Below are 1,153,433 nucleotides of genomic sequence, written 5' to 3'. Positions count from 1 at the left end.
GGTGAGAAGAACAAAAAAGAAAGAGAGGCCTGTTGTAAATACATTACTCCATGTCATATTTGCGCTTCTTTTCCCTGTAATAATGCCTGCTGTGAGGCTTATTACAATCAGTTGTTTTCAGAGTACTGGGCATTTGGTATGTTTATACGTTTTGCTTTTATTTAACTTCTGGACTATTAAAAAATATATATATTTTTTTAAAGTCTACTATGCTGAAGTGTAAATAGTTTTGGTGGTCTAGATGCATTAGTAGTGCCATCAGTGTTTTAGGGTTCCTGAAATAGGTGCAAATATCTTCAGTTCCAGATACTCTGCAACTTTTGCTTTATGTATGTTATTGCTTTAGGCAGAATGCATGTACCAGCCAGCATGAGTGAACAAATAAATAAATAAAAAGAGAGTTGCTACAGTATCAGTTTAAAAAACTGAGAGAAGAAAAACAAAAAAGTCAGGAAAAATTCAATCTTATTTTGGTGGTCCAAGCACTTCAAAATCTTTTGATGTAACTTTGATTGCAGAAGAAGGGAAATGCAGTAATGACACTGTGAAAAGACTTGTGATCCACAGTTATGTTATTGGAGATGCTGAAATGCATGAAAACACCTACAACATTTTCTGTGTCAGAATCTGGTGAAGCAAAATCTAGTTCTGGACCAGTGGTTGCAGTGAAAATGTGACACAGCACCAATTTCTGATGGTCCAGCCATATGGATCATTAACAAAGAAACTAGAGATAGTATTGCACTGCATGATGGAATACAGCAAAATATTATTGTAGACTTTAGAAAATCAAAAAGTATATATGGAGATAATATTGCTAGATAATGTACGGATGACCTTTTTAAAAGGAACTTGAAAAATGGAGAATTAAAAAATAGATCTTGGCTGGTTTATTCAACAGGTAATGGTTCTTATCTATTGCGTGCCATGTTTACTTATTGGTGATCAACTGAATGCATTTACAAGTTCAATGACTGTAAAAATTGCTACTGGTAGAATTCAAAGTCAGAAGTGTTCACAGCACCATAGATCATCTGTTGTTGCTATGAAAGTTGGAGGATGTGCCAATGGTAGAATTGATAGACTTATGGTTGAGGAAAGACACTAGTGGAGAAATGTTTTACAATGTGTGTGTGTGCAACAGTGAAGACTCTTGCCCTACGTGGATTACCATTCTGTGGCACTGATGAACACTTAGTTAGTTTAAATAATGGCAATTACCGTGGTGTATTAGAAACTACTTGCACAGTTTGGCCCATTTTTATTGCAAAGAATATGGAAAGGGTGGGAGTGGTCATACATCTTAACTCTCTAAAACTGTTTATGAGGAAATAATCCAATTCATCAGTGACAAATTGATCACACAAATTGTCATTGAAGCTAAGACAACTAAGTACTTTGGAATTAGCATTGATTCCATGCCTGATATCTCCCATGTGGACCAACTGACATTTATCTTATAGTACATTAGGCCTGATGTTACAACAATTGAGTCTTTTTATGGGGTTGTCCTGGTCAGTCTTATGACAATGCAAGTAATATCTGTGGCGCATACTCAGGTGTTCAAGCTCAGATTAAGAATATTAATCCATTAGCCCAATATGTGCCATGTGTAGCTCATTCCCACAATCTTGTGACATCGGTGACTGAAGAGAGCTATAATGAAACATCTCCATATTTTTCAACTGCTGTATAATTTTTTTTACAGCGTCCATCTATTACTGAAGTGTTTTGATGTCCAGTTTGATGCCTGCAACATCTGTTGTTAAAAGTCTATCTCAAACACGCTGGCCAGCAAGACAGGATGCATGTCAGTCTCTTAGAGAAGGATGGATGAATTTTTAAAAGCTCCTCAAAAAATCTCAAAAGATGCTAATGAGAAAACAAAAACAAGGAATGAGGCAAGAAATCTTTCCAATATGATAAATTGATTGGAGACTGCCATAATAGCAAATGTATGGGGAATTATTATAAAAAAAAAAGGTTTAAAGGTGTGAGCATTAAATTACAGAGTGTCTAGATTGACCTCAGAATAGCTGTTCAATTGTACAATTCTGTGACAGAATTAAACCTGCAAGACAATTTTGAACACTATGAAAACCTTACTAAGGTGATGAGTGATCTTGATGAATTTGAACATGACATTAGACGGAAGAAAAAAATACAACCCCAGATTTGATGAAAAGAAAGAAAGCTACATAATTGAAACAGGCAAAGAGATTTTTCACATAAATATGTTTAATGTTCTCTTAGATGAACTGCTTGTAGAGTTGAGGTGATGAAGGGAGGCTTACTCACGATAGTTTTATCATTTCTGTTTTTTGGAAAGGATTCATACTTCAACTCTCCCAAAAAATTCTGTGCTGCTAATTTTCTAACGTCATTTAATGATGATTTGGAAGAGGATTTAATAGAAGAATGCATCCAACTCAGTTGGTCACCTAAAGGGTTTAGTGGAGTCTGAGTGCAAAACCATCTCATTATCAAAACTATGCAGACTATTTCACGAGGAAGACTCAACTGACCTATACCCAAATATACATATTGCTTTAAGACTGTACTGATCATCTCCTGCTACAAATTGCTCTGGGGAAAGATAATTTTCTACTTTGAGACAAGTAAAAAATTATTTATGTAGATCAATGGCTCAAGAACGATTAAATGCTCTCTCCCTTTTAGCTATTGAAGGAGATCTTAAAAAAATTTGGATTGTGAAGATATTATTGATGCTTTTGCAGAGCAGAAATCAAGAAGAAAGCATTTCATATAACTTTGGATTATTCTCTTTACAACTTATTACTCTGCGATTTTGAAGACTACCTCTGTTAGTTAACTATGAATACTCATCTCCCAAGATATGCTGTTCTTAAAAGTTTTTACGTTTTTTTCAATGTTTACATAATATTTTGGTTTATGTTTACTAGGACAAATTGGGCAAGGCTGGATATACAACTAGAAATTTTGTTTTGCTGCTTGTGTAATCTATATAAAAGTCCACATGCGGCGCTAAATGAGAAGTAAATCCAAGAAGGGAGAGTTGATAAACTCGTCACCAGCTTCAATGTGTGTAAGAAAGCACACCGCACCACGTGGAAATCCAATCTGCTTACCAGACAGCTGAAAAAAGCAGGCATGTAATAAAAAGACCAAGATCACAGCTCCGTTCTTCAGCTTTCAGTGGAAACCCAACCAGGGTTGCGGCTAATCTTAAGACATTTTCATACAGCAAAGACTTCTTTGAGCTCTCATATGGGATGTGTAACATTCACCCAGGCGGCCAGCGATACAATATAACTTGGCAGGCTGATGTAGAGCATGGCTAGAAGAGATGTATAACAGACATCCTGGTTGGGATTCCACTTAAAGCTGAAGAACGGAGCTGTGATCTTGGTCTGTTTATTACATGCCTACTTTTTTCAGCTGTCTGGTAAGCATACTGGATTTCCACGTGGTGCGGTGTGCTTTCATACACACATTGAAGCTGATGACGGGTTTATCAACTCTCCCTTCTTGGATTTACTTCTCAATTAGCGCCGCATGTGGACTTTTATATTTTTTATGTTTTGCTGATCAACAAATTGTGCTGGCTGCTCATAATATTATCTCTAACATTATTTAGTAGCGCGGATACTGACCTGCTTGTGTAATCTAACCCATTGTATTTTAAAGGAAGCACTTTGTAGTGGTTATGTTGCTTAGAGTGATCCATTTACTTTGTAAGTTTACATCATATTTTTGTGGCTGTTTTACATGACATTTTTTCAGTTGCTTGAACTGCATTTATTTATTTAGTTATGTTATAATTCTGTTATACAGTCTGATTTACATATTTTGACTTTTCACAAATTTGCACATTTCTCAATAGTTCTCATTTTTTTTAAATTTGTCATACTTATTTTTTTTTTGTTCTGAGTAAAAATATTTTATTAAGAAAAAAAAGTCAGTGCTTCCGAATTTTCTGCCTATAGGCTCCAGAGATGGAAATCCGGTCCCTGGACTTAGATTTTAAAGCATATGTGTGGTATCTGTTTACTTGATGCAGCCTCATAATTTACCACAAAATTGAGTGATATATTGGATTTGTGCACACTAATAAATAGCAACTACCACCATTTCATTCTACAGGATTTCTTCTTTCAGAAAATATATAATTTTTTGAGAGTTTTAACTAATATTCATGCTTAAAATGTGCATTTTAAAATGTATGCTGAAAATACAAAAACAGCTCTGGCAGCAAAATAGTTAAATAAGTTTTTGTGCGGAGTTAACACGAAAGTATAAACTGTTGTCTAATCCAGATGTTAGTTGTTATATTGTATCTGCAGTTCCCCATTAACTGATGGAACATTCACATTCATTTCATTTTTTTTCTGTCTCTCGGGTATGTATTCACCAGACATCAAAAGAACTAGTGCTACATAATGGGGTCAATTTGTACACCCGTGGCATTCCCCTGGGGCCTATAATTGTTTTGTTTTCCTTTTCTCTGCTCGGCATTGCTTTTTTTGATACACACACTGTCAAAAACTATTTTCTTTGCGGGTTCATGTTATTACTAATTAGCTTCTGAAGAAGCACATTCACTGTCAGCTACAGGGGCTGACTTCAAATGAAAGCTGAAAGTATTTTTCCAATATTTTTTATGAGCTGCATAGTGTAATCATGCAGGATCTTGCAGGTGATCTGTTACACTCATAGCAGTAAGAACTCGAGCAGCAATGCAATATTGTAAGGTAGTAGCAATCATTGGTGACTGATGAATAAATATGTCAGTGTTTTCAGAAAATTCAGTTTTTACCTCTACCTGTCATGGTTCATTGAACACAAAGTAGACTGGTACATATTGTTATTTATCCACTAAATATAGCCCAGTGCTAGAATGTGATTTTATTGTTTTTGCTAAACCATGCATTCGAGAAATGAAAAGGATTATTAAAAATCCACACGGTGGTGCATCTTAAGGGATTTGAAGATTACTTGCAGCCCTATATTCTAACTTTTTTCTTTTAAATACAAAATGAATTTATATGAAAATTATCTTATTTTTTTACAAATAATACTTGACATTTGTATAATATCATGGCTTTGATTTTCCTATTCTCTGATCTCATATGTTAGCTCTTTGAAATTATTTAAAATTGAATTGTGGAAACAGTAATATGATTTTCTATTCTGACAGATCTGCCTTACAAACACTGGTTGGGAGGCTAGGATAGATATGTACCTATGCATGGTTGTTTATATTTATTAAATACAAACAAAGCCTGTAGTAGATATAGATGTGTTTGCATGTCTGTGTGTTTTTTTTCTTTAAAACCTAACTCCAGGATAAAACTATTTTTTCCTTGTCAAAAGAAGTTTATTGAGTATACAATGTTATAAAGATACATAAAGTAAGTTTACAAGGATCTATAAAGTAAGCTCATTGTTTTACAGTAGGGTTTATATAGGTAAATATCATGAAATTTCAAATATTAAACATTGGGTTCACGTAAACCTAAATTAAAGATATATATAATTTCCTTAGTTACTTTTGTAGGTATTTAAATGATTTATACCTACTATACATATTGTTTACAAGTAGAGTGTATATAGGTCAAATAAATTCTGATAATGAGCTTTAATCGTAAGGTGGAGAAAAGGAAAGAGAAAGAAGAAAAAGGGTTGAAAGGTAGAGGTATGGTCCACAAGGTTGTCCCGCTCGTCAGTTTATTATTCTTTTTAATTCTCTTTGAAGCCTTAGAATGGGTGTCTCTGTAAGTCATTTAATCTGTTACCATGGCAACAGGACAGAGTCATTGAAGTTTGACAGGAACTGCTGTTTTATCCAAGGATGCCAAAGTTTTTCAAATTTTGAAATTTGATTTTGATCGATGGCTACCATGTTAGCATGGGACATTGTATTATTCATTCTGTGAATTGTTTCTGCTAGTACCAATGTAGGAGATTTCCATGCCTTGGCCACTGTTTGTTTTGCAGCCGTTATTAGTTGGATCATAAGTTTGAATTGAGAGAGTGTTAACCATTCCGGTTTTAGATTAAGTAAAGTTAAATATGGATCTGGTTGTATTATTTTTTTAAATATTTTAGATGCAATCACGAAGACTTCCTTCCAGAAGGTTTGGATTACTGGGCACGTCCACCATATGTGTAAATATGTGCCTATTTCTGGGCATCCTCGAAAACAAAGAGCTGAGGTATTAGGTGAATATTTTGCCACTCTAGCGGGTACAAGGTACCAGCGAGTTAGGACTTTATAATTTGTCTCCAGTGCTAAGATGTTGGGTGAAGATGACTTAGATGTGAGCCATATGTTAGACCAGTCCGTGTCTTCTAAAGTTCGTCCCAGGTCCTCCTCCCACCTCTGAACGTAAGAGGGTCTATTAAGATTTGCTACTCCATATAATTGATTATAAAGTGATGAAATTGTACCTTTAGCAAATGGATCTTTTGTACAGATTGATTCAAAAATGGATAATTGGGATAATGGTGTATCCCCCTTTAGGAATGGTGTATAGAAATTTTTGATTTGGAGATATCTAAATATCTCAGAGTTTGGTAGATCATATTTTTCTCTAAGCGATGGGAATGAAAGGAATGATTTAGATGCTATGAAGTCATTTAGTGTCTGAATGCCTGATGTTGTCCAAGCTTTAAAAGAATTTGGGTAGATCCATGCCGGATAAAAGGCCGGATTTCTGATAAAAGAAAGGAGAGGATTGTGTGGAGATTGTAACTGATATTTGGTTTTTAGTTTATCCCAGAGAGATAAGAAGTGTTTAGTTATGGGATTATGAATTTTAAAACGGTCTTTAGGATCAAGCCATAATAAATTTGATATTAATAGAGGGTCATTTTCTGAAGCCTCTATTAATACCCATAATGGGATTTCCTGTTTTGCATGGTATTTGGACAGACTGGCCAAATGTGCTGCTCTGTAGTAGTTAGTAAAATTAGGGTATCCCAGGCCTCCTTTATTTTTGGGAAGATGTAGTGTGTGTATAGGTATACGTGGTTTAGAAGAGCCCAATATAAACGAAGTTGCTCTTTTTTGTACTATTCTCAAAAAATAGGAAGGAATTGGAATAGGGAGGACTCTGAATAGATAAAGCAATTTGGGTAGAATAGTCATTTTGATTGCATTAATCTTCCCTATCCAGGATAAAGGAAGTTGCGACCATTGTTTTATTAGATTTGTGATCTGTCTTAATACAGGAGGATAATTGGTTGAGAATAAGTCAGAATGAGATGCTGTTAAATGAATTCCAAGATATGGGATTGATTTTTCTGCCCATGTGAATGGGAGTGCAGCCCTAGCCGGGATCAATTCCATGTTTGTGAGTGAAATATTAAGCACTAGGCATTTCTTAGGATTAATCATAAGGCCGGATAGGGCTGCAAATCCATCAAGAGCTGGTATTAAGTTAGGACCAGAGACCTGTGGTGATGATAGAAAAAGTAATATATCGTCTGCAAATATACATAATTTGTGTGTAATACCTCCTACTTCAATGCCAGTTATAGTTTGGTTTGTTCTGATGTATTGGGCCATGGGTTCGAGTATAAGGGCAAATAATAAGGGAGATAATGGGCAACCCTGTCGGGTACCTCTTTCGATATTAAAGGCTTCAGATTTGTATCCAGCATATTTTATATAGGCTTTGGGTTTATTATATAATGCTTTGATCCATGTTAAAAAGTGGGGTCCAAAACCCCATTTTTGTAATGAATATTGCATATATTGCCAGGATACTGTGTCAAATGCCCTCTTAATATCGAGAGATAGAAAACATAAAGGGATTTTCCGTTTTTTAGCAATATGTGCCAATAACACTGCCCTGCGTATATTATCGCCTGCCTGTCTATTTGGCATGAAGCCTACTTGATCTCTATGTATTAATTTTCCTATAATGCTATTGAGGCGTTTTGCTATTATTTTTGCTAATAATTTAATATCGAGGTTTAACAGAGAGATAGGCCGATAATTCACACAGGAAGTATCATCAGAAAGGGGTTTTGGGATCATACAAACAATTGCCATTAGTGTTTCTTGCCGAAAAGAATGTCCATCTAGAAGTTTGTTAAAAGTTTCAGTGAGAATGGGAGAGAGTATTTCTGAGAATGTTTTATAGTATAAAGCCAAGTAGCCGTCTGGGCCTGGTCTTTTGTTAAGTTTTAGGTCTTTTATGGCGTTAGCAACTTCATCTATAGTTATAGGCTCATCCAAACTGCTTTTTTGATTCTGAGATAACTCAGGTAAGGTTATTTTTGAGAAGAAGGATTCAGCCTCTGTAGGATTAAATTCATTGTTTGTCTTGTATAAAGTTGCGAGATGTGAGTGAAATTTATGGACTATTTTAACTGGATTACAAGTGTAAACATTTTTTGATAATTTCAAACGTATTGGTTTGAAAGATTTGTTAGTTGAATTTAATGCCCGAGCCAAATATGTACCTGGTATTGTTTGTATTCATGTAGCAATTGTGTTTGGAGCGTTTGAGGGATTTATCAACTGACTCAGTGAGAAATAGATCGTATTCCAATCTAGATTTTTCCAAATGAGATTTTGTACTCTGAGATGGATTATCTTGAAATGATATGTAGGCTGCATTAAAATTGAGTTCCAGTTTTTTTGCTAGATTTTTGCGTTCCCGTTTAAATAGTGCCATTTGTCTTTGTATTGTACCACGCAAGACAGGCTTATGAGCTTCCCACAGTGTTATTGGGGAGATGTCTGTTGTATTATTAATTGATATGTATTCCTTTAAAGCTTGTTCAATGGCCATCTGATGTAGTGGGTGTTTGAGCATTATGTCCGGTAAGTACCACGTTGGGTCATGCGCTTTTGGTATGGCTGAGGCTATAGTAGTGTATACTGCATTATGGTCAGACCACGGAATCGGAATTATATCTGATGCAATAATTTCTGGTAGGGATGAGCTTCGTGTTCGAGTCAAACCCATGTTCGACTCGAACATTGTCTGTTCGCCCTTTCGGCGAATTCCGAACAATATGGGCCGTTCGCGCCAAATTCGTGTGGCGCGTCACGGCCCATAATTCACTGCGGCATTGCAGTGCATTGCTTGCTGATGATTGGCCAAGCATGCACTATGACCCGCATGCTTGGCCAATCACAGCGCCGCCTTAACAGAGAGCCATAATTGGCCAAAGCCAAGGAGGCTTTGGCCAATTATGGCTCAGGGGATTTAGTACACGCCCCACACTATATAAGGCCGCCTGCACGGCGGCCGTGTGCAGTGTGTTCCGGTGTGCTTAGAGAGAGAGAGAGACAGTGTCATTTCATTTGAGTTAGCTAGATTAGGCAGGACAGTCAGTCAGTTAGCTGCACTTAAAGTGTATTGTGTATATATATGCATCCCAGGTGTTGCATATATATATATATATATATACACTGTATTCAGTTTAGCTAGATCCGTTCCTGTTATCTTCTAAACTATTTACATTTAGTGCAGTGCGTCCTGCTCACAGTGTTCAGCTAGATCCGTTCCTGTTATATTCCTACTGACAGGCAGGCTTGTCTTGTTACAGTATTTTGAAGAAAATTACTGGTGTTCTTTTGATCCTATTAGTACCACAGTCAGGCAGCTAGACTATTTACATTTAGTGCAGTGCGTCCTGCTCACAGTGTTCAGCTAGATCCGTTCCTGTTATCTTCTTACTGACAGGCAGGCTTGTCTTGTTACAGTATTTTAAAGAAAATTACTGGTGTTCTTTTGATCCTATTAGTACCACAGTCAGGCAGCTAGACTATTTACAGTTAGTGCAGTGCGTCCTGCCCACAGTGTTCTGCTAAACCTACAAGTAAGTGGGGTGCGTCCTGCTCACAGTGTTCAGCTAAACCTACAAGTTAGTGGGGTGCGTCCACCTCACAGTGTTCAGCTAAACCTACAAGCTAGTGGGGTGCGTCCTGCTCACAGTGTTCAGCTAGATCCGTTTCTGTTATCTTCTTACTAACAGGCAGGCTTGTCTTGTTACAGTAAATACAGCTACCTGAAGAAAATTGCTGGTGTTCTTTTGATCCTATTAGTACCACAGTCAGGCAGCTAGACTATTTACAGTTAGTGCAGTGCGTCCAGCTCACAGTGTTCTGCTAAACCTACAAGTTAGTGGGGTGCGTCCTGCTCACAGTGTTCAGCTAAACCTACAAGTTAGTGGGGTGCGTCCACCTCACAGTGTTCAGCTAAACCTACAAGCTAGTGGGGTGCGTCCTGCTCACAGTGTTCAGCTAGATCCGTTTCTGTTATCTTCTTACTGACAGGCAGGCTTGTCTTGTTACAGTAAATACAGCTACCTGAAGAAAATTGCTGGTGTTCTTTTGATCCTATTAGTACCACAGTCAGGCAGCTAGACTATTTACAGTTAGTGCAGTGCGTCCTGCTCACAGTGTTCTGCTAAACCTACAAGTTAGTGGGGTGCGTCCTGCTCACAGTGCTCAGCTAAACCTACAAGTTAGTGGGGTGCGTCCATCTCACAGTGTTCAGCTAAACCTACAAGCTAGTGGGGTGCGTCCTGCTCACAGTGTTCAGCTAGATCCGTTTCTGTTATCTTCTTACTGACAGGCAGGCTTGTCTTGTTACAGTAAATACAGCTACCTGAAGAAAATTGCTGGTGTTCTTTTGATCCTATTAGTACCACAGTCAGGCAGCTAGACTATTTACAGTTAGTGCAGTGCGTCCTGCTCACGGTGTTCTGCTAAACCTACAAGTTAGTGGGGTGCGTCCTGCTCACAGTGTTCAGCTAAACCTACAAGTTAGTGGGGTGCGTCCACCTCACAGTGTTCAGCTAAACCTACAAGCTAGTGGGGTGCGTCCTGCTCACAGTGTTCAGCTAGATCCGTTCCTGTTATCTTCTTACTGACAGGCAGGCTTGTCTTGTTACAGTAAATACAGCTACCTGAAGAAAATTGCTGGTGTTCTTTTGATCCTATTAGTACCACAGTCAGGCAGCTAGACTATTTACAGTTAGTGCAGTGCGTCCTGCTCACAGTGTTCTGCTAAACCTACAAGTTAGTGGGGTGCGTCCTGCTCACAGTGTTCAGCTAAACCTACAAGTTAGTGGGGTGTGTCCACCTCACAGTGTTCAGCTAAACCTACAAGCTAGTGGGGTGCGTCCTGCTCACAGTGTTCAGCTAGATCCGTTCCTGTTATCTTCTTACTGACAGGCAGGCTTGTCTTGTTACAGTAAATACAGCTACCTGAAGAAAATTGCTGGTGTTCTTTTGATCCTATTAGTACCACAGTCAGGCAGCTAGACTATTTACAGTTAGTGCAGTGCGTCCTGCTCACAGTGTTCTGCTAAACCTACAAGTTAGTGGGGTGCGTCCTGCTCACAGTGTTCAGCTAAACCTACAAGTTAGTGGGGTGCGTCCACCTCACAGTGTTCAGCTAAACCTACAAGCTAGTGGGGTGCGTCCTGCTCACAGTGTTCAGCTAGATCCGTTCCTGTTATCTTCTTACTGACAGGCAGGCTTGTCTTGTTACAGTATTTTAAAGAAAATTGCTGGTGTTCTTTTGATCCTATTAGTACCACAGTCAGGCAGCTAGACTATTTACAGTTAGTGCAGTGCGTCCTGCTCACAGTGTTCTGCTAAACCTACAAGTTAGTGGGGTGCGCCCTGCTCACAGTGTTCAGCTAAACCTACAAGTTAGTGGGGTGAGTCCACCTCACAGGGTTCAGCTAAAGCTACCTGTAGAAGGTTGGTGGTGTTCTCATACTACAGGCAGGCAGTTGATTTTGCTAGCTGCAGTATCAGTACATATATATATATATATATATATATATATATATATATATATATATATATATATCCCAGCTTAGTGCAGCTACAGGCCATTAGTATGTATTAGTATGTCTGGAAGGCCAAGAAGGAGAGGCAGACAGTCACAAGCTAATAAGAGAGGGCAAGCAGGCTCTGTGTCTAGTGCTGGTCGTGGAGACGGTGCATCCTCATCAGCACGTGGCCATGGGACACGCTTGGCCTTTTTTTCGGCAGCTGGCCACGTTGAGCCGCAACATGCGGAAGACTTGGTCGAGTGGATGACCAAGCCGTCCTCATCCTCCTCATCCTCTCTCACCCATGCCCAGGGTACTTTGTCTGGCAAAGCAGCGGCCTCTTCCCTTGGCTCAATGTCATCAGTGACTCCTTCCCTAGCCCCACCATGTCCTCCTGAGGAGTCCCTCGAACTGTTTGACCACAGTGTTGGGTACATGCTCCAGGAGGATGCCCAGCGTTTGGAAGGCTCTGATGATGATACTGAGCTCGATGAAGGCAGTAACACGAGCACGGACAGAGGGGGTGCCCAAGAAGGACAGCAATCTGGCAGTCATGCTCCCCCTGCTGCAGCATACTGCCAGGTTTGCTCCAGTGATGAGGAGGGAGGGGATGATGAGGTCACTGACTCAACGTGGGTGCCTGATAGGAGAGAGGAGGAGGAGGAGGAGGAGGAGGAGGCGGCACATCACCAACGAGGCAGGATGCCCTCCAGGGGCCAGCCTAAGGGCAGCACATTGACTGCATCACACCCCAAAGCTCCACATGTGCAGGGCGCTGCAGTCTCTGCCCATTATTCAAAAAGTTCTTTGGTGTGGGCCTTTTTTGAGACGAGTGCATCAGATCGCACCGCTGCTATTTGCAACATATGTCTCAAGCGTATCTCGCGTGGCCAAAACATCTCCCGCTTGGGTACCACATGCTTGACCAGACATATGTTGACCTGCCATGCAGTTCGTTGGCAAGCATATCTAAGAGACCCACACCAAAGAACAAAGAGGACCTCTGCTTGCTCCTCATCAGCTGAGATTTCCAACCCCACTAGACCTTCAGTCCTCTCTGAGACCTGCACTGAGAGGAATGAAGGTGTAGAATTAGGTGTGTCACAGCCACGTACTTGTGGGCAATCTGATTTTGGTACACCGACGTCAGATTGTACCAGGCAAATTTCCCTGCCCCAGCTGCTGCACCGCCGAAAGAAGTTTGCTCCCAGCCATCCACATGCCCAACGGTTGAATGCTAGCTTGGCAAAATTGCTAGCACTTCAACTGCTGCCTTTTCAGTTGGTAGACATTGCCCCCTTCCGTGAGTTTGTGGAATGTGCGGTTCCTCAGTGGCAGGTACCCAAACGCCACTTTTTCTCACGGAAGGCAATTCCGGCTCTCTACCAGCATGTGGAAGGCAATGTCCATGCCTCGCTGGACAGGGCGGTCAGCGGTAAGGTGCATATTACCGCTGACTCATGGTCCAGCAGGCATGGACAGGGACGTTACCTAAGTTTCACGGCGCATTGGGTGACTCTGCTGGCAGCTGGGAAGGATGCAGGACAAGGTGCAGTAGTGTTGGAGGTTTTTCCGCCACCACGCCTCCAAAATGCTAATGATTGTGACACACCTCTCTCCTCCACCCCCTCCTCTTCTTCTTCCTCCATGGCCTCTTCCTCGGAACCAGCGGTGCTCCGTAGTCGTTCAAGGGGCTACGCAAGTACGCAGGCCAAAAGATGCCATGCGGTGCTTGAGCTGGTGTGCTTGGGGGACAGGAGCCACACTGGGGCAGAGGTTATGTCAGCTCTGCAGGGGCAGGTTCAGAGGTGGTTGACGCCACGCCAACTTAAGGCAGGAATGGTGGTTTGCGACAATGGCACCAACCTCCTCTCTGCCCTCCGACAGGGACAAATGACCCATGTGCCCTGTTTGGCTCACGTCCTTAACTTAGTGGTGCAGCGGTTCTTGGGCAGGTACCCGGGCTTACAGGATGTCCTGAGGCAGGCCAGGAAAGTCTGTGTGCATTTCCACCGGTCATATAATGCCAGTGCTCGGCTGACGGACCTCCAAAAGGAGTTTAACCTGCCCAAGAACCGCCTAATCTGTGACATGCCCACCAGGTGGAACTCAACGTTGGCCATGCTGCAGCGGCTGCACACGCAGCAGAGGGCCATCAATGAGTACCTGTACGACTATGGCACCAGGACAGGGTCAGGGGAGCTTGGTTTTTTTCCCCACGCCAGTGGGCCATGATCAGGGATGCATGCACTGTCCTGTCACCATTTGAGGAGGCCACGAGGATGGTGAGCAGTGACAGTGCATGCATCAGTGACACTGTCCCCCTTGTCCACCTGTTGGAGCACACGCTGCGTGGAATAATGGACAGGGCACTTGAGGCAGAACAGAGGCAGGAAGAGGAGGACTTCCTTAGCTCTCAAGGCCCCCTTTATCCAGACAGTGTTCCTGCGTGCCCGCCGATCACACAGGAAGAGGACGAGGAGGAAGAGGAGGAGGAGGAGGAAGATTGTGTCAGTATGGAGGTGGAGCCTGGCACTCAGCATCAGCAGCAGTCTTTAAGGGATCAGTCCCAAGAAACACATGGACTTGTACGTGGCTGGGAGGAGGTGGCTGCGGACCATGTCGTCCTTAGTGACCCAGAGGACTCCGGACCGAATGCCTCAGCAAACCTACGCTGCATGGCCTCCCTGATCCTGCAAAGCCTGCGTAAGGATCCTCGTATTCGTGGTATCAAGGAGAAGGACCAATACTGGCTGGCAACCCTCCTTGATCCACGTTACAAGGGTAAGGTTGCGGACCTTATCTTGCCATCGCAGAGGGAGCAGAGGATGAAACATCTTCGGGAGGCCTTGCAGAAAGGTCTGTGCAACGCGTTCCCAGAGACTGGGAGGTTACAAACTCCTGTTTCTGGACAACGTGTTGCTGAGGCTTCGGTCAGTCAAAGAAGGAGTGGTGGAGAAGGTGGCCGTCTGACCGATGCGTTCAGACAATTTTTTGGTCCACAGCCCCAAGGTATGATCGGTTCCAGCAACCATCGCCAGCGTCTGTTTTACATGGTGCAGGAATACCTAGGGGCAAGATCAGACTTGGACACCTTTCCCACCGAAAATCCTCTGGGTTACTGGGTCTTGAGGATGGATCACTGGCCAGAGCTTGCACAGTATGCAATTGAGCTACTGGCCTGTCCTGCATCCAGCGTTCTTTCGGAACGCACATTCAGTGCTGCTGGAGGCGTGGTAACCGATCACAGGGTGCGTCTGTCCACTGACTCGGTCGATCGACTGACCTTCATAAAAATGAATGAGTCTTGGATCACCACCAGCTACCAAGCACCTGATGCTGATGTAACCGAATAATTTTTTTTGAAATCTCAGATCCCTTCAAAGACTGCCTATGCTGATGCTGAGTGACTATCCCTGAGTAATTATCCTCTTCCTCCTCAATCATCACGCTGATAGCTTGTAAGAACATTTTTGGTTCTGGGTGCCACCACCAGTGCCTAAGGCACAATTTTTCAGCCCCTGTTTAACAGGGGCGTGTAATTAAGATTTTTGATGTAATACTTTGCAGCAGGGCTCGTTCCTGCATTCCAACTAGAGTGTCTGTGAGGGGTTGCAGTGTTGTGGCACCAGCACCAGTGCCTAAGGCCCAATTTTTCAGCCCTTGTTTAACAGGGGCGTGTAATTACAATTTTTGATGCAATACTTTGCAGCAGGGCTCGTTCCTGCATTCCAACTAGAGTGTCTGTGAGGGGTTGCAGTGTTGTGGCACCAGCACCAGTGCCTAAGGCCTAATTTTTCAGCTCCTGTTCAACAGGGGCATGTAATTACAATTCTTGATCTAATATTTCACAGCAGAGCCCTGTGAGGGCTTACAGTGTTGTGGCCACAGCAACACCTAAGGCCCAAATTTCTGCTGAGTATATAGGGCAGGACCCTACTTTCAAACAACTAACTTACAAACGACTCCTACTTGCAAACGGAAGGAGACAACAGGAAGTGAAATCTATCCCTAGGAAGGGAAATTCTCTCCTGTAAGAGTTAATATGGGAAAAACATTTCTCCTTTCCACTGATGCTTTCCAATCCATTGGGACAAAAAGTGAGGTGAAATCTTCTGAAGAGGAGGAAAGACAGCAAAACAAATGTCACAGGGGTGATAACCCTTCCCTATGTTTTCCAAAAAGCTTAAAAAAGATTTTTTGGCTGGAGCTAAACACGTTAAAAATGTACCCGTTCAAAATTACAAAGAGATTCTACTTAACAACAAACCTACAGCCTGTATACTGCTGTTCAGAGTATATAGGGCCTGGTGGCCCCACACCTTTCCTTATTTTAATTTGGGTGCGGGGTTCCCCTTAATATCCATACAAGACCCAAAGGGCCTGGTAATGGACTGGGGGGTACCCATGCCGTTTGTCTCACTGATTTTCATCCATATTGCCAGGACCCGACATTACATTAAACCCGCAAGCAGTTTTAAATGAGATTTTTTCCTTTAAAAATGACATTTGGTGCAGGGACTGTTCTAAACACGGGAAACACGCGTCACTTTACAGGCATACTATAGACACCCCTCAGGTACGATATTTAAAGGAATATTTCACTTTTTTTTTTTTACTTTAAGCATCATTAAAATCACTGCTCCCGAAAAAACGGCCGTTTTTAAAAGTTTTTTTTGCATTGATACATGTCCCCTGGGGTAGGACCCGGGTCCCCAAACCCTTTTTAGGACAATACCATGCAAATTAGCCTTTAAAATGAGCACTTTTGATTTCGAACGTTCGAGTCCCATAGACGTCAATGGGGTTCTAACGTTCGTGCGAACTTTCGGTCCGTTCGCAGGTTCTGGTGCGAACCGAACCGGGGGGTGTTCGGCTCATCCCTAATTTCTGGTATCATTCCTATTGTTAGAAAAATATGATCTATTCTGGTGAAGGTTTGATGAGGGTGCGAGAAATAAGTGAATTTCTTTTTCATTGGGTTACTTTCTCTCCACGAATCTACCAGATTGTATTTGGAAAGAAGTTGAGAAAAAGGTAATCTAGAGGTTATTTTGGATGGTGTAAAAGGTGATTTATCTAGAAATGGGAGGAGGACCTGGTTCGAATCCCCACCCATTATCACTGTTCCTATTTTGTGTGTATTAATCACTTGTAATATATGTGAGAGGAATGGTGTAGGTTGTTTGTTAGGAGCGTAGTAGGAAATCACCGTGATTGCTGTATCCATTATATAACCCATGAGTATCAGGTATCTACCTTCTGGGTCTTTAATTTCTGATGATAAGGTGAATGGTGTGGATCGGTGAAATGCAATTAGAGTTCCCTTTGCTTGGTACAGGCAGAAGCCATGTAAATTTGTTGATAAAAAGGAGAAATATATTTTGGAGTAGAATCTTTGGTGAAGTGTGTTTCTTGGAGGCATACTATGTGAGCCTTCTTGTTATGGAAAGTACGGAAGGCTTTGGTCCTTTTTTGAGGGACATTTATTCCCTGAACATTCAGGGAAAGTATATTCAGTGGTGCCATGGCAATAGATCAAATAGTTTTGACTTACTTTTTGTTATGCAGAGCTGATTGTGCAGATCAACCTGTGTGGACTGAAGAGATGAATAGATAGAAAAGAAACCAGTGAATTCTGGAGTAAAGAGTAAACAAAAAACATATGAGATTAGATGATACATTGTATAAATTATTTTTTGCAAGTAATCACAATTTACCCGTGAAAGAGAATAAATATCTCTCTCAGGGGAATAAGTGCCTTCGTCACACTCCCACATAATATGGTTGGGAGAATGAGGAGGGCTAATGGGGGTACACAGATCTTCCGCTTACAGGAGAGAAGTGCTATGTCAAAAGACATCAAAATGATGTTTCATTAATTGGAGTGCAGAATATAGTTTTTGTTGAAATTATTTATTCCAGGGTGGTTGTATATGGTTAGTCTTGCCCTAGGCTAAATAATTCAGTTAGAAAGGTACTGTTAATAACTTTGGTATTGATGAAGATAGTTTGAATTATTTTGGGATTTTAACCCTTTTAGAGTAAACAATTACATATTTTATTCATATGTAACTGTTTAGATATGTTAACTCATAAAATTGAGGTTGTATTGCTTCAGATTAGAATAAACAAAAACTTAATTCTAGGAACTAGTTAGGTAATAATATATTTGTTTTAAGAAAAGAAAGAAAAAGCTTCCATTACTTCTGGATTATTGAACATATTTGTCCTAAAAAGTAATAAATCTATTGTTATTACCTGATAATGTATAACTGAACAAGAATTTCCTTATTTCACTTATATATTCTAAGGCTATATGAATCAGAAGTAATAAGAAATATAACTGGAATGTAACATGATCCCACACAGTGTGTGACTATCAGAATGCAGTTACATTCAGTTATAAATACAGGTTTTTTATAGAGAACCATCTCTTAGTATAATAAATGAAGAGATATCAGGAATTAGGATGTCAGTCCATTGAATCTTCTTGGTCCATGGATGATGTGGCATAACGGCCTCTTTTGTGAGAATGATGATTCCCATTTTGTTCTGAAATTTTCTGGGTGCTGCCTGAAGGTGAAGATGATGCCATTCTTCTGCGTGTGGGAGTGTTGCTGCTTGTGGGTTCTGTCAGATTTAATTTTAAAAGGGGATAAAACTATTTTTTAACCTTCTCCCCTTCTCAGCACTCTCTAATGCCGCGTACACACGAGCGGACTTTACGGCAGACTTTGTCCTGCGGACTTTTCGACGGACTTGACGACGGACTTTCCGAATGAACGGACTTGCCTACACACGATCAACCAAAGTCAGACGGATTCGTACGTGATGACGTACGACCGGACTAAAACAAGGAAGTTCATAGTCAGTAGCCAATAGCTGCCCTAGCGTCGGTTTTTGTCCATCGGACTAGCATACAGACGAGCGGACTTTTCGACCGGACTCGAGTCCGTCGGATAGATTTGAAACATGTTTCAAATCTAATGCCACGTACACACGAGCGGACTTTACGGCAGACTTTGTCCTGCGGACTTTTCGATGGACTTTACGACGGACTTTCCGAATGAACAGACTTGCCTACACATGATCAACCAAAGTCTGACGGATTCGTACATGATGACTTACGACCGGACTAAAACAAAGAAGTTCATAGCCAGTAGCCAATAGCTGCCCTAGCGTCGGTTTTTGTCCGTCGGACTAGCATACAGACGAGCGGACTTTTCGACCGGACTCGAGTCCGTCGGATAGATTTGAAACATGTTTCAAATCTAAGTCCGTCAAACTTTTGAGAAAAAAAAGTCCACTGGAGCCCACACACGATCGAATTGTCCGACGGACTCCGGTATGCTGGACCAAGTGTGCCGTAAAGTCCGCTCGTGTGTACGCGGCATAAGTCTGTCAAACTTTTGAGAAAAAAAAGTCAGCTGGAGCCCACACATGATCGAATTGTCCGACGGACTCCGGTACGCCGGACCAAGTATGCCGTAAAGTCCGCTCGTGTATACGCGGCATTACTTATGCTAATATTTTCTTCTACTTACCTTGTGAAGCCAGATATGCTCACCTAAGTTACCTCTCCAGGTCCCTTGCTGCCACCAGTTTCAGGTGGGGTGACTGCAGATACAGCACTGCAATGACCCTTCCCCAATGATCTCTATTCCCCTGCCCTCTGATGATGTCGTTCTCAGTGGAACTTTGAAGTATATCTAAAGCCAAAACCTTTTAAAAAATTTGGATAGAGTGTGCAAGTATTAAAACCCCAGCCAGTTTTTTTTATTGTTGTCTATATCCTAATTAGGGAGATTCACCATATCATTTTCCTCATATCTAATGGGTGGCACATTTTCTGGTATGATTCATTTCTTGTGTAAATAAAGACTCATTATCTAAAGTGGGAATGGCTTGAGTTTGACACCATTGCACAGTAGAAGGAATTTGGAAGGAAAGTCAACATTTGCATAGTGATGAGTTGAATAGTGAATGTTTTGGCAATCCGCTGTTAAGCTGCCCCTTGGGGAGTAAGTACAGTGCATCCATAAAGTATTCACAGTGTTTCACTTTTTCCATATTTTGTTATGTTACAGCCTTGTTACAAAATTGATTAAATTCATTATTTTCCTCAAAATTCTACAAACAATACCCCATAATGACAACGTGATAGAAGTTTGTTTGAAAACTTTGCAAATTTATTCAAAATAAAAAAATGAAAAAAATCACATGCACATAAGCATTCACAGCCTTTGCTCAATACTTTGTTGAAATACCTTTGACATCAATTACAGCCTCATGTCTTTTTTTGAGTATGATGCTACAGGCTTGGCACACCAATTTGTGGGCAGTTTCTCCCATTCTTCTTTGCAGGACCTCTCAAGCTCCATCTGGTTGGATGGGGAGTGTCAGTGCACAGCCATTTTCAAATCTCTCCAGAGATGTTCAATCAGGTCCAGAGTGCTCTGGAGCAGGTTTTCATCAAGGATGTCTCTGTACATTGCTGCATTCATTTTTCCCTTGATCCTGACTAGTCTTCCAGTTCCAGCTGAAAAACATCTCTGCAGCATGATGCTGCCACCACCATGCTTCACTGTAGGGATGGTATTGGTCAGGTAATGAGCAGTGCCTGGTTTACTCCAAGCATGACCTTTGCCATTCAGGCCAAAGAGTTCAATCTCTGTTTCATCAGACCAGAGAATTTTGTTTCTCATGGTCTGAGAGTCCTTCAGGTGCCCTTTGGCAAACTCCAGGCGGGCTGTCATGTGCCTTTTACTGAGGAGTGGCTTCCATTTGGACACTCTACCATAGAGGTCTGATTGGTGGAGTGCTGCAGAGATGTTTGTTCTTCTGGAAAGTACTCCTCTCTCCACAGAGAAACACTGGAGCTCTGTCAGAGTGAACATTGGGTTCTTGGTCACCTCTCTGACTAAGGCCCTTCTCCCTCCTCGATTGCTCAGTTTGGCTGGGTGGCACGCTCTAGGAAGAGTCCTGGTGGTTCCAAACTTCTTCCATTTAGAGATGATGGAGTCCACTGTGCTCATTGGAACCTTCAGTGCTGTAGACATTTTTCTGTACCCTTTCCTAGATCTGTGCCTTGATACAATCCTGTCTCGGAGGTCTACAGACAATTCCTTGGACTTCAGGCTTGGCTTTCTTTGTGCTCTGACATGCACTGTTAACTGTGGGACCTAATATAGACCGGCATGTGCCTTTCCAAACCATGTCCAATTAACTGAATTTACCACAGTGAATCAAGTTGTAGTAACATCTCAAGGATGATCAGTGGAAACAGGATGCACCTGAGCTCAATTTTGAGTGGCTGTGAATACTTATGTACATGTGACTTTCTTTCCTTTTCTATTTTTAATACATTTGCAAAGATTTCAAACAAACAAATTTTGAGGAAAATATTTTGGAATAAGGCTGTAACATAAGATGTAGAAAAAGGTGAAGTGCTGTGAATACTTTCCGGATGCACTGTATATGATTTTGTCTTTACAAATGCACAGATATATTCTATGTATTGAGGTAGAGCACTGGGACACTTTATTTAAATAGGCACCTTAGACTGGGTAAACATATAAAAGGTTGGCGCTAACTCTCATATGTTTTTGAACCTGTGATATAGTGCATAACATATGATCACATATAAAACCCACCAAAACACCATATAGTGACATGTACTCTTAGTTGACCAAGCCGTGCTTCACCTTCACTCAAGTGAGAAAATTGCAGACTCACCTGATGAAAAGAGGATACTTCATAGGCTCATGTCCTTTTGGAGGGTACTCTTTATATACATAGGGCTATATGACTAGATGTAAACAAAAAAGATCACATAGCGCAATATGCTTGACTGTAGATCAAACACCAGTAAGGACATAAAAGTGCTCACTCACATATTAAGGTGCTCGTGTGCTAGCACCAGAATGTACAGTGATCTTTGGCCGGAACAGAGATACAATCTCTCCACGTCTCAGCGTGCGTTCCACCCCAGCGAAAAATGGAACCACCCATGCCGGAAATGACGTCAGCAGAGGAGAGCGCGCAGCCTCAATGCATTTTGTGAGTTGTGGAGGTATTTAAAAATACGGTATAGGATCATATTAACCACCTACACCGCATTTTTACGTCGGCTGTTTGAAGGAGGATATTGTTGTCGGCAGCGGCGGAGGCGATCGCGTCCTGTCACTAGCTGGGTATGGAGATGAGTGAGGGGAAGATGGCCCCCACTCGTCTCCATATAATTGCTGGGCGGAAGCGACATCAAAACGTCACTTCCGCCCACAGCTCTTAAAGGGCCATTTTTTTAAATGATTTTTTTTAAATGACAATTTTTTTTTTATTGCATTCTACATCATGTATTCCACATCATGTTTACATTACTTATAATAGGAATAAAATTGACATTTTTTTTTAAAACAGTGGAAAAATAAAAAATAAAAGGTAAAATAAATAAGAAAATGATCGGTAGAGCAAGAGCAATAATTCTAGCCTGAGATCTCCTCTGTAATTTAAAACATGCAACCTGCAGAATTTTTTAAACGTCGCTTTTGGAGATTTTTAAGGGTAAAAGTTTGTTGTCTTTTTATTTCTGGGTGCCAATATATCCTGTTGGGAGCCTCCTATTGGAATCTATCATCTGATGTTTACACCATAGCCACCATCTGATGTTTTGACACCAATCCACGTGTGTGGGATACCATTTACAAGCCTGAAGTGACCTCTGGACTGCAAAGCTGGGGGTCGTCCTGTACTCCTGCAAGTTTGTGAAGCATTTTTTGCACCTACTTCATTGTGGACTAACACTTCAGTTGCATTTATTTGGATTTTTATTAGGACTTTTTTGTTGATTTCACTTATATTGTGTGTTGCGAGCACTGTATTTTTTTATCCACATTTATCCAAGTGATTAGCACCTTGTCTACAGCAGCTGCATTTCATTATCACTTAGTTTGCAAGACAAGCAAAATTTTCAAATACATTTTGTCTTTATATACAAGTAGTGCCATGTCACAACTGAATATAAAAGAGAAGAGAGGCGCCTCTAAGTGTAGCAATATGGTTACATTCAAAGAAGGTACAACATTTAGCAACTCACATGGTTGATGATTAAAACAGGCACCTCTAAATATGCAGGCATCCGGGGTAAAGCTGTTCACATAGACCGTCCTCCTCACCGCCATCAATGTCATCTCTTCCACGCTGCACTCCACGAGCAGTTCAAGCCTCGCTTTCAGATCGCTCTACTGCAGGGTAGTCTTCCCGGAATCAACTAATCATCTGAGTTTCCATTATTTCTTATGGGGAAATTCACTTTGATATACAAACGCTTTGGATTACGAATTATGCTTGCAATCCAAGATTTTACTGTATACACTATACAGCCCTGTAAATAACGTTTTTTTTTAAATCATTCAAACATTTACACAGCAGCTTGTGTTGAGAGGGTTTAGGGTGAATGCAGAAATTTTTGTATTTGCTTTCTATATGACAGATTTACTTAAAGGGGGTGTAAAGGCAGAAATGCATTATTAATTTAATTCTATGCATTAAGATAAAAAGCCTTATGTGTGCAGCAGTCCCCCCCCCATCATCCCCCTAACACACACCTGAGGTCACTCTCTGTCCAGCGATGTCCACGAGGGTCTCAGCCATTCAGATTCTCCTTTGTGATTGGCTGAGACACAGCAGCGGCGCCATTGGCTCCCCCTGCTGTCAATTAAAGTCAGCTAGCCAATCAGGGTAGAGAGGGGGTGGGGTCGGGTTGGGGCTCCATGTCTGAATGGACACAGGGAGCTGTGACTTGGCTTGGGTGCTCCCATAGCAAGATGCTTGCTGTGGGGGCACTGAACAGGAGGGAGGGGCCAGGATCACAGATGAGGGACCCGAGAAGAGGAGGATCCAAGCTGCTCTGTGCAAATTCACTGCAACAGAGCAGGTAAGTATAACATGTTTGTTATTTTTATAGGAAAAAAAGGAAAAAAACTAGCCTTTACAATCACTTTAAAGTGGGGTTCCACCCAAAAAAACAAAAATACCTGAAAAATTCTAAAAAAAAAAAACAAAAAAAATTTGGATATTTTTTTTTTTTTACTTACCTCTAAATGCCTGCTGCTAGGTGGTCCCTCGTAGTCTGCCTCTTCCTTTGCCTGGGCTGGTGACATCACTTCCCCCTCGGCACAGGAAGGGCTCGGCTCTGCTCCCTCCCTCCTGTCAATCAACTGGGACCCATTACAGGTTCCAGGTGATTGAGCGGCCAATCACGGCATGCAGCGCCGCTCGCGCATGCGCAGTGGGTGCCAGGCTGTGAAGCCACAGCCCGGCGCCCACAGTTGAAATGCCGGCACCGACGAGCAGAGGGGGGGGGGACGAGCGGGGCTTCTATCCCCCGCATCGCTGGACCCAGGGACATGTAAGTGTCCAATTAAAAGTCAGCAGCTGCAGTATTTGTAGCTGCTGACTTTTAATTTTTTTCTTTTTAATGGAGCCCCTGGGTGGAACTCCTCTTTAAGCTCTTTAAAAGTGTGGCCCCCCCAAAAAAAAAGAATGCAGTTATTTTCAATAAAGTCAATTTAACCCAGTTCCTAAAATATCTTGGAATCATTAATAAACTAATGTCATTTCAAACATAATTTTTTTTAATCTTGTTAAATCTGCAGCTCTCTTTAACCAACTTGCCATCCGTTTGCCGTATATAAATGGCAGGTACTTCAAGTCGGTAAAAAGAGCTCAGCTATTGGTTTTTATTAAAGCTGGCCATTGAATCTTCATTCAGATCGTGCCAGGAAAGCACGATCTGAATGAATCAAAATCAAGTTTGAAACTATGACCATTTTATTCTACAAGCCTTTGCTTTAAGAAACCATATAATTGTTTGGGGGTTTTAATTAATGTTCTTGCATAAAATTCTGATTTTAACATGTGTGAAAAATTGAAAAATTGTTAATTAAATTAAAATTAAATTAAAAATTAAATTAAAAAAACTTCAAGTACTTAAAATAACACTGGATAATATTACCATGAAGACCTTTGTTCAGGTACTTACTGTTAAAATGTGATAGCACTTCCTGCTCTACTATGTTTGTCACCAAATCACATGTGCTTCCAGTTGTGAATATAAGAAGCCGTGCTGACGCTTATTACACATTTTCCAAAGTTGTCACCTTGAAGCCAACCTTGAACAATGACATGCAGCCACCATTGAAGGGTGGCTGAAAGAGACTGTAGAAGCTCATCAGTACTAAAGTTCAAAAAAAGGATGAATTAAAGGTGAAAACAGTATTTTCTAAAAGGAAAAAACATACAGGTTGTTTATGTTACAAAGAAACACACATTTGCAAACTAAATGTCAGTAAAGGTTTCCATTTATACTATTTAAGTACTAACTGTTCATCTACAATTACTTTACTTTTTGTTGTGAAAAGTAAGTGACAGATGACTTAATAAAAGCAGCCAGCTGGTTTATAGGCAAAACATCACAATCAATTAAGTCTACAAATTAAAAGCACATAAAACATCTGTACTCAGCTAAGGATTTTTAATAGTTTTACATCTTGGGCACAATATCATTCACAATTTCTATAATTAAATGGACATTTTGTTGATTGAAGCTTCCAATTTATTCATTTACGGAATCAACTTTTTGAATGACTTTGTTCAATTCCCCATTTAAAGTCTTGTTTCATATTACAGAAACAGAAGCTCAACAAATTTCAAATGCCATATTCAAGCAGGCATGAATATTTTTAAATTTTAATAGACATTGTGTAAAATGTTTAAAGTGTAACTTTAGGCAAAATGTTCAAATTTGTGAGCAGAAAGTTGTTTTTTTTATCACAAAAGAGACATATTATGTCTCTTCTACAGTAAAGGATTTTTACCTTCCTAGTCACAAACTTTTTATACGCTGCACACTGAGCTGCACATGCACAGCTCAGTGTACAATCCTGACATCTGCTGCATGCACAGTTCAGTGTACAATCCCAGCATCTGCCAACTACCAAGATGAATTAACTCCCATGCACATGCATGGGGATTATGTCATCTTGGCCTGGCCAGTCAAGATGACCTAAGTCCTGAGAGAGCTCAAGGACGTTGTTGGAGCAGAGGTGTGCATAGTTCTGCTTTTTTATTATTATTGCAGGGTTTGTATAGTTCCAACAGTTTATGCAGCACTTTACAAAATGAACGTAGACAATGCAGTTACGGTCCAATTTAATAAAAAAGGGTGTTAAATCAATAAAATAAACCCCTCAAAAGCAAATGTTTTATTCCCAAAAGTGTTTTCTCAAGTGATTTTTTTGAATACATGGGTAGCGGATTCCCAGATAATGTGTAATAAAACGATAAGAGCTGTGTTCACCCAACTACTAAGCTCATATATGTGATATGTTATATAGGGCCTAAACAACTAATCGATTAATCGATAACTAATCAATTGTGAAAATAGTTGTCAACTATTTTTGTAATCAGTTAATCGGCCTGCATACAGAATGCATTATTTGTTTACAAATAAATTTAGGAAATATAGTGCAGCACACATACAGCTCAGTACTACATCCATACATGTCAGTAAGTGCCTGAGAACTTGTGAATGTGTGCACAGTGCCAGGTGCCATAAAGTATGTGCCACAAGTCTTCTTAAATACAAGTGACCAGTGCTTCCTGACAACCCACTTCAATACTCCAATCAGTGCTTAGTCACCCCCGTCCCCTTCTGGGACCAAACTCACCAAAAGATGTTGACCTCCTGAGTTTACAATTTACCACTTTGTTTGCAGATATCCCACTGCTCACAAACACTTAACCTTTATCTGAGAGGGTCTGCAAGAGGCTGGTCAAATTTGGTGATACTCTATGAGGTAGAGCTCTCTTTGATTTCCTCCTTTATGGGCACTGAGTATATATGAGCAGTGATCCTTGGGATATCGGCATACACAGCGTGGCTGTGATACAGCACATATTGACCTATCTCAGTGTAAACTCAGGAGGTCAACATCTTTTGGTGAGTTTGGTCCCAGAAGGGGATGGGGGTGACTGAGTACAGATTGGAGTATTGAAGTGGATTGGCACGGATCACTGGTCACATGTTTTTAAGAAGATTTGCGGAACATGTTTTGGCATTTTTTATGACACTTGGCACTTTACATTGGACTGCATTAGCACCTTAGTAAAAGATTTGCACTATTAGCGGACAATATTTTGGTGCACTTATTGGTTGCTATAAAATTATCACATATATGAGCTTAGTGGTTGGGTGAGTGCAGCTCTTATTATTTAACGTGTTTCACTACAGGAGGGATCAGAGAATCCTGCTCATTGTAGCTTTCAATTCAAAAGGAAGGATAAAGTGATGCAAAAGGTAATAACTCTTAGGGATGAGTTGATGGAGAAAGTAAAAGTTCAGTTTAATGGTTACAGGCAGAATAGGCCTATCTGAACAGATGGGTTTTCAGGGATCACCTAAAGATGGATAGAGTAGGGAAGGAGGTGATAAGGTAGCTAGAGGACAGGAGGTCTTGGGAGGATTGAAGAAAACAGTTTGGTTGGTATTTTGAAACAAGGTTAGTCATGTATCTGGGGGCAGAGTTGTGGATAGCTTTGTAGGTTGTTATTATTACTTAAAATGTTATTGGTTGTGTGAGCGGTCTAACAACAACATTCGTGGTGGACTGAAAAAGAAATAGCCTGTATAAAGGTAGACTAGTGAGGAGGGAATTGCAATAGTCGAGATAAGAGATAACCAGGAAGGGAATTAGTAACTTTGTGGTGTCGTTGGTTACGATGAGATGTATTTTGGAGATGTTGAGGCTGCAAGATTTGGACAATGATTGAATGTGAAAATGAGAGTTCAGAGCCCAGGATTACACCTAGCACCCTGGTGGGAGTGACAGTTGTGCTATTAATCTCAATGGAGAATTCAGGGAGGTGGCATGGGGGAAGGAAATATTATGAGCTCAGTTTTGGAACAATTGAGTTTGAGGATGTGTTGTGACATCAGTACTATTATATCCATTAGTAAATCAGTGATGTACAAGGATATTGATGGGGTGAGCTGAGGAGTAGTTAGATAGATGTGGTTGTTGTCTGCATTGAATTGGTATTGGAAGCCATGGATAGATATAAGCTGACCCAGGGAGGGGATGTAGATAGAGAGTAGAAGAGGTCTGAAGACTGAACCTTGGGGGACCTGACAGAAAGAGAAATAAGAGAGGAGGAGATCAAATTTGTAGTGACACTTAAAGCAGAAGTCCGGCGACCAATCTTTTTTTTTTCTTTAGGTCATTGAGACACTTTGCTAACCCCAAAATATTACTCACAGTTTGGGTGTAATATTTCCGCCTCTGTTTGTTTTCGTACTGAAGAATAACTTAAAAAATGTGATGCTGGCTGTTTCCATCTTGCTTGTGGGCATGTGAAGCCCACAAGCATTGATTTCCTGGATGCGGTGAATGCTGTTCATTCACAGCTTGTTCACACACATAATCATTGTTTCCGCACTGAATCTTGGGAAGCCTGACACTAAGCTCCCAGGAGACAGTGCGGCACCGGGGAAAGGCAATAAACACGCCTACTCCCATGGGAGGAGAGACAGGAAGTGCCACAATAAAGTACAATATAAAGGTAATTACAGCGATAAAAAAAATGTTTGTGTGGCATTTGAACATCTATGCAATTAACTGAAGGGGGTAAGATTAAGTAAAAAATTTGAGTGGAACCCCGCTTTAAGGTACAGTTAGATAGGTAAGAGGAGAACCAGCAAAGAGCAAAGTCATGGAGGTCAAGGAAAGTTTGTTGTATCAAAGGCAGCAAAGAGGTCTAATAGGGCGTACACACGGTCGGATTTTGTTCGGACATTCCGACAACAAAATCCATGGATTTTTTCCGACGGATGTTGGCTCAAACTTGTCTTGCATACACACGGTCACACAAAGTTGTCGGAAAATCCGATCGTTCTGAACGCGGTGACGTAAAACACGTACGTCGGGACTATAAAAGGGGCAGTGGCCAATAGCTTTCATCTCTTTATTTATTCTGGCACTTTGTCCGTCGGATTTGTGTACACACGATCAAAATTTCCGACAACGGATTTTGTTGTCGGAAAATTTTATCTCCTGCTCTCCAACTTTGTGTGTCGGAAAATCCGATGGAAAATGTCTGATGGAGCCCACACACGGTCGGAATTTCCGACAACACGCTCCGATCGGACATTTTCCATCGGAAAATCCGACCGTGTGTACGGGGCATAAGAATAACAGCACAAAGTAGTGTCCATTGGTTTTATCAGCCAGTAGGTTGTTAGTAAGTTTTAGAAGCACAGCTTCTATGGAGTGTTGTGGGCTAAATGCAGACTAAAAGGGCCAAGAAAGCTGTTATCAGTAAGGTGGTAGCTCAGGCATTTATAGACTAGTTATAGACTAGGCATTCAAGAATTTTGAAGGTAAACTGAAGCAAGGAAATGGGTGCTGGTTGTTAGGATTGGTGGGGTCTAGCTAGGGCTTTTTAAGAATTAGGGTGGTCAATACATGTTTTAGAGCAGTGGTCACCAACCTTTCAGATCTCACGGATAACTAAACTCACAACTTTGAATCCCACTTTGGAACTTTACTCAATACTTTGAAAGTATTGAATGTGCAGGTGGACATGAAATGTTAGGTGGGGGTGATATCTCTCTTGGGAATGATTGGTGGACCTGCTGATTGGCTGCCTCTGTGGTCAATGGGCACACCCAGTGGCTGTTGCACTAAATGATGTACAGCACAACTGCGGCGGGTGGTCAGCAAATGGTTAAAGAGGAGCTCCAGGCTCCCTCAAAAATTTTACAAATACGGGGTGCATGCGCGGCGCCAAAGGAAATGGATGTCTGACACAGTAGCTCCGCTCCACCCGGGCCTTTCACGGCATCCAGAGGGTTATTAACTGCTCAAATAATCTCGTTTCTTGCACCCCTCGAGCCACATAACACTGGTGCATGCCGTCGAAGAGAAGGAAATCCCGAGGCTCTGCTCAGAACACCCTAACTCACTATCTCCTCCGCACGCGGGAAAGATACAGTATGTCTCAAGATGGCGTGGCGAGGAAGGGGGACTCTCCTGCTCAAACTCCTCTATCACGGCAGACTCCCTCCCCAACCACAAGCAACACGAGTGAGTACCACAATACCCTCTCTAAGGCTGATCTGGACAGCAGTCTGGAAGCTATGTACACCAAACTAGCTTCCAAATTTCAGACGGAACTGCATAAAACTTCCCACATGCTTTCACAAGAAATCGCGGCCTTAGGCTCACGCACTGAGCTCCTCGAGACCAAGCACGATGAGCTTGCTCTGGCCTACAACGAACTCAGTCGGGAGCACGATTCTCTGGCTACAGCACTAACTGCAATTCAGGCCCAAGTCAAAGATCTCGACAACAGAAATAGACGCAACAATTTGCGCTTGAGAGGTATTCCAGAATCAGAGACTGAGCTAATCCCTGCTGTAATACGTCTATTCAAATCACTACTCCCGGACTATGACTCCTCCGCATTCAAATGTGATCGCATTCACAGAGCACTTCGCCCAAAACCTCCGGATGATAAACCCCCCAGGGATGTAGTCCTTTGCTTGAAGGACTTTCTTATTAAGGAGGACATTCTGAGAGCTGCACGAAACAAACAAAGGATTACATTAGATAATCATCCTATCCAGATCTACCCGGATATCTCCCCTGCCACCCTGGATAGACGCAGGGGCTTGAAGGAAATAACCACCGCACTCCAATCTGCTCATATTCGCTACAGATGGGGTTTTCCGTTCAAGCTGCTGGTCCCCCACAATGGCACCACCTTCTCAGCTTCTTCTCTACCCGAGGGCCAGGAAGTCCTAGTGAAACTGGGCCTCCTAGATGCAGCCGCAATCCGACGCCCACCATCGACCCCTTGTCCAGCTCCCATCTGGCAAACCCCTCCACCTAGGAGAGACAGAAGGAGAATCCACTACGACATTGGAGAGGGTCCCGCGCAGCAACCCCGGTAATAATTTTGATCCCTATCACTCCACAGCTTCTTGAGACGCATGACACTGTTCCTTTCATCACCTTGTCACAGGCGACTGTCCCGCGGAGCCGTTGCATGTCCTCCCCACCCAGCAAAGGTTCCACTTGAAACCTAGGGCAATATACTTTTCTTGCAAACTGTTTTTTTCTTTATCTTTTTTTTTCTGCCTTTTGTCAGCCCCACAGGTTTTTCAACCCGCAGTCCCTCTAGTGGGGGTTTTGCAGTCCAGCTGGGTACGAGACCTGGTTGTCTCGCTAATAAGTTTTCTCTTTATTGTTTTCAGGTAAAGTTTTGATCTACTTTTTACTTTACCTGACCCATTTTTGATATTGGACTTCATGTCTATCTACAGTACTTTATATGTTTCTCTTTTTTTGGTTCTGTGTATTTCTATCGCTGTTCTCCTTTACTTTGGTCAGTCAATTTACAGTTTGGAATATTTGCTCTCCCGATATTATGCTAATGAGATTTATATGTTCTTCCATTTTATTCGATTCATTGAGAAGTATATGTACCGCATTTTCCACTCGTTGTTTGGTGTAATGACAGCACCCCCCGCTGGAACTAACATGCTTTGTTCACAGCCCCTCTTGCATGGTCAGTTCTGTACCTTTTCTGCCTGATAGTATAGTATTGACCTACCATGGTAATCACTTGCATTTCACATAATGTGAAGGGATTTAACTCCCCTGTTAAAAGGCGTAAAGCATTTGATCTTTATAGCCAGCTAGGCGCCAAGATCCTCCTACTTCAGGAGACTCATTTCTCTCACTCCTCACACCCAAAATATCTTCATATAAATTTTCCCCAATCATTTTATTCCCTTCACACATCCAAAAGCAGGGGTGCTGCCATACTGTTACATTCCTCCATTCCCATGGAGATTAAGCAAAGTTATAAAGATAAGGATAGCAGATTTGTCATTATTAAAGGTGTAATGCATAATAGGGAAGTTACTATAGCCAGCATATACGCCCCCAATGATGCACCTGCATCCTTTTTTAAATGTTTTTTTGATAAACTGGCCTCCTTGGAATCTCCTCATATGATCATAGGGGGGATTTCAATCTAGTGGCTAACCCTACACTGGATAGATCCTCTTCCACTACCGCTACTAAAGCCTTCCCCAGGTCTCTAACCCATGGCCTTTTGAACCACCAACTGGTGGATACCTGGAGAACGCACAATATGGGCCTTAAAGAATTTACCTTTTACTCACATCCGCACAAAAGTTATGCCAGGTTGGACTATGTTTACATTACTCCCATCATATTACCTAACTCTACTGGCGCCATGATCCACCCTTGTGTTTGGTCATTCCATCGCTTAACCTCCTTTACAACAGATTTCATAAGACTTGCTCCCACCCCCTATACCTGGAGACTAAATGAAGCATTGCTTTCGGACTTAGTGGTAGAATCAGAGACAGCTAAATCTATTGAAGAATATTTTTCGCTTAATGCCCTCCCTGAAATTCCACCCCCTATTGTTTGGAGGGCCCATAAGGCAGTTCTGAGGGGCAAATTAATTAGTATCGCCCTCTCCCATAACAGACTCCACAGACAAAAGATTATCGACCTCACAAAAGACCTTGACAGTCTATATAAAGACACTAACTCTTTAGCTTTGGAGTCCACTAGAAAACTGATCGATCAGAAGAGCCTAGAATTAAACTCCCTCCTTTCTTTTAAGACCGAAAAGGCACTCAGGTGGTCGAAAGCAAAATTTCTACTTCATAATAACACTGCCTTGACCTTATTTGCCAGAAGGCTCAATCAGTTCTCTCGCCCCCCACATGTTTATAAACTAGCACAGGGCGCAGGTTTATTCACATCCCATCCCAAAGAAGTACTCCAAATATTTGAACAATTTTACTCTACCCTCCTGGCTCCTACCCAGAAGTTGCCCTCACAGGCGGAAGATAACTGGCTCTGAGAGTTACCTATACCCTCCCTTTCCCCATCACAAATTGAGAAACTCAATGCCCCTATCACTATCTCAGAGGTACTTAATGTTATTAAATCTTTAAAGACAGGCTCAGCCCCGGGCCCTGATGGCTTTTCAGCCATATACTACAAGAAATTTGCCAATCTTCTTGCCCCTAGCTTAGTACAAATATTTAATTGGGTTCTGCAAGGAGGGAGTTTCCCTGAAGAAATGCTGCTGGCAAATATGTCCATGATCCTTAAACCCAACAAAAACCACTTACTCCCTCAGAATTATAGACCAATCTCGGTCATAAATAACGATCTGAAAATTTTTTGTAGAATTCTAGCAGATAGATTAGCAGCCATTATCTCTTCACTTATTTCCCCCTACCAATCGGGATTTATACCTCATAGATTTATTACAGATAACATACGTTTAGCTACTAATATTATCCAAGACGCCAATCTGTTCTCCCATAAACTTTTTATGCTTAGCCTAGATATACACAAGGCGTTTGATAGCGTCTCCTGGAGCTATCTTTCCACCATCTTACAACGAATGGGATTTAGGGACGAATTTTTTCATGCGTTCCAGGCCCTTTATTTAAACCCCAAAACCCGCATTAAGATTCCAGGATGTAGCTCAGACTTCTTCTCCATTGGACGGGGCACAAGGCAGGGATGCCCAATTTCCCCCCTAATTTTTGCCCTTGCCCTAGAACCACTCTCTATTGCAATACTTAACAACCCGGATATTTCAGGCTACACTAAAGGTCCCTCTTCCTACAAATTTTGTATGTACGCTGACGATGTCCTCTTGTTTTTAACTAACCCCCTCATATCTCTACCCAGCCTCTTACAGACCCTATCTAACTTTGCGGGAGTCTCTGGCCTCAAGATTAATGTCTCGAAATCGGTTGCTCTCCCGGTGGGATTTTCACAGTTGGAAACCCAGCACCTGAAGAGCACCTTCCACTTCGTCTGGGACGATACTCACCTACAATATTTAGGCATTGAGCTGACTAGAGACTTCTGCAAACTCTTTGAGGCTAACTATCCTCCCATGATCTCAAAATTGAAAAAAACTCTCAAACTCTGGAATCAGCTTCACATTTCCTTTCTGGGAAGGATTACAGCTCTTAAAATGACAATACTCCCCAGGTTATATTACCTGTTTCGTTCCCTCCCAATTAGAGTATCTAAATCTTACAACCTTACCCTTCAAGCACATTTTAATAAATTTATTTGGCAGGACAAATCCCCGAGATTCGCAAGGGAGATCCTTTACCGTTCCTCAAGAAGTGGAGGCCTGGGAGTCCCCAATATTTGGCTATATTACATAGCCAGCAGATTTGCACAACAAGCACAATGGAACATTGGGGATTCCAGGGTCCCATGGGTCAGGTTCGAACAAGATTCCATTACCCCCCTTTATCTACCTGGTTTACTGTGGTCCTCAAACCCCTCCCTCCCCGACATTTCCACTCAAAACCTAGTAGTGTCAACTGGATTGAAACTCTGGAAAACACATAAGACCAAATACAATCTCTCCTCCCAAATACCCATTGGAGCTACATATCTTGGAGATCCTAGATTCCCCCCGACATATGACCACCCTGAGCCTTTCTGGGAGTGGACCCAGAATAACCTGATTACCCTGGGGGACTTTCTTGTTAACTCCACCTTTATCACTTTCTCAGTACTCAAAGCTAGATTTCATTTACCAAATAGAGAATTTTACCGTTTTCTCCAAATAAGACATTTTTTTCAGCAACACTACCCCAATCCTACTGCAGACACAATGACACTCTATGAGGATTTGTGCCACACAGCTCCCCGTCAAAAAGGCCTTATCTCATTAATTCACGGCACGTTGGAATCAGCTGAAGAAAAACCTACCTTAAAATATAGATCACAATGGGAACAAGAACTAGCACTAGACCATGAGGATTTAGACTGGGATAAGAGTTGGTAGAACATAGGCAAATGCACAAAGTCATTAACAATCAGGGAAACAGCCATCAAACTTACAACAAGATGGTACTATACCCCGACCCGACTCCACAGGATTTACCCGCAGGTTTCTCCCAGGTGCTTCCGAGGTTGCACCAACTTAGGCTCCTACATACACATATTCTGGGAGTGCAAAAAATTACAACCCTCTTGGAAGGAGGTTTTAAAATTGATTGATAGATTGGCTGGTAAATCTACTAATCTCACATTCCACCACTGCATCCTATTTCAAGACATCCCTGATGTAGCCAAACCCCTGATGAGATTAATCCATTCTAATTGTGTTGCTATGCTTTGGGTCATTGCACTGCACTGGAAATCCTCTACATTTCCTTTTGCTCAAATCATCTCACGTATAGATAATATGATGGTAGCTGAGAAAATATTCCACACCCTACACGACTCCATCCCAGTTTATGATGCCAAATGGAATCCGTGGTTTCTATTCAGGCTCCAAGACTGACCTTCACTGATTATTTGGTTAATTCTTAGTTATTCACTTCTTGTTTCTGTTGTTTTGAATTTTTTTTTTCTCTTTTCACCAATGTAAACACCCTTCAGGGTAGTGTTGTCAAATGAGTTATGAATATAATACAGAGGGCCACTGTGTATACAAGGTGGTCTTATAGCCTAACAAGACTGCACTTCTTCATATTGTTCTAAAAGATATTCCTACGACTCTGAAGGATGTATATTCATGTCTTTTTTGTATACGAATTTTGTTACCTTTAATAAAACTTTTTGAAAACAAAAAAAATTTTACAAATACTGTAGCTGCTGACTTTTAATATAAGGAAATTTTCTTGTCCAGGGATCCAACGATGTCCACACCCGAGCCGATTTTTCAATTGGCTTCAGGCGCAGGCGTCAGCATCTCAAGTAAGGGAAACAGGCAGTGAAACCTTACAGCTTCGAAGCCAGTTTCTTATTGCGGATGCCCAAGCTGTGCTGTGCCTTGTGAATGGTCCCGTAGTCTTCTGGGAACTGTGATGTGTCCCAGAAGACTGTGGGGGAAGGAGGGATGCCAAACTTTCAGTTCAAATTGCTGTGGCGCATCTGACCGGAAGTGGGAACAAGTACCTGTGAAAACCAGTAGACTCCCTCCTCCAAAAAAGTGCCAACTGGGGCAGTGGAGTGCCTTTCCATGTGAAGTAAAGATGTGCCCTCACCTTAACCATATGGCCTATAGGTACAATAGGTCAAAAAAGCATTCAACCAATCTTTTGGGGTTAATCTGGTCAGAACACCTCTGGATCGGTCCACGTGTGCATCCACTCAATGGTATTCTGGGAGGCTACATAAGTTTCTTTAAATGCTCAACGCCACATATCTGGAGTAATGGAGGTATTCAGTTCTTCTGTCCATTTATTTATTTTAATTCTTTTTGTTCCACAACCATTCATTTACAAATCCCCCAGTCCACAGTCCATACAAAAAGACCACAGCAATGTGACAGGCTGTGCAACCACAAAACGTCCATCCACAAATGGCAGCCCCCACAAGGGGACCAGAAGCAAAATCCAACGCCAATTTATTTAATATTGGAATGTGAGAGTAGGGACGGACATCACTAAGGTGAGAATAGAATAGGGATATACCTTTTTTTGAGTAAGAGGGATGAAAGTAGAACTGGTAGCTTCAGGGAGATTGGTATTAGGTAATATATTGGATGAGCCAAGGAGGTGGGCAATCCTAGTATATGTAAAGGCCTCTGATTCAGAGAGGTTAAATTCTTTTTTGAGAGTGTCAAATGGTTTTAGGGAATTAGTAGTCAAGATGTCTCCAATTGAGGTGATACCAGCTGCTTGCCACTGTGACAGATTTAATTCATGGATGCATGTGGAAAATGTCCTTAGGGGTATCAGGATGCGTTAAGTTATTGATTTAAAGGAGGGTGTAGATAGAAGTTGTTTCCATGCTAGTAGGAAAGCTGTAGTTGAGAGATAAGGATTAACTGGGAGTTTGGGGGGATTTGTTGTAGAGAGGAGAAGGAGATCTATTTGGTTCTGGCGTTATGACGTTAACATGGAGGGTTTTCCATTTGGGACCATATTTTATCCGGGGAAGGTGCCACCAATAGTAGATCTGATCCAGATCTGATCCAGAATGGTAGCGTAATAATGAGTTCTAATTTGTGGTAGGCCCACTCTGCTTTTATAGTGGCATCTAGTCATTATTAGGGATGAGCCGAACACACCCTGATTCGCACCAGAACATGCGAACAGGCAAAAAATTTGTACAAACAAGCGAACACTGTTAAAGTCTAGGGGACACGAACATGAAAAATCAAAAGTGCTCATTTTAAAGTATTTTTTGCAAGTTATTGCCATAAAAAGTGTTTGGGGACCCGGGTCCTGCCCCAGGGGACATGTATCAATGCAAAAAAAAGTTTTTAAAACAGCTGTTTTCTCAAGAGCAGTGATTTTAATAATGCTTAAAGTGAAACAATAAAAATGAAATATTCCTTTAAATGAACGTGCCTGGGGGGTGTCTATAGTATGCCTGTAAAGTAACGCATTTTGCCGTGTTTAGAATAGTACCACAGCAAAATGACATTTCTAAAGGAAAAAAAAGTGATTAAAAACTGATCGCAGCTGTAATGTATTGTCAGATTCAGGCAATATAGATAACAATCATTGAAAAAAATGGCATGGGGACCTGGGTCCTGCCCCAGGGGGCATGTATCAATGCAAAAAAAAGTTTCAAAAATGGGAGTTTTTTTCAGGAGCAGTGATTTTAACCACTTCAGCCCTGGAAGATTTGGCTGCTCAATGACCAGGCCATTTTTTGCGATACGGCATTGCATGGTTTTAACTGACAATTGCGCTGACGTGCAATGCTGTACCCAAACAAAATTGACGTCCTTTTTTTTCCACAGATAGAACTTTCTTTTGGTGGTATTTGATCATCTCTGCGGTTTTTATTTTTTGCGCTATAAACAAAAAAAGAGCTACAATTTAAAAAAAACACAATATTTTGTACTTTTTGCTATAATAAATATCCACAATTTTTTTTAAAAAAAGCTAATTTTTTCCACAGTTTAGGCCGATATGTATTCTTCTACATATTTTTGGTAATAAAAATCACAATAAGCGGATATTGATTGCTTTGTGCAAAAGTTATTCAGTCTACAAAATAGGGGATATTTTTATGGCATTTTTATTATTTTTTTTACTAGTAATGGCAGTGATCAGTGATTTTTATCGAGACTGCGACATTATGGCGGACAGATCAGACACTTTTGACACATTTTTGGGACCATTAACAATTATACAGCGATCAGTGCTATAAAAATGCACTGATTACTGTGTAAATGTCACTGGCGGGGGAAGGGGTTAACTGTATTCCCTGGTGTGTGTTCTAAATGTAGGGGGATGGGACTGACTAGAGGAGATGACAGATCATTGTTCCTAGCTAGTAGAAACTCACGATCTCCCTCTCCTCTCCTCTAATCTCAGAACAGGGGTTTGTGTGTTTACACAACTGCTGACCATGCGTATTGGCACCCCCACAGTTCAGTGGGTGCGTGCGGGCACCGGCAGCTCGTGCGCGCCTGCTATCCCGCCTAAAGGAGCCGATGCACAGCTACGACGGTTCGCTGGATTGTGCCGACCTGCCACAATATAATGATGGCAGCTGGTCGGCAAATGATTATTAATGCTTAAAGTGAAACAATAAAAATGAAATATTCCTTTAAATATCGTGCCTGGGGGGGTGTCCTTAGTATACCTGTAAAGTAGCGCATTTTTCCCGTGTTTATAACAATACCACAGCAAAATTACATTTCTAAAGGAAAAAAGTCATTTAAAACTGATTGTGGCTGTATAGAAAAAATTCATTGAGAAAAATGGCATGGGTTCCCCCCAGTCCATTACCAGGCCCTTTGGGTCTGGTATGAATATTAAGGGGAACCCCACACCAATTTTTTTTTTTAAATGCGTGTTGGTCCCCCCTAATCCATACCAGGCCCTTCAGGTCTGGTATGGATATTAAGGGGAACACTGCGCCAATTTTTATTAAAATGGTGTAGGGGTCCCCCAAAATCCATGCCAGACCCTTATCCGAGCACACAACCTAGCAGGCAGCAGGAAAAGGGGGGGCGAGAGAGCTCCCCCCTTCTGAACCGTATCAGGCCACATGCCCTCAACATGGGGCTGATGTTTTGGGATCCCCCCACAATCATTGCCCGGTGCTTGTGAGGGTCTGCGGGTGGAGGGGTTATTGGAATCTGGAAGTCCCCTTTAACAAGGGGACCCCAGATCCCGCCCCCCATGTGAATAGGTATGGGGTAGATTGTACCCCTACTAATTCACCAAAAAAAGTGTCAAAAATAGTAAAAATGACAGGAGACACTTTGGGACAAGTCCTTTATTAAAAAATAAAGAAATAAAAATGTCCCGCGATGTAAATCCATTGTTGAAGACAGCACCGGATGGACTGAAAAAAGAAAAAAAAAACGCAAAAACTATGCCTCCATGAGAAGCTCCCACCAACTGACTCTTCTTTGTGATGACTGCTGTTATATAGCTGAGAGCGGGGTCCCCAGTGATGTAAATGGGTGACCTCGTCCCCTCTGAAGCCTCCTGACATCAGAGGAAGGCAGGGCCACCCGGTGACATAAACGGGTGACCCTGCCCCCCTCTGATGCCACATGACATCAGAGGAAGGAGGGGTCACCCATTTACGTCAGCGGGTGGCCCCGCCCTCACATATATAACAGCTGTCATCAGGAAGAAGCATCAGTCAGCTGGAGCCTCCCATTGAGGCGGAGTTGTTGCGGGTTTTTTCTTTTTTCGAACCGTCGGACGCTGTCATCGAAGATTGATTTACATTGCAGGACATTTTTATTTTTTAATAAAGGACTTGTCCCAAAGTGTCTCCTGTCATTTTTACCATTTTTGACACTTTTTTGGTGAAATTGTAAGGGTACAATGTACCCATACCCATTCACATAGGGGGTCCGGGATCTGGGCATCCCCTTGTTAAAGGGGGCTTCCAGATTCCGATAAGCCCCCCGCCCTCAGACCCCCGCTTCAGGAGGGGGGGCACCCTCTCATCCCCCCTCTTTTCCTGCAGCCTGCCAGGTTGCATGCTCAGATAAGGGTCTGGCATAGATTTTGGGGGGACCCCTACACCATTTTTTTTTCAAATTTTGGCGCAGGGTTCCCCTTAAAATCCATACCAGACCTGAGGGGTCTGGTATGGATTTTGGGGGGACCCCTATGCCAATTTTAAAAAAGAATTTGGTGCAGGGTTCCCTTTTTTTTGGAGGGACCCCCACGCATTTTTTTTAAATTTGGTGAGGGGTTCCCCTTAATATTCATACCACACCCAAAGGGCCTGGTAATGGACTGGGGGGGGACCCATGCCATTTTTTTCAATTAATTTTTTCTATATTACAGCCGCAATCAGTTTTAAATGACTTTTTTTCTTGAGAAATCTAATTTTGCTGCGGTATTGTTCTAAATATTGGAAAATGCGCTACTTTACAGGCATACTAAGGGGGCTCCCCAGGCACGATATTTAAAGGAATATTTCATTTTTTTTGTTTCACTTTAAGCATTATTAAAATCACTGCTCCTGAAAAAAATGCGTTTTTAAAACTTTTTTGCATTGATACATGTCCCCTGGGCAGGACCCAGGTCCTCATGCCATTTTTTTCAATGATGTTTATCTATATTGCCTTGATCCGACAATACATTACAGCCCCGATCAGTTTTAAATTACTTTTTTTTCTTTAGAAATGTAATTTTGCTGTGGTACTGTTCTAAAAACTGGAAAAATGCACTACTCTACAGGCATACTAAGGACAACCCCTAGGCACAATATTTAAAGGAATATTTCATTTTTATTGCTTTACTTTAAGCATTATTAAAATCACTGCTCCTGAAAAAACAGCCATTTTTAAAAATTTTGTTGCATTGATACATGTCACCTGGGGCAGCACCCAGTTCCCCATACACTTTTTATAGCAATAACTTGCATATAAGCCTTTACAATTATCACTTTTGGTTTTTAATGTTAGTGTCCCATAGACTTTAACGATGTTCCGCGGATAATTGAATTTGCCACGAACACCACATAATGTTCGCTGTTCAGCGAACAGGCGAACACCCATTGTTTGAGTCGAACATCGGGCTCATTCCTAGTCATTATATAGTGAGGGCAACGGGGTGATTTTGAGTCCCATACAAATTTGGAGATTTGTGTTGATTGAGGAAAAATAGGATTTTTTAAAACAGCTTACCTGTAAAATCCTTTTCTTTCGAAGGACATCACGGTACACAGAGCCACAGTAATTACTGATGGGTTATATAGGTATCACTGGTGATTGGACACTGGCATGCCCTATCAGGAAGTTCAACCCCCTATATAATCCCTCCCCCTTGCAGGGATACCTCAGTTTTGTAGCCAAGCAATATAGTGTAATAGAAGAGGGGCGGGACCTCTGTGTCCCGTGATGTCCTTTGAAAGAAAAGGATTTTACAGGTAAGCTGTTTTAAAAAATCCTATTTTTCCTCCACACAGAGCCACAGTAATTACTGATGGGATGTCCCAGAGCAATGCTACCTGAGGGGGGGGAACCACGACCAAGTAGGGTGCAATCAGACCTGAGGACCCTGTACCGCTGCCTGCAGCACACTACGCCCAAAGGCGATATCCTCATGCCTTCTCACATCCACCTGATAGAATCTGGTGAATGTATGAACTGAAGACCAGGTTGCGGCCTTGCAGATTTGAGCCATAGAGGCCCGGTGATGCACTGCCCAAGAAGCACCAATAGCCCTTGTGGAATGTGCCCTGATCTGAAACGGAGGGATCTTCTGTTTCAAACTGTAAGCTTGAATGATCAACTGTCGAATCCATTTAGAAATGGTAGCTTTTGACGCTGCCTGTCCTCTATTGGGACCCTCTGGCAGCACAAACAAAACATCCGTCTTGCGGATCTGAGCAGTTGCCCCTAGATAGGCCTTAACTGCTCTTACTACATCCAACGAATGTAGAGATCTCTCTTCCGGAGAACAGGGATCTGGAAAAAAGGAAGGTAGGACAATGTCTTGGTTTAAATGAAAATCAGAAACCACCTTCGGTAAAAAACTAGGATGAGGGCGTAGTACCACTCTATCCTTGTGTATAATCAAATAAGGCTCCTTACAGGAAAGAGCTGCTAATTCTGATACTCTTCTAGCAGAAGAGATGGCCACCAGAAAAATTAACTTCCTTGTCAACAAGACCAAAGGAATCAGACTTATTGGTTCAAAAGGCTGTTTCCGTAACACAGCCAGGACCAAGTTCAAGTCCCAGGGGTTTAGGGGCGCTTTAACCAGAGGATTAAGACGCATCACCCCCTGCATAAAGTTTCGGACCAAAGAATGCGAAGCAAGTGGCCGCTGAAATAATACTGATAAAGCAGAGACCTGGCCCTTGATGGTACTCAAGGCCAGCTTCATCTCTAATCCTAATTGTAGAAAATCAAGAATTCTACCTATGACATATTTCCTGGGATGCCAACCTCTGGATTCACACCAGGTTATATAAGCTTTCCAGACTCTATGATAAATCATCCTGGAAGCTGGCTTCCTTGCATTAATCAAGGTAGATATGACAGGACCTGAGAGCCCACGACTCTTCAGAACGTGGGTCTCAATAGCCAAACCGTCAAATTTAGCTTTTGTAAGGCAGGATGGAACACTGGACCTTGAGATAACAGGTCTGGGCGTTCCGGTAGTGTCCACGGGGAACCTACTGTCATCCTTACTATTTCTGCATACCAAGTCCTTCTGGGCCAAGCGGGGGCCACCAGAAGTATCGACTTCCTTTCCTGCCTGATCCTGCAAAGGAGTCGTGGTAATAGCAGAATAGGCGGGAATGCGTAAATCAGTGAGAACCGATGCCATGGAATCACCAACGCATCCGTCCCGCATGCAAGAGGATCTTTTGTCCTTGCCACAAATCTGTCTATCTTTTTGTTGAATCGGGACGCAAAGAGATCTACATCTGGAACCCCCCATCTTTGGCATATGGCCCAAAAGACGTCGGGATGCAGAGACCATTCCCCTGGAAGTAACTGCTGGCGACTTAGATAGTCCGCCTGCCAATTCTCTATTCCCGGGATGAAAACTGCCGATATGCATGGCACATGCATCTCTGCCCAGGCTAAGATCTGGTTCACCTCCTTTTGAGCAGCTCGGCTCCGGGTGCCTCCCTGATGATTGACATAAGCCACTGCTGTGGCTTTGTCGGACTGGATCCTGACCGGACAACCCTGTAGCCTGACAGTCCAGGCTTTTAGAGCTAGATGTATCGCCCGGATCTCCAGAATGTTGATGGGTAAGGTCCTCTCTGTCTTGGACCATACCCCTTGGACCGCAGCCTGTTCCAGAACTGCTCCCCAACCTGACAGACTGGCATCTGTTGTTACCACCGTCCAGGTAACCGGTAGAAAGGATTTCCCCTTCTGCAGGTTTTCGGGTATGAGCCACCAATTGAGGCTCTGACACCTGCGACAGGTGCATCGGAAAGTCTAATGCCTGAACTTTCTTGTTCCAGGTCGACAGAATACTGTGTTGCAGCCTTCTTGAGTGAAACTGAGCATAGGGAACTGCTTCGAATGAAGACACCATCTTCCCTAGTAGCCTCATACAAAGGCGGACTGAGGGACCCTTCTTGGTCCTTACTGCCAGAATCAGCTCTCTTAAAGCAGCGATCTTTGCCTGGGGTAGAAATATTTTCTCCTGGCTTGTATCTATAATCAGACCTAAATACTCCAGTCTTCTTACTGGTTTTAGGAAAGACTTTTCTAAGTTGAGGATCCAACCCAGGTGTTCTAGATACCTGACTGTGGTCCTCAAGTTTCCATTCAAAGAGGCTACCGACCGGTCTATCAAGAGCAGGTCGTCTAGGTATGCTATGACAGCTATACCCTGAGCCCTTAATCTGGCCAGAGGAGGAGCCAAGATTTTTGTGAACACTCGAGGTGCAGTGGCTATCCCGAAAGGCAGAGCCACAAACTGGAAATGGCGCCCTCCTACCTCGAAGTGCAGAAACTTCTGATGAGCAGGAAAAATGGGCACATGCAGATATGCATCTCTGATGTCTATTGATGCCAGAAATTCTCCTCCCTGCAGGGTGAGAACTACGGTTCGAATTGATTCCATGCGGAAGGATTGAATCCTTAGGAATCGGTTCAGATCCCTTAAGTCCAGAATGGGTCTGACATCCCCATTTGGCTTTTGGACCGTAAAAAGGTTGGAATAGAAGCCCAATCCCTGGTCCTTTGCGGGAACTATCATAATGACCTCCTGCGACAAAAGTCGCTCTAACACTAGAAGGAGCGACTGCTTTTTCTCTGGGTCTCCGGGAACACTTGATCTGAGGAACCGAGGAGAGGGGAATTCCTGAAACTCCAGCTTGTACCCTAAGGTTACCGTGGAGATTACCCATCTGTCCTGGAAGTCCTCCTGCCAGAGCTCTGAGAACTGTCGCAGTCTTCCCCCCACTCGAGTGAGCGGGGGCGCCCCCTCATGCAGAGGTCTTAGTGTTTTGCCTAGTAGGCTTCTTTCCCCAGGACTTCTTTTGTTCCTGGGGTTGACTCTTGTCTCTGGACCCCGATGGAGGCGGCCGTCGAGACTGCCTGGAGGCTGAAGCCCCCGGCGCTGGGGAAAGAGTCCGTTTGAAAGAGGGACGCTTACTCTTCTTCTTGACAGGTAAGAGAGTGCTTTTCCCACAAGAGATTCTCTTGATATAGTTATCCAAGTCCTCTCCAAACAACCTTGCACCACGAAATGGAAATGCAGCCAGTAGCTTCTTACATGGTGCTTCGGCTGACCAATTTTTCAACCATAAGATTCTACGTATATGCACCAACCCCAGTGAAAGATGGGAGGTTTGCACGATAGAATCTCTAATGGCGTCAACCACAAAGCATAAGGCCGCTGGAAGGTTAGCAAACCCCTGGGCCTGCTGTTCAGATAATACTTTGATGACCTGCTTACCATGGTCTCTTAAGTATTGACAGACTCCAATCGCTGCTACTGCAGGTTGGGCCACTGATCCTGCTAAGGAGAAAACATCCTTCAATAGGGATTCCATCCTTTTATCTACAGGATCCCTGAGCATCTGAGCATTGTCTACAGGACAAGTCAGGCTATTATTTACGGAGGAAATGGCGGCATCAATAGCCGGTATTCTCCACATTTTAATAAACTTTTCTTCCATCGGATAAAGTGTTGAAAACTTTCTCGGCGGAAAAAAACGTTTGTCTGGGTGATCCCACTCAGAAAAAATGAGCTTTTCAAGTAAAGTATGAACAGGAAAAGCATGTGCTGCTTGGAAAGGTTTCAGTGACCCCAAAGCAGAAGAGGATTCTTTAGCAGTTTCAGGTATGGGCAATTTAAATGTGGAGCGGACCAATCCAGTGAGGATCTGCATTAAGACTTTCTCCTCTTGGGAAGTCGCAGAGGGTCCCTCTCCACCTGAATCCTCCGAAGAGGAATCATCCGTCCCTTCCCGATCCTCTGAAAGGGATTCATCTCCTTTATCCCAGAGTTCCTCTGTCTGAGGGCCCTGGGGAACAGAGGAAAGCCTAGTGCGTTTTCTTCCACTGAGTGAAGACGTAATCACGGCCATTAATCTTTCCTCTAGACCATTAATGGTTGAGGAAAAAACCTCTTGTGTAATATATACAGGGGCTGAAGTTCCAGAAGCAGGTGTAGCCCCTAACCCCGATGGCTCTCCCTGGCTAGCCGTCCCTGGCCCATCTTTAGGGGGGGAAGATGCTGCCGACAGGGGGCCCTCAGAACCTGAACGAGATCCCCTAGTGTCTCTGGTTCCTGGGGTGCTTGAACCTCTTCTACCCATAGTGCAAAGCAACAAGGTGTGAGGTATACAAATGAACACTGCCCGCTGAGCGATGTAGTCTGGCTAAAAGCCTTGCTACCCAATGCTCAGTCTGGTGTTACTTCAGTAAATGCTGCCTAGGAGAATGCCTGTGTTCCACCTTACATGCGACCGTCAGCTCTGTGTCTCTCAGAAGGCTGTGTGCACCTGTACAGAGTGCCTTTAATAGCCTGCAGCTGGCCTGAGTGGGAGTCTAAGCACCTGTGTTGACGTCCCGCCCCCTCCTCTACCGCCCCCCCCTCGAGTTTTGAAAAAAACGAGTGCTTCTCGCGCTGGCCGACTCTCCTGTCATGCTTCTGGAGAAAGGCTGGGGGAGGGGGAGGGGAGAGAAAGAGGCTGGTAGCAAGATCTGCCTAAACGGCTATCTTCAGAGATGGTGGCCATTAGGCCGCAGAGCCCGGGTGGTATAACCACTTTCTAGACCCCTGTGGCCCCTCTCTAGCCTGGAGGGGAACATTTAAACATGAGAAATCCCCCCTTACATCTTACCTTGCAGCCGGCTTGAGACGCTGGGACATAAACAGTGATGAAAAAACACTGAGACAGACAGTCAGCATGTGCAGGTTTGTGCTCTTGGCAGCCCCCGGTGGTCACAATAGGCATAGCATGCATTTACCTTAAAGGAGAAAAGCCACTAGAACTCAAAAATTCTGTGGAATCTCCTCTTACCTTATCCAGCTGCAGGGTGCTGTTTACACAGACCCAATCTTCACCTCTCACGGTGGGCTCCGTTTGAAAAAACCGTCAGAGACTGGGGCCCCCTACGAATAGGGGGATCCAACAGTTCTGGGACCGTAAAGCACCTCGCCAGAAATTAGGAAGTTTAAAGCCATTTTCTGATCTGCGGGGTCCAGCTCTCTAAAAAGAGAAGCATTACGGGTAAAACCTCGTTTCTTCGGACACAAGGCCCGGGTACCATTCAATTCGGCCATGAAAAGACACTTTGAATGGATCCGGTTCGCCTGGCTTGCCCCAGTATAGGATCTTAGGATATTCCCTTTGGAGCTCAGCACAGGACATCTTTACACGTCCATCACCTAAGACACTGGCGTAAAAACTGAGGCATCCCTGCAAGGGGGAGGGATTATATAGGGGGTTGAACTTCCTGATAGGGTGTGCCAGTGTCCAATCACCAGTGATACCTATATAACCCATCAGTAATTACTGTGGCTCTGTGTCCCGTGATGTTCGAGAAAGAAAGAAGGATTGGGGAATAGGTATAATCAATGTTCGAAATAGGTAGAGGAGTTTAGGGAGTACTATCATTTTGAAGGTGGCTATTCTACCCAGTGAGGAAAGTCCAGTATTACGTAGAGAGCATAGCAGGGATGGTAAGTTCCGTTCGAATGTAAGGTGATTTAAATCTGGTAGTCGACGCTGGGGGCTAGCTTCATACCTAAATAAGGGATGAATTTAGTAGTCCATATAAAGGGCAAATTTTATTTTTAAATGGGACACTAAGTTTGGAGAGAGGCATAGGGGCAGTACTAGCGATTTAGAGGCATTGAGCTTGTAGAAGGATACTAGGCTGAACTGATGCAAGATTTCCTGAATCGCTTGTAGGGACTTCGGGGGATTGGTGACCAAAGGAATCACATCATCTGTAAAGAGGCTCACTTTGTGTTCTATTCCATTACAGGAGATGCCTTAGATACGTGGGTCAGATCTAATCTTAGCCGCTAGAGGTTCCATCAGCCTGGCAAAAATTATCGGGGAAAGGGGGCAACCCTGTTGTGTGCCATTGGAGATTTTAAAAGGGGTTGATAGGGCACCACCTGTGAAAACTCTCGCTGAAGGGTTAGAGTACAAAGATAGAATTGTGGTTTGAAACCAGCCAGTAATACCTAATTTAGTAAGAACCTCTCTAAGGAAGTCCCAGTGTACCCCGTCGAACACCTTCTCCATGCCTAGAGACAGTAGCAGAGAAGGCATTCGACGGAGGGCAACGGAGTGTATACGATTGATGACCCTTCTTGTATCATCAGGGGCTTGCCTACCAGGGATGAAGCCAACCTGGTCAGGATGGATCAGGGAGGGGATATGTTCTATCAGCCTGTTGGCAATCACTTTGGCAAATAACTTTATATCCATTTAAGAACGAGATAGGTCTATAGATGGAAGTCATAGTGGGGTACTTTTCAGGTTTAGTGATGGTGGTTATCAGAGAACATTGCATATCGGTAGGAAGGGAGCCTGAGGACCCAGCAGAATTGAAGAGCTCAGTCAGTTTCGGGGCTAATATTTTAGCAAATTGTAGTAGGCGTTGGAGAATCTGTCTTCCCCAGGGTTTTTATGTAGAGGTAGGGCTTTAATTGCAGTGAAAACTTCTTCTATGGTAAGGGGCTGGCATAAGTAATCTAGTTGTGTATCAGTGAGAGAGGACTGAGTTACAGGTAGGAAATTTTGAATGGTGGCCTCAGTGGGTTGGGGAGTGTGGGGGTCATTTTTTAGGTTATACAAAGAGGCATAGTAGTCCTAAAAGCATTAGCTAATTTCTTGGGGATTAGTGAGAATTTTTGTCAAAGAGGGGTGCTGGAGAGAAATTATTTTAGCTTTAGATCTTTGCGTTTTAACCTGCCGGGTTTAGGGCACCTGCCTTGTTGCCCATGGCATTGAAGTTTGCTTTAATGCGTTTAAAATTGTATTCAAGCTTGTACAGCAGTAGGGAACGAAGACTCTGTCTGAGCTTCAAGAGCTCAGTGGCTAGGGTATGGGAAGGGGATGTCTTATTTTATTTTTCTAAGTGGGCAATTTCTGAGATGACCTTGTCAATTTGCTTAGTCCTGAGGCATTTCACTCTGTTACTCAATTTGATAAAAATCCCACATATGTAGGCTTTGTAGGTTGACCACACAGTGAACCTATTGGACTCCTGGGTCTTGTTCAGTTCAAAGAATGTTTAATTTTTTGCTGGACTTCAGTTCTCGTCAGTAGAGAGGAGTCTAGATGCTAAATTCTTGGGAGTAGGATAACTGGGCTGGAGAGAAAATAATCACGTTCAGAGCCATGATGGCATCTCCACACATCAAATTTGTCAGAAAGCTGAAGGAGAGGGTTTAATGCCGGACAGTTGCGTTGAGGGTTCGAGGAGGTATCTACCGAGGGGTCACCGACTATAGTAAAGTCACCGCCTATGATGATGTTGCCCTTCTTTAGTTTGTCAATTGGTTTCAGCAGGCGTTTGTAAAAGGTACGTTGTTTAGAGTTGGGGCCATATACATTGACCAAGCAAGGTGTAGGTGGACTGGGATATGGTGCAGACAAGGATTAAGTAGTGGCCTTGGGGGTCAGCGTAGGTTTGTTGGTGTTGGAACTGGAGAGAGTCCCTGATTGCTATAAGAACTCTATTTTTCTTCTTAGGTCCAGAGGCTAGGTAGGTTTGGTTGTACCCTTTAAGTTTGAGAGTATAGTTAGTCAGGTTGAAAAAAGACACAAGTCCATCCAGTCCAACCATAAAAAAAAAAAAAAAAAAAAAAAAAACCGTACAATCCAATATACCCAATACTATACCCACAGTTGATCCAGAGGAAGGCAAAAAACCCCAGCAGAGCATGCTCCAATTTGCTACAGCAGGGGAAAAAATTCCTTCCTGATCCCAGAGAGGCAATCGGATTTTCCCTGGATCAGGTGTCTTTAAGACTGAGAAGTGCATTTCCTGCACAAGCAGGACATTAGTGAGTAGCTTAACGGCTTCTTTCTGGAGAGTTGCTCTTTTTTGGGGACTGTTCAAGCCTTTGGCATTTAAGGAGACAATTTTGAACGGCATAGTTTATATGGTGGAGTTAGGTGCCAGAGATTTAAGCTAATGGAAGGTCACATGGAGAAGAGTCTTATGATAAGCCACTAGTGGAGGTGTATTTCTGGGTTTGCAAGTAAGGGGACAGGGTGTAGGGGTGGTGTGTCAACTTGACGGGTTAAGATAAAAAGGGAGATCCGTGAACAAAACTGATTCAATGTGCAGTAACTACTGCTGAGAGATAGGGGGAGTTCTCCAATGGCTTTCGGCAACCCAAGGCCGAGGGAGCAAGATTAAGGCTTCTGCAAAGGGTGTCGCTTCCACTCAGCTTGTTGATCAGTTGTAGTGGTAAAGGCCAGTAGTATTCCTCAGGCGTTCTGAAGGGACCATTCAGTTTCCATTTGAGCTGTTTTCCCTTGGTGGGTAATCAGTAACTTGGTGGGGGAACCCCATTTATAGGGTATGTGATGGTTCTGGAGTGCTTTTCTAATGGTGGATAATTGCCGCCGGTTATCCATAGTGACTTTGGATAGATCCGTGTAGAGCGCCATCATAGAGAATGGGTACGGTATAGCGGGGGGCACGTTTGGCTGCTAGCATCACCTTTTCCCTAGTGTTGAAAAAGTGTATGCGAGCCAATACATCTCTCGTCTTGGATCAGGAAGATGGGTAGGTCTTGGGAGCCTGTGGGCTCTATCTATTTCCAGATCTCTAGCCGATAGGTTTGGTACCAGAGTGCGCATTAGAGATTGCAAATAGGGAACCAGTTCAGACTGCTGGATTGATTGCGGGATGTTTTGTTCGGAATTTTAAGTTATTCCTTCCGGATCGGTCTTCAAGGTCCGCCATTTTAAGTCTGATTTGTTGTAGTTCGTCTTCATGTTCACTAAACGCATCAGTTAAGTCATTGTGAGTGTTGAAGAGGTCAGGCATTTTGGATTCTATATGTTGGATTCTCTGATCTTGTTGTTGCACTACATTAGTTAAGGAAGAAACAGTAGCAGATAGATCTAAAAATAGAGTCTGCCTTAGTGAAATCAGCATGCTGTTCATAGTTTGTTCAGATATGGGCTGATCTGAAGCAGGAAAGGCACCAATAGCTGAAGGCTGCTCTGGATTAGAGAGAGGGAGTATCAGTGCAGCGCTGTGATACTCCCTCTCCCTATGGCTGGATCTGTGTCCCCCCTTCTGAGTTTGGATTTCACTGGGCTTACGGAGGAGGGTGAGCAGGGTAAGGAGAACTCACCAGGGTCTGCTGCAGAGGCTGATGTAACTGTCTGAGATGTCCCGCCGCTGCTAGTATAGGAAGAGAGGAGCGGCGCTGCCTGCCTGTGGTGTCCTGCGGCGCCATCTTGGCTGCTGCACGCTCTGGCTTGAGGGAAGAAGTATGTGAGCTTCTGTGGGTGTTTATTGTTCTTCCACTGCTTGGACATGCTGCCAGGAGGAAGGAGGATGTCTGCCAAGGTTGGGTGAGGAAGATTCACCCTTCTTTAAGTCACTCTGTAGCCACTAAAGACCAAGCTGCCATCCGCGTCTCTGGCGAGCCACGCCCCCCCTATTTGTGATATTTTTTATTCTCATTTGTTTGAGGATCTGTGAGAATCAGTGTACCAAAATCCTATTTTGTCCACTAGACAAAATGTGTATAGGTGCGGATTGCATGTGACATCAAACACCACTATGGAACCCATAAGCAGCTGTTCTGGCTGGGAAATAGAGTTGTAGGTGTTAGAGACTGTTAATATCAGTGAAGTTTAGCACCTTCATATATGAGTGTTCTGGAATGTTATTTTTAAATAAAAGCCTGACCACTGGCCTCACTATGGTTGGTGTCATCTGGTATGGTAAAACATGGTGTCACCCCCCATTTTTGTCTAGGCTGTCCAGCACCCTGCAGGCAGCACACGGTCACAGGGCGCACCCCAAACCGGACCCTGTAAATGATAGTATAGGGTGGTATAGTGGCAGGTTAGGGTAGTATAGGGTGGTTTAGTGGCAGGTTGGGGTGGTATTGGGCAAATTGAGGTGGTATAGTGCAGGTTGAGGTGGAATAGGGCAGGTTGGGCTGGTATAGGGCAGGTTGGGGTGGTATAGGGCAGGTTAGGGTGGTACAGGGCAGGTTAGGATGGTACAGGGCAGGTTAGAGTGGTATAGGGCAGGTTGAGGTGGTACAGGGCAGGTTTGGGTAGTATAGGGCATGTTAAGGTGGTATAGGGCAGGTTGGCATGGTACAGGGCAAGTTGGGGTGGTCATGGATGGCGGTTGCACAGCCTCAATGCATTTCGCATACAAGCATTCATCAGGAAGCGTGGAACACACACCGGCTTGTCCGAACGGTCTGTGGGATTAAATACAAACCAGACTGTTTATGTTGATGCTGACCTGAGCACCATAAAATGTAAGTGCACAATTGTTTTTAGTTTTTTCTACTTTTTTAATAAAAACGGAATTACACTATCTTGGAAACTTTACATCTTTTTTTTTTTTTGGTCTGGGCTGCTGGGAAGAGAGAAAGGGAATCTGTGAGACCAGTGGTTTGTCTTTTTCATAAAGCAGAACGTGTCTTCTCAACTGCTACTTGAGAATGAGTGATCAAATGAGCACTCATTATGTATTGCCGGTAAGGGACCATTCTGTATACACAGTGGTGGAGCACAAATTGAAGGCATCATTTAAGCACCTTTTTACCAGAGGGCATGGTGGTTGGAGTTTATAAGGACTATTCTATATGGACTTTTTATTTTGAATTTGAAATATTTTTATAATTTTCTCAAGTGGATTAATTTTTCTTATTGATGGTATTGTATTTACGTTCCAGAGAATGTTGTCTCAGCAGTACACACAGTATTGTTGGTTCACCACATGGAAAACAGCATCACACCGCACTGTGGTGTCCGTTTATGAAGCAGTGAAATCTATTCACTGCTTCGTTCTCCGGCATTCACAGTGAAGATTTTTCTCCTCTGTGTGCCAGTTTATGAAGCTTTGTAGATCGCTTCACCTTCGGAGGAGTGAAGAGATCTACAAATGCTTCAAACAGTGGAGAACGGCCCCTGATACTGGAATCTCGTGAGACTTTACGAGATTACAGCACCAGAAATACAGAGATGTCAGTTTATTAAGCGGTGATAAATTATCACCGCTCAATACACGGACGATTAATGTTAATAAAATAATGAGTCCCCCTACATTATATACATATGAATACACACACACACATTATATATACATGTATATACACACACATTATATATATATACATATACACATTATATGTATATATGTATATATATGTATACACATAAATATGACAGGGGGACATGCTAACAGTGTTGGGGGGTCTGAACGAGGCATAAGGAAGTTAAAAATCTTCCTCCTTCCCCCTCAGATCCCCCCAGATTTCCTCTTCACTCCCCGATTCACCACCTCTGAGCTGGTGAACCTGGGAGTGTGAATTCTGACTCAGATCGCCAGTGAAGCGGTGAGATCACCGCTTCATAAACTGGCCCTTACTGTGTCATTCATGAGAATTCTCCGCGTGTAGAGATAATCGGCGGGAGAACAAGTTCAAACATGTTCTCCCCCAATTATCACTGTTTCATAAACGGTTTATGGACTGTGATCAGCGGTGATCCTCGGGATCACCGCTGATCACTGCTTCATAAACGGACACCTGTGTGGGACTGTTAAACTTACTGTGAAACTTACTGTTCTATGCTTACATTTTAAAGCTAGTTGTATGGCATCCTTCCACTTTTATCAAGATAGCTGTCTGGTGAAAAATGTTGGAAGCACAGCAAAAACATGTAAATTAAAAGGAATGTAAATTCCTTTTAAGCTGAATAAGTAGTGATGAGAAAATGTGCATATTGTTTATTTTCCTAAATGTGTTCATGGCATTTTGTCCAGTTTGCAGAGAACTTATACAATTCATGAATCACAATTGATCAGTGACCTAAACAGCATTATAAATCTGCAATTATCTAAAACTGATCAGTTTAGGAATAATCACTTATACTAGTTAACTGGCCTCATCTAAACAGGAAAATTGTTCCTGAAATAAAAGCTTTTGAATTAGAAATTGTAATTTGTGGCACTTCTATATTATTGCATAATGAGTGACTCATGTACAGTACCTTGGGAGTATATCAAGCATAATGAAGAATCAGTACATTAGTGGTAACTATGCCACCAAATATGAATCGCATAACAGCCAAAAAAATATCCCAATTTATTTCAGTTTTCAAATTTTAAAAAGCCCAAGAAGCAATACAGATTAAAGTATATAAAATGGATACATACTGAGAAGTCATCTCCTGCAATGTACAGGTAACCACTAATACAGCAAATAGTAAAGCTAGTAGGGTTTTGCTATCCTGACTGACAAAGGGCCAAAGGGACCTGAAACAACATTTTTTTGTGATCACTATCATGTTTTATTTACATATTTTGGTACGCATCACATTTTTGGCTTTTGAAGCACTGAAGCTTTTAAAGTGTATGTCTGAGCAAAATAAAAAAAAACATATTTGGTACATACCCCCTATACATGCACATTTTCTCTCATTTTCTCTCTTTGTAAATGCTGCAAGTAGAGAACAATACTTGTTGACTTGCCAGAAATCCAATGTGCTCATAACTTCCTGTCTATACAGACACCACAGTGCATATTCTGCACTGAAATCTACATCAGCATTGTCAACCCTGGCTGCTGGAATATTGAACTCTGCCTATCTCTCATTCTGTCTCTCCTACTCCACATTGTTTTTTTTTTTTGCCGTTTTGACACCTAAGAGTCAGCTCACGTGATGTGTTTAGGGAAAATGCACTTACTAGATGTAGTTATAAATGTTCTTTAGTTCAAAATAATGTTGGATATGCTCTCGAGAAAGAGAAAAAGGTTTGGGGGTAAATCTGAGTAATGTCCAGACAAACGAGGTCTGTCCGGAAAGTATCCAGCTGTGTAATATGAAAAATAGAGACAGTTATTGAAGAAGATACAAGATAGAGTAAAGGAAACATTATACATAGGACAATGACGCTTCTATGACTGCCTATCAAAACAGGCACCTTGGGACCACACACAGTTCTCCCAGCATATCTTCCACTGCTCAAAACACTTGGAATCACCATCAACTGCCTTGTTGTATTTTCCTGAATTTCAACGGTCTGAAATCTCTTCCCTTTCAAAGGTGATTTTAGTTTTGGGAAAAGCTAGAAATTGCAGGGCGCAAAATGTGGGCTGTATGGGGGCTGGGTCACCTGGGTGATATGATGTTTTTCTAAAAATCTCTGAATAAAATGTGATGCGTGGGAGAGTGTGTTGTTGTGATGAAGCCACCAATTACCAGTTGCCCATAGCTGCAGCCGGTTTTGTCATATTGCATCTCTCAACCTTCAAAGAACATAGAGGTAGTACTCTTTATTGTTTGGCCTGAAGGAGTGTACTCGTGATGGACAACAACTTCCCATTCAACGAACACAGGTTACATGGTCTTGATCTTGCTGCAACTTTTTCATGCGTTCTTTGGGCTTGGAGAACAAAGTGACTTGGGATGACTGGGTATTTGTTTCCAGATTGTAGACCCATGACTCATATCCAGTTATGACCTTCTTGAGAAACTTGGGAACATTGAAAGTGGTTTGAAGCAAGTCATTAGCAACTGCAGTACTATGTTTCTTCTTCTCAGAAGCTGTGGAGCAAATTTTGCTATGACACCTTTCATGCCAAGATCCTGGTTCCTGGTGCCCAGGAGTCCCATTTCTTATCATACAAATGATTTGTATTATGTAAAGTATGAAATATTTTTTCCATGAGACCATCTTTAAAGCATTTGTGCCTCACTTTTATTTGTGCTGCACTCATTGCATCATCCCTGAAAACCTTCTGAATAATCTGAATAGTTTCCGTGGAGGAACATTCAAGTTTAACACAAAATTTGATGCAGATTTATTACTCTGTTTGCTTAATCATTTTGAATGTGCTGGCCACACAGTACACATGCTCACTCAACCGTGTCCAGTGATCCCACTGACTAGTACAGTGAAGTCTTCATCGTCCACACATGTGCATTCCAGTACACTCTCCTTGGCTGCCAGGTTACATTGCTGTCAAGCAAACCATTTTTGTTATATTAACAATAGGTGGACTTTTTCCAGACAGACCTTGTACACTTTTAAAAAATCTGTATGCTTTTGAATTTTCCTGGATTCACAACTATCATTAAATATAAGTGTATATAGTTCGACACACGTATATTTAGACATTTTCCATTAATGAGTGAGCATAGTGTATGCTTCTAAATATGGTATTGAACAAGATTGTCCATTAGCCTGTACATTTGTACATACTTACAGCCATAATAGCAGAGAAAAAAAGCATATTAGAGAAAAGATGGTGTATTGAACATAGTGCTGCTCATAGCGTTTGTATGATGCAATGTATTTCAATGTACTTATGTTCTAGATCTTTTGATCCTCACTTAATTACCTATGCATTTAGACACCTATTATTCAAACTTTCAAGAACATAATGAATTAAGTATGACTGAGAATTATCTGTTTGCAAGGAAAATTTTCTAATGCAATGTCTTACATTTCTTACAGATGCATACTATGAAACAGCTAATTTCATGAGCTGACTAACCAATACATTTCCACTCATTCACCAATTATTATAGTTATAGTTGGTTGAGCTGTCCCATTCAAACATAGCATGCATCAAATGATAGACAAACAATTATGTTATGGTTTGGGAACACGTTCTCCTTGGATCATTTATATCCTAATTCACATTTTTTAATTCAGAATAGAAACAGAAACATGCTGTTTATAAAATAATCTCAATTTCTTTAACAGAAAACAAAAGGAGTGCAGTTGGTAGAAATGGGCTTCTCACATACACAATGGAGTTATTTGTTAAAATGGCATATTAATTATTTTTAAACACTATTTTTGTTAAAATGGTAAAATTACTATTTTAATAGATTACCATAAAAGTACATAAAATGAAAGGTGTATGTTTCTGAAATTTAGTAGTATTTCATGTATATACATTTTTAACCAGTAATTAATATGTTAGGACAAAATAATGTACAGAGATGGCTTATACAGTATGCACAAAATGATGCAACTATAACACTGTTAGAGATGCTTCTAACATTACCACTAGATGTGAGATAAGACCATTGCTGCTCATACATTTAATAACTAACAACTATTTAATCATAGATTTAAAAAATGATTATTTAAAAAAGTCAAGGTGAAAACCTTCCTTGGATAAAACAAAGAGAGAAAGAAAAAAGTCATTTGTTTGAATTTGATCTGATTTTCCGTCAGTACTAGAAAATTTAGCACATAATTCATTCATCTAAACTTTTTATATTGAACAATCTTATCTTTTACTTGCATGGTTATTGGAACTCGTTCAACCAAAATGACTTGCAGAACAGTTTTGGTATTTACCAGGTTGTGTTTTCAAGGACAGTATAAACAAAATACTCATTGTACAATTTACAACAACACTTAAAAACTAAACCAATGATAAATGTACAGGCAATCAGTGTTTCTTTTCTAGCAACTTTCGATGTTATAACTATATTATAAACTATTTATTATATTATCACTATATTCTATAAATTTATAACTTCATGGAAAATTTCTCCAGGATTGAGTCCATGCGTTAATATATTGTTCTTTACACTGGCCCATGCCATTCTTTTAGTAGTAAATCTTGCTGTCCACTCTCCTGTTTTGCTCACAGTTATTAGGCCTCCTCTGCCGTTCACCTTGTTTACCATATAGTCAAGAGCATGGTCTGCAGCATCCTGGGGAGTCTCACCTAGTTAAAGAAATATGTATGTGTAAAATTATTTGCCCATATGTACTAAAGACATGGATATAGATAACTAATGTCTTTGCTGGTTATTCATTTTTTGATAATTTGTTTCAGTTTCACTAAAGTACTTCCAAAATCTTATTTACAATAATAATAGGTTTAAAAATATAAGAAAGTAATTTTTTAAAAATATATTTAAGTCAGTTGTTGGGGTAGCTGTTCTTATAAGTACCCTTAGAGGGAGCAAAAGGGATGAAAAGACTGACTTAGACATAAGCATTCCTCTCTTCATCTCTCTATGGTGTAGAAAAGTGCTCATACTTCACGACCAAACTGTTCTCATGTGTATAGTGAGGCTGTCACCTGACAAAAGAGGTATCGCATTCCATAATATACTTTGTATGCTTTTTTGGCTTCTGACAATGAACCCTTAGAATTCACCCTTTATTTGGAGCAGGAGAGCTTTGTTTTTTTATGACTTCATAGGATTAGACATGGCATAAGAAACCAATGGCACAGCCCAAGAAAGACATAACACACCTAAAATATGACTACACTTTCACCAAAACTCCAGCATTTGAACTTGTACAAGCCACTTCTGTAAAATGCCAATCTGATAGGTTGCCTTTATTTAAAACAAAATGACTTATATTCAGTAAAGGTTTTGGTGTTTTTTCATAGCTGCAGGGACAAAACAAATTCATCACTTTTAACTAGATTTAATTGCTCAGCTTGTTTTAGTTTAACATATTGGACACAATAAAATAAAGATTCTCCAGTAAACTATTTACCCAATCACTTCCAGTTTACAAACCTTTTAATACTGCTGGCTCCTGCGCTATTACGCTTCATGTACACTAGCCTACACTGGCAGCTCCTAAACACGAGTTTAGGAGCTTTTGGCGTTTGTTTGCCAACGCTCCTAAACTCAACTCCATAAAAGTGTATGTGTCAATGTACAGATGCTTTTAGCAGAGTTTAGGAGCTGTCGCATTTAGGTGAGCTTCAACCTCCCTCTTCTGAAAGTGGAAGAATTGCGTTCAGGATAGGAACCTTTTGACTGACAGCTGTGGGAAAATGCAAAACAGGGCAAAATCAATGCAAAACCGTGGCAAATACATGCTGTGATTTTCAGCATTTTGTATTTTCCCACACCTGAGGTAAATGTAGGCTAGTGTACATGAAGCTTTAGTGCTAATTTGCCTGAACTTCCAGAGTTAACAGTCGTGAGTGCAACATAAAGTCAGTCTGTTAGCTTGGAGAAAGGAGGAGGGAGGGGGAGGGAGATCTCGAGTCCCTGCATGCAAAGATGACTCCATAGGATGATGCAAGAGGAGGGAGCCACCCTGAAACAGGAAACCTGCCACAACAGCTTAATTATGAATATAGGCAAGGATTAAAAGAAGAAGAAGTGCCTAAAAAATTGAAGTTTTAATATAAATGTAATTATGTTCTGTTTTAAGATATGATATAGGTTCTAACAGAGGATTCCCTTCCAACACTGTGTTGGCTTTAGTTCTTTTAAATATATATTTTTGGATGCTTCCATAAAGTAGAAAAGTTGGATTTTTTTGAGAAACCTGAAAATAATAATACAGTCAAGCATGGTGGTGGGCGTGTCATGGTCTGGGGCTGAATGAGTGCTGCCGGAACTGGGGAGCTACAGTTAATTGAGGGAACCATTAATGCCAACATGTACTGTGACATACTGAAGCAAAGCATGATCCCCTCCCTTTGGAGACTGGGCCGCACAGCAGTATTCCAACAGGATAACGACCCCAAACACACATCCAAGATGACCACTGCCTTTGCTAAAGAAGCTGAGAGTAAAGGTGATGGACTGGCCAAGCATGTCTCCAGAGCTAAATCCTATTGAGCATCTGTGGGGCATCCTCAAAGGGAAGGTGGAGGAGCGCAAGGTCTCTAACATCCACAAGCTCTGTGGAAACCCACCAGCTCAGTGGCAACCTGTGGAGGAGCACAAGGTCTCTAACATCCAACAGCTTTGTGGCAATCCACCAGCTCAGTGGCAACCTGTGAAGCTCTGGTGAACTCCGTGCCCAAGAGGGTTAAGGCAGTGCTGGAAAATAATGGTGACCATACAAAATATTGACACTTTGGGTCCAATTTGGACATTTTCACTTAGGGGTGTACTCACTTTTGTTGCCAGCGGTTTAGACATTAATTTCTGTGTGTTGAGTTATTTTGAGGGGGCAGCAAATTTACACTGTTATACAAGCTGTACACTCACAACTTTACATTGTAGCAAAGTGTAATTTCTTCAGAGTTGTCACATGAAAAGATATAATAAAATATTTACAAAAATGCGAGGGGTGTACTCACTTTTGTGAAATACTGTATACATAAGTGTAACTATATCAGGCTATTTCTGCTTATAACCAAACATATTTCAATTGTGTTGATTAGATCTAGTAAATATATTTAACACTAATGAGTATATGTCAGCAGCTGATAGCTCGGATTTCTAAATCAGATCTATTTAATTGACTACCTGTCTGTCTGTGTCTAATTCTTGGATGTGCTTCCTCTGTTTCAGACATAAATTAAAGTAAATACCATCCAACAAAACATCATGCTCTCAATTTAACAATTAAGACAATATGGAAATATGTGCAAGCTGTGAAGTACATTGATTAAATAATACATAATGTATGAGCTTTGATAGTAGTATGCCTGTAGAATCACCTTGTGAGGAAATTATGTAAAAGGATTTCTATAGTTTTTATGCCTTACTAAATATATGCAATAATCACTGTATACTGAGACTAGTATTTTACCAGTTCTGGCTTGTCGGCTCACCTACAGATAAGTCATAGCTCAGCATGACTATTGAGGGAGAAATAATTGACCTAGCTTCCACTACCTTTGTGTGGAAAGACTGGGCTTCTTCTATTTTATATTCCAAACTAGATATTATGCCCACCTAGTACAGGATAGGGTCAGTATCTTTAGCCTTTAACCCTTTGTACCTGCTAACACCCTGTCATATTAATAACCCCACTTTTTAAAAAAAGGCTTTAGACAATCTTAGTATAATCCCCAGTTAAAAATGCCTTGCCACATGTAGCTTGTAATTAGTAGTGAATCAAATAAGTAGATGATTTGCCCATTATTGGTAAGTCTGAGTATTTCTGTATAATTAGCGTACAACTGTGCAATTCAAAAATCCTGAATCAATTTCTGCATCACTACTAGTAAGATTCTTTATTTTTTCCTTTCAAACCCATCACTGGTTCTACCAAACAGTGTAAAAATAATAGTAATGGGAAAAGTAAAGTTCCTGGGTGACTCATGGTGAACAAAATGTCTGGTTAGAGAGCTCATTTCCAAACAGTAGAGCATCTCCTCCCTTTTCTAGCAATAGGGGAAGTAATGTTCCAATACAATAATAGGTACTCATGGCATGCTGGCCTTTAAGAATTTCTCAAGTCTTCTTAGAATAGCTTAAAACATTTCATTGGTCAATGGCCTTTATATTCTATCAGTCTGAAAAGTTTAGAATGGGTAGTCTCCATGCCTTTTCAGTCAGTTGGTTACTAAAACAATATAGGTTAGGAAATTGGGAAGGTCACAGAAGAGGTAAGATAAGGTGTAAGAATGAGTACATGAGATGATCAGCAATGATCCTTCTGAATGCAGGACCCTTGAGAAGCTCTAACAGATGTTCAGCATTGGGCCACCTGTCCTCTAAAGCTTTTTTGGGGAGTGTACAGATAACTATTTTGACACATGAAGATTTCTTAGATGGCATCACACTTGTTTTGATTAACAATGAGCATGCTCCCATATGCATGGGCATTAGCCATTTCTACTGTACATGTATTGTATTTTCATTTATATCTTTTATTGGGTTGTCATTAAGACGTATCACGAGTAAGCAGGAATGCATTTTCAAAATATTAATATCCAAGCCTGTGTTAACCCACACTGTGCCAGACTGACACATCTATTAATCTACAGAGCCACTCATTCATTTAGGAAAGCCAGTTTCCATGTAGGAGGAGCCCAAAGCAATGAGCTTCAAGTTGTAGCTTAGTGTACATCAGAACAAGCCTAAATGGTACAGATAAAAGAAATAGGAAAACAGTCCTATATATATATATTAACCCACACTGTGCCAGACTGACACATCTATTAATCTACAGAGCCACTCATTCATTTAGGAAAGCCAGTTTCCATGTAGGAGGAGCCCAAAGCAATGAGCTTCAAGTTGTAGCTTAGTGTACATCAGAACAAGCCTAAATGGTACAGATAAAAGAAATAGGAAAACAGTCCTATATATATATATTAACCCACACTGTGCCAGACTGACACATCTATTAATCTACAGAGCCACTCATTCATTTAGGAAAGCCAGTTTCCATGTAGGAGGAGCCCAAAGCAATGAGCTTCAAGTTGTAGCTTAGTGTACATCAGAACAAGCCTAAATGGTACAGATAAAAGAAATAGGAAAACAGTCATATATATATATATATATATATATATATATATATATATATATATATATATATATATATATATATATATATATATATATATATATATATATATAAATGATACTATATTGTTATTCTTATAAAAATTTTGTTTACCTTTTCACATTAGTCAGGGATATTCAGTATTGATATGTCTTATCAAAAACATTACCTTTCTCCATGTTAAAGAGTACAAGTCTTGCAAGTGTTACTTTCATTATGGATTCCCCATGTCCAGTTGTAGATACGGCACCAGTAAAATTGTCTGCATATGCTCCAGAACCTTAAAATAAACAGTAAAGTTTTTAACTGACCTTTTCTTCAAACTCATGTAAAATAACTTTTAAAAAGTATATAAATACATGCTAACATTAGACTGAATACTTAACTGAATTGATTCATAAAAACTTTGCTTTGCAGTAGACATAAACTTTAAATCACAAAATACACAAAAAAACCTGCTGTATTATTATTTATAATTAGAAAATTAAATGTGTGTGTATGTGTGTGTGTGTGTGTGTGTAGGAAAAGGGGGGCAGAGAGGGTCTTGTTTTTACTGTACATCAGTGTACCTATATTTATTTGAAACAACTAATCATCACAAGAAGATACAGTATAAGTATTATTTATTTATTTTTAAAATGGTCCCTGAGGAGGTTTCAAAATAAAAAAGCAGCTTTTGCTGCAATGTCTCCGCAGTAATCTTTTTTCACCACTAGATGTCCACAGTCTAGTGTCATTCAACCTGAAAGACTGAGGACATTCTGTGAGTGCAGGGTATTATGGGCGTAGGTGTCTCCATGATGCCAAGCATTCACAGTTTCACGATGCAGAGAGGCTTGACAACATCATTCAATCTTTGCATGATTTATTACAGGCCATCCTCTGAGAAGAGATTTGGAAGAAGAGGACCCTTCTTATCATGCAGCCAGCTTCTAGAAATCTGGAAAAAAGTAGGTATAAAAAAATATAAATTGGGAGGGGCTTTGGGCGGGGATTGTCTGGCAGTCAGGATGAAAATTCCACAGTTGGGCTTTAACCACTTTTCACCCAAGGTACGTCATACGACGTCCTGGACTTTGACTGGGGATATCTGAATGATGCCTGCAGCTACAAGCCTATTACATGACTGACAGGTCTTATAACAGGACTTTCCTCCCATCTGGGAGTTTTCTCTGTAGCATTATGCTGAGAACAAATTGATAGACACCTCTGGCTCCACACCATGCTTTGCGTTACATAAATAAAATTTAACAGGGGGAACATTATTATAATATTATATAGGATTTATATAGTGCCAACAGTTTGCACAGCGCTTTACAACGTTAGGGCAGACAGTACAGTTAAAATACAATTCAATACAGAAGGAATCAGAGAGCACTGCTCGTAACATTGTGGAGTAATAAGGAGCAATTTCCTGCAAAGTGTAGGGTGTCGATACCACTGTACTTTTAAATAAGCCTTATAGTGCTCTTAGGATGTGGATTTAAATTCTAAATAACAACCAATCGGTTATTAGTAACTTGGCATATTAATTTACAACTCTCACTATTTCATAGCAAACACAAAAACAACATATTTATAAAGCAGTAAATGTGACATTCACAAACAAATAATTGCAAATGAAATAATCACAATAATTTAAAACGAGCACCTGAAATATTCAGCAGCAAATGTTTTTGTGAATGTCACATATTTTATAAATCGACCCCTTAGACTAGGTATGAGCAAAGGGATAACCAGCTGTGCGCCTGATGACCACATGTTTGCAAAGTACTCTTGATCTGTTGTGACTAATTTAACACTTTTATTTTTTTTTGTTCAATAAGTATTTATTGAATTTTATCAGAGTACAAAAGTAAAAGTAGCATGTAAGGTAGAGTGGCTATGGTTGCCATTGAACATACATATTATTACTCAAGCAGAGTTGTCATGATTAACATAACATATAAATCGCTCACATAAGCGAACTTAGGTATTGCGTAGTACCGTTATACATTGTTACAATAGAACTAAAAGCAGTTGTTACTTTGAAACCATTCAAACCATGGGGTCCACATTTTGTTGATGGAAGGTAGTCTATTTTCCGAAGAAGCGAACATGCCTTCATAAGAACCATGTGTGTGAACTGAAGATATCACCTCATCTAGTAGTAATGGATCCGCAGTTTTCCAATGTCTGGTAATGGTGAGTCTTGCAGATAACAGGATGTGAGTGATCACACATCGAAGCTGGAGGGGTAATTGTTCAATTCCTATGTTTAATAAGGCAAGTTGTGGTGATGGAGTTTTTGGGGTTTTGATAACTGTGCCAATGAGTGCAAAAATGTCTGCCCAGAATGCCATTATTTTGTTACACCCAAATAGAATGTGCAGGAGATTGCCTATCTCCCCACAGTTCCTCCAACAGGTAGGTGCTACAGATGGGTTTATGGGTGTGCGTTTGGTTTGGGGTGATGTACCATCTGAGGCTTACTTTAAATATCAGTTCCCAAAGGTTGGAAGCGCGGATTGCTTTGTAGCCAGATACCAGTGCTATGGACCATTGAGAAGGGCTGAAAGATCTACCAATATCTCTTTCCCATTTTATCTTTGGGGGTAGTTTAGTGAAGGTGTATTTGGCGTCTAATAGGCTGTAAAATAGTGATATACATTTAGTATGCATGGAGGTGCTGGAAAGGTATTTCCATATTTTTTCATGAACATAAATTTGTAGACGTGGGTTACGTAGAAGACAGTGTGTTATTTGTATATACTTAAACTAGTCTGTGGGAGGGATGGAGAATGCCTATCTTAGCACAGCAAATGATATAAGTAAATCCTTAAGGTATAAATCTGAGAGGTAAGTGATACCCTGATTTTGCCAGTTTTGAATAGAAAAACCTGGATTAATCGAGGTATCACAGATATGGGTACCTGAATTTGGTACAGTTTGTCACCTTTGCAGTACACTTTTATTTTATAGGAATATGTCTGAAAGTGTCTTGAGGCTAAGGAGAGAGTTTTAACATATAATTCAACAAATTGGACTGGTAGGTTATTTGGCTTTTGCATAAACTGATTACCTAGTACAGTGTGCACTTTAATTCAGTACTGTATATACTAATGACATACATAATTAGCTAGTTGAAGATTATATCTGGCAATTTTTTTAAGTATTTCTCAATATTTTGTGCACATGTAACAAACAACTGTGCAAGTGACAAAAAAAAAATCCAAAGTCAAATAAATAGTGTGAAAATATAAAATGCTGCAAAATTTATTGGAAATGACAGAGATATACATTGGCATCTGTTGACAGAACATATTTTGAGGTAGCAGACAGCAATAAAATAAATAAATAAAGTACTTGCGGACATCATTTTTGTTTTGATGCTTTTCCAGAACCCTTCTATGTTTGGCAGCAGCTGAATTTAATAGTCAAAGCATTTTGGCAGTAATCAAGTTTTTAAATATGGAGATTAAATGAAGTATTTACAAGGCACTAGTGGTCTTTGCCAAATGCCAGAATCCAATATAAATATGCTCGTCTAGTGCAAAAACAACTAAAATGAAGTCCTCTCTCCTTAGAATCTATAGTCAAAACTTTTGTGATATTGGAAATTCATATTATTATTATTATATTATTATTATTATTATTAATAATAATAATAATAATAATATTATCATCATCATCATCAGTAATCATAATAGTTTTATTAACAATTGCGTAGTAGTGGTGTTGACATTTTCTACATAATATTCCTCTTGTACTGCACTGTGAAATAATAGAGAAATAACAGAGATAACAAAATTATTGTGGACCAATATAATAAATATTTTTATGTCACCCATTTGTAATGGTTTTTATTATTCTTTGCAGAAATGGATACAATAAGCAAAGAAATACAGGAATGACATGAATCTCTTCACAAAGTTGTTGATTATGAATTTATTGGTGACTATGTATTTTACCATACAGAACTTTCAGAATGAGTCAAGCTAGCCAAATAAATAGAACAAAACACATAAGAAAATGTGCAACTTCACTATGTATTGTTTACTAGTTTGAGGGCCGGGAGAGTGTTCAGGCACAAAAGCTTTGTAATTACAGTAAACTACAGTTTGAGAAGCTCATGTAAATGGACAGGATAGAACATTCCAACATGAAGGATCAGCACAGAAAAGTTTTCAATGTGGTTTCAAACAGCAAAATAAATGTCCAGCATGTTGGTTGCCAAGTCTTCAGCTCATGGAGAACCTCAGACTCAATCCACTAATTTTCTCTTGGTATTTGCCAGTGGTGCACCTTGTGTTCTTAGGTTCTGTGCCCAATGCAAGCATCATGGTTAATAACAACAGCAGAAGTACATCTCCCCTGACCTTCAGGTGTACTTGAAAATCCTACATTGAAGGCCAGAGCTACCCCTTTATCCACCTTAATACTGGGCACTTTCATCCCCTTCCTGCCCAGGCCAATTTTCAGCTTTCAGTGCTGTCACACTTTGAATGACAATTGTGCGGTCATGCAACGCTGTACCAATTTTTTATCATTTACTTCCCACAAATAAAGCTTTCTTTTGGTGGTATTTAATCACCACTGGGTTTTTTATTTTTTGCTAAAAAACTTTTCTTAATTTCTGTCAGAAAATTTTGTAAATAAGTAATTTTTCTTCTTCACTGATGTGCGCTGATGAGGCTGCACTGATGGGCACTGATGAGGCGGTACTGAAGGGCACTGATGAGATGGCGCTGATGAGGAGGCACTAATATGCAGCACTGATGGACACTGATAGGTGGCACTGATATGCAGCCCTGATGAGGACTGATAGGTGGCACTGAAGGGCACTAATAGGCAGCCCTGATAGGTGGCACTGATGGGCACTGCTAGGCGGGACTTATGCACAATGATAGTTTGGCACAGATGGGCTACACTGATGGGCACTAATGGACGGCACTGATGGGCAGGCACTGATGGGCACTTAAAAGCTCTTAATCTGAACACATGGAGAGGTATCCATGTATAACAGGCCATCATCTTTATGTGATACACTAGTTTATGGACGGTCGTGGGTTCTTGGTACAGCTCCCAGAGGATTCCATACTGGTAGTGGTTGTTCCACTACACAAGCTTGTTTGACCAATTAAACATAGGTTCTTTTGGGTTCAAACGTTCTGGTAAGCCTCCATATTGTGCCCTGATTACCTATACAAGTCTCCCCTGTGAGGAGATGCCTCTGATCGGCTCTCCTCTCCTCACACTCTGTCAGTGTGAGGCGAGGAGAGTCAATAAACGGCATCTTCTTGTTTACATGTGATTGGCTGTGATTGGACACAGATGATCACATGGGTAAAGAGCCGTGGTCCCGTGGGCATGCATCGCGGCGAGACTGGGTGCCATCATATGATGGCATTCCTGAATGAGAGCCGCCCTGCTCTACCATCATTTGTCTATACGGCAGGTGGGAGGCGGTTAAAGATGGGGCAGCGCCAGTCTTTCAACCATGCTACAGTTCTGCTCTGACATATAGGGCCAATGCCCAGCAAATGAAGGCAATGGGGTACTGAAACTAGAGCATGCAAAATCTGGTGCAGCTTTGCATGGTAGCCAATCAGATTCTAACTTCAGCTTGTCCAATTAAGCTTTGAAAAAGAAAAACCTGGAAGCCGACTGGTTTCTACACACAGTTGCAACAGATTTTGCACTCCCCAGCTTTAGTAAATTAACCCCAGTGTTCCTCACAAAATAAGGCAGAGGAGTGTACTGTACAGAGGAAAAGTTTGCATGCACATATTTACATACCTATGATTGGGCAGTCTCCAACACGTCCAACCATTTTATTTGTTATTCCTCCAGTTGATGTGGCACAGGCAACATTGCCTTCATTATCAATTGCTACTGCGCCAACTGTGTCATGCATTCTAAAAAAAGAAATAACCAAAAAAAAATAATTGTGATTTGTTAGGTACATTTATCTCAATGCATCTTGTGCTGGCATTGTCAACTTTGCATTTTTGTACACCTAACTGAAAAGATTGTCCAATGTCCATGATTTTTCAGGAGGCAATGCAAAAAAAAGAAATCTTTCTGCCGCCACAAATTACTTACTTGCTGTTTTTAAAGGTTTTCTTAATTTTAAAAATTATTTTAACTTGTTGAGTTTGTAATCAAGTATTCAAGTATAACACTCAGATGCCCATTGGGAATAATCAGAGTCATGGGCCACAGTTTTAATAGCAGCTGAAGTACTTGAAGTTACCAATATAGGATCCCTCTGTCAGCTGATATTTTTATATTCCAGTAATGCTGTGCCTCCCCTCTGCCTTGGTTTAGGGCTGCACACAATCCTTTGGTGCTAAGGAATATTGTGTATGGTCCTGACTTCCAAATGGTGATTCATTCTCCACTTAGGACCCAACTTCACATATCCCAGTCCCAAATTACAGTGTATTGATCCTATAGGCCTGTGAGAGCTTAGTAAATAAGGGGAAGCTTCAATTTGCAAAGAATACACAATCACATGCAAGCAAAATAAAAAAAATGATAAATTTTTCTTGCGCATGATTGGATGATAGAAGTCAGCAGAGCTTCCCTTCTTTACTTAGTTCTGGAGCAACTGCTCTTACAGAATTCAAATGCCCTTGCAAAGTGCACAGTCTAAGTGCCTTTAGTAAACCCACCCCTATATGTTGCATCTGTTTAGTGATAAATAACCTCCCTATTAGACTATGGAGCTCTAGACCAAATGTCCATGAGGAATTCTTTCCACACACCTGACACAGAAGTAATTTCATAGGAATACAATTATGTTTTAAAGAACTCTAATGAAAATGTCACTCTGTCTGGTCATAAATGGGAGTAAAAGAATAAACTATCTTAAAACAATTTAATGAAAGATTCCTTCAATGTTAGAAATAACTATGCATGCCTCATTTTCTAGTTAAATAATCTCCTGTAGCTCCAGCATTAATTGACTCCTAAATGTTCTGTGATCAGAGGAAGATGTTTTTATTGAGGGAACATTACTCACAAAAGTGTCATCTGTAATGACGTTTTGACATAAGATGAATGGTACCAAATTAGCACATTGCCAAGTAGGAAAATTCCTGGGCTATTTTTATTGTTACCCTGTAGGAAGCACCTCATGTTATTTTATCTGTTGAGGAGCTGTTCACACGTTTTCTGGCAAACTTTATCATGGTAAATTCAAGGTGACAATGAATGCATACTTTTCTAAAACTCTTTTGGCAGGTTTCCCAATGCACCTGCCGGTCTGCTTTAATCCCATTCCATATGTCTGCAATATGAATGGCATTGCAATGCAGCAATAAAGGGAAAGATGCCAAACTTAGTCTACAAGGTTGGTCTTCATTTTTTTTACTCTATATCTGCTCATAAAGGGTACTGCTATTTTTTTTCTTTTTAAATTCTGTTTGTGTTAGATACTTTCTCAGCAAGATAAAATGAAATGATTTCTGTTTACATTAGGTAAGATCGTTTACACTGGCCATATAACCATTAGAAAGGCAGCAAAACAAAAATTGCCTTGTTTTACAATGGGAGTTCATTAAATGTATGCACAGCACAGATATATTCATAATATTGCCACATAAACTGTCTTACTGCTTTAAAGCAATTCTGTCGATATACACAATATTTAACTGGTTGCCGCCTGCCCACCGTCAAATGATGGCGGAGCAGTGCGGCCCTTGTTCTGGGACGATGCCATATGACGGAGTCCCAGAACAGCCTCTCTTGCACACCTGCGGGGGCTAGGACACGGCGCGACCCCGATCTGTGGAAAGAGCCACGTCCGCAGCTCTTTACACATGTGATCGGCTGTGTCCAATCACAGCCCGTCACATGTAAACAAGGAAGTGCTGGTAACCGGTGCTCCTCGCCTCACACTGACAGAGTGTGTGGCGAGGAGAGCTGATCACCAGCATCTCCACGCAGGGGGACATTTAGGAATGTAATCAGGGTACTGATCATCAGTGCCCTGATTACAATAGTGAAAAACAGTGTCATAAATCAGTGCCCACCAATGCCCACCAATGCCAGCGAACAGTGCCCACCAGTGGCAGCAATCAGTGCCCACCACTGCCCACAAGTGCCACCAATCAGTGCCCATTAGCAATGCCAGTCAGTGCTGGCAATCAGTGCTGCCTGTCAGTGCTGCCCATCAATGCCCATCACTGCTGTCAATCAATGCCCATCAGTGTCACCCATCAGTGCCACCGATTAATGCCCATCAGTGCCCATCAGTACTGCCTATCCATGCCACCTATCAGTGCCCACCAGTGCTGCCTATTAGTGCACACTAGTGTTGCCTTTTAGTGCCCACCAGTGCTGCCTAACAGTGCCCATCAGTGCCGCCTAACAGTGCTCATCAGTGCCACATATCAGTGCCACATATCAGTACCAATAAGTGTGGCATATTAGTGCCTCCTCATCAGTGCCACCTAATCAGTGCCCATAAGTGCCGCCTCCTCAGTGCCCATAAGTGCCCATTAGAGCCACCTCATCAATGCCCACCAGTTCAGCCTATCAGTGCCCATCAGTGCCGCCTCATCAGCGCACATCAGTGAAGGAGAAAAATTACTTAGTTACAAAATTTACTGACAGAAAAAAAGTGAAAAACATTTTTCCTGACGCCACCATGGCAGCATACTAGTGATAGGCTCTGCCTTTCTCCCTTCCCTCAGGACCAATGAAATAGCATAAATTAAAGGCCAGTTAGGCCCCACCCGATTCTTCTTTTTGCCCTCATACCTCCACGCACCAGTGAAGAGTAAGCAGTACTATGTTCCCCCCTCTGTCTCCAGGCAGCTGCCGGCTGGGTTAAGCCTCTCCCAGTACGAAGTCCCAGTATCAGGCTGCTAAAAGCGCCAGAGTAGCTTGGGAGCTCCTTCTGTGGGTCTCGATGGAGCTGAGCAGTTTTTCCTCTTTAGGAATGAAATCTCCCTTTAAGGTTGGTGTCTGCAAAGCTTGTTGGGTTTGGGGAGGCCAGCTTTGCATCCTTCTTACCTTTGCCTTTGTCTCCTGTCATTTTCTCATTTTCTGCACCTCCTGTCCTTTTCCTCCTGCAGTGGCACTGGTCTGGGTACATTACTCCCCCTAGATAGGTTCTCTGTCCTTTGCTGTCCTAGGCCGGCTGTAAGTATAGCTTATGTTTGTAGGTTGTGTATGTATAGGTTTGGGGCAGGTAGGTATGTGTATATATATATATATATATATATATATATATATGGATATGGATATGTATATATGTGTATTGTAGGGGATCAGAGGGGTGGATAGCTGCCTCAGAGACAGCCCATTAAAACAAAAGTGGCTTTATTCAGCAAAATGGCAAAATAAACATAAGATAAGACAGACTTGTCTTGTCACATGGTTGTGCACACAGGTACAGCTCACAGTTCAGCAGCACACAGGCTTACAGGTAATAGTTCATGGCTCCAATCAGAGCTACAGTCTTTATGTGGTTAAGCTCACCCAGCACACCATCCAGCAATGGACATTTTCACACAGCATGCTGCTGTGTCTCTCCGTCCTACTCAAACAGCTCCTCTCTGAGTCTTTCAGCCCAGCTGACAATTAGCAGGTCTGAAGGGGAAATACCTGCCCTCTTCGATTAACCTCTTCTTAACCCTTCCCCAGGCTTACCCTCTGCAGTATGTATATATGTTCATGTATATATTTGTGTATATATGTGTGTGTTCTTATGTTGGTTGGTATGTATGTATGTATGCATGTATGTATGTGGGGGGGTGTTATATGGAGCGGTATGTGCATGTATTTATATATGCATGCATATTGTTTAATAAAAAAAAAAAAAAAAGAAAAGGAAAGAGTGTGCAGATGTATATATGTGTATGTATATATTTAGATATACATTAATAGAGGGAGAAGTGAAGTCGCTGTTGCCTTATCTATTTTTCCTCTTCTCTGTCTTTCTGCGGCTGTCCGTCTCTCAGCTGGTCGTCCCATTTCTTCATGGTTCGAGCAGAAGTCACCACCCATACAAAAGACCCTCAACACTTAGGTGGGGACCACCGTGTCGATAAGTTTTCAGGAAAAGAGTGCCCTCTCATGGGGATTGCTTTGATTTGCTTCAGCTCCGCGTGCCCACGCTCTCAAAGGTAAGAGCCAGAGGCCATAGAAAGGCGGACGTTCTTCAGAGAAGTGTAGCTCGGATGCCGCTCCCACTCAGGAGAGAGGTTCCAAGGAAAACTTCTTAGCTCTTCTTTCCCAGACCCAGCACCCCAACAAGAGTCCTGCAGGACCTGTGACACAGTGCCTATGCCCAGGAGGCTGGTGAGTAAAGTCGGCCTGGTTGAAGTTTGCAGCTGACAGGTAATACTGAATGTCCTTATTACTTATAAGGTGGCACAAAACTTCTGTTTTAAACTCACTGTAATTACTCTAGCTAGCCAGCCCCCTTGTTGTGGGTCTATCCAGTAGCAGAACAACTTGCCTAATGGATCACTCATCCTCTCAGTACTCCTGAGGAGGGGGCGCAGCCTGCAAATGATTTTAGCTCCCTTGCACCAGAGGAAGATCTGGAGCTACTTGGTGTCAGTTTTTCTTTGGAGAACTGTGTATCCAGGCAGTCATGCAGACCATTACATGGGTTAAAAGACAAAGTCATATTTACCCTTTCTTTTTTTTTTTTTTTAAATATTTTTTTATTGAACATTGTACAAGGTATGATACATACAATTGTGTATTGTTGATTTTCTTTTCATAGTACTATAACATTCTACACATTTTTCTCGTTTCAATAACTGTATCTTACGTTATGTTAAGTATATGTAATATTCCTGTTGTGGTATGTATTCATGGCCTCTCCATCTTTGGATTGAGCGATCTCTCATTATGGTCGCATCCTCCGACTTAAGGCCACGTTTGCTTCATCTTACTGTTAGTGCTTTTAGCGGTTACAAATACCTGACTGATTGTATTGGTAAGTTAGTATTTTCTTGTACCTTTATAGATAGAGTACCTCTGGACTTAATATTTATTTAAGGTAACTTATAGAAAAATAAGGAAGAGAAATAAAATTAACAAAAAAAAAAAAAAAAACAAGTAATCAAATAAAACTTGACCCAACAGACTCATTGCTTCCCCTAGGTAGATGGTTCAATTCAACTTATTCTTACTCTCAGTAAATCAATCGCCTTGAGTACCATGAGTTCCATGGAGCCCATAGTTTGGATACCTTCTCATAATTCCCCATAGCTGATGCGTGTAAAACTTCATATGTACCGTAATTGTGGACTGTGGTTATTACTTCTGATATGGATGGGGGTTCTATTTCCTTCCAGTGTCTAAGAATTGTAAGCCTGGTTACCAACAATATGTGTGAGATTATTGTTCTGAATTGGTTTGGAATTGAATCTAGGTTCATTGATAGTATTGCCATTGATAAGCTTAAAGGTGGGGTTTGTTGCGAAAAATTTCTTATTAAACTTTCTATTTGCCTCCATAGTGGTTTTATTTTGGGGCAGTTCCATAGTATGTGGGATAACGTACCGCACTCCCCACATAGTCTCCAACATTCAGGAGAGGAGTTGTGATAGATTTTAGATATACGACTGGGTGTGAGGTACCACTTATGGAATATTTTTTGCTGCATTTCCCTTAGGTTGGTGCTTTTAGTGGAGTTGTATATATTGTTAAAAGTTATTTCCCATTTTTTTGCCGGGTAACATTGTCCCATTTCTGTTTCCCAAGCTATTATGTTTGGGGATTTTGTGCAAACCTTTTTTTCTTGGAGACCCAAATAAAGGGTTGATATCCCTTTTAATTTCGTTGTGGTTTGTGATAGAAATTGGAGTATCTTTGTTGGCAGGTTGGTAAATATGTTGGGGTGTTTTTTCAGGAGTTGAGTGATCTGTGTATATTTGTAATATTCTGTGTGTGGTATGCCAAATTCCTCCTGTAACGTGTTGAATGCTTTGATGGAATTGCCCTCTACTAGATCTTCAATATGTTGTATACCCTTCATCTTCCATATCTTTAAGTTAATATCTGGAATGATATGGCTGAGTGCGGAAATCTGAAGCTTGAGTGGGGCCACCGCTCCCGTCCAATCTGAATGATTTCTAAGGTAACCCCACGCTCTTATCGTTGCTAGTATGGTTGGGGATAGCTTTGCATCTAGGGAGAAGTTCATATGGGCTGTCATGAGAAAGTCTTTCAATGATTTATTTTTTATTTGGATTTTTTCTGTCTCTGCCCACAATGTAGACAGATCCGTCTCCGGTGTCATCCAATTTCTTGTTTGCGCTAGTATGGTTGCAAAGTAATAGTCCTGCATGTGTACATGTCCCACTCCTCCTGCTGTCCTATGTTTTATTAGCTTGGTGAAAGCACATCTTGCTTTCTTCCCTTGCCATATGTATCTGTTTATTATAGGTTGAAGGGACTTAAAGAAAGAGTTTGATAATGAGATTGGGAGGGACCTAAATAGGTAGAGTATCTGTGGTAGAATTTGCATCTTGAAAGCTGCAAGTCTGCCCAGCCACGAGAGTTCAGTTTTAGCTAGTTTTTTTAGTTTGTCGGGAAGTTGTTTCAGAAAGGGGGTGTAATTGGCTGACAATAGATCTCCAGATTTAGGAGTTAGTATAATGCCCAAGTATTTTATTCCCTCTTTTTTCCATATGTATGGGAAATTTTGTTCTAGTTTATGACTAACCTGTGGTGTTATTCCTAGGTTTAAGATATAGGACTTAGATTCGTTTACTTTATAATACGATACTCTATTGAATGTTTGTAGGGCTTTGTGGACTGATGGTAGGGAGGTTTCTGCATTTGTGAGCATCAGTATGATGTCATCTGCGAATAGGCTGATAATATGGTTTCTTTAGCCTATCTGTACCCCGGAGATGTTTTGGTGTGTTCGTAGGTGGGTTGCCAATGGTTCTATTAATAAGTTAAAGATCAGGGGGGAAAGGGGGCACCCCTGTCTCGTCCCGTTAGTAATCTGGAACGGGGCAGAAAGCGCTCCTGCTACGAGTACTTGTGCTGATGGATGAGTGTATAGGGCCATAATGGCAGAGTATACTGTACCCTCAAACCCAAATTTTGTTAATACCCGGGAGAGAAACTGCCAATGAATTCTATCAAACGCCTTCTCTGCGTCCAAAGCGAGGAGCAGAGAAGGCGTTCTACATCTGTCCGCAATATGGATTACGTTGATCAGTCTTCTAGTGGCATCTGAAGTTTGCCTGCCCTTTGTGAATCCTGATTGATCTATGTGAATAATTTCAGGAAGAATGTGCATCAACCTATTCGCTAGTAGTTTTGCATAAGTCTTAATATCCATATTTAATAGGGAGATAGGTCTGAAATTCTGTGGGGAATCAGGAGCCTTCCCTGGTTTAGGTAATGCTATTATGGTTGCTTTCAACATCTCCTGAGGGAATGACGAGGAGGCAACAGCAGCACCGAACATCTCTGTCATATGTGGGGTTAGTATACTACTAAATGCCTTATAGTACTCCCCTGAGAAGCCATCTGGACCGGGGGACTTGTTTATAGGTAGTAACTGAATGGTAAGACTGACTTCCGATTCTGTTATAGGGGAGTTCAATGTATGAAGGTGTTCTGCGGTGAGTTTAGGTAAATGTATAGTTTGTAGGAATGTTTCTATATTTTCTATATTAGGTTGCGGTATTGTGGAGTCATTTTTAAGATTATATAGGGAGCCGTAATAGTGACTAAAGGCATCGGCTATTTCTTGTGGATGTTGGTGTTTGATTTGTGTTTTTGGATGGGTGATATATGGTATGTGTGTTTTATGTCTGTGACCTTTTAATTGATTGGCAAGTAGTTTCCCTGCTCTATTACCACTAGTGTAGTATGTCAATTTTAGCTTCCTGGAGGCCTTTTCGAAGTCCTCCAATAGAGTTAGCCTAAGCTCTGTACGAAGCGTATTTAGTTGGTCTATTAATTCTTGAGAGATAAGTGTCATATTTTGCTTCTCTAAAATTTCAATTTGGTTTATGATTTTCGTTGTCCGCTGTTGCCTCATCCTCCTTAACCTCGCCTCTTGTTGCATCAACACCCCCCTTACAAATGCCTTGTGGGTATTCCACAAGGTGAATGGATCTGAGACCGACCCCTTATTAAGTGAAAAAAATTCCTTCATCTGCTGCTCTATGTGCAGCTTGGTCGGGCCATGCTGGAACAGCCTGGGGTTGGCTCTCCATATGTAAGTGCTTTTAATTGTAGAAGGTTTCCCCACTTGTAGTTCCACTGGGGCATGATCCGACCAAGTCATACTATGTATTTTAGCATTTCTACATTTAAACAGCAATCGCTTATCAACCAGAAATAAATCTATTCTACTGTAAGATTTATGGCAGTGGGAAAAAAAAGAGTAGTCTCTTTCATTAGCGTTGAGGCATCTCCATGCATCATACAATGAATACTTGCGAAGTATTGGTTGTAGGGTTGGTGGAGATCTTTTAGGATTGGATGTTGAGTCCAGAACAGAGTCAGGCACCATGTTGAAGTCTCCGCATATCACTGTTGCTCCTTGGCGTATCTGTTCAATTTTCTTGAGGACTGAGTGCAGGAATTTGGTTTGCCCTGCATTTGGGGCATAAATGTTTGCCAAAGTGAAAGTTTCAGAGTTAATGTCACACACCATAATTATGTAGCGGCCATGTGGATCCAGTAAGATCTTATGTAGGATGAATGTGATAGTGTCCTTAATTGCTATCATCACCCCCTTCGTTTTGTTCTTTGCGTTTGCGCAGAAAATATGGGGGAATCTCGGATGGGAGCATTTAGGTGGTGAGTCAATATGAAAGTGGGTTTCTTGTGCGCATAGAATGTCGCTGTTTTTTTGTATCGCTTCCTTCCATAAGGACTTTCGCTTGGCCGGGTGGTTTAGTCCCTTTGCATTAATGGTCAGGAAATTCACTGCCATGTATTCGGTTTATGTGATGGTGTGAATGGTTTATAATATAAGTTGCACTTACTTCACTTAGATGCCTGACCTGGATGTTGGTTTTTTGCTGGGCTTGGAGATTTTCTATAGATGTCTGTTCTTGATTGATGCGACATCCTCCCCGGTGTGAAGCAATGGTCTGGACTGTCAGGGTGAGAAGAGAAAAAAAAGGAAAAAAGAAGAGAAAAACAAAAAAAAACTTGTAGGAACCGAGGTTCAACATTCGTGGCTACGTGCCAACTAGTAAGTTCGTTAAAGTGTGACTCTGAGTCACTCAGGTATTAACTTGTGGGTAATAAGTTTAAACAAACTTAACGGAACGGAAATGTGTACTCCAACGCGGGTCGTTGGTAATGTGATTTGCCCATGCTGGTATTAGTGGTGAGTGCGGGCATTCCTGCGATCGACCGTACGCCATTCTGGACCCGGGCTTGTGTTGGGGCTTCTTGCCCTAGAGGGTGACTGTTTGTCTGAGATTATCCCCCAGGCGCTGAGTAATGCCATGCCTTTAGCTAGGGAGTCCATCACATACTCCTTACCTTCTTTGGTTACGATCAATTTGGTTGGGAATCCCCATCTGTACCCAATCTTATGGTTTCTGAGTGCTTTAGTTAGGGTTGTCATATTTCTCCTTTTTTGAAGCGTGTATTGTGATAAGTCTGCGTAGAATTGCAGGTTTGAGTATGGCGATGGAATCGCTTCCTTCTGTCTTGCAGCCGCCATTATTCTTTCCTTAGTTTGATAGAAGTGTAGGTGCAGGATCACGTCCCTCGGTACATCATCCCCTAGGTAGGCGGGTTTAGGTAACCTGTGAATCCTGTCCACTGTGAGGTCTAATGTTGTTAGATCTGGTAGGATGGCTGTAAATAGCTGGGTGGCATAGTCCCTCAAATCTTGTTGTTTAACTGTTTCTGGGACCCCTCTGATCTTCATATTATTTCTTCTGGATCTGTCCTCAATGTCCGCCATTTTGGCTTTGATCCCTTCTAAATCTTCATCTCTAGCTTCATTTGCATCTACCAGGTTATTTATTGTTGTGGCGTATTCCCCCATTTTATGTTCTATATGGGTCACTTTGTTAGTTACTGATTTGATCTCAGTGCTGAATTTGTGCATACAGGAGATCATGTCTGAATGTAGCGATCCTCTCAGTGATACTAACATTTCTTTTAACATAGTGTCTATGACAGGCTGGCCGTTTGTAGGGAATGAATCAATGGAGTCAGGTAGCTCCCTGGTATCATCACCTGAGTCAGGGGGAGAGCTCACCTCAGTGCTGTCATCCATGGCATCCGCCTTGAATCTGGACTTCTCTGGGCTCCCTGTTGATGGGGTAGCTGGGGGAGACCTTGAGTCTTTAGGAGGGCTGCTTCTTTTTTGGGATTTCATCTGTTTGCTGTTGTTATTAGCCGCGGATGTCGGCGTGGATGCTGGGCCGGCGCCATCTTGCCTGGCCTCATAGGAGTAAAACTCCGTCAGTCTCATCGGCCGATTCCCTTCCTTTTTTCTCCTGGTCATGGTATCGGTGTGTTCCCCGGAATCTTGCGGACCGGAACGCCGTGGTTTGGGCTTGGTATCGGTCCCAGGCAAGGTGCTGTGAGCCGCGTTGTTCCCGCTGGTGTTGGAGCTCTGCTCTTACACGTCCATCTTGGACTCCGGCTAGCTCCGCCCCTATATTTACCCTTTCAATGAGCAATCACTTTTCCATTAGGAAACTGGTTTAATTCAAGGCGGATATAGCATCGCTGAAATCCAGGCCTACAGTGGGACCGGCTGTTGTCCAATAGGGTGGCGGCTGGGAAGGGCCTGCCACTCAACAGAGGCCCTTACCTTGGTGATGGGTACTTTGGGTTTCTGCTCCCAGGATATGGTTGGGGAGGAAATCCTTAGGGCTGATATCTTGGGACCCGGCCAAGATGTATCGGCAAATTTCACTGCGGAAGCAGCAATAGTCTCAACCTGGTGCCTGGCCAAAAATAAACTTTTTGTACCAGATTTATGCTATGGTTGTCCTCCCTCCATTCTTATGTCCTTGCTCGGGTTGCTGAGTGGTTGGAGCCATGCCATATGAAGATAGCTTACCAGGGTCTGGTCTACACACTCATCATACACAAGGGTATCCAGAGGATTGTCCCCAATATTCGGCAGCCCTACCTGGAAGTTGTTCTAGTTGAGTCTATTTGCGCTTCCCATCTGGTAAGCGCATTTTGATTGTTGGTGGAGGTTCACTCTGCATGGTGTATTTCGTTTCTCACTGGGATTCTACTGAGAGATACCAGGGCCCTTTTTTTTTCGGTTTCTACCACATCTTTGAACTTTGCCACTTATTCAGTGTACTGATGTGACACCAGTAGCACATATATGTGTATTTATCATTTATCATTGAGTGCAATATGTTATTAATTTAGCATGCTGATTGTTCTTCACCGCTATCTGTATGTTTAATTTTCATATCATTATTATTATCATTATATTTATTACAACGCAGTTTTTTTTGGTTTTTTATAGCCTATGAATATCTCTAAGAATATTCACAGAGGCTTCAGTGCCGTGTCAGTTCCTCTTGGAGAACAGGGTCTCCAGATTCGCCACTACCTGGGCGTCATTTCTTTCTACATAAAAAAAAAAAAAAGGCCAACTTTTGCTTTCCAACAGTTAAAGTGCCTGTGGGGGCTCTGCTGGTTCCTCTGTTTTGCTTCCATCAGAAAAGGACGGTGACGGTCATAAGGAGAATTCTGAGATTAGATGCCTCTACTTCCTGGACGACTTCTAGGTGTCTCAGCCTCCTGGCCGTAATGTTGTCATTCATACCGATGATTCCTTGGGTGCATGGGCACTGGTGCTAGTTTCAACTACAATGGAGGAAACAGGATCCGGCGCAGCTATGGTCAGTGTCACGCAGTATGTATAGCGGTCCGCAGTGATGGAAAGACGTTGAGGATGTCACAAACCATCTGACTACATCAATGTAATGAATCATATCGGCAAGACAGCGGGGAAGGCGCACTGCGAGGGTCTGTCGGTCAAGGCAAGCGGAGATTGCTAGCCAAGGAAGGTAGTCTCGAAAGTGCTGGAAGGTCAGGCAGCCTTTTTTTTATCACCTTGACCTTGCTACACAGAATCAAGGGTGACCAGTCATCTTGTGGTTGAGCAACAGGACAGCAATTGCGTATTTTCAGCTCCAGGGAGGATCTTGCGGTAATATGCTATTGAGAGATGTAGAACCCAGAATGTCTGGGTAGGAAGATCACTAGCAAATTCCAGAAGCAATTTACCTCCTAGGGGACTGGAACATACTGGACATACTGTCCATCATGCAAGCTTGCCAGAGCATGAGGGGGAGGCTTTCTACAGGTGGCCTACCACAGACAGGCTTCTTTGCTTCTCACAGCAAATGCCAATTTAAGAAGAGGTCTGACTCGGTTTCTGCTCCCCAAAGCAGAGAACAGAAGCTGAGTTTCTCCATGAAACTGCAATCAAGCCTACTGTATATGTTTTTCCCCAACTTCTCTCTTAATGAAATTCCTCTGGAAGCTGTCAAGAATGAGCATGGTAGTCACGACCACCCCTTCATTCTGACCATAGGAGTCTTGGTGCTTCTTGGCTATCTACTTCAGAATACAGAAGTTGATTCCCCTTCACACATGCTCAGACCAGAGATGCAAGCATAATGGCGGGAAGGGGAAGCCGCAGAACCTAGATTGCTCCAGAGTTGCTCCAAGAGTGAGCTCTACTTTGGGGGGTGCAAAAGGCACTCTACTAACAGCCTCTATGCCAAGATCTGGAACAAACTTGTGTTTTTTTCTATTTTGCATGGCAAGATATTATTCTTATTGCACCTCTGGTGGCAGCTGTTCTGGTCTTCTTGTAGGTCAGATTGGACATGAACCTTACCCTATACTCTTTTGAGGTTGCAGGTGTCAGCAAGAACAACATTTAATTTGGCCAAAGGCCCTTTAGCTTGCAAAAGTTTGAAGACAGTCAGGAGGTTTCGTCAACTGCGAGAGAGAATCTTTCACAATTAAAATCTTTCAATGCTGTTGGGGTTTATTTCAACTGTTTACTCCAACAGGGCAGTGTTCGGTTTGACATTGCTTACTAACCAGTATTTAGCGCAAATCGTCAAACAGAAGTCGGTTTGAGTTTCAGGACCTTAGAGCTTCAGAAAAGCATATTGCTTTTGTTACAGGGGTACAGCTGCATCTCGTAGTTCAGCTTATATCAGAGGTAGCGACAGCCCTCCATCTATCAATCATCTGTCCATTGCCTAACTTTCCAGACGTTCAAGCAAGAAAACCACACAAATTGGTCATTCCCAGAGCTTGAAAGAAGTTTCTGTCCACAATTGCTCTTTTCAGTTCATATGATAAGTCTTTCACTGTTCCAGATGGAATTCATCAGGCAAGACAGGTTGCCTCCTGGACTTTAGCAAGATTGGTTGTGCAGATGGGAAATGGGTCATGAGCCTTCTTCAGTGGCAGGATGCATCCTCTTCCAGAGGGGTTGAGGCCTCATAGGCGGTCCAGTTGAAAGCATCTATGGATTCATTCTACAGGAAAGTGGCATGCTTTTCCCAGCATACCTTTTCAACCTTTACCGAATAGATCTGGGTGCCTTGTCATCAGTGGGCTTCGGAGGAATGACTGTTCAGTCTTCTGTCCCATTTGAATATATATATATATATATATATTATATATATAAAATAATTATTTTGGTTTGTTAAGTAGAACCCACCCTGTCAGCTAGGATATGTATCACTAGTATGCTGCCATGGTGGCGTCAGGAAAACGGAAAATTGTATCATACTTACTGTAATTTTCCTTTCCTGATGCCATGGCAGCATACGGACCTACCCTTGTGCGTTTCAGTATCTAGCTAATTATGAAGAATGAGGCGGGGCCTAACTGGCCTTTAATTTATGCTATTTCATTGGTCCTGAGGGAAGGGAGAAAGGCAGAGCCTATCACTAGTATGCTGCCATGGATTGGCGTCAGGAAAGGAAAATTACGGTAAGTATGATACAATTTTCCATTTTTTTTCAAAATTTTTGGAATTTTTTTTGTAAAAAATAAAAAACCCAGCAGTGTTTAAATACCAACAAAAGAAAGCTCTATTTGTGTGAAGAAAATGATAAAAAATGTGTTTGGGTACAGTGTAGCACGACCGCGCAATTGTCATTCAAAATGTAACAGCGCTGAAAAGGTGATAAATGGCTTGGGCAGGAAGGGGGTGTAAGTGCACGGTAGGCAAGTGATTAAAAAAACGTTCTCCCATCAAAGAAAATAATTAATACTTACCTGCTCCATTACTGATGATGTTGACCTTTACTTTTTTAAGGCATGTTTTCTGAAGAATGTTCAGCATCCAAAACTTTCTGGAGTGTTGAATACCTCAGCCCCTCTATGCTCTGTGGTTCCATTCGCTGCCCTCTTATACCACTACAGGACACAATAGTAGCAACATAAGGACAGTGGATAGAACCAGAGAGCGCAGACTGGAACCTGGCGCCTGACACAGCCAAGAGCAAATGTTCTTCAGCTATTCTTATATAGCTAAGTTTATAGCTATTCAAGAGATGGGTGAAAGATGAAAGATCGGAGAAGGAACAGGTAAGGATTATTTTTTTTGCAGAAAAAAAAGTATTTTTTTAAAATAGCAACAGAGTCACCTAGTACGTCATTAGACTAAGTGGTTCTACCGGGGTAATGCCTGCAACTGCATACATTTTTTAGAGTTGATAGTCAGCTCTCTTGTAATAGCAATCAGAGTGGCTAAATAGCTGCTTGATTTTATTGCTATTACACAAAGTGGGAGAGAACGCCCCCGCCTCCCATGGCTTGCTCAGGCTCTCCCATCCCATTGGGAGACCTGAGCTACCAGCCGGCACATTCGCTGGCTAGTCGAACACCCAAACAAAGCCAGGATCAGCTTTGATTGGGTCTCCGCTATGGTAACCCGGAAGCAATGACGTGACATCACTCCCAATTTACACGGATGTCAACAGCGCCATTTTAAAAAAATTAAAAGTATTCAAAAACACTGATTTTGGTGTTTTTAATGCTTTCAAGGGCAGAGGAGGGATTTGGGGTCATATAGACATACTAATAAAAAAAAAATCAAAATGCCCTCGTCCTCCTGTGCTAGTGTGCAAAGGCGAACGCGCGCGTTGGTCCTGCATGGACGCAAACAGCGATCGCCTCACACATATGAGGTATGGCTGCAATTGTCAGATCATGGTCAGTAATTCTAGCATTCTAGTAATTCTATAGCTCCTCTGTAAATCTAAAGTGGTAACCTATAAAGGCTTTTAAAAAGGTCATTTATAGATGGTAAAATATATGTAGTTTGTCGCCATGGGTGTGCGCAATTTTAACTACTTGCACCTTCCACATATATACCACGACAAGGTGGCTTGGCTGCGCAAACTGACATACCTGTACGTCGTTCCGTGCATGTGATAGTGTGAGCGCTGCACGCTGGGGGGAGCGGCCACCCGCGTTCGAGGTAAAGAGAGGCAGAACGGGGATCTGCCTATTTAAACAAGGCGGATCCCAGGTCTGACAGGAGACAACATGGAGATCTGCTGTTCCTAGTGATCAGGAACAGCGATCTCTGTGCTGTCCCAGTGAGCCCAACCCCCACACAGTTAGAACACACCAGGGAACACAGTAAACCCTTGATTGCCCCCTAGTGTTAACCCCTTCCTGGCCAGTGTCATTTATACATTGATCAGTGCATTTGTTTAGCACTGGTCACTGTATTGGTGTCAATGGTCCCCAAAAAGTGTCACTTAGGGTCAGATTTCTCCGCCGCAGTGTTTCAGTCCCGCTAAAAATCACAGATTGCGGCCATTACCAGTGTAGCAATACGGACTACAAACATAAAGCTTCGTATCTCCTAGCATTTTGAGGAATTGCCTGTCCCTCTAGTGATCAATGTATCCAGTGACATCATATCTGTGTGCCAAATAAAAGGATTGTGAGATGAATAGTTCCCCTGCCAGATAATTGCTTTGCACTATTGTGTGCCAGGACTGCATATCCCAGGGATCGTTGCTGCCATCTGAGGTATGCTGGGAGTAGCTATAAAAGTAGCGGAAGGTCTATTCCTCCTGGGCCTGATGCAAGACGGACCTCTCTGTGCAACAGGGAGAGAGAGGTCGCGGCCTACCACGCAGAGTCTTACTTCCAACCCATGGCCTGAGGGACCGACCAGCCGGTGAAGAATATCAGATCTGCAATGTGAACGTTATTGCCATTACTTATATAAAGGCCCCTATATTACTCTTCTCTAGACCCACTCTCCCTTACTAGGATATTGTGTAGCCTGGCCAGGTTCCATCAATATTAGTGTGGCAGTATAAGCAGTTAACTGAAACATTTGTCTAGGGGATAACATTACATCTAAAGGAAGTGTACATATATGTAAATAGTACTTTCATTCTTAAAATATTGTCTCGTGTCTTTTAGAAGAACTGTTTTTCTGAGTTGGCGCTGTTGCTCAGAACTCAGCAGTTTTATTACCTCTCTTGTGACAACTTCCCATTTATTGGTTCAAGTAAAATATTCATAGAACCTAAATACATTGAGTTGTTTGATTATTGCCACACAGTGATACCAGGATGTCTGAACCCAGAGTGTCAGGTGGGTTGGAAAGTTCACCAGGTCATGGTCGTGCAGATGAGCAGGTAATTCTAAGCAGTCCTCTAGGGGGGCGTGCTACACCAGTAAAAACAATAAAAAAAATAAAAGTCCCTAAATCTATCCCCTATTTTGTAGATTCTATAACTTTTGCACAAACCAATTAATATACGCTTATTGGGACTTTTTTTACCAAAAATATGTAGCAGAATACATATTTGTCTAAACTGATGAAAAAATTCTATTTTTTAAATTTTTTTTGGATGTGTATTATAGCAAAAAGTAAAAGATTTTTTATTTTTTTTCAAAACTGTCACACTTTTTTTTGTTTATAGCGCAAAAAATACCACCAAAATAAAGCTCTATTTGTAGGAAAAAAAAGAACATCAATTTTGTTTGGGTACAAAGTCGCACGCCTGCTCAATTGTCAGTTAAAGCGACACAGTGCCGTATCGCAAAAAATGGCCTGGTAATTAAGGGGGTAAATCCTTCCGGGGCTGAAGTGGTCAAAGCATGACATTTGGTATCTATTTACTCGGCGTAACATCGTATTTTATATTTTACAAAAAATTGGGTTAGGTATTGTGCTTTTTTGCATTAAAATAAAAAAAAAGATCATTTTTTCCCCGAAAATTGCGTTTAAAAAAACGTTGGGCAAATACTGTGTGGCATAAAAAATTGCAAACCCCACCAATTTATTCTCTGGGGCCTCTGCTTTATAAAATATATTGTTTGGGGGTTCTAGGTAATTTTCAAGCAAAACATTTTTTTTATTTTTTTTTACGTGTAAATAAGTATGAAAATAAGGATTTCTGACTCCACTCTGTCTTCTCTGCATGCTTGTTTTAGGTTAACATTTCTGAAGATACTAAAATCAGTGAAAGCCAGGCAATTCTTATCTATCGCTATATACCAAGGACCCCTTTGTTTGGTAAATTTGTTCAATTCATATAGCACAAGGACATAATTATTAATTACCTAGATTCAGCTGCTGACATGATATACAGGGGGGGATTTAAAATTGGCACCTAGGGGATGGTTGCAATAGTAATAGTAAAGGAGGACATATGTATGATGTATTTAACTGATATTCTGAAACTATGATTTTTAGTCAAAGTTCCACATCAATGCATCACCTATGCTTTAAAGAACCAGGAAAATTTGGTCTGTTTTTTTGTTGCTAACAAGGCACAAAATCAGCAATGGCAACCCAGATTTTTATCTCAGTACAGGTTTCCTTTACAGGCCTGCCATAAAAAATAGAATGTAACCAGAAGTAATTTCTCTTTTGGAGGCAGTTATGTAAATACATTTTGTAAGGACCATTGGCTTAAGTAGCTATACTTGTATTATATATTATATAAACTGTACCATCCAATGGTTTGTGTTCTATTAAAGGCCATGAAAGGCATTCTACAAGTCTGCCATGCAAAAATAGTTCTCATCCAGAGGTTGTTGTAGGTGTATTCTGCCAGAACACTGAAAAAAGCTTTCTCTAGCCATACTTTGTACTCCAGGAAACTCCAGTTGAACATTACACTACTCCAGTAAAAACAATTTGATTAATGTTATTAGCATATTAAAAATGTATTTTGCCCTAATCTTAAAATGGGTTCTATTTAGTCAACTACAGATCACTTTGATTATTGTGGAAGATGTGCATACTGTGCACTGCTTTCATGCTGAAATGCTTCCATTCCATTTATTAGCACAAGGTGATTTTACCATGCTAGCTCTACATCCCTAATTTGGCTTTTACTATACACTACATTAGCATCAACATTTAAATCAACCAGTTTTTTTAGTAAAGATTTAATTTAAAAAAAAAACGTCAGGAGGCATTTAATAGATTTATTGCTTAACAAAGTATTTAAATTGTTGAAATATGTGCACCTAGATTATATGCAAACCTACAGTAAGCATTAAATTGATTTCCATTAGTTCAATCTCAGTGTGTGCTTCTGGTTATTAAGAATTAAACAGACTTCCAATGAACTATTATTTTGAACACAGTGAAAAATCACATGTTTCTTAAATTAAGTAATGGGTTCTGCTATGGAAGAACTTTGGCATTCAATGACTTGAGGCATTCAAGGACTTGGAAAGATTTCTAAAAGTCAAAGAAATATATTGCCCTCTCACATTGCCTCACATTATGTCTAGTTTTGATAAATTGGGAGTCATACATTTATAATGCATAAGCTTTTAATTAAGTTAAAACAAAAGACCCCCAATTTATCAAGAAATGGAATTGGTGAAGGAATCCAGCAGCAAATGGGATCCTTTTAACAATATAAGTTATGACTGCTCCTTGGTTTATCAGTCTCTGACCTCCACATTCTATGTACAGTATAGGACTTTTTTTACCAGTTCAACTTGGGAGGTGGAGGGAGCTGAATGAATAGCAGCTTTGCTTGGTTGGTCAGACATTTGGGTAGCAACAATTCTCTGAGATCTAGAGTGGAACTGAATTGCTAATCTGTTATTACTATGGGACTCCACACTGTAAATAGGCAGTTCTGCCCTTAGGTCTGTACTGATTTTTTGTCAAAGATTTTTAGCTCATCTGGATTCCATATGACTTAAATGTAGATGGTTCAGTTCCAAACTTATTTTGTCATTACAGCATGTTCCTGGCTATCCAGCAGCAGGCTTACCTTTTATATCAAATGTAATGCATATTATACAGAACTTTTCCAACAAATCAGTCTGCTTGCATGTCTAAAGCAACAATTGTGTGTTGCTAACATCTCAGCTTCCTAAATTTGTTGTTTAAAGGGTAATATTTGGTTCTGTCCTATCACTTAAACCTCACATCAATACAGTTCTTCTGTCATCTTCAGTGTAAAACAAGTTAATACAGCGTTAAAGTACAAACTAAAAATTAGCTGCAACAAAAACCATCAATTATCTCTATGGTGCAAGTAAAATAAATAATAAATATATGTTGCTCTAAATATGAAGAGATCACAAATCAAGTGACATATGTTGCAAATAAATAAATAAACAGTGAACGTTCAAAAATTCATAAACACAAAATACATGTGTACATATAAAAAAATGTAATAATGAGTGATAGGAAACAAAGTTAATGAATATATAAAAAAATCAAAAAATTTATGAAAAATAAATGAAAAAAAGTCCTTTGAGATAATAAAATGAATAAGAAGGAAAAATCCGTTGAGGTACAAAGTTCCAAGGGTTATCCACCTTCACCAACAGGGGAGGAGAGGTGGGGGGGGATGGAGGAAAGGATCCCAATCTGAAGAGAAGAACACACTCTATAAGTGGGAACCCTTATCAGAACTTACCGGGTTCCCACTTATATTTTGTGTTTATGAATTTTTGTACGTTCACTGTTTATTTATTTATTTGCACCATATGTCACTTGATTTGTGATCTCTTCATATTTAGCGCAACTTATATTTTCTACGTCTACACCTTCTTAGGCAAGGTTCACACTTGTGCGGGTGGTTGTGGGTACGGGACAGTGTGTAAATTGCACCTGTTCTCACACCTGCAACTACCTGCAGCCAAACCTTGGTGCTCTGCAGCAGATGTGTGGGGCTTACATTCATTCTTAATGGCACCCCCACGCATATGAAACCACGGCATGTTTTTGGTTGCGAGAAATCTCATGGTGGAAAAGCACCATGTGATATCTCTCCAGCTGCAGTTTAAAATGGTGCAGGATCCTTTTTCCTGCATGAAACACAGGCACAGCAACCCATTCAAATGAATCAGCTGCCGTGCTCAAGCAAACACGGCTCACAGAGCTGCTTAGAAGGGGGAACCTAGCTTTAAAGTGTGGCACAAAATGTTTTTATTTCATCATAACCTGGTTTGAGTACTGTAATAGCCTCCGTTAAAGTGGTTGCATACCCTTTTTTTTGTATTTTTACCTACAGATAAGCCTATAATAAGGCTTACCTGTAGGTAAAATTAATATCTCCTAAACCTGTACAGCTTAGAAGATATTCACTTTGCATGCAGCCGCTGACGTCAGTGGCGCATGCGCTGTGAAGGTCCGGCTGAAGCTCCGGCAGACGTTGCCGGAAAAAAGTCTCCCGCGTAAATGCGTGGGAGTAACGACATTGCGGCTCCGGCCACTCACAGCGCCTGAGCCGCGAACCCGAAAGACGCGCCGAGGGGAAATGTCAGCTCCCTCTGCGTGGACCGGAATCAGCTGCCGATGCCTCGTTTTAAGGTAAGTATTTCATAGTACTATTTCATAGTACCTCATTATGCCTTTTTCCTTACAGGTTTAAAAAAATAAAATAATTTTGGGCGGTTATACAACCGCTTTAAAGCCTACCAATAATTACAGATCTACATCTTTCCAGCCTCCCACACCTCAAATAGTCCTCCTTTGCCAGTTCATCCTTTGCCGTTTCCTTCATTGGCTGCTATCAAAATGAAAAATACAAGTAAAAGCTCTCTTCAACTTTACTCCACATACATGTGTTTAAAAATTCTCAGCTACTACTGCAAATGCGTGTGATACATACAGGACCTGTTACAGGTCGGAAATCCTCTGCCTTTTGTTACTCTCCAACACTTTAAATGCAACTATTAAACACACCTCATAGTACAAAAAGGGTATAAATACAGGATAGAAAGTAGTGAATGTGACTTTCACCTAACATTTACTAGGCGTGAATCAATCACTGTTATTTAAAACACATGCACTAAGAAGTTTCACCTGCAGTGAATGTTTGGCGAATTTCATATTAACTGCTTTTGAACTTTGCGCTTTCCATAGGACAAGATGGCACCATAAAGATCAATATTAATTCCATTAATATTACATTCAGTTATTGTACTCAGAGTCTCATGTAATCGTATTGGAAAGATCTGAGTGGAAACAGGAAAAATGACCTGGGGTGTGCTGAAAGTCACATGGTCAGTATGCCTAAAAGGGGGCAAAAATAAAACAGTAGTATGAGCTAGCAAAAGATTGATGAAAAGAAAACGTATGTGACATTGAGCAGCCAAACTGCATGAAAGCCCATGACATCTCCACAAGTGGATCCGGGACGTAATCGGGGATGGATGCCGAATTTCACCTACCTAACTACTCCACAACGTGAAACACGGACCCCTAGGAGAGAAGCAGCAGAAACTGCACTTATCCAAAAAGAATGGCCAAACCTAGGTATGGCAGCAGGGTATGGCGATGTTTTATGCACTGCGCTAGTGAAGAAGGGAGCACCACGGACAAGCAAAGTGGCCCGTCCCTGGGTACTTCCGCTGATGCCACCATGAGTTGGTCTAGGACTGTGACCGGGCGCCAGCTTGTGGAAAGCTTGAGCTGAGAGTGGCAAAAAGGCAATGAACGCAAGTAGATATTGAATGTATGTAACAAATAGAACCTAGGACACTGAGATGGAAAAACCTGGAAGGAATCCCAGGCTGTGTAACCAGCCTTCCTAGGCTTAAACTGACAACGACTTGTTGACCAAGCTTCAATTGTAGCACGAAAGCCAGGATGTTGTAGCACAGGGGTACGTGGCTGGGACCTGCTGGAAAAATGTGTAACTAAAATGGGACAGAACATCTGCTGCTGTAAACACTTCCTTACTGATGAACCTATAGTGAATGAAAAATGGAACTGAAAGGGCAGCCAGATCAGCCTACATACAACAAAGAGTAAAGACCTGAAACTGTTTGAAACCACCTGAGGTAGACTGATGGGCCGGTGTTTGCACGGACAAACCATCTCCCCTTGCCGTCCGAGGGACGTGGGCACAGAGGAAGAGATGTTAGTTCCCGTAGAACAGTGGGACCCTGTTTGAAAACTATGATGAGGAGGAAATCACTCACACAGTGGATGACTACCTAACAACATACTGCATGGGAGAGTATCCAGCTGAATGCCAGTGCGAAAGTATCTAATGGCCAATGGCTGCTTAAGGACATTTAGTAGAAAAATGACAGACCCCACCACCTGAGCCTATACCACTGCCTGAGTGACGGCTGAACCCGGAGTTTACAAGGAAACCGTGCTGCCATGTACAGAACCCCTAACTGGAGCCGGATGGATGGAGGCAAAGTCTTCAAAATCAGCTGCCAGTGAGTTGACCTATGCAAACGAGAACAAACACTGTCATAAACTAGAGTTAACCAAATGAATCCCCACCTACTTTAAGAAAAAGGAAAACTCCTGCTTCCCTTACCGCTACTGATATAAAGGTGACCGAGAATAAATGACAAAGTAATTGTTATGCAGGACTGAAAATGCGACAGTCTCCAGAAACTAGCAAGGTCGAGATACCTGAGGCATGTGCGGCAGATTAAAAACGTAACTCAGGCCTATGCAGCCTGAAGATGTGTCAGGCAAGAGACATAAGAAGTGTGATGTGATGATGTATGCACTCGTGACAAGATATGTGAGAAACGGATGAGGAGACTTGCCACTATACCAGCCAATTAAAACGATTGTCTCAAACCTTTGGAACCCAAGCATGTAATAAGTAACCCTGCTGAGGAGCGTTGCCGTGATCTAACGTGTAGATATGAACCTGACTTGTGTATGAAATGATAATGAAAGGGATGTACGTACCAGTCTCAAGAAACTAGCCAAGCTGAGTTACCTGAGGCATATCAGGCAAATTAAAAACGTAAACTCAGTCCTATGCAACCTGAAGACGTGTCAGGCAAGTGATGCTAGTAGTGAGATGTCATGACGTATGAGCTTGTGACGTGGTCATGAGCGAACAGATGAGGAGACTTGCCACTGTACAAGCCAATTAGAAACGATAACGCAATCCTTTGGCACCCATAACGTGATAGGTAACCTTGCAGTGGAGTGTTGCCGAGAGACCTAAGGTGAAGATGAACCTGACTCATGAATGAAATGAAAAGAAATGTACGTTGTGCCAGACTGAAAACGTACCAGTCTCAAGAAACTAGCCAAGCCGAGTTACCTGAGGCACATCAAGCAAATTAAAACGCAAACTCAGGCCTATACAAGCTGAAGACGTGTCAGGCAAATGAAACAAGTAGTGAGATGTCATGACGTATGAACTTGTGATGTGGTCACAATGAGCCTGAAAACGTGTCAGGCAAGTGATAACTTATTGAACAGAACCAAGATGTAACGTATGTAACACAGATGAGGAGACTTGCCACTGCACAAGCCAATTAAAAACCACCAACTCAATCCGTGCAAACCTGAAACGAGACAGGTAACTGCAGTGGATAATGCCGTGAAAATATAACTAAAAATGATAAAAACATATGAATGATACCCAGCAAAATGATGAAAATAACAACCATGAACTGAATGAAAAAACAAAGAACTGGGTGAGGAACATAAACTGCATGCAAACCGTGAGTAGACTGAGAAAAGTAACCTGCGACAGGAATGTAAGTTGCGTGAAAGAACGTAACTGAACAAGAACTGTGAGTAGCGTGAGCAGCATGAGAACCGAGGCTGCATGAGAAATGTAGTTGCACGAGCACGTAAACTGTAAGAGCAACGCGATATACCTGGAAACCCGTGAAAAACGTGAATGATACGGGGAAAACGTGCATCACATGGGAAACATGCGTAGGCCTAGAAATTAAAGTTGCGCGAGAAATATAAAAAGTTGCGAGAGAAATATAAAAAATTGCATGAGAAACGTAACATCGCAAGAGAAACGTAAGATCGCAAGAGAAACGTAAAATCGCATAAAAAACGCAAAATCGCAAGAGAAATGTGACATCGCAAGAGAACGTAAAATCGCAAGAGAAACGCAAAATCGCAAGAGAAATGTGACATCGCAAGAGGGCGTAAAATCGCAAGAGAAACGTAAAATCGCATGAGAAATGTAAAACCGCAAGAATAACGTGACATCGCAAGAGAAATGTAAAATCGCAAGAGAAACGTAACATCACATAAGAAATGTAAAGTCGCATAGGCAATGTAAAGTCACATGAGAAACAAAAAGTCGCATGAGAAACGTGACATTGCATGAGAAACGTGACATTGCATGAGAAACATAAAATCGCATGAGAAACGAAAAAAATCGCATACACAAACGGGCAATGTGGGCACCCACTCACCTGACAAACCCACAGTCGAAACCAGTGTGCTAGGTGCAAGAAAGCTGTTTAAACCCCAACTGCACTGGGTGCCAGCATGCAGTACCCCCAGCAGGAGATTCCTCCATCCATGCTCCTAACACCCAGTGCCAGTACCCAGCTCGGCCATTCTGGCGGACCGGCCGAACTGGCAGAGCCAGGGTCATGAACCGTGACATCATGTATCAAGGAGGATGACGGGAAATGTAGTTCACAGACACGCTCAGCCCACACTTCTGACTGGTGAGCAGGAATCAGCACTCCAGTCAGAAAGAACCGTGACTAACTCGCCCCCTCAGCCATGCCTAAACCAATCCTATGAGCCCAACCCACACTACCTTCATCCATCCCATTGCCTGGACAAGCTCCTCGGACATACGGCCGATCTTCAGACTGAGTGGCTGCGCCCCCTCTATGCTCTGACCCGGCGGTACACTGTCCGGGGATGACAGGAGGGATGGAGGGGAATCGGATGATGGAGCAGCACTCCGCAGTGGGGGAACATGACAAGAGAAAATAAAAATTACTGAGGGTGGAGGACCAAGCTCTGGTGGCCGGGGCTGGGCGCTGCCCAACTGAACGAACCAGTCACCTGGCCTGTGCGTGAAAAGGCAGGCAGCTCCCCCTCGAGACTCCCACCCGCATAAACCGCAGGCGTGAGTGTTTGGAGAAACATAATGAACCCGAGCTGCCATCTCGCTAAACGAAAACCGGAAGTGCCGAAACCAGAAGTGACGAGGAATACGTGAGCCACCACTGCAACACGAGAGACACCGTCGACAGGCAAGGAGGAAGGAGGGCGGGTTTAAATACATCCCGACTCCTCCTACAAAATCAGGCTGACCTGCGGTCAGCCTTCCATTTATTGTTACAGATGGAGAGACCCTGTCTCAAGCAGAAGTGTCCCTAGTTTAAATTTAGTGTTGTAGCTAGGCTGTAGTAAGGGTAATCTTTTATTGCTATGTAGCATCACCCCCCCCAGGAGCCGCTAGCATCTTCTTTACTGAACTGTGGAAGTCCTACTTGATGCACCATGCGCTCTTGACTAGGGATGAACCGAACACCCCCGGTTCGGTTCGCACCAGAACACCGCGAACAGGTAAAAAAATTTGTGCGAACATGTGTTAAAGTCTATGGGACATGAACGTGAAAAATCAAAAGTGTTCATTTTTAAGGCTTATAGGGCGTACACACGGTCGGATTTTGTTCGGACATTCCGACAACAAAATCCATGGATTTTTTCCGACGGATGTTGGCTCAAACTTGTCTTGCATACACACGGTCACACAAAGTTGTCGGAAAATCCGATCGTTCTAAACGCGGTGACGTAAAACACGTACGTCAGGACTATAAACGGGGCAGTGGCCAATAGCTTTCATCTCTTTATTTATTCTGAGCATGCGTGGCACTTTGTCTGTCGGATTTGTGTACACATGATCGGAATTTCCGACAACGGATTTTGTTGTCGTAAAATTTTATCTCCTGCTCTCCAACTTTGTGTGTCGGAAAATCCGATGGAAAATGTCCGATGGAGCCCACACACGGTCGGAATTTCTGACAACACGCTCCGATCGGACATTTTCCATCGGAAAATCCGACCGTGTGTACGGGGCATTACAGTATCTCACAAAAGTGAGTACACCCCTAACATTTTTGTAAATATTTTATTATATCTTTTCATGTGACAACACTGAAGAAATGACACTTTTCTACAATATAAAGTAGTGAGTGTACAGCTTGTATAACAGTGTAAATTTTCTGTCCCCTCAAAATAACTCAACACGCAGCCATTAATGTCTAAACCGCTGGCAACAAAAGTGAGTACAGCCCTAAGTGAAAATGTCCAAATTGGGCCCCATTAGCCATTTTTCCTCCTCAGTGTCATGTGACTCGTTAGTGTTACAAGGTCTCAGGTGTAAATGGGGAGCAGGTGTTTTAAATTTGGTGTTATCGCTCTCACTCTCTCATACTGGTCACTGGAAGTTCAACATGGCACCTCATGGCAAAGAACTCTCTGAGGATATGAAAAAAAGAATTGTTTTCTACATAAAGATGGCCTAGGCTATAAGAAGATTGCCAAACCCCTGAAACTGAGCTGCAGCAAGGTAGCCAAGACCATACAGCGGTTTAACAGGTTCCACTCAGAACAGGCCTCGCCATGGTCAACCAAAGAAGTTGAGTGCGCGTGCTCAGCGTCATATCCAGAGGTTGTCTTTGGGAAATAGATGTATAAGTGTGACAGCATTGCTGCAGAGGTTGAAGGGGTGGAGGGTAAGCCTGTCAGTGTTTAGAACAAACGCTGCACACTGCATCAAATTGGTCTGCATGGCTGTCGTCCCAGAAGAAAGCCTCTTCTAAAGATGATGCACAAGAAAGCCCGCAAACAGTTTGCTGAAGACAAGCAGACTAAGAACATGAATTACTGGAACCATGTCCTGTGGTCTGATGAGAGCAAGATAAACTTATTTAGTTCAGGTTGGGTCAATGTGGCGGCAACCAGGTGAGGAGTACAAAGACAAGTGTGTCTTGCCTACAATTAAGCATGGTGGTGGGAGTGTCATGGTCTGGGGCTGCATGAGTGCTTCCAGCACTGGGGAGCTACAGTTCATTGAGGGAACCATGAATGCCAACATGTACTGTGACACACTGAAGCAGAGCATGATCCCCTCCCTTCAGAGACTGGACCGCAGGGCAGTATTCTAGCATGTTAACGACCCCAAACACACCTCCAAGACGACCACTGCCTTGCTGAAGAAGCTGAGGGTAAAGCTGATGGACTGGCCAAGCATGTCTCCAGACCTAAACCCTATTGAGCATCTGTGGGGCATCCTCAAACGGAAGGTGGAGGAGCACAAGGTCTCTAACATCCATCAGCTCTGTTATGTCATCATGGAGGAGTGGAAGAGGACTCCAGTGGCAACCTGTGAAGCTCTGGTGAACTCCAAGCCCAAGAGGGTTAAGGCAGTGCTGTAAAATAATGGTGGCCACACAAAATATTGGGCCCAATTTGGACATTTTCACTTAGGGGTGTACTCACTTTTGTTGTCAGCGGTTTAGACATTAATGGCTGTGTGTTGAGTTATTTTGAGCGGACAGCAAATTTACACTGTTATACAAGCTGTACACTCACTACTTTACATTGTAGCAACGTACCATTTTTTCAGTGTTGTCACATGAAAGGATATCATAAAATGTTTACAAAAATGTGAGGGGTATACTCACTTTTGTGAGATACTGTATATGCAAGTTATTGCCATAAAAAGTGTATGGGGACCCAGGTACTGCCCTAGAGGACACAGTGGCACAGTGGTATAGTGAATAGCACTCTCACCTAGCAGTAAAAATGGTTGCTGGTTCGAGTCCCAACCACGACACTACCTGCCTGGAGTTTGCATGTTCTCCCTGTACCTGCGTGGGTTTCCTCTGGGTACTCCGATTTCCTCCTACACTCCAAAGACATGCTAGTAGGTTAATTGGCTTCTGTCCAAAATTGGCCCTAGTATATGAATGTGAGTTGGGGACCTTGGATTGTGGGCTCCTTGAAGGTAGGGACCGATGTGAGTGTGCGATGTATGTGTGGAGCGCTGCGTAAATTGACGGCGCTATATGGGTAACTTAAATAATAATATAATAGATGAGCATCTTAAATAATAAAAAATTTAAACGGCAGGTTTTCAGGAGCAGTGATTTTAATAATGCTTAAAGTGAAACAATACAATTGAAATATTGCTTAAAATATTGTGCCTGGGGGTACCCTTAGTCTGCCTGTAAAGTGGTGCATCTGTCTCATGTGTTTTACTGTGCCGCAGAGAAATGACATTTCTAAAGGAAAAAATTTAATCCAAAATTGTTTGCGGCTGTAATATATTGCCGGGTCCCGGCAATATAGATAAAAATGAAAAAAATTGGCATGGGTTCCCTCCAGTCCTTACCAGGCCCTTCAGGTCTGGTATGGATATTAAGGGGAACTCAACACCAAAATTAAAAATATAAACAGCGTGGAGTCCCCCCCAAAATTTGTACCAGGCCCTTCAGGTCTGGGATGGATTTTAAGGGGAACATCACAACAAAATGTAAAAAAAAAATGGCGTGGGGGTCCCCCCAAAATCCATTCCAGACCCTTATCCGAGCAAGCAGCCTGGCAGGCCAGGAAAGGGGGACGGACGAGCGAGCACCCCCTTCCTGAACCATACCAGGCCATTTGCCCTTAACATGGGGAGAGTGCTTTGGGGTCCCCCCAAAGCACCTTGTCCCCATGTTGATGATTGTCCCCACAACCCTTGCTCCTACCCATTCACCAAAAAAAGTGTCAAAAAGTAAAAATCACAAAAGACAGTTTGACAATTCCTTTATTAAAAAAATGGACCCAAAAAATAGAAAAAAAAAAAAAAAATACTCCATCTACATGGAAGGCCTCCTGGCGACTGCTGTCTTTTCGCTGTGACAGCTGTTATATAAGCAAGGGCGGGGCCACCCGCTGACGTAATCGGATAACCTCGTCCCCCTCTGACGGCACATGATGTCAAAAGGAGCGGGGTCACTCGGTTACGTCACAGTGTGGCCTCGCTCTTGCCTATATAAAAGCTGTCACAACCAAGAGACAGCAGTCCAGGTGGGCGCCTCCCATCGAGGCGGAGCTTTATTTTTTTTCTATTCTTTGGGTCCATCAGGTGGCGTGATTGAAGATGGATGGACATCACGGGACACTTTTTTTTCTTTTTTAATGAAGGAATTGTCAAAAATATGTATTGTGGTTTTTACTTTTTGACACTTTTTTTGCTGAATGGGTAGGGGTACAATATACCCCATACCTATTCACATGGGGGTGGCATCTGGGGCCCCCCTTGTTAAAGGGGGTGTCCAGATTCTGATAAGCCCCCTCCCACAGACCCTCACAACCACTGGGCAAGGGTTGTGGGGATGAGGCCCCTGTCCCAATGGGGACCCCAAAGCACCCTCCCCATGTTGAGGACAAGCAGCCTGGTATGGTTCAGGAGGGGGGTGCTCGCTTGTTCCTCCCTTTCCTGGCCTGGCAGGCTGCTTGCTCGGAAAAGGGTCTGGTATAGATTTTGGGGGACCCCACGACAATTTTCTTTTACATTTTGGCGTGAAGTTCCCCTTAAAATCCATGCCAGGCCCAAAGGGCCTGGTATGGATTTTGGGGGGGACCCTACACCAATTTATTTTAAAAATGTTGGTGCGGAGTTCCCCTTAAATCTACACCAGACCCAAAGGGCCTGGTAGGGACTGGGGGGGACCTATGCCATTTTTTCTTAATTTTGTCATAGGGTTCACCTTGACATCTTCAATACACTGTATTATATACTGTACACCGACTGCACTGTGTATATATATATTTAAATATATATATATATATATATATATATATATATATATATATATATATATATATATATATACACACACACACTAGACTGCACTGTATATATAGTCTACACTAAATGCAGAGTATATATATTTATATATATATATATATATATATATATATATATATATATATATATATATATATATATATATATACATACAGTGGGGATGGAAAGTATTCAGAACCCCGTAAATTTTTCACTCTTTGTTATATTGCAGCCATTTGCTAAAATCATTTAAGATTTAAGTTCATTTTTTTCCTCATTAATGTACACACAGCACCCCATATTGACAGAAAAAAAACAGAATTGTTGACAGAAAAACTGAAATATCACATGGTCCTAAGTATTCAGACCCTTTGCTGTGACACTCATATATTTAATTCAGGTGCTTTCCATTTCTTCTGATTATCCTTGAGATGGTTCTACACTTTCATTTGAGTCCAGCTGTGTTTGATTATACTGATTGGACTTGATTAGGAAAGTCACACACCTGTCTATATAAGACCTTACAGCTCACAGTGCATGTCAGAGCAAATGAAAATCATGAGGTCAAAGGAACTGACTGAAGAGCTTAGAGACAGAATTGTGGCAAGGCATATATCTGGCCAAGGTTACAAAAAAATTTCTGCTGCACTTAAGGCTCCTAAGAGCACAGTGGCCTCCATAATCCTTAAATGAAAGACGTTTGGGATGACCAGAACCCTTCCTAGAGCTGGCCATGCGGCCAAACTGAGCTATCGGGGGAGAAGAGCCTTGGTGAGAGAGGTAAAGAAGAACCCAGAGATCACTGTGGCTGAGCTCCAGAGATGCAGTTGGGAGATGGGAGAAAGTTGTAGAAAGTCAACCATCACTGCAGCCCTCCACCAGTCGGGGATTTATGGCAGAGTGGCCCAACGGAAGCCTCTCCTCAGTGCAAGACACATGAAAGCCCGCATGGAGTTTGCTAAAAACACCTGAAGGACTCCAAGATGGTGAGAAATAAGATTCTCTGGTCTGATAAGACCAAGATAGAACTTTTTGGCCTGAATTCTAAGCGGTATGTGTGGAGAAAACCAGGCACTGCTCATCACTTGTCCAATGCAGTCCCAACAGTGAAGCATGGTGGTGGCAACATCATGCTGTGGGGGTGTCAGCTGCAGGGACAGGATGACTGGTTGCAATCAAGGGAAAGATGAATGCGGCCAAGTACAGGGATATCCTGGATAGGGATGAGCCGAACACCCCCCTGTTCGGTTCGCACCAGAACATGCGAACAGGAAAAAAGTTCGTTCGAACATGCGAACACCATTAAAGTCTATGGGACACGAACATGAATAATCAAAAGTGCTAATTTTCAAGGCTTATATGCAAGTTATTGTCATAAAAAGTGTTTGGGGACCTGGGTCCTGCCCCAGGGGACATGGATCAATGCAAAAAAAAGTTTTAAAAACGGCCGTTTTTTCAGGAGCAGTGATTTTAATAATGCTTAAAGTCAAACAATAAAAGTGTAATATCCCTTTAAATTTCGTACCTGGGGGGTGTCTATAGTGTGCCTGTAAAGGGGCGCATGTTTCCTGTGTTTAGAACAGTCTGACAGCAAAATGACATTTTGAAGGAAAAAACTCATTTAAAACTACCCGCGGCTATTGCATTGCCGACAATACACATAGAAGTTCATTGATAAAAACGGCATGGGAATTCCCCAAAGGGGAACCCCGAACCAAAATTAAAAAAAAAAAATGACGTGGGGGTCCCCCTAAATTCCATACCAGGCCCTTCAGGTCTGGTATGGATATTAAGGGGAACCCCGGCCAAAATTAAAAAAAAAAATGACGTGGGGTTCCCCCTAAATTCCATACCAGACCCTTCAGGTCTGGTATGGATTTTAAGGGGAACCCCGCGCCAAAAAAAAAAAAAAAAAACGGCGTGGGGTCCCCCCAAAAATCCATACCAGACCCTTATCCGAGCACGCAACCTGGCAGGCCGCAGGAAAAGAGGGGGGGACGAGAGTGCGGCCCCCCCTCCCTCCTGAACCGTACCAGGCCACATGCCCTCAACATTGGGAGGGTGCTTTGGGGTAGCCCCCCAAAACACCTTGTCCCCATGTTGATGAGGACAAGGGCCTCATCCCCACAACCCTGGCCGGTGGTTGTGGGGGTCTGCGGGCGGGGGGCTTATCGGAATCTGGAAGCCCCCTTTAACAAGGTGACCCCCAGATCCCGGCCCCCCCCCTGTGTGAAATGGTAAGGGGGTACATAAGTACCCCTACCATTTCACGAAAAAAGTGTCAAAAATGTTAAAAATGACAAGAGACAGTTTTTGACAATTCCTTTATTTAAATGCTTCTTCTTTCTTCTATCTTGCTTCATCTTCTGGTTCTTCTGGCTCTTCTGGTTCTTCTGGTTCTTCCTCCGGCGTTCTCGTCCAGCATCTCCTCCGCGGCGTCTTCTGTCTTCTTCTCCTCGGGCCGCTCCGCACCCATGGCATGGGGGGGAGGCTCCCGCTCTTCTCTTCTTCTCTTCTTCTTTTCTTCTTTTCTTCTTTTCTTCTCTTCTTCTCTTCTTCTTCATTTTCTTCTCCGGGCCGCTCCGCAATCCATGCTGGCATGGAGGGAGGCTCCCGCTGTGTGACGGCGCTCCTCGTCTGACAGTTCTTAAATAACGGGGGGGGGGGCGGGGCCACCCGGTGACCCCGCCCCCCTCTGACGCACGGTGACTTGACGGGACTTCCCTGTGACGTCACGGGGAATGCCACAGGGAAGTCCCGTCAAGTCACCGTGCGTCAGAGGGGGGCGGGGTCACCGGGTGGCCCCGCCCCCCGTTATTTAAGAACTGTCAGACGAGGAGCGCCGTCACACAGCGGGAGCCTCCCTCCATGTCAGCATGGATTGCGGAGCGGCCCGGAGAAGAAAATGAAGAAGAAGAGAAGAAGAGAAGAAAAGAAGAAAAGAAGAAAAGAAGAAGAGAAGAAGAGAAGAAGAGAAGAGCGGGAGCCTCCCCCCCATGCCATGGGTGCGGAGCGGCCCGAGGAGAAGAAGACAGAAGACGCCGCGGAGGAGATGCTGGACGAGAACGTCGGAGGAAGAACCAGAAGAACCAGAAGAGCCAGAAGAACCAGAAGATGAAGCAAGATAGAAGAAAGAAGAAGCATTTAAATAAAGGAATTGTCAAAAACTGTCTCTTGTCATTTTTAACATTTTTGACACTTTTTTCGTGAAATGGTAGGGGTACTTATGTACCCCCTTACCATTTCACACAGGGGGGGGGCCGGGATCTGGGGGTCACCTTGTTAAAGGGGGCTTCCAGATTCCGATAAGCCCCCCGCCCGCAGACCCCCACAACCACCGGCCAGGGTTGTGGGGATGAGGCCCTTGTCCTCATCAACATGGGGACAAGGTGTTTTGGGGGGCTACCCCAAAGCACCCTCCCAATGTTGAGGGCATGTGGCCTGGTACGGTTCAGGAGGGAGGGGGGGCCGCACTCTTGTCCCCCCCTCTTTTCCTGCGGCCTGCCAGGTTGCGTGCTCGGATAAGGGTCTGGTATGGATTTTTGGGGGGACCCCACGCCGTTTTTTTTTTTTTTTTTGGCGCGGGGTTCCCCTTAAAATCCATACCAGACCTGAAGGGTCTGGTATGGAATTTAGGGGGAACCCCACGTCATTTTTTTTTTAAAATTTTGGCCGGGGTTCCCCTTAATATCCATACCAGACCTGAAGGGCCTGGTATGGAATTTAGGGGGACCCCCACGTCATTTTTTTTTTTTAATTTTGGTTCGGGGTTCCCCTTTGGGGAATTCCCATGCCGTTTTTATCAATGAACTTCTATGTGTATTGTCGGCAATGCAATAGCCGCGGGTAGTTTTAAATGAGTTTTTTCCTTCAAAATGTCATTTTGCTGTCAGACTGTTCTAAACACAGGAAACATGCGCCCCTTTACAGGCACACTATAGACACCCCCCAGGTACGAAATTTAAAGGGATATTACACTTTTATTGATTGACTTTAAGTATTATTAAAATCACTGCTCCTGAAAAAACGGCCGTTTTAAAAAATTTTTTTTGCATTGATCCATGTCCCCTGGGGCAGGACCCAGGTCCCCAAACACTTTTTATGACAATAACTTGCATATTAGCCTTTAAAATTAGCACTTTTGATTTCTCCCATAGACTTTTAAAGGGTGTTCCGCGGCATTCGAATTTGCCGCGAACACCCCAAATTGTTCGCTGTTCGGTGAACTTACGAACAGCCAATGTTCGAGTCGAACATGAGTTCGACTCGAACTCGAAGCTCATCCCTAATCCTGGATGAAAACCTTCTCCAGAGTGCTCAGGAATAGGGATGAGCTTCGTTGTCGAGTCAAACCCATGTTTGACTCGAACATCGTCTGTTCGCCTGTTCATTGAATTGCCAACAATATGGGCCGTTCGTGCCAAATTCGTGTGGCGCATCACGGCCCATAATTCACTGCGGCATCGCGGTGCATTGCTGGCTGATGATTGGCCAAGCATGCACTATGACCTGCATGCTTGGCCAATCACAGCGCCGTCTGAACAGAGAGCTGTAATTGGCCAAAGCCAAGGAGGCTTTGGTCAATTATGGCTCAGGGGATTTAGTACATGCCCCACACTATATAAGGCCGCCTGCACGGCGGCCCTGTGTAGTGTGTGTTCCGGCATTGAAAGAGATAGACAGAGAAACAATGTCATTTGATTTAAGTTAGATAGATTAGGCAGGACAGTCAGTGAGTTAGCTGCACTTACAGTGTATTGTGTATATATATATATATATATATGCATCCCAGGTGTTGTACATATATATATATATATATATATATATATATATATATATATATATATATATACACTGTATTCAGTTTAGCTAGATCCGTTCCTGTTATCTTCCTACTGACAGGCAGGCTTTTCTTGTTACAGTATTTACAGCTACCTGAAGAAAATTGCTGGTGTTCTTTTGATCCTATTAGTACCACAGTCAGGCAGCTAGACTATTTACCGTTAGTGTAGTGCGTCCTCCTCACAGTGTTCAGTTAAAGCTACAAGTTAGTTTAGTGTGACCTCTGCACATTGTTCAGCTAAAACTACAAGTTAGTGTAGTGCGTCCTCCTCACAGTGTTCAGCTAAAGCTACAAGTTAGTTTAGTGTGACCTCTGCACAGTGTTCAGCTAAAGCTACAAGTTAGGGTAGTGCGTCCTCCTCACAGTGTTCAGCTAAAGCTACAAGTTAGTGTAGTGCGTCCTCCTCACAGTGTTCAGCTAAAACTACAAGTTAGTGTAGTGCGACCTCTGCACAGTGTTCAGCTAAAGCTACAAGTTAGCGTAGTGCGTCCTCCTCGCAGTGTTCAGCTAAAACTACAAGTTAGTGTAGTGCGACCTCTGCACAGTGTTCAGCTAAAGCTACCTGTAGAAGGTTGGTGGTGTTTTCCTGATCCTATCACTACCGCAGGCAGCTAAATAAGCTACAAGTTAGTGTAGTGCGTCCTCCTCACAGTGTTCAGCTAAAACTACAAGTTAGTGTAGTGCACAGTGTTCAGCTAAAGCTACAAGTTAGGGTAGTGCGTCCTCCTCACAGTGTTCAGCTAAAGCTACAAGTTAGTGTAGTGCATCCTCCTCACAGTGTTCAGCTAAAACTACAAGTTAGTGTAGTGCGACCTCTGCACAGTGTTCAGCTAAAGCTACAAGTTAGTGTAGTGCGTCCTCTGAACAGTGTTCAGCTAAAACTACAAGTTAGTGTAGTGCGACCTCTGCACAGTGTTCAGCTAAAACTACAAGTTAGTGTAGTGCGTCCTCTGAACAGTGTTCAGCTAAAACTACAAGTTAGTGTAGTGCGACCTCTGCACAGTGTTCAGCTAAAGCTACAAGTTAGTGTAGTGCGGGGGGCGTGGCCGACCGGAGACTGTGATGGATGCCTAATCACACAACTCGTCAGCCAGGGGAAAAGATAAACGACACAGGCCGCACCAGAGATCCCATCCACAGCCATCCTTGCTTCTGCCACACTGGAGAACAAAATGCAGGCCTCCAGAAAGAGATTCACGGACTATAAGCACCAGAAACTGACTGAATTTGCCTACAAACCGGCGATCAGTAAGCAACAAGATCGCGCCGGCCCGAACGGACCACGGGACTCCTACACAGACCTACTGGATGATATCCCGGAGCATCACCAAGATACAGGTACTCATGCTGAGACCCCTTGTTCCCCAGAAGGTGACCCCCTGCCAGGCAGCCCAGCAAAAGCTAAAATGAGGCTAGATGCGCCGCCGCTGCGGCCGCAGCGTCAGCTAATTGAGGCCCAGGCTCCAAATCCCTTCACTATGCACCAGGCCTTGCATTCCTCCATGGCCTCCTTCCCCACCTTAGGCCAGCCGATCATAGATACCACCCTAAAGGACATGCTAATATCCTTGCAGTCCTCACTTATGACTGACTTATCCTCTATGTTTCACAAAATCACCTCTGACCTACACTCACTAGATGACAGAGTGCATATTACTGAAGAAGGCCTCACTGAATGTACCACCACAATTAATGAAGTCATTGACTCATATGAAGCTGTAAAAGAGGAACAGTCATGGGTGCGCGCCAAGCTGGCCGACTTAGAGGACCGGTCACTCAGGAACAATATTAAGCTGAGAGGCATCCCTGAGTCCATACCACCTGCAGACCTTCCAAGGTACGCAAAAGAGCTGATGCACACCATTATACCAGAAGCATCTCCGAGGGATGTTATAATAGACAGAATACACAGAATCCCTAAACCATCCCGCTTGGCAGCCTCGGTCCCAAGAGACGTCCTCATGAAGGTACATTTCTATCATATTAAAGAAAAACTCCTCATGGGAATCACAGCTAAATCACCTCTTCCTGCTCCATACACAGGGATTAAATTTTTTCCAGATCTCTCCAAGTTTACCCTCCAACTGCAACGCCAGATGAACCCGGTCACCAAGAGCCTTCAGAATCACAAGGTGCCCTACAAATTGCATTATCCTGCCACTATCCTTGTTGTGAGGAATGGTCAATCACATTCGATTGTGGACCTCGACAAAGATCTCCGGCTCCTCCAATCATGGGGCATAATACCAGAACCTCCTTCCACAGCTCCAGATGGCAGAGGATCTAGTTCACCTCAAGGTAACACAAACTGCAGCTACTCCTGAATGGCACAAAGATACAAATATAAAGGCCAAACGACGCCACTACAGCTCCCCTGAGCTCTGACACCATGCGAACCCCTGTTCTCACTCTCCCGAGTTAATAACTTTCTGAACCCCACTACAGAGGCTTTCAAGGTGCTACGCACCTCCTCTATATTCTTGGCAATATATTTCTCTCATCAGTTCAGCGACTCTACCACTGTCAAAGCGGTTAACGAACTTCATAACCTTACACCTTGTGCAGTGCTCTTTGTTCTTTCTCTTTTTTTTATTATTTCTAACATATTGCTCTATTTGCAGTCTTTTGGGCAAATTACTTCCAGATATTGATCTTCCATCTTCCTACCTCTGAACACAGCTGCCAGGTATCTTGAGACACCGACTCCATCGACGAACTGTAAGTGTTATACACATCACTCACTGACATCACAATCACAAGATGCCGATCAACATTCTATCGATTAACGCCAACGGACTCAACCACCCCGCCAAACGTCACTCACTATGGAGAACCGCTTCGGCTCTCAATAGTGACATTCTGTGTGTCCAGGAAACCAACATGCTAGCTTCACAATCATCCCTTTGTAAAAACCGCCACTTTCCTCATGTCTTCCACGCAACGCACTCCACTAAAGCTAGAGGAGTCATGATAGCGATCAAGGACTCAGTGGACTTCCAATTACTAAATACCACAACGGACCCGAAGGTCGTTTTATTATCCTAATATGCAGCATCAATAGAGTGACATACTCTATAATAAATCTGTACGCACCAAACTCCCATCAAATGAAATTCATACGCAGAGTCATACGCTCCGTCAAATCCACTCAAAAAGGCCACGTAATAATATGCGGGGACTTCAATCTAGTACCAGACGTATGCATGGATTCCACGTCACCAACCAAAAGGAGAGACTCGCCCTTGAAAAAATACATCAACTCCCAAGATCTTTATGACGTATGGAGCTGTCACCACGGTTCAGAACGAGACTTCACTTTTTTTTCCTCCAAACATAGCTCGTACTCGAGAATAGATTTGTTCCTAACCGAAAAATACATTCTCCAAAAAATATCAAAATCTGTGATCCACACCACGGCATGGTCGGACCATGCCCCTATCTCAATTACCATACAAGATTCTAACCTAGGGCAAAATGCATTTATATGGAGAGCCAACAACTTCATTATCCAAAACGACAAATACGCCACAGAAATAAAAGATCACATTGACAAATTTTTCATGCTAAACAAAGGCTCGGTCTCCGATCCTGCCGTGGTGTGGAGTGCGCACAAGGCGTACATGAGAGGATTGTTACTTAAAATGGGTGCTTATCACAAACGAAAGAGGATGCAGCGTGTGGATGAACTCACAACCCAGATAGAGACCCTAGAACTAAAACACAAAACTAGCCCTCATAACCCACTGACAAATCAATTACTCTCCCTAAGACTAAACTAAACGGGGGTAGTGCGACCTCTCCGTTGCTGAGGACGTCATGTGACGAAGCGCGCACAACGGCATCACGCTCTGTCAGTCAGCTCCAGGGCATACGAGAGAGGAGGACGCTGTGAGCGGCTGGTGGTCACATACCCCTACCTCGCTGCCTATGCCTGATAGGAGGGACTTTTTAAATAAAGTTTGTACTGCTCAGGTCTATTGCTGTCCTATTCCATCTGGACAGAGGCATACAATAGCGCCTGATTTTTTCTTTCTTTTTTATTTTTTAATTTTAATTTTAATTTTTAATTTTTACCCTGCAAATTACTTTTGTGATTTAGTCCTGCCTGTTTGAATTCACTATTTTTAGCCCAGTTTTTTTGCTGTGTGGGCTTTTATATATATTTTAAATAAAGTGTTTATACTTTATTACGCCATGGAAGCTTTTCCTTTCTTTTTGAATATATGAGTGGAAGCAGCGCCCCTATGGATGGGAAGAGAAAAAATATAGGAGTAATCCAGCACAATATATAACAGCTTGAAGGCACAGGAGCATTTCCCCGCCGTGGGGTCTGTGGAGCTGATTACAGCAAGATCTACCAGATGAAACAGCAAGTGAAGTGACCCAACATATTACACCATATGCGGTATACCCCTGGTGGGGCTCTGGAAGCTGGTGAGTAGACAACCAACAGGGGGAGCACGAGAGTCACCTGACAAATTGATTCATCACCAAAGTCACCATTGGGAATCTGAAATTGCCATATTAACATCAGTATATGGACTGTCATAATATATGTTGGAAATCTAGTTGCTGGATGTTTTTTATTAGCTGCTTTTTTGTATGCGATTTTAAGTTATACCCAAAATGCATAGGGTATTAATTTAATACATATAACCTATACGCACATCACCGCATTGGTATATGGCTTTTAGCAAATGCACATAATGGAATATAGCCTCTGGCTTTTTCTCTAGATGCTGTAGAACTATCTATGTTGTGCGACATTTGACGTGTGTTATATGATTAGTAGACATATTTTGTGTTAGCTGGGGTATCACTCATACTATAAGGGGAATTTAGATAATTCATATACCCTACAGATCTATCACTACAAGGTAAAAAATAAGGGGGGATACATTTATAGGCCATCCCACTATTTAATGTTTATAGGTAGCGCCAATATACCCTAACTTTTTACTTTTATATACTGTGCAAGGTACCTTATTAGGGACTTTGTGGAAAGGGAGGCAGCAACCTGCACTTTCTGATCCTATAGCCAGGCCCTAAAGCGCAGTTTTTTTCCATTTATATTTCCCACACATATGCGTCTGTCACCCCACAATCCCACATACCCTTGAATGTTCTTCGACATTTATTGCTTGACCTCTCACTAACAACTTGGACTAGGAAAGGTATACACTCACTACAAGATATACTCTGTGACAACAGCATTAAAACATTTCCACAACTACAATCTGAATTCAACCTCGCTACAACCGAATACTTTACATACCTATGCATACGCCATCGCCTACGTACTATCAGTTTCCCTAATTATAACATCCACCCAAAGACCTGGGAATACCTCACTAATACTGACACAAAAACCAAGGGTATCTCATATTTTTACAATATTTTCCACCAAAAACAGGCCTTCTCCAAAACAAATGAACATCATAAATGGGAAAAAGACCTAGCCTGCATATACACAGAATCCCAATGGCAGCAGGCACTTAAAACTGTCTATAAAGCCACCAAATGTGCGGCCCTTTGGGAGCTCACGCTAAAAATCTCCTTACGTTGGTATCTAACCCCAGCCAAACTGTCATCCTTTAATCCCCGAACCCCCAATACGTGTTGGAGATGTAAATCTTCTCCAGGAGACATGCTTCATGTTTTCTGGTCATGCCCCTCCCTCCGAACCTATTGGGAAAAAGTCTTCTGGCTAAAATCAACGATAACCCGAATCAAGACCATCCCCTCACCTGCACTGGCAATCCTGAACATCACTATTGAAGACATCCCCTTCTCCTTCAGACATGTAACTACACACATACTCCTGGCAGCGAGACTCAACCTGACAAGACAATGGAAGTCAGATAGTCACCCAACACTAACCCAAGTAGTAGACATAGTTGCCCTACACTTTAGCTACGAGATCACATCAGTAGTCCACGCGGGCCACACAACAAAAATACACACCTACTGGCAACCCTGGAAAGACTGGACTGATACTGCATCCCCCACATGATCACCTAGTTAAACAATACTCTTTCTTGACCGAGCAATACTGTACTCTCACCCAACGTTATTTCACAAAGGTTCGGCTTAATAACTTTAAGATATACTCAGTTTTGTAAGAATTGTACACCGGCGCTCTGCGCTGGGGTGGCACTAAGGATCCTAGTTGGGGTGCCACACCAGTGTAGAGGGCCATTACAGGTAATAACGTAAAAAATTTTTTAGGACAATTACAACTTGTTCTTAACTTGTTACATATGTATACTGCAAACAAACTATTCACATCTTGTTAAAGCATGTTTACATCTTGTTAAAACACTTTGACGTCGTGCATGACGTACAGTTCTAATTGTACAATGTATTTCCTTGCAAAAATCTAATAAAAAAATATGGAATAAAAAAAAAAAAAAAAGTTAGTGTAGTGCATCCTCTGAACAGTGTTCAGCTAAAACTACAAGTTAGTGTAGTGCGACCTCTGCACAGTGTTCAGCTAAAGCTACAAGTTAGTGTAGTGTGTCCTCTGAACAGTGTTCAGCTAAAGCTACAAGTTAGTGTAGTGCGTCCTCCTCACAGTGTTCAGCTAAAACTACAAGTTAGTGTAGTGCGAGCTCTGCACAGTGTTCAGCTAAAGCTACCTGTAGAAGGTTGGTGGTGTTTTCCTAATCCTATCACTACCGCAGGCAGCTAAATAAGCTACAAGTTATTTTTTTGCGAGCTCTGCACAGTCTTCACCAAAAGTTACCTGTAGAAGGTTGGTGGTGTTTTCGTGATTCTATCACTACCGCAGGCAGCTAAATAAGCTACAAGTTCGTTTTTTGCAAGCTCTGCACAGTGTTCACCTAAAGCTACCTGTAGAAGGTTGGTGGTGTTTTCCTGATCCTATCACCACCGCAGGCAGCTAAATAAGCTACAAGTTATTTTTTTGCGAGCTCTGCACAATGTTCAGCTAAAACTACAAGTTAGTGTAGTGTGAGCTGTGCACAGTGTTCAGCTAAAGCTACCTGTAGAAGGTTGGTGGTGTTTTCCTGATCCTATCACTACTGCAGGCAGCTAAATAAGCTACAAGTTATTTTTTGCGAGCTCTGCACAGTGTTCAGCTAAAACTACAAGTTAGTGTAGTGCGACCTCTGCACAGTGTTCGGCTAAAGCTACAAGTTAGTGTAGTGCGTCCTCTGAACAGTGCTCAGCTAAAACTACAACTTAGTGTAGTGCGACCTCTGCACAGTGTTAAGCTAAAGCTACAAGTTAGCGTAGTGCGTCCTCCTCACAGTGTTCAGCTAAAACTACAAGTTAGTGTAGTGCGAGCTCTGCACAGTGTTCAGCTAAAGCTACCTGTAGAAGGTTGGTGGTGTTTTCTTGATCCTATCACTACCCCAGGCAGCTAAATAAGCTACAAGTTAGTTTTTTGCAAGCTCTGCACAGTGTTCACCTAAAGCTACCTGTAGAAGGTTGGTGGTGTTTTCCTGATCCTATCACTACCACAGGCAGCTAAATAAGCTACAAGTTAGTTTTTTGCGAGCTCTGCACAGTGTTCAGCTAAAACTACAAGTTAGTGTAGTGCAGGCTCTGCACAGTGTTCACCTAAAGCTACCTGTAGAAGGTAGTGGTGTTTTCCTGATCCTATCACTACTGCAGGCAGCTAAATAAGCTACAAGTTAGTTTTTTGCAAGCTCTACACAGTGTTCACCTAAAGCTACCTGTAGAAGGTTGGTGGTGTTTTCCTGATCCTATCACTACTGCAGGCAGCTAAATAAACTACAAGTTATTTTTTTCGAGCTCTGCAGAGTGTTCAGCTAAAACTACAAGTTAGTGTAGTGCAACCTCTGCACAGTGTTCAGCTAAAGCTACCTGTAGAAGGTTGGTGGTGTTTTCCTGATCCTATCACTACCGCAGGCAGCTAAATAAGCTACAAGTTATTTTTTGCGAGCTCTGCACAGTGTTCAGCCAAAACTACAAGTTAGTGTAGTGCGACCTCTGCACAGTGTTCAGCTAAAGCTACAAGTTAGTGTAGTGCGTCCTCTGAACAGTGTTCAGCTAAAACTACAAGTTAGTGTAGTGCGACCTCTGCACAATGTTCAGCTAAAGCTACAAGTTAGTGTAGTGCGTCCTCCTCACAGTGTTCAGCTAAAACTACAAGTTAGTGTAGTGTGAGCTCTGCACAGTGTTCAGCTAAAGCTACCTGTAGAAGGTTGGTGGTGTTTTCCTGATTCTATCACTACCGCAGGCAGCTAAATAAGCTACAAGTTATTTTTTTGCAAGCTCATCACAGTGTTCACCTAAAGCGACCTGTAGAAGGTTGGTGGTGTTTTCCTGATCCTATCACTACCTCAGGCAGCTAAATAAGCTACAAGTTATTTTTTTGCGAGCTCTGCACAGTGTTCAGCTAAAACTACAAGTTAATGTAGTGCGAGCTCTGCACAGTGTTCAGCTAAAGCTACCTGTAGAAGGTTGGTGGTGTTTTCCCGATTCCTATCACTACCGCAGGCAGCTAAATAAGCTACAAGTTATTTTTTTTTCGAGCTCTGCACAGTGTTCAGCTAAAGCTACCTGTAGAAGGTTGGTGGTGTTTTCCTGATCCTATCACTACCGCAGGTAGCTAAATAAGCTACAAGTTTTTTTTTTTGAGCTCTGCACAGTGTTCAGCTAAAACTACAAGTTAGTGTAGTGCAAGCTCTGCACAGTGTTTAGCTAAAGCTACCTGTAGAAGGTTGGTGGTGTTTTCCTGATCCTATCACTACCGCAGGCAGCTAAAAAAGCTACAAGTTAGTTTTTTGCGAGCTCTGCACAGTGTTCAGCTAAAGCTACCTGTAGAAGGTTGGTGGTGTTCTCATACTACAGGCAGGCAGTTGATTTTGCTAGCTGTAGTATCAGTATATATATATATATATATATATATATATATATATATCCCAGCTTAGTGCAGCTACAGGCCATTAGTATGTCTGGAAGTCCAACAAGGAGAGGCAGACTTTCACAAGCCAATAAAAGAGGGTAAGCAGGCTCTGTGTCTAGAGGCAACAGTGCTGGTAATGGAGACGGTGCATCCTCATCAGCACGTGGCCGTGGGACAAGCTTGGTCTTTTTTTCGGCAGCTGGCCGTGTTGAGCCGCAACATGCAGAAGACTTGGTCAAGTGGATGACCAAGCCGTCCTCATCCTCCTCATCCTCTCTCACCCATGCTCAGGGTCTGGCAAAGCAGCTGCCAACGCGGCCTCTTCCCTCGGCTCAATGGCATCAGTGACTCCTTCCCTAGCCGCACCATGTCCTCCTGAGGAGTCCCTCGAACTGTTTGACCACAGTGTTGGGTACATGCTCCAGGAGGATGCCCAGTGTTTAGAAGGCTCTGTTGATGATACTGAGCTAGATGAAGGCAGAAACGTGAGCACGGACAGAGGGTGTGCCCAAGAAGGACAGCAATCTGGCAGTCATGCTCCCCCTGCTGCAGCATACTGCCAGACTTGCTCCAGTGATGAGGAGGGAGGGGATGATGAGGTCACTGACTCAACATGGGTGCCTGATAGAAGAGAGGAGGAGGAGGAGGCACATCCCCAACAAGGCAGGATGCCCTCCAGGGGCCAGCCTAAGGGCAGCACACTGATTGCATCACACCCCGAAGCTCTGCATGTGCAGGGCGCTGCTGTCTCTGCGCTTTATTCTTTGGTGTGGGCCTTTTTTGAGACGAGTGCATCAGATGGCACCGCTGCTATTTGCAACATATGTCTCGAGCGTATCTCACGTGGCCAAAACATTTCCCGCTTGGGCACCACATGCTTGACCAGACATAGGTTGACCTGCCATGCAGTTCATTGGCAAGCGTATCTAAAAGACCCACACCAAAGAACAAAGAGGACCTCTCCTTGCTCCTCATCAGCTGAGATCTCCAACCCCACGATACCTTTTCTGAGACCTGCACTGAGAGGAATGAAGGTGTAGAATTAGGTGTGTCACAGCCAAGTACTTGTGGGCAATCTGCTTTCGGTACACCGACGTCAGATTGTACCAGGTAAATTTCCCTGCCCCAGCTGCTGCACCGCCAAAAGAAGTTCGCTCCCAGCCATCCACATGCCCAGCAGTTGAATGCTAGCTTGGCAAAATTGCTAGCACTTCAACTGCTGCCTTTTCAGTTGGTAGACTCTGCCCCCTTCCATGAGTTTGTGGAATGTGCGGTTCCTCAGTGGCAGATACCCAAACACCACTTTTTCTCACAGAAGGCGATTCCGGCTCTCTACCGGCATGTGGAAGGCAATGTCCATGCCTCGCTGGACAGGGCGGTCAGCGGTAAGGTGCATATTACTGCTGACTCATGGTCCAGCAGGCATGGACAGGGACTTTACCTAAGCACATCCCCAACAAGGCAGGATGCCCTCCAGGGGCCAGCCTAAGGGCAGCACACTGACTGCATCACACCCCAAAGCTCCGCATGTGCAGGGCGCTGCTGTCTCTGCGCATTATTCCAAAAGTTCTTTGGTGTGGGCCTTTTTTGAGACGAGTGCATCAGATGGCACCGCTGCTATTTGCAACATATGTCTCAAGCGTATCTCGCGTGGCCAAAACATCTCCCGCTTGGGCACCACATGCTTGACCAGACATATGTTGACCTGCCATGCAGTTCGTTGGCAAGCGTATCTAAAAAACCCACACCAAAGAACCAAGAGGACCTCTCCTTGCTCCTCATCAGCTGAGATCTCCAACCCCACGATACCTTCAGTCCTCTCTGAGACCTGCACTGAGAGTAATGAAGGTGTAGAATTAGGTGTGTCACAGCCAAGTACTTGTGGGCAATCTGCTTTCGGTACACCAACGTCAGATTGTACCAGGCAAATTTCCCTGCCCCAGCTGCTGCACCACCGAAAGAAGTTCACTCCCAGCCATCCACATGCCCAGCGGTTGAATGCTAGCTTGGCAAAATTGCTAGCACTTCAACTGCTGCCTTTTCAGTTGGTAGACTCTGCCCCCTTCCGTGAGTTTGTGGAATGTGCGGTTCCTCAGTGGCAGGTACCCAAATGCCACTTTTTCTCACAGAAGGTGATTCCGGCTCTCTACCGGCATGTGGAAGGCAATGTCCATGCCTCGCTGGACAGGGCGGTCAGCGGTAAGGTGCATATTACCGCTGACTCATGGTCCAGCAGGCATGGACAGGGACTTTACCTAAGTTTCACCGCGAATTGGGGGACTCTGCTGGCAGCTGAGAAGGATGCAGGACAAGGTGCAGTAGTGTTGGAGATTGATCCACCACCACGCCTCCAAAATGCCCTTACTAATGATTGTGACACACCTCTCTCCTCCACCCCCTCCTCTTCTTCTTCCTCCATGGCCTCTTCCTGTGCTTTGTCCTCGGAACCAGCGGTGCTCCGTAGCCGTTCAAGGGGCTATGCAAGTATGCCGGCCAAAAGATGCCATGCGGTGCTTGAGCTGGTGTGCTTGGGGGACAGGAGCCACACTGGGGCAGAGGTTCTGTCAGCTCTGCAGGGGCAGGTTCAGAGGTGGTTGACGCCACGCAAACTTAAGGCAGGAATGGTTTGCGACAATGGCACCAACCTCCTCTCTGCCCTCCGACAGGGACAAATGACCGATGTGCCCTGTTTGGCTCACGTCCTTAACTTGGTGGTGCAGCGGTTCTTGGGCAGGTACCCGGGCTTACAGGATGTCCTGAGGCAGGCCAGGAAAGTCTGTGTACATTTCCGCCGGTCATATAATGCCAGTGCTCGGCTGGAAGACCTCCAAAAGAAGTTTAACCTGCCCAAGAACCGCCTAATCTGTGACATGCCCACCAGGTGGAACTCAACGTTGGCCATGCTGCAGCGGCTGCACACGCAGCAGAGGGCCATCAATGAGTACCTGTGCGACTATGGCACCAGGACAGGGTCAGGGGAGCTTGTTTTTTTTTCCCCATGCCAGTGGGCCATGAGCAGGGATGCATGCACTGTCCTGTCACCATTTGAGGAGGCCACGAGGATGGTGAGCAGTGACAGTGCATGCATCAGTGACACTGTCCCCCTTGTCCACCTGTTGGAGCACACGCTGCATGGAATAATGGACAGGGCACTTGAGGCAGAACAGAGGCAAGAAGAGGAGGACTTCCTTAGCTCTCAAGGCCCCCTTTATCCAGACAGTGTTCCTGCATGCCCGCTGATCACACAGGAAGAGGAGGAGGAGGAGGATTGTGTCAGTATGGAGGTGGAGCCTGGCACTCAGCATCAGCAGCAGTCTTTAGGGGTTCAGTCCCATGAAAACACATGGACTTGTATGTGGCTGGGAGGAGGTGGCTACGGACCATGTCGTCCTTAGTGACCCAGAGGACTCTGGACTGAATGCCTCAGCAAACCTACGCTGCATGGCCTCCCTGATCCTGCAAGCCTGCGTAAGGATCCTCGTATTCGTGGTATCAAGGAGAAGGGTAAGGTTGCTGGCCTTATCTTGCCGTCGCAGAGGGAGCAGAGGATGAAACATCTTCGGGGGGCCTTGCAGAAAGGTCTGTGCAACGCGTTCCCAGAGACTGGGAAGTTACAAACTCCTGTTTCTGGACAACGTGTTGCTGAGGCTTCGGTCAGTCAAAGAAGGAGCGGTGGAGAAGGTGGCCGTCTGACCGATGCGTTCAGACAATTTTTTAGTCCGCAGCCCCAAAAGTATGATCGGTTCCAGCAACCATTGCCAGCATCTGTTTTACAGGAATACCTAGGGGAAAGATCTGACTTGGACACCTTTCCCACTGAAAATCCTCTGGGTTACTGGGTCTTGAGGATGGATCACTGGCCAGAGCTTGCACAGTATGCAATTGAGCTACTGGCCTGTCCTGCATCCAGCGTTCTTTCGGAATGCACATTCAGTGCTGCTGGAGGCTTTGTAACCGATCACAGGGTGCGTCTGTCCACCGACTCGGTCGATCAACTGACCTTCATAAAAATGAATCAGTCTTGGATCACCACCAGCTACCAAGCACCTGATGTTGATGTAACCAAATAATTTTTTTTGAAATCTCAGATCCCTTCAAAGACTGCCTAAGCTGATGCTGAGTGACTATCCTGAGTAATTATCCTCTTCCTCCTCAATGATCACGCTGATAGCTTGTAAGAACATTTTTGGTTCTAGGCGCCGCCACCAGTGCCTAAGGCCCAATTTTTCAGCCCCTGTTTAACAGGGGAGTGTAATTACAATATTTAACGCAATACTTTGTAGCAGGGCTCGTTCCTGCGTTCCAACTAGAGTATCTGTGAGGGGTTGCAGTGTTGTGGCACCAGCACCAGTGCCTAAGGCCCAATTTTTCAGCCCCTGTTTAACAGGGGCGTGTAATTACAATTTTTAATGCAATACTTTGCAGCAGGGCTCGTTCCTGCGTTCCAACTAGAGTATCTGTGAGGGGTTGCAGTGTTGTGGCACCAGCACCAGTGCCTAAGGCCACAACAACACCTAAGGCCCAAATTTCTGCTGAGTATATAGGGCAGGCCCCTACTTTCAAACATCCAACTTACAAACGACTCCTACTTGCAAAAGGAAGGAGACAACAGGAAGTGAGATGAAATCTACCCCTAGGAAGGGAAATTCTCTCCTGTAAGAGTTAATACGGGAAAAACATTTCTCCTTATCACTGATGCTTTATCACCAATCCTTGTTTCACAAAAAAACCCCAAATTTTCAAAAAATATTTGTCATTGGGACAAAAAGTGAGGTGAAATCTTCTGAAGAGGAGCACAGACAGCAAAACAAATGTCACAGGGGTGATAACCCTTCCCTGTGTTTTCCAAAAAGCTTAAAATAGATTTTTGGTCTGGAGCTAAACACGTTAAAAATGTACCAGTTCAAAATTACAGATTCTACTTAACAACAAACCTACAGTCCCTGTCTTGTTTGCGCCGCCTGTATACTGCTGTTCAGAGTACAGAGCCTGTATACTGCTGTTTCCTTTTTTAATTTGGGTGCAGGGTTCCCCTTAATATCCATACAAGACCCAAAGGGCCTGGTAATGGACTGGGGGCTACCCATGCCGTTTGTCTCACTGATTTTCAACCATATTGCCAGGACCCGACATTACATTAAAGCCGCAAGCAGTTTTAAATGATTTTTTTCCTTTAAAAATGACATTTTGTGCAGGGACTGTTCTAAGCACGGGAAACACGCGCCACTTTACAGGCATACTATAGACACCCCCCAGGTACGATATTTAAAGAAATATTTCACTTTTTTTTTTTTTTACTTTAAGCATCATTAAAATCACTTCTCCCGAAAAAACAGCTGTTTTTAAAAGTTTTTTTTGGATTGATACATGTCCCCTGGGGCAGGACTCGGGTCCCCAAACCCTTTTTAGGACAATACCATGCAAATTAGCCTTTAAAATGAGCACTTTTGATTTCGAACGTTCGAGTCCCATAGACGTCAATGGGGTTCTAACGTTCGTGCAAATTTTCGGTCTGTTCACAGGTTCTGGTGCGAACCGAACTGGGGGGTGTTCGGTTCATCCTTACTCAGGACCTTAGACTGGGCCGAAGGTTTACCTTCCAACAAGACAATGACCCTAAGCACACAGCTAAAATAACGAAGGAGTGGCTTCACAACAACTCCGTGACTGTTCTTGAATGGCCCAGCCAGAGCCCTGACTTAAACCCAATTGAGCATCTCTGGAGAGACCTAAAAATGGCTGTCCACCAACGTTTACCCATCCAACCTGACAGAACTGGAGAGGATCTGCAAGGAGGAATGGCAGAGGATCCCCAAATCCAGGTGTGAAAAACTTGTTGCATCTTTCCCAAAAAGACTCATGGCTGTATTAGATCAAAAGGGTGCTTCTACTAAATACTGAGCAAAGGGTCTGAATACTTAGGACCATGTGATATTTCAGTTTTTCTTTTTTAATAAATCTGCAAAAAAGTCAAAAATTCTGTGTTTTTCTGTCAATATGGGGTGCCGTGTGTACATTAACAAGGAAAAAAAATGAACTTAAATGATTTTAGCAAATGGCTGCAATATAATAAAGAGTGAAAAATTTAAGGGGGTCTGAATACTTTCCGTCCCCACAGTATATACACACACACTGTCCATATATATGAGCCATGATTGACTAAAGGCACCCTGCCTTTGGCCAATCATGGCTCTCACAGCACAGCGTGCTGTGATTGGCCAAAGCATGCAGGTTAGTATCATGCTTTGGCCAATCATCAGACATCAATGCACTGCGATCTCGCAGTGCATTATGGGGTGTTCCGCGGGGCTTTCCCATAATGTTTGATATTTACCAAACGGCAAACACCCAATGTTCCAGTCGAACTTACTTCAACTCGAACATCGGGCTCATCCCTACTCTTGAGCAAGTCTTCTGTGGGAATAATGGACTGTTGCTTTTCAAGACACTAGCCAGTATCCCCTTTCTTCTGAACCCAGTAGCTGACTTTCCTAGCACAGAGGGGGTAGCCTAAAGAACCCAAGATCTCTACAGTCTGTACTCACAAAGCCTCTGGACTGAATGGTTGCTTCCTTCCAATCTTCCAGCAGCACCCTCCAGACATATCTTCACAGGATCAGCTCCCCCTCAGTCAGCATTTTAAAAACACTTGGGCCAGCACTCCAACCTCCAGGCCTCTCACCTGACGCCATGTGGCAGCAGGTGCTGAGGAGGCAAGTACCCCCTCCTCAGCTTGACTCTCCTCTCTGGGCAAAGACCTCTTCCTGTGTGTTCCACTAAATATAAATACCCTTCCCAGCATGCATAGAAGCCCCTATGCCTGTAATTGGCTGAGATGGTATTCATATGTATGCTACTGACCTACAAGAGTCACTCCTATTTACCCAGCACATTCCAAGCTTGCAGCGGATACAGAGGATCCAATACAGATACAGGGAGTCCTGTGTGTTTCACAGTGCTGCTAGCTGAACAAATGTAGCATTCATGTTATTAAGCAGGAAAGCTGCTATATTTTACCTCATGGTCTCTTATTAGGCAGGCAGGGGACCACACAATGCTAACTATATACATTCTAGCAACCTACCTAGGGTGCTATAGTTATAGTTCTGCTTTTGTGGGGTTTCTTCTTAGCTTAGAATATTGATTATCTTTGCCTATTGCTAGGTAGTGTTCTTAAGTCGATAGAGCAGGAAAATACAATAGTATTGGGTGATGAATATTTATTTCTCTCTGGGAAATCACCTGAATGTTCTTTGCTAGTGGAACATGCTAGGGAAGATAAACATTTGGGTTGAGGCCTGCTGCCCTGGGAGGGTAAAGTTACGTATGGGCCAGTGTCCCAAAGGACCAAAAAATGTACCCTGCTTTGCTGGAGGGTACATCGAGGAGGAGTTGAGCAGGAAAAGGGCTGCGCATATGGAGCATTTTGAGGCGTTCTGGGTATAAGCTACCACCAGTGAAGATTGCAGGACTTAAAAGCGGTTTATTTAAATAGTACTTATGCTGTCTTACAGTCTGAAGAGTACAGATTTCCAGTCGCAGTGATTGTAAAGGCAGAAGTTTTATTTTATCTTAATACATTAAGATAAAAAGCCTTCTGTGTGCAGCAGCCCCCCCAGCCCTCCTAACACTTACCAGAGGTCCCTCTAGATGCAGCGATGTTGCAGGAAAGTCTCGGCTGCCCGGGACTCCCCTCCTCATTGGCTGAGACAGCAGCACGGTGCCATTGGCTCCCACTGCTGTCAATCGATGTCAGTCAGCCAATGAGGAGAGAAAGGGCGGGGCCAGGCTGCAGCTCTGTGTCTGAATGGACACAGGGAGCTGTGACTTGGCTCGGGTGCCTCCATAGCAAGCTGCTTGCTGTGGGGGCACTCAACAGGAGGGAAAGGCCAGAGGAACCAAAGAGGGACCCGAGAAGATGAGGATCTGGGCTACTCTGTGAAAATCCACTGCACAGGGCAGGTAAGTATGACATGTATGTTATTTTTAACTAAAAAAAGAAAAAAAAAAAACAAGAATTTATAATCACTTACAGACCGGAAAGTTTTCCCCCTTAATGACCAGGCCACTTTTTGCGATACGGCACTGTGTCACTTTAACTGACAAGTGCCCAGTCGTGCGACGCTGTACTCAAAAAAAAATTTACATCCTATTTTTCCCTCAAATAGAGCTGTCTTTTAGCGGTATTTGATCACCTCTGCGTTTTTTATTTTTTGCACTATAAACAAAAAAAGAGCGACAATTTAAAAAAATATATAATTTTTTAACTTTTTGCTATAATAAATATCCCCCATTTTTTTTAAACTAATTTCTTCATTAGTTTAGGCCAATATGTATTCTTCGACATATTTTTGGTAAAAAAAAAATCAAAAAATCGCAATAAGCATATATTAATTGGTTTGCACAAAAGCTATAGCTTCTACAAAATAGGAGATAGATTTATGCCATTTTTAATATTTTTTTTTTTTACTAGTAATGGCGATGATCTGCGATTTTTAGTGGGACTGCGACATTGCGGCGGATAGATCGGACACTTTTTAGTGTTACATGTATTAGCAAATTTAGACCCACTACGAAACTGAAGCCAACCTCCAGCTAACATTTTATAAGCAGTTACAGCAAACAGTTTTTTTTCTTTTGGGATAAAGGTTTTGCATGGATAAATAAGCTGATTATTTTAATACCCCCTGTCAGTGTTAAGTGGTTTGTTTCATCCATGTAAACTGATATATTCTGCTGGAGAGGTTGTGCTGTGAAAAACAACAGACTTGCTAAATGGATCATCAGATGAAAATAGAACAAAGAACACCTATAAAGGAAACGAATACAGCCATCACATCTAAGAATTGGTAAGCTGTAATATTATAAATATTTGCTTTGGGGTTAAATACTGCTTTAACCCTCTTTCCTGGTTTTTGTGAGTTTTAATAAACTCTCTTAAATGTTCTTTAAGTGACTGGCACCCAATTTCTTTCACCACACAAAGAATTAAGAACTCCCCTCTGAGCCTACTGAGCTGCCTGGGAGTCTTCCATCTGCCCAGGGGTTACTGGGTGCTTTATGGATAAGAGGTACAGCTGACATGATCAGAACCTTTACTTGGTACTTACTGCTCTGAGTTAAAAAGACAGGTGACACTTTGTTTATACTTTTGATATTGTTTCCATTCTTTTATAGCAAGCTCAGTCACCAGTTCTTCTTTTGGGACTAGCTTAATGCTCATTGTTTCCGCAAACTTATTTGCTCCCGCACCCGTCAGCATAGAACAGGAAGTCTGCAAAATAATTAAAAAAAAAATTAAGATGATATTTAAAATCAGTTTTAAGAAATGAAATACCCTTTGCTCAGTTTATAGATCTGGAGTGTGACTGCACAGAACCTATGAAACAAAAGGAATATTCCCCCTTAGGTGGGACTTTAAAGGACACAGACACTGACATGCGTGGAAAAATAACTTTTATTACATAAAAAAGATTATTCCAGATCAAACAGATGATCAAACATTAAAAGACGTCTGGCATCCAATATTTTATGCATGTAACCAACATAACAAGAAAACAAAAAAACAAAATACAACAGTGCATATAAAATGACACTAATACTCTCCAGTGGATGGTAATCCCTGGTACCCGACGCGTTCAAAGCTTCAGAAGGTTTACCCCGCTTCATGGCCAAGCCATTGTTTGCGATACAGCACTGTTTTATAAATGACAATTGAGCGGGCATGCAATGCTGTACCCCAAAGAAATGTATGTCCTTTCTTTCCCACAAATAGAGCTTTCTTTTGGTGGTATTTGATCACCTCTGCGTTTTTTATTTTTTGCGCTATATACAAAAAAAGAACGATCATTTTGAAAAAAAAAAAAAATATTTTTTACTTTCTGCTATAAAACATTCCCAATAAAAAAAGTTAAAAAATCTAATTTCTTCATCAATTTAGGCCAATATGTATTCTGCTACATATTTTTGGTAAAAAAATCCCAATACGTGTATATAGATGCGCAAAAGTTACAGCGTCTACTAAATATGGTATATCTTTATTTTATTTTTGTACTGGTAATGGTGGCGATCAGCGACTTATAGCAGGAATGCGATATTGCGGCAGACAAATCGGACACCTAACTGACACTATTGACACTTTTAGGGGACCAGTGACAATAATACAGTGATCAGTGCTAACAAATATGCACTGTTCCTGTACTAATAACACTGGTAGGGAAGGGGTTAACATCAGGGGCGATCAAAGGGTTAAATGTGTTCCCTGGGAGTGATTGCTAACTGTGGGGTTTGACAGGGGGAATGTAAAGATCAGCACATTCCCCTCTCACAGAATGGCACAGAATCTGCTTTGTTTACATAGGCAGATCGCTGTTCTGCCTTTCTCCTGAATAGGGATGAGCCGAACACCCCCCGGTTCGGTTCGCACCAGAACCTGCGAACGGACCGAAAATTCGCACGAACGTTGGGGACAGTGACACCTGAGATGTAAGGAAACACTGGGCTGGGGACACCTGAGATGTAAGGAAGCACTCCGCTGGGGACACCTGAGATGTAAGAAAGCACTCTGCTGGGGACACCTGAGATGTAGGGAGGCCAAACACCCCCCAGGTTCAGGTTCGCACCAGAACCTGTGAATGGACCGAAAATTCGCACGAACGTTAGAACCCCATTGACGTCTATGGGACTCGAACGTTCAAAACCAAAAGTGCTCATTTTAAAGGCTAATTTGCATGGTATTGTCCTAAAAAGGATTTGGGGACCCGGGTCCTACCCCAGGGGACATGTATCAATGCAAAAAAAACTTTTAAAAACGGCCGTTTTTTCGGGAGCAGTGATTTTAATGATGGTTAAAGTAAAAAAAAAAAAAGTGAAATATTCCTTTAAATATCGTACCTGGGGGGGTGTCTATAGTATGCCTGTAAAGTGGCGCGTGTTTAGAACAGTCCCTGCACCAAATGTCATTTTTAAAGGAAAAAATCTCATTTAAAACTGCTTGCGGGTTTAATGTAATGTCGGGTCCTGGCAATATGGATGAAAATCAGTGAGACAAACGGCATGGGTACCCCCCAGTCCATTACCAGGCCCTTTGGGTCTTGTATGGATATTAAGGGGAACCCCGCATCCAAATTAAAATAAGGAAAGGTGTGGGGCCACAAGGCTCTATATACTCTGAACAGCAGTATACAGGCGGTGCAAACAAGACAGGGACTGTAGGTTTGTTGTTAAGTAGAATCTGTTTGTCATTTTGAACGGGTACATTTTTAACGTGTTTAGCTCCAGCCAAAAAATCTTTTTTAAGCTTTTTGGAAAACATAGGGAAGGGTTATCACCCCTGTGACATTTGTTTTGCTGTCTTTCCTCCTCTTTAGAAGATTTCACCTCACTTTTTGTCCCAATGACAAATGTTTTTTGAAAATTAGTTTTTTTTTGTGGAACAAGGATTGGAAAGCATCAGTGGAAAGGAGAAATGTTTTTCCCATATTAACTCTTACAGGAGAGAATTTCCCTTCCTAGGGGTAGATTTCATCTCACTTCCTGTTGTCTCCTTCCGTTTGCAAGTAGGAGTCGTTTGTAAGTTAGATGTTTGAAAGTAGGGGCCTGCCCTATATACTCAGCATAAATTTGGCCCTTAGGTGTTGTTGTGGCCACAACAACATAAGCCCTCACAGGGCCCTGCTGTGAAATATTAGATCAAGACTTATAATTACATGCCCCTGTTGAACAGGGGCAGAAAAACTGGGCCTTTGGTGGTGGTGGTGGTGCTGGTGCCACAACACTGTAAGTCCTCACTCGCTCTTGGTGGGTGCAGAAATGGGCCCTGCTGTGAAATATTAGATCAAGAATTGTAATTACATGCCCCTGTTGAACAGGGGCAGAAAAATTGGGCCTTTGGTGGTGGTGGTGGTGGTGGTGGTGCTAGTGCCACAACACTGCAACCCCTCACAGACACTCTAGTTGGAACGCAGGAACGAGCCCTGCTGCAAAGTATTGCATCAAAAATTGTAATTACACGCCCCTGTTAAACAGGGGCAGAAAAATTGGGCCTTAGGCACTGGTGCTGGTGCTACAACACTGCAACCCCTCACAGACACTCTAGTTGGAACGCAGGAACGAGCCCTGCTGCAAAGTATTGCATCAAAAATTGTAATTACACGCCCCTGTTAAACAGGGGCAGAAAAATTGGGCCTTAGGCACTGGTGCTGGTGCTACAACACTGCAACCCCTCACAGACACTCTAGTTGGAACGCAGGAACGAGCCCTGCTGCAAAGTATTGCATCAAAAATTGTAATTACACGCCCCTGTTAAACAGGGGCAGAAAAATTGGGCCTTAGGCACTGGTGCTGGTGCTACAACACTGCAACCCCTCACAGACACTCTAGTTGGAACGCAGGAACGAGCCCTGCTGCAAAGTATTGCATCAAAAATTGTAATTACACGCCCCTGTTAAACAGGGGCAGAAAAATTGGGCCTTAGGCACTGGTGCTGGTGCCACAACACTGCAACCCCTCACAGACACTCTAGTTGGAACTCAGGAACGAGCCCTGCTGCAAAGTATTGCATCAAAAATTGTAATCACACGCCCCTGTTAAACAGGGGCTGAAAAATTGTGCCTTAGGCATTGGTGGTGGCGCCCAGAACCAAAAATGTTCTTTCAAGCTATCAGCGTGATGATTGAGGAGGAAGAGGATAATTACTCAGGGATAGTCAATCAGCATCAGCATAGGCAGTCTTTGAAGGGATCTGAGATTTTAAAAAAAATTATTCGGTTACATCAGCATCAGGTGCTTGGTAGCTGGTGGTGATCCAAGACTGATTCATTTTAATGAAGGTCAGTCGATCGACCGAGTCGGTGGACAGACGCACCCTGTGATCGGTTACAAAGCCTCCAGCAGCACTGAATGTGCATTCCGAAAGAACGCTGGATGCAGGACAGGCCAGTAGCTCAATTGCATACTGTGCAAGCTTTGGCCAGTGATCCATCCTCAAGACCCAGTAACCCAGAGGATTTTCGGTGGGAAAGGTGTCCAAGTCTGATCTTTCCCCTAGGTATTCCTGCACCATGTAAAACAGACGCTGGCGATGGTTGCTGGAACCGATCATACCTTGGGGCTGCGGACCAAAAAATTGTCTGAACGCATCGGTCAGACGGCCACCTTCTCCACCGCTCCTTCTTTGACTGACCGAAGCCTCAGCAACACGTTGTCCAGAAACAGGAGTTTGTAACCTCCCAGTCTCTGGGAACGCGTTGCACAGGTCCGCAACCTTACCCTTGTAACGTGGATCAAGGAGGGTTGCCAGCCTGTATTGGTCCTTCTCCTTGATACCACGAATACGAGGATCCTTACGCAGGCTTTGCAGAATCAGGGAGGCCATGCAGCGTAGGTTTGCTGAGGCATTCGGTCCGGAGTCCTCTGGGTCACTAAGGACGACATAGTCCGCAGCCACCTCCTCCCAGCCACGTACAAGTCCATGTGTTTCTTGGGACTGATCCCTTAAAGACTGCTGCTGATGCTGAGTGCCAGGCTCCACCTCCATACTGACACAATCTTCCTCCTCCTCCTCCTCCTCGTCCTCTTCCTGTGTGATCGGCGGGCATGCAGAAACACTGTCTGGATAAAGGGGGCCTTGAGAGCTAAGGAAGTCCTCCTCTTCCTGCCTCTGTTCTGCCTCAAGTGCCCTGTCCATTATTCCACGCAGCGTGTGCTCCAACAGGTGGACAAGGGGGACAGTGTCACTGATGCATGCACTGTCACTGCTCACCATCCTCGTGGCCTCCTCAAATGGTGACAGGACAGTGCATGCATCCCTGATCAAGGCCCACTGGCGTGGGAAAAAAAAACCAAGCTCCCCTGACCCTGTCCTGGTGCCATAGTCGCACAGGTACTCATTGATGGCCCTCTGCTGCGTGTGCAGCCGCTGCAGCATGGCCAACGTTGAGTTCCACCTGGTGGGCATGTCACAGATTAGGCGGTTCTTGGGCAGGTTAAACTCCTTTTGGAGGTCCGTCAGCCGAGCACTGGCATTATATGACCGGCGGAAATGCACACAGACTTTCCTGGCCTGCCTCAGGACATCCTGTAAGCCCGGGTACCTGCCCAAGAACCGCTGCACCACCAAGTTAAGGACGTGAGCCAAACAGGGCACATGGGTCATTTGTCCCTGTCGGAGGGCAGAGAGGAGGTTGGTGCCATTGTCGCAAACCACCATTCCTGCCTTAAGTTGGCGTGGCGTCAACCACCTCTGAACCTGCCCCTGCAGAGCTGACAGAACCTCTGCCCCAGTGTGGCTCCTGTCCCCCAAGCACACCAGCTCAAGCACCGCATGGCATCTTTTGGCCTGCGTACTTGCGTAGCCCCTTGAATGGCTACGGAGCACCGCTGGTTCCGAGGACAAAGCACAGGAAGAGGCCATGGAGGAAGAAGAAGAGGAGGGGGTGGAGGAGAGAGGTGTGTCACAATCATTAGCATTTTGGAGGCGTGGTGGCGGAACAACCTCCAACACTACTGCACCTTGTCCTGCATCCTTCCCAGCTGCCAGCAGAGTCACCCAATGCGCCGTGAAACTTAAGTAACGTCTCTGTCCATGCCTGCTGGACCATGAGTCAGCGGTAATATGCACCTTACCGCTGACCGCCCTGTCCAGCGAGGCATGGACATTGCCTTCCACATGCCGGTAGAGAGCCGGAATCGCCTTCCGTGAGAAAAAGTGGCGTTTAGGTACCTGCCACTGAGGAACCGCACATTCCACAAACTCACGGAAGGGGGCAGAGTCTACCAACTGAAAAGGCAGCAGTTGAAGTGCTAGCAATTTTGCCAAGCTAGCATTCAACCGCTGCGCATGTGGATGGCTGGGAGCAAACTTATTTCGGCGGTGCAGCAGCTGGGGCAGGGAAATTTGCCTGGTACAATCTGACGTCGGTGTACCAAAAGCAGATTGCCCACAAGTACTTGGCTGTGACACACCTAATTCTACACCTTCATTCCTCTCAGTGCAGGTCTCAGAGAGGACTGAAGGTATAGTGGGGTTGGAGATCTCAGCTGATGAGGAGCAAGGAGAGGTCCTCTTTGTTCTTTAGGGTGGGTCTTTTAGATACGCTTGCCAACGAAGTGCATGGCAGGTCAACATATGTCTGGTCAAGCATGTGGTACCCAAGCGGGAGATGTTTTGGCCACGCGAGATACGCTTGAGACATGTGTTGCAAATAGCAGCGGTGCGATCTGATGCACTCGTCTCAAAAAAGGCCCACACCAAAGAACTTTTTGAATAACGCGCAGAGACTGCAGCGCCCTGCACATGTGGAGCTTTGGGGTGTGATGCAGTCAATGTGCTGCCCTTAGGCTGGCCCCTGGAGGGCATCCTGCCTCGTTGGTGATGTGCCGCCTCCTCCTCCTCCTCTCTCCTATCAGGCACCCACGTTGAGTCAGTAACCTCATCATCCCCTCCCTCCTCATCACTGGAGCAAACCTGGCAGTATGCTGCAGCAGGGGGAGCATGACTGCCAGATTGCTGTCCTTCTTGGGCACCCCCTCTGTCTGCGCTCATGTTACTGCCTTCATCGAGCTCAGTATCATCATCAGAGCCTTCCAAACGCTGGGCATCCTCCTGGAGCATGTGCCCAACACTGTGGTCAAACAATTCGAGGGACTCCTCAGGAGGACATGGTGGGGCTAGGGAAGGAGTCACTGATGACATTGAGCCGAGGGAAGAGGCCGCTGCTTTTGCCAGACAAAGTACCCTGGGCATGGGTGAGAGAGGATGAGGAGGATGAGGACGGCTTGGTCATCCACTCGACCAAGTCTTCCGCATGTTGTGGCTCAACACGGCCAGCTGCCGAAAAAAAGCCCAATTGTGTCCCACGGCCACATGCTGATGAGGATGCGCCGTCTCCATGACCAGCACTAGACACAGAGCCTGCTTGCCCTCTCTTATTGGCTTGTGACTGTCTGCCTCTCCTTCTTGGCCTTCCAGACATACTAATGGCCTGTAGCTGCACTAAGCTGGGATATGTATATATGTACTGATACTGCAGCTAGCAAAATCAACTGCCTTCCTGTAGTATGAGAACACCACCAACCTTCTACAGGTAGCTTTAGCTGAACACTGTGAGGTGGACGCACCCCACTAACTTGTAGGTTTAGCTGAACACTGTGAGCAGGACGCACCCCACTAACTTGTAGGTTTAGCTGAACACTGTGAGGTGGACGCACCACACTAACTTGTAGGTTTAGCTGAACACTGTGAGGTGGATGCACCACACTAACTTGTAGGTTTAGCTGAACACTGTGAGCAGGACGCACCCCACTAACTTGTAGGTTTAGCTGAACACTGTGAGCAGGACGCACCCCACTAACTTATAGGTTTAGCTGAACACTGTGAGCAGGACGCACTGCACTAACTGTAAATAGTCTAGCTGCCTGACTGTGGTACTAATAGGATCAAAAGAACACCATTAATTTTCTTCAGGTAGCTGTATATACTGTAACAAGACAAGCCTGCCTGTTAGTAAGAAGATAACAGGAACAGATCTAGCTGAACACTGTGAGCAGGACGCACTGCACTAACTTGTAGGTTTAGCTGAACACTGTGAGGTGGACGCACCACACTAACTTGTAGGTTTAGCTGAACACTGTGAGCAGGACGCACCCCACTAACTTGTAGGTTTAGCTGAACACTGTGAGCAGGACGCACTGCACTAACTGTAAATAGTCTAGCTGCCTGACTGTGGTACTAATAGGATCAAAAGAACACCAGTAATTTTCTTCAGGTAGCTGCATATACTGTAACAAGACAAGCCTGCCTGTCAGTAGGAAGATAACAGGAACGGATCGGGCTGAACACTGTGAGCAGGACGCACTGCACTAACTTGTAGGTTTAGCTGAACACTGTGAGGTGGACGCACCACACTAACTTGTAGGTTTAGCTGAACACTGTGAGCAGGACGCACCTCACTAACTTGTAGGTTTAGCTGAACACTGTGAGCAGGACGCACCGCACTAACTTAAAGGTTTAGCTGAACACTGAGCAGGACGCACCCTACTAACTTTTGTAGGTTTAGCTGAACACTGTGAGCAGGACGCACTGCACTAACTGTAAATAGTCTAGCTGCCTGACTGTGGTACTAATAGAATCAAAAGAACACCAGTAATTTTCTTCAGGTAGCTGTATATACTGTAACAAGACAAGCCTGCCTGTCAGTAAGAAGATAACAGGAACGGATCTAGCTGAACACTGTGAGCAGGACGCACCGCACTAACTTGAAGGTTTAGCTGAACACTGAGCAGGACGCACCCCACTAACTTTTGTAGGTTTAGCTGAACACTGTGAGCAGGACGCACTGCACTAACTGTAAATAGTCTAGCTGCCTGACTGTGGTACTAATAGGATCAAAAGAACACCAGTAATTTTCTTCAGGTAGCTGTATATACTGTAACAAGACAAGCCTGCCTGTCAGTAGGAAGATAACAGGAAGGGATCTAGCTGAACACTGTGAGCAGGACGCACCCCACTAACTTGTAGGTTTAGCTGAACACTGTGAGCAGGACGCACCCCACTAACTTGTAGGTTTAGCTGAACACTGTGAGCAGGACGCACTGCACTAACTGTAAATAGTCTAGCTGCCTGACTGTGGTACTAATAGGATCAAAAGAACACCAGTAATTTTCTTCAGGTAGCTGTATATACTGTAACAAGACAAGCCTGCCTGTCAGTAAGAAGATAACAGGAACGGATCTAGCTGATCACTGTGAGGTGGACGCACCACACTAACTTGTAGGTTTAGCTGAACACTGTGAGCAGGACGCACTGCACTAACTGTAAATAGTCTAGCTGCCTGACTGTGGTACTAACAGGATCAAAAGAACACCAGTAATTTTCTTCAGGTAGCTGTATATACTGTAACAAGACAAGCCTGCCTGTCAGTAAGAAGATAACAGGAACGGATCTAGCTGAACACTGTGAGCAGGACGCACTGCACTAACTGTAAATAGTCTAGCTGCCTGACTGTGGTACTAATAGGATCAAAGGAACACCAGTAATTTTCTTCAGGTAGCTGTAAATACTGTAACAAGACAAGCCTGCCTGTCAGTAGGAAGATAACAAGAACGGATCTAGCTAAACTGAATACAGTGTATATATATATATATGCAACACCTGGGATGCATATATATACACCATACACTGTAAGTGCAGCTAACTGACTGACTGTTCTGCCTAATCTATCTAACTCAAATCAAATGTCACTGTCTGTCTCTCTCTCTCTCTCAATGAACGCCGGCACACACTACACAGGGCCGCCGTGCAGGCGGCCTTATATAGTGTGGGGCGTGTACTAAATCCCCTGAGCCATAATTGGCCAAAGCCTCCTTGGCTTTGGCCAATTACGGCTCTCTGTTCAGGCGGCGCTGTGATTGGCCAAGCATGCAGGTCATAGTGCATGGTTGGCCAATCATCAGCCAGCAATGCACTGCGATGCCGCAGTGAATTATGGGCCGTGACGCGCCACACGAATTTGGCGCGAACGGCCCATATCGTTCGCAATTCGACGAACGATCGAACAGCCGGTTCGACTCGAACACGAAGCTCATCCCTACTCCTGAAGGATCAGCGGGTCCCAGCGAACAACAAGTCCGCCAGACCCGCTGATTGGCTCCTGCTGTGTCCAATCACAGCGGGAGTGGGCCACCATCACCGTGTGCTCACCCCCAGACCCTGGAACTGTACCAGTTACATGATCTGGCGCAGAATGGCTGCCCTGCTGCAGTAAATCTACGGTGGGCGGTGGCTAAGTGGTTAAAGCACACACCCACTGCTTAATCTACAATTAGATTTGTATGAGAAATTAACTAAGTTACCGTGTTTCCCTGAAAATAAGACCGGGTCTTATATTAATTTTAGCTACAAAAAAAACACTAGGGCTTATTTTCAGGGGATGTCTTATTTAGTTACAGTGTGTGCAAAAAACGTTTCTCCCCCTGTTGAAGACCTTGTAAAATCATGTAATCCTTTCTGTAAAAAAGATTATATAATGTGCAGTGTGTCTCCTTGTGTAACATTATTGTGGAAAATACCTTATTTACAGCGCAGCTGGGCTGCTCATGTGACCTGCCAGAGCTCTTCTCCCCCGCTTCGAATACTGCAGAGGGAGAGGCCGAGATCCCCGCTGATGTCAGCCCTGCTGATGTCAGCCCCGCTCTGAGCACTGTAGGGAGGGGCTGCTGACATCAGCCAGGAGAAGAAGAGAAGATCTCCGGCAGGTCACATGAGCGTCCAGTGGCCCTGTAAATAAGGTATTTTTCACTGCACATTATGTAATCTTTTTACAGAATGAACTGCACGATTTTACAAGGACTTTAGGGCTTATTTTCCAGGTAGAGCTTATATTTCAGCCATCCTAGAAACTCACCCTAGGTCTTATTTTCGGGGTAGGGCTTATTTTCGAACAAAGAGGGTATTTTTAGTAAGAGTTAAACAGATACTCGTATACACGACAAAGCGAGTTTGTTTCAGCCCTAAAATCATAACTGTGGGGGACTTTATGCTGCAATCCAATGTAAGGAAAATTTCATTTTTTTGTACTTGTGCTTTGCTGAATAATGTCACATAAACTAGAACAGCATGCTGTCTGGAATAGACTCCTGGCACAAACTACTGATAGATTCATTTTAATGTGAAGCTTATAATACCTAGGAAAATAAGCTCAGAAAACCTGTCTGTTGCCATAGTACTATTGTTTTCTCCACTAACACAATTAGCAGCAACAAAATATTTGTATTTAACAAAAAAAAAAAAAAATCACATTTGCGCTGGCTTTCGTAGTATTGTGTGAATAAAACAATAGAATGTACAAAATACCAGTCATTCTTCCTGACATTCAAGTACATATACAAAAGACAATGGAATTCTATGTGTACCTACTGTATGTACAAATGACACCCCAATGCTTATTTATCCTTTTGTGGAATAGTTTTCAGTGAGCAGTTTCCACAATGTGCCTCATACCATAATGCAAATTAAAGTATAGCTAAAGCCATTGCTTGCGCCAACAGCAAGTAGAATAGACAGGAAAAAATGTTTTTCTGCACACACACACCCCTTATATGCATATCTGTAGTATATATACCTTTACTCTAGGCACAAAAATCATTTGACTTTTTTTTTTGTTAGTTTGTTTTGTCTAGAATATTCAGTGTTAATCATGGTTTCTGACAAGTACAATGGAATCGGTCATATTCCTTAGCAACAAAGATGCCTACAGAAAATAATGATTTGTATAGTGCCTACCATATCATGCAAGAATAGTGTTGACTCTGCTCCACAGTGTACCCTTAACAAATATGCACAATGTATATAAAAAGGCTAATTCTGGGAAGAGTCTAGCACATCCTACAAAAATGGCAAACATACAATTTGTATTTTATTCAAAATGCTAGAAAACACAGAGGGACAAACACACAATTCTTAAAACCAAATCGGCCAACAGTGTTAAAAACCTGGCCTCTGCTCTTTCAATATGGGAATTTATAATTATAACAACCAGAACTAAATTATCCAACTCTTAAGACAGATATATATGTAGTAAATACTGAGACCCAGTAATATGTGGGATCAAAAGGCATACAGTATCTCACAAAAGTGAGTACACCCCTTATATTTTTGTAAATATTTTGTTATATCTTTTCATGTGACAACTGAAGAAATTACACTTTGCTACAATGTAAAGTAGTGAGTGTACAGCTTGTATAGCAGTGTAAATTTGCTGTCCCCTCAAAATAACTGAGCACACAGCCATTAATATCTAAACCGCTGGCAAAAAAAGTGAGTACACCTCTAAGTGAAAATGTCCAAATTGGGACCAATTTGCCATTTTCCCTCCCAGATGTCATGTGACTTGTTAGTGTTACAAGGTCTCAGGTGTGAATGGGGAGCAGGTGTGTTAAATTTGGCGTTATCGCTCTCACTCTCTCATACTAGTCACTGGAAGTTCAACATGGCACCTCATGGCAAATAACTCTCTGAGAAGGGTCCGCTGCGTCTTTGGCTCAGTTTCAGGTCTGAATTCAGGCAAAAATTCAGACCTGATTTGCCCCTGAATCAGTGAACGGAGACGCACCGGACCCCTGCTGCAAGCCACTCTGCAAATAGTGTAAACCCAGCCTTAAAGAGTATGCAGATTCCAGACAAAAACCCATTCAACTGAGGCAGTGCAGTAAAATTAGACACATGTCCAAGCATCCATAATAGAGAGCAATGTATACTTATCAGTCTAGAGCCTCAGTTCCCAAGAGCTGAAGAGGCCAGGTAAAAATTAGATAGCCTGACTGGTTTCACCGGTTAAGCTGGCTGAATCAGAGATAATTATACATTGCTTCAGCTGGGGTTTGATAATACTTCTGCCTACCATGTATACCAAATAGTGGGCGTCCTCCAGTCCAATCTTGTTTTTCTCTCGAGTTTACCATGAACCCTCTATTCATAAATCAGCAAAAGGGTTGAACCACTAGGGGGGAGGTTTACACCGTGCTAGTGAAAACAACCCCCCCAGTGCATCCAATTAAAAACACATACAAAAATTGACAACGTTGTCACAATATGGCGCCAAACACAAACCCCACACACATACACACACACACACACACACACACACATGTGTGATCAGCATGGAAAGACTGGGACTACTTGGGTGACTTAGAATAATTGACCGTCTACACCTAGCATGTCCATAAATAGGGCTTGTGCAATTATAATATAAATAGATTTGGTTAGACAGGTATATAAGTCAATCCTGATGGTATGGCACAGAAATAGGGAATCCTGCTGGTTGAATATATCAGTGTGTAGCACAGACTGTGATATGAATTCATTGATTCATATTTATTGACAATGATAATAAATACTCTCTCATACTAGTCACTGGAAGTTCAACATGGCACCTCATGGCAAATAACTCTCTAAGGATCTGAAAAAAAAAATTGTTGCTCTACATAAAGATGGCCTAGGCTATAAGAAGATTGCCAAGACCCTGAAACTGAGCTGCAGCATGGTGGCCAAGACCATACAGCGGTTTAACAGGACAGATTTCACTCAGAACAGGACTCGCCGTGGTCAACCAAAGAAGTTGAGTGCACGTGCTCAGCGTCATATCCAGAGGTTGTCTTTGGGAAATAGAAGTATGGGTGCTGCCAGCATTGCTGCAGAGCTTTGAGGGATGGGGGGGGGTCAGCCTGTCAGTGCTCAGACCATATTCCGCACACTGCATCAGATTGGTCTGCATGGCTGTCATCCCAGAAGGAAGGCTCTTCTAAGGACGATGCACAAGAAAGCCCGCAAACAGTTTGCTGAAGACAAGCAGACTAAGGACATGGATTACTAGAACAATGTCCTGGGGTCTGATGAGACCAAGATAAACTTATTTGGTACAGATGGTGTCAAGCGTGTGTGGCGGCAACCAGGTGAGGAGTACAAAGACAAGTGTGTCTTGCCTACAGTCAAGCATGGTGGTGGGAGTGTCATTGTCTGGGGCTGCATGAGTGCTGCCAGCACTGGGGAGCGACAGTTCATTGAGGGAACCATGAATGCCAACATGATCTGTGACATACTGAAGCAGAGCATGATCCCCTCCCTATGGAGACTGGGCTGCAGGGCAGTATTCCAACATGATAACGACCCCAAACACACCTCCAAGATGACCACTGCCTTGCTAAAGTAGCTGAGGGTAAAGGTGATTAACTGGCCAAGCATGTCTCCAGACCTAAACCCTATTGAGCAAGCATCTGTGGGGCATCCTCAAATGGAAGGTGGAGGAGCACAAGGTCTCTAACATCCACTAGCTCCGTTATGTCATCATGGAGGAGTGGAAGAGGACTCCAGTGAAGTTTCACCTGTGAAGCTCTGGTGAACTCCATGCCCAAGAGGGTTAATGCAGTGCTGGAAAATAATGGCGGCCACAAAAAATATTGACACTTTGGGCCCAATTTGGACATTTTCACTTAGAGGTGTCCCCCCTTTTTGTTGCCAGCGGTTTAGACAATAATGGCTGTGTGTTGAGTTATTTTGAGGGGACAGCAACTTTACACTGTTATACAAGCTGTACACTCAGTACTTTACATTGTAGCAAAGTTTCATTTCTTCAGTGTTGTCACATGAAAAGATATAATAAAATATTTACAAAATGTGAGAAGTGTATTCGCTTTTGTGAGATACTGTACATTCGGCACCCCATTGGTCGGGGTATATACCTAAAATTTGTCATACAGATGCTCCATGTTGTGGAATTGGGCAACCTCAATGATCCTACCACATATCTATATGCTAGAACCAGGATGGTCTCTCAATCACATATATAGGATGCAATTAATTGGGATACTTTAAACATAAATCATGTACCTCTCCATGTGATACATCCCACTTCAGGACTAAGGGCTTGGAATCCCATCCAAGGGAATTATGATGATCAAAGTTCATGCACAGTATACAGTTCCCATGTACTTGCTCGAATGAAATGAAGAAGGTGGCAGGTCATGTCCCACTTATACTGTAACAGACATTGGCATCAAGTTTCTCATGTATGAAAAGATATCCTTCATCGAGTCCTTATAAAATGTTTTTTTTTGCAAATTGCACAAGGTACCAGGAGTGACTCAACATTAAGGCTGGGTTCACACTTATGCGAATTGGATGCGAGTTTCTCCACATCCAATTCGCATGATAGGAGAGTGTGACTGGCTCTCAATAGAGCCAGTTCACACATCTCCAGGGCGCCCATGGAGCGCACTGCAGAAGGGTCCGGTGCATCTTTGGCTCAGTTTCAGGTTTGAATTCAGGCAAAAATTCAGACCTAATTCACCCCTGAAACAGTGAACAGGGACGCACCAGATCCCCTGCTGCAAGCCACTCTGCAAATAGTGTGAACCCAGCCTTAAAGTGTGTGCAGATTCCAGACAAAAGCCCATTCAACTGAGGCAGTGTAGTAAAATTAGACACATGTCCAAGCATACATAATAGAGAGCAATGTATACTTATCAGTCCAGAGCCCCAGTGTGCATCCCAAGAGCTGAAGAGGCCAGGTAAAAAACTAGATAGCCTGACTGGTTTCAACAGTGGCTGAATCAGAGATAATTATACATTGCTTCAGCTGGGGTTTGATAAAGCTTCTGCCTACCATGTATACCAAATAGTGGGCATCCTCCAGTCCAGTCTTGCTTTTCTCGGGTTTACCATGAACCCTCTATTCATAAATCAGCAAAAGGGTTAAACCACTAGGGGTGAGGTTTATACCTTGCTAGTGGAAACAACCCCCCAGTGCATCCAATTAAAAACACATACAAAAATTGACAACGCTGTCACAATATGGTGCCAAACATAAACCCCACACACACACATGTGTGATCAGCATGGAAAGACTGGGACTACTTGGGTGACTTAGAATACTTGACCGTCTATGCCTAGCATGTCCATGAATAGGGATTGTGGGATGATAATATAAATAGATTTTGTTAGACAGGTATATAAGTCACTCCTGATGGTATGGCACAGAAATAGGGTATCCTGGACCAGCTGTACTGGTTTAATATATTAGCATGTAGCACATAGACTGTGATATGAATTCATTGATTCATATTCATTGACAATGATAATAAATACATTGATTCCCTTATTAAGGGTCTAGTATGCACATTACCCTCATATGTGAGAGATACAGGTGATGTCCTCAACAAGATTAAGGATTTGAACTTTGCCAGTGACATTCTTCTAGTCGGTATTGACGTTGAGTTGTTATACACGTCTATACCACATGAGTGAGGTATCTCTGCAGTGTATCACTTTCTAGATAAAAAGTTCCCCACTATGGGGGCATAAAATTAGTTTGTCATTGAACTCCTCGATATCGCCTTGAAAAAAATGTTTTTTCAGTCTATGGGCTTTAACTATCAACAAATATGAGGCACCTCGATGGGAGCCCCCTGGGTGCTAGCCTATGCATGCCCCCACTTGGGATGGTGGGAGGATGAGGTGGTATACACCTTGTCGATGTACCTTGGCCATGCTTGCACCTGGCTAAGGTACATTGATGATGTACTTATGATTTGGGAGGGATCTAGGACAGAATTGACTCAATTCATGGAAGAACTTGACCACAACACCCTTAATATACATCTGACCTATACAGTGGATCCCCATGGGATCTCATTCCTTGACCTCTCCATTAGATTGGAGATAGATAAATTGATAACCAAAACCTATAGAAAGGTAACAGCTGCCAATACCCTCCTCTCTGTGGACAGCCACCACCCAAAACCACTGATTCGGGGGATCCCAGTGGGACAGTTCCTCAGGATTTGGAGGAACTGTTCCACTGAGGACGATTACAGACGTGAGGCTAACCAACTTGACAGATGCTTCAGGGAAAGCGGTTACTCTCACCACGCCCTCAGAAGGGCTAAACGAATTGCTGGGTAGAAAACCAGAGTAGATCTCTTAGGTACCCAATGAAAAAAGACTGATACACCAGAGAGCCCGGTGAGATTGATTACACAGTATAATGTACAGTGGGACCAGATCAGCAGGATTTTACAGAATCACTGGCACATACTAGCACGATCAAAGGGTATGGAGGCCAATGTTGGCTCTAGATCCTACATGGTGGCAAAGTGTGCTAGGTAGGAATCTTGATGACACACTTGTTCAATCAGAGTAAATTCACCCACTCAATAGAAGTTGGCTCACCGACCTCCCTAGGTTGACTGGAATGTACCCCTGTGGGCACTGTGGGATGTGTAGCTACGTTGAACGCTCAAAGGTCTTCACCGACTCTGACAGATGTTGTGAATAAGAGATCAAAACAGTCTATTAACTGTGCCACAACGTGGGTCCTCTATATCTTATAGTGCACGTGCAAAAAACTTTATGTGGGGAAAAGCAAACATCAGCTTCATGTCAGATTCGGTGAAGACCTAAAAAGCAAAAAGAAGAAACCCCCATAAAAAGCAAAAAGAACAACATTTCTTGGAATGTCATGGTGGGCAATCCACCGGTCTGAAGGTTAAGGGATTCCTTGCCTTAAACTTAACAGACCATAGAGGGGACTATGACACAGTGTGACAGGAAAGAAAAATCTTTGATATTTAGGCTAGATAGTCTGCAGCCAAAAGAACTTAATAATGGGTTAAGCCTTAACATTTTCCTTGAGCCCTAAAATGTCTTTCACACTAAGTCCAAATAATAATAAATGCTTCCCAGAAAGTGATCTCACTATGTTCTCCCTGGGGCGTCACATTTATGACCTTCTGTGCAGATACATGACTTATATTGATTTGTATATAAAAGTACCAAGTCTGTTATATACATGTAATCTCTCCTCATTCCTCCTGTATTTTTGAGCATTACAATATGACTTGTCACTACAAGATAGCCCTATAATGTAGTTCTGACTTAACTGAAGATAATTCGGCAACTGCCCTTAAAAAAGCCGTGGTTACTGAACGTGATACATCCGGACAAAACGCACGGTCATGTATACGAAACGCGTTGATGTAGACAGTGCCACCTCTACCCTGCGCTCCACCGTGCGTTCCAACAGGTGCACGCAACTTTGAGCCGTCCCTTCAGCAAAGGATCAACTGGACGAGCTTACGGCACAATAACCGACAGATCTCCTGACCCGACATACCTACGTCTGACTGGATGCCTAGCATCTAGCTGTTACCGGACATGGAGCTGACGCAACACCACGAGTATATCTCAAGGACTCACCAAAAAACGCTGACTGCAGCATCCATGAAGGAAGACGAATTACATACCATCTTCATTTCTGCTTATTACCATGGAGTGTATGGAGCCTTTGGGCAAAATCTATTTATCTTGTCCTTGACACTCTTCAACTGAGCTCCTTGTGATATGTTATACCATTTATTTGCTGAACTGTGAAGATTATCAAGGCATTTACAGTATTTCTATAACAATAGCCACCTTCACCCAGGATTGGGTTGAACTATCATCTGCAAATTGAGAGACTTTCTCTCCTTTTATTGCATGGACACTGGCAAATTCATATCACAGTCTATGTGCTACACACTGATATATTAATCCAGCACAACCAGTCCAGGATTCCCTTTTTCTGTGCCATACCATCAGGAGTGACTTATATACCTGTCTAACCAAATCTATTTATATTATCATTGCACGAGCCCTATTCACACTCAGCGCTTGATGCTTGTGTGAAACTGACACGTAACAAGAGGAGAGAGACAGAGGGATCTGTCAGAATCGAGGTTGATGTCGGGGGTGGGCGGGACCCGGCTGGGGTAGGCGGGACCCGGCCAATATCAAACACAAGCCAATGGGATCTGGGCGGGCCGCTACATGTATGTGGCCTGCCCCTTTTCTTAAGCAGCCCAATCATTGGCTGGTGTTTGATAGCTGCTGGGTCCCGCCCACCCAGGCCGGGTCCCGCTCACCCCGACATCAACCTCAATTCTGACAGATCCCTCTGTCTCTCTCCTCTGTGTTACGTGTTAGTTTCACACAAGCATCAAGCGCTGAGTGTGGACAGCTCCTCTCTGTTACTTGTCAGTTTCACACACGGTTACACTCCGCTCAGTGTGAAACCTGCCAGTGCCAATCAGTGCCATCTGTCAGTGCCACCTGCCAGTGCCAACCAGTGCCACCTGCCAGTGCCACCGCCAATCAGTGCCACCTGCCAGTGCCAACCAGTGCCACCTGCCAGTGCCACCGCCAATCAGTGCCACCTGCCAGTGCCAACCAGTGCCACCTGCCAGTGCCAACCAGTCTGCCAGTGCCACCTGCCACCTCCAACCAGTGCCACCTGCCAGTGCCACCTGCCACCGCCAATCAGTGCCACCTGCCAGTGCCACCCGCCAACCAGTGCCTGCCAGTGCCACCACCAACCAGTGCCAACGCCAATCAGTGCCACCTGCCATTGCCAACCAGTGCCTGCCAGTGCCACTGCCAACCAGTGCCACTGCCAATCAGTGCCACCTGCCAGTGCCAACCAGTGCCTGCCAGTGCCACCTGCCACTTCCAACCAGTGCCACACCAATCAGTGCCACCTGCCAGTGCCACTTCAATCAGTGCCACCTGCCAGTGCCACACCAATCAGTGCCACCTGCCAGTGCCAATAGTGCCACCTGCCAGTTCCAAACCAGTGCCACCTGCCAGTTCCAAACCAGTGCCACTTGCCAATGCCTGCCAGTGCCACCTTCCAGTGCCAACCAGTGCCACTGCCAATCAGTGCCACCTGCCAGAGCCATTGCCAATCAGTGCCACCTGCCAGTGCCATCTGTCAGTGCCAATCAGTGCCACCTGCCAATCAGTGCCACGTGCCACCTGCCAGTGCCACCTGCTAGTGACAGCCAGTGCCACCTGCCTAAGCCAACCAGTGCCACCTGCCACAGCCAACCAGTGCCATCTGTACTGAGGACATCAAGTGTGTGGTAGAGTGACAGGAGCAAGCAGGGAGGAGTGGAGTAGGTGAGGTTTTTTTTTTTTTAAATCGGCCTAAAATATCGGCCACAAAAATCAGCATCATATATCAGCCATCGGCTGCCCCGATTTCTAAATATCGGCATTGGCCAGAGAAAAACCCATATCGGTCGACCTCTATCCAGGACATCTTTTTGAACTGCACCCAGGCACTGCAGAGGGGGAGGCGCCAAAGAGCTTTACCTCTCCATCTCCTCTGTCCTCTCTGCTGCACGCTGCTGTAGCCCAGAGAGAGAACAGAGCAGAGGAAGGAGCGGAGGAAGGATCCGCTCATCGATCCACCCACCTAGGCATTGACGATAGATCAGAGCCCCGATCCAGGGTCCTTCTGCCATCTCAGGGCGGGAGATTGTGTTCTCTGGGTCCCCTGTCACTAGGCCTGTGTGGAAGCCAGGAGGAGAGGACTCGGGAGGCAGTTGATCTCCTGAGGAGAGGTGAGTGAGCCATCACACTGAGGCAAAGTCCTTAGTGGGGTGACTGGGGTAGAAATTAGTGCAGTGGGGGGGTATTTTATGCAGTGTGGATGGTGATTGTGCAATGTGGGGGGTAATTGTGTAGTGTGGGGGGTAATTATGGAGTGTGGGGGATATTTTATGGAGTGTGGGGCTATTTGTGCAGTGTGGGGCTATTTGTGCAGTGTGAGGCTATTTGTGCAGTGTGGGGGGTAATTATGGAGTGTGGGGGGTATTTGTGCAGTGTGGGGAGTAATGCTGGGGGTTAATAATGCGTTTGCTGACACCAATGCTGGGTTAATAATGCGTTCACTGACACCAGTGCTGGGTATAATGCATTTGCTGACACCAGTGCTGGGTTTAATAATGTGTTTGCTGACACCATTGCTGGGGGTTAATTATGCGTTTGTTGACACCAGTGCTGGGGGTTAATAATGCGTTTGCTGACACCAGTGCTGGGGGTTAATAATGCATTTGTTGACACCAGTGCTGGGGGTTAATAATGCATTTGTTGACGCCAGTGCTGGGGGTTAATAATGCATTTGCTGACACCAGTGCTGGGTTTAATAATGCGTCTGCTGACACCAGTGCTGGGTATAGTATAGTATATTATTGCTGGTATAGTTTATTGTTTTTGAAGTTTTGAAAGTTTGCATGCGGCCCCCATGGGATATGAAAACTTGTCATGTGGCCCTCAGGCAATTTGAGTTTAGGACGCCTGGTGTAGAGGGTCAAGTATTCCAAGTCACTCAAGTAGTCCTAGTCTTTCCATGCTGATCACGCATGTGTGTGTGTGTGGGGTTTGTGTTTGGCGCCATATTGTGACAACGTTGTCAATTTTTGTATGTGTTTTTAATTGGATGCATCGGGGGGGGGGGGGTGGGGGGGTGGGTTGTTTTCACTAGCAAGGTGTAAATTTCACCCCTAGTGGTTTAACCATTTTGCTAATTTCTGAATAAAGGTTTTTCATTTTTTGATAAACCATGGTTGATCCTCATATCTGCTATCCTTTTGGAGACATCTCTTTGTCTCATCACTTGCTTTTACATTGATTCCCCATAGCTCTGGAGGTATCCCATCCACTGGACAAATCAGTGTTAACTAACACATATTGCAATTCCAATATCTGGAAAGTGGGTCCCATGTCCAATCTTATTTTAACATTTACCATAAACCCTGCCTTTATAAGGCATCCAGGATAAACTGAATCTTTTTTTAGATGACTTTCCCATTCCCAGCTAAAGATGACAATGTTATTTAGGTAGGTTTCTGAGAATTCCTTATGGGGTTATAGGACTTTTTTCATGGCTTACTGAAAAGTGGCCCCATGCTACCCTAATGGCATTCTGGCATACTGCCACAGCCCCTCTGGTGTGTCAAATATCATCTTTTTCTTTAGCCTCTTTAGAGAGTGTGATTTGCTAGTAGTGATTTGCTAGTAACCTTTTGCTAAATTGAGAGTGGTATCATACTGGGCTGGATCAAATCTTTCAATTAATTAAGGGATTGGATACACATTTAGTTTGAAGACTACATTTCATGTTTGAAAATAACTATAGAACTGCCAGGTTTCATTTGGCTTGAGTACTAGCACTATAAGGCTTGAACAACTACTGGAGGACTCCCCTGTGATTCCAAGGTTCAGGTCTTCAGGAATGTAGTACAGATTAATGTCAATCCTCACTCTGTGAGAATATCTTGCTCAATTATATTACTTAGGTCCATCAAGTTTGATTCCTGTTGAAGGAGGTATTCCTACTAATCCGAGTGTTGGGATCTTCCTGAATTCTGATCTACTATCAAACCTCACTTTCCTACCAGAATTTAATTAGATTACCATGATAAATTTAGTAGGACTTTCTTTTTGTGGGCTGCAAAACCTTATAGTTAGCCTTTCCAACCTTTTTTGACTATCTCCTATCCATTTTGCTATCTTCCTAGCCATTTTGCTAGGAATCTGCTCTCAACAGTTGACAACACAAGAACCTGATCGCTAAGCTGAGACTATCTGACCTTGGCAGACCAGTTGTACAACCAATTTTGAGTCTCTTTCACAGTCTGCAAATGCTCTCTGGCTATGGGTGTCGTGTTTGCCATAGGTTCCTGCATTTGCACAAAGCATTTCACAACACCTAGATAGGACATAGCCTTTTGTTCCCTTGTCTATTTAACAACATCCAGTAGTCCACAAGAGTGTCTCCCATAAACCAATTAAAAGGGCAAAAACCCTGTGGATGCCCATACATAATACCTCCATTATGCCAAACAATATATAAGGCAGCAAACAATCACAAACCGTCTTTTTCAGCCAGTTTCATTGAAGCATTCCATTAACCCATCCGTTTGCAGATGGGATACATGGAATCCACAAGTGCTTAATTTTAAACAATTTACAGAGTTCCTTTATAGTCTTAGAAATAAAATGGGGTACTTTGATTGGTCAGGATCCTGGATGGGAGCCCAGTTCTTGTGAAAATGCGAAACAACTCCTGTGTGATAACCTTGGATGAGGTATTTCTGAAAGGGCTTGCCTTCCGGACATCTGGTGGAATAGTGAAGATCCACTAAAATGTACTGGTTACCCCTAACTGACGTGACTAAGGGCCCCCCCAAGTCCATGGATATGTGCTCAAAAGGCAGTACCAGTGGACTTAAAAAATGGGGCTTTGGGTTGGTTTTTAACAGGCTGGGCAGTACTCACAGAAGTCCTTGATTTCCTGTTATAATCCAGACTAATAAGACTTTTTAAAAACCCATTCCTGGGATTTAGCCACTCTGAGATGACCCCCAAGCACAGGAGCATGGGTCAAATGTAACATTATACACCTAAAAGACTGAGGTAATACAGGTTGTTCAATCACTTCATCATGCTTTTTGGTTTCTCCGTACAACAAATCACGATTCACAGCAAAATGGGCGAACCGCTTATGCACCCCATTTCTGTGGCCCACCATTTAACACTATGACTTGGTGTAATGATTTCCAGCTTCTAGAAGGTTCACACAGGTATGGTATGGGCATACAAAAAAAGCGCCACTGCCCCATCTATAACTGGCCATTGCAGTAAGCAGCAATGGGGGGGGGGGGGCGACATAAGGTAAACACAAGGTCAAGGATAAATCCAAGGGAAAAAGACCAAGCTCACTTACCGACCAGCTCGCAGACAACCAAGTCAACCTGTCTAACAGAATGCGTTAAAAGCAGGGGTTTAGTCTGCATGCACTTGCAAATGCATGCGTAAGCCACAGATCCTTGCTACGGCACCCTGGTGTCTGTGGTCCCTCCCTAACACTAACTATTAAGTGTCTCCACAGTGGAAGCACATGCATTCTGATGGATAGATGAGGGCAGGTGGACTGAAGGGGAGCCCACCCCTCCTTAAAGGTACAGGAGCACGCTGAGCACCCAGCATGTAGCTCAATGGCTGCGAAGGTGTCATCAATTGCACCCGCAATCAGTGGATCGTAGGTATAAAGCCAGGTATCTCCAGATCCTTCCTCCACCAACCTGTCCATACTAAGGTACGGGCTTTCAGTTGGGGAGCTGGAGGAAGCATGAAAGACGGGGCTTGTAGCTCAAACATTCATTCACAAACTTCTGTGAATGAATGACAAGACTGCGTGGGAGAACCCAAAATATTCAAAAGTGGCAGTGGAGGCAGGGGAGAAGAACACACCAAGAATGCACACTCTCACTGGAAGGGGGGCTTTTTAAGGGGTGGAGGAGTTGTCACTATGTTAGCCCATTTTTTTTGTATAGTGTGAGAGATGATGTTATGCAGAGTAAATAGATAGTTGACATGTTATGCTTTAAAATTGCGCACATTCATAGAATGGTGCCAAACTTTGCTACTTAAAAATCTCCATAGGCTATGTTTTAAATTTTTTTACCCATTTAGAGTTACAGAGGAGGTCTTGAGCTAGAATTGTTGCTCTCACTCTAACGTTCATGGCGATACCTCACATGTGTGGTTTAAACACCGTTTACAAATGTGGGCGCGATGTATGTATGCATTCACTTCTGTGTGCGAGCACGCAGGGATGGGGGTGCTTTAAATCTATATTTTTATTTTTACACTTTCTCTTTCAATTTTTAGTTTTTTTATCACTTTTATTCCTATTACAAGGAATGTAAACATTATTATTATTATTAAACAGGATTTATTTAGCGCCAACAGTTTGCGCAGCGCTTTACAACATGAACATCCCTTGTAATAGGAATAGGGCATGACAGGTCCTCTTTATGGAGAGATGTGGGGTCTCTCCTCTAGGCTGGAAAGACTGAGATAAAAAAGATCTGCCTTTCCAGCCGAGTACATGGCAGTGTTTACATCTGCTAGGTTGGGCATGATGTGTCAGGTCACCTAGAGGTTGGGTGACAGATGCACACCGTTGGGATCGGGAGTGCACCACAAGGCAATGGACCCTACGGCTGACTGCTGCGGATGGGAGTCCGGGTGGTAAGGAAGGCAGGGCCGCTGGGACACCAACACTGATCCCACTGGGGTTAGAGCGTAGGATTCCCTAGGGCGCGGAGTCTAAGAGCCAGCAGGTGTTCACCAGAGCCTCTAGAGGTGAGGATGGAGTGGGCTGCAACTGGCTCCAGGTCGCGACCCCCAGGGTCCCCCAGCTCACACCCACAGTAGGCAACAGGAGGATAGGGATAGTAAAGGAATAAGCCAAGGTCAGGGCCACAAGCAGACAAGGACAAGAGAGTTCACGCCAAGGTTCAGGGTCACAGGCAAACAGGGATAGTCGGGGACATGCCAGAGGTCAGGGTCACGAGCAGACAGGAATAGTAGAGAACACGCCAAGGTCGGTAACAGAAACAAACGTAAAGCACACGGCAGGCAGGAACAGGAAGCCAAACACACAAAGGTTGATCAGCAGGGCTGGCCTGCAGTGCAGAGGTTAATATAGAGTTCTCTGATAGGAGCTGGAGTAGAGCCATGCTAGAGGAGAGTTAATAAAAGCAGTCAGGTGAGAGTCAGCTGGTCTTTAGAGATGAACACATGGAAACAGGTAAGCTGAGAGACAACACTATTGCATAACCATGACATGATGTCATAATATCGTGCCTGGCCTCCGAAGGTCATAGAGACTGCCAGGGATCATCTGGCCCACGGTATTCTCTACCGGTAAACTTCTGCCACCAGCAGACTCCTTCTCTGGCTCGCGGATCGCAGGCGAGGGACAACCCCTCCCACTGCCTGTAAAAACAATCAGGAAATCGCCAGCAGAAAAAAAGATATCTACAATGATGCCTGTAGCTGCAGGCATCATTCAGATATCTCCACTCTAAGTCCAGGATGTCATATGACGACCTTGGGCTGGAAGTGGTTAAAGCCCACTTCACTATCAGCTTCTTATTAGTGCATAACACAGTCTCAGTACAGGGCAAGGTTTGTGCTTTACTTCATCAAAGATTTTAAAGTTTATAACAGGGCTCGACAGCCAGGAGAGAGTTCAAGAGATGCACAGCTTTCAGGCAGCCCAGCATATATCAGCTTTAATTTGAGATTTCATAAGGTTGCTGCTGCATTTTAATAAATTAGCTAAAGTATTAAAATATAGGACAGCAAAATGCAGAATAAACTTTATATATGAAACAAAGAGAAATAACACTATCATCACAAAAGTAAGCTTTTTCTAGGTTTTTTTTTTTTTTTTTTTTTACATTACAAGGCTCTATACCGTTTCGCAAAATGAAAAATCAATGCCATTTGATTTTACTGGACAGTTCATGAATATCTCTCTATTATGTTATGAGATTTAATAAAATAAAAATTACTAATTAATTTAAAGAAAAAAGGACACAATAGTAAATTGTTCAGTACACTGAAAAGATGCTGTCTGAGCACTGCACCCCTAATCACAGCATGCCAAGAAAGAATAAACTTTACAGATGGAAAAAAATAACCTGTTCCTTTTGGACACCCTGCTGTACAGCCATAAAAGAGAGACCAACTCTCAACAAGAAAGTGAATAAAAGCCTCAACATTAAGAAAATGCTACAAAGCACAAACAATCAAAAAATTATCAAAGGAGCAGAGCTAAGCGGAAATGAAAAAGAAACAATCTCAGCATGGGATTTTCTGCACTGTTTCTCCAGAACTCACAAATTAGAAGCCCATAAGATGAAGAAAAAAACTGACAATCGGCATTCATTAATAGAACTCAAGGAGCACTGGAATAGATAGGAAGATCTCCTTTTAGTGGAGTGTAGTAAAACAGGAAATGGTATGAACCAACATAGATAAGCATATGTAAAGGAAAAGTATAGCCAAAGTAATGCAAATCCTGCCATTGCTGATCTGCCTTTGAAAATAATAGTGGCTGTCTCTGACCTAAAGTGGACCTTTCAGTAACTTTACAAGACTGCATAAATTCCTGACATGTCCAAAAATATACAGTATATCACTAAAAAACATCCTTGAGCTCCAGTCACTGACTTTACCCAGGCTGAGATGAGTCTGCTGCATTCGTGAAGAAGAATTTCCTCAGTCTAATCTCACCCAGTTATCAGGCTGCAAGACTGCAAAGTACAAGGTGAGAGGTGACATCAGTGGTTGATTTGTGTCATACATTTCTATAGTAAATACAGCAAATAACTGCATAGGCACAATAATTTAGTGTGCTCTCTACACTCTCAGTCCAGAAAGTAAATACCGACCCTAGATTATGCCTGATCAAGATATGATTGTGTTCTATAGATGAAAGCATTGTCAAGAGGAGTAATGCGAGAGATAATAAATACATTTTATGCATTATTTAGCATGTATGCACCCAACATGAAAACATACCGTATATACTTGAGTACAAGCCGAGTATTTCAGCACATATTTTTGTGCTGAAAATGCCCCCCTCAGCTTATACTCGAGTCCTCCCGGAGCTGTCCCCATCTGCAGCCTTATTATCTCCCAGTGTGTCCCCATTTTTGCTGGGAAACCGAGTCAGTGTTCCGTCACGGAGGATGAGGAGGAGGTGGGGCTTTGGTACACTGCACTACCGCCAAGTAGACTGAATATATCACAGCGCTGGGATATAATAAGGCTGCAGATAGGGACAGCGCCGGGAGATCATAATGCCAGCACAATGGCAGACACCGATCAGGTACTTGAGGGTGAGACTGAGGCATGCAGATGGACGGACACAGTGAGGGAGGCTGAGGCATGGAGATGGACACAGTGAGGGAGGCTAAGGCATGCAGATGGACACAGTGAGGGAGGCTGAGGCATGCAGATGGACACAGTGATGGAGGCTGAGGCATGCAGATGGACACAGTGAGGGAGGCTAAGGCATGCAGATGGACACAGTGAGGGAGGCTAAGGTATGCAGATGGACACAGTGAGGGAGGCTGAGGCATGCAGATGGACACAGTGAGGGTGGCTGAGGCATGCAGATGGACACAGTGAGGGAGGCTGAGGCATGCAGATGGACACACTGAGGGAGGCTGAGGCATGCAGATGGACACAGTGAGGGAGGCTGAGGCATGCAGATGGACACAGTGAGGGTGGCTGAGGCATGCAGATGGGCACAGTGAGGGAGGCTGAGGCATGCAAATGGGCACAGTGAGGCTGCAAATGGGTATTGTTGACCCTCTTTTCCACTTACAGTAGCTGTATTCTCACCCTAGGCTTATACTCGAGTCAATAAGTTTTCCCATTTTTTTGTGGTAAAAGTAGGTTCCTCGGCTTATATTCGGGTCCGCTTATACTCGAGTATATACGGTGTATGCGATGACAGGTCAACTTTAAAAACTTTATGAGTCACTGACCTGGAATCAGCTAAAAACTGATTACAATGTATATAAAGCTTCCCTGAAATGTGGTTAAAAGGTACTTACCAAAACGTACTGTATATTTTTTTGTCTTTAAACTGCACATATACTGATTACAAAACTGTTTTGCATAGAGAAATGATGACAAATATGTAATACATGGGATGAAAGAAGATGGAAATGGGACTCATAGGAATGCCTACTCCTACATTAGGGGTTAAAGCTGTTTAAAAAAAAAAATCTCTACAGCTTTAGGCCCCTTTCACACGGGGCGGATCCTTTCAGCAGGAGATTGATCCGTTGATCCCTGCTGAGCTGGCAGATGACAGGTCCGTCTCTGCTCATTGTGCAGGGACGGACCTGTCAGAGCCCCGCTAATCTCTATGGGAAGATCAGATGAAAAAGGAAAGCATGTCCATTTTCATCCGATTCCATCTGATCTGATGGACAGATGGCGAACGTATCGCCATACGTCTGTATTCAGCGAATCTTGTCTGATCAGATGGCAGGCGGGTGTTAGCAGACACATCTCTGCTGACATCCGCCTACCCATACAAGTCAATGGGTGGCCTGCTCGGATCCGCCTGAAAAACGGACAGGCGGATCCGAGCGGGTCTATCGTGTGAAAGGGGCCTTAGTCACATCAATTAACTGTAATTATGTATACCCCATGTTGTGCAGGTAGCTGGATCCTGGAGAAATCTTTACTGCCTGTCCTCTTCCTGTCTCTAAACTCCAATGGTTAAAAGCTTTGGGTCTTCAGGCAGAACACCCATACAGATGATTTGACAGAGACAATCGCCCGCCTTTAGCCCCCTCCTACAACTTCAGCTTTAAGGGTAGAAAATGAGGTGGGACAATTCCTGCACAACATTTATAATAGAACTTCAGTTTAAATTGTGTAAATGCATTCCTGTAGTTTGTTTACTTTAGAAAGCACCCACAGCTGTAGAAAGGCTTGTATCCTGCTCAGTATGCTGTAGAGAAGGACCCTTTCTCTTTTTGTGGAAGTAGTGGTCTCTCTACAAAGGTCCAACAAACCTGGACACACCCCAGCTGAGTAATGCCCCGTACACACGGTCGGACTTTGTTCGGACATTCCGACAACAAAATCCTAGGATTTTTTCCAACGGATGTTGGCTCAAACTTGTCTTGCATACACACGGTCACACAAAGTTGTCGGAAAATCCGATCGTTTTAAACGCGGTGACGTAAAACATGTACGTCGGGACTATAAACGGGGCAGTGGCCAATAGCTTTCATCTCTTTATTTATTCTGAGCATGCGTGGCACTTTGTCCGTCGGATTTGTGTACACACGATCGGAATTTCCGACAACGGATTTTGTTGTCGGAAAATTTTATCTCCTGCTCTCCAACTTTGTGTGTCGGAAAATCCAATGGAAAATGTCCGATGGAGCGCACACACGGTCGGAATTTCCGACAACACGCTCCGATCGGACCTTTTCCATCGGAAAATCTGACCGTGTGTACGGGGCATTAGACCTATAATTTTGCAATCAGCAAATCCCCCTGCTGATTGCAGAGCGCAAGCATGGGGTTTGAGAGACCACTGTTTTTACACAGAGAGCAAGGGTACTTCTTGAGAACATGATGGCAAGGTACATGTTTTTCTACTCAGGCTGTGACTGTTTTCTAAAGAAAAAACATAAAGGGGGAAGCAAACAACCACCTGGTGACTTTAACAGGTGTATAGATAAAGAGTGAGGTGAGAGAAAAAAAAAAATAGAACCATAATAAAACACTAAACAAATGTTACATTGTTAAAAAATTGATGCACAGCATTTTTTTTTCAGCGGTTGATTTCAATGTGTTTTACAGCCCACTGCTGCTTCATAAGAGTAACCACAAATGCATCTGAAAAATAATTTGACAACATGTTATGATACAGTTCAATACATTCTGAATGTCAAGTGTAGGGATGGGCTATCTGTTCGAGTCGAACATGAGTTCAACTCGAACATTGGCTGTTCACCCGTTCGCCGAACAGCAAAAAATTTGGGGTGTTCGCGGCAAATTCGAAAAGCCGTGGAACACCCTTTAAAATTCTATGGGAGAAATCTAAAGTGCTAATTTTAAAGGTTAATATGCAAGTCATTGTCATAAAAAGTGTTTGGGGACCTGGGTCCTGCCCCAGGGGACATGTATCAATGCAAAAAGAAGTTTTAAAAATGTCCATTTTTTCAGGAGCAGTGATTTTAATAATGCTTAAAGTGAAACAATAAGAGTGAAATATTCCTTAAAATTTCGTACCTGGGGGGTGTCTATAGTATGCCTTTAAAGTAGCACATATTTCCCGTGTTTATAACAGTCCGAGAGCAAAATGACATTTCTAAAGGAAAAAAAGTCATTTAAAAGTGCTAGCGCTTGTGCCAACTATAAATGAATTGTCAGTCCGACAATACACATAAAAGTATATAATATATAAAAAAAAAACTTAAAAAAAAAAATTAAAAAAAAACACGTGGGGTTCCCCCAAAGATCCAGACCAGACCCCTCAGGTCTGGTTTGGATTTTAAGGGGAACTCTGCGCCAAAATTTTTTAAAAAATGGCGCGGGGTTCCCCCAAAAATCCACACCAGACCCTTATCCAAGCACGCAACCTGGCAGGCCACAGGAAAAGAGGGGGGGACGAGAGAGCGCCCCCCCTCCTGAACCGTACCAGGCCACATGCCCTCAACATGGGGAGGATGTCCCCATGTTGATGGGGACAAGGGCCTTGTCACGGAACGCCCCACACTCCGCTTGAGTGCTTCCGTCATATACCGCTTCCTAAGTTCTGGAACACGAGTCCAATGGATCTGGCTATAGGAACCCCAAGAACTAGACAACACCAGTCTTGGAGTACATCAGAACTGCCTTTATTTTGAGATCTCACAGACCTTTTTATATCAGGGATGACTCAAAGCTAACCTAATTAACATGACCTAATTTACTACAAAATGTACCCAGACCAGATGACAGTCTTGTGGGCACCGGGCTTCACACATTAATACAATTAACAATACAAACAACAATCTCCCCCCTCCTCAGCCTAGACCATTCGTCTATTAGCCAGGGCTGGTGGCTAATGTGATCAGCTCTCTCAATTAACATAAACACATGTTGATAACACCAGCATCTCCTCACAGGATGTGTCCCAGCAGAATGAATCAGTCTTATCAGCAGGGGGCTGCTGGAGGAATCCCCCCTCCCTCTTCAGGGACACAAATATACAGTAAGGAGTCCCCATACAATATATACATGACTGAGTCCGATTAATACAGTTCAGACTGGATTTCTCATTCACCTCAAATGCTAGGGCCCATAATCGGTGGGCAACAGGCTTGCACACAGTCCTCTCCAACAGCCTCCGCTCTGGCCATGCCCGTGACATTTCTCCCCTTTCGGCAGGAGACTAACACAGGAGGAGACCCCAGACGGGTTGACTCCGAAGTTAGTAAACAGCTCCAGTCCTCTACTGCCTGTACCCACACAGTACCCCAAACAAATTATCCCAAACAGTGTATTACTCACCCAGCCATCCTCTGCCTCTCTCAGAGAACATATCTGCCGCTGGGGAGAGGCCCGGATTGGCTCTTCTCCCTGGAATCCTTTCTGCCGCTGGAGAGAAGACAGGGGGACTGGGCTCACTCCATCCTGCTGTTGGGGATCTGGGCCGACTGCCCAGCATCCCTGGGGTATACAGGTGGGGACTGAAGCCCCATCAACTGACACCAGATCAAGCTGCAGTTGTGAGGTGATGACTGCATTCTCTCCTTGGACCTCCACAATTGCTGCAGGTGTGGGGCAGAGGTCTTGGACCCTCTGTCCGGTTGCCAGCACTTCTGCTGGGGGTTTGCCAGGTGGTTCCTCCTCTACAGAAACGTCTATTAAATCCCCAGTCTCTGGAATTGGTAAAAGTGTGGGACAGAGGTCTTGGACCCTCTGTTCAGTTACCAGATCTTCAGCTGGAGAAGTTTGTTTTAACTCCGTAGATGCTGCTGGCAGAAAATCACATGTCCCTGTCAGTGTTGTGGGAGAAAGGCTGACTACCTCTTCTCCCAGGAAGGCTGAAGCCACTGATGGTGCTGGGCAGAACACAGTGAACTTTGGCCCTGATAGCAGCTCTTCTGCTGGAGGCTCATCAGGTTGTTCTTCCTCAGCAGAAAAGTCTATCAAATCCCATGCCTCTGCAACCGATGTCTGGGAATAGAGGTTCACCATCTCCTGTCCATGGAACCCAGAAGATGTTATCATTTCTGGACAGAGGTTAGCAGAGCTCTGCCCTGTTGTCAGCACTTCAGGTTTGGGGACGGCAATCTCTGGATTTTCCACTGCCGATTCTCTGGCATGCTGCTGAACTTGTTCTAGCAGTTTCCTGTATGCCCTTTCCAGATGCTGTTCCTTCCTTAGCAAATGGTCCAGATCAGGTTTGAGCTCTGAGACCCCTGCAAGACTGAGCATAGACTCTCTATAGTCTCTCATGTCCTCAAGGTCAGGTTCCCCCTCATCGCCAAACATAAAAAGATCTGTAAGGTTCTCCCACAGCAATCCAGGGCCGCCAAAGTCATATCTCTCCGGAGAGCATTCTGTTGTCTCCCCTAAATATCCCTCCTCTGCGTGCCATTGCAGAGCCCGATAACGATTGTCCAGCTCTATCTCCTGCTGGACCAACCTGTCCAACTCAGTCACCCATTGCTCCTGGGGCTGCTCTCCCAGGAATGCCATCCGCAATGCCCGTTGGTCACTGGCCCGTTGCTCTTGGGTTGGAAAGCACTTGCCCTGTTTTATACCAGCGAGACGGAGGGCTGCATTCCAGAGCTCCACCCGAATCAGCTGCCTGAGCTCCAGGTATTCATCCTCAGACACAGTCCTGGTATACGTTGAAAGGATGATCCGCAGCAGCCCCGGGAATTCTGATGCCAGGTCCATATCTCCGCTGGGGTGACTGAAGTCTGCTATGCTGATCTTGGATCCAGTTGGAGGTTTGGATGTCCCAGACTTCAGACTTCAGGAAGCTTTCCCGCTGCTTGCCACCAATGTCACGGAACGCCCCACACTCCGCTTGAGTGCTTTCGTCATATACCGCTTCCTAAGTTCTGGAACACGAGTCCAATGGATCTGGCTATAGGAACCCCAAGAACTAGACAACACCAGTCTTGGAGTACATCAGAACTGCCTTTATTTTGAGATCTCACAGACCTTTTTATATCAGGGATGACTCAAAGCTAACCTAATTAACATGACCTAATTTACTACAAAATGTACCCAGACCAGATGACAGTCTTGTGGGCACCGGGCTTCACACATTAATACAATTAACAATACAAACAACAATCTCCCCCCTCCTCAGCCTAGACCATTCGTCTATTAGCCAGGGCTGGTGGCTAATGTGATCAGCTCTCTCAATTAACATAAACACATGTTGATAACACCAGCATCTCCTCACAGGATGTGTCCCAGCAGAATGAATCAGTCTTATCAGCAGGGGGCTGCTGGAGGAATCCCCCCTCCCTCTTCAGGGACACAAATATACAGTAAGGAGTCCCCATACAATATATACATGACTGAGTCCGATTAATACAGTTCAGACTGGATTTCTCATTCACCTCAAATGCTAGGGCCCATAATCGGTGGGCAACAGGCTTGCACACAGTCCTCTCCAACAGCCTCCGCTCTGGCCATGCCCGTGACAGGCCTTATCCCCACAACCCTTGCCCGGTGGTTGTGGGGGTCTGTGGGCAGGGGCTTATCAGAATCTGGAAGCCCCTTTAACAAAGAGTACACCCAGATCACGCCCCCCCCTATGTGAATTGGTAAGGGGTACATTGTAGCCCTAACATTTCACAAAAAGAACGTGTCAGAATGTTAAAAAAAACCACAGGAGATGGCTTGGGACAAGTCCTTTATTAAAAATAAAAAAATAAAAAATAAAAAAGAGATTTGAGCGATGTAATCCAATAAATCCATGCTCCTACTTCAGCGATGTAATCCAATTCTCGATCTCCAGTGATGGATGATCTCCAGCGACTCCAGCGAGGAACACGCACAGGATCCTGCCTCCACCGTAGGCACCCAGCCAACGCCAGCGCTAGCTTGACAGCTCTTATGTAGCTGAGGGTGGGGCCACCCATCACATGACCCCATCCCCCTCTGACAAGGGGAAGCGTCGGGGTTTCCCAGTGACGTGCACAAGTGACCCCGTCCCCCTCTGATGCAACGGGAATCCTTCAAGCAATCCATGTCTCCTCTCCTCTGACAGTACAGGGATTTGTGTGTTTAGACACATAAATCCCTGTGCTGGTGCTTGTGCACACGATCGCGCTTTGGTCGGGCGCCGATCGTGACCACCGGCCATGCGCATCAGGTTCCCCACCTCTGGCGGCTCTTAAAGGAACCCTGTACCTGTATGGGGTTTCGCGCAGCGGTGCCATTGTTCCGCAGTATGTGTACGCAAGCCGGTCGGGAACTGTTTAAGGAATTATGGATCATTACTGAATTGCAATGTTCTATTAGTTAACTTTCTTTTAGAATTGCAAATTTGTTTGGAGTAGTATCTGTAGCTCTGTAACTTTGGAGTAAAGTGTAAGCAGTGATCAGTTCATAAAATCAAGTCATCTAGCCATACAGTCAGGTCCATAAATATTGGGACATCGACACAATTCTAATCTTTTTGGCTCTATACACCACCACAATGAATTTGAAATGAAAGGAACAAGATGTGCTTTAACTGCAGACTTTCAGCTTTAATTTGAGGGTATTCACATCCAAATCAGGTGAACGGTGCAGGAATTACAACAGTTTATATATGTGCCTCCAACTTTTTAAGGGACCAAAAGTAATGGGACAGATAAACAATCATCCATCAACCTTTTACTTTTTAATACTTGGTTGCAAATCCTTTGCAGTCAATTACCGCCTGAATCTGGAACGTATAGACATCACCAGACGCTGGGTTTCATTCCTGGTGATGCTCTGCCAGGCCTTTACTGCAACTGTCTTCAGTTCCTGCTTGTTTTTGGGGCATTTTCCCTTCAATTTTGTCTTCAGCAAGTGAAATGCATGCTCAATTGGAGTCAGGTCAGGTGATTGACTTGGCCATTGCATAACATTCCACTTCTTTCCCTTAAAAAGCTCTTTGGTTGCTTTCGCAGTATGCTTCGGGTCATTGTCCATCTGTACTGTAAAGAGCCGTCCAATGAGTTCTGAAGCATTTTGCTGAATATGAGCAGATAATATTGCCTGAAACACTTCAGAATTCATCCTGCTGCTTTTGTCAGCAGTTACATCATCAATAAATACAAGAGAACCAGTTCCATTGGCAGCCATACATGCCCACGCCATGACACTACCACCATCATGCTTCACTGATGAGGTGGTATGCTTTGGATCATAAAAAGTTCCTTTCCTTCTCCATACTCTTCTCTTCCCATCACTCTGGTACAAGTTGATCTTGGTCTCATCTGTCCATAGGATGTTGTTCCAGAACTGTGAAGGCTTTTTTAGATGTTGTTTGGCAAACTCTAATCTGGCCTTCCTGTTTTTGAGGTTCACCAATGGTTTACATCTTGTGGAAAACCCTCTGTAGTCACTCTGGTGAAGTCTTCTCCTAATTGTTGACTTTGACACACATACACCTACCTCCTGGAGAGTGTTCTTGATCTGGCCAACTGTTGTGAAGGGTGTTTTCTTCACCAGGGAAAGAATTCCTCGGTCATCCACCACAGTTGTTTTCCGTGGTCTTCCGGGTCTTTTGCTGTTGCTGAGCTCACCGGTGCATTCTTTCTTTTTAAGGATGTTCCAAACAGTTGATTTGGCCACACCTAATGTTTTTGCTATCTCTCTGATGGGTTTGTTTTGTTTTTTCAGCCTAATGATGGCTTGCTTCACTGATAGTGACAGCTCTTTGGATCTCATATTAAGAGTTGACAGCAACAGAATCTAAATGCAAATAGCACACTTGAAATGAACTCTGGACCTTTTATCTGCTCCTTGTAAATGGTATATGAGAGAATAACACACACCTGGCCATGGAACAGCTGAGCAGCCAATTGTCCCATTGCTTTTGGTCCTTTAAAAAGTGGGAGGCACATTTACAAACTGCTGTAATTCCTACCCCGTTCACCTGATTTGGATTTAAATACCCTCTTCTGCAGTTAAAGCACATCTTATTTATTTCATTTCAAATCCATTATGGTGGTGTATAGAGCCAAAAAGATTAGAATTGTGTTGATGTCCCAATATTTATGGACCTGACTGTATACTGTATCATTTGACTATCTGAGCATACCAAAAATACCATTAGCTTTTATGATATTTGTATCAATTTCTATAGTTCTAACCATGTGTGTTGCTCAAATATCATCTTGATGTTGAAACTATTTATAATTTTTAGTCATTTCTTTTAAGCCCAATTGATTTATTTTTTCTTTGACAAAATTTGTATTGCATCGAAGTGTTACAATACCCCAACCTTTTGTTAAATCTGTTCAATAAGTGCAATAAAAACCTGTTGATCTTGCCAGAAATCTGGTGAGTTCATATCTTCCTGTGCATTTTTCCTCTACTATGCTGACAGCTAAAAAAGTGTTCTCAGCCCTGCCAGTTTACCCCTCTGAAATACAGAACATCTTTATATTCTATAGAGAATCCTAAGGTACAAGCAGCTCCTCCATAGATACAGTACAGTGAGCGAGTGAGTGTTGTCACCCTGGAACAGGTAGCATGTTATTTGCAGGATCACCAGGTGAAAACAGAAATAGAAAAAAGCCTGAAAAATGAAAACAAATGCAGCCACTGCATCTAAGGACTGACAATATGTACAATTTTTGTTCTTCAATGTAAAAACCTTTTAAAGCCCAACTCTGGTCAAATATATACCTCACACCAAAACAACACCGGGGGCCGATGGCCAGCTTAGATGAGTATATCTTGCTTCACAAAGTAAGACCTGGTTAACATTAGTGCAATGAGTTTAAAATGAGTTTTGAACGTGATTTGAAGTGCGATTATGCAATGCCAGGGTTATGCGATCTTTGTGTATGTGCTTTGCGATTCTCATGTGCTTTTACAGCTGTGTGTTTTTGGACATTTTTGTGACTTGGGGGCAACTACTACTACTACACTGCTACTACTAATACTACTACCACTCTGGAAAGGAGGAGAATAGTTCAACAAAAAAACATACCGACATTTCATCAAAAAACACATATATATGCATTATTAATACATTTCCATTCAATTCTATGGGCCACAAAAGCATCCCGCATTGCACCAAGTAGCACAGGACCCTTCCCCAAACTTGTATCACAATCATGCTGCATTCATGTGAATGGCCACTATTGTTATCTGATTCTGTGCGAATCAAGCCATATTAGAAATTGCAGTAGTGTAAACCAGGCCTAAGGGAAATAAAATACCCAGGATGGGTGAGAGGGGGGGGGGGTGAGAGGGAATCTTATGTTTGTTCAGAGTTCAGCTTTAAACAAGGAGACTTGTGAGTTGGAATATATTGTACTAGACTGTCACCCTGACTGAAATGGCAGCAGCTTTACCACTATACATAAATAAAGAAATAAATAAAATACCTTAAAGGAGTTGTAAAGGCAGAAGTTTTTTTTTATCAGAATGCATTCTATGCATTCAGATAAAAAGCCTTCTGTGTGCAGCAGCCCCCCTCAGCACCCCCTAAAACTTACCTAAGGTCCCTCTCTGGCCAGCGATGTCCATGAGCCATCCGAGAGTCTCCCTCCTGATTGGCAGAGACACAGCAGTGGTGCCAATGGCTGCCCCTGCTGTCAATAAAAGTCAGCTAGCCAATCAGGGGGGAGAGGGGGTGGGGTAGGGGTCGGGGATTCGTGTCTAGACACGGAGCTGTAACTGGGCTCGGGTGCCCCCATAGCAAGCTGCTTGCTCTGGGGGCACTCAACAGGAGGGAGGGGCCAGGAGCACTGAAGAGGGAACTGAGAAGAGGAGGATCTGGCTGTTCTCTGTAAATCCACCACACAGAGCAGGTAAGTATAACATGTTTGTTACTTTTATAGGAAAAAATCAAGACTTTACAATCACTTTAACCTTTGAACAGCATTATTTAGGAGGTTACTATTTACAAAGATAAGTGAACCTCCACTCAGTTCACCCAATTCTCATTCATCTTTCAGTTAGTGGTATGATTATCCACAGGAACTTTTATATATATTTTTTGCAACAGAGTAAAATGCTATCTATAATTGTTTCAGACACATTTCATCCCTGTGTAACCAAAACACTTATTATATGTGGCAGCACTACAGCAGCATCCTGAAATTCCAATAGCAGCAGTATCATGACCTATCATCAAAGTAAGCCAGCAATAAAGAAAAATAACAGAAAAAATACATTTTATCATAGATTTTTCTCTGTGGTGTGTGGCAGAAAAATGTAATCAGTACTATTAAAGCTAAACTCCAGGCACAAAAACAATAATTTATATATATATTTCTCAACAGCCACAGATTGATATAGAAATCTATTTTGTGTGCACCCCCATGCTTCAGGGGGCACAACTAAAGCAGGCGGGAGCCTCTCCTGCCTCTGCATCGCTCAGCCACATCCTAGCAGAATACATAGTTAGAGCATTACTCTACTTGTGCAAACAGTGGCCCTCTGCTATGGTGTCAGTGTGACAGTTAACTGCTCTGTATTAAAAGTTTAACACCTGGGTGAACTCTAATAATTGCACATAGAGAATGGCCTTCTCCCTATGTATTCTTCATCGATGAGATATCAGTTTGACAGCTCGGGTACTGCTCTGCATTTATTCATAAATGAAAACTACTATTCTAGCTTTTATTCTTGATTTACTAGTAGGCGTGGATTGAAAAATAAATAAAGAAATAAATAAGATTTTAGGCAACATTTTAGTCCCTTATTAACCCTTAGGGCCAGTTCACACTATATGCAGTGACTGATGTTTTACCGCATGGTCACCTCATTGTTTCTTATGTGTCCTATTCACACTACAATGCAGCCCAGTGCTGAGCTGCAGCGTGCTGAGATAAAATACAGACATGCTACAAATTATTGCAGCACACTGGCCCGAATCGCACTGCAATGTCAGGCAGTGCAGTGCGCCATCTGACATTGCAGTGAATGAAGTGTACGTTTTGTACACTTTAAATAAAACTTGCTCAATCGCGCACCACACTGCCCCCTAGCCAGCCATGCAAAGCAGCTGGGGAGCTGAATTGCTCTGGCTGCTCTGCAATTTTACTTCATAACTATATTACAGTGTAATTTTTATGGTGTCCAGATGCACATAACGTCAGGTAAAGCAACCTCACTGTCAGGTCACCTGGGACCAGGTGACAGATGCACTCTGTAGGAGTCGGAAGTGCACTGCTAAGGTAGTGGACCCTAGGACTGACTGCTGCGGATTGAACCCTGGAAGGTTCAGGAAGTAGGTCTACAGGATAACTAACATGGATCCCAGTGGGAGCTAGAGCATAGATTCCCCCCAGAGCGCGGAGTCTAAGAGCCAGCGGGTGTTCACCAGAGCCTCTAGTGGTGAGGATGGACTTTGCTGCAGAGTCAAGAACAGGCCAAAGTCGGTAACAGGAATCAGATGTAGGAAACACAGTAAGTACGCACAGAGGCTAACACACAATGGTTGATCAGCACTGCTGGTTTGCAGTGCACAGGTTAATATAGGGTTCCCTGATAGGGCCTGGGGTGGGGCCATGCTTAGAGGAGAGGTTATAAAACCAGTCAGGTGAGAGGCAGCTGGTCTTTAGAGATGAACACATGGAGACAGGTAAGCTGACAGAGAAAACTCTATTGCATAACCATGACACTCACAAGTGAAAAAAAAGTTTATATAAATTGTTTATATTTATATTTTATTTAAAAAAGTAATGCTTTGTTGCCATTCATGCATTTTAGAGGCTAAAAAAAAAACCATATTGACTAGGTATGCGTGGTGCAGTATTTTTTTTTCTTACCTCCTAGGTTAACTGCCTATATCTCTGGATCTTTTGTTTGTGTTGGCATGGATTTTTTAAATAAATAACTCTTGTATTGTTGCATTATAAGCTTTGTTCAAATTGCCCACGTTTGTGGCAAATGTGTTTAAAAAAAAAAAACTACTAGTATATTGTTTATTTATTGTTTTAATTTAATTTACTCTTGTAAAAAAAATTACAAATTTAGCCAAATTTACAAACTTATGACAGGTCCACACTCTCTGCTCTATGGGCTGCCAGGAATAAATGGACTCCGCTGTCCGTTTACACCCGACTGCCCTCTGATCCAATCCACCGAGACAGAGGAGAACAGATCCCCTTCTTTTTCTTAGCAGACCGGATTAGACCGGAGGTAGGCAGGTGCAGTTTACACCTACCAATTCTTAGGAGTGAATGGAGCGTCCAATCAAGTGGATCTGATTAGACCGTTCCTGTGAAAGGGGCTTAATGCGGCGTACACACGGGCGGACTTTTCGGCCGGACTGGTCCGACGTACTTTCCGACGGACTATCAACAGACTTTTGATGGACTTCCGACGGACTTTTTAACGAACGGACTTGCCTACACACGATCACACCAAAGTCCGATGGATTCGTACGTGATGACGTACACCGGACTAAAATAAGGAAGTTGATAGCCAGTAGCCAATAGCTGCCCTAGCGTTGTTTTTTGTCCGCCGGACTAGCATACAGACGAGCGGATTTCTGGGTCCGGCGGAGTTACGACGTAAAGATTTGAAGCATGTTCCAAATCTAAAGTCCGTCAGATTTTCAACAGGAAAAGTCAGCTGAAGGTCCGATGAAGCCCACACACGATCGTATTGTCCGCCGGACTCGGTCCATCAGACCAGTCCGGTTGAAAAGTCCGCCCGTGTGTACGTGGCTTAAGAAGTCTTATTTCCAACAACAGCTAGTGAACAATTCAAATATTAAAAAACAACACACATGTTTCTGTAAGACCCACAAATTATTTAGAACACCTCTTAGATATAACTAAATTAATGAAAACAACACATTTCTACTCTGTAGAGATTTTGCCACTGGTAAAAACAAAACGCTCTAAAGGACTAGTCTGCAGTTACCATGCCTCTTTGTTCACAACCAGAGTTCCACTTTCTGGGCAAAATTTGGTGTCATGTTAGTTCAGCAACTCTTTGCAGTTTCCCAGACTCCAAAATGTATTCTGCAGCGCAAATGAGAAAATTATATACAACTTATTTCTGGTGTGTAGAAAACGTATTGTTTTCCTTGTTTTCCTTATTTCCAAGTAACATACACTATATTGTCAATAGTGAGATGCCTGCCTTTACATGCACATGAACTTTTATGGCATCCTAGTCTTAGTCCGTAGGGTTCAATATTGAGTTGGCCCACCCTTTGCAGTTATAACAGCTTCAACTCTTCGGGAAAGGCTGCCCACAAGGTTTAGGAGTGTGTCTATGGGAATGTTTGACCATTCTTCCAGAAGAGCATTTGTGAGGTCAGGCACTGATGTAGACGAGAAAGGTCTGGCTCGCAGTCTTCGCTCTAATTCATCCCGAAGGTATTCTATCTGGTTGAGGTCAGGACTCTGTGCAGGCAAGTCAAGTTCCTCCACCTTAAACTCGCTCATCCATGTCTTTATGAACCTTGCTTTGTGCACTGGTCCAAATCAATTGGTGGATGGGGGATTATGGTGTGGGTTTTTTTTTTCAGGGGTTGGGCTTGGCCCCTTAGTTCCAGTGAAGGGAACTCTTAAGGCTTCAGCATACCAAGACAGTTTGGACAATTTTATGTCCCCAACTTTGTGGGAACAGTTTGGGGATAGCCCCTTCCTGTTTCAACATGACTGCATACCTGTGCATAAACAAGGTCCATAAAGACATGGATGAGCGAGTTTGGGTCGCTGACCTCAACCTGTGGCATAAGAGATTTCAGATCACCAGACCACTGAACCGATTGCGTGGGCACTGACAGTTATATCACCCATGGAGATAAATACAGTGGGGACCGGAGAAGGGTGTGGAGGGTGTACAATATTAGTTAACCCTTTAATATATTCTGAAAAAAGTGAACTAGCCCTTAAAGTTTAAATAAAGCATTTTTATGTTTGTTTTGCTGTTAGAGAGATTTCCTCTCCATTCTTGTCCTTTTTTTCCGAGACATGATGTGAAGGAATCTCTCCAATTAAGCTTTTGACTGTAGAAAAACCTGACAGGAGTTCTAATCCTTTCTCACTCTACCAAATGACATAAATAAACGGGTATAGATACACTTTACTGTAGAGTATTTTTCACACTGCAAGATAGAAGTAAGGAATATATTTTCCTTTAAACTGAGGTTTGAAGATGCTCATGCTCCCTAGATGGTCACAGAGGTTAAAGGGGTTGTAAACTAGGGGTGCGCATCTTCACTGGTCTCACGGTTCAATTTGATTATGATTATCTGGTCAACGATTCGATTCGATTCCGCGATGCATCACGATACATTACGATTACTGATGTGCTCCCACTTCTGCTTGGGCTGCCTAGGCGGCCCTTCCTCCCTACAATTTTCCAGGACACATCACAGGTCTCAGAAGATTGCCTGGCTATGCAGGACAGCGCAGTGAGACATGCGCACCCAGCTGTGAAGCTGCAAGCTGTCACAGCCAGATGCCCACAGTAGTATTGCCAGCGCCGTGGACAGGCAGGGGAGAGAATGGAGGGTTTGGGTGGCCACATCGCTGGATTGTGGGACAGGTGAGTGTCTTTTTATTAAAAGTCAGAAGATACACTTTTTTTGTAGCTGCTGACTTTTAATAAACAAAAAATTCACTGAAACTCTTTCTTTGAATTAAAAATAACCTCACTCCTTTAAAGCGGAGTTCCACCCAAAAGTGGAACTTCCGCTTTAAGCACTCCTCGCCTCTTAACATGCCACATTTGGCATGTCATTTTTTTAGGGGGGAGGAGTGTGTGTCCTCTTTTTAGTGGGACTTCCTGTCCCGACCGCCTAGGTGACTCCTCCTCTCGCCCTAGGCGGCCACTCCCTGCCAGCGATCTTCTGGGACACAACACAGGTCCCAGAAGATTGGCGGGCCAATGGCAGACCGCAGTGTGGCTCGCGCAGTGTGCGCCCGGCCGTGAAGCCGTAAGCTGTCACGGCCGGGTGTCACTGCCCACAGTAGATATGATGGCGCTGAGGAGAGGAGGGGAGCGAAGCGAGGCTCCATGTGGCCGCATCTATGGACTGTGGGACAGGTGAGTGTCTGTTTATTAAAAGTCAGCAGCTAAACTTTTTGTAGCTGCTGACTTTTAATAAACTAAAAAACGGGTGGAACTTTAAATAGTGCACTAACACTAATCCGGTGCACTACAGGGTACAGGAATTCACACACACGGCTGCTGGGAGGTCAGGAGGGATTAGAATCTGCAACTGACAAACAGCCCTGTGAAGTTCCCTGTACTACTGTCTCTGAGCTGACATTTCTCTGGGCTCGCCCGTTTGCACCTTCCAGCACACCAGGAGTTAACACAGTGGAATGTGCAAACAGGGGGGGTTTGAGCCAGGGAAATGTCAGCACAGAGCACGTGTTGGAGCCAGTGTAAGTAGAGTACAAACACATTTGTACTCTACATACTGCTGTTAAAATACCTGTAGCTATCAGATCAGAAGAGAGGCGGGTGGGGCTGACGTCAGGAGAGACGTGAGAGGAGGCTGGCCGTATGTGGCAGTCACATGAGCAGCATAAACAGTTATACACAGACTAAGAAATGAGGTATGAAGCTGCATATATTTTAAAAAACACATACAGTGGTGGCCACTTAATGGATTATAACTGCATTTATTACAAAAGTTATTTTGACAGACACGCTCAGAGCGCTCTTCCAGGAGGGGTGGGGCAAGTCAGGATGACATCACCCGACATCAATTTTTCAGGTCTCATGCATCGATGCGGCATCGGGGACACCCAAATTGCGATGCAGCGATTAAATTCCGCACCCCTATTGTAAACCCTCGTTTTTTGTTTTTTTTAAATAACAAACATGTCATACTTACTTCCACTGTGCAGTTCATTTTGCACAGAGTGGCCCTGATCCACCTCTTCTGGGGTCCCCTGGTGGCGCTATCAGCTCCTCCCGCATCGAGAAACCACCTAGGAAAAGCGCTCTCCTTGGGGGTGTGCGGGCGCGCTCCCGACACAGACACAGAATGCTGGACTCGGCCCACCCCCCAGTGCCTGCATCATTGGATTTGATTGACAGCAGTGGGAGCCAATGGCTGTGCTGCTATCAATCTATCCAATTGAGAGCCGAGACAACAGGGAGAGAGGTAGGAACGAACGGGCTCAGGTGAGTAAAACGGGGGGGCTGGGGTGCAGTCACTGTCAGAAGTTTTTTCACCTTAATGCATAGGATGTTCGTCGGTTATTGCCAAATCATTAGGTAGATCGCCATTCTGCTAGTAGGGAAGGCATGTATCCTGTGTTCCTGAAAACCACTAGTAAAAGCACCTTCTATGCCCCCCTAGTAAAAGCACCTCCCACACAGTACACAAACACTGGCTAGGCACACAATTAACCCTTTGATCACCCCTGATGTTAACCCCTTCCCAGCCAGTGTCATTAGAACAGTGACAGTGCATATTTGTTATCACTGTATTAGTGTCACTGGTCCCCTAAAATGTGTCAAAAGTGTCAGTTAGTGTCTAATTTGTCTGCTATATCGCAGTCCCGCTATAAGTCGCTGATCGCCACCATTACTAGTAGTAAATAAATAAATAAATAAAAATTCCATAAATATATCCCATAGTTTGCTATAACTATAGATGCTATAACTTTTGCACACACTAATCAAATATACCCTTATTTGGATTTTTTTTACCAAAAATATGTAGCAGAATACATATTGGCCTAAATTGATGAAGAAATTTGATTTTTTACATATTTTTATATGATATGTTTTATAGCAGAAAGTAAAAAAATTAGGTATTTTTTCTAAATTGTTGGTCTTTTTTGTTTATAGTGCAAAAAATAAATCAAATACCACCAAAAGAAAACTGTGGGAAAAAAGGACATCAATTTTATTTGGGTACAGCGTTGCATGACTGCCTAGTTGTCACCTAAAGTAACGCAGTCCCGTATCGCAAAAAATGGCCTGGCCATGAAGGGGCTCTTGATTCTGGAGATCAAGTGGTTAAAGTACATGTTTGCCCAGATTATGTACTTTAAAGTATTTACAGTACATATGCTGATAAACCGTAAAAGGACTCTAAAAAGAGCCCTTACTGACTAATCATTTAAAGATCAAAGACTATAACGTGGGATTTCAGTCAGTTTCTAACAGCTCCGAACACCTGCTGTTTGTATGCATTAAAAGTTTGGAAGGCTGCCATGTCCTTTGTGCAAGATAAACAAGGAGTTAGAAACTGTGATTTCAACGCCTTTGTTAAAGTTTTTGAAAATGATTTCCTCCACAGTGCCTGAAGTTACAGAGGTCAATATTGGAGTTAGATTTTGTTAATTTTTTGTGGATCCAGCTGAGCATATCAAATTTAGTTTTACTAGGGTACTAGCACTTTTTTTTAAAGGATTTTACTAGGAACTAGCACTTCCACTCATTTTTCTATAGGCATTATAGGCATAATATGTCTTTGGTGTCACACCTGAGATCCTCGATACCTAATTTAATTTGGAGACAAGGGCAATCTTTATAAGTAAAGATCTATAATATTTTTGAGGTTTGGTTTTTACCAAAGGTTTGTTACATTAGGCTCATTTCTTTTTAAAGCTTACATTTGATTTGTTCAACTATCTATTGAGATCAAGTGTGGCTGTAACCTTTTTGTGTGCTGTAACATCGATCTATAATCTCAGTGCTGCATATGTACTAGTTATTTGAATATAGCCCTTTAAGATCAGTGGAAGTTCTGCTTCTCTTATCAATTCAGCTGTATCTGATACCAGTCATGACTAATGATGTGCATAACCCTAGTGCAGATTGTCACTCCCACCTCTATTAAGCCCATGGGAGGGTGAAACGCGTCAATGGGAGTGGCATATGGGAGGACACTAGCTAAAGCCGATCTTCACATGAACTATCACAAGGGTGCCGCTTCACTCTCTTTTGTTGGATAGTCAATGAGGACTTGTTTTCCATCTTTTTTCTGTTTATTAGGAAAATGCTTCCATGTATATAGGCTGGACACAGGTACACTTTCATGCCTTTGCATCATACCTTTATGTATTCAGCTCAAAAGAGCCTATCTATAAAATGTAGTTTAAAAGTGCAGTTGTCTTGTCAAAGCAAATGCTACAATACACATAGTTCTTTTATGAAAAAGTCAGCATTGACTGTTGTCACATACACCAATAAAAAACGTAGCCTACTGTACCTTCTCCATAACTGTGCGTGCAAACATGACAGGGTTAGCAATATTTTTGATGCAGGAAACTGCACCTACAGCAAGATTTCTGCCATCCATTATAATTGCATCAAGTTCCACATCGCCCTCTGCATTCAGCACAGCACCATGACCTGTAAAAAGCAATTCAGTTGGAAAGAAAAGAAAGCATTACTGCCCTAAAGCATTGGAAAGATATTAGAAAAACAATTTTAGAGGTATTTACTACAAATATCCTGGCAGCTATTAGACTTGATTACAGTGAAAAATATTTGCTCTTAGTGTCACAAGCTTTTAAGTAAATATAATGCTTTTGGCAACATACTAATATCATTGCACTGTTTTAGTCATAAATGTGGTGTCTTGTCTTTTACATCAAAATATCTGCAGGGCACTGGATTCTTCATGTACCAGCATACATTTGTTGGCTAGTATATTTTCCACCAAATGATTTTGCAGCGAGAAGCAGGGATGACAGAACCATTCAAGCAACATTAAAGTATTTTAAAATATGAAAGATTCTGCTGCTAGCAGGACCATAAAAATAAGAGCAAAGCTAAATTGCAAATTGCATTCTTTATTATTTTTTCATTTTTGGATTACTGTTATAAAACAAAATCACTGGCCCAAATGCAACTATTCACTGTCACTGATCCAAAGCAACCAATCAGATGATATTATACTGTATTTGAGAGCAAGTCAGGAATCAAAAGTCAAATACTAAAGGTGTTCCCCTTTGGCATATCTGGGCTCGACCAAAGTCAATTTGGATAGTGATAACTACGGGCACCAGCTGTCAGTACAATATCTGGCAAGAGACATATGTTCTAATGGAGCATATCTGTTAAATTTCTTTTGTTCATCTCACAGGCTCAACAAAATATATCTATGTGTATATGACCAGCTTGTTGCTATGTTCTAAATCCCTACTTTGCATTTAGCCCAGTGCTCTAATTCAGGCCATACACAATTCGAATTTCGGCTGGTTCCTGCTGAACTGGCTGAGATTCGAACCTTTTTTGGGCAGGCTGAATGTACCAAGTTGAGTACAACCAGCATGCTGGGTTTTATCTGTGATTATCACTAGCTGCTGCTATAGCCTCTAGCGATAATTACTGTCTGAAGACCCGAAGCAGACAATGGCTCGGCAGGAGGGATTCCCCCATCAACACTGTCTGTGTTAATGGGGGAATCAAGCTAATTTCTTTCCTGCAACCCACTTTCCAGCCTGCTGCCTGCACTGATCCTTTGCCTGTTTGGTGATCTGTCTGAACTGGGCCATTTGCACAGCTGATGTTCCTGTGGAACCCCAGTCCCGGCCATCCCCTGCAAACAACTACACTTCTGGAACCACAGGAACTATTTTGTGCATCCTTTCTTCAGCCTGCTGTACTTTCTGTCCAGTTAAATTGGCATTCCTGGTGACACTACACTAACTATATTCCCTGACCACTCTTAGATGACTATTACAGTACATTGGTTTTGATACAATTGGTTCATCTGTGTGCTAGACCAGATAAAATGTCTGGTATAAAATCAGTCCAGATTGTGAAAAAAGTCTCATACGTGTGGAAACCCATACTCGGGAGGAGAAGTAGAATGTGTTTTTTTGTAATTCTAAGTATACCTATGCTGTGTGTGAGATTATCTTATTAAATTGTCAACTTTAAGTAAAAAAAACAAATAAATTATTTTCTTTCTGTTTTTTCAAAAACTTGTGGCAGAAAAATTAAGACTTCAGAACATTCACATCAATAAATCAGAAAATAACTTGGGGTCATTAGGTGGGTGTTTTCACTGCCTGGGTGCCCCAGGGCCTCATAAAATATGATAGGTAGTCCGGAAAATGGATGTGTAATTTAGGTACTCCTTAGACTTTGGGCCCTTCTGTGTGGCTAGGCTGCAAAAAAGTCTTATGCATGTGGTATCGCTATACTTGGGAGGTGTATCAGAATGTGCGTTGGGGTGTATTTCTAAGTATGTGAAGTATGCCTGTGATGTGTGTTAGAAATAGCTTATTAATTGGTAACTTTGTGTAAAAAAATTAATTTTATTTTCTTTCCTGCATCTTCCAAAAACTTTTGGCAAAAACGTACATTTTCAAAAGACTCACTAATGCCTTTCAGAAAATACCTTGGAGTGTTTGCTTTCCAAAATGGGGTCATTTTGTGGGTGTTCCCACTGTCCTGGTGCTCCAGTGCCTCCAAAAATGTAATAGGTAGTCAGGAAATTAGATTCATAACTTGTGTGTAATTTATGCTCCTTGAAAGCTCAAAAGTGTTTCTTGGATTTTGGGCCTCTATGCAATTAGGCTGTGAAAAACTCTCACACATGTGGTATCTCCATACTCAGGAGGAGGTGTAGGAGAATATGTTTTGGGGTGCAATTATAAGTATGCTTATGTTTTGTGTGATAAATAACTTGTCAATGACAACAAAAAGTAAAAAAAAAACAGTAGTGATTAAATACCACTAAAAGAAAACTCTATAGGCTCTTTCACACAAGCATTGAAAAAAAAAATGGTTGGGTTGCGTTTTTAACACTTTCCAAACTCCTATTAATGCCACTCAAAATTGTTAAAATAGGGAGCAGATGAATGTGTTAACACTGCAGCGCTAGCATTACTTTGCGCTGCGGTGAGGCAAAAGTAATAAGTAGATTGGCAGGCGGTGATGCTTTGCAACTGCCCTTATTCACTTCTACTGAAATGCACCACAAGTAAAATAGCATTTACAGTGTGTTTAAGGTACTGTTCCAAACCTCAAAAGTTATAATTTCTCATTTTAGCTTTGTACAAAATAAAAAAAAACATCTCACAGGGCTTTTGAGGAGTGTTGCAGACGCAACTTGAATGCTTGTGCAGCACATCCAAATGCATATTAACGCTATAGGTGTGATAGTACATTTTAAAGCTGCTTTAGAATTCAACACCTGTCTGAAAGAGCCCTATCTGTTTCAGAAAATGATAAAAATGTAATTTGGGTACAGTGTTGCATGCCTGAGTAATTGTCTTTCAAAATGTGACAGCGCTGAAATCTGAAAATTGGTCTGGGCAGTGAGGGGGTTAAAGTGTCTTGAGGTGCTTAAAGTGTAGTCAAGTCAGTCAGGATTTTCTAATTCAAAGTAACTAGGGTATGTCACAGACTGTTTAGCTAGCTTAATTTCATTCTGTCTAGCAAGTTGTATCTTTAAAAATGCTATTTTATTTTGGGGTCTCATAATTATATATTTGTAATCAGCTTTCAGTTGTTTGCTCTTCTTTGCAGACACATCTTCCCTTGTGTTGCATATGTCTTTGCTTTCATTTCCAATCCATTACAGCAAAATATTGCATTTTGTATTCCTCTTTATGTGCTTGAAAAATGAACTTTGAAGATCAACATGTTGTGTAATATGCTTCATGCCTTTGAAATATTTACAACTCCTCAGTTCCTGCTGGGCTGTTTTATGCCACCAAACTCAGTTTTCAGGAGTTTGAAATCTCTTGAATATATCCAACATCTAACCATAACAAAGACAAGTCCCAACATAAACACATAGAACCATTATAGTGGTATATACTGTATATATATATATATGGGTATATACCAGTGTTTCTCAACTCCAGTCCTCAAGGTGCCCCAACAGGTCATGTTTTCAGGCTTTCCATTATTTTGCACAGGTGATTTGATCAGTTTCACTGCCTTAATTACCACCGCCGTTTCATGTGAGGGAAATCCTGAAAACATGAACTTTGGGGCGCCTTGTGGACTGGATTTGAGAAAAACTGGTATATACAGTATATAGTGACGACTTGGGGGTTGCTTAAAGCGGGATTCCGGACAGCTAAAAAAACAACAGCTACAAACACTGCTGCTGCTGACTTTAAATAAGTTGACTTACTTGTCCTGGGTGCCCACGATGTCGGCCGCCCGAGGCTGACCCGTCCCTCGGTCCGGGGACCGCCATCCTAGGTAAGGGAAACAGGCAGTGGAGCCTTGCAGCTTCACTGCCAGTTTCCTACTAAGCACGCGCGAGCGGCGCACTGATCTGTGAATGGCCCATGTTTTTCTGGGAACACACACAGTTCCCAGAAGGCAACGGGGCCGCTCAGCTAGGAGCAGAACACGCCGCAGAATAGGAACAGGCAGATTAGGAAGACTGCCTAGCAACAAGGGTTCAGGTAAGTTTAAAAAATTTTTTTTTCAAATGTTTTTTTTTTTATTTTTTAGGATTTTTGGTGCAATTTTTTTTTTTCAGGGTGACCCTCCACTTCCACTCAAATGTAGCGCTTACTAGTGAGTTCATTCCACACCAGATATGCCTTTTTAGTAGGGTTGCAACTAACGATTATTTACATAATTGATTAGTTGGCCGATTTATTGTTTCGATAAATCAGTTAATCGGATAATATCCTTAAAAAAGGTGCGGTGCATAATTCAGTTAATATGTAAAGTAAAAAAAAAAAAAAAAGGCAATTTATTCTTGAATATCTATATGCAGTAGTAAATATAAATAATCAACTATATGGTCAGGGAGCAAAATCTCTAATCCACTCTGAGCATAACAGACAGAAGAGATATACTGTATATGCTATTAGAGATTGAATCTGGTAAATATCATCAGACTCAGAGATAAAAAAAAAACAAAAAACTGTTTTGCCGATTTTCAGACAGAACTGCAATATATTATATGCTGGCCATACAAAAACAATGTCTTCCTTCAAAAATAAATATAATTTTAAGAACGTTCGTTTGATTTTCTAACCATTAGTGGGGTCAAATTGATGTTCTTTTCAAACACGGTGATGGGAAAATTTGAAGGAGCAGAATAGAAAACTTCTTGGTCGAAGGAATTTTCAGACCATGTATGTGTTTTTCATTAAGAAATTACACTCATTTTAAAACTTAAAGTAAATGTTCAAAGCAAATTACATTTTCACAACATTCTTTTATTCAGCGAATGTACAAACATTTTTCTTATGAATATTCTCGTCTGAAAATCGATACGTGTATTGCCAGCTTAAAGCTCGGTTCACACCTATGCAGTTTGCTTTTGATCTGTTTCTACACTGCTTTTTGAATGTGCAATTTTGCTGCGATTTGTGTTTTGCATTTTTTTTGTTTTTGTTTGGCCAATTTGTTGTTGGGCAGATTAAAAGCCGCAAATTGCTGCAAAAACGCACTACATGCTTTTCTGCAGCTTCTCCATTGAAGTGTAATGAACCAAAAAAAGCATCGTTTTGCATTGAAAAATATGCAGCGGCTGAAAAAAGCATAGATGTAATCGTGTCCCATAGGAAAGCATGTTAAATGAACTGTAGTGTATTTCTGCAAAAAGCACCAAAAAACATATGCTTGTGATCCAGTTCTAGGACATTTAGTAGCAGCAGCCTTTTTTTTTGTATCACCTGTCATAGTGGGGTTAAAAAAAAATAGCCCTTTTTTTTAACAAACATGTTTCACTTACCTGCCCTGTGCAGTGGTTTTGCACAGAGCAGCCCTGATTCTCCTCTTCTAGGGTCTCCCACCAACGCTTCTGGCTCCTCATGCCTTCAGAGTGCATCAATAGCAAGCTACAAAGTGTAATATAGAGTGCCCCTATAGCAAGGTAAAAAACTTCTGACTTTAGAACCACTCACTTTCTGCCCAGGACTACATGTCCCATAAGGCATTGCTCCTTACACATTCATATTCACAAGTTCTCAGGCACTTACTGACATGTATGGATGTAGTACTGAGCTGTATGTGTGCTGCACTGTGTCTTCTGACATGTATGGACGGTGTACAGAGCTGTATGTGTGCTGCACTGTATTTCCTGATATGTAAACAAATAATGCATTCTGTATGCAGGCCGATTAATCGATTATGAAAATAGTTGACAACTATTTTCATAATTGATTAGTTATCGATTAATCGATTAGTTGTTTCGGCCCTACTTTTTAGGGCTTCAGGGGTTAAGTTGCATAACCAGTCTCTCTCACATTTGTAACAGCAACAGTCTTACCATTGCACTTGTCAGGTATTGCAATCTTCTTTTGCACATGTTGCTTCAGGAATCATTTCTCTGCGGCACTTTCCCTGGTGTATTTTTCCATGCGGCTACAGGATAAAACAACAGACTCCCAGGCATCCCAGCTCTCTTTGTGGGAACACTGAGCCACCTCTCTCCTCCATCCAGGCAAAACCTTTCCTCTCTCGTCCTCCCAACAACACTTTGCCAGTGCTCGCCACTTGGCTGTACCGGCTCTTCTCAAACCCATCTGTCATGACTCTTGTTATGCATACCCAATAGTCCACAGACAGCCCAGACTTGCCTCTTCTGTGTTGCTATGGGCAACAACAACCATCTCCCGGGTATGGACAACCACCTGCTCTCCCCTTGAACTGAGGGATGGCTTGCTTTCATCTTTCACTTGATCTAATGCTGCCAGATGCCATTTGCACCGGTCCACATCAGACTCAAAAACAGGCTGACTCTCTTGCCTGTGTGGGGCTTGCTTGGGCAAAATCCCCTCCATCAATAACAGCCTTTCTCTCATTTCAGCATACATCACTTCCTTTTTGCGTTTTGACCTCCCCATCACTGCAGTCAGGCATACAATGGATTTTTAACACAGTTCCTTGAACGGATCAAAACTTTTTTTTGGAGTACTGTCTTTTTAAGGGCTGCAACACACAAACAGACTCCATTTGCAGGCACACACTGCCAAGCACAAACAGTTTCTAGCAAACTCACTGTTTTGGTATGCACAGATACATTCTGTCACAAATGGAGCATCAGAGCTCCATTTGTGACAGCTTGGGGGTTGTTTAACTCAAATGTAGTGCTTACCAGCAAGTTCAGTCCATGCCTGATATGCCTTTTCAGGGCTTTTTCTGCCCACTTTTACTTAGGGTACTTTCGCACTGGGGCGAGGGTCCGTTAGCGGTAAAGTTCTGCTAGTTTTAGCAGTGCTTTACCATCGTTTTAGCAGCACTTTTTGGACACTAACGGGGAGCTTTTGACCCCTGCTAGCGGCCAAAGAAAGGGTTAAAAGCGTCTGTGTTGCGGGGCTTCGGAATCGCTTTTCAGGCACTTCAAATTCATTTCAATGGGCAGGGGCGGTGTGGGAGCGATGTATACACCGCTCCCACACCTCCCCAAACATGCTGCTTGCAGGACTTTTTTTCCCATCCTGCAAGAGCACCGCCCCAGTGTGAAAGCACTCAGGCTTTTCCACTTGAGAGATGCTTTTCAGGCACTTTAAAGGCGCTATTTTTAGCGCTAAAATGCCTGAAAAGCGCCTCAGTGTGAAATGGGTCGAAAACAATAAATAAAAGTTCACAGCATTCAGCTTCCTTTGCAGAGGTTTCCACCATCAATACATAATTAACAATATTCAGCCACCTGGCTCTCTTTAACAGCACCATTGCTCAGGCCTCGTCCCTCAGTCCTCCTGACCATCTAAGACAACATCCCAGTGCTCAGGCACAAATGCTGTACCTCTGTCAGCTCTTTGTCTCTTTTGCGACATCTCCCTGCTGCTCTGTCTCTCTTGGACCTCTACCTGTCCTGTCCCGGACAGCACTGTGCTGACATGCACACCTCTCTGCTCTCTAATGCTGACTCTCCTAAGAACCCAGCAAACACCTGCAACATCAGTGTGCCTGTTTGCTGCAAAATCTATCTATCTATCTATCTATCTATCTATCTATCTATCTATCTATCTATCTATCTATCTATCTATCTATCTATCTATCTATCTATCTATCTATCTATCTATCTATCTATCTTTTTTAAGACAAACTTTCATTACATCCTGCTGTAATCGTGCTGATCCTGATGATTACAGAACAACCCTGAGTGGGGCAGATCCTAGTGCATCCTAATATTAAAGGACTCGGAACCTTCTTGATCCTGTCAGTGGCAGTTGGCTTAATGGCTCACTTCATTAATTAATCTTTATCATTAATGCTGGAAATGTCACTTTAATTAAGATATCCAAATTATATTTACTACAGACTCCTTATACCTTTGGCTAGTACCTCCCTTATCAAAGATTTCCAAATTTGGGAAGACTTAGGTTAACCACTTCAATACCAGGCAATTTTACCACCTTCCTGCCCAGGCTAATTTTCAGCATTCAGCGATGTCGCATTTTGAATGACAATCATAATGCAACACTGTACACATAACAATTTTGTATCATTTTTTTTTTCACACGAATAGTTCTCTCTTGAGTCAGAAAGAGCCTTATGCCGCGTACACACGGTCGGACTTTCCGGCATACTTGGTCCGGCGGACCAGAGTGTGCCGGACAATCCGCCCGTGTGTAGGCGCCGGCGGACTTTTCCGGCGGACTTTTTCCCAAAAGCCCGCCGGACCTAGATTTGAAAAAAGTTTTAAATCTTTCCGCCGGACTCAGTTTCGGGCGGAAAGTCCGCTCGTGTGTGTGCTGGTCCGACGGAAAGCCCGCTCGTGTGTATGCTGGTCCGACGGAAAGCCCGCTCGTGTGTATGCTGGTCCGACGGACCAGATACGACACGAGGGTAGGGTATTGCATCTCGCGCTCGCTGCAATAGGAAAAACACATTTTCCTATTGCGGCGAGCGCGGGGCATACCAGGCCCTTAGGTCTGGTATGGATTATAAAGGGAACCCCCTACGCCGAAAAAACGGCGTAGGGTCCCCCCTAAAATCCATACCAGACCCCGATCCGAGCACGCAGCCTGGCCGGTCAGGAAGGGGGGTGGGGACGAGCGAGCGCCCCCCCCCCCTCCTGAACCGTACCAGGCCGCATGCCCTCAACATGGGGGGGTGGGTGCTTTGGGGGAGGGGGGCGCCCTGCGGGGCCCCCCACCCCAAAGCACCTTGTCCCCATGTTGATGAGGACAAGGGCCTCTTCCCGACAACCCTGGCCGTTGGTTGTCGGGGTCTGCGGGCGGGGGCTTATCGGAATCTGGGAGCCCCCTTTAATAAGGGGGCCCCCAGATCCCGGCCCCCCACCCTATGTGAATGAGTATGGGGTACATGGTACCCCTACCCATTCACCTAGGGAAAAAGTGTAATAAAACACACTACACAGGTTTTTAAAATATTTTATTAAACAGCTCCGGGGGGGGGGAGATCTTCCTCCGGCTTCGGGGGTCTTCTTCCGGCTTCGGGGGTCCCTGCGCTTCATCTTCTCCCGGCGTCCGGTTGGTTCTTCTCCAGTTCTTCGGCCGGCTCCAGCTCTCTTGCCAGCAGAGGTCCGGACTCCTGGGCTTCTGGGCTTCTGGGCTTCTGGGCTTCTTCTCTTCTCTTCTCCAGATGTTGACACGACGCTCTCTCCGGCTGGACTGCTCTCCGAGGGCTGCGTTGTGACTTATATAGGCGGAGACCCCGCCCCCTTTTGATGTCACAGTCCCTGGGCATGCTGGGACTGTGACGTTTTAGGGGGCGTGGTCAACATCACCCAGTGACCACGCCCCCTAAAACATCACAGTCCCAGCATGCCCAGGGACTGTGACATCAAAAGGGGGTGGGGTCTCCGCCTATATAAATCACAACGCAGCCCTCGGAGAGCAGTCCAGCCGGAGAGAGCGTCGTGTCAACATCTGGAGAAGAGAAGAGAAGAGAAGAGAAGAAGCAAGAGAGCTACCTGAAGACAGCAGAGGAGCCGGCCGAAGAACTGGAACACCGGGAGAAGAACCAACCGGACGCCGGGAGAAGATGAAGCGCAGGGACCCCCGAAGCCGGAAGAAGACCCCCGAAGCCGGAGGAAGATCTCCCCCCCGGAGCTGTTTAATAAAATATTTTAAAAACCTGTGTAGTGTGTTTTATTACACTTTTTCCCTAGGTGAATGGGTAGGGGTACCATGTACCCCATACTCATTCACATAGGGTGGGGGGCCGGGATCTGGGGGCCCCCTTATTAAAGGGGGCTCCCAGATTCCGATAAGCCCCCGCCCGCAGACCCCGACAACCAACGGCCAGGGTTGTCGGGAAGAGGCCCTTGTCCTCATCAACATGGGGACAAGGTGCTTTGGGGTGGGGGGCCCCGCAGGGCGCCCCCCTCCCCCAAAGCACCCACCCCCCATGTTGAGGGCATGCGGCCTGGTACGGTTCAGGAGGGGGGGGCGCTCGCTCGTCCCCACCCCCTTTCCTGACCGGCCAGGCTGCGTGCTCGGATCGGGGTCTGGTATGGATTTTAGGGGGGACCCCACGCCGTTTTTTCGGCGTAGGGGGTTCCCTTTATAATCCATACCAGACCTAAGGGCCTGGTATGCCCCGCGACGGGGCTCGCAAGGTGTCAATCTCGCCGATAAAAGCGGCAAGATTGACATCCTTTTCTAGTCCCGTCGCACCTGAGTCACGTTCAAAATGAACGGACTTGTCCGTGTGTGGGCAAGTCCGTTCATTCTGAAAGTCCGCCGTAACTCCGGCGAAAGTCCGTCGGAAAGACGGGCGGACTTAGCCCGCCGGAAAGTCCGGTCGTGTGTGGGCAAGTCCGTCCGTTTTAAAGTCCGGCGCACCTGGCGGACAAAGTCCGTCGGAAAGTGTGCCGGACCAAGTAGGATAGAAAGTCCGACCGTGTGTACGCGGCATTATTTTTATCACTTTGGCCAATCACAGCTAGCAACAGAATTGTATACTATGGATGACATGAAAGAAAGCCATCTATTGTTTACAACTCTCATGTATTCTGCTGTGACTGGTCACAGCAATCACATGGTACTGGCAGCTGGCCAGTACAGTGATCAGTCATCGGCTCAGCCTGTGTCCTCCCAGAACAACAGTGCTCCCGCCTGGTTGTCATTGTACTATAGGCCAGACGAGAAGGTCTTAAACAAGCCATATTTTAGGCAGTTTTCTTTAATTGAACCATGTGTTCAAGGAAAGAAAATTGTTGAATTCCCCTATCAACACAGTCAGTGTTTTTTGGAGAATCCCTCCTGCCTCGCTATTGTATTCTGACAGCTGGAGGTTTCCCCACCATCAGAATACAATGATCACTGCCACCAGCAAAAAAAAAAAAAAAAGGCTGGTTTTACTGAAGGCAATTGATAGATCAACTTCAATACAACTAGCCTGCTCATAGATGGATTGAAAATTGTCTGTTTTCTGCTGAACCGACCAAATTTCGATCTGTCTATGGCTGGCCTTGGGCTTCAAGATTAAGATCTTGTGCAGGTACCCAAATATTTTGCATGATAACAAAATTTGAGAACATCAAATTTAAAAATTTCAACAAATAACAAATTCACTGACAGGCTGCAATTTGGTATTTAGAAGCCTCAATTTCTCACAGACTTTACATTTTCCAATTGCTGGCTGATACATACCTTAGTCATTTTAGAAATCAAAGCTAGTATTAAAGACCCTTTTACACATTTTCTTATTAAAACATGATAAAGAGGAAGCAATATTCACATTTCACAGAAACATACCTGCATCAAATACTGGGTTGTTTTCCAGCATTTGCACAGCACATTCCACAGCTTGAACAGCTCCTCCTCCATTTGCTAGTACAGAAAATCCACGCTTTGCTGCATATCTAACACCATCCTTGCTGCTCTCTGCCAGATCATCTGGTATTGCCCATGCTCCTCCGTGGACTACAATAACTGGCTTGATGTCCATTTTCTGTATTTGAACTGGAAAAAAAAAACATATTTTTCAGAAAAAGGATATCTAATATATAGTATAATATATACAGTAAATACACTCACCGGCCACTTTATTAGGTACACCTGTTCAATTGCTTGGTAAAACAGATTGGAGACATCATGGTAATCTGTGTCAGCCTCTTTTATATAATTTGTTATTTATTGTACCTTCTTGCAGAGCTAACCAACCAATGCTGTTATTTTACATACTAACACCCCCCATGCTAGGCAAATACTGTTTTATTTTTACCCCCCTGTCCCTCCCTTTTCCCACACCATCTACCCTGTGTTTCTACAAGCACCCTTCTCTCCCACTTCCCCATTTGACTTTCTCTATTTTCTGGTTAAATTGATTTGGGAGTGGGAATCAGTAGGTGTTCTATTGCTCTGCATGCACCCAATGCAAATAGATGATACTGAGGATCTGGTGGCTATATAACCTTTATTTCATGTTGCACAGGAGATTCTACATGTAATGCCCTTGTATTGTAATGGCTAGCTTTAAAAATTGCGATCATTTATCGGTCAAAGATATTGTACCCTTCTTTATTGTTTATTCTGCTATGCACCTACATTGTTAAAATGCTGATTTTAGTAAATTGAGTTAGAAAATGGACTGATGGCTCTGGGCTTCATGTACAAAAACAGCTTATTGTCAAAACAAATCTATATTTTTCACAAAAAAAAGGTCAGTTTAAACTTTGTTTGCTATAGAAATAGATTGTAATCTCTTTGAAGGACAATAGCAAAGTATTGTGACAAACTTTTAAATCCTTTATTTATTATTGTTGGCAAGTTTGTTACTCTAAGGATGAACCGACTTGCTTAATGTCGCGTACACACGGTCGGACTTTACGGCAGACTTTGCCCGGCTGACTTTTCGACGTACTTTACGACGGATTTTCTGAATGAACGGACTTGCCTACACACAGTCCACCAAAGTCTGTCGAATTCGTATGTAATGACGTACGACTGGACTAAAACAAGGAAGTTCATAGGCAGTAGCCAATAGCTGCCCTAGCGTGGCTTTTTGTACGTCGAACTAGCATACAGACGAGCGGACTTTTCAACCGGACTTGATTTTGACGGATTAATTTAAAACATGTTTCAAATCTAAGTCCGTCCAACTTTTGAGAAAACAAAGTCCGCTGGAGCCCACACACGATCGAATTGTCTGACGAAATCCAGTCTGCCGGGCAAAGTCTGCCGTAAAGTCCGCTCGTGTGTACGCGGCATAAGTGTAAGAAAACCAGCGCGGGGCATATGCGCATGTGTACATTTCTGCCAATACTGCCAACAATACTGTTACTGCCAGATACACATCAGCACACAGGCATGCTCATATTTGCATTTGCATGTACTCTCAGCACTGGTATTGGCACCCAGCAGCCTATATAAATTGAAACACTCTAGAAGTTGCTGAGTGGTCTTTAGCTTGTTTCTGTTTACCTGATTGCTGATTCTGCCTTACCAATTATGACCCTGTCTTGCCTACCGACCTGCCTTGGGACTTTTACCCCTTTACTGTGACCTCGGCCTGCCTTCTAGACTTCTTACTGTCTTCTGCCCTGTACTTTGTCTGCTGGTACTGACTTTGGCTTGTTTCCTGGACTCTGTCTTTGCTCCCTTAGTTGGTACTACACTGCTTGGCTGTTCCCAATCCTGGTTTGTGCCCTGACTCTGCCTTTGTCTTCTTAGTTGGTTTGCTGCTGCCTGATAATGTCCACACCCAGGAAGGTCCCCAACTTAGTTTCTGTAACCTGCTCTGGTACCACGGTGTTCCTGCGCTTGGTTTTCTACTCTGCACATAGTTACATACACATACATACATGTATATACATACATATGGCAGCAATACAGATCCCATACAGCCTGCAACTCTAGCACTTATGTTACTCCATGCCTTCATACACTCTATCACCACCTTGAAGAGTGTTTGGCAGGAGGTGCAAGATGAGCCCCCTCATCTACATAGCCTCTACTATGTATGTGATAGCTAGTTAAATTAACCTCACATACAGCATCAATATTTGCAAAAAGAAAGATGGCACAAAATATGTGTGTCAAATAGAGTCCATATGGCAAACTGCCATAGAACTGTTGGATGCCAGTCACCTGTATACGGCCTCATTACTGACCATGGTTACAGATGTTGGGACTGCATGCTGAGAAGTTTGAAAATAAATCTGTGGCTAAACAAAAAAAAATCTACTACTGTATGACCAGTTTAAAACCTGGTACACGCATTCTGAATGTCGACCAGTTCAGCAGAAGCTGGATGTTAGAGCGTTCCTGCTGGAAAACCAGCCAATGGCTGCAAGCACTGATCAGTGTATTGAGTGTATTATGGCGGGAGGGGGGGTGGTTAAAATTTGCCCAGTTCAGTTTTGATCCATGTATGGCCGGGTTGACTGTTCTAGTCACTGGCAAACTCTCTGGAAGGTCTGTCACACTTTTTTACCCTCTGGCTGTTAAACTACTTTAAACAACAGAAGTGCTAGAGGGCTGTAACCACCTGTTAAGCTTTAGGTTCCTTGATTAACCCTTTGCACACTGCTGTAAAAATTGTAACATTTTTATCTTCCTAATACTAAGTAAAAGTTCAATGATAAACAGTGTCAACCTGGATATGGACGAAAACTCTGTCAAATATGTGTGTCGATTATAAATTGTAAGTAGGACACCCAGTGGATTGTGGGGTGTGCTATCCCATCTTATCATTCACAATGACACTAATTAAACCACTTAAGGACTGCGCGCTGTCGTTATATGTCGCTACTTTGGCATTAAATACCATTTTTTTGGCAGCAGCTAGCTGCCAAAACCCAGGTATTTTTAAAAACGGGCGGCAGTCCTCTTTCAGGTAAAAGTGGTCTCAGTGGCGGATTTTCTGCAAAATCACTTTTATCGGGGGTGGGAGAGGCCCCCCTCCCGCTGCACTCCGGTCATCTCCTCCACTTACCGGAGCCGTCGGTAGCGACGGAGACGATCGCGTCCGCTCCCCTCACTGCCTGAATGTCGAGTGAGGGAAAGAGGGCCCCCGCTCGGCTCCATAGCATTGGAGGGCGGAAGCGACGTCAAACATCGATTCCACCCAATGCTCTTACAAGGGAACTTACTTTTTTTTCTTTGTAAAAAAAAAAAAAAAATGACATCCATTTTTTTTTTAAATTACATTTTAGTGTAAATATGAGCTCTGAGGTCTTTTTGACCCCAGATCTCATATTTAAGAGGTTCTGTCATGCTTTTTTTCTATTACAAGGGATGTTTACATTCCTTGTAATAGGAATAAAAGTGACCCAAACATTTTTTTTTTAAAGGACAGTGTAAAAGTAAAAAATAAAATAAATAATAATAATAAAAAAAGTAAAGCGCTCTGTCCCGCCGAGCTCGCGTGGAGAAGCGAACGCATATGTAAGTCCTGCCCGCATATGAAAACGGTGTTCAAACCACACATCTGAGGTATCGCTGCGATCGCTAGCGTGAGAACAATAATTCTAGCACTAGACCCCCTCTGTAACTCTAAACATGTAACCTGTATAAATTTTCAATCGTTGCCTATGGCGTATTGTAAGGGTAAAAGTTTGTCGCCATTTCACGAGTGGCCGCTATTTTGAAGCATGACATGTTGGGTATCAATTTACTCAGGGTAACATCATCTTTCACAATATAAAAACAAATTGGGCTAACTTTACTGTTGTCTTATTTTTAAGTCAAAAATTTTTTTTTTTCCAAAATAAGTGCACTTGTAAGACCGCTGAGCAAATACGGTGTGACATAAAGTAGTAAATGACCGCCATTTTTTTCTCTAGGGTGTTAAAAAATATATATATATAATGTTTGGAGACTCTTATTTTCTAGCAAAAAAAAATTATTTTAACTTGTAAACACAGAGTCTGAAAAATAGGCCCGGTCCTTAAGTGGTTAACTAATAGGAAATATTCCAACTTTAATATTTCATATTAGTTAAATGACTCTGTCACTTAAACAATACTGAAAGGGGCTGATCGATATGACATGCAGGTATCCAGAGGTTCACATTATATTGTAAAAAAAAACCCTCTGTTTTTGGAAATAAGCTCAGTTTTTTTATGCACCAAACGTGATACTAACATAACAGGTCTTTGGGGCTAAACAGCAATTTATTTTGAAAAAAATTTACTTTTTTATAATTTTTTTTAAATAAGTACACCTTTTTTGTACACTGTTTTGAGGCTAAAGCAGCAATGCATTTTGTTAAAGTTAACCCCTCCTTTTTGTAAACAGTACACTGAATTTGGAAAGAAACAGCTTGTGTGACAGCAATTTATTATGTCAAAACAGGCCTGTCTTTTAAAGAAAACAAATAGTTTTTACTATACTGTTTGTATATAAATACAGTCCTGGGACTAAAGAGCAAAATTAAATTGAAGAAACATGCCTCTTTTTGTAAATGATTTTTCAGCTCCCAGAACTAAAGCTCAAACATATTTTTCACAATATGCTTCTGTTGTTCCCCCAAAAAGTGCAGCTTTAGTACAGACAGTTTGGAAACATTGCTAGCTCCTGGGACTGGCCACTGGCTTTGAAGCAACCAGAGAACCCTGTGTGGAAAGTTGTTCATGACAACTTCCCAGTACAAAATGCCCACTCTTAGTACTGGCATACGCCAATTCAGAGCTGTTCCTAATTATGGCCAGTTTGCTTATTTGCAACTTTATAGTTATTATTTTTTATTTGTCATGACCATAGATACAGATTCTAAAAGTTGAGGTAATAAAAAGTACCTAAATCTGTGGCACATATCGAAAGCTCAGCAAAATTTTTGCAAAGCTTTCCTGAATTAGGAGCAGGCCATTTTAAAGGGGCCATGTTGCCAAAAAAGTGTTGTAACTGCTTTATTGAATTTCCCCCGTGTTCAAAAATTAAAAAGCTAAAGCTGATTTGAGTCCTTCATCAAACAGAGGATAGTAATGTCAACTTAGATAGAGCAATGCTAATGTACAAAAGGAAACTAAAGCCCCGTACACATGTACCAAAAATCTGCTGGTACAGCAGGAACCAGTCAACTTTTAGTACATGTTCCTTGTCTGTTCAAGAGAAGCTGGTCTAATGACTGACTTTTGTTGGACAGTCTTGCTGGAAAACTAGCATTTTGGTAATGCTTGCAGCCGGTGGCTGCAAGCGCTGATCAGTATATTCTGGGGGGTAAGGGGAGTCCCATCATCAGAATACAATAGCGCTGCGGGAGAGACTGCCACATCACACTTTGTTGTGTTGATGCAGGGATTTGTTAGTTCCCTGTAAAAAACATAACGTATATATCCAGCCTAAATACAGCTGAACATTTAATAGCAAAAGCCACAAAAGTCCTCAGAAAATAATGTGTTTTCCCCAATACTCCCGTTTAGAGTGTTTATATAGCTAGTTGTCTCATTCTGATGGGAGGAAACAGCACAGCAGTCTTCTCTCCAGTGGTAACTCAGTAGTCAAGCTTCTCCCCAGCTAGGTTGAAATTGCTCCCCAGTGGAAGGGGGTAGGTTGGGGGTGTTACAGTGTGCCACATAGCTGTGATGGAGAGAAGAATCAGAATAGCTACAACAGTGCATATCAGGATGTTCCCCCTCCCCTTCACTCAGGTATAGGAGGGTAAATGATGTTGGTGAGCTCTGTGCTTGAAGTTATGCATGCACAGTATATTTGTAAGGACCAGGATCAGAGCAGAGCAGAAGGTTGTAGTTCTGGTGTCCATCAGCGGTTGTCTCTCAGCTGTCAGCAGATCCCAGTAATCATTTTCCAGGAGGAATAGAGCACCACCTCTCCCCCCCACCCCAAAATATTCTCCATCAGCATCCATTGCAATATCTGCAGCCTCAAGTGATAGGGAGAGAAGTCTGAAAAGGGGTTTGAGAGGCTTACTTTATGGCATATCAAGCAGGGAAGAGGGTCAGCGTGGGGTCACACCGAGTAGGTCTAAGCATAGACTTGAACTTCATTGTAAGTCTCCTAACCTCACCCTGCTCTTTTTAGAAGCATCTTTGGAAAGGTAGCAGTCTCTTTCACATCTGCTGGCATGGAAGAAATAGTTTCCCCCCAATCACCTTCATGCCCAGTGTCTGAGTGCCAGCTTTGCAAACCTGCCAGCTTTACCGTTGCTTCTATTACAGCTGATGGGGTTTTCCCTTTCCATAAGTTTATGGTTTGTGCTGCACCACAGTGGAAGGTACCTAGATCCCTTTTTTGTCCAGAAGGCTATCTCTGCTCTCCACCAGCATATGGCAGAAAATACACTATATTGCCAAAAGTATTGGGATACTTGCTTTTACACGCACATGAACTTTTATGGCATCCCAGTCTTAGTCCGTAGGGTTCAATATTGAGTTGGCCCACCCTTTGCAGCTATAACAGCTTCAACTCTTCTGGGAAGGCTGTCCACAAGGTTTAGGAGTGTGTCTATGGGAATGTTTAACCATTCTTCCAGAAGCGCATTTGTGAGGTCAAGCACTGATGTTGGACGAGAAAGCCTGGCTCGCAGTCTTTGCTCTAATTCATCCCAAAGGTGTTCTATCGAGTTAAGGTCAAGACTCTGTGCAGGCTGACACATGTAAGCATCTCTCTTTAATGCTCTAACCAGCATTCTCTTATTCTACACAAGTCACCCGTGTGTCTCCGCCTGTGGTCATATCGCATCTTATTGCAATATCTACCAGTATCTAGAGAATTTACCCTGTAAGGGGATTACTGGTGAATATTGCCCATCTATTAGACTCTGCTCCTCAGCAAACCCAGTCATATTCAGCTTATGGTTCACTCAATGTCACAAGCCTGTACAATATTTGTGTCTTTTTGTTTTGTGTAATAACAAAGCATTGTGTGTGCATTGTGAGGAACTGTGTATTGTGAGTATCTGTGTAGTGTGTGTGTATTGTGAGTACCTGGGTATGGTGAGTGCCTGAGTACCTGTGTATTGAGAGTATTGTGAGTGCACGTGGACTGTGAGTACACTTGGACTGTGAGTACAAGACTGCTGTGAGTGCACGTGGACTGTGAGATGGAGTGTCCTAAAATACGATTTTAGGGACTTAGGAGCTAAATTGAGGAAAAGGACCTCAAAGGTAGTATTCTCAGAAATACTACCAGTATCTTGAGCCACACCAGAAAGGCAGAGGGATATTAGGGAAGTAAACAAGTGGCTGAGGAGCTGGTGTAGAAAGGAGGGGTTTGGGTTCCTGGAGTACTGGAGATAGTATGCGACCGGTCTAAACTACGTGGCATGTTTACCAATGCCAAGAGTCTGGCGGACAAGATGGGAAAATTAGAGCTACTGTTGCACGAGGAGGATTTTGATTTTGTAGGAATTACAGAAACTTGGTTCGACAGCTCTCAGGATTGACTGGCAACTATTCAAGGGTATTCCCTATATTGCAGGGATAGAGAGGGTAAAAAAGGTGGTGTATGCCTGTATATAAAAAATGATGTACAAGTGAATGTGAGAGATGACATCACTAAGGGAGCAAGGGAGGATGTGGAATCCTCATGGGTAGAGCTACAAAGGGAGTAAACTAAGGGGAAAGTAATACTGGGAGTATGCTATAGGCCCCCTAACCAGAGGGAGGAGGTGGACCTCCTATCACAATTTGGAGTAGCGTCAAGAATGGGAATTGTCATTATAATGATGGATTTTAATTATCCAGACATAGACTGGGTGGAAGGAACCGCGCATTCATCTAAGGCTCGCCAGTTCCTAAATGTCTTGCAGGACAATTTCATGGGTCAGATGGTAAATGAACCAACTAGAAACAAAGCGTTACTAGACCTACTAATTACCATCAATACAGACCTGATCACGGATGTGGAAATACGGGGCAATTTAGGAAACAGCAATCACAGGTATATTAGTATAAATCACATGAATAGGAAACATAAGGAAAATACAAAGACACTGAATTTCAAAAGAGCCAACTTCCCTAAACTATGATCCTTGCTAGAAGATAATAATTGGGATAAAATCTTAGGAACAAAGAACATGGAGGAAAAATGGGTATGCTTTAAGAGCATATTAAATAAGGGCATTAGCCAGTGCATCCCAATGGGAAATAAATGTAAAAGACCTAATAAAAGTCCTGTGTGGCTATATGCATATAAAAGCAAAGGAGAAGGCCTTCAAAAAATACAAGGCTGAGGGATCATCATCAGCATTCCAACTTTACAAAGGATGCAACAAGAAATGTAAGGGTGAAATCAGGGCAGCTAAGATAGAACACGAAAGGCACATAGCTGGAGAATAAAAAAAAATCCCAAGAAATTCATTAAATACATAAATAGTAAGGAAGGGAGGTCAGATCATATTGGTCCCAAAAATGATGAAGGGAATATGGTTACTAAGGATGGAGAGATGGCGAAGGTATTACATTGATTCTTCTCCTCAATCTTCACGAAGAAAATGGGGGGCTTCAGTAACCAAAACTGCAATGTTTATCCTCATGACATGTCATAGGAAGCACCCTCATGGCTAACAGAGGACAGAATTAGAAATAGACTTGAAAAACTTAACATTATTAAGTCACTGGGATCAGATGACTTGCACCCAAAGGTCCCTAAGGAGTTCATAAGAGACAAGTGTGTTTGTTCCATCCCTAATCAGTTACCCTAAGTGTCTTGTTTCATATAAAGTTCCGTTCCCCCCCCCCTTTGCCCCCTTTTCCCTTCTGTGTCTCCATAAGGAGTTCAGTCAAGTAATTGCCAGATCATTGTTCCTAATTTTTACGAACAGTCTATTGACTGGAATGGTACCAGCTGATTGCAGAAAAGTACCAATATTTTAAAAAGGGCCAAGATGCATCCCTGGGAATTACAGACCAGTTAGCCTAACATCAATTGTATGCAAGCTCTTGAAGGGGATGATAAGGGACTATATACAAGATTATAGTAATGACAACGGTATCATTAGCAGTAATTAGCATAGATTCAAGAAGAATCGTTTTCCAAACCAATCCATTCCTTTGTTTACCAAACCTTCTTTGAGGAGGTGAGTTGCCATCTAGATAAAGGAAGGCCTGTAGACATGGTGTATCTGGATTTTGCAAAAGCATTTGATACAGTTCCCCATAAACGTTTACTGTACAAAGTAAGGTTCATTGGCATGCACCATAGGGTAAGTACACGGATTGAAAAGCGGCTACAAGGGCGAGTTCAGAGGGTAGTGATAAATGGGGAGTACTCAGAATGGTCCAGGTGGAAAGTGGGGTCCCCCAGGGTTCTGTTCTGGGACCAATCCTACTTAATTTATTCATAAACGACCTGGAGGATGGCATAAACAGCTCAATCTCTGTATTTGCGGACGATACTAAGCTAAGCAGGGCAATAACTTCTCCGCAGCATGTGAAAACCTTGCAAGAAGATTTGAACAAATTAATGGGGTGGGTAACTCCATGGCATATGAGGTTTAATGTAGAAAAATGTAAAATAATGCCCTTGGGTAGCAAAAATATGAATGCAATCTACTCACTAGGGGGAGAACCTCTGGGGGAATCTAGGATGGAAAAGGACCTGGGGTCCTAGTAGATGACAGGCTCAGCAATGGCATGCAATGTCAAGCTGCTGCAAGCAAAGCAAACAAAATATTGACATGCATTAAAGGGGATTAACTCCAGAGATAAAATGATAATTCTCCCACTTTATAAGACTCTGGTCCGGCCACACCTGGAGTATGCTGTCCAGTTCTGAACACCAGTCCTCAGGAAGGAGGTACTGGAAATGGAGAGAGTACAGAGAAGGGCAACAAAACTAATAAAGGGACTGGAGGACCTTAGTTATGAGGAAAGGTTACGAGTACTGAACTTGTTCTCTCTGGAGAGGAGACGCTTGAGAGGGGATAATATTTCAATGTACAAATACCGTACTGGTGACCCCACAATAGGGATTAAACTTTTCCATGAAAGGGAATTTAATAAGACACCTGGTCATTCACTCAAATTAGAAGAAAAGCGGTTTAACCTTAAACTGCGTAGAGGGTTCTTTACTGTAAGAGCGGTTAGGATGTGGAATTCTCTTCCACAGGCAGTGGTTTTAGCAGGGAGCATCGATAATTTCAAAAAACTATTAGATAAACACCTGAACGACCACAACATACAGGGATATACAATGTAATACTGACATTAACTCACACACATAGGTTGGACTTGATGGACTTGTGTCTTTTTTCCAGCTCGCCTACTATGTAACACTTTCATTTTAAATTATTGACTAAAACCTAAAAATGTGGCCTACAAAAGCTTCTTTCATAGTGTATATAGATTCTATACAATATTTATTGCTTTTTTTCTCTGAAATAACACTCATTTTGATTTCTTGATTAAAGGTTTCTTAGTCTTTCCCTCTGAAACCGCGGCTTTCTAAAGTTTACTATAGTGTGCATGGTGTGCATGGAGCCTGTACAATATTTGAGACTTTTTTCTGTGATATAATACACTCTAATTTGATTTGTTGATAAAAGCCTGCCTGGTCTCTCTGTTGTACACTGCAAGCTACTAAAGCTGTCTGCATAGGTTGCTTCAATTCTGTACAATATTTCTGGCTTTTGTCAAGCAACCTGTCATCAATGAATGTAGCTCATGTGTATCAAATCATTACTTGGAAAGTCTCAGATAAACAGCATGTCTTCACAGCTGTCATTACACAGTGAAAGCAAACTGCAATGAGCATGTGAACAGGCACTGACAACAATGGCAGGATATATAGACATAAGCCAGCAGGTAAGTAAGGTGAAACACATATCAATATTTAGCTGATCCCAAGGCTTCTGCAGACAAGGCAATGCCAAAATGTTGAGATACACAGTCACTGTGTTACTTATATATAAAACACACTCAAGATACCGTAGCTCTACCCGGTTATCAATGAGATAATCAGCCCTGTGCCATAGCACCAGTTTGTGCTCACTGAATGCAGCCACACTGTGTCATGCTGTTGTCTCTGCTGTATATGAAAGCTGAACATTATGGTGCTTCTTGTCATCTACCCAGAACCCTGCCAGGCTGTGGGTCCCCTGTGCACACAGAGGGGAGCCTACACTGACTAGTTTCGTCCATTTCCATGTAGACTTTGTCAAGGTGTAAATTAGTCTGCTAAACACTACCTTAAGTAAGCAGGTAAACACTGCCTTTCACTAGTTCTTAACCACCTCAAGTCCAGACACTTTCACCCCCTTCCAATCTGGACCATTTTTTCCATACTTTGAATGACAATTACTCAGTCATGCAAAACTGTAGCCTAATACAATTGTTTTTTTTTTTTTTTGAGTGAGATGTAATCACCGCTGGGTTTTTATTTTTTGCTAAATAAGCAAAAAAAAAAAAATACCAAAAATAAAAAAACTTCTTAGTTTCTGTTTTAAAAATTTGCAAACGTTGCAAATTAATACCCTTGCTCATAATTTTAGGCCAATATACTGTTACATTTATTGGGTTAAAATGAGCCAAGTCAGTTTATAATATTTAGTTTGTGTGAAAGTTATAGAGTCTGTATATTTGAAAATAGATCAGTCCTGATGTACAGTACTAATTCATTTTTTGTCAAGACAGTACAAATGACCTCTTTTTGAAAAGTAGACAGTCCAAGGTATTTAGTAAGAGGCATGATGAGTTTTTAACTTTTTTTTCACAAAGTTGTCATTTTAAAAAGTTATTTCTTACAAACAGCATGAGCATAATTACAATTACACACCCAAAACACATTCTGCTATGCCTCCTGAGTATGAGGATACCACACGTGTTATACTTCTTCACAACTTAGATGCATAGAGGGGTCCAGGATTCAAGGAGTACCTTCAGGCATTCCAGGGGCACAAATTACACACCTAACTTCCTAACTACCCATCACAACTTTGTAGGCCCTGAAGCACCAGGACAGTGGAAACACCCACAAAATGACCCAATTTTAAAAAGCAAAAACACTTCAAGGTGTTTTCCGAAAGGCATAATAAGTCTTTTGAAAATGTAATTTTTTGCCACAAGTTTTTGGAAAATGCAGGAAAAGAAAATTAAAATTTAATTTTTTTTACACAAAGTTGTTCATTAATAGAATATTTCTAACATGCACTACTTAGAAATACACCCCAAAACACATTCAGCTACCCCTCCTCCTCCAGTGTGGCGATAAAACATGCATGAGACTTTTTCACAGCCTACTCACACAGAGGGACTCAAAATCCAGCCTCACATTGGTCAAGCTGTGCCTCGACTTCCTGTTTTAAGGCCACTGGTACATTGCCTGGTACACATTGGACTGGAGGAACACTTGCGTCAAGGTCGAAATTAACTTCCCCTGGAACAGATTCTACCGGCCCAGTAAAAACATCACTAAATTCCTGCAATAGCTGTTATTTTGTCAAAGGCCCTTTGAATTGATTGTCCATCACATTGAGCTCTGTGGCGATGGAGAAATGCATCAGCCCTAGACGCTCACAGGTTGAGACGGATAACAGTAGCTTTTGGCAGGCTTCCACAATTTCAAATTCTAGCTTGTGTATCAGTCCACGAATGACACATTCAGTCCTGAGGAGTCCATAATTTTTTCTCTCAAGCACATTACATCACACGTTGCTCCTGAATCGAGCTGGCAGGATCGAGACTTATAATTTCATTTTAAAGTGACAAACCATTTCTTCCCTCTGGATTCACAGCGATGATCAATTCACTGCTGTATATCACTTCAGCGGTGTATGGCTCTTCCTCACATGCAGATGTGTCCTCCATGGTGTGTAATTTTCCTATTGACGGCTGTTTGTTACTTGACAACAAACGTTTGGAAAATTATTTGCTCTTCCAGAGGACCTACAAGACTTCCCATAAGCTTGGCACTGCTCTTTAGTTCTTCTTTGCACAGTCCTGCAATATTTGCATGCTATAGGGATGGCAACATTTGTGCTGGATGGTCAGCGTTGCTGCTACTGTTTTCTCATGTGGTGTCGCTGCATTGCAATGTTAATGCTGTCGATCTGCTATCTGTCCTGTTCCATAACTTTCAGATGTCTGTCAGTGAGCTCTGCTGTATGGCACATTTCAATGGCTGTGTTTAAGTCATACTGTCTTGCATGTGCTCTCACCAGCTATACCAAGAAGAATTTTGTCCCTTATTAATTCATCTTTTAGAGTACTATATTCACAAGTTCCTGCCTTTTTTCTCAAGCGTATAACAAAGTTATCAAGAGATTCTCCCTCTTCTTGTTTGCAGCATCCAAACACATATCTTTCATAAATGACATTTTTAGTAGGTTTGAAATAAGCTTCCAGTGCATCTAAAATGGCTGTAACATTCTCTTGCTGCTCTGCCGTGAGGTTCAGATTGTGCCTATACACACGCCTGCATTCTCTGCCCATGACTCTTCTCAGAGTTGCTGCCTGCACTGCTGCAGGTTTCTCATTCAACCCTGTAGCCAGGGAAAAATCCTAAAACTTAGCTCTGAATGTTTCCCAGTTGCTGCTCCAATCCCCACAGATTGTTAGCCTCTCTTGGGGGAGGAATATAATTTATGGCAGCCATATAGTCGTTAAGTCTCAAAATTCTCAAATATCAGAAAATGCACGTAACTCACAAAACAGAGCTATATCGCAAAGCTGCTGCATTCCAAACAAGAGGCTCAATCCCTATTCCAGTCACTTCTGACACCATGTTTCAAGTATAGAAATGAAGACACTGCAAGCTGTTAGTTTGAGGAGTCATGTTGAACTGTATTTGTATAGCTCCATAACAGGCACTGGTCACTTTTAAATACATTTAGTATAACAGCAGTGGCAATACATTAGAGCCAGCAGCTAGACAAGGAGGGGGGGGGGGTCTTAATCTCAGGGGTTGTTTACATAAGAATTTTTTGTATATGCATTTTGTTGATCACATGCACAATTTGGGAAAATGTAGTTATATTTATTTATTTCTTCACACATCAGTGCGGGTCATTTTTTTAATATTATACTGTGCAATGAGTCTGTAAAAAAACTTCAAGCTGTTGCCTCTAAAATAGTAAACACTATTTTTTAAATCAATGGCAAAAACTGCCTTGTCTCTTCCTCTTACATTGCAGTCCAATCAATTGGCTTGCATATTTTGATACTGAACTGCATGTGTGGCTATTGTATCTGAAATATTACACTTGATTTTTTTTTCATTTCAGGATTAATCTGCCTTATCTGTGGAATGTGAGTTTATGAATTTGAAGTGCTTTAGTGCACTCTGTTTTGTCATTTTGTTAAACTATTAAGACAATACACTCTGGTAATGTGTAAAAAAAAAATCACACACTATACTATGAAACTTTTTTGCACTGACCAATTGGTACAACATCAAGGGCTTTTCTAAAGCTTTAAGGATCTGTTGTGGCTGCTTTTTTCACCATTCAATTGGGGCCTATTACAGCTAAATAAAAATAATCAGTTGCTGCAGCCAAGGCGGCTAATTAAGCGGAAACAAGGAAAGTGTCACTAAGTGTAGCAGATCGTAATATGCTCATTATGCCCCCATAATGGGCTACTCACATGATAAAAGACATAAACAGGCTCATCTGAAATGCGGTGGTGCTTGTCCTTCATCCTTCTGCAATGCTTTGGCGGTGAGGAGATGGCCTGCTGGTGCCGGGAGCCGAATGAGGAATTCTGCTGGGGGAACCCAGTGTCCCAGTCGAACACAGCATGGCTCACGGTAAAGCAGAAGAGGCTTCACAGGTCCCAGGACTCAATGTGGCGCATTCCGTAGCATGCGCCATGTTACCTTGGAGCATGCGCACTCCTTTTTCAAGCCCTGCTAAGACTGATAATTAAATGCTCTTTTTTTGAAGGCTGAAATTATTACGTTTTGGGTACTGCTGCTACTGTATCCAAGGCAGGCAAAAATATAAAAGTAGATCAATCAATTACTAATTCAAATTATGTGATGCCAAAATACAGTGTTGTTGATGCTGTTCATGATAATATTACTATTTTATAATACCACATACAGCTTAACCGCTTAAGCCCCGGAAGATTTTACCCCCTTCCTGACCAGGGCGTGGTCGTGCGACATTGCACCCAAACAAAATTGACATCCTTTTTTTCCCACAAATAGAGCTTTCTTTTGGTGGTATTTGATCATCTCTGTGGTTTTTATTTTTTGCGCTATAAACAAAAAAAGAGCGACAATTTTGAAAAAAAAGTAATATTTTTTTACTTTTTGCTATAATAAATATCCCCCAAAAATATATAAAAAACACATTTTTTCCTCATTTTAGGCCAATATGTATTCTTCTACATATTTTTGGTAAAAAAAATCGCAATAAGCGTATATCGATTGGTTTGCGCAAAAGTTATAGCGTATACAAAATAGTTGATAGTTTTATGGCATTTTTATTATTTTTTTTTTTTTGAATGGCGGCGATCTGTGATTTTTATCATGACTGCGACATTATGGCGGACACATTGGACACTTTTGACACTATTTTGGGACCATTATCATTTATACAGCGATCAGTGCGATAAAAATGCACCGATTACTGTGTAAATGACACTGGCAGGGAAGGGGTTAACCACTAGGGGGCGATCAAGGTGTTAAGTGTGTCCTAGGGAGTGATAGTAACTGTCGGGGGGATGGGCTTCAACTCACATGACAACTATCACTGCTCCCGATGACAGGGAGCATTGATCTCTGTCATGTCACAAGGCAGAACGGGGAAATGCCTTGTTTACATAGGCACTTTCCCATTCTGCGGCTCCGTGACATGATCGCTGGGAGACCGGCGGACATTGAGTCCGCCGGCCATGCGGGCACGGTCGCACTGTACGCGGCCCGCTAGCCCCGACAATTAAAGGGGACATACAGGTACCCCCATTTGCCGCCGCTGCCATTGTGCCATCGCATATCGGTGTGCAGCGGTCAGCAAGTGGTTAAAGGCATCTTTCAAGCATGTCATTGAAAATAATTGTGTTTTTCTAATGTCACCCTCAAAGTTACAAAGGAGGGCCCTCTCCCCACTGTATGGTGTTTTTTATCTCTTTTTTGCATTGCACATTTCCCCTATGGCAGTGCCCAGCTCCCCATGCTCTTTGACCATCTTGTGCCTATTAGATTTGAAAATGGGCCAAACTCATTTTCAAGATTTCAGCAGGGTTTAGATTGCAATTTGCAATTGTTGGACTTTGTGATGGGTTAAAAAAACACCCCAGGAACCAAACCCAGGCTGATTCATTCATCATCAGAGAAAAGCACCACAAGTTCAAACTTGTTGAATCATTTTAATTATTGCAAGTATTAAGGGTGAATTGGAGATCACCTGAACAAAAATAGAAATCCTTTGACAAGTTTGCCTATAGGTAACCTATATTAAAAAAATAAATAAATAAATAAAAAAAATAATATATATATATATATATATATATATATATATATATATATATATAATCAGTGTAAATATAAGATTTGTCTCTATTTAACTTTTATATGTGTTTTTCTTTCATCGCCTTATACTGTTTTGATTGACATTAGTGGTTTATTACTAGTTATTACCTTGCAGAAGAAACCTTTAAGCCTGGTTTCTGTTTTATTTTTTACAGCAGGTTGAGCAAAAATCATTTCTGCAACCCTCTTATTTATACAGATTAAAGTTAAGAGTTTTTAGGATTCTTTATGTTGTATTATATATAATTTTATTTATTACATTTTACTGGAATACAGAATAGATAGTATAGATTTATCTAAAAATTACTATAATATTGCATCTGTAAGACTGATCTACTTTACCAGCCATTCAGTGTTCTCTGCCCCTCTCTGCCAGTCCCTCCACAGGTTTCCACTCACTCAACAAATAAAATTCAAAGTACTAACAATTACTTACAAGCCATCCACAACTCTGCCCCCAGCTACATCACTAACCTAGTCTCAAAATACCAACCAAGCCGCTCTCTTCAGTCCTCCCAAGACCTCCTGCTCTCTAGCTCCCTTGTCACCTCCTCCCATGCTTGCCTCCAGGATTTCTGCAGAGCTTCTTCCACCCTTTGGAACTCCCTACCCCAATCTGTCTGACTGTCTCCTAATCTAGTCATCTTTAGAAAATCCTTGAAAACCCTTTTCTTTAAAGAAGCCTATCCTGCGTCTAACTAATAAACAGTTTTTTTACTTTCTTCCCTCAGCTCATTCCCCACAACTATTACCTTTTGTATCACTTGTCCCTCCCTCTTAAATTGTAAGCTCTAACGAGCAGGGCCCTCTGATTCCTCTTGTACCAAATTGTAATGTAACTGTAATGTCTGCCTTCATTTTGAAGAAATGAACTGCGCAAACTGTGCTATACAACGGTGCTATATAAATCCTGTATAATAATAATGATCAATACTTTTCTATAGCAACTGCAGTTTGTTTCAGGAACCTCATAAATAATTTGCTAATACCTCATGCTATGCAATATGCCTGATATAGCAGTAAAAGTAACTTACCTGCAGCTTCTTAGAATATTGTTGTAGAATTCATTCAAAACATTTAGATCTTTCCAACAGTTACACAATGTTGCTGTTAGGCTAAAACATTACGCCGTGTGCATTTTTCTTGAAATCAGTCAAAACTGTTAATTATTGACTGTCAGCTTTATGCTTATCTGGCATTCTTATCGGGTTTACGTAAAGGGCTACAAGCCATATAAAACACACCATTGTAAATGAAAAATGAAAATTGTAAAATTGTTTTCTTTCTGTGTAGCACAATTGTGTGGTACCCTGAGTTTTAGGTCTATTTATCTTTACCCTTTATCCTATCTTTAGAAAAGTGCCACACTTTACAACTTTTTTGCATTCACACTAGAGGTAACTTAGGTTTGGCGGTAGCAGAAATACTCATGGAATAATGCAATCAGCCCCAAGGCCATCAGGTGACATTGGTTTAGTAAAGTTAGTAATGGCTTCCAGGAATACACACACACACATACCCACACACAAACACACACACTTTAAATGTTATAATACAGCTATCACACAATGTTATTATAATAAGAAACATAAAATGATTTATACACTTTTTACCGCAATGTTATCTAATTTAGCACACTTGCAATTCCTGGATCCTCTTCAAACAGCCACTGGCTTAATGCACACGTGTTACAACCAGCATACTAAAATAGAAATGGAATCATAAGTATGTAATACTATAGCTAAGGTTCAAAGAGTTCAGTGTGAGCACTGCAGTATACAAATTCTTTCTCATGCAGAATTCCTGAGTGTTTTTAATTGATCACAGTAAGACAGTATTATAGTAAATCTATGGTAAAAAGCTTTACATTTGAACCATTATTAAGCAAACACTTAAAGGTTTTGTTTACATGATGATTTTAAATATAATTGTATTTCTAAGTATCTAATTTAGGAATTATTTTAATAAAGGATTTTCTATTTCTTAAAGGAGAGTCTTCATAAATTCTAGACTCGGACTGTAAGTAGGCCTTCATCTCTTCCTAAATTTAGTTTATTTCCTTCCTTTTAGTGCCATGGACCCCTTCCCCTGTCAATCAGCTGTTCATATGTAGATGAGGAGCTTTGCATAGATAGATTTGAATACTAACAAAGATATACGCAGACACTACAATGTGTATACTTTAGTACTGTTGTTACCTTAAAAAAAATTTAGGTCAGTACAGGTTCACATTAATATACAGCGGGTAAAATAAGTATTGCACACATCACCATATTTCTAGGTAAATATATTTCTATATATATATGTCGCTAATAACACATGCAATCCATACATAAAAAGAAACCAAAACCTTTAAGTTCAGAAATTAGGTTATGTGTAATAAAATGAAATAACACAGGGAGAAAGTATTCAACATATGAAGAAAGGGAGGTGCAAAAAGGCATAGAAAGCCAAGACACCAGCTGAAATCTATCAATAATTAGAAAGCAATCCTGCCCCTTGCCAATTATTATGGGCTGGTTCAGTCTCAACTGATGGCATATAAAAAGGTGTCTCATTGCCAAGGTGTCACACAAGAAACATCCCATGATAGGTAAAAGCAAAGTGCTCTCTCAAGACCTTTGCAACCTTATTGTTGCAAAACATACTGATGGCATTGGTTGCAGAAGGATTTCTAAACTTCTGAATGTTCCAGTGAGCACTGTTAGGGCCATAATCCAGAAGTGGAAAGAACATCATTTCACCATAAACCATCCAGAACCAGGTGCTCCTCATGGGATTTCTGACAGAGGAGTGAGAAGAATTATCAGAAGAGTTGTCCAAAGGCCAAGGACCACTTATGGAGAGATTCAGAAAGACCTGGAATTAGCAGGTACAATTGTTTTAAAGAAAACAATAAGTAATGCACTCATCCGCCATGGCCTGTATGCACGCTCACCACGCAAGACTCCATCACTGAAGTAATAACATGTTGAAGCTCGTTTAAAGTTTGCTGTACAACATTTAGTCAAGCGTGTGAAATACTGGAAGAATATAATCTGGCCAGATGAGACCAAAATGTAACTCTTTTGATGCCATAAAACACACCACGTTTTGAGGTCAAATGGCACTGCACATCACCCCAAAAACACCTCCATTCCAACAGTGAAGTTTGGAGGTGGGAACATCATGGCGGGTGGCTGTTTTTCACCATACGGTACTGGCAAACTTCATGTCATTGAAGGAAGGACATTCTTGATAAAAATCTGCTGCCATCTAACAGGATGATGAAGATGATATGAGGGTGGACATTTCAGCAAGACAATGAGCCCAAACACAAAGCCAGGGAAACTCTCAATTTGCTTCAAAGAATGAAAATAAAGCTGCTAGAATCCAATCACCTGACTTGAATCCAATAGACAATCTATGGAAAGAACTAAAGATCAGAGTTAATATAAGAGGCCCATGGAACCTTCAAGATTTGTGTGGAGGAATGGGCCGAAACCTGAGCAGTGTATGTGACTAGTTTCTCCATACATGAGGCGTCTTAAAGCTGTTATTACCAACAAAGGATTTTGTACGAAATGAAATAAATTTCAATTAGCGTGTTCAATACTTTTTCCCTGTGTCATTCCATTTTATTACAAATAACTTCATTTTTGAACTTATTTGTTTTGGTTTCTTTGTATGTATGGATTGCATGGGTTGTTACCGACATGTGGTGCAAATTTCATGTCAATAGCACCTTTAGAAATATATTTAGCTAGAAAAATGGTGACATGTTCAATACTTATTTTACCCGTTGTAACCTCATGGAGATCCATCTTCTACAGTTCCTTGGGTGTACCATAACTGGAGCCTCAGACACAAATTGTTGTAATACAACAGTCACCTATGGATGGTAGGGTAACTGAATGAACAGCTGTAACCCACCAAGGCACTGTATAATATAGAGGACCCAGTGTTGCTATTCCTTGCAGACTATGGGAATAGGTACCCCTTGTTTCCTTCATTAGTAGTTTGACAAATAGTTCTGAGAATCAGTGAGAGGTTTGAAACCTGGGTTCATGAGTCAGGGAGATCTTTAAAGCATGGGTCTATGGGCCTATGCGAGCTTTAAAGCTTGGGTCCATGAGCAAGTGAAAGCTTTGAAACATGGGTTCATAAGTCTTTGAAACATAGAACAGTGACAACAAAAAAAAGAAAACAAGTGGTCTATAGAGTTGAAACCTTTTGAGAGGATTGGGTCCAAGTCAGTGAATAGTGAGAAACTGGATACAGTTTATGTATAACTAGACGTGAGGCGCACCAAGGTGGCACCGCCTCAGACGACGTCCTATGATGAAACGCATAAGGTGCAGCTTGATACGCACTCACGTTACTTCTGGTTGTGAAGTTCCAGCCCGTGGAATGCACGCCGGTCTGGAGCTCATGGTTTGCAACCAGGATATGCCAGCTGCTATACTTGACTGTGTCAAGTTTTGTTTTTGTTCTTAAATACTTTTATATGGGTTTTAATAAAGGAATAATTCGGATTTACACTATGAGTGCTCATCTCTTTCGTCCATGAGGATATCCTGCATTGAGCCACAGAGGTGATTATTGTAAACTCTCTCATTCGAGGTGGAAAATCCCTGGAGGGGCTGAGGCGCCTAGATACCCCAGTGTTTACTGAGCCAGGGAGGAGGTGATCGTTCCGGGAACTGCCAGATATTCACTATATGCACTTTACTCCTGCAGGGGTGCAGGGTTCTGGTGAGTGGGGAACTGAGGGGGAGCACAGATGTCACTTGATCCACTGCATGCCTAGCCACAAGTCATCTTGACAAAGCACAAAAGTCACTTGAAATCGTGTCATTCATCTGCAACATTTATGAACAAACTTTATCATTTTAATTTCAAATATTTTGCATTTTTTGCTTCTTCATTGGACCTTCATCATTTGTTTACTATATATCTTTTGTTTTTAATCATTTTTTGATTGCCTTACTTTTATATTTTTTTCACAAATAAGTAACCCCTATTCACGTGGGTTATAAGGTTACCACATATGACTAGAATAAAAGATAGGTTCCTCAGGTTGGGACTAGAATAAAAGATAGGTTCCTCAGGTTGGGACTAGGGATGAGCTTTGTGTTCGAGTCGAACCCATGTTCGTCTCGAACATCGTCTGTTTGATCGCTCGCCGAATTGCGAACGATATGGGCCGTTCGCGCCAAATTCGAGTGGCGCGTCACAGCCCATAATTCACTGCAAAATCGCAGTGCATTGCTGGCTGATGATTGGCCAAGCATGCACTATGACCTGCATGCTTGGCCAATCACAGCGCCGTCTGTACAGAGAGTGGCTTTGGCCAATTTTGGCTCAGGGGGTTTAGTACACGCCTCACACTATATAAGGCCGCCTGCACGTCGGCCCTGTGTAGTGTGTTCCGGCGTTGAGAGACAGAGACAGAGAGACAGTGTCATTTGATTTAAGTTAGATAGATTAGGCAGGACAGTCAGTCGGTTAGCTGCACTTACAGTGTATTGTGTATATATATGCATCCCAGGTGTTGTATATATATATATATATATATATATACACACACTGTATTCAGTTTAGCTAGATCCGTTCCTGTTATTATCTTCCTACCTACAGGCAGGTGTTGTTACAGCATTTGAAGAAAATTGCTGGTTCTTCTGATCCTATTAGTCCAATTAGCTACAGTATTTACAGTTAGTGCAGTGCGTCCTCTGCACAGTGTGCACCTAAAACTACCCATAGAAGATTGGTGGTGTTTTTCTGATCCTATCACTACCACAGGCAGCTACATTATTTTTTAGTGTAGTGCGACCTCTGCACAGTGTTCAGCTAAAGCTACAAGTTAGTGTAGTGCGACCTCTGCACAGTGTTCAGCTAACGCTCAAAGTTAGTGTAGTGCGACCTCTGCACAGTGCTCAGCTAAAGCTACCTGTAGAAGGTTGTTGTTGTTTTCCTGATCCTATCACTATCGCAGGCAGCTACATTATTTACACGTTAGTGTAGTGCGACCTCTGCTCAGTGTTCAGCTAAAGCTCCAAGTTAGTGTAGGGCTACCTCAGCACAGTGTTCAGCTAAAGCTCCAAGTTAGTGCAGTGCGACCTCTGCACAGTGTTCAGCTAAAGCTCCAAGTTAGTGTAGTGCGACCTCTGAACAGTGTTCAGCTAAAGCTCCAAGTTAGTGTAGTGCGACCTCTGCACAGTGTTCAGCTAAAGCTACAAGTTAGTGTAGTGCGACCTCTGCACAGTGTTCAGCTAAAGCTCCAAGTTAGTGTAGTGCGACCTCTGCACAGTGTTCAGCTAAAGCTCCAAGTTAGTGTAGTGCGACCTCTGCACGGTGTTCAGCTAAAGCTCCAAGTTAGTGTAGTGTGACCTCTGCACAGTGTTCAGCTAAAGCTCCAAGTTAGTGTAGTACGACCTCTGCACAGTGTTCAGCTAAAGCTCCAAGTTAGTGTAGTGCGACCTCTGGACAGTGTTCAGCTAAAGCTCCAAATTAATGTAGTGCGACCTCTGCACAGTGTTCAGCTAAAGCTCCAAGTCAGTGTAGTGCGACCTCTGCACATTGTTCAGCTAAAGCTCCAAGTTAGTGTAGTGCGACCTCTGCACAGTGTTCAGCTAAAGCTCCAAGTTAGTGTAGTGCGATCTCTGCACAGTGTTCAGCTAAAGCTCCAAGTTAGTGCTGTGCGACCTCTGCACAGTGTTCAGCTAAAGCTCCAAGTTAGTGTAGTGCGACCTCTGCACAGTGTTCAGCTAAAGCTACAAGTTAGTGTAGTGCGACCTCTGCACAGTGTTCAGCTAAAGCTACAAGTTAGTGTAGTGCGACCTCTGCACAGTGCTCAGCTAAAGCTACCTGTAGAAGGTTGTTGTTGTTTTCCTGATCCTATCACTATCGCAGGCAGCTACATTATTTACACGTTAGTGTAGTGCGACCTCTGCACAGTGTTCAATTAAAGCTACAAGTTAGTGTAGTGCGACCTCTGCACAGTGTTCAGCTAAAGCTCTAAGTTAGTGTAGTGCGACCTCTGCACAGTGTTCAGCTAAAGCTACAAGTTAGTGTAGTGCAACCTCTGCACAGTGTTCAGCTAAAGCTACCTGTAGAAGGTTGTTGTTGTTTTCCTGATCCTATCACTACCGCAGGCAGCTACATTATTTACACATTAGTGTAGTGCGACCTCTGCACAGTGTTCAGCTAAAGCTACAAGTTAGTGTAGTGCAACCTCTGCACAGTGTTCAGCTAAAGCTACCTGTAGAAGGTTGTTGTTGTTTTCCTGATCCTATCACTACCGCAGGCAGCTACATTATTTACACATTAGTGTAGTGTGACCTCTGCACAGTGTTCAGCTAAAGCTACAAGTTAGTGTAGTGCGACCTCTGCACAGTGTTCAGCTAAAGCTACAAGTTAGTGTAGTGCAACCTCTGCACAGTGCTCAGCTAAAGCTACCTGTAGAAGGTTGTTGTTGTTTTCCTGATCCATCACTGCCGCAGGCAGCTACATTATTTACATGTTAGTGTAGTGCAACCTCTGCACAGTGTTCAGCTAAAGATCCAAGTTAGTGTAGTGCGACCTCTGCACAGTGTTCAGTTAAAGCTCCAAGTTACTGTAGTGCGACCTCTGCACAGTGTTCAGCTAAAGCTCCAAGTTAGTGTAGTGCAACCTCTGCACATTGTTCAGCTAAAGCTCCAAGTTAGTGTAGTGCGACCTCTGCACATTGTTCAGCTAAAGCTCCAAGTTAGTGTAGTGCGACCTCTGCACAGTGTTCTGCTAAAGCTACAAGTTAGTGTAGTGAGACCTCTACACAGTGTTCAGCTAAAGGTACAAGTTAGTGTAGTGCGACCTCTGTACAGTGTTCAGCTAAAGCTCTAAGTTAGTGTAGTGCGACCTCTGCACAGTGTTCAGCTAAAGCTACAAGTTAGAGTAGTGCAACCTCTGCACAGTGTTCAGCTAAAGCTACCTGTAGAAGGTTGTTGTTGTTTTCCTGATCCTATCACTACCGCAGGCAGCTACATTATTTACACGTTAGTGTAGTGTGACCTCTGCACAGTGTTCATCTAAAGCTACAAGTTAGTGTAGTGCGACCTCTGCACAGTGTTCAGCTAAAGCTACAAGTTAGTGTAGTGCGACCTCTGCACAGTGTTCAGCTAAAGCTACCTGTAGAAGGTTGTTGTTGTTTTCCTGATCCTATCACTACCGCAGGCAGCTACATTATTTACACGTTAGTGTAGTGTGACCTCTGCACAGTGTTCATCTAAAGCTACAAGTTAGTGTAGTGCGACCTCTGCACAGTGTTCAGCTAAAGCTACAAGTTAGTGTAGTGCGACCTCTGCACAGTGTTCAGCTAAAGCTCCAAGTCAGTGTAGTGCGACCTCTGCACATTGTTCAGCTAAAGCTCCAAGTTAGTGTAGTGCGACCTCTGCACAGTGTTCAGCTAAAGCTCCAAGTTAGTGTAGTGCGATCTCTGCACAGTGTTCAGCTAAAGCTCCAAGTTAGTGTTGTGCGACCTCTGCACAGTGTTCAGCTAAAGCTCCAAGTTAGTGTAGTGCGACCTCTGCACAGTGTTCAGCTAAAGCTACAAGTTAGTGTAGTGCGACCTCTGCACAGTGTTCAGCTAAAGCTACAAGTTAGTGTAGTGCGACCTCTGCACAGTGCTCAGCTAAAGCTACCTGTAGAAGGTTGTTGTTGTTTTCCTGATCCTATCACTATCGCAGGCAGCTACATTATTTACATGTTAGTGTAGTGCGACCTCTGCACAGTGTTCAGTTAAAGCTACAAGTTAGTGTAGTGCGACCTCTGCACAGTGTTCAGCTAAAGCTCTAAGTTAGTGTAGTGCGACCTCTGCACAGTGTTCAGCTAAAGCTACAAGTTAGTGTAGTGCAACCTCTGCACAGTGTTCAGCTAAAGCTACCTGTAGAAGGTTGTTGTTGTTTTCCTGATCCTATCACTACCGCAGGCAGCTACATTATTTACACATTAGTGTAGTGCGACCTCTGCACAGTGTTCAGCTAAAGCTACAAGTTAGTGTAGTGCAACCTCTGCACAGTGTTCAGCTAAAGCTACCTGTAGAAGGTTGTTGTTGTTTTCCTGATCCTATCACTACCGCAGGCAGCTACATTATTTACACATTAGTGTAGTGTGACCTCTGCACAGTGTTCAGCTAAAGCTACAAGTTAGTGTAGTGCGACCTCTGCACAGTGTTCAGCTAAAGCTACAAGTTAGTGTAGTGCAACCTCTGCACAGTGCTCAGCTAAAGCTACCTGTAGAAGGTTGTTGTTGTTTTCCTGATCCATCACTGCCGCAGGCAGCTACATTATTTACATGTTAGTGTAGTGCAACCTCTGCACAGTGTTCAGCTAAAGATCCAAGTTAGTGTAGTGCGACCTCTGCACAGTGTTCAGTTAAAGCTCCAAGTTACTGTAGTGCGACCTCTGCACAGTGTTCAGCTAAAGCTCCAAGTTAGTGTAGTGCAACCTCTGCACATTGTTCAGCTAAAGCTCCAAGTTAGTGTAGTGCGACCTCTGCACATTGTTCAGCTAAAGCTCCAAGTTAGTGTAGTGCGACCTCTGCACAGTGTTCTGCTAAAGCTACAAGTTAGTGTAGTGAGACCTCTACACAGTGTTCAGCTAAAGGTACAAGTTAGTGTAGTGCGACCTCTGTACAGTGTTCAGCTAAAGCTCTAAGTTAGTGTAGTGCGACCTCTGCACAGTGTTCAGCTAAAGCTACAAGTTAGAGTAGTGCAACCTCTGCACAGTGTTCAGCTAAAGCTACCTGTAGAAGGTTGTTGTTGTTTTCCTGATCCTATCACTACCGCAGGCAGCTACATTATTTACACGTTAGTGTAGTGTGACCTCTGCACAGTGTTCATCTAAAGCTACAAGTTAGTGTAGTGCGACCTCTGCACAGTGTTCAGCTAAAGCTACAAGTTAGTGTAGTGCGACCTCTGCACAGTGCTCAGCTGAAGCTACCTGTAGAAGGTTGTTGCTGTTTTCCTGATCCTATCACTATCGCAGGCAGCTACATTATTTACACGTTAGTGTAGTGCGACCTCTGCTCAGTGTTCAGCTAAAGCTCCAAGATAGTGTAGTGCGACCTCTGCACAGTGTTCAGCTAAAGCTCCAAGTTAGTGTAGTGCGACCTCTGCACAGTGTTCAGCTAAAGCTACAAGTTAGCGTAGGGCGACTTCTGCACAGTGTTCAGCTAAAGCTACAAGTTAGTGTAGGGCGACCTATGCACAGTGTTCAGCTAAAGCTCCAAGTTAGTGCAGTGCGACCTCTGCACAGTGTTCAGCTAAAGCTCCAAGTTAGTGTAGTGCGACCTCTGCACAATGTTCAGCTAAAGCTCCAAGTTAGTGTAGTGCGACCTCTGCACAGTGTTCAGCTAAAGCTACAAGTTAGTGTAGTGCGACCTCTGCACAGTGTTCAGCTAAAGCTCCAAGTAAGTGTAGTGCGACCTCTGCACAGTGTTCAGCTAAAGCTCCAAGTTAGTGTAGTGCGACCTCTGCAAGGTGTTCAGCTAAAGCTCCAAGTTAGTGTAGTGTGACCTCTGCACAGTGTTCAGCTAAAGCTCCAAGTTAGTGTAGTGCGACCTCTGCACGCTGTTCAGCTAAAGCTCCAAGTTAGTGTAGTGCGACCTCTGCACAGTGTTCAGCTAAAGCTCCAAGTTAGTGTAGTGCGACCTCTGGACAGTGTTCAGCTAAAGCTCCAAATTAATGTAGTGCGACCTCTGCACAGTGTTCAGCTAAAGCTCCAAGTTAGTGTAGTGTGACCTCTGCACATTGTTCAGCTAAAGCTCAAAGTTAGTGTAGTGCGACCTCTGCACAGTGTTCAGCTAAAGCTCCAAGTTAGTGTAGTGCGACCTCTGCACAGTGTTCAGCTAAAGCTCCAAGTTAGTGTAGTGCGACCTCTGCACAGTGTTCAGCTAAAGCTCCAAGTTAGTGTAGTGCGACCTCTGCACAGTGTTCAGCTAAAGCTCCAAGTTAGTGTAGTGCGACCTCTGCACAGTGTTCAGCTAAAGCTCCAAGTTAGTGTAGTGCGACCTCTGCACAGTGTTCAGCTAAAGCTACCTGTAGAAGGTTGGTGTTGTTTTCCTGATCCTATCACTACCGCAGCCAGCTACATTATTTACACCAGTGTTTCTCAACTCCAGTCCTCAAGGCGCCCCAACAGGTCATGTTTTCAGGCTTTCCATTATTTTGCACAGGTGATTTGATCAATTTCACTACCTTAGTAATTACCACAGCTGTTTCATCTAAGGGAAATCCTGAAAACATGACCTGTTGGGGCGCCTTGAGGACTGGAGTTGAGAAACACTGATTTACACGTTAGTGTAGTGCGACCTCTGCACAGTGTTCAGCTAAAGCTACCTGTAGAAGGTTGGTGCTGTTTTCCTGATCCTATCACTACCGCAGGTAGCTACATTATTTACACGTTAGTGTAGTGTGACCTCTGCACAGTGTTCAGCTAAAGCTACAAGTTAGTGTAGTGCGACCTCTGCACAGTGTTCAGCTAAAGCTACAAGTTAGTGTAGTGCGACCTCTGCACAGTGCTCAGCTAAAGCTACCTGTAGAAGGTTGTTGTTGTTTTCCTGATCCTATCACTATCGCAGGCAGCTACATTATTTACACGTTAGTGTAGTGCGACCTCTGCACAGTGTTCAGCTAAAGCTACAAGTTAGTGTAGTGCGACCTCTGCACAGTGTTCAGCTAAAGTTCTAAGTTAGTGTAGTGCGACCTCTGCACAGTGTTCAGCTAAAGCTACAAGTTAGTGTAGTGCAACCTCTGCACAGTGTTCAGCTAAAGCTACCTGTAGAAGGTTGTTGTTGTTTTCCTGATCCATCACTACCGCAGGCAGCTACATTATTTACATGTTAGTGTAGTGCAACCTCTGCACAGTGTTCAGCTAAAGATCCAAGTTAGTGTAGTGCGACCTCTGCACAGTGTTCAGCTAAAGCTCCAAGTTACTGTAGTGCGACCTCTGCACAGTGTTCAACTAAAGCTCCAAGTTAGTGTAGTGCGACCTCTGCACATTGTTCAGCTAAAGCTCCAAGTTAGTGTAGTGCGACCTCTGCACATTGTTCAGCTAAAGCTCCAAGTTAGTGTAGTGCGACCTCTGCACAGTGTTCAGCTAAAGCTACAAGTTAGTGTAGTGAGACCTTTACACAGTGTTCAGCTAAAGGTACAAGTTAGTGTAGTGCGACCTCTGTACAGTGTTCAGCTAAAGCTCTAAGTTAGTGTAGTGCGACCTCTGCACAGTGTTCAGCTAAAGCTACCAGTTAGAGTAGTGCAACCTCTGCACAGTGTTCAACTAAAGCTACCTGTAGAAGGTTGTTGTTGTTTTCCTGATCCTATCACTACCGCAGGCAGCTACATTATTTACACGTTAGTGTAGTGTGACCTCTGCACAGTGTTCAGCTAAAGCTCCAAGTTAGTGTAGTGCGACCTCTGCACAGTGTTCAGCTAAAGCTACAAGTTAGTGTAGTGCGACCTCTGCACAGTGCTCAGCTAAAGCTACCTGTAGAAGGTTGTTGTTGTTTTCCTGATCCATCACTACCGCAGGCAGCTACATTATTTACATGTTAGTGTAGTGCAACCTCTGCACAGTGTTCAGCTAAAGATCCAAGTTAGTGTAGTGCGACCTCTGCACAGTGTTCAGCTAAAGCTCCAAGTTACTGTAGTGCGACCTCTGCATAGTATTCAGCTAAAGCTCCAAGTTAGTGTAGTGCAACCTCTGCACATTGTTCAGCTAAAGCTCCAAGTTAGTGTAGTGCGACCTCTGCACAGTGTTCAGCTAAGCTACAAGTTAGTGTAGTGAGACCTCTACACAGTGTTCAGCTAAAGGTACAAGTTAGTGTAGTGGGACCTCTGTACAGTGTTCAGATAAAGCTCTAAGTTAGTGTAGTGCGACCTCTGCACAGTGTTCAGCTAAAGCTACAAGTTAGAGTAGTGCAACCTCTGCACAGTGTTCAGCTAAAGCTACCTGTAGAAGGTTGTTGTTGTTTTCCTGATCCTAACACTACCGCAGGCAGCTACATTATTTACACGTTAGTGTAGTGTGACCTCTGCACAGTGTTCAGCTAAAGCTACAAGTTAGTGTAGTGCGACCTCTGCACAGTGTTCAGCTAAAGCTACAAATTAGTGTAGTGCGACCTCTGCACAGTGCTCAGCTAAAGCTACCTGTAGAAGGTTGTTGTTGTTTTCCTGATCCTATCACTATCGCAGGCAGCAACATTATTTACACATTAGTGTAGTGCGACCTCTGCTCAGTGTTCAGCTAAAGCTCCAAGTTAGTGTAGTGCGACCTCTGCACAGTGTTCAGCTAAAGCTCCAAGTTAGTGTAGTGCGACCTCTGCACGGTGTTCAACTAAAGCTCCAAGTTAGTGTAGTGCGACCTCTGCACAGTGTTCAGCTAAAGCTCCAAGTTAATGTAGTGCGACCTCTGCACAGTGTTCAGCTAAAGCTCCAAGTTAGTATAGTGCGACCTCTGCACATTGTTCAGCTAAAGCTCCAAGTTAGTGTAGTGCGACCTCTGCACAGTGTTCAGCTAAAGCTCCAAGTTAGTGTAGTGCGACCTCTGCACAGTGTTTAGCTAAAGCTCCAAGTTAGTGTAGTGCGACCTCTGCACAGTGTTCAGCTAAAGCTCCAAGTTAGTGTATTGCGACCTCTGCACAGTGTTCAGCTAAAGCTCCAAGTTAGTGTAGTGCAACCTCTGCACAGTGTTCAGCTAAAGCTCCAAGTTAGTGTAGTGCGACCTTTGCACAGTGTTCAGCTAAAGCTCCAAGTTAGTGTAGTGCGACCTCTACACGGTGTTCAGCTAAAGCTCCAAGGTAGTGTAGTGTGACCTCTGCACGGTGTTCAGCTAAATCTCCAAGTTAGTGTAGTGCGACCTCTGCACAGTGTTCAGCTAAAGCTCCAAGTTAGTGTAGTGCGACCTCTACACGGTGTTCAGCTAAAGCTCCAAGGTAATGTAGTGCGACCTCTGCACAGTGTTCAGCTAAAGCTCCAAGTTAGTGTAGTGCGACCTCTGCACAGTGTTCAGCTAAAGCTCCAAGTTAGTGTAGTGCGACCTCTGCACAGTGTTCATCTAAAGCTCCAAGTTAGTGTAGTGCGACCTCTGCACAGTGTTCAGCTAAAGCTCCAAGTTAGTGTAGTGCGACCTCTGCACAGTGTTCAGCTAAAGGTCCAAGTTAGTGTAGTGCGACCTCTGCACAGTGTTCAGCTAAAGCTCCAAGTTAGTGTAGTGCGACCTCTGCACAGTGTTCAGCTAAAGCTCCAAGTTAGTGTAGTGCGACCTCTGCACAGTGTTTTGCTAAAGCTACCTGTAGAAGGTTGGTGTTGTTTTCCTGATCCTATCACTACCGCAGGCAGCTACATTATTTACACGCTAGTGTAGTGCGACCTCTACACAGTGTTCAGCTAAAGCTACAAGTTAGTGTAGTGCGACCTCTGTACAGTGTTCAGCTAAAGCTATAAGTTAGTGTAGTGCGACCTCTGCACAGTGTTCAGCTAAGGCTACCTGTAGAAGGTCGTTGTTGTTTTCCTGATCCTATCACTACCGCAGGCAGCTATATTATTTACACGTTAGTGTATTGCGACCTCTGTACAGTGTTCAACTAAAGCTACCTGTAGAAGGTTGGTGGTGTTTTCCTGATCCTATCACTACCACAGGCAGCTACATTATTTAAACGTTAGTGTAGTGCGTCCTCTGCACAGTGTTCAGCTAAAGCTACAAGTTAGTGTAGTGCGACCTCTGCACAGTGTTCAGCTAAATCTACAAGTTAGTGTAGTGCGACCTATGCACAGTGTTCAGCTAAAGCTCCAAGTTAGTGTAGTGCGACCTCTGCACAGTGTTCAGCTAAAGCTCCAAGTTAGTGTAGTGCGACCTCTGCACAGTGTTCAGCTAAAGCTACAAGTTAGTGTAGTGCGAACTCTGCACAGTGTTCAGCTAAAGCTACCTGTAGAAGGTCGGTGTTGTTTTCCTGATCCTATCCCTACCGCAGGCAGCTACATTATTTACACGTTAGTGTAGTGCGACCTCTACACAGTGTTCAGCTAAAGCTACAAGTTAGTGTAGTGCGACCTCTGTACAGTGTTCAGCTAAAGCTATAAGTTAGTGTAGTGCGACCTCTGCACAGTGTTCAGCTAAAGCTACCTGTAGAAGGTTGTTGTTGTTTTCCTGATCCTATCACTACTGCAGGCAGCTATATTATTTACACGTTAGTGTATTGCGACCTCTGTACAGTGTTCAGCTAAAGCTACCTGTAGAAGGTTGTTGTTGTTTTCCTGATCCTATCACTACCGCAGGCAGCTACATTATTTACATGTTAGTGTAGTGCAACCTCGGCACAGTGTTCAGCTAAAGATCCAAGTTAGTGTAGTGCGACCTCTGCACAGTGTTCAGCTAAAGCTCCAAGTTACTGTAGTGCGACCTCTGCACAGTGTTCAGCTAAAGCTCCAAGTTAGTGTAGTGCAACCTCTGCACATTGTTCAGCTAAAGCTCCAAGTTAGTGTAGTGCAACCTCTGCACATTGTTCAGCTAAAGCTCCAAGCTAGTGTAGTGCGACCTCTGCACAGTGTTCAGCTAAAGCTACAAGTTAGTGTAGTGAGACCTCTACACAGTGTTCAGCTAAAGGTACAAGTTAGTGTAGTGCGACCTCTGTACAGTGTTCAGCTAAAGCTCTAAGTTAGTGTAGTGCGACCTCTGCACAGTGTTCAGCTAAAGCTACAAGTTAGAGTAGTGCAACCTCTGCACAGTGTTCAGCTAAAGCTACCTGTAGAAGGTTGTTGTTGTTTTCCTGATCCTATCACTACCGCAGGCAGCTACATTATTTACACGTTAGTGTAGTGTGACCTCTGCACAGTGTTCAGCTAAAGCTACAAGTTAGTGTAGTGCGACCTCTGCACAGTGTTCAGCTAAAGCTACAAGTTAGTGTAGTGCGACCTCTGCACAGTGCTCAGCTAAAGCTACCTGTAGAAGGTTGTTGTTGTTTTCCTGATCCTATCACTATCGCAGGCAGCTACATTATTTACACGTTAGTGTAGTGCGACCTCTGCTCAGTGTTCAGCTAAAGCTCCAAGTTAGTGTAGTGCGACCTCTGCACAGTGTTCAGCTAAAGCTCCAAGTTAGTGTAGTGCGACCTCTGCACAGTGTTCAGCTAAAGCTCCAAGTTAGTGTAGTGCGACCTCTGCACAGTGTTCAGCTAAAGCTCCAAGTTAGTGTAGTGCGACCTCTGCACAGTGTTCAGCTAAAGCTCCAAGTTAGTGTAGTGCGACCTCTGCACAGTGTTCAGCTAAAGCTCCAAGTTAGTGTAGTGCGACCTCTGCACAGTGTTCAGCTAAAGCTACCTGTAGAAGGTTGGTGTTGTTTTCCTGATCCTATCACTACCGCAGCCAGCTACATTATTTACACCAGTGTTTCTCAACTCCAGTCCTCAAGGCGCCCCAACAGGTCATGTTTTCAGGCTTTCCATTATTTTGCACAGGTGATTTGATCAATTTCACTACCTTAGTAATTACCACAGCTGTTTCATCTAAGGGAAATCCTGAAAACATGACCTGTTGGGGCGCCTTGAGGACTGGAGTTGAGAAACACTGATTTACACGTTAGTGTAGTGCGACCTCTGCACAGTGTTCAGCTAAAGCTACCTGTAGAAGGTTGGTGCTGTTTTCCTGATCCTATCACTACCGCAGGTAGCTACATTATTTACACGTTAGTGTAGTGTGACCTCTGCACAGTGTTCAGCTAAAGCTACAAGTTAGTGTAGTGCGACCTCTGCACAGTGTTCAGCTAAAGCTACAAGTTAGTGTAGTGCGACCTCTGCACAGTGCTCAGCTAAAGCTACCTGTAGAAGGTTGTTGTTGTTTTCCTGATCCTATCACTATCGCAGGCAGCTACATTATTTACACGTTAGTGTAGTGCGACCTCTGCACAGTGTTCAGCTAAAGCTACAAGTTAGTGTAGTGCGACCTCTGCACAGTGTTCAGCTAAAGTTCTAAGTTAGTGTAGTGCGACCTCTGCACAGTGTTCAGCTAAAGCTACAAGTTAGTGTAGTGCAACCTCTGCACAGTGTTCAGCTAAAGCTACCTGTAGAAGGTTGTTGTTGTTTTCCTGATCCATCACTACCGCAGGCAGCTACATTATTTACATGTTAGTGTAGTGCAACCTCTGCACAGTGTTCAGCTAAAGATCCAAGTTAGTGTAGTGCGACCTCTGCACAGTGTTCAGCTAAAGCTCCAAGTTACTGTAGTGCGACCTCTGCACAGTGTTCAACTAAAGCTCCAAGTTAGTGTAGTGCGACCTCTGCACATTGTTCAGCTAAAGCTCCAAGTTAGTGTAGTGCGACCTCTGCACATTGTTCAGCTAAAGCTCCAAGTTAGTGTAGTGCGACCTCTGCACAGTGTTCAGCTAAAGCTACAAGTTAGTGTAGTGAGACCTTTACACAGTGTTCAGCTAAAGGTACAAGTTAGTGTAGTGCGACCTCTGTACAGTGTTCAGCTAAAGCTCTAAGTTAGTGTAGTGCGACCTCTGCACAGTGTTCAGCTAAAGCTACCAGTTAGAGTAGTGCAACCTCTGCACAGTGTTCAACTAAAGCTACCTGTAGAAGGTTGTTGTTGTTTTCCTGATCCTATCACTACCGCAGGCAGCTACATTATTTACACGTTAGTGTAGTGTGACCTCTGCACAGTGTTCAGCTAAAGCTCCAAGTTAGTGTAGTGCGACCTCTGCACAGTGTTCAGCTAAAGCTACAAGTTAGTGTAGTGCGACCTCTGCACAGTGCTCAGCTAAAGCTACCTGTAGAAGGTTGTTGTTGTTTTCCTGATCCATCACTACCGCAGGCAGCTACATTATTTACATGTTAGTGTAGTGCAACCTCTGCACAGTGTTCAGCTAAAGATCCAAGTTAGTGTAGTGCGACCTCTGCACAGTGTTCAGCTAAAGCTCCAAGTTACTGTAGTGCGACCTCTGCATAGTATTCAGCTAAAGCTCCAAGTTAGTGTAGTGCAACCTCTGCACATTGTTCAGCTAAAGCTCCAAGTTAGTGTAGTGCGACCTCTGCACAGTGTTCAGCTAAGCTACAAGTTAGTGTAGTGAGACCTCTACACAGTGTTCAGCTAAAGGTACAAGTTAGTGTAGTGGGACCTCTGTACAGTGTTCAGATAAAGCTCTAAGTTAGTGTAGTGCGACCTCTGCACAGTGTTCAGCTAAAGCTACAAGTTAGAGTAGTGCAACCTCTGCACAGTGTTCAGCTAAAGCTACCTGTAGAAGGTTGTTGTTGTTTTCCTGATCCTAACACTACCGCAGGCAGCTACATTATTTACACGTTAGTGTAGTGTGACCTCTGCACAGTGTTCAGCTAAAGCTACAAGTTAGTGTAGTGCGACCTCTGCACAGTGTTCAGCTAAAGCTACAAATTAGTGTAGTGCGACCTCTGCACAGTGCTCAGCTAAAGCTACCTGTAGAAGGTTGTTGTTGTTTTCCTGATCCTATCACTATCGCAGGCAGCAACATTATTTACACATTAGTGTAGTGCGACCTCTGCTCAGTGTTCAGCTAAAGCTCCAAGTTAGTGTAGTGCGACCTCTGCACAGTGTTCAGCTAAAGCTCCAAGTTAGTGTAGTGCGACCTCTGCACGGTGTTCAACTAAAGCTCCAAGTTAGTGTAGTGCGACCTCTGCACAGTGTTCAGCTAAAGCTCCAAGTTAATGTAGTGCGACCTCTGCACAGTGTTCAGCTAAAGCTCCAAGTTAGTATAGTGCGACCTCTGCACATTGTTCAGCTAAAGCTCCAAGTTAGTGTAGTGCGACCTCTGCACAGTGTTCAGCTAAAGCTCCAAGTTAGTGTAGTGCGACCTCTGCACAGTGTTTAGCTAAAGCTCCAAGTTAGTGTAGTGCGACCTCTGCACAGTGTTCAGCTAAAGCTCCAAGTTAGTGTATTGCGACCTCTGCACAGTGTTCAGCTAAAGCTCCAAGTTAGTGTAGTGCAACCTCTGCACAGTGTTCAGCTAAAGCTCCAAGTTAGTGTAGTGCGACCTTTGCACAGTGTTCAGCTAAAGCTCCAAGTTAGTGTAGTGCGACCTCTACACGGTGTTCAGCTAAAGCTCCAAGGTAGTGTAGTGTGACCTCTGCACGGTGTTCAGCTAAATCTCCAAGTTAGTGTAGTGCGACCTCTGCACAGTGTTCAGCTAAAGCTCCAAGTTAGTGTAGTGCGACCTCTACACGGTGTTCAGCTAAAGCTCCAAGGTAATGTAGTGCGACCTCTGCACAGTGTTCAGCTAAAGCTCCAAGTTAGTGTAGTGCGACCTCTGCACAGTGTTCAGCTAAAGCTCCAAGTTAGTGTAGTGCGACCTCTGCACAGTGTTCATCTAAAGCTCCAAGTTAGTGTAGTGCGACCTCTGCACAGTGTTCAGCTAAAGCTCCAAGTTAGTGTAGTGCGACCTCTGCACAGTGTTCAGCTAAAGGTCCAAGTTAGTGTAGTGCGACCTCTGCACAGTGTTCAGCTAAAGCTCTAAGTTAGTGTAGTGCGACCTCTGCACAGTGTTCAGCTAAAGCTCCAAGTTAGTGTAGTGCGACCTCTGCACAGTGTTTTGCTAAAGCTACCTGTAGAAGGTTGGTGTTGTTTTCCTGATCCTATCACTACCGCAGGCAGCTACATTATTTACACGCTAGTGTAGTGCGACCTCTACACAGTGTTCAGCTAAAGCTACAAGTTAGTGTAGTGCGACCTCTGTACAGTGTTCAGCTAAAGCTATAAGTTAGTGTAGTGCGACCTCTGCACAGTGTTCAGCTAAGGCTACCTGTAGAAGGTCGTTGTTGTTTTCCTGATCCTATCACTACCGCAGGCAGCTATATTATTTACACGTTAGTGTATTGCGACCTCTGTACAGTGTTCAACTAAAGCTACCTGTAGAAGGTTGGTGGTGTTTTCCTGATCCTATCACTACCACAGGCAGCTACATTATTTAAACGTTAGTGTAGTGCGTCCTCTGCACAGTGTTCAGCTAAAGCTACAAGTTAGTGTAGTGCGACCTCTGCACAGTGTTCAGCTAAATCTACAAGTTAGTGTAGTGCGACCTATGCACAGTGTTCAGCTAAAGCTCCAAGTTAGTGTAGTGCGACCTCTGCACAGTGTTCAGCTAAAGCTCCAAGTTAGTGTAGTGCGACCTCTGCACAGTGTTCAGCTAAAGCTACAAGTTAGTGTAGTGCGAACTCTGCACAGTGTTCAGCTAAAGCTACCTGTAGAAGGTCGGTGTTGTTTTCCTGATCCTATCCCTACCGCAGGCAGCTACATTATTTACACGTTAGTGTAGTGCGACCTCTACACAGTGTTCAGCTAAAGCTACAAGTTAGTGTAGTGCGACCTCTGTACAGTGTTCAGCTAAAGCTATAAGTTAGTGTAGTGCGACCTCTGCACAGTGTTCAGCTAAAGCTACCTGTAGAAGGTTGTTGTTGTTTTCCTGATCCTATCACTACTGCAGGCAGCTATATTATTTACACGTTAGTGTATTGCGACCTCTGTACAGTGTTCAGCTAAAGCTACCTGTAGAAGGTTGTTGTTGTTTTCCTGATCCTATCACTACCGCAGGCAGCTACATTATTTACATGTTAGTGTAGTGCAACCTCGGCACAGTGTTCAGCTAAAGATCCAAGTTAGTGTAGTGCGACCTCTGCACAGTGTTCAGCTAAAGCTCCAAGTTACTGTAGTGCGACCTCTGCACAGTGTTCAGCTAAAGCTCCAAGTTAGTGTAGTGCAACCTCTGCACATTGTTCAGCTAAAGCTCCAAGTTAGTGTAGTGCAACCTCTGCACATTGTTCAGCTAAAGCTCCAAGCTAGTGTAGTGCGACCTCTGCACAGTGTTCAGCTAAAGCTACAAGTTAGTGTAGTGAGACCTCTACACAGTGTTCAGCTAAAGGTACAAGTTAGTGTAGTGCGACCTCTGTACAGTGTTCAGCTAAAGCTCTAAGTTAGTGTAGTGCGACCTCTGCACAGTGTTCAGCTAAAGCTACAAGTTAGAGTAGTGCAACCTCTGCACAGTGTTCAGCTAAAGCTACCTGTAGAAGGTTGTTGTTGTTTTCCTGATCCTATCACTACCGCAGGCAGCTACATTATTTACACGTTAGTGTAGTGTGACCTCTGCACAGTGTTCAGCTAAAGCTACAAGTTAGTGTAGTGCGACCTCTGCACAGTGTTCAGCTAAAGCTACAAGTTAGTGTAGTGCGACCTCTGCACAGTGCTCAGCTAAAGCTACCTGTAGAAGGTTGTTGTTGTTTTCCTGATCCTATCACTATCGCAGGCAGCTACATTATTTACACGTTAGTGTAGTGCGACCTCTGCTCAGTGTTCAGCTAAAGCTCCAAGTTAGTGTAGTGCGACCTCTGCACAGTGTTCAGCTAAAGCTCCAAGTTAGTGTAGTGCGACCTCTGCACGGTGTTCAGCTAAAGCTCCAAGTTAGTGTAGTGCGACCTCTGCACGGTGTTCAGCTAAAGCTCCAAGTTAGTGTAGTGCGACCTCTGCACAGTGTTCAGCTAAAGCTCCAAGTTAGTGTAGTGCGACCTCTGCGCAGTGTTCAGCTAAAGCTCCAAGTTAGTGTAATGCGACCTCTGCACAGTGTTTAGCTAAAGCTCCAAGTTAGTGTAGTGCGACCTCTACACAGTGTTCAGCTAAAGCTCCAAGTTAGTGTAGTGCGACCTCTGCACAGTGTTCAGCTAAAGCTCCAAGTTAGTGTAGTGCAACCTCTGTACAGTGTTCAGCTAAAGCTATAAGTTAGTGTAGTGCGACCTCTGCACAGTGTTCAGCTAAGGCTACCTGTAGAAGGTCGTTGTTGTTTTCCTGATCCTATCACTACCGCAGGCAGCTATATTATTTACACGTTAGTGTATTGCGACCTCTGTACAGTGTTCAACTAAAGCTACCTGTAGAAGGTTGGTGGTGTTTTCCTGATCCTATCACTACCACAGGCAGCTACATTATTTAAACGTTAGTGTAGTGCGTCCTCTGCACAGTGTTCAGCTAAAGCTACAAGTTAGTGTAGTGCGACCTCTGCACAGTGTTCAGCTAAATCTACAAGTTAGTGTAGTGCGACCTCTGCACAGTGTTCAGCTAAAGCTCCAAGTTAGTGTAGTGCGACCTCTGCACAGTGTTCAGCTAAAGCTACAAGTTAGTGTAGTGCGAACTCTGCACAATGTTCAGCTAAAGCTACCTGTAGAAGGTCGGTGTTGTTTTCCTGATCCTATCCCTACCGCAGGCAGCTACATTATTTACACGTTAGTGTAGTGCGACCTCTACACAGTGTTCAGCTAAAGCTACAAGTTAGTGTAGTGCGACCTCTGTACAGTGTTCAGCTAAAGCTATAAGTTAGTGTAGTGCGACCTCTGCACAGTGTTCAGCTAAAGCTACCTGTAGAAGGTTGTTGTTGTTTTCCTGATCCTATCACTACCGCAGGCAGCTATATTATTTACACGTTAGTGTATTGCGACCTCTGTACAGTGTTCAACTAAAGCTACCTGTAGAAGGTTGGTGGTGTTTTCCTGATCCTATCAATACCACAGGCAGCTACATTATTTAAACGTTAGTGTAGTGCGTCCTCTGCACAGTGTTCAGCTAAAGCTACAAGTTAGTGTAGTGCGACCTCTGCACAGTGTTCAGCTAAAGCTACAAGTTAGTGTAGTGCGACCTCTGCACAGTGTTCAGCTAAAGCTACCTGTAGAAGATTGGGGGTGTTCTCATACTAATAATACTACAGGCAGGCAGTTGATTTAGCTAGCTACAGTATCAGTATATATATATATATATATATATATATATATATATATATATATATATATATATATATATATCCCAGCTTAGTGCAGCTACATCTCACTGCAGGCTATTAGTATGTCTGGAAGGCCAACAAGGAGAGGCAGACAGTCACAAGCCAATAATAGAGGGCAAGCAGGCTCTGTGTCTAGAGGCAACAGTGCTGGTCGTGGACTCGGTGCATCCTCATCAGCACGTGGCCGTGGGATACGCTTGGCCTGTTTTTCGGCAGCTGGCCGTGTTGAGCCGCAACATGCAGAAGACTTGGTCAAATGGATGACCAAGCTGTCATCCTCCTCCTCATCCTCTCACCCATGCTCAGGGTACTTTGGCAAAGCAGCTGCCAACATGGCCTCTTCCCTCGGCTCAATGGCATTAGTGACTCCTTCCCTAGCTCCACCATGTCCTCCTGAGGAGTCCCTCAAACTGTTTGACCACAGTGTTGGGTACATGCTCCAGGAGGATGCCCATCGTTTAGAAGGCTCTGATGATGATACTGAGCTAGATGAAGGCAGCAACGTGAGCACGGACAGAGGGGGTGCCCAGCACTCTGCTGGGTGCCCAGCAATCTGGCAGTCATGTTCCCCCAGCTGCAGCATACTGCCAGGTTTGCTCCAGTGATGAGGAGGGAGGGGATGATGAGGTCACTGACTCAACGTGGGTTCCTGATAGGAGAGAGGAGGAGGAGGAGGCACATCACCGACAAGGCAGGATTCCCTCCAGGGGCCAGCCTAAGGGCAGAACACTGACTGTATCGCACCTCAGAGCTCCGCATGTGCAGGGCGCTGCTGTCTCTGTGCATTATTCCAAAAGTTCTTTGGTGTGGGCCTTTTTTGAGACGAGTGCATCAGATGACACCGCTGCTATTTGCAACATATGTCTCAAGCGTATCTCGCGTGGCCAAAACATCTCCTGTTTGGGCACCACATGCTTGACCAGACATATGTTGATCTGCCATGCAGTTCGTTGGCAAGCGTACCTAAAAGACCCACACCAAAAAACAAAGAGGACCTCTCCTTACTCCTCATCAGCTGGGATCTCCAACCCCACTATACCTTCAATCCTCTCTGAGACCTGCACTGAGAGGAATGTGTAGAATTAGGTGTGTCACAGCCAAGTACTTGTGGGCAATCTGCTATCGGTACACCGACGTCAGATTGTACCAGGCAAATTTCCCTGCCCCAGCTGCTGCACCGCAAAAAGAAGTTTGCTCCCAGCCACCCACATGCCCAGCGGTTGAATGCTAGCTTGGAAAAATTGCTAGCACTTCAACTGCTACCTTTTCAGTTGGTAGACTCTGCTCCCTTCCGTAAGTTTGTGGAATGTGCGGTTCCTCAGTGGCAGGTTCCCAAATGCCACTTTTTCTCATGGAAGGTGATTCCGGCTCTCTACCTGCATGTGGAAGGCAATGTCTTGGCCTCGCTGGACAGGGCGGTCAGCAGTAAGGTGCATATTACCACTGACTCATGGTCCAGCAGGCATGGACAGGGATGTTACCTAAGTTTCACGGTGCATTGGGTGACTCTTCTGGCAGCTGGGAAGGATGCAGGACAAGGTGCAATAGTGTTGGAGGTTGTTCCACCACCACGCCTCCAAAATGCCACTATTAGTGATTCTGACACACCTCTCTCCTCCACTCCCTCCTCTTCTTCTTCCTCCATGGCCTCTTCCTGTGCTTTGTCCTCGGAACCAGCGGTGCTCTTTAGGCGTTCAAGGGGCTACGCAAGTACGCAGGCCAAAAGATGCCATGCGGTGCTTGAGCTGTTGTGCTTGGGGGACAGGAGCCACACTGGGGCAGAGGTTCTGTCAGCTCTGCAGGGGCAGGTTCAGAGGTGGTTGACGCCACGCCAAATTAAGGCAGGAATGGTGGTTTGCGACAATGGCACCAACCTCCTCTCCGCCCTCCGACAGGGACAACTGACCCATGTGCCTTGTTTGGCTCGTGTCCTAAACTTGGTGGTGCAGTGGTTCTTGGGCAGGTACCCGGGCTTACAGGATGTCCTGAGGCAGGCCAGGAAAGTCTGTGTGCATTTCCACCGGTCATATAATGCCAGTGCTTGGCTGGCAGACCTCCAAAAGGAATTTAACCTGCCCAAGAACCGCCTAATCTGTGACATACCCACCAGGTGGAACTCAACGTTGGCCATGCTGCAGCGGCTGCACACACAGCAGAGGGCCATCAATGAGTACCTGTGCGACTATGGCACCAGGACAGGGTCAAGGGAGCTTGTTTTTTTTTTCCCCACGCCAGTGGGCCATGATCAGGGATGCATGCACTGTCCTGTCACCATTTGAGGAGGTCACGAGGAGTGAGCAGTGACAGTGCATGCATCAGTGACACTGTCCCCCTTGTCCACCTGTTGGAGCACACGCTGCATGGAATAATAGACAGGGCACTTGAGGCAGAACAGAGGCTGCAAGAGGAGGACTTCCTTAGCTCTCAAGGCCCCCTTTATCCAGACAGTGTTCCTGCACACCCGCCGATCACACAGGAAGAGGACGAGCAGCAGGAGGAGGACTGTGTCAGTATGGAGGTGGAGCCTGGCACTCAGCATCAGCAGCAGTCTTTAAGGGATCATTTACAGTCCCAAGAAACACATGGACTTGTACGTGGCTGGGAGAAGGTGGCAGCGGATCATGTCATCCTTAGTGACCCAGAGGACTCTGGACCGAATGCCTCAGCAAACGTACGCTGCATGGCCTCCCTGATCCTGCAAAGACTGCGGAAGGATCCTCGTATTCGTGGTATCAAGGAAAAGGAACAATACTGGCTGGCAACCCTTCTTGATCCACATTACAAGGGTAAGGTTGCGGACCTTTTCTTGCTGTCGCAGAGGGAGCAGAGGATGAAACATCTTCGGAAGGCCTTGCAGAAAGGTCTGTGCAACGCGTTCCCAGAGACTGGGAGGTTGCAAACTCCTGTTTCTGGACAACGTGTTGCTGAGGCTTCGGTCAGTCAAAGAAGGAGCGGTGAAGAAGGTGGCCGTCTGACCGATGTGTTCAGACAATTTTTTAGTCTGCAGCCCCAAGGTATGATCGGTTCCAGCAACCGTTGCCAGCGTCTGTTTTACATGGTGCAGGAATACCTAGAGGCAAGATCTGACTTGGACACCTTTCCCACCGAAAATCCTCTGGGTTACTGGGTCTTGAGAATGGATCATTGGCCAGAGCTTGCACAGTATGCAATTGAGCTACTGGCCTGTCTTGCATCCAGCGTTCTTTCGGAACGCACATTCAGTGCTGCTGGAGGCTTTGTAACTGATCACAGGGTGCGTCTGTCCACCGACTCATTCGATTGACTGACCTTCATAAAAATGAATCAGTCTTGGATCACCACCAGCTACCAAGCACCTGTTGCTGATGTAACCGAATAATTTTTTTTGAAATGTCAGATCCCTTCAAAGACTGCCTATGCTGATGCCGAGTGACTATCCTGTCACTCGGCATCAGGGAAATTCTCTCCTGTAAGAGTTAATATGAGAAAAACTTTTCTCCTTTACACTGATGCTTTATCACCAATCCTTGTTTCACTAAAAACCCCAAATTTTCAAAAAACATTTGTCATTGGGACAAAAAGTGAGGTGAAATCTTCTGAAGAGGAGCACAGACAGCAAAATAAATGTCACTGGGGTGATAACCCTTCCCTTTGTTTTCCAAAAAGCTTAAAATAGATTTTTTGGCTGGAGCTAAACATGTTAAAAATGTACCAGTTCAAAATTACAAACAGATTCTACTTAACAAATCTACAGTCCCTGTCTTGTTTGCACCGCCTGTATACTGCTGTTCAGAGTATATAGGGCCTGGGGGCCCCACACCTTTCCTTCTTTAATTTGGGTGCGGAGTTCCCCTTAATATCCATACAAGACCCAAAGGGCCTGGTAATGGACTGGGGGGTACTCATGCCGTTTGTCTCACTGATTTTCATCCATATTGCCAGGACCCGACATTCCATTAAAGCCGCAAGCAGTTTTAAATGACTTTTATTCCTTTAAAAATGTCATTTTGTGCAGGGAATGTTGTAAGCACAGGAAACACGTGCCACTTTACAGGCATACTATAGACACCCCCCAGGTACGATATTTAAAGGAATATTTCACTTTTTTTTTTACTTTAAGCATCATTAAAATCACTGCTCCTGAAAAAAGTCCGTTTTTAAAACTTTTTTTTTGCATTGATACATGTCCCCTGGGGCAGGACCCGGGTCCCCAAACCCTTTTTAGGACAATACCATGCAAATTAGCCTTTAAAATGAGCACTTTTGATTTTGAACGTTCGCGTCCCCTAGACGTCAATGGGGTTCTAACGTTCGTGTGAATTTTCGGTCCGTTCGCAGGTTCTGGTGCGAATCAAACCGGGGGGGTGTTTGGCTCATCCCCACTTTAAATGGGTCACAAACAGTTTTGTAGAAAAAGTATATAAATTTATTGCACATTGATGCCAATCACAACATAGACTACAGCATAGAATAGGAATGAAACATTTCTGATGAAATCAGATAGCATATGGTGATCAAATCATCACTATAATCTTGCACATGTATTTGTATATATGTTTTGAGATTAGAAATTAATCACAGGGGAATAACATTAGATAATAAAGGATCACTAATTAACATATTTTCAAAAATCACGGAGAACACTTGTGATAGACTTCTCACTTTTCAATTGGGAAGAGTGACCTAATTGGAGGATCGCTCTTCAGGTGACAGAAGTGAATATTACTCTATTGTTGCACATTCACCTGGGAAGAGTGACTCACTGTGGAGGATTATTCTTTGGGTGACGGCCAGCGTCACAGACCCTACATCCGTAATATTCTTTTCTGGATCCAGTTTATAAAGTGTATTTAAATGCTAAGCTGGCGACATTTAGCTTTAAAGCATTCTGTATCATGTACAATTTCCCTTTGTTTCATAAAATACTGTCCTTAACAGTACTGCTGATCTCCTCCAGCCTCTTTGTCTTTGTCCAGCCTTACTGTCTACATGTACTTTTTCCAACATTGGCTGCACATTATTGCTCTGGACTGGCTTCCTGATTGTGAGAACAGTTGATCATGCTGGCACATTGTGTTGCTGCAGGCACTTGTATTCTTCAAAAGAGGCATGTAAAAATGTGTCAAGGCAGAAGCACAAATGGAGACAGTTGTCACCCCATAACAGTTCCTGAACAAGCACTTTCATGTCATGATTGCCTCCATGCATTTTAATGAAATGAAAAGAAAGGGACAGTGAAAACTGCCCAACAGCGCATAACCCCCGAGGGATTGTTATAAAGCCCACCACAAAGCCTGTATAAAATGTGCCAAGTGTGGTGGCGATGACCTTAGTGGTATGAATAAAAGGGACACAAGAAAATGTATGTGTAGCAATGTAGCAAACCATAAAAGATAATTGCAGAAGTTACAAAGTAAAAACTGAAAGACAAAATATAAACAATAATAATAATATAATGCGGTGGGTAGCCCAACTGACTATACACATTGCCACTGATTACTAGCCAGAAGGTGCAGCTTGAAGCTGCCATGGGTGATTGCTGTGGCACTGTGAAAACAAAAGACAAGCGCAGTATTGTAGTAAACAAGGTGAACAATATTTATTATTGATTAAAAACTCACTTTCAAAAGAGGAGCTTGTGCAACAAGGAAAAAGTCAAAGTTGCTGCCTCTGGAGCTGCTATGAAATCCCCCTGCTTCGGCCGTGAGCAAGGGTAGACGAGCACAGGCAGGAGGGAGCAAATAACAAACAAAAGAGGGTGCACCAGCCTAGTGCATTATCCCACGGCATTTATTTAAGATCAACAAGAATAATACTCATAAGCATGTGAATTAAAATCACTCATCCAGCTAATCATCTATATCCTAGCGGTCCTAATCTTGGTGCACTCCAGAGGGAAACCCCTTTTTGATCAGAGCCAAACCACACGGGTTCCTTGAACGGGACCCGAGATGGCTGCCTGAGACAGGAGCTCCTGCACAAAGAGGATGAAAAAGCTTTTTAAACAAAGGACTCATAGGCAATCCGACCATGGGCAAGTCTAATAGGAGCACCTCAGCTCCCTGCACCGTGAAAGAGACCGGGACACAACTCAGCAACAACATCCCAGAGATGTTCCGCTCCCGTCCGGCAGGCCAACATGTGGCGGATCAGGCCTCGCAGACCTCTCAGGCCTCATCCCCGGACTCGCCTAGAAGCACTGTGGACTTGACAACAGAGGATCCCGCGGTCTCCAACCCGAGCCTCCTAGATCTACAGAGGGATCCGCAAAGCGTCGCCCTGGACATTAAACAACCCTGACGGTGGCGATAGCAGAACTAAAAACGGACATTCAATCGATGAATCACTGCCTCACAGAAGTAGAAGACACCTCTCAGCTACAAGCCGCAGCCATCAGGCAAGTACAAAGATCTTATGACATACAACTCCAACAAATATTTGAGCTTCACAGACAAGTGGAAGATCTGGACAACAGAGGCCGCAGGTATAATATTAGACTGCGAGAGGACCCTGAGGGAGTGGATTCAGCAGCACTGCCACAGACAGTATGCGCCAAAACTCGCTAGACCGCCCAGCGGACTCTCCTATCGAGATGGAGCGCATACACTGCGCACTATGGCCCCCTCCCCGTGATCCCGAACCCCCCAGAGGCATAATTTGCTGTATAGTTAATTTTCCCCTCAAGGAGGAAATACTCAGGAAAGCAAGAGAACGAGGCTGCATTTTATTCAATAGGGCAGAAATTTAACTCTTCCAAGACCTCTCGCAGATAACCCTGCAGAACAGGCGCACCTTACGCCCTCTGCTGGACATATTGCGTACCCGCAATATCCAGTACAGATGGAAATTTCCATTTTGTCTTTCTGCAACTTCTAGAGGTCACACCGCACTCCTCCGGACCCGGAAGACTTACCCACATTTTGTGAACACCTGGATATCCCACCAGTTGATCTACCAGAGTGGTATTCCTTCTACTTCCCCACTGAGCCGTGGAAATGGGTTTCACTCAACTCATCACCCAAAGCGCAATGACCACGTTCCAGGCATTGCAGACTGGACCCCACATCGCATGGAGATCGCCAATGAAGAAGGGACCTTCCTCCACAGCGCGGGTTTTGCAGCCACGCCGCGTCGAGGATACCAGGATGCATAAAACACCCTACCCTAACTTTCATGTCAGGTTCATTAAGTTGAGACCCTTCTTCACTGATGTTACTCCAGTTGGCATCTGAACTGTTTGCCTGCCTGTTTTGTTTTGTTTCTCTTTTTCCGTGTTTCTCCCTGTCCTCCTAATCTTTTGCTAAAACTCTGGATCCAGAGTGACTATTGACACCCCACAGAGAATTCGATCATAGAGAACTTCTCCGGGACTCGCAAAATCGAAGTTTAATCTGCTCTGACCCAGGTATTGTTACCACCCATACGACTGCTCACCAGCAGAGAACGCATACCTAATGGGGATATATTATTTTGGCAGCATACTGCCATTAACTCTCTTACCCCTCCAGAACTGTTTCAGCAACTATACTTTTGTCTTTTCTAATGCCTGTAATAATGAAACTAGTAGCAAGGTAAACATGTGATTTCAACCATATCAGAGACTGGGTAGCAGGTTAACCACTCGCATTGACATTAAGACAAGTGTAAGTAACCATCCACATCACTTTCTCTCCCCTTACACTTGGGATTTGAAACGGATGTCAACTACCCAGATACTCCTTCCCCAAAAGCCATAGGGCTCTTGATATACAGTATGTATCTATTTCCTTCAGGAATAATACCACGTTCCCCCCAAAACCTCTACTCAATAACAAACAGTTTATACCATCGCTCTCTTCCGTAGAGTTGAGGGTACCCACGGAGTAGAACATACCATTACTTACTAACTGGGAAAGTCCCGCAAGAGGGGGAAGCAGAAAATGAAAATTCACAGGGGGGAAGGGATATGAGAAATCTACAATCTCCAATAATGTTTACCTTAACTAGGTTATTACTTAGGCCTACACATAATGGTAGTCGTTATCTATTAGGATGTATATCCCAATGTCTCACTGAAAGTTGTTTGCGTTCAACATTATTATGTTCCTGAACATTATTTAGTACATTCAGACCAACACTACTTAAAGTCGAAATACACTAAACCTTTCTCCTCACTTTCTACATCTCTAACCCTTAAAATACACAACCCTACACATCACGAAATGTCCTTTGTTATAGCTGCTTAACCTTCTCGTCCTCCTCAGTGCTACGTCACTTGATCCTTTCCTAGCTCACTGTCCCCACACAGCTGACCACACGGACCAGAGCTGACAATCCAGACCTCCCCTACTAGGTGGATAGGCACACCTACGACCACCTCCGGTAAAAATTCATATAAGTGACCCAGTTTAATTACTGAGGCTTACACTCCACAAAATTACCTCGGCCTAACCCCTCCCCCCTCCCTCTCTCTCTTCCCGTTTCTTCCCTACCTCTACTCCCCCTTCTTTCCCCCTCTTACGTCCTATTCTATTCTCTACTCCTTCCTACAGATAGGGGCTGCTCCTCTCTCCTCCCCTCCACAAAGACACAAAGCCAGTGTCTACATAACGCAGGGATTTATGAACAGAATGAACTAAACACACGTAATATTACCCAGTACTTTTAAAACAGGTAACATGCAGAAAGAACCAACCACTAAACAACAACTCTCACTAAAATGCTTGTCGCCCATTGTGAAAGGCCTAAACCTTCCAGAAAAGAGATCTCAAGTTCTCTCTGCCTTAACTAAACACAAAGCCCGCATCTTAATGTTGCAGGATACACACTTCCGTGCAGATGCAGTTCCCATACCAGCAAACCATGTATACAAGCAAGTACTACATTCCCCGAACCCAGCCTCCAAAACTAGAGGGGTCTCCATTCTCATTTCCAAACATGCTGATTTTCAATTATATGACTGTGCAGATCTGCTGGGAATGAAGATGGCCAAAAAGTTAGAGGGGTTTTTAAACTAGGCGATGGGGAGGAGGGTCCAGAGACAGTGATAGCCAGCGCGGAAGATATTCCAGAGGGTAGTATTGGGGGCATTAGTGGTAGGTTAACCAAAGCACAAAAACACAAGGTGAGTATAGTAGCAAGTCCTAGTTGCAATTTTGAAACACCCAATACGAGGACAATATGCGACCGGTCTAAACTATGTGGCATGTTCACCAATGCCAGGAGCATGGCGGACAAGATGGGTGAACTAGAGATACTGTTGTACAAGGAGGATTTGGATTTTGTGGGAATTTCAGAGACCTGGTTCAACAGCTCTCATGATTGGCTGGCAAACATTCAAGGGTTTACCCTATACCGCAAGGATAGAGAGGGTAAAAAAGGGGGAGGGGTATGCCTATATCTCAAGAATAATGTACAAGTGAATGTGAGAGATGACATCACTGAGGGAGCTAGTGAGGAGGTGGAATCCTTATGGGTAGAGCTCCAAAGGGATGAAGCTAAGGGGAAAATAATACTGGGAGTATGCTATAGGCCCCCTAACCTGAGGGAGGAAGTGGAGACAGATCTCCTATCACAAATTGGATTAGTAGCAAGGATGGGAAGTGTTATCATAATGGGGGATTTTAATTATCCAGACATAGACTGGGCGGAGGGAACCGCGCATTCATTTGAGGCTCGCCAGTTTCTTAATGTCTTGCAGGACAATTTTATGGGTCAGATGGTAGACGCACCAACTAGAAATAAAACATTACTGGATCTACTGCTTACCAACAATACAGACCTGATCACAGATGTGGAAATACGGGGCAATTTAGGTAACAGCGATCACAGGTCAATTAGTTTCAGTATAAATCACACAAATAGGAAACATGAAGGGAACACAAAGACACTGAATTTCAAAAGAGCCAACTTCCCTAAACTACAAACCTTGCTAAAAGGCATAAATTGGGATAAAATATTAGGAACAAAGAATACGGAGGAGAGATGGGTTTGCTTTAAGAGCATATTAAATAAGGGCATTAGCCAATGTATCCCATTGGGTAATAAATTAAAAAGAGCGAACAAAAATCCTGGATGGCTTAACTCCAATGTAAAAATGCATATAAAAGCAAAGGAGAAGACCTTCAAAAAATACAAGGTTGAGGGATCATCCTCAGCATTCAGACTTTATAAAGAATGCAATAAGAAATGTAAGGGTGCAATTAGGACGGCTAAGATAGAACATGAAAGACACATAGCGGAGGAGAGCAAAAAAAATCCCAAGAAATTCTTTAAGTATGTAAACAGTAAAAAAGGGAGGACAGACCATATTGGCCCCATAAAGAATGAAGAAGGACATCTGGTTACAAAGGATGGGGAGATGGCAAAGGTATTGAATTTATTCTTCTCCCCAGTATTCACAAGTGAATCGGGGGGCTTCAGTAACCAAAACTGCAGTGTTTATCCTCATGACACAACACAGGAAGCACCTCCATGGTTAACAGAGGACGGAATTAAAATTAGACTTGAGAAACTTAACATTAATAAATCACCGGGACCAGATGGCTTGCATCCGAGGGTACTTAGGGAACTCAGTCAGGTGATTGCCAGACCGTTGTTCCTAATTTTTGCAGACAGTCTATTGACTGGAATGGTACCAGCTGATTGGAGAAAAGCCAATGTAGCACCAATATTTAAAAAGGGCCCAAAAAACATCCCTGGGAATTACAGACCAGTTAGCCTAACATCAATAGTATGTAAACTCTTGGAGGGGATGATAAGGGACTATATACAAGATTTTAGTAATAAGAATGATATCATTAGCAGTAATCAGCATGGATTCATGAAGAATAGTTCTTGCCAAACCAATCTATTAACCTTCTATGAGGAGGTGAGTTGCCATCTAGATAAAGGAAGGCCCGTAGACGTGGTGTATCTGGATTTTGCAAAAGCATTTGACACAGTTCCCCATAAACGTTTACTGTACAAAATAAGGTCCGTTGGCATGGACCATAGGGTGAGTACATGGATTGAAAACTGGCTACAAGGGCGTGTTCAGAGGGTGGTGATAAATGGGGAGTACTCAGAATGGTCAGGGGTGGGTAGTGGGGTTCCCCAGGGTTCTGTGCTGGGACCAATCCTATTTAATTTGTTTATAAACGACCTGGAGGATGGGATAAACAGTTCAATCTCTGTATTTGCAGATGATACTAAGCTAAGCAGGGCAATAACTTCTCCGCAGGATGTGGAAACCTTGCAAAAAGACCTGAACAAATTAATAGGGTGGGCGACTACATGGCAAATGAGGTTCAATGTAGAAAAATGTAAAATAATGCATTTGGGTGGCAAAAATATGAATGCAATCTATACACTGGGGGGAGAACCTCTGGGGGAATCTAGGATGGAAAAGGACCTGGGGGTCCTAGTAGATGATAGGCTCAGCAATGGCATGCAATGCCAAGCTGCTGCTAATAAAGCAAACAGAATATTGGCATGCATTAAAAAAGGGGGATCAACTCCAGAGATAAAACGATAATTCTCCCGCTCTACAAGACTCTGGTCCGGCCGCACCTGGAGTATGCTGTCCAGTTCTGGGCACCAGTCCTCAGGAGGGATGTACTGGAAATGGAGCGAATACAAAGAAGGGCAACAAAGCTAATAAAGGGTCTGGAGGATCTTAGTTATGAGGAAAGGTTGCGAGCACTGAACTTATTCTCTCTGGAGAAGAGACGCTTGAGAGGGGATATGATTTCAATTTACAAATACTGTACTGGTGACCCCACAATAGGGATAAAACTTTTTCGCAGAAGAGAGTTTAATAAGACTCGTGGCCACTCATTACAATTAGAAGAAAAGAGGTTTAACCTTAAACTACGTAGAGGGTTCTTTACTGTAAGAGCGGCAAGGATGTGGAATTCCCTTCCACAGGCGGTGGTCTCAGCGGGGAGCATTGATAGCTTCAAGAAACTATTAGATAATCACCTGAATGACCGCAACATACAGGGATATGTAATGAAATACTGACACATAATCACACACATAGGTTGGACTTGATGGACTTGTGTCTTTTTTCAACCTCACCTACTATGTAACTATGTAACTATGTAACTATGACTCTTCAATCGATCATGACGGCAGATATATTTTTATCAAGGGCACATACGCAGCCAAACCAATCACACTAGCAAATATTTACTGCCCGAATGAACACCAAGTAATCTTAGGTGGAGTCTTCAATCTTCCACTAAACCCGATACTGGACTCCTCTACAGGTACTTCCACACTCCCATACCGTGCACTATGACAGATCAAAATAAAATTACAGAACCTGACTCTCCATGACACATGGCGCACCACATTCCCGACAGACAAAGATTATACCTTCTTTTTTTCCCCCACATCAGAAGTATTCCAGAATAGACTACATATTCCTTTCTCAGACAGACCTATCTCTTCTCTCACAAGCCACAATAGAGCCAATGTTCCTGTCCGACCCTCACCCCATCACGATGACCCTTACATTTCCGGACTCTAAAAGAATATCTAAAGCCTGGAGGTTGAATCCATCCCTCCTAAAAGACCCAGAAACGCAACGGCAAATAAACTCCTGAATCCGTCTATACTTTCAGGAAAACTCTACCCCAGACATCTAACCCATTACACTTTGGGAAGCACATAAATGTGTTATAAGGGGGAAACTTATTTTCTTAGTGATGACTAGGGATGAGCCGAACACCCCCCTGTTCGGTTCGCACCAGAACATGCGAACAGGAAAAAAGTTTGTTCGAACACGCGAACACCGTTAAAGTCTATGGGACACGAACATGAATAATCAAAAGTGCTAATTTTAAAGGCTAATATGCAAGTTATTGTCATAAAAAGTGTTTGGGGACCTGGGTCCTGCCCCAGGGGACATGGATCAATGCAAAAAAAAGTTTTAAAAACGGCCGTTTTTTCAGGAGCAGTGATTTTAATAATGCTTAAAGTCAAACAATAAAAGTGTAATATCCCTTTAAATTTCGTATCTGGGGGTGTCTATAGTATGCCTGTAAAGGGGCGCATGTTTCCTGTGTTTAGAACAGTCTGACAGCAAAATGACATTTTGAAGGAAAAAACTCATTTAAAACTACCCGCGGCTATTGCATTGCCGACAATACACATAGAAGTTCATTGATAAAAACGGCATGGGAATTCCCCAAAGGGGAACCCCGAACCAAAATTAAAAAAAAAAATGACGTGGGAGTCCCCCTAAATTCCATACCAGGCCCTTCAGGTCTGGTATGGATAATAAGGGGAACCCCGGCCAAAATTTAAAAAAAAAAATGACGTGGGGTTCCCCCTAAATTCCATACCAGACCCTTCAGGTCTGGTATGGATTTTAAGGGGAACCCCGCGCCAAAAAAAAAAAAAAACGGCGTGGGGTCCCCCCAAAAATCCATACCAGACCCTTATCCGAGCACGCAACCTGGCAGGCCGCAGGAAAAGAGGGGGGGACGAGAGTGCGGCCCCCCCCCCTCCTGAACCGTACCAGGCCACATGCCCTCAACATTGGGAGGGTGCTTTGGGGTAGCCCCCCAAAACACCTTGTCCCCATGTTGATGAGGACAAGGGCCTCATCCCCACAACCCTGGCCGGTGGTTGTGGGGGTCTGCGGGCGGGGGGCTTATCGGAATCTGGAAGCCCCCTTTAACAAGGGGACCACCAGATCCCGGCCCCCCCCCTGTGTGAAATAGTAAGGGGGTACCCCTACCATTTCACTAAAAAACTGTCAAAAATGTTAAAAATGACAAGAGACAGTTTTTGACAATTCCTTTATTTAAATACTTCTTCTTTCTTCTATCTTCCTTCATCTTCTGGTTCTTCTGGTTCTTCTGGCTCTTCTGGTTCTTCCTCCGGCGTTCTCGTCCAGCATCTCCTCCGCGGCGTCTTCTATCTTCTTCTCCTCGGGCCGCTCCGCACCCATGGCATGGGGGGGAGGCTCCCGCTCTTCTCTTCTTCTTCTTCTCTTCTTCTCTTCTTCTTTTCTTCATTTTCTTCTCCGGGCCGCTCCGCATCCATGCTGGCATGAAGGGAGGCTCCCGCTGTGTGACGGCGCTCCTCGTCTGACAGTTCTTAAATAACGGGGGGCGGGGCCACCCGGTGACCCCGCCCCCCTCTGACGCACGGGACATGACGGGACTTCCCTGTGGCATTCCCCGTGACGTCACAGGGAAGTCCCGTCAAGTCACCGTGCGTCAGAGGGGGGCGGGGTCACCGGGTGGCCCCGCCCCCCGTTATTTAAGAACTGTCAGACGAGGAGCGCCGACACACAGCGGGAGCCTCCCGCCATGCTAGCATGTGTGAGGAGCGGCCCGGAGAAGAAAATGAAGAAGAGAAGAAAAGAAGAAGAAAAGAAGATGAAGAAGAAGAGAAGAGCGGGAGCCTCCCCCCATGCCATGGGTGCGGAGCAGCCCGAGGAGAAGAAGATAGAAGACGCCGCGGAGGAGATGCTGGATGAGAACGCCGGAGGAAGAACCAGAAGAGCCAGAAGAACCAGAAGAACCAGAAGATGAAGGAAGATAGAAGAAAGAAGAAGTATTTAAATAAAGGAATTGTCAAAAACTGTCTCTTGTCATTTTTAACATTTTTGACAGTTTTTTAGTGAAATGGTAGGGGTACAAGTACCCCCTTACCATTTCACACAGGGGGGGGCCGGGATCTGGGGGTCCCCTTGTTAAAGGGGGCTTCCAGATTCTGATAAGCCCCCCGCCCGCAGACCCCCACAACCACCGGCCAGGGTTGTGGGGATGAGGCCCTTGTCCTCATCAACATGGGGACAAGGTGTTTTGGGGGGCTACCCCAAAGCACCCTCCCAATGTTGAGGGCATGTGGCCTGGTACGGTTCAGGAGGGGGGGGCCGCACTCTCGTCCCCCCCTCTTTTCCTGCGGCCTGCCAGGTTGCATGCTCGGATAAGGGTCTGGTATGGATTTTTGGGGGGACCCCACGCCGTTTTTTTTTTTTTTTTTTGGCGCGGGGTTCCCCTTAAAATCCATACCAGACCTGAAGGGTCTGGTATGGAATTTAGGGGGAACCCCACGTCATTTTTTTTTTAAAATTTTGGCCGGGGTTCCCCTTAATATCCATACCAGACCTGAAGGGCCTGGTATGGAATTTAGGGGGACTCCCACGTCATTTTTTTTTTTAAATTTTGGTTCGGGGTTCCCCTTTGGGGAATTCCCATGCCGTTTTTATCAATGAACTTCTATGTGTATTGTCGGCAATGCAATAGCCGCGGGTAGTTTTAAATGAGTTTTTTCCTTCAAAATGTCATTTTGCTGTCAGACTGTTCTAAACACAGGAAACATGCGCCCCTTTACAGGCATACTATAGACACCCCCCAGGTACGAAATTTAAAGGGATATTACACTTTTATTGTTTGACTTTAAGCATTATTAAAATCACTGCTCCTGAAAAAATGGCCGTTTTTAAAACTTTTTTTTGCATTGATCCATGTCCCCTGGGGCAGGACCCAGGTCCCCAAACACTTTTTATGACAATAACTTGCATATTAGCCCTTAAAATTAGTACTTTTGATTTCTCCCATAGACTTTTAAAGGGTGTTCCGCGGCATTCGAATTTGCCGCGAACACCCCAAATTGTTCGCTGTTCGGCGAACTTGCGAACAGCCAATGTTCGAGTCGAACATGAGTTCGACTCGAACTCGAAGCTCATCCCTAGTGATGACCGCTTAAGAAAGACACCAGGAACAGATTACACCGCTTATTAACACAATTAACAGACTTGAAGCAGCCCACAAACAATCAACCTCACAACACACACTGCAGGACCTTTTACACGCTCGTTCCTCTTTGATGGACGAGCCAGGAAAACGCACCAGACGTCAATACATTCTCCAGTAAAAAGTGTTCTACGAAAAGTCCGCACGATACAGGCAGCTAAAACCTCATCCGTAATTCACCATCTCCGAGATAGTCAAGGCACACTCCTTTCTAAAAACGAAGATATAGCCACACACTTTGAAAACTTTTATTCTAAACTCTACAACTTACCGCAAAACATCACAGGGTCCTCTGATATACCTAACTGACCGTCCAAAATGAGAGATTTTTTTAGCCCAATACTGCCCCAATCCAATCACCCCGCAACAAGCTGAGACCCTGGAACAACCACTAACCATTGAGGAACTACACCTAGCAAAATAAATAATGAAAATGGGTAAAAGCCCAGGCCCTGACGGTCTCCCACTAATCTATTACAAAAGCTTCTCCGATATACTTTCTCCCAAGATGCTGACAGTGTTTAACTCCCTATCGAACCCACTTACCCCGGAGGCAACATGCTAGAAGCCCACATAGCAGTCATTCCTAAAGAGGGCAAGGACCCCTCACGAGTGTCTTATTACAGGCCCATTTCTTTACTCAATGTGGATATCAAACTTTCCGCAAAGATGAAAGCAAACAGACTTTTACCCCTCATCCCTGGCCTCATTTCACCTGACCAAGTAGGCTTTATCTCGGGTAGGGAGGCCAGGAACAATACCATATGCACTCTAAATATTCACCACTGGCTTACCTCGGCGGAAACCAAGGGATTCCTTCTATCACTTGATGCGGAGAAGGTGTTTGATAGGGTGGCCTGGGATTACATGAGGGGATATACTAAAGGGCATTGCCTTCTTCCCCGCATGTTCGCACACATCAATGCTCTATATACTAACCCCTCAGGAAGGGTAAAAGTCAATGGCCTCCTGTCAAACGCCTTCCCTATAAGCAAGGGCACTCGTCAGGGTTGCCCGCTATCCCCCCTGACATTTGTCCTGACACCTTTTAAATAGATTATGTGCTAATACAGACATCCAAGGAATCACTATTAACCATAAAGAATTTAAAGTAGCCGCGTTTGCAGATGATATCTTGTTATCATTGTAGTCACCTCGAACATCCTTGCCTAACCTTCTAAGTGATATCAAACACTTCGGTGTCTTGTCAAATCTTAAAATCAACTACTCCAAATCCCATGCCCTAAACATTTCTTTACCGTCGCAAGAAGTACTCCACTGCCAAAACTCCTTCCCTTTTCAATAGAAGAGAGAAGCCATTACCTATCTTGGCATCCAAATCACCAGATGAATAACAGACCTCTACAAGCATAATTTCTTGATGGCCCTATCAAAAACTCAATCAGACTTTGGGCCAACCTTAATGTTTCATGGTTTGGGCGTTCGGCCCTAATAAAAATGATAGTCCTCCCACGCCTTCTATACCTTATGCAGACAATCCCAATACTCCCCTCCTTCTTCTCATCATACAAAAAGGCCTGTACAACCTTCATCTGGAAAAACAACACCCCCACGCATTAAATGCACTCGCCTGATGTGTCCCAAGAGTAATGGTGGAATCGCCCTACCTGACCTCCACAAATACTATCTGGCCTGCCACCTAACCAGAGTGGTGCACTGGAAAGCCCATTAATTGGGGAAGACCTGGATCACATTGGAAAATTCTTTCCTGCAATATCCAATACATATTCTTCCCTGGCTATCACCAAAACATTGGTCCCAATCCATCAAGACACACCCGCTTATTAATCCTTCATTGCTAGCTTTTAGGAAAGCAATTGCCTCTTGCCACATATCCTCACAACCAGGCCCACTGACCTCCCTGAGAGGGAATCCGGATTTCCCCTCCCGGGAGAGTCGACTACATTCCTATTACAGGAATGGCCACATGACAAGTTCTAACACACCACTTCTTTGTCAATAGCGCACACAAAGTATTTTCCCTTCTAGACTTACAGACAACTGAGACATTTTTTTACCTCTAAGGACCCGAATAACATATGGTCAAGACAACTCACACCATTTGAGATCCTTCACTCCAAGAATGCACCACAAAGACAACTAGGTGTCCTTTTATGAAAGTGCGGTAAAATTCCGCTTTTCAGTTCTCAGGCATTCTCAGAGGAGATCGCTCTCCTCTGAGTGCCTGTTTATGAAAGTGTGTAGATCGCTTCTCATGTTGAGTTGAGGATCGATCTACAAACGCCGGGAACTCCTGAGAATGGCTCCTCTCACTATAATCTTGTGTGATGTAGCGGGATTACAGTATGAGGAACCATAAAATACAAAAGTTTAACACAAATCAGCACACATTATTCCCCAACATATTAATAAAATAATAAAGATAAATTCCCCCTACACAATATACATTAACCTAATTATAAAAAAAACATTGTTTTTATCAATATTTAAAGATCATACATGTCCCTAGTTAAATGTGAATGGTGTATAGTAAATGAATGTAATGCACATATGTAATGCAGCTATACACCATTCATATAAATGCAAAATACATTTATAATCATTAAAAAATAATTTTAATAAAGTATACAAGTATAAATATTTATTAATACATTAAAATAAAACATATTTCATTATAGATAAACTTAAAAATTGATAAACTGGTGCGATGCGAGAACACTGCGAATCCACTGCGGGTTCCCGCATCGCACCGACTCGCATGTCAGTTCACACTGCCATATGCGAATTGCTGGGGAGTGTCAATACATTGTTAACTACACCCCCAGATCAGCTTGCATATCGCACTGCGAACTGACAGTTCGGACATGAATCGGATCGCATATGTGTGAACACACATGCGATACGATTCTGGTCCGAACAGAAAAAAGGGTCCTGTGCGTGTTTGCACCGAATGCGGTGCGATATCAGCCATACTATCTGTACAGCTGATATCGCACCGCACAGACATCGCATGTAATGTGAATGGCAGTGTGCTGCGAATAACATGCGACGCCTGTGCGATGTCCGGCATCGCACAAGTGTGAACTGGGCCTAAAAGTTAACAACACCCCCAAATCAGTTCGCATATCGCAGTGCGATCTGCAAACTCGGACAGTAATCGAATCGCATGGGTGTGAACACCCATGCGATCCGATTCCTCTGTGGACCAAAAAAAGGGTCCTGTAAGAATATGGTGCGAGGGCAATGCAAATTTAGCAATACTATCTGTATGGCTGAAATCGTATCGCAACAGAGATCGGATGTGATTTTGCACTGCGGTGCGAATCACATCCGATCTCGGACACCGCAGCAGTGGGAACTGGCCCTAAATCATATTGCATTTGCACCAAAATGGTACAGGACCCTTTATTTGGTCCGCACTGGAATCGGATCGCATGGGTGTGAACACCCATGCGATCCGATTCCTGCACCATTACATAGTTCGCACTGCGATCTGTGAAATGATCTGGGGGTGTCATTAACTTTACATTGACACCCGCAGTGGTCCGAAGATGTCAATGTAGGTGCGATGTGAAAACCCGCACAGGAATCACGCTGGTTCACGCATCGCACAAGTGTGAACCCAGCCAGAGACATGAACATCTAAAAAAATATATATATATGTATCTTTATATAGCTATATATATATATATAGATATATATATATATATATCTATATATATCTATATATAGATGTATATATATATATATATATATATATATATATATATATATGCATGTATATATATATATATATATATATATATATATATATGTATATATATAAATATATACATATATATGTATATATGTATATATATGTATATATATATATATATATATATATATATATATATATATATATATATATATACACTATAAATTCCTATCCTGCTGGTTTTGGGGTGTGTAATGGTGGGGAAGGTGTGCTCTGACTGTTTGGTGAAAGAAAGAAGTCATAAGACTTCTTGCTTTCTCCAGAATATCAGCCAGTTTCAGGCTTCTCACTCTGATTCTCCACTTCTGAAATGGTGAATCAGAAAGTGAGAATTCTGCCACAGATCGCCAGTGAGGTGCTGAGATCGCACCTTCATAAACTGGCCGTTTCTGTGAAGTCAGTTACAAATTCTCACTGTGCTGAGATAATCAGCGGAGAACATGTTCTCCGCTGATTATCTGTTTCATAAACTGGTAATGAGCTGAGATCAGCGGTGAGACTCGGGATCGCCGCTGATCTCAGTTTCATAAAAGGACACCCTAATATCTCTGATTTATTTTCTCCTCCAAGACGAAGCCCACCCCACACAAATAGACTCCTCAAGGCTATCATGGGGCAAGGACCTACAATTAACTTTCACTGATGATGAATGGGAAACCATATACGCACATGCCCACAAAGGATCATTGAACATAGCAATTCTGGAAAATGGCTACTAAAAAATGACAAAATGGTACAGAACCCCATCCCCCTTACACAAATTCTCACCCTCAATTCCAAACACTTGCTGGAGATGCAGTAGAGAAGAAGGATCTATGATCCACATATGGTGGGAGTGCTCTGCGCTTCAACCATTCTGGAAGGAGGTACACTCCATAATAACATGAGTCACCACTTACACCCTGGACTACAACCCTGCTCAATATCTCCTCCATCATACAACCCTGCCTAAACAACTCTATCCTAAATCATTGGCCATGCACATGGTTAATGCGGCTAGACTCTGCATTCCTGTTCATTGGCGTTCAACTAACACTCTGACCATCAGTGAATGATTAATGAGGGTTGCAAAGATTGAGGAGATGGAAGAATTGATCTACACCTCACAAGATCGCATACAGAAATTTTCCAATACTTTCACCCGACCTGCACACAACTGATTTTGTCATAGCTTGACCGAGACTAGGGGATCGGAGATGAGGAGCGGTCTCCTACCTCCCTCCCCGCCCCCTTCCCTTCTTTTTCTACCCCCCCTTCTCCCCCATGCTGCCCCCCCCGCCCTCCCTTATCTCCCTAATCTCCCCCCTCTTACTCAGTTCTCTCTATCTACTTACCCCACACTTTTTTTATGCCGCCACATCGAAATAACTGGCATATTGCGTCATTTTCCCACCAGAGACGCACAAATCTTACTATACCCTACATACAAGTTTAATACTCTATTCAATTCCATGGACGGACCTGTTGATATTGGTCCCCATGGATAACAACCAATTATGATAAGACTTGTCTCTACTAGGATGTCTCTCCTTAGGACGTACAACTGCTGGTCATTTCATATAATGTTTATTTTCTTCAAGAGTTACTCATGCTCAATTAATCTCGCAGTTCCTTTCTCCATGACTTGTACTGCAACAACATTTTCTGTCTTGCCAATATATAATATTGTCATGGGTGCTCCTGTCAAATATCTGTTTAATGTGTTCTACATGCAACTTTATCCTCTTTTAATAAAAACTTTTTTGTGGAAAAAAAAAAGCCGAAGCTGCTGTCAAATGGAGGAGAAAAAAAACACATACATATACAGTACACATACTGTATACATATACACACTTACACACACATTAATCCAATACTACATTTACATACTCTGAATGAACAGAAGTACCCTGATGGAATACAGCAGCTAGCAGAACAACTTCAAATTTGCTGACAACATGAACTTTAGTAACACAATTGCCTAAGTGCACATACCTATTGTATGTTCCACACATGCCTCTGTATTCTGTGTCTGTAGGGATGGAGCTTCAAGTGTTTTTAGGGCCAGCATATAATTAGGTAGCTAGATATTCCCGAAGGGAATCCAGAATGGCATTCCGGGAATGCCTGGAACGCACGCCAGTTAAAAAAATCAGGAAGATCAGGCTGGAAATGCATTCCAAGCCTCACTTCCAGTTGGCTATGACATTACTTCAGGTCTGGTGATGTCTTCCATGTTGTGGTGGTTGAATACTAGAGGCAGAGGGAGGACAAGGATTGCCATAGTACTGATTAAGCTATATCTATATACAACTCAGAAATCTAGCATAGATGTGCAAGAAAAGAAAAATAGAAATAAAAATCGGACAGCCTCCTAACAGTAATAGTTGTTGCAGGGTCCCACAGTGCTACCTGTGCTAAATTAAAACAATTCAGATATATAGCAATGTAGACCTAGCTGCCCAGAATCTCTGAATCAACCTAAACAATGTACGATATAACTGCATAGTGTATTCTATGGTGTATGATGTATGGTGTATGATGCATAGAGTAGTAGAATTATGATATATTATGATATATTATGAAAATAATAATAATCATAATAAAAAATAAAATAAAAAATATACATTTAAATGCACATATAAAAAGGGAGGGAGAATGCTGGGGGGTCATGGCTCTCATGTCGTGCTTATATAGAGCTTTCGGCAATACTCATACAGTAGAAGTAATCCATGGGAACGGTATCATAAATAAATATCAGATTCAAGTATACTAAGCCAGTACTATAAGCCACAGCTCCTAATGTACCTATCAAAATAGGTTGGTAAACTATCAATGATAAAAATGAAATAACCAATACAAATAGTTGCAGAATGCAACATGAAAGGGTTAAAAAAATGCATTTGAAATGCATGCAAAATGTATAAAAATGCATTAAAATGCAATTGTATGCATATGACTATCTATGAAAGGACAAATATACAAACGCCTGTGTTATTAATGACATTCACCGTGGCAATGATCAAATAAAACTAAACAAGGTTGCGCTACCCTGCGCACCAAATGCCACTTGTCTAAAACTTTTATTGTAAATCATAAAAGGTAAGTGTATGATCATTCTTTCCCCCCTCCCCTCCATTTTTCTTTTTTGTGTGGTGAGATATGCCTTGTGTCAATGCAGTCTTGATTAAGAGAGAAGTTTTTTTGTGGATATGGTGATATATGGGGGTCATCCATCAGTGGTTATTTGTGTCCAGGTGGATGAGTGTACCTGTATCGCTTATCTGAGAGACAGACCTCACCTTACAGGTATATCGATGGTCATACACATACCTTTTACGATTTACAATAAAAGTTTTAGACAAATAGCATGTGGTGCGTAGGACAGCGCACCCTCATCTAGTTTTATTTTCTATGAAAGTGCATGCATTTTTAAACATATGAAGAGAGAATGAACTCTCAAGGGTAAAAACCATTTAAAAAATAATAAGATGCACAAAAATACTTGTAAAATGTAAAGACAGTATAAGATATTGCACCCATATCAAAAATGATTTTTTTAAACAGAAATAGTAAATGTTATCACAACTTTTTTAATGATGCTTGCAGTGGACAGCTATCATATTCTTTTATTTTAATGTTTCTCACACTTTTTTGCAAAATCAATATTTTGAAAGGTTTGTTTTAACAAATCTTGAAGATATTTACAGCTTGACCTTTATAAACCAGTCTTTCAACTACAAAACACACATATATGAAAAATATGAATTTGATTAACCCCTTCCCACTCAGCATATTGCTAAGTAAAAGCTTTACTTACTAGTAGGACGTTAACTAAGGACCACTACTTGGTCCACTTCATGTGCTTCCTTTTAAAGACAGCATTTAATAAAGAAGTATACACCTTGTTTATTAGGTTGCATATGTGTTCTAACTGTGGGGGTATAGGATTGACTAGGAGAGGACACATATCATTTTTCCTACTTAGTAAGAAAAACAATATGGCTCCTATTCCCTGACAGCACAGGGGCCACCAGAGGTCAGCGGTGTGTGCTCGCCCTCTGGTGGCCCCTTAAGGAATGGAGTACCCATACGGGATTTCGCCCAGGGGAGCCATTCTGCCACAGTATATCTGCGTGAGCCGGTCGGGAATACCTGTTAGGATGGGAATGCCTAGATTTCCTAGCCTAGCTTGTGGATCTTTGGGCATCAAGTAGAGGTCCCTAAGTTCTGGATAATCCAGAATCGCACTAATATGTTCTAAATGTAGATGGGTTGGTAGTGTTTTAATGAGACCTTGTAATTGTTGAATAAAATGTTAGGTTGGATCATAATCTGTTTTTTTTTTAATAGTAAGTAGTGTTTGACAGTTACCCCTGGCCCTCTTTTATGAATTTGTTTGTATCCCTCCTCTCTGTGCCCATACATGCCTCATCCATGCCTTATATATGCCCATCCATGCCTCATATATGCCCATCCATGTCTCATTCATGCTCATCTATGGCTCATCCATCCCCATCCATGGCTCATTTATGCCCATCCATGGCTCATCCATGCTCATCCATGCCTCTTCCATGGCTCATTCATGCTCATCCATGGCTCATTCATGCTCATCCATGGCTAATCTATGCTCATCCATGGCTCATTCATGCCCATCCATGGCTCATCCATACCTATGCATGGCTCATCCATGGCTCATTCATGCTCATCCATGGCACATTTATGCTCATTCATAGCTCATTCATGCTCATTCATGCCCATCCATGGCTCATTCATGCTCATCCATGCTTATCCATGGCTCACCTATGCTCATCTGTGGCTCATTCATGCCCCATTCATGCCCCATTCATGCCCCATTCATGCCTCATTCATGCTCATCCATGCCTCATTCATGCTCATGCATGCTCATCCCTGGCCATCCATGCCCACCCAGGCCTCATCCATGCCCATCCATACCTCACTGTGCCCACCCATGCCACATCAGTGCTCATCCTTGCCCACCCATGCCACATCTATGCCCATGCATGCCACATCAGTGCTCATCCGCTCCTTATACATGCCACATCAGTGCTCATTCGTGCCACATCAGTGCTCATTCGTGCCACATCAGTGCTCATTCATGCCACATCAGTGCTCATTCATGCCACATCAGTGCTCATACGTGTCACATCAGTGCTCATACGTGCCACGTCAGTGCTCATTCATGCCACATTAGTGCTAATCTGTGCCACATCCATGCCACATCAGTGCTCATCTTGGCTACATCAGTGCTCATCCATGCCACATCAGTGCTCATCCTTGCCACATCAGTGCTCATCCATGCCCCATCACGCCACATCAGTGCTCATCCATGCCACATCCATGCCACATCAGTGCTCATCCGTGCCACATCCATGCCACATCAATGCTCATCCGTGCCAAATCCATGCCACATCAGTGACATTATAGTGCCCATTAGTGCCACTAGAGTGCCTCACAAAAGTGTAATAGGTAGTCAGATTAGATTTGAAATGTATGCCCCTAGAACACCTGATGGTGCTCCCTGCATGTTGGGCCCCGTATGTGGCCTGGCTGTGGAAATGCCTCACACATATGGTATCGCCATATTCGGGAGGAGTAGCAGAATATATTTTGGGGTGTAATTTTTGCTATGTACATGCAACATGTTAGAAAAATCTTATAAAATGGAGAACTTTGTGTAAAAAAAAAAAATGCGTTTTTATTTTCTTTCCACATTTTCAAAAACTTGTGGAAAAAAAACACATGTTCAAAAGACTCATTTTGCCACATAAACTATACTTTGGGGTATTTACTTTCTGAAATGGGGTAATTTTTGGGGAGTTTCCATTGCCCCTGGTGTTCCAGGGCCTTCAAAAGTGTTATGCCCCATACACACGGTCGGACATTGATCGGACATTCCGACAACAAAATCCTTGGATTTTTTCCGACGGATGTTGGCTCAAACTTGTCTTGCATACACACGGTCACACAAAGTTGTCAGAAAATCCGATCGTTCTGAACGCAGTGACGTAAAACACGTATGTCGGGACTATAAATGGGGCAGTAGCCAATAGCTTTCATCTCTTTATTTATTCTGAGTATGCATGGCACTTTGTGCGTCGGATTTGTGTACACACGATCGGAAATTCCGTCAACGGACTTTGTTGTCGGAAAATTTTATAGCCTGCTCTCAAACTTTGTGTGTCGGAAAATCCAATGGAAAATGTGTGATGGAGCCTACCCATGGTCGGAATTTCCGACAACAAGGTCCTATCACACATTTTCCGTCGGAAAATCTGACTGTGTGTACGGGGCATAAGAGGTAGTCATGAAATGTGTAATTTATGTCCATAGAACATCTGATGGTGCTACCTGCATGTTGGGCCTCTGTATGTGGCCAGGTTGTGTAAAAGTCTCACACATGTGGTATCGTCATACTTGGGAGAAGTAGCAGAATGTGTTTTTGGGTGTAGTTGTTAGTATGCATATGCCATGTGAGAGAAATAACCTGTTAATATGACAATTTTGTGAAAAAAATAAAGAAAAAAAATCTTAATTTTGCAAAGAATTGTGGGAAAAAATTACAACTTCAAAAAACTCACCATACCTCTCACTAAACGCCTTGGAATGTCTACTTTCTAAAAAGGGGTCATTTGGGAGGTATTTGTACTTTCCTGGCTTGTTAGTGTCCCAATAAATGAGACAGGCCATCAGTACATCAGGTGTAATCAATTTTCAGGTATTGGCACCATAGCTTATAGACTCTATAACTTTTACAAAGACCAAATAATTTACACTGATTTGGGTTATTTTTACCAAATATATGTAGCAGTATAAATTTGGGGCACATTTCTGAAGAAAAATTACTAATTTACTAAATTTTATAACAGAAACAAAGAAAAATGCATTTTTTTACAAAATTTTCAGTCTTTTTTCATTTATAGCGCAAAAAATAAAAAACCCAGCAGTGATTAAATACCACCAAAGGAAAGCTCTTTGTGTGAAAAAAGAACAAAAATGTCATATAGGTACAGTGTTGCATGACTGAGTAATTGTCATTCAAAATGTGAGAGCACCGAAAGTTGAAACTCCCCCTATCCATTACAGAATCCTCAGTACAGACACCCCCATTCCCTCCATCCTATACAGAATTTTCAGTACAGACACCCCCCATAACCTCCCCATCCCATACAAAATCCTCAGTACAGACAATCCTCAAAATAGATACCCCCATACCCCATCCCATACAGAATCCTCAGTACAGATACCCCCCTATCCAATACAGAATCCTCAGTACAGACAACTCACCATACCCCCCATACCCCCCATCCCATACAGAATCCTCAGTACAGATACCTCCATGCCCCCCATCTCATACCGAATCTTCAGTAAAGATACTTTCTCGGGGGCGTGGCCTGACGCTACATGGAGTAGGACGTGTTCCGAGTAGCTCCGTCTGTTGATCCTGCAATCCTTGGCATCCTGCAACCCACGGGAGATATCCTGACCCTAAAGTTACCCCTCCAGATACGCCAGGCTTCGGACAATATGTCCCCAACAAAATCACAGAAATCCACTGCAGCGAAACTCGATCAATACCGCCGACAGGAGAAGGATGACCAGGAGGAAAAGTGGCGGCACCACTCAGCAAGGCGAGGAGCGAACGGCGGGAGATACAGACAAGCTACTGGAAGCTATCACCTTTTGCCGCACGTCACTCGCTTCCCAAATAGAAGAAGTCAAAGTGGACATCTCCTTAATCAGGCAGGACCTACACAAACTCCGGGATTGGGTCAAGGAGACAGAGACCCGCATCAGCAATGTGGATGACGCCATTCCTCTGCTCCAAACAGGAGTGGAGCAGATGAAACAACAAATCCTACAGTTATTCTCCAAACAAGATGATATGGAGAACAGGAGTAGGAGATGTAACCTCCGCCTAATCGGTCCCCCAGAGGGGGCAGAAGGTAAAGACCCTACTACATTCCTGGAGCAATTGCTCATTAATACATATGGCAGAGAGGCCTTCTCCCCCATGCTGGTGGTAGAAAGGGCGCACCGCATGCCGGCCAGATCACCACCCCAGGGAGCCCCGCCACGCACATTCATTGCAAAACTGTTGAATTCTAAAGATAGAGACGCGGCTTTGCATCTGGCGAGGGAGAGGGGTAATATCCCCTTCGGTAATGTTAAAATTGCACTATTTCCGGACTTTTCGGCGGAGGTACAGCGACGCAGACAAACCTTCATGGAAGCCAAACGCAGACTTAGAAATATGCACTTCAAATATGCCATGCTGTTCCCAGCAAGACTCAGAGTGGAACACAATGATCGAGCATCCTTTTTTGAAGATCCTGTAGAATTGACCGCCTGGATAGAACGCCGGAACACTCCTGACAAGGCGGACTAAAGTATCTGTGAGTATAAGTTACATTACCAAGACTGTACACAATAAGTCCTAAATACATATACAGCAGCGATCTGTGGTTGGCCCAGCTCCTGGAACTTTGTTTCATGGTTCTTTAGTATCCACCAGTTGTTACCGTTGTGGATTAGACTGAACAGGCCACAGAGGCTGCCTACCTAGTCACAGATGCTTTCTCCTAAAGGGACACCACTCACTCTAGAACCGTGGGATAACACTTGGACAGAATGCTGTGAATCCCCTCCTATAATGCCCCTATTGGGGCATACTCAAAATCTTGCAAGCTACAGCAGTAGCAAGAGCCTCGGAATGATGTAGTCCTATTGGCAACGTGTAAAGTGCAGCGTGATTTGCTCCCATGCACTTCTGGAGAAGACGCTCAATAGGCTGGAATCACTGCAAAACCACGCTCACCATTGACCAGACAAGCGTTGGAGATCTCAATGTCAAACAGACAGATGTTTTTTCTTCATGGCTAGTCTGTTATAATACCAAATTGCAGTGGCTCCTCCTACTTTACCTTTTTTCTTTTCATTTTTTTTCTTTTTCACCAAATGCCGTTTTTTCTGGGACTGCAACAAAAGTTCTGTTAAGGGACTATGCTCGCATCAGTTGGGTGAGGTGCAGGGCAGGGAGGGGGAGGGGAAACTAAACCGTTCAACTTAAAAGTGCATGATATAATCTCTATACATAAAGTACTAGTACGTTTATTGTTAAAAAAGTGTTCTTTATATATTCACTGGATTACACCACACTCAATTTCAGTGCATGGAGTGTTTATTGCGATCCCTTTACGAGGATATAGATATTTTCGCAGGTATAAATTATGTGATTACAGGCATCAATGTCAATGGCGTCACTGAAGTTTCTTACTTGGAATGTGAGGGGATTGCAGGACAAGGTTAAACGCACGGTGACCCTGGCATTCCTTTAGAAACAGAAAGCAGTTGTGGTTACACTGGTTGAAACACATGTGGAAGGTAGACTCCAAATGGCACTCCGACGCCCATGGGTGGGCTAGGCGTTTCACTCAGTACATACACCTCATTCCAGAGGAGTATCTGTACTTATTGCAAAATCAGTGCATTTTGAACTGTGTGAATTACAAACAGACCCACGGGGTCGATATGTATTTATATCCTCCAAAATACATGGGGAATCCTTCCTAATTATGGCCTTCTATGTCCCTCCTCCATTTTCCACTCCGATAATTCTAGAAGGTATTTCATTCATGGCCAGGTATCCCACAGCTCAGACCTTGTGGATGGGTGACTACAATACCGCGCTTAATGAGGAATTGGACAGACTTAGACCTTCAACACCCAGCATAGGCAATACCGGCGACCAATGCTGTATCCTGGCCTAGGCCGACAAGGCCCAGGCCTAGGGCAGCACTTTGCAGGGGGGCAGCATGGAAAGAGTCCCTACCGGCTTGCGTTACACTGTTAGTGCAACTGTAGGGAGGGGGGGCGCCGCTTCTCATTCTGACTGCCCTCTCATCCTGGACCACAAACCTTCCTCACTGTGCTATATATTTTCTGCTGCACCATTGGCATGGTTATATCTTCTTAGTCCTCTCCATAAAATTATCAGAAATTTGTGCTTAAAGTAGAACTATAGGCAACATTTCTTTTTAATTTTGGATAGAATATGGGAGGGTTATAGCCCCTGTCAGTTTATTATTTACCATCCCTATCCCATTGCAGAGATTTCCCTTCATTTCCTGCCTCATAGCCAAACAGGAAGTGAAAGGAAATCTATGCAAATTAAGGGAATCCATTGCCCCCCCCCCCGGCCCTCAGAACTCACTCGAAAATTTCAGGGCGGGTCTTAAACAGCAAGGGGTGTAGCCTTGACAGGAAGGGGTGGGTCATATTTAAATTAGGGGGTACACAAGTTTAGTCAGGCCTAGGGCAGCACAAAACCTAAATACACTACTGCCGGCGACACCAGGTTTTCTAAACTTATTTCCCCTCTCCATTTAATAGAAACCAGGAGGCACAAATTTCCACACAAACGCGCTTACTCATGTTTTTCACCATCACACAATACCATGTCACATATTGACTTTATACTTATATCTCAAAGACTCATTCCACGTCTCCTGGAAACAATATTCGGTCCCAGACTGCTTTCAGATCATGCCCCATACTGGATCACATTGAGTTTCCCCTTTGATAAACCACCATGGTCATGGCGCTTAAACTCATTCTGGTTATCACTATTACCTGAAGATGATGACCTGGCCACTCAGTGGGGAAGATATTATACAGAGAACATTGACTCTGCCTCTCCCTTGGTGGTTTGGGAATCTTTTAAGTTACATGTCCGAGCCTCCCTAATTACCCGTATCAATAAGCTAAAAATGGATTAGTCGGAAATGTATAACAAGGCAGTGATGGAACTTACGTCTATAGAACAAACATATGAAGTCGACCCTTCTCCGACCAATGCTTCTCTCCTTAAATTGCGGACTAGGGTGGTGAATCAACCACAATATGAGAAAGCTAGACAGAAACTATTTTTCACCAAACAGAAACACTTTGAGCAGGGAGAAAGGGCTGGCAAACTTCTTGCTTACCTGGTTCATAGTAAAGATAAACCTCCAGTGGTTATCACACTCCAAGGCCCGGACGGACAAAAAATTTCAGACCCCCCCACAGTGTCGTCCAGGTTCGGGGAATTCTTTAAGGACCTGTACACATCCACGGTGCAGCAGGAGTCCTCTGTTATGGATCTCTTTTTGGATGAGGTCGCATTTCCTCAACTTACAGAAGAGCAGGTTCGCCTTCTTGAGGCCCCTCTCACTGTAGAGGAAATAGAAACTGCAATATCTAGCTTTGCCAGATCCAAATCTCCCGGCTCGGATGGTTTACCTATAGAGTTGTATTTACAATATAGCGAGGTGATCACTCCCAAACTATTGGCCCTATACAATGAAATGTTTAAATCCTTCACTCTGCCACCATCCATGAGAGAAGCCACAATAGTTCTAATACCCAAACCAGGCAAAGACCCAGGCTACCTGGAGTCATATTGCCCCATATCATTATTACAAGTTGATATTAAAATTCTAGCCAAGACACTTTCCACTCGACTAAATCAGGTCATACTCTCCCTTATACATCCAGATCAAGCTGGATTCATGCCTGGCCGCAATACTTCATTCAACCTTCGAAAATTATTCATTAACTTACAAGCTACACGCGAAAATGCTGGTACACGGGTGGTGGTGACCCTCGACATGGCCAAAGCATTCGATTCGGTAGAATGGAATTATCTTTGGTGATGTCTGGAGAGGTATGGCTTTGGTCCCAATTTTATTAAATGGGTTTGATTATTGTACCAAAACCCTACAGCTAAGGGGTGGCGAATGGTTTGCCGTCTCAGCAGTTTTACCTTGGTAGAGGCACGAGACAGGGCTGCCCACTCTCCCCACTACTCTACGCTTTGGCTGCGGAGCAACTTGCCGTATCTATCCGGGCTAACCCAGAGATTGTAGGACTAAAATTCGGACCACTTACTGAAAAAATTAGCATGTACGCTGACAATACACTACTATAACTAGCTGATCCTGGCCACTCACTTCATAATGCCTTTCAAACTATCGAACAATTCGGGAAATTTTACGGACTCAAGATCAATTGGGAGAAATCCCAAATCTTGCCAATTGACAATTTTCCGCCTACAGAATCCCAAGCCGACTTGCCACTACAAAGAGTAGACATGATTAAATACCTATGGGTGTATAGCTCCAGAACTCCAACAGACTACATAACATTAAATATTAAGCCAATATTCTCCCTCATTAAAGCCAAAATCCAAGTATGGACCTGTTTACCTTTGGGAACATGGGGTCGTATTAATCTTATTAAGATGGTATTACTCCCCAAAATACTTTATATTCTTTGGCACACCCTGACATACGTACCCTTAAAATACTTCAAGTCGCTCGAGGCCCTTCTTAAACCCTTTGTTTGGGGGAATAATGGGCACAAGTTAACATGGCAGGCCCTTAAAAACCCGACAGACATGGGGGGCATGGCACTTCAGGACTTCAATCATTACTACATCGCTTCCCAATTGTCCCAGCTTTTCCACATAGACAAAACAGACAGTGAAAGATTCTTACTCCTGTTGTGTCCACAATGGGCACAACAAACCACGGATACAATCTATGCTATCACCATGGGTACAAAGACCTCGGAGGGAAGCGGGGACAAGAAGTCTTTACTGTACCACTACAGATGAATTTGGGAACTTGCCACTGGCAAACTAGACATCCCTTCACACAATGATCATATTCCCCTGTGGTATAACAAGGACCTACAAGAGTTTCAACACATTCAATATCCAGGGCTCTGGATCGGGCAGGGTATATTTTATCTACACCACATTACATCCAACGGGACCCTCAAAGACTTTAGCACCCTTAAAGGAGAATTTGCACTGCATAACCGTATGCTCTTTAGATTTCTCCAATTGAGACATGCAACTCAGTCACAGTTTTTACAATCTCCCCCACAACCCACACCTAATCCCATTATTGCAAACATCAAAGACACAGACCCTAAAAAATTAATATCTTGCTTTTACAACATGCTCAACACACCAGTGTCTGCCAAAGTTGCGTACAATCTTAAACCACGTTGGGAGGGAGATGTGGGACCAATGGAAAAAGAGGAATGGGAGGAAGCGATGGAGTCCTGTAAAGAAGTATCACCCAAACTCTCAGACAGATTATCCCAAATATACATATTACACCGAGCATACCTAACCCCGCTTAGGGTGGCCAGATACAAGAGGAATCAACCTGCTACATGCCCAATGTGCGGCTCTGCAAATGGTACATTCTTTCACCTTATTTGGTTCTGTCCACAAATCCAGGGCCTTTGGAAACAAATTGTAAACTTCCTACATGACAACATGGGTTCTCCTGTAGCGATGGACAGGAGAAACAGTGCTTGCTTGGAATATTTCCTGACCCCCCCCCCCCGACAAATTCACCAAAATATTCCTCCAGGAAACTCTTTTCTGGGAGGAAAATTATAGCTAGGAAATGGATGCGATCGACACCCCCAGAGATTAAAGAGTGGGGGGGGAATAAATGCAACTCTCCCCTACAAGAGGTTTATATACATCAACAGAGGTTGCCCAGATAAGTTTAATAGGATATGGGATCGCTGGGTACAGGACTCAGAAACTTGCTCATAACTGATGTATATCTTTACTACAACTGCATTAACCCCCTGTACTAGGTTTTTATTTCTATGTACTTACTTTGATGATACAAACAACCTGAGATAGATTCACAATGAGTTACTATAACTATACGATATATCACCACATTGTACTGTGAAAATGTAAACATATGACTATCTTGCACTACATGTATGCATTTTTTGTTCAATAAAAACCCTTGTTAAAGAAAAAAAAATAAAAGATACTTTCTCCACCCCATGCAGAATCCTCAGTACAGTCAGCCCTGATAAACCCCCCATCTCATACAGAATCTTTAGTACAGATACCTCCCCATTATCCCTTTCCCATCCCCCCAAGTACAGATCCCTCCCTTTCCCAAACTCTCTCACCAGACAGGACGGGAGCTCACAGTGACTGGAAGTCCTACTCTCAGCTTTTTCATCTGAGCAGAGAGAGGAAGAGACTTCCTCTCACTCTGAGCTGTAGCTGTCACTAAAGCAGCAGCTCAGACTCTGCTGTGAGTGCTATGGCTGGCTCACATTTCTTCATTTGATTTGCATGGCACTGTGGTGGAGGAGAGAGCATCACAGCATGGTGCAACTCAAAAAATAAATCTCAGGTTGCCACAGCACCCCCAGCCGAGTCCACAGCCAGTGCGGACCGCACCAAACCAAATCCCCCTTAGTATGCCACTGATTCTATTTAAAAAAATATTCCTAAGGCAAATCTTTTTCTTTAGTTTTAGATTGAAGAGGGATTAGAACACTTGTCAGGTTTGTATTGCCGTCTGTGCATGCATTAGTGAGCATTATCCTCTTTGTTTGTCCTGTTTACTGTTATCAGCAAGAGTAAAAGTTGCAAGAAAATCCAGAATTTTGAGCTGTCACCAGAACGGGAATAGATAGGAATTTTTCTGATGGGGACTGGGGATGGGGTTGGGGATGAAGTTGGAAGAATCCCCTCGTGTTTCCCCTGATTTAGCCATGGGACAGGAAGTGATGGGAATCTCCCCATCCTCAGTAGGACACAGATTGCAAAAAAAAAATAAAAAAATGGCAGGGGTTATAATTATCCATTATTTTGTTCAAAATGCTAATGCCCACAGTTCTACTTTAAGTGCTCCATTCTATCATAAAGAATAAGGGGTAGTGTGGCTACTAGAAAGGTGTAGAAACAACAGTATAGCAAAGGGAAAATGTAATTCTTTCTTGAATTACCACAACTCTGCAATTGCAAAAAGGGCTTGTATGACTGGTAGTATTTATAAACTAGTATACCATATTTCTTTATCGTACATCACGGGACACAGAGCCATAGTATTAACTATATTGGTATATAGGAACCTTCAGGTGATGGACACTGGCACACCCAAGACAGGAAGTTCACTCCCTATATAACCCCACCTCCTACCAGGAGTACCTCAGTTTTTTCGCTAGTGTCTAAGGTGTTGGTCAAGAGTGAAGATGTGCTCTGAAGAGCTCCGCTGGAGGGATCCTTACTGGATTTAAACAGCCTCCACAGACCGGATCCATGCAAAGTGCCACTGAGGTGGATGTACCTGGGCCTCGTATAAGAAGAACGGGGTTTTGCCTGTAACGCCTCTCCTTGGAGGGCTGGACCCCGGGACCCAGTGCTTTGGTCATGCTCACATTACCATAAAGTTTTCCTGGCGGGGTGCTATACAGGTCGAAGGGAGTGGAACCCCAATAAAAAGGGACCCGCTCCTTGAAGGTTTGCTAAACACAGCCCGCCGTGATGGGTGAAGGTTGGATCTGTCTGTTATCAGCAGAATCCTGCAGTGAGGATAAGGTAAGGGAAGAAGCCTAGGAACTGTAAAAAGTCCACCTATGGTTTTTCGTACTTGAGTAAAATGTTGTCATGCCTTAAGTTCTCCACTTGAGGGAGTAGATGCACATACCTTTGTACATTGCCTCTCAGTGCAGCTCTGTGTCAAGCAGCTAAAACAGCATGTGTGTGGTCTCATTCATGCAGCATTGTTCAGGGGGGATTCCTATCCAGGAAAACGTTTGCCATTACTGCACTTTTCCCCCCTGAGAGAACTAAGGGGTTAGGAGGTACAACAGCAGTTTGCACTCCCCTTTCCTCGGGGTGCGGCGGCTTTCCCTATATTGTATTTTTATGCTGCTTTGATCCGGCCTCCCCTTCCTCCCCTCCCCTCCCCTCTCGCTGGGTCTGCCGACTAACAGACCCGAACGCTGCCTGCGCTCATGTGGAAACTGCTTGTAATTTTAAAACAGGGGGGTTGATGAGCTGAGGGGGCGTGGCTTAAGCATGGCACTGTGTGCAGGACAAAGCATCCAAGAGGACAGCACAGGTGCTGGGGACACTGAGCCCAAAATACAAACTCTCCTTAGCTAGTAGCTGGAGAGTACAGCTGCTGATCACACAAGACACAGGAGCGGTGGGGGCATGTAAGGTGCTGCATACAGGCATTCCCAATTAGAAGAAATACATTTTACTCAGCACCAGGCTGAACTTTATTAGTGGCATTGTATTGCTAGACTATTGCTCAGCAAGTAGTGCATTTACTTAGTGCCTCTGCTTTGTGCTTAGGACTATGCCTCCCAAAAAGGCTGGTGCAAACACCTCAAAAAAGGTACCTAAAGCATCACCCCCAGGCACTGAGGACTCTAGTCATGCCTCAACATTGTCATCTTCTCCTGAAATACCAGAAGTGGCTAGCCAGGGTGAGCTATTGGAACCAGGGGGTGTTGCAGCTGCTTCTAACATCTCAGGCCCCTGTATACGTGACTGAAGATGCCTTTTCCTCCGCCCCGCTGGGGCTAGAGGAGAGATTAGTGGCTTTAATCACATCTTCCATCCAAAGGGATAGGAAGCGTGGTAGATCCCCCTCCCCACCTCAGATCCTTTATCAAGGGAGCAGTGGGTGCAGGATGAGGTAATACCTTCAGGGGATCAGGAGGAAAGGCAATCCAATGACTCCTCTTCGGAGGAATCAACGGTGGATGAACGCCTTTCGGCTTCACAATCTGAAAAATTGCTGGTAGTCTCTTACGGAAATGGTTCGTTCTGCTTTAAAGCTGCCCCTAACTGAGTCAGCCAAAAGTTCAGTTTCTTCTTTGGGCTCCTTAAAACCTTAGCAGACTTTGCATGCATTTCCGTCCATGCATTACTAGAACAGCTTATTTAAAGCTGAATGGGAACATCTGGATAAGCATTTTCTCCCTCCAAAAAGATTCTCTGTACTTTATCACATGGAGGAGAAATTCACCAAAAGATTGGAATTTCCTGTTAAAATCCTCTTTTTCTTTGGCAGGTGCAGTTACTCAACCTGCAGTCGCTGCAATAGGCATCTGTCAATCCCTGAAAGACCAGTTTAGACAGACCCTTAAGGAGGTTCCTGTACAACAGGCCCGGGACTTGACCGAACTGCCAAGAGCATTATGTTTTGCTATAGACACCATTAAAGATTATATTCACCAGGCATCTCGCCTTGTGCTAGTGCACATGCGTAGGATCCTGTGGTTGAAAAATTGGTCAGTCGAAGCACCTTGCAAAAGGCTTCGGACTGGTTTTCCTTTTCATGGGGATCGGCTATTTGGGGATGATTTGGACAAATACATCCAAAAGATTTCAAGTGGGAAAACTACTCTTTTGCCAGTCAAAAGAAGGAATAAACACCCTTCATTTAAGCGGGCTCTTCCTCCAGTGCCAGGGGCATCTGCCTCTAGGCAGTCATGACGGCCTCTGCTGTCATAGTCTAGAGGAAAGCCTCAGGGTCAGACCCAGGCACAAAAGAAGTCCTGGGGGCGGAAAACCTGCAAAACAGAATTCTAATGCCTCATTATGAAGGGGCACCCCCGCTCGCCAGAGTGGGGGGAAGATTTCTGCAGTTCTCAGAAGTCTGGCAGGAGGAAATTCAGGACAGATGGCTCATCTCCACGATAGCTCTAGGGTACAAACTGGAGTTTCGGGAGTTTCCACCGCCTCATTTTCTGAGGTCAAACGTTCCCAAAGATCCAGGGAAAAGGCAATCTCTGTTTCGGGCATTAGACCAATCACTGGCTCAGGGGGTGATCATGCAAATCCCCACAGAAGAAGGTTTGGGGTTATATTCAAACCTCTTCACATTACCAAAACCGAATGGAGATGTCAGACCCATTCTAGATCTAAAAAATCGAATTCAATTCCTGAAGGTCTGCTGTTTTCGCATGGAGTCGATCAGGTTGGTGGTTTCTGTCCTACAAGGAGGAGAACTTCTGGACTCTATCAACATCAGGGATGCATATCTGCATGTTCCTATATTTCCCGCTCACCAAAGGTTTCTGCGGTTCGAGGTAGAACAGCATCATTTTCAGTTTGTAGCCTTGCCCTTCGGGCTGGCTACAGCTCCCAAGGTATTTACAAAGGTTCTGGCTCCACCTCTAGCCAGGCTAAAGGCGCAGGGCATAACAATCCTGGCATACCTGGATGATATATTGCTAATTGACCAGTCTGTGACCTGTTTGGTGCAAAGCATGCACATTACAACCAAATTGCTGGAAAATCTAGGTTGGATTCTCAGCCTAGAGAAGTCTTCCTTAAAACGACTAAAAAGGCTGGAGTACTTGGGTCTGATCATAGACACAGCCCAGAAAAAGGTGTTCTTGCCTCAGGCAAAGATCAAGGCCATAAAAGAGCTGATGCAGATGATCAGGTTGAAAAGAGATCCCTCCATTCGCCTTTGCATGAGTTTGTTAGGCAAGATGGTGGCTTCATTCAAAGTGGTTCCCTATGCCCAGTTCCATTCGAGACTGTTGCAAAACAGTATCCTGTCTGCCTGGAACAAAACGGTTCAAGCTTTAGATTTGCCAATGCAGCTGTCCACAAGGGTGTCCCAGAGCCTCAGTTGGTGGTTGGTAACCCGGAATCTGCTGAACGGAAAATCCTTCAGACCAGTTATCTGGAAAGTGGTAACAACAGATGCCAGCCTTTCAGGATGGGGAGCAGTACTAGAAAAGACAACTGTCCAGGAACAGTGGTCAAGAACCGAAAGAACCTTGCCCATCAACATCCTAGAGATTCGGGCAGCATGTCTTTCTCGGAAGGCCTGGACATTCAGGTTACAGGGTTGTCCTGTCAGGATCCAATCCGACAATGCCTCAGCTGTGGCTTATATCAATCACCAAGGGGGCACCAAGAGTCTCGCAGCGCAGACGGAGGTGAACCATATTCTAACTTGGGCAGAAAGGAATGTTCCATGCCTATCGGCAGTTTTCATTCCGGGAGTAGAGAATTGGTAGGCGGACTACTTGAGTCGCCAGTAGTTGTTCCCGGGGGAATGGCCCCTTTACCCCGACATTTCTCTGGCTGTTTGCCAAAGATGGGGGACTCCAGACATAGATCTTCTGGTGTCCAGGTTCAACATGAAGTTGGTCAACTTTGTGTACAGGACAAGGGATCCACTAGCATGTGGAACAGATGCGTTGGTGACCCCGTGGGATCAGTTCTCACTGATTTATGCATATCCCCCTATTCAGTTGCTGCCACAGCTTCTTTGCAGGATCAAGCTGGAAAGAAAGCTGGTAATTCTTGTAGCCCCAGCATGGCCCAGAAGGTCCTGGTATGCAGAAATCGTAAAGATGGCAGTGGTGGATCCAAGATCCCTTCCACTACGTCCAGACCTACTCTCACAGAAACTGATATTCCATCCTACCTTACAAATTCTAATTTTTACGGCTTGGCTATTGAAACCCACTTTCTGAAGAAACGTGGGCTTTCCGGGTCAGTTATCTCTACCCTTGGGACTTGAACTTAGTTTTTTCAGTGTTACAAAAAAAGCCCTTTGAACCGATACAACATACTCCCTTAGTCCTTCTGACAAGGAAGTTAGTGTTCTTGGTTGCTATATCCTCAGCAAGGAGGGTTTCGGAATTGGCTGCTCTTTCTTGTAAAGAGCCATATTTGATTATTCACGAGGACAGGGTCATGTTGCGTCCTCGTCCAAGTTTTCTGCCTAAAGTGGTCTCAGGTTTTCACCTGAACCAAGATATTGTCCTACCATCACTTTTTCCAAAACCATGTTCTAGGGAAGAGAAGTCACTATATTGTCTTGATGTGGTGAGAGCGGTCAAGGTCTATTTAAAGATGACTGCTCAAAATCCAGAAGACTGATGTCTTAGTTGTGCTGCCAGAAAGTCCTAGGAAAGGACAGGCAGCATTGAAATCCACTATTTCTAAGTGGATTCGGCAAGTTATAATTCAGGCTTATGGTTTAAAAGGTAAGATTCCGCCTTTTCAAGTCAAGGCGCACTCTCCCAGAGCAGTTAGTGCTTCTTGGGCAGTGCATCACCAGGCCTCCATGGCTCAGATCTGTAAGGCCGCAACTTGGTCTTCGGTACATACATTCACCAGGTTTTATCAGGTGGATGTAAAAAGGCATGAGGTTAAAGCCTTTGGGCGCAGTGTGCTGCAGGCAGCAGTATAGGTCCTCAAGTCTGTGGGAACCCTGCGGGTTGTGTATCCCTCCCCTCAAATAGCATTGCTATGGGACATTCCATATAGTTAATACTATGGCTCTGTGTCCCTTGATGTACAATAAAGAAAATAGGATTTTTATAACAGCTTACCTGTAAAATCCTTTTCTTGGAGAACATCATAGGACACAGAGGTCCCTCCCCTCTTTTGGGATTTGTGTATATTGCTTTGCTACAAAACTGAGGTATTCCTGGTAGGAGGAGGAGTTATATTGGGAGTGAACTTCCTTTCTTGGGTGTCAGTGTCCATCACCTGAAGGTGCCTATATACCCATATAGTTAATACTATGACTCTGTGTCCCGTGATGTACTCCAAGAAAATGATTTTACAGTTAAGCTGTTATAAAAATCCCACGCAAAGATGCTGTCTATAGCTTTTATTATAGATAGACTAGAAATAATCTTGACTATAATTAAGTAGCTCTTGAGTGGTTGTACTGTCACCATTTAGTCAAAGAGCTAGTCTCCTACAAAAAAAACGAAAAAAAAAATGCATACAAACAAGCAGCATGAGAAAGGAATCAATAGAATAATTAACTCATTGATTATGCATCTTACTTAAAAGTCAAAAGGTTAAATTTGTCACATACACATGTACACAAACATAGCAAGCAATAAAGGCTTGTGAAGAGATAGATAATCAATACAACTTAACACTATGACTATTTAGCTAACTTTGAAAATGAAAGGGGGCAATACAAACATAAGAATTACTAAGGATCAGAATCTATCCTAAAATATTGAACTTTTTAAAAGTTATTATTTAATGATGTCTAGATTTGCTTACAATATTTTATGCAATATTTTATAGAAAGGAACTCAAAATTTATACAGAGGAATTGTACAAAAAGAGAACCCAAAAAGTGCATATCTAAAACAAACAAAAAAAAATGGTACATGAATCAAGAAATTAAAAAGTTTGTAAAAATGAATCTTGTAAATGTGGAAATAGTAAAGAAAATATCACTTTAGGTAGCACATTTGGAAAATCAGAAAGAAATACTATCAGGGTCTGCCAATTTAAACTGTGTAATACAAAGCGCATGCAACCTTAAAAATGAAAGAGAACAGGTCGCCCACTCATACTGACCAATATTTGAAATTGGAATTTGAGCTGTGAGAACTGAAGACAGTGAAAGTTCTATTAAGCATCAATCGCATCAATCTTAATATACATTGTCAGTGTCAATCCAAAATAATACTTTTTCAGTTTAGAGGTATATGTTTATAACATTCCTCATTTAAAAGTTTAGGAGCAGTGTAAGAAAAAAACATAAAAACACAAAAATAACAAATATGCTAATTTCTGCATACACTGTTGTTTTTATTATTCACACTCTCAAATCCATAATTGCTAAAAGCAGTTGAAAATCCTTTCTTTAAAAATTACAGTCAGTTTCATTTCAAGCAACATAACAATCTAGCGTACTTGATATATAATGAAAAGCCATTTTCTAATTTTGAAAAGGGAAAAGAAATATAAAAGACCTTATTTTCATAGCAACTAAAATTCTGAGCTATGTAATCTGCATTGTTCAATACTTTGTTTGCATAGCTAAATTCATACTGTATTTAGAACTGGAATGGGAGTGTTTCATAATACACAAACTAAATCAGTCAGCCTTGAAACCTACAATTTCCATTCGGAAATAAGCAATTACTCTATTAAATATTCGGTAATACTCAAGTGCTGTATGTTTTTCATAATGCTTATTAAGCAGCGATCAAGTAACTTAGTATTATAAAAGGTTCTGAATGCAATTATGACACTTGGGACACATTCACATGATGCCTAAAAGTCCTATGTGAGCTATCTAATATTTAATTTAAATTAATAACAGCCTACAGCAAGAAAATTGCCTTGAATGCTGAAAAATGTTAGGATACAATCCTTTTCTTTGCAGTGAGTATAGCTAGCCATAGATAGAACACAAGTGGATGTGCATGATGTCTGCATAAACAGGTTCTGCCCTAAACAAGAAGAGTGAGAAGAGTGAGAGAGAGGTAGTGCAGACAGTCTTAGAGCTGATTTTTCTTAAGAGGAGACAACAGTTCTTTTGTCCTTTCTAATCACTTTATAAGTCATACATTACTGTGTGAGGGTGCTGTTTATACATTCGATTTTCATTTGATCCAGCTAAAACAAGACCATAAAGGGAGACTGTCACCTAATGTCTATGGCCATCCTAACGTAAACCTGTGCTTTGCCCATGAAGGATGTAATAAAAGTTTTATTTACCGGATATACTTGAGTATAAGTCGTACCGAGTATAAGTCGAGGCCCCTAATTTACCACAAAAAACTGGGAAAAACTTATTGACCCGAGTATAAGACGAGGGTGAGAAATGCAGAGGGTCAACAATGCCCATCTGCAGCTGCATGCCTCCCTGTGTCCTGTGCAGCCTACCTGTACCCTGTGCATGTGTCCTGTACATGTACATGTGTGTCCTGTACATGTGTGTCCTGTACATGTGTCCTGTGTTCCTGTGTCCCTGTGTGCATGTGTCCTGTGTGCATGTGCAGCCTACCTGTGTCCTGTGCAGCCTCCCTGTGGCGATCTCCATCCTCAGACGGCGGCCGGTGTGTGATTATAGTGTTCGGCGGCCATTCCACAGTTCAAAAGCCGTGCCTCCTCCTCGTCTGTGATAGGCTGACCGCTGACTGCCTATCATGGACATTCTCTCATTCTCATACCACGGACGAGGATGAGAGAATGTCCGTGATAGGCTGTACACTGACAGCTGTTCAGCCTATCACAGAGGAGCAGGAGGCATGGCTTTTGAAAGCTGGAATAGCCTCCGAACACTATCATCACACGCCGGCCGCCGTCTGCCTGCATGACACGCTGATCATGCAGACAGACGGCGGTGACTCGAGTATAAGTCGAAGGGGACACTTTCAGCCCAAAAAAAAGGTCTGAAAAATTTGACTTATACTCGAGTATATACGGTAACTGCTACTCTACCCATCTACACATACTCATCTTCCTAGTGCTTCCCTACAACTCTGTATAGCCACCAAGACTAAAGAAAAATACTCTTGTTCTTTCACATATGGGGAGCATGTGACTTGCTTTCCAGAAAACACTGGTAAGTTGCTATCCAGAACAGTCACTGGTAGAAAGTCCTTAGCCCTTTTTAAACTCCAAATCATGGGTTTTCTGTTTGCGTTTAGTGGGTGAATGGAGTGGTGGAGAGTAACAGGAAGATAGGTAGGTGCAGATGGTGTACAACAGAAGTTAAAGTGTTACTAAACCCACAACAGTAAATCAGTCTGCATATGCAGTAAAGCAGGTTTGTTATACTCACTGTGGAACCTAAGGGGTTAATCCTCTGCATTGTGTATAAAGGCTGTGTGATCATGTCTCTCTGATCCTCCTTTTCTTACACTGTTCCCTAATTATTTCCTGATAATGCAGAGCTCGGGACAAGTCGCAAATGGTCAGTTTGGTGTGTATTAATAGAGAGTTTTTCCTTTTTCTTGGGAGAGTGCATGTGATCAGCACAGGGCCAATCAGCACTGTCCAAACAGAGGGTCAGGGGAGAATGAAAACTCCTCCTACAAGGTTTACTAGGAACTGATACAAGTCACAAGGCTGCTAGATACTGCCGATGAGAAAAGGTATTAGCAGTTTATATTTACTAAAATAATTGCATTTCCATGTTCTGTGTACTGTGGGAGACCAGATATAGTGAATGCAGGTTCTGGGTTTCATAACACTTTAAGTGAACATACTGCTTTGTCCTGCATAGGCTAGCACAGGACCACTTTAACCAATAGCCAACCGGCTCATGCCGATATACGGCGGCAGAGTGGCACCGCTGTGCGAATCGCCCTACCCGTATGCCGTGCCCGTGGCAATCGGATTTGTTACAGAATCGATCAGTCTTCAGGTCCAGGTCAATGATTTCTGGCCTGGACCTGCTGATCCATTCTGACCAATAAAATGCCTCCTCTGCCTATGTAATGTAAACAGAGGCAGAGGACGTGATGTCATCTCCCCTATTGGAATCCTTTTCGGTTCCAGAGCGCGGAGAAAGGACATCTAAAAGTGAATTGCACCAACACTACACTGACACAGTACATGTAGGCACACATTTTACCCCCCCCCCCAATCACCACCCAATCACCCCCCCCTTAACCCTTTCACTCCCTGTCACTGTGTCACCAAGTGCAGTTTTCAGATTTTTCACTGATCACTGTACTGGTGTCACATGTGACACTAATCAGCATTAGGGCAGTTGGTAGTAGGCCCAGGTGGCATTAGGGTACCCCCATTAACCCCCTTATAAAGGTTTAACCCATTGATCGCCCCCCAGTTAACTCTGTCACCCCATGTCACCAGTGTCACTAGTATAGTGTACAGATCTATTTTCTGATCACCATTATAGTGTCACGGGTGATGCTAGTTAGCCAGTTGTTGGTTAGTTTTACTGTCAGTCTTTTATAGTATCACCCCGATATACTACCTAATAAAGGTTTTAACCCCCTGAGTGGCCCCTAGTTAACCCTTTCACATTAGTGTCACGGGTGATGCTGGTTAGTTAATTATAGCGTCAGGGTAACTGTAGTATAATACCCAATAAAGGTTTAACCCCCTGATCACCCGGCGGGTGACATCAGTTAGGTTTTAGCATCAGTTAGGGTCAGTCCCAGGCAGCGTCAGATTAGTGCCAGTAGCGCTAACACCCATGCACGCACTATACACCTCCCTTACTAGTATAGTGTCTGAACGGATCAATATATTTGATCTGATCAGATCTATATTAGCATCACCAGTAGTTTATGTCTTCCCAAAAATGAAGCATTAGCAGGATCAGCCCAGACACCTGCTAGTACCTGCGTTTAGCCCCTTCGCCCAGCCCACCCAAGTGCAGTATCAATCAATCACTGTCACATACAAAACACAACACATAACTGCAGTGTCTGCAGAGTCAGGCATGATCTCTGCGAACGCTAACAGTTTTTTTGGTAGCGATTGAAGCAGGCTCTGACAATCAGGTGCTCTTTTTGCCTATGAGTCGCACTAGTTGTACCTATAAATTTAGAGGCCAAAATGTCCAAACAGAAGTACACTAGTAAAGAGGCCTACACGTTGCTGAGCATGACAGATGAGAGCGAAGGGGAAGCCGCCTCACTGGCATATTCATGCTAAGTATACGAACCAGTAGACAGCAGTGGCGATGGAGTAGTGGTCCCTGCTAAGGTCAGGCATACCCGACCCCGTTCTTCTGTTGTTGAGGTGCAAGAACCGCAGGGCTCTCATATGGAACAGAGAGCCAGTACTAGTGCCGCCCATCCTTCTGGTTAACTGGCAAGCACCAGCGGCCTAGTACATCCTGGTCATAGACAAACCAGCACTGCAGTATCACGTGGCGAGTCCCATAAGTGCAGTTCAAGCTGGTGCGGTGGCTAGCACAAGTAGTGTCCAACAGCCACCAAGAAGACAAAGACAGGCCCATCGTGCCCATAGTGTCCTTCCTGCTGCATTTGCCAATACTGATTGGGGGCCCACCACTTCTGCAGCACCCGTACTTCCCCCATTCACTGGCCAACCCAGAATTCAGGTGGAAACAGTTGATTTTACGTCACTTGATTTTTATCCACTGTTTTTCATGGAAGATCTCTATAGAACAATTGTGGACGAAAGCAATTTGTATGCTGGTCAATTCATCGCCGCTAATCCCCATTTGACCCTTGCCAGAGAATGGAAACCTATTACGGTTTCTGATTTTAAGACCTTTCTGTGCCTATCCCTCCTCATGGACATAAATGTGATAATCCACATTTTTTGTGGTCCAAATATACATACTCTATATGTACCAATCATCATTTTTTTTAGAATTCCTTTGGAAGTCCATATAGGTTGAACCATTCATTCATATATTAATAATCAACAATTTTGTGGTACAATCATACATATACTATATATATATATATATATATATATATATATATATATATATATATATATATATATATATATATTGATTGATATATATATATATATATATATATATATATATATATATATATATATTGATATATATATATATATATATATATATATATATTATTATTTTTATAGGATCCCTGCTGAAAGACCAATTTAATATCAATGATGTAATATGGATATCTACAATTATCCTCTGGTCCTCACACTGCAATCTATCGTGTGCTGATATGGCCCCCTCAGTTCCCGTGGTGGACATCCATGGGGGTAGCTTTGGTAGTCAGCACTTGGCATTGACAATGGGAGCTGTTTTCGTAAGTAACTACACAGTTAATTTCTGAGATTGCTCATCTCTGTGCTAATAATTTCATTACTAATGAGATATAGTGACACTGATTCTTACATATGTGTTCTTTATAGATAGTTGGATTGTGCCTGCTCCTAAGGAAGTGATGTTTTCACGAAACGCGTGGAGCATATTGTGCGGCAATCCCTCTAGCATTTTATCATGTACATAATGTATGTCTCGATTTTATTGTGTATTATTGCTGTATCATTGCTGTGGAATTTTATTGAGTAATTGTCATATGTTACAACATGGTTATAAATACTGACAGATAATCCAATAAAGATCGCTTTCATGTGCATTTATCTTGTTTATGCATTCATACCAGGGTTGTGTTCACTGCACCAACCAACGGTGTACACGCCTCACTCAAAGTCCCAAACCTTCTCCTTTTTGTAACTAAAAAAAGTGAGTTGTGGTCATATTGGTCCTCTGACCCAATTTACCATATGCCTGTGTTCTCTGCTTCCATGACCATGATGCGCTACAAGCAGATCTTGCGGTTCATGTATTTTACTGACAATGAACTCTGTCATCCTCAGGGTAACCCTGAATTTGATCGGCTCCACAAAATTCGGCCCCTCGTAAACCACTTCAACCAACAGTTCGCAGCCTTGTTTACTCCCAATCAAGTTGTCTGTGTTGATGAGTCCCTGATTAAGTTTTCTGTTTGCTTGTCTTTCAAACTGTATCTTCCCAGCATGCGTACCAGATATGGGGTCAATATGTATAAGCTCTATGACAGGACCACAGACTACACATATAGTTCTATGGTTTACAAGGGGAAAGACAGTCACACGGTGCCCCCCCAACTGCCCAGACTACACAGGGAGCGCTGGCAAGATTGTTTGGAACTTGTTGTCACCCTTATTTGGAAAGGGGTACCACTAGTACGAGGACAATTATTACATGCCACTTTTTAGTCACCTGTTTGATTGTAGAATTGGCGCATGTGGCACCGTACGATCTAATCGGCAGGGCTTCCCCCAACGGCTTGTAGAATCCTGACTTAAACAGGGGAAAAAGCCTGCTTGTAGTGTAATAATTTGCTCGCAGTGAAGTAGAGGGATAATCAGAATGTTTTTGTTCTGTCCTCCATTCACGCAGATATGACTGTCCAAATTCCAACGGCAACTGGTGTTGTAGAGAAACCCCTCTATGTCCACGAATACAACCTTAATATGGGAGGGGTGGACTTCAATGACCAGTTGGTGGCGCCGTACTTAATTGCCCATAGAGCCAGATGCTGGTATAAAAAAGTGTCTGTATATCTATTTCAATTGACTCTGCTGAACGCTTATGTCCTATACAAAGCGTCAGGATCCTTCAGAACTGGATCCTTCCTTAAATTCCAGGAAAAGATCATCACAGTCCTGTTTCCAGAAGGTGCTGTGGCCCAACTTCCCAATGCAAATGCAGTGAGCCAGCTGCATGAGAGGCATTTCCCGCAAGCCATCCCTGGTACCCCTACCCTGTGAACCCCCCCAAAGAATATGTCGTACCTGATGAAAACACGGATATAGGCGTGACAGCCGCTATTATTGTCTCCTGGCCAACCTGGTCTTTGCATCGGTGATTGTTTCCAACACTACCACACACCAGTGGAGTATTAGCAACAGTACAGCATTGTACAGTCTAGGGCACACTTTCACAGGGTCTCGCATTTTGAGACACTAGAACCTGGAACTGTTACAGTTACAAATAAGAGTGTAAAAAGTAAAAAAAAAAAAGAAAAGTAAAAAAAAAATATATATATATATATATATATATATATATATATATATATATATATAAATAAAAAAGCTTAAGCTTATAAAAAAAGATTTCACCACCACAGTTAAAAAGATTGCGTATATGTCGAAGCATGGGGGCAGGGGTGGAGGGGCGATTTGCCCCTAACATTAGGGGCGGATTGCCCCCATGCTTCGGCATATATTTTTTACTCTTTTTTTGGCACAGATTGTTGTTGTTTTATTGAGTTAATGTTTTATTGTTACCATTGTTTGCTTTTCAGGTATGCCATTCAGCTGCAGCACAAATTTATTTATTTTAACAGCAACTGGGTTTGCTCTCACGATACGTAAATCAGTGACTCCAGAGCTGTAGAAGGTGATTTCACCACCACAGTTAAAAAAAAACAAAAAAACGGTGCATGTATGCCCCTTTATTAGAAGTGGGTGGATGCAGAGCGGTATTCTAATGGTGGGCATACTCACCGATCAATCTCTTTTTTTTCGTTCAGCCCACAGGCTGCATGAAAAAAAAGAACATTACAATATATGCCCAACAAGGAACAGCGACGTACTGGTATTGAGTAGTTATGAGTGGTTATACCGGAATGATGCCTGCAGGTTTAGGTATCATCTTGGTATCTTTCTTTTCAGCCAGTGGTTGACTTTCATGTAAAAGCAATCCTAGCTGCTAATTATCCACTAGAGTGCTTTTACAAGCAGTGGGAGGGAATGTCCTGCCCCCCTCCCGCCTTCTTCCATGGTTTTCTCTGGTTCTCCTGTCCCACCGGGGAACCCGAGAATGCATTAGGTGGTTCCGCCAGCTGACCATAGAGCTGATCGGAGACCAGAATGGCTCCATATGGCCTAAGAAACCGGAAGCTATGAGCATTTCATGACTTCCGTTTCGATGGATATAAACAGCGCCATTGGGAAATTAGGAAAGCATCTGATCACACCGATCTTGGTGTGATCAGATGCTTTGAGGGAAGAGGAGAGATCTAGATTCTAACAGACCTCAAATTTTTCAAAAAAGAGTACCTGTCACTACCTATTGCTATCATAGGGGAAATTTACATTCCCTGCGATAACAATAAAAAAATATAAAAAAAAAATAAAAATGAAAGGAACATTGTAAAAATAAAATATAAAAGCAAAATAAATTATAAAAAAATATATATAAAAAATAAAGCATCCCTGCCCCCATGCTCGCAAGGTGAACACAAGCGTGGTCTCATGTAGTATGTAAACAGCAGTTGCACCATGCATGTGAGGTATCACCATGAACGTCAGATCGAGGGCAGTAATTCTAGCAGTAGACCTCCCCTGTAAATCTAAAGTGGTAACCTGTAAGGGCTTTTAAAGGCTTTTAAAAATTTACGTAGTTTGTCGCCGCTGCATGGTTGTGTGCAGTTTTAAAACATGTCGTGTTTGGTATCTATGTACTTGGCATAAGATCATCTTTTATACTTTACCAAACATTTGGGCAATATAGTGTGTTTTAGTGCATTAAAATGCAAATAAGTGTTTTTTTCCAAAAAAAGCATTTGAAAAATCGCTGCGCAAATACTGTGTCAAAAAAAATTGCAACAACCACAATTTTAATCTATAGGGCCTTTTATTAAAAAAAAATATAATGTTTGGTGGTTCAGAGTAATTTTCTAGCAAAAACAAGTATTTTTTCATGTAAACAAAAAGTGTCAGAAAGGGCTTTGTCTTCAAGTTGTTAAAAGAGTGTTGCATAAGCCTATTGTTGTGCATAAAATGCCAGGACAGTTCAACCCCCCCCCCAAATGACCCCTTTTTGGAATGTAGACACCCCAAGCTATGTTTTGAGAGGCATGTTGAGTCCATGAAATATTGTATATTTTGCCACAAGTTTGGGGAAAATGACAAACTTTTTTTTTTTTGCACAAAGTTGTCACTAAATTATATATTGCTCGAACATGCCATGGGTATTTGTGGAATTACACCCAAAAATACATTCTGCTGCTTCTCCCAAGTATGGGGACACCAAATGTGTGGGACTTTTTTTTTGGGTCCGCGTACCGGACCCTAAATACCAATCACCGCCTTCAGGATTTCTAAGGGCGTAAAATGGTGATTTCACTTCCTCACTACCTATCACAGTTTCGGAGGCCCTGAAATGTCAAGATAGCACAACCCCCCCCCAAATGACCCCAATTTGGAAAGTAGACACCCCAAGCTATTTGCTAAGGGGCATGGTGAGTATTTTGCAGCTCTAGTTTGTTTTGGAAAATGAAGAAAGACAAGGAATTTTTTTTTCTTTTTCAAATTTCATAACCTTGTGACAAAAAGCGAGATCTGCAAAATACTTAACATGCATCAAAGCAAATAGCTTGGGGTGTCTACTTTCCAAAATGGGGTCATTTGGGGAGGGGGATTGTGTTATCTTGGCATTTCATGGCCTCTGAAACTGTGATAGGCAGTGAGGAGTAGAATCAAAAATTTACGCCCTTAGAAAGCCTGAAGGCGGTGCTTGGTTTTCGGGGTCCAGTACCTGTGCACTGCCAAAAAGTCCCACACATGTAGTATCCCCATACTCAGAAGAAGCAGCAGAATGTACTTTGGGGTGTAATTTCACATATGCCCCTGGCATGTTTGAGCAATATATAATTTACTGATAACTTTGTGAAGAAAAAAAATTGTAATTTTCCCGAAACTTGTGGTAAAATATAAAATATTCCATGGACTCAACATGCCTCTCAGCAAATAGCTTGGGGTGTCTACTTTACAAAATTGGGTCATTTGGGGGGGTTTGTGCAATCTTGGCATTTCATGGCACCTGAAACTGTATAAGGTAGTGAAGAGTGAAATCAAAAGTTTACGCCCTTAGAAATACTGAAGGCGGCGATTGGTGTTTGGGGTACTGTATGCGGCTAGGCTTCCAAAAAGTCTCACACATGTAGTATCCTCATACTCAGGAGAAGCAGCAGAATGTATTTTGGGGTGTAATTCCACATATGCCCATGGCATGTGTGAGCAATATATAATTTCAGTGACAACTTTTGTGTAATTTTTTTTTTGTAATTTTTCAATCACTTGTGACAAAAATAAAATATTCAATGTGCTCAACAAGCCTCTCAGCAAATTCCTTGGGGTGTGTACTTCCAACAAAAGAAAGCTCTATTTTTGGGAAAAAAAGGACACAAATTTTGTTTGGGTACAGCATTGCATGACCGCGCAATTACCAGTTAAAGCAGCGCAGTGTCAAATTGTAAAAAATGCACTGGTCAGTAAGGGGGTAAATTCTTTTGGAACTAAAGTGGTTAAATGTCAAAGCAGCCAATGTTAAGTTAAAGTGACACAATGGGGGAGATTTACTAAAACTGGTGCACTCAGAATCTGGTGCAGCTGTGCATGGTAGCCAATCAGCTTCTAACTTCAGTTTGTTCAATTAGAGTCGGTTCACACTGAGGCAGCACGACTTGCAGCGCGATTGCCTCTGGAGACTTGAACACAACAGCTGCGGCGACTTTCAAAATGACTTCTATATAGAAGTCAATGCAAGTTGCCTCAGGTTGCCCCCAAAGTAGTACAGGAACCTTTTTCTAAGTCAGTTCCATTGTACAGGACGCGACTTGTCAGGCGGCTAAGTCGTCTGACAAGTCGTCCTAGTGTGAACCGGCTCTTAGGCTTTGCCAATAAAACCTGGAAGCTGATTGGTTTCTATGCAGAGCTGCACCAATTTTTGTACTCAACAGTTTTAGTAAATCAACCCCAATGGATTAATGTGATTGTAATATCTTGAATTACATTTCTCACATTTCACTCAAAAATCTCACAATTTCAATCAATATTGTGACTGGCTGCAGGGACAGTACTAATGCCTATTGTGAGCAATGTGGCATCGCCACAAGTAATAATAATACTGTGTATATAATTCATTTTTAGAAGCTTTAGCTCATATTTTCCAGCAGAGTACACAGTTTAAGTGTCAGGAGATGGAACAAACTTTGACACCACTGGCTACACTCATTACCTTTCATTGACATTTCTTAAATCTTCTTTTTTTTTATTGTTAAAGCTTGTACTTATAACCAGTTTTTTTTCGCTTTTTTAAATAAAGACTCTAATACTTTGGAAGAACGGGATTTTTTTTTGCAATAAAAAGCTATTGTTACAAAGTTACTAAAAATGTTTAACCCCCTGCCAATGATTGTATGCATATATACTGCCTCATAAAAGTGGATCTTTATCTATGGGGGCACATATGTGTACAACTGTGTTTGTGCTACACACTGAGATCTCCAGATCGTCCACTAAAAATTGGGAACCAGAAGGCCCGGTTCCGATCACCTGATCACTGTGTTGGCCTCTGATTGATTATCACAGTGATCAGTCACTGTACAGCCCACCATTGTGTGTGTTTTCTCCTCTTGAATGGAGACCAAAAATACATGATATCTTTTTTCCTTAAAGTGTTACTAAACCCAGTAATATGAAAATAGTTCATCCGCCCCCCCGCAGTGCCCACATCTTAAAAATCTTCTTTTTACATTAAAATACTGCCACTGTATACCTTCTTGACTGATCTGTATACCATGGTCACGAGATAAACAAGATAAATTGCAGGGTTTGCCTGAGTGCTGAGTGTTCAGGTAGGAGGAGATTTCCACTATAGCCTGTGTCTTCTTGCTGTTACGGGAGGTGGATCATCCATCAATCAAGATGTGACATCCCACCTACTGTGTTCTTTTTTAGTTACTGGGCATGGAAAAGGAGGGAGGGACTGGGCTGTCATTTAGAATCTGTGTACACACCCACATGTTTGATGTCATACCATGTGAGTTGAAAATCTCAGCTCAAACAGTAAATATTCCTTCCAGCAATAGAGACCAAACTGAGCATGTGCAGCAGTACTACCCTCACGTTGTTTTACCTGGCCTTGCCAGGAGAGACCCTGCAGGAGGGGGAGGATCTGTCAATACAGGATCAAAGAGCCTTTTTTATTAATATCAGTTTTATTAATCCAATCAATATAACAATTATTTTATTACATACATTTTAATTTATAATATTATTTTTATTATTATTATTATTATTATATAAAGTAGTATTATACTATTATATCTGATGAGCACAGAAAACCAGACACCCCTCCATCAACAAAAAAACCTTTAGGTACAAATTGTTAGAAAGTGAGGATATCCCCCAAATCTCAATTATCTGCCAACTGTCATCTTGTGTGTTTTTGTTTTGTTTGAAATGTTTTTATTATTTTTTATACGTAATACAGAGTATACGCACAGATACATTCATGAATAGAGTATCGATGACATTAATATCCACTATTTCAACTTGTATCTCTGGTAATGAGTGATATGACAAAACAATAAGAAAAGGCAACAATTAAAACAACTTCTTATAAATTGAACTTTTTTGTTTGTTAACCAATAGGGGCTCTATCAATGCCCCGACTGCCAGGGTGCCCATGGCTTTTTCCGAACTAGAGAACATGGACCTGACTAGGAGTCCCGCACTACCTTCCCCAATGGGATCTTCCTGAAGGCGTGTGCCAAGACTCCCCCAATCCGTTTCCAAACCCCTAAGAGCAGCCGCAGGGGAGAGAAAAGTAAGTTAAGGCCATATTTTTCTCCATGACCCTATACTACTATAGGGTTGGTGAAGAACTAGTTGCTATGGAGGAGCGAGGGTCTCCCGGTGGTCCTGGGGGAAATAATAAATAATGTGAACAAACCTCCTCAAGGGGAGGAATACTATTCCCGATATGCTACCGAAATGAAAGGGACAAGGAAGTCCCAGGAGAGAAGGAGAGAAAACGTGGGAGATGAAGAGGGAGAGGTGGAAGGGGGACAAAAGCAGAGTTGGGTCAAGGAGAGGAAGAGTTAATATTATTTCCAGCTGTTAATCCCGGTATGAGCGAAATGTCGTGGAGTGAGGCCCAAGGTTCCCAGATGGACCTAAATCTTTCCACTTTATCATTGAGTTTTGCTACTAAATGCTCCTGAGACATAATCCAAGTAATTTTCCTGATACAGCTCTTATATGAGACAGTGGGTTTTTTCCAGCATTTAGCTATGGTGCTCTTAGCTCCTAAAAGGATAAAATAAGATAGTATCTGTGCATTTTTAGGTAAACCAGGAACGGGCTGATTAAGAAGAGCTATGTGTATGTTAGGGGCCACTGAGGTGTGAAGTAAGTTACTGATAATTCTAAAAATTCTCTGCCAAAATATTCTAATACGCGGGCAGGTCCACCATATGTGAATCATTGATCCCTCGAGCGAACACCCTCTAAAGCAAAGAGGGGAAGTACACGGGAAGATCAGTGCCAGTTTGGAAGGAACATAATACCATCTTGAAATAACCTTAAGGCTAGCTTCTACGAGAGAGATATTGCAGACACCTTTATAGGAGCGAGTCCATGAACTGGACCATTCTGCAGGTGTCCAGGATCGGCCTGTGTCCTCCTCCCAGGTCTTGGCGTAAGCTGGTAAGTCCGACTTAGTCATGAGTTCCGTGTAAATCAGTGAAATGCCCCCTTTCTGGTCCTGTGTATTGGAGCACCAATGTTCATAAGGAGTTAAAAGTGGAGATTTGGAATTTTTACACCATATGGATTGTAGAAAGTGAGACAATTGGATGAATCTAAATTTTTTGGAATCCGGCATGTCGAGTGTGGTCTTACAGTAAGAAAAGGATAGGGGGTCCGATGGGGTAAGGAAGTGACCGATCCGGTAGAGGCCTTTATCCGTCCACCATCTAAATGCTTGAATGTTAACTCCCGGGGGGAAATCTGAATTATTGAAAATATGTGATAGGGGTTTTAATGGAGAGGTCAGTGTGGCTTGTCTAAAAAGTTTTGTACTTAGTGAAATGGAGTGTGATAGGGCGGGAACCAGTATTGCTGGTCTAATTTTTGGGTCACACCACAGGAGATAGTCAAGTGTGTTGTGAGGCATAGCCCTTCTTTCCATAGAAAGCCAGTCGGGTTTTGGACCTTTGGAGAAGACCACTGAAATCTGAGCTATTTGCGCAGCCTGGTAGTAACCCCAGAGATCCGGTAGACCCAGACCGCTCTGAGATTTAAGGCGAGTGAGGGTTTTGGAGGGACATCTATATCCCTTCTTCCCCCAGACAAAGCGCGTGATCTCCGATTGGAATCCTCAGAGGAAGTTTCTCTTGATCGGGATAGGTAGGGAGCGGAATAAATATAGGAGGCGTGGGCGGAGTGTCATTTTCACCGCGTGAACCCTTCCCAGCCAGGACAGACCACATCTAGACCACCTATCAAGATCTCCCCTGCATTGGTTAATCATGGGGGGATAGTTGGCTTTAAAGAGATTGCTGATGTCTGCTGTGAGGTTAATACCTAAATAACGGATGCTCCCAGGGGTCCAGGGGAAGTCAAAGTTATTGGTGAGTTACGAGAGAATGTCCGAAGGGAGCGTGACATTAAGAGCAATTGATTTGTTCATATTAACCGTCAGGCCTGATGGGGCGCTAAAGTCTTTTAGAACTTTGTATAACCTCGGGATGGAGATCAGGGGAGAGGTGATATACAGCATAAGGTCGTCTGCGTAGAGTGTGCATTTATGTTCCTGATCTCCGCACCTTACCCCTTTTATGTCTGGGTTTGAACTGATAGCTATGGCCAAGGTTTCCATTGCTATGGCAAAGAGGAGGGGGGACAGTGGACACCCCTGCCTGGTGCACCTCCCTATAGGGAACGAGGTCGAGTATCTGCCTTACAGATGGACTTGCGCTGTCGGGGAAGAATATAGAGAGCGAATTAGATTCAGGAAGCACGGACCGAATCCCCATTTACTCAGGACATCAAACAGGTATGTCCAATCAATGGAATCAAAAGCCTTATGTAGGTCGATTGATAACAGAAACCTTTTTGAGGGGGGCTACCATCTCATTGGGATTGTAGAAGGGAGATAATGTCAATGGTCCGTCTAATCTGGTCCGACCCTTGTCAGCCCGGGATAAAGCCTACCTGGTCCTTGTGTATATATGTAGAGATGAAGCTTGCCACCCTATTAGCCACAAGTTTAGTTAGGATCTTGATATCATTATTTATTAGTGAAATTGGGCGATAATTTCCAACTTCACTTGGGTCTTTCCCTGATTTGGGAATCATTGAGATAAAAGCTGCGTTAAGGTCCGAACCTAATGGAGAACTCCCTCTAAGGAAATTGAAACATTTTGAAAGATGTGGAGTTAGCGTAGGTGCAAATTTCTTGTAATACCCGTTGGAGAATCCATCCGGACCAGGTGCAGAGCCCAATTTTAGAGATTTGATTGTGTCTAAGATCTCTGACTGGGAGAAAGGACTCTCCAGTAGGTCACTATGTTCCTTAGATAAGGAGGGCAGTGGGAGGGAGTCTAAAAAGCCCTGTAAATATTTACCTGGGTGAGGGGACCGTGGTTTGTATAGATCCTCGTAAAATTGGAGGAACGTCTCCATAATCTTAATGGGGTTCTGAGAAAGGTCCCCGGATTGTAGCCTCACTTTCGGAAAAGCTAAGGTTCTAGGTTTGGGGCTGAGTTTAATCGCTAATTTTGAGCCTATCTTGTCTTTTTGAGAGTAAAATTTTGCCCCCGATCATCTGAGATGCTTTTCAGCTGTGGTAGTGAGATTCAAGTTCAGTAATGCTCGGGCTTTATCCAGTTTAGCTAATATGTCCTGGGAAGGATTCATCTTATGGGCCCGTGAGAGAGATTTAAAGTCTGCAGAAAGTTTAAGAAGATCCGCTTTATGTTCCGCCCTAATCTTGGCTGACAGTTGGATTAATTTCCCCCTGACTACAGTTTTGTGTGTCACCCACACCGTCTCAGGGGAGACATCGTTATTAGAGTTAATAAGGAAATATTCCTTAATGGAGCCTTCAATTATAGCACATTGAATGGGATCACTCAGTAAGGATTCTTGTAGGCGCCATTTGGGGGATCTGTGCGACCCGAGGCACGCTGGGTAATCAGAGTGACCATTGAGTGGTCTGATAGGGAGGTGTCTACTATTTTGGAGTTTACACCAGGGGAATGGTAGAGGGCCTGGTGAAGATGTGGTCTATCCTGGCATAGGAGCCATGCGGAGCTGAGTAGTGCGTGTAATCTTTAGAGTGAGGGTGGAATTCCCTCCAGATGTCCATGAACCCACTCTCATGAAGGTGTTTTGCTAACTTTGCGCTTTGTCTGGAAGGTCGTTTAGGTCTAGGAATACCAGAGCCCGTTTTCTCCATGGCAAAGTCAAAAGCAGTGTTGGAGTCCCCGCCAAGGAAGGTGCGGTTGTATTTTATGCAGGAGGGAGTCAAAGAAAGTTTTCTGACCCTTATTGGGTGAGTAGTAAGATACAAACGTATAAACCTCTCCGTCAATTATCCCTGATATTAAAATGAAACGTCCCTGGGGGTCCAACACTGTTTCCGAGATCGAGATATTAATGTGTTTGGCGAAACAAATTGCTACGCCCTTTGTTTTGTTATGTGTAGAGGCAAGAAAAAATTGGGGGAAGTGCTGGTGAAGGAACTTGGGTTGGTAAGAAGTGGGGAAGTGGGTTTCTTGGAGTAATAGGACATCTGTATGCATGGACTGATATTGTTGGAAGAGTTTTCTGCGTTTAATGGGTGAGTTGAGTCCCTGTACGTTATGTGTTGTAATTTTAAGCGTAGGCTTCTTGGTAGTAGCGCTAGCCATTACAAAGGTGTGGGGGAACCCTTCTCCAATTAAATGTCTTACCTTGCCGGGAGGAGAGTAGAGCTCTAGAGGACCTGGAAATGAGGACTGCCGATGTGTTGGGACCTGGGAGGAGAGACCGAAGCCAAGCCCGTATACTGAATGCTTTCATCTGAATAGGGAAGGAGAAGGAGAGAAAAGAGATGAAGGAGAAAAGGGGAGAGAACATAAGAGTTACATCAATACTCATTAGCCAAAACATATGCGAAAGACAATAACATTGTGTGGAGCCTTTGGGGTTCCTGGACCCCCCCAATACCCAGGGTAGGATGAGGGAGCCCATCCTGACCCTACGTCCTGAGAGGATCGGAGCCCCACCCTTGGGGCGTCCGAGTAAGGAACCAGTGCCAGTAACTGCACTTCTGGTTCCTAATGGAGGTGCACTGTATCCACCACTGCCCTGCCACCTGTGTAACCTAACTATAGGGAAGACTGCAGTCAAAGAGGCAGACTTCTTAGTGATAATTATCAGAACGACCCAGAGAACATGAACAACTTAACTAAAAAAAAAAAAAAACTACATAAAAATACAAAAGTAGAACTACTTCCGAGAAGGAGGTATCTCATCTGCCTTTCCCCCCCGAGAGGATCCTTCAACCTCCCCAAAGCCCTGGAGAGAAAGGCAGGTCGAGATGAGGAGAGACCCGGAGCACCATTAAAGGGAAAAATAGATGAAGCCCTCCGCTCAGCAGCCAATACATTTATATCTGTAATTCAAGTTTAGGGGGTGTTTGTCCAGCAATAGAAGCAGGTATAATCTCTTATCCCCTCTTTAAACTGAGGAGAGGAGAAGAAAAAAAAAAATTATTTTTTTGAATGCCATTTAATGAGAAAGGGATGCAAAGTATAAAATCTCTAGAAGATATCCCGATTTACTCAGGAGGGCTCGGAATTTGTGCGGTGTTGAGGGTTTTCGGGCTGTCCCCTAGCCCCATATGGGCCAGACCAGGGGGTATCCTCAATGTGGCTTCCACAAAAGTGTTTGGTGGAAGAAGACCCTAACTGAGGCATGGCCAAAAAGCCAGTGGGCCCATAAAAGGAGCGTCATAAGTATAGTCAGGCAATCAGTTTCGGACCGTAGAAGGCACAGGGAAAGTACCGGATCAGGGCCCTGATCCAACTGGTGTCAGAGCCTAAGGTTGGAAAATTCTCCTTGGAGCGCTTGGAACTTTGTTTTAGCCATGAGGGCTGAAACAGGCTTGCTGGAGGTGGATGTTTCGTGGAAGTAGGGGTATTCCTGCCTTGCTGTGCGAGTGGTATTTCTTGTGAAATCAGGCCCAAGTGCAGCAAAAGGCGCTCTCCGTCCGCCAGGGTTGAAAACCCATAGTTCTTGTTTTTGTAAGCAAAGTTCAGGCGGAGGGGAAACGACCAGCAATATGTGATCTCCCGATCGATCAGTTGTTGGATCAGTGGTTTGAGAGCCCGCCTCTTCTGCACCGTGTACGGCGATAAATCCGCAAAAATCTGAATCCTGTGGCCTAGCAATTTGAGATCTTCTGCTCCCCTCGACTTTCTCATCACTTCCTCTTTAACCGAATAAAAGTGGGGCTTTACGATTATGTCGCGAGGGAGTCCATCGGAGCGGGGTGGTTGCAGGGCTCTGTGCGCTCTGTCGAGCTCCAGACGGTGTTCCGCTACGTTAGGAATTAGGTCTTGCAGCAATTTTTTGACTGCAGCTTGAGTGTCCTCTGTTTCTGGGAGGCCTCTAATGCGGAAATCGTAGCGTCTCGATCAGTTTTCGAGATCGTCGATTTTGACTAAAGCAATTTCCAGTTGGTCCTGCATGTCCTGCATTCTGGCTGAGTTTTGGTTAATACGGGAAACAGCCTGGTCAGCTTTCTTTTCTGTCCATCCTCTGTCCCAGTTGTTGCAGATCAGCATGTATAGAGGACGTTATTTGCGCTGCATTCAGGGCCAGGCTTTTAGATAATAAGTGGGAAAAAGCTTCCATCAAGGGAAGTCTGTGGGAACAGGGAAGGCTGCTAAAGGTTCAGAAACAGACAGCAACAGGCCTGTATGAGGGTCCATTGATGGACTAGAGGGGTAGCAGGCATCCATACGGCCCAGCAGAGACTTCGTGGAGGAGGGTGAGGTGATCTGAGGCAGGGGGGGAAAGTCTGTACCTGGAGAAAGTGAGTGCTGTAGGTCCTGGTCCGCAATAGAATCCTCAGTTTCTCCTGTGATGGGGGAGCCTCGTGGGGCCGCCACCATTTTAGCATAACTGACAGGGACGGCCGCCGTGGTCATCTGGCCAACGGGACTTCTCCTGGCTTGCGCGGTGTTCATTCCCGGGGTCTCCCCCACTCAGACAACTCGTTGGGGTGTGCGGGGGACCGTTCTGAGGGCTCTGGTGGCGATTTGTGGGCAGCGGTGGAGCGGAGCACTAGAAGCCAGCGGCCATCTTAGACGCTGCCGCGCATGCGCCCCCAAAGAGCCTTTTTACACAATACAGAGGATTATCCCCTTAAGTTCCACAGTGAGTATAACAAGCATGCTATTCTACATATACAGGCAGATTTTACTATTGTGGGTTTAGTAACACTTTAGGTTGCATTCAGACCTGAGCGTTTCAAAGTCGCGCATTTTTACCGCATTTTTGCTGCAATTTTGCCACAATTTTGTACAGGTCACCAATGTAAAAAGCAGAAAAACGCCTGTAATCTGCCCCAAAGAAGCTCATGTTCTTTTTTGAGCTTAGGGCATTTTTCAGGCGTTTTGCTTCAGGTGACAAAATGCTCAGATGTGAACAGGTGCCATTGAAATGAATGGGATTTTGCTTGTTGGGCATCTTTCAGGCACTTTCTCTGGTGTTTTACAAGCGTTTTATGAGCTGAAAATGCTCAGGTGTGAATGCAGCCTTAAACTTATCCAAGAGGACATAAGTTTAAAGTGTCATTAAACCCACATCATTAAAAACTTAAAAAAAAAAAATACATGCTGTTCATACTCACTCAAGCACTTTGAGATTGATTTTCTGTATTCTGCAATAAAACTGGTTGATCTGGTTGTTCATTGTCCCTCCCTTCTTGTCTGTGTCCCCACTGCAGCATGAGATTGTGTAGACAATTTGTTGCCACATCTACTGAGCATGCTCCAGTTACAGTTTCCTTCTAAGCTGTTCATTTACTCCTTTTTCTTATATGTGCAGCCAACGTGACTAGAGAGTGGGCGTTTACACTCTGGATAAATGACACTCCCTTCCCTCCCTCCTCCTCTATGCCCACAGCTAAACATAACGGGGGTGGGGTATTACATGTTGCTTGATGTAGGCTTTACCTCCCTGTAATTCTAAGCACATGCAAAACACTAGACAAAGGTCTGGGGGGCATGGAACAGGCTATAATTGGTAGAATCTCCCCCTAGATAGCCCACACCATGTTTTTTTGCACAAAAATAATAAAGATTTGGGTTCAAATACTTATTTGTATGATTATTACATTTTATTAATTATTTGTTAATTAACATTTATTTGATATTAATTATGTACTTTTTCTTTGTATTTCAAAGGCAGTACTTTTTTGAACATGTGACCAGCAGAAGAGGACTAGAAGCACCTCTCACTGATGTTTCCCTGCAGGTGGGATGGGGAAGAGCTGGGTCAGCTGTATATCGATTATGAAAAAATATTGTTTTGTTTTATTAAAATAAATACATTGTCATCATGCATATACTGTACATAAAGAAAAGGAATAATGTAAATTAACCGCTTCAGCCCCGGAAGATTTGGCTGCTGAATGACCAGGCCATTTTTTGCAATTCGGCACTGTGTCGCTTTAACGGACAAGTGCGCAGACATGCGGCGCTACACCCAAACAAAATCGATGTCTTTTTTTCCCCACAAATAGAGCATTCTTTTGGTGGTATTTGATCATATCTGCGGTTTTTATTTTTTGCGCTATAAACAAAAAAAGAGCAACAATTTTGAAAAAAACTATATTTTGTATGTTTTGCTATAATAAATATCCCCTTTTTTTTTTTTTAAAAAAAAGCAAATTTTTTCTCAGTTTAGGCTGAAATGTATTCTTCTACATATTTTTGGTAATAAAAATTACAATAAACGTATATTGTTTGGTTTGCGCAAAAGTTATAGCATTAACAAAATAGGGGATAGATTTATAGCTTTTTTATTATTATTTTTTTTTACTAGTAATGGCGGCAATCTGCAATTTTTATCGGGACTATGACATTATGGCGGACACATTGGACACTTTTCACACATTTTTGGGACCATTGGCATTTATACAGCGATCAGTGCTATAAAAATGCACTGATTACTGTAAAAATGTCACTGGCAGGGAAGGGGTTAACACTAGGGGGCGATCAAGGGGTTAGCTGTTTTCCCTCTCTGTGTTCTAACTGAAGGGGGGATGAGACTGTCTAGGGGAGATGACAGATCGCTGTTCATACTTTGAACCGGAGAACCGGGATCTGTGTGTCATGAGCGATCGCAGGAGCCAGGCGGTCATCGTGACCGCCGGGCACTTGCATCAGCTCCAGGGGCAAGCAGCGTGCGTGCGCGTGCCCCTAGTGGCCACAGGGTGAAGCAACGTTACATAAAACTGCGGCAGCTGGTCGGCAAGTGGTTAAACAGTGTGTGTGTTTAGTATCACTTTGAATAAAGAAGTGTGTGTAAAAAAAAAAAAAATAATAATAATAATAAAATAAAAGGAAAAAATGGTTAGATCATGATTTAATCTAGGTTAGTGTCAAGGTTAGAATTCGGGTCAGAGTCAGAAGTCAGAGAGATCATGGTCAGTGTATTTTATGTACGATAGAAATACATTTTTTAAGATTAGTATCAGTGTCAGCTAGTATGAAAGTGTTTTGGGTAGGATAAAAAACAAAGAAAAATGCACCCTACTATGGGTATAAACAAACACATATGTGGTATTGCTGCGATCATCAGAAGCTGGAGAATTTAAATTGGGTTGTTTTTTGGTGGTAGGTTATGATAATAGTAGGGAATATACAGCTAAATAAAAATAAATGATACTTTTTTTTTACTGTTTTTTTTTCCAGTTTTCTTTTGCTGATAAACAAAATTAGTAGATATCCATTACCATTTATCACCAAATAAAATCACAATTCGTCCTGAAAAAAAACAAGGTATTATTCACCTGGATACACAAGTAGTTGCAAAGATACATGCAGTTTTACTAGCACATGTCAAATTTGTAAAACTGTGTTCAAGTGGTAAGATTTGTTTTACCTTCTGTCACGAAGGGGTTAATGAACCATGTTATCTCTTTGTATATCAGTTGTAAAGAGCTGACAATGGGACTGATCGCACAGGAACACATTTCTCTCTGTCGCTAATTGAAATATTGGACCGTATCACATGAACACAGAATGCTGACAGAGAAAGATAGGGCAATTAATCATTGCCCTGACTCACTCATGTATGTTTGCTAATCTCTTCTTGAGCTTATGAGCTCTGGACTTTCGAGAAAAGAGCCTAGAAAATAAAAGAATAAAAGGCTCCAACTTCTGAAAGTGATGCTAAATACTATACTTTTTCTCCAAAAATATCCCATACACATCCATTAGTTAATGACCCTGTTATCCAGATTTCTTTAAATAATTTTTTTACTGTGTTTTTATGGCTCTTTGTAAAGTCCTCCATGGACTCCCAAACCTATCCTTTTTACCCTCACTTCTGTTTGTTTGCAACAAGCAGTGCATATTACTGTGCACTGCATTATGCACACTACAAACCCCATAGTACATCTCAGGGACAAAAAAAGAGAGCGTGAGTATGTTCCTGCATACTGTAGGACCATAAACAATAAATGTAGCCATCACTGCTGTGATCTGACAGAAAGTCAGATCACAGCAGTAAAAAAAAAAAAAAAAAGAATTTGAAGATTTGGAGGACAATAAAAGGTCCTTTGAGTTGAGAAAACATACTTGAATACAATTTTCTTAAACCGGAGTTTAGTTTCACTTTAATTAAAATAGAAATACTAAACATTTATATGCAATATTGCATATTTATTTGATTAAGCAAGATAAGAATTTGTTTTATTCCTGACCATAATATAAAATAAAAAATGAAATACTGCAAAACACAATATATTCCTTTCAATGTTTTTGCTAAATGAATCGCAGAGGCAAAATCTATATGTACATGTTGTAGTGTTCTAAAATTATAATCAAAAACATATGTGAACTAACAGGTTTAGGTTCATACAGTCATTTTCTCCTAAAATGTTCAGTGCACAAACATAAATATTGCTTGGTTAAAAAAATCAATACTTCAGTGAGTTCACAGCAGTCTGGAGCTCACTTGAAAATTTCAATTTGTTTCAGAAGAGAACAAACAGCAAAAAAAGATCCAAATGACTACTTTCCAGTTCACAATAAGGCTATGTTCACACTGATCCGACACGGAAGTCAAACGACTTCCGATCCGACTTTGCCCTGTAACTTCAGGTCTGACACCTTAATGCGACTTTAATGAACGGGATCCAATTTTGATCCGACCTTGAGATGATTGTGACTTGTACTTTGACCAATCAAAACAATTCCTTTGGCTCTGGCACTGAATTTATAAGAAAAAACGGCGTGGCCTCCCCCAAATCCATACTGGACCCTTATCCGAGTATGCAGCCCAGCAGGTCAGGAAAGCAGGGGGAGGAGCGAGCGTCCCTCCTCCAGAACCATACCAGGTTGCATGCCCTTAACATGTGGGGGTGGGCACCTTATTCTCATGTTGATGGGGATAAGGGCCTCTTCCCCACAACCCTGGCCAGTGGTTGTGGGGGTCTGCAGGCAGGGGGCTTATCAGAATCTGGAAGCCCCCTTTAAGAAATTCCAGCCCCCCTATTGTGAATGGGTATGGGGTACATTGTACCCTTACCCATTCACCAGTGGAGGCCCATCCAGGCAGTCACAAAAAATAGAAAAAAAGTTCCTTAAGTGCACTGTGTTCGGACGCCGGACACAGTGCACTATGGGAATCGCCACGTCTATGCAATCACGAGATTTCAGACGCGGTGCTTCATTTTCGAGCTTTTGTCCCACCTTCGGCGCATTGCGAAGCGCCGAGTAGCTTCCACCTGGCACTTGTAGTATATATTACTACGGCCAGTTGATTTGATTGATATCTGAGTTAGATGTCACTTCCTGTTTTTATCTCTCCCATTGCGCCCGAGAGAGAAAATTGGAAGTATGAGGAGTGGACTCCTCCTTCGCCGCTGCCAGTGGAAGAAGACACAGCAGGAGAGGACAACACAGAAAGGTAAGTGCCGCTGTGCCAGTCCGGACCTCCCGCGAAGAAGGGGGGTTTGATGTGACACAGGCTGAATATGATGTGACATAGGCTGCATTTGATGTGACACAGGCTGTATTTGATGTGACATAGGCTGCATTTGATGTGACACAGGCTGCATTTGATGGGACACAGGCTGCATTTGATGGGACACAGGCTGCATTTGTTGGGTCATGGGTTGCATGTAAGGAGGGACTCCGCTGGGGGCACCTGATGTAAGGACAGACTCCGCTGGGGGCACCTGATGTAATGATGGACTCCGCTGGGGGCACCTGATGTAAGGAGGGACTCCACTGGGGGCACCTGATGTAAGGAGGGAGTCCGCTGGGGGCACCTGATGTGAGGAGGGACTTTGCTGGGGCACCGGGTGTAAGGAGGGACTCTGCTGCAGGCACTGGGGGCACCTGATGTAAGGAGGAGGGACTCTGCTGGGGGCACCTGATGTATGGAGGGACTCTGCTGGGGGCACCTGATGTATGGAGGGACTCTGCTGGGGGCACTTGATGTAAGGAGGGACTCTGCTGGGGGCATCTGATGTAAGGAGGGACTCTGCTGGAGGCTTCTGATGTAGGGAGGGACTCTGCTGGTGGCACCTGATGTAAGGAGGGACTTTGCTGGGGACACCTGATGGCATCTGGTGGCAGGTGATATGCTCAGAGCTCACACTGATTGTGCATTATGGTGGGTTATGTATGTAATGTAATAATATAAATAATGCGCTTCAATCATCTTGATACCATAACAACCATGGTGCCGGGATGATTGAAGTACTAACACCAGGTGTTTGGAGTATCTTTATCTGCTGATTGTTAAACTTTTTAGAATAAACATATTTCTATTGTTGTGTAGGATCTGGGCCTGCTGTCCCTCCATTCCTCTCTCCCTTGTTCATCTCAGACGCTAACCACACCACCTTAGAGCCACGCCCACTATTTTGCTGAAACACCGCCCATTTTCACCAAGTGAGAGGGGTCAAAAAGGAAGGGCAGGGTCTGGCGCCCCCCCATCCTAACACTTCACCAGCCACCACTGCCATTCACCAAAAAAAGCAGTGTAGTTTTACAAAATACAAGAGATGGTTTTTGACAAGTTCTTTATTAAAAATGAAGAATGTTCCCTGTAGGGATGAGCTTCGTGTTCGAGTCGAACCCATGTTCGACTCGAACATCGGCTGTTCGATCGTTCGCCGAATTGCGAACGTTATGGGCCGTTCGCGCTAAATTCGTGTGGCGCGTCACGGCCCATAATTCACTGCGGCATCGCAGTGCATTGCTGGCTGATGATTGGCCAAGCATGCACTATGACCCGCATGCTTGGCCAATCACAGCGCTGTCAGTAGAGAGAGCTGTAATTGGCCAAAGCCAGGGTGGCTTTGGCCAATTACGGCTCAGGGCATTTAGTACACACCCCACACTATATAAGGCCGCCTGCACGGCGGCCCTGTGTAGTGTGTGTTCCGGTGTGCTGAGAGATAGAGAGAGAGAGAGACAGTGTCATTTGATTTGAGTTAGATAGATTAGGCAGAACAGTCAGTCAGTTAGCTGCACTTACAGTGTATTGTGTATATATATGCATCCCAGGTGTTGCATATATATATATACACTGTATTCAGTTTAGCTAGATCCGTTCCTGTTATCTTCTATCTAGACTATTTACATTTAATGCAGTGCGTCCTGCTCACAGTGTTCAGCTAGATCCGTTCCTGTTATCTTCTAGACTATTTACATTTAGTGCAGTGCGTCCTGCTCACAGTGTTCAGCTAGATCCGTTCCTGCTATTTACATTTAGTGCAGTGCGTCCTGCTCACAGTGTTCAGCTAGATCCGTTCCTGTTAAATTCCTACTGACCGGCAGGCTTGTCTGGTTACAGTATATAAAGCTACCTGAAGAAAATTACAGGTGTTCTATTTGATCCTATTAGTACCACGGTCAGGCAGCTAGACTATTTACATTTAGTACAGTGTGTCCTGCTCACAGTGTTCAGCTAGATCCGTTCCTGTTATCTTCCTACTGACAGGCAGGCTTGTCTGGTTACAGTATATAAAGCTACCTGAAGAAAATTACAGGTGTTCTATTTGATCCTATTAGTACCACGGTCAGGCAGCTAGACTATTTACATTTAGTACAGTGCGTCCTGCTCACAGTGTACAGCTAGATCCGTTCCTGTTATCTTCCTACTGACAGGCAGGCTTGTCTGGTTACAGTATATAAAGCTACCTGAAGAAAATTACAGGTGTTCTATTTGATCCTATTAGTACCACGGTCAGGCAGCTAGACTATTTACATTTAGTACAGTGCGTCCTGCTCACAGTGTTCAGCTAGATCCGTTCCTGTTATCTTCCTACTGACAGGCAGGCTTGTCTGGTTACAGTATATAAAGCTACTTGAAGAAAATTACAGGTGTTCTATCCCAGCTTAGTGCAGCTACAGGCCATTAGTATGTCTGGAAGGCCAAGAAGGAGAGGCAGACAGTCACAAGCCAATAAGAGAGGGCAAGCAGGCTCTGTGTCTAGTGCTGGTCGTGGAGACGGTGCATCCTCATCAGCACGTGGCCATGGGACACGCTTGGCCTTTTTTTCGGCAGCTGGCCATGTTGAGCCGCAACATGCGGAAGACTTGGTCGAGTGGATGACCAAGCCGTCCTCATCCTCCTCATCCTCTCTCACCCATGCCCAGGGTGCTTTGTCTGGCAAAGCAGCGGCCTCTTCCCTCAGCTCAATGTCATCAGTGACTCCTTCCCTAGCTCCACCATGTCCTCATGAGGATTCCCTCGAACTGTTTGACCACAGTGTTGGGTACATGCTCCAGGAGGATGCCCAGCGTTTGGAAGGCTCTGATGACGATACTGAGCTCGATGAAGGCAGTAACATGAGCGCGGACAGAGGGGGTGCCCAAGAAGGACAGCAATCTGGCAGTCATGCTCCCCCTGCTGCAGCATACTGCCAGGTTTGCTCCAGTGATGAGGAGGGAGGGGATGATGAGGTCACTGACTCAACGTGGGTGCCTGATAGGAGAGAGGAGGAGGAGGAGGAGGAGGAGGAGGAGGAGGAGGAGGAGGAGGAGGCGGCAGCACATCACCAACGAGGCAGGATGCCCTCCAGGGGCCAGCCTAAGGGCAGCACATTGACTGCATCACACCCCAAAGCTCCACATGTGCAGGGCGCTGCAGTCTCTGCGCGTTATTCAAAAAGTTCTTTGGTGTGGGCCTTTTTTGAGACGAGTGCATCAGATCGCACCGCTGCTATTTGCAACATATGTCTCAAGCGTATCTCGCGTGGCCAAAATATCTCCCGCTTGGGTACCACATGCTTGACCAGACATATGTTGACCTGCCATGCAGTTCGTTGGCAAGCGTATCTAAAAGACCCACACCAAAGAACAAAGAGGATCTCTCCTTGCTCCTCATCAGCTGAGATTTCCAACCCCACTAGACCTTCAGTCCTCTCTGAGACCTGCAGTGAGAGGAATGAAGGTGTAGAATTAGGTGTGTCACAGCCAAGTACTTGTGGGCAATCTGCTTTTGGTACACCGACGTCAGATTGTACCAGGCAAATTTCCCTGCCCCAGCTGCTGCACCGCCGAAAGAAGTTTGCTCCCAGCCATCCACATGCCCAGCGGTTGAATGCTAGCTTGGCAAAATTGCTAGCACTTCAACTGCTGCCTTTTCAGTTGGTAGACTCTGCCCCCTTCCGTGAGTTTGTGGAATGTGCGGTTCCTCAGTGGCAGGTACCCAAACGCCACTTTTTCTCACGGAAGGCGATTCCGGCTCTCTACCGGCATGTGGAAGGCAATGTCCATGCCTCGCTGGACAGGGCGGTCAGCGGTAAGGTGCATATTACCGCTGACTCATGGTCCAGCAGGCATGGACAGGGACGTTACCTAAGTTTCACGGCGCATTGGGTGACTCTGCTGGCAGCTGGGAAGGATGCAGGACAAGGTGCAGTAGTGTTGGAGGTTGTTCCGCCACCACGCCTCCAAAATGCTGATTGTGACACACCTCTCTCCTCCACCCCCTCCTCTTCTTCTTCCTCCATGGCCTCTTCCTCGGAACCAGCGGTGCTCCGTAGGCGTTCAAGGGGCTACGCAAGTACGCAGGCCAAAAGATGCCATGCGGTGCTTGAGCTGGTGTGCTTGGGGGACAGGAGCCACACTGGGGCAGAGGTTCTGTCAGCTCTGCAGGGGCAGGTTCAGAGGTGGTTGACGCCACGCCAACTTAAGGCAGGAATGGTGGTTTGCGACAATGGCACCAACCTCCTCTCTGCCCTCCGACAGGGACAAATGACCCATGTGCCCTGTTTGGCTCACGTCCTTAACTTGGTGGTGCAGCGGTTCTTGGGCAGGTACCCGGGCTTACAGGATGTCCTGAGGCAGGCCAGGAAAGTCTGTGTGCATTTCCGCCGGTCATATAATGCCAGTGCTCGGCTGACGGACCTCCAAAAGGAGTTTAACCTGCCCAAGAACCGCCTAATCTGTGACATGCCCACCAGGTGGAACTCAACGTTGGCCATGCTGCAGCGGCTGCACACGCAGCAGAGGGCCATCAATGAGTACCTGTGCGACTATGGCACCAGGACAGGGTCAGGGGAGCTTGGTTTTTTTTCCCCACGCCAGTGGGCCATGATCAGGGATGCATGCACTGTCCTGTCACCATTCGAGGAGGCCACGAGGATGGTGAGCAGTGACAGTGCATGCATCAGTGACACTGTCCCCCTTGTCCACCTGTTGGAGCACACGCTGCGTGGAATAATGGACAGGGCACTTGAGGCAGAACAGAGGCAGGAAGAGGAGGACTTCCTTAGCTCTCAAGGCCCCCTTTATCCAGACAGTGTTCCTGCGTGCCCGCCGATCACACAGGAAGAGGACGAGGAGGAAGAGGAGGAGGAGGAAGATTGTGTCAGTATGGAGGTGGAGCCTGGCACTCAGCATCAGCAGCAGTCTTTAAGGGATCAGTCCCAAGAAACACATGGACTTGTACGTGGCTGGGAGGAGGTGGCTGCGGACCATGTCGTTCTTAGTGACCCAGAGGACTCCGGACCGAATGCCTCAGCAAACCTACGCTGCATGGCCTCCCTGATCCTGCAAAGCCTGCGTAAGGATCCTCGTATTCGTGGTATCAAGGAGAAGGACCAATACTGGCTGGCAACCCTCCTTGATCCACGTTACAAGGGTAAGGTTGCGGACCTTATCTTGCCATCGCAGAGGGAGCAGAGGATGAAACATCTTCGGGAGGCCTTGCAGAAAGGTCTGTGCAACGCGTTCCCAGAGACTGGGAGGTTACAAACTCCTGTTTCTGGACAACGTGTTGCTGAGGCTTCGGTCAGTCAAAGAAGGAGCGGTGGAGAAGGTGGCCGTCTGACCGATGCGTTCAGACAATTTTTTGGTCCGCAGCCCCAAGGTATGATCGGTTCCAGCAACCATCGCCAGCGTCTGTTTTACATGGTGCAGGAATACCTAGGGGCAAGATCAGACTTGGACACCTTTCCCACCGAAAATCCTCTGGGTTACTGGGTCTTGAGGATGGATCACTGGCCAGAGCTTGCACAGTATGCAATTGAGCTACTGGCCTGTCCTGCATCCAGCGTTCTTTCGGAACGCACATTCAGTGCTGCTGGAGGCGTGGTAACCGATCACAGGGTGCGTCTGTCCACCGACTCGGTCGATCGGCTGACCTTCATAAAAATGAATGAGTCTTGGATCACCACCAGCTACCAAGCACCTGATGCTGATGTAACCGAATAATTTTTTTTGAAATCTCAGATCCCTTCAAAGACTGCCTATGCTGATGCTGAGTGACTATCCCTGAGTAATTATCCTCTTCCTCCTCAATCATCACGCTGATAGCTTGTAAGAACATTTTTGGTTCTGGGCGCCACCACCAGTGCCTAAGGCCCAATTTTTCAGCCCCTGTCTAACAGGGGCGTGTAATTACAATTTTTGATGCAATACTTTGCAGCAGGGCTCGTTCCTGCGTTCCAACTAGAGTGTCTGTGAGGGGTTGCAGTGTTGTGGCACCAGCACCAGTGCCTAAGGCCCAATTTTTCTGCCCCTGTCTAACAGGGGCGTGTAATTACAATTTTTGAAGCAATAATTTGCAGCAGGGCTCGTTCCTGCGTTCCAACTAGAGTGTCTGTGAGGGGTTGCAGTGTTGTGGCACCAGCACCAGTGCCTAAGGCCTAATTTTTCAGCTGCTGTTCAACAGGGGCATGTAATTACAATTCTTGATCTAATATTTCACAGCAGGGCCCTGTGAGGGCTTACAGTGTTGTGGCCACAGCAACACCTAAGGCCCAAATTTCTGCTGAGTATATAGGGCAGGACCCTACTTTCAAACATCTAACTTACAAACGACTCCTACTTGCAAACGGAAGGAGACAACAGGAAGTGAGATGAAATCTACCCCTAGGAAGGGAAATTCTCTCCTGTAAGAGTTAATATGGGAAAACAAGTTCTCCTTTCCACTGATGCTTTCCAATCCTTGTTCCACAAAAAAACCCAAATTTTCAAAAAACATTTTTCATTGGGACAAAAAAGTGAGGTGAAATCTTCTGAAGAGGAGGAAAGACAGCAAAACAAATGTCACAGGGGTGATAACCCTTCCCTATGTTTTCCAAAAAGCTTAGAAAAGATTTTTTGGCTGGAGCTAAACACGTTAAAAATGTTCAAAATTACAAACAGATTCTACTTAACAACAAACCTACAGTCCCTGTCTTGTTTGCACCGCCTGTATACTGCTGTTCAGAGTATATAGGGCCTGGTGGCCCCACACCTTTCCTTATTTTAATTTGGGTGCGGGGTTCCCCTTAATATCCATACAAGACCCAAAGGGACTGGTAATGGACTGGGGGGTACCCATGCCGTTTGTCTCACTGATTTTCATCCATATTGCCATGACCCGACATGACATTAAACCCGCAAGCAGTTTTAAATGAGATTTTTTCCTTTAAAAATGACATTTGGTGCAGGGACTGTTCTAAACATGGGAAACACGCGTCACTTTACAGGCATACTATAGACACCCCCCAGGTACGATATTTAAAGGAATATTTCACTTTTTTTTTTTTACTTTAAGCATCATTAAAATCACTGCTCCCGAAAAAACGGCCGTTTTTAAAAGTTTTTTTTGCATTGATACATGTCCCCTGGGGTAGGACCCGGGTCCCCAAACCCTTTTTAGGACAATACCATGCAAATTAGCCTTTAAAATGAGCACTTTTGATTTCGAACGTTCGAGTCCCATAGACGTCAATGGGGTTCTAACGTTCGTGCGAACTTTCGGTCCGTTCGCGGGTTCTGGTGCGAACCGAACCGGGGGGTGTTCGGCTCATCCCTAGTTCCCTGCCGTATCTCCAACCTGAATCATGATGTCTACTCTCTCCACTTTCTCCACTTCTCTTCTCCACTGTCTTCTTTCTTCGCTTCCTCTGCTGATGTCTTCTTTCTCAGGTTCCTCCACCAATGTTTTCTTCTTCCAGTTCCTCCATCGAGGTCTTCTCTCTCCAGTTCCTCCACCGACCTCTTCTACCTCCGCTGCTGCTGCCGCCGATCTGCTGACAATAAAAAAAGCTCCTCCGACGGCGCTGGCTCCCATCATTCTGTGTACTCCGGTGTCTGACAGTTCTTATATATAGCTATCGGGTGTGGCCATGCGATGATGTCATACTGAGGCCCCGCCCCCTTGTTATGTCCCAGGCATGATGGGTCTATAATGTCACAAGGGGGGGCGGGGTCTCAGAGTGAGGTCACCGCATGGCCATGCCCCATAGCTATATAAGAACTGTAAGACACCGGAGCTCACAGAAGGGTGGGAGCTAGTGTCGGAGCAGGAGCGTGTTTTTTTTTAGCGGGTCAGCGGTGGATGAAGAAGACATCGATGGAGGAAGCAGAGACAGAAGACATTGGTGGAGGAACCGGAGAAAGAAGACATTGGTGGAGGAATTGGAGAAAGATATTGTGATTCACGTCGGAGCTGCGACTGGGGACATTCTATATTTTTAATAAAGGACTTGTCAAAAACCGTCTTTTGTTTTTTGTAACACTACACTGTTTTTTTTTTTTGGTAAATGGGTAGGGATACAATGTACTCCATACTCATTCACATAGGGAGGGTGGTATACGGGGGCCCCCTTTCTTAAAGGGGACTTCCAGATTACGATAAGCCCCCTGCCCACTGACCACCACAACAACTGACCAGGGTTGTGGGGAAGAGGCCCCTGTCTCTATCGACATGGGAAAAGGGTGCTTTGGGGAAGGGGGGGCAAAGCCCCCTGCCTCAAAGCACCCCCCAATGTTGAGGGCATGTGGCCTGATATGGTTCAGGAGGGGATCTGGTATGGATTTTGGGGGCCCCACGCCGTTTTTTTGTTTTTTTTGGCATGGGTTTACCCTCAAAATCCATACCAGACTGAAGGGTCTGGTATGATTTGGGGGGGACCCTACGCTATTTTTTATTGTAAGCTTTGACATGGGGTTCCCCGTCAAGATCCAGCCATACCAAACTCAAAGGGCCTGGTATGGATTTGGCGGGGGACCCAACAATATTTTTTTTAGGGGATTTTACATTACAGGATCCCTTCTTACAGGGAACTAGCATGTATTAAAGTAGATTGAAACCTAATCATAAAAGCCTTGAATAAGCTTTAACATGTTAATGTCATTTTTAAAGTTGTTTTTAAATGTTTTTTAATCTGCAGATTTTAGTAAAATACTGCCTGATAATTCTGTCATGATGATCCTTCTTCAGTTTTGTTATGGTGTAACAACTGCCTCTTAACTGTGTTACTGCATTGCATAGACAATAATAAATGCCATGGTTAAGACTAGCAGGGACTGTGCAAATACACTTTGCTCAGACATGGTCCACCATTGTCACTATTATGAATATGTTCCAGAGAAATGATCTGCAGCCATCACTGGAATGAGCTATGTAAAAAGGATGTGACTGAAGTAGGCTGGAAAAATTCAGAAGCATTGAGATGCAAAAAAGAATTAAAATAGTTAAAAACTATTTTATGGAAAATATTTTCCAGTCAGGGTTTACATCTTCTTTAAAGCTCCTTCTGGGCTCCCATGCCCATTTTACACCATATTTTTCTCCTACCTGATTAGGCCCTCACTCTTTATCTTCTGTTTCTATTCAGACACAAGATACCCTACAATGCTCCTGTTGTTGTCACCCAGTGGTTTAGATTCAGGATAGCCCTAAATATGACAGACAGAACAAACAGACACTAGCTGCTTGTGGTACACTTCCATTCACACACAGAGACATATTTAAACCAGTAAAGGGTATACAATTTGTCATCTGAGGCCTACATGTGCTTATGTAAAAAACATGGAGTAGAGAAATACAATATAGGAACATCGAAGATTATATTTAAAGTATATCTAAAGCCAAAACTTTTTTTTTGTTTTGGATAGAGTGAACATGTATTAGAACCCCTGTCAGTTTTTATTGCTATATGTGTCGCCATTAGGGAGATTCACCCTCTCTATTTGTCCTGTTTACCATTATCACTGAAAGTGCAATTGAAAGAAAATCCCAAATTTTAGGTTGACACCAGAGCAGTAATAGAGAGGAAATCTTTCAATGGGGAAACTAGTTTTGGTGACACCTCGGGATTCCCTCACTTTGGAGGAATTTCATCTCTTTTACTATTTTGGCTATGGGACAGAACGGCTGGGCAAATGGGCGTACCTGTAAGTCCCATTTGAATTCCCTGCCGTGCCATTGAGTGCGTGCCGCTGGCCGGGAGCTCCGTGAGTCGGGTCGCGGGTCCCGCGGACTCGATCGCCTAATGTAAACAGCATCTCCCCGTTCTGCCTAGTGACAGTGTCACTGATTTCTGCTCCCTGTCATCAGGAGCAGAGATCAGTGACGTGTCACAGCTAGCCCATCCCCCCTACAGTTAGAAATCACTCCCTAGTACTGACTTAACCCCTCCCTGCCCCCTAGTGGTTAACCCCTTCACTGCCAGTGTCATTTACACAGGAATCAGTGCATTTTTATAGCACTGATTGCTGTATAAATGACAATGGTCCCAAAAATGTGTCAAAAATGTCCGATGTGTCTGCCATAATGTCGCAGTCACAATAAAAATCTCTGATCACCGCCATTACTAGTAAAAAAAAATTATTAATAAAAATGCCATAAAACTATCCCCTATTTTGTAAACGCTATAACTTTTGCGCAAACCAATCAATAATCGCTTATTGCGATTTTTTTTAATCAAAAATATGTAGACGAATACGTATCGGCCTAAACTAAGGAAAAAAAATGTTTTTTAATTATTTTTGGGGGATATTTATTATAGCAAAAAGTAAAAAATAATGCGTTTTTTTCAAAATTGTCGCTATTTTTCTGTTTATAGCGCAAAAAATAAAAACCGCAGAGGTGATCAAATACCACCAAAAAAACTCTATTTGTGGGAAAAAAAGGACGTCAATTTTGTTTGGGAGCCACGTCGCACAACTGCGCAATTAAGTTAAAGCGACGCAGTGCCGAATCGCAAAAAGTGCTCTGGTCAGGAAGGGGGTAAATTCTTGCGGGGCTGAAGTGGTTAAAATACAGTTCAATGAGCAAGTCAGTAGTGATGGGCATATCTGCTCGGGGTTTTTTCACCGAGTGTTCTTTACATCTAATTCAGAATTTTAGCGACCCAAAGGTCTAAGGAGAAGGGGAATCCTGTTGTTAAATTTTGTCCATTCTGTCCATTTTCATAGCTAATAGGCAAGGAATTGCAAGAGGGCCTTTTTAGAAAATTAATAATTGCACATATTTTTGCAGAAAACAAAAATGTGTATTTATAATTTTTTACTGCAGGAGCCTTGAAAGAATTGTACCTGTGATCAGGGGTGCAATGTCAGGCTTCTGCAGACAAGCCCTGCAGTTTACAATCCATACCTCAATACAGACTGTCAGTTTGAAAACTGCAAGATATGTGAATGAACTACAGGGGGCGCTCATCAGCACCCTCGCAATTTAATCAGAACTACAATTCGTCTGCCAAAGTAGTGTCTATGCGCATGCTTATTAGACCCTATGTTGGTGGTCATGTCTAGCCTGCCATATTCCAGGGACACAGACCCATTATATTCTTCATGCTGGTAGAGGGGAAGGGATGTGTCCTGGGCAAAATAAACCCACCACTGTGGTGTAGTGCAGTCCAAAATCTCATGGAAGGGGAATGATTCCACAAGCTGGAATTGTAGCATATACAAAGCCAGCAGTTTTACCAAACTGGCATGAAGATGCTGGGCATCAGGTTGATTTGAAAACATTTTATTTCCACTCCAGCAACTGTAAAGGAGACACCTGCTTTGGAAGGGATGCAGCTGGAGACAGTGACGTGGGTGCAGGAGAAAACTGCAGAGGTGCAAGCCTTTGTTTGGCCTTTCCTAATTTGACCCCATGACTCTTGTTCCTGCTTTGGGTGCTGTATCTTAAGACTCTGAGACCCCTTGTAATAATTTTCACTAGAGACTGCAAATGCTGCAGCGGAAGCAGCAGAGAATTTAGTGGGGAGGGGCAGAGAAGCAGAAAGTGTCAACTTGTCTCATTGAGCTACTGCTCCCACCAAACTCTGTGGTGTTTCACGCTGGTACTAGCCACATGGCTGAGGCATTTGCAGGCAAGGGCTAAAGACCGCAACAGTGCTGTCAACAGAAAATGCATTAAAGGCCCACATACTGCGAAGCTCTGTGGACAAGCCCTGGGGATAGCAGTGTCATGAGATGGATTAGGACAGCTGCTTCCTCCTGTCCTCAGAAAGCTGCCTCTGCCCTATGATAAATTCCTTCATTGCTGCTATTATGCCTCATCCTCAGAACTTTATTTTCAATTAATGGGACTCACAATTGATCTGCCACCTCATTATATCATATATCCCCTTCTCATCTCTGGAGCCCACTTCGCATTAGTCTGCAGCTGCTGGTTACATCACTCCTCCTTAATGCTCCCTGTCTGATTTTGCCTTAACTGCTGTGTGGTTAAACCCTCTTCTTCCTCCTTGACCATGACATTACCTTCCTCATCCTCAATATCTGAAAGGAGGAATGGTTGCACATGACCAAGATCTTTCTTTTGCAGCAAGTCTATAATCATATGATCAAATTACTCTGTCAATGCCTTATTGACAGATTGGCTGTAACAGTATTAGCAGAAGAGTAAGAGAAGGAAAAGAGAGCCGTCAACTATTTCCTGCCAGTGCGGTGTTCCATAGCACTGTCACTCTATAGAAAAGGTAGATGTTCCTTGCTACTAGTGGTGTGTCATAACCACCACTGGGTCTTGCAGAACCTGCTCGCTCCTGACCATCTCCATGCGCAGAACCTCTGCCTTTCACCTTAAGCCTTCTTGACATTTTTTTTAATGGCAAGCGTATGTTATGATCACCGAAATTAATTAATAAAAGGCCCTAGCAACAGAAAATAAAATAACTCCCCCCCAAGAAAAAAAACTGAAACACTTAACCCCAACCCAAACCCAATAGTTTTACCCTATCTGAAAAAAAAGTGAAATAAAAAAAAAAAAAGTAAAATTTAACAAAAAAGCACTGCTGGGAGTAGGGGGCAGCAGCTAAACAGTTGTTGCTGAAACATACAAAAAGGTAGTCCTAAAAAGGATTGTTGGGTCTCTGACTTGTGAACATGGGAATGGGGAGTAGGGATGAGCCGAACACCCCCCTGTTCGGTTCGCACCAGAACATGCGAACAGGAAAAAAGTTCGTTCGAACACGCGAACACCGTTAAAGTCTATGGGACACGAACATGAATAATCAAAAGTGCTAATTTTAAAGGCTAATATGCAAGTTATTGTCATAAAAAGTGTTTGGGGACCTGGGTCCTGCCCCAGGGGACATGGATCAATGCAAAAAAAAAGTTTTAAAAACGGCCGTTTTTTCAGGAGCAGTGATTTTAATAATGCTTAAAGTCAAACAATAAAAGTGTAATATCCCTTTAAATTTCATACCTGGGGGGTGTCTATAGTATGCCTGTAAAGGGGCGCATGTTTCCTGTGTTTAGAACAGTCTGACAGCAAAATGACATTTTGAAGGAAAAAACTCATTTAAAACTACCCGCGGCTATTGCATTGCCGACAATACACATTAATACACATAGAAGTTAATTGATAAAAACGGCATGGGAATTCCCCAAAGGGGGACCCTGAACCAAAATTTAAAAAAAAATGACGTGGAAGTCCTCCTAAATTCCATACCAGGCCCTTCAGGTCTGGTATGGATATTAAGGGGAACCCCGGCCAAAATTAAAAAAAAAAAAATGACGTGGGGTTCCCCCTAAATTCCATACCAGACCCTTCAGGTCTGGTATGGATTTTAAGGGGAACTCCGCGCCAAAAAAAAAAACGGCGTGGGGTCCCCCCAAAAATCCATACCAGACCCTTATCCGAGCACGCAACCTGGCAGGCCGCAGGAAAAGAGGGGGGGACGAGAGTGCGGCCCCCCCCTCCTGAACCGTACCAGGCCACATGCCCTCAACATTGGGAGGGTGCTTTGGGGTAGCCCCCCAAAACACCTTGTCCCCATGTTGATGAGGACAAGGGCCTCATCCCCACAACCCTGGCCCGTGGTTGTGGGGGTCTGCGGGCGGGGGGCTTATCGGAATCTGGAAGCCCCCTTTAGCAAGGGGACCCCCAGATCCCGGCCCCCCCCTGTGTGAAATGGTAAGGGGGTACTTACCCCTACCATTTCACTAAAAAACTGTCAAAAATGTTAAAAATGACAAGAGACAGTTTTTGACAATTCCTTTATTTAAATACTTCTTCTTTCTTCTATCTTCCTTCATCTTCTGGTTCTTCTGGCTCTTCTGGTTCTTCCTCCGGCGTTCTCGTCCAGCATCTCCTCCGCGGCGTCTTCTATCTTCTTCTCCTCGGGCCGCTCCGCACCCATGGCATGGGGGGAGGCTCCCGCTCTTCTTCTTTTCTTCTCTTCTTCATTTTCTTCTCCGTGGTAAGTACCCCCTTACCATTTCACACAGGGGGGGGCCGGGATCTGGGGGTCCCCTTGTTAAAGGGGGCTTCCAGATTCCGATAAGCCCCCCACCCGCAGACCCCCACAACCACCGGCCAGGGTTGTGGGGATGAGGCCCTTGTCCTCATCAACATGGGGACAAGGTGTTTTGGGGGGCTACCCCAAAGCACCCTCCCAATGTTGAGGGCATGTGGCCTGGTACGGTTCAGGAGGGGGGGGGCCGCACTCTCGTCCCCCCTCTTTTCCTGCGGCCTGCCAGGTTGCGTGCTTGGATAAGGGTCTGGTATGGATTTTTGGGAGGAACCCCACGCCGTTTTTTTGTTTTTTTTTTGGCGCGGGTTCCCCTTAAAATCCATACCAGACCTGAAGGGTCTGGTATGGAATTTAGGGGGAACCCCACGTCATTTTTTTTATAAATTTTGGCCGGGGTTCCCCTTAATATCCATATCAGACCTGAAGGGCCTGGTATGGAATTTAGGGGGACCCCCCACGTCATTTTTTTTTTTAATTTTGGTTCGGGGTTCCCCTTTGGGGAATTCCCATGCCGTTTTTATCAATTAACTTCTATGTGTATTGTCGGCAATGCAATAGCCGCGGGTAGTTTTAAATGAGTTTTTTCCTTCAAAATGTCATTTTGCTGTCAGACTGTTCTAAACACGGGAAACATACGTCCCTTTACAGGCATACTATAGACACTCCCCAGGTACGAAATTTAAAGGGATATTACACTTTTATTGTTTGACTTTAAGCATTATTAAAATCACTGCTCCTGAAAAAACGGCCGTTTTTAAAACTTTTTTTTGCATTGATCCATGTCCCCTGGGGCAGGACCCGGGTCCCCAAACACTTTGTAGGGTAATAACTTGCATATTAGCCTTTAAAATTAGCACTTTTGATTTCTCCCATAGACTTTTAAAGGGTGTTCCTCGGCATTCGAATTTGCCGCGAACACCCCAAATTGTTCGCTGTTCGGCGAACTTGCGAACAGCCAATGTTCGAGTCGAGCATGAGTTCGACTCGAACTCGAAGCTCATCCCTAATGGGGAGTACACAAGAGTATGTATCCTACCACACTGCAATTCACAGGAGTTCATCACAATATATCACAGCACCACACTTTATAGCAAATAACCCTCCCTGTGCAGACTGTATGCTCCTATGCTGCTTAAAAAAATAAGAAATGGCCACCTTTTTATAGTGAAGGGGTTGGCACATACAAAAGCCCCCATTATTGGCCATTATAACCCTCTTATAATTCCCAGTTGAAAGATCAGGTCATTTGGGCCCTTTAAAACTTTCCATAAATTTACCATTATCTCAACCTGACTGTATTCCTTTTCTGCAGTTATAATTTACACACAAGCATGGTGGTACTTATAGATATTACCCCTAGTTACCTGTCAGTTACCATTTATGAAAAGGTATTTTCTGTGCAATCCATTTTTAATTATCATAACAATCAGAAATATCTGTGCCATGAATTTGAGCTTTTTCTAAACACAAAAGGATGACGAAAGAGGTCAGCAGAGGTAAGAGCAATATACAGTATATATATATATGCATAGCTGGAGCCTGAAGCCAGCTGACCTCGCAGTCAGCTCGCAGTACAGGCAGCGATGCACATTTGCCTTTCCAAGGAAGTCCAACAGAATATATATGTCATGAAATCAGCGCTCTGGAAAAAGCAGAAATAATGAAATGAATGATTATTAATGTTGAATGATAATGTAGTACATACAGTACTAATTATAGGATACCTAATGTTTTATGAGGAATTGATACAGTGTGAAGAAAGCAGACACTTTAAGGTACCCCCAGACCAGGGGTACACATCAATAGCACAATCCTAGAAACAGGCTTTAATATCATGGGGGTGATGGGCAGTTGCTAAACAGGTATTCATAGAGTGCAAAATAATACAGCACTCCTCAACACCACCCATATTCCAATTCTGTCTTGCACTGTGCCGAGCAAGCTTTACTCTCTGCTTATAACCCTGTGGATTACTAATTCTTATAGACAGCTTGTTCAATGGGAACCTGCCAGAATAGATATATGGGAGCTGTCAGCAATGACTTGCTTCTAAAGATGAAAAAGGCTGACGAGCGGGACAACCTTGTGGACCATACCTCTACCTTTCAACCCTTTTTCTTCTTTCTCTTTCCTTTTCTCCACCTTACGATTAAAGCTCATTATCAGAATTTATTTGACCTATATACACTCTACTTGTAAACAATATGTATAGTAGGTATAAATCATTTAAATACCTACAAAAGTAACTAAGGAAATGATATATATCTTTAATTTAGGTTTACGTGAACCCAATGTTTAATATTTGAAATTTCATGATATTTACCTATATAAACCCTACTGTAAAACAATGAGCTTACTTTATAGATCCTTGTAAACTTACTTTATGTATCTTTATAACATTGTATACTCAATAAACTTCTTTTGACAAGGAAAAAGGCGATAAGGTCATCCATATTTATGTTTGACTTTTTACAAGTATGTATATGTTAAGCAACTGTTGAAAAATAGTATTAAATAAATTATGAAAGTATATTGTACAAAAATATACTAAACAAAATCTAACATCAGTAGTTACACCAGATGATTTGTTTGTTGGCCATAGATGGAACATTTTTTTTTCATCTGATCCCACAAATATTTACCAAACTTATGCAACAGTCTGTTCATGTACAGTATATCTTAACAGATTGGTGCTGCTCCAGTATCAATTCACTACCTAGCCTTATTTGGCTATAAAACGTATTTTCATTATTTAACTTTTAACATTGTGTTCACTCATCATACCTCTGAACTTCCTCTCCCATTCATCCTTCTCCAGTTCCCTATGTTAGGAATACAAAAACACTCCATAACTATTTTTGATATTCAGTTTTTTGACTCTTAATATACTTTTTTTTTCTAGCTCAAAGTTTTTTAATGAAAAGACATATCAATGTACAGGCAACAGGTAAGATACATCCAATATCATGTTACTATACACTCCGTTCACAAGAAAAAAACATTTTTAAAAAAAAAAAGGAGGCCTGAGTATTCAGGAGGGTAAACCCGTACTATAGGGAAAAACTGCACCTAAAAGCTCCAAGGTACCAAGTGCAGAGCCTAGGCTAATAAATCCTTCATGGAGACTATAAAAAGAGAAATTCAAAAAGAAAAATGGAAAATAAAACAAAAGAAGGGAGATAAGTAGTAGAGGGAAAGAGGGAAGGGTTGAGGACTTCCAAAATCCAAGTAGCACTTATCACCATAATAACGAAGCAAGGCTCATTTAGGGTTCCATCAAGGACTGATCAAAATTAGGGGGCAAAAAGTGATCAACCCGGAGTTGCCAGAGTTTTAAATGTTTCAACATAAAGTCAAGCAAGGTAACCTCAATTTTCTATGAATCATACATTGCATTATTCTATTTTTGGCTTCTAAGATACACAGATTAGAAGTCTTCCAGACTTTAGCAATAGTTTGCTTGGAAGCAGTGGTCACATACAGAAACAGTTTAAATTGTAAGGGCGTAAGCTCTGGGGAACATTTACTCAGTACCACTGCAGTTATAATTTACACACAAGCATGGTGGTACTTATAGATATTACCCCTAGTTACCTGTCAGTTACCATTTATGAAAAGGTATTTTCTGTGCAATCCATTTTTAATTATCATAACAATCAGAAATATCTGTGCCATGAATTTGAGCTTTTTCTAAACACAAAAGGATGACGAAAGAGGTCAGCAGAGGTAAGAGCAATATACAGTATATATATATATGCATAGCTGGAGCCTGAAGCCAGCTGACCTCGCAGTCAGCTCGCAGTACAGGCAGCGATGCACATTTGCCTTTCCAAGGAAGTCCAACAGAATATATATGTCATGAAATCAGCGCTCTGGAAAAAGCAGAAATAATGAAATGAATGATTATTAATGTTGAATGATAATGTAGTACATACAGTACTAATTATAGGATACCTAATGTTTTATGAGGAATTGATACAGTGTGAAGAAAGCAGACACTTTAAGGTACCCCCAGACCAGGGGTACACATCAATAGCACAATCCTAGAAACAGGCTTTAATATCATGGGGGTGATGGGCAGTTGCTAAACAGGTATTCATAGAGTGCAAAATAATACAGCACTCCTCAACACCACCCATATTCCAATTCTGTCTTGCACTGTGCCGAGCAAGCTTTACTCTCTGCTTATAACCCTGTGGATTACTAATTCTTATAGACAGCTTGTTCAATGGGAACCTGCCAGAATAGATATATGGGAGCTGTCAGCAATGACTTGCTTCTAAAGATGAAAAAGGCTGACGAGCGGGACAACCTTGTGGACCATACCTCTACCTTTCAACCCTTTTTCTTCTTTCTCTTTCCTTTTCTCCACCTTACGATTAAAGCTCATTATCAGAATTTATTTGACCTATATACACTCTACTTGTAAACAATATGTATAGTAGGTATAAATCATTTAAATACCTACAAAAGTAACTAAGGAAATGATATATATCTTTAATTTAGGTTTACGTGAACCCAATGTTTAATATTTGAAATTTCATGATATTTACCTATATAAACCCTACTGTAAAACAATGAGCTTACTTTATAGATCCTTGTAAACTTACTTTATGTATCTTTATAACATTGTATACTCAATAAACTTCTTTTGACAAGGAAAAAGGCGATAAGGTCATCCATATTTATGTTTGACTTTTTACAAGTATGTATATGTTAAGCAACTGTTGAAAAATAGTATTAAATAAATTATGAAAGTATATTGTACAAAAATATACTAAACAAAATCTAACATCAGTAGTTACACCAGATGATTTGTTTGTTGGCCATAGATGGAACATTTTTTTTTCATCTGATCCCACAAATATTTACCAAACTTATGCAACAGTCTGTTCATGTACAGTATATCTTAACAGATTGGTGCTGCTCCAGTATCAATTCACTACCTAGCCTTATTTGGCTATAAAACGTATTTTCATTATTTAACTTTTAACATTGTGTTCACTCATCATACCTCTGAACTTCCTCTCCCATTCATCCTTCTCCAGTTCCCTATGTTAGGAATACAAAAACACTCCATAACTATTTTTGATATTCAGTTTTTTGACTCTTAATATACTTTTTTTTTCTAGCTCAAAGTTTTTTAATGAAAAGACATATCAATGTACAGGCAACAGGTAAGATACATCCAATATCATGTTACTATACACTCCGTTCACAAGAAAAAAACATTTTTTTAAAAAAAAAGGAGGCCTGAGTATTCAGGAGGGTAAACCCGTACTATAGGGAAAAACTGCACCTAAAATCTCCAAGGTACCAAGTGCAGAGCCTAGGCTAATAAATCCTTCATGGAGACTATAAAAAGAGAAATTCAAAAAGAAAAATGGAAAATAAAACAAAAGAAGGGAGATAAGTAGTAGAGGGAAAGAGGGAAGGGTTGAGGACTTCCAAAATCCAAGTAGCACTTATCACCATAATAACGAAGCAAGGCTCATTTAGGGTTCCATCAAGGACTGATCAAAATTAGGGGGCAAAAAGTGATCAACCCGGAGTTGCCAGAGTTTTAAATGTTTCAACATAAAGTCAAGCAAGGTAACCTCAATTTTCTATGAATCATACATTGCATTATTCTATTTTTGGCTTCTAAGATACACAGATTAGAAGTCTTCCAGACTTTAGCAATAGTTTGCTTGGAAGCAGTGGTCACATACAGAAACAGTTTAAATTGTAAGGGCGTAAGCTCTGGGGAACATTTACTCAGTACCACTGCAGTGGGATCAGGTTTCAAGGAGATTTTAAAAAGAATGGATAGCATCTGAAACACTTCATTCTCAAATGAGGACGCAGACGGATGCCCGGACGGAGAGTGTGTGTGATGTCACCACGTGGGAAATACCAAAGCTGGCGTGTTTTCAATGTGAAGCCTGATATTCACTGCTTAAATGTAAGTGGAATTGACTATTTTAATAAAAAATTTCCTGCTGTATTACGCTATGAGTCCCTGCTTGCTTCCCATATGGGATCCTATTGGTGAGCGATATAAGGATTTTACGAGAGCAGATCCTGTATGATCAGATTCAATCTTTTATGGAGCATTTTTCCAAGATGTGGTTCACACAGGTGAATCACAGTGGTGATTGAATTATTGAAGAGTTAAAAGAGAAAATGCACTATTATAGAACTTTATATGGACTTTTGGAACTTGATGTTTTCTATGGACATTTCATGTTGGTGATTAGGAGATTATTTGCACTTACTGGTATATTTACATTTATACGATTCTTATTCACAGTGTATATATTTTTAAAAATATCTTTATTTACTCATCTTCAATATTATTTATTTAGTGTGCATATAATTCCTTTGCCACGATTAAGCCCAATGTGGTTAAAACATGACCGATGAGTTAGGATTTGAGTTGAAGCCAGTTTTTCATTCACCTTACATTGGAGTTGAATACAGTGTGCTGTATCACTAAAGTAGATAACACTATTTCAGTGATCTCCACTTTCTTTCTGAGTCCTGTGCAGAGCCAGCCTGATGCATTGTGAATACAGTAGGCAGGCCAATCAGCATGGGTGCAATTTAGATAATGATTTGCATTTTCTGAATAAATGCAAAGTTCTCTAGATGAGGGGAAATCTTTGTACCGCTTCACAACTTCATCTAATCAAAATCATTTATTCTGAAAATGCAAAGCGTTCTCAGAGTGAAGCCCACATCAAGCAGACAACCTCCTTTATTCACAGCGCATCAGGCCAGCCACTCAGCATGGGACCAGGAAGCACGTGGAGATCACTGAAGTACGTGTCTACTTCAGTGATTTCCAGTTTCCAGAGCATAACCCAGGTATGGCATATACATAGTTAGATTGGTCCAAGTTGGACCAACTTAGCTATGTAAGAATATACCGAGCCTGGAATTCTTTAAAATTATTTCATTTAAAATCACTGATATTTGTATCAGACAAAAAAAGTATAATTTATGAGTTGATCTCTCTCTCTCTGGCATCAGATTTGTAACAACATAAATCCTTTTCTTCAATAAGCTTTATTCCATTCTGTATTAAAGATACATCAAATGCCACCTTACCAAACCCTACATCTTGTTCTCAAATATGTTTCACACAGGATGGGGCTTAGTCAATTTAGAAAAAAAGGATTTGGCAGAAGTAATGCTCTTCATGTTGTGACTCCAGTTGTTCAAGGAGGGGACAAATCCCATGAGCTGTAGCACCCATGGCCAGTTGTGAAGTCACAAGTCCACCTTGAGCTTTACTATGTGATATTATTTCTCTATTGCTTGTTGTAGGTGGGGATGATTTTAGCAATTTATTCTGTGCTGATAGTCTTGTGCTAATGCCGTTTAGGTGCTTACTGTTAAAAAATACACAAAATCTAACAATGATTGTCCATTATTTACTCCAGTTTCATTTGTTAAATATACTATTAAAAATGCTTTATTATATCTGTGTAATAAGCCAAAAAATACGTGGGTTCTCCCATAGAACCAGTGGTGCCCTGTGTCTCATGCACTCAGCAGTGTTATCTAAAGCCATTAGGTTAGCCATGCCTATTTGACCTCCGTGAACAAAACCCTATGTTATGGAGCTGAGGAGAAAGGGAGGCGTTCTACAGTTCTAACACACTTTCTGTCATAGAGTGACAATACTGCTCCGAGATACAGTATACTTATTGTGTGTTGTTACCATAGTACAGGAAGTGCGTTACCAGCGGGATCCCCTGACAAAATTAAAGGGGAATAAACTGAAAAGTAATGTAGCCACCACAATGAATGACTGTTGAGGTGCAATATATTGCATTTTTGATACACTATAGTGCCACGGTCGGCACAATGTTCCATGTGAGCTCGTTGTCGGAAATTCCGACCGTGTGTAGGCTCCATCGGACATTTGTTGTCGGAATTTCCAACAACAAAAATTTGAGAGCTGGTTCTCAAATTTCTGACAATAAAATCAATTGTCAGAAATTCTGATCGTGTGTACACAATTCCGACGCACAAAATTCCACACATGCTCGGAATCAAGCAGAAGAGCCGCACTGGCTATCGAACTTAATTTTTCTCGGTCCGTCGTACATGTTCAGAATTTCCAACAACATTTGTGTGACCGTGTGTATGCAAGACAAGTTTGAGCCAACATCCGAAATAAATCCAGGATTTTGTTGTTGGAATGTCCGATTGTGTGTACGCGGCATAAGAATTCATTAGCTGACTTAAGGATCCATCCGCCTCATTGGCTAGAGGTTGCCATTTTAGAAAGCTGACCTCTTTATTCAAAAGAAATAGGAAAATTACTATAATGATTACATACTCAGCCTCACCCTGTCCAGAGTTTTTCCTGCTCTGAGACAGCAATCTAAGCAATGGCAAATTGAGAGTGATTGTTACTGGAACAGATTAACTGAGCAGTTACACACGTACATGGTAGTTGCCACCACATGTTTTAATGAAAACATGCATCGCTCACAGCATGTGCTCTTGCAAGTCTGAACTTCAAAGAAAATGTCTGTCTCATTCACTGTCACACCCAGTCAGAAATGTAACATTACATTTACACTATGGTAGGTACATCCAGAAGCAAAGTTGTTTAACTTCTAATTAGAACATTCATATGTTCAACTTAATGATTTTTTAATAAAAAAATTGTGTAGAAAATATTTACAGTAAAGATATTACAAAACGGACATATACAACAGTTAAATAAAAGGGATAACAATGGAAAAATGACTTATTTGAAGCCTGTTTGATCTTTGATTTCTTACAGAGTTTAATTTGCTTGCAGAGTAAGTTCAATCTGATATGGAGAGTCACTGGCTCTAATAAATGTCTCCTAGCATTCCAGTGCAGCCATTTTTGCTTGGCCTCTTGATGAGTGTTACAGAACTGTCCCACCCAAACAAAAGATCTAAGGTGGTGATGTGAATGTGCTGGAGTGTGTTATTATGCTCCAGCAGACACACCGTTATGCAAACTATCCTAAATACACATGTATTTCCTTGTCAAAAGAAGTTTATTGAGTATACAATGTTATAAAGATACATAAAGTAAGTTTACAAGGATCTATAAAGTAAGCTCATTGTTTTACAGTAGGGTTTCTATAGGTAAATATAATGAAATTTCAAATATTAAACATTGGGTTTACGTAAACCTAAATTAAAGATATATATAATTTCCTTAGTTACTTTTGTAGGTATTTAAATGATTTATACCTACTATACATATTGTTTACAAGTAGAGTGTATATAGGTCAAATAAATTCTGATAATGAGCTTTAATCGTAAGGTGGAGAAAAGGAAAGAAAAAGAAGAAAAAGGGTTGAAAGGTAGAGGCATGGTCCACAAGGTTGTCCCGCTCGTCAGTTTATTATTCTTTTTAGTTCTCTTTGAAGCCTTAGAATGGGTGTCTCTGTAAGTCATTTAATCTGTTACCATGGCAACAGGACAGAGTCATTGAAGTTTGACAGGAACTGTTGTTTTATCCAAGGATGCCAAAGTTTTTCAAATTTTGGAATTTGATTTTGATTGATGGCTACCATCTTAGCATGGGACATTGTATTATTCATTCTGTGAATTGTTTCTGCTAGTACCAATGTAGGAGATTTCCATGCCTTGGCCACTGTTTGTTTTGCAGCCGTTATTAGTTGGATCATAAGTTTGAATTGAGAGAGTGTTAACCATTCCGGTTTTAGATTAAGTAAAGTTAAATATGGATCTGGTTGTATTATTTTTTTAAATATTTTAGATGCAATCACGAAGACTTCCTTCCAGAAGGTTTGGATTACTGGGCACGTCCACCATATGTGTAAATATGTGCCTATTTCTGGGCATCCTCGAAAACAAAGAGCTGAGGTATTAGGTGAATATTTTGCCACTCTAGCGGGTACAAGGTACCAGCGAGTTAGGACTTTATAATTTGTCTCCAGTGCTAAGATGTTGGGTGAAGATGACTTAGATGTGAGCCATATGTTAGACCAGTCCGTGTCTTCTAAAGTTCGTCCCAGGTCCTCCTCCCACCTCTGAACGTAAGAGGGTCTATTAAGATTTGCTACTCCATATAATTGATTATAAAGTGATGAAATTGTACCTTTAGCAAATGGATCTTTTGTACAGATTGATTCAAAAATGGATAATTGGGATAATGGTGTATCCCCCTTTAGGAATGGTGTATAGAAATTTTTGATTTGGAGATATCTAAATATCTCAGAGTTTGGTAGATCATATTTTTCTCTAAGCGATGGGAATGAAAGGAATGATTTAGATGCTATGAAGTCATTTAGTGTCTGAATGCCTGATGTTGTCCAAGCTTTAAAAGAATTTGGGTAGATCCATGCCGGATAAAAGGCCGGATTTCTGATAAAAGAAAGGAGAGGATTGTGTGGAGATTGTAACTGATATTTGGTTTTTAGTTTATCCCAGAGAGATAAGAAGTGTTTAGCTATGGAATTAGAATTTTAAAGCGGTCTTTAGGATCAAGCCATAATAAATTTGATATTAATAGTGGGTCATTTTCTGAAGCCTCTATAAATACCCATAATGGGATTTCCTGTTTTGCATGGTATTTGGACAGACTGGCCAAATGTGCTGCTCTGTAGTAGTTAGTAAAATTAGGGTATCCCAGGTCTCCTTTATTTTTGGGAAGATGTAGTGTGTGTATAGGTATACGTGGTTTAGAAGAGCCCCATATAAACAAAGTTGCTCTTTTTTGTACTATTCTCAAAAAATAGGAAGGAATTGGAATAGGGAGGACTCTGAATAGATAAAGCAATTTGGGTAGAATAGTCATTTTGATTGCATTAATCTTCCCTATCCAGGATAAAGGAAGTTGCGACCATTGTTTTATTAGATTTGTGATCTGTCTTAATACAGGAGGATAATTGGTTGAGAATAAGTCAGAATGAGATGCTGTTAAATGAATTCCAAGATATGGGATTGATTTTTCTGCCCATGTGAATGGGAAGTGCAGCCCTACCCGGGATCAATTCCATGTTTGTGAGTGAAATATTAAGCATTAGGCATTTCTTAGGATTAATCATAAGGCCGGATAGGGCTGCAAATCCATCAAGAGCTGGTATTAAGTTAGGACCAGAGACCTGTGGTGATGATAGAAAAAGTAATATATCGTCTACAAATATACATAATTTGTGTGTAATACCTCCTACTTCAATGCCAGTTATAGTTTGGTTTGTTCTGATGTATTGGGCCATGGGTTCGAGTATAAGGGCAAATAATAAGGGAGATAATGGGCAACCCTGTCGGGTACCTCTTTCGATATTAAAGGCTTCAGATTTGTATCCAGCATATTTTATATAGGCTTTGGGTTTATTATATAATGCTTTGATCCATGTTAAAAAGTGGGGTCCAAAACCCCATTTTTGTAATGAATATTGCATATATTGCCAGGATACTGTGTCAAATGCCCTCTTAATATCGAGAGATAGAAAACATAAAGGGATTTTCCGTTTTTTAGCAATATGTGCCAATAACACTGCCCTGCGTATATTATCGCCTGCCTGTCTATTTGGCATGAAGCCTACTTGATCTCTATGTATTAATTTTCCTATAATGCTATTAAGGTGTTTTGCTATTATTTTTGCTAATAATTTAATATCGAGGTTTAACAGAGAGATAGGCCGATAATTCACACAGGAAGTATCATCAGAAAGGGGTTTTGGGATCATACAAACAATTGCCATTAGTGTTTCTTGCCGAAAAGAATGTCCATCTAGAAGTTTGTTAAACGTTTCAGTGAGAATGGGAGAGAGTATTTCTGAGAATGTTTTATAGTATAAAGCCGAGTAGCCATCTGGGCCTGGTCTTTTGTTAAGTTTTAGGTCTTTTATGGCGTTAGCAACTTCATCTATAGTTATAGGCTCATCCAAACTGCTTTTTTGATTCTGAGATAACTCAGGTAAGGTTATTTTTGAGAAGAAGGATTCAGCCTCTGTAGGATTAAATTCATTGTTTGTCTTATATAAAGTTGCGAGATGTGAGTGAAATTTAAGGACTATTTTAACTGGATTACAAGTGTAAACATTTTTTGATAATTTCAAACGTATTGGTTTGAAAGATTTGTTAGTTGAATTTAATGCCCAAGCCAAATATGTACCTGGTTTGTTTGTATTCATGTAGAAATTGTGTTAGGAGCGTTTGAGGGATTTATCAACTGACTCACTGAGAAATAGATCGTATTCCAATCTAGATTTTTCCAGATGAGATTTTGTACTCTGAGATGGATTATCTTGAAATGATATGTAGGCTGCATTAAAATTGAGTTCTAGTTTTTTTGCTAGATTTTTGCGTTCCCGTTTAAATAGTGCCATTTGTCTTTGTATTGTACCACGCAAGACAGGCTTATATGCTTCCCACAGTGTTATTGGGGAGATGTCTGTTGTATTATTAATTGATATGTATTCCTTTAAAGCTTGTTCAATGGCCATCTGATGTAGTGGGTGTTTGAGCATTATGTCCGGTAAGTACCACGTTGGGTCATGCGCTTTTGGTATGGCTGAGGCTATAGTAGTGTATACTGCATTATGGTCAGACCACGGAATCGGAATTATATCTGATGCAATAATTTCTGGTATCATTCCTATTGTTAGAAAAATATGATCTATTCTGGTAAATGTTTGATGAGGGTGCGAGAAATAAGTGAATTTCTTTTTCATTGGGTTACTTTCTCTCCACGAATCTACCAGATTGTATTTGGAAAGAAGTTGAGAAAAAGGTAATCTAGAGGTTATTTTGGATGGTGTAAAAGGTGATTTATCTAGAAATGGGAGGAGGACCTGGTTCGAATCCCCACACATTATCACTGTTCCTATTTTGTGTGTATTAATCACTTGTAATATATGTGAGAGGAATGGTGTAGGTTGTTTGTTAGGAGCGTAGTATGCTATATCCATTATATAACCCATGAGTATCAGGTATCTACCTTCTGGGTCTTTAATTTCTGATGATAAGGTGAATGGTGTGGATCGGTGAAATGCAATTAGAGTTCCCCTTTGCTTGGTACAGGCAGAAGCCGTGTAAATTTGTTGATAAAAAGGAGAAATATATTTTGGAGTAGAATCTTTGGTGAAGTGTGTTTCTTGGAGGCATACTATGTGAGCCTTCTTGTTATGGAAAGTACGGAAGGCTTTGGTCCTTTTTTGAGGGACATTTATTCCCTGAACATTCAGGGAAAGTATATTCAGTGGTGCCATGACAATAGATCAAATAGTTTTGACTTACTTTTTGTTATGCAGAGCTGACTGCGCAGATCAACCTGTGTGGACTGAAGAGATGAATAGATAGAAAAGAAACCAGTAAATTCTGGAGTAAAGAGTAAACAAAAAACATATGAGATTAGATGATACATTGTATAAATTATTTTTTGCAAGTAATCACAATTTACCCGCGAAAGAGAATAAATATCTCTCTCAGGGGAATAAGTGCCTTCGTCACACTCCCACATAATATGGTTGGGAGAATGAGGAGGACTAATGGGGGTACACGGATCTTATAATATATGTAGTATATTTAGAATATAGTTTTTGTTGAAATTATTTATTCCAGGGTGGTTGTATATGGTTAGTCTTGCCCTAGGCTAAATAATTCAGTTAGAAAGGTACTGTTAATAACTTTGGTATTGATGAAGATAGTTTGAATTATTTTGGGATTTTAACCCTTTTAGAGTAAACAATTACATATTTTATTCATATGCAACTGTTTAGATATGTTAACTCATAAAATTGAGGTTGTATTGCTTCAGATTAGAATAAACAAAAACATAATTCTAGGAACTAGTTAGGTAATAATATATTTGTTTTAAGAAAAGAAAGAAAAAGCTTCCATTACTTCTGGATTATTGAACATATTTGTCCTAAAAAGTAATAAATCTATTGTTATTACCTGATAATATATAACTGAACAAGAATTTCCTTATTTCACTTATATATTCTAAGGCTATATGAATCAGAAGTAATAAGAAATATAACTGGAATGTAACATGATCCCACACAGTGTGTGACTATCAGAATGCAGTTACATTCAGTTATAAATATAGGTTTTTTATAGAGAACCATCTCTTAGTATAATAAATGAAGAGATATCAGGAATTAGGATGTCAGTCCATTGAATCTTCTTGGTCCATGGATGATGTGGCATAACGGCCTCTTTTGTGAGAATGATGATTCCCATTTTGTTCTGAAATTTTCTGGGTGCTGCCTGAAGGTGAAGATGATGCCATTCTTCTGCGTGTGGGAGTGTTGCTGCTTGTGGATTCTGTCAGATTTAATTTTAAAAGGGTTTGTTGTAGTTCATCTGCTGATCTGCTTCTGTAAATTGTACCTTGGTAGTTAAATCTGACTGAAAAGGGGAAGCCCCATTGATACATAATGTTGTGGCGTTGCAGTTCCATTAGTTGGGGTTTCATGGATCGTCTTTTAGTAATAATTGGGATAGGTCAGCAAAAATTTGATAATTGTGTCCTTGAAAATTAAGTTCCTTTTTTTCTCTTGCAGCAATTAGTATTTGTTCTTTCGTTCTGTAATAATGAAATTTTGTGATTATATCACGTGGGGGTCCATCTTTCTTTTTGGCTGTGAGGGCTCTGTGTACTCTGTCCAGTTCTAAACGTTCAATAGGGATATCTGGCTTTAGTTCTTGTAATAGAGCAGTAATAGTAGATTGCAGGTCTGTCACAGTTTCAGGTATTCCCCTTATGCGCAAGTTTGAACGTCTGGCTCTATTTTCGTAATCTTCGAGCTTAGTTTGAAGTATTAAATTCTCTTTTTTTTAATTGTTCCAATTCTGTTATATTTTCTTGGGTTGTAATTTCAATTTCATCCATTTTTATTTCTAAGGCTGCGGTGCGGTTTCCCAGCTCTCTTATTTCTTTGGTTAGGCTTTTTGTTATTTGGTCTGAGGTTTGTTTTAAAGCCTTATGAAGCATCTTTTCAAATTGTAATAATATTACTGGGGATGCTGAGGAGGCTTGTGGAGAAGTTTGTGAGAGGATTTGTTCTGTATTTGACTCAAATGGAGAGTCTTGCTGTGACATTTTCTGTCTGTGAGAGCGCCCTGATGCTGTATCTTGTGAGGTGACTGGAACTGCTTCAGCTGCAGTGAGTGCCTGTGAGCTCTTTGTGAGGTGATTTTTATTTCTGCCACGGTTTCCTCCCAGTACCATATTTCCTGCCCAAACTTTCACAGTTTGTTCCCAGGGGCAAAAAGGTTCAAATGGATACCTTTTGAGCCTGCAGGCTCCGCTTTGTCCTTCTCTTCTCTCCTCAGCGGTGTGGAGCTCTAACAATGCATGTCTGCTCCGCTAGGCTCCGCCTCCTTCCCCCCAATACACATGTATTTCCATCTCACAATCTAAAAACCACCAATTTATTTAGCACAATGAAATTACTATTTGTTAGATATTAATCTGGATGTATTTCTGATGCATGTTTCTCCTAACACAACTAATGTGTCTTATTAGCCTCCTGGAACTTGTAATTTAGAGGAGTTTGGTGTCTGACTAAATGGTATATTTTCCAACCACTTTTTATGAAGGTAACTCCATCAGAGCATGAATAAAAGATTATGTATAAAGTTTGGCTCTGAAAGATCAATTTGGGGTGAAAAAAATACAGACTCACTTCCTGAGCTGTTCTGCAGATTGTTTACAATAAGGCCGTTTATGATAGGCAACATTAGGAGCCTTTTGAAGACCATGCTACTGGAGGTATATGATACCGGTTCATTCCTTCTATTTACTTGATTGCTTTATTTTGTCAAATGGGTCACCATACATGGATGCCAAACACAAACATGAGGTCTAAATTTGAGCGTATTTGCTACTGTCTTGCGAAGATAGGGAAATTGAACATGGCACTGTGCTTGATATGACTCCTCCATGTTCTCCATTTTTTGAATTTTGCCAGACCTCACTATCATCACAAATACGCTATTAACGACTTAACATCCCGCTTATATTAAAACAACGCTCTCAGATGGGATCTCCCATCCCAGGCAGGCATCATATGATGTTCTCTGCTTCACGCCGTGATAGGGGGCACACCTGCTGCGTCACTGGGGAGCCGATGTGCATGCCCAGCGGCCCTGATGGCCGCCGGGCACCCGCGATCACTCATGACAGAGCGGGAATTTAGATCTGTGTGTGTAAACACACAGATCCACGTCCTGTCAGGGGACGTGGATCCCCACTACAGTTAGAACATGCAGAGTGAACACATTTAACTCCGTGATTGCCCCCTAGTGTCAACCCCTTCCCTGCCAGTGACATTTATACAGTAAATATTTTTAGCTCTGATCGCTGTATAAATGTAAAAAAAAAGTCAAAAGTGTCCAATCTGTCCACAGTAAAAAAAATCAATAACCTATTTTTTAAGCGCTATAACTTTTGCACAAAGCAATCAATATACGCTTATTGTGATTTTTTTTACCAAAAATATGTAGAAGAATACATATCGGCCTAAATGGAAAAAAATATTTTTTTTTTTAATTTGGGATATTTATTATAGCAAAAAGTAAAAAATATTGTGTTTTTTTCAAAATTGTCGCTCCTTTTTTGTTTATAGCACTAAAAATAAAAATCAAAAACCACCAAAAGAAAGCTCTATTTGTGAGAAACAAATACATCAATTTTGTTTGGGTACAGTGTTGCATGACAGCGCAATTGTCAGTTAAAGCGACGCGGTGCTGTATCGCAAAAAATGGCCTGGTCAGGAAGGGGGTAAATTCTTCTGGGGCTAAAGTGGTTAAAGATACATTTATTTTGTTGTTTCATCTGTCTTTTTTTCAAAGAACTCACGTCAACATTTCCTAGCTTCTGCCCTTGTACTTATTAAGTCTTCTAAACCAGAATGAAATATGGATAATTAACTGAAATTTGTTCCTGCCATAAACAGCATATAAACCTCTGTAGAAAGCAGCTCCTATAAATCTTTCATATACTCTCTTGCATTTAAAAACAAAACAGCACATTAAAAAAAAGGCAAGAGTGATTGTTTGGTGTGGAATAAACTCCAAAACATACAGTGAAGACTTGCATACCACAGGGTATATTAATCAATCACTTTTTTAATCATACTGGCAAAAGTGCAAGTCTATAAAAATAAAGCAAGTTGCTTTTGGCTGTGGGTGATTCATTCTGTCATTATAACGAAGGTTGCTCTTTCTGTGGCCTTTTTATTGTCTGTATTAATTTCCTCAGCGGAGAAACTTAGGTAATCTGCAAAGGATACTTTTATTCATTAGTGACTGCAAGTTTCACTCACATTTCAACAGTTACAGTGTAACTTCTCTCTATAAATGAAAGTTGTTAAAGGACATGTTTTTGCTATCTGTTATAGCTATTGTCAGAATATTTTTTTTTTGGCTTCAGCAAAAATGTGGACAGAGAATAAAAGATGGCAGATTAGAAATGCCGCTGGGCACATGCTAACCAGGTTTGTTTTAAAGTCAGATGTTGCAGCCAGGGGTAAAACTGCTTTAAATCAATCCACAATACCATGGGAAGAATGGGCAGAAATGATCCTTGGCATTCCAAGGCAGTTTTGCGTGGGTGCATAGAGGCCGCTTGCATGCCACAAGGCTTTTGGTAGTGAGAACAGAAGGCTGCAGTCTCTAGGCTATTCCCACATCACCAATGTTATTCATATTTGATACATTTGGTAGAGAAACTCCCTTTTCTCAATTCTCTGCTGGAGTGACTCATAATTTTGCCTTCTGCTTTGTCCCTATGTACTGAATAAAAAAGCAGATGTTGACATTTCTTGTAAATATAATGTGTGTTGACTTTATCTTTTAATAGCCATGTCTATTTAATTAATTTTTCATGTTTAAGTACACTGTGATAAAAGACAAAAATACTGATATATACAGTACTAACATAACTAAAACATAGTGTGTGGCAAAAATATTTGTAATGCTACAGTTGAACAGGCATGTCTAGGCAGCATTAGGCTGGCCATGTATTTGGCATTATTGAAAGCTTTGCTATTTCCAGCAACCATGCAAAAAACTTTAAAACTACCAAAATGCCACTGCCTGGTTGCAGAGAACTGGAAAATTATGTAAACTATGGCTGCAATAATATAGCAGACAGTCCAACGTGATTATTCTTTGGAATGATGAAAAGCCTCTGGAATTGCCAAAATTGCCAAGTGTACGGCCAGCTTTGGCAATAACGTTGTCAGATCTGCTTCTGGAAAATAATTTCTGTCCTCTGATTTACTGTAGAGGTCATTAACTATGGCCGTACCATTGAATGATAAAAAAAAGAAAAAGAAAACAAGCAGCTGTGTGCTTTACAAATGTCCTCTCCAATTGGTGGCACCCATGTACAATCTCCCACCTCATCATCCACTCCCTCCTCATCACGGGAGCCCACTTCACAGTAAGCTCCAACTTCTGGAACATTACTGCCTCTTGATGCTCCCTGCCTGATGCCCCCTGACTAATGTGTGACTGAACCCTCCTCTCCCTCTTTGGTCATGGCACTGTCTTCTTTATCTGCAATATCTAAAGAAGGAATGCTTACACCTAAGTTCATCCTCCTGTAATCAAATAATTCCACTGACTCCTCATTACCAGTTTGTGAAACCTGGCAGGATTAGCAGAAGAGATGTGTAGGCAGGTGCAGTTCAGCCTCCTCTCTGTAGGTGGTGCTGTTTTGGCAAGACATTATGAAAAGAATCAAGGTTGAGAGGAGCTTTTGTTCCTCTGCAGCCTCCCTAGGTGTCATCAGGAGAGCAGCTGTCTGATTGGATGCTGTTGCACTGAATGGCCATCTTTAATGAGGGTAATGCTAATAAATAGCACTGTCTCATGGCGCACATTTGCAAAATGGCTAAGTTAGGAACAGGAACCCGCTACGAGGGACACTGTGTCTAACGCAGGAAAAGGTTCCAGTGGAGGAGGGACAGAGTAGGGACCTCGTGACTGATTCCACTAACTAGTATACTCTGTGGGATTGGGGCTAGGAACTAATATTAGCCCCCTGGATGCTATTGTTGCCATACCGCCTATCAGCCACCTCCTTCACCTATTGAGCTGTTGTGCTTGAGTTGGCTGTGATATTTAGGCCTTTTTCCCACATTGTTGTAACTACAAGAGAATTATTTGCCGCTAAATACTGAATATCATTTGTTGCTTATCTTTGCTTATCTTTGTTTGAATATAATGTGCCTCATTCCTTTGTCTCCATGTGCAGTTACTCCACCTTGGGTATCAAACATCTGGCCCCACCCACAGATGGATGAGGAGAAAGAGGGCATATTAACAGCACTGGCAGAAAACTGGCTGCCCTGAGCTTGGTTTTAAATGCTGTAGCTATATAGCACAGGCACATGTGTCCTTCCTCACAAGTTGTGCAACCTTCTCTCCCTCTAATACTTCACTTAACCATTTGCCGACCGCCTAACGCAGATATACTGTGGCAGAATGGCACGGGCAGGCAAAATCACGTACCTTATACGTGATCTGCCTCCCATGGGCGGGGGGCACATCTGGCTTCATTAGGGGAGTGATCCAGGCTGAGGGGGAGACCACTCATTTGTGGCCACCCCCTCGCGATCGCTCCCAATGAATGAGATTCTTCCTCTGCTGCTGTATAGTAAACAGCGGCAGAGGAAGTGATGTCATCACTCCTCAGCTCGGTATTTTTCGTTCCGGTGCCGAGGAGAGAAGACATCCGAGTAAGTGCACAACACAACACATCACAGTAAAACACACCAGGCATACTTTACACCCCCCATCACCCCCTGATCGCCCCCTAATCACCCCCCGTCACAGTGACACCAAGCAGTTTTTTTTTTCTGATTACTGCATTGGTGTCAGTTTGTGACAGTTATAAGTGGTAGGGCAGTTAGTGTTAGCCCCCTTTAGGTCTAGGGTACCCCCCAAACCCCCCTAATAAAGTTTTAACCCCGTGATCACCCCCCCGTCGCCAGTGTCACTAAGCAATCGTTTTTCTGATCGCTGTATTAGTGTCACTGGGGTCGCTAGTTAGGGAGGTAAATATATAGGTTCGCCGTCAGCTTTTTATAGGGACCCCCATATACTACCTAATAAAGGTTTTAACCCTTTGATTGCCCCCTAGTTAACCCTTTCACCAGTGATCACCGTATAACTGTTACGGGTGACGCTGGTTAGTTAGTTTATTTTATATAGTGTCAGGGCACCCGCCGTTTATTACCGAATAAAGGTTTAGCCCCCTGATCGCTCGGCGGTGATATAACTTAGGTTTTAGGGTCAGATAGTGTCTGCGTCGCCCCAGGCAGCGTCAGGTTAGCGCCAGTAGCGCTAAACACCCACGTGCGCACCATACACCTCCCTTAATGGTATAGTATCTGAACGGATCAGCCCACCCAAGTGCATTTTCTTTATGTCCTCCCGAGTACCCCTACCCAACGAATCCCCCAAAAAGATGTCGTGTCTGCAGCAAGCGTGGATATAGGCGTGACACCCGCTATTATTTTCCTTCTGTCCTGACAATCCTGGTCTTTGCATTGCTGAATGTTTTGAATGCTACCATACACTAGTTGAGTATTAGCGTAGGGTACAGCATTGCACAGACTACGCACACTTTCACAGGGTCTCCCAAGATGCCATCACATTTTGAGAGACCCGAACCTGGAAACGGTTAGTTATAAAAGTTACAGTTACAAAAAAAAGTGTAAACAAAAAAAACCACAAAAAATATATAAAATAAAAAAACAAAAATAGTTGTCGTTTTATTGTTCTCTCTCTCTCTATTCTCTCTCTATTGTTCTGTTCTTTTTTACTGTATTCTATTCTGCAATGTTTTATTGTTATTATGTTTTATCATGTTTGCTTTTCAGGTATGCAATTTTTTATACTTTACTGTTTACTGTGTTTTATTGTTAACCATTTTTTTGTTTTCAAGTACACCATTCAGCTTCAGCACGTATTTATTTATCTTGACAGCAACAGCATTTGCTCCCACGATATATAAAGCCGTGACTCCAGTGGAGGTGATATATGCAGAAGCATGGGGGCAGTAGGGGGCGGAGGAGCGATTTGCTCCTAACTTTTGGAGCGGATGCCCCCATGCTTCAGCATATATAAATGGTGCATGTATGCCCATCATTAGAAGTGGGTGGATGAAGGGAGGAATTCTAATGGTGGGCATACCCACCAATCAATCTCTTTTTTTCCTTCAGCCCACAGGCTGCATGAAAAAAAAGATTACAATATATGCCCAACAAGGACCAGCAACGTACTGGTATGTTGCTGGACTTTGAGTGGTTGTACCAGAATGATGCCTGCAGGTTTAGGTATCATCTTGGTATAATTCTTTTCAGCCAGCGGTCGGCTTTCATGTAAAAGCAATCCTAGTGGCTAATTAGCCTCTAGACTGGTTTTACAAGCAGTGGGAGAGAATGTCCCCCCTCCCACCGTCTTCCATGTTTTTCTCTAGCTCTCCTGTCCCAACAGGGAACCTGAGAATGCAGCCAGTGATTCCGCCAGCTGACCATAGAGCTGATCAGAGACCAGAATGGCTCCAATCATCTCTATGGCCTAAGAAACCGGAAGCTATGAGCATTTCATGACTTAGATTTCGCCGGATGTAAACAGCGCCATTGGGAAATTGGGAAAGCATTTTATCACACTGATCTTGGTGTGGCCAGATGCTTTGAGGGCAGAGGAGAGATCTAGGGTCTAATAGACCCCATTTTTTTCAAAAAAGAGTACCTGTCACTACCTATTGCTATCATAGGGGATATTTACATTCCCTGACATAACAATAAAAATGATTTAAAAAAAAAAGAAAGGAACAGTTTAAAAATAAGATAAAAAAGCAAAAAAAAAATAAATAAAAAAAAAAAGCACCCCTGTCCCCCCCTGCTCTTGCGCAAAGGAGAACTCAAGCGTTGGTCTGACGTCAAATGTAAACAGCAATTGCACCATGCATGTGAGGTATCACCGCGAAGGTCAGATCGAGGGCAGTAATTTTAACAATAGACCTCCTCTGTAAATCTGTAAAGTGGTAACCTGTAAAGGCTTTTAAAGGCTTTTAAAAATGTATGTAGTTTGTCGCCACTGCACGTTTGTGCACAATTTTAAAGTATGTCATGTTTGGTATCCATGTACTCGGCCTAAGATCAACTTTTTTATTTCATCAAACATTTGGGCAATATAGTGTGTTTTAGTGCATTAAAATTAAAAAAAGTGTGTTTTTTCCCCCAAAAAATGCGTTTGAAAAATCGCTGCGCAAATACTGTGTGAAAAAAAATGACACACCCACCATTTTAATCTGTAGGGCCTTTGCTTTAAAAAAATATATAATGTTTGGGGGTTCAAAGTAATTTTCTTGCAAAAAAAAAAATTTTTTTCATGTAAACAAATAGTGTCAGAAAGGGCTTTGTCTTCAAGTGGTTAGAAGAGTGGGTGATGTGTGACATAAGCTCCCCCCATTGACCAATGACCCCATTTTGGAAAGTAGACACCCCACGCTATTTGCTGAGAGGCATGTCGAGTCCATGGAATATTTTATATTGTGACACAAGTTGCGGGAAAAAGACAATTTTTTTTTTTGCACAAAGTTGTCACTAAATAATATATTGCTCAAACATGCCATGGGAATATGTGAAATTACACCCCAAAATACATGCTGTTGTTTCTCCTGAGTACGGGGATACCACATGTGTGAGACTTTTTGGGAGCCTAGCTGCATTCGGGACCCCAAAAACCAAGCACCGCCTTCAGGGTTTCTAAGGGTGTAAATTTTTGATTTCACTCCTCACTACTTATCACAGTTTTGGAGGCCATGGAATGCCCAGATGGCACAACCCCCCCCCAAATGACCCCATTTTGGAAAGTAGACACCCCAAGCTATTTGCTGAGAGGTATGGTAAGTATTTTGCAGACCTCGCTTTTTGTCACAAAGTTTTGAAAATTGAAAAAAGAAAAAAAAATACATTTTTCTTTTCTTTCTTCATTTTCAGAAACAAATGAGAGCTGCAAAATACTCACCATGCCTCTTAGCAAATAGCTTGGGGTGTCTACTTTCCCAAATGGGGTCATTGGGGGGGGTTTGTGCCATCTTGGCATTTTATGGCCTTGGAAACTGTGATAGGTAGTGAGGAGTGAAATCAAAAATTTACGCCCTTAGAAATCCTGGAGGTGGTGCTTGGTTTTCGGGGCCCCGTACGCAGCTAGGCTCCGAAAAAAGTCACAAACATGTGGTATCCCCATACTCAGGAGAAGCAGAAGAATGTATTTTGGGGTGTAATCCCACATATGCCCATGGCATGTTTGAGCAATATATCATTTAGTGACAACTTTGTGCAAAAAAAAACAACAGTTTGTTGTTTTCCCGCAACTTGTGGCAAAATATAAAATATTCCATGGACTCAACATGCTTCTCAGCAAATAGCTTGGGGTGTCTACTTTCCAAAATGGGGTCATGGGGGGGGGGGGTTTGAACTGTCCTGGCATTTTATGGCCTTCAAAACTGTGATAGGTAGTGAGGAGTGAAATAAAAAATTTACGCCTTTAGAAATCCTGAAGACGGTGCTTGGTTTTCGGGGCCCCGTACGAGGCTAGGCTCCCAAAAAGTCCCACACATGTGGTATCCCCGTACTCAGGAGAAGCAGCAGAATGTATTTTGCTGTGCAATTCCACATATGCATATGGCCTGTGTGAGCAATATATCATTTAGTGAAAACTTTTTGTAATTTTTTTTTTGTCATTATTTAATCACTTGGGACAAAAAAAATAATATTCAATGGGCTCAACATGCCTCTCAGCAATTTCCTTGGGGTGTCTACTTTCCAAAATGGGGTCATTTTGGGGGGTTTTGTACTGCCCTGCCATTTTAGCACCTCAAGAAATGAGATAGGCAGTCATAAACTAAAAGCTGTGTAAATTCCAGAAAATGTACCCTAGTTTGTAGACTCTCTAACTTTTGCGCAAACCAATAAATATATGCTTATTGACAATTTTTTACCAAAGACATGTGGCTGAATACATTTTGGACTAAATGTATGACTAAAATTGAGTTCATTGTATTTTTTTATAACAAAAAGTAGAAAATATCGTTTTTAAAAAAAATGTTTGGTCTTTTTCCGTTTATAGCACAAAAAATAAAATCGGCAGAGGTGATCAAATACCATTAAAAGAAAGCTCTATTTGTGGGAACAAAAGGACACAAATTTCGTTTGGGTACAGAATTGCATGACTGCGCAATTAGCAATTAAAGCGACGCAGTGCCAAATTGTAAAATGTGCTCTGGTCAGGAAGGGGGTAAATCCTTCCGGGGCTGAAGTAGTTAAGGCCTGCCTGCCATTTATTTTTATTTTTTTTAATAAGGGGGATTTGTACATTTAATGACTGCTATAGCAATAATGGAGATAAATGTGTGGTGTTCTTTTGCACATTGCTTTTCTGCTGAAGTAGGTAGTGACATGCTAAACACAAGGCCAGCTTTGACTGTGTCAGCAACATGTGCATGCTTTGCACTCCAAAATGAAAAAATACCTTATCTACAGAAAGTAAAATACCTCCCCCCCCCAAAAAAAATGAAATACTTAACCCCAAACCAAACATTTTAAAACAGTTGACAAACACAAATTAGAATGTTAATATTATTAAAATATTTCAGGTGGTCCACATGACTAGAGACAAAGAGTGGAATAAGCATGCAGCTACTGAATTATGGTTACAACCCTAACAGGATCAAGTGTGGTACCCAATGAAAAGTTTAATGTGGCTGCCATATTTGCTGTTATCTATAGCTTCTTGACATCACTTGGGAGTGACACTCCTGACCTTGGCACAGGTCAATAGGATCTTCCCGAGTAGGCCCAACTCCTCCCTCTACTCCTTGATTTTCGGCCACCATTCTTTCCCTTTAGGAACTACTGATCGTTGCGTTTCAGCCTCTGCTACAAGTAAACAAGTTTAGAATACAGAATACAGAAACACTTTAGAAACACTTTCTACATTCTATAGGCTGGAAAACAGAATCCAAAATTCAGGCTCTGACAAATCCACAAATATCTTTATGGAGAGAAACTCAAATCAGACATTTTAACTCTACCTAAACCCCAAGACTTAACTGTGTTCCCAACTTTGTTTGAGCATATTTGTTTAGACTATTGTCCCCTAGACCACGTCTTGTTCTAGTCATAAAAATTGCTGAACCAACCACCCACTGAACATGTTCTATGGTTTCTTTTCAAATGGGAAAGGGATGTTGGAATTTCCCTCTGTCCTGAACAACATGACAACACTCTCTACATTGGCCACAAATTGTCTATTGTCAATAAAATTCAGGAATCTGGCTTTAAACTCCTTTACAGATGGAATAGGTTGCTCACAAACCCTTGTGCTCAAATCCCTTAATAAATGCTATCTACAGGTATCTCCAGTTTGTTGGCAGTGTGGGTGGAAAATGGAACATTCCTACATATTATTTTGGGAATGTCACTCTCTCAAATGCTTTTGAGATGGGGGTACAAGCCTAAAATAAAAAGATACACTTAAATCAACTATCCAGAAAGCAATATAAAAATTCCCTTTTGAGTCACCTGATCAATGCAGCAAGATTCCGCTCAAATGGAAACTAGCCCCCCCCCCTCTCATTTATGTTTCATGGAAAACATTATTGCTACTTGTAATTTACAAAAGAAAAAATTAAGGAAGATGTTATTTTACTTGGTATGTTTTACCTTATCCTCAGAGTATAGGAATGTCTCAATGTCTCTACTGAAGATTAACTAAAGACTATTAAGGTGAATTGATCCTATGCCTAGGGACAAGTGGATGTCTCCCTGGGATCCCACACCCCCCTTTTTTTAGGTACCTCTGCCTTGGTAGAGGTGACCCAGGTCCTTCTATATAGCCCAGATTTTTTTCCTTTCCCTTAGTACAATGTTCTAATTTTGTAAACCATGAAGGTGTTTACAAGTTTATCACTCCATGGTATTTGTTTTCATCACTATTGGAGCCAAATACTAATTGGATTTATGGTTAGCGGACTTTATTGTTGCTGTTTTAAATCTTTTGTTATCAGCCTTGAACGAATTGCTCCAGGTGTATGAATACACGTCTCCTCTTGTACAACTTATTTGCTCTGTTGTTTTGTATAATAAGGGTTAATTTTAATTTATGTCTACTTGATCCTGTAATAGACATGTCTATTACATTGTTGTTTCATGTTTCAGTATACTGTTATGCTTTAAAAATTATGATACATACTAGCATATACAGTATGAAGCATAGTGCACTAAAAAGGTTTGTAAATCTAATGAATGCTTAAGTTTAACAGGGATATCCAGGAAATGTTGGACTGGTTATGAATTGGAAGCCTCCCAGTTTCCAGCAACTACACAAAAACTATTATAGCTGTAACAATGCCACTTTCTGGTTGCAGAAAACTGGGGAACAATTAAATATGCCTACAAGCATGTAGTGGACAGTTCCAATATGATTGTTCTTTTGAATGATGGAAATTGTCTGTAATTGCCACAAAATTGCCAAGAACTTTGTTATATCTGCTCTGTTTTGTATAGATTTTGAATCCCATAACCATGGCTATACCATTAATTAAAACAAGCAGACAAAAAAACAGCTGTGTACTTTACAAGTATGCTTTACATTTCACTTATTTTGTGAAGAAAAAAAAGTACCATTCATTCTAACAAATTGGGAAAACAAAAAGTGCTGGGGGAGCAAGAAGCCTGTAACATGAATTTGGCAGGTCATTGTTTTCTCATTGTTTGCTCATTGTTTTCAATGGTACCCATTCACATTAAGGAAACTCAGCACAGAACGATTCTGGAAAAGGTTCCTACTCTACTTTGGTGCGATTCCAGCACAAGCTTGGCCCCATAAAACATGTAAACCATTTCAAAATAGCATCCAAGCTGCACTGCATGACTGCACTGAAACTTGAATCAAAATCAGATCGCAGTAGTGTGAACCAACAGTGTGGAGTATTTATTGCAACTTCCTGTAATGTCTCTGCATGTCCCCATGAATCTTTTCTCTACCTAAAGTGGCATAAAGTAAGCCTCTGAAACACCTTTTGAGACCTCCCTATCTGTCACTAGAGGTCTTAAGTATTGCAGTGGACAAAGAAAGTGACATATGAGGAAGAGGAGTAGGGTGACCACATTTCCAAACTGCCATTAGGGACACCCCCCATCCCAAAAATCAGCTTGTACTGTAACGAATCACAGCACAGCCAGGGCGGCGGGTGCATGCTCTACCCAGAAGCACTGATCACGCCCCAAAAAAGGCCGCCGCCGCATCGCCACTTTACTTGCTGGCAGTACTTGTCCTGGTCAACGGAGACCCGTTTTTCCTTGTTCCAACGCTGGCTCTACACTGCTCTGCAGTGATTAGACATAAGAGGCAGGATTTATGATTTCTCAAATCACAAGTAGGGGGTGGGGATTGTGCCCCTCCAGACATTTCTGGCCAGTAAAAGTACCGTTAGTGAGTAGAGTGGCGATGTGCCTTATTCTGGGCATCGGATCAGAGGGGGGAGGGGTGGCTGTGTCAGTTTTAGTTTCATTCTGGGACACTGTATTGTCCTGGAATGAAGGTGCCCGGGACAGGCCTGCAAAATACGGGACTGTCCCAGGCAATCCGGGACACGTGGTCACCCTAAAGAGGAGGAGTGCGGGGCTCTTGATGGTGACTTTTCTCTGCTATGACATAGTGGTCACATTGCGCTGCTATGACATAGTGGTCACATGCAGGCAGAGGCTTTGTTAGCAAAATAATCCTTCAGCCTACATTGCACATGACATTGCAGATGCTACAGCAGCCTGAAAGGGGCATTGTGTATTTGTTTAATACTGCAATTATCTGTTACAGTGACAGTATTAAAAATAGCAATTAAGTATTAAAATCACATTTTTTTTGCATTCATCTGTCCAATATAATATTATAATAAAACATTAATTGTAATATTATAATAAAACATTCATAACAACAGTGTAAATAAATTTTAAAAAATCCATAAAAGCCTTATGCAGCGTACACACAATCAGATTTTCCGACGGGAAATGTTGGATGTGAGCTTGTTGGTGGAAAGTCTGACCGTGTGTATGCTCCATCAGACATTTGTTGGTGGACTTTCCGCCAACAAATGTTGGCTAGCATGTTCTCAAATTTTCTGCCAACAAATGTTTGTTGTCGGACTTTTCAATCGTGTGTACACAATTCCTTCGGACAAAAGTCCAAAGTACAAACACGCATGCTCGGAAGCAAGGACGAGCCGGAAGCGATCGGTCTTGTAAAACTAGCGTTCGTAATGGAGATATCACATTCGTGACGCGGCAAATTATGAAGTCTCTCAATGCAGTGCATTCGCTTCTTCTTTATAATGGGATAATAATGAAGCTGATTTGCTGCTGATATTCACAGAGTTCTGACCAACTAATTTTTTTTCTAGTGATCTCCAGAATAATATTTTTTTTGGTGGTTTTTTTCTAGTGATCTTCAGAATAATATTTTTTTTGTGTTTTTTTTTCTGGTGATCTCCAGAATAATATTTTTTTGTGTTTTTTTTTTCACCTGCTGCTGCTCCGGATCTCAGGAAATCCTAGACTTTCTTGCACTCCCTATTATATGTGCTCCTAAGGCTACCAATTTTGGCCTTCAAATAGGTGATGTCTGCCATGGTATACACAGGCTTCACAAATTCCAACAGTTTCTCCAGCACTGTACTTGCCAGAGACATGGCAGCTCCCTGTATTTTTCAATAAAGTATAAGTCTGGCTGAAAATCTGGGGCTGTAAATTTATCAACCATTTTATCTGCAAGACACAACACAAGACAAACCCTAATGTCAGGCTAAACTCTCCTAATCTTGTCCCAATATAGGCCTCAATCTATAAGCAGTATAGGCCACTAACCACTGATGCCTCAAGTTTCAATTGAATGATCGGCGATAACAATCCAGGAGGAGATATAAGGCCTCAAATATCTCCTTTGAAGAGATGGTGAAGATGGTGAACATCTTAAAGAGGACAGACTGTGATGGGAATTATGGGCCTTACAGAAACCCTAATGTGAGAAAGGCCAAGATCATGGCTAAAGTTGTCAGAAGTCTGCACAGGAATTTTGGGGTACGACGATCCAAGGAGCAATTGAGGAAACGCTGGTCAGACCTGAAATTGAGGGAGCGAGATCAGTATAAAAAGATCAGGAAAGTGCTGCAAAAAAGTAAGTATTTGTCATGTGTTCCTATTATTATTAGTATTTTTGTGCTTGTCCATGTGCTTTTCTTTACTGTTGTACAGTTTAAAATGCCAAGTTTGAGGTTCATGGATACAGGAATCGTTCATATTAAACATCAGTAGCTCGACCACTAATACGTTGTTTTTGGCAGATGCAGGTTAACTACATTTGTTCAGGCCTATTTTGATTAAAATAAGTTTATTACATTGTCTAGATGTGTTTGAAACTATAATGAAATGACAACTTTATTCAATGTCAGGAGAAGACACTCAGCAGCTGTTTACACATCTGGACGCAGGCGCACTAGTGTGGGACACCATAACAACCTTGTTATAGTGTCCCACGCAGGTGCTCCAGTGGATGCTAGGGTTCTCTCCATGTGTGAAACTTGCACAAAACAGGTAAGTATTTCAGCTTTTGAAAGTGAAAAAATCATGTCTTTAGCTTGGAACTCTGCCAAAACAGACAATTGGACGACACTTCCAAGCAATGTTTCATATTACTATTTGTAGCCTAACATATCTGTCTGCTAAGTATACCTTTTAGGGGAGAAAAGAATAGAGACATCTGAGGACACCAGTAACCCCACACTGAATGAACAAAGGGATCTCACCACACACCATGAAAATGTTGATACAGAGGTTCAGGAAGTGCTGGGTGAAGTAATTGAAATGATGTAGACAACAGCTCAGTGTCTGAGACCACATCTTCAGGTAATAGATGGATGCCTGTCTGCATATTTATAATACATGGTGTGTTTTTTTATTTTTAGGTGATGTGGATGTTGTGGAAGAAGAAACTCACTTCAGCAGTGCAAGTGCACACATACCGATCAGTGAGATCATGGTGTGCAATTAAGATTTGGAAAAGATGAAACAAAACATCCATGATGTTCAAAAAAGACTGAGCAACATCATCAACATTTTAGGTAAAATATAAACAAATTTTTTTTTTAAAGTTGTCATTATGTTGTCCATGTTTTTACAGTTTTAAATGAATTGCAAAACCAAATTTTTGAAGATGCACACAGTGTGTCAACATGTGCTATCTCCCATCATGGGATATCAATGTACGCGTTTTGTGGGTGCAACCCCTTCCTTCAAACTAAAGTAGGTGAGAGGAAGGGGTTGCACCCCCGAAACACTTCCATTGATCCCCCATGATGGGAGCTAGCACATGTTGACACACTGGGGCTTATTTCAAAAAGGCAAAACCACTTTGCACTACAAGTGCAATGCAAATGTCTTATGTTTTTATTGTTTGATTCATTTCTATCAGTGATGTTTTTTTCCAGCCGCACGGGCTACAGACCCCATCCATTGACTTTTATTCCCTTCCATTGATTTACATTACGTTCCACAGGTTCCCATGACATAGCGCTGGGATTTTTGTTGTTTTTTTCAGCTCTCCACTTCATTGAGAGCTAAATGCATAAATATTGTGTGTTACTTTGGCCAGCCCCTCCTTACTTACACTATTGGCAGCCCACTGGACAGGTAAGAAGTGTCATAATCCAAAAATATGAATACACGCTGTCCCAATTGAAGCACATTTTTACATTCTGCAATTACCTATCAAGATAATAGGAGAACAAAACTTTAAACAGTACCATTTGAAAGTATTCAGGCAGGCACTTGCACTACATGCTTTGGTGAATTCATCCATAAATATGAACACAAAAGTGGTAGGTATAGTGTGTATGAGTTTGGCAAAGTCAGCAGATAGAGTATTGGTATTGGTTGACTTAGCGGTTGGGGGTAGGGAGGGTTCAAAATGAGTTTGGGCCCCAAAAAGAAAGCCTCCTGCACTCAGCCTGAATTTAAGGACAGCAATAACATTTGCACACATTTTAGGGGGTGTTTAGGGTAAGCACTACAATGGAGCTGACAAAATACATTGTTAAGTGACTAGGCTAGGTGTGTATGGGCCCGGGATAGCATGCTGGGGAAGTTAGTGAAGGCAAATATGCTTGAAGGACAAAAAAAGGAGCATTAAAAGCTTACAGCATGCATGAGGCCAAAGAGGTCATTCACAGCATATTACAATCATGGAAATTATTTAATAATTAAATTAATACAATACATTAGCAAACATTAAATACATAGAATGTGAGGATAAAGGATAAAACTTACCCTAATATAGTCCTTCTGCAGGACTTGAATGATGACAGAACAGGTCTCTGGAATAATAATTCCCAGAGCCTGGGGGGAGATCCCAGTCATGAACTTCAGGTCCTATCACCAAGTACCGCAAGGTGGCGACTAGCCTCTGCTCGGGAGAGATGGCTTGCTGCATGCAGGTGTCCTACTTTGTAATATAAGGGGTCAGCAAAGCCAATAGACAGTGAAAGACGGGGTCCGTCATCCGGAGATAATTCCTGAAATCATCAGGATTATTCTCCTGGAGCTCCCGCAGCAAAGGCATATGACAGAATTGGTCAAGTTTAAGCAACCAATTCTTGGTCCAAGAACTCCTCCTCCCCCTGTTCATGGACTGGACTTGGGTCAAAGCAATAACGCCAAGCCCAACAACAGCACGATCTCTCTGACGAGAACGCAACATGGCTTGTTAACGAATGGCTGCTCAGAATGAACTGACAGAACACACTGAAAATCAGAAAGGACCTGACAAGCATGACCTGAAAATCAGAAACGACCGGACAAGCACGCCCTGAAAATCAGAAGCAAACTATAAATAGAACGCACTGAAAGACAGAAACAAACTGACAAGCACACACTGAAGAACAGATATGAACCGAAAAGCACAACCTGAAAAGCAGAAATGAACTGAAAAGCACGAGGCTGAAAACCACAAATCGTCACTCACCAAACTTCTACTAACACGAGATAAACACGAGTTTAGCAGAAGGAGCCCAAAGGTTGTGCACGACTATTGAACTTCCTTTTTATGAGCTCGTTTTAAGTCTTGTACGTCACTAGGTTCGTAATTGTTGGCCAACATTTGTGTGACCGTGTGTATGCAAGACAAGTTGGAGCCAACACCCTTCGAACAAAAGTCCACGGTTTTGTTGTTGGAAAGTCCGATCGTGTGTACAAGGCTTTAGGCTGTATATCCTTAACCACTTGCCTACTGGGTACTTAAACCCCCCTCCTGCCAAGACCAATTTTCAGCTTTCAGCGCTCTCACACTTTGAATGACAATTAATCAGTCATGTAATACTGTACCCAAATGATTTTTTTGTCCTTTTTTCATACAAATAGAGCTTTCTTTTGGTGGTATTTGATCACCTCTGGGTTTTTTATTTTTTGCGCTATAAATGAAAAAAGACCGAAAATTTTGAATTTCTTAGTTTCTGTGATAAAATTTTGCAAATTATTAATTTTTCTTTATAAATTTTGGCCACATTTTTTACTGCTACATATTTTTGGTAAAAATAACCCAAATTAGTGGATATTATTTGGTCTTTGTGAAAGGTAGAGAGTCTACAAGCTATGGTGCAAATCATAAAAAATTGATCGCACCTGAAGTACTGACGGTCTATCTCATTTCTTGCGACCCGAACAAGCCAGGATAGTACAAATACCCCCCAAATGACCCCTTTTTTGAAAGTAGACATTCCAAGGTATTTAGTAAGATGCATGGTGAGGTTTTTGATGTTGCAACATGCAGGGAACGCCATCACGTGTTCTAGGAGCATAAATTACACATCTAACTTGTTGACTACCTATTACATTTTTGAAGGCCCTGGAGCACCAGGACAATGACACGTGACACTGACATGGCACTGATGACAGATGGCACTGATACGTGGCACTGATGACACTGATGTGGCACTGATGACAGATGGCACTGATACGTGGCACTGATGACACTGACATGGCACTGATGACAGATGGCACTAATACGTGGCACTGATGACAGATGGCACTATACATGGCATTGACAGATGGCACTAATACGTGGCACTGATGACACGTGACACTGATGACAGATGGCACTAATATGTGGCACTGATGACAGATGGCACTGATGACAGATGGCACTAATATGTGGCACTGATGACACATGGCACTGATGACAGATGGCACTAATGTGTGGCACTGACAGATGGCACTAATACGTGGCACTGATGACAGATGCACTAATATATGGCACTGATGACATGTAACACTAATGACAGATGACACTAATACGTGGCACTGATGACACGTGACACTGATCACAGATGGCACTGATGACACATGACACTGATAACAGATGGCACGTGACACTGAAAGATGGCACTGATGACAGATGGCACTAATGTGGCACTGATGACAGATGGCACTGATGACAGATGGCGCTTATACGTGACACTGGGGACAGATGACAGTTTGGACAGATGACAGTGGGGACAGATGACAGTGGGGACAGATGGCACTGACATCACTTTTTTTTCTTTTTTTTTTACTCACGCTGCAGCAGTTAGCTCTCCCTCCTCACACGCTGTCTCTGTGTGAGGAGGGAGAGCCGGCGATAAGAGATGATCTCATATGTTTACATATGAGATCATCTCTCATTGGCACCGCCGATCGCGCTGTAAACGGCCACTGTGATTGGCCGTTTCCAGCGATCTGTGACTGGCTGTGTCCAAGAGACACGGTCAGCACAGAACTTCCCCGATGTGCGCCTGCGGGAGCGCGCATCGTGAAAGGAAACAGGAGGATGTCCAGGGACAGCCTCCCGGCAATTGGCGTCCGCGCTGTAGCCGTCTTTCGGCTATAGCGCGGGCGCAAAGTGGTTAAATATATATAAGAATCATTTAGGTAAGCAAATTAGTGTTATTGTCAAGTTGACTGATGAATACTGATGCTTCTAAATTTGGTATTTAGGCATCAGTGACATCTGTTTAATGTTAAAGCGGTCTGGAACCCAAAACCAAAACTGCAATATATTGCAGCTTACCAATCCTTAGATGTGGTGGCTGCATTAGTATTCTTTTTTTAGGCGTTTTGGTTCCCTGGTGATCAGTCCAATAACTTACCTCCTGTATTACAGTGCCCTGGATTAAGGAGCACAGGGTACCTTTGGACAGCAGCATTTTGGTAATTTAGGGGGAAGAGAGTGTTAGATGTACTATCAGATTTAGATACACTATAAAATTAAAGCCAACGCTCCAACTTAGGTCTCATGCACACAGGACATTTTAAAAAATGTCAGTACTGCTGCCAGGAAAAAACAGCGTTAAAAACGCGCTGTTAGCCATGTTTTTGAATAATGTTTATGGACATTTATGGGCGTTTTTTCAAGTTTTTTGGCATTAGAGTTTTTTGGCTTTTTTCAGTAAAGACATTCCCTTTATTATTCCCTTTAAACTATTAGATAAGATTATGATTCCCTTTAAACTATTAGATAAGCACCTGAATGACCGCAACATACAGGGATATACAATGTAATACTGACACATAATCACACATAGGTTGGACTTGATGGACTTGTGTCTTTTTTTAACTTCACCTACTATGTAACTATGTATTATAAAAACACCTAAAAACGCCAAACGCAGCTAAACGCGGCCAACAGCTTGTTACAGCGTTTAGCAGCATTTATGGGCATTTTTGGGCGTTTTTAGTTTTTACTGCTCCTGGAAGCACAGGCTGTCATTTTTTGTTCTACTGCCCCTAAACGCTTATGCCTCCAAATGCCTCTGACAGTTTATGTGTGCATGGACACATAGGCTAACATGGAGGGGCATTTAGAGGCAGTTAAAAAAAAAGTTAGACGCCCCTAATAGCAGCTGTAAAAACATCCTGTGTGCATGAGCCCTACACTACAGTTACCTAAGCAAACTTTTTTTTTTTTTTTGGGATAAAGGTTTTACATGAATAAATAAAAGCAGATCATTTTAAGCACCCCTGTCAGTGATAAATGGTTTGTCTCAATGCTCTACTACTACATTTGCAAGAGAGCTTGTTCTGTTGAGCAACAACAGACTTGCTGGTTGGATCACCAGATGAAAATAAAGCAAAAAAAGCCTATAAAAGAAAATGAATGCAACCACCACATCTAAGAATTTGTGAGCTACAATATAATAAATGTTTGCTTTTGGGTTTAAGGCCCCTTTCAGATCTGCAGATCTGTATTTAGCCATCTCTGTTGATCCCCGCTGAGCCGGCGGATGACAAGTCTATCTCTGCACACTGTGCAGGGACGGACCCGTCAGAAAGACCGCTCTCCTCTATGAGAGGATCGGATGATTACGGACTGCCTGTTTTCATCTGATACGCCAGACGGATGGAAAATAGGACATCCATCCCTCTGGATTTTGCGGAGCAGATCGGGGCAAATAGGATGTCAGTGGACATGTCACCGCTGACATCCGTCGCTCCATACAGATGTATGGAGCGACCATTCAGATCTGCCTGAAAAAACTGACAGGTGGATCTAAACGGTCTGCACATGTGAAAGAGGCCTGATACTGCTTTAATGTGTACAACGTTTCCAAATTTAAATAAAAATATTTGTGGTAAAAATGCAATGTTGCATTGCATTTTTCTGAAAAAGGGCACATCTTGGATAAAAAAAATCGCATCTTTTTCTCGACAAAAATGGAAAAGTTTATTATTTTGATATCTTAATATCAGATTGGATTTATGCTAGTGAGTAGGTAAAGAATTTTGATGAATTTTTCCAGCCTCACTTATATTGTAACATATGGAACTAATACCCTGGATTTTGAAAGATTTTGCCATTTCCAAACAGTGAAAGCAACTGGAACATTTTGTTTAAATAAACTGAAGAGGATTAACTGCCTAGTTATTAAATTACATGAGAAGCTTACCTCTAACAATATGCAGCTCTGGCCTAGCATCTCCACACCTTCAAGCAATATCATCAAGCTGTAGTAATATTATTCCTGTTACCTAATATAAATATGACTCTGTATTACTTCTATCAACTTTGTTTGTTATCTATAATACAGTGGTTAAACTTGAAGAGATGTACGAGTTTTAGTTTGTTTTCCCTCTCAACTGATGGAGGAAAGAAGAACATAATGCACTGAGGTGGAAGTTGATGTCTGCGTTCCCAATTATACTTTCTATTTACGAGAAACCTAGCCATTAGTAAATCATTGTAAATTTCTCCATAAAAAGTAGACTACAACAGCCCCGTCTGATAGTAAGCTGGAAAACTTAACACACTTTTTTGCCTATTCTTTAACATCCAAATGGATAAACGTGGATCATGTTGCCGTATTATATTTATGTTAAAAAAAAGATTATGTCTGCTTTTTAAACTCTTTTGCAAATAATTATTTTTAAGATGGAGTGAAGTGAGAGGAATTTCTATATACTTCCTGTCTCTGTAGCACCATATCACACAATGACATATAATGTGGTATGCAGGAAGAAAGTGAGGGAATATTTCCCAACATTATTATTATTATTATACATGATTTATATAGCGCCAACAGTTTACACAGCGCTTTACAATATAAAAGGGAGACAATACAGTTATAATACAATAAAATACAAGAGAATTAAGAGGGCCCTGCTCAGAAGAGCTTACAATCTAATAGTGTTAGGCAGGTGGTACAAAAGGTTGTAACTGTGGGGAATGAGCTGATGGAAATCGTAAAAGATTAGTTGGAGACGTGATAGGCTTTCCTGAAGAGATGAGTTTTCAGGGATTGCCTGAAGGTAGCAAGAGTAGGGGATAGCCGGACAGGTGGATATAGCGAGTTCCAGAGGATGAGAGAGGCTTTGGAGAAATCCTGGAGATGAGCATGGGAGGAGGAGACAAGAGAGCTTGAGAGTAGGAGGTCATGAGAAGAGCAGAGAGGACGATTTGGGTGATATTTGGAGACAAGATTAGTGATGTAGCTCGGGGCAGAGTTGTCAATGGCTTTGTATGTTGTGGTTAGTAATTTGAATTTAATTCGCTGGGTGATTGGGAGCCAGTGTAGGAATTGGAGGAGAGGGTTGGCAGACACTGAGCGGTTGGTAAGGTGGATAAGTCTGGCAGCAGCATTCATGATAGACTGAAGAGGGGATAGCCTATGGAGAGGCAGACCAATGAGAAGGGGGTTGCAATAGTCAAGGGGAGAGTTAACAAGGGAGTGAATGAGGAGCTTGGTGGTTTCATTTGTTAAAAAGGGGCAAATTTTAGAGATGTTACGGAGGTGAATTCTACAAACTTTTAACAACGATTGGATTTGAGGCTGAAATGACAAGTCGGAGTCTAGGATTACACCTAGTACCACATTGACAGAGAAATCTATAAAAAAAATTGCTATTTGTATTCTCTTCCCTCTACTTAAAAAAAATAAGAAGTATTACTTCCTTTCTATGCCAATAATGTAATGGGGATGGAGATTCATACCCCATACCCTGGGAAATGAAAAATGTGATCACCAATGGATGTCTTTAGGAAGGGTGTTCATGTTGTCTCTGGGCAGAGACTTAAAGCCACTTGAAATCCTTGATAGCTGCCTTTCTGATATGTATGTCAACTAGTGGCGGCCCATCCATAGAGGGCGCACGGGTGCCACCTTCTCTATCCATGCATTTGGCCCCCTGATCTACATATCAGTGGCGCTGGACCATGGATTTAAATGCGGGGGTGAGTGTTTTTTTGAAGCACCTAATTAGAGCCAGAGGCTCTAATAGGCCTCGAAAGAGGGTGGCCTCAGAGCATAGAGCATTGTGCTCCGAGACTACCCAGTTGAGTGATCTGTTTCCCAATTAGCCAAAGCGTCAGGCGATCCTATTGGATGCCTAGCACTTTAGCAGAAGAGGACACACATGGAAGAGGAAGCCGCTAGAGGAGCGGACACTGGAGCCGCCATGGCCACTGCCTGCACTCCAGGAGAGGAGGAGAGGACACCACAGCCCCGCAGGTAAGTGCCGGACTGCCCAGGGGATGGTGTTTCAGTGCCGTGCCACACCGACGGGGGGGTGTTCTTTGTTTGCCGCCCCCATAAAAGGGGAACCCACCAGCCCCCACTGATGTCAACCTTTATGGATACCCAGTTCCTTGCTAAACACTAAACTCTTTGCTCCATGCACCTATTGACTGACTATTTAAGTCATGCCTCTGCACTTTCTGTTTTTCACATTTTTGCTCCTGTGCTAATATATTACTCCAAATAATTTTGTTAGCTGCTACACTTTACCTACTACTATGCATGTACAAAATGACTTGCTGGCTACTCTTTGTTGTCCTCCACATCTATCTAATGCTACTGGACAACAACTACAGCTTAACTGCTAACTGTGCATCTGCTTTGCTCCCATAAATCCTGCTTCTACCTGTATAACCAGCCTGCTCTTAAATTCAAACTTTCCTAGTTCAGCAACTATTCTCTGATCCCCATACCAGGATCCAGATCGTGACAAGCTTGCTCTTTAGAGATGCCTGTTGGCATATTCTGCCACTACCTACTTGCCAGTGGATAAGCAGTGCTAGGTATGTTTAATAATCACCAAGCCAAATGAAAAATGGACCCCATTTTATGAACCACTAGACATGTGCACTTAGTTTTGTTCCGAATTAGTTTTTCATCAAAATTCAGCGTATTTGGACAAACTAAAGACTGTTTTTTCAAAAACTATTTTTTTTAAAAGAACAAAAATTCAAAAGAGTGAAATTCCGAAATTCAATAATTCAAAATTTGAAAGTCAGAATTTCGAAAATTCAAAAATCAGAAAATCGGAAAGAATGAAAATCAGAAAATAAGGACGAAAATTTGAATATCCAAAGAATTAAAAAATATTCAGATAATTTATTTTATAAATAAAATATTACGTTTATTAACCTTTATTATAGTTTTATTTTTATTAAGAAAAAACAATAATAATAATAAAAACTATAATAATAATTGTAAACTATTAAATTATAGGTCTATAGAAAAGAGGTTACCAGTTCTAGGGACAGCTTCCACATCCTGATATCTAAAATGTGAAAATAAAGGGGAAAAGATAGGACTTTGCAGGATGTAGAGCTGACACTGAGGTGAACACACAATGTTAAACAAAAATAGTTTATTGAACAGATAAATTGATAAAATCACATACAAAATATTCTTATTTCATGATATAATCATTCATAGCATTATATACAAACAATGAAGACTGATCCACATGTTTCGAAATAATTCATGCCAGTAGAGTGATCCAATGCGTTTTGCGAAGTGAAATCTCCGCTTCTTTAGGGAATTTTTGATTAATATCAATTGAATCAATATAGCTTGATGTTAATGATATATTTCTCTTAATCCAATGATAACTAGATATTAATCAAAAATTCCCTGAAGAAGCGGGGATTTCATTTCGCAAAAACACTTTGGTTTACTCTGCTGGCATGAATTATTTTGAAACATGTCGCTCAGTCTTCATTGTTTGTATATAATGCTATGAATGATTATATCATGAAATAAGAATATGTGATTTTATCAATTTATCTGTTCAATAAACTATTTTTGTTTAACATTGTGTGTTCACCTCAGTGTCAGCTCTACATCCTGAAAAGTCCTATCTTTTCCCCTTTCTTTTCACATGCTATGAATGATTATATCATAAAATAAGAATATTTTGTATGTGATTTTATCAATTTATCTTTTCAATAAACTATTTTTATTTAACATTGTGTGTTGTGTGGAAAAGTCCTATCTTTTCCCCTTTCTTTTCACATGCTATAAATGATTATATCATGAAATAAGAATATTTTGTATGTGATTTTATCAATTTATCTTTTCAATAAACTATTTTTATTTAACATTGTGTGTTCACCTCAGTGTCAACTCTACATCCTGAAAAGTCCTATTTTATGGGGTCTTTTCTCCTTCCTTTTCACATATTAAATTATAGGTATTGGAATTTCCTTTCAAATTTGGCTGTTAGTGAACGTAACAAATACAAATGTATCCAAAATTACGAATTTAGCGGCATTCATTAATTTGGATAATTCATAACTTAGGATAAATTCATATTCATTACGTTCACTAACAGCCAAATTTGAATGAAAATTCCAATACCTATAATTTAATAATTGTATTATTATGATTATTATTATTTATCATTATTAAATATATATATATAATAATGGTTAATAAACTTAATATTTTAATTATAATAGAAATTATCCAATTTTTTTTTGTTATTTTGGATTTTTTTAAGTTTCAGATTTTCCTTCTTCCTGATTTTCTGATTTTCGTTCTTTTGAATTTTCAAGTTTTTATTCTTATGTTTGGAATTTTGTTCTTTCAGATTTTCAGATTGTCTAGTCTTTGGATTGTCTAGTTTTTGGATTGTCTAATTTTCGGATTTTCGAGTTTTCAAACTTTGGGTTTTTTCAAGTTTTTGGATTTTCGTTCTTTCGAATTATTACGAATTATCGAAATAATGAATACCACATCGAATCAAATGAAATGTAACACATTTGAATTCATCTGAATTATCAAAATAACAAATACTGCATCTAAATGGATGGAAACATAATGAATTGAAATGTATCCGAAGTTAAAAATTTATTCGAAATAACGAACATCAATCATAACGAGTTATCTGAAAAATTAAACCCCCCCCAAATTAAACAAAAATTAAATTTAAAAAATTTTCGGCAGTGCACATTTCTGTGAACCACAGATGCTTGCTTATCTCTGTAATATCTATCTTTAATGATGAATACGATGTCCATTTCACAAATAATGCTTGGCCAGAAATTCAGTAATAACAGTGTGCATTCATAGAAATGTATTGCCATGTAAACTATTGATAATGCCCTGTAGTATGCCATAAAGCCAACAAGTGTACAGTATTTATTAGAATATAGACTGTAGACTATAGTAGCATTGTAGTTTTGGATTCAGGTTCATATAACAAACACTTTTTTCACAAATTTTTGTATTTTACTACAAGTGTTTAAGCTTTGGTTTCCTCTCAAAGTATACATACTTATAAATGAATATATGTTTTTGGGGGGGGCTTATCGGACAGGGTGCCTGTGTGTGCACATGTGTGTGTCTCAATGAGTGTAAGCTATAGCCAACTGATATGTCTTTCGCTAGTAATGCAAAGTCATTTCAGCTAATATTTGTGTTGCTGAAAGCACTGATCAGTATTTTCAAAGCCAATTACCGTATTTATCGGCGTATAACATGCACAGGCGTATAACACGCACATTCATTTTAAGAGGGAAGTTTCAGGAAAAAATTTTAAATAAAGAACTTTGAAGCAAAATAAGCGTCAGTGCCCATCTGCAGCCTCACCATTGCCATCAGTGCAACCTGATCAATGCCCATCTGCAGCCCACAAGTGCCATCAATGCAGCAGCCTCACCATTGCCATCAATGCAGCAGCCTCACCATTGCCATCAATGCAACAGCCTCGCCATTGCCATCAATGCAGCAGCCTCACCATTGCCATCAATGCAGCAGCCTCGCCATTGCCATCAATGCAACAGCCTCGCCATTGCCATCAATGCAGCAGCCTCACCATTGCCATCAGTGCAGCCTGATCAATGCCCATCTGCAGCCTCACCAGTGCCATCAATGCAGCAGCCTCACCACTGCCATCAATGCAGCAGCCTCACCATTGCCATCAATGCAGCAGCCTCGCCATTGCCATCAATGCAACAGCCTCGCCATTGCCATCAATGCAGCAGCCTCACCATTGCCATCAGTGCAGCCTGATGGATGCCCATCTTCAGCCTAGTGGGGACAGGGAGGGGGCGGGACGAGCGCCGACAGATTACATACAGTGAGAATCTCCTGTGATAGACAGAACAGTGGTCCAATGGCGGCCAAGGAGATGGGACTTCCTATTACAGAGGTCTCCAAGTAAACAGGAGATTCTCACTGTATGTAATCTGACGGCGCTCGTCCCGCCCCCCTCCCTGTCCCCTCCAAGGCAGCTAAAATTGAAGTATTGGTGTATAACACGCATACGCTATTTGCACCCAATTTTCATTATGAAAAAGTGAGTGTTATACGCCAATAAATACAGTATGTCTAGAAACAATTCAAGGTAATAACGTCTATGAAAAAAAATGTAACGTTTGCTCTTTAATTTGGTATTAAAAAATGTAAATGTAATAATTTCTTTAATTAAAATAACAAATTAAATGTTTAGCTCTTTATTTCTGTAATACTATGCACCATATTATCACTTACAAAAACATTTTTCATTTTTTTTTATGTAGTTTTTTTGGGGGTTATTATTTTTTCTTTTTTACATACATTTGCTTCAAGCAAAATACACTGCAGCAAAAACATAGAGCACACCAGTCTGGACATGATTTATGGTATAATAAATAAAGGAGTTTAACATAAATTCTAGAGGTCATTAGAAAAGGATGGATATACAGCGTAAATATTGTAATTATTCTACTTGAACTGTAATGAGAACTATACTTCAAAGTAAGAAAAACAGCAGTGTGTAACAAAAGGCATGCTGGTTTGGCACCCACTTGACAGGTATGATGTAGGAATATAACTATTGCTCACAGCATCTGCTTGCAGCTATCAGAAATCACCATAGCAACTACAAAGAATTTTGCAGTAAATGCTAGCTGCTGAAACCAATTTGCTATTTATTTTTTCAGATATGCATTTCATAGATGTCATGCGAGTAGCAAGCATTATGCTAGGAGTTAAACATTTTATTTTGGTCATTGCTTCTTACATGGTGTAAAAATAAAAATACAAAAATAAAATACACCTTTAAAAAAAAAAAATAATTGCTTTGTATTTTTCCAACAAATATCACCCTATGCAAATTCTGCTGTTGTGTCTGAGACAGATTGTTATGAATTAAAAGCCGTGCCTTTTATGTTTTATTTTATGTTCTAATACTTGAGTACACTTGGTATCAAGACACCTTTTGCTTGGGAATAGGGATGATCATATCTGTAGAATTGCCAATTCTGCACTTTTTGATCCTTCTGAATATTTATATAGATCTGCATGATCTGTGATGAACAATACAGCTTGGAATTCAGGCAATCACAATTCAGGAACTGTATGATGAAACAAATCTAAATTAACATATTTGGGAGAGTATTTGGGAGAATAAAAATATTTGCAATGTGTCTGTCTTATAAACCAATTGCTGCTTGGGATCATTCTTTAAAAATACAACATCACCTTAACTAGTTAAAGACCGGAAGGATTTGCCCCCTTATTGACCAGGCCATTTTTTGCAATACGGCACTGCGTCGCTTTGATCACCTCTGCAGCTTTTTTTGCGCTATAAACTAAAAAAGACAGACAATTTTGAAAATATTTTTTCCTGACAGACTCAGTGGCAGCCTACGTGCGGGTTAACCTCGCCTCCTTTCCAATGCTATAGGACCCCATTCCCATAAATTTGAGCTCACAGCCAGAGACTGTGTTCCTTTTTTTGTCCTCCTCACATGGACCTACAAGATATGCACTTACGTTCACTGCTATGGCGTCCAGTCTGGTTGAAGACGTCTTGAGGCCAGAGTCGGGCATACCAAACAAGCGCAAGTCCAGGGCCCAGCCATGGACGGGCGAGTTGCTTCAGGTATAGATGCCCCAGTGGCGGGGGGCTGCCTGCGTATGCCCAGGATAGGACATCTACCAGGTGCAGTTGGTGGCAAGGTCTGGAACCAGTAAATATTCTTCCCATGGAGAAAGATGGTTCATGGCACCCCGTGATAAACCTAACCTGTTTACACAATTTTATAAAATACGAAAGATTCAAAATAGAGACTCTGCCTACCATTCAGCAAGCCATGCAGCCAGGCGACTGGCTAGTCTCAATCGACCTAAAGGATGACTATTTCCACGTGCCTGTAGCGGAAGATTTTCACAAATTCCTCCAGTTCATGGTCAGGCAAAAACATCTACAGATCACCTGCCTTTCGGCCTGACAACCTCACCTCGAGTTTTCTCGAAAATTCTCCTGGCCATGGTGGCCCTCATCAGAACAAAAGGGATAAGGTTGTACCACTATCTCGATGACCTCCTGTTACTATTCCAAGACAAGGAGCAGCTGGGAGAATATGGACCAAGTTCATTGATTTCTCATCCTCTAAGGGAAGATCATTCAGAGATCCGGGTATCCAAGACATCCTGGAATTCCTACAATCTGGTCTAGATCTGTCTCTATTCATCAGCTCCCTCAGGGTCTAAGTCTCAGCTTTATCAGCCTTCTCTGGTACCATGGGAACCATTTCGGTTTCTATCAAAGACCTTTCCTCATGGCCATCACTTCGGCTAAAAGGATCTCTGAGATCGTGTCCTTAGGTCATAAAGAACCATTCCCGACTTTCTTCCCGGACCGGATGGTCCTCATCCCTATGCTCGGCTCAAACCCGACAGTCACGTCAGTGTTTCATGAGAACCAAGAAATTGTCCTACCTACATTCAGGGCCCCAGGGTTCATGGAGGCTCACCCACTGGATGTAGGGGAAATACTGAAGGAATACCTGAAGGTTACTTCCTCCTTTAGACGCTCAGACTACCTGTTTATCCTACACTCTGGGAATAACAAGGGCAAGTGAGCTTCGACAAGAACGATCGCAGCCTGGATCGTCCAGTCCATTCAACAGGCTTACAGGGCTAAGAGCCTGGCTCCTCCAGAGGCAGTGATGGTACAGTCCACCAGGGGCATGGCGGCTTCTTGGCCGCCACATGGCTCCAGATGTCATCTGTAAAGCGGCCTTGTGGGCCTCCATTAATACTTTCATGTCAAATTATTACATAGAACCTGCTTCTTTATCATCTGTAAACTTTGGTTTAAGAATCCTGTCGGTTGACAGGACAAATTAAAGGTTCCTTTTTGAGCAGCATACCCGCCCATGTGGTTTGGCTAGTTATTTATATTATATATATATATATATATATATATATATATATATATATATATACACACACACTATAATACCAAAAGTATTGGGATGCCTGCCTTTACACGCACATGAGTGTTAATGGCATTCCGTTAGTCTGTAGGGTTCAATGTTGCATCTTTGCAGCTATAACAGCTTTAACTCTTCTGGATAGGCTGTCCACAAGGTTTATGAGTGTGTCTATAGGAATGTTTGACCATTCTTCCAGAAGCGCATTTGTGAGGTCAGGCACTGATGTGGCAGAGAATCCCTTGCTCACAGTCTCCGCTCTAATATATCCCAGAGGTGTTCTATTGGTTTGAGGTTAGAACTCTGTGCAGGCTAGTAAAGTTCCCAAACCCCAAACTCGCTCATCCATGTCTTTATGGACCTTGCTTTATGCTGTGGTTCAAATCATTTGGGGGAGGTCGATTATGGTGTGGGGTAGTTTTTCAGGGGTTGGGCTTGACCCCTCAGTTCCAGTCTAGGGAAATGTTAAGGCATCAGCATACCAAGGCATTTTGGACAATTATATGCTCCCAACTTTGTGGGAACAGTTTGGGGATGGCCCCTTCCTGTTCCAACATGACTGCACATCAGTTCACAAACAAGGTCCATAAAGACATGGATGAGTGAGTTTGGGGTGGAGGAACTTGACTGGCCTGCACATAGTCCTGAGCTCAACCCAATATAACACCTTTGGGATGTATAATGCCCCGTACACACGGTCGGATTTTCCGACAGAAAATGTGTGATAGGACCTTGTTGTCGGAAATTCCGACCGTGTGTAGGCTCCATCACACATTTTCCATCGGATTTTCCGACACACAAAGTTTGAGAGCAGGCTATAAAATTTTCCAACAACAAAATCCGTTGTCGGAAATTCCGATTGTGTGTACACAAATCCGACGGACAAAGTTCCACGCATGCTCAGAATAAATAAAGAGATGAAAGCTATTGGCCACTGCCCCGTTTATAGTCCTGACATACGTGTTTTACGTCACCGCGTTTGGAAGGATTGGATTTTCCGAAAACTTTGTGTGACCGTGTGGATGCAAGACAAGTTTGAGCCAACATCCGTCAGAAAAAATCCTAGGATTTTGTTGTCGGAATATCCGAACAAAGTCCGACCGTGTGTACGGGGCATTAGAGTGGAGACTGCGAGCCAGGCCTTCTCATCCACATCAGTGTCTGACCTCACAAATGTGCTTCTGGAAGAGTTGTAGCTGTTATACCTGAAAAGGGTGGGCCGACTCAATATTGAACCCTACGGACTTATGCCCTGTACACACGGTCGGATTTTCCGATGGAAAATGTGTGATAGGACCTTGTTATCGGAAATTCCGACCGTGTGTGGGCTCCATCACACATTTTCCATCAGAATTTCCAACACACAAAGTTTGAGAGCTTGCTATAAAATTTTCCGACAACAAAATCCGTTGTTGGAAATTCCGATCGTGTGTACACAAATCCGACTCAAAAAGTGCCACACATGCTCAGAATAAATTAAGAGACGAAAGCTATTGGCTACTGCCCCGTTTATAGTCCCGACGTACGTGTTTTACGTCACCACGTTTAGAATGATCGGATTTTCCGACAACTTTGTGTGACAATGTGTATGCAAGACAAGTTTGAGCCAACATCCGTCAGAAAAAATCCATGGATTTCGTTTTCGGAATGTCCGGTCAATGTCCGACCGTGTGTACGGGGCATAAGACTGGGATGCTATTAAAGTTCATGTGCGTGTAAAGGAAGGTGTCCCAATACTTTTGGTAATATAGTGTATATATATATATATATATATATATATATATATATATATATATCCCTTCCTGTACATATTGACAGATAATATTATTATTATTATTATACAGGATTTATATGGTACCAACAGTTTGCACATTACAATAAAAAGGGAGACAGTAAATTTACAACACAGTTTAATACAGAAGGTATAGGGGGCCTTGGTTGTGGAGCTTGTAATCTAAAGGGAGGGGAAGGTGTACAAAATGTAATAACTGCAGACATTGATCTGATGGAGGTGACTGAAATACAGTTATTTAGGTGGAGGTGGGGTAGGCTTCCTTGAATAAATGAGTTTTCAAGGATCGTCTAAAGCCAGACAGGGTAGGAACTGACTGGATATACTGGAGTAGGGAGTTCCAGAGGATGGGAGAGATTGTAGAAAAGTCCTGGAGGCAAGCATGGAAGGTAGAAACAAAGGAGCTAGAGAGCAAGATGTCTTGGAAGGAAGGGAGAGGACTTTTTGGGTGATATCTGCAGATGAGGTGGGTGATGTAGCTGGGGGCAGTGTTGTGGATGGCTTTCTACATTGTGATTAGGACTTTGAACTTTATACATTGGGATAGTGGAAGCCAGTGGAGGGATTGGCAGAGAGGGGCAGAAGTCACTAATCGATTAGTAAGATGTATAAGTCTAGCAGCAACATTCAATAGACTGAAGGGGGCATAGTCTGTGTAACGGTAGGCCAGTGAGGAGAGAGTTGCAGTAGTCAAGTCGGGAAATAACCAAGGAGTGAAAAAGGTTAAGGCGACAAGATTTAGCCAGTGATTGGATGTGGGGCCCAAAGGAGAGGTCAAAGTCTGGAATTACACTTAGCACCCTGGCATGTGTAGAGGGACCAATGGTTGTGCTGTTGACCTCAATGGTAATGTCATGGGGTGGGTGATTGGGGAGGAGAAAAAATATAACAAGCTCAGTTTTAGAAAAATTGAGTTTGAGGAAATGGTGGGACATACTGCACATACTAATATGTCACTTAGTAAATTTGTGAAACGTGAGGAGATCGAGGGGGTGAGCTGGGGAGTAAAGAGATAGATCAGGGTGTCATCGGCAAAGAGGTGATATTGAAAGCCATGGGAGGTTATCAGCTGGCTCAGGGAAGAGGTGCAGAGAGAGAATAGGAGGGACCAAAGGATGGAGTCTTGGGGTACCCCAACAGAAAGAGGAGTGGAGAAGATATTAATCATTTATTAAATTATTTTTTAAATATACAAACTCCGGTCGATAACATGACTAGCAGAGCCTTACAGTCTTTAGATGCTGTTAAGACATTTGACAGCATAGATTGGTGCTATATATGGGAAGTGCTTAAATGTTTCGGCTTTGGCGATACTTTTTGCAATTTATCAAGCTCTTATACACGGCACCCAAGGCTCCTAGCCTTGGGTGCCGTGTATAAGAGCTTGACTCAAGAGTTAATGGGAGCCTGTCAGACTCATTTACTCTTTCCCGAAGCACTAGACAAGGGTGTCCACTATCACTCCTCTTGTTTGCAGTAGTGATAGAACCCCTTGCAGCTATGCTTAGGCAAACAGCAGGGGTGTGAGGTTTTCGCAGAGGTAAATATAAGGACAAACTAGCTCTGTATGCAGATGTCATCTTGCTGAATTTAGCTGATATTCAGGCATCACTTGTTGCCACAATGTTGTCTGCTATAGAGAAATTTGGCACCTTTTCCGGTCTTAGGATTAACTGGAATAAGTCAGTATAACTCCCATTAGACCCTCTCTGGGACTCTCTGCCCCCTGTAGTATCACAACTTAGGGTGGATGCAAAGATTAAATACCTTGGGGTAGGTATCTCCGCCCATCCTAAGGAATATATTCCCGAAAACCTACTACCATTACTTCAGAAATTTAGATCTCAAAATGAAGTTTGGTGCAGGCTGCCCAATCTTTTGAAAATGGTATGGATGCACAGTTATTGTATTTTTTACATAACTCGCCTAGCTGGATTCCACAGAAATATTTCAAGAGATTTGTCACAATCTTCTGTAGTTTGATATGGAAGAACAAGCCTGCTAGAATTAAATATGAATACCCTAATGCTCAAGGAGGGCTGTCTGCTCCATATCCTTGGATCTCTTTCCTGGCAGCCCAACTTCAACATCTTGTGGGCTAGGAAAGTGGGGGCTCGGATACATCCTCCTTTGGTGTATTTTGCTCTTTATTTGATAATGGTAATCCCCTACTATCTTTGGATTCAACTACTTCACCTTTTAATCAATATACACATCCCCCCTTCTATATGACATACAGTATAAGGTCTAGCAGTCCACTAAAACAATATTGAGTATTTCAGGTTATACTAAATATACACTGTTATGGTCTGAGGGCTTTCTGAAATTTCCTGTTTGGAAGGATTTTTGAGATGGGAACGTGTGGGGATTAATATCCTGGTGCAACTGTGCTCTGATGGAGTGCTGAAAACTTTTCAGCAGCTCTGTATGGAGTATGGTTTGGATAAAAGTCTATATGAAATTACTATCTGAATCGCTTCTCAAATTTCCAAAAAATGTATGAAAACCCCTGGTTCTTTTATACAACTGTTTTGGAGATGTCTAAAATTGCATCGGTACTGGCAGAATGTGATAGAAGTGATAAATTCTATATATGGTATTTTACTGATTTTCGATCCTGCCCTATGTCTCCTTGGATATAAAAACTCTAATAATTTGGAATACGATGAGACAGGGGCCATAATGAGAATGCTTTTCTTGGCACATAAATGAATAGCCTCTCGATGGGTATCACCTAACCCTCCTACCCTTGGAAACAGGGTACAGGAAACAAATAAACATGTTCTATTTGAGAAGCATACTTATCTTTGACATAATGCATATTGGAAATTTGAGAAAATATGGAAAAAATGTATAGATACCCCATGTTCCCACTTGGGCTGAAAATGGAGAGCGGGGAATATTTGTCATATGTTTTAAAAGGAAAAAAAAAATTTTTTTTCTTTCTGCTTTCTGGTGCTAAAAATGGCTACCTCTCTTTTCCTTAAATTAAATATACTATTAACAATAGGGCTGCAGCGGTTGCTCCAGGATACTGTACATTAAAATTGAGTATGGGACGAGAGGAGGTAGGGAGGAGAGAGAGAGAAAAGTTCCTCATAAATTAAAATAAAATTGCATTTGCGCTAGGAAAACCAACAGTATAAAATAAATAATATATAAAGTGCTTAGCTATCAAAAAGGAATATACTCAAAAATCTATTATAATCCGTGTAACATTAATATTGTGATACAACTAATAAAGTGCAACTTGTGAAAGATATTAAAAATACAAGTGTAAACTCAGGATAAAAATGTCCACTCCTTCACCAGATTCATTTATAAAAACCATAAACGTTCATCAAAATAAAAGTTTTTAGTGCATAAATCTAGTGTTCATAAAAAGTGCTTTTCATCATGCTCCTTAAAACCAGTGCAGAACATATAGCATGCTTCAGTGCTTTTCCAGTGTTCCCCAAAAGCCTATGCGCTCACCTCAGAGCGTGTGACACAGTACCTAAACTATGCCAAAACACGCTTGGGAGCCACTCTTGGGCTCTAACGATATGCAGGTGATGAAATCCAACTCGCTCAATCAATAGCATTCCAGATCATGGATAAAAGAGAAAAAGCTCCATAGTGTGATATTGTAAGGACTTTATTAAAAGTAAATATTCCCTTCATAGGGGTACTCACATAATATAGGTGCGTGAGTGCACCATCCTATTCAGGGCTCTGTCTGTGTGAACCAAATCGTTAGTAGGGCGTGCGGTGTGGTGTGTCTGTCCCGTCTCACTAACTTTGCTGACAGCTCCATCCTGGCCCCTCCCCTGACGCGTCTTCGGCACAGGGATCACGTGCCTTCTTTTTCCCCTTCTCCTCTTCCCTCCCTCTCTCCCTTGAACACATTTTGAGGGAATGAATGATAAAATAAACCAAAAAATATTGTTGATGCTGATTTATTTGTTTATTTATTTTTGTTTTTTGTTTATTTTTCTGTTTTTGTATGTTATGTTCTTCTTTATTTTTTTTAAGTTTTTGTTCTTGTCATATACATTTTCAAAAAAATAAAATCTAATAAAAAAAATAATTTATTAAACAAACATTGATATTTATTTATTTTATTGTATATGGGAATATCATGTAAATCTGGGCACAAAAATGTTTTAAAAATAAAGCAGTACACTTTAGAGAGAACAGTTTCCATAACTCATTTTCTAGCTTTCTGTACCTCCAGTTCTTGTTATGTGGCACTCAGATTGTGAAACTACACAGGGATACACAGTCTTGGACAGAAAATGGAGACAATGTACAAATGTGCAAAGGTGTAATACATAAAAAATAGTTTTGAAAGATTATAAGCAATACACAAATAATAATATTTTTACAGTACATGAATGAAACTATTTTGCTTAAAATAACCAATTATACTATAAGCTTTTAAGCATACATTTAACATTTATGATTGATTTGTTTTATGTTATTCACAGAAAGCTATAAAGAACTATAATATTTCTTCCTTAGGATGGTACCCTAGCTAACTGCAGTTCATCTATTTAAAATCCAATCTTTCCTTCTGCTAATTTAGTCACAAATTGTTTTTTCTTTTATGGCTACAAGCTGCCTTACCACAGTGTGTTTCAGTAAAATAGATTGCATTTTTCATGCACTTATCAAAAGATTCTATAATTATGTAAATTTTAGGCTGAAAAAAAAGGTAGTTTTAATTCAGTGTAACAAGATTAAAACAAAACTTACAATGTTAAAATGTGTTTCTATATAATGGAAGTGTTCCTGCACATAAATAACATTTAGCATTTGTGACATTAGTGTTGCTTTTAAATAAACACTTATCCGCATTCATAAGTTTTGAATTATATAGAAACATAAAAGAATAATGGCAATGTTTGTCCCTTTTTATTTTTTGCTTGTTTTTGCTTCTTTTTTTACCTTTTTTCTGAGTATAGATCTATATTTGTCCTGAGCATGTTTAAATTCATTCAGGCCATGTTCATGCTAATGTAGTGTATTCAGTTTTGTTTTTATTTTATTTTCTTTTGTTTGCATTGTTTTCAGGTGTTTTAAAAGCAATGTGCCATACAGCAGCCCCATAACATTTTATACTGGGAGACCCTGTACAAGTGTTTAAGATACATTTTTGCATGTATTTTCAGGCAATATAGTTTAGGTCTATGGGGCCAAAAATGTCAAAATATGCCTGATATCCTCAAAGAGGACATCTAGGGATGTAATCAGGGCACTGACCATCAGTGCCCTGATTACAATTAATTGCCCCCAGAACTGTGTGTCCAACACTGCCAGCAATCAGTGCCAACCAGTGCCCACAATTGCCACCAATCTGTGCCCACAAGTGCCAGCAATCAGTGGCCATTAGTGATGCCAGTCAGTGCTGGCTATCAGTGCTGCCCATCACTGCTGCCCATCAATGCTCATCACTGCTGCTCATCAATTGCGCCCATCAGTGCCGCCTATCCATGCCGCCTATCCGTGCCCATCAGTGCCGCCTATATGTGCCCATCAGTGCCACCTATATGTGCCCATCAGTGCCACCTATATGTGCCCACCAGTGCCACCCATCAGTGCTGCCTATCAATGCTCATCAGTGCCACCTATCAGTGCTCATAAGTGTGGCATATTCATGCCTCCTCATCAGTGCCGCCTCATCAGTGCCCATAAGTGCCACCTCATCAGTGCCCAACAGTGAAGGAGAAAAATTACTTATTTACAAAATTTACTGACAGAAACTAAGAAAAACTTTATTTTTTCAAAATTTTTGTCTTTTTTTAGGAAAAAATAAAAAACCCAAGAGTGATTGAATACCACCAAAAGAAAGCTCTATTTGTGTGAAGAAAATGATAAAAAATTCACATGGTTACAGTGTAGCATGACCGCGCAATTGTCATTCAAAATGTGATAGCACTGAAAGCTGAAAAATGGCCTGGGCAGGAAGGGGGTGTAAGTACCCTGTATTGAGGTGGTTAAGCAAGTGCATTTAGTACAAGTGTAAAGAAAATTTATAAGTTCTGTACATAATTGTATTCTATTTTGTATGTATTGCACACTGCCCTCGCTGTGCACACGGCACTAATAATGTTTTCAGTACGTTTGCATTCTTTCAAGTCCTGATTAGAATTATGCAGCGTACACACGAGCGGACTTTACTATCGGACTGGTCCGATAGTATGTGGGCTTCCGTGTGTGGGCTTTCGTGTGTGGGCTTCATCGGACCCTTAGCGGACTTTTGGAAGATTTCGAAAATCTGACGGACATTAGTTTTGAAACATGCTTCAAAATCTTTACGTCGTAACTCCGCTGGACCCAGTTCCTATCAAGAAATCTGCTTGTCTGTATGCTAGTCCAACTGACAAAAAAACTACGCATGCTCTGAAGCAAGTATGAAACAGTAGCACTTGGTTTAGTAAAACCAGCGTTCGTATTGTAGATAGCACATTCCTCACGCTGCAAATTCTGTGTTTGTTTAATGCAGCGCATTATTGTCTTCTTTATAATGCTAGAAGAACTAAGTTGTTATTGCTGTTCATATTCACAGAGTTCTCACAAACTTTTTTCTGGCTTATTTATCTTGATGTCATGAATAGGGATGAGCCGAACACCCCCCTGTTCGGTTCGCACCAGAACATGCGAACGGGCAAAAAATGCGTTCAAACACCGTTAAAGTCTATGGGACACGAACATGAATAATCAAAAGTGCTAATTTTAAAGGCTTATATGCAAGTTATTGTCATAAAAAGTGTTTGGGGACCTGGGTCCTGCCCCAGAGGACATGGATCAATGCAAAAAAAGTTCTAAAAACAGACGTTTTTTCGGGAGCAGTGATTTTAATAATGCTTAAAGTGAAACAATAAAAGTGTAATATTGCTTTAAATTTCATACCTGGGGGGGTGTCTATAGTATGCCTGTAAAGGGGCGCATGTTTCCCGTGTTTAGAACAGTCTGACAGCAAAATGACATTTCAAAGGAAAAAAGTCATTTAAAACTACTCGCGGCTATTAATGACTTGCCGGTCTGACAATACACATAAAAGTTCATTGATAAAAAACGGCATGGGAATTCCCCACTGGGGAACTCCGAACCAAAATTTTTTTTAAAAATGACGTGGGAGTCCCCCTAAGTTCCATACCAGGCCCTTCAGGTCTGGTATGAATATTAAGGGAAACCCCGGCCAAAATTTAAAAAAAAAAATGACGTGGGGTCCCCCTCAAAATCCATATCAGACCCTTATCCGAGTACACAACCTGGCAGGCCGCAGGAAAAGAGGGGGGGACGAGAGAGCGCCCCCCCTCCTGAACCATACCAGGCCACATGCCCTCAACATTGAGAGGGTGCTTTGGGGTGGCCCCCCAAAACACCTTGTCCCCATGTTGATAGGGACAAGGGCCTCATCCCCACAACCCTTGCCCGGTGGTTGTGGAGGTCTGCGGGTGGGGGGCTTATCGGAATATGGAAGCGCCCTTTAACAAGGGGACCCCAGATCCCGGCCCTCCCCCCGTGTGAAATGGTAAGGGGGTACTTTTGTACCCCTACCATTTCACAAAAAACTGTCAAAAATTTAAAAAATGACAAGAGACAGTTTTTGACGATTCCTTTATTTAAATGCTTCTTCTTTCTTCTATCTTCTATCTTCCTTCGGTTTCTTCCTCCATCTTCTTCTTCTTCTGGTTCTTCTGGTTCCCTCTGCGGCGCCGGCATCTTCTTCCCTTCTTCTCGGGCCGCTCTGCATCCACCAAGATGGTAGGCTCCCGCTGTGTAATGCTTCTCTTTTCTGACGGTTCTTAAATAATGGAGGGTGGGGCCACCCGGTGACCCCGCCCCCCCTGATGCACGGTGACTTCCCTGTCCGCCCCCCTCTGATGTCACAGGGAATGCCACAGGGAAGTCCCCGTCAAGTCCCCGTACTTCAGAGGGGGGTGGGGTCACCGGGTGTCCGTTATTTAAGAACCATCAGAAGAGGAGAAGCGTCACACAGCAGGAGCTTCCCATCATGGTGGATGCGGAGCGGCCCGAGAAGAAGGGAAGAAGACGCCGGCACCGCGGAGGGAACCAGAAGAACCAGAAGAAGAAGAAGATGGAGGAAGAAACCGAAGGAAAATAGAAGATAGAAGAAAGAAGAAGCATTTTAATAAAGGAATCATCAAAAACTGTCTCTTGCCATTTTTTAAATTTTTGAATATGGCCTTTGAAGAGATGGTGGAGATGGTAGCAATTTTGAAAAAAAAGGTTACGATGGGAAGCATGGACCATACGCCCAGCCTAATTTAAGAAAGATAAAACTAATGGCGAAAGTGGTGAAGAGCCTGCATCATAAATTTGGGGTACGGCGCTCTAAAGATCAGCTGAGGAAACGATGGTCCAACCTCAAACTCAGGGAGCTGGATCAGTACAGACAAATCCAGAAAGTACTGAAAAAAAGTAAGCACTTGACATGTGTTCATATTGTGATTATTACCTTGCATGCTGCTCCATGTGGTTATCTTTAATGTACAAGTTTTACTCCTTAAACGTTCGTATGAAACATCATTCGCAGTAAAAATCATTATAAATAATTAGATACGATGTATTTAGTTGATATAGGGTTTCAACAACATTTTTGGTCTTGGTAGTTTGTCTTATTTTAAAAGAAGTTTATTACTTTGTTGTCTAGATGTCTTTTGAAACTAGAATAGCAAACTTCATTTAGTGGAATGTAAGGAGAGGACACTCATCAGCTGTTTACACATCTGGGCACAGGAGCACTATAGTGTGGGACACCATTTTTTTTGGTTAACCCACACAGGTGCTCCAGTGGATACTTGTTGGGGTGTCTCAGTCTGTGAAATGTGGCCAAAAAAGGTAAGTATTCCAGCCTGTTTCTTAGGGAATTTTAATTATGTCTTCAACTTGGATCTCTGCCCAAACAGACAATTGTACACCACTTCAATGCAATGTTTCATGTTCCTATTCCTGGACTCAAATATGTGTAAGCTAAGTATACCTTTTGTTTCATTCTCATAGGGGAGAAAAGACTCATCAGACAACCTGAACCCAGGGACCCCCGACCTCAACAGCCATTTGGCAAATCAGCCCAGGCCCCATGGAGGATGTGGAAGAAGGAGAGGTGGGCGACATGGGCACCCCACCAGGTGAGTGTCTGACACCCCAGATTATGTTAATCTATGTATGCCTGCATATTTCTAAATACATACTTTTGCAACAATTTTAGGTGATGCGGTTGTGGAAGGGGAAGAAGCAGTGGAAGCAGGTCCAAGTGCCATCGCCCCCCCTGAGGATGTGTACGAAGGAGAGGTGGAGGAAGTGGGCGACATGTGCACCCCACCAGGTGAGTGTCTGACACCCCAGCTTATAGTAATCTATGTATGCCTGCATAATTCTAAAGCCTTTTTTTCCCTCAATTTTAGGGGATGTGCTGGTTGTAGAAGAAGGGGAACCATTTACCACAGACAGTGCCCAAAGATTAATTGGGCAGATCATGGCCTGGAATGGGGATATAGATGCCATGTGCACTAGCCTTGACCTAATGAGCAATCGGCTGGACAATATGCAGCAGGAAATGAAGTACATGATCGATGTTTTGGGGAGAATCTAAAAAACTTTTTCACAAACAAAATCGATCATGTTCTTCATTTCCTGTTTTGCTCACCCCATTCTGGGCTTTGATTTTTTTTAAAGATTTTAGGCCTGTTTCTAAAAAAGTTTTGTAAAAAAAAAAAAAAAAAAAAAAAAATTTAGGCCTGTTTGTTTAAAAAAAAAAAAAGTAAAACTTAAGGCCTGGTTGTTCTAAAAAATTTCTAAAGAAAAAATATTTTTTATACAAATAAAAATTAGATTAAAAAAAAAATAGATCTATTAGAAATCATTACATTTTTACAAACGCACATGTGAATGTGCACAGATTAAAAAGATCTGTTATTAAACAACAAGATGTGTGGCTTCTTCTTTCAATGCTCAGTATCAGTTTTGGAAGTTATTTGGTGTTTACAGTGACAATGAGGCTTATTTACTAAAGGAAATGCACTTGGCACTACAAGTACAATAGGATAACCTAGGAGACAATAAATAAAGGCAAGCAATAAATACAATTCTAGATTTTATCTGATCAATATTTTTTATTCAAAAAACATATTGATCCCGAACTTGACGGGCGCTTTGGGGGGGCCAAGCCAGTACAGCCAGTATCCAGGCCCGTCAGAGGATTCTGTATAAGTCCGGCCTCAGGCCCAAGTGATGCAATATAATTGCTGGAATGTTTGTTTAAAAAATTGCGCAGGATGCAGCACGCTAGGACAAGGTGATTTAGTTTGTATTCCACCATGTGGATAGCTGTCTGAAACAGGCGAAACCGGCTGACCATGATCCCGAAGGCATTCTCCACAACTCTTCTCACTCTCGCCAGCCGGAAGTTAAATACCCTCCTCTCCGGGGTGAGGGTCCTTTGGGGGAATGGCCTCATCATGTGCTCGCCCAGACTGAAGGCTTCATCTGCAATGAAGACAAAGGGGAGTCCTTCCACATTATCCGCATCAGGTGGCAATCCCAGGCCACCACTCTGGAGACGCTGGTAGAACTCCGTCTGGGTGAAGACTCCTCCATCCAACATCCGGCTATTCTTCCCCAGGTCCACATACAGAAATTCATATTGTGCCGACACCACCGCCATTAAGACATTACTATGGAACCCCTTATAATTAAAATAGTATGACCCCGAATGGGGTGGTGGCACGATGTGGACGTGTTTCCCATCTATAGCCCCTCCACAGTTGGGAAAGTCCCAACAGGTGGCAAAATGGGATGCCACAGTCTGCCATTCCTGTGGCGTTGAAGGAAACTGGGGAGTCAAACAAGAAATAAAAAATTATAAGTACTTTTGCTTTTGCACATAACATTGCAAGCACATTACACAAAAAACATTCTTGCCCAGCATCAGTAAAACATTAATTGTACTAAGTATTATTTAAAGACTAAAATATAAGGCCCACTTATCAGATTCATCATCCCCTCTGATGGCACATTGCTAAATTTTAGGGGGGGGATTGTAAATCAATTTAAAGACATACAGACCATTTGCAGAGATTTTAGGGGGGGACTGTAAATCAATTTAAGGACACACAGACCATTTTGCAGACATGTTGGGGGGGAGGGGATTGTAAATCAATTTAAGGACACACAGACCATTTGCAGACATTTTAGGGGGGTGGGGATTGTAAATCAATTTAAGGACACACAGACCATTTGCAGACATTTTAGGGTAAAGCAATACAATGGAGCTGACAACATACATTGTTAAAATGACTACACTAGGTGGCTATGGGCCCAGCATAGCATGCTGGGTAGGTTAGAAAATGCTAATATGCATGCAGTACAAAAAACATCATTAAAAGATTACAGCATGCATGAGGACAAAGGGGACATTCACACTATATTGCAATCATGGTAATTAGTGTTTGAGTAAAGAAATACATTACATTAGCAAACATTAAATACAATAAAATGATGTTAAAGGATAAAAATTCTTACTTTAATAGAGTCCTTCTGCAGGACCTGAATGATAGCAGAACAGGTCTCTGGGATAATGATCCCCAGAGCCTGGGAGGGAGATGCTTGTCGAGAACTTAAGGTCCTGCAGGCTTCTCCCTGTCGCCAAGTACCACAGCGTGGCGACTAGTGACGACTCCGCAGTGATGGCTTGCCTCATGCAGGTATCCTGCCTACTGGTATAAGGGGTCAGCAAAGCCAACAAGCGGTCAAAAACGGGGTGGCGCACGAGCTATTGAACTTCCGTTTTATAGTCTCGTCGGACCTGGTGTACGTCACCGCGTACTAGACGGTCGGACTTTTCTGTGACCATGTGTGTGCAAGTCCATTCGTTCTAAAGTCCGTCAAAAGTCCGAAGAAAGTCCGCCGGAATGGCCGTCGGACTTTTGTTGCTGAAAAGTGTGTACGCGGCCTTAGTCTGCCTATGTTATGCCCCTTGTTACCATAAACATATAATTGTAATGATAATGTGATACCTATGTAATCATGTGTATAAAAACCTTCAATTGCATCATAATAAAGCAGAACAATTATTTGGAAAGATGCGGAGTGTATCTTTTGTGTCTGTTCCCTACTGCAGTAGGTATTAATTTGGAACCACTAATCAATATGAGGATAGAAGTTGCCTATCTATAAAATTCCATGTCAGATGGTGAGCCAGCCAGGAGGGGATTTACAGGTGACCCTGAGAGCTTGAGATGATCCAGGAATTTCTGATAATCAGCCGGCTGAGGTAAACATTTTGCTTACATTTGGGTTATCAGACTTTCTTGATTGGTAAGGCATTTTCAGGACAAAGGGTACCTATTTTACTCCCCTTAATCAAACTGTATTGATTGGTGGCTATATGTTTTGTTGTCACTGTCTACTGTCCATCGGAGTGTTGTAGATAAGAAAGAGAAGAATAGTGCTGTTCACAGGCATATGCTAGATAAAGTCGTTTAGAGGCAAGAGGGTATAGGCACAAGTAGAGAAGAGAGAAGACTGGCCAGTCATTATGGGCATTAGATGAAGTATGGGAATGAAGGGTAAGAGACCCTCCAAAAAAATTCCCAGCGTAACAGAAGCACTATAAAAATATATGAACTGAAGGTGCGGTTCCACCTATACTGAGCCCCTTGATATATGGTTAGAGTGGACAGGGATCCACAATGGGTAACTGGGTTACCAAAGTCCACAGGGACTAAGAATTATGCAGAGTAAACAGCTAGAGAAACGACTATCTATGTGAGAAGGATGGATCAAGGGTGACAATTAACACTAGACGGAAAGGGACATTTTGATGTTAAGTTGTGGGATGAATTTGAGGTCAGGCACTACAACTAGTAAAGTCAAAACAGAGAAATGAGAGTTAAAACAGAATACTTTATATGTTGTCAGAGAGGGAAGATGGGATGAGCACTATGGCTGCCTGTCTGATCATAGAATCATAGAAGCTAGAGTATGTAAAGTATGGGATTACAATACATTGGATGCAAAGGATATCAGAACAAAATAAAGGAAAGCAGAAATTAAACAGGGAAATATTAAAGAGTTAAAAGAAAGTGAGACAATGATATGCATGTGTTGTGTACAAATGGGAAAAATGTAAGTGATTTTTGATATTTGTTTATGTGTGTGAATTCTGGAACCTTTAGTTCTACATATTGTGTGTAATTTCAGCTCTCTGCAGACCCCCTCCCTTTTCTGTCTCATAAAAGAATGTGCTGGGATGAGTCATTAGTGACAAGGACACCCATGATTAGGGATGGGCCAAACAGACCCCTGTTTGGTTCGTACCAGAACTTTCGAACACCGCAAAAGTTCAGACCCAAATAACGAATCCCATTAAAGTCAATGGGACCCGAACACCAAAAATTGTCCATTTTGAAGGCTTATATGCAAGTAATTGGGCATACAATAGTTATAAGGGACCGGGTCCTGTGCTGGGGGACATGTATCAATAAAAAAAAAAAGTTTGTGAAAACGCCATTTTTAAGCAGTGATTTTTTGATTTTTAAAGTGAAAGCATAAAAATGAAAAATTCCTTCCAATATAGTGCCGGGGGGGGGGGCCTTAGTCTACCTGTAAAGTGGCAGATCTGTACCATGTCTAGAATCTGCTGCAGTAATAATTGCATTTATAAAGCCAAAAAAAATGACATTTCCCTGCAAGCTGCCTTTATTTTGCTCAGCAACAGCTGGGGAACCAGTGTGTATGATGAGGCCACAATATAGTGCACTGAGAACAAGATTAGAGATTTTTTGGATACATTCTGGTGTCACTTTGACTTTGGATAGAAGTAACGGGTGTGTAAAAATTGGTCTTTGGGTGTCAGTGGTGCCTTCCCACCGTAACCCTATAGAGGTACTCTTGATGAAAGCAAGAACTGGCCTTGCTGTAAAAAATTGCAAGGATATGCACCTGTCAAACAGGTGCAGAAAAATTACTCTTTGGGTGTGGGGGGCACCTTCCCACCGTAACCCTATAGAGGTGCTCTTGACTCAATGATATGAACCTGTCAAACAGGTGCTGAATAATTGGTCTTTGGGTGTTAATTGTGCTCAGGAAACCTATACTAAATTCTTCCAGATGAAATGATTGAACACCCTCAAAGCTAGGCAGCTTTGAAGTACTGCAGAGATTCCACATCCCAAAAAGACTTAATCAGTGATATCGACATCAGGGGCTTCATAGCTGGTAATCCAGGACTGATTCATTTTTATAAAAGTCAAACAGTCCAGAGAGTCTGTGGACAGACGCATTCTATGATCAGTAACAAAACCTCCTGCAGCACTGAATGCCCATTCTGAAAGCACACTGGATGCAGGGCAGCCCAACAACTCAATACTGCATACTGGGCAAGTTCTGGCCAGTGGTCTATTCTCATGACCCAGTAAGTCAGTGGATCGTCAGCTGGAAAGCTCTCCATCTCTGTTTTGGACCCGAGCTAATCGTCCACCATGGGATGCAGACACTGCCGATGGGATGTGGAAGCTGACAGCCCTGGGCGGCGAGGACTAAAAAAATTCCAAAATGCCTCACTTAGGTGGACGCCTTCTTCAACGCTCCTCTCTTGACCAGCAGAAGACTCAAAATGACATTTTCCACTACACTGTAACCTACTGGAGTCAGGAGAAAAGTTCAATAAAATCCTCTTTAACGTTTCCTCAAGAGATTTTATCTTCGGCACTCTTTGTGGGGACAGGATGAATTTTGAGACCTTCCCCTTATAACTGTGGTCAAGGAGGGTTGCCAACCAGTAATCATCCTTCGCCTTTATGCCACTTATTCTTGGGTCCTTTCGCAGGCTTTGAAGTGTGAGGTTGCCCATGTGCCTCAAATTTGCCGAGGCTTGAGAAGCAGACTCCTTGGGGTCACTTAGGGTGACAGGATCTGGAACTTCTTCATTCCAGCCACGTACTACTCCCAAGGGTCTTGGGGTTGGAAAGCCATCACTTACAGAATGATGCTCTTCTTCGAAGCCTATGAAAGTGCCTGGATAAAGTGGGCCTTGAGAGGAAAGGGAGTCCTCCTCTTCCTCCTGCTGCTCTACCTCCAGTGCCCTGTCCATAATACCATGCAGAGTCTGCTCCAGCAGGAACACAACAGGGATTGTGTCACTGATGCATGCACTGTCATACAGTGCATGCATCCTTAATGATCAGCCATTGACGTGGGGAAAAAAAGCAGAGGTGGCCTGAGCCTGTCGTTGTGCCATACTGGCACAGATACTCATTGACTGCTCTCTGCTGCATGTATAGCAGCTGCAGCATTCCCAAAGTTGAGCTCCACCTGGTGGGCATGTCAAAAATCAGGTGGTTTACCGGCAGGTGGAATTTCAGCCAACTGAGCACTGGCTATATATGACAGCCTGAAATGGCTACAGACTCTTCTGGCCTGTATTAGTACATCTTGCAACCCTGGGTACGTACTTAGGAAACTTTCCCTATCTAAGGGTGGACAGGAAGTTTGAGCCATTATTGGACACCACCATTCCTGGCTCCAGCTGGCGTGGTGTGAACCACCTCTGGGCCTGTCCCTGCAGAGCTGCAAGAATCTCTTCTCCGGTGTGGTTCCTGTCCCCTAAAGACACCAGCTGAGGCACTGCATGGCACCTTTTAGCCTGGCTCTGGGAATAGCCCTTTGAACACTTAGGGGGTACCTGATGTTCATAGGACAATTCTGCAGAGGAGGGCATGGAGGTGGTGGAGGAGGAGGAGGAGGAGGAGGGGGGTAGAGCTCACAGGTGTGGCATCATCGCCACCAGCTGTATGGAGACATGGGGACACAACAAGAAAAGAGAGAGACGCCCTGGGACTTTAAATGAGGTGGTCACAGTTAGCCACTGAGTAACAAGAGTAATAGCAGTATAAATGTTTATTAAAATGAATGTACATGCATGGATAATATAGCATATTAGCTCAGCCAATGGATTTGCACATAATGAAGAGAACAATTAAAGTTGATACAAACGTTATAAAATGCAGTATATACAAATGCACGCATCAGAAAACCCGATGTATGTTTCGTGAGATCATTGCTCGCTCATCAGGGGTGGATGCGGATGAGATGTATCAATGAACAAAACCAGAGTTTCCATCGCTGAACCCCCAAATGGACGGCAGCAGCCAGAGTATGTCACGGGAGCTGAGAGGGAGAAGACGGACACAGGTACCCCCAGGGGGGACACCAGGAGGCAGACATAGCATAAGTGAAGGTGAATGGTCCTATTGTCTCAGTATGTAGCTTGATAGATATCAGCTGTAAACATAGATGTATATGTCTCAATGATTTGCCAAAATTTAGTAAAATGAACATCAAGTTATATAATGTAATAATATTTTTGTATGAGAGCATGTATGTTCTAGCATAAGTATATGTGTCAAGCTTTACTAAAAAAGCAGAGTAGACAAAAGTTGTACAGTTATTTGTATAGAAACATAAATGGACTAACTTGATCCAATAATGGAGCAGACAGAGACCATGGGTAAAAAAGTAAATCCTGAAAAAATGTGTTTGTCTGGGAAAGAAAAAAGGAAAAGGTTGTGTGAAAAGCAGTGTTTTTAAAAGAAACAAAAAAGTGCAGGGAATGCAGATAAAGCACCAGGTGAGTGCTGGGGGGTGGGGAGAGTGTATTTACCTTGATATGGAAACAGCTGCATAGCAATGAAAATCTCTGTGGTATGCATAGTATTGGTGAGCGAAGGAAGTGAACTCAGCCATGTCTAGGTAGGATATTGTGAAAACAATGATAATAAGGCTACTAAAGTGCAAAGAGTGCATCCAGAACAAAGTTATATATATTTTTTCATACAACCAGCTGTCCAACAAACTCAAGCATACCTTAAGGACACGAAACACATATTAAAACTTCTGGAAACATTACCAGTCTTAGAGGGTAGAACATTACTGGCCACTGCGGACGTTACGTCCCTCTACACAATAGTACAACATCATGATGCTTGCTCAGCCACTAAGTGGCTACTCAGAAAACATAGCAACTTAATATGTAAACAAAGAAAGTACTTGATTAATGCCGCGTACACACGGTCGGACTTTTCGTCTACAAAAGTCCGACAGCCTGTCCGACAGACTTCCGGCGGACTTTCGGCGGACTTGCAGCAGACTTTCTAACGAACGGACTTGCCTACACACGACCACACAAAAGTCCGACGGATTCGTACGTGATGACGTACACCGGACTAAAATAAGGAAGTTCATAGCCAGTAGCCAATAGCTGCCCTAGCATGGGTTTTTGTCCGTCGGACTAGCACACAGACGAGCGGATTTCGGGGTCCGTCGTAGTTACGACGTAAAGATTTGAAGCATGTTTCAAATCTAAAGTCCGTCGGATTTGAGGCTGAAAAAGTCTGCTGAAAGTCCGGAGAAGCCCACACACGATCGGATTACCAGCCAGCTTTAGTCCGTCGGCGTCCGTTGGACTTTTGTAGACGAAAAGTCCGACCGTGTGTACGCGGCATAAGTGTCTAGATTTTTGCCTTAAGTATAATTACTTCTGGCATAACCAATCCTACTATAAACAAGCATTAGGAATAGCCATGGGTGCTAAATTTGCACCAGGAGTGGAAAATGCATTTATGGCACAGTGGGAGGAGACAGCGGTCTATACGGACACCCCTGTGGAACTGTCCCTTTACAAAAGGTATATAGATGATCTGTTTATTGTTTGGAATGGAGATAGAGGATCACTTGAAACATTCTTAAATAAACTGAATGAAAATAACAAAAGTATCAATTTAGTATGGAGAATAGATGAAAAGACAGTTGACTTCTTAGATTTGAACATCAGCCCAGAAGGACAAAAAATAGTCAGTAAAACTTTTTTTTAAAAATGTGGATGCCAACAGCAATCTATCTATTGACAGCTGTCACCACAAACCATGGCTATTTAACATTCCAAAGGGACAACTCATAAGAATAAAAATAAATTGTACCAAGGAAGAAAACTATCAAACTCAGGCTAAATTGATTGGAGAAAGGTTTAAGATGAAAGGATACAATGATCTATGGATAGACAAACAGATCCGACAGGTCAACGAAATGGATAGGACAACCATGCTCACCAATCTCCCTAGAAAGATACTTCAACACGAAGCACCTTCCCTCCTATTGGACTATAATATACAACATAAGGATGTAGCTAAACTCACTCAAAAACATTGGCACATCCTGAGGAGTGACAAAGATCTCAAGAAGATCCTACCTGAAAGACCCAATAAAGTCTATAAAAGAGCACCAACTATTAGAGATCTCATAGTAAAATCTGTAGTTGAACCTCCTCTTACACCAACATACACATTTTTTTCTGGTAAAAGAATTTATCCTTGCCGAAACTGCTGTTCATGTCGACACTCACAGAAATTCCAAGGGAAACGTAAAGAATTCACAGCCACGAATACAGGACAAACTTTCACTATTAAAGATTTCATAGGATGCCACACTGAGGGAGTAGTTTATGTCTTACAGTGTAGCTGCAACCTTCAATATGTCGGCTGGACCAAAAGAGCACTTAAAACAAGAGTACAGGAACATGTCCAAAATATAAAATCAGGCTTTCCCAAACATAACGTTTCAAGACACTTCGCCCAGGTACATAATAAAGACCCCATACATCTCCAATTTTGGGGCATAGAAAAATCTAAGAAGGCATGGAGAGGAAGCCATATGGTCAGAACCATCAGCCAGAAAGAATCCAGGTGGATTTATACCATGAGGACCCTTGTACCTGGAGGCCTCAACGTGGAGTTTGACCTGAATTGCTTTTTGAACAAAATACTAGCTCTTTGTAGGTTTACTCCACTTATATTCTGTATATTGCTCTCTATTTATTCTATTATCTGAGATTAATTTCTCATACTTACCAGTATATAACCAAAGACACACTATATAGGATATATTTTTAACACATCTTCCTTTAAAATGAGAATTTTGGATGTCTTCATTTTTATTTGGTCTCCATTTGATAATTACCCTGTTTAAAACATTCCTTGTTATCAATCTTTATTTTAGTTTATTACATTTTTATTTCAATATTTTATATATTGTCAAAATATTTTAAGGAATTTTTAATATTTGTATGTATAGGCATATCTCTAGGGCACTCTCAGATCTCCTCCACCTGTATGACTGAATTAGCCCACTTTAAAACATATACAAGACCTATAGCAATATATTAAGAACTTACGCCATCCAGAGTAATATGTTATGGTGGAATTTTCCTTTTTTCCTTTTTTTCATATTTAATATCCTTAATAGGTAGCAGGATTCGTTTCTATTTTTATTTTATTTTCACACCATTCATTTCTCTTACTAATCCGTAAGACTACTGCCATATCCTGCTTTTATTTTTATCTTTATCTTTTTATTTACCATTCAACGATATTCCTACCATTTATTTTCATGCGGCTTATGTGAAATACATCTAAGTACATCCATGTACATTTAGACGTCCCCTACCAAAAAGATGGCCGCATCCATTAATATACACATGTAGAGACAAATTAGGCTTAAGCTACAACAAAATGGTTAACATACATAACCTATTGGCCTATGGCAAAATGGCCGCCATGCAAACAAAACATTGACCACAGTTAAGATGGCCACTACAATACTTCCGGTTTCTCGCTATATATCACAGAATAGTACAACCAATCCGGTTCCCCAGATGAAGACATGTGACGGTTTTGTAACGCGTAGGGAGTGGCCGGAGCGAGACGTACACAGGAGAAGTGAGAGGGCTCTGAGAGCGCCACAATATCATTGTCTTTTCTATTTGCTTTTAACCTTTTGTCACAATGTAAGAGTCCACTTTATATATTTAATAACTATTCCTACACTTTTTAACATATTACACTAGTGGAGCCCCCTTTCTTTTCTCCTTTCCTTCCCCTTACCATTGTGCTGGTAATACCGGAGCCTTTTAGGAATTTCGGCAGAAGATCCTTAAGAAGAAATCTACAATCCACCTTACTGACTACATACAACAGTGGCAATACCTACAAACCCGAACTCAGATGCAATGATTAATCAGCTTTGAGGTGAGAGTTCTGGGAGACCACATCCAATTAATTGTATGAAGTTATATATGGGCAATACAACTATATTTTACTATTAAGAAGCCACCTATTGGATTTACATTTTATCCCATGTTCGTGACTTTTTAGCACAGTTCAACATCCCATGAGGACCTAGCCTTTTAACAGCATTTTTTGGTATTATTCACCAGTTATTTGTATTTATCTATTTGTACCAGTCATGAGTATATGATTACCTTTTTGCTACATTACTATTATTATATATTTTTTTCTGGATGCACTCTATGCACTTTAGTAGCCTTATTATCATTGTTTTCACAATATCCTACCTAGAGGAGATTTCCTCAGGCAATTAGATCAATGCGTGAAATCATTTTTGCTTTTTAGTTTTCTATTAATCTGTGTCACTGTGAACACTTTAGATTTTGCTGCAATTAGTTTATTTTTTATTTTTTATTTTTTGTTACACATTATTGATAGCGCGATGGACACCTATCACTTTAAAAAATACATCATGTCCGGAAGGCCACCAAGGAGAGGCAGACACTCAAAGGCCACTAAAAGAGGGCAAGCAGCCTCTGTGTCTACAGTCAACAGTGATGGTCCTTTTTTTCTGCTGCTGGCTGTGTTATTGAGCCACAAAGCCATCCTCATCCTTCTCATCCTCTGTCACCCAGGCTCAGAGTAGTTTGCCTTCCAACGCAGCTGCCAAAGCAGCCTATTCCCCCGGCTCCTTGTCCACAGTCACTCCTTCCATAGCCCCACCATCATGCATGGAGAAGTCCCCAGAATTATTCAACCACAGTGTCGGTTATATGCTGCTGGTAGGATGCGCACAGATTTGAAGGCTCCGATGTTGGTTCCTAGGTTGAGGGTTGGAGAAACATGAGCCTAGAGAGAGGGTGCCACAGAAGGACAAGAAACTGGCAGTCATGTTTCACAGCAGGGCCTGTTCCAGCGCCCAACACGAGTATCTGTGAGGGGTTACAGTGATGTGGCACCACCACCACCCAAGGCCCAATTTTTCTGCCCCTGTTTAACAGGGGCATGTAATTACAACTTTTGAAATATTTCACAGCAGGGCCCGTACCTGCACCCAACAAGAGTAACTGTGAGGGCTTACAGTGTTCTGGTACCACCAACACCTAAGGCCCAATTTTCTGCAGAGTATATAGGGCAGGCTGTATAGTATATATACTACTGTTGAGTGTAAATAATGCCTGGGGGGCCCCCGCACCATTTTTTAAAAAATTGGGTGTGGGGTACCCCTTAATATCCATAGCAAACCTGAAGGGCCTGGTATGGATTTTATGGGGGGGAAAACCACTCAATTTTTTTTTTTTTGGTATTTTTAATCTATATTGCCGGGATCCGATAATACATTACAGCTACAAGCAGTTTTGAATGACTTTTTGAAATGTAATTTTGCTGTGACACTGTTATAAACATGGGAAAGATGCGCTACTTTACAGGCATACTAAGGACACCCCCAGGTATGATATTTAAAAGAATATTTCATGTTTATTGTTTCACTTTAAGGATTATAAAAAAAAACTGCTCCCGAAAAAATGGCAGTTTGTAAAACTTGTTTTTGCATTGATAAATGTCCCCACCGAACCGGGGGGGGGGGGGGGGGGTGTTTGGCTCATCCCTGGAGTTACACAGATTTTTGTTCTCTTTGTATTGTAGGAGGTTTTATTTTTGGATTTTCAAGCCCATGTTTATGCTAGTACTGACGGTTTTGTTCTTGTATCCTTTCTTGTGAAAGGATTCTGCTAGTATTCTGATATTATTTCTGTCTTCTGGGTCAGAGCATATTCAATGGTATCTAGTGTGATGGCTCATTTAATGTGTGGGGGTCTAATCTGGAACTGTTGCATCAGTCAATGGGCTTACTGTATATTGAGGTGTGCCATTTTTAATCCCTGATGGATACTGTGGTGTCTAGGAAATTCACGTTTGTGCTTGACTAGTTTATTTTTTTTTAATTGAAGGATGACACATATTAAATAAGTGTTTTATATATATGTAAAGTTGTGGGTTGTTTAGCCCTCGTAATAGATGTTTTTGCCAGTGATTCAAACCAGTCAGGAACTATATTTTAGGGCTTGGTAGCCCATTTTTATTAAAAAGGCAAATAAGTCCATAACATAATGGTTTCCCATGCAGGGGTTCTTCTCCAGCAAATACACACAATGGAAAATTCTAGCCCATCTGGCTCTCTGTAGCAGTACTTTTGCTCTTTATCCTGGTCCCACAGACCACTGGATCCTTCAGTGTGGACGGCTTTACTTTAGCGCCCACAGCTCCGCTCTGGCCTTGGTCCTCAGGCCGTTTCACTGCCTCTTGCAGTCACATGTGTTTTGGCTGCCTCCTGCAGCCCCTCTGACTCCTGGAGACCTCCTGTCTCTTGGTGTGGAGCAGTCTCCAACTGGGAGCCCTGAGGTATTCCCAAAAACTCATTATAAGGGCTGTGCTCACCTGAGCACACACCCTATTGGTCATCTACAAAATCTGGCCACAGGGTTGGAGATCCCGTCCCACCCAAGACACTGTGGAAACTACATGCCTGGAATACCAAAACCTGGAGAAAGCTGTGAAAGCAGTTTTCTCCAGTCCACAGCTATGCTCTGCAGTCTTGCACCAAGCAAATGTGCACACCCTGTGTCCCCCCAAACTAACAATTTTACATTGACAGCATCTCCTACTGTCACAATATTTATCTAAACATATATATATATATATATATATATATATATATATATATATATATATATATATATATATATAATCTGTGAAAAATGATTTGCCCCTTCCTGATTTTTTATTTTGTTTTGCATATTTGTCATACTTAACTGGAAATCTGAGTTGAATTTAACTTGCGTCTGATTACTGCCAGACCTGTTGAATCAAGAAATCACTGAAATCTGAAATCGCTGAAATCACTGAAATAGAAGCTGTCTGACAAAGTGAAGCATGCTAAAAGATCTAAAAAAGCAACACATCATGCTGCAATGTAAAGGAATTCAGGAATGGATGAGAAACAAAGTAATTGACATGTATCAGTCTGGAAAGGGTTACTAAGTTATTTCTAAGAATTTGGGATTCCAGCGAACCACGGTGAGAGGCGGTATCCACAAATGGAGTAAACTTGGAACAGTGGTGAACCTTCCAAGGAGTTGTTGGCCTACCAAAATTATGCCAAAAGCACAATGATGACTCATTCAGGAGGTCATAAAAGAACCCAGAACATCTAAAGAACTGCAGGCCTCACTTGCCTCAGTTAAATTGGTTGTAAATCCTCTAATATACTTAGTGAAGTGAACAGCTTCAGGTGATACACAGGGATGAAACATTGCTCCTACACAAGTTTTACTTGTTTATCTGCTGTCTTCTCTTCTCTACATCACTTCAGAAATTCTGATTTGTAATAAAATCTGTAATAAAACAGTACACCTTTAGGAGATATTTACACTACCTACAGGTAAGCCTTATTATTGGCTTATCTATAGGTAAATGTTTGCAGAGGAAATTTACTTAAAGGGGTTGTAAACCCTCATGTTTTTTCACCTTAATGCATCCTATGGCTGTGGCAGTGACCAGTCCCTCACCCCCCCGTTTTACTTACCTGAGCCCCGGAACTTGACCCAGCGGGGACGTGCTGCTGTCAATTAAATCCAATGACGTGGGAGCCGGAGGACGGGGCCGAGTCATACATTCGGTGGCTATGAACACTGAATGATGGACTCGGGAGCGTGCCCACAAGGTAACCCCCCCGGGAGAGCGCTTCTCCTAGGGGGTTATCTGATGTGGGGAGGAGCCACGAGAGCCACCAAGGGACCCCAGAAGATGAGGTTCGGGGCCATTCTGTGCAAAACGAGCTGTACAGTGGAGGTAAGTATGAAATGTTTGTTATTAAAAAAAAAAAAAACCCTTGCAATCACTTTAAGTATTATAAAATATTAAGTATAATTAAATATGCAAAAAATTTAAAATCTGTAATACCCTGTACACACGGTCGGATTTTCCGACGGAAAATGTGCGATTGGAGCTTGTTGTCGGAAATTCCGATCGTGTGTGGGCTCCATCGGACTTTTTCCATCGGATTTTCCGATACACAAAGTTTGAGAGCAGGCTATAAAATTTTCCGACAACAAAATCTGATTGCGTCAATTCCGACCGTGTGTGGACAATTCCGACGCACAAAGTGCCACGCATGCTCAGAATAAATTCCGAGACGGAACTGCTCGGTCTGGTAAAATTAACGTTCGCAATGGATATAGCACTTTCGTCACGGTGCAATGTTTGAAATTGTTTAATGCAGCGCACTCTCTCCTTCTTTATAATGCGAGAAGAATAAAGTAGTTTTGCTGCTCATATTCACACAGACTTCTCACAAACTTCTTTCTTTATTATTTATCATGATTTCATCACTATATTTTGATTTATCACATCTGACTAAAATTTTAATTTTAATTTTTTTTTTTTTGTTTTGTATTTTTTTTCAAGAATGATGTGTTTTTTTTTTATTTATTTTTTGTTTTTTAACTCCAGGATAGTTTTGGGTGTGTTTTGTGTGTCAAGTTACCACAACACCATTATTATCTTGTATTATTTCATCTCAAGGAGGTTGGTTGGTGTTGGTGTCTCTTGTTAATTTCACATTGTATTTTTGAAATGTACCTGCCTCCTCACAAACAAACTGTCCTTTTTGAAATAAAACACACATAGGCGAGTATAATTGTAACAAAAATTCCTTTATAAAAGGGCTCATAATCAAACAAAGAGGGAGGCAACGCTGGAGAAACAGCAGAAATTGGTGAAGCCTTTGGCCCCCAGGGCGCACATCAATTATTTTACTGCAAAATTGGTGGCCTGAGGAGTCCTTATCTAAAGGAGTTCAATCTGATCCAGAAGTCCAAGAGAATCATGAACAGCAGCAGATGACACATTTCCCCAGGCTGTGGTCATACAAGAGCCTGCATCTTTTGTCAGACCAGACTGAACCCAGGCCATCACTCTCTGGTCTTCCTTCCACGCTTCCTTCCACGCTGTGTCTGTGGTGATGGAGTTGTGGCAGGAGGAGGAGGAGGAGGATGGTCCAACTCACACAGGTGGGTATTGACTGTGATTTCGCCCTTCACCCCCTTAGTTAAGGTTTTATAAAGAATGTCCTCACTAGGGATGAGCTTCGTGTTCGAGTCAAACCCATGTTCGACTCGAACATCGGCTGTTCGATCGTTCGCCGAATTGCGAACGATATGGGCCGTTCGCGCCAAATTCGTGTGGCGCGTCACGGCCCATAATTCACTGCGGCATCGCAGTGCATTGCTTGCTGATGATTGGCCAAGCATGCACTATGACCCGCATGCTTGGCCAATCACAGCGCCGCCTTAACAGAGAGCCATAATTGGCCAAAGCCAAGGAGGCTTTGGCCAATTATGGCTCAGGGGATTTAGTACACGCCCCACACTATATAAGGCCGCCTGCACGGCGGCCCTGTGCAGTGTGTTCCGGTGTGCTTAGAGAGAGAGAGAGACAGTGTCATTTCATTTGAGTTAGCTAGATTAGGCAGGACAGTCAGTCAGTTAGCTGCACTTAAAGTGTATTGTGTATATATATGCATCCCAGGTGTTGCATATATATATATATATACACTGTATTCAGTTTAGCTACATCCGTTCCTGTTATCTTCTAGACTATTTACATTTAGTGCAGTGCGTCCTGCTCACAGTGTTCAGCTAGATCCATTCCTGTTATATTCCTACTGACAGGCAGGCTTGTCTTGTTACAGTATTTTGAAGAAAATTACTGGTGTTCTTTTGATCCTATTAGTACCACAGTCAGGCAGCTAGACTATTTACATTTAGTGCAGTGCGTCCTGCCCACAGTGTTCTGCTAAACCTACAAGTAAGTGGGGTGCGTCCTGCTCACAGTGTTCAGCTAAACCTACAAGTTAGTGGGGTGCGTCCACCTCACAGTGTTCAGCTAAACCTATAAGCTAGTGGGGTGCGTCCTGCTCACAGTGTTCAGCTAGATCCGTTTCTGTTATCTTCTTACTGACAGGCAGGCTTGTCTTGTTACAGTAAATACAGCTACCTGAAGAAAATTGCTGGTGTTCTTTTGATCCTATTAGTACCACAGTCAGGCAGCTAGACTATTTACAGTTAGTGCAGTGCATCCTGCTCACAGTGTTCTGCTAAACCTACAAGTTAGTGGGGTGCGTCCTGCTCACAGTGTTCAGCTAAACCTACAAGTTAGTGGGGTGCGTCCACCTCACAGTGTTCAGCTAAACCTACAAGCTAGTGGGGTGCGTCCTGCTCACAGTGTTCAGCTAGATCCGTTTCTGTTATCTTCTTACTGACAGGCAGGCTTGTCTTGTTACAGTAAATACAGCTACCTGAAGAAAATTGCTGGTGTTCTTTTGATCCTATTAGTACCACAGTCAGGCAGCTAGACTATTTACAGTTAGTGCAGTGCGTCCTGCTCACAGTGTTCTGCTAAACCTACAAGTTAGTGGGGTGCGTCCTGCTCACAGTGTTCAGCTAAACCTACAAGTTAGTGGGGTGCGTCCACCTCACAGTGTTCAGCTAAACCTACAAGCTAGTGGGGTGTGTCCTGCTCACAGTGTTCAGCTAGATCCGTTCCTGTTATCTTCTTACTGACAGGCAGGCTTGTCTTGTTACAGTAAATACAGCTACCTGAAGAAAATTGCTGGTGTTCTTTTACATAGTTACATAGTTACATAGTTAGTCAGGTTGAAAAAAGACACAAGTCCATCCAGTCCAACCATCCTATTAGTACCACAGTCAGGCAGCTAGACTATTTACAGTTAGTGCAGTGCGTCCTGCTCACAGTGTTCTGCTAAACCTACAAGTTAGTGGGGTGCGTCCTGCTCACAGTGTTCAGCTAAACCTACAAGTTAGTGGGGTGCGTCCACCTCACAGTGTTCAGCTAAACCTACAAGCTAGTGGGGTGCGTCCTGCTCACAGTGTTCAGCTAGATCCGTTCCTGTTATCTTCTTACTGACAGGCAGGCTTGTCTTGTTACAGTATTTTAAAGAAAATTACTGATGTTCTTTTGATCCTATTAGTACCACAGTCAGACAGCTAGACTATTTACAGTTAGTGCAGTGCGTCCTGCTCACAGTGTTCTGCTAAACCTACAAGTTAGTGGGGTGCGTCCTGCTCACAGTGTTCAGCTAAACCTACAAGTTAGTGGGGTGCGTCCACCTCACAGTGTTCAGCTAAACCTACAAGCTAGTGGGGTGCGTCCTGCTCACAGTGTTCAGCTAGATCCGTTTCTGTTATCTTCTTACTGACAGGCAGGCTTGTCTTGTTACAGTAAATACAGCTACCTGAAGAAAATTGCTGGTGTTCTTTTGATCCTATTAGTACCACAGTCAGGCAGCTAGACTATTTACAGTTAGTGCAGTGCGTCCTGCTCACAGTGTTCTGCTAAACCTACAAGTTAGTGGGGTGCGTCCTGCTCACAGTGTTCAGCTAAACCTACAAGTTAGTGGGGTGCGTCCACCTCACAGTGTTCAGCTAAACCTACAAGCTAGTGGGGTGCGTCCTGCTCACAGTGTTCAGCTAGATCCGTTCCTGTTATCTTCTTACTGACAGGCAGGCTTGTCTTGTTACAGTAAATACAGCTACCTGAAGAAAATTGCTGGTGTTCTTTTGATCCTATTAGTACCACAGTCAGGCAGCTAGACTATTTACAGTTAGTGCAGTGCGTCCTGCTCACAGTGTTCTGCTAAACCTACAAGTTAGTGGGGTGCGTCCTGCTCACAGTGTTCAGCTAAACCTACAAGTTAGTGGGGTGCGTCCACCTCACAGTGTTCAGCTAAACCTACAAGCTAGTGGGGTGCATCCTGCTCACAGTGTTCAGCTAGATCCGTTCCTGTTATCTTCTTACTGACAGGCAGGCTTGTCTTGTTACAGTATTTTAAAGAAAATTACTGATGTTCTTTTGATCCTATTAGTACCACAGTCAGACAGCTAGACTATTTACAGTTAGTGCAGTGCGTCCTGCTCACAGTGTTCTGCTAAACCTACAAGTTAGTGGGGTGCGTCCTGCTCACAGTGTTCAGCTAAACCTACAAGTTAGTGGGGTGCGTCCACCTCACAGTGTTCAGCTAAACCTACAAGCTAGTGGGGTGCGTCCTGCTCACAGTGTTCAGCTAGATCCGTTTCTGTTATCTTCTTACTGACAGGCAGGCTTGTCTTGTTACAGTAAATACAGCTACCTGAAGAAAATTGCTGGTGTTCTTTTGATCCTATTAGTACCACAGTCAGGCAGCTAGACTATTTACAGTTAGTGCAGTGCGTCCTGCTCACAGTGTTCTGCTAAACCTACAAGTTAGTGGGGTGCGTCCTGCTCACAGTGTTCAGCTAAACCTACAAGTTAGTGGGGTGCGTCCACCTCACAGTGTTCAGCTAAACCTACAAGCTAGTGGGGTGCGTCCTGCTCACAGTGTTCAGCTAGATCCGTTCCTGTTATCTTCTTACTGACAGGCAGGCTTGTCTTGTTACAGTAAATACAGCTACCTGAAGAAAATTGCTGGTGTTCTTTTGATCCTATTAGTACCACAGTCAGGCAGCTAGACTATTTACAGTTAGTGCAGTGCGTCCTGCTCACAGTGTTCTGCTAAACCTACAAGTTAGTGGGGTGCGTCCTGCTCACAGTGTTCAGCTAAACCTACAAGTTAGTGGGGTGCGTCCACCTCACAGTGTTCAGCTAAACCTACAAGCTAGTGGGGTGCATCCTGCTCACAGTGTTCAGCTAGATCCGTTCCTGTTATCTTCTTACTGACAGGCAGGCTTGTCTTGTTACAGTATTTTAAAGAAAATTACTGATGTTCTTTTGATCCTATTAGTACCACAGTCAGACAGCTAGACTATTTACAGTTAGTGCAGTGCGTCCTGCTCACAGTGTTCTGCTAAACCTACAAGTTAGTGGGGTGCGTCCTGCTCACAGTGTTTAGCTAAACCTACAAGTTAGTGGGGTGCGTCCACCTCACAGTGTTCAGCTAAACCTACAAGCTAGTGGGGTGCGTCCTGCTCACAGTGTTCAGCTAGATCCGTTTCTGTTATCTTCTTACTGACAGGCAGGCTTGTCTTGTTACAGTAAATACAGCTACCTGAAGAAAATTGCTGGTGTTCTTTTGATCCTATTAGTACCACAGTCAGGCAGCTAGACTATTTACAGTTAGTGCAGTGCGTCCTGCTCACAGTGCTCTGCTAAACCTACAAGTTAGTGGGGTGCGTCCACCTCACAGTGTTCAGCTAAAGCTACTTGTAGAAGGTTGGTGGTGTTCTCATACTACAGGCAGGCAGTTGATTTTGCTAGCTGCAGTATCAGTACATATATATATATATATATATCCCAGCTTAGTGCAGCTACAGGCCATTAGTATGTCTGGAAGGCCAAGAAGGAGAGGCAGACAGTCACAAGCCAATAAGAGAGGGCAAGCAGGCTCTGTGTCTAGTGCTGGTCGTGGAGACGGTGCATCCTCATCAGCACGTGGCCATGGGACACGCTTGGCCTTTTTTTCGGCAGCTGGCCATGTTGAGCCGCAACATGCGGAAGACTTGGTCGAGTGGATGACCAAGCCGTCCTCATCCTCCTCATTCTCTCTCACCCATGCCCAGGGTACTTTGTCTGGCAAAGCAGCGGCCTCTTCCCTCGGCTCAATGTCATCAGTGACTCCTTCCCTAGCCCCACCATGTCCTCCTGAGGAGTCCCTCGAACTGTTTGACCACAGTGTTGGGTACATTCTCCAGGAGGATGCCCAGCGTTTGGAAGGCTCTGATGATGATACTGAGCTCGATGAAGGCAGTAACACGAGCACGAACAGAGGGGGTGCCCAAGAAGGACAGCAATCTGGCAGTCATGCCCCCCCTGCTGCAGCATACTACCAGGTTTGCTCCAGTGATGAGGAGGGAGGGGATGATGAGGTCACTGACTCAACGTGGGTGCCTGATAGGAGAGAGGAGGAGGAGGAGGAGGAGGCGGCACATCACCAACGAGGCAGGATGCCCTCCAGGGGCCAGCCTAAGGGCAGCACATTGACTGCATCACACCCCAAAGCTCCACATGTGCAGGGCGCTGCAGTCTCTGCGCGTTATTCAAAAAGTTCTTTGGTGTGGGCCTTTTTTGAGACGAGTGCATCAGATCGCACCGCTGCTATTTGCAACCAATGTCTCAAGCGTATCTCGCGTGGCCAAAACATCTCCCGCTTGGGTACCACATGGTTGACCAGACATATGTTGACCTGCCATGCAGTTCGTTGGCAAGCGTATCTAAAAGACCCACCCTAAAGAACAAGGAGGACCTCTGCTTGCTCCTCATCAGCTGAGATTTCCAACCCCACTAGACCTTCAGTCCTCTCTGAGACCTGCACTAAGAGGAATGAAGGTGTAGAATTAGGTGTGTCACAGCCACGTACTTGTGGGCAATCTGATTTTGGTACACCGACGTCAGATTGTACCAGGCAAATTTCCCTGCCCCAGCTGCTGCACCGCCGAAAGAAGTTTGCTCCCAGCCATCCACATGCCCAACGGTTGAATGCTAGCTTGGCAAAATTGCTAGCACTTCAACTGCTGCCTTTTCAGTTGGTAGACTCTGCCCCCTTCCGTGAGTTTGTGGAATGTGCGGTTCCTCAGTGGCAGGTACCCAAACGCCACTTTTTCTCACGGAAGGCGATTCCGGCTCTCTACCAGCATGTGGAAGGCAATGTCCATGCCTCGCTGGACAGGGCGGTCAGCGGTAAGGTGCATATTACCGCTGACTCATGGTCCAGCAGGCATGGACAGGGACGTTACCTAAGTTTCACGGCGCATTGGGTGACTCTGCTGGCAGCTGGGAAGGATGCAGGACAAGGTGCAGTAGTGTTGGAGGTTGTTCCGCCACCACGCCTCCAAAATGCTAATGATTGTGACACACCTCTCTCCTCCACCCCCTCCTCTTCTTCTTCCTCCATGGCCTCTTCCTCGGAACCAGCGGTGCTCCGTAGTCGTTCAAGGGGCTACGCAAGTACGCAGGCCAAAAGATGCCATGCGGTGCTTGAGCTGGTGTGTTTGAGGGACAGGAGCCACACTGGGGCAGAGGTTCTGTCAGCTCTGCAGGGGCAGGTTCAGAGGTGGTTGACGCCACACCAACTTAAGGCTGGAATGGTGGTTTGCGACAATGGCACCAACCTCCTCTCTGCCCTCCGACAGGGACAAATGACCCATGTGCCCTGTTTGGCTCACGTCCTTAACTTGGTGGTGCAGCGGTTCTTGGGCAGGTACCCGGGCTTACAGGATGTCCTGAGGCAGGCCAGGAAAGTCTGTGTGCATTTCCGCCGGTCATATAATGCCAGTGCTCGGCTGACGGACCTCCAAAAGGAGTTTAACCTGCCCAAGAACCGCCTAATCTGTGACATGCCCACCAGGTGGAACTCAACGTTGGCCATGCTGCAGCGGCTGCACATGCAGCAGAGGGCCATCAATGAGTACCTGTGCGACTATGGCACCAGGACAGGGTCAGGGGAGCTTGGTTTTTTTTCCCCATGCCAGTGGGCCATGATCAGGGATGCATGCACTGTCCTGTCACCATTTGAGGAGGCCACGAGGATGGTGAGCAGTGACAGTGCATGCATCAGTGACACTGTCCCCCTTGTCCACCTGTTGGAGCACACGCTGCGTGGAATAATGGACAGGGCACTTGAGGCAGAACAGAGGCAGGAAGAGGAGGACTTCCTTAGCTCTCAAGGCCTCCTTTATCCAGACAGTGTTCCTGCGTGCCCACCGATCACACAGGAAGAGGACGAGGAGGAAGAGGAGGAGGAGGAGGAGGAAGATTGTGTCAGTATGGAGGTGGAGCCTGGCACTCAGCATCAGCAGCAGTCTTTAAGGGATCAGTCCCAAGAAACACATGGACTTGTACGTGGCTGGGAGGAGGTGGCTGCGGACCATGTCGTCCTTAGTGACCCAGAGGACTCCGGACCGAATGCCTCAGCAAACCTACGCTGCATGGCCTCCCTGATCCTGCAAAGCCTGCGTAAGGATCCTCGTATTCGTGGTATCAAGGAGAAGGACCAATACTGGCTGGCAACCCTCCTTGATCCACGTTACAAGGGTAAGGTTGCGGACCTTATCTTGCCATCGCAGAGGGAGCAGAGGATGAAACATCTTCGGGAGGCCTTGCAGAAAGGTCTGTGCAACTCGTTCCCAGAGACTGGGAGGTTACAAACTCCTGTTTCTGGACAACGTGTTGCTGAGGCTTCGGTCAGTCAAAGAAGGAGCGGTGGAGAAGGTGGCCGTCTGACCGATGCGTTCAGACAATTTTTTGGCCCGCAGCCCCAAGGTATGATCGGTTCCAGCAACCATCGCCAGCGTCTGTTTTACATGGTGCAGGAATACCTAGGGGCAAGATCAGACTTGGACACCTTTCCCACCGAAAATCCTCTGGGTTACTGGGTCTTGAGGATGGATCACTGGCCAGAGCTTGCACAGTATGCAATTGAGCTACTGGCCTGTCCTGCATCCAGCGTTCTTTCGGAACGCACATTCAGTGCTGCTGGAGGCGTGGTAACCGATCACAGGGTGCGTCTGTCCACTGACTCGGTCGATCTGACCTTCATAAAAATGAATGAGTCTTGGATCACCACCAGCTACCAATCACCTGATGCTGATGTAACCGAATAATTTTTTTTGAAATCTCAGATCCCTTCAAAGACTGCCTATGCTGATGCTGAGTGACTATCCCTGAGTAATTATCCTCTTCCTCCTCAATCATCACGCTGATAGCTTGTAAGAACATTTTTGGTTCTGGGTGCCACCACCAGTGCCTAAGGCACAATTTTTCAGCCCCTGTTTAACAGGGGCGTGTAATTACGATTTTTGATGTAATACTTTGCGGTAGGGCTCGTTCCTGCATTCCAACTAGAGTGTCTGTGAGGGGTTGCAGTGTTGTGGCACCAGCACCAGTGCCTAAGGCCTAATTTTTCAGCTCCTGTTCAACAGGGGCATGTAATTACAATTCTTGATCTAATATTTCACAGCAGAGCCCTGTGAGGGCTTACAGTGTTGTGGCCACAGCAACACCTAAGGCCCAAATTTCTGCTGAGTATATAGGGCAGGACCCTACTTTCAAACAACTAACTTACAAACGACTCCTACTTGCAAACGGAAGGAGACAACAGGAAGTGAGAATAAATCTACCCCTAGGAAGGGAAATTATCTCCTGTAAGAGTTAATATGGGAAAAACATTTCTCCTTTCCACTGATGCTTTCCAATCCATTGGGACAAAAAGTGAGGTAAAATCTTCTGAAGAGGAGGAAAGACAGCAAAACAAATGTCACAGGGGTGATAACCCTTCCCTATGTTTTCCAAAAAGCTTAAAAAAGATTTTTTGGCTGGAGCTAAACACGTTAAAAATGTACCCGTTCAAAATTACAAAGAGATTCTACTTAACAACAAACCTACAGCCTGTATACTGCTGTTCAGAGTATATAGGGCCTGGTGGCCCCACACCTTTCCTTATTTTAATTTGGGTGCGGGGTTCCCCTTAATATCCATACAAGACCCAAAGGGCCTGGTAATGGACTGGGGGGTACCTATGCCGTTTGTCTCACTGATTTTCATCCATATTGCCAGGACCCGACATTACATTAAACCCGCAAGCAGTTTTAAATGAGATTTTTTGCTTTAAAAATGACATTTGGTGCAGGGACTGTTCTAAACACGGGAAACACGCGTCACTTTACAGGCATACTATAGACACCCCTCAGGTACGATATTTAAAGGAATATTTCACTTTTTTTTTTTTTACTTTAAGCATCATTAAAATCACTGCTCCCGAAAAAACTGCCGTTTTTAAAAGTTTTTTTTGCATTGATACATGTCCCCTGGGGTAGGACCCGGGTCCCCAAACCCTTTTTAGGACAATACCATGCAAATTAGCCTTTAAAATGAGCACTTTTGATTTCGAACGTTCGAGTCCCATAGACGTCAATGGGGTTCTAACGTTCGTGCAAACTTTCGGTCCGTTCGCAGGTTCTGGTGCGAACCGAACCGGGGGGTGTTCGGCTCATCCCTAGTCCTCACACATGAGGCGTTGACCCTCCTGCATGTCCTTCAGTTTTGTGGCAGCCATGCAGACAAAAGCCTCTTCATAAGTGGGGAAGGCTCTGAGGGATGCAGAAGCCTCCTGAATCTGCCTGAGTGCTGAATCCTGCACGTTACTCCCCTTCTTGGGTCTTTTGTTTGGAAGGCGGAGGGGAGGGAGCTGTGATTCTGTCAGGCTCTTACTGGGCCCGGCTTTCTCCTGGCTGCCACTTAGCCCCACCTCCTCCTGGCTGCTACTAACCCCCGCCTCCTCCTGGCTGCCACATTCCACAGCCTCCGCCTGTGTGCCACATTCCACAGCCTCCTCCTGGCTGAGGTCTTCCTGTGTATGAAAAAGGGACTTAGTTTTTTCTTCATCAATCACACACAATTTTCACCTGTTAACCTGTTCACCTGTTTTTTCCTGACTGTTGCAAATTGAATGTTAACAAATATAAAAGACTATCATTCTGAGCCCAGCATTTTTCATTCTTGTCCCAATTATTTTTGCCCACTACTGTCTATTGATATGTCAAACACTTTGTTAAATCAGCAATTTAGTGATCAATAATAGCATCTAGTAAACATCATTTATTTATTGACCAGAAATCTATAGAAGAATGCTATACCTGGCTCCAGATGGGCTCTTCCACTTCTTCCTGGCTGGAAGTCCCAGGCTGGACATCGGAAGCCTCAGCTAGGGTGGAAGATAGGGTGGAAGGAAGAGTGGAAGGAAGGGTTGAGAGGCATTCCCTGACTTCAGTCTGGTCTGACAGAAAACGAAGTCTCTCATAGTACCACAGCCTGGGGACATAAATGAATAAAACCTCTCTAAGATAAGTGCTCCTCAGGCCACCAATTTTGGCTGTTAAATAGGTGATGGTTGCCCACCGGCTTCACCAACTCCAGCTATTTCTCCAGCACTGCCTGCCTCTTTTGTTTATTATTATATTGCGGGTGTTTTATCTGCCACAGACAGGGCAGCTCCCTGTATTTATCTATTAATAGGGGGAGGAAGTTGTGGTCATTGAAGCCATCCATTTTATCTGCAAGACACAACACAAGACAAACCCTAATGTCAGGCTAAAGTCTCCTAATCTTTTCACAATATAGGCCTCAATCTAGAAGCAGTATAGGCCCAATTTTCTAGCTTACCTTCGTTATCACGATTGGCGCCTCCGATACTCCTTCCTCCGCTCACAGATCGTACGTGTTACGCTTTATATACACTGCACATGCGTGAAACTCTGCCCGCCTCTGACGTTCTTTCTAGTCTATTCCCTGCCCCTTCTCATTCGGCGCAGTGGGGAAGAGCACATGGCGGAGACACAGCAGGTGTGTGCTAATTACAGCAACGAGGAGGAGGAGGAAAGCCCGGAGCCAGAAACGTCCCGATCCCAGAGGAGACGATTTAAGGCCTCAAATATATCCTTTGGGGAGATGTTGGAGATGGTCGACATCCTGAAGAGGACCGTCTATGATGGGAAGTATGGACCTTACCCCAATCGCAATGTCAGAAAGGCCAAGATCATGGCAAAAGTTGTCAAGAGTCTGCAGAAGAATTTTGGGGTACGACTATCCAAGGATCAACTCAGGAAGCGGTGGTCGGACCTCAAATTAAGGCATCATGAGCAGTACAGAAGGATCAGGAGAGTGCAGCAAAAAAGTAAGTAGTTGTGCTGTGTTCCTATTCTTTATTTTTCTAACGTTCGTGCTGCTCCACGTGCTTTTCTTAACTGTTGTACAGTTTAAAATGGCAACTTTCATGTTCATGGGCACACTATTCGTTCGTATGAAACATTGTTCGTTCGGCATAGAAAACACCATGTTATGGACATATGCATTTGAATACATTTTTGCTAGCCTACTTCTCTTCAAATAATTTTGGTGTCTAGATGGGTTGGTAACTAGAATGAAATGCAAACTAGATTCTGTGTAAGGAGAGAACACTCAGCAGCTGTTTAAAAATCTGGACACTGGAGCACTAGTGTGGGACACCAAAACACCCTTTTTATTAGGGGGCCCCACACAGGTGCTCCAGTGTATACTATAGGGGTGACTCCATCTGTGAAGCTTGTACAAAACAGGTAAGTATTCAAGTTTGACAAAGGACAAAAATATTTCTTCATCTTGGAACTCTGCCAAAATAGACAATTGTACCCCACTTCCAAGCAATGTTTCATATTCCTATTTCTGTCATAAAATATCTGTGTGCTAAGTATACCTATTTGTTTTTACATGCGGAGAAAAGACTTGGAGGACACCACTCATGCGAGGAGACCACAGACCCCCCACCTCAGGAAGAAGGGGAAATCCCCCAAAGCCAACAGGAGGAGGAGGAAGGAGACATGGTGGAAATTGTCACCACAACAGGTGTCTGCGGCCACAGGTAAGAGATGGATGCCGGCATATTTATAATACATGGTGTGGTTTTTTAAAATTATTTTTAGGTGATCGTGATGTTGTGGATCCAGGTCATTTCACCAGTGAAAGTGCCCAGATCCTGATCGAGGAGATCATGGGGTGTAATAGGGACTTGGAAAACATCCAGAAAAACATCAATGATGTTAAAAACAAAATGAAGAACATCATTGATGTTCTAAGGAGAGTTTAAAACCCCTCGAAATCCCTATTGTAGTTGGCATTTTTTCCCAAAAATTTCTTGCACCTTTTTTTACCTATTGTCGAAAAGCCAAATTTTGAAGATGCACACAGTGTGTCAACATGTGCTATCTGCCATCACGGGAGATCAATGTAGGCATTTTGTGGGTGCAACCCCTTCCATACTAATAAAGTAGCTGAGAGTAAGGGGGTTGCACCCCCAAAACACGTCCCTTGATCCCCCGTGATGGCAGCTAGCACATGTTGACATTTGGCAATTTGTGTGCATCTTCAAAATTTGGCTTTTCCAGGGGTGACTTCACCCCATCTGAACGCAATATCAAACACAGTTTATAAATACTCATGTCTGATATTGCCTTCAATTTCTAACAAAGTTGAACTTTGTAAGTTCCAGATTTGTGTATTTTTTGTTGGTTTTAAACATGCCTGTTTTACCTTAAATGGACATTTCTACTTTTATTAATGTGACCCAAAAAATTGTTATACAACAAACATGTTGGTTTGTTTTAAAAACGTTTGATAAATGCACATGTGATTGTGCTTGTATTAAAAAGATTGATAATCAAAAATGTGTGGATTCTTCTTTCAATGCTCCAAAAATTTTTGTTGTTAAAATTGTTGGTTTCTGTGACAATTAGGGATGAGCTTTGAGTTCGAGTCGAACTCATGTTCGCCTCGAACATCGGCTGTTCGCATGTTCGCCGAACAGCGAACAATTTGGGGTGTTCGCGGCAAATTCGAATGCTGCAGAACACCCTTTAAAAGTCTATGGGAGAAATCAAAAGTGCTAATTTTAAAGGCTTATATGCATGGTATTGTCATAAAAGGTGTTTGGGGACCTGGGTCCTGCCCCAGGGGACATGGATCAATGCAAAAAAAAAAATTAAAAACGGACGTTTTTTCGGGAGCAGTGATTTTAATAATGCTTAAAGTGAAATAATAAAAGTGTAATATCCCTTTAAATTTTTGACAGAAAATTTACCCTGACCGGCCAGGGTTGTGGGGATGAGGCCCTTGTCCTCATTAACATGGGGACAAGGTGTTTTGGGGGGCTACCCCAAAGCACCCTCCCAATGTTGAGGGCATGTGACCTGGTACGGTTCAGGGGGGGGCGCTCTCTCATCCCCCCTCTTTTCCTGCGGCCTGCCAGGTTGCGTGCTCGGATAAGGGTCTGGTATGGATTTTTGAGGGGACCCCACGCAGTTTTTTTTTTAAATTTTGGTGCGGGGTTCCCCTGTGTGTTTTTATCATTGAACTTCTATGTGTATTGTCGGACCGGCAATGCATTAACCTGAAGGGCCTGGTATGGATCTTTGGGGGGACCCCACGCCGTTTATTTATTTTTTTTGGCGCGGGGTTCCCCTTAAAATCCATACCTTTAGGTCCGGTATGGAATTTAGGGGGACCCCCATGTCATTTTTTTTTTTAATTTTGGCCGGGGTTCCCCTTAATATCCATACCAGACCTGAAAGGCCTGGTATGGAATTTAGGGGCCCCCCACGTCATTTTTTTTTTAACTTTGGTTCGGGGTTCCCCTGTGGGGAATTCCCATGCTGTTTTTGTCAATGAACTTCTATGTGTAGTGTTGGACCGGCAATGCATTAATAGCCGCGAGTAGTTTTAAATGACTTTTTTTCCTTTGAAATGTCATTTTGCTGTCAGACTGTTCTAAACACGGGAAACATGCGCCCCTTTACAGGCATACTATAGACACCCCCCAGGTACGAAATTTAAAGGGATATTACACTTATATTGTTTCACTTTAAGCATTATTAAAATCACTGCTCCCGAAAAAACGGCCGTTTTTAAAACTTTTGTTTGCATTGATCCATGTCCCCTGGGGCAGGACCCAGGTCCCCAAACACTTTTTATGACAATAACTTGCATATAAGCCTTTAAAATTAGCACGTTTGATTATTCATGTTCATGTCCCATAGACTTTAATGGTGTTCGCTTGTTCGAACAAATTTTATTTCCTGTTCTCATGTTCTGGTGCGAACCGAACGGGGGGTGTTCGGCTCATCCCTAGTGACAATGGGGGTTATTTCCTAAGGGCAAATCCACTTTGCACTACAAGTGCAGTTTCAGTGCAGTTTCAAGTGCACTTGTAGTGCAAAGTGTCTTTGCCTTTAGTAAATAACACCCAACAATGCTTTCTAATGTTACACAATCAGGCCATTTTCAGGACTCCCCAAATTTATGTCAGGGTCAGCTAAAAGAAAGACAAGCAGTAAATGTCAGCAAATATTTTAGTAGCTAAAATTTGTTTTTTATTTCAAAAATGTTTCAGACATTGTCTGGCATATCAATGGCCCCCCTACCCGCAAAGTATTCCATGTATCTTATACAGACCTCGCGGGCACTCAGGGGGGGCAAGCCAGGACGGCCAGCTTTAAGGTTGGTTCATTTACATGAATTCCGGATTCAGGCCCAACTGAGCCAGCATAGTTCACAGAATTTCTCCTTAAAAAGTTGTGGAGAACACAGCAAGCCAGGATGATATGATTGAGTTTATACTCTGCAATATGTATGGGTGTAAGAAATAGGCGGAACTGGCTGGCCATTATTCCAAACATGTTCTCCACCACTCTTCTGGCTTTGGCCAGCCGGTAATTAAAAACCCTCTGGTCCGGGGTGAGGGTCCTTATAGGGAATGGCCGCATAAGATGGTCCCCCAGCGCAAACGCTTCATCCGCAACGAAGATGAATGGGAGTCCTTCCGCATTGTCTTCTGGAGGTGGCAAGTCCAAGCTGCCATTCTGGAGATGCCTGTAGAACTCCATCTGGGTGATGACTCCACCATCTGACATCCGGCCATTCTTCCCCACGTCCACATACAGGAACTAGTAAGTAGCCGACACCACCGCCAACATCACAATACTATTGAACCCCTTGTAGTTGTAATAGTATGACCCCAAGTTGGGTGGTGTGATGATGTGGATGTGTTTCCCATCAATTACCCACCGCTGGGCAAAGTGGGAGGCCACAGTCTGCCATTCCTGTGGGTTGGAAGAAAACTGTGGAGTCAAACAAGAAAATAATATTAATCATTTGCACATAAACATGGAAAGCAGATTAGACACAAACATTCTTGGCCAGCATCAGTATAACATTTATTTTAGGGACTATTTAAAGACAAAGGTATAAGGTCCACCTATCAGATTTCTCCCCCCCATGGGCCATTTTTGGAATTTACGGGGGGGGGAGATGTTTTGGACGGGTAACCCTTTCCACTTCATTGAGAGATGAATGCCTAAATAATGTGGATTACTTTGGTCAGCCCCTCCTTACTTTACACTATTGGAAGCCCACTGGACAAGTAAGAAGTGTCATAATACAAAGATATAAATACACACTGTACACATTTGAGCACATTTTTACATTCTGCTATCACCTATCAAGATAATAATAGGATACAAAAACTTTAAAGAGTACCATTTGAAAGTATTCAGGCAGGCCCTTGCACTACATGCTTTAGGGAATTCATCCATAAATCTGACCACAAAAGAGGTGGGTATAGTGTGTATGGGTTTGGCAAAGGCAGCAGATAGAGGATTGGTATCAGCTGAGTTCGCAGTTGGGGGGAGGGAGGGTTCAAAAAGAGTTTGTGAACCCAAAAAAAAAACCTCTGGCACTCTACCAGAATTTAAAGCACAAATCACAATTTTACACATTTTAGGGGGTATTTAGGGTGAAGCACTACTATGGAGCTGACAAAATACATTGTTAATAGAGTAGACAAAGTGGATATAGGCCCAGGAGAGCATGCTGGGGAGGTAAGTGAAGGCAAATATGTATGAAGGACAAAAATAAAAATTACATAAAAATCCAGCATGCATGAGGACAAAGGGGACATTCACAGCATATTACAATCATAGTAATTAGGGAATGAGGAAAGAAATACAATATGTTATCAAACATTAGGGTGCAATCAAGGGGTTAAATGTGTTCCCTCACTGTGTGTTCTAACTGTGGGGGGATGGGATTGACTGGAGGAGAGTGATCGGTGTTCCTATATATTAGGAACACACAATCTGTCTCCTTTCCCCTGACAGAACGAGGATTTGTGTGATTACACACACAGGTCCATGTTCCTGCTCTGTCAGGAGCAATTGCGGGTGCCCAGCAGACGTTGCAGCCACCAGGCACGTGCATCAGCTCCTCAGTGATGTGGCAGGCACACACGCGTGCCCCCATAACCCCTAAAGCACCCACCATACAGCTACGGCAATTTGCGCAGGGGAGCCATTCTGTCTGCGGGCAGTCGGCAAGTGGTTAAGGAAGTTTATTGTGAGCAATAAATGGCCCTTTAAATGTGGTTGGTGGATATTGTTTTCATGCCCTGTAAATTGTATAATATAGCACAGGGGTTATACCACCTTGGTATAGATGTAGACAGAAATTAATTGTTGTTTCAAGTATCCTCAAATCTGTTAGAAGGAATTGTAATGTCAAGTTGGCAAATGCTGGTTGTAACGATATCACAAAGCTGTAGCTAGTGGCCATGTCATTTGAGAACCTTAGGGCAGTCATGACAGCTTGGCTAACAGTAATATTACAGAAAAGTCTGAACACACTCCCTGGTGTTCAGGAATTCATAGTTTTATATTTCAAAGGAACGGTTATCTCAACAGAGAAAGCAGAACCAGGCTAGGTCAGTAAAAGCAGCTCATGTCAGCCTGGCAGGATGTTCAGGCCTGTCGTAAAACTGTCAACCTCTCAATTCAGAAAACCAGCAGATACCAGAATGCACATAAAGCTTAAAACAGTGGAATAAGTATGAAATTTCAGCATGTTTCATAACTTCTAAAGTAATAATAGCACAGCCATAATATGGACATATTTAGTTTCCTCAGATAATTTGTAACATTTCAAGTCCAGACACCCCTATGTCAGGTCATATGGGAAACCACTGGTACCCCTTATTCCTCCTACGTAAACTAGACATTGGATACATAGCATGTTTATATTTGTTTTGAAGCACATGTCACGCTGAACAATAATATGGATATTTGCCTATAAACAGTAGAGATGCATAAATATGAATATGTATCACAAAGTGTACCTGGGACATGGTCATGAGTGTAGACACCTCCCAGCAACCAACCCCTAAACAAGATGACCAGACGATTGGTCACTGGTCGCTGTCAACACCCTCTTTGATTTGACAGAAAAGAGGAGAAGCCAAGACAATGGTCAGTTCTCCTTTTACCATCCAAGCAGGAACATCTGCCAAGATTGAGAACTGATTACCCAGCTCATCGTTCGAACTCTGATGAACCCTCAGACATTAATTGCAAGTATTCTTCCTTCCCAATTCTACCTTATTTCTTTGTGGCTGTATATTGTCCTCTCTCTGAAACATCTTGTTTCTGTAAATGTTTTATTTGTACCAACTTGACATTTTCATAATAAACCCTTATGTTGAAAAGTGTTAACCTTGTCACTAAAGCTCTTAATGCAAGCTATAAATGAACCTGCCTCTTAAAAGAGCACTACTGTTGTAGAGTAAGGGCTCTGAGCAGACCTGTCTGTGATGGCAGTGTGTGTTGCAGACGCTTATTCTAAAATTGTAATTAGTATTGCTAAAATTACGAGTCTCCCCCGGGTTGGCCTTTTAAAACTGGGGTGGTGGCAGTTAAAGGGTTGCATAATTAGCCCAGTGACAATCGCTCTCAGGCTGCTGGCACCTATATTGTGGTCCCGCAAGCTGAAAATCTTTGTGCTGGGCGCAGCTGAGAGTGATATTGTTACGTAAGTGACAGCGTGGTGTGAAGTTGACCGGTCCTTCGTCACAAGTTAGCAAGGAGGGCAGGGATCTGACACCTGAGTTTGTCACACTGGTAAGAAATTTCATAGGGTACTAGGGCCTGCCCACCTGCCAGAGCATAAACTGTACACGTTTATACTCCTACATGTTTACTTTTATATAATAGACAGCAACAATAGGCGCTGTAAGAAACCTCTTCTGGAAGAGTAAAAGACTGACATTCCCATTTGTGTGTAAGCAGAGAATTGGACTATGTCAAGGAGATGTCACCACTGAAGCCCCTGAAATATATATGAATCATAAGGTTTCTCTGACCATTATATCCCTTTTAAGGCAAATATAATTTTCAGTGAACAGAAGTATTGCTGTGCTTTACAACAACAATGGTTAATCCTGTGCAGAGTCTGAAAAGTTTTAACCAATTTTCAGTTTTAAAAAGCAATTCATTAATTTTGTTTTGCCTAGACTGTATGTTATCAGCATCTAATCAATCTTAGCCAGTGAAAGCATGACAACAATGTTATTGATCTTTTCTATTAGATAAAATCTTGAAAGTGTTTCCTCTCCTCTCAGTTAATTTAGCATGCATGATATCCTGAAATTGGGATAAGAAAGTGCTGAAGAAGCAATTAAGGTGTAAAAACATATTGTATAGCATCTCTAATATATTTTTTCCATCCCTTATCTCATGAATACAAAAAAGTCAGATGCTGTATTAAATATTGTAATATAGATAGATAGATAGATAGATAGATAGATAGATAGATAGATAGATAGATAGATAGATAGATAGATAGATAGATAGATAGATAGATAGATAGAGATATAGATATATATATATATATATATATATATATACATCTATATATCTATATATATATAAATATTCTGATATAATATATTTTGAATGATCAAAGTAACAAAGTAACATAATCAAAGTAACATTTCTGTTACAGTCTAACAACCAAATAGCAAAATATAGCAGTTGGAAACTAAAAGTTTGAAACTGATTGGTAGCTGTTTGGAAACAAGAAAAGCTCTAATACACAAATTTGGATAGGGTTCCATATCTTATTTCTTTTACTGTACTGTAAGTATATAAGCATCATCATCATCATTTCCATTCCTTTGGTCTTAAAGAGGGTTGCTAGACAGAAATATAAAAAGGGAATCATTACCTATCTGTGAATAAATGAAAGAAAGTAATCCCGCACTACTCATAATAAATCTTTTACTTTATTGATCCACAAAGTCATAAAAATTCTTCAGCCTAGAGCCACAAATTGGCTCTCCAGTGCTGACGACTACACTATATTGTCAAAACTTTTGGGACACCTGCCTTTACATGCACATGAACTTTTAATGTCATCCCATTCTTAGGCTGGCCATACATTATACAATTTTCTTATTCAATTTTCCTTTAGATTTACCAAAACCATATAATATCAGGTCAAACCTAAACACTTTCAATGTGTATGCAGTCAGGCAGGCCCTTGCACTACACAGCTAAAGGTAAATCTAAAGAAAATTGAATAAGAAAATTGTTTAGTGTATGGCCAACCTAAGTCCATAGGGTTCAGTATTGAGTTGGCCCACCCTTGGCAGCTATAACAGCTTCAAATCTTCTGGGAAGGCTGTCCACAAGTTTTAGGAGTGTGTCTATGGGAACGTTTCACCATTCTTCCAGTGCACAAAGCAAGGTCCATAAAGACATGGATGAGCCAGTTTGGGGTGGAGGAACTTGACTGGCCTGCACGGAGTCCTGACCTCAACCTGATAGAACACCTTTGGGATGAATTAGAGCGAAGACTGCAAGCAAGGCCATCTTGCCCACATCAGTGCCTAACCTCACAAATGTTCTTCTGGAAAAATGGTTAAACATTCCCATAGACACTCCTAAACCTTGTGGACAGCCTTCCCAGAAGAGTTGAAGCTGTTATAGCTGCAAAGGGTGGACCAACTCAATATTGAACCCTACAGACTGGGATGCCATTAAAGCTCATGTAAGTGTAAAGGAAGGTGTCCCAATACTTTTGACAATATTGTTTATTTCATGCCATAGCCACTTTTTAGGCAGTAGGATTATTGTGAATCCAAGTTTGATATTTTCCTCCTATGAAGTACTGGGTGGGGTTGACTCCTAATGAAGTCCTGTGGGTTGTGACGCAACTAGTCGGGAAGGAGTTGGGTACATCACTTTCGTTTTTTTGCCGATCCTGGAAGTTCAAGGTTTCTGATGCCGTTGTAATCGATTTTAAATGTGAGTTACACAATTTTTTATACAATAAATTTTTATTTGAGTACTACATAATGAGGATTTGCTTTCTTGTATAACCATATCACCCACTGGAGGAGAGGAGAGTGGATAGTGGGAGAGAGTGAGGACAGACCCACAAACCATCACATTGCTGATTGGAAGACAGGATATGGTATAACCACCCATAGAGAGGAATTGCTTACACCCTAAATGCTTTTAGACCTTTTGGTCTAGGGAATGAGGCAAGCTGCTAGCACACACAGTGTGGAGTGAGGTGCAAGGGAGAGTGATCACATTACTGAGGAATTTGATAACCTTTGCACAATGGATATCACTTGACACATTTTGTTCTGTAATGGACACTGTTATATGAAAACCAAGTCACTAAATTGGATTGTTTTCTCACTTTATCAATGTATTGTTTAATGTTTAAAGGGGTTGTAAAGCTTCACTTTAAAAAAAAAACAAACAAACATGTCATACTTACCTCCATTGTGAAGCTCGTTTAGCACAGAGTGGCCCTGATCCTGGTCTTCTGGGGTCCCTCGGCGACTGTCTTGGCTTCTCCCCGCATCAGCTAACCCCCTCTGGGAAGCGATCTCCTGGGGGTTAGCTTGTGGGCACGCTCCCATGTCCTGTATCTGGTGTCCATAAGCCGCCGACTACAGGACTCAGCCCCGCCCCCCGGCCCTCGCGTCATTGGAGTTGATTGACAGCAGCACGAGCCAATGGCTGCGCTGCTATCAATCTATCCAATGAAGAGCTGAGAACAGCTGAGAAGACCGGGCCGACATCAAGCGCGCTCTCGATGCGGGACTTTCGAGGGCTCAGGTAAGTAAACGGGGGGGGCTGGGGGGCCAATCGCCGAATGTTTTTTTACCTCAATGCATAGGAGGCATTAAGGTGAAAAAATATGAACCTTTGCAACCCCTTTAACCTATTTTTGCATGTTTGCACATTTTTTTTGCAATTATTTGCAGTATTGGTGTTTTTGGTTACAATACCCAATAGGGGTATTATTTTAATGTTAGATTGTAATAAGACATAAGAACATTATTTTTATTTGTGTTATTTTGCACACCTTGATGAGAAGTTCGTTGCAGCACTGACACTTTGAGTACAAACTCAGTAGATCATTTATTATTATTATTATTATTATTATTTACATTATTCCTTGAGAGATCAGGCACATGTAATATTACTGTTTGCAATTCTTTTTGTAGTTTTAATATTTTTTTTTTCGTTTTTTTAAGCATAGCGCCACTTCATATTTGTAAACAATTGAAATTTAGATGTGGGGACACATTGTTAAAGTGATTGTAAAGGCTTGTTTTTTTTTTAAATAACAAACATGTTATACTTACCTCCTCTGTGCAGTTGGTTTTGCACAGAGCAGCCTGGATCCTCCTCTTCTCAGGTCCCTCTTAGCTGCTCCTAGCCCCTCCCTCCTTTGAGTGCCCCTCAGCCAGCAGCTTGCTACAGGGGGCACCCAAGTCGAGTCAGAGTTTCGTGTATTCATTCAGACACAAAGCCCTGACCTGGCCCTGCCCCCCTCTCTCCTCTGAGTGGCTGACTGACTTTGATTGACAGCCACGGGAGCCAATGTCGCCGCTGCTCTGTCTCAGCCAATCAGGAGGAGTGTCCTGGATGGCTGAGGTGATCTTGGACATCGCTGAAGAGAGAAGGGGCTCAGGTAATTAGGGGGGTGCTGAGGGGGGCTGCTACACAAAGAAGGTTTTTCATCTTAATGCATATTAAGATAAAAAACCTTCTGCCTTTACAACTCATTTAAGTTGTAAGCAGTTGCTTCCTATTTCTTATATTAAGTGATAGCACATAGGATTCTATACCTACACACAGCTGGGATTATTATAATTTTTCTTCTAAAATAGTTTTTTTTAGCTGGGACTGTTATCACAACATTTTTTTTTTCACTCAAAATGGAATTATGATTTGATTGTGGTTGCACAGTATCACATTTAGCGCGGCAAGCCATGTATTATTCTTTGCTGTATAGTGTCTTTGACTATTTCTTGCCAGCAGCTTATTATTTTTTACCTTCCAGCGCATTTTGTTTTGAGTCATAATGCAATGCCTGGGCTTCAAACCCATGTCAGCTGACTTACAAGGGCCAATAAGGAGGCTTTTGGATAAGCCAGCCTGCACTCTCCCATACTTTTAAAAGGTAAGGTCTCCATATTAATATTGTCAATGTATTTATCTATGAATGGGAAAGCATAAAGTAGATGTAAATCCCAACTGAATGTCATGTAAGTAGGAACATGCTATCTTAGAGGCTTGAGGGGTATGGGAAGGGAAAGGGTTTTACCTTTTTTTTATCCTTTGTTATATCTTAATGTTGCTGATGTCCTGCAGCCTATTTACAGCCTGTCCATGCCCACATGAACTACAGTGATAACAGCCAGCATGAATATTTTCACAGGGCATATTTCCTTATTGTTGCTGGCTGCAATTTCAAAGGTTTTTTTAATTGTTGACAGTTGAATATGCCCGGGTAATGGCCATTAACGCATAAGGCTCTAGTTTCATTTAAGAGAGCATGTGACAGCATTAATTACAGGCAGGCAATTGTGAGAGACTGGGGCAGAGCATTTAAAGGAAATAAATGATCGCGCTTACGGATCTGTCTCGGTATGCTGCCTCCCCTAATATAGTCCCCCACAGGGGTCTATAACCACAGATTGTATGAATAAAACAAGGGGTGGTGGCGCTTCCTAGTTTGGGTAAGGGTGCCAGGTGTGAGAAAAAGAAAATTAATTTATAATATTAGTACTTAGTGACCTATGAATACGTGACTGGTAAGCAGGCTACTAATCACTTAACAAAGTGATCCTGCCAGAAACATGACTCATCTTAAAATTAGTGAGTGTCTTCTATTGGTAAATATGTTTTAATGTGCAAATCTCCAAATATAACTGAATAACTAGCTCCAAAGTGCCCGTGCTATATATTAGTTCTGGTATATACCAAAATAGGACCTATACCCTTAATTATAAAAAAGGAAATATATATGTACATTGAGCATATGTGCAGAAAAATAATAATATAAACAAACATATAATTGTACATAAAAGCTTAGTAGTGGTCCATAATTAAATGTAGAACCCCCCACGGGGTTAAAATCCCAAATTAGTAAGTGCAATTATTCCAACAAATCTTGATACGTGTAGCTAATAGTTCATCAGGTAAAATGAATCTCCATTCATAACCATTGACGTAAACACAGTGACTGTGAATGTTCAAAAAATTCAAAAAATTCCGTGACTGTAGGTGTTCAGACAATTCCACTTGTGACTTCGTGCTCCCCCTCAAGTATCCCCACTCACCAGATCCCCTCGCCCCCACAGGGACACTGCGCTTATCTTTAGGCCCACCAAGGTTGCTCCACCGAACTCATCCAAGGGTCTGGGGTAATTCACCTTCCTGCAGGTATTATCTCTATGGTTGGCTCCTCACAGAGGGATAAATAAATAAATAATAAATTAATTTTCTTTTTCTCACACCTGGCACCCTTACCCAAACTAGGAAGCGCCACCACCCCTTGTTTTATTCATACAATCTGTGGTTATAGACCCCTGTGGGGGACTATATTAGGGGAGGCAGCATACCGAGACAGATCCGTAAGCGCGATCATTTATTTCCTTTATTTGCACTGCTCACACCTGTAGGTGTGAACATTAGATTGCTGCTATGGATATCTTTGGGTACATGGGTAGTAGAAATATTGATCTTGGAGGCATTTTTAGTCAGGACACCGTCATTAAATCACAAGACATGCATAGTCTCTTTAAGAAACTTAGACATACAATGGAAAAACAATTAAGGGTATGGTGGGATATAGCCACCATTGAAATGTATATCTCGGCCAAAATAACACCTAGGAGACTAAGGTGGGATGTTGACCCTAACGACTGTGTCAATGACCCAGCCCTTATGGAGGAATGGTACTCCTTTTTTAATGGGTGTGAAAATGAATTATTACACAAAATCATAACAAGAAGACAATTCAAGTTGAAAGGAATTGTAGCAAATATAGGCGAGATTAAAAACCAACTGTTACCCTTTGCCAATCAGGCTGAATATAAAGATAAAGAAAAGGAATTGCAAGAAATAATTAAGAAGTATGATAAAGAAATACAAGTAAAAAAGCAGAAAAAATATAAAAGAGACGTCTTGGACTATCAAAATATGAAAGTATATAAATGGCAAATGAACACTCCAGACCTTGGGGATGAGCTAGAAGAAGATTTAATGCTGGATACCAGCCCCGATACATCCCTCGATATGGAACAAGAGGGACTCCCCATTAATACACCCATACCACCAACAGATATGAATATGAGATACCCATATAGACAACAACAGGGAACACCATATGGACAGCAGGCAAGATCGGATACGAGGAGGATCAACTACCAAGAACAGGAAATGGTCAGTACCCCCCAGACACCTAGATACAATATAGACACTCGTAATAGATACTTGCCTTTAAGGGAAAATAGAGATAGTGAGTATGGAAGCAACTATAGAGATCACACTGACTCACAAATATATAGGAATGGAAGACATTACAAGGATTTTCCCAGGAGAGGCCCCCGAGACAGACCACCAGGGGGGTGGAGAGCCCGGGGAGCCTACAAAAATCCTGGATGGAGAGGTGCACAAGAAAACAGAAGAGAACCACAAGGGCGACCATACAGAATGATGGAGGAACAGCGATCAGATCCGTACCAGTACAACATAGAGCCGAGGCACCCAAGGGAAGATTGGAACAGGCATCCCGCAAGAGAGAGGGGGTACAATCAGAAACCCGAAGAAAGAAGAAATCAAGCAGAGGTAACAGAGGAGGGAAGAAGAAAAAGAAGACGAGAACAATAGGCAAGGGCATTTTCAACCTCAGTGATGTTATATTCACTGAGGAGGAAATGAAAATCTTAGACTTAGGCCTAAAATTTGCCCCTGAAAAATCCCTAAATAAATTTGAGACATATATTGATTTAAAAAAATTTATGAGGAAGCTTAATTTGAGGAAATATTTTGAGGGAAATAAAAATTCAAATACACATGTAGAGGCACCATATGTACAAACTACATTAAGAAACAATTCTATTTTTAATCCCCCTACTTCAGGGAACCAATATTTGGAAGCTTTCCAAAAAATGGTGGAGGATGATTTGAGGAAATTGGAAAAACAGAAAAATCATAGAGCTAGAAATGTCTGGAATACTATAAAGTCCCTAGGCAAAAGGAAAGAAGTAGTAATTCGACCTGCGGACAAAGGAGGTGGACTGGTTATCCTCAATAAAAGTGATTATGAAGAGGAGATGGAAAACTTGCTCCGAGTGGAGAACACCTATAGCAAACTCAAGAAGAATCCGAAACGCATTTATGAGAAGAAACTGAAAATGTATGTTAAAAAAGGAAAAGATCTAGGTATCCTAAATAAAAAAGAGGCCGAATACTTGGTATCCAATTCTACCAAGACCCCAGTCATTTATTATACACCAAAAATCCATAAAAGACTTATTAAGCAGGTAGACCTATCATTAGTGGCATCAACTCAGTCTTTTCTAGGCTAGGTGAATACCTAGACAAGTTTCTCAAACCCCTTGTCTGTAAAGGGAAATCCTACCTAAAGGACAGTGCCCAACTTTTGGAAGAATTACAATTAATAAATGGAGTCCAAGACTGCTTACTAGCTACTATAGACGTTAACTCCTTATACACAAGTATTGTGCAGCAGGATGGACTACTGGGTGTAGAAAAAGCTTTACATGAGCTCACATCGATGAAACAAGAACAAATCAACTTTATACTTGAAGGTTTACAGTTGGCTATGACCTGTAACTATTTTTGGTACAATCATATATTATGTCCAAACTAAAGGAGTTGCTATGGGCGCACGGTATGCCCCGAGTGTAGCCAACTTACTTATGACAATGTGGGAGGAAGAGTACATCTATGCCAAACGAATTCCCCAATTAAAAATGTACCGTCGGTACATAGATGATCTGATCATAATATGGGAGGGCACACCAGATAGGTTTGAAGATTTCTTGAGTAGTCTGAATACTAATAAATATGGCTTGACATTTACTGGGAAGTGTAATAATCACAAGATTGAATACCTGGACCTTGAGATTATGAAAAATGGGAATGAACTATATACTAGAATGCACTTTAAGACAACAGACAGAAATGGGTATATCCCAATAACTAGCTGTCATCACCCCCGATGGAAAGGGAATATTCCCAAAGGCCAGCTTATTAGACTACGGAGGAATTGTGGAAAAACAGAGGATTATCTAGAGCAAGCAGATGTCCTAATTGAGCGCTTTTTAGAAAAAGGATACAAGTTAGATCTACTTACGAAACTTAAAAATAATATAGCACAAATGGACCGAAAAGATCTGTTCTGTAAAATGAAGAAAAAGGAGAATAAAGCCAGTATGGCGTTTATCACTGGGTTTAACACCCAGTATAAAGAGTTTGAGCACATTCTGACAAAGTATTGGTCCATTTTAAAACAGGATCGCGTCCTAGCAGGCATACTACCAAATAAACCTAAGGTAATATACAGAAGAGCCCCTACACTGCGAGACTATTTAGTCCATAACGTAATTGAGCCTCCTAAATCCATAAAGATATTCCCAAACATGAAGGGGTTTTACAAATGTCAAAAATGCCTACCCTGTAGGACTAGTAAAAAGAAACCCCGGAAGAGAGAGACCTTTAAATCTACATCTGATAATAAAGAATACCGTATCAGGGAACTTATCACCTGTCAGAGTACGCATGTCATGTATGTTATAGAATGCCCATGTAAGTTACAATATGTGGGCAGAACCACCCGCCCCTTATATGTACGTACAAGGGAGCATATTGAAAATATAAAAAAGGGGTTCCCGAAGCATCATTTGTCACGTCATTTTGATGCAGTACATAGACGTGACCCATCAGGCTTAATCTTCTATGGGATTGATTGCGTCAGGAAACATTGGAGAGGGGGTAATACAACTACATTAATATCACAAAATGAAACTGCTTGGATCTACCGGTTGGGGTCCCTTGCCCCAAGGGGCCACAACCTGGACATTGATTTAAACTGCTTTATAGCCAACCCATAAATGGCATGTAGAATAGAAGGAGAAAGGATGCTATTGGCCGATTACCTCCTTGTAGGGCAATACGGGGACTAGTCTAGGTTAGTAACATGGTTTTATTCATAACTATTTTAAGGACCTCTGTATACATGTGTAGTGGATGATGTCCATGTGCCCATTAATATATGCGGACATATGGACATCAACATTATAGCATTATGGAACTGGCCTGTAGACATGTCTGGATATATTCCCTATATGTGAATCTTCCTCATTTTAAATTAACTCTGTTTATAGTAGGAACCATGATGTCCTGTGGTTCCCTCAGCGTATTTTTCATCTTTATCCATCATTTTTCATTTAATAGGACCCCTGGGTAGGGTATTGAACATGTAAAATATAAATACTCTTAAAAGTTTTTTTTGATATTTTTTTGATATATTTTTTTGATATTTTTTGATATTTTCTAATAATCTGATATCAAATTTTAGCCTCTGTATGAATTATATGGTTTAACAATATGTTTATGATTGCTGCTGCGGGTTCGCTATGGTATTTATGCAAACTAGATAGAATACTTCCATTTGTTACTGTCCGGTCTAACTATACCCCACTGCTGACACTGCACAGACATTTGGGATGCAGGTACCGCCCCTTCCTGTATTATGATTGGGCGATTTCTAGGTGTGGGATGGGACGGACACGGCGGCCCTTCTATTTATGACGTGGTGCGTGGTGTGCTTGGTACCGTCGCTGAGGACGTCTATGACGAAACGCGTACGACGGCGCCACGCACGCTACGTCACTTCCTGGTAGAGGCAGCTGGAACGCAGGTGGAACGCAGCGAGTCTTTGCTGATTTCACAAACCTTTTCTTAGCGTTTTTTGCCGTTTAGCCGATACACTCTGCACTGATTGCCCATCATACCATAGTGGCACTATGTGCAATTTGTGAGCTACGCTTAGGCTATCCAGGATTTTTTAATATATACAGAATATTTTTATATTTTATTTTATATATTTTATTTTTAAAAACTGCTATTGCTTTGGATCAAGTTGTTGTGTCTTAAATAAAACTCAGCGTTTTTACTACACTATGGGAGCCTATATCTCTTCTTTCCCTCTGTGAGGAGCCAACCATAGAGATAATACCTGCAGGAAGGTGAATTACCCCAGACCCTTGGATGAGTTCGGTGGAGCAACCTTGGTGGGCCTAAAGATAAGCGCAGTGCCCCTGTGGGGGCGAGGGGATCTGGTGAGTGGGGATACTTGAGGGGGAGCACGAAGTCACAAGTGGAATTGTCTGAACACCTACAGTCACGGAATTTTTTGAATTTTTTGAACATTCGCAGTCACTGTGTTTACGTCAATGGTTATGAATGGAGATTCATTTTACCTGATGAACTATTAGCTACACGTATCAAGATTTGTTGGAATAATTGCACTTACTAATTTGGGATTTTAACCCCGTGGGGGGTTCTACATTTAATTATGGACCACTACTAAGCTTTTATGTACAATTATATGTTTGTTTATATTATTATTTTTCTGCACATATGCTCAATGTACATATATATTTCCTTTTTTATAATTAAGGGTATAGGTCCTATTTTGGTATATACCAGAACTAATATATAGCACGGGCACTTTGGAGCTAGTTATTCAGTTATATTTGGAGATTTGCACATTAAAACATATTTACCAATAGAAGACACTCACTAATTTTAAGATGAGTCATGTTTCTGGCAGGATCACTTTGTTAAGTGATTAGTAGCCTGCTTACCAGTCACGTATTCATAGGTCACTAAGTACTAATATTATAAATTAATTTTCCTTTTCTCACACCTGGCAACCTTACCCAAACTAGGAAGCGCCACCACCCCTTGTTTTATTCATACAATCTGGGGCAGAGCATTGTCACACCATGTCACAAAGTGCACAAACAAGGACTTTTAGATCGGTATTATCAGCTGTTATTTCCAGGAAGGCTAGTGAATAACATAAAATAGGCTTTTCAAGTGATAATATGATGTTAAAACCTATATGAAATTTTATTGGTTAAAGTGGTTGTAACCCCACTTTGTCATTTTCATACAGTGTGCCCCAGTGTATGTACCATATTAAAAAAATTCCTCTGTACACCTTACTTCCTAGCGCCACTCGACCTGCTGCCTCACGCAATCTAACAGCTACAGTGGGAGGGGCAAAGAATCATCCGCTAACATCAGCCAGGAGGAGGAGAGAGGCGGCCGGTCACATGAGCGCCAAGTGGTGCTAGGAAATAAGGTAAACAACAGCATTTTTTTAATAAATCAGATACATTTAGGTACATAGCATTATCCACTTCAGCCCCGGAAGGATTTACCCCCTTCCTGACCAGAGCACTTTTTACAATTTGGCACTGCGTCGCTTTAACTGCCAATTACGCTGTCATACAATGCTGTACCCAAACTAAATTTGCGTCCTTTTGTTCCCACAAATAGAGCTTTCTTTTGATGGTATTTTATCACCTCTGCCATTTTTATGTTTTGCGCTATAAACAGAAAAAGACCAAAAATTTTGAAAAAAAACTATATTTTCTACTTTTTTTATAAAAAAAAATACAATAAATTCAATTTTAGTCATACATTTAGTCCAAAATGTATTCAGCCACATGTCTTTGGTAAAAATGTCAATAAGCGTATATTTATTGGTTTGCGCAAAAGTTATAGCGTCTACAAACTAGGGTACATTTTCTGGAATTTACACAGCTTTTAGTTTATGACTACCTATCTCATTTCTTGAGGTGCTAAAATGGCAGGGCAGTACAAAACCCCCCCAAATGACCTCATTTTGGAAAGTAGACACCCCAAGGAAATTGCTGAGAGGCATGTTGAGCCCATTGAATATAAATTTTTTTATCCCAAGTGATTGAATAATGACAAAAAAAAAAAAAATGAAAAAGAGTTGTCACTAAATGATATATTACTCACACAGGCCATGGGCATATGTGGAATTGCACCCCAAAATACATTCTGCTGCTTCTCCTGAGTACGGGGATACCACATGTGTGGGACTTTTTGGGAGCCTAGCCGTGTACGGAGCCCCGAAAACCAAGCACCACCTTCAGGATTTCTAAGGGCGTAAAGTTTTGATTTCACTCCTCACTACCTATCACAGTTTTGAAGGCCATAAAATGCCAGGACAGTTCACCCCCCCCCCAAAATGACCCCATTTTGGAAAATAGACATCCCAAGCTATTTGCTGAGTGGCATGTTGAGTCCATGGAATATTTTATATTTTGCCACAAGTTGCGGGCAAATGACAAACTTTCTTTTTTTTCGCACAAAGTTGTCACTAAATGATATATTGCTCAAACATGCCATGGGCATATGTGGAATTACACCCCAAAATACATTCTGCTGCTTCTCCTGAGTATGGGGATACCACATGTGTGGGACTTTTTGGGAGCCTAGCTGCGTACGGGGCCCCGAAAACCAAGCACTGCCTTCAGGATTTCTAAGGGCGTAAATTTTTGATTTCACTCCTCACTACCTATCACAGTTTCCAAGGCTATAAAATGCCAAGATGGCACAAACCCCCCCCAAATGACCTCATTTTGGAAAGTAGACACCCCAAGCTATTTGCTGAGAGGCATGGTGAGTATTTTGCAGCTCTCATTTGTTTTTGAAAATGAAGAAAGAAAAGAAAAATGTATTTTTTTTTCTTTTTTCAATGTTCAAAACTTTGTGACAAAAAGCGAGGTCTGCAAAATACTCACCATACCTCTCAGCAAATAGCTTGGGGTGTCTACTTTCCAAAATGGGGTCATTTGGGGGGGGTTGTGCCATCTGGGCATTCCATGGCCTCCGAAACTGTGATAGGCAGTGAGGAGTGAAATCAAAAATTTACACCCTTAGAAACCCTGAAGGCGGTGCTTGGTTTTTGGGGTCCCGTATGCAGCTAGTCTCCCAAAAAGTCTCACACATGTGGTATCCCTGTACTCAGGAGAAGCAACAGAATGTATTTTGCGGTGTAATTTCACATATTCCCATGGCATGTTTGAGCAATATATCATTTAGTGACAACTTTGTGCAAAAAAAAATGTGTCTTTTTCCCGCAACTTGTGTCACAATATAAAATATTCCATGGACTCGACATGCCTCTCAGCAAATAGCTTGGGGTGTCTACTTTCCAAAATGGGGTCATTTGGGGGGGTTGAACTGTCCTGGCATTTTATGCACAAAATTTAGAAGCTTATGTCACACATCACCCACTCTTCCAACCACTTGAAGGCAAAGCCCTTTCTCACACTATTTGTTTACATGAAAAAATATTTTTTTTTTGCAAGAAAATTTCTTTGAACCCCCAAACATTATATTTTTTTTTTAAGCAAAGGCCCTACAGATTAAAATGGTGGGTGTGTCATTTTTTTTTCACACAGTATTTTCAAACACTTTTTTTGGGAAAAAACACACTTTTTAATTTTAATGCACTAAAACACACTATATTGCCCAAATGTTTGATGAAATAAAAAAGATGATCATAGGCCGAGTATATGGATACCAAACATGACATACTTTAAAATTGCGCACAAACGTGCAGTGGTGACAATCTACATACATTTTTAAAAGCCTTTAAAAGCCTTTACAGGTTACCAATTTAGATTTACAGAGGAGGTCTACTGCTAAAATTACTTCCCTTGATCTGACCTTCGTGATGATACCTCACATGCATGGTGCAATTGCTGTTTACATTTGACGCCAGACCAATGCTTCGCCTTTGCGCGAGAGCAGGGGGGGACAGGGGTGCTTTTTTTTTTTCTTTATTATTTTTTTTGCTTTTTTATCTTATTTTTAAACTGTTCCTTTCATGTTTTTTTTTGTTTATCATTTTTATTGTTATGTCAGGGAATGTAAATATCCCCTATGATAGCAATAGGTAGTGACAGGTACTCTTTTTTGAAAAAAATGGGGTCTATTAGACCCTAGGTCTCTCCACTGCCCTCAAAGCATCTGACCACACCAAGATCAGTGTAATAAAATGCTTTCCCAATTTCCCAATGGAGCTGTTTACATCCGGCGAAATCTAAGTCATGAAATGCTCGTAGCTTCCGGTTTCTTAGGCCATAGAGATGACTGGAGCCATTCTGGTCTCTGATCAGCTCTATGGTCAGCTGGCGGAATCACCGGCGGCATTTTCAGGTTCCCTGTTGGGACAGGAGAGCTATCCATATATCCTCTCCTCCTGAGAGCATGTGTGGAATGAACTGCCGGCTCATCCCGACCTTTGTATCCTCAGCCTAGGGGCGTGTCCCAGCCAACGTCATGCTATCACGTTTGGCCAATGAAATAGACGGGGCAGAGAACCAACTGAGGCACAGAGATCTCAGCGGTGGTTCATCCCCACCCATCAAGCCTAGGTGAGATGGAGGGAGCATAATAACGCAGGTCCATTCAGTAATCTACTTGTTTTTTGGATCACTGGTTATTTCATTTTAGTTTCTACCCTCTGTTAGTTCAGAGATACAGTCCATTCTTTATCTCTTCCCTTTGTTTGTTTCCATTGCCTGTTTGGTACGCCCCACCCACAGGGTGGGTGGTTCGCTTTGATTGATCTCTCTTCCCCCGGGGTTGCGATGCGCCCAGCTCCTTCTCCCCCACCCATCCCCATCAGCGATGGGGGCGGGGCTGGATCTTGGCGCATCGGCGTCATGCCCAGCATGCCGCAGGTACGGTGTCCTTCCGACGCCGACCTGCGTTATTATGCTCCCTCCATCTCACCTAGGCTTGATGGGCGGGGATGAACCTGGGGGGTGTCTATAGTGTGCCTGTAAAGGGGCGCATGTTTCCTGTGTTTAGAACAGTCTGACAGCAAAATGACATTTTGAAGGAAAAAACTCATTTAAAACTACCCGCGGCTATTGCATTGCCGACAATACACATAGAAGTTCATTGATAAAAACGGCATGGGAATTCCCCAAAGGGGAACCCCGAACCAAAATTAAAAAAAAAAAATGACGTGGGGGTCCCCCTAAATTCCATACCAGGCCCTTCAGGTCTGGGATGGATATTAAGGGGAACCCCGGCCAAAATTTAAAAAAAAAAATGACGTGGGGTTCCCCCTAAATTCCATACCAGACCCTTCAGGTCTGGTATGGATTTTAAGGGGAACCCCGCGCCAAAAAAAAAAAAAAAAACGGCGTGGGGTCCCCCCAAAAATCCATACCAGACCCTTATCCGAGCACGCAACCTGGCAGGCCGCAGGAAAAGAGGGGGGGACAAGAGTGCGGCCCCCCCTCCCTCCTGAACCGTACCAGGCCACATGCCCTCAACATTGGGAGGGTGCTTTGGGGTAGCCCCCCAAAACACCTTGTCCCCATGTTGATGAGGACAAGGGCCTCATCCTCACAACCCTGGCCGGTGGTTGTGAGGGTTTGCGGGCGGGGGGCTTATCGGAATCTGGAAGCCCCCTTTAACAAGGTGACCCCCAGATCCCGGCCCCCCCCCTGTGTGAAATGGTAAGGGGGTACATAAGTACCCCTACCATTTCACGAAAAAAGTGTCAAAAATGTTAAAAATGACAAGAGACAGTTTTTGACAATTCCTTTATTTAAATGCTTCTTCTTTCTTCTATCTTGCTTCATCTTCTGGTTCTTCTGGCTCTTCTGGTTCTTCTGGTTCTTCCTCCGGCGTTCTCGTCCAGCATCTCCTCCGCGGCGTCTTCTGTCTTCTTCTCCTCGGGCCGCTCCGCACCCATGGCATGGGGGGGAGGCTCCCGCTCTTCTCTTCTTCTTTTCTTCTTTTCTTCTTTTCTTCTCTTCTTCTCTTCTTCTTCATTTTCTTCTCCGGGCCGCTCCGCAATCCATGCTGGCATGGAGGGAGGCTCCCGCTGTGTGACGGCGCTCCTCGTCTGACAGTTCTTAAATAACGGAGGGGGGCGGGGCCACCCGGTGACCCCGCCCCCCTCTGACGCACGGTGACTTGACGGGACTTCCCTGTGGCATTCCCCGTGACGTCACAGGTACTTATGTACCCCCTTACCATTTCACACAGGGGGGGGGCCGGGATCTGGGGGTCACCTTGTTAAAGGGGGCTTCCAGATTCCGATAAGCCCCCCGCCCGCAGACCCCCACAACCACCGGCCAGGGTTGTGGGGATGAGGCCCTTGTCCTCATCAACATGGGGACAAGGTGTTTTGGGGGGCTACCCCAAAGCACCCTCCCAATGTTGAGGGCATGTGGCCTGGTACGGTTCAGGAGGGAGGGGGGGCCGCACTCTCGTCCCCCCCTCTTTTCCTGCGGCCTGCCAGGTTGCGTGCTCGGATAAGGGTCTGGTATGGATTTTTGGGGGGACCCCACGCCGTTTTTTTTTTTTTTTTTGGCGCGGGGTTCCCCTTAAAATCCATACCAGACCTGAAGGGTCTGGTATGGAATTTAGGGGGAACCCCACGTCATTTTTTTTTTAAATTTTGGCCGGGGTTCCCCTTAATATCCATACCAGACCTGAAGGGCCTGGTATGGAATTTAGGGGACCCCCACGTCATTTTTTTTTTTTTAATTTTGGTTCGGGGTTCCCCTTTGGGGAATTCCCATGCCGTTTTTATCAATGAACTTCTATGTGTATTGTCGGCAATGCAATAGCCGCGGGTAGTTTTTTCCTTCAAAATGTCATTTTGCTGTCAGACTGTTCTAAACACAGGAAACATGCGCCCCTTTACAGGCACACTATAGACACCCCCCAGGTACGAAATTTAAAGGGATATTACACTTTTATTGTTTGACTTTAAGCATTATTAAAATCACTGCTCCTGAAAAAACGGCCGTTTTTAAAACTTTTTTTTGCATTGATCCATGTCCCCTGGGACAGGACCCAGGTCCCCAAACACTTTTTATGACAATAACTTGCATATAAGCCTTGAAAATTAGCACTTTTGATTATTCATGTTCGTGTCCCATAGACTTTAACGGTGTTCGCATGTTCGAACGAACTTTTTTCCTGTTCGCATGTTCTGGTGCGAACCGAACAGGGGGGTGTTCGGCTCATCCCTATTCAGATACCAACACATTGGCAACATGCCAGTATATATTATTTATATACATTTTTTGTTGGTTGGTTTTCACCACCCAGCTATTTTTGGGGAAGGTGTCAGACATACACTCCAGTGCCAGTTTGGTTTTACACTTTACCTCCTTTCATTTATAACATTTTTCTTTCTCACACACTCATCCCCACCTCTTTGTTATACATTTTTTCCTCATTATCTTTATTTTATTTTATTTTTATATATATTTTTTTCTTTTTCTTTTTATTTATTACAGAACTTCATCTGTGGCCCATACCTGTATGCCTCCTACCTGGGAAGTGTGTTTTAGCTGTCTGGCTCTCTCCTTGGCTGCTGTTCCTCTCCACCCCCTCTTCGATTCTCCAGCTCCCATGGAGATTCTCGGTTTGGGGGTCAGCCTTGTGTGTCCTTGGCCTCAACCCCGGGGGAGACAGCTCTCTCAGGGCCACCTTCACTATTCCATAATTGGACTGTTGGGTTATGTACTGGGTTGTTGCCAAAAGGTAATGTGCATTTATATATATTCTAAAATACCCGCTTTGCCCTTTGAAAGCATGATTTAAATCTAGACTCCAATGATCTATTTACCTTTTTATTTATTTATTCTAGTCATCTCTTGATGCATCCCACTCCTGATGATTGGCTTTAAACGCCATGAAACGCGTAGAGTCTACACTCAGGGTTGCCATTTCAAGTTTGTTTCATCTATGAATTCTATCGCATACCAGTTTTACTAACATTGTTATCCGGAATACCTTGTTCACCTTTTTTGTATATCCATTCTATTGCCTGTATCAATTATGTCAATATCTTATAAACAGCGTTTATAAACAACGTTTTTATCAACATGACTACTATTTTTATTATGCCTCAATGTGCATGATTTATGTATTGTATATTATGATGCATTATATATTATTATTATTACTCATGAACTGATGTCTATGCATTTTCTTGATCAGCAATTCTCTATGGCTATACAGCTAAAAAGCCCCTTATGGGGTGGTGATAGTTAATATAATTTAAGGTATCCTAGACCATCTCAAAGACATACCCATGCCTCATTTAAAGTCCCACTACCCCTCTCTTTTGCTTTTTTATGCTGGGGACGCTAGCATAGATCTGATCGAATCAGATATTGATCCGTTCAGATACTATACCACTAAGGGAGGTGTATGGTGCGTGCATGGGTGTTAGCGCTACTTGCACTAACCTGACTCTGCCTGGGGCTGGTGCTTGCCAGTTCACCAAAACGCTACCAAAAAAACTGTTAGCGATCGCAGGGATCAGGCCTGACTCTGCGAATGCTGCAGTTATGCTTTTAGTGTTTTGTAAGTGACACTGATCAATCAATACTGCACTTGGGTGGGCTGGGCTGGGCTGGGCGGAGGTGCAAAACTCAGGTGCTAGGAGGTATCTGGGCTGATCCCGCTAACACTGCATTTTTGGGAACCCTAAACTGCTGGGGAAGCTAGTATAGATCTGATCGGATCAGATATTGATCCGCTCAGATACTATACCACTAAGGAGGTGTACAGTGCGTGCGTGGGTGTTAGCGCTACTGGCGCTAACCTGACACTGCCTGGGGCGATGCAGACCCTATCTGACCCTAAAACCTAATTTATATCACCGCCGGGCGATCAGGGGGCTAAACCTTTATTCGGTAATAAACGGCGGGTGCCCTGACACTATAAAAAATAAACTAACTAACCAGCGTCACCCGTAACAGTTTTACGTTTATCACTGGTGAAAGGGTTAACTAGGGGGCAATCAAGGGGTTAAAACCTTTATTAGGTAGTATATGGGGGTCCCTGACGCTATAAAAAGCTGACAGCGAACCTATATATTTACCTCCCTAACTAGCATCACCAGTGACACTTATGCCCCGTACACACGGTCGGATTTTCCGATGGACAATGTCCAATCGGAGCGTGTTGTCGGAAATTCCGACCGTGTGTGGGCGCCATCGGACATTTTCCATCGGATTTTCCGACACACAAAGTTGGAGAGCAGGAGATAAAATTTTCCGACAACAAAATACGATCGCGTCAATTCCGACCGTGTGTGGCCTGTTCCGACGCACAAAGTGCCACGCATGCTCAGAAGAAATTCTGACACGGGACAGCTCGTTCTGGTAAACTTAGCGTTCGCAATGGATACAGCACTTTCGTCACGCTGCAATGTTCAAAATGGTTTAATACAGCGCACTCTCTTCTTCTTTATAATGTGACAAGAATTAAGTCGTTTTGCTGCTCATATTCACACACACTTCTCACAAACTTTTACTTGTGTTTTTTTAGTGGGATTCCATGAATATATTGTTATTAGTTGTCACATCTGACAGTTTTATATTTTTTTTATTTTTTATTTTTTGGATTTTCAGCCTTTTTTTTTCTTTAATGTTTGGATTTTTGCCAAGGCTGATCTTTGTTCAATGTTATTTTTATTTTTACTCCCGAATCTTTTTGTGTGTGTTTTGTGTGTCAAGTTACCCCAACACCATTGATATCTTTTATTATTTAATCTCAAGGAGATTGTTTGGTGTTGGTGTCCCTTGTTCATATCACATTGTATATTTGAAATGTACCTGAATCCTCACAAACCAACTGTCCTTTTTGAAGTAAAACACATAGGAGAGTATAATTCAAAACAAAAATCCTTTATTAAGGGATCAGAACCAAACAAAGAGGAAGGCAACACTGGATCAACAGGAGAAATTAGCGAAGCCTGGGACCCCCACGGCAGACATCAATTCTTCAACATCAAAATTGGTGGCCTGAGGAGTCCATATGTAAGGGAGGCCAGTCTGGTCCAGAATTCGCAGAGATCCAGATAGCAGCAGATGACATCTGTGTCCCCAGGCTGTGGTACCACAAGAGGCTGCATTTTTTGGCTGACCAGACTGAACCCAGGGCAATCACTGTCTGGTCTTCCTTCCACGCTTCCTTCCGGGCTGTGGCTGTGCAGTTGGAGATGTGGCAGGAGGAGGAGTAGGACCTGGAGGAGGAGGAGGACTGGGGGGACCTGGAGGAGGACTGGGAGGACCTGGAGGAGAGGGAGGAGGAGGAGGAGGACCTGCAGGAGGAGGAGGAGGACCATCCCCAAGATGTGTGTGAGGTGTAATTTGGCCCCTCATACCTTTCTCCAGAGCCTCCGATATGAGGGCCTCACACAAGACTTTTTGGCCCTCCTCCATCCTCTACATTTTATAGGCTATGAAGGCAGCAATGTTCTCCTCCATGGTGTGGGGTGCTCCCAGGACCTCTGTAGCCCTCCAAAAGAATGCTATAGCAGCCTCCTCTAGGGTACTCCTCCTACTGCCACTTTCTCTTTTCAGGGGGGGTGGAGGGACCTTGATATCAGCCAGCCGGCTCGGCCCGGCCACCTCCTGGCTGAGACTTCCCTGTGTATGAAAAAGGGACATGGTTGTAATGTTTTGCATCATCAATCACAATCCTAAATTAGTACTCCCAACTAACATCTAGCTAACATCATTGATTGGACAAGCAGAAATATTTAGAGGAATGCTATACCTGGCTCAATCTGGGCTCCTCCACATGTGACCTGGAAGGCCCAGATTGGGCGTCAGAAGCCTCAGCCGGGGGGGGAAGGAAGCGTGGAAGGAAGACTGGAGAGGGATGGCCTGGGTTCAGTCTGGCCTGCCAGAAAGTGCAGCCTGTCGTAGTACAACATCCTGGGGACATAGATGTCATCTGCTGCTCCAGATCTCTGTGAATCCAGGACTTTCTTGCGCTCCCTTAGATATGTGCTCCTCAGGCCACCAATGAAAATCTTTAAATAAGTGATGTCTGCCGTGGGGATCACCTGCTTCACAATTTCACACAATTGCTCCAGTGCTGCCTTCCTCTTTGCTTGGTTCTTGAAATGGGGGTGGGTAATCTCCCACGGACAGGGCAGCTCACTTAGCATCTCTACGAATACTGACATGAAGTCATTGTCTTTCATTAAGATATCCATGTTCACTGCAAGACACAACACAAGACAAAGCCTAATGTCAGACAAAACTCTCCTAATCTTGTTACAATATAGGCCTCAATCTAGAAGCAGTATAGGCACAAGTTTGTCTCTTACCTTCGTTCTAACGATCGGCGCGTCCAATGCTCCTTCCTCCGCTCACAGATCGTACGTAATACGCACGCGTGTTACGCTTTATACACACTGCGCATGCGTGTAACTCCGCCCGCCCCTGACGTTCTTTCTAGTCTATTCCCCGCCCCTTTTCGTTCGGTGCAGTGGGTGAAGAGCACATGGCGGAGTTACAGCAGGTGCGTGCTAATTCTAGCAACGAGGAGGAGGAAAGGCCGGATCCAGGCACGTCCCGATCCAGAAGGAGACGTTTTAAGGCCACAAATTTGTCGTTTGGGGAGATGTTGGAGATGGTCGACATCATGAAGAAGTCCGACTATGACGGAAAATATGGGCCTTACCCCAACCCAAACATCCGAAAGGCCAAGATCATGGCGAAAGTGGTCAGGAGTCTTGAGAGGAATTTCGGGGTACGAAGATCGAAAGATCAGCTCAGGAAGCGGTGGTCGGACCTGAAGTTGAGAGAGCCAGAGCAGTACCGAAAGATCCGGAGAGTGCTGCAAAAAAGTAAGTAGTTGTGCTGTGTTCCTATTCTTTCTGTCTTTATTCCGTTCGTTCTGCTCCATATGCTTTTATTAATTGTAACGTTTAAAAGGGCAACTTTAATGTTCATGGGCCCATTATTCGTTCGTATCAAACATTTTTCTTTCGGCCTCTAGAACACCATTGTTTAGGCCATATGCATTTTCACACATTTTTTGGGGCCTACTTGGATGCCAAATATTTGTTTGTGTAGATGGGTTTGTTACTAGAATGAAATGCCAACTAGATTGTGTGTAAGGAGAGGACACTGAGCAGCTGTTTTCACATCTGGACACTGGAGCACTAGTGTGGGACACAAGAACACCATTTTTATTAGGGGGGGCACACAGGTGCTCCAGTGTATACTATAGGGGGGGCTACATCTGTGAAGCTTGTACCAAACAGGTAAAGTATTGCAGGTTGACAAAGGGCAATAAAAAAAATACATCTTGGAACTCTGCTAAAATAGACAATTGTACCCCACTTCCAAGCAATGTTTCCTATTTCTAGTTCTGCCATCAAATATCTGTGTGCTAAGTATACCATTTTTGTTTTACATAGGGGAGAAAAGACTCGGAGGACACCCCTCATCCCAGGAGAACACAGACCCCCCACCTCTGGAAGAAGGGGAAATACCGCAAACACAAGATGCTGAGCAGGAGGAAGAAGAAGACGTGGTGGAGATTGGCACCACAACAGGTGAGTGTCTGCGACCACAGGCTCAGGTAAAAGAGATGGATGGTGGCAGATTTTTGAGACCTTTTTTTTTGTTCTTTATCTCTTTTTAGGTGATCGTGATGTGAGGGATAGAGAACGCTTTACTTCTGAAAGTGCCCAGATCCTCATCGGGGAGATCATGGGGTGTAATGCCGAACTGCAAAACATCAAGCAAAAAATCAATGATGTTATTAAAAAAAATAATAACATCATTGATGTTTTGGGGCGAATTTAAACCCCACAAAATCACCTGTTTTATTATTGCGGTCCAATCTTCCAGACATTTTTTCAATGTTTAGAAAAGCCAAATTTGGAGGATGCACACAGTGTGCCAACATGTGCTATCTGCCATCACGGGAGATCAATGGACGCGTTTTGGGGGTGCAACCCCTTCCTCAATTATAAAGTCGCGTTGAGGAAGGGCTTGCTCCCCCAAAACACATCCCTTGATCCCCCCTGATGGCAGATAGCACATGTTGACATTCGTAAATTGGTGTGCATCTTCCAAATGTGGCTTTTCCAGGGGTGATTTCCCCCCATCTGAACGCTATATCAAACCCAGTTCCTAAATACTGATGTCTGATATAGCCTTCAGGTTTTACCTAATGTGAACTTTGTAAGTTCAAGTTTTTTGGCTTTCTTGTTGGTTTTACACAGGCCTGTTTTATCTGAAATGGATATTTCGATTTTTGATAATGCTACTGCAAAAATTGTTATACAACAAACATGTTGGTTTGTTTTAAAAACCGTTCGTAAATGCACATGTGATTGTGCAGGTATAAAAAAGTGCCTTACTCAAGAATGTGTGGATTATTGTCTCAACACTACAACACTTTTGGGGTGATGTGATTGCTGTTTTATGCAAAAATGGGGGTTATTTCCTAAGGGCAAATACACTTTGCACTACAAGTGCAGGTTCAGTGCAGTTGCAAGTGCACTTGTAGTGAAATGTGTTTTTGCATTTAGGAAGTACCAGCCAACACTGTTTTTTATAAGGTTACCCAATCACGACATTTTCTGCACTCAACACATTTCTGTCAGGGTCAGCTAAAACAAACACAAGCAGTAAATGTCCACAAAGAATTTCTTTTGGTTGTTTTTTATTTGAAAAAGGTTTCACAGATTGTCTGGCATATTGATAGCCCCCCTACCCGCAAAGAACTCCAGGTAGCGTAACCGGACATCACGGGCACTCAGGGAGGGCAAGCCAGGACGGCCACTTTCAAGCGCCGTCAGTGTTGATGGATTTGGGATTCCGGCCTCAGGCCCAACTGAGCCAGCATAGTTGGCTGAATGTTTTCTTAAAAAATTATGGAGAACACAGCAGGCAAGTATTATATGGTTCAGTTTATACTCCGCCATATGGATGGGTGTCAGAAATAATCGGAACCGGCTGGCCAGGATTCCAAATGTGTTCTCCACCACTCTTCGGGCTCTGGCCAGCCGGTAATTAAAAACCCTCTGTTCCGGGGTGAGGGTCCTCATCGGGAATGGCCGCATCAGGTGGTCCCCCAGCGCAAATGCTTCATCAGCAACGAACACAAATGGGAGACCTTCAACATTGTCCTCTGGAGGTGGCAAGTCCAAGCTGCCATTCTGGAGACGCCTGTAGAACTCCGTCTGGGCGATCACTCCACCATCGGACATCCGGCCATTCTTCCCCACGTCCACATACAAGAACTCGTAATTAGCCGACACCACTGCCAACATCACTATACTATTAAACCCCTTGTAATTATAATAGTACGACCCCGAGTTGGGTGGTGGGACGATGTGGACGTGTTTCCCATCAATTGCCCCTCCACAGTTAGGAAAGTCCCACCGCTGGGCAAAGTGGGAGGCCACAGTCTGCCATTCCTGTGGCGTTGAAGGAAACTGTTGAGGATAAAACAATAAACATTACTATTTTTTCACAGAAACATGGCAAGCAGATTAGACACAAACATTATGGGGCAACCTCCAGATAGCATTTATTAAGGGGAATTTAACAACAACAAATTATAAGGTACACCTATCATATTCCCCCTCCCCCCCTCATGGACCATTTCTAACATTATAGGGGGGGAACTCTTGGACAGGTAACCCTCTTCACTTCATTGAGAGATGAATGCCTAAATAATGGGTATTACTTGGAACAGCCCCTCCTTAGTTACACTATTGGCAGACCACTGGACAGGTAAGAAGTGTCATAATACAAAGATATAAACACACACTGTACACATTTGAGCACATTTGAACATTCTGTGATTACCTATCAAGATAATAATAGGATACAAAAACTTTAAACAGTACCATTGGAAAGTATACAGGCAGGCCCTTGCACTACATGCTTTGGGGAATTCATCCATACATCTGACCAGTAAAGAGGTGGGTATAGTGTGTATGGGTTTGGCAAAGTCAGCAGATAGATGATTGAGGATAGAGAATTGGGATCAGCTGACTTAGCAGTTGGGGGAGGGAGGGTTACAAAAAATTTGGGGACACCACAAAAAAAACCCTCTGGCACTCTGCCTGAATTTAAATAAAAAATAACATTTCCAAACATTTTAGGGGGTGTTTGGGGTAAAGCACTACTATAGAGCTGATAAAATAAATTGTTAAGTGACTACATGATGTGAATATAGGGCAGGAGACACCATGCTGGAGAGGTTATTGAAGGGCAAATATGTATGAAGGACCTAAAATAATAATTACATAACAATCCAGCATGCATGAGAACAAAGGGGACATTCACAGCATATTACAATCATGGTAATTAGGGAATGAGGAAAGAAATACAAGATATTATCAAACATTAAATACAATAAAATGTGAGATAAAAGGATAAAAATCTTACCTTCATATACTCCTTCTGTAGGACCTGTATGATGGCAGAACAGGTCTCTGGGATAATGATCCCCAGAGCCTGGGGGGAGATGCCTGTTGAGAACTTGAGGTCCTGCAGGCTTCTCCCTGTGGCCAAATACCGCAAGGTAGCGACCAACCTCTGCTCCGCAGTGATGGCTTGCCTCATGCAGGTATCCTGCCTGCTGATATAGGGGGTCAGCGAAGCCAACAGACGGTGAAACACGGGGTCCGTCATCCTGAGAAAGTTCCTGAAATGATCAGGATTATTCTCACGGATCTCACGGAGCAAAGGCATATGACAGAACTGGTCACGCTGAAGCAACCAATACTTGGTCCATGAACTCCTCCCCACCCTGTTCATGGACTGGACTTGTGTCAAGGTCAGGACCCCAACACCAAGCCCCCGCACAGCACGAACTCTACGAGGAGTACGCATACGAAACATAGCTAGAAAACGGTCGGCTGGTCAGAACGAAGTAACAGAACGCACTGAAGAACAGCAAGGCCTGTGAAGAGCGACCTGAAAACCAGTAACGAACGAACAAGAATACAATGACTACCTAAAGTCACGCGGAACTTGCTTGCACACACTGAAGAGCAGATACAAACCCACAAGCACAAACTGAACGGCAGAAAACGATCTGAAAGCCACAAGCCTGAAAAAGCGCGAATCGTCTCTCACCAAACTTTTACTAACACGAGATTAGCAAAAGGAGCCCAAAGGGTGCCGCGCTTGGTTCTGAACCGGCCTTTTCTAGTCTCGTCGTACGTGGTGTACGTGACTGCGTGGTTGTCGATCGGAAATTCCGACAACTTTGTGCGACCGTGTGTAGGCAAAACAAGTTTGAGCCAACATCCGTCGGAAAAAATCCTAGGATTTTGTTGTCGGAATGTCTAAACAAAGTCCGACCGTGTGTATGCCCTATAATACTGCGATCGGAAAAACGATCGCTTAGTGACACTGGCAACGGGGGGTGATCATGGGGTTAAAACTTTATTGAGGGGGTTAGGGGGGTACCCTAGACCTAAAGGAGGCTAACACTAACTGCCCTACCACTTATAACTGTCACAAACTGACACCAATGCAGTAATCAGAAAAAAAAAAGCTGCTTGGTGTCACTGTGACGGAGGGGTGATTAGGGGGTGATCAGGGGGTGATCGGGGGGTGATGGGGGGTGTAAAGTATGCCTGGTGTGTTTTACTGTGATGTGTTGTGTTGTGCACTTACTCGGATGTCTTCTCTCCTCGGCGCCGGAACCGAAAATACAGAGGCGAGGGGCGATGACATCAATTCCTCTGCTGCTGTTTACTATACAGCAGCAGAGGAAGAATCTCATTCATTGGGAGCGATCGCGAGGGGGTGGCCACGAATGAGTGGTCTCCAGCCTGGATCGCTCCCTAATGAAGCCGACCAACTCGGTCACCGGGGGGGGCGCTATACCAGGTAGGTGATTTTGCCTGCCCGTGCCATTCTACTGCAGTATATCTGAATTAGGCGGTCGGCAAGTGGTTAAGGAAGACAGGGGATTGCATGAAAATGACAGTTATTTCAGGAGGAGGGGGGCGGGGCAGACACTGTCACTAGTTGACATGCAGGGAGGGGAGGACAGAGGAGGACAGAGGAGAGCTGCAGATGACGGAGGCACATAAACTGACCACAGTGTCAGGGCTCAGCAGCCATGATAAACCGTGGTCAGTTTACGGGGGGGAGGGCACAACCAGACAGGATCAGCCAGGTGTTTCAGGTTATAGAAGGGGCCAAATGAGACAGAAAAAGCACTGTGCTGTATAACATGCTTTAAAATAACAGGATCCATTTTTTTTAATGGTAACAAACGCTTTAAGTTTACATCTGCTTTAACAAAATATGCTTGAGTTCTTTAAATTTCATTGCTGAGATTCATTTCTCGATATGCCTTGTATACAGTGGGGACGGAAAGTGTTCAGACCCCCTTCAATTTTTCACTCTTTGTTATATTGCAGCCATTTGCTAAAATCATTTAGTTTCATTTTTTTCCTCATTAATGTACACACAGCACCCCATATTGACAGAAAAACACAGAATTGTTGACATTTTTGCAGATTATTAAAAAAGACAAACTGAAATATCACATGGTTCTAAGTATTCAGACCCTTTGCTCAGTATTTAGCAGAAGCACCCTATAAATGTAATACAGCCATGACTTTTTGGGAAAGATGCAACAAGTTTTCACACCTGGATTTGGGGATCCTCTGCCATTCCTTCTTGCAGATCCTCTCCAGTTCTGTCAGAATGGATGGTAAACATTGGTGGACAGCTATTTTTAGGTCTCTCCAGAGATGCTCAATTGGGTTTAAGTCAGGGCTCTGTCTGAGCCATTCATGAACAGTCACGGAGATGTTATTTTAGCTGTGTGCTTAGGGTCATTGTCTTGTTGGAAGGTAAACCTTCGGCCCAGTCTGAGGTCCTGAGCACTCTGGAGAAGGTTTTCATCCAGGATATCCCTGTACGTGGCCGCATTCATCTTTCCCTCGATTGCAACCAGTCGTCCTGTCCCTGCAGCTGAAAAACACCCCCACAGCATGATGCTGCCACCACCATGCTTCACTGTTGGGACTGTATTAGATAGGTGATGAGCAGTGCCTGTTTTTCTCCACACATACCGCTAAGAATTAAGGCCAAAAAGTTCTATCTTGGTCTCATCAGACCAAAGAATCTTATTTCTCACCATCTTGGAGTCCTTCAGGTGTTTTTTTTAGCAAACTCCATACGGGTTTTCATGTGTCTTGCACTGAGGAGAGGCTTCCTTCGGGCCACTCTGCAATAAAGCCCCGACTGGTGGAGGGCTGCAGTGATGATTGACTTTCTACAACCTTCTCCCATCTCCTGACTGCATCTCTGGAGCTCAGCCACAGTGATCTTTGGGTTCTTCTTTACCTCTCTCACCAAGGCTCTTCTCCCCCGATAGCTCAGTTTGGCTGGACAGCCAGCTCTAGGAAGGGTTCTGGTCGTCCCAAACATCTTCCATTTAAGGATTATGGAGGCCACTGTGCTCTTAGGAACCTTAAGTGCAGCAGATTTTTTTTGTAACCTTGGCCAGATCTTTGCCTTGCCACAATTCAGTCTCTGAGCTCTTCAGGCAGTTCCTTTGACCTCATGATTCTCATTTGCTCTGACATGCACTGTGAGCTGTAAGGTCTTATATAGACATGTGTGTGGTTTTCCTAATCAAGTCCAATCAGTATAACCACTTCCGGACCGCCGCACGCCGCTGTATGTCCAAACTTTGAAGAGGGATATCGTTGTTATGGCAGCAGCTAGCTGCCATAACCCTGGTATCCCCGTTTTCGTGCGGCGGCCGGCTTTCTGATGAAAGTGGTCCCTGTGGTGGATTCGCCACGAGATCACTTTTATCAGTGGTGGGAGAGGGCTACTACTACTATGTGCTCTATTTCGAGATACCCTACCCAGGGTCTCTTTCCTTAATATACTTGGCAGACCAGCAAGTTTGGAGGTTTTTTCCATCATTGTAAATACTGTCTTGATTTGTAAACAAGTAATATGTATGTGTATATAGATGAAATTATAGGTTATACCACCACTATTAAATATTGCTCTTATTTTACTAATCATGGTCCTATTGCATCTTAATATTTTTACTATTGATATTTGGTGTTCCCTGAGATTATGTACTTTATACATGCTTAGGTGTAATCAAGATCCTATCCAGGGGTTACAGTACCACTCTCTTCAGGTATGCCTGCCCCTTTGAGAGCGACAGTGCACGTGTGCCTTTTGTCCATCTACGTGCTCTATGGAGGGATGGCACCAAACGCCATGTTGCCCGGGTGATGGCACACCCCTCCTCCCTATGCACGTTGCGTGATGTTGGGGGCTTGTCTTTTACATGTACTTTATACATGCTTAGGTGTATTTAAGATCCTATCCAGGGGTTACAGTATCACTAACAATCATTGATATTATTCTGCTGATGATGGTCCTTATGTATATATTTAGCAATTATACCATTGATAGCTGGTTGTCCCCAAGATTGTATGCTTCAAATAAAGTCCCACTTGTATTTCTGCCCTTTCTCCTTTATGATATTTCCAATATACAGGGATGGAGCTATATGACCTAAATGGTCTTTATCTCATATAAAGTCACAAACCATTGTTTTGTTTTTTGATCTAACCCAGGGATGGAAGCATGCAGTCTTACCATGTTTTATTATTTATTACTAACACATCCATCATGTTCACTGATGGTGTTTATTTCTAATTGTTTTCCCTATATGGAATTTCTATCCTCCTTCCTTCTCTGCCGACATATAGCATTAGTTATGATTTCAACTGGATTGTACTGACTTGTTCTATCTTACAGACTTTATGGTCAGCTATTATGGCTGTTTTTGGAGGTCGGGTGCGCTGGGTTGGTGGCCCTTCCGGGTTCTTGTTTGGGCCGGGAACTGCGACGCGCACTGCTGGTCACCCCCCCACGCCGGGATGAGCGGGTGCCGTGCACTGCGCGTTAATGTTACGCTGGCCTCTTCACGTATGCCTGCCCCTTTGAGAGCGACAGTGCACGTGTGCCTTTTGTCCATCTACGTGCTCTATGGAGGGATGGCACCAAACGCCATGTTGCCCGGGTGATGGCACACCCCTCCTCCCTATGCACGTTGCGTGATGTTGGGGGCTTGTCTTTTACATGTACTTTATACATGCTTAGGTGTATTTAAGATCCTATCCAGGGGTTACAGTATCACTAACAATCATTGATATTATTCTGCTGATGATGGTCCTTATGTATATATTTAGCAATTATACCATTGATAGCTGGTTGTCCCCGAGATTGTATGCTTCATAAAAAGTCCCACTTGTATTCCTGCCCTTTCTCCTTTATGATATTTCCAATACGCAGGGATAAAGCTATTTGACCTAAATGGTCTTTATCTCATATAAAGTCCCAAACCATGGTTTTGATTTTGACAAATAGGAATTAGACATAATAAATATACATGATAAGATAAATGGGTTAAAAAACATGTCTTATAAGAACAGTTAACTTTGGGTATCTAGTGGCACTCAACGCGTTACCTGGCATTACAGCCATTCATCAGGAGTGTTATGAAGTAATATACTGGGACGGAAATGGAAAGGGGTTAATGATGATGCCCTCAGAATAAGGGAGGACAGAGAGATTATATTCCAACAGGGTGGAGATAAATTGGGATACTTACCACACAGCCTCAAAAAAAACATACCAAAAAACATACCAAAAGAGGATGGCTGATCTCCCAGCGAAGAAGGCCACCTGTGTGTGGGATCAGTGTGTGCTTCCTTGTGATTGAATCAAGCAAATAAATCATCGGCTGCTCCAAGGCTACTATATACCCCCAATCCCAGGGAGGGGCCCCCATCAACGTCATGCCTGATTGGCCAATCTGCACCAGAGAGGTGGGGAGGAGATTCACACCTGCATGTGGAGGAGCAATCAGCAGTGGGTCTCCACCCATCTCGTGCGTGGCTAGGGATCAAAAAAAGGACGTTAAATCAAAGTTGATGACACCGCCGAATGCAGTGTCGAAGCATGACGCCGATGAGTAGGAGGCCAAGCCCCGCCCCCACCAAAAGGTGGAGGGGGACGGGCTGCTGCACATCACAACCCCGAGGACAGAGAAAACACCCGACCCCCCTCAAACCCAACCTGAACCGGACAAGGGATTAGGAGGTGATCTAAAAAGGATAAAAAAAGGGTCAAAGATAATACATAGGGAGATATTAACATAAGGATCTAATTGGGAATAAGGGATAAATCTGATAACAAATTGCTGAGCATTGTTATGGCCCAGTGTAAGGGCAATAAACAAAAATTGATGAAGTATGTTAAGTGTGACAGGTCACTGGGAGCGGGCTCCAGGCACTGTTCTCCATCCTTGGAGGGTTCCCACGTCTTAACCCCGGGGGAGACATCATGCCTGTTACCCTTGTTTTCCTTGGATACCGGACGTGGCCTTGAGGCTGTGTAGTAAGTATCCCAATTTATCTCCACCTTGTTGGGATATAATCTCTCTGTCCGCCCTTATTCTAAGGGCATTATCATTAACCCCTGTCCATTTCCTTTCCAGTATATTACTTTATAAAACTCTTGATGAATGGCTGCAATGCCAGGAAACGCGTTGAGTGCCACTAGATGTCCAAAGTTAACTGTTCCTTTAAGACATGTTTTTTAACCCATTTATCTTATCATGTATATTTATTATGTCTAATTCCTATTTGTATTGCATGCTATGTAGCAGCATATTTAGTGTAAATCATGTGACTACCTATCTATTTGATACAATATTTTTCTTCAATGTAACAATAAATCATGTACTGTAACTTCAACCTTATGTTGTTTTCATCCATATCTGACATGGTGGTCGCCTCATTTAATGTCCCACAGCTCTCCTTTTCTATAGACTAATTTAGGGATGGAGGTCGCCATGTGTGCTAGAGTGTGTGTGCCAGGTCACATCCAATTCACTGCATCAGACAGTTGTTGCTGACAGTATGTTCAAGAGCTACTTTTTTCACAGTACTGCATGCATTGAAAAAAAAATCATACTCCATTGAGCTGTCCTATGAGGCTGCAGGGCTTCTGACCCTCTGTTTGGACAGTGCTGGTTGGCCCTGTGCAGATCACATGCACTCTCCCAAGAAAAAAAAAAAACCTCTCTAGCAATAAACACCAAACTGACCATGTGCAGCCTGACTCCAAAGGCTGTGTGTTATCCAGACTTGTCCAGGGGGACAGTGCAGGGAGGGGATAATCTGTGCATAGAAAATCAAGCAGCTTTTTACACAATGCAGAGGATTAACCCGTTCACAGTAAGTATAACAAGCATGCTTTACTGCACATACAAACTGATTTTTCTGTTGTGGGTTTAGTAACACTTTGAGATCAATTATGTTTCCTGTGTTTGAAGCTGAAACAACACATATTGTGATGCACAACATAGATCATTCACCGGGGGTCTTGTATGTTTACAGGAGTTTGGATGTTATTCATGTTTTGTATTCAGTATTTGTTCAGTAGAGTGTAACTGTATTTGCTCATGATTTCTTTTATGAAAATAAATTGTGCAGTTTTAATGAACAATCTTTAATATGTAGCCCAACATGTGCTATCTCTAGTTCTTTGCTCTGGCATTGTCTAACAACTCCGTTCTTCTTTGTCACCTCAGCACTGCCATAACCTGCTATATCAACAAAACGTGCTAGCTTCATTCTCGAGAGCTCTGGCTTTAAAGAAATTCAGTTGCCCAAAGTTTTGTGTGTTTGTGTGTTTTTCAATTTAAGATTACTACAAATAGTCGTGTCCCTTTCCAACAATAGTTTATAAAATGGTCACATAATCCCACTCTTATCCAAAGGATAGATGGTTAAAAATGTAAACCTAGCCTGTAGATTTTTTCAATAACTATGCTACAGAAATCCAGATCATCATGGAGTCTTTTGGACAACCACTAATGTCTAATGGGCAACTTAAAACTTTGCAGATTTTTCTCTTTCCCTTTTGGTTATCATAATCCAGAATGTTTGACCCTAAGTGAAAGTACAGACATAGATTGGCTGGTTAACTTACATTTTTATTTGAAAGCTCTGGAAAAATTTTGGTTTATTTTATCACTAGTGGCAACACAGAATAAAATTGTGGCAACCTTTTATCTGCAGACGTAGTCAGTCTTCCTTTGCTGCATAAATAGATACATACAAATACCACAGGGTGTGCGTGTGTATGTAGACCATGATTGCATCACACATGTAAGGTATTACAAAGAATATCTGAGTGAGAGGAATAATTCTAGGTCCCTCGTTTATGGTTAAAGCAAGCCAAAAATTAGGCAATATTCTTTCTTTCGGCCACATGTTGAAGAAAAGAAAATCACTCGATTTCCTCATCAACATAGTCAGTGTTGATGGAGGAATCCCTCCCACTGGGCAATTGTATTCTGACAACGGGAGGTTTTCCTGGCTTCAAAACACAATGATCACTGATGGTGGTTATAGCTACTGGCAATGATCGCACAAGAAAAAACGACCAGGCTGGTTGTGCTGAAGTTGATAGGTAGAGTTACTTCAGTACAACCAGCCTGCCCACAGATGGATCAAAATTTGGCCAGTTCCTGCTTGCTTGGCCTTACTCCAAATGAATGAGCTGCAAATACATTTATAGTGTTGCCTATTGATCATTGTGGGTACCATACTCTTTTGCCCTTTTTCGTGTGCACAGTTTTGAGTCTTGATATATTTGGTAACTATTTACTCTACACTATCTCATATTTAAATTTTTACAAAAAAAATGGAATTACATTGTGTTTGTGTGCAGTAAATTGATTTTAGTGTATTTTTACGTGAAAATAAAGATTTGTTAGTTTCCTGTAACAAAAAATATGTCTTTCTGTTTTTTTATTCTACTGGGCCCCTGCTTTCTGGAAATGTATAATTTTCTGGGAATTTTAAGTAATTGTATAGAAAAATGTAAGGGAAGAGCTACATATAAATATGCTTAAAACCACTGCTTCCACGTTCCACCTACATATGCTATATAGTGCCGATAAGAAATTTCTGGGTAAATACCTTATTTCTGTCCAGTCACATGATGCAGAAGCTCCCAGTCCATTGTGTTACGGGAAGGCAGCTACAGGGGAGAGGAGATAGCACCAACCACAGATGGGTAGTGAAAACATACAGGAGATGTCACGGCTTATGAAATTCAGCCCTGTTGTCCAGTGCTCAATGACACAGGAGAGTCTGAGCTTCCACATAACATGACTGCACCAGAGCAAATTGAAATAAGATATTTTTACAGGACTTTTTTTACCTTCATTATGCAGCATAGGTAGGAGCAGGGGGAAGAAGAGTTCTTAAGCATACTTATATGTAGCCTTTACATCCACTTCAGGTACCTGCTTGATTTACCACTTGAGCAACACCCCTTTATTACCAGGCCATTTTAGTTTCCAGTGCTAGGATACTTTGACTGAGCAATACTTGGTCATTCAATTCTGTAGGCAAATTAATTTTATATTATATATATATATATATATATATATATATATATATATATATATATATATATATATATATATATATATATATATATAATTTTTTTTTAAATTTTTGATAAATATAACTTTCTTTTGGTGGTATTTATTAGCTATTGTTGTTTTTTTTTTTTTACTATACATAGGAAAAAGGTCTAAAAACTTTGAATAATAATAAAAAAAACTGTTTCTTTATTTTCTATTAAATCAAAAATGCAAAGTCAATTTTTTTGCCAAAATGTATCGAAAATTAGGACAGGCTGATAAATAGGGGGTCAAAACATGGAGCTTGGTAATGGCACACTAGATACAGTGCTTACAGGTCACACACAAAGTGTGTCGTGTCACCATTAGAAAGCCCAAGATGAAGACTATTTTATTCAAAAGGAAAATGGAAATTGTTTATGACACTCAGTGCTCTAAAAAACATACATTTTCTTCTACTTTGAAGTGAATGTATTTTTGTTAGTTTTTGATAGAGTAGAGAAGGGTTGAAAATTCTAGTATTAGACAGTTATCACTAGAACAGGTGTCTCCAATGGAAGATATACCCTCACCCCTTGTTTTGGTGACAACTGCAAGGTTTGGATTGCTCAAGACCTTCTGTCACAGTGATATTGGCCACCAGGATAAATAGAAAAAGTGAATTTACCCAGTTGGAACATAGGCAGCAATGAAAATAGAGGAAAATTAGGTGCTTCTGGGTGCTGGCTATAGTCTTCATCAAGTAGAAATAATAGGCTGTTCGCTTGACAATCTGGAGATATCACAGCATCCTATGTGTATATGCATGAGACGAAACACGTGAGAGATGCGCCACTCTGTCAAGAGGGAAACTGCTTGTAAAAAAGGGCTGCACTATACCACAGCAATCTTTATATAGTTAGAATTTTTACTGAAGACTCCAAAACCAATGTACAGATCCCCGATACATAGCTCTCAGCAAGCTTCAATAAATATGACAACTGTATAAAGATTGCTGAGGCATAGCACATTCCTTTGGACACAGGCTGTTTTTTTTCTTTTTCTTAAGCTTACCATGTAAAAAAAACTAATTGTTTTTATGACAGTAGTAACCTTCAAAGTTTTTGAACCAGTTACCAAAAATACAATCCTAGCAACTCTCATATATGTAACTATATACAGTATAAGCAGTGGGGTATTCACATGCATAGTATTTAGACAGGTATTCCAGGCCAACAACCTATATCTTGATTTAGTTGACTTTAAATACCCATGTTCAATTCTGTTTTTATAAATTTTCTTGATTCTGGCTGAGAATAAATAAACACCTTATGCCTATTACATTTAAGTAGTTAGTATTCAACAGTCAGTCCTCCAAATATATCTCTAAATGTCCTGATGCTATATTTTTCTGCATAATTTTATTTTACTTGATATTTATTTCTTATGTGGTATTGTCATTCATCCACATATGCCCTATGACTGTTGCTCAGTGAAGAAACTGCCCAATTTATTCTCTGAAAAAAAAATGAGACAATGTATTAATTTAATATATATATATATATATATATATATATATATAGCTGTGAATGAATTATTGATTAGTGAAACTGACTGAATGGAAAATTTGATGTATTGAAATTCAGTTTAGTTTGAAAGCTGATTCCTAGAAACTGAAACATCCATATCACACAAACCCCTGCTAGAAAATATAGCTGAAAAGATGTCAGCAATAATCATCACTGGCAAAGGTTTATTGATATTTGTTTTAAATAATGTATAAAAGGCAAACCTAATGCAGCTGAGGGACATTTCATTTTTTGATGAAGTCATTACGCTGCATGCTTGTTTCCTGTTTCATGAATATGTTTATATTTGACTTTTACAATCTATCTTTGTTTTTTCCAGCTACAACATTTTGTTCTGCTTATATGCATGAGGAAAACACTGATTTATAATACTGATATAGGCTGGATAAATTTACAGACAAACATTTTAGCTGATGAATGATTTATTGAAGTCAGGGTATTCTTTTGTATCATGATAATTATTTAGGGCTGTACAGCAAAATAATTTCTACAAGTTTATTGCTCACATACATTAGGGGCACAGCACCAAAAGTACATTATATGTTGCTGCTTTTTCTTTTGCTTTGCATCTACAAAATATAGTCCACTGTGCACTTAAAAGGAAACCATATTGGTTTTTGGTTATTTCTATTTATTTTTTCAAGAAGACGTTTTGGTTGATTTGTGATCAGGTATGGGATGGCCAAGGTATGCATGACCTTTATCCAACTGTTGTATGCAGTGTCCATCACTTTCAGAAACTGGGCAGTGTACAGGGGTCTTGGGTGACATAAATACTGCATTACAGTAGAGTGCATAGTTGACAACAATTGTAAATGATTACGAGGGACACTTATGTAAAAGTAGGAAAATGTAGTGCCGGCCATTGTAAGGAAAGGGTTCCAGCATTTATACACACGATTATCTCTTTAAAATCACTTACATTTTTCCCATTTGTATACAACACATGCATATCATACTCTCACTTTCTTTTAACACTCTTCAAAATTTCCTTGCTTAAGTTAGTTATACCTCCCTAAATTCTGCTTTCCTTATTTTGTTCTCTGATATCCCTTGCATCCCATGTACTGTAATCCGGTACTTAACTTACTATAGTTTCCGTGATCAGACGGGCAGCCATAATGTTCATCCCATCCTCCCTTTCTGACCGCATATAAAGTATTCTGTTTTGGGCCAGGGACGAAAATTATGTTATTCCTATACAGTTTGATTCTCATTTATCTGTTTTGGCCTTTTCTCATGTTTTAGAATGTAAAAGTTGTGGTGCCTGACCATGAATTAACTCCACTACTCAACATCAAAATGTCCCTTTATGTCAAGTGTTAATTTGTCTGTCACCTTTCATTCATCCTGCTCAAATAGATAGCTGTTCCTCTAGCTGTTTAATCTGCATGATTCTTAGTCCCTGTGGACTTGGTAATCCTGTTACCCATTGTGGATCCCTGTCCACTTTAACCGCACCTTTGGTTCATATATTTTCTAGCGCTCCTCTTGCGCTGAGCAATTTTTTGAGGGTCTCTTACCATTCATTCCCTTACTTAATCTAATAGCCAAAATGACTGGCCAGTCTTTTTCTCTTTTCTACTCGTGCTTATACCCTCTTGCCTTTAAACTACTATTACAGCAAATGTGTGCTTCATATAACCTGTTAACGGTACTATTCTTCCCTTTCTTATCCATAACACTCCAATGGACGTGAAGACATAACATATAACATAAAACCACCAATAAATTCAATTTGATTAAGGAGAGTTAAATAGGTACCCTTGTCATGAAAATGCCTTACCAATCAAGGAAGTCTGATAACTTATCAGAAATTCCCGTATTGTCGCAGGCATCTCGTTTCGGATTCTCAGGGTCATCTATAAATTGCCTCCTAGGCAAAGATTGCAAACTGTTCTGGAAATGTTATAGATAGGCAACTCCTATCCTCATATTAATTGGTGATTCCAAATTAGTAATAACTACTGCAGTAGGGAACAGACACAAAAGATAAACTCAGCATCTGTCCAAAATAACTGTTCTGTTTTATTTGACGCAATTGAATGTTTTTATACACATGATTACATAGGTATCACATTAATATTACAATTGTACTTTTATATTAACAAGGGGCATAACATAGGCAGGCTAAGTGCAGTGTGCAATACATAGGAAAACCATACAAAATAGAATACAATTTTATACAGAATTTACAATTTCCTTAACAGTGACCAATAAATTGAGTGTGATCAATAAAGTTAGCATGTCTTCATGTCATATGGCTTGTAGTCTCACACCTGCTCCATTTGCTCGCTATATTTTAGACAGCATTGGTGCTGCACTATACATTCATAGTAGGAATAAAAAAGGTCCCATCATTGTTGTTCCTGTGAGTAGAATTGTCTGTGTCAAATGGAGTAAAATAAACTTCAGCATTATAATGGGGGGAGTCAAATAAGTCCTATAATCAGTATTAGTGAAATAAAGTAATCTCTACCACTGATGTTCATGTGAGTCAAATAAGCCCCATTATTGGTGTCAGAGAAAGTAAAATATGGCCCAACATTAAAATTAGTGTGACGAGGGGAGAACTGGAAAAGTTCAACCTAGATGGGAGAATAATATAGGCAACATATGGCATAGTTTACAGCCTAGGAGTAGTAGAATAGGAAATATACAGTAAAGCATACAAAATGAGGTAGTGTGGAAAAGGGAAGGTACAACTCAGTTTACAGAATGAGGTGGTGTGGAATGGGAAATGCACAGGGCAGTGTACAGACTGAGGTGGAGTGGAACAGAGACGGTACAACATGGTGTACAGAATGAAGTAGTGTGAAGTTTTGAATGTACAGCGCAGTGGCGAAACTACCGCCATAGCGACCCACACGGACGCTATGGGGCCTGCAGCCGAGTGGGGGCCCGGTCAAAGTTGCTAATAGAATTCCTTTTTACCCGATTTTCCGACACCCGCCGCCGCTGCTAGAGGTCCGTGGCCGGCGGAGATAATGTCTCCGCCGGCCGCCATTTTCCTGAAGACCAGACGAGTTAGAAATGACAAGCGGAGCCTGCCGAATGGCTACAATAGAAATAGAGCTGCCGTGCCTCCCACCCCCTGCCCCCGGTGTGTCTGTCATCTGTGACCTGTTGTGGAAAGGGGAGGGGGGTGGGCGGTGCCGCAGCTCAATTTCTATTGTAGCCGGCCGGCTCCGCCTCTATTTTGTTCCTCCTGGGGCTTCATTAATGGCGGTGTTCTGACAGAGTGATTTTCCAACAGTCTCCTGCACTGCTGAGATATAGAAGGGCTCCAATGGGGGTGGGAGTGGGGGGGGGGGGGGGGCGACCTGAGATGTAAGGAGGCACTCCGCTGGCTGGGGACACCTGAGATGTAAGGAAACACTCTGCTGGGGACACCTGAGATGTAAGGAAGCATTCCCCTGGGGACACCTGAATGTAAGGAGGCACTCCGCTAGCTGAGGACACCTGAGATGTAAGGAGGCACTCCGCTGGCTGGGGACAGTGATACCTGAGATATAAGGAAACACTCTGCTGGGGACACCTGAATGTAAGAAGGCACTCAGCTGGGGACACCTGAGATTTAAGGAAGCATTCTGCTGGGGACACCTGAGATGTAAGGAGGCACTCCGCTAGCTGGGGACACCTGAGATGTAAGGAAGCACTCCGCTGGCTGGGGACAGTGACACCTGAGATGTAAGGAAGCACTCCGCTGGCTGGGGACAGTGACACCTGAGATGTAAGGAAGCACTCCGTTGGGACACCTGAGATGTAAGGAAGCATTCCCCTGGGGACACCTGAATGTAAGGAGGCACTCTGCTGGCTGGGGACACCTGAGATGTAAGGAAACACTCCGCTGGGGACACCTGAGATGTAAGGAAGCATTCCCCTGGGGACACCTGAATGTAAGGAGGCACTCCGCTAGCTGGGGACACCTGAGATGTAAGGAGGCACTCCGCTGGCTGGGGACAGTGACACCTGAGATATAAGGAAACACTCCGCTGGGGACACCTGAATGTAAGAAGGCACTCCGCTGGGGGCACCTGAGATTTAAGGAAGCATTCTGCTGGGGACACCTGAGATGTAAGGAGGCACTCCGCTAGCTGGGGACAGTGACACCTGAGATGTAAGGAAGCACTCCGCTGGCTGGGGACAGTGACACCTGAGATGTAAGGAAACACTCCGCTGGGGACACCTGAGATGTAAGGAAGCATTCCCCTGGGGAAACCTGAATGTAAGGAGGCACTCCGCTGGGGACACCTGAGATGTAAGGAAGCATTCCGCTGGGGACACCTGAGATGTAAGGAGGCACTCCGCTAGCTGGGGACACCTGAGATGTAAGGAGGCACTCCGCTAGCTGGGGACAGTGACACTTGAGATGTAAGGAAACACTCCGCTGGCTGGGGACAGTGACACCTGAGATGTAAGGAAACACTCCGCTGGCTGGGGACAGTGACACCTGGGATGTAAGGAAACACTCCACTGGCTGGGGACAGTGACACCTGAGATGTAAGGAAACACTCTGCTGGGGACCCCTGAAATGTAAGGAGGCACTCCACTGGGGACACCTGATGGCATCTGGTGACAGGCGACGTGGCAAGTGACACATTCGGGGCTCCTAATGATTCTGCATTATGGTGAGTTGAACTATTTCATTTTATATTACAATGTAATGATAGAAATAATGCGCTTCAATCGCCGATTTTATTGGCAAATTTTTGTTTTGTTGTTCGAAATTAATATAAGCTGTTGCCTGGGTACTGTGCCACATGAGTGTGGTAATCTGTTGTTCAATGGCATTAGTTAATTTTTTTTGTGGGGGGGGGGGGCTGTTTGCAGGTGGGGGGCCCATACAACATTTTGCTATGGGGCCCTGTGATTTCTAGTTACGCCCCTGGTACAGCGTGGTGTAGAATATACTGTACCTCACAGCTTACAAAAAGAGTTGGCGTAGAATTGGAACATACAGCACAGCCTACAGAATGAGGTTGTGTAGAACAGAACATACAGTGCAGTCATAGGCGTGCACACAGGGTGTGCCAGGTGTGCCTGGGCACACCCTAATCACCCTGTGTGGTGCATATTCCCCCTGTTTAGACCCCTAATATTTCATCAAATTAAAAAAAAGATCTCCTTTTTTCTGCAAATTTTTATTTTTTAAAAATAATAAAAATAAAAACTACTGACACCGCCCACTGCCCTACTGACACTGTTGGTATACAGGTATATACACATTCACACACATATGTGTTTGAGCTTTGGGGTGCACACCCTAATACAACAGGCTGTGCACACCTATGAGTGCGGTCTACAGGATAAGGTGATGTAGAATACAAATGTACACAGCAGCATCCTGAAGGAGGTGGTGTGGAAAAGGAACATACAGTGGGGTGTGCAGAATGAGATGGTGTAGAATAAGAACATACAACACAGCTTACAGAATGAGGTGGTGTGGAAATGGGAATATACAGTACAGTGTACAGAATTAGGCGGGGTATCTTAGGAAATGTATAATGTGGTGTACGACACACAATACTGTATGCTGCATGTGTGTTGCAGGGCAATTAACTCCAATGCATATTTACAGCACACCATAATGCATAGGTGTGAATTCACTTTGTATAACATACACTAAGCAAAATTATAAACACAACACTTTTGTGTTTGCCCCGATTGATCATGAGCTGAACTTTAAGATCTATGACTTTTACTATGTACACAAAAGGCCCATTTCTCTCAAATATTGTTCACAAATCTGTCTAAATCTGTGTTAGTGAGCACTTCTCCTTTGCTGAAATAATCCATCCACCTCACAGGTGTGGCACATCAAGATGCTGATTAGACAGCATGATTATTGCACAGGTGTGTAAGTTGTGCAATTTTACTGTATGGGGGGGGGGTCTGGGGGTTCAGAAAACCAGTCAGTATCTGGTCCACATTTGCCTCACACAGTGCACGACATCTCCTTTGCATAGAGTTGATCAGGTTGCTGATTGTGGCCTGTGGAATGTTGGTCCATTCCTCTTCAATGGCTGTGTGAAGTTGCTGGATATTGGCAGGAACTGGAACACGCTGTCGTATACGCCGATCCAGAGCATCCCAAACATGCTCAATGGGTGACAAGTTTGGTGAGTATGCTGGCCATGCAAGAACTGGGATGTTTTCAGCTTCCAGGAATTGTGTACAGATCCTTGCAACATTGGGCTCTGCATTATCATGCTGCAACATGAGGTGATGGTCGTGGATGATTGGCACAGCAATGTGCCTCAGGATTTCATCAAGGTATCTCTGTGCATTAAAAATGCCATCAATGAAATGCACCTGTGTTCATTGTCCATAACCCCACTGCCACCATGGGCCACTTGATCCACAACTTTGACATCAGCAAACCGCTTACCCACACGACACTATACACACTGTCTACCATCTGCCCTGTACAGTGAAACCGTGATTCATCCGTGACGATAACACCTCTCCAAAGTGACAGACACCATCGAATGTGAGCATTTGCCCACTCAAATCAGTTATGATGACGAACTGCAGTCAGGCGGAGACACAGATGAGGATGACGAGCATGCAGATGAGCTTCCCTGAGACGGTTTCTGACAGTTTGTGCAGAATTTTTTTGGTTATGCAAACTGATTGTTGCAGTAACTGTCCGGGTGGCTGGTCTCAGACGATCTTGGAGGTGAAGATGCTGGATGTGGAGGTCCTGGGCTGATGTGGTTACACGTGGTCTGCGGTTGTGAGTCTGGTTGGATGTACTGCCAAATTCTCTGAAACGCCTTTGGAGATGGCTTATGGTAGAGAAATGAACATTTAATTCAAGGGCAACAGCTCTGGTGGACATTCCTGCAGTCAACGTGCCAATTGCACGCTCCCTCAAAACTTGCGACATATGTGGCATTGTGCTGTGTGATAAAACTGCACATTTTGAAGTGGCCTTTTATTGTGGCCAGCCCAAGGCACACCTGTGCAATAATCATGTTGTCTAATCATGTATAAATAGAGAATAGAAATGCTAAGGGGGTACCTCATCCATATAGATATATAGCAAAAATTGGACAAATTGAGCAGACTTTACCGGCACCAGAAAAGGGCCAACACTACGTAATAATTCTAAATCTCTTTATTACAAAAATATTTTACAAAAAATTACTTGATTAAAAAATATTTGTACATTATAAAAACAAATATAAAAAAGAAACCAGAGCTCCTATTAGTATAGCTACTCGTTTGATATCATAATAGATCCATGTTACTACTAGGTCAAAGAGGTCAACGTTTCGCTTTAATGCTTCCTCAGGACCTTATTCTTTTGACTATGGACAGAGATTCTATACAAAAAACAAGAAAGAAGGGAAACATCACATTATGGTTAGATAATATGTGCAGCATAACATTTTATCAATATATTGCCCATATATATATATATATATATATATATATATATATATATATATATATATATATATATATATAGATATAGATATACAATGTGCAGTCAGTTACAGATGGAGAAGAGCTCTTAAATAGAGCATGCCTGGTGTCATTCAAAAGGCGGCTCATGCACAATGTCTTCTATAAATGGACAAATCAACAGACAATTTGACCAATTGGTCCTATTTAGAAAAAAATCAATGATAAGTGGATAGTGCTGGTAATTATCGGGCATCCCTGAGGGATGCAAGAAATACTGGCTACAGTCAATGGTATTGATATAATACTTACTGGGTACAAAGCCCCAAACAAGGAAGAGGATAGAGAGGAGTCAAACACCAAGTCTCATATTGTAATATTCTCCCTGCCTAGTATCTCAGCTGACCCATAGAGAATCTAAATATAAAACCAAGTTAGTACTTCAGGTGCAAAGTCCAATATTCTAACAATCCCATTTACCTCCGATGAACAGACTAATACATACCTCAATACAATTGAGGTGGCAGTAAATACTGGCATTAAGCTCAAAAAAACTTAGTATCTTTTTTACCAGACTGTGCTGTTAAATGGAATCTAGGCATAATAACAAAATAATATATGATTAAAAGACCTTCATGCAAATACAAATAAGGAGACTATCCCAGTAAAGGGGGAACAACCAGATGCAAACTCACCAATAGAGCAGTATAGGGGATCCAAATAGATATAGATATATTACAAGGCCATCCATCCATTTCTCATTCATATCAGACCGTTACGCCAGATAGTCTAATCAAATACAAATTTAGCTAGAAACAATAAGCTCCAAAAGGAAACCTCATTCACAAAATGGCAAGTATCCCTTATTAAGGCCAATTCACTGACACTTACCTTACACCTCTTGCTTAGGACAACACAGCAGCGTCCATTGCTGCCCACATCACAAGCCAGTCTTAATAAAGGCTGGCTTTGGCACCAAATCGATCACTTAATTGGATGATAGGTATCAGTTGGAAAAGGGGGAGAACAAGGGCCAGGAGGCCAATACATAAGATGGAGCATCCAGAATTTTTATTGCGCCCAGATGGCGTCAATACACTGTACTAATGCTTCCGCGCATGCGCCATGTCACGCTCAAGGTGAAGACGAAAATGAAAGTATGCGCATGTGCAGTAGCATACAAATAAATGACTGACAGTACGGGCATGTGCAACAGCATGAAAACTGATCTTTAGGACTAGGGGCAGTGGCCAATACTATCAGTTAATAACAATTAACTAAACAGATCTTTTTAACAAAAGGATATCAATCCCTATGGTCTATTGCATTGACTTTTGCCAACATAAAAGAACATACAATTTCTAGTAAGCCAAATCAAGCAGTATCCTGATGGTAACCCCAATACATGGATACCTAATACTCAAATTTAATTAAATCATAACTGCGGGGTGCGCATGCACGGGACTCCATGGAGGATGCCGTAGCCGAGAGCTCCGCTCCGGCCCTTCTCAGCCCCCAAGCCGTCAGAACGAGCGGGACCCACCTCACACAGACCTCCACACCTCCTGGAAGATCCAAGGCACCTTCTCGCATGACGGGCGACCCCCCCAAAAAGGAAAGCCGCCAGCTGGACTTTGGCCTGGCAGCCCCTGCACCATCCAAGTTAGCTGCTACGGTGCACACACAGGGAGGCCTGGAGGAACAGGAATCCATAGCCGATCCTCCTCCATCACACCAGCAGCCTCCCCCTTGCTGGCAACCCCTGTAAGTAGCATGATCCCTTATGGGATCTCCCCAGCTTCCACGGAATCCCTGCTGAGCAGGACAATGAGAGCTCTCCTCCACACCCCCATGATGAACTCCCCCCTAGGCCTCACAGGCCCACAGCAGACTTCCCCCACGCTGCCTGGTTATCCTCCTAACATGACACAGCTGCTTCACAGGTTCTCTGAAATGCTGGCTGCAGGCCTAGCTCAAAATGCTATACAAATCACTGCTACCATTAAGGCTTTCTTGCAGAGCCTAGGAGCCCGCATGGATGCCATTGAACAAGCAGTAGATAGCACAGCCGCACGCACCAACCAAAATACCACCTGTATCCAAACGCTACAGATCAACTTGAATCTGCGCTAGCCAAATTTGATGACTTAGAAAATAGGAGCAGGCAATACAATTTCAGTATAAGGGGGATCCCTGAATTGGTCACAGATATACCAGGCACAGTCAAATTTTTCATTAAGGACATTATATTGAAATCCAGGGCCACAGACATGAGCTTGACAGAGCACATAGAGCCCTGCAACCCCCTCGCCAAGATGGGCTCCTGAGAGATGTTGTAGTTAAACCCTACTTTTATGGAGAACTCGCAATCTGGAAAATCTGTCCTTCCAGGGGAATAAAATTCAAATTTTTGCGCATATCTCCCCCACCATTATCCAAGCAGAGATCCCTCAAACCTCTCCTTGATGCACTGGCGCAAAAATCCATCAAATATCACTGGTCATTCTCTTTCCGTCTCCAGTTTCAATTTGGAGACAAATCATACGGATTCACCAACTTTCAAGACGGCAAACGCCTGCTATTGCAACTAGGATTTATTGCCCAAGAATTGCCACCTCAGCAACCTTCAATAAAGCCAGGCTACTCCAAGCGACCCCCTCCGAGCAGCCCGCTGACCCCGTTGTGGAACAAGCAACTTTCAAAGAGACAATGAGACGCTCACCCTCCAAGATGAGCTGCTCTCTCTTGAATCCCTAACGGGATGTTTTACCCTCACTTCTGGGGCCGGATGGCTGCCCTATTTGTTTGTGCAGTGGTCCGCCCTACACACATTTGGTGACTGGTTACCTCGTTAGACCCCTGGTCTCTTTAGGTTGGGTCCCATTAGCCCTCCTAATGGCTAATTGGGATACCTTCCTCTCCTCCAGTCCCCTACCTGGGCGAGCCCATTATCCACCCGCCAATGACTGTTTGCACAAAGTTATGATCTAGGGCTGAAACAACTAATCGATTAATTGACAACTAATCAATTATTAAATTAATCGATTACTATTTTCATAATCGATTAATCGGCCAGTAACATAATGGGGTTAAAAAAAAAAATATGAGCCCTTTATAGTACAAAAAGAGCAAATAATCGCTACTGCAAATATTTTTCTTTCACAGTTCTACAGTAAACAAAAATTAACCCCTTACAGTAGTGATTATCTGCTTTTTTTTGTACTATAAAGGGCTAATTTTAGTTTTTTTCACCCCATTATGTTACTAAACGTTTTAGACCTGGTTCACATCTATGTGGTTTTTTTGGTGCTTTTTGCAGAAACGCACTACAGTTCATTCACATGGTTTCCTATGGGACACGTTCACGCAAAACGGTGCTTTTTTGGTTCAATATACTTCAATAGAGAAGCTGCAGAAAAGCATGTAATGCGTTTTTGCAGCAATATGTGTTTTTTAATCTGCCCAACAACAAATTGGCCAAAAAAAATGCAAAAACGCAAATCACAGCAAAATCACGTGCACAAAAATCAAAACGCCCTGCAGAAACAGATGAAAAGCAAACTGCATAGGTGTGTACTGAGCCTTATGCTGGCCACACGGATCAATTTTCAGACTAAATATTCAAACGAAAAATCTTTGTACATTCACTGAATGAAAGAATGAACGTTCTTAAAATGACATTTTTTTTGAAGGAAGACATTGTTTTTGTTTTTAATAAAAAAAATTTGATCACTGAGTCTGATATTTACCAGATTCACCCTTTTAATAGTATATACAGTATATATCCTCTAATAGTATATACAGTATATATCCTCTAATAGTATATACAGTATATATCCTCTAATAGTATATACAGTATATCTCCTCTAATAGTTTATACAGTATATCTCCTCTAATAGTATATACAGTATGTCTCTTCTGTCTGTTATGCTCAGAGTGGATTCGATATTTTGCTTGCTAACCATATAGTTGGTTATTTATATTTACCACTGCATAGAGATATTTAAGAATAAATTGCCTTTTTTTAAAAATGTATACATTAACTAAATTATACACCACACTTTTTTGTAAGGTTATTAACCGAATAATCGATTAATCGAAACAATAATCGGCCAACTAATCGATTATGAAAATAATCGTTAGTTGCAGCCCTATTATGATCCCACTAGTTATCCTTCTCGGGTGTATTTTGGCTTCCTCCCTCTCCCCCTCCACCCTCCCCTCCCCTTTTCCTCCTTCCCTTGCAGAGATCCCCATAACTTACCGTTAATGTGTGATTTAATTTACTGATGTGTTTTGTTGTTTCGAACCTGAATATTCCCCATAACTCCCTCCCTCTAGGGTCCCACAACACTATCGTCCCCTATAGGGGGACCTAGCGGCCAGAGCGGCCCAACATGCCACTCTTTCTGTTGTGACACAGAGGAGCTTCCCTCCTCTGGTGACACCAGGACAGCAACCTTTACCAGGGTTGCTTCTTCATGATCCTTCCCCTATCGGGGGGTTCGGTCTGGAACTTGGCTTTCCAGTCCTGTTGCTACTTTGTTAGATGCTGCATTTGTCTGAACTCATTGTTTCTATTTTTTTCTTCTCACCCCTTCTTCTTATTCTCTCAATGCTCTGTCTCCCTTCCTCTAACCTTTCCAAATACTCCCTACAGGAACCTTCATGTAGAATACCCCCCCAATCTGTACTCAGGACCTCCAGATATTCCCATGGTCTCAAGGGTCAATCCCCGATCGCCAGAGGCAGAGGTTAGCTCCCCTCTCATGTACTTGCTACCCCTCTCAAACGCTCATGGCTGATTTGAACCCCAACAAAATGTCTCTCAGGATTGCTTCACACAACACGCAGGGACTCAACTCACAATCCAAACACCGAAAGGCACTTCAAAGCTACCACGCTAGAGGCCTTGATATTGTTTTACTACAGGAGACTCATTTTCCCACCAGTTACACCCCATCCTTCCTCCACCGTAATTTCCCCACCTTCTATTTGGCGAATGCCGACTCCAAAAAAAGGGGGGTTGCCATTGTTTTAGCTAAGCGGATCCCATTCACACACTCACAGACAGTTAGGGATCCAGACGGCAGATATATTGTGATCAAAGGGCTCATTGAAGGGGTGATGCATTCCATCATCCCATACTATGCCCCTAAACGAGGCCAAGCGCACTTTTTTCCTCCATGTTGTCAACCCTCTCCCCCTTACTGGAAGGCAGAGTGATTATAGGAGGTGACTCCAGCATCACATTTGATCACTTGCTAGACAAATTAACCCATGACAGACCACATCTCAAACAACCACCTAAACAGAGTCTCCGTATAGCCCATCTACTGCATGACCTGGGCTTGATTGACGCCTGGAGGGAACTGAACCCCACAGTCAAAGACTATACGCATTACTCGGCCCCACACAAGACGTACGCCAGAATTGACCATATACCCAACTCGGAGATCCACACAGCCACACATGCATCAATTCACGAGGTACCCTGGTCAGACCACTCTTTGGTTATCTTGAGAACCACCAGCTTCCTTTCCACTCCAGGCTGCCCCCCCAAATGGTGCCTTAGTGAATCCCTCCTTTCCAACCCAGTTCTTTGTACTATGCTTGGAAAGGACATTCGGGAATTCTTTCTCATTAATGACACTGGGGACACGACCCTGAGTACCCTATGGGGGCCCATAAAGCTGTCTTAAGGGGTAAAATGATCCAGCTTGCTTCCAAATTAAAAAGAGAAAAGAAGGCAGATATAGAAAAACTAGAAAAAAACTTAAAATCCCACAAGTGTAACCCTACTTCTGATACCCATGCAAATCTAGAACCCGCTAGAATCTAGCCCTGACCTCCACTGCGGACAAATATCTTCGCTGGGTGAGTGGCAGATTCTATTGATTCACACTTGGTGGCCAAACTTTCCCCGGAATAAAAACTTTTTACCTCCCCAAAATCAAATCCCTATCAGGTACCCTGACCCAGAACACCAAAAGAATTCTGGAAATATTTCACTCCTTTTACTCCAAACTTTACTCTGCACATGACCCGAATAACTCTAACTCTATTAACTCCTTCCCGGAGGACATAAACCTCCCCAAACTCTCAGATTCACACCGCTCCATTCTAGAATCTCCCTTCAACGAAAATGAAGTTTGAGGGGTCATTAAAAATCTTAAAAAAGGCTCAGCCCCAGGCCCTGATGGCTTCTCGACTCTTTATTACCAAAAATTTTCTGAAGTCCTCTCTCCTCATCTGGTCCATCTCTACAACTTCCTGCGTGAGGGCTCCCCCCTGGAACCGACAGCCAACTTAGCTTACAGTATATCACTGTTATTGCCAAACAGGGTAAAGACCCCAGTGAAGTGGGGAATTATAGACCGATTTTGTTAATTAATAATGATTTAAAGATTATAACGAAAATCTTAGCCAACAGACTGGCTTCCTTCATCGATAGCTATATCCATAAGTATCAGGTGGAATTTATCCCTGGGAGGCTGGGGCCAGACCAGATTAGGAGAGCGGTGGACTTAATTTCCCTCATGCAATCATCTTGGGATAGAAGCCCATCCCAGGAGAGAAATATCCTTTCCATAGATCTCCAAAAGGCCTTTGACACGGTCACCTGGCCGTACCTCTTCACCATCTTACAAAAATGGGGTTTCGGCCCGGAATTTACTAGAACCCTGGAAGCCCTCTATTCTTCCCCTAAAGCCCAAATTAAACTACAAGGTCACCTCTCGGATCAATTCCCATCCTGAAAGCAAGGATGCCCCCTTCCCTCATCCTTTTCGCCATTGTGATAGAAACTTTGGCATTAGCTATCAGACAACACTGGGACATGCATGGGGTAAAATGTGGTCAATTGACCCGCAAATGTGCGTTATTCACCGACGATATTTTTCTTATTATCACCTACCCCCTCATCTCCACCCCAATATTCTCAGACTCCTAAAAACATTTGGATCAGTTTCAAGCCTGAACGTAACATGACCAAATCAACAGCCCTAAACATCTCCACTCCTAGTTGACCTAGTTGATAGATTAAAAAAACACTTCCCCTTCTCCTGGAGCCCATCCTCTCTCCCCTACCTGGGCGTTCATCTCACTTCTAAAATTGGGCTATTACACCAATGCAATAACCCCCTATGTTTAAGAGATTGTCGGTAGACCTCTCTGAATGGTCCCTATATAAAATGTCCTGGCTGGGGAGAGTGAATGCAGTCAAGATGACATATTCTTACTACCCAGAATTTTGTACCTCTTCCGCTCCCTCCCCATACCCATAACAAAGCATCTCCTAGATAAACTGCAGTTGGCGTTTCATCTGGGGCAGTAAGGGACATTGTCTATCCAAGATGGTTCTATTTAGATCCAGGAAAAAATGGGGACTAGGACTACCTAATCTATGGTGGTATTATCAGGCTGCCCAACTCTGCCAATTCTATGTCATTTATTCCAAAGGCCCGAAACCAGACTGGGTAGACATAGAAAGACAGGTGACCCCCAACCATACCCTAGATTTCCTAATCTGGAGCCCACAGAAAGAACTACCCCCAATTCTTTCTCCCACAATCTCACATTCCATGACCCATGTGATTCCCTACACAAACGACACAGAGGTGAGCTCCACTCCCTTCATGGCTAATTATAGAAGCTTTATATATGGGGGAGCAATGTGGGGGAGCAATGTTATGCCCCAGTTGAAAGCCTTTAGGTCAAAATGCATAGGGATTGCTAAACATGCTTCCCACATTGTTTCTATTCTATTTTTGTGATCACACTTTTTTATGCAACCATCTGTTATGTGATGTGCTGTTTTTTTATAAGATTAAAAATATTTTAAATTGTATGTCCTGCACCATATGGAGCCTCTTTTTCTCCCTTTCCCTTTTTTTACCATATGATTCCAATGTGACAACGTTCCATTTTGTCACTGGTCCTCCATTTGGACCCACCTTTGAGGTCTAGTCCTCATCTACCTTGGAGTTACCAACTGAATCCTGGAGATTGGGTCTTTACACCTGGATTCGCATTTGACCATTGATTCAATATCTTCTTCCAGAGGGATCCCTTCACAGGCTATGACTATCTTCGATTCAGTGCCACCGATGAGTTTCTGGCGTTTGGCCAGTTTAAGCACGATTGACCCACTATCGTATGGCAGGAGGGTCCACCTTGTCCAGTAAGAAGTATCTAACCACAACTCTCTACCAGATGAATGTCCTTCTTGTTGTGTATATGCCACGCAGTTGAAAAACTTTTTTCGCTCACACTTGTTTTATCACTCACCATAGAAGATTTCATCACAGTTACGTGATTGGACACTGTTCTATGAAGTATACTTCTATATAAAAAAATAGTTTTGTTGTTTAGAGTGTTGGGACTATCATATTTTAGGTATCATATACCCTATTGTGTTCTGTATCCTTAAGAGGTCTTTGCACATCACCATTTTGAGTTATAATATTTTTACACATTTTTTTCTCTGGTTCACCATAACCTGTGGTGATCCTCTTCGTTGGTACACTTAGCGCTACACTTTTTTGTAATTCAAAAATACATATGCTGGCAAATAAAATGGGTCTAAAATATGGGGAAAACACTCTCTTACAGAGCCATGCCATTGATTAGGCTGATTAAAGCAGCCACCTCAGGTGGCATTAATGGAGGCATAGTGGGGGCAGCACTGAGGCTGGAGTGTCCTTTTGTGTCATACTGAACTCTAACTCCACTACAGGGCATTATGCCCTGTACACACGGTCGGATTTTCCGATGGAAAATGTGTGATAGGACCTTGTTGTCGGAAATTCTGACCGTGTAGAGGCTCCATCACACATTTTCCATTGGATTTTCCGACACACAAAGTTTGAGAGCAGGATATAAAATTTTCCGACAACAAAATCCGTTGTCGGAAATTCCGATCGTGTGTACACAAATCCGACGGACAAAGTGCCACGCATGCTCAGAATAAATAAAGAGATGAAAGCTATTGGCCACTGCCCCGTTTATAGTCCCGACATACGTGTTTTACGTCACCGCGTTTAGAACGATCGGATTTTCCAACAACTTTGTGTGACCGTGTGTATGCAAGACAAGTTTGAGCCAACATCCGTCGGAAAAAATCCTAGGATTTCGTTGTCGGAATGTCTGAACAAAGTCCGACCGCGTGTACGGGGCATTAGTCCTCAGTGCACGCTCAGACCTGTTTATGCTCAGGCCAGGCTGCACTGTGCCATTGATTGTCAAGTTGCAGGTGGTCCTTGTCTGTTTACTAACAAATAATAATTGGACAGGGGTGGCATAAATGGCAGCTTTGTGCGGCATCTGCCCCCAACATAATCATGTTCTCTTAAACTGCTATTACTAAAACTAACTTTCAAAATTACCCTCATATGCTGTCCCGATAACAATAATCAGCAGGACAAATAGAGATTAAATCTCCCCAGCAGTACACAAACAGAAATTAATACCTGACAGAGGTTCTAACCCCTAACCACTTTATCCAAAACTATAAAGTAAAAGTAAGATTTGTCATAAGGGAATAATTGTCAGTTTAAATATTTGACTAAATGGGCTTTTGCAGCCTCATATTTAATTCCTGTTTAAGGCACCATGACAAAAATAAATAATAACTATATTTTAGGAATAAAATCAATTGGTTAAAACAATAAATTGTAATGTGTAGTGCTGTTTTTTAAATATGAAAATGCTTTAAAAAGTTTTTTTTTACTCTTTTTAAAGGAAATAACTGCTATAACAAAATAAATGAATTAGCAAATAATAAGCTTTGCCTGTTAAATCTTATCATGCTGTGTCATCACTGTGTTTCGCAGATCAAACCCATTAAAAGAACATAAATGTTTACTCGTGGGATATTTGCTATCTGGATCAGCAGACACATGCTGTTAAATGATATCACTGTATATTCAAAGGCCACGAAGTAGGATTTTTTTCTACTTTATTGCTGTGTATAGTAAACAATAAACTAGGAAATGGGCATGAAATCTCAAGATGTGCAGTTCTGAGTATGAATAGAGGTTAGTGCAGGGAACAAGGGATGTCAGTACAGGACCACATACCAGCCAACCAAAAATGCAGTTGTGTGTCTCATTCATCTATCAATGTGGGTACCTGCACTAACATATGGTGTGCCCCACAAAAATTTTCCTACATCACAAAGATGAATAGAGCTGAGTTTTACTATTAGCCACATTAGAACAATATAAACCCCCTCATGCAGATAACCCCCCCTCCCCAATTTATTTTACTTACAGAGTCCCCCCCCCCATTCCTTTTTCAAAAACCTCCTTTTTGATCTTTTTTGCACAAAGTATGGAAGGGGAAGTATGGAAGGGAAGAAGTGTTAGAATTTCCATCAGGTTTTTTTTTTTTTAAAAACTCTTTATTTAGACAAAGTAGTATCCAACAAACCATATCCAGGCAAGGCCAATGATAAATCATACAATGAGAAGATACAGTATGGGGAAATGTCATAAAGATCTAATGCAGATATAACAATGCGTAAAGGTACAAAATGTTTAGGTAATCAGTAGAAGGATATAATTCCATAGTGCTTAGTCATTCCACGCAGGAGATACTGGCGTATAAGTAGATGGCAACAAGAGTATTCAATCATATTGTAGAGCCTATTTTAATAAAAAAAATAGGAGGATACTAACTCTCTCATGCTACCGTACTTCCCAGAATGAGGCAGTGAGTTAGAAAACATTTTTTTTTACAAAACTTACGTGCAAGTGAGAGCAATAGATGTAAGAAAAGAGTGAAAAAGAGCAGGGAAGAGGGCGAAAAAAGAGGGTTAAGAAGAAGGGGGGGTTGCTATCTTAAGCTGGCATGTGCAGGACCATGAGAGGGACAGGGAGAAGTCAATCCCCAGAACAAGTATCCATTAGGGCTTTGCCCTCGTCAGAATACACTAACGTGTTCAAATGAAGCCATGTTTTTGCACATCACTTTTGTCTATTCTGAGCAGTAAGCACTAAGTCCTCCATTCTGTTAATGTCCTCTACCTTTCTATCAGGTTTTATTGCTGCCATTGCCGTGTCCCTGTGACAGCTGTCACAAGGATCTAAAATGTGCAGCTCAGTGTACATTCTAAGAAAAGTTGTGAACAGGAGAGAACATTTATTTTTTTGCAAAAGAGATATAGCAATAAAAAGCCTGCGTAAAACTCCCTAACTGCACAAAAAAAGCTACAAGACTTGAAAGGTACCAGGTCACAAGCCAATTATATAAAACATTCAAAGTGTTTATTCTTCCATTCAAAAATTCAAGAATATTCAAAATACAATATTTCACACCAGATATCCCAATACATAAGTGTAAATGTACAAATGATATCTTAATCTGTATTTCCTTAAGATATGCATATGTGGATACCAAAATTCAATGTGTTTTTCAGGTCAACGCCCCCTTCTTCAGAAAAAGATGGGGGAATAATTGTCTCCTGAACAGAAATAAATCAATGGAGTAGATATGCCAACATTAATCCATGCATTATATCATCTAGATTGGATTAGTGCAGCTCCCCTCTACTGTGGTCTTCCTGAGAATGAACTTGCAGCTGGTAGAAACTGTAGCAGCCAGGCTACTCACTGATCAACCCTGTCTCTTCTATATCACCTCAATTCTTTGTTCCCTTCACTGACTTTCAATCAAATAGAGGTTATCAGTTAAATGTGGCTACTCATACGTACTCCCACAAGCTCTCTCCTTCACTCAGAGAAAGAAATATTACACATGCACAGAAATAACTTAAACTCTTTTGGATCTTATGCATTCTATCTTGCAGCACCAACAATAGGGAACTTACTGCTATTCATTGTCCATTGATCTGTTCACCCAGGATTACAACAACATCTGAAAAACTCTTCTCTTCAAAGATCCCAACACCAATTAGATAAGCGTTTTGAATCCACAGAGAGGAAAGCTCTATAGAAATATTATTGTTATTATTATATTTTCAAATGTCTTTATTGGGAAATGAAACTGCCAATTCACATGAAAATGGTGGAACACAATTTAGCAGAGCATACCATGAATATGAAAATTGCTTAAATGGCATGAGTATTAAAGAACCATCACATGAGATTGCCTTTGTTTACTTAAAGTGCAGATTTCCAGAGTACATTTGCATTAGACTATGAATATATTTTGTATGTATTCCTGGATTATTACTTATAAACTTTATTAATGTTGACTTTTATTGTGGTCTTGGATTTTTGCTGATGATGTACACTTTGATTTTTATGCTCAGTTTATTTTATTGCACCGAGAAGTTAACAAAATGGAAGGAATTGTTTATTTTGCTTCTGTGTTTGCTATATATATATATATATATATATATATATATATATATATATATATATATATATACTATATTACCAAAAGGTAATTAGGACGCCTGCCTTTACACGCACATAAACTTTAATGGCATCAAAGTCTTAGTCCATAGGGTTCAATACTGAGTTGGCCCACCCTTTGCAGCTATTACAGTTTCAACTCTTCTGGGAAGGCTGTCCACAAGGTTTAGGAGTGTGTCTATGGGAATGTTTTACCAGTCTTCCAGAAGCCCATTTGTGAGGTCAGGCACTGGTGTGGACAAAAAGGCCTGGCTCGCAGTCTTCACTCTAATTCATCCCAAAGGTGTTCTATCGGGTTAGGTCAGGACTCTGTGCTGTCCAGTCAAATTCCTCCACCCCAAACTCACTCATCCATGTTTTTATGGACCTTGTTTGTGTACTGGTGTGCAGTCCCGTTGGAACAGTAAGGGGCCATCTTCAAACTGTTCCCACAAAGTTGGGAGCATGAAATTCTTGGTTTGCTGACACTAAGTTCTTCACTGGAATTAAGGGGTCAAGACCAACCCCTGAAATACAACCCACACCATAATCCCCCTTCCACCAAATGATTTTGAAAAGATCAAAAAGCAAGATTCCTAAAGACATTAATGAGCGAGTTTAGGGTGGAGGAACTTGACTGGCCTGACCTCAACCCGATAGAACACCTTTGGGATGAATTAGAGCGGAGACAGCAAATCAGGCTTTCTGGCTCACATCTTTGCCTGACCTCACAAATGAGTTTCTGAAAGAATGGTCAAACATTCCCATAGACACACTCCTAAACTTTTTGAACAGCCTTCCCAGAAGAGTTGAAGCTGTTATAGCTGCAAAGGGTGGGCCAATGCAATATTAAACCCTTCGGACTAAGACTGGGATGCCATTAAAGCTCATGTGTGTGTGTAAAGACAGGTGTCCCAATACTTTTGGTAATATGATATATATAAATATCCCCATCCAAAAAGGCCAATATGCACGGAATACATTACATTTGATAAAAAGGGTCCTTCTTTTAACCACTTGCCACCCCACCATATAGCAAAATGACGATGGCAAAGTGGTTCTGTTACCCTGATCGGACGTCATATGATGTAATCAGGGTAACTAGCCGGCATGTGCCTGCAGAGGTTTGCAGTGCGGCGATTGGTGGTGCGGCGTGTCAGTCTGACACGCCGCAACTCCGATCTAGGTAAAGAGTCTCTGACGCAGACTCTTTGCCACGTGATCAGCCGTGTCCAATCACGGCTGATCACAGTGTAAACAAAGGCCGTGTATCGGCTTTTCCTCACTCGCGTTTGTCAGTCACGAGTAGAGTTTTGTAACAGAAACAAAAAAAAACAGTTTAAGGGTGTGGCATAATTAATAGGCTTTACTATAACCCCTTCTTTTCTTTATATACCTCTCTTGGGGGATCCCTCTCTAAGCAGCAGCCAATGAGTAGGTTTGAATTTATTTGGCACACAGTCTAAAAACTTTAGAGGACCCTAGTGGTCACTACATTGAATGTTGTGCACACAGAGATTTAAGATTGTGTGCACATTTGCCTTAAATTAAATATACACATGCAAGGTTTTTTTTTTGCAATGTCATTGCAGAACCCTACCTGCTACTGTTTGTATTGAAGCTCACACTTTGATTCACCTCACGTCTTATTTTTTTGCAGCCATTTCTTTCTAAGTGCTGAGAATGCTGAGAGCTATAGTTACATGATCAATTCCAATGTTGTAAAAAGTGAAAAGACTTATGGAAACAGCAGTGAACCAACTATTTGAACAGGAAATGACATTTCTTAGGGAGTTCTGTACTACAACAGCATACAGAAGGGCTGCATGTAAGAAGCCATATATGCATTTTCTGCAAGTTTTAGAGAATTACAGCTGAATGCAGATCAGAGCTAGAAAGGAATGCTTTTTTTTTTATTACTACTTCATTACAAAAAAGGCTTTTTAGCAACTAAAATTTGCATTTTTTTAAATAACAAACCTTGGAGTTACCTTTTAAGATGTGTATGTATAGCCAAACCTTTTTTAACATTTTAGACAGAGGGAAGGGTTTTCCAGACACATAAGGATGTTGGAAGAAATCTTCCAAAGTGAGAGGAATTCCCCTCTTAGACAGTTGTCCCTGGAACATGTGTCCCCACTGGAATATTTCTCCTAGCCTCTTGTTCCACTGACAACTCTAAAATTGTGAATTTCCCCTCACCTTCTTTCTTGGTGACTATGGTCACCAGGACAAATTAAGGGGTGAATCTCCTAAATATAGAGGCAGTCAGCTATAAATACGTGAAAGCGGGACTGCTATTAGAAATCACAGAGGCCCCGTGCAGCCTACATGACAGGGCCCCCCTGAAAATATTAAAACAATATTTTCATCAAAAAATACACTACAATCATTATTAGCGGACACTAACATAACATAACTTCCAAAAATTTCTACATAATCTAAAAGATAAAACTGTACTGAGTTAATAAAGTTCTGTCTGTAAATGAGGTCTAAGGGCATATTCACATAGGTGCTGTGGCCCGTACAGTGTGAATTATTGTTTTTTTTTGTATGTGGCTTTTGCTGGGTAAAGACAGTCTCTGTCAGTGCCGGTTCACACTAGACGCGGCACGACTTGCAGGTCGCCTGTATAGAAGTCTATGCAAGTCGCCCCCAAAGTAGTACAGGAACCTTTCTTCTAAGTCGGAGCGACTTGCGTCGCTCCGATTAGAATGGTTCCATTGTACAGAACGGGAGGCGACTTGTCAGGCGGCTAGGTCGCCTGACAAGTCGCCCCCGTGTGAACCGAGCCTTATGCTATGGAGATGCAGCAGCTGTATGAACACAGCCACAGGTCCTAATTTGATAGGTGTGCGGATGCAGGTGTACAGCCCAAATTCAGACAGTATGCATTCAAGGCCACTCACCCACACCTGCACACTTACAGTTTATTTTATTTTTAAAAATTTAAAAATTTTTTAACTATTTTTTTTTTTTTCGCAACGCTGTTGAAGAGGGGCTTTGGTGAGATATCAGGAGTCTAAACAGACCTCTGACATCTCACCTTTGAGACAGAGAAAGGGACTGAGGACACAAATTCTGCAATTCTTTTCTCTGCAGCCTCGGCATTGAAGGTGAATGAACAGAAGGCAGAGACATGTTTTTCAGTGGTTGGGCTTTTCCCCTTAGTTCCAGTGAAGGGAACTCTTAAGGCATCAGCATATCAAGACATTTTGGTCAATTTCATGTTCCCAACTTTGTGGGAACAGTTTGTGGATGGCCCCTTCCTGCTCCAACATGACTACGCATCAGTGCACAAACTAACTGGAGGAAAGTTCAAAACAAATCTTAGAATGTATTATTTTACTGAAAGGGTAGTTGATGCGTAGAAAAAACTACCAGCAGAGGTAGTGAGACGGTCAACAGTAAATGGCTTCAAACATGCTTGGGACAAATATAGATCTATAGTCAGACAATAACGTTAACGAAAAAAAATAGGCAGACTTGATGGACTACTGTCTTTTTCTCCACTCACTTGTCTATGTTTCTATGTTTCTATGTTATGAGTGAACTGGCCTGGGTTTGGTTCGCAGGTGGATCCATAACACCAGTCTGAAAACTGCAGATGTGCCTGAACCCGATTGACATCTTTTTCAAGGTCAGTTTGAAATCTTTTGGTAAAAAACTGCATAGGTAGCTAGGCACTGCCATATTAAAAACACTGTCAATGCAAAGGAAAGAAAAATGAAAAATACCATTCATTGATAAGGGAGTGGGTCTTTTAATGCGATGTAAAGAGTAACAATAAAAATACATAATTGGTTTAAATAACATATTAGGGAGGTGCCTTAAACTTGCATGTGAAGTGACACATCTGTACGATGTACTCCAGAAAAACAACATTTTCTTCACCCACCACTCTTCTAAACAAAGAGGTCAGGGGATCCCTGTGATGTCTTGACCACATATGGCATTAAGCAGCCAGCTGATAGATGTAATTTGCAGTGGGTGTGCGACCAAGGATGTGTGTCATGTCCATGGATCACTGGGGCATTTCTCACCATGATCTTTTTTCCATCTTCTTTCTTCTATCTTCCTGCGCTTTCTTCCTCCATCTTCTTCTTCTTTTGGTTCTTCTGGTTCTTCCTCCGGTGTTCTTGTCCGGTATCTTCCTCTGCGGCGTCTTCTTCCCTTCTTCTTCTCGGGCCGCTCTGCATCCAAGATTGGAGGGTCCTGCTGTGTGACGCTTCTCGTCTTCTGACGGTTCTTAAATAACGGAGGGCGGGGTCACCTGGTGGCTGACGCATGGGGACTTGATGGGGACTTCCCTGTGGCAATCCCTGTGACGTCAGAGGGGGCGGGGTCACCTGTTACGTAATGGGTGACCCCGCCCCCTCTGACATCATGGGAAATGCCACAGGGAAGTCCCCGTGCGTCAGAGGGGGTGGGGTCACCAGGTGGCCCCGCCCTCCGTTATTTAAGAACCGTCAGAAGACGAGAAGCGTCACACAGTGGGTGCCTCCCATCATGGATGCGGAGCGGCCCGAGAAGAAGTAGGGAAGAAGACGCTGCAGAGGAAGATGCCGGACAAGAACACCAGAGGAAGAACCAGAAGAAGAAGATGGAGGAAGAAACCAAAGGAAGATAGAAGAAAGAAGATAGAAGAAAGAAGATGGAAAAAAGAAGGAATAAATAATAAATAAAGAATAAATAAAGGAATTGTCAAAAAATAAAAAATTGTCAAAAACTGTCTCTTGTCATTTTTAACATTTTTGACAGTTTTTTTGTGAAATGGTAGGGTTACTTTTGTACCCCCTTACCATTTCACATGGGGGGAGGGATCTACAGGCATACTATAGACACCCCCCAGGTACGAAATTTAAAGGAATATTACACTTTTATTGTTTTACTTTAAGCATTATTAAAATCACTGCTCCCGAAAAAACGGCCATTTTTAAAACTTTTTTTTGCATTGATCCATGTCCCCTGGGGAAGGACCCAGGTCCCCAAACACTTTTTATGACAATACCATGCATATAAGCTTTTAAAATTAGCACTTTTGATTTCTCCCATAGACTTTTAAAGGGTGTTCCGCGGCTTTCGAATTTGCCGCAAACACCCCAAATTGTTCGCTGTTCGGTGAACTGGCAAACAGCCAATGTTTGAGTCGAACATGAGTTCGACTCGAACTCGAAGCTCATCCCTAACATCAATTATTTCCAGGCAAAATTGGTGGCCTGAGGAGTCCTTATCTAAGGGAGTTCAATCTGGTCCAGAAGTCCAAGAGAATCATGAACAGCAGCAGATGACATATCTGTCCCCAGGCTGTGGTCATACAAGAGCCTGCATCTTTTGTCAGACCAGACTAAACCCAGGTCATCACTCTCTGGTCTTCCTTCCACGCTTCCTTCCACGCTGTGTCTGTGATGATGAAGTTGTGGCAGGAGGAGGAGGAGGATGCAACTCACTCAGGTGGGTATTGGGTGTGATTTCGCTCCTCAACCCCTTATTTAATGTTTAATAAATGATTTCCTCACACATGAGGCGTTGGCCCTTCTTCATGTCCTGCAGTTTGGTGGCAGCCATGGAGGCAAAGGCCTCTTCACGAGTGGGGGTGGCTCTCAGGGACACAGAAGCCTCCTGAATCAGCCTGAGTGCTGAATCCTGCACGTTACTCCCCTTCTTGGGTCTTTTGTTTGGAAGGCGGAGGGGAGGGACCTGTGATTCTGTCAGGCTCCTACTGGGCCCGGCCTTCTCCTGCCTGCCACTTAGCCCCGCCTCCTCCTGTGAGCCACATTCCACAGCCTCCTCCTGTGTGCCACATTCCACAGCCTCCTCCTGGCTGAAGTCTTCCTGTGTATGAAAAAGGGACATAGTTTTAGTTTTTTCTTCATCTATCACACACAATTTTCACCTCATGACTGTTGCAAATTGAATGTTAACAAATATAACAGAATATCATTCTGAGCCCAGCATTTTTCATTCTTGTCCCAATTATTTTTGCCCACTACTGTCTATTGATATGTAAAACACTTCATTAAATCAGCAATTAGTGATCAATAATAACATCTAGTAAACATCATTTATTTATTGACCAGAAATCTGTAGAACAATGCTATACCTGGCTCCAGCTGGGCTCCTCCACTTCTTCCTGGCTGGAAGTCCCAGGTTGTACATCGGAAGCCTCAGCTGGGGTGGAAGATAGGGTGGAAGGAAGAGTGGAAGGAAGGGTTGAGATTGATTCCCTGACTTCAGTCTGGTCTGACAGAAAACAAAGTCTCTCATAGTACCACAGCCTGGGGACATAAACGTCATCTGCTGCAGCTCCGGATCTCTGGGAATCCTAGACCTTCTTGCACTCCCTAAGATAAGTGCTCCACCAATTTTGGCTTTTAAATAGGGGATGGTTGCTGTGGGAACCACCAGCTTCACCAACTCCAGCAGTTTCTCCAGCGCTGCCTGCATCCTTTGTTTATGATTATAATGCGGATGTTTCACCTGCCACAGACAGAGCAGCTCCCTGTACTTGTCTATGAACAGGGGGAGGAAGTTGTGGTCATTGAAGCCATCCATTTTATCTGCAATACACAAGACAAACCCTAATGTCAGGCTAAAGTCTCCTAATCTTGTCCCAATATAGGCCTCAATCTATAAGCAGTATAGGCCCAAGTTTAAATGTTGCCTTCGTTATCACGATCGGCGCTTCCGATACTCCTTCCTCCGCTCACAGATCATACGAACTATGCACGCATGTGACGCTTTATATACACTGCGCATGCATGAAACTCCGCCCGCCCCTGACGTTTTTTCTAGTCTATTCCCCACCCCTTCTCATTTGGCGCAGTCGGGAAGAGCACATAATGGAGACAGAGCAGGTGCGTGCTAATTACAGCAACGAGGAGGAGGAGGAGGAGGGAAGCCCGAAGCCAGAAATGTCACCATCCCGGAGGAGACGATTTAAGGCCTCAAATATGTCCTTTGTGGAGATAGTGGAGATGGTGGACATCTTGAAAAGGGCCGACTATGACAGGAAGTATGGACCTTACCCCAACCCCAATGTCAGAAAGGCCAAGATCATGGCGAAAGTTGTGAAGAGTCTGCACAGAAATTTTGGGGTACGTCGATCCAAGGATCAACTCAGGAAGCGGTGGTCGGACCTCAAACTAAGGGAGTACGATCAGTATAGAAGGATCTGGAGAGTGCTGAAAAAAAGTAAGTAGTTGTCCTGTGTTCCTATTCTTTATTTTTATTTCGTTCGTGCTGCTCCATGTGCTTTTCTTTACTGCTGTACAGTTTGAAATGGCAACTTTCATGTTCATGGACACATTATTCGTTCGTAGGAAACATTGTTCGTTCGGTCAATAAAACACCATGTTTTGTCCAGATGCATTTCAATACATTTTTTCTGGCCTACTTCTCTTAACCACTTGATATCCGCGCTATAGCCGAATGACGGCTACAGCTCAGACCTGAATTCCCGGGAGGCCGTCACATGACGGCCTCCCCTGTGCACGCGCTCCGCGCGCACCCTACAGGGCGCGCGCGGAGCGCGCTGTGATCACCGAGTCACTGAGACTCGGGTGACCACCGATCCAAGTAAGGGGCTGGTCCCGGCCCTCTACCATGTGATCAGCTGTCAGCCAATGACAGCTGATCACATGATCAAAACAAAAGCTCTGAGATCTTTTTTTTTTCTCCTCGCGCTAACAGTGCGAGGAGAAAAAAAAGTCGATCACCGGCTCACCAGCAAGGGACATTGGTCCCGAAGAGGAGGAGCCAATAATGCCTCAATTGTGCCTCAATTGTACCACCAGTACCCCCTGCCAGTGCCACCTTACATTGCCTGATCACAGTTCCCACAGTGCCCACCAGTGCCACGTATCAATGCCCATATGTGCCACCTATCAATGCCTACAAGTGCCACCTATCAATGCCCACCATTGCCACCTAACAATGCCCACCAGTGGTGCCAATCAGTGCCACCTAGCAGTGTTGCAGATCAATGTACCAGATCAGTGCCCATTATTGCCACCAATCAGTGCCCATCACTGCCACCCATCAGTGCCCATCACTGCCACCTATCAGTGCCCATTGGTGCCGCCTCAGCAGCGTACATCAATGAAGGAGAAAAATTACCCTTTTTAAAATTTTATAACAAAATATTAAAAAAAAAAATTTTTTTTTTTAAATTCTGTCTTTTTAAATTTTTTTAACAAAAAATAAAAACCGCAGAGGTGATCAAATACCACCAAAAGAAAGCTCTATTTGAGGGGAAAAAATGATAAAAACTTCATTTGGGTACAGCGTTGTATGATCACGAAATTGTCATTCAAAGTGCGTCAGCGCTGAAAGCTGAAAATTGGTCTGGATAGGAGGGGGGTTTAAGTGCCCTGTAAGCAAGTGGTTAAAATAATTTTGTTGTCTAGATGGGTTTGTAACTAGAATGAAATGCAAACTAGATTCTGTGTAAGGAGAGGACACTCAGCAGCTGTTTACACATCTGAACGCTGTGGCACTAGTGTGGGACACCAGAACACCCTTTTTATTAGGGGGCCCACACAGGTGCTCCAGTGTATACTATAGGGGTGACTCCATCTGTGAAGCTTGTACAAAACAGGTAAGTATTCAAGCTTGACAATGGAAAACAATATTTGTTCATCTTGGAACTCTGCCAAAACAGACAATTGTACCCCACTTCCAAGCAATGTTTCATATCCCTATTTCTGCCATCAAATATCTGTGTGCTAAGTATACCTATTTTTTTTTACATAGGGGAGAAAAGACTCGGAGGACACCACTCATCAGAGGAGACCACAGACCCCCCACCTCAGGAAGAAGGGGAAATCCCACAAAGCCAAGCAGAGGAGGAGGAGGGTAGAAACAGTCACCATAACAGGTGAGTGTCTGCGACCACAGGCTCAGGTAAGAGATGGATGCCGGCATATTTATAATACATGGTGTTTTTGTTTTTTCTATATTTTTAGGTGATCGTGATGTTGTGGAAGAAGGTCATTTCACCAGTGAAAGTGCCCAGATCCTGATCAGGGAGATCATGGGATGTAATAGGGACTTGGAAAACATAAAGCAAAACATCAATGATGTTCAAAACAAAATGAAGAACATCATTGATGTTTTAGGGAGAATTTAAAACCCCTCGAAATCCCAAATTATTTTAGTTTTTTTGTCTGGAAAATGTTTTGAACTTTTTTTGACATATTCTCGAAAAGCCAAATTTTGAAGATGCACACAGTGTGTCAACATGTGCTATCTGCCATCACTGGAGATCAATGTATGCGTTTTGGTGGAGCAACCCCTTCCTCAACAATAAAGTAGTTGAGAGGAAGGGGTTGCACCCACAAAGCACATCCCTTGATCCCCCATGATGGCAGCTAGCACATGTTGACATTCGGCAATTTGTGTGCATCTTCAAAATTTGGCTTTTCCAGGGGTGACATCACCCCATCTGAACGCAATATCATACAGTTTGTAAATACTCATGTCTGATATTGCCTTCAATTTCTATAAAAGTTGAACTTTGTAAGTTCCAGATGTGTGTATTTCTTGTTGGTTTTAAACATGCCTGTTTGACCTTAAAAGGACATTTCTACTTTTATTAATGTGACCTAAAAATGTGTTATACAACAAATTTGTTATACAGCAAACATGTTGGTTTGTTTTAAAAACCTTTTATAAATGCACATGTGATTGTGCTTGTATTAAAAAGATTGATAATCAACAATGTGTGGCTTCTTCTTTCAATGCTCATAAATATTTTTTGTGGTAAAATTGGTGTTTTCAGTGACAATGAGGGTTATTTCCTAGGGGCAAATCCACTTTGCACTACAAGTGCAGTTTCAGTGCTGTCTCAAGTGGACTTGTAATGCAAAGTGTCTTTTCCTTTAGTAAATATAACCCAACAATGCTTTATAATTTTACCGAATCATGCCATTTTCACGACTCCCCAAATTTCAGTCATGGTCAGCTAAAAGAAACACAAGCAGTAAATGTAAGCAAATATTTGTTCAGTTTAAAAAATTTTTTTATTTAAAAAATGTCTCAGACATTGTCTGGCATACTGATGGCCCCCGTACCCGCAAAGTATTCAATGTATCTTATACAGACCTCGCGGGCACTCAGGGGGGGCAAGCCAGGATGGCCAGCTTCAAGTGCCATCAGGGTTGGTTCATTGAGATTCATTCCGGCTTCAGGCCCAACTGAGCCAGCACAGTTCACAGAATTTCTCCTTAAAAAGTTGTGGTGAACACAGCAAGCCAGGAAGATGTGATTGAGTTTATACTTCGCCATGTGTATCGGTGTAAGAAATAGGCGGAACCGGCTAGCCATTATTCCAAACGTGTTCTCCACCACTCTTCTGGCTCTGGCCAGTGGGTAATTAAAAACCCTCTGGTCCGGGGTGAGGTCCTCATAGGGAATGACCACATAAGATGGTCCCCCAGCGCAAACGCTTCATCCGCAACGAAGACGAATGGGAGTCCATCCGCATTGTCTTCTGGAGGTGGCAAGTTCAAGCTGTCATTCTGGAGACGCCTGTAGAATTCCGTGCGGGTGATGACTTCACCATCTGACATCCGGCCATTCTTCCCCACGTCCACATACAGGAACTCGTAAGTAGCTGACACCACCGCCAACATCACAATACTATTGAACCCCTTGTAGTTGTAATAGTATGACCCCGAGTTGGGTGGTGGGACGATGTGGACATGTTTCCCATCAATTGCCCCTCCGCAATTAGGAAAGTCCCACCGCTGGGCAAAGTGGGAAGCCACAGTCTGCCATTCCTGTGGGTTGGAAGGAAACTGTGGAGTCAAACAAGAAAAAAATAAATAAATTTTGCACATAAATATGGAAAGCAGATTAGACACAAACATTCTTGGCCAACATCAGTATTACATTTTTTTTTAGGGAGTATTTAAAGACAAAGGTATAAGGTCCACCTATCAGATCCCCCCCCCCCTCTCATGGGCCATTTAAATAAATTTATGAGAGGGGAGATGTTTTGGACAGGTAACCCTCTCCACTTCATAGAGAGATGAATGCCTAAATAATGTGTATTACTTTGGCCAGCCCCTCCTTACTTACACTACTGGCAGCCCGCTGGACAGGTAAGAAGTGTCATAATACAAAGAGATAAATACACACTGTACACATTTGAGCACATTTTTACATTCTGCTATTACCTATCAAGATAATAATAGGATACAAAAACTTTGAACGTTACTATTTGAAAGTATTCAGGCAGGCCCTTGCACTACATGCTTTGGGGAATTCATCTATAAATCTGACCACAAAAGATGTGTGTATGGGTTTGGCAAAGTCAGCAGATAGAGGATTGGTATCAGCTGAGTTAGCAGTTGGGGGGAGGGAGGGTTCCAAATGGTTTTGGGACCCCCAAAAAAAAGCCTCTGGCACTCTGCCAGAATTTCAAGCACACATCACAATTTTTAACATTTTAGGGGGTATTTAGGGTAAAGCACTACTATGGAGCTGACAAAATACATTGTTAAGCGACTACACGAGGTGAATATAGGCCCAGGAGAGCATGCTGGGGAGGTTAGTGAAGGCAAATATGTATAAAGGACAAAAAAATTTACATAAAAATCCAGCATGCATGAGCACAAAGGGGACATTCACAGCATATTACAATCATGGTAATTAGGGAATGAGGAAAGAAATACACTATATTATCAAACATTAAATACAATAAAATGTGATTTTAAAGGATAAAAATCTTACCTTAATATAGTCCTTCTGCGGACCTAAATGATGGCAGAACAGGTCTCTGGGATAATGATCCCCAGAGCCTGGGGGGAGATGCCTGTCGAGAACTTAAGGTCCTGCAGGCGTCTCCCCATCGCCAAGTATCACAGGGTGGTGACTAGCCTCTGCTCCGGAGTGATGGCTTGCCTCATGCAGGTATCCTGCCTGCTGATATAGGGGGTCAGTAAAGCCAACAAACGGTGAAATACGGGGTCCGTCATCTGGAGAAAGTTCCTGAAATCGTCAGGATTATTCTCATGGATCTCACGGAGCAAAGGCATGTGACAGAACTGGTCACGCTGGAGCAACCAATTCTTGGTCCATGAACTCCTCCCCACCCTGTTCATGGACTGGGCTTGTGTCAAAGCAAGGACCTGAAAACCAAGCCCCCGCACAGCACGAACTCTACGAAGAGTATGTACACGCAACATGGCTAGAAAACAGTCGGCTGGTCAGAACGAAGTAACAGAACGCACTGAAGAACAGCAAGGCATGTGAAGAGCGACCTGAAAATCAGTAACGAACGAACAAGAACACAATAAAAAATCAATGGTAACTCGCTGCATGCACTGAAGACCAGATACAAACCCACAAGCACAAACTGAACAGCAGAAATACGATCTGAAAACCACAAGTCTGAAAAAGCGTGAATCGTCTCTCCCCAAACTTTTACTAACACGAGATTAGCAAAAGGAACCCAAAGGGTGCCACGCTTGCTACTGAACTGCCCTTTTATAGTCTCGTCGTACGTGGTGTACGTGACTGTGTTCTTGGCGTTCGGAAATTCCGACAACTTTGTGCGACCGTGTGTATGCAAAACAAGTTTGAGCCAACATCCTTCGGAAAAAATCCATGGATTTTGTTGTCGGAATGTCCGATCAATGTCCGACCGTGTGTACAGGGCATTATTGGATGCAGGAGTCTGTACATGTCGCACCTTCCATAGGAGTTTGTGTCGGAGATCAAATTTCTGACAGTCGTTTATGCCTATTTGACCCACTGCCGCTGGTGTGTGTGTCCACAACTCAGGGTAAGAGTACCCATCCCCTTTCCCTGGTGTTGGATGTACATTCCCAGGTGCCGTGTGTGAACATCACCCTGCATGCCTCTACTTCGGTCTCTTATTTTATGCATTTCAGCACCCTGCAACTATGCAGGGACTGACTATGATTGTTTGAATTTTACCATCCAGAGACTTTCTATTTGGTTAATCGTGTCCTCTGATTTTTCAAACTAAGTTTCCTTTTTTTTGCAGGAGTTACTCCATGCACAATTTTGGCCACTATATGTCTATACATGATTTGTGTATTTGCATTATCTTGAATGATTTTGTTTTTTCAGGATTACCTTTTGTTTTCATATGCACCTAGTACTGCACACAGCACTTTCTTTGTTTCAATTTTAGGATTTTTTTCCTTATCTATAGTTGTGTTTAGCACTTTTCACAGCATTTTACACTGTGATCATCATCCCTGGACACTCATCTGGGGTGTACACATGCTTTAGAGCTGCATCTTTCCTGTTTTTTTTTTTTTGTTTTTTATGTACAATATCTACATTTCCTAAATAAACAGTGCTAATCCTTACTTAAAGGCAAATAATGTTTCTGAAGTAATATGGAATTGTCCATAAACAACAGCAGAGGGAAAGTAAAATGTTGAGCAACAGTTCAGTTCCCTTCAGAAAAAGCTAACTAGAGCAGGAACAAGTGGAGGATTTCCACTATAAACAAACCCTTCCTTTTGAATATCAGTTCACTGACGACTCCATTAGTGAACTGATAGACGGCCTATTTAAGGGGTGTACTGACTTTAGACAGATGCTGACCGATCTTCAGCTGCTCCTGTACCTGTATCCTGTTGTTACCTGCCTGTTATCTGTTGCTGAACCTTGGCTTTCCCTGACCTTGCTGCTGGACTCTCCTACACTTCTGATTACTGGCTCCTGATCCCAGATTTCTATTTGACTCTGCTCCTGCCTGATGTCTTGGTACCTTGCTGTCCGTCTACTACCGAACCCGGCTATCTTTGTGACTACATTCCTGTCTCCTGTCTGGCTCTACTCTGCCTCCCAGGTATCTGCAACTCCATTCCTGCGACCAGCTACGACTTCCTGCCTTCCAAGAGTCGCATCTTCTGTTTCAAGCTTCCAGGGCTACATCTGCATCTCATGTTCCTCCTGTCCCTTGGTTCCTTCTGTCTCCACTCTCAGCGGGACCCGGGCTGGAGGTACAAGAGAGGCTGACCTCATCACTTTAGACTCCGACCAGGTACCTGACACTAAGGATTAAAACTCTGCCCTGAACTTTGCCAGGATCAATCTCTCCCTCATTATTACTTCCCAATGGCTCACCTTTTGTGAATGTGGTATCCGGCTTCTTCTGTGTAGGTGTGATAGGGGTAACTGCAACCGCCAGTCTCTTTGTTATATTCTACTAGGAAGGTGCTACATGTGTGTTTTAGTCTTTTGGGAAGCATGTTAAGGGATGCTTTCAAAGTTTATTACAGCTCACCTGCCTTTAGAGTAGGTTAGGCTTCTAGTTGTTTTGTTTGTGCATTTTGCAACCACAATTGAATTCCCTAGTCTCTGTATTTTTAGTATGTCTCCTCTGTATGATATAGAAGTGAGCTCTGGTAACCCATAGAAAGCATCAGTTTTTGTGGAATGGAAATGATAAATTAATACAATAAGGTACAATCAAGGGAATTTATAAAGAGTATCTAAGACACTCTTTAGCATTACAACATGCCTCCCCACTACAAATGTTGGTGCAGGTGATGGATTCATGCACCTATTGTAAACAGGTACATGTATCTAGTGTATGCACCACATGTGAATGCACACTAATGCCCCGTACACACAGTGTGTCAGATTTGTGTACACACCATCGGAAATTCCAACAACGGATTTTGTTGTCGGAAAATTTTTATAGCCTGCTCTCAAACTTTCTGTGTCGGAAAATCCGATGGAAAATGTGTGATGGAGCCTACACACGGTCGGAATTTCCAACAACAAGGTCCTATCACACATTTTCCATCGGAAAATCCGACCGCGTGTACGGGGCATAAGGCTGGATTGTCGGATATTCCACCTTCAGTACAGTTGTGCTTCCTCCTGTTGCTGCAGCTGTCATAAGAAAGCACAGCAGCTGAAAATTTCACAGACACTAGTTTTCTATCAGGTCAACTTTTTGCGACTGACAGCGGGCGGTGGATAGATCTTTAGCCAACAGGCCAACCACAAGGAGAGAACAGACTTGATGGGGAACTAGTGTCTCAGCTCCCCCATCAGGCTTCAACCAGTGTCAGGTGGTGAGGGGAGGAGGTAACAGTGTCAAGTATGCTGCCTGCTACTCATCATACAGAGACAGGTTCTCTGCCTGTCTCTGTATGCTAATTTATATACCTCCAGTTTCATCATCTACAAACCTAAGATAACCATTTTTAAATTGGATGTATTAATAACTTCAATTTTTAAAAATGGCGCTATTAAGAACTACCCGAATCTGCTGCAAATGTTGGTAAAGCTAACGAAATGGGTGGCAGCAATTTTTTTTTCTGGCACAGGGCATTTTAAAGGGCCATATCACCAGAAAGGTGTCATTAGGGTTTTAATGAATTCCCCCATATGTGTTTCTGAGGAAGGGACGAAGAGATGAGTCAAGGAATGGCATCCATACAGTCCAGGGATGCCATACTAGACATGAGAAGGCAGTAATACTGTAGAGACTCTGGAGAGATTTACAGTGTGCTGCTGAGCTATGGATGGGGACAAAGAGATATTTCTAGAAACACTGGGATGTTTGATGTAAAAAATGCAGAGTAAAGAACAGGTGTGTATGTATATATATATATATATATATATATATATATATTTTGCACATACTTCTAGTAGTGAAACTAAAGAAACCACTTTTCAAACATTATTTTTTTTGGGGAAATATGGTTAAGACAATTGCAATAATATTATGTCAATGCATGTGGTTTTACTGTTATTATTTTTGAACAATCGACCAAAATGTTTAACCACTTGACGACCACCTCACGCCGATTTACGTCGGCAAGGTGGCACGGACAGGCAAAATCACGTACATATACGTGATTTGCCTTCCGCGGGTGGGGGGTCCGATCGGACCCCCCCCGGTGCCCGAGGCGGTCGTCTTTTGTCCAGCGGCGATCAGAGGTGAGGGGGAGGCCATCCGTTCGTGGCCCCCCCCTCGCGATCGCCGCCGGCCAATCACATCATTCCTTTGCTGCTGTATGCTAAACAGCAGCAAAGGAAATGATGTCATCTCTCCTCGGCTCGGTAATTTCCGTTCCGGCCCGAGGAGAGAAGATAGGTATGTGAGTGCACAACACACACACACAGTAGAACATGCCAGGCACACTAAACACCCCAATCCCCCCCCCCGATCGCCCCCCGATCCCCCCCCAATCACCCCCCCCCCTGTCACAAACTGACACCAGCAGTTTTTTTTTTTTTTTCTGATTACTGCATTGGTGTCAGTTTGTGACAGTTACAGTGTTGGGACAGTTAGTATTACCCCCCCCCTTTAGGTCTAGGATACCCCCCTAACCCCCCCTAATAAAGTTTTAACCCCTTGATCACCCCCTGTCACCAGTGTCGCTAAGTGATCATTTTTCTGATCGCTGTATTAGTGTCGCTGGTGATGCTAGTTAGGGACCTAAATATTTAGGTTCGCCGTCAGCGTTTTATAGCGACAGGGACCCCCATATACTACCGAATAAATGTTTTAACCCCTTGATTGCCCCCTAGTTAACCCTTTCACCACTGATCACCGTATAACTGTTACGGGTGACGCTGGTTAGTTTGTTTATTTTTTATAGTGTCAGGGCACCCGCCGTTTATTACCGAATAAAGGTTTAGCCCCCTGATCGCCCGGCGGTGATATGCGTCGCCCCAGGCAGCGTCAGATTAGCGCCAGTACCGCTAACACCCACGCACGCAGCATACACCTCCCTTAGTGGTATAGTATCTGTACGGATCAATATCTGATCCGATCAGATCTATACTAGCGTCCCCAGCAGTTTAGGGTTCCCAAAAACGCAGTGTTAGCGGGATCAGCCCAGATACCTGCTAGCACCTGCGTTTTGCCCCTCCGCCCAGCCCACCCAAGTGCAGTATCGATCGATCACTGTCACTTACAAAACACTAAACGCATAACTGCAGCGTTCGCAGAGTCAGGCCTGATCCCTGCGATCGCTAACAGTTTTTTTGGTAGCATTTTGGTGAACTGGCAAGCACCAGCCCCAGGCAGCGTCAGGTTAGCGCCAGTAGCGCTAACACCCACGCACGCAGCATACACCTCCCTTAGTGGTATAGTATCTGTACGGATCAATATCTGATCCGATCAGATCTATACTAGCGTCCCCAGCAGTTTAGGGTTCCCAAAAACGCAGTGTTAGCGGGATCAGCCCAGATACCTGCTAGCACCTGCGTTTTGCCCCTCCGCCCAGCCCACCCAAGTGCAGTATCGATCACTGTCACTTACAAAACACTAAACGCATAACTGCAGCGTTCGCAGAGTCAGGCCTGATCCCTGCGATCGCTAACAGTTTTTTTGGTAGCATTTTGGTGAACTGGCAAGCACCAGCCCCAGGCAGCGTCAGGTTAGCGCCAGTAGCGCTAACACCCACGCACGCACCGTACAGATCCCTTAGTGGTATAGTATCTGATCGGATCAATATCTGATCCGATCAGATCTATACTGGCGTCCCCAGCAGTTTAGGGTTCCCAAAAACGCAGTGTTAGCGGGATCAGCCCAGATATCTGCTAGCACCTGCGTTTTGCCCCTCCGCCCGGCCCAGCCCAGCCCAGCCCACCCAAGTGCAGTATCGATCGATCACTGACACTTACAAAACACTAAATGCATAACTGCAGCGTTCGCAAAGTCAGGCCTGATCCCTGCGATCGCTAACAGTTTTTTTGGTAGTATTTTGGTGAACTGGCAAGCACCAGCCCCAAGCAGCGTCAGATTAGCGCCAGTACCGCTAACACCCACGCACGCACCGTACACCTCCCTTAGTGGTATAGTATCTGAACGGATCAATATCTGATCCGATCAGATCTATACTGGCGTCCCCAGCAGTTTAGGGTTCCCAAAAACACAGTGTTAGCGGGATCAGCCCAGATACCTGCTAGCACCTGCGTTTTGCCCCTCCGCCCGGCCCAGCCCAGCCCAGCCCACCCAAGTGCAGTATCGATCGATCACTGACACTTACAAAACACTAAATGCATAACTGCAGCGTTTGCAGAGTCAGGCCTGATCCCTGCGATCGCTAACAGTTTTTTTGGTAGTATTTTGGTGAACTGGCAAGCAGCAGCCCCAAGCAGCGTCAGATTAGCACCAGTACCGCTAACACCCACGCACGCACCGTACACCTCCCTAAGTGGTATAGTATCTGAACGGATCAATATCTGATCCGATCAGATCTATACTGGCGTCCCCAGCAGTTTAGGGTTCCCAAAAACGCAGTGTTAGCGGGATCAGCCCAGATACCTGCTAGCACCTGCATTTTGCCCCTCCGCCCGGCCCAGCCCACCCAAGTGCAGTATCGATCGATCACTGTCACTTACAAAACACTTAACGCATAACTGCAGCGTTCGCAGAGTCAGGCCTGATCCCTGCGATCGCTAACAGTTTTTTTGGTAGCTTTTTATTGAACTGGCAAGCGCCAGCGGCCTAGTACACCCCGGTCGTAGTCAAACCAGCACTGCAGTAACACTTGGTGACGTGGCGAGTCCCATAAGTGCAGTTCAAGCTGGTGAGGTGGCAAGCACAAGTAGTGTCCCGCTGCCACCAAGAAGACAAACACAGGCCCATCGTGCCCATAGTGCCCTTCCTGCTGCATTCGCCAATCCTAATTGGGAACCCACCACTTCTGCAGCGCCCGTACTTCCCCCATTCACATCCCCAACCAAATGCAGTCGGCTGCATGAGAGGCATTTTCTTTATGTCCTCCCGAGTACCCCTACCCAACGAACCCCCAAAAAAGATGTTGTGTCTGCAGCAAGCGCGAATATAGGCGTGACACCCTCTATTATTGTCCCTCCTGTCCTGACAATCCTGGTCTTTGCATTGGTGAATGTTTTGAACGCTACCATACACTAGTTGAGTATTAGCGTAGGGTACAGCATTGCACAGACTAGGCACACTTTCACAGGGTCTCCCAAGATGCCATCGCATTTTGAGAGACCCGAACCTGGAACCGGTTACAGTTATAAAAGTTAGTTACAAAAAAAGTGTAAAAAAAAAAAACATATATAAAATAAAAAAAAATAGTTGTCGTTTTATTGTTCTCTCTCTCTCTATTCTCTCTCTCTTGTTCTGCTCTTTTTTACTGTATTCTATTCTGCAATGTTTTATTGTTATTATGTTTTATCATGTTTGCTTTTCAGGTATGCAATTTTTTATACTTTACCGTTTACTGTGCTTTATTGTTAACCATTTTTTTGTCTTCAGGTACGCCATTCACGACTTTGAATGGTTATACCAGAATGATGCCTGCAGGTTTAGGTATCATCTTGGTATCATTCTTTTCAGCCAGCGGTCGGCTTTCATGTAAAAGCAATCCTAGTGGCTAAATAGCCTCTAGACTGCTTTTGCAAGCCGTGGGAGGGAAAGCCCCCCCACCACCGTCTTCCGTGTTTTTCTCTGGCTCTTCTGTCTCAACAGGGAACCTGAGAATGCAGCAGGTGATTCAGCCAGCTGACCATAGAGCTGATCAGAGACCAGAGTGGCTCCAAACATCTCTATGGCCTAAGAAACCGGAAGCTACGAGCATTTTATGACTTAGATTTCGCCGGATGTAAATAGCGCCATTGGGAAATTGGGGAAGCATTTTATCACACCGATCTTGGTGTCATCAGATGCTTTGAGGGCAGAGGAGAGATCTAGGGTCTAATAGACTCCAATTTTTTCAAAAAAGAGTACCTGTCACTACCTATTGCTATCATAGGGGATATTTACATTCCCCGAGATAACAATAAAAATGATTAAAAAAAAAAAAAAAATGAAAGGAACAGTTTAAAAATAAGATAAAAAAGCAAAAAAAATAATAAAGAAAAAAAAAAAAAAAAAAAAAAAAAGCACCCCTGTCGCCCCCTGCTCTCGCGCTAAGGCGAACGCAAGCGGCGGTCTGTCGTCAAACGTAAACAGCAATTGCACCATGCATGTGAGGTATCGCCGCGAAGGTCAGATCGAGGGCAGTAATTTTTGCAGTAGACCTCCTCTGTAAATCTAAAGTGGTAACCTGTAAAGGCTTTTAAAGGCTTTTAAAAATGTATTTATTTTGTTGCCACTGCACGTTTGTGCGCAATTTTAAAGCATGTCATGTTTGGTATCCATGTACTCGGCCTAAGATCATCTTTTTTATTTCATCAAACATTTGGGCAATATAGTGTGTTTTAGTGCATTAAAATTTAAAAAAGTGTGTTTTTTCCCCAAAAAATGCGTTTGAAAAATCGCTGCGCAAATACTGTGTGAAAAAAAAAAATGAAACACCCACCATTTTAATCTGTAGGGCATTTGCTTTAAAAAAATATATAATGTTTGGGGGTTCAAAGTAATTTTTTTGCAAAAAAAAAATAACTTTTTCATGTAAACAATGAGTGTCAGAAAGGGCTTTGTCTTCAAGTGGTTAGAAGAGTTGGTGATGTGTGATATAAGCTTCTAAATGTTGTGCATAAAATGCCAGGACAGTTCAAAAACCCCCCAAATGACCCCATTTTGGAAAGTAGACACCCCAAGCTATTTGCTGAGAGGCATATCGAGTCCATGGAATATTTTATATTGCGACACAAGTTGCGGGAAAGAGACAAATTTTTTTTTTTTTTTTGCACAAAGTTGTCACTAAATGATATATTGCTCAAACATGCCATGGGAATATGTGAAATTACACCCCAAAATACATTCTGCTGCTTCTCCTTAGTACGGGGATACCACATGTGTGAGACTTTTTGGGAGCCTAGCCGCGTACGGGACCCCGAAAACCAAGCACCGCCTTCAGGCTTTCTAAGGGCGTGAATTTTTGATTTCACTCTTCACTGCCTATCACAGTTTCGGAGGCCATGGAAAGCCCAGGTGGCACAAAACCCCCCCAAATGACCCCATTTTGGAAAGTAGACACCCAAAGCTATTTGCTGAGAGGTATAGTGAGTATTTTGCAGACCTCACTTTTTGTCACAAAGTTTTGAAAATTGAAAAAAGAAAAAAAAAAAGTTTTTTCTTGTCTTTCTTCATTTTCAAAAACAAATGAGAGCTGCAAAATACTCACCATGCCTCTCAGCAAATAGCTTGGGGTGTCTACTTTCCAAAATGGGGTCATTTGGGGGGGTTTTGTGCCACCTAGGCATTCCATGGCCTCCGAAACTGTGATAGGTAGTGAGGAGTGAAATCAAAAATTTTCACCCTTAGAAATCCTGAAGGCGGTGCTTGGTTTTCGGGGCCCCGTACGCGGCTAGGCTCCCAAAAAGTCCCACACATGTGGTATCCCCATACTCAGGAGAAGCAGCTAAATGTATTTTGGGGTGCAATTCCACATATGCCCATGGCCTGTGTGAGCAATATATCATTTAGTGACAACTTTGTGCAAAAAAAAAAAAAAAAAAGTGTCACTTTCCCGCAACTTGTGTCAAAATATAAAATATTCCATGGACTCAATATGCCTCTCAGCAAATAGCTTGGGGTGTCTATTTTCCAAAATGGGGTCATTTGGGGGGGTTTTGTGCCACCTGGGCATTCCATGGCCTCCGAAACTGTGATAGGCAGTGAAGAGTGAAATAAAAAATTTACACCCTTAGAAATCCTGAAGGCGGTGCTTGGTTTTCGGGGCCCCGTACGCGGCTAAGCTCCCAAAAAGTCCCACACATGTGGTATCCTCATACTCAGGAGAAGCAGCTGAATGTATTTTGGGGTGCAATTCCACATAGGCCCATGGCCTGTGTGAGCAATATATCATTTAGTGACAACTTTTTGTAAATATTTTTTTTTTTTTTTGTCATTATTCAATCACTTGGGACAAAAAAAATAAATATTCAATGGGTTCAACATGCCTCTCAGCAATTTCCTTGGGGTGTCTACTTTCCAAAATGGGGTCATTTGGGGGGGTTTTGTACTGCCCTGCCATTTTAGCACCTCAAGAAATGACATAGGCAGTCATAAACTAAAAGCTGTGTAAATTACAGAAAATGTACCCTAGTTTGTAGACGCTATAACTTTTGCGCAAACCAATAAATATATGCTTATTGACATTTTTTTTACCAAAGACATGTGGCCGAATACATTTTGGCCTAAATGTATGACTAAAATTTAGTTTATTGGATTTTTTTTATAACAAAAAGTAGAAAATATCATTTTTTTTCAAAATTTTCGGTCTTTTTCCGTTTATAGCGCAAAAAATAAAAACTGCAGAGGTGATCAAATACCATCAAAAGAAAGCTCTATTTGTGGGAAGAAAAGGACGCAAATTTCGTTTGGGTACAGCATTGCATGACCGCGTAATTAGCAGTTAAAGCGGCGCAGTGCCAAATTGGAAAAAGACCTCTGGTCCTTAGGCAGCATAATGGTCCGGGGCTCAAGTGGTTAATAACCAATTTCCAGGGTTCAAGTCTGCTACAGGGAAATTGTAACCTTACAGCCCAATAAGAAGATAAAATAAGGATGAAAAAACAAGAGCTGAGGTATCCTGTAGGTGTTGAAAGTGAAACATTTTTATCTACATGCAGTCTAAATGTTATATCATCTGGATCTCTCTAGGGCTGATGTATAAAAACAGGGGCAAAGAAAATTGCAATCAAAAAGAAAAGCTCTAGGAAAATGAAACAAGAAATCTAATTGAGAAATGGTGTTATTCGTGCTACAGTTTTATTTCCTCAAATATTTATATATCAGTATCAGTGCAGCCATACTTAGACAGATCTTCTTATATGAGAAATTTACTATCCCTTACAAACAGTGCAGCATTATTACTGCCATTTTCAGGTACATGTGCAATGAAAAGATCATTGTCTCTTTTAGGGTGAAAAATCCTTCACAGTCCTTGGGGTCGTTTCAGTAAACCATAACATGTGCACTGTTTACATGCGTGGATGCTCATATTTTTTTTTTTATAAATCTTTTTATTGAATTTTAAAGTACAACAGTACAAACATACATCTAAAAACAATAAACCATTGCTGTGTTACCCATGAAGGGGTGTATAATAAATGATGTCATCGTACATTTCACATGAGCTTAACATCAAGATGAAGTTGGTGCAACATCCAGGTGGATTTATACAGCGTTAAAGCAGCATTTTAAGAGGAGGAGGGAGAGTGCTACTCATACATCATCAATCAATACAGAAAACACACACAAAAAAAATAAAATAAAGGAGGCTCTGTTAAATATAAAAGTCTAGTGGATACCAGTACCATAAGCCATGCCATACCATAAGGAGGCAGTAGAAGGATCTGCTATCCACTCGGACCACAATTATCATATTTTTTTGGGCAGCTACGGTTGGCATAAGTATCCTTGTAGAGTGGAAGGTTATTGTTAATAAATCACTCCAAAGACATGCTGGGAGGTTAACTGGATCCTGTCTAAATTGTTCCTAGTGTAGCGCTAGTAGATTTTTAATCTACCACTGATAGGTAAATCCTGTGGGTTACTTGTTAGGTGAAGTTAGATTTGCCTCTGTTCCAGCTTGGCTGAGTTGCGTGTAGTTCCACACTGTGCGGGTGGGTGTCGTTGTCACCATGGGCTGGTGTTGGAAAGGCAACGTGTTGAAGCGTATGAGTGCTCCTTTGTACCGGAAACAACTTGGTGGAGGTGGTCCTCCGAGTTGCATTCTGGGAGAGGGTATTTATGGGACAGACGCCATGTTTAGGGGTTCGGTTTTCAGCCACCTGCTGGTCTTTCTGGCCGACAGGTATGCGTTAAGAGTACCACCTCATGGTCCTCCGTTCCGGAGGCCCACGTCGCTGTGGCGTGTGGGTGGGCCCAGAAGCCTGTCTGGGGCCTACCACAGCAGCAGAGGAATGGTCCTGAGCTGTCTATCCTGAGTGAAGAAGCTGGACAACCGAGGAGATCCCAGTGGAGGACCCGTCATGGAAGGATCATGCAGAGTGCTGGTCTGGAGAGGGGCCTGATGACTCGGTTGGAGGACGTATCCTGAAGTAATCTTACTGCATAGTACTGCCGGGTTGGCTTAAAGGTTCAAGTACTGTGTCTGACATTCATCGCAAACCAATACATCCTATGGCAGAGGATCGTACGGATTTTACTCCAAACAAGTCTGTGGCAGAGACTTTTGTTCGTGATGCTTACTGGCTGCTACTTTCCTTCTGCCTCTTTCCTGCTACTTCCTTTATTACTTGTTCAATAAAGCATTGGAAAATATACTCAAGTGTTTGGTGCCTACATCGTCCAGAGGTAGACTCAACGGGACCCTAGACCTGGTGCCGGGGAAACAGAGGTATCGAGAGTGAAGGTAACAAGCCCGCTTTAAACCAGCAGTTCCACCGAGAGTTAGTGCTACACTAGTATGTGTGAGTGTGAGTTAGGGACCTTACTTAGAGTGTAAGCTCCTTGAGGGTAGGGACTGATGTGAATATACAATGTATATGTAAAAGCGCTGTGTAAATTGATGGCGCTATATAAGTACCTGAAATAAATAAATAATAAATCAATTTGTTGTTTCCAAAAGGAAATAAAAGGGGAAGCCCCCTCTTCCTATGCGTTGATGCTCATTTTTACACTTGGTATATATTAATCTTGCAAAATTATTGCATGATAAGCTGAATTTACTGTATACATGTAAATTCATTTTGGGGTATTTGGAAATTAAAGTCAATTAACACCATGACACTCGTTTTCGCTCCTTGGAGATAAAAATAAGGATTTATGACAAAATATAACTAAAGGGAAAGGAAACAGTGCAATTGGTGATTTTGTAAACAATTTCATGATAAACTTCTGGTTAGACGAAATTAGGAGCAAGGGGCAACAAATTCAGACACAAAGAGAATGAAACCTTTTGCTTGCAGCAATTGCAAGCATGCTTGAAAGCCTCTGTGCCCAATAATAGAGGCATTCCTTGCACCCCTAGTGCTTAGTAATTTTCATTTCTCAGATCAAAAATACAACTATGAAAAATCAGATAATGCATGGGCAGCCCTAATGTCTGTTTAGATTCAAACATCATATCTTCAAAGCACCTTTTACACTGGGGCCACTGCATTTTTGCAAACGCACTAAAGCACCGCTCATTCTAGTGGCTGCTAGCGGGGAGCTTTAAAACCCAGGTGCTTTGGAGGTGCTGCCCATTGATTTCATTGGGCAAGGCGTTTTGGGAGCGCTGTATACAGCGCTCCCAAACTGCACCAAAGATGCCGCTTGCAGGACTTTTCCTAATGTCCCGCAAGCGCACCTCCACTAGGTGTAAAAAGTCACACTGAAATGAATGGGAGGCAGTTTTCAGGCACTTTACAGGTGCTATTTCTAACGCTAAAATGTCTGAAACGGTGTGAAAGGGGTCTAAAGCTGAATTTCAGGCAAAAAGTTAAATGCATACATTTGAGCTGTTTACCTTCCAAAGGAATTCTATTTCTGTCTATCTAGACCTCAGTTTGAAGGCTTGTTCACACCAGCTGCCATGTTGATTCCATGGACGCTGGTGTTCGCTGTTGTGCACGTCGATATGCCGATTCCAATGCATTGCACTGTTTGCTTTTTTTCTTTTTTTTTTGTTAGAACATTATTGAAACAACACATTTCATTAAGTTAAATTCATTACAATGAAGTTGTGATGTGGTGGTTTGAGTTGCAACCTACTGCACTGAAAAAAAGTACTGTATACAGCACACTACCACAACACCAAAGAAACCAAAGAAAATTGCCCTGTCTTTGCATTGGGAATAGTAATCCCAACACAAATGGTATGAATGGGCCCTTACACAGCCCCCTAATACTCCACAGCCTTGTGAATGACACCATCCAAGGCTTGTTCACACCATGTGCTGTGACCTGCATTTCTCTTTACATGATTAGAGCAGGTCTCTGCAAGGGCACTGACAAAACAACTGTTTTCTATGTGCCAGGTTCACACCATAGCACAGATACGTGATGTCGAAAAGTGCAGAATGTATGCATTTTTCAGCAAGAAACATGAACACATTTAAAATGCACATGAAAGCAATGCAAGTATACAGTAAGTAAAGTAATGTGATGACACATTAAATAGAGGAATACATTGACAAATGCATGCCAATGCATATCATTGCACACATTTTTTTTCATGAGTATTTAAGCATGGTATGGTGTGAATAAGCCCACAGTGGTATCTCCTTTCCGCCCACAGTGTCCTCATTGGACAGGACAGAGACTGGTGAGATCATTTCTCTGCTCACCATTCCCTCTCATATCTGCATGTTCTTTGTCAACACATTTACATGTAGTTGATTGGCTCCCTGTCTTCACATTCCCTCTCCCAGTCTGAGAGCTGCTATACAAGGGGGGTTACAAGAGGCTGCTATCATGTTGAGCTCAGGTGCTACTGCTAATTGCATTTAAGCCTCACATTGCTGCGGGTTAGAAATCGTGCAAGTTCAGCTGAATTCGCACAATTTCAACCCGAGAATGCAGTCCGACTTCAGCAGTGATTTGACAGACATTTGTGTGGGTTCATGCACAAATGTCTATACAAATCGCCCCCCCCCCCCCCCCCCCCAAAAGTCACCAAAAGTAGTACAGGAACTACTTTTGGGAATCGATGCTGCGCCACAAAGACGGTGCCATTGCCAGCAATAGCCGCAGATTTGGCATGGGATTTGACATATCAAATCATGCCAATGTGAACCTAGAAGAAAGAAAGAATTATTTTTTAATCACAATCACGCTACATCAATGTGTGCCTTGAATTTATCTTTAATATCTCCTTAGCACTCCTTGCTGTCCTTAATTCACTTCAGGGTCATTGGAATATTCTGCAATCTTTTTGACTTTTGCTGTTCAGTAATTGCCTCTTTGTGACATCTCTTGACCATGAATAGTAGCTGATGTGTCGGCCCCTGTCCTTATTGTCAGCCAGCTATCTGCGTCCTAGCCACTTTGTGTTCCTCACAGCACCTCGGACAGCTCCTGGAGAAAGGCTCATCTATTTCTGTCAGTCTGAGGACGTGACGAGACAGTACAACCAATACCAGCTCACACTTACACCCAAATCTCCAATTAGTATGGAGAGAGGCGGGACCCTTGTCTTGCCACCTTTCTATAGAGCAGGCTGCTGCTGCTGTACACTGTGTATAGTTGGTAGAGAAGTGGTTCCCCTCAACAAGGCATCATCGGCATCCCTTTAGATGTACAAGGTCTTTGTACCTCTCTGCTGGCCACAGAGATCACAGAGGGTTATTTACTAAAACTGGAGGGTGCAAAATCTGGTGCAACCTGCATAGAAACCAATCAGCTTCCAGGTTTTATTGCCAAAGCTTAATTGAACAATCTGAAGTTAGAAGCTGATTGGCTACTCTGTACAGCTGCACCAGATTCTGAGTGCTTCAGTTTTTGTTTTTTTTTTAACAAGGAGTGCACCAGTTTTAGTGAATCCCCCCTACAGAGTAGTCATATCTTGCCATCTCCTTCTTAGGGTCCTTTCACACTGGGGCGGTTTGCAGGCGCTATTGCGCTAATAATAGCGCCTGCAAACCGACCCGAAAGTGCCGCTGCTTTGATTCCAGTGTGAAAGCCCTGAGAGCTTTCACACTGGAGCAGTGCGCTAGCAGGACAGTAAAAAAAAGTCCTGCTAGCAGCATCTTCGGATCGGTGAAGGAGCGGAGTGTATACCGCTCCTTTACCGCTCCTGCCCATTGAAAGCAATGGGACAGCGCGGCTATACTGCTGGCAAAGCGCCTCTGCAGAGGCAATTTACGGTGGTTTTTAACCCTTTCTCGGCTGCTAGCGGGGGGTAAAACCACCCCGCTAGCGGCTGAATACCGACGGTAAAGCGCCGCTTACAATAGCGGCGCTTTACCGCCGCCGCCGCCCCCACCCCAGTGTCAAAAAGGGCCCTAAATCCTATCTTTGTTTCTTTCCATATACAGGGCACTATTATTCACAACCTCATCTATAAATGTGAGGCCTTTTTCACACCAGCACTGTCAAACTTGCATTTTTATGCATTTAGACAATATTTGTAAATGTATATAAATGCATGTATAGATTTTTCAACACATACACTAAATCTGCAGGAACATCTAAACACAAGAAAAAATAATCTGGGAATACTTTCCAAAAAATTTCTTATGTGTTTAGAAAAGCTAAACACAAGTGCCAGGGAAAATTCTGCATGTTTTGGTACCGTTACTTGACAGAGACTTCCACACTGTCTGTTAACCCTTTTACTGCTGCCAGTGAAAGTACTGTATATCTTCTTAAGTAGTGACTTTCACAATACAGGGGGCCTCAAGTGTGGTATCTGACATAATTGAGGGGCCACACATGCACCAGGAGATGGTCAAAGTCTATGGGATGCTACAGGAGATGATCAAAGACAATAAATATGCTGCAGAAGATGGTCAGAGACTGCAAACATGCTGCAGGAGATGATCAGAGACTGCAAACATGCTTCAGGAGATGGTCAAAGTTTGGAAACATGCTTCAGGACATTGGCCAGAGAGTGCAAACAGGTGGCAGGAGATGGTCAGACACGACAGACATGTTGCAGGAGATATTCATAGACTGGAGACACATTAGGTGAGTCTGATCAACCTTTCCAATTAATGCTTTTATACTCCTTGTAAAAGCCAAATGTTTTCTTTTAGGAATTTGTATATTGTAGGTAAGGGTCAAAACTGCAGTTATTGTTGTTGTAGATTTTGCAATATATGTCCCATTGGGGAGATTCCCCATTACTTCCAGTCTTCAGGGTACTACAAGAAGCAGAAAGAAATCCTTTCTGAGATCGTGGTCACTAAGAAAAGTGCCCCTACTGGATGATTTTTGGGCTCATGCACATGGGTGTACTGGATTTTTACAACTTAAAACACAGGGTCTTGCTAACTGAAAGATTCTGCGTTTTAAGTTCTCCAAACTAAACTAACTCTACTAAAGCTAGAGAGTGCAAAATCTGGTGAAACTCTGCATATAGACCAATCAGCTTTCAGGTTTTATTGCCAAAGCTTAATTGAACAAGCTGAGGTTAAAAGCTGATTGGCTACCAGATGAGCTGAGTGCATCCGTTTTAATAAATCCACCTCACTATATGCAGTGCGGGGACGCACTGGATACCTTTGTTGCCATTGTGCTCTTGCTGGTGTCCAGTGCATCCCTGTACCTTTAAGGAGGGGTGGGCTCCCTCCAGGCATACCTGCCCTTAAACTGTCTATTATTATATATGTGCTCCAACTTTAGAGACTCTCAAATTATAGCGTTAAGACTGCAATGCAACCAGAGTGTCGTGACGTGGCCGCTTGAGCCTACGCATATGTTTTCAAATATGTGCAAACTCAACCCCTTTTTTTAATGTGAACTGTTAGACAGGGTCAATTTGATTTGTTGCAGGCTGGCTAGTAAGTGAGCTGGGGATTTTTGTTTGTTTTTTATCATGCGTTGCCCCTCTATGTGCTACTTGCTGCAAAGGCCAGTTATAGTTATAGTTGGGGTGGTTGCCATTGGTTTGTACTGTATACATGTAATGTTTGTGCATCATTTACATGAGCACATGTGTACAGAATGAATGCGATCTATTGGTTGTTGGAAGCAGGCTGCCATTGCCACCTAGCATCCTTCATTGCTAGAATGCAGACGTCTCCTGTTGCATAGTGATCTTTGCTGCTAGGATGCAGGGGCTATTGCTGCCTAGTGTCCCTCATTGCTAGTCTGTTTTTGCTGCCTAGCATCTCTAGTTTATAGGATGTTTCTTTCTCTTGTACTCCAATAGAAAACATTTGCACTGAACGTTGTATATATATTTATATATATATAAACTTTAGAACAAATGTTTGCATGCGTACAGCATAAAATACATTATATATGTAAACCACGGATACAAACCTTTCTATTTTGATTTTATGGCTCTGAATGCAGCGCAAATCTTTATGCAGCAGTGTGTGAGACAGACACACCAGTTATATGATGATGCTGTACTGCACTTGTGCAAGTTAATTTCTTCATTTTCCAAAAAAATTATAACTTGCCATGCCTCTTACTAAATTCTTTTGACTGTCTAATTTTCAAAAAGGGGTCTTTGGGGGTGGGGTATTTGTACTGTCCTGGCCTTTTAGGGCCTCAAGAAATTAGATATGCCATCAGTACTTCAGGCTGATCCAGTCTCAAATGTATATATCATAGTTTGTGGAAATGTAGTAGTATAGTATGTAGTAGTATACATTTTGGCCTACATTTATGAAGGAAGATTATTTATTTGCTAAATTTTATTACAGGAATGAAGAAAAATGTGTTTATTTTTTTCAAAATTATTGGTCTTTTTTCATTTATTTAGCAAAAAAAAAAAAAAAACCCAGTGGTGTTTAAATACCACCAAAAGAAAGCTCTCGCTGTCTCAAAAATTATAAATATTTATTTTGGGTACAGTGTTGAGTAACTGTCATTCAAAGCGTGACAGCGCTGAAAGCTGAAAATTGGCCTGGGCAGTAAGGGGGTAAAAGTGTCTGGAATTGAAGTGGTTAAAGCATATCTATGGTCAAAATGTAAAATCATATAATCATTTCCACATTGTATGTATAGGTGCCCTCGTGGGGTTGCTGAGTGTAGTAGTTCCACCTGTCACTCTGCTCAGCCAGGCATTCACCTCCAGTCACACTTTGCTAGACAATGAACAGTCCATCAGCTTGTTTTTGTTGTTTATTAAGGGATTTAACTTGGATGGGGTAAAAGGAACATGGGATGTCCAGATAAATGAATTCAAATAGATGAAAGATATTTGGAATCTTACTTGCAGTCTCTAAAGCTCCATATTCCTCCAGCACATCACTTATGAGGCTGCTTTCTCTACTGTAATGCTTAATTCCTGGCACAGCTAGCACGTGGTTAGCCCCCACTCCGAATAAGCCCTAACCATTCAGGATTTGCCATTTGCTGGCAGGGGCCTAAGTCCCCTTTGGTGTAGCAACCAATAGCAATGAAAAGAGTCTTTTTGTGCTAGCTGTAACTTGGTGGACTAGTAGTCCCAGTCAGTCCTGTGTAAGCTCTGCCAACCCCTCCTGGCTGCAGCAGCCCAACGACATCACAGTCTCTCCTCCTGGCTCTATATCCGATTATGGCATGTATCTTCTTCTTCTGACCGTGCCTATCACTCACCGACCCCGGATGGATCCCTCCTGATGACTTGCCCGGCAATGTTCCCCGCTGTGGTAAAGGGAACATGGGATGCCCAGATAAATTAATTCAAATAGATGAAAGATATTTGGAATCTGTACTTGCAGTCTCTAAAGCTCCATACTCATCTAGCACATCACTTATGAGTCAACACTGCTTTCTCTACTTCAATGCTTGATTCCTGGCACAGCTAGCATGTGGTTAGGCCCCACTCTGAATAAGCCCTAACAGTTCAGGATTCGCTCCTGCTCCTGTTCAGGACACCTCCCATTTGGGTTGTATGGAGAGGTTCCCTCCTGGCTGCTGAGCTCCAGGCCCAAGATCAACCCCCCCCCCGCAGAAGGGAGGCTCCCTCAAAGGCCATGACAGCATAACACTCCATCACGCAGTTCTTTCACCCGACAACTCCTCCCCCAGCAGGCTGACCCTGGGTATATGTCAGGGAAGTGGCTGAAGAAGGACTGGCAATTCCGCCCAAGACAATCATGGCCGCCATGATGCACAGTGTGACTAATATGGGCAGTTCTTCCTCCTTGTAACCTGAACAGATCACATGACTTACTTCCTGGTCTATTTAAGCCTGCTCCCGGAGCTGCTCATTGCTGCATTATCGTCAACTTCTCCTTGATCCTGTGTTCCTGTGTATCCTGATTGAACTTCTGTTATTGACCCGACTTGCTCTGACCTGTGATCCTGTTCTCCTGATTTACCCTTGGCTTGTACTTCTGACTTCTATCTGACTTGCTTCACCGTGTCTGACCTTGGCTTGGCTTATCGACTCTGCTACAGATCCATCTTCCTGTGTATGACCCCGATCTTATCATCTGAACTGATCTTACTAGTTGCTACTCTGTCAAGCTTACCTGGTACTCTGCAAGCACATCTCATCTCAGTACCTGGCAAACCGTGCTTCTCTGGGCACTGCTCTCCCTGTACCACTTTCAGGGAAGCGCTGCACTTAGCTGCAAGGGGAGCCCTCTCATCTCGGCCTCACACCTGATACATGACAGTATATATAGAAGGCCTGCCCCCTGCCAATCATAGTTGGGGATTGGTCAGGGCTCCCAGATACACCCCATGTCACTCCAATCCTCTCTCCCTACCTTTTTTTCCAGAACCTTCTGAAAACCAGAGGGAGGCGCCAGAGAGATGAAGCCATATGTCAGTCACCTGTTGCTACTCTCAAACCACTTCCAACCCCCAGATCAAAACAAATATGCCTAAATTTGCCTGCACTGGCTGTAACAAAAAAACACAACTACCTCTAGCAACCTACCTAAGGTAGAGGGTGCTACACTTATTTCAATTAATTATAGCCTACTCCTATTACCCTGTATGACCCTGAAGTTTGGAATCTTACTTTGTGAAGATCCCTGAACATTACCTTTCTTGAATTCTGAGACACCTATTCAATATGCCCAGTGAGAAGACACTGTCACACATTTCACAGAGCCTGCCTTCTGAACTACAGAGGGGCTGAGAGAAGGAGTTTCAGGAGGAGTCAGTAGAGGAATCACAGCTTGTAGGTAGCAAGGTACCATGGGACATGTAGTCCTTAGAAATTGAAAGTAAAGAGCAGAGGAGATGCTGCTAAGCATGTAGGGAGTTCAGGAAGTTTTAGAAAGAGATGGCCAGCAGACAAGCAGCGCTCCAGAGATTTTTCAAGTAAGCTTACAGTAAATTGGATTGTCAAATTTAACTATTGTTTGTATTAATTTAGCAATGCTGATGTTATAAAATTAACATGTATGCTGTCTGTGACTGTAAACTTCTTTTAATCTCCAAACATGAGTTGAGTTGGAGCTACCAATCCCATCTTCTGGTGTATGTACTGTTATACAGTACTCAAATGAATTATGAGAAATTAACTGCTGGTAACTGCTGAGTGTACTGCTGAATGGTAAACTGACACAATTAACTAAATTTGAGGTTTGAAGAGGGAACCCTTGAGCAGGTTTTAACAGTGGTTACAGCAGGCACAAGCATATTATTACTTATCATAAATCCAGCCCAAGGTGTACATTAATACATGGAATTCTCTTGTGATTTATGGAAATGCATATGTAGTGTGGCTTCCTACACCATTCCCTTTGATATACTGCATCCCTAGGAAGCAAAAGCAAGGACAAGCAGTAGAATATGTCATTCCAAAGATGTATGATATTTCTTGTGATTTATGTCTTCCTCTGTAATATAAAGCATCTGCCAAAAGTTCTTGCATTACACAATATATGGCATTCCACACACATCTGCATTTTAGAGGCAGGGATAGACATATTCCCTGCCCAGACTGTTTTACTACCCAAAGAATATGAGAGCCCAATGTTTTAAATGCTTATTTGCAGTGCTTTCTTTTTCATTAATAATTTTTTTTTATTTACTCGTCTCTATACTTGCTAGAAAACTTGACTACTTCCGGAAGAGTCAATTCCCTATCACAGCCCCCTCCCTCCTTGCAATTCATAGCCCTCTCCTCTTCTGGGAGTGTCTAATTGCTGTCTGTGCTGGCTTAACTCATCCGCTATTCCTCACCCAACGTGACCTTTTTATGTAGCAGACAGGGGTGAAGCAAAGGGAAATATTGTCACTTAAATGACAGCTGTTGGATGTCTACACAAAAGAGACTTTTATGCTGCGTACACACGATCAGAATTTCGGCCCACAAAAGACCGATGAGAGTCTTCCGTCGGAAAATGTGACCGTGTGTATGCTCCGTCGGACTTTTGCTGGCCGAATTCCAACCAGCAAAAGATTGAGAGCATGTTTTCAATTTTTCAGTCGGTAAAAGTTCCTATCCGAAAATGCGTTCGTCTGTGGCAATTCCAACGCGTAAAATATCCCAACCACAACACTACCTGCTTGGAGTTTGCATGTTCTCCCTGTGCCTGCGTGGGTTTCCTCCGGGTACTCCAGTTTCCTCCCACACTCCAAAAGACATGCTGGTAGGTTAATTGGATCCTGTCTAAATTGTCCCTAGTATGTATGAATGTGAGTTAGGGACCTTAGATTGTAAGCTCCTTGAGGGTAGGGACTGATGTGAATGTACAATGTATATGTAAAGCGCTGCGTAAATTGACGGCGCTATATAAGTACCTGAAATAAATAAATAAATAAATAACTCACAGCACTTAAAGTCCATTGTTTACTTCCTCCATCCCTATAACAGAGGATCATTACCCTCATACAGGCTTGGGGCTGGAAGCAGACAACATAGGAGCATGCGCATTGCATCTACAATGCACTGATCACAGTTACAATTCTCTGCAGGCTTCAATGCAAACATTTTATAAATGCATATTTTTGTATTATTGTATGGGTATGTTTATTACATTTTTTCAAAATGTTAACTATGCCTTCAATGTCAAAGAGTATTTTATACAATAGTAATAATGAATCCCAGTGCAAATATAATAGAACTAGAATAGACTGCAAGAAAAGAGTTATCATATTGTATTCAGTAGATGCAACAGCTTTGTTATGAAAGTTTTCTATTCATAAGCATGGTTATTTGTAAGGTGAAAGTACATCTAAATGCTTGCTGGATAACATTTAGTTTGCTAAAGCAATTTGTATCGTAAAAAAACGCTGATTTCTCCATAAAATGCTCTTTTTACCTTTTATTCATTCTTTTTTTTCTATCTCAGTGGTGCTGATCTCCTCCAGCCAGGGCCAGACTGGGAATAAAAACCAGCCCTGGAAATAATGTAATTATTTATTTATAGAGAGAGGGGGGAAGAGGGGGGGGGGAGAGAGGGTGGGAGGGGGAGAGAGAAAGAGGGGAGGAGAGGGGGAGAGAGAGAGAGAGATAGAGAGAAAGAGAGAGAGAGAGAGAGGGGAGGGAGAGGGGGAGGGTGAAAGAGAGAAAAAGAGAGAGGGGGAGAAAGAGAGAGAGAGAGAGAGAGAGAGGGGGGAGGGGGAGAGAGAAAAGGGGGGAGAGAGAGAGATAGAGAGAAAGAGGGAGGGAGAGTGAGGGAGAGAGAGAGGGGGAGAAAGAGGGGGAGGGAGAAAGAGAGAGATAGAGAGAGGGGGGAGAAAGAGAGAAAGAGGGGAGGGGGAGAGAGAAAGGGAGGGGGAGGGGGAGAGAGAGAGATAGAGAGAAAGAGGGAGGGAGAGAGAGGGAGAGAGAGAGGGGGAGAGAAAGGGGGAGGGAGAAAGAGAGAGATAGAGGGGGGAGAAAGAGAGAGAGGGGGGAGGGAAAAAAAGAGGGATAGGGAGAGAGAGAGAGAGGGGAGAGAGAGAGGGGGAGGGAGAAAGAGAGGGAGAGGTGAGAGAGAGAGAGAGAGGAGAGAGAGAGAGGGGGGGAGGGAGAAAGAGAGAGGGAGAGGGGGAGGGGAGAGATAGAAAGAGAGAGAGATTGCTAAGAAGAAGGAATAGCTGATTGGCTGTTTTCCTTGTTACCTGTTAATTGCTTTTTAACCAGAGCCGGTACAAGGGGGGGCGGAAGGTGTCCTTATTGGGGGTGGGGGGCGCAGTGAAGTGAAGAGCTGCCTCTGCTGACAACAATGCCGATGCGGCGTTAAGTTCCGGCCAGGAGTGGCTTACCATTTCCTGTGTGCTCCACGGCCAGGCAGTGGAGAGAGAGGACAGAGCGTGGCTGTGTCTTAGGGAGGAGGTGGGGCCAGCGCTGTGTTTTCCGGGGTAGGAGAAGGGGAGGAAAAGGGGAGCAGATTCCAGCAGCCAGAGCAAAATGTTTCCCGCTGCTCCGGAGACACAGATCGCACTCCCCCTGGCCGTCACCCGCCACCACTGGAGTGCTCAGTGGAGTGGTCCCCGCACACCTGGAGGAGGCATCTGGCATGCAGTAGCGAGGACGGGTAGAGGAAGGTCCCGCGGAGGAGGCCCCGCGAGCACTGTATGGAGCTGATTGAAAGGGAGGTAGGAAAGAAGAGGTGTCCAGACCGGGCCGCCCTTCTCTGGGGCTGTCAATCAGTGCGGGGGGACCAGGGCTCCAGCTGCAGGGAGAGGCACAGCTAACACCATGCCACAACCTCTTTCTGCAGCCAGCGACCACCAACACAAGAAAGAGCCAGAACCCCCCCAGCATCCCTCAGCCACAGACTGGCCTTTATATCCACCCCCTGTCCTATCCCATCCATTCTACTCCCTTCCTCCTGATCATCAGTGTCACAAACAGTAAGGACAGCTCAGTCCCAGTGTGCCCATCTGTGATTGGCAGCCCTCGACCCCTCCCTCCGCCCTGCTCTTACCCCCACCTATGCGGGACTCCACTGCGGGGGGGGGGGGTTGGGAGGTCCACATCCTGCTTTAGCACTGCCTGCTGATTGGCTTCTGCTGCCTTTTAAAAATGAGGGGGGGGGGAGCGCAGTTTGCCATCTTCACCCTGGGCACCAAATGGCCTTGTCCCAGCACTGTTTTTAACTAACATAAGCTGCTCATCAAAATTCCCTATTGTATTGTCTTTCAAAAACACAGATGTTTTGTAACACCATGGTAGCTGGACACAAATATTTATTTATTCTCCATTAGAGTGTCCCAGCATGTGTTGTTTGCAGTTGTTAAAAAGAAATTGAGTTTTAAACAGAGAGGAAGTGACCATTCACACAGACCCACTACAGAATGTAGAAAGCTGTTAGTACCTCTGTCAGCCAGCAAGCGGCTAAACAGGAGACAGGTGCAATACTTAAATCAAGCTGAAATTTGACCTTGCATGGTAAGCACGCCTTTGCTCATCATGACACGGTTTGTTTCAAACCTATTTCCAGTGTCACTTCCTCTTAAAAGATGGTTGGCTGACGTTACCTGAGATCCTCCATTCCCAGTTGACGACAGTTTTGTGGAAGCGCATTGAGCAGGAGAATACATGTAACGCCATTTGAACTGGTTGGACAAGTGATACTGGCGCCAGTGATTTTGTTCATACTTGAATTTCTTAACCTGGATGTAAGTGTAACTTTTATCTTTTTAATAAATTGTCTGGCTGTTTTACACTATGAGGCTTCTCTCTTCTCTATATATGGTCCCTGAACATATGGAGTTTATCCCTACAAGTATTTGGATACATGGCATGTGAAACATCCACACCTGAGACAACCATACCTGTGATCATTTCCTCACAAGCTGTCTTGATCTCTGTAATAGGGATCCACCTTGTCTGGTAAGAGGCCATTTCTCTCAATTGACGGGGTATTTTTACTTTGGAGCATGGTTGACCACAGCAGTGGAATATCTGATATTTGCGTACCTTTAGTGATATATGCAATTTTCCAAAGCGTGTGGACTTGATATATTTTAGATTACTTTATGCACATAAACATTTATTTACAAGTGAAGTCACTATTTGCCACTATATTTAATTCATATTTAACCCCCTTGGCACCCCAGATGTTTTGGAATTACATTTCCCATGATGATTAATTACACTGCAGAGTGCATGAGCATCATGGGAAATGTAGTTCCACAACATCTGCGATGCCAAAGTTCACCATCACTGTTATAGTGTCTTAAAGCGGAGCTCCAGACTCCTTCAGAAAGAATTAAAAGTCAGCAACTACAAATATTGTAGCTTCTGACTTTTAATATTAGGACACTTACCTGTCCACAAATCCAGCGGTGCCCTCACCCGAGCAGATTTTTCAATGTGCTCTTGGATGTTGCTGCTGCCTTCTCAGCTAAGGGAAACTGGCAGTGAAGTATTGCGGCTACACAGCCAGTTTCCTACTGTGCATGCGTGAAGGACGCTGCGCTTGGTGCATGACCTGGTGGCGGGGGAAAGAAAAGGGGAGCCGAGCTTCCAGCTGAGTTCACCGCGGCAAACCTACCCAGAAGTGGGAGTGGGTACCTGTCAAAACCAGGTACCCATTTCCCGCTCTCCCCCCCAAAAGGTGCCAAATGTGGCAGTGGAGGGGGAGAGGAGACAGACAAGCAGATCTTCCCCTTTTGGGTGTTTGGGGTTGATTTACTGAAGGCAAATCGACTGTGCACTTTTGCAAGTGCAAGTGCACTCTGCAAGTGCAGTTTCTCCAGAGCTTAGTAAATGAATGGGAGCACTGCTGACTTCCATTATCCAATCACATGCAATTGAAATTTTTTTTTTTTTATTATCCTTGCATGTGTTTGGGTATTCTTTACAAAGTGAAGCTTTTACTCATTCACTAAGCTCTGGAGCAACTGCACTTGCAGAGTGCAACTGCTCTTGCAAAAGTACACAGTCTCCACCCCATAGAGTCTTTACTGTGCAGCCACATGTTACACTGAATAAGCCTGATACATTGTTGTGAGGAGTTCATGTTTGTGCTGCTTTCATAATCTGTTTTGTAATATTCTGCTGTATATGCATGTAGTTTAACATTCTGACCCTGTTTTGCATTATGGTGCCACATGTTTCCCCGAATGAGCCAGAGACATTGTTGTGAAGAGTCCATGTTTGTGCAGCTTTCATAATCTGTTTTTTATTATTCTGCAGTGTATACATGTAGTTTAACATTCTGACCCTGTTTTGCATTAACGATTCTAACTTTGCACTTTTTTAGTAAACTGCAAGTTACAGTTACTCCCTGGGCTGATTACCCATGTTGCTACAGATACACATAGGTCAAATGTCTATTTCATAATAACAGGCATAGTCAATACCAAGGTGACTATGAAGCTTTTTTTTTTGCACTGTGATCTTGACTGGTAGAACATTAAGTGAAGGTGGGGGATCAGCAAGGACTGTACTCATCTAAAGGGATGCAGGGGATGCATTATTTCATATAACACATTGGAAGGGGAGAAAAACCAGGAAAGTGTTAGAATTGCTCCTGAACATCGTGTGACGTTGTGTGTACAATCTGGAGTATTGTTGGTCCAAGAGTCTCAGTGCTCTGGCACTGCTTGTCCTATTTCATACAAAGCATTAAGACTTCTCCTATATCAAGGGCGTTGTAACCGGCTCAGCTGAGAGCTTTGCGGTTCAGCCTAACGCTGTCAGTTGTAAGCAGTGTTATGGAGCAGGAGAAATACTTGCCAGAGCTGATGGTTGAGAAAGATAGCCTGGATCCATCTTTTGTTCATGCAATGCGCCTTCTGGCTGAAGGTAAGAGGTCTACCTGTGGTGTCATCACTGCCTAGCATATCTGTGCTTAATGCAATGATACTGATAACGGTACAGATGAAAGACTTTTGCAAGAGACTGAGGAATTGTATAGAGGGATACAGCATTTCTAGAGAGCTAGGTCACCAGTCTGATATATAGAATGCAGGTAATTGAAGAGAACATGCCATCCGCATTATTAGAGACTGGCAAAGTTCTAAAAAATCCACTTGGTCATTGTTTCACAAATTGAAGCAACCCACATTTAATCCTGTTGTATCAAAAACTTATCCATTGTTCTTTAGATAACCTACAAATATTTTCTTTTCTAACTGTGTATTGTGATTGTCCTTTTTTTTTACATTGTTTCTCTCTAAGATCATGAAATATACTGTATATATTATTTTTGCCTAGCTGTTTCTGATGTCTTCTTTTCAGGTTCAAGATTTGAAGCTTTGTTCTAAGGAATTATCTTTGCGGAATTTAAGTCTGACCAAGTACCCATTAGGGCTTTGACTTGGATGCTGTATGGAATTGTTATTGCCTCCTCTTACTTTGCTGTAAATGATTAAGGGGCTTATAAGAGACAGTTGCACAATGGTAATATTGGGGACTGTTTCAGACTAAAGGCACAGTTATGCATGGTGTATTCATTGTGTGGCCAAGACCACAGGCACAAGCATGTCCCAGTTATTGCCCAGACATAGCATGTAAACATTCCTGTGGACCTGATAGCACATCTCACTGCTGACACCTGTTTTTGAGGTCCGGCATATACACACAATTAGGTCCCCATGCAGGAAAAATGAGGATGCACTCCTTTGATGTAAATTCAGCACCCACAACAAATCTTAATGGCTCATTCACACCAGAGTGCCTAAGCACACTTTCTCTCAAGCACATGGAGAGGTCTGTAATAGAATTTTCAGTATTACAGGCCAGACCTATGTGCTTTGGTTATGTGCATCTTTTAAAAAAAATCTTAAAGGCTGCACAGGTAGGTATGTACCCTTGGAGATTTGGCTACTAGGGAAACTCCATTGCAGATTACTTCCCTATTATGTTAATAACCCTTGTTCAACTTGTTGATTGGAGCTATTTTGTATTTGCAAAGTTAAAGATTTTAAGGAATGACCCAAGTTGCAGAAATAAAGTACTAATTATCTAGTATCCAGATAGTGTTTCAGTTTTTGTTCCAAAAATTTTAGATGAGCACTTTAAAATAGTACATGAAGCAATGATTTTGTTCTTCTACTTCAGACACAAAAGTTTCATTACTTTAGAGTGTTGGTATGCTCTTATTTTTGTGCTTTGAGTATTATCTGGATCTGAAATTTTGTAATCGTCTATGACACAACTCAAAGAGACATGATGATGCACCAAGTGAAATAACCCACTAATAATCAATAATAATCAAAATTCAAAATCCAAGGGTCAGTACAATGAATGAGGATTTCCGATTAATTGTGCTTCTCCTTATTAAATATGTATTTTAGGCAATGTGCAAAGTAAAATGGCTTTGTAAAGTGCATTTGTCCATAGCAAACATCAAAGACTTCTTTTGTTACATACTGTATGTGGTTGCAGTACAATGAAATTTGATTGGTTGCCTTGTGTTACTTTGTTTTACTTGTGCTTTGGACCTGTTTTTTGAATACGTATATTCAACCTAACTTTTCTATAGCATATCCCAACAAAATTGTCTGTTCTTGCTAACTTATTTAATATATACTAATGTTGTTTGAAAGTCATTGTGAAGGAAAAAGGAAAACACACCAAACATATATGAAAGAATAAGTAAACTTCATATACGTTGATAACATGATAGATTTTCTTTGTATCTCATGCGTAAAAAGGGTTCAAAAGGTGTTGACTATCTGATCATTGTACATGGCTTACCCGCATATGTCTGTGTTTGTAGCAAGGTGGAAATTTTATATTACCAGCAGGGGGAGCATGTGTTATCTGCAAACCATACACATGCACTTGTCAGTTTAGGCAGAGCAGATGATTCTATACACAAAAAGGAAAGATGTAAACACTAGAAACATGAGGGGATCATGTTTTATAATACACATAAAACAATTTTCCAGTTCAGTATGACTACATTCGTCTAAATATATGGCTAGTAAACATTTATACATAGTGCGTGTTATACCCTGTTTTACAGACAACAATAGTGCATTCATTTTATTATGTTTCTTTTTAAATGATACTGCAATTTTTATTTAAACACAACCGTATATATACTGTTGAAAAATGCTGATTTATTGGCATATACTGTTAGAAACTGGCAATCCTTGTGAGTCACGAGTTCCAAAAAATAGCATTACGCTACTGTTGTCTTTTGCAGCTGCTGACTGCAGTCCATACAATATTATTAAGATATTTTGATTTTCATAGATTATTCCAAGGATGACAAATGAACAGCCAAACATTAATAGTACAATATATAATATATTTATAATTTACAATTACAATTCAATTATGTATTGTAGGAGGTAGTTTAAAGGGAACATGTCATGCAATGGGAGTTAATTATCCTAGGTTTCATGGCTTACAGTATTTCCCCCAGCTTGGGTAAATCCCTACAGATATAAAATTTAATGTATAAATAGCACTCAAAATTAACTAAAGTGCAAGGAAAATCATGTGTTGCATTGAAATGCAACTACTTATAAAATAAAGTGCAAATGTGACTCTGCAAATTGGTCTTAACAATACATAAAAGCATAAACATAATTCAGTCCATAATCAAAAAAGTCTATAAAAAAATTAATACATCTTGAAAGTGCTCAGTGCATATGGGATCAAGGAAGGAGATCCACCACCAATAGCACCCTCACACATAAGCCTCTTACTGGATTTACAGGACCATAAATTATAATGGTCACACTGGCAAAACCAGCAAGACATCCAGGAGAGCAGCCGTCAATGGATGGCAGATCCCATGAAGTGACTCTAAATAATTAAAAAAGAAAAACTTCCATCGTCTAGCCCATCAATGTATCAAAGCATTTTATTAAAACAATATCCACCATTACCTTACAAACAGAGAAAACCAGTGTGTATATTGCCAATGTATGATGCAGCAGGCTGTTGGCTCATACGATAATGCTTGATGGTGGCTAGGCGTGCGTGATGTCGTCACTTGTAGGCCACTCACTGATGCGTTTCGTCATGAAAAGACGTCTACGGAGGTTGGGCCAATTTGCACAGTCACATTTGCACTTTATTTTATATGTAGTTTTATTTTGATACAACACATGATTTTCCTTGCACTTCAGTTAATTTTGAGTGCTTCTTATATATATAATTTTCTATCTCACTGACACAGTCACAGTGGCTGCTAATATTTTTTCTCTCTTCCTTTTGAACTGAGCACGGATTTTATAATTTTTTAAAACCTTTGGATATATCTTTGTGTCTGACTTACTGCCCTTTATACTGCCACCAGGCAGCTGATGTTAGAGTACAGATGAATATTTTGTGCCTATTAAATAGTATATGTCTGATTGTTATAGAAATAATTTTCTACATATAGCTGTATATGTATCTCATGTTGTAAAGTGTTGCACAAAGTATTGGCCCTATATAAACCCTGTATAATAATAATATAAATTATCTATCTATCTTATAGATCTCTCTCTCTCTCTCTCTCTCTCTCTCGAGAGAGAGAGAGAGAGAGAGAGATAATTAACAAAGTAAACCCTTCCAAATGACTAGGTTTTCTGGAAACATGCTGATGATATATTCACTTTTAACAGGATATACTTCAAGGCTGGCATTGAAAATCAGAGCTGTAACTGAATAGTTCAGTAAAAGTTATGCTAGAGGCAATCACACACTTTTTCTTAACCATTTAATTTTTTTATTCAAAATAACAGAAACAACAAAGGAAAGGGATCCGATCCAAATAAGAGTTGCTAGTTAGTTTCATAACAGTTAACAGTATATTTTGTGAAAAACAAGATAGTTGTATCCATAACCGATAATTCCCATTATACAAAGCAGCTTAAGTTTTATCCATGAATACCTTTATATTACCTGTTTACCCCATTGGGGACAGGCAATCACACACATTTAATGGTATCACTGGTCTTGTATCACAAGTATGACATTGCAAAGGGTATGTAAGTTGAGATACTTGTCTCCTCCATTTAACTAGTGTAAAGTATTTTACTGCAAAGCACATTTGTCTACTATTTTACACAGGCCAACAAAAATTTAGTAAGACATATAAGGGTGGTTTATTATAGAAAGTAGAGGGTGTTCACTTTGCGAAGTAAATGTTTAAATAGCAAAAAAAAAAAACAAAAAAAACACTAAGTGCTTACACAACAAATAAAATAAAAGTATAAAAAAGTGTGCACAAACAGCAGCATTCACTGACATCAGACTTAATATCATAAACTAATTTTTTATATATATATATATATATATATATATATATATATATATATATATATATATATATATATATATTTATCTCAAGTACTTATATAGCGCTGTCAACTTACACAGTGCTTTACATATACATTGTACATTTACTTCAGTCCCTACCCTCAAGGAGCTTACAACATATAATATATATAACTTTTGTATTTTACAATTTGTGCAATCCTATAAAATATTAAATGGCATAAAAGTGATATAAAAAGAGTACTCATCAAGTGAAAACAAGTGTTGTCTTCAGTTTCATCATAACCCCAGTGCTTCTGTGCTCCAAAAGTGCCAAAACAAAATCAAGTGCTCCAACACCTCCACACAAAGTTGTTTATTGGAAACCTAGACTTCACTGTATAAGAGGTCTAACAGATGAAACACGTCAGGCGGAGCTTAGGGGTGACATCATCACATCTGCTGGGATAAGTGGCGGTATTGTGATCTGTTGGAATCTTGCTGATTGTGAGTACTGTCCTGAGTCGTTACATTTTGCGATTCCTTTTGTGTTTTCTCTGTGTCTGCCATTGAGCCATATTGCAAGCTATCATTGACGTGTGAGATGAGGGAGAAATCCATCCATCAAGGATCTAAATGTTGTTCCTCATAAAATGCTGTTAGACCTCCTATGTAGTGAGGTCTAGGCTTCTGGTAAGTGGCTTTGTGTAGAGGTGTTGAAACATTTGGTTTTGTTTTGCCACTGTTGGAGCACAGAAACACATGAGTTATTGTGACACTGAAGACAACACTTATTTTTGGTTATATGTAATTTGGATTAATGAATTATTAGTTTTATTTATTAAAGAAACAGCACAACACTTTTTTTTTATAGATACAGTAAATTTTTACTAAACGTAGTAAAAAAAAGAACCATCTGCAGAGGAATTTAAAAAAAACAAAACAGGATTTTGCCTTGATTGGATGATGGTTGTGAACATTCACTTTGTCAACTGAATAATATATGGTATTCTAGTAAATCAAACCCTTAGTGTAATTATTTTTGTTTGCATAACTGAGGCATTTAGGCCGTTGCATAACTTTACATAACTGAGGCATTTAGGCCTTTAGGCTTAGAGGCTGTTAAAAATGTAAAGAAAGTATATTGTGTTTTTGTTAGAGACAGTCCAGAAGTCAGCAGCTATTTCCTATTAGAAAGTTAAAATATTCTGTGATTACAGTTTAATGGAAGTGCAGTGTAATAAATGTTTATTTTATACATGTAATTAAAACATTACATTAAAGATAAGATTATAGACCTGCAACCATGAAAAAATTGAATTGACCAAAAAACATTCTAGTTTTCATTTAAAGCATACTTATAATAGTGCTTAGTAAATAAAATCTAAGTACTGATAAAATAAAGCAGCTTTATTTTGCTACTTTCTGAATTAGTTTACTTCTACTATTGACTCCTGAGCACTCAGTGCCACTGTTTTCCTTGCCAACATTTTGCTTTAAGTGCCAACTTTTTTCTGTACAGGATGCTGGCTAGCATAAGCTTAGGATACTTTTGCAAAGTGATACTAAACAGAGAAGTGTGAATTGCCATAATTTATTCACCAAAATCAAATATATCATTGCACTGAATTTTTTTTTCTTTAACCGGTTCCCGACCAGCCGCCACAGTTTTACTGCGGCAGAATGTAGGCGGCCACAAAGATCTGATTAGTTTCAGAACCGATCAGGCTCCAGGGCCAGACCAATGATTTCTGGCCTGGACCTGCTGATCGGTTCTGACGAATTAAATGCCTCCCCTTCCTGTAAGTCTACACATAGGCAGGGGAAGTGATGTCATCTCCCTCTCTGGAATTCTTTTTTATTCCAGAGAGAGGAGAGAGGACATCCAAACATGAGTTGCACCAACACTACACTGACACAGTACGCGTAGGCACACATTTCACCACTGATCGCCCCCCCCAGTTAACCCCTATACTCCCTGTCACTGTGTCACCCAGTGCAGTGTTCATGTTTTTTCTTTGATCACTGTACTGGTGTCATTTGTGACACTAATTAGCATTAGGGTACTTAGTAGTAGGCCCAGATAGGTCTAGATACCCCGTTATTTTTTTATAGCTTCAGGGCACCTGCTGAACATTACCCAATAAAAGGTTTAACCCCCTGATCACCTGGTGGGTGATATCAGCTAGGTTTTAGTGTCAGTTAGGGTCTGCGTCACGCCAGGCATCGTCAGAGTACCAGTAGCACGAACAACCATGCGCGCACCATACACCTCCCTTAATAGTATAGTGTCTGAACAAATTGATATCTTTGATCTGATCAGAACTATATTAGCATTCCCATTAGTTTAGGGTTCCCAAAAATGCAGAGTTAGCGGGATCAGCCCAGATACCTGCTAGCACCTGAATTTAGCCCCTCCGCCCAGCCCAGCCCACCCAAGTGCAGTATCAATCGATCACTGTCACTTACAAAACACTAAACACATAACTGTAGCATTTGCAGAGTCAGGCCTGATCCCTGCAAACGCTAACAGTTTTTTTGGTAGTGTTTGAAGCAGTCGCTGACAGTCAGGTGCTCTTTTTTCCTGTGAGTCTCACTAGTTGTACTACTAAATTTAGAGGCCAAAATGTCCAATCGAACGTACACTAGTGAAGAGGCCTACACATTTCTGCGCATGACAGAAGAGAGTGAAGAGGAACTCACCCATAGGTCACATCGAGGCTCAGAATACGAACCTGTAGACAGCAGCGGCACCCTGACAGATAGCGCTGGCGATGAAATAGTGGTCCCTGTCAAGATTAGGCGTACCCGACTCCATTCTTCTGCTGTTGTTGAGGTGCAAGAACCGCAGGGCTCTCATATGGAGCAGAGAGCCAGTGCTAGTGCCGCTAATCCTTCTGGTAAACTGGCAAGCACCAGCGGCCTAGTACATCCAGCACTGCAGTAACACTTGGTGATGTGGCGAGTCCCATAAGTGCAGTTCAAGCTGGTGAGGTAGCTAGCACAACTAGTGTCCCGCAGCCATCAAGAAGACAAAGACAGGCGTGTCAAGCCCATAGTGCCCTTCCTGCTGCATTTGCCAATCCGAATTGGGAGCCCACCACTTCTGCAGCACCCGTACTTCCCCCCATTCACTGGCCAACCCGGAATTCAGGTGGAGACAGTTGATTTTACATCACTTGATTTTTATTCACTTATTTTTATTATTTCACAGAAGATCTCTATAGATCTATTGTGGACCAAAGCAATTTGTATGCTGGTCAATTCATCGCTGCTAATCCCCAGTTGACCCTTGCCAGAGATTGGAGACCTATTATGTTCTCCGAATTTAAGACCTTCCTGGGCCAATCCCTCCTCATGGGCAACTAAAAAAAGTGAGTTGTGGTCATATTGGTCCACTGACCCAATTCACCATATGCCCGTGTTCTCTGCTTCCATGACCAGGACATGATACGAGCAGATCTTGCGGTTCATGCATTTCAATGACAATGAACTCTGTCGTCCTCGGGTGACCCTGAATACGATCGGCTCTACGAATTTCAGCCCCTCGTAAAACACTTCAACCAGCAGTTTGCAGCCTTGTTTACTCCCAATCAAGTTGTCTGTGTTGATGAGTCCCTGATTAAGTTTTCTAGCCACATGTCTATCAAACAGTATCTTCCCAGCAAGCATGCCAGATATGGGGTCAAGATGTATAAGCTCTCTGACAGGACAACAGGCTATACATATAGTTTTATGATTTACGAGGGAAGAGATAGTTACGTAGATCCAGAGAACTGCCCAGACTACATAGGGAGCACTGGTAAGATTGTGTGGGACTTGGTGTCACCCTTATTTGGAAAGGGGTACCACTTGTATGTGGACAATTATTACACAAGCGTGCCACTTTTTAGTCACTTGTTTGATCATGGAATTGGTACATGTAGCACTGTGCGATCTAATTGCTGGGGCTTACCCCAGTGGCTTGTAGATTCCCATCTTAGGCTGGGGGAGAGAGCCTGCTTGAGATGTAATAATTTGCTTGCTGTGAAGTGGAGGCATAATAAGAATGTTTTCGTTCTGTCCTCCCTTCATGCAGACACGACGGTCCAAATTCAAATGGCAACTTGTGTCCATGAATACAACCTTAACATGGGAGGGAGGGACCTCCACGACCAGTTGTTGGCGCCGTACCTAATTGCCCGTAAGGCCAGACGCTGGTATAAAAAAAGTGTCTGTATATTTATTCCAATTGGCTCTGCTGAATGCTTATGTGCTATACAAAGCTTCAGGACAAACTGGATCCTTCCTTAAATTCCTGGAAGAAACCATCACAGCCCTTCTGTTTCCAGACAGGGCAGTGGCCCGACTTCCCAATCCAAATGCAGTGAGCCGGCTGCATGAGAGGCATTTTCCGTATGTCCTCCCTGGTACCCCTACCCAAAGAAATCCCCAAAGAAGATGTTGTGTCTGCAGAAAATGCGGATATAGGTGTGACACACACTTTTACTGTCCCTCCTGTCCTGACCTACCTGGTCTGGTGAATGTTTTGAACGCTATCACACACTAGTGGAGTATTAGCATAGGGTACAGCATTGCACAGTCCTAGGGCACACTTACACAGGGTCTCGAAAGATGAGATGGCCATCACATTTTGAGAGACCCTAATCTGGAACATTTACAGTTTATATAAAAAAGCAAACAAAACCACAACCCCCCCCCAAAAAATGGAACTGCCACTTTAAGTGCAGGTGACCCCCTGACATGCCACATTTGGCATGTCATTTTTTTGGGAGGGGTGCAGATACCCTCTTTTTAGAGGGATCCAGCTTCCACTTCCTCCTGGGGCACCGCGGCACCGGAAACAAGTTCACCTCTCCCCCCTCCCTCTCAGCAATCATCTGGGGCATGTCACAGGTCCCATATGATTGCCCGGCAGGTCACAGTGCACAGCGCGGCTCGTGCATGCGCAGTGCATACCTGGCTGGGAAGACACAGCCGGGTGCCCACAGTGACAATGCCGGCGCCGCAGAGAAGAGGGGAAGAGGAGCGGGGCTTCGTTCGCCCGTATCACTGGACCATGAGACAAGTGAGTGTCTGATTAATAGAAGTTTACAGCTACACTTTTTGTAGCTGCTGACTTTTAAATGGGTGGAACTCCGCTTTAAGATTTAAAAAATGTTTTTTTTTTTCCAAAAATTTGAGTTTGAAAAGTCGCTGCGCAAATACTGTGTGAGAAAAAAAATTGCAGCACTCATCATTTTAATATGTAGGGCCTTTTCTTTAAAAAATATATAATGTTTGGGGGTTCAAAGTAATTTTCTATCAAAAAAAAATATTTTTTAATGTAAACAAAAAGTGTCAGAAAGGGCTTTGTCTTCAAGTGGTTAGATGAGTGGGTGATGTGTGACATAAGCTTCTAAATGTTGTGCATAAAATGCCAGGACAGTTCAAACCCCCCCAAATGACCCCTTTTTTTGAAAGTAGATACCTCAAGCTATTTGCTGATAAGCATGTTGAGTCCATGGAATATTTTATATTTTGCCACAAGTTTCAGGAAAATGACAAACTTTTTTTTTTTTGCACAAAGTTGTCACTAAATGATAAATTGCTCAAACATGCCATGGGCATATGTGGAATTATACCCCAAAATACATTCTCCTGCTTCTCCTGAGTATGGGGATACCACATGTGTGAAACTTTTTAGGAGCCTAGCCGCGTACAGGACCCCAAAAACCAAGCACTGTCTTCAGGCTTTCTAAAGGCGTAAAATTGTGATTTCACTTCCTCACCAAGGTATTTTCTAAGAGGCATGGTGAGTATTTTGCAGCTCTCATTTGTTTTTGAAAATAAAGAAAGTAAATAAAATTGTATTTTTTTTTCTTTTTTTAATCTTCAAAACTTTGTGACAAAAAACGAGATCTGCAAAATACTCAACATGCCACTCAACAAATAGCTTAGGGTGTCTACTTTCCAAAATGGGGTCATTTGGAGGGGTTGTGCTATCTGTGCATTTCATGGCCTCCGAAACTGTAATAGGCAGTGAGAAGTGAAATAAAAAATGTATGCCCTTAGAAAGCCTGAAGGCAGTGATTGGATTTCAGGATCCTATACACGGTTAGACTGCCAAAAAGTCTCACACATGTGATATCCTCATACTCAGGGGAAGCAGCAGAATGTATTTTGGGGTGTAATTCCACATATAACCATGCTATGTTTGAACAATATACCATTTAGTGACAACTTTGTGTAAAAACAAAAAAAAAATTGTTATATTCCCGAAAACTTGTGGCAAAATATAAAATATTCCCTGGACTCAACATGCCTCTCAGCAAATAGCTTGGGGTGTCTAATTTCCAAAAGGGGTTATTTGGTGGGGGGGGGGGGTTGTGCTAGCTATCTTGGCATTTTATGGCCTTCGAAACTGATGGGTAGTGAGGAGTGAAATCAAAAATTTACGCCCTTAGAAATCCTGAAGGCAGTGCTTGGTTTTCAGGGTCCTGTATGCGGCTAGGCTCCCAAAAAGTCTTACACGTGTGGTATCCCCATACTCAGGAGAAGCAGCAGAATGTATTTTGAGGTGTAATGCCACATATAACCATGGCATGTGTGAGCAATATATAATTTAGTGACAACTTTTGTGTAATTTAAAAAAAAAAAATTATTCAATGGGCTCAACATGCCTCTCAGCAATTTCCTTGGGGTGTCTACTTTCCAAAATGGGGTAATTTGGGGGGATTTGTACTAGAGCTGCACGATTCTGGCCAAAATGAAAATCACAATTTTTTTGCTTAGAATAAAAAGATCACGATTCCCTCACAATTCTCGCGACGTAAAATCTTTCACATTATACAAAAAAAAAAATGGGCTAACTTTACTGGTTAGATTTTTTTTTTTTAATTCAGTAAAGTAATTTTTTCCAAAAAAATTGCATTTGAAAGACCGCTGCGCAAATACAGTGTGACATAAAATATTGCAACAACCACCATTTTATTCTCTAGGGTGTCTACTAAAAAAAAATATATATGTTTGGGGGTTCTAAGTAATTTTCTAGCAAAAAAAAAAATGATTTTAACTTGAAACCAACAAATGTCAGAAAAAGGTTTAGTGTTTAAGTGGTTAACCTTTTTTCACTTTCATACAGGAAGTCTATTCCATTGACAGATTGTTACAATGTTTATACTTAAGTCCAACTGATAAAGAATGTTTTGTTTCTTGGCAGACTGCCCGGTTTTTCTCTTCCTTTCTTTTGAGGGCTGTGGATTCAGAACAGCATGGAGAAATTCTTTGCATAGAAAGAATTGTGAAACATTTTAGTCAAGATCGCGATAACGATTCTTGACGATTAATCACGATAACGATTCTTGACAATTAATTGTGCAGCTCTAGTTTGTACTGCCCTGCCATTTTAGCACCTTAAGAAATTAGAGTGCAGTTATAAACTAAAAGCTGCGTAAATTCCAAAAAAATGCACCCTAGTTTGTAGACGCTATAACTTTTGCGCAAACCAATAGATATACGCTTATTGATTTTTTTTTTACCAAAGATATGTGACTGAATACAAATTTGACCTAAATGTGTGACTAAAATTCAGTTTATTGGATTTTTTTATAACAAATAGTAGAAAATATCATATTTTTTCAAAATTTTCTTTTTTTCCCATTTATATCGAAAAAATAACAATCACAGAGGCATTTAAATACCATCAAAAGAAAGTTCTATTTGTCAGAAAAAAGGGAAGCAAATTTTGTTTGGGTACAGCCATTGCATGACCACGCAATTACCACTTAAAAAAGTGCAGTGCCAAATTGTAAAAAGTGCTCTGGTCATTTAGCAGCCAAATCATCCGGGTTCCGGATTAACCACTTTGCTGAAGTGGTTAATCCTCCAAGTACCTTATTTCTGCAGTGCTGCTCTGAGCTCACATGATCTTCCCCTGTTCTTTGGCATCTGCAGGGTAAGATTCTTGGGAGGGGCTTCTATTATTCTGCTGATGTATGCTCCCTATAGTGTAGGTCTGTGTCTGGCCAGCCCTGACTGGTGCTGTGCCAGTCATCTGATTAAAAAAACTGAAGAGAAATTCAAATTAAGTTATAAATATTAAAAACATGCTTTACAGCTCCCAATTAGTCAGTATTGAACATCAAGTGTGTATTTTGTATGCATTATTATGGTGTAGGCGGAGTCAAAGAAGATTGACTCTAGCTTTCTTTGTGTTCAGACGGCATCTGCATCCACGGCTCTTTTTTTACTTTACAGTTATTAGCATTTACAATATATATATACACTTAATACTGATTTATATTAAAGTTAAGTGTTTTTAGAAGTTTCTTAGTGAATGTAATCAATCAGCATACTATACCCCACCCCCTTAGTGTTTAGCAATAGGAGGACATGGAGGAGGAGGTAGGGAGGGGGGTGTAATTTACCACTATGTATATGCCCACATGGGTGACTCAAGGAGGAAAACAGACAGAGGTTTTAACTGTTCTCAACTGTATGCAAAAAATCTTGTCTAGAAACATACAATAATTTAGTTACTTATAGTTATAATCCCAGGTGTAAGAAATAAACAGTTGCAAAGTTGGCTATCGGGAGTTTGTAGAATAATCACATAAAGTTTTAATACAGAATAGCAATTTTGTTTACTTTGTTATCTATTCAACAGGCATTGTAAATTATTATGTATAATTATACATATAATCAAGATTGAAATTTTGAAAATAGGGACTTCCACTTCTCTTAACCAACCCAACTTCAAGTTACCCTTTGGGTTTTCATCTGTGTCCCATTATGGAGCATTCAGAAGGGATGCCACACAGCCCTAATCAGCTTGAAATCAAGAGATTTAATATAGGAAGTGATTTTCTGTTGGTCTGATAAACATAATGTGCAGAAGGTTCTTAAAGTGGAATATCATGGGCAGGAGGTGATGTGGTATATAAATCTGGAAATAAAGTGCAAGATTTTCCGTTTCAGCATTGACAACTATGTGCTCTCCCTTGTACCATCCTGGCACTAGGCTCTACTGGTTGGCATCAGACAGATATAAGGAATATACATTGTACTGCACTTTTGGTGTTAGAAAATGATATTACTAGCAAAATGTAATAGAGATTTTTTCTTTTGGCAGATAAGACATACACTGAGCAAAATTATAGACGCAACACTTTGTGTTTGCCCCTATTTATCATGAGCTGATCGCAAAGATCTATGACTTTTTCTATGTAAACAAAAGGTCTATTTCTCTCAAATATTGTTCAGAAATCTGTCTAAATCTGTGTTAGTGAGCACTTCTCCTTTGCCAAGACAATCCATCCACCTCACAGGTGTGGCATATCAAGATGCTGATTAGACAGCATGATTATTGCGCAGGTGTGCCTCAGGCTGGCCAAAATAAAAGACCACTCTAAAATGTGCAGTTTTACTGTATGGGGGGGGGGTCGGGGAGGTCCGAAAACTAGTCAGTATCTGGTGTGCCCACCATTTGCCTCACGCAGTGCAGCACATCTCCTTCTCATAGAGTTGATAAGGTTGTTGATTGTGGCCTGTGGAATGTTGGTCCATTCCTCTTCAATGGCTGTGTGAAGTTGCTGGATGTCGGAAGGAACTGGAACACGCTGTCGTATAAGCCGATCCAGAGCATCCCAAACATGCTCAATGGGTGACATGTCCAGTGAGTATGCTGGCCATGCAAGAACTGGGATGTTTTCAGCTTCCAGGAATTGTGTACAGATCCTTGCAACATACAGCCCTGCATTATCATGCTGCAGCATGAGGTGATGGTAGTGGATGAATGGCACAACAATGGGCCTCAGGATCTCGTCACGGTATCTCTGTGCATTCAAAATGCCATCAATAAAATTCACCTGTGTTTGTTGTCCATAGCATATGCCTACCCATACCATAACCCCACCGCCACCATGGGCCACTTGATCCCCAATGTTGACATCAGAAAACTGCTCACCCACATGACCCCATACACGCTGTCTGGCATCTGCCCTGTACAGTGAAGACCGGGATTCATCCATGAAGAGAAAATCTCTCCAAAGTGCCAGACACCATAGAATGTGAGCATTTGTCCACTCAAGTCGGTTACGAAGACAAACTGTAGTCAGGTCGAGACCCCAATGAGGATGACGAGCATGCAGATGAGCTTCCCTGAGACAGTTTCTGACAGTTTGTGCAGAAATTCTTTGGTTATGCAAACCGATTGTTGCAGCAGCTGTCTGGGTGGCTGGTCTCAGATGATCTTGGAGGTGAAGATGCTGGATGTGGAGGTCCTGAACTGGTGTGGTTACACGGATGTGCGGTTGTGAGGCCAGTTGGATGTACTGCTAAATTCTCTGAAACGCTTTTGGAGGTGGCTTATGGTAGAGAAATGAACATTCCTGCAGTCCGCATGCTAATTGCATGCCAATTGTGCTGTGTGATAAAACTGCACATTTTAGAGTGGCCTTTGATTGTGGCCAGCCTAAGGCACACCTGTGCAATAATCATGCTGTCTACTCAGCATCATGATATTCCACACCTGTGTGGTGGATGGATTATCTCGGCAAAGAAGAAGTGCTCATTAACACAGATTTAGAACTTTGTTCTTTGTTATTTGTGAACAATATTTGAGAACAATATTTGAGAGAAATAGGCCTTTTGTGTACATAGAAAAAGTTGTAGATCTTTGCGTTCAGCTCATGATAAATAGGGGCAAACACAAATTTGTTGAGTTTATAATTTTGCTTAGTGTTCAAAGTCTTTACTTCCAAAAAACTATGCACAGAGGGGTTTATTTACTAAAGATGGAGAGTGCGAAATCAGGCTCACTTCTGTATAGAAACCAATACGCTTCCAGGTTTTATTACCAAAGGTTAATTAAACAAGCTGAAGTTAGAAGCGGATTGTTTTCTATGCAGAAATTAGCCAGATTTTGTACTCCATCTTTAGTAAATAAAACCCACCGCTCAGTTTCACTTATGCAAAAATTGAAATGTGTAATTTTAAACAGACCTAGTTATTTAAACACACCTATATATTTTAAACAAACAGTATGCTATATAAAAAAATGAAGTTTGAAAGAGAAGCATCTTGCATTTTTTTCAATTATTGAAATCTGTAGCTTTTTTTTAGAAGTCTTCTTCCCTTACAAGTCATGAGAATATATGGATACAGAAGCTGCAATTCACCACACTAGGTAGATGTTAGAAATCCACCTGACATGTACAGTATCTTGAAATAAGTAAAAGAGTTATTTTGACTGCATATTAGCTCACTCTAAACCCAGACTCTACCATAGAACATGAGTTTCAGGAGTGGTGTAGACCTTTGCCTCATGGATCACAAAGCATGGAAGATTACCCCAACCATGCTACAACCATTTCCCCTGAGGGTGGGGTTGATAGCTGGTGTTGTGCCAGGACACCATCATGGGGGTTTGGGTTCAGCCGCAAGCTACCCCATTTCAACCAACAGACACTCATGGATGCATAGGTAAGTAGGTACCTGTGTAACTGGAGACGTGGCTGTGTAGAGCAAGTATTTGGTTGCACGGGTGGCTAGGCATACTGTAAGGAGACCTAATAAGGTGATAGCAGGACTAACTGGTAGCAGATTGTAGCTGAACTGTAGCAGCCTGCAGCAGGACTGACTGGCAACAGAGTGACTATATCAGGACTGACTGGCAGCAGAGTGACTATTACAGGACTGACTGGTAATGACTGTATCAGGCAGACTGGTAGCAAACTGTAGTGGAATAACTGGTAGTGACTGTAGTAGGCAGACTTGTATGTTAGATGGAGCTTGGGTACACTGAACAGCATCTCTTACTCCAGTTTCAAAAGGTTTCCTGGTCACCTGACACAGCTTTGACACTCCAGGTAATACTAGAACATGTCAATATCTGTGGGTTGCAGAAGAGCCACCAGCACTCAAGCATGAAGGGTAAGTGACAGTGACACTGGGTCTTATGCTCACTGCCAACTTTCTTACTCACTGACGTTTGTCCACAACTGAGAGGGATCTAGTGGGTCCTTGCTTTATTGTGTAAAAGAGATGCAGAGTATTGTAGAGTAAGTTCCCCTCTCTGTGATCTACTTGACTTATATAATGTCTTAAGAGTAAAAATTTAACATATTGCAGCTTACCATCTATGTGGTGGCTGTATTAGCTTCCTTTTTCTTTTATTTTCATCTGGCGATCCTGTCAGTATCACACTTCTTGCCCTAGGGTGACAACACTCACTCACCATACTGAGCCTATGAAGGGAAAGCATTGTCACCCTAGGACGGGGCTGCAGGACAGTTTCACATAGGTGAAAAGGACAAGGCTGATATTGCTTGAGATATCAGCACAGTACGGGCAAAGTTACAGAATTACTAGACTTCTGGAAAGATCAACAGGTATTTTTTTGCATTTATCAAACAGATATAACAAAATGCTTTCAATGCTATATTTAAAGCATATATAAACCACAACAAAAATGTAATACATTGCAGCTTACCAGGCTTTAAATGTGGTGGCTGTATAGTTTTCTTTTTTCAGTCTTCTTTTGTCTTTTATTTTCACCTTTGGATCCTGCGCATAACACACTAACTATCCCTTCCTGTCTGTGCATTTTTTCTCTACTGTAGCTATGAAAGTATCTATATAGCAAAGAGCCTGGGGGATGTCAGCAGCTTTCAAATGTAAAAAAGCATACAAGAAAGGTTAGAGCAGTATTTTCTAAAAGAAAAAAACATAGCAATTGTTCATGGCACACAGGGTTTACGCCATGGATGCATTTAGATGTCATGGCTGTTTGGTGGAAGCGATCAGGAGGCTGTACAGCTGCTCAATCACTTCCAAGCACCCCCCCCCCCCGGAATGCTTGCCTTTCACCCCTGTGTGATAGGGAATAAAGTTTGTTGGAAAAAGTGAAATAAAAATTAAGTTACACTCAACCATTTAAACCCCTGAAAAATGTTGAACCCCCCAATACACACACAAATAAACATAAATATATGTGTCAGGAGTGCCTACACATGAAAATGTCAATTGCACTAAACGTGTTACATAAAGCCATACATGCTTGAGTGAGAGCAATAATTGTAGGACCATTATTCATGGTTAACTCTAAACCAGTGACCTGTAGGGACTTTTTAAATGTTGACTATGGAAAATTTAGGGTACTAAAATTTGTTGCTATTTCACAGGTGCTGTGTGTTTTAAGGCTTGACAAGTTGGGTATCTATTTACTCAGTGCAACCTTTTCTTTTATATTTTACCAGAAAACTGGGTAACGCAGTATATTGTATCCGTGTGCCCTAAAATGAACGTTAGTGTATTTTTAATGATATTGTGCACTTGATAATCCATTGCATTAATATTGTGTGATGTTAAACATTGGCACTACCACCATTTTATTTTCCAGTGTGTCTGTTTTCAGAAAAAATATAATGTTTTGGAAGGTTTTAAGTAATCTTCAGGCCTAAATTGATTTTTTAAAACAAGTCTACAAAAAAAAAACCTCACAAATTGCTGTATAAGCAAAGGGTCTTATTAAGTGCCTGAATGAAGTCACAGAAATGAATCAGATTGCTTTTCCATTTTTGTAGTGTTAAACTTTTTGCAATAAGACTAGTGTTTAACCACTTCAGCCCCAGAAGAATTTAATACCCCCTTCCTGACCAGACCATTTTTTGCGATACGGCACTGTGTCGTTTTAACTTACAATTGGGTGGTTGCGCGATGCTGTACCCAAACAAAATTTACGTCCTTTTTTTCCACAAATAGAGCTTTCTTTTGGTGGTATTTGATCACCTATGTGGTTTTTATTTAATGTGCTATAAACAAAAGAAGAGCGACAATTTTGAAAAAAACACAATATCTTTTACCTTTTGCTATAAAAATATCCCAATTTTTTTTTAATAAAAACGATTTTTTTTCCTCAGCTTAGGCTGATATGTATTCTTCTACATATTTTTGGTACAAAAAAAAAAAAAAAAAAAATCGCAATAAGCCTATATTGATTGGTTTGCGCAAAAGTTATAGTGTCTACAAAATAGAGGATAGATTTATGTAATTTTTATTATTTTTTTGTTTTACTAGTAATGGCGGTGATCAGCGATTTTTTATTGGCACTGCAATATTGAGGTGGACAAATCGGACACTTTTGACATATTTTTGGGACCAGTGACATTTATACAGCGATCAGTGCTATAAAAATGCACTGATTACTGTATAAATGTCACTGACAGGGAAGGGGTTAACACTAGGGAGCAATAAAAGGGGTTAACTGTGTTCCCTAGGTGTGTGCTAACTGTGGGAAAGATGGGACCAACTAGGGGAGAAGAGAGATTGGTGTTCATACTTAGTATGAACACACAATCTCTCTCCTCTCCCCTGAGAGAACAGGGATTTGTGTGTTTACACACTCAGGTCCCGGTTCTCGCTCTGTTACAAGTGATCACGGGTGCCCGGCGGTCATCGCGTCCGTCAGGCACTCGCATCGGCTCCAGGGCCAGAGGCGTCTTAAAGAGCCGACGTACAGCTACAACGGATCACGCAGGGGAGCCAACCTGCTGCAGTATAACTGCGGTGGCTGGTCTGAAAGTGGTTAATATGTATTTTCCAAGTTAAAACTAAAAGGTATTTGATACCTTTTATTATAGTATTTAGGCCAAAGGTGAAAATTTAATTTTTAACTAGCCACAGGAAATTATGATAATTTAGTGAAATGTCATGAGATGTCATTTACTGGATGATGGTAGCACTGATTAGAAGTACTGGTTGGGCTCTGCAACCTTTTGATTCACAATACTGTACCAGAGATCACATCTTCATCAAATGATTGCTGGTACACAAGGTCAGACAGATTCCTCTTATAACTTCTGCTTCAGCATCCACCCACATAAACACTTGCCTACAGTGGATCTGATGCATTTATTATTCTCTTTATTTCCCTGTGCTGACATTTCTTTCTTATGTGGTTTCCTAGTAATTGATTTCTTTATTTCCTAAGTGAAATATGTTGGTCTATGAATTACATAGTGTAAATTCTTAATTAAACGATGAGAATTTCTAGATGGTATGTCTCTCTGAATTATTATGTTTAAAAGAATTAGTGTGTATCTATGGTCAGAATATAAAATCGTATATTTATTTGCACATTGTACAGTATTTCAAATATTTTGTAGCCTAATCCTATTAAAGTAATTGTAAAGTCTCAACAGTAAACTCACATTATACTTCCTCTTGTAGGGTAATAGTAATAGCTCTGTCTTTTTTTTTCCCCAATAACGTTGCTAAACACCTTTATAAAGCACTGATTCTGGGCAGTCACATGTTTTTTTTCCTTTGTCATTCCCGAGCAGAGGGACTCTAGTAGAAGGGACTGATAATCCTTACTGACGTATGTAATTATGTCAGTAGAGGATTTCTCTGTGCGTGTCTATATCTTCCTCTCTCCCCCTCCCTCCCAATCAGAGGGGAGGGACAGGGAGAGAATTGGCTTCACACAAACCACGAAAATGGCAGGGAGGGAGGGGGAGATACAGAGGCGCTGCACAGAGAGCTATATGTAAACTGACCACCCTGTAATGGAGCCATGAATAGTATGGTAAGTTTAGTAACAGGAACACAGGAATCGGCAGGATCAACCAGGTATTATACTATATGTAAAAGAATACATAAGATTGCAAGATCACTATACAGTCTATCCTGCCTTGAAGAACAAGGAACATGATTTTTTTTTAAGCTTTACAAACACTTTAATAAGAATGGGCTTGGTGTTTGCAAACTTACTTTTTGAAGAATCCCACACATGTACTTCCTTGAATGTTGTGATACTCATTCACTATACACTATGAGTAGACACTGCTGTGTCACAGAATTCATAGAGCCTTTCTTCTTCTGCACTACATAGGTGCTGAGAGGAGTGTCAGGTGGCAGAGTCAGTACAGGAATCACTACTTGCAAGCATAACGGTACCATGGGACATGTAGTTCTTAGAAATTGAAAGTAAACAGCAGAAGAGAAGCTGCAAAGCATGCAGGGAATTCAGGAAATTGTAGAAAGAGATGGTCAGTATACAGGCAGCACTCATATCATGAAATGAATAATCTTATATTGTCAATTGAAAATATTGTTTGTATTGCTATTACAATACTTTTTCAATATCAAAGTGTTGCGTTACATTACAGGTCAAGTGACATCTTTGGGTGCACCCATATTTTTAGGCTACTGGAGTGTTGGAGCTACAGCCAGCAATGATAGAAAATAAAGATTCGTTTTATTTAGCATCCACTGCTTGGATTTTGGATCTTGGATCCCCTGAAGGATTTAGCAAGTTTTTTTTCCCCTGGTGATACATTACCTTTAACAGTGCAGCCAAATTTGCCAAGTTTGTTCACTTTTGTAGATTTTGCTGCTTACCCGCTGTAAACTCTTATTTTTCTCATTTTCCCATTAATTTTCTCTTTTTCCATGCCATGTCCATATATGCTTAACCTCCTTGGCGGTTATCCCGAGTGTGGCTCGGGGTTAAATTTCAGCACCATTAGCGGTAACCCCGAGCCACACTCGGGATTGCATCTCAGGATTCTGGTCCAGGTTACTTACCTTATCCCCAGAATCCTGCGATGTTCCCCCGCTGTGCCTGTGGGCTCTGTCCTCCGCCCAATGCTCTGTGTTTCAGGCTCCATTCCCTGCGAGCGTCACAATGCATGGGGGCGGAGCCCAGCGGCAAATTCAAGAAAATACACAAAACATAACACATACAATACACTGTAATCTTACAGAGTACATTACTGTATCAAATCATTTCACATCCCTTTTGTCCCTAGTGCTTTCTCCAGTGCCCTGCATGCATTTTTATATTATATATACTGGAAAGTTGAGATTATCCATGGCAACCAAAAAGTGTCCCTTTACGTCAAAAGTGGTTTTAGACCAGCTAGAAAACAGCGGTAGTAAATTAGAACACTTGCAGAATTGAGCGATAGTAAATCGTGGGGAAATTCATTTATTATTATTCATTTATTATTATTATATTATTATTTTTTTTTATAATTATTTATAGTTATTTATTATAATTTATTATTTCATGTTTCAAACTTTATCATACCCGGGATGTCTACAAGACTCTTGTTTGGACAGATTTAAGTGTGTTATTACTAAGAATTACAGCCCTACAATATAAAACGCCAAATTTCTATGCAAAACATTGTACCGCTTTGAGATTCAAAAATCTGACATAATCATACCGCCAGGGTGGCTACGTCTTATCCTTCTCATTTAACTTTCTATTTGACCTGTTGCGTACATCTGCGCATGCTGTTTGTGACAAATTGGGGCTGATTTACTAAAGGCAATTAGGCTCACTTTGCAGGTGCATTTGCATTAATTTTCCTAAATGTAATGTGGTAAAGCTTGTCTCTGTAAAGAATACCCAATCAATCAATTGCAAGGAAAATAAAAATTAAAAAAAACATTTTTGCATGCACATGATTGGATGATGGAAATCAGCAAAGCTTCACCATATTTACTAAGCTCTGGGAAAAATTAGTGCAATTGCACTTGCAAAGTGCACAGTCTATTTGCCTTTAGTAAATCCACCCCTCTGGAACCAGACCATTCATTTCAACAACAATATTCCCATGTGTGCAAATTTTATGTGCATTTAATGTATTTTATGCAAGTTATTTACCTGTAAATCTCTCATTTGTGTAGACATCCAAGCACTGTGATATCAGCAGCCCCAGCAGACACAGAACTGTTACCAAGTGACACTCTATGACAGTGATGGCGAACTTTGGCACCCCAGATGTTTTGGAACTACTTTTTCCATGATGTTCAACTACAATGTAGCGTGCATGAGCATCATGGCAAATGTAGTTCCAAACATCTGGGGTACCAAGGTTTGCCATCACTGCTCTATGGTATTCCCATTTGCTCCTCCCCAAGCAGTTACATAAAAGATTACGTATAGAGGTTGGCCCCATATAAATTCTGAATAATAATATGATGTATGTAACCCTTTGCACTACAGGATGCAATATACTTGGCTTCAGTCTTTGCATTGTTCTCTATGTTATGACAACTTTAAACAGAGCTTGACTTTTGTATCATAGTTGCGTTGCCCTACGAGCCAACCCCTTTTTGTTTTTATTCTTACTTTCATGTTTACTTTTCTACTTCTCCTGCATTTGCAGGTCTTTGTATATCTACAGAACTTTAATAAAAAACTATTGAATTAAAAAAAAAAAATGTATACAAAAAAAAAATAAAGGTAAGGGGAGGGGAGGAGGAGCTAGGCAAGCACATACACTAATTAGATACTCCAATAATAGGAGAGGGCTATGACATTGAAAGAGGGGGGCAGCTATTCTGTCTAGACTAGTCAAATATGCTAACAAATACAAATGCATATTGCAGGTGAATAAAACACTGATAAGCCTCGTACACACAATCGGATTTTCCGCCGGGAATTGTGTGATGACAGACTGTTGGCAGAAAATCCAACAGTTTGTACGCTCCATCAGACAATTGTTGTCGTATTTTCTGTGGACAAATGTTGGATTGCAGGCTTATACATTTTCGACGGACAAATGTCTGTTGTCGGATTTTCCACGCGTGTGTACACAAGTCCGTTGGACAAAAGTCCAAAGTACAAACACGCATGCTCGGAAACGAGGACGAGCCAGAAGTGGTCGGTCTTGTAAACTGGCGATCGTAATGGAGAATTAACATTTGTGACATGGCAAATTATGTAATTTGAAATGCAGCGCACAATTCTCTTCTTCTTTATGGGGATAATAATGAAGCTGCTTTGCTGGTTATACTGATGGAGTTCTGCCAAACTTATTTTAAAAGGCTTTTATTTTCTAGTGATATCAAGAATAATATTGTAACGAGCCCCTTTGCTCACTCGGTTCCACTCTCCCGACACTCCTCTGCAGCTATAGAATCAGATTGCAACGTCTGATGGTTCGGTCATCCCATGCTCCAGGATTAGAACTTCAGCTATGTGCCGTTCTAACCCAGTTGTGATAGCTCAGAACAAACACCAGGCAGGCTGTATGTAAGTTCAACCAGGAATCTATCTTTATTGACAAAATACAGGCTTTTATACACTCAACGTGGAGGTGCAGACCTCCTGCTCATATTACTCTAACAATACAGCTGTAACCTAATTAACCTAATTAACATGAGCTAATTAACTAATCCCTTTAGACAGCCTAAATGACTCAGACATGACCATTTGACCAGACTGGCCGTCTTGTAGTTAAGAAAATCCAATCAACATTATCACAATCAACATAGACTCTTCTTCACACAATAGCAGAGTTAATTAACACAAATAACAATGGGGATCTAATGATTCTTAGATCCCATAGTAGACTTATTTACAATACACATTTTAGCAGACAATAGACAGACAGGTGTTGGAATTTACATCAGCATCTCCTAACAGTATCTGTCCCAGCATTATGAATCAGCCACTATTCCAATATGGCAAATCCAGGGTCCCCAGACATACAGCTCACAAAGAGCACCGTTCCCCCAAATGCAAGGGCCCCCGATCGATTGGCAAGAGGCTAGCATACAGTCCCCTCCAAAAGTCTCTTTCCCGGCTAGGTCTGTCACAAATATTATTATGCTTGGTTTTTTTTTTTTTGGATTGGGCAAGTTACCACAACACCATTATCCCGTAGTTTTTAAGATCAAAGATACAACTATGTTGGTGCCCCTTGTTAATTTTACATTGTATTTTTTTAAATGTAACTGCCTACTCCCAAACTGTCATTTGAAGTAAAACACATAGCCAAGTATTATTCTACACAATTTTTTTCATTGTGCATTAAAAAAAGAAAACAGATAAAATTAGACATGCTATTTGCCAATAGAACTTAACCAAAAAGTGCATTCTATGCATCCAAAAATATAGAAAATATACTAAATCAAATCATTATTCAACCAAAAAATAAAATAAAAGCCTCATGCACGTGTCCTGCTTCTTAATATAGGGGGTCAACAATGCCATAAGTTGGTGAAAGCAGGGGTCAGTCATCCAGAGATAATTCCAAAAATCATCCGGATTATTCTCCTGGAGCTCCCGTAGCAATGGCATATGACATAATTGGTCACAATTAATAAAGCAACCAATTTTTGGTCCAAGAGGACTTGGATCAAAGCAATAACTCCAAGGCCAATAATAAATAACACGTTATCTCCTCCGATTCCACAACATGTCTGGTTAACGAACAGCTGTTCAGAAACAAACTGGAAAGCACGAAATGAAAAGCGCAAAATGAAAAGCGTGAAATGAATAGCGCGAATCAACACTCACCAAACTTCTACTAACATCAAATTAGCAGAAGGAGCCCAAAGGGTGGTGTCTGACAATTGAACTTCCTCTGTATCGGCTCGTAGTACATCTAGTAACGTCACTACGTTCATGTTTGTTGGCTGACAATTGTTAACCGTTTGTATAGAAGACAAAATCCAGGCACACGCCCTTTGGACAAAAGTCTGACGTTTTGTCGGCGGAAAATCCAATCACGTGTACGAGGCTTGAATGGGAGAAAAATAACTGCAAGTGAGTATTAGTAAAACTTAATTCTTCTGTGGTTTTACCTGCAATTTTTAAGTTAGCTGCCATGTCTCTTTGAATGAAAATGAATTCCTTTTTTAAAGGAAACCCAACTATAAAACTGTAAACTGTGGTTCAGTCACAAACTTTTTAATATGAAAGGAGATTGAATACTAATTAAGGACACTGCAGGCAATATGTCACTTCCTGGTTGCCTGTTTTAACCCTCAAACGCATGAACTACTGCAGTTGCAGAGTGGTTGTGGCGTGGCCCCATTCACTTGAATGGGTGGCATTTGACTGCAGTACAGTATTGCTGAATGTGACAACGGTAGAGATTTTGCTTTGGCATGTGTACAGCCCCCACTAATTACTGTGTAAGGTTAAGGGGCCCCATGACTTTTACTGCCTATTTTATTACAAGTGGAGGGGGCTATTTACAAATTGACAAAAATTGACTTGAATGCTTTATTATTCTCTGCTTAAGCATCCCAGAAAACAGTATCAATGTTGCATAGATCAGGGCTGTAGATAATATTTTTTTTCCTGGGGGGGTTCAGTCTTGCATACCCACGGAACAATACTTAGAACAACATGCCTGCCACACTGTGAGGAATTGTGGGTGAACAGTGGGGGCTTTAAACTTGACCCTACTAATTGGGGTTGATTTAATAAAGGTAACTGCAGTTGCTTCCGAGCTTAGTAAATTAGGGGAAGCTCTGCTGACTTTCATCATCCAATCATGTTCAAGCATGTGATTGGATATTCTTTGTAAAGTTTACCTCATTTACTAAGCTCTGGGGCAACTGCACTTGCAATCTGCACAGTCTATTTGTCTTTAGAAAACAATGCCATTGTGTACACGGTAACATATAACACAGTCCTTGTAGCCACAAAATGTGCTGTAATTGCTGTGTTACAAGCAAGAATCCAACATTCCTGTGCATAGGTACCTAGGTGACTATTGAGCAACCAGCATGTGTTGTACAATATAGCATAAACAGTGCAGGAATTAGGAGTATGTCTTATACAGCCTAATGTATGCTGTCTCCTTTGGACAGAACTCTACTAACAGAAGCAAATCCCTGTGACAACAAACAGGGATTTTCTTCGTTAATCAATCTTCGTTAAAACTATTGCTCCCTTGGGGCGGTCATATAACTGCATAATCAACTGAATCGAATAGGCATTCCTAAGCATGAAGGGATTGAGACCCCTATAATCAATACAAGGTCTCAGTTCACCACTCTTCTTCTTCACGAAGAAGAAACCTGCACCAGCAGGGGACGAGGATTTGCGGATGAAACCTCAAGAAAGTGCATCTGCAATATACTCCTCCATGGCCTTCACCTACTGTCAGAAACCATGAAATCAGACCGAGACAGAAGTACAGTTAAATACCACTTGTTTAATAAAAAAGTAAATAGAACAATTATAGTCAAAACATAACCAGAGTTCAGGAACGGGAATGGATAGTCAGACAAGCCAAATGTCAGAGAGCCGGAGATGAGCGTAGTAAAACAGCAAGCAGGATCTGGAGCCAGAAGGGATGTCAGCCAAGCAAGTCTTTTAACAGGAATGCAGGAGAGCATCTCTGTGATGTTGAGTAAGGCGAAGGCAGTACTCCTCTGGACTGGACGGCTTAAATAGGCAGGACAGACGAGCAGGATATCAGCAACAGCTGAGTAACTGTGGAGAGATAGGCGCTGGCAATTAGCCGACAGCTGAGCGGCCAGCTCAGAGAAGAAAGGGCTGAGCCCAGCCCTGACAAAAACTAGTTGAACTAGTGCTTACTCCTAACACATCATAGCACATTGTTGCGCGCCGGTTCAGTATGAACAGTTTTTTTACTTTCACTAGGATTGCTGTTTTTTTAGCTCCAGTTCACACTAGAACGCCGTGAAGGAAAGCTGCGATCTATGTGCATTTTCCAAGCCGCATTCAAAACACGCTGGCCTTGAGATCTGCAGTGGGTGTCAGTGCAGTGTTAACATCACCCCAAACACAGGTCGCAAATGCAGTGAATTTGTCTGTCCGCAGCGTACTGAATTGTGCAGGGTTAGGATTTTTGTAAAATAAAGGTGGCTACAGGAGTGCAACTGTACAGCCTAATAACACTCAGTTTACTGACACTCAAATGCCTGTCCTTTAAACATGTTGACAGTATGCTGACAGCTATGCTGCACAGGCATCATGTTGCTGTCACCATTGTAACAAGACAGGCATGTGGGTGGCAGTAAACTGAGTGTTATTAAATGGAGGCACACAGGCTATTCTAGCACAGGCACTTCTACTAGATCTCTTTCATTTCTGTTGGGGTATAACACTTTCCTCCTGTCTCCTCCCTCACCTTGATCACCACAACTGCTTTACTGTATGCACTTCATCAGCTTGTCTGGTTTCTCCCCGCATCAGAGCTGCTCCATTGTGCACAACACTAAACACAGGAAGCCTGGGGGATGAAGATTTGAGCAGCTCACTTAACCATTGGATGTGGAGGCAGTGGCACCGCCCCCTGCTGCCTCCTCAGCAAATAGATCTCTCTTTCATAAGTCCCCCCTCCTGACATCACATAGGATCATCTGAGTCCTGGCCTGTTTGTTTACTATGTGGAACACAGGAAGGTGGCAAAATTTATATACAGCCTTCTTGCCAGGCCGCTTTGCCTATCAGCAGTGTGGAGGAGACAGGCTGGAGTATGGCAGAGTGGCTTCTGCAGCTGAAAGGCTACACTAGCCATGCTGCTGTGGTGTTGATTTATGCTCTGGGGGGGTTGAACCCCCGTGAGCCCCCCTTATCTATACCCCTTGGCATAAATGCATTGAACAAATAATTTTTTTTTTTCTGTTAAGGCATATGCAAATTCGTTTTACACCCTTAAAAACCATATGTTTTGCTGAAAGGATTCAGTTGTCAAACGAAATTGGTTATATCAATTAGTTACAGTTATTACAGTGTGAAAAGATAGAACTAGAAAGGGAGAATGCAGGCGATAAAGCACAACAAAGAGCAGAATAAAGAAATCATATATACGTAGTAGCATGACTGTTGCTTTCCACCCTATAGGTGATGTAATGGGGTAGATTTACTAAAGGTTAAAAAGAGGGGTTGATTTACTAAAGGCCATAGACTGTGAATGCTGCAAGTGCAGTTGCACACATTTTCCCTAGAGCTTAGTAAATGTGGTAAAGCACTGCTGATTTCCATCATCCAATCATGTGCAAGCAAAAATGCTGTTTTTTTTAAAATTTATTTTCCTTGCAGCCGACTGGGTATTCTTTACAAAGTGAAGCTTCACCTACATTTACTAAGGAAAATATGTGCAACTGCATTTGCAAAGTGCACAGTCTATTTGCCTTTAGTAAATCAACCCCACAGTGTCATCAATTCAAATGTATGGAACTATTCTCAAGGATATTGTTCAGCGTGAAGCAGAGACATGAGTACTAACAAAAGCAAAGGCATTTGAGAAGGATGTATTGATAGAAGCTGATAACGGATAAAAAATATGGACTAATAAAGAATTATAGAGAATTCCAGCATATATTAAAAACTCATGTTTTATATAGCTTAACAATGTGATGAGGACAGTAGAAGGAATCCTGAAAGAAATATGTGAGGGAAATCCAGAAAGAAAAGATAAAGACCAAAGAAGTGATGGAACAAATATGTGAAGGGCAAGACCTAAGAGAGCTGCAAATCAGATGTAGAAGATTGAGAACAAAGAATAGATTAGAATGGGCTAAAACTGCAGAAAATATTACAGTGACAAAGAACTTACTGAAAGATAAAATATGGTATTACTGGTTAATGCATATCATTTGTTCCATGAACCACAATTGGGATGCATGTAAACTTTAACACTTCTGTCAGGAAAGTTGACTGCTAGATGATATTACTTTGTACTGACTGATTTGCTGACACATATCTGTAAACCAAAGTGCTGTATGTTATTTTTCAGACAGTGCATTCAGAGTTAAAAAAAGAAATACATCTAAGAAGCCAAGAGGTCTCATGCACACTGGGCGTTAAGCCCCAGTGCATAAGACTCCTATGTTTAGGTGCAGTTAAAAGGCACAGGCGCACCATCCAGCCCCTGCTGCTGGCAGCCTGTACACTCTATGAGAGGCTGAGTGCTCCTGCAACTGAATGGGGCTGGACAGCTCACTAAGTGCTACTAAAGTATATGTAGAACTTTAGTGAAATCTCATTTAGAATACTGTGTCTAGTTCTGGAGACCTCACTTACAAAAAGATATTGATAAGATAGAATGAGTAGAAAAAGATAGAATGTGACAAAAATGGTGAAAGGTGTGGGGGATAAAATATATATCGAGAGCGACTTCAGGAACTTAATAAGTACAGTCTGGTGGAAAGAAGGGAAGGAAAGACTTGACTGAAACCTTTAACTACCTCAAGAGTGTGACTGAGCTTCAGGAGGGAAGTTTTTTCAATATGAAACCCAAATCAAGAACACAGGGACATGAATTCAAACTAAATGGAGGAAAATTCAAAACTCATTTTGAAAGTATTATTTTACTGAAAGGGTAGTTGATGCTTGGAATAAATTTCCAGCAGAGGTAGTGGGACAGTAAATGGCTTCAAACATGCTTGGGACGAACATAGAGTTGAGTATAGACAAAAAAGTTAATGAAAAAAAAACAACACTAAAAAAAAAACAAAATGGGCAGACTCAATGGACTACTCTGTCTTTTTTCTGCCGTCACTTTTCTATGTTTCTTAGTTTCTAAAGTTTAAGGTGGTATGCACCCAGGGACAATTGTGAGGAATGCAGAAAGCTTGCAATCTAAGCATTGGTCTTAAACATTAGTAGCACTCAGTGTGCTGTCCAGCCACATCTAGCCCTTGCAGCTTTCAGCTTCTTATAGATTTTACAGGTTGCCAGCAGCAAAGCTGGATGGTGCACCTGTGCCTTTCACCTGCACCTCGAGGCTTGAGTCCCAAGCACCAGGGCTAAAGGCCCAGTGTGCAAGAAACCCTACATTTTTAGATGGGTTCTGCGTCTTCCCTAAATAGTTCCCTTGTTGTTATCTCAGTAAAATAATAGATGACAGCCACATACTGTAGCTTCATGACTCCTTTTTCTATTGTAACACATCTAAATTCAAGCTGAGGACACAAAAATCTAGCAACATGTATATTTCTTCTTTTGATAGTTGGGCAGCTTTGCATCTTCTTAGAACTGATGTGGTAGAGGTGTGATCTTGCAAGTCCTGTAAGTTATAAATAGAGTAACTAGAAGAAAAGGGCATGCCTAGCAGAGCGATAATTGAGGCACTGTAGGAAATGACTGCAAAACTGAGGGAGCTGCTTTAAATAAGGTTATTAATGCTGGTACTTTCAACATTTTAACAAAACGTGGCCCAGGATCTGTCAAAGAACATTTTAATAATTGAAAAGACCATTCAGCTGAGGGGAGGGAGGTTTTAATCTCTTTTGCATTATTTTGTATGTTACCAGAGACATATGCCTGAATGCTAAGATAATGCCATATATCCTCTGACATATATAACCTACCACCCACGGCTTATCTCAAAGTATATATTTTGCGTTCTTTTTTCACATCAATTACCTTAAAACTTAGGCATATCATGCACATTTTTCAAGTAACAGCTCCTTTTTGCATTTGTGAACATTCGGATCCTTGTATTTCTATTCTAGCACAATGGCCGAGGGGCCTTTTGTCAAAGAACAGTATGTTAATCACAGTGGAAGACTAATTAAGAATTGCCATGCGACTACAAATGTCTTTCTCAATAGCCCTTATGTGATCATGGGATTTTTTTTACAAATGTGAACCTTGAAAAGCTGACAGATAGCTTTAGAAATTTCAAATGATTATCATTTTTCATTTAAGCATTTGCCTAGCCGAAACTGGTTATATGATATACTGTTCCTAATCGGGTTACATCTGTAATTTCTTATTAGGTGTTTGTAGAAATATTATGCACTGGAGGGAATGATAGGGAAATGGAGATGGCATCCATGGTAGCCAATTGTTTTGAGCACATATTATTTAGTCATTCATGCAAACACACATACATACTATCTCAATTTATTATAGCAAAAATGAACACATATGAGTGCTAAAACAGCACAGAAGTTCATATCAGCCAATTTTATACAGGATTTGTAATATTTTACAATAGAGAAAGTCCACAGATTAAAATATCAAACGTGATATTATAGGGAATGCAATTATTTTTTTACCTGTTCAAGGATGTTTTTCAGCAGATAAATTGGCAAAAAGTATATTCATGTACAAAAACCGAGCCATCATAAAAGCATATATTGTGAAGTGTGTTGACATAAAATGCTGGCCACACATAAATAGAACTTTAATTTCATGCATTGATATATGCTTATTCTTTAAAGCATAAGTTCCCCTTTTAGAACATGTTGCATGTTACTCCCTAAATACGGGTGTTCCAGCACCCCTCACCCCCTGAGTCCCCCCTTTGACAATGGACAGTGGTTCCTCTCTGCAGCAGATGGCTTCTAGTCCTCAATGGACTACAAGTATGCTGATCAGCGCACCCATAGTCCATGAAAGCTTGTATAGAGGTGACATTGTACTTGCAATCTGCTAATCGAATCAGCTTTGCAGGCCCCTGTGAGAAAATTATTAAATGCACATTTTTTTTCTTGCAAAAAATGAATTTATTATTTTTTGCCTAAAGGTGAAGTGTTGAAGACAAACCACAGCTGGTTTCTTTCCCCCAATTTTTATTACAATAGTTTTATTGTCTAGGGAACATTTGTAGAATGTTATATGATTTTATCCCTCATTGCCTCTTATTACCTTTAGATATAATGGTTATTGTGTATGATGCATGAACCTCAACCAAAAAAAAAAAAAAATCTATAAAAGTTCTGTAGGTTTTAGATGCCTATAACTTAGGATTGAATGACCAACAGAGTTTTTGTTGGGAATTGCAAATCTCAGCAAACAGTTTTGAGAGTTTTACTGTCACAAGACCACCCGCTAATACCATATCCAGGAGTCTTTGCAAGGTTCATAATTAATATTGTATTTTCAGCATGAAATAGTTAGATAGAAAACCGTATTTACTAACTTTGGTTCTACAAAACAATGCATATTCATGCCATTTTGCAGAGCAGTCCATTTACCATTTTAGAGTGAATACACTTTATTTTTTCAACTGTATTATAGGTCATTGCATAAATAAGGTTCATTATCTCCTTACAAGTTTTGTTGGCATTGGGGTTTGTGATAGAAGAATTCAGTTCACTTTTGTATGCAGTAGAAATAAAATCAAAGTTTAATAAAGGATAACACCATTTAGTGGAAAAGAAATATAGCAAATACAAAAAATAATATAACTTATACAATATGCTACACATATTGTAATTTATAGTTATTAAAATGACATTCCTTTTTCAATTTGCTGTAATTTTCTGTAAAATTCAATGCAATACGGAAACCTGGAGGTGTTTTGTACATTTCCTGCTTGTGTGATTGGCTCCCTGATTTTCCTAGAAGTCTGCACTAAGATAAATGTCAGATTTTAGGCACCCCTATAATAGAAATGTAAGATTGGGTAGGATACTCCGTAGGAGTTAATTACTTCTAAAGGTATGCAAACATTGTAGCTTTCCTCACTGAAACACAGAAAGCACACCAGCTGATTATTATGAACCAGTCACTCCCTTTCAGAAAGAGTATGCAATCAGTCTGGTGAAAAAAACAGTTATTTGTTCATGCAACAAAATTTGGAATACGGTACATTAAAATACCTGCAATGTACATTGATCACCCAAGGGCGAGATGCACGTTAAACATACATATAATATATATATATGGTATAAATAAAATGTAAATAATGCAATAACAATGTAGAATTCTCTTTTGCTGTTAAAGTCCCACTATATACTTTAACAGCAAAAGAGAATTCTACATTGTTATTGCATTATTTACATTTTATTTATACCATTGATATGACATGCTCCTCATTAATACCAGTGAAATCCACCTGTGTAACCTGGTAGACATCCAATGTCCTGTGAATTTCCAGAACACCGTGGGATTGATAAACTGGAGAGTGCAAAATATGGTGCAGTTCTACATAGAAACCAATCAGCTTCCATTTTTTTTCTCAAAGATTAATTGGACATGTTGTAGTTAGAAGCTTATTGGCTACCAAGGGATGAGCCGAACACCCCCCCTCCCCCGGTTCAGTTCGCACAAGAACTTGTGAACAGGCAAAAAATTTGTGCAAACACGCTAACACAGGCTTATGTGCAAGCCATTGCCATAAAAAGTGTTTGGAGACCCGGATCCTGCCCCAGGGGACATGTATCAATGCAAAAAAAGTTTTAAAAACTGTAGTTTTTTCAGGAGCAGTGCTTTTAATAATGCTTAAAATGAAACAATAAAATGAAATATTCCTTTAAATATCATGCCTGGGGGGTGTCCTTAGTATGCCTGTAAAGTAACATATCTTTCCCGTGTTTAGAACAGTACCACAGCAAAATGACATTTCTAAAGGAAAAAATTTAATTCAAAACTGCTTGCGGCTGTAATGAATTGTCGGATCCTGGCAATATAGATAAAAATTATTGAAAAAAATGGCATGGGTTCCCCGCTCCAGTCCATTACCAGGCCTTTCAGGTCTGGTATGGATATTAAGGGGAACCCTGCACCAAAATAAAAAAATGGCGTAGGGGTCCCCCCAAAATCCATACTGGCCCTTCAGGTCTGGTATGGATTTTAAGGGGAACCCCGAGCCAAAATAAAAAAATGGCGTAGGGGTCCCCCCAAAAATCCATACCAGACCCTTATCCAAGCACGCAACCTGGCAGGCTGCAGGAAAAGGGGGGACAAGAGAGCGCCCCCCTGAACCATACCAGGTCACATAACCTCAACATGGGGAGGGTGTTTTTGGGCCCCCCCAAAGCACCTTGTCCCCATGTTGATAGGAACAAGGGCCTCTTCCCCACAACCCTTGCCCGGTGGTTGGGGGGGGTCTGCTGGTGGGGGGCTTTTCATAATCTGGAAGCCCCCTTTAACAAGGGGAACCCCAGATCCCGGCCCCCCTATGTGAATGGGTATCGGGTACATTGTACCCCTACACATTAATCAAAAAAGTGTCAAAATGATAAAAATGACAGTAGACAATTTGGGACAAGTCCTTTATTCGAAAAAAGTGTCCCACTATGTCCATTCATCTTCGATCACAGCGTCTGATGGACCAAGAAAAAAAAAATGGAAAAAACTCTGCATTGACAGCTGTTATGTAGCTGAGGGCGGGGCCACCTGGTGACCCTGCCCCCTTCTGATGTCATCTAACGTAATGTCAGAGGGGACGGGGTCACCCGTTTACATCACTGGGTGGTCCCGCCCTCAGCTGTCATTGCTGAAAGCCTTCAGTCAGCGGGAGCCTCCCATGGAGGCAGAGTTTTTTCAGTTCTTTAAAGATGAATGGACATTGGGGAACACTTTTTTTTTAAACCACTTGCCACCCATCATGTAGCAAAATGATGGTGGCAAAGTGGTTGCGATATCCTGACCAGATGTCATATGATGTCGCCAGGATATCAAGCCACTGCATGCCCCCGGGGGCACACATCATGGTGATCATTGTTGCGGTGTGTCAGTCTGACACACTGCAACACCGATCTAGGTAAAGAGTCTCTGATGGAGACTCTTTACCACATGATCAGCCATGTCCAATCACGGCTGATCACAGTGTAAACAGGAAGAGCCATTGATCAGCTTTCCCTCACTCGCCTGGACCACCAGGGACGCCACTAGGACCACCAGGGATACCCACCACTAGTCACCACCAGGTATGCCACCCATGGCCACCAAGGATAACAATCAGTGCCCACAATGGATGTCAATCAGTGCCCACAATGCCTGCCAATCAGTGCCCACAATGCCTGCCAATCAGTGATGCCCATCAGTACCATCCATTAGTGTACTTCAGTGCCACCTATCTGTGCCCATCCATGCCACCTATCAGTGCCCATTCGTGCTACCTATCAGTGCCCATCCGTGCCACCTATCAGTGCCCATCATCAGTGCCCATCAGTGCCGCCTTATCAGTGTCCATCAGTAAAGGAGAAAACGTACTTATTTACAAAGTTTTGTAACAGAAGCGAAAAAATTTTTTTTTCAATATTTTCGGTCTTTTTTTATTTGTTTAGCAAAAAATAAAAATCCCAGGTGATCAAATACCACCAAAAGAAAGCTCTATTTGTGGGAACAAAATGATAAAAATTTAATTTGGGTACAGTGTAGCATGACCGTGGAATTGTCATTCAAAGTGCGATAGCGCTAAAAGCTGAAAATTGGTCTGGGTAGGAAGGTGTATAAGTGCCCTGTGTTAAAGTGGTTAAATAAAGGACTTTGTCCAAAATTGTCTACTGTAATTTTTACCATTTTGACACTTTTTGGTGAATGTATAGGGGTGTACAATGTACCCGATACCCAGTCACATCGGGGGTGCCAGGATCTGTGGGGTCCCCTTGTTAAAAGGGGCTTCCAGATTCCAATAAACCCCTGCCCGCAGACCCCCACAACCACCGGGCAAGTGTTGCAGGGATGAGGCCCTTTTCCCCTTGACATTTTTTCCCTTTACAAATGTAATTTTGCTGCTCTCATTCATAAAACTATGTATGGCTGCCATGTAAGCAGCCTTACATAGTGTGGACCCTGAGCCATGATTGGCCAAAGGCACCCTGTCTTTGGCCAATCATGGCTCTCACAGTAGAGCGAGCTGTGATTGGCCAAAGCATACAGGTCAGGTGCATGCTTTGGCCAATCAGCAGCTGTCAATGCACTGCGTTCTCGCAATGCATTGACGGTCTCGCCGTTCATTATGGCGCTCAAATTTCACGCGAACGCCCCATAATGTTCGGTGTTCGGCGAATGAGCGTACAACCGATGTTCAAGTCGGACTTATGTTCGACTCGAACATCGGGCTCATCCCTAAACCCCAGTATCATCATTTAGCTATTGCAAGCTTACATGGTTCAAAATAACCTAGAGTCTCCCAGAGTCTCTTTCTTCTTCTCACATAACACAGTATACCTTTCATATGTCCACAAATTCTTGTTTTTTGTTAATTCTTGTTTATTAACGCTTCACAAGTTCGGAGAGCAAAGGGAAACAAGACCATAAGCATTATGTCTGAAACTTGAGGCCATATTCAAAATTCACAAACAGATTTCTTTACTACAGTAATGGGAGAGAGATTGCTCACTTAGCAAACAGAATGTCCACCTAGCCTATTGAATAAGGTGCAGCTGTGTTCACTTCAATCATCCAATCACCAATTTCACAAATCAAATAATTTTGCATTATTCAATAAAATTAGTTATAATTTTCCAATAAACTTTATTTAAAAATTCACTCTTTTTTGGAAGCAGGCTCTATACCTTTAGTAAATGAATCTCAATGTGACGGCTTGGCTTGCATAACTTGCCAAAAATTACCAAAGTGCAGCCAAAAAAAATGATAACTTTATTTCAGAAATGAGTGCAAGAGGCATATTTTTTCCAGCAACACTGTAAAATATGTCAGTACATGGAGATTATTATCGTATCAAAAAATCTCTTTGCTTTTGTCAAATGTATTACATGCAATTACAGGTAAAAGGAGCAGACAGAACAAGTGTATTTTATTTAAAAGTGTTGGTATTCATCTTTTTATGGAGTGTGTATTGAATCAGATAGTGCAGAAGGGTCATGTTTTGATGGCCTGTGTAATGGAAAAATATTTAGTCTTGGTTGTCTGCCAGAATAAACACTGAGATATATAAAACTGCAGAACCCTATTCCAAAAGCCCTAACATTATGGAAATGTAGGAATGTTGTGGCCAGGAGTATTATAAAATAATTATACCAGTAGTTTCCTTTTTTTTTGTCCCCTTCCTCCTGCAGTATACATTTTTTATTCTCCGGGGCTCTAAAAGGTTCTTGAAAATTGATTTGTATTCAGAATGCATCTTTCTCCCAATTATCAGGAACTGACTCCTTGAAAAAAAATATATTGAAATGTGTAAAAAAGGACTGTAGGCAGGCAATTAACATACAATGTAGAATAATCCATATCATTTATTCATTAATTTAGAGCAATGATGTTATTGTGGTAAGTTATATCAGTGATTTAATAATATTATGGTCGAGCACAAGTTCTTAGGGGGGGTTTCAATATGGATTATTTTCTAATGCATAAATAGGCAGAAACAAATGCCTGGTAAAAGTTGTTCTTTAACTCAATATAATACAAAGCTCTACATTCTGGTGCTCGGTATATTATACTGGTGCTCCATGTAGAATACACCTTTATGTTCTAGTATCCATTGCAAAAAACAGCTGTATTGTCTGGTTAATAATGAAACATACAGTGAGGGTTATTTACTAAAACTGGAGCGTGCAAAATCTGGTGCAGCATAGAAACCATTCAGCGTCCCGGTTTTATTGCCAAAGCGTAATTGAACTTAAATGAAGTTAAAGTTAGAAGCTGATTGGCTACCATGCACAGCTGCACCAAATTCTTATTGGGACTTAGGACTTTGATTTGAGTCAATGCAAAGTAGTGAAAGGAAAAAACATTCTGAGAGCTCATTGGCTCAGGTTAGGCTGCTCACAACAGCTCTTCATGAGGACTACAACAAAAAACCAAATATAATATAAATATAAATGTAATTGGTACAATCATAGGATTGACTATATAAAAGGGTATATGTAACATGATACATATATACATGCATATACATATATACATACATATGCATAGAAATAAATATAAAGGAATATCAGATGGTAAGTGATAGTGAAGTTATTATCAAACGCTACTTGGTTCATACATACCATTGTACATATGACTAAAATTAATGCTCATGAGATAAAACAATCAAAAATAATAAATAAAAAAAATTAATTACATTTATTATTGCACAGATGTCTGAAAAATAGGACCTAAAAAAAAAAAAAAAGAAGCTATTTATAAACACATATCTCTTTAATGGGGCACTATGGGTTTTGTTGCACCATATATTTTAAAAGATATGTGTTTTTGATAATAGCATTTGATAATAATACTTCCCAAGTTAGCTTATTACACACTATCACTTACCATCTGATTTATTTCTCTGCATATGTGTATGTACCTCTATATGTGTGTATTATATATACTGTATGTGCATGTATGTATGATGAAGGGGGAGTATTTTTTGGCCCCTGAAATGCATTGGGTGTTTTTTTAGTGCAAACTAATAAATTAATTTGGACTCTGTCATTTGGTCTGACGTTCCTTCCATTGACACGTTTTTTTGTGATATACAGTATTGTGGTATTAAAACATATTGTTTTGTGTTGGTCTCTCAATATAAAGGGTTCCCTGCAAAGAAAACATTTAAAGCTGAATTCTGGAAACAAAATCTTCATTGAAATATACTCAATAGCCACAGAGAATATAAATATTGTGTGCACCAAATGCCTTTGCAAACCCAAATATTACAATATAAAATTAGCTGTGACATCATCACTGTGCTGTACTTAACTTGTCCCAGAAAGTCATCCCACTACAAGCTGCCTGCAGGAGATTTAGTGTCAGTTCACACTTGTGCGGCAACTGCATGCGATTTTGAACAGAAATCGCACCGCATTCCTGTTCAAATCACATGTGATTCTTCAGCAGTGCAATTTGATCATTGATCCTGTATGGCTCAAATCACACCTTATCCTCACCAAAATCGTGCAGGACCCTTTTTTGGCTGCACCAAATCAGATCGCATTGCGTTTAACGTACCGATTTTGGGCTGTAGTTAACTTAACATACACACCCACAGCGGTTCGCATTAATGGGGTGCAATTTTTATGCGGTGCTGAATTTGCACAGAATTTGCCGCAAATTCTGCATCAGGGTGAACCGGCAATAAAGGAGAAGGGGGATACAAGATGAATTACTCTGCTAAGGGAGAAATAGAGCAGTGGCTGGTCTTTGTTACAGGAATCTCCTGTACAGAGGCAAGTTTCATGCTTATTGTACAAATCTGGAAGAAATACACAAGGCACACGGATATTCCAGTAATATGTCACATGCCTTGTATATTTAGACAAAATTTGCTTATCCCTGAGTTCAGAATTAACACTCACTTCTCCTGCTGCTCATGCCACTGATCTATCTCAGCTATAGTAAGGAGGTGCTGCTAATGGAAAAATCTGCCAATCTTAAAGGCTAAGTTCACCCTTTTTTTTTTTTTTTAATTCCAGCGCCCCTATGTACCAACATACCATTTATGTACCTTTTTGTCAGAATAAAAAAAGTTTTCTATTTCTCCTACACCAGGCATTACTTCAGCATCAGTGTCTTATTACAAAACTCCTCCAGTGGCCCGTCTGAATTTGGTATTCCAGATGGGAGTCCCCGTAGAAAGAATTAGTTAATCAGCTGAGCTCATTAAGACCCACCCTGCACCTGACCCCCTCCCTCCAGGAGATTGCTCTCACCCACCTCTGCATGTGCATGCTTATCCAATGCAATCAGTGATCACTTTTCTCACTAAATATACAGCCATCAATTTTTTTTCCTTCCTTACTTTCATCCAGCATAGATCATTAATTTAGCAGAGTATATATAGTTTTTGTAAATCTAAATGAGATTGTACAATCCGTGTATGGCCACCTTTATACACCTAAAAATTACTAGTTGCACTTTCGGCCATTAATTGTTAATGACACCCCAAAGGCAGAAGCAAACACACATTTTGACATGTGAAAAAAAAACAAGCGACAAACACAGCAAAACACACAGTAAAAAATGGACAAACCGCAACACGCCAAGATATCCCATGAACTACTTTGCCACAGGTAGGCAGCCTGTTGAAATCATGCTATGCTTGCTGAGGGAAAAACAAGCCAAAAAAACATGCTCTCTCACTACGTCAGGTGTGAATGAAGCCTGAATGTGATTTTGGTGGGTTTAAACAAGAACAACGAGGCTCCATTCACATCTGTGCCTTTCCAACCACATGGCAAACTGCATAGAAAACTTTGGAAACATGTTGCAAACATGCATCACAATTACATGTTAATGGCACCCCAAGCACAGGTAGCAGACATGCATCTGTCATGTGACAAATGTGCTATAAGTGCACGAAAAAACACAGTAAAAAACACACCATGCTCCACTCTAAAAAAAAGTTTTTGAGCCTCTTTAGGGCATTTATCGCACATAGGGCAGCTCATTCAAGTGAATGGGCTGCCCTATGCATAATGATCAGAAACACTCCTCATGTCTGCCAAAAATGAAATGCACGGGGGAACGTGAGTTTCCGTTATGTAAAGATGTGAACAGGGCCTGAAAGCTGAGTGTCACCATCCACTCCCTTATATGTAATTGTATAAAGATGGCCATACACTGATTGGGTCTTGCAGGTTAGTGTGTTATTTTATTCCTTTACACTGCCCTTGTGAATAAGCCAGTATGTACTCGACTGAGGTTATCGTAGATTTCAGCTATAACTGTAACATAGAATTTGTTTATGCTTAAAAGCCCAGGGCAGAACTGAGAAATTGATGTGGATAAAGCCTGCAGCAATCTCCAAATGCCTCGTGCGCTTTATTTATCACAGCTCTTTTCTGACATACACAGATTTATTATCGATACTTTAGCAGTACCAAATTTTATTTAAATGTTATCCATGTTGACAAATTGACATTATGAGCAGATTTGGTTTTCCAGTTGATTAATATACTAAACATTTTACTTGTATATCCATGACAACGCAGACTTAGTTGAAAACCAAATGCATCCAATTTTCTGTAAATGAGTAAAAACCACATTATTAGTACCCAAGGGTCCTGGTGGTCTGTTACAATCAATGTAAATATCTTCTTATTTGCCACAAGCTGGCAATGTGCTGATCCTGAGGGTCACTATTCTCCACTAGCATATTAAGAATAAATACATTAGGTCAGCTCCAGTATTCAAACTCTCACTTGTGAAAATATCACCGGTGAGTAATATTAACTGATCTATATTTGTCAGAAATTCATATAATTTAAACAAGCTAGCTGGATCAAGGATGAATGACTCTGCCTGGGTTCAGTTATTAAACGGTTTTGCAAATCTTGTTTGAAGTTGTAATCTGTAAACTTTTTGGCAAACCCTATTGAAGTGTATAGAGGGATCTTGTTATTTAATTCTGGCCACTAATATGCAAGCTATTCTGAAACAACATGCATGGGAAGCTGGGCTCTGTAGGGAAAAAAAAGTTCCTCTCCCTACATAGAATTGTCTAATTTCCCTTGAAAGGGGGCTGAGTTATCCATTAATTGCATTTGCTTTTATGATTTAAGTCAGCAGAGCTCCATCTCAATCATTAAGCTCTGGCGCAAATTCCCTTGCAAAAAAGAAGCTTTACTTGCAAAGTGAACAGCCTATTTGCCAACTACACTTTTTTTGGATCATTCCTACTGTCTTATGCCCCGTACACACGGTCGGACTTTGTTCGGACATTCCGACAACAAAATCCTAGGATTTTTTCCGACGGATGTTGGCTCAAACTTGTCTTGCATACACACGGTCACACAAAGTTGTCGGAAAATCCAATCGTTTTAAACGCGGTGACGTAAAACATGTACGTCGGGACTATAAACGGGGCAGTGGCCAATAGCTTTCATCTCTTTATTTATTCTGAGCATGCGTGGCACTTTGTCCGTCGGATTTGTGTACACACGATCGGAATTTCCGACAACGGATTTTGTTGTCGGAAAATTTTATCTCCTGCTCTCCAACTTTGTGTGTCGGAAAATCCGATGGAAAATGTCCGATGGAGCCCACACACAGTCGGAATTTCCGACAACACGCTCCGATCGGACATTTTCCATTGGAAAATCCGACCGTGTGTACGGGGCATTACAGTTAAGTCTTCGGTGATCTGGAACCTCATCACTATAGCGAGGGTGATGGATTTACTTACTTTGTAACTTAGTTTAAGAGTTGTTAATTTCTTTCACATATATGCATGTAGATTATCTTATGCTTTTACCAAGCTTTAACATTGTTCCTATTCACTCTGTGGTTTTTTACTACCCACCACTTTAAACTAAGCAAATTAACACAGAGCCGAAGACTGTCCCCACCCCCACATAATATAAATAATAATTAATGCCACCTATTTTTCCCTTAAGTGACACTTTATTGACCCCCCCCCCAAAAAAAAAGTGAGAAGTAAGGCTTTTAGATGCAAATGAGATATACTATGGGGTTGATTTTTCTAAAATTGGAGAGTGCAAAATGTGGTGCAGTTCTGCATAGTAACTAATCAGCTTCAATTTATTTTTGAACAAGATGAAGTTAGAAGCTGATTGACTACCATGCAGAGCTGCTTCAGATTTTGCAGCAGATTTTTTAGTAAATCAACCCCTATGTCTCTTCTACAATAAATGCTTCTAACCTGCCATCAAACCGTTTAATTTGCACACTAAGCTGTACACTGCTGTCTTAGAATGCTCTGGTGCTGAAATGTATTGACTCCTGTGCACATGTGTGGGAATTACATCATCTTGGGCCAGCCAATTAAGATGGCCGAAGACATAGAACCAGAAGAAGACCAGGTAAACATGCCAGCACCCGCAAGAGACCATTGCAATGCCAGGGAGGAGCTAAATTAAAATCGAATCGCATTGCGTTTAACGTACCAATTTTGGGCTGTAGTTAACTTAACATACACACCCACAGTGGTTTGCATTAATGGGGTGCAATTTTTATGCGGTGCTGAATTTGCACAGAATTTGCCGCAAATTCTGCATTAGTGTGAACCGGCAATAAAGGAGAAGGGGGATACAAGATGAATTACTCTGCTAAGGGAGAAATAGAGCAGTGGCTGGTCTTTGTTACAGAAATATCCTGTAGAGAGGTAAGTTTCATGCTTGATTATTGTACAAATCTGGAAGAAATACACAAGGCACACCAGTAATATGTCACATGCCTTGTATATTTAGACAAAATTTTCTTATCCCAGAGTTCAGAATTAACACTCACTTCTCCTGCTGCTCATGCCATTGATCTATCTCAGCTATAGTAAGGAGGTGCTGCTAATGGAAAAATCTGCAAATCTTAAAGGCTAAGTTCACCCTTTTTTTTTTCAAATTCCAGCCCCCCTATGTACCAACATACCATTAATGTACCTTTTTGGCAGAAAAAAATAAGTTTTCTATTTCTCCTACACCAGGCATTACTTCAGCCTCAGTGTCCTACTGCAAACTCCTCCAGTGGCCCGCCTGACCTCATTAAGACAATTAAGACACACCCTGCACCTGACCCCCCCCTCCAGGAGATTGCTCTCACCCACTTCTCCAATGCAATCAGTGATTTCTTTTCTCACTAAATATACAGCCATCAATTTTTTTTTCTTTCCTTACTTTCATCTAGCATAGATAATTCATTTAGCAGAGTATATATAGTTTTGGTAAATCTAAAGGAGATTATACAGAGAATGTGCAATCAGTGTACGGCCACCTTTATACACCTAAAAATGACTAGTTGCACTTTCGGCCATTAATTGTCAATGACACCCCAAAGGCAGAAGCAAACACACATTTTGACATGTGAAAAAAACAAACGACAAACACAGCAAAACACACAGTAAAAAATGGACAAACCGCAACATGCCAAAATATCCCAGGAGCTACTTTGCCACAGGTAGGCAGCCCGTTGAAATCATGCTATGCTTGTTGAGGGAAAAACGAGCCAAAAAACATGCTCTCCCACTACGTCATGTGTGAATGAAGCCTGAATGTGATTTTGGTGGGTTTAAACAAGAACAATGAGGCTCCATTCACATCTGTGCCTTTCCAACCACATAGCAAACTGCAATGCCAGGGAAGAGTTAAATTAGTTTAGCTTTACACTTCTGAACATTTTGCTTACATTAGGTAATAAAGGCAAGTTAGGTAGCTTGCTTACTTGCATTCTGCTGATGGCCTTGCTGTCTGCTCCTGGCTATTCAAGTGGTTGCTTGATTCCCAGTTGCTAGGTAATAGCTAGGTGCTATAGCTTGTGTCAGTGGGACCCAGTGCTATCCATAGATAAAAGCTGAAAAAAAGCCGCGCTTAGGATAAGGCCTATAAAAAGTGAAAGGTTGTTGCCTCCCCTAACAGAGATCTCCCAAGGGGGCTCCGAAAATATGTGAGTTAAATGGAAAGTGGGGTAAATGGCGCTACCTAAGAGATAACAAGTAGTACATAAAAGAGAAAAAAGGACCCAGGAAATGAACCTTACATAAAAGCAACTATGCCCGTACAATAACTGGGTAGAGATAAAATATGTACAATAGTGAATTGTCACCTGACGGTGAAACCATGCACAGTGAAAAAATAAAATAAATAAAAAATAAATAATAAAGTAAAATGTATCACATTAGGCTAAATGTAATAATAACAATAACATATAAAAAAAGGAAAAGAGCTCCCATGGTGTAGCAAAAATGATAACGTCCATTTATTTAAGATGAATGGTGAGGGTGGAACGCAGCTGGAACGTAGCCAGCTGCTGCTATCCCCCTAGCTCGGTCTGTGTTTTTTACTCTGTATAATCGGCATAATATGCACCTTACCAGCGTGTGATAGCCGGCTGCAGCAACACACATTTTGGACTCTATGTTTGCTGTTCACCATATGTTTTTATCTTAAATAAACGGACGTTATCATTTTTACTACACCATGGGAGCTCTTTTCCTTTTTTTATATGAGGGATCTTATCTATGGGCACATTCTACTCATCTGGAATAAAAAGGATACGGCTGGGACATCCATTAGAGACACCAGGCAGCAGCGACCTCCATACTAAGTACTAAAGGCCTATTACCCCTGCAGGGGCGATTGGATCTGGTGAGTAGGAACTCTGAAGGGGGAGCACAGAAGTCACCTGCAATTACCTCAAGCACTTTAAGTCACCTGCTGGTGCTGCTTATTTTCAATACAGATACCATTTTTCTTACTGTGTACACGGGACTATTATATACCACTTTCACGTATACTATAGACTTTATTTGTCCCCGGATGGCAGCCTGACTGTCCTGGGGCTATTGTATTTTCTATTGTTTGCACTGCCTATGTTATCTGGTTGATACTCACATTCTGAGCATAGACGGGCAGCTGTCTTTTTACATTTATTCATTTATTTTGGTTTATTTATATATATGTTTTAGTCTATCTATCTATCTATCTATCTATCTATCTATCTATCTACATATATATACTGTATTTATCGGCGTATAACACGCGCCGACGTAAACCACGCACCCCAAGTTTAGGAGGGAATTTTAAGGTAAAAAACTTTTAGGAGGGAAGTTTAAGGAAAAAAACCTTACATTTAAATACCCATTAATGCAGCCTTGTCAGTGTCATTTGCAGCCTTGCAGCCTTGTCCATCATTGCAGCCTTGTCAGTGTCCATCATTGCAGCCTTGTCAGTGTCCAACATTGCAGCCTTGTCAGTATCCATCATTGCAGCCTTGTCAGTGTCCATCGTTGCATCCTTGTCAGTGTCAATTGCAGCCTTGCACTTGTGTCATTTGCAAACAGTCTGTACATCTATCTAGATCTATCTATCTATCTATCTATCTATCTATCTATCTATCTATCTATCTATCTATATATATATATATATATATATATATATATATATATATACAGTGTAATCAGTACAGATTATATAATACAGTGCATTGAAGTGGTTAGGGGGAACCCTATGACAGTATTGAGAAAATAAACATAGGCCAGGAAAGGGGGGGACAAGTGAGTGCCCCTCCTCCTGAATCATACCAGGCCACTTGCTCTCAACATGGGTCCCCCCCAAATCACCTTGTGCCCATGCTGATGGGGTCAATGGTCTGTTCCCGACAACCCTGGCCATTGGTTGTCGGGGTTTGCGGGCAGGAGGCTTATCGGAATCTGGAAGCCCCCTTTAACAAGGAGGCCCCCAGATTCCGCCTCTTATGTGAATGGGTATCGGGTACATTGTACCCCTACCCATTCACCAAAAAAGTGTCAAAAAATAAAAACCACAACAGACAGTTTTTGACAATTCCCTTATTAAAAAAATCTTCAATCAGGCCCGATGGACCTGAAAAATAGAAAAAACAAAGGCCTCCCTCTGACTGCTGTCTCTTGGCTGTGACAGCTATTATATAGGCAAGGATGAGGCCACCCGGTTATGGCATGTAACATCAGAGGGGGGCGAGTCATCTGGTTACATCAGCGGGTGGCCCTGCCCTTGTCTATATAACAGCTGTCAAAGCCAAAAGACAGGAGTTGCCGGGAGGCCAAGTTTTTTCGTTTTTGTTCCAATTTTCAGGTCCATTGGGCAGTGTGATTAACGATGGATGCACATCGTGAGACACTTTTTCTTTTTTAACCACTTCACTACTGGGCACTTTCACCCCCTTCCTGCCCAAGCCATTTTTCAGCTTTCAACGCTGTCGCACTTTGAATGACAATTGCGTGGTCATGCTACACTGCACCCTAATGAAATTTTTATCGTTTTTCCCCACAAATAAAGCTTTCTTTTGGTGGTATTTGATCACCTCTGCGGTTTTTATTTATTGCGCTATAAACAAAAGAAGAGGAACAAGTTTGAAAAAACACAATATTTTTTACTTTTTGCTATAATAAATATCCAATTTTTTTTTTTTAAACACATTTTTTCCTCAGTTTAGGCCGATACGTATTCTTCTACATATTTTTGGGGAAAAAAAATTGCAATAAGCGTATATTGATTGGTTTGCGCAAAAGTTATAGTGTCTACAAAATAGGGGATGCCTTATAGCATTTTTATTTATTTACTTTTTTTACTAGTTATGGCGGCGATCTGCGATTTTTATTGTGACTGCGATATTGAGGCGGACATATCGGACACTTTTGACACATTTTTGGGACCATTCACATTTATACACCGATCTGTGCTAAACAAATGCATTTATTACTGTAGAAATGTGACTGGCAGGGAAGGGGTTAATGATTGAGGGGTTAATGTGTGTCCTAGGGAGGTGATTCTAACTGTGGGGGGAGGGGACTGACTGGGGGAGGTGACCGATCGGTGTCCCTATGTACAAGGGACACACATCGGTCTCCTCTCCTCTCTTGCAGGATGTGGATCTGTGTGTTTACACACACAGATCCACGGTCCTGCTCGGTTGCTGGGCAATTGCGGGTGCCTGGCGGACATCGTGGCTGCCGGGGCTCGCGCATCGGGTCCCCAGTGACGTGGCATGGGAGGGCGATCACATCATATGACGTCCGCCCAGAACGAGAGCTGCCTCATCCCACGTCATATGACAGTGGGCGGGCAACTAATAAAGGAATTGTCAAAAACTGTCTATCGTGGTTTTTATTTTTTGACACCCCCCACCCGCAGACCCCGACAACCAATGGCCAGGGTTGTTGGGAAGAGGCCCTTGTCCCCATCAACATGGGGTCAAGTTGCTTTGGGGGGGCCTGGTATGGATTTTGGGGGGGACCCAACGCTGTTCTTTTTTAAAATTTTGCCATGGAGTTCCCCTTAAAATCAATACCAGACCCGAAGGGCCTGGTATGGACTGGAGGGTAACCCACGCCAATTTTTTCCTTGATTTTTCATCTATATTGCCGGGAGCCATCCTGGACAGTCAGCATCCTGGAAGATGTAAGGGATGAAGGTAATTTTCTTTGTTTAAATTTGTTTTGTTTGTTTGCTTTTTGTTTTGTTTTTTGTGTCACATTAAGTCCCAGTTCACATATGTGCGATGCGGTAACACTGCGAATCCACTACGGGTTCCCTCATCACACCTGACTCGCAAGGCAGTTCACACTGCCATATGCAAACTGCTGGGAGTGTCAATACAATGTTAATGACATTTCAGCTTGCATATCACAGTGCGAACTGACAGTTCGGACAGGAATCGGGTTGAATGGGTGTGAACACCCATGCAATCTCATTCTGCTGCAGACTTTAAAAAGGGTTCGGTGCGAGTTTGGTCTGAATGCGATGCGAATTCAGCCATACTATCTGTATGGCTGAAATGGCATCGCACAGACATTGGATGTGATTTGCACTGCAGTGCGGTGCAAATTGCCCTGTGTGAACTCAGCCTAAAAAGAAAACATTATTTAATTTGTAAATAACTTTAATAATGCAATGTTTTGTACCAGAATCAGTATTAAACAGGACGAACTATATAATAAAATGTATACTTATATTCTACAGTAACACAAAAAATTAGAAATTGTGTGTGTGGTTTTTTTTTTTTTTTTTTTTTTTTTTTAGATTTTTTACTTTTTTGCTAGTTAAAAAAAACATTTTGGAAGATAATAAAAGAATATATATATCATGTCCTTGAAAGTACATGTGTTACAACATACTTTGTAACCTTAAGTAATGACAAAGTTATTGCCAAATCAATAGTTTTTTAGCAGAAAAGTAAACATTTCTCCAGGCCATAGGGGTGTACATGGTATATATATTTAAAGTGAATAATCAAGTGCCCATACAGGTGTGAAAAAATGCTGTAAAGTAAGAATGCTTTCAAAAATATATATTTTAATTGTTTGTTTTTATCAATTTACAAAATGCAAATGTGAGGGAACAGACGAAAAATCTAAATCAAATTAATATTTGGTGTGACTACCCTTTAGCTTCAAACTAGCATCAGTTCTTACACTTGCACACTTTGTACACTTACACAAAGTCAGGAATTTTGTAGGATTAGAGTCAGGTGTAGGATTAGCCAATTACACCAAGCAGGTGCTGTTGATCATCAATTTCATATGTAGGTTGAAACACAGTCATTGACTATAACAGAAACTGGGTGAGGAACAGCCAAACTCTGCTACTGAGGTGAGGTTGTGAAAGAAAGTTTTATGTCACAGCTCATAAACCATGGCAAGACTGAGCACAGCAACAAGACAGGAGGTAGTTATACTGCATCAGCAAGGTCTCTCCCAGCCAAACATTTCAAAGCGGACTAGGGTTTCAAGATGTTTCATCCATTTGTTTCATTTTGTTAACTGATAAAAATAAACTATCAACACTTTTATTTCTGAAAGCATTCTTAATATACCTTACTCCACTTCCCCGCCTCTACATTCAGCCACCAGGACATGGAAAAAATGTCCTATGTAATCTCCAAACCAGCATGCCAGACCTTTTAGAGATTGCTTTTCAAATTCCATATGACCAGGCTCGACCAATCACAAGGCACCAGTGCTGTCACATAAGAGAAGGTGAGTATGTCACATGCTCACCCATACAAGTTAACTTCTTTCTTTCCAGTGGCTGAGCACTGTGGGGAAGGAGTGAAGGAAAGGGAGTGGTAGGGAACTCAGTGAACCTTTTTACTTTGCACTACATCAGCAAATGATTGGTTCATTTTAAGAAACCTGTAGGTTTTCTTAAGTCCCCTTTCATGCTGGGGCGGTGCGGGCATTAGCGATAAAGCGGCATAAGTTTTAGCGGTGCTCTACCGCTGTTATAACGTCATTTTTCGGCTGCTGGTGGGGCACTTTTAACCCCTGCTAGCATCCGAAGAAAGGGTTAATAGCGCCCGTGTTGCGGTGCTGCCGCAGCGCTTTGCAGGTGCTTCAGCAGCGCTGCCCATTCATTTCAATGGGCAGGGGCAGTGTGGGAGCGGTGTATACACCGCTTCTGCACCACCCCAAAGATGCTGCTTGCAGGACTTTTTTTCCTGTCCTACAATTGCACCGCCCCAATGTGAAAGCACAGTGGGATGGCTTGAGAGGTGCTTTTCAGGCTCTTTACAGGTGCTATTTTTGGCGTTAAAATGTATGAAAAACGCCCCAGTGTGAAAGGGGTCTTAAAAAGAAGTGTTTAAAGTTTCTTATTTTGGCTCAGTTACTTTATTTATGGATAGCAATAATAGATCACTGGTTTATTGCTCTTGTTGCTGTTTATAGTTTTTATATTGTTTGTTACTATTTGTTTATATTATTATTGTACTTTTATGTTATGTTGTCATGTTTTTCTTTTCTTACTACATTCTGTGTAGCCATCATGGAATGTACACAGAATTTTTATTTATCATTTCGTTTGATTATTTACAATAAGTAGGGAAACCGACCATGCTTTTGCCTTAAGTTATGCATCATGTTATGTTATTAAATAAACGTATATAATTTTATCACCCAAATTGTACCTGGATGGGCACTAAATTAATCAGTGGGAATTTTTTCAGTGTTGTAAAAAAGTGTTTTCTCATTAATTAAGAATTTGCTTAGTTTTTAATTTTATGGCTGCCCAGAGAGATTGCAAAACTCTGTTAAAACAATTTCCTTCAACTCCTATGTGGTCACAAAGACAAGAAGTGAGGAGAATATCTAAAATGTGAAAATCAATAAAAATCCTGACAGAGATTCTAACTCTTCTCTACTAAGTTTGTCTGGAGTTGAGCTTTTTGAGTCTATCTCCAAAAATTATTTTCAGTTTGGATAGAGAGAATGAGGGTTAGAACCCCTGTCAGTTTGTATTGTTACATGTGAACCCATTGAGGAGATTAATCTTTATTCGGCTGCTTTTCCAAAGGTTCATATTTTTCCCATATCCAGTTAGAAGCACAGATGTATTCTGCTATGATTTTTTCATCTGAATGTTATGAAGAACATTGGAAAGCTTGCATTGTTTTCTAATTTGCATTAGATATAACAGTTCTACCTGTATCCACCTTTATTTAAAGAGTGTACTTGAAAGATGGTATATTGGCATTTTAGCTGTATTGTTTAGGTGAAGTTAAGTGCAAGTCAAGCACACTGGGAGCACAAATATTATTAGAAATAGGTTCCACATCTTCCTCTGTTCATTTTGTGAAAATGAGTATCAATACATTTTAAGAGAAGATAGAATATAATAGGAATTGCATTGAAACAATGTTCCAAGACCTTTGTACATGCCTTAAAATTTAACTGTTTATTTCTGTGCCATCCATGCCAGTTTGTCTTCCTGCAAACAGAATAACACTAGTTTGGTCCATTTGGCTTTAATATGGTACAAATGGGTTCTATCATTATGTTCTGTACAACCAAAATCGCACAGTTCTGTACATATGATGTTGCCTCTCTGCTGGCTAAAGGTGTGTATTTTTGGAAAATTAGAGATATTTATTGAAATTTCTTTTTTTTGTTATTCTGTTCTGCAGTATTGCTTGTCTATGTACTGCAAAAAAAAACAAAAAAAACAAAGAAAATGTGTATAAACTGACATTCAGAATCTGTTTTTTTATATAGTCTATATGTCCCTTTTATAAAAATGATCGTATCTATAATTGATCTTGTTTATTTCAATGTGGTAATTCCATGGCAATTTAGACCAACCCAACATCTCTTTTGGCTGTGAGCAACCTAGACTGTCACAAGTTGTGCCAGTCTTGCAGATATGGTTGTTAAGTGTGAAAGTAGGATACCTATGTAATGTGTTATCTGATAGCAAACATTGTTGCAAGACCATATACAATCTCTAATGCTGCCATTAAACTTCCACTTCTTTGTTGGCAGGTCTTTAGTAGCCATGGGGCAATTTATTAGTTAGGAAATTTTCCAGTAGCCCATACATTGAACAGTTACTGGCAGAGGAAGTGTAAATGTGTGGCCCTTTAGTGATATCAGGGCCGCAGTTCAGGCCCCCTATACCTTACAAATTGACAGACACTGCTTTAGAGTCTCTGTTGTGATCTTTGAAAGTGAATTGCTTCACAGTGCAAGTAGTTAGAGAGGTCAGGGGTGGCTTGTTTTAAACTCTTTTACTGCTTGTAAGAAGTATGTAAAAGCTTTAAAGTCCATAGTCTGGACATAGGTGTACTTTGAGCATGGCTTCTATTAATGCCTACCTCAGTGGTCTATCTGTTACCCATTTTTATATAATACAAAATTGATACAGATGATACAGTGCTGATCTTCCAAACAAATTATCCGTGAACTTGTTAATGTGCACTGCCTCAACTTTTTAAAACACTACATCATTTTAGTTTGTAGAGTACAAGTCACTTTGAGTTTTAGCACTTTAATTTAAAGGGACATTGCACAATAAGTTTTAGGAAGTTTGTAGAGCACAAGACACCGAGTTGCAGCACTTTAACTTAGAGGGAAAGTGCACATTAACAAGTTCATAGATAGTTTGTTTGGGAAATCAGCGCTATCTCATCTCTATCAATCTTGTATTATAAATATCAGGGGATGTTTATTTGTACAGCAGCTGGGGTTTGGTATTTAAGGTGTGGCAAGGACATTATATATATATATATATATATATATATATATATATATATATATATATATATATATATATGTGTGTGTGTGTGTGTGTGTGTATATATATATATATATATATATATATATATATATATACACCATTTTTAGATAATGATAATAAACTCCTGAAATTAATAATAGTTGACATAGACTTTCTATGGCATACATAACATTCTTTCAATGTTCAGTGCAATAACTCATAGTTCTGTAGCTGTGTCATTTTTCATTTTGCCCATTTTGGAGACCAAAGAGAAAAGGAGAAACTAAAACATTAATTTCTTTCATCAAACAATCCAGGAGTCTTTTCTTTATTTTAAAGAAAATCCTTAGACTGTGATAGATCAAAGCCAAGTCAACATGACTGTGAAAAGGAAATTAAGAAGAGATCAAAGATAGTAATTCAGAAGGATGAAGCAGATCGTAGAAGTGTTTATTAAGGACTTCTGTTTTGTAACTGCTGCATTACATTTCAGACACTTGCAGATTATAGATTATTTATGAATGTAGATGTGTGAGTTTCCACTAAAGGTAAATGTAATGACACAACTTGTGGCTACATGAATGCTTGTTTTTTTATATTCTTTTGCACTAAGACACACTAGGTATGAAAATAATTGGCCTATCTTGCTTTCTAAATTCTCCATGGAAAGCATAGCAGGGTGCTCTGGCCTAGGGCTTTACAACAACTGTGTGAAAAATAGAAGAGAACAGAGTTTGAACATTTTAAAGCATTTTAATGGAAAATTGCGATCAAAAGAATTTATCAGTGTAGAAAATAGTTATAAATAGACATTTTAATGCATTCCCTCTTGAAATGAACAAGTATTTATTGGAAAGGTAATGTTGTCTTTTATTTATTGTACACAGAATATTACTATGTGCCTTCTTATTACTTTTTAAGTTTATTTAGAGATTGCAATGAGATTTATGAAATAACAAAAAATAGCAAAATAGCAAAAACTCAATGCCAACTGCTATAACAAAGGAATTTAATTAATAATGCTCTTATATTTATGTTTAGCCATTGTGAAATGGATGTGGAAAGGTTTAAAGCCTATATTGTACAAATTTAAAACTGGTATTTTAGGGTTTGCAAATGAGCCTTCTTGTTGACCAGTTTAAGAATGTAAAGCTGAACTAAAGGCAGAAATAAAAAGCACCATTTATTCAAGTAATGTATGTTATAAACATTTAAACAGCATTAATTTTTTTTCTAACTACAGATAGAATGAATACATATCTGTTTTCATATTAGCATCATGTAAGTCCCTACGTAAGTCCCTGTGTTGCAGGACTCAGGCTAAGAGATTGATTGGGGGATCAATAAGTGCTCTACTGTGCTATGCTGTGTCAGTCTCAGTTTGTGAACATAATGAGAGAGCAAAGTTAGCAGATTAGGGACCTCATGAGTGTATTGCTTGTCCTTCCTGTTCCAACCAGTAAGTTGGTGGTTGGTTGTGGGTCGGTGATAGTGTTGCTTAAAGATTACCCTCACCCCATCCTACTGAAAATAATGGCAATAATAAATAATATATTACATAAGAAAAAGCATGCTTATCTATGCCCACGCTGCCTTTCCATCTTGTGAATCCTTTTTCAGACTGCCTTTGTGCACCCAGTGTCTCTGCTCCTGTGACACCATTTTTAAAATGATATAAACTTGCAAATGCTTGAAATGGAATGAATGACATTGTGTGCCTCATCTCACAATGAGATCTCACTGTACAGCTCGATTGAGAGAAGAAATGCATGATGACATACACTTCATGTCATGCAGTTGCAGCATCAGAATACCACAAGATTTCTCTGCTCAGTATGGGATTTCCTTGAAGGCATTAGTGCAGCCGGGGCTTTGTTACTAGTGCCTTCAGGGGAACTAGGAAGTGGATGCAAATAAGGTATGTAAACTAGAAACTGTTTATTTTTTAATCACTGTTAGTAAAAGAGGGAAAAGTCAACTTTCACTGCAGAGTAGGAAATTATTTGGTTTTGTTGTTTGGCATAGGTGCCTACATAACTCTGTGGGTTGGCATCGGCTGTAGAGATGTAACCACTCAACCTAATCTGACAGGCATTCAAGGGTGGTTGAGCAGCTGTAACACTGTTACATAGGCTTTCCGCACAAGACACCCTGTACTGGCCTCAGTGCCTCTGTAAATGAGGCCAAAATGTATTTCAACTGTGCATTTAGTTGCTGGGAGTTCAGTTTTAAATTGAATGAGGACTCAACTGCTTTTAGATAAATACGGCTTTGCTTTCATGCATCATTTAGCAATTTAGTACTCCAGAAAATTTGTTTGTGCTTTATCAAAGCTGAACATTTTAAGATGCAGTAATTGCATGTATAAAATCAATTACAATTTCTTAAGGAGGAATTGAACTCTGGAAGCTGCACCCAAAAACTCAGGCAAAGGGCAAAGGACTAGTCACCAGTATTGCCATGTTCTGCATAGTGTCTCTGTGTAGATGGGACCATCTTGGTAGGGGAAGGGGTTTGCTTCCCCATGTCGGAACCAGCAGAACCTCCAGCAAGAAACAGTGACATTACCAAATCTCATGAGATTAGCAGTTAAAGGCAGCACTGCATCTGCATATTGGCTAGAAGCACTACAAACCATTGTTATTGTACTGTTATTTTTCTAGAGGATTTCAAGATATTAGATACAATTTCAGTGTAATGCTTAGCAATGCTTTACATTTCTAGATGCTCTCTATAACAGAAAATTTGCAATTTTTGATTTTGGGTCCACTTTAACCACTTGCCGACTGAAATACGTATATATACATTTCGGTTTGCATATAGTTTACTGGGATTATGGCTGTAGATATTAGCCATTAGGGATGGGCCGAATGACCTCCTGTTCAATTCGCACTAGAACTTTTGAACATCGAGAAAGTTCGGAACCGAATAACAAACACCATTGAAGTCTATGGGACCCGAACATGAAAAATCAAATGTGCCCATTTTGAAGGCTTATATGCAAGTAATTGGGCATACAATGGCAAAAGATAAAGCTTTAAAGGGTTTTATCTTTGCTGTTTACAGACTGGTGCGCTTGTAGCACCAGAAAACTGTGAGTACCTTGTTGTTGAATTGTATGCAAATAAATGCTTTTTAAATTATATATGCACGATTAGTTTTCTATCCTTATTTCTATTACAAGGAATGTTTACATTCCTTGAAATAGAAATAAAAGTAATAAAAAAAATAAGTAATAGTGTAAAAATAAAAAATAAATTAAATAAGAAAAAAAAATTAAAGCACCCCTATCCCTCCGTGTTCACGCACAGAAGTGAACACATATGTAGATCGCACACGCATATATAAACGGTATTTGCACCAGACATGTAAGGTATCACCACAAACTTTAGAGTGATAACAATAATTCTAGCACTAGACCTCCTCTGCAACTATAAACAGGTAACCTGTAAAGGCGTTTAGAGTCGCGTATGTAGATTTTTAAATACTGTAGTTTGTCGCCATTCCACGAGCATGCGCAATTTTACAGTGTGACATGTTAGGTATCTATTTACTCTTCGTAACATTATCTTTCACATTATACCAAAAAATTGGGGTAAATATTGTGTTTTGTTTTTTTTATTCAGTAAAGTGTATTTTTAAAAAAAATTGCGTTTGCAAAACTGCAAATACTGTGTGATAAAAAAATTGCAACAATCGCCATTTCATTCCCTAGGCTAGGGTCTCTGCTTAAAAAATGTATAATTTTTGGGGGTTATAAGTAATTTTCTAGCAAAAAATTACAGCAAAACTTGTACACAAAAAGTACCAAAAAAAGCCTGGTCGGCAAGTGGTTAAATGTTTTAAAAAGAGTATATGATTTAGTGCAGTATCATTTGCAATTATGTAAGAGTGGTACATATTTAATCTGCTTTTACAATTTTCTACTTGGACATTTGACATTACCGGCTTTAGACAGTAACATGGCACAATGAACAGTGTAGCACTTTACCTCATAACCAGAGGTTTGAAAGTAGATTTCATTAGTGTGAAGTAAACCTGTCACCTTGATGACCTTCCACAACTAATCTCACAAGAAGCCTAGGTACTGCCAAGTTTCAGTCAATTGAAATAACTTCACAATCTGTTACTGCTGGGCACCCCATGATGCACAGAATTTCAGGCACCTTCAGTATTGAAATAGTGATTTTATGGAGCATTCATCACTGAGAACCATCTAGAGTGAGTCATGTAAAGCCATGCAGGGATTCAGTAACATACTGATAATCTCCCCACTTTGCATTCCTCAAAGCCAACATAGCACACCCTGAAGCATTAAATTATTTAATTATTGGACTAAGCTAACATATTTGCATTAACTGTTAAAAAAATAAATTTGTCTAGAGTCCAACCTTGGACTGCCTTCTGTTTCACAGCAAGGCAAAAATAGACAGGAGCAGTAAAACAGATGTATTATACTTAGGGATGAGCTCAGGTAAGTTTGGATCTTAGTCCAAACCCATCGGGGCTATCCTGCCTGGAAGCTGTTGCTGCACACTGCCAATCATAATCAGCCAAGGCATTCCCCATTCCACAGCCTCACAAATGCAAAGGGTGTGTATGTGTTTCTTCAGGGCGAGGAATGCCTTGGTGGCTTGCACACTGACAGCTTCCTGTTGTAATAGCTTGGTTGGACTCAAACTATGGTCCTAATATGTCTGAGCTCATCCCTAATTATAATTAGGCAGCTTAATTCATAAATTCATAAATTTCACCCTCAGCCGCTCTAAAGTAACACTACAACTAAAACTTGGCCCTAAGTACTTCTTAATTTTGTTTTATCTTCATGAAAATCTGTCTCATCTTCAGTGATAACTCTGTCACTGACATGCAAATATGTTTGAGTTTGCTTCCCTGGATTCCAGATACAGGGGTCGCAAATCCAAAATAACAAAATAAATAAATAAATAAAATAATAATTATAATAAATAAAAAAAATGTTGTCAGACAGCCATATTTGCATAAAACGTTGTTATTAATCTGCTTGATATATTTTCCTCTGGGCGTTTTGTGTTTTAGAGTGTACAATGTTTGTTGTAAGTAAAGACTTCCATACTGCAGTCCCATTCTGGCATCTGTTATGACTGAATATGCACATGACATTATGAGTGTTCAGTTTCATCTCTGCATCATCAACATTATATGTAGCTATGCTATACTTCTTCATTGGGACTTATAAGTCCAAACAAGGACAACAATGTATTAATGATGTGGTGCACCATGGGAAGGCCATTTTACTGGTTTACTTTAATCAAGAAGATGTTGAATAATCCAGCCAATACAATAATGGCTGTATATGGTTGGTTGCTTCCATAGCAGAAGATAAGAGAGTCACACATCATTGTTCAATGTACTGGAAGTATCTCTTAAGATCAAACATTTTTGTCCATTTTGGATATGTTAGGGAAAAGTTAAAACCTCTCTCAGGATTTTTCCCATCTGTGTCCCATTCAAAAGATTTGCCTTTACTTCCTTCCCTGCAGACAAAAGTAAAAAGAAAACTTCTTAAAGGATAGGTAAATCCCTTCTTAAGCCTCGTAAACATGATCTGATTGTTGGCAGGGGATTGTGTGATGACAGACTGTTGTGCTAAAAACCGACTGTTAGTACGCTTCTTCAGACAATTGTTGTCCAACTTTCGGCCAACAAATGGTGGATGGAAGGCTAGTAAATTTTCAGCGGACAATGGTCTGTTGTCTGATTTTCATATTGTCTGTACACAAGTCTGTCACACAAAAGTCCAAAGTACAAACACGCATGCTAGGAAGCAAGGACGAGTCGGAAGCAGTCGGTCTTGTAAACTACTGTTCGTAATGGAGAATTACATTTGTGATGCTGCAAATTATGAAATGTTGTAATGCAGCACACATTCTCTTCTTCTTTAATGGGATAATAATGAAGCTGCTTTGCTGGTGATACTGATGGAGTTATGACAAACGTATTTGAAAAGGCTTTTTTTTCTAGTGATATCAAGAATAATATTATTATGCTTGTTGTTTTATTTTTTGGGCAAGTTACCACAATACCATTATCCCGTAGTTTTTAAGATCAAAGATACAACTATGTTGGTTTCCCTTGTTAATTTTACATTGTATCTTTTAAAATGTAATTGCCTACTCCCAAACTGTCATTTGAAGTAAAACACATAGCCAAGTATTATTCTACACAATTTTTTTATTGTGCATTAAAAAAAGAAAACAAATAAAATAAATAAAATTAGAGATGCTATCTGCCATCCAAATATAAAGAACTTAACCAAAAAGTGCATTCTTTGCATACAAAAATATAGAAAATATAACAAATAAAAGCATTATTCAACAAAACAAAAAAAAAAAATTAGTAAGTGGGCCTCCATGCTGCTGTGGTGGGTGGGGTGGCTGTGGTGTGTGAGATGGCTGTGGAGGTGGTGGATGTGGGGCCACAAAATCACACAGGTGTGTGTTTTATGCAATTTGGCCCCTCACCCCCTTGTTGAGGAGCTGCAGGATGAGTTCCTCACACCTGCTCCTTTGCTCACCATCCTTCTGCCTTGATTTATTGGCAGTCAGCACGGCACGGATCTGTGACTCCGTCTGGCTGCTGACCACTGGCTCCTCCAGACTGACACTTTCCAATGTATGAAAATGGGACATAATTAGAATCTTTTTTTTAGGGTTTTGGTCATCAATCACACAAAATTTTGATCTCACTGCAAATTGATGTTGAAATCATTTTTGGTCACTACTGTCTATTGATATGGAATCATTATGGTAGAAATATTTGAACAATAACATCTAGTTATCATCATTGTATTTTTGGATACAAATATGTTCAACAATGCTATACCTGGGTCAAGCTGTGCTCCTCCACATCTTCATCCTGTGCAGCAGGACCTGTGTGGACCTCAGCAGATGTCAAAGGGAGCGTAGACAGCGATGGCTTGGGTTCTGTCTGGTCGGTCAAAAAATGCAGGCTGTGGTAATACCACAGCCTGGGGACATATAGGTCATCTGCTGCTGCTCAAGATCTCCCTGAGTCCATGACCGTATTGAGCTCCCTTTTAAAAGTACTCCTCAGGTTTGAAATTTTGTTCTTGACATAGTTGATGTCTGCCCTGGGGTACAAAGGCTTCATCAACTCGAGCAGTTTCTCCAACGCTGCCTTCCTCAATATTTTATTGGAGTAGTCTTGACTCTTGACCTTCCAGAGACAGGGCAGCTCCCCGTACAGTTCAATGAATTGTGGTAAAAAATCAGGCGCTGTGAATTTATCTGTCATGATAAATGATATGATGCCTGCAAGACTGAACACAAGACAAACCATAATGTCTGGCTTAACTCATAAGCTGGTCCCAATATAGGCCACTAACCACCTATGCACCAAATTCCAATTGTACCTTCATTTTATGGCTACTTTCGCATGTTGGCGACGGCGATCGTTCATCCTCCACTCCAAGATCGTACCTACAGCCGTTCCATCGACTGTGCATTCTGGCTTTATATACACTGTGCATGCGTGAAACTCTCAGTGCGTCATGAAGCTGGGGCATGACAATCTATCTTCTGCATGCGACACACACAGCAGAACATTTGGGAGGGACAACATGGCGGATTTGGCTGATTCCAGGCAGCCCCGTGGTGGTGGCGCCCATAGGAGGCACAATGCAACCCCCATGAGCAAGGGTGAGATGGTGGAGATGGTGCGCATCCTAGAGAAGCATGATTACGACTGCAAGCTGCGCAATTACAAAAGGCCCAATTGCCGAAAGGACCTAATTTTGGAGAAGGTCATCGCCGTTTTGCAGTACGAATTTTCGGTGGAACGATCAAAGGACCAAATCAGAAAACGATGGTCTGATCTCAAACACTGTGAACAAGACCAGATGGAGTACATACATCAGATCATAAACAAAATTAAGCAATATTTGTATCTAACCGATATGTATATGTGTAAATTAGCTGTAGCGCTAGATAATTATATATAAGGTTTTAAAAAATCTTTGTAGGACTTGGTATTCTAAAGATGAAGGTAAATATAAAGCAGATATGAACATTCTTATTTGGTCCTGTTTTTGGACATTTCTTTATTTTTGTAACTAATTTTTTTCTCTTCTTTCAACAAGGAGGCACCAAAAAAGGAGGCTCCAGCCAAGCCACCACAAGGGACGAAGGGAGGCTACCCTCACTTGGACCCCAACAGGGGAGGCAACAAGACCATCTTCCCCCCAAAAACATAAGTGACAACTTCAAACACACTCACGTAGCCACCAACAGGGGTGTTTCTAGGTGGGCCAAAGGCCATGGGCTTAGGGCAGAACTTAAGGGGTAAAGAACACTTTCTGGTTGCTGCCTGGCTCACCAGTGCCCATTAATGCAGCCATGCCAGTGTAGACATGGGTAGAGGAGAGGCCCCAGGGATCACAGTTACACAGAGTCCCGCCTGCTAGTATGATCATCACATATCCCCTATCCCATAGGAGACAAGAGGGGTGTAAAATGACATCACCTTCCCTTTTCTATGCATTTTTTTCACAGAAAAAAAACCAGACTGCAGCATGGTGGAGTCCACTAGTCAGGAGCAAACACTGACATCAGACCAAGTGCAAGGTTGGTCAACTAATGTAGGAAAATGGATACTGGAAACAGATGGGACTTGGGGTGGCTTAATGAATGGTGTATTGTTTTTTTTAGAGGAAAGTGAGTGAGGTGAGCTCACCCAGGATGTTTTTTGGAGCAATGGGAGTGTTTAGATGTCCAAACAAAACACCCACTCCACACATTAGTAAAGTATGTAGTGCCTTAACATTAGCATGGAGAAGGAAGAGGTGGAAGCAGCTGGCAGTGTTGCTAGGTACCTGAGTTTTGGAGACCCAGGCATCAGGTAGTGTAGGTGTCTGAAGGGCAAGCAGGTTGCAAACTACAATAGACTGGGTAGGTAAGTATTTCCGGAATATGACTAGTAACTTGACCATAACTTACTATGTAGGGCCTCAGCAACTTGACCATTGTTCCCTTAATACTTTTTACTCTTCTTTCTAGGTCATGATCTTCCACGATGCACTATTGGCAGAATGAGTGCAGATATATTGCATTGTTTGAAGGATCTGGAGCAAATCAAGGAGGCCGCCACTGCTTTACAGTGAAGAACCCGAGATTTTGTGGACATGCTTGCCAAATTTTAATTTCCTCTTGCCTGATCTGAAGTTTATTGTTCCACTTGTTGGCTCCTGTTTGCCCTATTAATATTCACCATGTTTTTATGACTTTGACATGTGAAAGTTTAGGGACAGAATTCAGTGTTTCTCCCCTCTACTCCCCTAAGTGCACCACCAGGTCCCGTTTCCTGTATTTTCCTCAGTCTAAAAACGACTGTGTGAATTACTAACAGTGAAAATGACATCACCTGTGCCAAATTCAACAAATATAGAAAACCTGACCTGGGTTTGCATCTTGAGAAGGAGAGTTGGGAAACACTGCCGTAACTAATGTGAATTGTAATGTTTCTGTGTTTTTAAGAATAGCAAAGCCCAAATTTGAAGATGCCCACAATTTGTGCCTTAACATTCTTATTTCCCTCATGATCCCATGCCTAAAATGTGTGTATTTCCATACATCTAGTTTACTAAAGCCCCAAAACACACAGTGTGTCAACATGTGCTATCTCCCATCACTGGGTATCAATGGACGCGTTTTGGGGGTGCAACCCCTTCCTCATAACTAAAGTAGGTCAAAGGAAGGGGTTGCACCTCCGAAACACGTCCATTGACCCCCCCGTGATGGGAGATAGCACATGTTGACACACTGTGTGTTTTGTGGGTTTATAAAATAGCATGTTTGGAACTACACACATTTTCGGCAGGGGATCATAAGGGACATTTAATAGTTCTGCCTCTATGTGTACGTGGCTTCAAATTTTGGCTTTTAGAGGGGTGAGATCACCCCATCTGAGGAAGGCAACATCCACTCAGTCTTAGGATACTAATGTCTCATTTGGTCTTTACTTTACCAAACTCGAACTTTGTAAGTTCCTGAGTTGGGGATGTGTATCTAATGCTTTAGAACATGCCTGTTTACCCACAAAAAAGGAGAAATAATGCAAAACATACATGTTATATACCAAGATGTTGTTTTGTTTTAAAACCTTAAAATGCACATGTGAATGTGCTTTGAGTAAAATGTTTTCTACTAAACAATGTGTGGCTTATTATTTCAATGCTCAATATCAGTGTATTTGCTAAGCTGTTGTAGTTACAGTGACAATGTGCTCTTAAATGTGGCCAACTCCAGCAATTTTTATGCCTCCAAAAATTAAAGGAGTTGAAAAGGCATAATGTTTTTGAACTTCATGCTTTAGATCCATTAAGAAACAAAACATTGTGTGTGTGGCAGACCCACAGCACACCATAATAGTTAGCTGAAGAAGATATTGTCATCTCATGTAGCAAATAAGGTACATTTGCACTATTGTAGCAAGTGGCCAAAATAAAGGCCATTTGTGAAAATAAAGCCCATTTGTGAACATATTAGACAGATAAGAAACACAGACAACAGTAGTTCAAATTAAATATGAGTTTAGGATCCAAGAAATATATTATTCATGATCAGCTACAATTTGCTGCCAAGCCACTGCCCCTCTACCCACAAAATAATCCAGATATTTTTGCTGTAGATCTCTGGCATTTTGGGAGGGCAATCCAGCACGGCCAGTTTCTAGAGCCATCATCACACCCACAGATGGACGAGCTGCAGCCTCTTCAGCTGGGCCTGCCACTGCAGGGTCCGCATCAGTTGGCACTGAGGCTAGGTAACTTCTAGCATTCCTCCTTAAAAAATATGGAGTATACAGCAACACAGGAAGACATGGTTTATTTTGTAGCGTGCCAGGTTAATTGAAGTTAAAAACAGCCTAAACGACTGGCTAGAATGCCAAAGGCATTTTCGACCACCCTTCTGGCACGAGAGAGCCTGTAATGAAATGTTCTCTGCTCTGGGGTGAGGTTCCTCATAGGAAAAGGCTTCATCAGATGTTCCCCCATAGCAAAGGCCTCATCTGCAACAAAAACAAAATTGAGGCCCTCAACATTCTCCTCAGCAGGTGGCAAGTTTAAGGTGCCGTTCTGGAGCCGCATTTAGAACTCTCTCTGCATATTGACTCCTCCATCATAGTTGCAACCGTTCTTCCCAACATCAAGATACAAAAACTCATAGGTGGCAGACACTACAGCTATGCTGCAAAAGCCCTTATAATTTAAATAATATGAGCCAGAGTTGGGTGGTGGGACAATCCGGACATGTTTGCTATCAATAGCACCACCACAGTTGGGAAAATCCCACTGATGCTGGAACTGGGCTGCAACGTCCTGCCATTGCTGTGGGTTGGAAGGAAACTGGATTAAAAAAATAAATTATTACTTCTGCACATAACATTGCAAGCAGATTTGACACAAACAATCTTGGCCAACATAAGGATAAAACTTAAATGAGTATTTAAAGACAAAAGTGTAAGGTCAAATTATCTGATTCCTCACCCCCTCTGGTGGCCCATTTGAAAAATTTTAGGGCGGGGGGAGGTAATGGGTAGATGTTTTGGACAGGTAACCCTCCCCACTTCCATGAGAGCTGTTTGCATAAATAATGTGTGATACTTTGGCCAGCCCCTCCTTACTTACACTATTGGCAGCCCAGTGGACAGGTAAAGAAGTGTCATAATCTAAAAATCGGGATACACACTGTCCAAATTGCAGGACATTTTGACATTCTGAAATAACCTATCAATATAATAGGAGACAAAAACTTTCTATGTTACAATTTGAAGGTAATCAGGCAGGCCCTTGCACTATATGGTTTGGTGAATTTATCCAGAAATATTAACGCAAAAGAGGGATAGTGTGTATGGGTTTTGCAAAGTCAGCAGATAGAGCATTTTTGGAGATGAGGGAGGGTTCCAAATGAGTTTGGGAACCAAAAAATGGCCTCTTGCAATCTGCCAGAATTTGAGGACAATACATTTGGACACATTTTAGGGGTTGTTTAGGGTAAGCCCAAAAATGTAGCTGACAAAAAACATTGTTAGGTTACCAGGCTAGGTGTGCATGGGCCCAGGATAGCATGCTGGGGAGGTCATAGTGAAGGAAAATATGCATGTAGGCCAAGAAAGGAGCAGGGAAAGCTTACAGCACGCATAAGGACAAGAGGACAAAGAGAACATTCATAGCATATTACAATATAGATAATTATGGAATCAACAAATTAATACAACACATTAACAAACATTAATACGTACAAGGCGATCTTAAAGGAAAAGACTTACCCAAATATAATCCTTCTGCAGGAATTGAATAATGGCTGAGCAGTTGTTTGGAATAATGAGTCACAGAGCCTGGGGGGAGATCCCAGTGGTAAACTTGAGGTCCTGGAGACTTCTTCCCATCGCCAAGTACCGCAAGGTGGCTATGAGCCTTTGTTTGGGATTAATGGCCAGCCTCATGCATGTGTCCTGCTTCTTAACATAGGGGGTCAACAATGGCAAGAGTAGGTGAAAGCAGGGGTCCGTCATCCAGAGATAATTCTGAAAATCATCCGGATTATTCTCCTATAGCTGATGCAGCAAAGGCGTATGACATAATTGGTCACGATTAAGCAACCAATTTTTGGTCCAAGAACTGCTCCTCCTCCTGTTCCTGGACTGGACTTGGGTCAAAGCAATAACTCCAAGCCCAATAACAGCACGTTCTCTCCTCTGTTTCCGCAACATGGCTGGTGTCAGGTCACCTTGAGGCTAGGTGACAGATGCACATCGTAGGGATCAGGAGTGCACCACAAGGTAGTGGACCCTACGGATGACTGCTGCGGATGGGAGTCAGGGTGGTAAGAAAGGCAGGGCCGCTGGAACACCAACACGGATCCCACCGGGGTTAGAGCGTAAGATTCCCTAGGGCGCGGAGTCTAAGAGCCAGCAGGTTTTCACCAGAGCCTTTAGTGGTAAGGATGGACTGGGCTGCAACTGGCTCCAGGTCGCGACCCCCAGGGTCCCCCAGCTCACACCCACAGGAGGCAACAGGAGAATAGTGAAAGTAAGGGAATAAGCCAAGGTCACAAGCAGGCAAGGACAACAGAGTTCACACCAAGGTTCAGGGCCACAGGCGAACAGGGATAGTCGGGGAGATGCCAAAGGTCAGGGTCACAAGCAGACAGGAATAGTTGAGAACACACCAAGGTCGGTAACAGAAACAAACGTAAAGCACACGGCAGGCAGGAAACATAAAGCCAAACACACAAAGGATATACAATGGTTGATCAGCACTGCTGACTTGCAGTGCACAGGTTAATATAGGGTTCCCTGATAGGGCCTGGGGTGGGGCCATGCTTAGAGGAGAGGTTATAAAACCAGCCAGGTGTGAGTGGCTGGCCTTTTAGTCTGAACACATGAGGATCGGGTAAGCTGACAGAGAAAGATTACTGCATAACGATGACAGCTGATTGACAAACGGCCGTTCAGAAACGAACTGAAAAGCATGAACTGAAAAGCACGAATCAACACTCACCAAACTTCTACTAACACGAAATTAGCAGAAGGATCCCAAAGGGTGGTGCCTGACAATTGAACTTCCTCTTTATAGTCTCGCAGTACGTCTAGTACATCACTACGTTCGTGGTTGTTGGCCGACAATTGTGCACCATTAGTATGCAAGAAAAAATCCAGGCACACGCCCTTTGGACAAAGTCTGACGCTTAGTTGGCCAACAATCGGATCGTGTGTACGAGGCTTTAGCCAGTTGTCGCTAGGGCATCTTACCCCATTGGAAGCTTTCTTGACTCCATGAGGGAACACACATATTTTTTTCTGATGTGGTGGAAGCCTCTCTTTCTTCTATGTTCCCTGAAACAAGGTATCCTATTGTTATCCTTTTATAATTATAGCTGTTGGTCTCATTAATGTTTAGAACATAATTTATTCCTTTTTTAAATACCTTTGTTAGCTCACATAGTAGAGCATTTCACATCTTAACTGTAAAACAACTTCTTTTGGGCAACGGATGTCCCTTTGTACTTTGTACAATCCTTGGAATAAAATGTTAATTTGCCAAATCATAATGTCTGCCTTCAAGATACTGTTTACTTTTAAACTTTAGTGGTCAATGCTGGTGATTACATAAATGTGTGTTAAAACCTTGTGAGCTGCTATGCTAAAGCATCAAAATAAAATGAAAAATTATATAAAAAGCTGCCAGCACTCCCCACACTTCCTATTTATGTGATAATGCAAAAACGAATACCAAATGAGTGCAATTCTAGGGGGCGTGGCCATGATGTAACAGGGAGCAGACGTATAATGTCTGAGCACCCGCGGATCGGCACTAAATCCTCCGTTTTTTTGGGTGCAGCGGCATAAATAACGACCCTCCTGTGCACCCCTAGCCCCTGTGACACCCCTGGGGTATGCACAGGAGGAAATCCCAGTAGAAATCCCACAAGAAGGCAGCGACGCCGAACATCACGTGCAAGGCCGCGGCCTCGCCTAAATCTCCTGCCCAGATGGAGAACCAGGCCGGCGGACCGGACGGACCGGAGCGGCTCCCAGATCTGGCAGCCGATTTCAAGGCAGTGATGCAGGCCATAACCTCCCTGACAGAAAAGGTGGACCACATACAGACACATGTGGAATTTATGTAAATAATAAGTGTAGCGCTAGAAATAGCATATATTAAAAACGAAGCTATCAATATCAAATGACCCGTCTCTTATTGTATAGAACACGGAATAGATGTAAACAACCTCATGCAATAATGAGTTGCAAAAAAAATCGCACTACTATAGTGAACTTATGTGAGTAACGGACTGCAAAGTGCCAATATGATCAAATAAACATATGATGATATAGAATAAACAATGTTAGTAGCCCACTAGGAGGAGCATAATTCATATGTAAAAAGCAAACCAACATACATCATGTGCATGTAATAAAAAAAAATCATATAATAAAAAATTGTTCCAAACCTGAATGGAACCAAAAAGTGTTTGCCCTAAAGGTATAACGTGAATAATAGCAACTGTGAGAAACTACCAAAACATATTGGCATACATAAATAGAAAAAACAAATCCATATATAGTCATAAACGTGATAAGTAAGATCGTAAGAGCGGATAGAAAATGTGACACCGGGCATAGATGGCTGATTGTACCATAATTTCATGGAACACCAGGTGTTTGAACTCGTCTGTTAAAAGGTCACTGGTGTTTTAGTTTCTTAAAACATACCATCCCCAAATTTGTATACTGCAGGAGACTCACCTGACGGGGGGGGCAAACTTCTGACTCTTAGGCGACCCTGGGTGGGACATCAGTACAACTCCACATATACCAACTATTGCAGAGGGGTCAGTATCCTGGTACATAAATCCCTACCATTTAGGCTGATGGCGCTGGAGCTTGACCCGGATGGTCGGTATGTTATACTGCATGCCATGGTGGACAGGTTGGAATTGGTGGTGGTAGGACTATATCTACCCCCCCAGCCTCCACAAGAATACTCAACTAGCTAATTTCTAAAATTGCCGCCTTTGGCACAGACAATGTGGTGGTGCTGGGGGACTTTAACCTGGTCCCGGACCCTGCGATGGACAGACTCTCACCCGGAGCAGGCTCTCCTTCAGAGCTGCTCTCTTGGGCCGAGGCGTCCAATTTGACTGACGTGTGGAGGTGGTGTCACCCTTCCCGGCGGGTCAACACATGTCATTCAGCCTCGCACAAAACCTTCTCACGTATAGACCTTGCTATGCGGGGGGATCTGTCCTATCCAGGGTTTGAGACATCTGTATTCTCCCCGTGGCATATCCTACCACCCTCCGCTTGCCTTGAAGCTCTGCATGTCCAATGCACTGGAGAGAGTCTGTGGAGACTGTCCAGATTTTGGCTATCCGACTCCAGGATTTCTAAACCATATAGATACGAGGCGATACACTACTGGTGGGACCTTGACCAATCTGTGACTCTGACCACTGGGACGCATTTAAGGCCTTCACTAGGGGCAGCCTGCAAACACACACCGTAGGATCCGGAGGGATCTGAGGGAGGAAACCCAGAGGGCTGAGGAGAGGGTATCAGCACTTGAGGCGAAATATTCCACGACAGGGACCCCTAAGGTATACTCAGACTTCCAGGCAGCATTGAGAGATGTTCTCCTATTACGCACATCGGCCACAAAAAACCAAGTTTCTACACCAGTCCCCAAAAATTTTTGAGCACGGAGAAAAAACGGGCAGTATGCTGGCATGGCTGGCGAGGGAAAGCTCCTCCCCGGTGGCTATCTCAACCATATGCGACTCAGATGGGACGACTTTGACTGATCCCCAAGATATTAATGGCAGATTTGCATCATTCTATCTAGAGCTTTATGGCTCCCAGATGGGGTGCTCGGATGAGGAGCTGACAGCATACCTCAACAGGGTGGAGCTCCCTTGCCTGACATCCACATATAGGGAAGCATTGGACGGCCCGGTCCTGTTAGAGGAACTTCAGCAGGCAGTAGCCTCTTTACAAAATAGGCCCAGACAGCATCCCTGCCAAATTCTATAAAACATATGCTGAAGAAATACTCCCATTATTTAAACTAATGCTCCAAAATGCCATGGAGGGGAACTCGCTGCCCCCAATAATGTCTGAAGCAGTTATTGTGGTCATTCTTAAACCCGGCAAGCCCCCTGAACAGTGTTCTTCGTACCGACCAATTTCACTCCTCAATGTGGACACCAAGTTATTGGCTAAGGTACTGGCTGGACCATTGAACACTGTGATTACAGCACTGTTCCACACGGACCAGTCTGGATTTATGCCAGGTAGGGGGACCAATATCAACATTCAACGCCTCCTTACACATCTTTCCAGGGCAAGCGGGGATAGCCCAGAGGTGGTAGCCTCTCTTGATGCCGAAAAGGCCTTTGACTCGGTTGAGTGGCGCTACCTCTGGGCCATCCTGTGTAAGCTTGGGTTCGGCCCCCGCTTTATCAGATGGGTTCAGCTGTTGTACAACAACCCCATGGCCCACATACGCACAAACAACTCGCTGTTCTTGCCCTTCCCCCATCCGGGGGCACTAGACAGGGCTGTCCACTCTCCCCTGGACTGTTTGCGCTGGCCATGCAACCCATGGCTGCCCGCTTCAGATCTGCCCCCTCAGTACAAGGAATTCAAGTAGGGGTAATAATGGATAAAATATCCTTATATGCCGATGACACTCTTCTCTTCCTCAACGACATCTCCTCCCTCCCACCAGCACTTCAAATAATAGACGAATTCGGTTCATTCTCAGGAATCAAGGTTAACTGGGGGAAATCACTCCTTTTTTTGTTAAACGTATCTGGTCAAAATCTACCAACAGGTACCCCCCTGAACTGGACACCTGAATTTAAATATCTAGGAGTAAGGGTTGGAACTCTGTTGTCTTCATATTTTAAGTTAAATCTCCAACCACTAATCAAAAACTTCTTACAGAAATGTACAGCCTGGAAAACCATACCTCTCTCACCGGTGGGTAAACTTAATTAAGATGATATACCTACCTAAATTTCTGTACCTCTTTTGGAACTCACCCTCGATCCTCCTGCCTAATTTTTTGCCAAGCTAAAAAGCATAATATCTTCCTTTGTCTGGAATGGAAGGCCCCCGCGACTGGCCATCACCACCCTTCAGCTTCCCATCACCCAGGGGGGCTTGTCTTTACTTTAAAGTCTACTTCTGGGCGGCTGTCCTGGTGACGGTTAGATGGTGGTTCTCCCAACCACACAATAACCCAGTGGTGACCCTGGAAGCTGCTATCATCACTACCAGGGGTGAGCTTCGTGTTCGAATCAAACGCATGTTCGACTCGAACATTGCCTGTTCGGTCAGTCGCCAAATCCCGAACGATATGGGCCGTTCACGCCAAATTTGAGTGGCGCGTCACGGCCCATAAATCACTGCGGCATCGTAGTGCATTGCTGGCTGAAGATTGGCCAAGCATGCACTATGACCCACATGCTTGGCCAATCACAGCACCGTCTGTACAGAGAGCCGTAATTGGCCAAAGCCAGGGTGGCTTTGGCCAATTATGGCTCAAGGGGTTTAGTACACGCCCCACACTATATAAGGCGGCCTGCATGGCGGCCCTGTGTAGTGTGTTCCAGCGTTGAGAGAGAGATAGATAGAAAGAGAGACAGTGTCATTTGATTTAAGTTAGATAGAGTAGGCAGGCGAGTCAGTTAGCTGCACTTACAGTGTATTGTGTATATATATATATATATATATATATACATCCTAGTTGTTTTATATATATATATATATATATCTATATATCTATATAGATATATAGATATATATATATATATATATCTATATATCTATATATATATAGATATATATACACTGTATTCAGTTTAGCTAGATCCATTCCTGTTATTCTCTTCCTACTACTGACAGGCAGGCAGGTGTTTTTACAGTATTTACAGCTACCTGAAGAAAATTGCTGGTGTTCTTCTGATCTTATTAGTCTATTAGCTACAGTATTTACAGTTAGTGTAGTGTGTCCTCTGCACAGTGTGCACCTAAAGCTACCTGAAGAAAATTAGTGTTCTTCTGATCCTATTAGTACAGTACCGCAGGCAGCTGCAGTATTTACAAGTTAGTGTAGTGCGTCCTCTGCACAGTGTGCACCTAAAGCTACCTGAAGAAAATTAGTGGTGTTCTTCTGATCCTATTAGTATAGTACCGCAGGCAGCTGCAGTATTTACAAGTTAGTGTAGTGCATCCTCTGCACAGTGTGCACCTAAAGCTACCTGAAGAGAATTAGCGGTGTTTTTCTGATCCTATTAGTACAGTACCGCAGGCAGCTGCAGTATTTACAAGTTAGTTTAGTGCGTCCCCTGCACAGTGTACACCTAAAGCTACCTAAACAAAATTAGTGGTATTCTTCTGATCCTATTAGTACAGTACTGTAGGCAGCTGCAGTATTTACAAGTTAGTGTAGTGCGTCCTCTGCACAGTGTGCACCTAAAGCTACCTGGAGACAATTGCTGTTTTTCTGCTCCTATTAATACCACCCACAGGCAGGCAGCTACAGTATTTACAGTTAGTGTACTGTGTCCTCTGCACAGTGTGCACCTAAAGCTACCTGAAGAAAATTAGTGGTGTTCTTCTGATCCTATTACTACCACAGGCAGGCAGCTACAGCATTTACAGTTAGTGTAGTGCATACTCTGCACAGTGTGCACCTAAAGCTACCTGAAGAAAATTAGTGGTGTTCTTCTGATCCTATTAGTACAGTACCGCAGGCAGCTGCAGTATTTACAATTTAGTGTAGTGTGTCCCCTGCACAGTGTGCACCTAAAGTTACCTGAAGAAAATTACTGGTGTTCTTCTGATCCTATTAATACCACAGGCAGGCAGCTACAGTATTTACAGTTAGTGTAGTGCATCCTCTGCACAGTGTGCACCTAAAGCTACCTGGAGACAATTGTTGTTGTTCTGCTCCTATTAATACCACAGGCAGGCAGCTTCAGTATTTACAGTTAGTGTACTGTGTCCTCTGCACAATGTGCACCTAAAGCTACCTGAAGAAAATTAGTGGTGTTCTTCTGATCCTATTAATACCACAGGCAGGCAGCTACAGCATTTACAGTTAGTGTAGTGCGTCCTCTGCACAGTGTGCACCTAAAGCTACCTGGAGACAATTGCTGTTCTTCTGATCCTATTAATACCGCAGGCAGCTTCAGTATTTACAGTTAGTGTACTGTGTCCTCTGCACAGTGTGCACCTAAAGTTACCTGAAGAAAATTAGTGGTGTTCTTTTTTTTTAATTCTTTATTTATGTTTTACAAATACAAAGCTAAGACCGTACAAAAGACAAAATCAATCTTACATAGGAACTATCCAAAAATTCCCTCTTAAACTAATAACCTCCCCCCCTTCCACTACCCCCCTCCCAACCCCACCCTGCAGGTGGTACCAGTTATACACACGAGAATCCATATTTCCTTCCATACTTTCCCAGGTTCCGAACCCATTAGGCTTAACCCATGATCTCCTCAAGATAACTCCACGTACTCTTGAAACTGTGCCACCCTGCCCATTTGTCTTGCCATGCAGCCCCCTCGTCTGATTCCAATCCAGGACTATCCAGACACTCTATATTATATATTTCATTTACACATAAGAGCCAGTCCCGAGTTTTAGGACTCTCAGAATCCAACCATTTCTTTGAAATCTGATTCTTAGCAACGTCCAATAATATAGGGACGATAGATGTTTGATATTGCTTTATTGGCTCCTCTGTTCCATGGAATAGACATATCCATGGGTCATCTAATAAGGTTTTATTGGTGATTTCCTTCATTAGTTGTATCATTTTTTTCCAGTATGCTTTAACAATGGGGCACTCCCACCATATGTGAGCCATCGTTCCTATATGTGTGCACCCTCTCCAACATTTCTCAGATTTATCCGGTTGAAATTTGCTTATTTTGTCTGGTGTGGCATACCATCTTGCTAAACATTTGAAATATATGTCCTCTTAATATCAACTGAAGAACCGTGTATCATTTTCAATATTTTTCCTAATGTGGGTTTACTACACTGTGTCCCTAACTCCCTTTCCCATTTCTTGATATAGGGAGGTACATCCAGTTCCTCTATCGAGATCAAAATTTTATAGAGTTGGGAAATAATATTTCCTGATTTTTCTCTCTTACAGAGCTGCTCAAGCGGCCTGTACTCTTCCTCGCCTCTAATTGGTTTAGGAAGTTTCTCAACAAAGAGCGACTAATGGATGTACCTCCACTGATCAATCACCATAAAATCTGTCTCGGCTTTCAAGTCGAGGTACGTGCGGATTTTCCCTTCTCTAATTAAATCTTTTAATTGTGTGCTTCCATTCTTTATCCAGTTCCCTCCCACCTCCCTCATCCCCGGTTCAAAAAATGTATTATCCTTCAAATAAATCAAAGGAGAGTTATAACACCATTTATTCTGTGCGTGAATTTGATCCCATAATTTAAGAGTGTTTAGCGTTAAAACCGCTGTTTTAGTACTAAGTGTTCTATATTTTAGAGGGTTCCATACAATGTGTCCTAAATGTGTACTACTCATACTGTGTTCAATGTTAACCCATCTCTTGTCCGAGACCTCCCTTTACCATTCCATAACCCGTGAAAGTATTACTGAGGTGTAATATTTATTAAAATCCGGAAGAGCAAGTCCTCCTTGTTTTTTCCCCCTAGTCAAAACTGAATAAGCAATTTGTGGCTTTTTGCCACACCAGACAAACCTTGCAATTAGGCCTCGAAGGGCTCTCATATATCAATGTGGGAGTGGGATCGGGAGCATCTGGAATTTATAAAGTATTTTCGGGGCTAGCACCATTTTTGCTGTGTTAATGCGGTGTTCTTCTGATCCTAGTAATACCACAGGCAGGCAGCTACAGCATTTACAGTTAGTGTAGTGCATCCTCTGCACAGTGTGCACCTAAAGCTACCTGGAGACAATTGCTGTTGTTCTGCTCCTATTAATACCACAGGCAGGCAGCTACAGTATTTACAGTTAGTGCACTGTGTCCTCTGCACAGTGTGCACCTAAAGCTACCTGAAGAAAATTAGTGGTGTTCTTCTGATCCTATTAATACCACAGGCAGGCAGCTACAGTATCTACAGTTAGTGTAGTGCATCCTCTGCACAGTGTGCACCTAAAGCTACCTGGAGGAAATTGCTGTTGTTCTGCTCCTATTAATACCACAGGCAGGCAGCTACAGTATTTACAGGTAGTGTACTGTGTCCTCTGCACAGTGTGCACCTAAAGCTACCTGAAGACAATTGCTGGTGTTCTCATACTAATAATACTACAGGCAGGCAGTTGATTCTGCTAGCTGCAGTATCAGTATATATATACATCCCAGCTTTGTGCAGCTACATCTCACTGCAGGCCATTAGTATGTCTGGAAGGCCAACAAGAAGAGTCAGACAGTCACAAGCCAACAAAAGAGGGCAAGCAGGCTCTGTGTCTAGAGGCAACAGTGCTGGTCATGGAGAAGGTGCATCCTCATCAGCACGTGGCCGTGGAACATGCATGTCCTTTTTTTTTTGGCAGCTGGCCGTGTTGAGCAGCAACATGCGGAAGACTTGGTAGAGTGGATGACAAAGCCATCCTCATTCTCCTCATCCTCTCTCACCCAGGCTCAGGGTACTTTGTCTGGCAAAGCAGCTGCCAATGCGGCCTCTTCCCTCGGCTCAATGGCATCAGTCACTCCTTCCCTAGCCTCACCATGTCCTCCTGAGGAGTCCCCCGAACTGTTTGACCACAGTGTTGGGTACATGCTCCAGGAGGATGCCAAGCGTTTTGAAGGCTCCGATGATGGTACCCAGCTAGAGGAAGGCAGTAACGTGAGCCCAGAGAGAGGGTGTGCCCAAGAAGGACAGCAATCTGGCAGTCATGTTCCCCCAGCTGCAGCATACTGCCAGCTTTGCTCCAGTGATGAGGAGGGAAGGGATGATGAGGTCATTGACACGTGGGTGCCTGATAGGAGAGAGGAGGAGGAGGCACATTACCAATGAGGCAGGATGCCCTCCAGGGGCCAGCTTAAGGGCAGCACACTGACTGCATCACACTGCAGAGCTCCGCATGTGCAGGGCGCTGCTGTCTGCGTGTTATTCCAAAAGTTCTTTGGTGTGGGCCTTTTTTGAGATGAGTGCATCAGATCCAACCACTGCTATTTGCAACATATGTCTCAAGCGTATCTCTCGTGGCCAAAACATCTCCCGCTTGGGCACCACATGCTTGACCAGACATATGTTGACTTGCCATGCAGTTCGAGTTCGTTGGCAAGCATACCTAAAAGACCCACACCAAAGAACAAAGAGGACCTCTCCTTGCTCCTCATCAGCTGGGATCTCAAACCCCACTATACCTTCAGTCCTCTCTGAGACCTGCACTGAGAGGAATGTAGAATTAGGTGTGTCACAGCCAAGTACTTGGGGGCAATCTGCTATTGGTACACCGATGTCAGATTGTATCAGGCAAATTTCCCCTGCCCCAGCTGCTGCACTGCCGAAAGAAGTTCGCTCCCAGCCATCCACATGCCCAGTGGTTGAATGCTAGCTTGGCTAAATTGCTAGCATTTCAACTGCTGCCTTTTCAGTTGGTAGTCTCTGCCCCCTTCCGTGAGTTTGTGGAATGTGCGGTTCCTCAGTGGCAGATTCCCAAAGCCACTTTTTCTCACGGAAGGCGGTTCCAGCTCTCTACCGGCATATGGAAGGCAATGTCTTGGCCTCGCTGGATAGGGCGGTCAGTGGTAAGGTGCATATTACCGCTGACTCATGGTCCAGCAGGCATGGACAGGGACGTTACTTATCTTTCACTGCGCACTGGGTGACTCTTCTGGCAGCTGGGAAGGATGCAGGACAGGGTGCAGTAGTGTTGGAGGTTGTTCTGCCACCATGCCTCCAAAATACTACTAGTGGTGATCCTGTCACACCTCTCTCCTCCACCCCCTCCTCTTCTTCTTCCTCCATGGCCTCTTCCCGTGCTGATTTGACTTCGGAAACATCGGTGCTCCGTAGGCGTTCAAGGGGCTACGCAAGCACGCAGGCCAAAAGATGCCATGCGGTGCTTGAGCTGGTGTGCTTGGGGGACAGGAGCCACACTGGGGCAGAGATTCTGTCAGCTCTGCAGGGGCAGGTTCAGAGGTGGTTGACGCCACACCAGCTTAAGGCAGGTATGGTGGTTTGCGACAATGGCACCAACCTCCTCTCCGCCCTCCGACAGGGACAACTGACCCATGTGCCCTGTTTGGCTCACATGCTTAACTTGGTGGTGCAGCGGTTCTTGGGCAGGTACCCGTGCTTACAGGATGTCCTGAGGCAGGCCAGGAAAGTCTGTGTGCATTTCCGCAGGTCATATAATGCTAGTGCTTGGCTGGCTGACCTCCAAAAGGAATTTAACCTGCCCAAGAACCACCTTATCTGTGACATGCCCACCAGGTGGAACTCAACGTTGGCCATGCTGCAGTGGCTGCACATGCAGCAGAGGGCCATCAATGAGTACCTGTGCGGCTATGGCACCAGGACAGGGTCAGGGGAGCTTGTTTTTTTCCCCACACCAGTGGGCCATGATCAGGGATGCATGCACTGTCCTGTCACCATTTGAGGAGGCCACGAGGATGGTGAGCATTGACAGTGCATGCATCAGTGACACTCTCCCCCTTGTCCACCTGTTGGAGCACACAGTGCATGGAATAATGGACAGGGCACTTGAGGCAGAACAGAGGCAGGAAGAGGAGTACTTCCTTAGCTCTCAAGGCCCCCTTTATTCAGACATCCATGGACTTGTACGTGGCTGGGAGGAGGTGGCTGTGGATCATGTCGTCCTTAGTGACCCAGAGGACTCCAGACTGAATGCCTCAGCAACCCTACGCTGCATGGCCTCCCTGATCCTGCAAAGCCTGTGGAAGGATCCTCGTATTCGTGGTATCAAGGAGAGGGATCAGTACTGGCTGGCAACCCTTGATCCACATTACAAGGGTAAGAAGGGATAAATCTGCGGCGCTAATCTAAATAAATAAATTCCTGAGATGCAAAAAAATATTAAAAGCTAATATGAAAGAAGCCAATAAAAGACTCAAAGAATGACCGTGGTTTTAAGGTGTGTGGATAACTAATAATAGTATATAAAATTACTGCTAAGTGCCAAAGCCAAATACAGGATATATACAGCAACAATAATATATATCAAGCTCATCAAGGAGCAAAGAAAAACGACCCCAGATGATAATGTTCACACACCTACAAATGATAAGGGAGGAAAAACTACGGCGCTTAAATCAATGAGTATATTCCTGGGATACCAAAGGAAAAAACCATGAACACCGAAGGAAAAAAGCCTGTAGGAAGATGCAGGTAGCAATTTAAAAAGATTCCTATGATACGTGAATAACTAATAATGCCTTGACAGGAATGAGCTATGTAACAAAGGAACTATTAACCACACCAGGAAAAGAAATTCCAAGTAAGGATCTAGTTCATGTAGATTAATATTCCACCATTTCTGTGCAACCAAGAATTATAGCAAATCAATGTTGCAACAAAAGAGTGCAGCTAATAAAGGGAACTAAATAATTGAAATCCAGATGATTAGTGACCTTTTACAAACCTAAATTATAAAAAGCAGTAAATAAAGCTCGTGACTCCAATAACACAATAATCCTAAAAAATGTGTGCAAGCAATAATTCTAAAAAACAAGGGTAAGGTTGCGGACCTTATCTTGCCGCCGCAGACGGAGCAGAGAATGAAACATCTTCGGGAGGCCTTGCAGAAAGGTCTGTGCAACGCGTTCCTAGAGACTGGGAGGTTACAAACTCCTGTTCCTGGACAACGTGTTGCTGAGGCTTCGGTCAGTCAAAGAAGGAGCGATGGAGAAGGTGGCCATCTGACCGATGCATTCGGACAATTTTTTAGTCTGCAGCCCCAAGGTATGATTGGTTCCAGCAACCATCGCCAGTGTCTGTTTTACATGGTGCAGGAATACCTAGGGGCAAGATCTGATTTGGACACCCTTCCCACCGAAAATCCTCTGGGTTACTGGGTCTTGAGGATGGATCACTGGCCAGAGCTTGCACAGTATGCAATTGAGCTACTGGCCTGTCCTGCATCCAGCGTTCTTTCAGAACGCACATTCAGTGCTGCTGGAGGTTTTGTAACCGATCGAAGAGTGCACCTGTCCACCGACTCAGTCGATGGACTGACCTTCATAAAAATGAATCAGTCTTGGATCACCACCAGCTACCAAGCACCTGATGCTGATGTAACCGAATAATTTTTTTTTAAATGTCAGATCCCTTCAAGACTGCCTATGCTGATGCTGAGTAACTATCCTGTTATGCTGAGTGACTATCGTCTTCCTCCTCAATGATCATGCTGATAGCTTGTAAGAATATTTTTGGTTCTGGGCGCCGCCACCCATGGCTAAGGCCCAATTTTTCAGCCCCTGTTTCACAGGGGTGTGTAATTACAATTTTTAATGCAATATTTTGCAATGAGGGTTCGTTGCTGCACTCAACTAGAGTATTTGTGAGGGGTTGCAGCATTGTGGCACCAGCACCAGTGCCTAAGGCCCAATTTTTCAGCCCCTGTTTAACAGGGGCGTGTAATTACAATTTTTGATGCAATACTTTGCAGCAGGGCTCGTTCCTGCGCTCCAACTAGAGTATCTGTGAGGGGTTGCAGTGTTGTGACACCAGCACCAGTGCCTAAGGCCCAATTTTTCAGCCCCTGTTTAACAGGGGCGTGTAATTACAATTTTTGATGCAATATTTTGCAGGAGGGCTCATTCCTGCGCTCCAGCTAGAGTATCTGTGAGGGGTTGCAGTGTTGTGGCACCAGTGCCTAAGGCCCAATTTTTCTGCCCCTGTTCAACAGGGACATGTAATTACAATTATTAATCTAATATTTCACAGCAGGGCCCGTTTCTGCGCCCACCAAGAGAAACTGTGAGGACTTACAGTGTTGTGGCACCACCACCACTAAAGGCCCAATTTTTCTGACCCTGTTCAACAGGGGCATGTAATTACAATTCTTGATCTAATATTTCACAGCAGAGCCCATTCCTGCGCCCACCAAGAGTAACTGTGAGGGCTTACAACACCAACACCTAAGGCCCCAATTTCTGCCGAGTATATAGGGCAGGCCCCTACTTTCAAACATCCAACTTACAAACGACTCCCACTTGCAAACGGAAGTAGACAACAGGAAGTGAGATGAAATCTACCCCTAGGAAGGGAAATTCTCTCCTGTAAGAGTTAATATGGGAAAAACGTGTCTCCTTTCCGCTTTGTCACCAATCCTTGTTTCACTAAAACCTCCACAATTCACAATTGTCAAAAAACATTTGTCATTGGGACAGAAAGTGAGGTAAAATCTTCTGAAGAGGTGCACAGACAGCAAAACAAATGTCACAGGGGTGATAACCCTTCCCTATGTTTTCCAAAAAGCTTAAAAATAGATTTTTTAGCTGTAGCTACACTTTAAAAATGTACCAGTTGAAAATTACAAACAGATTCTACTTAACAACAAACCTACAGTCCCTGTCTTGTTTTCACCAACTGTATACTGCTGTTCAGAGGGCCTGGGGCCCCACACCTTTCCTTTTTTTAATTTGGGTGCGGAGTTCCCCTTAATATCCGTACAAGACCCAAAGGGCCTGGTAATGGACTGGGGGGGGGGGGGTACCCATGCGGTTTGTCTCACTGATTTTCATCCATAAGCAGTTTTAAATGACTTTTATTACTTTAAAAATGTCATTTTGTGCAGGGACTGTTCTAAGCACGGGAAACACACGACACTTTACAGGCATACTATAGACACCCCCCAGGTACAATATTTAAAGGAATATTTCCCTTTTTTTCACTTTAAGCATCCTTAAAATCACTGCTCCCGAAAAAACGGCCGTTTTTAAAACTTTTTTTTTCATTGATAAATGTCCCCTGGTGCAGGACCCGGGTCCCCAAACCCCTTTTTAGGAAAATACCATGCAAATTAGCCTTTAAAATTAGCACTTTTGATTTAGAACGTTCGAGTCCCATAGACTTCAATGGGGTTTTAACGTTCGTGCAAATTTTCGGTCCGTTCGCAGGTTCTGGTGCGAACCGAACCGGGGGGGTGTTCGGCTCATCCCTAATCACTACTCATCACTACTCCTTCCTCAGCAACGTAGTGTTCAGAGGGACGAGATCCCCCTGGCATTATGGAACTGATGAGCATGACAATTACAGTATGGAATAGGGCCAGGACCCGTTTTAGCTCCCCCAAGACATTTTCCCCTCACACCCCCCTCTGGGGCAACCCCAAATTACCACACATTAACTCTGTTCCAGATCCCCAGATCTGGGCGAGGAAGGGAATAGTAAAGCTGAAACACAACATTGTGGGTGGTAAACTAAGAACCTTCTCTGATCTTAGGGATTCCTACTACCGATATTACCAGCTCTGACATGCCTATAGGAAACAGTTTCCACCACTCCTTAAGCTAGAATCAGACTCTGTGGAGGGGCTACTTACCACCAAGATCATAGATAAACCCCTATCCTTTCTATATTTCCATTTGTCCATAGCCCCTACAAAGAAGCTTGAGAAAACCCTGGACAAGTGGAAAATAGACAATCCCGACTTGTCAGAAGATGAATGGGAAACATGTGTATCCTCCTTTGTTACTAACGCGATCTTGGCTAGAGACCAATTTATGCAGGTCAAGTTCCTCCACAGAGCCTATTACACCCCAAAACAACTGACAATCATGACTCCCGGGCACCCCGGTGGCCTGTCCCAGGTGTGGTCTAGGGTCCGCCTCCTTCCTTCACATGGTATGGTCCTGCCCCCGCTTTGGGGACTATTGGTCGAGAATAGCTGACACCCTTGACCAGATCACCTCCTTAGATGTGGGAACTAACTCCAAAGTGATGTTGTTAAATATTTTCAATCCTAGTGTACAGGGCAAGTATACCAAATTGTTCCTGAGTTATGCTACTTTTTATGCCCGGAGAGAGATATTCCTCCACTAGAAGGATGCTATTCCCCCTAGGGTAGCTTCATGGCGCCTAGCAATGAACTCTGTGCTCCCATTATACAAACTCACATATGCCAATCGCAACTGCCCTAACAAATTTGACAAGATATGGTCGGGATAGATAGATGCATGCGGTACTGAGGTAGCAGTCGACATTCGAGGTATTGTTGATGTACCTGCTCCATGGTTATGAACCACTGATAGGATCTCTTGAATAATTACTTATTGTTTATGCTAAACAAAACCAATTATGTAGTTGAGGTCCCTCCTCTGCCTCTCCCCCTCATTTCTCATCTATCCTGCCTCCTCCCTTCTCCTCCACCCCGCCTTTCCCTCCAGAACCTCCTTGGCTAACTTCACTGTGGTCTGCTGTCTCCAAACCTGTAATTCACTGCAATGTTTGTAATAGCTTTAAACATCTTTCTCCTCTCTATGCGCACAAACCAATTACCTTGTGACAACCTATGCAATATAACTGTAACTAACTGTGTCTATACATCGCTTGTACTGTTAACTAATTTTGAATAAACATTTTTCTTGTGAAAAAAAATGAGTGCAGAGCTAAGTGAACATGAATAAACAATAAATTTGATATGTGACCCTCCTAGTATGGATGGTCAGTAGTGTGCAGTGCTCAATACAATCTTCTGATCCTCAACAGAGTACAAGTGCTCAAAAACTCCACATGAATTCCTAATCATAAGCAGCAAATAAATAATTAAAGTGTTATAAATATAAGTAATCAATGCAATGATGAAACAATGTTCTTACAAACAGTAAATAAATAACGAATAATCCAATCTATAGTGAAGATAAACAAAAATAGTCCAAAATGTATGAATAAAGGTGAGAAGCTAAAGATCAAAACCCTTCACCTTGATCCAACTCTGTGAATGTGACAAATCACTCCTTGTGTGACCCTTCACCGGATGTGCCCTTAAGGGTCCGGTGAAGGGTCACACAAGGAATGATTTGTCACATGCACAGAGTTGGATCAAAGTGAAGAGTTTTGATCTATAGCTTCTCAACTTTATTCATGCACTTTGGACTATTTTTGTTCATCTTCACTATAGATTGGATTATTCGTTATTTATTTACTGTTTGTAAGAACATTGTTTCATCATTGCATTGGTTACTTATATCTACAACACTTTAATTATTTATTTGCTGTTTGTGATTGGGAATTCATGGGGAGTTTTCAAGCACTTGTACTCTATTGAGGATCAGGAGATTGTATTGAGCAATGATGGTGATTGGTTTATTTTCAAGATTAGTCAGTAAACCCAAAACTTGAAACGTCATCTTCATCTGTAAAAGTATTCTATCTGACTACCTGTGCTGTTGTTTTCTTTTTAAATTCTATTATTTGGTTGCAATTACCTGGTGATCCTATCAGTTCCCTATTTAGAGTGGCAATGCTATTGCTGGTGATCTACACTCTTTTGCATTGCCACTCAGTCTGCAAATGCTCCTAAATCATTATGAGGAACCTGTGAACTTCCTTTCATTTTGACCATCCCATGTGACACTCCTGTACGTCATGTCCAAGGATCATGATTGTCAGAACAGCACTTCCTCCTTGCTGTATTGTTTAATATTGTTACTATCATTTGTCTATGTGAGATAAACAGCTAGCGATCAGTGGTCACATGATTTAAAAAAATCTTAAAGAGGAGCTCTAGGCTCCTTCAGAAAAAAATAAAAGTCAGCAGCTACAAATACTGTAGCTGTTGACTTTTAGTATTAGGGAACTTGCCTAACCAGGGATCCAGCGATGTTGGCATCTGAGCTGATTTTTCAATCAGCTATCGGGTGCTGCCACCACCATCTCCACTAAGGGAAAACAGCAGTGAAGCCCTGCGGCTTCACAACCGGTTCCCTACTGCGCATGCATGAAGCGTGCTGCACTCTTTGAATGGTCTGGCTGTGGGGAAATGAGGAGGGGGCCTGAAGTTTCGTCTGAGTTCGCTGCTGCCAGAAGTGGGAGCGGGTACCTGTCAAAACCGGGTACCCCCTCTCCCCTCCCGCCAAAAAGGTGCCAAATGTGGCAGCGGGAGGGCAGACAAATGCAGCTTCCCCTTTTGGGGGGAGCTCCGCTTTAATGTAAATAGCATTTTGTAAAACAGAACACTTAAAAGCAATGCTTGCTTGCATTCATGGACATTATAGTTTCCTCAAGCGTCTTACATGACACATCTACACATCATGTAGTGCAGCTCAATGATTGTGATTGACAGCAGAGCACTTCCTCATTGCACCATCATTTTTGTTCACTTCCATTTATTGTGCTGTGAGTCTAGGTTAATGTGGTGATGCACCACTAAGAAGAGTCTCAAAGACAGCCTAGGTTCACAGAAAGTGATGCTGATCCCTAGTGAGCCCAAAAGGAACATGCCACTGAACCCTGAAAAGGTAAGCGTTATGGAGCAACCAGGGAGAGGGTGTTAGTATTGGTCTAAAATCGGTTTCTTTCTTTTTTTTTTCAATTTCATCCATTTTAAATACACCGTTAGTAAATAAATGTAAAAAAGTAAAGTTAGCACACATAAACAATTGGTAATAATACAACATAGTTAATAATGTAGATTTTAATAAAACAATGCCTAATTTACAAAATACAGGTAATTACATTTGATGTTCAGTTCAAAATTACCATGACTGTCAACAAAATCACTGCAGGCAAATGGTGCCCATTAACTTTATCAAGTGTGTGAAGTGAAATACTGTATTTTATTTAATTGCAGGAACACATCAGTTATACTTACTTCTGTGCAATATGTTTATATGTAGCTACAAACTAGCACATTTTTTTAGTGAACATGTCTCATTGGGAAAGTATAGAGAGAAAATCTAGTGTGGTTAATGCAAATACAAATGCCAGGCAGCTCTGTTTGATACAATAAGCAATAACAGAAATATATATCTTGTTATTTCCACATTTTGCTGTAACTGATATTTTAGAGAAGCCTAGGGGGGTTGTAAACTCTGCAACAATTATTTTCTACAGACCATTTACTGGTTACAGCTGAAGAAAAGTAATTGACCATGTTTCTTTCTCTATGCCATTGCATGTTACTTGTTATATAGCATCTGCCCCCATGCCGGTAATTGTTATCATCATTCTAAGTGGTGGACAGAGTATAGTGGAAAAATAGACGATGATGCAAAGCAATTGAATATTTGTAGCTAAACAGATATTTCCAGTACAAGTGTTATTTCATAGCTAATATTGGGTTACTTGTTTGCAAGGTACTTTTTCCCAAAGGCAATATTAAAGTACAACAGATACATGAAGCATATTTAGTAAACTAAATATACTACAGCAAGGGTGACATTTGTGGACTGGCATACTTATATCTACTATTTACATGTTCACATTATTGATCATGTCTTAAAGTGCATCTTGCACTGACATAAATAGTGGCTTCCATCCTAAAATACGGCTCCCCATTATAATAAAACATATGTGGAGAAAGCGGAAAAAAATATATACTTACTGTACCTCATAGACTTCAGCTTGTGGCACTTAGGTGTGGGTGATGTCAGAGTCCTTTCATAGAGATCCTAGAAATTAATCTTGCAAGAAGAAGCTCTTGCATTGTGATGAAGCATCTTCGTGTGAGATTTGGGATATTGAGCATTCCGAAGATCTTGCTAGAAGGACCGTAACATCACCTTCTGTTGTGTTTAAGCAAACGTGGTTATTAACTTTCTTTTCTTTTCAAGGTATAAAGCAGTTTAGATGGGGCTGAGCCATTATTTTTTAAGCAGACCTTGCGTTTTGGAGGAGTTAGGCATATGATTTCAAGAAATGTTTATATAGAAATGTATATATAGAAAAGTGTGTGTGTGTTTATGTTAGAAGGCTTGCTGGAGGCTAGCCTGCATTTGTAGGAGAAATTCGAAGGGTATATATCCCTCCTCCTCTTGTTTTCATGGTTGCTGAGTTACATTCGACACACTTCATTTCCATGTTACAGTGCATCTGCGTCACTTCTGGTTTCAAGTTCATCGGAGTGGCAGCACAGTCATCTGCTGGAGACTCGTGTTCATTCACCTTCTCATGGTTCTAGTGCGGGAGGGGTGCATCTATGTAGGGGTCTGCCTGCATCGGAGGCCAGCATGCCGCCATTCCGGTGTCATTCGGGGCAGGTAGCAGGGAGGTCAGTTGGGCTGTAGTCACAGGGGCAATATTGTTCACTTCCGGTTTCATCGCTGGGGGGGGGGGGGGAGTGCAGCTAGCTGGGCATGCAGGGGTGATCATGCGGGGGGAGTTCATCTGGGCTATCAGTGTAAATTGCTGGCATAGGACATCTGTGGTCGCGGGGGGGGCTGCAGGTTTTTGTTACTCATCATGTAGGCTGCAATTTCAGTTGTCACAGGAGTGTTATTGGTTTGCCTGATTACTCATCTGCAGCAGCGGGTTCTTGCCTACAAATCTTCCTGTTGGTTACTGTGTTTGGGGGGGGTACCGTTGCTGTCACTAATATCATGTGGTTCTCAGGTGGCGGGGGGGTGGTTATCTTCAGGGGTATTATTGCCATTTTTCATGGTTGTGGGGCAGGGCCTTGGAGAAGGGAGGGACACAGGTAACCAGCTGGTCCGTCACTGGAGGTCTGGGGGAGGGGAGACGCATGCTGTTAGCCCAGGTCTGGGCCTTGCAGCATGGATCACAAGGGGGGGCGGCTGCAAACCTACAGGTCATCTCTCTGCAAGTTATGAATCTGTTGGCCAGATGTCTTCAGGCTGGAAGGAATTCACGCGATTTGTCATATTATTTATATCATCATTTCTATCTACCAACTTTGTCCACTTTTAGGCGATCCCTGAAAACTTTCCTCTTCAGAGAAGCCTATCCTGCCTCCATCTAACAACTGCACTATTTTCTCCATTAGCTCATCCCCCACAGCTATTACCCTTTGTATAACTTGACCCTCCCTCCTAGATTGTAAGCTCTAACGAGCAGGGCCCTCTGATTCCTCCTGTATTGAATTGAATTGTATTGTACTTGTACTGTGTTCCCTAATGTTGTAAAGCGCTGCGTAAACTGTCGGCGCTATATAAATCCTGTATAATAATAGTATAATAATAATAATATCATACCATTTCGGTCATATCATTTCTGTCATAGCAATTTGATCATAATATTTCTGTCATCTGCTTGATTCCTTACTGGTTACAGTTGCATTTACCATGTTATATTGACAGGTGGATATCTGTTTTACGTCATAGGCAGCGAGATGCGTTCTGGGTCAAAGCTGATAGCTGATTAGTGGGGCAGCTCTACTGCTGTGGTTCAGGCGATGCTGTGCAATCATTTCTTTCAGTTTGGGGTTGCTTTGGTGTCTTGTTCATTCAGCAGTCCTGGGGTTTGTCAGGACCTCTGATCGGGCTTTTGGGGCCTCAACTGTCTCTGAGGGGGGGATGCTAGCCGCAGTTTCCTTTCAACCAGGATGTGTTGTGCTGGGACTGGTAGTTCCACTGACCATGATTGCTCACAGCTCCTTATCTCCTGTACCATTTGTCCATGCGTTCTTTGGGGTGCGTAGCTTGCTACTGTGTACCCTTAGTTCTGGGGGGACGCAGCATCTTGCGTGCCACAGATGCAGGGCTGGTATACGGGTAGGCCCATTGCACTGGTTCTCATTGGGCATATTTCATCTCTGTGTTTCATCTTTGGGTATCATGCAGTTATGGCATATACACCAGTAGTCATTTCCATCCTCATATGTTTCATTGTACCTTTCGTTCAGTTGTTTCTTTGTATACCCGGGTATAGTTAGCTAGTGAGAAAAAATGTATGGTGGGGGGCGCTGGGTCTATATTACCAGTGAACTAAGTTACATATGCAATGTTACACTCAAACAAAATAATTAAATACACATCAATGTGCCATACAGAAATCCTAGGGATGTGTATGAACTGAATACCAAAAGTGCACAAATGATTAACAGCCATGCAGTCCCTGCATGTATGAAAAATAATAATGTCCTTGTGAAAAAAACAATATAAAAATCCCAACGGAAAAAATGCATAAAGAGTCCACATGCAGTAAAAATTAAGCAGATCAATATAAGTGAATCTTCAGCTGTTGGAAAATAGAATATACAAATCAATATATATGAAATTTTTCACTGTGTGGATAGACAACCTTCACCAGCTGTATTATACACCCAATGTGCTCTGTAAGTGGATGTCCGCTTACCAGAAGATGTTGACCTTTTTAATTAAAAAGAGGTCAATAAGAGCCTTTAGCAAGAAATGGCTTGCTGCCATGGTATGGATAAGCCTTGTGGGTAACCTTTTCCTCTCCCCCAGTGGAACGTCAGGAAATATAAAGAAGGGTACAAGAAGGACAAAAATAATGTAATCCCATTTATTGATAAAATGATTAAAAACAGAAAGCCAAATGGCTGCTTACATTAGAAAGTGCCCTCGCCCGGCACTGAGGCTGTGCTGCTCGTATTAAGTCTAATCTCTCTGCTCTGCGCATGGTAGTTGGCGTGCGCTTCACCATCACCCGCCGACTGATGACTACCCACCATGGTCTGTGGGTACATCAGCACTAAGTGTCGTTTTTAATTATCTGTCTTTATGCTGCAGGTTTCTCTGGCTTGCTTACTTCACACACTAGGGGATGATTGTCATTTCCTTGTGTTTATAAAAGTCTGAGAGCAAAATGACATTTCAAAAGGAAAAAAGTCATTTAAAAGTGCTAGCGCTAGTGCGGGCTGTTATTAAATTGTTGGTATACATAAAAGTCATTGAAAGTCATTGAAAATTTTTTTTTAAAAATGCGTGGGGGTCCACCAAAATTCCATCACCAGGTCCTTCAGGTCTGGTATGGATTTTAAGGGGAACTCTGCGCCAAAAATTTTAAACAAATGGAGTGGGGTTCCCCCAAAAATCCACACCAGACCCTTATGCGAGCCTGCAACCTGGCAGGCTGCAGGAAAAGAGGGGGGGACAAGAGAGCGCCCCCCCTCCTGAACCGTACTAGGCCACATGCCCTCAGCATGGGGAGGATGTCCCCATGTTGATGGGGACAAGAGCCTCATCCCCACAACCCTTGCCCAGTGGTTGTGGGGGTCTGCGGGCGGGGGCTTATCGGAATCTGGAAGCCCCCTTTAACAAAGGGGACACCCAGATCCCAGCCCCCCCATGTGAATTGGTAAGGGGTACGTTGTTCCCCTACCATTTCACAAAAAGAAAATTTCAAAATGTTAAAAAAACACAGGAGACGGTTTGGGACAAGTCCTTTATTAAAAATAAAAAAATTTAAAATAAAAAAGAGATTCCAGCGATGTAATCCAATAAATCCATGCTCCTACTCCAGCGATGTAATCCAATTCTCGATCTCCAGCAATGGGTGATCTCCAGCGACTCCAGCGAGGAACACGCACAGGATCCTGCCTGCACCGAAGGCACCCAGCCAATGACGCAGTGCTAGCTTGACAGCTCTTTTGTAGCTGAGGGCGTGGCCGTCACGTGACCCTGTCTCCCTCTGACAAGGGGAAACGCCGGGGTTTCCTATTGACGTGTACGGGTGACCCCACCCCCCTCTGATGCAACGGGAATCTGTTAATTGTCTGTTATTTGCCCAATGCTGGCAGTAACATTGGGACCAGTTGATCAGGGAGCTCAGTGTTTTTTCTTACGGATGGTTTGGTCACAGCTATTTTTAAGGTAGTTTGGGGTCCCTTCTCATCATGACCTTAATACATAGGTTTTGACATGGCCAGGCCTGATGTACAGGTTTAATTTCCTGGTAATGTTCATCAATGTGAATCACAATGGCGCAGCTGATGCATTATCTCGACTTAATCTCCCCTTGTACCAAGGGTGGGAAGATTTTCTCAGGTTCATGACCCTGGCTTTTCGCTGTTTATTGCCACAGCGAATTGGCCTTATCTGCCAACACTATCAAGTGTATCTATCAGGGTCCAGCACTTTAGGGCCCTGCAAACTCCTGATAGTCCGTCCATTTTTGCGGCTCACCCTCTCAACTGCCCAATGATAAGAATAGACAGACAGGCCAGGGGTTAGTGGTATTATTTACAAGAACAACAGTAACTGGTGTCCGATTGAAGTGTTTGATCCTCTCTGCAATCATTTCGCAGTGGTTCCTCTGGACAGCTCTTGCTCCCTTTTCCCATGCATCTTCTCACTCAAGCAGTTCATTCTCATGTTCAGGTTTACTTGCCAAATTAGGCTTCAATCCCAAACCATTTTATGCACATTTGTTTAGGATTGGGGCAGCTTTCACTGGTTCCAAACAGGGGGCCCCTTTTCATATCAAGTACATGGGGCGCTGGAGTTCCTCCTGTTATAGTTGATACATACCGGAACCCTATACTGAAGTCATCCAGGTACTCGTTACTTCACTAGACTGATTGTTGTTACGTGCCCTTTCATCAAAGCATTCATATCAAACCGACTTTCGTGTCTTTTTTGCCCTCTTTTAGGTGTACTGACCAGCTAGGCCAAAGCATACCTCAGGTCTTGGTGGTTAGGGTTATCGCAATTCCAAGTGAAGACTCTGATGACTACAAGTATACATATATAATGCTGTGAAAAAGTATTTGCCCCGTTTCTGATTGTTTTTTTTTTTTTTTACATATTTCATCCGAGTGGATATCATCATCCCGCATCCTGCCTCTGATGATATCCATGAAACATGTCAGGCTGGCTATGAGACACAAGCATGCTAAATGCCGCTGCTGTTTTGTTTTATGAAGATCGTTCTTATTGACTGTACATGTAAGTTGCTACAATAAATCCTTTCACAAGTGAGACGGGCTTCATTATATGCTGCTTTATTTCCATTTGTTGATGATATCCCCTTGACTGGGTGAGACGCCCACTGATTGCTGGAAGTTTACTGCTTTGTTGCTGCCTGGGACGAGTGAATGGATGCAAGCTTTGCAGTGCATTTTAACCATCTACTTACTGGTGATTGACGAGTACAGATGTGATTCCTTGGGAAGTTATTAATCAATGCCTATCACTTGCTGATATCTGGTAAGCAGATTTGATTCTCACGTGGTGTGGTGTGCTTCCCTATACACACTGAAAACTGGTGAAGGGATTATCATCTTTTCCTCTTTTAATAATTCAAAGACTGTTGCTTTTTATTAGCGCAGCATGTGGACTTTTTATATGTTAATATTAAAATTTGTTTGATGATCTGAATCATTTAAGTGTGAGAACTATGCAAAAAAAAAAAAAAAATCAGGAAGGGGGCAAATACTTTTTCACAGCACTGTATACACTTTGTATATATATATATATATATATATATATATATATATATATATATATATATATATATATATACACACACACAATATATTACCAAATGTATTGGGACACCTGCCTTCACATGGACTTTAATGGCACCCCAGTCTTAGTCCGTAGAGTTCAGTATTGAGTTGGCCCACCCTTTTCAGCTATAACAGCTTCAACTCTTCTGGGAAGACTATCCACAAGGTTTAGGATTGTGTCTATGGGTTTGACCACTCTTCCAGAAGCGCATATGTGAGGTCAGGAACTCATGTTGGACGAGAAGGCCTGGCTCGCAGTCTCCGCTCTAATTCATCCCAAAGGTTGGATCTCTTCAGCAGTAGATGCACACTGCTCAGGCTCCCACGCAAGGCTCTCCAGACTACTGTCAGCGACCTCAGACTCAAGTCTCTGGCTTTCACAGTGCAGCCTGCACTCTCTAGATACTCCAGTGCACACCTGAACTCTCTGGGTTCTCCCTTGCAAGCCTCAGGATGGTGGAGCCCAGAACCATGGTCCTGACTCTACTATCAGGCCCACACACACCTGAACAATCAGTTTGCCAGTGAGTCTCAAAACCCGGATGCAGGACTGGGGATTTCATCCCACCCAGATTTCTAAGAAATCCCCGGGCTCCAGGTCCCAAAGTGGACCTTACTAAATAATGAGGAAACTGAAAAGCCACTTTCCTCTCAAACAAGCAAATACCCTGGAGCCCCTCAGCCTGCCTGGTTGAGAATCCTGGACCCATATACTGGTGGGGTACCACACTACCACACTATGTTTTAATGCCTTGCAGCTATTTTTTATAAAGCATATTCATAACATAAGTAAAAGTTACAAACGTTTAGAATAATGAGTGTTTTTTATACAGTATAAATAAAATGTAAGCAAATTTATTTTGTAGGCAAAAAGGGGGCATTCATAATTATGAAAATCAGAAATAAAACCTTTGAATAGTGAATAAATATTTTGAATATATATTTTGATGGGTGGATCCACTGTCATTTCTCAGGAAGCATACAGTATTATCCCCTTAGCACCAACCATACACATATATGCAGCCTCGGGTTTAAGGGGTTATACCAGGATGATGCCTGCAGTTGCAGGCATCACCCTGGTACCATTTTTTAAAGCGGGCTAGGTATTTGTTTACTCGGCATAATGTACAAAAAAATACAAAAATAGAATACAAAAAAAATTGGGGTTACTTTACTGTTTAGTTTTTTTTTTGTTTTAATTCACGAAAGTGTCTTTTTTCCCAAAAATGTTTGAAAGACCGCTGCGCAAATACCGTGTGACATAAAATATTGCAGGGACAATTAAGAACAGAAGAACAGGGACTTTAACGGTGCTAACAAAGCTTGGAAAATGCTTTCATATTGAAATATAAATTTTATTGGTACAAAAAAATGTTCGAATAAGACAGATACATTACACTTGTTACGTCTCTTCTTACAGAAGTTATAAAAACAAAGTATCTAAGAGATACGTAGGTTCAAACCATATTTTGAAAATTTTGAAAAAAATTGCACACTAGCCCAACATGTTTCGCTATTTGCTTCTTCAGGGGACGTGCAATTCAAAGATAAATTGGTATGGCAAACTAGACAATATAGAAAGAGAAAAAAGGCAGTTTAGATCAAATACTCATTGAGTGCTGGTTTATAGCATAAACATATGTAAATTAATATAAAATGGTGGCCAAGATTATACTGCAGATCAAATGAACACAACCACTCACCCCACAAATAACACTGCCAATGAACAAGCCAACCAGATGCGAGCGCTCACCTCTAGAGGTATCCCAGCACAGAAGGGAGACGGTCTAGGTGGTGGCCATAGAGGGTAGAAGAATCGGGCTGAAATGTGAAACATGGGATATTAGGGGATGAATATACAGGGATAAAAGGTAGCTAACATAGAGGATAATGTTAGGGAGAGATTTTAATTAACACATTGTAGGGGGACTAATGTCTCATAAAGTTTACTTAGTATGGTTATAGTTAATTGAGTAGAAATTGGTGGGAATAGGACTAATTCTGAAACATCTACGGACTAACGGCATAGAGTTACGTGCTAGAGAGGATGCTAAAAGTAAATAAAAAGAAAATATGGTTCAATTAATATAAATAATAACCTCAGGGTAAATTAATAGTGACCTTAGTGAAAAGACGGAGTGACAGGTGCAGTGAACCAAGAAGTGATTAAATAATAAACCAGTAATTGCCATAATGCAGAAAACTGTGTTTTAAAAGAAATCAAGGAGTGCAGGTAAAGACACTCAGAGTGCTGCTCACTCTGAGAGTAGTAGGGATGTGATTGACCAGTGCAGGAAGTAGGTGAATGTAAAAGGCATTATAAAATAAAGTGTATAGCAAACCTGGTAGTATATGGTAGTATAGACGCCAGCTCGGTGGAGCCCGATCCTCTGGCTCTGGCTGAAGTGGACAGCCAGACAAGCCGGTCTTATCTACTCTCCACTGAGCCGGCGTCTGAATTAATCGGCTCGATGCTCAATGAGTATTTGATCTAAACTGCCTTTTTTCTCTTTCTATATTGTCTAGTTTGTCATACCAATTTATCTTTGAATTGCACGTCCCGTAAAGAAGCAAATAGCGAAACATGTTGGGCTAGTGTGCAATTTTTTTCAAAATTTTTTTCAAATATGGTTTGAACCTACGTATCTCTTAGCCACTTTGGCCACTTTGTTTTTATAACTTCTGTAAGAAGAGACGTAACAAGTGTAATGTATCTGTCTTATTCGAACTTTTTTTGTACCAATAAAATTTATATTTTAATATGAAAGCATTTTCCAAGCTTTGTTGGCACCGTTAAAGTCCCTGTTATTCTGTTCTTATTTGTCCCTACTCTATTTTGGGATGAGGTGCCTTGTATATTGGGTGTTGACCGTGAACCAGACCATTCCTAGTCATAAAATATTGCAATGATCACCATTTTATTCTCTAGGGTCTGTTCTAAAATACACATATATATATATATATATATATATATATATATATATATATATATATATATTTAATGTTTGGGGGTTCTAAGTAATTTTCTAGAAAAAAATACAGATTTTAACTTGTAAGCAACAAATGTCAGAAATAGGCTTAGGCATGAAAGGGTTAAAGAAAGTTGGTTGGAGTAAGGAACCTTTTCACACCTCAAGACAAATTACAAGTACATAGTAGTTTACCAGTTGCATGTTTCCTGATAGAAAATGACAAAAAAAGTCTGCTTACTTTTACATGATCAAAACATTGCTTATCTTAATGTTAGTTACAGAAGCTTTCAACTGAGAAAACAAAAAATCCTGTGCTTGGTCACAGATTATTAAAAAAAAATCATAAAAAATAATTGCTGCCACATACTACTTGATAAACTATATAAAGCAATACTAAGAACTCTTTCAACTCTCAGGAACGCTTCTTCCTAGTGAAATAAATGAACTCCCCTTCCCTACCACAGTGTCCAGGCCACCTGTTGCTTACTATATATGCAAGAGTTGCTATTGGTTACTACAAGAGATAATGGATTCCCCCTACTGAACTTATCCCCTCTTGGTTCAATCTCTCCTAATGTTGGTGGACATGGGAACTTGGAGGTAAACCCTCCTGAAATTGGGTGCTGGGGCATGTTCATATGCTCTTAAACAACACTTTCTGTCTGCAGGTGTGGTAGCTCAGCTTTTTGTGGCATTCATCTCTCCTGGTTGAGTTTCCTATAGACCAGTGGCAGCTGTTTTGTGGCAAACAATCCACCCACCACCAACATACCCCCAGTCGGTCAGTCGGTAGTCATGGCCCCATTCTTACCCCATCTCGTGGGTAGCGCTCCAGGCGGTTCCTCTCCGGGCGTCTGCTTTCTCGGTTCCCCTGCATCTCCTCCCTCCTTCTCCTGGCGGCCAATCCTATCAGATCTTCTTTCAGCCAATCCGGTGACAGGTCTTATGACCTGCTTCCTGATTGGGAGGAGAAAAATCAGTGGTACAATAGCGAATATTCATTTGCTATTGTCCCACAACTGGGTAGGTTTGGGGCGCAGTGCTCTGCGCCCCAAGCACACCCTTTTTTGAAGCCCATTAAAGCCTCTAATTATGTTTTTCAAAAATAAAAAACCCTGATTGGAATCCATGCGTCCGGTGCCCTGCATGTAGATCATGGATGGGCCACCACTGCTATAGACAGTGTGCTGTGCCACTCCCCTGTATTAATACTCTATGGAAAAGTGGCAGGTGATGACATCATAGGCGATGGGAAGCTATGAAAGAGCGGGTCCACCTGGCCATTGCCCTGCAACAGAGTAAACATTTTTTATAAGCAGGAACTGGCTTTTTTCTCTCATACTGCGGTTTCTCCTCTCAGGTCTCCAGCGCTTTGAGTCTACAGAAAATGGGCAAGATTTTTTCCTTATGTTCCCTGTGTGTTTCTAAGCTGGCAGTTTTCTTATGTTCCCTGTTTATTTCTGAGATGACAGTTTTTTCATATTACAGGTTGCCACCTTTTGCTGCCTTATCTGTCTTGGTTAAGCTGCCTAAGCTTCCTTGCTGCCACCTCACTGTGAGTACAGCACTGCAGTTGGGCCTTAAAGGGACACTGTACACTTTTTTAGTGTTTTTTATGGTCTCCTTATTGTAATTTTATGCAGATGAGCTCAACACACCTGTCGGTGGCAGGAAGATCTAGCAAAAGGTATGACAGGGCTATGTGGGACAACATTTTCTAAAATAGGCAATCTGTGAGCCATAACTTTGGTGTTTGCTTTTGTTTTAGGAACAGAAGCACTAAACACAAGAATTCCTAAAAGCACATGTCCCCCAACAGTCTTCATCCCCTGATCAGGACAATCCGCATTCTTCAAGCTCTGGATGGTCCTCTCACTCCCCGATTGCCTCACAGGGGCATGATGCCCTTGCATCTATGTCATCACAGCCAGAGCTTCATCAACCAGCTCAAGGCTTTTCTTGGACCTGTAAACAGAAGCTTTGCCTGGGAAACTGTGGGGAGTGCCTCAGAGAAGTGGCATCTGACAAAGACCCACAAAGTTTCAAAGCCCATATTCAGGAATCCTTAACAGGGAGCATGCAGTGAAATTCAGGATCAGCTAAGTCCAGCAGAGAGTCTATGGGTCATGGAGCTGCAGAAGCAAAATTGAGTCAATCCTTGTCTGAGGAGGGGCTGTTAGGAATATTATCAAAACCAGATGACACATAGGCCCATACCTTTTACTTGACCTAATCAATCCCTTTATTGCGGCAGTCAAGGAAGTGATAGACTGGAAATTCCCAGCCCCTGCAGAACATTTGCAAATACTTTCCAAACTCAAGGAAGGAGGGCTCACTTTTGTCATGACAGAAGTCAAAGAGCTTGTAGAGGAGGAATGGGAAACACCTGATTGGAAGGCAAATCTGCAGAATAGGTTTTCCATGTGTTATCCCAAGAGATCAATGGATACTTGTTTGTGGGACACTTCTCCAGGAGTGGATGTGGCCCTCCAACACCTGGCACGCCATGTGTCTGTGCCTTCAAAAATACCATGTATCAAAGTATGAACCCAGACTTGAGGAAAGTTTAGGCCATAATGAGCTTTGCCTTTTGTCCAGTGCTTTAACCTCAGTGTAAAAAGTGCTGAAATAATGGGTGTCTAATATGGAGGTGGCACTCAATGAAAGAATGGATCTAGCAAGAATCATCACTGCTCTTGAGGAGCTGAAACTGGCAGCTGACTTTCTGGTGGAGTCCTTAATTGATCTAGTTGGAGTTTTGGCAAGGTTAGTTGCACAGTCAATCACAGCTAGGAGAGACTTATGGCTACATCGCTGGGTTGCAGATAGTGCTTTCAAGCAAGCTTTTTTAATATTCCCTATAATAGAAAATTATTGCTGAGCACATTGGATGACGCAATCAAATAAGTGACAAGCAGAAAGCCTGGATTGTTACCTCAGGCCAATAAAATAAAGCTGCAATCCTTACCTTCTAGTCAAGCTATCTATAGGAAGTTCCAGAGGCCAAGTCGTACAAGCCAGGCCGTGAGTTCAGTAGATCTCAGTGAAGAGGAAAACAGAGTTCCTTTTTAAGTGGAGTTAAATCAAGGGCGGTACAAACGGCAAGGTCAATCAAAAAACTCCTTGAAAAGTGCACCTGCTTGTTCTCTCATGGAAGTGGGTAAGGCCAGTCTTCTGAAGGGTCTGGGCAGAGAGCATCAGGATCAGGTGGCTCCAAAGGACAGTGAGATGGGCCTACATAGTAGATTTCCAGGCTCATCCCCTGAACCGTTTTGTTCAGACATATTGGCCAGTGGATCCCAAGAAAAAAAAATTCTTACAAGACATACATACATAGGATTTCTATTCAAAAGTTCCATTATTCTGGTATACAAGAAGAGTTGAAACAATTCCCATTTTTTCTGGTATCCAAGGCATCAGGGGCCATTCGATCCATGTTGGATTTGAAAAGTCTAAGAGAATATGTACACATAAAAAAAATTCAGGATGAAATCATTGCAGACAATTAGTTCAGAAAGGGGTTGGTGTCAGTTGACTTGGCCAGTGAATACCTCCATGTTGCAATCCAGAAGGAGCACCAGAAATTTTTGAGGTCTGCAGTAGGTGAATGTCACTTCCAATTCACTTGCCTTGGCTTTGGGAAATCTATGACTCCTAGAGTCTTTATGAAAATCCTGCTGGCAGTCATAGCAGTGATCTGCCTGGAGTAAAACTTTACCTCTTCCTTGATGATATATTGATAGTTGCAAGGTCAAGCCAGCAGCTGGGAGAACATTGCAACTATGTTATGGAAATGTTAAACTGACTAGTGAATGAGAAAAACATTAATTTTTTTACCCTCTCAAACAATGGAATATCACTGAGTGGCATTTAATACCGAGACAGGTGTTTCTGCCAGACTGCAAGATTTTAAAAATTGTATGTCGAAAGGGTGATGAAAACACCTCCCTTGTTAGCAAGGTAATCCACCAAGACCTGGAATGGTGGGCATCTCCAGTATGTCTCTCCGGGGTGTGCCTGTCAGCCTGGGGGACTGGATAGTTCTGACCTTGGATGCCAGTCACCACAGCTGGGAACTGTCTGTTGAGACAAATCCAGGCAGTTGGACCCCAACGGAATACAGACACTCAAATTTTCTGGAGGTGAAGGCGGCTTTACTAGTTTTACAAGATTTTTAGGATATTCTGCAGGGAACCTGTGTGAAGTTGATAGACAGCAAAACAGCAGTAGTCTAACAATAACAAACAATCTACTAATGGCCAAAAACAGTGGACACTATTCTGTACTCCTAATCCTGGACCTCTCTGCTACCTTTGATACGGTTGACTACCACCTCCTCCTCAAAAAACTCCACACCTTTGGTCTCCGTGACTGTACTCTTCGCTGGTTCTGTTCTTACTTATCCAACTGCACCTTTAGCGTTACTTACAGCTCTACTTCCTCCTCTCCTCTTCCTTTCTCTGTTGGGGACCCCCAAGGTCCTGTTCTTGGACCTCTCCTTTTTTCAATCTATACCTCCTTTTGGGTCAGCTGATGGGTCAGCCTCCCATGGCTTCCAATACCAGTTCTACGCTGACAACACCAGCTGGGTCAGCCTCCCATGGCTTCCAATACCAGTTCTACGCTGACAACACCCAAATCTATTTCTCTACCCCTCAGCTCACTCCTTCAGTCTGCTCACATATCACTAATTTACTATCAGATATATCAGTCTGGATGTCACATCACTTCCTCAAAGTTAATCTATCCAAAACCGAACTAATCATTTTTCCTCCCCCACATGCTTCTTCCTCTGATCTCTCTGTCAAAATCGATGGCACAACAATAAGCCCATTCCCGCATTTCAAGGTCCTAGATGTAGTCCTGGACTCTGAACTCTCCTTTAAGCCCCACGTCTAATCACTGTCCAAATCTTGCCGCCTCAACCACTGCAACATCTTCAAAAAACCGCCCCTTTCTAACCAATGGCACAACAAAGCTCTTAATTCACTCCCTGGTCATGTCTCGCCTCAACTACTGCAACTTCCTTCTCATTGGCTTACCTCTACATAGTCTATCCCCCATTCAATCCATCATGAATGCTGCTGCCAGACTCATCCACCTTACCAACCACTCTGCTTCTGCTATTCCTCTCTGTCAATGCCTCCACTGCATCCGCTCACCCAACAAATTAAATTAAAAATACTCAAAACTACTTACAAAGCCATCCACAACTCTGCCCCCAGCTACATCACTGACCTAGTCTCAAAATACCAACCTAATCATTCTCTTTGTTCTTCTCAAGACCTCCTGCTCTCTAGCTCCCTCATCACCTCCTCCCACCTCCAGAACCTTTCCAGAGCCTCTCCTATGCTATAGAAAATCCTCCTCTTTGGAGAAGCCTATCCTACCCATGCCTAATAACTGTATTTTCATTTTGTCCATCTGATCATCACCCACAGCTATTACCTTTTGTTCCACTTGATCCTTCCTTCTAGATTATAAGCTCTAATGAGCAGGACCCTCTGTTCCCCCCTGCACTGATTTGTATTGTAACTGTACTGTCTGCCACCATGTTGTAAAGCGCAAACTGTTGGCGCTATATAAATCCTGAATAATAATAATAGTCTACATAGCTCACCAAGGGGGCCAATAAGAGTCTGTCCTTGCTACTCACTGGATGGAAACCTTTCAATGGGCGGCAACCCACTTGGAAGCATTGACAGCAGATTATTTGCCAAGGAAAGCAAAAATCAGTTGGCGGATCGGTTATTGGCTATTGAATTGGCCAGACTAAAAACTTATGGGGCGTACACACGGTCGGACTTTTCGTCTACAAAAGTCCAACGGACGCCGACGGACTAAAGCTGGCTGGTAATCCGATCGTGTGTGGGCTTCTCCGGACTTTCAGCAGACTTTTTCAGCCTCAAATCCGACGGACTTTAGATTTGAAACATGCTTCAAATCTTTACGTCGTAACTACGACGGACCCCGAAATCCGCTCGTCTGTGTGCTAGTCCGACGGACAAAAACCCACGCTAGGGTAGCTATTGGCTACTGGCTATGAACTTCCTTATTTTAGTCCGGTGTACGTCATCACGTACGAATCCGTCGGACTTTTGTGTGGTCGTGTGTAGGCAAGTCAGTTCGTTAGAAAGTCTGCTGCAAGTCCGCCGAAAGTCCGCCGGAAGTCTGTCGGACAGGCTGTCGGACTTTTGTAGATGAAAAGTCCGACCGTGTGTACGCCCCATTAGGGTTTTTCATGTGAAGGTATTCAAACCCTGTTGAAGGCCAGAAGACTTTTCATAACATGTACTTATAAGAGAATTTTGAGGAAGTTTTTGATATTTGCCCAGCAAAGACAGTTCTCTTCAGTTGCTCCGACGCTACCTAACATCTTATGCCCCGTACACGCGGTCGGACATTGATCGGACACTACGACAACAAAATCCTAGGATTTTTTCCGACGGATGTTGGCTCAAACTTGTCTTGCATACACACGGTCACACAAAGTTGTCGGAAAATCCGATCATTCTGAACGTGGTGACGTAAAACACGTACGTTGGGACTATAAATGGGGCAGTAGCCAATAGCTTTCATCTCTTTATTTATTCTGAGCATGCGTGGCACTTTGTGCGTCGGATTTGTGTACACACGATCGGAAATTCTGACAACGGATTTTGTTGTCAGAAAATTTTATAGCCTGCTCTCAAACTTTGTGTGTCGGAAAATCCGATGGAAAATGTGTGATGGAGCCCACACACGGTCGGAATTTCCGACAATATGGTCCTATCACATATTTTCCGTCGGAAAATCCGACCATGTGTACAGGGCATTAGAGTTTTTTGCAATCAGCTCTGGATGTTAGTTTGGCCTATAACTCCATTAAAGTGCAAGTTTCCACGCTATCGTTGTTCATGAGTAGCTGGTGGGCTGAGGAGCCATTGATCAAATACTTAATGCAGGTGAAAATTTGTATACAAAAGCCTTGTCTCCGTCGTGGGATCTATACCTAGTGTTGAGAGTTCTAATGCAATCACCTTTTATGCTGATAGAGTCATGTCTGCTCTGGTTCCTCATGCTAAATCTGCTAAAACTAGTCTTTCTGACTGCAAACACATTGACCAGAAGAGTTTCAGAAATTGCATCATTTTCCTGCAGGGAGTCCTTTTGTGTAGTCTTAAAAGACAAGGTCGTTTTACGTTTATCACCAAGCTTCAAAGCAAAGGTGGTATCCAGCTTCCATGAGACTTGGAAGGCAGTTCTCTTGGACTTTCCACACGATTTGGCAAACCTACACCAGAAGGACTTTAGTCAAAGATCGGAGAAGGTGAGAAAGGTGGACAATCTTTTCATTTGACCATCAAACCAGAGCAAAGGTGAGACAGCAACTGCAAAAGTTGGGCATACAAAAAGCAAGGACTTTACACACTAAAACAGGTGCAAGCCTGTTTAACCAGAGGGGTGGCAGTCTCTTGGGCAGCTTGTGTCAAAATTTTGATTGAAGACATATGTAAGACAGCTAGATGGAGCTTGTGTGTGACCTTTGCATGGCATTGCAAGCTAAATATATGGTCAGCAGCATCTGCAAAATTTGGAATTGTGGTAGTGTGTGCTGCTTTGCAAGAGAAATACATTTCCTTTGGTCTTAGCAGCAATTCTGTGTTGTTAGTATTATCTGTTTTCCCACCCATGGTTCTTCTAGTTATGTCCTGTTGTGTGCGGATATGAGGTGGGCCAGGAATACATAGAATTGTTATTAAATACATACCATAATTTTCATTTACTGACCTATCCTTACATCAGCACAAGGGATTTTCCTGCCCCAGTGGCCTCCCACAGGATAGGAACTAAACACTGGGGTAGGGAAGGGGAGTCAATTTATTGCACTAGGAAGAGGTGGACCCGAGAGTTAACTCCATATTCCTTGTGTGCAATATTTAAACAGCCAAAAATTCAAAGGTGCTTTGGAATATATACAAAAAATATTTATACATCTTTAAGGGACACAAATAAAGCAAAAAGTATTTAACAATGATTTGTTCTTTGTCTTGTCTGAAACATATACAGAGAAATTTTTACAACTTTAGGGACATAAATGAAGCGAACAAAGTATGTAATACTCCCAAATAAATGTAATATGGATTACTAGAAGCCTCTCATTTTACTGCTTATCATGAGATTATGCCATATCACAAACATAAAAATAAAGAATCTCTAATAATCCAAAGCTGGGCAGACTTCCTAGGCATACAGATGGATCTGAATATGTAGACAACACTGCAGACCAGCACAGCCAAATGTTCAGAAAAAAAACACTGAATTCCACAAACACACTTTGAAAACATTTTACCGTACATATCAAGCTGCAGCACAAATAAATGTGTGGTTTCCAGATGCAAACCCAGGCTGCCAAGCCTCCAAACCATATGTTCTTGTTTCACAGCTTCCTATAGACTTGTTCCATTGTACAGTGTCTAGTGGTAAAATGTCACAATCACTATCCGAATTGCTAAGCTAAATACTACAGCAGATTAAACAGCTGAAAAGGTGCTCCAGGGAAAGCCAACAGAAAACATTACAAGACATCAAGATAAACTATTCAGGTTCACAAACATATCAACTAAGATGTGAATAGGAGTCAGGGGATATCTAGTGCTAAATTCCAACTAATGAAGAAAAAGCAAGTTTAATATTTGGGAGTGAAAGATCAGTTGTAAAAACAGTGTTTGGTAACAGACAATGTGAATTTCTACTGTACAAAAGTTAAGTAATTCTTAAACAAAATGGGATTAAAACAGCAAAACAAGTTTTTTTTTTTTATGGTAGTGTCTGTTGTGCATTAATATTTGCAGCTCTTTTTTAACACCAAATGTAGATGGTAAGTCACAAAGGCTATGATGCCGTGTACACACGGGCGGACTTTTCGACCAGACTGGTCCGACAGATTTTCCGGCGGACTTTCGACGGACTTCCGACGGACTTTTTGACGAACGGACTTGCCTACACACGATCACACCAAAGTCCGATGGATTCGTACGTGATGATGTACACCGGACTAAAATAAGGTAGTTGATAGCCAGTAGCCAATAGCTGCCCTAGCGTCGATTTTTGTCCGTTGGACTAGCATACAGACGAGCGGATTTCTGGGTCCAGTGGAGTTACGATGTAAAGATTTGAAGCATGTTCCAAATCTAAAGTCCGTCAGATTTTCGAATGGAAAAGTCCGCTGAAGGTCCGATGAAGCCCACACAGGATCGGATTGTCCGCTGGACTCGGTCAGTCGGACCACTCGTGTGTACGCTGCATAAAAAAACAAAACATATTCAGTAGTGGTGAACATGGACTACACAGTATTCATATGCAAAAAAAAAAATTAAATCCATTGTCTGATCCATGTCACTTTCATTTTCATTCACAACAGTGTGTGGCAGCTGAACTGTTTTTTTTGCACAGCATTTATTTCGTCAGAAGCTGTAACTAATAGAAATTATATTCATAGAGTTTCCTTGTCAAAAGAAGTTTATTGAGTATACAATGTTATAAAGATACATAAAGTAAGTTTACAAGGATCTATAAAGTAAGCTCATTGTTTTACAGTAGGGTTTATATAGGTAAATATCATGAAATTTCAAATATTAAACATTGGGTTCACATAAACCTAAATTAAAGATATATATCATTTCCTTAGTTACTTTTGTAGGTATTTAAATGATTTATACCTACTATACATATTGTTTACAAGTAGGGATGAGCCGAACACCCCCCTGTTCGGTTCGCACCAGAACATGCGAACAGGAAAAAAGTTTGTTCGAACATGCGAACACCGTTAAAGTCTATGGGACACGAACATGAATAATCAAAAGTGCTAATTTTCAAGGCTTATATGCAAGTTATTGTCATAAAAAGTGTTTGGGGACCTGGGTCCTGCCCCAGGGGACATGGATCAATGCAAAAAAAAGTTTTAAAAACGGACGTTTTTTCAGGAGCAGTGATTTTAATAATGCTTAAAGTCAAACAATAAAAGTGTAATATCCCTTTAAATTTCGTACCTGGGGGGTGTCTATAGTGTGCCTGTAAAGGGGCGCATGTTTCCTGTGTTTAGAACAGTCTGACAGCAAAATGACATTTTGAAGGAAAAAACTCATTTAAAACTACCCGCGGCTATTGCATTGCCGACAATACACATAGAAGTTCATTGATAAAAACGGCATGGGAATTCCCCAAAGGGGAACCCCGAACCAAAATTAAAAAAAAAAAATGACGTGGGGGTCCCCCTAAATTCCATACCAGGCCCTTCAGGTCTGGTATGGATATTAAGGGGAACCCCGGCCAAAATTAAAAAAAAAAAATGACGTGGGGTTCCCCCTAAATTCCATACCAGACCCTTCAGGTCTGGTATGGATTTTAAGGGGAACCCCGCACCAAAAAAAAAAAAAAAACGGTGTGGGGTCCCCCCAAAAATCCATACCAGACCCTTATCCGAGCACGCAACCTGGCAGGCCGCAGGAAAAGAGGGGGGGACGAGAGTGCGGCCCCCCCCTCCTGAACCGTACCAGGCCACATGCCCTCAACATTGGGAGGGTGCTTTGGGGTAGCCCCCCAAAACACCTTGTCCCCATGTTGATGAGGACAAGGGCCTCATCCCCACAACCCTGGCCGGTGGTTGTGGGGGTCTGCGGGCGGGGGGCTTATCGGAATCTGGAAGCCCCCTTTAACAAGGTGACCCCCAGATCCCGCCCCCCCCCTGTGTGAAATGGTAAGGGGGTACATAAGTACCCCTACCATTTCACGAAAAAAGTGTCAAAAATGTTAAAAATGACAAGAGACAGTTTTTGACAATTCCTTTATTTAAATGCTTCTTCTTTCTTCTATCTTCCTTCATCTTCTGGTTCTTCTGGCTCTTCTGGTTCTTCTGGTTCTTCCTCCGGCGTTCTCGTCCAGCATCTCCTCCGCGGCGTCTTCTGTCTTCTTCTCCTCGGGCCGCTCCGCACCCATGGCATGGGGGGGAGGCTCCCGCTCTTCTCTTCTTCTCTTCTTCTTTTCTTCTTTTCTTCTTTTCTTCTCTTCTTCTCTTCTTCTTAATTTTCTTCTCCGGGCCGCTCCGCAATCCATGCTGGCATGGAGGGAGGCTCCCGCTGTGTGACGGCGCTCCTCGTCTGACAGTTCTTAAATAACGGGGGGGCGGGGCCACCCGGTGACCCCGCCCCCTCTGACGCACGGTGACTTGACGGGACTTCCCTGTGACGTCACGGGGAATGCCACAGGGAAGTCCCGTCAAGTCACCGTGCGTCAGAGGGGGGCGGGGTCACCGGGTGGCCCCGCCCCCCCGTTATTTAAGAACTGTCAGACGAGGAGCGCCGTCACACAGCGGGAGCCTCCCTCCATGCCAGCATGGATTGCGGAGCGGCCCGGAGAAGAAAATGAAGAAGAAGAGAAGAAGAGAAGAAAAGAAGAAAAGAAGAAGAGAAGAAGAGAAGAAGAGAAGAGCGGGAGCCTCCCCCCCATGCCATGGGTGCGGAGCGGCCCGAGGAGAAGAAGACAGAAGACGCCGCGGAGGAGATGCTGGACGAGAACGCCGGAGGAAGAACCAGAAGAACCAGAAGAGCCAGAAGAACCAGAAGATGAAGGAAGATAGAAGAAAGAAGAAGCATTTAAATAAAGGAATTGTCAAAAACTGTCTCTTGTAATTTTTAACATTTTTGACACTTTTTTCGTGAAATGGTAGGGGTACTTATGTACCCCCTTACCATTTCACACAGGGGGGGGCCGGGATCTGGGGGTCACCTTGTTAAAGGGGGCTTCCAGATTCCGATAAGCCCCCCGCCCGCAGACCCCCACAACCACCGGCCAGGGTTGTGGGGATGAGGCCCTTGTCCTCATCAACATGGGGACAAGGTGTTTTGGGGGGCTACCCCAAAGCACCCTCCCAATGTTGAGGGCATGTGGCCTGGTACGGTTCAGGAGGGAGGGGGGGCCGCACTCTCGTCCCCCCCTCTTTTCCTGCGGCCTGCCAGGTTGCGTGCTCGGATAAGGGTCTGGTATGGATTTTTGGGGGGACCCCACGCCGTTTTTTTTTTTTTTTTGGCGCGGGGTTCCCCTTAAAATCCATACCAGACCTGAAGGGTCTGGTATGGAATTTAGGGGGAACCCCACGTCATTTTTTTTTTTAAATTTTGGCCGGGGTTCCCCTTAATATCCATACCAGACCTGAAGGGCCTGGTATGGAATTTAGGGGGACCCCCACGTCATTTTTTTTTTTTAATTTTGGTTCGGGGTTCCCCTTTGGGGAATTCCCATGCCGTTTTTATCAATGAACTTCTATGTGTATTGTCGGCAATGCAATAGCCGCGGGTAGTTTTAAATGAGTTTTTTCCTTCAAAATGTCATTTTGCTGTCAGACTGTTCTAAACACAGGAAACATGCGCCCCTTTACAGGCACACTATAGACACCCCCCAGGTACGAAATTTAAAGGGATATTACACTTTTATTGATTGACTTTAAGTATTATTAAAATCACTGCTCCTGAAAAAACGGCCGTTTTTAAAACTTTTTTTTGCATTGATCCATGTCCCCTGGGGCAGGACCCAGGTCCCCAAACACTTTTTATGACAATAACTTGCATATTAGCCTTTAAAATTAGCACTTTTGATTTCTCCCATAGACTTTTAAAGGGTGTTCCGCGGCATTCGAATTTGCAGCGAACACCCCAAATTGTTCGCTGTTCGGTGAACTTGCGAACAGCCAATGTTCGAGTCGAACATGAGTTCGACTCGAACTCGAAGCTCATCCCTATTTACAAGTAAAGTGTATATAGGTCATTCTGATAATGAGCTTTAATCGTAAGGTGGAGAAAAGGAAAGAGAAAGAAGAAAAAGGGTTGAAAGGTAGAGGTATGGTCCACAAGGTTGTCCCGCTCGTCAGTTTATTATTCTTTTTAGTTCTCTTTGAAGCCTTAGAATGGGTGTCTCTGTAAGTCATTTAATCTGTTACCATGGCAACAGGACAGAGTCATTGAAGTTTGACAGGAACTGTTGTTTTATCCAAGGATGCCAAAGTTTTTCAAATTTTGGAATTTGATTTTGATCGATGGCTACCATCTTAGCATGGGACATTGTATTATTCATTCTGTGAATTGTTTCTGCTAGTACCAATGTAGGAGATTTCCATGCCTTGGCCACTGTTTGTTTTGCAGCCGTTATTAGTTGGATCATAAGTTTGAATTGAGAGAGTGTTAACCATTCCGGTTTTAGATTAAGTAAAGTTAAATATGGATCTGGTTGTATTATTTTTTTAAATATTTTAGATGCAATCACGAAGACTTCCTTCCAGAAGGTTTGGATTACTGGGCATGTCCACCATATGTGTAAATATGTGCCTATTTCTGGGCATCCTCGAAAACAAAGAGCTGAGTTATTAGGTGAATATTTTGCCACTCTAGCGGGTACAAGGTACCAGCGAGTTAGGACTTTATAATTTGTCTCCAGTGCTAAGATGTTGGGTGAAGATGACTTAGATGTGAGCCATATGTTAGACCAGTCCGTGTCTTCTAAAGTTCGTCCCAGGTCCTCCTCCCACCTCTGAACGTAAGAGGGTCTATTAAGATTTGCTACTCCATATAATTGATTATAAAGTGATGAAATTGTACCTTTAGCAAATGGATCTTTTGTACAGATTGATTCAAAAATGGATAATTGGGATAATGGTGTATCCCCCTTTAGGAATGGTGTATAGAAATTTTTGATTTGGAGATATCTAAATATCTCAGAGTTTGGTAGATCATATTTTTCTCTAAGCGATGGGAATGAAAGGAATGATTTAGATGCTATGAAGTCATTTAGTGTCTGAATGCCTGATGTTGTCCAAGCTTAAAAGAATTTGGGTAGATCCATGCCGGATAAAAGGCCGGATTTCTGATAAAAGAAAGGAGAGGATTGTGTGGAGATTGTAACTGATATTTGGTTTTTAATTTATCCCAGAGAGATAAGAAGTGTTTAGTTATGGGATTATGAATTTTAAAGCGGTCTTTAGGATCAAGCCATAATAAATTTGATATTAATAGAGGGTCATTTTCTGAAGCCTCTATAAATACCCATAATGGGATTTCCTGTTTTGCATGGTATTTGGACAGACTGGCCAAATGTGCTGCTCTGTAGTAGTTAGTAAAATTAGGGTATCCCAGGCCTCCTTTATTTTTGGGAAGATGTAGTGTGTGTATAGGTATACGTGGTTTAGAAGAGCCCCATATAAACGAAGTTGCTCTTTTTTGTACTATTCTCAAAAAATAGGAAGGAATTGGAATAGGGAGGACTCTGAATAGATAAAGCAATTTGGGTAGAATAGTCATTTTGATTGCATTAATCTTCCCTATCCAGGATAAAGGAAGTTGCGACCATTGTTTTATTAGATTTGTGATCTGTCTTAATACAGGAGGATAATTGGTTGAGAATAAGTCAGAATGAGATGCTGTTAAATGAATTCCAAGATATGGGATTGATTTTTCTGCCCATGTGAATGGGAGTGCAGCCCTAGCCAGGATCAATTCCATGTTTGTGAGTGAAATATTAAGCACTAGGCATTTCTTAGGATTAATCATAAGGCCGGATAGGGCTGCAAACCCATCAAGAGCTGGTATTAAGTTAGGACCAGAGACCTGTGGTGATGATAGAAAAAGTAATATATCGTCTGCAAATATACATAATTTGTGTGTAATACCTCCTACTTCAATGCCAGTTATAGTTTGGTTTGTTCTGATGTATTGGGCCATGGGTTCGAGTATAAGGGCAAATAATAAGGGAGATAATGGGCAACCCTGTCGGGTACCTCTTTCGATATTAAAGGCTTCAGATTTGTATCCAGCATATTTTATATAGGCTTTGGGTTTATTATATAATGCTTTGATCCATGTTAAAAAGTGGGGTCCAAAACCCCATTTTTGTAATGAATATTGCATATATTGCCAGGATACTGTGTCAAATGCCCTCTTAATATTGAGAGATAGAAAACATAAAGGGATTTTCCGTTTTTTAGCAATATGTGCCAATAACACTGCCCTGCGTATATTATCGCCTGCCTGTCTATTTGGCATGAAGCCTACTTGATCTCTATGTATTAATTTTCCTATAATGCTATTGAGGCGTTTTGCTATTATTTTTGCTAATAATTTAATATCGAGGTTTAACAGAGAGATAGGCCGATAATTCACATAGGAAGTATCATCAGAAAGGGGTTTTGGGATCATACAAACAATTGCCATTAGTGTTTCTTGCCGAAAAGAATGTCCATCTAGAAGTTTGTTAAAAGTTTCAGTGAGAATGGGAGAGAGTATTTCTGAGAATGTTTTATAGTATAAAGCCGAGTAGCCGTCTGGGCATGGTCTTTTGTTAAGTTTTAGGTCTTTTATGGCGTTAGCAACTTCATCTATAGTTATAGGCTCATCCAAACTGCTTTTTTGATTCTGAGATAACTCAGGTAAGGTTATTTTTGAGAAGAAGGATTCAGCCTCTGTAGGATTAAATTCATTGTTTGTCTTGTATAAAGTTGCGAGATGTGAGTGAAATTTATGGACTATTTTAACTGGATTACAAGTGTAAACATTTTTTGATAATTTCAAACGTATTGGTTTGAAAGATTTGTTAGTTGAATTTAATGCCCGAGCCAAATAAGTACCTGGTTTGTTTGTATTCATGTAGAAATTGTGTTTGGAGCGTTTGAGGGATTTATCAACTGACTCAGTGAGAAATAGATCGTATTCCAATCTAGATTTTTCCAGATGAGATTTTGTACTCTGAGATGGATTATCTTGAAATTATATGTAGGCTGCATTAAAATTGAGTTCTAGTTTTTTTGCTAGATTTTTGCGTTCCCGTTTAAATAGTGCCATTTGTCTTTGTATTGTACCACGCAAGACAGGCTTATGAGCTTCCCACAGTGTTATTGGGGAGATGTCTGTTGTATTATTAATTGATATGTATTCCTTTAAAGCTTGTTCAATGGCCATCTGATGTAGTGGGTGTTTGAGCATTATGTCCGGTAAGTACCACGTTGGGTCATGCGCTTTTGGTATGGCTGAGGCTATAGTAGTGTATACTGCATTATGGTCAGACCACGGAATCGGAATTATATCTGATGCAATAATTTCTGGTATCATTCCTATTGTTAGAAAAATATGATCTATTCTGGTGAAGGTTTGATGAGGGTGCGAGAAATAAGTGAATTTCTTTTTCATTGGGTTACTTTCGCTCCATGAATCTACCAGATTGTATTTGGAAAGAAGTTGAGAAAAAGGTAATCTAGAGGTTATTTTGGATGGTGTAAAAGGTGATTTATCTAGAAATGGGAGGAGGACCTGGTTCGAATCCCCACACATTATCACTGTTCCTATTTTGTGTGTATTAATCACTTGTAATATATGTGAGAGGAATGGTGTAGGTTGTTTGTTAGGAGCGTAGTAGGAAATCACAGTGATTGCTGTATCCATTATATAACCCATGAGTATCAGGTATCTACCTTCTGGGTCTTTAATTTCTGATGATAAGGTGAATGGTGTGGATCGGTGAAATGCAATTAGAGTTCCCCTTTGCTTGGTACAGGCAGAAGCCGTGTAAATTTGTTGATAAAAAGGAGAAATATATTTTGGAGTAGAATCTTTGGTGAAGTGTGTTTCTTGGAGGCATATTATGTGAGCCTTCTTGTTATGGAAAGTACGGAAGGCTTTGGTCCTTTTTTGAGGGACATTTATTCCCTGAACATTCAGGGAAAGTATATTCAGTGGTGCCATGGCAATAGATCAAATAGTTTTGACTTACTTTTTGTTATGCAGAACTGACTGCGCAGATCAACCTGTGTGGACTGAAGAGATGAATAGATAGAAAAGAAACCAGTGAATTCTGGAGTAAAGAGTAAACAAAAAACATATGAGGTTAGATGATACATTGTATAAATTATTTTTTGCAAGTAATCACAATTTACCCGTGAAAGAGAATAAATATCTCTCTCAGGGGAATAAGTGCCTTCGTCACACTCCCACATAATATGGTTGGGAGAATGAGGAGGGCTAATGGGGGTACACGGATCTTCCGCTTACAGGAGAGAAGTGCTATGTCAAAAGACATCAAAATGATGTTTCATTAATTGGAGTGCAGAATATAGTTTTTGTTGAAATTATTTATTCCAGGGTGGTTGTATATGGTTAGTCTTGCCCTAGGCTAAATAATTCAGTTAGAAAGGTACTGTTAATAACTTTGTTATTGATGAAGATAGTTTGAATTATTTTGGGATTTTAACCCTTTTAGAGTAAACAATTACATATTTTATTCATACGTAACTGTTTAGATATGTTAACTCATAAAATTGAGGTTGTATTGCTTCAGATTAGAATAAACAAAAACATAATTCTAGGAACTAGTTAGGTAATAATATATTTGTTTTAAGAAAAGAAAGAAAAAGCTTCCATTACTTCTGGATTATTGAACATATTTGTCCTAAAAAGTAATAAATCTATTGTTATTACCTGATAATGTATAACTGAACAAGAATTTCCTTATTTCACTTATATATTCTAAGGCTATATGAATCAGAAGTAATAAGAAATATAACTGGAATGTAACATGATCCCACACAGTGTGTGACTATCAGAATGCAGTTACATTCAGTTATAAATATAGTTTTTTTTATAGAGAACCATCTCTTAGTATAATAAATGAAGAGATATCAGGAATTAGGATGTCAGTCCATTGAATCTTCTTGGTCCATGGATGATGTGGCATAACGGCCTCTTTTGTGAGAATGATGATTCCCATTTTGTTCTGAAATTTTCTGGGTGCTGCCTGAAGGTGAAGATGACGCCATTCTTCTGCGTGTGGGAGAGTTGCTGCTTGTGGGTTCTGTCAGATTTAATTTTAAAAGGGTTTGTTGTAGTTTATCTGCTGATCTGCTTCTGTAAATTGTACCTTGGTAGTTAAATCTGACTGAAAAGGGGAAGCCCCATTGATACATAATGTTGTGGCGTTGCAGTTCCATTAGTTGGGGTTTCATGGATCGTCTTTTAGTAATAGTAAGTTGGGATAGGTCAGCAAAAATTTGATAATTGTGTCCTTGAAAATTAAGTTCCTTTTTTTCTCTTGCAGCAATTAGTATTTGTTCTTTCGTTCTGTAATAATGAAATTTTGTGATTATATCACGTGGGGGTCCATCTTTCTTTTTGGCTGTGAGGGCTCTGTGTACTCTGTCCAGTTCTAAACGTTCAATAGGGATATCTGGCTTTAGTTCTTGTAATAGAGCAGTAATAGTAGATTGCAGGTCTGTCACAGTTTCAGGTATTCCCCTTATGCGTAAGTTTGAACGTCTGGCTCTATTTTCGTAATCTTCGAGCTTAGTTTGAAGTATTAAATTCTCTTTTTTTAATTGTTCCAATTCTGTTATATTTTCTTGGGTTGTAATTTCAATTTCATCCATTTTTATTTCTAAGGCTGCGGTGCGGTTTCCCAGCTCTCTTATTTCTTTGGTTAGGCTTTTTGTTATTTGGTCTGAGGTTTGTTTTAAAGCCTTATGAAGCATCTTTTCAAATTGTAATAATATTACTGGGGATACTGAGGAGGCTTGTGGAGAAGTTTGTGAGAGGATTTGTTCTATATCTGACTCAAATGGAGAGTCTTGCTGTGACATTTTCTGTCTGTGAGAGCGCCCTGATGCTGTATCTTGTGAGGTGACTGGAGCTGCTTCAGCTGCAGTGAGTGCCTGTGAGCTCTTTGTGAGGTGATTTTTATTTCTGCCACGGTTTCCTCCCAGTACCATATTTCCTGCCCAAACTTTCACAGTTTGTTCCCTGGGGCAAAAAGGTTCAAATGGATACCTTTTGAGCCTGCAGGCTCCGCTTTGTCCTTCTCTTCTCTCCTCAGCGGTGTGGAGCTCTAACAATGCATGTCTGCTCTGCTAGGCTCCGCCTCCTGCCCTCCATATTCATAGAGTTTCAACAGTCAAAGAAAATAGCTATAAAGCTTTGTAAACTTTTAATGATATCATGGTTGAGCCTGAGAGTAAATGTGACTACTTCATGGTGATCATTGGTCATTTGGAGGATCATGTACAGTACCTGACCGCGAGATTGTGTTTCCAGCGCGATACCATCGCGCTGGTTCTCGGCGACAGGGTACTGTGAATGTCGCGCTGGCTCGCTCATCGGGAAAGGAAAACTTTGTTTTCCTTCCGCGATGAGTGACAGGCAGTGCTGACAGCTGTCTGGTATGAATCCTGAGGCGGGAACACCGCGCCAAATTTTAAATGAAAAAACCGGCGTGGGTTCCCCCCTCGGAGGCATACCAGGCCCTTATCCGAGCATGCCGAGCATGCCGAAAAATCGGCGTGGGGGTCCCCCCCCAAATCCATACCAGACCCTTATCCGAGCATGCAGCCCGGCCGGCCAGGAAAGGGGGTGGGGACGAGCGAGCGCCCCCCCCTCCTGAGCCGTACCAGGCCGCATGCCCTCAACATGGGGGGGTGGGTGCCTTGGGGGAGGGGGGCGCCCTGCGGCCCCCCCACCCCAAAGCACCTTGTCCCCATGTTGATGAGGACAAGGGCCTCTTCCCGACAACCCTGGCCGTTGGTTGTCGGGGTCTGCGGGCGGGGGGCTTATCGGAATCCGGGAGCCCCCCTTAATAAGGGGTCCCCCAGATCCCGGCCCCCCACCCTGTGTGAATGAGTTTGGGGTACATGGTACCCCTACCCATTCACCTAGGGAAAAGTGTCAATGTAAAAAAAAACACACTACACAGGTTTTAAGAATAATTTATTAGTCAGCTCCGGGGGTCTTCTTCCGACTTCGGGGGTCCCCTTCCGACTTCTCCCGGTGTTCGGCCTCTTCTCCCGGTGTTCGGCCTCTTCTCCCGGGCCCCACCGCTATCTTCTTCCAGCTCTATTGCCAGCGAGGGGCCCGGTCTGCTGCCGCTGTCTTGTCGCCGCTGTCTTGTCGCCGCTGTCTCGCCGCCGCTGTCTCGCCGCTTCTTCTCTTCTTTTCTTCTTCCCCGATGTTGACACGACGCTCTCTCCGACTCGAATGCTGTGTGCGAGCTGCGGAGCCATTTATATAGGCGGTAACCCCGCCCCCTTACGACGTCATGGTCCCAGCATGCGCAGGGACTCTGGCGTCATAAGGGGGCGTGACCCCAGAGTCCCTGCGCATTCTGGGACCATGACGTCGTAAGGGGGCGGGGTTACCGCCTATATAAATGGCTCCGCAGCTCGCACACAGCATTCGAGTCAGAGAGAGCGTCGTGTCAACATCGGGGAAGAAGAAAAGAAGAGAAGAAGCGGCGAGACAGCGGCGGCGAGACAGCGGCGGCGAGACAGCGGCGACAAGACAGCGGCAGCAGACCGGGCCCCTCGCTGGCAATAGAGCTGGAAGAAGATAGCGGTGGGGCCCGGGAGAAGAGGCCGAACACCGGGAGAAGAGGCCGAACACCGGGAGAAGTCGGAAGGGGACCCCCCGAAGTCGGAAGAAGACCCCCGGAGCTGACTAATAAATTATTCTTAAAACCTGTGTAGTGTGTTTTTTTTTACATTGACACTTTTCCCTAGGTGAATGGGTAGGGGTACCATGTACCCCAAACTCATTCACACAGGGTGGGGGGTCGGGATCTGGGGGCCCCCTTATTAAGGGGGGCTCCCGGATTCCGATAAGCCCCCCGCCCACAGACCCCGACAACCAACGGCCAGGGTTGTCGGGAAGAGGCCCTTGTCCTCATCAACATGGGGACAAGGTGCTTTGGGGTGGGGGGCCGCAGGCGCCCCCCTCCCCCAAGGCACCCACCCCCCCATGTTGAGGGCATGCGGCCTGGTACGGCTCAGGAGGGGGGGGGGGGCGCTCGCTCGTCCCCACCCCCTTTCCTGGCCGGCCGGGCTGCATGCTTAGATAAGGGTCTGGTATGGATTTGGGGGGGACCCCCACGCCGATTTTTCGGCATAGGGGGTTCCCCTTACAATCCATGCCAGACCTAAGGGCCTGGTATGCCTCCGAGGGGGGAACCCACGCCGGTTTTTTCATTTAAAATTTGGCGCGGTGTTCCCGCCTCAGGATTCATACCAGACAGCTGTCAGCACTGCCTGTCACTCATCGCGGAAGGAAAACAAAGTTTTCCTTTCGCGATGAGTGAGCCATCTCGGCGCTGGCCCCTGCGACGGGGCTCGTAGGTGTCAAATCTCGCCGAGAAGTGCGGCGAGATTGACACAATATCGCGGTCACCTACTGTAAGGGTAATGATGAAATTTTCTATATACAGTTTTTAATCAAGATATACAGTATATACCACTACTATTACTTTCTGTAAACTATGTTGTCAGAGACTTAGTTTGATTTGTTAATGTATGGCTTGCTTGAGTTGTGAACTCCTCTGAAAATTGGACATTTTTTTATGGACAACAGTGATTTCAGTCACCTTCTGGTTTCTATTAACATTATTATCTCATTTGCTTTGATGCTGAGCCTTGTCACTGTAGTAATTCCCAATTTATTCCCTAGAGAATCGAGAAGTGGTTATATGTTAGCATTGCTTGACATAATGCCATACAGAGTTACACTAGTTTGTTGCAGCACTGCAAGGTTTCAAATTTCATAAGAAGTCACAGGATGATATAACACCAGGCTTTGATACCATACCTGCTCAAAATGAGTAAATATATAAATAATTAAAAAAAATGATTTGTTAGGCTTGCATAGTAGTTGGGATTCTAAGCCCTCAGCTAAATTCTGGGCTTTAGTCAAATGTTTATTACCTGCAAGAGTATAATCACTGAACAGGGTAGAATCAGGTTCAGGCACCACCATCCCTCCTGTCATGTTTTGCAGTTGGGCTGCTATATAATATAACCAGGAATTGGGGATAGCTATACCACCTATGTCTTTAGGGTGCTGCAGTTTTTCTAGTTTGCTTCTTGGTGGCTGCCATGACAATGATCTAAAAATAGTATTAATTTTATGGAAATTCTTTAAAGGAATTACAACTGGTGTATAACGCAAAAAAATTGATAATTGTGGCATTAAGATTATTTTAATTAGATTACTTCTACCAATTAGGACAGCAATAAGTTATTCCAGGGTATAACCTTATCATGGAAAGGAGAGCGTAAAGGGGTGATGTTCAAACAACAATATTCTAGTGAATTAGAAGTGATGTGAATTCTTGAGATATTTAAATGCAGTTGTAACTTGAACTGGACAAAATGTAAGCAATGTAGGGTCCAGAAAGCCATCTTAAGATAGTAAGGCCAATTTGGTCCAGTTAATAGTTAATCCAGAGCACCCCCCAAAGTGGGAGATGATGGCCATAGCTGACCTAAGCGAAGGGCTTGTATCACTAAGAAGCTAGAGCATATCATCAGCATAGAGCATGAGCTTTTCCTGAAGCTGACCATATTTGAGACCACCTACATCTGCATTAGATCTAAGTTGGGCCACCAGAGGCTCAATGGACAAGGCAAATAGCAAGGGTGAAAAATGGCAGCCTTGTCTTGTCTTTTAGTGTAAGTGTCTTTTAGTGTAAGTAACCGCAAAACTGTCAGGTTTTTATTACTGTCTGTGCCCCTTTTAGGGAAATTCACCCTCTCAATTAGCCCTTAACTATTTCCCCCTGGGTGGACGTCATGAATCCCTGGGGTTTAAGTGGTTATACTGGGATGCTGCATCTACAGGCATCGTCTTGGTATAAAAATTTGCACCCGGAGATGCTGGTTTCTGTAGAAGTGATTTAAGTGGCTATGCAGTCACACGATCCCTTCTGCAGTCAGTGAAAGGGGGTGCACCCCTTCCACTGCTGCCGTCGTCTAACTAGTGGCATGCTGTGCAAAGAGAGAGAGAGAGAGAGAGAGAGAGAGAGAGAGGAACTGACATCATATCTCCCTCTTTGTGACCCCAGAAACCGAAGCGATTAGGATTTTGTCTCTTTCAGTTTCTGTTTTTTGCTTACCTGACTACTAACGGCCAGGGAAGCTGCCAAAAAGAATGATTTGTGTCTGATCCGCAGCATTTAGGCCAGAGGAGTGATATGGGGTATAATAGACCCCAGATCTCTCTAGAAAGATATGTTGATCATCCCATTTAAAAGCAATAAAGTGGATTAAAAAAAAATAAAGTGACAGTGTCATTTTTTTTTCAATAAAAGAAATAATAATATATATATTAAAGCACCCCGCCGTGTTCGCGTGCAAATGTGAATGTATACGTAGGTCGCGCATGCATTTGTAAATGGTGATTGCACCACACATATGCAGTACCATTGAGAACGTCTAAGTGAGAGCAATAATTCAAGCACCAGGTCTCCTGTGTCACTTTAAACTGTACTCTGTAAAGGCTTTGACAGCGTCGTCAATGGAGATTTTTATGTACTGTAGCTTGGCATCATTCCACGGGTGTGCACAATTTTTAAAGCATGGCGTGTTAGGTATCTATGTATTTGGTGTAATATCATCTTTTATTTTATCTTTTATTAGCAAAAATTCCAGTATTATATTGTGTTTGTGTTCACTAAGATTCATTAAAAGTGTATTTTTTCTACAAAATTTGCATCTGAAAAACTGCTGCGCAAATACTGTGTGACAGAAAAAATGCCCATCATTTTATTCTCTATGGCCTCTGCTTAAAAAAAGTATATAATGTTTAAGGGTTCTAAGTAATTTGATGGTGAAAAATACTGATTATTACGTGTAGGAGAGAAGTGTCAGAATTGGCCAGGTAGGTAAGTAGTAGACAATTAGTTCCCTTTAGGGTAAAGTTAGGCTCTCAAGTAGAACTAAAGGCAAAACTTTTTTTTCTTTCATTTTGGATATAGTAAAGGAGAAATGTAACCCTTCCACATTTTATTTTTGACATCGGTGTCCCATTAAAAAGATAAAAAGTTAAAAAGTGACAAAATCTCTGGTGGTCACCGGGGGTTACCAACACTAATGTCCCCTTTGGAAGATATCCACATGATTCCTGTTCTGGGGACAACCCAGAGTTTAGGATTTTCTTTTACTTTCAGTTTCAGTGATAATGTTAAACATGACTAATTGAGAAGGTGAATCTCCCTAACAGGGGCACAGACAGAAATAAAAACTCTATTCAAAACCATAAAAAAAAAATTTGCCTTTAGTTACACTTTAATGAAACCTATTTTATATGTAACAAGTATCAGTGCAGAAAGGAGAATAAACAGTGTTGACAGGATCAATTAAATTGAATTAAATTAAAGTAGGTACATGCTGTTGTGTTGTTTATTTTGATGCTTACAGGTTAACCTATCAAGTTTATATTTGCAATGTTTGCAATATTTCCATTACCTAATTAGACTGCAAATGCTTAAAAATTGCACCACTTTGGTGCTTCAAAATATGACCCGTTTTTTACTGAATTTTCTGTTTATATGCTTTACATTTTTAAGCACATACCTATGTAATCAAACTTTAGCAGTCTTATCCATTGAAAAGTCAAATTATTCCTTAAATGCACCCGTGCCCATACTATGAACATTAAAGTACATATACTTAACAAGCAGTAAAAGATCTTTAAAACAAGTCATTCCTGATCGCAGTAGCTTCATTTAATGTGAAATTATTCATTGTTTCATTCATTCATTATCCTATTCTGCATGCTGGTTCCTGCTCATTATCTTGAAATTTATTTAAAATAGAGAACGTAAGGCACCATGAATTTTCAGAGGTTTTCATCTAAAGTGTATGAAAAACCAAATATTTTTTCAGTTTTGAATGGGATGTGGAAGGGTTAGAACACCTGCCTGGTTCTTATTGCTCTCTGTGTCCCCACTGAGGAGATCACCCTCACTATTGATCCTGGTGAAATTTTTGAGTTGCCACATTTTTTTTCCATTAGGGGCACTTATTTTGAAGACAAATGTATAGGAGGGGATATCCTCTTACATCCTCTCTTCCTCGCTTTCTGGGACAGGAAGTGAAGGGAATCTCCCTTACAAGGACCTGACAAAGTCATAACCATTACTGTATCCAAAGCAAGTGTAGTGCTGGTAGATTTTTTTAATCTACCGCTTATATGTAAATTTAGTGGGTCATCTGTTCTGTACATAGTTCAGATTCAATCTATTGTTAAATTAGCTTCTGTTCCAGTTTGGCTGTGTTGCGTGCAGTTCCACATTGTGCCTGCGGGTGTCATTGTCACCGTAGGTCGGTGTTGGAAAGCAACAAGCTGAAGTATATGAGTGCTCTTCTTTCTCAGAAGTAACTCGGTAGAGGTTGTCCCCTGCGGTGCATTCTGGGAAGAGGTATTTAAGGGACAGACACCATATTTCTTGGTCTCTTTCTTTCTCCCTCCTGGCCGACAGGTATGTGCTAGGAGTCCTACCTCATGGTCCTCCGGGCCGGAGGACTGCGTTGCTGCAGCGTGTGGGTGGGCCCAGAAGTCTGTCTGGCGCCTATTACAACTGCTGCAGAGATGGTCCTGTGCTGTCTGTCCTGCGGGAAGAAGCCGGACAATTGAGAAGAATCCAGGGGAGGACCCACCTTGGAAGGATCATGCAGAGTGCTGGTCTGGAGAGGGGCCTGGTGACTCATTTGGAGGACGCATCTTAACCACTTCAGCCCGGAAGGATTTACCCCCTTCCTGACCAGAGCACTTTTTACAATTTGGCACTGCGTCGCTTTAACTGCTAATTGAGCGGTCATGCAATGCTGTACCCAAACGAAATTTGCGTCCTTTTCTTACCACAAATAGAGCTTTCTTTTGATGGTATTTGATCACCTCTGCGGTTTTTATTTTTTGCGCTATAAACGGAAAAAAAACTAAAATTTTGAAAAAAAATGATATTTTCTACTTTTTGTTATAAAAAAATCCAATAAACTTAATTTTAGTCAAACATTTAGGCCAAAATGTATTCAGCCACATGTCTTTGGTAAAAAAAATGTCAATAAGCGTATATTTATTGGTTTGCGCAAAAGTTATAGCGTCTACAAACTAGGGTACACTTTCTGGAATTTACACAGCTTTTAGTTTATGACTGCCTATGTCATTTCTTGAGGTGCTAAAATGGCAGGGCAGTACAACCCCCCCCCCCCCCAAATGACCCCATTTTGGAAAGTAGACACCTCAAGGAAATTGCTGAGAGGCATGTTGAGCCCATTGAATATTATTTTTTTTTGTCCCAAGTGATTGAATAATGACAACAAAAAAAAAGGATTACAAAAAGTTGTCACTAAATGATATATTGCTCACACAGCCCATGGGCATATATGGAATTGCACCCCAAAATACATTCAGCTGCTTTTCCTGAGTATGGGGATACCACATGTGTGGGACTTTTTGGGAGCCTAGCCGCGTACGGGGCCCCAAAAACCAATCACCGCCTTCAGGATTTCTAAGGGCGTAAATTTTTGATTTCACTGCTCACTACCTATCACAGTTTTGAAGGCCATAAAATGCCCAGATGGCACAAACCCCCCCAAATGACCCCATTTTGGAAAGTAGAGACCCCAAGCTATTTGCTGAGAGGCATGTTGAGTCCATGGAATATTTTATATTTTGACACAAGTTGCGGGAAAGTGACAATTTTTTTTTTTTTTTTGCACAAAGTTGTCACTAAATGATATATTGCTCACACAGGCCATGGGCATATGTGGAATTGCACCCCAAAATACATTTAGCTGCTTCTCCTGAGTATGGGAATACCACATGTGTGGGAATTTTTGGGAGCCTAGCCGCGTACAGGACCAAGCACCACCTTCAGGCTTTCTAAGGGCGTAAATTTTTGATTTCACTCTTCACTTATGAAAGAAAGAGGAATGTGAGTGTGGTGCCGTCCCAAATCCTATTTTTAAGACCAGCTTCCCCAATAAATTATAGGTGCAAAAATTATATATTAAATTCAAAGTGACTTGTGCTATAATTCATCAAAACGATATTCTGATAAATAAACAAGTAAATCAACTCCTCCAATAAATTATAAATACCAAAGTGACTTGTGCCATAATTCATTGAAAAAATAAATGACCAAGATAAAATGTATCACACGTGACATGCAAAAATATCATAAACCATAAATTATGTGATTACTGAAATATTAATGAACAGTCCATATAAGTGGTGTTACTTCGTGGTAAATTTGCTATTTAAACTGGCTGTGATACGTGCCCAGTGCACCATAAAGTGAAAGACAACGTTCGCTGTGAAATTTCTTGGTGTATCTCTTTAAGCAGAAACAGGTGTATTCTAAGTGCTGGTGTCTCGTGCTGTGATTGTGCAGAGACTCACCAGCTTTTTATCCCCTTCAGGGGTAGCGTGCAGTCACAATATGTGCCAATGTGCGGCAGTACTTGGCAGGACCAGGATCAGGTGATATTGTTAGGACATGAAGGAGAAAAAAAAGGGTTCCATAATGTAAAACCGTTTAACACTTTAGGTCAGATACAGGTGGTACTCACATTAGAGAGGTAGATCGAAATGAGCAATAAGTAATAAGCAGTAAGATGTTCCAAAGCGTCAGATACGAGGAGATGTCTGCAAGGCGTCCAGTTTAAGCCACGCCCTATGTATGTTTCGTCACACGGAAATGAATTATGGCACAAGTCACTTTGGTATTTATAATTTATTGGAGGAGTTGATTTACTTGTTTATTTATCAGAATATCATTTTGATGAATTATAGCACAAGTCACTTTGAATTTAATATATAAATTTTGCACCTATAATTTATTGGAGAAGCTGGTCTTAAAAATAGGATTTGGGACGGCGCCACACTCACATTCCTCTTTCTTTCACAACTTTTTCGCTTATTCCACTTTGGTGGAGTCAGCGTGCGTGAGGGCAGCAGTCCATCATTTAGTTTCCCACCCAATTCCGTTGCGCGGATTCGCTGTTCCTTTGGTCATTCACTGCCTATCACAGTTTTGGAGGCCATGGAATGCCCAGGTGGCACAAACCCCCCCCCCCCAAATGACCCCATTTTGGAGAGTAGACACCCCAAGCTATTTGCTGAGAGGCATGGTGAGTATTTTGCAGCTCTCATTTGTTTTTGAAAATGAAGAAAGACAAGAAAAAAACTTTTTTTTTTCTTTTTTCAATTTTCAAAACTTTGTGACAAAAAGTGAGGTCTGCAAAATACTCACTATACCTCTCAGCAAATAGCTTGGGGTGTCTACTTTCCAAAATAGGGTCATTTGGAGGGAGGTTTGTGCCACCTGGACATTCCATAGCCTCCGAAACTGTGATAGGCAGTGAAGAGTGAAATCAAAAATTTACGCCCTTAGAAACCCTGAAGGCGGTGCTTGGTTTTTGGGGTCCCATACGCGGCTAGGCTCCCAAAAAGTCTCACAAATGTGGTATCCTCATATTCAGGAGAAGCAACAGAATGTATTTTGGGGTGTAATTTCACATATGCCCATGGCATGTTTGAGCAATATATCATCTAGTGACAACTTTGTGCAAAAAAAAAAAAAGTATCTTTGTCCCGCAACTTGTGTCACAATATAAAATATTCCATGGACTCGACATGCCTCTCAGCAAATAGCTTGGGGTGTCTACTTTCCAAAATGGGGTCATTTGCGGGGGTTTTGATCTGTCCTGGCATTTTATGCACAACATTTAGAAGCTTATGTCACACATCACCCACTCTTCTAACCACTTGAAGACAAGGCCCTTTCTGACACTTTTTGTTTACATGAAAAAATTATTTTTTTTGCAAGAAAATTACTTTGAACCCCCAAACATAATATATTTTTTTAAAGCAAATGCCCTACAGATTTAAATAGTGGATGTTTCATTTTTTTTTTTCACACAGTATTTGCGCAGCGATTTTTCAAACGCATTTTTTTGGGAAAAAACACATTTTTTTAAATTTTAATGCACTAAAACACACTATATTGCCCAAATGTTTGATGGAATAAAAAAGATGATCTTAGGCCGAGTACATGGATACCAAACATGACATGCTTTAAAATTGCGCACAAACGTGCAGTGGCGACAAACTAAATACATTTTTAAAAGCCTTTAAAAGCCTTTACAGGTTACCGTTTTAGATTTACAGAGGAGGTCTACTGCTAAAATTACTGCCCTAGATCTGACCTTCATGGTGATACCTCACATGCATGGTGCAATTGCTGTTTACATTTGACGCCAGACCGACGCTTGCGTTCGCCTTTGCGGGAGAGCAGGGGGGGACAGGGGTGCTTTTTTTTTTTTTTCTTTTTTATCTTATTTTTAAACTGTTCCTTTCATTTTTTTAATCATTTTTATTGTTATCTCAGGGAATGTAAATATCCCCTATGATAGCAATAGGTAGTGACAGGTACTCTTTTTTGAAAAAATTGGGGTCTATTAGACCCTAGATCTCTCCTCTGCCCTCAAAGGATCTGAACACACCAAGATCGGTGTGATAAAATGCTTTCCCAATTTCCCAATGGTGCTGTTTACATCTGGCGAAATCTAAGTCATGAAATGCTCGTAGCTTCCAGTTTCTTAGGCCATAGAGATGTTTGGAGCCACTCTGGTCTCTGATAAGCTCTATGGTCAGCTGGCTGAATCACCGGTTGCATTCTCAGGTTCCCTGTTGAGACAGGAGAGCCAGAGAAAAACATGGAAGACGGTGGGGGGGAGGGGCATTCCCTCCCACTGCTTGTAAAAGCAGTCTAGAGGCTAATTAGCTGGTAGGATTGCTTTTACATGAAAGCCGACCGCTGGCTGAAAAGAATGATACCAAGATGATAACTAAACCTGCAGGCATCATTCTGGTATAACCACTCAAAGTTGTGAATGGCATACCTGAAGACAAAAAAAAGGTTAGCAATAAAACACAGTAAACAGTAAAGTATAAAAAAATGCATACCTGAAAAGCAAACATGATAAAACATAATAACAATAAAACAGAATAGAATACAGTAAAAAAAGAGCAGAACAATAGAGAGAGAATAGAGAGAGAGAGAGAACAATAAAACGACAACTATTTTTTTTTATTTCATTTTTTTTTGTTTTTTTTGTTTTTTACACTTTTTTTGTAACTGTAACTTTTATAACTGTAACCGCTTCCAGGTTCGGGTCTCTCAAAATGCGATGGCATCTTGGGAGACCCTGTGTTTAGTGTGCCTAGTCTGTGCAATGCTGTACCCTACGCTAATACTCAACTAGTGTATGGTAGGGTTCAAAACATTCACCAATGCAAAGACCAGGATTGTCAGGACAGGAGGGACAATAATAGTGGGTGTCACATCTATATCCGTGCTTGCTGAAGACACAACTTTTTTTGGGGGGGGTTCGTTGGGTAGGGGTACTCGGGAGGACATAAAGAAAATGCCTCTCATGCAGCCGACTGCATTTGGTTGGGGATGTGAATGTGGGAAGTACGGGCACTGCAGAAGTGGTAGGTTCCCAATTATTAGGAATGGCGAATGCAGCAGGAAGGGCATTATGGGCACAACGGGCCTGTGTTTGTCTTCTTCTTGGTGGCAGCAGGACACTACTTGTGCTTGCCACCTCACCAGCTTGAACTGCACTTATGGGACTCGCCACATCACCAAGTGTTACTGCAGTGTTGGTTTGACTATGACCGGGGTGTACTAGGCCGCTGGTGCTTGCCAGTTCACCAAAACGCTAGCAAAAAAACTGTTAGCGATCGCAGGGATCAGGCCTGACTCTGCGAACGCTGCAGTTATGCGTTTAGTGTTTTGTAAGTGACAGTGATCGATCGATACTGCACTTGGGTGGGCTGGGGTGGGCTGGGCCGGGCGGAGGGGCAAAACGCAGTTGCTAGCAGGTATCTGGGCTGATCCCGCTAACACTGCGTTTTTGGGAACCCTAAACTGCTGGGGATGCTAGTATAGATCTGATCGGATCAGATATTGATCCGTTCAGATACTATACCACTAGGGGAGATGTACGGTGCGTGCGTGGGTGTTAGCGGTACTGGCACTAACCTGACGCTGCCTGGGGCTGGTGCTTGCCAGTTCACCAAAACGCTACCAAAAAAACTGTTAGCGATCGCAGGGATGACGCCTGACTTTGCGAACGCTGCAGTTATGTGTGTTTAGTGTTTTGTAAGTGACAGTGATCGATCGATACTGCACTTGGGTGGGCTGGGCCAGGCGGAGGGGCAAAATGCAGGTGCTAGCAGGTATCTGGGCTGATCCCGCTAACACTGCGTTTTTGGGAACCCTAAACTGCTGGGGATGCTATTATAGATCTGATCGGATCAGATATTGATCCGTTCAGATACTATGGCACTAAGGGAGGTGTACGGTGCGTGCGTGGGTGTTAGCGCTACTGGCACTAACCTGACGCTGCCTGGGGCTGGTGCTTGCCAGTTCACCAAAAAAACTGTTAGCGATCTCAGGGATCGGGCCTGACTCTGCGAATGCTGCAATTATGCGTTTAGTGTTTTGCAAGTGACAGTGATCGATCGATACTGCACTTGGGTGGGCTGGGCAAGGCTGGGCTGAGGGGCAAAACGCAGGTACTAACAGGTATCTGGGCTGATCCCGCTAACACTGCGTTTTTGGGAACTCTAAACTGCTGGGGACGCTAGTATAGATCTGATCGGATCAGATATTGATCCGTTCAGATACTATACCACTAAGGGAGGTGTATGCTGCGTGCGTGGGTGTTAGCGGTACTGGCGCTAACCTGACGCTTCCTGGGGTGACACAGACCCTATCTGACCCTAAAACCTAACTTATACCACCGCCGGATGATCAGGAGGCTAAACTGTTATTAGGTAATAAACGGCGGGTGCCCTGACACTATAAAAAGTAAACTAACTAACCAGTGTCACCCGTAACAGTTTTACGGTGATCACTGGTGAAAGGGTTAACTAGGGGGCAATCAAGGGGTTAAAACCTTTATTAGGTAGTATATGGGGGTCCCTGACGCTATAAAATGCTGACGGCGAACCTATATATTTACCTCCCTAACTAGCGTCACCAGTGACACTAATACAGCGATCAGAAAAATTATCGCTTAGTGACACTGGCAACGGGGGGTGATCAAGGGGTTAAAACTTTATTAGGGGGGGTTAGGGGGGTACCCTAGACCTAAAGGGGGCTAACACTAACTGCCCTACCACACTAACTCTCACAAACTGACACCAATGCAGTAATCAGAAAAAAAAACTGCTTGGTGGCAGTGTGACGGGGGGGGGGGGGTTGATTGGGGGGTGATCAGGGGGCAATCGGGGGGTGATGGGGGTCGTAATGTGTGCCTGGCATGTTCTACTGTGTGTGTGTTGTGCACTCACTCGGATGTCTTCTCTCCTCGGCGCCGGAGAGATTTTTGTCACTCTGGTTGGGCACGTCAAGGCTTTCCCAAAGAATCATTTTAATATATTTCTGTTTAGCAAAATCAGTAGTATTATGCTGATTTGCATTGACAAATGTATGATAGAAATGCTTTTGGGGTAGTATTTCTGCTTGTCGCTTTCTTTTCTCCACAGAATATTAAAATAATAACAATATTTAACATACCATTATAATGTAATAGTATAACATTAAAGTCATTAAATAATCTGGGGTCTAGCTATAAATGTAAATGAAATTAAATTTTTGCTATATAAATATCTTTCCCTCAATGCTCTTAAACAATATTTGTTGTACAAGCTTAATTGAAGTATTATGTTTCAGATGACATTATTTTCTTTAATGTACATGTTTTTTAATTAAAATCAATAACATATTTATTTAATTATGTGGAAGTTGAGGTTAGAGATAAAAATATATTAAAAATTAATTTATTAAAAGACAAATTGCAATTAAAGTTTTTAGATTCTCATTAAACAGTATAATTATAATAATTTAAATGCCTCATATAGCAAGTTCATAATTCTTAAACACCATATATAAAATATCCCAGAATATTCGAGAATCTATGCTCCACTCCAGGGGCGGACTGACCATTGAGCCACTCGGGCACTGTCTGAGGGCCCTGGGCCACTAGGGGGCCCCATCAGGGTTGCCAGCCTCAGTAAAACCAGGGACAGTATGTATAAATCTATGTTTTTTTTACATCTGTCTGTGTATACTGTGTTTACATGTATGTGTATACTGTGTGATTGTATACTGTGTGTGTGTATACTGGGTGGCCCCATAATCTCTGATTGCCTGGGGGCCCCATAATCTCCTATTGCCCGGGGGCCCCATGAGTTATCAGTCCGCTCCTGCTCCACTCCAGGCAGCATTGCTGATTCTAAAGTAGAATTCACCATCCCAGCCACCCCCTGTGACGAAGTTGGAAGGACAAAACATGTTGGGGCATGGCTACATGGTAACTGGACATGATGTCAAAAGCCGATTCAGAAGTGATGCAAGGGATGTGACAGGGTAGAGGACAGGGTGTGCCATTTGTGTGATCTGTATACAGCAACTATTGGCACTGGCAGAACTGTAGATTGTTGAATTGGGATTAGTTGGATAAGCTTTGTTTTTATCTGCTTGTGAGTAGATTTTTATACATTTTTACTTTTTTTTTTTTTTATACTGTATCATGCTATGGAAGTTCCCTCTTTTTTTATCATATGTCTGATGAGCGATGTGAGACGAGGAGGAATTAGAGGACTGTGTATTGGAAGAGAGGTGGGGGATCCCACAATAACAAAACAGTGCTTTATGCCAATCAATTACAGTATATGTGAGGCATACAGGGTTGTTATTTACCAGAGTGGAGTGGCTGCACACTAAACATACATGGTGATTTCAAGCTTTTTTTTGCGGAAATCGTAAACAAAAAAAGTGAATATTGTGGACATTATTTATGGATTTTCATTTTTTATAACTATTGTGTCATCACTTCACGTTTAATGACACGTTTAATGAGTGAATTATATAATTTGCAGTGAGAAATGTACTTTTTGATTGATCACAGCGCCTCCTCAAATTAGGACTGATATTCTAGTTTGATATATGGGTAAATAACTGTTATATGATAGATTTATGTTCTTAGTATTGGAATTTAATTAGTGTAGAAACCAACATACATCCTCTTCTGTTCCTGTCCACAACATGAACAGGCCATCTATAAATCTCTTGTTAAACAGAAGTTCAGGTATGCTTTTCACAAAAACACATGATTCTTCCGACTCTACCATAGATATATTTGCAAAGCTTGGCACCACTATGTTGTAAGTAGCACTTATCTTTAAACCAAAAACAATTATGTGTCAAACAAAAGGTAAGTACATCCTTAAGAATGATTTTTTTTTAATTTCCTGCCTCTTTTCTGGTGCCCATTTTAGGGACTCCTCTGTGCATTAATGCCTGATATTTGTATAGGGTGAAGCAACGTCAGCCGTGACAAGAAAAACTTTCTCCTCTAGTCCTCTAACCTGCTGAAGTTGAACCAATAAATCCTTTGTATCCTTCAGATATGTTTGTGGATTAACTACACTACCCTGTAAAAAGAAATCTAAAATCTTACCTAACCGGGCAGTGACCGATCCAATACCATTAACAATCAGCTTGCCCGATGAGTTTAACAGATCCTTGTGAATTTTTGGTGGGCAATATATAAGGGGTATGTGATTTGATTAATTGGGAGATGTTGTCACTCTGAAACAGGAAGTGTCTGAACAAGATCCTTCATGTTGGAATTACCTGTATTATTTTATTGAAAACTTCAGATTTAATTTTTTTTTAAATGGCTATCTCTAGCGATACTCCTAATTTAACAAATATTATAACCAAACTGAACACCCAAGCACAATATGAACTTTTATTAGTATAAAAATAGCAAACAAAACACCTGGTGCCAAATGGCACGGTGGAATAAACCCCTTTGGGTCTTTAATAGACAGGCCAAAAAGATACAAAGAGTAAAAAATTATTTTATTTGATAAACATAGATAAAAGTATGCATATACAGCATGTACAATTGACATAAAAGCATTGTACTAGTACCCAGAATGATACAGTTGTATGAGCTGGTCACTGTCCTTGACAACGTGGACTAGTGGTGATGATCAATACAGCATATAACACCTTACATGTTACAGACAGAGAGTCCTTCTTCAGAGGTTTTGTTATAGATTCATATGGGTATAAAATATCTACAAAGAGGGTATACAAAATTAGAATCAATTAACAAACTTCAGTATTGATACAAGTTAATTGTCACTGTGCAAACAATTATCATAGCAGGTATTGTCAAATGGAACATGGATAACTTACATTGTACATGCTTCAGACAAAAGATGTCTGTAGAAATTAAACTAATTAGGTCACACATGGAAGGCAGGGAAGACCCTCTCCAGGACTCAAGAGCACACCGGTCAAGATGGAGGCATAGGAACTGCTTGACTACGAGGACTCAAATTAGTGGAGCATAGTCATTCCAACTAATGCGGGGCAAGTGACACTAATAGATGAAATAGTAATAATGATCAGACAGTTTTATAGATACATATAAGGCACTAGAATCGGCAATCACCCCCTCTAGCAAAAATAGTAAGCATTTTGTGGGCTGCCCAGAGTATAAAAATGTAGATTGAGAGAGTGAGGATATAGCAGACAGTTAATAGATAGAGGCAGAAGACTGGCAGAAAATAGAGAACGTGGTGATCTGATTGGGAATTCTTCTTCTGCTAGTAAGAAGGCACGGTCCAGTGGGAGGGGAGATGTTCCCTTTGTGACCACTAGGGATGAGCCGAACACCCCCCTGTTCGGTTAGCACCAGAACATGCGAACAGGAAAAAAGTTCGTTCGAACACCCGAACACCGTTAAAGTCTATGGGACACGAACATGAATAATGAAAAGTGCTAATTTTAAAGGCTTATATGCAAGTTATTGTCATAAAAAGTGTTTGGGGACCTGGGTCCTGCCCCAGGGGACATGGATCAATGCAAAAAAAGTTTTAAAAACGGCCGTTTTTTCAGGAGCAGTGATTTTAATAATGCTTTAATGTCAATCAATAAAAGTGTAATATCCCTTTAAATTTCGTAGCTGGGGGTGTCTATAGTATGCCTGTAAAGGGGCACATGTTTCCCATGTTTAGAACAGTCTGACAGCAAAATGACATTTCAAAGGAAAAAAGTAATTTAAACCTACTCGCGGTTATTGCATTGCCGGTCCAACAATACACATAAAAGTTCATTGATAAAAACGGCATGGGAATTCCCCACAGGGGAACCCCGAACCAAATTAAAAAATAAATGACTGGGGGTCCCCCTAAATTCCATACCAGGACCTTCAGGTCTGGTATCGATATTAAGGGGAACCCCGGCCAAAATTAAAAAAAAAATGACGTGGGGGTCCCCCTAAATTCCATACCAGACCCTTCAGGTCTGGTATGGATCTTAAGGGGAACCCCGTGCTAAAATTTAAAAAAAAAACGGCGTGGGGTCCCCCCAAAAATCCATTCCAGACCCTTATCCGAGCACGCAACCTGGCAGGCCGCAGGAAAAGAGGGGGGATGAGAGAGCGCCCCCCTCCTGAACCGTACCAGGCCACATGCCTTCAACATTGGGAGGGTGCTTTGGGGTAGCCCCCCAAAACACCTTGTCCCCATGTTGATGAGGACAAGGGCCTCATCCCCACAACCCTGGGCGGTGGTTGTGGGGGTCTGCGGGCGGGGGGGCTTATCGTAATCTGGAAGCCCCCTTTAACAAGGGGACCCCCAGATCTCGCCCCCCCACTGTGTGAAATGGTAAGGTACAAAAGTACCCCTACCATTTCACAAAAAAACTGTCAAAAATGTTAAAAATGACAAGAGACAGTTTTTGACAATTCCTTTATTTAAATGCTTCTTCTTTCTTCTATCTTCCTTCATCTTCTTCTTCTTCTTCTGGCTCTTCTGGTTCTTCCTCCGGTGTTCTCGTCCAGCATCTCCTCCGTGGCGTCTTCTATCTTCTTCTCCTCAGGCCGCTCCGCACCCATGGCATGGGGGGAGGCTCCCACTCTTCTCTTCATCTTCTTCTCTTCTTCATCTTCTTCTCTTCTTCTCTTCTTCATCTTCTTCTCCGGGCTGCCCCGCATCCATGCTGGCGTGGAGGGAGGCTCCTGCTGTGTGACGCGTCTCCTCTTCTGACGGTTCCTAAATAACGGGGGGTGGTGCCACCTGGTGACCCCACCCCCCTCTGCTGCACGGTGACTTGACGGGACTTCCCTGTGACATCACGGGGAATGCCACAGGGAAGTCCCGTCATGTCCCGTGCGTCAGAGGGGGGTGGGGTCACCGGGTGCCCCCGCCCCCCGTTATTTAAGAACCGTCAGAAGAGGAGACGCGTCACACAGCGGGAGCCTCCCTTCATGCCAGCATGGATGTGGAGCAGCCCGGAGAAGAAGATGAAGAAGAGAAGAAGAGAAGAAGATGAAGAGAAGAGCGGGAGCCTCCCCCCATGCCATGGGTGCGGAGTGGCCCGAGGAAAAGAAGGGCCTGGTATGGAATTTAGGGGGACCCCCACGTCATATTTTTTTTTATTTTGGTTCGGGGTTCCCCTGTGGAGAATTCCCATGCCGTTTTTATCAATGAACTTTTATGTGTATTGTCGGACCGGCAATGCAATAGCCGCGACTAGTTTTAAATGACTTTTTTCCTTTGAAATGTCATTTTGCTATCAGACTGTTCTAAACATGGGAAACATGTGCCCCTTTACAGGCATACTATAGACACCCCCCAGATACGAAATTTAAAGGGATATTACACTTTTATTGTTTGACTTTAAGCATTATTAAAATCACTGCTCCTGAAAAAACGGCCGTTTTTAAAACTTTTTTTTGCATTGATCCATGTCCCCTGGGGCAGGACCCAGGTCCCCAAACACTTTTTATGACAATAACTTGCATATAAGCCTTTAAAGTTAGCACTTTTGATTTCTCCCATAGACTTTTAAAGGGTGTTCCGCGGCATTCGAATTTGCCGCGAACACCCCAAATTGTTCGCTGTTCGGCGAACTTGCGAAAAGCCGATGTTCGAGTCGAACATGAGTTCGACTCAAACTCGAAGCTCATCCCTAGTGACCACTTACTCACAACAATACAACCAGATTGTTTCTATTATAAAACACTGCCTCCATGTCCTATATGACCAGCTCATACCACTTTATCATTCTGGGTACTAGTACAATGTTTTTTTATGTCAATTGTACATGCTGTATACGCATACTTTTAACTATGTTTATCAAATAAAATAATTTTTTACTCTTTATATCTTTTTGGCCTGTCTATTAAAGACCAGAAGGGGTTTATTCCACCGTGTCATTTGGCACCAGGTGTTTTGTTTGCTATTTATATCATTGGGTCAGACAGACCAAACCATTTTCACATCCTATCCAATCCCTCTAGTTCTGATTGTCCCTTTATTAGCATATAAAAATTATTCTACAAATATTTTCAAAAGTAAATGGCAAGCCTGGTTAAACAATCCAAGAGCTTCTAACTATCTGAAAAACTGTAAAATTTTACTTTAATCAAAAGTTTGAGTTACTAGCATTCTATGTGTGATAGAACTCCTCCATTCTTCCTTAACGGTGGATATAAAAACTTTGGCGAACAATCTCTGCCCACAGTTTGTTCCCATTAGGGGTGGGCATGAATTGATTACCAAGAACAATGATAATACCTTGTACTTGATCACTTCTTCACTTGTTATTTAATATATGTTTAAACAATGGAATACCCATTTTTTTTTAAGTTACAAACAAAATGTCTGTGTTAACAATGTTGGAAAATGTCAACTGAGAAACTAATAAAAACAGTTAACGGTTATATGAGACTTTATTCATTGGTTTTACTTATACTTTAACCCTTTTGCCACTGTAAATATTATGGTGGCGGCAGCACCTGCATGTAAACAAACTCCTAAGTACTATAGGAGCTAGAAGTTTGTTTACATTTCTGTGCTGCTGCCACCATAATGGTTACGGTAGCAGCAGGCAAGACTTCCATGGCATGTGTTAGGGAAGTTAGTGGCTGGTCTTCCCTGGGTAGTATGAACCTAGAAGTGCTCAGCTCTAATTTTTTGCTTGAACAGCTTTAATAGAGTGCAGGGGTGAAATTGGAGGTCTATAAGAGATATGTCACCTGCACTATGCTATTTTATAGGACATAGTGCCCTATATATTTTTCAATTTGCGCTCAATTTTGAGGGTTAACATACTCGCTATCCACTTATTCAATGCATCCTCATCTTTTGCAAAAATTAGGGCCATTATCGTATTTGTGTGCACTAAAAATTATTGGAGTTTTTTTTTTTTTTTGCTGAAATTATAGATTTGATAGGTGGTGCAATGATCCGGGGTGATTAAGCTTTAGTGGTGCATGCGAACTAAGAAATCGTGTCAGTCCCAACTGCATTTTCAGGGGCATAGCAGCCCATTTTTATTAAAAAGAAACAGAAAGTTAAAAAACAAACAGCAGATTCCCTCGCAGGGGTATTCAGCATTACAGTCCTGCTTCAGAACAACCAGCATTCAGCCTTCCTGGCTAAAAACACAGCACTCCTGCTTAGGCCTTACACCTAAGGCCTTGTTCTAGCTTCCCCAGACCTGATGCTCAGCACCTCTGTGCTTGCAGCTTTGTGCTGCACTGGCTCCCTCCTGACTCCTAGGCCAGAACTCATGTCTGCCGGGTGGAGCTCATCTTAAGGATGAGCACTGACCTCTATTCCTGGGATAATGATGAAGTCAGCACACAGGTGTGCAATTAGCAAGTCTACCAAAATCAGGCATACACTGCTCATATGCACCTGGGACACGGGGTCGCATCTCCTCAGTGGGTAGAGTTAAAAGGCATGTCAATATACTGCAGCAAATGTGCACTAATGCACCTCAATATACTGCAGTACATATGCACTAACACTTTTTAATATACTGAAGTAAACGTACATTAACGCACCTCAATATACTGCAGTAAACATACAATAACGCATGTAAATATACTGCAGTAAATGTGCACTAACACACCTTAATATACTGCAGTAAACGTACAATAGTGCAGTTCAATATACTGCACCAAATGTACACTAACGCACCTCAATATTACTGCAGTACATGTGCACTAACGCATGTCAATATACTGCAGTAAATGTGCACTAACACACCTCAATATACTGCAGTAAACGTGCTCTAACACAACTCATTATACTGCAGTAAACGGGCACTAACGCAGTTCAATTTACTGCAGTAAACATGCACTAATGCAGTTCAATATACAGCAGTAAACGTGCACTAATGCACGTCAATATACTGCGGTAAACGTGTACTAATGCACGTCATTATACTGCAGCAAACCCGCACTAACACACCTCCATATACTGCAATACATGTGCACTAACGCAGTTCATTTTACTGCAGTAAACGTGTACTAATGCAGTTCAATATACTGCAGTAAACGTGCACTAATGCACTTCAATATACTGCAGTAAATGTGCACTAACACACCCCAATATACTGCAGTAAACGTGCACTAACACACCTCAATATACTGCAGTAAATGTGCACTCACACCTCAATATACTGCAGTAAACAGGCACTAATAGCACAATAATTGCTAGTAGCATTGAACAGAGGCCTGTTCTATCTATATCGACCCCAATATCACACTGCAATTTCTCCAATCAAGGCTCTGACAGTGTTCTGTGCCCTGATTGGGCAAATCCTTCATTGTTTCAGCCAATCAGGGTTTCCAATGCACTATGTGGCATACGGTGCATTGTGGGGTGCTCGGTGTGCCGAACAAATGGTCGAAAGCCTCCACAATTTGGATATTTGTCGAACAGGCGTACAGCCAATATTCGGCCCAAATTCATGCTTGGGCTGAACCCGTTCATCCAACACTAGTGATCAAACCAGGCCATTTTTTCTGCAGATGCGTATGCACATCACTCAGCACATGACAGTAATATTCACTGTTGATAGTGGCACCACAGGGTAGAAAATCTACATAAATAATGCCACGTTTGTACCAGAAAACACTTGCCATCACTTTTTGGTGGTGGTGAGTCCACATGCTTCCCCTACTTTACACTTCCACCGCACTAATGCCCTGTACACACGATCGGACATTGATCGGACATTCCAACAACAAAATCCATTAGATTTTTTCCAACGGATGTTGGCTCAAACTTGTCATGCATACACACGGTCGCACAAAGTTGTCGGAAAATCCGATTGTTCTGAACGCGGTGACGTAAAACACGTACGTCGGGACTATAAATGGGGCAGTAGCCAATAACTTTCGTCTCTTAATTTATTCTGAGCATGCGTGGCACTTTGTACGTCGGATTTGTGTACACACAATCGGAATTTAAACAATCGGATTTTGTTGTCGGAAAATTTTATATCCTGCTCCGATCGAGCCCACACACGAATGGAATTTCCGACAACATAATCCAAACGCACTTTTTCCGTCGGAAAATCCGACCATGTGTACAGGGCATCTCATGATCAAGTCTAGAAAAGTAAAACAAAAAGTAAATATGAAATGTTGCATATGGATATAATGTATTTTCATGTAAAGCGAACAGACAGAGCTCTAGTCTGTCATATGTTTACCTCTGTCTCCATGTCTTCATTGCTGAAAATATCTTCTTTACAGTGCCCAACCACACCAGGTTACCAGTAGACAATCAACTGTCAATTGTTTTAAAATTTTAAGAAAGTTTAATAGAGTGGGTGTACTGTTTTGAAAAGTGGGTAGAGTTAAAATGCATTTCAAAAGAATTAGAGCCAGTCTTGTAGTAAATAATCCAGTCTTTGTACGTGTATACATTAGAAGTTCAATGCTCTTGCAGTCTTTCATACTAAATTACCCTTGATTAAAAACAAAGTATACATTATTTTCTGGATATATTTTATGCATATAGGTTTCTGATGTTTACAGTAAGAGTAATATATGGTATTCTTATCACAAGGTGAGATGATATTAATTTGAGAATTTAACAGTACAAATGCACAGACAGTGTACTCTGCAGTTTCAGAGCTGGAAAATGCTAACTATACATTTTACAGTTGTATAACAGGGCATATCAGTTTTAATATTTGCTGGTTATACCATTCTGAGCATGACATCCCACTGTGAAGTAGACACAATCAGGACAGACTGAGGGAAGAGATTGAAAAAACTGCCTAGAAGAGACAGAACTCATGTTGGCGTATTTACTTAACCACTTAAGGACCAAATCTTTCTGAGATTTGGTGTTTACAAGTTAAAAACAGTTTTTTTTGCTAGAAAATTACTTAGAACCCCCAAGCATTATATATATTTTTTTCTAACACCCTAGAGAATAAAATTGCGGTGGTTGCAATACTTTTTGTCACACCGTATTTGCGCAGTGGTCTTACAAGCGCACTTAAGAACAGTAAAGTTAGCCCAATTTTTTTTATATTGTGAAAGATAATGTTACCAAACATGTCACTCTTCAAAGTTGCGCCCGCTTATGAAATGGCGACAAACTTTTACCCTTAAAAATCTCCATAGGTGACGTTTAAAAAAATTCTACAGGTTGCATGCTTTGAGTTACAGAGGAGGTCTAGAATTATTGCTCTCGCTCTAACGATTGCGGCGATACCTCACATGTGTGGTTTGAACACCGTTTTCATATGCAGGCGCTGCTCACGTATGCGTTCGCGTCTGCACGCGAGCTGGGTGGGACGGGCGCGTTTAAAGCATTGGGCGGAAGTGACATTTTGACATGGGATCTGCCCTGCAATGATATGGAGATGGGTGGTAGCCATCTTCCCCTCACTCATCTCCATGTCAGGCTAGGGAGAGGATCCAATCTCCTCTGCCGCTACTGATGGCTCCGGTAGGCGGCAGAGGGCACCAGCGAGCGGCGGGAGGGCCGCCGCCGATAAAAGTGAAATTGCGGCAAATCCGCCGCAGAGACCACTTTTATCTTGAAGGGGACCGCCCGATGAAGAAGAGGATACCGGGTTATGGTAGCTACCTGCTAAAATATCAATGGTATTCCTCTTCAAATAGCGATGTAAAACGACGGAGGGCGGTCTGGAAGTGGTTAAAGCGAAGTTCCACCGAAAAATTGAACTTCCGCTTTAAGTGCAGGTGACCCCTGACATGCATGTCATTTTTTGGGGGGGGGATACCTTCTTTTTAGAGGCATCCAGCTCCCACTTCCTCCCGGGGCTCCGCAGTGCCGGAAGGAAGTTCACCTCTCCCCCCTCCCCCCTGCAATCTTCTGGGACACATCACAGGTCCCAGAAGATTGCCATTCACAGCATGCAGCGCAGCTCACGCTTGTGCAGTGCATGCCCAGGTGTGAAGCCACAGCCGGGCACCCACTGTAAGAAAGCCGATGCCGTGGAGAGGAAGGGGAAGGGGAGAGGAGCGGGGCTTCGTACGCTGATTGTTAAAAGTCAGCAGCTACACTTTTTGTAGCTGCTGACTTTTAATTTTTTTTTCTGCGGAACTCCGCTTTAAGGAAATGAGAATCTTCACACAATAAATTGTGTGAACTTTCACTTAATTTATCCCATCATGGATTATCCACTTGTGAATATTTTCAACTCCTTTTTTGTGGGGCAGCAGAGTGGCTAAGTGGTTAGCACTTCTGCCTGACAGCTTCAGGCTTGGTTCACATTGCCGCAACTTGGGATCTGAATTGAGAGACCCCCAAGTCGCGTGACACGTGAAATCCCATGTTAGTTAATGAGAGTTGTCTTAATTAGCACTACTGATGTCGCTCCGACTTTAGAAAAGGTTCCTCTACTACTTCAAGGTGACTTCTATCCGACTTGTGCCCATTGACTTTAATGGAAGTCGCCTCCAAGTCAGATCCTCATCTTAATTGATGTGATTTGGAACCGACATTACAGGCAGATGACACAGGCATCCCCTAAAGTTGCTTCAAAGTCACGCCAAAGTTGCCTGGCAAAGTCGCACTGTAGGTCGTGGCAGTGTGAACCAAGTCTAAGGGTCGTTGATTTGAATCCCAACCATGGCACTACCTGCCTGGAGTTTGCATGTTCTACCTGTGGGGGTTTCCTCTCACTCTTCAAAGACATGCTGGTAGGTTAATTGGCTCCTGACTAAATTGGCCCTAGTACGTGTATATATGAATGTAAATTAGGGACCTTAGATTGTAAGCTCTTGAAGGCAGGGACTGATGCAAATGTACAATTTCGATGTATGTCTGTGCTATATAAATACCTGTAATAAACAAATAGTAAGTCAGCCTGATTGTTTTGTTTTTCCTATATATACTGTAATGCCCCATACACACAGTCAGATTTTCCGATGGAAAATGTTCGATGGGAGCTTGTTGTCGGAAATTCCGACCGTGTGTAGGCTCCATCGGACATTTTCCATCAAAATTTCCGTCACACAAAATTTGAGATCTGGATCTCAAATTTTCTGACAACAAAATCTGTTGTCATAAATTCCGATTGTGTGTACACAATTCCAACGCACAAAGTTCCACGCATGCTGGGAATCAAGCAGAAGAGCCGCACTGGCTATTGAACTTCATTTTTCTCAGTTTGTCGTACATGTTGTACGTCACTGCGTTCTTGACGTTTTGGCATTAGCGACCAACTTTGTGTGACCGTGTGTATGCAAGACAAGTTCAACATCCGTCGAAAATAATCCATGGATTTTGTTGTCGGAATGTCAGATCGTGTGTAGGGGACATAAGACATATTAGTTTGCATGTGACTCATTTTTAATCGATAATATATAATAAATAGGATTATCATTCACCCAAAATCCTGCAGAATTTCTTTGGTAACTAGTCTTGATGCTTATCTCAAAGGTGCCATCATACTTGTTTGCTTTTAGCAGGTTGTGCCATGCAAATAGATTTAGGATTTGTATACACATGATAGCATAGTTGCCAACATTGAAAAAAAAATATGTGGGACACTTTTTTTTGCTGTAGGCGGAGCCAATCAATAATTAGGAGGCGGGGCATTCGTTTGTAGGCGTGGCCTAGTAAAAAATAATAGTTGCGGCGCGCGAAGCGCGCCGCGGCGAAAAATGGGCGTGGCTTACGCGAAAGTGGGCGTGGCTTACGCGGAAAGTGGGCGTGGCTTACGTGGAAAGTGGGCGTGGCTCAAGAGGGTATGGTTAGAGTCTGAGATGAATGGGGGAGGGAAAGGGGGAGAGGGAAAGGGGGAGAGGGAAAGGGGGAGAGGGAAAGGGGGAGAGGGAAAGGGGGAGAGAGGAATGACGGGACAGCAGCCCCAGGTCCTACACAACAATAGAAATATGTGTATTCTAGAAAGTTTAACAATCAGCAGATAAAGATACTCCAAACACCTGGTGTTAACGCTTCAATCATCCCGGCACCATGGTTGTTATGGTGTCAGGATGATTGAAGCGCATTATTTCTATTATTACATTGTAATATAAAATTAAATCATTCAACTCACCATAATGCAGAATCAGTGGGATCCCTGAGCGTGTCACTAGCCACGTCGCCTGCCACCAGCAGAGTCTGTCCTTGCATCAGGTGCCCCCGCCAGAGTCTGTCCTTGCATCAGGTGCCCCCGCCAGTGCAGCCCCCCCTCAGTTAGTGCAGCCCCCCCTCAGTGAAGCCCCCCCTCAGTTAATGCAGCCCCCCCCTCAGTTAATGCAGCCCCCCCTCAGTGCAGCCCCCCTTCAGTTAGTGCAGCCCACCCTCAGTGCAGCCCCACTCAGTTAGTGCAGCCTCCCCCCCTTAGTGCAGCCCCCCCAGTTAGTACAGCCCCCCCAGTTAGTACAGCCTCCCCCCTCAGTGCAGCCTCCCCTCAGTGCAGCCCCCCCCTCAGTTAGTGCAGCCCCCCCTCAGTTATTGCAGCCCCACTCACTGCAGCCCTCCCTCAGTTAGTGCAGCCCCCCTCACTGCAGCCCCCCCCTCAGTTAGTGCAGCCCCCCCCCTCAGTTAGTGCAGCCCCCCCTCAGTTAGTGCAGCCTCCCCCCCTCAATGCAGCCCGGCCCCCGCTCAGTGGAGGAGCGGCCGGTGTTCTGCCGAGAAAGTTCCCCTCGGCAATGGCGGACCCCCTGTACTGCGCAGGCGCAGCGCTTGCGCAGTACGGGGCTGGGGAACTTTCAGGAAGACACGGCGCCGGCGCCGTGTCTTCTGCTCGCTTCAGTGGAGAGGGGAGGGGCCGTGCAGCCAAAGAAGCCGCTTCATTGGCTGCACGGATCGAGCCCCCTTCCCCTCTCCACTAGAGGCAGCTAGAGCGGCAGCGCCGGCCGCCATTTTGCTGGAGCCCGCTGCTCCAAAAAAAAAAAAAAAAAAAAACCAACATTCCCGATTTTCCTTATGGAAAATCCCGATTCGGGACACTCTCCAATCGGGACGAGGGTCCCAAAATCGGGATTGTCCCGGGAAAATCGGGACTGTTGGCAACTATGTGATAGATGCAATCCACATCCAGCGCAAATGATGTTTGGGCTGCATATACCATGGATATCTAAGGTTCCCTGTGAGATCAATGCACCAAACATGGCCAGAATCTACAGCAGTGCTGTACAAGTAGATCTAATGCTAGGAGAGCCTTAACTTGTTAGAATACAGAGTGGGGCTTTTCCGCTCCCCCTTGAATTTTTACAGAATTTAAGGAAATAAGTAACTTAGTGATTGTTCTGAGTTTCCACAGAGCACTCTCTATTAAGGGCCAGATAGTTTGAATAGAGCCAAATTCACCTGTATATATGAACACTTCTGAAAGCATATACCTTAAGGCCCCTTACACACTACCGCGACTTCAAAGCCCTGCAAATTTGCCATGATTTTTGCCACAATTTCAGGGAATGCATGTGTAACGTGCATTAAAGTCAGACTAAAGTAGTGCAGGGACTACTGTGAAGTTGGCATGGCTTGAAGTCGTACTAATATGAATGGTTGTCATTGGAAATCATGGGGAATGACTTGTCATGTGACTTTGCAGTCCCAAGTCGCAGGACAAGTCGTACAAATGTGAAAGGGGCCTAAAGTGATTGTAAACGATCACCTTTAAAACACTCCAATTAATTAAAATAGAAATGAAAGGCAAAACATTTGTGTATAGATATTAACCACTTCAATAAAGGGCACGTAAACCCCCTTCCTGCCCAGACCAATTTTCAGCTTTCAGTGCTCTCACACTTTGAATGCCAATTACTTTGAGCGCTGGAGCCTTTTGTTGTGTGTACTCAGGTACTGAGATGGGCTGGTGACAGGTACTCAGATGGGCTGTGACAGGTACTCTGCTGGGCTGTGACAGGTACTCTGATGCTGGTGACAGGTAATCTGATGGGCTGTGACATGTACTCTTTATTTGGGGGTGCAATCGGGTACTGTACTGTGTTTTTTTAGCCAGGTCTCCTCCTCACACACTAAGGAGGAGAACCCGGAAATGGCACTACAGCCGTTTGTTGTCATTTGTGACTGGCTGTGATTGGACACAGTCAGTCATATAGTAAAGAGACATTTTTATTGGCTCTTTACCCTGATCAGGGATGGGCTGTGTCCCGAGGGACACATCTCATCACAGATCGCCACACTGTGCGCCCCCCGGGGGGGCGCGTAGGAGTGGCAAGGCCGGATGGACGTCATATGACGTTCACCCAGAGGGACAGAGTGTTCCTGCAGGCATCATTTTACCTTGGCCAGGTATGATATTGGTTAAAAAAAACATTATCTATACTTTTTTTCCCTTTTTTATAAGTGATTGCATTCCCTGTGTTCCCTGGGGGGGGGGGGCTGGGGCAGCAACAGTACACCAACTTTCCCAGTGAATGGCTGTGCAGGGGAGGCTTATCAGGAAAAGTCTGATCATTGGGGAGAATGGGCTGAGTTCCCAGCATAGCTAGAAAGCTGACCACGCTGTTCTCTTCTGCTTAGCGTGGTCAGTTTTTAATAGAAAAGCAGAGGGACTGGCAGGATCACCAGGGATTTCACACAAAGGAAGCAATACAAAGAGAGCAGGATACTTTTTCATACAAGTACATAGTACAGCAGGCACATATAAGGAATATGAAAAGTTAGGGTAACAAACACTTTATTGGTACTGGTAGTCTTTTAGCATAATCTCTTTTCAACTACCCTATGGGGATCCAATTTCAAGAGGTGGTTTTCCTTTTTCTTTTGTATTTTGACTGGCATCCATATAACATTTCAAATAATGCTGGTAAACTGACAGTACAGTATATAGGCTTGGAAGCAAATTTTAAACTACATGGGCATTATGGGACTAAAAAAGTTCCCGACCCTTTCCAAACACGCAGCGAAAAAAGCATAGATATGAACGTGTCTCATAGGAAACCATGTTAAATGGACTGTGGTGCATTTTTGCAAAAAGCATTAAAAAACGCATAGGTGTAAACCAAGCCTTAGGAAGCAATGTTTTCAAGCTGTTTACACTGGGTGTGTTTGGGAATTCTTCCTAACAAAGAGGTCAGTGAAAGGTGTTCCTGAGTTATCAGATTACTGACTAATGTGAGTGGATGGGCTGGAGAACTGCTGTAAAGCCTGCATGCTTTTTAAGGTATATTATTTATTTTGACTGGAGTTAACTTTTATTATTAAAGAGGAACTGCAGTCTGCTCACGAAATAAAAACATCTTTGCCATTCTGAAGCTTCCCTCCAACCACTTTGCATATTATTTTATATATACTGTGATTCTGTACTTGCCAAATATGCTGCAGAAATCTCCCTCCACTAAGTCTGGCTGCAGCCATTCTAACTGTAGGCAGCTGAAGCTGCTGCCTGTTCACTTCTTGGATTTACACAGACACACATAGGCACACCTCCACCTCTGCAGCTCTCATTGGCCCTCTTATGACTCATCTCCTCTCCCTTCCTGGCAAACTCTCACCAGAGTGAGAGAGACAGAGCTGTGCATGATGTCAAAAGCCTAGGCTTTTTACCAAACAAGAAACAGGAAGTGGGCTGTATAAGGTATTTACTGGCAGAAAAAATGTTTTACTATCCAAAGTTAAAACAACAAGGGCAGAAGATTAAATAGATGGAAAGTTAAAAAAATTACTGAAGGTCCGCTTTAAATATACAATGTAATTAAATTTAAACGTAAAGTACATTAGGTCAGTTTCTGAACATTTGCCTCCATCAGAGAGCTCTATAGCTAGCTATTGGCTAGTACCAACTTTCATAAATAACATTATCAATTCAACACAACAACAGCAATGGAGATATGAATATGCAGCTATACAGAACATACAGAATTAGATTGTTAATTGTTAACTAGATCTGTTGGAGTTGGTAAACATAAAGGTTTTTTTTTGTTTTTTTTTCCACAGAAATACAAAAGTTTAAAGAATCTGTGGGAGAGAAGGAAGAGGAAGAAAAGAAATACTTAGACATAATCAGTAACAAAAACATTAAGCTGTCAGAACGAGTCTTGATACCAGTGAAACAGTATCCAAAGGTAACTCTTTATATAAAAAAAAGGTCATATGTGTGGCTTTCAAATTGTGTATGTGTGCTTTTGTTTGTGGGATTAAACTAGCCAAACATATATGATTATTTTATTTGACACAGAGAATCACTACATGTAAACAAGCATAATTTATTAGAGAGTCCAAGTTAACTATATCCTATGTAGCCTGTAACACTCTATAGCACATGTGTCAAACACAAGGCCTGGGGGCCGAATCTGGCCCTCTAGCCAATTTCATGTGGTACTCGCACATCTGCAGCAACCCCCATCATTGTTGCCTGCACCTTGTCTCAGCAGTAAGCAGCAGAGAGGAGGACAGAACTCCTCCACCAGATCCGGCACTTCTCCATGCAGCCTCAGAGAGGCTCCTATCTGACCCCCCCTTCCCCATCTCAGCGGTTGGTAGCAGAGCAGAGGACAGAACTCCTCCTACAGATCCTGCTCCTCTCTTTGCAACTGAAGCACCCTCTTCTCTCCGCCTCCCCTGTTCTCAGCATTCAGCAGACGCCATCCCTCCTTTGGTCCTCCTCCAGATGCTGAACTTTGTGCTTCCCAGCTCCGCCTCCAACTTCATTTGGCAGCACCACAAGGTAAGGGGGTGCACTGTGATGTAACGGAGAATGGAGGACTAATAACATCTAATGGTGGGGGGCTCTTGGCATCTAATGTATGGGGAGTGGTGTCCTCTGGACATCTAGTCTTACAGATACAACTGGCCCTCTGGTGGCAACCTTAATGCTAATGCGGCCTGTGATGAAATTGAGTTCGACACCCCTCTCCTATAGAACTACAACTGCAATATTTCCATTAAGGAACACTTGAACACATTTTTCTGGGTTCTGCTACTACTGTTAATTACCAGCAGACAGCTCACATCCTTCTCTTTGCTTATATGAGAAGAGCCTGTACAGCCCTCCTTCTCCATCCTGCACTCAGCTGAGCAGGAGGACAGGGACAGGCAGTCAAATCTGGAGTAGGCAGCTTCAGCTGTACTGTCCTGTGCTGTGTCTGTCACAGTCACAGCATTGAGCATGGAGCAGGGCAGTCCTAATTAGGGATGAGCAGAACACCCCCCTGTTCGGTTCGCACCAGAACATGCGAACAGGCAAAAAATTCGTTCGAACATGCGAACACCGTTAAAGTCTATGGGACACGAACATGAACATTCAAAAGTGCTAATTTTAAAGGCTTATATGCAAGTTATTGTCATAAAAAGTGTTTAGGGACCTGGGTCCTGCCCCAAGGGACATGGATCAATGCAAAAAAAAAGTTTTAAAAACGGCACTTTTTTCAGGAGTAGTGTTTGTAATAATGCTTAAAGTGAAACGATAAAAGTGTAATATCCCTTTAAATTTCGTACCTGGGGGGTGTCTATAGTATGCCTGTAAAGGGGTGCATGTTTCCCGTGTTTAGAACAGTCTGACAGCAAAATGACATTTCAAAGGAAAAAAAGTAATTTAAAACTACTCGCGGCTATTAATGAATTGCCGGTCCGACAATACACATAGAAGTTCATTAAAAACGGCATGGGAATTCCCCACAGGGGAACCCCGAACCAAAATTAAAAAAAAAAAAATGACGTGGGGAGTCCCCCTAAATTCCATACCAGGCCCTTCAAGTCTGGTATGGATATTAAGGGGAACCCCGGCCAAAATTTTTTTTAAAAATGGCGTGGGGTCCCCCTCAAAATCTATACCAGATCCTTCAGGTCTGATATGGATTTTAAGGGGAACCCCGTGCCAAAATTTAAAAAAAAAACATCGTGAGGTCCCCCCAAAAATCCATACCAGACCCTTATCCGAGCACGCAACCTGGCAGGCCACAGGAAAAGAGGGGGGATGAGAGAGCGGCCCCCCCTCCTGAACCGTACCAGGCCACATGCCCTCAACATTGGGAGGGTGCTTTGGGGTAGCCCCCCAAAACACCTTGTCCCCATGTTGATGGGGACAAGGACCTCATCCCCACAACCCTTGCCCGGTGGTTTTGGGGGTCTGTGGGTGGGGGCTTATCGGAATCTGGAAGCCCCTTTAACAAGGGGACCCCCAGATCCTGGCCCTCCCCTCTGTGTGAAATGGTAAGGGGGTACAAAAGTATTGTCAAAAATGTTACAAATGACAAGAGACAGTTTTTGACAATTCCTTTATTTAAATGCTCTATCTTCTATCTTCCTTCGGTTTCTTCCTCCTGTCTGCAGACCCCCACAACCACCGGCCAAGGGTTGTGGGGATGAGGCCCTTGTCCCCGTCAACATGGGGACAAGGTGTTTTAGGGGGCTACCCCAAAGCACCCTCCCAATGTTGAGGGCATGTGGCCTGGTACAGTTCAGGAGGGGGGGCGCTCTCTCTTCCCCCCTCTTTTCCTGTGGCCTGCCAGGTTGCGTGCTCGCGTAAGGGTCTGGTATGGATTTTTGGGGGGACCCCACACCATTTTTTTTTATTTTGGCACGGGGTTCCCCTTAAAATCCATACCAGACCTGAAGGGTCTAAATTTTTGAAATTTAGGGGGACCCCCACGTCATTTTTTTTTAAATTTTGGTTCGGGATTCCCCTATGGGGAATTCCCATGCCGTTTTTTTCAATTAACTTTTATGTGTATTGTTGGACCGGCAATTCATTAATAGCCACGAGTAGTTTTAAATGACTTTTTTTCCTTTGAAATATCATTTTGCTCTCAGACTGTTCTAAACACGGGAAACATGCGCCCCTTTACCATCATACTATAGACACCCCCCAGGTACGAAATTTAAAGGGATATTACACTTTTATTGTTTCAGTTTAAGCATTATTAAAATCACTGCTCCCGAAAAAACGGCCGTTTTTAAAACTTTTTTTTGCATTGATCCATGTCCCCTGGGGCAGGACCCAGGTCCCCAAACACTTTTTATGACAATACCATGAATATAAGCCTTTAAAAATAGAACTTTTGACTTCTCCCATAGACTTTTAAAGGGTGTTCCGCGGCATTCGAATTTGCCGCGAACACCCCAAACTGTTCGGCAAACTGGAGAACAGCCGATGTTCGAGTCGAACATGAGTTCGACTCGAACTCAAAGCTCGTCCCTAGTCGAAAACGTGGTGACGTATAACACGTACGACGAGCGGAGAAAAATGAAATTCAATAGCCAGTGCTGCTCTTCTGCTTGATTTCAAGCATGCGTGGCACTTTGTGCGTCGGAATTCTGTACACACGATCGGAATTTTCGACAACAGATTTTGTTGTCGGAAAATTTGAGAACCAGATCTCAAATTTTGTGTGACGGAAACTCCTATGGAAAATGTGTGATGGAGCCTACACACGGTCGGAATTTCTGACAACAAGGTCCTATCACACATTTTCCTGAGGAAAATCTTATCGTGTGTACAGGGCATTATTATAGCAAAAAGTAAAAAATGTGTATTTTTTTTCAAAATTGTCAGTCTTTTTTTGTTTATAGCGCAAAAAGTAAAAACTGCAGAGGTGATCAAATACCACTAAAAGAAAGCTCTATTTGTGGGAAAAAAGGACGTCAATTTTGTTTGGGTACAACGTAACACGACTGCACAATTGTCAGTTAAAGCGACACAGTGCCGTATCGCAAAAAATGGCATGGTCATTAAGAGGGCAAATCTTCCGGTCCTTAAGTGGTTAAATTGAGCTCTGACGGTTTTCCAAGGGGACATAGAAAACCTCAGGGCTTTGTATGATAATACAGCATGCTATGCACTGTATAATCAGGCAAGCACAGACACATTTATTGTGCAGAACAATACTCAGAGTGTGACGGGATTTCAGATACAGCAAATTGCTTTTGTGGAGCATATAACTGTTCCAATTTTTACAGAAATGCATCCTAGTGATAATAAAAAGTAAGGAAATATGGTCATTAAATCTACAATTACTGATAAAGATTTAAAACATGGCATACTCTATTTCCTAATAGATTTTACTTGAGTATGAAACCAAGTCGTTACTTTTCAGAATATCATATGCAGGGAACTTGATGAATTGTGTAAATGAGTAGGTGGAGGTGAGAAGCAGAAATCCCTAAGATTTATGCTTTTAATGATCAATCTCCGTTGACTTTTCCAGTGAACGTTTTTATTGAACTGTGTCATAAATCTGAGGGATAAACTCCTTCGGGGAAACAGAACAAGACACAGGCATATGAAGCCACTGGATACAGTAGAACAGATTTATGTAGATCTACTGACAGAAAATATTAGGAAAAAGACTGATTGCTGAGAATCATTCATCATTTTTCCAATGTAAAATCATTCAAAGCTTTGGCTTACTGATGCTCCATTAAACATGTAATGTTAGTGAGGAGAACCGCTATGTACATTGTGGAGGAGGATGCCTAAACTGGCTAGACAATAATTTAGGAGAAGCTTGCAGCCTGCAGTAGCTCAGGACTTGCAATTCAATAACAATCCACAATCAATTTTATTTGCACATACAGTACTTATAAAAATAATGAACTTTAATACCATAATGGAATGAAATAATGGTCATGTGCAGTACCAAATATGCCAATTGGAAATGGATATTGAGTATTAAAATGCAGTTTAGTATGTTTTCCCTGTGACTTCTAAAGGTTGCTGTCAAGTTGCTGATTGGTAGACATTTACACAAATTCCGGGAAGAGGGAGTGAAGGCAATTCACATACGTAATTTAAAGTGTAATGCTAACCTACAGTTTTCTATAGAAGGTGGAATCGCTTAAAAATATATTAACCCCAATTCACCATTGCTAGTGTAAAAGCCCCCAAAAAACCATGTGGATAAAAACGATGTGAATTATAATTAAAATGCTTATGCAAGACTGATTTTGAAAATCATAGGTTTACCAAAGCAGGTGCCGTCTTACTTTTCCATAACCTGGTGACTCTGAATGGGGAACATTTTGAAACGAGAACTTTCATTTTGCCCAGGAAACATTCTACCTATTCACTAAATCAACTACTATATCATTCCAAAGCGCTAGGTAATATTCCCTGATGCCAAGCGGGGACCACATGGGAAGTTCGCCGTACTCTCTTCCCTTTCCCCCCTTACTTTATTCACAGGTTTCCATTGGTTTCTGCAACAGAAGTCCTCCCCCAGCAACAGCATACTATTGGAGGCTTTTGGTGGGATTAGGGCACTGTAGCCTATAAAAGCTCTGCTCTCCCCTTCCAACCAGCCCGCCCCAGGTGAACCAGACTGTGGCTCACATCCAATCTCCTAGACTATTTGTTACATATCACGTCATGGTGTTTTGTTTAATGGGGGTTTGTCATCCAGTCTAGTCTGGATGGATTTCATGATTTCATTTTCGGCAATTGTTTTTTTTGGTGGAATATGTGCTTTTAACCACTTCCTTATTGTGCTATAACCAAAACAAAAAGAGGGGTTTGGGACATTAAATGAGGTGTGTGGGATCACACAGCTCCATCCCTATCTATATGCAAGAAAAAAAGGGCTTGGGACTTTAAATGAGGTAGGTCTAGCATGGCTAAAAGATGAGTCAATGTAAGAAAACATGTTTTATTCATTAAAAAACATGACATAGCAATATTAGTACATGCGTAGTAAATAGGCACAACAATCACATATTATTGACCAGATATTCATAAAAGAACAGTTGTCCATAATAAAGAATTGCTTGCAGAGGATATAGGAAAAATTATGAAAGCACTCTGCCTTTCCTTCTGAGCAGGTATGCCCTTTTTTTCACTATTTCCACACTTCATTTTTATCCACCTTTTATCTTGGTGTTGGGCTCCATTTACTGTTCAATACTTTTCAATGATATAATAGACCTTCATATATTCACAGTCTACCTGATTTATTCACTTTTACAGCATTGGAGCCCAAATGGTTTTCTTTTTGATTACTTGTTTCCTTTTCTCTGGGGATCATGATGCATGTCCGGCTTTCCTGCAGGCCCCTTCCTCACCTCCCAGGATGAACATTTCTAGCAGCCAGCAGTTTTCATGTTCACATGGTCTAGACTTAATTGACATGTAAGTACTTAGTGGGATGAGTTAATTTCTCCCGTCCTTTACATATATAGTGTTACTTGTGTTTGGGTGTAACATTGGACCATATTGTTTATTTATGCTTTTTTACAGACATTGGTGCACTCACCCCTAATGTTTTGGTAGGAAACCACAAAACGTGTGTTGAGCCAATTTTGTTGCACCATTTTCTTTTTAGATGGTTTTATTTCAACCACTCCCAAGTTACCCCACCATGTTGCTTTTCAAGCGATTCTTTATTATGGACAACTGTCCGATACCTCAATATACCATCTCCAAGTTGCTATGATTGTTTTTATGAATATCTGGTCAAAAATATGTGATTGTTATGCTTATTTACTATGCATGTACTCATATTGCTATGTCATGTTTTTTAATGAATAAAACATGTCTTCTTACATTAACTCATCTTTTTAGCCATGTTAGACCTACCTCATTTAAAGTCCCAAACCCTCTTTTTCGTGCAATAACCGAAAGATGGCTACAGCGCAGCTCTCTAGTTCCAGGAGGGCATCCATTAACATCCTCCTCAAACCACACCCCTCGTGTACCCCTTGAGGCGTGCATCCATCACACTCTGTAAATGCTGTGGGACAATCACAGCCGTCCTTTACCAAGTGATCAGTTGTGTCCAATCACAGCTGATGACAGCGTAAACAGAGTTTCCAGTTATCGGTAGTACTTTCCTCACGCGCTGTGAGGAAAGGAGAGCCTGTAATCGGCAATCCTGACAGGAAACATGCACACAGATTATCAGTTCAGCCCCATCAGTGCCAATAAGTGGCAGCGATGCTACCCATCAGTGCTGCCCATCAATACCATCAATGCTGCCCATCAGTGTTGTCCATCAGTGCTGCCCAGTGCCTCCTCATCAGTCCTGCTTATCAGTGCCCATTAGTGCCGCCTATCAGTGCAGCCTCATCAGTGCCACCTCATCAGTGCCACCTATCGGTGCCCATCAGTGCCAACTATCAGTACAACCTCATCAGTGCACATCAGTGAAGGAGAAGAATTACTTATTTGAAAAATGTTATAACAGAAACTAAGAAAAGGTTTTTTTTTTTTTCAAAATTGTATTCGTTTTCATTTGTTTAACGAATGAAAATCCCTGTGGTGATTAAATACCACCAAAAGAAATCTGTATCTGTCAAACAAAAAAGATAAAAATGTCATATGAGTACAGAGTTGCATGACCACGCAATTGTCATTCAAAGTGTGACAGCACTAAAAGCTGAAAATTGGCCTGGGCAGGAAGGGGGTATAAGTGCCCAGTAAGAAAGTGGTGAGAATCTCTAGAATATTAATTGGTTAGTTTGTTGTTGTTAAAATTAGGGTTACCCCTTAAATAGACACCCAGGCCAAAAATCTGATCGTTAAAACTTAAACTATCTGTCTGTATCTATATTTAATTTGTTATTATTGCTCCTTCCTGCTGTCCCATGGCAATACATGTTTATTCTTAGGTAAAAGGAAACAATGACTGCAATGTACATCATCATTTTAAAATGAATATATATATATAGATATATATATCTATATATATATCTATATATATAGATATATATATATCTATATATATATACATATTAATCATTTTGCTCATTATTCAATAAAACAGAATAAGCACAGTAATTGTTTCATAAAAAGTCATTGTGATCTATGCACTACAATTTACTGTTCATGGTATAATCTAAATACTAATAAAATATGTGCTTCTTTTCATTATCAAAAACAAGATATTGTATATGATGTTCATTTTCTGAATTGTGAATATCTGGATGGAATAGACTTAAATATATTTTTCTAAAGCACATTATTTTTAATGCTTTTCTGATTTAATATTATGTTTTAGAGATTTCAATAGCTTGTTTTATTTAACACGTATTAAAGATAAAGATGCACTTTTAGTAGAATTTGTACTGTGTGCATTACATAGAACATTAAACCATTCATATTGGCCCCTGCCCCTAAAGGGCTTGAATGATCTGATTTCCCTGCCACACTCAGATTAACAAGCCCACAAGGCAGGGTCAGTGTATTTGGATATTCTGACAAACATGGAAAGAAAACAAAAAAAAAACATTGGTGTTGTGTTGCTGCTGAGAACGGAAACCAGCACATGGCACAGAAAAACAAGAAGGCTTTCTGTTTAGCCCACGCTGTCTATTATATGATGAACTCATTAGCTCATTAAAGTGATTGTAAATGTATTTTTTTTTTTTTTTAAATAGTAAACATGCCACACTCACCTGCTCTGTGCAATGGTGTTGCACAGAGCGGACCTGATCCTCCTCCTCTGGGGGGCCTCTGCCAGTGCTTCTATGGGGCACTTGTGTGGGCTCGAGCCCCAGTCAAGCTCTGTGTATCTATAGACACACATAGTGCAGCTTAGCCCTGCCCCAGCCCTCTCTTCAAAGGGTGAGATTGATAGCAGCAGGAGCTAATAACTCCTATTGCTGCCTGCAGGTCCAGTAAGAAGAGAGAGAGATATGCTGCTCTCGGGTACAGCCCTGGATTGGGCTCAGGTAAGTAATTAGTGGGCTGGGGGGATTTTTTACCTTGTAAATGCATTAAAGTAAAAAACACTTTAAGGTAAAAGCTGTGTTTATCGAATTAAAATTATATTGGCTATTTGTTTTGTCTTACCGCAGCTGTGCTGTGCTTCCTTCCCCTCTGTGTGCCTCCAAATGTTTTTAATGGGTATTGCAATAGGCACAGTTCCTGTTTTTGTAACTCTTATGCTGTGTACACACGACCGGACTTTCGACGGACTGAATCACATCGGACTTTTCAACGGACTTTCGACTGACTTTTCGACGGACTTCCGTCGAATCGGACTTGTCTACACACAATCACACCAAAGTCCAACGGATTCAAACCGTGATGACATATGACCGGACTAGAATAAGGAAGTTCATAGCCAGTAGCCAATAGCTGCCCTAGCGTCGGTTTTCATCCATCGGACTAGTATACAGACGAATGGATTTTTCGACCGGACTCGAGTCCGTCGGAAAGATTTGAAATGTGTTCTAAATATAAAGTCTATCACATTTTCGACAGAAAAGGTCCACTGGAGGTCCGATGAAGCCCACACACGGTCGAATTGTCCGACGGATTTGTTCCGTCGGACAAGTTTGGTCGAAAAGTCCGGCTGTGTGTACATGGCATTAGCCACCCAAAAGATTCACTGAATAGCATAGACTCACCTCCTGGGCTCAGAAGGTGTCAGTCTTAGCCAGTGTTTGCAACCTACCAGATTGAAATTTACTGACACAACACCCAACATTTAGGCTGGGTTCACACTATCTTCACATGGGGCTCACAGCAGGGGTCCCGGGTGTTCCTTTTATCATTTCAGGTCTGATTTCAGCCTCAATTTTTGGCTGATTCAGACATGAAACAGACCAAAAGATGCACAGGGCTCCTGTACAAATTCGTACTGGAGCCACAGCGGAGATATGTGAACCGGCTCCATAGAGAGCTGGTCAAAATCTCCTGCTATTGCAAATTGGATGCGGGGAACCAACCTCCAATTTACAATAGAGTGAACCCAGTCTTAATGACACAGCCAAGTTTTTACAGGCATTTCCAAAAGTTAAAAAAAATTGCAGTTTAAAGTGCAAATTTTGGTATTTAGGCTAAAAAATACGTACAATATGCAATCAGCAATGTGATTTAATGTAGATATTAAGGCAAAAAACAAATTTCTTATTTTATTTTCGATATAGTAAGTAAGTAGTCCATAAACAACAAAGAAAGGTGCTACTACCCCACGTTAATGAAACCCCTTCTGAGCTGTTGGGTGCAGGATGTGCAGTTGCTCATGGATGGATAAAGGACAATCCACCACTCCATACATGCTCTATAAATCAGTCCAAATTTATTGTATCTCCATAAAAGAAAAAAAAGTACAGCAGAGATAGATGCATTTCAGCCGCAACAGCCTTGTTCACAACATTAATGTACAAAAACAGCACAAAATATATACTTGTAAAAAACACTCCACACCCCGTCCCTCTTCATTGGTCACAGAAACTTCCAATTATTAATCCTCAAATTGATACAATGAGACCAGAAGGAAAGGAGGATTGAGAGTTGTTCTTTAGGAAAGCAAACCACAATAGGAATAAAATATAAAGATAGAATGTATGTACGGTAATTCCTAATAATAAAAAAAATAATTTTATAAACAATAATGTAAATGGCCAAGGGAAGAAAAAGATAGGACAACAGAATATGAGAAGTGGTGGAAGATGAAAGGAAAAAAAATATATTAATACATTACAACTAGCGTAAATGTAAATCCAGGTCCCACCTGAGGTTCAACCCCGGGGGGGACTCTTGTTTGAATCCTAAAAATCCACCACGCTTCTCTATTCAAAAGTCGCCAACCCCTATCTCCACCCCTCGGCATTGGAGTCAATCTCTTGATGCCAGTGAACCTGAAAGAAGATAAATCCCCAGCATGGCATTCTCTGAAATGTCGCAAGGCATTTGAAATGTGTTTAACATTGGAATTTGAAGTGTCACAATAATGTTCACCTATTCCAGTGCGTAGCATGATCACTGGAATTTTTTCTGGAACATACTAGATACATTCAATTGGAAACAAGGAGATGAGAAACTGTACTATATCTAGTACTAATACTATGGATGACATCTCTTACTCTACTCCAAACCCGGAGCCTTAGCCAGTTGTACTGCATTTCCTATGTAACCTCGAAGTTGGAATGTTTCCCAGTTGGATACAAGTTGAGGGAATATGCCTGCACCAGTTTGGGACAGTGTAGGGCAGGGAGGGGGGGGGGAGTTCATCTGTTTATAATTTGGTTTAATTTGATTGTGCATACTGACTGCAGACAACAGGTAACGCTTCAAATGCTGTGCTCATGTGAGTGTTCATATGTAATAGGTGCTATAGGTTTGATGCAACAAGATTTACATACTAGTAACCTATATGTTTCATACATAAAGAGCAAATTGCTTAACATAACTGTTTACTTAGATTCCAAAAGGTTCTATTTATGGCATCCCTAAAATTTCTTACATGGAATGTGAGGGGCATGCACGAGAAATTTAAGCGCGCGGCAGTCTTCACATTCCTTAAGAAACAGCGTGCTGATGTGACAGTCTTGGTAGAGATGCATGTTGAGGGGAGCATCCAGATGGCACTCCGCCGACCATGGGTGGGGTGGGCATACCATTCTACCCATGCATCCCATTCCAGGGGAGTCTCAATCTTGATAGCCAAATCGGTTCATTTTGAGTTGTGTGAATTGTCCACTGATCCACAGGGGCGTTATATATTTATTCTAGCTAAATTATATGGAGAACCCATACTTATATTGGCTTTCTATGTACCACCCCAATTTAACATCTCCATAATTAAAGAAGGATTTTCATTCATGACTCGCCACTTTGATATATCTGCAGTTTGGCTAGGAGATTTTAATACCACACTAAACCTGACCTTGGATAGACTACAGCTCGCTCCGCTCACCCCTAATACTCCCAATGAAACTAGGTTTTCTAAGCTTATATCCACCTTCCACTTAACAGATACATGGCGTCACAAATTCCCACAGACTAAATCATACTTGTGTTTCTCACCCTCTCACAATACCATGCCCCGCATAGACTTCATATTCATTTCCCACAGATTAATACCAAGACTGTTGGAGGCGGTATTCTGCCCCAGAACACTCTCGGATCATAGTCCTTATTGGATTACGTTAGGTATCCCCATAGAAAAAACAACACGGTCTTGGCGTTTAAACCCATTTTTGCTCTCTCTTCTACCGGAGGATGATGAGCTCACGGATAAGTGGAAACTGTACTTTATAGAGAATGATAAGTCAGCATCACCCTCCGCAGTATGGGACTCCTTTAAACTATTTGCTCGCTCCACGTTAATTAGTACTATTAATAAAATCAAGACAACTTCCTCCAGTGCCCTCGGTAAGGCGCTGGAGGATTTATCCTCTGCTGAAAAAGACTTTGCTACCACTCCAACCCCCGTTGGAGGAAATGCGGATTTGCTAAAATTACAAACCAGAGTAGTTACCCAGTTACAGTACCAGAAAGCCAGACAAAAACTTTTTTTCTCCAGACAAAAAATGTTTGAGTACGGGGAAAAGGCGGGCAAGTTGTTGGCCTACTTAGTGCACAGTGAAGATAGGCCCCCTGTGGTGATCACGCTGCATGGCACTGCAGGGGGACAAATAACAGACCCACCTAGTGTTACATCTATCTTCAGGGATTTCTTTACTGACTTGTATAAAACGACAGCTCCTACTGAAACACAATCAATGTCCACCTTTCTTGAGAAGGTGGTTTTCCCACAGTTAACAGAGGAACAGATAGACCTATTAGAGGCACCCCTCACTACAGACGAAATTACAATTGCCATTGCCAGTTTTGTCAGGTCTAAATCCCCAGGATCTGACGGACTCCCAATTGAGTTTTATTCACAATACAGCGAAATATTAACCCCTAAATTGTTAACCTTATACAATCATCTCTTCGAGACTGGGACTTTACCCCCATCTATGACAGAGGCAATAATAGTCCTCATCCCCAAACCAGGAAAAGATCCGGGATACCTGGAGTCCTATCGCCCAATATCCCTTTTACAGGTTGATATTAAAATACTCGCCAAAGTGCTATCTATTAGGCTTAATCAGGTTATTTTATCACTAATACATACAGATCAGGCAGGTTTTATGCCTGGTCGCAACACCTCGTTCAATCTCAGAAAACTTTATATGAACTTACAGGCTACACACGAGGAGGTTGGCACACGAGTTGTGGTAACTTTAGACACAGCAAAAGCCTTCGACTCGGAGGAGTGGAGGTATCTCTGGAGATGTCTGGAGGGTTATGGCTTCAGTCCGAAATTTATCAAATGGGTTCAATTGCTATACCAGGCACCCAGGGCCAGGGTGGTGGCTAATGAATGGTCATCTCAGACGTTTGACCTCAGCAGAGGCACGAGACAGGGCTGCCCCTTATCCCCATTATTGTATGCCCTTGTGGCAGAACCCCTGGCGATATCCATTCGAATGAACCCGGAGATTAGAGGCCTAAGACTGGGCTCTCTAATCGAAAAAAAACAGCATGTATGCCGACGACACGCTATTGTATTTAGCGGACCCAGGCCCATCTCTATGTACCGCACTCCATACGATCGAACAATTTGGAATATTTTCGGGATTGAAAATCAATTGGGATAAGTCGCAAATTCTACCAATCGATAGCTTCCCACCCCCAGAATCCCAAGCTAGACTACCGCTTCAGAGAGTTGATGTTATCAAATATTTAGGGATCCGTATATCCAGATCCCCTGCAGATTACGTATCCCTAAACATAGACCCTCTCATTTCCATGGTTAAAAACAAAATCCGGGTTTGGTCCAAACTCCCACTTGGGACTTGGGGCCACATAAATTTAATTAAAATGATCTTACTCCCTAAAATTCTGTATGTTCTATGGCACTCTCCAGTTTACCTACCCTTGAAGCACTTTAAATCTCTAGAGTCCCTTCTTAAGCCATTCGTGTGGGGCGCTAACAGACATAAACTGGCATGGCAAACTCTCAAAAATCCGACTGACCTCGGTGGCACAGCTCTCCCGGACTTTAAGCTATATTACATTGCATCACAGTTGTCACACCTTTTTCATTTGGATAAAACGGATAGCGAGAGGTTTCTCACGCTCCTATGTCCAAGGTGGGCACAACAAACCAAGGACTCGATATACGCTATAGCATCAGGCTCAGGATGGATGGAATTAGGGGGCAATAGATTCTCTATGTTATATCACTACAGGAAAATTTGGGACTTGGCTACCTCTAAACTTGAAATCCCACAGTTCAATAATTACACGCCAGTATGGCACAACAAGAATCTTCCTGAATTCAACAAAATACAAGACACATTTATATGGTCCATACAGGTAATATTTTATCTGCACCACTTATTAAAAGATGGACATCTAAAAACTTTTGATTCACTTAAAGCAGAATTCACAGTCCGTCAAGCGGCGAAATCACAGTTTCCTGATTCCCTCCCAAGCCCAACACCTAATATTCTAATGGCAGTAATTAAGAACACAGACCCACATAAATTGATTTCAGCTTTTTATAACATGCTCTTAACCCCTGTGTCTACTAGAATAGCATATGCTCTTAGACCAAGATGGGAAAGAGATGTGGGACCAATAGAGGATGAGGAGTGGGGCGAGGCACTGGAGTCTTGTAGGGAGGTGTCCCCCAAATTATCAGATTGCCTGTTGCAGCTTTGCATTCTTCATAGGGCATATCTCACACCCCTTAGAGTGGCAAGATATAAACGCACACAATCCACCACATGCCTGATGTGTGGGAAAGAGACTGGCACCTTTTTCCATCTGATATGGACATGTCCTAAGATTCAGGGTCTGTGGGAACAAATTGTGACATTCCTCCATGATACAATGAGCTCACCCCTAGCACTAGATCCAAAACAGTGTCTTTTAGGTATAATTCCAGATACAATTGACAAATACACAAAAACATTTCTCCATGAAACACTCTTTGCAGCAAGAAAGATTATAGCCAAAAAATGGATGAGACAGACGTCTCCTAAACTAGTGGAATGGAAGGTCGAAGTGAATAAACCCTGCCGTATAAGAAATGTATATATATTAATAGAGGCTGCCCTGCTAAGTACAATAAGATATGGGATCGTTGGCTCCAAGAATCTGATACCTGTGTATAATGCAACCAATTTTAGTTTGGAATGTTTCCTTGAAGATACATCTTGTTGCATAGTTACTAAAAATTCTATGTATGAATACTGAATATTTTCGCAGAATGAACATAATGTACTGACTATTCAGCATATGTATAGACTTTGGAATAATATATATACATGTTGTCAAGTTTGTATGTTACTGCAAATATTACATGTATGCACCAGTTAATCAATAAAACATTGTTTGATAAAAAAAATAAAAAAACGTAAGAGATAAAATTTAAAAACTAAAAATCTGAAATAAAACAATTCAAGTCAAAATCAATATTCAAGCCCCTCGGCGATAAAGTGCACATTTCAAAGATCCATCTGGATTTACTTTTACTTAACTCTCTGATCTTATTACTACCCCTCCAGTGAGGTTTGTACTTATCAAAAGCCCAGAATTTTATGTGAGCAGGATCTTTATTATGATGAAGTGCAAAATGGCGGGATACACTGTGTTTGGGGTAGCCACTTCTAATATTTTGTTTATGTTCCCGTATGCATCTCCATAAGGAACCTTTAGTTCGTCCTATATACTGCAGTAAACATGTATACTGCAACACATACACCACCCCTTCCATCCTGCAAGAAATGAAATCCTTGATTACATACTCTTTGTTGGTACTTGTGGAAATAAAATTTGTGCATTTTTGGCCATTAAGGTTTGTATTCCTGCATGCGTAACACCTTCTGCAGGGATAAAAAACCTTTTCCCTGAAAAAAAGTTAGGTCATTAGATCTCTTAGGTGGATCTGGGACATTTTTTGCAACTAAGTCCCTCAGAGTTGGAGCCCTCCGATAAGTAAAGCGTGGTTTCCCCCGTAAAATCGATTGCAATTGTCTGTTAGCTAAAAGAAGTGACCAATACCTTTTGATAATCTGTTCAATTTGTTTATGTTGTGTATTAAAATTCATAATTAAGGGAATTTCTTGATATTGTTCAGACTCCTTTACTTTATCCTGTATAAGTTTCTCCCGTGGAATATCATATACTTCCTGTATTTTATCTTCTATAAAGTTTTTATTATATCCTTTACTTGTAAATTTATTTCCTATAATTTTTTCTTGTTCCAAATAATCATTTTGGCTGGAACAGTTCCTTCTCAGATGTATCAGCTGGCCTTTAGGTATGTTAATAAGCCAGGGTTCATGGTGGCAACTGTCTACCGGTATATAACTGTTCCTTTCCACACATTTGAAGAAGGTTTTTGTAGTTAGTATTCCCTCTTCTTGACATATTTCCAGATCAAGGAAGTGAACCTTTTCATTACTAATTTCATAAGTAAGTTTAATATTTTTCTGATTATTATTTAATTTGTCAAAAAATTGTACCAAACTATTTTCATCCCCCTTCCATGTGACTATACAGTCATCTATAAACCTTCTGTAAAGGTTCAAATCTTCAGGAAGGTCAGCGTGTATGGCCTGTTCCTCCCACTTCGCCATAAATATATTTGCAACACTTGGTGCATACTTAGCACCCATCCCAATGCCATTCAATTGCCTATAATATTCATTATTATTCCCAAAATAATTGTGTTGCAAGCCAAAAGCCAAACACCTCAGAATAAATCTCTTTTGTTTCAAGATCAAATTAGTAAACTTATCTAGAGCCCATTTGGTAGATTGAATGGCTTCATCATGATCTATTATCGTATACAGCGATGATACATCTGCTGTGGCTATTAAATACTTTTGTTGGGGTACCAAATCCATTTCATTTAGTATCTGAATAAGGTGCTTTGTATCTCAAGTACGCACATGTTTGTGGCACTAAAGGCTGTAGAAATTTATCTACATATTCTCCCAGTCTAGAGTTTATAGATTGTATTCCATTAATTATAGGCCTTCCTGGAGGATTTGGTGGATTCTTGTGGATCTTTGGTACTGTATATAAAATGGGCACCCTGCACACCTCAGGTACCAAATATTTCTCTTCCTTCTTTGTTAGAATATTCTTCATACTTCCTTTTAATATAAGTTCACGTAACTCTTCTTTATATTGCCTTGTTGCATTACCCTTCAATTTTATGTAGGTACTAGTATCACTTAATTGGTCTATTAACTCCTTATTATAATAATCTTTTGACAAAACAACAATTGCTCCCTCCTTATCAGCGGGTCTAATCACGACTTGTTTGTTTTGCTCCATTTTCCTAATTCTTCTTTTGATAGCTTGAGGCTCATGTATTTTTTTAATTTTCAGTTTCTCAAGGTCTTGTATGACCATCCTGTTAAAAACCTCTATATGCTCATTATTATGAACCGGCGGGTTGAATAGCGATTTATTTCTCAGTTGGCTATGCACAATTTTTTCTGCTATGTCTGATCTTCCATTTTGAATATTTGGGGTCTTGTTTAGCATGTATTTTTTTATATTTAATCTCCTTGTATATTTCTGAATATCAACATACACTTAAAATTTATTAAGATTCTGTTTAGGGGCATACTTCGCATAAAACGCATACGGGAACATATACAAAAATATTAGAAGTGGCTACCCCAAACACAGTGTATCCCGCCATTTTGCACTACATCATAATAAAGATCCTGCTCACAAAAAATTCTGGGCTATTGATAAGTACAAACCTCACTGGAGGGGTAGTAATAAGATCAGAGAGTTAAGTAAAAGTGAATCCAGATGGATCTTTGAAATGTGTACTTTATCGCCGAGGGGCTTGAATATTGATTTTGACTTGAATATTGATTTTGACTTGAATTGTTTTATTTTTTAGTTTTTAAATTGGATCTCTTACGGTTTTTAAATATATTTATTTTAAGTGTTTTTTTCCCATGGTTTATTGCAGGAGGGAATGGTATTAAGGGTCCTATATTATAAAGATTATATAACCATAATATGGAGGCTGTGATGTGTGTATTGTAATAATTTTAAATTCATTTGTGGTTGAATTATACTTACCTGAGGGGAGATGGGCGGAGCCTAGCGGAGCAGACATGCATTGTTAGAGCTCCACACTGCTGAGGAGAGAAGAAAAGGACAAAGCGCAGCCTGCAGGCTCAAAAGGTATCCATTTGAACCTTTTTGCCCCTGGGAACAAACTGTGAAAGTTTGGGCAGGAAATATTGTACTGGGAGGAAACCGTGGCAGAAATAAAAATCACCTCACAAAGAGCTCACAGGCACTCACTGCAGCTGAAGCAGCTCCAGTCACCTCACAAGATACAGCATCAGGGTGCTCTCACAGACAGAAAATGTCACAGCAAGACTCTCCATTTGAGTCAGATACAGAACAAATCCTCTCACAAACTTCTCCACAAGCCTCCTCAGCATCCCCAGTAATATTATTACAATTTGAAAAGATGCTTCATAAGGCTTTAAAACAAACCTCAGACCAAATAACAAAAAGCCTAACCAAAGAAATAAGAGAGCTGGGAAACCGCACCGCAGCCTTAGAAATAAAAATGGATGAAATTGAAATTACAACCCAAGAAAATATAACAGAATTGGAACAATTAAAAGAAGAGAATTTAATACTTCAAACTAAGCTCGAAGATTACGAAAATAGAGCCAGACGTTCAAACTTGCGCATAAGGGGAATACCTGAAACTGTGACAGACCTGCAATCTACTATTACTGCTCTATTACAAGAACTAAAGCCAGATATCCCTATTGAATGTTTAGAACTGGACAGAGTACACAGAGCCCTCACAGCCAAAAAGAAAGATGGACCCCCACGTGATATAATCACAAAATTTCATTATTACAGAACGAAAGAACAAATACTAATTGCTGCAAGAGAAAAAAAGGAACTTAAATTTCAAGGACACAATTATCAAATTTTTGCTGACCTATCCCAACTTACTATTACTAAAAGACGATCCATGAAACCCCAACTAATGGAACTTCAACGCCACAACATTATGTATCAATGGGGCTTCCCCTTTTCAGTCAGATTTAAACACCAAGGTACAATTTACAGAAGCAGATCAGCAGATGAACTACAACAAACCCTTTTAAAATTAAATCTGACAGAACCCACAAGCAGCAACTCTCCCACACGCAGAAGAATGGCATCATCTTCACCTTCAGGCAGCACCCAGAAAATTCCAGAACAAAATGGGAATCATCATTCTCACAAAAGAGGCCATTACGCCACATCATCCATGGACCAAGAAGATTCAATGGACTGACATCCTAATTCCTGATATCTCTTCATTTATTATACTAAGAGATGGTTCTCTATAAAAAACCTGTATTTATAACTGAATGTAACTGCATTCTGATAGTCACACACTGTGTGGGATCATGTTACATTGCAGTTATATTTCTTATTGCTTCTGATTCATATAGCCTTAGAATATATAAGTGAAATAAGGAAATTCTTGTTCAGTTATATATTATCAGGTAATAACAATAGATTTATTACTTTTTAGGACAAATATGTTCAATAATCCAGAAGTAATGGAAGCTTTTTCTTTTTTTTCTTAAAACAAATATATTATTACCTAACTAGTTCCTAGAATTATGTTTTTGTTTATTCTAATCTGAAGCAATACAACCTCAATTTTATGAGTTAACATATCTAAACAGTTACATATGAATAAAATATGTAATTGTTTACTCTAAAAGGGTCAAAATCCCAAAATAATTCAAACTATCTTCATCAATACCAAAGTCATTAACAGTACCTTTCTAACTGAATTATTTAGCCTAGGGCAAGACTAACCATATACAACCACCCTGGAATAAATAATTTCAACAAAAACTATATTCTGCACTCCAATTAATGAAACATCATTTTGATGTCTTTTGACATAGCACTTCTCTCCTGTAAGCGGAAGATCCGTGTACCCCCATTAGCCCTCCTCATTCTCCCAACCATATTATGTGGGAGTGTGACGAAGGCACTTATTCCCCTGAGAGAGATATTTATTCTCTTTCACGGGTAAATTGTGATTACTTGCAAAAAATAAGTTATACAATGTATCATCTAATCTCATATGTTTTTTGTTTACTCTTTACTCCAGAATTCACTGGTTTCTTTTCTATCTTTTCATCTCTTCAGTCCACACAGGTTGATCTGCGCAGTCAGCTCTGCATAACAAAAAGTAAGTCAAAACTATTTGATCTGGGGGGCGTGGTTTGCCTTGAGTGAAGATTGCTGCTTAATTCCTCGGCTCCCGCTCACCGCAGTCTTTTCTTCAGCCTAACCTGGGGACCTGCAAATTTTCTCCACTACCCACTATGGGAACTTCCTCCCGCGGAAGCTCGCAGTCACGATCCCGCTCCCCGAGGGAACCTACCGGCCGCACAAACCACACTATACCGGAGATCTTCCGCACCCAGAGGCCTAACAGGGCGGCTCCTCTTCCCGCCTCAACTCCTTCTCAGGAACTGACAGGAATTCTCCTCACTCCAACCGATCCTCACACTTCACAAATGGAGAACGACGGCACTTCTCTCCGTCTACCGAGTCTGAGGGATCTCCAGGCTGTGGCGGCGGACATTAAGGACACTCTGTTTTCGGCCATCTCAGACTTGCGCCATGAACTACAGTAGGTGACCGCGATATTGTGTCAATCTCGCCGCACTTCTCGGCGAGATTTGACACCTACGAGCCCCGTCGCAGGGGCCAGCGCCGAGATGGCTCACTCATCGGGAAAGGAAAACTTTGTTTTCCTTCCGCGATGAGTGACAGGCAGCGCTGACAGCTGTCTGGTATGAATCCTGAGGCGGGAACACCGTGCCAAATTTTAAATGAAAAAACCGGCGTGGGTCCCCCCCTCGGAGGCATACCAGGCCCTTAGGTCTGGCATGGATTGTAAGGGGAACCCCCTATGCCGAAAAATCGGCGTGGGGGTCCCCCCCCAAATCCATACCAGACCCTTATCCGAGCATGCAGCCCGGCCGGCCAGGAAAGGGGGTGGGGACGAGCGAGCGGCCCCCCCCTCCTGAGCCGTACCAGGCCGCATGCCCTCAACATGGGGGGGTGGGTGCCTTGGGGGAGGGGGGCGCCCTGCGGCCCCCCCACCCCAAAGCACCTTGTCCCCATGTTGATGAGGACAAGGGCCTCTTCCCGACAACCCTGGCCGTTGGTTGTCGGGGTCTGCGGGCGGGGGGCTTATCGGAATCCGGGAGCCCCCCTTAATAAGGGGGCCCCCAGATCCCGGCCCCCCACCCTGTGTGAATGAGTTTGGGGTACATGGTACCCCTACCCATTCACCTAGGGAAAAGTGTCAATGTAAAAAAAAACACACTACACAGGTTTTAAGAATAATTTATTAGTCAGCTCCGGGGGTCTTCTTCCGACTTCGGGGGGTCCCCTTCCGACTTCTCCCGGTGTTCGGCCTCTTCTCCCGGTGTTCGGCCTCTTCTCCCGGGCCCCACCGCTATCTTCTTCCAGCTCTATTGCCAGCGAGGGGCCCGGTCTGCTGCCGCTGTCTTGTCGCCGCTGTCTTGTCGCCGCTGTCTCGCCGCCGCTGTCTCGCCGCCGCTGTCTCGCCGCTTCTTCTCTTCTTTTCTTCTTCCCCGATGTTGACACGACGCTCTCTCCGACTCGAATGCTGTGTGCGAGCTGCGGAGCCATTTATATAGGCGGTAACCCCGCCCCCTTACGACGTCATGGTCCCAGCATGCGCAGGGACTCTGGCGTCATAAGGGGGCGTGACCCCAGAGTCCCTGCGCATGCTGGGACCATGACGTCGTAAGGGGGCGGGGTTACCGCCTATATAAATGGCTCCGCAGCTCGCACACAGCATTCGAGTCGGAGAGAGCGTCGTGTCAACATCGGGGAAGAAGAAAAGAAGAGAAGAAGCGGCGAGACAGCGGCGGCGAGACAGCGGCGGCGAGACAGCGGCGACAAGACAGCGGCGACAAGACAGCGGCAGCAGACCGGGCCCCTCGCTGGCAATAGAGCTGGAAGAAGATAGCGGTGGGGCCCGGGAGAAGAGGCCGAACACCGGGAGAAGAGGCCGAACACCGGGAGAAGTCGGAAGGGGACCCCCCGAAGTCGGAAGAAGACCCCCGGAGCTGACTAATAAATTATTCTTAAAACCTGTGTAGTGTGTTTTTTTTTACATTGACACTTTTCCCTAGGTGAATGGGTAGGGGTACCATGTACCCCAAACTCATTCACACAGGGTGGGGGGCCGGGATCTGGGGGCCCCCTTATTAAGGGGGGCTCCCGGATTCCGATAAGCCCCCCGCCCGCAGACCCCGACAACCAACGGCCAGGGTTGTCGGGAAGAGGCCCTTGTCCTCATCAACATGGGGACAAGGTGCTTTGGGGTGGGGGGGCCGCAGGGCGCCCCCCTCCCCCAAGGCACCCACCCCCCCATGTTGAGGGCATGCGGCCTGGTACGGCTCAGGAGGGGGGGGGGCCGCTCGCTCGTCCCCACCCCCTTTCCTGGCCGGCCGGGCTGCATGCTCGGATAAGGGTCTGGTATGGATTTGGGGGGGACCCCCACGCCGATTTTTCGGCATAGGGGGTTCCCCTTACAATCCATGCCAGACCTAAGGGCCTGGTATGCCTCCGAGGGGGGGACCCACGCCGGTTTTTTCATTTAAAATTTGGCGCGGTGTTCCCGCCTCAGGATTCATACCAGACAGCTGTCAGCGCTGCCTGTCACTCATCGCGGAAGGAAAACAAAGTTTTCCTTTCCCGATGAGCGAGCCAGCGCGACATTCACAGTACCCTGTCGCCGAGAACCAGCGCGATGGTATCGCGCTGGAAACACAATCTCGCGGTCAGGTACTGTACAGGACATCTCAGGGAGAATGCAACGCGTCGAAGACGATGTAGCACTACAAGGTTCAGCAACAAAAGCAATTCACTACAAAGTGAACTCCCATACCATGCAACTTAGAGATCTTCAACGTCATGTTGAAGATCTCGACAATCGCGGTCGCAGACATAATCTTAGAGTGAGAGGCCTACCCGAATCCGTGGACCAAGACCAACTCCTCCAAGTTGTCACGGGCCTCTTCAACCAACTCCTCGATAGACCCCATCCCACTCCGGTGGCCATGGAACGTATCCACAGAGCGCTCCGTCCCAGAGGCAGAGACGCAGACCCCCCACGAGATGTCATCTGCTTTGTGAATGATTATATAATCAAAGAAGAAATCCTCAAGAAAACATGAGAAAAAACGCAGCTGGAATATGATGGATGCCATATACACATCTATCAAGATCTCTCAGCGATCACACTGCGACATCGCAAAGACCTCCGGCCCCTACTAGATGTTCTGCGGAACAATGGAATACGCTGCCGCTGGAAGTTCCCGTTCGGCCTTTCTGCCTCCCACCAAGGCCGCTCGGCCTTACTGAGAGTTCCAGAAGACCTCGATGGATTCTGCCGCACCCTGGACATCCCACTTGTGTCGGTCCCAAACTGGTATGAGGAATTCAACATCCTACCCCATACCCGTCACCCTCCAGAAGAAGAACCGATGGACGCTCACAATACCAGCTTCCGCAGACGCAGATCGCCCTCACCGATCAGACTCTATTCTTCAGTGGGACCCCGTCAACCACCTCCTAGCCCCATGACAGCGCCTTTGCCTCGCGCCTTGCCGGGACCGTTAAATTACCTCCATGCTCTTGAATACGCTATCTTCACCAGACGACACCGCTGACGGCCCCTGCTCCACTTCTACCACCTTCTCCTTTCTACACGTACCTGGACATGTCTCGACTACCTCTCCCACACTCAACAACGTACCACGGAGGAACCACCGCCTCATCTGAACACTTCTGCAGTATCGCCCGAGACCCGATTTTCATGCCTGCAAAGATCTCTCCCAATTACACATTGCCTGCCTCTGCTGATTACCCCTGCAACTGACTATGGACGCCTTAAACTTTTCCTCCCTGTCGTTCTCCCACTTGACAGAACACCGGCCCGGACTAACCAAGCAATATACGCTGCAGTTACCGTTCTACACAACAACCTGTTCCACCCCTGTGGAATACATTCCTTGCTTTCTTCACAGATACTTGTCTGCACCGATGCTTTACGTCGGCACCAGGACCTACAATATATGTTCTACCGGACTCAACACATACGGACCCTGTGTACCCTGTGAAAGTTCTGAAGGGTAACATGTTAACTGTTAAGGTTTATTGTTAGAAGTTATAAGATTTAAGTGATTACTGCCTCCTGTTTCGGGAAGACACTGTCGTGATACACCACACACTGACAACATATCAGAGCCATATCTTTTACACAATCCTTATACCAATTTATTCTCCCTCACACTACCTAACTCCTTGAGCCACAACCCACTTCCTGCTGTTTGGCTCTCTACTGCCATCTACTGACCCTGAGTCAGGGATATCTGTACTTCACTAAGCCTTACACCCTTATTTAACCTCATATATCACCACAGCAGAGATCAACAATAAATATATTATGTGCGACCAACGCTCACCCTCGCATTGAATACAACAGGGTACAATGCTTATTAATATTATTAATATAATTATTGCGGTCCGTTACTCACCTATGTGCTCACACTTACGTAACTTCAGAGAAGTGACCCCCCTTGGCTATGCTGCTTATACCTGGGTTTGCCACATATACCTACAATCCTCCCACACTCCGGATCAATTCAATTTGCTTTCTGTTTAATGATTAACATATTTCTGGAAACCTATCACCGCACTGTACTACGCCCATCAACATTCTACGGAAAACACACCGTTACGCTCGGAAGCCTTGCTATGTTACCTAGGTCCAGATCCACCTGTTTGAGCTTCCCCTCCCCACTTACACACTGACTCTACCTCCCCCCCTACAACACATCACGAATTCCTTCACTTTTCAATTCTCACAGCCCTTCAACTCATAGACTGCATCGGATGCAGAATTCACGCTATAATTACCGCTCCCCACAGCAGAACGTTCTATTTCCAGGAACTGCTCCTCCTATTCCCCATACAATCATTGCTATGAGTGTACACTCTCTACCACTAGACCACATATTATATACCTCGTTGGGCTCGATGCCTGCAAACCCTTTATAAACTGAATACATCCCGCAGGGTAAGTTGTTAAGATTTATAGATAACAGGTTTAAGTTGAACGATCTAAGTGATCTCTGCCTTCTGTATAGGGAAGACACTGATACATAGCAACACACACTGACATCACTTGAGCTAACGATTTCTTTCGCACTCCCAGGATCTAATCCACTCCTCTCAAACTGAAGGAATTTCTGACCTTCAGTTATCTACTACCATCTACTGGTTTTGAGCACATCCTCTCTACATTCCTACACACTATATGCCTTCATTCATCTTCACATACCGAAACTAACACGACTAACAATACATTTAACATACATCACCACACCTGTTATTACACTACAACACACTAGCGGACTGCACTTACTTTTATACTCATCAATACTCATACTTCCCCTACGAATCTACACGTACATAAAATTCGAGATCTGAACTGCTCCTGCAATGTTGTATTTGCCTGGGTTAACTACACATACCTTTACCCACAACACACAGGTTATGTTCTATTCATTTTCAATAACTAACCACTTTATACAAACACTGATGTATTTCTATGACTGATTGCTATCACGCATGATGTGCTAACCTGTTTACTTAACCTTGAGCTCGTTATACTGTATAGACCACTTATCTAGAAATTATTGTTAATATACTTATGTAGCAAAGTTTATTAAGGTTACCCTTCTTTGTGCTTCTCCCACCTCACTGATCTGACCCTACCAGTAACCATCACCCAAATAATCAATCCCTCCCACTCGTTCTAAGGTATAGCTAACTACTAATATTGTTACTCAACTGACTTTCTCGCCATTACAAATTATCGGCCATCCTATCACCCATATGACTTCACTCTGCCAAGTTCCCCAACAGGAACACTACATACTTGTCCCCCCAGTTCCACCATATAAATAACATAAGACTGTTGGTGAGCTGGACCCCATTGACAGACTTTCCCACCTACTGTAGAACATCTCTCGATTGATAGACCAACAACCGCACAGTGGTTACACGTATCTTATCTTGCATCTCCTATAAACAAACCTACACACACCACTGATCCTATCCGGTTAGTACATTTTTGTGATCCTAGTCACTGAACTAAGTGATTGAGATCACATTCATTACCGGTATTGTTAACCCCCCCTACCCCTGTTCCCAGACCCACCTTGCCCACACGCACACACCCTTCAAACCATCCCAACACCTCCACCAACGCAGCGCATACTACCCTCCTAAATACATCCACACATCTATACAATGACGAATCCATCCAGCATCACGCACAGCACCAAACTAAAACTAATCTCACTGAACGTAAAAGGCCTCAATACGCCTGAGAAACGTTCCAAACTACTCCTCACAATGCACCGCAACAAAGCTGATATTATTTTCCTTCAAGAAACTCACTTTCGATCCAACTCTACGCCAAAGCTACAAAATCACCGATATCCCACGGTATTTCATGCTACCAACCCGTTACACAAAACAAAAGGTGTCTCAATACTCATTGCTAAATCCTGCCCCATTCAAATCACAGACTCTTTAATAGATGTGGAAGGCAGATACATATTTCTCAAAGGATCCCTTCTCAATAGAACGCTCACAATGGCTAATATATACGCCCTCAACCGCGGTCAGGTACCTTTCTTTCGGAAAATTACGAATGCACTCACAACCTTCCAAGAAGGAACCCTCATCTTGGGAGGAGACTTCAATGTTCCACTTAACCCTATCCAAGACACATCTACCGGTTCCTCCTCACTCCCATACTCGGCCCTTAAAACAATTAAATCGTTCCTCAATCAGCTATTACTGCATGACTCCTGGCGCACCCTGAACCCAAATGTTAAAGACTTCACATTTTATTCCGCTCCCCACGACAGATATTCAAGGATAGACTACATCTTTCTAACGCAAAAAGATTTATCTTTAATCCATCACACTTCAATTGACCCATGCTTATCTCCAATCATCACCCCACCTCTCTAACACTTAAAATCCCAAACACGACACCCCGCTCACAAACATGGAAATTGGATCCATCATTACTGACTGACCCCTCCATCAAGGCTGAGGTCGAATCTAACCTCAAACATTTCTTTCAAGAGAATGTTTCGATGGACACGTCCCCACTTACCATCTGGGAAACACACAAATGTGTAATCAGAGGAATCCTAATCGCGGCGGCGGCTAAACGCAATCGAATACGCAGAAAACAATATTTAGACCTCACCAACAAAATCCATAGGCTAGAAACTGCTCACAAACAATCCCAAGCCCTCTCCACTATGACTGAACTGATTCAAGCTAGAAAAGATCTACTGGATATCTTAGACAACCAAATTCGACGCAAATATATCCTCTCCAAAAAAACGTTTTATGAATATGGCAACAAAGCCAGTAAAATGCTAGCTCGGGCTTTACAAGCGACAAAAGCTCACACAACGATTCACTCCATCACTGATCCAACAGGATGCAAATTTACCAAAACCCCAGACATTGCAAAACAGTTTGTGCAATATTATAGTAAACTATATAACCTCCACCCATCTACTTCCTCCTTTGATAAAAACAAACGAACAGAAATGATAGTCGATTTTTTGCAACAATATGGCCCTACCCCTATCTCGACCTCCGTGGCCCAAGATCTGGCCTCCCCTCTAACCAGAGAAGAAATAGACCTAGCCTTGAAACAACTAAAATCAGGTAAAAGCCCCGGCCCCGATGGCCTGATAGTCGGATACTATAAAACTTACGCAGAAACGCTCACCCCCTTCTTTTTAAAAGCCTTCAACTCCTTCGCAACCCCTACGACACCGCCTCGAGACCTTCTAACTGCCCACATAGCTGTAATTCCAAAACCAGACAAAGACCCCTCCCTAGTTACCAATTACAGGCCCATCTCGCTTCTTAATGTGGACTTAAAATGGTATGCGAAGACCTTAGCGAATCGTATATTACCACTATTACCCCAACTTATAGACCTGGACCAAGTTGGCTTTGTTCCGGGAAGAGAGGCGAGAGATAACACTCTAAAAGCTCTTAATATACACCATTGGCTCACATCTAGCCGTTCAAGCGGATTTATGCTCTCCCTCGACGCGGAGAAGGCGTTTGACAGGGTGGCCTGGGACTATATGTTAGAAACTCTACGGATGATAGGTCTTCCCCCAACGATGCTCAATTTCATATCGGCCCTTTACTCTAACCCTACTGCCAAGGTCCATGTAAACAGCCACCTGTCGGACGCCTTCTCCGTGTCGAATGGAACCCATCAGGGATGCCCGCTCTCCCCTTTTTATTCTTACCCTGGAACCCTTCCTAAGACGCCTGAGAGCCAACCAAGACATTAAGGGAATTACCATCAAACGACGCACATACAAAGTAGCTGCCTTCGCGGACGACATACTCCTCTTTCTTACTGACCCCCTCATGACAATACCTAGCCTCCTTACAGACTTTAAAAATTTTCATACCCTTTCTAACCTCCAAATAAATTACTCGAAATCAACAGCCCTGAACATCACCCTCGCCCCTGAAATTTGTCGACAATGCCAAATCAACTTCCCGTTCTCGTGGAACGCTAAAGCAATCCCATATCTAGGTATTCTCTTACCGACCTCCTTGAATAACTTATACACCCTAAACCATGCGGCAATTTTACAAAAAATACAATTGGACCTTAAAAAATGGTCCACAGGACTATTTTCCTGGTTCGGTAGAGCCGCGATAATCAAAATGAACATTCTGCCCAGACTTCTGTATATTTTGCAAACTATCCCCATTAAACTTCCGAAAACATTTTTCTTAACCTATCAACAGGCCTGTACATCGTTCATATGGGCCAAACTACGCCCGAGACTAAGCTACCTGAGACTAACCGCCCCCAAACTTTTAGGGGGCATAGGTCTTCCTGATCTACGCAAATACCAACAAGCATGCCATCTTACAAGAATTATAGATTGGAACATACACTCTACACTTAAAGACTGGATCCACATAGAGCAATCATTCTCAGACCTTCCATTGTCTCACCTCCCCTGGATCACTAACTCTAATATCCCCCCTGAATCCAAACACCATCCATTAATCAACCCCACGTTGACTTCCTTCCACACTACCTGTAACCTCCACAAAATCTCTTCACCTAATGGCCCACTGACCCCACTGAGGATGAACCCAGATTTTTCACCAGGGATGCATCCCACCTTCTTAGCAGACCATTAGCCCTACCCTACTGTACGAGCAGAGCACTTTTTCGAAGGAAATCATTTCTTATCCCAAACAGCGCTTGCGTCAAAAATGAACACGAGATCCTTCCCATTCTGGACTTACGTCCAACTGAGACACTTCTTTAACAAACCTAAACCCAGACCAGACTGGTCCAGACAGACCACCACATTCGAAAACCTATGCTCCAGTGGGGAACCACAAAAACACCTGATATCCCAGACATATGCACTCCTATTCACATCCCGCACACCAACAAAACACTGGACCACCAGACAATGGGAACAGGACCTCTCGCTACACCTTACCGAAGCAGACTGGGAGAAAATCTATACCTTGACTCACAAAGGATCCATTAATGTGCAAATACAGGAAAACGCCTTTAAAATACTATCAAGATGGTACAGAACACCGCTGACGCTGCATCATATTGACCCGTCAATTACCCAAACATGTTGGAGGTGTAAAACTGAGATTGGATCGTTCTTACATGTTTGGTGGTCCTGCACAAAAATTCAACCCTTCTGGAAAGAAGTACACAAACTGATTAACCAAATAACGACATACACGTTAGACTTCATTCCTGCGTCATTCCTACTCCATCACTCCAAATTGCCACTGTCGACATACCTACGATCTCTGGCCATGCACATGGTGAACGCCGCCAAGCTATGCATTCCCCTCAAATGGCGCTCAACAGACCAACCATCCATTGCAGAATGGTTTACACGCATACAAAAAACGATGGCCATGGAGGACCTCATACATCAGGCCAAAGAAACACAACCTAAGTTCATCAAAACATGGACATGCTGGATACACTTTACCACCACTGATGAATACAAACAATACTTCACATAAAAGCTGTATAGACATTGTAACGCTGCTTAGAATAACGCATACCTACCTTACCCTGGATAAAATCTGTCCCTTTCACTTCTCTTTCCGCGGCTGACAAATCCGAAAACCCTCAAACTCAAGACAAAACACACAAACGTAATACCTTCTGCTGACAATAATCACAATAATCCACTTACTACTACTTTCCCAACTCATCCCCTACAAATCCTCTCTACAAACACCTATCTACGTCTACAGTCACGCAAACCTAACTTTAAAACAAACTTTAACGGGTGCACCTCATGACAAGATAATTCACGCTCCCACCCCACCCACCCTATATCAACCACCATCCATCCTTTAAAGCTAGAGTTCTAAGACTCAGTAACAATATTTCAAATGTATAGATTCTTTAAAGCTTTACAGAATATCTACTCTAACTAAATGATCTATTACTACGGTTTATATGTAATAACTCGACTTTATCACTCACAAGAACAGCGGCTGCGTCCGCAAACATATACTGTACTATATTTGAATTATCCTTGTGCTGTGCTCTCCTTTTTCTATAATCTTCCTTGTCACTTCTGTTTCAAAAAACCAATAAAAAATATTTAACAAAAAAAAAAAACTATTTGATCTGTTGCCATGGCACCACTGAATATACTTTCCCTGAATGTTCAGGGAATAAATGTCCCTCAAAAAAGGACCAAAGCCTTCCGTACTTTCCATAACAAGAAGGCTCACATAGTATGCCTCCAAGAAACACACTTCACCAAAGATTCTACTGCAAAATATATTTCTCCTTTTTATCAACAAATTTACACGGCTTCTGCCTGTACCAAGCAAAGGGGAACTCTAATTGCATTTCACCGATCCACACCATTCACCTTATCATCAGAAATTAAAGACCCAGAAGGTAGATACCTGATACTCATGGGTTATATAATGGATACAGCAATCACGGTGATTTCCTACTACGCTCCTAACAAACAACCTACACCATTCCTCTCACATATATTACAAGTGATTATTACACACAAAATAGGAACAGTGATAATGTGCGGGGATTCGAACCAGGTCCTCCTCCCATTTCTAGATGAATCACCTTTTACACCATCCAAAATAACCTCTAGATTACCTTTTTCTCAACTTCTTTCCAAATATAATCTGGTAGATTCGTGGAGAGAAAGTAACCCAATGAAAAAGAAATTCACTTATTTCTCGCACCCTCATCAAACCTTCACCAGAATAGATCATATTTTTCTAACAATAGGAATGTTACCAGAAATTATTGCATCAGATATAATTCCGATTCCGTGGTCTGACCATAATGCAGTATACACTACTATAGCCTCAGCCATACCAAAAGCGCATGACCCAACGTGGTACTTACCGGACATAATGCTCAAACACCCACTACATCAGATGGCCATTGAACAAGCTTTAAAGGAATACATATCAATTAACAATACAACAGACATCTCCCCAATAACACTGTGGGAAGCTCATAAGCCTGTCTTGCATGGTACAATACAAAGACAAATGGCACTATTTAAACGGGAACGCAAAAATCTAGCAAAAAAACTAGAACTCAGTTTTAATGCAGCCTACATATCATTCCAAGATAATCCATCTCAGAGTACAAAATCTCATCTGGAAAAATCTAGATTGGAATACGATCTATTTCTCACTGAGTCAGTTGATAAATCCCTCAAACGCTCCAAACACAATTTCTACATGAATACAAACAAACCAGGTACATATTTGGCTCGGGCATTAAATTCAACTAACAAATCTTTCAAACCAATACGTTTGAAATTATCAAAAAATGTTTATTCTTGTAATCCAGTTAAAATAGTCCATAAATTTCACTCACATCTCGCAACTTTATACAAGACAAACAATGAATTTAATCCTACAGAGGCTGAATCCTTCTTCTCAAAAATAACCTTACCTGAGTTATCTCAGAATCAAAAAAGCAGTTTGGATGAGCCTATAACTATAGATGAAGTTGCTAACGCCATAAAAGACCTAAAACTTAACAAAAGACCAGGCCCAGACGGCTACTCGGCTTTATACTATAAAACATTCTCAGAAATACTCTCTCCCATTCTCACTGAAACTTTTAACAAGCTTCTAGATGGACATTCTTTTCGGCAAAAAACACTAATGGCAATTGTTTGTATGATCCCAAAACCCCTTTCTGATGATACTTCCTGTGTGAATTATGGGCCTATCTCTCTGTTAAACCTTGATATTAAATTATTAGCAAAAATAATAGCAAAACGCCTCAATAGCATTATAGGAAAATTAATACATAGAGATCAAGTAGGCTTCATGCCAAATAGACAGGCAGGCGATAATATACGCAGGGCAGTGTTATTGGCACATATTGCTAAAAAACAGAAAATCCCTTTATGTTTTCTATCTCTCGATATTAAGAGGGCATTTGACACAGTATCCTGGCAATATATGCAATATTCATTACAAAAATGGGGTTTTGGACCCCACTTTTTAACATGGATCAAAGCATTATATAATAAACCCAAAGCCTATATAAAATATGCTGGATACAAATCTGATGCCTTTAATATCGAAAGAGGTACCCGACAGGGTTGCCCATTATCTCCCTTATTATTTGCCCTTATACTCGAACCCATGGCCCAATACATCAGAACAAACCAAACTATAACTGGCATTGAAGTAGGAGGTATCACACACAAATTATGTATATTTGCAGACGATATATTACTTTTTCTATCATCACCACAGGTCTCTGGTCCTAACTTAATACCAGCTCTTGATGGATTTGCAGCCCTATCCGGCCTTATGATTAATCCTAAGAAATGCCTAGTGCTTAATATTTCACTCACAAACATGGAATTGATCCCGGCTAGGGCTGCACTCCCTTTCACATGGGCAGAAAAATCAATCCCATATCTTGGAATTCATTTAACAGCATCTCATTCTGACTTATTCTCAACCAATTATCCTCCTGTATTAAGACAGATCACAAATCTAATAAAACAATGGTCGCAACTTCCTTTGTCCTGGATAGGGAAGATTAATGCAATCAAAATGACTATTCTACCCAAATTGCTTTATCTATTCAGAGTCCTCCCTATTCCAATTCCTTCCTATTTTTTGAGAATAGTACAAAAAAGAACAACTTCGTTTATATGGGGCTCTTCTAAACCACGTATACCTATACACACACTACATCTTCCCAAAAATAAAGGAGGCCTGGGATACCCTAATTTTACTAACTACTACAGAGCAGCACATTTGGCCAGTCTGTCCAAATACCATGCAAAACAGGAAATCCCATTATGGGTATTTATAGAGGCTTCAGAAAATGACCCTCTATTAATATCAAACTTATTATGGCTTGATCCTAAAGACCGCTTTAAAATTCATAATCCCATAACTAAACACTTCTTATCTCTCTGGGATAAACTAAAAACCAAATATCAGTTACAATCTCCACACAATCCTCTCCTTTCTTTTATCAGAAATCCGGCCTTTTATCCGGCATGGATCTACCCAAATTCTTTTAAAGCTTGGACAACATCAGGCATTCAGACACTAAATGACTTCATAGCATCTAAATCATTCCTTTCATTCCCATTGCTTAGAGAAAAATATGATCTACCAAACTCTGAGATATTTAGATATCTCCAAATCAAAAATTTCTATACACCATTCCTAAAGGGGGATACACCATTATCCCAATTATCCATTTTTGAATCAATCAGTACAAAAGATCCATTTGCTAAAGGTACAATTTCATCACTTTATAATCAATTATATGGAGTAGCAAATCTTAATAGACACTCTTACGTTCAGAGGAGGGAGGAGGACCTGGGACGAACTTTAGAAGACACGGACTGGTCTAACATATGGCTCACATCTAAGTCATCTTCACCCAACATCTTAGCACTGGAGACAAATTATAAAGTCCTAACTCGCTGGTACCTTGTACCCGCTAGAGTGGCAAAATATTCACCTAATAACTCAGCTCTTTGTTTTCGAGGATGCCCAGAAATAGGCACACATTTACACATATGGTGGACGTGCCCAGTAATCCAAACCTTCTGGAAGGAAGTCTTTGTGATTGCATCTAAAATATTTAAAAAAATAATACAACCAGATCCATATATAACTTTACTTAATCTAAAACTGGAATGGTTAACACTCTCTCAATTCAAACTTATGATCCAACTAATAACGGCTGCAAAACAAACAGTGGCCAAGGCATGGAAATCTCCTACATTGGTACTAGCAGAAACAATTCACAGAATGAATAATACAATGTCCCATGCTAAGATGGTAGCCATCGATCAAAATCAAATTCCAAAATTTGAAAAACTTTGGCATCCTTGGATAAAACAACAGTTCCTGTCAAACTTCAATGACTCTGTCCTGTTGCCATGGTAACAGATTAAATGACTTACAGAGACACTCATTCTAAGGCTTCAAAGAGAACTAAAAAGAATAATAAACTGACGAGCGGGACAACCTTGTGGACCATACCTCTACCTTTCTACCCTTTTTCTTCTTTCTCTTTCCTTTTCTCCACCTTACGATTAAAGCTCATTATCAGAATTTATTTGACCTATATACACTCTACCTGTAAACAATATGTATAGTAGGTATAAATCATTTAAATACCTACAAAAGTAACTAAGGAAATGATATATATCTTTAATTTAGGTTTACGTGAACCCAATGAGCTTACTTTATAGATCCTTGTAAACTTACTTTATGTATCTTTATATTATTGTATACTCAATAAATTCTTTTGACAAGAATTATACTTACCTACGCATGCTTCTCGCTAGTGATGTTATACTTAATACTCACCACTGGAGGGCATAGCACTATGGATTATTGTCATCTATTATTTACTTGGATATAGATACCAAGTTTGACCATGGGGGGGAGCCTGAAGTCTGTGTTCAATAGATCTTTTTAGTGAATAATGTTTCTTTTAGTGAATAATGTTTCTTAATTCCAAATTTGATTTTAACTTGTGTCTTTTAAAAGTTGTATTATTAAAAGTTATATTGTGTAATCTATTACTAAAAATAAGTATTGCTGTAATGCAGACTTATTGGAATGATGACTTGTTTATTTACCAACATCACTATGGCAACTAATATGCTGTCCATAGCTTAAATAGGAAGCTTGGCCAGTCACATGACTACCCTTGAGAAAGTCACATGACATGTGATGATACGCGTGGGGAGAAGGAGTCAGTGACGTCTTCGCATAGTGTTCGGCAAACACAGCGATAGCTGTATGAGTGGTAAAGCTGTCTGACCATTATAACAAAAGCAATTCAGCTACTGCAAATGTGTGAGTGAATTACAATGTTTGCCCAGTCTTATAGCATTTAAAACACTGCGCAATGATGGTTTTCTTTTATCTTTATGTGAATCATCACCTTTCAAATGTAATTCATCATGCAACTGTGATCTGTGAGAATTGAAATACAAGTAAGTCTATCAAAGGCAAGTGATTGGACATTTAGACCTCAGCTGGATTAACACAGACACTATTTATTGCTTTTTTTTATCTACATATATCTAGGGATGTGTGTTCCCTTATATGTTTTTTGATGCATCTATTTGCATTTATTCACTTTATTGATTGATATATTTATTTGCACCTATTCACTTTACTGATTGTGATATCAGGGTATATGTTTTTTGATGCATTTATTCACTTTATTGATGATTAATTATTTGCACTTATTCACTTTACTGATTATATCAGGGTGTTTTTATGGTTCAGGATTTTATATATAAACACCACTCCAACAGATGGGGATAGTTTGATAAGCGCACCAACATATTTTATATTGATTTATAGCAACAGCACTAATTTGTTGGTTGCAGCTTACACATTTCTTTTTGGTGTTTTGCTATTTTATAGAGAATCCACATCAGCGCTTTAGTTTTCTTTTTTCACACCTCCAGCTCTGCAGTTCTGATTGGCCCTCTTATGACTCATCTCCCTTCCCTTCCAGGCAAACTCTCACCAGAGTGAGAGCCGTGTATGATGTCATAAGCCTAGGCTTTTTACCAGACAAGAAACAGGAAGTGGGCCGTATAAGGTATTCACTGACAGAAAAGAAATGTTTTACTATCCAAAGTTAAAACAACAAGGGCAGAAGATTTAATAGATGGAAAGTTGAAAAAATGACTGAATGTCCTCTTTAAGGATTATATACATTCTATCTTCAATGCTGAGCATACATAGCATGATTATTAATAGTATGCAAAGCATCCACACCTTACCTATTTATTTTACCTTGTGTATGTTTTTATCATCAATACACAGCTTTTTGCCTTACTCATCAGTAGACTTAAGACCAGCCTTAAGGGTAAGGTTGAGGAAAACCACTAATGTGGAAACGGGCTAGGAAAACTAGAGGATAACAATGGACTATATGACTTTCACCCGCTTAAATGACTACTAAACACAACACCGGGGCTTCTTGAACAGTTGCAGACACATTTTTATATTCTTTAAGAATATAAAAGCCAAACTCGAGGTAGATATTGTAAATGTTCCAGTGTAGCCTCAACATATTCAGGTATACTATCTCATTTATTTGAGAACACCAAGCTCTTGTGGGATTATACAAACTGGGGAAGTAACCATGTCACCTAGCATTTATAGCTTCTCAATGGTATCTGAAACATAAGCACAATCTCTTAGCAATCTACAGGAACTACTGAGCTTTAGTGCATCATTTATAGACTTTATTTGAATTAGTAAAACACAGCACTTAGATCTTACCTCAATAATAACTATGGCCTCATGCAATTTGAGATGGAAGGGATTTGAGACCCAGGATTCTGATATTATTTCTGCTACTCATGAGGTGTTGATCGATCTTATTGACTCAACCTCGGTGGCTCAGTCACAAAACAAGGGCCCTTCAAATGGGCAATGGTCTCCCAAATTGAATAAACCAAATGTATTCACCATTGGGAGCACCAGAGAGTCATCTTTAGGATCCATTATCATTTATTTATGGTAACAGTATATCAAAACAGGAAGATAAAATGCATCCAAATTGCTCCAGTAAAAGACAGCCTGGTTTTAGGATCATGGAAGGTCTTAAACTGTGCTCTTGGTCTGGAAAAGTACATTAGTGATCACAATGGACACGTGCTAAAGAGACTCATGCAGCTTTTATCATCAGTTTTGGTGTGGTTACTTTCCATAAATGATTATGGACTCTTAAGATGACATTCTGGTGCTCTTACCATTAATTAATCATTTATTAGCAGTCTAACCTGCCTACAGCAACCAATTAGATGTTTCCTTAGACTCTAAACTACCCTTAAAACAAGTACAGCTGGAATCTAATGTGATACTTTTTTTAAGGGTAAATACACAGAGCCTTTATGTATTCTTCTTCCTTTTTTGCCATTTTTGTACCAAATTATCTTTGAGAGCAAGATCAATGAGGATAAGTTGATTGACAATGACATACAGCGCAAGTTGACTTGAGAATAATATACAGACCATACTGTAAAAACACTTTGGCATTTTGTATATTAATGTGGTCAGTCATGATACTGGTAACAGCTATGAATAAAAGTTCTTATTACCTATGTAAAATACGCAGAATACCCTATGCTAACATAGAAACAGACTATTTTTGTGCAGAAAAGATGGCAATTTTCTTTTCTTTTCTTAAACACATAGCTTGTAGTGAACGGAATATAATCACTGATGTCTGAGAGAGTAAACACAATTTATTTTAAAAAGAAAATAAAGTGGTACATGTTTGCCTTGTATAATATGGCAATCCATCAAACTGCTTGTGTTTCATTGTACCCATTACAACAGCAGATCGATCAATCGACCCATCTGTAAGTGTTGCATATGAAGCAATGTTAACGATTCTCAACAAATACAGTCTTGATACAGTGCATTTTTGCTATTGCAACAGATATCACTTCATGAATAGCAACAACCCTATTAATCATGAGCTGATAGCACTGCATATCACTTATTTATCACTTACAGAAGGCAAAGACTTCCCTGATGTGTCATGTTATGATACTGCTTATTTAAAATGCAGCACTGAATAAATACATTTTTAAAATGCCAGCAGATCATTTAGATATATATTTTATCAGTGTTTACACCGGGGTCTCAAACTCAAATTGCCAGAGGGTCACATGACAAGTTTTCATATCCCATGGGGGCCGCATGCAAACTTTCAAAACTTCAAAAAACAAACTATACCAGCAATAATATACTATACCCAGCACTGATGTCAGCAAACACATTATTAACCCCCAGCACTGGTGTCAGCAAATGCATTATTAACCCCCAACACTGATGTCAGCAAACGCATTATTGACCCCCAACACTGATGTTAGCAAACGCATTATAAACCCCCAACACTGATGTCAGCAAACACATTATTAACCCCCAGCACTGATGTCAGCAAACGCATTATTAACCCCCAGCACTGGTGTCAGCAAACGCATTATTAACCCCCAACACTGATGTCAGCAAACTCATATTATTAACCCCCAACACTGGTGTCAGCAAACACATTATTAACCCCCAACACTGGTGTCAGCAAACGCATTATTAACCCCCAACACTGATGTCAGCAAACGCATTATTAACCCCCAGCACTGGTGTCAGCAAACACATTATTAACCCCCAACACTAGTGTCAGCAAATGCATTATTAACCCCCAACACTGATGTCAGCAAACGCATTATTAACCCCCAGCACTGGTGTCAGCAAATGCATTATTAACCCCCAACACTGATGTCAGCAAACGCATTATTGACCCCCAACACTGATGTTAGCAAACGCATTATTAACCCCCAACACTGATGTCAGCAAACACATTATTAACCCCCAGCACTGGTGTCAACAAATGCATTATTAACCCCCAACACTGATGTCAGCAAACGCATTATTAACCCCCAGCACTGATGTCAGCAAACACATTATTAACCCCCAGCACTGGTGTCAGCAAAGGCATCATTAACCCCCAACACTGATGTCAGCAAACGCATTATTAACCAACAGCACTGATGTCAGCAAACACATTATTAACCCCCAGCACTGATGTCAGCAAACGCATTATTAACCCCCAGCACTGGTGTCAACAAACGCATTATTAACCCCCAACACTGATGTCAGCAAACTCGTATTATTAACCCCCAACACTGGTGTCAGCAAACACATTATTAACCCCCAACACTGGTGTCAGCAAACGCATTATTAACCCCCAACACTGATGTCAGCAAACGCATTATTAACCCCCAGCACTGGTGTCAGCAAACACATTATTAACCCCCAACACTGGTGTCAGCAAATGCATTATTAACCCCCAACACTGATGTCAGCAAATGCATTATTAACCCCCAGCACTGGTGTCAGCAAATGCATTATTAACCCCCAGCACTGGTGTCAGCAAACACATTATTAACCCCAACACTGGTGTCAGCAAACGCATTATTAACCCACAGCACTGATGTCAGCAAACACATTATTAACCCCCAATACTGGTGTCAGCAAACACATTATTAACCCCCAGCACTGGTGTCTGTAAACACATTATTAACCCCCAGCACTGGTGTCAGCAAACACATTATTAACCCCCAACACTGGTGTCAGTAAACACATTATTAACCCCCAGCACTGGTGTCAGCAAACACATTATTAACCCCCAACACTGGTGTCAGCAAACGCATTATTAACCCCCAACACTGGTGTCAGCATACGCATTATTAACCTAGCACTGGTGTCAGCAAACACATTATTAACCCCCAGCACTGGTGTCAGTAAACACATTATTAACCCCCAGCACTGGTGTCAGCAAACACATTATTAACCCCCAGCACTGGTGTCAGCAAACACATTATTAACCCCCAGCACTGGTGTCAGCAAACACATTATTAACCCCCAACGCTGATATCAGCAAACGCACTATTAACCCAGCACTGGTGTCAGCAAATGCATTATTAACCCCCAACACTGGTGTCAGCAAACACATTATTAACCCCCAGCGTTGATGTCAGCAAACGCATTATTAACCCCAAGCACTGGTGTCAGCAAACGCATTATTAACCCCCAGCACTGGTGTCAGCAAACGCATTATTAACCCCCAACACTGGTGTCAGCAAACGCATTATTAACCCCCAGCACTGGTGTCAGCAAACACATTATTAACCCCCAGCACTGGTGTCAGCAAACACATTATTAACCCCCAATACTGGTGTCAGCAAACACATTATTAACCCCCAGCACTGGTGTCAGCAAACACATTATTAACCCCCAACACTGGTGTCAGTAAACACATTATTAACCCCCAGCACTGGTGTCAGCAAACACATTATTAACCCCCAGCACTGGTGTCATCAAACGTATTATTAACCCCCAACACTGGTGTCAGCAAACGCATTATTAATTCCCAGCACTGATGTCAGCAAACGCATTATTAACCCCCAGCACTGATGTCAGCAAACGCATTATTAATCCCCAGCACTGGCGTCAGCAAACGCATTATTAACCCCCAACACTGGTGTCAGCAAATGCATTATTAACCCCCAGCACTGGTGTCAGCAAACACATTATTAACCCCCAGCCCTGGTGTCAGCAAACACATTATTAACCCCCAGCCCTGGTGTCAGCAAACACATTATTAACCCCCAATACTGGTGTCAGCAAACACATTATTAACCCCCAGCACTTGTGTCAGCAAACACATTATTAACCCCCAACACTGGTGTCAGTAAACACATTATTAACCCCCAGCACTGGTGTCAGCAAACACATTATTAACCCCCAGCACTGGTGTCATCAAACGTATTATTAACCCCAACACTGGTGTCAGCAAACGCATTATTAATTCCCAGCACTGATGTCAGGAAACGCATTATTAACCCCCAGCACTGATGTCAGCAAACGCATTATTAATCCCCAGCACTGGTGTCAGCAAACACATTATTAACCCCCAGCACTGGTGTCAGCAAACACATTATTAACTCCCAACGCTGATATCAGCAAACGCACTATTAACCCAGCACTGGTGTCAGCAAATGCATTATTAACCCCCAACACTGGTGTCAGCAAACACATTATTAACCCCCAGCGTTGATGTCAGCAAACGCATTATTAACCCCAAGCACTGGTGTCAGCAAACGCATTATTAACCCCCAGCACTGGTGTCAGCAAACGCATTATTAACCACCAACACTGGTGTCAGCAAACGCATTATTAACCCCCAGCACTGGTGTCAGCAAACACATTATTAACCCCCAGCACTGATGTCAGCAAACACATTATTAACCCCCAATACTGGTGTCAGCAAACACATTATTAACCCCCAGCACTGGTGTCAGCAAACACATTATTAACCCCCAACACTGGTGTCAGTAAACACATTATTAACCCCCAGCACTGGTGTCAGCAAACACATTATTAACCCCCAGCACTGGTGTCATCAAACGTATTATTAACCCCCAACACTGGTGTCAGCAAACGCATTATTAATTCCCAGCACTGATGTCAGCAAACGCATTATTAACCCCCAGCACTGATGTCAGCAAACGCATTATTAATCCCCAGCACTGGCGTCAGCAAACGCATTATTAACCCCCAACACTGGTGTCAGCAAATGCATTATTAACCCCCAGCACTGGTGTCAGCAAACACATTATTAACCCCCAGCCCTGGTGTCAGCAAACACATTATTAACCCCCAGCCCTGGTGTCAGCAAACACATTATTAACCCCCAATACTGGTGTCAGCAAACACATTATTAACCCCCAGCACTTGTGTCAGCAAACACATTATTAACCCCAACACTGGTGTCAGTAAACACATTATTAACCCCCAGCACTGGTGTCAGCAAACACATTATTAACCCCCAGCACTGGTGTCATCAAACGTATTATTAACCCCAACACTGGTGTCAGCAAACGCATTATTAATTCCCAGCACTGATGTCAGGAAACGCATTATTAACCCCCAGCACTGATGTCAGCAAACGCATTATTAATCCCCAGCACTGATGTCAGCAAACGCACTATAAATCCCCAGCACTGATGTCAGAAAGCGCATTATTAACCCCCAACACTGGTGTCAGCAAACACATAATTAACCCCCAGCACTGGTGTCAGCAAACGCATTATTAACCCCCAGCACTGGTGTCAGCAAATGCATTATTAACCCAGCACTGGTGTCAGCAAACACATTATTAACCCCCAGCACTGGTGTCAGCAAACGCATAATTAACCCCCAACACTGATGTCAGCAAACGCACTATTAACCCCCAGCACTGATGTCATCAAACGCATTTTTAACCCCCAACACTGGTGTCAGCAAACGCATTATTAACCCCCAACAATGGTGTCAGCAAATGCATTATTAACCTAGCACTGATGTCAGCTGTCATGAAGCTTGGAATACTGAAGTATTTCTCCTTTGATTCTATTATACAGGGGGGTTCTTCTGCCCTATTTTAAGGCTAACCCCCTCCAGACGGCTCTGTGGTCTGGAAGGAAGGCATTGTTCTGTGTTTGACTGTTTGTTTATGTACTTTAATTACCCCCTGGGGCTTCTCTGTGTCATTACACATATTAGTCCTCCTATTCAAGCTATCGGACCAGTCCCTGCTGACTCTGTTTGAAGTCCTCATTTGCATGGCCAAGAGGACCTAATTGAGGACTAAAGTGTACTTTACAATTGACCAGTAGGAAAGTGGTTGTTGGGGGTGGGTATTCAAACTGCTGTGTATAAAAGTGTGTTGTGTGCATCCAATAAAAGTGAGACTCCTGTTTGAACTTACATACAGCATGCCTGGTGTTTGTTCTGAGCTATCACAACTGCATTCGAACGGCACATAGCTGTAGTTCGAATCACGGAGCATCGGATGACCGAACCATCAGACGTTGCGATCTATAATCTGATTCAATCGCCGTAGAGGAGTGTCGGGAGAGTGGAATCGAGCGAGCAGGGGCTCGTTACATCAGCAAACGCATTATTAACCCCCAGCACTGATGTCAGCAAACGCATAATTAACCCCCAGCACTGGTGTCAGCAAACACATTATTAACCCCTAACACCGATTTCAGCAAACACATTATTAACCCCCAGCACTGATGTCAGCAAATGCATTTTTAACCCCCAACACTGGTGTCAGCAAACACATTATTAACCCCCAACAATGGTGTCAGCAAATGCATTATTAATCCCCAACACTGATGTCAGCAAACGCACTATTAACCCCCAGCACTGATGTCAGTAAATGCATTATTAACCCCCAACAATGGTGTCAGCAAACGCATTATTAACCCCCAGCACTGATGTCAGCAAACGCATTATTAACCCCCAGCACTGGTGTCAGCAAACACATTATTAACCCCCAGCACTGATGTCAATAAACGCATTATTAACCCCCAACACTGGTGTCAGCAAACACATTATTAACCCCAAGCACTGGTGTCAGCAAACGCATTATTAACCCCCAACACTGGTGTCAGCAAACACATTATTAACCCCCAGCACTGGTGTCAGCAAATGCATTATTAACCCCCAACACTGGTGTCAGCAAACACATTATTAACCCCCAGCACTGGTGTCAGCAAACGCATTATTAACCCCCAGCACTGGTGTCAGCAAACGCATTATTAACCCCCAGCACTGGTGTCAGCAAACACATTATTAACCCCCAGCACTAATGTCAGCAAATGCATTATTAACCTAGCACTGGTGCAGTATAGTGAATTTATGGCAGTGGTTCTCAACTCCAGTCCTCAGGACCCACCAACAGACCAGATTTTAAGTATTACCTTGGGGAGATGCAGACTAGAATACTGCAATCACTGAGCGGCAAATGATATCACCTGTGATGTATTTCAGTTATCTTGCAAACCGGGCCTGTTGGTGGGCCCTGAGGACCGGAGTTGAGAACCAATGATTTATGGTATCTTGAATATGTAGTAAGTCATTGTACAAAGAACAATGGCAATGTTGCAACTAGATTTCCATTGTCCTCAATTAAAAATAGCTTAATTATTAAATGATAAATTTTGACTGTTATATAATGGCTATTGCACATTTTATGTAGTTTATTTCCTTACTACGTAAGCCTTGGTGGTCATGGTTATGTATATTTGCGAACCACATCCTGTACATTTGAGAACACGGCACTGTATGTATGCAATGGGTTTACAAATGCTGGCTTCACCAAAATAGGTTGCGTTTCATGAGAACAAAGGTCTAACATTCTTCAGAAATTGAAATGCAGTTATACAAAGTAGAGTAGATTTAGTTATTTGGTGATTTCTTCTAGTTTCCTTGCCAAGTGTGTATGGGGGTAAAATGTATGCTTAGAAAAAGCTGAACACCAGCCAAAGATAACAAAATATATATTAGTAGCTAATAAAAAGTTAAAAAATAATCTGTTTACCATTAATTCACAGCTGTCCCTAACCATACTGTTCTTTTTTGCCACTAGAGGTATTTAAGCCTGGTTCACATGTACAGAAAGTCGACCAAGTAAGCAGGAACTGGCCAACTTTTGGTACATGTGTACTGCTGCCTGTTTAATAGAAGCTGGTCTAACGGCCACCTTCTGTTGAACAGTCTTGCTGGAAAACCAGAATTCCATCAGCACATGCAGCCAATGGCTACAAGCACTGATCAGTGCATTCTGGAAGAAGGGGGGAGTCCCCTTGTGTGAATACAATTAGAGAGTAGGAGAAATCCCCACATCACACATAATTTTGTAGATGATGTAATTTACCTGAACGTGCATATCCAGCTTTAATTCAGCATCATTCGACCCCTGAAAGGAGAAGAAGCAAAGTGATCAGTTTGTTTCATGGATATCCATGATTAAGCCCCGTGGGTGGGGCAAAAGACGTTGGGGATGGCCTGGTTGGAGCTCAGGCTGAGGCTGTTTAAATTTCTCACATACAGGTTTTTGTGGTGATGTGTGACTTAGGACTCTGTTTGCATTGATATATACAGTCCTGGGATAAGCTCTGTAATCGCCTGCACTCCTAGTGGTTTATTATGAAGGAGACCCTGTTGGAGCCTCGAGCAGCACCCGCAGTTTGGCATTGGTTCACAAAGATAAGCCCAGAATCATTTGTTAGCTGCAGGATACAATCTCATGTACAAGTCTATGTGCATAATGGCAGTTAGACTGTTTGCTAAGAAACAACAACCATACACGTTGGATACATATTTTTGAAGTACATTTGCCAATATTTATTTCAGCATATTGTATTTAAATTGTTACTGTAATAGTTTGAATATGCATTAACATCCAAGTGTCTTATTTTTTTCTAATCCTAAAAATGACAGTTGTTATGTACTTGCTGGAACCATTTTTTTATCTTTTGGGATCTAAACTGCTCCAGGGCTTTCCAGCAGAACAGAGCAACAGTTTGAATGTGAAAAAATAACTTATTTTTTTCATAAGTCAGTGGTGTAGGCTAAGCCTGGCATCCTAACTATAAAATTACAATAAGCTTGTTTTGCAGTTTGGAGTAGTTAAGATGTTAATGGCATTTGAAAAATCATTAAAGCTTTTATAGACTCATTAAAAAATAGGGCACTAATTTAATTGTCATGCTTTGTATTACTAGTATGAATTAGAAGACAAATGTAGTTTTGTATTATTCCTATCTCCAAAGTCTCTACATAATTTTAGTCAGCACACTCCTAGAAAATAAAAATGATCATACAATATCACAAATAATATTATATATTACTGCTTGTGATTTTGTACAAGTGCATGGTTCATATAAGCGCTACGCAAACTGTTGGCTCTATATAAATCATGTAAAATAATAATAATACAAATAATAATAATATAATTATATTGCAGTGGATGCAGTCCATACATATTATTGGGTGTAGTTCAACACAATATAGAGAAATATTTAAAGGGTATGAAAACCCCAAAGATTAACTTTGAAAGTGTTATATCTGTCTAATAAGTACCTAAATACCTTTTAATCTTTTCAGAAGTCTCGTCAGCTGGTAACTTCATGTGCTCTTTGCCTGTGCTCCACAGTAGGTAGTTATATTGTTCTACAGAACCCCTCCTCTCTGTTATGGAGAAGAGGAGAGGGGAATGGGTAAGATGTTTAGTTGCATTCTGTTCCATGGTGTCACTCTAGGACAAGAAGTGTGTACTGGCAGAACCACCTGGTGAAAACAAAGTTAGAAAACTGCTTGAAAAAAAGAAAAATAATGTAGCCATCACATCTAAAGACTGATAAACTGCAAAGTATAACATTTTTGTACTAGGGTCTAGATGGACTTTACTGCGTAATCACAAAATTGCTAAGGAAATCTCCTATAATAACATAGAAAAATATTGTGATTATCCTAAGCATCATATTAATATTTTGCTTATCCTAAGCATCATATTATATATATATATATATATATATATATATATATATATATATATATATATATATATATATATATATATATATATATATATATATTTGTCAAAATAATACAATTATTTTGCATACATAGTAATGTTAGAGGAAATTCAAAGATGGTTGCAGGCAGAGGTTTACTGTAGATAGGTGCTTCCACCAGGTTAATTGCACACAAACAATTATATTGCCTGTCTCTCTTAAAATAAAGATGAAAAAAATATGAAGGAAAGCTGGAGCAGTTAGGTGACTGGGTCAGGCCACTAGTCTCTAAAGCTGACCATGCATGTAGTAATCTGCTTAAAAGAAAAAAAAACATTTTTTTTATATATATACTGTGTATATATATATATATATATATATATATATATATATATATATATACACACATACTGTATATATACAGTATATTGTTAAAAGTATTGTGACGCCTGCCTTTACACGCACATGAACTTTAATGACATCCCAGTCTTAGTTCGTAGGGTTCAATATTGAGTTGGCCCACCCTTTGCAGCTATAACAGCTTCAACTCTTCTGGGAAGGCTGTCCACAAGGTTTAGGAGTGTGTCTATGGGAATGTTTGACCATTCTTCCAGAAGTGCATTTGTGAGGCCAGGCACTGATGTTGGACGAGAGCTCCTGGCTCACAGTCTCCACTCAAATTCACTCCAAAGGTGTTCTGTTGGGTTGAGGTCAGAACTCTGTGCAGGTCAGTCAAGTTTCTCCACCCCAAACTCATTCATCCATGTCTTTATGGACTTTTCTTTGTGCACTGGTCCAAATCATTTGGTGGAGGGGGGATTATGGTGTGGGGCTGTTTTTCAGGGGTTGGGCTTGGCCCCTTAGTTCCAGTGAAGGAAACTCTTAAAGTAGTTGTAGAGGCTCAAGGTTTTTGATCCTAATGCATTCTTTGCATTAAGATCAAAAACCTTCTGTGTTTAGCAGCCCGCTCAGCCCCCCTAATACTTACCTGAGCCCAATCTCGATCCAGCTATGTGCACGAGTGCCTCGACCATCCAGGACTCTCCCTATTGATTGGCTGAGACACAGCAGTGGCGCAATTGGCTCATGCTTTTGTCAATCAAAGTCAGTTAGCCAATGAGGTGATAGAGGAGGAGGGGTAGAACTGGAGCTCCGTGTCTGAACGGACACACAGAGCTGCAGCTTGGCATGGGTGCCCCCATAGCAAGCTGCTTGCTGTGGGGGCACTCAATAGTAGGTAGGGGCCAGGAACGCCAACGAGAGACCTGAGAAGAGGAGGTTCCAGGCTGCTCTGTACAAAACCACTGCACAGACCAGGTAAGGATAACATGTTTGTTTTTTTAAAGAAAAAAAAAAACAAGACTTTAGTATCACTTTAAGGTGTCAGCATACGAAGACATTTTGGACAATTTCATGCTGCCAACTTTGCAGGAACAGTTTGGGGATGCCCCTTCCTGTTACAACATGACTGTGCACCAGTGCACAAACCAAAGTCCATATGGAAATGGATGAGTGAATATGGGGTGGAGGAACTTGATTGTCCTGCCTTGAGTCCTGACCTATATAGTACAAGGGTCTACCTGACTGGGTACAAATTGAATGGACCTCTTAAATGGGCTTTCACATTTCAGAGTTTTGGGCAATGTAAAGGAGACTATACACACAATTACAACTACATTTGGAGTGTGGACAATGATGGGTCAGCTTAGGAAGAGCTGAACTGCAAATAAACATGGAAGCAGAAAAAAATTAGACTTTAAAACTCCAGACCAAAAAACAGCATATGCCTTTGGTTATGGCACATCAGGGCAAATCTTAGTAAGCATGTCACATTTGTTTTGTTTGCATAGCTTCTTTACAAATTCCAGTAATTTGAAGATTTGTTAGACAGGTGCCAATAATGTGGAAAGCTAAAGCCATTAAATGAGGTTTTAAAATATAGCCTGTCAACAGGGATCTAGAGACAACAATTCAATATGATTTCTTTATTTAAGTTGAATTCTAGGTAAATGTTTTGTCTACTTTGTTTTTATGTCTAGGTTTTTATTATCTGTTTCCCTGTTATGGGTTTATTCTTCACTTTCTGTCACAGATATGCTCCCATAACAGGGAGTAAATCTAGCCATAGATGGGCATAATTTTGAATGAAAATTCTTAGGAAAAGAATGTTCCAAGAAAGTTTGTTCTTCTGATCATTAATTTGGTCAAATCAACATTTATTTTCAGAAAGTTGGAAGGAGCAGGATGGAATATTTTTCTCAAACGAACAAACTTCTAACAAATGAACCTGCTCTCAATCTTTTGCTGGTTGGAATTCCGCCAGCAAAGGTCCGATGGAGCATGCACACGGTCGCATTTTTCGACCAAAAGCTCTCATCAGACTTTTGCTGGCGAAATTTGCGATCGTGTGTACGCAGCATTATAGTTGTCCTGTGGACAGATTCTCCCGACTGAGCTGTGGATCTCTGTAGCTCCTGAAGAGTTACCATGGGCCTCTTGGATGCTTCTCTGATTAATGCTCTCCTTGCAAGTCAGTTTAGGTGGGCGATCATGTCTTGGTAGGTTTTCAGTTGTGCCATACTTTTTCCATTTTCGGATGATGGATTGAACAGTGCTCTGTGGGATGTTCAAAGCCTGGGATATTTTTTTTTATAACCTAACCCTCCTTTAAACTTCTCTACAACTGTATCCCTGACCTGTCTGGTGTGTTCCTTGGCCTTCATGATGCTGTTTGTTCACTAAGGTTCTCTAACAAACCTCTGAGGGCTTCACAGAACAGCTGTATTTATACTGAGATTAAATTACACAGAGGTGGACTCTATTTACTAATTAGGTGACTTCTGAAGACAATTGGTTCTACTAGATTTTAGTTAGGGGTTTTAGAGTAAATGGGGCTGAATACAAATGCACACCACACTTTTCAGATATTAATTTGTAAAAGTTTTGAAAATCGTTTATCATTTTCCTTACACTTTACAATTATGTGCCACTTTGTGTTGGTCTATCACATAAAATCCCAATAAAATACATTTACGTTTTTGGTTGTGACATGAAAAAATTTGGAAAATTTCAAGGGATATGAATACTTTATCAAGGCACTGTAATATTTATACTTTTTTCATTAAATCACAAGCATAGCATGTTTTCATGCACTAGATATCTACACTCGTAGGAACATAGACTTAACATAGACTACCATCCCAGCACCTCAGATTTTTATCTATCCATGGCTATCAATTGCATTTTCTTTTGTCAGTAATCAGGTGACTTGGTAAACAATTTTACCTACCTGTTTGAATACAGTAGGTGTACCTAATACCTATAGGCTCCTTGCTATCTTACATACCAATGATATTTCTTACAACCATCATTTAGATTAAAACCTGCCTTACCAGTTTGAATCCGGTTGGTGAGATAACAACCAAAGACAAAGAAAGTTGTACAGCAAGGGCTTAAAGCTAAGCTTTATCCTCATCATCGTAATAATGACATTTTTAAATAAAATCTTTCCATTTTCGTTGCATACTTTATTATAGTCCCCATTGATGTAATCTCTGGGTATCTGTGCCTTTCTATGCAATGTAGACTGGTCATGGCTTTTGGGTGGGGTTAGATTTCTAAAAAAAAATCCTGGCTTTAGTATTCCTCTAAACAATCCTCAGCCCTGGTGAAAGCAGTGGGTTGGCTCTCAAGAGGTGTTATGGAAATATCAAAATTCCTTGAATGGTGTATGTCAGTCTGGGGAAGTAGGTGTTCCTAGTCAGGCTTTATGTGGATGCAGACTGCCCTAGGTAAAGCCCACATAAGATGCTGACCCTGAAATCTAATGCATGAAAAGGAAAGGGCACGGACAGTAAGGCTGGGGAGAAAAAGCTGTTGTTGGATGTCTTCCAGCTAGGAGATGAGGTGGGCTCTATCTGACTTTCTACAGTTTCTAATATGCACTGGGAAAGCTCACAGTGTGCAATTGAATCAGAGTAAGCTATTTCAGTACATAATTAAAGCCTGTACAACTGTGCACTACTAATGGTAAGGCTGGAGTTAAGCTTTAGGGCAGCAGAACCACCCACCCTACATGTGAGGAGTTCTGTGAAATCAGTCTGTGGTAGATTGCAAAGAACTATTAAGGAAAAATTAAGTGGGTTTGAAATTGTATTTATAGTAGCAATATTTTTTAAGTACAGAAGCAGTTCAATGATTGGTTTTCCTTTTTCCTGAAATTGTTGTTTCAAGCTCATCCCACATGCCAGCAATCAGTACACAAGGAAAGTATATAACTGCAATGAAATCATACAAAGTTTAAATTACAATTTTAGGTCATAAGTGAGACAACTATTTTTTAAGTTAGAAACCTATTGTCAACCACATTGCTACTAGTTCATTATTTTCTGTGATTTACACTCTATAGTATCAATAAACTTCAGTAGGTCTGCATTAAAAATTTTGAGATCTCATCTCTCACCTAATTAAATAAATGGGAGCAGCTTAACTGGTGATAACTTGTGCTTAATGTGTCTTTTGTGCCTAATTATAATTTGGACATTCAGGACTAGAGCTGTAATTAGGCAAAGGTAACTTGGGAGCAGCACTTCCAAAGTATGATATGCAAAAATGTGAACATTTTTTGTAGCAAATGTCTGGTTTAATGTCTTGTTGGTAAATCCAATGATGATTACAGAGACAACACTGACACCTTACATAGGCAACTATGCTAATAAAACATCTCCTTTAGTTTGTGTAAGGGGTGACAAGGGCACCATTTAATTTATCTTTCAAACAGCAGATTATTGGGCCTTGATCTATATCATTTGCTCTGTTGACAAATAAACAACATCATATTTCTGTAATACACATTTGAGAATATGTAACCATCACAGCTTATGTGATATGCTGGCATTTAAGCTGTATGTAAAAGGAGCTTTTTCATGCTTTATGCTTTCTTGATTTACAAAATGTAAATGTGCATTTCACACAAGAGTCTGTCCAAATTGTGTCTGCAGCGCTTCAGGCTTTAGAAGAGTGGAAGTACTGAACTTTCCAATTATTGAAATAGATTCCGCTGTATGCCTGATCCCAGACATCAAGAAAGTTTAATTGATAAGTTGCAGGATTCATTATCAAGTAGCCAGTGGCGCTATTTTATTTGAGCGATGTTTGTGTTGTATGCCACTTTTAAACGTTTATTTCCTTTAGTGCAATATTGTTAAACAGTCTATATACAAAGTGGAGACACTTATAGGTATATAAAAAAGTGCAATCCATTTTCTCCCTTTTGCAATGTCACTTAACTGATTTTGCTATAGTTACACAAAATGGTTTGCTTTATGAAATGATTTGTGGATGTTGTGCCTGTTGTCCTGCAGATGGGCATTACATTTTAGGCTTGAAAAAAATGCATGTGTATTATTTGGTATTTGACTAGCACAGAGAAACATCATTTGAGGGCCTCAAATGCAGCCTCTTACTCTGTTAAAGGAAATCTGTCATGAATCTATAACTTTAGAGACTGTCATTTTTAAACTGCCATTGTTATAACTTAATGTCAGTTTGTTTTTCGTTTTTCAACTAATTTTTTTCAATAGGTTGTTAGGACATTTTAAAAAATTGACTGCTTCCTTAAAAATAGAACTGAAGGAAAAACTTTTTTTGTCATTAATGCATGGGAGGGTTGTAACCCCTGCCAGTTTTTTTGCCATCTGTGTCCCATCAGGGCGATTGCCTCTCATTTCCTGTCACAAAGCCAAAACAATTCCCTCTCAGGTCCCTGGTTGTCATTAGGGTCATCAGAACTAGTGTCCCAGTTAGAAGATGTCTGCTTATTCCTGTTCTGGCAACAACCCAAAATTTGGGAAATTCTTTCACTTTTATTGTGGGTGGTAAACATGATAAAAAAGAGAGGGTGAATCTCCCTCACAGGGGCAAAGATAGCAATAAAATCTGACAGGTGATGTAATCTCTCTTCTCTCTATCCAAAACATAAAAAAAGTTTTGCCTTTATTATACTTTAAGACCATTACTGAGCACACCAGATAAAGGAATAGCTGTGAGGCAGTGGGCCCTTAAATATTCTGTCATTATCCTATATTCTATATCATCATATTTTAAGGACCTAAAATGTAGCCTATGACTTTGGTTAATGAGAAAACTACAGAGTCTGCTATGGTGAACCTGCCTAATCATTTACCTAGTCTTCAATGTAGAGCATTAATTAGCTTTGCTGGGCAAACCAATCCATTTGTGCTCCCTGTCTCTGGTTAACATTTGAATCGGAGAGTTTGCCAACACATCTTATACTATTGACATTAGCTGTGAGCATGTGGGCTCCTCACCATTCTGACAATGGCATATATGCCATACTTTGCCCGAATGTTGAGTTTTGTGGGTGCCTCCTAAAAAAATGAAGCATCCAATCTCAAAAACAGCAGATGGGTGCTTCTTTAAAAAAAAAGTTGATGCAAGCAGATTGAGGAAGAGCATATGTGCAGTTTACATTCTCTCCATCTACGACGGGTGTTAAGAGCATGAAACAGACTCTCAGTCACCACTTCCCGCTGTAGCCATATCTTAACTGCTCTCTCCCAACCAGAGTGTTGGAAGATTCTAAGCAATGGCCCTACAATGATGGCTATGCTCCTCTGTCCTTATTGGCTGGTGCAAGGCTTTTCAATTGCTAAGCAGATGCCTGGTGCTGCTTATTCTACCTCCTCTGCCCTGATTGGCCAGGGTAAAGCATCCCCATTGCTAGACGGTGACCCTGACCTGCATGTTCCACATCTTCTACCCCGATTGACTGGCGAGGTTATGGAGCACTATTATTATTATACAGGATTTAAATAGTGCCAACAGTTTGTGCAGCGCTTTACAAAATGTTGGGAGACAATACAGTTACAATACAATTCAATACAAGAGGAATCAGATGGCCTTGCTTACAATCTAAAAGAAATGGTGAAGTGAAAAAGGTAATAACTATTAGGGATAAGGTGACAGAAAAAGTGCAAGTACAGTTTATTAGTTGGATGCAGGATAGGCCTCTCTGAAGAGATGGGGTTTCAGAGATAAAGTAGGAAATACTCACAAAGATTAAGGTAAGGGGTTTCAAAAATGCAGCACAATAACTCACAGGCTATGCCCAAATTACAGTGATAAATTGATATATAGCTTATGGTTACCCAGGCACTAAACAAATGACAGCTGAGCTACACAGAAAAATCCAATGCTGCTTGGTGGCCACAGGGGGACCTCCAGAGCATGCAGAAAATAAACAGAGGAAGCCAGCGCAAATGTTAATAGTATAGTATGTTTAAAAACAGTGTATATTATAAAAACAATTAATATGCACTCACAAATACAGTCAAGGGGCAAGGCACATAACCACTAGGTCAGAAAGGACCACATAAGCATCACAGATACCAGAGTTTATGAAATTTCACAGGGATGTAGCACGGTAGACACTCTGCAAGAGCTACGGCTGCTGAGCTGCATGAGTGAGTGATGAGTGATAAAATAGGTTTTCTATTTGGACTCTAGGAAAATAGCGCTGACATTAAACACAATGAGCGTCTTGTTTAGCAGGCTAAAGGACGGGTCAGCACTCTAGTATCCCTTGAAGACATGCATGCGCATGAAATGTGTCATGCTGCCTCTTCTATTTTTGGGACCAGCAGCCATCTTAGTCATTTGTTGGTCATTTTTGTCATAAGTATACTATTTACACTCTCGTTTTTAATTATAAGAGTGTTATATTCATTCTTGATCATTTAGGTGCTGCACTTTTGGGTTTCACAGATAAAATAGTTCTGTTTGGCAGTACAGAGGCAAGAATTATCTTTTTGGAGGGCAGATTTATAATGGGTGAAGTTGAAGTCCTGCCGGGATTTAGTTTTACACCACAGACAGTTAAGAGTATGGCTATGTCTCTTGAGAATGGTGTCCTCTGTTTGCCAAGGTGGTAGTGGTCAGTGTCTGCTCTTGTGTGTAGTGACAGGAGTGCGTGTTTCCAGGGAGGGAGACTGTATTGTTGTAGACTGATGTGGTTAGTTTGGGGCAGGAAAGGTGAAATTTGGTCATAGAGCCCATCCGCAATAGCATTAACTACCTGGCTCCTACTTTGTGCATTGCTTTGCCTTGCATTAACTCTGGATATGTATACTGTGTTAATTACCCTTGCATGCATATGGATACTCTGTTACTAACCCTTGCCTGGATATGAATATTCTCTGACTGCCTCCTGTCCTGACCCCTTACCTGGATAGTGGATACACATACTCTTCCGACTGCTGCCTTCCCTGACTCCCTTGCCTGGATAATGGGCTATGCTACTCTCTATTGTCAGCTCAGACCACTGCTAACTTGTTGACCCACCAATCACCAGTCCTATTCACTCTATATTGAATCTACCTTGAGCTTTTTTTTATACGTGACCTCTCTCTCTCTCTCTGGTTCTGCAAAGATGGCACTGTTCCTTAAATCCGGGGGGCAAGTTCCAATATTTATCTAGGTAGATACTAGTTTTAAGATAAAAGTGGCTGCTTTAGGTAAAACTGCACATGAGCCTTGCTTATTTTTGCTGGACAGGACGTGAACTGTAGAACCTTATGCCAAGTAAATACATTACTTTCCTCCTCGTATCTGGTAAAGGAGAATTTGATGCCAACACTCATTGCGCATTTACCACAGCACAGCAATGGTTCAGAAAGACAAACAGGAAATAATTTTAAAAAATGTTAAATTAACAAATCCTGTCTACCAATTTATGAATAAAAAGAGTGTTCTTGCTTCCCTGTCCCACAGCAAAGATCCCTTGTGTGGTTGCTATTAGACATGTGCAATTCGTTTCATAACGAATCAAAATTCGGCCAAAAAAAATAACTAATTTTTAACTAATAAGAAAGAAATTTTAAGGAAAATAACAAATTAATTGGGCATGATTTGTTTATTCGTTAAAGGTCTAATGAAACAGCAGGGTAACTTGGAGTACATTTTAAAGCCCAATCAGTTGATTCACTTTGTGCTGGCGGTTGGATTAATATTACTGGCAAAGTGAGTTTTGAGAAGCAGCAGAAGAGATATTGTGTGTGTGTACTAAAGGATTCAAGCTCTAAATGTCAGGTTTCTCCTGGTACCAGAAGCAGTAACACAGCACAACCACTTGCAAAGTGCATTCCTTAAAAGGGTGTTGTATTGCATTTGAGCAGAGGATATCAGTTTTGAGAAGCAGCAGAAGAGACATTGTCATTGTGTGTGTGTGTGTTAATGGATTCAATAAACAAATGACTTTCAGAATTACGATTCGTTATCACAAATATATATACATAAATAGCAAATTATCCAAAAATGAAACAATTAAACAATAAAACAAATCGATTTGTTATAACAAATATCTATACTCTACAGAAATAACGAATTATCCGAAAACGAATTAACATAACATAACGATTATAACAGAATGAAATTATGTATTTTACTAAATGAAATGAAACAAAATTTTCCCCCGTGCACAAGTCTAGTTGCTGTTGAGAATCATATTAATGGCACTTGGCCCTTCAACCTTGATACGTTTCCATGGTCCAATTTTTACACTCTGGCTTAATACACAATTTATTCAGTAGGAATACTATTGAGCCACTATAGGGTGGGCCATAAGAACATGTGCATTATTTTACACATATTTTGTCAGGTAAAACGCTTTTATCTGTATATTTAACTGTCTGGCTTGAGTCACTCTATAATAATTGTTTCAAAGATACATAAGTTGTAAGCAATAGTTTTTTATTCAATTGAACTCCTAATGTAGCAGAACTTATAATATGAGTTTTTTATTCAGCAGTTTAGTGCAACAATTGAACATAAATGTCAAAACTGGAATTGGTCATGGAGAATTTATGTGCATTATAATGTGGTTAATGAACTTTAAAGCTGCACAAGACTGGTTTTATTTTAATTTGAAATGCTACTTTTAATTTAAGAGAAGTCCTTTGAGTAAGAAAAAGATTAAAGTCAAACCACTGAAACTTCTAGTAGGAATGCCCTTCAAAAAATGACAGGGTTTGATATCTGTTATGCTAGCTTTTTATTGTCTGAACTTTTATATACTTACAAACTGAAACGCTGCATGGCTTTTTTCATATATTTCACATCTTCGGAATTCTGTGTTACAATTTGGACATCTGGACCAAAGCTGCAGCTACATGGCAACAGATGCTAAGATAGAACAGAACAGGACGAATGTCACTTTTGTTTTTTTTGTTTACAAACTTTAAATTGGATACAGTCAAGAAGGTTTGGTCAGAGATAGCAATAAGCAATAGGTCTCTATCGTATTCTATGAGTGTACAGAATACTAAAGAACACAAAAAATAAAATAAACAACTAAAATACATCCCAAAAAGGGAGCATAGCATAAGGCACTTTCAAATCATATTGGAAAAATAGCGTAGATCCGAATACATCAAACAGCTACAAATAAATGTAGGTACATGAAGTCTACATGCCATAATCCACTTCCGGTGATAGAAAAACCTACTACAAAAAATTAAATAAGATCATTCTACTGAAGGAAAACAATACACAAAAAATGGATCCCATTTAGCATTAAAACAGGGTTTTGATTTGTGAATCATATGAAAATGGTGTTCCATCAACATAATAGCATCCATTCTGGAAACAATTTGTGTAAATGGTAATGATAATGACCAATGCATAGCGACACTTAAGGTATGTATTAACCTCGGATGTGACTTTTGTGACATCTGTGCCCATTCATTTTTTGCATTTTGACAGTGGTCCTTTCCAGACCTATGTTGGATCTATGCGTACTCTGATGAAAACAGACTTGCAGTCAGAAGTCGGACTTGGAGGTAAGCATTCGCTTACACCAGCCTGCCCCTAGACTTATATGGAGCTTCCAATCAGGTCGATTTAAAATATATACAGGCAGACACGATCAGGAATACTATAGGTTTATTTTTTAAAAATACAAATTTTCATGGCTTTGTAACCATTTTATGATTAACATGTTTGATTAAAAATACATTTAATTTTTGAGGTAGATCCTATTATACAAATATTTGTATCCATATTATGTTAATATATGTATTTATAAACAAGAGCTTCTGTCTGTCTGTCTCTCACTCCTTTTCTACACATTTTTTACTAGTTTTTCTCTATCCGCTCTCTTTCTCTTGCTTATTATTGCACACTCATTTTACAGCATATTTGTCTCAATAAGAAAAGGAAAGAATATGTTATACCATGCAATTACAGCTTCTTCTTAGAGGACTTACAGTAGAAGCTGTTCACTTAGGAAACTACATTGCAAAGTAAATGTTCACCAAACCTAGTAAATATAGTACGGCTCCATTCAAATCAATCACCTAATCATGTGCAAGAAAACAAAATATATATTTTTTAAATTTCTTTTGAGCTCAGATTCACCTTATTTACTAAGCTCATTGAACACTCAATTTTCAAACTGAACATTCGCTTTCCAAAGTGAACACTCTGTAGTGCAGTAAATAAACCCAACTGACTGTACCTTAACCCCCCTAGTGGTATTCCCGAGTCTGGCTCCGGGTGGATTTTCAATACCAAAAGCGGTATCCCCGAACCAGACTCGGGATCACATCACAGGATCCTTGTAGAGGTTACTTACCTTGTCCCCTGGATCCTGCGATGTCTCCCCGCTGTGATTTGCGAGCCGCCGTGTCTCGCTCGATTCACAGAGCCGAGCTCCGTTTCCTGCGAGCGTTGCGACGCACGGGGACGGAGTTCAGCGCCAAATTCAAAAAGTAAAACACACAGTACAGATACAGTATACTGTAATCTTACAGATTACAGTACTGTATCAAATAATTACACATCCCCTTTGTCCCTAGTGGTCTGCCCAGTGTACTACAAGCAGTTTTATATTATAAAAACTGTTCTTTCTGCCTGGCACTGAACTACTCTGATGACAGTATGTAGAAAAAAATGTAAAAAAGTCTTTCTTTTTATTTTTTTTTACATACTGTCATCAGTCAGTATCCCTGACCATTGCCAAACCAATCATATGATGATGCTGTACTGCACTGGTGACAGTATGTAAAAAAAAAAATTGTGACAAAAATTTACAAGTTCGAAAAACTTGCCATGACTCTTACTAAATACCTTGGACCGTCTACTTTCCAAAAAGGGGTCATTTGGGGGGTATTTGTACTGTACCAGCATTTTCAGGCCTTAAGACATCTCATTAGGCTGTCAGTACATCAGGATTGATCAATTTTCATATATGTATACCATTTTTTTTATTTCTATAGCAAAAAAAAAGTAGTGATTAAATACAACCAAAAGAAAGCTCTATTTGTGTGAAAAAAAATTATATAAATTTTACCTCTTGACCTCCAGAAGATTTACCCCCCTTCATGACCAGGCCATTTTGAGGTCCAGTGTGAAGTTTTCACAGTCAATGATGATTTGGGGAGACATGTCATCTGCTGGTGTTGGTCCACTGTGCTTTATCAAGTTCAGCGCAGCACTCTACAAGGAAATTCTAGAGCACTTCAAGCTTCTCTCTGCTGATCAGCTTTAGGAAGAGGCTGATTTCATTTTCCAGCAGGACTTGGCACCTGCCCACACTGCCGAAAGTACCAATACCCAGTTTAATGATCATGGTATCACTGTGCTTGATTGGCCAGCAAACTTGCCTGACCTAAACCCCATAGAGAATCTGTGGGGTATTGTGAAGAGGAAGATGAGAGACACCAGATCAAACAATGAAGACATGCTGAAGGGCGCTATTAAAGCAACCTGGTCTTCCATAACACCTCAGCAGTGCCACAGACTGATCACCTCCATGCCACACTGCATTGATGCAGTAATTCATGCAAAAGGAGCCCTAACCAATTATTGGTATAATGCATACTATACCGTATATAGACATAATTTTCCGTAAGCCAACATTTCTGTATTAAAAATCATTTTTTATTGGCCTTATGTAATGTTCTAATTTTCTGAGATACCGAATTTTGGGTTTTCACTAGCTGTAAGCCATAATCATCAAAAAAAAATGCTTGGAATATATCACTCTGTGTGTAACGCATCTATTAAAAATATATGCATTTCTCTTTTTGAATTAAATTACTGAAATAAATTAACTTTTTGATAATATTCAAATTCTTTAAGATGCACCTGCATGTATTCTGCTACATATTTTTTGGTAAACACAATCCCAATAAGCGTATATTGATTTGGTTTACACAAAAGTTATAGTGTCTACAAACTATGGGATATTTTTTTTTGTTTTTACTAGTAATAGCAGCGATCAGCAACTTATAGTGAGACTGCAATATTGGGGCAGACATTCTGACACTAACTGACACTTTTTGGGAACCAGTGACACTAATACAGTGATCAGTGCTAAAAATATACACTGTCACTGTACTAATCACACTGGTTGGGAAGGGGTTAACATCAGGGGTGATCAAAGGGTTAACTGTGTGTCTATCCTGTGTTTTACTAAACTGTGGAAGGTGCTTTTACTAGGGGAAGACATGGATCCTAGGTTTGCAGAGACACAGGATCCATGCCTTCCCTCTTGCCAGAATGGCAATCTGCCTAGTCTACATTGCAGATTGCAGTTCTGTCTCTCTGGCTAATGATCGGCGAGTCTGCGGTACCCACCAATCAGCTCCCGCTGTGTATAATCACAGTGGGAGTGAGCCCTCGGCAGCGCATATTTGTGCCCCCTACCCGGAAGGGCAAGATCACGTATATATATATACATGATCCTGCACACAGCTGCCGCTCTGTAGCAGTGAAACTGCTATAGGGCGGTTGCTAAGTGGTTAATTTGCATACATTGTTGCATGACTGAGCAAATGCCAGTGATAGTAGCACAGTGCTGAATAGCAAAAAAATGCCCTGGTCATGAAGGGGGTAAATCCTTCTGGAGGTCAAGTGTTTAAACTGGATTTTTTTGTAAATAAAGCCCAGACACCATTGAAAAAGTATTTTATTAAAGAAAAATGCATGCAAATCCCACATGTAAAGTGATATGTTGATATGTGAGTGGGTTCAATGGATGATAGATGTTATCAGTGAATTAGGTACCAAACATGATAGTTGATCAGCAGTTGCTACACCAGTAGAAACAAGTTGAAAAATAATTTATATGATGTATTTTGATGCACTATTAAAAGTGCCAAAAAGAATAAACATGTTCAGTCAGTATATATGTTTTATGGTTGGCATATCACCGGGTGGCAATTCTCTTTGCACTCAAAGCAGCATATGCTTTTAAAGGCATATTCTTAGCATCATGTAAAATCATTACAAGAGTGTTTGCAGGCTTAATATAAATAAGGCAACAGCTCCTAAGAGTAAGTGGGGAGTAGAGCATTGCCCTTCCTCCATATTTCTTTATTTTACAGTTTGAATATTGTTAAATTGGACTTCATCTCCCAGGATGCAACCTCACTGTAGCTGTAATAACTTTAAATAGTTTTGAGCAATAAACTAAATTTTACTAGTACAACTTGTTGCTAAGCACTTATCTATGTGTACTAATGCAGATAAGGTTCAGCAGCCCCTTTCTAGATCCACATGGGTGAAACAAGTTTTAAATCAAGGTGGGAAGTAGAATATTTACTGTATATATGAGAGGCATTTGAACCATAAGACGTATACGTGCCCATAAATGAGACTTAACAACTGCTGTGTCCTATTTTTCTGTACATTTTTCTTACATATTTTTATTACCGCTGTTAAAGAGCTGAGTGGTTTTCAACATCGTACATTATTTATTCAGTGGCTCATCCATTTCTTAATGCTAACTCAACATGTAACCTACTGCAGTGGATAAATAGGAGGTTGTTTGGCTGACTACTAATCAGTTCAGTGCACTACATGCATATTTACCTTTTCCCAAAACATATTAAAGTCTTTTAAATAGTGGAAATTAATATATTTTTTTAATCAAAATTTTCTATAGTTTTTTCATGAATAAATATGTTTAATTTATTATCATTTGCTGACGTTTTTTTTTTATCCATATATTAATGTATAATGTTAAAACTACCTTGGCACTACTATCTGTCTGGGTTTACATGAAGGCTCCATGCACACTGGCATAAAAAATGCTGCTTCTACAGGAGTTTTGTGTTCTGCCTGTAGAAGCAGCTCAATGTTATCCTATGTGTCCATGCACATTAGGATGATTACAGGCATATTTTGAGCTCAACGTTTAGAAGCAGAAAAAAAACTCTTCTGGTTCGCGTTTCTGAGTGGAGCTCACTGGCAGAACAAAAATGTAAAACTCTCCTAAACTCATCCAGACTTTGTACAAAAATGCTTTATATGAGCATTTTTTACTCCCAAGAGAACAGACTTTTTTTTAAGCCCAGTGTGCATGGACCCGAAGAGACAGAAGGATCTGAGGCAGCTTACATCCACAGAAGATCTGTGGTTAGTGCCCCAAAATGTTTTGAGACAAGCACTGTGTATCTAGGAGAACTGATACAGGTTTGAAGCCAAAGGGTAGTCAAACCAAATATTGGTTTGATTTGGATTTCTCTTTTGTTTATTTACCTTCCGATTTGTTAATTGATAAAAATAAACTATTAGCACTTCTACTTCTGAAAGCATTCTTAATTTACAGCATTGTTCACATCTGCTTAAAAATATTGCATAGTACTATAGTTATTGGATTAGGGGGTCACCCCTCTCTGTCATTCCCTCCACTGGCTTCCGGTCAGCCAAAGAATTAAATTCAAAATACTAACAACTACGTACAAAGCCATCCACAATTTAGCCCCGAGCTACATCACTAGCTTAGTCTCTAAATACCAACCTACTCGTTCTCTTCGTTCCTCTCAAGACCTCTGCTCTCTAGCTCCCTCATCACCTCCTCCCATGCTCGCCTCCAGGAATTTTCCAAAGCCTCTCCAATCCTATGTAATGCCTTGCCCCAACCTGTCCGCTTATCTCCTACTCTATTAGCTTTTAGACAATCCCTGAAAACCCTTCTCTTCAGAGAAGCCTACTCTACCCACACCTAACAATTGTTTTTTAATTTTCTCCATCAGCTCACCCCCCACAGTTATTACCTTTTGTTTCCACTTGACCCTCCCCTCTAGATTGTAAGCTCTAACGAGCAGGGCCCTCTGATTCCTCCTGTATTGAATTGTATTGTAATGCCCCATACACACGGTCGGACTTTGTTCGGACATTCCGACAACAAAATCCTAGGATTTTTTCCGACGGATGTTGGCTCAAACTTGTCTTGCATACACACGGTCACACAAAGTTGTCGGAAAATCCGATCGTTCTAAACGCGGTGACGTAAAACACGTACGTCTGGACTATAAATGGGGCAGTGGCCAATAGCTTTCATCTCTTTATTTATTCTGAGCATGCGTGGCACTTTGTCCGTCGGATTTGTGTACACACGATCGGAATTTCCGACAACGGATTTTGTTGTTGGAAAATTTTATATCCTGCTCTCAAACTTTGTGTGTCGGAAAATCCGATGGAAAATGTGTGATGGAGCCCACACACGGTTGGAATTTCCGACAACAAGGTCCTATCACACATTTTCCGTCGGAAAATCCGACCGTGTGTACGGGGCATATGTGTACTGTCTGCCCTCATGTTGTAAAGCGCTACGCAAATTGTTGGCGCTATATAAATCCTGTTTAATAATTAATAATAATAATAATTATGGATCGGTGAGATTGTTTCATCTGCGTAAGTGTGGTTAGATGGAGGCTGGTTCTTCTACATTCAGTTTTACGATTTGGACGTTTTCAGTTGGATCAGGCTAAAATCTAATGTCTGTGGGTTCAAAAGGCAGCTGATAACTGACCACTCTCAGGGGAAATAACTGATCAGACAAATTAAAAAATTTTGTCCGATCATTATTTCCTCTGAGGTTAGCAGGTGTTCTGCCTGTAAACTCTCCCACTCAAACTTACCTACTCCTCTAAATAGGCATAAACACACATGTTTGGCATAGCTAAGACTGTCGGATCAAGCCTGCACATCTACATGCCCTCTTGTGTCTATGGCTGCCATAATAATTTTATAGATTGTTTAGTAAGTAGTTTTGACTCTGCAATTTGTTTCTCTTTCTGAAGATTCTGAAGAGAGTGAAGCATTTCATAGATACTAGGAATAACAGTAATCGTCTAACAAAGAGGTGTTTACCCTCTACATAGAATCCTCTTTCATACAAAGATAATAACAGAGCCTGGATAATGAAGAGGATTGATACAGGTTCTTTGAAATGGGTTAGATTCAAATTAAATCATTAAATCATTAAATCTTGAACCCTATAATTTAATTTGTGTGAGAGCTTACCTATTAAAGGTTAAATCTGGCAGCGTTTTGACTTCATCAAAGGAATTTATCTTACCTTGAGCATATAAAGACACTCAATCTCATTTCATGAATTACTAGTATTAAACACAAAACAAAGAAAGGTTACTCTGTAAAATATGCTTGTAAAATATGATTGTCACATTAGCAGTATAATATGTAAAATACCCATAATTGCATATAAAATTAAATATTTAGCAATAATGTAACATTTTTTAAGTCTATTTTCATTTGCCAGCTGGCATATTAGGCTTACAGAGACATGGCTTTTCTGTATCATCCAGACTGGGAATCTTTATAAAACACTGTAGCACAAACTGAAAGTGCACCAGCATCCAGCAACACCTTCATAAAACCTCTGTTAAACAATAATAAAGACTGGTATTCACAAAATTCTTTATAAACTTGTCTGAAAACTCATGTAAAAACATCCTGGAAGAGACATGCTTGACCCTCTGTACATGGAAGAAATCCCTGTAGCTGATCCTGTGAGACAGCAAGCAGTCGCCATCTCTAGCATGCATCACCGCTGATGGGTTTAAAAAGCAGACCCTTTTCATCAGAGTTAATTTGCATACACCCTCACAGCATGTGCTCCTCACATACTGACAGGCAGGTTATATTAATCCATTTTTCATTAATGGATGTTCCAGGAGTAATTAAAGTGTTTGTTACCCCAACATTTCATATTCCTGATATGTGCCTGCTTTACCATGTACTTGTAGGAAACAGTATCCTGTTCTCTTTGTACTGCTACCTTTGAGTGAAATCCCTGGGGTTCCTGCCAGACCCTCTGTTTACTATTAAAAACTGACCACACTAAGCAGGGATACACACCTTGGTCAATTCTCTAGCTATGCTGGGAACTCAGCCTACTCTCCTCCAATAATCAGGCTTGTCCTGACATGCCTCCCTGCACAGCCTTTCACTGGGAAGCTCAGTGTACGGCTGCTTCTCCTCCTCCAGCTCTTATGCAGCTGAGAATAGAGGGAACGTGATCACTTAGAATAAAGGGGGAAAAAGGTATTTATAATGTTTTTTTAATCTATTCACAAATGTTTTGCCTTATATTTCTGTTTTAAACGGAATGGATTGTCTTATAAGGTGATCCTTTACGACCACTTTAACCCATGTTTAATTGATGGGTACATAATCTCCCCAAACTCTAACCCACCAAGGGCTTGCAGGTGTCAGATGTACCTAACCTACCCTACCTGCAAAACTTCAGTACTGAGCACGATCCTCGTGTGCATAAGCACTACTCTCAAATACTTTATCTACAGTATACTAAGCTTATCCTAATAAATACACAGGCTCAAATCTTAGTGCCTTGATCACAGATACCTTAAAATTCCCCATATTAGTGAATATATTGAATGGGGCAAATAAACAATGTATCTATCTGCAAAAACCACAGTCAATCAGAATTGACACCGAATCTCTTGTTCACAATAGAGCATCCACAGCAAAAAGAATACACAATATACTTGTACAATAACATGAACCAAATATAATAAAAATAAATATAATAAATTGAAAGGTATTATGAATTTAAAACCAACACATTAACAGATCTACCTGTAAAGGTATTGTAGCTGCTGGTCATAAGCCTAATTTAAATACAGTATATATATATAAATATATATATAAATATATATATATATATATATATATATATATATATATATATATATATATATATATATATATATATATATGTGTATATTTGCCCATTTATTTAGACAAAAACGTAGAACAGTTCTAGTGAACATGCGAACCCTATTAAAGTCTCTGGGACACAAACATGTAAAATCAAAAGTGCTAATTTTAAAGGCTTATATGCAAGTTATTGCTATAAAAAGTGTATGGGGACCCGGGTACTGCCCCAGGGGACATGTATCAATGCAAAAATGCAAAAAAAGTTTTTAAAACTACATTTTTTTCAGGAGCAGTGATTTTAATGATGCTTAAAATGAAACAATAAAAATTAAATATGTTCGGATAAGGGTGTGGTATAGATTTTGGGGGGGGGACCCCACACCAATTTTTCAAAAAATTTTGGCGTGGAGGGCTAAAGGGTCTGGTATGGATTTTTGGGGGACCCCATTACATTTTTTTTTAGTTCTGTCATAGGGTTCCCCTTAACCACTTACCACTTCAATGCACTGTATTATATACTGTACACTGACTACACTATATATAGCCTAACCTGACTAATTTAGCTCAAGTTCTCTCAATCTCCCCCACGTATCACACTACATACGGCTGCCGTGTAAGCAGCCTTATATAATGTGGGGTGTGGACTTAGCCCCCTGAGCAATGATTGACCAAAGGCACCATGCCTTTGGCCAATTGTGGCCTCACAGCAGATCGCTCTGTGATTGGCCAAAGCATGCAGGTCAGGTGCATGCTTTGGCCAAGTAGCAGCCGTCAATGCACTGTGATCTCGCAGTGCTTTATGAGGCACTCAGTGGCGCTCGAATTTACCACAAATGCCCCATATGTTTGGTTCGTTTGCGAACGAACACCCGATGTTCGAGTCAAACTTACATTTACTTTTTAACAGCTTTGTTTGACAGTAAGTTAGCATTTGTATCACTGATCAGAAAATAGGACTTTGATCCCAACTTTCTAACTTTAGTGTTTTGTACATAGGTAAAGTAAAAATACTTTTGTAAAATACAACATTTGTAGCTAGATTGCCTTGATGTCAGCTTATTCGATATAGTTATTCATTTTAGTTGCTCTCTGTAACTTTTTATTTACATTTCTTTTCAAATTTGGTGTGATATAGTCCATTCTGCTAGCAGAAGCTCTCACATTGATTGCTTGTATTTTGCAAGTCATTTGGGATTGCAATCTGCTTAAAGTGAAACGCAAGATATTGCTGTATAGGTCTGAGAGATGAAAATCATTTTAAAAGCATATACACAACATACATATCAACAAGCCACAAAATGACAGATTGGCATGTTCTTTTCTTAGTAGCAAATGGAAGAAGTATTGACTGCCTCCAAAGCATGTCATTTGGCATTTCATGCCACGGCACTTTAAAACCTTTTACAAGTGCAAAGGGAAACATGTTTCATAGTTTATGGCCTAATATGGCATAAAATATTTGGTTCTGAGATATATTGAATACATACACTTACTGAGACTAGGAAAAGAATGGAACAGTGTATTGTAAAATCTTTTATCAGTGTAGTAGGGAATACTTAATCATCTATTATGTCTGAGAGCATGGCAGGGAGATCACTACACTCCTGTGTACAGCAGAGGGTACAGTGATTTCTAATGTACTCTATGTGGGAAAACATTTTGAATATAGACAAAAAGTAGCCTGGCTTCTCAGCTAGGATCTCATCAGGTTGCAACTACACTGGTTTAAAGAACTCTAGATTGGGCTCCTAGAGAAGATCCATTTGAGATTTGACCCACTTCAAAAAACAAAAGAGAATTGTATTTTTGGTAAAGCTGTGCTTTAACAATAACTTATTAGCAAAAGTGTGCCTGTTTGTAGAACTGAATAAAATTTGTAAGTTCTAGTGGTAAAAAAACACTTCTGTCTATTAATGGGACAATACTATGATGAATGTATGACTTTTATAGCTTAGAGTACAAATATGGTGAAGGTGGAGTGATATGGAGTATATAACACCCTGCGCAGTGTACAGAATGAGGCAGTCTGGAGTATGTATGGCACATTTATGGAGGGGGTCACCCCACAATCTAACCCAAAAAACTCAGCACACCTTACCATGCAGTTCTGTAAACTTAGCGAATGACCCATCACAACTCATAGCCTTCATTTCCCCAGGCTTTTCTATGATATGAAAACTATTATACATCCAGCATATCATTTTATGTCATCTGTTGTGACAAAATGCGCCCAATGGAGATTAGCGGTGATGTCATCATGTCTGCTCAATCGAGCAGCAGTGTATTGTTTTGCCGATATGCTGTTTCTTTTACATACATATGGGAGTGCCTCTCTTGTTATAAATAGTATAATTTACATGCTACACTTTGGAGTTCCCCTTCTTTATTTCCCATGCTGGTTACTCTCTGTTCTGATTCCTTTGGGTTTGCGAGAAACCGAGATACAATACAGTGCATACTACCCCAGGAGTGCCTTGGTGCCAATTTGCTTTATTTGACCTCTTATTGTTTGGGTTCTGAATTTCTGGTAAGCTGTTTTTGAGTGATCTTGGTGGTGAAATACTGAAGCTTGATACAGAATATTCCCTCAATATCTTGATAGTTTTGTTAGTTTTGCACTTACCTCTTGATGAACACTATATATAGATATATAGATAGATAGATAGATAGATAGATAGATAGATAGATAGATAGATAGATAGATAGATAGATAGATAGATAGATAGATAGATAGATAGATAGATCTATATATATAGATAGATAGATATATATAGATAGATAGATATATAGATATATATATCTATCTATATATATATATATATATATATATATATATATATATAGATAGATATATCTATATATATCTATAGATATATCTATAGATATATATAGATATATCTATCTATATATCTATATATATAGATATATTATATATATATATATACACTGGAATTTTGTATAATTTATGCTTAAAGGAGTAAAAAAACCTTCTGTGCTTTAGCTGCCCCCCAGAGCCCCCCTTTTTCTTACCTGAACCCAGTGGCATACCAACAAGGGGGGGCGGCCTGCCCCGGGTGCCACACATTGGGGGTGGGGTGTCAGCCTGGTGCCCCACACCCTCTGTAAGTGAAGTGGTGACAGTGGGGTGCCAGGCACAGGCAGCGGCGCTGTGACAGCCAGGGCAGGGAGAGGCGAGCTGTGACAGGGTGCCTGGTTGCGGATCGTACCCGGATGACTGACACCCAGGGCTGCCTGCCGGATTCACTCTGCCTCTCACAGCAGGGGAGAGAGACAGTGAGCAGCGCTGAATAGAGGGTGGCAACTGCTGGATTAACTTTTCAAGTTAACCAGCAGGTGATTGATTGCTAAGTGGTCCTAGCAACCAATCATTAGCTTGTTAGGATGAAAAAGGAACTCCAGCAGTTCCCACCCTCTTTTCAGAGCTGCTGTGTCTCCAGCTCTGCATGCTAGAGACACAGCAGAGCTGGGCAGGCAATGTGTAATGTGCAAGGGTCCAGAGCTGAGCTGCGGGGCAATGTGTAATGTGCAGGGGTTCAGAGCTGAGCTATGGGCAATGTGTAATGTGCAAGGGTCTACAGCTGAGCTGGGGGCAATGTGTAATATGCAGGGATCCAGAGCTGGGGGGGCAATATATAATATGCAGGGGTCCGGAGCTGGGGGGGCAATATATAATATGCAGGGGTCCGGAGCTGGGGGGGCACTGTGTAATGTGCAAGGGTCCAGAGCTGAGCTGGGGGGCAATGTGTAATATGGAGGGCTCCAGAGATGGGGGGCAATGTATAATATGCAGGGGTCCAGAGCTGGGGGGGCAATGTGCAATATGCAGGGGTCTAGAGCTGAGGGGGCAATGTGTAATGTGCAGGGGTCCAGAACTGGAGGGGCAATGTGTAATATGCAGGGGTCCAGAGCTGGGGGGTGGGGGGCAATGTGTAATATGCAGGGGTCCAGAGCTGGGGAGTGGGGGCAATGTGTAATATGCAGGGGTCCAGAGCTGGGGGGTGGGGGGCAATATGTAATATGCAGGGGTCCAAAGCTGGGAGGGGGCAATGCGTAATATGCAGGGGTCCAGATCTGGGGGGCTGTTTAATGTGCAAGGGTCCAGAGCTGGGGTGGGGGGGCTGTGCAATGTGCAGGGGTCCAGAGCTGGGGGGAGCAATGTGTAATATGCAGTTGTCCAGAGCTGGAGGATGTGCAATATGCAGGGGTCCAGAGCTGGGGGGCTGTGTAATGTGCAGGGGTCCAGAGCTAGGGGGCTGTGTAATGTGCAGGGGTCCAGAGCTGGGGTGGGGGCTGTGTAATGTGCAGGGGTCCAGACCTGTGGGGGGCTGTGTAGTGTAAAAGGGTCCAGAGCTGCGGGGAGCTGTGTAATATAAAGGGGTCCAGAGGTGCAGTTGTGGAGAAGGGGCACACAGTAGTGGCAAAGAGATATGAGGGGTGCAGAGGTATGCAGGGGGCACAGTGGGGTGTTTTTACATTTTAAAGTTGGGGGTGCCAGATATAGGATCCGCCCCTGCCTGAACCTGATCTTTCCAGCAACGGGCACGAGCCCAGCAGCTTCAGCTGCTGTCTTAGGTCCTCATCGGATAGATTAATAGCAGCGGGAGCCATTGGCTCCTGTTGCTGTCAATCAAATCCAGTGACAGGGGAGTCAGGGGCGGGGACGAGTCCTGCTGTGTGTGTCAATGGACGCAGGACTCGGGAGTGCACCTGCATGAGTGCCTCCATGGAAAGCGGCTCTCCGGGGGGCACTCTATGAAGAGGAGGGGCCTGGAGTGCCCCCTGGGGACCCAGAAAAGGAGGTTCGAGGCCGCTCTGTGCAAAACTCTTGCACAGTTTTTTTATACTGTTGTTTATTTGCACCAGAGTTTCATTATTGTGACATGTTATCTTTAAATTGACAGACTAATATTTGAGGATGGAAAGATGATTTTATTTACTACTGAAAATACTTTAATAACAAACAAGAAAAACACTACCCTAAGGGGTGGCCATTATTCATTCTCTCTCTACAACAGGATAATAGTATAGCATCATTCCTTGATTAACAGCATGCATATAAAGAGAATTATACATGTGCGGTTCGTTTCCTTCTGAATTAATAATCAAACACATTTTTTGTTATTCAGAGATTTGGATACATCCAAATACCTGAATTACAGTATAAACAAAATTTACGAATGCTCCGAATAATGAAACAAAAGTCGTCCGAATTTCTGAAATTCCAATTAAAATTTGAATAGAATTTTACATCGAATTTTGTTCGATTTCGAACTGTAAACATATTTGTGAAATCAAAGACTGTCTGTTATTAGAATAGCGTTTTGAAATAATGCTGTTTTTGTTAAGCCAAAGGTGATTTAAAGAGACATTGTACATAATTACATAGTTACATAGTAGGTGAGGTTGAAAAAAGACACAAGTCCAACAAGTCCAACCTATGTGTGTGATTATATGTCAGTATTACATTGTATATCCCTGTATTTTGCGATCGTTCAGGTGCTTATCTAATAGTTTATTGAAACTATCGATGCCCCCCGCTGAGACCACAGCCTATGGAAGGGAATTCCACATCCTTGCCGCTCTTACAGTAAAGAACCCTCTACGTAGTTTAAGGTTAAACCTCTTTTCGTCTAATTTTAAAGAGTGGCCACGAGTCTTGTTAAACTCTCTTCTGCGAAAAAGTTTTATTCCTATTGTGGGGTCACCAGTACGGTATTTGTATATTGAAATCATATCCCCTCTCAAGCGTCTCTTCTCTAGAGAGAATAAGTTCAGTGCTCGCAACCTTTCCTCATAACTAATATCCTCCAGACCCTTTATTAGCTTTGTTGCCCTTCTTTGTCCTCGCTCAATTCCAGTACATCCTTTCTGAGGACTGGTGCCCAGAACTGGACAGCATTCTCTAGGTGCAGCCGGACCAGAGTCTTGTAGACCGGGAGAATTATCATTTTATCTCCCCTTTTTAATGCATGCCAATATTCTGTTTGCTTTTTTAGCAGCCGCTTGGCATTGCATGCCATTGCTGAGCCTATCATCCACTAGGACCCCAAGGTCCTTTTCCATCCTAGATTCCCCCAGAGGTTCTCCTCCCAATGTATAGATTGCATTCATATTTTTGCCACCCAAATGCATTATTTTACATTTTTCTACATTGAACCTCATTTGCCATGTAGTTGCCCACCCCATTAATTTGTTCAGATCTTTTTGCAAGGTTTCCAGATCCTGCGGAGAAGTTATTGCCCTGCTCAGCTTAGTATTGTCTGCAAATACAGAGATTAAACCATTTACCCCATTTTCCAGGTCGTTTATGAACAAATTAAACAGGACTGGTCCCAGCACAGAACCCTGGGGGACCCCACTACCCACCCCTGACCATTCCGAGTACTCCCCATTTATCACTACCCTCTGAACTCGCCCTTGTAGCCAGTTTTTTAATCCATGTACTCACCCTATGGTCCATGCCAACGGACCTTATTTTGTACAGTAAACGTTTATGGGGAACTGTGTCAAATGCTTTTGCAAAATCCAGATACACCACGTCTATGAACCTTCCTTTATCTAGCTGGCAACTCACCTCCTCATAGAAGGTTAGTAGATTGGTTTGGCAAGAACGATTCTTCATGAATCCATGCTGATTACTGCTAATGATACTGTTCTCATTGCTAAAATCTTGTATATAGTCCCTTATCATCCCCTCCAAGAGTTTACATACTATTAATGTTAGGCTAACTGGTCTGTAATTCCCAGAGATGTATTTTGGGCACTTTTTAAATATTGGTGCTACATTGGCTTTTCTCCAATCAGCTGGTACCATTCCAGTCAGTAGACTGTTTGTAAAAATTAGGAACAATGATCTGGCAATCACTTGACTGAGTTCCCTAAGTACCCTCGGGTGCAAGCCATCTGGTCCCGGTGATTTATTAATGTTAAGTTTCTCAAGTCTAATTTTAATTCTGTCCTCTGTTAACCATGGAGGTGCTTCCTGTGATGTGTCATGAGGATAAACACTGCAGTTTTGGTTACTGAAGCCCATTGTAATTATTTGATTAATATTTTTCTTTTGTTTGTTCACTTTGCCTCATTCGAATAAAAAAATATAACATTTTCTTTTTGACCGACTGAAAATGTATTAAAGAGTTAAATATGTTCCTAGGGAGTGCTTGCTAACTGTGTGGGGGGTGATTGTACTGTGGGAAGGCAGAGATTCATGTTCCTTCTTAGCAGAAACACAGGATCTCTACCTCCCCTTCTCACAGAACAGCGATCTGCTTTGTTTACATAGGCAGATCACCATTCTGCCAGTCTCCCGAACGATCCATGGGTCCTGGCAAATATTGCATCTTCTGGACCCACTGATTGTCTCCCGCTGTGTCCAATTACAGTGGGAGCAAGTCGCCAGTGGCGCACATGCGCACCCCAGACCCAGAAGTGCAGAATATGCATGTACAGGTATGATTCTGCCCAGAGTGGCTGCCCTGCCGCAGTAAAAGTACATGGGGTAGTCGGCATCTGGTTAAGGCAGTATTAAATCTAAAGCCAAAAAATTTATATATTACAGCTTTCAATCCTTAGATGTTGTGCCGGCATTAGTTTAACTTTTTTTTTACTCTGTTTTCACCTGGTGATCTGGCCAGTAACACACCTCCTGTATAAGAGTGCCCCCATTCTGGATGAAGTTGCAAAGAGGCACAGCAGACAGCAGCATTGTTTAATCTGGGGGAAGGGAAGTGTTAGATGTACTAGCAAATTTAGATACACTAACAAATTGAAGCTACATTCTTGCTCAAACTGCAGTGACACTACAATTACAGCAACAGTTTTTTTCTTTTGGGATAAAGGTGTTACATAAATAAATACAAGCTGACCATTGTAAACACCCCTGTTAGTGGTAAATGGTTTGTCTCAACACTCTAACTGATACATTTGCAAGGGAGCTTGTTCGGTTGACAAATAACAGACTTACTGACCATATCACCAGGTGAAAATAAAAGAGGCTCTCGTGCAACATCGCTGGATCGAGATGGGGCTCAGTTAAGTATTAGGCAGGCTGAGGGGGCTGCTGCACACAAAAGTTTTTTTTTATCTTCTGTATTAAGATAAAAAACCTTCTGCCTTTACAACCACTTTAAAGTTAAACTTCACTAGTGGATGGAGAATAGTAAGGAAATTGGAGAAATCATACAATATCTGAAGCTTTCCTACACAGAACACTTTCTCTCATCTTCTTTCAATTGTTCTAAACTACCTGGGTCCCTCTTTCACATGGTTATGCTGACTGGACACTTAAAGTGTATTTTCACTTTTGCAGCCAAATTGGGATAACACCTACGTTATATTTGTTACGTGTCCCCCGTTCACATAGCATAACTTACCAAAATATTTATAAATGGTAGTATACCTTTTTTAGATGCTCTATTCGGGAAAAAACAGTAAGGGAAATCTTGGGTAATTCTCTTTGTTCATGAGGGGACTGGGCAGCTATCTTTTCCATAATTGACCCTGTCTATGCTGTGCAGGCAGATTTTAATTATCAATTGTAACTATACTGTAGGTTTGAAAACTGTCTATCCTAACAAAAAGTTAACGGTGTAGAGGCTGGGTGTCTTGCATTGCATGTTTATGAGGACAGACTTGGGACAGATTCTAACATTGTTTAAAAAAACCTTGAAACTTCCTTTTTTTTTTTTTTTTTTTATAAAAAATTATTTTTATGCATGCTTTGGGAGTGGGAACACATAAAGAACATAAAGTGGGGTTTTGTCAAATTTGACTGCAAAAGTGCAAATACACTATGACTTGGTAGGTGACTTCTTGGCAATTGAGGTTCAAGTTGTAACTCAATGTTTATGTTCCAATGCAGGACAACATAGAAAGGTGGTGCATGTATTCCACTTAACCAGTCACTCACCTTCTGTTTTATAGGGTACAGTTGCAGCTTGCTACTTCTACAGTAAAACAGGACATAATTTGCAACCAGTTTCGTCAGGGATTTTCGCCCTGAAGGGGAGATTTCTGCAGAACTACAATCCCTTAGCCCAAAGACCTGGGAGAAACACAATTCTCAAAGTAGCACCCTCACCAGACAGAAGCCCAGAAGGCCAGAAAGTGTCTAAGATATTTAAAGCATTTTTAAACACACAATATTAAAAAGCCATTGAAATGAACACATAGTATTATATGAGTCAAATGACATTCATTTTCATTCGAAAATGTAGTTATTTATTTTATCTTTTATTTAGCAGTCACGTTACCGCACAGCTCCTTCAAGTTCCTCTTCACTACAGATTGGGGCATATCTGTTATCTGTTTACTGAGGTGTTGAACTCCCCCACACACACAGCAGGAATGTACATTGCCTGCCTGTGACTTACGTCACATACAGTGGATAGGTGAGCAGTGACCAGGCTATGGCACCCAGTGGTCAGATGGGCTTATGTCACACAGTGGGCAGGCTGGGGGCATGGACAAACAACTGGTCATGGTAGATACAGGTACGCTGTGCATCTCTAAGTTCCAGCTTCAATCTCAGGGATTCAAACTGACTATACCAGCATGGAGTAAGTGAGAAACAGCGACCAAGGTGAATTGACAGGATCACCAGGTACATTACACCAACATAGAAGATAAAAAAAATAGAGTCTAAATATAAAAAGAAGTATATGTATACAAAAATACGTATGTTAACTCTTAATTTGTGTTGTAATTTACACTTTATTACTTTCCCAGCCAGCTTCCCAGGCCCCCCCCAAGACCACTGATTGGCTGAGTCACTAAACATAACATAGAGAGACACCTCTCCAGCACACCCTGCTGGAGAAAGATCAAACAGCAAATTGCTGAGACTGTACAATCCATGCTTAGAGACCACTAACAGAGACACGCAGACTGACTACAGACCATTGTTTCCTACAAAATCACAAAAAACAAAAGGGAAAAATACTACATTCATACACTTTGTGCTGTTTTCTTCAGTGGAACTGCAGAAGTAAGCCTGAAACGTCCATTATAATCTACCATTGTTCCTAGCAGGTGTATAAATAATTAACTGTGTGCGTGCTGCTCAAAAGTCTCTTCTACTTAGTTCCTCTTTAGTCTTCCTCACCTTTTTTTGTTCACGTAACATCTCACCAATATTGCATTTATTCAGAGCCTCTCTAAATGGAGTGTCATGGCTCTTACTTTAGTTTTTCCTGTGGTTCTTAATGCACAAACCATTCATAATAAGATAACCTCATGTGATGAACCACATGCCTTACTTTTATGTGTTATGTTTTTGTTTCATTTCATTAAAAATGAAGCCTTTTAAAACTTTAATCCATCCACTTGTTATGTTAGGCACAGACTTTGACTTCATTTCTGTATTGTAAATACATGTTCTGCAGTGGCCCAAGGCCAGGATAATGGAAAGGTGTTGTGATAGCGTTTCCTAATTACTTTATTTTTTTTTTTTGCACTGAACAAAATCAGATATTATTAGTAAAATGTATTTTTCTTCTGGGGAAAATGTAAATACAGAGCTTAGCACAATGTTAATGTTCTATTTTAGAAAAATGTTTTGCATATCTGTTTGCATTGCTTAAATGAGAACATGTCCCAAGGATTTTGGGTAGGAGAGTGGAAATTGTCTGTCTAGATTAGCTCTGTTTTTTGTTGCCATAATCTGGCATTTTAAAGTAAATATCTGATTTGCCGTGTAGGGCAAAGCAACAGGTTTACTTTAATTTATTGCTCCCAAACAGCATACATTTACTTTTGATCTACTTCACCATCGCTCCATTCAGCCATCAGTAGTAAGGCATATCCTGTGTTAGATACCATCCATGGTCCAGAACTGTTACATGTAGCAAGTATTGTGCTTCTCCATAGCCAAGATTGCTGGATATTTCCATTAGCGCCTGGTGCTGGACAGAGTAACAGGGAAGTGAAGGAAAGATATATGCTGCTTGCGAGGGGGGGGACCAAAGCAAACCTGTTGTCATTGCTATGAATGAGGAAAGTGCATGTTAGCTTTGAAGTCCCATGCTTAAATGTTCATAGCCATTTTTCTCACTCTCCTTGTTCAATATCTGTGAACATTTTTCTATTGATATCAGTAGTAACTCTCCTGACGCAGTCTGAGCTGGTGGCATATCATTTCACCATGTTGGTGGACCTTGTAGAATAAGGTGCTAATAATTGTAGAGATTTCTAAATGAAACTCCAATCCCCTGTGCATTTACTATATAAAGTAAAATAGTTTTAGCAAACCTTCAAGCTACTCTGTCACCAGACTATTCATTTAACAACAATATTCCTATGCGAATATATTTGCATGTAACATGTTTTAGGTATGTTATTTAACTGTAAAAGCCTCCCTTGTATAGACATTAAAAAGCTCTGAGACTGCTGCTGGGCAATGCCATCTTTGAAGTGATGCCCCAGCAGACTCAGAGCTGTCATTCAAGTGACACTTTGTAGTGATTCCCCTTGCTCCTCCCTCTGCAGTGACATAAAAGTTGTGGGGAGGTGAAGGAAGGGGTAGAGAACCACAGAGAGCACTTATATATTCCCCCAGGAGGATTTAGGAAAGGGAAAAAACACTACATTTTTAGAAAAATCATACATGACTGCAGAAAAAGGAAATGGAAATTATATTAATTTTATCAAAATAGATTGTGTAAAATATACTATATACAGTATCTCAAAAAAGTGAGTACACCCCTCATATTTTTGTAAACATTTTATTATATCTTTTCATGTGACAACACTGAAGAAATGACACTTTGCTACAATGTAAAGTAGTGAGTGTACAGCTTGCATAATGCCCTGTACACACGGTCGGACTTTCCGACGGAAAATGTGCGATCGGAGCTTGTTGTCGGAAATTCTGACTGTGTGTGGGCTCCATTGGACATTTTCCATTGGATTTTCCGCCACACAAAGTTTGAGAGCAGGCTATAAAATTTTACGACAACAAAATCCGATCGTGTCAATTCCGACCGTGTGTGGACAATTCCTTTATTAAGGGCTCAGAACCAAACAAAGAGGGAGGCAACGCTGGATAAACATCATACATTGGTGAAGCCTTTGACCCCCAGGGCACACATCAATTATTTTACAACAAAATTGGTGGCCTGAGGAGTCCATTTATAAGGGAGTGCAGTCTGGTCCAGAAGTCCCAGAGATCATGAAAGCAGCAGATGACATCTATGTTCCAAGGCTGTGGTTATACAAGAGGCTGCATCTTTTGCCAGACCAGACTGAACCCAGGGCCATCACTCTCTGGTCTTCCTTCCACGCTTCCTTCCCGGCTGTGGCTCTGGTGTTGGAGGTGTGGCAGGAGGAGGAGTAGGACCTGGAGGAGGAGTAGGACCCAGAGGAGGAGGAGGAGGAGGGCCTGGAGGAGGAGGACTATGGGTGAGCTGACAAATGTGGGTTGCACATGTGATTTGGCCCCTCAACCCCTTATTTAGAGCTTCCAAAATTAAAAACTCACATAAGAGTCATTGGCCCTCCTCCATCTGCATCATTTTGCATGCAGTTATGGCAGCAAAGTCCTCCTCCACACTGTGGGGTGTTCTGAGGGCCTCAGTAGCCTTCCAAAATAGGCCTATGGCAGCCTCCTCCAGGTTACTCCTCTTCCTGACACTTTTTCTTTGAAGGCGGAGGGGAGGGACCTGGGTATCGGGCAGCCTGCTTGGCCCGGCCACCTCCTGGCTGAGACTTTCCTGTGTATGAAAAAGGGACATCGTTTTAGTTTTTGCTTCATCAATCACAATCATAAATTAGTACTCCAAACTAACATATTTTTAACATCATTGATTGGACAACCAGAAATATTTCGAAGAATGCTATACCTGACTCAAGCTGGGCTCCTCCACATGTTGCTGCCTGGAAGGCCCAGGTTGGGCGTCAGAAGCCTCACCTGGGGGGGAAGGAAGCGTGGATGTAAGAGTGGAGAGTGCTGGCCTGGGTTCACTCTGGTCTGACAGAAAATGCAGCCTGTCATAGTACCACAGCCTGGGGACATAAATGTCATCTTCAGCTCCTGATCTCTGGGAATCCTGGACCTTCTTGTGCTCCCTTAGATAAGTGCTCCTCATGCCACCAACTAGGATCTTCAAATAGGTGATGTCTGCCGTGGGGATCACTGACTTCACAAATTGCAGCAAATTATCCAGCACTGCCTTCCTCTTTGGTTCTTATAATCAGGGTGGTTTATCTGCCACAGACAGGGCAGCTTCCTAAACATATCTATGAAGATTGGCATAAAGTCATGATCCTTCAAGATATCCATTTTAACTGCAAGACACAACACAAGACAAACCCTAATGTCAGCCTAAAGTCTTCTAAACTTGTCCAATTACAGGCCTCCATCTAGAAGCAGTATAGGCCCAATTTTAAATCTTACCTTCGTTATCACGATCGGCGCCTCTGATACTCCTTCCTCCACTCACAGATCGTACGTAAGATGCACGTGTGTTACGCTTTATATACACTGCGCATGCGTGAAACTCCGACCGCCCCAACATTCTTTCTAGTCTATTCCCCACCCCTTCTCATTCGGCGCAGTGGGGAAGAGCACATGGCGGAGACACAGCAGGTGTCAGATAATTACACCAATGAGGAGGAGGAGGAAAGCCCGGAGCCTGAAACGTCTGGATCCAGAAAGAGACGATTTAAGGCATCAAATATGTCCTTTGGGGAGATGTTGGAGATGATCGACATCCTGAAGAAGGCCGACTATGACGGGAAGTATGGACCTTACCCCAACCCCAATGTCAGAAAGGCCAAGATAATGGTGAAAGTAGTCAAGAGTCTGCACCGGAATTTTGGGGTAGGACGATCCAAGGATCAGATCAGGAAGCAGTGGTCGGACCTGAAATTAAGGGAGCACGAGCAGTACAGAAGGATCAGGAGAGTGCTGCAAAAAAGTAAGTAGTTGTCCTGTGTTCCTATTCTTTATTTTTATTACGTTCGTGCTGCTCCATGTGCTTTTCTTTACTGTTGTACAGTTTAAAATGGCAACTTTCATGTTCATGGGCACATTGTTCGTTCGGCCTAGAAAACACCATTGTTTTGGCCATATGCATTTGAATAAATTTTTTCGGCCCTACTTCTCTTCAAATAATTTTGTTGTCTAGATGGGTTTGTAAGTAGAATGTAATGCAAACTAGATTCTGTGTAAGGAGAGGACACTCAGCAGCTGTTTACACATCTGGACGCTGGAGCACTAGTGTGGGACACCAGAACACCCTTTTTATTAGGGGGTCCCACACAGGTGCTCCAGTGTATACTATAGGGGTGTCTCCATCTGTGAAGCTTGTACAAAACAGGTAAGTATTCAAGCTTGACAAAGGGAAAAAATATTTCTTCATCTTGGAACTCACCAAAGACAACAGGAGGAGGTGGAGGAAGGAGATGTGGTGGAAATTGTCACCACAACAGGTGAGGGTCTGCAACCACAGGCTCAGGTAAGAGATGGATGCCGGCATATTTATAATACATGGTGTGTTTTTGTTTCTATTTTTTTAGGTGATCGTGATGTTGTGGATCCAGGTCATTTCACCTCTGAAAGTGCATAGATCCTGACTGAGGAGATCATGGGGTGTAATAGGGACTTGGAAAACATCCAGAAAAACATCAATGATGTTAAAAAAAAATGAAGAACATCATTGATGTTTTAGGGCGAGTTTAAAACCCCTCTAAATCCCTTGCCTTTTTTGTGCTTTTTGGAATCTAAAAATTTCTCACATTTTTTTACATATTCTCGAAAAGCCACATTTTGAAGATGCACACAGTGAGTCAACATGTGCTATCTGCCATCATGGGAGATCAATGTATGCGTTTTGGGGGTGCAACCCCTTCCTTAACAATAAAGTAGCTGGGAGGAAGGGGTTGCACCCCCAAAACACGTCCCTTGATCCCCCATGATGGCAGGTAGCACATGTTGACATTCGGCAATTTGTGTGCATCTTCAAAATTTGGCTTTTTCCAGGGGTGACTTCACCCCATCTGAACACAATATCAAACACAGTTTATACATACTCAGGTCTGATATTGCCTTGAATTTCTTTAAAAGTTGAACTTTGTAAGTTCCAGATTTGTGTCTTTCTTGTTGGTTTTAAACATGCCTGTTTTACCTTAAATGGACATTTCTACTTTTAGTAATGTGACCCAAAAAATTGTTATACAACAAACATGTTGGTTTGTTTTAAAAACCTTTGATAAATGCACATGTGATTATGCTGGTATTAAAAAGATTGATAATCAAGAATGTGTGGATTATTGTTTCAACGCTCCCAAACTTTTGTTGTGCTCAAATTGGTGTTTTCTGTGACAATGGGGGTAAGGGAAAATCCACTTTGCACTACAAGTGCAGTTTCAGTGCAGTTTCAAGTGCACTTGTAGTGCAAAGTGTCTTTGCCTTTAGTAAATAACACCCAACAGTGCTCTGTAATGTTACACAATCACGCCATTTTCAGGACTCACCACATTTCTGTCAGGGTCAGTTAAAAGAAACACAAGCAGTAAATGTCACCAAAGATTTTAGTAGTTAAAATGATTTTTTTATTTTAAAAATGTTTCAGACATTGTCTGGCATATTGATGCCCCCCCTACCCGCAAAGTAATCAAGGTATCTAAGACGGACCTCACGGGCACTCAGGGGGGGCAAGCCAGGACAGCCACTTTCAAGCGCTGTCAGGGTTGGTTCATTATGAATTCTGGCCTCAGGCCCAACTGAGGCAGCATAGTTGGCAGAATTTTGCCTTAAAAAGTTGTGTAGAACACAGTATGCCAGGATGATATGATTCAGTTTGTACCCCGCCATGTGTATGGGTGTAAGAAATAGGCGGAACTGGCTGGCCATGATTCCAAATGTGTTCTCCACCACTCTTCTGGCTCTGGCCAGCCAGTAATTAAAAACCCTCTGGTCCGGGGTGAGGGTCCTCATAGGGAATTGCCGCAAAAGATGGTCCCCCAGCACAAACGCTTCATCCGCAACGAAGACGAATGGGAGTCCTTCCACATTGTCTTCTGGAGGTGGCAATTCCAAGCTGCCATTCTGGAGATGCCTGTAGAACTCTGTCTGGGCGATGACTCCACTATTGGACATCCGGTCATTCTTTCCCACGTCCACATACAGGAACTCATAAGTAGCCAACACCACCGCCAACATCACAATACTATTGAACATCTTATAGTTGTAATAGTATGACCCTGAGTTGGGTGGTGGGATGATGTGGACGTGTTTCCCATGAATTGCCCCTCCGCAGTTAGGAAAGTCCCACCGCTGGGCAAAGTGGATGGCCACAGTCTGCCATTCCTGTGGGTTGGAAGGAAACTGTGGAGTCAAACAAGAAAAAAAAATTAATCATTTTGCACCTAAACAGGGAAAGCAGATTAGACACAAACATTCTTGGCCAACATCAGTATAACATGTATTTTAGGGAGTTTTGAAAGACCAAGGTATAAGGTCCACCTATCAGATTCCCCCTCCCCCCTCCCCCCTCTCATGGGCCATTTCTAACATTTGAGGGGGGAGATCTTTTGGACAGGTAACCCTCTCCACTTTATTGAGAGATGAATGCCTAAATAATGTGTATTACTTTGGCCAGCCCTTCCTTACTTACACTATTGACAGCCCACTGGACAGGTAAGAAGTGTCATAATACAAAGATATAAATACACATTGTACACATTTTAGCACATTTGGACATTCTGCTATTACCTATCAAGATAATAATAGTATACAAAAACTTTAAACAGTACCATTTGAAAGTATTCAGGCAGGCCCTTGCACTAGATGCTTTGGGGAATTCATCCATAAATATGACCACAAAAGAGATGGGTATAGTGTGTATGGGTTTGGCAAAGTCAGCAGATAGATGATTGAGGATAGATAGAGAATTGGTATCAGCTGACTTAGCAGTTGGGGGAAGGGAGGGTTCCAAATGATTTGGGGACCCAAAAAAAAAGCCTCTGGCACTCTGCCTGAATTGAAAGCACAAATCACATTTTTAAACATTTTAGGGGGTTTTTAGGGTAAAGCACTACTATGGAGCTGACAAAATACATTGTTAAGTGACTACATGAGGTGAATATAGGGCCAGGAGAGCATGCTGGGGAGGTAAGTGAAGGCAAATATGCATGAAGGACAAAAAAAATAAGTACATAAAAATCCAGCATGCATGAGGACAAAGGGGACACTCACAGCATATTACAAGCATGGTAATTAGGGAATGAGGAAAGAAATACAATATATTATCAAACATTAAATACAATAAAATGTGATATAAAAGGATAAAAATCTTACCTTAATATACTCCTTCTGCAGGACCTGGATGATGGCAGAACAGGTCTCCAGGATAATGATCCCCAGGGCCTGGGGGGAGATGCCTGTCGAGAACTTCAAGTCCTGCAGGTTTCTCCCCATCGCCAAGTACCGCAGGGTGGCGACGAGCCCCTGCTCCGGAGTTATGGCTTGCCTCATGCAGGTATCCTGCCTGCTAATATAAGGGGTCAGCAAAGCCAACAAATGGTGAAATACGGGGTCCGTCATCAGGAGAAAGTTCCTCAAATCATCAGGATTATTCTCACGGATCTCACGGAGCAAAGGCATGTGACAGAATTTGTCACACTGAAGCAACCAATTCTTGGTCCATGAACTCCTCCCCACCCTGTTCATGGACTGGACTTGTGTCAAGGTAAGGACCCCAACACCAAGCCCCCTCACAGCACGAACTCTACGAGGAGCACGTATATGCAACATGGCTAGAAAACGGTCGGCTGTCATCTTTGTTTTCAGTGATAACTTTTCCATTAGAGAAGTTAAGAATAAGTGACAGCTTATTGGTGACCAAAGAAACTTAAACACTAAAACATGATGCCAGGAACTTAGAAATGTCACATGTATGTGGACTCGCACTGTAATCCCTTATACTTATAATAGTTGCCCATTACTTTAGTTGGGTTTTACAATTACAAGAAGTTCTGAGAACAGCTGGAACACTGAACAGAGATTATATGCACTTGATAAATGTATTTCGTAGATGATGAGTCAGTCTTCTATTCTTCTTATTCATCTGGAAGATGTCATAGGTTTACTGTTGGTGTTCAAGGGCAAAGCTACCATTAAAAGGTAGCTAATACATGTTTTCATTGGAGAGGGTGCTGTGTAAATATTGATCACTACTGTGCATTTAAATCGTTTCATTTAGATGCTTACAGTATGTTAGAAAAATCTTTGTTTTATTTATTTTTTTATTTCAGCTTCCCACTGATTTTTTTTTGTGACAAAAATTAAGCATTACACTTATCAAATATAGTAATGCTGATACAAAGTGCAGATTATCATAGTAGCAAAACATTTTGTGGGGGGTTAGATAAGCTGAACTAAAGGTTCCTTTATGACAATCAACAAGTACCAAATCCAGTTACTATTTGATTCACAAGCCTCGTAAGGTAAACAATAAACTTCCTTTACCTTTGCTTTGCCAACCCAGATCCTTCTTCATTTGTGTCTCACATGCTCCCTCTCCCAGACAGTGCAGATCACAGTGGGAGGGTTTCATAGCTGTCAATCCAAAAGGCAGCGGGCAGGACTAGGTTTTGCCACGCTCTGATTGACAAGGCTGGTGAATCGGTAGTGGCAATGTTGACAGGCATGTACCCTGCAACATTTTCTCATCCAAGATCCCACGGTAGTACAATCAAGCACATCCTACATGTATATGAGAGTAGCAATTGTGCTCTGAATTCAGGAGCTGTGGAGGATCAATGCCACACCATCACAGGTGGTGGACTTCACCAGCAGGATCAACAGGTAGTTGTAGGAATACCTTATAGTTAAGTACTGCAGCATATTATTTTAATGGGAGGCCTGGTTCTACATTAAGAAGAAATATGGTTGCTATGGGTCACACTTTGCAAATTGCATTTACATGATAAAACTTTATGTTTAGGACAAGCTGCATCTTAACGCAACTTAAGAGTTTGTTTTTTTTTTTTTTGGACAATGTGGAAGGGTTAAAACCCCTCTCAGTTTATTTTTTGCTGCCAGTGTCCCTTTGAGGAGATGTTTACTTCTTTTCATGGAGAAGCAACAGATAGTAAGAGGAAATCTCCATTACATGAAGGGAATTCCTGTCTTAGGCAGCTGTCACTGGACCTGGTGTCCCAAATGGTGTCCCTTTCCTCTCTAGTTCTGGTGAAAACACAAACATTTTGGATTTTCCATTGGTTTTTGTCTCAGTGACAATTATCCCCGGGATAAATAGGGCAAGAAAATATCCTCACTGGGGAAACAGACAGCAATACGAACCTGAATTCAAGTTTAAATATAATGCAAATTTTATTTCAGCAAATAGGCAAGGCACAAAAGTCTTTGGCCAAACAGTGTAAGAAACCCAACCATGATAGTTACACCCTTATGTTTTATGTTCCTTTTACATTCTGTAGATGATAAGACATTTTATTTTCTGTTCACTCTTCTTCTCTATTGTGCTACTTACAGTTTTAGCATGTATCAGAAAAAATGCATTATCACCCTGTGGTTTTTAGTTATACTTTGGCAGGATAGGGTGTTCTGTGTATATCACCTAAAATACTCCATACTGACACATTTACATAATATTAAACTATATGCTTCCTGTGAACTCCATGCAGTATCCAAAGCAGCAATTACAATCTACTTTCCTGTAGCTGAGGGCACATTTCTGATAAAGGAAATGTGTGGAAGGTTCACTGTCAAATGAAATTTTCAGGCATGTAATAAGTGTGCAGTCATGAACATGCCATTTGAAACAATTGAATCCATAGCACCAAAACATCACAGAGTTTTATGTCTCTTGCACAAAACAAAAAGCAGGTAAAAAAAAGCTTTATTCTTTTGATTGTCACTAAATTGTACAACTGGCCTGAAAATCTTCTTTAATGTCAGTGTAAATTACCAATACCATACGTGAAATGAGGATGTATGTCATTCTTGTGGTTTGCCTACTACACATTGTAAAGAGACCATTTGTGTTAACCTCATATCTTAATATCAAAGCCATGATGTTTCCGAGTTACTCTAATCACTACTAGACACATATTTGAAGTGCTTTGAGAACTTAGACAATTTATATGTTCAATATTTAATGCATTAAAAACTATCTTTATAGGAGCGCATTGTTAACAAACAAATACAGTACAGTAAATACAGTATAATAAGTCACAGACTGATTGCACATTTCTAACAATAATCTTTGATTTTCAGTTTAATTTTGTGGGCAAGTTACTTGGACCAAGAGGAAACTCCTTAAAGCGATTACAAGAAGAAACTAGTGCAAAGATGTCCATTTTGGGAAAAGGCTCAATGAGAGACAAGTCAAAGGTAATTGCGATTTCATAGTAAGTTTAGTGTAAAAGTTATGTGGTAAAATAACACTTTGTAATGATGCAAAAAATGGTGTATGATTGCATTATGCATTAAGTTGACAAAAGCTGAGATATGTTTAGCTACTGTGGAAACAAAATGTACAAATGATTATTGAAACTAGTCTGATTATATATCTATATCTAGAGAGAGAGAGAGAGAGAGAGAGAGAGCTCTATATATATATATATATAGATATATATATCTAGATATATCTAGATACATCTAGATATATATATCTATATATATATATAGAGAGAGAGAGAGAGAGAGAGAGAGAGAGATCTATATATCTATATATATAGATAGATATATATCTATCTATCTATATATATAGATAGATAGATATATATCTATAGATATATATACTCTATCTATATATATAGATAGATAGATATACAGTATCTCTCTCTCTCTCTCTATATATATATATATATATAGATATATATATATATATATATATATCTATATATGTATATAGATATATCTATATATCTATATATAGATATATCTATATATATAGATATATATATAGATATATAGCTATATAGATAGATAGATATACAGTATCTCACAAAAGGGAGTACACCCCTCACATTTTTGTAAATATTTTAGTATATCTTTTCATGTGACAACACTGAAGAAATGGCACTTTGCTAAAATGGAAAGTAGTTAGTGTACAGCTTTTATAACTAGGTAAATTTTCTGTCCCCTCAAAATAACTCAACACACAGCCATTAATGTCTACACCACTGGCAAGAAACGTGAGTACACCCATAAAGTAAAAATGTCCAAATTGGGTACAAAGTGTCAATATTGTGTGTGGCCACCATTATTTTTCAGCAGTGCCTTAACCCTCTTGGGCATGGAGTTCACCAGCGCTTCAGCGGTTGCCACTGGAGTCTTCTACCACTCCTCCATGATGACATCATGGAGCTGGTGGATGTTAGAGACCTAGTGCTCCTCCACCCTCTGTTTGAGGACGCCCCACAGATGCTCAATAGGGTTTAGGTCTGGAGACATGCTTGGCCAGTCCATCACCTTTACCCTCAGCTTCTTTAGCAAGGCAGTGGTCAATGTGCAACCAATGAGGTTTCAGGTTTTATTACCAAAGCTTAATTGAACAAGCTGAGGTTAGAAGCTCAGTGGTTTCTATGCAGAAGTGAGCCTGATTTTGCACTTTCCAGCTTTGGTAAATAAACCCCATTGTGTACTTAAAAGTGGGTTATGCCTGTATATATGAGAATTATTGTTTTTTACTATTGAATAGTGGCTTTTGGTATGATTTTGTAGTACTTTTCTCTATAAATTACAGTTTTGTTGGGCATTTGGCATTTATTGAAATATAAAGATCTTCAGCATTGAACTGAACCCATCTGCATTTAATAGGCTTTCCTGTGAAATGTTCTAATGTCATCCCAAATTTTAAAATTATTCTAATAGCTGTTAACAACTTATTCTTATTGTACCGTTCATATTACCAGTGAATGTTAGCATATTTGACAGAAGTTGGAAATGTATAGACTATGAATAAATAAAACATTTTAAATTAAAGAATAACTTCAGGCAAATATCTCAGTTACAGTCTCAGTTTTATGAAATAATAGTAATGTTATTTATCCATCTTTTGAATGACTATAGAATTAAATGAACTAACACTTTATTTACTGTGATCCAGTCAAGATAGTTTTATTTTGCAAGATAAATAAGTGAAATCTATTTTTTGTATATACGCAGATCATTAGCTTTTAATATATATAACGTGGAATTTTAGTGACTCACCAATCACAAGAATGGGATGAAATAATCCAAATGACAACCTTGGAGTATGATATTAGATAGTACTTACAGTGCCACCTCACAGGTGTTCTTAAATTTAGAAGAGCTCTTGTCTATCCTTTGTGACACAGAGGGTCTACACCAGGGTTTTTCAACCAGGATTACATGCAACCCCATGGTTCCTCCAGAGGTTGCTAGGGGTTTCTTGAGCAATGAGCAATTTCTGCCTCTCAGATAAGTTACTACTGACACCATGTATCCTTTTAGCTGTCTGTAATGCCGTGTACACACAACCAGACTTTTAGTCGGACTGAACTCTGAAGGACTTTTCGATGGAGTTCCAACGGAGCTCCAACGAAACTGACTTGCCTACACGCGATCACACCAAAGTCCGATCATTTTGAACGTGATGACGTACGACTGGACTAGAACAAGGAAGTTCATAGCCAGTAGCCAATAGATGCCCTTGCGTCCTTTTTTGTCTGTCGGACTAGCATACAGACGAACTGATTTTTTGATCGGACTCGAGGCCATCGGAAAGTTTTGAAAAGTCCTATTTCTAAAGTCCGACAGATTTTTCGACAGAAAGCCCACACACAATCAAATTGTCCGACGGATTCATTCCGTCAGACCAGATTGGTCGAAAAGTCCGGTTGTGTGTACACGGCATAAGAGGAACATTCTTCCCACTGACCATCACACTAATGTATCATGAGTTGTAGCTATAGTAAGTTTTAGCAGAGGTTCCCAGAGACCAGAAAGTTAATTCAAGGGTTCCTTCGTATTGAAAAGGTTGAGAAAGGCTGGTCTACAGAAATTCTGACTAGCTTCTATGGCCTTACAACCTACTAATGTGCCCTTATCTAATACTCTGAAACAACCATCTTGTGAAGCTGGGCTGTCAAAGGCTTTTTGAATTAGTGTTAGACTTAAGTCAAATTGCAATCAGAGAATTTACTTTCTGACTGATCTAAGGTGCATTATATAATTCCCTTGATGTATGGACGGGCTTTTACTAGGGCCTCACCATAATAAGAGATGAATTACATCACCAACTTTATTTGAAAATACCAACCAAACCATTATATTTGCTCCTCCCAAGACCTCCTGCTGTCTAGTTACTTTGTCGCCTCTGTCCATGCTCAACTCCAGGACTTCTCCTGATCCTCTCCCATCCACTGAAACTCCTTATTCCAATCTTGGGAATATAGGGGAATTAGGACCTCCTTTGTCCTGCTTCTGACCCCTCTAGTGCGAATAGAGTAGGAAGGCAAATAGAGTAGGTGATGGTCCCCAGTCATGAAATATTATTTTTATTTTACATATTGAAATGTTTAATACAAATAATTGTATTTTGTAGAGTTATATTTATCTATTTATATGTTGTTATACTTATTAATTGCATATACATTGCGACAAGTTATCTGATACTGAGGACACATTATCTTGACATCTGATACTGAGAACAAAAAGAAGTAAGCACTGATTTAATGCTATACACATCATATATAAGCATTGCAATTTCTTTTGCTTCTTTTTAAGATTATTATGTTAAGTATTTCAATATTGTTATAGAGTATTCATCTATTAAAATAATGATCATTCCAAAATCAAATTTACTAATATTTTAGTAATTGATTAGGATGCTGTGTGTGGCTGCATGAGACTGACTGCGTAATAATAAGGCAACATACATATTATTTTGTTAAGTGTATGACTATCGTGTAAACATACAATTTTTTATTTGGCACAAATGTGTATGTTTTTAAAATAGGTCCAATTGGCATGTTTTAAAAGATACAGTATATACGTAGACATCTTACTTTATGCACACTTTAGTTGAGTGCGTTTGGGATTTTATTGTAATTGTTACTCCAAGAGTACTGTAGACAAGTGTAAAACCTATAGTTAAGCTATAGTTAAGTTACCCTACTTGTGAAGTCACACAGGGAATTCCCTGTCTTGACTCTTTAATTCTCATATTAAGCAGCTTAAATATAATTTGCATCAAAAAGTTTAAAATTCTGGTATCAGTGCATCGGTAGGTCACTTTGCCACAGTGGGGAGCAGCTGGAAGGCAAAGCACTCCTTCAACTTAAGCTTTCCACAAAAAGAGATAATATTTATAATCATTTACATTATTCAAAATTAACATGCCTGGCTTTTGAAAGGAATACAGTAATGTAAGACTTTCCAGTATCCTCAGGAAAAGAATGAAAATGAAATGCTTGATCATAAACCTGTGCATAGATAAGTATAAGTCAAATATTTTTTTAGTTAGAGAAGCAATAATTTTCTTGTATATATGTTTAAGTTTTAATCATGTCTAGAATTTATGGATAAAAGCAAGTAACATTTCTACTTCATACTGCATTACAAAAATTTGAATATTTTTTCTGTTCTGAAATGGATCACTTTCTAATTTCTAGGGATGAACACATGTCTTTACTGCCTGCAGTGTGAAATATTCCCTGGAGATGTTATACTAAACTAAAATACATTTGAGTAATAGTGTAATGATATTGCCCAGTAGGCATCTCTTTTAGAATGTAAACAGTTTTATTCTGTATTTCCAAATGGTGTTATTATAGTAAAATTGCAGGTGTCGCGTTGACGTACTGTGAAAACACGCAGTTAAATTACACATTATTCTCCTTAGAATTTGAGAATATATATATATATATATATATATATATATATATATATATATATATATTATGAAAGGAGAGATCATTGAGGGAAGGAAAGGTATACTTCTCCTCCTTTTTGTCATGTATATGAGGAATTAGAGTAGGTAATTATGTAAAGTGTTTGTGTTTGCTTCATGTTATGTCACTTATGCTTCAGGATGGGTTTTGTACCCACTGGCCTCTAATCACTGCTGCAAATTAGATAAAAGGGAAGATCTGTAGCAAACATGGGGTTCTGAACTGGGACACAACCAGTATTTTGTGGTTGGCTGTGTCTAGCCCACAAACATTAGTGAGGTTCCTATATCTGTTTGGCTAGGGCTTGATATGATGGGATTCATTTTCTTTTTTCTTTTTATTTTGCCTGCAACCTTTTTTCAATAAACATGTCAGTTGGAAAAGTGCCTGCTGTCTTAAGCCTGTTAATGCATCCTCCTACAGTTTGCATGTCCCTTTACCCCAGGAAAGGTGATTCATCCCAATATGTAAAACTATCACATATGGTGGAGAATACAGGCAACAATCTAATCAGACTGTAAAATAGTGGGTGTAATGAAGGCGTTGATTCAAGCTACAGCTTTGCAACAAGACATGCAGAAATAATTAAACTGTTGTCTGACCAGGTTGGTGCATTTACAGAGGCCCAGCAATTGGATTGAGGTGTCCTGAAAGAAGTAGGCCAGTACTTAGCAAAGAAAAGTGAGGACTCCATGGCGCTAGAACCTGTTATACGCAAGAGTGTGAGAATAATTTCCCCACAAAAAAATACAACAGCAGATGATGTGGAAGGCTTGTTTATACATCCTCTTGAAGTCTGAGTGTCCCTTTAAAGCAGGAAAGTTGATCCCAAAGTGTGAAATTATCGCCATATACATGTATATACATTATCTATCCAAGTGTTGCAATCCCGCAGATGAGGAACAGTCATCAGGTTTTGCTCCTGTGCTCTCCCATTAACACCAATCTCTGATGCACTGCAACTCGTGTTTAGACCTTCATGCTATACTCTCTTTGCCACAGGAAAAATCACAGCAGGTAAAGCAGGGTTTTTTGAAACTGCTTTCTTTCTGCCTCCCCTACATGAACCTTATTGTATACAGGAAACCATTACTTGAGCCTTCCTTTATTTCTTTCCTGATTGGCATTTCTTCACACAGTATTAGGTTGTTTATAGGAAATACATATTATTTCTTTAAATGGATTAAGGGAGTATGAGCCAGGCTGGACAGTTCTGAGCAACCCTATTTGTTCACATTTTCAGCAGGAAAGGAAAAAATAATTTTGCAAACCCCAACACATCTAAATTTGTGAAATACAAATGTGCACATCAAACAACAGCTGGAGTAAATACAGATATTTTTTAAGTTGTCAGTTAATATTGGACTGTGTTAATTTCTCTTTTTAGGTTCAGTCATTTTTAAAACATCTAATTATATACATTCTTGGGAGGATTAATCATTCCATAAAATGAGTCATTAGTTAGTAATGTAAAAAAGGTTGTCTTTTACAGTTTATTATTAAACGTGAATGCATTTCATTACTTAAATTGAGCACATGGCCAGGCTTTGTACATTCCAATACTGATATATTAATATCAAGCTTAAAATTAGCTTTAAAACAAACCCCTACTGACTTCTGTAATTGCAGATTTTGTTGAGAATTTCATCCTAAAAATTCATCACAGTGTCAGTGAAATTCTAACACATGTCCCCTTTTTTCTAATGGCAGGAGGGATTTCTACTGTATACAATATAAGGTGCTGTAAACTGTTTTCAAACTGATTCTAGACTCTTTTCTGTGATCTTTGGGGATAAATAAAGCCGGCCATAGACTGATTTAAATTTGCCTGGTTCAGCAGGAACCGGGCGAATTTTGATCTGTCCATGGGAAGGGTGGTTGTACTGAAGTTGATCTATCAATCAAATTCATTACAACCAGCCTATCAGGTTTATTTAATTTGATTACTTCCGGTGTCCATAGCCACACCTGCAGTGATCATTGTATTCTGATAGCTAGGAAACCTCTCGCTGTCAGAATACAATAGCACAGGGGGAGGGATTCTTTTTTTTTTTTTCATCAAAGTTTATTGAAAAGAATAGAGAGATACATCTGTGGAGACGCAGCTCCACGTAATAAAATACAATGTTAGATAATACATAAGAAACATTATATAACTTTAGTTATATTGCATATACATAGTATAAACAGTTTGTAATAGTTCAACTTCAAGATTTATCAATGCGGGTATCATTAACTGTCATTTGCAAATCCTAAATTTGTCATCCAGAAAGAATAGATAGATTGGAAAGAGAAAGAAAGGAAAGGGTAGTAGTGTACATACTTTCAACTTCAGTTAATGGGAAAATTTATTCAATGATTGATTGTTTTTCATAGCCAGGTTTAAATACTTGAGTCATTCATTTTTTTTTTTTTAATTTATATTTTGTTAACCACAGATACTTAATGTTATCAATCTACCTCGTGAATCAAATGATTGTAATCAAACAGCAGCGGCCTAGTTCATAACCTCAAGATATGCCTGAGAATATTTATATATAATCCATGATGACCAAGTTTTGTGAAAGCGTTCCACATTTTCTCCTGCTTGGGCAATAGTCTCCTCCATCTCACAGAACTCCGCTATCTTACCAAACCATTCCCAAATAGTTGGGATTTTTGTAGACTTCCAATAGAGTGGAATGAGGGCTTTGGCCGCGTTCAAAAGGTGTTTGGAAAGCAATCGCTTGTACCTCTTAATGGGAAATTCCGTGACATGCAGGAGACAGCCCATCGCATCCAGCTTCAATTTTGTTTCTGTGATCAGGAATATTTTCACCCTGACCTTTGCCCAGAATGGGCTCAACACAGGACATTGCCACCAAATGTGTATTAAGGACCCTTTTTCAGAATTACATCGCCAACAGGTATCCGAATGGTCAGGAAACCAGGAATGTAGCTTTACTGGCGTGGCATACCATTGAGTGAGTAACTTGTATGCTGTTTCCTGAGTTCTTGTGCTCAGGGAACATTTATGAGCGAAAATGCATGCTTTCCTCCATTGTGAGGTCGACAATGGAATACCTAGTGCTTTCGACCAGCTCTCTCTGAGACCCCCCTCATCTTTGTCTTCCCCTTCTTGAATCCAACGATATGCTAGTGAGGTCACTTTGGGGATGGGTTCCTCTGTCTGACAAACTGACTCTAGTTCCGTTAACGGTCTGTTGAAGTTATGTTTTCTTAATGTTCTGTTAAGATAACTACGGCATTGAAAATATGTCCATAACTGTAAATCTAGTAGTTTGTTTGTGGTTTTGATGTCTGCAAAGTCTCTGAACTCTTGATTGTGGAAGCAATGTGTAGCTAATAGGGGTTTGTTTGTATCAGTAGATCGTTGTGATCGGTTTCCCATTCCCGGTAGGAAATCAGGGTTATTCTGTAATGGAGTGAGCGGGCTAAGATGTGACAAGAAGTTTGTAAGTTTCGTAAGTTTATGGAATAATGCTAGAGTAGTGCCCACTAGGGGGTGTGTTCTCATATCTGCTGGGAGACTCCTCCATTGAATCCATGGTGAATATCTTATTGGTGTATGGCTTAACACTTCTTCTCTTTCCACCCAGTCTTTGATTTTATAGTGGCAATGCCAGTCTATTATCCTAGTTACATGGGCAGCGAGGTAATAGGTGCGAAAATCTGGGATGCCCATCCCCCTTTGTCTTTGGGTCTAGTAAGCTGAGTGAATCTTACTCTGGGTTTTTTGTGGGCCCAGATGAATTTCGTTTGAGTTGAGTGGAGTATTTTAAAGAAACTCTGGGGAATTTTTATTACTAAATTTCTAAATAGATAAAGTACTCTTGGCAAGATAGTCATTTTACATATGGCTACCCTTCTAAACCAGGAGATGCCCTTTGGGTGCCAACTTTGTAGATCCGAGCATATTGTTTTCAATAGGGGAGTGAAATTGTGGTCATAAATTTGAGAAAGTTTGGGTGTCAGCCAAATCCCTAAGTATTTAAGTGCTGAACCTACCCATTTAAAGGGGCAATTTGACTTGATGAGTTCTGTTTTATTTGTAGGGATCGAAATGCTTAATATCTCCGACTTGGCGTAATTAATTTTAAGGTTTGATAAATACCCGAAAATAGAGAATTCTTTCATTAAAGAGGGAAGTGAAATGTGGGGGTTCGTTATGAAAAATAACAAGTCATGTGCGTAGGCCGCTACCTTGTACTCCTTTCCTCCTACCTCAAACCCATGTATTGCCCTTTCTGCTACAATTCGTCTGACAAATGGCTCTAGAATAAACAAAAGGGGCGAGAGAGGGCAACCCTGTCTCGTACCGTTGCTGATTTTTACTGTGTCTGAAAGGGAACCATTGATCTTAAGTTGTGTAGGGTTTTTATAGAGCATAGAAATCCAAGACATCATATTATTTCCCAAGCCAATGTACCTACAGGTTTCTAGCATGAAATCCCAGGCCACGCGGTCAAAGGCCTTCTCCGCGTCCGTAGACAGGAGAAGGCCTTCAATTTTCCGCACCCTAGTGGCATGCATTAAGTTGAGTGTTTTGCTAAAGTTGTCTCTGGTTTCTCTCCCTGGCATAAATCCTGCTTGCTCACTTCCTATCAGGCCGTGAAGCAGAGGTTTCAATCTGTTAGCTATTATTTTTTAGATCAATTTCACATCCAGATTCAACAATGATATTGGCCTGTAGCTAGCACATTCTGTCAGGTCCTTGTTTGGCTTGGGAAGAATTGTTATATGTGCCTTGAGAAAATCTGATGGAATCTCCCTTGGCTCAGACATGTAATTCAGAGCCCGTAACAGCAGTCCAAGCAAAGTTTCCTGAAATGTTTTGTAATAAATTGCCATGAAGCCGTCTGGCCCCGGACTTTTCCCTGTCTTCAGGTGTTTTATTGCTTGTTGTAATTCAAAAGCTTCTATGGGACTTTCTAGCTGAGATATATCTTCATTTGACAGTGTGGGTAACTTTGATTCTGTTAAGTATTGTCGTATAGCTTGTGTCCTTGTTCCCCGAATTGTGCTAAGTTTCTGTAGGTTAGGTAAATTATATAAGGCCGTGTAATATTCATGGAAGTGTCGTGCAATTTTTTTGGTAGTGATGTCTAGTTTTCCTTCTTTTGTTCGTATGCCTGGAATGTTCTGTTGTGTTTTCGCATTTTTCACGGCTCTCGCTAACAAGCTTCCTGTTTTATTGCCATGTTCATAGTAGATTTTTTTTGGGAAGAATAAAAATCTTTTAGCCCTTATGTCAAAAATCTGTTGGAGTGCCTTTCTGTTTTCTAGGAGTTCAGTTGCTGAGTGTTCTGTCAGGGTTTGTTTATGTAGAGATTCCAGGGCGTGAATTTTCTCTATCAGGGATTTAATTTTTTTTCCCTTTCTTTTTTGCGGTGAGAACCAATTCTGATGAGTTCTCCCCTGATTGTGCATTTATGTGCTTCCCAGATTGATAGGGGTTGACATCTGGTGTGGTGTTAGTTTTAAAGTATTCTGTCAGTGACGTAGCTATTTGAAGTAGTGAAATTGGGTCTGTCAACAATGCAGAGTTTAATCTCCAGATATTCGTTTTTGGTTGTGGTTCTGAGATCTTTAACGATAAAGAAATGGGGGCATGATCTGAAAAGGTCTGTATCCCTATTTTGGCTCCTAAGATCATATCTAAGTCTCTTTGTGAGATAAAGATGTAGTCTATTCTCGAGTATCTGCCGTGAGGGATGGAGTAGAAGGTGTAGTCCTTTTCTCCGGGATAAATAAATCTCCAAGAGTCTACTAGTTGTAGTGAGTACAGTAGTGTTTTTATTTGTTTAAGTATTTTGTACGTGATATAGGTTTTGCCTGTGGACGTGTCAGTGAGAGGGTTTAGTGGGACATTGAAATCGCCTCCTAGGATGAGACATCCCGAGCTAAAATCTTTGAGTTTTCCAAGAATTTTGCGGCAAAAAGTCAAATGTGCTGTGTTGGGGAAATAAACATTTGCTAGTGTAATAGGTGTGCCACAGCATTTCCCTTTCAGGAATATAAACCTGCCCTCTGGATCAATTAGTTTGTCTGATAGTTCAAAGGAAGTGTCCCTACTAATAAGTATGGACACTCCCTTGGATTTTGCTAAATCATTCGTTGCGTGATATGCCTGTGTAAAAAAAGAGTCAGTAAGCTTGGGAATTTGTTGAGTTTTGAAATGTGTTTCCTGTAAAAAAATGAAACGAGGTTTACCTTTTTTGAGTTCCTTCAAGAGGGTTTTGTGCTTTTTAGGGATATTCAGGCCTTTCGTGTTGTGAGAAATCACTGTGGGCTCATATCCCAATGATGAGTACGCCATATTGAGGACTCAGAGAGAGCTGTCGAGGCAATAACTGGAAAGAAAGCTTAAGTTTCCGTTACACTTTATAATACCCGCAAAGAAAGTATAAGTAGAGAGATATAAAGGAAAGAAAGTAAGAGGAGAATACAGAATAAGTGAGAGATATTGTGATCTCCTTGGATACCCAAGGTAAATATATTAGTGCTCTCAACCAGGGAGGTCCTCTCCTGTCAGGGAGCACTTTGTCGGAGCGTAGTGGGCAGCCGCCTAATCGCTCTGGTTATTCCAATTAATTAGATTAGGTATGTAACACCTAACTGATGAACATAAACCGGCAGCAGCCAGTAGAAGCAAAATGTAAACAATATTGGTCAACTATGCACCCAAAGTGCAACAATGAAGGAACTGGCTGAAACCCCTAGCCTTTAACACATTAACCATTATATTAAGAGATGTCGATGATCTACTTAACAGTGCCTCTACTCTCCATGGAGACTCCAAGGCCCCCCTCCATGCGGGGGTATCATCTTGTTGTCTTCCCTCCAGAGATGGTTTTAAAGGGAGGCCTAACATATTGTGTTGGTTTGATTTTTTTTTTTTTTTATATGATATCATCGACATTTCTTTGGTCTAAATTTGCTGAAATGTAAAATGATCAGCTGCAATCTAAAGTCCACTTGTTCCCACTAGTGTCGTCGTGTCTGTTATAATCACTATAAATATGTAGCATACCTATATAGTTGGTAAAAGCCAGCGTGGGGAAATGTGTAATAGTCCCAATAGGTATTATCTCCATCTGGGATGGATGGTCAACAGGACCTAATTCCTTGTGTTCTATTACTGTGAGAAAAGTAGAATCCCACTTGTTAAGACAATTCCAGCCGGAGTGTCTTTGGGTTCTTGTAGCATAAAACTGTGGGGTCAGCATGTATGGCCTTGTTTCAAGTAAGTTGAATTTACTTACTTCCACCCAAGTATAGTATTAGTCTCGATAGGCATCTTCAAGCTTCTTCAAAACCCCTGGAAGAATGAGTTCTATTATTTGGAGTTCCTGCTTGAGACCCCCCTGGGCGCGATGGTTTCATCTTCTTAGGGAGACGTTTGTCCGGAGATGAGAAGGGGGATCTTTCCAAGAGGTAGCATAAATTCCTGATACAACTCTGGCAGGTCCACAGGTTCCAGTTGCAGCGCCTGGCAGAAATCCGGGAGATCTTCTGGTGAGCGCAAAGTGTGCTGTCTCCCATTATGATTCACCAGAAGTGCGAACGGAAATCGCCATGTGTAGCAAAGGTCCTTTTCTCTTAGCTTGTCTAATAATGGTCGGAGAGCTCTGCGATTCTTTAAAGTGATCTGTGAGAGATCATGAAAGAGCATGATGGTCTCTCCATTGAAAACAATCTGTTCATTTCTGCGTGCTTTACGCATAATGTCCTCTTTTAAAGAGAAGTTCTGCAAGCAGCATATGATGTCGCGTAGCGGCATGTTGTCAGGACCTCTTGCTCTGAGTGCTCTGTGAGCCCTCACGAATTCTATGTCCGTCTCCTCTGGTCTTTCTAACAGGCTGTTGAAAACCCTCTGTAAAGCGGGGGTGATTTGGTCAGCCTCCACAGTCTCTGGGATTCCTCTGACCCTAATATTATTTCTTCTCCCCCTGTTATCTAAGTCCTCGAGGTGTTTGTTAATCTCGATAAGTTGTTGGGACTGTGTGTGGGTAACTCTTTCCAAGCAGTGAATCGCCTTGTCCCTGCATTTGCCTGCATTTTCTACAGTGGCCATCTTGTCTGTGAGGATCAGCATGCTGGATTTTAGATCCGTTATTGCTGCCGAGAAGGTGGCTTTAATGTCGGCTGCAAAGCCTGACATTCTAGCGTATGTTAGAGGGAGGTCTGGGTGAGGAGTACTCCTACCGTTCTCTTCAGCTGCAGATTGAGAGTCCTCGCTGTAATCATCCTCCATCACGCGCGGCGTCTTGGCTCCCAGCAGGCCTTCCCGTGCCGCCGGAACAAATCCTCAATGTTCCTCCCCTTGTAAGCTGCCGTTGAGTGGCGGGATCTCATGCGGGGTGTCCCGGTGTTCCTTCTGCTCATTATCAGGTGCTTTGGGCAAAAAGTGACGGGCTAAGGCTGCCTGGATGCCGGAGCTCTTGTGTTAAGCATCCATCGCTGTTGCGTGCCAAGCCACGCCCCCCCAGGGGGAGGGATTCTGACTGTGTTGATGGAATTAACTGAAGGAAAGAAAATTTCATAATGTATGGCCTGTATTACACCACATTACTACACATAACAATAGGTTTTAAAATCTTGAAAATCTGTAGCCTGGCTATGGTTAATATTCACATGCATGTAAGATAAGTAAAATTTACTTTAAAAGAAAAAAATACTTTGTATAATTCTTGAAATGCTAAATGCCTGGCTTTTTCTCTGTTCTTGACCCAGAACAAGCATTCAGCAAGTTAATGACTTAGTTAAAAGCTATTAGATTAACACAACAGCCAGACAGCTACCATTTTCAGAAATCGGTCAACAGTGACAACCTAATTGTTTCTATTCTTTAACAAATTGTTACTTTAAGTTAAAACATATTACTGTAAAAATTAGTGATTAAGTCAAATATGAAAGGAGAGTTTGCTAGGGGATAGCATGGTTCATTACCATGACTACTAGCATTAATAAAAAAAATTAAACATTTTGGAACTACAGTTGGGAGAAAGGAAGAATTGTATTACTAGCTATAGACAACAAAGACAGCTCGTATTTGAGATACAGTTATAAATAATGTCAAATACTTTTCTTTCCTTGAAAGAAGCTATTGGGTGGTTAGTCTTAGAGAAGAAGGTGGTCAGATTTGAACAGTGATTGAATGTGGGACTGAAATGTGAGGTTAGAGTCCAGTATTAAACCTAGCACCCTGGCATGAGAGAAGAAAAGGGGGATATACAGTATATGCTATTGATCTTGATGGAAAGAACAGGGAAGGGAACATGCAACGGAGGAAAAATTATGAGCTCAGTTTTATACAAGATTGAGTTTTATGATGTGGTGTGACATCCATACTGATATGTCAATTGGTAAATTAGTGATGCACAAAGAGAATGAATGGGTGTGCTGGGCAGCGGGGATACTAATTCACTCATTTTTATGTCATTAGCATAGAGATGGTATTAGAAGCCATGCAAGGTTTTCAACTGAGGTGGGGGATAGAGAATTGAAGAAGCTTGAGAACAGAGCCTTGTGGACAGCTATGAAAGGTGGAAAACAGGAGAAGAGGAGGTAGAAGAGGAGATAGCATTGTAAGTGACACTAAAAAAGTGCCTAAATAGTTAGAACAATCAGGAAAGAGCCAAATCTTGGAGGCCAAGACAGTAAAGTTTTTTGAGGAGGAGCAGGTGGTCAGCTTTGTCAAAGCTGTGAGCAAAAGTCAGATTGTAGGTGTCAAGAAGGTTATTAGATGGGAAGTAGCAGCTTAGAAGGCTTTAGAAAAGCCATTCTAGAAGTCTGTAAATAAACAGGAGCATGGAGATGGATACTAGGTTGTTTAGACTGTCGGGATCCAGCTGGGGTAGACCACTGTATGTTTTAAACAGAAAGGGAAGATGCCACTGAGAGAGAGATATTGGAAATTTGAGTAAGAGGGAGGACTGGGGTCAAGAGGACAGGTGGTGAAAGGTTCAGCAATCCTCTGTAGTGACAGGGTCAAAAGAGTAGAGTATTGCAATGTTTCTCAACTCCAGTCCTCAAATACCCTCAACAGGTCATGTTTTCAGGTTTCCTCTCAGATGAAATGGCTGTGGTAATTACTAAGGCAATGAAACTGATCAAATCACCTGTGCAAAATAATGGACAGCCTGAAAACATGAACTGTTGGGGTACTTGAGGACTAGAGTTGAGAAACATTGGAGTATTGAATAGGGTAGTAGATATTGTATGTTAAATGGGGAAGATAACTGGACAGTGGAGAGGTTATCACGCATTGAATCTATCTTGTTTTTAAAATGATTGGCCTAGTGTCGGGCAGTAAAGTAGTTAGCTGGTGGCATTAAGTGACAGAATTGAGGGATGAAATAGAGAGTTAAACATAAAAAAGAGCTGAGGACTGGATGAGAAGATGCCAAAAAGAACAATAAAACAGGAATTGTATTTTATATCATTTTATAGCGATAAAATGGGCAAAGCAGAGACCTAGTTTTCAACCGTTTTTGCTCTATATGTACTTAAAGAAATTCTTTAAGTACATAAATAGTAAGACAGGGAGGTCAGATCATATTGGTCCCATACAGAATGATGAAGGGAATCTGGTTACTAAGGATGGAGAGATGGCGAAGGTATTGAATTTATTCTTCTCCTCAGTCTTCACAAGGCAAACGGGGAGGCTTCAGTAACCAAAACTGCAATGTTTATCCTCATGACACGACACAGGAAGCACCCTCATGGCTAACAAAGGACAGAATTAGATATAGATTTGAAAAGCAAGTCTATTAATAACACTAATAACACTAATAAGTCACCAGGACCAGATGGCTTGCACCTGAGGGTCCTTAAGGAACTCAGTCAAGTAATTGCCAGACCATTGTTCCTAATTTTTACGAACAGTCTAGTGAATGGAATGGTACCAGCTGATTGCAGAAAAGCCAATGTAGCACATCTATTTAAAAAAGGGCCAAGATACATCCCTGGGAATTATTAAAAAGGGGATTAACTCCAGAGCTAAAACGATAATTCTCCCACTCGACAAGACTCTGGTCCAGCCGCACCTGGAGTATGCTGTCCAGTTCTGGACACCAGTCCTCAAGAAGGATGTGCTGTAACTGGATAAGGTCCAGAGAAGCGCAACAAAACTAACAAAGGGACTGGAGGACATTAGTTATGAGGAAATTTTACGAGCACTGAACTTGTTCTCTTTGGAGAAGAGACGCTTGAGAGGGGATATGATTTCAATGCACAAATACCATACTGGTGACCCCATAATAGGGATAAAACTTTTCAGCGAAAGGGAATTTAATAAGACATGCGGCCATTCACAAAAATGAGAAGAAAAGCGGTTTAACCTTAAACTGCGTAGAGGGTTCCTTACTCTAACAGCGGTAAGGATGTGGAATTCTTTTCCACAGGCAGTTGTTTCAGCGGGGAGCATTGATAATTGAAAAAAACATTAGATAAGCACCTGAACGACCACAACATATAGGGATATACAATGTAATACTAACATAAAATCACACACATAGGTTGGACTTGTCTTTTTTCAACCTCGCCTACTATGTAACTATGTAACCATGCTAGTGAGTAGCAGAGTGGAAAAGAGAAGGATCTGAGTGTTGAAGGTTTCTACGGGTAACTGTTTGCTACTTGGAGGGAAAGAGGGTTGAAGACAGGGTGAGCATAAAACTGATTAGATTGTGATCAAAGAGAGGAAAAGGTGTTGAAGAGGTTGTAAGGAGCTCAAGTGCAGTAAATTACAAGTAGGGTTGTGTGTCAATATTGTTAGGTCAAAAGATGAAGTTAGGCTGAGAAGTTGCCAGGTAGCAAGGGTATTACCATTACCATAAAGGTACCACATCAACAACAATGATAGTGGGTATTTCAGAGCAGAGAAAGAAGGGTAGACAGGCAGTGAAGTCAGAGAAACTTTAGAAAAAAGATGAATACAGTGAGCTTCAAAAGGAGAGATGGATAGAGAGAGAAGTATAGGAAGAATTTGAAAAGTACTTTGTAGAGACAGGATTGCAACTCTACCTCATTTTCTTGTTCATCCTCTAGTGGTTTGTGGCTATGGTAGTTTTATGTATGGGTTTCCCACCTTTAATTTTTTTCCCCAGGTATGCACTTCCATTCTTTGCATCAGCTTATCACACATCTGTAAGCAGACTCTCTGCATTCCTGAGCAGTTCTGCTTTATGTTCAATCAATCTTATAGTTTTTTTTACAAACATGTCAATAAAAATAATGACAGAGAAGCATCTTTAAGCCTAGCAGTATACTTTCATTAGGTATACAGATCTAGAGAGCATTTAAATTGTGTATTTTCTGCTATTACGTTTGGCAGCTTAACCTCTAAGCCACTGTCCACCATAGATTTACTGTGGCAAGGTGGCCGCTCTGAGCCAGATAATGTACCTGGTATGTGATCTGACAGTTCTGGGTCTTGGGCGTGCGCACGACACTGGCGACCCAGTCAATCAGCGGGTCCGGGGGATGCAATGTCTGCCGGGACCCGCTGATCGTTCAGGGGAAAGGCAGAACAGCGATCTGCCTATGTAATCAAGGCAGATTATCATTCTGTGAGAGAGCTAAGCAAGAACACGGATATTTACATTCCCCATTGTCAAAGCACCCCCCCACCCCCCTTCACAGTTAGCACTCCTAAGGAACACATTTAACCCTTTGATCACCCCTGATGTTAACCCCTTCCCTGCCAGTGTCATTAGTGCAATAACAGTGGGCAGCACAGTGGGCGGCACAGTGGTGTAGTGGGTAGCACTCTTGCCTAGTAAAAAGGGTCGCTGGTTCAAATCCCAACCACAACTCCTTCATGGAGTTTGCATGTTCTCCCTGTGTGGGTTTCCTCCGGGTACTCCGGTTTCCTCCCACACTCCAACGACATGTTTGTAGGTTAATTGGCTTCTGTCTAATTTGGCCCTAGTATATGAATGTGAGTTGGGGACCTTAGATTGTAAGCTCCTTGAGGGTAGGGACTGATGTGAATGTACAATGTATATGTAAAGCGCTGCATAAATTGACAGCGCTATATAAGCACCTTAATAATAATAATAATAATAGTGCATATTTTTTTAGCACTGATCACTGTATTGGTGTCACTGGTCCCCAAATAGTGTCAAAAGTGTCAGGTATCCGATTTGTCCACCACCATATCACAGTCCTGCTATAAGTTGCTAAAAAAATATACCATAGTTTGTAGACTCTGTAACTTTTGCGCAAACCAATCAATATACATGTACTGTATTGGGATTTTTTTTACCAAAAATATGTAGCAGAATACATATTGGCCTAAATTGATGAAGAAATTAGATTTTTTTTATTTTTTTTATTGGGCATGTTTTATAACAGAAAGTAAAATACATTGGTTTTTCTATAAAAATTGTCAGTCTTTTTTTGTTTATAGTGCGAAAAATAAAAAATGTAGAGGTGATCCAATACCACCAAAAGAAAGCTATATTTGTGGGCAAAAAGACATGCATTGTTGTGGGGTACAGCAATAAATGACCGTGCAATTGTCAGTTAAAATAACGCAGTGCCGTATCACAAAAAATGGCCTGGTCATGAAGGGCGGTAATCCCTCCAGAGCTGAAGTGGTTAAACTGGCTTTAAAGCCAAAAACAAAAATATAATGAATCGCAGTTCCTAAATTAGATGTGATGGTTGCATTCATTTTTATTGTTTGTTTTTTTCCCTCTTTATTTTCACCTGGTGATCCACTAGTATGTTTTTAACTCTTTACTGGCATGTAGGAATTAGAAGGTTGAGACAAACCTTTTACCACACGCTGGATTGAACCAAAAAAAAAACTATTAGTGTGTACCAGGCTTAAGACAGGAAGTGTGTTACTGACCGGATCACTGGGTGAAATAAAGAAAAAAAATCTAAAAAAAGAAAATGAATGCAGTCACCACGTTTAGGAATTGGTATCCTGCAGTATATTACTTTTTTGTTTTGGTGGTTAAAACCAATTTAAGAAAGCCAGGAAAAAGGTATTAGTTTGTAGTCTGTAAACTGCTTGTCTCTCCATTTTATGCTGATTCTTTGGATAGTTGTATAGTGTTCTAAATGTCCAATGTGTAAAATAGGCTTTACAATAAGTGGTAGTATCTTTTTAGTGCATCTAAAAACTACATTAAAAGAGCAACCTATGCTATGCCAATGTAACTTTCACATGTAAGCAATTTATTTCACCCGTTATATGTAATTAGTTTCTTGCTTCAGCACTTTTTGTGAACACATGGGGCATGTAAAATGATAAAATTATCTTTATTTTTGCTGATCTGTACATTCTTGCTGAATCAGCTAGCCACCTTGGAACAATGATCTTCTAATTTAGATGTCACAGGCTACAGATTTCTCCCAGGATATTTTGCTTCAGCTGAACACCAGTCTTCTTTTTAGTGTCTAATGTAAGAAAAAAAAGCATTTTTCTCCTATTATATGTGAAAGATTCTGAAGTATCTTACATTAAAGTATGATATAAGGTCTAGTGTAGAGGACCTATCATAGTCAATCAACGTAAGACTCTCTATCACTGTTCCCATGCTACCCCTTTAAAATTAACTTGTAATTTTGCTTATTTAAAGGATACGTTCACCTTTTTAAATTTTTTTCTAAATTCCAGCTCCCCTATGTACCAATATAGCATTCATGTACTTTTTTGCAAAAATATCAAAGCTTATCTTACTGTCCTCATCCATGTTTTCCAAATATATCTACTGCTTCTGCCTTATCGATTGGATTAAGAGTGATTGGGTAGATAGGCATTTCCTGCTATTATATACATTTGGTAAATATAAAGGAGATTGTACAATCAGATTGTATAGTGTATGCCCACCTTTATACACCTAGTTGCACTTTCAGTGCCATTAATTGGTAACGGCACCCGAAACACACATTTTGTGCAAATACACATTTTGCCATTTGAAGCAAACACACATTTTGCCATTTGAAGAATAAGCCACATGTAGCACAGCTCATTACATTCAACGGGCTGCCCTATTAATGTCAAAGGAAAAAAAGACACAAAACTGTCGCTCCCACTATGCTAGATGTGAATGGTGTCTGAAAGTGAAATTGATGCATTTACACAAGAACAATGAAACTCCATTCATATCTGTGTGTTTTCAGAAATGGACTGCACCAAAAATCGCAGTAAAAAACACACCAAGCTCTGCTCTAAAAAAAAGTTCTGAAGCTTCTTTAGGGTGATTGCTGTGTGTAGGGCAGCCCATTCAGGTGGATGGGCTGCCCTATGCGTGATGAGTGAAAATGCTTCAAAACGCCTCCTCCCCCTCGCTAAAAAATAAAAACGCATGTGGGAATGCGAGTTCCCGCTATGCAGAGATGTGAACAGAGCTTGACAGCTGAGTGTATCTGTCCACTCCCTCCTATGTACTTGTATAAAGATGGCCATACACTATGCAATCTGATTATATATTGTGTATTTAGTGAGAAGGGTGATCACTGATTGATTGCATCTCATTTAAAAAACATGCAGCTGGGAATGGATGGGTAGGTAGGAGGGTGGATGAGGCAGGGTGTGTGCTAATGAGGTCAGATGGTCAACTCCTTCCTGTGTCATAACCTATAGTCTGACCAGGGAGTAAGGCAGAAGCAATAGATATGTGTGGAAACATGGATGAGGACAAGTAAAGTAAGTGGTCTGTAGATTTAATGGAAAGCTTTGATATTTTTGCAAAAAAAGTACATGAATGCTATATTGGTACATAGGAGAGCTGGAATTTAGAAAAAAAGTGAACAAAGGCGAACTTTTTCTTTAAGGCAAAGTAAAAGGTTTTCTGGATATCAGCTATGGTAAAAAGGCTGCGCATACCCACTATATGCTACCTCTGCAGAGTAGTCAACACCCTCCCAAATTACTGTGTAATATGTCACATGGGAAAGGTACAAGTTGCTTTAAACTCACAAAAACAAAGCCCTTATATACTTATCTTCATGGCAAAAATTGATCCATAGGGATCTCATAGAGGGAAGTCACATGATTGCTGTTAAAGTGGTAGTAAACTCACTTTTTTGGCTTGTACCTACAGGAAAGCCTATAATAAGGCTTACCTGTAGGTACAGTGAATATCTCCTATGCTTGCACTGATTACAAGATATTCACACTGCATGCAGCCGGTGACGTCACCAGCACAGGCGCTCTGAAGGTCTGGCATACCGTGCCGGACCTTCAGAGCTTGCGTCTTAAACGAGGGCTCCTGCGCACATGCACGAGGGTGACCTCATTGCAGCTCAAGCCACTCATGTAGCTGGAGGCCATGACCCCGGAAGGAAGACCAGGTGAAGATGGAAGCCTTGTCAGTGGTGACAGCACGCCGCTGGAGGGCTTTGTTTTAAGGTAAGCCTTGCAAAATGTGCTAGTACAGTATGCGATGCATACTAGCACATTATGACATTGCCTTGCAGGGAATTTTTTTTTTAAGCTACGGTTTACTACAGCTTTAAATCTTAGCTCAAATTGCCTAAACATATCTTCAAAAAAAATACTGTATGTGACTAACCATTGAAATGCCAAACAGAAAATTCTACAATGAAGGTAAATATTTCAGGTCTTCTGTTGGACTACTCAAACCGGGTGGGAAGGGTATGGATTAGGGGTTAAACCAAAGCAGCAGTTTTACAACAAAACACAGGGATTGATTTACTAAAGATAAATAGGGCTTTTCACTTTGAAAGGGAATGTCCCCTTAGCTTACTGAGCTTAGTCAACTCTGCTAAAAATACAGTATTTTTTCCCTGCACATGATTGGGTAGTCTTTGCAAAGTGGATTTTCATCACATTCACTTTTTACAGTTTTCCCTGGAATATCTTACTGTGATTGGATTTCCTAAATTCTTAACTTTCATAAATGCATGTGGTTGCTGTTGTTATTTTGTAATTTTTGTTGGGTGATTTAAATAACATAATTAGCCTGTAATTATTACAAAGACATGAAATGTATTAACATGTACAATCCATTTAATTTAAAGTATAACTAAAGGCAAAACATTTTCTTTGTTTTGGATAGAGCGGAGAGGAATTAGAACACCTGTCAGGTTTTTATTGCTGTCTGTGCTCCTGTTAGGGGGATTGGCCCTCAATATTTGTCCTGTTTACCAATATTATGTAAAATGAAAGTAAAAGGAAAATCCAAATGTTGGGTTGTCCCCAAAACAGGAATAGTGGGGATATATTCCATCAGGAACACTAGTTCTGGTGACACTGGTGACAACCAAGAATGAGACAGGAAGTCAAGGGAAATCTTCTGAAATGTGACACAGATTGCAAAAATAAACCTTACATGGGTTATAACACTTGCTTACTCTATCCAAAAAAAAAAAAAAAAGTTTTGCCTTCAGTTTTATGTTAACCACTTCCGGACCGCTGCAAGCCGATGTACATCCTAAATTTGAAGGAGGATATCGTTGTTATGGCAGCAGCTAGCTGCCATAACCCCAGTATCCTTTTGTTCGGCCGGCGGTCCGCTTCAAGATAACAGTGGTCTCTGCGGCAGATTCGCAGATCACTTTTATTGGCAGTGGGAGAGGGCCCCCTTCTGTCATACTCCAGTGCCCTCCGCCGCTTACCTGAGCTGTTGGCAGTGGCGGAGGCGATCGGGTCTTTCTGCTGGCTGGGCATGGAGACGAGTGAGGGGAACATCTTCATGACATTGCAGGGCGGAAGCAACGTCAAAACATCACTTCCGCCCATAGCTCCTAAAGAGCCATTTTTTAATTCTTTTTTTAAATGACCCCAGATCTCATATTTAAGAGGTCCTGTCATGCTTTTTTTCTATTACAAGGGATGTTTATTCTATTACAATTGTAAAGTAGGGGACAATCAGCGCAAACAAATGTAAAATCGCAAATAAATATGCAAGCTGAACACTTAGGTAATCACATATGCCTACAATCGTATATAGTAATAGGGGTAGTGCAGCACAATGAATGAAACTAAAATATGAAAGTCCAATGTGCATCCAGAAGGTAGTAGCTGTCACATATCCTATGACACATGAATGATGAATATTCGATATCGCAATCGGTCATATGCAGCTTCTCCCGGATAAACAAAAGTGCACTTACCAGATTCCGTGGACCTCTGCAAACAGAGGTCAAACTCACATGTATCCCCAAGGGATGATGGTAATTCCTGGTGCAGTCTTACAGATCCTCTATGGAGTCTGATGTGGCAGCCGTCCAGCAGGTAGATGTCCGGAATCTGGACAGCCAGGCCAGCAGAGATGTATACTGATCGCTCCAATGAGTAAGAAAATAGGAACACAATCTAAGTGTACTCCGTATAATGTATAATTTATTTAAAAGTCTTTAACATAAGCTAAAACCGAGCACTCAAAGGTGCAACACTAAAGGATAGGCAGCAGCACAATCATATAGCTAATAGCTGACAAGCACAGTGTTGCAGCGGGTGACGTCCACAAGAAAGGCTCCTCCCCCTGTACGTGGCGTTACGTCCTGGCACTAATGGGCACTGATTGGTGTCACTGATTGGTGTCACTAATAGGCACTGCTGGGGCTTTCCTGTAATCAGGGCACTGATGATCAGCCCTGGTCGCCTCTGCGAGGAGATACCACAAATTGGCACTCCTCAGTGTGAGGTGAGGAGAGCCGATCAACAGCATTGCCGCATTTACATGTGAATGCCTGTGATTGGACACAACCGATCATATGATTAAAGAGTTCTTTACAGAGATCAGAGATTCTTCTTTATTGACAATGTGAAGCCATTTATCCGAAAGTTGAAGTTGAACTGAAAATTAATCTTTAAATATGATAATGATCCAAAGAAAGTCCATGAAGGAATGGCTCAAAAAAGAAATGAAGGGTTATTAACTGGCCTAATCATGAATGAATTCTATTAAAATACTGTGGTCAATTAATGCAAGAAAACCAATAAACATCTTGCAACTTAAAGTGACATTAAAGGTTTGGATTTTTTTTTTTAATAACAAACATGTCATACTTACCTGCTCTGTGCAATGGTTTTGCACAGAGCAGCACTGATCCTCCTCTTCTCGGGTCCCTCGTCGGTGCTCCTGGCTCGTTCCCCTTTGACAGTCCCCCCAATTGCAAACCGCTTGCTATGGGGGCACTGGTGCGTGCTCGCTCCCAAGCCCAGCTCTATGAATCCATAGGACACACAGAGCCACAGCTTGGCCCCACCTCCACTCTCTCCTCAATGGCGCCTGCTGCTGTCTCAGCCAATGAGGAGAGGGAGTCCCGGGACAGCCAAGTCTCTCATGCACATCGCTGGATTGAGAGGGGGCTCAGGTGAGTATTGGGGGGCTGTAGGGGGAGCAACACACAGAAGGTTTTTTACCTTCCTGCATAGAATGCAGGAAGGTAAAAAATCTTCAGCCTTTGCAACCACTTTAGGACATTTTGCATAGAAAAGTGGTCAACAATTTCACAGGGTCAATGTCAGGGACTGGTGGGCACTACAAGAAGTAATTTCTGCTAAAGAAGGCAGCATCAGTGTCTGAAAAAAGTATATATTTACTTTTTCCATATTATACTATTATATCTATTGATATTTTTGTTGAAGAAATGCTTAAAAATGCATGTTTCCCTTGTGTTTTTTTGGGTATCTGTAGGTGTTGTTTTAATAGTGATTCTATGTTAGCCTATTCAACTATTACAAAAAGACAACAATTTCCATGGGGGGGGGGGGCATTCACTTTTTCACATGACTATACTTGAGGTTATGCTTTATCTGTCAAGGTAATACATTTTATAGACAACACGATTGACAATTTGCTAAACTTTGCATCTGGAAGACAAGTTGGCTTGCTAAAGCAGCAGCAATGGAGCTGCTTTCTGACATAAATGCAAGAGGTGGTTTAGTTTACTGTTGATGGCAGTAACAGTGATATACTTTGAGTGTGCTATTTAAGGTGGACTTCACGCTTTTAATTACACCGGACACAGGTATTATTTTGAGTCCTGAACTTTTTTGATTAGATTATTGATTTGGTAGTCATTTTCTTGTGTACTTAATTTATATTTGAGCATACGGATTTATGGAATATGGGGGGGGGTGTCAGAGCACTGCCTCACATTGAATTTTTGATGTAGTTACATTATGTGAGCTCCAGTTATAGAAAAGGCAGCAGTAGTGATTTAACATTTTTGTTAGTTTGGGAAAAGAAGAAACAGCTGCACACCAACAATATCGATCCAATGTAGATTTATTTGCAATAGTGTTTGAAAAAGCACTGCTGCAGTGTAAAACGCGTCACCTCTCTGTTGTTCTTGTCTTGGTGGCAGTCATGATTTATATTTTGTTCAAATAAATCTACATTGGATCGATATTGTCGGTGTGCAGCCGTTTCATCTTTTCCCATTATCCCAGTGGCAAGCCATAGCTTGCACCCAGCATATCTGGATCCATTGAGTGTGATCACCTGGAGCGGCGTAACCTTCTTGGATTTATGTTAGTTTGATAGACACGTATGAGTATTTTTGTTTATTTTTACTGTGGTGCCATCAGTGGTGTTAATTTATTTTGGAACACTTAATCACTAGTGATATCTGTACTAAAAATAAATAAAGAACTGCGCTAAGTGTATGAACAGTGAAAAATTGAAATGAGAAAAAGCATTAATAAATCAAATAACTGTGATGAGAGTCCTGCTGCTAAACACTATAACCCCGATATGAGGCAAAAAATTGTATAGATATTAATCAGTGTAGCGCTGGACATAAATTTAAGTGAAACATTATTAAATGACAAATAGTGATACTAGTGATAATAGAAAATGATAAAGACATATAATAACCACAAAATATGCTATGAACAGTCCATAACGTGTGAATTTTATCAGTGAAAACCATGCTCCAACACTTGAAATATAGTCCAAGCAATAATAGCAAATCACGGTGAAAAAATAGTCCAAAAGAATTATGAAAAAAGTGCAGAATCCCAATTCAATACTCCAATCGATAGTGCCGCCCACCACCGGACAAAATGAAGGCTTACCAGAAAGCCTGCGACCGCCCTTATTCAGGGGGGTCAAAACAGGCTCAGCAGATCACCATTAATATCCTGTTGGAACCGCAACCGATGTCACTCTGATTCCTTTAGATGTTAGCCTCTCAGCAGCAACAGGAACACTTAGAGGAAAACCTTCGATTTCCAGGAAAAACTCAAGCGGCCAGTACTCCCACACAGACAGCCATAAAAAGGAGAAAAAGGGAACTCCAATAGTGCAGAGAGCCAAAAACTTTTATTAAAAACTTCCAAATATATTGCACAAGATCATATATAAAGTGCCAATATGCAGTAGCAGTGAAACCGTCACAAAACAGCAAAAAAGCAGCAAAAAAAAGCTCCAACACCGTCTAAATTAAAAGCGCGCATGCGCAATACAAGGTCACGTTGTGACCCTACGGCCGTTTCGTCACAACTGATGTCATCAGGGGTACGTGATTGCGCATGCGCATTATATAGCCAAACAGCGCTACAGGGAGCAGCGTCATTGGCTAACTAGGTCCAAGGCGGATATCGTAATTGGTTTATCTTGAGGACCCTAATCTGGAGACACAATAGGAGACACTCAGCGCACCAATGATAAACAGCTGGGACACTTGCTGAACATACATAAAATAAATGCAAACTATCCAAAAACTGTGCCATCTAGTGGACATTTACAAAATCCTTGGACAAATAAATTTTAAAAGGAATTCTTCAATATGATCATTTAGCAGCAAAAAGTACTATCAGGCTTGTAAACAATAACATGTCCCTCCAATACAAGCTATTTGATATATTATAGGTAATGATATTAAAAATGTAAATGGGAAGGAATTAAACCAAAACATAAAGGTAAATAAAATTAAACATATTTAGCTCCAGGATATGTATTAATTGATACAACCCGAATGTTAACAGGAATGGGCATCAATAAAAATACTATCCTTTCTAACAACAAAGGGCTCTATCAATAAAATCCTTATAGGGACATCTCCATTTTTGTGCATATAGTCCTAAATGGGAACCTCAATAAATATATCCCTAGGCATCAAAAATAAAAAACAAAAGAAATAAAGAACAACTACAAGGAACAGTTTCCTGGTTAAAGAGGGACAGAATACCTCAAATGGGACATCAACTGTTATTAATAAAACAGTTGATGTCCCATTCTATATTCAAGCCATTGGGGGCATGAGAGCCTAATCTATAGATCCAATTAGTCTCGGATCTAGAAATGGTCCTTTTACTATTGCTGCCACGCCAATGGGGGACATATTTCTCTATACCAATAAAGGTAGTGCCCATTGGGTCTCAGTTATGCACAAGGTCATAGTGTCTAGAGACTTCAAGCCTTGCTTGATGTTAGTAATATGTTCACCCAACCTTACGTGCAACCTCCTAACAGTGCGTCCCACATACTCTAACCCACAAGGGCACCTCAGAAGGTATACAACACATTTGGTGGTACATGTAATGAGTGATTTAATAGGATACGTTAGACCCGTATTGACCAAAGTAAATTCAGTCAATCTCCTGTCTTTTAGCGTGTTAACCCTACATACTCTACACCTTCTACATGGGGAAAACCCCTTTAGTTCACCAAAAAAGCTCAAATGCACAGGTGGATCTGGGATATTGGGTGCCAGCATGTGCCTGAAACTGGTGGCTCCCCTAAACAAAACCCGAGGCTTATCCGACAATAGGGGCCCAAGGATCCGGTCATTTTTGATAACTGGCCAATGTTTTTTTTATAATCCTTTTTATGGCCCAATGTTGGCTTGAATAGGTGGTAATGAAAGCAAGTCCAAAATCCTCTCTATCATCAGTTCAGGGAGGTTTGTCCACTAATAGGTCCTTGTGGTCCCTATTTCCTACCTCTAAGATTAGAGAATTAAGAGCCATTGAATCATAGTCCTTATCCAAAAATCTGGATCTTAAAGTAGAGGCTTCCCTATAGAATTGTTCTACACTTGAACAATTCCGCCTTAATCGCAAAAATTGTCCTTTAGGAACAGCTGTTAACCAGGAACGTTAAATAGGACATCATCTATAAATCTTTTCCACATGACAAGCTGAGCAGGCCTGTCATGCAGAACTTCAACTTCCTCCCATTTGGCCATGAAGAGTTTGGCCATGCTGGGGGCAAATTTAGCCCCCATGGCCACCCCCTTCACCTGCAAATAGTGTGCACCATTGTGCCAAAAGTGGTTATGCTCCATCGAGAAGTCCAATAGCTCCATCACAAAATGACATTGTGTGATGGGGACTTTCAGTTGGCTGGCTGGGGAAGAAACAAAAGAAATGGCGACGCAAGAGAGGGTGCAGGAAACTTCACCCCAAAAAGGAGGAGAATCTAGACACTAATGGTATTATAAATTTGAGCACCAAAGAACTTTCAAAGGAGGAGCTCGCCACTCTCAATAAGGGTTTGAAATTTGTCCCACCCCATAATCTCGACAAGTTTCAAACGTTTATTGATGTGCAAAAGTATACACGCAAACTTAGTATTAAAAGGTACATTATGAGTTACTCATCCAGACAACTAACCAGGAAAGCATCTGTGGTGGTCCATTCTGGGTTGTCTAATGCTTCGCTGTTTAATCCGCCAGGCAGTGCAGCACCTAATGTCAGCATCTTTCAGGATTTGGTGCTAAACGATTTAACCAAGCTGAAATTGAGATAGGTGCAGGCTTAGCGGAATATCAAAGTAGGATTAGAGACTTTATGCAATAGGAAAGACATAATCATATGTATTGGTATTGAGTGAGGTGGAATGGAAGGCTACATATATGCTGGTGACAGCTGATGTCGCATCACTCTATGCATCGATATCTCATCATTTGGGACATGAGGCGGTGCAACATTTTCTCTGTCGAGACTCCAATATCCCCATATTACTCTTGCAAGTAATAGTCTGACAGGGAAAATAGTTTGCCAAAAATAGTTTGCCAGCTCTTCTAAACAGTGAGGCATTTGACCAGGAAAGCCTACATTTTCCCATAAAATACAGCTTAACCATCTTGACTATGGATCTGGAATTCTAGATTAAGTCTAGATAGGCCTTAGTTTTCCCACCCAAAATTCAGCTTTTAGAAAAAAAGATTGTCAGCTATTTTAACAAAATACATGAGTACTTTCAGTACAAAGACTTAATTTTTGTTTCTCTAGAAAAATTCTGGACTGTGGAAATAGTCAGCCCCTGTGTATAAAACAGCAACATATTCTTTTCTAAAAAAAAAATGCATCAAGGTTAGGAATATATTGTGAGCTTTTGGGAATTGAAAAGCACAGTACCAAAAATAACTTCTGTCCCCCCCCCCCACACACACACACACTCACAGTTCAGCTTTAAGTACATCTCATCTCAACTGTTTGTCAGCTCCTGAGGCTAAAACAAAAATATACTTTGCCAAAATAGTAATATAATACCTAAAAAGTACAGAGTTTACTACACTGCATTTTGTAAATGTCAGCTACTGTGAAATTAGGAGAAGGATATGTCGTCAGGCATCCATTGTTTTAGGAAATGCGGTATTTTTGCTTAAAAAAGCAGTTTTACTGTACTGCGTATGGAAAAGCAAACTCCTATTTTTGTCCCAAATGTTGTAGTTTTTAGTGCACAGAGTTTTTAAATTCATTGCCAGATCCCGGGACTTAAACGGCAAAATATTTTGTCAAAAGGACTAACATTTTGCTCTAATAAAATGATGCTGAACATCTTTATTAGCAAGACTTTAGAAATAGATTGTAACAGCTTCAACAAGGTTTGATTTTTGGAAAGAGCTTTCATAAATAATAATGAGTGTAGTGAATGAACATGCTGCTGGGCTCTGAGGAAGAAGGTATCCCTTCGAAACACGTCAGCTGGCAGTGGCCCTTAAAATATTCTCCATTACCATCTGGAGTCTGTTGTCGTGAGACTGATTGCCATCATCAGAAGGCTATTTATATTGCAGTTTTCTTTCACATGTTTGTGAGTAGTTTTTAATTTACTCCTTTAAATAAAATATAACTAAGGATAATGCACAAGGTTGGTGCGCCCTATTTTTTCCATTTCTCTTTTGAATGAACATACTGTTGTGCTTATAATCAGCTTACCTCAGCATTAACAGTGTCAGTTAGATGTTTTCTATAAAACATATTGAGGAATTGTATGTGCTAACTTCCAACTGTGCCAATTCTGCCTCCCCTTTCTCCCATGCAAAACACTAGAAATGGCAGCCTTCATATTTTGGATTTTCTTTGTTTTTATATGGGGGTAGTGCCCAAACAGCTTCAGGGCATGAGTATGCTGTTTTCTGGTCTGAAGAAATGTGGTACCATGAATCACTCATTATCTGCAATCATTGGTTTAAAGTGAACCAATTGTGTTTTCTGAGAGTTCTGACTCATGCAAATTAGTTCCTAGTAGTACACACAGGCCAAATGCCAGGTGACATCAGCTGGGTCAATGGAAATTGGCCGACATTCAACTGTGTGTATGGCAGCCGGTACATGACCCTGTCGAAGGGTCATGACCAAAAACGGTCTGCTGACTGACTCCCAATGGCTGCGAGCGCTGACTGTAGTGTTCTGGCGAGGGGCCGTCTCCCTGTTAGAACACAATAGCACAGCAGTGGAGATTGTTGTACCAATATCAGATTGTTAGTACATCAGCTCTGACCTGAGCTGTGAGGTTTTTCGTTCAACATGCTGGGTTGAATGAAAAACAAATAGTAGTGTGTATTAGTCTTTAGGGACCTTTACGCCCTCCAGTCTCCACTTGACTATAGCTGTTGACAATCGCTAGTGTTTAACAAGCTGTCATACATATCCCAATAATCACCAGACCAAAACGGCTTGTTAATCCCCCACGTAGCATTTGTCCCTATCTAAATCCATGCTAGGATTGCTGAGCAGTGGTGTCAGATAGCTTGTCCCTTCCCCAGCCAAACTCTATGACAATGCTGGTCAACAGAGATGGATTTCTAAATTGCAGCTCAGGAGGAGATGGGGTAGCAAACACATCGCCTACTCCCCCTCCTCCAGAGCTGCCAGATGGCACCTCATTCCTCCCTGTGCAGAGTTGTCTCCTCATCTCTCCCCTGTTTAGTTTGTGTTGAGTCTGGAGATGCCACCCAATGCCTGTTATTTAGGCCACAGAGAGAATGGAAACTTTCAGCTTGTTTTGTGAATGACTGAGATCGGGAAAGAATAATTTCATTAACAAAGATGCAAGCCGACAATAACAGAAGCCAGGTACTACACTAGACTGTCTCAGACAAGCATAATAGATGGTGTGCACTGTTATCAGCTTGTGTTTTTGTGAATTTAAGTGCTTTACTCCAGCTGCACTCTATGCTCTGATTAACTGGTGGAAGGTTCGGACTCTGTTTGTACTGAATAGGAGAGATGAGGAGACAAGGCACTGCAGAAAGGAGAGGGGGCGGAGATCAGTGCTGGTTATAATAGCACCCTTAGGAACACCCATATTTTTAGTCTTCACGGGGTACAGTCAAAAATGACAGAAGAGAATTATATATATTTTTTTTCATCTACTGCGCGGATTTTAATGGTGACAAGTGCTATGTGCATAGGACTTCCTGGGGGGATATAACAAGCTTTATTTTGTCTGATGATAGTTTTTCTTTAATAACTAAATAAATCACAATGACCGTACCGTTTGTTCCCCTTTACCCTTAATCAGTGTTTCTAAAAATTAAAAGAAACTTCAGTCACACACATACCCATATACAGTGTGTGTGTATGTATATATTTTGTCTGCAAACCTATTTCCCTATGCACAGTTGGTGAGTGGCTCTGAAACTTGTGACTTCTTGGATAGCATGAATAGTCTAATTATTGATTTTACTTGTTACCTGGAGCTGCTCTGCTTATTAATTCTTCATTTTTTTTTTGACCTGATCTGATTGTCATGACTATTTGGATATACAGTTGATCTGTTTGAACAATGAACTGAATGATTATCTACAGACTGAACAATTCTGTGTGTGTATATTCAGGAGAGGAAATAAAATGCTAGTCCACTAATGGTTTTCCATTTCAAGGATTTTTATTGAAGTCAATAAAATAATACATAGTAATTTTAAATATCATGAAAAAGCTATATAGTCACGTTATATGAAAATTGTGGGCACAATTCAAAACAGAAGATCCTTTGGTCCCCTGCAGAAAGGAGGATTCCAGTGCTTGTTGCTCCACTCAAACACCCATGCAACTAGAAGGGTGGCATAAAAGGGAATAGGAAAAACAAAAATGAAAGAACATAATAGAACACATCAGTGTATGAAGTGTAGTATGGGACAGAAGGTTCACCAAGGCATGATATTGTAGAGAGGAACAAAAGACAGAAGAAGAGAGAGGTATAGGTCTCATGGGGAGATCCTCCAGTCTCATGATTATTGATAGTAACTTCCATGACCTGCCTATTGTGATTGTAGCTACTAGAAAAACATAGCATATTAATATTCTGGGGTTTCTAGGAGTATTGGGGAAAGGGTGGTTAGAAATGACTACAGAAGCTGTTTTGGACAGGAATATGTGGGTAAGATTGTAAATGAACTTGTAAATTTTGATCCAAAATTGGTGGACCTTTGGACATGTACGCCAGATGCAAAGAAATGTTCCAGGTTGATTGCAGTCTCTGAAACATGAGTCATAGGAAATAAATTTGGTAATTCAATTCACTGATGGTTTCTTCACAGATTTCATCATTCCTGCTATTTAGTATTTAACCAGTTCAATACCAGGCACTTTCGCCCCCTTCCTGCCCAGGACAATTTTCAGCTTTCAGCGCTGTCGCACTTTGAATATCAATTGCGCGGTCATGCAACACTGTACCCAAACTAGATTTTTATTATTTTCTTCCCACAAATAGAGCTTTCTTTTGGTGGTATTTGATCACCTCTGGGGTTTTTATTTTTTGCTATTTTTTTGCAAACTAAAAAAGACTGAAATTTTGGAAAAAAAAATGTTTTCTTAGTTTCTGTCATAAAATTGTGTTTTTTCCTTCACTGACTGGCACTAATGAGGTGGCACTGATGGACACTGAGGAGGCAGCACTGATGGGCACTTATGAGTTGGCATTGATAAGGTGGCACTGATGGGCACTGATGAGGAGGCACTTATATGTAGAATTGATGGGCACTGATAGACGGCACTGATATGCAGCAGTGATGGGCACAGCTAGGAGGCACTGATATGCAGCACTGATAGGCGGCACTGATGGGCACCTTACAGGCGGCAATGCAGGCGGCACTGCGCACTGACCGGCGGCACTGATTGGCACTGATAGGCAGCACTGATTGGCACTAACAGGTGGCACTGATGGACACTAATAGATGGCACTGATGGGCAGCACTGATGATGAGGTACCGACAGGTGTTACTGCTGGGCACTGATTGGCACTTTGATTGGCACTGACAGGCATTTTTTATGGGACACAGACTGGCAGCTTATGGGCACTAATTGGAAGCTGATGGGCACATCTGATGGAGGCTGTGCTGATAATCAATGTGCTGATTATCAGCACAGACCCCCCCCTCTGACAGGGAGATCTGCCGATCGGCCCTCCCTGTCAGCGTGAACCGAGGAATGCCGTTTACCGACACTTCGTGGTTCACGTGATGATCAGCTGTGATCGGTCAAAGCTGATCACGTGGTAAGAAGCCTCTATCAGAGGCTACTTACTACGATTGGAAATGCAGTGTGTCAGACTGACACACAGCACCACCGATCGCCACTCTGCGCACCCCCACGGGCGCACTGGCATGTTATCCTGCTGGACGTCATGTGATGCCCAGTCAGGATAACAGAACTACCGCCCAGCCGTTAATCTGCTATAAGCTGGGAAGTGGTTAAAGTGTGTAATTGCTTGGTTTTAGGCTGTTAATAGACAATGGGGTTGATTTACTAAAACTGGAGAGTGCAAAATTTGGTGCAGCTGTGCATGGTAGCCAATCATCTTCTACCTTCAGCTTGTTCAATTAAGCTTTGACAAAAAACCTGGAAGCTGATTGGTTTCTATCCAGAACTGCACAAGATCTTGCACTCCAGTTTTTTTAAATCAACCTCATTACCCGACTGCCCTCAGGCTATTCTTTTCCCTGGTAGCCAAATTTACACATTTGTAGTATGATGAAAGAAAGGAAAGTTGTTGGTGGACACCTCTCGTAGTGGTCTCTCAACCAGTAGTGTCACTATTATGCATGATCAAATGTACAGTAGGTGATATGCCCATAATCATGAGATGGTGACAAATATGGATTGGCAGATGTCATCCTCTGTCTTTGGTTAATGTTAATGACCTTAAGATTTTTGACAGTATTGTTTTATATATATTTTGTTAGTTTTTTGTAGAGGAAAATGCTGACCTGCCAGAACCAAATTGCAAATATCCCCTATATCAGCATCAGCTTACATTTTTTTAATTGTGTTGGAGCTTGGCTTGTGTTTAGATACATGCGGTACCAGGTTTTATTTTTCAAAATCTTCTCTTTCTCAGTGCTATATCTGTGTGTGTGTGTGTGGTCTATCTTTTTCTCCTGCCAAATAATCATTTCAATTTCTGCAAAGCAAACAGACTGAATGTTTCAGACAGTTTCCCGTCATACTAATATGGTTTCTATAACTTAAAAACTTTGGGGACCTGTGTTCCCTGAAGAAACAACATTTTAATTAAAGCCAACCCTGAGTTCATTGATTTTCTTTCTTGAATTGCATTGCTGGATCATTTAAGATTGAAAATTCTCTTACCAAACTAGATGAAACAATTAAATAGTTCTTTCTTCTGTAAGAGCCCTTTCACACTGGGGCGGGGGCGGCGTCGGCGGTAAAACGCCGCTATTATTAGCGGCGTTTTACCGTCGGTATGCGGCTGCTAGCAGGGCGGTTTTACCCCCCGCTAGCGGCCGAGAAAGGGTTAAATACCACCGCAAAGCGCCTCTGCAGAGGCGCTTTGCTGGCGGTATAGCCGCGCCGTCCCATTGATTTCAATGGGCAGGAGCGGTAAAGGAGCGGTATACACACCGCTCCTTCACCACTCCGAAGATGCTGCTGGCAGGACTTTTTTTACCGTCCTGCCAGCGCATCGCTCCAGTGTGAAAGCCCTCGGGGCTTTCACACTGGAATGAAAGTAGCGGCACTTTTAGGTCGGTTTGCAGGCGCTATTATTAGCGCAATAGCGCCTGCAAACCGCCCCAGTGTGAAAGGGCTCTTAGGGGTTCACTCCAAAGTGTAGAGTTTTAAGGACACTGCCTCTCACAATTTCTTCTTTTTGAGGGCTTTGTTTGGCCATTTTTATTAAAGAAAGTTATAAAACATGAGTTTCCTCGCAGGAGTTTTCAGCATTCCTTTTTTCCATCAACATAAACGACATTCAGCCCTTTTGCCTTTCACTTGCAGTACTGCCGCTCTGGCCTTACTCTCCAAGCCCTTGTCTGTCTCCTACAGACTGTTCACCGACTAACTTGGTGCACACAGCTAGCAGCCTCTTGCTGCACTGGCTCCCATGTGGAGCGCTCCTGAGCCAGACTTCCTGTCTGCTGGGGTAGAGCCCAGAACCATGGTCAGGTCACTACTACAAGCCCAGCACACACCTGACCAATCAGTATGCTGGCTGATCTGAATACCTGGACGCAGGATTGGAGATCCTAGCTTGATCCTAGCTAGTATTACATGTTTCGTCATCACAAATGATGTCATCAGATTGTGATGACAAAATATGTCAAGCTAGGACGCATGGTGTGCTGGATCAAGTTCTAGATGGTATCCAACAAGTACAGCTGTTTTATTGGAGAGTCTGTGAGGACTTTATGTGATGCACCAAGTGTCTACAGCAAGCTGTCTTTATAGCAATCCACTTGAGAACTGTATTTTTAAAATATGTTTTATTAAAGAGTCTACTGGTTTACGCTATGAGGAGCCCATTTTCCTTTTCTTTTTGAATATCACATGGTTGTCCCTCTGGAATACAGATAGCAGCAGGGAGCTGTTGGTTGGAGCTTGTATGTGAAGCCTTTGATTGTTGAGACCGCATCAATGTCTGGATCTCATTCAGTGTGGGAGAGCGAGGGCTGTTTCCTCTGGGCTGTTCATCGGGATCACAAGGTAGTGACGGGAGCCGGTTCCTGCCACCCCTGGTCATTAAGACCTTACAGCGCATCTGACCTCTCTTATCATAAGGTAATGAGAGTCAACTCCATTTGATGAGTAGGAACCTTTTTCTATGAATTGTTTGGGAGCACTATCAACATTTGTTCACTATTGTATGACATTTCTACAAAGAGTACATTTATATCTGAATGAGCAGATCATCTAATTCATTATCACTGGACTGTACTAGCACTTATTTATCTATTTATTTTTTGAGGTCACTCCATGTAGACAGGAAGTTTTTGTGAACAGACCACAGTACTGGGATGCAACAATATATGGAAAAACAATGAAAACAAGCTATTTATCGAAATAGAAACAATTGTTAAAGATACACAGGGGTTGATTTAATAAAACAGGAGAGGGAAAAATCTGGTGTAGCTCTGCATAGAAATAGAATCAGCTTCCAGGTTATTTTGTCAAAGCTTAATTTAACAAGCTTAAGTTAGAAGCTGATTGGCTACCATACACAGTTGCACCAGATCCCATGCCTCTGAATGACACAGATGTTATGGTAAGTACAAAAATCCTGTTTTTATTATTCTATATGAAGTTGACAACCGAGGGTGAATGGTGCTTCATGGTCAGAAAAGCGCACGCGCGGTAAAAGCCTCCCCTATCTGCTGGACTCCAGCAGAGCACCCTAGAGCTTAAAATATTGTCTATATGTGTTTGACTGCAATTTATTCTCATAAAAACATACTATAAAATGAATAAGGGTGATTAGGGTTAGACAAAATGAATGAAATACAACTTATTTTATTGTTAAAAAAGAAAGGTTTATTATAAAGAAAAATTCTAATTGATTCCATTGTTAAAATGTATTTAATCTTCTTATTCTAAAATCATTAAAATATGGTTGCATGTGTATAAGGAAGGATGAAATGTTGTCTTAACTTTGCGAATCAGCAGTCTTTTTTTAACACCATGGCAACATCAGAGTTGAATAGTTAGAAATTCAGCTCTGATGAGGGAAGAAATAATCAAGACCTTATTCCTTCTAAATTGCTACGTTCCATGGGAACAATTACGGTGAAATGATATTAGAATTGCTGGAGTAGATTTTAAAAGGTTCCAGCTTTTCTGCTGATCTTCTAAAAAGCTTATATTGAAAGACTTAATCATATCACTGGCACAAATCATTCTGTGTATTAGCCCCTATATTGTAACTGCAACCTAAAGCTTCTGCTGCACTACAAATGAACTCATTTCAAAAAGCTCTAAAACACTTACCTAGTATTTTACATATATTATTTGCTTCTTGGTGATGGCCAGTTTGAGTCATAGATATTAAATAAATTAACATTGTTGTGATGCTTCATTTGTACTTGGGGCAATACATGGATTTACTAACACTATGAACATTAAGATTTCAACATATTCTTAAAAATTGGTAAATCATTTAAAAAACATGGCCTCACTGAATAGTGTTGAGACAAGGTCATTCAGTGCCCAGGATAAAAAATAATAAACTGTGCCACCCTTCCCCCAGTGTGTGCAACCAATAATTTTCTGCAGCTGAGTCCACTCCCAGATTCCACCATACTTGTCTCACTGTCACTATGCACCTTCAGGTCCACCAATTGGGTTTCATGTGGACCGAAAGTGCACAATGATGTTTAATTTTTCTGCTACTGTGTTCTCTGCCACTGCTAATCTCCTTGCACTGATTGTGATTTGCGCAAGACTAGTGGGGGCAGAAATAAAAGGCAGGGCACCAGGGACATTGATAAGATTGTAAAAAACCTGAAGCACTCCTGGGCACTGCAACCAAATGTAAGATGTGTTGAACTACGTACACCTTGATGAATAGAGAGTAAGGTCACATTGTGCTAACAGTGGGAAAGGTTTAAAGAGCTATAGGTAAATAGAACTTGAACCTGCATGCTGTAAACACAGCACGCATAGGCCACAGTCCTTGTACATACAAAATATGCTTTAAGAAACACAAAACAATTCTCCTGCGCTTGGGTGCTGGGTCTAAGGATGTGTGGTGCAGTCAACCCTTTTAAGTAGAATGTCTATGGCCTTGCTGCCCTCCTCAGAACAATGGGTGTCCTTGGAAATGAAACGTATAGAAGAGAGAAAGGAGGGCGCACAGACCTTGTGCATTACCAAAAATAATTTTAATAGAAATAATACAGCAATGGTTATACTCACATAAAAATGTGGTTAACAAGCAAATAAAGGCATCAGCAATGGCAACCGGTGTCTCTTGGGTCTATAGTAAGAACCGATGATGTCGGAGGACCAGACGGTATTGCAAGGTGGCTAAAGCATTTCGAGGGAGAACCCTCTTCTTCAGAGCCAAAGCGATGATTCATTCATCTGAAGAAGAGGGGTTTCCCTTGAAATCTTGCAATACCGTCTGGTCCTCTGAGATCTTAGATTCTTACTATAGACCCAAGAGACACCGGTCACCATTGCTGATGTTTTTAAATGCTTGTTAACGACATTTTTATGTGCGTATAACCATTGCTGTATTATTTTTATTAAAATATGCTTTAACCCTTTCACTGCTAGGACCTGCCCTCCACTTTTAACCTCAGGTTTCTAAAAGCAAAGGACCCATTGAATAAAAAGATGGTGCTATTTTTTTTTAAATAGTCTAAAACCATTATTAAAGCACACATTAAATGGTGAAAATGTAATGCATGCAAAACTGTAAATAAGCAATTAATGCTATAAATCTGTGGTTTGGATTCACATTTATGCCCTATGGTACTGCCGATCTGCAAGATTGTGTGTGTGTGTGTGCTGCATTGGTGTGCACTACTGCATTAAATTGCAAGACAGTATGTTGTGATATGCATCAATAAATCACAACATAAAGCTGAATTACTGTAATTTAAAAAAAGTTTTAAAAAAAGAAAAAATTAAGCACTGCAATGTGTTGCAACAATGCACTGCAGCACATATGCAGAAGTACACAAGTGCATGCATTGCACCATAACACGCACTCACTGTGACAGCCACTCACAATGATCATATGAAGGAGGCCTCTGCTTCCCAACATTTAGAACCTCTTAAAGGGCTGCTGGGTAGAGGTGGTAGACGTCCATGCACTGAAGCAATGTATATGTGTTTTTACACATATTAATGTGTGTTGGAATCAGTGTGGAACTTTGCAGGAAATCTCTTGAGAGCTGTTTGCAATTCAAGAGACCCAGAGAGAGAGGAGCAGTAGTGGGCGTAACTCCTTGCAGAGCTACACAATGACAGTGCAGAGGCTTAACCAGTTCCCGACCGGCTCACGCAGATATACTGTGGCACAATGGTTCTCCTGGGCGAAACCCCGTATGGGTACGTCCATCCCTTTTACAGTCGCCAGAGGGTGGGGGACCTGATGTGTGTGGCCAGCAGGCGCAATCAAAACACACAAATCCCTGTTCTGTTGGGGGGAGGAGAAATATTGTTTGTTCCTACTAAGTAGGAACAACGATATGTCTCCTCCTCCAGTCAGTCCTATCCCCATACAGTCAGAACACACTGAGGGAACACACATTTAACCCCTTGATCACCCCCTAGTGTTAACCCCTTCCCTACCAGTGACATTTACACAGTAATCGGTGCATATTTATAGCACTGATTGCTGTATAAATGTCAATGATCCCAAAAATGTGTCAAAAGTGTCCGATCTGTCGTCACAATGTTGCAATACCGCTAAAAATTGCAGATCACCACCATTACTAGTAAAAAAAAATAAAATAAAATGCCATGAATCTTTCCCATAGTTTGTAGATGCTATAACTTCTGCGCAAACCAATCAATATACGTTTATTGCGATTTTTTTTTTTTTACCAAAAATATGTCGAAGAATAAAGATTGGCCTAAGCTGATGAAGATTTTTTTTTTTTAATTTTGGGGATATTTATTATAGCAAAAATAAAAAAATATTGGGTTTTTTTTGTTTTTTTTCAAAATTGTCACTCTTTTTTTGTGTATAGCGCAGAGGTGATAAAATACCACCAAAAGAAAGCTCTATTTGTGGGAAAAAAAGGACGCAAATGTTGTTTGGGTACAGCATTGCATGACCACGCAATTGTCAGTTAAAGGGACACAGTGCCAAATTGTAAAAAGTGCTCTGGTCAGGAAGGGGGTAAAATCTTCTGGGGCTGAAGTGATTAAAGCAAAAGCTCCCACGTGGAGGAGGGTACGTGTTAATGTCACCATGCTGTCTTACTAGGAGGACGGGCGATTGTTGCGAGCCGGCCAGCTCTGTTTTTTATATACTTGATTTTAATACCAACAAATGTAAGTGCATTACCTTTTTTTTATAAATAAATGGCCAATTTTTCTTTTTGGGTCCTCTGCTGAAAGAGATGGTCACAGACTTCACAGCGTGCCAGTGTGTGAGAGATATTATAGCCCTTCATGCTGTGGCAATCGTTCCTAAAGATCTTCCGTGCAAGTTAAAGGCCTTGGCTGGGCTATAGCCAAATGCCTATTTTGATTGCTATCTGGTAAGCAAGTTTTTCTTAAGGTGGTGGAGCACTTCTTGATGTGAATCACTGTGGTGCCATTGGGATAAGGATTTACCCTACTACTTTCAAATATGCGAATATACTGTTATGATATTCAATCAAGGATCCTTTTGCAACAATTGATACTAATTTAGCTTCTCTTATTATATTTATAACATGTTATATGTTCTATCTTGAATATGGGTGTAACATGTAACATGTTAGAAAAGATGAACATATCCTTTAAATGAGGTGAGAGTTTCACAAACACTGCACTCCCTCATTTACAGCTTGTCAAACTAAAATTCCCTCTAAAAGAACCTGTCTTAAAATCACAGTCCCCCACTCACTTATGCCCCCTCCTGCTCAGATACCCAGTACTGTATCATGGGAGGAGTGCACTTTGCGCTTGGTGGCCAAATGGAACAGAAGGTGATCAAAAGAAAGATTTGCTCAAGTGATTTTCATGCTCCCCAAAACCAAGGATGCTCTATTATGAAAATTCTAGCTGGAGCTAGAAAGGTTGATGTTTGGTCTACGCCTTGCTTCCTCTTTTACTTTTTTTACATCAGCACGTTTAAAAGTGAGTCACAGGAGTGAGTTGGTTTCAGGGTTCCCAAAGCCTTCTGAACGATAACCTTAATTAAATGTAGGCATTGCCAGGGCTCTGCAGTTTGCTAGTTTGGACCTCAGTGGTGGCACACTCTACCCAGATGCCCTGATTGCTTGCTGTCTCAAGTTGTTCTTCAGGCTACAATTCCTAATTTTGTTTAACTGGTCTCTTTATTGTCAATATAAAAACTCAACAGTTTTTTAAACCTCATCCTACCTTTTGCCTTTCACCTGCTGGGTACATTCCCAGTGTTGTCACAAACTGTAGCTCTGACAAATCCCTGAAAATCCCTTTAAGAAAACACACAGGATTTTAACAGGTCACATTTTTTTTTTCAATCTTCTCTTTAAAAATAATAACAATAATAATGTATTCTAGCATTCTAGATAACTACATACCCAGATAGCAAGGATAACTTGCCATAAATGTGTGGCAGTGTTGAATTGTACATCTTGTTAACTTGCTGCACATTTTCACTGGCAACTTGTACACTTGCAGAGCACACTTTTCCAATTTGCAGCAAATTTGCGTGTTAAATCTCTAACAAGAGCAAAGTTGCAGTGGTGAGTCTACAGCAAGAGCTCTGCAAGTCTACAGCATGAAAATTCAGCCACAGTCACCCCTGTGGTGGGATGACTATTGCACAACATAACTGAATCAGAGTTTACAACAGACTTGCAGAATGTTTGCAAAGAAAGTTGATCTGGAGTCATGCAATGCAGACTTGCTGCAATTGTACAACAAGCTTGTGAGGCCTGGTAAGTCTAGCAATAGCTTAGCAAGTAAACTTGCAGTGTAATTGCTTGCAAATCTGGGTAGGAGCGTTGCATTTAAAAATGGCAATACACTGTTTAGTTTCGGAAAAATGTAAGCTTTTATGGAAAAAAGTAATTGCCATATATAAAGCTCATATGCTGAATTTTATCTTTGATAAAAAAAGATCTTTCTATATTAGTTATGATGTTGTTTAACAAAAGCATAATTTGTCAGGGCATCATGTATTAGATGGTATATTTTCTGATAAAGTAGGTAGATATGTTTGTTTTTTTTAGCCACTCAACTATGCATGTATTATTTTTAATAATATTAATAATTACAATATACTGTATATATACACATATACATGTATGTATGTAATATATATTTTTTCACATTTATATAAAGTACTTACTCTTTCAATTTTTATATTCTGAATTGTAGAACTGTGGCCTCCCATTAAAAATATGCACTGCAACACTTAGTTATAGGTTTTTCTTCACCTGCAGCTTCCTGTGATGGTATGGCAATGATGCTTGCCTGCTCTATAATTCAGAGTAAAGTTGGCACCCTCATGTAGGCTGTGTATGTTTGCACTACAGTGGGATAACATAATATTTTAGGAGGATTGCTATCAGAAGTGTCACTGCTGGTTCACAAACCTTTAGTACCTGTCACCTGTCCAGACCTAGTTCTGTCCACTGCTTTTTGAACTGACAGCGCTGTCTGTTTCTGAAAGCATCCCACTGTGAACTGCAGTGTCTGAAAGGGGGAGTATGTGATAAATCAATGAAGGAGGACTTGGCCCAGTCATAAAACATGTTTTTTGTTTGCTTTATTAGGCTTGCACATCATATAGTATTTGGATTTGGTTCTTGGTTTGGACCAGGTTTCACGTAGTAACTGGATTTGAAACAGGCTTTTTCAACCAGTGCACCTGGTGCACCCTGGGGTAACTTCTGAGTTCTTTGGGGTGTCTGGACAAAATATCCCAAAATTGCTCAATATTGCCTAAAAATTGTCAACAAGCAGTAGGTGGATCAAAATGCTTTTTTTGTTACATATGTTTTTAGTGTGCTGAATTACAGCCTTGGGCACTGTTCGGGCCAGCCAACAGATGTCATCTGTTGAAAAGTAGGACCTGCACAGCATCATGTTTGCCCCTTCTCTCCATTAGCACTGAGGTCACATTAGCTGAGTTAATAAGAGTAATTGAGGGAGAAAAATACTGAAATACTAGTCTATCCCAATGTGCAAAGGTGTATTTGCTTTGTAAGAATAAATCACCTCTAATGTTGAGTGTCCTGTGTGTGTGGATTCTGCTGTATTTTGTATAACTATTAGTTTAGTTTTTTTACATTTTTAGAATTAAGTGCCTCAAGATTGTCCATTATTTTAAAGGGTGCTTTGACTTAAAAATAAGTAGAGAAACACTGGTTTAGACTGTCATACTTGTACTTATATTAATTAGAGATTGGCAGACTGGTCACTGGAGGGAGCGCAGTATATGTCTGGGCTCAAACAGGTTACTTGCTTACCCCCTGCACTGCTGTTCTCCAGCAATCCTCCCTGCTCTGCTGAACCGACTTAACTTAGTCGGTTACCAGCTCTATAGAAGGGATAGACTGCACCTAAATTAGGAGGGTGCAGATCTGCTGGGAGTGAAGATGGCCAAAAAGTTAGAGGGTCTTTTAAACTAGGTGACGGGGGGGTCCAGAGGTATAGATAGTCAGCATGGAACATATTCCAGAGGGTAGTATTGGGGGCATTAGTGGTAGGTTGACTAAAGCACATAAACTGAGGTAAGTATAGTAACAAGTCCTATTAGCAAACCCAGAGCACTCAATAAGGAGATAGTATGTAACCGGTCTAAACTATGGGGCATGTTCACCAATGCCAGGAGTCTGGTGGACAAGATGGGAGAACTAGAGCTACTGTTGTACCAGGAGGATTTGGATTTTGTAGGAGACTTGGTTCAACAGCTCACATGATTGGCTGGCAACCATTCAAGGGTATTCCCTATATCGCAGATAGAGAGGGTAAAAAAGGGGGAGGGGTATGCCTGTATATCAAAAATGATGTACAAGTGAATGTGACAGATGACATCACTAAGGGAGCAAAAGAGGAGGTAGAATCCTTATGGGTAGAGCTACAAAGGGATGAAAATAAGGGGAAGTAATACTGGGAGTATGCTATAGGCCCCATAACAAGAGGGAGGAGGTGGAGGCAGACCTCCTATCACAATTTGGGTTAGCGGTAAGAATGGGAAGTGTCATTATAATGGGGGATTTTAATTATCCAGACATAGACTGGTGGAAGGAAGTGCACATTCATCTAAGGCTCGCCAGTTCCTAAATGTCTTGCAGGACAATTTCATGGGACAGATGGTAAACGCACCAACTAGAAACAAAGCATTACTAGACATACTGATTACCAACAATATAGACCTGATCACGGATGTGGAAATATGGGCAATTTAGGAAACAGCGATCACAGGTCAACTAGTTTCAGTATAAATCACACAAATAGGAAACATCCTTGCTAGAAGATACTAATTGGGATAAAATCTTAGGAACAAAGCACACGGAGGAAAAATGGGAATGCTTTAAGAGCATATTAAATAAGGGCATTAGCCAGTGCATCCCAATGGGAAATAAATTTAAAAGAGCTAATAAAAGTCCTGGGTGGCTTAAATCCAACGTAAAAATACATATAAAAGCAAAGGAGAGGGCCTTCAAAAAATACAAGGCTGAGGGGTCATCATCAGCATTCCAACTTTGGAATGCAACAAGAAATGTAAGAGCGGCTAAGATCGAACACGAAAGGCACATAGCAGAGGAGAGTAAAAAAAATCCCAAGAAATCCTTTAAGTATATAAATAGTAAGAAAAGGAGGTCAGATCATATTGGTCCCATAAGGAATGATGAGGGGAATCTGGTTACTAAGGTTGGAGAGATGGCAAAGGTATTGAATTTATTCTTCTCCTCAGTCTTCACGAGGGAATCGGGGGGGCTTTAGTAACCAAAACTGCAATGTTTATCCTCATAACATGTCACAGGAAGCACCCTCATGGCTAACAGAGGACAGAATTAGAAATAGACTTGAAAAACCTAACATTAATAAATCACCGGGACCAAATGGCTTACAACCGAGGGTCCTAAAGGAACTCAGTCAAGTAATTGCCAGACCATTGTTCCTAATTTTTACGAACAGTCTACTGACTGGAATGGTACCAGCTGATTGCAGAAAAGTCAATGTAGCACCAAAATTAACCACTTAAGGACCGCCTCACGCCGATGTACGTCGGCAAGGCGGCACAGGCAGGCAAAATCACGTACATATACGTGATTTGCCTCCTGCGGGTGGGGGGTCCGATCGGACCCCCCCCCGGTGCCCGAGGCGGTCCTGTTATGTCCCCCGGCGATCGGAGGTGAGGGGGAGGCCATCCGTTCGTGGTCCCCCCTCGCGATCGCCGCCGGCCAATCAGATCACTTCCTTTGCTGCTGTATGCTAAACAGCAGCAAAGGAAATGATGTCATCTCTCCTCGGCTCGGTATTTTCCGTTGCAGCGCCGAGGAGAGAAGACTTCACTGTGAGTGCACAACACTACACACACACAGTAGAACATGCCAGGCACACAAAACACCCCGATCCCCCCCCTGATCGCCCCCCGATCCCACCCCAATCACCCCCCCTCCCTGTCACAAACTGACACCAGCAGTTTTTTTTTTTTTTTTTCTGATTACAGCATTGGTGTCAGTTTGTGACAGTTACAGTGTTGGGACAGTTAGGGTTAGCCCCCTTTAGGTCTAGGATACCCCCCTAACCCCCCCTAATAAAGTTTTAACCCCTTGATCACCCCGTCGCCAGTGTCACTAAGCGATCATTTTTCTGATCGCTGTATTAGTGTCGCTGGTGACGCTAGTTAGTGAGGTAAATATTTAGGTTCGCCGTCAGCGTTTTACAGCGACAGGGACCCCCATATACTACCTAATAAATGTTTTAACCCCTTGATTGCCCCCTAGTTAACCCTTTCACCACTGATCACCGTATAACCGTTACGGGTGACGCTGGTTAGTTCGTTTATTTTTTATAGTGTCAGGGAACCCGCCGTTTATTACCGAATAAAGGTTTAGCCCCCCGATCGCCCGGCGGTGATATGCGTCGCCCCAGGCAGCGTCAGATTAGCGCCAGTACTGCTAACACCCGCGCACGCGGCATACGCCTCCCTTAGTGGTATAGTATCTGTAGGGATCAATATCTGATCCGATCAGATCTATACTAGCGTCCCCAGCAGTTTAGGGTTCCCAAAAACGCAGTGTTAGCGGGATCAGCCCAGATACCTGCTAGCACCTGCGTTTTGTCCCTCCGCCCGGCCCAGCCCAAGTGCAGTATCGATCGATCACTGTCATTTACAAGGCACTAAACGCATAACTGCAGCGTTCGCAGAGTCAGGCCTGATCCCTGCGATCGCTAACAGTTTTTTTGGTAGCATTTTGGTGAACTAGCAAGCACCAGCCCCAGGCAGCGTCAGATTAGCGCCAGTACCGCTAACACCCACGCACGCACCGTACACCTCCCTTAGTGGTATAGTATCTGAACGGATCAATATCTGATCCGATCAGATCTATACTAGCGTCCCCAGCAGTTTAGGGTTCCCAAAAACGCAGTGTTAGTGGGATCAGCCCAGATACCTGCTAGCACCTGCATTTTGCCCCTCCGCCCGGCCCAGCCCAGCCCACCCAAGTGCAGTATCGATCGATCACTGTCACTTACAAAACACTAAACGCATAACTGCAGCGTTCGCAGAGTCAGGCCTGATCCCTGCGATCGCTAACAGTTTTTTGGAAGCTTTTTATTGAACTGGCAAGCACCAGCGGCCTAGTACAACCCGGTCGTAGTCAAACCAGCACTGCAGTAACACTTGGTGACGTGCCGAGTCCCATAAGTGCAGTTCAAGCTGGTGAGGTGGCAAGCACAAGTAGTGTCCCGCTGCCACCAAAAAGACAAACACAGGCCCGTCGTGCCCATAGTGCCCTTCCTGCTGCATTCGCCAATCCTAATTGGGAACCCACCGCTTCTGCAGCGCCCGTACTTCCCCCATTCACATCCCCAACCAAATGCAGTCGGCTGCATGAGAGGCATTTTTATGTCCTCCCGAGTACCCCTACCCAACGAACCCCCCCAAAAAAGATGTCGTGTCTGCAGCAAGCGCAGATATAGGCGTGACAACCGCTATTATTGTCCCTCTTGTCCTGACAATCCTGGTCTTTGCACTGGTGAATGTTTTGAATGCTACCATTCACTAGTTGAGTATTAGCGTAGGGTACAGCATTGCACAGACTAGACACACTTTCACAGGGTCTCCCAAGATGCCATCGCATTTTGAGAGACCCGAACCTGGAACCGTTTACAGTTATAAAAGTTAGTTACAAAAAAAAGTGTAAACAAAAAAAAAAAACACATACAAAAATATAAAATAAAAAAAAATAGTTGTCGTTTTATTGTTCTCTCTCTCTCTATTCTCTCTCTATTGTTCTGCTCTTTTTTACTGTATTCTATTCTGCAATGTTTTATTGTTATTATGTTTTATCATGTTTGTTTTTCAGGTCTGCAATTTTTTATATTTTACCGTTTACTGTGCTTTATTGTTAACCATTTTTTTGTCTTCAGGTATGCCATTCACGACTTTGAGTGGTTATACCAGAATGATGCCTGCAGGTTTAGGTATCATCTTGGTATCATTCTTTTCAGCCAGCGGTCGGCTTTCATGTAAAAGCAAAGGGAATGCCCCCCCCCCACCTTCTTCCGTGTTTTTCTCTGGCTCTCCTGTCTCAACAGGGAACCTGAGAATGCAGCCGGTGATTCAGCCAGCTGACCATAGAGCTGACCAGAGACCAGAGTGGCTCCAAACATCTCTATGGCTTAAGAAACCGGAAGCTACGAGCATTTTATGACTTAAATTTCGCCGGATGTAAATAGCGCCATTGGGAAATTGGGGAAGCATTTTATCACACCGATCTTGGTGTGGTCAGATGCTTTGAGGGCAGAGGAGAGATCTAGGGTCTAATAGACCCCAATTTTTTTCAAAAAAGAGTACCTGTCACTACCTATTGCTATTATAGGGGATATTTACATTCCCCGAGATAACAATAAAAATGATTAAAAAAAAAAAAAAAAAAATGAAAGGAACAGTTTAAAAATAAGATAAAAAAGCAAAAAAATAATAAAGAAAAAAAAAAAAAAAAAAAAAAAAAGCACCCCTGTCGCCCCCTGCTCTTGCGCTAAGGCGAACGCAAGCGGCGGTCTGTCGTCAAATGTAAACAGCAATTGCACCATGCATGTGAGGTATCACCGCGAAGGTCAGATCGAGGGCAGTAATTTTAGCAGTAGACCTCCTCTGTAAATCTAAAGTGGTAACCTGTAAAGGCTTTTAAAGGCTTTTAAAAATGTATTTATTTTGTTGCCACTGCACGTTTGTGCGCAATTGTAAAGCATGTCATGTTTGGTATCCATGTACTCGGCCTAAGATCATCTTTTTTATTTCATCAAACATTTGGGCAATATAGTGTGTTTTAGTGCATTAAAATTTAAAAAAGTGTGTTTTTTCCCCAAAAAATGCGTTTGAAAAATCGCTGCGCAAATACTGTGTGAAAAAAAAAAATGAAACACCCACCATTTTAATCTGTAGGGCATTTGCTTTAAAAAAATATATAATGTTTGGGGGTTCAAAGTAATTTTCTTGCAAAAAAAAATAACTTTTTCATGTAATCAAAAAGTGTCAGAAAGGGCTTTGTCTTCAAGTGGTTAGAAGAGTGGGTGATGTGTGACATAAGCTTCTAAATGTTGTGCATAAAATGCCAGGACAGTTCAAAACCCCCCCAAATGACCCCATTTTGGAAAGTAGACACCCCAAGCTATTTGCTGAGAGGCATGTTGAGTCCATGGAATATTTTATATTGCGACACAAGTTGCGGGAAAGAGACAAATTTTTTTTTTTTTTTTTGCACAAAGTTGTCACTAAATGATATATTGCTCAAACATGCCATGGGAATATGTGAAATTACACCCCAAAATACATTCTGCTGCTTCTCCTGAGTACGGGGATACCACATGTGTGAGACTTTTTGGGAGCCTAGCCGCGCACGGGACCCCGAAAACCAAGCACCGCCTTCAGGCTTTCTAAGGGCGTGAATTTTTGATTTCACTCTTCACTGCCTATCACAGTTTCGGAGGCCATGAAATGCCCAGGTGGCACAAACCCCCCCCCCCAAATGACCCCATTTTGGAAAGTAGACACCCCAAGCTATTTGCTGAGAGGTATAGTGAGTATTTTGCAGACCTCACTTTTTGTCACAAAGTTTTGAAAATTGAAAAAAGAAAAAAAAATGTTTTTTCTTGTCTTTCTTCATTTTCAAAAACAAATGAGAGCTGCAAAATACTCACCATGCCTCTCAGCAAATAGCTTGGGGTGTCTACTTTCCAAAATGGGGTCATTTGGGGGGGTTTTGTGCCACCTGGGCATTCCATGGCCTCCGAAACGGTGATAGGCAGTGAACAGTAAAATCAAAAATTCACGCCCTTAGAAATCCTGAAGGCGGTGATTGGTTTTCGGGGCCCCGTACGCGGCTAGACTCCTAAAAAGTCCCACACATGTGGTATCACCATACTCAGGAGAAGCAGCTAAATGTATTTTGGGGTGCAATTCCACATATGCCCATGGCCTGTGTGAGCAATATATCATTTAGTGACAACTTTGTGCAAAAAAAAAAAAAATGTGTCACTTTCCCGCAACTTGTGTCAAAATATAAAATATTCCATGGACTCAATATGCCTCTCAGCAAATAGCTTGGGGTGTCTACTTTCCAAAATGGGGTCATTTGGGGGGGGTTTGTGCCACCTGGGCATTCCATGACCTCCGAAACTGTGATAGGCAGTGAAGAGTGAAATCAAAAATTTACACCCTTAGAAATCCTGAAGGCGGTGATTGGTTTTCGGGGTCCCGTACGCGGCTAGGCTCCCAAAAAGTCCCACACATGTGGTATCCCCATACTCAAGAGAAGCAGCTGAATGTATTTTGGGGTGCAATTTCACATAGTCCCATGGCCTGTGTGAGCAATATATCATTTAGTGACAACTTTTTGGAAATTTTTTTTTTTTTTGTCATTATTCAATCATTTGGGACAAAAAAAATAAATATTCAATGGGTTCAACATGCCTCTCAGCAATTTCCTTGGGGTGTCTACTTTCCAAAATGGGGTCATTTGGGGGGGGGGGTTTGTACTGCCCTGCCGTTTTAGCACCTCAAGAAATGACATAGGCAGTCATAAACTAAAAGCTGTGTAAATTCCAGAAAATGTACCCTAGTTTGTAGACGCTATAACTTTTGCGCAAACCAATAAATATACGCTTATTGACATTTTTTTTTACCAAAGACATGTGGCCGAATACATTTTGGCCTAAATGTATGACTAAAATTGAGTTTATTGGATTTTTTTTATAACAAAAAGTAGAAAATATCATTTTTTTTCAAAATTTTCGGTCTTTTTCCGTTTATAGCGCAAAAAATAAAAACCGCAGAGGTGATCAAATACCATCAAAAGAAAGCTCTATTTGTGGGAAGAAAAGGACGCAAATTTCGTTTGGGTACAGCATTGCATGACCGCGCAATTAGCAGTTAAAGCGACGCAGTGACAAATTGGAAAAAGACCTCTGGTCTTTAGGCAGCATAATGGTCCGGGGCTCAAGTGGTTAAAAAAAGGGCCAAGATACATCCCTAGGAATTACCGACCAGTTACCTAACATCAATTGTATGCAACATCCTGGAGGGGATGATAAGGGACTATATACAAGATTTCAGTAATGACAATGGTATCATTAGCAGTAAACGGCATGGATTCATGAAGAATTGTTCTTGCCAAACCAATCTATTAACCTTCTATGGGGAGGGGAGCTGCCATCTAGATAAAGGAAGGCCCATAGACGTGGTGTATCTGGATTTTGCAAAAGCATTTGATACGGTTCCCCATAAATGTTTACTGTACAAAATAAGGTCAGTTGGCATGGACCATAGGGTGAGTACATGGATTGAAAAGTGGCTACAGGGGCGAGTTCAGAGGGTAGGGACACATTGGGAGTATTCAGAATGATCCTGGGTGCAAAGTGGGTTCCCCTAGGGTTCTGTCCTGGGAAAAATCCTATTTAATTTATTCATAAACAACCTGGAGGATGGGATAAACAGCTCAATCTCTGTATTTGTGGATGATACTAAGCTAAGCAGGGCAATAACTTCTCCTCAGGATGGGGAAACCTTGCAAGAAAATCTGAACACATTAATGGGGTGGGCAACTCCATGGCAAATGAGGTTTAATGTAGATAAATGTAAAATAATGCATTTGAATGGTAAAAACATGAATGCAATCTATTAACTAGAGGGAGAACCTCTGGGGGAATCTAGGATGGAAAAGGACCTGGGGGTCCTAGTAGATGACAGGCTCGGCAATGGCATGCAATGCCAAGCTGCTGCTAACAAAGCAAACAGAATATTGGCATGCATTAAAAAGGGGATTAACTCCAGAGATAAAACGAAGATAAAGATAAAAGAAGATATAATTCTCCCACTCTACAAGACTCTGGTGCGGCCAAACTAGGAGTATGCTGTCCGGTTCTGGGCACCAGTCCTCAGGAAGGATGTGCTGGAACTGGAGAGGGTCCAGAGAAGGGCAGCAAAACTAATAAAGGCACTGGAGGAACTTAGATATGAGGAAAGGTTACGAGCACTAAACTTGTTCTCTCTGGAGAGGAGACGCTTGAGAGGGGATATGATTTCAATGTACAAATATTGTACTGTGACCCCACAATAGGGATAAAACTTTTCAGCGAAAGGGAATTCAATAAGACATGCAGTCATTCACTAGATTAGAAAAAAAAACGTTTTAACCTTAAACTGCGTAGAGGGTTCTTTACTGTAAAAACAGTTAGGATGTGGAAATTCTCTTCCACAGGCAGTGGTTTCAGCGGGGAGCATCGATAATTAAAAAAAACGATTGGATAAGCATCTGAATGACCACAACATACAGGGTTATACAATGTAATACTGGCATAAAATCACACACATAGGCTGGACTTGATGGACTTGTGTCTTTTTTCAACCTTGCCTACTATGTAACTATGTAACCCAACACCAGGAAATCTATGGGAACTGCCCTCACTTTCTCTTGTGACTGACAGGCTGCGCAGGGGAAACACATGCACAAGCTTTGTAAAAGAGGATGAGTCCACTCCCACTGCTCTGTCTCTCTCCCCTAAATATCAAAATTTTCCGAAAGAACATAACCATATTATTATCTAAGCAGTTCAGTGGTGGAAGTACTGTATAACTTTTATCCTTTTGCCAGAATTCTCACCATTTGGATTTGCAGGTTATGCTATAAGCACAGCACAGCAAGCAGGGCTAACATAGCTACTGGCACCTGTGTACTCCCCTGGACTCGGGAGACACGCCCATAGTGATGCAAAAGCCAGGTAGCTGTGCTATGCATGCTCATGAGGCGGCGCATGTCTGTTTTGAGGAGGGTGTGTATAGCTGGGGGGAATCTTGTGACAATATGCCTGCGCCTTCCAAGTCTCCAATCCTAAGCCACGCTAATGGTCCAGCAGTTTAGGATGGCTGAATCATTTAAGTTAATTTTTTTCCTCATTAATGTACACACAGCACCCCATATTAACAGAAAAACACAGAATTGTTGACATTTTTGCACATTTATTAACCACTTCAGCCCCGGAAGGATTTACCCCCTTCCTGACCAGAGCACTTTTTACAATTTGGCACTGCGTCGCTTTAACTGCTAATTGCGCTGTTATGCAATGCAGTACCCAAACGAAATTTGTGTCCTTTTCTTCCCACAAATAGAGCTTTCTTTTGATGGTATTTGATCACCTCTGCCGTTTTTATTTTTTGCGCTATACACGGAAATTTTGAAAAAAAATGATATTTTCTACTTTTTGTTCTAAAAAAAATCCAATAAACTCAATTTTAGTCATACATTTAGGCCAAAATGTATTCAGCCACATGTCTTTGGTAAAAAAAATGTCAATAAGTGTATATTTATTGGTTTGCGCAAAAGTTATAGCGCCTACAAACTAGGGTACATTTTCTGGAATTTACACAGCCTTTAATTTATGTCTGCGTATGTTGTTTCTTGAGGTGCTAAAATGGCAGGGCAGTACAAAACCCCCACAAGTGACCCCATTTTGGAAAGTAGACACCCCAAGGAAATTGCTGAGAGGCATGTTGAGCCCATTGAATATTCATTTTTTTTGTCCCAAGTGATTGAATAATGACAAAAAAAAAAAAATTACAAAAGGTTGTCACTAAATGATATATTGCTCACACAGGCCATGGGCATATGTGGAATTGCACCCCAAAATACATTTAGCTGCTTCTCCTGAGTATGGGGATACCACATGTGTGGGACTTTTTGGGAGCCTAGCCGCGTACGGGGCCCTGAAACCCAATCACTGCCTTCAGGATTTCTAAGGGCGTAAATTTTTGATTTTACTCCTCACTACCTATCACAGTTTTGAAGGCCATAAAATGCCCAGATGGCATAACCCCCCCTAAATGACCCTATTTTGGAAAGTAGACACCCCAAGCTATTTACTTTGAGGCATGTTGAGTCCATGGAATATTTTATATTTTGACACAAGTTGCGGGAAAGTGACAAATTTTTTTTTTTTTTTTTTGCACAAAGTTGTCACTAAATGATATATTGCTCACACAGGCCATGGGCATATGTGGAATTGCACCCCAAAATACATTTAGCTGCTTCTCCTGAGTATGGGGATACCACATGTGTGGGACTTTTTAGGAGCCTAGCCACGTACGGGGCCCCAAAAACCAATCACTGCCTTCAGGATTTCTAAGGGTGTAAATTTTTGATTTCACTCTTCACTGCCTATCACAGTTTTGGAGGCCATGGAATGCCCAGGTGGCACAACTCCCCCAAATGACCCCATTTTGGAAAGTAGACACCCCAAGCTATTTGCTGAGAGGCATGGTGAGTATTTTGCAGCTCTCAATTGTTTTTGAAAATGAAGAAAGACAAGAAAAAAATTTTTTTTTTTCTTTTTTCAATTTTCAAAACTTTGTGACAAAAAGTGAGGTCTGCAAAATACTCACTATACCACTCAGCAAATAGCTTGGGGTGTCTACTTTCCAAAATGGGGTCATTTGGGGGGGGTTTTGCCACCTGGGCATTCCATGGCCTCCGAAACTGTGATAGGCAATGAAGAGTGAAATCAAAAATTTACGCCCTTAGAAAGCCTGAAGGCGGTGCTTGGTTTTCGGGGTCCCGTATGCGGCTAGGCTCCCAAAAAGTCCCATGCATGTGGTATCCCCATACTCAGGAGAAGCAACAGAATGTATTTTGGGGTGTAATTTCACATATTCCCATGGCATGTTTGAGCAATATATCATTTAGTGACAACTTTGTGCAAAAAAAAATTGTCTCTTTCCCGCAACTTGTGTCACAATATAAAATATTCTATGGACTCGACATGCCTCTCAGCAAATAGCTTGGGGTGTCTACTTTCCAAAATGGGGTCATTTGGGGGGGTTTTGAACTGTCCTGGCATTTTATGCACAACATTTAGAAGCTTATGTCACACATCACCCACTCTTCTAACCACTTGAAGACAAAGCCCTTTCTGACACTTTTTGATTACATGAAAAAATTATTTTTTTTTTGCAAGAAAATTATTTTGAACCCCCAAACATTATATATTTTTTTAAAGCAAATGCCCTACAGATTAAAATGGTGGGTGTTTCATTTTTTTTTTTCACACAGTATTTGCGCAGCGATTTTTCAAACGCATTTTTTGGGGAAAAAACACACTTTTTAAAATTTTAATGCACTAAAACACACTATATTGTCCAAATGTTTGATGAAATAAAAAAGATGATCTTAGGCCGAGTACATGGATACCAAACATGACATGCTTTAAAATTGCGCACAAACGTGCAGTAGCGACAAACTAAATACATTTTTAAAAACCTTTAAAAGCCTTTACAGGTTACCACTTTAGATTTACAGAGGAGGTCTACTGCTAAAATGATTGCCCTCGATCTGACCTTCGCGGTGATACCTCACATGCATGGTGCAATTGCTGTTTACATTTGACGCCAGACCGACGCTTACGTTCGCCTTAGCGCGAGAGCAAGGGGGACAGGGGTGCTTTTTTTTTTTTCTTTATTATTTTTTTGCTTTTTTTATCTTATTTTTAAACAGCTCCTTTCATTTTTTTTTTAATCATTTTTATTGTTATCTCAGGGAATCTAAATATCCCCTATGATAGCAATAGGTAGTGACAGGTACTCTTTTTTGAAAAAATAGGGGTCTATTAGACCCTAGATTTCTCCTCTGCCCTCAAAGCATCTGACCACACCAAGATCGGTGTGATAAAATGCTTTCCCAATTTCCCAATGGCGCTGTTTACATCCGGCGAAATCTAAGTCATAAAATGCTCGTAGCTTCCGGTTTCTTAGGCCATAGAGATGTTTGGAGCCACTCTGGTCTCTGATCGGCTCTATGGTCAGCTGGCTGAATCACTGGCTGCATTCTCAGGTTCCCTGTTGAGACAGGAGAGCCAGAGAAAAACACGGAAGACGGTGGGGGGGGCATTCCCTCCCACTGCTTGTAAAAGCAGTCTAGAGGCTAATTAGCCGCTAGGATTGCTTTTACATGAAAACCAACCGCTGGCTGAAAAGAATGATACCAAGATGATACCTAAACCTGCAGGCATCATTCTGGTATAACCACTCAAAGTCGTGAATGGCGTACCTGAAGACAAAAAAATGGTTAACAATAAAGCACAGTAAACGGTAAAATATAAAAAATTGCATACCTGAAAAGCAAACATGATCAAACATAATAACAATAAAACATTGCAGAATAGAATACAGTAAAAAAGAGCAGAACAATAGAGAGAATAGAGAGAGAGAGAACAATAAAACGACAACTATTTTTTTTTTTTATTTTATATTTTTGTTTGTGTTTTTTTTTTTTTTTTTTACACTTTTTTTTGTAACTGTAACTTTTGTAACTGTAACTGGTTCCAGGTTTGGGTCTCTCAAAATGCGATGGCATCTTGGGAGACCCTGTGAAAGTGTGCCTAGTCTGTGCAATGCTGTACCCTACGCTAATACTCAACTAGTGTATGGTAGCGTTCAAAACATTCACCAATGCAAAGACCAGGATTGTCAGGACAGGAGGGACAATAATAGGGGGTGTCACGCCTATATCCGCGCTTGCTGCAGACACGACATCTTTTTTTGGGGGGGTTCGCTGGGTAGGGGTACTCGGGAGGACATAAAGAAAATGCCTCTCATGCAGCCGACTGCATTTGGTTGGGGATGTGAATGGGGGAAGTTCGGGTGCTGCAGAAGTGGTGGGTTCCCAATTAGGATTGGCGAATGCAGCAGGAAGTGCATTATGGGCACGACGGGCCTGTGTTTGTCTTCTTGGTGGCAGCGGGACACTACTTGTGCTTGCCACCTCACCAGCTTGAACTGCACTTATGGGACTCGCCACGTCACCAAGTGTTACTGCAGTGCTGGTTTGACTATGATCAGGGTGTACTAGGCCACTGGTGCTTGCCAGTTCACCAAAACGCTACCAAAAAAACTGTTAGCGATCGCAGGGATCAGGCCTGACTCTGCGAATGCTGCAGTTATGCGTTTAGTGTTTTGTAAGTGTCAGTGATCGATCGATACTGCACTTGGGTGGGCTGGGCTGGGCCAGGCGGAGGGGCAAAATGCAGGTTCTAGCAGGTATCTGGGCTGATCCCGCTAACACTGCGTTTTTGGGAACCCTAAACTGCTGGGGACGCCAGTATAGATCTGATCGGATCAGATATTGATCCGTTCAGATACTATACCACTAAGGGAGGTGTACGGTGCGTGCGTGGTTGAACGCTACCATACACTAGTTGAGTATTAGCGTAGGGTACAGCATTGCACAGACTAGGCACACTTTCACAGGGTCTCCCAAGATGCCATCGCATTTTGAGAGACCCAAACCTGGAACCGGTTACAGTTACAAAAGTTACAGTTACAAAAAAAAGTGTAAAAAAAAAAAAAAAAAACACAAACAAAAATATAAAATAAAAAAAAAAATAGTTGTCGTTTTATTGTTCTCTCTCTCTCTATTCTCTCTATTGTTCTGCACTAACCTGAAGCTGCCTGGGGCTGGTGCTTGCCAGTTCACCAAAACGCTACCAAAAAAACTGTTAGCGATCGCAGGGATCAGGCCTGGCTCTGCGAACGCTGCAGTTATGCGTTTAGTGTTTTGTAAGTGACAGTGATCGATCGATACTGCACTTGGGTGGGCTGGGCCGGGCGGAGGGGCAAAACGCAGGTGCTAGCAGGTATCTGGGCTGATCCCGCTAACACTGCGTTTTTGGGAACCCTAAACTGTTGGGGACGCTAGTATAGATTTGATCGGATCAGATATTGATCCGTACAGATACTATACCACTAAGGTAGGCGTATGCTGCGTGCGTGGGTGTTAGCGGTACTGGCGCTAATCTGACGCTGCCTGGGGCGACGCATATCACCGCCGGGCGATCAGGGGGCTAAACCTTTATTCGGTAATAAACGGCGGGTGCCCTGACACTATAAAAAATAAACTTTTATATTTTTGTTTGTGTTTTTTTTTTTTTTTACACTTTTTTTGTAACTGTAACTTTTGTAACTGTAACCGGTTCCAGGTTTGGGTCTCTCAAAATGCGATGGCATCTTGGGAGACCCTGTGAAAGTGTGCCTAGTCTGTGCAATGCTGTACCCTACGCTAATACTCAACTAGTGTATGGTAGCGTTCACCCACGCACGCACCGTACACCTCCCTTAGTGGTATAGTATCTGAACGGATCAATATCTGATCCGATCAGATCTATACTGGCGTCCCCAGCAGTTTAGGGTTCCCAAAAACGCAGTGTTAGCGGGATCAGCCCAGATACCTGCTAGAACCTGCATTTTGCCCCTCCGCCTGGCCCAGCCCAGCCCACCCAAGTGCAGTATCGATCGATCACTGACACTTACAAAACACTAAACGCATAACTGCAGCATTCGCAGAGTCAGGCCTGATCCCTGCGATCGCTAACAGTTTTTTTGGTAGCGTTTTGGTGAACTGGCAAGCACCAGTGGCCTAGTACACCCTGATCATAGTCAAACCAGCACTGCAGTAACACTTGGTGACGTGGCGAGTCCCATAAGTGCAGTTCAAGCTGGTGAGGTGGCAAGCACAAGTAGTGTCCCGCTGCCACCAAGAAGACAAACACAGGCCCGTCGTGCCCATAATGCACTTCCTGCTGCATTCGCCAATCCTAATTGGGAACCCACCACTTCTGCAGCACCCGAACTTCCCCCATTCACATCCCCAACCAAATGCAGTCGGCTGCATGAGAGGCATTTTCTTTATGTCCTCCCGAGTACCCCTACCCAGCGAACCCCCCCAAAAAAAGATGTCGTGTCTTCAGCAAGCGCGGATATAGGCGTGACACCCCCTATTATTGTCCCTCCTGTCCTGACAATCCTGGTCTTTGCATTGGTGAATGTTTTGAACGCTACCATACACTAGTTGAGTATTAGCGTAGGGTACAGCATTGCACAGACTAGGCACACTTTCACAGGGTCTCCCAAGATGCCATCGCATTTTGAGAGACCCAAACCTGGAACCGGTTACAGTTACAAAAGTTACAGTTCCAAAAAAAAAAAAACACAAACAAAAATATAAAATAAAAAAAAAAAATAGTTGTCGTTTTATTGTTCTCTCTCTCTCTATTCTCTCTATTGTTCTGCTCTAACCTGAAGCTGCCTGGGGCTGGTGCTTGCCAGTTCACCAAAACGCTACCAAAAAAACTGTTAGCGATCGCAGGGATCAGGCCTGGCTCTGCGAACGCTGCAGTTATGCGTTTAGTGTTTTGTAAGTGACAGTGATCGATCGATACTGCACTTGGGTGGGCTGGGCCGGGCGGAGGGGCAAAACGCAGGTGCTAGCAGGTATCTGGGCTGATCCCGCTAACACTGCGTTTTTGGGAACCCTAAACTGTTGGGGACGCTAGTATAGATTTGATCGGATCAGATATTGATCCATACAGATACTATACCACTAAGGTAGGCGTATGCTGCGTGCGTGGGTGTTAGCGGTACTGGCGCTAATCTGACGCTGCCTGGGGCGACGCATATCACCGCCGGGCGATCAGGGGGCTAAACCTTTATTCGGTAATAAACGGCGGGTGCCCTGACACTATAAAAAATAAACGAACTAACCAGCGTCAACCGTAACAGTTATACGGTGATCAGTGGTGAAAGGGTTAACTAGAGGGCAATCAAGGGGTTAAAACATTTATTAGATAGTATATGGGGGTCCCTGTCGCTATAAAACGCTGACGGCGAACCTAAATATTTACGTCCCTAACTAGCGTCACCAGCGACACTAATACAGCGATCAGAAAAATGATCGCTTAGCGACACTGGTGACAGGGGGTGATCAGGGGGTTAAAACTTTATTAGGGGGGGTTAGGGGGGTACCCTAGACCTACAAGGGGCTAACACTAACTGCCCTACCACTTCTAACTGTCACAAACTGACACCATGCAGTAATCAGAAAAAAAAAAAAAACATTGCTTGGTGTCAGTGTGACAGGGGGGGTGATTGGGGGGGATCAGGGGGCGATCGGGGGGGATCGGGGGTGTAAAGTGTGCCTGGAATGTTCTACTCTGTGTGTGTGTATGTGTTGTGCACGCACATGTCTTCTCTCCTCGGCGCCGGAACGGAAACTGCCGAGCCGAGGAGAGATGACATCACATCCTCTGCCTCTGTGTACTACACAGAGGCAGGGGATGTTTCTCATTGGCTGGGAGCGATCGCGAGGGGGGCCACGATTGGATGGCCTCCCCCTCATCTCTAAACGCTCCCAGACAAAAGCCGACCGCCGCTGGCACCGGGGGGGTCGTTCGATCGGACCCCTCCGCCCGCGGGAAGGCAATCACGTACCAGGTACGTGATTTTGCCTGCCCGTGCCATTCTGCTCACGTATATATGCGTGAGGCGGTCGGCAAGTGGTTAAAAAAGAAAAACTGAAATATCACATGGTCCTAAGTATTCAGACCCTTTGCTATGACACTCATATTTAACTCAGGTGCTGTCCATTTCTTCTGATCATCCTTGAGATGGCTCTACACCTTCATTTTAGTTCAGCTGTGTTTGATTATACTGACTGGACTTGATTAGGAAAGACACACACCTGTCTATATAAGACCTTACAGCTCACAGTGCATGTCAGAGTAAATGAGAATCATGAGGTCAAAGGAACTGCCTGAAGAACTCAGAGACAGAATTGTGGCAAGGCACAGATCTGGCCAAGGTTACAAAAAAATTCTGCTGCACTTAAGGTTCCTAAGAGCACAGTGGCCTCCATAATCCTTAAATGGAAGATGTTTGGGACGTCCAGAACCGTTCCTAGAGCTGGCCTCCTGGCCAAACTGAGCTATCGGGGGAGAAGAGCCTTGGTGAGAGAGGTAAAGAAGAACCCAAAGATCACTGTGGCTGAGCTCCAGAGATGCAGTTGGGAGATGGGAGAAAGTTGTAGAAAGTCAACCATCACTGCAGCCCTTTACCAGTCAGGGCTTTATGGCAGAGTGGCCCGACGGAAGACACATGAAAGCCCGCATGGAGTTTGCTAAAGAAAAAATCATGAAGGACTCCAAGATGGTGAGAAATAAGATTCTCTGGTCTGATGAGACCAAGATAGAATTTTTTGGCCTTAATTCTAAGCGGTTTGTGTGGAGAAAACTAGGCACTGCTCATCACCTGTCCAATACAGTCCCAACAGTGAAGCATGGTGGTGGCAGCATCATGCTGTGGGGTTGTTTTTCAGCTGCAGGGACAGGACGACTGGTTGCAATCGAGGGAAAGATGAATGCGGCCAAGTACAGGGATATCCTGGACGAAAACCTTCTCCAGAGTGCTCAGGACCTCAGACTGGGCCGAAGGTTTACCTTCCAACAAGACAATGACCCTAAGCACACAGCTAAAATATCGAAGGAGTGGCTTAGGTTTACCTTCCAACAAGACAATGACCCTAAGCACACAGCTAAAATAACGAAGTAGTGGCTTCACAACAACTCCGTGACTGTTCTTGAATTGCCCAGCCAGAGCCCTGACTTAAACCCAATTGAGCATCTCTGGAGAGACCTAAAAATGGCTGTCCACCAACGTTTACCATCCAACCTGACAGAACTGGAGAGGATCTGCAAGGAGGAATGGCAGAGGATGCCCACATCCAGGTGTGAAAAACTGGTGCATCTTTCCCAAAAAGACTCATGGCTGTATTAGATCAAAAGGGTGCTTCTACTAAATTTTGAGCAAAGGGTCTGAATACTTAGGATCATGTGATATTTCAGTTTTTCTTTTTTAATAAATCTGCAAAAATGTTAACAATTCTGTGTTTTTCTGTCAATATGGGGTGTGTGTACATACACATACAATATGTGTGTACATCAATGAGGGAAAAAATGAACTTAAATGATTTTAGCAAATGGCTGCATTATAACAAAGAGTGAAAAATTGAAGGGGGCCTGAATACTTTCCGTCCCCACTGTAGATTAACTGTACAACCTTTTTAAACTAAAAAAAAAAAAAAACTAAAAAAACAACAACTCTGACAGGTAGGTTTTTCATGACAGTAGATACCTTAGTGGTCTCCTTTGTCATAATAGCTTCTCCCTGCCTGTCAGAGTTAATGTACACTGAGCTGCACATGCACAGATTAGCGTACATTTATGGCACTGCTCTGTACCATTATGATGTGACTTGTGTACATGCATGGGAGTGAGCCCAAAACTAGAAGGAAAACCAGGAAGTGCCCATGACAGCAGAGAGCTTTAACACTGTTGTGCTAGAGGGGATCATTTGGCAGGTAATTAGGCTATAATGTTCTAATATGCAGGCATACTAGTATATTAGGGCATAAAACTACTAGGGAACATTTTCTATTTTTTATAATCTAGAGCATTGATGGTAAACCTTGGCACTCCCCCAGATGATTTGCAACTACATTTCTCATGATGCTCAACTACACTGCAGAGTGTCTGAGCATCATGGGAAATGTAGTTCCAAAACATCTGGGGTGCCAAGGTTCACCATCACTGGTCTAGAGGTTTAATTTTGCTTTCACTATTGATCCTGTAATACCCTATCATTATCAGGCCAATTTTCAGTTTTCAGATATTTTGACCAACATTTACTCCATTATAAGTCACTGTACCATAATAAATTCATACCATTTTTTTAGACAGATAGAGCTTTGTTTTGGTGGTATTTAATAACAGCTGGGTTTTTTTTATTTTTTTCAGCAAACAGGAAAAAACACCCAAAATTTTGACAGGCTGGAGATCAGATGCATAGAAGAGGTGGGGGCATTAATGGGTTAAAAATCAATCCCAATGTCAGTGAAACTTTATGATTACATCAACTGTATGAAAACACACTGCAGAAATATTCCCTTGGGCAATAGGTTTAAAAGGCTAATGTAATTCATGTTCAAAGTTAAAGAAGCTATAAATAATAAGAAAATGGCATTTAAAAATATAAAAATGAAGGAACACTTTTGTCATTAAAAATAATATAACAAAATATGTAAAGAGAAAAAGCAAGGCCACACAAATTCAGAATGACAGGTTACAAAAAAGAGCAGACACCCCCCCCCATGAAAACAAAAATAAGATATATTCAGATCTCTTAATGGTAATATAAAATTTGCACATTTTCCAAGGCTGAGGACTGCTCTCCAAAGACTTCATAAATAAATTAACATTAGCCTTTCTATGGCAATCTTACAGTCTGTGAGGGGAATTTACTAAAAACAGACCAGCCAGAATCTGGAGCAGCTGTACATGAAAACTAGGGATGAGCTGAACGCCCCCCTGTTCGGTTCGCAGCAGAACTTGCGAACAGGTAAAACATTTGTTTGAACACGTGAACACCATTAAAGTCTATGGAACACGAACATGAATAATCAAAAGTGCTCATTTTAAAGCCTTATATGCAAGTTATTGTCATAAAAAGTGTTTGGGGACCTGGGTCCTGCCCCAGGGGACATGTATCAATGCAAAAAGAAGTTTTAAAAATGGCCGTTTTTTCAGGAGCAGTGATTTTAATAATGCTTAAAGTGAAACAATAAAAGTGTAATATTCCTTTAAATTTCGTACCTGGGGGGTGTCTATAGTATGCCTGTAAAGGGGCGCATGTTTCCCGTGTTCAGAACAGTCTGACAGCAAAATTACATTTCAAAGGAAAAAAAGTCATTTAAAACTACTCCGGCTATTAATGCATTGTCGGTCCGACAATACACATAAAGGTTAATTGATAAAAACGGCATGGGATTTCCCCACAAGGGAACCCCGAACCAAAATAAAAAAAATGCGTGGGATCTCCCTAAATTCCATACCAGGCCCTTCAGGTCTGGTGTGGATATTAAGGGGAACCCTGCGCCAAATTTTTTTTTAAAAATGGCGTGGGGTCCCCCAAAATTCCATACCAGGCCCTTCAGGTCTGGTATGGATATTAAGGAGAACCCCGCACCAAATTAAAAAAAAAATGGCGTGGGGGTCCCCCTCAAAATCCATACCAGACCTGAAGGGTCTGGTATGGATTTTAAGGGGAACCCCGCTCCAAAATTTTAAAAAAATGGCGTGGGGTCCCCCCAAAATCCATACCAGACCCTTATCCGAGCATACAACCTGGCAGGCTGCAGGAAAAGAGGGGGGCACAAGAGAGCACCGACACTTTTTTGTGAAATGGTAGGGGTCACATTGCGGGATCTGGGGGTCCCCTTGTTAAAGGGGGCTTCCAGATTCTGATAAGCCCCCTGCCTGCAGACCCCCACAAACACCGGCCAAGGGTTGTGGGGATGAGGCCCTTCTCCCCATCAACATGGGGACAAGGTGCTTTGGGGGGCTACCTCAAAGCACCCTCCCAATGTTGAGGGCATGTGGCCTGGTACGGTTCAGGGGGGTGCTCTCTTGCCCCCCTCTTTTCCTGTGGCCTGCCAGGTTGCGTGTTCAGATAAGGGTCTGGTTTGGATTTTTGGGGGGACCCCACGCCATTTTTTTTTTACATTTTGGCGCGGGGTTCCCCTTAATATCCATACCAGACCTGAAGAGCCTGGTATGGAATTTAGGGTGACCCCCATGCATTTTTTTTTTTTAATTTTGGTTCGGGTTCCCCTGTGGGGAAATCCCATGCCGTTTTTATCAATGAACTTTTATGTGTATTGTCAGACTGACAATTCATTAATAGCTGCAAGTAGTTTTAAATGACTTTTTTTCCTTTAAAATGTAATTTTGCTGTCAGACTGTTCTTAACACGGGGAACATGCGCCCCTTTACAGGCATACTATAGACACCCCCCAGGTACGAAATTTAAAGGAATATTACACTTTTATTGTTTCACTTTAAGCATTATTAAAATCACTGCTCCCAAAAAAATGGCCGTTTTTAAAACCCAGGTCCCCAAACACTTTTTATGACAATACCATGCATATAAGCCTTTAAAATGAGCACTTTTGATTTCTCCCATAGACTTTTAAAGGGTGTTACGCGGCTTTTGAATTTGCCGCAAACACCCCAAATTGTTTGCTGTTCGGCGAACTGGCGAACAGCCAATGTTCGAGTCGAACTCATGTTCGACCCGAACATAAAGCCCATCCCTAATGACAACCAATCAGTTTCTATCTTTAGCTTGTTCACTTAAGAATTTGATTGGTTTCCCTGCACATCTGCTCCAGATTCTGGTTGATCTGGTTCTGATAAATTTCCCCCTATGTATAACCAAAACTAATTTGTTTATTGAGTTTTGAATGCACGTATTACAATACATGTGTACATCTTCAGCTTTGCAGATTTGATGTCGTAAATGTTTGGAGGTACAGAAAGTAAGTACACATAGTGTACAACAAATATAGTATTGTGTCCTCACAAGGAACCGGTGGGAAATGTTTAAGTAACCAGGATAAAATTATCTATGTGATGGCCAGGTGGGGGTATGGGAAAAGAAAAAGAATAAAAATGGGGGGTGGGAAGGTGGTAGGGGTATGCGGGAGGGGCGGGGTAGTGTATAGATCTGCTGGCCCAACTATAGGGACAGGAGATCTCAGTCAAATCTTGTCAAAAGGTAACGTGAAATCCATGGTCCACGGACTGCTTGGTATTTTTTGACCTTATCCATAAGGCATGCTTGAATCTTTTAATGCAAAAGAACAGCTTTGATTCTAGAAATAGTCCCAAAGCTATTTTTTTGCATTTTAGATTAAAGTGGTAAGAGGAAAACCCCTTTAATGTATTTTGTTTTGTCTATGCCCCATTAGAAAGATTCTTTCTATTTGTTCTGGAGACCATTGTCACTGGGGCAGAAAGTAAGGGAGGATCCAAAATGTTTAGTTGCCACAAAACCAGGAACATAGAGGAGATCTTCTGATGGGGTTACTTGTCACAGTGACAAGTGTCTAAGAAGGGATTTCTCTTATTTTAAGAGATCTCTTCCTAAATGGGACACCGATGGAAAACGTGGTTACTTGTCACAGTGGTAAGTGTCTAAGAAGGGATTTCTCTTATTTTAAGAGATCTCTTCCTAAACGGGACACCAATGGAAAACATGGTTTTAACCATTCCCTACATTTTTTTTTCTTTTTTAAGGAATATGAAACTAAAATATTCCTTCTAAAAAATATATTGCATTACATTGTTTAACCAATACTCTATTTGTTATACTAGTTTTTTCTTCTTTGTTTTCTTTGTAAATTATTTATAACAAGTACTTAAAACCGTGCATACTTTTTTTAAATTATAAACTGGTTAAGACTCACAAGGGAAGTGATAAATTATTTTAATTGTCCTTAATGAGAAGCTGCAACAGTGAATTTTCTCTTGTGTGAGAATAAGCAATATTTGCATAGTACTAAATATTTATTATATATAAACAAGTCAAAAGTGAAACTGCTTCCATTATCCTAGGATTTAATTTAAAAAAATTGAATTCCAAGGCACAATTTTCTGAATTTGAAAATTTGCAATTCAGTCATGATTAAGAAATGCCTATAGAATAATTACCAAATTCATTAATACTAAAACATTTACTGTAAATATGCCTCTATATATTGAATAAAGAACTGAAAGCTACATGCTGCCTTTTTACCATCAGCAGCTGCCTGTGGTACTTCATTTATATCCCTGATAATTAGAGGTAAGCATATGGCATGTATCATAGAATCATAGCCATATATCTGTATTGTTTTTGGCAAGTAGCTCCAAACCCTACTCCAACTCCCATCTCTCAACTGTAATTTCCAAAACTTCCCAGATATGATCCTGTATAATACCATAAATAAAAACACAAAGTGCTGAGAAAAGCAGAAGAAGGCATTGCAGGTTGAGGGGCTATGGTCACTGGGAGAGCAATAAATCATTGGGAGAGCAATAAATAACTGTGTTACACCTTTATATTACTTAACTTTTGAGCGTTGCAATTTTTTTTTTTAACTTTGATGTTTATTTAAGTATTTTGGTGATGCAGAGTCAATAAAGCTTATCATGACAACAGTTAGAAAGCAGGTACACATGAAACAAGCAGATGTTGTGGTAGTTTATGCTAATAAACAAATAAAGTAATACAACAAAGAAAGTTGTAAAGCGTGTGCAGAAATGTGTACTGCCTACAGTGTGTAGGGCTGTACACATGATGAGGGTAAAGGAGCAAGTGGTCCTGTTAGGTTTTGAGGTTTAGCATTAAAGTAAATATATAATGAATGTAATTTTTCTTTTTTATTGTTTTACAGTGTTTTGTATATTTACACTAATTGGTAGCAGCTATATACTATTAAGCGCTGACACCATTTTTAATTTTTTATATTACTTAACATGCATAGGCTTCAATTGGTTCTAAACTCAATTTTTTTCACCTTAATGCATTATCTGCATTAAGGTAAAAAAAAACTCCCCACCATGTGATCTAATCATTCCCATCCATAAGCACATAGTCACTGATCCAGAACTGTCCTGGCTGCAGCACCGCTTTCCTTTCTTCCTATTCTCACAGGAGACACTCAGAGCAACAAGAGCCATAGGCTCCTGCTTCAGTCAGTCAAACTCCTGTGAGGGCATGGCTAACCAGTGCTGTGTGTGTCTATGGACACACACACAGCATGGCTCTGGAGTGCGCCTGCATGGGTTCCCCCTTAGCACCTAGTTTGCTGAGGGGCACCCATAGGAAGGAGGAGGGGACAGTGCCGACTCAGGGCTGAAAAAAGAGGAGGTAAGGGACCACTCTGTGCAATATTGTTGCAAAGAGCAGGTAAGTATAACATTGTTTTTATTTTAATTAAAAAAATAAAAAAAACTTTACTATCACTTTAATATAGATATATCTGATGCTGGGTCTTCTTTTAAAGATACTGATGTCTCCAAACTCAATTTTGCGTATAGTGTATGAATACTATGGTAAACAGCATAGACACTGTCATTCATTATTGTTCTCATTTAGGCCCCATGCACACTATCTTAATTTTCAGTTCCTAGCAGCTGCTTTGAGATGTTTTTTTTTCCTGCCCCTAGAAGCAAATAGTGTCTTATTCTATGTGTCCATGCACACTATTTTAAACTAGAAGCGTTTTTCAAACTTCAGCTTCTAGGAGCAAAAAAAAAAATTATTTGCCAGCAGAAAAAAAGCTGACCACTCCTAAACACTATTGACCACTGCTAAGCACCAGTTTCCAGCTGTTTTTTCTTTTCTTAGCCAGCGGCCCACCAGCATCCTTAAGAACCAATGTAAAGCTGGTTGTTAAGGAACGGGCCACCAAGCTGGCTGTCGTTTCCTCAACAACGGATGACTCATCAGCTATCAGTGGGTTCCTTGATGACAGCCGTATCTAAGCAAATAAATTTCCAGCCATAAAAATTGAGAAAAAAATAGCCGTGGCCTCCCCTCACCATTCAATACCAGGCCTTTTCTGGTCTGGTATGGATTTTGAAGGGAACTCAATGCCAAAATGTTTTAAAAAATGGCGTGGCATCCCCCCAAAAACCCATACCAGACCCTTATCTAAGCATGCAGCCTGGAAGGCCAGAAAAGGGAGGGCAAGCAAACAGCCATACCATACCAGGCCACATGTCCCCCAAAGCACCTTGTCTCCATGTTGATAAAGGCAAGGGCCTCTTCCCCACAACCCTGGCCTGGCAAGCGAGCATATATACCATACCAGGCCACGTGCCCTCCCAAAGCACCTTGTCCCCATTTTGATGAATGCAAGGGCCTCTTCCCCACAACCCTGGCCTGGTGGTTGTGGAGGTGCAGGGGCTGACCTATCGGAATCTGGAAGCCACCTTTAGCCCCCCCACCCCAAAGCACCCCCTATGTTGATGGCATGTGGCCTGGTATAGTTCAAGAAGGGGGAGCTCGCTCGTGCCCCCTTTTTCTGGTCTGCCAGGCTGCATGCTCGGAGAAGGGTCTGGTATGGGGGACCCCACACCAATAAAAAAAAATGGTGTGGGGTTCCCCTTAAAATCCACGTCAGACCCTAAGGGCCTTTTTTCAATTTTTTTAGCCAGCAATTGTTATGTTTATATTCAGCTGTCAGCGGGAAACCCTGCCCACAGCTGATAAGTCATCTATTGTTGAGAACGCGGTGGCTGGTTGGCTATTCACTGGTTGTTAAGGATGCCGATGGCTGCCCACTCCTTAACAAAAACATTACGGCTCCTAAACACTTTCAAAACACTCCTAAACACTGCATAAACTCTGGCAAAAAAACACGAAATAGCGTTTTTATCCATCTTTTTTTTTTTTTTTAAGAGCCTAGTGTGCATGGAGCCTAACTCTGTGCACAAAAACTTGAGGGGTATACTGCAAATGTATTCAAGAAGTAGAGGGGAATTAAGGGAAAGGCAAACTTCTTTAAAATTAAATTCTAACCAGGAATATTCCAGTTGTTACTATTTTCTTGTTCTTTTAGGGTTTTGGCAACAGGTTAAATCATTGCCAAAGTACATTTCTGGTAAACTGCTTTAGACACCATGCTTCGCTTAATCCTATGTCAGTCCTAATGTACCGTAGCTCACAAGAGAAGTTCAATGGGTCATAGACTTTTTCCTGGCTTCAGGGCACACAACTCTATTCAATTAATTGCATAAAATGCATACTACACTGCAAACCCATTGCAGAGCTTCCACCATAAATTACACTAATTAGTCTGCATTTAGTTGAATCTCCTGATCAACTAATTGAATTTTTGATTGCTCTTGATTTAAATGCAATGGAGGAACAATATGATTCAATGACCTGTTTTATCTGATGGCTTACACAGCATGATTTATTAATTTTACTTCTTTTTCACTTCTGTAGAAACACTCATTTTGTAACGGGAAAGATAATGCAATATAATACATAGATATGTCCAACATCAGCAACCTGTTACATCTATGATTTGGTTTATTTCACTGTATCATTATGCTATGAGCTTTTCAAAATGTTTAGTGTTTTTTTTTTAACCCCCTCACGCCTATGGGTAAAACAAATCCTAATGCCTAAGCACAATTTTGCAATTTTGACATGTGTTAGTAAAACCGTACATATCATCAAACTACTTTGTGTATCCAGGTGGATTATACCCTGTTTTTTTTTTTTTTCAGGACAAATTGGGCTTTCATTTGGTAGTAAATGGTTATGGATATCTCCTGATTTGTTGTTTTTACTATCAAATGAAAATTGTCTCAAAATAGTAAAAAAAATATATATTCTTTTAAATTTAACTGTAGATTTCTCATTACTACCATAACCTACCACCAAAGAACAACCCAAAATTAATTCTGCTTTTGACAATCACAGCAATACCACATATGTGTATGTCAGTTGTTGTTTGTAGCAATAGCACAGCCAAGAATCAATAGTGCACATTTTGCTTTTTTTTTGTCCTACCTAAAACACACTGACACTGACTCTGATGCTATAAAAAAAAAAAAAAATCCTGCACAAATGATCCTGACCCTGACCTTGACCTTTAACCCTTGCTTGACCCAAACACTAACCCTGGAACTGACCTAGATCAAACCTTGATCTAGGTATTACATTTATTATTTTATTTTTTAATATTTATTTATTTTTTCACACACTTTTTTCCTCTTTGCAAAGAAAGATAAAGATACATTCTATCTTTCCTCTCCATTCACAGAGAAATAAAAACACAGGGATGGGCTTCACAGTGACTGATCAATGGGGTAGCCAATTACCGAGACCCCCGGGCCCAGTACTAACGATTAGGACCCAGATCTCCCAATCTCATGTCCCGATCATTAGTGCCGTGCAGCACACTCCCAGCACAAAAGAAGATTCCTTGTAAAAATGTGTTAATGGCCCTGCACTTATGGAATTAAATGTTGTACCGGTAGGGGCAGCAGTTCTCTTTCTCTTTTTCCGTTTAATTCCGTAAGAGCAGGGCCATAACACATTTTTACATACTTTTGGTACAATCATACCAACAGGACCTGCAGCTATGGATATTTTCAAATATATGACCAATAGGAGTGTGAACCTCATAGAAATATTTAATCAAGAAAACATTGTAAATAAAAAAGATATGGATAGTTTATTTAAACAATTGAGACACTGCATGGAAAAGCAGTTATGGGTGTGGTGGGATTAAGCCACATTAGAGATGTACATCGCAGATAAAATTGCACCAAGGAGACTCAGATGGGATATTTCACCTAATGATGGAGTCAACGATAAAGGTTTAATGGAAGAATGGTATAGATTTTTTAACCAAAGTGAAACTGATTTGTTACAAAAAAATTGTCATTAGAAGACAATTTAAGTTAAAGCATATAGAACAGAAGTACTCCTATTAAAGGAGCAATTACTCCCATTCACAGACTCCAAAGAATTTAAAGATAAAGAAGTATGTCTCCAGGAAGCAATCAAAAAGTATGATAAGGAAATACAACAGAAGAAATAGAAAAAATTCTGCAAAGATGTGTTAGACTATAATGCCTTGTACCCATGATCGGACTTTCCGACAACAAAACCATGGATTTTTGTTCGAAGGGTGTTGGCTCCAACTTGTCTTGCATACACATATTGGCCAACAATTACGAACGTAGTGACATACAACTGCTGATAAAAAGAAAGTTCAATAGCCAGTGCTCCACCCTTTGGGCTCCTTCTGCTAATCTCGTGTTTATCTCATGTTAGTAGCAGTTTGGTGAGAGACGATTCGCGATTTTCAGCCTCATACTTTTCAGTTCGTTTCTGCTTTTCAGTTTGTGCTTGTCGGTTCGTATCTGTTCTTCAGTGCGTGTTATCAGTTTGTTCCTGTCTTTCAGTGCATTCTATTTATAGTTCACTTCTGATTTTCAGTGCGTTCTTGTCTGCTCGTTTCTGATTTTCAGCTCATTTTTCTCAGGTCCTTTCTGATTTTCAGTGCATTCTGTCAGTTCGTTCTGAGCAGCCGTACGTTTATTAGCCATGTTGTGGTTACGTACTCGTCGTAGAGTTCGTGCTGTTGTTGGGCTTGGTGTTGGAGTTATTGCTTTGACCCAAGTCCAGTCCATGAACAGGGGAGGAGGAGTTCTTGGACCAAGAATTGTTTGCTTAATCATGACCAATTCCGTCATATGCCTTTGCTGCAAGAGCTCCAGGAGAATAATCCTGATGATTTCAGGAATTATCTCTGGATGACGGACCCCTTCTTTCACCGTCTCTTGGCTTTGCTGACCCTTTATATTATGAAGCAGGACACCTGCATGTGGAAAGCCATCACTCCCGAGCAAAGGCTTGTTGCCACTTTGCGGTACTTGGCGACGGGGAGAAGTCTCCAGGACCTGAAGTTCACTACTGGGATCTCCCCCCAGGCACTGGGTATCATTGTTACAGAGACCTGTTCTGCCATCATTCAGGTACTGCAGAAGGACTATATTAAGGTAAGTTTTATCCTTTAACATAACATTCAATGTATTTATTGTTTGCTAATGTATTGTATTTATATTATCATTCCATAATTACCATAATTGTAATATGCTGTGAATGTAATCTTTGTCCTCATGCATACTGTATGCTTTTACTGCTCCTTTTTTGTCCTTCATGCATATTTGCCTTCATTAACCTCCCCAGCATGCTATCCTGGGCCCATACACACCTAGCCTAGTTGTATTTTGTCAGCTCCATTGTAGTGTTTACGCTAAACACCCCCTAAAATGTATCCAAATGGTTTATTGTTGCCCTTAAATTCAGGCAGAGTGCAAGAGGCTTTTTTTGGGGCCCAAACTCATTTGGAACCCCCCAACCGCTATGTCAACCGATACCAATACTCTGCTGACTTTGCCAAACGCATACACGCTATACCTACCCCTTTTGTGTTCATATTTATGGATGAATTCATCAAAGCATGTAGTGCATGTGCCTGCCTGAATACTTTCAAATGGTACTGTTTAAAGTTTTGTTCTCCTATTATCTTGATAAGTAATTGCAGAATGGGCCGCCAATAGTGTAAGTAAGGAGGAGCTGGCCAAAGTAATACACATTATTTATGCATTCAGCTCTCAATTAAGTGGAGAGGGTTACCTCTCCAAAACACCTCCCCCCACCCTCAAATTTTTACAATGGGCCATCAGAGGGGGTGAGGAATCTGATAAGTGGACCTTATACATTTGTCTTTAAATACTCATTTCAATAAATGTTATACTTATGTTGGCCAAGAATGTTTGTGTCTAATCTGCTTGCAATGTTATGTGTAAAAGTACAATTTTTTTTCTTGTTTGACTCCTCAGTTTCCTTCCAACCCACAGGAATGGCAAACTGTGGCCTCCCAATTCCACCAGCAGTGGGACTTTTCCAATTGCGGTGGTGCGATAGATGGGAAGCATGTCTGGATCATCCCACCACCCAACTCAGGTCATACTACTTTAATTATAAGGGATACAGAAATATTGTGTTGTTGGCGGTGGTGACGGCGAATTATGAGTTCTTATATCTGGACATAGGGGAGAATGGCCGTATGTCTGATAGAGGAGTGATCACACAGATGGAATTTTATCAGTGTCTCCAGAATGACAGCTTGGGGTTGCCATCTCCAGCAGATAATATGGCGGGCCTCAAGTTTGTTTCTGTGGCGGATGAGGCCTTTGCGCTGGGGACCATCTGATGAGGCCATTCCCAATGAGGACCTTGACCCCGGAGCAGAGGGTTTTTAATTACCGGCTGGCCCATGCCAGAAGAGTGGTTGAGAATGCCTTTGGCATAATGGTCGATGCCTTTGGCATAATGGTTGATGGCCGAATACAAACTCAATCACATCATTTTGACTACAAAACTCCTACATTCTTCATAATTTTCTACAGAAGAATGCAGCCACTATCTGGCCTCAGTTTCAACTGAGGCTGAATTTTCACCCGAACAAACAATGACTGCGCTTGAAAGTGGACGTCCTGGCTTGCCCCCCAAAAGCGTCCATGAAGTACAGCAAAACTAGGTGGAGTACTTCGTGGGCAGGGGGGCAATTGATTTACCGTAAAATCTGGAAGCTGTTTAAATATTTTTTTGAAAAACTAAACTCAAATTTCATTTGATTTACTGATTGTGTTTCTTATCTGTCTCCTAGGTTCTCCAATGGCCTTTTATTTTTGGCCATTTTCTTCAATAGTGCAAACGTAACTTATTTGATACATGAGTTTACAATCTCTTCTTCAGCTAACTATTATGTTGTGCTGTGGGTCTGCTACACACACACACAATGTTTTTATTGTTGATGTATGTAATGCATTACTGATAAAAATAATCATCCTTTTCAACTTCATGAATTAATTGCTTGGAGTCCCTAAAATGGCCTAATTTTGGCAAATTTTACAGCACAGTGGGGGATATTTACTAAAGGCAAATCCACTTTGCACTACAATTGAAAGTGCACTTGTAGTGCAAAGTGGATTTTCCTTTAGTAAATACCCCCCATTGTCACTGTAACTACACCAACTTAAAAAAAAACTGGTATTGAGCATTGAAAGAAGAAGCCACACATTGCTAAGTATAAAACATTTTACTCCAAGCACATTCACATGTGTGTTACAAAAGGGTTTTTTAACAAACCAACATCTTGGTGTATAACATGTATTTTTGACAGTATATAGCCTTTTTTGTGGCTAAACAGGCATGTTTAAAACCAGAACATACACATCCCCAACTCAGGAACTTACATAGTTCAACTTTGCTAAAGTGAAGGCCATATGAAACATTAGTATTGTAACGACACCCCAAGTATGAAAGGGGTTAAAGTCGTTTAGGACATTCTATTCCCGAACACAAAGGCAGCTACCGAACACTCCAATCAGCCGAACAAGAAACCCATACGAATAATTCTCCCCCCAAGTACGAGACGAGGCTCTGTGTTGAGGGTCAAGCAGGAATCTATATCTATTGAAAGACATACAAGTCTTATATACAGTAAAAGAGGAGGTATATACCTCCTGCTCATATTACTCTGACAATACACCTGTGACCAGAAACCTAATTAACATGAGCTAATTATCTAATCCTTTAGACAGCCTAGGTGACTCAGAGACATGACCTTTAGGACAGACTTCATGTCTCCTAGCTCACCGACTATGCAATACACATTATCATACATCTCCACACAAAACTCCTTCATACAATTGCAGGGTTAATTAGGACAATGAGTGAAATACTCTAATGCCCCGTACACACGGTCGGATTTTCCGATGGAAAATGTCTGATCGGAGCGTGTTGTCGGAAATTCCGACCGTGTGTGGGCTCCATCGGACATTTTCCATCGGATTTTCCGACACACAAAGTTGGAGAGCAGGAGATAAAATTTTCCGACAACAAAATCCGTTGTCGGAAATTCCGATCGTGTGTACACAAATCCAACGGACAAAGTGCCACGCATGCTCAGAATAAATAAAGAGATGAAAGCTATTGGCCACTGCCCCATTTATAGTCCCGACGTACATGTTTTACGTCACCGCGTTTAGAACAATCGGATTTTCCGCCAACTTTGTGTGCCGTGTGTATGCAAGACAAGTTTGAGCCAACATCCGTCTGAAAAAATCCTAGGATTTTGTTGTCGGAATGTCCGAACAAAGTCCGACCGTGTGTACGCCCTATTAGAAGCTGTGACAAGTCATACTGGACTAATTTACATTATAGCAGACAACAGACAGGTGGCTGGAGTTGATGACATCAGCATCTCCTCACAGTATGTGTCCCAACAGTATGAATCAGTCACTATTTCTAATATGGCATATCCAGGGTCCCCAGAGTCTGTGTGTCTTGGGGGACATGGACCTGAATCTAAAGTAATGCCACCTCAAGGGTCTCCAGGCATACAGCTCACAAAGAGCACCATTCCCCAAAATGCCAGGGCCCATAATCGGTAGGCAAAAGGCTAGCATTAGGTCCCCTCCAAAAGTCTCTGTCCTGGCTAGGTTTGTCACATTCCCTTTCGGCAGGAGACTAACACAGGAGGAGACCCCAGATGGGTTGACTTTGAAGTTAGTCAGTAGTTTAAGTCCCCCAATGCCGGTATCCACACAGTACCCCAAATACATTTTCCCAAACAGAGCATTACTCACCCAGCCAACCTCTGCCTCTCTCAGAGAACATGCCCGCCGCTGGGGAGAGGCCTGGACTGGCCCTTCTTCCTGGAGTCCTTTCAGCCACTGGAGAGAAGTCAGGGTGACTGGGCTCACTCCATCATGCTGTTGGGGATCTGGGCCGACTGCCCAGCATCCCTGGGGTATACAGGTGGGTACTGAAGCCCCATCCACCTTTACAGGAAATTTGTCCTCTGTTAGTCGAGGGCAGAGGCCAGCAGCACTCTGCCCCGTTGCCAGTCCTTCTTCTGGAAACCACACACCATCTGCTAACTGTTGGGGAGGGAGGCCGACTGCCTGGACTCCCTGGAACTCTGTAGTTGTTGCCAGTGTTGGGCAGAGGTTGGTAGCACTCTACCCGGTTGCCAGCGCTTAAGCTGAGTTGGTGTCATTATTCTGGGGTTCGGTCTCCTGTTGGAACTCCCTTTCACTGGTATTGTCTCCCAGGTGCACGAACCCTTGTTGGGGAGGGAAAATGGCTGCTTCTCCTCCCTGCAACTCTGAAATCCACTGGGAGAGAGGAACCATCACCTTCTCACCTCAGGCCTCCGAAACTGCCATGGGTGTAGAGCAGGGGTCTGCAGTACTCTGTCCGCTGCCAGTACTTGAGCAGGTGATAAATAATCTATAACATCCTCTGAACAGTCCATTAAGTCCATACATTCTGTAATCTATGGCTGGAGAGATGAGCCGACTGCCCCAGCTCCCTGGAACTCCACAGTTGTTGCCATTGCTGGGCAGAGTTTAGTAGCACTCTGCCCTGTTGCCAGCACTTCTGCTGGGGACTCCACATCATGGGCTTCGGCTAAACGTTGGGGCAGGAGGCTGAGTTCCTCCCCCCCAAACTGTACAGCTGCCATTGTGGAGGTGAGCTGGCTGCTTCCTTTTCTGTTCCCTCATCTGGCTACTGGGAAATGATTGCCACCTTCTCACCATGAGCCACCGGAACTGCCACAGGTGTGGGGAAGAGGTCTTGGACCCTCTGTCCGGTTACCAGCCCCTCAGCTGGGGAAGTTCCTTGCAACTTCACAGATACTGCTGTTGGTGCTAGGCAGAGCACACTGAAGTTTGGCCTTGATACCAGCTCTTCTGCTGGAGGCTCATCAGGTTGTTCTTCCTCAGTAGAAAAGTCTATCAAATCCCCTGTCTCTGCAACTGGTGTCTGGGGATAAAGGTTCATAATTTCCTGTCCGTTGAACCCAGAAGATGCTATCAGTGCTGGGCAGAGGTTAGCAGAACTCTGCCCTGTTGTCAGCACTTCAACTTTGGGGATGTCAATCTCCATATTTTCCACTGCCGATTCTTCAACCAGGATTTCAGAGTTGTCAACTGGTATTTCCTGATAGTCCCAGGCAAAGGGAGCCCCACCCTGCTGCTGAGCAGAGTCTAGCAGCTGTCTGTAGGTGATCTCTAGCTCCCATTCCTGAACGGACAGAAACTCCAAATTTTCCTCTGCCCAGTGACCTTCCGAGACATTCAGTCTTCGCACTCTGTGCTCCATTATTTACTTCAAATGCCACTCCCGATCACTCCCAAACTCAGAGTCCCTGGACAGCCTCCAATCCCAGGCCATCGTAGTCAAAGCCTTCGGTGGGGCTGTCATCCACCGACCATGGGCACTATTGGGCTACATACCACTGGAGGGCTCTGTAGCTCTCAGCCAACCGCATCTCTGCCTGGATCAGCCTGCTTAATTCAGCTGTCCACTCCTGCTTCAGTTGTTCCCCCAATAACAGCATTCATATTTCAAACTGCGACCAGTACCTTACATGGATGGTGGGGAGAACTTTTCCCTGGTGTTGCTGCTCGAGAGCTAGCGCTTTCTTCCAGAGTTTGCAGCCGATAGAATCAGACCATCCCAGCAGGACCTGCTCTGATACTGGTCCTCTATTCTGTATCTGCAACTCTCGCAACCTCCTTCTGAATTCCTCTTCTATAGTGGCTGGTATCTGTACCTCTCCTCTCCTTTCAGTTGGTGCTGCTGTGACTTCTGCTGCTGCAGCACCTCTTTGCTGTAGCCAATTTGCCTCCACAGCCGCTATAACTAGGTCTATGATCTCCGCTGTAGGGTTAGGACCATAATGTGCCAGTCTTATGTTAACAGCTCGATCAAAACTTGCCTCTTCGGGTGTCCTGTCTGTTATGCTCGGCCTTTCGGTTATGTTGGGTCTTTCGGCTCTATCCATTACGACTAGTTCTGCAGCGATAATGTCCCTCTTCTTACGGTTGTTGGCTGGTCGGCCCCAGTTCTCCAGTAAGTCCTTGAGGGTAGAGCGCTTTAGCCGTTCATACTGTGCTTCCATTGGCCTGTGTCCTCTTGTAGCTGTCCTTCTGGGCTGTGGGAATGATCCCGCTGCTTGCCACCAGTTGTAACGACACCCCGAGTATGAAAGGGGTTAAAGTCATTTAGGACATTCCATTCCCGAACACAAAGGCAGCTACTGAACACTCCAATCAGCCGAACAAGAAACCCATACAAAAAATTTTCCCCTAAGTATGAGACGAGGCTCTGTGTTGAGGGTCAAGCAGGAATCTATATCTATTGAAGGGCATACAAGTCTTATATACAGTAAATGAGGAGGTGTATACCTCCTGCTCATATTACTTTGACAATACACTTGTGACCAGAAACCTAATTAACATGAGCTAATTATCTAATCCTTTAGAAAGCCTAGGTGACTCAGAGACATGACCTTTAGGAGAGACTTCACGTCTCCTAGCTCACCGACTATGCAATACACATTATCATACATCTCAACACAGAGCTCCTTCATACAATTGCAGGGTTAATTAGCACAATGAGTGAAAGACTCTAACGCCGCGTACACATGACCAGACTTTACGGCATACTTGGTCCGGAGGACCGGAGTCCATCGGACAATTCAATCGTGTGTGGGCTCCAGCGGACTTTTTTTCCCCAAAAGTTCGACGGACCTAGAAATGAAACATGTTTCAAATCTTTCTGACTCGTCTGTATGCTAGTCTGACGGACAAAAAACGATGCTAGGGCAGCTATTGGCTACTGGCTATGAACTTCCTTGTTTTAGTTCCGTCATACGTCATCGCGTACAAATTCGTCGGACTTTGGTTGATCGTATGTAGGCAAGTCCGTTCATTCGGTAAGTCCATCGTAAAGTCCATCGGACAAAGTCTGCCGTAAAGTCCCCTCATGTGTACGCGGCATTAGAAGCTATGACAAGTCATACTAGACAAATTTACATTATAGCAGACAACAGACAGGTGGCTGGAGTTGATGACATCAGCATCTCCTCACAGAATGTGTCCCAACAGTATGAATCAGTCACCATTTCTAATATGGCATATCCAGGGTCCCCAGAGTCTGTGTGTCTTGGGGGACATGGACCTGAATTTAAACTAATGCCACCTCAAGGGTCCCCAGGCATTCAGCTCACAAAGAGCACTGTTCCCCCAAATTCCAGGGCCCATAATCGGTAGGCAATAGGCTAGCATTCAGTCCCCTCCAAAAGCCTCTGTCCCAGCTAGGTCTGTCACAAGTATGTCAAAACTGTGTTGATTTTGTCTTCATCAGATGGGGTGATCTCACCCCTGTAAAAGCCAAATTTTGAAGATGCACATAAATTGGGACTCAACATTTGCATTCCCTCATGATCCCATGCCTAAAATGTGTGTATTTTCCCTACATCTATGTTGCTAAAGCCACAAAACACACAGTGTGTCAACATGTGCTATCTGCCATCATGGGATATCAATGTACGCGTTTTGTGGGTACAGCTCCTTCCTCCAAACTAAAGTAGGTGAGAGGAAGGGGTTGCACTCCCGAAACACGTCCATTAATCCCCCATGATGGGAGCTAGCACATGTTGACACACTGGGTCTTATTTCAGAAAGGACAATCCATTTTGCCTTACAAGTGCACTTTCAAGTGCACTTGCATTGCACTTGTAGTGCACAGTGGTTTTGCTTTTTTGAAATAAGCCACAGTGTGTCAACATGTGCTAGCTCCCATCATGTGAGATCAATAGACGTGTTTTGGGGGTGCAACTCCTTCCTCTCACCTACTTTAGTTTGGAGGAAGGGGTTGCACCCACAAAATGCATGCATTGATATCCCATGATGGCAAATAGCACATGTTGACACACAGGGGGGTTATTTACGAAAGACAAATCCACTTTGCGCTACAAGTGTAAACTACAAATGCAAGGTGCACTTGAAATTACACTGAAAGTGCACTTGGAAGTGCAGTCGCTGTAAATCTGAGGGGAAGCTCTGCTGATTTTATTATCCAATCACGTGTAAGCTAAAATGTTGTTTTTTATTTTCCTTGCATGTCCCCCTCAGAACTACAGCGACTGCACTTCCAAGTGCACTTTCAGTGTAATTTCAAGTGCACCTTGCATTTGTAGTTTACACTTGTAGCGCAAAGTGGATTTGTCTTTAGTAAATAACCCCCATAGTCTGCATCTTCAAAATTTGGCTTTGCAATTACTTTTAAAAAACATACAACAATAACGACAAAATTTACATTTTTTGGGTTAAGATTTTTGCTTAAAGCATCAATAATGTTGGTCAGTCTTTTTTGAAGATCATTGATATTTTGCTTCAGCTTTTCTAAATCCCGATTGCACACCATGATCTCACTGATGAGTACATCCACATCACCTAAAAATAAAAAAAAACACACCATGTATTATAAATATGCAGGCATCCATCTATTACCTGAAGCTGTGGTCTCAGACACTGACCTGTTGTCGACATCATTTTGACCACTTCCTGAACCTCTGCATCCACATCCTCAGATTCTGCATCCACATCCTCAGGTTGTGTGGGGTTACTGGTGTCCTCAGATGTCCCAATTCTTTTATCCCCTATGTTAATACAAAAATGGTATACTTAGCAGACAGATATTTAAGGCTAGAAATAGTAATATGAAACATTGCTTTGAAGTGTCGTCCAGTTGTCTGTTTTGGCAGAGTTCCAAGCTGAAGACATTATTTTTTGGTATACTTAGCAGACAGATATTTAAGGCTAGAAATAGTAATATGAAACATTGCTTTGAAGTGTCGTCCAGTTGTCTGTTTTGGCAGAGTTCCAAGCTGAAGACATTATTTTTTCCCTTTCAAAAGTTGGAATACTTACCTGTTTTGTGCAAGTTTCACACATGGAGAGGCCCCTAGTATCCACTAGAGCACCTGCGTGGGACACAATAAAAAGATTGTTATGGTGTCCCACACTAGTGCTCTTGCATCCAGATGTGTAAACAGCTGCTGAGTGTTCTCTCCTTACACTGAATCAAGCTGTCATTTCATTATAGTTTCAAACACATCTAGACAACAATGTAATAAACTTCTTTTAATCAAAATAGGCATGAACAAATGTAGTTAACCTGCATCTGCCAAAAACGTCGTATTAGTGGTCGAACGAACAATGTTTAATACTGTGCCCACGAACCTCAAACTTGGCATTTTAAACTGTACAACAGTAAAGAAAAGCACATGGACCAGCACAAAAGTAATAATAATTGGAACACACGACAAATACTTACTTTTTTGCAGCACTTTTCTGATCCTCCTATACTGATCCTACTCCCTCAATTTCAGGTCTGACCAGTGTTTCCTCAATTGCTCCTTGGATCGTTGTACCCCAAAAGTCCTGTGCAGATTTCTCACAACTTTAGTCATGATCTTGGCCTTTCTCACATTTGGGTTTCTGTACTGTCCATAATTCCCATCATAGTCTGTCCTCTTCAAGATGTCCACCATCTCTTCAAAGGACACATTTGAAGCCTTATATCTCCTCCTGGATCTGGAACTGCCTTGCTCCAGGCTTTCCTCATCATTGCTGCACTCTGCAGGCACCTGCTGTGTCTCCACCATGTGCTCTCCCTCTGCCCCGAAAGAGAAGAGGCGGGGAATACACTAGAAAGAAGGACAGGGGCAGAGTTTGACGCATGTGCAGTGTATATAAAGCATAACACGTGTTGTGTTTTGCAGATAAAATGGTGGATAAATTCACAACCCCTGACTTCCTGTCCAACTTCATAGACAAGTACAGGGAGCTGCCATGTCTCTGGCAAGTCCAATGCAGGGACTATTCAAACAAGCAAAAGAGGAAGGCAGCGCTGGATAAACTTTTGGAATTGGTGAAGCCTGTGTGTCCCATGACAGACATCAACTATTTGAAGGCCAAAATTGGTAGCCTGAGGAGCACATATAATAGGGAGAGCAAGAAAGTCCAGGATTCCCAGAGATCCTGAGCAGCAGCAGATGACTTATATGTCCCCAGGCTGTGGTACTGCGACAGCCTGCGTTTTTTTGTCCGACCAGACGGAACCCAGGCCATTGCTATCAACACTTCCTTCCACATCAGCTGAGGCTCCTGAGGTCCAACCTGGGCCTTACACCCAGGAAGAAGATGTGGAGGAGCCCAGCTTGACCCATGTATAGCATTGTTGAAGATATTTCTTGTCAAAAATTTAATGATGGTAACTAGATGTTATTGATCACTAATTTCTGCTTTAACAAAGTGGTTTACATATCAATAGACAGTAGTAGCTAAAAATTATTGGGACAAGAATGAAAAATGCTGGGGTCAGAATGATAGTCTTTTCGATTTGTTAACATTCAATTTGCAACAGTCATGAGCTCAAAATTGTGTGTGATTGATGACCAAAAACCTAAAACTATGTACCATTTTCATAAACAGGAAAGTCTCAGCCAGTAGGAGGTCATGGCAAGCAGCATGACGGAATCACAGGTTCCTCCCCTCCGCCCTCCAACCAAAAGGACCAAGAAGGCAAGGAACCTGGAGGAGTCCATGGCTGCTTTCCTAAAACAGGCTACTGTGGCAATTACCATGACCCCTGGTGTACACGAGGCATTTGGATGTGTTACTACCAGCAAACTAGAAAAGGAGGAGGGCCAATGCATGATATGTGAAGAAATTATTCTGAAGGCCCTAAACAAGGGGACAAGGGGCGAACTCACACCTCAATCCCACCTTTGTGAGTTTGATCATGAGAAGAAGGAGATACTAAATAGTAACCAAAAATTCGGACTTTATAGGCATGGAAACAATGGAGAAGGTAACACAACTAATATTAAATCAAAAATATTTATTGAAAAAGATACATCAATTCATAAACAGTGTTCAAAAAGAAGAGATAAAAACATGAATCAAATGATACAATTTGTACATTGAGCCCTTATGCGTCATGCATCTACGCATTACGCCGTGAGGCTTCTTCAGGACACAAACGAGGTTCAAAATTGTAACAAAGAAGGGACAAAAACAAATCTCACAATCTGCAAATGAGATATATTCCAATTAAAATAAAAAGAGATCGAACAAATTATACAAACATGTTATATCATTAAAAACCTATGCTATACTGGCCAAGAGAGCACTGGGACAGAAAGACATCATTAGAATTTAAGTACAAATTTATAGCAGCCGGTAGGTTTCCAACAGTAAGGAATACTTATAATAAACTGTGAGAAAAAAAAAAGCGTCCCGTTGGTTTTTAAATAACAATGCATACAGCAATGAGACACATATGGGACAAAAAAGGTAGAATACCTACTGTTTTGTTTTATATAAATAGCTCTAGCAGGGGCAAGTGTACATCAAAAATCCAAGAGTAGGAACAACCAGATAAACACATGGATATAGAGGTCCAAGATCCAAAAAAGGAGGAAAGACCTTAATAATATTACAAGATAGCAGTGGTGGTATGTAGTTGAACAGGCATATACTACCTATATATGTGGATTATAGGAAAGGAGTACCGTTAGTCAGCTCTGTAAGGTGGATAATAATTTCAGAAATATGTGAACGTGTACTTACTTTAACTTAGCAGTGGATCGATGTGACCCTGGGAGACAGCCGGGGGCTGTACACGGCTTACAAGGGAACACACAGAATATTTATAATGCCTAGACGCGTCATACTAATCAGACGGGACAGCATTTGACCATGCTCCTCCACCACCTCCAGCAACACCACCAACACCACAGACACCCCACCCACCACAGTAGCATGGAAGCAAGCATGGAAGGAAGTGTTGAGAGTGATGACCTGGGTTTGGTCTGGTCTGGCAAAATACGCAGGCTTCTGTAAGACCACAGCCTCGGGACATATATGTCATCTGCTGCTGCTCCCGATCTCTCGGAGTCCTGGACCGTAGTGTGCTCCCTATTAAATGGACTCCTCAGGTTACCAAATTTCACAGTCAAATAATTGATGTCTGCCCTGGGGTACAAAGGCTTCACCAATTCCAACTGTTTCTCCAGCGTTGCCTTCCTCTTTATTTTGTTATGACCTTGTGCTCCCTATTAAATTAAAATTTTTGGTTTTGTCAAATACTTGGCTATGTGTTTTACTTCAAAAAGGACAGTTTGTTTGTGAGTAGGCAGGTACATTTCAAAAATACAATGTCAAATTAACAAGGGACATCAACATAGTTGTATCTTTGAGGTTAAAAAAAATATAAGATAATAATGGTGTTGTGGTAAACTTGACACACAAAACGAAAATAAAAATTATTATGGAGATCACTATAAAAAAAAAAAAAAATATGGAGATCACTATAAAAAAAGAAAATAAAAAAGATTATTCTGGAGATCACGAGAAAAAAATAAAATAAAAAATATGGAGAGCACTAGAAAAAAAAAGAAAATAAAAAAGATTATTCTGGAGCTCACGAGAAAAAAAACAACCAAAAAAATTATTCATGAGATCACTAGAGATAATAAAAAAATACGTTTGTCAGAACTCTATATCAGCAGCAAAGCAACTTCATTATAGCATTATAAAGAAGAGAATGTGCTGCATTGAGAAATTTCGTAATTTGCCACGTGGGGAACGTGATATCTCCATTACGAACGCAGTTTTACAAGACCGAGCGCTTCTGGTTCATACTTGATTCCGAGCATACGTGAACTTTTGGGCGATGGCTTGTGTACACATGATCAGAAAGTTCGACAACAAAGTTTTGTTGGCGGAAAATTTGAGAACCTGCTAGCCAACATTTGTTGGCGGAAAGTCCGACGACAAATGTTCGATGGAGCATACACATGGTTGGACTTTCAGCCAACAAGCGCACATCCAACATTTCCCATTGGAAAATCCGACCGTGTGTACGCGGCATAAGAATCAACAAGTTTACAAATGGCAGGTCGATGAAAAGTACATTGAAGGAGATATTAATATTTCAATGGAAGTAGAATCAAGAGACCACTCATTAGAAAGGGAAGAAGTAGTTGAATGGAATGAAACTAGACCACACACACCAAGAACCCCAATACCCATGCAAAGGAGAGAAAGAAGTCCCACACACAGAAGAAAAGAACATCAACACTGAGATCGAAGATATCAAGATCAAGACACCAATGAATATCATTACCCCAACACTCCGAGAACACCTAGAATTCCAAGGAACCCCAATAGATATTCGCCTCTTAGACATGGCCATCAGAATTTCCCCCATAGGGAACCCTATTACAAGAAAGATTTTTTTCCCAGGGGACACAGAGGGGGGAAGGCCCCCCAGAAATCAAAATTGGGGTCCTCCAAGGATTTAAGGATGGCAAAATACACAGAGACCCCCAAGAATTGAATATACGGAACAGAGAGAGATCAATTGGAAACAGGAGAGACATCCAATGAGACGACAGATGAGAGGACCCCCAGAGACCCCAAAGATGGGAAAGAGAAAATGGACCAGTGGCAAGTGAGGGGGGGCAAAGAAAAAGAAGGCAAGAGTATTAGGTAATGGGATTTTTAACCTGAGTAATTTAATTTTTAATGAAGAGGAAACAAAGGTATTAGACTTGGGTTTGAAATTCACTCCTGACAAAGATCTGGATAAATTCTAAGTGTATATAAAACTACAAAAATTCATTAGAAAATTTAATATTAAGAAATTTTGTGCCTCCAAACAGGAGGGACAAACAAAAATAACAAGCACAAAGTTCAAACATTCGCAATTAAGGAACAACTCTACATTCAATCCCTAAGACAAAAAAATAATGAAAGCCTATAGGTATTTAAAAAGATGGTGGAGGAAGACATCAAGAAATAAAGATTAAGAAGTCCAAAAAAAAAATATGTAACACAATAAAGATGATAAAGAAGAAGAAGGAAGTGATTATTTGCCCAGCGGACAAAGGGGAGGACTAGTGATCAGCAACAAAAGTGATTATGAGGAAGAGATGAAAACGCTCCTAAATGTGGAAGACACATAAAAGAAATAGAAATGCAATCCAAAAGTGGTGTACGAAAAGAAATTGAAGGCATTTTCAAAAAAGGGAAAGAGAAAGAGATAACTAAGAAGGAAGCCAGATATCTGGTCCCAGAGGTAGCCAGGACACCAATTATCTATTACGTCCCAAAAATTAATAAAAATCAAGAAAAACCCCCAGGAAGACCCATAGTCAGTGGAATAGATTCCCTTTTTTCAAGACTGGGGAAATATTTAGACACATTTTTACAACCATTGGTATCTGAAGGAAAATCCTACCTGAAAACAGTAGACAATTAATTTCAGAACTAAGAACTATTAAAGCGGAAGAAGAAGACATTTTAGTCACGATTTATGTGAATTCCCTATATACTAATATTATAGAGGATGATGGCATAAGTTGTGCTGAATAGGCACTACAAACTCAAACACATTTACAACAAGATCAAATTAATTACATATTGGAAGGTCTAAGGATGGCCATGAGCCATAATTATTTCTGGTTCAAGGCAGAACATTATACTCAAACAAAAGGAGTGGTGATGGGGCCAAATATGCCCCCAGTGTAGCGAACCTATTTCTTAACAGATGGGAAGAAAAAAAATATATGGCGTCAGAAGAACTAATCTAAAACTGTACAGGAGGTACATTGACAACATAATAATAATATGGAGGGGCACAGAGGAAGAGTTGAAGGAATTTTTTGATGAGATAAACCAAAACATCTATGGTATCTCATTCACAGGAGGATGGAGCAAGCAAAGCATTGATTATTTAGATTTACAAATTTTTAAGGAAGATGGAGAGATACACACAATAGCTTTTTTTTTTTTTTTTTTTAAACGGACCGTAACAGATATATCCCAACCAATAGTTGCCATTGCCCTAAATGGGTAGAAAATGTACCAAAAGGACAACTGATGCTTATATATCGTAATTGCAGTAACCTAGAAGATTATGAAAAACAATCCAACATACTTGTTGACAGATTTGTGGAAAAAGGGTACAAAAGAAAAAGTTTGGAAACCTTAAAAGAAAAGGTCAGAACAATAGATAGAAATATCATGATAGAATGCAAAAAAGATAACAAGAAAAATCATTATAATGAAACGGCCTTTGTTACTGGTTATAACAGGCAACATAAATCAGTGGAAAAGGTTATAAAAAACACTGGCCAATTTTACAATCTGACACAACTCTAAAAAGTATCCTAACAAACATAACAAACAAACCAACCTTCATCTATAGAAGAGCCCCTTCTTTGAGAAATAGACTAATTCATAACACACTTTATCCTCCCAGACAAATTAAAATATTCAAAGAATTGAAAGGGTTTTATAAATGTGGCAAATGTCTCCCATGCAGAACCAGCAAAAAAAACTGATGAAAAAAGAGTCCTTCAAGTCCATCACAACAGGAAGAGAATACAATATTAGGGAAATAATAACATGCACCAGCACACATGTCAAGTACGTTATCGAATGTCCTTGCCAAAAACAGTATGTAGGAAGAACTACAAGGCCCTTATACATCATAATTTGTGAGCATATAAACAACATAAAGATGGGCTTTCTAAAACATAGCATATCTAGAAATTTTAGGTTGGTATTGAGATGGTATTTTATACCATAGATACAATTAAGGAACACTGGAGAGGAGACAACAAAAAGATAAAAATGCAAACTCATTTCCGCGCTTAGGACAGTGTCTTAAGAGAACTGCAGCCCCCCAAAAAAAGGAAAAACACCAAGGTGAAATTCAAAAGACTAAAGAACTCTCGTGGGGAGTATGGCGCTGTTCAAAAGTGAATGGAAATAAAAATAATACCCCAAAAAAATGTGTACATCAAAGTATAATACTACAATATGTGGGAAATACTGTGAATAAATGCGTAAATCGTAAACAAACAGTGTGTCATGTGCAAATGCCACTGTGTAAAACTTCACAAAATATTATAAAATCAAGTGTAGGTGTGGCTGGAGCATCAATGGTCCTAAAAGAGATACATACACCTAAAAATAATAATATGGATATAAAAATATATATATATATATATATATATATATATTTGTGTAATATCAGTGCTGATTTAAAATATCCCAAAAAAGAAAAAACGCATAAAATATACCCCAAAAAATTATGCACAATTAAGATCAATCAGTGTAATGAGGTATTAACGTGATAGTGTACCAAGATCATCCAAAATAGGATCCAAATGATTTACGTGTCCAAACAAAAATGAAGTGCTGAAAAATATAAGTGAAAAAAGAAAAAATCTGTGAGAAGTGTCTCTGCTTTCAAAGTATCCCGTGTGGATTGTTGTGGTTGTTATGTGATCTCTTCCTCTGGAACCCCCATTTGTGTCCCCACTCACCGAAAGGCCCAACCCCTTCAAGGGTAATGAGCATGTAAATGTAGATCCAATGGCAGGAATCGATCGGTGTCCCCCTCAGTGACTCCACGATCTCCTTCCTGGTTGTGACACCACTGGTCCTCCTCTGCTGAAACTTCCAGCAAGTCTCCTCTCTACTTCTTCCATATTATTATTTTTAGGTGTATGTATCTCTTTTAGGACCATTGATGCTCCAGCCACACCTACACTTGATTTTATAATATTTTGTGAAGTTTTACACATGTGGCATTTGCACATGACACACTGTTTGTTTACGATTTACGCATTTATTCACAGTATTTCCCACATATTGTAGTATTATACTTTGATGTACACATTTTTTTGGGGTATTATTTTTATTTCCATTCACTTTTGAACAGCGCCATACTCCCCACGAGAGTTCTTTAAAAAGATAAAAATATCACAAAATGAAACGAAATGGATTTTCTTACTCAATACTCTCCACCCTAATGGATTGAACATACATATAGACCTTAATTGCTTCCCCGCTAACTTTTAATAACATTTTCAAATTTTTCTAAACTTTATATGCTTTCCCACTCACAGTCAGAGTCAATTATGGAGTAGGTTTTTAGGTTCATATACTTCATGCGACAGTTGGAACACAATTAGACTTATAGGTATACATGGTGTGGGATGTAGGACACCATATGGTATAAAGAACAATGCACACTTCTGAATTCATTTATCAACCAATTGTTTTTATACACATGGGGAGCTAATTTACTTCTGGGTGTACCCCCCTTTTGTGTATTATTCTATTATTTTTATTATTATTTTTTTATATATTGTACATTTTTATGTACACATTTTATTATTTTTTTAAGGGGTTAATATATAAAAATGATATCTTTTTTTTAAAATAAGTATAACCATTTGTGTTACCATATATAATATTGTTATAGCATGCGGTGTCCCCGTGACTAACATTTATTAGACATTGGGCAGTTCCAGCTAGCACAAACTAAAAACGGCCAGTTAAATGATATAGCAATTCTGCCAAAGGGATGTTTTGGGAATTTAATGCGGGCTTGAAAGTCAAATAGTAAGAATAACAACACAACAGATGGAGCCCTAGTCTGCTTACCAACAGGCTAACCTAAATGGCCTTGGTCACATGACCACTAATCAGGGCCACATGCTATTTAAACCGGAGGGTGTAGCAAGATGGCACCGCTCCAGATGACGTCTTAGCGATAAAACGTGTAGGGAGAAGCTTCCAGCGTCTTTGCATCACTTCTTGTTTTGAGCCGTGAAACGCAAATCGTCCCAGCTTCCTGTATTTTTTTCAAGGCCTTATATATTTGAACTAAATGTGAATACGTTTTCACTATTATGCAACAATAAATGTAATTTTAAATGGTATCACACTATGGAGATGTCTCTTTTCTATATCTGGGAGATACGGAGGGAGATCTAAGGGAGGAATATATACTTTACACCGCAAGCATGGTAACATACAGTTGACACAGCGGAAATAAGATGTCATGATTGCTGCACAGTGGCAGATACTGTGAAAGTGAAATACCCCTGCGTGGTGTTAGTGGTTCGGGTGAGTGAAATTCCTATAGGGGATCTATGAGGAGCACAGAGCACACATTTGAAGATCACCTGTCACTTTTTCACTTTTTTCATTTGTATTTTTATTTTTGAATGTTTCTTTGAAATGATATATGGACTATTTATGATTACAGTGTTTTTATATATATATATATATATATATATATATATATATATATATATATATATATATATATCATAAAAAGGAAAGCTGCGCTGTAAAATGATACAACATTTAAATCACACCATTGAAAATATATAAAAGGTTCTTGCAATATGGTATCACATCAACATTTATGTTTTCACCAGTGATAATTGCAAAGAATTGTGAAAATAGGGTACATAGCAAGATGCACATGTAACAAAATCGAGTCCACTCAGATAGGCTAGTTGAAAAAAGCCCACTTATAAGCAATTGTATAGAAGGTGACTTTGTAATCTTCCTGTCAGCAAAGACATGCAATTTCAACACTTGGAGGGGTGTGATGGGGTGCAATGAGAGAGTGCCTCCACCCACGAAAATACTGCCGCTTACCAGCTCCTTAGATCCCCCGTTTAAGGAGATCATACACGCCTGTGGCTCTTAACCCCAGCCTCGGGTCTTTCAAAGCTAAAGGGGCTCCTCAGACTCTCCACGTAAGATGTCATCACATGTGGTAGAAGTATGTTCATTCACCATACAACCCAGGCTGCCGGCGGTGCTTGCCCCCCGTTTGAAGGCGGCCCACACACCAGCTCGCAGACAACCAAATTGACCTGTCTAACAGTATGCAAAAAAACAGGGGTTTAGTCCACACGCATTTGCAAACACATGCATGAACCACAGAGCCACGTCATGGCACCCCAATGTATTTTTATTTTTGAATGTTTCTTTGAAATGATATATGGACTATTTATGATTACAGTATATATATGTATATATATATATATATATATATATATATATATATATATATATGTATCTTTTTGCATGAATTTGATGCATATGAGCATCACTAAGGCACGATTTCAAGAGCACAAGTCACTTTAAGTAGAGGTTTAGTTATGCATTCTCAGTAAATGTATTGTGGATCATTTTTGAACACAGTACATATGTACATATATGTTTCTTTTTGTATAATATTAATTCGTATGAGTAAGGCCCCATACACACTATTAGATTTTCTGCAGATTTCTTTGTTCAGATTTACCAAAACCATATAATATGAGGTCAAACTTTAAGCGATTCAATATGTATGCAATCCAGCAGGCCTTTGCACTACATGGTTTTGGTAAATCTTAAGACAAAAATCTGCAGAAAATCTAATAGTGTGTAGGGGGCTTAACACTGAGGTACAATTTAGAAGAGTACTTGTTATTATATTACATACACATTTTTTCTTGTTATATGCATTACCAGCACTTTCACACTTTTGGATTTGAACTAAGCACACAACACTTTAATTTTTGTTTTGTTTAAAATAACAGTAGGATATATAGAGGGTCACATAGGGGCATGTAATATTGCACCCCAGAACAGTGCCATACCTACCTCTCCTTATTTTACCTTGTACCTTGGCCCCGCAGAAAACATCCCAGTGCAGTGGGGCCGCATATATGTGTTTTTTACATCAGCGGGAAGGGGTAAAAGATGTATCCACCAAAACTGAATTTGGAACTACAGAGTATGGTGTTGAATTTCTGAAGCTATTTAGCAGCCAGGTAAATAGATACTATGTAAAGCCCTCATTTACTAAGCATAATATGGGGACTACCACTGCTGACATGGTTCTAAAAAGGCTAATTGCCTGTATATTACTTTGACACACTGGCTTCATTACTTTCTGAGTCACAGAGTGGGAATGACTATGCAGATCAGGAAAGTTAGAAATAATTATCTGCATGCTTGATTTAGGTCAGTGACTACAAGTATTGATGGAAAAAGGACAAGATGACAGGAGAGAAGCTAATATTTGTAGAATGAAAAGTAGCAATGGCAGCCTCCATTGGAAAGGATTCTTTTTAGAATAGTCATAAACAGACATAGTTTTATAAAGTTTAATATGCTGGGTTTTTTTTTTGTTTTTTTGTTTTATTTTTTATTTATGACAGGAAGGGGCCCACATGGACCCAAATAATACAAGGTAATACATAACACAATACATCATAATTAACAAAGTTCATGATACATCAACATGACTTTATGACATTGTTGTTAGAATATGTTCACATCATGTCAGATATTATTGAAGTTTTTATTCCAGTATTGTCCTTGCTCACTTTGCGGCGATACAGTAGTTAAATCCAGAAGACATACATTGTATCATCGAGTAACCCTCTTATGTAGAGGAGTGCATCTATACCGCCTAAAAGTGCAGTGTGTTAGGGTAGTGTGGTCCCATGAACACCCTCCCTACTTTTTCCTTTTTAAAGTAGTGTAGGAGTGTCCTCCAGGAGGAGGAAGAATCAGGGGTGGAAGAAGAAGCAAGGGGGAGGGGGGGAGAGGAGTGGGTAAATTGTTCCCCGCGATCATGGAGTGTTTGCGCTAAATAGGTCAAGAGTTTATCTTTATTTCAGTTTATGTTATGGGTGTTCCATCATCTCTCATAGGTTCACGTAAAGCTTGGCCCTCTGCCGAGTAAATAAATATGTTCCACAGTTGCCACATTTTGGAAAACTTCTCTTGTCTGTTTTGTGCGGTGTGGATGAGGTCTTCCATTTTTTTGATTTCCTCTACTTTTTTGATCCATAAATCTATGGTTGGTGGAGCTGTGGATTTCCAATGTAATGGGATACAGGCTTTAGCTGCGTCTAGAAGGTGTCGGATCACCGAGCTTTTGTATGTCTTTGTGGGTAGGTTTGAAGCATGTAAGAGGAAGAGAGCTGGGTCATCAGTGATAGTGTGATCTGTGAAATTCTGTATCGTCTTCCGTATTGTTTGCCAAAAATTCGTCAGTCTAAAACATGTCCAGAAAATATGTAATAATGTCCCTTTTTCTGTTTGGCAATGCCAACAGAGGTCAGATGTCGTCGGGAAGAATTTGTGTAACAGCGCTGGGGTTCTGTACCATCGTGAGAAAATTTTGTAATTTGTCTCCTGAGTTTTGGCACATATAGAAGATTTGTGCGTGAATCTAAGAATTTGTTGCCTCTTGGTTTTGTTGAATCTACAGTCTAGTTCTCTTTCCCATTTCAGTAAGCCCGGCGGTATAAAATCTGTTGGGGGAGTATTTAAGAGTTTGTAGGTCTGGGAGAGCGTGTGTGGTAGTATTCCCAAGCATAGGTCTTCTAGAGTGGTCAACTGTTGGTTACTACACAGGGGTGGTTGGATGGAGCTAAGGAAATGATTCAGCTGAAGCGATCTCAGGAAGTCTAGGCAAAATGGGCCCGTGGGGTCAGAGAGTTCTGCAGTTGTTTTCCAGCGTCCTCCAGAGCTAAAATGGGAGGCTTGGTGCAGACCCGCCTCACTCAGGCCCCCAAAGACCGCATCCCGCAGACCCGGTGCGAACAGCAGATTTCCCAATATTGGATATAGAGGGGAATTTGAGGAGGACAAACTTGACCGAGAGAGAAGCCGGGCGCAAATTTGTAATGTATTCCCTATCAGTGGATAGTGCCTGATCTCTGCCGGTAAGAACGAGTAGCACCACGGGGCTCTCTGGAGAGGGACTGTACTTTGATTTTGCTCTAGTTGGGTCCAGAGTTTGGTGTCTTGGTGACGACACCAATCTATCAGTCTCCCCAGATGCACTGCCTGATAGTAGGCGCGGACATCTGGTAGAGCTAGGCCACTGGATTGTTTGGGAAGGACAAGTAATTTGTTTGTAAGTCGTGGTCTTTGTTTGGCCCATACAAATTCCGTTAATGTTGACTGCTCCTTCTTAAAATAGGTTGCAGGTATGTTAATTGGCAAGGCTTGCATAAGGTAGAGGAATTTTGGGAGTATAGACATTTTTAATGTGTTGCAGCATCCTAACCAGGAATGTAGACCTGAGCTCCAATTGTGTAGTAGTACTTTGACCGATTTCAGTAGTGGTGGGAAGTTTAAGTCATAAAGTCTCGAGAGTGTTTGGGGGATTTGTGTACCTAGATATTTCAGGGACGTATTTGTCCATATCAGGTTAAAGCTAGATTGGAGATGTACCAGCTGTGATTGTGGTATTCCTACACTCATCGCCTCTGACCTAGTCAGGTTGATTTTCAGATTAGAGAGGGTTACGTATAATTAAAATTCCCCTAGTAGATTAGGGAGGGATATCGTTGGTTGTGTGATTGAGAATATAAGGCCATCCGCGTATGCGGACACCTTATATTGAGTATGGTTTATCTGTATTCCCGAAATGTTTGGGTTCATTCTAACATGACACAGAAAGGGTTCGAGGGATAGTGCAAAGAAGAGGGGTGAGAGAGGACACCCCTGCCTCATCCCATTGGTAATTGGAAATAGATCTGATGTCACTCCATTGGCCCTAACTCTAGCTGTCGGGGTTGTGTAGGCTGCCATTATCCATCTCATCATATTGCTGCCTATCCCCACGTGCCTAAGCATTTCAAACATAAAAGACCAATTCACGCGGTCGAACGCTTTCTCAGCGTCGGTGCTTATGAAGACACTGGGTGTTTTTGTGAGATTGGCCGTGTAAAGCAGATTCAGGACTTTGGTGGTGTTGTCCCGTGCTTCCCTGGTTGGTACGAATCCCACTTGGTCTAAGTGTATTAAGTGGGGAAGGTGCTGTTGTAGTCTGGAGGCTATTATTTTGGTAAACAACTTGAGATCGGTGTTGAGTAGGGAAATTGGACGGTAGCTCCCGCATTGGGTCAGATCTTTCCCTTCTTTAGGAATGACCAATATTTGGGCTTGCAACATGGAGCTATGGAACCTACCCCCCTCACTAAGGTTATTAAACAGCTTTATCAAGTGGCTTCCTAAGGATGGTAGAAGGGCTTTGTAGTACTGAATTGTCAGGCCATCTGGGCCTGGGGCTTTACCTGGCTTGGCGTTACCTATTGCCAATTGCACCTCAGGTAACGTCATTGGTTCTTCTAAAAGGTCTCGCGTTTCATCTGGTAGGGTGGGCATCAGGGAGGAGGTTAAGTATTCTGTCATCTGTTCTGGTGTTGGTTGTGTTGTGGATAGGTTATATAGCCTCTCGTAATAAGACCTGAATTCTTCAGTAATTTGTTGGGGTAGAGACATTTTTTGGCCAGCTGGGGAATTCACATATGGTATATATGATGCTATCTTTTGAGCTCGTAGAGATTGAGCTAGCAGTCTACCACATTTATTTCCTGATTTGTACACTTTTTTCTGGGAAATTTGGAGTGCCGCCTTGGCTTTAAAGTGGAGCAGGTCTGTAATTTGCTTTCATATTGTGTCAAGTTCGACTCTCAATTGTCTGGTTTGAGTTTGTTTGTGTGTGGCTTCTAGCTTCTGTAATTTGTTAAGTAATGTGGTCATTTGTTCAGTCCGTAACTTTTTGAGTCTTGCCCCATGTTTTATAAGGATGCCGTGGATCACCACCTTGTGAGCCTCCCACACCAGGCCTATGTCGCTGTCTGTGGTATCGTTAGTGTGGAAATAATGTGTTATTTCCCTCACCACATCGGCCACCACCTCCGGATCTTGTAGGAGACTCTCGTTGAGCCTCCACGGCTTTCTTTGTCCCCTGTAAAAGTCAGTCAGAGCATATTGCATCGTGACTGGGGCATGGTCTGACCATGTTATAGGACCTATCGTTGTGCCCCTAACTGCTTGAAGTTGGCCGTGTGGTATTAAGAAGTAGTCTATACGGGAGTATGTGTGGTGTGGACGGGAATAGAATGTGTAATCCCGATCACCGGGGTGGAAAAGTCGCCAGACATCGATCAGTTGTGCAGTGTGAAGAGCTGAATGTATTACCTTGCGTGTACCTCGGGGGGTGGAAGAAGTCCCCGTCGAGGTGTCTTCAGTCGGTAGCAGGGGGATATTAGGATTGCCACCTACAATGAGCTGGCCTTCTGAGAATTCTTGGATTAATTTCAGGAGTTTTTTGAGGAAGGTATCTTGTTGACAGTTTGGGGCGTAGAGGTTAGCTATAGTCACTTTTACGTCTCCTATCATGCCCTTAAGGAATAAGAATCTTCCCATCGGGTCTGTTTCCATAGCGAGCAGGGACCACAGAATTTTTGCTGAAATCTGGATTGAAACTCCTCTAGATTTGGCCTCTGAGTATGTGGAATAGTATACTGTCGGGTAGAATCTATTTTTTAGGATAGGGAAAGCGTTGTCCCTAAAGTGCGTCTCTTGCAACAGAACAATGTCTGCTTTCATGCATTTCATGTCATTTTGTAGCATTCGTCGCTTTTTGGGGATGTTGAGTCCTTTTGCGTTTAAAGTGACAATGTGTAATTCGTCCATGATCGCGGGTTAGGGAAGGAGGGGGTGTGGGGGAAGCGGGGAGGAGTGCAGAACAGGTGTTAAAAAGAAAGAATAGGATAAGGGGAAAAGCAGGGGTGAGTAGCCCTCTACAGGGGGTTTATAAAATCTAAGGTAGTTTAGCAAAATATTGTTTTTACGCTCTTCAGGGAGGCCTGAGTAACGAGCGTGGGCCTAGGTGGGGGTGCATTCAGCAAGGGGTTTGGTAGGCTCCTGGGTCCGACCCGAACCCCCCGGCCCATCATATGAGTGTGGGAGTGGGCAAGTATTATGTATCTGGCGCTACAGGATTTAATCTTGATATAATGTTAGGAATCGTGTAACTTATAGATCCTTTATAACAGCTATTACAATCTAAAACAGACAGTACAACGGACACGGCACTTATGCAGGTTGGTCATATAACGAAACAGCAAAACAAAACAAAAAAAACAATAACAACAACATCCCCCTTATAAGTTTCCATTCCCAGTTTTACACCACCCGAGCAAAGTCAGCATTCTCCCCGAATCACTCTCCATTAGATGTCAAGCGTGTATTAAGAAAGAAAGCTACCTCCCATCATTTTACTGTCTGCCATATTCTCATCTCATCCTTATATTTATCAAAGTAGGTAACAGATCACTGTGATCACCCATTGGTATCAGATGGATTATAATCTTACCATCCCTTCAAGTAGAATGCTGACTGTGCCTGTGGTACCTGAAAGGTGATGATTAAGGGTCTTGAGGCAAGACAGTCAGCTGAGGAGCGGCACAGACTGGTTTTGTCCGGTGAATGTGTGATCTCTAGTTTAGGTCACCTAGGTAACACTTGTGGGTTAGTCATAATCCTCCAACGTAGCAGATGCAAACAAAATGTTCGGGTTGAGAAAATCCCTGAATTGCATCTAGGTATGTTTTGCCTGATAGGCGGAGAGTGGGAGTCGTCCCATCCCCGGAGCTCCGGAGAGAATATCATAGGGCAACTAAATAACGGAAAACCAAGAAACATGGCCCAGTCTGAATCCCGGAGCTCCCGAATAATAAGTCAAGTGGTTGCGACTTGTTCTGGGGGTTGGTGCAATTGTCTCGTAATGGAGAACAAAGGGGAGGAATAGTTAAAATGGGCGAGTGTCCCATCCAGATCAGGGCACGTAGGCCTCTCTCTTCCACTAGGTTATAGTGTTAGGGTGGCAGGGTGGTTGACTGGGAATGGTAGGCATCAGGTGAGTGTCAGTCTGTGGGGGTTACCATAAAAAGTGTCATGATACCAGTTCCTGCAGGTTCTTCTGTATTGACCAGAACAGTAGAATAATTATAACTCATGTGACCTGTTAGCTGAGGTGCGTGGACGTCCCTGAATTCTCTGAGAGCGAGCAGGCTGGTTAGGTCTGCTCATGTTTGGACCCGAACGGCCCATCGGTCTCGGGATCTTTATTAGCCAGTTCGGCACATGGACCAGATCAGTTTCCAAAAAGGTGAAAAAAGCTGGGAGGTCTGCTGGCGTGTGTAGCGTGAATGAAGCTTGATCCAAACGGAATATTACCGCCAGAGGATATCCCCATCTGTAGGTACAGCCCTGTTTTCTAGCGGCTTCCAGCGCCGGTTTCAACATAGCGCGAATAGGCACATATAGTTTTCCATTGTTTTCCACATTAAACTGCAGAACATAGACCTGAACCAGCTCCTAAGGAAATAATAGGATTTCTCTTTTAAATACATTTTCATGCAGCAAAACACGTGAGTTTTAGCTGCATGAAAACAGACAAATATAAACAGAAATAAAATGCAACCTATAATTGTTATTTATCAATTTTCTAATTTGATGTTCTTAAAATTGTTGCAACCATTTCAGTCTGCAGCTAGATATGATTTTCTGAAACTGACAAAAGTTTGAAATTCTCTCCCTCTCGTGACAGCAGCATTGCTTGTGCACACTTACCAAAATTCTTGCCTACTTGAATATCATTAGCTTTCTGCAAAATCCAGGAGCCTGCACAGTATCACATCAAATTATGGGTATTCGGTGCAACAGGAATTCCATCTTTGTAAGATAATTTTGAAAAGTCTTGTATGGATTAAATGATGGCCTTTCAGCTTTTCTTATTAAAGTAGTTCATTACTTTATATGTATTCATGGGGTTAGCCATATCTGAGTATTACATGCACAAGTTTTGCTAATTACTGATCCTGTTTTCTCACTGTACATGGTAGTCAGAAATCATTCCATCTATGCCTAGTCTGTAATGGGCATGTTGGAGGTCAAACCTGTTTTAATGGCAAGAAAGAGATCATTTTTTTACCGGAAATTACAATGTTTTGTAGTAATTCTGAAATGCTTTATTTTCAAATAAATAATATTTCTTTTGCCCCATCTAAATTCAATGACAAGATCATGACTAGAAATGTTGGGTTGGATCTGATTGCTGTAGAGCTTTGTAGACAGTATTCTTGCAGGTGATTTGAAAACTAGGGCATAATAGTGTTGATTTACTAAAGACAAATAGGCTGTTCATTTTGCAAAAGATTTTTCACATTGACAAGGACATTTTATTTAGCTTACCAAATCTTGTAAAAATGAAAAAAAAAATAAAACTGAAAAAGTTAAAAAAGGTATTTTTGTTTGCACATGATTGGATGATGGAAGTCAGCAGAGCTTTACCTCATTCACTAAGCTAAGGGAAAATTCCCTTGCAAAGTCAACAGCACATTTACCTTTAATAAATCAGCCCTGATTTGTCAAGTTTAGGCACATTAAAACACGTATAGGTACACATTTAGAGGTAAAAGGTACACTCAGACTTCTAAAGGGTGCATAAGCAAGCATCATATTTTTTAAACTAACACATAGTAATAAAAATAAACAAAACAGAAAATAAATTCTTGCCAGTAAGTAAAAACACAGAGGTACCTTGCTAAGGTCTTTGTTACTGAATGCTCAGAGAGAGAGAGAGATGTCCCCAACACACCAGGATCTCCATAATGGATCCAAAGATTTTGCTATTTGCTGTAATGATGTGATCGCTGAAGAAAGCTTTGCATCCATTTTGGAGATCTTGGTGTGCTGGTGACATATCTCTCTCTCTCTCTCTCTCTCTCTCTCTCTGACTATTCACGGTTCCAGCCAATAGTCGCTTCAGCACCACTACATACACAGCTATCGCTACAGGAGTGTGTGCGTTGTGAATAGTGCGTTGGAATCTTGTTGTTACTCAATGCTAGCACAGCGGCTGTACAGACTCAGCTGCACTTCCCAATTTGACAGGCGTGTGAGGTGGGTGTGTGGCCCTGAACACAGACTACGTGCGTTTAGGGCCACACACCTGCCCCTACATGCCCATCAAATTAGTACAACTGTCTGTAGAGTTTCTGCATCCATATTAATATAACATAGGCAGCCTGCATGCAGTTCCAGGCAACTCCAGACACACAAACAAACCTCTCATTCAAACTGTATGGGCCTCAGCATTCCTGTGCATAAAGCCTAACTAGTGGTAAGCTACTCCCAGCCACCCCCAAACATACATGGTATTCAACAATCTTTACTCACAGAGTATTACAATGTTCTTTGCAGCTCCTAAAGGTTAGCTGGTGTCCCCACACCAGAGGTCCATCTTTTCTCCAGAACCTCCTTTTTATCTCACCTGCAACAAAAATTGGAGGCCAGTGGGACTGAAAACCCAGACCGGATTAATCACCCCCTAAAGCGAAAACCTGGTCTAAAGACTACATAAGACTAGAAATGAGGGGAACAACTATTTTCCCCCTTGCCACACATATCCACCCCATTTGCTCAAGCTGAATGTCAGGGTCTGGACCTACCCCCCCCGTGATCACCAGTTAGTACTTAGACCCCACACTGGGGTGATCCTGCATCATCCGCCAGGGTGACCTGCTTGTTCATTTATCCAGATGGTTGGTGGGAACCTCTCTACTGCTATAGCTACAGGATTTCAAGCCTGACCATGACACCAAGGTACTGTAGTTGAACAACTGCCATGGAGAGGCAATAAACCTGCAACAGGGCATAAACATTTCAAAACCTGTAATGTCAAAAATCATATGGTCACCTAGCTGTTTTTTTTTTCACTTTTCTCCGACAGCTATTTTAAAGTAGCATTATTGGTCACTAGCTTAAGAGGTCTCCCTGAAAGGCATTACCTGGAGTCTTCTAAAGCCTATTTGATTTGCCAAGCATTCTTTGTCAACAATGGCAAAAATTCTTTCATGTGCGTCAAACTTCCTACTCAGATACACCACAGGGTGCTATTTCCCATCTTCTTTCCCATGATCTGGGACATCACTGCGCCCACTATGAGATTGGAGGCCTTCATATGTACTAGAAACTCTTTTGTGAAGTCAGGAGTCACCAACACTATTTGTGCAAAAAAAATCTTGCTTTAAAGTCTGGAATGCCTTTTCTTCCTCAAGGTTTTATTTGATTATTGCTAACCCTTTAGCATTCGTCAAATCTTACCAGGTTCCCTGCAATGGTAGCAAGATTGGAAAAGACAAGACTAGAACAGCCTATATTTCTGAGTAATGCTATGACATGTTATTTATGTATAGGTTCAACTTTATCAATTTAAGGCTTAATCAGGCTCTGGCCAATAATGGTTTCCGTCAGACCTATGGAGCATTTTTTGGACTTGTTATGAGTCCTGCTTTCCTGAACAATTCCACTACCGCTTGCATTCATGACAGATGTGTCTCTCAATCTGGACTATTAAGGGCTTTGTCATCCACATAAGCTGTAGCATATTGGTGATGAGTCCCTAAAGTCCCATAAATGATTTGTTAGATTGAGGTAGGGCCCCTTATAAGCCAAAAGGTAGCCTGATATGCTGGAACCACCCTCCTGGTGTGGAGAATGAGTGTATTATTTTTCTTGTCAATTTTCAGGAAGGGACACTGGTAGGTAGCCCATTAGATCTTGAGTGGCTGTATATCTCACAGTTTCCAACCTGTCAATAATTTCGTCAACCTGTGCATTTGAGTAAGCAGCACATTTGGACATGCTATTCATATTTCTAAATCGCAACATCTTACACTTCCATCTGGTTTATAACTAACTTTATCCGATTTGACCAATTGAGAGAGCAGAGAGGGGGGAGGCGCCAACTTAGACTATCCTACTGGTTTCAGTGTAACTGTGCAAGGTGTACGCTTAAAAGTCTATGAGGTGAAGTTGCCCATCAATGATAGAACAGTCCTGGTGGTACTCTGATGCTGCTCTGTGGGCTCCACTGCCGATCCCTCAGCCGTGGGGATGTTGTGTTCAGTCACAGGCTTCTGTGTAGTATGCAATGACAGGAAGCTCCACGCTGATCATTTCTGTCATTCTTCTCATATAGCAACCATTTCAGAGAAGGAGAGACAGGCTTCCACATCATCTGCTGTTATTTTGACCTAATGTTTAGCAGGTATTGCATCCTTGGAGTCCTCCTTTACTTTTGGCAGGTGCTTTAATGAAAATATTTGAATGATGCAGGAGAGTAACAGATAAGTAACAGTATTACCACTGGTGATTTTAGTAATCTAAATAAAACATGTTACAACAAAGACTCTCTTCTCTTCTCTGTCTATAGCATACTTTTTTGAAGCTGTAATATTTATGGTTGTATGTGTCCTTTGGTTGTAAATCAATTCGGAAGAGAGGAACTCATTTGTATACATGCCATCTTTCAGGAAGAAGAATTAAGGAAGAGTGGAGAGGCAAAATATACACACTTGAGTGATGAACTCCATGTATTAATTGAAGTGTTTGCTCCGCCGGGAGAAGCTTATTCACGTATGAGTCATGCTTTGGAAGAGATTAAAAAATTCCTTGCTCCGGTAAGTGTCAGCTATTTGTCAGGTTCATAATTCATAGCATTTATACCATCATCATAATTTATCTATGAAGGGACTGTACGATGGATTGTGTTATATTTCTGTTGAACACAGGAATTTACCAGCAGCACAACAAGGCATTACATGCACAACTTGTCAATCTTTTATAACATGTTATTTTTTTTTCCACTGCTAAAATACATTACCCAAGCCATGTGACTATATAGACTCTCCTTTAGCAATTTTACTTTGGATACTGGACTTAATGCTAGTTTTGAGGTAGTCACTTGTAGTAAATCCTAAGTAGTGTAAAATTACATCTTCAAAATGAATATACTGTAGCCTTAAATTTAAATAATGTGTGAGGACCTTTAAGAAGATGATAGCTGGTGTTCTAGCATTAACAAGCAATTTCTTCAGACCAGTAAAGCAGAAATGATAGCCAGAGCAAACATCAGGAAGTCTATCCAGCCTAGCTCTACCATTGCAACCATATTTTTTTGCTACTCACACAGATTATTCCTGGGACTGCAACCTCTTCTTCAAGCGGCAGTAAACCGCATACAAAAAAAACTAGCATATTATGACAGACTTAACCGAAAACGAAGCCCTCCAGTGGCATGCTGACACAGCTGAAGGCACTTCTATTTTCACCCAGTCTTCTTTCAGCTATCTGATTGAACGAGCCAGTGATGACGTCACTGTTTACGGCATGGCTCTGAAGGGACGTCACAGGCATGCCATTCCTTCAGAGCACATGAGATGAGAGGAGATATTTACTTTAGAGGCAGCCAGTGATGTCACTGGCTGCCTCTAAAGTAAATATCTCCTAAAAGGTGCACGTTTAGGAGTTATTTACATTACCTATAGCTAAGCCTTATTATATGCTTACATATACAGTATTTCAAAAAAGTGAGTACACCCCTCACATTTTTTAAAATATTTTATTCTATCTTTTCTTGTGACAACACTGAAGAAATGACACTTTGCTACAATGTAAAGTAGTGAGTGTACAGCTTGTATAACAGTGTAAATTTGCTGTTCCCTCAAAATAACTCGACACACAGCCATTAATGTCTAAACCACTGGCAACAAAAGTGAGTACATCCCTAAGTGAAAGTATCCAAATTGGGCCCAAATTGTCAATATATTGTGTGCCCATCACTATTTTTCAGCACTGCCTTAACCCTCTTGGACATGGAGTTCACCAGAGCTTCACAGGTTGCCACTGCAGTCCTTTTCCACTCCGCCATGATGACATCACGTAGCTGGTGGATGTTAGAGACCTTGCGCTCCTCCATCTTCCGCTTGAGGATGCCCCACAGATGCTCAATAGGGTTTAGGTCTAGAGACATGCTTGGCCAGTCCATCACCTTTACTCTCAGCTTCTTTAGCAAGGCAGTGGTCATCTTGGAGGTGTGTTTGGGGTCGTTATCATGTTGGAATACTGCCCTGCGACCCAGTCTCCGAAGGGAAGGGATCATGCTCTGCTTCAGTATGTCACAGTAGATCTTGGCATTCATGGTTCCCTCAATGAACTGTAGCTCCTCAGTGCTGGCAGCACTCATGCAGCCCCAGACCATGACACTCCCACCACAATGCTTGACTGTAGGCAAGACACACTTGTCTTTGTACTCCTCACCTGGTTGCCGCCACACACGCTTGACACCATCTGAACCAAATACGTTTATCTTGGTCTCATCAGACCACAGGACATGGTTCCATTAATCCATGTCCTTAGTCTGCTTGTCTTCAGCAAACTGTTTGCAGGCTTTCTTGTGCATCATCTTTAGAAGAGGCTTCCTTCTGGGACGACAGCCATGCAGACTAATTTGATGCAGTGTGCGGCATATGGTCTGAGCACTGACAGGTTGACGCCCCCGCCCCTTCAACCTCTGCAGCAATGCTGGCAGCACTCATATGTCTAATTTCCAAAGAGAACCTCTGGATATGACGCTGAGCATGTGCACTCAACTTCTTTGGTCGACCATGATGAGGCCTGAACTGAGTGGAACCTGTCCTGTTAAACTGCTGTATGGTCTTGGCCACCGTGCTGCAGCTCAGTTTCAGGTTCTTGGCAATCTTCTTATAGCCTAGGCCATCTTTATGTAGAGCAACAATTCTCTTTTTCAGATCCTCAGAGAGTTCTTTGCCATGAGGTGCCATGTTGAACTTCCGGTGACCAGTATGAGAGATTGAGAGAGATAACACCAAATTTAACACATTTGCTCCCCATTCACACCTTAGACCTTGTAACACTAACGAATCACATGACACCAGGGAGGGTAAATGGCTAATTGGGCCCAATTTGGACATTTTCACTTAGGGGTGTACTCACTTTTGTTGCCAGCAGTTTAGACATTAATGGCTGTGTGTTGAGTTATTTTGAGGGGGCAGCAAATTTACACTGTTATACAAGCTGTACACTCACTACTTTACATTGCAGCAAAGTGTCATTTCTTCAGTGTTGTCACATGAAAAGTTATAATAAAATATTTACAAAAATGTGAGGGGTGCGCTCACTTTTGTGAGATATTGTAGGTAAAAATAATACAAAGGAGTTTACTCTGGTTTTAAATAACTATGTTCTATGACATTTCTCTGTGATGTTCCAGTGTGCTTGGGTAAGACTACAGTGGGCATAGTGGTACCCAAACATTTATACACAGTATTTTTCGTCATTGCAGAAAATTAATATACCAGCATAAAGTAGGGTTTAGCTATAGAGGCAGCACATGATTAATTCTAGAATACAACTTAAACTTTGGTAGGAGGTATACACTTAATTTGTTAAACTGTGACATTTGTGACTGGTGACTGTGACTGGTTTAGCAAATTTTGCATAAAACTGCATTTGTAATTGATGCTTCAAGTAGAAATTAAACTTTTATTCAACATTACATACCTTCATATCATTATCAATTATTCTGTATTGGTCTGTACAAATGTTTTTAAGATATACTTTATTAGAAAATCTATTTCACAGCCTTGCATATCTTATAGCACACAGCTTCCTGTACAGGAATGTGCAGTATAGCCCCAAATGTGGAGCCTCTGTTATTAAAATCTGGGGGGAAGGGGTTGGAATGGCTCTTAATAAAAAGACACAGGCTGACAGACCCACCATGCAGACACACTGGGGTTGATTTACTAAAGGCAAATAGATGGTTCACTTTTCAGGGGAGGTTGCACTTTGCAGGGGCATTATCCCCAGAGCTTATTGAATGGGTTGTAGCTCTGCTTCCATCATCCAATCATGTTTAAAGGCTAAGTTCACTTTTTACAAAAAATAATGTGCATTTATTTATTTTTTTTAAACAGGAGCCTGCAAAGTATTGCAACCGTGATATGCAGATCGCGAGTGCAACTTCAGGCTCCTGCACACTCTCTGTCCAGCTTTACTTCTGTATGAGATGTCAGCTTGTAAGCTAGAGGGAGTGTGGGTGTGGATGGATGCTGACCAACATGCTTGTGGCCTATGCAAACTACAATGTACAAGTCCATCTGCTGCAGTGGTAGTTTCTTCAGACACAGATTTGTGCAAATGAATGACACCGCTATGCAGGCAGCGCCCAGCACAGTGACACTGTTTTTAAAATGTGACAATGAGTGCGGGGAGAGGATCTCCTAAACACGGGTATAACATATTACATCATCAGAAAGGTGAACTTATCCTTTAAGCAAAAACATTTTTTTTTCCTTGTACATTTTTTTTTCCTTGTACATGCAAAGTGAAATTTCACCACGTTCACTAAGCACTGGGGAAAATTCCCTTGCAAAGTTCAAATTCCTTTCAAAGTGAACAGCTTATTTGCCAGAGACTGCGTTCCATAACTAGCCAACACTTGATCCATGGGTGGGAACTGCGTCTGCCATGGAGTCCATCAGGAAAGTAAAACTACGGTAAGTATTTGATAGAAAATTTTCAGTTTTCCTGACAGACAACTTGGCAGTCTGTGTGGGAAATAACTAGCCCCAACCACACGGGCGGATATGCTGATCAAAAAAATTACTTTAATTTGTCCCCTCAACTGACAGGGTACTTAAACCAAAGTTTACAGAAGATAAAGATGCAGGTTCCACACAATAGTGCATCACAAAGGTGTTTACGGAGACCCTCAAGGCCACCCTGCAGATCTGGAGCCACATGTCGGACTGCCTCCCAGGAAGTAACAATGCCCTGGTCGAATGTGCCATCACCATCTCTGGAGGAGCCAAGCCCTTAGCCCTATAGGTCTGCTGGATCGTCTAGATGATCCAGGATTCATTCTGGAAGAAGCATGTTTCCCCTTATTCTTTCTGGAGAAAAAGACAAACAAGTGATCCGAATGTCTAAGGGAGACATAGTACAAAGGTAATCTCTTACCTTTCCCCCATGTCTGGTGGATGAGCCTCTGAGACCCCTGCAATTTTGAACGTGGGCAGGACAATCTCTTGATTCTCATGGAAGGCCGACGTGACTTTAGGCTTCAAATTGAGCATGGGTATGAGCAACACCCGGTTTGGAAAAAAAAGGGTGAGAAACGGTTCTTTGTGGCCAAGGGCCCTGATCTCTGAAACACTCTTGGCTGATGTGATGGCCACAAGGAAAGCCGCCTTCACCGAGAGATCCTTAATGGAAGACGGGTCAGATCCTGTCATACTGGATTCTGTGAGTGAGTCCAGAACGAGGTGAAGATCCCATTTGGGAAATCTTGGTTTTCTTTGGGGCCTAAGTTTTGCCACCCCTCTGAAGAACTGCTAGGCCAGTGGGTGAAAGGCCTAAGAAACGCCTGAGAAGGCTGAAAGGGCTAAGACATGGAATCTTAGGGAGCTGACCGACAGAGCCAGATCTAGTCCTGACTGTAAAAATTTGAGGATGCCCCGTACTCCCGGGTCTCTGTATGATCTTCCCATGGAGGAGTAGAACTCCACAAACTTGGCCCATATTCTTCCGTAGACTTTTTTCGTGCTTGCCCTCCTGGTAGTCCTGAGGGTAGAAATGACCCCTGAGGCACAGCCGAGGGCCTCCAGCCTCCCCTGCTCAAGAACCAGACCATCAGCTTCAATAGCACCAGGCATGGGTGCAGGACTGCCCCTAGGACAAGAGGTCCAATCTGAGGGAGAGAGTTACTGGGTTCTGAAAGCCGAGCTGGGTCAGGAGAGGAAACCATGGCCTGTTCGGCCAGTAAGGATCAACTACCTCTATTTTGACGGTCTCTGAAGAAATTGGAGAATGACCGGGAGCGGGGGGAAAGGCCTACACTCTGGTAAGGGATCCACCCCGAAAGCCTGGCTGCATCGGCTCCGTGTGTAATACTTGTTGACTTTGAAGTTGCAGGGGGATGCAAACAGATCAAGGACAGGATCCATTTGAACATCTCCGAGTGGAGTGACCACTTATTGTTGTCTAGTTGCACACGGGACAAAAAGTCCACCTGGCCGTTCTGGGCTCTGGGAAGATAGACTACCGAAATGTTGGCCAAATTTTTCTGGGCCCAAGCCATGATTGGCCCAACTTCTTGGAATAAGGTAGAGCTCCATGTGCCCGCTTGTCTCTTCACATAGGAGACTGCTGTAGCGTTTCAGAGGACTGAAGCCTACAGGGCGCAAGAAGCTGCTCGTAGTTCTAGGATGTCTGAGCCTGGGTTGTGTAGGCGAAGATCCCATCTGTCCTGCACCAGTTCCGATTTTCAGAGGGCCCCCCCATTCATCACCGCTGGCATTAGTCATGACCATGGCTCATGAGATGGGGCGATGGATTGGCATGTGAGCAGGTTCCTGCACTGTAGCTGTTCAAGGTTATGCGGATGAGCTGGCTGCTGCCACCTGAGTCCCATTGCTGGAGAAACCCTGTTTGGAAGGGGCATAACCTCCAGAGAGCCCATTTGACCATAGGGACCGTAGAGACCATTATGCCTATAACTTTGAGGCATTGTGAGGCCCTCAGACGTGAGAAAGTTAGGGCCAAGCTCACCCTGTTCTGTATGACCAGAAAGAGATGATATTTTCGATTGTGTCGAGCTGAGCTCCTAGGTATACCAGGCACCTGAGGTGAGGTTGTCAACCCGAAAAGGGAGGCAGGGAGACTGTAGATGTTCTTGTCTGACCGTGAACTGGAGGTATCTGCGAAACCTTTCCGCCACCTCTACGTGGAAGTAGGCATTTTTTAAGTTGATTTTTGACTAGCCAATCCCTTGGCTACATGGCTTGCCGGATGGTAGACAAGGACTCCATTTTGAATCTTTCATATTTTATGAACTTGTTCAGATATGATAAATCTTATCACCGGGTGCCATGAGACATTTTTCTTCAGTACCAGAAAAAGGGGGGATACACCCCCTGAAGCTCTTTGTCCTCAGGGATGGGTACCATGGCCCCTTGCGCCGCTAGTGAGTCCACATAGGAAAGCAGTACCTGCTTCTGTTCTTCTGCCCGAGATAGCAGTGTAGGGATAAACTTGAGGGGAGGAGTATTTGTAAAGGACCACGTTTGACCTGATGAGACTGTCCCGATGGTCCAGAAGTCCGAGATGGAGGCCGCTCAGACGTGCCCGAAGAGAAGCCTGTGCAGGCCCAATCCCAAAACGACTTGGAAGGTTCACATCCACTGGACGCCTGGTTCCTAGCGGATTTCTAGAGGGATGTATGTCCTCTCCTCCTGTCCCTTTTGAAGTCCTGGTCTATAAGAGCACGCTTCCCTGGAGCACTCTGTGCTGCATCTCCTCTGCTCGGGTCTCTTCTTGGCCAAATAGGCGCCTGTCTGGGGCAAGATACCCAACTTCCCACCTGTGGCCCGGGTCCTGGTGCTATCCGGCTTATTGCCAAATAATGAGGGCCCCTAACAGGGGATACTACACCAGGCCTGTTTTGACGCCAGGTCTGTGAGCCAAAGGTACAGCGACAGGGCCCGCTTAGCCGTGACTGAGGAGAGCATAGCCCGGGCCAACAGATGGATAATGTCGATAGAAACTTCCCCCAGAAAGGCCGATGCCAGCTTCAGCTCCTGCGTGGCTGAACCCCTGGCTACTTCTTCCGAGACGCCCATGAGCACTGAATCCATGTTCTCTATCCATGCTTCCATTGCCTTGGACATGGCCGTGAGGACCAGGGTAGGCTAGCAAGCCATGCCAGCCAACCCATAGATCCTCTTGAGGTCTTGAGCTATTCTCCTCTCGAGCCCATCTTTACAGGACATGACGTCTTTGAGAGGAAGTGTAACATGTTTCGCCAAATGCATTCGTGCTGCATCCAGTATGGGGGGCATTTCTCAAGTGTTTCACATCTTTGGCTTTAAAGGGGTAGAGCCTCGAGGTTTTACTTGACAGAGATGTTTTCCTGTCGACTATGCCCCACTCTTCCGTGATAATGCCTTTTAACTCTGACAAGTGGAAAACTAGAACATTCCTTCCCCAGGTACCTGACAGATTTTCTCAGCTTAGCTGGGGGTATGGAAGGCTTCTCCCATTTCAGGGCTTCCTTGAACGCTTTAATTAGTAGTGAAACCAGGATGAAGTAGGAACTCGTCGCCCTCCACCTCCCTGTCTGAAGATCTGGGAGATGCATCGTATGGCTGGAATAGCTCTGAATCCTCCTGAGCATCGTCAGCCAGAAAGCCTGAGACAGTGGTGGTCTGGCTCTGCATGTGAGTTGCGCCCCATTCCTTTAGAGACTGCTGCACCACACATTTTAATAGAGACTCTATCTGTTGGTTTCCAGTCTCTCTTTCCCCAACCGCCTGGTCATAGCATGATTTGCATAATGACTTGCCCTCCAGGACTTGTGTCCCACATCCCCAGCAGGCTCTGCGCTCAGAGCGGCTGTCATGGCGGTGGGTGCAGTGTCTGGATGAGGAATCAAAACATCTCCTCTGTTGATGGGTCTTAGATGGGGAGTCATGGCATCTGGACCTAGATGAAGAATGCCATCGTTGTGGCCTGGCAGGGTCTTTGTCACCCCGAGGAATGACCTGGAAGGGCTGACAAACAAGGGAGAAAGGAATAGGTATGCCATTAACACACAAGCTCATAGTAGGCCCACCAGGAATCTGGCCCTCTCCCTCTGCCCACATGCACTTTGGGTGTGAGGGCTGGCCGCAAGGAGGCAGTGATTTATCCATGACACCTGGAGGAAAACACTCTTGCCGGGAGCAATAATCCTAGGACAGGGAGCAGAATGAGGGGTTATGCAGGGAGGAGGGAAGAGAAGAAAATGAAAACAAAAAGTTGGTTGCTTTCCCTTTAAGAACTGCTCCTATCCCCGCAAATCACGTGTAAGAGGTAGTGCCTCACCACATAAGAAGATGTCGAGGGCTTGGAGAAGCTGCCACTCACTGCCCGCAGGATTTTCCACAGAGGCAGGGGCTGAAGCAGCTTTAAATCCCCTGCCCTGGTGACGTTCTCGCCGCACCTCCTGTGCACCTGCACCAAGAACTCTGGCCACCAGGCACCTGTGTGGCTGCCGGACCTATTGCCGCGCATGCACGAAACCAAGCCTCGTTTTCACCCGCGGCTCATGCATGCGCAGAGGCCTCCTGCTGCCGCGGCCAGGGAATACCACAGCGTTCTGGAACGCAGAAGCATTCCATCCACCATGAAAATGGCCAGAGGACACTAGAGCGAGGGAAAAAGAGAAAAAAGAGATAAAACACATAAAATACATAAACCACTGCCATGGAGGAGAACAGATGTCACAGGCACCATCTTCAGACCCTGCCAGTTCAGTTGCACCACGCTGGTCATCCTGTCATGGGCATACACAGGCCACCTCCCCACCACCGGGGCATTATGCCTGGAACCACTCACCTGCCCATATCTGGGCCCTGGGTTCTTACACCGGTTCATCAGTATGCCCAACTCTGGCCCACAGGGGCTCATTCATTCGGACTGGATATCAAAAACGTAAGAGCACATGCTGTATTGGTCCAAAGAGGAGGACAAAAAAGGAACGCAGTCTCTGGCTGAGAGCTCACATTTATGGGAATGGGGTCCTATAGCATTGGAGAGGAGGCGGGGTTAACCCACACGTAGACTGCCATGGAGTCTGTCAGGAAATGTTTTTACCTGTGGCAAGCTATCAGCTATTACCTTTCAACATTTGCCTTGCATACGCTTTAACCAGTTCCCGCCTGGCCTATAACAAAATGACATATCATATGACATCCTCCTGGATCGCACCTTGAGCGCGGCCGAGGCGCCGGGGTGCGGAGCAATCTGTCGTCTGCTGTGTCCATCGGACATAATGGGATGTACAATCCCATGAGCTAACACCCATCATACTATAAGAACATACCTAAAATATAAAATAAAACACACAAGGATGGTGGAAAAGTTTAGGCTGCAGCCCCTTTATTGGGTTTAAAACAATTGTAATTATGAAATTGAACTTTAACCTTTAAAACCAGAATCACTGTTAACCATTAACAGACCAACACGCTTAGTCACTAATACTCAATCAGCAATATCTTATACCAACCAAATAACGGCTTACCAACCACTGTCCACCCACAAAGTGGGCGACATTACCCAAAAAGATGGACCTTCAATATTAAACAGAACTGTTTGTAACCAATAACAGACCAACATGCTTAGTCACTAAGACTCAAGTAGCAATATCTTACACCAACTAAGTAACAGCGTACTATGCACAGAAGGAGGGCTGAGTAGAATCCAGAGGTGAGTCCAGCTTACAGACCTGAGGTAAATGCTGACTCCGCCGAGTGACATGAAAGGATATAAGTAAAAGGTTACACTCATTGGCTAGATGTTTCCCGCCAAAGGATTTGTCACCAATCCAGTGCTCAGCAGCTGAGGTAAATCTTCCTAGCAACAGCAGGAAGCTTGTCACCTGAAACACAAAGCAGAAAGAACCAGCAAAGCAGCCATAGTGAGACATTTACTTAACAATTATCATAGCGCTCTATTAAGAGTAAAATGTATTTATAAAACAAATGGGTGTTATGGGTAACAATCTAAGGGGCCATTTCTCTATTTTATTCGTTTGTGGCCCTGACATGACTTACTGTATCAGTGTACCGGCTTGCTACCGGTACCATGTGACTGCTATGACCAATCACAGCAGGTCACATGACAGTTGTAAACAATGGATGGCTTCCTTTCATGCCATCCATTGTGTACAATTGTGTTGCTATCTGTATTTGATCAGTGAGATCACATGGTACAGACAGGGCCGATCACAGTCCATCTGTACCATGTGATTAGCTCTGGCCAATTGCAGTTAATCAAAACCAAACAATAGAATGAATCATTTTCATTCACTAAAATGCTTACTTATAGCAATGAAATACACTGCTATCAGCAATAATAATGCGTAAAAATATATATATAAAGGTGAGGCATATCATTGTTGAAAAAGATGTTTCTGATAATTGTCAAGAATGTCTGGATAAATCTGCACATACAGAAGACAACCCCTTTAACCCTTTCAGTGCCAGCTGGCCAGGTCCATACGCCATATAGACCTGACATTCCTCCTTCTGCTTTTTATTCTACTAGTCATGTGCTTTCAGAAAATGTTTGGTTTGAGAGGCTTTTACAAACTTTGAAAGCTGTAAGGGAAAAATAAAAAACCAATGGAAAAATTTCAAAAATGGTCTAATCACTTCAATACTGGGTACTATAACCTTCTTCCTGCCAAATTTCAGCTTTCAGTGCTGTCACACATTGAATGACAATTGCAACATTGTGCCCAAATAATTTTTTTTTAAACAGATTGAGCTTTCTTTTGGTAGTGATAAATGAATGAAGGTAAATAAATAAAGGATGATAATAAATAAAAAAAAATGCTCTGGGACATTAAAAATGATAGAAACTGATGGAGAAGTCCATATAACACGTTTTAGTAGCGCGAAGGCTTCTCTTTATTTTTTTCTTTTGGTAGTATTTAATCACCACTGGGGTTTTTATCTTTTGCTAAACAAATGAAAACAAAACAGACAATTAAAAAAAAAAAAACTTTTCATAGTTTCTGTTATAAAATTTTACAAATAAGTAGTTTTTCTTCTTCACTGATGTGCTCTGATGAGGCTGCACTGATGGGTACTGATAGGCTGCACTAATGGGCACTGATAAAGCTGCACTCATGAGGCAGCACTTGTGGGCACTGATAAGGCTGCACTGATGGGCACTGATGAGGCTGCACTGATGAGGCGGCACTGATAGGCAGCCCTGATGGACGCTGATAGGCAGCACTGATAGGCACTGATTGGCACTGATGGGGCTGTACTGATAATCAGGACGCTGACGATCAGTGCCCTGATTATCAGTGTGCACAGTGTGCTGACAGGCTTGCCGGTTATCAGCACTCCTTTCGTCACATAGACATAGCGCATGAGGAAAGGATAGATAGATAACTGGCAAGTCTGTTTCCATGTAATCAGCTGTGATTGGACACAGCTGATCAGGTGATAAAGGGCTGCTGTGATTGGCCCTTCTCCCCAATCTGTGTCCAAAGGACACAGCGGTCACAAAGCACACCTGATGTGCACCACTATAGTACAGCGCTATAGTACAGTGCTGTAGCCGTATTTGGCTATATCATGATACTAAAGTGGTTAACAGTGGAGCAGAGCACCTGACAGCGAAAGGGTTATTATATCATGAATAGGGATGAGCTTCGAGTTCGAGTCGAACTCATGTTCGACTCGAACATTGGCTGTTCGCAAGTTCGCCGAACAGCGAACAATTTGGGGTGTTCGCGGCAAATTCGAATGCCGCGGAACACCCTTTAAAAGTCTATGGGAGAAATCAAAAGTGCTAATTTTAAAGGCTAATATGCAAGTTATTGTCATAAAAAGTGTTTGGGGACCCAGGTCCTGCCCCAGGGGACATGGATCAATGCAAAAAAAAGTTTTAAAAACGGACGTTTTTTCAGGAGCAGTGATTTTAATAATGCTTAAAGTCAAACAATAAAAGTGTAATATCCCTTTAAATTTCGTACCTGGGGGGTGTCTATAGTATGCCTGTAAAGGGGCGCATGTTTCCTGTGTTTAGAACAGTCTGACAGCAAAATGACATTTTGAAGGAAAAAACTCATTTAAAACTACCCGCGGCTATTGCATTGCCGACAATACACATAGAAGTTCATTGATAAAAACGGCATGGGAATTCCCCAAAGGGGAACCCCGAACCAAAATTAAAAAAAAAAAATGACGTGGGAGTCCCCCTAAATTCCATACCAGGCCCTTCAGGTCTGGTATGGATATTAAGGGGAACCCCGGCCAAAATTTAAAAAAAAAAATGACGTGGGGTTCCCCCTAAATTCCATACCAGACCCTTCAGGTCTGGTATGGATTTTAAGGGGAACCCCGCGCCAAAAAAAAAAAAAAAAAACGGCGTGGGGTCCCCCCAAAAATCCATACCAGACCCTTATCCGAGCACGCAACCTGGCAGGCCGCAGGAAAAGAGGGGGGGACGAGAGTGCGGCACCCCCCCTCCTGAACCGTACCAGGCCACATGCCCTCAACATTGGGAGGAAGCTTTGGGGTAGCCCCCCAAAACACCTTGTCCCCATGTTGATGAGGACAAGGGCCTCATCCCCACAACCCTGGCCGGTGGTTGTGGGGGTCTGCGGGCGGGGGGCTTATCGGAATCTGGAAGCCCCCTTTAACAAGGGGACCCCCAGATCCCGGCCCCCCCCCTGTGTGAAATGGTAAGGGGGTACAAAAGTACCCCTACCATTTCACTAAAAAACTGTCAAAAATGTTAAAAATGACAAGAGACAGTTTTTGACAATTCCTTTATTTAAATACTTCTTCTTTCTTCTATCTTCCTTCATCTTCTGGTTCTTCTGGTTCTTCTGGTTCTTCCTCCGGCGTTCTCGTCCAGCATCTCCTCCGCGGCGTCTTCTATCTTCTTCTCCTCGGGCCGCTCCGCACCCATGGCACCCCCGTTATTTAAGAACTGTCAGACGAGGAGCGCCGTCACACAGTGAGAGCCTCCCTTCATGCCAGCATGGATGCAGAGCGGCCCGGAGAAGAAAATGAAGAAGAGAAGAAGAGAAGAAGAGAAGAAGATGAAGAAGAGAAGACCGGGAGCCTCCCCCCATGCCATGGGTGCGGAGCGGCCCGAGGAGAAGAAGATAGAAGACGCCGCGGAGGAGATGCTGGACGAGAACGCCGGAGGAAGAACCAGAAGAGCCAGAAGAACCAGAAGAACCAGAAGATGAAGGAAGATAGAAGAAAGAAGAAGTATTTAAATAAAGGAATTGTCAAAAACTGTCTCTTGTCATTTTTAACATTTTTGACAGTTTTTTAGTGAAATGGTAGGGGTACTTTTGTACCCCCTTACCATTTCACACAGGGGGGGGGCCGGGATCTGGGGGTCCCCTTGTTAAAGGGGGCTTCCAGATTCCGATAAGCCCCCCGCCCGCAGACCCCCACAACCACCGGCCAGGGTTGTGGGGATGAGGCCCTTGTCCTCATCAACATGGGGACAAGGTGTTTTGGGGGGCTACCCCAAAGCACCCTCCCAATGTTGAGGGCATGTGGCCTGGTACGGTTCAGGAGGGGGGGGGCGCACTCTCGTCCCCCCCTCTTTTCCTGCGGCCTGCCAGGTTGCGTGCTCAAATAAGGGTCTGGTATGGATTTTTGGGGGGACCCCACGCCGTTTTTTTTTTTTTTTTTTGGCGCGGGGTTCCCCTTAAAATCCATACCAGACCTGAAGGGTCTGGTATGGAATTTAGGGGGAACCCCACGTCATTTTTTTTTTTTAATTTTGGCCGGGGTTCCCCTTAATATCCATACCAGACCTGAAGGGCCTGGTATGGAATTTAGGGGGACTCCCACGTCATTTTTTTTTTTAATTTTGGTTCGGGGTTCCCCTTTGGGGAATTCCCATGCCGTTTTTATCAATGAACTTCTATGTGTATTGTCAGCAATGCAATAGCCGCGGGTAGTTTTAAATGAGTTTTTTCCTTCAAAATGTCATTTTGCTGTCAGACTGTTCTAAACACAGGAAACATGCGCCCCTTTACAGGCATACTATAGACACCCCCCAGGTACGAAATTTAAAGGGATATTACACTTTTATTGTTTGACTTTAAGCATTATTAAAATCACTGCTCCTGAAAAAAACGGCCGTTTTTAAAACTTTTTTTTGCATTGATCCATGTCCCCTGGGGCAGGGCCCAGGTCCCCAAACACTTTTTATGACAATAACTTGCATATTAGCCTTTAAAATTAGCACTTTTGATTATTCATGTTCGTTTCCTATAGACTTTAACGGTGTTCGCGTGTTCGAACGAACTTTTTTCCTGTTCGCATGTTCTGGTGCGAACCGAACAGGGGGGTGTTCGGCTCATCCCTAATCATGAATAAGTATATGTTGCAAATTACACATTTACAGGTAAAATCAATTACACCACAATTAATTTGTGATTCTTAACTGATTCTTTTTCCAAATTATGATGCCAATAGTCACTAACAAAAGAAACAGCATGGAGATAGAACAGTATTATTTTATTTTATATCTTAGAGTTCTGATTACAAAAGTAAACAGATTGTCTGTTTGTCTTATTTGAAACAAACTTTTTTCTGCTATTGTTCAATTCTTCTTTAGCATTCTGAAGAAAATGTCTTTGTAACATGAATATAAGTGGAGAACATTACTCACTACTCCAGTGGCAAGGCTCCAAAAATGGCTCTCTGAAAAATAATCTTCCTTGCCCTTCAGTGTTTTATTCAGGCCAGGAGGATCACCCTTGTTCTGACATTTTAGCGTGAGTAATTGGAGCTTGTAGAATTTATTGTTTCTCCCCTCCATTATTTTGGTCAAGTGCAAGCAAGGGGAAACAACGTGTACATTCAATAGCCGTGTTGCATGATTTAAAGGTATTTCACATATTAACTCTGGGGACTGGGCATGAGCAGCAGTCAAATATTTCTGGATGCCTGAAAGGGGAACAAACGATAACAAGAAAATAGACATTAGTAAAGCATGACCAACTGAAATACACAGTCTATAGGAAAACAAGAAAAAAAATACTTGTGTAGAAAGATAAAAAAAAGAAATGCTAACCTCAGTAGCATTTCTTCTGTAAATGTGCTACATGCATCAATAAACTTGAATATGATTTAAAATTAAACAAAGTAAAGCATCTGCAATCAAATGTTTTCTGTAAGGTAGAAAGCTGGATAACTAAAACAAGTGTCCTATAAATTGCTCTGTATTTCTGGTTTCCGTATTTCTGGTTATTGAACTGGGATTCAGCAGATGCCCATGGCTAATGGATAAGGATTAGAAAATCTTATTTGGTTCCATTCACAAGGGGGTAAAATTCTTCCCAAATGTAAAATTAAACCCTGCTGAAGTCTACAGGTGATAAATATTAAATTCCATTTTCACATGTAATAGGCAAACTATTGCTAAAAAGGATATGGGGAGCTGGATATTACCATGGGGGAAATTTAACAACGCAAATCTTTTTTATAATACCATACAGCAGGAAAGGGTCCTTTTAATGTGGCTTTGAGATTGAAATAGGGAAATAACCCATCTTCATAATGAAATTCTTGCGAGATGTCAATGAGTAATGTACATGGATAAGCAAATTTGTTCAGGTCCTATTTGCAAGGCTTGGTTGAATGCTGCTTGAAGTCCAGTTAGCCCAAACTTAGCATCATTGAAGTCCTCGGGGGGATCTTGATACTATATTCTTTTTTAAGGCTAATTAGGAAAATAGATTCTTCTAAGTACTGTACAGTAGAGAGAAGGTCATTTTTTAATGTGACTTCAAAGGCCACATGGAAAAAACACCAAAGCTGTAATTTACATGCTAGGAAGCTGTATGTGGTGTTATGTAACAGCAGGGTCTTCATGGTCAGTGTCACCAAATTCTGGTAACACATACTTTGGAAGTGTGAACCCTGGTTCACATGAATGCGGTGCAGGAAATGTAGAGATTACTGTGGGTTTCCCTCACAGCATAGCAATCGCACTGTGTTCTGTGATCTGCTGTGGGTGTCAATGGAAAGGTAATGAGACCCCAAAAGCAGGTCACAAACGCAATGCATTTGCCTGAACCAGATCGCATGAGTATAAATACCCAAGCGATCTAGTTCCAGTACAAATGAAAGAAAGCTGCCTGCACCTTTTTGATGCAGATGTGGTGTTATTTGAGCATGAATGGCCTCAAATTGCACCACCCAGAATTGCATGTGATTTGCTGATTGCAGTTCACAATGTGAAACTAGGCTAATTGAACTTTTACATTTAGCTTGTCTTAAAAACAGCAGCAACACCCTCTAATTCATATAATTTATTTTAACTTGAAAAACAACTTAAAAAACACCCCCTTTTATACTTATATATGCAATTATTCCCCCAAAAAAATAAATTTAATCTTCAGGTATGTGTTTAGTAGAAATTTACATTTACAGGTGCTAGAGTTGAGGCATGTTTTATCTTGAAATAAACATTACAGTGTACTATTTAATAGACAATAGCCACAAATATTGTCCAGTGGCTGGACAGTATGTAAACAGCTTGGTTTGGATGCAATAAAAGAGAGAGAGATGAGGCAGGTTTAATCTTTAAATACACATCAGAGTATATTATTTGAGAGACAATAACTAAAAAGTATTGCTCAGCGGTTGGACAGTATGTAAGTAGCTTGGGAAAAAGTGAAGGTTTAATCTTCAAATAAACATTCGAGTGCACTCTTGGAGACAATAGCTGCAGACATTGCACTGTGCCTGCTGTTGAGTGGTGTGCAGCTGGATCTGTCTAATGTGACTTTGAAAAAGCTGTTAAAAGCATTGCTGAAGCAGCCACTGTACCACTACTTCTCCTTACAAAGATAAGAGGATCAGAGACACATTGGTCATGAGAAAAGGATCCTGCCATCGTCAAGAAATATGGCAACAAGGTTCTTACATAACAACTTCTCAAAGTGCTTCATTCAGGACGTCTTCTGGGATGGTGACAGAAAATTTTCTGCCCCATTTTCTCCTCTTCCTTAACCCAAACACCCCAAACTTCTTCCTCCTTGTATTCTTCTTCTGCCTCTTGCTGCTTTTGCCTCTTAGGTATGGAGGCAAAGGAAAAATTTATTCTACTGGCCCTGAGACAGCAGCATGTCCTCCTCTTCCTACTGCTGGCCTTCAGTGCCTATTCTATTGGGCCATGGAATGTGTGCTCCAGGAGAGACACAAAGGATTGAATCACTGAGCCCCACCATGTCACTTTTCACAAGTCTGGTTACCTGTTTAAAAGGTGCCAACATGCAGCAAGCATCCTAAATCATGAGTCACTGATGTGGTAAAAAGAACCCTAGTACCATAGAACCCGTCTACATATTGTAATTGCACATGAACCCATTGATAGAACACTGCTGCTGGTGCAGCCTCTGCAGCATGGCCAGTTTTGGGTTCCAGAACATGGGCATATCACAGATCAGGAGATGGCGGGCAGCTTTTCATTGTAATGCATTTTTGCAAGAAAACTGAACACTGGTCTAGTATGACTGCATAAAGTGGCCACAAACCATTCTGGTCTGGTGAAGGACCACCTGAAAGCCAGGGTACTTAACAAGGAACCGCTGCAGCACCAGGTTATGGATATGTGCCAGGCAAGCATGGGTGTGAATTTTTCTTGGTGATGGACAGCAAGTGGGTTACCGCCATTTTCAAACCTTGGGTCCCCAAGGCTTATGAGCTGCAACTCAACATGGCAGTATTTAGCCTAGGTTATTGCATATGCTATGGGGTGCTTGGGGGTAACTTCTAGTTTAAAAGGTTGAAGAATAAGGGCAGTGAGGAAGAGTACAGGTGGTACAGGTAACTGCACTCTCACCATTAGACAAGATACATGGTGGCACCACTAGCTGCAGCAGTGTACCCCATCCTGTAACCTTTCCAGCCTCCAGAAGATTGAAACAGTGTGCGTACCTGCTCATGTCCATGCCATCTAGACCATGTAGATGTTAATTTAGGAAGGCTGCTCCCTCTGGTCCTCTGTAAGCTGTCCCTTCGCCTAGATAAATCCTCCCTTGCTGCAGTTCTGCATCACCATCAGAAGTTTTCTCCTCTCCAAACAAAAGCACCCATGGAAGGTCTGCCACCTCATCATCTACCCCTCCTCACCATTCAATTTCACTTGGCAGTAAGAGCTTGCTACTAGAACATCAGTGCCTCTTTCTGCTCCCTACCTGATGTCTTCTCCCTTTGTGGTCCTTGAACTGTCATCCTTATCCTCAATATCTGAAACACAGAATACGTGTGCATGACTGAGATCATCCTCCTGCAGCAAATCAGTGAACATATGATCAAATAAATCCACTGACTCCTCATTGCCAGTTTCTGGGCTATGGCATGATTAACAGAAGAGAAAGAGAAGGAAGTAGAGCTGCATTAGCAGCAACATCAACTGGCAGCTCTCCATTTGTCAGACACTCAACAACCTCCTTCATGTGCTGTGGCTGTATAGCACAGCCACTCTGAGACAGGAAAGACATGTTCCAACCGTAGATCAGGGGTCTCCAAAATTTCTAAACAAAGGACCAGTTTACTGTCCTTCAGACTTTAGGGGGGGTGGACTGTGACTTTTGAGACTAGAAAAGGTCCTGACCTCAATGGGATAAAACAATGCCCCATCTTTGGTGTCAGTGGGAGGAATTGTGCCCCACTGTTGGTGTCAATGGGAGGAATTGTCATTAGAAGGAATTGTGCCCCATCATTGGGGTAATTTGAAGGGATTTTGCCCCATCATTGGGGTCATTGGGCCCCAATTGCTGTATGTCATTGGGAGAAATTATGACTCTTCATTGGTGATACGTGAGGCAATTATGCTTGATGGTTGAATAAAAGCAAGCAAAGGGCTGCATCTGGCCCTCAGGCTGTAGTTTAAAGACCACTGCTCTAGATGGTGCAGGCAAAGCATTGCTTTGTCTTGCAGAACCTGCTCACCCCCTACTGGACTCCATATGCAGAACCCCTGCCTTTCCCTTTCAGCTCTTTTTGAAAGTTTTAGTAAATTGGTTTGCCTTACTTTAATGGCAGCTAGAAATTTGATTTGACCAAGATAAGTGACCTAAAAGGTAATAAAGCCAATATACCAACTTAAAACCAGGCAACTGAAGAACATACCTCAGCATTTACAGCAGATAATAGTTGTCTAAGAACAAAATTTGTGAAAGCACCTTGTTTTAATTACATAATCTAATCAGCATAGTGCCTTAAAGTCTGGGGCACTGAAAGTGTAAATTGTTGACTGATTGGTTTGTTAGAGATGATAAAATGGCAGTATATGTGGGTGACAAATGATGATGATGAAAGCCATGGCATCTGTTACCTGAATATTGTATATAAGTGCCCATTTTTTGCCACAAGTCACAACAACTATTTAGAGATCCCTATTACTATAATGTAATCACTGTACCAGTGATTGTTCATTATGTTATTATAAATAGAATACATTGGTGGTTACACTCCATAGAGAATACTGCTGTGTGTGATCACATTGTTTTGTTAATTTACTTGATTATACTTTGAACTATAAAATGTGGGGGGCAGAGCCCAAGGTCAGCCCTTTGAATGAGCATTAGTCATTACCATATTTATTTATTAGAATACATTTGTTCACCTGGGTGCATAAGCTCTTACCCTTACTATATTTAGTATACTGTTTATCATAATTTATTTTGTACCTTTTCTATTTTAAAATTGCAGACAATAATAAAAATATTTAAATAAATATGTTTTAGTGTGTAGTGGGATCAGTTTGACATAAATAATCTTACCAATTAGTTAATGTCTTAAAAACTGTGCTTTTATATATAGTTTGTATACAGTATTTATATGTGCGTGAACACAACCATATTTGCTTATTAAATATGCAGGCAGCAGAGCAGTGATTTGTGGGAGAAGAGGTACAATGGCCCATATATGGTAGGTTTACCAGAAAATACAGACATTCTGGCAGGAGATTATAGAACAGATAAGAAAATTACAGGAACGAATATGCCTAATGAATCAGGAACCTATTTATTCAATAATAATACATTTACAATAAAGCAATGCAGAAATTTGGTAACTCCTTACGTAATAAATGCAGCAAAATATTTAATCACAAAATATTGGCAACTACCTGAGAGCCCAAAGATTGGGTTAAAAGGGTGGAGTATACAATATGGAAGAATTGTATCACTACAGAAAAGATAAAATGGAAAACTTTGACAATATATGGAGAGGTTGGATAGGAGTCTAAGAGGCAAGGATAAAGGGAGGGAGGGTAAAGGGATGGATTTTTGTGTAAGAGATTAAAAAAAAAGTATGTATGTTTTGTATAACTTGAACATTATTACAAATTTTATAAAAAAAATAATAATATCCAAGCTACAGAGTGGTTGTACTTTACTGGACCTTCTTGCATACAAGCAAATGAACCAGCCAACTCATAACATATAAGTTGATTTTTTTTATTGATTTTGTTATCTTCACAGCTGTTAAGCACTTAGACAGGGTCTTTGTTGTAACTAATTCATGTGCCTCAAGCTTCTAATCTACATTCTCTGCATTTAATGCAGTAACAAACATAAAAGGGTAGGCATGTATTATAGAAAACTCATTTTTTGTAACGTAAACTCTGTAATAATAACAATTCAAATGACATGCTCACTGCAAATGCACATCACTTTCCTTTTAAGATAGACATATAGTGGCCACTGGCCAGTCTCTTCATTTGACAAAAGACTAGAGATTAGTCTGATCTTCAAATAATGTGTGTGTACCGTGTAGTTACTGTGATGTTTCCTTCTGACAGTGTTTATCATGTATTAGAATTTACCCCTGTTGAAGAACTATTTACTAACTCACATTTACCAGAAAAATACAAATCATAAAAAGAATCGGCTTTTATTATTAGCTAATGCAGGTAATTTGAAAGCATACAACAATTGCAAAATAAATTAATGGAATGCCTGAAGCACATTTTCATGCACCTCATTTAAAAGTAAGTATTCCGAAACAGACAGCAAGATAGTACTCTTGACATAGACTATTACAAGGAAGGACATGTGGCAAAGGTAGATGGCTCATAAATGAGCCACAGAGATAGTTCAGACAGCACAGATTCATAATTCAGGGTCCAGTGAACACAGACAAAACAAGACAGCTAGAACAAACTAAAATCAGCAACAGGGGACAGGAAAATGCAATGGTATCCAGGAATGCAGGGAAGGCTCAAGCTCTCCAAGCACAGAACTGTCAGACAAGATTCTTTTTAGTGAATGCCCAGGTGGTGGTAAAAAAAATATATATGCTTTTCCATGTGCTCAAAGATCCCCAGGTTCATACAAATAAACATTGATACAAAAACCTGCACAGATGCCTTAGAGTGCCTCTGCTCATTGTATGCATATACTTTGTTAGTTTTGCTTCCTATTGATAGCTAGCTGGCTATGCAATTGTGTATGCCATTTGATATTGATTTGATGGTATTTGATAAATAAAATTTGAACTCGGCTGTATACTGAAGTATAAGAAAAATATATAATAATTATTTAATAGGTATGCAAATACAAAGTAGCCAAAAGTGACATACTGTAAGTCTTACTAACTGAAGCTGTGACATCCTCCGGCATTTCAAATCATGTCAACTCATTTTAAAGCAATTTGAATAGAAATGACAGATATAAGAATAAGCTATTACTAAATGGTTAGGAAAAATGCTGTAAACAACTAAACAACTTCAAGGCACTGTGAATGAATACAGTATGTAACTAAAATGAAGGATGACATATATTTAGGGACCTTAATGGAACTGAAAGATGGCAAGGATGGCTGCCTTTTCTGTGTGCAGGTGACGACTGATAACATCTCTTCATCCCCTGTCTATTCTCTCCTGTTGCTGACAGTTCATCCTCTCCAGTCTGTATTTCCTATACTGCGGTGTGACTGGGGAATAGAAAAAGTGTCATAAAATGTTAGGGCAAACATACTAGTATTTTTTAACACTGTTATTGTCAGTATGATGAACATATATTGAAGGTGCTTAAATAATTTTTTGAGCCATACTATTCATTAACCCCACCAAGTCCGTGGGTAATACATACTATACTTAGAAGTTTTACACTTTTACCCTTTGAAAATTTGGAGTATTTGTATAATACCTTGCTGGCTCAAAAGGGATATGGTTCAGAAATATTTAGACAGAATAAAGGTGGATAAAGCACCTGGACCGGATGGCATCCACCCATGGATCCTAAAAGAATTGAGCTCTGTAATTTCAAATTTTTTTAGGGACTCATTAATGACGGGAATAGTATCACTGGATTGGCGTAGGGCCAATGTGGTGCCTATATTTAAAAAGGGAACAAAGTCTTTACCAAGTAACTATAGACCTGTTAGTTTAACTTCTATAGTCGGGAAGATACTGATATAAAAGACCACATAGACGGAAAAAAATATTTTAAGCAACACACAGCATGGATTCATGAAAGACAGAAGCTGTCAAACAAATCTGATTTCTTTTTATGAGGAGGTAAGTAAAACCTTGGACAGAGGGGTGGCACTGGACGTGGTATACTTGGATTTTGCAAAAGCATTTAACACAGTTCCCCACACACGGCTCATGTGTAAGGTAAAGTCTACAGGCTTAGAAATATCAGTTTGTAAATGGATAGAAAACTAGCCAAAAGACAGAATTCAAAGAGTAGTGGTTAATGATTCTTACTCTGAATAGTCTAAGGTTATCAGTGGTGTACCCCAAGATTCAGTGCTGGGACCCTTACTTTGTAATACCTTTATAAATGATATTGGGTTGGGCATTAAAAGTAACATTTCTGTCTTTGCAGATGACATTAAGCTATGCAGTGGAATAACGTCCTTACAGGATGTCTCCAATTCACAAGCCGTCCTCAATGCACTGTCTAATTGGGCGACTATGTGGCAGATGAGGTTTAATGTTGATAAATGTAAATTTCTTGGGGGCTAAGAATATGCTAAGAATATGCATGCATCATACATACTAGGGGGAGTATAAATGGGGAATCAATGGTGGAGAAGGATCTTGAGGTTTTGGTAGCTCAATAATAGCATGCAATGCCAAGCTGCGGTTTCCAAAGCGAGCAAAGTCCGTTCTTGTATTAAGAGAAGTATGGACTCCAGAGAGAGAGATATCATTTTTCCCCTGTACAAATCATTAGTAAGACCTCATCTGGAATATGCAGTTCAGTTTTGGGCACCAGTTCTCAAAAAGGATATCGGGGAACTGGAGAAAGTGCAGAGAAGGGCAACCAAACTGATAAGAGGCATAGAAGAGCTCAGCTATGAGGAAAGATTAGAGGAACTGAATTTATTTACTCTTGAGAAGAGGAGATTAACTGCTTCAGCCCTGGAAGATTTTACCCCCTTCCTGACCAGAGCACTTTTTGCGATTCGGCACTGCGTCTCTTTAACTGACAATTTTGCGGTCGTGCGACGTTGCACCCAAACAAAATTGACGTCCTTTTTTTTCCCACAAACAGAGCTTTCTTATGGTGGTATTTGATTGCCTCTGCAATTTTTAGTTTTTGTGCTATAAACAAAAAAAGAGCGCCAATTTTGAAAAAAACGCAATATTTTTTACTTTTTTGCTATAATAAATATCCCCCAAAAATATATAGAAAAACAATTGTTTTCCTCAGTTTAGTCTGTGTATTCTACATATTTTTGGTTAAAAAATTGCAATAAGCCTATTTGCACAAAAGTTATAGCATCTACAAAATAGGGAATAGATTTATGGCATTTTTATTATTATTTTTTTTATTAGTAATGGCAGCGATCTGCTATTTTTATGATGACTGCGACATTATGGCAGACACATTGGACACTTTTGACACATTTTTGGGACTATTATCATTTATACAGCGATCAGTGCTATAAAAATGCATTGATTACTGTGTAAATGACACTGGCAGGGAAGGGATTAACCCCTAGGGGGTAATGAAGGGGTTAAGTGTGTCCTAGGGAGTGATTAACTGTGGGGGGATGGGCTACAACTCACATGACAGTGATCACTGCTCCCGATGACAGGGAGCAGTGATCTCTGTCATGACACAAGGCAGAACGGGGAAATGCTTTGTTTACATAGGCACATCCCCATTCTGAGGCTCCATGACACGATCGCTAGGAGACTGGCGGACATCGAGTCCGCCAATCCCGCAGTCACGCTGTACGCGGCAGGCACGCGCCCGCTAACCCTCCCAGTTATAGGGGACATACAGGTATGCCCATTTGCCCACCTCTGCCATTGTGCCGACGTATATCGGCATGCAGCGGTCGGCAAGTGGTTGAGGGGGGATATGATCACCATGTATAAATATATAAGGGGTCCATATAGGACTTGGTATTGAGTTATTCACTTTATGGTCAACACTGAGGACAAGGGGGCACTACGTCTAGAGGAAAAGAGATTTCATCTCCAAATACGGAAAGGTTTCTTCGCAGTAATGCCCTATACACACGATCGGACATTGATCGGTCATTCCGACAACAAAATCCATCAGATTTTTTCCGAAGGATTTTGGGCCAAACTTATTTTGCATACACACGGTCGCACAAAGTTGTCTGAAAATCTGATCGTTCTGAATGTGGTGATGTAAAACACGTACGTCGGGGCTATAAATGGGGCAGTAGCCAATAGCTTTCGTTTCTTAATTTATTCTGAGCAAGCGTGGCACTTTGTGCAGCGGATTTGTTTACACACGATCAGAATTTAACTGATCGGATTTTGTTGTCGGAAAATTTTATATCCTGCTCTCAAACTTTGTGTGCCGGAAATTCTGATGGAAAAAGTCCGATGGAGCCCACACACGATCGGAATTTCAGACAACACAATCCGATCGCACTTTTTCCATCGGAAAATCCGACCGTGTATACAGGGCGTTAGAGCTGTGAAAATGTGGAATAGACTCCCTCCAGAGGTGGTTCTGGCCAGCTCAGTAGATTGCTTTAAGAAAGGCCTGGATTCATTCCTAAATGTACATAATATAACTGGGTACTGACATTTATAGGTAAAGTTGATCCAGGGAAAATCCGATTGCCTCTCTGGGATCAGGAAGGAATTTCTTCCCCTGCTGTAGCAAATTGGATCCTGCTTTTCTGGGGGTTTTTTGCCTTCCTCTGGATCAACTGTGGGTATAGGATTGGGTATATGGGATTGTATGATTTTTTTATTTTACTTTTTATTTTTTTTAATGTGTATGAAAGTGTATAAAAGTGCATTTCACATTCTGTCTAGTGTTTACAAATTTAAAAGGTTGTAAATATCTAGTGAGCACAATGAGACATTTGATTAATCAGATGTATTGATTAAAATTATATTTATTTCTTGGCTCACATGTATTTTAAAAAACAAAAGGAAAGACAGAGCGCAAAACCCCTCAGTGTAGTGTATTAAGCAGAAAGCATTTATTAAATAGCTAAAATTACACGCACAAGGATGGCATGTGCTAGGCATAATAGTCTGGGTCCCATGGAAGCTGGGAAGCTTCCAAACGACCCAGACTATTATGTCTAGCACACCTCATTTTTGTGCGTGTAGTTTTACCCATCTAGTAATTGCTTTCTGTTTAATACACTACACAATGGTGTTTTGTATTCTTGTCTTCCCTTTTTTTTATAAAATACATGTGAGCCAAGAAATAAATATAATTGTAATCAATACATCTGATTAATCAAATGTCTCATTGTGCTCACTAGATATATACAACCTTTTAAATTTGTAAACACTAGACAGTTACTTGTGAATGCAATATTAATAGGAATTGATAAAGCTTTTCATTTTTTCAGTGCTTGTCAGGGTTAGTGCAAAATAATTTTTGACTCTCTCTAGTTTACAAATTGCTGACATTGCTTGGATGCATTCTAATGCCCCGTACACACAATTGGACATTCCAAACAACAAAATCCATGGATTTTTTCCGACGGATGTTGGCTCAAACTTGTCTCGTATACACATGGTCACACAAATCTTGTCAGAAATTCCGAACATCAAGAACACGGTGACGTAAAACATGTACGATGAGCGGAGAAAAATGAAGTTCAATAGCCAGTGGGGCTCCTCTGCTTGATTCCGAGCATGCGTGGTACTGTGTGCGTCAGAATTGTGTACACATGATCGGAATTTCCGACAACGAATTTTGTTGTCGGAAAATTTGAGATCCAGATCTCAAATTTTGTATGACAAAAATTCCGATCGAAAATGTCCAATGGAGCCTACACATGGCCGGAATTTCCGACAACAAGCTCCCATCAAACATTTCCGTCGGAAAATCCGACCGTGTGTACGGGGCATAACAGTGGAAGTTTCTTTCACTCTGGAATTTTTCCCTGTTGGAGAAAATTGGACCATGCAAAGTTTGCAAAATATTTTCTGAATCACCTAGAAAATAGTATGGCCAAAATTCTTATATAAAAAAGCACCAAGCTTTTGAGAGATCTTTTGCTACTTAGCATCATTATTTATTACCATCTCTGTTTTCTACTTTTCAGGATTATAATGATGAAATTCGGCAAGAACAGTTAAGAGAGCTTTCCTATTTAAATGGTTCTGAAGACTCCAATCGAAGTAAAGTAACAAGGAGTAGAGCAATAAGATTAGTTCCGACTATAACTGTCAGGTAATGTCTCATTGATTGCAATTCATTTTTAGTTGTTTTACTTTCACTATTGCACCTCTAATGCCGCGTACACACGAGCGGATTTTCCGTCAAAAAAATCTTGGATTGTTTTTCCGATGGAATTCTGCTCAAGCTTGGCTTGAATACACACGATCACACAAAAGTTCGCTGAACTTTCGACCGTCAAGAACGCGGTGACGTACAAAAGTACGATGAGCCGAGAAAATTAAGTTCAATGCTTCCAAGCATGCGTAGGAATTTTGCGCGTCGGAATTGCTACAGACGACCACATTTTCAGATAAAAACTTTTTCCAACCGAAAAATTCTTTTGCTGGCTGGAATTCGGCCAACAAAAGTCCGATGGAGCATACACATGGTCGCATTTTCCGACCAAAAGCTCTCATCGGTCTTTTGCTGGCCGAATTTCCGATCGTGTGTAGGCGGCATAAGACTTTCAGTAACAAATCATTTGACATTTTTGTGTGGTATGCATCGATAACAGAAAATTCCACCTGATTCCACAAGATTTTTTAAAAATCTGGTTTCTCTCTATGGTTTCCTTAAGAGAGAAGTGACAGACCTGTAATATACTATCTGGATATTTTCAGGAGCTACAGTAAAATCATAAACGTGAGTGACCTGATCTCCAACACACTGAAACAATGCTTTAATTCCAAATGGTTTCAGAATCTGCAGATCCCAATTCACCACTTGCTGTAGCCAATTTACACACCTATTTACACAGCATAATTTACAAGCCCTGAAAAATGTTCCACTAGTATGACTTTTTAAATGTGTTTTTCTTGACAGTGGGCAGTGGGAGCAACTGCAAGCTATTTCAAATGTTGTGTTCTGCTTTCCTATCTTACTTCAATGCAGCACATTTCACTCCTTTGTTAGAGCAGAGTGTGCCAGAAGTGGCTTCTTCCAAGCTCTTTCCAATGCTAAAACGTGTAAAAGAAAAGACGGATTCCTCATGACATGTGGTGGCCCCCGGGCTTACTTAATATAGATACCTTATGTTATGCAAATATTAGCCTTTGAACTGCATGGTCTTTACGGTGTACTTTCAAATGCTATTTTCCAAAACTCATGCACACTATTTCTCTGAGCTCAGGTAAAATATCCTATTGAACCACGATGGCAATGTGATCTAGCAAGTGGATCAACAGCTAAACATTTACAGCTCAAAATGCTTTAAAATGCAAGCTGACTCTTCTGCCCCCCACAGTGACCTGAAAGATTGGTCACAAATTGTTAAGTGTCATTAGTGAAGATGCAATTATAAGCACGTTTTGCAATTCCATAGTTAATCATGCTCAGCCTAATATAACACTTTAAAAAGTTTTTGCTAAACTCTTCTTTTTAATATTTTTGATGCTTATTGAGTAAATATTGTAAAGAGGTTAGATATATGTAGATTTAGTTCTAATATGCTGGCTGTACGTTCAACGCTGTATCCTGGCCTAGGCCAACAAGGCCCAGGCCTAGGGCAGCACTTTGCAGGGGAGCAGCATGGAAAGAGTCCCCGCTGGCTTGCGCTACACTGTTATGCCCTGTACACACAATAGGATTTTCCGATGGAAAATGTGTGATAGGACCTTGTTGTTGGAAATTCCAACTGTGTGTATGCTCCATCACACATTTTCCATAGGAATTTCTGACACACAAAGTTTGAGAGCTTGCTATAAAATTTTCCGACAACAAAATCCGTTGTCGGAAATTCCGATCGTGTGTACACAAATCCGATGCACAAAGTTCCACGCATGCTCAGAATAAATTAAGAGACGAAAGCTATTGGCTACTGCCCCGTTTATAGTCCCGACATATGCGTTTTACGTCACCGCGTTCAGAACGATCAGATTTTCCGACAACTTTGTGTGACCGTGTGTATGCAAGACAAGTTTGAGCCAACATCTGTCCGAAAAAATCCTAGGATTTTGTTGTCGGAATGTCCGATCAATGTCCGACCGTGTGTACAGGGCATTAGTGTAGTCTTATGGGGCGGGCTAGGCTGAAAGGCAAATTAGTCTAGCGCCACCATTAAGTGGCCTCACTGCTTCCGGTATGCGGATGGCTGGCAATCCGCAACTGAGGGGGGGAATGCCGCTTCTAATTTTGACTGTCCTGTCATCCTGGGCCACAAATTTTCCTCACTGTGCTATATGTTTTCTGCTGCACCATTGGCATAGTTATATCTTCTTAGTCCTCTCCATAAAATTATCAGAAATGTGTGCTTAAATAGAACTATAGGCAACACTTTTTTTTTTCATTTTGGATAGAGTAAGGATGGGTTATAACCCCTGTCAAGAGATTTTCCTTCACATCTTGCCCCACAGCCAAACAGGAAGTGAGAGGAAATCTCTGCAAATTAAGGGAATCCATTGCTCACCCCCCCAGGCCCTCAGAACTAGTGTCCCCACTCAAAAATTTCAGGGCGGATCTTAAATTGACAACTGGGCACTTAAACCCCCTTCCTAACTAGACCAATTTTCAGCTTTCGGTGCTCTCACATTTTGAATGACAATTACTCAGTCATACAACACTGTACCCATATGAAATTATTGTCCTTTTTTTCACACAAATAGAGCTTTCTTTTGGTGGTATTTAATCACCGTTGGGTTTTTTATTTTTTGCGCTATAAAAGAAAAGACTGAAAAGTCGGTAAAAAAATTTTTCTTTGTTTCTGTTATAAAATTTAGCAAATTAGTAATTCTTCTTCATACATTTTGGCCAAAATTTCTACTGCTACATATCTTTGGTAAAAATAAGTACAAATTGGTGTATATTATTTGGTCTTTGTGAAAGTTATAGAGTCCAAAAGCAATGGTGCCAATATCTGAAAATTGATCACACCTGAAGTACTGACAACCTATCTAATTTCTTGGGACCCTAACATGCCAGAAAAGTATGAATACCCCCCAAATGACCCCTTTTTGGAAAGAAGACATTCCAAGGTATTTAGAAAGATGCATGGTGAGTTTTTTTAAGTTTTTCACATAAATCTTTGCAAAATCAAGATTTTTTTTTCTTTTTTTTTCACAAAATTGTCATATTAGCAGGTTATTTCTCACACACAGCATATGCATACCTCAAATTACACCCCAAAACACATTCTGCTATTACTCCCGAGTACGGCGATACCACATGTGTGAGACTTTTACACAGCGTGGCCACATACAGAGGCCCAACATGTAGAGAGCACCTTCAGGCGTTCTGGAGCACCCAGGCCAATTCTGACATTTCTCTCCTACATGTAAAAATCATCATTTATTTGCTAGAAAATTACATAGAACCCCAAAACATTATATATGTTTTTTTTTAGCAAAGACCCTAGGGAATACAATGGCAGTCTTTGCAACTTTTTATCTCACACGGTATTTGCACAGCAATTTTTTGAACGCTTTTTTGTGGAAAAGAAACAGTTTTGTGCTTTAAAAAAACCAAAACAGTAAAGTTAGCCCAATGTTTTTGCATAATGTGAAAGATGAAGTTACGCTGAGTAAATAGATACCTAACATGTCACCCTTCAAAATTGCACACGCTCGTGGAATGGCGCCAAACTTCGCTACCTATAAATCCCCATAGGCGACGCTTTAACATTTTTTACTGGTTACATGTTTTGAGTTACAGAGGAGGTCTAGGGCTGAAATTATTGCTCTCGCTCTACCGATCGCAGCGATACCTCACATGTGTGGTTTGAACACTGTTTTCATATGTGGGCGGGACTTACGTATGCATTCGCTTCTGCATGCGAGCACACAGGGACAGGGGCACTTTAAAAAATTTTTTTGTTCATTTTACTTTATTTTAGTTTGACACTTTTTTCCAAAAAATACATTTTTTGATCACTTTTATTCCTATTACAAGGAAAGTAAATATCCCTTGTAATAGGAATATGGCATAACAGGTCCTCTGTACAGTGAGATATGGGGTGAATAAGACCCCACATCTCACCTCTAGGCTGGGAAGCCTGCAATAAAAAAATAAAAAAAAGATCCTGGCTTTGATCGTAGCGGTAAGTTGGTAGAAGCACGGAGGGCAGCGTGAGCGGGGGGAAGTCCCCTCTCATCTCCTGTAAGAATGATCAAGCAGTGGAATAGCCACTATGATTGTTCTTATGGTGTAGGGAATTGCTGAAAAAGCTGATATCTGAATGATGCCTGTAGCTGCAGGCATCCTTCAGATATCCCCGCACAAAGTCAAGGATGTCATATGACAGCCGGTGGGTGGGAAGTGGTTAAAACGCATTTTTTTTTAACACAAAGTTGTCCATTTATACAATATTTCTAACACATAGCATGTACATACCAAAAATGACACCCCAAAATAGATTCTCCTACTCCTCCTGAGTACGGCGATACCACATGTGTGAGACTTCCACAGCCTGGCCACATACAGAGGCCGAGTATGGCCGAGCATGGCTGAGCATGGCTGGGTATGGCCGAGTATGGGTGAGTATGGCTGAACATGGCTGAGCATGGCCGAGTATGGCAGGGTATGGCTGGGTATGGCAGAGTATGGCTGGCTATCACTGAGTATTGCAGAGTATGGCTGGGTATTGCAAAGTATGGCTGGGTATTGCAGAGTATGGCTGGGTATTGCAAAGTATGGCTGGGTATTGCAGAGTATGGATGGGTATTGCAGAGTGTGGCTGGGTATGGCAGAGTATGGCTGGGTATCACTGAGTATTGCAGAGTATGGCTGGGTATTGCATAGTATGGCTGGGTATTGCAGGTTATTGCAGGGTATTGTGGGGTATTGCAGGGTACTGCAGAGTATTGCGGGGTATTGCAGAGTATTGCGGGGTATTGCAGAGTATTGCAGGGTATTGCAGAGTATTGCGGGGTATTGCAGAGTATTGTGGGGTATTGCAGAGCATTGCAGGGTATTGCAGGGTATTGCAGAGTTTTGCAGGGTATTGTATTGCAGAGTATTGCAGGGTATTGCAGGGTATTGCAGAGCATTGCGGGGTATTGCAGAGTATTGCAGGGTTACATAACGGGTGACCCCATCCCCCTCTGACATCACGGGGAATGCCACAGGGAAGTCCCCGTGCGTCGGAGGGGGGTGGGGTCACAGGGTGCCCCGCCCTCCGTTATTTAAGAACTGTCTCTTGTCATTTTTAACATTTATTGACAGTTTTTTGTGAAATGGTAGGGGTACTTTTGTACCCCCTTACCAATTCACATGGGGGGCTGGGATCTGGGGGTCCCCTTGTTAAAGGGGCTTCCAGATTCCGATAAGCCCCCGCCCGCAGACCCCCACAACCACCCGGCAAAGCACCTTCCCAATGTTGAGGGTATGTGGCCTGGTTCGGTTCAGGCGGGGGGCTGCTCTCTCTCCCCCCCTCTTTCCCTGCGGCCTGCCAGGTTGCGTGCTCGGATAAGGGTCTAGTATGGATTTTTGGGGGGACCCCACGCCATTTTTTTTTTATTTTGGCGCAGGGTTCCCCTTAAAATCCATACCAGACCTGAAGGGCCTGGTATGGAATTTAGGGGGACCCCCACGCCATTTGTTTTTTAAATTTTGATTCAGGGTTCCCCTGTGGGGAAATCCCATGCCGTTTTTATCAATGAACTTTTATGTGTGTTGTCAGACCGACAATTCATTAATAGCCACAAGTAGTTTTTTTTTTTCTTTGAAATGTCATTTTGCTGTCAGACTGTTCCAAACACGGGAAACATGCACCCCTTTACAGGCATACTATAGACACCCCCCAGGTACGAAATTTAAAGGAATATTACACTTTTATTGTTTCACTTTAAGCATTATTAAAATCACTGCTCCCGAAAAAACAGCCGTTTTTAAAACTTTTTTTGCATTGATCCATGTCCCCTGGGGCAGGACCCAGGTCCCCAAACACTTTTTATGACAATAACTTTAAAGGGTGTTCCGCAGCTTTCGAATTTTCTGCGAACACCCCAAATTGTTCGCTGTTCGGCGAACTGGCGAACAGCCAATGTTCGAGTCGAACATGAGTTCAACTCGAACTCGAAGCTCATTCCTAGTGCAGAGTATTGCAGGGTATTGCAGAGTATTGCAGCGTATTTCAGAGCATTGCAGAGTATTGCAGGGTAGTGCAGAGTATTGCAGGGTATTGCAGAGCATGGAGGCATGGCTGAGCATGGATGGATGGATGTGACTGCAATGTGGGCACTACAGATCCAGCTCACAGCGCTGCTGCCATCCGATCTCTCCCTCTCTCCTCTTACACTGTACCGATCGGTACACAGAGGGGATAGAGGAACCAGTGTCATGATATGACGCCTGTTTGTTTACATGTGATCGCTCCGTCATTTGACGGAGCGATCACATGGTAAAGGGCCGCGATTAGTGGCCCTTTACCATGATTCATGATGCGCCGGGTCCTCTGGATCCAGCGGTCACGGATGTTCTTGGGTGCGCACCCCAGGGGGCGTGCGAGAGCAGGATTCTGGGAGGATGTCACTGTACACCCTCCCAGAGTTATCCAACCGCCCTGCAGCCATCATTTGGCTATGGGCCGGTTGGTAACTGGTTAAACAGCAAGGAGTGTGGCCTTGACAGGAAGGGGTGGGTCATATTAAAATTAGGGGGTGTACTACTTCTCCTGGATCTCTCTGCTGCCTTTGACACAGTGGACCACCCCCTCCTCCTCAAAAAACTCCACTCCTTTGGTCTCCATGACTGTACTCTTCGCTGGTTCTCATCCTACCTATCCCACCGCTCCTTCAGTGTCACTTACAACTCTACTTCCTCCTCTCCTCTTTCTTTTTCCGTTGGGGTCCCCTAAGGTTCTGTTCTTGGACCTCTCCTTTTCTCAATCTACACCACCTCCTTGGGTCAGTTGATTGCCTCCCACGGCTTTAAATATCATTTCTACGCTGATGACACCCAAATCTATCTCTCCACCCCCCAGCTCTCTCCATCTGTCTCCTCACGCATTACCAACTTACTAGCAGACATATCAGCCTGGATGTCACATCACTTTCTCAAACTCAATCTATCCAAAACCGAGCTCATGATATTTCCTCCCTCAGGTGCCACTTCCCCTGATTTCCCTGTCAAGATCAACGGCTCAACTATCAACCCATCTCCCCACGCCAAGGTCCTAGGTGTAATCTTGGACTCTGAACTAACCTTTCGACCCCACATTCTATCACTATCCAAAGCTTGCCGCCTCAGTCTTCGCAACATCTCCAAGATACGCCCCTTCCTAACCAATGACACCACAAAGCTTCTAATCCACTCCCTGGTCATCTCCCGCCTCGACTACTGCAACTCCCTCCTCATTGGTTTACCTCTAAATAGACTATCCCCACTTCAGTCCATCATGAACGCTGCTGCCAGGCTCATCCACCACACAAACCGCTCAGCGTCTGCCACACCCCTCTGCCAATCTCTCCATTGGCTGCCACTCAGTCACCGAATTAAATTCAAGATACTAATTATAACTTACAAAGCCATCCACAACCTGGCCCCCAGCTAACATCTCTAACCTAGTCACAAAATACCAACCTAATCGTTCTCTTCGCTCCTCCTAAGACCTCCTGCTCTCAAACTCCCTTGTCACCTCATCCCATGCTCGCCTTCAGGACTTCTCCAGAGCCTCCCCCATCCTCTGGAATGCTCTACCCCCATCCGTCCGATTTTCTCCTACTTTATCCACTTTCAGACGATCCCTGAAAACTCATCTCTTCAGAGAAGCCTATCTTGCCCCCACCTAACAACTGTACATTTATCTTCTCAATCAGCACATCACCCATAGTTATTACCTCTTGTATCTCTTGACCTTCCCTCTTAGATTGTAAGCTCTAAGGAGCAGGGCCCTCTGATTCCTACTGTATCAAATTGTATTGTATTTGTATTGTCTACCCTCAAGTTGTAAAGCGCTACGTAAACTGTTGGCGCTATATAAATACTGTATAATAATAATAATAATAATAATAATAGGGGGTGCATGAGTTTAGTCAGGCCTAGGGCAGCACAAAACGTACATACTCTACTGTGTACGTTATCTAAATGTTGCTAGCAAAATGACAAAGCCAAGAAATTGCAAACAATAATCAAATTATTATTATTATTATTAATATACAGGATTTATATAGCGCCGAGAGTTTACGCAGCACTTTACAACATTAGGGCAGACAGTACAAATACAATTCAGTACAGGAGGAATCAAAGAGCCCTGCTCGTTAGAGCTTACAATCTAGGAATTAAAGTTCTGATGCTAATATTTTGAAGGCAGTTTTTTGCATAAATAGTGATTTGTCAGTATAGAAACAATTCCTGAGGGAATTGTTATTAGGTTGGACATGCTTGCGTGCCAATAAACAAAAGTACACAATTAGGAGGGAACTCAAAAAAGGCTTGATTGGTGCCAAAAGTGCATAATACAGCCATTTAAAGATGATAAAATCATTCTCCCATGTAGATATTTAGGACACTCATGATAGCACTTTGGCAATTTGCATTTGGGTGTTGCATTAAGACAACAATGATCATGCCCCCGGATTTTTATAATAATCAGGGCTGTGGAGACTCATTTATTATCAGTTATGGTTGAACCATATGTAATTATCCAATGTTAATCAAATTAGGGGTGCTCATGTGGCTTTTTTAACCTTTTAATTTCCTTTTTAATGTAGGCCCACCTAATTACTTTTCTTTTTTTAGGAATCGTGGAGGTGCCATTCCACCTTCTGTGCCAGGACGAGGTACTCCAGTACCCAGAGGTTCACCTGTGTCACGTGGGGCTTTACCATTGCCACCAGTAGCTCGTGGTCTTCCTACAGTGCGGGGGCGAGGAGCTTCAGGTGTCCCTGGCTATCGGGCACCACCTCTTACCCTTGAGACCTATGATGACTATGTAAGTTTTTTGAAGTTTATTTAAACTAGTTTTTTGTGTTCATGTGTAGCACTAACTCTCAATGGAGCTGCTGGTTTAAGCGGACTTGTTACCTTCACTCTCCTTCCCTCTGTTTTACCGGCACCGGGTCTAGGGTTCCGTTGAGTTTACCTCTGAACGATACACGCACCAACACTTGAATACGTTTACAATGCTTTATTAAATGATTTACTAAAGAAGTAGCAGGAAAGAGGCAGAAGGGAAACCACAGAAGAAACTCAAATATCTTCTTGTAAGATTCTTGACAAATGTTCTGGTAGAATCTGGATATTACAATGGAATGCACTCCCCTCGTGGAACACACTCTTTGCTCACCTGGATAGGCCTTTCTCACTTGCCTAGCAGCCAGTACGTAGCACGAACAAAAGTCTCTGCCACAGACTTGTTTGGGATAAACCTGTACGATCCTCTGCCACAGGATGTATCTGTTTTACGGTGAATGTCAGTCGCAGTGCTTGAACCTTTAAGCCAACCCGGCAACACTATGCTGTATAGTTACTTTTAGGATACATCCTCCAACCGAGTCACCAGGCCCCTCTCCAGACCAGCACGCTGCATGATCCTTCCATGACGGGTCCTCCCCTGGGATCTCCTCGGTTGTCCAGCTTCTTCCCTTCTGGATAGACAGCTCAGGACCATTCCTCGGCTGCTGTGGTAGGCCCCAGACAAGCTTCTGGGCCCACCCCTGCGCCGCAGCGGCGTGGGCCTCCGGAATGGAGGACAACGAGATTGCTCTCTAACGCATACCTGTCGGCCAGGAGGGCCAGCAGGTGGCTAAAAAAAAAAACACAATATGGCGTCTGTCCCATAAATACCCCCGCCCATAATGCAACTCGGAGGACCACCTCCACCGAGTTGTCTCCGGGACAGAAGAGCATCCATACGCTTCGACACATTGCCTTTCCAACACTGGCCAGTGATAACAGCGACACCCACCGGTCAGTATGAAAACACACACAATGTCAGCCAAGCTGGAACAGAGGCAAACTTAACCTATTTAACAAACTAAATTTACCTAACATATGGTAGATCGCAAATCTACTAGCGCTACACATGTATTTGTTAATATTGCCAAACCAGATTTAGGATTTGATCTGTGGAAATTGTTTTGGATTTTCATATTGTATTGCAGATAATTCATGCAAAAAAATTGTATTGTACACATTTGCTTGCATACAATTTTTTTCCTTGTGAATTTGTTATGCAGATCTTTCTTCCGGTTCATTATTTGTGTTTAGGTTAAGGGTCGGTGTAACGAGCCCCTTGCTCGCTCGGTTCCACTCTCCCGACACTCCTCTGCAGCTATTGAATCAGATTGCAACGTCTGATGGTTCGGTCATCCAATGCTCCGAGACTAGAACTACAGCTCTGTGCCGTTCTAGTCCAGTTGTGATAGCTCAGAACAAACACCAGGCAGGCTGTATGTAAGTTCAAACAGGAATCTCTCTTTATTGACAGGAATACAGTCTTATTTATACAATAAAAGAGGAGGTGCAGACCTCCTGCTCATATTACTCTAACAATACAGCTGTAACCTAATTAACCTAATTAACCTAATTAACATGAGCTAATTAACTAATCCCTTTAGACAGCCTAGATGACTCAGACATGACCTTTAGGCCAGACTGGCCGTCTTGTAGTTCAGAAAATCCAATCAACATAATCACAATCAACATAAACTCTTCTTCACACAATAGCAGAGTTAATTAACACAAACAACCGGTCAGTATGGAAACACACACAACGTCAGCCAAGCTGGAACAGAGGCAAACTTAACCTATTTAACAAACTAAATTTACCTAACATATGGTAGATCGCAAATCTACCAGCGCTACACATGTATTTGTTAATATTGCCAAACCAGATTTAGGATTTGATCTGTGGAGATTGTTTTGGATTTTCATATTGTATTGCAGATAATTCATGCAAAAAAATTGTATTGTACACATTTGCTTGCATACAATTTTTTTCCTTGTGAATTTGTTATGTAGATCTTTCTTCCGGTTCATTATTTGTGTTTAGGTTAAGGGTCGGTGTAACGAGCCCCTTGCTCGCTCGGTTCCACTCTCCCGACACTCCTCTACAGCTATTGAATCAGATTGCAACGTCTGATGGTTCGGTCATCCAATGCTCCGAGACTAGAACTACAGCTCTGTGCCGTTCTAGTCCAGTTGTGATAGCTCAGAACAAACACCAGGCAGGCTGTATGTAAGTTCAAACAGGAATCTCTCTTTATTGACAGGAATATAGTCTTATTTATACAACAAAAGAGGAGGTGCAGACCTCCTGCTCATATTACCCTAACAATACAGCTGTAACCTAATTAACCTAATTAACCTAATTAACATGAGCTAATTAACTAATCCCTTTAGACAGCCTAGATGACTCAGACATGACCTTTAGGCCAGACTGGCCGTCTTGTAGTTCAGAAAATCCAATCAACATTATCACAATCAACATAGACTTTTCTTCACACAATAGCAGAGTTAATTAACACAAACAACAATGGGAATCTAATGACTCTTAGATCCCATAGTAGACTTACAATACACATTTTAGCAGACAACAGACAGACAGGTGTTGCAATTTCCATCAGCATCTCCTAACAGTATCTTTCCCAGCATTATGAATCAGCCACTATTTATAATATGGCAAATCCAGGGTCCCCAGAGTCTGTGTGTCCTGGGGGACCAGGACCCGAATCCACAGTAATACCGCCTCAAGGGTCCCCAGGCATACAGCTCACAAAGAGCACCATTCCCCCAAATGCTAGGGCCCACGATCGATCGGAAAGAGGCTAGCATACAGTCCCCTCCAAAACTCTTTCTCCCGGCTAGGTCTGTCACAGTCGGTAATTTAATTGAAGAATTATCATCTCTGTTTAAAGGGAGATGACAAATCCCTTTTTGTTTATGAAAAGGGAGACTTTATATTTTATTTTGCTTAACGCATTTTGTGTATTTGCTCACGCATGATGTTTCTTACTGCAAAAAAAAATTAAATTACATTATTAAGAAACTTTCACTATAGTCTTGAAAACTCAAAAAATTCCACTACCTTCCACTGCCTAGAGATAGGCTGCTCAATGACCAGGCAATTTTTTGCGATACGGCACTGCGTCGTTTTAACTGACAATTGCGTGGTCATGCAATGTTTTACCCAAACAAAATTGACGTCCCTTTGTTCCCCACAAATAGAGCTATCTTTTGGTGGTATTTTATCATCTCTGCGTTTTTTATTTTTTGCGCTATAAACAAAAAAGAATGACAATTTTGAAAAAAACACAATATTTTGTACTTTTTGTTATAATAAATATCCCCAATTTTTTTTTAAAAAAGCTAATTATTTCCTCAATTTAGGCCGATATGTATTCTTCTACATATTTTTGGTAATAAAAATCACAATAAGCGTATATTGATTGGTTTGCGCAAAAGTTATAGCATCTACATTATAGGGGAATGATTTATGGCATTTTTATTATTATTATTTTTTTACTAGTAATGGCGGTGATCAGCAATTTTTATTGGGACTGCGACATTATGGTGGACATTATGGTGGACACTTTTGACAAATTTTTATGACCATTGGCATTTATACAGCGATCAGTGCTATAAAAATGCACTGATTACTGTGTAAATGTCACTGGCAGGGAAGGGGTTAACACTAGGGGTGATCAAGGGGTTAACTGTGTTCCCTAGGGAGTGATTCTAACTGTGGGGGGAGGGGACTGACTGGGTGAGGAGACCGATCGTTGTTCCTACTTAGTATGAATACCAGATTGCTCTCCTCACCCCTGACAGCATAGAGTGGAGATCTGTCTGTTTACATTGACAGATCTCTATTCTGTCTCTGTGTGGAGTGATCACGGGGGCCTGGTGGTCATCGCGACCGCCGGGCACATGCATCGGCTCCGGCGTCGTGACGCGGGCACGTGTGCGCGCCCCCTAGTGGTCAAAAGGCGTAGAGTTACGTCGGTTCGCCCAGGGGAGCCAAGCTGCTGCAGTACCACTGCTGCAGCTGCTCGGTAAGGGGTTAAGCCATCAACTCATAAGCAATAATAGGGATGCCTTACAATGGGGAACTTGTTGCAAGGGCAGCTCACTGGGAAAGGATTTTCCTCACTTTGTTCACGAGACAGAATGTGAAGAGCAATATCCAATGGCTTACTGACATTTTTCTATAGACATCAGATGTTTTAAGTCATCAGAAGTATATATAAGGAAAAACCCTCAAATTGGGACTTTAATGGTACTGGTCATTATTATATTAAGTAGATGAAAGTATTTCTGAATAGTGTAAATTTAACAAATCTTTATTGATACAAAATATATAAAACATTACAATACATCTTAAAAATTATGTAAAAGTGTTCTTAACACTGTACTCAAGTTCGAAAAATGGCATTCTAAAAATAACTACAAAAATGTTTCCTAAATCTCCTATCTTAAGGTTTAATTTTATTTAGACATCTAGGATGTTCCTGTGGAATAAATAGACACCTAGAACATGCAAATGTTAAACCTCATGCCACAAACCAAGGGAAATGGAGATAAAACTACACCTGCTGCAAGCTCAGAGGGGCAGATTTTGGTAAATGGAGCATACCAAGAGTAGCTGTGCCCAGCTGCAGAATTTTCTAATGGAAAATGAAGCATACCAGGAATTAGTGTGCCCAGCTGCAGGGGTGCAGAGGAGCAGAGTTTGGCAAACTGAGTGTACTGGTAGTAGCTTTGTTCAGCTGCAGAGTCTTGGAGGAGAACAATTTGGTAATTGAAAATGAAGCAAACCAGGAATAGTTGTGCCCAGCTGCAATAACTTAGAGGGCTCAGTGCCTGATGCCAGGAAAGACAGGTACAGTATATCAGGAACAGTACATATGTCCAGGTTTAAGATGTATAACATACCAGTAGCAGTCTCTATGGCCAGGAGTGACAGGTAAAGCATACCAGGAGCAGTGCCAGCATCCAGTGGAGCATATCTGGACTATGTGGACAAAGCTACTGTGGACTTATGGCCACTGACAATTTTGAATGTTAACTGGATAGAAGGGTGCCTCCATTCTGGTTCTTTTTTGGGATGGCAATTATTTAACATGTCTGGTGTATTCATATGCATGTATGTACATCAATATACACTTATGTCTAGGGCAACATAAGCTCTACAGCCCTAACTGTAGCTGATCCAGTTCTGATCTCGTATCTTTTGAGCTATTGAGTAGGAAAAACAAAATCCATATTGAAGAAAATGTAGAGCCATTTGTTTCTGACCTTGTAACCTAGTTATATCTTGCTTTAATAATTGAACAGTGTCAGAAACCATGAAATCAGACCGAGACAGAAGTACAGTTAAATCACACTTGTTTAATAATAAAAGTAAATAGAACAAACATAGTCAAAACATAGCCAGAGTTCGGGAACTGGAATGGATAGTCATACAAGCCAAACTTAAGGGAGCCGGAGATGAGCATAGTAAAACAGCAAGCAGGATCTGGAGCCAGAAGGGATGTCAGCCAAGTAAGTCTTTTAACAGGAATGCAGGCGAACGTCTGTGTGATGTTGACTAAGGTGAAGGCAGAGCTCTTCTGAGCTGGACGGCTTAAGTAGGCAGGACTGACAAGCAGGATATCAGCAACAGCTGAGTAACTGTGGAGAGATAGGAGCTGGCAATTAGCCGACAGCTGAGTGGCCAGCTCACAGAGGGAAGGGCTGAGCCCAGCCCTGACAAACAGGAGGAATAAAGTAGATTACAAGGCCAGAATGAAGTCAGATCTGTTCTTCATACTTGTTCAGTGTCAGTGATTTGAAGCAGCTGAAGCTATTAGACCAGCCTTTCCCAACCAGTCTACATGGAAGAAGTCTTTAAATAACTTTCTGGTCTCAGGGAACCCTTGCTAACAATTACTACATCTACACCTCATGGTATATCAGTGTGAACAGTAGTTTGTAGCTATAGGAGTAAATAAAAAAAAAAAAAGCATTTATATTTTTTTAAACTCAGGGCAGCTCTACATGACAAAATTATTTCAGGAACAATAATGAAATGAAACTAATAATTATAATACTGGCAAGAAAAGAAACCCAGGCAGTGAAATATGTAATGTTCCCTACACTGTTGGTAAGTAAAGAAGGCCCCCTTAGGCTGGTTGTCAGTTGGGAAGGACTCCTTATATTGGTGGTAAGTGGGAGACAAACTTCTTATATTGGTTTTAAGTTGGAGAGGGTCCTGTTACATTAGTGGTTGGTGGGTAGAATGTGTTTTGTAATGGTGGTCAGTGGTAAAAATGCTCTTTACAGTACTGATCAGTGGTAATGAAAAAACGCACTGGAATGCATTGAAAATGCATCTAAAACACATTAAAAATGTAAGTAAATGTGTATGTAAAAACACATCTGAAACTCAGAAATTGTGATGTGAACATGCCCTTAGAGAGATTAGCAATGGCAGCCTAACTATTCTTATCAGTAAGTTTCCTTTAAAGCGGAACAAAAGTCTTCATTCTTACCCGTCCAACGGTCCTGCACTGACATCTCCTTCTGAGTGCCAGTCTTCAAGCAACGGGGGATCATGTCACCCCTGCACATGTGCAGGAGACTGTCAGGAGACTGTCATTCTGGCACTCAGAGACTGGCCTGGCACTGTAAGTTGATCTGCGCATGCGCAACTCAGTTTACAGTGCTGGAAGAGACAGCAAGCAGGCAGGTAGGTGCTTTTTATTACAGAGGAAACAGTGCATGTCTCTTCTGCAATAAAAAGCCTGCCTGCTCACATTTTTATTTTATTGTTTTTTACAGCGGGACTTTAGTTCCTCTTTAACCACTTGCTGACCAGCCGCTGTCATTATACTGTGGCAGGTCGGCATGATCCCACAAGCCATCGTAGAAATACGCCAGCTCCTTTAAGAATGATAGCAGGCGCGCGCACGTGCCTGCTGCACTCGGGTGTGCTGATGCTCGTGACCGATGGTTGCGATGACCGCCGGCCACGAGCGATCGCGGGCACAAGTTTAAACATACAAAGCCCTGTTCTGTTGTGAGCGGAGATGCAGATTGTGAGCTCCTAACAACTAGGAACCACGTTCTGTCATCTCCTATAGTCAGTCCCCTCCCCCTACAGTTAGAACACACAGTCAGGGAACACAGTTAACACCTTGATCGCCCCCTAGTGTTAGCCCCTTCCCTGCCAGTGACATTAATACAGTAATCAGTGCATTTTTATAGCACTGATTGCTGTATAATTGTCAGTCATCCCAAAAATGTGTCAAAAGTGTCTGATGTGTCCACCATAATGTCGCAGTTATGATAAAAATCGCAGATTGCCACCATTACTAGTAAAAAAAATAATAATAATAAAAATGCCATAAATCTATCCCCTATTTTCTAGACGCTATAACTTTTGCACAAACCAATAAATATAAGCTTTTGCAATTTTTTTTTTTTTTGCCAAAAATATGTATAAGAATACATATCGGCCTAAACTGAGAAAAAAAATGTGCTTTTTTTATTATTATTTATTATTATAGCAAAAAGTACAAAATATTCATTTTTTTCAAAATTATCGCTCTTTTTTTGTTTATAGCCCAAAAAATAAAAACCGCAGATAATCAAATACCACCAAAAGAAAGCTCTATTTGTGTGAAAAAAGTGTGGTAAAAAAGGATGTCAATTTTGTTTGGGTACAGCGTCGCACAACCGCGCAATTGTCAGTTACGCAAAAAGTGCTCTGGTCATTGAGCAACCAAATATTCCGGGGCTGAAGTGGTTGAAGCACAAAACTGATATGTATAAAATGTATGCATTTTCTTTTTAGGAATTTGAAAGTTTTCCATACATGTCTTGTGCCTTTATTTGAACATAATTCGTTGGTACAATTATTATTGAAGACATACCTAGGACCTAGCCAGTCCTACTAACAGGAAAGGGGTTTAATCAAATTATAAAACAGTTCATTTTCTTGAAGACTAGCATAGTTAGAAACATTTTTTGAATTGCATATGTCAAAATGTTTTAGAACGAAGCTAATTATGCGATTAGGGTTTTTTGAGAACTGTTAAAATGAGATATCCTGATATAAATCTAGTATTATTTGATTAAATTCAAAATTATATTTAGCTGAATCTGAACAGCTGGATAGCATATTGATTAAATAAAACTGATTAGATATTATGCCAGAAGCACTTAAATAAAGAGCTAAGGCTCAGCTGACAAGCATCTGGTGATACTTGAAAAATCCAATTGTATTTCTACCGTAACAGCAATAAAGTGGAAAGATTTTATTACAGCAAACTATGGGAGTGCTAGAACAGTACAGTACTGCTGGAAGGGCTACTAGCAAAAATGCCTTTTCCTTGTGATAGTTTCATATGTTAAAGCAGTATGAATAGTTTTGTTTTTCTTACATGGTCAGCAGCAGGATAAAATAAAAGTCATATTAAACAATTATACTGAAGTTTAATTAAGCTCTCTGTTAAATATTCACACCGACAGCATATTAAGTTGATTGTACTGGAAGAATCATGTAAGATGGTTTAATGGATGAAACGGCAATAAAGTTCTGAACATTTTGTGGCTTCTTATTCCTTTAATTTAATCACGGACTTCTATTGGCATAGTCACCTTCTACTTGGAATTTATAGTGTATTAATGTAGAAAGGGCTTGCTGAGTCAGTGTCCACTGTGAGGTTATTTTAGGTATTCAGGTTTGCTGTTTTAGGGGGAATTAAGAAGCAGGAGTTAATTCTGATGAAAGGAGTTATATTGTGAGGAAACCCACTAATTGTCAAGCAATATGATGGCTTATTGTGCAGCTTTATAGTCTTGCAGCTATGTGGGTTTAGATGCCTCCTGAGATAAATGTTCTTTCAGTTTTTGCTTGATTTTCCTCCAGTTCCCTCCTACAATCGAATTCAAACATGATGGTAGTATATTTTGCTTCCTTCATAATGTCTCTAATACATATTTGTGCAATAGGGGCATACAAATGTAAGTTCCTTCAGGGTACTGGTGTCACTGGTTCTATGTATTCTGTGATGCACTGTAGAAAATCTTGACACTACAAACTGCAAATACTTAAAATTGAATTATTTATAGAAGGTGGAGGTCCAGGATGATGTTACCTCTCTTTCACAACAGGGCAATATTTGACAACTTTTCCATCAAAGTGATATGCAGCACTTTTTAAGGGTATTGTGACACTGCATAGTGATGGTGAGCATTTATCAGTTCTTGTACTGGGTATCAGTTCTGGGTGCCTGTGTGAAGTATCATGCCCTCTTGGGAAATCCTCTATAATTAAATAATCATGAATGTTATTCTGCTTTAGTAAGACTGATATTTGCCTCGGTCTTTCTCTATTTTACCAGAAGAACATTTTAAAAATAATTTAGAGAAAGTGTTAATAACCTGTGAGTCAAGATCCTAAATAGGGAGCCAGAATTAGCTTTAGATTTTGGGTTCCCCTGATTATTAGACATTCAATTCATTCTACTGTGCTATAATAGAAAGCCAGATTTTTTGTTTTACAAACAATGGCTGACAGTTTGGGTTATAATATATGAGATAAATGGTTGAAGTTCACAGTGTTCTGTACACCTCTAAATACTATACACCGAAAGGTACAGGTTTTCTCTTTTGATGCTACCGTTACTCCAGGATCTAAGGCTCCTATTGTGGCATTGATGTGTTTTTGTACATGGTATTAATTTATAGCTCCGTTAGTTTCTATATTTCTTTGTATGGCAAGGATTAGTAATACTCTGAAACCTTTCAATGCGTACATTATATATAAAACATATATTTTTCTTATTCTTTTGTGAAACTTTTTTGATAAATGATTAGCTATGTTAATCAGAACAAACTGCACCCACAGGCAAACAATGTCCAAAGTAATTCATTCAAAAGGACAAAAAAGTTTGATGTGTCTAATCAGTTTATTTTCCTCAGGTTGTAATTGAAATCATAGTACCAGCTAATTATCCCACTGTGTAAATCACATGATAATAACAGACTTTTGAATTTTTTTTTTTTCAAAATTAGTTCACTAAGAATTACATTGTTAAAAAGCAATGTTTTTTCATTGTTTTATCAATAAACAATTATAAGTCTGTGACTAAGGCAAGCATCTTGTCTGGCCACCTCTGAACATGTGTGGATAAAGCCAGCAACAGGACACAAGGAAAAGGATATCTTCTGTGAGGAGTCATATGGATATCTTAAGTAAGATGATTCAATTTTTTTCTGTATGACCTTGTTTGATAGACTGTACAGTGTAATGGAAGCTGTAGCTGAGCTTATAAACAAGAAAGCTCAGCCCATGCTGGTTTCAATTTTCAATATATTAGATAGCAATGTGGGAGGTGTGAAGCATTGGTATCAGGTACAGGGCATCATAATTTATATATACCTAGGGCAGCATTATCTGCAAACTCAACCCTGATCCAGGTATATGTTCAATGCTGCTCTGCCACAGCTCAAAAGCACAACTTATCCTTTCTAACTGGTACAGTTAATATATTCTGTGCTACACAATCCTTTACTACCCTGTTTCCCCGAAAATAAGACCTAGTGTGATTGTCAGTGATGGCTGCAATATAAGCCCTACCCCCAAATAAGCCTTACCCTATTTCCCAGAAAATAAGCCCTACCCTGAAAATAAGACCTACAAGGATTTTAACTAGGGCTTATTTTGGAGGTAGGGTTTATATTGCAGCCATCACCGACAATCGCGCTAGGTCTTATTTTCGGGGAAACAGGGTAGTAACATTCTAACTGTGTCTGCTGCTGTCCACAGCCACATCACATCTTTCAGTACATAAGCAGCAAGAAGGAAGCACTTCAGAGATCTATTAAAGATGCATACAGGTTTACTATAAAGACCAGCCATCCCGAAGCAGAACTAATTTTTCTGTAAACCAGTCCTGTATTATTCTTTATTTGGAATATCTGAATTGCATATAAGTATCATGCAGTATGTAACCGTAAAGTCGTGCACAAATTTCCATTTTAATGATCAAAGAAACTCAAATTACACAATTCATTTATCCTGGCAGTAATTGTCAAAGATTATCAGAAGAAATGTGTATTTTGTCTTACACTGTCCGTATAAGGGTAGGCAGAAATGTTCAAAAATCGTATTTGCATCAATTTAGCAGTCACCCCAAGGTAACAACATGCTAGGTCATATTTCACATAGAGCCCTAGGTACCTGGATTCTAAGGATCTCTACAATGCACATTTCAATCAGTTTCACTGGCTTGGGAACCTAACCCTGACCCTTTCCAACTCCTGTGCTTGATTTATTGCCCATTACTAGCAATGAGCCAATTGTTTGGTCTGAACCTAGGGTCAAACGTAACTGTTTGGGTGTTCAGGCAAACATCAGAACTTTTTCCCATTCAGCCCCCTACCCACTGGGAATCAAAATTCATATACAGATGTTGTATTTCTACCACTTCTATATATGACAGCTTCCCACAGTTAAAGGTTCCTAAGGAAGCAGCAGGTTCTGGCATCTGCTGTGTCCATAGCAACTGATGTCATGGGCAAATTTGAATCCATGACTGGGAATCCCCCTCCCCCCAAATAAGCAAAAGTGCAAGGATAGTGGTGACATCACTGCCTGAAATATGGACACTGGCCCTGACCAATATGGCCATGACCATATTTGATAAATCATGTCACCACTAAAACTGTCATTCAATGAAGAATAGCATTGGTATAATTCATGTGCGTCAGGTCCATCAGATTTTTTCTATCACCAGGTCAGGAGGAGGTGGGCATCATGATTTACGCTGGATTTACATTAAGAGACTTTTTGGGGGATTTTTTTTTTTATTAATAAAGGACATGTCAAATGTTTGGGTGTCTTTATTTGTAGGTTACATTTTTTTTCTAGGAAATAGGTAGGGGTGCATAGTACCCCTTACTCATTAACGTGAGGGGGTGGGGTCTGTGGGCCTCTTTATTTTTAAAGGGGGCTTCCAGACCTTGATAAGCCATTTGTTTACAAATGTTATTTTACCAGAAATTTTAAAACACTGTAAATGTTAGTGACAAAGGAAGGGGGAGAGAGGTTGGTGCAGTAAGGATTTTATGGAATGAGTAACATGTACAATAATAATTGCTCACAAAATGTCCAAAGATCACAACATTTCACAGCAGAGCAGTGCCCAGGGTCAAGGAGGCAATGGATGTTCTTTAAGTAGAATGCTGTAACCGCCATGGCACTGGCCGGTACTATGGTAACGATCTGTGGAGTCGCTGCTGGAATGACCAAGGAGAGCCATTAGGTACGCTGTCAGGGATGCCGGAGCGACTTGGAGATGTGTTTCAAAGGCAAGCCATGCCTTCTTCCTAAGTTGGCCTCCTGCCCTTACCTCTGCGAATAAATCTAAGCTGGAAATTATGTGACATTAACCCCATCTTAACCACAAGGAAACAATGAAGGGATGGTACTAGAGGAAGACTACACATAGCTATGGAAACACTGAATTGTGCATAAAAAGTAATACATTTGTCTCATTAACAAATAGGTTAGCTTTTCTTTAAACAAAAAAAGTGTTTCATAAAGAATTATGTGATGCTGATATGCAAGGTTAAAAGATGATGCCAATTTCCTGGTGTTTCTTAATAAGGGAAGTACACTGTATACCTAAAAGCTTTATATCAATGTGCACGTTTTAAAATGCACCGTTTCATGTGAGTGTATTTATTTGGGCTTTTAATATAGTTGTAATGATGGTAAAGCGCGATGATGGCTTATCTTTATTTCTGTTAGAGCTATGAATAGTTAAGAACCTTTTACAGTGGAGCAAAAGGAACTGTTGGATCTGAGGTGCACCTGCATAATATGCTAGACCAGTGGAGTTAATTCCCAGGTGGGAAAGGCTTACAGTGACCTGTTTTCTAGGTCAAATATGGAGCATTACTTAACCTGGAAAACTGAAGATATGCTGTGAGTGCAGAGTGCCATGGACCCGCCCCTTTAGTATAATACTGCAGAGAGCAGAGCTGACATCAGTACCACTCTGCATCACAGAACACCTAGCCTGCAATGCAGGCAAAGAGTAAAAAGACCCCATGGCATCACTTCAAGGCCTGGAAACTAAAAATGATCCTAGGTTCCCGCCCATTTGAGAAGGCATCCTCGCACAGCCGAACTCAGCTAGCAGCATATTGATCAACTAAACTAAGCCCATACTTCTGGGATCTTTGTTTATAGCTGTTGTATCTCTCTTAAACACTTGTTTGTTTTTTCTTTCTGTATTGACACTTTGGGGTTTATTTACTAAAACTGGAGAGTGCAAAAGTGGGTGCAGCTGTGCATGGTAGCCAATCAGCTTCCATACTGCAGGGGGAAGAGCAAGCAAGTGCAACTTAGAAGTATATTTTATCTTATGTGTTTATGTCTTTTTTATCTTGGGGACACAGAGCATACACTTGTTGCTGACTCTGGAAAAGCAACTCCTTGTTTGTAGCAGATCACTGAATACTTATGTATTCATTACATATTTATCCCCCATTGCCAAAGTCATTAAATTGAAAAAAAGCCTTATTAAAAAAAGTCAGGCAGGTCTACAATGAGAGGCAGAAGGTCTACATGCGTAGGTCATAGGTTTTTTTTTTTATTATTTATTTCTATTAAACATTATTATACACATGTTTGGATTTACATTTTTCCTAAATTTGCCATTTTATTTTTTTATGTTTTTCTCATAAGGCCATCCCTGTCCTTGTCACAGACAAGGACAAGGACATTATTGCAAACTGGGTACTTAGGCAAGATGGAAGTCCTAGGTCTTAACACTACCTTATATCTATGTAAAAACAATAAAGGGTCTCCTGCGAAATAAAGCTGCCAGCTCAGACAATCACCTCACAGACATGATGGCTACCTTGTAGGTCAGAGTAGAGGAAGGAATATTTATAATGGGTTGTAAAGGCCATTTCTGAAACACAGACGAACAAGATTAGGTGTTGGTCAAGGAGAAACATGATAGAAAGGGCATAAACCTGACCTGCTGGGGGCCAAATGCTGATCCAGATCCAACCATTAGCAATTACTTTATTTTTTCATTATTTATATTTTTACATCATTTTGATTTGAATTTACATTTTTTTGTATTTTTTTTTGTATTTGTATTTAAAGTAATACTAAAGTCTTTTTTTTCTTTAATAATAATAAACATGCCATACTTACCTGCTCTGTGAAATGTTTTTGCACAGAGCAGCCCTGATCCTCTTCTTCTCGGGTCCCTCTTCGGTGCTCCTGGCCCCTCCTTCCTGTCGAGTGCCCCACAGCAAGCAGCTTGCTAAGGGAGCACCTGAGCCAAGCCACAGCTCCCTGTGTCCATTCAGACATGGAGCCGTGGTTCGGCCCCACTCCCTCTCTCTCCTGATTGGCTAACTGAATTTGATTGACAGCAGCGGGAGCCAATGGCGCCCCTGCTGTGTCTCAGCCAATCAGGAGGGAGAGTCCCTGGTGGCCAAGGCACCCGTGCACATCGCTGGATAGAGATGGGCTCAGGTAAGTATTAGGGGGGCTGTTATACACAGAAGGTTTTTTATCTTTATGCATATGCATTATGATAAAAAAGTCCACCTTGACAACCACTTTAAGGCTATCCCTGTCCTGGTCAAGCAAATACAGGCAGGGAGAGCAATGCAAACTGGATACTCTGCCCCATAACTGGGACCTATCAACATAAAATATAACCTTTTGAACATTAAGAGGCTAGTAGTCTCTCTGAAAGACAGAAAGGGGAGAAAACTGAACTTTGATAGTGCTGAGAATTGAACACTGGTTCAGACCCAATCAATTTTCCACCTACCATCACCATTTATTTATGTTTTTTGTTCATTTTTTTTTTAAACTTGCTTACCAATTTACATATTTTTTATAATGTTCATTTTAATTTTTTTTTATTTTTGAAAATGTTCTTAAATGTTTATGTTTTCTTAGCAAAGTCTGTAACTAAATTTCTTACAAATTATCATATTCATGGACACAAAGAAGTGCTGGTAAAAAAGTGCTTTTGAACAGACTGTCCACAACAACTGCCTGGTGTGTTCTAATCCTATCAAGCTAAAAATGATAACCTAAAAAACATTCAGTGGGACATTTTTAACCGGTTCAATACAGGGCATTTTCACCCCCTTCCTTCCCTGGCCAATTTTTAGTTTTCAGCGCTGTCGCACTTTAAACAACAATTGCGCGGTCGTGCAACGTTGTACCCAAAAAAAATTGACGTCCTTTTTTCCCCACAAATAGAGCTTTCTTTTGGTGGTATTTGATTGCCTCTGCGGTTTTTATTTTTTGCGCTATAAACAAAAGAAGAGCGACAATTTTGAAAAAAACACAATATTTTTAACTTTTTGCTATAATAAATATCCCAATTTTTTTTTTAAAAAACAAATTTTTTCCTCAGTTTAGGCCGATACATATTCTTCTACATATTTTTGGTAAAAAAAATCACAATAAGCGTATATTGATTGGTTTGCGCAAAAGTTATAGCGTCTACAAAATACGCAATTTTTTTTTTGTGACTGGGACATTATGGCGGACACATCGGACACTTTTGACACATTTTTGGGACCATTCACATTTATACAGCGATCAATGCTATAAAATTGCATTGATTACTGTGTAAATGTGACAGGCAGTGAAGGGCTTAACCACTAGGGGGCGGGGAGGGGTTAATATGTTTCCTAGGGAATGCTTCTAACTGTAGGGGGAGGGGACGTACAAGGGGAGGAGACCGATCAGTGTTCCTCCGTTCTGGGAACACAGATCGCTCTCCTCTCACCTGACAGGCTGTGGATCTGTGTGTTTACACACACAGATCCACGGTCCGGCCCGGGCACATGCACCGGGTCCCGAGCAACGCGGCGGGTGCGCGCGCGTGCCCCCGGCGGCGTGCGCGCGCCCCCGAGATGGCCGGGAATCCCAGGATGTCATATGACGTCCACCCAGGATGGGAGATCCCATCCCAGGACGTCATATGTCTATGGCTGGGTAGGGAAGTGGTTAATTAGGGAGAATTGGCTGGAATGTAATAGTGATAAAAAGTATATATTTTTTTACTATAAGAATTAAGAGCAACAGATAACACAGCTTTAAATAGCAAGGCCCAATTTACAATGTAGCACCCTGATGGTTAGGCAGGGTTACTAGAAAATTTACCTGCCAGGTATAGTTGCCTTGGGCAATTGATAGGAGATCAATTGATTCCACCCTAATTCTGGAATTGCTGCACTTCTCTCTTCTGTCACTAGATGGCCGGGTATCTGGTGACATTAGATAAGACAAGGGCATTGCAAGGACAGATTAGGAATAGATAGGGTATCTTAGACAATGGGCAGGGATCTTCCTGGGTCCCTTGGCCTGCTGGGAGAGCCTATTTATTTGGGTAAGGTCAGGTGATCATGATTCTGTGCCATGGCTATGCTATGCTGTGCTATGGCTGTCTGGGTGGACGTGTGTTGTACTGCCCAGGCTGCTAGTCCAGAGCCTAAGGCCTATCCCGGGGACATATGGCTGCTAGGCTGTCTGAGGGCCTATCCAGAAGCAAGAGAGCAGAGTAGGGTTGGGACTGCGGCTTGCAGTCCAACCATAAGTGACAGTTCTGCCGGCCGGAGAACCTGTCGTGGTCAGAGGTGGAGGGGAAGCTGTCGCCACTAAGGGACCATCCACCTTATTACCAGGAACCACAGTGTATAGCTGAACTAAGTACCAGCGTAGTATTCTCACCAACCAGGGACGGTGAAGAATTGGGAAACTTCAGCAAGTGTCAAGCCAGGGACCCAGCCAGCAGAGGTGACGCTTGCAGAGCAGCCTTGTGTGCCAAGCCAGGGACCGAGCAGGCCAGTGGGTTGATGCTTGAGGAGTATCTGTGAGTGCCAAGCTGGGGACCCAGCAGGGAAGCAGGGGTGACACTTGAGAAAGATACTCAGTGAGAAAGTTGGAAGAGCTCGGGAGATCCAGTGGCAGTGGAGCAGCAGGTCTAGTGAGAGAGACTGGGAACTGAGTGGAGTGAAGATCTACAAGAAGTGATTGTAGAGGAATTACAGAAGTTGGTTACAACTTGTGTTAGAAACTGTTATAAGACTGTGCCACAGGAGACAGCAATCCTACTCATGCAGATGTGGTGTCTTGCTGGATGCCTTTACCTGAATGGCTGTCTACCTATAGAAGTCTTGGAGTCTGCTAATTCACATTGCAACTACTAAAGGGTGTCCTGGCCCTAAACCCTCTCTCCCACAGTTCTGTTCAAGAGAAAATATATCTCTGTGCATTTAAGAAGTGTATTGCACCCATTAATCTACCTTGCACTACACCCACCATGCCTTGTAACCCACTCTACATAGAAGGATGTCAGCTGTCCCTAAGTCTAGAGGTAACTATTAGGCCTAAAGAGGCCTGGGACCTTGCTACTAGGGATGGGCCTAACACCCCCCGATTCAGTTCGCATCAGAACATACCGAACAGGCAAAAAATTTGTCAGAACACCATTAAAGTCTATGGGACACAAACATGAAAAATCAAAAGTGTTCATTTTAAAGGCTTATATGCAAGTTATTGTCATAAAAAGTGTTTGGGGACCCATGTCCTGCCCCAGGAGACATGTATCAATGCAAAAAGAAGTTTTAAAAATGGCTGTTTTTTCGGGAGCAGTGATTTTAATAATGCTTAAAGTGAAACAATAAAAGTGAAATATTCCTTTAAATTTTGTATCTGGGGGGTGTCTATAATATGCTTGTAAAGTGGCACATTTTTCCCGTCTTTAGAACAGTCCCTGCACAAAATTACATTTCTAAAGAGAAAAAAAGTAATTTAAAAGTACTCGCGGCTATAATGAATTGTCGGTCCCGGCAATACAGATAAAAGAAGTCATTGAAAAAAATGGCATGGGATCCCCCCATTCCATTACCAGGTCCTTTGGGTCTGGTATGAATATTAAGGGGAACCCCAAACCAAAATAAAAAAAAATTGTGTGGGGGTCCCCCCAAAAATCCATACCAGACCCTAATCTGAGCACGCAACCTGGCAGGCCGCAGGAAAAGAGGGGAGATGAGAGAGCACCCCCCTCCTGAACCGTGCCAGGCCACATGCCCTCAACGTGGGAGGGTGCTTTGGGGTAGCCCCCAAAGCACCTTGTCCCCATGTTGATGGGGACAAGGGCCTTATCCCCACAGCCCTTGCCCGGTGGTTGTGGGGGTCTGCGGGTGGGGGGCTTATGGGAATCTGGAAGCCCCTTTAACAAGGGGACCCCCAGATCCTGGCCTCCCCCTGTGTGAAATGGTAACAGGTACAAAGGTACCCCTACCTTTTCACAAAAAAAGTGTCAAAATGGTACAAAAGACAAGACACAGCTGTACAAAAGACAAGACACGCAGTCCTTTATTAAAAAATAAAATAAAAATGTCCCACGAAGTCCATTCATCTTCTCTCACTCCGCCGACGGACCGAAAAAGAAAAAAAAAACAAAGCTGCGACCGACCCGCCTCCATGGGAGGCACCCACCATATGACGCGTCTTCGCTTTGACAGTTCTTATATAACTGAGGGCAGGGCCACACTGTGATGTTTTCGGGTGACTCTGCCCCCCTCTGACGCATGGGGACTTTCATAGGGAGGGGCTGGCTTATCCAAATGCCTTATTGTGCATTCTAAGCCACCAGGCCTAAGTTCAAGTACCAGGAAGTGCATTATGTTTAGTTAGTTACTATGGCAGTGAAATTCTCCACTAGTTTGTCAGGTCTGGGAACCACAAATGGGTTGCATCCCCCGACTACCCATGTCAGACCTGAACTATAATCTTATCCTTAGTTATGAGTCAGAGGCATAACTAGAACCTTCAGGACCCTGGTGCAAGAAACCCCACCCTTACATCACAGTCCGTAGCATTCCCTTTCATATCGCAGTCCACAGCATTTCCCTTTACATCAGAGCTCTCCCTTACATCATAGTCTGTAGCATTGCCCTTTACATCAGAGTTTCACTTTACATCAGGGTCTGCAGAGTTCCTCTTTTCATCAGAGTTCCCCTTTACATCTCAATCCAAAAAGTTCTCCCTTACATCAGAGTCTGTAGGGTTCACCCTTACAGTGTACCTTGATGAAAAGGAGAACTGTATGGATTCTGATGTAACGGGGAACACTGATGTAAAGGGAAATGTGGAGGGCCATAATGTAAAGGGTAACGCTGTAGACTCTGATGTAAGGGGGTCTCTGGTGACCATGGTCCCCTTTACATCATGGTCTGCAGCATTCCCTTTTACATCAGAGTTCCAAATTTACATCAGGGTTCCCTTTACATCAGGGTCCACAGAGTTCTCCCTTACACTGGGGGGAATCCTGCAGACTTTGATGTAAAGGGTATGATGTGGAGGGGGGACTCTGGTGACCACAGTAACCCCCCATAGACTCTGTGTGGCCTGGCTGTAGATGTCATACTGACCTTACCTCCTCCTTTGCTCGGGTGCAGGACAGGCTCAGTCAGACTTTGGCTTTGATCTATCATCCTCCTCTCTTCTCCTCCTGGCACTCCCACTCCCCTTCTTCATATCACCCGCCCGTTAGTTTCCGTGTAGTTTCTCATCACGTTCACAAGTAACATTTGTCCCATAGTTGTGGTTTTGGTGCCATATTATTGAAGACCAACTCCACTCTGTGTCTATGGGCAGACAAGAAAATGGCACCGGCAATGGAGACATCAGCTTGCCAGGGGGCCGGGCTCCTGGTGATGGAGAGCTGAGGGAGAGATAACCCGTCCAGGCCAGCCGGAGTGTGGCTTTACAGACTTCCTGCAGGATTGTTAACAGGTGTGCTGACCTAACCTCCACCCTACTAGAAACGTCACTGCGCGCATGTCCTGCCCCTGAGCCTGTCTGAACGCAAGCACCATTTGGCCGTCTCGGGGCCCCCCCACAGTGGCGGAATGCCAGGGCCCAGTCGCAAGTGTGATTGCTGCGACCCTGGTAATTCTGCCAGTGTTTATGATAAAGTGGCAATGTTTCGCACTATATACATATCCTCTTTCACAAAGGGTTTTATTAGGTTTTTGCATTTCAGGAAGGTATACAAAGTTCAAAAATTTGCATTGTAGTATTACAGAAAATGATGTCAAGATTACAAATAAGCACAATGCAAGGAGTATAATAAAAAAGGGAGGGGAGAATACATGTCACAGAAACATTAGTGTATGACAAAGGAAATATAAATCAGAAGATTGGGAAGACATCTGGCAGCTGTGTTTTGGAATAAAATTATAGAGTATGCTAAGATTATATGTGCTGGAGGTGGTAAAGATGGAGACAGTCTTCATGTTGTTGGATTGCACAGTGATTGTCATTTGTTCCTGTTGCTAGAGTAGAAAGTCAGAAGAAAATAAGAGCTCATGGACCAAGAGGGATGAAGAATTGAAGAAGAATTACAGAAGAAGAGTGGGGGGGATGAAGAAAGATGAGAGGGGGTAAAAAGAGTAGGGAGGGGTTGGGGGCGATAAGCGGCAGGGTGATCCATGGGGTCTAGATGAGAACATGGTTACCTTGGTTTCATGAGTTGCAGTTTTAGGGTGAAAGAAGGGAATGATCTAGATTTATGTGGCAGTTGTATAACAGCCATGGAAACCAAGTATGAGACTGAGTGACTTTAAGGATTGCACTGAGTTTTGCATGTACCATAGCGCCTATCACTCTCTGTTTTACCTATGCAAAATTGAGGGTTGCTTCCAAGCTTTAGCTAACATTTGCCTGGCAGCAAAAAATATGAAATTTACTGGTTTCCTTTCACATTCGGCGAGGTCAGAGATTAGCTTGTGTAATAATGCTTTCTAGAGATTCAGAATCAGGTTGTGATTCAGAACTAACTTTATAATGTATACATGGATCCAGAAAAGTGTGCAGATCCTCATGCACAGGGCTGAGTCAAGGGCATTCTGGCAGTTGCATAAATTGCAACTTACACTCTCCCTCCTATGACCCAAAGCAAGCACCTCTTCTGGTCCACCCTGACTGTGATTAAATGCAATAATATATATTTTTTTTACATAGTAGCATTAAGGCAATACAATTTTGACAGGTGATCAAATTTAAAGGACAGCAATTATGGAATGGGTGTCAGTTAAGTTCCAAGTCCCCTAATTTACTGTTACACTTTGATGTATTTAAGGGAATGCATTCTTATATACTTTTATTGTGCACATTGTTATACAGGTAGGTTAAGGCCAATCACACCCCACATCCTATTGTCTTAAGTCTCTTCTTACTAGGATGACAACTACAATATAGGACCCAAAGGTTGCGGGCATGGGCAGTAATGTAGAGTTGCTTTCCTTCTTTGCAGTTGTAACAGCCTTTACTTTGCTGTAAAGGATTTCCACAAGATTTTGTTGAGTGTAGAGTGTGTCTATAGAAATGTTTGCCAATTACCCATTACTTTAAATGCCACACGTGTAAGGGACAGTCCTCCCCTGACTGACCCTAATACTGAGACATTCCTGCTGCCAGTACCACCAATGTAAAAGGCATTCTTGCTCCCACTAACACCAATGTTGGAGCACTTTTCCCCTCTCTGATCCCCAATACGGAGGCATTCCTTCTCCCACTGACACCATTGTAAAGGGCCATTGCACTCTGTATACTATGTTCTACGTTACAAAATTCTGACCTCTGAACTTTATACAATGGTCAAGAACTTTAAATATTCCTGAGCACTGCACGCTGTACAATATATTGTATGTTACACAGTCCTGACTGTCCTGACAAAAGTGTTTGTTTTATCAAACACTGGTTCCCAAATTGGTTCAAACTATTTTAAAGGATGTTTTCTTTAACCACTTCCTATCCCAGCCATTTTAATATGATGGCCACAGGAACACTCTGTCCTGCGTCCTCCAGCCCACCATGTCATTCAGGAGCCGATGCGCATGCCCAGTGGCCGTGATGTCCACCAGGCACCCGCGATTGCTCATCACAGAGCAGGAACGTGGATCTGTGTGTGTAAACATACAGATCCACGTCCTGTCAGGGGAGAGGAGACCGATCGAATGTTCCTGGTATATAGGAACACCAATCAGTCTCCTCCCCTTGTTAGTCCCATCCCCCCACAGTTAGATTCACTCCCTAGGTAACACATTTAACCCCTTGATCGCCCCTTAGTGTTATGTCACTGCCAGTGACATTTAAACAGTAATCAGTGCATATTTATTGCACTGATCGCTGTATAATTGTCAGTGGTTCCAAAATAGTGTCAAAAGTGTCTGATGTGTCCGCCGCAATGTTGCACTCCTGATAAAAATCATAGATCGCCGCCATTACTAGTAATGCGTAATCCAATCAATATACGCTTATTGCATTTTTTTTTTTTTACCAAAAATATGTAGAAGAATACATATCGGCCTAAACTGAGGAATTTTTTTTTTTTTTTTAAATTGGGATATTTTTTATAGCAAAAAGTTTTTTTCAAAATAGTCGGTCTTTTTTTGTTTATAGAGAAAAAAATATAAACCACAGAGGTGATCAAATAGCACCAAACTAAAGCTTTATTTGTGGGGGAAAATATTATCAAAATTTGGGTACAGCGTTGAATGACCACGCAATTGTCATTCATAATGTTACAATGGTGAAAGCTGAAAATTGGAATGGGCAGGAAGGGGGTGAAAATGCCCTGTATTAAAGTGGTTAAATTAGGCTTTGGCAAAGAGTTAGGTCTACATCTATATTCCATGTGCAAAAATCATATATAATTCAAGGGGATAATTTGTTTTAAATGTATGTGTGTCTGTGAGACCCTTGCTGGTGGCACAGTTATTAAGTCATGTTTGTGAGTACACAGTTGGTGTGATATATGTATAGTGTGTACAGCAAGGCAACATTGTGCAAAATTATATGAATTATTATTATTATACAGGATTTATACAGCACTAAGAGTTTGCACAGCGTTTTACAAAATGAAAGCTGATATTACAGTTACTATATAATTTGGAACAAGAGGAATTAGAGGGCCCTCCTGGTTTGAGCTTACAGTCTAAGAAATAAATTAATCAATTAGATTATTTAATTAATTATTCATTAAATATTAAAGACTGCATATTTAAAACTCTACCTCATATTGCAAAAACCCAGTCATCACAGGTTCTTTTTAAAAGCTCTAACTAGTGGTTTTTAGCTTTCCGCCCCTTCTTGAAATAAAATACTGCCTATGTCCTTGACTACTAATGAAACTTAATGGAATAAGGGAAATCATTTTGCCAACAGTTTTGTAAAGACTGTTATTTTAAAGTAAAAAACAGTGTCATTTCAGTGGGGATAGAATATGCCAAAAATATGCTTCCGTTGTCATCCACTGCATAATTCAGTGAATTTGCTTACAAAATAGTCAGGTTTTGAATCTTCTTAATTTGCCAAGTGATGTAGGTAGTGCAATTTAGTGTGACATTCCAGAGGCAAGTACTAGAATGTATCTGAAATGTGTCACAGTAAAAGGCCAGAAAAATTGTAAAGTAATTGTATTGTATTTTCACTGCTCAGCTTTCACCAATGAAACCACGGACATAAATTCTAATTGCTTTGGACAGTCGAAGCTGTCAATCCACAAGAGCATGTCGGAGGCAGCCTTGGCTACATCAGTAACCTAATTACAGAAAGCCTGGCTCTTCACCAATGTTTTAACACTTGATTTATTTCCTGTTCAACTTGTTCAATAGAGCTAGAGTTAATTGGTTTTTTGAATGAGTGTTAAAATATAAGGATCTGGCTTCATTAAAGGAAGGCTTCAGTTATTAAGCTTCACTGAGTTTAGAGTCCATTTACAGGTTAGCAAAACTGAAAGCATTGGCTTCTTGTGCAAATCATCAAATTTGAAAGGGAAGCTTGTTTAATGGGATTTTGTGTAGTGGGTGTAGAAGCAGAGACAATTGCTAAAAACATTCTTAAGATTGGATAAAAAAGGGATTGGCAGGGGATATAGTCTATAGTTTCTTGTATTTATTAATTTAGAAAAAGTAGCTATGTAGGCAAAATATGACACAATAAACACTATTTAAGCAGAATATGCTCGCTTTTTTTGCAAATCTGTGTTACCCTTGGATTATCCATATTTCATATTTCCCATATACCAAAATGCATAACCTGTTCATCAGCATTAGTGAGAGGTAAGGAAGATGTGATACTGTTTGTGGAAAGGGATGTGAAGGGACATAAGTTTTAGAGACTATTTATTATATTCTTTGCCAGAAGCCTGGTGTGTAATAGGACAGTTTTATAACATGCTAATCCTCCCTGTTCCTGTTATTTTCCAGTTACTTACTTACAGTATGTGTTACTTCTTTTAAAAAATACAACTGTCAGTAAAAGAGGAAGGAAAACAGGACAGGGCTGAGAGGAGCTTCGTTGTTCTGTGCAGTGATGGTCTCTGCCCCATGTACATGTAGTTGCATAATGACTAGGGATGAGCTTCGAGTTCGAGTCGAACTCATGTTCGACTCGAACATTGGCTGTTCGCAAGTTCACCGAACAGCGAACAATTTGGGGTGTTCGCGGCAAATTCGAATGCCGCGGAACACCCTTTAAAAGTCTATGGGAGAAATCAAAAGTGCTAATTTTAAAGGCTAATATGCAAGTTATTGTCATAAAAAGTGTTTGGGGACCTGGGTCCTGCCCCAGGGGACATGGATCAATGCAAAAAAAAGTTTTAAAAACGGCCGTTTTTTCAGGAGCAGTGATTTTAATAATGCTTAAAGTCAATCAATAAAAGTGTAATATCCCTTTAAATTTCGTACCTGGGGGGTGTCTATAGTGTGTCTGTAAAGGGGCGCATGTTTCCTGTGTTTAGAACAGTCTGACAGCAAAATGACATTTTGAAGGAAAAAACTCATTTAAAACTACCCGCGGCTATTGCATTGCCGACAATACACATAGAAGTTCATTGATAAAAACGGCATGGGAATTCCCCAAAGGGGAACCCCGAACCAAAATTAAAAAAAAAAAATGACGTGGGAGTCCCCCTAAATTCCATACCAGGCCCTTCAGGTCTGGTATGGATATTAAGGGGAACCCCGGCCAAAATTTAAAAAAAAAAATGACGTGGGGTTCCCCCTAAATTCCATACCAGACCCTTCAGGTCTGGTATGGATTTTAAGGGGAACCCCGCGCCAAAAAAAAAAAAAAAAAACGGCGTGGGGTCCCCCCAAAAATCCATACCAGACCCTTATCCGAGCACGCAACCTGGCAGGCCGCAGGAAAAGAGGGGGGGACGAGAGTGCGGCCCCCCCTCCCTCCTGAACCGTACCAGGCCACATGCCCTCAACATTGGGAGGGTGCTTTGGGGTAGCCCCCCAAAACACCTTGTCCCCATGTTGATGAGGACAAGGGCCTCATCCCCACAACCCTGGCCGGTGGTTGTGGGGGTCTGCGGGCGGGGGGCTTATTGGAATCTGGAAGCCCCCTTTAACAAGGTGACCCCCAGATCCCGCCCCCCCCTGTGTGAAATGGTAAGGGGGTACATAAGTACCCCTACCATTTCACGAAAAAAGTGTCAAAAATGTTAAAAATGACAAGAGACAGTTTTTGACAATTCCTTTATTTAAATGCTTCTTCTTTCTTCTATCTTCCTTCATCTTCTGGTTCTTCTGGTTCTTCTGGCTCTTCTGGTTCTTCCTCCGGCGTTCTCGTCCAGCATCTCCTCCGCGGCGTCTTCTATCTTCTTCTCCTCGGGCCGCTCCGCACCCATGGCATAGGGGGAGGCTCCCGCTCTTCTCTTCTTCTTTTCTTCTCTTCTGTTCTTCTTCATTTTCTTCTCCGGGCCGCTCCGCAATCCATGCTGGCATGGAGGGAGGCTCCCGCTGTGTGACGGCGCTCCTCGTCTGACAGTTCTTAAATAATGGGGGGCCACCCGGTGACCCCGCCCCCCTCTAAAGCACGGTGACTTGACGGGACTTCCCTGTGGCATTCCCCGTGACGTCACAGGGAAGTCCCGTCAAGTCACCGTGCGTCAGAGGGGGGCGGGGTTCACCGGGTGGCCCCGCCCACCCGGTTATTTAAGAACTGTCAGACGAGGAGCGCCGTCACACAGCGGGAGCCTCCCTCCATGCCAGCATGGATTGCGGAGCGGCCCGGAGAAGAAAATGAAGAAGAACAGAAGAGAAGAAAAGAAGAAGAGAAGAGCGGGAGCCTCCCCCCTATGCCATGGGTGCGGAGCGGCCCGAGGAGAAGAAGATAGAAGACGCCGCGGAGGAGATGCTGGACGAGAACGCCGGAGGAAGAACCAGAAGAGCCAGAAGAACCAGAAGAACCAGAAGATGAAGGAAGATAGAAGAAAGAAGAAGCATTTAAATAAAGGAATTGTCAAAAACTGTCTCTTGTCATTATTAACATTTTTGACACTTTTTTCGTGAAATGGTAGGGGTACTTATGTACTCCCTTACCATTTCACACAGGGGGGGGGCCGGGATCTGGGGGTCACCTTGTTAAAGGGGGCTTCCAGATTCCGATAAGCCCCCCGCCCGCAGACCCCCACAACCACCGGCCAGGGTTGTGGGGATGAGGCCCTTGTCCTCATCAACATGGGGACAAGGTGTTTTGGGGGGCTACCCCAAAGCACCCTCCCAATGTTGAGGGCATGTGGCCTGGTACGGTTCAGGAGGGAGGGGGGCCGCACTCTCGTCCCCCCCTCTTTTCCTGCGGCCTGCCAGGTTGCGTGCTCGGATAAGGGTCTGGTATGGATTTTTGGGGGGACCCCACGCCGTTTTTTTTTTTTTTGGCGCGGGGTTCCCCTTAAAATCCATACCAGACCTGAAGGGTCTGGTATGGAATTTAGGGGGAACCCCACGTCATTTTTTTTTTTAATTTTGGCCGGGGTTCCCCTTAATATCCATACCAGACCTGAAGGGCCTGGTATGGAATTTAGGAGGACTCCCACGTCATATTTTTTTTTTAATTTTGGTTCGGGGTTCCCCTTTGGGGAATTCCCATGCCGTTTTTATCAATGAACTTCTATGTGTATTGTCGGCAATGCAATAGCCGCGGGTAGTTTTAAATGAGTTTTTTCCTTCAAAATGTCATTTTGCTGTCAGACTGTTCTAAACACAGGAAACATGCGCCCCTTTACAGGCATACTATAGACACCCCCCAGGTACGAAATTTAAAGGGATATTACACTTTTATTGTTTGACTTTAAGCATTATTAAAATCACTGCTCCTGAAAAAACGGCCGTTTTTAAAACTTTTTTTGCATTGATCCATGTCCCCTGGGGCAGGACCCAGGTCCCCAAACACTTTTTATGACAATAACTTGCATATAAGCCTTTCAAAATTAGCACTTTTGATTATTCATGTTCGTGTCCCATAGACTTTAATGGTGTTCGCATGTTCGAACGAACTTTTTTCCTGTTCGCATGTTCTGGTGCGAACCGAACAGGGGGGTGTTCGGCTCATCCCTAATAATGACATACTAAGAGAGAAAGGTGTGGAAAGCCTATGAGCTCTGGCATGTTCACTGAGCAGAACTGAAAACCAGAGGTCATAGAGAATACCAGATCCTGCACTGTACCGGCACAGCAGCTGAGAGACCTTTTGAAAAATCCATAAGACACTTTGGAGTTTAGGGATTTGATTATAAAGTAGCAAATGTGAATTTCACAAACATTCTCTGGTGGAGACCGTCCAGGTGCATGTGTTTGAAATGGGAATGATTGCTTTTCCATAGGCGAATGTTTATAAAAGTGAAATTCTCTGCTCTATAAATAAACTCTATAGTTTAACAAGCGTGCATGCATGCATTATTTTTAGCTTGCAATTTCAGAGTGTTTTCTTAAAAGTAAAAACACTTTTTACACATTTCTTCAAAACCGCGACTCACTGGACCCACATCTTCCTAATGATATATATTCAAACAGACTGAAAGAGTAGAATGTGGAAAGCTATGTAAGGCATGGCAAGTGATGGAGAGATAAGGTCTACACAAATGACAGCCAATAGTGAGAACTGTTTCAGGATCGCATTATATACAGCTACCTGTACATTCCAAATTTCTCTATCCTACAAAATGCTGTATAATGCTAATTACAAAACTAGTACATTTTAATTTTCTGTTTCTGCTATAGCTCATATACTTTTTTCATAATTGTATTTCTATTAAAGTTTGACCAATAAAAGACGTTAAATGACAGTGCATACACAGTTTGCAGTTTCTTCTAAAAAATCGAGTAACTAGAAAACAAGGATGTTTAGCTAATACAGAAAATAATCATAACCAAAATTGTGTAAAGATTGTTGTGTTTGTATTTAGGTGAGATACAGAAATACAGAAGTAAACAGTATATCAAAAGCATGCATGAGAAAAAAGGATCTTAAAATACTAACAAAAAGTTGAATGGTTATGGCTAACCAATCAGGCACTAGCCAGGGTTAACACAACCAGGGGTATCTAAAGAGAACCATCTGGAATTCAAAAAAAAAATAGAAGATATTCACACTAGGATGATAATACATATATAGCTTACAGGAACTTTGGCTATGTATATTAGCTTCTATATTTTCATTATTCAGCCCTGTGCTATCAGTGCCACATGCATTTATACGACAGTATTGAATATCCAATGGGACTCATTTTCAAAGTAAATCCTGTATTTTTCCAAATTTGCTACCTTTGTTGAAAATCTAGAGTCAGGTGCATGAAATTTGCTTTTCCCTGTTATAACTAAACTAAAACATAACTAAACTAAAACATGCCCCTGAAACTCTTAAACAAGAATTGAACTTTGGAAGCTGTGCTCCAAAAAGGTTTGCAAAGAGAAGTCACCAGCATTGTCAGTGGTCTCTTTGCAGGGTATATTTAACTTTTACTGAATAACAATGTCTTGTTCTGCACTGTGTCTCTGTGTCGAGGTGACCATCTTAGTGGAGACAGGGCTTTTGTTTACTTATGTCAGATCTCCCAGCAAGAACAACAGTGATGTCATGTTTAAATCGCATTCCAGATATCATGAGGCAGTAGTGCATTAGATCTGCATTAGCTATGATGCCATAGACACAGGATTTTTTAGACATACTCAAATACCAGGAATTGTATTGCTATTCTCAGTAGGTATTTCATCAAAAGCTACATATCAGTACTCTGATATACATATCAGAGTACTGCTAAGGCACCATTAACATTTCTAAATATTCCCTATAACATAGAAAATCTTCACATTTTGAGACTAGTTCCATTTTAAGTCACTAACCCAAAGCAAGTAGGCAACCATAAAATTCTGACTTTACTCTGACTTTCTTTACATGGGCACTTGTTCAAGGTTAATGACTTAAAAAGTACTAAAGGATCAACATAACAGTCCAGCAACTAGCATTTCAGAAAAAAGTAATCAGCACATGTGCACAACTGATCTATTGTTTTAAATGGTGCTGTGCCTATATTTAACGCAATAACAGTTGGCTGCTAGGAGGATGGGGCGGAGCGCCAGCATGTAGGAGCACCTCGGGCACATCCTGGATCCTCTGTCTGTAACCGGATGGCGAGAAGCCAGGAGTGTGGAGAGACGGAGCCGGCTCCTGTCTGACAAGCTGCCGTACTCTCGCTGCTGGATTGGGAGACCGCGTCCACTCCCCACCACCACCCCTGCCACTACCCCCGAACCAGGAGACCAAACACCCTTCCTGACTACAGCGTAGAAGGGAGGAGGATTCATCGAAGCCTGCGCTCGTGAGAGGTACCATTGAGCTGGATGGATGCAACGCTGCAGCAGGAAGGGGGAGCCTCGTCATAGGACCCCAGTGACTGACGGCGAAGGAGGAGGTGAGAGCGCCCCGTCTTCTAGAGACACCTTCCGGCAGACCAGCGGCTTGTTTACTTCCACCGACGTTCCAGCGGCTCCCCCGTGCTGACGTCATTCTTCACAGACATGAAGCTCCGGCCAGGCTGCTCTCTGCACGGCGGAGCTACACACCTCCATGCCGTGGCCGTCTTACCATCTGCCCGAGCCAGCGAGCCCCCCTACATGACGCCAGCCTCTCCAACGAATGAGGGAGCTTTGAGCACTTCCATCTGGCTGTGAGTACTTTGGCTTACCCCCATTATCTCGCCTACTGTCACCTGCTTCGGTGTGTTGTTTTCATCACTTCACCCAGTGGTTCCTGTGGGACATTTTGGATGGATCTCCTGTGTTAGTCTCCTGCTGTTTAAGGCTCCTGTCACCCTATTCAAGCACATGTTGATGTTTAGTGCAATACGTACTTAATTTTAATATTTATTATTGAGAGTTTTTGATTTTCAACATTTTAATACTGTGTTACTGCGTGTGCGTTTTTTTCTGCAACAATGTGTTTTTTCTACAACAGGGCTTCTTAACCTGGTTCCAATAGCAGTTACTACTGTTACCTTAGAATATTATCTATTACTGGTTTATTACTGGTTTATTAAAACAATCAAATTTTTATGCCTGTTGCAGTTTCCTTTTAAAAAATCCTGAGCGCTGGACTATATGTGGTTTCCTGTCTTCATGTGGCCCCTACCTGTAGCAGATTGGCATAGACTGGTACAGTGAGGGGCTTGAAGGAGAGGTGGATGTTGATACTTCGATATCTCCTTGTATCTGGCACAAGAATCCTCCGTTATGCCCCCTCCACAGGAGTGCTAAATGTTGAAATCCCCATATTATTCTATGACATTGGAAAGACTTTATTTTGTATAAGGGGTCACGAGTCATGTGCGACGAGGATTTGCACGAATAATAGATTAGAGGAGGATCTGGGGCGCCCACCCCCCCTTTCTCTTCCCTGATTCCCTTCCCTGTAGTTCTCCTCACTGTATGAGTTGTATTGATCGCTAGAGGATACTTGTACATAAAATTATTTTCTTTAATCAAGACTGCACTAAAGGCCCCTGGTGACACTAGCGGAAAGAAATGAGGGGGAAATCAACTAAAGTAAATAAAGGGGCCACGGCTGTGTTAAGCCCTGGGAGTATACAACGTTATATGTCTGCAGACTCTAGCATCTTGGAAGAATCGCAAAGTAGCCCCAAGATGGGAGCTCCAACACGCCTAGGAGCAAATAAACAAAAACTGGTAGAAGAGGAGAATAAAACGGGGAAAGGGCAAGAAGGTAAAACAACGAGACCAAGAAGCAACGGGAATCACCCCAAGTTAGTTCCAAGACCCAAAAACGGATGCAAAGGAAAAGTGGGCGGGAGGAGGACCCAACAGGGAAAAGACCTCTCCAATTAACAAAGCAGGAGGAAGGCATACAAATTATGGAGATGCTGGCAGAGATGCTGTCCAAAATGGAGGCATCATTGAAAGAGGACATTGCTGAAGTAAGAATGGATATTGGGCAGTTACTTGGAAGGGTGGAAGAGACGGAGGGTAGATTTGATGATCACGAGAAGCGATTGGAGGACATTAGTAAACAACTAAACTATCTACACAGTGCAAACAGGGGCCTCCACTACAAGTTAGAAGATTACGAGAATCGCAGCCGCCGTAAAAACCTGCGAATTAAAGGGCTCCCCGAGAAGTATAGGAGTGAGGTATTGACGACTATAGTACAACATCTATTCAACCCTCTTCTGGAAAAAGAACTAACAGAGCCTTTGAAATTAGACAGAGTCCACAGGATTGCACGGTATACTACACATAGATCCGAGAGCCCAAGAGACGTTATAGTAAGGTTTCATTACGCAGAAGAAAAATCAAAAATTATGGAAAAACTGTGGAATTCCCCAGGTGTAGGCTATGAAGGAGTAGAATTACAAGTGTTTGCAGATCTATCAGCTGAGACTTTGTCGAGAAGTAGGCTCTTGAAACCCCTCACTGAACTTATGAGGTCATCTGAGATAACTTACCAATGGGGGTTCCCGGCCTGTCTGATTGGAAGGAAAAATGGTCGATCTGCAGTATTAAGATTTCCAGAAGATTTAGGGGACTTATGTAGTAAATTGGATATTTCACCCCCCCATATCCCAGATTGGAGCGAGGGAGAGGGAATGGTACACCCCCTAAAGAGGTTGAGATGGAGTTAGGGGGATGGAAGTAGTAAGTGCAGGGTGGGAGGGGAGGGGGGGTCTGGGGGGTGCTTCGAGGGGTGGCTGATGCAAGCCCACCGGGGAGTATGGCAATAGGGAGACACCAGGTGGGTGTCCCCAGGGTCCATATACTGAACAAAATAGGGGGTCTGCCCAGCCTGCCAGGCAATATGTTCCAGACAAGAGGGGTGGTAGGGAGGGGGGTCTGGGAGGACAGGGGAGGGGGGAGGTGGAGGGCAGTGGAGGGGGAGGGCAGTGGAGGGGGGGAGGGCACGGGAGGGGGAGGGCAGGGGAAGGGTTGATGTGGGTGTTTTTTTTTTCTCTCCCAGAGTACCTCGCTGAATTGGTCGGACGCTCCTACCTTTGTAATCTATGGGGGTTGTAAATTTGGTTACATATAATGTAAGGGGATTAAATACTGCAAAAAAAGGTATAAATTTAACAGGGAACTACAGCATCTGGGGGCAAATGTAGGTTGTCTACAGGAGACCTACATTACACATGAGTCAGGAGATAGCTTGGCGACACAACAGTTCCCAAAGTGGTTCTATGGGGACGCAAGATCATTCCATTCAAGGGGTGTTGAGATTGGATTTGATAGAACAACAATGTTCGTAGAGGGAGAGCACCTGGCCGATCCAGAGGGAAGGTATTTTTTCATAAAAGGGAAACTGTTTGATATGACATGTACAATAGCAAATATATATTCCCCAAATAGGAACCCTGATAAATTTCTAAGGAGAGTACTAAATAAGCTTGAGAGGTTTAAAGAAGGGAAATTAATAGTGGCTGGAGACTTTAATTGGAGCATGGACCCAGGGTGCGATACTTCAGGAGATGTCCCCAAACCTATAACTTATAAATGAGAGGAACTCTTATCGAGTGAATGGAATGCATTCTTTGTATACCCTTTCTTTTCTTATATAAATAAAAATCTTTTATGGAAAAAAAAAATAAATGAGAGGAACTCAAGAGAACACTTAGGGGCCTCCAGCTAATGGATGCATGGAGGGTATGCCACCCAAGGAAACAAGACTATACCTTTTATTCCCCTGTTCACAAATCATTCTTGAGGATAGACTACATCCTAATAGAACACCAATTGATCCAAAATCTTAAGACAGCAGAAATTAAAGCAATCACATTATCCAACCACGCCCCAGTGAAAATCCAATTGGAGATATCTGGGGACGCCCGGACTGGGACGAACTGGAAACTGAATGACTCCCTCATTCAGGATCCAGGCATGGCCGAAAGGGTAGAGCACCAACTAAGGACATACTTTGAGATAAACGACACAAAAGAAATATCTAAGGCTACACTATGGGAGGCTCATAAAGCGTACATAAGAGGGATCCTGATTAGTATAGGAACGAGGGAAAAAAAAGTCACTCCTTTATAAGGAGATCCAAGAACTCGAACAAGGGACGCGACCAAGGGGGATACCTGAAAGACAAGAACTAACAGGAAAAAGAAGGGAACTAGATGATTTGCTAGAACAGGATAGGAAATGCGCTTTCGATACCTTAAATAAGGAAAAATATCAGGGGGGTAATAAATCAGGCAAATGGTTGGCGAGGAGGGTTAAGGAAAAAAAGAATAAGACCTTTATACCCAAGATTAGAAATGAAGGAGGTGGGTTAGTATTCTCCTCCCCTAAAATAGCAAAAATATTCCACTCCTATTATAGCGCTCTATACAAGGTGGGTAGGAAAGAAGAAGAGGGAGAGAGGAGGAAGGAGGATATTCGGGAGTACCTGCGGGGCCTAGAGCTCCTCGAGACCCCAATCTCGCAGGAGGAGGTAGAAAGAGCAATAAGTAATACTGCCCCTGGGAAGAGCCTGGGCCGCGATGGATACTCCATTTTATATTACAAAAAATTTTCGAAATTCTTAGCACCAAAACTTTGTAATTACCTAAATGCTCTGGGAGAAGGAGAGAGGCTCCAAAAGGAGTCCCTCCTGGCCCATATCACTCTCATCTTAAAGGAAGGTAAGGACCCAGCATCCCCAGGTAGCTATAGGCTGATCTCGCTATTAAATACCGATATAAAAATATATGCCAAAATACTAGCAGATAGGCTAAAGGCCTGGGTACCTAGGTGGGTTCACAATGATCAGGTGGGGTTTGTGCCGGGCAGGAAGGGATAATTCCCTGAAATCCATCTTTTTGATTCAGGAGGTAAGTAGGAGAGGTCTCCCAGCTGTCCTCATGTCAATTGATGCCGAAAAGGCTTTTGACAGAGTCGACTGGGGGTTTATGTTTGAAGTGTTGCAGTATTTGGGAGTAGGTGAGAGGATGATGAGGTAGATTACCTCTCTATACCATCACCCAAGAGCTAGAATCAGAGTGAATAGAACCCTGTCTTCTCCCCTTTAATTATTTAACGAGTCAAGACAGGGTTGCCCTATGTCCCCAATCCTGTTTATAATAACCTTGGAACCCCTACTAGCAGTGATTCGCAAAAACCCAGATATCAAGGGAATCTGGGCGGGAGAAAGGGAACACAAGGTAGCGGCGTTCACCGATGACCTGCTCTGTTTTATCTCTAGCTCTAGAACAACAATTCCTATTCTGCTTGAGGAGATTAAAGGTACGGGGAATTTACGAATTTTAAAATAAATATGGGTAAATCTAAACTCTTAAACATAACACTTCAGATGGGAGAGCAGAGGGCAATTCAGTCTAAGTTTCCCTTTACCTGGCGTAGGAAGGAGTTGGGATATCTGGGCATAAAATTGACATCATATCCAAATGATTTGTTTAAAGTTAATTACATCCCCCTGCTTAATAAGACTAAGGATCAATTGAATTTGATGAAGTATCGATCTTTGTCATGGATTGGCAGGATAAACGCTGTAAAAATGTTTGTCCTCCCAATGCTGATTTATACCTTTTCAATGATTCCAAATGCGCTCCCCCCTGACTTCTTTAGAAAGTTACAATATATGGTATTGAGATATATTTGGGCATGCAAATGCCCTAGGATAGTGTACGACACTATGGCCAGGGACAAAAGACAGGGAGGATTGGGTGCTCCGGATTTTAAAAAATATTATGAAGCAATCTCGATCACTAGGATCCTAGATTGGTTGCACGATAGAAAAGGAAAAAGCTGGGTGAACATAGAAAGAGCACAATGTGGGGTAGATTTAGAAAAAATGGTATGGATTCCGCCACAATTTTGAAGAACACATTTAGGATCTGGGATAGGTTAAGTAAGAGATTTCAATGGGAATATAACTCACCACTCATATCACTTACTAACACAAATTATTTCAAGAATGAAAAGGAGGAACACTTATATTTTACAAGGTGGGCAAAAAAAGAGGTAATACAATTACAGGATGTGATGAGGGGCAATAGACTCTACACATACAGAGAAATCAAGAGGGAATGGGGAAATAAACCTCTGGATAAATGGAGATATGCACAGTTAAAGCACTTTACACATTCTCTTCCACAACCACTGAGGGGAAAAGGCCAACTTAAGCAATAGAAAAAGTATTAAGCACCCCCCCGAGAACAACAATTATTATATCTAAAATCTATAAAATATTTAGAGATGAAGCAAACAATGGGCTCTCTGTTTACCTGAACAAGTGGCAAAGAGAAATAGGGCCCTTGAGAGACGAGGAACACAGGCTTAAGATACTAAAAATGGTGTATGCATCAGCAAGAGATAACCAGACATATGAAATGAGTTATAAATTAATAGCAAGGTGGTATGTGACTCCCCAAAGGGCGCATGAATATAGGTCAGAGAGTCCCCCAACCTGTTGGAGGGGGTGTGGGGAGGTGGGTACTTTTGCGCACGTATGGCGGGACTGCCCCAAAATCTACTCCTTCTGGGAAAAAATCATAGGTAAAATTACACAGATAACGGGAGAACGGATTTAAAAAAAACCCTGGACGTGCTTGTTCCATGATATAGATATGGAAGTACCCCAATACAGCAGGTTATTAGTGTTGTTTCTTCTGAATGCTGCAAAAGCTCTAATACCACGCTTCTGGAAAGTTCCGGAAGCTCCAAATGTGAAATACTGGATAATAAGGGTGGAGTGGGTGAGATCCTTAGAGGAGTCAATACACCTAATAGAAGGTACACTAGAGAAATACCTTAAGACATGGCAGAAATGGCTCAATTTTAGGAGAATGGAGGAGAGCCTATTGCTGATGAGTCATAGAGGCAGATAAGATGTGAGGAAAGAAAGAGGAAGACTGGGGGATGGGGGGGTGGTGTTTTTTTTTTTTTTTCGGGTTATGGGTGGGAGGGATAAAACAGTGTATTTTTCTTTTTACAAGGTTTGTTATATGCTTTATATTCCCCTGAAGGGAAATATGTACCTTGTTATTTTTTGTATTACTATAAAATAAAATAAAGAATATATAAAAATATTTAATGCAATAACATGCATTATAGGGCCTACAATGGCAGCATATGGAGCATTGCTGTTGATAACACACATAAAAAATGTATGAATACACAGGCAGATGTGAATCTAGAAAAAAATATATATGAAGGGATCTATAAACCCCATCCCATCTGCACACCCTGAAGATTTTATATATATATATATATATATATATATATATATATATATAGTGCAAAATATATAACGTGAAATAAATTAAATTAAAAATATATTAAATAAGCAGCAGGTAGTAAAACTCAAAGCCTCAGATATATAAAGAAAACAATAGTGATTCCATACCGTGCTAAACACACAAATATGATAAATGTGAAATCATTTATATACAATATGAAAGTCCAATAACCATTAGGGATGAGCTCTGAGTTCTTCGGCTCGAACATCGGCCGTTTGACCGTTCGTCGAATTACGAACATTATGGGCCGCTAGCGTCAAATTTGAGTGGCGCGTCACGACCCATAATTCACTGCGGCATCGCAGTGCATTGCTGGCTGATGATTGGCCAAGCATGCACTATGACCCGCATGCTTTGGCCAATCACAGCGCGGTAAGAATGGAGAGCCATAATAGGTAGACATGTGCATTCGTTTTCGTCCGAATGCATTTTCGTCCGAATTTCAGGTATTTTCGTTATCGTTTTAACAAACGATAACGAAAGTGCTGAATCCAAAAAAGGAAAGATCTGACATAAACAAATGCTTTATTTTCATTTTCGTTGCTACAACAGTTCGATATAGATAGGAGATTCGACATGATGCTGACAATAACAATCTGTGTCCATCAAACCTGTGGTCGAATGTGCCTAAGATTCGACATAGAGAGAAAAGATTCGACGTAGAGAGAAAGGGGAAGGTGGGGGAAGTGAACAAAACTAATGATAATGATGAATGTTATTGGCTGATTGTAACCAGAGAGGAAGAGCAGTAAAATAGCTAGAACTAAGTACACACATACTTTGGCTTATGGTGTCTGTTGAAAGTTCTAAGAAGATTCGACGGAGCAGGTAAACTATACGGCGTTGTACAGTTTAGCTGCTCCGTCGAATCTTCTTTGAATATTCGACAGACACCATAAGCCTTCAATGACAGATTCGACCTTAATTAATTTGGATTTTTGGACGAATGCAATTTTTAATGAAAAACGAAATAAATAAAAACAAATTTCGGGAGTAACTAAATAAATTTATTTTTCGGACGAAAATGAAATTCCGAAACGAAATATTTCAGTGTGCACATGTCTAATAATTGGCCAAAGGCAGGGTAGCTTTGGCCAATTATGCCTCAGGGGATTTAGTGCACACCCCACACTATATAAGGCCGCCTGGAAGTTGGCCTTGTGTAGTGTGTTGCGACATGCTGAGTGATAGAGAGAGAGAGAGAGAGACAGTGTCATTTCATTTGAGTTAGATAGAGCAGGCAGACGAGTCAGTTAGCTGCAGTCAGTGCATTGTGTATATATATATATGCATCCCAGGTGTTTTGTGTATATATATATATATATATATATATATATATATATATATATATATATATACACACTGTATTCAGTTTAGCTAGATCCGTTCCTGTTATTCCCTTCCTAATATACTCTTACAGGGAGACAGCTGCAGTATTTTCAGTCAGTGTACTGTATTCTGTGCACAGTGTGCAACTAAAGCTAACTGCAGACAATTGCTGGTGTTCTCTTCTTAATAATACTTCAGGCAGACAGCTGCAGTATTTTCAGTCAGTGTACTGTATCCTGTGCACAGTGTGCAACTAAGGCTAACTGCAGACAATTGCTGGTGTTTCTTCTTAATAATACTTCAGGCAGGCAGCTACAGTATTTTCAGTCAGTGTACTGTATCTTGTGCACAGTGTGCAACTAAAGCTAACTGCAGACAATTGCTGGTGTTCTCTTCTTAATAATACTTCAGGCAGGCAGCTGCAGTATTTTTAGTTAGTGTACTATATCCTGTGCACAGTGTGGAACTGAGGCTAACTGCAGACAATTGCTGGTGTTCTCTTCCTAATAATACCACAGGCAGGCAGCTGCAGTATTTTCAGTTAGTGTACTGTAACCTATGCACAGTGTGCAACTAAAGCTAACTGCAAACAATTGCCTGGTGTTATCTTCCTAATAATACCTCAGGCAGGCAGCTGTAGTATTTTCAGTCAGTGTACTATATCCTGCGCACAGTGTGCAACTAAAGCTAACTGCAGACAATTGCTGGTGTTCTCTTCCTAATAATACCTCAGGCAGGCAACTGCAGTATTTTCAGTCATTGTATTGTATCCTGTGCACAGTGTGAAACTAAAGCTAACCGCAGACAATTGCTGGTGTTCTCTTCCTAATAATACCTCAGGCAGGCAGCTGCAGTATTTTCAGTCTGTGTACTTATCCTGTGCACAGTGTGCAACTGAGGCTAACTGCAGACAATTGCTGGTGTTCTCTTCCTAAAAATATCACAGGCAGGCAGCTGCAGTATTTTCAGTTAGTGTACTGTATCCTGTGCATAGTGTGCAACTAAAGCTAACTGCAGACAATTGCTGGTGTTCTCTTCCAAATAATACCACAGGCAGGCAGGCGATTCAGCGAACTGCAGTATAATCAGTATATATATATATATACATCCCAACTTTGTGCAGCTACATCTCACTGCATGCCATTCCTTGTGTACCTATTCCAATACATGAAAGACAGTATGTCTTGAAGGCCAACAAGGAGAGGCAGACAGTTACAGGCCAATAAAAGAGGGCAAGCAGGCTCTGTGTCTAGAGGCAACAGTGCTGGTCGTGGACATGGTGCATCCTCATCAGCACGTGGCCATGGGGCACGCTTGTCCTTTTTCTCGGCAGCTGGCCTTGTTGAGCCTCAACATGCCGAAGAGTTGGTAGAGTGGATGACTAAGCCGTCCTCATCCTCCTCATCCTCTGTCACCCAGGCTACTTTGGCTGCTAATGCAGGTGCCAAAGCAGCCTATTACTTGGAGGTCATCATCAGTTACTCCTTCCCTAGCCCCACTGGAGGAGTCCCCTGAACTGTTCGACCACAGTGTCGGGTACATGCTGCAGGAGGATGCGCAGCGTTTTGAAGGCTCCGATGATGGTACCCAGCTTGAGGAAGGCAGTAACGTGAGCCCAGAGAGAGGGGTTGCCCAAAAAGGACAACAAACTGACAGTCATGTTCCCCCAGCTGCAGCATACTGCCAGGTTTGCTCCAGTGATGAGGAGGGAGGGGATGATGAGCTCACTGACTCTACTTGGGTGCCTGATAGGAGAAAGGAGGAGGAGGCACATCTCCAATGAGGCAGGATGCCCTCCAGGGGCCAGATTAAGGGCAGCCAACTGACTGCATCACACCGCAGAGTTCCACAAGTGCAGGGCGCTGGAACTCCAAAAGTTCTTTGGTGTGGGCCTTTTTTGAGATGTGTGCAGCAGATCGCACTGTTGCTATTTGCAACATATGTCTGAAGTGTATCAAGCGTGGACTAGACAGTAAGCGCTTGGGCACCACATGCTTAATCAGACATATGTCGAGCTCCTATGCAGGCCGTTGGCAACACTACCTAAGAGACCCACACCAAAGAACAAGGTGGACCTCTCCTTGCTCCTCCTCATCAACTGGGATCACCAACCCCACTATACCTTCAATCCTCTCAGAAACCTGCACTGAGGGGAATGAAGCTGTAGAATTAGGTGTGCCACTGCCAAGTACTTGCGGGCAATCTGCTAACCGTACAGCAACGTCTGGTTCTAGCAGGCAGATTTCCCTACCCCAGTTGCTCCACCGGCGAAAGAAGTTCGCTCCCAGCCATCCACATGCCCAGTGGTTGAATGCTAGCTTGGCTAAATTGCTAGCACTTCAACTGCTGCCTTTTCAGTTGGAAGACTCTGCCCCTTCTGTGAGTTTGTGGAATGTGCGGTACCTCAGTGGCAGGTTCCCAAACGCCACTTTTTTTCATGGATGGCGATTCCGGCTCTCTACCGGCATGTGGAAGGCAATGTCCATACCTCGCTGGACAGGGTGGTCAGTGGTAAGGTGCATATTACCGCTGACTCATGGTCCAGCAAGCATGGACAGGGACGTTACCTATCTTTCACCATGCACTGGGTGACTCTGCTGGCAGCTGGGAAGGATGCAGGACAGGGTGCAGTAGTGTTGGAGGTTGTTCCGTCACCATGCCTCCAAAATTCTACTAGTGGTGATTCTGCCACACCTCTCTCCACCCCCTCCTCTTCTTCTTCCTCCATGGCCTCTTCCTGTGCTGATTTGTTCTTGGAACCAGCAGTGCTCCGTAGGCGATCAAGGGGCTATGCAAGCACGCAGGCAAAAAGATGCCATGCGGTGCTTGAGCTGGTGTGCTTGGGGGACAGGAGCCACACTGGGGCAGAGATTCAGTCAGCTCTACAGGGGCAGCGTCAGAGGTGGTTGACGCCAATGGCAGCCAACCTCCTCTCCACCCTCCGACAGGGGCAGCTGACCCATGTTCCCTGTTTGGCTCATGTCCTTAACTTGGTGGAGCAGCGGTTCTTGGGCAGGTACCTGGGCTTACAGGATGTCCTGAGGCAGGCCAGGAAAGTCTGTGTGCATTTCTGCCGGTCATATAATGCCAGTGCTCGGGTGGCTGACCTCCAAAAGGAATTTAACCTGCCCAGGAACCGCCTAATCTGTGTCATGCCCACCAGGTGGAACTCAACGTTGGCCATGCTGCAGCGGCTGCACACACAGCAGAGGGCCATCAATGAGTACCTGTGCGACTATGGCACCAGGACAGGATCAGGGGAGCTTGTTTTCAACGTCCACCACCAAAGGCCCAATTTTTCTGACCCTGTTCAACAGGGGCATGTAATTACTATTCTTGATCTAATATTTAACAGCAGGGCCCATTCCTGCACCCACCAAGAGTAACTGTGAGGGCTTACAGTGTTGTGGCAACACCAACACCTAAGGCCCAAATTTCTGCAGAGTATATAGGGCAGGCCCCTACTTTCAGACATCCAACTTACAAATGACTCCTACTTGTAAACGGAAGGAGACAACAGGAAGTGAGAGAAAATCTACCCCTAAGAAGGAAAATTATCTCCTGTAAGAGTTCCTTGTTTCACTAAAAACCTCAAATTTTCAAAATCCAATTGTCATTGGGACAGAAACTGAGGTGAAATCTTCTGAACAGGTGCACAGACACAAACAAATGTTACAGGGGTGATAATCCTTCCCTATATTTTCCAAAAAGCTTAAAAATAGATTTTTTAGCTGGAGCTACACGTAAAGAATGTACCAGTTCAAAATTACAAACAGATTCTACTTAAGAACAAACCTACAGTCCCTGTCTTGTTTGCACCGCCTGTATACTGTTGTTCAGAGTATATAGGGCCTTGGGGCCCAACGCCTTTCCTTTTTTTTATTTGGGTGCGGGGTTCCCCTTAATATCCATACAAGACCCAAAGGGTCTGGTAATGGGCTAGGGGGGTTCTCAAGCAGTTTTAAATGACTTTTTTTCCTTTAGAAATGTAATTTTGAGCAGGGACTGTATGACAGGCATACTATAGATACCCCCCCAGGCACGATATTTAAAGGAATATTTCACTTTTATTTTTTCACTTTAAGCATCATTAAAATCACTGCTCCTGAAAAAACGGCCATTTTTAAAACTTTTTTTTTGCATTGATACATGTCCCCTGGGGCATGAAGTTGATTTGTAGGTTGGTTAGTCTGTTAAATGTGTCAAAGTCCTTTAGTATAAATTGTAACATGCGATCTCGTATGCCAATCATTTTGAGTGCTTCTGACATGTAATCCCAAGCCACTCTGTCGAACGACTATTCCGCATCCAGGGATAGAAAGAATCCCCGTTGTTGGGTATAGGTTAGCCATTTATGAATATTAATGGCCTTTACTGTGTTATCTCTCGCCTCTCTGCACGGTATGAAACCTACTTGGTCTAGTGAGATAAGTTTGGGTAGTAAGTGTAGGAGGCAATTCTCTAGTATTTTGGCATATATTTTAAGGTTTATGTTCAGTAGGGAGATTGGGTGATAGTTTATTACCTGGGAGGGGTTTTTGTTTGGTTTTGGGATGACTGTAATGTTGCCGTTAGGAGGTCTAGCGGCGGGGGAGTATCTGATGAGAGGGAGTTGAATGCGTTCAAGAAGTGTGGCTTAAGTGTTTCTTTGAAAGTTTTGTAATAAGCTGTCATCAGGTCGTCCAGCCCTGGACTTTTCCCAGGTTTCATTTGTTTTAGCACAGTGTCTAATTCTGTGTTCGATATAAGCTGTTCCAGGTCTGCAGCTTTCACATTGGATAGGGGTTTGGGGCTATATTTAGCGAGGTAATCCCTAATGCTCTGTGATCTGGTATTGCCCCCCGTCTGAGAGTCGGATGGGCTTAGATTGTAAAGGCTCGAGTAGTATTGAGCGACGTGGTCTGCTATCTTATCGTTGGCTACTATCTTACGACCCGTCGAGTCCATGAGAGAGTGAATTGTCATGGAAGCTTTTTTCGATGGGAGGGCTCTCGCCAAAATTTTTCCGGATTTATTGCCATATTCGTAGAATATTCTTTGGGACAATATGTAGTTACGTTTTGTTTGTTTGTCTAATACCTCTAAAGCTGTGTACACGAGCAGAATATCCAACAGAAAAAGTCAGACGGGAGCTTTTCATCGTATATTCCGATCGTGTGTATGCCCCATTGGACTTTTTACGTCAAAAATTCTGATGGACCTAGAAAGAGAACATGTTCTAAATTTTTCAGACGGAACCAATTCCTATCGGGAAAACCGCTCGTCTGTATGCTGTTCCGATGTACCAAAAATGACGCATGCTCTGAAGCAAGTACGAGACAGAAGCTATTGGCTACTGGCTATTAAACTTTTGTTTTCTAGTCCCGTCGTATGTGTTGTACGTCACCGCATTCTGGACAGGATTAGGTGGTCTATCTACCCATTGAATGGACATGAAGATAGGGTGGTGATTCAATAAGTACATAGGGTCAATGGTGGCTGCACTCAGCATCAGTAGGTCTCTTTTAAAAGGAATAGGTAGTCGAGTCTGGAATAGCGGCCGTGTGGTGCTGGGTAGAATGTGTAGTCTTTCGTGTTAGGGTAAAGTGTTCGCCAGGAGTTGTGTAATGTCAATTCCTGTAATTGTGTTTTAATTGCACAAAGTGCTTTGTAAGGCATGGTGGAGGTATCCACCGATGTGTCATGTAGAGGGTTGAGAGGTACATTAAAATCTCCACCAAGAATGAGGATGCCTTCACATTGAATAGTGTTTGAAGCGTCGATCTGAAAAAAAGGGACTTGTCCAGTATTTGGGGCATAAACATTCACGAGAGTGACTTGTTTTCCGCGCAGTACGCCTTTTACGAATATATAATGTGCCTCCTCATCAATGCAGGTGTCTTTGATTTGAAACTGACAACGTTTCGCAAATATGATAGATACTCCTTTAGAATTAGTCGTGTGGTTTGTTGCGTGGAGAGAGATTGGGAAGTGGACGTTGGAGAGTTTCGGGTGGAATCAGTTCTAAAATGTGTTTCCTGAAGAAATATATCAGCTTTCTTTCTTTGCATAGAGAGAAGTAATTGAGCGTTTTTCTGGGAGGTTGAGCCCACAAACGTTTAAGAAGATGATTTTGGTTTTGGAGGTGGTTCGTGTGTGTAGCAGTAGTGTCATAGTCTGAGGAGCTCTGGGGTCTTTGACAAAAGGCATGTAGTTCAACTTGCTGGATTCAGGTAGGGATGCGTCGGAGGAGGAAACGGGTATAGAAAGAAAAGATAGGACAGGGGACTGGTGTGGAACAAAGGGTCAGCTGAGCAGAAGAGGGCATAGGAAGATCACAGGAGTGGGTCTGGGGGGTAGGGGAAGGGTTAAGGAAGGATGTGTCCTTCTGGGGTTAAAGTGGAAGAGCAACCAGGTAAAGGGTTAAGAATGGAGAATGTATAATCACTTGGTAGTATGCAGCGAGTAGCGTGAGTCAGCTCGCTAGTCTGAGTGAAGTGTATACCTAAAACAAGGTACAGCCGGGGTGGTTCAATGGTATTATGTCTGGCTGTGGTTAGCAACCAAAATGGATAAAGCTGGATACAACTGTGTGGGGGGGAGCCTGCTACGGTAAGGAGTGGTGGTAGTAGTAGAAGGGGGTGTGGCCCGCTGCACAGAGGAGGTTATAAGAATTTAGACTGAGGAGGTGGCGTATGGGTGGGGTGAGGTCGGGTGGGTACGTTGCCATTTGAGAGCCGGTTAATGGTTGGAAGGGATGCTACCTTCTGGGAGGGAGTGTGGATCCTGGCATGTACTAGAGTAGGGATTTAGCCCGGGTCCCTTACTAGTAAATGGCAGGAGCCTGGGAATCATATCTAAAACTTTTAACAAAACCCAGTCACCATAACAGCAAGTTACAAATGAAAAAACACAATAAAATTGCATATTTGCCAAACTGAGAACTGTGAAAACCAAACAGAAATACATCAAACAGTGTGAAATCCATTATCTCATAATGTCAATTTATAGCGTAACCCCCCATTAGTTGGGCTGACTTGGTGATGGGTCCTAAATGAGTAGGAGTCCTCTCGATTCCTGTTCAAGACTTGTGAATCGGACTAGATAAAGTACTGCCTTCGGGAGGGGTGTAGGTCTGTGATTCACTAGGGAGGGCCATAGGTTCTGAGAGATATATGGGCGGGTATTCATACCTAGTGGAACCTGTGGCCTATGTGTTGTGTCATTTGGCCCAAGAGGAGATACATGACGGCTGGGCATTTCTGCCCCCTTATTAATGATATGTATATTTTATCTACAGTATGAAGTATCACTTGTGAGCTGTGTACCTGTGTAGGTCACATGGACTTACGCATTTCTAGAGTCTCGGACAGTATAAGGTAGGTGTTATTGTAGTCGAAAGCCCTTATATAGGAGGGCCATTGCTTCAGGAGTTTCATTCCAATAGGAAACCCCCATGGGGCAGCTATATCTCTGGGCATAAACAGATGTTATCTTACTGGATATATGGTATAGGAGAATGAATGAAGTATCCTGATGGAGGGGTTGGAATCTGTAAAGCCTTATGGTTTCTGCTATCTTTCCGTTTCTAAAATTGTACCTGTTCCATAGTGGCCATATCAGCTATCTCTGCAGAATAACAGGTTTGTTCCCCCCAACAACTAAAGCCTAGCCCTATATGGGTTAGTTGAACTGTACATGTGGTATGAGCTAGGCCTCTCCGCCTTGCTGGTAGGGTCAATAGTTGAACATTTCCCATGGGTGTTTCCCATGTATTGGGTTGAGGATGATCTGCAGGGACCACGTCCCCAAACCCCAGCTGAAAAGGGGCTGTGGGTTATGGAAGGCTCACATGTTAGGAATTACCACTAACAGGTATTATCCTACGGTGTGTATTGGGTATTTTGTTACGGCTCCTCGTGTGCCATAATGCGATATGCGTAGTTATGGAGGCGTAAGCTGTCTTGGCATGGCTATTTGCGACCTCCACATGGAGGCGATATGTTGTGGTTAGAGTGTCCATGCAGATCAACCTCCCAGCCATGGTAACCCAGAGGAGCTGGGGGCTCTCCCATTGTTCTTGTCCCAGACTGTTATATTAACCTGTGTAAGCCAAAACATGTCAAGCAAGAGGGCAAGATTTATCTAAAAAAAAAAAAAGGATGGGTGTAGCTAATGTAGCCACCATGCTGCACAGCTTCTACTGCAGCTAGAGTCCCGGACTTAGGTGGTTGGACGGTCAAAAAACTGGAGCTAGGAGTCACAGTGCATTCAATAGGTGCATGCCCAAGTGTAAAGTCTCGGATGATTGAGGATTTTATGCCAGAATGGGGGGAACATCATTTAGAATGGGATGTCAATTGGACAATGGGTGGGATAAATTGGGATGTGTATGGAGAAGAAAAAGAGTAAGAAAACATGAAAAACAAAACAACTTAGCTGAGCAAGGAGGACTTCTGTGATGCCAATCAGCGATCACGGTGAGCTCTTCTTGTATGCGGTGCCTTCAATGGGCTGGAGCCATGGTTAGAGCCTGGCGTGAAGTGATGGGATCTGTCCTCTGATGGAGAACGTTGTCTACGGACTCAGTGCTCCTGGGTTTCCATGGGTTCACTGCCTGGTGGTGAGCGTCTTGCAGCTTGAGGACGAAATTCCGCATACCATTCAGGTACATCTGTGTACGGGATCTCCAGCATGTTGCAGAAGTGACGCAGGTCTTCTGGGACCCTGAGAAATGCACAATGGCCCTGTGTGGAAGCTGAGAGACCGAAGGGATACTTCCACCTGTAATGGATTCCCTTGGTGCGTAGTACTTCTAGTAGTGAGCAGAGTTCTTTGCGCCGTTGAAGCGTGATGGTGGAAAGACCTTGAAACAGACGAACATCCGCGTCCTTATACTTCAGCGGAGTTTTGGTGCGGGCCTTCCTTAGGATGTCTTCCTTAAGTTGGTAGTCTATTATGCAGCAGACTACATCCCTGGGAGGATCTGAATCTCTGCCTCGCTGGTGGAGGGCAAGATGGATATGTTCCATCCCTATGGGGCTCTGTCTATTATAGTGTTAAAGAGGCCTATCACTTCAGTCTGTAGGATTCTGGGAGGCCACATAAACGGAGATTGTGGCGCCTGCCACGATTGTCTAATGCCGCGTACACACGGTCGGACTTTTCGTCTACAAAAGTCCAACGGACGCTGACGGACTAAAGCTGGCTGGTAATCCGATCGTGTGTGGGCTTCTCCGGACTTTCAACGGACTTTTTTAGCCTCAAATCCGACGGACTTTAGATTTGAAACATGCTTCAAATCTTTACGTCGTAAGTACGACGGACCCCGAAATCCGCTCGTCTGTGTGCTAGTCCGACGGACAAAAACCCATGCTAGGGCAGCTATTGGCTACTGGCTATGAACTTCCTTATTTTAGTCCGGTGTACGTCATCACGTACGAATCCGTCGGACTTTTGTGTGGTCGTGTGTAGGCAAGTCCGTTCGTAAGAAAGTCTGCCGCAAGTCCGCCGAAGGTACGTCGGAAGTATGTCGGACAGGCTGTCGGACTTTTGTAGACGAAAAGTCCGACCGTGTGTACGCGGCATAAGTCTTCCAAATGTCAGTTGAGATCCCTAAGCTGTAAGGTGTGTGTCTATCACCTGGCAAGTGCGGCAGAGCACATTGGAGTGCTGTGCTGTGGTCTTCTCCACTTGTACTTTGCCTGCGATCGCCTGTATGTCGATCCGGAGGTCAAAGATTGCCGCCATCAGGGTGTCTTTAATGTCCACTGCCACGGACCTTAGATCACTGGGGCTGGGGTGTTGTTGCGGTGTGAGTATTATCTCTCCACTATCAGGAGCAGGGGTCTCAAACTGGAGGCCCTCCAGCTGTTGCGAAACTACAAGTCCCATCATGCCTCTGCCTGTGGGAGTCATGCTTGTAACTGTTATCCTGCAATGCCTCATGGGACTTGTAGTTTTGCAACAGCTGGAGGGCCGCCAGTTTGAGACTCTTGATCAGGAGAGAGCCGTGTGAAAGCTGCAGTGCTGGATGGTGGGGGAGAGCATCGTGCGGGCGCCATGTTGCCGGCCTGGGACCGGAACATTTCAGGGATCTTCTGACTCACCCTGCCGGTGAAATCGCAGAGAGACCTGCAGCGGGACGTGGAGGAGCTGTGGGATGATGTCCCCATGATGTTGTGGGCGATATTTAGCTGAATATACCCCCATTTTAGGCTGATATTCCTCCGTATCAGCGGGAACTCACAGGCTAAGCTGCCATGTTCCTCAGAGGTCAAGCCACGCCCCCCCAATTTAATTTTTATCACACAAATAGAGGTTTGTTTTGGTGGTATTTACTCACTGATGGGTTATTTTACTTGATGCTAAATAAATGGAAAAAAACTGAAAATATTGAAAAAAAATATGTTTTTCTTCATTTCTGATATAAAATTTAGCAAATAAAAAATCTTTCTTCATAAATTGAGGGCAAAATGTATTCTGTTACTTTTTTTGGTGACAATAACCCAAATTTGTATATTATTTAGTATATTATTTAGTCTGTAGGAAACTTATAGTGTTCGTAAACCATGGTATATAGCTGAAAATCAATCAACCCTGATGACAGCCTAGCTCATTTCTTGGGGCCCGAAAACACCAGGACAGTACAAATATCCCCCCAAATAACCACTTTTTGGAAAGTAGACAATCCAAGCTATTCAGTAAGAGGCATGGTGAGTTTTTTAAAGATGTAATTTTTGTCACATTTTTTGGAAAATTAAGAAATTAAAAAAAAAGTTTTACATACTGTCACCAGTACAGTACAATGTTATCATATAACAGGTGTGGTGGTGATCAGGGACACTGACAATATAGTGTTACCATAGTAACACTGTAGTTCTCTGGGGAAGTGATCAGGATTTTTATTATTTTTACACGTTATGATTGTTTATACCAGTGAATTTCACTGCTATAAGCAACTATTTTTACTGAATGAAATTAATTTAGTGTGTTTCATTGTGATTGGCTGTGATTGGCCACAGCTAATTACATGGTACAGATGGGCTGTGATTGGCCCTGTCTGTACCATGTGAACCTTGTTACACACAATTGATTGCATTAAAGGAAGCTATCCATTGTTTACAATATTTTGTGACCTTCTGTGATTAGTCACAGTGATCACATGGTATCAGCAGCGAGCTGGTACACTGATCAGTCATCAGCTGTGTTCGGCGGACACAGCCAGTGACAGATTGCACAGCCCCACGACTGCGCGGGGCGAGTACTGGGAGGACATCATATGACGTCCACCTGGAATGACAATAGGCCAGGTGGGAAGTGGTTAATGATTAAATATTGTACTGTTAATACTAATTTTATTTTGTAATTTCTCCTACTTTTTATTTGGTGAATATTTTGTTGTTTGTAATAGTTTTTAGGGTGATGCTACAAAAAAGGACACATTAGATAATTAGAAATAACCAAATTAGAACTACAAATGAGATAAATAGAGATAATTGAATTAGGACTAACTAAGGACTAAACAGGAACAAACCATATAATAAAAATATTTTTTCTGCTTATTGAGACTACAACACAATGCACTGCAATATTACTATGAAAATGTATTTAAAAATTAAGCAATTAAGGCAGATACAGCACACCTAGAAAACAGCATGGGAGTCTGAGATATTCCAGAAGGTAAAGTGAGCACAACAGATGGAGGTGGGGAGGGCAGCTTTGTACATGGAAGTTATAGCAGGGTTTTAAAGTAGTTTAGTCAACTGATCTCTTAATATTGCTGAACCTATATCATGTATGAGCATGTACAGGCAACATATTAAAAAATGTAAAGAGAAAAGCATTTTGTAAGCAAAGACATTGAAGAAAATGATCAATAGATTTTTTTTTTTGCAACTTAACACTATCTCCCTGGTTTGCCTTATTGAATTATGTCCACAGATCAATTGTTAAATCCACCCACAGGCTTATATTATTTATATAAGCTATGTTGTGATGACCTATAGATAAACAATTACCAGAGCTAGACCTACTAATTCAAATAGTTCTAAACAAAATTGATGATTTAAGTAACAATGAAAGGCTTTAGAGTTAACTAGAAGATAAAATGAGAACAATATTTTGCCTAAGCAAAAGCAGAGTAATGCCCTGTACACACGGGCGGACTTTTCGGCATCAAAGGTCCGACGGTCTTTCCGACGGACTTTCGACGGAATTACGACGGACTTTTGACGGACTTTCTAACGAATGGACTTGCCTACACACGATCACATCAAAGTCCGATGGATTCGTACGTGATGACGTGCAACCGGACTAAAATAAGGAAGTTGATAGCCAATAGCTGCCCTAGCGTCGGTTTTCGTCCGTCGGACTAGCATACAGACTAGCGGATTTTTTGACCGGACTCGAGTCCGTCGGACAAATTTGAAACATGTTCCAAATCCAAAGTTCGTCAGATTTTCGACTGAAAAAGTCCGCTGCAGGTCCGATGGAGCCCACACACGGTCGGATTGTCCACCGGATTCGGTCTGTCGGACCAGTCCGGTCGAAAAGTCTGCTCATGTGTACACGGCATAAGTGTATTTTTTTTCTATGTTGTTACCAATAACATTTTGAATGCTCTATTGTGTTTATTTGGCAGGTAGGTGTATTCAGTTTGCAAAATAAAAGGGTAGGTCTAGTGTACAAGGCAATTTTCACTTGCTCAATCATGCTAATATTATTTTGTACAATCAATAACTTTCATTGTGTCACATTATTTTTCTTGGGAGCTGCTACACAAAAGATCTGTAGATATGCTGCCGAGCAATCAATCTCATCTCACCAAATAATACTGCACTTTAATTACATAGCATAATTTATTAGTGATTAATCTCCACTGGTTCAGTGACTTGAATCAAAGTAGGAGATTAATTACTCAACAATCATTCTTTTAAGAGATTCTTGGGTAATTTTTCTTATTCAAGTATACCCATGCGAGATTAATCTTATGATACTAATCTCTTTATTATCACTCAAAAATCACAGTTGTAAAAAATAGCAAATCGGTCTCTAGGCAGAACTTACATCAAGAGGATACAATAGAAGTCCATGCTTGCCCTAAAATATTTTATTTTACACTCATTTTAATTTAGTACCTTACCAAAGAACCTTTCTTAAATCTGAGATACACACTGTTCTATATTACTATTATTTGTTGCTTCTTTACTAAAGATACTTTAAGTAAGAGATTTAGAGCATAATTACCAATAGAACACAAATTAAAAATAGAAATTGTAGTGTACAAGCAAAGGAAATGGGTGGAATAGTCATATGCAGCATAAAATAAAGTCATCCCATGCTAGTTAAAACTATAAATAGAATCAAGTCCTCTGCAGCTGTGTGCAACTCATTATGATAGAGAGCCTACCAGCTGAATGAATATTGGTTGGGACTTAGATTACCAACAGACAGTTTGAATTCTGAAAATCTCATATATTGGTACAACAACCAGTTAAGACAGCTGTGGCTTGTGTTTCTTATAACATGTTTTGTTTTCATAATTCAATATTGAAAATTTTTAAATATAAAAACCCGCAATTGCAGGGGATACTAGAGAGTAAACATAAAAGATAGGATACACATACAGGCATGCAAACAAAAACAGATTCAAACAAAAAAAAGGGGGGGCTAGCCTCCCTAGGTTACATATTAGTACATCAAAGATCAAGATGTGTTAGAAAGCTTCACAACATAAGGCACAACATACAATGTGAACACAATATACACAAGTCCATGTCGGTACATTGTAAAGGGTAGTTTAAAAGGTTGATTACATCAGCAGATTATTTGTTATACCAGCTGAGCCATGGTTGCTATGCTTTGTCAAACAATAACAGTCAGTTTGATATAAGAGCCATTAATCTTTCATACAAGTAGTGGGACTGGACACTGGCTATGACTTTGGGTGGGTTGGGCGCCAACTTCTTCTTCCAGTGTCTTGTGATAGTGAGCTTAGTGGCCAGCAATATAAGAGCTGCTAGGAAGTTATCTATCATCAAGTTTAGGATTGCCAGCACTGGGTCTGGCCTAATAATGTGCTTAGAGACACTGGAGATGAGCTGGAACACACTCTGCCAGAAGCTACATATACTATTGCAGGACCATAGAATATGAAATATGTTGCTGACATGGCCACAACTTCTCCAGCACAAAGAGGACCCAGAGAAAGAGAATTTAGCTATGCAGTAGGGAGTGAGGTACCACCTAGTATTTTTTTTTGTGCAAGTTCCCAGTGGTTGGCACAATGGGAGATAACATATGAATATCGGAGGGCATGAACCCATTGGAATTCTGTGTACACCTTCGGAAGGTCATTTTCCCACACAAAGATGGGGGAAGTTTTGGTGAATATTAACCACTTGCCCCCTGGGCACTTAAACCCCCTTACTAACCAGACCAATTTTCAGCTTTCGGTGCTCTCACATTTTGAATGATAATTACTCAGTCATGCAATATTGTACCCATATCATATTTTTTAGATTTTGCGCTATAAAAGAAAAAAGACTGAAAATTCTGTAAAAAAATTTTGGACAAAATTTATACTGCTACATATCTTTGGTAAAAATAACTCAAATCGGTGTATATTATTTGGTCTGTGTGAAAGTTATAGAGTCCACAAGCTATGATGCCAATCTCTGAAAATTGATCACACCTGGAGTACTGACTGCCTATCTCATTTCTTGAGACCCTAACAAGCCAGGAAAGTACAAATACTCCCCAAATGACCCCTTGTTGGAAAGTAGACATTCCAAGGTATTTAGTAAGACGTTCTCAATGGTTCCCCATTGAGAACGTCAAACGTATGACGAAACGCGTCTGGGAGGGGCGTGCTGACGTCACCACGTCGTTCGATTGAGGACGGGAGTGTGTCCAGAGGCCGGCCGGCTTTGTTCGTTTTTTTACTGTTTTCTCAGCTTTTAAATTTCGTACCTATGTAAGTGTTATTCTTTTTACAATAAATCTACTATATGCAGTATTACACTATTGGCTCTTCATTATATATGTGCTGCTGAGTCCGGACAGAGAGGGCAAGACGAGGCACACCATTCCGGTCGGGAGCCTGGCTGGGATCGTAATACATCTGCCTTTTTGCTTTATTTGTCTGGTAAGGGGACAATCCCGGAGGTCCGTTTAAATATCTGTTCCTTGGTGTTTGGTTCCTGGTTTCACTATATCTGCATACGAGGGTCTGCCTTCTGGTAAGCAGCTCATACTATTAGCTTTCTCAGCACCTGGTGGGAGTTTTCTCCACAACCTTTCACATTTTCTTGGGGTGTTTTATACACGTCGACTGTCCAATTATATCTGGTAAGCAGATTTTGGAAGTCGTTGCATTCTTCACCCGTATAAAATTTACATTCATAATTTTTTATTTTCACTTATTTCTGCATGATTGCATGATACTCACCATATTGTCCTAGCTATTCAGCATAGGATTTTATATGATCACACGTGATTTAAGGTTAATAGAGTGTCACTTCTTTTTTTGGTTTGGCGTGCCTTTTAAAAACAATATTACGCTATATTTTTGTTATACCTTTTTTTGAATTATATCTGTGGATACACGGGACGAGGGCGTCCTTCCTGCTTCATCTGGAGTGTACATCTAAAGGCCCAGGCTGGGTTTAAGCCACTCGCCCTTTTATGTCTTACTTCTGGTAAGCGCAATATATATTGGAGTGTTCTGCTTACTGTGTTCACCATTACTGTTTCCTTTGGAAGAAGTTTTATATCATCTACTTATCCTCCTTGCCTGGACTGTAATTGGGACTATTCATTTTATGATATATGGGACTTCACAATTGGACTTTTGTATATATCACTCATAGCGCGTTTTTTTCCTTTTTGTTTTATTTAGTAAGAGGCATGATGAGTTTTTTGAAGTTGTAATTTTTTTCCCCACAATTCTTTGCAAAATCAAGATTTTTTTCTTTTTTTTCTCAAAATTGTCATATTAGCAGGTTATTTCTCACACACAGCAATTGCATACCACAAATTACACCCCAAAACACATTCTACTATTTCTCCTGAGTATGGCCATACCACATGTGTGAGACTTTTTTATACACGCTGGCGACATACAGAGGCCCAACGTACAGGGAGCACCTCCAGGCGTTCTAGGAGCATAAATTACACATATCATTTTTTGACTACCTCTTGCACTTTTGAAGGCCCTGAAGCACCAGGACAATGGAAACGCCCCCAAAATTATCCAATTTTGGAAAGAAAACACCCCAATGTATAATCTATGAGGCATAATGAGTCTTTTGAACATGTCATTTTTTTCCACAAGTTTTTGGAAAATGTGTAAAGAAAATGAAAACACATATTTTTTTACACAAAGTTGTCCATTTATACAATATTTCTAACACATACCATGTATATACCAAAAGTTACACCCAAAATACATTCTCCTACTCCTCCTGAGTATGGCAATACCACATGTGGGAGACTTTTCCACAGCCTGTCCACATACAGAGGCCCAACATGCAGGGAGCACCATTAGGTGTTCTAGGGGCATAAATGTCAAATCTAATTTGACTACCTATTACACTTTTGTGAGACACTGATGGGCACTGTAGTGGCACTGATGCGCACTGTAGTGGCTTGGATGTTGCATGGATGATGCATGGTTGTGTATGGCTGAGTATGGCTGGGTATGGCTGAGTATTGCTGGGTATGGCTGAGTATGGCTGGGTATGGCTGGGTATTGCTGAGTATGGCTGGGTTTTGCTATGCATGGCTGAGTATGGCTGGGTATTGCTGAGTATGGCTGGGTATGGCTGAGTATGGAAGGAGGTGGATGGGATGGCTGAGTATGGATTGCATGGCTGAGTATGGGTGGCTGAGTATGGATGGCATTGCTGAGTATGGATGGCTGAGTATGGATGGCATGGCTGAGTAAGGATGGCATGGCTGAACGTGGATGGCTGAGTATGGATGGCATGGCTAAGTATGGATGGCATGGCTGAGCATGGATGGATGAATGAGTATGGATGGATGGCTGAGTATAGATGGCATAACTGAGCATGGATGCCTGAGTATGGATGGCATGGCTAAGTATGGATGGCAGGGCTGAGTATGGATGGATGAATTAGTATGGATGGATGGAACAGTTGAGAGTATTCACAGCTGATTGAACACCGCCGGCCGGCTGATGAATTCCTGTTAGTGCTCTGTGCCTCGTGCTTAGTGCACACAGAGGGCTGACTGAACAGTGACAGAGCCGAGTCCTTCTCTCTCACCCCCGCTCTGAACTCCGCTGTCCGCCACTATGTGCTGTATTCCCCGCTTGTGTCTGTGCTTGTGCTGGGGCTAGTGCTGTGTGCCGTGACAAGGTTGTAGGCTGCTGTTTGTCTTCCTGCACTCCGGACGGTCTGAGGATTTTTGAGGATCTCCATGCTGGGAAAGTTGGGACAGCCTTTCCATCCTGCCACCTAGAGGCTTGTGATCCCTGCTGCCAACTGAATCTCCCATGGGGCTGGCTGGCTGATTGGCTCTCCCTCTCCTCTCATCTCCCCCTCTCCCCCTCTCTTGCTCATTGCCCCCCCGCTTGGCTTTTTTATTCTCGCTGAGGCTGGTGAAGCTGCTGCTGTCTGGACGCTGTGGGGGGGAGTTGGGTGTTTCGGTGGTGAACGCGGTGTGGAGGCTGCTCTAAGACTCCAAAATCTCCTTAAGAGTGACAGTTTGCTGGCATAATATATCCTGCCTCCTTTTTTTTTGCCTGTCATGTCTAAAAGTAAGGAGGGCAGAAGTGTCACAACTACTACCTCTATTAAAGCCAACTTAATTCCTGGAGGATAAGGGAGCGCTGGTATAGTGCCCACTTTTCCTTCTTCTCAATCCAGAGCTACTACAAAAACCGATATCGCAAGGGGTAATGCTGCCCACCAAGAAAGCACTATCACAATGCAAGATCACTATGGACAACTAGAGGAATGCGGGGGGGGTTTCTCGCATAGAAGAACCAAGCCCACAAATGATCAAGATGGATGCTCAGTTCATTCTGCATCCCTGTGGTGATAAAGAATGCCCCCCCGACTCCATCCCTCTCTACGCTCAATGTGAGTATGAATGAAGATACATTAATTGCTCAAATTGTTTCTACTCAGAAATTTACTGAAGGGGTTTTTGAACCTACACTAATGCCCCGTACACATGATCGGACTTTGTTCGGACATTCCGACAACAAAATCCTAGGATTTTTTCCGACGGATGTTGGCTCAAACTTGTCTTGCATACACACGGTCACACAAAGTTGTCGGAAAATCCGATCGTTCTAAACGCGGTGACGTAAAATACGTACGTCGGGACTATAAACGGGGCAGTGGCCAATAGCTTTCATCTCTTTATTTATTCTGAGCATGCGTGGCACTTTGTCCATCGGATTTGTGTACACACGATCGGAATTTCCGACAATGGATTTTGTTGTCGGAAAATTTTATCTCCTGCTCTCCAACTTTGTGTGTCGGAAAATCCGATGGAAAATGTCCGATGGAGCCCACACATGGTCGGAATTTCCGACAACACGTTCCGATCGGACATTTTCCATCGGAAAATTCGATCGTGTGTACGGGGCATTAGGGATGTTTATTCTTTGATACAACATTGTTCTTCCTCCCTCTCCATGCTTACAGGCCAGGTACAGGCCATACGGGAAGAAGTTGTCCACATACGGGGGGATCTCCAAAATGTACAGGAACGCATTAAGACATTAGAAAATAGGGTTAGCAGTATAGAAGATAATTTTCCTCCTATGGTAACAGAGATCAAAGCCGCTACCTGGACGTTAAATACTACTATCTCTAAAGTTGAAGACATGGAGAATCGTTTACGTTCTAATAATGTCTGGGTATTGGGTCTGCCAGAGAACGCTGAGGGTAATGACCCAATTAACTTTGCTGAATGACGGCTTATTGAAATCTTTGGCAAGGATCATTTTTCTTCATTACTTAATGATAAGTAATAGAATGTGCCCATCGGGTCCCTACCTACCCACAGAAACCTGGAAATACACCCCGGCCTTTTTCTTGTCAAAAGAAGTTTATTGAGTATACAATATTATAAAGATACATAAAGTAAGTTTACATGGATCTATAAAGTAAACTCATTGTTTTACAGTAGGGTTTATATAGGTAAATATCATGAAATTTCAAATATTAAACATTGGGTTCACGTAAACCTAAATTAAAGATATATATCATTTCCTTAGTTACTTTTGTAGGTATTTAAATGATTTATACCTACTATACATATTGTTTACAAGTAGAGTGTATATAGGTCAAATAAATTCTGATAATGAGCTTTAATCGTAAGGTGGAGAAAAGGAAACAGAAAGAAGAAAAAGGGTTGAAAGGTAGAGGTATGGTCCACAAGGTTGTCCCGCTCGTCAGTTTATTATTCTTTTTAGTTCTCTTTGAAGCCTTAGAATGGGTGTCTCTGTAAGTCATTTAATCTGTTACCATGGCATCAGGACAGAGTCATTGAAGTTTGACAGGAACTGTTGTTTTATCCAAGGATGCCAAAGTTTTTCAAATTTTGGAATTTGATTTTGATCGATGGCTACCATCTTAGCATGGGACATTGTATTATTCATTCTGTGAATTGTTTCTGCTAGTACCAATGTAGGAGATTTCCATGCCTTGGCCACTGTTTGTTTTGCAGCCGTTATTAGTTGGATCATAAGTTTGAATTGAGAGAGTGTTAACCATTCCAGTTTTAGATTAAGTAAAGTTAAATATGGATCTGGTTGTATTATTTTTTTAAATATTTTAGATGCAATCACGAAGACTTCCTTCCAGAAGGTTTGGATTACTGGGCACGTCCACCATATGTGTTAATATGTGCCTATTTCTGGGCATCCTCAAAAACAAAGAGCTGAGGTATTAGGTGAATATTTTGCCACTCTAGCGGGTACAAGGTACCAGCGAGTTAGGACTTTATAATTTGTCTCCAGTGCTAAGATGTTGGGTGAAGATGACTTAGATGTGAGCCATATGTTAGACCAGTCCGTGTCTTCTAAAGTTCGTCCCAGGTCCTCCTCCCACCTCTGAACGTAAGAGGGTCTATTAAGATTTGCTACTCCATATAATTGATTATAAAGTGATGAAATTCTACCTTTAGCAAATGGATCTTTTGTACAGATTGATTCAAAAATGGATAATTGGGATAATGGTGTATCCCCCTTTAGGAATGGTGTATAGAAATTTTTGATTTGGAGATATCTAAATATCTCAGAGTTTGGTAGATCATATTTTTCTCTAAGCGATGGGAATGAAAGGAATGATTTAGATGCTATGAAGTCATTTAGTGTCTGAATGCCTGATGTTGTCCAAGCTTTAAAAGAATTTGGGTAGATCCATGCCGGATAAAAGGCCGGATTTCTGATAAAAGAAAGGAGAGGATTGTGTGGAGATTGTAACTGATATTTGGTTTTTAGTTTATCCCAGAGAGATAAGAAGTGTTTAGTTATGGGATTATGAATTTTAAAGCGGTCTTTAGGATCAAGCCATAATAAATTTGATATTAATAGAGGGTCATTTTCTGAAGCCTCTATAAATACCCATAATGGGATTTCCTGTTTTGCATGGTATTTGGACAGACTGGCCAAATGTGCTGCTCTGTAGTAGCTAGTAAAATTAGGGTATCCCAGGCCTCCTTTATTTTTCGGAAGATGTAGTGTGTGTATAGGTATACGTGGTTTAGAAGAGCCCCATATAAACGAAGTTGCTCTTTTTTGTACTATTCTCAAAAAATAGGAAGGAATTGGAATAGGGAGGACTCTGAATAGATAAAGCAATTTGGGTAGAATAGTCATTTTGATTGCATTAATCTTCCCTATCCAGGATAAAGGAAGTTGCGACCATTGTTTTATTAGATTTGTGATCTGTCTTAATACAGGAGGATAATTGGTTGAGAATAAGTCAGAATGAGATGCTGTTAAATGAATTCCAAGATATGGGATTGATTTTTCTGCCCATGTGAATGGGAGTGCAGCCCTAGCCGGGATCAATTCCATGTTTGTGAGTGAAATATTAAGCACTAGGCATTTCTTAGGATTAATCATAAGGCCGGATAGGGCTGCAAATCCATCAAGAGCTGGTATTAAGTTAGGACCAGAGACCTGTGGTGATGATAGAAAAAGTAATATATCGTCTGCAAATATACATAATTTTTGTGTAATACCTCCTACTTCAATGCCAGTTATAGTTTGGTTTGTTCTGATGTATTGGGCCATGGGTTCGAGTATAAGGGCAAATAATAAGGGAGATAATGGGCAACCCTGTCGGGTACCTCTTTCGATATTAAAGGCATCAGATTTGTATCCAGCATATTTTATATAGGCTTTGGGTTTATTATATAATGCTTTGATCCATGTTAAAAAGTGGGGTCCAAAACCCCATTTTTGTAATGAATATTGCATATATTGCCAGGATACTGTGTCAAATGCCCTCTTAATATCGAGAGATAGAAAACATAAAGGGATTTTCCGTTTTTTAGCAATATGTGCCAATAACACTGCCCTGCGTATATTATCGCCTGCCTGTCTATTTGGCATGAAGCCTACTTGATCTCTATGTATTAATTTTCCTATAATGCTATTGAGGCGTTTTGCTATTATTTTTGCTAATAATTTAATATCGAGGTTTAACAGAGAGATAGGCCGATAATTCACACAGGAAGTATCATCAGAAAGGGGTTTTGGGATCATACAAACAATTGCCATTAGTGTTTCTTGCCGAAAAGAATGTCCATCTAGAAGTTTGTTAAAAGTTTCAGTGAGAATGGGAGAGAGTATGTCTGAGAATGTTTTATAGTATAAGGCCGAGTAGCCATCTGGGCCTGGTCTTTTGTTAAGTTTTAGGTCTTTTATGGCGTTAGCAACTTCATCTATAGTTATAGGCTCATCCAAACTGTTTTTTTTGATTCTGAGATAACTCAGGGAAGGTTATTTTTGAGAAGAAGGATTCAGCCTCTGTAGGAATAAATTCATTGTTTGTCTTGTATAAAGTTGCGAGATGTGAGTGAAATTTATGGACTATTTTAACTGGATTACAAGTGTAAACATTTTTTGATAATTTCAAACGTATTGGTTTGAAAGATTTGTTAGTTGAATTTAATGCCCGAGCCAAATATGTACCTGGTTTGTTTGTATTCATGTAGAAATTGTGTTTGGAACGTTTGAGGGATTTATCAACTGACTCAGTGAGAAATAGATCGTATTCCAATCTAGATTTTTCCAGATGAGATTTTGTACTCTGAGATGGATTATCTTGAAATGATATGTAGGCTGCATTAAAATTGAGTTCTAGTTTTTTTTGCTAGATTTTTGCGTTCCCGTTTAAATAGTGCCATTTGTCTTTGTATTGTACCATGCAAGACAGGCTTATGAGCTTCCCACAGTGTTATTGGGGAGATGTATGTTGTATTATTAATTGATATGTATTCCTTTAAAGCTTGTTCAATGGCCATCTGATGTAGTGGGTGTTTGAGCATTATGTCCGGTAAGTACCACGTTGGGTCATGCGCTTTTGGTATGGCTGAGGCTATAGTAGTGTATACTGCATTATGGTCAGACCACGGAATCGGAATTATATCTGATGCAATAATTTCTGGTATCATTCCTATTGTTAGAAAAATATGATCTATTCTGGTGAAGGTTTGATGAGGGTGCGAGAAATAAGTGAATTTCTTTTTCATTGGGTTACTTTCTCTCCACGAATCTACCAGATTGTATTTGGAAAGAAGTTGAGAAAAAGGTAATCTAGAGGTTATTTTGGATGGTGTAAAAGGTGATTTATCTAGAAATGGGAGGAGGACCTGGTTCGAATCCCCACACATTATCACTGTTCCTATTTTGTGTGTATTAATCACTTGTAATATATGTGAGAGGAATGGTGTAGGTTGTTTGTTAGGAGCGTAGTAAGGAAATCACCGTGATTGCTGTATCCATTATATAACCCATGAGTATCAGGTATCTACCTTCTGGGTCTTTAATTTCTGATGATAAGGTGAATGGTGTGGATCGGTGAAATGCAATTAGAGTTCCCCTTTGCTTGGTACAGGCAGAAGCCGTGTAAATTTGTTGATAAAAAGGAGAAATATATTTTGGAGTAGAATCTTTGGTGAAGTGTGTTTCTTGGAGGCATACTATGTGAGCCTTCTTGTTATGAAAAGTACGGAAGGCTTTGGTCCTTTTTTGAGGGACATTTATTCCCTGAACATTCAGGGAAAGTATATTCAGTGGTGCCATGGCAACAGATCAAATAGTTTTGACTTACTTTTTGTTATGCAGAGCTGACTGCGCAGATCAACCTGTGTGGACTGAAGAGATGAATAGATAGAAAAGAAACCAGTGAATTCTGGAGTAAAGAGTAAACAAAAAACATATGAGATTAGATGATACATTGTATAAATTATTTTTTGCAAGTAATCACAATTTACCCGTGAAAGAGAGTAAATATCTCTCTCAGGGGAATAAGTGCCTTCGTCACACTCCCACATAATATGGTTGGGAGAATGAGGAGGGCTAATGGGGGTACACGGATCTTCCGCTTACAGGAGAGAAGTGCTATGTCAAAAGACATCAAAATGATGTTTCATTAATTGGAGTGCAGAATATAGTTTTTGTTGAAATTACCGTATTTATCGGCGTATAACACGCGCCGGCGTATAACACGCACCCCAAGTTTAGGAGAGAATTTTAAGGAAAAAAACTTTTAGGAGGCAAGTTTAAGGAAAAGAAACTTACATTAAAATGCCCATCAATGCAGCCTCATCAGTGTTCATCTGCAGCCTTGTTAGTGTCATTGCAGCCTTTTCAGTGTCAGTGCAGCCTTGTCAGTGCAGCCTTGTCAGTGCAGCTTTGCCCCAGTGAAGCCTTGTCAGTGCAGCCTTGTCAGTGCAGCCTTGTCAGTGCAGCCTTGCCCCAGTGCAGCCTTGTCAGTGCAGCTTTGCCCCAGTGCAGCCTTGTCAATGCAGCTTTGTCAGTGCAGCCTTGTCAGTGCAGCCTTGTCCCCAGTGCAGCCTTGTCCCCAGTGCAGCCTTGTCCCCAGTGCAGCCTTGTCAATGCAGCCTTGTCCCCAGTGCAGTCTTGTCCCCAGTGCAGTGTACATGCCTCCTGCCACCGCCGCCGCCGCCATACACATGGTAGTAGTTTTAAATATGGCGCCGCGGAGTTCGGAGGGACTCGGCGCCGGCGGAAGTGAACGAACGCCGCCGAGATACACATAGCCGAGGGTTCTCGGCTCTTTCCGGCGCCGCTCACAGTCCCGCCCAGTCCCGCCCTATGATGGACATAACACAGGTCCAATGGCGGGACTGGGCGTGACTGTGAGCGGCGCCAGAAAGAGCCGAATACACCCGACTATGTGTATCTCGGCTCTCCGAACTCCGCAGCGCCATATTTGAAACTACCCGCTATGTGAATGTCGGCGGCGATCGCCGACATTCACATAGCGATAGCGGGGATCGGCGTATAACACGCACCCACGACTTTCCCCTGATTTTAAGGGGAAAAAAGTGCGTGTTATACGCCGATAAATACGGTATTTATTCCAGGGTGGTTGTATATGGTTAGTCTTGCCCTAGGCTAAATAATTCAGTTAGAAAGGTACTGTTAATAACTTTGGTATTGATGAAGATAGTTTGAATTATTTTGGGATTTTAACCCTTTTAGAGTAAACAATTACATATTTTATTCATATGTAACTGTTTAGATATGTTAACTCATAAAATTGAGGTTGTATTGCTTCAGATTAGAATAAACAAAAACATAATTCTAGGAACTAGTTAGGTAATACTATATTTGTTTTAAGTAAAGAAAGAAAAAGCTTCCATTACTTCTGGATTATTGAACATATTTGTTCTAAAAAGTAATAAATCTATTGTTATTACCTGATAATATATAACTGAACAAGAATTTCCTTATTTCACTTATATATTCTAAGGCTATATGAATCAGAAGTAATAAGAAATATAACTGGAATGTAACATGATCCCACACAGTGTGTGACTATCAGAATGCAGTTACATTCAGTTATAAATACAGGTTTTTTATAGAGAACCATCTCTTAGTATAATAAATGAAGAGATATCAGGAATTAGGATGTCAGTCCACTGAATCTTCTTGGTCCATGGATGATGTGGCATAACGGCCTCTTTTGTGAGAATGATGATTCCCATTTTGTTCTGAAATTTTCTGGGTGCTGCCTGAAGGTGAAGATGATGCCATTCTTCTGCGTGTGGGAGAGTTGCTGCTTGTGGGTTCTGTCAGATTTAATTTTAAAAGGGTTTGTTGTAGTTCATCTGCTGATCTGCTTCTGTAAATTGTACCTTGGTAGTTAAATCTGACTGAAAAGGGGAAGCCCCATTGATACATAATGTTGTGGCGTTGCAGTTCCATTAGTTGGGGTTTCATGGATCGTCTTTTAGTAATAGTAAGTTGGGATAGGTCAGCAAAAATTTGATAATTGTGTCCTTGAAAATTAAGTTCCTTTTTTCTCTTGCAGCAATTAGTATTTGTTCTTTCGTTCTGTAATAATGAAATTTTGTGATTATATCACGTGGGGGTCCATCTTTCTTTTTAGCTGTGAGGGCTCTGTGTACTCTGTCCAGTTCTAAACGTTCAATAGGGATATCTGGCTTTAGTTCTTGTAATAGAGCAGTAATAGTAGATTGCAGGTCTGTCACAGTTTCAGGTATTCCCCTTATGCGCAAGTTTGAACATCTGGCTCTATTTTCGTAATCTTCAAGCTTAGTTTGAAGTATTAAATTCTCTTCTTTTGATTGTTCCAATTCTGTTATATTTACTTGGGTTGTAATTTCAATTTCATCCATTTTTATTTCTAGGGCTGCGGTGCGGTTTCCCAGCTCTCTTATTTCTTTGGTTAGGCTTTTTGTTATTTGGTCTGAGGTTTGTTTTAAAGCCTTATGAAGCATCTTTTCAAATTGTAATAATATTACTGGGGATGCTGAGGAGGCTTGTGGAGAAGTTTGTGAGAGGATTTGTTCTGTATCTGACTCAAATGGAGAGTCTTGCTGTGAAATTTTCTGTCTGTGAGAGCGCCCTGATGCTGTATCTTGTGAGGTGACTGGAGCTGCTTTAGTTGCAGTGAGTGCCTGTGAGCTCTTTGTGAGGTGATTTTTATTTCTGCCACGGTTTCCTCCCAGTACCATATTTCCTGCCCAAACTTTCACAGTTTGTTCCCAGGGGCAAAAAGGTTCAAATGGATACCTTTTGAGCCTGCAGGCTCCGCTTTGTCCTTCTCTTCTCTCCTCAGCGGTGCGGAGCTCTAACAATGCATGTCTGCTCCGCTAGGCTCCGCCCATCTCCCCACCCCGGCCTTTTTTAATACGGCTTCTAAATGGATCGAAAATCATGTTTTTCCTGACTTCTCACCAGAGGTTCAGAAACGGAGGGCAAATTTTCAAGAAGTGAAGAAATGCCTGTTACTCAAGGGTTAAAATATTCCCTGCCCATTTGTAGTTTGTTAAGGCAATGAACAAATATTTCAGGAAGCTCAGGACTGGCTCAGCGGTCAGGTTAGAACCTAGACTTTGATATGATGGGCCCACTTTCCCAGGAAATCTATATAATGTGAACTGTCAGGGTATCGGCCTATTCTAAAAAAAAAAATGTTCTCATTATAATCCAGGCTGTCGGCAGGCTTAATCAGCGATAGCCACTGAATATTTGGGAATGTTTGGGGTTTTTTTTTTCCTGTTGTTTTCTTGGAGTATTTATTTTCATGTTTTATATTTGTATGTTATATTTTGTTTTGTACTTGATGCAGGTTGGTTTACTAGCAGTGATACTTTGCCATTGTACTTATGGTAAAGCAATCAATTAGATTACTATCTTGGAATGTTAGGAATGTTAGGGGTATGAATAATGCTTTAAAAAGACAATCTGTATTTGATTATATTGCTTCTTTTCGTCCTGCCCTCGTCTGTCTGCAGGAGACATATGCTACACCTAGCGCAACCAGATTTCTGAAGCGTCGTGCGGTCAGATCTGCATACCATTCGCTCTTTTCCTCCCATTCAAGGGGAGTTTCTATTCTGGTCTACGCTGGTGTGGTATTCTCTTTTGGTGTGGTAAATACCTTTTTTACAATGTAAGTTGGATGATCTCGAGTTCATTCTGGCTGCCATATACATACCCACCCATATAATCCTGAAATATTTCAACCGCTTATTTCCTTTGCAGGTGCTTCAACCCTGGTGCCAAATACAAACATGTATCCCAAAATTACAGTGATAATCCTAATCCTAGCTATTTTTGTGTTAGTGACATCCAAAAGGAAAAAACTATATTAAAAGGAAAATGATATGTGTGTTAACAGGTATTCTGTGAACTAGAAATCAATAAGGTGCTCTCCTGCAGTAAACACATATAAAGGTGTGTTAAATTTGGTGTCATCGCTCTCACTCTGTCATACTGGTCACTGGAAGTTCAACATGGCACCTAATGGCAAAGAACTCTCTGAGGATCTGAAAAAAAGAATTGTTGCTTTACATAAAGATGGCCCAGGCTATAAGAAGATTTCCAAGAGCCTAAAACTGAGCTGCAGCATGGTGGCCAAGACCATACAGCGGTTTAACAGGACAGGTTCCACTCAGAACGGGCCTCGCCATTGTTGACCAAAGAAGTTGAGTGCACATGCTCAGCATCATATCCAGAGGTTGTATTTGGGAAATAGACGTATGAGTGCTGCCAGCATTGCTGCAGAGGTTTCAGGGGTGGGGCGTTATCCTGTCAGTGCTCAGACCATACTCCGCACACTGCATCAAATTGGTCTGCATGGCTGTCGTCCCAGAAGGAAGCCTCTTCTAAAGATAATGCGCAAGAAAGCCCGCAAACAGTTTGCTGAAGACAAGCAGACTAAGGACATGGAATACTGGAACCATGTCCTGTGGTCTGATGAGACCAAGATCAACTTTTTTGGTTCAGATAGTGTCAAGCGTGTGTTGTGGTGGCCACCAGGTGAGGAGTACAAAGACAAGTGTGTCTTGCCTACAGTCAAGCATGGTGGTGGGAGTGTCATGGTCTGGGGCTGCATGAGTGCTTTTGGCACTGGGGAGCTACAGTTAATTGAGGGAACCATGAATGCCAACATGTACTGTGACATACTAAAGCCAGCATGATCCCCTCCCTTCGGAGACTGGGCCACAGGGCAGAATTCCAACATGATAACGACCCCAAACACACCTCCAAGATGACCACTGCCTTGCTAAAGAAGCTGAGGGTAAAGGTGATGGATTGGCCAAGCATGTCTCCAGACCTAAACCCTATTGGGCATTTGTGGGGCATCCTCAAACGGATTGGTGGAGGAGGACAAGGTCTCTAACATCCACCAGCTCCGAGATGTCTTCATCAGCAAATTTACACCGTTATACAAGTGGTACACTCACTACTTTACGGTGAAGCAAAGTGTAATTTCTTCATTGTTGTCATATGAAAAGGTGTAATAAAATATTTATAAGAATGTGATGGGTGTACTCACTTTTGTGAGATACTGTACGACAGCGTGTTACAGTTTCAGCGAATATCCAGCAACTTTGCCATTGAAGAGGAAAGGACCAACATTCCACAGGCCACAATCAACAACCTGATCAACTCTATGTGAAGGAGATATGCTGCACTGCGTGAGGAAATTGTGCGCATACCAGATACTGACTGGTTTTCGGACCCCCCCCCAATACAGTAAAACTGCACATTTTAGAGTGGTGTTTTATTGTGGACAGCCTAAGGCACATCTGTACAATAATAATGCTGTCTAATCAGCATCTTGATATGCCACACTTGTGAGGTGGATTATCTCGACAAAGAAGAAGTGCTCACTAACACAGATTTAGACAGATTTGTGAACAATATTTGAGAGAAATAGGCCTTTTGTGTACATAGAAAAAGTCATAGATCTTTGAGTTCAGCTCATGATAAATAGGGGCAAACACAAAAGTGTTGCATTTGTAATTTTGCTCAGTGTGTATATTTATATATATATATATATATATATATATATATTTACAGTATCTCACAAGTACACCTCTCACATGTTTGTAAATATCTTCTTCTATCTTTTCATGTGACAACACTGAAGAAATGACACTTTGCTGCAATGTAAAGTAGTGAGTGTACAGCTTGTATAACAGTGTAAATTTGCTGTCCCCTCAAAATAACTCAACACACAGCCATTAATGTCTAAACCACTGGCAACAAAAGTGAGTGCACCCCTAAGTGAAAATGTCCAAATTGGGCCCAATTAGCCATTTTTCCTCCCCGGTGTCATGTGACTCGTTACAAGGTCTCAGGTGTGAATGGGGAGCAGGTGTGTTAAATTTGGTGTCATCGCTCTCACTCTCTCATACTGGTCACTGGAAGTTCAACATGGCACCTCATGGCAAAGAACTCTCTGAGGATCTGAAAAAAAGAATTGTTGCTCTACATAAAGATGGCCCAGGTCAGGGGCGTAACTAGAAATAGCAGGGCCCCATAGCAAAATGTTGTATGGGGCCCCCCTGCAAACAGCCCCCCCCCACAGCTGCCCTAGTGTCAATGCAGCGTGACCTGTGCCACATATAGCGTGACCTGTGCACGATGCAGCGTGACCTGTGCCCAATGCAGCGTGACCTGTGCACAATGCAGCGTGACCTGTGCCAAATGCAGCGTGACATGTGCCCCATACAGCGTGACCTGTGCCCAATGCAGCATGACCTGTGCCCAATGCAACGTGACCTGTGCCCCATACAGTGTGACCTGTGCCCCATACAGCGTGACCTGTGCCCCATACAGCGTGACCTGTGCCCAATGCAGCGTGACCTGTGCCCAATGCAGCATGACCTGTGCCCCATACAGCGTGACCTGTGCCCCATACAGCGTGACCTGTGTCCAATGCAGCGTGACCTGTGCCCAATGCAGTGTGACCTGTGCCCCATACAGTGTGACCTGTGCCCAATGCAGTGTGACCTGTGCCCAATGCAGCGTGACCTGTGCCCAATGCAGCGTGACCTGTGCCCAATGCAGCGTGACCTGTGCCCTATATAGCGTGACCTGTGCCCTATACAGCGTGACCTGTGCCCAATGCAGCGTGACCTGTGCCCAATGCAGTGTGACCTGTGCCCCATACAGCCTGACCTGTGCCCCATGCAGCGTGACCTGTGCCCAATGCAGCGTGACCTGTGCCCAATGCAGTGTGACCTGTGCCCCATACAGCCTGACCTGTGCCCCATACAGCGTGACCTGTGCCCAATGCAGCATGACCTGTGCCCAATGCAGCGTGACCTGTGCCCAATGCAGCGTGACCTGTGCCCCATACAGCGTGACCTGTACCCCATACAGCATGACCTGTGCCCAATGCAGTGTTACCTGTGCCCAATGCAGCGTGACCTGTGCCCCATACAATGTGACCTGTGCCCCATACAGCGTGACCTGTGCCCCATACAGCATTACCTGTGCCCCATACAGTGTGACCTGTGCCCCATACAGTGTGACCTGTTCCCCATACAGCGTGACCTGTGCCCAATACAGCATGACCTGTGCCCAATGCAGCATGACCTGTGCCCAATGCAGCGTGACCTGTGCCCCATACAGCGTGACCTGTGCCCAATGCAGTATGACCTGAGCCCCATACAGCGTGACCTGTGCCCCATACAACATGACCTGTGCCCAATGCAGCGTGACCTGTGCCCAATGCAGCGTGACCTGTGCCCCATACAGCATGACCTGTGCCCCATACAGCGTGACCTGTGCCCAATGCAGCATGACCTGTGCCCAATACAGCGTTGCCTGTACCCAATACAGCCTGGTCTGCCTGTGCCCCATACAGCCTCACCTGTGCAGAGGAAGAGGCAAGCCACCTGGATCAGCAGAGAGCGGGATTGCCCGCTGTAATAGCTTTCATTTGAATTTCCCGTCTTCCCGGGGCTCATCGTCACATAGCCCCACCTCTTGGCCTGACGCCTTTGATGACATCACACATCCCGCATTGGATTGGCGTTCTGTCTATCAAAGGCGCCGGGCCAAGAGGTGGAGCTATGTGACGTGAGTACCGGGAACACTGGAAGTTCTAATGAAAGCTATTACATTGGGTAATTCAGCTCTCTGCTAATCCGGGTGGCTTGCCTCTTCCTCTGCACAGGTGAGGCTGTATGGGGCACAGGCAGACCAGGCTGTATTGAGCACAGGCAACGCTGTATTGGGCACAGGTCACGCTGCATTGGGCATAGGTCACAGCTTGCCTCTTCCTCTCCTCTCTCTTCCCCTGGCTGGGAGACTGTGCCAGCGGTGCTCTCATCCTCACTGGGCCCCACTTGGCTGCGGGCCCCATAGCGCCCGCATGGGTCGCCATGGTGGTAGTTACGCCCCTGGCCCAGGCTATAAGAAGATTTCCAAGACCCTAAAACTGAGCTGCAGCATGGTGGCCAAGACCATACAGCGGTTTAACAGGACAGGTTCCACTCAGAACGGACCTCGCCATTGTTGACCAAAGAAGTTGAGTGCACATGCTCAGCATCATATCCAGAGGTTGTATTTGGGAAATAGACGTATGAGTGCTGCCAGCATTGCTGCAGAGGTTGCAGGGGTGGGGCGTTATTCTGTCAGTGCTCAGACCATACTCCGCACACTGCATCCAATTGGTCTGCATGGCTGTCATCCCAGAAGGAAGCCTCTTCTAAAGATAATGCACAAGAAAGCCCGCAAACAGTTTGCTGAAGACAAGCAGACTAAGGACATGGAATACTGGAACCATGTCCTGTGGTCTGATGAGACCAAGATCAACTTTTTTGGTTCAGATAGTGTCAAGCGTGTGTTGTGGTGGTCACCAGGTGAGAAGTACAAAGACAAGTGTGTCTTGCCTACAGTCAAGCATGGTGGTGGGAGTGTCATGGTCTGGGGCTGCATGAGTGCTTTTGGCACTGGGGAGCTACAGTTCATTGAGGGAACCATGAATGCCAACATGTACTGTGACATACTAAAGCCAGCATGATCCCCTCCATTCAGAGACTGGACCACAGGGCAGTATTCCAACATGATAACGACCCCAAACACACCTCCAAGATGACCACTGCCTTGCTAAAGAAGCTGAGGGTAAAGGTGATGGATTGGCCAAGCATGTCTCCAGACCTAAACCCTATTGGGCATCTGTGGGGCATCCTCAAACGGATTGGTGGAGGAGGGCAAGATCTCTAACATCCACCAGCTCCGAGATGTCTTCATGGAGGAATGGAAGAGGGCTCCAGTGGCAACCTGTGAAGCTCTGGTGAACTCCATGCTCAAGAGGGTTAAGGCAGTGCTGGAAAATAATGGTGGCCACACAAAATATTGACACTTTGGGCCCAATTTGGACATTTTTACTTAGGGGTGTACTCACTTTTGTTGCCATTGGTTTAGACATTAATGGCTCTGTGTTGAGTTATTTTGAGGGGACAGCAAATTTACACCGTTATACAAGCTGTACAATCACTACTTTACATTGTAGCAAAGTGTCATTTCTTCAGTGTTGTCACATGAAAAGATAGAATAAAATATTTACAAAATTGTGAGGGGTGTACTCACTTTTGTGAGATACTGTATATATATATTATATATATATAGTTGTGCTTATATGTTTACATACCCTGGCAGAATGTATGATTTCTTGGCCATTTTTCAGAGAATATGAATGATAACACAAAAACATTTCTTTCACTCATGGTCAGTGTTTGGCTGAAGCCATTTATTATCAATCAACGGTGTTTACTCTTTTTAAATCATAATGGCAACAGAAACTACCCAAAAGACCCTGATCAAACATTTACATATCCTGGTGATTTTGGCCTGATAATATGCACACAAGTTGACACACAGGGGTTTGATGGGCTATTAAAGGTAACCATCCTCACCTGTGATCTGTTTGCTTGTAATTAGTGTGTGTGTATAAAAGGTCAATGAGTCTCTGGACAGACCCTTGCATCTTTCATCCTGTTCGGAACTGACGTTTCTAGATTCTGATTCATGGGGAAAGCAAACGGTTTGTCAAAGGATCTGCAGGAAAAAGTAGTTGAACTGTATAAAACAGGAAAGGGATATAAAAAGATATCCAAGGAATTGAGAATGCCAATCAGCAGTGTTCAAACTCTAATCAGGAAGTGGAAAATGAGGGGTTCTGTTGAAACCAAACCACAGTCAGGTAGGCCAACTAAAATTTCAGCCACAACTCCCAGAAAAATTGTTTGGGATGCAAAGAAAAACCCACAAATAACTTCAAGTGAAATACAGGACTCTCTGAAAACATGTGGTGTGGCTGTTTCAAGATGCACAATAAGGAGGCACTTGAAGAAAGATGGGCTGCATGGTCGAGTCACCAGAAGAAAGCCATCACTAGGCAAATGCCACAACGTATCCCGCTTACAATACACCAAACAGCACAAAGACAAGCCTCCAACCTTCTGGCACAAAGTCATTTGGAGTGATGAGACCAAAATTGAGCTTTTTGGCCACAACCATAAACGCTATATTAGGAGAGGAGTCAACAAGGCCTATGATGAAAGATACACCACTCCTACTGTGAAACACGGAGGTGGATCGCTGATGTTTTTGGGATGTGTGAGCTACAAAGGCACAGGAAATTTGGTCAAAATTGATGGCAAGAAGAATGCAGTATGTTATCAAAAAATACTGGAGGAACATTTGCATTCATAAGCCAGGAAGCTGCGCATGGGACATTCCAACGTGACAATGATCCAAGACACAAGGCCAAATCGACCTGTCATTGGCTACAGCAGAATAAAGTGAAGGTTCTGGAGTGGCCAGTTCAGTCTCCTGACCTCAATATCATTAAGCCACTCTGGGGAGATCTCAAACGTGCAGTCTATACTAGACAGCCCACGAATTTACAGGAACTGGAGGCTTTTGCCAAGAGGAATTGGCAGATTTACCATCTGAGAAGATACAGATCCTCATCCACAAATACCACAAAAGACATCAAGCTGTCATTGATGTTAAAGGGGGCAATACATGGTATTAAGAACTGGGATATGTAAACTTTTGATCAGGGTCATTTGGGTAGTTTCTGTTGCCATTATGATTTAAGAAGTAGTAAAGAGTAAACACAGTTGATTGATAATAAATGGCTTCAGCCAAACATTAACCATGAGTGAAAGAAAAGTTTTTGCGTTATCATTCATATTCTCTGAAAAATGGCCAAGAAATCATAAATTCTGCCAGGGTATGTAAACGTATGAGCACAACTGTATATACAGTATATATTTTATAAATTCCCTTTTTTCCCCTTTTTTTATACGTGATCACATAATTTCTGTTCTTAGTATCATAAGAGGTGCAGGAGGAGAAACAGCAACATACTGGTCTTCCCAGTGGATGGCTGTGGGGGGGGGGTTGTCAGGACAAGTCTGATCTTTGGAGGAGAGCACAGCTAGAAAACTGACCACACTGTGCTCTTATGACTCGTGTGGTCAGTTTTTGATAGGAAAGCATAGGTGCAGTGTAATAAAATATGCACTAAAAAAAGTGTATATATATATATATATATATATATATATATATATATATATATATATATATACATATATACCTTTTTATTTTAAACTCTATAGCAGGTAATTTCTCTAAAATATAACAGTAATAAAAGCTAAATAAAAATAACAAAAAAAGGAAAAAAAACAGATGTTTTTCTTCAAAAGATACATTGATGTTTTAGACCCAGTACCTGCCAATGTATTTTCAATCACAGTGTATGAAGAGCTTCACCATTTTTAGACAAAAAAGAGCCTTGTTTGCAAATAACAAATAAATAGACAAATAATAAATGTGTAGCCTATTTAGATCCACGTAGTGACAATTTACTTCATATCTCAGTGAAAAAATATCTCTTTAATATTTTGACTAAATACTAGACTGGTATTCTTGTGTGTTGTGTTCTTTAACCACTTCAGCCCGGAAGGATTTACCCCCTTCCTGACCAGAGCACTTTTTACAATTTGGCACTGCATCGCTTTAACTGCTAATTGCGCGGTCATGCAATGCAGTACGCAAATAAAATTTGCATCCTTTTCTTCCCACAAAAAGAGCTTTCTTTTGATGGTATTTGATCACCTCTGCGGTTTTTATTTTTTGCGCTATAAACGGAAAAATACAGAAAATTTTGAAAAAAATGATATTTTCTACTTTTTGTTATAAAAAAATCCAATAAACCCAATTTTAGTCATTAATTTAGGCCAAAATGTATTCTGCCACATGTCTTTGGTAAAAAAAATGTCAATAAGCGTATATTTATTGGTTTGCGCAAAAGTTATAGCGTCTACAAACTAGGGTACATTTTCTGGAATTTACACAGCTTTTAGTTTATGACTGCCTATGTCATTTCTTGAGGTGCTAAAATAGCAGGGCAGTACAAAACCTCCCCAAATGACCCCATTTTATTCCAAGGAAATTGCTGAGAGGCATGTTGAGCCCATTGAATATTAATTTTTTTGTCCCAAGTGATTGAATAATGACAAAAAAAAAATTACAAATAGTTGTCACTAAATGATATATTGCTCACACAGGCCATGGGCATATGTGGAATTGCACCCCGAAATACATTTAGCTTCTTCTCCTGAGTATGGGGATACCACATGTGTGGTACTTTTTGGGAGCCTAGCTGCGTACAGGGCCCCGAAAATCAGGATTCCTAAGGGCGTAAAGTTTTGATTTCACTCCTCACTACCTATCACAGTTTTGAAGGCCATAAAATGCCAAGATGGCACAACCCCCCCCCCAAATGACCCCATTTTGGAAAGTAGACAACCCAAGCTATTTGCTGAGAGGCATGTTGAGTCCATGGAATATTTTATATTTTGACACAAGTTGCGGGAAAATTACAAACTTTTTTTGTTTTTGTTTTTGCAGAAAGTTGTCACTAAATGATATATTGCTCAAACATGCCATGGGCATATGTGGAATTACACCCCAAAATACATTCTGCTGCTTCTCCTGAGTATGGGGATACCACATGTGTGGGACTTTTTGGGAGCCTAGCCGCGTACGGGGCCCTGAAACCAAGCACCGCCTTCAGGATTTCTAAGGGTGTAAATTTTTGATTAATTTTTTCACTCCTCACTACCTATCACAGTTTTGAAGGCCATAAAACTCCAAGATGGCACAACCCCCCCCCCAATGACCCAATTTTGGAAAGTAGATGCTGCAAGCTATTTGCTGAGAGGCATGTTGAGTCCATGGAATATTTTATATTTTGCCACAAGTTGCAGGAAAATGTCAAACTTTTTTTTTTGCACAAAGTTGTCACTAAATAATATATTGCTCACACAGGCCATAGGCATATGTGGAATTGCACCCCAAAATACATTCTGCCTTTTCTCCTGAGTACGGGGATACCACATGTGTGGGACTCTTTGGGAGCCTAGCCGCGTACGGGGCCCCGAAAACCAAGCACCGCCTTCAGGATTTCTAAGGGCGTAAAGTTTTGATTTCACTCCTCACTACCTATCACAGTTTTGAAGGCCATAAAATGCCCAGATGGCACAACCCCCCCCAAATGACCACATTTTGGAAAGTAGACACCCCAATCTATTTGGTGAGAGGCATTTTGAGTCCATGGAATATATTATATTTTGACACAAGTTGCGGGAAAGTGACACATTTTTTATTTTTTTTGCACAAAGTTGTCACTAAATGATATATTGCTCAAACATGCCATGGCCATATGTGGAATTACACCCCAAAATACATTCTGCTGCTTCTCCTGAGTATGTGTGGGACCTTTTGGGAGCCTAGCCGCATACGGGGCCCCGAAAACCAATCACCGCCTTCAGGATTTCTAAAGGCGTAAATTTTTGATTCACTCCTCACTACCTATCACAGTTTCGAAGGCCATAAAATGCCAAGATAGCACATTTTGGAGATGACCCCATTTTGGAAAGTGGACACCCCAAGCTATTTGCTGAGAGGCATGGTGAGTATTTTGCAGCTCTCATTTGTTTTTGAAAATGAAGAAAGACAAGAAACATGTATTTTTTTTTCTTTTTTCAATTTTCAAAACTTTGTGACAAAAAGTGAGGTCTGCAAAATACTCACTATACCTCTCAGCAAATAGCTTGGGGTGTTTACTTTCCAAAATAGGGTCATTTGGGGGGGTTTGTGCCACCTGGGCATTCCATGGCCTCCGAAACTGTGATAGGCAGTGAAGAGTGAAATCAAAAATTTACGCTCTTAGAAAGCCTGAAGGCGGTGCTTTGTTTTAAGGGTCCCGTACGCGGCTAGGCTCCCAAAAAGTCTCATGCATGTGGTAACCCCTGTACTCAGGAGAAGCAACAGAATGTATTTTGGGGTGTAATTTCACATATTCCCATGGCATGTTTAAGCAATATATCATTTAGTGACAAAAAAAAAAAAATAGTTTTTTTTCCAGCAACTTGTGTCACAATATAAAATATTCCATGGACTCGACATGCCTCTCAGCAATAACTTGGAGTGTCTACTTTCCAAAATGGGGTCATTTGGGGGGGTTTGAACTGTCCTGGCATTTTATGCACAACATTTAGAAGCTTATGTCACACACCACCCACTCTTCTAACCACTTGAAGACAAAGCCTTTTCTGACACTTTTTGTTTACATGAAAAAATTTTTTTTTTTTAAAGAAAATTACATTGAACCCCCAAACATTATATATATATTTTTTAAAGCAAATGCCCTACAGATTAAAATGGTGGGCATTTCATTTTTTTTTACACAGTATTTCTGCAGCGATTTTTCAAACGCATTTTTTTAGGAAAAAACACACTTTTTAAAATTTTAATGCACTAAAACACACTATATTGCCCAAATGTTTGATGAAATAAAAAAGATGATCTTAGGCCGAGTACATGGATACCAAACATGACATGCTTTAAAATTGCGCACAAACGTGCAGTGGCGACAAACTAAATACATTTTTAAAAACCTTTAAAAGCCTTTACAGGTTACCACTTTAGATTTACAGAGGAAGTCTACTGCTAAAATTACTGCACTCAATCTGACCTTTGCGGTGATACCTCACATGCATGGTGCAATTGCTGTTTACCTTTGACGCCAGACCGATGCTTGCGTTCGCCTTTGCACAAGAGCAGGGGGGACAGGGGTGCTTTTTTTTTTTTTTTTTTTTTTTTTTTTTTTTTGCTTTTTTATCTTATTTTTAAACTGTTGCTTTCATTTTTTTTTTTAAATCATTTTTATTGTTATCTCAGGGATTGTAAATATCCCCTATGATAGCAATAGGTAGTGACAGGTACTCTTTTTTGAAAAAATTGGGGTCTATTAGACCCTAAAACTCTCCTCTGCCCTCAATGCATCTGACCACACCAAGATCGGTGTGATAAAATGCTTTCCCAATTTCCCAATGGCGCTGTTTACATCCTGCAAAATCGAAGTCATGAAATGCTCATAGCTTCCGGTTTCTTAGGCCATAGAGATGTTTGGAGCCATTCTGGTCTCTGATCAGCTCTATGGTCAGCTGGCTGAATCACCGGCTGCATTCTCAGGTTCCCTGTTGGGACAGGAGAGCCAGAGAAAAACAGTGGGAGTCCCTCCCACTGCTAGTAAAATCAGTCTAGAGGCTAATTAGCTGCTAGGATTGCTTTTTCATGAAAGCCAACCGCTGGCTGAAAAAAATGATACCAAGATGATACCTAAACCAGCAGGCATCATTCTGGTGTAACCACTCAAAGTCCAACAACATACCAGTACGTTGCTGGTCCTTGTTGGGCATATATTGTAAACTTTTTTTTTATGCAGCCTGTGGGCTGAACGAAAAAAAGATATTGATCGGTGGGTATGCCCACCTTTAGAATACCTCCCTTCATCCACCCACTTCTAATGATGGGCATACATGCCCATTTATATATGCTGAAGCATGGGGGCATCCTCCCACAAAAGGTAGGAGCAGATCGCTCCTCCACCCACTGCTGCCCCCATGCTTTGGCATATATGCTGAAGTATGTAACTGTGGTGGTGAAATCACCTTCGACAGCGCTGGAGTCACGGCTTTATGTATCGTGGGAGCAAACGCTGTTGCTGTCAAGATAAATAAATCCGCGCTGCAACCGAATGGCGTACCTGCCAAGCAAATGATGGTTAACAATAAAACAAAGTAACATTACAGTATAACAGTAATACTTACCATACCTGCAAAGCAAATACAAAAAAAATAGTAAAAAATAAAACATTTAACGCAACCTGTGCCTAAAATATATATATATGCCGAAGCATGGGGGCATCCTCCCACAAAAGATAGGAGCAAATCGCTCCTCCACCCACTGCTGCCCCCACGCTTCGGCATATATGCGGAAGTATGTAACTGTGGTGGTGAAATCACCTCCGACAGCGCTGGAGTCACGGCTTTATGTATTGTGGGAGCAAACGCTGTTGCTGTCAAGATAAATAAATCCGCGCTGCAACTGAATGGCGTACCTGCTAAGCAAATGATGGTTAACAATAAAACAAAGTAACATTACAGTATAACAGTAATGCCCCGTACACACGGTCGGACATTGATCGGACATTCCGACAACAAAGTCCATGGATTTTTTCCGACAGATGTTGGCTCAAACTTGTTTTGCATACACACGGTCACACAAAGTTATCGGAAAATCCGATCATTCTGAACGCAGTGACGTAAAGCACGTACGTCGGGACTATAAACGGGGCAGTAGCCAATATCTTTTGTCTCTTAATTTATCCTGAGCATGCGTGGCACTTTGTCCGTCGGATTTGTGTACACACAATCAGAATTTCCGACAACGGATTTTGTTGTCGGAAAATTTTATAGCAAGCTCTCAAACTTTGTGTGTCGGAAATTCCGATGGAAAATGTGTGATGGAGCCCATACACGGTCGGAATTTCCGACAACAAGGACCTATCACACATTTTCCGTCGGAAAATCCGATCATGTGTACAGGGCATTAGACTTACCATACCTGCAAAGCAAAAAAAATAGTAAAAAATAAAACATTTATGTGTACGGGGCATAAGACGGGAAACTACAAGCCGCTGGGGAAAGCCCCGGCGATTAGGTCGCACGGTGCCACATGCACCAATCTGATGATCAAAAAGGTGACTAAAAAGCGGCACGCTCGTGTAATAATTGTCCACGTACAAGTGGTACCCCTTTCCGAACAAGGGTGACACCAAGTCCCACACAATCTTGCCAGCGCTTCCTATGTAGTCAGGGCAGTTTGTCAGCTCTACGTGACTATCTTTGCCCTCGTAAGCCATAAAACTACATGTATAGCCTGTGGCCCTGTCACAGAGCTTATACATCTTGACCCCGTATCTGGCCCGCTTGCTGGGAAGGTACTGTTTGAATTACAAGCAGCCAGAAAACTTAATCAGGGACTCATCAACACAGACAACTTGATGGGGAGTAAACAAGTCTTTAAAACGTTGGTTGAAGTAGTTTACGAGGGGCCGTTCATTGTTGTTGAAGTGCATGAACCGCAAAATCTGCTTGTATCGTGCCCTGGCCATGGAAGCAGAGAACACGGGCATATGGTGAATTGGGTCAGTGGACCAATATGACCACAACTCACTCTTTTTGGTTATGCCCATGAGGAGGGAACGGCCCAGAAAGATCTTAAATTCGGAAACCGTAATTGGTTTCCAATCTCTGGCAAGGGAGGACTGGGGAATAGTGGCGATGTGTTGACCAGCGTACAAATTGCTTTGGTCCACAATAGATCTATAGAGATCTTCGGTGAAAAACAGCGAATAAAAATCCAGTGACGTTAAATCAACTGTTTCCACCTGAATGCCGGGTTGGCCTGTGAATGGGGGAAGTACGGGTGCTGCAGAAGTGGTGGGTTCCCAATTAGGATTGGCGAATACAGCAGGAAGGGCACTATGGGCATGACGGGCCTGTGTTTGTCTTCTTGGTGGCAGCGGGACAGTACTTGTGCTTGCCACCTTGCCAGCTTGAACTGCACTTATGGGACTCGCCACGTCACCAAGTGTTACTGCAGTGCTGGATGTACGACTAAGGTGTACTAGGCCGCTGGTGCTTGCCAGTTCACCAGAAGGAATAGCGGCACTAGTATTTCTCTGCTCCATACGAGGGACCTGTGGTTCTTGCACATCAAGGACAGAAGAAGTACGGGGTCTGGTATGCCTGACCTTGGCAGGGACCACAACTCCGTCATCAGAGCTATCTGTCATGGAGCCGCTGTCGTCTACCTGAATCTGACAGATGAGTGACTTCCTCTTCACTATCTGTCATACTCAGAAACGTGTAGGCCTCTTCACTAGTGTACCTTCGATTTGCCATTTTGGGTTCTAAATTTAGTGGTACACTAGTGAGACTCACAGGCAAAAAAGCTCCTGACTGTTAGCGACTGTATCAAAACGCTACCAACAAAAACTGTTAGCGATTGCAGGGATCAGGCCTGACTCTGTGAATGCTGCAGTTTATGTGTGTTTAGTGTTTTGTAAGTGACAGTGATCGATCGATACTGCACCTGAGTGGGCTGGACAGGGCTGGGCCGAGGGGCAAAACGCAGGTGCTAGCAGGTATCTGGGCTGATCCCACTAACACTGCATTTTTGGGGACCCTAAACTGCTGGGGACACTAGTATAGATCTGATCAGATATTGATCTGTTCAGATACTATACCACCAAGGGAGGTTTATGGTGCGTGCGTGGGTGTTAGCGGTACTGGCGCTAACCTGACGCTGCCTGGGGCGACACAGACCTTATCTGACCCTAAAACTTAACTTATATCACCGCCGGGCAATTAGGGGGTTAAACCTTTATAAGGTAATAAACGGCGGGTGCCCTGAAACTATAATAAACAAACGAACTAACCAGCGTCACCAGTAACAGTTATACGGTGATCACTGGTGAAAGGGTTAACTAGGGGGCAATCAGGGGGTTAAAACCTTTATTAGGTAGTATATGGGGGTCCCTGTCACTATAAAACACTGACATAGTTACAGAGTTACATAGTAGGTGAGGTTGAAAAAAGACACAAGTCCATCGAGTCCAACCTATGTGTGTGATTATGTGTCAGTATTTCATTACATATCTCTGTATGTTGCGGTCATTCAGGTGATTATCTAATAGTTTCTTGAAGCTATCAATGCTCCCCGCCGAGACCACCGCCTGTGGAAGGGAATTCCACATCCTTGCCGCTCTTACAGTAAAGAACCCTCTACGTAGTTTAAGGTTAAACCTCTTTTCTTCTAATTGTAATGAGTGGCCACGAGTCTTATTAAACTCTCTTCTGCGAAAAAGTTTTATCCCTATTGTGGGGTCACCAGTACAGTATTTGTAAATTGAAATCATATCCCCTCTCAAGCGTCTCTTCTCCAGAGAGAATAAGTTCAGTGCTCGCAACCTTTCCTCATAACTAAGATCCTCCAGACCCTTTATTAGCTTTGTTGCCCTTCTTTGTACTCGCTCCATTTCCAGTACATCCCTCCTGAGGACTGGTGCCCAGAACTGGACAGCATACTCCAGGTGCGGCCGGACCAGAGTCTTGTAGAGCGGGAGAATTATTGTTTTATCTCTGGAGTTGATCCCCCTTTTAATGCATGCCAATATTCTGTTTGCTTTATTAGCAGCAGCTTGGCATTGATGGCGAACCTATATACTTACCTCCCTAACCAGCGTCACCTGTGACACTAATACAGTGATCAGAAAAATGATCGCTTAGTGACACTGGCGACGGGGGGTGATCAAGGGGTTAAAACTTTATTAGGGGGGGTTAGGGGGATACCCTAGACCTAAAGGGGGCTAACCCTAACTGCCCTACCACTTACAACTTTCACAAACTGACACCAGTGCAAAAAAAAAAACTGCTATTATTGTCACTGTGACAGGGGGTACAGGGGGATGATTGGGGGGTGATGGGGGGTGAAAAGTGTGCCTGCATGTTCTACTGTAAGTGTAGTGTTGGTGCAACTCACATTGATGTCTTCTCTCCTCGTCGGCCGGAACGAAAAGATCTGCTCGAGGAGAGATGACATCACTTCCTCTGCCGCTGTTTACATTACAGCAGCAGAGGAAAATTTTCATTTGTTGGGAGTGATCACGAGGGGGTGGCCACAAATGAGTGGCCACCCCCTCAGCCTGGATCGCTCCCCTAACGAAGCCAACCGCCTCGGGCACCGCCTCTGCCCCCGCCCACGGGAGGCAGATCACGTACCAGGTACGTGATTTTGCCTGCCCGTGCCATTCTGCCGCAGTATATCTGCGTTAGGAGGTCGGCAAGTGGTTAAACAGCTGACAATCTCAATGAATGGATACCTAATGTTTCATGGGGAAGAAGCAGTGGTGACCCAGGTGACCCTCAGTAGAACAGCGGTAGGGAGTCCCCCCCGCCCCCTTCCGCTGTTCCACTGAGCAAGCCAAGGATTGAAAGCAGCAGTTTTGCTAGCTTACCATAGAGCTAAAAGAGGGATGTAAGTTCCCAGATCAACTCTATGGTCTATGAAACCAGAAGTGATAAGCATTTTGTCACTTCCGGTTTTGGTTTGTGTGTGCAAACCATTACCGATAAAAACAGCATCTGATCAAACTGATCTCAATGCTTTTGAGGCCAGAGGAGAAGTGCTTACAATCTAGTCATATAAAAATACTTTAGGATAAACACTGAAATAATAATAATAATGTGCTTATTTTTAAAAAAAAGTATACTTTCCCTTTAGTCAAACTTATATACAGTATTGTTTACATATGTTCTATACACCTTTTTCCCTTAGTTACTTATGGATGTTCTGGGATCACTATGTCTCAGCCTAGTAATATAGGAAGTGACCAGCACAAATGCTGTGAGTCAACAAGTGTGGTAGGTATTCAGGTATTCAAGATTGTCTACATCAGTATTTGTAATATGGGACTACCAGGAGGTATATTGGTTACCAATTTTACAGCTCTTGTAAGCCTTACAGCACAGGCTGGATTGCAGGCAGCAGGGGACGGTTACTGTGTGTGACAGAAGGTAATTTGTACACAAAAAACGAATTGCACACAGTATTCCTGTTATGGTTTTGTATCTAGAATATCTTTATGAGGCTATAAATACTGTAGATAAATCACATATGCCAGTTATTTATGTGGTGTCAACATCAATGGCATCAACACTAGCATTTGGAACAAAATAGCTACCTTTAATTTGATTTTGAGACAGATATCCCCAATTAAGGAGATCTGTTTATTCATTTAAGTGCTCTCATCAGATTCTATTCAAGAACCAACATCTTTGTGTCAATAATTTTCTTTTTCATCGATATGAAAATAATTTTCATCTACTAAATGAATACTAATTGAATCTGGCATAACAGTTCAGCATTTAAAATGGAGATTGGGGAAATTAAATGATTAAGAAACAAGAAAACAAAACACTATGAAGAGCAGAGATGTAATATAATGTAACTTCTAAGTGACTAGCATATTTAATGCCTATTTAGGCAATTATGTGCTTGGTTCTTATAAGAAAATGATTTCCAAACAAGTCAAACTGCAAAGTGCAACACAATATGTCACATGGGTAATACAATGTGTAGGTTTGTATTGCATGTGAATATTAATGGTGCAAAAAATTAACATATGCATATATTTATGTGTACAAACATGGCACCAATAGTCCTCCTTGCAAACACCCAGTAAACAAATTGTCCACATTTTACCCTAAAAAATTGAATAGACATTATGAATAGGTTTGAAATTCTTGTACAGACTGTAAATTCTAGCTAAAACTCAAAGATGCATACTGTATAATGCAGTTAAAAATAATTATTGTATATATTTTTGGATACAGCTAATTGTGGATTATTAATCTATTTTTTTGTATACCCATAGCTTACTCTATACCAGTCTGGACTTGAATCCCATATACAGAATATAATGGTACTGTCATCGGTCACATGTCCTAATTTATTAATTGATGACATGATTTCTTTAAAACAGAAATTCTCAACCAGTGTTCCTCCATACATTTTTAGGGTTTCCTTGAGCTGTGTCTGATTGCCCACCAAGGCTTCTCAACAAAGCCAGCAACATGACAATAATTATCTTTTTTAGCTGTCTGTAAGGTGGAATTCTGACCATTACTGTAAGGATTCCATTCTTCCCATCGACCACCAATGTAAGGTGCATTTTTCCCACTGACCCCAAAGAAATGCTTTAAGCAGGGGTTTCTCAAAACCAATTTTAGGGGTTTTCTTTTGGGGGAGGGGTTTTAGAAAGGATGTTCTGTCAGGGTTTAAATGTATATTTTGTATTATATATTATACCTTGAAAAAGAACCTTAGAAGTCTGTATAATATGTGCACAATATCACAGCGCAATGCACTTTCTGGACAAATCTAAACAATTATATAAAATAAGGAGCTGTTTAGGTCAACAACTTCACTTCACTGCAAATCTGAAAGTACAGCTCTGATGGTGCATATAGCACACTGGATTACTCTGTCCTCGGATGCCAAGATGTACTTCAGGATTTACTGGTTCTCTAAATAGCTTTGGCTGTTTAGAAGAAATTTCGGCTTACTCAAAAATCAACTTATGCAAAGTGCTAAAGAACATTACCATTAAGTCAGAAAACCAGGCAAATATATGTATACTTTTAATCCAGCTGTGTCTTCTTTCCAAATTGTTAAATGTGTTCTAAAATACTGCTTGAAGAGCTGTCTGATATCTATCTTTATATTATCTCCTTACAATCCTCTGCACAGCAGAAATCCTATTGAAATTGGAATGTATGCACTGTAAGCAAATCATGTTCTCAGGCTCTTTCCATTTCAAGCAAAGTTTCTGAATCCTGGATCATCTATCTCTCTGAATAATCAGCTTTAGATACATTAAAAGGGTGTAGATGAAATCATGCATATTAAAATTGTAAGGTATGATAGTTGAAACTGCAGTTCAATGTTTCTAAATGTAAAAAAAATCACCTAGGGAAAAACAATTCCTTGAGTGAGTAGAACATTAGGGGTACAGTGTTGGCCAGCATTATAGAATAAAAAGATTTGGGGTACTTATTTTAGATGATTGCAAAATGAGCAAACAGTGTGACCAGGCAGTGGGAAAAGTTGATAGAATACTAGGATGCATCAACAGAGGGATCACCAGCAGAAGGAAGGAGGTCCTGATTCCCCTATATAGATCTTTAGAGAGACCTCATTTAGAATATTGTGTCCAGTTCTGGAGACCTCACTTACAAAAATATATTGATAAAATAGAAAGACTCCAGAGACAAGTAACAAAAATGGTGAAAGGTCTGGGAAATAAAACATATTGAGAGCAACTTCAGGAACTTATGTACAGTCTGAAGGAAAGAATGGAAAGGGGAGACATGATTGAAACCTTTAAATACATCAAGGGGGTGAATAAGGTTCAGGAGGGCAGTCTTTTCAATATGAAACCAAAATCAAGAACACAGGGACATGACCTCAAACTAACCGGAGGAAAGTTCAAAACTAATTTTAGAAGGTATTATTTTACTGAAAGGGTAGTTGATGCTTGGAATAAACTTCCAGCAGAGGTAGTGAGACAGTCAACAGTAAATGGTTTCAAACATGCTTGGGACAAACATAGATCTATACTCAGACAAAAAAAAAAAAATAACACAAACAAGCAACCAAATATGGGCAGACTCGATGGACTACTTGGTCGTTTTCTGGCATCACATTTCTATGTTTCTATGTTTTCTATGTTTCTATAGTTGGAAATATCTAATCATGAAATACTATTTTGTCTATAAACCATATATTTCAAGATAATTGACTTAGGTTAACCAATAAAGAGTATCACTTAAAGCCACACTCTAGGCATTGATTGCTTTGATGTCTAACACTATACAATGCATTATGCTAAACTTGGCTTGAAGCACCGTAAGCCTTTGCCTAAAAGTAACATGATTTTTTGCCTGCATGGAATGTAGCATAATGTATAATAATATTTTCAACCGCATTCATATATGGTCTTATGTACAAACTATGCTGCTGTAGAGAGCTACCAAGTAATCTACTGTATTCATAAATAAAGGTCATAAAAAGGGTTCCTATGCCTGCGTTTTAAAAGTATTCATCAGTCATTTTTTTCCTGATTTCTACTCCTGAAAAACTGAAATAATGGAGGTGAGTTACAACAGGAGTGCCGCAAGAGAATGTAGTGAAAATTCACTTTAGAAAGAATACCGTGTAAGAAATTACAATGGTAAAACTGTAAAATTTGAAAATGTAAGAATATGTGTAAGAAAATTAAAAAAAACATGGTTTTTGCTTGGATATTTTAGGTCAGCAAATCTTCACTTTTTTCACTAAGTTAAGTGCAAATTCATTTGCAAAGTAAAATTCCACCTTGCAAAGTGAACAGACACTGCTCTTTTAGTATTTCAACCCTAATGTGTTTAAATCTGGGGGAAACCTGTAAAAAAATGATATTACACCTCTAGAGTGTTCTCATATCAGTCCATTATACTTTAATTTTTAAATGTAAAGATCGTCATAATCACCATTTTAAAGAAAAATACTGTTCAATTCCATGTCCAGAATGAAACTATTCAATTCTTTGCAAATGCATGTAAAAATCTGGAGAAAAAGGCAAAATTTGAAATCTGTAAAAAGTGGCCTAATAAATAGTGAGAAAGGCAAAAATGCAAAATCTAGAGAAAATTGGTAAAATTACCATGTTGATGCTTTACATATACGCAACAATCTTCTTTAACCACTTCAATACTGGGCCAATTCTGACATTTCTCTCCTACATGTAAAAATCATCATTTTTTTGCTAGAAAATTACATAGAACCCCCAAACATTATATATGTTTTTTTAGCAAAGACCCTAGAGAATGCAATGGCGGTTGTTGCAACTTTTTATCTCACACAGTATTTGCGCAGGAATTTTTCGACCGCGTTTTTTTTGGGAAAAAAACTGTTTTGTGTTTAAAAAAAACAAAACAGTAAAATTAGCCCAATGTTTTTGCATTTTGTGAAAGATGAAGTTACGCTGAGTAAATAGATACCTAACATGTCACGCTTCAAAATTGAACATGCTCGTGGAATGGCGCCAATATTCGGTACTTAAAAATCCCCATAGGCGACGCTTGAAATTTTTTTACTGGTTACATGTTTTGAGTTAAAGAGGAGGTCTAGGGCCAAATTATTGCTCTCGCTCCAACGTTTGCGGCGATACCTCACATGTATGGTTTGAACACCGTTTTCATATGTGGGCGGGACTTACGTATGCGTTCGCTTCTGCGTGTGAGCACGCAGGGACAGCGGCGCTTTAAAAAAATTTTTTTTTTTTATTGTTAATTATATTTTATTTTTTTTATTTTGACACTTTTTTGAAAAAAAAAAAATTGATCACTTTTATTCCTATTACAAGGAATGTAAACATCCCTTGTAATAGCAATATGACATGTCAGGTGCTCTTAATAGTGAGATATGGGGTCAATAAGACCCCATATCTCACCACTAGGCTGGGAAGCCTGAAATAAAAAAAAAATAAAACGATCGCCGCTTCCCAGCCGTAGCAGCGCCGTTTTTTTGAATGGAGAGGCCGGGCATGACGTCATAACATCGCGCCCGGCCTCCGATGATCATAGAGACTCCAGGGACCATCTGGTCCGCTGGAAATATCTATGATCTACATCCGGCGCCGGCGGATCCACTCTCCGCCTCACCGATCGTAACGGTGGGTCGGAGCAAGCACCGGAGGGCGGCGGGAGGGGGGGATGTCCCCTCTCGCCTCCCATAGGAACGATCAAGCGGCGGAACGGCCGCTATGATCATTCCTATGGTGTAGAGATTTGCCGGCTGAAACTGGCAATATCTGAATGATGTCTGTAACTACAGGCATCATTCAGATATACCCGCCCAAAGCCCAGGACGTCATATGACGTCCGTGGGCTGGAAGAGGTTAAAAATCTGCTTATTGCTTCTGTCTTATTGAATGAAGACAGTTGCTATTACCATTGTTAACTGGGAAACCCTTGCTGTATGGTTGATGGCTTTTTCAGTATACTCTGTCACTAAGGCCTGATTTCTCACACTTAGGAGTTAAATCCTACCCCCCCCCACTGACTCTCGACCCAGTTAAAGTGTTACTGTTAGCTGCTGAGACACTGTAACTGCTTCCTGACTAAAATATTCCTTTTTAAGGCCTTACACAAAATGCCCTGTTCTGTAGGAATGTTAATCAGTGTTGCAGTAGTAAACTAGAAATGGGCACATGAACGAGTTCCTAGTTCCCAGACCCTGCTGACAAATTAGCCACAGAGTTATAGTCTAGGTAACTGACCATGGTAAATTCCATCTGGGCGTCTAAGCTTCAGTGACCTCTTGTCCAAATTCATAGAGAGGCATTGAAATGTATAGTCAAGCTACAATATCAAATTTAACCAGCAGATATTAACAAAAATTGGTAATCACAATTTGGGCTCATAAAAACAAGAGGGTAGGGTGGACTGCCACAATATTCCTGCACAGAATATAGAATATAGAATACAGGCTAGATATGTGCAATTAGTTTCGGTCTACATATATACATATACATACATATTCAAATTTTTGGTTGTTCGGAGATTTGGATGTGTCTGAATCTCCAAATGAAATAGTAACGAATAGTAACAAATTTAATTGAAATCTGTTAAAGTTCATTCTGTTTATTAATTTTCTAATGAATTCCAACTTTTCAGATTGATTAGAATTTGGATCTGTCAAAAAAGGATCCACTGATTCAAATTCTGTGTGAAAAAATAGCTGGTTGTTAAGCAGCAGGCCAGGAAGCCAGCCGCCCGTGTCCTTAACAACCGAGTCATCATCTGTCAGCGGGCTTCCCCACTGACAGATGAACATAAAGATAAAGAATGTTGGCAATAGAAAAATGTAAAAAAAATGGCGTATGCCCCCCCAGTCCATACCAGGCCCTTAGGGTCCACCCCAAAATCCATACCAGACCCTTATCTGAGCATGCAGGCCAGCAGGTCAGGAAAGGAGGGGTGCTTTGGGGGGGTGGGTGCTTTGGGGCAGGGAGGCTCAGCCCCCCTACCCCAAAGTACCTTGTCCCCATGTTGATGGGGACAAGGGCCTTTTTCCAACAACAGTGTGCTGTGGTTGTTGGGGTCTGCAGGTGGGGGGCTTATTGGAATCTGGAGGCCCCCTTTAAAAAGGGGGCCCCCCCAGATCCCGACCCACCCCCTATGTGAATGGGTATTGGGTACATTGTACCTGTACCCATTCACCATAAAAAGTGTCAAAAAGTAAGAAATACAGGAAACAGTTTTTGACAAATCCTTTATAGTGTCCCTCAATGTAATCCATCATCCATCACGATGCCCGCCGACCCGAAAAATAGAAAAATGTCAAAAAATGCTTCGCTTCCTAAATGAAAGTTAAACAAAATTTTACGAAAACGAAATGAAACTAAACACATTCCTAAACCAAACTAAATGAATTCCATAACGAAATGAAATTAGTAACATAACAAATCTATCTGAAAAGAAACTAAACACATTTTTTCAATCTGCACACGTCTAACTCAGACAAACACAGTCTGCAGTTTTCCTGGAAATCCTAGTTAAAGCAGTTGTATGCCCAAAAAAAAAAACTTTTAAGGCAAAAGTATAACGAGCTAGTATGCACCGCATACTAGTGAAGCACCCGCATCGCCTCCCGGTCACCGCTGGTCACCGCTGAGGGAGCTGACATGTTCTCTCTGTGTTTTCTTCTGGTTTCATGGCTCCAAAGCTGTGAGTGGCCGAAGCCAAGATGACATCACTCCCGTGCTGTGCTTTTCCCTGTGCTTTTAAATCACTGATGCAACAAAAGCAGTTCCTAATGTTTCAGTATAATGTTTACATCCCTTCTGTCAGGTTTCCATTACCACTGACAAAAAATAAATTTCCTTGTCCACACAAAATCAACAGGAAAAAATAATTGCTTTTTAGATTACATGGACTTAAACATACCACAAAGGTTTTGAAATATAATTTTCATCTGAAGCCCAGTGCAAATCAATAGGTTTGAATTTGTTAAGAATAAGGCATTTAACAGGATAACCAAGTGGATCAATACATGCAAGTTGTAACCACATCTGTAAACCAGAGTTGTAACGATCATCCCGTGGGCTAATTTTATCCACTGAAAAAGTAAAAATTTGATAAATTGTTCTTACAGTTCCTATGTGACTTGTAAACTAATTTAAAGCTTAACACAAATATCCAGTTATATGCTGTATAATTTTTATTCTAAAACTGATAATAATAATAATAATAAGGTCCTTATTCACAAAAAGTGTTTCAATGAAGAAAAAAACTCTTTGGAAGGAAAATTAATGCCAATTGAATGTTGAAATGTATCAGAAAATTAACTATATGGCCTCATTCATACAGGCGTTCTAGGGCTGTGTTTGCTTGTACAGGATGCACAGGTGTTCTATGCATCCACCTGCACACATTACTGACATTAATGTCAGTTGGGACTCTGCAGCTTCATGGGCACAGCCTCTGCTCCCAATTTGACATTTGAGTGGTTGCAGGTGCATGCAGGTGCGTGTAACCACACTTACATTGTCTGCATTCGGGGACACCCACCCACAGGGATGTCAACTTGGCAACAGCAGCTGTGTCCATGCAGCAGCTGCATCCCTATTGACATGAATAGGACTGTCCACATACCTGTGCATCCAGTGCAGGCAAACACAGCCTTCACATGGCAGTATGCTTAGAGTGTTTGTAAAAGCTCCTTTTTAGTAAAATAATAAACATTTTATACTTACATGCTTTGTGCAATTGAATTGCACAGAGTGGCTCCAAACCTCCTCTTTTGGGGTCCATGCTGGTCCTCTAGGCTCCTCCTCTCCTCCTCCTTCTCCTGTGTGTGCTAACATAGCAATCTGCATCTATAGACACACACAGTGCAGCTCATGCCTGCCCCCGCTCCCTCCTCAGAGGATTTTATTGAGAGCAGCAAGAGCCAATGGCTCCTGCTGCTGCCTCTGTGTCCTGTGGGAAGAGAGAGAGACAGAGCAGCATTGCAATGGAAATCTAAGTGTGTTCTTCTGGGGAGAGGTGTATTATAATGAAGCTGTTGCTTTTCTCTGCATGGGAAAAGCACAGGTTCCCTTTAAAACAACTCTGTTGCTAAAATGAAAGTTCTAAAAACATGTTGCCCCGCAAAGAACATAATAAGTACTTACCTCTCCTGCTCGTGCTGACGATCTGCCCTGTAGTGAGAAGAAACGGCCAGCTGAAGACTTCTCACAAACTGTCACTTCTGGTAGTGCCCAGTAGTGATGTAAGGGCTGGGGATACTCCTGGAAGTATGTCTAGGAAGGTTTCTTATTTATCCAGGTCTAGTAGTTTATCCTCCTCCTTTATCGAGATCTAATAGCTAGTCACATTCAGTTGAATGTGACTAACTACTACTACAGATACTCCTGAATGAGATGCTACTTCTGAAGAGGTATCAGGGAACTGTTCCTTTTTAATTCAGCAGTGTGATTTGCAGGAAAGATAAGTATTTACCATCTTCTTTGCATTAAAAACATGCTTTAAGAGCTTTCCATTTATGCAACAAAGTGGCTTTAATGTATTTGTAGTATGATGGCAAGTAGAATGTGATTTAGACATTACTCAACTAGTAGGCACAATAGCACTGCATTCTGCATTTGATGTTGAAGAGTCAACTATACGTATTGAAACATATTTTTCTTAAAGTTTCAAGTATTTTATTCCAAGTACTGTTTTGTAATATGTTGTATGTGTAAATCCACTTAACAAGTCCTGTGTCAACAATTTCTTCACAGTATGTAGGAAGTGCAGTTTTTTACACCTTGATCATTTTCTGAGAAGAGGTTATATAATATATGATTTTAGTGCAATAAAATAGGTTTTATTGTGCACATGAAATACCTAGCAACTGCACAGTTTTCAAGTCAGTGTACTTAAATAAATGCATCTAGTGTGCCCATTTATGTGTATGACTTGGCTGTTTTAAGAACACAGCTTTGAGATGAGTGTTTTTTTGCTTACTGACTTGTGTGCTAATGCTTTTGCTGCTATACCACAGTTTCAGTGAATGAAACAGGATCTAGGAATGGAGGAAGCGGAGCTATCAATCATTCACTAAGGCTAGGTTCACTCTATTGTAGCTGCGATTTGATCTGATTTTCAGTGTGATTATGTAGTGTGCGTTTTTGATGCAATTTTCATGATATTGCATTTTTTGGTAGGGGAAGGAGACTGGATGCTGGCTGTTAAGGAGCTTTAACAACCTGAAAAAAAATCAGCAAAAAACATGGCAAATACCCATGTGCATGCCATTTTGTACATTTCCAATGAAGTTAATGAGGCCAAAATTGCCTACCAAAGTAGCACCAGACCCTTTTCTAAAAAATGTGCCACGCGGTGCTGCAATTTGATTGGGCACCACAGAGAGTATTGTGATTTCCATTGTAATGTGATTCTGTGTGACTCAAGTCGCATCTGAAATCTTCACTAGATAGAAGCCTTACCAGAACAAGAGAGCTGCACTGTAATCGTCTTTCGGCTATGGCCCGGTAATAAAGTGGTTAAAGTATTTAAGCTTTCTACCTGTTTGCTCATAGAACATTGTATCTTTCGGTGTTAATCTCCTAGTTCTGATGAATTGGCACTATGGGAACCTACATTTTATATTTTTGGGTGGAAATTTTTTCTTTTCCAAAGCACAATTCTCTAGTGTCAAAAGAACATCTGAAAAGTTGGTAGCTGTATTGCTGTATTCCAAAGTGATGGAAGTCATGAGGTGACATACATCCAGTTCTGCCTTAAAAACTAGTACATCTACCTTTGTGCAGTTGAGGAAGATATCATCTATGTACCTGAACCATGTATGTACACATTCCATGTACTATGGATAACAATATAAATATCTTTCCCTGAAATCTGCTAAGAGATTAGCATAGCTAGGGACCACTTTGGACTTATTAGCTGTGCCTTGATATTCCTCATTGAAGCAAAAATATTTTTTTGTGAGAATATTCTCTAAGGCTTCATACACATATATGGGGGTCCATACCAGGCTCTTTAAAAAAAATGGTGGGGGATTCCCCCCATATCCATATCAAACCCTTAGGCCTGGTATTGATTTTAAGGGGAACCCCCACAATAAAAAAAATGGCACACCAGACCCTTATCCAAGCATGCAGCCTTGCAGGCCAGGAAATAGGGGATGAGTGCACGCCCTTCCCGCCCTTCCTTCCTAAACCATACCAGGCCACCTGCTCTCAACATGTGGGGTACTTTGGGACAGGGAGGCTCTGCTTCCCCTGCCCCAAAGCATCTTGTCCCCATGTTGATGGGAACAAGGGCCTCTTCCCCACAACCCTGGCAGGTGGTTGCAGGAGGGGAGCGGCGCTCAATCATCCCCCCTTGTCCTGGCCTGCCAGGCAGTATGCTCAGATCTGGTATTGCCAGCAATGAAAAAATGTGAAAAAAACTAAGTTGTGGTCCCCCCAATCCATACCAGGCCCTTTCTGGTATGGTACAGATTTCAAGGGGAGTCCCACACAGACATTTAAATAAAAATGGCATAGGGTCTCACCCCCCAAATCCATACCAGGCCTATAGGTGTGGTGTGGATTTTGGGGGGACCCCATGCCATTTTTTTCAAATTTGGAATGGGGGTTCCCTAAAAATCTATACCACACCTATGGGCCTGGTATGGATTTGGGGGACAAACCCTACGCCATTTTTATTTAAATGTTATTGTGGGTTTCCCCTTAAAATCTGTACCAGAAAAGGGCCTGGTATGGATTGGGGGACCACAACGTAATTTTTGTTTTCACAATTTTTCATTGCTGGCAATGTTTTCTTCTACACTTAGCTGTCAGCGGGGAATCCCACTGACAGCTAAGTGTAAAAGAAAATGAGCTATCAGCCCGCTCCTTAACAACCAGCTAATGTTAAAGACACCGGTGGCCGCCAGCTCCAAAAATTTGCATCTGAACCACATCTAAATCGCAGCTGAACTGAGGGGAAATTCGCACCAGACATGTGTGAACCTAGCCTAAAAGTTTGAGAGAAAAATAAAATAGATTCTGGGGTAGAGACATGTCATGTCACATGCCATCCCATTCTCACGTGAAATAGATGTGTATAAAGTACACACATTCAGGCTAAATAAGAAACAGGTATTGTTCCTATATGGCTGATGTGATTAAGAAATTCAGAGGTGCCTAGAAGAAATTAATGTATACCTGCTATCTTGGGATGAAGAATCTGATCTAAGAAAATGGCTATTGACTGAAATACAGTTATTCCCAGCCGTAATGAGGCATCCTGGCATTTTTGTTTGGTGCTTGTTGATCTTTGGAAGGCAGTAAAACAAAGGAGTTATTTGAAATGGATATGTAATCAATTTTTTTTGAGTTTGTGCCTGAAAATACCTTGTTCTGAAGCATGTGTAATAACCTCATCTTTTCTATCCTAGTGATGCGGATCCATCCTACAATGCATGATTGTCACAATGAATATTTAATATTGTAGAACATTATTATTATTATTTACATTATTATTATTATTACAGACTCATTTTGCCATGTGTTTATTTTTCATGCTTTAATATTGTATTTTTATATTTATTTGCAGGGTTATGATGATGATTTTGGAGATGACTATGATGAATTAGGTTATGAGGATTATGACAGCAGCTACACAACACAACCACAAAGGTATGTACTTAGTAAAAAAACTGGAATATACTGTAATATATGGAAACGCTACTTGTTATGAGAAAATTAATGCACCTTCGTCCTATTACTAATTAGAAATTTGGACAGTTGTGAAGGCAACATGGACTCTCGTGGTACGGTAGAAACTTACAACAGTCAATTTACAGAAATATGTAAATTTATTATACACAAATACACACATCATAAAAAGTCTTCAATAGTAGATAAATTACGTTAGATGCTGCTAATCATGGAGCATCCACTTGTCTGACACAAATTGGAAGAAGTTAGATGTATATAATAATGATCCTGCGCTTACACATGGAGACTTGTTCTTCCAGTTACAAACTCTACATGTTTCGGGGTTACCCCCTTCTTCAGGAGTATATTAGGTCAGAAAAGGATCTACAAGAAAGCGTATAAATCAAATATACAGTATTAAAATCAAAAACAAATAACTAATAACCAACCTTCATAGTATACTGTCATGCATCTTAAATCAATAAAAATAGAGTCTATTATGCACCTCAGTATATCCCTCAATATTAAGGATTAAGCCCATGTGAAATGGTTGATTTTGGAGCAAAAAAGGAAACTCACACACATAGCCGGCACTAGAATTTTGGGCATCACAAGGTTAAAAATTGGCAATCTTCCGGGCAAGTGCAGGAACCAGGAAAAGTGAAGTCACATAAAAAGACTGTTGCATAAAAAAGAAAATACTTTAAAAATAAAAAAAAAATGATATTTAAAAAAATCATAGGGTGGAGAAATCTATCTCACAGCCATCATAATTCAGATAACAAAATTCAAAGAATACAATCAAAGCATTTAAATTGGTGAAACACACCTATGAAGTCCTCACTAAACAGTGCAGGTAATTTGGGTGGGGAGAGAGTGTGTTATCCAAATGGATATTGAAGTCAGGTGTAGATGGAAATAGTCCAAGGAACCATCCAAAGTCTCATATAGATTCTATGTAATATATGAAGAGAATTAAAGAAACTTATTGTTAGAATGGTTGAAACATCTTAGCACCGATCTAATCCTAATGAGAGTAATCAAAAGAAACACCAACCTATCTGAGAGATCTCAAGGTACAGTACCTGCCCATGAGATTGTGTTTCCAGTGCGATCCCATCACACATTTTCCTTTTGCAGCGAGCGCGAGAAAGAATTCCCCTCCAGAGGTATACCAGGCCCTTAGGTCTGGTATGGATTCTAAGGGGAACACCCTACGCCAAAAAAAGCTTGGGGGTCCCTTCCAAAATCCATACCAGACCCTTATCTGAGCACGCAGCCCGGAAAGGGGGAAAGGGGGTGGGGATGAGCGAGCATCCCCCCCTCCTGAACCGTACCAGGCCGCATGCCCTCAACATGGGGGGTGGGTGCTTTGGGGAAGGGGGGCGCCCTGCAGCCCCCCACCCCAAAGCACCTTGTCCCAATGTTGATGAGAACAAGGGCCTCTTCCTGACAACCCTGGCCATTGGTTGTTGGGGTCTGTGGGTGGAGGGCTTATCGGAATCCGGGAGCCCCCTTTAATAAGGGGGCCCCCAGATCCTGGCCCCCACCCTATGTGAATGAGTACGGGGTACATCGTACCCCTACCCATTCACCTGGGGAAAAAGTGTCAATAAAAAAACACACTAGACATGTTTTTAAAGTAATTTATTAGGCAGCTCTGGGGGTCTTCTTCCGACTTCGGGGGTCTGTTCCGACTTCTCTGCTCTCTCCGGCCTCTTCTCCCAGTGTCTGGTTCTTCTCTCACCTCTTCTCCCGGTGTCCGGTTCTTCTCCCACTCTCCGGCCTTTTCTCCCGGTCTCTTCTCCAGGTCTCCGGTTCTTCTCCCATTCTCCGGTTCTTCTGCCGGGCTCCTCCGATATCTTCTGCTCTTTTGCCGCTTTTTTGCTAGTGGTGGCCTGGTCTTCTCCATCGTCGTGTTCCATCTTCTCTTCTTCTGATGTTGACACGACGCTCTCTCCCACTGTAATGCAGTGTGTGAGGTGCGCAATGACTTATATAGGCATGGGGCATGGTCACCGGGTTATGTCACCCGTGACCCCGCCCCTTATGATGTCACAGTCCCATCATGCCCCGGTGCGGTGGCATCATAAGGGCTCGGGTCATTGGATGACATCGTCCTAAACTGCTGCCAACAAAAGTGAGTACACCCCTAAGTGAACATGTCCAAATTGGGCCCAACTAGTAATTTTCCCTCCCCAGTGTCATGTGACTTATTAGTGTTACAAGGTCTCAGGTGTGAATGGGGAGCAGGTGTGTTAAATTTGGTGTTATCACTCTCACTCTCTCATCATGGTCACTGGAAGTTCAACATGGCACCTCATGGCAAAGAACTCTCTGAGGATCTGAAAAAAAGAATTGTTGTTCTACATAAAGATGGTCTAGGTTATAAGAAGATTGCCAAGACCTTGAAACTGAGCTTCAGCACAGTGGCCAAGACCATTAGTTTAACAAGACAGGTTCTACTCAGAACAGGCCTTGCCATGGTCGACCAAAGAAGTTGAGTGCACATGCTCAGCGTCATATCCAGAGGTTGTCTTTGAGAAATAGATGTATGAGTGCTGCCAGCATTGCTTCAGAGGTTAGAGGGGTCCGCTTGTTAGTGCTCAGACCATACGCTGCACACTGCATCAAATTGGTCTGCATGGCTGTCATCCCAGAAGGAAGCCTCTTCTAAAGATGATGCACAAGAAAGCCCGCAAACAGTTTGCTGAAGACAAGCAGACTAAGGACACGGATTACTGGAACCATGTCCTGGGGTCTGATGAGACCAAGATAAAAATATTTGGTTCAGATGGTGTCAAGCGTGTGTGGCAGCAACCAGGTGAGGAGTACAAAGACAAGTGTGTCTTGCCTACAGTCAAGCATTGTGGTGGGAGTGCCATGTTCTGGGGCTGCCGGCACTGGGGAGCTACAGTTCCTTGAGGGAACCATGAATGCCAACATGTACTATGACATACTGAAGCAGAGCATGATCCCCCACCCTTTGGAGACTGGGCCGCAGGGCAGTATTCCAACATGATAACGACCCCAAACACACCTCCAAGACGATCACTGCCTTGCTAGAGAAGCTGAGGGTAAAGGTAATAGACTGGCCAAGCATGTCACCAGACCTAAACCTTATTGAGCATCTGTGGGACATCCTCAAATTGAAGGTGGAGGAGCACAAGGGCTCTAACATCCACCAGCTCTGTGATGTCGTCATGAAGGAGTGGAAGAGGACTCCAGTGGCAACCTGTGAAGCTCTGGTGAACTCCATACTCAAGAGGGTTAAGGCAGTGCTGGAAAATAATGGTGGCCACACAAAATATAGACACTTTGGGCCCAATTTGGACATTTTCAATTAGGGGTATACTCACTTTTGTTGCCAGCAGTTTAGACATTAATGGCTGTGTATTGAGTTATTTTGAGGGGACAGCAAATTGACACTGTTATACAAGCTGTACACTCACTATTTTACATTGTAGCAAAGTGTCATTTCTTCAGTGTTGAAAAAGATATAATAAAATATTTTTAAAAATGTGAGGGGCGTACTCACTTTTGTGAGATACTGTATATGCCAGCACCCTCACAGATCCATGGGCAGTGGCTACATTTACCACAGCGGTAGGTTCCCTTATAGGAGCGAGGTAGGGTCTCCAAATTAGGTTGGTAATGGCTGCTAGTCAAAGTATCACGCAGTGAGGACGCCCTCCTAAATACCAACTCTGGGGTAGAACGTACATATTTAGCCAGGGTATAATCTTCGGCTAAAAGGTGCCAGTTATTAGAAATCAGCAAACGTAAAGAACGTTTATGAGCAGAAAAAAAAATATATATAATGTACATGAAACACAGCAATGTAAACCTAGTGGCACATATTCTACAAGGTATTTGAGATTCTGAAAGTGAGCGATAAGAACCAGACAAATTTTATCAGAGCTGGGGAATCTAATCAATGATACAGGCACAGGTTTATTAGCTACTAAATGTTCTCTTTAACAATCTGGTCCCCTTGCAAAGCACTTCTAAATGTAAAACTTGATAGCATTACTAAGCATCAGATTATACTGATGTCCTAACACCCATGAAACAAACTATTACCATGGATATCTGGGACCTTCCACATTTTGAGAAGTTACATCCAGACTGCACTGGACTGGGTCACCCTTTTTTTACCTGCATATTTTGAGAGACACCTCCTTGACCTATAACGTTGGCTGCTGCAGCGATACAATGTAGAAGACCTCCATCAAGCCATATATACAGCTTGAACTTTTATGTGGGCTACATTGTACTGTAACTTATGATTTATACTGTACGCATGTCACTTTTGGTATTCTGAAAACCTTTTATTCCATACACTTCCTGACGGCCGTACATATATATGCGGCCTCTTGGCAGATGGACTTTAATGTAGAGAGGCCGCATATATGTGGCCCTATTTGAACACATAAATGTGCTATAATGTGCTGAGAGGGTGCTCTCTGCGAGCACTCGGTAGAGTACCTGGTGGCTACCAGAAAATTCACAGTGCATACTTGCGATCAGGAGCTTTCTGATCATGTGACCGCTGTGACTGCCAATCACAGCGGTCACATGATGGAAACTCCTGCCTCTGCCTCCCGGCATTTAGAACCTCTTAAAGGGCTGTGAGGCAGCTGCGGGAAGGGGTTTATAATAAGAAAAGATGGAACAGGTAGTGAGTATAAACCTCTCATTTCCAGAACCATAGAGGATGTAAGTGAGCACACTCACATCAAGATCTAAGGCTAATTGGGAAATACGTAGTAGCCTTACGCAACATTGCTGTATTGCTTTAGTCCTTAATACAAGCACATGCCAATCCTAATTCAAGTTTTTTAATGTTTTAAGTTCTCTTTTTTGTTTGTTTCATGTAGCACTACTGTGCAGCTCCCATTAATTGTGTAATGAGAATTCACAAAAAAAATGCAAATTGGTGACATTGTGCTGACATCATAGTGCGGGGCAACGACAGAAGATGCATTTTTTGAGACTTCATTTATGACACTGCAGATTTAGTTGGAATATACTGGTTTATCATTTAAACTGTAAAGCTACTTTAAATCTGATAACCTTGAAATGCAAGCCTTTTTTACTTTAAAACTTGGCAGTACAATGTAATTTCTTTATATAGTTACGTGTAGATTTTTTTTGTTTGCCACCCATTACCTCTGCATTATTTTTACCCTTCTCCATGCTGTGACACTAGTACCATATGTGTCTCTATGGTTATGAAATAACAGCTGTTATGACTCCTGTTTTATAGCTCCTGATTGCAGCATTATTTCCATCATCTTTCTTTTTTCTGAGATTCTGTTATTTACAAATATTTTAGTACTTTTTTTAAGCAAATCCTCTCTCTCTCTCTCTCTCTCTCTCTCTCTCTCTCTCTCTCTCTATATATATATACATACATATTTTTTTTTTATTGATGAAGTACGTGGGATACCTTTAACAGCAGTAGTGTAATATACTGACAATTTTGCTGCTATTATTTAATTTTCATTCCTTTCTTGCTTATAAGCTGAAAGTTGTTAGCTTTCTTCTTTTTTATGTTAGAGTTAAGTGCCAGTTCTCTTACCCAGAACACACAAAGGCAATAATTGATTAAAGGCTTAATAATATAGTGTATAATGCTAATTACAGTGTAGAACTGAAAGCTTATGTTTCTCACCTCTTATCTGCGACGTGCATCAAAAGCACAGTTACCTAACACAAAGGAAGCTAATTCATGTGAGTTGGTTCGGTACATTCTCTTGCTTTTCTATTCTGCTATTCAGCAAAATCTTGAAACATTGCTTTAATAACAATCTCCACATCACTAGGGAATAAATATATTGAACGCTTTGCTTTTGTGATAGAATCACTATAATACAAAGTGAACCTCGGGTTTCTTGTTTTAGAAACTGATGTCATCACACAAAAGAACAATGTGATCAATGGAAACAACTTTTGATCGAGGGAGATAAATAGTGCTGATGCTGCTAGGTTATGTCCAAGGTGTTTTATTGTGCTAAGTCACCTCTAAACCAGCATCCCTAGGGACTGGTATAGGTTAATAAAAGCTGAGCAAATAGGAAAGTCTATGTACTTAATTAGCCACTTCTCTATATTGTGGATAAAACAGAATTTAATGATGTTAATGTTGACCTGTAACATTTTAGTTTATTTTTATTTTTTTTTTGCAGGGAAGGCAAGGAGAACTAGCTGAAATTTAGATATACAGTATATTTGAAATATTTACATCCCCACTGTAACATGCACAAGGATCATAATGTATTAATTATTTTGTTCTCATAACTTTTATTTTCTGATGCCCAAATAATTATAGAAGATTTATTTTTGCATTAAAAGTTCATATAGTTGAAACAGGGTGCAAATCTGAGCCTTTGTACTTGTGCAAGTCCCTAAGTACTCTTTGGAGGTTAAGTCCTATAAAATTGTTGAATCTAAATATACCTACATTTTGTGCTTCCTGGATGGTAAGATAAACGCACTTTTGCCATTCTGAAATGGGCACAAAGAAGGGAGAACAATTACAGAATGATTGCATAGGTTTTTCAACAAGTGATTTCTGTTCAATGTGTTTTACTAAAGTTTTGACAAGTACAAAGTAAGTAATGTAGATAAATAATTAATAAATAAATCTCAACCTTTTATTAAAGGGTAACTCTACTAAACAAAATAACAAATAACAAAATGATAAATAAAATAAAAAACTAATATAGCATGTACAGTTGCTACTCAAGTCATATTGTAATTGAGCCTAGGTTCTGCGTGGAAAACACTGCATGTGATTCGCACAGGAATCACACTGCATTCCTGTGCACATCACATGCGATGTCTGTGTGGTGTGATTTCAGCCCTAAAATCACATTGCATCCGCACCAAAATGGTGCAGGAACCTTCTTTCCCCTGCACCCGAATCACATCGCATGGGTGTTCATACCCATGCGATGCGATTCTGGCAATCACACTGCTTTTTGCAATCTGTTTTAGGGTGTCATTAAGAAAACATTGAAACCTACAGCAGATTGCATAGACACCGTAAGTGTGAGCCAAGGCTTAATCATATTAAAAAAATACCTTTCCTTCTCAATCTGCAGCCTTGTAATTTTCACTTTAGATTTCACTTTAGATTTCACTTTACTTTCTGTCTTTTATTTGCAAAAGGAAGTAAGAGCAAAGTTCTCCGAACTAGGGCAGTTTCCCACTTTCCCACAGTGTATTCAGTTTTTGAAGTATAAGTAAAAAAATACTTTTAAAGTGAAAAGAAGTTTTGTTTTCTGAGGTTATATTGACTTGTAAAATACATGGTATAATTATAATTTTCTAATAGCATTTCTTTCTTGTCTATTCCTATGAGAAAACCCTAATGCCGCGTACACACAATCGGATTTTCTGACAACAAATGTTGAATGTGAGCTTGTTGGCAGAAAGTCCGACCGAGTGTATGCTCCATCAAACATTTGTTGTCAGACTTTCCACCAACAAATGTTGGCTAGCAGGTTCTCAAATTTTCCACCAACAAATTTTTGTTGTCTGACTTTCCGATTGTGTGTACACAAGCCTGTCGCACAAAAGTCCACGCATGCTCGGAATCAAGTACGAGCCGGAAGTGCTCGGTCTTGTAAAACTAACGTTCGTATCGGAGATATCATGTACGTCTTGTACGTCACTACGTTCGTAATTGTTGAATAAAAATTTGTGTGACCGTGTGTATGCAAGACAAGTTGGAGCCAACACCCTTCGAACAAAAATCCACTGTTTTGTTGTCGGAAAGTCCGATTGTGTGTACGGGGCATTAGATGTACTAGATTGATAAGTAAACAAATCTCTCATGAGGAGATCCTATACCTAGTAGAGGTTCAGTATAATAACATATTATTGTGTTGTTTCCACCTGAGGCAGAAGACCAATACATATTTATTTATAACACTGAACCAAAGATACACAGAAGAGGGGGGAAAGGGGAATATTTTCAGGAAGGGGTTTGTAGTCTGTCCTGTAGGGTCTAACCCTTTTCCCATCTTATGTTTTTCTTGAGATGTATTTTATCTAGGAATTCCAAATCTTTTCAAAGGTCTTTATTTTATTGAAAAAGGTAGCAGAAAGTTTTAAAGGTATCATTACCTAGGAGAAATGAGAAAGGACTAATTTAAATGGGATGGATGAGAAATGCCATGATCTTGCTTTATCTATTTTGGCAGCTATAAATATGAAAGAAATCCACTTTCTAGTGTAGCCAGGTGCTACCTCAATCAGTTGGGTTAGGTTGGGTAATTTCCTGAGGTTGATTTGAGTAACAGAATATATAGTTGCATATTCTATTCCAAAATCGTTTTGCTTTTGGGCATGTTCATTATATGTGGTATGTTGTGCCTTCTTGTCCACAACCCCATAACATATTTTGGGGAGGCTCCTGTAACAAAGCTAATAGTGTTGGAACCATGTACCACCTCAATAATACTTTATAATTAGCTTCAATAATTGGACTATTTATGAACATTGTACAAAGAGCTATTTTGTGCCACACATTTAAACCCATCTCACTTTCTAGGTCCTGTTCCCATTTGTCCATGTAAGGTTATTTTTTTTTTAGAGGGTACGGTTATTCTTTTTTTAGAGGTTGGGGGTGTAAATTTCTAAGATGAGTCCAGGAATTCTGTTGCAATTTTTACACAGGTACTCCATGAATGTAATTGATATTAAAGGGTAACTCCAGTTTAATGGGAAAAAAATTGCAAATAAAAAATATATAATATAGCATATACAATTGCGACACAAGTCATATTATTATTGAATGATATTAAAATATACCTTTCCTTTTTAATCTGCAGCACTGTCATTTTCTGTAAAGTGCAATGCAATATGGCTACCTTGAGGTGTTCTGTACACAGAATGTGTACAGAACACCCTCCCCACCCCCCTACTTGTGTGATTGGATCACTGATTTTCCCAGAAGTCTGCACTAAGATAGGTCAGATTTTTCGATCCCCTGCAGCAAAAATGTAATTTTTGGTAAGATACCCCCAGTAGGAAATAACGTTTAAAGGGATGCAGAGCCTGCAACTTTCCCCATTAGAGGCCTGATTCTGCAGCGGCTGGTTGATAATTATGAAACCACTCAGCACAGGGGCACAGAGGAACAAACAGTGATTTCTTCAGAATAGCAAAAGGTAGGAATCTGCAACATTTGTTAAAATCCTTACATTGTACATGTACATTGATCACCCAGAGGGGAATGTTTTTTTTCCTCAACAAAAGTGGAGTTACGCTTTAAATCTGCCTGGCACCCATGAGATTTGAGGAAGTGAGCTATTTTGCTATAACAACACAATTATGTATTTGGCATCTGAAATTTATCCTGTAGTACTGACCTTGACAGAATTCCCTGTCCCTGTACATGTGTTGGCTCTACACATGAGACCTTTATTGGTCTACTAGGAAAAAGTTTTGCTACTGAGATATTTTGATATTGAAGATAGGTGCTAATGGACTATGTGCGGATTTAAATTTGTGGGTCTGACAGAGGTGAGAGGTTGAGAGAACATGATACAAATGGGCAAATAACCGTGGATCCATCTTTGGCTGAAAGCCACATTATGTGTTTTACTGTGTATGGGTAACACAAATATGATTCTATTAAAGTTCAGATTGGGTGTGTTTTTATGGGACTGAAGTTTTATGAGTTGTGATAATCTGCTGCATGAAAGTATTCTGATAAGTTTGGCATTCCTAACCTTACTTAATTAGAGGATATCAGGTTTTTTATTTCCTATTGGAAAAAAAAAGAATGTACATTGCTATTGTAGAGTTACAGAAAGGACCTTTTATGTGAGGTTTATTGTTCTGAGAAAGATCTGACCGTGAAATAGTGTTATCAAATGGAACAAATTCACTATAAGTGTAGAATTATTTCTGACCATGGAAGCAAAGGTCAGATTTTTTATAGGATGATATTGCAGATCATTAGTGTTTACATGCAGAGTACAATTCCCTTTCTTGGTAACTATTAATATTGATGGCTCAGTCTCTACCATCCCTGAATTTATCCCTGAATTTATCTAAAGTGATTTAAAAATGCACTGTAGGTTGCATTTTCCTACTCCTAGGGGTTAGTTTAAAAAATGGAAGAGGTAAACTGGCTATATTTTTTCACTGCTTCAGTTTTCTGTGATATCAAATAAAAAAAATGACTAAAACTTTCCACCATTTGTATTTCTCCAAAACAAATTAAAACAGTAAAATGAACAATATAAATAGGCAGTTAATAAAAACTGTGGAAACACTTTGGGAAAGAAGGGGCATATTTAAAGGCATATTTCACATTATTATTTTTACTCTCTGAACTTTAGCCAAATTCAGCTTAATTTTGTTTAACATTCATGACATGTCATGGCCTTGCAACCCAAGTGCATCAGATTATATTCTCATACACAGCTTTGTTTCTGCAGTATTTAAAGGAACCCTGTTACTATACATTTTTTTCATTAACCTCCCTGGCGGTCTGATTTTTGAATGTCAAAGCAGTACATCGTTTTGCATGGAAATTTGGCATTTTATATTGTGGGCCTGTAATTCTTAGGAATAACTCACTTAAATCTGTCCAAACAAGAGTCTAGTAGACATCCCGGGTATGATAAAGTTTGAAACACAAAATCATAAATTATAATATAATAAATAACTATAAATAATTATAAAAAATAATAATACAATAATGTAATCAAATCAAAAACACAAAAAATTGTCCAAACAAGGGCGCAACATTACTAGTCACTGTGATACTAGATATTGCATATGGGTTTAGTAAACATCCTGGGTATGAAAAATTTTGAAACATGGGACTGCACAAAGTCAGACGTCACAAACAGGACAATGAAAAGCATCCCTCTACTTTAAAAGTGGTTTTAAACCAGCTAGAAAACAGCAATAGTGAATTAGAATACTAAAAAACATAAGTTGCGCTTGTAACTATAAACACTCAAAAAAAAGAAAATGATAAACGTGACGAAGAAAGCTTAATGAATGGTGAAAAATTGAGTCCATACACAAATAAATACAAAAACACTGATGAAAGAAAAATAAGTCCAAATGAAAAGACAAAAATCCAGGATTTGTCCACCTTCACTGAAAAAGGAAAGGAGGAGAGAAGAGATTTGAAGAAAGTCCCCAGTTGGAGATGAATCCCACTTAGTATGTAAGTGCCCTTACCAGAAACAGTTGACCCCCTCAATGGAGAGGTCTTAAACGCAAGCAGATACAGCCCTCTGCAGGGACAGATGGATCTCCTGTGTCTCCGGGATCTCCGTGTTGGATTCAGAGCTCCGTGGTACCCAGAAGGAGGGGAACTGGAACTCCAATCTAAGGGTATCACTCTTTGGCTCGAAGCCTGTGAGTGTAAAAAACAAAGCATTTCAATAGTGTAATAAAGTCACTAGAAAGCCTTTATTGCTTTGGATTTAGCAAGCGGAAAAGACCGCAAAATACATTTAAAATTAGCCGGCAAGCTTAAAAACAAACAAACGAACACCCGTGTACTGGGGTCACGTGGGGTGTAATGGCGTCAGTACGTAGCACTGCCCTACATGTTTTGTCATATGTGACGTCTTCCTGGGGCACGGGTGACGCACTGAACCATCACCTTTATACCACAGGACGGCAACTGGACCTCGCTTTCATCTCGGCACCACCCCGTGGTTCACGGTTAAGAAAACAATGCGTAAGAGAACACCAAACATCGATCTGATGAACGTAGCGCATACAGGGCACTTTGGAAAAGGAAAAAAGAAGAAATCAAACGGATCTGGATCTGGTTACACCACAATACAAACACCCAAACACCTATGTAAATACATAAAAATATAAAAAAAATATCGTAAAACGTCTGGGTATATATGGAGAATAAATGAATAGTACATACACCGGAAAACTAACCTAAATGTCTAAAATGCATTTACAAAAAATATTATAATTATGATTCATTATAAAATCCAATAAAAAAAGACCATATTAATGGCATAAATGATGGAAAGTATATTAGATATCTAACATCATATCTTGGTGGTGTTCTCAAATGACAAGCCAGAAAAAATATGGACAAACAGTTGAAACAATAGCACAATTGTGCATTATCAATAAAAGCATTGATTTCTATATCGACATTCAACCCAAGGGGCCTAAGTCATCTGATTTTATAAATCCAGCACATCTCTAACTTAAGAGATGGCATGTCGCTTAGGTCCCCCTCTCCAAGGTAATTTCAATCTATCAATACCCACAAAAGAAGTCCCTTTGGGGTCCTGTTTGTGTGCTTCTAAGTAGTGTCTTGAAACTGGATGCCCTTTGAAGCCTCTCCTGATATTCCCTATGTGTTCATTTAATCTGACCTGTAAAGGTCAGACAGTACGTTCCATGTACTGGAGACCGCACGGACAGGTCAGCAGGTAGACAACACCGGGAGTGGAACAGGTGATAAATGACTTTATTGCAAACTCACGAGAGGTACTCAGGGAAGTGAAGTGTGTGATCTTCTTATCCCTATTCGTATTATTGGAACATACCGCACAATTTTTATATCTATAGTAACCCACTAGGTTTTAAAAAAACATTGGTCTATTGATGGGAGGGTCACAGACACTAGGGGCCACAAGTGACTTAATTGAAGGAACCCCTCTGAAGAATACTTGAGTGGGGTACATGAGAGTCTGCCGGAGGAGCCACCATGCAGGATATATCAGACTGCCTCCGGTGTTCTGTCGATTACTGCATCGGATAATGCCTGCAATGATCTGCGCATGTGCAGTGTTAACATCACACCAGCTGATCGGTAGATCAGCTGGAGTGATATTACGTACTGTGCATGCGCAGATCGTCTGAGCCATTATCCAACTATCTGCACTATTCGACAGAACTCCCATACTGACGCCAGAGTTTGTATGAATGTCTAGATCACTCTTAATGAATTTGAGGGCTTATTCATGGAGATGTGAACAAAAGTGGATTGGAAAAAAAGGGGAGTTGAAAACCCAGGAGTTTAAAACAAAAGAACTATTCAACTTTTATATTCTGGGGGGTGGGGGGTTGTTGCTTTGGTATGTACAGAATTTACAGGTTTTGATACACCAGTGCTGTGACAATTTCCTTTGTATACTCTGTTTGTTGGACAGTACTTTGCCTCTGTATTGGCTTGACAAGTGTAATTTTTATGTGCATTTTTTTCAATAAATGAAGTTAAAAAAAAAAAAAGATGATGGGACAAGAAGGCATCGAAGGGTGGGGTTTGCTAAAAAGGGAAACTAATACAAGTAAGAAAAAATAAAGAGAAGAGAAAGAGAAGCAAATTGGACAGAAAAGAGGAGGTAGGTTGGGGTAGGGGGTCAAAAAAAAAAGGGGGGAGGGGTATGGTATCCCAAAGGCTCCCAGGTGTCAGACCACACTCCTTGGCTGTGCATTTATAGTTCCAAAAAGTAGGTGGTTGATTAATTGGGTGAGCCAAGGCTGACCAAAGTGAGTACCTGCCATCACAGCAGCATAAATGCCCACAACAGCATGGTGATCAAACAGAGAACACTGCAGCATAGGGATTCCAAAGACTTCTCCTTTAGAAAGCCTCCAACTATGAATAAATAAAGTTTGCCATGAGCCAGAGATTCCAATAATGTAGTATTTTAATGTTAAAAGGAACATGTACCAAGTAAAGGACAGTAAATCAATAAACTCACATCAAAAATCCGCCGCCAACCCGGAATCATGCAGTGGCGTAAGTCAGCACCAAAATCTCTGCCCCATTGACATGCGAGTGTGACCGGCTCTCAGTGAAGCCGGTTCACACATGTCCAGGGTAGCTGCTGTGCTAAGTCCAAAAGGGTTCTGTGCGTTCTTGGGTCCGGTTCAGGCAAAAATTCAGACCTGAATCGCACCTGAACTGGTGAACAGAAACGCACTGGACCCCATGCTGGAAACTGCGGCCACACATATGTGAACCTGGCCTTAGACTAAAATAAGGTTAAAGATCTTTTTATGCTTATCTGCACATAAATATTCTTCATTGTTTCTCAAAGATGAACTCCAGCTGTGCACATTCACTAGGCAGTATCCCCTTGCCCTGCATTGCAATAGTAATTGCTCATTTTATTCGGGGGCAGCAATAATAACCTTGTTACAGACTTTCCCAAACATCTATAACTCTCCTACACTGTCCTTTGCTCCTGGTATGTGGACAGGTTCTCAATATCCTCATGTGCAATGCAGGACTGCCAGTCCTATATTCTACATTGTACATGATGACAGAAAGGCTGCAATTTGATGAGCAGCAAAGAGGAGCCACATTGTAGGGCCAGTTATACAGTGAGGAGGAGGGCTGTGGAAGTGAGGAATAAGGTAAGTATTTCTTATTTCTTAGCCCCCAAGACAAAAAAGGCAATTAGTGCATACAATGTGATGGGGGCGTGGGTGCTGGCTTGTGAATGTATACAGCTAACTTGAGTTCAGCGTTCCATAAATTAATTGTATATAGATTGGGTAGTAATAGTTTTAACATAAACTTCCACCTGTCTATACCCTAGTCATGTCAGCTAAAGGCAATAAATTAGATGTATCTTGAGGAGGGGGGATTTATTTCTCAATGTCCTAAATAAGCCACAAAAATGCATGAATTGATGTTGTGGATCTTCTCACATTCATCGTTGTTAGATGTAAGGATATTGATATGTAAATTTGACAAGACCCATCTTTTTGGGAAATGTTCCATTTCCATTCATATATCATTGCAGTTTTGACGGTTGGGAGTCACATACTTCACAAATGTATGCCTTACAGGAATCATAACAGTATTAGGGAGACTGACACATCAAGGGACCAAGTCTATTACATGAAAGGAGTTCAGAACTCCAATAAAAGTCCCATAAATAAACAGTCCAGGATTAATAAAAAATCCAAAACACAGTTGTAAAGAGAAACAGGGAAGTGCCATCTAAGTGTAGTGATAAGGACATTCCATTTATTGCATAAAAAGGGGCAACTCACATTTTAAAAGATAAGGTGGCTTGTTAAAAGAATAAACACAGCCAAATGACTCTATCTTGGAAGCTCCACTGGATGGAGTGCCATTGCAGCTGTCCACTGCATACACAGGGCTGGGGAAGCTGGAGGGAATCCCAGAACTGCTGTGGTCCACCAGGATTCTACAATGCAATCCCGAGTGTGGCTTGGGGTTACCGCTAATGGTACTGAAATTTAACCCCGACCCACATTTGAGAAAACCACCAGGGAGGTTAAATGTTTAGTACATAATAGTAAATCATATCAATAAATGTTCCCCTTTTTCCACTATTTTTTTGCTTCAGAGACAAGTTCCCAGAGTTAGCAGGAGCAACCAGTCAATTGTCAGCTTTTCTGTTCAGTTAATTCTGATTATAAAACTGAAGACCTGCATACAGTTACTGAGTAAACTTGTGCTGGTTCTCACTTTTCCACCTGAACTGATCTGAGGTGTGAAGGTGCAGGAACTGTGGTTGATCTGATGGTGTGATGGTGCAGGAATTAGGGCTGATCAGAGGTGTGAAGGTGCAGGAATTGGGGAAAAGTTGAGGTGTGACAGTGCAGGAATTGGGGTGATCTGAGGTGTGATGATGCAGGAATAGGGGCTAATCTGGGGTATGATGGTGCAGGAATTGGGATTGATTTTAGGTGGGAACATGAAGGAATTGTGCTGATCTGAGGTGTGGAGGTGCAGGAATTGGAGCTGATCTAAGGTGTGAATTTGCAGGAATTGGATCTGATCTGAGGTATGAAGGTGCAGGAATTGGGGCTAATCTGAGGTGTGTTGGTGCAGGAATTGATTTGATCTGAGGTATGAAGGTGCAGGAATTGGGATGATCTGAGGTGTGAAGGTGCAGGAATTGGATTGATCTGAGGTGTGAAGGTGAAAGAATTGGGGCTGATCCAAGGTGTGAAGGTACAGGAATTGGGGTGATCTGAGGTGTGTATGTACAGGAATTGGGGTGATCGGAGGTGTGAAAGTGCAGTAATGGGGGTGATCTGAGGTCTGTAGTTCAGGAACTGAGCTGACCTGAGGCGTAAAGGTGCAAAGCTCAATATTCAATTCTTACTATCATTGTTACACTTACTAAATTAAGTAAAGGTTAGATAAAATGCAACCACGGTTAACATCTTTCATCCAGAATCTTGTTCAGTTGTTAAACAAAATCAAAGGCTGCATATTTGGGACACACAGAGCATGGCTCAGTTCCGCTCCACCCACCCCTTCCTCCCAGGCTCCTGCTGCTACATCAAAGGTCGGGAGAACAGCAGCTCTCATGCACTTTGCTGTATCGTGATCAGGCTCGGATAAGTCTTGGGGGGTCTGGGGGGAAACTGCATGCAGAAGGTTTTTTATCTTCTTGCATGAAATGCATGAAGGTAGAAAACCATCTGCCTTTAGAACAAACTTTAATGTTTTAATGTTTTCCACTTATTGCTTACAGATATTCAATGTTTTTGACAATATGAGTTTCACATATATTTGACACTTCATATGTTTAACTTAAGATTTAGCCTAGGTTCACACTGACAGCCGGATTGAAATCATGCAAGTTCAGCTGAACTCGCACGATTTCATTCCCGCATGTCAGTCTGACTTCGGGAGCTATTTCAGAGACATCTGTGCGGGTTCCTGCACAGATGTCTATACAAATTGCACCCAAAGTCACCAAAAGTAGTACAGGAACTACTTTTGGGAATCAGTGCGGCGCCGCAAATTTGGCGTCGCACCGATTCGGACAGTGCCATTGCCGGCAATTGCTGCCGATTTGTCAAATCGCATGCCAAATCGCATCAATGTGAACCTAGGCTTAGTAGGTATTTTATTTAAAGCACATATTTAATTGCATCACATATGTATTAATTAGATAATAAGCCAAAAGGGTTTTTGGGCATACTTTTACATTTTGAATATACTTTTCACACAAACCTCCTGAAAAGGTTTACAAAACTCAGCTTACACTTACTAGTTCAAGGTAATCTCAGAACACATCTACTTTTCAGTATTTGCTTCTTTTCTTTGCATTTAGGTAGGAAAATTTTTTGCTTCAGGCTTGCTAAAGATTTCTTACCACAAAGCTCCCCTTGGGCAGCAAAGAGACATGCTTTATTGCAAGCAATTAACCTATTTTATTTCCCTGCACAAGTTTTAGACCCTTTTATTAACAGGTTCAATACACTTGTTACTTTTTATAGATCAAATTAAGTAAAGGTTAGATAAAATGCAACCACAGTTAACATATTTCATCCAGAATCTTGTCTCAGCCTGAAGTGTAGTTGTCAGACAAAGTCAAAGGCTGCAAATTTGGGATAATAGGTGTCTCTAAAAGAGCTGCACATAACCTTAACAGACCTACCTACGTAGAGTATGATTACATGTGCTTCCATATGACTAGTTTCAACTTGCATATATTGATAACAGTCAAATAAATACCAACATGTTAGAGCTAATGACAAAAATATTGCCTGGCAATTTCTAATTTTGAATTATTTAAGAAATAAATATTTCCCACAATACCGGATGCACGTGTTGTATGGAATGTCATGCTGGTCCTAGCATTTTGTTCCTAGCATGGATACAAAAGTCTTTTTATGTGACCTATAACATAATAGATGTTGATGTACTATACATGGTGGCACAGTGGTGTAGTGGTAGCACTCTCGCCTAGCAGTAAGAAGGGTCACTGGTTCGAATCCCAACCATGACACTACCTGCTTGGAGTTTGCATGTTCTCCCTGTGCCTGCGTGGGTTTCCTCCGGGTACTCCGGTTTCCTCCCACACTCCAAAGACATGCTGGTAGGTTAATTGGATCCTGTCTAAATTGTCCCTAGTATGTATGAATGTGAGCTAGGGACCTTAGATTGTAAGCTCCTTGAGGGTATAGGGACTGATGTGAATGTACAATGTATATGTAAAGCGCTGCGTAAATTGACGGCGCTATATAAGTACCTGAAATAAATAAATAAATAAATATTTACTTAAAGAAGACAAGCAGATGGCAGTGCACTAGTCAGGAGTTTTGTCTGTGGGCTTTGTGTAGCTGCTGTTTTCATGATTACTAATTTACCATGCCCTGTTCTGCTCAGTGTTCTTCTGTGGTCTTCTGTGTGGTGGCAGACATCTTTAAATCTAACATCAACATCAGGCAGTATACAATAGGGTGAAAAAACCATTGCATGTAATCCTGTCACTCTTTTCAAAGGCACAGTGAGAAATATTTCCTTTTTTTAAACTATCTGAATATTTCTGGAAGGCAGAACTGATGATTATCTAATGTGATGAATGGTACTGGAAGGCAGAACTGAGGATTACTCAAAGGGTGAACATTACTGGAAGAAAGAACTCAATGTGTTAGCCTTAAACTGGAAGGAAGAACTGATACTTATTCAATTATCTAGTGAAAACCACGTTATTTAGTTATTTTCCAGATTTATTTTTTCACTTCCTAAATACACTCACCTTCTTTTTAAGTAGACAATATAATGTACAATTAATAAAAGGCCATGTTAATTCTGCAAAACAAATTGGTGACCATTTGAAGTACTGTGTACTGAGGAACTGTTATGCCGTGTACACACGGGCGGACTTTTTGGCATCAAAGGTCTGACGGACTTTCGACGGACTTTTGATGGACTTCTGACGGACTTTCGAACTAACGGACTTGCCTACACACGATCACATCAAAGTCCAACTGATTCGTACGTGATGAGGTATGACTGGACTAAAATAAGAAAGTTGATAGCCAGTATCCAATAGCTGCCCTAGCGTCGGTTTTCATCAGTCGGACTAGCATACAGACGAGCAGATTTTTCGACTGGACTCGGGTCCGTCGAAAAGAATTGAAACATGTTTCAAATCTAAAGTCTGTCTGATTTTTGCCCAAAAAAGTCCACTGCAGATCTGATGAAGCCCACACACGGTCAGATTGTCCGATGGATTCGTCCCGTCAGACCAGTCTGATAGAAAAGTCCGCCCGTGTGTACACGGCATAACAGTTAGAAAATGGTCCGCTATAACATCAATTACAAAATCACCTACTACTATGAACTATTGCATTATGGATATTATAGCATATATTTATTGTTCTTCTTCACTAAGATATGAGAGCAGTTACCATAGAACAGACTGGCTTGCTTTTAAGCTCCCTAATACTAACAAAGCTATTGACATATGGGATGGAAACCCATCCTAGACAGCACTTTGTACAAGCCCTAATGTGAATTATTTAGTTTCAAAAAGTGCTAAACAATGTGTGTAACACTGATTTGTTTTCAACTGTGTCATTAAAATGTACAGTGTTCCAGTTTCTCTGAGTCTGCAGCAGGAAATGGTGTAATCACTTAAGCTGGATACACACTATATAACTTTTGTTGTTTGATTTCCTTTAGATTTACCTTCAACTGAAAGTGTTTGACCTCATATTATATGGTTTTGGTAAATCTAAAGGAAAAAATCTGAAAAAAATTGTATAGTGTGTATCCAGCTTTAGAGGCATACTCAAAAGATGAATTTCTCAAAGGTACCTTATATGTAAAAGACAATTTAACAATAATGTCAATATTGCAAGACATGTGCTATGTAAAAAAATATTAGCTACACTTTTTTTGTTGTTTTTTTAAATGTACCGTTTGTCAGAAATAAGCTAGATACCTTCTTTTAATTGTATCCTTTCTGCATGTGATAGTTATTACCTGCAAATACAGTTTCTTTAAAACCAGACATATTTAACAGCCTCTTAATTTATTTGTCTGTATACCTACCAAGGACAAGGATGTTTAAACTCAGGAAATGCTGCATTTACAAAAACCTATACAATCTTACAGACAACTTTCCCTTAAAATTACATTTACAAACTCACATTAATGGCCCACAACTTCAAATGGTCACTTTGCCCCATACACAAAAATACCAACAGATCCAGTTATTAAACCCAAGTTACAGTTTTAATTTACTTTAAAAAAGCTTGTCGTACTGATTGTATACTGTAAAAAAAAATGCTATGCAGTTTTAGGGTATCCTATAGGTCAGATGTCTCAATGATATTCAGAATACTCAAATTTTTATGTTTGACAATTTTTAGAATAGATTTCCATATGAGCAAACTTATTTTTGTCTCAAGATGGTGACTTGGATGACTTAAATCATAAAAAATGGTTTATGTCTAAAATCTATCTTATAACTGGTGAGCAAATAAAACATATATATAAAGTTTCAACCTGCTCTTAAAATTTAAGTTGAATATTTCAACTTTGGATTGCTAGTTTAATATAGGCATAATCAGGGGTGTTGCTGGGGTTGTGAAAGACCTTGGACACTCTGTAGAGAGTAATGAGGCAAATTGTGGGTGTGGCCACATTGCATTAAACTTAAAAAAAGGCTTAAAAGCACATGAATAAATAAAAATAAACCTACTCAATGCATGAAAACACAGTTGTCACAGTCTTTGTATCCAAAAAAAATACTTTAACCACTTCCGCCTATAACAGATTGACGTCAGGGAAGTGGTTCTGTTATCCTGACTGGGCGTCATATGACGTCCAGCAGGATAACATGCCGCCGCGCGCCAGTCTGACATGCCACAACTCCGGGCGTGATAAGAAGCCTCTGACGGAGGCTTCTTACCACTTAATCAGCTATGACCAATGACAGCTCATCATTGCGAGAACCAGGAAGTGCCAATCGGTGGCTCTCCCTGTCAGGGGGGGTCTGTGCTGATAATCAGCACACTGATTATCAGCGCAGCCCCTATCAAATGTACCCATAAGATGCCAATCGGTGCCCAGTCAGTGCCCCATCATAACCCCCTGCCAGTGCCCAATAAAGTGCCAATCAGTACCCACCATAGTGCAAATCAGTGTCCATTACAGTGCTAATCAGTGCCCAGCATTAACACCTGTCAGTACCTGCCCGATCAGTGATGCCCATCAGTGCCATCTATTAGTGTCCATCAATTCCACCTGTCAGTGCCAATCAGTGCCGCTGGTCAGTGTCCATCAATGCCGCCTGTCAGTGCCCATCAGTGCCACCTGTCAGTGCCCATCAATGCCGCCTGTCAGTGCCCATCAGTGCCGTCTGTCAGTGCCCATCAGTGCTGCATATCACTGCCGCCTATCGGTGCCCATCAGTGCTGCATATCAGTGCCGCCTATCAGTGCCCATCAATTCTACATATCAGTGCCTCCTCATCAGTGCCCATCAGTGCCACCTTATCAGTGCCCATCGGTGCCGCCTCATCAGTGCCCATCAGTGCCAACTCATCAGTGCCCGTCAGTGAAGGAGAAAACTAAATTTTATAACAGAAACAAAGAAAAACTTGTTTTTCAAAATTGCTGGTCTTTTTTAGTTTGTTTAGCAAAAAATAAAAACCACAGAGGTGATCAAATACCACCAAAAGAAAGCTCTATTTTTGGGAAGAAAATGATAAAAATTTAGTTTGTGTACAGTGTTGTATGACCGCGCAATTGTCATTCAAAGTGCGACAGCACTGAAAGCTCAAAATTGTCCTGGGCAGGAAGGGGCGAAAGTGCCTGGTATTGAAGTGGTTAAAGTGATTGTAAAGTCTTGTTTAAAAAAAAAATAACAAACATGTTATACTTACCTGCTCTATTGCAGTGGATTTGCACAGAGCAGCTTGGATCCTCTTCTTCTCGGGTCCCTTTTTTGCTGGCCCCTCCATCCTGTCAAGTGCCCCCACAGCAAGCAGCTTGCTATGAGGGCAACCGAGCTGAGCTGCAGCTCTGTATGCCCATTCAGACATGGAGCTGCTGTTTGGCCCTGCCCCCTCTCTCTCCTGATTGGCTAACTGACTTTGATTGACAGTCACAGGAGCCAATGGCACATCTGCCAAGGGGAATATAAAAACAGTTTGCTGCGCTTAGGGTTGATTTCATTCATGTAAACATGCAGAACACACAAAAAATTAATAAAGTCCCATTAAGTGATCGTAATGCTCATGCTTATATTGAAAAGCCGCCATTTGTGGCATTCAGCACGATTTCTGTGTAGTTTCATATGGGCGGAAGTAAGGCGATGATGCGGTGAAAATTTCACCGACAAAACTACCCGGGAATCGAGTTGAACACCACAAACGGCGACTTCTCCTATAAGGGTTGATTACCCTTAATAATCACCTGCTACATACGCTGGGTGCCAGGACTATAAGGCACCTATATTAACCACTTGCCGACCACCCCACGTACATGTACTATGGGGCAGCGGCTCCTACAGGCAGAATCATGTGCCTCTACGTCTTTTTCACTTCTGGGTGCTTGGGCACAGCGGAAGCCAATCAGCGGGTCCGCCGATCATTCCTGACAGAGGCAGAACGTCGGTTAACAAGGCAGCTCTTCGTTCTGTGACAAGGAAGACAGAGATCCTGTGTTTCTGTTAAGCAAAAACACAAATCTTCTCACAATACAAGCACCCCCCACATAGTTAGAAAGGATTCCCTAGGGACACATTTTAACCTTTGATCGCCCCTGATGTTACCCCCTTCCCTGCCAGTGTCATTAGTACAGTGAAGAATAAAGTTGCGCTACTAATACACCTCTGAAACAATAAATCAGCAGCCAGCATCAACAGTGTAGTGAACTGTGTAATAACCAAGAAACATGAAAAAGATGCAGCGCTAATGTGATATACACAATCCCCAGAGTAGCCCCTTGGTATAAATACAAGACCAAACTTCTTATGAATGAAAAGCCAATGTCTAGTGAATAAGACTTAAATTTAATAACAAAATCAATACAGTTTACAGTGACTAACAAAAGAAAAAAAAAGGATATAAAGAAATATAAAAGTGAACAAAAAATCAACAAAACGTCCGTGAACAACTATAGTTGCAACTGCAAAAACTCATCTAAGGAGTGTGGTATAGTCCCATGTAAGAGAAATATTAAAGTGATGTTAGGTGAAAATGCATAGGTTTCTCCATATGTCATTCGCAGATAAACTTGTGAAATAAGGGAAGATTGGGTACGCTTACCAAACAGAGATGGACACACACGCCATTCGGCGGTGGGTCATACAGGCATTTAGACCATTCACTCCAGCAGGTCTTTAATGAAGGACACGAATGATGTGATGTTATACTTCGATGGTCACAACCAAAACGATGCAGGATAGATGGTACAAACTAGGAATTCCAATGGACCGACGTGTCTAGATGCCTAATCAATCGCCAGCTGTATGGTGTCATACATTGCTGTCAATTCCCTGAATCCATTTAGTATTTCTGTGTCTTGAAAACATAATTGCTCACGTCAGATATCACTGACTCCTCATTAGTACAGTGACAGTACATATTTTTTAGCACTGATCACTGTATTGGTGTCACTGGTCCCCAAAAAGTGTCACTTAGCGTCAGATTTTCCACAACAATGTCATAGTCCCGCTATAAGTCACTGATCATCGCCATTACTAGTAGAAAAATAAATAAACAAATAAAAATTTCATTAAAACATAACATAGTTTGTAGACACTATAACTTTTGCAAAAACCAAAATATATATCCTTTTTGGGATTTTGTTTGTGGCATCCTGTTTTCTTATGCCCCGTACACATGGTCGGACATTGATTGGACATTCCGACAACAAAATCCATGGATTTTTTCCGACGGATGTTGGCTCAAACTTGCCTTGCATACACACGGTCGCACAAAGTTGTCGGAAAATCCGATCGTTCCGAACGCGGTGACGTAAAACACGTACGTCGGGACTATAAACAATAGCCAATTGCTTTTGTCTCTTAATTTATTCTGAGCATGCGTGGCACTTTGTCCGTCGGATTTGTCTACACACGATCGGAATTTAAAGGATCAGATTTTGTTGTCGGAAAATTTTATAGCATGCTCTCAAACTTTGTGTGTCAGAAAATCCGATGGAAAATGTCCGATGGAGCCCACACACGGTCGGAATTTCCGACAACACGCTCCGATCGCACATTTTCCGTCGGAAAATCCGACCGTGTGTTCAGGGCATAAGTGTGATCTGTGATCACACAACTCTGTGCTGGTCATGTGGAGGAAACGTTCCCAAACTCCCAGCATCAGATAAGCTGTTATATCTATTTTTTTTGGTCAGGAATATGTAACATATGCTGTACATCACATATTCCTTACTGCTGCACTTTAAATGTTGTGCAGTATTTTTTCATATTCCTGACTGTTTCACTTTGCCATAACTGAGTGTTCAGTTGTATGCAATATACAGCCTTGCTTACCAAGTGCAGACTTCATGAATATTACCCCACACCTATTCAATCACCCCTAAAGCAAAAATATCCCCCACCCCAGGCATTCGCAAAAAGTTTCCCATAGCCTCCCTGGCGGTTTTCCTGAGTGTGGCTCAGGGTTAAAATTCAGTCCCATTAGCGGTAACCCCAAGCCACACTCGGGATTACATTGCAGGATCCTGGTGTGGCTTTACTTACCTTGTCCCCGGGATCCTGCGATGTCCCCGGCAATGTCTGCGGGCTCTGTCCTCCTCCGAAGCCTCTCCGTGCCAGGCTCTGTTCCCAGGGAGCGGCGCGACGCACGGGGGCGGAGCCTGGCAGCAAATTCAAAAAATTGTAAAAACCATAACACATACAGTACTGTAATCTTACAGATTACAGTACTGTATGTAATTATTTCACATCCCTTTTGTCCCCAGTGCTTTGGCCCATGCCCTGCATGCAGTTTTATGTTATATATACTGTTCTTTCTGCCTGGAAACTGGAGATTGTCCATAGCAACCAAAAAGTGTCCCTTTACATCAAAAGTGGCTTTAGACCAGCTAGAAAACAGCGATAATAAATTAGAACACTTGCAGAATTGAGCGATAGTGAATCGTGGGGAAATTTATTTTATTATTATTTTTTTTTTTTAATTATTTACTTTTATTTATTATATTATCATTTATGTTTTTGTGTTTCAAAATTTATCATACCCGGGATGTCTACTAGACTCTTGTTTGGACAGATTTAAGTGTGTTATTGTTAATAATTACAGACCTACAATATAAAACGCCAAATTTCCATGCAAAATAATTGTACCACTTTCAGCACCTAAAATCCGAAATAATCATATCGCCAGGGAGGTTAACCCAAGATCTTACCCATAGCAAAAAGCCCCTCAGCACACATCTACCCACTCCCTCCCCTAAAAAAAAATCTCCCCCCTATGAAGCAAAAATTTTCTGCAGCACAAGAAATCTCCCACCTTCCTTACTGACCACCCCAAGCAAAAATCCCTGCAGCACAAATCTCCTCTTCCTCCAACCCAAGCCCAGTCCCTCATTGCCTCCTGCAAAAATTGCTCCCTCCTATTCTAACCCTTCCTAAAATGTACTGTCTAGAACACAGAAACAGGGGTTCCCAGAAGACTGAGGGGAAGTCCTTACAGGCTTTCTCTTGTCTGTGTCATGTAACACATCAGAGCTGTAGAGGAATATATTTGAGGTCTGACAGGTGGTAGGTGCGCACACTAGGCAGACACAGCTCCAAGATCTGATGTACCCAGCAGTAGCAATGCCCATGTACACTGCATGCAGCAGGTCTCCTGATATAGGAAGCTGAATATCCTCTGTTCACCCAAAAGAACCCTGCTGAGATTTTGCCTTAAAAAGAACCCAATGTCCCAAAAAGGAAATACTGTACTTCCTTAAAAGGGTGGCACCTAATAAGAAGTATACTACTTATATTATTGACTCGGTTAAATTGATGATAGGCAACTCCTATCCTCATATTGACTAGTGGTTCCAAATTAATAATAACTACTGCAGTAGGGAACAGACACAAAAGATACGCTCAGCATCTTTCCAAATAACTGTTCTGCTTTATTATGACGCAATTGAAGGTTTTTATGCACATGATTACGTAGGTATCACATTAATATTACAATTGTACGTTTATGGTAACAAGGGGAGTTACATAGGCAGGCTTATTCTAATCAGGACTCGAAAGAATGTAAACATTTACTGAAAACATTATTAGTACTGTGTGCACAGTGAGGGCAATGTGCAATACATACAAAATACAATACAATTATATACAGAACTTACAAATTTCCATTACAGTCTCCCCTCTTTTGATCAATATTTTGATCATTAACCATACCTGCTATCACCTTTAACCTGGAACCTCCACACGCTTAGGTGGAGGTAGTCCTGGCCAAAGAGGCAAAAACTCCATTGTGGAGAAAATAATAGCTAAGCAACTTTTTCATTACCAAATGACTTTTCATTGTGAAAAACAAATGATTGATAAGACATATTTACAGAGTACTGGCTGTACACTCCTGTGGCCAGAATGGCCTTCTAGCTGAATTGTTGGCATGCTGACTTATCAGAATATGTAAACACAGACAATTCTACATAAAATGGAAGACGTACAAAAGACAAATATGACTTCAACATGGCTGAACTACTTTTCAAATATATATATATATCCCTTACAATTAAAGTAATTGAATCAAAAAGATTCTAGACTGTGATCACAAGAGGGAAACAAATCAAACACAGAGATTTCTTTAATTCAGTCATTTTTGCAGTGTCTGGTGTGGATCCAGGTGACTTTTCCTTCAAGTTTTGCAAAAACTGTACATGAAATAGATGCTGTATTGAGTCTCCAAACATTTCCTTATATATAAATGTCTCTTAACAATCCACAAGTCACCTGGCTTTAGTTTTAGATCCTTCCAAACTTTTAGGATCTGGAATTGGGGAGAAAACACATAAATGAGTTTGTCAAAAAACCTTAAAAGATCAGCAACATTCTCTGTGAGATCCGAATGGAGGACTTCAGCTGCTGAGACAAAATATAAGCAAGTGAGTAACACACTCCCAAACAAAATCCCATAGGGAGAGAGTCCAACATCCCCCTTAGGGGCTTCATAAAATATAAGAAAACATTCAGGCAAAAGTTTTCTAGTTTCTTACTCTACTTTGTCCGCTACATTGTAGACAGTAAGGGGTGTAAAAATAAAACCTCAAAACTTCTATTAAGGACTCTCCTATAAAAAATGATTTCCTCTGTTACTCTCTGTACTTTCTGGCACTCTGTACTTACAAACTACTTCTGATAACACTTTTTACTGTGGCCTTTGCAGTAGCATTTGCCACTGGACATCCAAAAAACATGTCCATACAGACAAAATGCATACTCGTAAGATCCTAACTTGGGCATCTGGATATATCTTTTTGTAATATCTGGAAGGGATGTTCAGCTTTTGGTAACACCTTTGGTAACAGGTAAAATGTGGTAATGTGGTAAAAGTGGTATGTTATAAAAACAACTGTGGAGAACCCTGGCTCTATCCCACGCTCATTTACTAAGGCAGCCATAACTTCTTGTGACTGATGACACGGTCCATGTGTCAAGCTGGAGGGAAAAGAGTGTCTGGCAGACATAAATGATCACCTTTTTCCAAAGTCCTGTTTCATAAGAAGTTGCCCCCTGTGGACCACACTTGTTCTTCTCGTTCTGGGGTCCTTAAAGTTGAATTATTAATCCCAGCTATACTGGGCCAGAACTAGGGTGGAATCTGTGAGTTGCACAGACCCATCAAGTGTCCGGGGCTGTAAATGCAGCATCCTTAGTCACCTGGTCTGCTTCCATGTGTGAAAGTTAATATGGCTACCTCAGCAAGAACCTGGAAGGCTGAAAACAGCCGATCAAATTAACTTGACATGCTTGGTTGGTTTACCTGCCGAAGTAAAAACAAACTTCTGGCCCTTTAAATGGAACCAAAAGCTCTCTATATCTCGACTATCTATATAAATATACACTCTTTTTATAGCTCACAGGCTTTGCTAAAACATGGAGCTCTGCTTTTTGGGGACTTTTCCTTTTAGTTTTTAATTTGCCTTTTGCTGTCACTTTTTAAATAGCTTTTTTTTTTTTTTTTTTCTTGTTTCATCAGTCTATCAATTAAGGGGTGTGGTTAATTGCTCACAGCTGCCTATTTAACTTGTTGTAGGACTCAGTCTGAGTGTGCTCAGTTTGAAGCTGTGGAGCTTGGTGTGAGTGGAGCTGGATTAAGTGGGAGTTAAAAACAAGAGTTTAAAACAGGAGGTTATAACAGGGGTCATAGTACCTGTGTAGTGTGAGTATCTGAGTGTTGTCTGAGTAGTGTGTGTGTGGATCGTTAGTACTTGTGTATTGTGTACCTGTGTATTGTCTTGTCGTGTACCTGTGTATTGTCTTGAGTATTAGTGCCAGGAAGCTAGTTGTTAGGTAATTTGGACAGGGTAAAATCCCCAAATCCTCACTAAATTTAATAGGTACGATGCCCGGCGGGTGTGGAGAGGCGACTCTTTGTACATCTTGCCGCATGTATGCGTTCCTTGATCATCCGATCGAGGGCGAATACTGCTGTGCAAAATGTAAGCACATTGTTTCCCTGGAAGCCCAGGTTCTGAATCTGGGGAAGCAACTGTCAGCACTGAGAAGTCCCTCCATACTAAAGGTGAGCCAGGAACGTACACGGCAGGTGTCGGCAGGGGCCAGCACAGAGGCGGGTGGAGACAAAGAGGTGCAGGCACTAGCAAAGAGTAGATGGGTGACAGTCAGGAGGGGTAGAGGGGGAAGTGCCAGGGAGGCCGATCCAGGACTGGAGCATCCCAATAAGTACGCTCCATTGAGTGACATTGGTGTAACCAGTCAGGGACCAGCACTGCTGGAGATGAGGGACTCTCCTAGCTGCCAGGGGAAGAACTCCTCCAGTGAGAGTGGGGGGGCAGCAAAGGGAAAGGAAAGACAGATTCTGGTGGTAGGGGACTCAATTCTTAGAAGGACAGAGAGGGCAATCTGTAACCAAGACCTGAAGCGCCGAACAGTATGTTGTCTACCGGGCGCTCGGGTTCGGCACATCACGGATCTTGTGGACAGATTACTGGGAGGGGCTGGGGAAGACCCGGCTGTCATGGTGCACGTTGGCACCAATGACAAAGTCAGAGGCAGATGGAGTGTCCTAAAGAACGATTTTAGGGACTTAGGAGCTAAATTGAGGAAAAGGACCTCCAAGGTAGTGTTCTCAGGAATACTACCGGTACATCGAGCCACACCAGAGAGGCAGAGGGAGATTAGGGAAGTAAACAAGTGGCTGAAGAGCTGGTGTAGTAAGGAGGGGTTTGGGTTCCTGGAGGACTGGGCCGACTTCTCAGTCGGTAACCGGTACTATAGAAGGGACGGACTGCACCTAAATGAGGAGGGTGCAGATCTGCTGGGAATGAAGATGGCCAAAAAGTTAGAGGGGTTTTTAAACTAGGCGATGGGGGGGAGGGTCCAGAGATAGTGATAGCCAGCGCGGAAGATATTCCAGAGGGTAGTATTGGGGGCATTAGTGGTAGGTTAACCAAAGCACAAAAACACAAGGTGAGTATAGTAGCAAGTCCAAGTTGCAATCTTGAAACACCCAATACGAGGACAATATGCGACCGGTCTAAACTATGTGGCATGTTCACCAATGCCAGGAGCCTGGCGGACAAGATGGGTGAACTAGAGATACTGTTGTACAAGGAGGATTTGGATTTTGTGGGAATTTCAGAGATCTGGTTCAACAGCTCTCATGATTGGCTGGCAAACATTCAAGGGTATACCCTATACCGCAAGGATAGAGAGGGTAAAAAAGGGGGAGGGGTATGCCTATATATCAAGAATAATGTACAAGTGAATGTGAGAGATGACATCACTGAGGGGGCTAGGGAGGAGGTGGAATCTTTATGGGTAGAGCTCCAAAGGGATGAAGCTAAGGGGAAAATAATACTGGGAGTATGCTATAGGCCCCCTAACCTGAGGGAGGAAGTGGAGACGGATCTCCTATCACAAATTGGATTAGCAGCAAGGATGGGAAGTGTTATCATAATGGGGGATTTTAAATATCCAGACATAGACTGGGCGGAGGGAACCGCACATTCATTTAAGGCTCTCCAGTTCCTTAGTGTCTTGCAGGACAATTTTATGGGTCAGATGGTAGACGCACCAACTAGAAATAAAACATTACTAGATCTACTGATTACCAACAATACAGACCTGATAACAGATGTGGAAATACGGGGCAATTTAGGTAACAGCGATCACAGGTCAATTAGTTTCAGTATAAATCACACAAATAGGAGACATGAAGGGAACACAAAGACACTGAATTTCAAAAGAGCCAACTTCCCTAAACTACAAACCTTGCTAAAAGGCATAAATTGGGATAAAATATTAGGAACAAAGAATACGGAGGAGAGATGGGTTTGCTTTAAGAGCATATTAAATAAGGGCATTAGCCAATGTATCCCATTGGGTAATAAATTTAAAAGAGCGAACAAACATCCTGGATGGCTTAACTCCAATGTAAAAATGCATATAAAAGCAAAGGAGAAGGCCTTCAAAAAATACAAGGTTGAGGGATCATCCACAGCATTCAGAATTTATAAAGAATGCAATAAGAAATGTAAGGGTGCAATTAGGATGGCTAAGATAGAACATGAAAGACACATAGCGGAGGAGAGCAAAAAAAAATCCCAAGAAATTCTTTAAGTATGTAAACAGTAAAAAAGGGAGGACAGACCATATTGGCCCCATAAAGAATGAGGAAGGACATCTGGTTACAAAGGATGGGGAGATGGCAAAGGTATTGAATTTATTCTTCTCCTCAGTCTTCACGAGTGAATCGGGGGGCTTCAGTAACCAAAACTGCAGTGTTTATCCTCATGACACAACACAGGAAGCACCTACATGGTTAACAGAGGACGGAATTAAAATTAGACTTGAGAAACTTAACATTAATAAATCACCGGGACCAGATGGCTTGCATCCGAGGGTACTTAGGGAACTCAGTCAGGTGATTGCCAGACCGTTGTTCCTAATTTTTACAGACAGTCTATTGACTGGAATGGTACCAGCTGATTGGAGAAAAGCCAATGTAGCACCAATATTTAAAAAGGGCCCAAAAAACATCCCTGGGAATTACAGACCAGTTAGCCTAACATCAATAGTATGTAAACTCTTGGAGGGGATGATAAGGGACTATATACAATATTTTAGTAATAAGAATGATATCATTAGCAGTAATCAGCATGGATTCATGAAGAATCGTTCTTGCCAAACCAATCTATTAACCTTCTATGAGGAGGTGAGTTGCCATCTAGATAAAGGAAGGCCCGTAGACGTGGTGTATCTGGATTTTGCAAAAGCATTTGACACAGTTCCCCATAAACGTTTACTGTACAAAATAAGGTGCGTTGGCATGGACCATAGGGTGAGTACATGGATTGAAAACTGGCTACAAGGGCGTGTTCAGAGGGTGGTGATAAATGGGGAGTACTCAGAATAGTCAGGGGTGGGTAGTGGGGTTCCCCAGGGTTCTGTGCTGGGACCAATCCTATTTAATTTGTTCATAAACGACCTGGAGGATGGGATAAACAGTTCAATCTCTGTATTTGCAGACGATACTAAGCTAAGCAGGGCAATAACTTCTCCGCAGGATGTGGAAATCTTGCAAAAAGACCTGAACAAATTAATGGGGTGGGCGACTACATGGCAAATGAGGTTCAATGTAGAAAAATGTAAAATAATGCATTTGGGTGGCAAAAATATGAATGCAATCTATACACTGGGGGGAGAACCTCTGGGGGAATCTAGGATGGAAAAGGACCTGGGGGTCCTAGTGGATGATAGGCTCAGCAATGGCATGCAATGCCAAGCTGGTGCTAATAAAGCAAACAGAATATTGGCATGCATTAAAAGGGGGATCAACTGCAGAGATAAAACGATAATTCTCCCACTCTACAAGACTCTGGTCCGCCCGCACCTGGAGTATGCTGTCCAGTTCTGGGCACCAGTCCTCAGGAGGGACGTACTGGAAATGGAGCGAGTACAAAGAAGGGCAACAAAGCTAATAAAGGGTCTGGAGGATCTTAGTTATGAGGAAAGGTTGCGAGCACTGAACTTATTCTCTCTGGAGAAGAGACGCTTGAGAGGGGATATGATTTCAATTTACAAATACTGTACTGGTGACCCCACAATAGGGATAAAACTTTTTCGCAGAAGAGAGTTTAATAAGACACGTGGCCACTCATTACAATTAGAAGAAAAGAGGTTTAACCTTAAACTACGTAGAGGGTTCTTTACTGTAAGAGTGGCAAGGATGTGGAATTCCCTTCCACAGGCGGTGGTCTCAGCGGGGAGCATTGATAGCTTCAAGAAACTATTAGATAATCACCTGAATGACCACAACATACAGGGATATATAATGTAATACTGACATATAATCACACACATAGGTTGGACTTGATGGACTTGTGTCTTTTTTCAACCTCACCTACTATGTAACTATGTAACTATATGCTTCTTGAGCTGGGGAAAAAGGATCCAATGACTTTGAATACAGAGTATCCTTCTGGGTGATAAACTGCATACTCAAATCTGCAAAAAATGTAATATCTGGGTCTTCAGGGAGTGTGTCCTGCACTGGGCTCACAGCAGCTGATTCCTATACCATCAATTTAACACACGTGTCTTCCTTTGTCTCCAGCCTCCTCCAATAGAGGCAATAAGGTGGCTGGATTCAAATGTACACATTTTTCATTGTTATATTTGTACATAAACAAACTCATATTTTAAACCTTTCATTAGACAAACATTTAGTTAGCTGTATATTTGCTGCACAGAATGTCGGACCATTAAAAATTAAATGTTTGACCAAAACAATATCCAACTTTGTCTAATAGCACCTTTGCATAAAAGCTACAGCTCTGATATATCGGGGTGAACCATTTATTACTGGGTCCAGCTTGCATAAATATATTACAATAGCTTGTTTTCTATCATGCTGTTTGTGTAAGAACTCCAGTTTCATGTTTCAAAACACAACTTTTTCCTGGCAATATTATAATAAATGATAACAATACCCTGCGGTCATGGAGAGATGCCCATAAATCCAAAATATTCTTCTGCTTATACCACTGTACTTACAAGAAAAACGGGCACATCATTTCACAATCCACACATTCTGCTTTGGATTTCAAAAATAAAAATAAATAAAACAAAAGGATCAACAATCTGTATGATGGACCAGAAAGCATCAAAAACTATAAAACAACTTGCTGCAGGTGGCATCTATCCTAACAGGCTGTGTGGACTTGATGTGATGGGTCTGTTATATTTAAATTTTATTTATTATTACTCTCACATCATGGAACTCACATCAAGTTATTATCAAAAACCTTAAAATTTCATTTTTGTAGAAGAACTTCTTATGTATCCCATCCATCTTGGCTTTGTTAAATATTATGGCAGCTTTATTCCAAATAACAACCTCATCTTAATCTTTTTTTTCTCTCAATAAGGGCTTATTGTATAAATGTAAAATTACAAAATTGTTATCTTAATCTAAACTAATCTCATTCATTACAAATTTCCCCATTAACCTGAATTTCATTTCCAACCAAAGGTTGTCTAAACCAGTTTCAATATATCTATATTATTAATAAAATTGTTAAACTCATATTAGAAATGAATACTCATTATTACTTAATTTTACTTAATTTCCCTTTTTTAAATGCACTGTTTCCACTATCAAAGGATATTCAATGTGTGCAATACACGGTTAAATGTAACCTTCATTTTACCATGTTTGGAAACCAGATTCAAAATAATTGTGATCACATTGTTTATCATTAGATTCGTTAACCCGGCACATGTTTTGTCTAAAAAACTGGAATTGGCATGGTGTCCTTCCAGCTTATCACTGACCTCTCAGGGATATTCTTTCAGGAGAGCACAAAGGAGGGGGTCACATCTGCGTACATGACACACACAAGCAATAGAACTAAAGGTCCCAGCATTCGCACACACATACACCAATATCTCTCTAAAATCGCTTACATTTTCCCATTTGTACACAACACATGCATATCATTCTCTCACTTTCTTTTAACTCTTTAATATTTCCCTGCATAAATTCTGCATTCCTTATTTTGTTCAGATATCTTTTATATCTAGCTTCTATGATCAGACGGGGAGCCATAGTACTCATCCCATCTTCCCTCTCTGACAACATATAAAGTATTCTGTTTTAATTCTCATTTCTCTGTTTCTGACTTTTACTAGTTGTAGTGCCTGACCCCAAATTCATCCCACAACTTAACATGAAAATGTCCCTTTCTGTCTAGTGTTAATGTCTGCATGATTCTTAGTCCCTGTGGACCTTGGTAACCCAGTTACCCATTGTGGATCCATGTCCACTCTAACCATTAATCTAGGGGCTCAGTATAGGCGGAACCGCACCTTTGGTTCATATATAGCGCTCCTCTTGCGCTGGGCATTTTTGAGGGTCTCTTACCCTTCATTCCCTTACTTAATTCAATGCCCATAATGACTGGCCAGTCTTCTCTCTTCTCTACGTGTGCCTATACCCTCTTGCCTCTAAACTACTTTATCTAGCAGATTTACTACATATACCTGTGAACAGCACTATTCTTCCCTTTCTTATCTATAACACTCCGATGGACAATAGACAGGGACAACATAACATATAACCACCAATCAATACAGTTCGATTAAAGGGAGTAAAATAGGTACCCTTTGTCCCGAAAATGCCTTACCGATCAAGGAAGTCTGATAACTCAAATGTAAGCAAAAGGCTTACCTCAGCCGGCTGATTATCAGAAATTCCCGAATCGTCTCAAGCTCCTCGTTTCGGATACTCAGGGTCACCTGGAATCCCCTCCTAAGGCAAAGCTCGCCATGCTGACTCGGTTAAATTGATGATAGGCAACTCCTATCCTCATATTGATTAGTGGTTCCAAATTAATAATAACTACTGCAGTAGGGAACAGACACAAAAGATACGCTCAGCATCTTTCCAAATTACTGTTCTGCTTTATTATGATGCAATTGAAGGTTTTTATGCACATGATTACGTAGGTATCACATTAATATTACAATTGTGCGTTTATGGTAACAAGGGGAGTTACATAGGCAGGCTTATTCTAATCAGGACTCAAAAGAATGTAAACATTTACTGAAAACATTATTAGTGCTGTGTGCACAGTGAGGGCAATGTGCAATACATACAAAATACAATACAATTATATACAGAACTTACAAATTTCCATTACATTATTATACTACTCTATTATGCTCTGTACATAACTGAGGGTGAGTATTCTCTTCCCATAAATCCTTATAGCCTTAAAACATAATCACCTTTGGGAGTCTACTGCATGCAGAGCTTGAAAGATCCAGAATTAGTTTATCAATAAGGCTCACCCGCAAAATAATTTGCTCATTCTTAGCACACCCCAGTCAGTGTGAAATGGTTCTGTTCACTGCAAGTTCTGACTCACATGAATCAATTAGTTTAGTTCTACTTATGATTTTTCAGGTAATTCAGACCCTTCACTAATAAGTCCTTGTTAAAGTAGAACAGCATTCAAAGAAGTTGTGAATTTAATTTAAAATAATTCCATTTATTTTCCATGCAACTAACAGAAGTACCTGAAGTCTTGCTATGAGTGAGCCGCTCGTCTTCCTCTGCACAGCAGCCTTTAGATTGAAAGGGACATCACTAGGAGCCCATTAGGCTCTTCTGCATGCACATGTGCTGACAAGGAGCATGCAGATATGAGAAGAATAAGTGAGCAGAGTTGACAATGTATCAACTATTTCTGGTCCTTTATTATTCAGTTAGCAAGCTATGGGCGAGAAGTGACACCCCCATATTTATAAAGCTCAATGGAGATAGTGTTGGCACCTTTCAGGCTGCTCTGTTTTTCAGAGATGAATGGCAAAAGTTGTTGAGCTGACTTTTTGGTGGATACAATTGTTCATGTTCGTGTATTTCAACTGTGTATATTTATCTGGTTGCGTGAGATTCAGCTTTGTATAGTCTCAACATACGCCCTCTCTTTATTCAGTTTATTTTAATGCCATTGTGTTACTGCATGTACACTTTAACTATTTTTCCCTACTGCAGTGTACCAGAATATTATGAATATGGTCTTGGGACAAAAGAAGAAAAATACAACAATTATGGTAAGGCCAACATTTTTAAACATATTTTTCAGATTAATTTACACGATTTACATACCTTGAAAAAAAATTAAATACATTTGTAAATAAATACATTTTCACAAAAGTTCTTGGATACAAACTGAAAAGTATATCCTTCTAAAACCTAGAGCCATGGAAAAGTTAGTAGTCCTTGGTTGTTCGAAACTTAAACGGTAGAACATAGGATTATTCTTCTTTAGTTAGAATGAATGATGTTGCTAAAATTTAAGCCCCGTACACATGTGCCGAATGTCGGGCAACATTCAGCCTGTGTGTATGGCAGCCAGTCTGACAGAAGCCGGCCATTTGTCTGGCTTCTGTCGGATGAGCATGCTGGAAAACCACCAGCCTGATGACTCCAGATCAGTGCTCTCAGAGAGCGCTGACTGGAGTGTTCTGGATGGGGGCCATCCCCCTGTCAGAACACAACAGCTTAGTGGGGGAGATCGCTGTACTAACGTCAGATTGTTAGTACAGTGGCTCTGACCGGAGCTGACCGTTTTCTGTTCAACCCTGAAAAAAAACATAGTGTGCACCAGGCTTATGTAAGGTGTTGGCTTGTCTGTTGATATGTGTATTGGACTGTTGTTGTTAATGTAAAATCCCTTGGTCGGGCTGTACTTTACTAACCGCTACCCCCTTTAGCTGCAGAGGCAGCTGTTAAGGGTGTACACATTAATCACCTTCATGAAAGTCAATTGAAGGTGGTTGATTGATAGTGTAGAATCCCCACTATGGCACTTTGTATTTATGCTCTCATGAGGTACTATCCTAATGGTTTGATAAAACTAATGCTGGATGGGCATGTTCTATGGAAGTGTATGGTGAATCTCCCATAGCAAGGCTGTGTTGTTAACTCCTATGCCCTGTACACACAATCAGATTTTCCGACAACAAATGTTGGATGTGAGCTTGTTGGTGGAAAGTTCGACCATGTGTATGCTCTATTGAACATTTGTTGTTGGACTTTCCACCAACAAATGTTGGCTAGCAGGTTCCCAAATATTCCACCAACAAATGTTTGTTGTCGGACTTTCTGATCGTGTGTACACAAGTCCGTTGGACAAAAGTCCATGTATGCTCGGAATCAAGTATGAACCGGAAATATAACTAGCGTTCGTAATGGAGACATCATGTACGTCTTGTATGTCACTACATTCATAATTGTTGGCCAACATTTGTGTGAACATGTGTATGCAAGACAAGTTGGTGCAAACATCCTTCAAACAAAAATCCATGGTTTTATTGTCAGAAAGTCTGATTGTGTGTACGGGGCAAGACATATTTCTACCTCTCTCTAACTTGAGGGTCTACATCATCTAGTAAGCAGGTTTGCCTCACCACTGTGGTGTTGTGTGTGTGCCTATTTTTTAACACAGAAGCTGGTGTGGGGATTTTATCAATCAACCACCTTCAATGGGCTTTCATGAATGTTATTAATTTGTACTGGACTAAGCACTGCATTTCAACTTTTCCATAATATGAAATCAACAAATTTGTGCTAGTTGCTGATTTATTTATTGTTTTATGGTCTGAGCGCAGATGTTTTATATTTTAGGGGTGTACACATGCTGTGCTTGCAATGCCTTTCTTTGCAGCTGCAGCAAGACTTATACCCCCTGTCAAACATGACCCATTTAAGTTAATGGCTCTGCTCTGCATAAGGCAACTGTGTGCAATGTAGGTGGTTGTGGTGTACTAGTGTAGAGTTGAAAAGAATTAAGCAGGTGGTGAGGAGCCGATACTCACTAACTGTCACCTGCTCTCTGAAGAGCAAGCCACATTTGAGTAAATCAACAGAAAGTGCTCTGTGCAGAGATTTCTTGTTTATTCACAAACAGAAGCATAGTAAACGCAGTTTACTATGCTTCTTTTATGAATGAACACAGAAGCAATCGGTGCCAATCCCTCCCTGTATTCATTCAGGTAAAAAGGGTTTTTTATAGTAAACATGAAATATTCATCAGCCCCCCCACTCTTCATCCTGAACCCGAACCTCCTGTTTGCCTTCAGCAGCTGAATACAATCCTCCTGTGTGCCTTTAGTAGCTGACAGCCGGTGGGGGGGAGAGGAAGAGAAGCTGGAAGCACCATTGGGGGGGCACACAGGGGGATCAGTTTCAGCAACAAGGCAGTACAGCTGGTATACAGGAGGGTTGACTGTACTGGCAGTGGCCCTGTTTGCAGGATTACCATAACAAAATTACTTATTCTTTGGCATACTTATTTCAGAGATGTATTTCACTTGTCTGGATTTTAGCTTTAAATATACATAGTGACAACTCAAACCTAAGATAGGTTTGCTATAGCTAAAATTTTCCCAGACCTCTACCATGCCTTAGCACTGTCCATTTCTGAGATCTTAATGGTTCTTCAGTAGAATTTGTTGCAATAATCTCTGGTAATCTAGATATCCGAGCAGCCAGAGAAATGCAATTCTAATAGAAAGCTCTGTCTTTTTACATTAATCTATGCTCCACAGGTGTAGATGTATAAATAAAGGATACTATTATAGGCACAAGAAAGCTGCATAATTGCTTTATCATTTCCTATCAGCCACCATAAATTACTGCTAAACTGATTGAATATCACTAGGAAAATATGGTATGGAATCACGGCCTAACTCGTAGTGTAAAATCATCTTTGATAAACATCTTTCACCATTAGTTGAGTCTCAGAAATGAAATAAATTGTAGAAAACATAGTAGTGTTGCAATGATTTATCTTCATATCAGACAGTAATCTTGCAAATGTCAGATATTTGCAGATGTTTTTCCCCTTTCTCCCTTGAAGAATGTCACTATAAATTAATATCAGCTTATGGCGTGAAATAGGACGGCTAAATGAAAAATTTAAATGGTGAAATGAAACAGGGCTTTTTATGGCAGTACAGAATACCTTTTTCTTTTACATAATTTTAATACTTCAGCTAGCTTTCTGTTACATTCTTCACTTTTTGACTATGGTAAGTACATTTATTTTGTAACTTCACTGGTTTGGTAAATTAAGTGATTGCTGGAATGGGTTTTGTAAAGCTCCGTAAGATAAGTTGAAGTTGCCCAATGTTAAAGATGCATATAAGGTGTGCAGTTTACCTGCTCTCTACTTCAGTTTTTCATCTAGGCCTTGTTGTAGTGCAGTACTCCACTGAAACCCCTTTTCTCAGTAATCCAGTGATGTAAGAACAAAAGCTTGGTAAATAAGAGAAATGACTTAACACGTGTACAGTCTACCCTAATACTTTTGGTCAGGGTATTTCACAAGCTCTCAAACTTTCCATCATGTTTTTTGAACAATCAAAATATCAAAATCTGCCTTGACACATTTTATGACACCACGACACAATTGGAGAGGTTTCCCTTCGTGTACTGTCTAAAGACATACCAGAATATGAGAAGATATCTCGTCAACGTAAATAAAAATGGATAAAAATGTAAGTTTCTATGTTTGGACTAGCTGCTACTTCTTTTTCACTAATGTTTTATATTGTACTAATGTGTTATGTTTTAAGACATTTCACCCATCCATTATATATATATATATATATATATATATATATATATATATATATATATATATATATATAAATCAAGTGGATTGCTGCACAAAACTTCTATTTTAATGCGAATATAAAAAGTTAAAAAGTTACAAGAACGTATTCATGGTTGACAGTTTTGGGCTAGACAGATTACGCCATTCTTCATAACCGAATATAAATACATACAAATTAAGTAACGCAACACATAGTATATATATATCAATCACATCAATTGGAACTGATGAGATGAGATTGGATGAGATGGAGAGCAGACTCTGACAGAGGGGTTACCCGAAACATACAGCTAACAAGGAACGGCATAATTTACATACTAAAAAAGGAAAGATCAAGAGTCGCAGGCTGTCTTTCATCTCCCAGTTTCATCCTTTCTCTAATTGTGTGTTCGATATTATTAAAAAACATTGGTCCATTCTGAAGAATAATTATCCAACAGTCCCAGAGTTCTATTTTCCACCTTTACCATCTTATTGTTGTGGGAAGACTATCCACAATAAATTAGTTTAATCTGATCAATATCGTCCACAAATTGCACCGACTTTTTTTGGTCCACGTAATAATGGCTCTTACCCCTGTTTAAATGACATACATTGCAGTATTATGATCAAAGGGAAACGTTTTTCACATCCTCATAAGGGATACAGCATTTTGATAAAGAACATGTCAATCTTACGTGTCAATCTTCATATGTAATATACATTATTAAATGTCCATGTGGGCTTTTATATGTAGGAGAAATGACTCAGAAAGTCAAAGACATAATGTTGACACAAGTATTCCATCAGGGACAAACTCAATACATTTCCATTAGCTAGGCATTTTCTAGAAAAAGGGGCATTCGATTTCGCAACTTAAATACATGGTCATTGATGGGAGGTAATAGGGAACTCAATTTAAGAAAACAAAAAGTTTCTTGGATCCATAGATTAGATACTTTGAGCACTAAAGAGTTAAACTCTGATTTTGAGTTATATTTATTTATTATTATAGTTGGTTAGGATTGGATTAAAATATGTAGCAACATTGTGATAGAAATGATGTGTATTTTAGTCAAAGGTTCTTCCTTTTTTCCTCTTTCCTTGACCTTACTTGTAGGTGCCTGCCTGATAATATCCTCATAAAGCGTGGGGAACTTATAACACCTGATGTTTTTTTTGTTTCAACATTACCAAATATTCATTGTATGGTGATTCATTATTACTGATTGATTTGTTAATTGGTTCCAAATGATGTGATTGACATATATATGCTGTGTGTTGCGTTACTTCATTTGTATGTATTCGGTTATGAAGAAGGGCGTAATCTGTCTAGCCTGAAACTGTCAACCTTGAATTCTTTCTTGTAACTTTTTACATTTTCATTAAAATAGAAATTTTGTGCAGCAATCCACGTGATTTTTTTCTATATATGACCCGTGAGAGGGTCTTATTGCATTGCACTCACTCTAATTACCGAAGTGCACCTCACCCCTTGGACTACATGGTGTGTGTGTGTGTGTGTATATATATATATATATATATACTGTATATTTATTTATTTATTTTTTTTTTTCAATGTGCCCCAGTCACTTCCTTAGTACTTTATTTTTGTGCTGAACTGGTTCTGTCATATAAAACATGTAATGTGCTCCAAACACATTGTGACAGGTCCAGGAAAATTGTATTCCATACTGTTAAACTAAATTAAACAGACACATACCCTAAAGGAACATATTCATAAAGCGGTGAATATGACTTTCACCAAACATTCACTGGTGGTAATTCAAACACTGTCATTGAAAACACAGGCACTTGGGAGATTCAACTGCAGTGAATGTTTGTTCAATGTCCATTGCTTTATCAATATACCCCAATTGTCATCCTGACACCAATCTGCAAATTCCCAGCATATTTGCAGATTTCAATTTTTTTTATTAAGTATTCTTTATATAAAAACATTTCGTAACATTTCATCACAAAACCTTATTAAACATGCTTAACATACATATAAATAAAAAAAAACACAAAATCACCACAGTCGACAGTTCTTGGATCAATCTCATAGTACCAAAAATATAAAAATGTTAAGTATTTAAATATTATCCACAGTCTTTCCCTCCTCTCATCCCCTAGAGAAACCCCCCCTTTTCCTTTTCCTTTCCTCTTTCTTTTATAGAAAATCCATACTTATTAGTGATGTGTAATCCTTTACTTTAGTGACCCCCGCTCGTTTATTATTTATTCCCAATCATAATTATCCTTTACCCCATACTATAACCTTAATAATCTATCTCTAACCTATTATGTTTATTTTGAAGAGGAGAGAGTCGCGACTCTCTACCAGCATTATAATATTCCCTATTAAAAAAAAAAAAAGGTGTGACAGTCTTCCAAACTTTATATTGTAGTATACCCATATCCTTTCCCAAAGTTTTTGTGACCCTCTTTCCCAGTCATAATTATCATTAATCCTGTGTTATATCCCAATTGTGTATATATGGTGCTATATCTTTCCAAACCTATTATGTGGAGAAGAAAAAAAATAATTAAGAGGAGGGGGGGAGAGACGAGGAGCAATAAAATTCCTAATCACCACCCATATAGTTCACATAAGCCAAAGTTTGCTTGAATTGTAACCAACTCTTCAAGTGGCGTATTTTATTTCAGAATTATTTTGTAAATGAATTACTTCCTCCATACATCTACTTTTATCGATCTCCCTAAACCACTCCTTTATCTTTGGGGTATTTTTTAACTTCCAGAATTTCGGGATTAGTACTTTTGCTGCGTTCAGCCGGAATGGTGTAATTGCTTCTTGATATTTCTTCCTTGACATGGCAGTTACATGAAACAGGCATTGCCATGGATCGAGTTCAATTTAATTCCTGCTAATCTTCTTAATCCACTGTACTATTTCCCTCCAGTATGGTTGAATTAGGGGACATTGCCACCATATATGTGCATGAGCCCCCTCCTCCCCACAGTCCCTCCAGCAAAGAGAAGATAAGTCAGAGTTAATTTTATGAAATTTTAATTGGACATAATACCACCTTATTAATAGTTTATAATTTGTTTCCTTCATCCTCATGTCTCTGAAGATGAATGAACATAATCACAAATTTTACCTCTCATTCTTTCAGGCAATTAGTGATTTAGTTCTAATTCCCAGCTTTCCAGTGGACACCATACGTCCACATCTGGGGGAGAAATCAACAGCCTGTATATGTTAGAGATCCCTTGTCTAATCCTTCCCCCTTGGTCGACTAATCTTTCCCATGGATTCAATCCCCTTTCAACCCCCTTACTGAACGAAGAGGTTTAGGAAGAAAATGTACAAAATGTTGAAGTTGTCTATATCTCCATTCATCCCAAGGAGAACTACTCCATTTTTGTCGTAGTTCCGATAAGGAACAGAGGGTATTTCTCTTCAACACATCCTTTAATCTTAAATGGTCAAATGAGGTCCATTTTAAATATAGTTTATTGTCCTTCCCTGGGGGAAAGTAGTTATTACCTGTAAGGGACATCAGAGGGCTATTATATTGCCAAAATCTACTTTTGGAGAGCTTATCCCACATTCTAAATGTCTCCATAGTGATTGGAGCCGTGTCCCTAGGGAGACTTCTGTGTTGACTTGGTATCCAAATACTCTGACTCAGAGCTGAATTACACATCACAAAATTCTCCGTAATACTGCAGTCTCATGATATTTTTCAAAATCAGGCAGAGACAGTCCCCCCCCATCCTTTGATCTTCTTAAAACTCTATACACAATCCGATTCCCTCTATTGTTCCATATAAATTTTGTAATACCGATCTAAGAGTTTTAAAGTAGGCTACCGGAATCTTTATTGGAAGACACTGAAAGATATATAAAGCTTTAGGGAGAGACATCACTTTAATCACGCTTATCCTGCCAAACCATGAAAGGGTATGGTAACCTTTCAAGTCATATTTGCAGATTTAATAAAAGATGTGACCTAACCAATAGTGTAAAGCAATGAAATATTTGGAACATAGGGGTGTTGATTTATTAAAGCAAATAGACTGTTCATTGTACAAGGGAAGTTGCACTTTACATGGGGATTTTCCCCAGAGCTTAGTGAATAAGGTGAAACACTGCTGACTTCCATCATTCAATCATGTGCAAGCAAAAATGCAGTTTTTTTGTGTCTTTTCCTTGCATTGGATTTTTTTTGCAAAGTACAATTTGACTACGTTCACTAAGCTATGGAGGAGATTTGCTGTAAAATGCAATTTCCTTTGCAAAGTGAACAGTCTATTTGCCTTTAGTAGATCATCCCCGTGCTCTTAAACAAGAGTATGTATACCACAGAGGGTACTTCTGCTTGATACAGTAAGTTCATAGCAGCAAGTAAGATTGGTAACAAAAAAAAAAAATCATATACAGTATACAGCCAATCTGAAAAGGAATATTGTAGTCTTCAAAAACATAAGAAACAGTTTGATAAAGATGGACACACAATTATGGGTAATAGCTGTGCAACTCACTATGGTGACATGCATTTGGTGATGTACAGTTCTCATAAGTCTCTCAGATAATGTGCAGTTCTATTGGCAGTCCTTTGGGTAATTTGAAACTTTTATGATCATTGTTCTTGTAATATGCATTGCAGTTTTCATAGTGATGTGCAGCAGTCTTTGGTAACTTGGTGAATGGTAACTTTGTATTTTTTTCTGGGAACATGATTATGCTCAATGAAAAAGGGCAGCTATTTATGATAATTTAGTATCGACATCATTTGCTTTTTTTTTTCTACTCACTAACTATATTGTTTAAAATTAAATCTACTTTCTTTCTAGCCATGGAGATGTATCCACTGAGCATGTCTTACCAGGGAAGATATTTTTTTGTTTTGGGATACTGTGAATTATACTTTAATATGCACAGTAGGAAGCTTAGGACCAGGAGTCCATATGAATGTGTGATTTATATTTTTATATCGTGTACAATCTGTAGATTTGTGAGTACTTTGTACATTAATTCTGTTTTTCATCATTTAACATGTTACTTTTTTCTTCTTGAGCAATAAAATACCCTGGCAAATAACCACATTTTCATTAAATTCTATTTAATTTATATTATTTACTGTGACACCTTTTTTGAAAAGGTAAGTGGGCTCCACATCGGCCAAAAGTGACATGTAAAAGGTAGTGTGCTCGACAAATGTATGTTTGTTTATAATGATTATTAATAGCCTGTACACAAAAGCCTGCTCATTTAAAAAATATTGGAGGTTTGTGCTACTGGTAAGTACCCTGGTTTACTTCTGGAAAGAGTAAAGAATGTCAAAGTATTTACCTATAACAGTTTCAACTGATTATTATTATTATTAATTTTAAAAAAACTTGCAAGGCGCAAATACTCAGAGCACCCTACCAACTTTCAGCTTGTATCATTCAAAGTAGTTTGTAGTAACACTACAAAAAAGTGAATTTTGAGTGTCTGTGTTACAATCCACTGTAACGCTGCATTATGGAAATAGCAACTCCCATTTTATATCAAATCATCAACAGTACCTTAATATTTAATTTCTATATTTTCAAGTGGATAAGTAGTGAAATTACTATCTTGAAGTGTTAATGAACTGGCCTGATTTTAATAACATCATCAAAGTAATTGAGACATGAAATATTTATACTGGACTCCAGGGTGCAGCTAGCAAATTAAAGTATTGAACAATTTGTAAAATTCTCCGGCTACACAATCAAATCCTTTAATTCAAGCTAGCTGCAATCTTCAGTAATCCAGAGACAAGCTTGCTTATTGGCTTTGACCAAACAGCCCATGAATATTTGTTGTAAGACTCTGATCTGACTTAATAAAGTACAGTTGAATGTTTAAGAAGCCTATCTGAGAAATAAAAGGAAAAGTAAAAAGAATGCACGTGAAGAAAGAAAAGGATTACATATCTCAAAGGACACATGAAAATACAAAAATAAATTGAAGTGTGAAAATCATACAAAGCTGCTTACTGGAAAGTTTGTGCATGAGGAAAAAGCTAATTTCATGCAGAGATGGAAAGACTTACATTTAGCAGCCTTAGCATTCATAACCTAGATACAATTAAAGAGGCATTATTTTAAAGTCTACATCTCCATGTTTTTAAACTAAAGAATGTTTAGTTATCTATATTGCAAAATAAACTATAGATGCAGTTATGAGAATCTGAGCATATCTTCTCAAAAATCCTTTGCCTGGAGTACAGCTTTAAAGGACATGCACTCTGTGTCTACAATAACAAAATTGCCACCAAACTGTAAATATAAGTGTTCTCCTTTTTATAAAAATACGTACGGATTGAACTGCCCAGTTTATGAGGTCAGTGCAGTGTTTAACTTCTCAAGTCTTTATAGTGTCAGCAGGTATGGGGGACATACTAAAGAGGGATATTGCTGTCAGAATATACTCATCAGCAGTGTCGACTATGCTGGGTATAGCTTGTGGTGCTGATCAAGAGAACAGTTTTTTTTTTCTTAACAGTTTGGTTGTACAAAAGCTGATTAATAGACTTATAGTGTACAACCAGCCTGCCCCTGCTGAACCAGTCAAATTTCCATCCATGTATGGATAGAGTTAGTTTTTAGGGATTGTATTTAAAGGTTATGGTTAGTATGGTTATTTGTAAAGTTAGCTTTTAGGTTCAGTGTTAATTGTTGATTTTAATGTGATATTAAACTCTGGTTTAAAAAAAAAAATCTATTCAGGTATGTATTCTTACTCAAAAGGTACCTTCTATTGCTCTCAGTTTCTTCCAAATCTCCAAACTCCTTTTTTTTTCTTTTTTTTTAATGCTGTAATACGACTTCCTGTTCCTGTTATGGCTAACATTTGTTCTCCATGGTCCCACTGTATATAGGAAGTAGTCACACACTTTTGCTCACTCCTGATATAGACTGTGGACTATGGGATTTTTTAGCATGCATAGAGCAGTGCATATGATCACAACCAATGGCCACTGTTCATTCTAACCAAACAGAAGTGAAGGGGAAAGGAGAGGTTAGGGAACTCACAGAGCACATTACAAGGAGGCAGAAAAACACAGTAAGAAACGATTTCATAAAAACTAGACTATGGGGTCAATAAGTAGTAGTGTGTATGATAATGTTGGAAAACAAGGATATTGTTTAGTATAACTTTATGAGTGAATTTCAGGTTTAAAAAAAAGTCTAGCTATACCTCAGAGACAAAAGGACTGACAGCCAAGTGGTGTGTCCATATAATATCATGTGTAGGCGATTCCAGGAATTCAACAATACTGTCCTTTAATCTCAAACATTTTTATTAGCCATGCCAGAACATCTTCCCCTATATTGTGGAGATGGGAAAATAAGGGGTGCTCTACAGTCCAAATCTGGAGTAAGCAAGCTAGGGTGACAATGCTGCTCTTTCATAAAAACAGTACAGTGAGTGAGCATTGTCAATATAGGACAGGAAATGTGTTACTTACAGAATCACTAGATGAAAATACAGAAAACTAAATTTTTAAGAATTAAGTCACCACACCTATGGAATGGTAAGGAGCAGTATATTATATTTTGCTCTTTGGTTTAAATACACTTTAAATATATAGAATGCATTAAGATAAAAAAAACTTCTGCCTTTACCAGCCCTTTAAGATTAAGATGGCTCATGGCATGCTTAAGTTTTAAGGTTTGGAATAAGAGCTAAGTTTAAGAGTGCACTTTGGGGCTGGTTTACTAAAAACGGAGAGTGCAAAATCTGGTGCAGCTCTGCATTGTAGCCAATCAACTTCTAACTTCACCTTGTTTAATTAAGCTTTGACTGGAAAACTGGAAGCTGCTTGATTTCTATGCAAAGCTGCACCAGATTTTGCACTCTGCAATTTTAGTAGATCAACCCCTTTATGACTGGGAAAGTAAACCTATATCTTAGGGAAAAAGGAGTGATATCAAGTAGTGTATCCATATAATGTCATATTTAGCCAGTGCAGAGAGTTCAACTAAGCTACATGTTTAATGAGTCAAAAAAGTAGAGGATGATGGGTCCTAGCTACCATAACTGTCCTTGAGACTTGAAACCATCTGTTAATACCGTGCAAGTTGTAGAAAAAGTTTTTCTGAAGTGATCATACTTTACATATAGGAAGCCCTCAAACATGCCCTTTTTTTCCTTGTGTTTTGATTGTAGGGCCTGAAGAATGGTCCTCATCATCCCGACCCACCTTAAAAGCATCAATTCAAAGATCAACTAGAGGAATATATAGAGAACATCCATATGGTAGATACTGAAGGTCTTTTACATATGTGGCCTCCTCTTACAGACAATTATTTGCCTTTTGGCGCTGCATAAAACAACAACATGACAAGTAATAGTCCATTTTTACCTTGGGATTACTGCTTGTGGTTTCCTTATGTACTTCCTGTATTTGCGATGACATCGGTGTAGCATTGGCTTTAAACTTTATTTTATTAACATGGACTGAAAACCAATAATTGCAGGATCATTTTGTTTCAAACCATGACATGGGATAATGTTCTCTTGGCTGTTATTCATTGTGGTATATACCTTTTTTTTTTAAAGCATGAAAGTGTGAAAATGCTGAAGTCTTGATAAATACACAACATATCAGGCCTTGATTTTTTGTGTAGGATTGCTAAATTATTGTAATATGATTTTTGAATATAATATAATCAAAGTGTAGAGAGGATGTTTCAAAATGGATTTTTGTAAGAAACAAAATGTTCAGTATTAAGTTTGTAAATTTAACTTAAAATGCTGTTTTAAGGGGACTGAGAAGTAAATGGCTACTGTAATGTATGTAGCTAACTGAATCTGTCAGTGTTTTAATCTGTATTTGTTTAAAAAATCACATAAAGGTCGATGTGTAACATTCTCTAAATAGGAAATTATAACTTGTCAAATATGTTTGCTCAAATTTGTCAATAAAGCTGAAATTTTTTGTAAGAAACTAAACTTGCAATCACTTTTGTATTTCATTTCTAGGGATGCCTAAAATGTTTCACAATTAAAATTACAAAATGATCCCAAGCTTGTTTTAAGTATTTTGTGTAAGAATTAAAATTTGTTTTAATAACTTTGGCTTTGGCTAAATAATTTTCTAAAAATTAACCTAAACTGTCATTTGATTCGCGGTTAGAAAACATTAATGCATATCATATTAATGGGAAAATGGACATAGAACAATAAATGCTTCTAAATTATTTTTTAAGCTTCATCTTGCTAAACAAAAATTCTGACTTGTTTACATTACTAGCCTCTCTCTCCTGAAAATGTAATGGAGTTAAAAGAGGTAAGATTATCACTTACCACCACCAACCACTAGACTGTACTAATGCCTAGAACTTTGAATCACCCCAAACATTAAATACCTTACTTAACATGTAACCGTTGTCTAGGTTTTTGGTTTTCACTCTTAGGAGTGTGTTGGTTGCATTTGCTTAATAACTATTTATCTCTACCAATAATCATCAGTGTCACTGCCCAGATGTTGCTATTTAACTTCAACTTCAAAAACTTTATTTGTAATTTCCAGTGCTAAATATCGCGAATGTTGAAAGCAGTTTAAAGGGCTGATATTTCTTTTGAGACTATCAGACTTGATGGCTGATGCTTATTAAGGAAAAGTGTCGCAGGACTCAAAGGATGACTAAACCATAACCAGGTAACACTAATAGTAACTATGTAATTTTCAGTATGCGAGCAAATGTTAAATATTTCCAATTATTAAGTTACGTATAGTTAAAAAAGTAAACCTGCAAGAATATAACAACTAGGACCTTAGGCTATTAAACCAATAATTAATCTTAACTAGTCAAATCAAAATATTAAATATCAAGTAACTAAACAGATCTAAAATTAACCATAATAGTAATGCAACTCTTGCTAACATCAGATATCTAACCTAATATTTTGTGAAAGTGAAAACCAAAAATGAAATAGGGCTGCCAAAATTACCTATATTTTAAATATTTGTTTTCGTTGAATCTTAATTGCTGGCTTTTTATTGCTGTGATTGGTTTACTTTTTTGATGAGAATAGTTAACTCATTTTTATAATTTTGCACATACCAAATAATATATGGTACTCTATATCACATTGCAGCTGGAGTTGCATGCTAATTTAGTAATAGCTAGGAATACACTTAGTATAATTATTTTATTTGGATGCACTGAAAAATGATTTTAAAAACAATAATGTTGCATACTGTTTGTTAAAATCACTACTATTAATTTTCTCCATTTCAGATACTTTGTTAAAATGAGTGAAAATGAAAAGGCTAATAAGCAAGTAAGTTTACCTTATGATAATGTTATATCACAAAATAAGTAAATTGTATAATTTATTAATGCATTTGTTACTTTACAGGCATGTTTATTTTTCATGTTAGCACTATGTCACATTGAACTCTTTCTAAACTGCAGGTTTATTATTATTATACAGGATTTATATAGCGCCAACAGTTTACGCAGCGCTTTACAATATAAAAGGGAGACAATACAGTTATAATACAATAAAATACAAGAGGATTAAGAGGGCCCTGCTCAGAAGAGCTTACAATCTAATAGGGTGGGGCAGGTGGTACAAAAGGTTGTAACTGTGGGGAATGAGCTGTTGGAAGTGGTAGGAGATTATTTGGAGACGTGATAGGCTTTCCTGAAGAGATGAGTTTTCAGGGATCGCCTGAATGTAGCAAGAGTAGGGGATAGCCTACTGACTGGATTTGAGGCTGAAATGACAAGTCAGAGTCTAGGATTACACATAGTACTCTTGCGTGAGGGGAGTGACTGATGGTTGCATTGTTGATTTTGATGGAAAAGTCATGGAGAGGGGCATGGGCAGGGGGGAATATTAATAGCTCAGTTTTAGAGAGGTTTAGTTTAAGGAAGTGGTGCGAAATCCATGCTGATATGTCAGTTAGTAAGTTAGTAATGCGAGAGGAGACTGAAGGAGTGAGGTGAGGAGTAGACAGATAGATTTGGGTGTCATCAGCGTATAAGTGGTATTGGAAGCCGTGGGCGGTTATCAAGTGACCAAGGAAGGAGGTGTAGATAGAGAAGAGAAGGGGTCCAAGAACAGAGCCTTGGGGGACCCCCACAGAAAAGGGCAATGGAGAGGAGGAGACAGAGTTGTAGGTGACACTGAAGGAGCGCTGTGATAAATAGGCAGAAAACCAGGATAGAGCAGAATCTCGGAGGCCAAGGGAATGTAGTTTATTGAGAAGGAGCGGGTGGTCAACAGTATCAAAGGCCGCAGAGAGATCAAGTAGTAGGAGTATGGAGTACTGGCTTTTGGTTTTAGCAGTTAGTAAAGTGAGTTTTAGTAAGGCAGTTTCCGTGGAGTGCTGCGAGCGAAAGCCAGACTGTAATGGGTCAAGAAGGTTATTTTCACTGAGGTAGGAGCTAAGATAGTTGTAGACTAAGCGTTCTAGAAGTTTAGAGGTGAATGGGAGCAATGAGATGGGTCTTACGTTGTTCAGGTTGGTAGGGTCCAGTGAGGGCTTTTTAAGTATGGGAGTGATCTGCGCATGTTTTAGAGGGGAGGGGAAGGTGCCACTAGACAGGTGGGCATCTGAGAAAAGTTTTGTAACCCCCTCAGTAGTAGCCAATTCAAAAGAGGAGAGTGTTGAATATGCTGCTAGGCAAGGTATGTTGGGTGGAGAAGACGTACGCACAGTGAAGGTGTCCTCACGAATTGCATCGATGTTCTCTTTGAAGTGATCAGCAATCTCTTGGGCAGTGAGTGAGTTAGTGGGTAGAGGGGGTGGGGGACGAAGCAGAGAGTTAAAGGTTGAGAAGAGCCGATGGGGACTGGATGACAAGAAATTAATAAGAGAGACAAAGTATGCTTGTTTGGCAGCATGGAGGCAGAATGGAGGCATTTTGTACTTTAGACAGTGAAGGTGAACAATCAGTTGGAGTGCTCAAACAATAGAGGAGGGTTTGGATGGAATGTTTACCCAGTACAGAGATACCATGCTTTCACCTTATTGTATGAGTACCTAATGACTGACAACTGATTTACTATTCTAAAACTATTTGCAGTAGTCTATTTTCATGGGAGATGTCTAATTCACATGTTTTAATATGTTGGGAAACAATGCTATAATGACACATTTTAAACTCCTTAGTTCCTACTAAATTGATTACCTAAAAACAATGGCAGAACAGTAAATGAACCATGAGAATTTCCCATGATCCTGTAAGTCAGTGATACTATATTGATTCCCAACAGATAATTATACAGTAGTTACTTTGCAGTCAAGTAACAAGAGAGGATTATTGGTCCTCCAAAAAGAACCCTTGCCAAGAATCTTTTTTTTAAGATGAAGAGGATATAACTAATCAAAAACACCATGGGTTACTTGTTTATTTTTTTAACCAGTTGTAGACATTGGGTATGCTACACATGCCTAAAACAACATATTCTACATGTGTACTAAGCCCTGGTCTCCCCTGGTGGTGTACAATAAACCGTAAGTCCATGATTATATGTAACAAACTTAGCATGCAAGTATTTACAAGTTCACCAAACAGAATGGAGTAAACAGTGCAGAAGTTTCCTCAGGGTTTCAAAATGGGCATCTTATTGGCAAATTGTGCAAGCACAGTGTGGTTACCACTGTCTAAAGGGAAAAGTTTACAGACACTTTCTCCCGACCACAGACGAGTACAGATGGCAACAAAATCATTTATACAAACTATCTGTAAAAAAAAGAATGGCAACTCTGGTGCTGATTTGCTTGGAATAAATATTACATTGAAAAATCACGATATTTAATTTCTGTAAAATAAAAAATATATTAATTTAACTGTATTAAACATGCTGACGTGATGAAACAAAACATGGGAAAATGTTATGCTTCATTTAAGGGAATTTGAATGTTTTGTGCAAGTTTATGTAAACTCATGTTTTCTTTCAATGTTTTAATTATTCTTTAAGTGTTATTCATTTTTAACACTTTACTCTGATAAGAAAGAGTTTAGAGTGGTATAGCGTGTGAAATCAAATCCCCATACTATTCGGGTTTATTAGACAACAAAAGTTGTTTGGCCTTCAGGTAGTCTTGCATGGAGCTTTCTAGCTACATAGGTAATAGAATATAAGTAATAAACATAAAATATTTGCAGAGACAAAGAAAAAATCTTGCGAGCCACAAGGTTCCTATGCTAAATAAATCAGCAGCAACAAGAAGTTATATACCACAGGTATATCCAAGAAGAATATCCAGCAGCAGACGCAGCTCACGTACTCATGACCGTGCATAAACCATAATATAAAAGAAATTGCTTTGCGCTAGATAAAATGTACTGCAGAAAAATATCCTAAAAAATTATATTTTCAAAATATCTCATTATTAGCATCCATTATGCATAACTATGCTGAAAAAAATAATTTAAATATACCAAAATACTCCTGTGAAAAAAATATATATCACTTCTGTGCAATGTGCATATGTATAAACCTATGGACAATCAGTAAAAGTGCATATAGTGCAAAAAGATATATATATACAATTGTGCATAAAAATTCAACGGTGACTGCAAACAAAAAGCATGTAATACTTCAATTAACGTGCAGCATGCAAAAAACGCAAAAAAAAAAAGCCTTGATATAAAGTTCTTATATAAGTGTCCCAAAATTGCAACTAAAGAGTGTTTCCGTGTCCATAAATCTCCATTGGGTTTCCAGGTGATCCAATGTGCCGAATTCCAGTGCTCTAAATAATAATATTGTGCCACAGTGCCCCCCCACGGTGGTTGCGCTCACCTTAGAGCGTGTGACACAGCTTTTACCTTGTGTCAAAACACGCTGTGTAGCCACCCTCTGGGCTGTATGCGAACGCTAGATCGATCTCCACTCTGGGTCACTCAGGCTCCATAGACATTAATCATGAGAACAAAAAGAAACTATATAGTGTAATTCCACTTAACAACTTTATTCCAACCAAACAACTTTCCCACAAGGGGTACTCACATTTTATGGGTGCTGTTGTGCACCAAACAATAAAAAACTCCAAAAGGGTATATTGTGTGGTCTGCCGCGGGGTATGTGCTTCTCCCGGCTCAGCTGTTCACTATTCCGCTGTACGCTGCTCGCTCCTAGGGGAGGGGCCAGGACGGAGCGAGCAGCGTACAGCGGAATAGTGAACAGCTGAGCCGGGAGAAGCACATACCCCGCGGCAGACCACACAATATACCCTTTTGGAGTTTTTTATTGTTTGGTGCACAACAGCACCCATAAAATGTGAGTACCCCTTTGTGGGAAAGTTGTTTGGTTGGAATAAAGTTGTTAAGTGGAATTACACTATATAGTTTCTTTTTGTTCTCATGATTAATGTCTATGGAGCCTGAGTGACCCAGAGTGGAGATCGATCTAGCGTTCGCATACAGCCCAGAGGGTGGCTACACAGCGTGTTTTGACACAAGGTAAAAGCTGTGTCACACGCTCTAAGGTGAGCGCAACCACCGTGGGGGGGCACTGTGGCACAATATTATTATTTAGAGCACTGGAATTCGGCACATTGGATCACCTGGAAACCCAATGGAGATTTATGGACACGGAAACACTCTTTAGTTGCAATTTTGGGACACTTATATAAGAACTTTATATCAAGGCTTTTTTTTTGCGTTTTTTGCATGCTGCACGTTAATTGAAGTATTACATGCTTTTTGTTTGCAGTCACCGTTGAATTTTTATGCACAATTGTATATATATATCTTTTTGCACTATATGCACTTTTACTGATTGTCCATAGGTTTATACATATGCACATTGCACAGAAGTGATATATATTTTTTTCACAGGAGTATTTTGGTATATTTAAATTATTTTTTTCAGCATAGTTATGCATAATGGATGCTAATAATGAGATATTTTGAAAATATAATTTTTTAGGATATTTTTCTGCAGTACATTTTATCTAGCGCAAAGCAATTTCTTTTATATTATAAAATATTTGCAGTCCTGAACGAATTACATAAACAAAGAAACATCTAAAAACACCATGTATTGCTTATAAAATGGTAACAATAATATCAATCTTGCAATGTGTAATGACACCAACTATCTTATGTATCTCATAGAGCTTTACATTTCTTGGAGACAACATGGAGAATTAATTAATATTTTGTGGAAAAGACCTGAGGGGGACAGATGTCTCTACTGCTCCAGAGCAGACACTAGAGATTGGTAAGTTATTAAAGTATACAAAGGAATATTTTATTTATGAATGTATATATTTCTGGCACAACTCCAACAAAAAAAGAATTAGAATGTGTACTACTAAAACAATCAGGTGATTTAACTAACAAAATTAATTTTCACTTTGCAAAGTGAACTTTAGTAAATTATTTAAATTATTTGGAACTTTGTTAATTTTCAATACCCAATCATGTTGGAGGAAAATTTTAGCCATTCTAAGGTTTGCTTAGGCTGCCCATGGACATTGGAGGCTGTAGAATAAACAGGAAAGTGTAGATCATGTCTCCTCTAAACCTTTTTTCAGTCAAGGCACTCTTTAGAATTGAGCACAATCCTGGGGCACACCTGTCTGAGGGCTCATTCACACCAGGAGGTGCATCTGAGTGTGCGCACTTTTTTGCACGTTCCCACACATCGCATTTGTTAATGGGCTGCTCCGTGTGTGTGAAACACACAAAAATGTGCCAGCAAGATTTTTAACCACTTCAGCCCTAGAAGATTTGACTGCTTAATGACCAGGCCATTTTTTGCGATATGGCACTACATTGCTTTAACTGACAATTGTGCGGTCATGCGACGCTGTACCCAAACAAAATTGACGTTTTTTTTTTTTCCCACAAATAGAGCTTTCTTTTGCTGCTATTTGATCATCTCTGCGGTTTTTATTTTTTGCACTATAAACAAAAAAAGAGCGACAATTTTGAAAAAAAACGCAATGGGGGTTATTTACGAAAGGCAATTCCACTTTGCACTACAAATGCACTGCAAGTGCACTTGGAAGTGCAGTCGCTGTAAATTGGAAGGGTAGATCTGAAATAAGGGGAGGCTCTGCTGATTTTATCATCCAATCATGTGCAAGTTAAAATTCTGTTTTATATTTTCTTTGCATGTCCCCCCTCGGATTTACAGCGACTGCACTTCCAAGTGCACTTGCAGTACACTTGTAGTGCAAAGTGGATTTTCCTTTCAGAAATAACCCCCAATGCTTTCTACTTTTTGCTATAATAAATATCCCCAATTTTTTTAAAAAAAGCTAATTTTTTTCTCAATTTAGGCTGATATGTATTCTTCTACATATTTTTGGTAATAAAAATCGCAATAAGTGTATATTGATTGGTTTACGTAAAAGTTATAGCGTCTACAAACTATGGGAAAGATTTATGGCATTTTTATTATTATTATTTTTTACTAGTAATGGTGGTGATCTGCGATTTTTATCGAGATTGCGACATTATGGTAGACAGATCAGACACTTTTTGACACATTTTTGGGACCATTGACATTTATACAGCGATCAGTGCTATAAAAATGCACTGATTACTGTGTAAATGTCACTGGCAGGGAAGGAGTTAACACTAAGGGGTGATCAAGGGATTAACTGTGTTCCTTTGTGTGTGTTCTAACTGTAGGGGGATGGAACTGATTGAGGAGATGACAGATCATTGTTCCTAGCTAGTAGGAGCAGACGATCTGTCTCTCCTCTCCTCACAGAACAGAGATTTGTGTGTTTACACACACACACATCCCTGTTCTGGCTCTCGTGGCCATGACCCCTGCAGTGCGGCGGTGTGCACCTGCTATCCCTGCTTTAAGGGCCGACATACAGCTACGATGGCTCGTGGGAAAGTGCCAACCTACCGCAGTATAATGATGATGGCTGGTCGGCAAGCAGTTAAAATCGTGTTGCACAAAAATACATAGTACTGTGGTATCATGTATTTTAGTAGGCGCAAACTTATGTGCATTTGTTGGGTGTGTGATTATGGCATTAAGAATTAATGCCACCCATGTGCATCAGTGAAAGGCAGCACTTTTTTGTATGGTACAGGAAAACTTGCAATTTCACATCTGTTATTGCACCTGGTGTGAACAAGCCCTAAAATGTAGTCCGTGAGGCACAGGGGAAAGAGAAGTATATCTTTTTATTTAAAAAAAACAAGCATTATACTTACCTAGGGGGATGCAGCATTGATCTGAAGCTGTATCTGTCCCCTGCTGGCTCTGTAGTAAGAACTGAGCTATCAAACAGTGCTGGTCGCTCAGTTCTCTCCCTCTGCTCTGAGCAGACAGCCATGACTGTCAGTCAGCGGCTCTCTGCTATCCACCCAGCACTCACTGGAGCGCAAAGCTGTGGAGGGGGCAGGAGAAGCTGGCAGATCACTGAGAGGCTGAGCCAGGGGCTAGTCCAGGTTCTGGGTGGACCAGCCCTGTGACATCAGCTGACAATAGTCTGCAGCCTATGTTTGGTTGAAAATGGGTCACAGGTGTACAGAATGAACTGCACTCCTGTGATCCAAAGGCGCTTTGGCTATACTTCACATTCGAGTGGTCTGTAGGTTGTAAACCTTCTCCCCCAAAATATCCCCTGCCAGCACAAATTTCCCACTCCTAGCACAAATCTCCCACAAATCCACCCTTCCTAGCAAAAATACCCCCAGTGACAGCAGCAGAGAGGGGGAGATATCTGGAATGAGGTGTTGGCTGTGTTCTCCCCCCCAACCCCCCCCAACTCCTCTACCTCCTGCTCCAGGATTGCTCTCAGATCTGAATGTACAGAGTTTGATTACTTCCCCCACCCACAATTTCTGCTGCCAGGACAGAAGCAGTGTGGGGAAGAGCTAGAGGGCAGTAATAAATCCCCGTACATTTGGATCTCAGAATGATTCTGTGTTATCTCCTGTATAAAGACAAGAGGGAGAGAGCACAGTCTGCTCTCCTCCCGCCTCTCTCATCCTGCCTGCTGCTATCTGTAGTAAAGTCAGCAACCCAGAAAGCTGTGTGAGCTGCCTGACATGTCCTTAGCAACCAATGATGTCATCAATTGGTAGGATGTGGGCGGGCTGCTCACACCGCTTTCTGGGTTGCTGACTTTAGTACAGATAGCAGCAGGGCTGTGCTCTCCCTCCTCACTGTATACAGGAGTTAACACAGAATCATTCTCAGATCTGAATGTACAGAGATTGGGACAGTTTTTCTTCCTTTTGCCACCGCATCCCTGAGAACTCTTCAAGGCACCCCAGTTGAGAAACACTGTTTTACTCAGACAATTATTTTACACAGTATTACTACCCTAGACAAAGTTTCATTTGCCATTTGGTACTTTGTGGGATACACATATTAGTTATAGTTAATATTGTTTCTCTTTCTCTCAAAAATCTTTTTTTTAACAGTACTTGCTTCTTGGAGTTGCTAACAGCTAAATGCAACAAAGTTAATTTACAATTGAAGTGGATAATATTCACTTTGCAAAACCTATGTATACCCTGAAAACACCCAATTGACATTCTCAAGCTTTACCCCTCCAGTTTCCTAAACCAAAGTGCCCAGGAGCTAGACTTGAAGAAACAGCAGTTATTGACATATGAACAAGCAAAAACAGGTCAGCAGCATTACTTTGTCATACCAATTGTGTGTTTGTGTTTGTGTGTAATATATATATATACATGTTTGTGTGATTGCACCAGCACTTTTTTATAGTAATTTTAGAAGGTTCACAGAGCAACATCACTATTTATTCATATATATATATGAATAAATAGTGATGTTGCTCTGTGAACCTTCTAAAATTACTATAAAAAAGTGCTGGTGCAATCACACAAACACAAAGGTGTATATCTATACAATCGTAAACTTGCTAAGTGCTAAAGGGCAAAGTGAAACAAATTTTCTACAATCAGTAATCATCAATACCTGATGGTGGCAACTTGGAACCAATCACATAATGATAAAACAGTAAAATGTTACTAATGTGCAGTCTTGAAATAGTTGATAGCATATAGCAATAATGAACATAAATATAAATGAAAAAGTCCAAATCTAGATTAGAGTATCTTAAACGTGTAAACACAGTCCCAAAATATACTGTGACAATCAAACAATGTTGAGATGAGTGGTATATCCCTCCACCGTGAACAGAAAAAAACGGCCTATGCCAGGCCAATCCACTGTAGTGATACCTGAATGTGTACAAGCCCCTCACCTTACTGCTGTAAGGTTACAGCATGAAAGGATCAAATGCAGCAGTCCTCAGAGGGTCCATCTTTGGTGTTTACAGAGATGGATTGTGGTGTAACCTTGTCCTCTAGTAAGCTTATTTTAAGGAGGTAGGAAAAAAGAAAGATTCCAATAGCGTAATCCTGTTTAAAATATGCCAATTTATTAAAACGTAGACATGGATACGCTCACTTTTAGTTTAAAAACACAGGTAACACTCCATGAGCGCCAAGCTCGTATACGTCCTCCGTCACTTCCAGTTCCGCCTATTGCTCCAATCCCGACGCGTATCGTCACATCACGTGTAACATCCTCTCCATTTACCATTATTGTGATTGATACATTGGAGTTCATTTACTAAAGACACATTGATTGCGCACTTTGCAAGCGCGGTTGTTCCAGAACTTAGTACATGAGGTAAAACTTCACTTTGCAAAGAATATGCAATCACATGCAGAGTAAATAAAAAAAAAACAGCATTTGTGCTTGCACATGATTGTATGATGGAAGTCAGCAGCACTCTTCACCTCATTTACTAAGCTCTGAAGCAACTGCACTTGCAAAGTGCACAATCTATTTGCCTTTAGTAAATCAACCCCACTATGTAAGGTAATTTATGTTTTACAATCACAATACAAGAAATGTGGGCTTGCACAACTGAAACCGGGTAAAAAAAGCTCATTTATTTTGTTATAAAGCTAGCCACACATTACCCTGTTAATGTACACTCTTCTTCAGATTAACAAACTACTATGTACAGTATGGGTTCTACCTTAACAACAAATTTGTTTATATTCAAACAAGCTGGCCCATGCACTATAGAATCAATGTATTAATCAAAAGGACATTGTACAGTGAGGTGATACTGTGTATGGTCAGCTTTAGTATTAAGCCTTACTTGGTTATGAAATTACTCCATAAATTGGGCATGAAAACCATTCAGGAATAAAGTTACAGATCAAACAGATTTCCAGATACAGTTCTGTGCACCCCCAATATTCAACCTGTTTACATTGTGGGTTCTCTATTCCTGTCATTGCAATTTTTTTGTTTGTTTTTTTTTAACATGGCACACCACCATTTCACTTTAAATGTTTTTGTACAGAGCATTGCATATCATGAGCATGAACCTTAAATTACCTTCAGAAGTAAAACTATTGTTTTTGTGGTTCCAAAGGGCATAAGGTGTTGTAGCAATTTTCATTACCCAGCTAGCCATTACATGGCTGTTTTTCCATTCTCAATGAGATTCTGACATAATAGAACATAGATGCAGTCATAGCAAACCTTCTAAAAATGCTTGTTATCTTGCTGTCAATCTCACTATCTGGTTTCAGTACTTTAAATCACTAACCTAGAACAAATGTCCAGATAAAGATTTCTGAATCTTCTCTGAATTCCCTCCTTACGTAAATGGTCATAAGTATACTATAGTATATACTATTGAAACATGTACTAACTGTTTCCTCCACCCATTCCAGTATAAGACTAAGAGACACAGCTAATAGGAGTTTGCCAAAATAATTTTTACATCCAGTAAGGGAAAAGATTTTCACTTCAGTTCTCTAATAACAGCTGCTGTATAGAAAAAATACCTTTGACTGCAGAATTCGATGGACATTTTTTGAGAGTCTGAACCCTAATTGGTTCTTGGTTGTCGGTGGGTATATGAAAAGAGAGCAACACATCTCTCTGGCTGTCATAACATGTAAATGCTTAAAAGTACATAGTTTAGCAACCACCACTTGAGATTTTTTTTTTAACCTAAAAAATACTTCATTTGGTGAAGTAGTGAAACAACGAATGTAAAAAGGATAACTGTTATGTGGAAAAACATAAATAAATACCGCTCTAATGCTCCTATCACTGATATCAGCCAACATGACATATAATGAACTGTTGCAGATCATTTAAGACTGCTTGTCAGGTTACAATGTGCTACATAAAAATGGCAACTGGTCACAACCAGGACACCAACTTACTGTAACCAAAATTGAACCACGTAGTATAAGATGGCTTCAAGTCTGCTCTTCACCCACAGGAGAGGTCCCTCAAAAGTGTTTCTCCCCTAGTGGGCTTAATCATCAATGACAAAATTATTAGGCCCACTAGGAGGCAAAATGAATCTGAAGGACCTCTCCTGTGGGTGGAGAGCAGATCTGAAGCCATCTTTCACTACCTGATTTAGTTTTGGCCACAGTGAGTCAGCATCTTGAATACGATCAGTTGCCACTTTTCTGAAGGATAATTGTTAACTCTGTCAGATTTGAAGGACAAGAACTAGATTCCAAATGTAAGATCCAACTTCCAAATTTAGACATAGCCAAGAGCTCTAAATGTTAGTGACAAGAGAAAGAAAACCCTGACCACTGTATTTTGCATGATTTCATCAGCATGTATATGATATACATTATTATGACACACGGTGCTGAAGTTACTCTGTTAGGACAGACCATTTTAGGATGAAGATGACATGGATTGTTTGGAAACTAAAGTAAATTAAGTTGAAACAGTAGTTTCTTCTGCATTTTCCCTTAGCTGTATTGTAAAAATAAAATTGTATACCGTTAAACATTTATATTTTATAACCCCTTCAAAAAAGAGCTTCAAAACACTTAAAAAAAATAGCTATTTGACATTTTGCACTTCCATTTTCTTTAGTTTTTAGAAAAAATGTGGGAGGATTAGTACATCCATCAACTATTTTCTGCTGCCTTTGTCCCCATAGGAGACACAAACAGCATTCAAAATCTAACTGAGAAATCGCATTTAAAACCTGCCAAAATGTCTTACTCTTCCCTAACTAAACCAATGGTTGGAGTTAGGCTTTAAACATAAAATCGTTTGAATATAAAAGCTACAGCTCACTCTCAACATGAATGTGGGCGAAGATAGGGAGATGCACATTACAAATATGATGATTTGATCTGGCCTGTGCGAATCATGTATTAAGTGCAAAAAGTTATTTGAATGAGAATATATATAGATTCATTAAAATAAATATAATACACACATCATTAGATATAGTCAGCATTGTTTGTAAATGTTCTGCTATTCTTTTCATTTTATTTGTTTAACCTTTATATTCATCATTGTGCCTTTTACATGTAATGAGAACTATAAAATGGTTACTGATTGAGCTATAAAACACGCCGTTCATAAATCAGCAATTCTATAATATGTCTAATTGCCTTCTGGTGTCATTCATTATTCCTTTTCATTCTTTTTATTGTTCTTCTCATCACTACCGGTGTGCCAGCATTCTTCAAACGGGATATAAAATGTGACAGTCCTTAAGTTAAAATGAAACTAACTTTCTAGCTCTTCTAACTTGACAGTGAAAAAGTTGTACTAGTATTTTTTAAAGCAAAATATCCCAATTTAACCCAGTCATATTTTGATTATGCCATCCCTAAAATTAAAAAATAGTCACTTTGGTGTTTTAGATAGCTAGGTAAAGGAGATCAGCTAGACATAGGCAATAGCATTGTATGTTAATATTTTTTAAATATTTCTATGCATAGTGTGTAATTATATATGTACATAAGGGTAGCTATAGTTTTTTTGTTCCATAAAAGCTTTATTACAAATTCACAAGAATACAAAATAAAACAAAAAAGAATGTGATCATTGTCACTGCACATCTTCTGACAAGTATAACACTAAAAAGTGAGCAAAGGCAAGACTATGAAAACAGTTAAACTGGTCAAGATACAATACTGAAAATATATATATAATATACACACAAAGTGATCAACAATTAGGATTACCAATTAACTGACCTTCAAAGGAGCTATTCTTTGGTAAATAACAATTTAATAAATAAATAAAGCCCTGTGAATAAGCCCTGCTTGCCTGGGTCCATAATAGCGACAATCCAGATCGCCGCAAAAGAGAAAAACCTACAAGTAAAATTCAGAGTTTGATTCTTATGTGCCATGAAAGAGAGAAAAAAAAACAGGGGAGGGAAGAGGGGAGATGAGTGGGGAATAGCATATTAACAAGGGGGCTACAAGTGGTTTGGAACAACTCTAAAGCTAGGAGGGCAAGTGAGCAAAATGCAGCATGTTTGAAGAAAAGGCTGCACATCGCAGGTGGGGTTCATACTCTTCTCTGCAGTTCAGTAGCCAGGAGCAGATAAGGTCAGCTATGTTTAGAAATATAAAGAGTTATGACAAAAAAGTGGCTCATGGAGTCTGACAGTTTTTACTTTTTATGTTGGATTATAGGGCTATGTTTGTCCCAAGCATGTTTGAATCCACTTACAGCTGACTGACTCATTACCTCTGTTAAATGTCTCTTCCAAGCATTAACTAATCTTTTGTTAAAATAACACTTTCCAAAGTTAGTTTTGAACTTTCCTCCTGCTGATTTGAGCTTATGTACCCATATTCTTGATTTGCTTATAACAAATGCAGGCTCTACTGCTCCTTTACTGCTCCTTTATAAAATGCAAGCCTATAGAACTGGCTAATATATTAAATATATTGCACTTATTGTGTAACCAATATCTTGTTTCAGCAGTTGTTGAGAAGTGAGACAAAGTGATTGAGAACTGAGTGATTGTTCCCTGTAGTGAGATCTAATCTACAAATCTCTATATTTAACACAATAACAAATATGTTAAAGAGCAAACAAGTAAAGCCTAGTACACACGATGAGAATATCAGATGAATGATCCTCCATCTTTTTTACATGCTAGTCTCATATCAAAAATGAATAGGTTACTAAAGTTAGGAAAATTATCATAAGACAGAACACAACTTCGGAAGTGATGTACTGTATTGTATTGTAATGTATTCTTTTGTTTCTGAGCATGCGCGGTCTTGGTCAATTTTTTTTGGGGGGTAATACTGTACTGATTAAACAAAATCATTCATTCTGTTATCTACGAGAAAAAATGTTGTGCTTGTCCCTTCGGTTGTTTTTGCATGAACTGTCATGATCAGCTCTCGAAAGCTATGTACTAACAATAGGATTATGGGACGATCACTCCAAAAGCAATATTTTTCATCCCATATTCTCATCATGTGTAGGAGGCCTAAGAAAAAAGTAAAAGTTGTATAAAGATAGTATACAACAGTGCGCTAAACTCAACCTCCTATTTTTGATGCAGTGGTAATAGTACAAAATTATATATACTTACATACACTTACAGTGCTACAATCCTCTGTGACAAATTAATAATCAAATAAGTAGAAAGTTTAGTGATTGAGTAATAAAATAAATTCCTCTGTGTAAAGGCAATAATCAAAGGAAGCCACCTGAGTGTGGATAGCCTGTTCACAGCAGTCCTACTATCAACCAATCCCTCACTCAGAGTTCTGCCGGCTTCTTACAATTTTCAGTGTTCTTTCAGGATTTCAGTGTGTAATGGTTCTTACATAAAAACAAAAAGAAAAGAACATCATTGTGCAATGCCAATTTGTAATAAATTCTCCAAAGGGTGGGTGATTGCACTCACATTTGTTGATAAACAACCAGCACATGTACAACGATCAGATGCCTGTATTGAGTGTCTCCTCACTCCGCATCTAGTAAGCACAAGCACCATAGATGTCATCACTAGGCTCCTGCTGACGCTTTGCGTCACATGTCATGTGACTTTTTCAAAACCCTTCTCACGTGATATGTGATGCAACGCATTGGGAGGAGCCTAGTGACGACATCTATGATGCTTGTGCATACTAGATGTGGAGTGAGGAGACACTCGATACAGGCGTCTGATCGTTGTATATGCACTGCTTGTTTATCAACAAACTGTTTTCATATGGTGCCAGAGCACTATTTTTAACCACTTGCCGACCGCCTCACGACGATGTATGTCGACAGAATGGCACGGGCAGGCAGAATCACGTACCTGATATGATCGGACCCCCCCGGTGCCCGAGGCAGTCAGCATATCTCCCTCAGCAATCGGAGGTGAGGGGGAGGCCATCCATTCGTGGCCCCCCCCTCGTGATCGCTCCCAACCAATCAGATCATTCCCCTGCCTCTGTATAGTACACAGAGGCAGAGGAAATGATGTCATCTCTCCTCGACTCGGTATTTTCCGTTCCAGCGTCGAGGAGAGAAGACTGCAATGTGAGTGCACCAACACAACACATCACAGTAGAACATGCCAGGCATACAATACACCCCCCTTTACCCCCCGATCCCCCCGATCACCCCCCATCACACTGACACCAAGCATTTTTTTTTCTGATTACTGCATTGGTGTCAGTTTGTGACAGTTAGTGTGGTAGGGCAGTTAGTGTTAGCCCCCTTTAGGTCTAGGGTACCCCCCTAATAAAGTTTTAACCCCTTGATCACCCCCCGTCGCCAGTGTCGCTAAGCGATCATTTTTCTGATAGCTGTATTAGTGTCACTGGTGACACTAGTTAGGGAGGTAAATATTTTGGTTCGCCGTCAGTGTTTTATAGTGTCAGGGACCCCCATATACTACCTAATAAATGTTTTAACCCCTTGATTGCCCCCTAGTTAACCCTTTCTCCACTGATCACCGTATAACCGTTACGGGTGATGCTGGTTAGTTCGTTTATTTTTTATAGTGTCAGGGCACCCGCCGTTTATTACCTAATAAAGGTTTAGCCCCCTGATCGCCCGGCGGTGATATGCGTTGCCCTAGGCAGCGTCAGATTAGTGCCAGTACCGCTAACCCGCAAGCACGCAGCATACGCCTCCCTTAGTGGTATAGTATATGAACGGATCAATATCTGATCCGTTCAGATCTATACTAGCGTCCCCAGCAGTTTAGGCTGTGTGCAATTGGGAAAATCCGGACAGCCGCACTCCAGGAAATTATAATCCAAACTTCTTTATTGTAAAATCAGGAACATGTCATACAGTACATCATAGACAGAGTGTACAGGCAATCAGCTAACGCGTTTCGCACTTATGCCAAGTGCTTACTCATAGCTAGCGATAATAAAAAGTGAGATTTCATATATACTATCCATTGTTAGTCATGTGACCAGGTAGTCAACCCAAAATACATAGCAGCTGAGCTTCAGCTGTGGAGTGTGTGGGTGTTTGTCAATGATTGATGAATACCAGGATTTTAAAGGGTCACAGTGGATGTGGAGTATATATGTATACGCAACGGAGGAAGATAAAAAAATACTGAATGAAATTAGTGTAAATTTTAGATGTGTGAAATTAATGTGAAAAAAGGGTGTATATGTGTGGTCAGAAAAAGTAAATAAATAAAATAGGATAAAAACAAAATTTAGATTAAATAATATGTGAAGGAGGTGATATCTCAATATGTGATGAGTACTCATGTAGAAGTGTATAATAATGTACTCCAGTGCAAGCGAGAATCAACATGTGATTAATATTGACAGTCATCGTGATGAAATGAACAAGAAGGAAAAATAAATGATGATATGCTTGGGAGTGTCAAGAGGCTGAACTTGTATGTATGTTTAGTGCGATGAATAGCTTTTATGACCGGAACGCATATAGATGTGCGTGAAACTAACATCTATTATATGATCTGTGAAGAATACCTGGTCACATGAAAGAGAGGAGAGGAGGACATGTAAATATTTGCCTCCACTGCTCTTAATGAAAATTACACAATTATATCAAAGTTCAAATACATTCATAGTTCACATCTATATATGTTACATTTGCAAGTATGTAGTTTATTCATAAGTGTGTATTAACAAGTTTCTCTGGTTTATAGAAACAGAATGTTATTACTGAGCAGCCTAAAACCAAGAGAAGCAAATACAGTTGAAAACCTTGACGAAAAAGACAAAACAAAAACTAAAAGCCTTCATCAATTGATACTTGTAGATACACTTCTTGTATTGCAGATAAGATCTTGAGTACTGTAGTAAAAAAGAGTCGTTTAATAAACATAAAACTGTGTTTATAACGAAACTAAATCTTGTGTAAGTGTATATGTATAAAAACCCATAAACAAAATGTTTCCGCACACAAAACTAAGTTTGTGTGCAAGGGTATGTGTGTATGTGCGCGGAAAGAGCCACACCTGCCAAATCAAAGCGTGTTCTATGTCAATAGAATCGCACACACACACATGGGGACCGTACTTATAGGGACTGTAATATTCCATAGAAGAAACGTCATCATGTCAATATATACATGCCGATTAAATGAAAAACTATGGAAGATTGTATAATAGTCCCAAATCTAAACCAACAAACAAAGGGAATACCTGCAAAATCTATATGCGTATTATAAAGAGCACATATATAAATCGAATTCCATAGTAAATTTCCAGAAAAAAGGATAAAAATCGGATTCGATAACTAATTCCCAAAGTGAGGGGTAAGAAAGAGAACTCTCACAAATTTGTCAATAATATTGTATAGGGTAGAGTGTTCAATATGTTCATGTCAAAATTCCAAAATTTATATATGTTTAAATACCAAAACTTTTAACTGTTACGTCAAACTATGATAAACATTATGTCAAATATTAAAATGTATTGGATTTGACATGAAATAGATCACTCTGGCCAGATCTATACTAGTGTCCCCAGCAGTTTAGGGTTCCCAAAAACGCATGGGTTAGCGGGATCAGCCCAGATACCTGCTAGCACCTGCATTTTGCCCCTCCGCCCGGCCCAGCCCAGCCCACCCAAGTGCAGTATCGATCGATCACTGTCACTTACAGAACACTAAACGCATAACTGCAGTGTTCGCAGAGTCAGGCCTGATCCCTGCGATCGCTAACAGTTTTTTTGGTAGCGTTTTGGTGAACTGGCAAGCACCAGCCCCAGCCCCAGGCAGCGTCAGGTTAGTGCCAGTACCACTAACACCCACGCACGCACCGTACACCTCCCTTAGTGGTATAGTATCTGAACGGATCAATATCTGATCCGATCAGATCTATACTAGCGTCCCCAGCAGTTTAGGTTCCCAAAAATGCAGTGTTAGCGGGATCAGCCCAGACACCTGCTAGCACCTGTGTTTTGCCCCTCCACCCGGCCCAGCCCAGCCCACCCAAGTGCAGTATCGATCGATCATTGTCACTTACAAAACACTAAACGCATAATTGCAGCGTTCACAGAGTCAGGCCTGATCCCTGCGATCGCTAACAGTTTTTTTGGTAGCATTTTGGTGAACTGGCAAGCACCAGCCCCAGGCAGCGTCAGGTTAGTGCCAGTAGCGCTAACACCCACGCACGCACCGTACACCTCCCTTAGTGGTATAGTATCTGAACGGATCAATATCTGATCCGATCAGATCTATACTAGCATCCCCAGCAGTGGAACCGGTTACAGTTATAAAAGTTAGTTACAAAAAAAGTGTAAAATATATATATATATATATATATATATATATATATATATATAAAATAAAAAAAAATAGTTGTCATTTTATTGTTCTCTCTCTCTCTATTCTCTCTCTATTGTTCTGCTCTTTTTTACTGTACTCTATTCTGCAATATTTTATTGTTATTATGTTTTATCATGTTTGCTTTTCAGGTACACAATTTTTTATACTTTACCGTTTACTGTGTTTTTTTGTTAACCATTTTTTTGTCTTCAGGTACGCCATTCACGATTTTGAGTGGTTATACCAGAATGATGCCTGCAGGTTTAGGTATCATCTTTGTATCATTCTTTTCAGCCAGCGGTCGGCTTTCATGTAAAAGCAATCCTAGTGGCTAATTAGCCTCTAGACTGCTTTTACAAGCAGTGGGAGGGAATGCCCCCCCACCGTCTTCCGTGTTTTTCTCTGGCTCTCCTGTCTCAACAGGGAACCTGAGAATGCAGCCGGTGATTCAGCCAGCTGACCATAGAGCTGATCAGAGACCAGAGTGGCTCCAAACATCTTTATGGCCTAAGAAACCGGAAGCTACGAGCATTTCATAACTTAGATTTCGCCGGATGTAAACAGCGCCATTGGGAAATTGGGAAAGCATTTTATCACACCGATCTTGGTGTGGTCAGATGCTTTGAGGGCAGAGGAGAGATCTAGGGTCTAATAGACCCCAATTTTTTCAAAAAAGACTAACTGTCACTACCTTTTGCTATCATAGGGGATATTTACATTCCCTGACATAACAATAAACATGATTTAAAAAAAAGAAAGGAACAGTTTAAAAATAAGATAAAAAAGCAAAAAAATAATAAAGAAAAAAAAAAAAAAAAAAGCACCCCTGCCCCCCCTGCTCTCGCGCTAAGGCGTACGCAAGCGTCGGTCTGGCGTCAAATGTAAACAGCAATTACACCATGCATGTGAGGTATCATCGCGAAGGTCAGATCGAGGGCAGTAATTTTAGCAGTAGACCTCCTCTGTAAATCTAAAGTGGTAACCTGTAAAGGCTTTTAAAGTCTTTTAAAAATGTATTTATTTTGTTGCCACTGCACGTTTGTGCACAATTTTAAAGCATGTCATGTTTGGTATCCATGTACTCGGCCTAAGATCATCTTTTTTATTACATCAAACATTTGGGCAATATAGTGTGTTTTAGTGCATTAAAATTTAAAAAAGTGTGTTTTTTCCCCAAAAAATGCGTTTGAAAAATCGCTGCGCAAATACTGTGTGAAAAAAAAATGAAACACCCACCATTTTAATATGTAGGGCATTTGCTTTAAAAAATATATATAATGTTTGGGGGTTCAAAGTAATTTTCTTGCAAAAAAAAATAATTTTTTCATGTAAACAAAAAGTGTCAGAAAGGGCTTTGTCTTCAAGTGGTTAGAAGAGTGGGTGATGTGTGACATAAGCTTCTAAATATTGTGCATAAAATGCCAGGACAGTTCAAAACCTCCCCAAATTACCCCATTTTGGAAAGTAGACACTCCAATCTATTTGCTGAGAGGCATGTCCAGTCCATGGAATATTTTATATTGTGACACAAGTTGCGGGAAAGAGACAAATTTTTTTTTTTGCACAAAGTTGTCACTAAATGATATATTGCTCAAACATGCCATGGGAATATGTGAAATTACACCCCAAAATGCATTCTGTTGCTTCTCCTGAGTACGGGGATACCACATGTGTGAGACTTTTTGGGAGCCTAGCCGCGTACGGGACCCCGAAAGCCAAGCACCGCCTTCAGGCTTTCTAAGGGCGTAAATTTTTGATTTCACTCTTCACTGCCTATCACAATTTCGGAGGCCATGGAATGCCCAGGTGGCACAAACCCCCCAAATGACCCTATTTTGGAACGTAGACACCCCAAGCTATTTGCTGAGAGGTATAGTGAGTATTTTGCAGACCTCACGTTTTGTCACAAAGTTTTGAAAATTGAAAAAAGAAAAAAAAATGTTTTTTCTTGTCTTTCTTCATTTTCAAAAACAAATGAGAGCTGCAAAATACTCACCATGCCTCTCAGCAAATAGCTTGGGGTGTCTACTTTCCAAAATGGGGTCATATGGGGGGGGGGGTTGTGCCACCTGGGCATTCCATGGCCTCTGAAACTGTGATAGGCAGTGAAGAGTAAAATCAAAAATTTACACCCTTAGAAATCCTAAAGGCGGTGATTGGTTTTCGGGGCCCCGTACGTGGCTAGGCTCCCAAAAAGCCCCACACATGTGGTATCCCCATACTCAGGAGAAGGAGCTAAATGTATTTTGGGGTGCAATTCAACATATGCCCATGGCCTGTGTGAGCAATATATCATTTAGTGACAACTTTGTGCAAAAAAAAAAAAAAATTGTCACTTTCCCGCAACTTGTGTCAAAATATAAAATATTCCATGGACTCAGCATGCCTCTCAGCAAATAGCTTGGGGTGTCTACTTTCCAAAATGGGGTCATTTGGGGGGTTTGTGCCATCTGGGCATTTTATGGCCTTCAAAAATGTGATAGGTAGTGAGGAGTGAAATCAAAAATTTACGCCCTTAGAAATCCTGAAGGCGGTGATTGGTTTTCGGGGCCCCGTACGCGGCTAGGCTCCCAAAAAGTCCCACACATGTGGTATCCCCATACTCAGGAGAAGTAGCTGAATGTATTTTGGGGTGCAATTCCACATATGCCCATGGCCTGTGTGAGCAATATATCATTTAGTGACAACTTTTTGTAATTTTTTTTTGTCATTATTCAATCACTTGGGACAAAAAATTAATATTCAATGGGCTCAACATGCCTCTCAGCAATTTCCTTGGGCTGTCTACTTTCCAAAATGGGGTCATTTGGGGGGGGTTTGTACTGCCCTGCCATTTTAGCACCTCAAGAAATGACATAGGCAGTCATAAACTAAAAGCTCAAAATGGGGTCATTTGGGTGGGTTTTGTACTGCCCTGCCATTTTAGCACCTCAAGAAATGACATAGGCAGTCATAAACTAAAAGCTCAAAATGGGGTCATTTGGGTGGGTTTTGTACTGCCCTGCCATTTTAGCACCTCAAGAAATGACATAGGCAGTCATAAACTAAAAGCTGTGTAAATTCCAGAAAATGTACCCTAGCTTGTAGACGCTATAACTTTTGCGCAAACCAATAAATATACGCTTATTGACTTTTTTTTACCAAAGACATGTGGCCAAATACATTTTGGCCTAAATGTATGACTAAAATAATTGAGTTTATTGGATTGTTTTTATAACAAAAAGTAGAAAATATCATTTTTTTAAAAATTTTTTGGCCTTTTTCCGTTTATAGCGCAAAAAATAAAAACTGCAGAGGTGATCAAATACCATCAAAAGAAAGCTCTATTTGTAGGAAGAAAAGGACGCAAATTTTGTTTGGGTACAGCATTGCATGACCGCGCAATTAGCAGTTAAAGCGACGCAGTGCCAAATTGTAAAAAGTGCTCTGGTCAGGAAGGGGGCTGAAGTGGTTAATGGTTGCAGCTTAATTCATTTATTTATCTGCTATTTTTTGCCATTTTATGGATATTCATATCAGTGCTTTAGTACTTTTATTTTACATTTTTCGTATAAAGATACTTTTATGTAAACATCACAATAACAATTCTAAACAGATGCTCACTGAAAACACTCTTTACTTTCCCTTTATATGTATTTTTATGTACTGTAGTATTTTTGGATATCTTTATATAAGTTAGTTCCTGAATCTCATGATATAGACTGAAAGAAGAAGGATGAGCAATAAAGTATCTTTAGGATGTGATAAAAAAAAATTTCTTAGACTAGCTCAAACATACATTGGGTTGCTGCTACTTCCAGCCACTTGGCATAGCATTCAAAAGAGAAGCTGCAAGCTAATATTGCATTTGGTACAATTCTGGAGACTGTGTATTTGATTTGATAAAGGAGTAGAAATTATTAATTTAGTAAAGTGAATATTCACTTAGCAAAGTGAAGTTGTGAATAGACAATCATGTGCAATGGAATTAAATAAAAACAGGACTTGGATGTTCGTTTTATGAAACTGTGAACAGCGGTGATCCCGAGGAGAGGGACTAATTATTTTATTAACTAAGGTGGGCGGTCTCCTCTGGGAATGTCAGTGTACTGAGCAGTGATAATTTATCACTGCTTAATGAACGAACATCTCTGTGTTTCAGTGAAGTTCTGGTACTGTAATCTCACTATGTCTTACCAGATGCCAGTATCAAGGGGTGTTCTCCACTGTTCCAAGTGTTTGTAGATTGCTTCACTTCACAAAAGGAGAAGCGTTCTACACCACTTCATAAGCAGGCATGCAGAAGAGAGATCTCCTCTGTGAATGCTGGAGAACTGAGCAGTGGATATTTTCACCGCTTCATAAACAGATACCTTTGTCTGGGGCATGGAGGCTGCCTTTGTTGACCTTTCCTTTTAAAAAAATTCTAACCGCCTGGGTATTATGCAGATGTTATGGATTCAATACCTGGAAGAGTATAATCTGGAGATCTGACTTCACTTTGACAAGCTTGCAAATGACACAGATGATTATTTGTTTTTGGGTTACTGACTTTTTTATTGCAGCTAGAAGCACACAGGTCACTAGTATTTTTAGCAGGAGGTCATAAATGAAAGTCCCTATATTTTTCTTAATTCAAATTTTCCTAAACTCTCTCACAGCTTGGCTTCCTCCCATTCTTGTTTGAGTAAATTTTGTTATTAACATCAAAAGGCAGGGATATTATCATGAAAATTAAAACACCTGTAAAAAAGGGAGAAGATAGGTGTCCGCAAGTAATGTCAGTTCAAGAGATTTTTTTAAGCATCTTCCTTCTTCAACAAAGTAACAAAAAACCTTCCCTCACAGGGTACTTCAAAAGTCAAGCATAAACATTGCACCATATAAGCATTCCGAAGCTGTGTTGCCTCCACTATTATAGACAGATCCTGTGTGCACTCCAGTCGAACACCCATGACCTCCCAGTCAGGAGCCAAAACCCAGGGTGGACTCCCTCAGTCCAGAAAAAGCCACAGACAGGACTTGACATCCTGTCCAGGACTAATCCCAAGGGTTTTGGCATAATATATATAAGTTCATTCTTCACAACTTCTGCTGTTCTTTTTTATTAGGTATTTGTGACTTTTACAATGTTCTAGCTGCAGGATAATTTAACATTCAGGTATTCTAATACGTCTGCTATCGTTCATGTATTGCAATTAATTGAATAAATGCATGCATAACACAATTGTCAAAATAAAATCAGTTCTTTCACATCCTTCAGATTTCTATCACTTTACCATGCAAAACATTATCAAGTATCTTTAGATACATCGTCACTCTGCTTGCTACATAGCTGATGTCTAATTGTAAGGTGACAAGCAAAATTGCTGTTAAATTCTATTAATAATTTCCAAGATTGCTTTGTTACTGTTAGGTGATAATATTGTGAAATATATATTTCCAGATAAAAAAATGTTAATTGTTATTGAGCAAACATATTCAGATGAAAAATGTAAAATAACATATCTTTTCTAAATAAGATCCTGACAAATGTGATCGGAAAATTATTAACTATAGTTTCTAATATGGGTACTTAAAACGAATGCTAATATTCTGCTCAAAGTGGAGCAAATAGAGTTGAATCTTTGTGTACAATAAATGAATGAGTGTAATATTTATATTTTCCAAAACAAATGTTTTCAACACCACATGCATAACAACATATCATGGCGCCTTGTATGGAACCCAGGCAAAAACCCCTTGTCTTATGGTGGAACAGACAGCAACAGAAGTTTATTAACACACATGTCCATGTACATTCTCTATAGAAGTATAGGTTCATCTGTTACATGGGTATTTAAACAGTGAAGCAAACACATAATTGTATAATTTGTAGACCTTAGGCTTTGATAGTATAACTAATCTGAACAGATTGCCAAATATCTATAAACAAGAAAAGTCAGTTAGGTAAAGGATAAACTTTGACATATGATACCAGATGGTCATGGTCATAAAATATTCAATCATTTCTGTTGTGGTTACCCCAAGAGGCCTTGGAGACTTCATTACACTGGGTTGAATCATGATTTCCTAATGCATATTCAGGGTAAATTCTTTATTATTTCCCCCTTTGTTTGCGTGAAGCAAACACATATTACTTACTGTATTCATACAACTGTGCCTTTCCTGAAGTTTCTCTGGCCCCACAATTGACAAGAACCTGGTTCTTAGCATTGTCTTCAATGGGAGGACATACATTCTTACCTATCCACAGTCCTGCTAAAGAAGTCAGAGCGATTACCTGAGAGGAAATTCATGCACAGTATATTCAATACTCAAAAACGAACAACTGACTGTAATAATCACCTGTTCATCATTGGTCATGTGTTCTGAAACCTGTATCCTCAGTATTCTTTTGGTGCAGGAAAATTTTAGATCCACCTGGACAATCGAAAATACAAAAATTCAGTTTTGATAAAAATGGATTCTATCCATGTAGAAAGTGTATATACAGCAAGACTGTCAAGATTAGAAATAGGACTCATACTTCTTTCAGATCTATGGCTGCTGTAGATGAGTTTTTCGATTGATGAGTTCATTACCTGCAACGCTACGCATGTTGTTTGTTTGTTGTGGTGCCCATGTGGGTTATACTACATGTGGCGCACCAAAAGAATACTGAGGATACGGATTTTAGAACCCATGGCAAACATCAAGAATGGTTTTGCAAAACACAGTGTGTCACTCCATTTTAAAAATATACATAATAAAGATCTGTCATTGCTGCAGTTTTGCGGTAAAGGCCATTTCAAACTGGAGGGGGTTCAATCTTGTGCGGGACTTGATATTGAACTCGATTGAAATTGTTTTATCAGTAATTTTTAGATTTGGTTTATTGTTCTCTAGCTTGTTTGTCCATTAATTCAGCCTGTCCTTATAGGGATTTACTTATTTACTTTATATTTACCTCAGTGTCCCTCCTCTAGTCTCGAATAGAGACTGAGCCTGTGAGGTGACACATTTTCCAATTTACTGTCTTTTCAGTTATGGTGTCACGATGACCTATGTTTAGAAACAATAGGGCAGTGAGGCTTTGCTATTTGGGTTACTACGGTACTCAGGATCAGCCTAGGTAAAGGTGTGGAGGTGATTATCATCTGCACGGCTTTTGGGGTATATTAGGAAGGTTGCTGTGCCGTGCAGCCAATCCCAGGACAAAGTTAAGATGACAAAACACATATCATCTGCACGGCAACTAGTAGGAAGACTTTTGTCACAACAAGAGACATTTGGTTTTTAGCTGTAGTGTGGCGAGACATCGCCGGTACTTGGCTTAGAGATTGACATAAAACTCTGGGTTTTACATCTTTTATGCTTGTTTATACATACACCTTGTAAGTGCAATCTATGAAGGTTTTTATTCAATAAATTATCAGTGTGTTTAGACGTTATAACACTAGTGGAGCTCTTTTCTTATCTTCCCCCATGTGATTGCACACACTCGTCTACACTGAGTGGAGAGGAGCGTTCCCTGGATTTAACCCTTTGTGTAACTGTCTTGCTGCCAAGCATGTGAGTGTAAAGCAATACCTCTTGGTGAGTTCATTACTGTCGGTGAGTGGTTCTGTGTGACATGCATGGTGTGATTTGTAAAAAAAACCCTGAATCTGCCACTTCCTGTATGCCCTCTCTAAACTGACCACGAATACTAGGGCTGCTTTGCCCTGATCACCATGGTCAAAGTGCATCCCTCCATCATACACTGCCCTGCTCTCCTCTCTCCCCCATTAACCCCACTTTCCTCCCTGTTAGCGCCCTCTCTGTCTCTGTCTCTGCCCCACCCCCCCGCTATTATTGAAAATTAAAAACCTAAAATTGTCACTGCCAGCCTCTCTATTAGAGCCTGACATACAACACTGTGTAAATCCTTTCTAAAAATGAGCAGTGTAAATAGCTATTTGGAGCTGTCTTCAGGCTGGGCACGTGACTCACAGCCGCTTTTCAGCTCCGAGACATGGCTACTGCAGGAGGAGCCGAGCGGCCATGTGATCTCCTTGACTGACATCAGAGGGAGATCACGGTCCCTCCTGCAGTAGCCGTATATCGGAGCTGAAAAGCGTCCGTGAGTCACGTGATTGGCCTGAAGACAGCTCCAAATAGCTATTTACACTTCTCGTTTTTAGAAAGAATTTATACAGTGTTGTATGCCAGCCCCTAATAGAGCGGCTGTCTGTTTTAAAAAAAAGCTTAACAAACACTTTAAATAAATTTGAGGTTTACATAGATACCCATAAATTCATACGGAAGTTGAATATGAAAAAATATATTTTACTGCATCCCTTAGAGGATAGGATGAGATTTGTGGGTAATCCCCATGGAGTTTATAGTGGTTTACGTAACAAATCTATATTCAACCCCCAGATAAATAACAATCATCAAATTGAGGTCTTCAAACATCTAGTCCTCAAGGATCTGGATGGTATTAAGATACAAAAAATGTTAATCTCAATCATATAACTGAAGGTATCAAATCATTGGAGAAACGTAGATGTCATTATAAGACCGGCTGATAAGGGGGGCGGAGTTGTGGTATTGGATAGGGAATTCTATCATAGGCAGATGTTGAACCTGTTAAATGATAGGTCCACTTGTAAGAAATTAGATAGGGACCCTACTTTTGCCTAAAGAACAATTGATGGCACTAATAGATTTGGGGTCAAGATACAAGGTTCTAAATAAAAAGGAACAAAGATATTTAGTACCTAGTGCTTGTCGTATCCCTGTTATCTACACTCTACCTAAAGTCCATAAAAATGCCACGACTCCACAGCCTAGACCTATTGTAAATGGAATTGGCTCAGTGACTTCAAGCCTGGGAGACTACCTTGATAAGTTCCTCCAGCCTAGTGTACTATCTACTAGGGCCTATTTACAGGATACCAAAGATCTGTTGGTGTCACTGAATGAGGTCAAACTTGATAATGAGAAACACACCTTTCTTGTGACGGCTGATGTGTCATCGCTGTACACAATCACATAGCATGATGATGCTTTATTAGCCTTGAATTCAGCTCTTAGCAAAAGAGATGATGTCCCACATTCGCAAAAAGTATTCTTGGGGAAGGCTTTGGATTTTTGCATTTCCCATAGCTATTTTTGGTTTCATGGTCACTTTTATTCACAGCAGGTTGGTGTTGCTTTGGGAACCAAGTTTGCTCCTAGCATCGCCAACCTGTTTATGACTGAGTGGGAGGATAGACAGGTTTTCAATGTTGTTAGACCACAATTAAAATATTACCGTAGGTATTTTTTTTTTTTTAATTCTTCTTTATTGAGTTTTGCACAAAACATAAAACATAAAATAAAAACTGAACCGATAGGCAACATGCCTCTTGGGTTGGCCACACATAGCCATCAACAAGAACTTTTGATGACCTTATATTTATATGGGAAGGTACAGAAGAGTCAGTCTATTCTTTCCTATCATTGCTCAATATCAACAACAATAATACATATTATTATATTTGGATTATCAAGTAAGTGTCGATTCCATTAACTTTCTGGATGTTACCATCCAGAGAGTGGGCTCGTCACTTGAAACAAAGGTTTATTTCAAACCAACAGGTTGCAATAGTTGACCACTATACAAAATCAAACGTATTGAAAGAAAAATTCATTCAAAAAGGATATGATCCTACATTTTTAGATAATATCATAAGAGAGGTGGCTAATACCGATAGGTTACATGGGTCTACAGCTATTAATAATTCAACAGTACCTAATCCGCATCAATCAGGTTTTACACAGATTTTCATCACCAATTCCGTGAGATTGAGACTATATTTAAAAAGCACTGGCACATATTAACTATGCATAGGGATTTGAGTCTGGTCCTTCCTGCTAATCTGGAATTAATTTATAGGAAGGCCCCTATTTTTGGTGACAGGGTAGTCAGGAAAATTTCAGATCCACCTGAACAATCGAAAATACAAAAATTCAGTTTTGATAAAAATGGATTCTATCCATGTAGAAATTGTACAGTTGTACAGTTGTGCTCAAAAGTTTACATACCCTGGTAGAAATTGTGAAATTCTGGCATTAATATTGAAAATATTACTGATCATGCCAAAAAGCAATCACATTAACCTCCCTGGCGGTATGATTCTGTCTGGAATTTTGTGCTGAAAGCGGTACAATTATTTTTCATGGAAATTTGATGCTATGTATTATAGGCCTGCAATTCTTAGTAATTACTTACTTAAACCTGACCAAACAAGACTCTAGTAGACATCCCAGATGTGATAAAGTTTGAAACACAAAATCATGATTTTAAATTTTTAAATAATATCATTTTATTCAATAATGTAATACAAACTAAAGAAATTTGTCAGACAAAGAAAATTCAATAAACATCCTGAGTGTGATAAATTTTAAAGCAAGGTACAGCACACAGTCCCACGTCACAATCCGGACAATAGAACCTGCTTTCTTTTCTGATTTTTTTTCCCTTGTCATCTCTGTGTGGACAGCAAACCACACACGTCCTGGTAGGTGCTGCCTTTTTTGCGGTTGGCGGTATATAGTCCATAAAGTGCCGACCTGTTAGGCGTTCTGGGTTGGCAACACCAACAGCACGTCGTCCAGGTCTGTTCGCATCAACTGATGGCATCTGGTGTTTGGCAAAAATCTGCTCAGCCACCTTCCAGATAAAATCTGAATGAACAAGAGGCCTGTCACTCCCTGCTCGGTACAAGATGTAAGCGTTCCAAAGGCATTGTTCCAGAAGATGCCTGAAAATATTTTTGTAATATTTTTTCTGCTGTTTCCGCATAGTCAGATAAAAGGTCATTGCCTGATCGGCTCGGTCGACACCTCCCATAGTGCAATTATAGTCTATGACGACTTGCGGCTTCAGCACATCTTTCCCACCTTTTGTGTGGACCGTGGCAGTGGAGGTATTGTGCACAGTGCTCATGAGACACACGTCCTTCTTGTCTCGCCAACGTATTGCCATCATCTTACCCTTCTGCCAGGCAACCATTTCTCCAGGTTTTAGTTTTTTCTTTCCAAACATAGATGGCATGTCACGTCTGTTAGGCCTAACTGTACCATAGGCATCCGTCTTGTTTTGGATCAAAACCTCAAACAGTTCCGGCGACGTATAGAAATTGTCCATGGTCACACAATATCCCTGATTCAGTAATGGCTCCAGCAGTGTAAGGACAGATAATGTGGCCATTCCATAATTGCTGTACCTGGGGTTGAACTTCGTGCCTTTACCGGTGTAAATGACCGAGTTCCATATGTACCCGGTGGATGACTCGCAGAGCATGTATGATTTGATGCCAAACCGCGCTCTTTTGGATGCAATATACTGGATCCAGCTTAGGCGTCCTTTGTAGGCCATCAAACTCTCATCCACGCTGACATCCCTTTCTGGCACGTAGGCCCACTGGAAATTGTTCCCAATAATTTGGCATACCTCCCAGATTTTTTTTAGCTTGGGCGCAGGATGCGTGGCCTCATCAAACTCTTCATTGTTAGTGAAGTGAAAATATTTCATGATGAGGGAAAAACGGTATTCGGACATCACAGTACCAAAAAACGGAGTGGCCAATAACTTGTTGGTGGTCCAGTACCATTTCTGGCGTGGTTTCCCCACCACCCCCTGAAGAATAATGAGTCCGAGAAACAACCAGATGTCCTCTTTAGTCACCGGTTCCCACCTTCTGCTTCGGGAAAACCTGGCATGCAGCGTAGCGGATTGCTGCTGTTGGTAGCGATTTGTCTCTATGACAATTTTTTCAATTACCTCCTCTGTGAGAAATAATTGCAGGTATGCCAGAGGGTTGCCACGCTCAACTTCGACCTTCATCCCAGGTGATCCAGTGAAGGGAAATCTTGGGGGCGCTACCTGGTCCGTATCGCACTCAATAGGGCACCAAGTGCGCACATCGCTGATGTCAGGTGCAGGATCATCACCGCTGTCATCGCTGTCACTTGTCAGATCAATGTCAGACGACAAATCTCCCCACGACTCACTATCGCTGAGTTCTGGGAGCAACTCCATGTCGCTGTCGCTGTTGCTGTCATTCAACTGCTCCAAAGGCGATTTTGTAGCGAAATGGCGCTTTTTGGATTCCATCTTCTCAATATTTTATTGGAGGCAAGGGGCACTGGAGCAAGGGGCACTGTATCAGTGAGATCTGAGATGAAACAATGTAATCCTCTCAGATTACACTGTATCACCTCTTTTTATATGTGTGTTATTGTGTTTGAACTTTTGAACTTTTTGAATTTCCCACCTAGTTCCGCTCCCGTGCGCCGCTACTGCTCGCAGGGAACGGAACTAGGAAGTGAGATGCTGTGATCGCGCTGGCGATCACAGCGGAGCACAGCCAAGGACAGTGGAGGGCATCGCTGGAACCCAGGAGAAGGTAAGGGCTCTGCTGGATGCTCTTCAATGTTACCCCGAGCGTGACTCGGGGTTACCGCTCCTGACAGTAAAAGTCAGACCCGAGTCACGCTCGGGATTACCGCCAAGGAGGTTAAGCCATTTATTATCACATAGTTTTTTGGATCCTTTTTAAATCATAATGATAACAGAAATCACCCAAATGGCCCTGATAAAAAGTTTACATACCCTGGAATGTTTGGCCTTGGTACAGACACAGACGGTGGCACACACAGGATAAAATGGCAATTAAAGGTTAATTTTCCATATTTGTGGCTTTTTAAATCACAATTAGTGTCTGTGTATAAATAGTCAACAAGTATGTTAGCTCTCACATGGATGCACTAAGCAGGATAGACACTGAGCCATGAGGAGGTAGAAAAGAACAGTCAAAAGACCTGCGTAACAAGGTAATAAAACTTTACAAAATGCAAAAGGATATAAAAAGATATCCAAAGCCTTGAATATGCCAGTCAGCACTGTTCAATCACTTAATAAGAAGTGGAAAATTTGGGGATCTCTTTATACCAAACCAAGATCAGGTAGATCAAGAAAGATTTCTAAATGGATATTCCTATTAAATACGTTAATGCCCAATGGGTTAAATATTGAACTCGATTTAAATTGTTTTATCAGTAATTTTTAGATTTGGTTTATTGTTCTCCATCTTGTTTGTCCATTAATTCAACCTGTCCTTATAGCGATTTACTTATTTACTTTAGACTTACCTCAGTGTCTCTTCTCCTAGCTCTAGTCTTGAATACAGACTGAGCCTGTGAGGTGACACCGTTTTTGATTTACTATCTTTTCACTTATGGTGTTACGATGACCTATGTTTAGAAACAATAGGGTAGTGAGGCTGTGCTATTTGGGTCACTACGGTACTCAGGAGGTATAGGTGTGGAGGTGATTATCATCTGCACGGCTTTGGGGTATATTAGGAAGGTTGCCGTACAGCCAATCCCAGGACGAAGTCAAGATGACAAAACACGTTGGGACGGGGCTGCGCGGCAACCTAGTAGGAAGACTTTTGTCACACCAAGAGACATTTGGTTTTTATCCGTAGTGTGGAGAGGTATCACCAGTACTCGGCTTAGAGATTGACACAACGCTCTGGGTTTTACATCTTTTATGCTTGTTTATACATACAGCTTGTAAGTGCAATGTATGAAGGTTTTTATTCCATAAATCATCAGTGTATTTAGACGTTATCACACCAGTGGGAGCTCTTTTCTTATCTTCTCCCATGTGATTGAACACACCCGTCTACACTGAGTGGAGAGGGGTTGTCCATGGATTTAACCCTTTATGGGTAATTGTCTTGCTGCCAAACACGTGAGTGTAAGGCAATACCTTTTGGTGAGTTCATTACTGACGGAGAGAGCAGTTCTGTGTGACACACATGGTGTTATTTGAAGACTTTTCTCACCCTTTGGAAGAAGTTTTACTTGATCTTGGACATTTTTCTCCTACTCTTTATGGACTTTCAGTCACTGAATTTCTATTTACTCACCATTGTGTCTACATATCATGTTCAGTTTATTTTAGCGCTGCTGTTCACTCGATTGTTTCTTCTGGGGTGATCATTATTATTACAGTATATTCAACAATTTATTTGCATTTAGCTAATCAACACAAAAAGACTTTCCTCATTAGAAGTACCAATTTAAAAAATAAATTTTTCCTAAATCTACATTAATGTAGTCCTTCAACAAGTAATTCAGTGAACTGATGCAGGACTGGGATAAGACAAATGTTTAGTTTTTCAGAAATGTGATGTGTTCTTACTGCACAAAAGAATCCCTGGAGGGAGAGTCTGACTCCATAAGGAAGTTGCAGGAATATGTCTACACACCCACCAGTTCAAGTTCATATGTCTCCCAGTAGTATAATTGCACCAAAGCATCAATGTTCCATGGAGCTTAAGCAACAGCTGGGTGCAGAACCAAGCTTATTATGACACACATTATTCAGGCTCACTTGAGACAGAACTAGAAGAAAGTATTAAGATGAGCTTAAGCAATATTAGTAAAGGCAGTATATAAAACAGCAACATATTGCTGTCAACACAAAGAAGGGTAAAACCTAATAGGAGGCATTAATCTAGGTGAGTTTACTCTTTTCGTTGATGTAGCAGTAGTAAGCAGAACCTACAAACAACTCTCCTGCTAAGGCTGCAGATGCTTGACAATGTTGCTGCTTGACAATTTCTCAGTCTCCCGTAGTGAAGCAGTGTTGAGTGTCCTTTAGCTCAAGACCTGGCAAAACACTTGGAAATGCAGGTCAGTTAGTGCATTGTGCATTAGTGCATGGTACAAATATATAGCAAGTCCAGTCACAGCTCCAGAACGTGTGAGTTATGAGAAGAAAGTTCTAAGTTCTCAGGGCTTGCTATTAACTGGGAGAAGTCTGTGCTTTTTGCCGCTGGATCCACTCCCGAAGAATTTGCCATCAATATTCCCAAAACTTCTAATAGTTCCCACTTTTAAATATCTGGGAGTTACCATGACCGCATCCCCTTTATCATACATAGCGGACAATATTGCTCCATTACTGACAAGATTTCAAATACAAAATAGGGTTTGGTGTAAACTTTCCCTTTCAGTGATAGGCCGTATAAATTTAATTAAGATGGTCTGGATGCCACAACTTTTATATTTTCTACATAATTCCCCAGTTTGTATTCTTCTGATCTGTCAGAAACCATGAATCAGACTGAGACAGAAGTACAGTTAAATCACACTTGTTTAATAATAATAAAAAAAAGGTAAATAGAGTAAAGTAGTCAAACATAGCCAGAGTTAGGAACCAGAACGCATAGTCAGGCAAGCCAAAGAACGCATAGTCAGGCAAGCCAAAGGCAAGCCCAGGGAGACAGAGATGAGTGTAGTAGAACAGAAAGCAGGATCTGGAGACAGAAGGAATGTCAGCCAAGCAAGTCTTTAACAGGAACACAGGAGAGCATCTCTAGATATGTGACCAAGGCGAAGGCAGAGATCATCTGGACTGGATGGCATAAGTAGGCATGACTGATGAGCAGAATATCAACAACATGTGAAGAATCCTGCGAAGAATACGGAAAGGCCCAATAAACCGAGGTGCGAACTTCAGAGAGGGAACACAAAGTCGTAGGTTGCGATATGACAGCCAGACCCTGTCCCCAACCTGGTAGGAAGGCGCAGGCAGGCGCTTGCGGTCAGCATGGAGTCTGTACCTATCATTAGTATGTCGCAAAGCCTCCTGCACTTGTGCTCAAGTGGAACGAAGACCACAGAGATGCTCCTCTAAAGCAGGAATACTCTGCGGAACAAATGAGTCAGGCAACATGGAAGGTTGGAAACCATAGTTCGCCATAAATGGGGACAATCGGGAAGCAGAAATCAAGGCACTATTGTGAGTTGTGAGCAAACTCTGCCCACAGTAAGAGGTCTGACCAGTTGTTATGATGGTCAGAAATATAGCAATGTAGGAATTGCTCCAAGGACTGATTGGCTCATCCCCATTCCCAACTGTGCATAAAAGTCTCTCCAGAACCGGGACACAAACTGACTACCCCTGTCGGAGACGATCACCTTAGGTAGCCCATGTAAGCGAAAGATCTCCCAAGCAAAAATGGAAGCCAGTTCCTTAGAAGCTGGCAACTTCTTAAGTGGAATACAATGGGACATTTTCGAGAACCGGTCAACCACCATAAGGATAACTGTGTTGCCCTGGGAGTTGGGTAACTCCACAATAAAATCCATAGACAGGAGGGTCCAGGGCCTCTCTCCATTGGGTATGGGTTGTAGGAGGCCCACTGGAAGGTGTCGTGGAGTCTTACACACGGAACAGGCAGCTATGAAGGCAGTTACATCAGCACATAGACTAGGCCACCAGAATTGTTGGGAAATGGCCCAAAAGAGTTCATTCTTCCTAGGGTAGCCAGCAGCCTTGGGAGAATGGTAAGTCTGGAGCACGGCAGTATGGAGACTCTCTGGGACAAAGCAGTGGCCACAAGGTTTCTCAGGAGTAGCATGGACCTGAGCAGCAAGAATTTTGTCACCCAAAGGAGAAGTGAGACTGGTGTGAACCGTAGCCAGAATACGATCAGGAGGAATCACAGGAACCGGAACCAACTCCATGTTGGAAGTGGAGGAAAATTGTTGTGACAGAGCGTCAGCCCTTACATTCTTAGTACCGGGTAAGAATGAGACAATGTAGGGAGCATGGCCTGATCTGGCATGAAGATGGCTGCTTAATTCAGTAGCTCCTGCTATCCGACGACCTGTCATCTGCCTATCATTGATACAGACGCCCCTAGCTCGGATAAAACATGGGGACAGCATTGCAGAACACCTCGACCTCCCGATCCCGCTCTCCCAGGGAACAATCGGGCACCACAGGACATAATAACATCCCTGAAATGTTCCGGTCGGCTAGAGGCAATATGGCGCCTCCCCGCCACAACACCTCAGAGGCCACGATCTCCTGACAACTGGGCCCTATACCACAACCCTTGCCGTCTAGCCAGACGAACGGGAACACAAAGGAGGACCGTCCCTTACCTCAGCTGAACATTCAGGACTTAAGGATGATAGCCGCAGACATCAAAGACACTCTCTCGGCCGCTATCTCCGAGTTATGCATTGACATCCGCGCCCTCTCTGACAGAGTACAGGCGGCGGAACAAATGGCGGACCGTCAAGATCTGCAGCTACGCAAAACAACGAGGCATGTCGATACCCACACGCTTCAAATGAGGGAAATGCAGAGACACCTCGAGGATCTTGACAACCGCGGCAGACACCATAACTTGAGGGTCAGAGGTGTGCCCGAATCTATTGAAGGCGACCAGATTACCCACTCTACAATCAGCCTATTCAACGGCCTTTCACGCAGACCATTGCAGACGCCTATTGAATTGGAGAGGATTCATAGGGCACTGCGGCCAAAAGGGAAAGACACTGATCCACCACGGGACATCATCTGCTGTCTCACAGACTTTCGAGTCACAGAAAAGAGATACTTAAGCAGGCCAGAGGCATACCGCAGATCGTACATGAGGGGAAGATTGTTCAAATATACCAAGACCTGTCGGGCATCACCCTCCAACATCGCCGTGACCTGAAACCCCTGCTAGATGCCCTACGCGCCAACAACATCACCTACAAATGGAAATTTCCGTTTTGCCTAGCCGCCACCTCACACGGCCGCACAGCTTACCTTAAAGTACCTGAAGATCTCCCAATTTTCTGCGACACTCTGCACATACCGAGAGTGGAGGTACCCAACTGGTATGCAGAGTTTCGGCGCTCCGCAGTCCGCAGAGAACACCCGCATGAGGAACCCATGGAAACCTCTAACGCCGGCCAAAGGAGAAGAAGATCCCCTTTTATCACACCGCCTCATGGTGCACACCGTTCCAACCGCTGCGATCACAGCCCCCACTCTCCCACCTCCAGGAGAGCTAGGAGGGGACGCTGATGCTCATCCTAGTCGGTTGCGACCGTCTGGGCCCCATTGCCTGTCTCTCTCCCTGGCTGGCCTTTACAATTGCTGACCCAGACGCAGCTTTTTTCACTGTTATTTTATTCCGTTATGTTTTGATTCTACGGTTTTTACTTTTTACTTTCTTCTAACACTGCCATACCAGGCTCTTTACCTCTCCGGAGCAACGTGTCAGGACTATTCAACCCATGTCCCAACCACCATGCTCGTAGGATGCTGCCACATAATGTCCCCATTCTAACCACGGAGGTCAGAAGCAGACTTGGCTTACTACAACTACCAGAATGCACCGCGCTAGCCTTCCGGTACCTGGGCATGACCTTCCAGGCAACACACCAGCTTCTGGCACGCCATACACCCATCATCATCGACACGCCGGATGCAGAGGTTCGCTGACGACCCACTTCCAACGCTGGACACAGTTAACTACTTACCAGACGACATCGGCGCCCACACCCGGCTCAGCACAAGACTCCTACAGACCTGCAGTCACCCCGCTGCCCCGGACTTCTGACATCAGGGAATGATGCACCTCGACCAGACTCTCCACGGCTTGACAACACCCTGATGCTCACTAGTGGAACTATGACATTGCATACTACACGCCCTTTTGCGCAGGGTACAGAGCTAAGATTACGGTTCCGGCGCACAGTCCTACGGGATCACACCAGGCTCGTTGATGCATTCGAACTCTCCGGACTGACATATCTACCGTCCATAGCCTAACGAGTACGACACTACCTGCTTCGCTCCAGGCCCAAATCTACCTACCTCTACGGGAGATACGGAGGACTGAATTTCCCGCACCACTCAGGTACTCTGCTCTGACACCCACAGCTTATCTCCGGGGTCCTACAGATGGCTCTACAGGACACCGCAACACTTTTATATGCGCCCCCTGCACGTTACTTACTGTATATCTTACCTCTAACCTTAACTTTTCTTTTCAAAAATTCAGTTTTACTATGTTTTGTTCTTGGGTAAGTTAATACCTCAGGTTATCTACTACAATATTTTTGTAATGTTAGTATGCAGCCTACAACAATACCGGGTACATGACATCGACTACTGTGAAGTCAGGTCTGATTGACCCCTACCCCACCATGCACCCCAACCGGTCTTCTCATGTGGCCTTACACCCGGACTCTCCAATTACAACACTAAGGGAACATAGAGACAGGCCCTGAAATCTACGGGCACCTACATAGGAAACCAAACTGGAAGACAGGACTTCAGCTTCCTACTGATAGATGCACACTTACTGAAGTGGCTGTCACGATCCCCCGACATACGTTTTAGGTACTAATATATATACACTGACGCACCTCTCTTTCACAGACCCCTGCCTTGACCCTACTCTACCACCTTACCGGATCTGTACACGTTACACCGAGACTTTGACATATATCAAGCACCACCTTACTCAAACACCAATGGTCACAGGATGGCAGGCTACACCTGTCTCCATACCGCAACTACCCGCTAACCCACTTGTGCCGGGTCTCCGCCAACCCCCACACAGTTGCAGTGAAGTTCACCAATCCGGACTCCACGGATTGGGGACCATCAGTGCTCTGTACCTGTCCGAATATATTATCCTAACGAGACAGCAGACTTTGTCGATCCCTCTGCTGCCTCATCGGTTTCTCCCCTGTGCCACGTTTGAAACGATTTAAGCTACTGCTGAACCTCTGAATAGCACACCCCCCACCACATAATCCCTCAGTGTATACCCACCCCTACCCTGACGGAGGTCATGGACCCCACTGACTTAACCACGGCGCAAGCCCCTCTACACTCCACACTCACACTGCGCTCTATGAATATAAGGGGCCTTAACACACCCGAAAAACGGTCTCTCCTACTCACCTCTTTGCAAAAATCCAACACCCACATCGCGCTCATCCAAGAAACACACTTTAGATCTGATGCAATCCCCAAACTGCAGAACAAACACTTCCCTACTGTATATCACGCAACCAATAATGAAGCCAAATCGAAAGGAGTATGCATCCTCATATCTAAACACTGCCCATTCGTCGTCACTGATGTGCAACGGGACCCTTTGGGGAGATTTTTGTTCCTCAAGGGCTCTCTGCACAACAAGACCTTCACCATTGCTAACCTATACGCTCCCAATTCCAGACAAGTACCGTTCTTCCACCATACACTACAACTCCTCACGACTTTTAGCACGGGCAGCGTTATAGTAGGAGGCGATTTCAACGTCCCTCTCGATCCCTCCCTCGATACATCCAATGGCACCTCATCCTCTACCTATAGGGCTTTACGTGCAATAAAAACACAATTCAGGGAACTATTACTTCATGATGCCTGGCGTACACTCCATCCCACAGATAAGGACTTTACCTTCTTCTCCCCACCACACTCCAAATACTCCAGAATAGATTATTTCTTCTTCTCCCAATCCGATCTTCCCGTACTCCACAAGTCCTCAATTGAACCGATGATACTTGCGGATCATAACCCGATCTCCATAACCCTGCATGTTCCTAGTAAGACTGCCCGCTCTCACATATGGTGCCTAGACAATTCCCTACTCACAGACACCGAAATCTCCCACAAGATTTCCGAACACTTAAATCACTATTTCTCAGAAAACGGACAGGGCGACTCTGCTCCAGAAATAGTCAGGGCTGCACACAAATGTGTCATAAGAGGCACATTCTTATCACAGGCCGCGCACAGAAATAGACTAAGGAAAGCAAAATTGGAGAACCTAACCACACGGATTTCTGCTTTAGAACGTAAACACAAGGCATCTCTAGCTCTAGAAGCACTGACTGAACTGACACAACTACGAACCGAACTCTTATGCCCCGTACACACGGTCGGATTTTTTCGCTTCCGATGGAGCGAAATTCCGACCGTGTGTGGGCGCCATCGGACATTTTCCATCGGATTTTCCGACACACAAAGTTGGACAGCAGGAGATAAAATTTTCCGACAACAAAATCCGATCGCGTCAATTCCGACCGTGTGTGGCCTGTTCCGACGCACAAAGTGCCACGCATGCTCAGAAGAAATTCCGACACGGGACAGCTCGTTCTGGTAAACTTAGCGTTCGTAATGGATAAAGCACTTTCGTCACGCTGCAATGTTCAAAATGGTTTAATACAGCGCACTCTCTTCTTCTTTATAATGTGACAAGAATTAAGTCGTTTTGATGCTCATATTCACACACACTTCTCACAAACTTTTTTCGTTACTATTTATCGGGATTCCCTCAATATATTTTGATTTCTCACATCTGACAACATATTTTTTTTTTTGTTTTTTTTACTTTAATGTAGAATCTTTTTTTGTGTTTCTCTTTTTATTTTTTTTTTTTTTGGTGATTTTGATTTGTACTCCCGAAAATGTTTGTGTGTTTTTTGTGACAAGTTCCCACAACACCATTGATATGTTGTTCTATTTAATCTGTAGGAGATTGTTTGGTGTTGTTGTCCCTTGTTAATTTCACATTGTACTTTAGAAATGTACCTGAATACTCACCAACAAACTGTCCTTTTTGGATGAAAACACACACAGGAGAGTAGAATTTACCTAAAAATATTTTATTAAGGGGTCACAACTATAAACAAAGAGGGAGGCAACGCTGGAGAAACTGCAGAAGTGGGCGAAGCCTTGGACCCCCGGGGCAGACATCAATTATTTAAAAGCAAAATTGGTGGCCTGAGGAGTCCATATCTAAGGGAGTGCAGTCTGGTCCAGAAGTCCCAGAGATCCGAAAAGCAGCAGATGACATCTGTGTCCCCAGGCTGTGGTCATACGAGAGACTGCAGCTTCTGTCAGACCAGACTGAACCCAGGGTCATCACTCTTTGGTCTTCCTTCCACGCTTCCTTACAGGCTTTGGCTGTGGTGGTGGAGTTGTGGCAGCAGGAGGAGGAGGAGGAGGAGGATCGTCCCTCTCCATGACATCCGTCTTGTGTGTCAGTTCCCCACTCTCCCCCTTACGTAGGACTTTATAAATCAGGTCCTCAGAAATCTTGCGTTGGCCCTCCTGCATGCCCTGCAATTTGGTGGCAGCCATGCAGGCAAAGGCCTCTTCAGGACTGGGGAAGGCTCTGAGGGACGCCGAAGCCTCCTGGATCAGCCTGTACGCTGAATCCTGCACAGGACTGGGAATGGCCTTCCTGGCCCTTTTATATGGCAGGCGGAGGGGAGGGACCTGAGACTCAGTCAGGCTGCGACTGGTCCCTGGCTTCTCTTGGCTGACACTTAGCCCCGCCTCCTCCTGGCTGCCACTAATCCCCGCCTCCTCCTGGCTGACACTAATAATCCCCGCCTCCTCCTGGCTGCCACATTCCACAGCCTCCTCCTGGCTGAGGTCTTCCTGTGTATGAAAAAGGGACATCGTTTTAGTATTGTTTTCATCAATCACACACAATTTTCACCTCCTGACTGCTGCAAATTCAATGTTAACAAATATAACAGACTATCCTTCTGAGCCCAGCATTTTGCATTCTTGTCCCAATTTTGGGTGCCCACTACTGTCTATTGATATGTAAAACACTTTTTTCAATCAGCAATTAGTAATCAATAATAACATCTAATAAACATAATTTATTGATTGACCAGAAATCTGTAGAAGAATGCTATACCTGACTCAAGCTGGGCTCCTCCACTTCTTCCTGGCTGGAAGGCCCAGGTTGGATATCGGAAGCCTCAGCTGGGGTGGAAGGAAGAGTGGAAGGAAGCGTGGAAGGAAGAGTGGAGAGGGATTCCCTGACTTCAGTGTGGTCTGACAGAAATCGCAGTCTCTCATAGTACCACAGTCTGGGGACATAAACGTCATCTGCTGCAGCTCCGGATCTCTGGGAATCTGTGACCTTCTTGCGCTCCCTCAGATATGTGCTCCTCAGGCCACCAATTTTAGCTTTCAAATAGGGGATGGTTGCTGTGGGGACCACCGGCTTCACCAACTCCAGCAGTTTCTCCAGCGCTGCCTGCCTCTTCTGTTTGTGGTTATAGTGGGGGTGTCTCACCTGCCACAGACAGGGCAGCTCCCTGTACTTGTCAATAAACAGGGGCAGGAAATTGTGGTCGTTGAACCCATCCATTTTCTCTGCAAGACACAACACAAGACAAACCCTAATGTCAGGCCAAACTCCCCTAATCTTGTTACAATATAGGCTTCCATTTCGAAGCAGTATAGGCCCAAGTTTAGATCCTACCTTCGTTAGCACGATCGGCGTCTCCGATGCTCCTTCCTCCGCTCACAGATCGTACGTAAGACGCGCGCGTTACGATTTATACACACTGCGCATGCGTATAACTCCGCCCGCCCCTGACGTTCTTTCTATTCTATTCCCCGCCCCTTTTCGTTCGGCGCAGTGGAGGAAGAGCACATGGCGGATAGACAGCAGGATCATGCTAATTACAGCAACGAGGAGGAGGAGGAAAGGCCGGAGCCTGAAACGTCCCGATCCAGAAGGAGATTAAAGGACTCAAATATGTCCTTTGGGGAGATGTTGGAAATGGTGGACATCCTGAAGAAGGCCGACTATGATGGAAAGTATGGGCCTTACCCCAACCCCAATGTCCAAAAGGCCAAGATCATGGCGAAAGTGGTCAGGAGTCTGCACCGGAAATTCGGGGTACGACGATCGAAAGATCAGCTCAGGAAGCGGTGGTCGGACCTGAAATTACGAGAACATGAGCAGTACAGAAAGATCCGGAGAGTGCTGCAAAAAAGTAAGTAGTTGTGCTGTGTTCCTATTCTTTTTGTGTTTATTACGTTCGTGCTGCTCCATGTGCTTTTAGGAACTGTTGTACAGTTTAAAATGGCAACTTTCATGTTCATGGGCACATTATTCGTTCGGATCACAAATTTTTTTTTCGGACTATAAAATACCATTGTTTAGCCCATATGCATTTGGCCACCATTTTGAGGTCCTATACTTGTCTTCAAAGAATTGGGTTGTGTAGATGGCTTTGTTACTAGAATGAAATGCAAACTAGATTGTGTGTAAGGAGAGGACACTCAGCAGCTGTTTTCACATCTGGACACTGGAGCACTAGTGTGGGACACAAGAACACCATTTTTATTAGGGGGGCCACACAGGTGCTCCAGTGTATACTATAGGGGGGTCTCCATCGGTGAAGCTTGTACTAAACAGGTAAAGTATTGCAGCTTGACAAAGGACAATAAAAAATATACATCTTGGAACTCTGCTAAAATAGATAATTGTACCCCACTTCCAAGCAATGTTTCATCTTTAGAGTTCTGCCATCAAATATCTGTGTGCTAATTATACCATTTTTGTTTTACATAGGGGAGAAAAGACTCGGAGGACACCCCTCATCCGAGGAGACCAGAGACCCCCCCCCCCTCTGGAAGAAGGTGAAATCCCCCCAACACAAGATGAGCAGGAGGAAGAAGACGTGGTGGAACTAGTCACCACAACAGGTGAGTGTCTGCGACCACAGGCTCAGATAAGAGATGGATGGCGGCATTTTTTTTTAGACCTAATTTATTTTGTGTTTCCTCTCTTTTTAGGTGATCGTGAGGTTGTGGATCCAGATCCTTTCACATCCGAAAGTGCCCAGATCCTGATCGGGGAGATCATGGGGTGTAATTTACAATTGGAAATCATCAAGCAAAACATCAATGATGTTATTCCAAAATATAAAAACATCATTGATGTTTTGGGGCGAGTTTAAAGCCCCTCCAAATCACTTTCTTCTTTTGTTTGCTACAATGTGCGAAATGTTTTTGTGATTTTTCCCAAAGCCAAATTTGGAGGATGCACACAGTGTGCCAACATGTGCTATCTGCCATCACGGGAGATCAATGGACGCGTTTTGGGGGTGCAACCCCTTCCTCAATAATAAAGTAGCGGTGAGGAAGGGCTTTCTCCCCCAAAACACGTCCCTTGATCCCCCCTGATGGCAGATAGCACATGTTGACATTGGGAAATTTGTGTGCATCTTCCAAATTTGGCTTTTCCAGGGGTGATTTCACCCCATCTGAACGCAATATCAAACACAGTTCCTAAATACTCATGTCTGATATTGCCTTCCAGTTCTACCAAATGTGAACTTTGTAAGATCAAGATTTGTGTCTTTCTTGTTGGTTTTACACAGGCCTGTTTTCTATAAAATGCACATTTTGATTTTGGATAATGACACCACAAAAATTGTTATACAACAAACATGTTGGTTTGTCAGAAAAACCTTTGGTAAATGCACATGTGATTGTGCAGGTATTAAAAAGATTGTTCATCAAGAATGTGTGGATTATTGTCTCAACGCTACAACACTTTTGGGGTGATGTAATTGTTGTTTTATGAGAAAATGGGGGTAATTTCCTAAGGGGAAATCCACTTTGCACTACAAGTGCAGTTTCAGTGCAGTTGCAAGTGCACTTGTAGTGAAAAGTGTCTTTGCATTTAGTAAATAACAGCCAACAGTGCTTTGTATAAGGTTACACAATCACGCCATTTTCTGCACTCCACACATTTCTGTCAGGGTCAGCTCAAACAAACACAAGCAGTAAATGTCCACAAAGAAGAGCCTGGGGGGAGATGCCTGTCGAGAACTTGAGGTCCTGCAGGCTTCTCCCTGTGGCCAAATACCGCAAGGTAGCGACCAGCCTCTGCTCCGGAGTGATGGCTTGCCTCATGCAGGTATCCTGCCTGCTAATATAAGGGGTCAGCGAAGCCAACAAACGGTGAAATACGGGGTTCGTCATCCTGAGAAAGTTCCTGAAATCATCAGGATTATTCTCACGGATCTCACGGAGCAAAGGCATATGAGAGAACTGGTCACGCTGAAGCAACCAATTCTTGGTCCATGAACTCCTCCCCACCCTGTTCATGGACTGGACTTGTGTCAAGGTCTGGACCCCAACACCAAGCCCCCGCACAGCACGAACTCCACGAGGAGTACGCATACGAAACATGGCTAGAAAACGGTCGGCTGCTCAGAACGAAGTAACAGAACGCACTGAAGAACAGCAAGGCCTGTGAAGAGCGACCTGAAAAACAGCAATGAGCGGACAAGATCGCACAGAAAACTCCGATACGAACTGACTGCACGCACTGAAGAGCAAATACAAACCCACAAGCACAAACTGAACGGCAGAAAACGATCTGAAAGCCACGAGTCTGAAAAAGCGCGAATCGTCTCTCACCAAACTTTTACTAACACGAGATTAGCAAAAGGAGCCCAAAGGGTGCCGCGCTTGGTTCTGAACTGGCCTTTTCTAGTCTCGTCGTACGTGCTTGACGTCACCGCGTTCTTGGCGATCGGAAATTCCGACAACTTTGTGCGACCGTGTGTAGGCAAAACAAGTTTGAGCCAACATCCGTCGGAAAAAATCCGAGGATTTTGTTGTCGGGATGTCCGAACAAAGTCCGACCGTGTGTACGGGGCATTAGACGAATTACACGACAACATCAAACGGAAATACATGCTTACACAAAAATGCTTTTACGAGTATGGCAACAAATCAGGGAAGATGCTGGCTAGAGCACTACAAGCGAAAAAAGCGGCCCACACCATACACTCCATTGTAGACCCCTCGGGTAAAACTATGGTAAAATCTGATGACATAGCGGAACAATTCGTGCGCTACTACACCAACCTGTACAACATTCGCACCCCCCAATCATCCCTCACTCTGGCAGACCGGAACGAGGCAATACATAACTTCTTATCCCAATACGCACCCTCGCCCATCTTGACCGAGGACTGCGCATCTCTAGACGTCCCCTTAACGACGGAAGAGATCACTCTTGCACTAAAACAGATTAAACCGGGTAAAAGCCCCGGCCCAGATGGGCTGACGGTCGGGTACTACAAATCATTCCCTGATATACTACTACCTCACCTGGTTACGGCCTTTAACAACCTCTCCCCTACCACCACGGCCCCCAAAGATATATTAGAGGCCTATATCACCCTTATCCCCAAATCAGGGAAAGACGACAAATTGGTATCTAATTACCGCCCCATTTCTCTACTTAACGTAGACGTTAAATTATACGCCAAAGCCATAGCAAATCGCCTTCTACCCCTGATCCCAAATTTAATCACCACAGACCAAGCCGGTTTTGTCCCCGGCAGAGAAGCTAAAGACAATACTACCAAAGCTCTAAATATGCACCATTGGCTGACTTCCACTAATACTAAGGGCTTCTTTCTATCCTTGGACGCGGAGAAGGCGTTCGACAGGGTGGCATGGGACTTTATGGAAGCTACCCTACAAGCCATAGGCCTCCCGCCGAGACTGATCAACATGATTATGATCCTTTATTCCTCCCCCACAGCTAAAGTCCGGGTGAACGGTGGACTGTCGAACGCCTCCTCCGTGTCCAACGGTACTAGACAGGGATGCCCACTATCCCCCTTGATCTTCATACTAACAATGGAACCCATGCTACACAAAATTAGAGAAAACCCTGACATCAAAGGCGTCCAAATCAATCGAACACACTACAAAGTAGCCGTATACGCGGATGATATTCTCCTTTTCCTTACAGAACCGACCACTACCATCCCGAACCTGCTTAAAGACTTTGCCCTCTTTAAATTCTTATCGAACCTACAAATAAACTTCTCTAAATCCAAGGCACTCAATATCTCACTAGCACAAGAGACGGTCACACAATGCAAACATAATTTTCCTTTTGGATGGGAAACCCAAGCCATAAAATACCTTGGCATTAACATCATCACTGCTTTGTCAGAATTGTTCAGGCTCAACTTTTTACCAATCCTACAAACCATCGAGAGTGACCTCCAGAAGTGGCAGGCTGGACCATTTTCATGGTTTGGAAGGATAGCTATCTTGAAAATGAACATTCTACCTAGATTGCTCTACCTTCTGCAAACCATCCCAATACTGCTCCCGCACTCCTTCTTTGCCACGTACAAAAGGATCTGTAGAAAATTCATCTGGCTATCCAAACAGCCTAGACTGAACTGGCACAGACTGACAACCTCCAAATTACAAGGAGGATTGCAGGTTCCAGACATACAAATTTACTACCAGATCTGCCATCTAGTTAGAATTGTGGATTGGCATGTACACGGCAAAGAAAAAGACTGGGTGCATTTGGAAAATGCTTTTACCGAGATCCCATTGAAACTCGTCCCCTGGATCAACCCAAAACGAATCCCGAAAACTGCCACTTTGAACCCCTTAATCAACTCCACTCTAATAAACTTCACAAAATCGTGCAAAATTCTTAAGATCCAACCCACATCGGGACCACTGACACCTATTGAAGATAATCTGGAATTTCCACCGGGCATCACTATAATCCACCCAACCAAGGAACCACACAGACCCCGGCTCCTAGCGCAACAACTATTCCATCAAGGAACTCTATTACCATACACAGCTCTGATAAATAAATTTCCAGAATATCGCATCCCCTTCTATAACTATCTGCAGATCCATCACTTCCTGCACAGCCTCCAACACAAAGACAACATTCACAGGGAACTTACACCCTTCGAACTTCTATGCTCCAGAAACGAACCCCAAAGACACCTCATCTCGACCATTCACGCACTTTTCTCCACACATCAAAACATCAAAACTGATACACTGATAAATCAATGGGAGACTGACCTGAACACAAACTTAACCACAGATGACTGGAGAAATGTGCTCTACCATATTCACAAAGGGTCCGGCAACGTAGCAACACAAGAGTGCAGGTTCAAAATCTACTCAAAATGGTACAGGACTCCCGATAAAATTAACAAATTTCTACCTACTATATCCTCAAATTACTGGAGATGTAACGCAGCCAGGGGATCCCTTCTTCACATTTGGTGGGAATGCCCGCTCATTCAATCCTATTGGGCTGAAATTCACAGCCTAATCACCCAGATCACAACATACGCCCCAGACTACACCCCAGCGCAATACTTACTTCATCATACTTCGATCCCCCAACGGGTATACAAGAAGTCGCTAACTCTTCATCTCATTAATGCGGCAAACCTGCATCCCTGTGCATTGGAGAAGCACATCCCCTCCCTCGATCCCAGAGTGGATCCGGAGAGTGGACAGGATAGCTGATATAGAGAACCTCATACACCAAACTTCCGACTCACCATCCAAATACAAGGATACATGGGCATGTTGGACCCATTTCAGGAAATCGCATTCCACATGCACACAAACCAACCTACCTACCATTACCTCGGGAGATGACACCGGCCTGATAGCTCGTTCACACACAAACCAATAACTATACGTATCGTCCTATCCCTCCGTCTTCCCACCCCCCTATCCCCCTTTCTCTGACACACATAAGCCCAGGCCAATTGAATAGCCTACTCCCTTCTACACGCCACCTGAATTGACATTGTGGAGTCTCGCACTCTACACAATGCACAGTACCGACATGCCCTAATATTAGGCAAATTTTAATACCTGCACTGGGCACAGTTAGTACCCTATAGGGGTGCCCAGGGGTAGCACTATTACCGTCGATCCAGATCTGTTACAATACCAATACCTTATATCACGTTAATATCTAAAAACTACCTTATAACCTCTTGCGAATACTATGGAATCCACTTCACATCTGGTATGCTCCCTACACATAACCAGAAAATCCCATGTAAACCAGAGGAAATGTTCTTGTTATTTCTCATTTTTGCCTTTGTAACATGAAATGTATTTGCCAACGCATTATTACTGTAGGCCTCTGTAATTCTGTTTGAAATTATCATCCACTTGATACCGTGTAGTTTACCCTTTTTATGAAACTATAAGTGGATCGTGGACTACTCCTCTTGTGTAAGTCTACCACTGTACTGAGATTTGTAATCTATGAAAACCCAATAAAATGTTTTAAAAAAAAAAAAAAGAATGAGACAATGTAATTGAAACTGGACAAGAAAAGAGCCCATCGCGCCCTTCTGAGAGAGAGGCGTTTAGCCTCAGACAAGAATGTGAGATTCTTATGGTCAGTAAGAATGAGAACCGGCACAATGGTACCTTCGAGGAGATGTCTCCATTCTTTCAGAGCTAAAATGATCACTAACAGCTCTCTGTCACGTATCTCGTAATTGCACTCCGCAGGTGACAATTTCTTGGAAAAGTAGCCAAAAGGATGCATAGCGCTCTCGTAAGTAGGGCGTTGAGACAGAAGGGTGCCAACACCAGTCTCAGAAGCATCAACCTCAAGGATAAATGGTAATGTAGGATCACAATGTGCCAACACAGAAGCAGAAACAACGGCAGCCTTGAGACACTCAAGGGCCGTAATGGACTCTGGAGACCAACTCTGTGGGTTACCGTCCTTTCTGGTCATATCAGTCAGGGGCTTGACCAGAGACAAGAAGTTACGAATAAACTTCCGGTAATAGTTGGCAAAGCCAAGAAAACACTGCAGAGGACGTAAACCCATGGGTCGGGGCCACTGTAGGACTGCTGAAAGTTTCTCTGGGTCCATCGAAAAAACAGCAGTGGAAATGACATAACCCAGAAATGTAACCTGTTCAAGATGGAATTCACACTTCTCCAATTTACAGTAGAGATTGTTCTCTCTTTGTTTCTGAAGCACACGACAGATATCTGTGTGGTGGCTCTCCAGGGACTTTGAAAATATGAGGATATCGTCGAGATAAACCACCACACATAACTGCAACAAATCTCGGAGGACATTGTTAATAAATTCCTGCAAGACTGCTGGGGCGTTACAAAGGCCAAAAGGCATTACGAGGCCTGTTCTGGTATTAAACACAGTTTTCCATTCGTCTCCCTCCTTAATCCTCACAAGATTGTATGCCCCTCTCAAATCAAGCTTCGTGAAAACTGTTGCTCTCTTGAGGAGGTCAAATAACTCCGTAATTAATGGAATCAGATAGGCATTCTTAATCGTCAAACAATTGAGACCCGCATAATCAATACAAGGTTTCAGTTCGCCACTCTTCTTCTTCACAAAGAAGAAACCAGCACCAGCAGGAGACGAGGATTTGCGGATGAAACCTTGAGAAAGTGCATCTGCAACATACTCCTCATGGCCTTATCCTCCAAGACTGACAGAGGGTAAACCTGGCCATGAGGGGGTATGGCACCAGGTTGAAGGTCGATTGCGCAATCACACGACCAGTGTGGAGGCAAACTGCCAACTTGACCTTTGTCAAAAACATTGTTAAAATCACGGTACTGCTGTGGCAGGGAGGAGAATGAAGAGGTGCACAGGACCTTGGCTACCTACTGGAAGCATGTCTTACTGCATTGTGGCGACCAGGAGAGAACCTCAGCATGGAGCCAATCAAAAGAGGGATTGTGCCTCTGTAACCAAGGATAACCAATAACCAGTGGAAATTTAGGTGAGAAAATAACTTGGAATTGGATTATCTCATGGTGAAGAGTCCCTTTGGCCATGGACAATGGAACAGTCTCATGAGTCACATGGGCAGGCTGTAGAGGTTTTCCGTCAAGAGCCTCAATGGCAAGTGGAGTGTCATGCAGCGGAATCAAGTGCTTTGATACAAAGGCAGCATCAATGAACAGGCCTGCAGCCCCAGAGTCGATTAGAGCCTGTATTTCGATGGAGGACTCAGCCCAAGAAAGGGTAACCGAAAACCAGGGGCTTATCTGTCGGGATAACTGGGGATGAAACAAGGTCTGTCCGTGACAGGACCCCAAGGTTCAGGCATTCCCTGGACGAGTAGGACAAGACTTCAAAAAGTGACCTGCCTTGCCACAATAAAGGCACAATCTCTCCCTCCTCCTAAGGGTTCTGTCATCTGCAGAGAAACGTGTGAAGCCCAAGTGCATGGGTTCATCTTCACAGACCGACTTGGTACCAGGAGGCATGGGAGTTGAGGGAGGCAAGGGTGGGACTGCAAAGTTCATAGACAAATGTACAGGAGGCTTCCACAAGGGCTCCTTAAAAGGGAGTCTTTCTCTGAGTCTGGTGTCAATGAGGATGGCAAACGTGATCAACCTCCCCAGCTCAGTGAGTATATCTCGGGCTGCTATCTCATCCTTGATGGTATCCGAGATACCATGAGAAAAAACAGCCACGAGGGCCTCATTGTTTCAAGCAACCTCTGCTGCCAGAGTACGGAATGCAATGGCGTAATTGGCAACAGTTCTCGTACTCTGTTCGATGGGCATGAGGCACTTGGCAGCAGAAGCGGAGCATGCAGGAACGTCAAATACCCTTTTAAAAGATGTCACAAACTCAGGGTAACTCAGGACAACAGGTTATTGCGTTTCCCATAAAGGGTTTGCCCAGGCCAAGGCTCTCTCATAAAGCAAAGATATCACAAAATCTACTTTGCTTCTGTTTGTGGGAAACGCCTGGGGCAGCATCTCAAAGTATATCTCAACCTGGTTGAGAAACCCTCTGCATTGGACTGGATCGCTCCCAAATCGCTGGGGAAGCAGAGCGGAACCAGACATACCTCTTATAGAGGTAATACTCAAGGCGGGTACCTGTACAGACACTGGGGCAGCAGCAGGGATGGCCTGCAACACAGGTTGTACCGGAACAGCCACAGTGGGAGATTCCAGGTGAGCCATGGGAAACGCCATGGCAAACTGATCCATGCAGTGATCCTGCTCATTCAATCTGGAAAAAATATTACCAACAAGTGGATTGACTGCATTTTCTGAATTCATGGCCTTCGCCTACTGTCAGAAACCATGAATCAGACTGAGACAGAAGTACAGTTAAATCACACTTGTTTAATAATATTAAAAAAGGTAAACGTAGTAAAAACATAGCCAGAGTTAGGAACCGGAACGGATAGTCAGACAAGCCAAAACATCAGGGAGCCAGAGATGAGCATAGTAGAACAGCAAGCAGGATCTGGAGCTAGAAGGAATGTCAGCCAAGCAAGTCTTTAACAGGAACACAGGAGAGCGTCTCTAGAGATGTGACCATGGCGAAGGGAGAGATCATCTGGACTGGACGGCTTAAGTAGGCAGGACTGATGAGCAGGATATCATCAACAGGTAAGTCACTGTGGAAAGATAGGAGCTGGCAATTAGCCGACAGCTGAGCAGCCAGCTTTGAGAATGAAGGGCTGAGCCCAGCCCTGACAAGAACTTTATTAAGATCAACACTAATGCCCCGTACACACGGTCGGATTTTCCGACGGAAAATGTGTGATAGGACCTTGTTGTCGGAAATTCCGACTGTGTGTAGGCTCCATCGCATATTTTCCATCGGATTTTCCGACACACAAAGTTTGAGAGCAGGCTATAAAATTTTCCGACAACAAAATCCGAATTTCCGATCGTGTGTACACAAATCCGGCTTCATACAATTGCAGGGTTAATTAGCACAATGAGTGAAATACTCTAATGCCCCATACACACGGTCAGATTTTCCGATGGAAAATGTCCGATCGGAGCGTGTTGTCGGAAATTCCGACCGTGTGTGGGCTCCATCGGATTTTCCGACACACAAAGTTGGAGAGCAGGAGATAAAATTTTCCGACAACAAAATCCGTTGTCGGAAATTCCGATCGTGTGTACACAAATCCAACGGACAAAGTGCCACGCATGCTCAGAATAAATAAAGAGATGAAAGCTATTGGCTAATGCCCCGTTTATAGTCCCAACGTACGTGTTTTACATCACCGCGTTCAGAACGATCGGATTTTCCGACAACTTTGTGTGACCGTGTGTATGCAAGACAAGTTTGAGCCAACATCCATCGGAGAAAATCCTAGGATTTTGTTGTCGGAATGTCCGATCAATGTCCGACCGTGTGTACGGGGCATAACACTATCAAACTAGATCTCCTACGATATCCAAAGGAGGCTGGGGGGTTAGCGTCCCCAGACCTGAGAATTTACTGTCTTGCTGCTCAAGTGCAGCATTTTGTACAGTGGGAATCAGAGGCCTTAGTTGCTCCTTCAATTCGTTTAGTCTCTTTTGATTTTCAGGGATGCCAGTCGCTGCTAGCCCTGGAGGGGGCATCGGGGTGCTCTGCCTTCTCTAATATGCCCACCATGGTACTTATATATAAGGTGTAGGAATCTGTTAAGAGGATATTGGGGATTTCCTCCCTAAATAAATATATCCCTATTGGGGCAATGAAAGCCTACCTGAGATATTGACCCCCCAGGGCTTTCAGCAATGGGAACGAGCGGGATTCTTACCCTCTCTCAATTTTATGTGTACTTAAATCCTTTGGTCAGTTGATAGGGGAATTTTCTTTGAACCCTAGATGGTTTTATCAATTTTTGCAGCTGCGTCATGGCTTATATGCCAAATTTTCTTCTTCTCCTGTTTTGTTTTCCCCGGACCCAGTCTTGGAAAGAGTAGTTCAGGCAACTGCTACTAAAGGTCTAATATCTGCTACGTATAAGTCTCTATTAAAATGTACCTCTAATGCCGCGTACACGAGCGGAATGTCTGACAGAAAAAGTCTGAAGGAAGCTTTTCATCGTCTATTCCGATCATGTGTATGCCTCATCTGACTTTTTTTTCAAAAATTCTGATGGACCTAGAAATGGAACACGTTCTAAATATTTCCGACGGAACCAATCCCTATTGGGAAAACCGCTTGTCTGTATGCTGTTTTGACGTACCAAAAACAACGCATGCTCTGAAGCAAGTACGAGATGGAGGCTATTGGCTACTGGCTATTGCGCTTTCTTTTTCTAGTCCCGTCGTACGTGTTGTACGTCACCGCGTTCTGGATGGTCGGACTTTGGTATGACCGTGTAGGAAAGACCACTTGAGTGGAATTCCGTCGGAGAAACCTTCGGAGTTTATTCCGATGGCAAAACCGGTAGTGGGTACAGGGCATAATAAGTTTCACTATCCATCTAGAGAGAAATTCTTCAGGCTCTTCCACTTGTATCTCTTTCACCCTCATGTAGATTAACACAATTTTATATATTGCATAGGGCGTATAGGAACCCTGGTTAATATTGGTTTATCAACTGACTCGGCTTGCTCCAGATGTGGCAATCCGGGGTCATTGATAGATTTCCTTAAAGGATGCCCGAAACTTCAGAGGTATTGGGCAGAGGTTGTGGGTACACTTAATGGGATCTCAGATTTGAATGTTTCAGTTGATCCTTTAATATGTCTACTGGGCTATTTTGATAGCTCAGTGCTTAAACCACCAAGGTGGTTTACTGTTGCACGAGCGCTCTTTGTGGCTCGGAGACAATTTGTCATTAAGTGGACCTCCCCTCACCTTCCGACCATATCTGATTGGATATTCGATCTGAAAAGAAGCATTTCCTATGAGAGGCATATTTTTTTTATGACGAATTAATCTAAGAGGTTCGATACTATTTGGAAGCCGTGGCTTGAACATGGATACGGGATCGAGTTAGGAGGAATATAGACGTATTGAAAAAAAAAGTTCTAACTTATAGGATAAAAGGATTGTGTATTGACTTGACAATTGAAGGAATGGGGAAGGGGGTGGGTCAAAATTCACAGCTTAACTTTTTTTTTAGTTTTTGTTTTTTTTGGACTTTGTGTATGTCTCTGTGATGTTATGAATATTTGTGTTTTAATTTCAGTTGTTTTTTTCTTTTTTTTTTTTTTTTATGTGTATTTGTTGTTGTGGTAAAAAATGGAAAATAAAATCTAATAAAAAAAAAAAACGGAAAATTGTATACTCACCTTTCTGTAATTTTCCTTTCCTGATGCATCTTCATGGCAGCACACACTGGGTTGTGACTCCGCCTCCACAACCTGACAGGATTGGACTAGCTATAAAAGTTGAAGAGAGATGACCCCCACCATTCTCTGTATATATCATCTTAAGAACAGGGTGGGAACCTGTGTGCTGCCATGAAGATGCGTCAGCAAAGGAAAATTAAGGAAAGGTGAGTATACAATTTTCCGTTTTCCTGACGCCTTCATGGCAGCACACACTGGGAAATAACTCGCCAGTCAGGAGGGTGCAAAAATTAAGGTTTTATTATTCTAAAGAGCTGTGGAATTGGCTTTAATAATGGATCTGCCAAAGTCTGCTGTTGTAAGTTGAGCAGAGTAAATTTTGTAGTGAGAAGCAAATGTATGTCTAGATGACCAGGTCGCTGCTTTACAGATTGTTTCTGGTGAAACCCTGCAGTATGCTGCCCATGAAGTTGCCACTGCCCTGGTTGAGTGTGCCCTGATGCCTTCTGGGATAATTAGTTGCTGAGTGGAGTGTGCCTTTTTGATGGTGCTAACCAGCCAGGATGCGATTGTTGGAGAAGTTGCTGGATGACCTCTCCTAGGTCCATGTGGGATTATGAGAAGAGTATCTGACTTTCTGAAGGAAGCTGTAGTTTCCAGATATTTGGTAATGACAGTTTTGACATCTAATGCATGAGGCTCGCTTTGGTCGTTTGTAAAGGATGGAAGGGTGATATCCTGATTATAATGAAAGGAGGATGATACTTTTGGAGTGAAATGCTCCAAGGGCCTCAATACTACTCTATCTGGATAGAGGACAAGGTATGGTTCTGTTAACAGTAGTGCTTTAAGTTCGGAAAACTCTTCTCGCAGATGTAATGGCGATAAGGAAGGTCAACTTCAAAGTCAGGTTCCAAATAGAAATTGACACAACCGGAAAAAAAGGAGGTTTTGACAATGCGTCAAGTACTGTAGAGAGATCCCATGCCGGAAATGTGGGTTTTCTTGGAGGTTTGATTTTTAGGCAAGCTTTCATGAACTGGATCACCAGAGGGTGTAGAGCCCATCTAATGCCTGTTTTAGCTGATAGGGCAGAAACCTGGTCTTTAAGGGTACTTGAGCTCAATCCTTTATTGATACCCAACTGAAGGAATTCCAGAACTTGCGGTGGCTCTGGTCATACTGGGTTCCAATTTTTTTGTTGGGCCAGAGAACAAAACCTATTCCACACTTGCGAGCATGTTTTGTTGGTGGTGCTTTTCCTTGCCTGTAAAAGAGTTGAAATTACCTCCTGCGAGCATCCTTGCTCTAGCGGCCGAGTCCTTTCAATTTCCATGCTGTCAAGTGTAATTTTTCTGGTGCTGGGTGTAGGAATCGACCCTGGGATAGGAGATCTGCTGTTACCGGAAGAGGCAGCGGTTGTTGCAAGCTGAGCTGTAGTAGGGTTGTGAACCAAGGTCTCCTCGGCCAAAGAGGAATCACTGCTATTACTGTGGCTGATGATCTCCGAAGCCTGGATAAGAACCTCGCTATTAAGGGTACTGGTGGAAAAATGTAACCTAGCTGGAAATTCCACGGATGGGTCAGACAATCCATTACTCGGCTGACGGGAAAGCCGCTCTTGACAGAAATCTCCGACATTTGGTGTTCGCAGGGGTAGCTGCTAGTCGATCTCCGGTATTCCCCAAGTTCTTGAAAGGAGGGAAAAGGCTTGTTGGCTCAATGACCACTTGTTGTTTAAGAGAAGTTCCCTGCTCAAATAGTCGGCCAGCATGTTCTGTGCTGCTGGGACATACACTGCTTTCAGGTCTATTAGATGTACTTGTGCCCAATCCATGATGGGGTGAACTTCCTCCATTAATGTGCGACTCCTCGTTCCTCCTTGCCTCTGAATATATGCTACAGCGACTCTGTTGTCCATTTGAATTACAATGTTCTTCCCTGCCAGGTATGAAGTGAAGGCCAGGAGCGCCTGAAAGGCTGCTCTGAGTTCCAGTATATTTGATACTATACCATGAGCTTGAAACCTCCACTGCCCTTGGGCTGCTAGATCTTGGTAATGAGCTCCCCATCCCTTCTGGCTGGCATCTGAAGTGACCACCTCTGGCTGAGGAGGAACTATAGGTTTGTACCTCTTGAGGTTGCTGGACCGCATCCACCACCACATCAACTGCTTCACATAGTTGTGTATGTAGATTGTCTGAAGCATTGATACTCCATTCCACTGCCTCAGAAAGGAATTCTGCAAGATTCTCGTGTGCCACTGGGACCACTGGATCATGGGCAGAGTTGCAGACATGGAACCGAGGACACTCATACGCACTCTGTCTGGAAGGCGTGTAGCTGAGATTAGCCTCTGAATTTTTTGGATCAGAGGCATGATCTTCTCCTGAGGGAGCTGTACTCTGTTCTGGATGGTGTCTAGTTCTGCCCCCCAGAAATACCATTTTCTGTGTGGGCTGAAGTTTGCTTTTCTGCCAGTTCACTAGCCACCCAAAACCTTGCAGGGTTGAAAGTAAGATTTCTCGGTGTTGTATCAGGACCTGGCGACTTTCTGCTAGAAGAAGTATGTTGTCCAAATAATGGTGTACTCTTAGACCTCTCTCTCTGAGGTATACGATGACGGGCAGAAGAATTTTGGTGAAGGTCCTGGGGGCCGACAAGATGCCGAAGGGTAGGCACTGGAACTGGAAGTGATGCTGGTTGATTGAAAAACTGAGAAATTTTTGAAAGGCAGGATGTATTGGAACGTGTAGATAGGCGTCCGATAAATCTACGGACAGCATCCAATCTCAGAAGGATCCTTCTCTTGCCTGGAGAAGATTGGAGTTTTATTGGAAGAAAGTGGTTTCTGGGAATCTTGTTCAAGAATCTCCACTTGTGACCGAACTTGATCGTGGAAATGGTCCAAGGGTCCTTGATGTTTTCTGACCATATTCGTATGAATTTTTTGAGTCTGGCGCCCACCCTCGGAGGATGGGAGGGCGTACCTTCAAAAGGACTTCTGCTGTTCGCCAGAAGGGGTAGCCTTGGTTATCCGCATCCTCAGGAAGGATGATTGTGTGTTCCTCCAGTTTCTCTTCAACTCTTTTCCTGGTCTATAGGTTTTGGCTTCTCTGTACGTTTCGGGAAGGTTATCCTTGTAAGCAGGACTCCTTGATCTCTTGGGTCTCCTGTCAGAGGGAATGAGGCCCGATTTTCCCCCTGTCACCTTGGAAATGGCCGCATCCAATTTGGAGCCAAATAGATTTGAGCCATCATAGGTGATCTTACACCAATTTGTTTTTGAAGCTGCGTCAGCTACCCACAAAGCTCTCCTTGCCATCACCGAGGCCAGCATAGCCCGAGCCGAGCACCTGATAACGTCCACGGAGGCTTCTGCGATGAAATCGCCTGCTAATTTAAGTTCCTGTAGAGACAAAATTACTTTCTCTAAGTCTGTTCCCTGCTGGAGAGACTTCTCAATATTGATGGCCCAGTCCGAGATGGCTCTACCAACTGCTGCTGTGGTGACCACTGGTCTACAAGCGCCTCCTGCTGTGGAGTAGGCTTTTTTAAGTTCTAGATCAATCTTCCGATCTAGAACGTCACGGAAGGAGACGGCGTCCTCGATGGGTAGGGTGACATGTCTTGCCAGATGCATCAGGGAGGCATTCACAATAGGAGTGTTAATTAAGGAGTTGACTTTAGGCTCTTTTAGAGGATACATCTTGGCTAGTCTGTTGTTTAGGCTAGGCCTCTTGTCGGATCTTTCCCATTCATCTTTGATTAAATCATTTAACTCCTCAATGAAAGGGAAGGTCTCTGGGTCCCTCTTCAGGTTTGGAAAATATTTCTGAGTCTTCTGAGGTGCTTCCTCAGACTCCTCCCAGCCTATGGCCTCCTTGACTGACTTTACAAAGGGTTCGACCAGAGTGAAGTCAAACCCTGTTGGTACTTCTGGATCCTCGTCTTCTGAAGGGGATTCTGGATCCATCCCTACCTCGATTGCGGAGCGAGGGGGAGCCATGGAAGTACCTGGGTCTGACCTGGCCAACAGGGGTGTTGTTGATTCCATTATGGATTCTCGCACAGATTCCCAAATAAGTTCGGTTACTTCTCTGACATCTGATTCTCTTTCTTTTGTGGTCTCATTGAAGCACGTGCGACATGCTAATTTATCTGGCAAAGCGGTGGCACCACATACCCAGCAGGTGTTGGCTTCGTCCGTGACGTGACGAAGGTGATCTTTCATGACGTGATCTGCTACGTCGAGAGTGACTGTGGCGTAAGTGACCATTGCGAGAATGACTGTGGCGTGAGTGCCTGTGACGAGATGAGGAGCGTGACTGGCTTCTGCAAGATCTTCTGCCTGAGGTATGGAGTCTTGTTAGAAGATATGCTCTCTTTTTTTTTCTCTTCAATACTTACCACTGAATGCGGATAGCCCCTTACCTTATTGGCCGTGGATGGTCTGCTTGGGCAGTGGTCTCCATGAGGGTAGGCAGAAAATTTTTTAGAAGCAAAAAAAAAAAAAATATATATATATATATATATATATATATATATATTTTTTTTTTTTTTTTTTTTTTTTTGCTTCTAAAAAATTTTCTGCCTACCCTCATGGAGACCACTGCCCAAGCAGACCATCCACGGCCAATAAGGTAAGGGGCTATCCGGGGCTATATATATATATATATATATATATGTATATACAATTATTTATATATTTATTAATAATTTTTTTTTTTTTTTTTAAATATAATATAGCAGGAAGTCCCTGTAAAATTTAAATGAGAACCTACCTGGCTTAAATGAAAAAATCCTGAGCAATGATGTGCAGCCTGGAGCTGAAAGAAGAAAACACACATATTTCTTAGCCCAGAATCCTCTTTTACATAGAACCGCCGCCGTTCGCGGCAAAATGATGCTTCACGCATGCGCAGAAGTGTCATGATGACTCCAACGCCATCTTGGAAGCTGGAAAACTGCTGTGAACGGCCTTCTACGGCCTCCCGCACATGCGCACTGCGGGACGAGACACACGGCGGCCATGAAAGACCTAACAGAGCGCTGTGGGACTACAGGTCCCAGAGGAAGAAAAAGAAGAAAAAATACATAAAGAAAAACAGTAGAAGGGAAAGAAAAATTACTGTAAGGAAAAGTGGAGACCACTGCAGGTCTGAAGCTTCTTTAAAGCTTACTCTGTGCCAGATGTTTCGTGCTGATGCCCTGAGACCACCAGAGTGGGGGTTCTCTCCATAAAAGCTCCTTTAGAGACTGTACAGGAGGGACTTCCAAACAGGAGAGGCTTGAACCTGCTGGGGTGATGCGGTAAGAGGCTTGCGATGTCCATCCGTCTTGTCAGGTAAGGATAAAAAAGAGAATGGTGGGGGTCATCTCTCTTCAACTTTTACAGCTAGTCCAATCCTGTCAGGTTGTGGAGGCGGAGTCACAACCCAGTGTATGCTGCCATGAAGGCGTCAGGAAATATATTTTATATACAGACTATGCAGCATAGGCAGAAAGAATGGAGAGGCAGCATTTTAAGAATTGTAATTAGCTCTCAATGGCAAGCACTGCTGGCTATACGTCCACAATGCATCACCTTGCGGCTCCTTGCACACTCTGTATTTTTGTGTGCCCATAGAGGCACAGGTAGAGAATTCAGCCCTGCTGCCTACAGCCTGTCAAAGTCTGTGGCAGGCTGGAATATGCTGCTGCTGACTGGGCTGAATGCTATATTGAGTGGTACATGCGTTTAGGGCCCTATGCATTCCTGGACAAATGCATGCAGTCTGTGCATTCAACTCTGTATGCATAGGGTCCTAAATGCAAGTAGTACTAGGTACAGCATTCAGCCCCATCAACCCACAGAGTATTTCAACCGGCAAAACACTTTGATAGGCTGCAGGCAGTAGGGTTGGACACTGCACCTGTGCCCATTAAAACCTTGGGATACTGAAGATTTTTAGAAAATAAAAACAAGAACCAAAATATCAGAATGTTACCATAAACCTCAGCACCATAATGGTTTCAACTGAATGCATCAACATAATATATACAAGTAGGTCTGACTAGCAGAACTTACACTTTTTCCCATTTTTGTTATTTATTTATTACAGGTACTTGTATAGTGCTGTCAATTTACACAGCACTTTACATATCTTATACATTCACATCAGTCCCTGCCCTCAAGGAGCTTACAGTCCAAGTTCCCTAACTCACATTCATACATACAAGGGCCAGTTTAGACAGGAGCGAATTAACGTACCAGCATATCTTTGGAGTGTGGGAAGAAACCCACACAGGCACAGTGAGAACATGCAAACTCCAGGCAGGCAGTGCCATGGTTGGGATTTGAACCAATGACACTAGGGCTGGTGGGCAGAAGTAGTGCTAACTACTTAGCCACTGTGCTGCCCCTCTTCTCATATGTATTTTGTTCTCTTTTTAACAAACATGCTGGTGAAGTGTTAAAGTTGAACTAAGCTCTCTCAATTAACATGAACTATTTTTAAGCCTTATGCTGCCAAAAGCAATAGTAAATAGGTATCTTATATTTAATTTTTACATTCCTGATTTCTGCCCTAGTCTTGAAAGGCATTTGTTCTTTCATCTGGAGGAAGGGAGGAGGTTTTTTTTTAGCTACGCACACTCTCGTTCCTGCGTGCCTGAGTTAAGGGCAGATGGATTCCAGGAAGTAAATACTACATTATTTATTTATCCTTGCTCAAGAGGGCTGTGTCTAGAAATGCCAGGGGTGTTTTTAAAACTGATTTCCCATCAAAATAAAGCTGGGGCCATGGATGAATGGGTGAGTTTGCTTTAAAAATCAAAAATGAATTAAGTAGCATTTTCAGTTTGTGTTATTCAGATGAAGCTCATTTCTTCTTTAAAGACTTTGTTCATAACAAACCAATAAAGGAGAGCAATCCCAATAATGCATACATTGTACATAAAATAGGAAAAATAGCAAAACATGTAAATTTGTAAATTTACCTACTTCCCGCCCAAGGTACATCATATGACGTCGTCGACTTTGAGTGGGTATATCTGAATGATGCCTGCAGCTACAGGCATCATTCAAATATCGGCTTTTTCAGACGGCGATTCCTTACACCATGAGAATGATCATAGTGGCTGTTCCGCTGCTTGATCGTCCTCCCGCCGCCTTCTGGTGCTTCTACCGACTCACCGCTTCCATCGGTGAGTCAGAGACAGGATCAGCTGGCCCTGGATGGTGATCATACAGATTTCCGGCAGACCAGATGGTCGCTGGAGTCTCTATGATCGTTCGGAGGCCGGGCGCAATGTTATGACGTCACGCCCGGCTTCTGCGTTCAAACAAATGGCGCCTCCTCAGCTGGGAAGCCAAGATCTTTTTTTTTTTATTTCAGGCTTCCCAGCCCTAGAGGTGAGATGTGGGGTCTTATTGACCCCATATCTCACTGTAAACAGGACCGATCATGCTGTATTCCTATTACAAGGGGTGTTTACATTCCTTGTAATAGGAATAAAAGTGATCAATTTTTTTTTCAAAGTGTCAAACTAAAAAAAGAAAAGTAAAATTAACAATAAAAAAAATATTATTTTAAGCGCCCCTGTCCCCCTGTGCTCGCACACAGAAACGAACGCATACGTAGTCCTGTCCACATATGAAAATGGTGTTCAAACCACACATGTGAGGTATCGCCTTGCATGTTAGAGCGAGAGCAATAATTCTAGCCCTAGACCTCCTCTGTAACTCTAAACATGTAACCAGTAAAAAAATGTTAAAGCGTCACCTATGGATTTTTAAGTACCGAAGTTTGGCGTCATTCCATGAGCGTGTGCAATTTTGAAGCGTGACATGTTAGGTAACTATTTACTTGGCGTAACTTAATCTTTCACATTATGCAAAAACTTGAGCTAACTTTAATGTTTTTTTTTTTTTTTAAAGCATATAACTGTTTCCAAAAAAAAGTGTTTGAAAAATTGCTGTGCAAATACTGTGCAAGATAAAAAGTTGCAACGACCGCCATTGTATTCTCTAGGGTCTTTGCTAAAAAAAAAAAAACATATATAATGTTTGGGGTTTATGAATTTTACATGTAGGAGAGAAATGTCAGAATTGGCCTGGATGGGAAGCAGTTACATACCACATAAAAAAGATGGAAAAATTTCCTGTGCAAGAAACTATTTGGAACAATCCCATCAGTAGTCTTCCATTGTCCTGTGAGATATAAGAATAGGCATGCAATTTAGCAACCTTTTTAAAACCTTTTTAAAACCACCAGATTAAAAAAAAGTTTAAGACGCAACAATAATTTGTTTAAGATGTACTTCAAAACATGTTTTTAGGACAATTTAGCACTTTTAATAATATAAACAGATATTTAAGGAGCTATTGTCAATTTAGATCTCAATGGAGTTGGTTCACACATCTCAGGGGCAGCCGCGGTCCAGGTTTGGAAAGGGTCCTGTGCATCTTTGGCTCCAAATCAGGTGCAAATACAGGGAAAAATTCGGACCTGATTCACACCTGAATCAGAGAACAGGAACGCACTGGACCCCATGATGTGAGCCGCGGCTGCAGCATGTCTGAACCCAGCCTCATACCTACCAACCGTGGGAGTTGAACGTTGGAATGGGATGTGAACACCTTTACTAATAGTGATGCAACGTAGACACGCGGTCGGACTTTTAGACCGGACTGGTCCGACGGATCGAGTTCCGCGGACAATCCGATCATGTGTGGGCTTCATTGGACCTTCAGCGGACTTTTCCAGTCGAAAATCTGACGGACTTTAGATTTGGAACATGCTTCAAATCCTTACGTCGTATCTCTGCTGGACCCAGAAATCCACTCGTCTGTATGCTAGTCCGACGGACAAAAACCGACACTAGGGCAGCTATTGACTACTGGCTATCAACTTCCTTATTTTAGTCCAGTATACGTCATCACGTACGAATCCGTCAGACTTTGGTGTGATTGTGTGTAGGCAAGTCCGTTCATTAAAAAGTCCATCAGAAGTCCGTCAAAAGTCCGTTGAAAGTCCGTTGGAAAGTCCGTCGGACCAGTCTGGTCGAAAAATCCGCCCGTGGCCCCCCACGCGGCTTGAGTTTAAATCTCGTTACCATACCAGAGTATTATTCCCTTTTTTCCTCTACTGTTTTTATCTTTATGTTCATGTTTATTTTTATTATCATTTATATTTTTTTCTATAAACACTTTTTTATGAATAGATTCAGAAGCAATTTTTTGTCTCTCTAATTGTGCTTTTACTTTTATTTTAAGTGCATTTATATGGTTTCCTTGCATAGAATATGGTTTAATGCTCATGTGGTTTTAAGTCTCGAGAGGCTGCTTTTGTTAGTCGGGCATTTCTGGTGTCACGGCCATTTTAAATGGTGACTGCTGACATTGCACACAAACCCTCCAATCCCAAAAGACACCCTTTTCAGGGAAATGCGTCGGGCGGAAAGTGTGTGAGATGTCACTGCGTGCCAGCAGCTTGGGAGATATATGGCGAGTTTTATGTTTGAAGCCTGATTTTCACTGCCTCAATGTAAGTGGAATTCTCTTTTGAAATAAAGCATATCCTGCTGTAATAAGCTATGAGTCTCTCCCTGCTTGCTTCCTACACATGACCCTATTGGAGAGCGATTCAATGAGGCTGTGAGGGCTGATCCTTTATGATCAAGTTTATGATATCCATCAAATTTACAGTGCCCCCAGTGCCCTACAGTGCCATAAATTACACATCTAATTTCCTGACTACCTATCATACTTTTGAAGGCCCTGGAGCACCAGAACAATGTAAACACCCACAAAATGACTCCATGTGTAATATACAGTATGTCCCTAGAACATTTGATGGTGCTCCCTGCATGTTGGGCCTCTGTATGTGGCCAGGCTGTGAAAAAGTTTCACACATGTGGTATCGCCATACTCAGAAGGAGTAGCAGAATGTATTTTGGCATGTAATTTTTGGTATGTGTTAGAAATATCAACTTTGTATAAAAAAATGCGTTTTCATTTTCTTTCCACATTTTCCAAAAACTTGTGGGAAAATATTACACGTTCAAAAGACTCATTATGCCTCCTAGAATATATATTGGGGTGTTTGCTTTTCAAAATGGGGTCATTTTGTGGGTGTTTCCATTGTCCTGGTGCTCCAGGGCCTTCAAATATGTGCTAAATAGTCAGGAAATTAGATGTTTAATTTACTGTATGTCCCTAGAACACCTGATGGTGCTCCCTGCATGTTGGGCCTCTCTATGTGGCTAGGCTGTGAAAAAATCTCACACATATGGCATCGCCATACTCAGGAGGAGTAGCAGAATGTGTTTTGGGGTGTAGTTGCAAGTATTGCCATAAGCGAGCAATAACCTGTTAATATGACAATTTTTTGAAAAAAAAACGTAATTTTGCAAAGAATTGTGGGAAAAAATTACAACTTCAAAAAACTCACCATGCCTCTTACTAAATGCCTTGGAATGTCTACTTTGCAAGAAGGGGTCATTTGGAGGGTATTTGTACTGTCCTGCCTTGTTAGTGTCTCAAGAAATGAGGCTAACAGTACATCAGGTGTGATACATTTTCAATGATTGGCACCATAGCATGCATAGTAATATAAAATTACTCATTTGCAAATATTTATAACAGAAACAAAGAAAAATGCATTTTTGTACAAAACTTTCCATCTTTTTTTATTTATAGCGCAAAAAATAAAAAACCCAGTGGTGATTAAATACCACCAAAAGAAAGCTCTATATGTGTGAAAAAAGGACACAAATTTCATATGCATACAGTGTTGTATCACTGAGCAATTGTCATTCAAAGTGTGAGAGCACTGAAAACTAAAAATTGGCCTGATTATGAAGGAGGTATAAGTGCCCAGTGAGCAAGTGCTCATTTTCAACCGTGTATTAAAATAATATCTGGTGATCCAGACATTCCTATTACGGGGTTAAAACTGTCACTGTGTCACATGCAAGTGGGAAAATGTGAATTTTAAACTGCTTCTTGCTTTGGAGGTATGGATTTTTTCAACCATAAACATGCTAAACCCGTACAGCACGTCCAATCTTTAAAACTAGGAACTGTCTCTGAAACAGTGGCAACTATGGAAATACAATAATTACATTTTTATTTTTCTACGTTAACCATGTAGACACACTTGAGGGTAAATCAACAGAAGTCCTTGTATATAATCTCATGTGAAATGAGGTGTTATAAAAGGGACTATTTAAATGTTGGAATGTGTATCTCATATTGAGGTTATATCCTCTGCAACAATCCTAAAAAGCCCAAGCCTGGTGATATGTCCTTCAAGATATGGGGAAATTAATGCACGCAAATCTTTAAGTGCATGATAGACACCAAACACCACCAAGTGATATGGGTGAACACTCACCAGACAGTAGAATCACACATTTAGAGGTCAATGCATGTTTGTTTCCCACATGGAAAAGCTTCAGAACTTTATGCTTTCCATTGTTCCCCAGTGCACAAGGATGGTAAATGCTCTCCTAATTTCAAAGGAAAACATACAAAAAAGCTTCAAATAATATATTAGCATGTGACCGCAGTTCGCTAGTTTACCTCTGCAGAGCTCTGGCAGACTGACATCACATGCTTTCAGGAGTCCTGCTGACAGCTTCCTCTGTAAGGTTCAGCTGGCTTGTTTTAATTTCTTTATTATTTTAATACATTTTATCAATAATATTACATGAATTAATATGGAATGAATGTTGCAACATTTAAGTAGTCTCTTTTAAAGTGATGCATTTCACATTAGATTGTATGCAGGGACTTTATATATAGTTGTTTTTTGCTGGCTGCTTGTACTGTATGTGTTAGCACAGAGTAATCTATTTGGTTTGTAAGTCAACAGAAGTGATGAGGGGAGCAGCAAGAAAGTGGTTGCGGTGTCAAAAGACCCTCTGAACTTTAGGTAGAGTGTGGTCATCTACTTATTTTCTGGAGACCTTTGGTGGACTGTAATTGCCAAAGGGAAACACCAAACAGCTCTGGTTTTATTTTTCACAACAGAAAATAATACAGTATGAGACAAACGCAAAGGTAGCTGCATGAAAAGACTATAATTATACACACAAGAACATTACCTAACCCTTGGAACAAAATTGTAATATTTTACAGCTTCTCAAGCCATAGCTGTGGTGGCTGCATCCATTTTCTTTTTTAAATATAGCATAACACTTTTAATGGTAATATTACCAAACCAAGAGGGAGGAAATAAAAGAGGTCCATTGTTAGGGTTGACATTATTTTAGGATTATATTTTTGCTAAAGTCCAGCAAGTATTATTATTATTTTTAGTTGATATAGGTTGCAATAACACCATACTTGGGCTAGCAATCAGAAAAATCTGTAAAATTACTTTATGTTGCAACAGTCATATTTGATGGAGACTCACCAATTATTTATAATTCTCCATCTGTTATTATTTTAATTTCCACCTTCAATAGATGTGACACATTGGAAATTAGAAAATAAAACATCTGCTATCATGCCAAAATTTCAAATTATATGTTACCAATGCTAAAAATCAGATCCCAATTAGTCATCATAATGGCAAAAGGAAATGCACACAAAACCAACTGTCTTGTAGGGATGAGCTTTCTGTTCGTGTCGATTATGAGTTCGACTTGAATATTGGCTGTTTGCTCGTTCGTTGAAAACCAAACATTATGGGCCGTTCACGCCAAATTCGAGCGGCGTGTAATGGCCCATATATATATATATATATATATATATATATATATATATATGTATATATATATATATATATATATATATATATATATATATATATATATATATATATATATATATATACACTGTTTATCCAGTTTTAGCTACAGTATATCTGACTGCAGTCCGTTCCTGGTGTACTGATTCTAATATACTTCGGGCAGGCAGGTTATTGTTAGCTGCAGTGTATTTAATAAATATATACAGACAGTCTTGTGCGTGTATATATATATATATATATGTGACAGACCTAGCCGGGAGAGAGACTTTTGGAGGGGACTGAATGCTAGCCTCTTGCCGATCGATCGTGGGCCCTGGCATTTGGGGGAACGGTGCTCTTTGTGAGCTGTATGCCTGGGGACCCTTGAGGTGGTATTACTGTGGATTCGGGTCCTGGTCCCCCAGGACACACAGACTCTGGGGACCCTAGATTTGCCATATTAGAAATAGTGGCTGATTCATAATGCTCGGACAGATACTGTTAGGAGATGCTGATGTAAATTCCAGCCACCTGTCTGTCTGTTGCCTGCTAGAATGTGTATTGTAAATAAGTCTCTAGTATGGGATCTAAGAGTCATTAGATCCCCATTGTTGTTTGTGTTAATTAACTCTGCTATTGTCATAATGTTGATTGGGTTTTCTGAGCTACAAGATGGCCAGTCTGGCCTAAAGGTCATGTCTGAGTCATCTAGGCTCTCTAAAGGGATTAGTTAATTAGCCCATGTTAATTAGGTTTCTGGTCACAGGTGTATGTTCAGAGTAATATGAGCCAGAGGTATACACCTCCTCTTTTATTGTATAAAAGAGCCTGTATTTTTCAATAAAAAAGATTCCTGCTTGAACTTACATACAGCCTGCCTGGTGTTTGTTCTGAGCTACACAACTGGATTAGAACGGCACATAGCTGTAGTTCTAGTCCCGGAGCATCTCGTTACAATATATATATATATATATCCACTGTATCCAGTTTAGCTATATCTGACCGCAGTCCGTTCCTGGTGTATTGTTTCTAATATACTTCAGGCAGGCAGGTTGTTCAGTTAGCTGCAGTGTATTTAATATATATATATATATATATATATATATATATATATATATATATATCCACTGTATCCAGTTTAGCTATATCTGACTGCAGGCCGTTCCTGGTGTACTTTTTCTAATATACTTCAGGCGGTGTACACAGTACACAGTACCGTGCACCCGTAGTGCAATTGCTAGTGCTACTACTTTTCTGGTGGTGTACACAATCTAGGAGAAGGTTTCTGGGGGTGTTTGATACATAAGATCAGATAATATTTTAATTTTGGAGTCATTTAAAGGGGCAGCTCGTCTTTTATATATATATTTTTATATATTTTTTTTATATATATATTTTTTCACATTTTTTCATTTCTTTTCATTAAGTTTTGATTTCTTGTTGCACATTGAGCGAGCCATTCACTGGATCTCACTCTCTATTACTTTGCACTCCATCCATTAGCGCAGTGGGGGTGGTTTTGAATCAAGGGCGGTTCACTGATTCAGATTACCTACTTATGGTGTACACAATACACAATACATACAGTTATTAAACTTCTGTTGGTGTACACAGTACCGTGCACCCCTAGTGCAGTTGCTACTACTTTCCTGGTGGTGTACATAATACATACAGTGCACCCATAGTTGTTATTACACTTCTGTTGGTGTACACAGTACTGTGCACCCCTAGTGCAGTTGCTAATACTTTTCTGGTGGTGTACACAATACATACAGTGCACCCATAGTTGTTATTACACTTCTGTTGGTGTACACAATACCATGCACCCCTAGTGCCATTGCTACTACTTTTCTACTTTTCTACTTTTGCCATATTAGAAATAGTGGCTGATTCATAATGCTCGGACAGATACTGTTAGGAGATGCTGATGTAAATTCCAGCCACCTGTCTGTCTGTTGCCTGCTAGAATGTGTATTGTAAATAAGTCTCTAGTATGGGATCTAAGAGTCATTAGATCCCCATTGTTGTTTGTGTTAATTAACTCTGCTATTGTCATAATGTTGATTGGGTTTTCTGAGCTACAAGATGGCCAGTCTGGCCTAAAGGTCATGTCTGAGTCATCTAGGCTCTCTAAAGGGATTAGTTAATTAGCCCATGTTAATTAGGTTTCTGGTCACAGGTGTATGTTCAGAGTAATATGAGCCAGAGGTATACACCTCCTCTTTTATTGTATAAAAGAGCCTGTATTTTTCAATAAAAAAGATTCCTGCTTGAACTTACATACAGCCTGCCTGGTGTTTGTTCTGAGCTACACAACTGGATTAGAACGGCACATAGCTGTAGTTCTAGTCCCGGAGCATCTCGTTACAATATATATATATATATATCCACTGTATCCAGTTTAGCTATATCTGACCGCAGTCCGTTCCTGGTGTATTGTTTCTAATATACTTCAGGCAGGCAGGTTGTTCAGTTAGCTGCAGTGTATTTAATATATATATATATATATATATATATATATATATATATATATATATATATATATATCCACTGTATCCAGTTTAGCTATATCTGACTGCAGGCCGTTCCTGGTGTACTTTTTCTAATATACTTCAGGCGGTGTACACAGTACACAGTACCGTGCACCCGTAGTGCAATTGCTAGTGCTACTACTTTTCTGGTGGTGTACACAATCTAGGAGAAGGTTTCTGGGGGTGTTTGATACATAAGATCAGATAATATTTTAATTTTGGAGTCATTTAAAGGGGCAGCTCGTCTTTTATATATATATTTTTATATATTTTTTTTATATATATATTTTTTCACATTTTTTCATTTCTTTTCATTAAGTTTTGATTTCTTGTTGCACATTGAGCGAGCCATTCACTGGATCTCACTCTCTATTACTTTGCACTCCATCCATTAGCGCAGTGGGGGTGGTTTTGAATCAAGGGCGGTTCACTGATTCAGATTACCTACTTATGGTGTACACAATACACAATACATACAGTTATTAAACTTCTGTTGGTGTACACAGTACCGTGCACCCCTAGTGCAGTTGCTACTACTTTCCTGGTGGTGTACATAATACATACAGTGCACCCATAGTTGTTATTACACTTCTGTTGGTGTACACAGTACTGTGCACCCCTAGTGCAGTTGCTAATACTTTTCTGGTGGTGTACACAATACATACAGTGCACCCATAGTTGTTATTACACTTCTGTTGGTGTACACAATACCATGCACCCCTAGTGCCATTGCTACTACTTTTCTGGTGGTGTACACAGTTCACAATACATACAGAGCACCCATAGTTGTTATTACACTTCTGTTGGTGTAAACAGTACAGTGCACCCCTAGTGCTTTTGCTACTACTTTTCTGGTGGTGTACACAGTACCGTGCACCCCGAGTGCAGTTGCTACTACTTTTCTGGAGGTGTACACAGTACACAATACATACAGTACACCCATAGTTATTACACTTCTGTTGGTATACACAGTACCGTGCACCCCTAGTGCAGTTGCTACTATTTTTCTGGAGGTGTACACAGTACACAATACATACAGTACACCCATAGTTATTACACTTCTGTTGGTGTACACAGTACCATGCACCCATAGTGCAGTTGCTAGTGCTACTACATTTCTGGTGGTGTACACAGTACACAATACATACAGTGCACCCATAGTTGTTATTAAACTTCTGTTGGTGTACACAGTACCGTGCACCCCTAGTGCAGTTGCTACTACTTTCCTGGTGGTGTACACAATACATACAGTGCACCCATAGTTGTTATTACACTTCTGTTGGTGTACACAGTACTGTGCACCCCTAGTGCTTTTGCTACTACTTTTCTGGTGGTGTACACAGTACCGTGCACCCCTAGTGCAGTTGCTACTACTTTTCTGGTGGTGTACACAGTACACAATACATACGGTACACCCATAGTTGTTATTACACTTCTGTTGGTGTACACAGTACCGTGCACCCCTAGTGCAGTTGTTAGTGCTACTACTTTTCTGGTGGTGTACTCAGTACACAATACATACAGTGCACCTATAGTTGTTATTACACTTCTGTTTATGTACACAGTACCTTGCACCCCTAGTGCAGTTGCTACTACTTTTCTGGTGCCGTACACAGTACACAATACATACAGTGCATCTGTAGCTGTTATTACACTTCTGTTGGTGTACACAGTACCGTGCACCCCTAGTGCAGTTGCTACTACTTTTCTGATGGTGTACACAATACATACAGTGCACCCATAGTTGTTACATTTCTGTTGGTGTAAACAGTATGTGCACCCCTAGTGCAGTTGCTACTACTTTCCTGGTGGTGTACACAATACATACCGTGCACCCATAGTTATTAAACTTCTGTTGGTGTACACAGTACCGTGCACCCCTAGTGCAGTTTCTACTACTTTCCTGGTGGTGTACACAATACATACAGTGCACCCATAGTTGTTATTACACTTCTGTTGGTGTACACAGTACTGTGCACCCCTAGTGCACTGGCTACTACTTTTCTGATGGTGTACACAGTACACAATACAGTGTAGCGTGGTTTTGCTAAACAAAATTTACAGCATGTCCGGAAGGCAACCAAGGAAAGGCAGATGCTCACAGGCCACAAAAAGAGCGCAAGCAGGCTCTGTGTCTACAGTCGACAGTGCTGGTCATGGACACGGTGCATCCTCAGCACGTGGCCGTGGGGCACGCTTGTCCTTTTTTTCTGCAGCTGGCCGTGTTATTGAGCCACAACATGCAGAAGAGTTGGTGGAATGGATAACAAAGCCCTCCTCATCCTCCTCATCCTCTGTCACCTAGGCTCAGAGTAGTTTGCCTACCAATGCAGCTGCCAAAGCGGCATATTCCATCCATGTCAACAGTCATGCATTCCCTAGCCCCACCATCATGCACGGAGGAGTCCCCCGAACTATTCGACTACAGTGTCGGGTACATGCTGCAGAAGGATGTGCAGCGATTTGAAGGCTCTGATGATGGTACCCAGGTTGAGGAAGGGAATAGCGTGTGCCTAGAGAGAGGGGGTGCCCAAGAAGATCAAGAAACTGGCAGTCATGTTCCCCGAGCTGCAGCATACTGCCAAGTTTTTTCCAGTGATGAGGAGGGAGGGGATGATAAGGTCACTGACTCTACTTGGGTGCCTGATAGAAGAGAGGAGAAGGCACATCTCCAACGAGGCAGGATGCCCTCCAGGGGGCAGCTTAAGGGCAGCCACACTATTGCATCACAACCCCAGAGCTAAACAGGTGCAGGGCACTGCTGACTCCCCACATATTTTGAAAAGTTTTTTGGTGTGGGCCTTTTTTGATACGTGTGCAGCAGATCGGACCATTGCTGTTTTCAACATATGTCTGAAGCGTATCAAGCATGGCCAAAACAGCAGCCGCTTGGGCACCACATGCTTGACCAGACATATGACGACCTCCTATGCAGTCCGTTGGCAACAGCACTTAAAAGACCCACATCAAAGAACAAGGCGGACCTCTCCATGCTCCTCATCAACTGGGATCTCCAACCCCACTATACCTCCAGTCCTCTCAAAAACCTGCACTGAGAGGAATGAAGGTATAGAAATAGGTGTGGAAGGCAATGTCTTGGCCTCGTTGGACAGGGTGGTCAGCAGTAAGGTGCATATTACTGCAGACTCATGGTCCAGCAGGCATGGACAGGGACGTTAACGTTCTTTCACGGCGCACTGGGTAACTCTGCTGGCAGCTGGGAAGGATGCAGGACAGAGTTCAGTATTGTTGGAGCTTGTTCCTCCACCACGCCTCCAAAATGCTAGTGGGGATTCTGACACAGCTTTCTCCTCCACCCCCTCCTCTTCTTCTTCCTCTATGGCCTCTTCCTCTGCAGATTTCTCCTCGGAACCAGCGGTGCTCCGTAGGCGTTCAAGGGGCTACGCAAGCAGTCAGGCAAAAAGATGCCATGCAGTGCTTGAGTTGGTCTGCTTAGGGGACAGAAGCCACACTGGGGCAGAGATTCTGGCAGCTCTGCAGGGGCAGGCTCAGAGGTGGTCGATGCCACGCCAGCTTCAGCCAGGAATGGTTGTATGCGACAATGGCACCAACCTCCTCTCTGCCCTCTGACAGGGACACTTGACCCATGTTCCCTGTTTGGCTCATGTCCTGAATTTGGTGGTGCAGCGGTTCTTGAGCAGGTACCCTGGCTTACAGGATCTCCTGAGGCAGGCCAGGAAAGTCTGTGGTCATTTCCAACGGTCATATAATGCCAGTGCTCAGCTGGATGACATTCAAAGAGAATGCAACCTGCCCAAGAGCCGCCTCATTTGTGACATGTTCACCAGGTGGAACTCAACGTTGGCAATGCTGCAGCTGCTGCACACGCAGCAGAGGGCCATCAATGAGTACCTGTGTAAGTATGGCACCAGGACAGGGTCTTTTTTTTTGGCTTTTTATCGCCATGCCAGTGGCTACTGATCAAAGATGCATGCACTGTCTTGTCACCATTTGAGGAGGCTACGGGGATGGTGAGCAGTGACAGTGCATGCATCAGTGATACTCTCCCTCTTGTCTTCCTGTTGAAGCACACACTTCATGGAATAATGGACAGGGCACTTGAGGCAGAACAGCGGGAGGAAGAGGAGGACTTCCTTACCTCTCAAGGCCCCCTTTATCCAGATACTATTATTCCTGCAGGCCTGCCGATCACACTGGAAGAAGAAGAGGAGGAGGAGGATTGTGTCAGCATGGAGGTGGAGGATAACACTCAGCATCAGCAGCAGTCTTCAAGGGATCGTTTGCAGTCCCCAGAAATCCATGGAGTTGTACGTGGCTGGGAGGAGGTGGTTGAGGATCATGTGATCCTTAGTGAACCAGAGGACTCAGGATCGAATGCCTCTGCAAACTTACGCTGCATGGCCTCCCTGATCCTGCAAAGCCTGCGAAAAGTCCCTAGGATTTGTGGTATCAAGGAGAGGGATCATTACTGGCCGGCAACCCTTCTTGATCCATGTTACAAGGGTAAGGTTGCAGAACTTATCCAGCCTTCGCAGAAGGAGCAGAGGATGAAACATCTTCGGGAGGCCTTGCAGAAAGGTTTGTGCAATGCGTTTCCAGAGCCTGGGAGGTTACAATTTCCTGGTTCTGGACAACGTGTTGCTGAGGCTTCGTTTAGTCACAGAAAGAGCGGTGGAGAAGGTGGCTGGCTGACCGATGCCTTCAGACAATTCTTCAGTCCTCAGCCCAGGTCTGATTCCAGCAACCATCCCCAGTGTCTGAATTACATGGTGCAGGAATATCTAGGGGCAAGATCAGACTTGGAGAACTTTCCACCAGAACATCTACTGGGTTACTGGGTCTTGAGGATGGACCACTGGCCAGAGCTTGCTCAATATGCAATTGAGCTACTGGCCTGCTCTGCATCCAGCGTTCTTTCTGAATGCACATTTAGTGCTGCTGGAGGCTTTGTAACCAATCACAGAGTGCGCCTGTCCACAGACTCTGTTGATCAGCTCACATTCATAAAAATAAATCAGTCTTCGATCACCAGCTACCAAGCACCTGATGCTGATGTAGCCGATTGATTTTTCTATGGATGTGGGATCCCTTGAAGGCTGCATTTGCTGAGTGACTATCCTATTATGCTAAGTGACTATCCTATTCCTTCTCAATCTTCATGATTATAGCTTCTAGGAATATTTTCAGTTCAGGGCACCACCACCACTGCCTAAGGTCCAATTTTTCTGCCCCTGTTTAACAGGGGCGCATAATTACAATTTTTGATCTAATATTTCACAGCAGGGCCTGTTCCTGCGCTCAGCAAAAGTATCTGTGAGGCTTTACAGTGTTGTGCTACCACCACCGCCTAAGGCCCAATTTTTCTGCCCCTGTTTAACAAGGGCGCGTAATTACAATTTTTGATCTAATATTTCACAGCAGGGCCTGTTCCTGCATGCAACAAAAGTATCTGTGAAGCTTTACAGTGTTGTAAAAAGCGGAAGTTCCATTTTTGTGTGGAACTCCACTTTAAGAACAAACCTACAGTCACAATCTTGTTTGTAACCCGGGGACAGCCTGTATACTGCTGCTGTTCACACTATATAGGGCCTGGGGCCCCACGCCTTTTTTTTTTTTTTTTTTTTTAATTTGGGTGTGGGGTTCCCCTTAATAACATTACATTACAGCCGCAAGCAGTTTTAAATGACTTTTATTCTTTTAGAAATGTCATTTTGTGCAGGGACTGTTCTAAACACGGGAAAAATGCGCCACTTTACAGGCATACTATAGTCACCCCCAGGCACTATATTTAAAGGAATATTTCACTTTTATTGTTTCACTTTAAGCATTATTAAAATCCATTTTTAAAACTTTTTTTGCTATGATACATGTCCCTTGGGGTAGGACCCGGGTCCCCAAACACTTAGAGTTTTCACGTTCAAGTTCCATAGACTTTAACGGTGTTCGTACAAATTTTTTGCCTGTTCGCATGTTCTGCCACGAACCGAATCGTGGGGTGTTCAGCTCATCCCCACTGTCTTGATTGGTATGTAATATATTGCATCTGTACCAAGTTTAATGTCTATATATTATACCCTTTGTAACATAAAGCAGCCATAAATGTGTTTTTAAACTGTTGATTAAGAGAATTACGTAACTGAAAGTGTAATAAAATTTCACCTTATTTACTTCAACTCCAGTGATGCAACATTTGCAGGCTTCCTCACCAGGGATGACATCTTCTATCCATCTTTTTTGCAGTTCCACATCCTTGCCTATCTGATATGCCCACATAAGAAGGCTTTTATTGCATAAGAGCCATAGTATGTCTCTTCTGAACTCTTCTGAACTTTTGCAGGCTTCCTCACCAGGGCTGACATCTTCTATCCATCTTTTTTTGCAGTTCCACATCTTTTGTAACGTGGGCAATCCGCGCTACCCCCAAAGAACAATGTGCAAATAAATATAGTGAAATAATAGATGGATTTTAAGCCTGTAGTAGTATAGTTTTAGTGAAGGTGCTGCAACCTAAAAAAACCTGAATATTCGGTTTTAAGAATGTGTATAGATGGAATTAGATGTGCAACCTATAACATACAAACGTACTGACAAATATACAAATTATTAAAAATCAGTGTAAAAACCATGGATTGACACCAAACTTAAATAAAAGCTTGATTAGAAAATTTGTGGATTGAAAGAAAATTAAGAAAAAATATATATATAAAATCCATCAGAGGGCTTGGTAGCATCCTTATTAGATGACACCAAAATATATAAAACTTCACTGGGAACAAGTCCTTCAATCAAATAGGGGATGTTGTCTTCATCATATACCCCCCTATGCCAGGCAATAACATTGATGTACAAAAAGGCGCTTACCAGATATGTAGGACCCCTATTACAGAAATCTTATGGGCTCAAATGTGCAAGATCACTCAGACAGGAACAGCTGATTCAAACATCCGACAGAATTCCCTCCTCATCAAGCTATTCCGAATGCTGCAGTGATGGTTCAGAAAGCTGCAATGTTCTCCGTATGCTCCTTATCCAAGTGGGGTCACCCGTGAGGTATGGTATGGAAAAACATTTAAGGGAGGAAAAAAAGGTGCTTCATAGTGCAGTTGATTAAAAAATCCCTTTATTCCATGTGATGGACAACTGACATCGTTAAAAGCATTTGGCAGAAAAAATATTCAAACGAAGTTCACAGCCGCGGCAGAAGCCAGCCAGGTATGTGGTGACGTCAGGTCCTATAGGTCCACCCGACACTGCGTTTCTCTGTATTAGGCATCGACTGGGAAAGGAGACTAGGGCTGGAAGTCACATACCATGCTATAAATGTACCTCCGCAAGAGAGTGACACTGGAAACCTGATTGGACTCATTCACCAATCTGTTTGCAGTGTACACTGAACACAAGGGCTAATGCCTTCTCGGTCGGCAGCAAATATTATTGTACCAAAACCAAGGCATGTTCCCCGTTCCATATCACAATGATAAAAAGTATAAAATACATTTGGAATAAATATATATCTCAAATACAATTCTTGAACATATTCATATAGGGATTTAAATGCATAGGTAATTAAAAACACATATATACATTTCCAGTATATATCATAGCAATAAACAAAAACACCTGTAGTTGTATACTGCTCCACACACATCATATCTGATGCCACACAATTGCATGCCACAACCTAGTCCTGCCCCTACCCATGCTTCTTCCGTGCTCTTTTCTCTTCTGGACATGGAGACACATGAGATATATCTTATCTCTATGTGTCTGGAAGAGGTTTATGATGTGTGTGGAGCAGTATACAGTCTCCTTTCCCAGTCGATGCCTAATACGGAGAAATGCAGCATCGGGTGGAGCTGTAGGACCTGACGTCACCACGTACCAACTGGCTGGCTTCTGCCGTGGCTGTGTACTTTGTTTGAATATTTTTTATGCCAAATGCTTTTAACGATGTCAGTTGTCCATCACATGGAATAAAGGGATTTTTTTAATCTACTGCACTGCACTATGAAGCGCCTTTTTTTCCTCCCTTAAATGTCTTTCCATTCCATACCTCACAAGTGACCCCACTTGGATAAGGAGTGTATGGAGAACATTGCAGCTTTCTGAACCATCATTGCAGCATTCGGAATCACTTGATGAGGAGGGAATTCTGTCGGATGTTTTAATCAGCTGTTCCTGTCTGAGTGATCTTGCACATTTGAGCCCATAAGATCTCTGTAATAGGGGTCCTACATATCTGGTAAGCGACCTTTTTGTACATCAATGTTATTGCCTGGCATGTGGGAGTATATGATGAAGACAACATCCCCTATTTGATTGAAGGACTTGTTCCCAGTGAAGTTTTATATATTTGGGTGTCATCTAATAAGGACGCTACCTAGCCCTCTGATGGATTTTATATATTTTTTTTCCCTTAATTTTCTTTCAATCCACACATTTTCTAATCCAGCTTTTATTTAAGTTTGTTGTCAATCCTTGGTTTTTACACTGATTTTTAATACTTTGTATATTTGTCAGTTCGTTTGTATGTTATAGGTTGCGCATCTAATTCCATCTATACACAGTTCCACATCTTTGCCTATCTGAGATGCACACATAAGAAGGCTTATTTAGCTCAATTTACTATAACATAGCCAAGCAGATTTGTTTAAAGAAGGAGCTAGCATTTCTCACTGGTACAGTCTGAAAAAAAGGAAATATACCTTTGGTATATGTCATTTCAAAAACACCTGCCCTCCCTAATCAGCAATGAAAGAGCATGAGTTTTCAAGTATTCAAGAGTTTTTTGTTATAGTGGAGGATAATTTAGTGTGTAGGTATCAGCAAGATCAGCATTGCAGGGAGTAATTCTTACCCACTGGACAGGAAAATATCAAGGGGTTCAGCTTTTGAGTAACTAACTTTAAAATTACAATTCCTGAAATTCCTTCAGCAATGTGGGGAAGGCAATAGAGTGGTTGGATACATATAATAACAAATGATCTGCATAAAGATCCATTGTATGGTTCTGACCACCCAGTGATATACATTGGACAGAAGGGTTCTTTCCAATTACAATGGCATGTGTTTAACAGCAAGGATATATAGATATGGAGAAAGAGGGTAACCCTGACTAGACCCATTTTTGATGGGTATCAATGGCATAAAATTGCCTTTTGTTTTACATTGAAAATATAAGCAAGGCTAGGAAGACTTAATACCTCAAGTACGGATGCTTTCACCATCTTCCAGTCCAGGCCAATTTTCAGCTTTCAGCACTGTCACATTTTGAACTACAATTACTCAGACATGCAACACTGTACCCAAATTAAATTGTTATTGTTTTTTTGAGACGGACAGGGCTTTCTTTTGGTGGTATTTAATCACCATCAACTTTTTTATTTTTTGCTATACAAATTAAAAATTCCTGATAGGTTTGGAAAAAAATGTTTTTCTTTGTTTTTGTTCTAAAATTTTTCAAATAAATATTCTATTTTTATCACAAATGTAGGCCAAATGTATTGTGCTACATTTCTTTGGTAAAAATAACTGAAATCAGTGTAAGATATTTAGTCTATGTGAAAGTTACAAAGTCTACAATCTATGGTATTTGAAAATCAATTAGTCCTGATATACTGACTACCTATCTAATTTTTGAGGTCCTAAAATGGCAGGACAATGCCCCCAAATGACCCCCTTTTGGAAAGTAGACAATTTGAAAATGAAAAACGAACATTTTTTACAAAGTTGTCATTTTGACAAGTTATTTCTCACACACAGTATAAACATACTTAAAATTACACTTCAAACACATTCTGCTACTCCTCCTGAGTTTGGGGAGCACATTCTAGCTGTATAGAGAGGCCCAAAATATAAGGAGGGCCTTCAGGCATTCTAGAGACATAAACTACACATCCAATATTCTGACTACCTATCACATTTTTGGAAGCCCTGAAGCATCTGGACAGCAGGGATGAGCCCGATATTTGAGTCGAACGTAAGTTCAACTTGAACATCGGGTGTTCGCCTATTCACCAAACAGTGAACATTATGTGGTGTTCGCTGCAAATACGAAAGCCGTGGAACACCTCTAAAGTCTATGGGACACTAGCATAAAAAAACAAAAGTGCTCATTTTAAAGGCTTATATGCAAGTGTTTGTCATAAAAAGTGTTTGGGGACCTGGGTCCTGCCCCAGGGGACATGTATCAATGCAAAAAAAGTTTTAAAAATGGCTGTTTTTGCAGGAGCAGTGATTTTATTAATTCTTAAAGTGAAACATTCTTAAAGGAAAAAAGTAATTTAAAACTGATCACGGCTGTAAGGTATTGTCGGGTCTCGGCAATATAGATAAAGGCTGGCTTAGAAAGTCCACGAGATGTCGGACGGTCAGTCTTAGAACTGCTGCCCGAGGTCTGCATTTCAAGAGATCATGTATAAACTATAAGACCAGAATCAGGCGTCTCTTGTGAAAGTGCTGCAGCATTCAGTCTCACACTTGTGGCTGCCCATCCTACATCTCGTGGACTTTCTAAGCCAGCCTGCTTCACCTTCAGTTTTCATTTTTTGCTTTGTCACATTTTGCTTGTCCTTATGAATCTGATTGATATAGAGATTTGATCACCCAATTGTAAATCCCTTGATGAAGGAATAATACATACCCATTTCCGAAACATGTCGGGTTACGTGCTGTACACTTCATCCGCCTGACCTTTCACCTTATAGGCTGCGGGTTGTAGGCACAGGGCTGTCATATCTACTGTGTACAATTGGATGTGCATGTTATGTCTGTACTCGCACCTTGTATAATTGTATTTGTATTGTTACTTTTTATATATATTTTTCTATATGTTTAATAAAATTGGCACTCTTGTGCATTTTTATACAAAATACTCTCGATACTATATATATACTTTTTGCCAGTAAAATCCTCCAAGGGCGACCTCTGTGTACCCATAGTGCACAGTTTTTCTTGTTCCTGGTATGATAGTAATTAGGGACAATATGACTGGTGTGGTGGTGATTGGGGACATTGTAACTAGTGTGTTGGTGATTAGGATGTTTTACATACAGCCACCAGAGCAGTGCAGTGTTACCACAGTGACACTGTACTTCTCTACTGGTGGGGGGCAATGGTCAGGATTTTTTTTTTACACTATGATTGCTTATTACAGTGATGATCACTGTAATAAGCAATTGGTAAAAGAGTGTGTAAAGGTTTCATTCATGAAAGCTTGTGTACTACTGTGGTGCTGTGGTTGGTTGCAGCTATCACATGGTACAGGGAAACTGTGATTGGCCCTGGTATCATGTGATCCCAGAGCTCACACAGTAGTAAACTATGATAGCATTGTTTACTACTGTTCATGTGCTCACTAAGATTGGTCACATCTATCACATGGTACCAGGGCAACTCACAGTACAGTGATCGGTCACAGATCCTGCCACTGTGTGCTCTGGAAAGCGCACATGAGCAGGTAATACAGTAGGATGTACGGGTACTATTGTTCCCAAAACTCACCTCCATGTGCTGGCTGTAGCTCCACCTCCTATTGAAGAACACATTTTGGGCATTCCTTTGGGGGAGGAACAGCCAGCACAGAGCCTTGCCCCTCTCTGCAAGCTGAGTGATCTGTCACTGATCTGTCACTGTTATGAATTAATGATCAGTGCTGCTGATTCATTTGTGATAGTAAAACATCACTCAGAACTGTAGCTCTGTGTAAAATATCTGCCAATGCACTGCATGTGTGCAAGCAGTCACAGATACATTGCACAGACCCTCAGCTCTACTAGCTCTTTTACTATTATGAATGAACATGCAGCCCTGATTGTTTAATCATAATACTGACATATCACTGCAGCTCTGTGTGTCCATCAGCTGCTGTTTACACATACACAGCCCAGCTGATGGAACACACAGTGTTGCAATGCCGTGTGTGATTTCACTTATGAATGAGCGATCCACAGTGTCTGGCTGATGCTGTATATAACACAGCTCAACAATGCTGATTGCTCATTCATAATTACTGAAAGATTATTCAGTACTGAAGCGCTGTGTTATCCATTGGCTGAGATGTGTATGTTTAGATTTAGCTGCTGATAGAACACAGCTTTATATGTTCTGTGCATCTGTCTGCTTGGAGTGTTTTACCTACTGATCAATGAGCCCAGCACACTGCAAGGGACTCTCTCCTGCACACCTACTCTTAGTTCCCAGTAGCTGCCTGCTCAGGTGAGTCAAAAGGCCGAAACCTGAGATTTGCCTGCTGCTAACTCATCTCCACCTTCATGAGCTCTGGTGAAGACTAGGTGGCTTTTTATACTCTGCCCTTCTAGATGCTCTCACCTCCACTGTCAAGTGGGCACCCTGGGTTCTCCCACCAGTGCCTATGGATATCCAGCCCACCCCAGACTGTTTTTAATTATCTATGTTTCCTTTGTAGCTGAAGGCACTGGCAAAGCTCTGCCGCTGCAACTACTGTAACTCCTGGTTAGCCACTCTGCATCTAAATGGAACAGACTCCATCAGGTGACACAGGCAGCAATCATTAAATAGAACTTGAAAGAAAATGAGACGGATTTACTAAAGAAGTTGGGAAACTTCACAGAATAAATTGTGCAGGTATTCACTTCAGTTATTCATTCTTGTGAAAAGAAAATTGCTGTTTACATGTTTGCACTTGATTGGATAATTAAAGTGAATATTCAGACAATTTAATGTGTAAGGATTATTAACTCCTTGGTAAATCGGCCCAAATATATTTGTCTATGCTTTAATCTTTCTCCTAAAGCTGTTACTTTAGTCCTTTTAATGGCAACACAGTTTCTGTCAATTGTCTTTTTTGCATTTCTTTTTTTCTCCAAACACTGAAGGGAATTCATTAAAGAAAAAAAACAAAGCAGGCTGTCTATTGGCTAAGGATCCACCCTGCTGTCAATTACAAGGGGATTTCATTGTAAGCAAGTAAAGGCGCAAAAAAGCTGGGTATTCCTATGTTCCCATTATGTAAATGACAATAGGTAATTATGACTAATAAAGTCCATAAAAAGTCTATGTGGGTAAACAGACTCAAAAATTCAAAGTCCACACAGATGGCTGCCTTCCTGGAAGAGCTGAACCTAAGCCCCAAAAATCTGCAGAAAAAACACAAGGAAAGGAGGCGCCTCTAAAAAACTCTGTGCAGAACACTCACATTTAGTAGAAAAAACATAAAGCGTGTAATGTAGTTAAAATCCAAGGAAAGGGGGGTCCGTCAGATCCATCACAACAACGCTGGGTCCTGCTGTGCGTACGGCTTTTGCTTGAGCACCGCTGAAGCCGGCCGCGGTGACGGAATTCCAAAGCGAGGCCTGAGACGCTGATGGAAGGCAGGCGCGGAGCTGTGACATCACTGGAATGCGACGCGTTTCATGAGCGTACGGGCTACGATGTCACGGTAGCCGCGCTCCTTCATCAAAGCTACAGGTGGATCGAGGGAATGTCTTAAGAAGAGGATGGGGGCGGGGACTGGAGAAAGAAGGGGAGGACGGAAAAGCAGATTGACAAGAAAAAGGGAGAGGGGAAGAGAGAGGACGGAAAGTGATGGCCATATATCTGATTATCCAAATAAAAATAAAAATAATAATAAAAATGTGCATATCAATAATTACATATGGACACCTGCATATATAAGAAAATATATAAGGATAAAGATTGAAATTAAAAATAATTGAAAATAGAGTCAAATGAAAATAAAAAAATAAAAAAATAAAAAATAAAAAAATAAATAAACGGAATGCATCAAAGTGATTTTGAGAATAATTCACAATCGAAAAATAATAATATTGAATGATAATAGGGGTAAATGGAATAAAATAAGGGTGTTATTATCATAAAATAGTAATTTGGGAAATTGATATATGGTATATGTGAGGGGGGTGAATAATTTCTCAAGATCATAAGAAACTGCTGATTAACCCAAAGAGAATAGTGGTTAATGGAAATTTAAAATCACATGTGTGATAAATTAATTAAATGAGATATTACACATTACTGTAATAATTAAAATTAAAATTATTAATACATCTATATACATATACGCATATGTGCATGTATTTAGTCAAGTGCATACGCACGCATAGGGAACCCACTACCGAGTGACCCCCATACATGCGCCGCTCATAACAATAACAACATTAAGAGAGAGGAAGGGCCTATTCCTGTAAAGAGAGCCCTTGTATATAGAAATGTACATGAGTTCTATATAATTCATTTTAAGAGAAAACAACAAAACAAAAAACAAAAACCATCTGACCTTTAAAGGTCAGTGTATGGTTATCTCACACATTTGGTTGTTGATGGTAGACAGATATAGATTAGATATATTGAGGAATGTATATTATGTTTACAAAATGGTTCCAATCTCAATACTTTCATTGATTCCTCCCGGCGAGAGTACATCTAAGGTGTAGATCCAAAAAGTCTCACGTGCACAGAGCCTTTTGAATCTTTCAGCTGCTGGGAGAGACCTCGGGATCTGTTCAATAACCCACACTTTCAGGCCCTCAGTAGAACCTTGGTGGGCTAAGGCAAAATGTCTTGGAACACTATGAGGATCTGTTCCACCTTCTATGAGCTTTCTATGTTCCCCAAATCTTCGTCTTAAGGCTCTAATTGTCCGGCCTACGTACATTAGGCCACACGGACACCTTAGGCCATAAATGACGAAATCAGACGAACAGTTATAAAATTCTTTTAACACAAAAGTCTTGCCTTTAGTGGTGAAGAATTTTTGTCCATGCTGAACGAAATTGCAGGTTTTGCATAAGGCCTTGCGGCACTGGTACATGCCTACTAGGGGGATCAATGTAGGTACAGACGGTACTGTTGAGGTAGATTTAAACTTGCTGGGTGCAATCTTATTTTTAAGATTAGGAGCCCTGCGATAAATGACCTTGGGGCGAGTTGGAAGTGATGTTTTTAAGTGGGGGTTTTGGTGTAATATCCCCCAATGTTTTTCCAGAATCTTCTCCATGCCTTTATATTTATTGTGAAAGGTGGTTATAAACTTGCTAGACCCATCATAAGTAGATGAATTGATTTTGGGTTTTGATGGTTTACCTTGCAGGTAATAACTAAAAGCATCTTCCACCAGGGGTTCGGGATATTTTTTGTCATAGAACTTTCTCTTAAGGGTTTCACTTAGTTCGACATAATCTGAATCCTTAGTGCAGTTCTGCCGAAGCCGGCAGAACTGTCCTTTTGGAATATTTGTGACCCATTTGGGAAGATGACAGCTGTTAAAGTGTAAGTAAGAGTTACCCGCTGTAGGCTTAGTATAGTTTTTAGAAGTAATGATGGAACCATCATGTCCTAATTCTAGGTCAAGGAAAGCAATAGTAGCCGGGTCAGTAGCCGACGTAAATGACAGCCCATAAGGGTTGGTGTTACAATGTTGGACAAAGGAGATAGTCAGGTCAACATCCCCGTCCCAGATGATAATTAGTTCATCGATATATCTACCGAAGAATATAATATTGGCCGCAAAAGGGTTGTTTTTGTAAATGAAGTTGTTTTCCCATAAGCCCATTGCCAGGTTAGCATAGGATGGTGCAAAGTTTGCCCCCATTGCTGTACCCTGTATCTGTTGGTAGTGCTCTCCGTTAAAAGAAAAATAGTTATGCGTCAAGCAAAACCTTGCTGCTTGCACTACAAATTCTGCTTGGCGCATATTGATCAAAGGATCTGCGGATAGAAATTGTTCCAGTGCCATCAGTCCGAAGTCGTGTGGAATGGAGGTATACAGTGAACATACGTCCAGTGAGAGCCAGATGTAGGTAGGCTCCCACTTGTATAGGGACAACATTTCCATGAGGTGAGTACCATCCCGAATATATGATTGTAACTGGGCAACTATGGGTTGTAAAAATTGGTCAATATATAAACTGAAGCCCGTGGTGACACTATCCATGGCTCCCACGATAGGTCTGCCTGGGGGATCCTCTAAGCTTTTATGTATCTTAGGTAGGATACGGCAGAACTGCACTAAGGATTCAGATTATGTCGAACTAAGTGAAACCCTTAAGAGAAAGTTCTATGACAAAAAATATCCCGAACCCCTGGTGGAAGATGCTTTTAGTTATTACCTGCAAGGTAAACCATCAAAACCCAAAATCAATTCATCTACTTATGATGGGTCTAGCAAGTTTATAACCACCTTTCACAATAAATATAAAGGCATGGAGAAGATTCTGGAAAAACATTGGGGGATATTACACCAAGACCCCCACTTAAAAACATCACTTCCAACTCGCCCCAAGGTCATTTATCGCAGGGCTCCTAATCTTAAAAATAAGATTGCACCCAGCAAGTTTAAATCTACCTCAACAGTACCGTCTGTACCTACATTGATCCCCCTAGTAGGCATGTACCAGTGCCGCAAGGCCTTATGCAAAACCTGCAATTTCGTTCAGCATGCACAAAAATTCTTCACCACTAAAGGCAAGACTTTTGTGTTAAAAGAATTTTATAACTGTTCGTCTGATTTCGTCATTTATGGCCTAAGGTGTCCGTGTGGCCTAATGTACGTAGGCCGGACAATTAGAGCCTTAAGACGAAGATTTGGGGAACATAGAAGGCTCATAGAAGGTGGAACAGATCCTCATAGTGTTCCAAGACATTTTGCCTTAGCCCACCAAGGTTCTACTGAGGGCCTGAAAGTGTGGGTTATTGAACAGATCCCGAGGTCTCTCCCAGCAGCTGAAAGATTCAAAAGGCTCTGTGCACGTGAGACTTTTTGGATCTACACCTTAGATGTACTCTCGCCGGGAGGAATCAATGAAAGTATTGAGATTGCAACCATTTTGTAAACATAATATACATTCCTCAATATATCTAATCTATATCTGTCTACCATCAACAACCAAATGTGTGAGATAACCATACACTGACCTTTAAAGGTCAGATGGTTTTTTGTTTTTTGTTTTGTTGTTTTCTCTTAAAATGAATTATATAGAACTCATGTACATTTCTATATACATGGGCTCTCTTTACAGGAATAGGCCCTTCCTCTCTCTTAATGTTGTTATTGTTATGAGCGGCGCATGTATGGGGGCCACTCGGTAGTGGGTTCCCTATGCGTGCGTATGCACTTGACTAAATACATGCACATATGCGTATATGTATATAGATGTATTAATAATTTTAATTTTAATTATTACAGTAATGTGTAATATCTCATTTAATTAATTTATCACACATGTGATTTTAAATTTCCATTAACCACTATTCTCTTTGGGTTAATCAGCAGTTTCTTATGATCTTGAGAAATTATTCACCCCCCTCACATATACCATATATCAATTTCCCAAATTACTATTTTATGATAATAACACCCTTATTTTATTCCATTTACCCCTATTATCATTCAATATTATTATTTTTCGATTGTGAATTATTCTCAAAATCACTTTGATGCATTCCGTTTATTTATTTTTTTATTTTTATTTTTTTTTATTTTTTTATTTTCATTTGACTCTATTTTCAATTATTTTTAATTTCAATCTTTATCCTTATATATTTTCTTATATATGCAGGTGTCCATATGTAATTATTGATATGCACATTTTTATTATTATTTTTATTTTTATTTGGATAATCAGATATATGGCCATCACTTTCCGTCCTCTCTCTTCCCCTCTCCCTTTTTCTTGTCAATCTGCTTTTCCGTCCTCCCCTTCTTTCTCCAGTCCCCGCCCCCATCCTCTTCTTAAGACATTCCCTCGATCCACCTGTAGCTTTGATGAAGGAGCGCGGCTACCGTGACATCGTAACCCGTACGCTCATGAAACGCATCGCATTCCAGTGACGTCACAGCTCCGCGCCTGCCTTCCATCAGCGTCTCAGGCCTCGCTTTGGAATTCCGTCACCGCGGCCGGCTTCAGCGGTGCTCAAGCAAAAGCCGTACGCACAGCAGGACCCAGCGTTGTTGTGATGGATCTGACGGACCCCCCTTTCCTTGGATTTTAACTACATTACACGCTTTATGTTTTTTCTACTAAATGTGAGTGTTCTGCACAGAGTTTTTTATTAAATCTGGTTTTAAATACTGCACTTAGAGGCGCCTCCTTTCCTTGTGTTTTTTCTGCAATTACAAGGGGAGCTGACCTATGGGAACTTGTGTTTGTAGATTCTCATCCAGTACCGGCCCTCAGGTACAGAACCCCCCCCCATCTGTGTGACAGCTTCAACAGCGGGGAGGAAGCGATGTCAAAGTGTTTATATGGACACTCCGCTCTCAGTGTGCCTCCACACTCTGTGTGTGCCCCAGCTTCATGTACCTGTGTACAACAGGTATGTACCTGAATCTGTCACCCACACTGACATTGAAATTTTAAAGAGTGTCTTAGACGCTCTAAGATTCCCAGGGACTGTGTTTCTCCCATTTAATATACTTGATTGTTATATAGAGACGCCTTTACATGCTTAGGGTGTAATTTACTAGAAGATAAAGTGATTAAGTGAATCTGTGTTTGCTTCAGTTATAGAATTCTGCAGAAATTCCTGTTTTCTTCCAATAAGTTTCCCATAAGTGCTTAAAAATAATACAATACCTGAACAATAGCTTCAATTACTTCTTTATTAAATCATACCCTGATTATAATAGGAATAACAAACATGTATTATTTGTGACATTACATCTTGGTTTGCAATGTTTCACCCTTATTTGGTTTGGAAATGGATCAGCTGTAATTCTCAGAGTTTATTTTCTTTAGATTCTATTTGATCTGAATATTTGCATAGTTCTTCTAGTGGTTATATATTTTTTACTCCTGGCTGAGCACTAGCAAATTTATTTCAGTTTTCTAACATAAATTCTATAAGAACAGTTCACATAATTGAAGTTCTGAATAAAGTGTCACAAATGGTAAAATTTACTGAATTCAGTGCTGCATAAATTGTGAAATGAAATGTTTTTCTCCCAGTCTTTTTAATTACAAACAGTCAAATAATTAACTACATTTGTGTGACTGATGTAAATAACTCCTTTGATGATTTTTATTATCCTAATATATCTAGAGCAGACATTCAACCCATCTCTAATCTAGTTTCTATTTAATAACTTGTAAGTTTGACTTGTAAAAAAAACAATGAATATTCCTAAAAAAAAAAAACACAAGACTCGGTAATATATTACTACTATATTACTTCATTTCTTTCGTATGTAGTTCAAAATGTGTAGGATCTGAATTTAGAAGATGTAGAAGAGGTTTGAGACTTATGTGTTCAGTTGTCATCTGCTGATAATAACTAAAATTTGCTATTTTTTTTTTTAAATGTTCTTTTTTTGTTGTAAAAATGGAAGATAACTGAAACTTGTCAAATATCTAATTTTCTTGGTCATCCACAGAGATACCATTGAATGTATACACAATGAGGCTACTTCCTACAAGGTCAAACATCACAGCCACCCAAAATTGTGAGATTTGACCTTTGCTTTATTTCCTGGTATTGGGATTGGCCAATACCAAGCTTTCTTTTCCTTTGTCTGAAACTCAGGAGCTGCCATTCTAGCAGCAGAAGCCACCCTTTCTCTGCAAGCACAAGCAAGGCTACCACTTTTACTGCTGTTTTCACACATCAGCCTTTTCAAAGGAAGCTGGTCACAGCATCACCCAATACATTAAAAGATGGTTACACCTGTGAACATAACACTGACAAGGTGCTCCTGAAATGACATGTGGGTGTCATACATGCACGATATGATAAGACCTCATATGGCTGACTGGCAGTGATATCAAAAGCCCAGAAGCACAGAGCACAGTGTATCCATTAAAATCCATTTAATGGATACATTGTCCTCTGTGCTTCTGGGCTTTTGATATCACTACCAGTCAGCACTTTGAAGTTTTAACATATCATGCTTACATGACACCCACATGTTATTTCAGGAACACCTTGTCAGTGTTATGTTTTCATGTGTTTCTTTCCACTATCCCAGTGGTCACCCTGATGCAGCCCTTCTAAATGGCTATTGATATCTGTTATCATGAAGGGGTGTACTTGGTGAGCCACAATGTTTAGGTATGTGGGACATGTCAAAATAACATGAATGGCATGAAAGGTTTCCCAGCAGAACATTAAACAAAGCATCATACTGCCTCATCCAGCTTGCCTTCTTCCCACAGTGCATACTGGTGCCATCACTATCACACAACCACACTATCACACAAAGATTTCCTTGTTTTGGTGCTCTGCAGCTCCAAGGATTACGAGGGAGTAAGTTTGGCGTGCCAACTTTAGAGCACCCTCCTGGAATACACAGCTGGGCTACCAGCCCTACTTATAAAGTTATAACTCACCATGAATCTCCAAATCCCGCAGATAGGAAGGTTTCCACAGTTTTGCCAGTTCAAAGTCTGAGTCCCAATGTTTGAACAAAGTCATCCATTCCAAACTAGCTAAACATAGCCATGGGGTTAATTTACTAAAATTGGAGAATGTACAGAAACCAATGAGCTTCCAGGTTTTATTTCCAAAGCTTAATTGAACAAGCTGAAGTTAGAAGCTGATTGGCTACCATGCACAACTGCACCAGATTCCGAGTGCTCCAGTTTTAGTAAATCTCCCCCAATGTGTCAATGGATGTCTTGTAAGATGCTGGTCAGACCCTGGTCAGTTCTTTAGCTATACTGAAAGCTCATCCTGCTCTCCAATCATCAGAATTGTCCTGTAACCCCCCCCCCCCCCCCCCACACACACACACACACACACACACACACACACACACACACACACACAGCCATTCACTGGGAAGATCGGTGTGCTGCTGTTTCTCTTCCCCAGCTCTTTTGCTGATAATGTTTTTATATTTATACGCATGTTTTGCTTTTGTAAATGGAATGGGTTGTTTTACAAGGTGATCATTTACAATCAAGTATTTGGTATAATAAACTCATGTATGAGACATACACGAATTAGAGAACAGTGACCTTTTGATTCACAGAGAAAAGAGATACTAATTTCTTATAAATCATAACTTCTACTCTGATTCTCTTTGAAGACTCAAGAATATGAAGTGTTTTCTTTTGTCTGCTGGATGAAAAGATCAACACCTATTATTATTCTGTATGTACGGACACATAGCTAACATTTATTTTCTGTATTCTAAAACTAATTTGCAGTTTATGTTCTTATGCAGTTCAGGTTCAGAAATAAAATATAAATACAATGTTTCCTAAAACTGAGGATATATACAATGATGCTAGTATCTTTAAATATAATTATAATATTGAAATACATTTGTTGTAACATGCTTCAGTCAATTGTGTAATATTCTTTAACATCGTAATTAATCAGTGAACCTTGATAATTGTACATGATATTATAAAGAGTGATGAGTATTGTCTTCCAAAAATAGTACTTTATCTTCTGATAAAGAATATTCAAAACACTGAATTTACAAAGTTCACAGTATCTCACAAAAGTGAGTACAGCCCTCCCATTTTTGTAAATATTTTATTATATTTATATCTGAAAACACTTAAGAAATGACACTTTGTTACAATGTAAAGTAGTGAGCGTACAGCTTGTATAACAGTGTAAATTTGCTGTCCCCTCAAAATAAATCAACACACAGCCGTTAATGTCTAAACCGCTGGCAACCAAAGTGAGTACACCCCTAAGTGAAAATGTCCAAATTGGACCCAAAGTGTCAATATTTTGTGTGGCCACCATTTTTTCCAGCACTGCCTTAATCCTCTTGGGCAAGGAGTTCACCAGAGCTTCACAGGTTGCCACTGGAGTCCTCTTCCACTCCTCCATGATGACATCACGGAGCTGGTGGATGTTAGAGACCTTGCGCTCCTCCACCTTCCATTTGAGGATGCCAAAGATGCTCAATAGGGTTTAGGTCTGGAGACATGCTTGGCCAGTCCATCACCTTTACCCTCAGCATCTTTAGCAAGGCAGTGGTTGTCTTGGGGTTGTTATCATGTTGAAATACTGCCCTGTAGCTCAATCTCCAAAGGGAGGGGATCATGCTCTGCTTCAGTATGTCACAGTACACATTGGCATTCATGGTTCCCTCAATAAACTGTAGCTCCCCAGTGCCGGCAGCACTCATGCAGCCCCAGACCATGACACTCCCACTACCATGCTCGACTGTAGGCAAGACACACTTGTCTTTGTACTCCTCACCTGGTTGCTGTCACACATGCTTGACACCATCTGAACCAAATAAGTTTATCTTGGTCTCATCCGACCACAGGACATGGTTCCAGTAATCCATGTCCTTAGTCTACTTGTCTTCAGCAAACTGTTTGGCTTTCTTTTGTGTTACCTTTAGAAGAGGCTTCCTTTTGAGACAACAGCCATGCAGACCAATTTGATGCAGTGTGGTCTGAGCACTGACAGGCTGACTATGGGTGTTGAAATTAATTGCTGCATCAATGCATCGCAATTCGGGTGTCCCCGATGCAGCATCGATGCATGCGACCGTAGAGATTGGTTGTCGGTGATGTCATTGCCCTGCTCCTCCCGGGAGAGCGCTCCGAGCGTATCCCCTGTTGTCTACAATCCATGCCGCTCATGTGACTGCCCGGCTTGCCTCTCTCCTCTCACTTCCAGCTCTCCTCTCACATCTGTTGTGACGTTAGCGGAGAATTCTCAGCCCCGCCTGCTGACTGTCGCTATCAAATCACAAGAGAGGCGGCCCGGGCAGATAATTCCCCGCTGACATCGGGAAAGACGTGAGACGTGACAGGAGAGCTGGAAATGAGAGGAGAGAGGTGAGATGGGCAGTCACATCGGGGGTGCCTATGCTCATGGCCAATAGTTGCGATGACTGCCAGCCACGAGCAATCACAGGCACAAGAGGCAGAACAGGGATGAGTGTGTGTAAACACACACTCATCCCTGTTCTGTGAGGAGAGACAGATCATGTGTTCCTATTAGCTAGGAACCACGATCCGTCATTTCTTCTAGTCAGTCCCCTACAGTTAGAAACACATACTAAGGAACACAGTTAACCCCTTGATCACCCCCTAGTGTTAACCCCTTCCCTGCCAGTGACATTTTTACAACAATCAATGCATTTTCATAGCACTGATCACTGTATAAATGTCAAAAATGTGTCAAAAGTGTCCGATCTGTCCGCCATAATGTCGCAGTCACAATAAAAATCGCAGATTGCCGCCATTACGTATAAAAATAAAAATGCTATAAATCTATCTCCTATTTTGTAGACGCTATAACTTTTGCACAAACCAATCAATATACACTTATTGTAGTTTTTCTTTTACCAAAAATATGTAGAAGAATATAAATCGGCCTAAACTGAGAAAAAATGAACTTTTAAAAAAAAATAAATGGGGATATTTATTATAGCAAAATGTACAAAATATTGTGTTTTTTTCAAAATTGTCGCTCTTTTTTTGTTTATAGCGCAAAACTAAAAACTGCAGAGATGATCAAATACCACCAAAAGAAAGCTCTATTTGTGGGGAAAAAAAAGGACAATTTTGTTTGGGTGCAGCGCCGCATGACCGCGCAATTGTCAGTTAAAGCGACGCAGTGCTGTATCACAAAAAATGGCCTGGTCATACAGCAGCCAAATCTTCCAGGGCTGAAGTGGTTAAGGGAGTGAGGTTATTTTTAATTCAAAGAAAGCATTCCAGTCAATTTTTTGTTTATTAAAAGCCAGCAGCTACAAAAAAAGTGTATCTTATGACTTTTAATAAAAAGACACTCACCTGTCCCACAATCCAGTGACGTGGTCACCTAAACCCTTGAAAAAGTCACGTGTCGGGTGATGCAATGCGTAGGAGGAGTCAGTGACGTACACTATCGAGGCTGGTCATCAGCTCGATAGTAGCGGTGTTAGGAATCACCATGCTGCAAGTGGCTGATTGTTTTCCTAATGCACAGACTATCCAGGTTCATGTGAGTGAATTTCCTGATGATTTTTTTGCCCTGAGTTATTCCGTTCATTGTGCAATGATGCTTATCTTTGATTTATTGCATGCATCTTTCTGCATTTAAGAGCGGCTATCAAAACACCTTTTCAAACATCCTAAAGTGAAAAGAAGTTTTAAAACGGACTTGTTTTGGTATTGAATTGGACTTTACATATAGAACAGCCACATTGGTTTACTCATTGTGTATTTGAAGGTGGGGATCTGTGGGTTATTATGATTATGAGGCTACATGATTACTAATATTGGCTACATTACCCAGTATACCCTCTCTCAATTTTGTTTAAACCCCTCTTTCATTTTTATTTATTTATTTTTACCATCATTATGAGTTATTCATTTTTAACACGGAATTTAAGCATTGATTGAAAGGTTAATTAAAGCACAACATATTTTCACTTAACAGCCACCCAAACCCTCCCTTTTCTCCCCCGCCTGTCCACAGAGCTGGCAATACTACTGTGGGCATCCGCCTGTGACAGCTTGCAGCTTCACAGCCGGGTGCGCATGTCTCACTGCGCTGTCCTGAATGGCCGGGCAATCTTCTTGGACCTGTGATGTATCCCAGAAGATTGTAGGAAGGAAGGGCCGCCTAGGCGGCCCAATCTGAAGTGAGAGTTCGTTGGTAATCATGATGCATCATGATGCTTCATGGAATCGAATCGAATCATTGATCATATATTCATAATCAAATCGAATCGTGAGACCATTGAAGATGCGCACCTCTAAGGCTGTTCCCCCGTTCAATCTCTGCAGCAATGCTGGCAGCACTCATATGTCTATTTCCCAAAGACAACCTCTGGATATGACTCTGAGCACAAGCACTTCTTTGGTTGACCATGGCGAGGCCTGCTCTGAGTGCAATCTGTCCTGTTAAACCGCTGTATGGTCTTAGCCACGTGCTGAAGCTCAGTTTCAGAGTCTAGGCAAATTTGCCTAGGCCATCTTTATGTAGAGCAACAATTCTTTTTTTTAGATCTTCAGAAAGTTCTTTGCCATGAGGTGCCATGTTGAACTTCCAGTGACCAGTATGAGAGAGAGAGAGCAATAACACCAAATTTAACACACCTGCTTCCCATTCACACCTGAGACCTTGTAACACTAATGAGTCATGACACCGGGGAAGGAAAGTAGCTAATTGGGCCCAATTTGGACATTTTCACTTAGGGATGTATTCACTTTTGTTGTCAGCGGTTTAGACATTAATGGCTGTGTGTTGCGTTATTTTGAGGGGACATTATTTTTGCGATACTGTAGGTACCTTTATGGAGACAACATTTTAAAAAAAAGAATAGAAACAGATAATGGGGAACAGGAATATTTTAGTTAAAATGTATAAAGGGAATTCCTAAAAGTGATTTTTTAAAGACTGAGTACTGAAATGGCAGTTGTGAACAGAACAGATTCAATTTGACTATATTTAAAGCACAAAATAGGACTCAGTTCTTTTTACTTAACAAATTGAAATAAAAATTAACCTTAAAAAAAGCAATTGTTCTTATAAAGGAGGTCAAAATAAAACTTAATGAGATAAAGATGAATTAAAATAGACCAGCATTCTCAGAGATACAAACAGTACATTTTTATGCATCTGGCAAACCCTGGTTAGAATACACCAATTCCCTAATAGAAGCTAGCCTCTTAACTGACTTTTAATTGGTCATCTGTAGCCTGTTTCTGGGGGGGGGGGATCCTCTCCTTCCATTTACCTTAATAACTTGCTTAATTTTTATCTTTTTTTCTCCTTCTTTACCATCTTTCTTTATCTACATTTCTTGGTCTTTCTTTTTTTATCACTCAACTTTCCCAAGTAATATAATTTTCACATTACAATGATTCTATGTTTCCCCTCCATTTCAATGTCTGCCTACTCCAAAAACAAAGGCTTTTGCAGCATTGACAATTAGCTGCAGTATATTAAAATTGCTATTCACACCTCAACCAATATGACGCAATATGACTCCATAACCCAAACTTACCTTACTCACATAACTTCATCAAGAAAAATGAAAAATTCCTATCTGATAATGCTCCATTCAAGATGCCTGGCCTCAACAGAGTTTTGGCTTACACTATGCACATGGTTATGTTTATATAGTATCTATGTTTTGGTGTACTATTCCTAACAATAATTCTTGTGTGTGAGGAATTATAATTCTTGTTAATTTTCTTACTAAAACAAATCAAAACATTGTAAAGAAACAGCGAAATATAATGTTTATAAAGATAAGGTTATACATGTAAGCCATGCTAATAAAGGGTATGAAAGGCCAGATTGGGGTGCTACATTAGAAAAATGGTATCTTAAAATAAACGCATTATCATTATTGCTGATATACCCAAAGTTAATTTAAGGAACGGGCAAATTACCTCTTTATTCCAAGCATTTAAAAAAAATGCATAGTTGAATTTATCCTTGATACAGTATGTGAATTTACCATCAGTTCAGAAAGGAGTTCTTTAACCACTTCAATACAGTGCACTTACACCCCTTCCTGCCCAGACCAATTTTCAGCTTTCGGCGCTCTAACGATTTGAATGACAATTACTCAGTCATGCAACACTGTACCCATATGAAATGTATGTCCTTTTTTTTTACACAAATAGAGCTTTCTTTTGGTGGTATTTAATCACTAGTGGGGTTTTTTATTTTTTGTGCTATAAATTAAAAAGACCATAAATTTTGTGAAAAAAATGCCTTTTTCTTTGTTTCTGTCATAAAATTTAGCAAATTAGTAATTTTTCTTCATAAATTTTGGTCAAAATTTATACCGCTACATATGTTTGGTAAAAAATAACCCAAATCAGTGTAAATTATTTGGTCTTTGTTAAATTTAGAGTTTACAAGCTATTGTGCCAATTATTGAAAATTGATCACACCTGATCACACCTGTAATGAAGGCCTATCTCATTTTGTGAGACACTAACAAGCCAGGAAAGTACAAATACCCACCAAATGATACCTTTTTGGAAAGTAGATATTCCAAGGTACAGTATTTAGTAAGAGGCATGGTTCGTTTTTTGAAGTTCTAATTTTTTCCCACAATTCTTTGCAAAATGAAGATTTTTATTTTTTTTTTTCACACAAAATTGGCATTGTAACAGTTTATTTCTCTCACATGGCATGTGCATTCCACAAATGACACCCCAAAATACATTCTGCTACTCCTCCTGAGTATGGGGATACCACAATAGTGAGACTTTTACACAGCCTGGTAAAATACAGAGGCCCAACATTGAAGTAGCACCTTTAGGCATTCTAGGAGCAAAAATTACACATCTAATCTCTCAAACACCTGTTACACTTTTGAAGGCCCTGGAGCACCAGAAAAATGGAAACGCCCACAAAATGACCCCATTTTGTAAAGCAAACACCCCAATTTATAATCTGTGAGGCATAATTAGTCTTTTGAATGGTTTATTTTTTTCCAGATGTTTTTGGAAAATGTGGGGAGAAAATGAAAACGCATTTTTTTTTACACAAAGTTGTCCATTTATAGGATATTTCCAATGCATAGTATGTACATAGCAAAAATGATGCCCAAAAATACATTCTGCTGCTCCTCCTGAGTATGGCGATACCACATGTGTGAGACTTTTACACAGCCTGGCCACATATAGAAGCCCAACATCCAAGGAGCACCATCAGGTGTTTTAGAGACATAAATTACACATAAATTACACATTATCTAATTCCCTTACAATCTATCACATTTTTGAAGGCCCTTCATATTTCTTACACATAGCATGTACATATAAAGAATTACACCCTAAAATACATTCTGCTGAGCAAAGGGTAAACAAAAGATTACCTGTGGTTTTAGTAGTGTGGTTGTCCACAGGAGGAGAGCCCTGATCCAGGCAGCAGGCAGGGATGTGGTCAGTGACAGTGAATGGAATTGTCCAGGCAGCAGGCAGGAATATTGTTTATAGTCAGTACAGGCAGGGATACTGTCCATATACAGTCCAGGGTCAGTGCAGGTAGAGATATTGCCAACAGTGACAAAATATTGGTCCCGGTAGTAAGCAGGAACATGGTCCAAGTAGCAGGCCAGAAAAGAATGGGGACGGGGTAGAGGCTTCTCCCACCCAAATCTCTTTGAAGCCTTTGAGTCTCCAGACCCTAATCCGGGAATGAGAAAACTAAAAAATGTGTTTTCTTCATCCAGAAAAACTATTCTGGAGCCCCTCACATATGTGAGACCCCTGTGTTCCCACTAGCATAGCAGGGTAAAAGATCAGTCCAAAACGTGGCCAAACAGTCCAGGGTCAGTTCCAGAGCAGGCAGAGGTAGGTACAATTTAGCAGTAGGCAGAAGCGTGGTCATATAACAGGCCAAGGTCAGTTCTGGAGAAGACAGTGGTATGTTTAGCGTTAGGCAGAAGCTTGGTCATATAACAGGCCAGGGTTGGTTCCGGAGAAGGCAGAGGTATGTACAGTTCAGTGCAGTGGCATAAGGGGTGTGGAGGAAAATGACAGGAATGAGAATTACATTTACCATACTTCCCTAATAATGTAGAGAAGTATGGTAACAGCGGAAACAGTCACCTATACAGAGGCCTTGTTGGGAAGGACATTGGCGACAATAATGTGGTGTCTCTTCTAACTCCTTCTCTGGAGCACACCCGGCATTTCTTCAGACGTCTGTGGCCTGTTTCACGGGGGGAATTTTCTCAGGAAAGTGGCGTTCGTGGAGTCTGCTCACTGAATCAGAGCAAATATTTTCTGGTGGGCCTTCAGGGTACAAAACGGCGGAGATAACTTGTGCTTGGTAATGCAGATAGGATACGGGCGTCTAGGTAGATTTTTGGTAAATAACATAATTGTTGTATATGGCCAAACTGAAAAAATAAATAGACACCTTTTTATACAATGACAGGGTTTTCTTGTGGGAAGGTAGGGTTTGATCATCTGATCACTGAAGTTCACTCCCCCCCTGAACAAATTATAGTCGTGGACACAAGCTGGTTTCTGGATTGGGCCGTTTCTTCTGGGGACAGTAATATAGCAAGAAACTCAGTTTTTCACTTGATTGCTCTCTTCTTCACTCATGCTGTATCTGTGTGAGGAGAGGAGAGCGTTGAATCCCTGATGACCCCACTGTGTTTACATTGTGATTGATCTGTGGTAAAGGGCCATTGTTATTGGCTCTTTAATGAGATCCGTGTTGCGCCGGGTCCCGTGAACACGGCGAGCACGGATAGTCCCGTGTGTGCGCCCCAGGGGGCGTGCAGAGTGCAATTCTGGGAGGATGTCAATGTATGCCCTCCCAGAGTTATTAAGCCGCACTGTAGTCATCATTTGACTATAGTGCAGTTGGTAACTGGTTAAGGCAATAATGGTTAACATTTATCCCAAAACTTTTATTTTTGCTTTGGATAAAGCAGGTTAAAGGTTAAAACCATTGTATGTTTTCTTGTCTACTGTGCCATTGGAAGTTTTCCCTTCATCTCCCATTACAGCAACACAAAAGGAAGTGGAAATAAATTCCCCCTATAAATGCATCAGTGGAACAAGTGTTCCCACTTAAACATTTTCCCTCATCTTCTATTGCGCTTTCATCTCATCATTCTTAGTTGCAGCAACAATGGTCACCAGGCAAAAAAGAAAGGGTGAATGTTCCCAGTAAAGCCAAAGAGAACAATAAAAACATGACTTGGTTTATAAGCTTTTACCACTCTTTTTAAAACGTCAGAAATCCAAAAGGTGTTGGCTACAAATACACTTTATTTTGTGAAATACCCTACCACATGAAGCAATAATAGTAAAATGTATAAAAAACTAATAGTAATCACAAAAGACATAGCTTATGGCCACACAGGATACATCATTATGTCAGGTACTATTTGGTGGAAGGATTGAACTGGCTTGGTTATTGTATGCTTTAAGTTAGCTTGTTTCAGTCAGCACCTGCCATGCTGTATTTCAGACCTGTTGCTGGAGGGCTTTATACCTTATGCGATATACATGGTGCTTTGTGCACATTCTGAATGTAAGTGAACTTGCTGTTTTTAAACTTCGGTTTTAATAAATGTTATTATGATATGATTATACTTATCATTAGGTGGTGGACTGCTGCTTCACTTAAGAAAATGCACAAAAGAGAATTGAAAGCCTGCATGAAGATATATTGTTTTGGACTTCCTAATCACGAAGGGGTGTCATTATAAAAAATTTCATTGCTGTTCATCCATTGAAACTGTTTGTAAGTTCATTTTTTGGGAAACTGACATATTGAATGCTCTTAGGCAATGTTTTCTGTAGTTCCTATATGTGAATAAAGAAAATACCACATTATAGTCACTAGATGGAGATGAGGTGTATAATTATTTCCTATGACAGTTCAGCACTATTTAGTGACCATAATGTGGTATTTTCCCTGTTCACATATTCTTGATCTACCTGTAATTAGGGATGAGCCGAACACCCCCCTGTTCGGTTCGCACCAGAACATGCGAACAGGAAAAAAGTTTGTTCGAACTCGCGAACACCGTTAAAGTCTATGGGACACGAACATGAATAATCAAAAGTGCTAATTTTAAAGGCTTATATGCAGGTTATTGTCATAAAAAGTGTTTGGGGACCTGGGTCCTGCCCCAGGGGACATGGATCAATGCAAAAAAAAGTTTTAAAAACGGCCGTTTTTTCAGGAGCAGTGATTTTAATAATGCTTAAAGTCAAACAATAAAAGTGTAATATCCCTTTAAATTTTGTAGCTGGGGGGTGTCTATAGTATGCCTGTAAAGGGGCGCATGTTTCCTGTGTTTAGAACAGTCTGACAGCAAAATGACATTTCAAAGGAAAAAACCCATTTAAAACTACTCGTGGCTATTGCATTGCCGGTCCGACAATACACATAGAAGTTCATTGATAAAAACGGCATGGGAATTCCCCACAGGGGAACCCCGAACCAAAATTTAAAAAAAAAATGACGTGGGAGTCCCCCTAAATTCCATACCAGACCCTGCAGGTCTGGTACGGATTTTAAGGGGAACCCCGTGCCAAAAAAATAAAAAAACGGCGTGGGGTCCCCCCAAAAATCCATACCAGACCCTTATCCGAGCACGCAACCTGGCAGGCCGCAGGAAAAGAGGGGAGACGAGAGTGCGGCCCCCCCTCCTGAACTGTACCAGGCCACATGCCCTCAACATTGGGAGGGTGCTTTGGGGTAGCCCCCCAAAACATCTTGTCCCCATGTTGATGAGGACAAGGGCCTCATCCCCACAACCCTGGCCGGTGGTTGTGGGGGTCTGCGGGTGGGGGGGCTTATCGGAATCTGGAAGCCCCCTTTAACAACCCAGATCCCGGCCCTCCCCCCTGTGTGAAATGGTAAGGGGGGTACTTACCCCTACCATTTCACTAAAAAACTGTCAAAAATTTTAAAAATGACAAGAGACAGTTTTTGACAATTCCTTTATTTAAATGCTTCTTCTTTCTTCTATCTTCCTTCATCTTCTTCTTCTGGTTCTTCTGGCTCTTCTGGTTCTTCCTCTGGCGTTCTTGTCCAGCATCTCCTCCGCGGCGTCTTCTATCTCCTTCTCCTCGGGCCGTTCCGCACCCATGGCATGGGGGGAGGCTCCCGCTCTTCTCTTCATCTTCTTCATCTTCTTCTCTTCTTCTTTTCTTCTCTTCTTCTCTTCTTCATTTTCTTCTCTGGGCCGCTCCGCATCCATGCTGACATAGAGGGAGGCTCCCGCTGTGTGACGGCATCTCCTCGTCTGATGGTTCTTAAATAAAGGGGGCAGGGCCACCCGGTGACCCCGCCCCCTCTGACACACAGTGACTTGATGGGACTTCCCTGTGACGTCATGGGGAATGTCACAGGGAAGTCCCGTCATGTCCCGTGCGTCAGAGGGGGGCGGGGTCACCGGGTGGCCCTGCACCCTGTTATTTAAGAACCGTCAGACGAGGAGACACCGTCACACAGCAGGAGCCTCCCTCCATGCCAGCATGGGTGCGGAGCGGCCCGGAGAAGAAAATGAAGAAGAGAAGAAGAGAAGAAAAGAAGAAGAGAAGAAGATGAAGAAGATGAAGAGAAGAGCGGGAGCCTCCCCCCATGCCATGGGTGCGGAGCGGCCCGAGGAGAAGAAGATAGAAGACGCCGCGGAGGAGATGCTGGATGAGAACGCCAGAGGAAGAACCAGAAGAGCCAGAAGAACCAGAAGAAGAAGATGAAGGAAGATAGAAGAAAGAAAAATCATTTAAATAAAGGAATTGTCAAAAACTGTCTATTGTCATTTTTAACATTTTTGACAGTTTTTTAGTGAAATGGTAGGGGTAAGTACCCCTTACCATTTCACACAGGGGGGGGCGGGATCTGGGGGTCCCCTTGTTAAAGGGGGCTTCCAGATTCCGATAAGCCCCCCGCCCGCAGACCCCCACAACCACCGGCCAGGGTTGTGGGGATGAGGCCCTTGTCCTCATCAACATGGGGACAAGATGTTTTGGGGGGCTACCCCAAAGCACCCTCCCAATGTTGAGGGCATGTGGCCTGGTACAGTTCAGGAGGGGGGGCGCACTCTCGTCCCCCCTCTTTTCCTGCGGCCTACCAGGTTGCGTGCTCGGATAAGGGTCTGGTATGGATTTTTGGGGGGACCCCACGCTGTTTTTTTTTTTTTTTGGCATGGGGTTCCCCTTAAAATCCATACCAGACCTGAAGGGTCTGGTATGGAATTTAGGGGGGCCCCCACATTATTTTTTTTTTAAATTTTGACCAGGGTTCCCCTTAATATCCATACCAGACCTGAAGGGCCTGGTATGGAATTTAGGGGGACCCCCACGTCATTTTTTTTTTTAAATTTTGGTTTGGGGTTCCCCTGTGGGGAATTCCCATGCCGTTTTTATCAATGAACTTTTATGTGTATTGTCGGACCGGCAATGCAATAGCCGCTAGTAGTTTTAAATGGGTTTTTTCCTTTGAAATGTCATTTTGCTGTCAGACTGTTCTAAACATGGGAAACATGCACCCCTTTACAGGCATACTATAGACACCCCCCAGCTACGAAATTTAAAGGGATATTACACTTTTATTGTTTGACTTTAAGCATTATTAAAATCACTGCTCCTGAAAAAACTGACGTTTTTAAAACTTTTTTTTGCATTGATCCATGTCCCCTGGGGCAGGACCCAGGTCCCCAAACACTTTTTATGACAATAACTTGCATATAAGCCTTTAAAATTAGCACTTTTGATTTCTCCCATAGACTTTTAAAGGGTGTTCCGCGGCATTCGAATTTGCCGCGAACACCCCAAATTGTTTGCTGTTCGGCGAACTTGCGAACAGCCAATGTTCGAGTCGAACATGAGTTCGACTCGAACTCGAAGCTCATCCCTACATGTAATATAACCTGAGAATATTTGATTTTGAACATTTGAACAACTATGCAATTTTTTTTATTTTATATAAATACACCCCTATGTGTTGATTTCACATCCTTTTTGATATAGAGATAGTACTCGATTTGACTGTCTTTGCCAATAGAAATAAAATCCTTGTTTCCCCTTTGTAGCGCACCTTGGTGGTTTGCTGACTTTCCATCCTCACTTCCTTCACATCCCATAATTGGCCTTACCATAAAAATTAGCTGCAAAACCCTTTCCAAATCTTCTCTAATCTCTAGCATCTCCCCACTCTACCAGATGACACATTTCAACACTTGCTTCAATCCAATTAAAGACCTTTTACATTTATTTTGGTCCTGTCCTAAACTAACACATTTCTGGAGAGAGGTGCAGAGGATTTCTCAAAAATATATGGATTATGAGCCCCTTGTTATTCCTCCTACATGCCGCTAAGTCTTGTATTTCTTCAAAATAGAGAGACCCACAACCTCCTACTCTGTCACTATGGTTGTCAAAAATTTAAGATATTATTACAATAGAAGACCTCATACTCTCATCCCATAATTGACCTGAAGATTACAATAAAACATGGTTTTATTGGCATACCTTCAAGTCAGACGAGGGAAAGACTTTAATCAAAACTAGTTGCTGAATTATAACAATTATCATTCTGGATGCTTGCTACCTACCCCCCCCCCCCTTTTTTTATTGTTACTTCCCCTTACTTTTATTATGAATCTAATCCATACATTAATTTTGGTTCGGGGAATTTCACTGCTATGTACCACATTATTCTTTTATTTTTCCTAACCATTTATTCATTAATGTTATTTTACTATATTTGTTTTTTCTGCTACAGTGAATATTGATATTATCTGTATGTTTAAATGTAAAATATTCAGTTATTTTTATTAAATAAAGAATATTAAAAAAAAAAGAAATAAACCCCTTGTTTCCCAACTGAGATGAGAGTGGTCATAATTGCTCTACGGGATTTTGTTTTATGTTCCTCTGGACCATAACTGCTGGAGTAGGGCTAGTTTACTATATAGCTGTTTAAAATTTGTGAAATTAAGAATTTCCTACCAAGCACAACACTTCCATTTCAGGCTTCAAGTAGAAACTAGCATTTCTTAAGTCACAGTTTCATGCTAATTCCAGGTCAATGCACCACCAAAAGTAAAGCTATATCACTTTACCTTTAGTGCTCTTGAACTAACAGCATGGGAGTCAGAGAATGGCTTCTATCTAATATTTGCAAATAGATCCTAGACAGCCATTGGGGTATATATACCACATCTGTGAAATATTAGATACTATGCACAAAATAGAAACTTGTAATTTGTAGGTGCGCCTTAGAATCATAATACATTTGGATCATACTTTTTTACTTACATATCTTTATTAAATAATATGTCTAAAATCATAAAAACCAAGAAAGAGTTTCTTTCCTACACATGTAGAGTTGGTTTACGGTTGACATCACATGTCTTTATTGGTTAACCGCTTGCGGACCAGCCACCGCAGTTTTACTGCAGCAGATTGGCTCCGCTGCGTGAAATCACGTTATTGTACGTGATCTCGCTAGGCTTGCATAGCAGGCGCGTGCGCCTGCTGTGAGCTCCGTGATTTCAACCGCGGGTCCTGCGGACTCGATGTCCGCGGAAAAACCAGCGATCGTCTCACGGAGAGGAAGAATGGGGAAATGCTAATGTTAACAAGCATTTCCCCATTCTTCCTAGTGACACTGTCACTGATCACCGCTCCCTGTAATCGGGAGCGGTGATCAGTGTAGTGGTACACACAGCTCCTCCCCCCCACAGTTAGAATCATTCTCTAGGACACACTTAACCCCTGCAGCGCCCCTCCTGGTTAACCCCTTCACTGCCAGTCACATTTACACAGTAATCAGTGCATTTTTAATGGCACTGATAGCTATATAAATGTGAATGGTCCCAAAATAGCGCCAAAAGTGTCCGATGTGTCCACCATAATGTCGCAGTCATGATAAAAATCGCTGATCACCGCCATTACTAGTAAAAAAAAATATTAATAAAAATGCAATAAAACTATCCCCTATTTTGTAGACGCTATAACTTTTGCACAAACCAATCAATAAACGCTTTTTTTACTAAAAATATGTAGAAGAATAAGTATCAGCCTAAACTGAGGAAAAAATGTTTTTTATATATATTTTTTGGGGATATTAATTATAGCAAAAAGTAAAAAATAATGCTTTTTTTCAAAATTGTCGCTCTTTTTTTGTTTATAGCACAAAAAATAAAAACCGCAGAGGTGATCAAATACCACCAAAAGAAAGCTCTATTTGTGGGGAAAAAAGTTTGTCAATTTTGTTTGAGAGCCACGTCGCACGACCATGCAGTTGTCAGTTAAAGTGACACAGTGCCGAATTGCGAAAAGTGCTCTGGTCTTTGGCCAGCCAAATGCTCTGGGGCTGAAGTGGTTAAACCATGTTTCTTCCAAGGTAGTAACTAGCTACTTCTCTACATATAAGCATTATGAATTTTCTCTGGCAAGGAAAATTATTTTCAAAATATTTTAACCACTTCAGCCCCGGAAGGATTTACCCCCTTCCTGACCAGAGCACTTTTTACAATTCGGCACTGCGTCGCTTTAACTGCTAATTGCGCGGTCATGCAATGCTCTACCCAAACGAAATTTGCGTCCTTTTCTTCCCACAAATAGAGCTTTCTTTTGATGGTATTTGATCACCTCTGCCGTTTTTATTTTTTGCGCTATAAACGGAAAAAGACTGAAAATTTTGAAAAAAAATGATATTTTCTACTTTTTGTTATAAAAAAAATCCAATAAACTAAATTTTAGTCATACATTTAGGCCAAAATGTATTCGGCCACATGTCTTTGGTAAAAAAAATGTCAATAAGCGTATATTTATTGGTTTGCGCAAAAGTTATAGCGTCTACAAACTAGGGTACATTTTCTGGAATTTACACAGCTTTTAGTTTATGACTGCCTATGTCATTTCTTGAGGTGCTAAAATGGCAGGGCAGTACAAACCCCCCCCAAATGACCCCATTTTGGAAAGTAGACACCCCAAGGAAATTGCTGAGAGGCATGTTGAACCCATTGAATATTTATTTTTTTTGTCCCAAGTGATTGAATAATGACAAAAAAAAAAAAAAAAAAAAAATTTACAAAAAGTTGTCACTAAATGATAGTCAGCTGCTTCTCCTGAGTACGGGGATACCACATGTGTGGCACTTTTTGGGAGCCTAGCCGCGTACGGGGCCCCGAAAACCCAGCACCACCTTCAGGATTTCTAAGGGCATACATTTTTGATTTCACTCCTCACTACCTATCACAGTTTTGAAGGCCATAAAATGCCAAGATGGCACAACCCCCCCCCAAATGACCCCATTTTGGAAAGTAGACACCCCAAGCTATTTGCTGAGAGGCATGGTGAGTATTTTGCAGCTCTCATTTGTTTTTGAAAATGAAGAAAGACCAGAAAAAAAATTTTTTTTTTTTCTTTTTTCAATTTTCAAAACCTTGTGACAAAAAGTGAGGTCTGCAAAATACTCACTATACCTCTCAGCAAATAGCTTGGGGTGTCTACTTTCCAAAATGGGGTAATTTGGGGGGGTTTTGTGCCACCTGGGCTTTCCATGGCCTCCGAAACTGTGATAGGCAGTGAAGAGTGAAATCAAAAATTTACGGCCTTAGAAAGCCTGAAGGCGGTTCTTGGTTTTCGGGGTCCCGTACGCGGCTAGGCTCCCAAAAAGTCCCACACATGTGGTATCCCCGTACTCAGGAGAAGCAACAGAATTTATTTTGGGGTGTAATTTCACAAATCCCCATGGCGTGTTTGAGCAATATAACATTTAGTGACAACTTTGTGCAAAAAAAAAAAAAAAAAATTTGTCTCTTTCCCGCAACTTGTGTCACAATATAAAATATTCCATGGACTCGACATGACTCTCAGCAAATAGCTTGGGGTGTCTACTTTCCAAAATGGGGTCATTTGGGGGGGTTTGAACTGTCCTGGCATTTTATGCACAACATTTAGAAGCTTACGTCACACATCACCCACTCTTCTAACCACTTGAAGACAAAGCCCTTTCTGACACTTTTTGATTACATGAAAAAATTATTTTTTTTTGCAAGAAAATTACTTTGAACCCCCAAACATTATATATTATTTTAAAGCAAATGCCCTACAGATTAAAATGGTGGGTGTTTCATTTTTTTTTTTCACACAGTAATTGCGCAGCGATTTTTCAAACGCATTTTTTGTGGAAAAAACACACTTTTTTAAATTTTAATGCACTAAAACACACTATATTGCCCAAATGTTTGATGAAATAAAAAAGATGATCTTAGGCCGAGTACATGGATACCAAACATGACATGCTTTACAATTGCGCACAAACGTGCAGTGGCAACAAAATTAATACATTTTTAAAAGCCTTTAAAAGCCTTTACAGGTTACCACTTTAGATTTACAGAGGAGGTCTACTGCTAAAATGACTGCCCTCGATCTGACCTTCGCGGTGATACCTCACATGCATGGTGCAATTGCTGTTTACATTTGACGCCAGACCGACGCTTGCGTTCGCCTTAGCGCGAGAGCAGGGGGGACAGGGGTGCTTTTTTTTTTTTTTTTTTTTTTTTCTTTATTATTTTTTTGCTTTTTTATCTTATTTTTAAACTGTTCCTTTCATATTTTTTTTTAAATCATTTTTATTGTTATCTCAGGGAATGTAAATATCCCCTATGATAGCAATAGGTAGTGACAGGTACTCTTTTTTGAAAAAATTGGGGTCTATTAGACCCTAGATTTCTCCTCTGCCCTCAAAGCATCTGACCACACCAAGATCGGTGTGATAAAATGCTTTCCCAATTTCCCAATGGCGCTGTTTACATCCGGCGAAATCTAAGTCCTAAAATGCTCGTAGCTTCCGGTTTCTTAGGCCATAGAGATGTTTGGAGCCACTCTGGTCTCTGATCAGCTCTATGGTCAGCTGGCTGAATCACCGGCTGCATTCTCAGGTTCCCTGTTGAGACAGGAGAGCCAGAGAAAAACACGGAAGACGGTGGGGGGGGGGGTATTCCCTCCCACTGCTTGTAAAAGCAGTCTAGAGGCTAATTAGCCACTAGGATTGCTTTTACATGAAAGCCGACCGCTGGCTGAAAAGAATGATACCAAGATGATACCTAAACCTGCAGGCATCATTCTGGTATAACCACTCAAAGTCGTGAATGGCGTACCTGAAGACAAAAAAATGGTTAACAATAAAGCACAGTAAACGGTAAAGTATAAAAAATTGCATACCTGAAAAGCAAACATGATAAAACATAATAACAATAAAACATTGCAGAATAGAATACAGTAAAAAAGAGCAGAACACCAGAGAGAGAATAGAGAGAGAGAGAACAATAAAACGACAACTATTTTTTTTTATTTTTGTTTGTGTTTTTTTTTTTTACACTTTTTTTTTGTAACTGTAACTTTTATAACTGTAACCGGTTCCAGGTTCGGGTCTCTCAAAATGCGATGGCATCTTGGGAGACCCTGTGAAAGTGTGTCCTAGTCTGTGCAATGCTGTACCCTACGCTAATACTCAACTAGTGAATGGTAGCGTTCAAAACATTCACCAATGCAAAGACCAGGATTATCAGGACAGGAGGGACAATAATAGCGGGTGTCACGTCTATATACGCGCTTGCTGCAGACACATCTTTTTTGGGGGGGTTTGTTGGGTAGGGGTACTCGGGAGGACATATAAATGCCTCTCATGCAGCCGACTGCACTTGGTTGGGGATGTGAATGGGGGAAGTACGGGCGCTGCAGAAGTGGTGGGTTCCCAATTAGGATTGGCGAATGCAGCAGGAAGGGCATTATGGGCACGACGGGCCTGTGTTTGTCTTTTTGGTGGCAGCGGGACACTACTTGTGCTTGCCACCTCACCAGCTTGAACTGCACTTATGGGACTCGCCACGTCACCAAGTGTTACTGCAGTGCTGGTATGACTACGACTGGGGTGTACTAGGCCGCTGGCGCTTGCCAGTTCACCAAAACGCTACAAAAAAAAGTGTCAGTGATCGATCGATACTGCACTTGGGTGGGCTGGGCTGGGCCGGGCGGAGGGGCAAAACGCAGGTGCTAGCAGGTATCTGGGCTGATCCCACTAACACTGCGTTTTTGGGAACCCTAAACTGCTGGGGACGCTAGTATAGATCTGATCGGATCAGATATTGATCCGATCAGATACTATACCACTAAGGGAGGTGTACGGTGCGTGCGTGGGTGTTAGTGGTACTGGCGCTAATCTGACGCTGCTTGGGGCTGGTGCTTGCCAGTTCACCAAAATGCTACCAAAAAAACTGTTAGCGATCGCAGGGATCAGGCCTGACTCTGCGAACGCTGCAGTTATGCGTTTAGTGTTTTGTAAGTGACAGTGATCGATCGATACTGCACTTGGGTGGGCTGGGCGGAGGGGCAAAACGCAGGTGCTAGCAGGTATCTGGGCTGATCCCGCTAACACTGCGTTTTTGGGAACCCTAAACTGCTGGGGACGCTAGTATAGATCTGATCGGATCAGATATTGATGTGTTCAGATACTATACCACTAAGGGAGGTGTACGGTGCGTGTACGGTGCGTGCGTAGGTGTTCGCGGTACTGGCGCTAATCTGACGCTGCCTGGGGCGACGCATATCACCGCCGGGCGATCAGGGGGCTAAACCTTTATTCGGTAATAAACGGCGGGTGCCCTGACACTAAAAAAAATAAACGAACTAACCAGCGTCACCCGTAACAGTTATACGGTGATCAGTGGTGAAAGGGTTAACCCCAATCAAGGGGTTAAAACATTTATTAGGTAGTATATGGGGGTCCCTGTCGCTATAAAACGCTGACAGCGAACCTAAATATTTACGTTCCTAACTAGCGTCACCAGCGACACTAATACAGCGATCAGAAAAATGATCGCTTAGCGACACTGGTGACAGGGGGTGATCAAGGGGTTAAAACTTTATTAGGGGGGGTTAGGGGGGTACCCTAGACCTACAGGGGGCTAATACTAACTGTCCTACCACTGCTAACTGTCACAAACTGACACCATGCAGTAATCAGGAAAAAAACAAAACAAAACAAAAAAACCTGCTTGCTGTCAGTTTGTGACAGGGGGGGGGGGGTGATTGGGGGGGGATCGGGGGGCGATCGGGGGGGGGATCGGGGGTGTTTAGTGTGCCTGGCATGTTCTACTGTGTTGTGTGTGAGTGTTGGTGCACTTACATGTCTTCTCTCCTCGGTGCTGGAACGGAAACTGGCCAGCCGAGGAGAGATGACATCACATCCTCTGCCTCTGTGTACTATACAGAGGCAGGGGATGTTTCTCATTGGCTGGGAGCGATCGCGAGGGGGGGGCCACGATCGGATGGTCTCCCCCTCGTCTCTCAACTCTCCCAGCCAAACGCCGACCGCCGATGGCACCGGGGGGGGGTCCGATCGGACCCCCCGCCCGCGGGAAGGCAATCACGTACCAGGTACGTGATTTTGCCTGCCCGTGCCGCTCTGCTCACGTATATATGCGTGAGGCGGTCGGCAAGTGGTTAATGAGTGATCCACTTTGTGGGGAACATGTACCTTCTTTGCAGTGTTTATCAGGTTGTGCGGCCCTTTCATCAGTAAGAAGTGGAGTAAGGTTATGTGTATGTATGTTCCCCAAGCCACGCATCTCTATTCCAACTCTCATAGCAAAGGTAATTCCAGAGTAGAATAGGTATGCGAGAGAAGACCCAAACACAAACGACCTTGGAGAATCACGTGAATATTATATCTGTAAAGAAGCATTACTGTCTCCAGCATCCATCTTCTATCAATGTGGCATTCATATAATAGGTATCCAGATCTTGCTCAGAAATATATCTGTAGCAAACATCAATTAAGCCAATATGCGTCTTGCAACCATTCCTACATCAAGTATCCAGAAGTGCTCCCACAAAAAAGGTGCTCCTGGCCACCAGATAGTATAAAAGTGAGGAAGGGAAGGTGGGAAGACACCAGATGGGGGAGCAAGAACCTGACAAAAATTGGCAACCAGCCCAACCTATAAGTGGCCTTTGCAGCAAGGTGCACCTGGAAGGGCAATGCACATCACAAACAGATAAAAGATTCCCCAGCACATTTACCAGCCAGTCTGCAAAACTGTCAAATTAGCCCTAATAGTTTACTTTAAAAACAGATGGCTTAAACTGGGCCAATTTTGTTGTTTTACAGGTTGGGAAATCTGGGATGTGCTGGGAAATCTTTTGTCTATTTGTGGGGAGCAAGATCCTGCAGGGTTGGTGGCCAGATATCAATTTTAAACCAACTCTACATGTGTAGAAAAGAAACTCTTTTTTGTTTTTTGTGATTTTAGGCATATTATTTAATAAATAATATATTTAATTTTAAAAAATGACTCAAATGTGTTATGATTTTAATTCCAAATTTGTATTTTGTACATTATATCAATACATTCATATGGGAAATATTTCCTTTAAAAAAAAAAAGTTAAATTTTTTACTGATCTACAGTATGTATTTTTTCTTACCTTGTCTAACAGATCTGTAAATTCCAAAACAGTGCTGTCTATGGGGGTCATTTACTATAGAGCTGCGGTGCTAATTAGCGCTAATTGCCGCTAATTAGCGCTAAAACAGTACTCACTATAGCATTGGTGAGAAAATACTCCCAAAATCGAATTTACTATAGTTCCCTGAAACCAAATAGCGCCCAAACCCTAAGCCAGGGTTCACACTATAACGGGCTGCGGATCACACAGGAGCGCTGTGTGTCCCTGTTCCCCATTTCAGGGATGAATCAGGGCCGATTCTATGCCTGAATTCAGCCCTGAAACTGAGCCAAAGACACACAGCGTTTTTGTGCAGTGTGCTCCGCAGCTGCCCTGGAGATATGTGAACCGGCTCCATAGGGAGCCAGTCACATTCTCCTGCTATGCGAATTAGATGCGGGGAAACGCACATCTAATTCGCATAGGTGTGAACCCGGGCTTACTCTGCTAAAACCTGGAGTAGTGCACATGGAAATAATGTTTAGAGCATGATATAATTGCCTAAATGGTACTGAAATATGCAGTATATTATTTAACGATAATCTGCCTTTAAACTGTGTGAAAAAGTGATTTCTATGCTAAAATATCGTTAAAAGTCTGAGAAGTGAAAAATTCCCTGTTTTGGACAACTAGGTGCCAGCACAACTGAGCATGCTCAGACCTGAAAATAACTCTCATTTTAACTCAAGTGTCTTTTTTACCAGGCGCTATAGTAAATACCAAAATGAGAGCTAATTAGAGAGCATTTTTTTAAATGAAAATCTGCTCTATTCTAGTCCAAATCAAGTTTCAGCTATTGATTCTAATGGAACAATTCTAACTTTCACAAAAAAACCTTTTAATGTTGAGATGAAATGTATCTTTCTCTGAAATAAATTTTCCTTTGCAACATTGTTGCCTCTACTTAAAATATTTTGTTTTTAAAGAATACTAGAATGTGGAATGTTTTGATGTTTTGGTAAAATATATTTTTCTCTGTCACTTTCACTCTCCATCTTACAACAATCTTTACCCAAACTCAACCAGGTGTCTTTACAATCCACAAACAATACCATTGCTGATGCAAATTTAAAATGAATCACAATTTATTGTGCTTTTTATTATTTCCAAATATTCATAATTTGAGCCCAAAAAATGTGTTATGTGTACCAACATCAGAAAGCAAAATGTAATTCCCAAAAATTTGAGGGTAATATTCTACTCTCACCCACAAAAAAAAAACACCAAATATCACAGAATAAATCAAGAAGAATAACTCTTGAGTAATGTAATTCCATCACCTGTATGTCCAAAAAAATGCAGTATTTATGTGTTTTTATGTGTATTTATGTGTAGTTATGTGTAGGAGGCTCTCACATGTGGCAGCTCCTTGGCTTAGAGATTAGAACTTCTGCTTAGTATCCCTGGGGGTCTGGGTTAAAATCCCAAACATGTTGCTTCATGTAGAGAAGTTGTCTCATCTCCCAGGTCCTATAATTATGTCTAAAGGTTGTATTTATGTGTAGGAGGGTTCCACCACCATTGTAAGTCTTTTCCAGATACACCATTTAGCCAAAAGTACCTGCCTTTACACACACATGAACTTTAATGGCAGCCCAGTCTTAGTCCGTAGGGTTAAAATTTGATTTGGCCCACCCTTTGCAGCTAGAACAGCTTCTGGGAAGGCTGTCCACAAGGTTTAGTGTGTCTATGGGAATGTTTGATCATTCTTCCAGAAGTGCATTTGTGAGGCCAGGCACTGATGTTGAATGAGAAGGTCTGGCTCGCAGTCTCTACTCTAATTCAGCCAAAGGGTGTTCTATCGGGTTGAGGCCAGGACTCTATGCAGGCCAGTCAAGTTTCTCCACCCCAAACTTGCTCATCCATGTCTTTATGGACATTGCTTTGTGCACTGGTGTGCAGTCATGTTGGAACAGGAAGGGGCTTTCCCCAAACTGTTCCCTCAAAGTTGGGAGCATGAAATTGTCCAAAATGTCTTAGTATGCTGACGCCTTAAGAGTTCCCTTAACTGGAACTAAGAGGCCAACCCCACCCCCCGGAAAAAAACCCCACATCATAATCCCCCCTCCACCAAATCATTTGGACCAGTGCACAAAGCAAGGTCCATTAAAACATGGATGAGTGATTTTTGGGTGGAGGAACTTGATTGGCCTGGACAGAGTCCTGACCTCAACACAACAGAACACCTTGGGGATGAATTAGAGAGTAGACTGTAGGTCAGGCCTTCTCGTCCAACATCAGTGCCTGTCCTTACAAATGCACTTGGAAGAATGGTCAAACATTCCCATAGACACACTCCTAAACCTTGTGGACAGCCTTCCCAGAAGAGTTGAAGCTGTTATAGCTGCAAAGGGTGGGCCAAATGAGTTTTGAACGCAATACTAATACTGGGATGCCATTACAGTTCATGTGCGTTTAAAGGCAGGCGTCCCAATACTTAGGCCAATATATTGTATATTGCTTGTGACACTGAGCATGGCTATGGACTTAGGGCTGGGTCACACTACAGAGAGGCAGAGAACATGCATGAGGCTGCCTGGTGGCTAAGTGGGTAGCAGTTCTGTCTAACAGCACCTGGGATGTTGATTCAATTCCCCAACATGCTAATCCTTGTGTTGAAGTTTATATGTTTTCCTTGTGGGTTTCTCACCACAATCCAAAGACATGCTGGCATTCTATTTGTCTCCTGTTGAAATAGGTTCTAATCTAAGAAAGTTAATTTTGGATTTTATATTGGAAGCTCATTGCAGCCAGGGACTGATGTTAATTTTTATTAGCACTAATCATGCCCAGGGACTTGGACATTTCAAATTTTAAGGTTTACACTGCATGGGTACATATGCTTAGAAAACTATTGCTTTGTTTATGTGGATGCAAATGGACTTTGATCTTTGTCTTGTAGTTGGAGATTTGATGCACATAGCCAAGGGCTAACACAGTTGCGAATAGTATTATGTGTTCCTGCCCATCAGGTGCAATCACTTTAGACATACATGAAGAGACAGATTGAAAGATACTGGTGGGCGTGTACTTCTATTGGGTGTATCAGTGTGCTAACAATACAACCTCTCTTATATAAAGGCCTGCAGTAGGGGGGGTTCGTTTGGCCTGAGAAGGTCAGGTTTTTTGCTGTGATTTGTGGGGGAGAAGGAATGATATTGTGCAAATTGACAAATGCCCAACTAGGGATATTTGATGAAATTCTTGTGCATTTTTTCAATCAAAAGTGGGTTTATGTGGCCATGCTGTCAATTTTGTGCGTATATTGTTCCTGTCTGATCATGCAAACATCGTTTGGAAGCATCTGCTGACCTACTCTTTTTGATCTCGTTGTTTAATCGTGTACACCGAAATGCAGCTTCCAGCAGAACATGGTCACCAATGTATGTATGTGTGGATTGTGGGCTGGTGGTGGGTGTTTTGAATAAGTCTTCTTTGTAATATTATGTTGGAATGCTTTGTAAGAATGACTGTTAAGTATGTTTCTATAATCTTGCAGATATAAATGTGATGTGTTGCCCATTATACACTGAAATTAAAGCTGTGTCCACTCTAAGGTTTTGTAAAATTTTAGATTGTAAGCTCCTATAAGCAGGGCCCTTAAAATCCCATTGCTAAATGTAGCACCGTATATCCTGTCCAAATTTTTTTGAAGCTAGTAAATGAATGTACATTTTTCTGCTGGTAAAATAAAAGTACATTATTGAGCTTTGTTGTGGTGTTTTTTTTCTTCTACTTTTCTTTCTCTTTAGTTTTTGTGGGTGGTGGTTTTGGGAAAGTGCAATATCTGTTATATTTTATTTCAGTATGTATTTGTGCACCAAAAAAATAATCTCTTTGCCCTGGTTCACATTGATGCTACTTTGAAATCATGCTACTTCACTTGAAGTAGCAAGGTCAGCATGATTTCAGCTGCTACTTGATAGACATCCGTGTGGCTTCATACACAAATGTCTATTGAAGTCACACCTGAAATCAGCAAAAGTAGTGCAGGAACTACTTTATCAAATTGGTGCGGCGCCACAAAATTGGTGTTGCATCGATTGGAACAGTGCCATTTCTGCCAATAGTCATGCGATTTGATCTCTCAAATCGCATGACAAATCGTTCCAATGTAAACCTAGGCTTCTGCACATCTGCAAGTAAATGATAAAGGTGGAATCTTTATATATAACAGCTGTGGAGAATTGCAGGTAATGAATTCAGCTGTGGATAGGCAGTGTTGTATGTGTCAGCTTTAGTTCACATTGGTGCGATTTGACATGTCAAAGCGGTGACAATTGCACTGTTTTAATTGGTGTGACTTTGGGGTGCAATTTGTATTGATATCAGTGCAGAAACCTGCACAGATGTCTGAAATTCCCCCTGCAGTCGGGACTGACATGCGGGAATGAAAGTGTGTGATTTTCAGCTGAACGATTTCCTCCCTCTGTCAGTGTGAACCAGGGCTCAAACTGGGCCTTTTATTTTTGTCATTCACCTGCTGCTAACCCATGGGCACCATTTCTTATCGAACGCCTTTAAATATCATAAGTAGAAATAAAAATTTGCATATCTGCAAATAAACAAAAATAATAAAATTCTAATTTTGGTTGCGATCAAATATTTGCAGCAGCGATCAAAAGAATGTGGTTTTGCCTTCTGACCCAGAAATAAGTCATTGTAATCACCCGGAAGTTCCTGTGCTGGTCAGGATCTCCATCTAGGTGGACATGGCGAGGTCCCTCTTTAGCAAAGAGGAGGTGCTGCTCATTTTCCGGATAAAGGTATGATATGTACTTGTGCTTAATCAATGCGGGGGTGGATGTGGTAGTTAAATTTGGTGTGGGTGGGGTTCATTGATTTGTTTGGCATCCCTACACATGTGCTTCTGGCCCATGTGCACACATCACTTCCTGCATTTGTTCTGCTGATGTAAATGCAAGTATAAATAAGAGCTCCTTTCTATTAAAATATATATGACTTGTTTCACAGTTGGGCGACTTTGGAAATCCGGGTTGCTTGACAAGTTGTACCCCATGATTCTCAATGATAACTAGGGATGGGCCGAACATCCCCCCTGTTCGGTTCGCAGCAGAACATGCAAACAGACAAAAAATTTGTGCAAACACCGTTAAAGTCTATGGGACACGAACATGAATAATCAAAAGTGCTAATTTTAAAGGTTAATATGCAAGTTATTGTCATAAAAAGTGTTTGGGGACCCGGTTCCTGCCCTAGGGGACATGTATCAATGCAAAACATTTTTTTAAAATGGCTTTTTTTTCGGGAGCAGTGATTTTAATAATGCTTAAAGTGAAACAATAAAAGTGTAATATTCCTTTAAATTTCGTACCTGGGGGGTGTCTACAGTATGCCTGTAAAGTGGTGCATGTTTCCCGTGTTTAAAACAGTCTGACAGCAAAATTACATTTCTAAAGGAAGAAAAAAGTCATTTAAAAGTGCTAGCGCTAGTGCCGGTGTTCTGCCGAGAAAGTTCCCCCCCGGCGGATAAGGACTCCCCTGTACTGCTTTGGGCATGGCCTCCCTTTGTTCAGCATATTTTTATTCTAACTCTATGTCCACTTGGATGGTGGGGCTTGAACCTGGACTCAAGGCAGAATGTAGTGCACAGGCGCCGTGTAGAGCTGACGATCAGCTGTTCAATTTCAGAGACTTTCGGCGGCTCCGTAGTCATTCGTACTGTGCAAGCGCAGCACATGCACAGTACAGGGGGGTCCTTATCTGCCGGGGGAACTTTCTCGGCAAGACACCGGCTATTAATTAATTGTTGGTCCCGACAATACACATAAAAGTTCATTGATAAAAATGGCCCGGGATTCCCCCATAGTCCATTACCAGGCCCTTCAGGTCTGGTATGAATATTAAGGGGAACCCTGGCCAAAATTTTAAAAAAATGGTGAGGGGTCCCCCCTCAAAATCTATACCAGACCCTTCAGGTCTGGTATGGATTTTAAGGGGAACCCCGCGCCAAAATTTAATATCCATACCAGACCCTTACCCGAGCATGCAACCTGGCAGGCCGCAGGAAAAAAGGGGGGATGGGAGCGCCCCCCCTCCTGAACCGTACCAGGCCACATCCCCGCTCCTGAACCATACCAGGCCACATGCCCTCAACATTGGGAAGGTGCTTTGGGGTAGCCCCCCAAAGCACCTTGTTCCCATGTTGATGGGGACAAGGGCCTCATCCCCAAAACCCTTGCCCGGTGGTTGTGGGGGTCTGCAGGCGGTTGGCTTATCAGAATCTGGAAGCCCCCTTTAACAAGGGGATCCCCAGATCCCAGGCCCGCCCCTGTGTGAAATGGTAATGGGGCACAAAAGTACCCCTACCATTTCACAAAAAAGTATCAAAAATGTTAAAAATGACAAGAGACCGTTTTTGACAAATCCTTTATTTAAATGCTTCTTCTTCTATCTTCTTTCTTCTATCTTCCTTCGGTTTCTTCCTCCATCTTCTTCTTCTTCTGGTTCTTCCTCCGATGTTCTTGTCTGGCATCTTCCTCCGTGGCGTCTTCTTCCCTTCTTCTTCTCGGGCTGCTCCGCATCCACCATGATGGGAGGCTCCCACTGTGTGATGCTTCTCGTCTTCTGACGGTTCTTAGATAACGGAGTCACCCAGTGACCCCGCCCACTCTGACATCACGGGAACCAGAAGAACCAGAAAAAGAAGAAAATGGAGGAAGAAACCAAAGGAAGATAGAAGATAGAAGAAAGAAGATAGAAGAAAGAAGAAGCATTTAAATAAAGGAATTGTCAAAACCTGTCTCTTGTCATTTTTAACATTTTTGACACTTATTTTGTGAAATGGTAAGGGTACTTTCGTACCCCCTTACCATTTCACATGTGGGGCTGGAATCTGGGGGTCCCCTTGTTAAAGGGGGCTTCCAGATTCCGATAAGCCCCCCACCCACAGACCCTCACAACCACCGGGCAAGGGTTGTGAGGATGAGGGTCTTGTCCCCGTCAACATGGGGACAAGGTGCTTTGGGGGCTACCCCAAAGCACCCTTCCAATGTTGAGGGCATGTGGCCTGGTACGGTTCAGGAGGGGGGTCGCTCTCTCGTCCCCCCCTCTTTTCCTGTGGCCTGCCAGGTTGAGTGCTCGGGTAAGGGTCTGGTATGGGTTTTTGGGGGGACCCCACACCATTTTTTAAAAAAAAATTGGCGCAGTGTTCCCCTTAAAATCCATACCAGACCTGTAGGGTCTGGTATAGATTTTGAGGGGGACCCCACGCCATTTTTAAAAAAAATGTTGGCGCGGGGTTCCCCTTAATATCCATACCAGACCTGAAGGGCCTGGTATGGAATTTAGGGGAACCCCCACGCCATTTTTTTTTACATTTTGGTTCGGGGTTCCCCTGTGGGGAATTTCCATGCCGTTTTTATCAATTAACTTTTATGTGTATTGTCGGACCGGCAATTCATTAATAGCCGCGAGTAGTTTTAAATTACTTTTTTCCTTTGAAATGTCATTTTGCTGTCAGACTGTTCTAAACACAGGAAACATGCGCCCCTTTACAGGCATGCTATAGACACCCCCCAGGTACGAAATTTAAAGAAATATTACATTTTTATTGTTTCACTCTAAGCATTATTAAAATCACTGCTCCCGAAAAAACGTCTGTTTTTTAAAAATTTTTTTGCATTGATACATGTCCCCTGGGACCCAGGTCTCCAAACACTTTTTATGGCAAATAACTTGCATATAAGCCTTCAGTGAGAACTTTGGATTTTGCAAGTTCGAGCCCCATTGACTTCCACTATTCCAGCATATGTGATCTGACAGGCATTATTGCCGGCAATAGCGTTGCTTTCCATTTGCATTAGCGCTGACTTTCTGAAAGTTGAAGTCTTTCTGCCCTTTTTTGAGAGTTATTTTTTGGTACTGCAGGATAATTTTTTGGCGCTATAGTAAATGACCCCCTATGTCTTTTTTTTTTTTTTTAATTGTTTATTTATTGAATATTTTCAAAAGATAACAAAGATACATCATCATACATACGTTCACAGGAAAAAAGGACATGAAAGGGAGTTCCATCCAATAGAAACTGAAACATGACATACTTTGTACAGTAGGTAAAATATGGTGTCAAATGATTAACAGTCATTGTATATACATCATGGTGAGAAAAAGAATAATAAGTTCATCAACAATCTATTTCAATTTTTGACTAATCGTTTTATCAGAGATCAAACCTGTCAAATGCATTTATTCGTGACTACTAAGATTTCTCCGGGTTGTATTCAGAAGCATCCCATGACCCCCAAACCTTGTCAAAACTAGGAAGGGATTCCTCAATTACAGCTGTAAGGTGTTCCATCCTACGAATGTCTGCTATGATAGTTAGAAATTGTGCAAAAGTAGGAGGGGTATTGGCAAGCCAACATTGAGGTATGGCCCGTTTGGCTGTCAGTAAGATAAAGGCCATCAGTTTCCTAGGGGACTTATATATTTTTTGGAGTGGAAGGCCCAATAATAGATGTATGGGTTGGAAAGGAATGGGGAGGTCTAGGATCCTTCCCAGGAGTGTGTGGATCTGTGTCCAGAAGGGTGAGAGCAAGGGACATTCCCAAAATATGTGATAGTGAGTGCCTATGGACTTACCACACCTCCAGCATAAACCAGAAGCTGTCAGTTTTTGTTTCAACAAAAATTCTGGAGTCCTGTACCGAAACATTAGGCAGTCTCTATTTGGGTCACACATCTGGATATATTAGAAGTAGTTTTTCAGATCTCCCTCCATTCCTGTAACGTAATGGATCTATTTAAAATGTGGGACCATTTCCGCATATAGGAGTGAGTGTGTTCAGCAATGATGGGAGTAGCATGCAAAATTTTATAAATAGTGGATATTAGGCGGGGTTCATAGGGGCCTCTGGAACACATCAGTTCAAATTCCGTAGGTATGGTTAAAGTCAGTTGTGGTGCTTTTTTGGAGAAAAAATGTTTGATTTGTAGGAAAGAGTATAAAAGATTCTTTGGGATTTCGTATTTAGATTGTAATTCAGAGAAGGTGTAGAGTTTGTGCGTCACGGGATGAGCTACATGGCGTAGCTGGAATATACCTGCTTTTGTCCAAGGTAGCATAGCTTCATAGGATAGGCTGTCAGAAATTTCTGGATTGAAGATGATATTTATTAAAGAGAGCATGGAGATGTGAGTGAGTATTTACCTGAACAGCTTTTCCAAATTGAAAGTGTAAATAGCATTGGATTTAAACAGATTCTACGCAGTTGGGAGGTAGATTTGTCAGGAGATGGCCATAACATACAGCATGGATGAGCCGGTACTGTAATGCTCATCTCAATCTCTGACCATCGATTAGGGGCACATCTAGATATCCAAGAAGCTATAGCTCTCAAGTGCGTAGAATAATAATATGTGATTATGTCTGGTGCCCCTAAGCCCCCTCTGGCTGCAGTTGCAAGGAGAAACGAGCCGGCTATTCTATGAGACTTGTTATTCCATAGAAAATTTAGAAAATTTCTCTGAAGGAGTTTCAGTTGGGACATTGGGATTGTTACTGGAAGGGTTTCAAAAAGATATAGAAGTTTGGGGAGCAGTGACATTTTGAGAACATTTACCCTACCTAGGAGGGATAGAGGGAGGTTCTTCCATGTTTTCAGTAAATTATTAATTTCTATAAACATGGGGGGAAAGTTTGCCTGAAAAAGTGTGGAGTGATGGGCGCATGCGCGGCAGCCTGAGGTGACGGTTATGCTACCTTAGAGCTCCGCTCCTCGGGAGATTTCATCGGAGGACTACAGGTCCCAGAGGCACCGCAATCTCCTCAAAACATTAGATAACTCTACCCAGCTTCATAAATAATGGTCCTGAAAGGACCTAAGTCAAAACTTAAATCAGTTAAACCGAAGGAAGCGGCACATAGACTGTCGGCTGGAATGGCGGCGGCATCCTCTCCCTCACAGCGCAGCAGTACACATAGTAAAGAGTCTCTGCCTCATAGCCAGAAGACACAGACTACTAATGGTGAGTCTGAGCCAGAATATGACATTTGTGACTTACAAACAACTGTACAACCTGACATATTCAAAAAATTTGAATATATGCTTCAGAAAGCCCTCAAGCAAACTTCAGATCTCATAACTGACAAATTAACAAAAGAGATAAGAGAGCTAGGTCAGAGAACAGCTGATTTAGAACTGAGGGTTGATGAAATGGATAATTTTGCACAGAACTATACATCTGAGTTGATGATACTTAAAGAGGAAAACCTTACACTACAGGCACGTTTAGAAAACCAAGAGAATAGGGATTGCAGATCGTACCTGCAAATCAGGGGAAACCCTGAATCTGTTTTAGACCTGCAGGCTACTCTTTCAGGAAATATTACCTGGTACCCCTATTGACAGACTTGAAATGGATAGAGTGCATAGAGCACTACCCCCACACAAAATTAATGGTCCTCCAAGAGATATAATAGCCAAAATGCACTATTACAGAACCAAAGAACAGATACTAGCAGCTGCCAGAGGCAGGGAAAAACCCTCAGCTTTCAAGACTATGCATACCAACTTTTCACGGATTTATCCCCACTTACGGTTGCAAAGAGACGTGCACTAAAACCGCAACTACAGATACTTCAGCGAAATCAAATTACCTACCACTGGGGATTTCCTTTTTGTCTCAGATTTACTTATCTGGAAACTAAATATGTCTGTCGCTCTTCAGAGGACTTGCAGTCGGCCCTCACTGAAATGGGTTTAGCTGAAGCAGTCTCATCTAAGAATCAGTCTCACAGACGCCCAGCCATTCGCGCTACACAGCATAATAAGGACCCAAAACCCAGCTCTTCCACATCTTCCCATCAAAATCTTAATAAGCGAGGTCAATATGAACATTCACCGCCGGACAACGATGATTCAATGGACTGATAATCAAGTCCCAATAAAGTATTCTCTTTTTTTGCATTTTCCAGCATTGCATGCTGGCTGAGTTAATTAACTTACCATATTCATTACTGAATTGAGCCTTTGCTACATGGTACTGTAATAAGTATAAAATTTTTTTTTTTTTCTCTTTTTTTCTCTCAGTTTTTTTAACTTTATCTTCATTTTTTTTATTATATTTTTAAAAATAATTTCAATGTCATTTTCCATGATAGTAATGGAATAGTTCCTGTAGTTCTCCGATGTTATTCGTCCCTAAGGAATTTCTTGCTGTCCCTCATACCACTTGAGGACTCCCACCATTGTTATGGGGATCCTTGTTAGTGGTCCCGGATCCTCTCAGGGAGTTCTTAATACTCTCCTGAGATGTTCCCCCACCCAATTCTTTAGTCTTTACATGCTGCTAAATTATCTCCATATTGGGTTCGATCGATTCTCTTTTGTTTTTTTCTTATTTCTTATTGTTTCTTTCTTTAACCTTTACTTCTCCCTTCTGATTCTTGGATTGATGATCCTGGCTCTCGGTAAGTACTTTACTTGTTATGATATAATATTCACACTTGATGGTTTATGGCTCCTATAAATATCTTGTCATTAAATGTACAAGGGTTTAATACTCCACATAAGCGAACCAAGGCACTTCGCTCTTTTGCAATGAAGAAAGCTAATATCATATGTTTGCAGGAAACTCATTTCACTGATAAAGTTTACCCCAAATTTCTTTCTTCATCATATCCACAATTCTATACTGCTTCTGCTACGGTTAAACAGTGCGGAACCCTCATTGGTTTTTACCGTTCCACTCCGTTTAACCTTGTATCACAATTAACAGACCCCGAAGGACGATATGTACTCCTAACAGGATTTATTTCTGATAATCCTATTACAATTGTGTCTTACTATGCCCCCAATAAACGCCCAACAGCATTTTTATCACACCTTTTTCAACTTATAGAAGTACATAAGTTTGATACCGTTGTTATCTGTGGGGATTCTAATGCAACTATTTTCCCGTTTTTGCATAAATCCCCCCTCTGGACCTACTACAAGCTCAATAAACCTAACCTTTCAACATCTTCTTACCACGCATGGCCAGGTAGATACTTGGCGGGAAATGAACCCTATCAGTGGACGCTTTACTTACTATTCCTACCCACATAACTCCTTTTCACGAATAGATCATATTCTTATTCCGTCAAGTATGCTACCAGAAATCTTATCAGCCAAAATCATTCCTCTTCCTTGGACAGACCATTGTGCAGTATTTACTACCATTGCTTCCACAATCCCTAGATCTCATGACATCACCTGGTGTATAAACGACTCAATACTGACCCATCCTTCTCATCGTATCATTATTGAAAAAGCAATCTCTGATTATCTAATATCTAATGATACAGGTGAAGTCTCTGCCATTACTTTATGGGAGGCACACAAAGTAGTCATTAGGGGTAGATTAATACAACAAGCAACTGCCCTTAAAAGAGAACGCAAACTTTTGTTTGCAAAACTTGAATCTACCTTTAATGACTGCCATCAAACTTTTCAAACCTCCCCAACTCCCTTTAATAATTCTAAATTAGAAAAAGCCCGTCTTGACCTGGATCTTTTTTCGACTGATTCTGCAGATAAGATTATACGTAAACGCCAGTATGTTCAATATCGTAAAGCAAATAAGCCAGATACACCTATGGCTAGAATTCTAAAGAATTCACAACACATGCATACGCCTATCAGATTGAAAATATCCCAAGAAGCATACACTGGTAACCCATTGAAAATTCTTGAGATTTTTCGCTCTAATCTATCTAAAATATATTCTTCTGCTCCGAATTTCAATATAACTAAAAGAGATGCTATATTCTCTAATATCACACTTCCTAATCTAGATCAACAACAGAGAGATCTTCTTGAAAGCCCAATTACAGATACTGAAGTTCTTAATGCTATAAAATTGTTAAAACTACGTAAGAGACCGGGCCCAGATGGATTCTCAGCAACATATTATAGACAATTTGCACATATTTTAATACCCATCCTAACTAAAGCTTTCAATTTCATCCTTAAAGGTAACTCATTTAGAACAGAGACTCTTACGTCTATTATAGCAATGATCCCCAAACCACACTCTGACTCCACTTCCTGGAGTAACTATCGTCCCATATCCCTCCTCAACTTGGATATAAAATTAATAGCTAAAATTCTAGCCACTAGATTGAATAATATTATTGGTCATCTAATTCATAAAGACCAAACAAGCTTTATGCCTAAACGCCAGGCAGGTGATAACATTAGGAGAGCACTCTTGCTTATTCATGTGGCTAAAACTAGACGAATCCCAGCTTGCCTCAGATCCTTAGACATAAGGAAAGCATTTGATTCTGTTACCTGGCCTTATATGGAATATGTACTTCAAAAATGGGGGTTTGGAAACAACTTTTTGACTTGGGTTTCCTCTTTATATAATAATCCTAGAGCATATATCAAATATGCTGGTTATAAGTCAACAATGATTGATATCAAAAGAGGCACTAGACAGGGATGTCCTCTTTCCCCATTACTTTTTGCCCTGTTAATAGAACCCCTTGCACACCTTATTAGAACCAATCCTAACATTAAAGGCATAGAATTAGGTGGTCATCATCATAAACTGTCTTTTTGTGAATGACATTCTCATATTCTTGTCACATCCTCATATATCCACCCCTAACTTACTTAAAACATTAGATAATTTCGCCCATATTTCAGGACTTCACATTAATCCAACAAAATCGAATGCATTAAATATTTCCTTATCTCAATCAGAACTTCAACAGACACAAACTTCCTTACCCTTTAACTGGGTTTCAAAGCAACTTCCATACCTAGGAATTAATCTCACAATTTCCCTTAAAGATATATTTGCAGCTAATTACCTGCCCCTCCTAAAACAAATCTCTGGCTTATTGAAACAATGGGCTCACTTTTCATTGTCATGGTTGGCAAGGATTAATGCGGTAAAAATGACAATATTGCCGAAATTCCTATATTTGTTTAGGGTACTCCCTATATCTTTACCATATTATTTTCTTAGTCTAATTCAACGTAGAATTATGTACTTCATTTGGGGTACCACCAAACCTCGCATAACTAAATCCACACTTTATCTTTATCTTATCTTTTTATCCAACTTTTCTTCTTACTACTATGCCGCACAGATAGCAGTTATTCTTAAATATCATACTTATGTTGAATCTCCCCTATGGGTATCTATTGAAATGGTGGAAAGTGACCCTATCTCAGTGGCAAATATGTTTTGGCTTTGTCCTTCTGATAGAATACATCTTTCTAATCCTATCACGAAACTGACCCTAACAATTTGCGATAAATATAAATCTGCGCATAATCTTCAATCACCACATAATCCCTTGTTTCTTTCTTAATAATCCAGCCTTCTATCCTGCTTGGAAATTTCCAAGATCATTCTCTGTATGGTCATCTAAGAACCTAACTCGCTTATACAATCTATCCTCTGCTAAAGTTGGGTTGCCTAAAACAGAAATATTTCGATATTTGCAAATAAAAAATTTCTACGAACCATTTCTAAGTACAGGCTCAACCTTTAATCAAGTGACTCAATTTGAGCGGATTTGTATAAGCGACCCTCACATTAGAGGACTTATCTCAATATTAAACAACCAACTTCATATGATCTCTAGTGAGTCTATAACCCCGTATGCTACTAAATGGGCACAAGATATGAATCAAGAGTTTAACAACCAAGATTGGTCTAATATATGGTTAGCCACCAAAACTTCCTCTACAAACTGTTTTGCTGTAGACACAAACTACGAGGTTCTAGCACGTTGGTACCTGGTACCAGCTAGAATAGATAAATATGTCCCCATGTACTCACCTAATTGCTTTAGAGGATGTGACACGTCAGGTACACATTTCCACATATGGTAGCAATGTCCAGTAGTTCAAGAATTCTGGAAGAATATAATTTTTATGGCTTCTAAATCCTTGGAAATCAGTATTCCTTCAGATCCTGCTATGGCTCTTCTAAACCTTAAACCCTCTATACTCACACATACTCAATTTCAATTGTTTATTCAACTTAGTACTGCAGCAAAGCAAACGATTGCTAAGGCATGGAAGTCCCAAAATCTATTTCTCGCTGAAGCCAAACACAGAATGAACAGAGCACTTGTATATGCTAAGATGACAGCTATTGAAGAAAATAAAATCAATTATTTTCACAAAATTTGGCAACCATGGGTTAAACACTACCTCCCCACCGATTTTGACCAATCTCTGTTGTTACCTCAATAGGTCGTATACCATACTGCTACTTAAATAAATACTATGTAGGTATATCTATCGTGAGTCGGGACACCATTCCGAGAAAAATCTTCTTCTTATCTTTATCATTCCCTCTTTCCCTTTTTTTTTATTTTTCTTTTACAATGCTCTGGATACTTAGTCTGATTACTAGATTAATTTATTGTTTCTTACATCTTTTATTTTCAGCATACATATAGTAAATAAGGTTGTAAGATAACTCTAATTCCTTTATTATATTGTAAAACGTATTGAATGTATGATATGTATCCATGTATTATATCCTTTTAATTTTTTTCTTTTTTCTTTTGTGAAAACTCAATAAATATATTTAACAAGAAAAAGTGTGGAGTAAGAGGAGGTTAAGTAAACTCCAAGGTACTTTAGTGACTGAGGGCACCAGCGGTAATTAAAATTTTCTTTTAAATTCAAGAGTGTATCTGTTGAAATATTAATAGGGAGAGCTTCAGTTTTGGACGAGTTGATTTTAAAACTGGAGATATTGCCAAATAGGGTTAGGGTTGCATGCAGTGAGGGGAGTGAAGTGTGAGGATGAGTTCATGTCAATAAAATGTCATCCGCAAAAAGTGACAGTTTGTACTCCCGATGCCTCAACGCCACCCCTTTTATGTCTGGGTGCAAGCGAATAGCTTCCGCCAGGGGTTCCAGACTAAGAATGAAAAGCAGGGGAGAGTGAATGGTGGAGAGACATGGGAGGCCGTCTGCACTTGGGATGTGGGTGTGGAATATAGTGCTTTCAGGGCCTGAATGAAGGGACCAGAGAAACCATATCTATGCAGAATAGCAAACATGAATGACCAGTTCAGATGGTCAAATGCCTTTTGGGCATCTAGACTGAGGACTAAAGCAGGCTTCTTAGTTTTCATCAGGAGATCAATTGTTCCCCCGGTGTTATCTCCTGCGTGTCTAGTTGGGACAAACCCTATCTGGTCCCTATGTATAAGCGATGGGAGAAGTAGAGAAAGTCTGTTGGCCAAAATTGTAGTAAAAATGTTATAATCTGAGTTTAAAAGGGCAATGGGGCGATAGTTATCTGGCAATGAGGGGTCTTTATCTGGCTTTGGAATGACTGTGATAAAGGCATGTAGAAATTGGGAATGGGGGAGTGTCCCTGACATTATGGAGGTAAACAGATTAGCCATATGGGGCATCAGGACCAGAAGGAATCTCCTGAAGTAGGAGTAAGGGAGTCCATCGGGTACGGGGGATTTGTGGTTGGGGAGCTGATTTACAACTTTAGTGATTTCTTCAACAGAAATGGGAGCATTAAGTCCCAGACGGTCCTCAGCGGAAATTAGGGATTTTCAAAGATTCTATGAAGGTGTCAAATTTTTCCTGGGTGAATTGGGAATGCGCGTCTGTAGATAAGCAGTTATACAGTCTCTGGTAAAAATCACCGAAGACCTTGGACATTACGGGGACAATACGTGGGTTCACCATCGGGTGCTGCCTATGTCTTTTTGCACACTTCTAACATATTTTTCAGAGTAACTTCCACAATACTATTGTCAGAAGCCATGAATCAGACTGAGACTGTAACCAAGGCAAAGGGAGAGATCGTCTGGACTGGACGGCTTAAGTAGGCAGGACCGGCGAGCACAATCATCAACAGGTGAGTCACTGTGGAAAGACAGGAGCTGGCAATTAGCCAACAGCTGAGTGGTCAGCTCAGAGAAGGAAGGGCTGAGCCCAGCCCCCACGGTACCCCCTCCTCAACGACCCCCTCAGAGGACCACCAGGCTTGAGGGGAAAATGTCTATGGAAATCATGGTGGAGGACAGGAGCATGTATGTCTGAGGATGGGACCCAAGTGCATTCCTCCGGACCGTACCCTTTCCAATGAACCAGGTACTGTACACGCCCATGGAACCTACGGGAGTCAACAATGGAATGTACTTCATACTCCTCATGGTTCTCAACCTGAACAGGGTAAAGATGTGGTACTGAAGTAGTAAAGCGGTTGCAGAACAAAGGTTTTAATAAGGAGACATGAAATACATTTGAAATAAGCATATTAGAAGGAAGGTCTAATGCGTAAGCCACTGGGTTAATCCTGCAAAGAATACAAAAAGGCCCAATAAACCGAGGTGCGAACTTCAGAGAGGGAACACAAAGTCGGAGGTTGCGAGATGACAGCCAGACCCTGTCCCCAACCTGGTAGGAAGGCGCAGACAGGCCTCTGTGGTCAGCATGGAGTCTGTACCTATCATTAGCATGTCGCAAAGCCTCCTGGACTTGTGCCCAAGTGTAACGAAGACCAGGGAGATGCTCTTCTAATGCAGGAATATTCTGCGGAACAAAAGAGTCAGGCAACAAGGAAGGTTGGAAACCATAGTTTGCCATAAACGAGGACAATCTGGAAGCCAGATTCAAAGCACTATTGTGTGCAAACTCTGCCCATGTTAAGAGGTCTGACTAGTTGTTATGATGGTCAGAAATATAGCAATGTAGGAATTGCTCCAAGGACTGATTGGCTCGTTCTGCGGTCCCATTAGACTGCAGCTGATACGCAGAGGATAAAGCAAGCTGAATTCCCAACTGTGCACAAAAGGCTCGCCAGAACCGGGAGGCAAGCTGACTACCCCTGTCCGAGACAATCACCTTGGGTAACCCATGTAAGTGAAAGATCTCCCAAGCAAATATGGAAGCCAGTTTCTTAGAAGTGGGCAACTTCTTAAGTGGAATACAATGAGACATTTTCAAAAACCGGTCAACCACCATAAGGATAACTGTGTTGCCCTGGGAGTTGGGTAACTTCACAATGAAATCCATAGACAGGTGGGTCCAGGGCCTTTCTCCATTGGGTACGGGTTGTAGGAGACCCACTGGAAGGTGTCATGGAATCTTACTCTGGGCACACACGGAACAGGCAGCTATGAAGGCGGTCATATCAGCAGGTAGACTAGGCCACCAGAATTGTTGGGAAATGGCCCAAAAGAGTTGATTCTTTCCAGGGTGGCCAGCAGCCATGGGAGAATGGTAAGTCTGGAGCACGGCAGTACGGAGACTCTCTGGGACAAAGCAGCGGTCACAAAGTTTCTCAGGAGGAGCATGGACCTGAGCAGCAAGGATTTTGTCACCCAAAGGAGAAGTGAGACTGGTGTGAACCGTAGCCAGAATATGATCAGTAGGAATCACAGGAACCGGAACCGACTCCATCTTGGAAGTGGAGGAAAATTATTGTGACAAAGCGTCACCCCTTACATTCTTAGTACCGTAAGAATGAGACAATGTAATTGAAACTTGACAAGAAAACAGCCCATTGCACCCTTTTTCCGATAATAGTTGGCAAAGACAAGAAAACGCTACAGAGGACGTAAACCCACGGGTCAGGCCACTGTAGGACTGCTAAAAGTTTCACTGGGTCATCGAAAAACCAGCAGTGGAAACGACATAACCCAGGAATTTCACCTGTTCACGAAGGAATTCGCACTTCTCCAATTTACAATAGAGATTGTTCTCTCTTCGTTTCTGAAGCACACGACAGACATCTGTGTGGTGGCTCTCCAGGGACTTGGAAAATATGAGGATATCGTCAAGATAAACCACCACACATAACTGCAACAAATCTCGGAGGACATCTTTAATAAATTCCTGGAAAACTGCCAGGGCATTACAAAGGCCAAAAGGCATTACGAAAAGGCATTCGTTGCCCTCCTTAATCCTCACGAGATTGTATATCCCTCTTTAATCAAGCTTCATGAAAACCGTTACTCCCTTGAAGTGGTCAAATAACTCCGTAATCAACGGAATCGTATAGGCATTCTTAATCGTGAAACGATTGAGATCCCTATAATCAATACAAGGTCTCAGTTCACCACTCCTCTTCTTCACAAAGAAGAAACTAGCACCAGCAGGAGATGAGGATTTGCGGATGAAACCTCGAGAAAGTGCGTCTGCAACATGCTCCTCATGGCCTTATCCTCCAAGACAAACAAAGGGTAAACCTGGCCACAAGGGGGTATGGCACCAGGTTGAAGGTCAATTGCGGCTTGACCCTTGTCAAAGACATCGCTAAAATCGTGGTACTTCTCTGGCAGGGAGGATAGTGAAGAGGTGCAGAGGACCTTGGCTACCTTCTGGAAGCATGTCTTACTGCATTGTGGCGACCAGGAGAGAACCTCAGCACGGTGCCAATCAAAAGAGGGGTTGTGTCTCTGTAACCAAGGATAACCAATAACCAACGGAAACTTAGGTGAAGAAATAACCTGGAATTGGATTATCTCATGGTGAAGAGCCCCTATGGCCATGGACAATGGAACAGTCTCATGAATCACATGGGCAGGCTGCAGAGGTCTCCCGTCAAGAGCCTCAATGGCAAGTGGAGTGTCATGCAGCTGCAGCGGAATCGAGTGCTTCGATACAAAGGCAGCATCAATGTACAGGCCTGCAGCCCCAGAGTTGATTAGAGCCTCTCGATGGACTACTCAGCCCAAGAAAGGGTAACTGAAACCAGGGGCTTATCCTTCTGGATAACTGGGGACGAAGCAACCTAAGGTCTGTCCGTGACAGGACCTCAAGGTTCGGGCATTCCCTGGACAGGTAGGACAAGACTTTAAAAAGTGACCTCCCTGGCCACAATAAAGGCACAATCTCTCCCTCCTCCTAAAGGTTCTCTCATCTACAGAGAGATGTGTGAAACTCAAGTGCATGGGTTCACCTTCACTGACCGACTCGGTACCAGGAGGCATGTGAGGTGAGGGAGGCAAGGGTGGGACTGCAAAGCTCAGTGACAAATGTACAGGAGGCTTCTGCAAGCACTCCTTAAAAGAGAGTCTCTGAGTCTGGAGTCAATGAGGATGGCAAACATGATCAACTTCTCCAGCTCAGTGGGTATATCTCAGGCTGCTTTCTCATCCTTGATGGTATCTGAGAGACCATGAGAAAAAGCATCCATGAGGGCCTTATTGTTCCAAACAACCTCTACTGCCAGAGTACTGAATTCAATGATGTAATTGAATAGCCTGAGACACAAGTACAGTTAAAAGGATAGCCAGACAAGCCAAAGCGCCAGGGAGCCAGAAGAAATGTCAGCCAAGCAAGTCTAACAGGAACACAGGAGAGAGTCTCTAGACATGTGACCAAGGCGAAGGCAGAGATCGTCTGGACTGGACGGCTTAAGTAGGCAGGACCGATGAGCAGGATCATCAACAGGTGAGTCACTGTGGAAAGATAGGAGCTGGCAATTAGCTGAAAGCTGAGCAGCCAGCTCAGAGAAGGAAGGGCTGGGACTAGCCCTGACAGCTATCCAAAATTGTCATATTACCATTACATTTATAGAAAATGTCAAAAAGCATACCTTATAGTTAGTACAATATGCAGTTCCACTATTTCTTTAGATTTTGCAAGATCTTTCTTTTTTTAATGCTGTTGGCAACCCTCTGCTTTAAATCCCAAACCGACTTTTACTTCTGTGGCTCCTGCACATATTTATGCCATTTATATAGTTCCAGCACTACAGTGACTGCATTCTTATTTATGCAGAAAATAAAAATTACAACCCCCTCCACTAAATGAGAGTGTTCAGAATGTTGGTGGAGGGTGGCTGATGACAGAATGGTGTGTCAGGACTTGCCAATGTAGGTAAAAGCTTGTTGTGTGGATTAAACCTTACCCAGTGCTGAATTTTCAATTTGTGTTTTATCCTACCAGTTAAGAAACGTGGGTGTATGGGTATGCCCTAAAAAACTTCAAGTTACCTGATATGTCTTGGTTCTACACCACTCCCATCATCTTTATCTCCCTTAAAGCTCCATTTTTGTGTGAAACTGCCAGACTAGATGATATTTCAACAGTTAGGTCTTGGTCTGTGTCGCAGAAGTGCTGCAGCGGCATGAAAGAAACCCTGGGAACAGTGTTTTCAGGAATCATTTATTAATATATTGCAGCAATACTTTGTTACACTGTATTTAAATTTGTTCTTTTATGTGCCATTTAAAGCAATTGTCATTAATGTACACATAAGTGAAATCTATGTTTAATGTATTTGCCCCAATCACATATCAGGAATATTGTAAAAACTGAATTTTGTGATGACATGATTGCATGAGGGAAGTGAACACAGTTTTACTGTATTAACTAATATTCAATTTGCAAAGTAAACATTCATCATATACTCTAGGATGGAAAAGGACCTGGGGGTCCTAGTAGATGACAGGCTCAGCAATATTGGCATGCATTAAAAAGGGATTAACTCGAGAGATAAAGCGATAATTCTCCCACTCTGCAAGACTCTGGTCAGGCCGCACCTGGAGTATGCTGTCCAGTTCTGGGCATCAGTCCTCAGGAAGGATGTGCTGGAACTGGAGAGAGTCCTGAGAAGGGCAACAAAACTAATAAAGGGTCTGGAAGACCTTAGTTAGAGGAAAGGTTACGAGCACTGAACTTGTTCTCCCTGGAGAGGAGATGCTTGAGAGGGGATATGATTTCAATGTACAAATACCATACTGGTGATCCCATAATAGGGATAAAACCTAAACTTATTAAAGGGAATTTAATAAGACACATGGCCATTCACTAAGATTAGAAGAAAATCGGTTAACCTTAAACTGCGTAAAGGGTTCTTTACTGTAGGATGTGGAATTCCCTTCCACAAGCAGTGGTTTCAGCGGGGAGCATTGATAATTAAAAAAAAAACATTAGATAAGCACCTGAATGACCACAACATACAGGGATATACAATGTAGTACTGACATAAAATAACACACAAAAAGATGGACTTGTGTCTTTTTTCAACCTCGCCTACTATGTAACTATCTTTCAAGGTATACATTCTGTGATCCTTTGGCAAAGAAACCTAAATGTCAGTTAGTGCTAGTTCATACTTCAGCAAATTCTGTGTGGATTCCGCAGCCAAATCACACCCCGTTCATGCAAACTGCTGTGGGTGTGTATGTTAACCTCTTTAATACATGGCACTTTCCCCCTTTCCTGCCCAGGCCAATTTTCAGCTTTCAGCACTATCACATTTTGAATGACAATTGTGCAGTCATACGAAGTTGAACCCAAACAAAATTTATATTTTTTTTTCCCACAAATAGAGCTTCCTTTTGATGGTATTTGATCACCACTGGGGTTTTTACTTTTTGCACTACAAATAAAAAAAGACTGAAAATTTTGAAAAAAAAGTTTTTCTTTGTTTCTGTTACAAAACTTTGTAAATAAGTAATTTTTCTCCTTCGCTAATGAGCACTGATGAGGCTGCACTGACAGGCACTGATGAGGCAGTACTGATTGGCCCTAATGAGGTGGCACTGATGAGGTGACACTGATGATGAGGCCCTTATATCCAGCACTGATAGGCACTGATATACAGCACTGATGGGCACTGATATATAGCACTGATGGGCACTGATAGGTGGCGCTGATGGACAATCATAGGTGGCATTGATGGGCACTCATAGGTGGCACTGATGGGCACTCATAGGTGGCACTGATGGGCTCTGATAAGTGGTACTGATGAGCACTGGTGGGCACTGATGGGCGGCACCTATAGATGACACTGATAGGCAGCACTGACCAGGGGGTACTGGCAGGCATCACTGATGGGCACAGAGTGCCATCCCTAATGAGCACAGATTGGCATCCCTAGTGGGCTCTAGTCGGCTTACCTGTTGGTCATGGGTGTGCATCCCTGGTGGCCATGGGTGGGCATACCTGGTGGCCACGGGTGGGCATCCCTGGTGGTCATGGGTGGACATCCTCGATGAGTCTGCACTGATAATGTGCTGATTATCAGCGTAGACCCCCCTATCAGGAGAGCAGCCGATCGGCTCTCCTCTACTCACGCCTGTCAGTTCAAATAGAGGAAAACCTGATACACAGATTTTCCTGTTTACACTGTGATCAGCAAGGATTGGACACAGCTGATCATGTGTTAAAGAGCCTACGTCATAGACTCTTTACCTATATTGGAGATGCGGTGTGTCAGATGGGTGCATGATCGCAGGCGCGCAATTGCGGCTTATTTTGCTGGACGTCATATGACGTCCAGTCAGGACAACAGAACTGCTTTCCAGCCAACATTTTACTATATGTTGGGTGGGAAGTGGTTAAGTACAACACCCCTAAATCGGTTCGCAAAACGCAAAACATCAATGTGATCCATTTCTGGTGCTGCCCAAAAAAAAGTCCTGCATGGTTTTGTAGGGATTTATTGTGATTTGAGCCATACAGAATGATGGCTCAAATCACACTGCTAAAGAGTCGCATTTGATGTTAACAGGAATGAGGTGCGATTCCTGTTCAAAATTGCATGCGGTCCCCGCACCGCATAGTGTGAACCAGCACTGAATGCAGCACTGCAATTTAAAAAATATATTGATAAATGCTTTGTTTTTCCAGAGCAAAAGTATTTATGTATTATTTCAGGGTCATAAGTAATGACAAAAATATAGCGATTTCTCTAATCTATAAGGGTTATAAATGTGCAGGAGCTGGAGTGAAAATAAGAGAAATCATTGCAAATGGAGGATAAATGCAAAATGTAAAGCTGTGCTCCAGGCAGGTATAAAAGGTACAAAGTATTGTATCTCTGCATTCATTAATATATTATTGTGAATATGAAAGTGTAGCGCTATAAAACCTAAATAAAACATTAACTTAGAGGTAATTAAACTAGTGCTGGAATCCCAATACCAAGGGATATAAAAACAAAAATCTAAATTAAATCCTAAAATAATAAATCAGTGAAGAAATCCCAATTCAAGGGATATACATAGATGTGGTATAATACCCTGTGCAAAATATATATTACAATATATATGTGCATACAAGTGATACAGATATGTGAAAAAAAAATCTTTTTTTAATACAGAAAATTTATAAAGAGTTAGCCAGTGTGAATTAAAGTGCCAATTATACAAAAACAAGAAAAATTCCAATAAAGGCAGCAGCCCAGACATATGTTAATAAAAACATATGTTAAAGTCTAAAGGTGTGAAGAATATTCTCAAACACCAGGACCAGTATTCATAAACATCAACGTTTCAGGGGATACTAGGATAGTAAGTGAGCCACCACCAAAGATCTTAGGAGGCTTACCAGATGTTGGTGACTTGGGGAGGCTTATACCTCCCAAGTCGCAAAGGCTTTTAAACCAGCCTGCTGGAAGGGTGGGTACATCTCCTTGAACAGCCACAATGGATCCTAGATCAGGACAGCAGCTTGGCACCAACGGTCTCAGACAGCGGCATAAGGGTAATACTCCAATGGGGGGCCCCAAACCGGTGTTCACATACCATGCAGAAATAGATTAAAAACTTGCATAGCGTGATACCGTATAAACTTATTTTATTAAATAAATAAAAATAAAACTCACATGGTAAAAATCATCAAGAGTGTATACAAGAGCAAAAAGCGGTATATGAAGTAGGTCTACCCGACGCGTTTCTACTAAAAAGCCATCATCTGGGTGCGGACCCCACAAACACTACCGCTTATAAAGGGCTAATGACCCCATACTGGAAATTCCATGACACCGGAAGTATAACTGTGTTACATCACTTCCCGTCTATTGGACCAAAAAACATTTTTTTTCTATTATTACAACATCCTTAATAGAATAATGACAATAGATTAGGTTACATAGTTACATAGTAGGTGAGGTTGAAAAAAGACACAAGTCCATCAAGTCCAACCTATGTGTGTGATTATGTGTCAGTATTACATTACATATCCCTGTATATTGTGGTCATTCAGGTGATTATCTAATAGTTTCTTGAAGCTATCAATGCTCCCCGCTGAGACCACCGCCTGTGGAAGGGAATTCCACATCCTTGCCGCTCTTACAGTAAAGAACCCTCTACGTAGTTTAAGGTTAAACCTCTTTTCTTCTAATTGTAATGAGTGGCCACGAGTCTTATTAAACTCTCTTCTGCGAAAAAGTTTTATCCCTATTGTGGGGTCACCAGTACAGTATTTGTAAATTGAAATCATATCCCCTCTCAAGCGTCTCTTCTCCAGAGAGAATAAGTTCAGTGCTCGCAACCTTTCCTCATAACTAAGATCCTCCAGACCCTTTATTAGCTTTGTTGCCCTTCTTTGTACTCGCTCCATTTCCAGTACGTCCCTCCTGAGGACTGGTGCCCAGAACTGGACAGCATACTCCAGGTGCGGCCGGACCAGAGTCTTGTAGAGCGGGAGAATTATCATTTTATCTCTGCAGTTGATCCCCCTTTTAATGCATGCCAATATTCTGTTTGCTTTATTAGCAGCAGCTTGGCATTGCATGCCATTGCTGAGCCTATCATCCACTAGGACCCCCAAGTCCTTTTCCATCCTAGATTCCCCCAGAGGTTCTCCCCCCAGTGTATAGATTGCATTCATATTTTTGCCACCCAAATGCATTATTTTACATTTTTCTACATTGAACCTCATTTGCCATGTAGTCGCCCACCCCATTAATTTGTTCAGGTCTTTTTGCAAGATTTCCACATCCTGCGGAGAAGTTATTGCCCTGCTTAGCTTAGTATCGTCTGCAAATACAGAGATGGAACTGTTTATCCCATCCTCCAGGTCGTTTATGAACAAATTAAATAGGATTGGTCCCAGCACAGAACCCTGGGGGACCCCACTACCCACCCCTGACCATTCTGAGTACTCCCCATTTATCACCACCCTCTGAACACGCCCTTGTAGCCAGTTTTCAATCCATGTACTCACCCTATGGTCCATGCCAACGCACCTTATTTTGTACAGTAAACGTTTATGGGGAACTGTGTCAAATGCTTTTGCAAAATCCAGATACACCACGTCTACGGGCCTTCCTTTATCTAGATGGCAACTCACCTCCTCATAGAAGGTTAATAGATTGGTTTGGCAAGAACGATTCTTCATGAATCCATGCTGATTACTGCTAATGATATCATTCTTATTACTAAAATCTTGTATATAGTCCCTTATCATCCCCTCCAAGAGTTTACATACTATTGATGTTAGGCTAACTGGTCTGTAATTCCCAGGGATGTTTTTTGGGCCCTTTTTAAATATTGGTGCTACATTGGCTTTTCTCCAATCAGCTGGTACCATTCCAGTCAATAGACTGTCTGTAAAAATTAGGAACAACGGTCTGGCAATCACCTGACTGAGTTCCCTAAGTACCCTCGGATGCAAGCCATCTGGTCCCGGTGATTTATTAATGTTAAGTTTCTCAAGTCTAATTTTAATTCCGTCCTCTGTTAACCATGTAGGTGCTTCCTGTGTTGTGTCATGAGGATAAACACTGCAGTTTTGGTTACTGAAGCCCCCCGATTCACTCGTGAAGACTGAGGAGAAGAATAAATTCAATACCTCTGCCATCTCACCATCCTTTGTAACCAGATGTCCTTCCTCATTCTTTATGGGGCCAATATGGTCTGTCCTCCCTTTTTTACTGTTTACATACTTAAAGAATTTCTTGGGATTTTTTTTGCTCTCCTCCGCTATGTGTCTTTCATGTTCTATCTTAGCCATCCTAATTGCACCCTTACATTTCTTATTGCATTCTTTATAAATTCTGAATGCTGTGGATGATCCCTCAACCTTGTATTTTTTGAAGGCCTTCTCCTTTGCTTTTATATGAATTTTTACATTGGAGTTAAGCCATCCAGGATGTTTGTTTGCTCTTTTAAATTTATTACCCTTACATTTTACCCTTTATTACCCTTACCCTTTTGTAGGTGCCCTTACAAATATAAAAATACAAATTGCATACAAAATTAATTGAAAAGTGGCTCTACATAAAAGGGATCCAGGCCGCAAGAATATGGAGCTAAGCCTCCTTGAAAACGAGGCTTAGCTCCGTATCCTTGCACCAAAGATGATGGCTTTTTAGCAGAAACGTGTCGGGTGGACCTACTTCATATACCGCTTTTTGCTCTTGTATACGCTCTTGATGATTTTTACCATGTGAGTTTTATTTTTATTCATTTAATAAAATACGTTTATAAGGTATCATGCTATGCAAGTTTTTTATCTAATTCCGCATGGTATGTGAACACCAGTTTGGGGCCCCCCATTGGAGTATTACCCTTATGCCACTGTCTGAGACTGTTGGTGACAAGCTGCTGTCCTGATCTAGGATCCATTGTGGCTGTCCAAGGAGATGTACCCCTCTAGCCGGCTGGTTTAAAAGCCTTGGGGCCCCCAAGGCTTTTTGTATATTGTTTTTGTATATTGGCATTTTAATTCACACTGGCTACCTCTTTATAAATTTTCTGTATTAAAAAAAAAAAAATTCAATTTTTTTCACATATCTGTATCACTTATATGCATATGTATATTGTAATATATATTTTGCACAGGGTATGATTATACCACATCTATGTATATCTCTTGAATTGGGATTTCTTCACTGATTTATTATTTTAGGATATATTTTAGATTTTTGTTTTTATATCCCTTGGTATTGGGATTCCAACACTGGTTTCATTACCTCTAAGTTAATGTTTTATTTAGGTTTTATAGCGCTACACTGTCATATTCACATTTACTGCTTGGGTCTATAGCAATGTTGGCTGCTGTTTATACCTATATTTTACACAGCGCTGTATCTTCCCTTTTTATGTATTAATATATTATTAAATGTAGATACAGCAGGTTTATTTTTTAATTTACCTTGGTATCAGCCTCTTGCCATTCCCTATACAACAGAGCACAGAGTCAAAGAGGGAGACATACTTTGTAGCACAAGGAGTGCTGCAATGCTTATGTGATAGAACAGAGAGCAGAGTGACAGAAAGATGAGCACATCGGGGTTCTGCTTCCCATTCCAGTCATAGTCTTGGGGGGGGCGGCATCACAAAACCTAGATGTAATACTTAACTGCAGTTGAGAAAATTCAGGTCCTCTAGACTACAAGACAGGGATTAGCATGTCACTGTTTGCCTGAAGTTTAAATTGTCCTGAAAATATATCAATATTATAAAATTAAATATATATTCATGGTTATAAATATAACAAAAATGTGTAATCTGCACATTTCCCAAGCATGTATATTTATAATTAACATAAACAACCACGCACTTAAAAAGATTTATTCATACTCAATTTTCATGCATGATCACAAAATTTCATAGCACAGTGATTTGATTTATTTTCTTGATTAAATGTGTAGAGAGCTTTTAAGGTGTAATATAGCCCAATAATTATGCTGTTTGGTGTATTTTAAGAATCAGGCATCATTAAGCTGTTGCAAATGTCTATATTTTCTTAATATTGTGAATTACATATAAACCTTTTACAACAATGAACATCAAGCTCTATAGTAGAGGTTTACAGTTTTATTTTTTTGCTAATTATTTTATATATGAAAAACAAATTATGTAAAATATGTTTAAATTGGTTCTACCCCTAGTTGCAGATTATTTTTGAAACAATTGCAAGTCATGTCTTTACAGTCACCTTCATGGTATACTGTTCTCTTTCACTTGTTAAATTGTAGTTACCCATAGCAGGGTATTTAACATTGGGAAAACCAATATCAAAAGAAGTTTGGAGAGTTTTTCTATTGGTTGTACCATGAAACTGTATGTCAAGAGATTTGTACTTATTTTAAAGGGGAAAGCAAGACAAAACCAAAAATTCCACAGAGAAACCCTCTAAACACAATCAATCTGTTGTAAGCAATCATATCCATACAGATATAACATAATTCCAAAAGGGTTCGATTTTCAGGGTTTTCTTTTTTTTTTAACTGACCTCTCAGTGCAGTTGTGCACGTTTCAAATGTGAGTTCCGTAAGCATATTTAATCTATTTTAACACTATATGCACCAAAAACTGATGGTGATCTCTTTGGGGTTCAGGCAAACATCCTGCAATGCCTAAATAGTACACGTTCAAGATCCCTTGGACATGGTCACTGGACATATTTACTAAATTAAGTAAATTGACCATAGCAAAAACATCCAATAACATGTAGGGTCATTTTAAAATGAAAGAGTCTCTTGCCCATGACTAGATGTTTGAATTGAACACAAGTTTATTTCACTGCACTTTACCTCACACTTAGAGAGATACTGTCACCTTCCCTGCTCAAAGCAAAGTGACAGTGTCTTTATGATGTACTGTATACTCCCAGAACCCTTAATACTCACCTTGCCAGCTTTCCCTCAGCTTTACTGCCTCTGTCACAGCTGGCAATAAAATTCATAGTGTTGGCTGGTGTTGGATGCTACGGGATGTACTGATGTCACTTCCCTAGCCCAGACCCAAACACTTTCATATGGAAAAAGCACCTGGTATTGTCACTGGTTTTAACAGAGGCAGGAGTGCTGGCAAGGTGACAGTGGGGTTGATTTACTAAAAAGGGGAAGGTGTAAAATCTGGTGCAGTCTGCATAGAAAACAATCAGCTTCGAGTTTTTGGGGTTTTTTTATGTTTGTATCCATTTTTTTAACAGTTTTATTTTGTCTAAGCTTAATTGAACAAGCTGTTAGAAGCTGATTGGCTACCATGCACAGCTGCACCAGATTTTGCACTCTCCTTAAAGTAGACATGGACAGTCAATTATGTACATGATTATATATGAGGCAAAATAAATTAGCAAGCCCTCACTGAACTCTCCAAGTTATGACCTAATACTTCCTCAAAGTTAAAAAAAAAAAACACTTTTATTTTTCTGTTAGATCATTTTATTCTCTCTTGCCAGGTGTGATTTGGCTGCTTGCTATCCATTTAACCCGTAATGTAAACATGGAGCTGGCACATAAGAAGAAGGAAGAAAGCTGGGTGCCAATACCCTTATTAGGTTAGTTATCTGCATCTCTTGTGAACTTTGAGCATAAGATGTGCCTGCAGCTGCATAGATTAGAGAGGAATAATTTAAACTGCTTGTTAAGAATATGAATTGTATGCCTAAATTATTTACAGATGTATTAATTACATATATTATTAGATTATTATATATTTAATCAATTCATTGTTTTAATGTCCATAGCCTGGTCAAAGATATACTTCTAAAAATAATGCCACTATGCAGCACAGGGAAACAAGAATGTGTGTGCGCTGAGATCTGGGGAATGTCACTCAAACAGTAACGAGAAGTCCTGCTGCTCACAGGTGAGTCGGCATGGAGTGGCGTGTATGTCCTGCCACTGCAGCAGTCACATGTGAAATGGGAAAATCGGATAGGCTGCACAGGGTCAATAGTATCAATTCATTCACTTTATTGAGGAATCATAAAAGCACTGGATGGGTACAGGCAGAAGAAGAGGAACCTCGTTCCTATTCCCCTGCCTGTACCCATCCGGTGTTTTTATGATTCTTCAATAAAGTGATTGAATTGATACTATTGTGTGGGTGTGCAGCCTATCCGATTTTCTCGTTTCATGTCACTCAAACAGTGTAGAGCTGTTTACACTGAGTTCAGGCCAAACAGGAACTATATTTGAGGGCTAGTTGGTCCACTTTTATTCAAAAAGGATAAATGAAAGTCCTTACATCAGGTTGCCCACATAGGGGGTTGTCAGTGTTTCATTAATTCAACAAAAATGTTTCAACCCCCTGGCTAACTTTATCGACTTTGAATCAGTCTCTGCCCAGTTGTACCATACTCTTATGCCATGTACAGACGACTGGACTTTCTGGCAGAAAAGGTCCGTCGCACATTCCAATCGTGTGTGGGCTTCATCTGACTTTTTCTTTCTAAAATTCTGATGGACCTAGAAATAGAACATGTTTCAAATCTTTCCAACGGACTCAATTCCTATCGGGAAAACCGTTCGTCTGTATGCTAGTCCGACAGACCAAAAACGACACAAGGGCAGCTATTGGCTACTGGCTGTTGAACTTCCTTTTTCTAGTCCCGTCGTACGTCATCGCGTTCTAAAGGAACAGACTTTGGTGTGATCGTGTGTAGGCAAGTCCTTTTCAGCGGAACTCCGTTGGAACTCCGTTGGAACTCCGTCAGAAAGATCATCAGAGTCTACTGTGATGGAAAGTCCTGTTGTGTGTACGCGGCATTAGAAGTCATAGGCTTCCATAAAAAAGGCATAATATACTGTATATGTATATTATAGTATATTAAAAGCTTAAAGTTTTTTTTTTCCCACCTACACGCTCTTTGATGTGGTGGCTACATTTGTTTTCTTTTTTTCAGGCCAACAAGATTTTCTGCCAGTACAGAAAAAAATATAAGTTGATCTTGCCAGAATTCAAGTGTCCTTGTAGCTGCCTGTGCTATGAACTTTTATTACAAACAAAATTAGCATATTTCCTAATTATCTTTGGTGAACTACAAACACCTCCCAGGTAATGAAGGAGGTTTTTGTGGTTCAAATCTGGAGAGTAGTCTAGGGCAAGACACTTCTACTTAATAAATACAGTACAGTGAGTAAGCAGCATCATCTTACAACGAGAAGTGTATTACTGGCAGGATCACCAGGTAAAAATAGAATTTAAAAAAACGCAGTCACCATATCTAACAACTAGTAACCTGCAGTATATTACATTTTTGGTTTGGGCGTTAAGTAATTTATCTTATTAAACATGCCATTTTCAGTGATTTTCACACTGTGAAGCATATTTAAATTGAGACACGGACATACTTATTCCCATAAGCTGCTATTTAATATTTAATACTCATTCTTATTTAATTATATAGATTTAACTGAGTTCACTGGCATAATTAGCATTAGTAAGCTTAAACACAGCACCAAAAGTTCACAGATATTGAATGTGTGAGCAAGCATAGTTTTAGTCTATAAGCTAATATATGCATCTATTTTTCATATTATAGTTATGAGATCTCTTACATTTTCTAGAGGGTTCTGAATAACAAACAGACAAATAAGCTAACTATTGCTACTGATTCTTCCCATCTTCCTGCAGAAATAGTTTACAGCACAAATCCTTGGGGCTGGTATGGAAAAACTATATTATGCCTGCTGCTGGGAGCAGAATGAACACACGTGATTACCATGAAACTTCAGCATTCTCATTTCTATGTGTGATTTATTAATTGTCAGTCTTAACACATACAGAATCAAAGAATGGTTATATAGTCTCCTGTCAGATGTCATTGTAATGGGTCTAGTTACCTTACGGCTGCAGCTTAGACTTATACATTTGAATTGTGCTTTCAGAACCTGGCAAAACCCTCCAATGGCTTGCTAACCCTATCCAGTAAATTATGCAGATGAGCTAAACTAAATTTGCTTTTAATCCAGCTTCTAATGGTGGTTCTGTGTAGAACTTCGACATCTAGTTGTATATTGCTGTGTGTTACAAATTCCCTCTTTGAGAACTATAAAGGAAGCAGAGAATACAGTACACTGTATTTTTGCAGCTTCAATAACCAGTGAGAATGGCAGATCAGGGTAGCCAGATGCTCAATATGAAAGTCAAGAAGAAATACGTTAAACTCACACAGCACAGAAACATGTTCTATGAGATAGCATCAAATAAACCTGTTAAAATGTTGGCTAGAAGTATACTGTAAATCAGTTTATACAAACTGAAAAACATGCATAAGCAGAGATATTATCAATAAAAAATGTGAAACAATCAGTAGATCTAAAAATACACTCACCGCCACTTTATTAAGCACACCTTGCTAGTACTAAGTTGGACCCCCTTTTTCCTTCAGAACCGCCTTAATTCTTCATGGCATAGATTCAGCAATGGGGGTTATTTACTAAAGGCAACTCCACTTTGCACTGAAAGTACACTTGGAAGTGCAGTCGCTGTAGATCCGAGGGGGACATGCAAGGAAAATAAAAAACAGCATTTTAGCTTGCACGTGATTGGATGATAAAATCAGCAGAGCTTCCCCTCATTTCAGATCTACCCCTTAGATTTAGAGCGACTGCACTTCCAAGTTCACTTGTAGTGCAAAGTGGATTTGCCTTTTGTAAATAACCCCCAATGTGTTGGAAACATTCCTCAGAGATTTTGGTCCATATTGACATGATAGATCACACAGTTGCTGCAGATTTTTCGGCTGCACATCCATGATATGAATCTCCTGTTCCTCCACATCCCAAAAGTGCTCTTTGGATTGAGATCTCTTGACTGAGGAGGCCATTGGAGTACATTGATCTCATTATCATGTTCCAGAAACCAGTTTGAGATGAATTTTGAGCTTTGTGACATGGTACATTTTCCTGCTGGAAGTAGCCATCAGAAGATAGGTAAACCGTAGTCATAAATGGATGGACATGGTCAGCAACAAGGGGCCCAAAGTGTGCCAATAAAATATCCCCCACACCATTACACCACCAGCCTGAACCATTAATACAAGGCAGGATGGATCCATGCTTTCAAGTTGTTTACATCAAATTCTGACACTACCATCTAAATGTTGCAGCTGAAATTGACCAGGCAATGTTTTTCCAATCTTCCGTTGCCCAATTTTGGTAAGCCTGTGCAAATGGAAGCCTCAGTTTCCTATTCTTAGCTGACAGGAGTGGCACCCGGTGTAGTCTTCTGCTGCTGTAGCCCATCTGTTTCAAGGTTCGATGTGTTGTGCATTCAGAGATGGTATTCTGCATACCTTGGTTGCAACAAGAGGTTATTTGAATTACTGTTGCCTTTCAATCATCTCGAACCAGTCTGCTCATTCTCCTCTGACCTCTGACAACAACAAGGAATTTTGTCCACACAACTGCCACTCACTGGATACTTTCTTTTTTTTGGACCATTCTCTGTAAACCCTAGAGATGGTTGTGTGTGAAAATCCCAGTAGATCAGCAGCTTTTGAAACCATACCACATTCAAAGTCACTTATATTCCCTTTTTTTCCCATTCTGATGCTCAGTTTGAACTTCAGCAAGTTGTCTTCACTACGTCTAGATTTCTAAATGCATTGAGTTGCTGCCATGTGATTGGCTGATTAGCAATTTGTGTTACCAAGCAATTGAACAGGTGTGCCTAATAAAGTGGCTGGTGAGTATAAAGGCAACTGACATTAGCCATGTCCAGCTTCCCTATTAGTCAATGAAGCAATGTAACTAGGGCAGTCAACAGACATTGAGATGTACATGTAAGGCAGCCAACAGGAACTGAGATGTACATAAACCTTTAGAGACATTTATCCCTGGATCTACTAGTTGTCATATGGGTTTAACTAAAGGTAAGCTCTGTTTTTTTCATTCTTTTTCCAGTTTGAATTGATCAGATTTGTGGCAGGTTTACTTTAAATGAAACAATTTCATCAATTTGTCTGAACTGTACAGTGACATAAATGTAACATGTTTAATATATTTTAAGTGTGTAAAGAAATCCTTTAACAAGAAGATCATAGAATTCCAGCATTCTAACAATAGATCCCATATAGTGGCGTATGTCACACAAAGTTGTACTTTATTTACCATGTAGTAATATTTTTCATTAGAAAATATTAAAATATCTTAGTTTGCATTATAATAATCTGTTTGTGATTATCTTGCTTTTTTGATACATACATACAAAAAATGTATTCATTTGCCAAGAAAAGGAACAAGGAACCTCTGACATACAGTATGTATAAATGCTCTTTGAAACACTAATTCATTTACAATAAATTGTGTGCAAATTGTGTGTTTCATGGAAGCTCGGCAAACTGATCAAGACAAAAGATCGAAAAACAAAAGATAAATTGATCAATCTAAAAAAAGAAATCCATGTAAAACTGATTATTCAATTTCAGGTGTGGTGCAGGAAATAATTTACTGTTTCTTCAATGTTCTCAAAGGTCCTAGTGGGCAGACTCAGCACTAGGGATAAGCTAGGACCAAACCAACGCTCAGACTGAACATTGCTTGTTCAGAGGTTTTGGTAAATGTCCAAACTAAATGAGTGTGCGACTGAGCTGAACCTCTGACTGCATCAGGAAATTATATATGCAGCATTCTTACTACCAGTGGCGGCCGCTCCATTAGAGGCATAAGGTCACAGTCCCCCAATCCATGCTCCCAGCCCTAATCTACATGCAAGGTGCCGGACGCATGGACGCATGGATTTCAGTGTGTTTTTTTTTTTTTAAGCACATGATTAGAGCCTGAGGCTCTAATTGGCTTCAAAAAGGGTGGATTGCCTTCCTGCTTCTCCTCCCGGCCAATCAGGAAGCGGGTCTTAAGACCCAATTGGCCAAGAGGATAAGCAATCGTATTGGCCGGCTGGGAGCAGATGCAGGGCAGAAGCCACCGAGGAAGAGATGCAGGGGAAGCCACCGAATTTGACCTGCGACCTGGATGGGGCAAGTGCAGGGCTAGCGGGCGGACGGGCGAGTGGCTTTTTGTTTGCCGAGTGACAGGGGTGGGGGGTTTGATTGATTGACCGACCGAACGGGGGGTCAGGTGGTTTGTTTGCTGCCCTCCCCCCCAAAAATGGAGGAGCACCAGTCGCCACTGCTTACTACCATTGTTTAATTTGACAACTCAGGCTGGTTGTTAAGCCCAGTACACACATACCGAAAGTTGGCTAGTTCAGCAGGAACCGGACAACTTTCAATACATGTGTACTGCTGTCTGTTCAGCAGAAGCCAACAGATGTCTAATGACCAGCTTCTGTCAAACAGGCTTGCTGGAAAACCAGCATTCACTCAGTGCTTGTAGCCAAAGGCTGCAAGTGCTCATATGTTGTTCGGGGGGGTATCCCCTGTTAGAGTACAATAGCTCAGCAGAAGAGATCCCTGCATTGTACATCATTGTGTTGATTCAGGGGTCTACTGACACTGAATGTGAATACGCAGCTTCAATAAGCCAGCAGCCACTGGTATTCTAACAACCAATTACATATCTCCACCCAGCATATTCAGCTTTCATCTAGGGTTTTAAGCTGACAGGTGAAATGTAAACAAAGGGGCAGAGATAGTGTAATGGCATGGGGTCCCCCCCAATTTTATCCTGGCATCTTCACGTGTAGTGGGTGTGGGTGGGGGCTGGAAGTCCTCTTTATAAATAAGGGGGACACTAGATGCTGCCCCTTCCCTATTTAAATTAGTAAGGGATACATAGTACCAATACTCATTCACAAAATAAGTAAATAGCAAATAAACACACAAACACACTTTTTGATAAGCCATGTGTAAAAAGAAAAATAAAGTTCCCAAATAGATATTGTCAAAGAACCTTTCATGTTAATCATTATTAAAATCACTGCTTCCCACCAAATGTAATTAAAAAAATATTTTGTTTTGTTTACTGCTCACACCTATGTCATTTGTTTGACAGTCCTTTAGCTTTTAACCTAAAAAATGGCCATTACTGATTTCTAAGATTCATCTCCTATTGACTTCAGTAGGGGATATATTTATCAATAGAACTTCAGTAAAGTGTACTGAACTGACTCAAAACCAAACCCAGGTACATTCAATTTATCACAACCAAGCACATAGATCCCTGCTCCACCCCAAGGACAAGCTTGACCAATTCAAGCCTGCTTTAATTTGACTCCTGGTTATTTGGTTTGGTAAATCTGTTTCATGTATCAACTAATATACATGGTCATATTTGGTATTTAGCTCTATTTTCATGTGCATATAAGAGCTTCAATATCTACTGACTCTAATATCTTTCACATCTATTTACAGGTTCAGTATATTGGAGGTGTTCTTATTTTGTTTACAAAATGAAATGATGAGACCAAAAATGTTTTGATTCCAGGACATATTAAATTAGTAAATTCTGCTGGGTTCATAGCTTAAGCTTTTCAGCTCTTTCATTACCATTGCTGTGACATAAAGCGTTTGGTTGTATGGGACAGTGTTCACACTCCATTTACATTCGGTTTAATCTATTTCTATGGAGACTGGTGATGGGTCAAACATACCTGGGTCAGGTTCCTTATCCTTGCTGAAAGCCTGGTATGGATTTTAGGGTTAAACCTGTGTAAAGATGAAAAAACAGCATGGGGACCCCCAAAACTAATATCAAACCCTTATCCTTGATAAGGGTCTGGTATGGATTTTATGTGGGGAAACCCATGCAAAAACAAAACAAAAACAGTGTCCCATAAATTATACTAGACCCCTATCTGAGCATGTACCCCTCCCCTACTGAACCAGTTAGGCCATTTGCCCTCAACATGTGTTACCTTGCCAGGGGAAAAACACTTTGTCCCCATGTTGATAAAGACAAGGGCCTCTTCCCCACTTCCCCAGTCTGATAGTTGTGGGGGGGGAACAACATCAGATTCTGGCAGCTTTTCTTATATAAGGGAGCCCCATGTATTGCCCCCCCCCCCAAACATGAACGAGTAAAGGCTACAATGTACCTTACTCATACACAAAAAAAATTAACTCAGTGACACGTTTGACAAGCCCTTTGTTTAAAAAACAATGTAAATCTCAGTTAGAGGTTTGAGTCAGCGAGTAGGTAAACACCCTATTTAATTTGTTTGTGTGCTGAACAGCCAAAGTTCAGAGTAAATTTTACACTGGTTCAAATTCAAACTTCATCCCCAGCCGAGATTCCAGAAAGGAAGGGAGAATCCACTGCTCCACAAAAAAAGTCTGCAGTGAACATGGGGGGGGGGGTACAGATATTGGGGTCTTTGAAGGTTTCTGACAGTAGATGCCTTATAGCTGTAAAATAAAAACTGACTCAACTTGTAATTTACATTAAGAGTATTGGTCATTTTTTATGGGTTATTTTTAATTGTTATTGGACACCAGCATTTTCCCCATTTTTTTTCTAAAATTTTGCAATCTAGACCAGAATTAGCTACTGTATATCCAAATAATAAAGGCATAACTAGTTTAAAATGCTATGAAAACAAGGAAATTTGTTGGTTATATCCTATCATGTTATCCTATAATTACAGCATTTTAACGCCATGACACATCAGGCCAAAGAAACAATTTAAATTCAGCATCTAATAGTTTTGGATCACTACCCTAAATATCAGTGACTTCCATTAACATTAATTAAAGCAACAACATGAACTGAATATTTATTACACTGTGTTTGCCAACTTAAGTAATTTTTATAAAGGTCACAATATGAACAAATTACTACAGCTGATAAATAAAATAAAGCAGGTTATTATTAAATCAAAAGTATTTGATTCACTGATGAAATATATATTGTATAAATATATATATATATATATATATATATATATATATATATATATATATATATATGTATATACATATATATATATATATATATATATATATATATATATATATATATATATATACCCATAAAGATAAATACGAAGGAGACTTAATCACTCAGAAATGCAATATGCTGATGCCCATATACCAAAATATACAAATTCTACGGTACATAGTTAGCATGACAGTGCTATACTATGTTCTCCTACGTTTTCTATTGTACTTTATATAACTTCACTACAACAAAATCTCTAAGATAATGTTTTCTCTGAAATTATCAGATTTCCTATATTTATACCCAGTAGCAGATCTTCATAGCAGGCCATGCAGAACTAGGGGTTGACTGGCCCAGGTTCCAAATGCAGCTGGCACACCTGTAGTTGTTTAGCCCACCAGCCATGCTGCTTTCCATGTCTGAACTTTCAGTGCCAAGTTATTGAAGGCCTATCCCAGCATCTGGGGCTGGTAACAGACCTCAGACCAGAGTAGCTCAAGTTTCTGGTTCTGTGCGCTTTGCACATGACAGAGCCCCAAGGGAAGTCTATGATAGACTACCTCAGTATGCTCTGTAGCACCACTGAGTAGAGATCAAAAGAAGCTTTAAGGAGAAAGGGGGGGTGATCTGAGGTCTAAAAAAAGTAAGGAGGAAGGGAGGCTAATCTGTGGTCAGAAGGAGTAAACAGGTCCTATCATGGCCAAAGGTAATGATATAACCTGGTTATCTGTTTTCAATATTTTCTGAGTCTGATTCAAAACAAATCAGAAGTAAACCAGTGGATTGAACAAAAAAAAAACTGAATGTGTGGATGGGGGATTCCTCTCCACTGAGCTATTTTATTGTGACAGTGAGAATGCATCCAAGCCGCTAGAATACACTGATCAGCACTACCGACTGTAGCCAATGGTGCTGATAGAGAAGGGAAAATCCGACTGGCTGGTTGTACAGAAGTACATGGATCAAAATGTGTCCAGTTCCTGTTGAACAGGCAAAATTTTGATCCATATATGGAAACACGCCTCTTGTCAAAGATCCTTTAGCACACCTGCCCTGCTGGGCTCACAAGTGCTGGCTCTGCAGATAATCAGGAAACAAAGAAATGCTGGACGGCCGCACTCCGATGCAACACCTTTATTGTGTCAATTTAATAAAAAAACAGTCAATCCATACAGTGAAAGAGGTTTGGGGCAAAATCTAACGCGTTTCACACCACTAATAGGTGTTTAGTCATAGCTAATGTGACACCACTAGATTGTACATATATATGGGGATGAAAAGCCAATCAAAGAGTAATGCATTAAAGCCACCCCTATGTACAATCAAGTGAAAATAGAAAACACATAAGGAAGAGCCAGAGGCAGATGCAGGAATTTGAAACACCTATATGAATACCACTAAGCCTCGGCAAACATCCAACAATAAACAAAATTTCACAAAAACAAAAGAAGTAAAAAGATTAGTTAATTGCAACACCGTTGTGTAAAAACCATGTATCAAATAAAAACAATTGTATTTATATCAAGATAAATAGTTTAAATTCTTGTTCTTGTTCCTATACAAACACAGGCTAGTAGGAGGCAGATATAGATTTACTCTATATGATATAACTGTATCTGAACATCAAGTTGCCCCCTGCTAGACCTGTAAAAATAGGAAGAGAAGGACCCTAAACGACCTTGGTAGATGGCTATTTCCTAGCCTGTCTACTAGTACATGATCAACTACACATTGGTTACAATTCAAAGGTACATTTAGATGCGGTATGAGTATTTGTGCATACTGTTCATTCATCAGAAGGGGGGATACAGTCCTCTCAGTAGCAACAGGAAAATCCTTAAGAATTACATCTTTTATCAACTGTAACACACGATTTTTGATTTACATTCTTACGTGCACATTATGCCAAATCCAATATGTGGGGTGGACGACTCATAGATTGAGGGACCGCCTCCATGACCACCTATATTATATAGAGAAAAAACACTCAACTAATGTGGCCAGGCATTGGAATCAACATCATGACAAAGATGTGTCCAGCCTAGTCATCTGAGGTATGGAAAAAATAACCAAGCTACCTAGGAAAGGTGATTCATTTAGGACACTATGCAAAAAAGAGGTTTTCTGGATATTTCATTTAAATACCAGAAAACCAGCAGGTTTGAACTTTGAGTGGGATGTGTCCCATTTCTATGAGTGATATAGGTTTTTAGGGCCACCTAAGATGGCGACGATAATTTACCAATTGTGATGTATTTTCTATGATAGGTGATTTGTATCATTATTGTCATGATTATTCTTTCCATGTATCACCTCCAACATTTTTGGCTTAGATGGTTATAAGTTTAGCCGGCGGATCCCCCATTCAATATTAATTAATATTTTTTTTTCCCCGGCTTCTTGTCTTGTTTTTGTTTTCATATGGAATTGATTTAGGTTCTATTTATGTATTTATCCATTCACCCATGTTTGCCTGCATCCTGTTTTTTCCCTCGCAGGAGTTGCTTAGGGTCATTTAGGGTCCTTCTCTTCCTATTTTTACAGGTCTAGCGGAGGTAACTTGATGTTCAGATACAGTTATATAATATACAGTAAATCTATATCTGCCTCCTACTAGCCTGTGTTTGTATAGGAACAAAAACAAGAATTCCAACTATTTATCTTGATATACAGTAAAACGTTGGTTTGAGAGTAACTTGGTTTGAAAGCGTTTTGCAAGACGAGCAAAATTTTTAAATACATTTTGACTTGATATACAAGCAATGTCTTGATATACAAGTAGCGTCATGTCACAAATGAGTATAAAAGAGAAGAGAGGCACCTCTAAGTGTAGCAATGTGGTTGCATTTAATAAAGGTACAACATTTAGCAACTCACATGGTTGATGATTAAAACAGGTACATCTAAGTATGCAGGCATCCGGGGTAAAGCTGTGCACATAGACCATCCTCCTCACCACCATTAACGTCATCCCTTCCACGATGTGCTCCATGAGCACTTCAATTGCTCTACTGCAGTGCAGGGTAGTCTTTCTGGTCATCATTGCAGACTGACAGTAGTGAAAGCCAGTGGTGCGGGGGGTGGTCTATGTGGACAGCTTTACCCCAGATGCTTGCATACTTAGATATGCCTCTTTTGATCATGAACCATATGAGTTGATAAATGTTGTACCTTAAATAAATGTAACCATATTGCTACACTTAGAGGCGCCACTCTTCTCTTTTATACTCTGTAGCTCCTGCTGGATTTTGCTTCTAATCCCCTTGTGGAGGCTGCCACTTGTGGATGGATATTTTATGGTTACACAACCTATCACATTGCTATAATCTTTTTTAAAAAGACTATAAACTGAAGGACTTATGAATAAATGGTTGTGGAACGAATCATTGTACTTTCCATTATTTCTTGTGGGGAAATTTGCTTTGATATACAAGTGCTTTGAATTACAAGCATTTTTCTGGAACTAATTGTGCTCGCAATCCAAGGTTTTACTGTATATATAATAGTTTTTATTTCATACATGGTTTTTACACAATGATGTTTCAATTAACTAATCTTTTTATTTATTTTGTTTTTGTGAAATTTTGTTTATTATTGGATGTTTCCCAATGTTGGTCCAGGCTTAGTGGTATTCATATAGATGTTCCACATTCCTGCATCTGCCTCGGGCTCTTCCTCATGTGTTTCCTATTTTCACTTGATTGTACATAGTGGGTGGCTTTAATGCATTACTCTTTGATTGGCTTTTCATTCTCATATATATGTGCAATCTAGTGGTGTCACATTAGCTATGACTAAGCACCCATTAGTGGTGTGAAATGCATTAGCTTTTGCCCCCAAACCTCTGTCACTGTGTGGGTTGACTGTTTGGATTTTATTAAACTGACACAATAAATGTTGCATCGGAGTGTGGCCGGCCAGCATTTCTTTGTTTCCTTTGATCCATGTATGGCTGGCTTTACTGACCAAACTTATTACATGCTTTTTCTAGGTTTATGACTCAAAGTATTGAGGTCAGGGACAGACAAATTGGTAGCACTACTACTACTACTGCCAGGGTAGAAGCAGCACCCACAGTTATCTGTAACACATACCTAATGCCCTGAGACAGACATACTCTAGGAGCTAGGCAATGGCATACTATAACAGATTTGGGTCAATGCTAGCCACCCAACATAAAAGGGAAAAAACCCTCTCCTAAAGAATTAAACTGTTTAATATTAACCCAAATAATACCCAGAAATTGCTTCAAAGACATTACTGTCAATGAGAAGCAATCTGGATCTATATGCCACTGTGCATCCTAAAGGGTTAGCTTTTTGTTTCACTTGAATGCTTTTATTCTGACCTTGATCATTAGGCCTGCTCCCTGATTATTAGGTCTCCATGATTATACTCTTAACTATTTATAAATCATTATTTGTAACCAGTGGAAATGAGTTATTGATGTACATGGTGCTAACTACAATGCACATGATGTACATGATGCTAATCAGCAATAGAGGACTGCACTAGTGCTCTTGTTTATTTATGACTTTTCCTTGTATATTGTACATCATTTCTTAACCTCTAATACATATTTGTTTCTATCCTTTTTAGGCATGACCATGATTTTATCTGAAGCCTTAAATTATTCCAGCAGTCATGAAATGTTTGGTTTTACTAGTCAGATCACTAAGAAGGATCTAGGATTCTGACTAAAGATTATTTTTTATTTGTTTTAAACATTTTTAATATAAATCTTTTCTGGGTTGATGAATGTGGTAAGACATATGAAAATGATGTTGGTGTAATTATTGCAATAAAGATTTTTTAATAAATAAAGTTTGGTGTGTGGGACATCATTTTACAACTTATGCTGGCCATACATGGATTGAAATTTGGCCAGTTAAGCAGGAACAGGTTGAATCTTGATCCATGTGTGGCTATAGCGTGCAAAGCTGATCAATGTATTCTGACAGCAGGAAGGTTTTCCTATATCCACATCGTGTGTGGATCCAATATAGTAAAATAGTTAGTTAGAAAAGTTCTTCAAAGCATTGGTAAGTAGTGCTATAGTGCTAGGTATCATCAAGAAACGAGCCTAAGCAAATTGATTAATAAATGTGCTACAGACAAAATGATCATTGATTCTTATATTACTGGAAATATTTGGTATATATACATATTATTGTTTCTCCCAGGAATGTAGTTTAATTTACAGATGTGCCCCTGCCTGTAACGGAATAACACCCTATGGGTTAGATTTAATTAGGTATTGCATGCTGTTAGACTAATTACACACTTTAAGACTTTACATCAGTCTGCCTTTTTATTTTTTCACTGCCTGTGAAAACAAAGTAAAACAATATTAACTCAATTGCATTATAAATTAGTCTGAGCAAATTTTATAAATGTCGGTTTTTGAAACTGTGGCAATCAGACACCTTTTCCCTCCCGGCAGTAAACTTTTTATTCCTTTACTAATAATATTGCACCAGAAATACTAAAACATTATTTAATCAGATTTACTTTCCTTTAAACTTTAAATAATGCTGGTCAAAGTGTATGTGAACCTTTAAGTTGGTGACTTCTTTATCACTTATTAGGCCAATTGCAATCTCCTTAATGTCCTTGTAATGGAAATTTGTACGTTCTGTAAAGGCAAGAGGGTATAGGCACATGTAGAGAAGACTGGCCAGTCATTATGGGCATTACATTAAGTAAGGGAATGAAGAGACCCTCATAAATGCCCAGCGCAAAAGGAGCGCTATATATGAACCAAAGGTGCAGTTCCGCCTATACTGAGCCCCTAGAATAATGGTTAAAGTGGACAGGGATCCACAATGGGTAACTGGGTTACCAAGGGCCACAGGGACTAAGAATCATGCAGCGTAAACAGCTAGAGAAACAGCTATCTATGTGAGCAGGATGGATCAAGGGTGACATTAACACTAGACAGAAAGGGACATTTTCATGTTAAGTTGTGGGATGAATTTGGGGTCAGGCACTACAACTAGTAAAGTCAGAAACAGAGAAATGAGAATTAAAACAGAATACTTTATATGTTGTCAGAGAGGGAAGATGGGATGAGCACTCTGGCTACCCATCTGATCATAGAAGCTAGATATAAAAGATATCTGAACAAAATAAGGAAAGCAGGATTTAGGCAGGGAAATATTAATGAGAGTTAAAAGAAAGTGAGAGAATGATATGCATGTGTTGTGTACAAATCGGAAAAATGTAAGCGATTTTAGAGAGATATTGGTATATGTGTGTGTGAATGCTGAGACCTTTAGTTCTATTGCTTGTGTGTCATGTAGGCAGATGTGACCCCCTCCTTTATGTTCTCCTGAAAGAATGTGGCTGAGATGAGAGGTCAGTGATAAGCTGGAAGGACACCATGCCAATTCCAGTTTTTTAGACAAAACATTTATAACAAAATGTGCCGGGTTAATGAATCTAATGGTAAACAATGTGATCACAATTATTTTTTTAATCTGTTTTCCAGACATGGTAAAATAAAGGTTACATTTAACCATGTATTACACACATTGAATATCCTTTGATAGTGGAAACAGTGCATTTAAAAAAGGGAAATTAAGTAAAATTAAGTAATAATGAGTATTCATTTCTAATATGAGTTTAACAATTTTAATAATAATATAGATATATTGAAACTGGTTTAGACAACCTTTGGTTGGAAATGAAATCCAGGTTATTGGGGAAATTTGTAAAAATGCCCTTATTGAGAGAAACAGTGGTGGCAGTGGTGTAGTGGATAGCACTTTCACCTAGCAATAAGAAGGGTCGCTGGTTTGAATCCCAACCATGACACTACCTGCCTGGAGTTTGCATGTTCTCCCTGTACCTGTGTGGGTTTCCTCCGGGTACTCCGGTTTCCTCCCACACTCCAAAGACATGCTGGTAGGTTAATTGGATCCTGTCTAAATTGTCCCTAGTATGTATGAATGTGAGTTAGGGACCCTTAGATTGTAAGCTCCTTGAGGGTAGGGATGGATGTGAATGTACAATGTATATGTAAAGCGCTGCGTAAATTGGTGGCGCTATATAAGTACCTGAAATAAATAAATGGATGGGATACATAAGAAGTTTTTCTACAAAAATGAAATTTTAAGGTTTTTGATAATAACTTGATGTGTGGTCCATGATGTGAGAGTAATAATAAATAAAATTTAAATATAACAGACCCATCACATCAAGTCCACACACCCTGTTAGGATAGATGCTGGTCCATCATACAGATTGTTGGTCCTTTTGTTTTATTTATTTAAATTTTTGAAATCCAAAGCAGAATGTGTGGATTGTGAAATGTTGTGCCCCTTTTTCTATTAAGTACTGTGGTATAAGCAGAAGAATATTTTGTATTTATGGGCATCTCTGCATGACCGCAGGGTATTGTTATCATTTATTATAATATTGCCAGGAAAAAGTTGTCTTTTGAAACATGAAACTGGAGTTCTTACACAAATAGCGTGATAGAAAACAAGCCATTGTAATAAATTTATGCAAGCTGGACCCAGTAATGAAGGGTTCATCCCGATATATCAGAGCTGCAGCTTTTATGCAAAGGTACTATTAGACAAAGTTAGATATTGTTTTGGTCAAACATTTAATTTTTAATGGTCCGATTCTGTGCAGCAAATATACAGCTAATCAATGTTTGTCTAATGAAAGGTTTAAAATATGAGTTTGTTTATGTACAAATCTAACAATGAAAAATGCTTACATTTGAATCCAGCCACCTTATTGCCTTATTGGAGGAGGATGGAGACAAAGGAAGACACATGTGTTAAATTGATGATGTAGGAATCAGCTGCTGTGAGCCCAGTGCGGGACACACTCACTGAAGACCCAGATATTAAATTTTTTGTAGATTTGAGTATGCAGTTTACCACCCAGAAGGATACTTTGTATTCAAAATCATTGGATCCTTTTTCCCCAGCTCAAGAAGCAGAGCTCCATGTTTTAGCAAAGCCTGTGAGCTATAAAAAGAATGTATATTTATATAGATAGTCGAGATATAGAGAGCTTTTGGTTCCATTTGAAGTGCCAGAAGTTTGTTTTTACTTCGGCAGGTAAACCAATAAAGCATGCCAAGTAAACCCTAGTGCTGGCCCAGTATAGCTGGGATTAATAATTCAACTTTAACCACTTCCCGCCCGGCCTATAGCAAAATGGCGGCCGGGCGGTGGTTCAGTTAACCTGACTGGGCGTCATTTGACGTCCTTCAGGATAACAGGCGCCGCGCGCCCGTGGGGTCGTGTATCGTGGCGATCGGTGGAGCGGTGTGAATACAACACTTATCTATTTTACAATGTGTGCTAAATTATACCCACATTTTTTTTTTTGGATTTTCAAGTTACCACAATAACCTTAAAATATTTTGTGTTGTTTTAATGAACCTTAATGAGGTTGTTGTCCCTTGTTCATTAGACATAGGGGGGTGTATTTGACAAAGGCAAATTCATTTTTCACTACAAGTGCAAATTCTACTTGGAATTGCACACAAAGAGCATTTTGAAGTGCCTTCGCTGTGGATCTGAGGGGCACATGCAAGGAACCCCAAAAAAAAAAAAAAAAAATTTTATTGCACATGATTGTATGTTAAAATCAGCAGAGCTTCATTTCATTTCAGCTCTTCCTTTCAGATTTACACCGACTGCACTTCCAACATGTGCACTTGCTGTGCAATTTCTAAAGTTCACTTTTCAATAGTACTTTTGACTTGATATTATAAACGATTTAGCCTTTTGTCAAAAACACACATAGGGGTTGATTTACTAAAGGGAAAAAGACTGTGCACTTTGCAAAGTGCAGTTGCCCATTGCAAGAGCATTTGCTCCAGAGCTTGGTAAATGACCAGAAGCTCTGCTGACTTCCATCATCCAATCATGTGCAAGCAAAAATGCTGTTTTGCGATTTTTCCTTGCACAGGATTGTGTACTCTTTGCAAAGTCAAGCCTTACCTCATTTCTGAAGCTCTGGAGCAATTGCACTTGCAGAGGGCAACTGCCCTCTGCAAAGTGCACAGTCTATTTGGTTTTCTTAAATCAACCCCATAGTCTTTTTGACCTGTACCTGCCTACTCCCAAACGAAATGGCATTTTTGAATAAAAACACATAGTCAATAATGTAACGTAACAAAAAAATCCATTTATTGTGTTAAAAAAAAAATTAGGAAGGCAACACTGGAGACACTTTTAGAATCTGTGAAGCCTTTCATCCCCCAGGACACACATCAAGTTTGAGGACAAGAAAATTGGTATCTTGCGACTAGGGAGCACAGGGAGCACAGTCAGACCAGACAGAAACCAGGCAATCACTTTTGAGTTTTCAGTGGAGCCTTCCCTGCACGCTTCTCTGCAGCCTTCCCTCCACGCTTCTCTGCAGCCTTCCTCGGAGGTTGTGCCTCTGGTGGTGTACTTGGGACAGGAGGAGGAGGAGGAGGAGAAGGAGGAGGAGGAGTGGCTTCATCTGCCAGATATGTGGTAGCAGTAAGCTCCCCTCTCAAGCCCTTCTAAAATGCCTTAAAAATCAGACCCTCACAGAGGAGGCGTTGGCCCTTTTCCAACTCCAGCAATCTGCTGGCTATATAGGTGCCATACGCCTCCTCTGCATTGGGTGGTTTGCTCAGGATCTGGCTTGCTTCCCGTATGAGGGCTAGGGATTCCTGCTCAGTTTGTGTCATTCTCCTGGGCCTTTGGTGGAGAATGCGGAGGGGAGGCACCTGACACTCTGTGCGGCTTCGACTTGGCCCAGCCTCCTCCTCTCTCCCACTGGTGAAGGCCTCCTCCTCTCTCCCACTGGGCAAGGCCTCCTCCTCTCTCCCACTGGGCAAGGCCTCCTCCTGGCTGAGGTCATTCTGTGTCAAAAAAAGGGACATAGTTGTAATTTTGTGTTACGCAATCACACACATTTTTCAGCTCATGACTTGCAAATATAATTAGCAACAAAAAGTAAAGGCTATCTATTTGACACCACCATTATTTCAGGTGATCAACAATATCTGAAGTACATAGGCGTGCGCACAGGGTGTGCCAGGTGTGCCTGGGCACACCCTATTTGCCTTGTTTGCTGTATATTCCCCCTGTTTAGACCACTGATATTTCATTCCCCCCAAAAAATTTTACACAAGGCCAAAAATTTTGAGAAAATAAAATTAACAAAATTACACTGTCCACTACCCTACTGACACCATCAGTACATATACACATGCATATGTATTTGAGCTTTGGGATGCACACCCTAATGCAAGATGCTGCGCACACCTATGCAGAAGTATATTTTTGGCCACTACTGTCTAGTGATATGTCTACATATTAATATTTGTGCTGAAGTCATTTTTTAGGAAGCACTTAACAAATTTAAAAAATTAAATAATAAAAAAATAAAAAATTAACACGTTAACATCATTAATAACATTTACACAATCACAAATTCCACAAAAAAGGATACCTGGCTGAAGCTGGGCGCATCCAATTCATCAATGCTGAAAAGGCCCAGTTCTTCCTGGGACTCCTCAGCTGGGGTGGAGGTGGATGGAAGGCTGGAGGGAAGAGTGGAGGGGAGGCTGGAGGGAAGGGTGGGGGGGAAGGGTCGAAAGTGATTGCCTGGCTTCGGTCTGGTCATCCAGGAATCGCAGTTTGTGGTAGTACCACAACTTGGGTACATATACTTGGTCAGCTGCTGCACCGGATCTGAGCGACTCCTGGATTTTATTGTGTTCCCGCTTATACATGTTTCGCAAGATACCAATTTTCTTGTTCACAAACTTGAGGTCTGCCTGGGGGACTCGAGTCTTCACAAATTCTAAAAGTGTGCCCAGTGTTGCCTTCCTTACATTCTTATTATAATATAGTGGGTGTTTGACCTCCCACAGGTTTTTCTTTTCCTGATAGAGCTCAATAAATTGGGACAAAAATTCTTCCTCTTTAAAGGGATTCATTGTTTCTGAAAGACAAGACACCAGACCAAAACTAATGTCAGTCACAAATCACAGGATTATTTTGGTTTGTAATCTAGGGGACACATACATACACACACACACACACCAAACACACACACCCCCACTTTAATCTTACCTTCGTTTCTGACGCTCGCTACTTCCGCACGGACATACGTAGGCCATCGTAATAGCTTTATATACACTGCACATGTGTCATGCTCCGCCTGCATCGCCCGCCCCTGACGTTCTTTACTACGATTTGTCCCCGCCCCTTCACTCTTCGTTGCGCAGTGGGAGTAGATAGCTAAAGATGGCAGAGAGAATCAGTGGAAGTAGAACGGAGGAAAGCCCGGAGCCACAACCATCCACATCCCGGAGGAGATATAAGGCCACCAACATGGCTTTTGAAGAGATGGTGGAGATGGTGTCCATATTGAGAAGGGAGGACTACGATGGGAAAAAAGGACCGTACACACGACCGAATATGCATAAGGACAAAATAATGTCCTCAATTGTCACCGCTCTAGAAGCAAAATTTGGCACTAAACGGTCGAAAGAACAATTGAGGAAGCGGTGGTCTGACATCAAAAGTCGGGAGCCAGAACAATATTGGCGAATAAAGAAGCTGCTTAAAAAAAGTAAGTACTTGTTGTGTTTTCCTATTGAGATACTTAACTTGCATGCTGATCCATATTTTTGGACTTTATACAGCATCGTTCGTAAAGACCGTTCTTTGTAAAATACATATGATACTTTAGAAAATTACGTTATTTTTTCGCCAAATACGATGGGACAGGGTTGAACATACATTTATGTCTTGATAATTTGTCCAATTCCCACAATTTGTTGATGTGCTGTAGATGTGTTTGAAAATATAACGCTTCTTCAAAAATGATTCAGTGTAATGTAAGGACAGGACACAGCAGCTGTTTACACATCTGGACTCACGAGCACTATAGTGTACTATGTGACCATAAATAAATTTTAGAGGGGTAATACACATAGGAGATCATTGAGGTGTCTGCATCTGTGAAACTTGCCAGAAAATGTGCATTGTTTATAATTGTTGTTCAGAGGGAATGTTCATCCTGTCTTCTAAATTTTTAATGACCAAAAAAGGCAATTGGCCACAACTCCTAACCAACGTTTCAGAGTATTTTATAAAATCTGAAATATCACTGTGTTTTAACTATACCTTTTGTTCAATTATCATAGGGGAGAAAAGACTCAGACAACAGTCCAAGGATCCCAGGACCCCCCAAGTCACCAGCCTGAGGCAGAAGATACCCCAAGCCCAAGACTACGCCCACCCGACGACCTGGAGGAAGGAGAGGTGGAGGAAGTGTGTGAGGTTTCAAGCCCACCAGGTGAGTGACTGACACCCCAGCTTAAGTTAATGTATTTTGGCGTGCATATTGTAACCCTTGTTTTTATTCACTCATTTTAGGTGAGTTTCTGGTTGTGGAAGGCCAAGCGGCAGAGCCATTCACCACAGACAGTGCCCAAAGACTGATTAGCCAGATAATGCTGTGGAATGGCCAAATAGATAAAATGCGTGACCAAATTCACAGCATGCAACTTCGCCTGGACTCCATGCAACAGGAAATGAAGACCATGATTGATGTTTTGGGCAGAATATAATAACGTTTTTCCTAAAAACATCAATCATGTTCTTCATTTCCTTGTGAAGTTTGTTTTCTCTGGAAAATGTTTTAGAATTTTTTTGGTGCTACCCAAATTTACATTATGATGCACACGGTGTGTCACCATGTGCTATCTTCCATCATGGGTTATCAATGTACTTGTTTTGTGTTTGCAACCCCTTCATCCTCCAAATTATTTTGTGGTGATAGGACCAAAAAGGGATTTATGTTTTTTAAAACACTGTTTTGCAAGTAAATAGTAAAAAGTTTGTACTAATACAATGTGTGTGGCTGATTATTTCATAAAGAAACATTTTTATTTTTTTGGGTGGTTACAGTGACAAAGGGCCTGATTAACTAAAGGTAAATGCACTTGCCACTACTACAAGTGCACTAGGAGACAGACAAAACTAAATGCAAACAAGAATAAAAACAAGGTTTTTTTTTTTTTAAATTTTTTATTGTATTTTTTGGTAAAATTAAAGCTGTTGCTGAATAGCAACGGCCCCCCGACCATTAAAATAATTAACATAACGCTCACGCACTTGACGTGCGGTTTGGGGGGCCAAGCCAATACGGCCAATTTGTAGGCCTGTCATTTTTGTGTCTTGTTCCAGTCCGGCCTCAGGCCCAACAGAAGAAATATATGTAGGTGAATGTCTCCTTAAAAAGTTATGTAGGATGCAGCAAGCAAGTATGACGTAATTTAGTTTATAGTCCGCCAGATTAATTGCTGAAAGGAACAAACGGAACCGGCTGGCCAGAATCCCAAAGGCATTCTCCACAACTCTTCTTGCTCTAATTAAATACCCTCCTCTCAGGGGTGAGTGTCCTTCTGGGAACGGCCTCATCAAGTGCTCACCGAGAGCAAACGCTTCATCAGCGATAAAAACTGAGGGGAGTCCATCAACATTCTGATCATCAGGTGGCAATCCCAGGCCACCAGTCTGGAGACGCTGGCACAGCTCGGTCTGTGCAAAGACTCCTCCATCAGACATCCAGCCATTCTTCCCCACATCCACAAACAGAAAGTCCAAATGTGCCGAGACCACCGCCATCAAAACTACACTATGGAACCCCTTGTAGTTATAGAAATAAGACCCCGAATGCGGTGGTGGCAAAATCCAGACATGCTTCCCGTCAATCGCCCCGACACAGTTGGGAAAGTCCCAGCGGTCAGCGAATTGGGAGGCCACAGTCTGCCATTCCTGTGTACTGGAAGGAAACTGTGGAGTGAAAAACTAAAAATACATTAAGATAAGGACTTTTAAACCTAACTTGTATATCAGATTACACAAAAACATTAGTGAACAACAGCAGTCAAACATTATTAATATGTATGTTTGTAATTTAAATTTTAAAAAACATAAGGCCCACTTATAAGATTAATCACCCCCTCTGATGGCCCATTGATCCATTTGAATGTGGGGGGAGGGGTTCTAATTAGGGTCCAAAACACACCTGACTGTTTTAAACATTTGTGGGGTGGGGGAGGGGTTCTAATTAGGTGAACAAACACACCTGACTGTTTACAACATTTGTGGGGTGGGGGAGGGGTTCTAATTAGGTGAACAAACACACCTGACTGTTTACAACATTTGTGGGGTGGGGGAGGGTCAAACAAGACAATGGAGCAGAAAATATACATTGTTCAAGGGACTATAGGCTAGAGATATAAATGGACCCAGGATTGCATGGTGGGGAGGTTATTGAAGGTAAATATGCATGTAGGGCAATAAATGATTAATGTCTAAAAACAGGCATGCATGAAGATAAAGGGGACATTCACAGCATATTGAAAGCATGGCAATTAGGTAAGGAGGACATTTATACAATACATTAAAAAACATTTCATACATATCCTGTAATGTTAAAGGATAAAACTTACCTTCATATAGTCCTTTTGCAGGATCTGAATGATGGCAGAATAGGTCTCTGGGATTATTATCCCCAGAGCCTGGGGGGAGATGCCTGTCGAGAACTTCAAGTCCTGAAGACTTCTCCCTGTCGCCAAGTAAAGTAACGTGGCAACTAGCCTCTGCTCCGCACTGATGGCTTGCCTCATGCAGGTATCCTGCCTGCTGATATAGGGGGTCAGCATAGCCAGCAGACGCTCAAAGACAGGGTCCGTCATCCGGAGATAATTCCTGAAATCCTCAGGATTATTCTCACGGAGCTCACGGAGCAAAGGCATATGAGAGAATTGGTCATGCTGGCGCAACCAATTCTTCATCCATGAACTCCTCCTCGCCCTGTTCATGGACTGGACTCGGGTCAAAGTATTAACCTCAACACCAAGTCCCCACGCAGCATGAACTCGAGAACAAGTACGTCCATGCAACATGGCTTCAAAACGGTCGGCTGGTCAAACAAACAAACTTATAACAAACGCACTGAAGAACAGCAAGGCCTATGAAGAACGACCTGAAAATCAGGAACGAGCGGACCAGAACGGCCT

General features: G+C 41.8%; 2 protein-coding genes across 5 annotated transcripts; one reads left to right on the top strand and one right to left on the bottom strand.

The window, feature by feature from the left end:
• Window positions 1–53,659: 53,659 nt before the first annotated feature.
• Window positions 53,660–239,055, bottom strand: LOC141140011 (isoaspartyl peptidase/L-asparaginase-like). 2 transcript variants are annotated; one of them, XM_073626721.1, is made up of 7 exons: window positions 195,634–195,735; window positions 177,980–178,186; window positions 166,582–166,724; window positions 120,610–120,773; window positions 67,519–67,637; window positions 61,910–62,020; window positions 53,660–57,244 (listed from the first exon to the last, which is right to left on the bottom strand). In XM_073626721.1, the coding sequence occupies exons 2-7, from the start codon at window positions 178,170–178,172 to the stop codon at window positions 57,036–57,038; spliced, it is 939 nt and encodes a 312-aa protein (XP_073482822.1). In that variant the 5' UTR covers window positions 178,173–178,186; window positions 195,634–195,735; the 3' UTR covers window positions 53,660–57,035. The 2 variants fall into 2 exon arrangements, with proteins under 2 accessions (XP_073482822.1, XP_073482821.1); XM_073626720.1 differs by lacking the exon at window positions 195,634–195,735 and adding an exon at window positions 238,828–239,055 and having other exon boundaries at window positions 53,666–57,244.
• A 241,157-nt stretch (window positions 239,056–480,212) lies between these two features.
• Window positions 480,213–1,130,445, top strand: KHDRBS2 (KH RNA binding domain containing, signal transduction associated 2). 3 transcript variants are annotated; one of them, XR_012243879.1, is made up of 14 exons: window positions 480,213–480,558; window positions 622,781–622,908; window positions 708,471–708,587; window positions 810,074–810,220; window positions 836,684–836,811; window positions 845,470–845,662; window positions 939,279–939,361; window positions 975,373–975,431; window positions 987,156–987,333; window positions 989,234–989,276; window positions 994,073–994,178; window positions 997,496–997,569; window positions 1,129,999–1,130,097; window positions 1,130,287–1,130,418. XR_012243879.1 is itself a non-coding variant. In XM_073626718.1 (9 exons), exons 1-9 carry the CDS (start codon window positions 480,468–480,470, stop codon window positions 987,254–987,256), a joined length of 1,047 nt encoding a protein of 348 aa, XP_073482819.1. In that variant the 5' UTR covers window positions 480,213–480,467; the 3' UTR covers window positions 987,257–987,659. The 3 variants fall into 3 exon arrangements, 1 of the variants encoding a protein (XP_073482819.1); XR_012243878.1 differs by having other exon boundaries at window positions 1,129,999–1,130,445; XM_073626718.1 differs by lacking the exons at window positions 989,234–989,276; window positions 994,073–994,178; window positions 997,496–997,569; window positions 1,129,999–1,130,097; window positions 1,130,287–1,130,418 and having other exon boundaries at window positions 987,156–987,659.
• The last annotated feature ends 22,988 nt before the right edge of the window (window positions 1,130,446–1,153,433 follow it).

The sequence above is a fragment of the Aquarana catesbeiana genome, linkage group LG04, assembly GCF_042186555.1.
Source record: "Aquarana catesbeiana isolate 2022-GZ linkage group LG04, ASM4218655v1, whole genome shotgun sequence".
Classification (NCBI taxonomy): domain Eukaryota; kingdom Metazoa; phylum Chordata; class Amphibia; order Anura; family Ranidae; genus Aquarana; species Aquarana catesbeiana.
Note: the sequence above shows the minus strand (reverse complement) of the source record. Positions and strands in the feature narration are given on the sequence as shown.

Bases quoted from the DNA above. Each gene is read 5' to 3' on its own strand.
- KHDRBS2 (XM_073626718.1), top strand. From the start codon at position 480,468: ATGGAGCAGGAGAAATACTTGCCAGAGCTGATGGTTGAGAAAGATAGC. The intron at 708,588-810,073 runs GTAATTGCGATT...GCCATCTTTCAG, and splicing joins CAATGAGAGACAAGTCAAAG to GAAGAAGAATTAAGGAAGAG. The intron at 836,812-845,469 runs GTAATGTCTCAT...TTCTTTTTTTAG, and splicing joins GTTCCGACTATAACTGTCAG to GAATCGTGGAGGTGCCATTC.
- LOC141140011 (XM_073626720.1), bottom strand. From the start codon at position 238,903: ATGCTGGCCCTAAAAACACTTGAAGCTCCATCCCTACAGACACAGAAT. The intron at 166,725-177,979 runs GTATGTTTCTGT...TGCTTTTTACAG, and splicing joins CAACCCAGTATTTGATGCAG to GTCATGGTGCTGTGCTGAAT. The intron at 57,245-61,909 runs GTAATGTTTTTG...TTCTTTAACTAG, and splicing joins ACTCTTTAACATGGAGAAAG to GTGAGACTCCCCAGGATGCT.